Below are 1153433 nucleotides of genomic sequence, written 5' to 3'. Positions count from 1 at the left end.
CATTTTTTTAATTTTATTTCACCAATATTTCAGTAGTGAAGCACTTATAGATACAATTGTTATGATCATATGTACATATTGTGATAGATAACATAAAATAAAACAGAGACCCATAAGCATATAATCAAATAACCTATATGTAAACTATACATTGACCTTACATAAATGTTAAGCATAACATAATATTTACATATATATTTATATATATATATAATTATATTATATATATATATATATATATATATATATATATATATATATATATATATATATATATATATATATATGTGTGTGTGTGTGTGCATTTTAACCATAATATATACACTTGCTAAGCAGACCTCTGGGAATATCTATCTTTTTTAAACCATAGGTAGTATATATTTATTTGTAAAAATAAATGCACCTATCTAATTACATACATATATACACAGGCAAATGCTCACCTTATCTGCTGCTGCCCAACCCTCACTACACAGCGCAGAATAGTTTTAATTTTAAAGTTTAAAAAGATTGGACCTTCAAACCTTTAATGAATCGGTATCCCATTGTTTTAATAATACAGTTGTCTTTTTCATAAATAACTTTGTGAAATGTATTAACCTGGTCCAACTGAGATTGGAAACATATAACTTATCAACATCTTGTAGTCAAATGTATAACATCAGGTAAGGTAACTATGGTATTATGAAATGTGTCTGAGAATAGACCATGTGTGCATATGGCGCTGAATAGATCTCAAAGCATGGACTATTATGTTTTTTTTGGTAGAGTTAGGTTTCTTTGCCCATGAGGATTCCATTTTTAAACCATGTTCAGTTCTTTTATTAGGATTTGTTTATCTAAGCATTTTATACAATTAATTGCACTTTACATTAATCATGGTTGTTCCTCTACTAACTGGAACAGGACAAGCTATTTCTTCCTTGAACTGTACAGTGAAAGCTGTTTCACCATTGGTCTTTTAATGAGGAAGAAGGTTGTCCACTGATTTGCAGGGTACATGTTTTTACTGAATTTACTTATATGCTACAGTTATTTCCTATCAACTTGTCTGATAAACATTGTTTCACCATCGAATTCTATGGTGACATTTGTTTCTCCATTGTTTTGTAGCCTAGAAGTTGGTTCTTGGTTGAATTTTAAGATGAAAAAATGTTTTCGCCTTATTTTGTACGGTGAAAGTAGTTGCACGTTTGGCTTGTGTGGTGAAGTTGTATCTCCAGTGACTTGCATTGTTGAAGTGTGCTTATTAAATAGAGTTAAACTGATGCACACCATAGACAATTATATCTATGCTGGCATGTTTAGTAGAAATCTTTTTCTCTATTGATATATGATGGAATTGTGCTTGTGGATTGACTTGATTTGTGCAGATGTGTTTTTGCATTCACTTGCATGTTGGAAATGTTATTGTATCATACCATCCCCAAAAGATTTTGTTTACTGTCATTACTTCGGAATTAGGTGAATCTTTCCCTGGGTCTTTCTAGAATAAGGGTTGGCGTAGTCAGTATTTGAATTATTATCCTGTATTTTCGTAACGTGATTCTGAATCAACTCACATTGTAGACAGGTACTTCTATAGGGACGTCTAGGATGACCCTGCTCAAAAGAACATTTCTATATATGAATTGTGATGCGCGCACTACTTTCAGTCTGCATGAATTTTCGCAAGGTGTGTCGTGCTCCAAGGTATCACTCTCTGAACATGAGTGCGTATAAATCAACCTGACTGCATGCCCCTACGTTGGGGTATGTCCCTCGGGCACAGGCGTATGAGTTCCCTACCGGGTTTCAACAGTTATTTTAGTTTTCTCATAAATATCAAAAACGAGATGTTTTCTTCAAGGGTTCTTTGTATTGTTTATTTCACAACAACAATTCTTCTTTGTCCAACGTTTGGACTGCATTACCCAGAATGCGTTTATTTCATTTTACATTTATTCATCCCAATGCACTTCGGCCGTGACGGCCTTCATCCAGGGACGATCTATGAATTAAATAAAATGTATTTCACTATTCAGGAAGGACCACATCAGGCTTGCTAATCCATAGTGAATAATAATCACAACGTTAACATATCACACAGTGCAGGGTATTTTAAGGAAGATAACCAATGTGCTCTTTATGGCGTAACATTCTCTTGAGGTGCAAGTTACCCGTGATTAGAGAAAAAGGACTACGTCGGATTGTTGGTTCCATACCCCAATTCCGATAATATTATTATTCGTGCTCCTTTTAACTCCTTCAGTGCCCATGACGAGATGGTCTCGTCATGGAGCGCGGTTGCAATGTGCCCATGACGAGACTATCTCGTCATGAACCCCGCCCGCTAATGCAACGCCCGGCACAGGGCGGGGAAAGGGCGGGCCACTGAAGGGGTTAAAAAGTACGTGGTGTATGCTATAGTTAAAATCTCAGGTGTTTAGTGCGTGTTGCGGTTCTGAAACAACGTGTTTTCGTCTGTGCTACTTGCTAGGAGAGTCGTATAGTCCATTCTTGTGGTGTTCAATAGCAGTGCTTATAGTGATGTTTTAAACTCTACTGAGGGTTAGTGACGAGGTGAGTGAGTAAACGTGTAAAAATTACATGTGAACAGTCTATCTGTTCAAAAATTCCATGCGCTTTAAAGTATAAGTGTACCTACTCATGAGGGCAAACGTTGACGGTGATTTCCTAGGTTGATGTGGTTGCTAATTCTGTGTGTTCGTGACTTTTTTTTATATGCGAAAGTGGCTAAAACTAGAGGTAGGACTCGCTCGTGGTTCTTAAACGTGGCGGCCATTATTAACTGGCTTTGTAGTGGTTAATACATGATGAAAGTGTATTGAAGCATACCTTGAATCTCTCTGACATGGAAAATAAACAAGGAATACACTGTGTTGACATATATTAATAAAGATACAACTATGGTTGCTACAAACATACGTTGACCTCAAAGATAGTAAGCATACAGGTGGAGATGGTATGAAACTTAGCTGGTTGTTGCTAACTTAATTGAGGTTTTGACAAGGATTAAAGATGCTGCTAAGGTTACTTCAAGCATGTAAGTTAAGGTGATATGATACTTTACATGTTAGTTAAAGATAACATAGAAACTCCATACGTTCGTTCATTCCGTGGGGTTTCAATGAATTTAAACTCCGGATCTGATTGTCTCTTCCTTCACATCTTTCTAAGGTTTCCAAAATGCTAAATTTTAGTTGGCAGATATTATATCCTATTTCTAAAAAATGACTTACCACTGTAGATTTACTCTGCTTCGTTCTTATGTTGCTTTTATGTTCATTTATACGTGTTTTTATTTTTCTTTCTGCTTGTCCCACCTAGATTTTTCCACAGGGGCATTTAAGCATATAAATCACGTTGGATGTGTCACAGGTGGCATTCACTTTTAGTTTCATTTTGTGTCCCTTCATAGGGTGGTTGATGTGATGACCTGTTATGACGTTGTGGCAGTTATTACAGTTCCAGCATGGGTTGGTTCCCTTGTGTGTTATTTTTGATGGTGGATTTGTGGGACTTTTAATGATCTCTCCCAAGTTTTTTCCTCTAGTATACGCAAATATGGGTTCTAGTGCGAACATTTGATTGAAGTCAGGTTCTAGTTTGAGTATTGACCAGTGTTTTTTGATGATCCTTTTGTATGTGTTACTCATAGTGGAATGTTTGGATATAACTGTCATGCGGTTTTGTGTCGGTTTATCTTTGATACTTAGTATTTCTTCTCTTGATTTCAATTGACAATGTTCTTTGGCTTGTGTTAATACTTGTTCTGGATATCCTCGTTCTCTGAACCGGCAATATTAATTACAGGATTTTTTATTACATCATTGCCTATTGAGACGACGGCGCTGCAATATAATTGGCCCGTATGGATCTAGGGAATGAGCCGGTTTTGGGATGAGTTTCATGAGCTTTAAAATAACAATATCATACATTCCGGGATTCTTTAATCTCGTAATCCCAAACTAAGATGGCAATGTCCATCCCTGCATGAAGTCCGTTTTCGACTCTCACTACCTTTTGTTGTTAAGTAGTGTATGAAGTCCGCTCTCTATTCTCGGTTCTCAATTAAGGTAAACAAGCGTTCCATATCCCGGGCTTCATAAATAGGTCTGGCAGAAAGAGACATTCTAAGCAATCGGGTGCTACGGAAGAGAACGTCTCGCTGTCATCCATAGGTAAGCAATCTTTCCAGACAGGGCAATCTCTGTGGCATAAACAATAATTTCCAGTAATCGTTGTGACTTAAAAAATATTTCAAAGAAAGTTTTACATTTCTTTATATTAAAAAAACCCTATGTTGCATTTTTAGGATGGATGACCCAAGGATTTAAGGTGTTTATCCAATTTGACAGATAGAGAATATACATGCGAAAGAGCTGTGTCATTGATAGAAAGTAAGCACCTCCCCTTTTTTCATCCACTAAACGAAACATACCACTCCATGGAGACTTGTGGTGATTGATGCTATGTTTCCACCATCTTCTCTTTAGATGTAACACTTTTTGTGGCAAGAGAGAATATATAGGGTGCAAGAGCCCTTGGTGACTATACATAGTAAGCACCTCTTTTTAAGTATTTTAACGAGATATACCACTCCATAGGAGATTCACGCTTACTTATGATATGTTCATGCCATCCCTCTTTTTAGATTTAATTATCGCTGAGGTCATCGCTTACTACATTATCAGAATTTCTACTGTTTTCTTGGCGATCCGAGTTTTGAGCTATTTTCGGGTTCAACAATCCTTTCCTAAGGACCGAATGTGTTAGAGTAACAGTATCTTCTTACGCCTATACAGTAAGTTTTTTCATCCTAAATGATAACTACTTATATGCTTTTGATTATAACTAAATATGAAGGCATGTAACATTAAGAGGAGTTTGTTATCTTTTTAGACTTGTTACTATCATAGGAGCCTAGACTGCCCTGCCTCGATCTACGTATCACAGTTTCACATTTTGTGTATGGCCACAGATCTATATAATCTTGAAGTAAGAAATTCTGTTAACTTCGTTCCTCTAAAGGTTTTATACATGCTATAAGACATAGGCATCAACATTCAGGTGTTCACTGTTTTTAGATAGAGACAACTCGAGCACCTCAACAGAAAGGCATCAAAGATCGAGTTTCCTACTTAATAACTGAAGGTGAGAATGATTTAGGAATTAATTTATAATTTCTAGTCTATTCTATAACCGAGTAGCACATATTGTTGTGCACTATCAACTAGGTATAGATCATGTTCCTATTAGTATTTTTTAGAGGCAACCATATAACAACATTACAAATTAATACCTGAGGCTTCCAGAGGTAATTAGATAATAACATCAATATATATCATTCTCCGCTGTTCCTAGTTTGTAATCTTCAATTTTATAATTTGGGCCTTATAGTTTTTATTCAATATCAACCCTTTTATTTCATGCTTTCTCTGACTCAGCCTTTATTATGTTCTACACTCTACTATAGCAAAATGATTTATTACACTTTCTTCTCAATTCTGTAATTTTCACTTTCCTTTATGCTCTGGGTGGGATGGTCTAGGTATATCATGACCATTGTTTTGGACAATTATATAAAGAATGTATCAAATAATGTATCAATTAGTATACAAGCTTAATTGGAGATTGTATATATATTTATATGCTTCTTCTTGTGACTCACACATGTTTATTGCCTGTCTTCGATATTATCATTTGTATTGAATCACATGTACTGATGAGAGGTAATTTTAATATTCTAGGCTATAATTTGTGCAACATTGTACATAAAACTTACATATACATTAGAAAGGTGTAACCATTAAATAATGTTCTGTGCCCTATAGAGTTGTTCGCTATAGATGGTTCACTGACGATGGCAGAAGTGCCGAAACGTGTGTAGCTGTTATCTACCGCTAGCCTTCATCAAATCTGTCCAGTTTTTCGTGAATGTAACAATTTATACTATTTAGATTGACTTTTTCTTTTTATGTACATATCTTAGGTATTTATTTCTTCGATTTGTATATATGTATGATAACACAACTGATTAAAACTAAAGAGATTTAAAAATTAAATAAAATATTTTCATATTAAGAAATAAGATGTCTCAGTCAGTTGTTAATAGTCGCACACTATGTGATTACACATGTATGTTTAACAATGCCTAGAATATTTAACCCTTTGCTTAAATGGAAGCTTGCTATTGTTTCTTTACCTACAGAGCTTTTTCCCTGCGACTAGCAAGCACACTGTATTTTTAGGGGTCCCCTTTTTTCAAAAATAATGTTGAGTTTACAGTCAATGTTCCTGAGTTTATAGCGTTTGTAGTGGTTGTGGGTGTCAGTTACACCTCTGCTGACCACCAGGTGAAATCCCACAGTGAGGATCTCTTCCTGAAGATCACCATTTAATTCTTGTCAGTGTTCAACTTCAGACAGTTGCACTTCATCCAATTAACGATTTTGGTCATGCATGCTGTGAATTTGTTACAGGTGCCGGGCTTCTTGTACATAAGGGAGATAATAAGTTGTGTGTCATCAGTGTAGGACGGGATGTTTATGTTGTGAGAGTGGATTATGCTGTCCAGAGGGGTCATGTTCGCATTGAAGAGGTTTGGGCTCAGGAAGGAACCTTGCAGGACTCCGCAGATGAGGTCACAGGCGTATGAGGTGCAGAGTGTCAGGTTGATTGCCTGACTCCTGCCAGGTAGGAAGCACTAGATCCAGCAAAGCACAGGACCTTCTATTCTAATGTTGTGCAGGCTTTGGATTAGGATGGGATAAGAGACCATGTTAAACTTCGCAAAGAGGTCCAGGTAGATGAGGGCCACTGTGTCTCCCCTGTCCAGGATCATGCAGGTGGCGTCTGTGGGGAAGATAATGGCAGTTTCAGTATTGGGACTGGGTCTGAATCTGGACTGGATGGTGTTGAGGAGTTTGGGGTGGTTTAAGTACTCAATTAGGCATTTGTTGATAATTTTCTCTAGCATCTTGGCTGGGTATGAAAGCAGAGTGATTGATCTGTAGTTGGCGAGCGTAGAGAAATTCACTGAGGGCTTCATCAGGAAAGAGAGGACTCTTACAACTTTCCAGCACCTGGGAAGGTCACTGAGGAGAAGGATATGTTCACAATGGGTGTGAGCATGGTGCTGATAGGTAGAAGTCCTCTTGATAAGGCGTGGTAGGTGGAAAGAGTATGACAGGGCCCAGAGTGGATGGACTTCATGATGGTGCGGTTTCTTCCTGGGAGATGTAGGGCCATGAGGTAAGTTTTGGCTCTTTGGATGAGGGTGGGAGTCGATTGGCGAGGTCTGTGGAGTCCAGTTAAAGGTTGAAGTTGCTCTATATGGTGGTGATTTTGTTGCTGAAGAATAGGGATGTGTTGTTGCACAGGTCTTGCAAGGAAGCGGCTGAGTTGGAGGTAACAATAGTGAAACATTCCTTGTTTCTGTTGGTACTGATGTCAATATGGTCCACAAAGGCATTGCCTTTAGTGATCCAGATTAGTTGGATACTGGATTTATTATGCCAATAAAGTGACACTGAGCACCATTTTAGGACATTATTTCAAGATGTCCACCCTCCGATCCCACTTGAAATGTTTGGCCTGCTTGTAATGCGTTGAACCCTGTGAGTTTATGGTAATAAATTGGAAAGTAACTTTCAATATACATTTTGGTTTAGGCTTCTTTGAGGAAATGCCTTCAGACCCCACTACAACCCTATAGTTACTGGGTAATAATGAACATCTTACATAATAACTGTTAGAAACAATTGTGCCATTTTGGAAGTTCTAACACGTTTTTAAATGAGGAGGACTCACCTAAAAGTGTTGAAAGACCACTGATCTAGTCCAATGGGGAAGCATTGTGGCACTGGTTGATCCTTGCCTTTCTCTGCTCTGGAACAACTACTGTGTTTGTGCTTAAGGCTTCATCCTGAATTCTGATGAACAAGTCCAAGTCAGCGAATGGGTTAAAAACATGCAACTTTATAGATTCTCTGACAGAGTCAACTGAAATGCAGCATCCCTTGACAACCTGGACCATGGACTTGGACTTATCCTTCAATCCTTCACAATCCACATTGTAAAGGAATTACAGACAAGGAGGTCCCAACGCTCTTTCTTCTACACAAGTTCAAAAATCACCTTCATAGACCACATTTCACAACAACCTGCAAACTTTTGGCTTTTCCCATCTGGACAGCAGCAATGTCTTACTTGTTGAAGTCAAAGACTCAAATTGATCACCAATGAAGGCCATCCTTAAAACTGCTGCATGTCTTACCACGGAACTCAAAAGTTGAAGCATATTTTGCCTACCATCGAAGACGGACCCTGATTGCCACTTGAAGCCGATATAATTTTTAAATACTGCAGCATCGCATCAGAAGCAATGAAAAACAGCACCATCCTCTCACCAGGATGAAATTCTAACATATCCAGGGCTCAGCGCCAGTGGCGCAACACAGGCCCACGCATCCCCAGCGGTGCGGGGGGCGACCAAGCTTCAGGGCCCCCCCCCCCCTCAGCACAGTAGTCAGTCCTGAGAGCTCCGGATTCAATCCGGAACGGGGGCCCCTCCATGTACCTTGTGACTTTCGCTGCACCAGTACTCAGTGCATCACAAGGAGTTAGGATCTTATGAAATTCAAGTTGAAGAACTGCAAAAAGTAAAAAAAAAACAGGAACTTTCCCCACACCTAAGGCTAGCCCCATCAATCGGTGAGCACCAAAAAGATTTAAAGACGCATCTGTAGTGCTAGAGGCACTATTGTGGTCTGACACCCTGTGGTGACCTTTGACTACCATTATATTAATTGACTTTAGTGTGTTATTTAATCCTAGCCTGAATGTACGACGTCCTGCATATGCCTTGTTTCTCTTAAAGAATTTTTTCTTGTAATCTTGCAGTTCGTCATTGGGAGCTGTCACGGAGTAGAACAGCCTTGCCAGGAACAGAACGTGTGGGGTGTGCATTTGAAAGAATGAGAGAGAGAGAGGTGTGGAATGTACTTTTTGGTCTTCAAGTGCAGTGTTGTGAGCAGTGGTGCACAAATGTGCACTGTGTTGTACATTGAGAGATGAAGCATGTGATGTTATGAGCAGTGGTGCACAAATGTGCACTATGTTGTACATTGAGAGATGAAGTATTTGATGCTATAAGACGTGGTGCACAAATGTGCACTATGATGTACATTTATATGTATTATGAAGTTCTTACTATTGGCTTTGACATGGCCTCATGTCATCCTGAATTCTGACTCAGCCTGGCTTGAGCTTTATCTGCGCGCATAGCCATGCTTGCAAGTTGTTTGGGTTAATCACGTTCAAGGATTGTTTTTGTGAGAGATTGTTTAATGCACTCTGGAAGGCTTTAGTGAGTTTCGTCATGATAAAGGCGAGAATGTAGAGGGGACATGGGAACTTCTTCCTGCCATGGAATGCTTGCTTGGAACCTGGCCAGTCCTAGTAAGTTTCCTTGTGCAGGGAGGACGATTCTCGAACCTTCTCGTGTGTGTTTTGAGATTATAAATCTGAGGGTTGTTGACTTAAAAACTGGGATTTTGGAATCCGAATGGGGACAGACACGTCTACTTCTGTACAGCGGAACCCTGGTTGCTGAGGCTCTTATCCCCGACTGTTAATCCCACGGTCAGGAGTGGGCTAAGATGCAGTGTTTGCACCAGGTGAAGTGTTGAGGTTTGATTATTGCCATTGTGATGTGTGGTTCCAGTGGCTGTAGACATTTGAGGTGTTTGAGTTATGATTATTGTTATTGTGATGCGTGGTTCCAGTGGCTGTGTTCATTTGAGGTGTTTGAGTTATGATTATTGCCATTGTGAAGTGCGACCAGTGGCTTTCATCATTTGAGGTGTTTTCTTTGTGATTCAGTGTTTATATCTTTCTTATCTCTTGCAGGACGTCCTATAATATTTTCTTGAGTGTTATCTCATATTATTTGCTGCTTGTTTATTCATTAGTATTATTCACGCATTTAACTGCCGCATTTATCAAGTGTGTTATTATTGCTTGCATATAAATATATATATATATATATATTATCTACTGGCGGTCGCCAGTAGATAGTTATAGTTAGGACCCTGTTTCCATAGGAAATCCGCAACATTCTATTTGGAATAACTTTGGCGCCGGTCGACGAATCCTCGCGAAATTTTCAAAATAGGTGGGGCGCTACGCTACGCTCCTACCCTGAAAGTCTCGGGGGGATTCGTCAAGCGGGGGCTGAGAAAAAAGGGGGGTCCCAAAACGCGTTTTTCCCATGCATTTTTCCATAGGACATTTAGACACAGCTACAGCCCGAACGGCTGAACAGAGTTACTTGAAATTTGGCAGAGAGGTAGTCCTCAGGTCAAGGAAGTGCCTTTTGTAGGTTTGGTGTAAATCTGTTCAGTAGATCCTGAGAAAATAGCATTTAAATCAATATATATATATCTGTGGCAGCTTACGGTGCGCTTACGGTGCGCTTACGGTAAGCTTACCGTACGCGTACGGTGCCGTGCGCGAGCGCGATTCTGATTGGCTGTTAGATCTAAGTAAACATTCGAATCGGTCGAAACCAGGAAGCGGCGGCCGCCATTTTCTCTCTCGCACTCTGAGTGAGGCAGCAAAAACAAAGGCAAAAAACATCTAAAGGGGCAATGTATTCAGTTCCTAACCACCTAGCATTGATGATGGTGCCCCCAAAGAACCCCCAAGGCCAAAAATTCAATTTTATTTTTTTTCGAAAAATCGCCGATTACGCTTACCGTACGCGTACGGTAAAAATAAATTAAAAAAAACAAACTATCCACACTATCTCCACCCCGTGTGCAAACGGTGCCCGAAGGGCACTTTTTGTGCACGGCTTACTTATCAAAAAATTAAAATATAAATGATTACCTTTCACAACGAAGCGCATAATATGTCCTCCATGTGCGCACGGTGCGCGAAGCGCATCGTGCGTACATGGCCCATCCCGCGTAACGTGGGCACGGCACTAACTGCGTAAAGTGGGTGCGCGGTGCGCGAAGCGCACCGCGTGCTCACTGTGCGCGCACGGTGCGCGCACGGAACGAACTGCGTTAACTGGGCGCGCACGCCACGAATGGTGTAAAGTAACTTAGCATTTAAAAAACCGTACAAATTCACTGAAAAAACCATAGGTTTCACACACGTTATAGTTAGGAATTAGCATTTAAAAAACCTTGCAAATTCACTGAAAAAAACATAGGTTTCACACATGTTATAGTTAGCGGAAATTTTAATCATAAAAAACCATTGAAATTCCCTCGTTATAGTTAGTGCAGGCAACTATAACTCACGCAACCGCAATCCTCTGCTGATGCTAATACTATATTTAGACACTTATTTGCCCATGTCTTCTTCCATTAAATTTTAGCTATACATATATTACAAATATTTTTTTTTCATAAAGACACATATGTCATCAGCAGAGGATTGCGGTTGCGTGAGTTATAGTTGCCTGCACTAACTATAACGGGGGAATTTCAATGGTTTTTTATGATTAAAATTTCCGCTAACTATAACATGTGTGAAACCTATGGTTTTTTCAGTGAATATATATATATACACATATACATATATATATATATATGTGTGTGTGTGCATATTTGAATGCTGTGCATTTGGCATCTGGGAAAGCCTTTATGTTAGAGAGCATTGCATAAATAAACCCCAAGCTTTATTCTAAAAAGTGAGACTTTGCATTTTGTAAAATAAAACCCTTTTCTAAAGATGTTATTGTGTTGTGTTTATGTCTCCTGCTTCGCAATGGGTTCAAGCCACTGTGTGGGAGATTCTGTATTATCTGAAAGGCGAAGCAAGACAGCATCTTATCAGATAGCATAATCTGTGCTCTTTTGGTGATTAATGATTTCGTACCAGCTCCCTACCTCAGCTAGGTCCATGCCATTTATAGTACTGTGATGTATTAAAGTTCAGTAACCTGTTGCTCTCAGCTAGATTTAAGCCATATAAATACTTACACACTTACTTAAATACACAAATCCATATGCTTAAAAATTGAGGCGCATTTTTTTAAATTCAATAATGACCTTTGCAAATGTGTGATTGCATTTTCCAAATCACAGACAGCACCAGGCCAGTGGGAAAGCATATACGGGAATGTCCACCGCCTTCTCTGTTATGCACTGGCTTCCATGAGCAACAAGGGCTTGGTCATGACGGCCTGCTGATGTCAGCAATTTGCCAACATAATTGACATGTACAATGGGTATTTTGGGGTCAGTTCCTGCAATGCTCACCTTTACTGTGCATCTCTGAATAAGGAATGGGGATGTAAATCAGTATATACCCCCTCCTGCTCATGTCGGACCAGTGGTGTTGTATGTGATGCAATGCAGACGGGACAGTTCTGTTCCCTGCCTCCACTGCACCCTTTTCTGCAGCAACCAAACACTCTAAGGGGACAGAAAGTGCATATTCCAGTGCATCTGTTTGTGAATTAAGGATGCACTAAAATCTACATGCTCCATACTCGTGCACAAATCATAAGCTCAGAGTTTTTACAACAACAACAAGAAAGCTTTATTGCGATTCGATAAAATCATAAAAGCACAATCATAAAATCACAATTTTCATATAAATATAATTTCCAATTATTTAAGAATTTAAAAAATACAGAGAAACAATAAAATGGTGAATCAGTAATCAAGGTGGTTTAACGAAAAACTAGCCATAGTGATACTAATATATCAGTGGATAATTTTTGCTAGTAATTTCCTACGGATTAGCCACATTGCAAACAGGAACTTTGAAACTGAGACCACAATAAGTGGGTTTGTGTCGCTTCTCAAAATCCTAAAGAAATCAAGGTAGCTCCTAAGGCCCAAATTTAAACATAACTGTATAATCCATTTTTTCCGAATGCCAGCATACGCAGGACAAAAAAGCACGACATGAATCATGGTTTCCAATTCGGTTGAGCAGCCCGGGCACACATACTGTGTCCCACTCACCCATCGATCAGTAAATGAATATAGGGGCAGGGTGCCGTATCTGAACTGTAAATATAGCTTCTTTGCTAAGATAGGCTGTATGACGTCAAGATCAGGCACAAAGGCATAAAAACATTTGACGTCAAGGAAAGCGTCAGTCAGACTTGATGGTTTAGCCGAGCTATAAGTTTTCAGTAAAAAGTAATCTTTAAATGTTATGGCAAGAGATTTCTTGGTGATGCCTAAAATTGAGTCCTCAGGATTATCCCAGAGGTGAGCAAGACCAATCTGATTGAGTGTCTGCCGAACATACTGGAGCCAAGGAATCTTATCGGCTCCGAGGGTGCCCAAGATTACTTTCAGTTCATCTCTATAGCATGCCAACTCAGTTGTACTCCAAATCCTCCTCCAATACATCACAGGCCTAGTAGCAACAACCTCTGATAACGGACGAATATTTAAATCCAGCCTCAGAGGTGTAAGCGGCGTGTTGTTTGGGAGAGTTAAGAGTTTCCTAAGAAAGTTATTTTCGGTACTAACCAAATCATTTACAGAAGTATGGCCCCATAATTCAGCTCCATAGAGTGTCGAGGACCTGGATTGCACAGAATACATTTCAAGCGGGGCACTTATGATTTTTAGGCGGCATTTTTTGTAGACTTTAAGGATGCCCCCGATAGCCTGATTAAGTTTTAAATTTGCTTTGATCTTTTGTGGGGACCATCCCATTTTGTCATTCAGGGTCAGACCTAGATACTCAAAAGTAGAGACCCGATCCAAAGGGATACCTTCCATCTTAGGATGAGGGTAGTTAGAGGGTTTTACATTAAAGGCCATATATTTTGTTTTATCTATATTGACCACCAAATTCTTTTTGTTACAGAAGTTGGAAAACTGGTTCAACACCCGCTGCATGCCCATCGGTGATTTTGACAACAGCAGTGTGTCATCTGCAAACATGAGTGCAGGATATCTTTGAGAAGCCAGTTTTGGAGCGTCAATGTCTGTAGTTTCCAAAAGGTCGTCAATGAAAAGTGAGAACAGGGTTGGGGCAAGGACACAGCCCTGGCGCACACCCTTCTCCACTGGGAAAGGGCCGGTTAGCTGACCAAATTTTCCGTAGCGGACTCTAGCATATGTCCCGTCGTGGAGAATCTTCAATTGATAGCATAGATAGGGTGGAACCCCCATATCTAGCAATAAGTTCCAGAGCTGGTTGCGGTCCACCATATCAAATGCAGATTTCAAATCCACGAAGGTCAAATATAGACTACCCCCCTCCAATGTGACGTGTTTCCAGTAAAGGATCTGGAGCCTAAATAATTGGTCCATGGTTGAAATTTTGGACCTGAATCCCGCTTGAAGTGGGGTAAGGATATTATTCTCCTCAATCCAGTTCTGCAACCGTTGCAAGAGAAGTCTAGAATAGATTTTTTGGCTCACATCTATAAGGCTTATAGGCCTGTAATTGCCTGGATCAAGAGGGGATCCCTTTTTAAAAATGGGGATAATTTCCGCACCCATCCAGGTAGATGGAACCGGTAAACCTTGCAGGATAGCATTAAAAAGGATTAGGAGGTTGGGAGCCCAGACTGACTGTTCGTCCTTGTAAAGGTCCCCGGGGATCCTGTCCAACCCAGGTGCCTTGTTGGGTTGGAGATTATCCAATGCCAAGCACACTTCTGTTAACGTCCGGGGAGGAGCATCCCAAGATGGATCCATGGTCATAAGAATGACAGGGGGATCAACTCTTCTGGTTAAGTTAATGGAACAGAGTTTTTTGTAGTGTGAGGCCCATGCGTCTTCGGAAACATTAGGGTCAATCGTGGTTTTACCCTCCGATTTCCCAGAGTGGACAAGGTTCCAGAAGGTCCTAGAATCTTTTACCATAAGTGCTGATCTAATGTCGTGCCATATTCCCTCTTCCCATTCAATTTTAGCACTAAGGATTATCTTCCTATAAGCCCATCTTGCTTCCAAAATATGTGGTCGATTACCTTCCTTTAAAGCCTGTAATAATTCCTGTTTGGCTATCCTACAGCCCTTGGTAAACCAGGGATTTGAATTCCCAGATTTCTTTGTGTTTGCTGTACCTACTTTATAGAAAAAACCACACAATATATCAACTAGGTCCTTATGAATTTTAGCCAAATCCATAGTTTCTCCAGCTACAGGGTTGTTGACTTCCATTTTGAACGCTCTTTCAAGGAGGGGAAGAATCTTTTGATACATACTGGTAATGACCGCATCAGACTGTTTTACGGTACGCCAGCGTATCCTCTTCCCCCCTTGGATGACTCTTAGATTCCCTGCTGAAGGGGTATCTTTATCTGGCCCTATGGTCAACAGTTGGTAGTTCAGATCTACTGTCAGAGGATCGTGGTCACTATCCATACGCCTAATTATTTTAAAATCCAACACTTTGTGCCACAAATCTAGACTGATCAGAAAATAATCAATCACAGATTCGTGTCCCATTCCCCTATAGGTTGACTGCCCCGGCATATCCCCTTTGCTCAGAGTTTTATATTGTCATGGCCTTTTTGAGTAAAGCATAGCCTTTTGCAGATAACCAAAGCCTTTTGCTAATTTGTGCATGAACAAAATGCACCCTTGCCACAAAAAGGGTTTATGAAGCTGACCAACTGTCTTTAGCAAAATAACAAAGGTTTTTCTGCAGTCTGAGATAGTGAGGAAAAGATTGAAAAAATGGGGCCAGATGCATTACATTTTGCATGCATGCAACATCCTGTGCGAAATTCTGCCTGTGCAAGAGGCACTTGTTGTAGCTCAGGTCGGGGAAAAGGGAAAAGGGTTTCTTTAAACCGGCCCCACCACCTCAAACAGATTAAGTAATAACTGAAAGAGCTTTCTACATCTTCTGTTGATAAATGAGACAGCTGATGGTCTGGATGAGAGCACGTTTCCCTTTCTTCGTGCTTTTCTCTCCTTTCTCCACATTTCCGATTCTGAAAGGCTTCACCCAGGACCTTGTTCGTGCTTTAAAAACATTCCTTGGTAATTCTAGCCCTTCCTGCTCTCTTCTCTCCGAATGCTGCCTGTTTTTGACCTTTTGTGAAGCCATCAGCTTCCTGTATTACATGGGGTTCCCAGCCATTCTCTGGAACTCTGCTAGATTCCAAGCCTCGCTTTGGAGCCATCAATCACCTTGTCTACCTTTCCTCTTTCCTTCCTCTTCGCCACCCTTCCCACGTGAACGTCTCCTTATCTTCGCATTCTCGGTAGCCTCCTGCGTTACACAAACACATTTTCATTCCCAGCAGAGCCCGCTGCACCCGGATGCAGTCCGTCTTCATACTGGGAAGGCCAGATGGCAATCCTTCGCTTTGCTTCCTCTTTTTTGATTAACAAATGTGGGTGTTTTTAGCATCTCGCCTCCTTTCACGCCAGCCTTCCCATGCAACAACCGCGCGCCACTGGAAGTGTGTACGCACGTGAGGACATTAGATCCCGCTGTCTGAATCCAATCACATTCATTATGTAAATGTCAGCACAGTACATTCCTCCCAGTGACTGACACATTGGCTGTCACCCTCGTCAGGCCTCACGCCAAGATGTCAATCAAATCAACAATAGGTTGTGGCTGAAAGAGGGAACCGTAAGAGTTTATTTTCGTGACCTTTTATTCCTTATATTTTCTTATTCTCCCTATTGTTGATGATGCCCAAACAAGGATAAGTTAAATTTCCTTTGTGGATCGTGGCATGTTAATATAATTTAAAATTTGCCTGTTTTTTATATATCGTATGCATCTGCGGTTAAACTTTTAGACCGTCCTCATTATTTTAGCACAAGAGGAAATTATTTACTACATAGGAATAAGAAGTAAATCTGCATGTGACTGACACACCAGTTCATCAAGTGCAGTCACAAGGATTACAATTCTTATTTCCCAATGAACAACTCAACCACCCGTTCACACCCCTCCCCTACAAAAACTGTTTCCCAAACCATGCTGATGGCACCGTGGTACAATTTACGGATGACGTCATGAAACGTGTGTGGGGGGGGAGGTAGGGGCGGGGGGCGATTATCTGGCCAGTGTCTTACTGATCGCATTTCAAGTTATTGGATACCATCATCGGATGTGGTCTTTTGCCTACAGTGTAGTCTTTAGACTTACAACCAAGTAGTTCTTTTCCCACAAATATTACATTGATATGTTCATATGTTAAGTTAAATGTGTGTACACCAATTAAGCCATCACATACTACACCGGGGGAGAAAAAAAACATCTTAGCGACACAACATATAGAATATAGCCGTGGGCTATACCGCTTGTTATAGACCCTGAACCGAAAGTATAGGCCTGACCCGCAGGCATTTAATGAGGGAGAGGGCCTTTAACAACCGATATAGCCCGAGGCAGAAGGGCTATAAGAACATTCCACCCACTAAGGGTAGCATGTTCTAAATTAAAAAAAGGAGAAACAGAAAGACAAAAATTGCAATGTTGGTGTTCCGGGCTTATACTAGCCATTATAAGCCCGGAGCTACTCCATTGTCTTCAATGGAGCTCTCAGCATTTCAATTTTCTAATTGTAGATGGGTAACAGTCAATAACTGGTTTTCACTGAGAGATTCGGAGTGATATCAAATACTCAATGTGAGCAATGCTCAAGTTAATTATGTCACTCACCCCAAAGTAAAAAACATCACTATTCACTTTTTGCCAATCTGTAATTTTATGTTATGTATGGCCCCAAAAATCATCTGCCCCTGCTTCCTTGCTTTAATCTGGCCTCCTGCCACACACCACCACCACTCCCTATGCCTCCCCTCCTGAAGCTATGCTCTCATGGGAGCAGAGAGTAGGTGCTGCACTGTTTGACTCTCACAGAGACCTGTCAGCTGCCTGGAATTCCTATATGATGTAGCAACAGTGGGAAACAACTTTAACATTTGTTTCCCACTAGTGCTCCATCATAGAATAAAAGAATCCGGTTTTCACAAGAGCAGCACTCGGTGACGCCATACAAAACAATGCTGCTTTGATTTGCACAACCAATCTGTTGACGAGCTAAGTAACGTTTATGGCCACCTTCATTATTTTCAGCAGCATCTGTGTGTAGGCCGAAGTTGGTATTGGCTGTCCAATTTATCCAAAATTAACAACACAGAGGTAGTAGATATTAATAGAGTGTACATGGTCATTGCCAGTGGTGTATTCTCTGGGCTTCTTGGAATAGCTATTTTTACCTCTATGTGACTGCTTGCAACTTTTGGGGGGCATGGGGGTATTTGTAACCCCTTTGGTTTAATCTATTTGACTTTGAATATTTTAAAAGTAGGTCTTTTCTGTTTAATAGTTTTAGTAGTAGGCGTTTTTGCCTAGTAAAATCATTGCTTATCACTTTTTTCACTAAAGTATAATAGCCTGCCATTGGGGTCAAAGGGTATCCCGTGTCACCTCCTGGGATATCAAGGGGAGCAAGTGGGCATAGGATGTCACATCTGCTATCACCTATGATTTTGGAGATGTTAACATTCAGAAATGTAATCATCATTTTGCAGGCTTGGAACCCTGAGTTTATATGCTTTTGTACGTTAAGATCATGCAGACAACAGATAAAGACTGCAATACATGAAAAACAGACTACAACAATTTGCAAAGATGCCTTTCACTACTGTTGTACACACATTTCACGACTGTTACACACAACTGGGACATACAGAGTCCACTGAATCTACTTCACTTGAAAGATCCTTCCAACAACCAAACTCACCTCATCATATGACTTTTAAAGCTGTGGGCACACCTGCCACATGGAGTCTTCAATATTCTAAGGGCACCTGAGAGCCCCGTTGTTGCTTGCTATCTTAAGAAAGCTGAAACATAAGAGAAGAGAAAGTCGCATTCCCCTTGAAGCAAATTGGGTGGCACATATCTCTTATAGGAGCCTCATGACCAACGATTAATGTTTTTCCTCAGATGAGGTTATAAAAATGGCCCATCATTTGAGATTACAACTCCAATCATAAATGAGTGAGGAGTAAAATGTATAGGCTCTTTTCTTGATACCTCTTGTGAATGGAAAGCACTTTAATGACACAACCGTCTCATGGGTGAATAAAGTGATTACCGACCACGCACTGTAATGATATACCCTCTTACTGACCCTTCTAGTCTGCCTTTAAACCTGATCATCTAACAATAAGTAAACAAACAGGGGTAACCCTATAACCCAAGGAACCTGGGCTTTATCAACAAAATATGAACAATGGTTCCGAAAGGGGGAAGTAATTATTTATACTTGAGAGAAATCAAACTTCACAAAACACAGCATTAGTATATAAAAAAAAAGGGATCAATCAATATTACACAATGAATAATATTTGCAAAAAAACAAATAATTTATTTTTAGAGATTCATTTGAGTATCAACTCAGTTATCAACAAGTGAGATTCTTCGACCAGGGGAACCATGGGGAAATCTCAACAAGGCGCCAGACATACCGGTGGTAATTTCAACCGCCCTAGATAGTCCAATCCCTGAGAACATCAATGTAATCCCATTACATATAAATGCCCCGCCCAGAGTGGATGACACTGAAGACTCTTTAGTTGCCAACAATATTCAAATGGAATCTATGGTCCTAAATGATAATAATCCCATTATCAATCTTTCCAACTATACCTTGTCAAAAGAAGAAAACAATATTCTTTCCAAGGGACTATCTTTTGTGCCTACTCAAAGAACGGATCCGTTCTTGGTAAAACTTGAACTTATGCAGTTTTTCAGAAAAGTTAGACTGAAGTATTTCTTTGCACAAAGAGAACCTTGTATTCGCTCTATTGCGGCGACACCCTTTAAACCTGACTCTGTCTTTACTCCTTCCATACAGACTATGAGCCACAAAATAGTGGCTTTTGAGCAAATTGTTACACAAGAGGTTTTGGCTATACTGGACAAACCTAGATTTGTCCCCTACAATATCCCGGTAAGAGAAAAACTGGCCTTACAGTCCCTTAAGAACAATGAACAAATAATTATCAAGGCTGCCGATAAAGGGGGATCAATCGTTATACAAAATCGGAATGACTATATTGACGAAATCCAAAGACAACTCAATGATCGTGATAGCTATCGACCAATCACGAAGGATCCTACATCTGAAATAAAAATTCTGATAGACTCCCTACTGGCACATGCCCTTGAATTAGGCTTCCTGAGCATTCCAGAGTCCAAATTTCTTTCTAAAACTAACCCTAGAATCCCCACAATCTACACATTGCCAAAGGTCCATAAGAACCTAGACAAGCCACCCGGACGACCAATTATATCGGGTTGTGGCTCTGTATTAGAACCTCTTAATCAGTATATTGACTACTTCTTACAGCCATTTGTGACTGTCACCAAATCTTATGTTCGGGATTCTACTCAGATGATTCAGTTCATAGAGGATCATCCTTTTGACAAGGAGAAACAGCTCCTAGTAACCCTAGACGTGTCATCCTTATACACGAGCATTCCTCAGCACGAGGCACTTGCGGTAGTACAAGAGGTGCTCAATGCAAGACCTACCCCTCACAGAATCCCCACGGAATTTCTAACAGCAATGTTAGACATCGCAATGACCAAAAATTATTTTGTGTTTCAGAACCAATATTTTTTCCAATGCAAGGGCGTTGCTATGGGTGCGAGCTATGCGCCGTCCCTGGCGAATCTCTACATGGACAATTTTGAGTGGACTTTTTTGTACGATGAGAGTAATCCATACAGAGACAGCATCGATATGTGGAAACGCTATATCGACGATGTTTTTATGATCTGGACCGGCTCAACTACAACTCTGAAGGAATTTTTTGAATGGTTAAATGAAAGATCAAACGACATAAAATTCACAATGAGTGAGAACAGTGAAACTATCAGTTTCCTAGACCTCAATGTGAAGACCACAGAAGGGGTACTCTATACTGGACTCTATAGAAAACCCATTGAGAGAAATGCTCTTCTCAGTTATAACTCTTATCATCCTCGCAGTCTTCGAGATAATCTGCCCTATGGGCAGTTCCTAAGACTGCGGCGTAACTGCACCCAGAGAATAGACTACTTTGAGGAAGCATCAGTTTTAACACAAAGGCTAAGGGACAGAGGCTATCCTAATACACTCCTGAAACGGGCTAAAAAGAGAGCCTGGTATTGCCCACGAGAGACTCTATTAGAGACCAAAAAAAGCGAAAAGGTGAATGATAGATTGGTTTGTGTTACAACTTTTAACCCAGACAGCCAAGCCATCAAGAAAACAATAGCTAAATATTGGAACTTGGTGGCCACGGAAATTGGAACTGCTGAATTACCACTTTTTGCTTTTAAATGTGGCAAGAGTATAAAAGATGCTGTGGTTAACGCATACCTTCAGAGTCCCCCTAAATCAGACTTACGTTCACAGTTATCATTACCACCGATTTTGGGCCATAAAAAATGTGGCAGCTGTAAAGCCTGCATGTCCACGATAGAGGGCCCCACATTTGTTTATGATACAAAAAGCTACACGCGACCCACATTTACCAACTGTAATAGCAATAACGTTATCTATGCAATCTATTGCCCATGCAATAAAGTGTATGTAGGGCAAACTACACAAAAAATCAAGTGTAGAATTCTACAACATAGGAGCAGGATCAAGTGTAGAACACAAGGGGCCCCTCTGGTGGACCACTTTGTAAGTCTCAACCATTTACCGGAAAGCATGAGATGGACAATAATTGAGAGGGTGCGGCTGCATCCGAGAGGTGGTAACATCCATTCCATTCTCAACTATAAGGAGTGTAGATGGATCCACTCTTTGGACTCTGTAAAAACAGGACTCAATGAGAAGGAGGAGACCAATAAACAACTGGGAATGTTATGCTTTAGATAATTATAGACTTACCCTATGCCTCGTTTATCTGAGATAAGTCTATTTTCTGATACCTGAAATGTTCACTGTGCCTTTCTGATGTGCGACGAACACATGGTATATATAGAATGTAAACCTATGATTTGTGTATACTTACTGTGTAAACCAATGTATCAACTGGCCCATGTGCACTGTCTGATCTGACATACTTAATTATAGCTCTGTGCTATGTTCACTGTGTCTGTCAATGCGCGTTGTATATATGTTTTTCTCAGAAAACACATCAACTGAAACTAATTAGATGAATCTAATGTGTAATTCGAAACTAACAGTCTTTTTTCATTACATTATCATTTGGGTGTATGCATTGAATAATGCTTGAACTGTTTTATGTGGAAGGCTGGAGCTGTCAACCTTGCCCACCTCTGTCACACTTGCTAATCGACACCAACTATGTCCCTGGAAGCATGACTTTGTTACATGAGGGAATTGTGGGCCATTTATCTAACGTGTTTCGTATATGTCGGAATTAGGGAGGAAGTCCTACTCCTAAAGTTGTGCATTGTTGGGATGCTATATCCTTTGCCGATACATCCTACGAATAAGCTATACGTTTTTTTGCCAGACTACGATATCAAGCGTTTGACGTTTTTAAAATAATTAGGCGCATTGGCTTTAAATACATAATGAAGCCTTCAGGAATAAGCCTTTGAAATTATACTCTGAAGAATTATAGAAATCTTAACACTTCCCAAACATGTTAGCTTGTTTGCTAGATAAGTGCGTACACAATCGCCTTAAACACACGGGCATTGGCGTGTCCTTGAAAGACCAATCGAATTGGCCCGCACTAGTCCTGTTTTTATGTCCACTGACAGCTCCAATATAGCTGCTGCACGCTCGGCTCGCTACCGGTTGCATGCAGCAGACGGATTCCCTTTAATTAGAAGATGAATACGAAAGACATCAGGTAGGAAGCATGTGAAATTGCTTTACAAGATAATTTTAGCGCTAGCTAACCGTGTGGCTTGGTCACAGCCTTTCCGGTGCTTGAATGTTAAGCTGCCCGTCACGATCTGGGGAGTCAGCGTAATTATCGCACACAGTGACTCTCACATAGTCTCTGTCACTTGAGGAGCGATTAACTATCGTGTGAAACTTTGATAGTATCGTTTTTTGCTAGCAGCTAGCAATGACTCTCGATTAGTTTTTACCACATGAGGAGCGATTATCCATTGTGTGAAACGTTGATAATACTATATCCAAAATTGTTTGTTTGCCAGTAACCACGACATGCATCTATGTTTGGAACACCTGACTTAAAATTAACGTCTGAACAGACCAAGCAACTCCTGTGTCACTAAATTTGGGTTGCTTCATGCTTTTTTCAGCTGAACTTGTGTCCTGATGTCTACAGCACTATAATCCAAATCTCTACCCTGAAGTCAGGTGAGCAATTACGGGGTTCATTAATTCATAACACTACACGATATTAGTTATTTGAATACATTTCGGATTATCCCCATTTGGGTTTATATCCACAACAGGTCCTTGCAATCAGAGTATAAAGAAAGAAAAACTTAAAAACTAGACTAAGACGAATCAGGACCCTCTACGATTCTGGTAATTAATAATAATATTTTTTTTTAATTTTTCATGTTTTTCAATGCTGTAATCTAAATACCTTGCGCATATAGTATATGCGTACTAACGTGTATACATGTCCTCAGGCAGTGCCTTCGGATTGAAATCGAGTGGCAATAATTGCAATTTGGGAAAAATCTGTCTTGTCTCCTGAATTTTAGGTGAGTTGATGGGAAATTTTTCCTTGTCAATAAAAAGTTTTGAACACAGCTTAGATACTGATCTATATATATTTATTTTGTGTAGGCTGTTATACACTACCTATGTCCTGAAGAAGACCCGATACGACTATGCACAACGACTGGTTACTATAGGGTCGAAACGTTGACGGTTCTACAGTCCCGTATCAATTGGAACTCCTTGTATATACTATAAAACAATTAGGACATGTGGCTTACAAGGTTTTTCCTTTCTCCATAATTAAGCTGAGGACGTTTTTTGCGAATCTCTGCAAAAATTGTTTGTGTATTTTATTGATTATCACGTATATATATTGTAAATACTTGCATCTTCACTACTACACTTAGTCACCTTATTCACTTTGTCACTGCGTCGCTTCTTTGTCAATATTTTTGTATATACAGCCTTCTTCATGTTCCGTTCATATTCCAATGAATTGATAACTGTGTTGATACTCAAATGAATCTCTAAAAATAAATTATTTGGTTTTTTGCAAATATTATTCATTGTGTAATATTGATTGATCCCTTTTTTTTGATCTACTAATGCTGTGTTTTGTGAAGTTTGATTTCTCTCAAGTATAAATAATTACTTCCCCCTTTCGGAACCATTGTTCATATTTTGTCATCTAACAATAAGCTTAGCCTCTTCGAGGCAAAATTGCTCTATAGGGAACCGACCCATCGTGTCTTATCTAATATAGTGACCGGTTTCCAATTCCGAAAGAACACATAAAAATGAAAGCAGAAATGTAGTTTTAAATAGCAGTGACATACAGCAGGAAAAACGGTATGAAATTATGCCATTAATACTAGCTTCTCTACCTCCCCATATGTGTTCATCAACACTTATGTACCACACTGCTCTCATACCCCACGGTAGCCTAACCACTTCTACCAATGCATTCCTTGCCCACCTGCACTCACATTGAGACCTGTGCCAGCACTCAACATCTGATTGTACTGAACAACACTGACAAAGTAGCCCCATCTCAGATGAGTCCTGATGTGATCCCTGGTCTCTGCCACCCCACACACTTTGACCACCAGCCTTATCCTAAGTCCTGGCAGCGCCTGCCATCATCTCCCTATGCCACAGGCAGGTCCTTGCCTCATACAAACCAACAAGGGCTATCTTCCCTTCGAGGCATGAAATGCCACTCTTTACTGCAGCAATTGCCCAACTGATCAAGCTTGATCATTAAACTCACTACACGGGCTTCTTGTTGCACCAACTTTGGTGAAACACCTCATCAAAACTCAAGTAAGCGTTTAAAGTGAACTGCATTTACCATAATGCTAAGGGGTGAACTGTGCAGGGAGGTTAAGCAGTGTACTCCCATTTCACTTGTGTTTGAAAAGGCTCCCTTGAGCCATTGAACTGACAAGCTTTTGGAGATGCACCCGTGCGTCAGAGAGAGGTACTGAGACCTGAGAGGATTGTGGCAGCTTTCTCAGCAACACCAGATGAATTTTGTTTTTTATCTCTACTGATGAAGGATAATATCCAGAAACACATAGAGATTTACAGCACTAACCTGCACCAACTTTGGTGAAACACTTGAGAAGAAACTCAAGTAAGCTTTTAAAGTGAACTGCATTTTCCATAATGCTAAGAGGTGAATTGTGCTGGGTGGTTAAGCAGTGTGCTACCATCCCCCCTTGTATTCTCTTTGTCATTTGCCACCAATTCACCTATTTTTCTTCTGACTATCCATTCTCCAACGAAACTAAATAAATATAACCAACATAACCAGCCTGTCTTCCACATTTCAGCCCTGATCTGACCATTAGCTGTAGACCAGAGGCCAAGGGAGTAGCCAGAAAATTAAAATACCCCCCAACTCTGAACCATACCTCTAGTCACACTGAGCATGCAAACCCAGCAAACATGGCCATTCTTAGAACAGTTCCATTCACACTTTCTCCCTTCTTCCAACCCTCTACTGATCCCTACACTCACCTTTCCATCTTTTCATCCACCCATCTGTTCTTCCATTCACATTTTCACCATTTTTCTCATCCAACTATACCTTCTTCCATCCATCCTTTCATATTGCGTCCATCCTTTCACTCATCAATATATAGCCATGTATCTATCCACATTTCCAATCATCCACTGTTTTATTCTTTCTCCCTCCATCTTTTCACCAACCTGTAAATTCTTTCATCCATTTACATTTTCATCTATCAATCCTTTCACTCTTTAAACCAACTTTAAGCTTTCCCTTTATTTTTCCTTCCACACATCATTTTACCTTTTTATATGTACATCCCTCTTTTCACTCATCAATATATTCATGTATCTCTCCATCTTTCAACCCATTCATCTTTCATTCTTCCTTTATCTTTTCACACATCTGTAAATTCTTCCATTCTTTCAAGCTTTCACTTATAGATCTTTCACTCTTCAGTCCATTGTTTTACCATTTGCTTTATTCTTCCTTTTATCCTTCCATCCATCCTTTTACCCTTCCATCTACACATCCTTTCATTCACCCGTCCTTTATTCTACTGGTCATGCCACTCGCCTAGCTGTTGTCCACAGAGACAATGCTGGGCCTCCTATATCTCCTAGGGTGGCATCTGATCAGGGAACTGTAACCATGAATCAACTGCTGCCCCAGAAGAGAAGGGGGTTGGGACCAAAAAAGAACAGACAGACTTGCATGCCTTCTTTTAGTCACATGTACATCTCTTCTCAGTCCTGGAGAGCGTTGTTGTGATATGTGTGTAATGTCGTGCATGGTGAGCTGTACTGCAAATACAAGTAGAGAGGTTATTCAACAAATGAATAGTCGTGAAATATTTGATCCCGCCTTTGACATATGTACTAACAGTCACTTACACAATAATGAATCTATTGCTGCATAGGCTTCCAATAATCAACTGTTACCCTTGGAGTTGCAGAAGCCATATTGTGTTTTCACATCATACACTAAGGTACACCTTGTTTGTTCAACACTAGGCACAAGCTTTTGCAAGAGTGTGCTTTTGGATTCACAGACTACAGCACAATAAAAGATGGTACATAAGAATGTCACTAGACGCTAAAACCAAGGCCTCGGTATGTATGCAAGTTAAATAATACACATAATGTCTCAATATTCAAGAGTTGTGGTTCATGACTCAGTGGCCTAAGGCCCCAGGGAATAATTACCATGCCAAGAATGTTGACAAGCCTACGCATCAATGACTCCAATCAACAACCAGGGAGGCATTGAGACGTGTGCTCAATCCCACAATCCCCCACACATATGGTACTGGAGGAGTGAGAACACAAGGAGGTGAGGGTCATGACACCACCCTTCCACAATACCTTTTTTCTCTAACTTTCTTCTTTTCTCTCGTGTTTTCTTTATTCCTTCCTCCCACCTCCATTCTCTTTATCATCTACTCATCTTTTTTCTCAATCGACCCTTTGCTTTCTCTTGCACACTCTTTCCATTATTGTCTTTCTCTGTTTTTTCCTGTTGCCATAATTTTTCTTTGTCTCCCCTAAGCCAACCACAATGCTGCAATGCAGCGTTGTGATTTGTCCAAGCGCAGTGGATCGGCGCTCAGATGGAGACTGGCGGCCTGGGCATGTTCCCCACCAGGCTGTGTAATGCAGCCTGGTGGGAAACATGGAAGCGCGCATGAAGGGCTAAGATGGCCGGCCATGCAGTCACGCCCACTTGGAGTGTTAAAACCACTCCTCACCCCGTGCCTCCAGCCCCGCCCTAACCCAGCCCAGAATCTGCAAAAAATAAAATTATAATAACTATGTTATTATCATTTTTCCTGCTCAAAGAGCAGTGGGGGGATGCTCCTGAGTGACCGCAAGTACAATATCAATGTGAGTTGCTGGCTCACCACGGCTTTCCACTGATCAGCATTCATCTTCTAGGTTTTTACCAAAAGCTTTTGCCTATGTCAGGAAAGGTAGAGGTGTGAAACTGCAATGAAAGAGGACGCTGAGCAGTATGGCAGTACACCACACAAAATGCGAGTGTGAATATTATGTGCTAGGAAGCAAAGACAAAAGGCATTGGTGAACAGTGCTAACAATGTGATGCACTCGGCAGGTAGGTATAGTATTTCCATACCTAACTCCACATATATGTGCCTACGCTGTATATATATCTTCAAGGTGTGTAGATGTGGAGTTAGGACAGTATATCCCAATGTGCATTTACCTTTCAGTATTTTGACCCTCGATATTCTGTCCTCGATATTAGTATGCCACAATATTGTTGGTGTCGGTATTCAGTACTATAATCGACAAGAAGCAAGGTTCCCCTGCCCAAAGAGGTGGTTTAGCCCCAACATCATGCCTGACCTCTAAGAGGTGCGGAAGGAACTCATAATTTCTTAAAACAGTTTTAGACTCTCTCTTTTCAAAGTACTATAAACAGGCTAGCCACTAATCGTAATTGTCACATAAGGAAAACAACCAAAATCAAATACACAAAGCACACATTAAAATTACGAGAAGTCTAAAATATACAACGCAGGATACCCAGTATTGGTATGTACTGTGTTATAAAAGTCAAAGGATTGAACGCCAGAGGTCAGTGCACTGGTTAACCCGGGGGGAGACGATACGTTTAAAGGATGGTGCCAGGTAATATACCAAACAAAAGCTGTACACAGTGGGTCAGATTTACAGAACTTTGATTGCAACTTGAACAGTATTTGCAAGCTATAGAAGAGGCAAGATTGCATATTCCCAAATTCACAAAATGCATTTGCACTTGTGCAGATTGTGTTCCATGGGTGCGATTTGCAATGCTCATGTGTAGACTGACGATGCACAGCCTAAGTGAAAATCGGTGTGTTCAAGGATGTGAATATGGCATGTAAGGAGATCCATCATTTCTAAAGGGACTCGCCCTGGCACAAGCTTCCTATCTGGCAATATGATCAGCAGCAAAGGAGGTTGCAATGCATACAGGGATCACTTTTGGTCCCTGGTGCATTTTCTACAGCCCCTTAAACACATTCTCATGCACTCCACGAGCTCTAGTGTGCATGCTTTCACATAAACTCCCTAATTAGGGTCAGGAAGTAAATCTATTCCATTTGAGTGAATGGGCACTTTAAGGAATTTAGCTCCCTTGAGAAACTAGATCAGGGGGACGGGGGGGGGGGTGTTGGCCTCTCACCAACTCTTATTTAGCTCCCATTATTTAAATTCCTCTAGGCACATTTCATTTCAATCTTGTTTTGTGCGTATCCCACACTTATACTAGCCATCAAAACGTGTTTATTTTTAAAAAGGGAATCTTGGTAGAGAAGCTTCACCCATTGGCCTTGACCTGCATTCACCCTTTATCATTTAATTCCCCTGTGGAGTATATGTTGTGTACCACAGAGGACAACATCAGCTAGACTGAGTAAAGTTCATGGGGTTTGCATGCCGAAATGGTTACATTTTGATAATTTCCTGCCCCTTCGCTTGCAGTGTGGGTCAGAAAACCTTGTTAGGAAGTACCAACAAGCATTTGCAATGCAATAGGTCTAGCATTTATGCGAGTTTGAGCTATTTGCATTGTAAATGGCAATGCCTTATTTTATGTTTTGGTTTTTAAAGCATAAATAAAAGGCATTGTCATTTTTTTTTTTACTTTAATAAGCGTGGCGCCGCCTTCACGGACACCGCGCTATGCAATAGGTGTTCATTTTGGTATTGTAAATAACAATGCCTTTTAATTTTTTTAAAGACATTGCCATTTACAATATCAATGGCTCAAAAAAATGTAATTGCGAGACCTATTGCATTGTAAATGCTTGTTTATGGATGTTGCATGGTGTTAAAAAAACAAACAACATTTCTCTGTATATTTTCTGTAAATGGCTGCCACACATTAACTGTGTTAAAAAATAAACTAAAAGAAAGTGGTATTTAAAATAATCTATGTTTAAGAATAATTAACGGTCATCAGGGCAGGACTTTGTGGAGAACAGAACAGGATCTATCAGTTGGCCCCTCTAAAAGGATGGGGCCCAGGGCCAGAGCCCACTTGCCCATGCCTTAAAATGTCTCTGTCTAGTAATTAGCAGGATAACAATCAATCCCTTTAGTCGCCTGTTAAATGATGCGGAATACTAATCAGGGTGCTCACAATCCTTTCAGTAACATATTGGTGTCCACAGAAAGTTGAAATCATGACACCAACAGATTAGTGCATTCTAAGTACAGATGGTGTGTGAGAGAGAGAGAGATGGCAGAAGGGAGACGACCACACAAGCAAATCCCCGGTGTGTGTCTCAGTTGTGTATCTGCTCCGTCACCATGCAACAGGTGGCAGTGAAACAAGAGCGCTGGAGAAATGGAATGAAGAGACAATAGCGAGGCAGGAGGTAGGAAAGAAAGAGGGGGGGTGGGCTAATGCGTGACAAAGGGCGAGAGAGAGAACGCAAGAGAGAGAGGGGGTACAGAAAAGTGAAAGAGCCAGAGAGGATGGTGCATGAAAAAAAGAGCGGGAGAAAGAGGGAGGGCAGAAAAAAGAAATAAACCGTGGCAACGGGCGCGTGGGTAAGAGAGCTGAAACCAGACTGTGGGGCTCAGTCGCGCGAGGGAGTAGCAGCAGCAGCATCTGTTAATATGTCACAAAACTTCAAAGTTCAACGTCCTCTTCCGGTTTGCTGACGAAGCTTCACCCGGCAGTATTTCCACTTTTTGTTCGTCATATTCCGAGCTGATCGCACTGTGAAGGCAGTGTGTATCAAAGAGATAACTGCGGCGTGAACTCAGAAGTGCACGGCCCTCCCTATCCGCGGACACCCGTGGCATCCAGGCTCCGCGCCCCCGAGAGCGCCCCTCATCCACACATACCAACTTCCACAGACACCAACCAATGCATGCAGACACACAAATACAAACCCACACCAACAACCCCAGGCACACAGGCACCCAGACACGCACAGACAACACCTCACAACCATGGTCCGTGCCCCCAAGAGCACCCCTCATCCTCACATACTGACTCCCACAAACACAGACACCAACTGATGAATGCACGCAGACACAAATAAAAACCCACACCAACAACCCCAGACCTCCACGCACCCAGACACACAGGTACGCCAACTAACATCCAGGCGCCCTCCCCTCCAGAGCGCCCCTTATCCACACCTACTAACGCCCACTATCAGACACCAACCGAGGCACGCATGTAGACACTCAAACAAAAACCCACACCAACAACCCCAGATACCCCACGCGGCACCCAGACACACACGGACACCAACTCACATCGGGGCGCCCTCGAGAGCACCCCTCATCTGCACCTACCGACCCCCACAAACAGACGTCAGCCGACGCACGCAGACACACAAATAGAAACTCACACCAACAACTCCTGACACACACAAATGCACCCAGGTATACAATTAAAGACACATTTACCCCAAACACACACACATATACAACAGCAGCTCCGTACTCTGCTTTGCCCCTTTTTAATATATCTATGACAAGGATTTGCAGAATGTGACACATTATAGCGCGTAAAGTCGGAGGTCGCTAACTAATGAGAGAGCCGACTGGCGCATGCTCCAGGCGTGAAGGCAGCGTGGTTGCAGGAAGCCCGGAGCGTGCAGTATACGTGACGCCTCGTAAAGATAAGAAATTCATTTGCGACAGAAGGAAAGCAGACGAGCCAGTCCGGGTGTGCCGGCCCAAAAAGCGAAAGGGAGGCAACCCAAACAGCTAATTTCCAATGGCAGTCCACCGCTTACCATAAACGATGACGCCAGCCAATGGAAATAATGGGCGGGGCTTCAAGCCCTTTTCTCAAACTCCTCGTTGACAATAAATCTCGCCGAGCGAGCAGCGCATGCGCTGCAATGCTAGGCAAGACCTAAAAAAGGGTGCATGGCTGTACTTCGATGTGACTCCCAAACCTCCCTTGAGAAACCCCTGCCAAACAGGCCGGCTGCTAAAGTGGTGTCAGTAGGGAAGAACTGCAGACAATGGATGAGACACGAAGAGGATCCTGCTGCTAGCTTGTAGGGCCTATAACTGGGGCCTTCAAATTTCAGGGGTAATGATAACGTTGTAATGGCAGAAGAAAATGTAATGAATATAGGAATTCAACAAAAAGGACAATGTGTTTCATAGGTGAAAAATACAAAACACCCATACCAGTCCTCTGAAACTTGCCTAAAGCCCTCTGGATCACAATCCCCAGAAGACCAACAAACAAACATTTGCATTGCAATAGGTCTGGCATTTACGCGAGTTTAAGCCATTGGTATTGTAAATGACAATGTCTATTATTTTAGTTTTTAAAACATAAATAAAAGGCGTTGTCATTTACAATGCCAATAGCTTAAACTCGCGTAAATGCGAGACCTATTGCATTGCAAATGCTTGTTTAAGTTTAACACTGAGCTCAGCGCCGCTTCAAGGACACCGCTCTCGGTTTTCTTTGTTTTTTTTTACTTTAACACTGAGTGCGGTGTCCTTGAAGCAAGCGCCGCGCTCAGTGTTAAAGAAAAAAAAAATAAAGAGACCGAGCGCGGTGTCCTTGAAGCGGCGCCATGCTCATTTTTAAAGTAAAAAGAAAAAAGAAACCGAGCGCGGTGTCCCTGAAGCGGGCACCACAATCATTATGAAAGTTAAAAAAAAATAATAATAAACAGAGAAACAGAGCGCAGTGTCCTAGAAGTGGATGCCGCGCTCAACATACAATTTAAATATAAATAAATTGAGCGCAGTTTCCCTAAAGCGGGCGCCCTCAGGATACAAATACAATAAAATAGCATCCGCCATTGTCCCCGAAGTGCCTATAAACAAAATAGTGCTGACCCCCTAGATAAAGCTGACCGTGTAACGAGCCAAGTAAAAGGTCCAGTCGTCATGGGCAGTAACACATGGAGACAAGGCGGTAACAAGGAGGGACTAACAAGCCTCATAATATATCGGAAGCCAACATTTAACAAGAACAATGACACCAGCCAATGAAAAGTATGGACGGAGAAAAGGTGAGGCTTACACAGCATACTCGACTACTGCTTGACTGGCAGAGCGAGAAACGCATGCGCGCTGCCGCTAGGCTCGACCTAAAAAATGCTCAGGGCTAATGACAGGTGTAAACCGATGCGGTCGCCAAAGCTACAACTGCTAACCTTTGAAGGCGTCCCTGCGCCACTTCACACATTTCTTATTGCAACATGGAAGTCCCTCCCTTGCGCTCATACTGTTCTGTTGCTGTGCGACGTAAATGTGCACCCCAGCCTCCAAGAACCAGTCTTTCTCAGTTCCAGGGCCAGGCCCGATTCCTTTGCCATCCCAGCTGTGAGCACTACCTCATGTTTCCACAGCTTGCTGCATTTCCTTAAATGTGTTGTGGTGCTAAATTCCTGTGAGTACTTAGCTTACTGGGTGAGGTACTGTCTTTAATTTAGATATGTGTCTATCAACGTCATATTTGACATAGTTGCAGTTCTGGCCTTCACCTATCACAAGCAAAAACAGCAGATGGTGGACGGGATGCTGAACAAATCAAACATTCACCCCCAGTCACAGATCTGGGTTTAATCTATCATTTTTTGTTCACCACTCATCGCTGCCAAGGTTTCAGATTGCTTATGTATGACATTTTCATACCTTCAGTGTAATTATGAGTGACATTCAGTGATTATGAGTGACATTTCCTCTGCACCAAAATCAAGCAATGAAGACGAGGGGATCATAAACATCAGAAATGATTTTTTTTTTTTAAATGTACTGCTTCAGGTCACATTTGCCATCATCCTTCTGACCTAAATACACTGAGCACCATTATATTTAGTAACAGTGGTGGTGCATACAACATCTACAGCGGCAAATGCTGTGTCTTTAAACATCATGTAGAAATCAATTCATCTTTAATTTCAATTGAATTCTGGGCTGCAACGCTCAGTTTAATGTGAGGGAGCATCTAATCTTTTGCAGGTGTCTAAGACCTTAGTTTTAACAACAGTTGAAATCCTAGGCTGTCAGTGCGGATGTGGTCTCCGTTTTAATGTCACTGAGGGACAGGCTGTTGCCAATGTGGGGCGTGTATGTGTAATGACTCCTCTTTTTTAAGGCCTACAGCTGTAGTGACAGTGGGGTTCACTTCTAGATTGGTTTATTACAGCACTGTTCCTGGCTGCTAATAGACTGTAATAGATAGTATGCTTTGCGGGCTCTGATGCCCGTGGGTGGGGCAGCACATCCACTAATGGATGCCAAGTATGTGGGAGAGCCCCCACCTCCTTCCTGCTCGCCAATATAACATGGATATTGTTAGAGGGCCTCGTCAGGGGTAGTATGTGCTATATATAAATACAATTATTGTAGGGAGAACAAGGGGTAAGTGTGTTATCGTTAACCATTTAATGCGCCAGCAGAAGAGTTTAATTTGCATTCAGCTCCGCATTTCATCTGCCCAGCGTCTGTAATTGGAACATCACCCTTGTTAATAGTCCTTCCTGTCATTTGTAGTGCTGGATATCCCAGCGCTTGGACACTTTACACAAATAAAATGTCCATATTGGGCACTTTAGAGAATTTTTACTGTGGGTCACATCAAAGTGTGGTCAGGGAGGGGCCTTTCAATCAAAAATCTTGGGGAGAGGATGTGGTCTCACTGCTAGACTGCCGACTTTGGAAAGCGTGAAAATCAAGGAGCGCGCCAGAAGGGCCCGGCCACCTGGGATTCCAGCCCCGCCTCCAAGGTTGTTGGGGTAGCCCGATTTTTGACCAGCAACAGAGGGAAGTCCTGCCGGGTCGCGTGATAACGGAGGTCCATCCGGGACCGGCGCTGATGGGGCGGGGGGAGGAGCTGGAGGCCTATTTATGCTGGGGGGCCCCAGACTCCATCCTCTTTCTTTCCAGCGCCGGCCCCAGGTATCCAACCTAGGTGGTAAGGAGGCCACAGCAAGAGTTAATCGCACGGTTAACAGGAGTCCTCCTACATACTCCCTAGGCCAGCACTGAGGGGGAGAGAAGGTAAGCTCCCCGCACAGAGAGTGGGGACACTGGCTGGGGAGGCAAGGGCACCAGGTCACAAGCTAGGACGGGGAGCATCGGCCCCTGGTTATTCCCTATGAGCCTCCTTGGCAGCCTGCTGATAGAGGGGTGGGCCCTAAAAATGGCAGACAAGGACCAGAGGGCTGGGGCTCACCTCTCAAGGACGCAGGTGGGTTGCGCCTTGCGTGGTTTCTCAATTGGGGGATGCAAGCCAGAGGGCCCCTTGGTGCTGGAGTGGTGGAAGGTCTTAGAAGGTCTTAGAATGTCAGTTGGTTAGATTGATTGTTTTATGATTGCCAATATTAAAAGTGTAAATATTGAATTGGTCAATGTATAACTGTGTAAATAAGTCATGTGAATTTGTCATGTTTATGTGTTGATGTTGATAAATAAACATGGCCGTTTTTACCCACAGTTATAGTATCAAGTCTTGATTATAGGAGTTGTGGGGGTGCGGGGCTGGGAGCATCCTACGGGGTCCGGGCTCTATGGAGCTGGGAAAGGAGGGTTCAGGCCAGGGGTCGACTCCACATCCTGTGATTCTGGGCAAATCACTTAATCTCCCCGTGCCTACCAAAAAAATGAATGTGTCCTTGTGTAACTGGTGCTCATGTAAAGCGCTCCAATACTTTCGGATCGAGTTAGCGCAATATATAAATCTGGAGAGAAAAAAAAACGGTGATAGTCATCATGAGGCCATTTGTCCTTCCTGATTACTCCGCAGCACTTCAACCCCCATTCCATACAGTAAGCAGCAAAATACAACACTATCATCAGCACCCCTGGTAGGTTCCATTAACAGGCGCTCCTGAGGGCAGTGGCCTTTTCACATTCTGCACCACAATGGACGCCCACTCACCTTGTACTTCAGAGACAAAGGTGCAGGGCTGCTGGCTGCAGTGCACACACAAAAGTACATTTAATTAAGACTGACAGGAGCGCAGCGGCTGTCCAGCCCACCGCAGCAACGGAAAGCTGCTCCTTAGGAGAGAGACTGAGAGGCCGAGGCAGGAGCTGCACACACACTTCACTGTGGCACTTACTGGTATATGCAGCGCCATGAATGGGCGGGCCAACCACATGACTGACTTTCCCCCGGACATGGTCCAGAACTATTGACTTGCCGCGGCATAATGGCTCTTAACTGGCTGCCTGACTGCAGTGCATGCTCAGTATCAGTTGCGGCACACCACTCGTGGGTGGCGGTGGGTACAATATTAGGAGCCTTTAGGAGGCAAAGTGCAGTGGGAGCTGCTTACTCTTTGAAACTTGTGCATTGCAGTGCCCCGCCTTTAGGTGTCACGAGTCTGTCCTTGTGTGATTGGGTAAAATCAGACTGACTCGCCTGATGTCAGTGCTGATGCTGCTGGAGTGTCGAGTGGATTGGCTACGTTGTGGCCTAAGCCAGAGCGCTGTAAGCTCAGCAGAGCCAGCCCACAAGCCTGCCACAAGCAGTGCGGACCACACGCTGCCACCAGCTTGCTCAGGCACACAGTGGTAAGAGCACCCTGGACAGCTGAGGAGATGCCATAAATGCATTACTTTGATTTCCGTGCGGTGATGCGGACCACCTTCACTGAAATGTGTTAGTCTAACGCCTGATGCGTGGTACTTGGCAGGGCTGACCACAACACTCACATTTGGATCCAGCCGTATGCAAATCAGTCTTGACCCTGCTCCCCATGTAAACAGTCCAGCCCGAACTGCCACCGGCATCCTGGGACCGGTTTCAGGGTACACCCCTCATCAGCCAGGCTACCTTGAATCTGGTGGCACATGGAGCACAGGACCCACGTCTGGGCATACCATTCCCACTTGGGGCGACAAAAGCAAAAAAGCAAAAAGAACAGATGATGAATAGATTGCTGAACAAATCAAACATTCACCCCCAGTCAGGACTGTTTCCATGGGGAGCAGGGTCAAGACTGATTTGCATATGGCTGGGTCCTAATTGGGGTGGCGTGGTGAGCAAAAAAACGTTTGCTTCACCTATCACACGTCCAATTTGCTCTTAAATATTTCAGCCGGTCATCTGTTGACTTTCAGGCATCGAAATTCAGATGCTATCTATATTTGCAGTCCACGTTATACAATGCTTCTATACACACGTTACTCCTTGTTGTACATTTTTTTAATGCATGGTGCTGAAAGTTTTCCCTGATGGCTGGTCCTCGTGGTCCAGTAATTACAAATGTGTCACTAGTACAATTTTGGATGAAAATACATACTGTTCTCACTTGACATGGCTGATATTTTGCCCTTCTTCCTACCCATGGTGCGATTTGAATTTACATGTTATGATTTTTTCCTTTTCTTAAAGTGGATGGGTTAACATCTGCAGTTAATGGTGGATTTGAGAAGTAGGATTTTAGATGTAAATAAAAGAAAAAGGTGCTTTATGAAATGTATTCTGATTGGAAGGGCATTATTGGCAGATAAACAAACTACTTGACATTGTTAGTTTTCATTGGCTGCTGGTCTACATAGAATCTTCCTAGAATCAAAATACATTTGAAACATTCGATTACAACTTGTGTAAAGTAATTCCCTCTTCGCGGCTAATTCTTTGCTTGTTTTCTATCCACTAAGCAATATCTATGCACTTGTCTATGTGCTATTTTTAGTGGAAAGAAAATGGGGTTCAGGGACTGTTTGATAGATATCTCCAGCACCTCATGTTCATATGATTTTTAAGACAGTATTGTATAGAAATTTCACGGTAGCAATGATGTGTCAACTGATGCCCCATTTTTCTGCTAATCTGTTAATTTGGGAGAACTGTCACTGAACTTGTTAGTTTATCTACTTTAAAAAACAGATAACTTACATGGGTAAGCAGATGACATTTTTGTTGTTATTCTTTGTACATGAAGAATGACTCATAAGCAATTCCAGTCTGATTTACACACTGACTCAGTTATAGGCCCTGGTGCTACCTACTCAAAATATTGTGTATACTTTTAACTGGAGATGTAATTCGGACCCAATGGTTCATCGCTGCTAGAAATTGTATTTTAGCAATATCTTTTCATTATTGGTGATTTTTGTGAACCCAGGTTGTCTCCCACAGTGACATTTCTGATTCCACAGTTGTGTCTATCATTTACAAATGTATTACCTCTAGATTCATTCCTTCAACAAATGAGGAGACATGCTGAACGTGCAAAAATAAAAAAAAATGGCCACTACTGTCAAAGATGATGCTATAATGGAAACATATTTTACTTTGAAATAATGCTTTTCGCAGAAGGGTCAAAGGGAGTGATAGCCATTTTAAAAATGAAATATTTTCTTAGTGCCGTTTAAGAGGGAAGATTATTCTACCCTGGAAAACATTTTTAGGGCATTTATAGCATATTCTCAGAATTGCATATTTGGGATATGCGGGAGAGCACTATGTGCACCATGGACTATTTCTCCCAATCTGCTCCAATTTATATGCATATTCGTTTATATTTTTCTCCCCTTTTCCCTTATTTCCTCAAAAATGTTCTCCTGATAGCACTGTACCTTCAGGCGATGGCCCATGTAGCTATTATAAATTCATACTTAACAATGATTAATGACTGTTCCAATTTCGGAAGTGGCAATTATGTAGATATTAATTCAGTTTCACCGACTACCCAATTGTTGTCACTTTCTGTTCATATGGATGATGTTCGCACTAATGCAGGTGCGTTACTAGGTGACTAATTTCTGCCACGGAGGTGCTTTGTAGGGTATTTTTAACTGCTCAGTAATGTCTAACATCACATGGAATTCTATAAAAAAGAAATATGTTCCAGCGTGACTGTTTTTTTCTTTATATCTCAATGGCCCCATTTGTTGTAGTGCACATTCCGTAATGAATGTGCTGACTACTGCCTTACAGAAAATCAGTTCATGTAAACCAAAATGCAAGTGCCTGAGGTGCTCTCAAATATTTTTAGATTTTCATGAGAGAACAAAATAATGAGTCACGGCTGCAAGGCGCATCTTTTCTTAGCCAAGCGGTATAGCTGTTGACACAGAAATTGTACTGTATTGTACTGTATAGTTCTTTTATCTGCTGGTTGAATGGGGTGTGTCTTTCACACGCCCACTGTGCGGTTCAGGTGCTCTCTGTCGCTCAACATGAATACCTTATAAACTTGCATAAATCATTTACGGAATTCTACTATATTGTTGTCAATGCGATGCCTTTTTAAAATCCACTTTCACTATTTCACACCACGCTTTTTTATGTGAGCACTCTAAAATTGATTTTGTTCAAATAAATATCTGTCATCTTTTTGACCTACATGACCCTCTACAGACTCTGTCTTTTGCTCCCTATTGAATTGATTTCACTTTTTTTTAACCCCTTCCCCGCTGATGACGGAACCACTCCGTCATGAGCCACGGTTGCGCTGTGCTCATGACGGAGTGGTTCCGTCATGCTGTGGCCGTTGGCGGCCGCTCCGCCCACGCGGCGCTAATTCCCCGCCTGTGCGGGCGATTAGCGCAGTGGGCGGAGACGTGACGGAACCACTCCGTCATGAGCACAGCTCAACCGTGGCTCGTGACGGAGTGGTTCCGTCACGAGCACAGCGCCACCGCACCTGCCCCCCCAGCGCCGCGGCGGAATTCCTGCCGCGGCAAAGGGGTTAAACAAAACAGTGCCCCTATCTGGGTCACCCCTCTTACCCTTGGACCTTTTAGGCCACACTTGAACCACTGTTCGTTAAATATTCCTTATCACCCCAGGTTCACATATTGGGGTACCCTTGTCTCCTAAAACCTCTGTCGCTCTTGGTCACTCGTTTAAGGGTTGCGGCCACATTTGAGACCTGCCAGTCGGGCATTGGTTTCAGTCATTCCAAAGAGGGGGTTAACCTGCAGCACTGCAGTTTATTACAGATCTTACATTATCCCCGTGTTTTTTCTTTCCTTAGATCATCTGGTGTTATTTTCTCGAGGGAAAGGAAAACGGTGACATTTGTGGCAAGCATCGGGGTGATTGTCTGCCATTTAAGCACTCTAGTTCACCTCATTCATATGGAATAGGTTGTGGATTTTGTGCCGCTCCTGTTAACATCTCTGATCCTCTTTTTTAAACACCAATTAATAACCCAAAATACATACCCTGTCTGTATAATAAAGTTCAAGAAAATTCAATTCACTTTGACATGGCAATTTTAGATTGAAAAATCCAAGAGACATATCGTAATTGATCAATTAGCTACTCCACTTACAGCTATTAACCAATTATCGTAATGCAGGTCCCTTTTTATACAAAGGAACATTATTTTTCTTTCTTCCTCAAATGCACAACCTGACATAATTTATCATCAAGAATGTTGATCTCTCATCAGCTTGCCATAATAGTACCCCTCCACTTGTGTTTAAACCCCAACATCAAATTCATGTGATGAACAGTGGTTTTCATCATAGCTGATGTGGCATGTTCTCTACCTTCTTAGCCAGAAAGCTCTAATGTCCCCACATATATCACTTGGACACTTGCCATTGTTGTGAGATTGCCAGGATCACATTCCCTACATTTATTAATTCAAGATTAGTTTGTGATATAAGTGCTTCAGATTTTGGGGTTAATCAATAAAGTGCACACAAACCTTCTATTTGTAAATATCCTGGGAATGGGTCTAAATCTGGAGGATGCCTTAGTATTCTATCCTTTTTAGGTCTCGCCTGACCCAGCGCATGCGCTGGTCTGGCGAGACTTTTTGAGAGGGCTCCAAAAAGTGCTACCAGGCCAGCCTAGACCTACAGTGCATGTGCGCGGGCGCGCGCATCTCGATTACTTTCACTTTCGCTGCCGCACGGCCGCTCTGATGTTTGATCGCGAACACCTTCACTTTCGCGGCCCAACGGCCGCTTGACATAGCCAATAGGTCTCGCTTTTGGGACCTTATAAGTATTCAGTTAGGCAACTGTTGCATGGCTAAACACTTATAAGGTCCCAAAGGCGAGACCTATTGGCTATGCCAATGCTTGTTAAACCATGCATGAGAGGATGGGCAACCGTCTGCACAACTCTTCATCTCTACTCAATTAACACCCAGGTGTGTTGCTGTGAATTGTTGTTATGGGAACCTTGCAACAAGCTCTACAGTGTGCATGGCAGTTCTTATTGAATGGATGTACGGAAATTGTATGATCCCAAAAGTCAGAAAAGACTTGGATAAATTGGGCATCTTCCTCTCATATGTGCACCTTAGGTTTATCACCACAAGGGCTCTATGCCATTGGTAGCACTGTATATGTGCTGTAGTGTCACTGTCAATTAAAAGAGCTGACATTCTTCTTGCTTTCTTTCATCTAACCATTGTACTATAATGTTGACATACTAAGAAATTTCATTAAGAACATTGACCGGGGTGGTGCATATATAGGATATGTGTGTGAGCAAATGTGCACCATGGTCTATTTCTTCCACTTCACTCCAATTTATATGCATATAGTTTTATATATTTTTTCCCATTTTCCATTATTTCCTCTGAACTTTACTCCTGCTCGCACTGCACTTTCAGGCGATGGCCAATGTTGCTATTATATATTCATAGCTAACAATTACTAATGACTGTTCCATTTTCTTCAATGGCAGTTATGCTGGTATTAATTTATTTTCATCGACCACTCAATTGTAGATGTTACATTTTGTTCAGTAAGATGATGTCTACACTTATGCAGGTGCATTTTTAGGAGACTCATTTGTGCCACAGACATGCTTTGTAAGGTATTTTCAACTAAGAAGGAATGTCTAAAAGCACATGGAATTCTATAAAAAATATATTTCAGCGTGGCCATTTGTTTGTCAAGATCCCAATGCCCACAATGTTTTGTAGTAAACATTCCATAATGTTCCTTCCAAAGATCTTTCCTGGTGGAAATTTTGGTTGAACAGTGATGTTAGAAATGGGATTCCTTGTTGGCTGAGTTATGTACACAGGCAAGTCAGGTACCACCACTCTAGTCAGGGTAAGTAAGATACACACTAAACGTTTACCTGTGCCCTTCCTCTAGTAGGTTGGCACAGAGCAGTTAGGCTAAACTAAAGAGGCAATGTGTAATGTGTTTGTGCAACACACACAGTAGCACAATTATAACACCACAATAAGACTCCACTGAGGTTTATAAAACTAGATCATTATATTCTAAACAAAACAACAAAAATCAAATGTATAAAAGTTGAGATATTGTATTTTAAAGGAATACATGCAATAAAGTGCTTAGAACTAAGTAGCGCCAAAAAAGGTTACTTTAGGTCACTCTGGGCCGGGGCAAAGTCAAAGTTCGGGCTCACTTGATGGAAATGTAGGCTGCCTACAGGACCCACACAGGCCCCAGAGAACAAAGTACCTTTCCTGGTCACAAACAACAAGATGCGTCGATCTTCTCCACGCAGATGCATCAGTTCTGAAGACGGGTGCCAGAGTCGTCGAGCGATGTGCCAGATTCTGACTCACAGTCAAGGGGAGGCGTCGATCTCACCAAGCTGCAACAGCAGCAATACGCTGCAGGCAAAGCGCTGGTTCTGATGCGATGTGCTGATTCTCCTCCGTGACACGGTCGATACGCTAGTTCTATTACACACAGACAGGAGATGCATCGAAATGAGTGTTGCAAGTACCTGGGCCATTTCCAGTGAGTCAGGCACAGGAGCAGGGGTAGAGACTTTGATATCCCCGAGTCTCAAGCAACAGGAGGCAAGCCAACAAGCCCATGGATACCACTTGGAGGGACGGCAGAGTCCTGCTTTCCTTCAGCAGAGTCAGAGAGCAGCAGACAGCAGGGCAAAACAAGAGAAAACCAGGCCTTCTAAGTCTGCAGTCCAAAGATAAGTCCTTTAAGCAGCACAGCAGTTCTTCTGACAGAGGTTCAGTTCAAGATCTAGAAGTGTCTGATTTTAGGGGGGGGTCAGAGACCCAGTACTTATACCCAAAAGTGCTTTTGATTTGGGGGGTGACTTCAAAGCAGCTCTCTGAAATGCACAAGCATCCCTTTCAACTTAGTCCTGTCTGCCAGGCTATTTGTGGGGGGTAATCAGTCCTTTCTGTGGGGACAGGACACTGTATATTCAAGTGAAGTGTTAGCCCCTCCCTTCAATCCTGCCCAGGCAAGGCTATCAGAATGCAAATGGATATAGATGGGTACTCAGACACACCTATTCTTCCAGTGTTGTGGGTGTCTAGAGGGAATGCACAAAGTGTAGCTGTCACCCACCACAGACGTTTATAGGGGACAGGCTGTCAAGCACACAGAGCAGTAAGTGCAGAGAAATGTCCACTTTCTAAAAGTGGCATTCTGAAAACAGTAATGTTAAATCCACTTCACCACTCCAAACTGAGAGGGTTACAAAAATGGACATGCGCCTTGAGGCACAGCCATCAGGTAGCCAAGGGGAATTACGGGGGTGATACGTTACCAATTAATTTTAGGCAACAGGTTTTCTTGTTGTAAGGACCTGACTTCATTGTATAAGTCAGCTAATGCCTAAGCCAAATCTAATGCAATAGGGGCCTCCTCTGTAAGCACCTGAGTTAGGTCATGAACACTGAACTGAAAGCTCAATTCCATTTTGTCTGAGCTGAGAAGAGTGAATGAGGATTTCTGTCATGCCACTCACCTGGCTCTTGTCCGCAGAGATGATACTGGACCTCCTATTTCTCCTAGGGTGGACTTAGATCAGGGAATTGTAACCGTAAATCAACTGCCACCCCAGAAGTAAAGGGGGGTTGGGACAAAATAACAAACAGAGAGACTTGTGTGCCTTTGAGCTCTGCCACTGTCTCCTTGGAGCCATACGTTCGTCTTTTCCTAGTCCTGGAGAGCGCTGTCACAATATGTGTGCAATGTAGTGAGCTATACTGCAAATACAAGTAGAGAGGTTATTCAACAAACGAGTAGTCATTAAATATTCCCTCCTGCCTTTGACATATGTACTAACAGTCACAAGATAATGAATCTATTGCTGCATAAACTTCAATAATCAATTGTTACCCCTGGAGTTGCGGCACTCCCGGCAGAAGCTATATCGTGTTTTCACACGACACACTAAGATACACCTTGTTTGTTCCACACTACTCACAAGGTACGCAGTAGTGTGCTTTTGGATTCACAGACTACAGCACAATAAAGGATTGCACATACGAATGTCACTGGGTGCTAATCCGAAGGCCACGGTATTCATGTTAAATAATACCCACAATGTCTCAATGATCAAGAGTTGTCCTGTTTTCTGATTTTCAGCATCATAAAAACAAGTCTTTGGTTGATACGCTTTCCATTAGTGCACTAACTTTAAGGATGGTACTTAACCATGTTTTCTCCTTTTAGGTGCAGCATTGCAAGGATGGTGTTCGCTACGTTGCTGGATTTGCAGGGTAGAAGATATCCGCAGCGTCGGAGATTTGCAGGATAGTCGTGTGGCGGTGCAGGGATGGAGTTCGCTGTGTAGCTGGATTTGCAGGGGAGAAGATATCCACAGCGTCAGAGATTCACAGGATAGCCGCAATGCAGAAGAAACTCGGCTGTGTCATTGAGGCGTTCAGCTGAAGGGGATCGCTGAAGAGTATCCGTCCTCTTCAACCAGTGGGTAAGCCAAGCACTGCCTTTTGGTTTGAGTGCGGTGTTGAATACCATTCCCAAATCCTGATGATTCAGCCCAAAAATGCTCATAGTCATGTGCCAATGAGTCACCCCAAATATCCCCATAGTCCTGTGCCTACGAGTCAGCCCAAATATCCCCATAGTCATATGCCTATGAGTCAGCCCAAATATCCCCATTGTCGTGCCTAAGAGTCAGCCCAAATATCACCATAGTCATCATGAGTCAATCCGAAGGCCCTGGGGATTATTACTGTTGTACTTTGGTGTTTCATGACTTTGTGGCCTAGGGCCCCAGGATATAATTACCATACCAAGAACATTGGCAAGCCTATGGGGCAATGAGTCCCATGAACAGCCAGACAGGCACTGAGACGTATGCTCAATCCCTCAAACCCCACACCCAAGATAAAAGAGGAGTGAGAACACAAGTAGGTCAGGGTATAGACACAAGGTTACTTGGAGCTTGGTTCCATAACTTAACTATCTGGCTCTGAATGCCAGCATGTGCCTGCCTACATCCTGGGGTACCTTACATGGAACTTTCTCCCATACTCCTTTCACCAGGTTCTCTGATTGGGTGCCCATACAAAAGGTCAAAGGGGCTGAAACACACGCCTCTCTGTGGCCCCTCTCTGTACGCAAACAACAGGCATGGTATGAGGACATCCCACTTTTTCCTCAGGGCCTCAGGCAGGCCTGTGATCATGACTTTCAGGGTCTTGTTGAACCTCTCAACAAGCCCATTGGTTTGCGAATTGTAAGGGGGAGAGAACTTGTAAGTTACCCCACACTCCTTCCACATTGACTGCATAACAGCAGACATAAGGTTTGGGCCCCTGTCAGACACAACGTCCTTGGGGAAACCCACTTGGGTAAAAATCCCCATCAGAGCCTTTGTCACAGCAGGTGCAGTCAGGGTTCTCAGAGGGATTGCCTCAGGATAGCTTGTGGCATGATTTACTAGAAGCAGGATAAACCTGTTGCCTGAAGCAGTCTGGGGATCTATAGGCCCGACAATGTCAATGCCCATCCTCTCAAACAGTGTGCCAACCACAGGCAATGTGTTAAGTGGGGCTTTATGCCTCTGCCCTGTCTTCCCACTGGCCTGGTAGGTCACACAAGTCCTACAGAATGCAGCAGAGTAATTCTTGATCCTAGGCCAATAGAAGTGGAAGACAAGCCTTACAAAGGTCTTGTTTTGGCCCACGTTTTTTGCCAGGGCAATTTTGTGAGTCAGCTCCAGTAGGAACGCCATGTAGCATTGGGGGACTGCCAGGGCCCTTGCTGTCCCATTCCCAGGAGTCTTAGGTTCACTCAACAGGAGGTTGTCCTCACTGAAAATGTGGTGACTACCAGAGGCTTCACCTGCTGCTTGGGCTTTAGCCTGCTGCCTCATGCCCACAAGGGCTGGGCACGCCCTTTGTGCTGTACAGAACTCTTCCTTGGTGGGTCCTCCCTCCATATGCCATCCAGCGAGCAAAGGCAGGTCACCAAGGGAAGCAATGACCTCCTAAGCGGGCACCAGGGAGGCCACCACAGGTGCCTCATTCATCTCACAAGAGGTATGTTCAGGGGCTGGTTTTCCAGACCCTCTGCCTCTACCCTTCTTAGCAGCAGGCTCCAGCTCTTTTTGATTCCCCCAAGGCAGCTATTGACCGTAGGTAACCCTAGTATCTAGAAATGAGCCTTCGAGCTCCACTTCCTTTCAGGTAATGTGCTCAATGTCATTACCCAAAAACAGTCTACGGGCATGGCAGGGCTCACTTCAACTTTCAGACGACCTGAACCCCCTCACCCCCTCACCCCCACTAAAATGGAACAAGGGCCACGAGATAGTGACCCTCTCTGTTGCCAGCCACCACAACCTGGTGGAATTTCCTGCTCTGGGGAAACCAGCTAACTCATTACCATCGTCATGCTGGCTCCTGTATCCCTCAGAGCCTCAACCCCTTGCTGACCCATTGCCTATACTTTGAAGTATTTGAGGGCACATGGATATTTGGAACCATCTCACTGTCACCCAGGGACACTAGGGTAACCTCACTAAACTTCCCCCATTAACTGGGACAAACTCCTCCCCTAGCACTACACTAGCCACCATTGGCATCTTTCCTCCAGTGGGAGGTGGTGATCTTTTTGGACACTTGCAATCCCCTTTGTAGTGGCCATACTCGTAGAACTCATGAATTGTTTTGGGGGCCTGAAGGGAAGTCCTTGTTGTACTCTCCCCTTCCTTCTTCTGCTGAAAACCCTGACCACCCTTTTGGGAGTTCCCCCAGATACCTTTTTTTGGATACTCTGGTGCTGACCTAGTGGTCCGCCTCCTCAGCAAGCTTCCTGGTGTCAATAAGCTAGTTGTCAACCAGGTGTTGGCACAGCTCTGGAAAACAAGCATCAAAAATGTGCTCCTTCAAAGCAAGCTCTACAACCCTTCATAATCATTAACTTTGCTGCACCTCACCCAAACCTTAAGTACCTTTCCAGCATAGTCCAAGAAATCCACCCATGATTGTGTAGAGAGTTTGTGACTGGCCCTGAACCATTGCCTGTACTTCTCAGGGGTCAACCCAAACTCACTGACTAAAATGGTCTTCATGACAGTGTAGTTGGTCTGGTCCCCCACCTCTAATGTAAGGAGTGTGTCCCTGTCAGGTCTGTTGTCACGGACTATATAGTTAATTAATTATACCCAAAGAGACGTTTTTTAGCAGTAGGTGGTGTTTTATTTTCTCTCTGATTTGTAACTTATTATAGCCTATTTGTATCAATCTCCTTCTTTTGTTTCTGTTTCAGGCTTTGCTTCCAGGGGTTCCTCCCCACCGGTGTCCTAGGAAAAGAAAGGAGAGGAGGCAGGTAAGTCAACTATCTGAGAGTTTTATTTTATTTTTATTTATTGATCTCCTATCCCTCTTATGCCGACTGAAGTATTGAAGAACAGTGCTCGAGTTGGATTTCCTCTAAACCTGGCACAAACTCCTGTAGTATAGTGTGACAGAAGAGAAGAATATAGCCAATACAAAACCAAGAAAACCCCCAAAGTGAGAAGCAGTACACAATACTCTAGTGAACATATGTATATATACACTGTTGTCATCCACCAAGTGTAGCAGCCTGTCAGCAAGAACCACTTTTTACTTTAGAGTACTTGTGTACTCATATTATTGCCCAGTGTAAGGTATTCTGCGCCTGCCCCAGCCCCGAATCCCCTCACACACCTGCGATAGCCACGCTTCCCCAGAAGCGTGGCTGGGATAATCAGTGGGTCAACGGGTGGTTCCTTCTGTGTCTGGGTCGGTTCTCTGCCTACTTGTGTGGACCGGATGGATAATCTTTTGCCATACTGGATTCCCTCTGTTCCCATTCTGGACGGCGTCTTTCCTTCTGTATTCTCTGGGCAAACAGTACTTTCTCCTTCGGGTCTCAGTGCTGCAGTGTACTCGGTGAGGTCCTCAGGAGGTGTATCTCCCCAGCATTCTCTTCCCCTTCCGACGGCGTCTTCCAGCCTTTTATCTCCTGGGGAGTAGTCTGTTGTTACGGTTGATGGGCCTGGTCCCTCTCCCGCTGGCTCATGGGAATGAATCGTAAAGCTGCAGGACCCGAGGTCGGCCAGTGGGAAAGCAAGAGGTCTGTCTTGTTATGTGATTATTTTGGAAGAGGACCACAACAAATCATCCTCTTCTTCACCTATCCCCTCCCTATGAGTTTCCCAATCTGAGAAAAGGGGGAAACGTGAGTAGAAAGTCTGCATTGCCCTGATCTCAGCCTTTACTACTTATTACTTCAAAATAGAAAGGTTGTAGGGACAAGAACCATCTCAGTACTCTATTGTTGTTCCTTTTACTCCTATAAAGCCATGTAAGGGGAACATGGTCCGTATAAAGGAAAAAGGGTCTTCCCTCTAAATAATAAAGTTTCTCAATGGCCCACTTAAGGACGAGACATTCTTTTTCTATGGTAGGATAGACACGTTCCTGAGGAAACAATTTTCTACTGATATAGACAATAGGCCTCTCATTACCTTCATCGTCTGTTTGGGATGAAACAACACCTATACTCATATCAGATGCATCAGTCTGTACAATAAAAGTCTTATTAAAATCAGGAAACACTAACACAGGACTGGGGGTTATAGCTGTTTTTAACCTTTGAAAAGACCTAAGGGCCAGGGCAGTTGGTTGTTTGAAGTCCCTATTGGTGACGTTTTTTATTCAGAGATAGGTTAGGGGCGAAGACAGCTCTGAGTACTGTGGAATGAATCTCCTATGATATCCAATCAAACCTAAGAAAGCCATCATGTCTCTTTTTGATGAAAGGAAGGGGGTTTCAGTGATGGCCTTGATTTTCTCCTGCTGTGGTGCTATAACTCCCTCACCCAAGAGGAACCCTAATTATATTTAACTTTGCTACGTGCAAACTTGGACTTCTTGGTGTTGGTGTTAATGTGTAGTCGAACCCTCTGTAATTCTGAGAGTATTAACTTTAGGTTGTGTAGATGTTCTTGCCATGTTTTGCTATAGATAACTATGTCATCTAAATAGGCAGAAGCATAACCCTGATGGTGCTGTAATAGGGTGTTTCTGAGCCTTTAAAAAGTAGCTGGAGCACCTTTAAGTCCAAAGGGTAAAACAGTGAACTGGTAGAGACCATCGGGGTTTCAAAGGCTGTTTTTGTTTGTCGCTAGGATTTAGGGGAACCTGCCATACATTTTTGTTAAGCCTATTGAAATTATATAGGGCCAAATGTACTAAGGTTCTCATTTGCATTTCTAGAACAGTGGCTCCGTAGGAATCGCTATTTACGAAATGCAAAAGGATATGTACAAAATTCGCAATTCCCTAATAGCGATTCCTACAGATTATGAATCACTATTAGGGAATCGCAAATAGGAAATGCCTTCACATTCCCGCCTATCTGCAAAATAGGAAATGGTTTGCATTTCCTACATTGTGATTTCCAAATAGGAAATTGCAATTTCACAAATGCAAAGCTAAGAGTGCCTTTGGACTTCAGGCCCCCCTGAAGGCACCCCAAATTTCCTAGTGCACCTGTAAGTGCTGATATGCCCAGGGGCATATGTGCACTTAATGTCACAATAGAAAATGATTTTTTTCATTTTTCACATGGTTACCATCGACTTGAAGTCAGTGGTAATTGCATTTTTCTAAACGCCCAATTCGCATTTAGGAAATGCTTTGTACATGCTTTGTACATGTGCTTTGGGAATCGCAAATACATAATCCTTATGTTCAATTGCTAAATCGCAGTTGCAATTTGCGATTTGTACAGTGTAGAAATCATAAAATGTGAGCAGTTTTGGCCCTTTGTACATCTGAAAAGTCCATTTCGCATTTCTTAATGGGCTGAAATAACAATTTGGCCCACTAAGAAATGCTAAGTGGCTTCGTACATCTGGGCCATAATATGCTTCACTTTGTTCAGCTCATCAACCCTCGGTAATGGGTAAACGGTCTAGCGTGGAGATTTTATTAACGGCCCTAAAGTCTATACAGAAGTGGATGCTTTTGTCTGGCTTTGGAACTAGCACTATTGGGAATCACCAGTTACTAGTCGAGTCGAGTGATGCCCATTCTCAACATCTGTTCTATCTCGGCATGCAGGGCTTGTCAACGGGTTGCAGGCACCCTATAAGGGTGTTGTTTTACCACAACCCCATCTTGGGTAGGGATAGAGTTCTTTGCCAAATTGGTTCTACCTAGTACGTTTGCAAAGATCTCAAAAAATGGGTTTAGGGTGTTCAATAATTCAGTTCACGGGGGAGGAGCCTAGCGCCGGACCAAGATGGCCGCGTGAGCTTTGAGCTCCCGAGACCCACGCGCCCTCCGTCGACTATCCTGTCTTCAATCCTGTATTATATGCACGGCATCTTGCAGATGACTCGTTATGGAGGCGATTGATGCCGCCCGAGTTCGGATCGCCCACCGGGAACCGGAGTTGTGCACGGCGGAAGATTGAGGCCTGTCTCCGAGGGATGCCAGGGGCTGGCGTTGGCAGGATGCCCGACCTCTAATTGAACAACAGCGGCCAGGCGAGGTGTGAACTGTCGGACGGAAGATCCCGTCCTTTCACTTTCACTTTCTCGCCCTTTGTCTGCCTTGGCCTGGGAGTGCTTTCGGCTGCTTTATTATCCTCTGGACGCTCTGCGCCCTACCCAGGCGGGCTATTGCAGATCTGACTTCTCCTGCTCCCTCTACCTGAGAGAGGGCCGTCTTTTGGCACCGGACTGCTTGGAGCCAGACATGTCGGGTAAAGCAGAGGTGGATCGTCTGAAACCCAAGGCTACCAGGCGGGGAGCTTATACTCAAGCCAATAACATGGATCGGTATGCCCAGCAGAAGGGGTCGCCCGGTGGATCGAGCCAGTCGCTGGATGGACAGAAGACTGCCTCACCCCCGGCCTCGGAGCTCTCGTTGCAGGACGTCATGGGCGCGCTCGAAGGGATGCAGGCCTCGATTGGGAGACAGTTTGATGCCCTGGCGCACAAAGTGGATACCATCTTGGTGGACGTTAACCTGACCGCACGGACTTGGGCAAAACTAATGAACGGGTAAAAACCCTTGATCTCAAGACCACGGGCCTCACTGACGATGTCTCGGAACTTCAGACTGAGGTTCGTAAGCTGCGGGCCGAGAGTGACCTCTCCGCCCGTCGGCTCGAGGACTTTGAGAGCCGGGCCAGGCGCAACAACGTGCGCATTATCGGGGTCCCGGAGTCCTCGGACGAGGTTTCTGTGGACCTTCTCGTGGTGGACTTGGTGCTTAACCATCTGAAGCCTAAGGGCCTTGGGAAGTTCTTCGCAGTTGAGCGAGCCCACAGAGTGCCAGGTGGGAGGCCCAAGGTGGGAGCTCCACCGAGACCGATTGTCGCCAGGCTCTTTCACTTCCGAGATCGGGACGCTATCCTGCAAGCATCTCGGGTGACGGGCCCGGTCCCTTTTCAGAACGCGTCGGTGAGTTTCTATCCTGACTTCACCCAGCTGGTGCAAAAGCAAAGGCTGAGCTTCCTGGGGGTGAAGAGACGGCTTCGGGAGAGGGACCTGAAGTATGCCATGCTTTTCCCTGCCAGATTACGGGTGGTGTATGAAGACCGAACTTTCTTCTTTGAGTCGCCTGCTATGGCCGGTGAATGGCTGGACGCTTTGCCCCGACGACGGACTGGTGAGGATGCCGCCACAGACGGGGACAGTGGCCGGGATGGGCAGGGTTGATGCCTTTGGAGCCGGACTGACTTGATTTGGTTCCGGATGATGACTTGAACTGATTGCAGTACAATACGGAGGGTTGCGGGAGGACGATGGGAGCTCTTTCCTCTCTCAGGGTACTTTTTGTAGATTTGGGTATTGGTAGGGCGACAGGCACACTGCAAGTTGGGGGGGCTTTGTAAGCTGCAGCAGGGGTGCAGGGTGGGGGGGATAGTTGGGATTTTGGGTTTGTTGTTGGGGGGTTTGTTTTTGCAAGGCGCAGTACTCATTGTCAGGATTTTTCCATGGTGGCTCTTCGGGTGGGGGGGCGGGTCTCTTGTGGTGTGGGGATGGGGGGTAGGGGTTTAAACGTTCTTAGCTGGAATGTTAATGGTTTGGGGGATCGCATTAAGCGGGGGATAGTCCTGCAGTTCTTGAAACGGTCTTTGCCGGATGTCGTCCTACTGCAGGAGACACACCTTATAGGTAATACTTGCCATGCTCTTAATAGGAAAGGTTACAAATTCATAGCTCACTCGGGATTCTCCTCTGGATCCAGGGGTGTGGGCATCCTAGTTAGAGCTTCACTACCGTTTGAGGTGAACTCCACCATTGTTGATGATAGGGGGAGGTTTGTGGCGGTGGCGGGGAGGTGGGAAGGAAGAACTTTGGTTTTGGTTTCGGTCTATGTCCCTCCTGCCCTGCAGGCCTCCACGTTCACAGATCTGGGTAGGGCCTTGTTGGACCTCCCGGAGGGTATGTTAGTGGTGGGGGGCGATTTCAATGCTGTCGGCTCTGGGCTGCTGGATAGGTACCCGCCCAGGGATACCGGGGGGGCTCAGAAGTGGCTTCCAGACTTCCTAGACACACTCGACCTGGTAGACTGCTGGAGGCTCCGGCACCCCACACAGAGCCAATACACCTTCCACTCCGGGGCGCATGGTAGCCTCTCTAGGATAGATTACCTGCTCACCCTGGCTGCGCATGCCTCATTGGTATCTGAGGCCAGGCATATGGCGCGGGGCATATCGGATCATTCGCCAGTGTGGGTCCGGCTGGATGTCGGGCGCGAGGGAGGGGGCAGGGTTGCTCCTATTAACCCCTGGTACTTTCGGACCCCAAGATGCGCAGTGCGCTGTTGAAGACAGTTGATCACTTTTTTAAGGACAACCAGGGGTCTGTTGACTCGGCCGTGTCGTTGTGGGAAGCATTTAAGACTGTGCTGAGGGGAGAGGCCCTCTCCCTGGTAGTGGCGGCCAAGCGGCGGAGAGATGGCGAGGTTATGCAGGTTGAGGAGGAGATCGCGGCTTTAGAGGTGGCCCTGGAGGAGGAGGTTACAGAGGCCTCACTGCATGAGCTGAGCCTGAAGCAAGCCGAATATAAGGACCTGGTGACTAATGCCGCCAAGACCCTCAGTAGGGAACAGCAGGGCCGCTTGTATGATGTTGGGGATAAGGCCGGGAAGCTCCTAGCTTGGCTGGACAAAAAAGAATGGGTTAATAGAGTGGTGCCGGAACTGACGAGAGAGGGGGGAGAGGTAGTTGTTGACCCTGAGGGGATAGTACAGTGTTTTTCGGATTATTTCAGTATGGTTTATGCCTCAGTTTCGGATAGGCCGACCGAGGACTCGCTTGACCTCCTGCGGGACATTGATCTGCCCTGCCTGTCTGATGTAGATAGGGACGACCTCGATGGAGACATAACGGTCGATGAGGTGGCGGGTGCCATCCGTGCGCTGAACTCGGGTAAGGCCTCAGGCCCTAATGGTTTGCCGATTGACTTGTATAAGCTGTTCCCGGATAGGGTTGCCCCTCACCTGCGCGCCATGTTTGTGGAGGCGCGGGAGGGAGGGTCCCTTCCGTTGAACCAGAGACTGGCGACGATTGTTGTAATACACAAGGAGGGTAAACCCCGAGATAAGTGTTCCTCCTATCGGCCAATATCACTCCTTAATGCTGAGCCGAAAATTCTGGCTAAAATTCTGGCAGGCCGCTTGGTCAGGGTGCTCGGAGACTTGATCCATCCGGATCAATCCGGCTTTATCCCGCACCGTAACACTGCGTTGAACCTTCGGCGCCTCCATGGAGTGATTGCCAGGGCGGGCACGATCCGAGAACCAGCTATTGTGGCATCTCTCGATGCCACGATGGCTTTTGATACGGTGGAATGGGCATATCTGTGGGCAGTGCTTGCCAAGTTCGGTTTTGGCCCTGGTTTTTTGAGCTGGGTGAGGTTGCTGTATGAGGGTCCCCTTGCGAGTGTTGTGGTAAACGGGAGGGCGTCGACTCCGTTCCAGCTTGGGAGGGGAACTCGGCAGGGATGCCCCTTGTCGCCTTTGTTGTTTGCCCTTGCCCTCGAGCCGCTGGCGGCGTGGATACGCTGGCATCCGGATATACGTGGACTTAGGTGGTCGCCCGAGCACGAGGACCGTATATCGCTATATGCCGATGACATCCTGTTATATCTCGCCTCGCCCAAGAACTCGCTTATAGTGGTTTGTGACGTTCTGACGTCCTTTGGCAGGAACTCGGGTCTCGTCATCAATTGGAGTAAATCGTATTTGTATGTCCTGAGTGGCGAGGTTCCGCCTGTCCCGCGAACGTGTTCGATCCAGATTGCCCAGCAGGGCTTTGTGTACCTGGGGATCTTTATCTCCACCGACTCCACCCTGCGGTATGAGAGAAACCTGCTCCCCCCACTGGCGCGCTTGCGGCGGGATGTTGCGGGCTGGCGGAAGCTGTCGCTCTCCCTCATTGGGCGCGCCGCTTTGTTTAAAATGATGTCTCTCCCCCGGTTCCTCTATGCTTTGCAGAATACCCTTGATTGGGTACCGGCCAGTTACTTTCGGGAGGTTGAAAGCCTCCAACGATCGTTGTTGTGGGATGGTAGGCCGCGCATAGCGATTGCTAAGTTGACGCTTCCGTGGTACGACGGGGGTATTGTGCTTCCGGACATTCGACGCTATTATTGGGCCACCCAGTTGAGCGCGATTAATCATGGGTTCTATGGCCCGGCTCTAAGCCCCGGCTATGCCATGGACCGATGGTTGCTGCGTGGCGGTAATTATCATAGAGCGCTGTACTCTCGGGCGCTGGACTCGTCCCTCACGGGGCCCACGGGGGTGGCGGTGCGCGTGTGGAGGTTGGCGACTGACTCACTGGGCTGGAAGGATAGGCTCACCCTAGCTACCCCGTTGTTTGAATCTGAAAAATTGGGGAGGCTCTGGCATACGAAAGGCTTTGATAAATGGGACTTGATTGGAATCTCCAGGGTTGGAGATTTGCTGATTAAGGGGAGGGTGAAGTCCTTTGTAGAGCTGCAGCAGGAGTACGAGTTGGGGAAATCCGAGTTCTTCCGCTATATTCAAGTGCGTCATGCCCTGCGATCAGTTCTAGTAGACGGAGAGAAGGTGCCTGAGTCCTCTCCATTGGAGGATCGGATCCTCGACGGCCATATGCCGGAGAGTACGATTTCTCTCATATATAAGAAATTGATAAACGTCCGGGCGGACCTGCTGTTGGGGCTGAGGGACCAGTGGATTAGGGACGGGCTCGAACTGGATGACGAGGATTGGCAGTCTGCGGTCTCCTCTCCTAAGGAGGTCGCGATCCCATCACGACTGAGGTTGGTGCAGCTCAAAATACTCCACAGAACCTATGTCACGGGGCCTAGGCTGGTTCGTATGGGATTCTCGGAGGAAGGTTTATGTAGGAGGGGATGCGGTATGGTGGGTACCTTTATGCATATCATTTGGGAATGTGGCGTTATCAGGGAATTCTGGAGGAGAGTCCATATGGTGATGGGGGAGGTGACGGGCATTGTTATGCAGCCGGAGGCACGGTGCTGTCTCCTGAATGTTTGGGGGCCTACCGATCACGATGTGGGACAGACCCAGTGGGTGACCCTGGGTAATATGGTGGCTAAGCGAGACATCGCGCGCCTGTGGGGTTCAGCGGGTCCCCCCACATTGACTGCGTGGAAAGAAAACATGGACTGGAGTATGCTGAGGGAAAAGACAGTATATTGTGCTAGAGGGCGCCCCCGGAAGTTGCATGCCATTTGGGGGAGGTGGAACCAGTATAGGGGTGGCATATGTCTTGCCCCTGATTTGGACCCCCCCGATGAACAGCTCTCTCCTTAACATTCTTTCCAGCATTTGTATATATATCTGATTGATAATTGACTTTTTGGGCCTCTGCTTTTCCCACCTTTTTCCTCTTAACATAGAGTTGTGACTGTTAGACGACGGGGGTCTGCTCTCCCCTGAGGGGCAATCACCAGTGGTATTCAGTGTCATTCGCCTTGCTGGGGTTTTGTGTGAGTTTGTGTTTATTTAAAATAGAACCTTTTTTGCTTCTCCTCTATGCACTGTGGACGTTTCCTTGTTTGCTTTCTCAAAGCTGCCGAACCTCCGGGATGTCGGCTAAATAGCTGTGTCCATGTTTCCAAGAATAAAGGTTTTTCCAAAAAAAAAATAATAATTCAGTTCACTCCACCTTGGTAAGAGCCGCATTAATCCCAATTTCCCCTATGGTGAGTTGAGTTTGTCTGGTGGGTACCATCACTTGAATATCTCTAGGTGGTGGACCTAGCCATTTCTTCAGAAGGTGTATGTGATATATTTGAGTTTTGTTTGGGGACATATGTAATCGATCACTGCAACACATCTGACATTTTAAAAAATGTCGTCCAGACAAATTCAGCCCATATTGGCAATGTCTGCCCAAGCTAAATTACTTCTCTATTGATACAAAAACACAAATCAAAAATTAAAATCTCTGCACAACAAATTGTTTATGGAGGTATTTCAAGGGGCCAGGACTAAACATGATTCAGAGTTTGCAACCACAAAAATGCATTTTTATTGTACTAATCTAATTCTAGAAGTTGTAAAACTTTTATCTACTCCCAATATCTGATTGCGGCCCTTTACTGATTCGGTATTTGGAAGGGGCGTGTTTTAGACGTCCCTTCCTAATACCAGATCTCTTTAGTCAAAGGTGATCAAAGACATAGTCACCTCCTGAGGGTAGCAGGCAATGATCTTTGTGATGGCCCCCAATCAGAGTGAGACGCAATTTGTGACCTACCTCATAAACATAAATGATGCAGGCGGAATTATGACATTATGGTTGTAAACACAACCCAAGCCCTTTTCCCAACTGGCTACAACCAGTCTCCACCTTTTTCTGGTATTATTATTAAAACAGCCATTGGCAAAGTCTAGAGGTCTTGCTTTTCAAATGCAGATGCAGAGCTATTGGTATTGCCAATGCCTGTTTGTTGTAGCATTCAAACCTGGCTGCCTAGGCATTACTGGAATATTTTTTGTTTATGAAGTATAATCATTCAAAGATAGCTTCCCATGCATCCGTATGCATGCATGTGTAGCAGCAGTCATCTTGCAATATTTGTTTATACTTTGCAAAAAAAAATCATATTGTTCACAATGCGTGGTCACTCCTGGTGGGCACCTTCAGAACAGTGGTATTCTAAAGACTTGGCTATCAATAAACTCTCCAACCTTAGACAGGAAAGAAATTGAAAGAGAAACAGAACTCCTAATAACCTCATGATAACTGAAGCTCCTCCACACAAAATGCATCCAGTCCTCCACAAAACCCAAAGCAAATTACTATATACACCAATCATCAAGACACCAACAAAAGCAGAATACCTTTCAAGACAATTATTCACTGCATCAACCACCTGCCTAATCCACCAATACCACACTCACTCAAAGCATCAGCCCTGAAGACTGACCAGATCCTACCACTCCTAAAGAAATTTACATTACACACCCTGAGAACCTCACCAACTTCTGGTCCACCGGTTACTTCCCCTTCATCAGTAAGTCATTGAAAAAGCAGTGTACGCTCAATACAAAGATCACATCAGTGCTAAGCATCTCCTGGTTGACTACCAATCTAGCTTTAAACCACAATGCAGCACAGAACAATTACCATACACACTATAGACAATGCCCTCCTAACGAGATAGGAAGATTCTCCTCCTCCTACCCAAAATCAGTTTGTTAACTAGGGTACCTTCACGTCCCAAAAGATCCCTGTCTCCTGCGGTATATCCCAGGCTTCCATACTGTCTCCTGTTATCTTCAGCCTTAACATGGAGTCACCAGGGGCTCTATTCACAGAGAGCAGCATCAAGATTCACCAATGTGCCAACGATATACAACTCTACCTAAAATCTCCTCTTCACCAGACATTCAGTGCCTTAAACAATCCCTGCTTCTCATCCAAACCTGGAAGTTCCGTGCCTACCGGAAGCTCAACCAGAATTCTTGTTATTTGCCAAGAACAACAAGTAAGAAAAAGTAAACACCTGGCTCAATGACATGAACCTTAATGGCTTTGAACCCCAACCTTCACTGAATGGCAAGTCACTTGGATTCACCCTGGGCACCATCCTAATCCTCAAGGAACTCTTGCAAAAAAAAGGCGTGGTGCAAGATTTCTCTACTAAAGAAAGTGAAACTATTTCTTTGAGAAAGCAAATTTGAGACTGCTGTTCAAGCCCCCGAACTCTTGCACCTTGATGGAGATCATGCCATTCTCTCTGGCTTTTCAGACTCCACACCATCATCACTTCAGGGCGTCCTACATGCCACAGCCCTTATCATCCAGGGCCAGAAGAAATATCATCCTTATGGAACACCATTGGCTGTCCTTGCAGGCCCACATCAGTTTCAAAACCAATTGCATCATTATGAAGCTTTAAGCACCCCTGCTTATCTGGAGGGCGAACTTTCTATCTCTAGCACACCTATTCCAGGCCACCATCAGACTGGAGACTAAGAAGTGTAAAAAAGACAAAACAGGGCAACAGACCTTTTTCCATCCAAGCACCCAGGAGTGGAATAACTTTGGAGCATCCATTAGGCCCACCTCAATGCTACTCCAGTTTACGAAACAGTTTAAACCTCATCTCTTTAAAGAACACTAGACCGCAATGCAGTAACCAGGTACCTATCACTTGTTCACTGTATTCTTGTCTTTGATCCTATATAGTGCTCCACTTCCGTTTCTGCTAGGTTTGCACAATAAAAATACCACACATATACATACATGCATTTTTCGCTATACTTAACTCTTAATTTACTGCTCCAAGATGGTGGACAGCCTTGTTTGAACTGTAAATTATGGAATGAGGTAAGTGTAAATATGTTGTGCAGATACACATATATTACCACGGCAGTATTCAACTGCTTGGCCATTGCAAAAATACTTTAGAAAACAATTCCAAATATAAAGCAGGGTGAGGATAATGCTCACAACTGTGTGCAGCTGCCAGACCTTCGAAAATGCACTTTTTAAGTAATTTAAAATAAAAGTAATAAAGAGAGTGAAGCAAGGGGTGAACTGTGGAGCTACAGATGAGTGGGTGTAGTGGTAAGCAGAAAAGAGGAGAAGGAGGAGACAGCAAGGAAAGCCACACACTCCTTTGGAGTGCTAAAGCACAAATGAAAAAAGTTCCTTGATGTCAACAGCAGAGGGATACAACTCATCCCTTTAAAATGATGGTATTAAAGCTGTGGTCAAGGGGCGGGATAAAAACAAGAATAGGGAGGAAAACCATTAAAAGGGAGCATTGAACAGAGATAGACAATAAAGCTATCCAATTATGCATAAGGAGCTGTCTAAAGCCCACACCACTGTATTGTAGACAATAGGTCGTCCACCACAGACAGCTATTACACCTGAGACCTAAACAGGTCCTCTAAGCTGTATGCTGAGAGTCTTCAGGCTAATGCTGAATTTCTTAGTACAATGTCTGTCCAGGTTGATAAGTGTATGCTCTCTAAATAATATATATTTCTATGTGGCCGACAGCCAAATAGTTTGTCCAGCATTGGGTCAAATACAGAGCAAATTCTTTGTTTTTTAAACATGACCAATTTTCAGAGGCGGGACGCACTCTATAAAAGGAACAAAGTAATTCCTATTAATTTGTGGGCTCCTCCATTATGTTTTCATCAGCACAAGATATCTAATCAAATTTTCTAATCCAGTAAATAATGCATTATCAACATGCAACGATTTTGTTTCAATTAGCAGAAACAAAAATGTGAACTGTTAGCATTCAAGAAAAAACAGCCTTAACAATGCAGCTAAGAACCTGAACAAATATTGGGACAGAGCAGGTCAGCTGAACTTCCGTCAACACAACTCACTCAAGTTAAAAATCGATGCACCTGAAGAGGAAAGCACTGTAAAATTAAGATCTTATAAATAAATGAATTAATATATTTCGCCCACAGTTAAATTACATGGGGTGTGCGTAGAACTGAGAATAATAGTGCTCTCTCTCTCTCTGGGTGGCACTGTATGTAATTTTCATGAAACACATGTCAAGCTTTACTGATTGGCTTAAACATACTGACAATTAAGCATTTAATTATAATGTCAATCAAAAACAGAACACTCAGCCCTTACATATTACTAGATATGCAAGAATGCATCTTAGCAGTACATTCCCTGACAGCATGTTTAGACGAATGGGCAAATTAAGTTCCTGTGTTTGCGTTTTGACATGCTGCAATGTATGTAAATTAAAAGATCTATTTTAGTAACCTTATTAGGACGAATGAAGCAATAGCCACAACTATCTTGGTCACACTTCACATAGCCTCTTCAGCTCTATTCCCTGTCTACACACTGTCAAATATTTTTACACCACCATGTGGAGTCCAACCAGACCTTCCAAAGACATCAGCGCGAAAATATATATATATATGTGTGTGTATATATATATATATATATTCACTGGATGTAATGATCACGTTAATCGTTCTGGCACACATCATATATATATATATTCATGATGTATGCCAGAATGATGTAATCAGTGATGTCACTGACCATATCATGAGTGATGTAATATGTGATGTCAGCAGCAATGCATTGCGGGGGCGCGAGTTATACTTAACTCAACTAACTATAACGGCCGAATTTCTCTGGTTTTGTACGAGTGAAATGTCCAACTAACTATAACTTCCCTGAAACCTGTGTTTTTTCAGTGCATTTCTAAGGATTTTAAATGCTCATTTCTAACTATATCATGCCTGAAACCTATGGTTTTTCAGTGAATTTCTATGGTTTTTTAAATGCTAATTTCTAACTATAACGTGCCTGAAACCTATGGTTTTTTCAGTGAATTTCAAAGGTCTAATGTACCTCAATGCTATGTTTTTTTTAATTTTCTATATATATACATATATATATATATTTAAAAAAATTGTGAATAATTTTTAGTTAGGAAAACTATATTCATTTGTTTTTTAAAAATATTATACAGAAGTCGTGCACCCTTTGCGTTCACACTAGGGGGCCGTGCTGAGCGCCGCGCACCCCTCGTGTTCACACCAGAGGCCGTGCTGGGAGCCGCGCACCCATTGCGTTCACACTAGGGGCCGTGCTGAGCGCCGCGCACCCCTCGCGTTCGCCCCAGAGGCCGCGCTGGGAGCCACGCACCCCTCACGTTCACACCAGAGGGGCCGCGCTGGTAGCCGCACACCCCCATGTTCACACCGGTTGGGCCGCACTGAGCACTGCGCTAGGGTCACAACTCCAATTTTCTTTTTTTTTTAAACCGTCCACTTTCATTCATTTACATTCGCCCCGGGGACCCCATCCCTGGGGCATGCCCAAATATAATTTTTTTCTGTTTTTAAAAAAAAAACAGAGGAGTGGGGACTGCCACGCCCCTCCTCGGCCATTTTAGGCCCGGGGACCCCATACCCCAGGACCTGGCCTCATGGTTAGGGACTGTGGGGGGGGCCCTAATACCCCCATGGTCCCACCGGCTCCCCGCCTCCTGCGGGAGCCGGCATTGCTTTTCCACAAGGGGAGCTGCTCCCATGCATGTGGAAAAGCAATCTACTTTGGATTTTGGAAGAGAGAACAGGTTTCTTGCTTCCAAAATCCAAAATCCAAAGCAAGCTATGTTCCCGCCCTGTCATAGCAAACAGCAGTGTCCTGGGGGTAGGCACCCCCAGGGACATCAAGGGCTCCAGGAGGGGGACCAAGCAGCCACCCTCCCTTTATTTACATAGCCCCGGAGAGGTGGTGGTCCCCGGGGCTCAGGGGTCCGTAACGGACCCCCTAATTTACAATATTATTGCCCCGGGGAGGAGGTGGTCCCCGGGGTGTGTGGGGGGCTCGAACCCACCACAGAGGTTTAATTATTTTGTGAAAAAAGCCCCGGGGAGGTGGTGGTCCCTGGGGCTGCGGGGGCTGCTGGGCCCCTGCAATTATGAATAGGACAATGCCCCTGCGACCTGGCCCACCCGGGGGCCTCATTTAAATCAAGAACGGGCTTCATTTTTTTAAAAAAAAATCGGCAAGATTCGCGACCCCATCGGGCATTCTGCCAAAATTATTTTAAATAATACTTTTTGGGGCCTTGTGGGACCCCCTGAACAGGCCTTTGGGGTCAGAGTGTTTCTACCCTGCCCCCTTTTCTTGTGTTTAAACATTTATTTTACTGTTTTCTTGTGACTTGGTTCTACCGAGTCACAAAATGGCTGCCAACAGTTCCCAGTTTGGAGTGTTGGCAGCCAATGAGAATGAAGCTCGTGCTTGGGTGGATTAGCGAATCCACCGTGTACCTAGATATCAAAACGTTTTCTTTTTCTAATTTCTCAGGAACTACTGAACGGATTTACACCATTTAACAAAAAGGGCTCTTTCTGAAACAAGACCAACCTTTTTGCCAAATTTGGTGTAATTCCGTTCAGCAGTTCGGGTGGTAGCTGTGTCTAAAGTTTCCTATGGAAAATTACATAGGAAAAACACGTTTTGGGACCCACCTTTTTTCTCAGCCTCCGCTTGTCGAATCACCCCAAAACTTTCAAGACAGGAGCTGACCGGAGCGGGCCACTAGTTTTGAAAATGTTGCAAAGATTCGTCAACCGGCGCCAAAGATATAGAGAAAACAATAAACGCTTTTCCTATGGAAACTAGGTTCTAACTATAACCACCTACTGGTGACCACCAGTAGGTAATATATATATGTGTGTGTGTGTGTATATATATATTTATATATATGTGTGTGTGTTCCTTGTCGTCGATCCTTCTCACGGGTCATAAATGAGGCGCACTCCAGGGGAAATGTATTAATGTATTTATTACCCACAAAGTAAGAAAAACCCCGACAGACGCGTTTCGGCTACACGCCTTTGTCAATGTCGGTGGGGTTCACGTTTCTTGTTAATTTTAAACTAAACAATAAAGTTCATCGACATCGAGAGGAGGAATCAGTTTCTTTCCGTCAATGAAACTGAGGAGGGAAACATAGTATCACATTTCTGCTCTCATTTTGGCAGACATTTTGTAACGTATTATTTCATCATACATTGTTATACATTTATGCGGTACGTGATTAATACATTTATCTATATACATTTCAGTGTTTGGGATACACCAAGATATACAATTGTTTCATAAACGTTACAATTCCCCAAAGCATGTAAAGTGTCTGTAATTTCTGCCCTGTATGGGCATGCATGACCTATTGTCAGGGGTCCCTTGTTGTTCAATGAGGTTTTATTATTTTCACACTAAATTCTCCTTACATCATTTATTAGGCACTTAGTCGGCCTTGTGTGATGCGAATAGAACCCCAATTGTCTAGGATTGCTTCCTATTTTTTCCCTACCTCCGTCTCCTTCGTTTTCCACAAACCTTCCACACACAGGCACCAGGTAGTACGGATAATGCAGGTTCTCACTTGTTTTGAATTTATTCTGTATTTTCCAAAGCTGTTATGTAATGTGTACCCAGAGTTCCACTTCGTTATTTAACCCAGAGGGGCTCTTAGTTTGCATCTCAAGTATGTACTTCGACTCGAGTTTCCTTAATTTCTTCCCCCTGTCCCCACCCCTCTCATCTTTCGGGACGTGGTCCAGGCAAAAGAACCCCAAAAGGTTCGAATTAGATTTATGAAACTCTTTGAAGTGGCGTGCCACAGGATAGTTCACATCATGATTTTTGATGGCACGCATGTGCTCTAAAATTCTCTTTTTAGTAGGGTGGATTGTGCTACCTATATATTTCAGGTCACATGGGCAAGACAGGCAGTACACAACAAATTCTGTGTTGCAATTCATTAATTTGTTGATTATTCTTTTTATGGTCCTGCCTGGAATGGAAAATTCTTTTACCTTTGTTCCATTCTTGCAGGCCTTACAATTCATACATGGGTAAAACCCAGTTATTGCATCTTTTCTTTTTGGATTTTTAGAGAAATGGCTTCTTACAAGATGGTCTTTCAGGGCCGGGCCTCTTCTATATGTGATCTGGGGGGTCTTAGGGATGTGCGGCCCTAAAACTACATCTGTCTTTAATACCTTCCGATTTCTTCGGAAAATTTGTACAATTTCTGAGGACTGAGCCGAATATTCCGTTATCATTCTCACTGTATTACTGTTGTCTGAGGTCCGGGGCTCACGTTCTCCCATTATCAACTTCTGTCTCGACAGGTGTTCCTCTTTCTTCTCCGCCCTGTTTAATATTCTCTCTTTATATCCTCTTTCTCTTAGTCTATTGAATGCTTCATCTTTCGCTTTGGTAAACTCATTGTCAATGGTACAATTCCTTCTTATCCTAACAAGTTCCCCATATGGGACCCCTTCTATTACACTGTTCGGATGGAAACTCTTCGCGTGAAGCGTACTGTTCCCAGCCGTTGGTTTACGATATAGTGTTGTTTGAATCTTTTCTACAGAAGGCAATAGACTGCTTTGAAAAGTTTTGTAACGATTTTGGCCTCTCTGTCAATGTCTCCAAAACTAAATTTATGACAATGCACAGGCATCGGAACATCAGGGGCAGAGTTTATATGAACGGGGAATTGTTAGAGCAGACTGACAGCTTTAACTATTTGGGTATCACACTGGGCTCCAGGTTACAGTGGAAGCCTCATGTGGCCCATATAATCTCCAAGCATGCGCAACTTTCTGGCGCATTGTTAAGAGAATTCAAGCTATCAGCCACCAAACCCATAGCCCCAGTATTAAAAATCTATGACTCGAGAGTAAGATCTTCCATGCTGTACGGAGCTGAATTATGGGGGTCGTATGAAATAGCAGGCTTACAAAAAGCACATAATAGGTTTCTTCGCTGTATCATAGGCCTCCCACAATCTACACCATTAATACCTCTTCGCATGGATTTGGGGTGTCAGAGTCTAGAAAATATTTGTAGATTTAGACCAATTGCCTACTGGAGAAGACTGTGGGTTACCCCTGAATTGAACCACTATGCGTTAGCACTTTTGGAGACGCGTAATATGGATACTGGGGAAAAAATTCCTTGGTTCAGAAAGGTAAAAATCCTTTTAAAGTCCTTAGGAATGGGGGATCTATGGGACAATCCACAGGGGACAATAATTCCTACTAAACAAGAGTTGAAAGAGGCTTACTGGTCACATATATCCCAGGTGGAGTTCCAGTCACACACAAATCCATCACATACCAAGGTTTTTTTGGAGCTGAAACATTCTACTGGGTATGAGATGTACTGGGATTTGATCACATTGCCTCTAGATAGGAAATTATATCATCAGTTCAGGGTAGGTACTCTTCCACTGAACACGGTCACCTGTAATTGGGCTTCCAGTAAAAACGATCAAATGTGCCCTTTTTGTAAAATATACCGTGAAACCATAGCACATATTTTGCTTATTTGCCCAGTATACAAGGCCCCCCGCCTAAGATGGATAAGAGCAGTCTGTATTCAGAAGGGTATTAGGACGGGGATCACTGCACTAAGAATATTTCAATCCGATACTTCTGAAACGATAGTGATAGCCATAGCTAAATTTCTGAAACGGATGTGGCTAATTAGAGCTGGGAAACTGAAAGCCCTCCAGCAGCCCTAAAAGTAATCCAGTATAACGGTGGAATCTCTTGTACTCTTTTAGCTTGTTTTTATGAAAGTCAGTTATTTATTTTTTTATCTGGTCGACTAGGAATACCACTCATGCAGTAAAACAAATCATGTTGCTCCTAGCCTTAGTACCATGAATTTTATATGTATAGCCCAAATTGGAAACACTTGATGATGAAATGTTTTTAAATGTGATTTTTGTAAATGATGGTGTGCTTTGTTTTTAAAATTGTCTTTTATGACATGAAGTCGAAATAAAGACTGTTTTGATGATGATGAGAATCTTTTCATCTTCAATGTAAACCAATAGGTCAAGATAGGGTACCTGAATTTTGCTAATGCATTCAGTAAACTTCAAATTGCACTCGTTGTTATTAAGGGCCGCTACATAGAGAGTTACTTCATCGTGTGAGCCCTTCCAAATAATGAAGAGGTCGTCTATGTAGCGAACCCATAGTGCAATTTTGTCCAACCATTTTTCATTTTCTCCTGCCCAGGCCACGTGCTTCTCCCACCAGGCTACGAAAAGGTTCGCATAGCTGGGGGCGAAGCACGTGCCCATCGCAGTTCCCTGCTTTTGGTTGTACAGTTCCCCTGCAAACATGAAAATATTATTTTTCAAACAAAATGCTGTAAATTCCATAATCATTGCATTATGCTCGTAGTACTTCGCATTTCATTTTTTTAGAAAGAATTTGATTGCTCTCAGTCCTTTGTCGTGTTGTATACTCGTGTATAGACTGGTGACATCTAAGGTCACAAGCCACATATGTGGTTCCCATTGAATGTTCGAGATTGCACGGAGAAAGTCCTTTGTGTCTTTGATATAAGAACTTAGATCTCGGACTAATGGATTCAGAAAACAATCAATATATATGGAGGCATTCTCCAGTAGGCTATTCAGGGAAGACACTATTGGCCTGCCTGGCGGATTTTTATTGCATTTATGCACCTTTGGCAGGTGATAGAAGGTGGGAATTTCTGGTGCTTCGCACAGAATGAATTTGTAATCCGTGTCTCTCAGTATACCTCTGTCGTGCCATGTTTTCAGAATTGCATGAAAATCAATTATACTTTGTTCATATACAGATCGGGTTACAATGCTAAAGCACTCTTTGTTTGAAAGTTGTCTCCATGCTTCCTTCTGGTATTGCTTCCTATCCATCAGTACGATGTTTCCTCCCTTGTCTGAGGGTTTTATGATCAGGCTCACATCATTCTTTAGATCTGTTATTATCCTCCATTGAGCTTGTGTAATATTCTCCTTGTTCAAGTTGGGGCCCCTGGTTTGTAATTTTTTCAGGTCACTGATCACTAAATCATGAAAGGCATCTATTGTGTCGTATGCAGTTTGTGGAATGAATCGCGATTTGATTTGTATATTGCTGGGGGCACCTACTTGCGTTATTCCCGCTTCCTGAAGTGTCCTGGTGATATCATACTGGCTCATCATTGTGCTCTCATACTCAAGTTCATGTAAGGCCTGTACCATCTCAATGTCCATACTAGTAGTGATCCCTTCTTCTGACTCCACCTCTACAGTTACAGGTTTAGATTTTGCTGGATGTAGGAGATGCATTTTCAACAATTTCATTTTCCTTATATACTTGTATAGATCAATGTGCACATTCGCATAGTCAAATTGAATTGTGGGGCAGAATGAAAGTCCCAATTCCAATACTTTTTCTTCTTCCGCTGATAATTGTCTTTGCGATAAGTTGATAATTGTCTGTTTCTTTGTTGTTATTTTCTCTTCCCCCCACGTCTGCTCCTTGTTACCATATAGTCTGATGTACCGGCTTTTCCCCTTCCCGCCCCTTCTTGTTCTCCGTCTCCTCTTGCTTTTGGCGGTGGGTGCGTTCTCGCAGCCGGCCTTTGCTTTGCCTGTCTTAGTAGTTGATACTCGTGGAAAAAAGAAGGGATTACTTCTTTTTCTTTCCGTATTGGTTGCTCCCCTTCAGATATCTCGGATTCTGATGTTTCTCTAGAGGAGACTACCTGCAATTTTTGTTGCATCAGTAGTTTCCTGGGGCCTTTAAATTTTTTTTGCAAAGGTTAATACCCTCCCTGATTCATAATCCTCCTCGTCTCAGAGGTACTTTGTTTGTTTGCGATGTTTAATAATACTTTCGTAGTCCATTAAGCGTTTTTTCATCCGTTGTTGCAATTCTTCCTTCAGCTTGTTATCCGTTTCTGCTGCTATCTCTTCTTCAATGGCTTTTATTTCCTCTTGTATCTTTTGCCTATCGCTCCACGCATACTTGATCAGTATTTTTACCATTCCACTTGATGATTCGTGTGTATATTCAGACCACTCCTGTAGAAGTTGTGGGTCAGGATTTTCATATGCTGTGTGTGTGTATATATATATATACATATATATATATATATATGTAGTGGGTCGAAGTGAAGCACGGGGCCACGGCTGGTGTTCACGTAGGCTTTTATTGATTTTAAAGAACGTCTAGGTGTCGGGGTACTCCTGTAGTACGGTAGGGGAAGCTCGGGGAGTCGTGGGTCCGGGCTGGAGCGGCTTCGTCTCTCCCTGTTGGTCCGGGTCTTCTCCAGTGTGTCCAGTTTCCGAGGTCGTCTCCGGTGTCAGGTAGTGCCCAGGGAAGAAAAGAGAAGATATGGGGAAATCAGGTGGAGGGACGATAGGCGTACACTACAGGAAAAGGGAGTGAGGAATCACACGGTGCTCTTGTTATGCGACCCAGACAGTGAAACGGCGTGTCAAAGTGCTCAAGGGGGGGGGAGGAAGGAACATGATTCTGGTGTCGCTCTATATGGGAGGTCGATCGTGTGCTTCACGGAGGTTTGAAACCCTTTCTTCCCACCCACGCTCTGACTCGACCCCGTACCTGTTGAAGCCACACTACCCTTGAAGTGTGGCACGGGGATTCGCCGGTATGTTGGCCTCCTGGCTCTGCCATGGGCATGTCCACCACGTCCTCGTCTCCTCCTCCGGTTCCTCGAATCGAACTCTCTCTCTCTGTCTTCTCCTCCTCGCCTCGCTTCTCCCCAGTCTCCTTGCCTCCGGGTGTATAACACCCCTCCTTCCGGTCCTTCCGGGGTATTTCTGGTTCCGGACAGCCGATGTCACCGAAGGGGCCGGGTCCGGGGTTGAACTTGGCCCAATTAAAGAAACAGTCCCCTCTGCTTGTCTCCGCCTCGTCTCTCCAATACCGGCTGGTTGTCTGGTCCCCGTGAGGCTGCGGGGAGAGAGAAGAAAGTGGTGACCGACTAGTGTTTGGTCCGTGGTCCCACTGTACATCGTCACACACGTCCTCCCCAGGAATCTCCCGATCGGGGAGAGGAAAGCGGGAGAGGAAGTCCGCGCTCCCGTTTTCGGACCCCTTTCGGTGGGGGACCGTGAATGAAAAGGGTTGCAGTGACAGGAACCATCTCATCACCCGTGGATTCAAGGAAGCGTTCCTGCTCATCCACTGCAGTGGAGCGTGATCGGTGTATAACATGAAAGGATGACCCTCCAGATAATCCCTGAGCTTGTCAATCGCCCATTTCACGGCGAGACATTCTTTCTCTATGGTTGGGTACCGCACCTCCCGGGGAAACAACTTGCGGCTGATGTATAGGATGGGGTGTTCCATCCCATCAGACCCTACCTGAGAGAGAACCGCTCCCACCCCATAATCGGAGGCATCTGTGTGTACAGTAAATGGCTTAGTGAAGTCTGGGGAGGACAATATTGGGGCGGTGGTAATGACTTTTTTTAAGGCGGTGAAGGCTTCCCACATCTCCTTAGTTGGGGTATGGAGAAGGTGCGATCGAAAGTCCTGCTTCAAAGTGTTGGTGAGGGGAGCTGCGAGGGCTGAAAATGATGGGATAAATCGTCGGTAATAGCCGATGAGCCCCAGGAAGGCTCTCATCTCCTTCTTGGAGGTGGGAAAGGGAGTTTCCGAGATGGCTCTGATTTTTTCGATTTGGGGCTCTATGACCCCATGTCCCAAGACGTATCCTAGGTACTTCACTTTGTGGAATCCGATGCGGGATTTCTTCGAATTAACGTGTAAGCCGGCAGCCTGGAGGGTTCCACATATGATTTCCAGGTGTTGTAGATGCGTCTCCCAGGAGGGGCTGAATATAATGATATCGTCCAGGTAGGCGGAACTATAGTTCTGATGATTTGAAGTGCTCAAGGGGGGGGAGGAAGGAACATGATTCTGGTGTCGCTCTATATGGGAGGTCGATCGTGTGCTTCACGGAGGTTTGAAACCCTTTCTTCCCACCCACGCTCTGACTCGACCCCGTACCTGTTGAAGCCACACTTCCCTTGAAGTGTGGCACGGGGATTCGCCGGTACGTTGGCCTCCTGGCTCTGCCGTGGGCGCGTCCAACACGTCCTCGTCTCCTCCTCCGGTTCCTCGAATCGAACTCTCTCTCTCGGTCTTCTCCTCCTCGCCTCGCTTCTCCCCAGTCTCCTCGCCTCCGGGTGTAGAACACCCCTCCTTCCGGTCCTTCCGGGGTATTTCTGGTTCCGGACAGCCGACGTCACCGAAGGGGCCGGGTCCGGGGTTGAACTCGGCCCAATTAAAGAAACAGTCCCCTCTGCTTGTCTCCGCCTCGTCTCTCCAATACCGGCTGGTTGTCTGGTCCCCGTGAGGCTGCGGGGAGAGAGAAGAAAGTGGTGACCGACTAGTGTTTGGTCCGTGGTCCCACTGTACATCGTCACTATATAATTTTATAAAATCCACAATCCTGAAGCCGTGCAGGTAGTGCAAAATCAGGTACAGACCACTCAGTAAGTAAAGTGAAAATGCAGTGCTTTATTCTTCCATCGACAGCAGCATGACGCGTTTTGACCGGGTAAACCCGGTCTTGATCACATGACATGGCCAAAAACCCAGGAGTTTAAATACTGTGGTGTTTACAACTAATGCTCCACCTACTTTACCATAAACAGTGAAAAAATACTGACGGTGAAATCGGAATAAGACCTTCAATGGTGTTAAAGCTTGCTAGCAATATAGCAAGCTAAATAGTCAAAACCATTCAAAATGATATATAGTAAATATAATTATATATAAATACATCACAGATTAAATAAATATATAAATATTCGTAGATGGTAATATATTATTTTATATATTTTTTTTTAAACCTACTGGTGGCCGCCAGTAGGTAGTTGTAGTTAGAACCTCAATAGGAACAGTGTTTTTTGACTTGCCTATATCTTTAGTGCCGTTTGATGAAACTTCACAATATTTTCCAAAAATGTGCCCTGGTGAATCTTGTTGTGCATGGAAAGTTTCAGAGCGATACATTGAGTTAAGAAAAATGGGGGTACAAAAAGTGTGTTTCCCACATTAATTGCCATAGGAGCTTTGAACACGACTACAGCCCGAACCGCTGAACGGAAGACACCGAATTTGGCAGATAGGTAGATTTGGTTTCGCAGGACGCACTTTTAGTTGTTTGGTATCAATCCGCTCAGTAGTTGTTGAGAAATTCTAGGAAATTCTAATTTGTTTAGCTAAGATCCCGGCTACTTTGCGAATAATAACAAGCTCGTGTAGAGAACTGCAGAGCAGTGATTGGCTGCCAACCCTTCAACCAGGAAGTGTTGGCAGCCATCTTGGGGAAAAAAAACCTGAAAAACAAAACAAACGTGGTCTCCCGCACTTGTTTATACTAAAGCTCCTGCACTTTGACAGTTCCCACCCGTTGGAACCGGAATGTTTGCTTTTCCTTAAACCTACTGGTGGCCGCCAGTAGGTAGTTGTAGTTAGAACCTCCATAGGAACAGTGTTTTTTGACTTGCCTATATTTTTAGTGCCGTTTGATGAAACTTCACAATATTTTCCAAAAATGTGCCCTGGTGAATCTTGTTGTGCATGGAAAGTTTCAGAGCGATACATTGAGTTAAGAAAAATGGGGGTACAAAAAGTGTGTTTCCCACATTAATTGCCATAGGAGCTTTGAACACGACTACAGCCCGAACCGCTGAATGGAAGACACCGAATTTGGCAGATAGGTAGATTTGGTTTCGCAGGTCGCGCTTTTAGTTGTTTGGTGTCAATCCGCTCAGTAGTTGTTGAGAAATTCAAGGAAATTCTAATTTGTTTAGCTAAGATCCCGGCTACTTTGCGAATAATAACAAGCTCATGTAGAGAACTGCAGAGCTGTGATTGGCTGCCAACCCTTCAACCAGGAAGTGTTGGCAGCCATCTTGGGGAAAAAAAAACTGAAAAAAACAAAACAAACGTGGTCTCCCGCACTTGTTTATACTAAAGCTCCTGCACTTTGACAGTTCCCACCCGTTGGAACCGGAATGTTTGCTTTTTCTTGGGGAGAGCAATCAAAGTTCCCTTCAAGCAAAAGCAAACAGCTATGTCCCCGGGAACTGGCCCATCCGGCGGCTATAATTTAAACAGACACGGGAGATCACACTTGTTTTTATTATTTTGTCACCCATTCGCAGCTCTGTCGAGTTCTTGCTGCAAAAACTTTTTCAAAAGTGCTTTTTGGCCCTGTCAGCTCACAAAAAACATTTGAAAAAAAGAAAAGGGGGCAGGGCAGGTTTCCCCTAACCCCCTAATTATGCTCCTGGGGTACCCCTGAAATCACGGACCATCTTATGAGTGATGTAATATGTGAGGTCATAATCAGTGCATTGCAGGGGCGTAAGTTATAGCTAGCTCAGGTACCTATAACTGCTGAATTTCAATGGCAGATTGCGCTTTCAGTTGTTTGGTGTCAAACTGTTCAGTAGTTGTTGAGAAATTTAAGGAAACTCAAACTTGTTTATCTATGATCGCGGATAATTTGCAAATATCAACAAGCTTGTGCACCGAACTGAGAGTTCTGATTGGCTGCCAACACCTCAACAAGGAAGTGTTGGCAGTCACCTAGGGACCCAAAAAAAATGTGAAATAAAAGAAAAGGGGGCAGGGCAGGAATACCCTGACACCCAAGTCTTGTTCCTTTTTAAAAAAATGTTGTCCCAAATTTGCGAAATCATGGCTCATATTTCTTTGATGGCAGAGGGACGCACAGACACCCTCCCCCATTAAATATTAGATAAAGACCAGGGCCACTGGAATTAGGTGATTGTGCAGTCATAGCGATTTTGGTATAATAATAGATTTGGCACATTTGCCACATAATCTACCATCTGCCACATAATCTGCAAATTTTAACAAAAAATTGGTGTTTCTAGCTCTAATGGTTCAATGGTTACTATACATGCAGCGAAGTACATTGCTGCGCAGTGCAAGGCTCTTTGCAAGGATTGATTAGTTAAATTGTTGTTGCTTATTGCTATATTTGGGTTTTAAACTGGTACGAATGAGGTACAACCAATGCCCAGACAATGTTCTCAAGTTTTAAAATGAGAAAATAATGAAGTAATACTATAATAAAATGTGCTACATTCTGCTGTGTAATTTGCGTTCTTTTGCTGCATAATTAACTGAACACTGCCACATAATTTGGCTCTCCCTTGCCGCATAATTCCAGTGGCCCTGATAAAGACGCACGAGGAACAATCACATTGCCAAAACGCACACAATGTCACTGGTGACATTCCCTTGTGCTCCATTGAGCAGCTGCAGTGCAGAATACGTACTGGATGTTTACCCAAGGAGGGAGCACTAAGTAATTAACCAGTAGAAAGTACTTTACTTGGATCGATTTTTTTTGCAAAACTGTGGATTATTTTTGGATAAAGGGACAGGTGAAGTTGCATTGTGGCCCAGTCACTGACATAGCTACTGACACACACACACAGACACTTAGACACCCACGCACACACTTAGGCACTCACATACCCACTGACAGACCCACTACGACACTAATTCAACCACTCACAGCCCCACTCAGACACTTGCATGCCCACTCACAGACACACTCACACACCCACTCACAGACCTACTGAGGCACTCTCACACGCACTCATAGACCCACTGAGACACTCAAGAACCGACTCACAGATGCACTCAGACACTCTCACACCAACTTACAAACCCATTCAGGCCCTCATGTACCCACTCGCAGAACCACTGAGACACTGTCACCACCACACACAGATCCATTCAGACACTCATGCACCCACTCAAGGACCCACTCAGACATGTACACCCACTCACAGACCCACTCAGAAATGCATGCACCCACTCACAGACCCACTCATACTCTCTAACAACCACTCACAAACCTACTCAGAGACTCGTGCACCCACTCACAGATACATTCAGACTCTCAAGCACTCACTCACAGACTGACTCCCACCCTCATGGACAGCAAAACACACAAGATGATGGACGGAATGTTGCACAATGGCAAAACATTCACCCCCAGTCACAGATCTGGGTTTAATCCATCGTTATTTTGCTCACCACACCACCCCAGTTCAGACATGGCCATTTGCAAATCAGTCTTGACCCTGTGCCTCATGGGAACAATCCAGCCCGAACTGCCAAGCCATGTCTTCCCTGGACCAGAATCAAGCATCCTAGGACCGGTTTCTGGCTATCAGCCGTCATCAGCCAGGATAGCTTGACTCCAGTGGCGTAGTGAGCACGGGACCCACGTCTGGGCATACTCTTCCCACATAGGGTGAACAGCAAAACACACAAGATGATGGACGGAATGTTGCACAATGGCAAAACATTCACCCCCAGTCACAGATCTGGGTTTAATCCATCGTTATTTTGCTCACCACACCACCCCAGTTCAAACATGGCCATTTGCAAATCAGTCTTGACCCTGTGCCTCATGGGAACAGTCCAGCCCGAACTGCCAAGCCATGTCTTCCCTGGACCAGAATCAAGCATCCTAGGACCGGTTTCTGGCTATCAGCCGTCATCAGCCAGGATAGCTTGACTCCAGTGGCGTAGTGAGCACGGGACCCACGTCTGGGCATACCCTTCCCCCATAGGGTGAACAGCAAAACACACAAGATGATGGACGGAATGTTGCACAATGGCAAAACATTCACCCCCAGTCACAGATCTGGGTTTAATCCATCGTTATTTTGCTCACCACACCACCCCAGTTCAGACATGGCCATTTGCAAATCAGTCTTGACCCTGTGCCTCATGGGAACAGTCCAGCCCAAACTGCCAAGCCATGTCTTCCCTGGACCAGAATCAAGCATCCTAGGACCGGTTTCTGGCTATCAGCCTTCATCAGCCAGGATAGCTTGACTCCAGTGGCGTAGTGAGCACGGGACCCACGTCTGGGCATACCCTTCCCATATAGGGTGAACAGCAAAACACACAAGATGATGGACGGAATGTTGCACAATGGCAAAACATTCACCCCCAGTCACAGATCTGGGTTTAATCCATCGTTATTTTGCTCACCACACCACCCCAGTTCAGACATGGCCATTTGCAAATCAGTCTTGACCCTGTGCCTCATGGGAACAGTCCAGCCCGAACTGCCAAGCCATGTCTTCCCTGGACCAGAATCAAGCATCCTAGGACCGGTTTCTGGCTATCAGCCGTCATCAGCCAGGATAGCTTGACTCCAGTGACGTAGTGAGCACGGGACCCACGTCTGGGCATACCCTTCCTACATAGGGTGAACAGCAAAACACACAAGATGATGGACGGAATGTTGCACAATGGCAAAACATTCACCCCCAGTCACAGATCTGGGTTTAATCCATTGTTATTTTGCTCACCACACCACCCCAGTTCAGACATGGCCATTTGCAAATCAGTCTTGACCCTGTGCCTCATGGGAACAGTCCAGCCCGAACTGCCAAGCCATGTCTTCCCTGGACCAGAATCAAGCATCCTAGGACCGGTTTCTGGCTATCAGCCGTCATCACCCAGGATAGCTTGACTCCAGTGGCGTAGTGAGCACGGGACCCACGTCTGGGCATACCCTTCCCACATAGGGTGAACAGCAAAACACACAAGATGATGGACGGAATGTTGCACAATGGCAAAACATTCACCCCCAGTCACAGATCTGGGTTTAATCCATCGTTATTTTGCTCACCACACCACCCCAGTTCAGACATGGCCATTTGCAAATCAGTCTTGACCCTGTGCCTCATGGGAACAGTCCAGCCCGAACTGCCAAGCCATGTCTTCCCTGGACCAGAATCAAGCATCCTAGGACCGGTTTCTGGCTATCAGCCGTCATCAGCCAGGATAGCTTGACTCCAGTGGCGTAGTGAGCACGGGACCCACGTCTGGGCATACCCTTCCCACATAGGGTGAACAGCAAAACACACAAGATAATGGACGGAATGTTGCACAATGGCAAAACATTCACCCCCAGTCACAGATCTGGGTTTAATCCATCGTTATTTTGCTCACCACACCACCCCAGTTCAGACATGGCCATTTGCAAATCAGTCTTGACCCTGTGCCTCATGGGAACAGTCCAGCCCGAACTGCCAAGCCATGTCTTCCCTGGACCAGAATCAAGCATCCTAGGACCGGTTTCTGGCTATCAGCCGTCATCAGCCAGGATAGCTTGACTCCAGTGGCGTAGTGAGCACGGGACCCACGTCTGGGCATACCCTTCCCACATAGGGTGAACAGCAAAACACACAAGATGATGGACGGAATGTTGCACAATGGCAAAACATTCACCCCCAGTCACAGATCTAGGTTTAATCCATCGTTATTTTGCTCACCACACCACCCCAGTTCAGACATGGCCATTTGCAAATCAGTCTTGACCCTGTGCCTCATGGGAACAGTCCAGCCCGAACTGCCAAGCCATGTCTTCCCTGGACCAGAATCAAGCATCCTAGGACCGGTTTCTGGCTATCAGCCGTCATCAGCCAGGATAGCTTGACTCCAGTGGCGTAGTGAGCACGGGACCCACGTCTGGGCATGCCCTTCCCACATAGGGTGAACAGCAAAACACACAAGATGATGGACGGAATGTTGCACAATGGCAAAACATTCACCCCCAGTCACAGATCTGGGTTTAATCCATCGTTATTTTGCTCACCACACCACCCCAGTTCAGACATGGCCATTTGCAAATCAGTCTTGACCCTGTGCCTCATGGGAACAGTCCAGCCCGAACTGCCAAGCCATGTCTTCCCTGGACCAGAATCAAGCATCCTAGGACCGGTTTCTGGCTATCAGCCGTCATCAGCCAGGATAGCTTGACTCCAGTGGCGTAGTGAGCACGGGACCCACGTCTGGGCATACCCTTCCCACATAGGGTGAACAGCAAAACACACAAGATAATGGACGGAATGTTGCACAATGGCAAAACATTCACCCCCAGTCACAGATCTGGGTTTAATCCATCGTTATTTTGCTCACCACACCACCCCAGTTCAGACATGGCCATTTGCAAATCAGTCTTGACCCTGTGCCTCATGGGAACAGTCCAGCCCGAACTGCCAAGCCATGTCTTCCCTGGACCAGAATCAAGCATCCTAGGACCGGTTTCTGGCTATCAGCCGTCATCAGCCAGGATAGCTTGACTCCAGTGGCGTAGTGAGCACGGGACCCACGTCTGGGCATACCCTTCCCACATAGGGTGAACAGCAAAACACACAAGATGATGGACGGAATGTTGCACAATGGCAAAACATTCACCCCCAGTCACAGATCTGGGTTTAATCCATCGTTATTTTGCTCACCACACCACCCCAGTTCAGACATGGCCATTTGCAAATCAGTCTTGACCCTGTGCCTCATGGGAACAGTCCAGCCCGAACTGCCAAGCCATGTCTTCCCTGGACCAGAATCAAGCATCCTAGGACCGGTTTCTGGCTATCAGCCGTCATCAGCCAGGATAGCTTGACTCCAGTGGCGTAGTGAGCACGGGACCCACGTCTGGGCATACCCTTCCCACATAGGGTGAACAGCAAAACACACAAGATGATGGACGGAATGTTGCACAATGGCAAAACATTCACCCCCAGTCACAGATCTGGGTTTAATCCATCGTTATTTTGCTCACCACACCACCCCAGTTCAGACATGGCCATTTGCAAATCAGTCTTGACCCTGTGCCTCATGGGAACAGTCCAGCCCGAACTGCCAAGCCATGTCTTCCCTGGACCAGAATCAAGCATCCTAGGACCGGTTTCTGGCTATCAGCCGTCATCAGCCAGGATAGCTTGACTCCAGTGGCGTAGTGAGCACGGGACCCACGTCTGGGCATGCCCTTCCCACATAGGGTGAACAGCAAAACACACAAGATGATGGACGGAATGTTGCACAATGGCAAAACATTCACCCCCAGTCACAGATCTGGGTTTAATCCATCGTTATTTTGCTCACCACACCACCCCAGTTCAGACATGGCCATTTGCAAATCAGTCTTGACCCTGTGCCTCATGGGAACAGTCCAGCCCGAACTGCCAAGCCATGTCTTCCCTGGACCAGAATCAAGCATCCTAGGACCGGTTTCTGGCTATCAGCCGTCATCAGCCAGGATAGCTTGACTCCAGTGGCGTAGTGAGCAAGGGACCCACGTCTGGGCATACCCTTCCCAAATAGGGTGAACAGCAAAACACACAAGATAATGGACGGAATGTTGCAAAATGGCAAAACATTCACCCCCAGTCACAGATCTGGGTTTAATCCATCGTTATTTTGCTCACCAAACCACCCCAGTTCAGACATGGCCATTTGCAAATCAGTCTTGACCCTGTGCCTCATGGGAACAGTCCAGCCCGAACTGCCAAGCCATGTCTTCCCTGGACCAGAATCAAGCATCCTAGGACCGGTTTCTGGCTATCAGCCGTCATCAGCCAGGATAGCTTGACTCCAGTGGCGTAGTGAGCACGGGACCCACGTCTGGGCATACCCTTCCCACATAGGGTGAACAGCAAAACACACAAGATGATGGACGGAATGTTGCACAATGGCAAAACATTCACCCCCAGTCACAGATCTGGGTTTAATCCATCGTTATTTTGCTCACCACACCACCCCAGTTCAGACATGGCCATTTGCAAATCAGTCTTGACCCTGTGCCTCATGGGAACAGTCCAGCCCGAACTGCCAAGCCATGTCTTCCCTGGACCAGAATCAAGCATCCTAGGACCGGTTTCTGGCTATCAGCCGTCATCAGCCAGGATAGCTTGACTCCAGTGGCGTAGTGAGCACGGGACCCACGTCTGGGCATACCCTTCCCACATAGGGTGAACAGCAAAACACACAAGATGATGGACGGAATGTTGCACAATGGCAAAACATTCACCCCCAGTCACAGATCTGGGTTTAATCCATCGTTATTTTGCTCACCACAGCACCCCAGTTCAGACATGGCCATTTGCAAATCAGTCTTGACCCTGTGCCTCATGGGAACAGTCCAGCCCGAACTGCCAAGCCATGTCTTCCCTGGACCAGAATCAAGCATCCTAGGACCAGTTTCTGGCTATCAGCCGTCATCAGCCAGGATAGCTTGACTCCAGTGGCGTAGTGAGCACGGGACCCACGTTTGGGCATACCCTTCCCACATAGGGTGAACAGCAAAACACACAAGATGATGGACGGAATGTTGCACAATGGCAAAACATTCACCCCCAGTCACAGATCTGGGTTTAATCCATCGTTATTTTGCTCACCACACCACCCCAGTTCAGACATGGCCATTTGCAAATCAGTCTTGATCCTGTGCCTCATGGGAACAGTCCAGCCCGAACTGCCAAGCCATGTCTTCCCTGGACCAGAATCAAGCATCCTAGGACCGGTTTCTGGCTATCAGCCGTCATCAGCCAGGATAGCTTGACTCCAGTGGCGTAGTGAGCACGGGACCCACGTCTGGGCATACCCTTCCCACATAGGGTGAACAGCAAAACACACAAGAAAAAGCCCGAAACCGGTCCTAGGATGCTTGTTTCCAGTCCAGGGAGGACCTGGCTTGGCAGTTCGGGCTGGACTGTTCCCATGTGGCACAGGGTCAAGACTGATTTGCATATGGCTGGGTTCAAACTGGAATGGCATGGTGAGCAAAAAAACGATGGATTTAGGCCCAGATCTCTGTACTGGGGTGAATGTATGACATTGTTCTGCATTCTGTCCATCAATTGTTGTTTTTGCATTTGTCACCCCGAGTGGGAAGGGTATGCTCAGACGTGAGTCCCGTGCTCTCCATGCCACTGGAATCAAGCTATCCTGGCTGACGAGGGCTGAGAGCCCGAAACCGGTCCTAGGATGCTTGTTTCCAGTCCAGGGAGGACCTGGCTTGGCAGTTCGGGCTGGACTGTTCCCATGGGGCACAGGGTCAAGACTGATTTGCATATGGCTGGGTTCAAACTGGAATGGCATGGTGAGCAAAAAAACGATGGATTTAGGCCCAGATCTCTGTACTGGGGTGAATGTATGACATTGTTCTGCATTCTGTCCATCAATTGTTGTTTTTGCATTTGTCACCCCGAGTGGGAAGGGTATGCTCAGACGTGAGTCCCGTGCTCTCCATGCCACTGGAATCAAGCTATCCTGGCTGACGAGGGCTGAAAGCCCGAAACCGGTCCTAGGATGCTTGTTTCCAGTCCAGGGAGGACCTGGCTTGGCAGTTCGGGCTGGACTGTTCCCATGGGGCACAGGGTCAAGACTGATTTGCATATGGCTAGGTTCAAACTGGAATGGCATGGTGAGCAAAAAAACGATGGATTTAGGCCCAGATCTCTGTACTGGGGTGAATGTATGACATTGTTCTGCATTCTGTCCATCAATTGTTGTTTTTGCATTTGTCACCCCGAGTGGGAAGGGTATGCTCAGACGTGAGTCCCGTGCTCTCCATGCCACTGGAATCAAGCTATTCTGGCTGACGAGGGCTGAAAGCCCGAAACCGGTCCTAGGATGCTTGTTTCCAGTCCAGGGAGGACCTGGCTTGGCAGTTCGGGCTGGACTGTTCCCATGGGGCACAGGGTCAAGACTGATTTGCATATGGCTGGGTTCAAACTGGAATGGCATGGTGAGCAAAAAAATGATGGATTTAGGCCCAGATCTCTGTACTGGGGTGAATGTATGACATTGTTCTGCATTCTGTCCATCTATTGTTGTTTTTGCATTTGTCACCCCGAGTGGGAAGGGTATGCTCAGACATGAGTCCCGTGCTCTCCATGCCACTGGAATCAAGCTATCCTGGCTGACGAGGGCTGAAAGCCCGAAACCGGTCCTAGGATGCTTGTTTCCAGTCCAGGGAGGACCTGGCTTGGCAGTTCGGGCTGGACTGTTCCCATGGGGCACAGGGTCAAGACTGATTTGCATATGGCTGGGTTCAAACTGGAATGGCATGGTGAGCAAAAAAACGATGGATTTAGGCCCAGATCTCTGTACTGGGGTGAATGTATGACATTGTTCTGCATTCTGTCCATCAATTGTTGTTTTTGCATTTGTCACCCCGAGTGGGAAGGATATGCTCAGACGTGAGTCCCGTGCTCTCCATGCCACTGGAATCAAGCTATCCTGGCTGACGAGGGCTGAAAGCCCGAAACCGGTCCTAGGATGCTTGTTTCCAGTCCAGGGAGGACCTGGCTTGGCAGTTCGGGCTGGACTGTTCCCATGGGGCACAGGGTCAAGACTGATTTGCATATGGCTGGGTTCAAACTGGAATGGCATGGTGAGCAAAAAAACGATGGATTTAGGCCCAGATCTCTGTACTGGGGTGAATGTATGACATTGTTCTGCATTCTGTCCATCAATTGTTGTTTTTGCATTTGTCACCCCGAGTGGGAAGGGTATGCTCAGACGTGAGTCCCGTGCTCTCCATGCCACTGGAATCAAGCTATCCTGGCTGACGAGGGCTGAAAGCCCGAAACCGGTCCTAGGATGCTTGTTTCCAGTCCAGGGAGGACCTGGCTTGGCAGTTCGGGCTGGACTGTTCCCATGGGGCACAGGGTCAAGACTGATTTGCATATGGCTGGGTTCAAACTGGAATGGCATGGTGAGCAAAAAAACGATGGATTTAGGCCCAGATCTCTGTACTGGGGTGAATGTATGACATTGTTCTGCATTCTGTCCATCAATTGTTGTTTTTGCATTTGTCACCCCGAGTGGGAAGGGTATGCTCAGACGTGAGTCCCGTGCTCTCCATGCCACTGGAATCAAGCTATTCTGGCTGACGAGGGCTGAAAGCCCGAAACCGGTCCTAGGATGCTTGTTTCCAGTCCAGGGAGGAACTGGCTTGGCAGTTCGGGCTGGACTGTTCCCATGGGGCACAGGGTCAAGACTGATTTGCAAATGGCTGGGTTCAAACTGGAATGGCATGGTGAGCAAAAAAATGATGGATTTAGGCCCAGATCTCTGTACTGGGGTGAATGTATGACATTGTTCTGCATTCTGTCCATCAATTGTTGTTTTTGCATTTGTCACCCCGAGTGGGAAGGGTATGCTCAGACATGAGTCCCGTGCTCTCCATGCCACTGGAATCAAGCTATCCTGGCTGACGAGGGCTGAAAGCCCGAAACCGGTCCTAGGATGCTTGTTTCCAGTCCAGGGAGGACCTGGCTTGGCAGTTCGGGCTGGACTGTTCCCATGGGGCACAGGGTCAAGACTGATTTGCATATGGCTGGGTTCAAACTGGAATGGCATGGTGAGCAAAAAAACGATGGATTTAGGCCCAGATCTCTGTACTGGGGTGAATGTATGACATTGTTCTGCATTCTGTCCATCAATTGTTGTTTTTGCATTTGTCACCCCGAGTGGGAAGGGTATGCTCAGACGTGAGTCCCGTGCTCTCCATGCCACTGGAATCAAACTATCCTGGCTGACGAGGGCTGAAAGCCCGAAACCGGTCCTAGGATGCTTGTTTCCAGTCCAGGGAGGACCTGGCTTGGCAGTTCGGGCTGGACTGTTCCCATGGGGCACAGGGTCAAGACTGATTTGCATATGGCTGGGTTCAAACTGGAATGGCATGGTGAGCAAAAAAACGATGGATTTAGGCCCAGATCTCTGTACTGGGGTGAATGTATGACATTGTTCTGCATTCTGTCCATCAATTGTTGTTTTTGCATTTGTCACCCCGAGTGGGAAGGGTATGCTCAGACGTGAGTCCCGTGCTCTCCATGCCACTGGAATCAAGCTATCCTGGCTGACGAGGGCTGAAAGCCGGAAACCGGTCCTAGGATGCTTGTTTCCAGTCCAGGGAGGACCTGGCTTGGCAGTTCGGGCTGGACTGTTCCCATGGGGCACAGGGTCAAGACTGATTTGCATATGGCTGGGTTCAAACTGGAATGGCATGGTGAGCAAAAAAACGATGGATTTAGGCCCAGATCTCTGTACTGGGGTGAATGTATGACATTGTTCTGCATTCTGTCCATCAATTGTTGTTTTTGCATTTCCCACCCTCATGGAGGCACTTGCAAACCCACTCAGACACTCTCACACCCACTCACATCCCACTTAGATACTAATTTACCCACTCACAGACCCACTCAGACACTCATACACCCCCTCATAGACCCACTCAGAGTCCTACTGAGACAGTTTCACATGCAACCATTCAGATACTAATGCACCCACTCACAGATGCACTCAGAGACCCTCATGACATGGTCAGTGACATCATTCATGACATCACTGATGACATCATCCACAGAGCCACTCATATCCCCATAAAACCTCTTATATACCCACTCCACCACAACCCCACACATACCCATTCACAGACCCAGATCAGTACTCACACAACCAATCACTCATCAATAGAGCCACTCACATGTCCACTCACTCATACAGCCACTCACACACCCAGTATCTCACCCATAGAGCCACTCATGCACCCACTCGCTCACCAAAACAGTCACTCACACATCCAAGTATACAGAAACTTACACACCTACCCATACACCCTTACAACCACTCACACATCCATACAGAAACTCACACAGCCTCTCACTCCATATAGATACTCACACACTCACCCTTAATGCCATTCACACTGCCACTCGCTCACAAATACAGCTACTCACACACCCACTCACTTACCCATACAGCCACTGACACAGCAACTCACTCACCCATACAACCACTAACACCCCCAAAGAACCACTTACATACCTATTCACACATCCATGCAACCACTCATTCATTCTTACAGCCACTCACAGATTCACTCTCCAATACAGCCACTCACTCACACCCAATTACTTATCTATACACACACTCAAATAGCTATTCACTCACCCATACAGCCACTCACACACCCACTGACACATCCACTCCCTCACTCACACAGCCACTCAGTCACCCTTACAGCCACTCACAGACCCACTTACGCACATATACAGTCCAATAAAGCCACTCACACAGCCACTCGCTCAACCAAACAGCTACTCACATACCCACTAAAACACTGATACAGACAGTCACACAGCCACTCAGATGAGCTATGTTAGGAATAGTATGACTAATTACTAGTACAGAAAGAATAGGAATTTAACTTATGCTATAGCTGACTATATCTTTAAGTCTCAAAAACATTTATGAAACACTAACACTCACTGGATGATGTCATCAGTGATGTCGTGTTAGGTGTCATCAGTGATGTCACTGACCATGTCATGAGTGATGTAATGTGTAAAGTCATAAGCAGTGCATTGTGGAGGCGTAAATTATAGTTAGCTCAGGTAACTATAATTGCTTAATTTATATGGTTTTGTACAAGTGAAATCTGAGCCTAACTATAACCTCCCTATAACCTTTGGCTTTAACAGTGAATTTCTATGTTTTTTGAAATTCCATTTCCTAACTGTAACATCCCTGTAGTAACCTAGGTGAATGTCTAAGTTTGTTTAAACTTTATTCCTAACTATAATGTCCCTGTAACCTTTATTTTTTCAGTGAATATATATATAACTATGTATATATATATATAAACAAACACATATATATTGATATATACATATTCACACCCACACATATATATATATACGTGGTGGAAGTGCATGAGGGTGCACAACGCAGCGCCCCCCGGCTGTGAGATGTTGTAATATGTGGTGGAAGTGCAAGAGGCTGCACAACGCGGTGCCCCCCGGCTGTGAGATATTGTGGCATTGGGGAGAGAGTAGCAGATTTACTGTGGAATGAGCTGGTTCTCTGAGATCTGAGAGGCACACCACCACCGATCCTGCCAGTGAAAGGAGAGAACAGCACAACGGCTGGCATTTGTCAGTGCATTATTGTGTGCATGGGCCAGTCACTGTACCAGGCTTGCGAAGTGGCTCTCCTTGTACCTACGGCAGGATTACCGGCACATTGGGCTGTACATCGGGGACCCTAGAAAAAAGAGAGAGAGGAGAGTACTTACTTGTGGAACTTTTCCAGTCCTCTTTCTGTGTCGATATCAGCTATCCAATGGGGTTCCTCCTGTCAGCATTTAACAAATCCCTGTGAACACTCAAAATTGAACTGTCGAGTATGAAGTTTGCACTGAAGAAGGCATTCGCCGAAACGCGTTTGCCAGGTGCTGCGAATAGAGGACTTGTTATCAGATGTGCCTAGTGGTGGTAATAAAGACCTTGCCGTGAGCCAACTCGAGCTGTGTCAGACCCGTTTTTATCTCAGAAATGGGATTGGATATATCTATCTATCTATCTATCTATCTATCTATCTATCTATCTATCTATCTATCTATCTATCTATCTATCTATATATATATATATATATATATATATATATATATATATATATATATATATATAAGATAGATAGATAGATAGATAGATAGATAGATAGATAGATAGATAGATAGATAGATAGATAGATAGATAGATAGATAGATAGATAGATAGATAGATAGATAGATAGATAGATAGATCCAAAATTCCAAGGGAAGCTGCAGTCACCGCCCACTGGGGCAAGGACTTCCATGTGTGGTACTGCGGCGAGTTGACTCTGGGCAGCGAGTCCGGAAAAGCTTCGCTTTTAAGTTGAAAGGAATGTCTCCACCAATCTCAGTGAGATGCTCCGTTTTTGAAAGTGGACAGTGCATTCAAATGAGCAAAGGCATCTGAGGAAGACACGGAGTACCGAAATGCATAATGCCGTTTGTTTATTGCTGAAATAAAAGAAGGTTGGAATCCAGCTTAACCGTGTGGGCTCTAGTCTTTCCTGCAGGGGAGGATCCTTGGTTTTGATGTTGTGTGAGCGGCCATTCGCGCCCCCATCCTCAAGAGTTCGGTGGACTGTGGCAAATGGTGGTGTGTCTCAAGGCCCTTGGGAAAAGCCGAATCACCGCATCTTGCAGCGAAATGCCAGGCCAGTAATTACTGGGTAATGACTGCATCGCAATGCCTGTGCTTACTTAAGCGGAGGTGTTCAGGCACACTGCAAGTATTGTTGGTTGGGTGAAGGTCAGGAAATCCAGCTCTCTTTCACTACCAGATCCAAAATTCCAAGGGAAGCTGCAGTCACCGCCCACTGGGGCAAAGACTTCCATGTGTGTTACTGCGGCGAGTGGACTCGGGGCAGCGAGTCTGGAAAATCTTCCCTTTAAAGTTGGAAGGAATGTCTCCACCAATCTCAGTAAGACGCTCCATTTTTGAAAGTGGACAGTGCATTCAAACGAGCAAAGGCATCTGAGGAAGGCACGGGGTGCTGAAATGCATAATGCCGTTTGTTTTTTACTGAAATAAAAGAAGGTTGGAATCCAGCTTCCCTGTGTGGGCTCTCGTCTTTCCTGCAGGGGAGGATCCTTGGTTTTGAAATATATATATATATACTGCAGCAACGAATGATGTGAAGACTTTATTGAAGACATTAGAAAAACTACTTAAAAACGAACTTTCCAAATGGTGGGAGAAAAAGTCATTAGAAACATATAGAGACGCTAATCGAGTACCTAGGGGGCTTCGTGTGCTTATTGCTCCCACATTTGAGAACCCCAACCCGAATATGCTACAAGAATGGGCGGTTAATAATCTACAAGCATCAATGAACATGATTAATATTTTAATCAAATATGCGGAAATTGATCGCAATGCCCTTCTAGCTGAAATTAATCGTATTAGTGGGTTGCTAGAAGCAACAGGTCAAACTGAGGCGATAAATAAAGGGAAACTTGACATTGACACACGAATGAAAAAATATGAGGAAGTGATAAAAGAAAGGAAGGCTTTTAAGTTTGCACGTGACCAGAATGATTACGCTACTGGCAGAATTTTTACATTCGCACGCAAGTATGACAACTACAAGAGACAAGCACTATCTGGAGGCGCCACACGTGATAAACAAATAACTTCAAGCAATGAGGCCCAAATCAGTGATATTGATTCGGATGTAGCATCGCTGACTACTAACAGTGACTCGGATGATGCTCAACCGGGTACATCGGTGCCTCCTTCATCAAATATTCCTAGCTTTTCTCTAGTAGATGAACTGAATTTTGTGAGCGAGGACCGGAGGTACGCCTTGCGCCCCCGCAAACCTCAATTCGTGCAAGGGGTACAGTCAACCAACGTAGGAGGGAGAGAAGGCTCAGGCACCGCCAAAACTTTTTCAAGAGGGAATTCGCGAAGAACCTGGAGGAAATGACAAGCGTCACGAAAAACACCGTGATTAATCTAACAGACACAGTATTATCCTCATCTGAGCTGCAACTCCTTTCCTTGGGCCTCTCCTTTTGCCCCAAACACCGTTTTTCCTACAACCAAACCAGAATCGATTTGTTCAAGTTTGTAAGAAAAATTAAATTAAAAAAATACTTTCAATTGAACACTTTCGAAGGCAATACTTCTGGCTCTACTAAGAAAATCAGCACTTCATCGGGACCTTTACAGGTCAAAGACATTCCTAATTTACAGGTGCTAATTGATCTTCATAATGAAGTTGAGGGCACGGAAGTCACAAAGGCAATTTCGGATACCATTTGCCCCAAGACTGCTTCTAGTCCTTTTCGTCCCACTTCAACGTTTCTTCCTCTTATGCCCAAAGATGCAGTCGATGTCTTCAGTGACCGTGTTATTACTGAGCTCAAGGCATTAAACAGGAAGATACCTTTTCAATCACGTAACAATGACTACCGCAATAAACAATACCATGCTTTGATTTCTAAATTGCAGAATAACTCCAACCTTGTTATCAAGAAGTCTGATAAGGGAGGCAATATAGTACTATGGTCGTGTTCTGACTATTTAGCGGAAGCTAAGCGACATCTCTCGGATACCTCATGTTATAGACATTCTTCTAAATTTGAAATGAAGTCTGCAGAAGAGATAACTCGCAAGAAAATCCTTCACTGGAAAAGAATTGGTCTTCTGTCCAAAGAGGAAATGAACTTTTTATGTATTGACCATCCGATCACTCCCATGCTGTATTTTTTACCAAAGGTCCATAAAAACAAGGTTCCTGTCCCTGGCCGTCCTATAATTTCTGCACAGGGCAGTATGAACGAAAACTTATCAAAATATGTTGACTTTTTCTTGCAGCCCCACATGACTTCACTACCATCGTTTATTAAAGATACCACAGATTTTTTAAATAAAGTTAGGAATATTGCATGGTATTCAGATTACCTATTAGTAGTGATGGACATTGAATCCCTTTATACTAGTATTGACCACAAACAAGGCATGAATGCTACAAAATCCTTTTTGGGTAATAGGGATATCAATATGCTAGAACATAATAACATGCTTATAGAAATGATTGAATTATGTCTGTCTACTAACTTTTTCCTTTTTCAGAATGACTACTTCCATCAGGTGCGCGGGGTGGCCATGGGGGCTTGTTTTTCCCCCAGTTACTCATGTCTTCATGTTGGCTGGTGGGAGAGCAATGTCCTCATGGTCACTCACGAGCACTGGTGGAATCATGTAGTCCATTATTGGCGGTATATTGATGATATTTTCCTGATTTGGAAGGGTTCTGAGGAGGATGCTAAGACTTTTGTTAAAGATATCAATGAAAATGATTTAAATCTTAAATTCACTGTTTCCATTGATAGTTCTTCTGTGGAATTTTTAGATGTCCTGATATATATTGATAATGATAAATTGTGTACCAAACTACATAGAAAAACAACTGCTGGTAATTCTATTCTCCACGCAACTAGTGCACATCCCAGGCATTTGATTAATAGCATACCTTATGGCGAATTTATTCGTATTCGAAGAATTTGCAGTTCTGAAATAGTTTCTACTGAGTGTCAGATGGCAGCTTTTGCTAGATTCTTGGAGAGGGGCTATAAAACTCATCTTTTGACCCTCGCCCTTAACAAGGCCAATAGTAAATCTAGGGTCAATCTATTGCAGTCCGTTACCAAAAATACCACTGCAATTTCAGAACCTTTGTTACAGCAAATACGCTTGATTACCACGTTCTGTACCCAAGAAAATGCTATTCGTAAGATAATTTATTCAGAATGGCCTATTGTTCTTACAGACAACATTCTTGGCCCTGTACTCCCTAGTCTCCCGTCTATTACTTTCAGAAAAGCCCCTTCAATGAGAGATGCCCTTGTGAGACCTATGATTGCTCCCAATGTTAAAGTCACTTGGCTAGACAAAAAAGGCTTTTTTAAGTGCAACTCTTGTCGAGCATGCACTTTTGCCACTAATAGCACACACTATAAAACAGCTTTTAGTGATAATGAGATAGCTATTAAAGAGTACCTAACCTGCCGTACAGAGTATGCTATATACAAACTCAAGTGCACTTGCAATCTAGAATATATAGGTAGCACCAAACTTCCTGTGCACAAGCGTATTCTTCAGCATGTAAGAGCTATAGTTAACTCTGACCAGAATTACCCAGTTGCCAGGCACTTTAAATCCGTTCATGATAACAAATTAAGGGATCTTAATTTTACAGTCATTGGGTCAGTTGCTAACCCCGGACGGGGTGGCAACCGTGACAAGCTTTTAAGACAACGGGAGTCCCATTTTATACTTGCTCTCCATACAAGAGTTCCCAATGGTCTTAACATGAATGAAGATTTGCATAACTTTTTATAATCGCTGTTTGTAGTTCATGGGCATCTTTTAGAGTCATTGTTTGTTATATTATATTGCACATGTCGATTCCACTCTTGAATGTTTTCCATCTGTTGCTTTGCTGCTATTGCTTATTTTATCTTATGTATTATACAGCGCTATTTGCACTGTTTGTTCACCAGCACCTTAGTTTTTAGATTCCTTACAGACTATTTATTACAGTGGTACCTTTTACATGATGGTTATTTATTAATGATGAATTTTTTACAAATATTTTCTAGACTTCTTTTTATCCTGGGATTTTAGCTATTTATGAAGTCCAGCAGTCTTTATTGTTGCACTGATATTGTTGAAATCTTTTTATATAGATTTTTACCTTGTCACCATTTGTTTTATCCTTTTGGAATATTTCAGTGATTCTTTAATTGGTGACACTTTTAGATTTTTTTTTTTGGTCTAGTTATTTATATTTGAGTGTGTTATTTGCCTGTCCCAACATTTTATTGGGAATGGGTGGCTATAACCGCTTGTCTTTCATACTCAACTACCTCATTGTATATATGTGTACCCCTCAATAATGCTTTGTTCTTATTTTTTGTGAATACCCGCAGTTGGTCAAATCAAATGAAATTATTATTCATTGCATTTTATGAGTTGGTTGCAATCAATCATGACGGGACACTGGTCTTTGTTTTGTTGGTTTTTTCGTATATCTAGGTATTCACTGAGGCGGCTAAATTGCACTATGTATTAATTATGTTTACCGCCAAGTTTTTACCTATCTACATATATTTGTTGGATATTATTCTACCTGCACACCCTCTCACATGTGTATATATTTATATATTTGCTTCATTTGTTATTTACTGACCTTGCTTTTAGGGTGTTTTTTGGACATTTCCAGACATTTCCGATTAGTCTGTTTTTCATTTTCATTACACTTTGGTGCTGTCTCTCTATTTATTTCGTAATCAAGTTGCGACGCATCATGTGACCAAGCTCCCTGCGAGGAGCAAAACGCGTCATGGAGGACACTTGTCCTATGATTGCCATTGACTTATTGATTGGATTAATAAATACCTGCTTCACCCGCTAACTGTTGTGGGACTTTGTGACTTTTTCACGGAGGAGAGAGGTCCGCACCTTCATTTTTCTGCTCAGGAGAAGAGCAGAGAGGGACTATTTCTATATATGTATATATATATATATATATATTCACTGAAAAAACATATGTTTCAGGGACGTTATAGTTAGAAATTAGCATTTAAAAAACAGGCTGAACCGTGATGCACTGTCGAGTGCATCTTGAGAAGCTTCGGCGTTGGTTGGTTAAAATTATGCCCCAGGTGCCGTCCCGTGCAAGATGCACCATCTCGAAGGAATGAGAGGCTGAGGGAGAGTAACCTTCCTGCTCCGGTTTCCAGCACAGTGCGTCTTGATGAAAAGTGCCAGCTCCCATCACATCCAAGGATTCTAACTGACTCTCTGAAATCTGTACGCATTGGAACCTACTATAGGTGTTCAATGAACGCTTGATGTGACTACACATCCCAGCATGCTGTATGAAAAAATCAAAATAGCAGTTGAACCCATGAGGGATTTTTCAACCAATCAGCATACAGTATAAAGAGCACTCCAATGCGTACAGGAGAAATGCCTCTGATGAAGTGGTACGTTGGCCACAGAAACACGTTAGGCAATACAACAAACTTGGATGGCTGGGACGGGCTGAACCGTGATGCCGAATGGCAGACGCACTGGCGAGTGCATCTTGAGAAGCTTTGGCATTTGTTGGATAAAAAAAAAATATAGATATATATATATATATATTATCTACTGGCGGTCGCCAGTAGATAGTTATAGTTACAACCTAGTTTCCATAGGAAATCTGAAAATTCTATTTTGAATAACTTTGGCGCCGGTTGACGAATCCTCGCGAAATTTTCAAAACTAATGGGGCGCTCCGCTCAGCTCCTACCCTGAAAGTCTCGGGGTGATTCGTCAAGCGGGGGCCGAGAAAAAAGGGGGGTCCCAAAACACGTTTTCCCCATGCATTTTTCCATAGGACCTTTAGACACAGCTACAGCCCGAACGGCTGACAGAATTACTTGAAATTTGGCAGAGAGGTAGCCATAAGGTCAAGGAAGTGCCTTTTGGAGGTCTGGTGTAAATCTGTTCAGTATTTCCTGAGAAAATAGCATTTAAAAGCATATCAATATCTATACGCGCGCACCGTGCGCGCACTGTGCGCGCACCCTGCCGTGCGCGAGCGCAATTCTGATTGGTTGTTAGATGTCGGTAACCATTCGAATCGGTCGAAACCAGGAAGTGTCGGCTGCCATTTTTTCTCTCGCAGTCTGAGGGGGTTAAACAAAAAATGGGCAGAACGTGAAAAGGGGGCAGAGTGGACAGTTCCTGACCCCCTAGCCTTGGTCAGGGGGTCACAGAATGACCCCCAAGGGAGAAAACATTTTTTTTATTTTTAAAAATCGCGAGGTGCGCGCACCCTGCGCGCACGGCACGCACTGCGAACCGTGGGTGCTCGGTCCGCGAAGCGCACCGAGAGCCCACAGCGCGTGCACGGTGCGCGAAGCGCACCGTGCGCGCAGGGTGCGCGCACCTCGCAATTTAAAAAAAATAAATAAATTGCACGGTGCGCGCACAGTGAAAAACATGAAAAAAAAGAAAAAAATAAGTACATAACTTAGCATTTAAAAAACCGTACAAATTCACTGAAAAAACCATAGGTTTCACACACGTTATAGTTACGAATTAGCATTTAAAAAACCTTGCAAATTCACTTAAAAAACCATAGAGGTTTCACATATGTTATAGTTAGCTGGACATTTCACTCGTAAAAAACCAATGAAATTCCCCCGTTATAGTTACTGCAGGCAACTATAACTCACGCGACCGCAATCCTCTGCTGATGACGTCAGATATTACATCACTGTATTTAGACACTTATTTACCCATGTCTTCTTCCATTAATCTTTAGCTATACATATATTACAAATATTTATTTTTCATAAAGACACATATGTCATCAGTGATGTAATATCTGACGTCATCAGCAGAGGACTGCGGTCGCGTGAGTTATAGTTGCCTGCAGTAACTATAACGGGGGAATTTCATTGGTTTTTTACGAGTGAAATGTCCAGCTAACTATAACATGTGTGAAACCTATGGTTTTTTAAGTGAATTTGCAAGGTTTTTTAAATGCTAATTCGTAACTATAACGTGTGTGAAACCTATGGTTTTTTCAGTGAATATATATATATATATATATATTCACTGAAAAAACCATAGGTTTCACACATGTTATAGTTAGCGGAAATTTTACTGATAAAAAACCAATGAAATTCCCCCGTTATAGTTAGTGCAGGCAACTATAACTCACGCGACCGCAATCCTCTGCTGATGCTAATACTGTATTTAGACACTTATTTGCCCATGTCTTCTTCCATAAATTTTTAGCTATACATATATTACAAATATTTTTTTTTCATAAAGACACATATGTCATCAGCAGAAGATTGCGGTCGCGTGAGTTATAGTTGCCTGCACTAACTATAACGGGGGAATTTCATTGGTTTTTTATCAGTAAAATTTCCGCTAACTATAACATGTGTGAAACCTATGGTTTTTTCAGTGAATTTGCAAGGTTTTTTAAATGCTAATTCCTAACTATAACGTGTGTGAAACCTATGGTTTTTTCAGTGAATTTGTACGGTTTTTTAAATGCTAAGTTACTTTACGCCATTCGTGGCGTGCGCGCCCACTTAACGCAGTTCGTTCCGTGCGCGCACGGTGCGCTTCGCGCACCGCGCGCCCACTTTACGCAGTTAGTGCCGTGCACGCACGGTGGGCACACGGTGCGCTACGCGCACCGCGTGTCCACGTTACGCTAGATGGGCCATGTACGCACGATGCGCTTCGCGCACCGTGCGCACATGGAGGACATATGATGCACTTCGTTTTGAAAGGTAATATTTTTATTTTTCGCACCACATATAAGCCATGCACAAATGGTGCCCTTCGGGCACCATTAACACATGGGGTGGGGTGAGTGTGGATATTTTTTTTTTTTATATATTTTTTTACCGTACGCGTACGGTAAGCGTAATCGGCGAAATTAGCGAAAAAATAAAAATTCCGTTTTTGGCCTTGGGGGATCTTTGGGGACTCCCTCAACATGGCTAGGTGTTTTGGAGCTGTCCAAACAGCCCCTTTACATGTTTTTGGTCTTTGTATTTTAATCATCACTCTCAGTGCGAGAGAGAAAATGGCGGCCGCCGCTTCCTGGTTTTGGCCGATTCGAATGTTTACTAAGATCTAAGAGCCAATCAGAATCGCGCTCGCGCACGCCACCGTACGCGTACGGTAAGCGTACCGTAAGCGCACCGTAAGCTGGCTCAGATATATATATTGATTTAAAGGCTATTTTCTCAGAATCTACTGAACAGATTTACACCAAACCTACAAAAGGCACTTCCTTGACCTGAGGACTACCTCTCTGCCAAATTTCTAGTAATTCTGTTCAGCCGTTCGGGCTGTAGCTGTGTCTAAAGGTCCTATGGAAAAATGCATGGGAAAAACGCGTTTTGGGACCCCCCTTTTATCTCAGCCCCCGCTTGACGAATCCCCCCGAGACTTTCAGGGTAGGAGTGGAGCGTAGCGCCCCACCTATTTTGAAAAATTCGCGAGGATTCGTCGACCGGCGCCAAAGTTATTCAAAATAAAATGTTGCGGATTTCCTATGGAAACGTGGTCCTAACTATAACTACCTACTGGCGACCGCCAGTAGGTAATATATATATATATATATATATATATATATATATATATATATATATTCACTGAAAAAACCATAGGTTTTCGAGACGTTATAGTTAGGAATTAGCATTTAAAAAAACCTTTGAAATTCACTAAAAAAACATAGGTTTTAGGGACGGTATAGTTAGTTGAACATTTGACTCATATAAAACCAGGGAAATTCGCCTGTTATAGTAAGTTGAGCTAACTATAACTCGCGCACCCGCAATGCACTGCTGATGATGTCACATATTACATCACTCATGACATGGTCAGTGACATCACTCATGACATCTCAAATTACATCACTGATGACATCACTAATGACATCATCCAGTGAATGTGTGTTTCTATAAAATGTAAGCATGTTTTATATATATATTGCAAGGTGTATTGAAGAATGAATGCATTTACAAGTGCCTAAAGGAATTATTTCGTATGTATGTGACTGACTGTATAAGTGAGTGATTGAACGTGTCTTACTGAATGCATGGGTCACTGACTAAACTGTGTAAAAGTCTGTATTAGTTTCTCCATTGGTGTGTAAGCAACTGCATGGGTTGCTGAATACCTACAAGAGTGTCTATAAAGGTTATTGATTTGTTGTCTGAGTATCTGTATGGGTCCCTGAGTGTCTGTGTGGGTGGGTGGGTGTATGAGTCTGTGCATAGATGTCTGAGTGGGTGATTCAGTGGTTGTATGGATTAAAAAGTGCATCTGGAAAGGGCTGTATGGGTGAGTTAGTGAGTCTATGGGTGTGTTGGTGAGTGACTATATGTCTCAGTGGTATATCTGTGACTAACTACATATGTTTTAAGCCACTATATGTGAGTGTTGGATTATATAAATCAGTATACATGAGACTAAGTTATTTCAAGAGTGGGTGTATAAATAAGTGTCTGCTTCTAGCAGTGATTGTATAAGACAGTAAATATGTGTTATTATCTGTATAAATAAGTGATGTGGTATGTCTAAAAATAACGAAGTTGGTATGTATAACTGTATACATGATTAAATGGGTATGTGATTCATTCTTTGTATTACTGACTAGGCGTGTGAGTAACTCTATGGATGAGTAGCAGCGTATGACTGCATGTATAGATGTATGAGTGCTTATCATAGTACTCTTGAACATGTATAAGTGACTGGATGTGTGTGTAGACCTAGGAAATAGTGAGTGCTATGTAGTATATGGCATTCTTCTGTGCATGGTTTAAAAAATAGTAGTCAGTTTTTTAGAATGGGTGTATCAAAGTTCATATTAGAGCATCAGTATGTGCATCAGATTGTCACGTGGATGATGTAATGAGTGATGTCATCAGCTATGTCATCAGTGATGTCATCAGTGATGTCACTGACCATGTCATGAGTGATGAAATATGTGACATCATCAGCAGTGCAATGCGGGTGCGCGAGTTATAGTTAGCTCAACTAACTATAATAGGCGAATTTCTTTGGTTTTATATGAGTCAAATGTTCAACTAATTATAACGTCCCTGAAACCTATGGTTTTTTTAGTGAATTTCAAAGGTTTTTTAAATGCTAATTCCTAACTATAACGTCTGTAAAACCTATGGTTTTTTCAGTGAATTTCAAAGGTTTTTTAAATATTAATTTCATATTTTAATATTTATAAAACCTATATTTTTTCTACTATATTTTTAAATATTTTGGAACTGTATTATACTTCTTGTTTTTAACTTTAAAAATCATGTAATGTTTTATATCTTCCCCCAAAAATATGTATATATATATTTTTTTTAGATGAAACTGCACTCCCATACCAGTAGCGTACCAAGCTCCATCACCACACAAATCCTATCCGCCATATTGCTAAACTCGTAAATGATGCGCATTTCGTATCCGACGAGTTCGTGGCACCGCGCCCCACGTAACATCATATACGCATGAAGTCACCCCAGGTACTACTTCGGTATCCGACGGGTACGCAGTACCAAGCCACGCGTTACGTCATGTACGTATGGGGTCGCGCCTGCTGCGCGTTGCGTTGTCCATGAGTACACGCTGCCAGGTCCTGTGTTACGTCACAGACGTATAGTATCGCGCCGGGTACGCCATTCCCTTTTTTTTGTCTCAAAAGTATATCTAAATAACTTTAAACAGTATATGAGAGCACGCGAAAATCTAAATTATTTAAAACTTTTATATATTTCTAACTGTAATAAACTTATATTATGATAAACATATTTTGTCAAAATCGCGTCGGGTGCGGCCTCCTTGTGCGCTCGGTGCGCGATTGCCATGTGACCTTAAAAAAAGCATTTGATTGGTTCATAACATTTCCCATTGTAACAGTTGTACGACCCCACCCATTTTACTCATTCTCTCTACAGCTTTTGATGAGAGACACCTCTTGTGCTTAGAAAGCTTTTTTGAAAAGTGTTTTCCTGTATACACATATCTTATACTACACACAACATGCAACGATCATCTTGATCAATATTCATGCTCTGTAGCCTTCCACGTGTGATTGCCATGCATCTCAAACGTTCCATCAAAAAACAAATATGTGTTACACGATGCTCTTGGTGTGTGTGTCTGCACACTATTGTGCTGCCTTTCGGCCTGGGTATTGCTGGCTCTAAGGAGCTTCATCAGCCATGGGCAGACTGCACATCCTAGATCACATACCATCTCATTAACGATAGTTTCCGCCCTCCCGACACATGCTACACTAATCTAAATTGCACACTCTGCGAGGTCAAAACTACAAAAGATACACACATAAGTACACTTCCTGGCCAGGCAGGAACTGAACAATGCCCAAGTCCCCGGAATAATTATTCACACCCATACGCTGACCTGGCATACGCAAGCCTAGCCCACTTTGCGTACGTATAAATAGGATAACCGCGATGCCACAGGTCCCTCTTCTTCCACACTAACTCAGATGATTTGCCGCATCCACCTCGCATATCACAATGCGCAATAAAAAAAAGAAATGGATCCATGAGGTGTACTCCATCCTGGCAATCAACACGGGCTCTAAATTGTGAGCCCTACTGCTCGTCGTCTACGAAAGGAATCCATGAGGTGTACACTCTCCTGCAATCAACACTCCATCTGAATTGTAAACACTGCTGCCCGTAGTGTTTGCTCACACAACAATGACAGCAGGTAAGCAGAGCGGCCTGGGTGCACAGGGCCTCCAATTGAGCGTGCTGTGGCGAGAGGGGTGGGGTGCTTCAGTCTAGCTGCGCAGGTCCGAACAAAGAATATGGCCATGTATTATGATGTGATCTTTGACCTCATTCAGTCACATCTCTGTCTCATTTTAAAGACCTGCTATACCATAAGGTAGGCCTGAACCTACGGGCAGTGCTGCCCTACAGACACCTGTTGAGGGTGGTTCTGCCGTAGGGGTGGGGTGCATCACCCTGAGTGCGCACGTGCGAAAAAGCTATGTTGCCGTGTGTAATGATGTGATCTCTGACCTCATTCAGTCACATCGGCCAAAAATACCCACAATTTATGAACTCTCTTTGGGGAAGGAAGCCACTGGGCTGCTACTTAGACAACTGGAACCCAGTTATTATAAGAAGGTGCGGTTTAAAGTGATCTTTAGTGCATGGAGAGTTTGGAAGCAGGTCTCTAAATTCATGGCAATTCCTAGAATTTCTAGATACACCCCCCTATGGCGCTCACAATTACTGCCCTGTTCTGCGAATGATGATATGGGCAAAAAGTGGGAAAAATACGGGATACGAACAATTTGGGACTTTTGCGGGGGAGAACTAGACTTTCAATTCTCTAGGCTACAGCGGGTGTTTGGTATTTCAGAAAATCAATGCTTAAATTTATCCAGATTAAGAATATTCTTACCATATGGCGGCCCAAGATTAAGCTCGATAAAATACCTCTTTTGGAAGTGGTTGCTAGGGATACGTGCAGAATAAGAGACTTCTATAAAGTGCTTCTTGACAAAAGCCAAGATGACTTGGAAAAAACGGAAGCATCTTGGGCAATTAAACTGGGAAACCCTGATGTCGATATTTATATGAGTCTTTTCCTATCTTCAAAAATGTTGCTATCCTCAAATTTAAAAGCACAAATCTATAAAACATTATTTAATCTTTATTTTACCCCTGCTAAACTTTATTTATGGGGGAAAAGGGTAGATGATAAGTGCCCCAGATGTGGGGTAGGACCTGCCACTCTGATTCATATGCTGTATGAATGTGAGAGACTGGCTCCACTGAAAGAAGGGCTTTTAGGTTTTTGGGAGGCCCGGTTCGGCCACAGCTTAAAAATAACTCCTACTCTCCTGGTGCTTGGTTATGATAGCACGTTGGGCCTTGATACGGAACAAGAATATGGTCTGTTTCTGGGGGCAGCAGTATATAGAATATTACTTGCTGCAAGATGGAAAGATACCGAGCCACCAAGTTTTCACATGTGGCTTGCTAGGCTCCTCGGAATTTATAAACAAGAGTTGTCCATATATTCATGCCGTGGCAGACAGGCTAAAGCCCGGGGGAGAAAGATCTGGGCACATATGGAGGAGTGGAGTAGAGGGGTGTGGACTGAGTAATGGGGGAGTGGGGCCGTGATCCGTCCAGTTTGTATATAGTAGAATCCTGTGTAAGCTGGAATGAAGATTCTGCTGCTCTGATTGATTTGATTCTTTCAATGTAATCTCCATTGGTTATGCCTCGCAAACTTGGGAATATGTATTTGTTTTTTGTTTTTTTCTCTCCTTTTTTTTTTTCTTCCCTTTGTCTCCTTTTTCTTTGACTATGTATGAACTTGTATTTATATTTTCTGGATATGTTTAATAAAAAATAATTAAAAAATACAAATAAAAAAAGGAATACTACACAGAGCACATGACTTTACAGCAATGAGCTCATAGTTTCATCCACGAGTCTTGACACCGGTAGGGGTAAGACTTTCGCTTCCCACTCCCTATATTGTATAAACGTAAACTAACACTTCTTCCACAAATATGCTACAGCGCCCAGAGCACATCACTTTACAGCAATGAGCTCACAATTTAGGCTCACAGTTTAATCCCGAGTCTTCACACCAGTAGGGATGAGTAGTTCGCTTCCCACTCCCTTTATATTATAAACGCATACTAACACTACTTACACACTTATACTACAGCGGCTAGTATCCTACACCGCCCAGAGCCTATCACTTTACAGCAATCAGCTCGGTTTCATCCCCAAGTCTTCACACCGGTAGGCGTAACTACTTCGCTTCCCGCTTCCGGTGTACTATCAACACACAGTAGCGGTCAGTAATTTGCTTCCCACTACTAACACATATATGCTACAAACACCAGACCACATCACTTTACAGCAATGACCTCACGGTTAAGACTCTCGGTTTCATACCCGAGTGTAGCACCATATCATATCACCACCATGCCACTCTGAGCAACACCGCACTTTCAGACCGTTAACAGTGATAACTACCTACTGTCGACCGCCAGTAGGTAATCCAGAACTAATTACAATAGTTCCTTGATTCTTTTAGCTTTAAAAATTCTCTCTATTACTGTCTTTCTACTTTTCCATATAAATAGTTTTTTTAATATTTAAGTACACATCGAAGTCAGAAATGCAACGTATTCTATCAACACACTTTCTAGAACATTCTACAACACGTGGAGGTTAAAATTTCATCAATTTTTTAAAACCGAACAATATTTTTTTACAACATTTTCTCGAACATTTAACGGCACGTGCAGGTTAAAAGTTCATGATTGTTTTCAGTTCGAACAGTGCCTTCCAAATGCAAGTAGCAAGTGTGGTTGAGTTGAGCAAATTTTATCCTATAATATGTACTATATAATGTACGTGCAAACTGCTTTTTCTTACCCAATCACAAACATACTTTTCCACAAAATGAATGTGCACCCTACTTTTAAAAAACAATGCTTTTCATCTCCCAATCAGGTACCATTTTGTATGCGTAAAGAAACTAGTTCCCCATCTTTAAACATATCTCTTATTCTACGAAGGAACATCTTTCCATACCTTCCAGCCATACCTTCAAAATGCTAGTGTGGATCGTAGGAGATAGCTATGTTTTCTGGTGCAAGAGGTATGCAGAACAGAGACCTATTGACTTAGACCTAGGTTTACAAAATGTGGACATTAAATGGTTTGGACAGAGAGGATTGAAGTGGCACCAATTGTTGCCTTTGGTTAAAACCTGTTTGCATCACCAACACCCTGACCTTATGATTGTGCACTGTGGTGGAAACGACCTAGGCACATTGACTGGGGTAGATTTGGAAATGCTTATGAAGGACACCTTTGGACAATTGATGTTACTTTTGCCTCAAACTGTATTTGTATATTCTAATATATGCCAAAGACAGAAGTGGAAATGGTCCAAACAATTTTGTCCTCAGATTGGAAAATCTCGGAAAAAAGTCAACAAAGTTGTCTCTACATACCTCAGAGACCAAAAAATGGGGTCCATATACAACAACAACATACATTTTTATATGGCGGATATATACAGAAGTGATGGAGTACACTTCACAGATCAGGGAAACCGAGTTTTCCTGAATAACTTGAAGCTGTGCATCCGCCCCTATAACTTACAACTTAGGCCCCCTATTTTAGGGCCAGATAACACCAACTCCCACACCCTCGCCCAAATTTATTCTCCACACAGCTGTGGCGCAGTGGCCAGACCATCTCACTTTGCAGCACAGACATCTCGCTTTGATCCCCAGCACTACTCACCTATAGAGGTGAGTAGTTTGCGCTCTACAAATACCATATTGATTTACCTTCGCACTCCCTATACAACACCACCTAAGCACCATACACAAGCTACAATGTTCTAAACAAAAGTTCATCCAAGTACCTATAACTACATGCTGACACTGCCTGCACAGATGTGGCACAGCAGCCAGAGCACATGACCACAGCTCATGACACACAGTTTGGGCTCACACTTTAATCCCCTACTCCTGCAGCAGCTCAGCTTAGCAACGTGAGACTCTAGACAATTCCTCACATATATTCCGTACCCCAGTACTTTCATACCAGTACGGGTCAGTAGTTCGTCCTAGTAGTTATAAACACATCCGCACACTACTTCCACAACTGTAGTGCAGCGGCCACGGCACATGACTTCACAGCATAAGAAACACAATTTGGGCTCAGGCCAGTCAGTCAAAGCTTTTATTTCGGTAAAATACCATAAAAAGACATAAATAATTATATACAATAAAACATGATTAAATAGACATTGCATAGGGTATAATCCATCAAAACATTAAAATTTTGTAGTAAAAAATATTGCACAGACAAATGAGGACAACATTTTTCCACATAAGAACATATTGTTAGAACTGTATCCAAGGCCCAAAGTGTTCTCACTACACCACAAGCTTCTATAGTAACAGTAGTAACAATACTAGGATCAAGAGAGTAGTGTGGCAAATAGCATATTTTTGGACCTGGTGAACCACATAGAAAGAAGATATTTGGCCATCACAAACACTATGGGCCCGATTCACAGAACTAACTTAAGACAAAATCCTAAACTTACTACCATTTTGGTATTCACAGAAGGCACTTACTCATTTTGGTATTCACAGAAGGCACTTACTCATTTCGGTATTCACAGAAGTTAGGACTCCTAACTTTAGGACTCCTAAATGCCTTCTGTGAATACCGAAAGTCTTAAAATTTGGTTTTTTCGCAGTTTAGTAGTAGTATAGTTAGGACTCCTAACTTTAGGACTCCTAAATGCCTTCTGTGAATACCGAAATTCTTAAAATTAGGATTTTTCTCAATTTAGTAGTCCTAAGTCTAAATTTAGGACTACTAAATTGAGAAAAATCCTAATTTTAAGACTTTCGGTATTCACAGAAGGCATTTAGGAGTCCTAAAGTTAGGAGTCCTAACTATACTACTACTAAACTGAGAAAAATCCTAATTTTAAGGCTTTCGGTAGTCACAGAAGGCATTTAGGAGTCCTAAAGTTAGGAGTCCTAAATTTAGGACTACTAAATTGAGAAAAATCCTAATTTTAAGAATTTCGGTATTCACAGAAGGCATTTAGGAGTCCTAAAGTTAGGAGTCCTAACTATACTACTACTAAACTGCGAAAAATCCTAATTTTAAGACTTTCGGTATTCACAGAAGGCATTTAGGAGTCATAAAGTTAGGACTCCTAACTTCTGTGAATACCGAAATGAGTAAGTGCCTTCTGTGAATACCAAAATGAGTAAGTGCCTTCTGTGAATACCAAACTGGTAGTAAGTTTAGGATTTTGTCTTAAGTTAGTTCTGTGAATCGGGCTCTATCAATGGGGTAGTGTCATACTTCAGAATTCTAAACACCTCCTGATAGTCCCTAAGACCTCTAGACTTGCAGAGCTGGATGATCCACTTCTTCCTTGCCTTGTTATATAGGGGGCAGAAAAGAACAACATGCAGCTCTGTTTCACAAATGTCAATACATACAGGACACGTGCTTAAGGGATCAGATGCATTAGACCATCTATATGTAAAGGCCCTCAATGGTAACGAACCGTGTCTAAACTGAATGTAAAGTTTCTTTGCCAAAGGGGGTTGGATAACATCCAAGAAAACTTCGAACTGGGGACTAATCTTAATGTCCAGAAAGGTGTCAGTAAGCCTACCCAGAGAGGAATGCAGTAAAACTTCCTTCCGATACAATTGTAGAGCCTCCCGCAATGATTTCTTAGATAGTGAGCGGAAAGTATACCCGAATGTAGGGGGCCCAAATTTTTAATTCGCTTCTATACAGATCACCAGGGATCCTGTCGAGCCCCGGAGCTTTCCCTACTGATAGGGTGCTAAGGGCCAACTCTATTTCTGGAAGGGAGAAGGAACGACTCACTGGATCTTCCTGGTCCATTTGATTCATTGCAGTATCAATAGACGGGGTTACCGGGTCAAATCCTCCCCTAGGGTTACTGAGAGAATAAAGGGGTTTAAAATGGGCAAGCCAGACCTCCTCGCTAAGATTGGGGATAATAGCGGGGCTACATACTGCCGTACCAGTTCGAACAATGTTCCAAAAAGCCCTCGAGTCACGATCTGCTAATGCTTGCTTCATATTTTGCCACCTTAGATCCTCCCACTCAGATTTTGCCTCCTTAATCAGATTTTTGTAAAAGGCCCTCGCAGCCTGGATACTAGACTTTGTACCCTTTTTTACCTCTTTAATCAGGGCAGTCTTGGCCAGCCTACAAGAACCATTGTACCAATGCTCAGGCCTTAAAGCCCTTGGCCTTGAGACAGTAGAACTGTAGAAAAAGCCAACCAGGCCGCCGAGGAGTTCCTTGTGAATATTCTGAAAATCTAGGAGATGGTTCTGCCGGATATCCCCGTTGGGGCTCAAAAGGTTTGAAACCGCCTCCAGGGCACGAGTGACACTGCTATATAAAGCTGCAAGCTTTATCTCGTCGGTCACAACCCTTGCCCACCTAATCCGTCTACCTCCTGCAGCTAGCACCAAGTTCTCACTATTTGATGGTGTTAGGCCCCGTGGGACTCCACTGCCACCAATATTATTTACCAGTTCCAGTGACAATAGGTTGTGATCACTGTCGACCCGCGGAATAACAGAAAAAGCTGCTAGATAGCCCCAAAATTCCACGTTTACCAGGATGTAGTCGGTAGTCGAACAACTCCCGGGTCTATTAAAGGTGAAGGAACCCGGTACATCAGGACAAAGTCTACCATTGCAAGCCCTCAAGGAATGTGCAATGGCAAGCTTGTTGATCTCAAGGGCTAGTGGGAGAAGACGTTTGGCAGGGTAGATGGTAAGATCTGGGATTTTATAGTTTTCGTCCTCATCACAAGTAGGAGAGGGGATCCCAAGGAGGGGTTCAAAGTGACAGTTAAAATCCGCACCTATTAATTTATGAGACGCAGGGGGAAGGGAATGTAATACATCATCTAGGGCACCCAGAATCGACAGACCCAGCTGTACCGGATAAGGACGCAGGTAGACATTTAGTACTACCAGCGAATAACCGGCAGGGAAGGTAAGTAACAGACACAAGATATCAGGGGACTTTGAATCTATGGGCTTTGCAGAGCAACCTAAGTGGGTTGCAACCCAAACAACTAACCCCCCCGAAGGTCTGCCCCTGGCACCTTGAACCGCAGGAACAGAAAAAGATACGTAGCCCGCCCTCACTGGAATGTGCCGTAGCCATGTTTCTTGGAATAGACAAATATCATAATTGTCCATTAGCTCTCCCCACTCAGGGTCGGAGAGTTTGGATTCCAATCCAGCCACATTCCAGGACCCTACTAAAGGTCTACGTGTAGGTGTGCGGAGGGAACTGGCCACCAGGGGAAGAGAGATGGGGGAACAGTGAGAAGCAATATGCTCAAGGGGGCCCAACTCAGGGCGCCCTTCCGTGGAGCTGTTGTTCAAAAGCAAAGAAGAGGTGGAAGTGAGGTCTCTCCCGGTACCAGGTACAGCCAAGGAGAGATCCGTCTCCACACCATGGCCATCCCTGCCCAAACTCCCCCCCGTATGCATGTGCCTTCCCTTGTTATGCCTCAGGAATGATGGTCAATCCACGGAACTGAGCACATCAAAGCGGTTGACAACCGGGATATTGAAGTAGGAGTTATGAGAGGGTTGATGGAAGTAGGGAAGTTCCACAGGGTTCAGAACATTAGGATGGGGGTAAAAATACCCCAAATGAGAAGTGTCAATGGATCCTAGTTTAGACTTCCCGCCCAGATCCAATATATGTCCGACTACTCTAGGGTCCCTAAAATTGATCAGGACACAATCCCCACCGATGTCCTTTGGTCGAGTCCCTAGCCAGCTAACCCTGCGAACAAAAAGGATCTCCCCTCTACCAACTCCATTCAATGGTCTATTTTTAGACAACCAGTGGATGACTTTATTTTTTAGTTCATAGTATGTTTCCCCCTTAGCATTTGTTAGTGGAGGAACTCCTGTAAGCACGATCACATAGGGTGCTGCCTCGGGAGGGAGCTGTACAAGGGGAGAGGAATCGGCCAGGCTCCGTGGAGCTGAATTCCCACCCATATTAGAGAGAAGCCTACCCCCACCAGGGCTCCGAGGAATATGATCCTTATTACTGTGGGACTGATCACATGCTGATGAAACAATAGAAACTCGGGGGATGATCGTTGGTGTAGGGGGACCAACAGAGAGAGAAGGGGCAGTTAGCAGCGCCAAAGGTGGCTGAGCTAAAACAGAAGGGGTGTGGTGCGAGGGGAAAATAGACTGACCCTGTGAAGTTGCAATATTAATCGTGGCTTGGGTACCAACACCCTCTATACTACCAGAGTTATGCAGTAGATCGTGATTTAGCTGCTTTTTCCCAATACCTTTGGTATTGATTAAAGATACCAACCTGTCGATTTTAGATGACAGGGTTTTTAAAAGAAGGTTTAGGGAGTGGTCTATATGCGACTGTAGGTCTATTAATAAATTAGAAGCCCAGACCGGTGGGTTAGAAATGGGAGGGTGTTGGGCCAGAACTGGAAGGGCAGGCCCAGCTGCAGGGGGGGCAGGATGTATGCTCCTTTTTTTGGTTTTCTGTTTTTTTTTCCTCTGCTTTACCTGCTTCTTGGGGGCCACTATAGAAACAAAAGACGATGATAATGGGCCGACTTCCGCTTGCTCAGACTCGTCTAATATCGCCTGTGCACAGGGTAGCTGGGTAAAGGAGGGCAACATAGATGACATAGCTTCCATGTCCACCTGATATAAAGACGAATCAGCCAAACCATCAGAAGGGGGTGCCATAGTAAATGCAGGGGTAATGGACAGCCGTCTTTCCGTGTTTTCAATGGCTGTAGCAACCACCCCAATTGTTTTCTGCAGCATTTTATCTATAGCTGTAAGACTTGGGAGCGGCGGATTTGAATTGGCTAGTTGTCTAGTCATAGGGCGACTCGATGGAGGTTTAGAGTGTTTCCCCATAGTTCAGGTGCAGCCTAACAAGCTGGTATAGTGCAGAAAAGAACCCCTATACAAAATATAGCTAAAAACTACACAGTATTTGTTAAAAGATAGAACACTCTATGCACAGCTTATGGCTGAGAGCTTACATATAAAAACAGAAGTCTAATGACCAGTGGAGATTAGAAGTCCAAACTAACCCAGTGTCCGCGACCAAGAGGTGTGGCCCAGCCCGGCCTCCTTCGGCCTATGACGGCCGTAGACGGCCCGCCCTTTGCCCGGGCTTAGCCCGGCGCCCACCCGCGCGCGTCCCGCGACGCGGAGGGAGCACCGATCTCTTATGCGCCTCCGGGCGCGTAGGTGTCGTGAATAAGCGCCGGGGCACCTGGGAGGTGTAGTTTGCACCGCTTCCAGGCCGCGGAATGGGATGGCGGCAGCGGCGAGCCTGTACCCAGCAGGGAGCACCAACTGAGCCTGCAGTGAAGGGAAAAGGGCAACAACAACAGCCCCGTCCAAAAGGCAGGTCACTCTGGCAGGGTTTCACGCTTTCCCACTCCACCGAGGGAGCACCGATCTCTTATGCGCCTCCGGGCGCGTAGGTGTCGTGAATAGGCGCCGGGGCACCTGGGAGGTGTAGTTTGCACCGCTTCCAGGCCGCGACATGGGATGGCGGCAGCGGCGAGCCTGTACCCAGCAGGGAGCACCAACTGAGCCTGCAGTGAAGGGAAAAGGGCAACAACAACAGCCCCGTCCAAAAGGCAGGTCACTCTGGCAGGGTTTCACGCTTTCCCCTTTAATCCCTGAGTCCCGCACCAGCTCACCTTACCCGCATCAGACTCTACCCAATACCTCACTTAATTTCCGTAGCCAACCACTTACACACCGGTAGGGGTAAATACTTCACTTCGCACCCTCTCTATAGCACACCCTAAACACCTCACAGAGGTTACAGTGCTCCTATCCTCCTATTTCCCACTTCTTTCCCCCTTTTCCCCCCTTTTTTACCTTACTCGCTTCCACGGAATCACAAAATGGTGGCCAACACTTCCTAGTTGCAACCGCTCGCAACCAATCAGCAACAAGCTTGTGCTGGTAACGCCTCAGCCAGTCAGATGGCAGAATTCCCAAATATCCATATCTGTAAATTTCTATATCTCTCAAAAACTACTGAACGAATTTACACCAAATAAACAAAAGCGTGCTTTCTAGACCAAGACCCTTCTCCCTGCCAAATTTGGGGTAATTCCGTTCACCCGTTCGACCTGTAGTCTTGTCTAAAGTTTCCTAGGGAAATTAAAATGGAGAAAACACGTTTTGGGACCCCCCTTTTCTCTCAGCCCCCCCTTGACGAATCACCCTCAAACTTTCAACATAGGAGCTGATCTCAACAAAAAATTAGTTTTTAAAATGTCGCGAAGATTTGTTAATCGGCGCCAAAGTTATTGCGAATAGAATGTTGCCATTTTCCTATAGTAACTAGGTCCTAACTATAACTACCTACTGGCTACTGTCAGTGGGTAATATATCTATATATATATATATTACCTACTGGCGGTCGCCAGTAGGTAGATATAGTTAGGACCTATTTTCCATAGGAAATCCGCAACATTCTATTTGAATATGGGTCAGGTACCTCTTCTACCTTTAGCGCGCTGGTACGAGCGCTCTGTTCGCTCTGCATTTTTAACTTTAGTTTTGCTTTGTGTCATTCTGGCTTTTATGGTTCCCCTGCTTTCAGCAGGACCTGGCCATAGACCCCCCCCTCCCTCTTACCGCACGTAATTCGAGCTAAAGCACCGTCACTTGGCGGGTCCGGGTTCCGTGGGTGGTCCGGGGTTGCAGCTTTAGGCGCCATCTTGCTTTGGGCTTTGGTGTTTGTTTGCGGGCGCCATCTTGGAGCGTATTGACGCTCGCTCGGCTCCAAGGAACGCCTATTTAAGGCGGACTCGGCATTGGGACTCTGGTCAGGTACCTCTTCTACCTTTAGCGCGCTGGTACGAGCGCTCTGTTCGCTCTGCATTTTTAACTTTAGTTTTGCTTTGTGTCATTCTGGCTTTTATGGTTCTCCTGCTTTCAGCAGGACCTGGGCATAGACCCCCCCCTCCCTCTTACCGCACGTAATTCGAACTAAAGCACCGTCACTTGGCGGGTCCGGGTTCCGTGGGTGGTCCGGGGTTGCAGCTTTAGGCGCCATCTTGCTTTGGGCTTTGGTGTTTGTTTGCGGGCGCCATCTTGGAGCGTATTGACGCTCGCTCGGCTCCAAGGAACGCCTATTTAAAGTCGTCCTCTCCCGCGCAGCGGGTACGCGCAGTGGACGCCGTCGCTTAGCCGGAGTCGTGCCTGAGTCCTGCCCGTCTGCGCCCGTCCGCGCTGAGGACGCGCAGGGCGCAGCGGGCACCTGGGGCCTTTGATAGTTGGTCTCGGCTCTGGTTACCATGCTGGTGTATTCTGGCGATACTCTGCGGGGTATAGGTCGGTCAAATGTGAGTTGTACCCTTCCCCCTATACATCCACTAGTGGGTCCCTTTCACTGTGCGTGTGGAAGGTGGTCTCTGGATCCCCCTACCCTGAGCTCACACGATAATCCTACGGTTGCTCTTAGTAGGAACCGTGCCGAGCATCCCCTTCGCATCTTCAGCCTGAATGCCAGGTCCCTGGTGCTGCATTATCAGGCCGTGTTTGACCTGATACAGGAAGAGGCCCCGGACATCGTAGCCATCACCGAGACGAGGTTGAAGGATGACGATGTGGCCATTATCAACCTGGCATTTCCTTCTGACTTTTCGGTTTTCACCCTTAACCGATCTACTAGGGGAGGGGGTATTGCGTTGGCCATGCGACCTGGCCTCGCTGGTAGCTGGTCTGGTCTGACCATTGCGGGATGCGAAAGTGCGGTGTTTAAGATCTCGGTCACCCCACATTTCACACTCTCAGGGTTGGTGGTTTATCGCCCCCCGGGGAGTGATGTGGCGTTTAGAGCGGCCTTCCCTGACGTGGTTAGCTCCTTGGTGGTAGGCTGCTCTAATTTCTCGATTTTGGGAGACCTCAACCTACATTTTGAGAACCTTACCTCCCCCTCGGTTAGCGGTATTCTTGCTGACCTGGAGGCCCTCCAACTGGTGCAAATGGTTCGACAGCCTACCCATACAGGCGGCCATACCTTAGATCCTTTTTTCTCCAATCTGACAGACGTGGCTGTCTCTGCCGTCACACCTCTTGGCTGGACGGACCACTCTTTGGTTACCATCTGTACCCCTTTGCCGGGAATGAGTACGGTTCCCCCGGCAAAGCTGGTTACAAGGCGGCAATGGAGTAAATTACGGCTGGAGGACCTACATCGTGTCCTCGCCGAGGAGCCTTTAGAACTCTCAAGGCTGGTTGACTCGGGTTACGAGAAGTTCTGCTCCTGGGTCTCCAAGGCGCTTGACGCCCTTATTCCTATTACCGCTTGTAAAGTCAGCTCCAGGGACTCCAGCCCGTGGTACGATGGCGCCCTACGTACTCTCAAGGGTAGTTGTAGGCGAGCAGAGAGGGCTTGGCGGAAGGCGTACGATAGCGGGAAGAAAGCTATTTATCTCGCCTCCGTCAAAGTATACCATCAGGCTGTTTGCCAAGCTCGGGCAGCTTATTACGCTACTGAATTCGGCAACAGCTCCAACCCCTCTAAAACCATCTTTAAAGTGATGAAGGATCTTCTGGCAAAGCGTGCCTGTATCTTGACGACTGGTTCCACCACTCACTGTGAGGCTCTCGCTCGTTTTTTTTTGGAAAAGGTCCAAAATATCTATCTTACGTTTCCTTGTACAGGGCCTTCGGTTGAGCCCCCGATTAACATCCATGGGGTTTCCACCTTGCACGTGCTGCCCCCGCTGACATCAGAGGGGTTTGACCTCCTGGCTCTGCAGGTCAAATCAGGGTCCCCCGCTGATCCGCTTACAGCGACTCTTTTTAGAGAGCCGGCGTTTGTGGGACGGGCCGTGGTTCATTCCTTGATTAACATCTCGTTGGAATCAAGCACGGTACCCGCCAGCTGGAAGCGGGCAGTGGTTTCTCCCATATTGAAGAAGCCGTCCCTGGATCCAGATAAGCCTGAAAACTACCGGCCCATTTCCTTACTTCCGTGGCCGACCAAAGTGTTGGAGGCCCATGTCAACAAAGTTCTTTCTGCTCACCTTATCCATGCTAACATCTTGGATCCCACCCAGAATGGGTTCCGTGCTGGACACAGCACGGAGACCGCCCTCCTCTCCATGGCTGAACATCTTCGCACGGTGATGGATGCGGGACAGACAGCAGCGCTCGTCTTATTGGACTTGAGCGCCGCGTTTGATACTGTTTCGCATTCCATCCTGTTGCATCGCCTGGAGGAGATTGGGCTGGGTGGACCTGCCCTCCAGTGGTTCCGGTCTTTTCTAGACGATCGTTTCTTTAGCGTCGCCGTCCCACCGTTCCAGTCCCAATTCCATCCTTTGAAACAGGGGGTGCCGCAAGGATCCTCGCTGAGTCCCACGTTGTTTAATCTCTACGTGAGACCGCTGGCTGAGGTCGTCAAGCAATGGGGCATGTCTATGGTCTCATATGCTGACGACACTCAGCTAGCGGTTACGATCAGCGGGGATGCGGACCGGGATGCCCCCAGGTTTCAGAGCGGACTTAGGGCGGTGGCGAGCTGGATGAAGAACAACTGTCTCCAGCTCAACGCCAAGAAAACAGAGATCATGATCGTAGGCAAGAGATCGGAGCTATGGGGGGACAGGTGGTGGCCTATGGAGCTGGGGCCGGCCCCCCTTCCGGTCACGGAATTAAAGAACTTAGGAGTATGGATGGATCCCTCCCTCAGCTACGTTGGCCACACGAAGAAAATCGCGGCCTGTTGCTTTGGTGTGTTACGGTCGCTTCGCCCTGTTTTGAAGTTCTTTGACCATCGCACCAGGCAGCTGATAGTCCAGGCTACAGTGTTATCTCGCCTGGACTATGCCAGCTCTCTTCTGGTAGGGTCCAATGTGGCTGAGGTTACCTGCCTCCAACGTGTTCAGAACGCTGCGGCGAGAGCTATTGTTGGCCTACCCCGTACTTGTTCTGCCTCCAGCACATTGAGATCACTGCACTGGCTGCCTATCAGGGCCAGAATTCAGTTTAAAGTGCTGTGTATGGCGTTCAAGATCCTGAGGGGGGTAGGTCCCCCTATTCTTACGGACCTTTTGTCCTGGTATGTGCCTACTCGGCCCCTGAGATCCATGGGTCAGGCACTTACTGTGATTCCCCGATACAGGTTGTGTCGGGTCGGGGGCCGTTCTTTCCGGGTCAGAGCAGCCGAGCTCTGGAACTCCCTTCCTGTAGAGTTGCGTCTGCTAGATGACCTTTTAGTCTTTCCTAAAGCCTTGAAAACTTTTCTGTTTTAATACATTTATTTTCCTCCTTCTGTTGTGTTTCCTGTGGTGTTGCATTTTTTACCTGCCATGCGCCTGGACGCCCCTTAGCTGGGGCAGCAGTGCGCATTACAAATGTATGTAACATAACATAACATAACAAATAACGTTGGCGCCGATTGACGAATCTTTGCGAAATTTTCCAAACTTTTGGCCAGCTCTGGTCCGCTCCTATCCTGAAATTTTCATGGTTATTCTAGCGGGGGCTGAGAAAAAAGGGGGTCCCAAAACGCATTTTCCCCTTGCATTTTCCCATAGGACCTTTAGCCGCAGCTACAGCCCAAACTGCTGAATGGAATTACACCAAATTTGGCAAAGAGGTAGTCCTCAGTTCAGACTGATTCCTTTAGCTTAAATGGTGTAAATCCGTTTAGTAGTTCCTGAGAAAATGACATTTAAAAGTATATATATCTATGGCCTCGGAGGATCCGCACACCCTATGCGCACCCAGTGCGCACCCTGCCGTGCACGAGCTGTATTCTAATTGGCTGTCAACACTCCAAATCAGGAAGTGTTGGCAGCCATCTTGTGCCTCGGTAGAACTGAGGCACAAGATACCTAAAAAACAAATGCGAAAAACGCAAAAAAGGCGCAGGGTAGAAACACCCTGACCCCCTAGGCCTGCTCAGGGGGTCCCACTAGGACCCCCAGGGCCCAAAAAAGCATTTTTTTTATTTTAAAAATCGGCGAGATTCGCGCATCCAGCAGGAATTTCGGCCGGAAAAAAAAAAATCAGCCCGCGCTGAATATGCTAATTTGCCCCTGGGGCCAAATCCCAGGGGCAGAATTAAAAAAAAAAGTGTGGGGGGGTCCCAATCCCCCCCACACTGCTCCGGGGACCGCCACCCGCTGGGGCTCGAACATTGTATATGTGGGGGGCTCACAGCCCCCCCGCAGCCCCGGGGACCGCCACCCCCGGGGCTTCTTGAACATGGGTGCCCCCAGCCCCGGGGACCACCACCCCCGGGGCTTGAAATAATTTGGGGTGGGGGCTCTCAGGCCCCCCCCAGCCCCAGGAACTGCCACCCCCCGGGGCAACTTGTAAATGTGGGAGGGGGGCCACGCGGCCCCCCTCCTGGAGCCTTGTATAGGCCCTGGGGACCGCCACCCCCCAGGGCCGGCTCCTGCAGTGTCCTGGGGTGTCCACCCCGGGACACTGTAGTTTGCAATGACAGGGCGGGAGCCTCGCGGCTCCCGCCCTGTCATTGCAAACTGCTTTGCTTCATTGAAGCGAGAGCAGGGAAACCTGCTCTCGCTTCAATGAAGCAAAGCTGATTGCTTCTTCCACATGGGGAGCAGCATGTTAGCTGCTCCCCATGTGGAAAAGCAATGCCGGCTCCCGCAGGACGCGGGAAGCCGGCTGGGACAGTGAGGGGATTGGGGACCACCCACGGCCCCCAACGGAGGCCAGGCCTGGGGAAGGGGTCCCCGGGGCCATATGTGGCATGGGAGGGGGGCCACAGGGACTTACAGTGGCCAGAGGAGGGGGGCTACGTAGACCCCCTCCATATAAAAATTGTAAAAAAAAATTTAAAAGGGCCATGCCCCGGGGCAAATTATAAAAATTGGGGGCAGGGCCAAAAAAATAGAAAAAGAAGGGGGAAAAAAGGACGGGATCGGGCCGGAGGCCACGCCCCCTCCTTACACCACTATGCAAACGCGCCCCCTGGAGCGTTTGCAGAGGAGGAACTAATTCCCCTTGAATCTTTTAGACCAGCACTGACTCTGAAAAGTAATTCTAAGCGTACTTACCAGTAACTTGTATTTCCTTCCATAGGAATCCATTGTGTGGTTTTCACCAGAAAAGTTTCTAAGTGTCCATTTTTGAAACGTACAAATATTCCTCTAAAATCAGCCGAACTACGAATTCCGATTTACTCACCTGTTATCAGGAGAGAACCCAGTGATGCATCTTTTAGACCAGCACTGACTCTGAAAAGTAATTCTAAGCGTACTTACCAGTAACTTGTATTTCCTTCCATAGGAATTCATTGTGTGGTTTTCACCAGAAAAGTTTCTAAGTGTCCAATTTTGAAACGCACAAATATTCCTCTAAAATCAGCCGAACTACGAATTCCGATTTACTCACCTGTTATCAGGAGAGAACCCAGGGCTGCATCTTTTAGCCCAGCACTGACCCTTAAAAGTAATTCTAAGCGTACTTACCACTAACTTGCATTTCCTTCCATAGGAATCCAGTGTGTGGTTTTCACCAGAAAAGTTTCTAAGTGTCCAATTTTGAAACGTACAAATATTCCTCTAAAATCAGCCGAACTACGAATTCTGATTTACTCACCTGTTATCAGGAGAGAACCCAGTGCTGCATCTTTTAGCCCAGCACTGACCCTGAAAAGTAATTCTAAGAATAGTTACCAGTAACTTGTATTTCCTTCCAGAGGAATCCATTGTGTGGTTTTCACCAGAAAAGTTTCTAAGTGTCCATTTTTGAAACGTACAAATATTCCTCTAAAATCAGCCGAACTATGAATTCCGATTTACTCAACTGTTATCAGGAGAGAACCCAGTGCTGCATCTTTTAGCCCAGCACTGAACCTGAAAAGTAAGTCTAAGCGTACTTACCAGTAACTTGTATTTCCTTCCATAGGAATCCATTGTGTGGTTTTCACCAGAAAAGTTTCTGTGTCCATTTTTTAAATGTACAAATATTCCTCTAAAATCAGCCGAACTGCGAATTCCGATTTACTCACCTGTTATCAGGAGAGAACCCAGTGCTGCATCTTGTAGCCCAGCACTGACCCTAAAAAGTAATTCTAAGCGTACTTACCAGTAACTTGTATTTCCTTCCATAGGAATCCAGTGTGTGGTTTTCACCAGAAAAGTTTCTAAGTGTCCATTTTGGAAACGTACAAATAGTCCTCTAGAATCAGCCGAACTACGAATTCCGATTTACTCACCTGTAATCAAGAGAGAACCCAGTGCTGCATCTTTTAGACCAGCACTGACTCTGAAAGTAATTCTAAGCGTACTTACCAGTAACTTGTATTTCCTTCCATAGGAATCCATTGTGTGGTTTTCACCAGAAAAGTTTCTAAGTGTCCAATTTTGAAACGTACAAATATTCCTCTAAAATCAGCCGAACTCGGAATTCCGATTGACTCACCTGTTATCAGGAGAGAACCCAGGGCTGCATCTTTTAGCCCAGCACTGACCCTGAAAAGTAATTCTAAGCGTACTTACCAGTAACTTGTATTTCCTTCGATAGGATTCCAATGTGTGGTTTTCAGCAGAAAAGTTTCAAAGTGTCTATTTTCACAAACTAAAAATATTCCTAAAAAATCGTCTGTATGACTTAAACACATTCTTTCAACTGTTTACAGGAAATTGGCCAGTGCTGGATCCAGGATCCACCACTGAGTAAGAAAAAGTAACAATAACACTACTTACCTGCTAAGTGAATTTTCTGCCATAGGATAAAATTGGTGATTCTATGTGAACATTTTTCGAAGTGTCAACTTTTAAAATACAATAATAATCCTTAAAAATCACTGCTGTAACCAAAACGCTTTTACTCAACTGTTTACAGGAGATGTCCAAGGACTGAATCTAGGATCCAGTCCTGTGGTTAGAAAAGTAATCCATAAAGTAACTAATTGCATTTGACTAGAAATTCACATTGAGCTCAATGTTGCTTTGTGTTTGAAATTTTGTTGTCCATTGCAACAACTGTAACTACTGTACTTAAAAGTCTATTTCCTATTTGCAAAGTATTTAAACTAAAGTAGTTCATTCTGAGAAAGTATATTTTGTATTGTAATGTATAATGTAATTAAACAAATAAAATATCTAAAAAATAAACAGTTTAAAAAATGTAGTAAATCACTATCAAAAAAATCAGTATAACAATTAATACATTAAAAATTGTCATTTACAAAACCTTTGAAATTCACTGAAAAAACCATAGGTTTCAGGCCTGATATAGTTAGGAATTAGCATTTAAAAAACCTTTGAAATTCACTGAAAAAAACATAGGTTTCAGGCCTGATATAGTTAGGAATTAGCATTTAAAAAACCTTTGAAATTCACTAAAAAAACATAGGTTTCAGGCCTGATATAGTTCGGAATTAGCATTTAAAAAACCTGTGAAATTCACTGAAAAAACAATAGGTTTTAGGGGTGTTATAGTTAGGAATTAGCATTTAAAAAACCTTAGAAATTCACTGAAAAAACAATAGGTTTTAGGGGTGTTATAGTTAGCTGGACATTTCACTCGAACAAAACCATTGAAATTCCTCCAATATAGTTTGTTGTACTAACTAGATCTCGCGTGCCCGCAATCCACTGATATTACATCATTCATGACATGGTCAGTGACATCACTGATGACATCTCAAATGACATCACTGATGACATCACTGATGACATCATCCACGTGACAATCATTTACACCTCATCATACACTAGTATAACCTTTCAGCACTCACTGTAAAATACAGAGTGCCAGATTTAAAACCACTGACACACCAATACAAGTTTCTAAACACCCACTCAGTGATTCCTAGATCTATACAAACATCTAATCACTTACCTATAGATTCACTCATATATGCTGTCAATGATCAATAGAACACTATCAAATATACATATGCAACTATATCGACATTACACACCAGCACACATCCTAATCACTTATGAAGTCATCCTACTCACTTATGCAAACAATGGATCATACTTACTTTTACTTAGATATACACTTATAAAAACACCACTTCATCTATTCATATAGATAATAGCTCATACTTAGTGTGTTATAAAATCACTATTACAACTATACAGTTATCCATACAGTCACTCATACAATCACTGAGTCTTATGTATACTTATTTATATACAACTGACACATACACTGGTTCTTATTTTTCAAGTTTGTTGAACATGTACCATTGAGACATATATTGGCTCATCGCCACACCCATAAAGATATTCACTCACCCAAACAACTGTTATAACATGTAGTTTTAACTTCATATACCTACTGAATCAACTTTTCACACATCTTTGGGCAGTCACACACCCCCCACCGAACCACACACACATTTACTCTCCCATACAAATACTCAGTTAACTAATCAATAAATAATATAGACTTTCGCGTAGCTGGTATTGGTGTGTCTATGGTTTCAAAAATGGTAGTCTGTATTTTAGAGTGGGTGTATCAACGGTTATATTAGGGTGTGAGGAGGTGCATCAGATTTTCATGTGGATGATGTAATAAGTGATGTCATCAGTGATGTCATTTGAGATGTCATCAGTGATGTCATCAGTGATGTCACTGACCATGTCATGAATGATGTAATATGTGACGTCATCAGCAGTGCATTGCGGGGACGCGAGTTATAGTTAGCTGAACTAACTATAACGGGGGAATTTCTCTGGTTTTGTACGAGTGAAATGTCCAGCTAACTATAACACCCCTGAAACCTATGGTTATTTCTGTGAATTTCTAAGGTTTTTTAAATGCTAATTCCTAACTATAACGTACCTGAAACCTATGGGTTTTTTAAGTGAATTTCAAAGGTTTTTTAAATGCTAATTTCTAACTATGCCTACAGAGATAGGACATATGAAGAAAGAAGAAAAAACACACAGAAAGAAGAAAAAGAAAGGCAGAAAGAAGTTACAGAAGTCCTCAAAGACAAAGAAAAGTGCCGGAAGAAGGAAGACATGCAGAAAGAACAAACAGAGGAGGAGAAAGAGTCTTTGTTGCAAAATCATCCTGTACCCTCAACTTTTTCAGATGGGTACTGGTGGTAACTGACTGACTAACCAGTCCTATAGCCAGTGCTATGCTAAAAGAGACTTAGAATACAGTTAAAACACCTACATACACTAGGGAACACTATGTGTTGGGGTACCCCTGTTATTAGCATGACCTCCTCTGTAAGCCCCTAGTATATAATAGGGCAGGGGTATTAAAGCTACCTCTTAAAATACGCCACAGTGCACGTTTGCACACTGGTGAAGGGGGGGCTGAGCTGACGTGTGCAAACACGCCCTATGGCCATTTTAATTTGGGGGATAAAGTCCCCTTGAATCCTGAGTGTCCCTTGGGTCCAACTAGCCCACCAGGTATCTCCAGTTAGCGCCACAGGGCTGCCTTGAAAATAAAATGGGCACGGCCTGGACCACCTCTCTGCAACGCAGCACAGTGGTGCTTACTGGAAGCACCTGGTGGACTAATTGGCCCCCATGGGCCCTCAGGATTGAAGGGGAATTATTTCCCCAACTTAAAACACGCCATAGGGCGTGTTTGCACACGTCACCTCAGGCCCAGTCCCCTCCCTTTCCCACTGTGTAAACACGCCCTGTGGCCGTTTTAAGTTGGGAGATTAACTCCCCTTGAATTCTAAGGCTCTCTAGGGGCAAATTAGCCCACTAGGTACCTCCAGTAAGCACCATTGCAGAGAGGTGTAAAAAGGGGCACAGCCTGCACCACCTCTCTGCAACGCAGCGCAGTGATACCTACTGGAAGCACCTGGTGGGCTAGTTGGCCCCCAGGGTCCCTTAGGATTGAAGGGGAATTATTTCCCCAACTTAAAACGTGCCACAGGGCGTGTTTGCACACCTCCCCTCCCTTCACCACTGTGTTAACCCGCCCTGTGGCCGTTCTAAGTTGAGAGATTAAGTCCCCTTGAATCCTAAGGGTCCCTAGGGTCAAACTACCCCACTAGGTACCTCCAGTAAGCGCCACAGAGCTGCGTTCCAGAGAGGTGTAAAAAGGGGCGTGGCCTCTGAACACCTGTCTGCAACGTAGCTCCCTGGCGCATACTGGAGATACCTGTTGGGCTAGTTGGCCCTCAGGGACCCTCAGTATTAAAAGAGAGTTAATCCCCCAACTTAAAATGCGTCACGGGGCGCGTTTGCACAGTGGTGAAGGAAGGAGGCGTGGCCTGAAGTGACATGTCTGCAAACACACCCTGTGGTGCGGTTTAAGTTGGGGAATTAATTCCTCCTCAATCCTGAGGGCCCCTAGGGGCCAGCTAGCCCACCAGGTACCTCCAGAATGCGCTAGAGAGCTGCCTTGCAGAGAGGTGTTCAGAGACCACACCCCTTTTTACAACACTCTGCAACGCAGCTCCGTGGCACTTAGTGGAGGTACCTGATGGGCTAATTGGCTCCCAGGGACCCTCCGGATTGAAGAGGAATTAATTCCTGAACTTAAAACGCGCCACAAGGTGTGTTTGCACACATATCTCCTCAGGCCCCGCCCTCTCCCTTCACCACTGTGCAAACGCGCCCCGTGGTGCATTTTAAGTTAGGGGATTACCCCCCTTGAATCCTGAGGGTCCCTGGGGTGCAACTACCCCACCAGCTACCTCCATTAAGCACCACAGAGCTGCGCTACAGAGAGGTGTACAAAGGGGCGTAGCCTCAGAACACCTCTCTGCAACGCAGCCCCCTGGGGCATACTGGAGGTTCCTGGTGGGCTATTTGGCCCCCAGGGACCCCCAGTATTCAAGGGGAATTCGTTCCCCTTCCGCAAAAGCGCCAAGGGGCCCGTTTGCAGAGTGCTGAAACGAGGGGGAGTGGCCTCCGCTGCGTTGCCGGTATTTCTTTTTTTTTTTTAAAGGGGGGCTGCATAGCCCCCCTTCTTTTTCTTATTTTTTTGGCCCTGGGGACCCCATCCCCCAGGGCCTGCTCCCTAATTGTCTACCGAGGCACAAGATGGCTGCCAACACTTCCTGGTTTGGAGTGTTGACAGCCAATTAGCATACAGCTCGTGCGCGGCAGGGTGCGCGGATCCACCGCGCCCCTAGATATAGCTATGATTTTAAAGGAACTACTGAACGGATTTACACCATTTAAGCAAAAGGCACGAGTGTGAACCAAGCTCTACCTTTCTGCCAAATTTGGTGTAATTCCTTTCAGCAGTTCGGGCTGTAGCTGCGACTAATGGTCCCTATGGAAAATTGCATGGGGAAAACATGTTTTGGGACCCCCTTTTTACTCTGCCCCTGCTTGACGAATCCCCCCGAGACTTACAGGATAGGAGCGGACAGGAGCGGGCCGCGAGTTTTAAAAATTACGCAAAGATTCGGCAACCGGCGCCAGTTATTCCAAATAGAATGTTGCGGATTTCCTATCGATAATAGGTCCTAACTATAGCTACCTACTGGTGACCGCCAGTGGGTTATATATATATATATATATATATATATATATATATATATATATATATATATATATATATATTTTTTTTTTATTATTTTATTTGTTTTTACTACTGAAGTAAACAAGGGTTAAAGGGACGTTGTAGTTAGGTGAAAATGTCACTTCAAACATACTGTTTTAAATAGACAAACTGCTGAAATTCACCAGTTATAGTTATCTCCAATAACTATTACTCATTCCCTAAAGTAACTAATCCCTTGTGCCCTCTCAATGCATTTCTTATGAACTCAATAAATCACTCAGAACATGTTCTATGGCAGCATTGATAACATCACTGCAACATCTGAAATGAAATGACATCATTGAACACAATATAGTGAATTGTGGGGCTCAAGTTAGAGCTACTTGAGGGCATGAGTTATAGTTACTTGAAATAACTATAATTGGTGAATTTCAGTGGTTTTGTTTGCTTAAAACTGTATTTTTTAAATAACATTTTCTCCTAAGTATAACGTCCCTTTAATCTTCGTTTTTTTCTGTGGATTTCTATGTTTTTTAATACACAATAATATATTATTACATACCTAACTTTAACGTCACATTAAACTTTGCATTTTTTCAATGAGTTTCTATGTTTTTTTTAACATGCAGTAAGGTGTCCATCAATGTACGTGGTATGAGATTGGACACATGACCTGGCTTGTGGCCAGGCCCTGATTCCAACCCCCTGCAGGTTCCCAGCTCCCTTCTGCACAAACCCTTTGGCCGTTTGCGGCAAGGCATTGGGCACAGGGCCTGACCTATGCCCAGGCCCTGCGTCCAAACCCCTGCAGACAACCAACTCTACAGTGGCGGGCAACCACATGCACAGTGCCATATGCCCCCTTCCTCTATTAACTAAAATGTGTCACCCCACCCCACCCGGACCCTACCCAACCCTGTATTTGTATTTTACAGCAGGAACCCGCCCTTGTGTTTTTTTTAATGTTAATCCAGATGTGTGGATCTACTGCAAATTTGCAGTAAAATGTTAAGAAAAATATGTTTTTGGCCCAAGGGGTCAAGAGGGATAGGGTAGCACTACCCAGCCCCCTTCTATCTTTTTTGCTATTTTTTTCAGGACTGGAGACTCAGTCCCCAAGTCCTAAACATGGCTGCTGCTACATATTTGTTGATGTGGTGACAGCCAATCAGATCTCATCTTCAGATTTGTTGGCCACGAGGATCCTTAGAGGTGTGAAATATACAAATTTTTCTGAGTCAAAAGTTCTCCAAAAGTACTGAACAGGTTTACACTAAATCACAAAAAGGTGTGCTGTTTGTTTCCTGCTGGCTGTTCTGAACTTGGTGTCTCCTGCTTCCCCGGGGCCGGGCTTGGCTCCGCCCCCTACACCCGCTGTCTTGAACTTACCGAGGCTTCTCCGGTTACTTGACTCGGTCGGCCGGGCTTGGCTCCGCCGGACCACAACCCCCATCATTCCTAGGGGCAGGACACCTCACAATCACGCGCCAGGAGGCGCTTAAAGGCGGGCTCGGTGCTGAGTCCCTTGGTGTGCTGTTTGTTTCCTGCTGGCTGTTGTGAACTTGGTGTCTCCTGCTTCCCCGGGGCCGGGCTTGGCTCCGCCCCCTACACCCGCTGTCTTGAACTTACCGAGGCTTCTCCGGTTACTTGACTCGGTCGGCCGGGCTTAGCTCCGCCGGACCACAACCCCCATCATTCCTAGGGGCAGGACGCCTCACAATCACGCGCCAGGAGGCGCTTAAAGGCGGGCTCGGTCCCTCGTCCCACGAGTTTGCGCGCGGGACGTGCCGGGCTAAGCCCGGGCAAAGGGCGGGCCGTCTGTGGCCGTCAGGGGCCGGAGGAGGCCGGGCTGGGCCACCTTGCTAAGATCTGCACCATTCCATTGGACTACTGACTATTTACTTAAGGTACTGTGGGATGCAAAGGGCAGAAGGATGTTCGTATAGATGAAACATTGTCATAGTATAATCGCCTCTACCCCAATCCTATATTATTGGTTCGATATACGTTTTTAATATTGTAGGTACTGAGGGGTTTTGTGTTTACTATTTGCTGCCCGACATTTGTTTGACCCAAAAAGCACTCTTGTCCCAGCAGCTGCAATGGGAAAAACTAGTAACAAATCTCACCCAATGACTAGGCAGCATGCTAACGCGACCCAATCCCTCCCGAGTTTAACAGCAATCGATAAAATGCTTCAGAAAACGATTGGAGTGGTTGCGACAGCAATAGAAAATACGGAGAGGCGACTTTCGATTACTCCAGCCTGCCCTCCACCACAGCAAGAGGGGGATTACTCGATAGCCATAGTTAACCCATTAGATTGTAGTTTCCTCCGTACATCGTCCTTTTCTGAGTTACCCTGTGCCCAGCCCGTTACTACTATTGCCACCAGTCCCACACTGTCTAATTGTGCCCGCAAGTTTTGGTGAAAAATGTAGCCAACTCTCGACCAAAAAATAAGAAAAGTAAAACCCAAAAGAAACAAAGTAAAAAAATTACACCTTTGATCGTACCCGTACAGGTTGCCGACGATACATCTACAGTCCCTGTAGGAACTCCTATCTGGGCCACACATTTATTATTAGAGTTCCAGTCCCATATTGAACAGATTATCGGCTCTCTTATTAAACCTCTGATATGTAAAGTGGATAGATTAGTTTCTACGCTTAATAATATAGATTAAGTAAAGCCGAAAATTGTGACCCAATCAATAAAAGAAGTTCACAGAATGAATTTGAGTATTACGAATCCTATCACACGAGCTGTCGATGGTGTAGAGGGGCACTTTGCTGATGGGCAAACTCTAGACAACCTAGAATTAATTGGTGGTACCCGAGTATTGCCTAGCAGCAATAACAGTAATAATAGTAGCACAGTCCCACCAGTTCAACAGGCAGTAGGTAACCGTTCCCCGGGCCCAATTACGCTATTGCCTAACGATAGGAAAGGAACGGGTGGTTCCAGTACAGTGTCTAGGGGTGGAACTAGTACAGGGACACGAAACCGGGAACGACAAGTCCCGGGAAATACAGATACAAATATCCCAGTAAGGGGTCAGCCTATTGAATTGCCCACCATAAATCTACCCCCGGAGTCCCTGCCTTATGTTGTGGTACTCACTGGGGTTCCCCCTTTGGCCCATGGGAAAAGTGAGGACCACAGTGATCTTAAAAATAAATGCATACACTGGCTAAGGACTAATAGACCCTCACCACCCAGTCATTCTGGAGAAATTTTGACAGTTAGGCGAGTTGACTGGATTGGGCTTAGACCCAAAACCCTTACAGGAAACTGTGTGATTATAAATTTTAGACACAGGAGTGCTGTGGAATTTATAATAATGGGTTGCCTGTCTGGTCGAACACCCAAATATTTCCCCTCCCCCTTTCATATTTCTACGCAAATGCCCAGAGGAGACTAGGTTGGGACACGAATTACCGACAACGGGGGATTTTTGATAATTTTCCCCATAATATCTATCAGGGGACGGTAGCCGAGGAGGGTACAAGTTCATACTCTCCCTTGCTCTCTTTATTCCCCCCAAAAAATAGGTTCAGTTCTCTTGAACTGGTCGACTGACGCCCGAAGGGATATCCCCCCATTTCCCCTATGGCCAGTGGCATAGATGGACATACTGGCGAGTCAAAGGGTGGGGCCTCTCTTTCCCCCAATTGAATTTTAGCACAAATTACCTTCTAAATAACGAAGTTATGATGCAACGGGGGGCACTAAAACAATCTGTAGAGATTAGTGCCCCAAACGATCTATTATCTCCTAATAAGACCACCGTAGGTGAATTCGAGCATAGGAATCAGATTTCGGATCTCGGGAACTATATTGGTATGGAAAGAGTACAAAGTAATCCAGTAAGAACCGAGGGCCCCATAAAAATCCTGTCTTGGAATGTGGCTGGAATAAAAAACAAATTGCCGCTGCCCGAGTGGGGTTCCTTTATAGCTCTCCACGACATTTGTTTGATGCAGGAAACCTGGGCATTGGAGGAGAGTGTTATGCCTGGGTATGTTACTTTTGATATCCTTGCTTCAATTGGGGCTAGGGGGAGGCCATCGGGCGGGCTAACAATATGGGTGGCTACGCATTTGGGTGCCAGGGTTGTACAAATGCACCTTAACTCCCCAGATGTCCAGTGTGTACTTCTGACCCCAGAAAATATGCCGCAGTTGGCTATAGCGAATATCTATTCTAGACCCACTAAGTGCGGGCGGGAGTCTGTTGCAGTTGATGTTCTCAAAAACTGTATCCAGTCACTTGATCCAACAACAGCACTCGTGATTGGAGGAGACTTCAACTGTCAGTTTGAGCCCCTGGCGAGCCCTGGGTGGGATGAACAGGACGATGAAGACCAGCTCTGGCATGTTCCCGAACCACAGATTACCCCTGTTAAGGCCTGGACTCCATTGGTCCTGCAACTACAATCATTTACCCTTTCAACTTCTTTGCGGGCATGTAATGGGCGGGTGGAGCCCGATAGACCTGGGTCAGCTACGTTTAATAGATTACACCAAACCTCCATCATTGATTATATAATGATGGAAATTAAACACTGGGACAGGCTGATGGATTTTAGGGTTGTCCCAAGGCACGATAGTGATCATAATGCCCTTGTACTATCATTAAAACCTGGCAGCTTTGGGCTGATAAATCCTTCGCCTGATATAACAAGTGCTATTCCTCCCTACATAATAACTAACAACAGACGTAGGGTTAAATGGCCACTTTTACAGGAGTCCCCTATTCTATTGGCGAAAATCTATAACATAGCCATTCCCTCGATTCTTGAAATGGGGGATGACGCCCACAAGGGCAGAGCAGTGAAAATCCATGAGCAATTGGTAGAGTATCTAGTGGATATGTTCTGCCCTGTAGTTGCGGCCAAACCACCACGGGTGAAGCTACATCCCTGGTACGATGCCCCTTGTAGAAAGGCAAAAAAAGATCTACTGGTTGCCATCAAAACCCAAGATAGAGTTTGTATAAAAAAAATTCGACTTCTCTACAAAAAGGCAATTACAAGGGGTAAGAAGGACTGGGAGGATAAGATATGGGAAGAGATGGGATCCGCGCTCAAGCGTAGGGATACTAAATCATTTTGGGCTACCGTTGCAACAGTCACGAATGGGGGTGATAGGGCTTGTGTCCCAAACATCGCGTCATCAACGTGGGAGGCACACTTTAGTGCTCTATACGCTAGTGCTGAATTGAACACTATAATTGACCCAAATAGTAAACCCCGGAAGGAAATGGGACTAAAGTGGCCGGCTGCCCTACCGCTTGGGATAGATGGGGCACCTTATCCGTCGACCTCCCGGGGCTCCCCACATGAGTACCGATTGAAGGGGGCCTCAGGCGGACGGCGGAATAAGAACCAAATTAACATTGGGGATGAGAGGTACCCCGAATGTTCCGAAATTGTAACCCTGAAGGAGGTTGAGTCAGCAATAGGAAGACTACCTCCCAATAAGGCCCCTGGCCTGGATAAACTTCCAGGTGACCTTTTTCGTACACAGCCAAAAATATGGGCACCATACCTGGCTGCTCTGTTTAATGAGATTTTATTTGGAACTGATCTCTCGGGGACATGGTTGGGCGCTGAGGTGGTTCCCATTTACAAAAAGGGTTGTCCGCTAACCCCATCCAACTATAGGCCCATCAGCCTTATAGATACAACCCAAAAGCTAATGGGCAGGATTATTTTGGATCGGATCTTGAGCTGGATGGAGGAAAATGAAGTATTAACAACACTTCAGGCGGGATTTGGTCAGGTATCTCTACTTTGGATCAAATATTCCGCCTTCAGGTCTTATTTTGGAAAACTGCAATTGTGGAGGGTGGCAGCCTCTACCTTGTGTTTGTTGACTTTCGGGCGGCATTCGATCTTGTTCCCAGGGCTAAGTTATGGGGGGTCCTGGCAGACCTGGGACTCCCGCTCTTCCTTCTGACAGCATTAATTAGATTACATACTAATAATTATGCTCGGGTTAGGTGCGGGAGGCATGGGGATTTATCTAAACGCTTCCCTGTTTTAAGGGGAGTACGCCAGGGTTGTGTCCTGGCTCCAACGCTATTCAGCCTATATATAAATGGTCTGGTTGATCATCTGTCTGGTATTACTGAGCGGAGGTATTAGTAAATTTCATAGGATATCCGATCTTAAACCGGTAGCCCCGGCCCTAGAAACTCCAAGCAAGAATGGCCTCAATCTACGGTGCTGAATTTTGGGGCCACAAAAATATTTCCAGTCTTTTGAGGGCGGAGCAGAACTTTACGAGGAATCTGGTAGGCTTACCATTAAGTACACCACTCATTCCCCTACGCTTTGACTTGGGGTTGGAGCCGATAGATGAGCTTGTAGCTGTAAGACCTATGCTATACTGGAAGAGGTTATGGTCTATTCCAGAGTTGGCCCCCTATAGAGCTGAGTTTCAGGAGATCTGGCCCAAATTAAAAAACCAAAATATCCCATGGTTGCTCCATATCAAAGCCTCTAGTAAGAAGCTAGGTATTTTACAGATTTGGGAGACCCCTGAGTTGTCTTGCCTGGGGATGACGAAATCAGATCTCCAAATTCAGATGAGGCGGCAGAACCTGTCAAATCTACAGAGATCCGTAACATTGGGCAGGTTGTCTACTGAGTTCCTCTTAGTAAAAATGGAACCCCGATTTGAAGAACTCTTAGACGTAATACAACCGCCTCAAGCAAGGAAGTTGTACCTTCAACTCAGGCATGGTAGCCTACCCATTAGGCATTTTACTTCTAAATGGGTCAAATCAGAAGGGGAAGCCTGTCCTATATGTAATTATAAAAGCGAAGATGTCCCCCATGTTTTGTTTTTTTGCCCTGCATATGCTCGAATTAGGAAATGCTGGTTAATCCCGATATGCAGGAACCTTGGATTTCGCCATTTTGCACAGGCCTGCCGGGTTTTGATTTATGATACCCATCCTCCTATTGTCTTTGCTGTATCTCGCTTTCTACTTAGTATGTGGCGCAGAAGACAAATGTTCTTGTAAATATGTGATAGATAAAGTTCCTTTTTTTTTTTTCTCCCTCCAATTCATTTTTGATAACTACTGAATTTAATGTCTTCTTAATACCTCTTTTTATCCTGTTTTTTATTCTTCGTGCTTTGTATGTATTTTATCTGCACTTTTATGGTCTTTGACCGAAATAAAGTTATCAAATGAATGAACAAAAAGCACTATGTCAGGACCAAGATGTAGCTTTCTGCCAAATCTGTTAATTGCGTTCAGCTATCTTTTCTATAGCTCTGTCTAATTTTCCTATTGAAAATTTAATGGGGAAAACACGTTTTAGGACCCTCTCTCTCTTTTTCTCAGCAACCACTTAACGGATCACCCTGAAACTTTCCAGAAAGGATTTGAGGTGAAAGAGACTCTTGTTTTGGAAAGTTTTGTGAATATTCATCAAACTGCACCAAACTTATAAGCAAACCAAAAATACAAAATTCTATGGAAATGGTGTTCTAACTATAACTACCTAGTGGCGACCGTCAGTATGTAATATGTATGTATGTGTCCATTGTGTAACTTTGCTAAGGGAATCTGACATATGATTCCAAAACAATGCAGATGATACCCTGCCAGGGTTGGACCATAAAACAGACCCACAAACACCAAAAAAACAGTCCTCACATTGACTTATCAGACCAGCCCTTTAGCACTGCCAGTATGCCCTAAAGGCCAGTATGAGCCTGCATCCTGCTCAACTGTGAGAGCTAACAACTTCACAAAGACAGCCCTTCATAGAAGATAAATAGAAACAATGTATATCATCCAAGAAAAGTGCTCACACATGCTGAATACATAGTCCTTTACAGTTAACCTGAAAGAAGTAGGATGAAGATACAAGTAATTAAATTCATGCATTGATGCAAACTAACACAGAATATGCCTTCTGACTATTAACAAAGTTGTTTCCCTCTTTCAAATTAACATGCATTCTGTGTGCCAGTAAGACATTTTACTCTTGTTATTTAATCTGTACTCTGTTAATAACATGGAATTTCTCCTTTGCACTGCAGTAAGAGATTACTCTCTAAATAACGTGTTTGGGTCCCATTTATTTTCAGCTTCAAAAATTGAAATCTCACTGTTCATTTATTTCACTGCAAATAGAAACTCAGTATGACTTTTTTAACCTAGATGATGTGTTTTAACTTCTCTGTTGTTAATACCAGTAAAAACGTGGTTGTTCAAAGAGTAAAGCAAAATAATATTTTGCCCATTTAAGCCTGCTCTGAAAACTAAAGGTACTCTTTTCTTTTATTCAAGTTATAGCAAACCTTAAAAATTTAAGGTTTAAAAGGTAAGGTTTGAAAATGCTTCAGTAAAATCTTTAAAAACTCCAATTAACTGTCAAGTTCTCCAACAGATTTATTATGCCATGATCCGCCCTTATAGGGCTAATAGGAAACTTCGCTCCAATGAGCTCCATCTTGCGATGGTTCCCAGGATCAAGAAGGCGAGAAGTGGCGGAAGGCTCCTCTCGCTAAATGTCGCTAAGCTCTGGAATTACCTCCCGCTACACCTACGGAGGGAACCGATCCATCTAAAATTCCCGAAACAACTTAAGACCTGGCTTTTCCCCTAAAGATCGGTGCCCACAGCAACATATCACAGCCAGGGGCGTAACAAGGGCCTCCGCAGCCCCTGCGGTGCGGGGGCCCCCAAGCTTCAGGCGGCCCCCCTCAAGTTTCGTTACGTCATTGCGGTGAGGCAGTCTGGTGGTGCACACACTTTTCAGAGCCAAACTCTTGGAGGTGTGGCTTGTCGACGGTGGGCACTGAGGGCCACCGTCTGCCTTGACGCTTGAAGGGATTTGCGGGGCTGCAGTGAAATCCGATGCAGGTAGCGCTGCTGATTGTGGGCCTGCCTGATTGTGTAGAGGTAAGGACGAGGCACCGGCACAACTGAGCTTGACTGTGAGGAGGGAGCCCTCCTGGGCCCATGCGGAGTGTGCTGGCATGGTTGGCGGTCGTGGTTGCCGCCGGTCGGCCTATGCAAACAGGCAAGGTGCTGTATAGCGGTGGGGCCGCCATGACTCTCAGTTGATGCATTGCGCGCGGAGCTAGATTCAGAGTAGTCTCGCTGTTCAGAAAGATTCCTTCTGAATGCATTCTTTCACTATGTTTCACTTGTTAAGCATCCATCACCGCTCGGTCATCGCGCTTAATGAATATTCACCCCAGTGCTTTAAATATCTCCTACCGAGGCAGGCCGTGTAATGGGCATTACCGGCTGCGAAAACACAATACATGTTACACCTCGGCTGCCAGAGCGAGAAAATCCTACAGTGCAGCACTGGCATTGAGTTTGAAGGCACAGTGTCCTGGCCTTCTAAGCAACAACCCCTGCCATATTTAAATGTAACCTCATGTTTGCAGACAAAATCAAGAATACGTCTACAGCGTGAATTAGTTGGGCCTCAAACAAAGTTGATGAGCCTGTTCCGAATGTAATTACAGGACCCAGTCACATCTCTGACGAGAAGACCTTAAATTGATAGGGGTTTCAAAACGAGTTGGCACCTTTTTAACCAACAGGGGAGCAGCTAGAGTGATAAATTAATTAAGCAATTGAGGGAAATTTTATTTATTCTGTTGTTTCTCTTTTGCTTCAATTCAAAATATCCTCGTTGGGTGGTACCCTGAGTCTGTCACCTAGGGTTACCCTAACAATGTTTTGTTGTTGACTGGCAGCAATTGTAATTCATTTGAATGTGTTTAAGTCTGGTTGTTTTCAATTTATCAAATTGTCTTTTTGTGAAATCACCTTTCAACTGTTTTTCAACTCCATTTCTTGTCTCCACTTGTCTCTGTAAATTCATGTAAATTGTGAAGTGTTGTCCTTATCCTTGTGTAAAATGTTAATGAAGGAAATTAATGAACAAAAAACATAATGATTAAATGGCTAGATAATCTTACTAAGGATTTTGGTCTTAGTCTGTTGAACTGTTGACAGCACAATAAATGGTCAGCTGGGAACTTCTTTTTCTATATATTTACTGGCCCAACCTAGCTGTGTGACATAGGGCCCCCCTTTTTGCTTGTATATAATGACTCTCGAGGAGGCAGCAGTCGAGTGATGAAGCGGGAGGCTGCACTGGGCAAGCTGACCAAATCGCCATATTGTTATGTCTATGGCTTTCTTAGTCAAGGAAGATTCCTAGGCCCAAGGGATGCCAGCATTCCTGGTTGGGTTGCCAGCGTTCCTGGTCGGGCGGTGCAACAACCAGAGGCTTACACGTCTTTCCCGTTGGGAGACGAACTGCCTTTTGTGGATCCAATCGTGTTGTTTTATGCTTCGTGTTCACATGACCGCGGGCTCAAGCAAAAGGGCCCTCAGAGCTGGGGTGGTCAACTGGAACACCCCTGCTCTGGAACATTACAGACATGAACCCAAATAATATCATGAAAGTGCACCCCTTTTCTCTTTTGTTCCACTGCTATCTCTCCTTCTTATTGTTGTCTCTTTTCCTCTCTTTTTATGTTGCAAGAGGCACCCTCTGCCCCTCTCACTTTTTGCTCACTGCTGCAAACGCTTTTCCTCAGGTCCAAGCACTGGTCCCATTGCCAGCAGTGGAGTGCCTGTCATAAGTAGCAGTCCAGCAGGGTGCAGAAATCATGGAAGAGGGAGATGCCAGTCTCTACATGCCTCAGGATGTGAACAGCTACATTTAAATATTCATTTGAAAGTATAAATAATTGTTATAGCTGATAACATGCTAAATGCATTTCAAATGTGGGCTGCAGTACAAGCGACCCTCCCTGGCTGTAATCATTGGGAGGGTGGGATGAGACAGTCTTGGGCAGCAACTTTTAGACAATGCTAGAAGTTGTCATTTTTATTAGGTCTAGCGTTAGCCAAGACCTTTTGCTTTTACAAAATGTTTATTTGTAATATACTTATAGTATACTTATAGGGGCTTTGAGCGAGCTCTCTTAATGGATTGGTCTGTTATTGTATCTTCCACATTTTTTTTCTGCCAACTACAGCATTCACCTCGGGGCAACAAATCAGCCCACTTTAGCCATTGGCTAACTTCACTGTGAGTGACTGCATTCTGCCCTTTCACATCTACACACAAAGTCGTTTCCTTCAGTAGAAGGGACTCCTTTGGAAATGTGAGGTTTTTGAGACCAAGAAATATTTTTGGTTTTAGACAATACTTATTTCCAGATAGACGATAGCCCAGCAGCGTCCCCTCCTCAATAACATTTTATGCATACTGTGACAAAAACAAGCCGTGGCAGTACCAAAAGGGTAGCCAATGCTGGGTTCTCTACATGTGTGCAGAAAGTGCCACTGCATGCTGGACTGATTAAAAGGCATAGGGTGGCAGTGTAAAGGCAGAATTGCTGTTGCAAAATAGGTAGATTTAACAAAAATGTAATATATTTGGCAATTTTACATTTTTGTAACATAATGGGATGCAAATAGTTTTATTAAAAAGCTAAATTAATTCTTGGCCAGTACAGTGTGGACCTATAGCTTTGGCATTGTTAGCACAGCACCATATTCCACTGAGCCATAGCGGCATGCATTGGTTTATGAAGCAGTTTAATGTTTTGTTATTGAAATGAAATTTCATGTGTCTCTTCTGTGGGAAAGCCAGAGATCTGGTTTAGTAAATGCGTGGTCAAGTCTTTTAAATCTGACTTGTGTAATGCCTTCAATCAAAGGGAATTTCAGTTCTGAAAACAACTTTAGGAATAAGCGATTCTTTTCAAAAGATAGTGAGTGTTTAGGGCATTGCTTTGTTCTTTGTCACATCACTACACTCATACTCCTTCTTTGTCACCCTCTCCCCATGGGCACTGGCTTATTCGATCACTTCAGTGCCAACCTCATCACCCCATCCAGACTGAACATGCTGCAAGCCCTCTGTCAGCAGCGGCCCAGCCCGCCTCTTTCTCAAGAAGTACCTCACCTTAATCCCTATCCTACTCTTGGACTCCAGGCCTTCCGGTCGGGGACCCAATGGAATCCGTCGTCCTACACATTACACTGCAGGTTACCCCAATGTAAGGTTCCCTAAAAGTAATGAGATAGTTCTTGGAACTGTAAAGCAGCACTCCTTGACATGTAGTTTCTACTAATCAGTAGGAACTGAGCATTTGCGGACGACATAAACGCAGGATGGTGCCAGACTGATCCCATGCACCCCTGCAGGATATGTTGTCCCTTGGACTAGTTAGCTCACAGTGCCACAGTTAGCCATCCTAAACCTAGAAAGGGAGTGACCAGTTCTGGCAACTACTGAACATGACAACCCTCAGGAATAGGGGTGACAGACTAGAATGCTTTGCTCAGTCACTCGTGCTCTCTTTCACTCAGAGAACTATACAAAGAATACACGAAGGGACGTTTTCCAATATTTATTGAACCATAGTGATTTCTGTATAGAAAATGTGTGCTGCAATGATTAATAGACAGAAGCAGACAAAAGTTATAATGAGTGTCAAAACAGTGACTAAAATGAAGAGTTCCACCATCTTGTTGAGACACCTGATATAGGCATACATATACAGTATTATAACGACCTAAAGCACTCCTACGATGCAAACCCTAACCTACGTGTCTAGGGTGTGAGTATATGGTCTGCCTTTACCTGGTGGGTAAGAATGTAGGACCCCGTCTTGGTCACGTACTGGACACCCCTCACAGAGATGTCAGTCAGCTGCTAAGTAAAAGCATGGACCCCTTGGAAACAAAAGGATATATATATACATATATATATATATAGAAAATGGCATCCTTGCCTCGGGCCGTGATTGTGATCAGGCTGCCTATTGTTTGTATTCCACAGATAGCTGAATCGCCATATGGATGTAATAACACATTTGTATCACGCACATAAAGGCCTTTGCACATAATACCAAGGCAGTGTGATAGTGTTCTCAAGAAGTTCTTTTGTGTCAGCAAGGTTGGTGTTTCTTAGAAACTAACCCAAGTGACACAAATGCAAATGTGTGTCAAAAGTCGATATGACAAAGGGAAGGCACCTTTAGGAAAGAACGTTGTGAATGTAAATTGGCACTATTTCCTACCAGGCCTATTTCTGGCACATGACACCCTCAATGCCCTATTAACTCTAACATTAGCCTGAAGAAACACCAGCTCACCTATTCTCAGACCACTATCTTTCCAAAACTCACTATAACCCATCCACTTCAATGGTAGTCATTTAGTCCTCGTTCTCGCATCTTGTCAAGAATTCCTGTCATGCGAGGGGAGGAAAACGGTAACCAGCGAAAACGGACTACATCTCCCAGGATGCTTAGCGGTTGAGAGGTTATGTAAACAGGAGAGCTGTTACATAACTCAAGGAAAACACGCCCTTATGTAAACAGGAGAGCTGTTACATAACTCAAGGAAAACACGCCCTTATGTAAACAGGAGAGCTGTTACATAACTCAAGGAAAACACGCCCTATAAAGGGAGGAACCGGGAGGTACAACGCTGTCGGATATTGTGTTTACACCGACGTACCTGCTTAGTGAAGAAGCAGTGTTCCGGAGTGGTGCTCCAGTAAGGCAAGAACGGAGGTAGGTCGAGTCGTTACTCCCTGGGCCGTGTCTTGCCCCATCGTCACCTGTGAAGGACCCGGAAGCTCTACCGGATAACCATTGAGCTTCGCTTTTTGACTCGGCTGAGTCAAAGCGCAGTGGCGCTTTTGCTGGTTGGAGTCGTAACTCCCAGCCCGACCAGAGATACAGGGACTGCCAGCTGTAACGCACACCAGGAGGTGTTTGCCGCGTTACAGACTCGGAAGTCCACAGGATCGATCGAGCGGCTGCTCTCGGTTCAGTCTTCTTTGCTTGTGATTGGGGTATCGGTGACGCATCACCAGGAGGTGACTCCGCGTCCCGGTGCAGTCTGAGGAAGAGGTTGAGCGGCTGCTCCCTTCAGGTAGAGACCCCGGCTGGGTGTTTCCCTGACTCCTCGATTCTCCCCAACACTCTTCGTGCCCCTCACAGCCTACCGATTGGCATTGTCGGCCATTTCATTTCTGCCCTCTGTTGGCATACGCCGGGATCGGCGTATATGCAGAGGACGGTTAGGACCATCCGTGCTGTGGGCTGGTAACGTACTTATCCTGGAGGATTCCAGTGACTATAACCTTTGTTTATTCCTTGTATTATTTTTGCCTTCATTAAAATAACTAAACCTTCACAAGTGGTTGCGTTCTCATTATCGTGTCTGTTAAACGATCCTGAGACGTTCAGGGCGTTACACATCTATTTCAATGATATATTTCTCCCTCACTGTTGAATACTCGCCACAAGGCTGTACCCTAATCCACGACTAGCTAGACTGTATTGAATTGTAACGAAATTGCATTTATGTAGCACTTACTAGACGAGGCGTTGAAGCGCTTTTCCTCCAATTGCCCCAATGACGAAGTTACATGGTACCTAAACGCAAACTGTCAAGAGACTCAAACTCTTCTGTCCTGAAGAGGTAAGTCAGCATCTCCTCCACACCCAAGCTGTAGATTTCTCCTGCTAAGGGGTCCCTTAAGACATATATGTAAACTCACCTGCACTTTGAGTGGAATGTCCTGTACCCCATGGCACCTAGAAATGTACAGGCACACCTTAATACCTTTACGGGTGACCATGACACTGTCAGTGACGTAACATTAGCACCCGCAGCCCTTGCTGAGTGGGAACACTCTGGCACTGTCCACGGGCAGCAGGTCCCTGGCCTAAGAGCTCCTGACTAGGTCCAGATTGTGGGGGGCCCCCTCCAGGTACTTTGCAAGGGGGGCCTCTCAAGTTTTGTTACGCCACAGATCACAGCGCTGGGATGCCTCCGGGTAGCCATGCGCTATACAAATGCCAATACAATACAATACAATTACAGAATCGCTGGCTGAAAAAATGTTTTTTTTAAGGTTTTGATTTTTATTAGAATTGCTTATATGGTGAGAAGGTAACTGAAGGTGAAACCTGGTATGCCACTTGTGTTTTGCTTCGTATGAAAAGTGGTACAAAGTATGCAATTCTGTAATTTATTGATATTTGAAAGAAAATTACTTTTGAAAGCCAATTTTAATTTATCTGGACATCTTTTCTTGATGTGGCATTCTGCAGAAGGGTGAAACGGACAGACTTTGGTAAGGTTTTTCATGGGTATGCAACTGAAACAGGAACAGTTCCTTCTAGAATAAATACTTAGGAATCACCAAAATGTGCTATTACACTGCTTGAATGAGAAAGGCAGAATGCAACTGTTGCAACAGTGTTTTAGAAGAGTTTCGTAAAATATAGATATTGTGGCCAATCTAGATGTTTTTTATATTGGGGCGTGGAATTATTACATAAGGCTGTCCATGTCACCTTTAATAGCATTTCCCTTCATGTTTTTGCAAAAGATAAATTAACAGCAGCAGCAGAATGCCTCAATGAGAATATTCCATGATGTTATTGCATTAAGTTGTACTAATGTGTGCGTCTATTAATTGACCATTGAAAAGTGCTTAAATAGTGTGTGCAATAAATGAGTTGACTAAAAAACGGATAAAACATGGCACTTTGTACTGTAGTTTTATAACATTGTGGTTATTTATAGCATTGTACTAGATATATATGTATGTATATGTGTGTGTGTTTGTATATATATAAAATATATATTGTATATATAATAACAGTATAAGAGTAGACTGTGTAAAGCCACTAGTTTGTCGTACCTCGTGTATGGGCCATTGACGCATCCCAAGAATGTGCGTGTTCCACCAAGGTGTGTACTTTAATCTCTTAGACTTCCTTCTGTCTGCTAAACTGTGATAAAGTATCAACAACGATTATCGCAATATTATTTCACGCTGTAAACCACAATGTTGATGTTTTCAATTGTTACTGTTGAGGTGTTTTGTGAATTGCATGCATCATAAAACAGGATAATAGGTCGTGTCTTGCATGTTGATACTATTCACTGCAATTTGTAGGCTTGGCTTCACTGCCAGTTTGCACTCTACAAAACTAGCAAAATGCATTAGCATGACGTATTTACTCCGTGATAGCTTTACAAAACTCCTAAATAAATGGAAATTAAATCACAATCACTGAAGACTGTAAAAGGTTCCAAGGTAATGAATGAAGGTAAAAGTTACTGACTCTGAACTATCCACAATAATCTAAACTAGTAAAGGTGACGTTTTGCACCGCAAGTAAGTTGTCATCTCCTGCGGTACAACTCGGAGTGGTGGTGTGAGTTTCAACAGCTCTCGCAGGTCCCATCACGCTGTGCTTGGTAATACACGGGGATGACATGTTATTCCCATGACCTGTCACCTCTCTCTGTGGATTGGCCCAGATATGACGGGGAGCCGCGGCCTCTCAGGTATGTGAAGTATGGTGTACGTCACTGCGCCGCTGTGTGAAGTTCGGCGCTGACACTCAGCGGCTGCCCAGCCTCGGCATTTCCTCAGCCCTCCACCAGGAAGAGGCGGAGGAGGAGGAGGCTCAGAGACGGCCCTGCAAGTCAGCAGCCCGAAGACTCTGTGAGGATGATTCAAGCGCCTGCGGCACGCCGCGCTCATTCATGGCTGAGGAAGCGATGCACCACTTCCTCTGCCTTCTCTGAGTAAACTTGCAATCAGACCGTGACTCCCCTCAACCCCCACACTCCTCAGAACCATTCCGCTTCCTTACTTTGTGGTGAGCAAGAACCTACCAAAATTACTAAAATAGGTGAAAGAGGAAGGTGCCAGGCGTTTCGAGATGGCTATCTACACAGACTTAAAGAGGAAGCTCTAAACAATGCTTTCATTATGTATATATACATGTATATATATATATATAACATCTTTTAAACTTTTATATCTACTAGACGAACAACAATTGTGAGTTAAAATGTGTATCATTAATTTGCCACATGTTTATTAGGTAGTTCGAAAGAATTAACCACTTCGGGGAACTCCTTTATTTGCAAATTCTATTTCTGGACACATTTACTGTCATTTGCAGAGCAAGATTCTTTTTAAAAATGGCAGCCAAGCTGGTTGTGGCATCTTCGCTTGTCGGTATCGTTAGAGGACCAATGAGTGGGCGGAGATAAATCGCGTGGAGGCGGAGTCCTGGCGCAGACCATGTTTGGAGTTCTCATCGCGTCACGCTCCGTATATGGTCATTCACGTCACAGGCGGGGAGCACCTACTCGAGTTAAAGGACTGACTGCGGGATCCCCGCGCAGTGAAGTACAAGCTCTCCGGTCCTCATGCAGCTCGTGCCACCTCGCCTGATGCCGGAGCCCGCCGCGCGCCACAGCCCCATGAAGGTGACGTCCGTGGACGCTCGCCGTCTCCGGCGGCTGCTGCGCGCGGGTCCCGGCCGGCGGCCGCTGCTTCTGGACTGCCGGCCCTCGCTGGACTTCCTGGGCTCCAACGTTAGAGGATCGTTGAATGTCAACTTGAACTCCGTGGTGCTGCGGCGAGCCCGTGGGGGGCCGGCGCCGGTGCGCTTCGTGGTGCCGGAGGAGGCGGCGCGCGCCCGGCTCCTGGAGGGCGCTTTCCCTGCTGTGGTGGTGCTGGACGCAGACAGCGCGCGCTGGCAGCGCCTGCCCCCGGACAGCACAGCGCGCGCCGTGCTTCGGACCCTGAGCAGCCTCCCGTCCGGGCCCCGCGTCTGCTTCCTGAGAGGTGAGCGGCTGTCAAGGGGTTCCCAGTACAGGGGTTACTGTGTGCACAGCGCTGAGTACAGGGGATAGCTCAAAGTGTATCCCCATTGATGTATATGGGCACCCCTAACACACACATACACGCACAATGCAATGCCGACCTCAAGGGAGATGCATCTGTACTCGCTGGAGTGTGGTGTACAGCGCTGAGCGCATGGGAGGTACATGTTAGTGAACTTCTCTAGGAGAGAAACCTCTGAGAGTGGGCATCGGGACATCTGATGCGCGCGGGATATCTTGCGTTGTACAGCGGGACATCTGTAATGTAGGAATTTGCTCCAAACCGAGTGCAAGGAACATGTGGTGTCCCAAGAAGCATTGTGTACATCTATCTCACCCCGTGTCACAGGGGACACTTGCAGCTTTTGTAAATGGAAACACTGTCTGTATTAATGCACGGGAAATGTGTGATGAACAGGGAGAACCCCCCCACTTCAAACTTATATAGTGTATACAGGAGCACCGAGCGATGTGTGTGAAGACATCAAGCAGTGTAAGGGGAGATCTATCGGGGCCAGCGTACAAAGGGGCATCAATCGAGTATAGAACAGTATACTGGGAGACATTTACCGCAATCAATGTACAACAAGACATCTAGCTTGACTGTACAAGATGATATGTACCTTATATATGAGATGTCTAGTAAGTATTAGGGAAATGTCTGTCCCGGAATGTATCTGCCTCAGCTATTGTGCCGTGTACAGGTGCACCTGATGTTCAGGTGCAGAGGGTGATATCTGACAGATAGACTCACCAAGCGTACACAGACGATGCATATTCCAACGTCTACCTTACACAGCAAGACAACTGTACAAGGAGATGTCTATCTCAGTGAGTACACAATGGGACATTTCATGTGCAAGGGATTTTCAAACATGACTGCATATGGACAGTTAGTGTATATGGACAGGTTAGCGATGTATAAAAATCGGTTCATCTTACAGTGTGCTTGTGCAGAGGGGAGGTGTGACAGTGCCGGGGTGCAGCTAAATGGAGCTAAGCTGCGCTGTAGTAGCTGCAAGCCCGGCCGCCTACACTGCATATTTATCGGCTGGGACAACGACCGCGGCGCTGGGACAGTTTTACAGCCTAAGTGCCATTGGCAGACCTACCTGGACGTGCCTGTCAGAACGGCAGTGTGCACATTTAGTGCCTAGAAACGGCAGAAGCGCAACATAAATCGCTCTGTATTTTTTTTACTTTGTTTGGCACATCCACAAAACCCACTCGAAGATGTAATGTGCTGCTTGCAAGTTTACAAGTACCTTCTAGCTGCTAGAAGTGACTTGTAAATGTGCAGGCACGTCACCTCTTCCTTTGGACACTGTCAATGTACTAATCACTATACCGTGGTTTGTGTAGTTATTTACACCGCGCTTCTGTCAGTGTAAGCACTTGAATAGCAGGTGTGATCACATCTTATGCTTACACTACCAGGTTCCAGCGCAACTCCGACGCTGACCGGCTCAGTTCTAACATCGCCCGCTGTCCCCATCGGAAGGCTTTCATATATCCTTGCGTAGAAGGGACTAGGTTTATTTTGTAAAGCACTCCAATGACATCATTCATGCGCATAAATAAATGCACGCAATCCTGCTCAGATGCCGCCATGCGTAGATTGCGCCGGTGGTTGCGGGTGGCGTCACTTGGGGATCCCCACATACCGTTCTTCTTCAAACTTTAACACAAAAAAAGAGAGAAAAGTTGGAGAAAGAAAAATCGTGACAAGGGGCAATATTTTTGCAGGATTGAAAAATAAGTAGCAGGGTTAAATAAGGTGGCATGAGGTGGAATCAAGATTAGTAGCCTTGGCATCGGAAAATCCTGACACTCAACGGAACCGGCTGCAAGCTTTTGAGATACACTTTGGGCCGTGGACACTTATTCTTTTACAAATTGAGTAGTCGATGCCTCCAGTGCTGGACACAGACAGCCCTTTCTGGATTCTTAAGGTGTCTTCTTTCGAAAGGGGTTACATCAACAAATGATGGACGGCACCCCAGTTTGGACCCAGCCATATGCAAATCAGTCTTGACCCTGTGCCCCATGGGAACAGTCCAGACCAAACTGCCACGCCAGGTCATCCATGGACTGGAAACAAACATCCTGGGACCGGTTTCAGGGTATGTCACCCTTCTTCAGCCAGGCTAGCTTGAATCCAGTGGAACAGTGAGCAAGGGACCCACATCTGGGCATACCCATCCCACTTAGTGCGAAAAGTGTTACAGCATACAAAGGACGGACGGAATACGGACAATGCAAACATTCTGCCCAATCAAAAGATCTGGGTTAAATCCATCGTTTTGCCCCCTACGGCACCCCAGTGTGGACCCAGCCAAAAGGGGGAGCAGAAAATAGTTTTCTTTTTTCGTAAGACATGCTATATTTTTTTATAAACGTCTTGATATTTTCCAAACTGCGCATCTTGTGGTGGGCGCCTTTCTATAGGTGTCAACCCGCGCCAGGTTCTCGAGGAACAAGCCGCTTTCATTCACAATCAGTCCCGCGAACGCTGCTTGAGGTGTTGCAGTGGTGGCGCATGGCAGGCCCCGCCCTACCTAGTACCCAGGGATACTGAAGACACACTTGCTAGGCACTTAAAGGCTCTTTTGAGCTCTATTACTTCTTTCAAATTCGTCTGCCCGTTCCAGTCCTACCTGAGTACGATTCCCTCATCGAGTACAAAAATTGGAAGAAGAAAAAACAGACAGTGTCGGGGAATGCCCTACCCTGGACTACCCTGTCTCTCTTGAACCGAACCGGTTGTGGCTGCGGCGATGCCATGTTGTGCGATCCTGTGCCAAGTTCTATGGGAAGATAAGGGAACAGAGAGTAACTGTGCCGGATGCGCATAGATGACGTTGAGTGGCACAGGCAGGGCCGAGTGCCGGCAGCTGGGGCTGCTAGCTGGTGGGCTTGAGGCCAGCCAGAGCTGCTTGTCCGTGAGGCATAGACAGCGCCAGGGTGCGCAGAGGTGAGACCGCGCTTTCTCCCCAACAGGGACGGTGGTACTGTCAGGTGTTTGCTTTGTGGTAGAGTGTGTTTTACTTGATCTCCTAGCAGGGCGGTGCTGGTGGTGGGCTGCTCCAGATGGCACGCTCCTGCGCTTTACTGGAGCAGGGATGATTGCTGGTGTGGTTGGCCCTGCTGCTCTGAGGTCGATGGTCTCTTGGTGGGTGGCGCTGGGTGGTGTACACCCTGTATTATCTGATGGTTTGTGTGCTTGTCTGCTCTGAGGTAGATGGTCTCTCAGTGGGTGGCGCTGGGTGGTGTGCACCCTGTATTATGTAATGGTTTGTGCGGTTGTCTGCTCTGAGGTCGATGGTCTCTTGGTGGGTGGCGCTGGATAGTGTGCACACTGTATTATGTGATGGTTTGTGAGGTTGTCTGCTCTGAGGTAGATGGTCTCTCGATGGGTGGCACTGGGTGGTGTGCACCCTGGATGAAGTGATAGTTTGTGTTGTCTGTTCGGAGTTAGATGGTCTCTTGGTGGGTGGCACTGGGTGGTGTGCACCCTGCCTGAGGTGGTGGTTTCTGAGGTTATCTGCTCTGAGCTAAACGGTCTCCCCATGGGTGGCACTGGGTGCTGTGCATCCTGTATCATGTGATTGTTTGTGTGGCTGCCTGCTTTGAGGTACATGAGGCCAGATGTATGAAAGGATTTTACCCATTCTGTGTCTATAGGGAAATGCTTTAGTACATATGACCCATGGTCTCTCGGTGGCTAGGTCTGGGTGGGGCAGCCTGCGTGAGGAGGTGGTTTGCGTGGTTGTCAGTCGATGCATAGATACAGGCCTCTAGCTGGTTGGTAGGTGTGCGGACAGTTGTAGGTGTCATGAACACGAATGTGGCCGTGTCCCTGCCTACCTACTCTGGAAACCGGAATGGCCCGAGGGTGGGGAGTGTGGGCCTTCAGGGGTTTGCCGGTGATGGGCAGATGAGTCACTGCTGTGGATGAGCTGTGCCAGCGTCCCGGAGATAAGCATTAACCCTCCACTCTCCAGAGCTGCATGAGGAGACTGCAAGTGGCGGGAGGTGTGAGAGTGGATAGCAGTAGAGAATCGATATCTGCTGCGGGGCACTCAGTGGTGGGCGAGGGGAAGCTTGAAAGCTCTGCGCGGCCCGCGTGCCTCCGCCTCGAAGCGCTTCCTGCCCTTGGGCAGGCTGTGGTTTGTCCTCGTCACGCGCTCGGGCCCTGGTCTCGGGAAGGCCCCGGTATGAATGGATATGAGGAGGACACTGGCACAGGCTTGTGAATGGAACTATCGGTTATCAGTGACGCTGCGTGTGGTGACGTCTAGCACCACTTCATTCACCCCGTAGAGCGGTCTCGCGTCTCGACGTGCTCGCATGCTGCGCACTCGCTTCTGAGGAGCGCCAACAACACTGTCAATCAAAGCGAGCTTCGTAAACCCTGGAAGCAGCAATCTAGCCATTAAATCTGCACTACACACACGCAGCTGTGCGTGCAGGAATAATGCCACAGACCTGCCCCCACCCAAGTCTCTGATGGCAATAAAGTGTACAAACGAATCCATGTTTATTTAGTTTTCCATGCCCGTCCTGTGCAGTGGTAGGGTGGTGATAGCTACCCATTTCCCCTGACGATTGAAAGGCTGAAAGTGTGCTGCTAGAGGCTGGCGAATGACATATTCTGCACCCCCAAGATGCCGCTCTCTCTGGGCTAGTTACGGTGGCGGCGAGGCAGGAGACGGCTTCGTGACAGAACAGGGCAGACGCGGGGAGCTGTGATCGACGGACACGGGAGAGCGGCGGGAGGGCCTTGCTAGGAAGCCATTGCAAGGATGGGGGGGGGGCACACTAATTGAGACCACAGGGAGCATTGGGGTTGGGGGTTCAGTTGCAGAGACTATGGGAAGGATTGGGTGGCCTATGCTGCTTAGATTTGGGGGGTGGGGGAGTATGTTACTAAAACCATGGGAAGGATGGGGGCCTTTGTCACCGAGAACACGCGTAGAAAGGTATGCGGGTACTGCCTTATGTCGAGTCTCGGTTCCTGAGGCCATGGGAAGGCACCGGGGCTGTGCTATTGATAGCGTGACAGGGCTCTGTTATTGACATCGTGACAGAGCACTGGGGTTCTGTTACAAAACGTGGGAAGGCAGGAGGGTATGTGATACAATAAAGTCGGGAAGGCATGGTTGTGGTACACACTGTGCCTGAGCCCTGCCACGGTTGCCTTTCACGATTCCAATAGCACATTCCCTCATGCATTCCGGCGTTTGATGTTAGTACACAGGGTCACTGTAAGGTAGCTTCCCATATTTGCTGTACCACATACCCTCGCCTTCATATGTTCTATGTACCACAGCCACTAGGCCTTCCGGTGTTTGCTGTAACACATACCTCGCCTTCATATGTTCTATGTACCACAGCCACTAGGCCTTCCGGTGTTTGCTGTAACACATACCTCGCCTTCATATGTTCTATGTACCACAGCCACTAGGCCTTCCGGTGTTTGCTGTAACACATACCTCGCCTTCATATGTTCTATGTACCACAGCCACCAGGCCTTCTGGTGTTTGCTGTAACACACACCTCGCCTTCAAATGTTCTATGTCTGCACAGAGGTGACCTTGAAGTGGAGCGTCGTCTCTTCAGGGCACCTTCAGTCAGTTTCTTACACTGTCAGTGAAGCTTGCTTCCTTTTCTTTCAGGGGGCTACGAGGCCTTCCGCCAGCTGTACCCGGAGTGCTGCAGGGAGCAGAGAGCGCCTCTCCAGGACGGAAGTGACGCAGACAGAAACCACCCCGAGCACAATGAGAAACTAAGCTCTCACCACAAGCCGGCCTACGACCAGGTGTGTGTGTGTGAGTAAGACAGCGTGACGCAGGGGGGCGGGGGGAGGGGGTGGAAGGAGCTCACTCCCAATTTAGGGCTCTCTTCAAAGAAATAAAAAATGACATGAGCTTTAGGAGAAAGACAGAATCTAGAGGCGCACAGCCTGCTATACTCATATATTTCTCTAATTGTTTTTTCTTGTTAGATAGTGAGCCAAAGTGATGTAAATATGTAAACATGCATGTCTTTAATGTTCTTTTAGACAGTGTAGGAGAAATGCCCTTGTTCTGTGTTTGTTTTCACCCGTCAGCAATTCACCTAGACCTAAAATGTTTTTACATTCAACTATGCAAGCAACCCAACATCCATCCCCTAAGTACTTTCACAAATTCTAGATTAAGTAATTTCTGACTGAAATGTTTTTTTATTGCTATTTTTTATACATAAATGTTTTAGTTGGCACCGTGGCCATATTGTGAGGTAGCAAACACAAGGAGATGATGGATTCAACCCAGATCTGTGACTGGGGGTGAGTGTCTGAAAGGTTTCAGTCCTCCGTCCATCATCTCCTTGTGTTTGCGTCATACTGTGAGGTAGCCTTACTAGTCTTGTGTGCATTTAAACATTTTCTGAGAAGTTTAATTCATTTCTATTTTCTTCGGGTTACCTCTGAATGGGTGACAGTTACATTATGTTAAACTTCATAAAACGAGAATGTCACTAGTTGGGACTCACACAAATGTAGTGCAGTAAAATTTACAAACACACATTACCATGGTTGTCCCACTTTAATTGTTAAACATAGTTTGACACTTGAGCTGGTAACATCCATTCTCTAGTGGGTGGTTCCTGCTATGATTGTAACTCCACCTCCACCCAAAGGATACCGTGTTCGCCAGGCTTTCGAAATCTTGAAGCCCCGAAGGCCCATTTTCAAACTGCTGTTGTAAGAGTGTACATCCCAGTGCAGAGTGGACTGATGCCGATTCCTGCCTGTCACTGTGATTACGTCACTGACCAGCCCTTTTCATGTATGGATTTTGGCTCGTGCGTTTTCATAAAAGGGCAACTCCTGATTAATGCAGTCTTGGGACTGTACGCCCTTCACTGGCTGGGTAAATCTTTTTACAGCCAGTAGTGCCTCACTCATAGCGCCTACCCTGCCTTTAGATCCAGCTCCTTATCCTGGGCCTTCCTTTCTGAAGGTTGCAAACATTCTGTGTCAGTGTGGGGGGGTGGATTTGTCTTATCCGAGCCTCACCATGTGCACAGTAGCTCAGCTTTGCTCCCAGGCCAAGCAAACAATTCCACAAGTGGAATTCTTGCTTGTCAATTCTTTCCTGTCCTGCCAGGAAGAAGAATGCCTTCGTCAGGAAGGGAAGTAAAGAATGTCTCCCGTTCAGTTCTGCTCAGGAAGGAATGTCTCATGCTGACCTCCGGCTGCAAGAGATGTCTCCCATTCTCTTGTTAACAGTGTGAGGTGAAGAGGGAAACCGAAAAAAATGCAGAAAACATCTAATGGAAGAGCAAACAGGAGCCCTCAAAAACACACACCACCTGCTATTCATAAATATGTATGTCAGACATGAACATTACCCCTTGATATGCTGCAGGACTCTTGCCTGGTGGTATGCCATCCACAACAAAAAAGGGCCGCACAACACGTCCACAGTAAAAAGCAGCATAGAAAGTGACCTAGGATTAGGAAAATTCCTTTCGATGACTGGCCACTTTCCAGATAAGAGGTACTCGTTCAAAGCCTCCTGGAATCGAGTTGCTTTTTTAATTTTTCTGTGGGAGAGCATGTATAACTATTGGACATTAGTATTGGACAGTACCTTGTAACAGTCGAGCTTTGCCCTTCCCCTGTCTTTACATTATTCACGTTTGTAGGGAGTGTGAATACAGGCCTTTTAAATACCATCTCCATTCGTATCCATCCTTTAAACACTTAAAACTCTGACCCTCCTATAATTGCATGTGAGGGAAGATCCGCTTCGTGTCCCATCTGCTCCCAGAAAGCTCTGTGTGGGCTGAGCCGGAAATGACGTGTTCAGCAGTGGGTTTAATCTGAGGCTGCAGATGTGGACCGACACATGAAATCAGCTCCGAGCTTTGACGCTTGTGACTCACAGGCCTCTAATGCTGGCAGATTGTGGGGCAGAGGCCAGGAAGCGGCCTGCTGTGGTGCCCTGATGGTTATGTCATGTTCTTCACAGTAAACAATTCTGCTCCTCTCCCAGCCCTCTAGCAGCGTTGAAAACAGTGCTGCGTATTAGGTTCTTCATTATCAGCTATTGCTGAAATCTGTACGTTTATGTATACAGCATGGTTGTGTTGTTTGCAGAATGGATTTGCACACTCGTGCAGTGGGATTTTATGCCACTGCACTATTTGTTACTTGTCTGTGATCATTTCAAGTCAAGGAATGGCCGGAAGTAAACATGTGTAGCTAGTTTTTGTTCCCAAACTAGGCTCTGGTGAGTATAGTTTAGTCATATGTGGCACAGCACAGACCAGAGTACATGCCTGTCATTTCATGAATTTTCTCCTCTTGCTTCACAGGGCAGCCCGGTGGAAATCCTCCCTTTCCTCTACCTTGGCAGTGCCCACCATGCTTCCAAATGTGAATTCCTGGCCAACCTGCGCATCACTGCCTTACTGAACGTATCCCGGAAGAGCTCCGACAGCGCTAAGGACCAGTTCCACTACAAGTGGATTCCGGTGGAGGATAACCACATGGCGGACATAAGCTCTCACTTCGAAGAAGCCATCGATTTTATTGGTACGTATTGATTCTTGTGCTTGCTATGCTGTTGGTTGTGACTCCAATGGCCCCTTGTATGCGCTTAGGAACAGGATAATCCTCAGTATATTGTGCTATCTGAGTTTACAAAGTGTTACGCTATTGCAGACAGGTCCGGCGGTAGGGCAGTGCCACCATTGTGGCCGTGCTGGGCGCTGAACTGTGAAGGGGACGCTGACCTCAGGGGGGGTGCTGTGTTTAGCAATGACTTCTGATTGGAGAGATGAGGGGCACCTTTGCCCGGTGGTAGTGAACAAAACCATGAATGCGATCATATGGTGTGGGGGCTCTAAAAGTGATTGTCGTACGGGGCACCACCAGCGCTAAAGCCGGCCCTGATTGCAGACAGGATTCCACGTTTCTGCACACTGGTCCCCTTAACCCCTTCCATGCGGCGCGAATTCCGCCGCGGTGCTGACCGTTTCTTGCGCGGGCGGGCTCATGACGGAACGGTTCCGTCATGAGCACAGCTCAACCGACGCTCATGACGGAACCGTTCCGTCATGAGCATGGAAGGGGTTAAGCAGTTCTAATAACACATGTAGTGTACTTCTATGTATACCATCTATATGGGCTGGGGTCTCTTGAGCTCACAAACACAAGTAAGGATTAGAGAGCAGGACGTTTTCAAAGAACAGGGGAGAAGGTTCTTGAGGCAGTGCGTAAAGTGTCGCCCAAAATCTCCATTTTCAAGAGAAGGGCATTCTGAAGTGGACTCCTTCTCTGACAGGGTCTGTTAAAATGGGGCCTGATAAAACAATAACAAAACATCCACAGGGGTATGCACGTTGACTTCGTAAGCTCTTTAAATCCATCCAGTCCGCCCAATTGTGTGTGGATGTCTAAGACGCGAGGAGACAGCAGAGGCCTCCGATGATGCTCACTACAAACTAGCTTACCTCTTGGTGCATTAGCAAGAGCTAGTTCTCTAGGGAAATAGGGCTTCTTTTATCAACTTTCAAAGAATGGCCTCTCCTGCATTTCACACCTGTGATCCGCAGCTTCCTCATATGCCCCTTTTGTGGGTGTTTTATCTCCTGAACTGTCTCATTCCCCTCTTCTTGACTCGTCAAGCAATGCTGAGCAAAAACCTTCGCTGCTCCTGTAAACTGAAAAAAGGAGCATCTATAAACTCCTTATTTTTTTTATCTCTGTCGCAAAATGCTATTTTGTGGGTAAATCTTGAATTCTAATCTGTAGATCAGGAGTGGTTCTGTCATGTCTGTACATCAGGTGGTTTTCGCAGAGTTCTGTTGCTGTGCATTCTACCACTAGTGAGGAGGGCACATTCGTGACCCTATCAAAGGGGTGTTCGTTGAAAGAATGCCTGGTATTTTTTGATGGTTTGTGCCGGCTGAAAACAAAGCCCCTGACCTCCTTTTCATGTTAAATGTGGAAGACTTTGCGTGAAGGGTTTTGTTGTGCAGCAGAGAATGCTCGGGGCAGTGTTCCTACCCACTGCTATTCAGAAAGCACTTGAAAAGCTGACATTCCGACAGGCTCCCACTGAGACTACACTATTTATTTCTGCTGAACCCCTTTTTTGTCCGCCCCATTGTTTTGACAGCTCGTCCCTGAGTGTGACAGGACTCTGCCCGCCGTCATTTGTGTGATCTGGCGCTCATTTGTGTTCAAGCACCGGGAATGTTAATGGTAATTCGGATATATTCCGCCGATGTAGAGGCTTCTTTTAAATGTCGCTTTCTTTTTAGACCGCGACAGTTCATACATTTGCTCAGCAAATGGAAAAGACTTCTGAAATGTGTGCTGTTCCTACTGTGAAGAATTGTAGCCGCGCTATGCTTTAAATTCAGGGCTGGACAAGTGAAACCAACGTGCCCCTACATTGTTACAGTTTAAGGACGGACAAGGCATGTTGTTACTACCTTGAGGGGCACAAGCCCATGTAGGGTAAAGCTGCCTACCCCCAGCAGCCAGCTATCGCCTGACGGCCTGCAGGGCTGGTGAAGTGTGACTGCACCAGCCCCACGGGCGTATTCGCCGCACAGCACTGTGGGGTATCGGCAGCTTCTCCCACAGGCCAGCCTGCCTCTGAGTCATGCTTTCTTCCTGCCTCCTCGTCAAAGGCCGTGCGTTCCCTGGGGCTCGCGAGACAGGAAGTGCTTAGCCGAGCAGTCCAAAAGTAGCTGGATGTGGGCACCCCCGGGAGTCCAAGGCGCATCTTCGGTGCCGCCCGCGCAGCAGAGTGCCCTGGAGAGGCTCGTGACGCAAGAGGCCTCAGAAGGCGCCGGATGCGAGGGAGTGCAGGTCACCTTGTCCGTGCAGCAGGCGGGCGCGTGCTCCCACTAATGGCCTCGTCTTCATCCCGTCCTTTGCTGGGAAGTCAGAGCTCCTCTTGCAGGATATACCACATCCTGGCTGCGGGCAGCGGTCACCTGAGCTGGCCGGCTTTAGGAGTTGATCCCTTATTGTCATTGGATTAGAGCCCGCTTTGTGCAGCAGGGCGGTGGCCGGGAGGTTGTCACTCGGGGAGATAGCGCCTGCGGGCCAATTGTGGCCATGCCCTTTCGTAAAGCCAGAGAAGCCTGTTTAGAGACGTACTTCCGCCACCCACCCAGATTAAAGCTACTCATTTAAAGCTATTTGTGAATTTGAAATTTAAAAAAAAACATATAGTAAAAGAGATGATCTTGCCCCTCAGTGGTTTAAAAATGTCTTATTTATTTTTGTAATTATAATCAATCAATCAATCAATCAGTGACACTTGTAAAGCGCGCTACATACCCGTAGGGTCTCAAGGCGCTGGGGGGGGGGTGCCGCTACTGCTCGAACAGCCAGGTCTTCAGCTTCTTCCTGAAGGAGAGGTGGTCTTGGGTCAGGCGCAGGTCGGACGGGAGGGAGTTCCAGGTCTTGGCGGCCAGTTATAACAATTATAACATTGTAGTCTCTATATTTAAGGCCTCTAGGGACAAAACTCTGGGAAAAGGGTTGTAAAAAAGTTGCTAAACTATCCTAAATGCCATTTCTGAAGATACACCTGCTGAGACACTAGGGCATGATATTGAAAAATGACAATGCCGTGGAACAAAATGGCTCAATGCAGCAAGGTGTATAAAACCGCACACCTGGGATCCGTATACGCGTTTGATTCCTAATGGTAGCTCGGGCCCTGGTAAATAAATATAAGATAGCCTGTACTAAAAGTACAGGTGTGATTATGGGTGGTACTCTTTTTGTCTGCCTGTAATGGATGAAGACTGAGCTAGCCCTGCTGGGATTAAAAACTGCGACTTTTTGTCTGATCGAGAACGCTTGGCCCACTTCATCTTACTGGCTTGTACACACTTTGGCATACACTGAAGGCAGTGACGACGAAACTTGTGTGGGTAAACTGCGTTCACACATGTTTGCTCCAGTGCTATCACTAGCCTGGCACAACAATGCACTGTTATGCAGTCTGCATTCGAGTCTGTTTGATCACAGCCCACGTTTTATGAATATCATATAAATGACAATATGATGCACATTTTGAAAAATAAAAAGGATGCACAATTATATAAACAATAAAAAGGAGCAGGCGAGACAGTCCGAGACTGCATGCTGAAAACCATTCAAAGGAGCTGTCTCGTGGTATTTAAATGATCGGTGTTAAGCACTCGTTGAATTGTACGGGAGTACTCGATTTATCGACTGCGAAAGACGAAGGTCACACCTTGCTGAGTTGCTGTAATGCAACTTGGGCCCCATGTAAATACAGATTTCTATAGCAGCCTCTCAACTCATTGAGCTATGAGGCACTGTGCTTTGATCTTTGTTTACAGAGTATTTCTGGTTTTCCTTTGTATGTGTCCAGCGTTTCTGGGGCGTAGCTACCATTAGTGCAGCAGGTGCAGTAGCCCCGGGGCCCAGAGCGCCCCTTCGGACCCTGATAATTGCTGTATTTACTACCCCAACAACAATCAGAGCGGCCATTTTCCTTGCTTGCGCTAGGCCTCAAGCCATCTTTGCTTCACTCCTGCCGCTACTGCTTGAGAGTCGGGGCTTCAGAGAACAACCTTGGCGTTTCTGTGGCGTCCTGCAGTTTTGAAGACGCCCGGTAATAAGAGTGCTGCCTGGTGAGATAAGGTGTACATTAGCGAAGATTCAATGCATGGGGGCGTATGTAGGCGCTTAACAACGGCGCTATTTTGTGCAAGCAGATTTGAACTGCGCCATCGTTAGATTTTCAAGTCTGTGGTGCCTGTCCTCAGCTGGCGCAGCTGCCTTGGAGTGAAACCACACTGCCAGTGCAGTTGGCACAAGAGCCCTGTGCTGGAGCTCTGCCGGCGCGCACAGCGTGGGTTTGGCAAATCCTGTGCAGCAGGATGCCAGAAAATGGGTGCACTGTAGGAGCTGACAGGCGTGGGACATGATGCGCGAGGACGGCGCTGTTCTCGGGTGTGAGAAGTGTCTCGCTGTGCAGGTGCTTACTTAGGCATTTGCTGTGTCACATTGTGATACGCTACCGTGTTCACGCAACGCACTTGTTCCTGTAGGCATAGGATGTTAGGATCACACATCCTCATTTGAGGTGCGACACACGTGTTATGCCTCTGGCATGGCCTTCTGTACATAAACAAAGCTACCGGGATCTCTACAGGAATCAACAAAGCAAGTTAGACGCACAGCTCTGTGGACATACGTGCTCAGATAAAGCATGGAGGCCTCAGGCCCAGCTGCTTCCATCCCACCCTGTCTTTGAAGCAGTCCTTCCTCTGATGCTGTTGTCATCTACTTGCGTCCTGCTGGGGGCGCAGTTGTTTCACACGGTCATATGCCAGAGGCACCCCTCATGTTGTACTAGGTGCATCTGGAGCACTCTAGTCCATTTTGTACTTAAACTTTTACTTTTTGCATTTTTAATAATCTGTACACTTTGGGATGTCCATGTTTCCAGGAGGTGGCTCCGCCCAGGGCATGAGTACCGTGTCCGAGCTTTTAAACTGCATTTATAAAACACCAATTAGGAAGGAAAGCACACGAAACATCAAATCCCCTTTAGATGGGAGCATGCAGCTTCAACGGGGAGGAAAGACTCGTGGAGGTTAAAGGGTGGCGGCCGCTTCCGATGAAGGGGCTGAACTGGTTTCAGAAAAACAGCGCAGTAAATAAAGATAAAATAAACAGGAGCAGTGCCGGGCATTGTCTCCGTAGCGTTCTTCCTCCCTGCCCCCGGCCATTAACGTAAATAACATCAGCCGGCCTTAAAGGGTTGACGCCAGGTTGTAAACTTAATTTGCTGTTTGGTATCCTGACGATAACAGGGCTATTTGTGTCAGGTTAAGTGCAATAAACCGCCATCGAGGCAGACTCCTGGCCCCACTCGGCCTTGGCAAAGTGGGATTGTAAGGAAGGGCGGATAAACCCGCCCTGCCCTCGCGCCCGGGACTTCTTCAGAGCTGCATTGACCGGGAATATCTGGAATGCGCCCTTTTGTCTGTCAACAAAGACGGCACAGCTTTGACAGCAATGGCGGGTCTCACAGAGGTGTGGTGCTCGCTTCCTGCCCGCAGCGCCGCCAGGCGGCTCTTCCCAGAGGTTTATGGTTTTAATGGTTATTGAGTTCCTGGTACACCTTCCGTGTCAACGAAAGGACAGGGGAAGGGCAAAAGGGCACGCACTAACGGGGTATGGGTCCTGAGGCCACAATGGCGTCCCACGTCGCCATCCCCAGTCCCGCGAGGCCTTCAAATTGCTATTTCGAACATGTCACATTCAGCGACAGCCGACAAATGAGGCCAAGTGGTGTTTATTTTAAACGTGGAAGTCGATTTAATTACGTTTTGTTGTAGCATAAGCTCGACAAAAAATACAATTCATGGCTTTTTCTGGTCTGTGGGTTACATATGTGTTTGGGCCCTGCTGGATGCACAATCATTGGTGTTTGTCGACTACCTTTTCCCCCTGTCCACAGTATACCTAAGTTGAACATTTCTTCCAGTAAAATAAACCGGGCTTTTTGAAATGCGCCATAAGTTATATACTTTTTCCACTAAAACTAAACATTTCTGCAGACAGCCCTTGATCAACTAGGAATATCTTGTAATTGACATTTGACATTTGTATAGCGCACAGCACCTAAATATGTCTGGCAGCGCTTTTGTCATGACTGATTCGTTGAAGGTTAGGGACAGTGAACAAGGTGGGAAGTCTGAGGTTATAGGCTCAAGGCCCACCTGGAGTTGTGGACCTGGACTCTGTACTAAGCGTGCTAATGTAAAGTAAAGCGTGTGGAGCATAGAGGCAGTTTAAGTACTTTTACGTTTGTTCCTTACTAATGCCAATGCTTGATTCCTAGTTTGGTTTGAAAGATCTCGACTAGCTTACTGTTGATCTCCAACTAGTAGAGTTTAGATGTGACTAGTGGGTTACTCTTGCCATTATGCATTGCATGCCATGGTTATTGTACTCTTAACCCAGTATCCCGCACAAGATCAGCCTTTATTAGCTGGCGCCTGAACTTCATTCGGACAATCGTTTGGTGGTTAGTGATATTGCATTGTGATGCTGTGCCCGATGCGTATTGCCCTGTTACCCTCTAAAGGAAGTATCCTTGTGCCGACTGTTTTCTTCTGGCTAATGAGGTCTAAGAGCTAGAAGTTCGACTAGAGATGCCACATTTATTGGAACTCTGTATCTTCTAACAACGCCTTGTGCCATTCATTTGCAGATACAGTACGACGAGCTGGCGGGAAGGTCCTGGTACATTGCGAGGCTGGCATCTCACGTTCTCCCACCATTTGCATGGCCTACCTCATGAAAACCAAAGCCATCCGCCTCGAGGAGGCCTTCGACTACATCAAGCAGCGGCGGAGTATGATCTCACCGAACTTTGGCTTCATGGGCCAGTTATTGCACTATGAATCGGAGGTCCTCTCTGCTGCGGTCAGCCTACCCGTTGCGGCCTGTAAACGGGATACGGTCTCCTTTTTTGCCGAGGAGCTGGCTCTTGGCAAGACCTTCGATAGTTCCCGCTATCCATTCCCTACAACGGTGTTGACCACCGTGCCCCTTTGTTCACCTGTGCATCAGCTTACAATAAGCCCAATCACTGCCTCTTCCTCGTGTTAAAACAGACCAAGGAGAAAGACTTGTTTCAAAATAACTCTGGTATTTCAAGAGCACGCTGTACATGCGCAATACTGAGAACACACATCCTTGGCAAGGATTTGCACACGTTGCGGATGACAATTTCCTGAACCAAAGCCCCTGTGCTCGCCTTTGGTATGTGTTAGGGGTGTGCAGGTGACATATTGAGCGGTCTCCAATGTGCATCTACTTCCATTTTTCGATTGCTAAAGGAATTCCTTGTCCTCCACACTAGAGCATCAGTTCTGTATTTGCCTTCTTGACCATTTAGAACCTGGATGAAACAGATAAACAGAAATAATATATTATGTTGTATGCAAGCCAAACGTTAAAAAAACAAAACTTGAACTTTTTTTTTCCAATGGTAAAGACTTGAATTATGTCCATTTGTGTTGTATGTGTTTTGCCTTTTATACATGTTTCAGTGTGACACTGACCGTGTAAATCTTAGAGGATAGGCAAGGTGTGCAGGGCAGATGGTAACATCTAGACCCCAGTAGTATATTTTCAATTTTACAGCTGGAATTGGAGTTAAGGATGCCTACTTGCAGGGTTCAGGAGCTGTTATTCCCAGCTCACAGCTGGAATTGGAGTTAAGGATGCCTACTTGCAGGGTTCAGGAGCTGTTATTCCCAGCTCGTGCCACTTGGACCAGCTGATGCTTGTTAAACAACAGAATCCATGTGAAGTACAATCACAGGGATTGTCATGAGGTGGTATTGTTCCTTTTTGGGTGGGTGGAGCCTATTACAAAACGGCTTTTAAAGCAGTAATTATTTGGGTGAAAACAAATTGCATTTTGAAATATTACTGGAGATATCATGCATGTTTCTGTGAAGCAAATTCATACACTGTACCCACAAGCATACCGACAATGGGTTTGGCAAGTTCCTAACCTTGTCAATAACAACAAATCACTGGTAATATTTTTCTTGGAAAGTGGCCGCCATGGCAATCCATCACTGCTGGAAAAGAGACCAAAAAGCTTACCAGGTGTGTAGGTGACTTGATCACTTAGGAAGCATCGCTAGGTCATAGCAGCTGTATGTCTTTTTATGTACTATGTCATGGTCTTTGTTCGCCTTGATCTCCTCTGGCTACCAGGTGTGGCGAAGAGGTCAACTGTGCTGTTTTTTTCTGCGTTTTTAATAACAGGGAACATCTGCAATAATTTCCTGTGAACCTGTAAATGTGAAACACTGATGGAATGCTTTTATAGTGGAAATAAACTTCCTTATTTAAGATTGTATGTCATCGATTCTTGAAGTATGGCACATACCCCAGCAGTATTTGTAAACACAGGGCACCTCGCTGCAGCCATTTGATCATAGCGCAATGAGTTCCAGGGAAGTGCTACTGAGTTATCAAAGATTAAAGTATGCAAGTGTGTGCTGTTCGCCTCTTCCAATAACTCTGTAGCCCAAGCTGTGTCCCTTGAATGTATTGCAAGTGTGTCCAGTCTCAGTACTTATAACACATCCCTGGCCCATTACTACCACTTTTGCCTCTCTACCTGCCGGCCTTTGTGTAAAGCACAAACAGGCTTTACATTGTTTTTTCTCCAGCCCAAAAACGTGGAGTTTTGATGAGGTTGTTGGAGACATATTTTGGAGCAACTTTCCCTGCATGTAAGAGTGACCATGTATAACAGGTGGCCTAAACTTGATGTTTTTAACATCTGACTATAAAATTATGTTGTTTTGTTCTTACGTAGCACAACATTCACCGTTCTCAGCAGTCCCTTTGAGTTTGTACACCTGGCGTTTGGCCGAATCGAACTGAATGACGCCTCTTCATGATATTAGGTCTCGTGACTCTCTGCTCCAATCCCATGTCAGTGTTATATATGACCATCTTGTTCTGATAGTTTAAAGGTTTGTACTTGATTGGAGTTTGTTGCTTTTGTTCTCTGTGAGCTCTCTGTTCCTTTGACCTCCTTCTATTTGCTGGTTATCATCCCGAAGTCGATATAGTAGGCTGGGGTTGCAACACTGGAGCTTGAGAACCAGTTCTGGTTCGAATTCTGCCTTGCCGGAACAAACTAGGATTCTGGACAAATCCCTTAACCTCTGCGTGCCCAATGTGTAATGTCTCCCTTAACCTCTGCGGGCCCAATGTGTAATGTCTGGTTCTCTTATAAAGTTCCCTGACGCCCTTGGGCTAAATTTGCGCCATATGAAACTGAAAGAAAATGTCTTGCAGGAGTTTCCCTAGTCTAATTACTGGGCTTGCTGGTCCTACCAGAAACTTAGTCTCCTTAATAGCTGGATGCCTAGTTCTTTCCACGATCAAAGAACAACTTTTGAAAATCAAGTTTGCTTTTACCCGCAGCAAGAAGCCTGACAGTAATATAGGTAACATACAAAGATAATATGAAAACGAGGTTCCTTTAGAAGGGGAGAGTAAAGTCCACTAATGCCTGCTTCTAATTGGTCAGCATGTCCATTTGCTTCATTTCCATTTCTTCTTGTTCTCAAACCACTTTAACGTGGTTGGAAGGAGACCTACTGGTAATACATAGTAACAGAAAAGTAAACAAACACTGTATCTTTTAAAATGTAGACATTCACTTAAAACATTGGTTATGGGACTTCATGGTTCTCTAATAAGCTCACATCTTAACCCACGTTATGAAATAATGATTTCACTGATGACGTCACATACAATATTGGTCCTTCAGACGACACACAGAAGAGAAACAATAAAATTGTTTCCACAGGGATATTCTCCCCAATACTTTTCAGCTAAGGCGGTCTGACATAAAACCGCTGCCCCTAGGATTAATCACTGCTTTGTTGTAAAACATTCTAGAGATGTGTCAGCTCTTCATGTGCAACCAGAACTGGTTCCCTTGTTTTACACTCTTTCGATCGAAAAGGATTTCATTTGTTTGTGCTCAAAGGATAACTTAGGGCCTCAAAGGATGACTTAGGGCTGCGTTCCACACATACAGGGGACCTTATCTTTAACCATACCCCTGCATACAGAGGGGTAGCAGTTACAGTAACACAAACAGCCATGTTGTGTGCTAGCTATGTATAGTGGCAGAGGGCACAGAGGGCTTGGCCTGCAGCTAAGCCCTGTATGTGAATACAAACGATGTTGTCTTTGTCCATACCTTGTTTGTTCTGCCCACTGGAGCATAGAACACACCTGTATGTGGCGTGCACAGGGCAGTGCCCTGTCCCCAATGCATACATGGGTATTGATCAGTCCCTGCCATGTCCTTTGAACAGGGACACTCTGCTGCACCTAGTGTGCTTGGTGCAACTTCCAGGGACCCCTAACAACCTTGAATTCTGGAAAGAGCTGAGAATACTCTTCTTTCAAGAGCACTACACCCTAACAAAGGTATAGCCCACCTCCACTGAGAGAACCTTGTACCCCTCCTACATTCTCTTTCGGATTGGATTTGAGCCTTTGACCTCACACAGCACTGAGCTGCGTTTTGGCTTGATTCGCACTCTAGATATACCACATACATAGATACAAAGCAAGCACACAGCCTCCGCCTGTAATACCCCTAAGTCAAGTCAGTGTACTCTCAGTTCATGACCGCCATCAGATCCATTGTCCCTGCAGTGAATGCAGTATCTTTGCCTGCAGAGGGTGTGAACTGCAGCTGCTTCTTTGGATGCACCCACCCACCATAATCAACATAAAGATGCACTACTCCAGGAATACGTTTTTAAGATTTGTCCTCCAGCGCAGAAGAGTGATAGTCTCTCAAACTTCCATGGGCAAGGAATTCCACAAACTGGAACATACTAAATCAAATCTTCTTCCACATTTCCATCTCTGACATGTACAGTCCTGATTGTAAGATCATTGGGCTTGGATAGGAATGTAGGAGACAATTTCTTTTCCTGAAGGTAAAATTGAGTCATTCCAGAAAGACATTAGTAAAAGCATTTTTAAAACGTCCTGTTTGTGCAGTGGCCAATGCAGTGTTACCAACCAGGCCAAGAACACTTTCATACTTCTGGAACTCGAGAACAAGACACGCCTAATTTCATGTTGATTTGTGTCACAGTACGACAGTTATTGGAAAATTAATATCTTGTAAATGTGCCTCCACTTAATGAACCAGCACAAACTTTGAAAACACTAATTGTGAACTGAACATTCTAAAATTGCCTGCCAAATTCTGTTCAGATTTGTCAAACAGTAATAATTTATGAGCAAATCGATATACATTACACAGGCAGCAATAGCTCCAGTCTAGTTATGATTCAGCCAGAGTTTCCATAAGCAGGGTATTTCCTATTTCAACTTGCTGAAGTGCATTATCCAGTTAGTAGAGCTACAGTCTGCTTGTGTACTGTCCAAAACCTACCCCAGGAACAATTAATTGGAAGAGTACCTTCCCTGAAACACAACAAATGGAGCCACACCTGTGGTTTAGTGAGGAGTGTTATGACTACTCCACAACCTCCTACCCACTACATCATAAACATTCAAACCTCAAGCTATAGCCAACTGGATGGAGTCTTTCCGCATTCGGATCATCTTTTCTACCATACCATTTCCTTGTATGGTGTACAAGGCTTCTGACAAATACTTTATGCCATGCTAGACTAAAAACAACTCGGTGAATTCATGCTTAAATTGTACTCCATTGTCTGTCACAAAATACTTGGGAATCTCTTCCCTCTAAAACAATACCTTGAAGAACTCAATGACTACCTTGGTAGTAGGTTCTCTCATGAATTTGCACTCAACCCTCTTTAAGTGAAGATCAACCAAAACCAAGGCATAACTTATATTCTCTGCAGCCTGTTCAATGGTCCAATGAAATCCATCCCCAACTTATCCCATGTTTTTTTTTTTTAGAAAACTCCACTGGCAACAGGGAAGTTTTATGTATATGAAGGGATCTTCCCACACCCATGCATTCCACGCAATACACAATATACGTTTTGACCTCAGTATCCATCCTTGGCCAACAGTGGCAATAATAATAATAAACAATTTATAAAGCGCATGGCTACTTCCAATGAAGTGTCCCAATGCAAATGCGAATTAGCTGCCAGAATAAACAAGGCCTAAAAAGAAAAAGATAGCTACCTAAAAACATTTTAAAGCTCTTAAAGACTTTTTTCTAAATAACTGTTACCCCTGCATGCCCCCTTTGGGCCAATCTCACCAGTCGTGATCTTAACTCCGTTGGAGGATTCAAGTGGTTCCCTCCCAAAACCAAATCCCCTTCAATACTCAATTCATCCTTTACCTTAGAATAGGCCTGTATGTCACTCTCACAATTACTCTCCGTGGGCTACCCTCTAGAAATGAACTTTTCCAATGCCACCAGGAACCATCCCATTCAGAGAAAATTGTCCATTCATGGCACACTATCACACTTTCAGAGATAACAACCCCGTCAATCAATCCCACACATTCCAACTCTTCCATACTACCTCCTACTGGAGTTGCATCCAACGGACACAAGGAGAGAATATCTGCCCTCATATTGTTTTCTCCCAGAAAATGCTTCACCTGAAAATTGAATTTGTTAATTTTTGGCAAAAGCTTGACCAACCTGGGACTTACTTTGTTGAAACTCTTTTCATTAACCAAGTGAACAGGAGACTAATCAAAATGTCCCCCTCCACAAAAATGTAGAGGCGTGATAAGTGGCCCAAACACACTAGTCCTTATTTCTTGATCATGCTGTAATTTTGTTCTGATTGAGAGAGTGGCCTTGAGGCAAACACAATTGTGTACTCTTTTCCCCCAACAATCTGACTGGGAACAGCTACCAAACCCACAGTACTAATATCTACAGTAACTATGGAAAGAACATTAAATCTAAAGGCATAAAGCGCTCGAGAATTGATAATCAAGTTCTTTAAACTTTCAAATGTAGAATTTGTTTTGTCTTCGCTTTTATTTTTACTCCCACCTCTCAATAGCTTCCTCAGTGACGATGTTAGAAGTGTAAAATTGTACACAAAATGGGAATAATACTCACAAAACCCAAGAAATGAATGCAATTGATCTTTATCCTTGGGGGAAGCACTATCCTTTATGGCCTCCACCAAACTCAGGTTTGATCCCTTCCACTGAAACACAATGACAAAGAAACTCTACTTCTTTCACAAGAAAAAGACATTTAAGATTCTTGACAGTAAAATCCCTTTCCTGCAAAATTTTCAGTACCCTTTCCATGACAACTAAATGGCCCTGTTCAAACTTAGTAGAGACAAGAAAGTCACCCTTATAATCCAAAACATTTACCTTGGCATCAAATAAATTGTTCATCAGGTTCTGAAAAACTGACGCCCCAGAGACTAACCAAAATGGCATTCGAAGAAATCTGGAATCACCAAATGCTGTATTAAAAGTGGTAAGGGACCTAGACTCCTCTTAGTTCTACTTGGTGGAAGTCAGACCTCAAGTCTAAAGTAGAGAATACCTTTGCTCTACCCAATGAGCCAACATGTCTAGAATCTTTGTGGGGTGAAACAATCCACCAGGATGTTTTTGTTGAAGGACCTGATAACCACACATAATCTCAAATCCCCTGTTCTCTTTTTTGTTAACATTATAGAAGAAATCCACTGGAAGGAGTCTATGGTTTAATGACCCTCTGTCAGATGCACTAACCTGAGATATCCTGAACCCAGCAGGAGCGATATTCATGCTTGTCCTACCACGCCCCTCACTGTAATGCAGACCGCTGGCTCCTGTCACAATGAAGGGAATGGGACCAAATAATAACAAAACCAGATCTGGTCTGTTGGCTCACTGGATTGCCTCGTCTGTAGTTGCCGGGTAGGCGTTGCCCAGATGATCACACCTAATGCAAGAACTCTCCTGCACATCCCACCGCACTCACTTCAGTATCTGTATTACCTTTACGCACAACCAGATCAGCAGGTAGCCTAGGATCTTGGCTCAGGAGAACGGCAGGCTATTGCCTTCAGTTAAGTCACTGGATAATCCCCTGAAGGAATGGAGCCCTTCTTCAATCCTGAAGTGCTGTAATGCATCTTACACATGTGCCTAATAATAATGAACTGTCCAGACCTAAATCAGGTAAACTTTCAGGTTACTTTACCCTCAAGCTATCCTTAAACATTGCAGCAAGTTGGGCATAAGATGCTGAGGGCAGTCTGGGTGACTCATTTCCTGATTGTATAATCACCAAGCTCATAGCATACAATGACATGTTCTGGGTGACTCATTCTCTGATTGTATAATCATCAGGCCCAGTCTGTGTGCAGTGGTTAATTTGTAATATAAAAAGTGCCGGGGCTCTCCTCAGGAGGCAGCACCAACAGGAGAAATGTGCTGGTACAAAATGCCTCCTGACTAGAGCCCCTTATTATACTGGAGAGGACTTGGCCTAATGGCTAGAACTGCAGATTTTGGAGCTGGGAAACCGGGTTCGAGTCTCGGCGTGCCTCAACATTCTGTGATCATGGGGAAAATCGTTTTACTTCCGAATGTGTGTGCCCTTAATTGGTGCTAGAAGCTCCGGTGCTGATGATTAGGTGCTGGTGCTGAGCACCGGAAAGCTCCGGCTCAAATTAAGCACTGTCTGGGTGACTCATTTTCTGATTGTATAATCATCAGGCCCAGACCATAACATAATGGTGTCAACACAAGAACTACACACAAACTAAATGGGGTGAGAGCACACACAATCAGATGCACACAGATACACAACACGGATTCATATGGGTTATAAATGTCGGTTTATGCAGAGTGCATCCTGCAAGATTTCATAGTGCTTGTCCAGAGTTGCATAGCACAACAAGCGTCATATATGGTGGTGTATGTCCCCATGACACCCTATAATTACACAAGTCCAAGCATTCCCTCACCTTCTTCCTGATGCTCAAGAGTCCATCCCTCACTTTATGCACCACAGGAATAACCAGGGCTTTTAAAACTATCCTATGTTCAAAACCCTTCATTATGCCAAGTCTATCTTCAAACCCCTCATTTGCCATGCTAGCTTGAATCCGGTGGCACAGTGAGCCCACGACCCACTTAGGGTGGCAAAAGGAACAGATGATGGCCGGGAACTTGAACAAATCAAACATTCACCCCCAGTCACAAGGATCTGGGTTTAATCCTTGTTTTTATGCTCATCGCGTATCCCAATTTGGACTCAGTCATATGCAAATCAGTCCTGACCCTGCTGCCCATGGGAACAGTCCAGTCCGAACTGCCAAGCTAGGTCCTTCCTGGACTGGACACAAGCATCCTGGGACTGGTTTCAAGGTATCACCCCATATCAGCCACGCCAGCTTGATTCAGTGGCACAGTGAGCACAGGGCCTATGTCTGGGCAAACCCTTCCCACTTAGGCTGACAAAAGCAAAAAGAAAAAATGATGGATAGAATGCTGATAATGCAAACATTCATCCCCAGTCACAAGAATCTGGGTTTCTTAATTAGCAGCTTCGGACAATCTGTTGCATCCTACCTAACTGAAAGAATCAGAGGGTTTACTAAATAAGTAGGTGAAAGATCAGTGTCACTTCAGCCCCTCAGACATGACCTCTCTACCACAGCCCTTTGGGAGTTTTGATACAACTGTACAGTGACAAACCGTAGCACACTCACTATGGTTAACCTCATAAGCCTGGCCTGGGCAAAACCTCGCTGAAATTCCTTTCACAAACTATTTGGGTAGCTCACCGCAAGCTATAGTTTTCACAGGAAACACCTTAATACATTCCACAGTCACACTGGTTGTGTGTAAAAAGTTTCCATGAGTAAATACATACTTATATCTGTGGTTGCACCCCCAAATCCATGGGGAGTGTCCCACAGGCACTGAAATGGTCCTGATGACAGGATTCAATGAGCTTATGAAAGGTTTAATAAAACAATTATAGTCCGTTATAGTTGATATGTTTAATATTGTTGTCTCGTCACAAGATTAATGACAAACTCCAAATCCCACAATGCACGGTGTCCAAAAAGTTTGTTACTTCATGTCCAGCTTTGGATCATGCATTATTCTCCTCAATCCCAATGCATTTCGGCATTGTGCCTTCGTCAGGGGATAACAATAATGAGACACGCGATTCTTTCAGTTATTTACGCGCATTTAAACTGTTTGTAGTTAGTCTCGTCACCTTGTCACTTCCCAAGCATGCGAACCAACAGCATGTGCACTGTTCGAATTTAAAAGTACGAAACTTCATCTTAACAAATAAAATCCGACTTCCTTTTCCATTTACGCATGGTTTAGACATTTGCAGCCATCTTTGTCACCTCATTTCAGGCACGTGAATGTTTGTCATTAATATTGTGACGAGACAACAATATTAAACATATCAACTATAACGGACTATAATTGTTTTATTAAACCTTTCATAAGCTCATTGAATCCTGTCATCAGGACCATTTCAGTGCCTGGGGGACACTCCCCATGGATTTGGGGGTGCAACCACAGATATATTAATTAAACACTCATTTCAGAGAGTGATACCCTGGAGCACGGCACAACCACACAATTTCAACCATCAAACACAGCGGTGCAAAGACTGAAACTCTATTGATAAATACATACTTATGTCACTCCTTCTGGGGGCTAAGTATTTTCTGACAGTACTTGGGGTCCTTTGAACTCCATTAATCCCTAATAATATAACATACCGTTGGTCATTGTCCCTGGGGACAAATAATAACCTGTGTTATGGTTAGAAATACTTTTTGCATGTCAAACCAGGCTGTAAGAACTTGTCTTTTCTCTTTAGATTGTATTTAACGGAGGTGCCATGTAGCTTATACTACCTCATTTACTAAGGTACCAAGAGGTTTTGTCATTCTGGTGAGGCACACATTCACCCTCACTCTAACAAACACTCTTGTCCTATCTATTGGGTCATCTGTCAGTTTGTTAATGGTGCCTCAATCAGGATCCTTATTGTCCATCTTTGATCCTACGACCAGAGAGTCCACCTCTCATCTAACAGTGCTGCATTAAAATAAGGGTTTGACTCAACTGAAATGGATTAATAATGAAAGAGTCTGGTGCCCTCTCTTAATTAACAAGGAGTCTAAAGAACGATGATGGATTCAACCCAGATCTGTGACTGGGTAAAAGGTTTCAGCGCTCGGTCCATCTTCTCCTTGTGTTTGCTAATTTTTTATCAAGGACTGGGTGTTAAGCAAATAAATACTATTTGCACCCTCCCAGGAGAAAATGAAAGAAACTCACTAGACAATTGGCACAGCTGTTTGTTGCTCAGAAACACATTGAAATGCATTATTGGTACCCATGCATGCTTGCTGATTAGAAAGGAAGAAGTTAGGTCACCAACGGGTGATCTCAGCCTGCTTCTTCCCTGAGTGACTGGTTTCTGTGTCCTATATGCATTTAGTAATGTAACGTCAGCATAACTAGAATAAGATACGGTGCCAAATAAGACTAACAGGGATATGCAAGATCTGCACCATGCCAATTATAAACAACTAAATATGGTCAGCACAAAAATGCAAGCTCTGCACTGTGCCAATTATGCTACAGATATACTGTGTAAGTAAAACAAACAACCAGATAAGTAAACTAACATGGACATTAGGACAGGCAAAGCGACCTCTAAGGTGGTTCTGCACAGCAATTAAAGCTTGTCCAGGCAAGGGAAGATTTGGAAGCCTTTGCGGCTCTGAGCAGCTTGTTACAGTGTGATATATCTAAGCATAATATCTTTGTAGTGCATACATATACATATTTTTTTTTTTCCACACTGGACATGTTGGAAGTCTGTTCAGTTTCCTTCTTGACTGCCAGAGGAAGTGCTACTCCTTCCAGTAGCCACAGTGCAACCCTGTACAGCATAGCACACGGAAAAGGTGTCAGGTGTATCCTTGAGAGGGTCCCAGTTAGCAGGAAAAAGCACTGAGGTAAAAACCTCCTAGGTTATCTGACACTACTTCTTTGAAGATAGAGCTGTTGCAGTAGATATACATGAACCAAGCTTCCCTGACATCAGGAAAGGTGATGCATTAATAAATTGCAATGCATCTTCCTCTTGTGATTGCCTAGTTTGTAAATGATGCAAACAGCAGCTGACATCACCAGAAGGACTCGTGTTTCATCTTGCATTGGAATCCTCATGTAGAATTCTTTGCACAATCCACCAACTTGGGAAAGGCTGTTCATAGGTTTGATCATGCATCGTCCATCAGAATCGTGGCATCTACTAAACACACCAAGACGAAGACCAAGGGCCCCATTAGGATGGCGGGTGGACTCCGGTCCGCCCGCCACCCTAGCAGTGCCGGGACTGGCCGCCAGTGCTGCGTTGGTCCCTCACCGTCAATTAGGATGCCACCGCCAGCGTGGAGGTGGCATTCCACATTCACAACATTGTGGCGGGCGGTGCTCACAGCACCGCCCGCCACAATGTTGTGAATGGACGTTGTGCATTGGCAAGCACAACGTGACAGGCACCGCGCGGTGCCTGCCACCTTGTCCATGCCAATGTTGGGGGGTACCATGGGTACCCCCCCAAGTGCACCCCCCACCTCCCTGGGGTCCCGCAACGGGCCCCCATAGCAAACACCGCATGCCGTTCCATGGCGGAGTCTCCGCTATGGAAAGGCATAAAATATGCCACATCCTGATATGGATGGCAGTGCCTGCAAGGCACCGCCACCATATTCAGGCCCTTTTCTGCCCAGTCAGAAATCCAACCGGCGGTAAAGCGGCAGGCGGTCTTACCGTCCGCCGCACAGCCCTTCGCCATAGTAATATGGCGGGGGTAATACGGGGCCATCCGGTGTGTGGATCACCACTGCTGGGCCGGCAGTGATCACCGCCTGCCCAGCGGTGGCGATCCGCCCGGAATCCTAATGGGGCCCCAAGTTTGGCCCCCCCTTTGCCATTTTTAAGAAATCTGCGCTCATGCCAATTGCAAGTTTGAAAATATTTATTAACACAAGAAAAATAGTCTGTGAATCACAGAACCAGGAGGCAAGGGGTCAGGGATCTCCTGGCACCACATGAGCATAAAACTAAAGCAGACACTTACCTCAAATGTATGCGTTTTCATACACTGTACTCAAATGGAGATCATATGACAGTCGTGAAACACGGAGCTATGCAGGTGCAGAAACTGAGGTTGTGGGACAGTACACAGTCAACCTTCAAACTGATATAAAAGGTAAACTTTCAGAGCTGAGCATGCTATTCAAGCATTTCACATCTAGGAGGCTAGGCATGTAAGTGAGACTTTACACAGCAGAGAAATGCACAATTTGGTAACATTAGTTCATATTGAGCAAAAAGATGGCTGCAGCTACTAAGGTTATGCAAAGCAATTCCATAGCCCACTTCAGGATCCCAATGCTTCACCACTGCCCAAGCCAACTAATCATGGAACACATCTCTGGGTCACTGCGACCAAAGAAACATCAGGACAGTCTATGCCATAATGACACCCAGCTACATGCTGAGACCAGCGTCCAGCAAACGCCATAGGAGTGTTCAGTCCCTGCACAGCCTTTCTCCCACCACCGTGTGTGGGAAGCCCTTAGCACAGATATGATAGTTTTGTAAAACAACCCTAGAATCAGCTTAGTTGAAGGCTCTTAAGGAGACTTAGTTAAAAAGTCATACCCATATGGTCTGGTACGGCCTACCGCCCCCTCCTCCCCTGACTGTGACAAAACCAAGATAACGTTCTTGTTTGGAATAGGGGGTCGTTGACCCCCGATCGTATTTATTAACAAACAAAACAAGTTATATTCATAAATACAATAACGCAGAAATGACAAGACAGGATTCGGTACATTTGCTTCAATCCTAGCTTTAACAAAAACTCTAATACATAAATGTTCCTATCCTAGTCTAAAACATTGCTGATCACATTTCTGCGTATTCCTCTGGGCCTACGGCTAGGTCAAAACACTGGCCCCTCCCCCTTTACACCGAATTGTCCCGCGCACCCCAACCGGGATGCGCATGCGCAGGAGGCCCAGCTGACCCGGAAGTACTTACCCCCAGGCAACCCCCAAACGTTCAGGACTTACTCCATAAAGGGGCCATGCAGACAGCGCAGCTTACTTACGCCCGCGTGCGGGGTGGCCAACCAGCCAATGGAAAGCGTAACCCCCCCTTTGTCCCCGCACCGTTCCAACCAACCGGTTGTAACTGCCCCTGGAGTCTGGTGAGAGCCAAATGTCTCTCCCCTCTGGGCGGCCCACGTAATAAGACGCCCCAAAAGATGAGTCAATTTAGTCTGTCCAACCTATGACCTTACCGCACAGGCCTGCATAGTAGACTATCAGCCCCCCCCCCCAAACCCAAGATCATACTTACCAGTGAAAACCCTCCAGCCAAGCTAAAATGTTGCCCAGGAATAACTCATTACCCAAGCGTGACAGGTGCACCCCGTCTTGTACATAGCACATGTCCCCCCTAATGCATCCATGAGCAATTACTTGCAATCTGGGGGTCCTAAACAGTTTGTCTATTTTGTTATTGATCCTCTGGGCAGAGTGATTGAGAGCCTTCACTGACACCCCCCCCCCCACGCCACTGAAGTCTTGGTATCATGTGTGACCACACGATAACCGTCTCAGGGCAGTGCTTGGCCAGCCATGCCGACTCCGACAGCACCGTTTCTAGCAGGACCCTCCGATTGAGATGTACCAAGTTGTTGCCCCCCAGATGCAAAATTATAGCGTCGGGAGGGGTATCCAAAGAGGTGAGCATGTGACCTACCCGCTCTCTGAACCTGTCAAAACGCAGGCCCCCATGACCGAAAAAGGAAACCCTGACACCTAACCGCTTGGCGCGCGCTGCCCCATCGCCTGCCCTGAAAAAACTGCCTAACCGGTGGATTGGTGTGGCTCACTGGTTAGAGGCGGCAGACCCGTAAGCAGAAGTCGGCCCGGGACCACGGTTCGATTCCCGACGCGGCAGGGTCTTGGGCCAAGGTCAGCGGACACGATAATTCTCTCGGTGCCTTCTCTAATCATGGATCCCACTCAGCAACTCTGGGCAATAGCTTGCTTAATCTCCACTTACGGCCCCACTAGCGCCGGGGATGCTTGTCTTCACCTTGGAGATTCCCAGTAGGGATCATCTCACAGGGAAAGCCAGGATGGGTTCCCCAGTTGCGCTCAGCGCCGGGACACTCTTGAGTAACTGCGCGCTTTACAAATGCAATATAACATAACATAACATAAGAATGACCAAAAACACATGCATGACGTTCCCGCTGTGCCTTCGGGGAAATCCTCGTCGTCTTGACTGTGCTACCCTCTTGGTGGGATGTCGCCGTCTCTCTTCCTGCGTGACAGGCCGAGGGAACTGGTAGTAGAACAAGAAAAGAGTGCCATCAGTACCGTTAACATATGAAGTCACAACATATCAACACGCACATAACGCCTAAAACAATTGGAGGCCCACCGCCCAATCCTACGCACAGCCTCCTCCCCAAGACCCTGCGCAACCGCCTCAGTGGCGGCACCAATCCTGAAGGAATGTGTCCCAAAACTACCGGGGTCCAGACCCGCCCTGCCTCTTGCCTTATCTAAAACCCGTTTAAATTGGAACTTTGTCAGTGGATCCCCCCGTGTGCATTAGTAATGTCCCCCCCCTACTACTCGGTCTGTATGGCAGGAAAGCCTCCACATGAAAAACCGGGCAGCAGGGATTGCCCGGTGCCCGTCTGAGAAACACGACCTGGCCTTTTCCCTGCTGATCTGTCTTCGAACGCCGGATTGTAACCTGCAATGCCCCGTTATGGAAGTGAATATCACCCAGCTGTAAGCCACCCCCCAGATCCCTTTTGTTCTTAGCCACCAATTCCCCTATTCGAAAGGCCCCATAGAAAGCCAAAGTAAAGGCTGCCCGGAATAACAAGCATTCCGAGACATTGTCGCAAATCTGATCTAACGCTGCCATGACTGCTGTCAAGGTAGTCAAGCCTATCGGGCGTCTAGTATCCGGTGCAGACCCCTGTAACCGCTGCCAACCCTTCAATGCCTTGCGCACTATGAATGACTGCGTAGGGTCCCGCCTGCCACCCATCTGTGCAAGGAATGAAATTGCTGCTATGTGTCTCCTAGCCACCCCTACCGACTTCCCCTCGTCCCGCAGGGCTTGCAAGTAACAGCACACCCGGCCGAATCAGCCTAATGTGTCCCTCCCTGATCTTTTAAGAAATTACAATATGCCCCAAACGCCCCTTCGTATGCCTTACTTGTTCCTGGCGCTAGGCTCGCTGCCACCAAGTCTGGTAAGTGTGGGCACCAATCTGCCAGAGCTGTTCGGGAAAAGGCGTTGGGCATGGCGCTGCTCCCGGGAGATGAGCTCTGAAAACCTGCATCTTGAAACGAGATAGAGCGTCAGCAGCATGGTTCAACACCCCCGGGACATATTTCGCCCTAAACTGAAGATTCAACTGGAGGCATCTCAATACTATCTCCTTAATCAAACGCAAGATCATTTTACATTTTGCTGACTGGTTGTTTATGCACTCCACCACTGCCATGTTATCAGACCAGAACACCACTGCTTTGTTGCGTAGCTGCTCCGGCCAGACCCACAATGCCACCCAAATGGGGAATAGTTCCAAAAAACCAATGTTAGCGGTGAGTCCATTGTCCCCCCACCATGCTGGCCAACGCTGTGCCACCCACTGAACGCCCAGAACGGCGCCAAAACCCTCACTGCCCGCGAAGTCTGTCATTAAACCCAACTCCGCGGAAGAAGTGACCGGGCCGGGCCACAGGACAGAGCCATTGAAGTCCCGCAGGAATGCCAACCAAATCCGCATGTCCTGCTTGACCTCACTGCTCAATCTGGTGTGGTGGTGTTTCTGTTTAAGGCCTGACATCGCCTGTGCAATGGACCTTGAAAAGGGGCGTGCCATTGGTATAATGCGTAGTGCAAAATTTAACTGCCCTACCATCTGTTGTAGCTGGTGCAACGTTACCCTTTTCGCTTCCAGACATTGCCTCAGTGTCTCCCCAAACCTAGTCACTTTGTCAGCGGGAAGCCGTGAGCACCCCGCGACTGAGTCCAGTTCGATCCCTAAGAACTCTATAACCGAGTAGGGACCCACGGTTTTACCTTGCGCTAGGGGTACCCCAAAGCTCCTCATTAATGCACAGAACTGCACCAGCGCCTGCCCACACCCCGCGCCCCCTGGTGGCCCCAGGAAGAGAAAGTCATCTAGGTAATGCAGCACATGCCTATGCCCTGTCGCTTGTCTGAAAGCCCACTCTAAGAACGTACTAAACATTTCAAAGTAGGCGCACGACACCGAACACCCCATTGGCATGCACATGTCCATGAAAAACTTGCCCTCAAACTGGAAGCCCAGGAGGTGAAAATCGCTCGGGTGTACGGGCAGGAGCCTGAAGGCAGACTCTATGTCTGATTTTGCCATCATTGCCCCCGGCCCCAGACCCCTCAGCATTTCAATAGCCTGATTAATAGATGCATAACGCACAGAGCAGCAATCATCATCAATGGAGTCATTCACAGACTGCCCCTTTGGTGCCGATAAATTGTGAATCAGCCTAAACTCTCCAGGTTCCTTTTTGGGGACTACCCCCAGGGGGGAACAAACAAAGTTATGCACAGGTATTTTGTCAAAGGGCCCGCCACTCTTCCCAACCTACATTCCTTTCCAATCTTGGCTGCTGCCACCACAGCATTCTGGGCGACCGATACTGGATTCCTGCAGAACGAGGGACCCACAAAATTATCCACGGGAATTCTAAAACCGTCTCTGAAACCCTCAATTAAGGTTTTTGCTGAGGTCGGGCACTTATATCTGTTTAACCAGGGCATCATGGCGTGGAGGAGGATGGGTGACCTAGCTCTGGTGGAAACCCCTTCCGTCTGGTTTCTTCCCCCCCCTATCCTTCTGTTTTTTAAGGCATTTTGCCTCGCCATGCCCTGAGTTGCCACAGAAACTGCACGCATGTCTAAATCTGCATGTCCCTGGTGCCCTAACGCAGGAGCGCCTATTGTAATCCCAGCAGCATCCCTTCTTTCCGCCCCCCCCTTTGTGCAGCTGGGGGGAACGCCCGAAAGGGCTGAGGTTTGGGCGGGTCACTGACAGCCTCAGCTGAAAGGCCGCCCACATGATCCAACCAGGATATTCCCTCCACCTGATTCCACTTTAACATAGGATCAGATGCCCTGATGCGCCTGAACTTTTTGTCATACTCCAACCACCCGAGCCCCCTTTTGTCGCCTGCGCCGTGCTGATCCTAGACATATAGCAGGCCATCGCAGGTGCCTTCTCAGGGAAACGCTCCGTCACCGCTGCCATGTAAATATTGTAGGCCAGCATCCAATGCCTGATGTTCTCCTCAACCCTGTATTTTAACATTTCGTTCACCCACTCACGCGTGGGCATATAATCCTTTTTTCTCTTCATTTCTTCCCTCTCAACCTCATCTATCAAGAGTGAAAAAATGTCAATATATGTCCCTTTCCAAATTCTCTCCTTAACCTCCTGCGACAGGTGGCGTGAGAGAGATTCGTATGACGTGCGTGCCTCACCCATGCCCAACAATGGCAACGTCTGTGGCTTACCATGCGAAGGTCCCGGGGTTTCCTTGGGGGCCCCGACCGCCGGCACGTCTTTAGGCTTGGCTAGATCGATAACCTGTTTCGCCCTTTCCAATGCGTCCGCCCCGACAACACCTGCCGCACTCACGTTCAAACCCATGCCCCCCAGCCAGGGAAGCACGGCTGCTAAACTGGAAACAAAATCGGGAGGAAGTGTTGGCACCCCCCCGGGTGCGGGGGGAACAGGTACAGAAAGATGAGGCACCGCTGGCACTGGCACCGCTGGTGCGGGGGTAGGGTTTGTAGGTGCAGGGGGAACAGGTAAAGAAAGATCAGGCACCGCTGGCACTGGAACCGCTGGCACTGGCACCGCTGACGTGGGGATAGGGATAGGACGTGCAGGTGCTGGTGGCGGGATAACGGGCGTCGCGGGGAGCAAAGGAACAGACCCCCCCACTGGGTTAACAGGAGAAGGCTCGCCCCCCGGAGCATTAGGGGATGCGGGAAGGACCGGCAAAATTGGGGCCCCACCATTCCCAGGGACAACCTGCGGGCCTCTCTTTGCCCTACCCTTCTTCGGCAAGGGGGGAAAAGCATCTCTTGGGGGTAAAGCATCCCTGCGTGACCTCCCAGATGGCCCTTCCCGCGCATCCAGCCTCTCTGCCAGCTGCGCCATGGTAGTATCCATTTCCCCAATTTTTCTCATGAGCGCGTCCAAAACAGTTGCTATACCCGGGCGCCGCTCGCCACGCTTAGCCTTAGGGGGCACGACTACCCTGCTACCTGTACCAAACTTTTACCGTTGTTTTGATGGAGGAAACATGACCGGCCACTTCACCCCTGCTACCGGAGCCTCACTACTGGATAGCCCAGCAAGGCAGGTGGGCAATAGGCTCCTACCCGCTTGGCTCCCAGCAGCGCCAGGATGCAGACCCCTGTACGTGTCCTCAGGCACCCTCTGCGCAGGTCCCCACGTCCTTGTGCACCGCCGCGTCACACCGGTGAGAAGGCACTTGCAAGCACTTGGAGCTGCTTTTCCACGATCCGCGTAGTGTCTTTGACCAAAACTGTGATACACGCGCCGCCTTCCTGTTGTGTAAACCAACAATATAGTGATTAATAAATGCCCCTTCTGTGCAAAACAAATATTAGCGACTGACAAATGCCCCTGATGACACGTTTCGTGTCCCTGCAGCTGGGAAAACAAGATGCAATTATTAAACGATCAGCCCGATGGACGGGCAACATCGCTGGCAAAAATCTCTCCCCCACACGCGTTTTGCTTCCCTGCAGCTGGGAACACAATCAAATCGTGTAAACGATCAGCCCGATGGGCTGGCACAAACGCTGCAAGATCTCTCCCCCACACGCGATGTCCCCAGCATGGGCCGGGAACCTGTGAGCAGTTCCGGGCAGCCTCCGAGGGCCGACGACGCTACCAATACCCAGGAACACTCGAAACAGCCACACCCGTTGACCCGCGAAGGCCGCCCGAAAACCGCCCAAGCCCCCGACACCTTACCTCCGTCAACGAGGGGAACCCGCCTGAGAGGATGCTAGCACAAACACAGCCGTCCGCCCAGAAATCGCGATGCACTGCCCGTGTCCCAACCGCGAGTCTGCCCGTCCGCCGCAGTCCGAAAAAGCAGCACGATCCCCAGTGCCTGTCTCCTGCCTCGATTACGATGCCCGCAGCTTGCAACCAAGGAAACCTCCCGCTGGAGCGAAAGACTGCCGGCGAGACCTCCTGTGTTCACCACGCCCGCACCGTCGATGCCACGATTCCGGAGCAGCGCCGAACAGAAAAAACCTGGAACACAAAGAGGAAAAAACGGTTAAAGATCCTCCCGAGGGAGGGGTGGCACATGCAATGGATGTGCTGTCGAGGGGAGGAAGAGATCGTCTCTTGTGCTCCCCCCGGCTTTAAAGGGTCCCCGAGGGTCGCCCACGCCCCCGGAAGTGATCAGATCACTTCCGGGGTGCGGGGGAGCCTCCCATGACCCGGAAGTGATTCAATCACTTCCGGGGCATGTCCCCTAGCGCAGGCGGGGACAATGATTGGGGCACGATTCCGGGGGGCACGGCCGACCACCATAATGGCGGCGGGGCCGATGCTGGCCCCGCCTTCCTCGTCTTCAGCTAAATCTGAGTTGCCACACACAGCTTTCAGCCAGCGCCAGGTCAACATTTCATAATATCCTCACAGACACTCTGCAGCTGTGGCTGGCAGTACACTGTCTCCTGAGTGACACCACGCGTCATTCAAACAGACAATCAACAGTCAAATGGAAACACCCAAGCAAACGTACTCTGATCCAAAAACAATCTCGATCCAAACCAAAAATAAGACACATCCAGTTGCAACTCCATTTCACTTCTGGCAAGCGAATTCCAAATCCCAAAACCATAACTGTACACTTAAAGGAGTTTCACTCGGTTCAATAACGCACCAACATGTGGACTGACCAATGGATGCAACATGTAAAGTTTGCACTGGACATTCAGAACACATGTTGGCAGAAATGTGCATGGGCACCAGAGTAATGTATGTAATTCAGCCACACTTGCACATTAACCTTAAGCATGTGTAATAACATTTTAACAAATAAAACGTTGCCCATGTACAAGCTTTAAGAAATGCAACCACCACATTGCATCCAGTTCTTGCTGCATCAGTAACAAGATACCCTGGCCTTTTATCTGTGACGCTGTCACTGGCCCCAGCTTCTACCTCCCTTCTTCCCCTGTCTCCATTTTCCTCTGAAGTTCACCATTACCACCTCGGGGCTTCTGTAATCTTGGAACTCCAGCTTCTCCACAAAGGACTATCTCTAATCCCTGTAAAACACGAGAAAACAAAGTCCTCCCCAAGGCTCTTTCCAAAGTCCCCTCTTTCCTCCATCTCTCCTACTTTGATCTGCCTTTCTGGTAGCAGAAATACCTATCAAAGGTTCGATGTTTTTTCTATGGATCATTAATTACTTTCGGATTAAATCTCTAGCTAATGTATTGTGTATGCCTATTTTTGTTGTTGTTCAATCAACATTGCATTACATTGTTTTAATTCAGTTATTCTTCTTTCAGTCTTTAGATGGCAGTGCTGCTTCGTTTACAAACATATCTTAAAAACAAAGGGGAATATTATCAAGAAACGGCGTTAACATTGTCGCCGCTTTAGCGGCAGAAAACTACCGCTAAAGCGGGGATAATGGGCTTGATAATATGCCCTTGAGAATTCCCATAGAAGCCCATGTTCTGGTGTCAAAATGGGCTTCTGTTGGAATGCTCTGCGGCATATTATCAAGCCCATTATAAAGCGGCGGCGATGTTAACGCCATGCTTGGTAATATATAGGCGCGCACGAGTCTTGTTTCATGTTTCAGCGTGGGTATTTAAATCTCCGCCTTTCGTATGAACCTTTGAAATATAGAAAGTACTCCACAGGTTCCTGAAAAATGTGGATTTCATTTTCACATTGATAGCCTTAGACCACTCTGAGCAGTTTGATCTTTGGCTATTGTTTAATCAACTTCCAGCGCTCTGACAACCGAAAGGGTCTTGTTTGCGCTATATAAAACTCCATAAATAAAGTAAAATAAAATATTCCTGGAAGCTAAACAAAACCTGAGCATTCTATTTCCAAAGAGTGCTCATTGTTATCTGCACCCTGCGCAGAATAGCTTCAAAAATCTCTCATTTCTACAGAGAAAATCTGCTATTTAACAAAGCCAGGACTGTTGTTTTAAAAATTTCTATTTTGTGGCCTACGAAATTAACTATTTTTCTCGTTTGTTTTCTATAGATAACCAAACAGGATTCCACTTGCTGTTTTCAATCGACCACAAACCCCAAAAGAATCATGTACTATCAAAAAAATACTTAACGGGTGACGTGTAAAATCAGCCTATATTGCTTCTCACCTTTCTGATGAAATTTACAATCCATTTTATCTTTTTTGCAGTTTTATATAGCGCGAACTCGACCAGAAGGTATCAGGGCGCTTTACATGAGCACCAGTTGCATTACAAGCGAAATTTGGACATAAGCTTCTAAATGTATGATGTCACCAGAGCCCCTTGACAGCAACATAGGACCATCATACATGGTTCCGTGTTATGCATCCTGTCTTTCCCCGCCTCCCCCTTTCTCTCTGTCGCTTAATAATTTAATTTGAATAATTAATGGGGAGAAAATCCCGTAATCACCTTTCAAAATATAATATATATACATTCCACTTCCATTTATCTTTAACCCTGTTTTAATGTGCAGTTTCAGCCTATTTAATCATAATCTTTCTTTTATTATTGCTCCCTTTTTTTTTTTTGTTGCTATTCTGGTTAAATTAACCCGAGAATGTTGTGTCCCAGGCTAAATGAATTGAAAGCAACTAAAATGATGCAACATTGCCTTGTATGACTGACCACGTATGGACGAGACAAAGATCGTATGCCACGTGCTTTATTCTGCGGTTTATGTTTCTAAGCCAGACCTTTCATTTCAAATTATTCTTAATAAATGAGCCCCCCCTAGCGTACAACTGTTGAACTACCGCCAGTGGTAGCAATAAATGCCAGAAAAAAAACCCATTTTCTCGCATCAAAAGCTTTAAATCGTCTAACAAGGACTCAGCTAGTGCTCTGTGCATATTAAAATTCTGTATGTTTTTAAAAGAGTCTAAATGGAGTCCTAATTTGCGTGGCATCATGTACATAAACCCATAAATCTTGGAGCACGTGACCACCATATTTCAACAGTTGAGGTTTGAGCTGCACCACACAGAATTTAGTGTCTCACCTTAAAAACCTCTCTTGCTTGTATGGCTGCACCAAGAGCTAATACATGTCGAGCCTTCTCGTTAGCGAACAGGCCTTTGAATTCGGTCAGCTGGAGGACTGTTGTCCAATCCGAATCAAGTCCCGCTGCTGTACCGTGACCAGCTCTTCTAAAGGTGTGAATATTTCTCACTTCTAGATTGTGGCTCTTGGGAGTCAGCAAATGACACACAATTGATGGACGGAATGCAGAACAAATAAAAACATTCACCCCCAGTCAAGAGATCTGGGTTAAATCCATTATTCATTTGCTCACCATGCCACCCCAGTTTAGACCTGGCCATATGCAAATCAGTCTTGACCCTGTGCCTCATGGGAACAGTCCAGCCCGAACTGCTAAGCAGGTCCTCCCTGGACCGGAAACAAGCATCCTAGGACCGGTTTCGGGGTTTCACCCCTCTTCAGCCAGAAAAGCTTGAATCCAGTGGCACAGTGAGCCCGGGACTCACGTGTGGTAAATATTCAAATTACCTGTACTATTTTTATGCGGTAAAGTCTAGTAAGAATAACTCAGTCAAAATAAGAGGCAGAATCCGTGGTATTAGAGGTTCTAAAAAGGGCTTTATTCCTTACAAAGGAATCATAGTTCGAACTAGGCAATCTTGTTCCATCACCACGAAGGTTCAGGAAGGGATAGGCAATACATTATTGACAAGTAAATATATATATATGAAAATCATTGCATTAAGACAGATGCAGGAGGCGTGACAGCTGATAATACAGATAAGAATACACATACGTAATGAAAATAGGCGTAAATACAGGCGTATACTAGAAACGTCATTTAAAATGATGTCACAAGTGGGTGGATCCATAAGAGAATCCTGCAGTGTCAGCAGAAATATTTGGCAGAGATGCGCGCGCAGCCGCATGACGTGTGATTGACGTGCAACTAGAGGGTGAAGGGGAATTGACATTTAGCTCTACATGTGGAGACAAAAGTCTGGGGGGTCAGGTCAACCTAATCCCAAATCGTATCTAATATCTTTGTTTAAGGAACTGTGTTATCCAGAAGGAAAGGTTTCTCGGACGGAATCTATTCTATACTGACTGTTAGTGCATGTACAAGCGTCTATGTGTCTACATGAGATGCGAGGGGGCAGGAATCTTCCATGGTAACAGGGGCTATGAATTACTTGCATAAAGACAGCGAGGCCAAGCTCTTTGCTCGGTAGCTGGAAGGATGTTTACCTAAACTACTAGACAGGAATGCATTGAATGAGGAGCGGAGCAGATAACTTGAAGGCTGAATACAGTTTTTGGCAGGCAGCAGGCCGCGTCAGGCACCGTTAGCCGCGCAGGGAGTAGGACAAAGTTCATGGATACGGATGCAGGTCCAGGCTGGAGCATTTCAGAGGCAGAAGCAGGAAATGGCTTGATGACAGAATTCAGGGCCTACTCGCCTGAACTGTAAAACTAGAAAAGTGAACCATATAAAGTCGGTGGCAAATCATACTTAGGAATGGAATATTTGACCCATTCATGGCGGATCTGAAAGAGGACATGTTGACGTTGGACGCACATGTATTTGCGTCTTCATAGCTGGAACTGGAGGGAACATACATGTACTTGTAGCATGTACATGGAGCCGTTGGGGTCTAAGATAGGGGACACAATTGACCATAAAAATTCATATTTCCTCATTCCCTCCTTGTCCCCTACGGACCCTTATGAAATATCCATCTTCATCAATCCATCAATCTGTTCATATAGCATCATTTGTTCTTCTTTCTTCTTCCGGGATCTTGAGTGAAAATTCGAAGGCGGGATACACGATGTGGCACACAGACCACAAATCACTGGCCCACATTGTAGACACAAGCAGCAACTGAATAGAATGAGTAAACCAATACCTAGGAAGGATAGGATCCTCCATCCCCAGGCTGACAACACGCTCCAGAACCAACCGGACCAAGTCCAGGTGCCTGGATTCTGGTGTATCTGGCTTACGATCTTATGAAGTCGAGTTATGGCTTTATATACTGACGGCGCGTTTTCTGGTATGAAAACACAGCAACTTGATCCGATGACCCTACAAGCTCCGCCCCTATCGGCCAGGATGACGTCAAGGACAAGACGATTTTGAAGAACAACAATCCGCATCGCAGACTGCTCCTCTGTTAAGTTGCCTAAGGCGGAAGTAGTTTCATTCACTACTGCTTCAAGGGTTCTAGTTAATCTACGTATCAACTTACTATTAGTGACTGTACCTATGTAGGGAAAGAAACCTTTATTGAAATCTGTGTATTGCTCCCATGCTGTTTCGGTGTAGTCGACAATCGGGAGATCTCTCTGCTGTCTATTGTGTACTAAATGGGTATTCCTATGGTAATCAGGCGGGGCTAGGAAAACAGGTGGCAGAAGGAATGCAATGTAACAGGTACCATCCCAATCTAGGGGTAGGCGTATGTATGCGGTGTGACCACAGATGAAGTAGGAATGACGAGAAGCTCTAAACGTAGATTTGCCTTTATCACTGAATTCTATTACAGTGGTACATTTGCTATGGCCCATGTGAATTGAACCATTCTTTCTTACACATAATTCGCCTCTAACTGGAAATACTGACATAGCGGGCAAGATTGGTGTAGCTTCGGATTCAACATTCAGGATCATGAGATTAAGTGTAAAGTTACCTAATCCATATACTTCGTTTTCTAGATCAGTTCCTGTTCTTTTGGGAAGTCCCTCCTTGTTAGGGTAGCAGACTTTAAGTAAAACTAGGTTCAGGTTTCCCCAAACCCAGTTGTCTTGATAAACTACTGAATTTGAATCTAGGGAATTAATCAAACTAAACCATGCTCCACAGGAGCCATTGTGGGTGAATGGATACGGAAAGAGAGGTAGAACTCCCTTGTATTTCTGATAGGGGGGAGTCGGCCACATATCCAACAATTTGTAGCATTGCTGGTCTGATGAGAATGATGTAACATACTAATGAATGTGTTGTTGCGCAGCGCAAATCTATAGGACAACTCATGCGGGGGTAGTTCGCTAAAAGAATGTTCGGCAGTAACATTGAAAGCATGCTTGGAAATAGGGTAATACATGTGTAATAACATACTAGTAATGATAATCAGAAGACTTAGAAAAAACATAATTAACAATGTCACTATGCAGTGACTGCGAAGTGATTTATAGTACGCATATTTTTTTAGCTGTTTCTGTCTATTTCTCTCTCTATTTCGGTCTAGAGGATACATGTCAGAGACAAATTCAACCGATTCACCTTGGAGAGGACTTAAACAATCAAATTGTCTGACTTGCTAGACCTTAGTTTCAGTTTATAGTTTTCTTTTTCAGTTTTTTCAACCAGGGGGAGTTTTGAGTCAATCTGTGAGGGAATGCAGGGCGGATAATTCAAGTCGGATGATAGTCCATGAAATTTTTTGATATGGCTCTAGTGCAACCACCCTTTGCGTCCCTCAATCTTCACAGCTGTCCTTGTGGTCAATAAGACGAGTTTAGGCGACTGCCAGCGAGGCTCCAGCGGGTTCCTTCTGTCGAAGTTCCTTATCAGTACCAGGTCTCCCGGAACCACGTCATGGGGCTTCACCTCAGTGTTATCGGGAAAAGCTGCAGCTACCTGTGAACGACAAGATTGTAGTGCAGACATCAAGGAAGCCAGATAATCTGTCAGCATATTACAATCAACATCAGTTATTTTACGGGGTATAGGCGTCCCCCACATATTTGGTGGTCTACCGAAGATCACCTCATACGGAGATAGCCCTGTTCGAGAGTGTGCTACCATTCTCATGTAAAAGAGCGCAACTGGTAAAGCTACTATCCAGTCAACACCTTTCTCTTTACATACTTTGGACAGTCTAATTTTCAAAGTTTGATTATGCCGCTCCACGAGACCTGCTGCCTCGGGATGTCGGACACAGTGGAATTTCCATTGATAGCCTAACAAAAGTGAAACATGTTTCATTAGCTCGGATGAGAACGGTTGGCCATTATCTGAGTACACGACACGGGGCAAACCATACCGTGGGAAGAATTCTCGAACTAACTGTTTGGCAGTAGTCGGGGCAGTGTAATCTGAGACGGGATACGCCTCTGTCCATCGGGAAAGAGCGCATACAACTACGAGAACATATTTGAATCCTCGACATCGTTCCATCTGAATATAATCCATCTGGAGGACTTCAAAAGGGTGATCGGGGGGTTGAAATCCACCCTGGTCTACAGGTACGCTTTTTCCTGGATTGAACTGACAACAAATCATGCAGGTACGTACTTTCTGTTTAGCTGCTGCTCGCAAGTGTTTATTGAACCAAATGTGTTGAATACTGTCTAGCATAGCTTTCTCTCCTAGGTGCGCTGGACTATGTATTGTGTTAATGATGACTTGAACCATTGAGTCGGGGAGAAACCATATAGATTTTCCCTTTGTCATCCATCCTTGATCCGTTTGGATCCCTCCTAATTCAGTCCATCTCTTTATTTCTTCTGGTGTAGCATGTGTCTGTATGTCAATTACATCAAGGGCGGGATCCTTAACTGTCATGCAGCGTGTTGGTGTCGGAACTATTGTCTTTGTCGTATCAGTTGTATGAGTCTGATTCTGAGCCGTCTGTTTAGCTGTTCTGTCAGCTAGGTCGTTACCCTGAGAAATAATGTCAGTCACTTTTGTATGGGCTTTACACTTCATAATCGATATTGCAGTTGGTAGATGTATTGCATCTAACAGGGCTTGAATAAGGGGACCGTGCTGGATGTGGGCACCGTGAGAAGTTAAATAACCTCTCTCTCGCCAAAGCACGCCGAAGTCATGGACGACTCCAAATGCATAACGTGAATCTGTGTATACGTTGACTTTCTTATTTTTGGCTTGAATACAGGCTTGTGTCAGAGCGATGAGCTCTGCTGCTTGAGCTGACAAGGCATCGATACAATTTGTTTCAATAACTTCAGTGTCTGTTGTGACTGCATAAGCGGCCACTAACTCTCCTGTACTTGTTCTCATGCATGAACCATCTACATACAATGTCAGGTCTGGATCTGATAATGGAATATCTGTCAAGTCTTGTCTGGGTTTCGTCGTAATAGTAATGACTTCAATACAATCATGTGCCAATGGGTCTGTTCCACTTACTGGCAAAAGTGTGGCAGGATTTAATGTGCTACAACGTCTGATTTCTATGTGTGGCTGGAACAATGTTAATTCATAACCCGTCAGTCTTGCTATGGTCAAGTGTTGTGTTTGGGTCCGGTTCAAGAGAACCTCTACTGCATGTGGTACTTGTACTGTCAATTGATGTCCTAACACTATGGCATCGCTTTGTCGGATTGCTAAAGCTGTTGCTGCGACTGATTTCAGGCACGCAGGAAGAGCCTGAGCTACGGGATCTAATGTACTGGAAAAATAAGCACATGGCTTATGTGATCCTGCTTGTTCCTGCGTGAGTACTGACAAAGCAGTACCTTCTCGTTCTGTAACAAAAAGTGTAAAACGTTTTCTGTAACATGGTGTTGCTAAAACAGGTGCTTGACATAAAGCTTTCTTTAAACTTTCAAAAGCTTGCGTATGTCCCTGAGTCCAAGGGAGGACAGTTGATGTCGCTGCCTCCTGTGTTGTCAACTGAATGAGTGGTTTTGCTAGAAATGCATATTGAGGGATCCACTGCCTACAGTACGAAGTGAGGCCTATGAATGCCCGCACCTCCTTTTGTGTCTTGGGTATCGGCATGTTAACAATTAACTGGATACGGTCGGGTGTAAGCTGTCTTCCCCCCTTGGACAGCAAGTGCCCAAGGTACACAACTTGCTGGACACAGAATTGCAGCTTTGAAGGGGACACCTTGTGCCCCTTGTCGGCTAGGAAATGTAAAACCGTCAGTGATGCTTTTTCACATTCAGGTTCGCTTCGGGCGGTGATCAGCAGATCATCGACGTATTGAAGCAAGGCAGTGTTAGCTGGCATGTGGATACTGTCAAGTTCTCTTTTCAGTGCTTGGCTATAGATGCTGGGGCTTTCTGTGAATCCTTGAGGTGCGCGTGTGAATTTAAAACTTCGTCCATTTAAACTAAATCCGAACAAATATTGGCTTTCCGGATCAATTGGGACACTAAAGAAAGCGTTCTTGAGATCAATTACAGTAAAGAACGTTGCTTCTGAATCTATGGCTGTTAGCAATGAAGAGATATCTGGGACCACAGGGTATTGTGGTACAATGCATTTATTTAATTCTCGCAGATCAATAACCAATCGATATACTGGTGGTGCCTTTGGATCAGTTTGTTTAAGAATCGGAATTATCGGGGAATTACATATATTGGAGTCCGTTTCTGCAACCACTCCGTGTGCAATGAGCTCGTCAATGATTTGCAGTAAAGCCACAACAGCATCTGGCGGTAACTTGTATTGTCGTATTCGTGGTAATACTACTCCTGTTTTGAGTGTAACTCGATATGGTGTAATGTGCATACAACCTACATCAGTGGGGCCTTGTGCCCATAAATGTGCAGGTAGATTCTGTAACCGATGATCCATGTCTCTAGACACATAGTGACCTTTAAAGTCACGCAAAAATAGTCGTACTCCTTCCGGAGAACAACATATTACAGCTCCTAGAGCTTTCAATGTTTTTATACCTAACAAGTTTTCTGGGCATGATTTTGTGAGCAATAGATCTGTAGTCCGTGTTAATGGACCGACCGATAATGCAAGCGGTTGCGATACTTCATTAATAGTGGGCTTTCCTGAAAAACCAAGGGAAATATTTTGTGAGCCTGAGAGGGGTACCCCTGGGACTTCGCTGTGACGGATAGTGGTTCTGCTTGCCCCTGTATCGAGTAGAAACTTTCTGTCTTTCCCTAATACTTGACTCTGTACGTAAGGACCTTCTTGATCTACGGGAACCTCAATAAGGGGTGGGCCAACTTCCCTCTCTAGGCTATTTCATGTGTAGCGCTGATACTCTGGATAGTCATTTTGTGCATACTGGTACATCTGTTGTGTCGTGTTTTGTGTTGCAGCAATAGGCTGTGGCTGTTGTTGTGGTTGTTGTTGTGGTTGTGGTGCGTTCTGTTGTGGAACTGGCATAGGCTGTGTATTCTGAGGTACGTGTTGTTGGATCTGATCCTGTCTAGGCGGACGTGGTCTCTCCTTAGTTCTACCCGTAGAGATATTATGTTTTAGAACTGCGCAATCGTGTATATAATGACCTGGCTGTTTACAATAGTTGCATGTTCCTCTAACAGGATCTACTGAATCATTGGACTGTGTTGTACCCCTTTTATGACCATCAGCTGGAACTGACTGCGCAACAAGCATTTTCATTTTCGTGTCTTTCATACGTCTTTGTTCATTTTCTTGTTCTTCTCTAATTCTATTATGGTGATATTGTAACATTTCTAACATCTGGGACGGTGTGTTACCTTGCCAGGTACTCTCGAATTTTAATACTCTACCTTTAACTTGGGGCAGGGAATTCTCAACTAATTTTGTCACAAACAGATGTGGATACGACTCACTACTTGCTTTTATGCCACTATTAATACCAAAACATTTTTCAAATCGGGAATAGAAATCACTAGTGTCTTCATCTTGTTTTTGTTTACAGGCTGAAATTGCACCCCAGTCTTCCTTTTTCGTAGTTAATAAACGTGGTAGTACCTGCACTAATAATCCTGGTAATGCTGTAGTCTTTTCCCCAAGCCCTGAACCTGCAGCTCGGGCTTTTTCTTCGTTTTCTAATGCTGTCCACTCTATCTTTTGGTCTCCCACTTCCCATTCCTTTTCTTTGAGTTTCTCGTAAATACCGGCAGGCAATAAAACTTTTAATATTTTCATAATGTCCGGATAAGTATACTCTCCCATGAGTAACATGTCTTTTATCTCACGGTGGAAACCTGCTGGGTCTTTGTCATGGCTAGGTACCACTTTCTTCATTTCTAATAATTCAATTTTAGTTATGGGCGTGTACACAAACACGCGTTTAAAAGTATTGTCTTCGCCTCTGATTGGGTGCACTTCGCGTAAGGGATTCTGTCTGTCTATGTGATACGTTTTTCTTTCCAACTTGGGGGGAACTGAAACATGTTCTGGACATACGAAGACAGTGTACTGGTGTCGATGTTCTAGAATTTCTTTAATTAAATCAGTACCCGAACCTCTCCATTTATTCGTGAGCAGTTCTATCAATATATCAGGTAGGGGACCAGGATCGGAACGTTGGCTTCTATACAATATAACGAGGTGCTGTATCATGTATATACCAGCTAAACGCTGTTCTTCTGGGGTAAGATTCAAAAACGTGTGTGCCAACGCATCATCACTGTATTTTTCAGAACTGTCAGCCCATTGTACTGCTGACCTGGCTAATTCTTGTTCATCCATAGAGTCGAGCATATGATACCTCCTTCGGTCTCGGAGTAATTTATCAGCAGCCTGGAATAAGTGTTCAGGGGACTTCGCATTTAGCATAGGGGCTTGAAAATGTCTGTTACATTCTGGACGTATCGGACGTATCGGGTCATTAAAGTATCTGGTATTGTTACAAGGTCTTCCCCTACCTACATAAGCAATCGTTTCTAATTGTCCTGTGGGCATTTCTGATTCTTCCTCCTCCTCTCCCTCTGATTCAGTTTTGTCTGCCTCCGATCTGGCTTTATGTGTTCGTTCTACTTCCTTGCGGATCTTTCGGCACATAGCTACTATACATGTCTGTTTATCGTGTTTTCCCTCTGATATATTCTGACCCCATCTGGTAAGGACTTGCATTTCATCCTGATCTACCTCGGACCTATCTCTGTCTCTGATCAAGCAGTTTATGAAGAAGCGTAACAATAGTCTCTGTACATCCACTTTCTGGTATTCCATGGCTTCGTCAATACTTTCAGGGCCTTGCCCTGTTTGGACAAAGCGATATATATTGTCTAAATGTTTAATCATTCCTGGTAATGTCGTTAAATACGTTGAAGCTCGTCGTATACGTAGTGATGATAGCAGCATTCTGTCATTTTTACCGGGCACTGGATCATATCTACAATCTATAAGATGTTCCTTAAACATGTCGGACGTTGCTATTTGTGGTGTACGTTGGTTTGCTAAATCTCTAAGAGACGATTTACTTCGTAATGGTGGTGTGGCAAAAATTGCTGCCGCACCTCCTGTCGCACCTTCTGAGGTGCTAGGCATAAAAGGGTTTGTGGGATGTAAGGTAGAAACTGCGGATGCAGGAAAAGTTGGATTGTGCGGAGGAGTTTGTAGTTGCGGAGTTGGGGCCGGATGATCTCGGCGTTGAGCACCATCGACAGGTGGTGTGTGTGGCGGAACATTAACATATTCGGGAGCTACATCGTCTAAATAGGAGGAAAGGAAAATATCCTTTGCGGTCTTGGGATGTGCTTTAATCGGGAGTAATGGGGGCGGCAAGTCTTTCGGTATTTCCGGGGTGGCCTTAGGTAAACCTTCGGCCAAGAGAGGATACATACCATTCATAAGAGTGTTTCGTTGCCTGTCTACTTGTTCTGTTTTTACTCGGGTACCTTCCTCAATTAATATATTTTCTCGGGCTTTATTTGAGTTCTCCCTACTTTTCTCTTCCAGTCTGAGCGCTTTCTCTGTGCGCCTATGCGATTCTTTACGCCATAGTTCAATGGCATCTTTCTGTGACTGTCTGGCTTTCTTTTTCCATAATTCTTCTTCTACTCTCATGATGCAATCTGCATCCCATGTCCCAGCTGCGGGCCATCTCTGACTTTCTGCTAGATCCTTGGTGTAGTCCACCCATAAGTCAAGATATAACATGGCATCTAAGCCATGTTTATGATACATAAAATACCCTGGAGTATCCCTAGGTGGAATGGGAACAGCTTCTTCGAGTACTCCTTTTCTAGTTTTGATCTGTCTTAATTTTGAAAAGAACGGCATTTTTAAACCTTGCTACTTGATTCTTACTTGAACTGGACTTGAACACAATTAATACGAAAAAACACAATAATGAACACTCATTCATACCACAATTTTTGAACACAGTAAAACATTTAACATTTAACATTTAACGAACAATAATAATTAAGAGAAAACTAACTACTGACATAATACTAATACTAGATAATACTAGATTATATATACATGAACATACTGGATATACTGCTAAACAGTACAGATACACTGCTAAAACAGTGCAGACCGGATTTGTGTACCCAAACCCGTCGGACCGGCACAAACCAATGTGCACGTCTAACTGCCTCCCCAGCAATGGTACTCACCGGGTAGCACGGAACGGAAGGCCTCGGAACTGAACTGAACAGGACCGGACTGGACTCGACTCGACTCGGAACTTCGGAACCTGGTGGGCCTCTGTATACCTCGGATCTTGCTCTCTCAGCTAGGCTCTGGTCAGGATACTTCGCACTTCTCACCGCCTCGTCTGGGTGTTGATCGCAGCCTCAGTCACCCCCGCTTGGCCGGAGGGAGATACAGGAAATCCTGCGGGTACGCGTTTTTGTCCGTTCAGCTGTGGCAGGGGACCGGGCCTGCAACGCACCTCCGGCGCGTGAGATGAGAAAGTGTCCCTGTTCGGGCGCCAATTTATGTGGTAAATATTCAAATTACCTGTACTATTTTTATGCGGTAAAGTCTAGTAAGAATAACTCAGTCAAAATAAGAGGCAGAATCCGTGGTATTAGAGGTTCTGAAAAGGGCTTTATTCCTTACAAAGGAATCATAGTTCGAACTAGGCAATCTTGTTCCATCACCACGAAGGTTCAGGAAGGGATAGGCAATACATTATTGACAAGTAAATATATATATATGAAAATCATTGCATTAAGACAGATGCAGGAGGCGTGACAGCTGATAATACAGATAAGAATACACATACGTAATGAAAATAGGCGTAAATACAGGCGTATACTAGAAACGTCATTTAAAATGATGTCACAAGTGGGTGGATCCATAAGAGAATCCTGCAGTGTCAGCAGAAATATTTGGCAGAGATGCGCGCGCAGCCGCATGACGTGTGATTGACGTGCAACTAGAGGGTGAAGGGGAATTGACATTTAGCTCTACATGTGGAGACAAAAGTCTGGGGGGTCAGGTCAACCTAATCCCAAATCGTATCTAATATCTTTGTTTAAGGAACTGTGTTATCCAGAAGGAAAGGTTTCTCGGACGGAATCTATTCTATACTGACTGTTAGTGCATGTACAAGCGTCTATGTGTCTACATGAGATGCGAGGGGGCAGGAATCTTCCATGGTAACAGGGGCTATGAATTACTTGCATAAAGACAGCGAGGCCAAGCTCTTTGCTCGGTAGCTGGAAGGATGTTTACCTAAACTACTAGACAGGAATGCATTGAATGAGGAGCGGAGCAGATAACTTGAAGGCTGAATACAGTTTTTGGCAGGCAGCAGGCCGCGTCAGGCACCGTTAGCCGCGCAGGGAGTAGGACAAAGTTCATGGATACGGATGCAGGTCCAGGCTGGAGCATTTCAGAGGCAGAAGCAGGAAATGGCTTGATGACAGAATTCAGGGCCTACTCGCCTGAACTGTAAAACTAGAAAAGTGAACCATATAAAGTCGGTGGCCAATCATACTTAGGAATGGAATATTTGACCCATTCATGGCGGATCTGAAAGAGGACATGTTGACGTTGGACGCACATGTATTTGCGTCTTCATAGCTGGAACTGGAGGGAACATACATGTACTTGTAGCATGTACATGGAGCCGTTGGGGTCTAAGATAGGGGACACAATTGACCATAAAAATTCATATTTCCTCACACGTCTGGGCATACCCTGTGCATTTAGGGCGAGGAAGCAAATGACACACAATTGATGGACAGAATGCAGAACAAATCTAAACATTCACCCCCAGTCAAGAGATCTGGGTTAAATCCATCATTCTTTTGCTCATCATGCCACCCCAGTTTAGACCTGGCCATATACGCAAATCAGGATAACTATCCTGGCTGAAGAGGGGTGAAACCCCGAAACTGGTCCTAGGATGCTTGTTTCCGGTCCAGGGAGGACCTGGCTTGGCAGTTCGGGCTGGACTGTTCCCATGAGGCACAGGGTCAAGACTGATTTGCATATGGCCAGGTCTAAACTGGGGTGGCATGGTGAGCAAAAGAATGATGGATTTAACCCAGATCTCGACTGGGGGTGAATGTTTTGATTTGTTCTGCATTCCGTCCATCAATTGTGTGTCTCTTGGGAGACAGAAGCAAAATCTTGTCCTGAGAGGCTAAGTGAACAACCTCTCCAGTAAAACAGATGCAGCAGAACAGCCACTGAGACAAGAAGAGTCCAGTGTGCCCTCCTAAGTGAAGCACCCTGAGTGCGGCTTGCATGCCTAGATGTTTGCCCTGTGGCTTGCCGTAGCACAGGACTCAGTGAGGCCAGCACTGGTCAGGGTTGCTTGTATTCCCTTCTGGAAGAGACGCGGCCTTGCAGTTGGGACTGGACTGTTCCTGCTGCAGCAAGGCCAAGTCTGACGTGCATATGGCCGGTCTCTGCCTACAGTGTATAGTGGGAAAAATTAGGGGCTAAATGTGGCCTAAATAATTAATAACCTGTTGCTAAGAAAAAATCAAACAATACACCCATCACTTTTTAAACTTTTTTTGTTGTTTTCAAAATAAGAGGTACAACTTTGTGAAAATGACACAGGTCATTTATGCTAAGAAGTCATCACTTTGTTAACCTGATGCTGGGAAAACCACCACAGGGTGCCGTTCAGTCTACCACAGAATCTATTTTTGTTCCTGCTCTGGGTGAGCTGCTGACGGCCGCAGATGGTAGATGCCCCCACCCTGACTGGGCTGGAACTGTCAGCAGCTTTTGACACGTTTATATTTCACCAGATCCGAGCACTGACACCTCTGCTCCTCGGCCATTCTGATCTTAACTTTACTACTCTTGTTCTAAGGTGCTTTTGATCATATATCTTCTCCGATCTTGGACCCAAGAAATAGGGCTGCCCACAGCGCGCTCAGCGCAGCCAGGTTGTGGGCAGAGGCCTAGTGCCGCATCACCATGCCCCACGGGCCCCTTACCTCCCCCAAAACCATCCGCTTTTTGGAAGGTTGCAGCCAGCCAGCTGGCTATCAGTAGCCCGACTTCAGGGGTAGGTGGGCTCTTCCGTTGCAGGCACACCTCGGGAGAGGCGGGCAGGGGGGATAAATACCTGGCCGCCATTGCCCCTCATTCTCTTTTGGCGTTCTTGAAGAGTTACAGGGTTTCTGGTGCCGAATGCAACCAAAGAGGGAGCATAGAGAGTGTTCTCCTGGCCAACTACCCGCGAGGCCTTACTGAAGGGGGGGGGGGGCGGTGGCGCCCAGTTAGTCCCACGTGCAGTTGTAAACCTGAGCAACTGTGGGCATGCCTGGTACCGCTCTGCCACCTGTGAGTTCAATGTTAGGGGTATGTAATCCAGGCACCAGGGCTAGCGCTATGCATGGGCAGTGTGGGCAGCTGCCCAGGGCCACGCACTCAGCCCACCAGCATGGGGCCCCATACCAGTTTAACACATCAACAGCCAGGGCCGGACTGGCCGTAGAGGGGACCAGGCGTTTCCCTGGTTGGCCGCCAAAAATATAAAGAGACGCAATTGCCTCCCTTTCTAATGACCATACTATCACCATAAAACCGGCAGATAAGGGGGGAGGAGTTGTTTTTGATACGAAAGATTATGAATGTAGGGTATTGGAACTGTTATCCAATGAACAACATTATCTAAGGGTATCACAAGTGAGACTAGATGGACTCAAAAGAGAGATAGAAACATTATCAGTAACAGCTAAAGATAATGAAGAGATCAGTGAGGAGGAATATAAATTCTTAAACAACAACAATCCCAAAACACCTGCTTTTTATGGACTTCCCAAAATCCATAAAAGCTTGGATAATCGACCACTTAGACCAATAGTAGCTTCCATTTACTCCATACTAGAACCACTCAGTAAATATGTGGACAAATTCCTAAAACCCATTGTACAAAAGCAGAAATCAAATATAAAAGATACTGCAGATATTATCACCAAAATAGAAGGTATAGATTTTAATAAGAACAGTGAATATATGGTGACCCTCGATATAGAGGCACTATATACCAATATACCACAACAGGACACCATAGAGGTGATTAGGAATATATTGGAAACAACTGAAATCATAGGGGCTAATAAGGAATTTATATTGAAATGTGTCTCAATGGTACTCATTAATAATATTTTTCTTTTCAAACAAGATCTTTTTATCCAAAGGAAAGGTACCAGTATGGGCGCAACTTGTGCGCCGAGCCTGGCCTGTATTTATGTTAGTGTGTTTGAGGAGAAGCATATATATAATGAGATGTGCCCCTTTTATGAAAATATAAGTAACTGGGTCCGGTTTATAGATGACATTTTTTTCATCTGGACGGGTCAAGAGGAAGAACTTGCTGAATTCCTCGAATGGATAAACTTAGGAGACAGGAATTTAAAATGTACAGCCCAGTACAGTAAGAGTAAAGTAAACTTTTTAGATATTAGCATAAAACATGAGATAGGACATCTAGAGGTAGAACTATTTTCAAAAGAAACAGACCGTAACACCCTACTACACTATAATAGCTATCACCCGAAATGTCAAAAAGATAGCATATCTTTCGGGGAATTTCTTCGCTTTCGAAGAAATTGTACTTCAGTTGAGGATTTTTATAAGCATGCAGAAATGACCAAGAGTAAATTTAGGGAGAGAGGATACCCTAAAAAACTGATTAGCCATTCCCTAAAGAGGGCGAGATTTTATGATATGGAAAGTCTTTTAGTAAATACAAAGAAAGAAAACAAAGTAGAAAAAATGGTAATGGTGAGTCAGTTTTCCAACATAAGCAATAAAGTGAAGAACATCATCAATCACAACTGGAAGATTCTCAATGATGGTGAGGAGGTAATCCTGCCGAAACCTAAGTTTGCCTACAGAAAAAATAAAAATGTACGTAACACCTTAGTGCATACGTATAGAGAGGATAAGGGGAAGACACAACAAACTATCTTAGGCCGTAGAGCTACGGGTAACCACAAATGTGGTAGTTGTAGTATTTGTGACCTATGTTTGGTTACGAAAAGTATTACCCTAAATTCAGTAAAAGTTGAAATTAAAACTTTAAACTGTAGAAGCAGGAACATCATGTACCGTATTCTCTGCCCATGTGGACAGGGATACATAGGAGAAACTGGAAGGGAGCTGCGATTAAAAATATGTGAACATAGATCAGCAATAAACACAAATAAAGAGAACGCACCCTTGGTAAGCCACTGGAAAGAGAAAGGTCATAAGGCAAATGACATGAGGTGGGTGGTACTAGAGAAAATTACAGTACAAAGAAGAATAGGCAACTGTACACAGCGCAGAAAACATCAAGAACAATGGTATATGATCAAACTTGACACCATTAAAAATGGATTAAATAGTAGGCAGGACTGGGAAACTATCATCTAGAAAATAAAGCAATATAGAATGTCTGAGTCATATAAATCCTGTATAACCGTTGAATAATAATATAAAGTGAGGGCAAATAGATCTAGTCCATACTCTAGATCAGAATACATTTATACATCTATGGGACTGTAGAATAAACGGTAAAAGATTTAGTCGTTAGGCCAGTAAAATATGTCATTATATTTGGGTCAATAAACCTTCCAGAGTCCGTTTAAAGATGGCCACCACATGCCCTGGGGTAGACCTGAAATATATGAAGATAAAGATCTTGGTGAATTACAAATAGAAGATCTTTAATCCATATGTACCATACAACAAAACTCTGATGTAACCACTGGTGTGTAACTTCATGACTGGCGGCTTACAATAATAGATTAATATTTATGAAGAACATGATGTTTTGAAAGAAAAAAACTTTTTACCTCTCAAAGATGGCCGCCAAACATGCGCAGTGGAGTCAGAGAATGTCCCCGATCGAACTAACATATCGCATTAACATCGACGTCTCATGAGAATAGAAGCGCGGATTTGAAATCCGTTGACTGAATAAATAGAAGGAAACAGGATAAAACATCGGATGCCAAACGGGAAGATCAGATACCGCAACGCTTTTACGCCGAGGTAAGGTACCTACAAATAGACAGAAAAACCGTAGTAAAGTTATCTAGACAATATGCCCAGTGTAGGGGGAGAAAGTAAATCGTTGCCCGCATGTCTAAGGACTTTTAATTAAAAGCTGTATCCCTTAACATATTACAACGGTGTTAGAAATGGGATTTCTGGTTGGCTAAGGCTTGCGCCAAAGTCAGGCAGAAACCACCACTCTAGTCAGGGCAAGGAAGTTACACGCCAAAGATAACCCCTGCTCACCCCCTTGGTAGCTTGGCATGAGCAGTCAGGCTTATCTCTGAGGCGATGTGTAAAGCGTTTGCGCGCGCACCCAGCAACAACACCCAAGGCCCACCACAAAGGAAACTCCACACAAGGAATTCTATAAAAATAGCCTTTGTATTATACCAAACACATTAGATAAAAACACACACTTTACAATGTGCCAACAGGCACGGGCAGAATTTACAAGGGATTATATATACAGGGGACAGGGCCACATGGACCACTGTCAGGAATTGGCACTTAGAACATAGCACAAATCACCAATAGTAACCGTAGAACATAACACCAAGTAACTGTAGAGCACAACCAGTCTCTACTGGCGCAATAATGACCTCAGCGTCATCACACTAGCATCAGGTATAAAACCTATCCTGCATCTATCACAGGGGCATAAATCACATTATGCAATTCTCATTGGTCCAACGCATTCGACCTAACCACCTAAGTATAACTATACTAGGGGCGCACATCGCACAGGGAAGTACATTCTCCCTACCATCAACCTAAACAGGTAAAACAGCCTCCTAGGCAGAAATAACCACATTTAGAGGTATAAGACACAGGGTGCGCAAAACATGCTATACACAATACATTTCCTAGCACCCAAAATCACATTAGCATGAATCGCAATAACACCTCAATCACATTAGGGTCCAGGACGCACCAGAACCTAAACGTAGCAGCTGCCCACTACTTGCTGGGCAGCTGGGGACAAAGCAGGGCCTAAACGCTGCAGCTGGCACTAAGTGCTACGCAGCTGAGGAAGGCACATAGTAGGCAGGGGCTCTCACTAGCCCCTGAAACACTATCCAGACGTTGGAGCCGCCTAGGCTCGAAAATGACAGGTCCCCATGGAGCGCGCGGGCTCCTAAAATAATGGTGCGCCAATATAGACAAGGGCCAAAGTACTGTGGAGTGCGCTGGCGTCTTGGAGGAATGAACTACGCAATTGTGGGAGCCACGGGGGCTCTAAAGATACACATGTCCCCCTGGCGCACACTGGCTCCTGAAATCATCATGCCCTCAGCGTTGGAGCGGAGGAGGCTTGGGAACTAACCTCACCCTCGCTGGAGCCACGCTCGGGCTCGAAGACGACGTCTGGGGCGTGGGAGCCATCTGGCTCTGAGAACGCTGTGTCACCACTGGCACTCCCAACCTGTGCCACGACATGTCCCTCCAATACTAGAAGCCGGGGCCCCAAGGGGCCCTGACACACAATTGTGCAGCATCGGCGGAGCGGCCCGCTCTCCTGGCGGGACCGCTCAGACCCTAGGACCAGCCCTTACTCACCGGAGCTTCTTCACCGGGACTTCTGCGGGCACAACAGGCGGCCGGCGGGGCTCTCTCTCGTCATGGGAGCCTCGCGCTGCTCCCGCACTTTACCCGGGCCCCCTCCTGGGACCCGGGACTTCTCAATGGAGCCTGCGAGGCTCCGGGACCTCGGGTTGCTGGAAAAATGGCCGCACTTCCGCTTCCGTCCAGCGGCCCCGCCCACAACCAGGCGGGCCGCGGACTCAGCGGTGATTTTTAAATGCGGCTCGGGCCGCGGCGGCGATCTTGGTTCCCAGCAATAGAACGCGGGGTGGCACCCGCAAAGTAAATAACGATGAAGCGGGGTGGGCACCCGCTCCGGCAGCATTTCGGGGGAATCCTTACGAAGGGGATTCCCTCCACACGGACGGCAGCGCATCGCTGCGGAGCTCCAGCACTCCTACGGGGCAAAATAAAGCAATATAGCGCTCCCAGGGCGCTAGAAGCAGCCAGGTCTTGGACAGAGCCAGGAAACAGCAATCAACGGTCCCACAAGGTCCATCAGGCATCCAGGGGCTGGGCAGGGCCCAGGGAGGCAGACCTTCCCCTGGGCCCCAGCAGCAGCACGCCCCTGGCAGATTCAAGTACAGAACGAGAACATTTTGTAAGGGGACACAGCCCCTTTTTATACACCAAATCCCTTTGTTCTGGGTTCAGGGTGAGGGGGAAAACCAGTCGCAGCTGGTTGGGGAGCACCCTTGATGTGCTCAGCCCCTCACTCTATTCACTGGCAGGGCTAGGGCCGTCAGTCGCACCACAGGGGGCGGAGCCAGCATTGTGTGGGGAAAACCCTGCCCTATTCAGGTCCAAGGTGCACTCCTCCCCAGCCATCAGCATGCTAATCTCACACTCACCACTGGGGCAGACCCAACCAGACTCCTGGAGCCAGGCTCACCAGCCAGCTCCAGCCAATCACACGCCAGACACACTGCACACAGAAGTGCCCACTTCTAGAAGTGGCACTTCCACACTAGGTACATGCACGCCGCACACATCATCGCGCAGCATTCAATCCCACGAGTCCGCACATACCAAACTCGGGCCTGCACACCCCACGCATCAGGAACTACTAGGGACACATACATTCCCCATGCATTCCTATGGGAGGGCAGGCCTATCTCACCACATGCACTCAGAGCGCGCCCGCACTTCACCCTGGGACACAGGGAAAGTGCGCAGAAACCAAAAATCACCACACCAAGTCACCAATAAAAAGCAAAAAGTTTCAGGGGTGAACTTGCCAGAAGGGCCAAGTCCAACACAACCCCCTTCCAGCCAAAACGCAGGGCAGACCAATCACCACCGTGATGGACTTCCCTGCTTGGGGCGATAGAACACGGACGCAGGCCCGCACTGCAGGGACACTCTCCGGTTCTACGCCATTCTCAATCAACATGATTCCATCTGAAAAAAACAACCGAAAAGAACTCAGGCCCAACTAGGCTACCCCACTGGTACTACCTAGTTGTCCACGGCCAGGACCAGGCCCTAGGCCACCCAGATACCACTGGTCCTTGCCAAACCCAGAGTGGGGGGTAGTAACCCCTGGCGTACAAGCCACTCTCCACTCTCCCTCTCAGTGTAGTTCCCAACTACCACTGATCCTTCAACCTAGGGTCCGCACCCTCAGGCTGACCAGAGGTCACGGGCAAGAATGCCCCACCCTACCTCTACTTCTGGGGTTCCGCACCCTCCCAGGGAAGCACCCCCCAGAACACAACTCTCCCACCAGTTCAGGACCTCTCTCCACCAACTGGTCTACCACCTGGGATCCAAGGGGTCAGAGGCGAGGACTCCCTCCCTCTGCACCCCCTTCCACTGTAGAGCAGGGTCTTCTTCACTTAAGATGAGCCCCACCTGCCCTCAGGACTACAGCTGCCCTTACGTCCAGATCCGGAAACACCGACTACTGGCTCCCCAACCGAGGGACGTACCCTTTGGTCAGATGCCTGGCGAACCAGGACTTAACGAGGGTGACACATACCTAATGGGTCATGTGACAGTCTGCCTGGCGCTGATCTCACGACCTCCTGTCCATCTGACAGTGCGTGCAGACCCCCCAGGACAGAAGTGGCGACACCACAGTCACTCAGTGGCGACTCAGCCATCCCGGCTGGTCCCTGACCTACTGGTTCCCACTGGGGAATCCCTCCCCCTCTCACCCCTCCCTCTGGACTTCTGCACCCTCCCAACTGGAGCGGTACCGCCAGACACCAGGACTACTGGAGCTCTGATTACAGACGCTCCACGCCCTCTAGACACTGGGAGATCCTCCTCAAATGACCTATTGGTACAGCCTAGGCCCCCGACCTGATGTTCCCTAAAGAAACCATCCAGGCCCTGACACTGGGTTTCGGGCACCTGGAGACACGCAGTCCCACCCACTCCTTCTCCGCAGAGACAGGACGTGAGCCCCTACACCGAGACCTAGCTGGGCTACTCTGAACCTCTTCCACCACGCTGGGCTGGAAGACACCTCAGCCACTACTTTTGGAATCACTCCCCAATGCAAGTTCCCTATCCCAGAGAACTCACACCCAATCAACCAGCAAGCTTCTTATTACAGAGAACTCACACCATTCATCCACACACACACCCCCCAGACTAGTAAGACAGTTTCTACCGCCCCTGATTTCTCAACCTGACCACCACGTGACACAGGTACTATTACTGCGGGAACTGGGAATGGGACATTCACATTCATCCAGCGCATTACACATTCATCCCCAAACCCCTCCCAAGACTGGTAAGACAGTTTCTACCGCCCCTGATTTCTCAACCTGACCACCACGTGACACAGGTACCACTACCCCGGGAACTGGGAATGGGAATACATGCACTGGACACACATCTGCTGCCACCACTGGATCCCACCCTCTGGTGAATCCAGAAAACACAACGCACTAAGGGGGATGATCTACCCTCCCGAGCTAGGGACACCTAACTCACAGTGCACAAGAAACACATTTCCACAGAAATGACATTTAAAAACAATAATCCCTATACCATGTGATTTATCTAAATGCAGAGTTTTGTAGTGCGGCCAGTTGCTGCTGCGGTACAGCGCAAACGCAAGTCCAAATCCCACCGCTGATCACCAATGTTAGAAATGGGATTTCTGGTTGGCTAAGGCTTGCGCCAAAGTCAGGCAGAAACCACCACTCTAGTCAGGGCAAGGAAGTTACACGCCAAAGATAACCCCTGCTCACCCCCTTGGTAGCTTGGCACGAGCAGTCAGGCTTATCTCTGAGGCGATGTGTAAAGCGTTTGCGCGCGCACCCAGCAACAACACCCAAGGCCCACCACAAAGGAAACTCCACACAAGGTATTCTATAAAAATAGCCTTTGTATTATACCAAACACATTAGATAAAAACACACACTTTACAATGTGCCAACAGGCACGGGCAGAATTTACAAGGGATTATATATACAGGGGACAGGGCTACATGGACCACTGTCAGGAATTGGCACTTAGAACATAGCACCAAGTAACTGTAGAGCACAACCAGTCTCTACTGGCGCAATAATGACCTCAGCGTCATCACACTAGCATCAGGTATAAAACCTATCCTGCATCTATCACAGGGGCATAAATCACATTATGCAATTCTCATTGGTCCAACGCATTCGACCTAACCACCTAAGTATAACTATACTAGGGGCGCACATCGCACAGGGAAGTACATTCTCCCTACCATCAACCTAAACAGGTAAAACAGCCTCCTAGGCAGAAATAACCACATTTAGAGGTATAAGACACAGGGTGCGCAAAACATGCTATACACAATACATTTCCTAGCACCCAAAATCACATTAGCATGAATCGCAATAACACCTCAATCACATTAGGGTCCAGGACGCACCAGAACCTAAACGTAGCAGCTGCCCACTACTTGCTGGGCAGCTGGGGACAAATCAGGGCCTAAACGCTGCAGCTGGCACTAAGTGCTGCGCAGCTGGGAAAGGCACATAGTAGGCAGGGGCTCTCACTAGCCCCTGAAACACTATCCAGACGTTGGAGCCGCCTAGGCTCGAAAATGACAGGTCCCCATGGAGCGCGCGGGCTCCTAAAATAATGGTGCGCCAATATAGACAAGGGCCAAAGTACTGTGGAGTGCGCTGGCGTCTTGGAGGAATGAACTACGCAATTGTGGGAGCCACGGGGGCTCTAAAGATACACATGTCCCCCTGGCGCACACTGGCTCCTGAAATCATCATGCCCTCAGCGTTGGAGCGGCGGAGGCTTGGGAACTAACCTCACCCTCGCTGGAGCCACGCTCGGGCTCGAAGACGACGTCTGGGGCGTGGGAGCCATCTGGCTCTGAGAACGCTGTGTCACCACTGGCACTCCCAACCTGTGCCACGACATGTCCCTCCAATACTAGAAGCCGGGGCCCCAAGGGGCCCTGACACACAATTGTGCAGCATCGGCGGAGCGGCCCGCTCTCCTGGCGGGACCGCTCAGACCCTAGGACCAGCCCTTACTCACCGGAGCTTCTTCACCGGGACTTCTGCGGGCACAACAGGCGGCCGGCGGGGCTCTCTCTCGTCATGGGAGCCTCGCGCTGCTCCCGCACTTTACCCGGGCCCCCTCCTGGGACCCGGGACTTCTCAATGGAGCCTGCGAGGCTCCGGGACCTCGGGTTGCTGGAAAAATGGCCGCACTTCCGCTTCCGTCCAGCGGCCCCGCCCACAACCAGGCGGGCCGCGGACTCAGCGGTGATTTTTAAATGCGGCTCGGGCCGCGGCGGCGATCTTGGTTCCCAGCAATAGAACGCGGGGTGGCACCCGCAAAGTAAATAACGATGAAGCGGGGTGGGCACCCGCTCCGGCAGCATTTCGGGGGAATCCTTACGAAGGGGATTCCCTCCACACGGACGGCAGCGCATCGCTGCGGAGCTCCAGCACTCCTACGGGGCAAAATAAAGCAATATAGCGCTCCCAGGGCGCTAGAAGCAGCCAGGTCTTGGACAGAGCCAGGAAACAGCAATCAACGGTCCCACAAGGTCCATCAGGCATCCAGGGGCTGGGCAGGGCCCAGGGAGGCAGACCTTCCCCTGGGCCCCAGCAGCAGCACGCCCCTGGCAGATTCAAGTACAGAACGAGAACATTTTGTAAGGGGACACAGCCCCTTTTTATACACCAAATCCCTTTGTTCTGGGTTCAGGGTGAGGGGGAAAACCAGTCGCAGCTGGTTGGGGAGCACCCTTGATGTGCTCAGCCCCTCACTCTATTCACTGGCAGGGCTAGGGCCGTCAGTCGCACCACAGGGGGCGGAGCCAGCATTGTGTGGGGAAAACCCTGCCCTATTCAGGTCCAAGGTGCACTCCTCCCCAGCCATCAGCATGCTAATCTCACACTCACCACTGGGGCAGACCCAACCAGACTCCTGGAGCCAGGCTCACCAGCCAGCTCCAGCCAATCACACGCCAGACACACTGCACACAGAAGTGCCCACTTCTAGAAGTGGCACTTCCACACTAGGTACATGCACGCCGCACACATCATCGCGCAGCATTCAATCCCACGAGTCCGCACATACCAATCTCGGGCCTGCACACCCCACGCATCAGGAACTACTAGGGACACATACATTCCCCATGCATTCCTATGGGAGGGCAGGCCTATCTCACCACATGCACTCAGAGCGCGCCCGCACTTCACCCTAGGACACAGGGAAAGTGCGCAGAAAACAAAAATCACCACACCAAGTCACCAATAAAAAGCAAAAAGTTTCAGGGGTGAACTTGCCAGAAGGGCCAAGTCCAACAAACGGACTTGAATGAAACCCCCACAGTGAGAGTATAGCCGGGACGCCAGATATAAGAGACATCGAATGAGAGCAGACAACATGAAATGGGGGACATTACACTACCAGATAGAACGTAATAACAACAAGGATGGTGCCTGCCGTTAAATATAGATTAAAGTTAAGATAACCAAAGGGGAAAAGGCAATGATTATGTATGGGCGAGGTGTGTTAGAATATAAATGGGTCTAGCCGCATACGAGGAAATAGTGTAATAGACTCTCTTAGGTATAGAGGAATATCTGGGAGTAAGACGACACAATAGAATATCTAAATAGATAGTTGAGAAATATTAGAAAGATAATAAATGAACAACTAGGGATAGAAACAAATACATTTTTATCTATGTTATTCTTAGATTGCTGAAACTGTGGATTACCCAGATAAGACACATCAAAGCCTACTGGGAGTCGAAATAAGATGTGGGTAGAATAAGACTCCCACTACTCAACAAATAATTATCGCATTAAAGGTAAGCCCCTAGGAGAAAAACGAGAGGGGAGATAATCACTTGAATTCTAATAGACACCAAAGTGGATAATATCTAATTGGTTATGTGACAATCATTTGTTGCAGTTGTTATATGTGGCTAAAAGTGTACCATTGATCCGGAGAATCGGCAGAATACAGTTAAAGAAAGAAGAATTGTATATGGCCTAACATATGGAATAAAACAAAAGAGGATTCATGAAACTAATAATGAATTTGCAGGTAATAATCAGAAATAAATTGTTACAAACAAGAAGTTATTCAAAAACGCAACAATTATGTGACTGATAGATTTTCCTTATATCCTGATTTAGATCAAGAAATCAGGGGGGACTGTGATCAGATAATCAGAACTCCAGTTGAAATACATGACCCTACATATTTTATGGTCAGTATTAATTTAAGATTGTGAAATAATATATGAATACATGTGAGTGTGTGAGATTGGTTTTTTTCTCTAGATTTTTATCTAATGAGGGGTTTATAAGGGTTATTGATACCACAAGAAATTGGCACACAAACCTGACTTGAAATAAAATACTTTGTATTTAGGATGAAGGGCTTCTAGATAGTTATAGTACCACATTGCATGTTGGACTCAAAAGCATTTTGCCTTTCTCTTTAATAAAAGATAAAGAATTGTATGTTTTAGATTATATAAGGTTGCGCAATGACAGTAGTGGCTGATATTTGTTTTTTCTTGTATATAGATAAAATAACTTTTAAACTGTGGAGAAAAGTGACCCGTTATCAGTTTTCTGTCCTGAAGAAGGTGGTTTCTGCTTATAAAGCCATACATTCCACCGAAACGCGTCGACGCCTGTGTTAATCAAGAATCCAAACAAACAGGGAATACTTTAGATAAGAATGAAATCCTTTCACTAAAGACCCCTTGTATACTGTGTATTGTATTTGGATCAATTGTAAACAGACATTTCTGATTGTTCCTGTTGTTTCCTTGGTTCATGCTTTTCAATGTTTTTTTAATGACTTAGTATGTTGATATATGATACTGTATTGTATGAATTGTGAAACTTTATTTTTATTGCATTTGTGTCCACACATGGACTTTGGTGGTTTCTTTGAACATAGACAAAGGAGAGAGTAAAACTCTTTTAATAAAATAATAATAATATTGTATTTCTGTTTGGGGCTTCATTTGTGTGCCAAAAAAATTTGTAAAGTTTTTTATATAGAACCGACTGAGTGATTGACTGTAGAGTGATAAACGAATGAGATTTCTCCAGGGATTCTTCCTTTTTTACTGATCTAAAGTGCCCTGTTCCCTGGAACGAGTTGGGTCATCTCTCTTTATCTACCTGGCCTGTTTTGGAACCCAGGGGGGCCGTTTGTGTTATGGGGGTTGGCAATATTGGCCCCCTGTAACAAAATCGGCCGAAACAGGCCTTTGCAAACATCTTGGATGCACCCCCCCTCGCTGGGGGGGGGGGGGGGCTTGGAACCGAGCAGTTTGCCAGGGCGGTTTCTGTTCCCAGTCCGGCCCTGCCAACAGCCCTCGTCAAGGGCCGATTCAATTGAAAGAAACACATCTCTTTGCAACTGGACCCATGAGAGGGAGGGGGCCGGACTGGGACCCAAAACTGGCCCTGGCAAAGTTCTCGGCCGGCCCCCCCGGGGCTTGGGGGTGACGCCGAGCTCTTTGCCAAGGCCGGTTTTCGGCCGATTTTGTTACAGGGACGATTTTGCAGCTATGCTGCAAAAACGACCCTGTAACAAAACAGGGCCCACAGGTACCCAAAACCGGCACCCACCCATGCGGCGCACCGGGGGATTGCCCGGTGCCCGCTACGGCCAGTCCGGCCCTGGGGGAGGGTGCCCTCCCTGGGCCTCTTAGGGATGGTGTCCCAGTTGCAAGGAGACACATTTTGCAGCATCCTCCATTCCGGCGCTACCTAACAGATTCTGTATAATAGGGTCTCTTTTGTGGTCTCAGTTTGGTTTAGTGTGTCCTTGCACCAAGATGCTATTATTTGTATTTGCTATTATTTGTAGTTAATGTTCTCTCTATGTATACCTTGAACTCTTGGGAACCCACAAAGTGCCTTTTAAGGTAAACCTCTTTCTACGAGGATGACGGTGACCTGTCCAGTCCACCAATAACTACGCTATCAGGTTTTGAGCGATGTACGTAAAAAAATCCACCAACAATTGAAAGCAATATCTGGAGAAGTAAAACAATAAAGCTCATAAACTTATCGGAATCTTGGTGTAAATGATTTCAGTCGTTGACTCAGAGTGGAAAGACTTTTTAAACTGAATACAGCGAGCGCCGGCAGTTTAATGCGCACGTGAGGTGTCCACGAGGAGAGCTGTCGCGCGCACGGCTGTGATTTCATGGTTCTGACATTTTCTTTCTCGCAATAAAGGCTCCTCGGGAGCCGTAGTTAAGCCCACTGAATTGGGTTAGGAGATGTGGCTTGTCACATTGCTGAGTCATCTGGACAAATGAAATGCAGCATTCTGTTCAGGTGTGGGGGTGCCAACAATCTATAGAACAAGGGGAGTGTTTAATATCTGACCAGCAGTGTGATGCCCTCCATCTGAATAAATAGAAAGTAATACATATTTAATGTGTGCGCTGTAAGAACAGAACAAATCACGAAGATGCAGCTGTCTTTGACCTTCAAACATTTTTCTGTGAATTCTCTTGTTATACAAAAAATAAGCAACACCATGAAAATTGTAGAAGTGCATTGTCACACTGGACGTGGCGCATCTCTGCATTAGTTGTTTGATCTGAATACACTACATTTAAAGCGAGCATGTTACAAAAAACCCCATCAAATCATTTGACGCTTCTTAACTCATAAGACACAAAAATGTAATAGAAAAACAGAATTCCAATCGCAAAAGAAGGCAGTATTTTTGCAGTTCCACAGGGAGAATTAAGTGGTGAATAATCTTTGCAGTTAATGAGTGCAGTTGGTATGGCAACTACATAGGGTCCCATTAGTATGGCGGGCGGACTTTGTCCGCACACCATACCCATGGGAAACGGGACCACCCGCTGAGGGTGCGGCGGTCCCGCACTCCCGATTAGCATGCGCCCGCCACACTGGCGGGCACATGGCGCATCTGCAACATTGCGGCGGGCGGTGCAGAGAGCACCGCCCGCCACAATGCCACAAAGGAAGCCTGTGCCTTTCAATGCACAACGTGACAGACACCGCGCGATGCCTGCAACGTTGTACATTGAAATGCAGGGGGGTACCATACGAACCCCCCATGTGCACCCCACACCCCCCGAATCCCTGGGGGCCCGCTACGGGCCCCAAATGTCAAACACCACCTGCCTTTGGAAAGGCAGGTCCCTGCCTGCATAGTAATATGGATGGAGGTGCCGACCAGACACCGCCACCATATAAACTGCTTTTCCACCCAGTAGGCAATCGGGCAGATTACCTACCGGCGGAAAACCGGCGGACGGTCTTCCCGTCTGCCGGGGTCCCCCCCGCCATGGTAATGTGGCAGGGGGGAAATTGGCAGCGGGCGGAGGTTTTTAGCAGGCGGAACGTCACCGCCATATGGGCGGTGGCGATCCGCCCCCTATACTAATGACCCCCGTAGTCTAGAACCCACCAATCTAGACTTCGTAAGGTTTCATTGTAAGGACTCTGAACCAGGCCTCTCAAAAGATCTCCATGTATAAGAATTCCTTCTCCGCATAATTCCTTTCTCCTCAGCATAGCACCACTGTCTCAATGAATCAACAATATCATATTTACTTGCTGGATTTATTTTATGTGTGAGGAGTACTTCTAATGTCTAAACCTGGTAGGAGCTTTACTGAAGTGCTTTACAAGAGAACAAAGCAGGAAGAAGGAATGCATCAGACAGCAAGGAGCAATGGATGGCAGCCTGTGTGATGTGTATACTTGGGCCTACAAAGGCAGTACTTGGACATACAAAGGTTGTGGGTGGGCAAGTGAGGGGATTACTTGGACATATTATGTAAACACTTGGGCATATGAAGGGGCATCTATACAGTTGATTGAAGTACTAAGGCATATGATGGGTGCACCTGGGCGTGGAAAGACATATCTAAGCATTTGATGACCATACCTGGAATTTGATGACCTCCTTAGTCTTTTATGGCTGTATTTGAATCATGCACTGTGTGTACCATCCAGATATATGTCACAGGGAGCGCATCCTAAGTCCATGGCCCATGTTTAGAACATGCGCTGTGTCCACACATTTACAAATCGTGGCCAAAGTTAATGGCCTTGGTCATATTAGGTTTCTCAAAATAGTACACACAAGGTTCTCTAGCCTTGCCCTGCACGTGCCCCTCAGAAGACTGGTACACAGGGTGAACAGTCAAAATATCGATTTTTTAATATCGAAGTACATTAATATCGAGTTTTAAATATCGTAGGGGTAGAATATCGACATCAAGAATATCGACAACCAGAATATCGAACTGAAGGTAAGAAATATCGATGTTGCAAATATCGAAGTTAGTAATATCGATAGTAAAATTATCGATGTTAATAATATCGATATTTATATTAGTGTTATGTATTTTAGTATGTACTTTATATGTATGTGTTCTATATTTTTTGTTAAGTATTGTACTGTTTTTTAAATATATGTATACATTTTTTAGAAATTAGTAATTTTTTTAAAAGTAAATTATGCGTTTTAGTACCGTAGTGGGTTGTGGGTTTATAGGGGAATAGGGTGGGAAGTAATTTAAATATAGTAAATGAAAAAATAATTTTTAGGAATTATTAATAATTTTTAATTAAATTTTGTGCTTTAGTTCTGTAGTGGGTTGTGGGTTTATAGGGGAATAGGGTGGGAAGTAATTTAATTTTAATTAAGTCATAATTCATTTTTATTTATTGGTATTAATAAATAATGTGTTGCAAATTAATTATTAATTGGTAATTAATTTTTAATAATTGATAATTATATTATTTGTATTAATTTATGATTATAGTGGGTTGTGGGTTTATAGGGGAATAGGGTGGGAAGTAATTTATTTGTAAATGAGTAATTATTAAAAATAAATGGGGTATTGATAATTACTTTTTTGTTAATTAATTATTAACTGGTTATTAATTTCTATTAATTGATTAATTTAATTAATTGTGTGAAATTGCATGTGGAGTGTGGTGTGTGTTTATTGGGGAATAGGGTGGGAAGTATTTAATTTTATTAAATGTATTATTCATTTTGATGTATTTGTAGTTTTTATTTTATTTATTGTTAATTTATTAATAAATCACTATTTAATTACAATATTTATGATTTATAAGTATGTTATTTTTAACACCTACGCTATCCAACGCTTTCCCTACTGTTGCACTCTCTGGAGTGGGAATAGTAATTTTTACCCCTACGCTATCCAACGCTTTCCTTACTGTTGCACTCACTCGAGTGGGAATAGTAAATTTTACCCATACACTATTCAACGCTTTCCCTACTGTTGCACTCTCTGGAGTGGGAATAGTAATTTGTACCCCTACGCTATCCAACCCTTTCCCTACTGTTGCGCTCTGTGCAGTGGGAATAGTAATTTTTACCCCTACGCTATCCAACGCTTTCCCTACTGTTGCACTCTCTGGAGTGGGAATAGTAATTTTTACCCCTACGCTATCCAAAGCTTTCATTACTGTTGCACTCACTGGAGTAGAAATAATACATTTTACTCCTACTCTATCCCTACTGTTGCACTATGTGGAGTAAGTATATATATTAATTTATATGTATATGTTTCATTTATTTTAACATTATGTGTATTAGTTATTATTTTTAAACATGTTTTAATATTTCTAACTATGTTTCTTTTAATTATATATATTATTTACTTAATTTTACATTATTATTAAAACATTTGAAAAAACGATATTTTTAACATCGATATTTTTGACGATATTTTTTTTCTCGATATTTTTGTACTTACCATTATGTAGATAGGACTTTGATATTTTTGACATCGATATTTTTGTGTCGATATTTTTGTAGGTCGATTTTCTGTCCGTCGATATTCTGTCAGACATTCAGTACACACAGGGTGTATCATTATTATGCCACAGTTACCTCTGGTTCCATTGCCCTACTCACAAATTTGTCCTTATGCTTAATTCTATGAACATGCTCAAAGCCAAGGACACTATGAAAAGATTTAAGGGAAATCCCTGAAGACCAGCCCCATGCATTCTCCTGGTCATTTAGTATACTGTCCATTGTGAATCTGGTTAAGTACGGTGTATTGAATGGTTATGCTTTGTTTTAGCTGTACATGTCCAGTGTAGTACAAGTTTTATCCTATTACATCAATGGCATCGAAGCAGACGAGATAGTTGAGTTCTATGCCCCAGCTTGTCCAGAGCCACCCTTCTTCATCCATAGAACTGATTATTGGCCCCATTACCGCGCTATGCTAATTGAACTCACTCACTTCTTCTTATGTGGTCACAGTATACATTGTAGCATCTGTGGACCAGCAGACACGGACTTAACATATAGAGGCATTTTCTAATCATTTTATTTTAGTCACTTTATTTGAATGCACAAGCAACAAAAGAATTTCAAAAGTGGTCCATCCGTTGGAATGCATATTGATTACCTGCTGTCAGATGAAGTCAGGACTCCACACTAATCCCTTGTGGTTCAGAATGGACTTTGAACAATTTTAGGCTTCTTTGCAACATTTCTGATATTTTCAGAAGCTCCAGTACTATAGAGAGAGAGAGGAAGGCACGGAAAGACCATTTTAAACCGACACAAGTATAGTTGAAGATGTTATGTGTTTTTGTATAGCCTGAGTCCACCAATCACCAGGCCCCATAGTGCTTTTATTTCCATGGTGTATTTCTCAGGAGCTGAGGTTGTAGCTTTGCCCAGGTGGGGTCTGACCACAGGTGAATGTCTGTTTGAAGAGCCCCAAAACCTCAAAGGTCATTTGTTAACTGATGCTGCATAGGAACACACTGGCAAGACAATATTCTGCCAACAAACAAGGCACTATATTGTGTACTACAGAACTACTGTATTGTATTGTAATTGCATTTATATAGCGATTACTACCCCAGACGAGGCGTCAAAGCACTTTTTCTGTGAGCAGCAAACTACTCCGGAACCCATAAAGAGTTAGTAGTGAATTAGTAGGGAAACAACCATTACAACGCAGGCATTACATTGCACTACCTTTACAACGCAGTCATTACATCGCAACATCCTTAACATCGCATGACATTGCAACGCAGCCATTACATTGCATGACACCACAATGCATATCATTACAACGGATGTCACTACAACGCAGGCATTACATCGCAAGTCATTACAATGCATACCATTACAACGCATAGTACCCTTACACTATCCAACACTTACCCTACTGTTGCACTCACTGGAGTTAGAATAGTAATTTATACCCCTACACTATACAACACTTACCCTACTGTTGCACTCACTGGAGTTAGAATAGTAATTTGTACTCCTACACTATCCAACACTTACCCTACTATTGCACTCACTGGAGTTAGAAAAGTAATTATTACCCCTACACTATCCAACACTTACCTTAAATGCGATGTAGTGGTATGCATTGTAATGGTATAATGCGATGTAATGGAACGCGTTGTAAAGGTAGTTTTTAAAAATGTGACGTAGTGGTATGCGATGTAAAAGAATGCGTTGTAAAGGATATTGCAATGTAAAAACTGTGTTGTAAAGGCATGCGCTGTAAATGTATGCGCTGTAATGTCATACATTCGAATTAGTATAGTGAAAATTTGAAAGTAATTTGAGTGGTGAATATTTAAGTCAGTTATTTGGAATGAGAAGGATAGTGGAGGGATAGAGAGAAAAAGGTTTTCATTTATACAGTGTTTACTACCCCTGACGAGGCGTTAAAGCATTTTTTCTGCGAGTAGCACACTACTTTGGAACCCATATAGGATTAGCGGTGAATTAGTACAGTGAAATATGATATAATTTGAGTGCTCGCCATGTTAGTTAGTTATTTGGATTAAGAAGGATAGTGGAGGGATAGAAGAGGGAAAAAGGTTTGCATTTATATAGCGCTTGCTACCCCTGATATGGTGTTGAAGTGCTTTTTCGGCGAGTAGCATGCTACTCCAGAATCCATAAAGGGTTAGTAGTAAATTAGCATAGTGAAAATATGAAAGTAATTTGAGTGGTGGATCTGTTAGTCAGTTATTTGGATTGAGTTCCAGTGCTTAGGGGTCAGATAGGAGAAGGCACGACCTCCACTTCTTTTCCTTCGGACCTTTGGAGTCACCATCAACCATGAGTGAACAGACCTTAAGGCCCTAGCAGGTATATAGGGCTGCAATAAGGACTGTATCAGTTGAGGGCCCTTTTTATAGCACACCCTATGAGCAATACAAAGGGCCTTAAATTGTAGTCTTTGTTGAATTGGTAGCCAGTATAACCAGGCCAATGAACATGAGACTGAATGATGCCTTGGAACCTTCACTAAGAGACGGGCAGCAGCATTTTGCACTACCTGTAGTCTTTTGACTATGTATAGTGGACAACCTAAATAAAGGGAAATCCTGTATAAAGGCATGACTGTACAAGGGCCTGTAAAATTAACCTTAGAGGAGACAAAGGTAAGAGATCTAGTATCTTTTTGAGCATTTTAAGTATGCCGTAGCAGTTTGCTGCAAACTTCCTAGCTTGAGTTTCAAAGGTGAATTTGCAGTCTAACGAAATACCTAGTTTTGTTTTATTTTTGTAGAGGTTTTAGAGGTGGCAAGACTTCCTAGAGAGTCTGGGCAGCAGACTAAAGTCCAGCTGTTGAAATCAGTGCCAACCATCATGAACTCAGTTTTGTCACCATTAAGTTTGAGACAGCAATTGGCCATCCAGCCTACTACTTCACTCAAGCAGGGTCTAAGATGATGCACTTTTGAGCAGTTCTCTGGAGTAAGGGACATAGCTATTTGGGTCTCATCTGCATAGGTCACTATTGAGAGACTTGAACAATCTCTGCCAGAAGGCACACCTAAAGATTACATGGAGTCAGTCTCAACAAAGAGCCCTGAGGCACCCCTCATTTCAAGGAACATATCTCCGAGTAGCTTGGCTTATAAAGTACTTGAAAACGCCTGTCCTCAAGAAATGATGTAAGCCAGTTTAAAGCAAGAGCATTGACACCCCCATTTTCAAGTCTCTGGGTTAAGGCTGGGTGGGCTACAATATCAAATGCCTTTAGATTTAATAATATAACTACTGCCGACCCCCTTTAGTCAAGGAACATTTTAAGTTATTCCATGACTGCAAGAACTGCCTTCTCGGTACTGTGCTTCAATCTGAAAACTGTTGGTGTGGGGTGAAGAATCTCATTGTTTTTCAAGAAGAGCGATAAATGCTGATTGACTTGTTTCTCCAACATTTTCCTAACCCCTGTTAGTAAAGAGATTGGTCTGTAGTCTTCATGTAACAGTGGGTCCAGAGTGGATTTTTTTAGCAGTGGTTTTACCACTGCATGTTTCCAAGGAAGTGGAACTACACTATTTCTTAAAGAAAGTTTAAGCAACTCTTGTAACACTGGACAGATTACTTCCGCCCTCTGCTCAAAATTTGTAGTGGAGCAGGGTCTAGTGGTGAGCCTGATTTGACCACAATGAATAGAGCCATTAGCTCTTCTGCATTGAAAGATGGAAAAAAATAAAATAATTCTGTAAGATGCCTAGGTTGCCAAGGAGAGGTAAACAACTGTGGATCGTTAACCTTATCTGAAAGCGATAGGTATATATCTATGACCTTTTTTAGAAAGAAATTAGCCGTATCATTGCAGCGTGCCACTGTAGGTGAATGTAAAGAACTGACAGGTGAGGGATCTGTAAGGTTTTAACTACTTGAAAAATGTCTATGGCTGTACTTGAGGCCATATCTACTTTAGATGCATAGTAAGTAGACTGGCTCATTTTAATGTCAGAATGGCACTTTTCTACCACTTTCTTGTAAGCCAGTTTACTCTTGGAGTCAGAAGATGTCCTCCATTTCCTCTCTAGTCTTTTACTGTCCTTTATTAGCTCTAATAAATTAGAATTAAACCATGGCGATCATCTAGCATGTCGTGCAGATTTATGAGTGCTAAGTGGAATGGGGTGATCCAAGGAAGTCTTAATCCAATCAGTACATTTTTGTTTTGGAGTTACCAAGAATTAAATCCCTTTCCATGGGCTCTAGCTTAGCCCCGCTATGATCTGTCCTCACGGTGTGTGCTAGAGGGCTGCTATTAGCCTGTCCTGGCAGAATAATCCGTATCAAATAATGATCTGACCATCTAACTGGAAGTGGTTTCAGTACAAACATTTTTGAGAGATTCCTAAAAACAGGATAGAGAAGATGTATTTTCTAACATGTTGGTCTATCGACATGTTGCATCAACTGTAAACATGCTAGATCCTGTAGTAAGTTAGTTGCTATGGTGCTATTTAGATCATTAAAATGAATATTCATGTCCCTCAAAAAGTTTTTTTAATGCCAGACTGGCAATTACGGCAGGGAGTGCACAGAGAAACTGAGCGGCCGGGCCTGGCGGACGATAGACCACCGCCCCGGAGAAACTAAAATTAGAGGTGAAATTTATAGAGAAGGCGATGTTTTCACAATCCGGTAGGGTTAGTGGCGCGTTGGTGCATTTTAATGTTGCTTTATAATTAATGGTGATCCCTCCTTCCATCTTGTCTCTCCGATCAATCCTACAAATAGGATAACCAGTGTGCAAAGCCTATATCACATCAGACATAGATCCTTCATGGACCAGGTTTCTGTGGGAAATTGCACATCAGGCTGCTCTTCACAGATGAGTGAAAAATAAATCTAGTTTGTGGTGTGCTACAGATCCACAATTCCGAGGAAACAGCTGCCACCCTTCAGTTTGCATAAGAGTAGTGTGATTGGTTGGCTGTGGTTTGTTTGGATTGAAATTACAAGCCTCACATTGTAATGGGACAGTACTAAGGTTGGTTGAATGTAGACACAAATCATTAATACTTATTTTGGAGGGCTGACAATTGTTTTGGTGAGTATGAAATCCTGGTTTGGGTAAAAAGACCAGGGTTTCTGGTCCCTGGTCCCGGCCAGTCACGGACGGGCGCAGACAGACTTGCCTTTGGCGCTGTGGCCTTCATTTGTAGAAATGGACAAGAGAACAACTAGAGCGCCTACCAAAATCGCATCACTAGTTGTTTCAATGAGGTAAAAATAAAGTGCAGAGCTAGTGCAATAAAGGCAGAACACCCCCTTTTTGAGCCTCCCCCACTCAGTTAAATACAAACATTGAAATTGCCAGAGTAAAAACAAAGGGCTTGATTTAGATCTCAGCGGACGGGTTACTCCATCACAATCTAAATAGAAATCCCATAGGATTTAATGGGATATATATTTTGGCGGACGGGATATCAGTCACTCTTGTGACGGAGTTACCCGTCTACCGAGATCTAAATCAGGCCCAACATCTCTGACTGACGAAATGCGGAGCCTGTCGGTTAGCACGTTCATGCCATTCCACTAGGCTTCCCTTTCTCTGTAAGCTACCCACCCCATGCCCCGTGTTTTCTCTTCTCGTTGTACCTGTGTGTCTAACGTGCTATCCCGGGTCTTATTTCTCAAGAACCTCTGGTTCACAATGTTCTACGGGTACTTATATAGCACAGCGATCCCTAATTACTTGCCTCTTTTCACATTGAATTCTCTTGGGCAGACACAGGTCTGTGATTGTGGGTTAGTCCAATGGAGAATCTGAATTTGGAAATGCATTCAATACCGCCCTGATCATGTAAGTGATATGCTGTGATATTAGGTTTTTCCATGCATTTGAGTTTCATACGATGGTGACAGGTTTTGCAACCTTCCAGCCTAAACCAAGTGAGTCAGATTTATGTCACAGATTATCTCAGAAGCATGCTATGTAGGGAGGATTGGAATCTATAGCCCTTATGAAATGTAGAGACAGCCAGAACATAAAGTTAGACCAATAGGCAGCCAAAAAGTTATACTCTTATCCATGAACATATCAGACAAGCAAGCCATACCTATAGTAGCTGTAAATAATATTGGAAAGCGCTGCGGTCTGTCACATGCGAGCAGTGGCCCTGATCTTTGTGACAAGTGAGGGATATCTCTGCTGTCTACAATGAGTGAAGAATATGTCAGTGGAGGAAGGCGATGGTTCTGCATTGGGTGACAAGCTAGCATTTTCACTATTGCATCTGTCTCTGGTGGGCGAGAGTTTAATCCCTTTCTGCTGCTAAAGTGTTCTCAGAACTCTCTACAGGAGGAACTGCAGGTACCGATAGGCCTTGCTTCTCCCTGTCACTAATTGTTGCATCCTACAGGCTCAGGCAGGCCCTCGTCCTGCACCCTCTCCCTAATGGATATTTTTACATATAGAGCCAAGCGCTGCAGAGAGTTCATATAGATTAATATTTGACCTTTTAAAGGTAAAGGCTACAATTTACAAGTTTTATACTTAACAGGAATAATTTATACATGATACAATAGCTATGCAAAGAGGAATAAAATCAATATGTCCAAAAAAAGCTATGGGCCATATGTGTTACACTCCATGCAAGAAGCAATATCTGTGGCTCACAAGAAATTTTGGCAGGAAGATGTGTGCAAGTTAAGGAGGAATGAATGAGGATTGCTAAACACATGATGCAAGGTATAAGAAAAGAAGGTAGGTTTTGTGGCAATGCTCTTAATGAAAGTGAACTTTCTTGGCATCACTGTGGCAGTTTAGGTAATACTGCAAATCACAAGATGTGTAGTGCACCTTCTGTACAGTATCTAGTTTGCCAAAACAAATGGCATTTCATATTAGATCTTGCAGCTAAGAAAGTTGGAATAATACTGTTGTGGAGATTTAAGATAATTCTGATTGAAACAGTTTAGTTTAGAGAGACAAATAGGGAGGAAGTCACCAGTTTGTACGATTAACATTGGAGGTGTGTCTGTGAGAACGTTAGCTGGCTTGGATCGCCACATACTATCATCCAAAGTTGGAATTGAGAAACAGAGTTTACAAAGAAGATAGGAAAAGAACAAACCTGGATGAATGTGACGGCAAGTGTGTATAAAGATCAGCTATTTCTTAGAAGTGATATTAGTATGGACATAGCTAACTCAATAAATAATGATTCCATGAAGATAGAGCTGTATGGTTTAGTGGGCATTAAGAGTGTCTGAATCCACACTGGAGGCAACATAAAATTCTGAAATCTCTCAGCACTTAAGCTCTGGATCCTCAATCAAAGGTTTCCTTGGGACACCGCTATTTATTATAGACATATGTCTTCCTTTAGAAAGACAATGTTAGATTATACCAGTGTTACAATTAAACCCTACAATGTATGTTTGAACTTTGATATTGTTTGTAAAGTACACAGTAACCACTGTAGCGTTGTGTGAGTTTGTAATGATTGAACACTTGTGGCTCCTGATGTACTCTGTAGAACTGTGACGTGAGCATTAGAGAGGAGTGAAGTGAATACAGGTTTAGAATGTTCTTTGCGGTTACACGCAGAAGAATAAAGACATATTACACTAAGCGCCGTGTGTGGTCATTGACAAGTACCAGGACTGGGGCGGACTCTACAACAGGCGACGAGATAGGGGATAAGTAACCTGAAGATCAACAGTGCTCTCTCAGAGAGTTTGCCATGGTCCAGTAAACTGCTCGTGCATGCCACGTGTGCCTCAGCCGAAGTGCGAAATCGATGTTTGGCGTATACGAAGTCAGAGCACAGCCCCAGTTCTGTGTAAAGAATTTGAAGTTAACGAAAGCTTCACTGAGAAGACTACACATTGGTGGCCGGGAACCTGCTGGGAAGGCCGCAAAGAGAAGTACTGCGCTATTATGGAACTCAAAGCCGTGCATTCATATGGAGTGATAACGCTATAAGCGGATGCAACCAGGTTTTGAAAGAGCAGCAAAGTGCAAGATATCGCTGTGAACAGAAGCTCTTCGAGGCAGAGATCAACCATGTGTCAGACAGCAAAAAGAAATGGCTAAATGCAGAGGGATACAAGAAACAGTCATCTGCTTAACAGTACTGATTTAAGAAAGTAATCATGAGACAGTGCTGGTAGGAGTGCTGGGATTGTGCTTGCAGAGCTGTCCATACCCAAAGTGGCTCACCACCAAAGCTGCAGGGTAGTGGCTCAGAACAACTCCAAAGTTCTCCTGAAAGTAAAGGGCTCTCATCGAAACCAAGAGGGAGGTCAAAGTTCCATGAACTGTCCAAGATGACACACAGTCCCGCAAAGTACAGGGCCTTAGAGGTGGTATGGAAAGAGCAGGACAGCAGACCGTGTCGGAGAGATTTCCACCCTCAGTGTCAGCCAATCTCGTAAATGGTTACAGTGCCGCCACCTTCTTGAAACCACCACCACCATTTGTTACTGCCAACAAAACTGAATATTGGTGACAGATGGACTGCATGGATAGAGACATTTATTGATGTGATTGAAGACACCAATACCAAGAAGATTATCGAGTACCTTAAGAGTCATGCTGGTGAAGGTGTAAAAGAAGTCATAATTAATATGCTGTGAGCTGACGAAATTACATACAGTCAAATCAAAGCAGCCTTTGAATCTCAAGTTCAATCCAATGCCAAATGTATATTACGAAAAGTACGTCTTCAGTCAAGAAGGACAGAAAGCTGGTGAGACTATTGACAAATTTGTTGAGAGACTGGATACGCTCATCAAACACTGTAGGTTCAATGAATTTAATGATGAAGAAGGTATGTGGCTCAAAGCGATTGATGGCTGCTTGTCAGATTCGTTCAGAAGATGAATGCTTAGAGAAACTCTTAGTCTGGAGCGAGTTCTCATAGATGCCAGAGCTGAAGAGAATGCTAATCAACAAGCTGCTGACATGGAAGCCAGAGGTGCCCAGAGTGAGTCAGTCATGAATGTAAAAAGTAAGCCAAAGCACAAGGCAGAGGGACGCAGAGTGAATTCCCCACACAAAAAGAAGTTGTGCCTCAGGCGTGAATTTTCATTTCCATATAAATGTAAATGTCGCGCCATTGGGCAAATCTGCAAAGGCTGTGGAAAGGAGAACCATTTTGTAACAGTTTGCAAGTCAAAGGAAAAAGTAAGTGCATCACGGCGCAAAGACAAAATGGCTGCGCAAATGTTCCAGGAACAACATTCAAAGAAGGCCCACAAGGCCAAGCAACCACGTCAGCTGAGGCAAATCGACACCAAATGAAGTCGATCGACATCTAAATCTTCGTCGAACAGTTCTTCTGTATCAATCTCAAGTGAAAGTGAAGAAGATGGTTGTGCCACGTCGATGTTTACTTCAGAGAAATGTGTGTAATGTTGGACTGGCCACATGTGAGGAAAAATACCGGTCCAATAGATCACACTAAAAGTCAATGGTTGTTCCATACCTTTTTATTATCGATAGCGGTGCATCAATTTACTCAGCTTCAGCACAGCCGCTGATATGGGACTGACATCTGTGAACTATAACTTGAATGCTCATCACAAAATAGTGAGTCAATTCCCTTTGTTGTTTCATGGGTTGGGAAAACTCAAGACTATGAAAGTCCAATCACACATTAATGAGGATGTCCGTCCTATTGCTTACAGACACAGACAAACTGCTTTTCACTTACAGGAAACTGTTGAAAAAGAACTTGAATCCTTACTCAAACACAATATTATTGAGTGTTCCACTGGTCCAACTCCATGGTTTTCTCCCATAGTGGTAGTACCTAAAAAGGTCAGTTAAGGAGGTAAATGCATATGCGTGGATATGCATCAAGCGAACAATGCAATTGAAAGAGAAAGATATCCAGGTCCGCACATTGCCAACATGATAACACAATTGTATGGTGCAAAGGTTTTCTCTCACCTTGATCTGAATAAAGGATATAATCAGTTGGGACTGAAAGATCATTGCAGGTACATAACAACCTTTTCGACATATGTTGATCTGTTCTGTTACAATAGACTACATTTTGATGTGTCATCAGCTGCACAGCTAGTTCAAGATGCATTCAACGTATCATACAGTCTGTCATGAATGCTTTCAATTACAGTATTGGCATATTGGTTTTCGAAGCTGTAGCGTCATGTGAGTTTGTAATCACGGAATCCTTGTGGCTCCTTATGGACTCTCTAGAACTGTAAAATAAGTATTAGGCGGAGTGAAGGGAATGCAGGTTTAGAATGTTGAGTTCGCGGTTTCACACTGAAGAATAAAGATGTGGTATACTAAGCTCCATGTGTGGTGTAGTCATTGGTGAGTACCCTGGCAGGGGCGGACACTACAACTATTATCCTCTGTCACACTTGAACAAATATTCCAGAAACCTTAGTGGATTGGAGAACAGTTTGAAGACCTCTGGAGAACTGTAAAATCAGGAAATCAAAATAAGGCTAATGTTCCTTAGACGAAAGGAGGGAGGGGAGAGGCACGGTCTCTCAGAAGGTGGAGAGTGCCTGGGCCAGAGTATTGGAACGGGACAGTCAGCAGGACTGCTTATGTTGCCCTCATACATCCCCTAAAGGATGTCATGCTTCATCATAAGGCAGTGCTTCTCGTTGGGCCGGCGCTGCAATGCCCAACAGGTCCCCGGAAGGGTCCCTTTGGCGGAGAGCTTTTTTGAGGCTGCTGTATGATGAGTGTGGGTGAGGTGGCTCGTGACGTGAAGTGGGGTGTGCATTAAGGGATAAAACTGATGAGGGAGATCCTACACCATACTTTATTGAGAGGCTAGCCCTTCCAGGGATAAAAACCTATGGTAGGTGAGTGCTATCTCAGGGTTTGAAAGGAACCCAGGTAGTCTGAGTGTTGAGATTAAGTAGGGGACACGCATACCATCTCGAGGAGCGAATCTAACTATGGTCACTCATTCACTTGCATGCATTTTTACATGCTTTTTAAATGCCACAATTTTCACCATTTTACACAATTGGGGTACCAGTGTATGGGTCAATTACTAAGGGAATCCACTGGTGGATGACGACCCGCTCTACCATTATTTTTAATGGATTTGTCACTATGCTCTCTCGTCCCTACAGGTTGGACCCGGAATAACACCCACACAGTAGGTAGCACCAAGGGGCACCAACGCAGTGTGGGGTAGTTTATTCACTATATGTTTTTTATTTTTTGTCCTGATGAAGCGCGCCGGATCCTTATGACCAGTTCAGGTGCGAACCATGTCTACACACTTGTGAAGGAGTGACCATAGTTAGGTCCCTCCCTTGAGAAGGTAGGAGTGTTCCCTACTTCATCTCAACACTCAGACTACCTGGGTTCCTTTTAAACTTTTGCCTCACCAATTACTATAAGACCAAAGGGTGACGAGGGTGCCAGAGGTAGGCTTTGGGTCAACTGTAACAAATACTGCTATGAATAAAAAATAGAGAGTTCTATCTAAATCAATCAGCTACAACTTCCACCATTATGGAGATTCGTAGAGTAATAAATGACTGCAAGGCCGGCATTTGGAAGGCAAAGGGAGCCTATACAGACTCCCAATTAATCCCTGTTCAAGAGGTCTACAGGAAAGGCAACAGGAGAAAGATTTGGGCATATATTATTGCGCTAGACAATACTAGATCAATTGATATGGGGCATACCATACCTCTGGGTGTATGGAGAAATCATAGATTCTTATTATGTAAACTATTTGACAATTGCTTCCCCTTTTGTGCAGATATCCATTGATCCAGCGCAAAAAGAGCCGGGGAAAGAGAGTGAGCACAAACCGTCCTCCCTGCATCGCAGACCCGTCGTCACACTAACTCATTCACACACGCATTCATTGGTGGGGCCCATAACACCAACACTCATATGTCTCTCTCTCTCACGAGTCTGCACATAGGAGGGATGATACAATTCTTACGCTGGACATGTGGGGGGGGAACACCTTCTAACCTATAGGGAGAGAAAAGTTATTTTACAAAATATACATTAGCTTTCGTCGCCTATAGATCCCTAATCCTAAACATCAAGGCACTCCACCCACTTGGTCGACAGACCAATTAGTTGGATTGGTTGATGGTGATTTAGAACCAGCTAAAACACATTTAAGACTCAGAATCCTTATTTCACTTAATGAAACACCACACACTCATATTTTCTTGTTAATCAATATTTGTTTATCTATATTTTCATAATGATTTATATTTTCATTTGTTTCGTCAAAGTTTAGAATTTCTAGATCAATTTAAGTAAATCACAGAACATCATATTTACCTAATCTGGCTATCTGGGGTCCTCTAATTCATTGGCTCTGCATAACCAAATTTGTCATAAATTGTTCGAATAAAGCAGGCCAAGGCTCAAAGTCCAAAGTCCTCTGCTCAGCACGTTACAGTCCCAAATTTTATCAAAGGACCAGAAATCGTGCAAGCATCTATCATAGCCTGTGGATTTGGAGAAAGTTTGCAGTCATCAAACGGTCAGGCAGCATCTGGACCATCAGGAAAAGGCGTCTCTCCCCTCTCTATTATACTACCCTTTTTTATAATAATATCTGGTTAAGAAGATACATTTTTAGGCCTAGAACAGTGGTGATTGGCTGGTTGGGATCGTCCGATTCTTATTCCCAGAGTCTCAGTTCAGTCAGAGTTGTGAGGTCACTAGTTCACATTAGTATCGGCTTGTTCCGGTCTGTTGAATTCTTGATTGTTCCCTTATCTTGGCAGACCACCAAACTGTTATCCTTGACCGGGAACATGATGTGTAAAGGTTGCTAAGAAGTTCACGATACAGTCCGGACATGCGCAGTTGACTCCAGGCTTCACGAGACGGTGGCCACTTCTGTGTACGGTGTCAGCGGCCATTTTGGATTAGGCCCAGATGTCAACTTAAGCGAAACAAACACAAAAGAATAATTAATATATAGAAATGATGATTCTAATGTTAACCCCTTACTAATCCCTTTATGTGTTTGTATTTATCTAGCATATAGCGACATTTAAAGCAATCATAGTCACCTTTTCGATCCTCCACGAAGATGCAAACATCACAAAGCCATATATCATGCAATATAAAATTACCACATATACTATTGTTAATATGCGTACAGATTTTAATTACATGAGTTATTAAGCCATGCAAATAGCAGTTTCCCACGTGTAATTTGGTTTAATAATGTTGATTAATATTCATGCAGCACTCGTTTAATAATATTATAATTAATAGATTATCTAATTAGTATTTCCATGCAAAATAGAGGAGGCACTACCTGCTCCATCAATCCCCCCTTTGGTGATTATATCACCACACTACTAAAAATGTTGTAACTCTATAAAAAGAAATGAATTCAAAATTTTATTAGTTCACATTTCTGTTTCACCTGTCTCTTCTTCTCTTGCTTTTTTATACATACTATCTTTCATTTCTTCTAATTCTACTTCTTCAAATTCTCTTTCTCGTCTTTTATTTTCTCTTTTCTTCAAAGTTTTTTTTTTTAATGTTTTTCCGTATTTTCTTTCTTTTGTAACATAAACATCCTAGTCTTAAGATTAATATTACAAATATCACACATGTTAATGGAAATAGAATCTTACCTAAAAAATGTACTACCTAATTTAAATAGGAAATCTTTAATAGAGGAAAAGTTCTTTCCAATCTTTTCCCAAACACCTTCAACCTCCAGTGGTGCAATTTCTTCATGCAAATCAGTTATATTTTTAATGTATGTCTTTAAATCTTGACTTTCATCAGGAATGTTAGTACAACAATGTTGAACTTTAAGCATTCCACAGACTCCACCCTCTTTTGCCAGAATTATATCAAGGGCAAGTCGATTTTGCATTACCATGGCACGCATGACAACCATTTCTGTATTTACTAATAAGAATCCTCTGGCGGTGCTTGTTGACAAGCGATCCACTACTGTGGATAATTTTCTAATTTTGTGTGCGTTCAGAGATATTCCCACTGCTGGTATCAATGCTCCAAATATGTCTCCTACAATTTCTGACAAAGATTCTCTTCTCCTACGTGTTATTTGTCTACCTATCTCATGTGCACCATCTCTTCCTCTTCCCACATGGAATATCTTTGGGAAAACCAGGCCTATATAACATGTGCCATACCAATGATCTGGCAAACGATAATATGCTTTGTTCCCGCAGATAAAATATAATCCAGGAAAAACTGGATAATTTCCTCCTTTAAATCCCCATCCACCCATGATTCGATATGTATCATGACAATCACCTGTACCTACAAAATAATTATCATATGCAGTTTGATTCCTTCTAATACACAACTTTCCTTTCTGTGGCCAATCTAAAGCCATTGTTGGACTAGCTTCTACCTTCAAATGTTTTTCTCTTTCAACATCCCAAACTTTCTTTTCTTCTTTTCCTTCAGGTATTTTCCTTTGCATCTTTAATCTCCTTTCTTCAACCATTTCTAAGAAAATCCTTTCCTCCTTCTTTAAGCTGCAAGTTAGATTATTTCTAAATATGGACTCTAATGTTAGTTCTTTAGTTTCTAAGAAAAATTCACCTAATACCTTTGCAGGTTTCACTTTATTCAATTTGTTAACCACAGGTACTTGTGAAAATATCTTATCTACATCTGAAAAGCAATATTCTAATTTCCCTATTTTATAAAACAAACTTGCTATTACACTACATGTTATTCCATATGTTACTGGGAGGTGATGATAGGTCACTCCCTCTGAAACAGATGCAGGTAACTGCATGCAGACGTAGCAGTCCCTCACGTCCATTGTCTTTACATATTCGTATAGTAATTTTGAAAATCCATTATTAGAGAAATCATTTATAGACCTGTCTTTATGTAAATAATTTCTATCTATTTTAGTCGGGTATACTTTCTGAATCTTTTCAACATTAGTTTTATTCTCACTATATCCTTCTATTGTTCCTAGTGTAACCTTGAATGAAACTATTAAAGCCAATACACTCCATAGAAGCATTAGCATTCCTGTACAACAACACATTTTAAACCATCTTCTAAGAAATACACATTTAGTATTTCTACTTTCTGTGTTTGCCATTTTGAAAAATGATCAGTGTCTTTTGACTTAGCCTCTTCTACTTCACGACTAATTTTTTTCTAACCCAAGGCTCTAAGCACCTACTTGGTTCTATCAGTTATGTCCTTTTCAGTAATTTATTGTCGTCCCACTTGGGTCACTTTTGGTCTTCTCAGTTTGGCATTTGATCATCTTTCACTTTCCTTTCATAATCTTGGTACAGAACTTCCTGAACATCCGTCTCTTCTTCAATATCGGACAAGATAACTCTCAGGATTTCCGATTCTTCGTCTTCCTCAACCACTTCTGGTACAGTCACCTCTGGATCCCATTGGCTGTCTGCCTCTTCTTTTATTTCAGGCAGTGCCACATATGACCATTCCGGCGACTTATACTTCTAGTTAGGTTTTCTCGTTCTCTTATTTTCTTCTGCTGTCGCTTTTTCCCCTTCTTTCAATTTTTCTTGACTTGATAGTTCATTTACTTGTTCAGCTCTAGAGGAATTCACTCTTGTCAATCTGTATCTCAGTCTCTTTATTTTATTTGGCCAAATTTCATCTCTTTCTGATCTTTTCAATTTATTTCCTTTTTCATTTTTTTCAGTTCTCCATGCTCTCTTTCTTAATACTCGACCTTCTGGTACTTCTTCATCACTGTCTTCCAATTCAGTTTCAAATTGACATTTACCTTCTGCTATTCTTTTTTCCACCACTTCTTTTATTTTTCCTACTTCTGTCCCTCCTCGTGGTTCTTCCACACAATCTTCCTGCTGACTAACTGTCCCTTCCTCTAACTGGATATGTGAATTCCCTACAACTCCTCGGGGGTCTTCCGCAAAAATCTTTCCCTCACTCTCTGTATTTGGCACCTTACCATCTAATGTTATTACTTCAGGTGGAATTTCTCTTGAACTTTCACTTGGAATCTCTTTAGCAAAGATTTCTTTGACAATCTCTTCACCGTTTATCTTTCTTTTTTCATGTACTCGTACTGGTTCAGTATCCGATTCCGAGCTGGTATCAGAAATCTGCAATTTTCTTCTTAATGGAAGATTTTCTGGGGTAACAACTGGATTTGATTCTGATTCCCCCTTTCAGGAGTTTGTCTTGTTCTTGTGTCCTCAGTATCAGATTCAGAACTGGTATCTGATTCTTCGAAGTACTCTCCTTCCTGGTTATCCACTGGGTTTGGAATCCGCAAGGTGTGACTAGCATGTATCCAGTTTTTACTCCTGCACACTTTACTGCTGTTGTTGTGGTCAAGATCACCTGACGTGGTTTCCCCCAACGTGGGACCAAACAGTTTCGTCTTCTGTGCACCTTAATTCTTACCCAGTCCCCTGGGCTCAAATCATGAGCTGGCTTCTTTTCAAGGGTGGTGGCATCCGATCCAATCTGATGGAACACAGAATGAACGGAATCAGCCAACTCCTTGCAATAATCCAACACCAAGTCATCAGATATAGGCAACAGTTTGTTGACTGGTATGAAAACATGTCGCATGGCTCTTCCCATGACAATTTCGTGAGGACTCAGACCTGTATTTCTATCTGGAATAGATCTAATAGTCATGAGTACCAGAGGTAAGACATCAGGTCATTTCAAACCTGTGGCTAAACACATTTTTCCCAATCTGTTTTTAATAGTGCCATTTACTTGTTCCACAACACCAGAAGCCTCTGGGCGATAGGCACAATGTAATTTCTGTTGTACATTCAATGCTTCACAAATTAGCTTCATGATTTCATTATGAAAATGTTTTCCTCTATCTGACTCAATTGTGACTGGAAATCCGAATCTAGGGATAAACTCTATCAATAGTAGGCCACTGTAATTCCATCACTCCTTCTTGTGGGGTATGCTTCTACCCATCTAGAAAACAGACAGACCATCACTAAAATATTCCTCAACCTGTTACAGGGAGGCATTTCAACAAAGTCAGTCTGCCTTCTGGTGAAAGGCCCTCCTTCTTGACCTATCGTTCCTAGACTTACCACTGTTTTTCTTCCAGGATTGAACTGCTGACATATAAGGCATCTTTGACAAAGACTTTCAGCTACAAGTCTGAATTTTGCATTATACCATGTTTGCTTGAACAATCTGATCATTGCATCTCTCCCTACATGTGCTTGTCCATGATACATCCGTGCCATAGTGGACACCATGCTATCAGGCATAACTGGTCTTCCATCCCGATAGACCCACACATGATCTGTTTCCCTTGGTGCACATCCTGCTTTTACCCACTGTCTCATTTCCTCATCTCCTGCTTCCTCTTGTAACTGTCTCACTTCTTCCCATGTATTCACAATGTTAGTAAACAACAAGGGACACGAATTAATTTATTTTTCTCTTGCCCGATTTACAGAATTCTGATTGCGTGCGCAATATTGAGCCATATCATTAGCAACCTGGTTGCCAGCTGGGATATAACCTCCAGCCTTTGAATGCGCAGCACATTTTACCACAGCTAGTTGCTTAGGCAGCTGTATCACCTCAAGCAATTTTGCAACCACTTCAGCATTCCTTATAGGAGTTCCACTTGAAGTCAAAAATCCTCTTTGGGACCAAATTTGCCCAAAGTCATGCACTACACCGAAGCCGTATTGACCATCTGTTATCACAGTCACTCTCACATTCTTTCCCAACTTACATGCTTTTGTTAAGGCAAACAGTTCGGCAACTTGGGCTGATTTTACTCCTTTCAGGCATGACGCTTCCAAAACTGCTGCTACGGTGCAAACTGCCTATGCTGCACTTAGAATTCCATCATCGGTTCTCAAACATGATCCATCCCCAAGCATCACATAGTCACTTTCTGTCAAAGGTACATCTTTTATATCAGGACGTGGTTTGGTACAGAAATCAATCACTTCCAAACAATCATGATCCACATCATCTCTGACTTCCACATTCTCAGCATCAGGTAGCAATGTTGACGGATTTACATTCAAACATCTCACAAGACTCATATTTGTTGCACCTAAGATGACCTTCTCATATTTAGTCAGATGACTATGCGTCATGAACTGTGTACGGCTCCTTGTTAAAAGGATTGCCACATCATGAGGTACAAACACTCGCACAGGATATCACAATTCCTTCACTTTGTTCAAGGCTCTTACATGTAGCTGCGACTGCTTTTAGACAACCTGGTAATGCTACAGCTACAGGATCCAATATAGCTGAAAAGTATGCAATTGGCCTTCGCAGTTTCCCATGTTTCTGTATTAACACAGAAAGTGCACACCCATTTCTTTCACTGCAATAGAGCTCAAACTCCTTTTCATAATCAGGCATACAAAGGGCTGGTGCTTCACACAAACTGTCTCTCAATCGTTTAAAAGCCATCAATTCTTCTTTATTCAATTCAATAGGATCTTTCACATCACTTTCTTGTCAATCGTACTAATGGTTTTGCAATCAGGGAAAAGTTACTTATCCACTGACGACAATATCCCACCATTCCGAAGAACATTCTCACTTCTCTTTGCGTCATTGGGGTTCTCATTCCCTTAATTATTTTGATCCTATCTGCAGTCACTTTCCTCAATCCTTTTTCGATTTTGTGGCCTAAATATTGTACTTCCTTTTGACAAAATTGTAATTTTGACGGAGATACTTTAAGTCCTCCATCTGCCAAATGATTTAGCAATGCTATGGTATCTACCACACAAGCTTCTCGAGTTTTTGACACCACAAGTAGGTCGTCTTTGTACCGCACCAGTACTGAACTCTCAGGCATCTTTAGATCTTCTAAAGACTTTTTCAATATCTGATTGAATATTGAGGGGCTCTCTGTATACCCCTGTGGGATTCGGCACCATGCCAAAATACGTTCGCCAAACCGGAACGCAAAAATCTGTTGACTGTCATGATGCAATGGGATAGAAAAGAAAGCATGACACAGGTCGATTACTGTGTACCATTCTGCATCATGAGGAATCTGGTACAAAATCACAGATGGATTTGGTACAACAGGACACAACAATTTTGTTTATTATTCTCAGGTCTTGCACTATTCTAAATGTTCCATTAGGCTTTTTCAGACCCATAATTGGTGAATTACATGGACTGCTCATTATTTCTCTCAAAATACCTTGTTTAATCATTTTCTCTATTATGGGTGTAACTCCAGTAATTATCTCGGGTGTCAATTTATACTGTGGAACATTTGGGTAATTTACTCCTTCCTTTACAGAAATGAAATTTTTATGGGATCCACATTTTTCATCAAACCCACATCTTCTCCAGTAAAATCCCATACCTCTGTTTTCACTGTCTTTTTCAATTCTTGAGGCAATTCCTCAGGATCAAACACAGCAAATGCCTCAGTAAATTCGGTTTCCATGTTAGCCATTGTCATTTTGTACAGAACATCCTCATCTGGAGTCTCAAATGCTATTCCATCTGGAGTACAAAATATTGTGCAATTCATTTTGCACAGCAAATCTCTCCCTAACAAATTTACAGGGCTTGAATCGCACACAACAAAGCGGTGCATTTCAGAAAATTTCCCTATTTTACCCTTGACTGGATCGGTGAGATACATTTTTGTCTGTCTGTTTGATACTCCAACTTCTTGGATTGTTTCGTCCGAGAGAGGAAGATTTTTAACATCAGCTGACCTAACAGTTGAACGAGTAGCACCAGTATCTACTAGGAAAGTAATATTTTCATCATTAACCTTTCCATCCACAAAAGGCCTGTCTGGTCTACTTCTAGAGTTGCGCCAAGCATGCACTCTTCTTCCTCCCCTCGGCACCGTCAATAGTTTTCGTCTGACTCACTCTCATCGCGTTGTAGCCAATACTGTGAAACAGCACTAACGCGCGGCAGCTTAGTTACCTGTTCTTCGTTGTAGAATCCTATCTCATTACTGTATTTCTGAGGATTTACGCTCTGTGGAAAAGGCGGTTTTGGCGCCTGATTCGGTTGGGCAACAACCTGTTGCTGTCGCTGTGGTTGACAACTCACCTCTTTCTGCACCTGTGAATTCAATGATGCATTATCATCATTAGCACTCGGGGGAAATTTACACTCGGATTTCCAATGCCCTATTCTTCCGCAATTATTACATGGCCATTTCTTTTTGGCTTCATCTATATTAAATTGTCCCTTTCCTTTTCCAACATTAAATTTTGGTTTTATACCTGCACCATTTGCCTGTTCAATCATTTGAGCTTCCTGTCTTTCTGCCACTTTTACCTGTGCCCACATAGCTTTTTCTTTTAATTTACGCTGTTTTGCTTCAATTTCATCACTAAAATATTTTGCATGTCTCAGTACTTCGTCTATTTTCTTATTTTGCCAGTCCATTGTATGCTGTTTAATCATTTCACTTATTTCTGGTCGAAGCCCATATACAAATCGATATACAAAATGACTCAAATCCTTTTCACTCAAATTTTCATCACCACTAAACTGCTTACAAGTGAGAATTAACCTTTCTTAGTAGGCATGTACCGATTCCTTTGCTTCTTGATGAGTTCGGTCAATTTTTACCCTATCAGTTTCTTTAGGGGGTACTTTGTTTTTCAGAAAAGTAATTACCTGTTCATATTTTTTCTTTACTTCGGGATCAGGGGCACCTGTTTTTGGGTCCCTAGGGTACTCTTGTGTAGGCCAGCTAATCATTATTTTACATTCCGTCCATAAGTCTGCTGGTACTATTATGTCAAAACGACTATTTAAATCTATCCATAGAACTTGTGATAATTTCACAAACCTATCTACCTGTCTATACAACTCGACTGGCTTTTCACGCAATCGAGGAAAATCATTTGTAAATGACAAAATATCCCGTCTAGTCCAAGGGACATGTACATATCCTCCACCTGGAATTTCTCTCATGGAACATTCTGTTACTACCTTTTCCTTTTCTCTCACTGGGAAAGCTGCAAATATTTTGTCTGAGACATCATCTCGCTTCCGAAACCACCTACTTTTCCATTTATCTACATCTCCCCATTTTCTTAATAAAATGATTAAGTCTTTAATCTGGGTTGTTCGTCCTGTAGTGTTCAGATTTTCAATATCCTTTTCCGAAAAATCTACTCGGTATGGTTTTTGTAAAGACTTTACCTTTTTAAAGTCTATACCCATTTTATTTGCTACTTCTTCTAATCTTTCATGTAGATTCCTTGCTCTCCATGTTATACTTTTGCATAAAAATAATAACTCTTCATCTTGATAAGCTTTTCACTTCTCTGTGGGGATAGTCCCTACTATTAATTCTTCCAACACAATTTTCAGCTTGGCCACATCTATAGGTTGGGGTTCTGTATCTTTCCACTGTAAGCTCCTCAACCATTCGCTTAATTCTTCTGTAGTGGGTCCTACTGGACTTTTCTCGCTACTAGGTTGTTCTGAACCCTTTGGCGATCCTGGAACTGATTCTGTTGTCATTATTATTCTGTCCACTAAACTTTGATTTACTGTCAAGTTTTTAGGCGTACTTTGTTCTGAAATACTTACTGTTTGTCTCCATGGATTTTCATCTGCACTCTTTCTTGCCCTCTCAGTCTGTTTATTACTGTTATAACGAATCGTCAGACAATGCTCACTATCCTTTTGTTTATCAAAAATAGGCATTACAGGTCCTATAGTTACAGGAACAGTTACGGCTTCCAAGTTTTTGGTCAATTCCCTAATCTTTTCAGTTAACTCTAAGGTGGTTTTTGCTAATTCAGCTGAATTTTCATTACCTGTTTTACCATGTTGTTCTTTCTCTATTTCTCTGAAAGGATTATTTCTTCCTACCTCTTGTGGTACTGATTCAAATTTTATATATTTCGTGATGTCTCTTTCATTGGGGCACTTGGTGTCAATAATGTGGAATCTGATTCATATGGGGGTGGATTTTTATAAAACATGTCATCAAGAACATCATCCTCCGATTCATGCACACCATACCCTCCTGACTCTGTATTATTTCTCTTTTCCATACATTTTCTACTGCTAACGTCTTCCGCATGTCTCACAGGAAACAAACCATCAGTCATATTTGCGCTTCGCCATCTCCTCATTCTGTCATCATGATTCTCCTGTCCATATGATCTACCAAACATATACTTATACCTTCCGCCACTCCTCTGTCTTTCTCTGTCATGCATCTCATCTTCCCATTCTGTCAATGCTTCAAACTGAGTTGGTCTAGGTCTCGGTTCTAAATTCATCCTTCTTTCTCTTAAATTTCTCAAAACTGCAAAATTAAATGAACCATGTTCCGGGAATGCTAAAACTCCATCATCTTTTGTATACTTTGCCCAATTGTCCAACCAAATACATGTATGATATCCGTATTTTGCAACCATAAAGGATGCAGGCGATTTTGGTGGAGGAAGTAACTGTCCCTCTCTAGTCACAATCGGTTTGTCCTTTTTAAATAGACCTTTGATTTTTCCAAACCAAGACTTTTTCTCTTTTTCTGGTGGATCGTAATACATCATTTTGTCTTTTCAGCACCGCTAGATTTACCTACGACTATTCTGCTGTTCAACCAATCGTAGCGCGGCTTACACTAACACACCTATCCAGAGCGTTTATGTCACTTCTGTAATTCTCCAATCCCAGCGCGACTCACACTAACGCACCAATCCGGAGAGTCTACGTCACCCTGTAATTCTCCAATCCTAGCGCAGTGTACACTAACACGACAATCAAGAGCATCTACTTTGTTTTACAGTGGTCCAATCCCAACGTGGTCTTTCTGACGTCAGCTTTTCTCGCTACTCCTGCTTCTGCTGACCCCTCCTTTACAAAATTTATCGGCAAACTTTCTTACGTTTGTTCTGACTTACAAATCTGTGGGTAACGACATAAAAATGCCATCGCTAACAAAGTATAGTTAATTACCTTTCTCACAAGAATTCCGTCTTTCCCGAGAGCAGCGCTTACCTCTGCCCTACTACGGAATTGTTACTTCCGTTGATAAAGTAGCACATCCCTCTACCTTACCCTTCTAACAAGCATTAGCTAACCGTTTCTCTAGAATTAAGACACCTGTTGGAGACGCTCTGCTCCTGAGAAATAAAACCAGAGTTTCACAATTAGCCTGAATGCTATTTCATTCACGCACTCTCATACGGAAAATGTAGTTAATTCACACAGAATTCTGTCTTTCCCGAGAGCAGCGCTTACCTCTGTCCTACTACAGAATTATGACACTTGTTAATAAAGTACCACTTCCCTCTACTTTATCCTTCTAACAAGCTTAGGGAACACCTATTACCTTTCCAGTGATAAGCGTAATCAGAGTGCCTTTTGGACTCCTGGTACTTAAGACCAAAATTTCACAGGTGGCCTTCGCTACCATACATTTCTCTCATACAGAAAATGTCCCTAGCGGCAACACACGACGATGTTACCAAATCGAACCCAGACAATGTGTCGTGCAACTTCAATCATCACACGTTTTCCCCGTGTACCTACAGGGCAACAACAATTCCGTCTTTCCCGAGAACAGCGCTTACCTCTGCTCTACTACGGAATCGTTTCAAACTTCCGACTTCCTACATCCCAGAAACTGTCAAACAACATAGAACTCAACACGACTCAACATAGAGTGTTAATACATAAACCAATACTCATCCAAACATCCGCAATCAATAACCAATAAGCAAAATTGAGAAATCAATAAGCAATAATCAGATCAATAAGCAATAATCACCAAAACAATAAAACCATCATCCTGCTACCAGAAAAACTGATCCAGCGCAAAAAGAGCCAGGGAAAGAGTGAGAGCACAAACCGTCCTCCCTGCGTCGCAGACCCGCCGTCACACTAACTCATTCACACACGCATTCATTGGTGGGGCCCATAACACCAACACTCATATGTCTCTCTCTCACGAGTCTGCACACAGGAGGGATGATACAATTCTTAAGAGGGACATGTGGGGGGGAACACCTTATAACCTATAGGAAGAGAAAAGATATTTTACAAAATATACATTAGCTTTCGTCGCCTATAGATCCCTAATCCTAAACATCAAGGCACTCCACCCACTTGGTCGACGGACCAATTAGTTGGATTGGTTGATGGTGATTTAGAACCAGCTAAAACACATTTAAGACTCAGAATCCTTATTTCCCTTAATGAAACACCACAAACTCATATTTTCTTGTTAATCAATATTTGTTTATCTATATTTTCATAATGATTTATATTTTCATTTGTTTCGTCAAAGTTTAGAATTTCTAGATCAATTTAAGTAAATCACAGTACATCATATTTACCTAATCTGGCTATCTGGGGTCCTCTAATTCATTGGCTCTGCATAACCAAATTTGTCATAAATTGTCCGAATAAAGCAGGCCAAGGCTCAAAGTCGAAATTCCTCTGCTCAGCACGTTTTATCAAAGGACCAGAAATCGTGCAAGCATCTATCATAGTGTAAGCGGGTTAGAGGAACTCACAGACACAGGTAGTGCTTTTAAGCTGGCCTTTATTGTCTTTAACAGTTTTTTTCTCCTGGGAGTCAGTCTATAGTATGGTAATGTAGTTTCCGGCTCGCTGTCGGGGAATCGGCGTCATCTTTGAAAGCGGCTTCCCTCCTTCCTCCACTCCAGGGTGCTCCCATAGCGGCCACCGGACAGGAAAGCAAATAAAAGAAAGAAAAACAAAGGACTGGGATTCAGTCGACGGTCCTATTTTAATCGGTGAACGGGAAGGGTTGTGAGGAGACACACGGAGCGCAATTCCCCAAAACAGTATATCCCAAACAAGAGGTAAAGGGATGCCCCTTGTCGATAGTGCTCAGGGAGAGGGGGTGTGTGGGATTCGTCGGAGTGATTACGGGAGTTTAAAACCTTTCTTCCCTGCCCACCCCATGACTCGCACCCGTACCTGGGTGAGCCACGCATCTCCTGACGAGTGGCTGGGCGATGTGTGGTATCCTTGGCCTCCTGGCTCTCTCGTGCTGGGAAGGGAATCGTCTCTGCGGGTCACCTCCGTTGGGGTTTCTTCCTCTGCTCGATCCTCCTCTCCCTCGCTCTCGCGTTCCTCTTCGGGTCTCTCCGTCCCCTTCTCCTTCCTTCCGGGTTTTGGAGCCTCTGACGCAGTAACGTCCCAGGAGGCGGGACCTTCCACGAACTCGGCCCAGTTAAAGAAACAGGGTCCTGCTTCCTCCTGTGGTCGGGGAAGTGTCGGTTCTGCTGGGTTCCAGTGTTTGGGATGCTGCGGGGAAAGAGGCGAGAGAGGTATAGTCCTGCTATTCATCTCGTCTATCACTGGGGTTTCGGACTGGCTGCCCTCGTGACACATAGCCTGTGGATTTGGAGAAAGTTTGCAGTCATCAAACGGTCAGGCAGCATCTGGACCATCAGGAAAAGGCGTCTCTCCCCTCTCTATTCTACTACCCTTTATATAATAATAGCAGGTTAAGAAGATACATTTTTAGGCCTAGAACAGTGGTGATTGGCTGGTTGGGATCGTCCGATTCTTATTCCCAGAGTCTCAGTTCAGTCCGAGTTGTGAGGTCACTAGTTCACATTATTATCGGCTTGTTCCGGTCTGTTGAATTCTTGATTGTTACCTTATCTTGGCAGACCACCAAACTGTTAACCTTGACCGGGAACATGATGTGTAAAGGTTGCTAAGAAGTTCACGATACCGTCCGGACATGCGCAGTTGACTCCACGCTTCACGAGACGGTGGCCACTTCTGTGTGCGGTGTCAGCAGCCATTTTGGATTAGGCCCAGATGTTAACTTAAGCGAAACAAACACAAAAGAATAATTAATATATAGAAATGATGATTTTAATGTTAACCCCTTACTAATCCCTTTATGTGTTTGTATTTATCTAGCATATAGCGACATTTAAAGCAATCATAGTCACCTTTTCGATCCTCCACAAAGATGCAAACAAAACAAAGCCATATTTCATGCAATATACAATTACCACATATACTATTGTTAATATGCGTACAGATTTTAGTTACATGAGTTATTAAGTCATGCAAATAGCAGTTTCCCAAGTGTAATTTGGTTTAATAATGTTGATTAATATACATGCAGCACTCGTTTAGTAATATTATAATTAATAGATTATTTAATTAGTATTTCCATGCAAAATAGAGGAGGTATACAAAATTTTGCACTACCTGCTCCATCACCATTTTAAAGACTTCAACAATTCCGCAGAAAAATTGAGAGATTGACAAGAGATTTACACTCCTCTGATGCACTGGGCTCCAGCAGCCTTTCCGAATCACTGCTTGCATCAGAGTTAATGGGCTTTATGGTTATTTCCCTTATAAACAACTTGTTCAACCTCCACCCAAGTGCTAGACTCGCATTCTGGACTCGTTTTATCACCCTTGTGAAAAGCGAGGTAAAGATGTTTGCATGCACTCGGATCACAGAACTCTGGGTTTGGGCATCGGGGGCCAACCACGGCCCCTATCAACAGACAGAATTTCTCCTGCTTTGCAATACCACAGATAACATGGTGAAAATTTACATCATGGTACGCTGCTCTGTGCACATCACACATTGATTAGAAGACCACCGGTAGGGAATTGGGTTACTAGTTGAGGGTGTAGAACCCTACTCAAGTAGTAGCCACAACTCTTGTCAGGGTAAAACCCAAACTAACCCCAAATTATTATCTGCTTAACTCTCTGGCAGCTTGGCACAAAATCAGTCAGGCTTAACTTAAAAGCAATTTGTAAAGTATTTATGCAGCACACAAGCAGTAATAAAGTGAAAACACAACACAAGACAAATCCCACACCAATTAAGAAAAACAGAGTACAATGTAATAAATATATTTCACACCAAAATGACAAATATCCAACGAGTAGAACTGGAGATATGCAATTGTAAAGGTTTAGGTAAAAATAGGGCTTAAAAGCACAAAGTGTCAACTGTGATTTTCTGGTCACGCAGGACCAGTACTAAGTCACAAATTCACGCTGACCTCGATGGAGCTGGGACCACGTTAGGCCACTGACTAAGTACCTTAAATCCTAGTTGCAGAGTGTTGCCAGATCCCACATTGAAGATGTTCCAATAAGCTGCTGGCTGCGATGCAAGGTTCTACGTTGAGGATGCGTCACGCAGTGGTGTTTCCGGGGAGCTGCGGAGCTGCGATGCGACATCCTGGTCGAGGAAACATAACGCAGCAATGGTTCTGAAGAGCTGAGGTTTCCAGTGATGGGAATGCTTCACTCAGCGGCGGATTCGATGCCGAGCTGCAAGGAGATGCATTGCGCTGTATCGGTGCTGATCTGGGCTGGCTGAGCACCTTCTGTCCACTTCCAAGGGCCCAGGAATTAGTCAGCATCACTTGAGAGGCAATGCTCACAGCAGCCAGAGTCCAGGAGCGGGGTTTAAGGAGGTTGGAGCCTTTTCTGACCCTGAGGATCTAATCAGGTGGCCAGCTAACTAGCCCTTTGAGTCACTCTGGTGATACTGGATTCAAGATGTAGGTCCAGTCCTTCTCACGCAGGCAGCAGGGCAGCAGAGTAGCAGTCCATCTTGCAGCAGAGCACCACAGCAGTACTTCTTCTCAGTCTTCCACAGGTCGAGATATGTACTGAAGAGTTTGGTCTGAGGGTCCTCTATTTATCCTTCGTTCCAGCTTTGAAGTAGGAAAGGTTTCTAGAGGGATCCACCCTAAAAAGGTGACGGGAATTTCCTTCCTTCTTGCCCTGGCCCCAGCTTGTCTGGTGACACAAAAGACTAGTGTGAAACCCTTTGTGAGTGTCCTGAGGCAGAGTCTTTGTGATGTGCAAGTTTGGTAGATGACAGCTCCACCCCATATCAATTCAGAGATGGCCCATCTTGATGACACCTATTCCCCCTTTGTCTCACTGTCTGGTAGTAATACATAAAGACCAACTGCCAGCTAGGCCTAGTCATGTGACCCAGGATACAGGCTGCAGACCTCAAATGGTTAGGACAAGAAAATGCAACTTTCTAAATGCAATACAAAACAATTACCATTATTCACCATAGATTAATGCATTTTCAAAAATAGACATGTAACCTTTTTCATTATGTCACACCTCAATTACTTCAAAAGTTGTTCATTCAACTTTTTGGTAACAATTAAAAAATTTACAGCAAAAGCAGTTTTAAACACATCACCATATTTCTTTTGACAACACTCATGAGTGACATTTTAAGCCATAGTCTATCATATCACATTCAAATAGCATTTTCCAAAATAATCACTTGGCAACAGAAAAAGTGCTGTGTGTCCACAGACCAATAATTATCTCACATTTAAATAGCATTTTTTGTAATATTTACACATTCAAATATCTTTTTTTTTTTAAATGGGAGAATGACAAACTCAATCATTTTACAACAATTAATATAAAGTCCCCTGCCTTGGTTCAATATGATGTCCATACACATATGAAGGTTCAGTCTCTGATTAAAAGGACACCCAGGCACTCTTTAAGACAGGCCAACACGTATTGGGCATATAAAATAATTATTTAGATCTTCATCAGGGCTAATATTATTTTAGTGCAAAACAGTCAGGTGTGCCAGTTCCCCTTGATGTAGGTTGTGATATATTGATTGGTGGACCAATGTACGTTTTCTCACCATACATGCAGATCTCAAATCATTAAATAATATTATGTGTAAAGATATCGGTCCCGCTCCCCAAAAAACAAACAGCCAACTTTGACAATTTAAATAGCACTCTCACCTAACCTGTTGATATATATTTACTGTGGAAAGAAAGAGTAGAGGAATGATTTATCTGAAATTGTTTGTAGCTCAGTGGTACCTGTGTGGCTAAAACATTTGTCCATGCCTTCTCATGCACATAACACATTCATTACTCAAAGCGGCTTGCGTACCTCTGAAGGCCAGATGAATCCAATGAGTCAATAATTACTCTGACCAGCTCTGTTTTTATTCAACAGTTTTTTGCCGGACATCCTTGGGCTCTACTCCCATCTGAACGCCCGAGCATACCAGTGAGTCAATCACTGCTCCGACAGGCTCTGCTTCCATTCGTGAGCCCGAATAATCAGGAATCTTTATGGAATGCTCAATCAAAAGTTTCTGTCTTATGCCCTCACGCGTAAGGTCAGGCAAGCATGGGAAATGAAGTCCCACAGGAGTGCTCTGAGTGGCACTATTTCTATTTGCATGCTCAATGTGGCCAGGGATAGTTTTGAAATGCTCTGCCAACAAAATTCTCATTTCTGCTTCGCGTCCTTGTGTATAACGTCAGGTCATCATTGGAAATAAAGTCTCATATGAACATGAGATGTGATTGGGCATATCCATGCTCCCTGCACTTATTCGTCAAATTTAAGGTTTCCTGAAATATAGAGTCTAATTAATTCCACATGCTGCTGGGAATATGTGTCTCAATTCTATAAATCAACACTCTACAGGTTTATTAATCATTAAGATAGAGAGCGATAGGTATAGTTAATACCCAAATTTAATCTTTGGCATTGTTCCACAGGGAATCTCTATACAGCAACTTGAATTATGAAGTTAAAAGGTCATCAAATGTTGTTAAACTCAGACAATTAATTGAAGCCAGTCTGAGCTGTGCGCAACTTCAAAATTAGTTTTGCTTCGCTTCAACTCTCAGCAATACCTTCTCAGCACTCCACAACAGATCATTTTCAGTATAATGTTGATCAATATAGTGCTGTACTAATGGGGCATTTAATACTTTCTTGTGAATCCTTGATTTTTGTTGAATGATACACATTTTTATTTATAAGGTGAAATGTATTTAATACAGCTTTTGCTGTGGAATTTTTAATTGTTCCCTAGAAGTTGAACAAACGTTTTTTGAAGTAATGAGGTGTGACACGATGAAAAAGGTCTGCATGTCTATTTTTGATAATGCATTAAACTATAGTGAATGAGGGTAATTACTTTGTATCAGTTTTAAAGTACACCAATTCTCATTGCCCTTAATGGGTCTCGCCCCATTCTTTGAATACTGTACTTTCTAAAATGGCATTTTTAGAATTGTGATTTAAAATCCAACTTTACCATTAAAGAGGGTTTTAAATTACAATTAAGTAAAACCCAAATTTGACTTCCCTACCTTCTTCCAATTGAAAGTTATCGCTTATTAATTGTAATAAGGTAACCCAATGCCATCCTATGAGAGAGATAGGCCTTGCAGCTGTCAAAAACAACTTTGAGTTTTTCACTATCAGGACATGCAAAAGTTAAAAGAACATATCAAACTTTTTTAATAGACGGCACCCTGCCCTTTGGGCTGTTTATATGTATTAAAAAAGAAGGTTTGGGCCTGAAAAAAGGTTCATTTTGCCAGGTCGAAATGGTAGTGTACCCTGCACATAAAGGCTTCAATGGCAGGCCTGAGATATGTTTAAAGAGCTACTTAAGTGGGTGGCAGTATGAGTGCTGCATGCCCACTAGTAACATTTAATTTACAGGCCATGGGTACATGTAGTACCACTTTAGGAGGGACTTACAAGTAAATTAAATGTGCCAATTGGGTATAAGCCAGTGTTGCAATATTCAGAGGGGAAAGCACAAGCATATTAGCACTGGTTAGCAGTGGTAAAGTGCACAGAACCCTAGTCAACAAAAACAGGTTCAGAAAACAGGAGGGTGAAGGCAAAACGTTATTGAATGACCCTGCAGAGAGGGCCAAGTCCAACACCACCTTTGAAGATAAAATATCTACCAACCAAATTCTGAAGAATGGGTGTGTTTTGGCACCTCTGCTGTTCATTTCATATACTTCTAACCCCAAAGAGGGAATTGCAAAAGAGCAAACCTTCCTGTCCGAGCCTAGCAAATCCTATGTACAAACCCTCCAGTATTTGATACCATGTTGCTGGATAACTATTGAGTGGGCTTATCAAGAAAAATGAGGTTCTTTGAGAAGTAAAAATAAATAAACAAACTTATTGTGAATATATCTAAGACTAAAGTTATGTTTTTGGTAATAAACACAAAAAACAGGTGAGTGGTATCTAAAGTGCAGTGAACATGTAGCTATAATTCCTTGGAATTCTGGTACAGGAAGCAACATGGACACAGGTTTCATTTATCATCCATTAAAAGTAAAGTCACATTTTTGACATTCGCCATGCAGAAACTTAATACTAAGTCCAACAGACACTCTACAATGTGAGTGAATGAAGGATTCAGTGTATGCTGTAGTACATTTTTACAAAATGCCACGGAGATAGCAGCTATTCGAGGGGCATTGGGAGATTATATATTTTTTATTTTAATAGGTGTGAAACTTCTTCTTTAACAAACTCCTATCAGGCATTAAAATAGTTGGTGCTACTGGAAAAGTAATTATAAGAATATACATACAAACATATGACATTCTGAAAAGTACTCATTACAAAGTTCAAATAAGATTCTGATATGATACTTATGAAATGTTAGTTGGGTTTTCCTGTGTGGATGTGCTTGTTAGATTCAGGGGGTAGGCCTGATTTTAAGATCTACTTTAGGAAATGTGTATTTATTCTTTGTTACATTAAAATATATTCTGCCCAACACATTTAAATTAGATTCTGCTTGGCCCCTTCTTCATTACCTGAAAGACACTGTCTACTTTTTCAAAACATGTGATTCTTTGGCTGGAGTGTGGGGCAGGACAAACTGTCAAGGAAGAAATATTGTATGTGAAATACTTCTAACATCTTATGCTTTTAAAGCACCTACCATACTTGAAGCTGGCCACTGGAGAAAACTGTTACATTTACCTGTTCAAAGGGATTCATTTTGTGGACCTTGGAATGACTGAAAGTGGAGTAAGTAGTATTGGAACCTAAACCTGTGACCTTCAGCTTAATCTAACCTTTTCTTCCGTTTATCTTACTTCTGTGCTAACCTACAGAATTTGAAGTTTGTATGCAGGTTACAGAGCAACCACTGCAATTGACACATTAGCTCTCTTGCTGTTGAGTTCTCCTACTAGAAGAGGTCAAAGGAATGCCAACTCTTGCAGTTATATAAGATGTTTCACTGTGGTGACAAATTGGACAACACTTATGTAGCACATCGAGCTGAATTACCTTGTGGTAGTTAAGATGAGATGTTATTACCAAACTGAGAGAAACTTTTTTTTTTATCTCAGAAGAATGATAGGGTGAGTTGAATGGGCCTGTTTCAAACATGAAAATGCAGGTTTACACAGTTCACTTTTGTCAGTCACATTATTGCCATTATCAATCATATAGGAAAGAGAGGTATGAATAAACTGTCCATTGAAATCTATTAAAACAAATGGATTTCATTGAAGTAGACCCACACTTTGTGACTGGTGTTTTTCTTTGATGTTGCCCTTGCCAGGTGCCTTCTATACTCCTTTGAAAATGCTTCTGATGCACTCTCCCAGAGAACTGTACACATTTTTCTCCACATTTGAGCTGTAATCTAAATATCTCAATTAATTAATATTGTTGCAATTGCAAGATGCAAACATAAAAACTGTTAAAACTTGAAATGGAATCATTGTAGCAAAGGTCAGGCTCAGTTATACATTCACGTGGCAAGTTTAGCTATCTTGCTTAAAACTGTGTTCATGATTTTTTTTTAAACGACTAGTTAGTTGTGAATCACCTCCGCTTAAGCAAATTATCACTGCTTAGCTGCATTTTCTAATGTTTACATAAGCAAACACAGGTCTTAAAAATTGTTGTCTCTGAGCTCAATTTTCTGCAAATACATTTGATTTGTTTTGTAGCTACAGAGGTTAAACTTAAACATAGTTCAATGTTTGTATTTGTGGTCAATATTAATTGCATTTGAAGAAGTATTTTAACTTTCTGTGTAACAATCAGTTTATAAGGCGGAATCACTTCGATTACGATCAAGAGGTATTTAATATTTCAAGGTCTGTGAACACATGATTGCTCAAGCCCCATTTTTAGTTACCGAAATGCTGGTTAATATCATCAGTATGAGTATCTGTGTGAATCAGAGGCTATCTGGCTCTTAAGGTCAAGTGAAAACAAACAGAGCTTGCAATCAGGATTCAAGATTGAAGATGGCAGTTATTTTAGGTAAGAGATTAATTCATAGGATATACACAAAATTTGATACACACAGTACCAAAAAGGTCTTCATATTGTTGCAATTGTATTCTACGTCCTGTACTCATGAAGTAATTAGTGTTTACTCCAAACGAAAACTTTAACTGCAACTCTAAAGTTCATGCTGCGATTACTACTTGGTAATGATAATAGTTATTATCGATGTAATTTAGGGGTCACCAAGAGTAGCACTGGCTATCCCTGACTTGCCTTTTTGTACCCCTAGCACTGCACTTGCTAACCCAGGTCTCAGGTATTAGAAAACAGTGTCAGGAAAGAAAATACAAGTATTAATTGTAAGTTTCCTGATGTAACTTTATATTCAGGCTCCCTTGAGCCGGTGGAGTCGACGGACTCATGGTTACGCACCTGCGCGCTAAGAGAGGTACTAGACCTGATTATGTTTTTAGCAGCTTACACAGCAACCTCACTCTCATTTTCCTACTCCCTGCTGACGAGAGGCAACTACCTCGAAACACGTGTCCAGGGATGGCACACGCCACGCATACTTGCACACACTCTTGAGCATAGGTGTATCCGCCGACGCTGACCTTCAGGGACCATTTTCATTGGGGGAACACGACTGGTAGGTGTAGCAGTGTGCGACCAATCTGATGTAATATTAATTGTAAGTTTATTGCACAAGATTAATTAAAATTGTAACAAAACCATAGACATAAGGCCTTTGGCGTCTAAACAATTACTTTAGCTAAAACAGTTACTATAAATCTGTAGGTGTCCAAGATATATAAATAGCATAAAGTAGCAAAAATGATGGCAGATTATATCTAATGTATGAAGATGAGATTGAAAATTGTTGACTATTTATACAGTAGATTACCCAGAAAAGAGCGGGGTCAAAAACGATGTTTGCCAGTTGGAATGCAATTTAACAGTTTTCTGAGGGAGACATCCATTACATGCGGTCTTTACACCGCGATACGTTTACAACGTGGTCATTACAATTCAAGTTGTTACAACAATTTGTGCAGGATGGCGCTATACACTAAAGAATAGTATGATTTACTATTCCAACACCTTCCCTACTGCTACGTAGGCTGGAGTTGGAATAGTAAATCATATTATTCCTAAGTCCAGCGCCTCTTGCAGTAATGACCGCGTTGTAAACGTATCGCGGTGTAAAGACCGCGTTGTAAAGTCATACAGTCGTTTTCTGAACATACTACCAAAATGTTTTCTGCCGTACTTAATTCAGTTACATTCTTAGAGTTCAGACAAATCTTCAGAGTGTCCTTACAAGTTATGATTCCATTGGTCATAAATATAGGTCTTAACCATTTATGTTTTTTCAAGTTTAGGCTAGGTTAGTAAAATAGGAGGTGCAAAGGTGACTCTTTCTTGTAGCAGAAAAGATTGCAATGAACAGGTTCCAGATTACAATTAGGGGACCCTCTGCTGATTTCTTCAGGGAGTGCTATCAAGAATCTTATGTGAACAGTGTTCTTTCTACATTGAGATTTAAGGATTTCCTAGCGCTATGATTGTTGTGATAAGCTTTTATAAGAGTCAAAGAGAATATTGCAGGACCTACGTTGAGAGAGTTCAAAGTGGTCACCTGCTTGTAAAGTTAAAGCAAGTTGTGCTTTGGATGCTGCCTTAAATAATGAATGGGATATGTTTTGAACCCAAAAGGAATCCATTTGTAAATTGCTTAGGAATAAATTAAAATATTCTAAGGATTTAATGCGTGATTGTTTGCGTGGATTGTTGTACACAGAGAGTGGCTTTAGAGGTAAAATCTTCCTTTCACAGTTTGAACTCTAGGTGAATGTTTGCCCTGCATGTGCATTGTCGTAGACAAAAAATTATTTCTTAACAGATTACGTTATAGTAGGTGGAGCGTTGAAGCTGGTCTATTAGGTAGGGCACACTTGCCATAGACTAAGGGCCTGATTTATAGTTTGGCAGACGGGTTAATCTGTCACAATGAGAGGGCTATCCTGTCTGCCTTATTACAAGTGCCATAGAATATAATGGACATGTAATAAGATGGACTTTATATCTGTCACATTAGTGACAAAAAAAACTGCCCGCAAAATCCAAAATCAGACCCAAAAATTGGCAACAAATTTATCTTGATAACTTTCAAAATAGAATCAGCTGTAGGACTTTGGAATTTTGCATTCAGTCTGAACAGAGCTAAGGTTAGCGAGGCAGCTTTTTCTTTTTTAATGTAGATATATGTTATCTTCAGGAGAGTTTTGCGGTAAGGCAAACTCCAAGATAGTTATAACTGCAGATCTTAAGTAGCACACAAATGCCAAAATGCCATTTGGAGTTTTTATTTTCTCTTCCAAATACCACAATATATATCTTACTCAGGTTGACCTCTAGACTGTTGTTCCTATTATATTTTTTAAGTGAATCCAGCAACCTCTACAGTCCTATCTGTTTGGTCCAGAATAATCGGATTGTCAGTGTACTGTAATATTTTAATATGTTAGTTGTTCCTCAGCCCATTTTCCAAGGTCAGTGAGAAGTAAACTAGCATATACTTTGGCTTCAACCTCTAATAAGGAAATGAGACAGTAATGACAGAGATTAGATCTTTCACCCTGGTAAGTTAGCAATGTAAGAGTGAAAAAGTACTTCAGATAGATTACGGGACTTGAAGTGTGTGACAAATTATGACAGGCACACAGGTAAATGTTGATAAAGTTTATTCATCAAGGTCAAGACGACACTGCTGAAAAGCCCTCAAAGGAACATCTCCAACTGCCACCAGATTGAATGTTTCTTAACATGAGCTCGTAGCCTTGGAATCTCTGTACATAAGCATTCCACAGTAAATGAAAACCGTAATACGCATCAAAACATTAACTAACCCACAACATAGCATCTCACTTTTTTAACAAAACAAACAAAAGCTCCCCAACAGCTGTTATGAAACAATTTTCTTTGCCATCATTTGGATCTACCTCGTCCATGTCATTTAACAGCAGTCGGGACAAAAAAATCTGCTGTAACATTACCTTTTCCAGGTATGTGTACAACCTCAAAATCATACTGCAACAGCTTAGTAGTTAGTAGGGCAATACGTGGTATTCTGTATTTAACTTTATCAGCATTCAAAACATACATCAGATGTTTGTGATCTATCTGGAGGATGAATCTTCTCCCCTATACAAAACATCTGAACTTTTCTATAGCCCAAAAGCATGCCAACAGCTCTTTTTCTATACAGCAGCAGCTTTAAGGACTGTTTCGGATGCTGAACTCACCTCCCACTACCTCTGCCTTATCATACACTCGGAACTAAACCATGGCTTTATTTCAGACAAGGTCCTTTTGGTGCCTCTTTTGCTATGGGTTAGAATGTGGACGAATCCAGCTGCCACGCTATATAGGGATATGATCCTTGATTATCTTAGCCTGGCTTTTTTTATTCCATGGCTGAGATCTATCCGGTATACTTTTGCATCCTTGGACCTTTCTTCCCTGACGACTGAACTTTGTGGCATAACAATTGCTGACAAAATAGAGGCGAAAGCAATATTCCCTGAGCACTGCCAGGACTTAAGACTAAAACTTGAGCTAGCACAACCCTCAGTTTTGAATTACTACAGATCTTTAGCCAATGGTGAATCCCCCATGTATCTATCCTTAGACCTTACACAATGGGAGCGTGCGCTCCTTCTTCGTTTCAGGGCATGTTCAATATATTGGTCCTTGTGTTTTAAAAACTTTACAGACCCAGAAGGGCACACAGTATCCTTCGCTCCCTGTTACAATCGATCGGCACAATCACTTCTGCACTTTATTTTTTTCTGCAATTTGTACAGTTTACCGCATAAGCACTTTCTGAAACCCTTGTTATCCACACTAGGGTTTCAGCAGTGTAAAGTAGCCTTGCTTCATTTACAGTTTCTAGGTTTGCTTTAAATTTGCTATTATGTTTGTGCCTTCTTGAAAGCAGCCAGTCGGGCCAGAAAAACTATGATAAGATAATTGATCTGAGGCCACTGCACTGTTTTTCAATACTCAAGCATATTTACTTGTCATAAGCATGTTGTACGTCTTAAAATGACCAAACAGGAGCTGTTATGCTTTAGAGGAGATTAACTGTTTGTTCTAGTTTATGTACAAGAAGATATATGTGTTGTACCGACTTTTAATAGTTGGCATAAAGTAGAGGTGCCTTCTTCAATTACCGCGACAAAGGGGAGTACATAGCAGATCCTTTTTTGAGGTTTTTGTTACCCTTTTTTCTGGCCCCGATTGGATATGATATGTGTGTTCTGGCAACTCAAATTCCTGAATACGAACTGCATTGTTGAATGCTTTTTTGAACCTATCATCTGCTGAATCATGGAGCTTTTAATAGCATTTTCTTTTAAACCATTTTAATCGACTGCTTAATAGTTTTAACTCTGGGGTACTGTGATGAATTTGTATTGTATCTTAATTCACATTAATGGCCTCATCAGGCCAACTAAACATTTGAAAATTGGATTGAACAGCAGCAGCTTCAAGGACTCCTCGTTGTCAACACATGCTGTATCCAACATCACACCATGCACACAGATAACTTTATGACAACATTTATTCATCTAGGTAAAGAAGTCACTGTTGACAAGCCCTCAAAGGAACATCTCAAAGTGCCACCAGATGGAAAGCTCCATAACATGAGCCTGCAACCTCGGAATCTCTGTACAGGAGGATTCCAAAGTAAATGCAAACAACAATATGCAGTAATACATGAACTACATCACAAGTTGGCCGTACTGAGTAATCAGAATGGACTTAACGGACAAGTTGATGTAGCTCCTTAGTTCTTAAGTTAAGCATTGCTGCTAAATTTTGAATTGTCCTTGGCTTGAGTTACATCACTTCTTTCTATTAAGGGGTGAAATACACTAAAGGTTTCCAATGCTTACCTAATAGGCAATATGTGGGACTTACAGATAATTTTTGCAAGAATAGGAAAGTGGTCCCTCTCGTGCCCCTGAACCATGTTGAATTTAACACAGACATTATACAAAGAGTGTGTAACAAATATAACACTTAATGTTGCTCATCTCTTTTCCAAATAGTTTGTGAAATCCTTTCAATGGTTTAATCTGGGACTGCTGTCTAAGGGCAAGAGGACAACAATATATTAAGGATCTACAATTTCCGTCCACTTGTTTTGATTTATTTACAGTGGGATCACTCCTTTGAGCTTTAATATGGGACCAGATATTGGCATTATGGGCAATCACTTTATTTTCAGGGTAAATTTAGATCGAAATCCCCTGCAATTATCACTAATTCTCCATGATATGAAACTATAAGGCTGTCAATAGGATTAAAAAATTGCTAGATTATATTTTTATGATAATGGCCAAGCGTGTTAACGCCTGAAAGTCAATGCTGTATTGGGTTATTGGTGGGATCATGGTATCAATAGCTGAGCATATGTAAATTTAAAGGCTGCCTAATGGGTAGCTGTGTTTGTGTGTTTTTACTGCCGGGACTCTGAATTCTTGATAGCCTTCATAGGATGTGATTTTGTGCTCCAGGTCTCTTGCAAGCATAATTTGTCCCAGTTACATAGAAAGAATACTGAAGCAGATGACTGTAGAAGTGTCATCTACTTGCTACATTCCAGGAGCTAAGTTGGTATGATGCTTGTCTGAGGGAGTTTATTGCTTAATGGGCATGGCTAGGGAAGTTGTTTAGACTGGCCTCCCAAAATGGTCTGGCGCTCTGACCAAACAACTGTGCTAAGTAATATTTAATGAATTATTGTTAAAAGGAAAATCCTTGTATAAATTATTGATATTAGAGTGCAAATGTAATCCCCGCCATTAATAAAATCTAGTCAGGAATGGTTTGCATTATGTGCCACCAACCTGTTTAGCAATATAATTGCTTTGGCTGAACAGTGATATGATGTTTCATGCGCTGTGGCCTTGGACACTCTATTCGACAGGCTTCCGTGATCTTTTCTGTTTGAGCGTGTACTTGGCATGGCTGTCCTGTTAGCATGGTTCAAAGCCTGTTTCTCAAATTAATAGCATGTACTCATGCACATTATTTCACTACTTTATGCTCAAAGCAATGACTCCTCTCTAACCAATCTTTTTTATTTTAGCTTTAGATCAACTTCTGGAGGGCATTATACATAAAATATTCATGGAGTCAAAATGTATGATTATGTAGTTAAATTTTCAGCATGCGCCAGTGCCCTTGCAACAGCTGATAGTGATTTATTAAAATTGTGTGCTTCACATGGTGAACATTCTTGCACTAAAATGAAACCACTGCACCTTGCTTAACTATATTTTGCTGTGCTTGACACAACTCGGCCTGAACCCCAGGCTCCCCCACTCTGCACACCTTCAGGAAGAACCTCAAAACCTGGCTCTTCGGCTGACCGGAACTGCACCACTTCCCACACCCCCACCAAGAGCCTTGTGACCCTCAGGGGTGAGTAGCGTGCTTTAAGCCCCCTGATTGATTGATTGAACCAGGCCTATATGCCATCTTGAATTCTGATGCAGTCATGATGCTTGTTTTCACTTCTCCTCTTATCACATGTAACAAAATGTGCACCAGTATAATGCTATGTGTTGACATGCTGTTCTCTAAGAACTTCGGAGGCAGCCTTTGCAACATAAAAGACTTTTCCTGCCTGAATCACTGTGTGTCTATTCATTGAGAGACTCTCATTATTTTGAGCGTAATCAGAATTTTACTGACATGTGATGATATTAGGTAAAAGGGGTAGTTTTAATATTCATATTAGGGGATGGAGCTGGGGAATGCTAGATGATGCAGTATTGCATTTTATTTTTCTGATTTGTCAACTTCTGTAATGATGTATGATTACCTTGTGCTGACAGTGTGATTTGACTGTGTATTTACCTATAAAAAGGATGCCTTTTGAGGTGAGCCAGTCTGTTTAGCCCTGATTCTTTGAGAGTAGAATTGCATCAGTCTGTGTCTTGATTTGGACTTAGAATATTTTCACTCTGAGACTAGACTTCACTTCATGTCAAACTCTTTGCTATATCTGAGGCTTATGCTAATTCCCTATATTGATTTACCTTGCATTTTGACTATTATTTTTGCCTTCTGTAGTGCACATTATTTAAATAAACTTTCTAGTATTTACACTTTTAGAAGGCTTGTGTCCCTTCTTGATTTGAAGTGTATTCAATTGGCTCTACTGATGTATTTGCTGTTAAACTGTTATCTGTTGAGAGACTACACCTCGTATGATCTTAAGGTTAACACCATCTCCAATCCTGCCGAGGCGCTTTATCTTAGATTAGCTGATAAAATAGTGTCAACACCATCCTCCTGCTTTAAATTCAGCCCACAAAACACAATTCTAGAAATCTGAAAAGAAAATCATAATTTGGCAAATGATTGCAGTCACAAGCTTAATTAAGAAAAGAGAAGATTAGGCCACTCAGTTTTTTAAAATCTTAAATAGAGGATTTTTTCCAATTTCAGCTTTAGTTAGATCGCCCCCTCCCCTCACACAAACATCTATCATATATCTTCAGGCGTGACTGGCACAGGTAAGAGAGGTGGGGCAGGGCAGGGCTGGTGAAGTTGACAGACGACGGGATAGGTAAAATTAAATGAAAAATTAATAAAACCACTTACCTAGTGCTCACCATGTCAGCGAGCACAAGGTGAGTGGTTTCCTATTCTGTTGTCTGTGACCTGCCCCCCACTCCACCTGGCCCCCCCAGCCCCCGCTCTTACCTGTTCTGGCTGCACCTGCATATATTTCACATCCAAAGGCATCTTGACGTAGCTCTGGAATTTTATCTCAAATTAAAATGCCAAACTTTGTTGCTGAACTTCACAAATTGAACTCTTTAAAATTAGCCACCACACATTTCCCTAAAAACTGCAAGTACGTGGACATAAAAGTGGGGTTAATTTTCCAAACTTTGAAAGATGTTAAAAGGCATTTATATTGAAGATGGACACCCTGTGATTCTCTACCATAGACAAGTCCAAGTCACCAGAAACCAGCATAAGTGAGCTTAAAAGAAGTGATGATCAAACCCATTCCCCGTTCTCAATTATTGGCAAAAGACCAAGCAAAATTCTGCACACTACTGAAATTATTACAGGTATCAAAAGTAAGAAGGCTCTTAGATAGAAGACAGGCCACATTGATGGGAAAATGACTCAGACAGCCTATTTGCTTGAACAAAGACATTAAAATGAATATGAAATACAACGACTGAAAGGCTTGGATTGAAAAGGAGCAGTACAAGTCTTCTCACAGGATGAATGATTCTTTTTTCTTCACTCCAGCTTGTACTTAGGCCCTCTAAAATTAGAGAGTAACTTTCTTAATAAGATGATTTCCAATGTAGCCCACTCAATATATATCAGATACAGACATATCAATAAATCCTTTCCACATATGCAACCAAAGGCAGTAAAAATGTTAAGAAAGTACTTGCAATTCTACTTAACCTTCTGGGATGATGAGTTACCATTAACGGACAAACCTACATTCTTTTGCCACAACTTCAATAATCTTATCCCCCATGAGGACATAAATTAAGTGTTATTGAGGATAATATTTCTCAAATCAGTCTCTCTGGCACAAACTCCTTTCATTCTAGCACACTGTGCCCTTTTCTACCTCAAAACACCATATAAAGCAGACCTCTATATATATAAGGCCTCACTTTCAAAGTAAAATGAGGTTATTCCAGTAACTATTTTATTGTTGTTGGTGGTAACATTGCACATGCACCTTACTAACAATCTTCAATATCTAATTAACAATGAGTTAGTTCTATTGCCGTATTATTTTAGTTATTGTAAAGTTCAATACACAAGTCGAATAAAGGTGGAACATGAGATTTATTCCATCAATTGAACACCACTAACAGATAAGCTCCTTCCCCGTCAGCTTCTTCCCCGCAACTGCCACGGCACTAGCTCCCGCATTCTATTCTAGAATTAGGAGCTCTCACCGTGTCAGCACAAACCCTTTAAGTATCAACACAACAAAACCCCTTCCGTTAAACATATCAAAACAATATACATAAATACATAGAATATGCTTGAATAGTGCAACATATGCATATAAAATAGTAACTAGTAACTAGGAAAATACATTAAACAAAAACGATGTAAGATAATGCAAGAACCAATTTAGATACATGAAAAAAATAAACAAACCAATATATACCCACACCCCAACTTTTGAGCATATTTAGAATAGAACTCTGAGAGACCTAAAAAGATCTCACGTCATCCTAACTCAATTCGTGCCGGGACTAATTGGATTGCTTCCACTAATATAGGCTTAGGTTTCACTTGATCCTTATTTAACACATGACCCAAATAGGCAACTGACTGCACAGCAAACTTGCATTTTGTGAATTCTACAGTCAAACCCCTTTCATTCAATATTTCTAAAACTTTCTAGCATATAGTTATATTCTTCCTTGTCATTTCCATAAATCAAAATGTCATCTTGGAACCATATGACATTGTTGAATATTTTGCTGAAGAGTTGGTACATTAAGCGCTGAAAGACCGCTGCAGCCAACGCAAGACTGAACGGCATTCTCAAGTAATGGTAGAAGCCCATAGGAGCAACAAAAAGGTGTGTAAGGTGTGCAACCTTCCTAGAATGAAATCTGATGATAGGCCGTGGAAAGGTCTATTGTGGAAACTAAACTACCGTTCTTTACAAGGTCTAACATTTCTGAAATTCTTGGCAGTGGGAATTGATCAACCAGGATAATATTGTTAAAATGACGTAAATCAATGCATAGTCTAATTTTCCTGTTACTGCACCTGACCACAACAATGAGAGAAACCCACTCAGAAGGTTCAACCCTTTCAATAATATCATTTCTCACATGTTTCTCAAGCTCTTTGTCCACTTCATCTCTAAGTAAGGTATGTATGTTTCTAGCGTTGTGTTTTTTCAGAGTAGCATCTTTTATTAATACAATGTCATGTTCGAAGTCACTCAACTTCCCAATTTTGCCACTTAACACATTGGGAAATCTACTTAACGTGACCCTTCCAGTACTTTCCCCTTGATCAACAATGATCGCCGGTTGTGAACTATTCAGATTCAATTCATGTGCAAATTGCCCTGCTCATACCACCCAAGAACTGAAGGTCCCTTTTTTGTAACATATAGTCTATCTGTAGCTTTATGATTTTTAAACCTGAAAGTAAGTGTCTTGTATCCTAGCATGTCAACTTTCTCAACAGAATACCATTTGGACTGATATCAGGTTCTTCCAATTCACTATCTAGTCTGTCAACAAACATGGATTTCTATAAACGTTCATTAACAATAGTATATGGAGTACCTGAATCTGCATATATCTGAATGCTCACTCCTCCAATCATCATATCACATAAAGGTTTTCCCTTTATCCTTTGGTTTTCAATTTTTAAAACATTAGCATCACAATCATTAATATTCAAGATTAACGTGCAAGTACTCTCCAACTCATTGTAGAATCCTCCCATTGGACCTTCCCTCATCCAAGCATTTCACTCTTGGATTTTTTTTTCTTTGTGCAAACCCTTGAGAAATGCCCAACCACACCACAATTAGAGCACTTTTGTTTTAGTGCCGGACAAGATTTGCTATATGCAAGATGTGATTTGCGATCACAACAATAACATCTTAAACCTTCTATATGGTTTTCTGATTGCCTGCAATCATTTGTTTAATTGCTTACATTTTTATGAGATGGTTTGCTTATTAACCTACTCACACACTCATCACGCTTCTCTTTCACTTCCGTCTGAATTACTTTAGCACTCATTCTTCATAGCTCTGCTTTCCTGACTACTCCAAGAATATCTTTCAAAATAGCATCCCCATTGACCCACAGCCTTTCTTGAATTGCAGGGTCTTTAACATGCATTACCACTTGATCTCTTATTAAATCCTGCTGCAGACCTTCAAATTTATAGTGAAGGGACAATGACCTAAAGGAAGCCAAGTAATCATCTATAGGTTCATTTTTTTCCTGTTTTCTTTTGAACGAACTTGCATCTCACTATTCCAATGCATGCCTTAGGAGAAAAGTTGTGGTCAAAATCAGAAACTGAACTTTGAAACACATTGCTATCAACACCACCTCCCCCTACCTCCCTAGTAATCTGTTCAAAAACATTTAACCCTTCTGGACCAAATGAGTGTAAAATAATCCTCTTTTTCTGTTCTGGTGAAATTTTTCCTTCTCGTCAATGGTTGTTATATAGTTTACAAAATATAAGCTTTCCATTCTACCCACTTCATACAAGGAGCTCCTACCGCTGGCCAGAATGGTTGTGGAGGAGTGAAAGAAAACGTTTTGTGCACTCATATTGTCGAAAATAGGTGAGAGGAAAGAAAACTGAGGGACTAGAATCACTGTAAGAAGCTTAACCACAGCGTCCTTTCTTCACCCCAAGCAGTAGTACTAGAGGTAATAGCACACTCTCCCTCATCACAAGGGACTAGTTCACTGTGCAAATTCAAAACAGTGTCCTTTCTTCACCCTGGTGCTTGAAATGATTAGGCACCAAAAAAGATACAAGAAATGAAAAAAAAATTTAATATGACCAAAATTCAAAGGCGTGCTAGAAAGGATCCAGATGTCACCAACTTCCTATGATATAATGGCAATGAACACTAATCGCAATAATAGATCCTGTCAAATCGTAACCACATGCATAAAGAGCACGTTCCCAAAAGGGATTGGTGTGGGTGCACCTTAGGCTACCAAAAATAAAAACGTAGACACCCAAGATGGCAACGCATTTCCTGGGGTGCTATGTCCGAAACTCTGTTCTCCCGGTATGTCCGCGTATTTCCTGATGCACGCTGTCTCCAAAACTCTCTTCTCTCAAGAAGGCGGCACGTTACAACACCTAACGCCACCTATCCCAGGGTACCATGCGGCATGGTTAGAACTGCATTGTTTCTTAACACAGGTGCACTGGAATGCGGGGAGCATGAGGAGACCTGCAGAGCAATCCATACTACAACCATAAGTTGTCAAAACAAAATTAGCTCCACTTACCAAGGGGAAATGTCCTTTTAAGAGATAGTTCAAACAGCTTACTTTCTAATTTTCCTCAACTTCTGAGGCCATGAGTTTTAAAAATCCATGTTGTATAGAGTTCATGGTGGCAAATCTCGATAACACGTGTTTATCCAGAGTGTGGTGCTCAGTACCGTAGGTCCATCGTTGCCACTTGTGAAGTTCAATACACAATTCAAATAACGGTGGAACATAAGATTTACTCCATCAACTGAATAACACTAATAGATAAGTTCCTTCCCCATCAGCCTCTTCCCTGCAACTGTCATGGCACTAGCTCTCACATTCATACCTGCCAAATCACATTAAAATGTACACAAACACCCCCAGGACATTGGCAACAGCCTCAATGACCCTTTGGTTTAGTTTTTTTTTGGGAGGGGGTAGGGGTCTTGGTAAGTTGCAGAGTGCCGTGTAGATAGCTCTCAGCACCAGGCCCCGCCCTCTTCTCACACGGTAAAGTTATTTTATTAGTTGGCAGGTATGCACATTCTATACACTTAAAGTTTCAACACAACAGCTATGCAATTTAATACTGTATCAATCTGTTTATCTTATGTTGCCAGCAATGAACGTTGGACATTTTAGAAACCATTAAAATCAACAATTAATTTCTAAATCATGTCTATCATCCCTAAATTCAAACATGTGTGTTGCCTTTTTTTCATTTTTAATGCATTTTGTAGTTTATTTGATTTACATCATGATTATGTGTGCCATTGACTGCATTTTCATGAACATTGTTTTTCAGGGTTCTACTTTTTACCTATACCTAAACGTATTTAAGGACCATCACGGTTAACGTTTTTTTCTGGTCTGGCCTAGGCAGCCCTTGCGCTGTTTCTTTGAGGCATGCTGTATGCAGGATTGGGGTATTAAGCTCTGCCCATGCATTTTTTTGGCTCCTTTCAGTATCTCCTGGAATTTGGTTTATTTCATTGGTTTATTTGTTTACTAGTCCCTCCTTATCCCTCTTTAGTAATTCCTTCTCTTCATTTGTAGCCTCCCATAAGGATAGCACCTCTTACATGTGTCCTTACACTGTATGTTTCATTAACTGTTACTGAGGACTATTTAGTTAATTTATGCTTTGTATGTAGTTGCTGTAGGAGGCACGACACGCTCTCCTGCTTCGGCAACCCGCCCGGGTGTCTCACTGCATTGTGACTTTCCCCAGTGATGGGCTCAGTAACGCTGCCTGGATTAAAACATTTTATATTTTGTTTTTGCAGCGCTGCAGACAGCGCTTCATCTTTAACATGGTGGCTGTGCCTTTGTTTACCTATGCGGGGCTCGCCCAAATCAAAATTACTAACATTATTTTTTTTTCATGCCATACTGCGCTTTCACTTTCATAGTAGCGGCCACACCTTCCTTTTGTGCACACCACACTTGATATTAAAATGGCAGTCGCGCTTTTGTTTGCTTATGCGCGGCTCGCCCCCAAAGAAAATTTATTATTAACATTTTTCATTTTTGCCAGCGCGCCATGCCTCGCTACTACCCGCTGGCAGGAAAACGGCACTGTCATCTAAGGAATGCAAAATTACATTAGATCGAACTGCAGGTACTATCCCGTGGTTGAGAAAAGTAAAGTATACAACGAATGCCAGAAAAATGTGTTCTGACTACAGGGCGCCAATCATAGTAGCACGAATTGCAATACCAGCGCGGTGCAAGAAAATGCAGCTCATGATTTACATTAGAGGTACTATGAATAAACAAACTGACATGTCACACCTGATATGTGTGATGGCATCTTTTTTTATACAATCTGACACGATCTACAGCACAAAGCTGTTGTCACCACTTTGCTGAAAATAATTGAAACTATAAACAATATATATTTTATCACAATGGGCCAGACTCATCCAAGGGCAAATCGCAGATTTGTTTATATTAACTAATAGTTGTTCAGTTTTGACATCTCTGCGTCAAATTGATAGGTACGCTATTATTGGGCAATTCGTATGTGTTGTCACTTGAATAAGGAAGTTGATCTACATTAGTACATAGAGCATTGCATCTGTGGTTATTGAGCTGTGACTGGTCTTGTGTATCGGTGAAAGCACGAGTTGCAACTCTCCTGGGCTGTATTGCTTTATATTGCCTGGCTTGAACTTTAATAATACCCCCACACACCTTGCTTTTTCTCTGAACATGAAGCCAGCACTCCTGCTTATTACAGGGACCTCAAGCACCCGCCTCCCCTATTGTAAGTACATTTCCATCTAATTAAAACATTTTTGTTTAATTTTTAACGTATTTGGAATCTTCTAGCACTTGTGTCCCAGTGTTCTGTTTTAGACTTAATAAGTATGTTTTCCTTCTTAAAGGAGTATTTAACATACTCACACTGTTATGTTATCCAAGTTTCAGATTTGCTACCTTGCTCACTATTACACAACCTTTCAGCAGTACTGCGCCATGTACATTTGTCTTAACACCCACTTTAGGTTGCTGCTCCTTGCTTCGTTGTCTTACATATAGTGTGCCTTACATTATTTTCATTACAGACCTGCAAGTAAAGTCATTGCGAGACCGATTGCATTGCACACGCTAGGTTTACCTGTTATTGGAATATTCATTTCAAGTGACTAAACCCAGACACTGGAAAAGGAGCATACACAACATCAACTGTAATGAGCTAACCTCTCTTAGCCACAAAATCCTGCCTCCTCCTTGAGAGATATCCATGATCTTACTAATCATTACACTCGCTCCATGGTGACGGTTCTTGACACGGTTGACCAACTTCAACTAAAAAGAGTGCCTGCAAAAGACCCCAAACCTTGGAATAATGGTAGCTTCAACACAGAAAAACGTGACTTGAGGCCAGCTGAACATCAGTGGAGATCAACTCCATCTCTGGAACACCTCAAACACTTAAGATCTTTGAGGAACATATACTACAAAAGCATCAGAACTTCAAAAGCAATTTATTTCAGAAACCAGCTGGATCAAGCTAACAACCAACCCCAAAAACTTTTTGAACTCATAAAAGCTCAAACTGTGCACCTATTCCGTCCCCTGCTGGATCTAATCTGCTTTCAAATTGCGAGGAATTCACCTTCTTCTTTCTCCAGAAAACAGAGAGCTTGATAAATGATCAGCAGACTACCCCGGAACAGCGTCCTCCTTCACCGCAATTCAACCTCTGTGCCTACCAGACCAGTGTTCCTTTGTGCCCCCAGGGGCACTTCCCCAAAAACAATGCTTCATGCAACTCTTTCAAAACCTTTGAGGAAAGTACCATTCATAATATTCTAACAATGCTCAAACCACTTCATTGACCCTTTAGCTCCCAACTTCCTCAAGGAGATCATTCCCACAATACTCCCACTTTAGACCAAGATTGTTAATGCCTCCCTCCTTCAAGGCACTATCCTCGACTGCCTAAAGTCCCGTCAGGTTTCCGCCATCCAATAAACACCTAAAGCAGATCAAACTGATTTAAGCAACTTTCGACCTATCTCCAATATTCCTACCTTGGCGTAACTACTTGAAAAATGCGTTCACATCCAACTCTATAACCGCATCGATGAATTCCGATTGTTAAATCAATTTCATTCCGCTTTTCGCCCAGGGCACAGAACCGAATCGGCTATGACACGCATAGTGGATGATGCCCTTAAAATGCTGGATTAGAACCAATCCTGTCTTCCAATCCTTCTTGATCTATCGTCAGCAATTGATACAGTTAAGCATGGCAATCTACTAGACCTTTTAGAATACTGGATGGGGGTATCAGGGTCAGTCCTTAACTGGTTCACCTCCTATCTTCATAATAAGAATCAGAAAGTCAAGGTTAATTACTCACTATTGCAGACCACACCAGTCACATTAGGGGTCCCACAGGGCTTTTCACTTTCGCCCACTCTCTTCAACCTGCTCAGGGAATCTCTTACGGAAACTCTGAGTTCATCCAACATCCACTATCACGTGTACGCTGATGATACCCAACTATACCTAAAAATCAACGCCCCAGAAGACATCAGTTCCATCAACACAACTCTTCAGAAAACTCAAGATTGGCTAGCATTCAATCATATCAAACTTAATACTCAAAAAGCTGAATACCTACTAATCACCCCCACCTAACCAGTCACCTGTCATTGAAGTATGGTTGAAACATCTATCAGCCCTCAACTGCATTCCATAAATCATTGTCTCTGTGAGATCACTGGGATTAACTCTTGACAAAAATCTCAACAAGCAGAAACACATCAGTGCAGCCACCAAAAGAGCGAATCACCAAATGAATATTTTAAGAAAATTAAAACCCTTCCCAATCCCCACACGACCTCAAGCATGTGGTGCAAGCCCTAGTAATTCCCAGGTTGAACTGTGGAAGTGCAACCTGCTCTGGATTGCCCAGATCCAAACTAGCTCCTCTGAAAACCTCGCTCAACTCAGCTTCTAGGCTCATCACTGGCTCTAAAAGAAACAACCCCATCATCCCCAATCTGAAATCCCTCAACTGGCTCCCTTTCAAAGAAAGAATCCAGCTAGAAATTGCCTGCATGACACAAAAAGCCCTCCACTTCAAAACCCCTAAATATCTTGCACAGAAACTAGAATTTGCTAGTGGTTCCAAATCATCCAGAAGCTCCAACACCTTGCCTCTGAAACCTCAAGGATTTCACAAGAAAAAAAAACTTACAACCATTCTTTGTCTGGGATTGCTGAGAATTTGGAACGCCCTGCCTCCTCAAATCAGAATGAATCCCTCAGCTGTATCCTTCATGAAAGAAGTCAAAATACTCCTTATGAACACATTTCTTCCCTAGATCCTATGTTACCCATCCGGATTCCTCAATCTTCCTCATGACTATGGCATACCGAATACTTTGTGTCTTCTCCTTTGCTCTCTGAACATAGTAAACCATACCCTTCCTTCTGGGTATTACTTCATCATGCATTTTTCTCGAATATTATATTATATTATAAGATCTGGAATCTGTGGAATTCAAAAGATACAAGCACCTGTCGGAACAGGAAACAACAAAGACTGCCTGGATCACAGGAGACCTAGTGGAAACATTTTTAAAAGAGGAACACCAACTACAAGAATGGAGGATCCGTATAAAACCTTACTACAAAGTTGTCTACCCAGAACCATTACTTCGACATTTCCAAGATCATAATGACAACACACAAAAAAGAGATCGGTCTGGTGCGCCCATAAAATCTGGGCTAAAAGGAGCCTGGGGAGTCTCAGTTGAACCAAAGGCTAGAGACACCCCGATGCTAAGGGACAAAGGTGAGAAGGACACAGGAAAAGACTGGACCTGGGTAGCAAAAGCCATTAATACCAGATCTATAGGTACGTGACGGATCGAAAAACAAGACAGGAACCTGTCATCGTCAAAGTTCTTGTTAAAACTATGTTCCCGGAACTTAAACGGCCTAGGATCAAAAACTATGAACAAAGACCTATTGACGTACTTTCAGCAGTATGACCTAATTTTACTCCAAGAAACTTGATGGAAGAGCCGTTTCACCTTCAAGGTTATAAATCATACCACCTTCCAGCCAGCAGAAATTCAAAGTTTGGACATCAGAAAGGAGGCCTCACCATGTACGCCTCAATAAGAACAATAAATACAGTTAAAGAACTGCTGAATAAACATATATCAAACAACGGTATTAACGTAATACAGTTGGAGATTGTAGCCCCAGGAAAAATCAAACAACAGCTAATTCTGGTAAATACATACCTGCACCTAAACGGGAAAAAAGCCGGCGCAAAATCCCTGGTGTCAGAACTGACCAAACTTATCACTGAAGTGGAAACACCAAATTACATCATATCAGGAGATTTTAATATGTTCCTCTCAAGGAGCCTCGAAAACGATCAGCCTGCAGACGACCAATTGCTTGAAAGGGGGGTTCAACCCCAGGAAGAGTGTATGTGGGGAAAACAAACTAAGCTATCTAAAGACTTACTAATGGACTTAACAAGTTTGGGCCTGATATCATTAAACGGGTGAACGCCTGGCGATCTCCCCCAAGCAGCAACTTACCATAACTCCATCTCTAGTACTGCGATAGACTACACTTTCTTATCTTACCCACTTTTTTAATTAGTAAGCAATTGTAGGATTGGAACGTCAGATTGTAGCGACCATCAGCCACAAGAGCTGACCCTGACGGTACAGGGAACAGCACTTACTTTCCCAATCAAAGCCCAAAACATAGCAGCCACATCAAACTGCAAAAGAATCAAATGCAAAATGAGTGACCCGGAAAAACTTATGAAACAGGCCAAAATCTGCTAGGAAGAAACTAAATCACAGAATGATAATAGTATAAATGCCTGGGAATCACCCACCAGGCCCTTAAACAATCAAAAAATCCACCCACTGACAACCCAAACCAGCAAATTAAGGCAAATAAAAAGGGATATCAACAGAACACTCCGCAGACTCCGTAAAAAGGGCCCCGACAGTAGCATACAGACGGAGCTGAGGAAGCTAAAAAGCAGTAAGAATAAGATCATTTGGCGAATAAAACAGGACAACACAGAAAAAATATGGGCCAAACTGCTTTATGATGCAAAAACTAACAACAGCACAAGATTCTGGCTCACAGTAAACAACATAGAGAATCCTAAGGCCCCTGGAATCAATTCCCACATAACTGAGGAGGCCTGGGTAAAACACTTAGTGTACTACTTCAATAAAGAATCTGACGGAACAAAACAAGACACTATGGTCCGTCAGCTACACCCGGAGGCCCTTATACATCTAGTCGAGGAGACCATCTTCCCAGGCACAACAAAACAGATCAAGAAAAGAATTGCAAAAGGCAGGAAAGAGGGGGCCCCTGGGCCAAACGGAATACCCCCAATTCTTTACAAGCAGGACCCAAATTACTGGGCAGAGCAACTGCACCCTCTCTTCAAGAATATCTGGGAGGCAGAACGAATCCCCAACTCTTGGAAAGGATCAATCATTGCCCCGGTCTACAAAAAAGGCAATAGGAGCCAAGCAAAGAACTACAGGCTCATCGCTCTAATAGATATAGATGCCAAATATTTTGCAGGCCTTTTACTGGAAGAACTCTCCGAATAGGCATCAATGAAAAACGTAATCCCCATTTTTCAGACAGCCTTTCAAAAATGTACAGGGACAATGACAAATATTCTTGCTCTCTCTCTCTTAATAGATGCCACCATAAAACTAAAAAAAATGCTATATGTTTGTTTTATTGATTACTCGTCCGCATTTGACAGTATAGACAGAGGGAAACTCTGGGCTAAATTATCAGGCTGGGAAATAGACCCAAAAATGTTGAATCTATTAATTTTACTCCACTCTGAGACATAGTGGTAGTATCCTTTATTGTTTGATTATTTAAAATCTTACAATAATACAAGTTTGTATAGTAAACAAATATTTACAGTTATAAGAGTCAATCTTAAAAAAAATTGTATACAACTCTTTATATAAAATATACATGATAAAATTTCTTACAATTTAAAATTTACAAAAGTATAGTGATTATTAATCTCCTGTTTTACACTCATCTAGTTTTTTCCACACTTTCAGTAAAAACTTTACTAAAGCTGAATTCATGAATATATTGTCAGCTGACAAACATAGTATCAAAGCCTGTCTACACGTTCTTACTCCTTGTTCATTAAATAGTCTCTTTAATATAGTCACTCTTTAATTTTTCAATTCAGGACAAAGGCACAATAAATGAATAATATTTTCCTCTCCAGTGTTGCACAATCTACATAATGTGTCCTTTTCTAGTTTTTTCCATGGCGGTAAATGGCATAATCCTGGTAAAACACCAAATCGTGCTTTAATAAAAATTTGCTAATTTTTTAACTACCATGGTGTAACCAAATATTGCTGTGCCTTCTTTTTTGAGTAATCATTTATAATGGGCCAGGCGTGTTGTCTTTTTACAAGTATGTCTTTGTCTCTTATCAATGATAGATGATCTGTTATTTTATTAATAGTTTTTTTAAAAGATTCCTGCGTTATGGTAATATCCCAAATCGGCCTAATCTCAAATTCATCCAGTACCGCATCTAAATATTTCCAGGCCGATGATTTTCTATTTTCCTTAATTTCCTTCCATAATAATTGAGACATTAGGTTGTCTTGGTCATTTTTTATTCTGCTCCAAACTTTAATTGCTTGTCCTTTTCTTTCGTACAGTTGGTTATTTAATCCAAATTCCAAACTAACTTGCGCTTGTGATGCATTGTTAGGGAGGTGGAAGAGGGTTTTAAAAGTTTTTGAGACAGCGTTATTGATAAAAACTGCGTCTTTTCCATTTAACGCCTCACTTCCATATGTTAGCGATGGAAGCAAATTAGCTGATATCACCTTTAGGAAAGGACGATAGGTTAAGTTACCAATTGATTTTTGGGCTATCCTAAAAGCAGCTGTCAAAGAATTTGCTTTCCTACCAATGCCAAGTTTTTGTGAGAGAAGGTTTCCGTTATCATTAAATAAAAGACCCAAATATCTATAGGTTTCTACTTGTTCTAATTGAAGGTTTCCCAGAAACCATTTAGATTTGTGTTTTAATCTTGTATTTTTTGTAATGACCATCACTTTGGTTTTTGTTTCATTTATTGCCATCCTGTTTTTTTGAATACTCAAATGTTGTCGTTATTAGACGTTGCAGACCCACTTTCGTATTACTTAAAATACAACATCGTCCGCATATAGTAGGTTTGATATATGCTTATCAGCAAGTTTAGGTGCATGGGCATTTATATCATTCAGAGCTTCAGTTAAATCTACTAAGAACAAGTTAAAAAGTAGTGGTGCCAATATGCATCCTTGCTTAAGACCTCCTGTTGTTGGTATTTCTTTTGTGAGTGTTCGGCCATCCCCCATCCGCACTCTGACCCAGGTAGAAGTATATAAAAGGCGAATCAGCTTAAGAAGTAGGGGAGGAATCCCTTGCTTTTGTAGCTTATCCCACAATCAATATCTATCCACACAATCGAAAGCTGATTTAAAATCGACAAAGCATAAGTACAAAGGTTGTTTAGTTGTAATTGCTTTGTCCACTAGTACGGATAGGGCCAGAATATTAGTGGCTGTTCCTAAGCCTTTAATAAATCCTGTTTGATTTGGTGGGAGAATACATTTGCCCTTTACCCAGTCAGTTAAGCTTGATAATAATATGGCTGCAAACAATTTAGCGTCCGTGTCTTGTAATGTTATATGTAACGTCCTGGCTTTCTCGGAGTTGGGACAAACAGACAACGGACCAGAGAAAGGGAGGTTTAAGGATGATTTAATAAACAGATAAACAACTACAGACAACAAAGAATACCGGTACTGGAATCACCAGTTAAAGTACGATACCCATTCACAGCTCTTCTAACCGTCCTCCGCATGCACACCGGTCCCGGTATGCTCCAACGGAGGGCACAGTGCTAAGCAGTGGCCGACAATGCCACTCGACCACTGTGAAGGGTAGTTCCAAGGTTGTGGAATCTACGGGGGGCACGTGAGAGTGTCCCGGCCGGGCTCTCTACCACCTGGGAACAGCCGCTCTACCAGTTTCCCCCAGAGTACTGCCACAACACAAAGACGCTGGGAACACCTCCTAGTGTGCATCTCTTGTATCCGGGTTTAAGTGATGATACCCAAGGTGGTGCAGAGAATGGATGGGAGCAGCCGCTCTACCTATCCCAGTTCTCCTACGAGTGTCGATGGCTAAGACGCGGAAACACCTCCTGGATAGCGTCTTAGCTCTAAGCGTGTGTTTACCCAAGTAACAAGGGTTGGGAGCTTCAGCTCGCACCAACCTCGATTTCTCCAAATGGTCAGGCCGTTGGGAGCTTCGGCTCTACCAACGGTACTTGTGCCCAATGACGTTGAATACGGCTCTCAGAACGGGACAGGACACGGGCAGGAAGCACACGCCAGCACCTCTCCTCCGCTCCTTAGAATGTTCCTTCCGCCGCTCCACTCTCCAACGGGTCCGTGTACCTCAACCAGGTACTCCGGCAAAGATCAAAATATCCGACGCCGAGTCCCAGTGATCTTCTCCTTAAGTAGTACTCTCGGCGTTGTATAACCATGACTCTTGAGTTGCATAACATGAAAACTAGGCGTTACCCTTGGTGTTATGTAACCAGAACTCTTGAGTTGCATAACATGAAAACTAGGCGTTACCCTTGGTGTTATGCAACCAGAACTCTTGAGTTGCATAACATGAAAACTAGGCGTTACCCTTGGTGTTATGTAACCAGAACTCTTGAGTTGCATAAGGCAATTGTTGCCGGAGGGCATTCTGGGAGTTGTAGTCCGCTCTCCTCCAAGCGCACCAGGTTCATGGAAGTGGCATCGTGGGAGGGAATCCATGTGCGGGAGGGGATTCCTGACAGTACATCCCCCTCCCATCAGCGCCCCCCATCAGGACCAGCACAGGAAGGATATCGACGATGGAACGACGATACCAGACGATGAGCGTGAACCCCCGCCGCAGGTTCCCATGACTGCTCCTCGGGTCCGTACACCTTCCATGCCACCAGATACCATAGTTTGCCCCTGCGCCACTTGGAATCCAAGATACCAGCCACCTCGTACTCCACCTCCGAATCCACAGTCACCGACACCGGCGTACGAGGCCTCGCCGCGTTCGCGGGTTTCAAGAGGGAAACGTGGAACACGGGATGGATCCGCAGGGACTGGGGCAGGCACACTTTCACGTTCACCGGGCTGATGCATCGAAGGATCCTATAAGGGCCCATGAAGCGGGGATGGAACACGCTACTTTTCTTGAATCTCATGTGCCGTGTAGAGACCCAGACATAATCTCCAGGTTTGTAGACCGGTCCAGGCCTTCTCCTCCTATCAGAAAAGGCTTTATACGTGGCTTTAGCCCCCTCCAGGGCAACTCGAGAACTCATCAAGGCCTCCTTGATGCGGGCCACCCTCTTGGCTGTTGTCGGCAATTTGTCTTCCCTGACCGGGTGCAGAAACGGCAAGAACCGGGGATGATGGCCGTAGTTACTATAAAAAGGGGAGGCCTTGGTGGAACAATGTGTGGCGTTGTACGCGATTTCCGCGATCCAAAGTAGGTCCACCCACTCATCCTTCCCTTGCTCTACAAAACAACGTAGATATTGTTTGAGCGACTGGTTCAGGCGCTCCGTCTGGCCGTCCGTCTGCGGGTGATAACTCGTGGACATGGCAGACTTGACGTGTAACGCCGAACACCAAGTTTTCCAGAAGTGCGACGTGAACTGAGACCCCCTGTCCGACACGATCACGTTGGGTAGGCCATGTAGTCTCACTACATTCTTCAATAACAACGATGCCAGCTCTCCTGCCGAAGGTACCTGTTTGCAAGCGAGGAAGTGCCCCATCTTTGTGAGATAGTCCACCACCACCAGTATGGCCGTCTTTCCTTGATCCTTTGGTAGCCCGACAATGAAGTCTAAGGATATGTTTTCCCGGGGTTTGGTCGGTGTAGGAAGGGGTTGGAGGAGTCCTTGCGATCTTCTGTGGTCCGATTTCATGGATGCGCAAACGGTACATGATGAACACCAATTCCGGACGTCTGTTCTCATGGCAGGCCACCAGAACTGCCGTCCTAGGCTCGCTACCGTCTTTTCGACACCCAGAAGGCCGGCACAGGGAGACACGTGGCACCAGGTGAAGGCCTGTTTTCAAAGCCTAGGCAACAACATACATCGTCCTTTCACCGGAATCCCGTCCTTCATCTGCCACTCCTTGTGACTGTGAAGCCACCTCCGCCACATGAAGGTATGGGTCCCCTTCTGGACCCCCCTGAGGAACGTCTGTGGTTGAATCACCCCTATCACAACTCCTGGAGGGATGATGGAATGTTCGGCAACCGGCTGCGGATCCCTGGCATTCGATTGCCTCGAAAGCGCGTCCGCTTTCCTGTTCTCCATACCGGGTCGGTATGTGATGTGGAAATTGAAACCGGAGAAAAAGATCATCCACCTCATTTGACGGGGAGATAAATGCCGCGCCGCCGTCAGAAACTGGAGGTTTCTGTGGTCCGTATACACTGTAACCACGTGTCTGGCCCCCATTAACAAATGCCTCCACTCAGCAAATGCGTACTTTATTGCGAGTAGTTCCTTCTCCGCAATATGGTAATTGCGTTCCGCGTCGTTCAATTTACGAGACATGTACGCCACAGGATGGAGCAAACCCGACACCTCATTCCTCTGAGATAGAATGGCACCCAGCGCCACATCAGAGGCGTCCGCTTCTACCACATAGGGTAATTCCGGATTCGAGTGAGCTAGCACCGGGGCGGTGCTGAAGGCCTTCTTGAGGGCCACAAATGCTTTTTGTGCTTCCGGTCCCCACACGAACTCCTGAGACTTCCTTAGTAGTTGCGTGATCGGGGCAACCAAGCCAGAAAACCCCTCAATAAAACGCCTATAAAAGTTGGCGAAGCCTATGAAGCTCTGGACTTCCTTTACTCCTCGGGGCACCGGCCACTCCTCCACCGCTCTGATCTTACGTTCCGCCATCTCCTGTCCGTTGAGGCTCAGCATCACCCTGTGGAAATGTGGATTTTCCTGATCAGTTATGTCCCCTATCTTGGACCCCAACGGTTCTATATGCATGTTACAAGTACATGTATGTTCCCTCCAGTTCCAGTTTCTAAGACGCAAACATATGTGTGTCTACCGTCGACATGTTCTCTGTCAGATCCGCCATCAATGGGCTGGATATTCGATTCCTAAGTATGAAAGGCCACCGACTTTAGATGGCTAAGTTACTCCATTTTTACAGTTCAGGCAAGTAGGCCCGATTCTGTCCTCAAAGCCTTTCCCTGCTCTCTGTCTTTGACAGCTTCAGCTTGAGCTCGCATCTGTATCCATGAACTTTGTCCTACTCCCTGTGCAGCTAACGGTGACTGCCTCGGCCAGTTTTCGCCTGTCTGCCAAGAAGTTGTATTTCACCTTCGAATTATCTATTTTACTCTTCAGCCGATGCATTCCTGTCCAGTGATTTAGGTAAACATTTCCTTTAGCTCACAAGCAAAGGACTCAGCCTTTCCGTCCTCCTGCAAGTGATTCATAGCCCTGTTGCCATGGAAAGTTTTCTGCCCCTCGCATCTCATATAGACACTTAGACGCTTGTACACGCACACAGTCAGTATAGAATAGATTCTGTCCGAGAGTTCTTCCTTGTGGATAACATAGTTCTTTAAACATAGGATGTTAGATATGATTTGGGATTAGGTTGACTTGACCCCAGACTTCTCGTCTCCACATGTAGAGCTAAATGTCAAGTCCCCTTCACCCCCTAGTTGCACGTCAATTACACGTCATGCTGCCGCGCGCGCATCTATGCCAAGTATTATCTTATAGATCCACCTATGTCTGATAATTCTAACCAATCATGTTTCTTTTATTCCTTATTACGCCTAGTTTCGATTATGTCACTGTTTTGTCACTTTTCTTATCAAATGTTACGCCTTCTACATTCGTTTCATTGTAATGCACTTATTATAAAAATACATGTCTGTTAATGAATTATTGTACTTCACTTCCTGAACCTTCGTGGTGACGGAACCTGAGGACCGCGACTCGAGTCGGCCATTTTGAATGGAATAAAGCCCATTAGAAAACCTCTTATACCACGGATTCTGCCTCTTGTTATTTTGAGCTATTTACTTTAATTTAAGATTCCGCATGAAATTCAGTCCGGTAATATTTATTTTATTTACCACATAATGGCGCCCGAATAGGGACACTTTCTCATCTCACGCGCCGGCGGTGCGTTGCAGGCCCGGTCTCCTGCCACAGCTGGACGGACCATAAAACGCGTACCAGCAGGATTTCCTGTAAGCTCCCTCCGGTCAAGCGGGGGCGACTGAGGCTGCGATCAACCCAGACGAGGCGGTGAGAAGTGCGAAGTATCCCGACCAGAGCCTAGCTGAGAGAGCAAGATCCGAGGTATACAGAGGCCCACCAGGTTTTCCGAAATCCCGACGTCCAGAGGGTCCGATGTCCGCAGTTATCGAGTCCTGTCCATTCTCTGAGGCCTTCCGTTTCAAGGAGCTACTCGGTGAGTACCATCGCCGGGGAGGCGTGTTGACGCGCACATAGGTTGTGCCGGTCAAGACGGATTTGGGTACACAAATCCGGTCTGCACTGTTTAGCAGTGTATATGTACTGTTTAGCAGTATATCAAGTATTCCGAAGTATTCAGTTATTGTCAAGAATTCAGCGTGGTGATTAGTTAGGCAGACTGTCATCATTGTCGACCATTGTTATAATGTTTAATGTTTAAAGTTTAAAGTATTCAGAAATGTCTTGCATATTGTGGTATGAATGACTGTTCATTGTTCACTGTTCATTATTGTGTTTCTCGTATTAAGCAAGTTCAAGAGTAAGTATCAGATCAGTTGTGAATATGCCGCTCTTCTCGAAGTTAAGACAGATTACTACCAGAAAAGGGGTGCTTGAAGAAGCAGTTCCTATTCCTCCTAGGGATACTCCAGGGCATTTCATGTACCATAAACATGGCTTAGATGCCATATTGTTTCTTGATCTATGGGTAGATTATACCAAAGGATTACCGGAAAGTCAAAGGTGGCCCATAGCGGGAACCTGGGATGCAGAGTGCATCATGAAAGTGGAGGAAGAGTTATGGAAAAGAAAGGTCAGACAGTCACAGAAAGACGCTGTTGAGTTATGGCGTAAAGAATCTCATAGACGAACAGAAAAAGCACGTAGACAAGAAGAGAGGAGTAAAGAAAGTTCAAATAAAGTTCAAGAAAATCTATTAATTGAGGAAGGTATCCGAGTGAAATCAGAACAAGTGAATAGACAAAGAAATGCTCTTATGAATGGTATGTATCCCCTTCTAGCCGAAGGACTACCTAAGGCTGCTCCAGAGATACCAAAAGACTTGCCACCCCCATTATTTCCAATTAAGGTACATCCAAAGGGGCATCCCAGAACCGCAGAAGATGTTTTTCTTTCCTCATATCTAGACGATGCAGCTCCCGAGTATGCTAACGCCACACCACATAGACCGTCTGGCGGAGGGGTCCAACGTCAGGATCAGGTATCTGTCCCCGTGCAACAGCAAGTCCCGATACAAGCTTCGGCAAGCACATCTGTTTCCGCATCTGTCTCCGCAGTCGACTCTACAGAGGTATCGACACCCATAGTTGCTGTGTCACGTTCAACGAACCCATTCACACCCGGCGCCCCAGATAGGGCCACGGGAGGTGCTAGCAGTACTTTTACACCACCTAGAATAAATAAACTTGTCTTTCAAGAGTCAGCGCATTCACGTACACCTAAATTCGTAAGTGAACGTACGCTTAAAGAACTCCTTGTAAATTGTAGATATGACCCAGTGGTTGGTAAAGAGGACGAAATGGTCCTGGCATCATTACGTATCAGGCGAGCCGCAGAATATTTAGCAAGGTTACCAGGGATGACTACGCATCTAGATAACATATATCATTTTGTTCAAACAGGACGAGATCCAGGATGTATTAACAGAGCTATGGAATTCCAGAAAGTAGAGATACAGGGGGAACTGTTACGTTTCCTCATAAACTGTGTAATCAGAAATCAAGATCGTCCGGGGGTAGACCCGAATGCAATGCTTATTCTTACAAGATGGAGTCAGAATATATCAGAAGGGAGACACGATAAGCAAAATTGTATAATAGCCATGTGCCGAAAAATACGTAAAGAAATAGAGCGTATTCATGAAGAGAGATTGGGAACAGACGAGTTTGAGCAAGATGAAGTGTCCGAATCAGGGAATTCCGCAAGACAGTCAGAGACCATAGCTTATGTAGGCAGAGGAAGATCTTGTGAAAATACTAGATGTTTTTCTGATCCCATACACTCCGTATGTCCAAATAATAGCAGAACGTATCCGACGCCTGTAATAAATCTGAAGTCTCCTGAATATTTGTTTCAAGCCGCAGATAAGATACTACGAGAACGAAGAGGTTACCACCTCCTCGATTCTATGGATGAGCAAGAATTAGCCAGATCAGCCGTTCACTGGATTGACAGTCCTGAAAAATACGGTGATGAGACCGTAGCACACACGTTTCTCAACCTCAGTACAGATGAACAACGCTTAGCTGGAATCTATATGATTCAGCAACTTCTCATATTATATAAGAGCCAACATGCTGACCCTGGTCCTTTACCTGATATATTAACGGAACTACTCACAAACAGATGGAGAGGTTCTAGTAATAAGCTAATTAAAGAGATATTAGTGTCACGTAAGCAGTACGTCCTTTTTGTAAGTCCGGATTCTCTCTCGCTGCCCCACAGAGAAAGAACGCCGTACTATATGGATAGACAAAATCCTTTACGAGAAGTGCACCCAATAAAAGGCGAAGACAATGAGTTTCACCGTGTATTTGTTTACACACCCATATCAAAAATGGAATTATTAGAAATGAAGAAAGTAGTACCTAGTCATGACAAAGACCCAGCGGGTTTCCACCGAGAAATTAAAGACATGTTACTGATGGGAGAGTACACCTTTCCTGATATTATGACGATATTAAAGGTGCTTTTGCCTGCTGGCATATATGAAAAACTGAAAGAAAAAGAGTGGGAAGTGGGAGACCAAAAGATAGACTGGACAGCATTAGCAGAGGAAGAAAGGAGCCGAGCTGCAGGTTCAGGGCTCGGGGATAAAGTTAAACTGTTACCAGGTTTACTAGTACAGGTACTGCCACGTTTATTAACTACAAAAAAGGAAGATTGGGGTGCAATCACAGCCTGCAAACAAAAGCAAGATGAAGACACAAGCGATTATTATGCTCGATTTGAAAAATGTTTTGGTATAAATAGTGGTATAAAAGCAAGTAGTGACTCATATCCACATTTATTTGTGACAAAATTGGTGGAAAATGCATTGCCTCCAGTGAAGAATAGAATATTGAAATTCGAGAGTACCTGGCAAAGTAACACTCCGTCGCAAATGCTACAAATGTTACAGTATCATCACAATAGAATTAAGGATGAACAAGAACACGAGCATAGACGCATGAAGGATACAAAAATGAAAATGCTAGTTTCTCAGACAGTACCAGCAGATGGTCACAAAAAGGGTGTGACACATTCTGGTGATTCTGCAGTTCCTGTAAAAGGAACCTGCAATTACTGTAAACAACTAGGCCATTATGTACATGATTGTCAAGTCCTGAAACGTAATATAGCTACAGGTATTGCAAAAGAGAGACCACGATTAGTTAGACAAGATCAGAATGAACAAGGAGCTATGCAGCATGGACAGTCCATGCCAGTTCAGCAACAGTCTATGCCAGCCTCACAGCAACCCATACAGTTTGTGCCAGCTGCACCACCGTTGCCTGCTACTACCACACAAACAACGACACGACAAATGTATCAGACTGCACAGTATGAATACCCTGAGTATCAGCGCTACGCATGAACCAGCCTAGAGAGGGAAGTCGACTTACCGCTTATCGAGATTCCTGTAGATCAAGAAGGACCTTATGTACATAGTGAATTATTAGGTCAAGATAGAAAATTCTTACTCGATACAGGGGCAAGTCGAACAACCATAAAACGTAGTGAAGTTCCAGGGGCACCCCTCTCAGGCTCTCAAAATGTTTCCCTTGGTTTTTCAGGAAAACCTATTGTTAATGAAGTATCACAGCCTCTACCACTTACGTTAGGACCTTTGACACGAACTACAGATTTATTGCTTACTAAATCATGCCCAGAAAATCTGTTAGGAATTAAGACTCTGAAAGCACTAGGAGCCATAATATGTTGTTCTCCGGAAGGAGTAAGGTTGTTTTTACGTGATTTTAAAGGTCACTATGTGTCTAGAGACATGGATCCCCGACTACAGACTTTACCAGTACATCTATGGGCACAAGGCCCTACGGATGTTGGCTGCATGAACATTACACCCTATCGAGTTACATTGAAAGCAGGAGTGGTACTACCACGAATGCGACAATACAAGTTACCGCATGATGCTGTAGTGGCTTTGTTGAAAATCATTGATGAGCTAATTGCCCAGGGAGTAGTTGTAGAAACAGACTCCAATGTATGTAATTCACCGATAATTCCGATTCTTAAACGAACTGATCCTACTGCTCCGCCAGTATACCGATTGGTTATTGATTTGCGTGAACTAAACAAGTGTATTGTACCACAATTCCCTGTGGTCCCTGATATATCATCATTGTTGACAGCAATTGATTCCGAAGCAACATTCTTTACTGTAATCGATCTCAAGAATGCCTTTTTCAGCGTCCCAATAGATCCGGAAAGCCAATACTTGTTCGGATTCAGTTTAAATGGGCGCAGTTTTAAATTCTCACGCGCTCCCCAAGGATTTACAGAAAGCCCCAGCATCTACAGCCAAGCACTGAAAAGAGAACTTGACAGTATCCACATGCCAGTCAATACTGCACTGCTTCAATATGTCGATGATCTGCTGATCACCGCAAGAAGCGAGTCAGAATGTGAAAAAGCTTCTCTGACAGTTTTACATTTCCTAGCCGACAAGGGGCACAAGGTGTCCCCTTCTAAGCTGCAATTCTGTGTTCAGCGAGTTATTTATCTTGGTCACTCGCTGTCCAAGGAGGGAAGGCAGCTTACACCAGATCGCATTCAGTTAATTGCTAACATGTCAATACCCCAGACACAAAAGGAGGTGCGAGCTTTCATAGGCCTCACTTCATATTGTAGGCAGTGGATCCCTCAGTACGCATTTCTAGCAAAACCACTTATTCAGTTAACCACACAGGAGGCAGCCACATCGACTGTTCTCCCTTGGACTCAGGAACATACACAAGCTTTTGAAAGCCTAAAGGAAGCTTTATGTCAAGCACCTGTTTTAGCAACGCCATGTTATAGCAAACATTTTACACTCTTTGTTACAGAACGCGAAGGTACTGCCTTGTCAGTACTCACTCAGGATCAAGCAGGATCATGCAAGCCATGTGCTTATTTTTCCAGTACATTAGATCCCGTAGCTCAGGCTTTGCCTGCATGCCTGAAATCAGTGGCAGCGACAGCTTTAGCAATCAGACAAAGCGATGCCATAGTATTAGGACACCCATTGACAGTTCAAGTACCACATGCAGTAGAGGTTCTTGTGAACCGAACACAAACACAACACTTGACCATAGCAAGACTTACCGGTTATGAACTAACATTGTTTCAACCACACATAGAGATCCGACGGTGTAATACATTGAATCCTGCTACACTATTACCTGTAATTGGAACAGACCCACTAGCTCATGATTGTGTTGAAATCATTGAAATAAAGACGAAACCTAGACAAGACTTGAAAGACGTTCCATTGTTAGATCCAGACCTGACGTTGTATGTAGACGGATCATGCATGAGAGCAAGTACAGGAGATTTAGTGGCCGCGTATGCAGTCACAACAGACACTGAAGTTATTGAAACAAATTGTATAGATACTTTGTCAGCCCAAGCAGCAGAACTCATTGCTCTAACGCAAGCCTGTATTCAAGCCACAAATAAGAAAGTTAATGTATACACTGACTCACGTTATGCATTCGGAGTTGTACACGACTTCGGCGTGCTGTGGCGAGAGAGAGGTTATTTAACGTCCCATGGTGCCCACATTCAGCACGGACCCCTCATTCATGCTTTGTTAGACGCAATACATCTACCCACTGCTATATCGATTATGAAATGTAAAGCACACACGAAGGTTACTGATACCATTTCTCAAGGCAATGATTTAGCTGACAGAACAGCTAAACAGACTGCTCAGAATCGCACATTAGACATGACAAAGCCAATAGTTCAGACACCAACACAGTGTATGACAATTAAGGATCCCGCACTTGATGTAATTGACATACAGACACATGCCACAGCAGAAGAAATAAAGAAGTGGACTGAACTAGGAGGGATCCAGACAGATCAAGGGTGGATGACAAAGGAGAAATCTGTATGGTTTCTCCCTGATTCCATGGTTCAAGCCATTATAGCTACAGTTCACAGCCCAGCACATTTAGGAGAGAAGGCTATGCTAGACAGCATTCAGCACATTTGGTTCAACAAACATTTACGAGCAGCAGCTAAACAAAAGGTTCGTACCTGTATGATATGTTGTCAGTTTAATCCAGGAAAGAGTGTTCCCGTAGAGCAGGGTGGATTTCAGCCTCCTGACCATCCTTTTGAAGTCCTCCAGATGGATTATATTCAGATGGAACGTTGTCGAGGATTCAAATATGTCCTCGTAGTTGTCTGCGCTCTCTCCCGTTGGACAGAGGCGTATCCCGTATCAGATTACACTGCCCCGACTACTGCCAAGCAGCTAGTTCGAGAATTCTTCCCACGGTACGGTTGACCACGTGTTGTATATTCAGATAACGGTCAGCCTTTCTCATCCGAATTAATGAAACATGTCTCACTCTTGTTGGGATATCAGTGGAAATTCCACTGTGTCCGACACCCCGAGGCAGCAGGTCTCGTAGAAAGACATAACCAGACACTGAAAATCAGACTGTCCAAAATATGTAGAGAGAAAGGTGTCGACTGGATAGTAGCATTACCAGTTGCACTCTTTTATATGAGAATGGTAGCACACTCTAGAACAGGGCTATCCCCGTATGAGGTGATCTTTGGTAGACCACCGAATATGTGGGGGACGCCTATACCACGCAAAATAACTGACATTGACTGTAACATGCTGACAGATTACTTGGCTTCCTTGATGTCTGCACTACAATCTTCTCGTTCACAGGTAGCTGCAGCCTTTCCCGACAACACTGAGGCGAAACCCCATGACATTGTTCCGGGTAATCTTGTCTTTGAGAGAAATTTCGACAGGAAAAGTCAATTGGAGCCCAGGTGGAAAGCACCGAAGTTGGTCCTGTTGACCACAAGAACAGCCGTGAAGATCGAGGGACGTAAAGGGTGGATCCATTCAAGTCACGTCAAAAAATTCCATGGACTACCTTCAGATATAGACACTGTGCCCTGCACTCCCTCACAGACTGATTCAAAACTTCCTTTTGTTGAAAAGAATGACTCTCAGTGCTATAAATTAAAGCTTAGGCCCAAACAGTCGAGCAATTTGATTGTTTAAGTCCTCTCCAAGGTGAAGCGGTTGAATTGTCTCCGACATGTATCCCTTGGACCTGAGTAGAGAAAATACCAGAGAAATGTTGAAACGACAGGCGTATTGTAAATCACTGCGTAGCCACTGTATTGTGACTTTATTAATTTTGTTTTTCTTGAGTTTTTTAATAGTTACTGCAAGTATATTGTTGCATATGTATTATCCTGATTCTAAACGTGTTTTCAATATAACTGATGAACACTCTTTTAGTGACCTACCGCCACATGAGTTGTCCTATAGACTTGCGCTGCGTAATAACACATTCATTAGTATGTTACATCATTCCCATCAGACTAGTAATGCCACCAATTGTTGGGTGTGTGGCCGACTCCCTCCCTATCAGAATAACAAAGGAGTTCTGCCTTTCTTTCCACATCCGTTCACACACAATGGCTCCTGTGGAGCATGGTTTAGTTTATTAAATTCCATAGACCCAGACACAGCAGTTTATCAACAACATTGGATATGGGGAAATCTGAATCTAGTTTTATTCAAAGTCTGTCACCCTAATAAGGAGGGTTACCCCAGTAGAACAGGAACTGATTTAGAAAATGAAGTGTATAAATTAGGTAATTTTACGCCTAATCTTATGATTTTGAATGTCAAATCCGAAGTTGAACTAATTCTGCCCACTATGTCAGTATTTCCAGTTAAGGGTGAATTATGTGTAAGAAAAGTTGGTTCCATACACATGGGCCATAGCCAATGCGTTACTACAGTAGAATATAGTGATCAAGGTAAATCTTCATTTAGAGCTTCTCGCCATTCTTACTTTATATGTGGTCAGACGGCATATATGCGTCTGCCTCTAGATTGGGATGGTACCTGTTACATAGCATTCCTTTTGCCACCTGTTTTCCTAGCTCCCCCTGATTATTATCGAAATGTTCATTTAGTACACAATAGAGAGCAAAGAGATCTCCCAGTTGTCGATTATACTGAAACAGCATGGGACAAGTATGTAGATTTCAATAAAGGTATCTTTCCCTATATAGGTACAATATCAAATAGTAAGCTGATACGCAGACTCACCAAGACTCTTGAAGCTGTAGTAAACGAGACTATAGCCGCCCTAGGCAATCTGACAGAGGAACAATCAGTGATGAGAATTGTTGTTCTCCAGAATCGTCTTGTCCTTGACGTCATCCTGGCCGATAGGGGCGGAGCTTGCAGGGTCATCGGATCCAGCTGCTGCATATTCATACCAGAAAATTCGCCATCTGTATATAAAGCTATAACACGCCTTCATAAGATTGTAAGCCAGATACACGAGAATCCAGGCACTTGGACGTGGTCCGGGTGGTTTTGGAGTGTGATATCAGCCTGGGGATGGAGAGTTCTATCCTTCCTAGGTATTGGCCTTCTTATGCTTTTCAGTTGTTGTTTATGCCTACAATGTGGACCAGCGATTTGTGGTCTGTGTGCCACATCGTGTATTCCACATCAAGGTTTTCGTTCAAAATACCGGAAGGAAGAAGAAATGATGCTCCATGAGCAAATCAATGGAATGATGAAGATTGATGTCTCGTGAAGGGCAAGAAGGGGACAAGGAGGGAATGTGGAAATGTGGATTTTCCTGATCAGTTATGTCCCCTATCTTGGACCCCAACGGTTCTATATGCATGTTACAAGTACATGTATGTTCCCTCCAGTTCCAGTTTCTAAGACGCAAACATATGTGTGTCTACCGTCGACATGTTCTCTGTCAGATCCGCCATCAATGGGCTGGATATTCGATTCCTAAGTATGAAAGGCCACCGACTTTAGATGGCTAAGTTACTCCATTTTTACAGTTCAGGCAAGTAGGCCCGATTCTGTCCTCAAAGCCTTTCCCTGCTCTCTGTCTTTGACAGCTTCAGCTTGAGCTCGCATCTGTATCCATGAACTTTGTCCTACTCCCTGTGCAGCTAACGGTGACTGCCTCGGCCAGTTTTCGCCTGTCTGCCAAGAAGTTGTATTTCACCTTCGAATTATCTATTTTACTCTTCAGCCGATGCATTCCTGTCCAGTGATTTAGGTAAACATTTCCTTTAGCTCACAAGCAAAGGACTCAGCCTTTCCGTCCTCCTGCAAGTGATTCATAGCCCTGTTGCCATGGAAAGTTTTCTGCCCCTCGCATCTCATATAGACACTTAGACGCTTGTACACGCACACAGTCAGTATAGAATAGATTCTGTCCGAGAGTTCTTCCTTGTGGATAACATAGTTCTTTAAACATAGGATGTTAGATATGATTTGGGATTAGGTTGACTTGACCCCAGACTTCTCGTCTCCACATGTAGAGCTAAATGTCAAGTCCCCTTCACCCCCTAGTTGCACGTCAATTACACGTCATGCTGCCGCGCGCGCATCTATGCCAAGTATTATCTTATAGATCCACCTATGTCTGATAATTCTAACCAATCATGTTTCTTTTATTCCTTATTACGCCTAGTTTCGATTATGTCACTGTTTTGTCACTTTTCTTATCAAATGTTACGCCTTCTACATTCGTTTCATTGTAATGCACTTATTATAAAAATACATGTCTGTTAATGAATTATTGTACTTCACTTCCTGAACCTTCGTGGTGACGGAACCTGAGGACCGCGACTCGAGTCGGCCATTTTGAATGGAATAAAGCCCATTAGAAAACCTCTTATACCACGGATTCTGCCTCTTGTTATTTTGAGCTATTTACTTTAATTTAAGATTCCGCATGAAATTCAGTCCGGTAATATTTATTTTATTTACCACACCAAGGAATTCCACTGATGTGACGTGGAAGTCACATTTGCTGAGTTTGCAGTATAGCATGTTTTCCCTCAGTTTTTTGAGAACCGCGGATACGTGCTGTACGTGTTCTTCCTCTGAGTTGGAGTAGATGAGTATATCTCCCGGAACACCTCATTGAGGAAGTATTGGAAGGCGGCAGGGGCATTGCATAGTCCGAACGGCATGACGAGGTACTCAAAGAGCCCGAACCGGGTCTTAAAGGCGGTTTTCCATTCGTCGCCGTCCCTCATGCGCACTAGATGGTATGCTCCCTTGAGATCAAGCTTTGTGTATATTTGGGCCTTTTTTACCTGTTCCAGGAGAACGCTTATGAGAGGCAGGGGGTACCGGTTTTTTATGGTTATCGCGTTCCCTAAAGTCCACGCAGGCCCTCAATTCGCCATTCGCTTTCGGGATGAAAAAGAGAGGCGATGCGGCAGGGGATTTCGACGGCCTGATGAACCCCAGCCCTAGTAACTTATCCAAATATCCCCGTAGATGTACATTTTCGGGTTCTGTGAGCGCATACAGTCTGCCGCTGGGAACGCTAGCCCCCGGAACCAGGTCGATTTGGCAGTCGAACGGTCTATGTGGAGGGAGCACCTCCGCTCGGATTTCATCGAAGACGTCCCCGAAACTGTGATACACTCTGTCGCAGCCTCGAATCCTCGGAATCGTACGTTGCTTTTATGGTCCACCTCTCGACACCACCACGGTCTGGTTTGTTTTCACAGACTCCATGGAGTGGTCAAGCGGGGGAAGGAAAGGATGGGGACAGCGGGGAGGGAGACCTGTAAACAAGGGTACAAACACTTAGGTATAAAGAACTCACATAAACATAAGCCATGTACATATCCTGTCTACACTTATACTGGGAAGGCACCTTTGACATATGAGTATACCTGCAAAGGAAAAAAAACGGCTTCTGCTTGTTTCGTCAGCAGTTGAAAGTAGCAGTTTCAATTGTGTCTAAAAAACAAGAACCACATTGTTTTTAGCAAGAGCGGCCCCACCCCTATTGTCTTGTGATCCCCTCAAAGATGTATCAACACGTACCCCAGTAGGCTGGGAGCTCGAAGGTACAGGGGTGCAGGGCTGACAGTGGCGCACGTTCCCCTGTAGTTAAATAACAGAAACACAGCACCCTCTCTTGAGGAATTAATGCACCACATAACATTCACTGGGTACTGCAATATCACCCAATACGCCACTCCGGGCGCTATTCACATTGGCAATGATAAACGATAATTGTCACCCAATACGCCACTCCGGGCGCTATTCACATTGGCAATGATAAACGATAATTGTCTCACATCAAGGTCTGATACTTCTCACACCTGTCAGGCTTCTGCCCTGTTATGTCATTAGTTTTCCTGCAATCACCAGTTCCAGCAAATCACAGGTAGATTGTAAGTGACACGCGGGGCTGATGCCTCTGCGCGGTCCACTATCTGCTCCGGGGAAGGATTCCCTAGCCGGGGTTCCCAGAAGAAATCAAACAAGCCTACTTCCCGCAAGAATCCGGACAGGGATTCCGCCAACGGGAGAGTATGTGTCACCAGGACTTTTGCCGCTTCCACTGCGAAGCACTGCCACACTAGAGCTCGAGAGACAACAAGATTTGGTGCTGCTGCACCCTTACCGGACCTTTGGCAGCGAGTGCTCCTCAGTGTCTGGAGTAACCGGCACCGACATGGAGTGTTCCGCCCCGGAAATACCTTCCTTGCGCGTCGCGCTGACGTCATCGACGCGCCTCGGCCAGGGCTCATGGGAATTGTAGTCCTGAGGCCGGCGGAACGGGAACCTCCTGCGGCGCCTCTTCAGTGTCTTCCGACGTGGCTCCTGACAGTACATCCCTCTCCTGAAGAACACTGACAGAGGCAAGGTTTATGAGGGAAACGATTGTGAAACATCCGCACATATCTAGGAGCGTGGACGGCCCTAGCAGGTTCCCATGAATTCTCTTCTTCACCATAGCCTTTCCAAGCGACCAGATACCACAACCGGGTGCGGTGGATCTTTGAATCTAGTATGCCTCGTACTTCATGCTCAACCTCCCCATCCACCAGAACGGGAGCTGGGATTTTACTCGCCCCTGATTTTGCTGGTTTAAGGAGGGAAATGTGAAAAGCTGGATGTATGCGTAGGGAAGAGGGCAGATTTAGCTTCACTACCACAGGATTGATTAGCTTCGATATTCTATATGGGCCAATGTAGCGAGGGTTAAAGATACTGTATCTTTTAAACCTGATGTTCTTGGTTGATAGCCATACATAATCGCCTATTTTGTACGAGGGACCTTCCCGCCTATGCTGGTCTGCCTGTGTTTTGTACTGTCTTTTTGCGTTCAGCAATTCATTGCGTACCTGTTTCAATGTTGTTTGGATGTGAGTTATCCTTTCCCGTACCTCGGGCACATTTTTTGGGCCCACAGGATGCTGGAAGGGAGAAAAGTCAGGATGAAAGCCATAAGTGCAGTAAAAAGGCGTGTGTTTTATGGATCTATGCATGGCGCTATTATACGCAACTTCCGCCAGCCATAGATGTTCGACCCAGGCTTCGGTGGCAACCTCCCCATAACATCTGAGGTATTGTTTGAGGGTCTGATTGACCCGTTCTGTCTGGCCATCGGTTTGGGGATGGAAGCTGGTGGAAAGGTTGGATGTAATCTTAAGGGCCGAACACCATGATTTCCAAAAGTGTGCAGTGAATTGGGCCCCCCTGTCCGATATTACCACTTGAGGCAATCCGTGTAGACGGACCACATTATGCAGCAACAGTGATGCCAATTCCCCGGCGGTCGGGATCTTTTTGCAGGCTATGAAGTGAGCTAACTTGGTCAAATAGTCCACCACAACCAGGATTACTGTGTGCCCTTTGTCTGGAGGCATCCCGACCACGAAGTCCAGGGATATCTGTTTCCAGGGTATGACCGGCGTAGGAAGAGGGTGTAGGAGGCCCACCGGACGAGCGTGGGTGGTCTTCATTTGACAACACACCGTACATTCACCCACCCAAGTTCTTACGTCCTTCCTGACTGTGGGCCACCAGAATTGTCGAAGGATTCGCTCTCTGGTTTTTTCGATGCCATTATGTCCTGCACTGGGTAAGGAATGACACCAGTCGAATACTTGTTTTCTTAAGCGAAGAATAGGTACCAGTATTTGGTTTCCTCGTACGGGGATCCCCCCTTTTACCGACCACTCCTTGTTATTACCCAACCATGCCTTCCATTTGGCGTTGGAAATGTTGAGCGCTATGCTCCTAAGGAATTGTTCCGTGACTGTGGCGTTGATCACATTCTTGGGATTAACGATGGCGTTCTCTTCTGGAGTTTCTGGAGTGTCGGGAGAGGACTGGCGACTGAGCGCGTCGGCCTTTTTATTTTCACTTCCAGGGCGGAACGTTACGATAAAGTTATACTCAGCAAAGAAGAGCATCCAACGAAGCTGACGGGGAGACAGGTGTCGGGCTGCTGCCATGAATTGCAGGTTGCGATGATCCGTAAAAACGGTAACCACGTTTTTGGAGCCCATCAGGTACTGTCTCCATTCCTGGAACGCATTCTTGATGGCTAACAGTTCCTTTTCAGCTATCGTATAATTACGCTCTGCGGGGTTTAACTTTCGTGACATGAAGGCCACCGGGTGCATTTGCCCAGTCTCTAGATGTCGCTGTGAAAGGACTGCTCCTACCGCATACTCGGAAGCATCCGCTTCTACGATATATGGTTGGTCAGGGTTGGCGTGTCGCAGCACCGGGGCGGTGGTAAAGGCATCTTTTAAGGCTTCAAATCCCTTTTGAGCTTCCTCGTTCCATTGAAATACCACCTTCTTCTGTAATAAACGCGAGAGGGGAGCGGCCAATTTGGAAAATTGATTTATAAAACGACGATAAAAATTGGCAAAGCCCAAGAAGCATTGTATGTCCCAAACCGTTTTTGGTGTTGGCCAATCCTTTACTGCTTGTATTTTCCTGGTGGACATTTCCTGCCCCGAAGGGGTTAGCATTACCCCAAGAAACTCCACGGTGGTGACACTGAACTCGCATTTGCTGATCTTGCAGAACAGTAGGTGGTCGCGTAGAGCCTGCAGTATGGTTCGTACATGAGATCGGTGTATTTCCATAGATGAAGAATAAATCAAGATGTCATCTATATATACCACCACGAAACGATCAAGGAATTCCCGCAGTACATCATTCAGGAAATACTGGAAGGCGGCAGGGGCGTTGCAGAGGCCAAAAGGCATGACCCGGTACTCGTATAGCCCATACCGGGTCTTAAACGCCGTCTTCCACTCATCTCCCTGTCGCATTCGTACCAGATGATAAGCCCCTTTTAGGTCTAAACGGGTATAAATCACGGCCTTTTGGACTTGCTCCAAAAGGACAGGGATGAGAGGCAGCGGGTACCGATTCTTCACGGTAATGGCATTAAGGGCGCGAAAATCCACACAGGCGCGTAACTCGCCGTTGGCCTTGGGTATGAAAAACAACGGGGACGCTGCCGGTGATTTGGATACCCGAATGAACCCTAAGGCTAAATATTTATCCAGGTATTCTCGGAGATGGAGGTTCTCGGGTTCAGTCAGGACGTACACTCTTCCTGTCGGTACCACTGCCCCAGGCAATAGGTCTATTTGGCAGTCATACTGTCTGTGGGGAGGTAGGGTTTCGGCCAAGGTTTCATTAAACACATCCTCGTAATCCCTATAGTCTTCGGGTAGTGTCACTGGATGTTCCGCCGCTGTAGCAATGTGGTGTTTTTCCGTCTCAAGGGTATCCGGGAGAACGAGGAGTGGCTTGCAATGCCGTTGACAGTAGTCGGATGTAAAGGTCAGGGTTTGTTTTTCCCAATTCACCAAAGGGTTGTGTTTCTTCAGCCAAGGTAGGCCTAGGATAATTCCATACTGTGGCGCGGAGATAACATTGAAGACCAGTCTTTCAAGGTGATCTTTCCCATGGAGGACTTCCACTTCTTTGGTGCAGAACCTAATGGGACCCGCCTCCAAACGTCTCCCATCCACTGCGTACACCGCCTCCGGCATGTTCTTCTCGAGTAGCTCAAGGCCTATGTCCACCGCGTGCTCATGATCGATGAAGCACCCTGTTGCTCCCGAGTCAAGCATAGCTTGCACCTGCCTCCATCTGCCTTGGAAATGAAGATCTAGCGTCAGGAAGTAGTGTTCTTTCCCGCTAAGATGGTACTGGTCTAATGAAGGGATGTACATTCTGCTTGAAGAAGTCCCTTCGTTCGTCCTCAAGCTTGATCGTTTCCCGCCGTCGACGAGGAGGTGGCTGGAAATGACCTTCTGGTGTCTGGACGTGCGAATTTTGTTCTCAATGAGCACTCCCGGATAAAATGGCCCTTTTTGCCACAATAGATACAAAGGCCTGTCTTTCTACGGTGTTCTCTCTCCTCAGCGGTGAGTGAGGCCCGAACCGATCCGATATCCATGGGTTCAGGTTTATTGGGGGAGTGGGTTTCTCCACGATAGGGTGGATCATATCGAGGGGGCACGCGCTCCTTCTTCTTGCGATCCCCTTTCCGGTCACTTAGGCGATGATCCAAACGTAACGTAAGGCTTATTAAGTCTTCACACGAGGTAGGTTGGGGGTCTATCTGGGCCAAAACGTCTTTCATTTCGTCCCTAAGTCCTTGATGGAAAAGTGCCGCTTGTTTGTATTCTGGCCATTCGGTCTCGGCAATCAACCTTCGAAAGTCATTTAGGTATGAGATGAGATCTCTGTTTCCCTGTCGCAACTCCAAAAGGTCTCGGTCTGCTGAATGCGTGGCGGCCCTGCGATTAAAGGTTTTCTCGAAGTCGCTGAGAAAAGAGTCTCAATCGTAAAGCAGAGGGTCATCTTTCTTCACTAATGGCACGGCCCATTGGGCTGCATCCCCTGCCAAGTACGAGAGAAGGAATGCCACCCGGGCATGGTTGGTGGCGAAGGCTTTGACCTTGCATGTGAAGTGTAACATCACTTGGGTCAAGAATACTTGGACCTTGCTACTGTCCCCGTAAAACCTCTCCGGTGGGGCCAGGGGAATGGGAGTTGGCATCTCCACTACTACAGGAGTTGGATGGGTTACCTGAGCAATGCCTGCATTAAAGGGGTTCCGCTGCATCCTATCTACTACTACATGTAGTGCAGCGGTTTCCGCTCTAGCGGCCGCGAGTTCTGTTTGCATTAGGGCTAGTGCGGTCATGACGTCTTCTAACGTGGCCATATTCAATGTACGACCGGGAGGATACGTATACTTGGGCCGGTTACTCTGTCGCAGCCTCGAATCCTCGGAATCGTACGTTGCTTTTATGGTCCACCTCTCGACACCACCACGGTCTGGTTTGTTTTCACAGACTCCATGGAGTGGTCAAGCGGAGGAAGGAAAGGATGGGGACAGCGGGGAGGGAGACCTGTAAACAAGGGTACAAACACTTAGGTATAAAGAACTCACATAAACATAAGCCATGTACATATCCTGTCTACACTTATACTGGGAAGGCACCTTTGACATATGAGTATACCTGCAAAGGAAAAAAAACAGCTTCTGCTTGTTTCGTCAGCAGTTGAAAGTAGCAGTTTCAATTGTGTCTAAAAAACAAGAACCACATTGTTTTTAGCAAGAGCGGCCCCACCCCTATTGTCTTGTGATCCCCTCAAAGATGTATCAACACCTACCCCAGGAGGCTGGGAGCTCGAAGGTACAGGGGTGCAGGGCTGACAGTGGCGCACGTTCCCCTGTAGTTAAATAACAGAAACACAGCACCCTCTCTTGAGGAATTAATGCACCACATAACATTCACTGGGTACTGCAATATCACCCAATACGCCACTCCGGGCGCTATTCACATTGGCAATGATAAACGATAATTGTCACCCAATACGCCACTCCGGGCGCTATTCACATTGGCAATGATAAACGATAATTGTCTCACATCAAGGTCTGATACTTCTCACACCTGTCAGGCTTCTGCCCTGTTATGTCATTAGTTTTCCTGCAATCACCAGTTCCAGCAAATCACAGGTAGATTGTAAGTGACACGCGGGGCTGATGCCTCTGCGCGGTCCACTATCTGCTCCGGGGAAGGATTCCCCAGCCGGGGCTTCCCAGAAGAAATCAAACAAGCCTACTTCCCGCAAGAATCCGGACAGGGATTCCGCCAACGGGAGAGTATGCGTCACCAGGACTTTTGCCGCTTCCACTGCGAAGCACTGCCACACTAGAGCTCGAGAGACAACAAGATTTGGTGCTGCTGCACCCTTACCGGACCTTTGGCAGCGAGTGCTCCTCAGCGTCTGGAGTAACCGGCACCGACATGGAGTGTTCCGCCCCGGAAATACCTTCCTTGCGCGTCGCGCTGACGTCATCGACGCGCCTCGGCCGGGGCTCATGGGAATTGTAGTCCTGAGGCCGGCGGAACGGGAACCTCCTGCGGCGCCTCTTCAGTGTCTTCCGACGTGGCTCCTGACACACTCTGGGCAGCTTTACGGCCTTTTCTGCTGCCGTGGCGACCGTGTGCCCTTCGCCTACCTCACCTATGTGGGGGTCCTGCCGCATGCCGCACCATTGTTCACAAAACGGGGAAGTCATCTCAATGTGATGCGTAGGCCAATCCACCGTTGGGTTATGTTTTTGGAGCCAGGGTAGACCCAATATGACCCCGTACTGCGGGGCTCTGATTATGCTAAAATCGATACGTTCGTTATGCAGTTTTCCGAACCTCACCGGTACTTCTCCTGTGTGCTGTCCGATAGGTCCGGTCACCAGACTTCTCCCATCCACTGCATACACCTCCTCTGGTATCTGTTTGGGAAGGAGAGTGAGACCCAGTCTCCGTGCTTCATTGTAGTCCATGAACATGCCCGTGGCTCCTGAATCAATCATGGCTACCACAGGTATCCACTGGTCCTGCACTCCTACGTGTAAGGTAATAAACAAATGTCTTCGCCCTTCTTGATTCGGGCTCAACATGGAAGGGATGTGGGTGTGACTCCAAGATGCCCCTTCCCTAGACCCGGAGTCCCTCAGTTTTCCGCCGGTGCATCCACCACTGCTGTCACCATTTTGTTCGCTCGGTATCGTGAGGTCTTTGGCTTGGCTGGACACTCGCGTACATAGTGCCCCTTTTTTCCGCAGTAAAGGCAAAGGCCTTGCTTGCGGCATGATTCTTTTTCAGTGGCTGTAAGGCTCGCCCTTATAGCTCCTATGTCCATGGGTTCTGTCCTGGTGGAGGAGTTGGTCTCAGGGCCACCCATCGAAACATACGATGGCAGCGCTTTCCCTTTCCTCTTGTGATCGCCCTTTCTTTCGTTCAATCTATGGTCCAGCCGTAGCACCAGGTTGATCAAGCCCTCACATGTCTTGGGTTGGGGGTCGATTTGTGCTACTACATCTTTGAGCTCTTCGCTCAAGCCCTGGTGAAACAGCGCGGTTTGTTTGGCTATGGGCCACTTGGTTTCAGCCACTAACCGTCGAAAAGCATTAAGGTACTGCACCAGATCATTGTTGCCTTGCCTCAGCTCCAACATCTCTCGATCGGCAGTATACGAGTCCGCCCTTCGATCAAACACCTTCAAGAATTCCTCGCGGAAGGCTCCCCAATCACACAGGATAGGGTCGTCCCTGCTCACCAGTGGGACTGCCCATTGCGCCGCGTTCCCAGCAAGATACGAGATCAGAAAGGCCACTCTGGCTTGGCTGGTCGGAAAGGCCTTTGGTTTGCAGGACAGATGCAGTGCTACTTGAGTGAGGAATACCTGCACTGTGTTGGGGTCTCCGCTGTACCTCTCTGGTGTCGCCAAAGGAATGGCTACGGGCATCTCTACCACAACCGCAGGAGCCGTGGCCGTGTGAGAGGCACCCGCCTGTAGCGGATCGTTCTGCAGAGCGTCCAGTCTAGCCTTAACGTCTGCTGTTTCCTTTCTGGAAGCGGTGAGCTCGATTTGCATCGCGGCTAAGACGGCCAACACATCCTCAATCGTGGCCATGTCGTTCGCCCAACCAGGAGATAGTTATGGAAGAGGTCGGATATTATGTAACGTCCTGGCTTTCTCGGGGTTGGGACAAACAGACAACGGACCAGAGAAAGGGAGGTTTAAGGATGATTTAATAAACAGATAAACAACTACAGACAACAAAGAATACCGGTACTGGAATCACCAGTTAAAGTACGATACCCATTCACAGCTCTTCTAACCGTCCTCCGCATGCACACCGGTCCCGGTATGCTCCAACGGAGGGCACAGTGCTAAGCAGTGGCCGACAATGCCACTCGACCGTTGTGAAGGGTAGTTCCAAGGTTGTGGAATCTACGGGGGGCACGTGGGAGTCACCCGGCCGGGCTCTCTACCACCTGGGAACAGCCGCTCTACCAGTTTCCCCCAGAGTACTGCCACAACACAAAGACGCTGGGAACACCTCCTAGTGTGCGTCTCTTGTATCCGGGTTTAAGTGATGATACCCAAGGTGGTGCAGAGAATGGATGGGAGCAGCCGCTCTACCTATCCCAGTTCTCCTACGAGTGTCGATGGCTAAGACGCGGAAACACCTCCTGGATAGCGTCTTAGCTCTAAGCGTGTGTTTACCCAAGTAACGAGGGTTGGGAGCTTCGGCTCGCACCAACCTCGATTTCTCCAAATGGTCAGGCCGTTGGGAGCTTCGGCTCTACCAACGGTACTTGTGCCCAATGACGTTGAATACGGCTCTCAGAACGGGACAGGACACGGGCAGGAAGCACACGCCAGCACCTCTCCTCCGCTCCTTAGAATGTTCCTTCCGCCGCTCCACTCTCCAACGGGTCCGTGTACCTCAACCAGGTACTCCGGCAAAGATCAGAATATCCGACGCCGAGTCCCAGTGATCTTCTCCTTAAGTAGTACTCTCGACGTTGTATAACCATGACTCTTGAGTTGCATAACATGAAAACTAGGCGTTACCCTTGGTGTTATGTAACCAGAACTCTTGAGTTGTATAACATGAAAACTAGGCGTTACCCTTGGTGTTATGCAACCAGAACTCTTGAGTTGCATAACATGAAAACTAGGCGTTACCCTTGGTGTTATGCAACCAGAACTCTTGAGTTGCATAAGGCAATTGTTGCCGGAGGGCATTCTGGGAGTTGTAGTCCGCTCTCCTCCAAGCGCACCAGGTTCACGGAAGTGGCATCGTGGGAGGGAATCCATGTGCGGGAGGGGATTCCTGACATTATAAGACGGAAGTTCTCAGGCAGGGCCCAGTTTCCTTTTTTGTAGATGGGAGATATTAATGACCCTCTCCAGGATTCTGGTATTACACCGGTCCTAAGGACTTCCTTAAAGACCTTGGTTAAATATTCGGCCCATAGTGCTGGTTCCTCCTTATACAGGGCAAACGGGATACCATTCGGGCCTGGTGCCCCGTCTTTTTGCTTTTTTATTAACTTAGACACTTGTTCTTGTGTTATTTCAATTTCATTTTCCAAATCTGGAATAAGGAATTCCTTCCACTCTGAGACATGGATTCAAATAAAGGTGGGGCAGGCAATTGTTTATCAAGGGAAATACCTACTACAAAGGGGCTGAAGCAGGGTTGTATCCTTGCCCCGACCTGTTCAACCCCTTCATGTCAGACCTCTCAGCAGAGCTTGATAACTGCAACCATCACGCCCAAATCTAGGGGGCCTTACACTGTCTAATCTTCTGTACGCGGATGATTTAATACTGATTAGCCGAACCCCAGTAGGCCTCCAACACCTTATTAACACGACAAGCAACTTTTCTGAAAGGAACGGGTCAAGTATAAACCTGGAAAAATCAAAGGTGATGACAATAAATCAAAAATGCAAAAAACAACATCCTCAGTGGTCTCTACGGGACCAGAGGATGGAGGTCGTCAAAGAATATAAATATTTGGGTATAATCTTCGAAAGGAAAGGAACGTTTAGGCAACAAAAAACGGCGATCAGAAACAGAGTAATATCTCTGGCCGTCGCATTAAAGAGCATTAAGCACAAAATAACGGACCCAAACTTAATCCCTTTGTTAGAAGTATTACAAGCAAGATTACTACCGTCAATAACTTATGGCAGTGAATGTATGAGAGGGAGAGACGAGACCACCTTAGATAAGGTGGTGTCTAAAGGAATGCGAATATTATTCAACCTCCCACAGCACACTTCGCCAGCGCAACTAAGGCTTGGGTTCGGTGTCCACAAACAAAAAATAGCATGCAAGGGTGCCTACGCCAAATGTTGGCACAAAATAAAGGGACCTGAGACAGGTACTTTGAATTCATATCTATGGAAAGAGCTGAAAATGAATAAAGACTGCCCTGCAATTATCTATCTTCAGGCAGCAATAAGCTCTCTCTCTGGGAAGCGAATGGGACTCACAAATGTTTTAAGCAGCTGGTAAACAAAACAGTGAAGACACTATCCCTGGAAGAAGATAAAACTACACTTATCAGGAGGGCCCATGGGTGGTTTGTCATCCAGAGCTATACCAGGTCTCTACCACAAGCATACCTGGGAACAAGGTTTTCACGGGCTGCGAAGTAATCTTTTTTGCAGTTGAGGATGGGAGTTATACCAGCAAAAGAACATTCTACCCCCATGGAAACGCTTGGAAATTACAACGAACTGCAGACTTTGCGGTGACCAAAAAGAGGATGTCTTGCATTTACTGTGCAGCTGCAAAGGTCTAGAGAAAGAGCGAAGTCTATTATTTAAACAACTCTGGAACCAAAGACGCCTGCAAACTCGCCGACAAGCATTAAAAGCCTGCTTTGCAGGAGGAGACATTCAATTAGCTTGTAAATTGGTCTGTTTTATGAAAATAGCAAACACTATGCTAAACCCTCCTGGTAGTACATGAATGGACTAAAAACACAAAAACCCAAAATTCAATCCTTATCTGTTAAGCAGTCTTCTTGTTAGATTTGTTGTGAACCTTTAATGTATAGTAAGTAGAAAGAGTATAAATTAATGTTTGTTAAATGGAAATCCTTGGCTTTCAATTTTTAATCTAGGCTAGTTTAAAGAGATTTTACAATTTTCGCTTATAGTAAATAGTACTAACTCAAAAGCATAAACACATTGTTAAATTTTAAACGGTTTTAAACTAACCTCATCACAGACGTTGCCACTGGTTAAACAGTCGTCAAAGTCAAAGTCAAGCGTTTTCAGCTGAATGAGTGTTTTAGTCTTACCAGTAAGTTTCATTACTTTAAGCCTATGTCTTCCTCTGCCCTGTCCTCCGTCTAGTTTCAGCCTTGGAAGCTGGGTGTCTCTGGGAATGGTTAAGTTCATTCTGGCTTTAAAAATTTGGCTGCACTGTGCCCAGGGTCCAACTTGGTGGTGATGTGATTATCACGCCGGACGTCGAATGCCTTTTGTTTATAGCCTCCCTCCTCCACTCCCCAGGGTGTGAGCTTCCCAGCGTGTGGTGTCTTTGCACTGGCATGTGAAGTTGCCTCCCTGACGTCAGCCTCACGAGGGAGGGTACAGAGAAGACTACAAAGGGCACCTTCACTTATGGTGCTGGTATGGCATTTTCTAATATTTAACCACGTGTGAGGAAGGGTACAGCTGTCTTTGTTTAATGGAACACCCAATGTAAATATTACCTTGGACTTACGGTCCCGAGAAGAACCTGCACACACTAATATTGGTGTTATCTAGGACTGGTGCTATGAAATGGATCGTCTTACTCCACAAAGTTCACCAGTGACCTTGGAAAATAACAGCGCACAGGCCCAGAAGGCCGCAGAAAGGTTGCATCTTCACCCTGGGCCTCCTCGGCGTGGCGTGTCATAGCTCACAGCTCCTTACTATTCTGTGTGGATGTTGCATGTGCTGGTTAAGAGTTTCGTCTGAAGCTGAGTTTTCATATTTTATCCAATAAACGGTCCGCACATGCAAGTACATTCAGGTAGCCCTAGATTAGTGCTCATTAGAACAGGCTGCTATTTTTCCAGAGTTTTTTTTTCTTTGTAAGTACTTAAAAAGCGTTCCCTTATGCCAGGTAAACTTTCATATTTTCAGGAAAAAGCCAAAATGAAAATTTCGCAGATGCTAAAACGTAGGCTTGCCTAATGGAGTAAAAGAATACGCATGATGGCTGAGTCACTGGGGACAATAGCAAACTGAGTTCTGCAACTTATAGTGGGATGCTTTTGCCATGCCTTCCATGCCTCCCAGCATCCAAGGAAATTAATTCTCCTGCAGTCCATGTCTACCTCTACACCTCTCTCTCTACACACCTCTCTCTTTCTACACACCTCTCTCTCTCTCTACACACCTGTCTCTCTCTCTCTCTCTCTACACACCTCTCTCTCTCTCTCTACACACCTCTCTCACTACACCTCTCTCTCTCTCTACACACCTCTCTCTCTCTCTACACACCTCTCTCTCTCTCCACACCTCTCGCTCTCACTCTCTCTCCACACCTCTCTCTCTCCACACCTCCCTCTCTCTCCACACCTCTCTCTCTCTCTCTCCACACACCCCTCTCTCTCTACACCCCTCTCTCTACACCTCTCTCCCTCTACACCCCTCTCTCTCTCTCTCCACACCTCTCTCTCTCTCTCTACACACCCCTCTCTCTCTACACACCCCTCTCTCTCTACACCCCTCTCTCTCCACCCCTCTCTCTCTCTACACCCCTCTCTCTCCACCCCTCTCTCTCTCTACACCCCTCTCTCTCTCTACACCTCTCTCTCTACACCTCTCTCTCCACACCTCTCTCTCTCTCCACACCTCTCTCTCTCTCTCCACACCTCTCTCTCTCTCTCTCCACACCTCTCGCTCTCTCCACACCTCTCTCTCTCTCCACACCTCTCTCTCCACACCTCTCTCTCCACACCTCCCTCTCTCTCCACACCTCTCTCTCCACACCTCTCTCTCTCTCTCCACACCTCTCTCTCTCTCCACACCTCTCTCTCTCTCTCCACACCTCTCTCTCTCTCTCTCCACACCTCTCTCTCTCTCTCCACACCTCTCTCTCTCTCCACACCCCTCTCTCTCTTTCCACCTCTCTCTCTCTCTCCACACCTCTCTCTCTCTCCACACCTCTCGCTCTCTCTCTCTCCACACCTCTCTCTCCACACCTCTCTCTCTCCACACCTCCCTCTCTCTCCACACCTCTCTCTCTCCACACCTCTCCCTCTCTCCACACCCCTCTCTCTCTCTCTCTCTACACCCCTCTCTCTCTCTCCACACCTCTCTCTGTCTACCTCTAAGTGGCAGCCGGAGCCTGATCGCACTGCTTGTCCTTTACAAATAAATAAAAAGGATTGGCATAGACAATAGGTCTTGCCTTTGGTGCCTTATAAGTGTTTAACCATGCAACAGTTAATGTTGTTGCACAAAGGATATTGTGCTGCCTATCTAAATACTTATAAGGTCCCAAAAGCGAGACCTATTGGCTATGCCAATGCTTGCTTTGTCTTCTTAGCTCAATTGCAAAGATTTTTATCAATCACGCAATAAAGAATTTCAATCTCAATATTATATTATTGTTATTATTCTTACACTGCTCTCTGTATACTTGTAAAATGGTCCAATACCGGAAAGTGTCATGTTTGCGCTATAAAACTATCAAAATAAATAAAATAAATACACAAAAAAATTACTGTGATTCAATTTTGCTACTGTTTACATACATAAACGCTAAGCAGTGTGGTAATTTGTGCCGCATATGGTATTGTTTCTTGTGCTCACTACCACGTGTGCTGAAGCGTTGGTACGTAACGGGCTCCTTCGTAAGCGGTGATAAACAGTACGCCTGCGAGCTTCTAAAATGTTATTGTCTGCCATGCGGTGTCTATATCGGCCTATAACAGACGCAAACCGCACTACCACTCCCGCCGCTGTCAAGAACTGAACAGCACTGTCAGGCTTTGCCGCCGAGCCTTTCACCCCGGAGAGCAGTACCATAAACCACTTCAATAGGGGAGCTCTCTTCCTTCTCTACACTATGTCCTTAACAACTGAGAACATTTTAACAGTAGTTTGACGTTTTAGGGAGTTACATCTTTAAAAACGTCAGCTAACGTCACATGTATAGCTCTCACGTTAGCCGTCTTAAAACGACTAATTCTGTCGAATTTGACACTCCCCCTCTATTTAGAATTTTGTTGGTACCTCCCGGACGTCTGAGGTCCTAGCCGGCCTCCATTTTGTCGGCTGGCTACGCGCGCTAAGGAAAGCCCCCCCGTATCACTGCAGGGAACCAGAGGTGGAACCACAATTTTATCCCAGTGGGGAGGCGGGGGTCTCCCGCGGCGAACGGGAAAATGTATATCAAGCAGGTGAGGGCCGCGGCGGCAGAGCTGTGCGATGTGGGAGCATCACTCAATGGGCTGCAGGTTGGGAGAGCATGTTGACACAGAGTGCCTTAACTCACGGTGTATGAAGTCCTCGGTGTTGTAGGTTAGTGTCCCTGATTTGGAGGCGTTTGGGGTTCTTGCCCGGGTGTGGGTCAGAGAGTACTGGTACGAGGAAGTAGAGCTGAGCAGCGTCAGACCAGGATTTATTTTAGGTCGGTGAGAAGTGGTTGCAATGTATTAGCAACTGTTGTTTAGTTTCCACTTTTAGTTCCATACCCCACTGTACAGGACCCCAATACAGGTAATCAGGTTGGGGAAAATGGGGCACACATCTCACTATAAATTAATTGAACTGGGTGAACGTTTTGCGCGGCTACAACTGGGAACTGGTTTATTTTGGTATTAAGTTTGCACACTCTAGGTTCACGGCGTTCAAATGATGCTCACTTGAGAAATTTCGTAGCAGTCGTCTTTGTTTACCCGACAGCAGCTGCTGGTGGATGACCCCACGTAACACGTTGTGCAGTCTCTGCTTTCTCGTGCAGCTAACTACACATTGCATTTTTGGACAAGTAGATACATTGTTATCATGGGTTCACAAAACCCAGCATGCGAGGGGCTTTTTATTAAAAGGTAAGATTTGGCTGAAGCAGACGTCCCTCATGACATGTCACATGCGTGCTCAAAGTTTCCAGATGACCGTCGTCAAAGATGTAGTGCTTCTCTTCTGATTGTCTATTTACCAGCCCAGCGGATTCTGAAAGTTGTAGTCCTGGTTCATGCACTTCAGTTGCTGAAAGTAACTCGCAGTTATAAAAACAATGATTTGTTGTAGAAACCCAATGATTGAAGCTTGTCTTTTTGGGGACATTGATTCTTCTGGTAGCCTTATTGTCTGCCGTTCTAATGCATTTGACTACAGTTCGACAGCTCAGTGGGCCATACACATGTTTCACCACTCAACACCAAACGGGATTTGGTGGTATAGATATTGTCTTTTCTTCCTTCCTCCACGAAATAGGGGAAATTCGTTTTTAATGTAATCAATCAGAATGGCAGGCCAGGGATGGACTTGAAGTCAAGTATTATTTGATGCATACCAGACCCTACCCAATGAACCAAACGTCTTTGTTTTCATTCTGTTCTATTCTCCTATATGATTCAGTTTCTCACAACAGCATCACTGGGTGATTTATCTAACAGAAGATTTCATATGACCATCATACTCCATTCCTCTGATGACTCCTTGATGAACATATTCTAATTCGCTGCATCTCTTAGTCCTGAGATGACTTCAGAGTTATTATGATATATTAAAAGTAAAAAAAAATTCAGTTAGTGCGCTGCTCTCCCTGCTGATATAGGCGGAAGGCAGGGCCATTGCTTGTGCACTGGATAATGACAACCTCTGGCCCCATACAATTGCAGGCTGTTAAAAGGGAAAAGCTGTAAGGGTGGGAGATGCTGCCTACACGTGTGGAGCTGCCAGAGTCAAGTCAAATTAACTTTATTCGATTTGACTAAGCAAATCCTAAAAGTACAAGACACAATATAAACATTTCATAGTATCGCATATTAATTAATAAACATGATACACACCTGCTAAAAAATGTGTGACATAAAAACATACATTAAAATTCTCTAAAAACTACAAATATAGTTATGCTGGCTTAACCTGTTTAAAATTCAACGTTAAAAGAAGGGGGCAAATACACCTATGTTGTAAACTCACCCACCCGAGACACATAAGGGTAATATGTAATGTGTCTTGTGCAGCACCCAAGTCACATGAACAGGTCGGGTAGTCAGAGGGTCTATGCGAACCCCCTAAAAGTTGGGGAAACATGTTTAACCGAAGTGATGTTTGCATCCATCTGTACTGAATGGGTAAATCTAGCGTAAGGTACAGTTCGATATTACTCCGAGAAGACACCATCCCATGGTGAATAAACATGCTTTTGGTCAGAACACCTTTATCCCTTTCCTCCTCCTTATATGCCACAGAAGCCTCCTTTACCCAAGCAATATCTGTATTGGAGATCATCCTTGTATCACTATACAGTCGAGCATTGCCCAGTACTTCCAGCGTAGCCTTTATGTACCTCAGCCAAGGTATCTGTAGACAATGGTCCATTCCCAGGCAGTCAGTGTAAATAAATACCCCTTGGCAACCCGATTGAAAATAATATTGCTGATTTGAAAACAAACCTGAAGAACATGTGAAAAGTGGAATATATACTTTAAGTGAATGCATACATATTGATTTGATGGGGTTTAAAAACCTCCTAACTTGTACAAATAATCATGAATTCATACAAAACAAAGTGCTGAAAAATACAACAAAGTACAAAGACAGTGAGGAGAACAGGAGAATGACCAGATAAATAAACCATATTATATATATATATATATATATATATATATATATATATATATATATATATACAGCTAAAAATTAGCAAAAGTTATACACAGTCAAAAATACTGAATCACAATATAATCAAATGATCATCTCTATATTCACCTTTAATAAAAACAATATGTAGTACAGATTCCAAAGTGAACTGTAAATGTGGCAGCAAGAAGGGCTGGTTCTACGCACAATTCGGTGACCTGGGGTGCCTTCTTCAGGAAAAACGCCACATCTTGTACTTTGTACCTGGGGAAAGTTCACATGTACTTTGCTGCAGACCACCGCACCGGCCCTGATCTGTCCCTTCCCTTAATGAATATTAGTTTTTGCCTGTGCAATATGTATTGGCTGTGTCAATGTTTTTTAAGACATATTGGACAGAAGTGCAGGCTAGTCTGCACTACAGCTTACAGTCAAGAAAAAAAAAAAGTACTATGACGCGGCAAGCCTTGACTGTATCATAGCCCTTTTTTGTGTTTTTAGTTTGTCATGTTGCACAGCGGCCCACAGTGAGGTGCAATACTTCTTAAAAAAAAAAAAAAAACATTGCCAAAGCCAGCAAATCTTTTGTTAGGTGAAACCTATTGGCTTTGCAATTCTTGCTTACCATCTGGTTACAGACCGCTTTAAATGTATTTTGCTGAGACATCCAAGGCACAGCATATTGCGGATAATTATAATGCCATATGCCACGTTATTGACTTTACATTATGGCTTTCTCTTGACATAAAGTAGTTCCTACAATTTCACATGCGTGGAGTAACACCACCACCCTATACTCTACCCTTTATATTATAGTAATACATTGAGAATGCAAGCCATCTCTGTTTCCATTTCCTATTGCTTCTTATTTATTTGTTAGGATACGTTTTATTCTTTGAAATTATGGCGCTGGCAGGGGTGTGGAATTCCTATAGCCAGACGCCCAGGACATATTGTTTGGGGTCTAGGACAACACGTTTTCATGTGTAGTTTGTCCTTGGGACAAGTAGGCCCAACCCTCTCCAGCACAAACCCTTTGGCTGCCAGTTTATAGTACCACATTATGGATCAGGGAAAGGCATTGTCTTGCGGTTAAGGTAATTTTTGTGTTCATATGTTTGTGCAGTTCGAACTTGTATTTATGGTTCATTAATACAAAGCATTTATTATTAGGGTGAGCATTCCAAGGAAAAGTTGTAAGCTTGGACTGCACTACTGATGGCGGTTCCTGTATAAACCTGTGTACACACGTTATCAAAGTTTAGCAGTATGAGGCTATGTATAATGCTCCCAGAATGGTCTCTGATTTGATGAAAACATTTGCAGAAGCTTGAAAGCCAGATGGATCATTTGTTGCTTTAAAAATAAAATGTTTAAAACATTTTTTATTTTTTATTTTTCCTCTGGTGTAAAAACATCACACATTCACATAACTGTACCAACAAATTGCACTTAGACCGTATATATTTGCATAATTTGCTCATACCCGGTAGCCAGCTGATCAACATAGTATTTCACTAGAGCAGAGACGCCTCCACCACCCCAATACACCTTAAAAAATAACTGCGATCCCCATCACATTCCCCTTTTAGAGCTCCCGGGTTCGAGCGACCTCTTTTATTCAGACCTCCCCATTTCAGCATGTTGAGTCCCCGGCCTTTTGGGTTAGTCCATAGTATCTCATCCGGCTGCGCCATATTTTTGTGAATTTTCTGGGGCACCCTCTGCTTTTATATCTCACCCTCCCTGCGGCCATATAAAGATCTATACCCCGCTGCCGTTCTGATAGTGAAGGGGCTTCCTGCACGCCCCAATGTCGTGCGATGTCCCGCTTGGCCACCATCAAATCCAGTGTACTAAAAAGTAGTTGAGGTCGGGGGATATCTGTCGCAGGGGATACCAGAAGGATGAATATAGGGTCTAGCGAAATAGAGGTGCTCAGGATTAGATTTAATTCACCAATTATAGTGACATACTGGCAGGCGATATGTGGACAGGCCCATACCATGTGAAGGAAGTTGCCTGGAGCAGCCTGGCAGCGCAAAAACAGAGGAGATTCCGCACGTCCCATTTTATGTAGTTTTTATCTGTCGTAATAGACCTGATGGAGGAATTTGAATTGGATGAGACGGAACCTGGCCGTAACGCAACCTCTCTAGGGTGCATCAAAGCGGCCTCCCAATCTGTGTCCTCCATCACCCCCATATCTCCTTCCCATGTCTCCCTCAGCTTACTCAGAGAGTCGGGCATAATATTATTTATTGTTTTGTAGGTAACGGAGCCCACCTTAGTGGTTAACTCTTCCTGGGGTATTCTCCCTTCCAGAGGTGCATATTATGGGAACCTGTCTTCCATGCAAAAACAACAATTGATGGACAGAATGCAGATCAATGTCATACATTCTCCCTAGTACAGAGAGGGTCAGACTGATTTGCATTTGGCCATGTCTGAACTGGGGTGGCAGAGTGGGCTAAAGAACGGTGATGGATCAAACCCAGATCTGTTGACTGGGTGTGAGTGTTTGATTGGTTCTGATGCTCCGTCCATCACCACCCCCTTTTGTACCGCTTTGTTCGCCATAAGTTGGCAGGGTATGCTCAGACGTGAGTCCCTTGCTCACTTTGCCACTGGATTCAAGCAAGCCTGGCTGAAGACGGCTGAAATGCCAGAAACCGGTCCTAGGAAGCTTGTTTCCGGTCCAGGGAAGGCATGGCTTGGCAGTTCGCGCTGGACTGTTCCCATGAGGCACAGGGTCAGACTGATTTGCAAATGGCCATGTCTGAACTGGTGTTGCTAGAGTGGGCTAAAGAACGGTGATGGATCAAACCCAGATCTGTTGGCTGGGTGTGAGGGCTTGATTGGTTCTGATGCTCCGTCCATCACCACCCCCTTTTGTACCGCTTTGTTCGCCATAAGTTGGCAGGGTATACTCGGACGTGAGTCCCTTGCTCACTTTACCACTGGATTCAAGCAAGCCTGGCTGAAGACGGCTGAAATGCCAGAAACCGGTCCCAGGAAGCTTGTTTCCGGTCCAGGGAAGGCATGGCTTGGCAGTTCGGGCTGGACTGTTCCCATGAGGCACAGGGTCAGACTGATTTGCATATGGCCATGTCTGAACTGGGGTGGCAGAGTGGGCTAAAGAACGGTGATGGATCAAACCCAGATCTGTTGACTGGGTGTGAGTGTTTGATTGGTTCTGATGCTCCGTCCATCACCACCCCCTTTTGTACCGCTTTGTTCGCCATAAGTTGGCAGGGTATGCTCAGACGTGAGTCCCTTGCTCACTTTGCCACTGGATTCAAGCAAGCCTGGCTGAAGACGGCTGAAATGCCAGAAACCGGTCCTAGGAAGCTTGTTTCCGGTCCAGGGAAGGCATGGCTTGGCAGTTCGCGCTGGACTGTTCCCATGAGGCACAGGGTCAGACTGATTTGCATATGGCCATGTCTGAACTGGGGTGGCAGAGTGGGCTAAAGAACGGTGATGGATCAAACCCAGATCTGTTGACTGGGTGTGAGTGTTTGATTGGATCTGATGCTCCGTCCATCACCACCCCCTTTTGTACCAACCTGTCTTCCATGCCATCCGCCCCCATGCGTGCCGCAACTGCGCATATTTAAGGAATTGGGAGGTTTGAAGTTGGAATTCTGTCCGAAGGACTGAAAAGGGTTTGAGTATGCCCTTGGCTATGATATCTCCCACTGTGCAAATCCCCAGTAGATCCCATGTTTTGAAGCACTGAAGCTTGTTCAGTTCTTTAAACCAGGCACCCCTCCACAGGGGGGAGGGTGGGTGCCCTGGTTATTTTGCATGCCCAGCCTAGAACCCTGGTGGTCCTGTCCCAAACCTCAATGGCGACTCTTGTAGCAGGAAGTAGTCTGTGGGTTCCTTTACCTCCATATAGATAATGCAGCAATGTATTTGGTGCTAGTGTCTCCCTTTCCGGTCTATCGGTGGGGTGGTCTCCTGATGCATGTATCCAATCATTTATGGCTGTAAGGTGAGCTGCCCAGTAAAATACCTCCACATCGGGAAGCGCAAGTCCCCCATTATATGGGTTGCGTTGTAGGGTCTTTAAAGCATTTCTGGGGTGTCCGTTCAGCCAGAGGAATGCGCAAAGTCAATTTCCCTACATATCTATCTGGGTAAAGGGCGATATGTGTTATGTAATGCATTAAGAAATTGGGGCAGAGAAATCATCTTAAACATGGCCGCACGCCCCATTATAGTAAGTGGTAGGCCTCCCCATCTGTCGAAGTCTTGCTTAAAATTTAATAGTACCCGCTGTATATTGTGTGCGCAACAGATTGTGGGGTTAGGGGTGATAAAGATCTTAAGTTATTGGAATCCCTCTGTAGCAATATGCAAGTTTCTGGGTAGTCGTGTCCAGTCCATGTTTTGCATTGGGCCATATAGTATGGATTTATGGTAACCTTATACCCAGAGAACCGGCCATATTCCTCTAGAATACGGAACACCAAGGGAATCATTGTGGCTATGTTTGTGATAAATAAGAGGATATCATCCGCATAGAACGGGAAAAAAAAATCCTCCTCTTGGTCGTTATCTGTGATCTGAAAGCCCTGTATCCTTGAATGCTGTCTAATTATACAAGCTAGGGGTTCTATCACTGAAGCAAACAGCAATGGGTAGAGGGGACACCCCTGCCTGGTCCTGCAAAAGATTGGGAATGTACGGGAGAGCCCGCCATTAACTTGCAACGCTGCTCTCGGTTCAGTATATAGGAGTGGGACCCATTTCCTAAATTTAGGACCAAAACCAAATGTTACCAGGACAGCGTCTGGAAAGGGCCAGTGCACCGCATCAAAAGCCTTTTCTGCATCTAATGCCAAAAAGGCGTGCAGAGTGGTGCGATTTGTCGGCCATCGTCCAGTTATGTGCTCTCTGGAAGTTCCATCCAGTCGCTCGGCCTGGCATAAAACCGGATTGGTCACAATGAATGAGAGTCGTGACAACCCTTCAAAATAAAATGTTCACAAAAAAATGCAACTAAGAAAAAAAACATTTAGCAAAAATACTGTAAAGTTTTAGGTACCATTTCTTTACAGCATCATTTATAAAATGTGTTGATGCATGGTAGTATTTCCCAAAAATATCAGTGGATCTGAAATTGGTGGTTAGCCTTCTGGTTTTGTCGATGCATGTCTTGTTTTGGTATGGGTTTTTGTAAAATCTTATTGGTGTGGGAGCTGCGGGGCGTTACCATTATAACAAGCATTGGCAAAAAGCAAAAAAAAGTTTTGGTCTCAAAAAGCACACACTGCCACATTAGTTCCTGGCCCTGAACAAAACTTCTTTGTGTGCCAATATGCTCCTTGTGAAAGAGCAGAGTGCTGTCACTAATAGTGAAGCCAGCCGATAGAGAGAGAGAGAATTTTAATAAACACAAAAGTTCTTGGTTAATGCCAGACCTAATTAGGGGCACAATTATTAAAGAAATCTCAAAAGTGCACCCATGGTATATCTCCTTGCATTAGTGCAGATGTACGGCTTTCATGAATTTATAAGATTTTACAGAAGTAGGTCAAGAAATCGTAGCAATAGCAAATATTTGTGAATTGCATTTTAGCACGAGCAAACATGCATGTGTAGATTTGCTCATGCGAACATTTGTTGAGCGTTTGCAAGTTCACTTTCCCTCCATTCATCTTTTTCTCAACCCTGTAGAAAGTTTTACGGTCGCCATTGTCGGGAGTGAATTCAACTTTTCTCTGTATGGGAAAAGATTAGAGTAGAGTTGGTGAAAGTCCTTAAAACATGCAAGTTAGTAGGTTTGCACAGACTCTGAAGAGCATTCCAAACCTGGAACTATTGCTTACCACTAACTTCAGACCCAGTATGTATATCTGCGGAAAGGTGGAATGTAAAGGAATTGCTAGTATTCAAACCCTACTATGGTATGAACCCTGACGTAATCAGAGAGGCTATATCAGAGCTCTTATATAATGAAATTGCTGCCATAATTTGTCACTACACTATATGGCACAAACGGGAAAAGTGGATTTTGTTACAGGACCAGCAGATTTATGCAGCAACTTGCCCCATGGACAAGTAGATATTTTATTAAATTCCACACCCCTGGCTGGGTAGACATTGTGTATATTGTCTATACTGGGTATATTATTGTTTCATGCTGTTTTAGGTCGAAGGGCTGTAAGGTTTGCGAAAGACATGTTAGGTACATTCAGAAAGCTTCACTGGGAATACATTCCGACAGTTGCTGAACGTTGTTTTTTTTGGTTTGTAACTAATATTTTGTGGCTTTCTTTTTGCTGGCTTTATTTGTTTTAAGCTGTCTAGGGTGAGTTTGTCCCTCCTAAGGAGCAAAGCCTTCTCACACCAACTCCCCTTGTATTCTTCCACTAGTGCTTCTTTCTGTTCACAGGCCTGTATATCTTGATCTTATCTTGTAACATTTGCTGTGCATTCAAAGACTGAGGTCAAATTTCAGGCTCTGTCTTCAAGGGAGCTTGATGCTTACTTTTCTTTCTCTGACTCCAAAGTGAGAGGATTTATGTGACAATCTTGCTGGATACTGTAGGTAGGAACGTTTTTTTCTAGCATACAACAACATTTAAATGAACTATGTAAGTATTCAGAATACATTAGAATTAGGAACACAAATGAAGCAGATGTTTTGCTAATTCTTGGGCATGTTGGAAATAAATACTTTAATACAAACAAAACAAATCATTACATTAGGTGATGCCCTTTCCACACATTATTGTTTGTGCACTGTAGAGTTTTATTAGTAAAACTGTATGTCTGCTGTACTAATGTAATGGTCATTTCAATTGAAAATGTGTTGTCTGTAATAGCCGTCTGCTACCACACCATACATACTCCACTCCCCTCTACCCTGCACCACCAGGGATGTGGAATTCCTATAGCCCAATGCCCAGGACATATTGTTTGGGGTCAAGGGCAACACGTTTTCATGTGTATTTTGTCCTTGGGACAAGTAGGTCCAACCCCCTGCATCACAAACCCTTTGGCTGCCAGTTTGCAGTACCACATTATGGATCGGGGAAGGGCACTGTCTGCAGTTAAGGTAATATTTTTGCCCATTAGGGTGAGCGCTGTAATTAAGTGTTGTAAGCTCCAACTGCACTACTGACAGTGGTTCCAGTATAAAAATGTGTACACACCCTTTCAAAGTTTAGCACTATGAGGCTATGTATAATGCCTCCAGAATGCGGTCTGATTTGATGCAAATATTTGCAGAAGCTTGATAGCAAGATTGATGATTCTTTGCTTTCAAAATAAAATATTCATTACAAAATGAAAGCAGGAAAAAAACACTTTGCTAAACTATTTAAAAATTTCAGGTAGCATTTCTTTGCAGTATCATTTAGTAACGTGTTGGATGCATTCTAGTATTTCCCAACGCCCGGGACATAGTGGGTCAGGGGCAACAAGTTTTCATGTGCATTTTGTCCTTGGGAATAGTAAGCCCAACCCCCTACAGCACAAACCCTTTGGCTGCCAGATTACAGTGCCACATTGTGGATCAGGGAAGGGAATTCTCTACAGTACGGTAATATTTGTGTCCATGTGTTAATGCTGTTCAAACTTGTATTTATGGTTCATTAACCCCTTCGATGCTGCGCAGATTCCGCCGCTGTGCTGGCGGAATCTTGCGCGGGCGTGGTCATGACGGAATGGTTCCGTCATGAGCACAGCTCAACCGTGGGTCATGACGGAACCATTCCGTCATGAGCACCGAAGGGGTTAATGCAAAGTCTTTATTATTAGGGTGAGCTCTCTAAGTAAATGTTGTAAGCTTCGACTGCACTACTGACAGTGGTTCCAGTATAAAAAAGTGTACACATGTTTTCAATGTTTATCAATATGAGGCTATGTATAATGCTCCCAGAATGCTCTCTGATTAGATGCAAATATTTGCAGTAGCTTGAAAGCAAGATAGAGGATTCTTTGCTTTCAAAATAAAATGTTTACAAAGAACTGCAAAAACATTTTGCTTAAATACTGTAAAATTTTAGGTACCATTTCTTTGTGGCATCATTTAGTAAAATCTGTTTATGTATGCTAGTATTTGCCAAAAATATTCGTAATTTGAAAATCAGTGTAACCAGTTTTAATAAGATTATGGGAAACATAAAAAAATAAATAAGCATTTTTGAAGCCAGTGGGTCTGAAATTGTTGGTCAGCATTTTGTTTTTGTCAATGCGTGACTTGTTTTGGCCTGGCTTTTGAAAAACCTTATTGGTGTTGGAGCTGCTGGCCCCTTACCGTTATAACAAACATTGGCAAAAGCAAAAATTGTTTTGGTCTAAAAAAGCACACATTGACAAAGTAGTTCCTGGCAATGAACAAAACAACTGTGTGCCGATAACAGAATGCTGTCACTCACAGTTAAGCTACCTGAGAGAGAGAGAGAGAGAGCGAGAGAGACAGATTACGAATAAACACAAAAGGTCATGGTTAATGCGAAACCTAATTAGGGGCCAAATTATTAAATTAAGTCTCAAAAGTGCACCCATGTCCCTGCATTAAGTGCAGATATACAGCTTTCGTGAATTCACAAGACTACAGAAGTAGGCCTAAAAATAGTACTCCTAGATAATATTTGTGAACTGCATTTTGGCGTGAACAAATATGCAGGAGTAGATTTGCTCATGCGAAAATCTGAGTGTTTGCAAGTTCACTTTCCCTCCAACCACTTTGTTCCCAACCCTGGAAGAAATTTTATGTCTGCCATTATCCAACCTTTCTCAGAATGGGAACATTTTAGAGAAGAGTTGGTGAAAACCCTTAAAACACGCAAGTTAGTAGGCTTGCAGACTCAAAAGGGCAGTACAACACTGGAACTGTTGCTTACCATTACCTTCAGCCTCAGTATGTAGATCTGCTTAAACGTGGCAACATAAGGGAATTACTAGTATTCAACCCCTACTATGGAAGGACCACTGGCATAATCAGAGAGGCTATTTCAGAGCCTTTATATAATTAGATTGCGCCCATAATGTGTTGCCGCATTACATGGCACAAAACGGGCAAGTGGACTTTGTTACAGAACAAGTAGATGTATGAAGCAACCTTCCCCGTGGACAAGTAGATATTTTATTAAATTCCTCACCCCTGTATTCATAATGAAAAGTCAATGTAACCAGTTTCACTAAGATTATGGGAGACCAGAATAAACGAGCATTGGCAAAGCCAGTAGATCTGAAATTGGTGTTCAGCTTTTTAGTTTTGTCTATGTGTGACTTGTTTTGGCATGGCTTTTGGAAAACCTTATTGGCGTGGGAACTGCCGGGCCCTCTCCATCATAACAAACATTGGCAAAAATAGTTTTTTTGGTCTCAAAAAGCACACACTGCCACAGTAGTTACTGGCACTGAACAAAACTACTTTGTGTGCTGATATGCTCCTTGTGAAAGATCAGAATGCAGTCACTCCCAGTTAAGCCAGCCGATAAAGGGGGAAGAGACAGAGAGACAGACTTTTAATTAACCCAAAGGTCACAGTCAACGCCAGACCAAATTAGGGGCCCGATTATTAAATAAAGTCTCAAAAGTGCACCTATGGTATATGTCCTTGCATCAAGTGCAGCTATATGGCTTTCGTGAATTCCCATTAATGTATAGAAATAGGACAAGAAATAGTACTCCTAGAAAATATTTGTGAACTGCATTTTAACATGAGCAAATATGCATGTGTAGATTTGCTCATGCGAAAATCTGAGTGTTTGCAAGTTCACCTTCCCTCCAACCAACTCTGGAAGAGGGTTTACGTCTGCCATTGTCAGGAGTAAATTTTCAACATTTCTCAGTATGGGAAAAGATTCAAGAAGAGTTGATGAAAACCCTTAAAACATGCAAGTTAGTAGGTTTGCACAGACTCAAAAGGGCATTCTAACCCTGGAACTAATGCTTACCACTACCTCCAGCTCCAGTATGTAGATCTGCGGAAACGTGGCAACATAAGGGGATTGCAAGTATTAAACCACTACTGTGGTATGAGCTCTGGCATAATCAGAGAGGCTATATCAGGGCTCTTATATAATGAGATTGCTGCCAAAATTTGTTGCTGCACTACATGGCACCAAAGAGGTGAGTGGCTTTTGTTACAGGACAAGTAGTTTTATGAAACAACCCGCCACATGGACAAGTAGATATTTTATTACATTCCACACCCCCTGACCACTCTGCGCCACTGCACCCTACACCACTTTACAACACTGCACTCGACACACTCTGCTCTGCATCACTGCACTCTATGCCACTGCACTCTTTATCACTCTGCTCTGCGCCATTCTACACTGTCACTGTACTCTGCGCCACTCTACTAGGCACCACTGCATTGTATGACACTGCATTTTACGCCACTGAATTCAGCGGTACTCTACATCTCTATACTCTGCAATACTCCCCGTCAATGCACTCTACACCAATCCACTCTACCCTACGCCACTGCACTCTACCGCACTATATTGTACTCTGCGCCACTGTGTTCTATGCAAAACACAAATCTATGCCACTGCAATCTATGACGCTAAATTTTATGCCACCTCACTCTACGCCACTATACTCTGCAGCACTCTACGCCAATGCACTCCACTGTATGCAACTCTGCGGGACTGCCCTAAATACCTATCCAATACACAATACTTTTTGCCACTCCACTCTAAATACTGTACTCTACACTACTCCACTCTTCACCATTTGACAGTATGACTCTCCACACCACTCTCCTTCACGCCACTAATGGTTAGCTATGATGAACAGCAGCCACGCTGGTGTACAACTTGGCTAACTAAAACACATTGCCAAACCAATAGCTCTTGCATAGGAGAGACCTATTGGCTTTGCCAATGCTTGTTAATTTTGTAATCCATGCCACCATCTAGCTTGGAATCTTTGAATGCCAGATTAATGTTGACCTGCATAGTGAAATGTCTAAATCTAAAGGAGTAACTTGGTTATTCACTTGAAGTCCAAATTAATTCTCGGTCGTGGTACACCAATAATTTTAATGATTAGAAATGAAGCAAGCATTTACAATGCAATGGTCTCGGCATTGGTAAAGTTAGAGCTATTGGCATTGCTCATGACATTATTTTTGTTTATGTTTTTGTAATTAAAACATTTAACCCCTTCAGTGCCCGCCCCTTTCCCCGCCCTGTGCCGGCCGTTTCATTAGCGGGCGGGGTTTATGACGAGCTGGTCTCGTCATGGGCACAGCGCAACCGCGGCCCATGACGAGACCAGCTCGTCATGGGCATTGAAGAGGTTAAAGAAACGGCATTGTTATTTAGAATGTCAATAGCTTAATCACTCTCAAATGCGAGACCTATTGCATTTGCACCCACACATAGAGCCACCCACACAGAGCCACTCACATAGAGCAACCCACTCACAAATAGAGCCACCCACAGAGCCACCTACACACACACACAGTTACCCACACACAGACAGACCCACCACGCATAGAGCCACCTACAAAAAAAACACCCACACACAGAGCCACACACAGAACCACCCACACACACACAGACCCTCCCCCACACACACACAGCCACCCACACACAGAGCCACCCACACACACATAGCCACCACCCCCACACACACAGAGCCACCCCCCCACACACACAGAGCCACCCCCACACACACAGAGCCACCCCCACACACAGAGCCACACAGTAACCTCAAAATGTAACACATATTTACTTTTTGCTGGATCAACTGACAAACCCTTCAACAGGCTATTTTTACAATGCCCGTCCTACTGATAACAGACTATTGACATACATAAGAGTTGCAGGCAGTGGGCTTGTGGAAGAGGGCAGACCATGTCTAATATCAATAGTTCAATTTGGAAAGTGCGGTTGGATTGTCACAGCTGTCTGCTTTAATGCGTCTACTATAAACCTATGGACAGTTGGTTACAACAAGTCCCGTCCCCAAAGTAAAAAAATAGTTTTTTTAAACGGTTTAACTAAAGCGGCTCTCATCGCGAAAACTCGTGTTACTGCACCTTTTGACACTCCGTATGGACTCACCACATGAATGCATCTACACCATATGGTAGCCATGTTTACAGGGGAATTTGCTTCCTGCAAAGATACTTTCGTTTTAGAGTACAAAAGATGTAAACAGAAACTACAACTCCCAGAAGGCACAAAGATAAAAAAAAGTCTAGCGCTTGCAGTACGTCAGCACCATAAGGCTGAAAAGCGATCTATATCTGGACTCCGATGTGGTTCGTGCAATAAACACACTCATAAAACATATATAGTTCTTGCGAAAGTTTACTTAAGTCGTGGAGTCTCCACCCCGCTCCCTGCCCCGGCCGCCCTCTCGGCAGCGCGCGCCGGAGCCTTACCGTAGCTGCGGCTCCGCGCCCTCCGCTCGCACCGGCCGAAGGGGAAGCGCTCGAAGGCCCTGCGGAAGAGGCACTGCCGCGCGCGGCTCGGGGTCCGGTTCGCCGCCATGGAGCCGCGGCCTCCGCAGACTCTGAGGCGAGAGGCGGCCGCTGGGGGGCGGAGGGAAGGGGCGGGTTTCTGTCCTCTGATGTAAAAAAGCCAACTGCCACACCTCGGTCCCACCCACGTCTGGGCGAAAGGGCTTTCATGGCAGCTATGAAAGAAAACAACGCACCTTTGCTACAGATGCGAGGTCGCCGACCGCTGCCCTGGCCAGGGGAGAGGTGCCGCTGCCCTCTGCACCCCAGGAGCTGTCCACCCCCCCCCCCCTCCAAGGCAGCCCGCAGCCACGGAAATGACCGCTCTTGGCCGCCTTTCCTAGGGGTAAGGGGGGGCGGTCAAATCAGTCACCGGAGAACATCTCCTGACGTGGTACTTTAAGTTATGAACTGCAAGTAACAAAGGATTTACATCATACGCGCTCTGTAATCTATTTGGCACTCGTTCTTTGCAGCAGGCATATTAACCCTCTGCACGAACTTCACTGAAGTCAAAACCACAACTATACAGATAGAAAAGACACGTGGCGCCAAAGCTGAGTATAAAGGACTCTTCCTCCGGGGCCACTTTCTGAGGAAAGAAAAACATCTACTCTCGCAGCCTCGGCGGGAAAAATACGGGTTCCGCAGCGACTGGGGTTGTTCCGGCGATTGGAGACTCTACATGCCTCGGTAGAGAAGCCACAGGCCTCTTGAACAAGGAGATCAGGTGAGGGAGCAACGCCGGGACACCACCGCCTTTCTCCGAGGCAGAGAAGAACTGCCTCGGAGAAACGCAGCCTCGGTTTCGGATTCGGGGGCGTGTTTCTTTTTCTCTCCTCTTGCCATTGGCTGGAGGAGAGAAAAACACGCCCTGCGAAAAGCAACGAAAAAACACGCCCCCCGATCCGAAAAGGACGGGGCTTCAACGGAGTGACTGGACCTCTTCTCCAGTGGCTGGCCAGCATTTAAGAGGCCAGCCAATGGAGAACAGGAGAGAAGAGGGGCGGGTGCAAGCCCCTCTTCTCAAAGACATTAAATCTCCGGACTTCCGGTCTGCCGACCGGATGGTCCCGAGACCTAAAAACGACCTTGGCAAGCCAATAGGTCTCGTCTTTGGTGCCTATTGGCTTTGCCAATGGTATGTAGCAATGCTGTGCAGTATGGCTAAAGAGTAGCAAAGAAAAAAAACTAAGATGCGACAGGCTACATCAAATTGAAGGTGCGCGCGCCACGCATTCATGTGCCTACAAAATTGATGCGGGTGCTTTCTTTTTTCCATTTATTTACCAATCTGTCTTGGATCGGTTTTAAAAAAGTAGTGCAAAAAAAAAATATTGTGTGGGGGAAGCAACACAGGGTACGGTGGAGCAAAAGCAACATGGAGCGCATATGTGGGGGCATCCATATGGTCAAAGCAACACACAGCGTGCAGGTGGGGAAAGCAAAATGGAAACGCGTGGGTGAAAGCAACACATGAACAATCTGGAGCGCGGGGTGGAAGTAAAGCCTACGGATGAGAGATAGCAACTTGGAGCTGGGAGTGGAGAAGGACACTGGTGAGCAAACCGCCAGAGGAGGAGGAGAAGCACAAGAGGACGAGTGCAACACAAAGGGGACGGGGAAGAAACACACAGATAAGAGAGTGCAACACGGAGCACAGCTGAGGGGGGAAGAGTAGTACAAACTGAAACAGCTGGAAAACAAATGCACCCTCATGGAGTGCTGAGCCAAAAAGAAACAACCATTTGCAATGCAGTCGGTCTCACCTTTGGGACCTTATATGTATTTGGCTATGCAGCACATTAGCCCAGGTGCTGAAACATCTAATGTTCTTTAACATGGAGGGAAAGTAAGCGCCAAACTGCGTGTCACGCCAGGTATGGGAACACATGGAGAGAAATATTGCCTTTCAGTGGGAAATGGTATAGTCTAAAGCTCAGTTTTTAATATAAAATCGAGGCCTTCGGTGGTCATATCACTGAAAATACAAGATTTCAAAAAAATATTATTGTCTATGGGCGCTCGTGGAAGACAATTTCTATGGACTGGAATCTAGAGAATGCTAAAGTGATTCTGGTATTTTACTGACCTCTGCTGGTCGTTATCTATCAAGAAAGTTAAATAGAGGCAGTTGCCAGAAAAAAAAGAAGGTCCCTCAGCAGAAAGCAATTCTGGTATTTATTGACCTCTACTGGTTGTTTTCTATCAAGACAGTTAAATAGAGGCAGTTGAGCAAGCAGAAAGCAATGCTGGTATTTTACTGACCACTACTGGTTGTTTTCTATCAAAACCGTTAAATAGAGGCAGTGGAACAGAAAAGAAATTCCTTAAGCAGAAGCAGACCAGTCCTAGGGCTGATCTCTAGAACCCACAAAGTACATACACATATAAGTATATACTAAAGTATATACAAGAGGTCTCGCATGCTCAACCTAAATATAAGTATATACTAAAGTATATACAAGAGGTCTCGAATACTCGACCTAAAAAGTAGTGCCTGGAAAAGTAAGCAGTAGAAGTACACCAGTAATTTTGGCCACGTTCCAGGAGATGGACATACTTAAGAAGAGGAAGGCAAGCATATACAAGATAACAAATAAGAAGCTAGCAAATGAGAGGGACAACCAACTAGTGGTAAATAGGCAGCTTTAAGCCTATTGTAATCTGACAATAGGTGTTTTCGGAGAGAGACAACTTGTGCTGTCTGGTAGGCCAGACATAAAAACATTTCCCACACAGGAAAAGGCCCAGGAACTAGTAACTGCTGTGAAAAAGGCCTGCCCTTGGGGTTTACTTGAAGCCAAGTTATAGAAACCAGCATTTCACGTGGATGAATGAGTAAACACATAATGACAGTATAATTTGAGTTGGCTTTTTTAGCATTCTAATTTTTAACATGCCACAATTATGTTAAAAATTCAAGTTGCTTTCAAGGGCTGGCATTAATTACATAGTTCTTTGAGACACCTCCTTTTCCTCCCACTTTGTGCCCTTTCCCTACACCCCTCTCGCCCAAGCCTGTTCTGGGAACTTGGAAGAGGCTCTCAATTTCCAGAGTGCCATAACACAACTTTCCTAAAACTGTGGTAATCCATCTTTGTCCCCATCGGCCCCAGAAATCATGCTGGACTTGTACAGGGAAATGTGTGTCTGTCAATGCCTGGAATTGCTGGTATCTGTGTTCTACTTGGTCTGTGTGTGAGAGAGGGGTGCAGCTCTGTTGTCATCCGGTACATCTTTTGAGAGTTCGTGCTCGACAGCTGCTTGGTTTGAATTTGTACCTACTTGGTGTCTGTGAGTTCTGATTGCAGTGCTGCTCCTCTGACTGTACTGTCATGATTTGGAGGGGAACTTGCTGTGCCTGTTACACGTTTTGTGCTTGATGTCCTTTTGCATTGTATCATACTGTATTCATTCTGTGCCATAGTAAAGTTTGAGAGAACATTTTTACTTTATAGATGCTCGCTTTATTGTGCGGGCTTCGTCTGTTCTAAAGTGATTCATAGCAACTCTACATCACCATAAGACACTGCCACGTTTTACAGTATTACTTGCTGCTTAATTGAGGTAAAGTAAGTGTAAGAGGCACAAGTGTTTTGTATAGGAAACATGTGTATCATTCTTGCACCATTCTATAGTTAAGCTTCCAGAGTTGTAGCAGAGTTTATAGTACCGTGATGGGACTTAAGACTAAAAATTTATAAATTACTTTAATGGGTGAAAGAAGTTGTCTTTTCTTCAAAAATGTTAATGCTCGTATTGAGATTTAATAAGTAATCACAATCCGAGTGTGCTAAAAGTACTACTTTCTACAAATCAGTATTCTCATCTGTACTTACTTGATATTAGACGCTGCCTACCAGTAGTAGGCTGATGAGACACTCATGGTTTCCAGATATCTTCCCTAATGTGGCTTATGGAAGGAAATTAGATGTTCCTCGTTTCCTCAAGATGCTAATGCAGTTGCTTTTAGGTCTCTCTAGACAGCGCATGCGATGTCTCAAAGAGACGTGTTGTGTTCTGTCTGTGGGCTTATATGCCGCCCATCTACTACCATTTGTAAACTTAAGCATCGCTTTCATTTTCTTTGATGGCATTCGTCGTGGCATGTGGGCGTCATGACCTCTTCTTGTGTTTGGCCCTCTCATAGTGCATGAACCAAGTAAATGTCTCCTTACACTGCTCCCGGTTTGCGGAGCAATTTCCTTTTTCTTATTTTTCAAGCACTCCATTGCAGGATTTGTGTTTTCAGGCTGTCTGCCTTGTCTACATACCACTAAAATGCATGCATGTGTACATAAACAAATGCATTTCTTAAAGTTGTTAAAAGATGAACAGTGCATGTTTTTTTTATTTTTTGCGCGATCCGAAGGTATTGGAGCGCTTGCTCTGTCCTCCGTTTTACCACAGCACGAATACAAGCCAATGGAATTGGTTTGCTTCCTCCCACCCTCTCCCGTCGTTGCTTGCCCATCTCCCTATCCCCTCCTTCTTTCTTGCTTGACCTGTCCCCCCACTACCTTCCTCGCTGCTGCTTTTATTTATTTATTTTTGCACGATGCAATGGTATTGGAGCACTTGTTTCGTCCTCCATCTTGCTATAGTGCTAACAACAGCCGATGGTATTGGAGCTCTTGAAGTGCTCACAAGTTACGTTACACAATGACACATTTATTGTCGTAGGCAGGGGGACGCGTAAGTGATTTGCCCAGGATCAGAAATTGTTCAGTTGACCCTGAGATTTGAACCTGGTTCCCTAATTCCCTTCTAGGTAGCGTTACTCCACATTCTCGCTTCTCTTCAAAGCTCCTCAACTGTGTCTCACTATCACTTCCACATTTTGTTTAGCAAGACCCCGTCAACACCGAAGAAGCATTGGCAAAGCCAATATATCTCGACCATTCCCGAGGTATTGGCCCTGTCAATGTGAATGTCTTTTAGCCATGTTGTCTAGCAGCACATCTTCTGTTCAGCATGGCTTAAAGTGTCACTCAAAAAAGCTTTATGATGCGGTTAGTGCAGGCCACGTTATAGAGCTTTTTTGTGTTAGGAGGGGCGGGACAGTAAACTTAACATGAGGGGTGGGGGGGGGCAAAGCCACTCTGCGTTGGCTCGACATCCTGTTATTCTGGGCTTTCAGTAACTATCAGCCATGCTGAACAGCAGATGTGCTGCTAGACAGTATGGCTAAAAGACATTCACATTGTCAAGGTCAATAGCTATTGCCTTTGTCAATGCTTGTTTTTCTCTCTCCAGAAGTGTGGGGCTGGTGTTTTGCGTTTGTCTTGGAGGGCCATGAGCAATCTAAGAGAGTGTTAAAGATTTGTCTACCGGTCTCCTTGTTGCTATATAAGGTTATTTAGAACACTTTGTGCTTGCTGGTTTCAAGAAAAGCTGATTACCTAGCTCTATCCCTAAGTTTTTGTGCCACGTATTGTGTGTGTTGAAGACGGTGGTTGCTCAATTTTATATGCATTTTACTCTGTGTAAAATTATATTATTTTTTTATCTGTTGCATTCTTACTTCAAATCCAATTTTATTCGCCAGGTCATCATCCAGGGTTTTCGAAGTTACAGAGATCAGACAATTGTAGATCCTTTCAGTCCAAAGCATAACGTCATAGGTAAGCACTTCATTGCATTTTAATAAAAATGTCTTTTTACTCTTTTGAAGTTTTGTTTTTAGCCTCTTGCTGCTTCTACCCTTTTGTTTTCTGGTTGTGTTCTGTCTGTTTAATGTGTTCCAACGTTCTGTGGAAACAGTTGCTCCAGCGGAAAGGCAAATTTACATATTCTCCCTATGTCAGACTCGTCATCACACTAACTCATTCATCCATTGGTGGGGCCCATTACACCAACACTCATACATCTGAGAAAAAGCTCTGGACATGTGGGGGGTACCTTGTTAACTATCAAGGGTAATTCCTTTACATTATATACATCTGCACCTATAGAATCCTGACTTTGACATCAAGGCACTCCACCACTTGGTCGACGGACCAATTAGTTGGACTGGTTGATGGTGATTTAGAACCAGCTAAAACACAATTTAAAGCCTAGGAAACATTTGTTTAAATTCCCGTACTCAGTTAAAGAATCTCAAACTCATTTCTTATTAATCCAAATGTTGTTTATCTAGTATTAGTTTGCTCTCCATTAGCATTTAGGCACTACAGAATATAACATAATTCGATTTATTTCAAAAGACATCAAATCTTTAGAGCATAAGCATAGATTTGCATTGCACTATATTTACCAAAATGTCGGAATTGGCGATCCTCCGATCACACAGAGGATTGTTCAAGTCTCTGTGACAATCTCCAGGATAAACTGTCCAACCCACGACAATAATCAAACCATCAGATGGAATCGCTTTCTCGAATTTAAAGAAACCTAAGGTAAACCATGGAAATCTTAATCAGCTCAACGCCATAGATGATCATCCCAGTGAACCACCCCCCTTTGCAGATCAGAGTCTTTTATACCCTTTTTCCCCGCTGATTTCAGATCAATGTGCAACAAATTTTAGGGGTAAAACTGTTCCGATTGGCTAATCCAATTCAATTTGTAAGTTCTCTGAGTTTTCTCATGTCCGACTGGTTTCCCATGAGACCTGGCATGGCCGAGAACAAATGTATATCCTTTTCTGCATTTCACAGGCAAAAGTTACAGAGCTAGAATGGACTATCGTCCCCTTGGTAGTTCACACCGTTCATCACTTGGCAATCCTCCATGCTCCTATCCTTGACAAGGGACATGCCGGTACAGGGACTAAGGTCACTTGGAGATCTCCCGAGCCATCCGATTCTGCGCAGTAGACATTGCGCTCACATGATGGCGGCATCCTCGGAGCTCCATATTAAGTACTGCGGCCTAGCAGGCCCGAATGCCAACTTAAGCAAAAACAGACATAACAGTAATTAGAATATAGAAATGAAGATTCTAATGTTTAATCCCACACTAATCCCAATATATATTAGTATTTTCCTAGCTTGTAGCAACATTTAAAGCAATAATACTCCCCATTCTGCATGTCTAACAGCACAAAACATCACAAAAGCAACATGAACCATGCAATTCTCTATTTCACCACAATCTAAAGTTAGTTGGTGTACCATAGTTAATTAATTTAGTTGTTCTGCCATGCAATTAGCATTTTTTTTCCCACGTGTATCTTTATAAAGGTGTAAGGATTGATTAGTTGTTCCACTTAAAACTAATTAGTACGAGTTAATGCTTAGAATGATTACGTAATTAATTTCATGCAAAATAGAGGAGTTATACAAAATTTTGTTTTACCTGCACCATCACAGTATAGTGCCTATGAAACTCATCAAGCTCAAGGGTAAAAAAATAAAAAAGGTTGGGGTATGGAATATGGAATATAACGGAAACCTAGGAATGGGTTAATTGCTTGTTTATGGGTAATGTACTGCATGATACTCGCAATCTCCAGGAAACACCCGTGCCTTTAAAACAAAGTTGGGCTTCAAAGCTCCATGTATTGTGCATGAATTACCTAATCCAATTGTTTTAGAAAAACAAACAACCCTACAAAGTCCATTCTCAAAAATAGCTAATGGAAACCGAAATCCCCTCAACATCCTCCTTGTGGCCATCCAGTACCACCAGAAAAGAATGCCCAGCAAACGTGAGACTGAGCCAAGGGCTTAACGACCGATACCCAATCAGCTCCTTGATAATGAGAGCATGGATGCTGTATAGCATAATGCAGGCTCCGTACTAGGCCAAGTAGGAATAATTGTAAATTCAGGACCCGAGTGGGCCAGCAGTTTTTTTTTTTTTTTATTGCTTTGTTGATTCTTATTTGGAGGTCCTTTAGTTGCTCCTTCCTGCATAACGTTACATAGTTTGAGCAGTTGTGGCTTCTCTGTTGTCGGCCGGTATTTTGCGTGCACAAATTTAGGCAGGCCGTTGCCATTGCTGTTGCGTGTGTGTAACACTCCTAGTGCGGTTGCAGTTCACAGATAGGTTGACACTGCAGAGGAGTGTGTACTCATGAACCACTGCCCAGACTCTTGCTTGGGGGCCCACTCGAGTTTCATTATGCCACTGCCCAGACTGCCTCTATGACTAAAAGCTTCCCTTCCTTCCAGTGGTCGTGTAAGTGGCCTAGTGCTATGCAGGGGAGCATTGAAGGCACAAAAGAGCGACAAATGGAATGAAAGCTGTTGATTGGCCTGTGAGATTCTACCATGCTTTTCCTTTCAGGGCCTACTATGAACCCATGCACACAATTTGATGCTTAGCCAAGGTATAAAGGTGGAGTTTTAATGTTTCTTCTTTACTGTACCTAAAGTTGCTGTATAATTTGTATGTGTCAGCTTCATTATATATGCATGCACATACTTTCATGGTAAAGTATGTGTGTGCCTAAAGACTGATGCAGAAGCCATTTTTTTAGGGGGATCCATGATGGCGGATCCCTCTTAACTCAATAAAGAAACTAAAATTGTACTTGCGGGAAAGGGCTTTCGAGAGGTGGTGGGCAGTGGGGTAACTTTAAAAAGAAAAGTACAATTAAAAGTCTGGCTGGGGAGAGAAGGGCGCAGCACAGTGCGCTTGGGGTGGAGGGTAGCTATAACAGTAGAAGCCGCACACAAGGCGCTGAGCAAGTGGGGGGGAGGAGGAAGTGTGCAGTGATTGAATATTTGGGGGTGATGGAGGAGCAGCCAACCAGAGGGAGAGAAAGAAAACACACTGATGGAGTGATTAAACAAAAAGTAGTTCCCCGAATGTGAGCTGTGGAGGGATAAAAGTCAGCTAATCAAAACGTAGTAAAGGGGATATGCTCCAGCATAGGTATAAAGGCAAGGAGAGGAAGGCAAGCTATCTGATAAGAAGTAGGCAGATGAGTGACAATAAAGCCAACCAATGATGAGCAATGGACGGATACTAGTCCACAGTAGATAAAAGAGAAGGACGCTTTTTGTATGGTCACCGCCTAGTTTTTCGATTGATGCTGCTGGTTTTTCGACTCAGAGTGCACTGAGACCTGCTAACCAGACCTCCATGCCAGTGCCCTGACCCTGAAGTGTATGTCGTATTGACTGTACCCAATTGGAAATAGCTAACTTATTTGTAAGTCCCTAGTAAATGGTACCCTGGTACCTGAGGCATGTAAGTTAGAGGGGTAATCCGGGGTTTGCAGTACTGAATGTGCCCCCTGAAGGTCCAACAAGTAGAACAAACCCCACCCTAGTCCTCCACTGCAGACTGGTGGAGTTCTCATGCACTGCTAGCCTGACTTTGCTATTGAAAGCAATGGCAAGGCCACCACATCCCCTAGACATGTTGGTAAGTATCCCCTCTGGCAGGCCTACCGAGCCCTAAAATCGGGGTATGACACATGACACAGACAGAACATGTACTTTGCATGTTCTGACAGTAAAACACACAAAACTGCAATTTTTCCTCTGGAAAGACTTGGTCGCCCAATTGGCGAGTACAGAGTTACACGCTGACCCCTCAGCTGAATGGTGCAACCAAAGTAGGCACTCCAGGGTATCAAACAACTCTGCAATAAGCCAGACTTGTATCTCAAGTCGAAATTAATGTAACTTGTTGCAGTGTTCATCTTTAGCAAAGCTGCCCCTTTGTTGCCTTTAAAACACCTGTGCCTTCCCGGGCACACATGGAGCCTGCTCCACAAGACTGCTTTCTGCCCTCCTGGAGAAATGTGCCAATGACTCTCAGGAAGGAAAACAATGAGGGATTGCAGGGCAGGGAGGTGTTGCCTCCCTCCTGCAGAAAGCCACTTGGGTGTAGGCTTCAAAAGGCAGGCATCAAAGGTCAAGCCGAATTTGAAGGACAGATGTGTAAAACCAGGGGGAGGGCTGCCCATTGTTGAGGTAGACATGCTGGCACAGGAAGCAGAGGGAGTTGCCAAACTGGTTTCATCAGGGGCTTGTAGCCCTGAGGTAGACACACCCTGGGGGTGGGCTAGGGAGAACTGAACACCGAGAGAAGAGTCTTTTTTTTGCCATCTTGACAGTGGACAGAAGGGTGCATCCTGGGATAGCCATATTTCACACTCCACAGGAATTGGTTACTAGATGGAAGGCAATCCGGTAGTGTATTAGCTACCAACTGCATCCTGCCCTGAGGGCACTTTCCAAGCATAAAGGGGGCACCCTCTGGTACCCAGACCTCTGATCTCTACCAACTTTAAAGAAAGACCAAAGATGGACTGCCCTGCTGCACCGAGCTACCAGCAAAGAGCGTCTGCACCTGACAAGTACTGCATCTGCTAGCTAGCAATGAGAGGGACTGTGCCTTCTGTGTCCTGCTCAAGGGAAAGCTGTCTCCAGAGCCCAAGTGTCAAGTCAAGAGAACTCCAGGGGCCAGCTGACTGGCCTCCTGTTCGCAGCACAGAGACACACCAGCTGAAGAAACCTGCTGGGGCAAGTTGGTAGCCCAAAGTCTTCAAGCCGCTACCTCCACCTCCTTGCAGCACAGAGGACCAATACCTGAGGCACAGGGTTGCACCCAAGTTTGCTGAGCTTGGGAGTGTTGTCAGAGAGTTGCTTGGACCCCCAAAAGGTCAGTACTCGATTCAGGAAATATTGACCTGTGAACAGGCGACTGGTAGTCCAGTGGTGACTGGGATCTGCCCAGACAGGAGAAGACTTTGTGGGACGTCGACCCAACAACCAGGACCCCCTCACCATCTTCGTGGACCGAGGAATCCCTTTGGGAAGACTCCTAGGACGCCTGCCGTGTTTCTTGAACCCCCTACCCCCTGCCCCTCCCTCTGGGTCTCTCTTCCCTGAAGTTTCACTTTGCCCTGATGAAGAAATCGAAAGATGACACACTGAAGCACACAGCAATGCGAAAACAACCCAGAAAAACACCGTAATGCCTGGCTGTATAGCGCCTAGATAGCTCGAGCTATTCTTGTAGCTCTCCACACATTGTAGAAGGGTGAGGCAGGGGCGTCTGCTGCTCAGTGAGGAGCCCTAATGCAAGTAGCAGACTGCGGGAGGGGGGGGTCACGTGACAGGCACATGGGCGTGCCAGTGTGTTATTCTGCGAGGCGCTACAGAGCCAGTTCCCATCAGATGTCCAGACTGACTGCTGCGAACCGTCAACAGGCTGGTGGGGCTGGGGCATTTCCAGTCATGTTTGGCAGCCCCGCCCCCACCAAATGTATGGCCCCTCCCCTACGATCAGTGATTTTTGTAGGGGGTTAGCAGGGTTCTTGACTTTTCCTGATGGGGCATTAGCAGAGTGCATGCTGTTGGCGTTTTATGTTGGACGCACTTCCTGAATGCTGAAAAATCTTCTGTCTGTGGTTGCCGCTATGGGCATTTCAGCTTTTTTTCAGACGTGTACTGCTCACATTTGGGGTACGCATGTGTCTGTATTCAGTATGAGAGAGATGGCTAGTGTGTGTGCGCCGGAGGTAAAAGGAGGCAGGGGTGAACGGGGGCTGCCTCGGATTAAACAAGCTCTATCTTTTTATACTCTTCCTCTCTCTGTGGTGCCATTGGAGATGGCAACAGGAGTGAGTGGTGGGAGTGCCCCTGAGCAGTTCAGATAGCAGCCCTCCTGCCTTGGGATTGCCCTTGCCGCCAGAGCAACCTGAGGGACCCAAACAGCAGGACTACAGCCCCACTGGAGGCAGCGGAACTCTGGACTGCCTCATGGCGGTGGTCCCTTGGGGTCTTTGGGGGAACAGCGGACAGTTTCACATTACCTTGGAGGAGGCGCAACCGGAGCAGTGATTCCGGCAATCAAGGAGAGTAGACTCCTCTGCAAGATTGCAATGCGGTGCACGGAGCTGCACACGGTGACAGCCCAATGAGTCCAGCACAGGAAGGGTTCCACTGTAGTGCCTTGTGCGGGGCGTAATCTCTGGACCCAGGTCAGGGTTCGTGGCAGGCGTGGATTTGGGGATAGCATTTCAGCCGGGGCGCCTGGCTACCCCTCCTCTCTACACTTGGAAAACCTGGGGCACACTGAGGGGCATATGGGTATCCATAAGTGGGTGACCCAAGGCGTGTATTACCTCATGACTGAAGAGGTGGCGGCTGAGCCTTGGTAGATTCCGCTGGCTACATCTGTGGGGGCATGATCTTTCACCGGCCCTGATTTGTGGACTCCGGGGGCTATTGCTGCTAGAAGGGGAGACTGGGGCCACTGGCACTGTACCGTCCCCTTGCGGTAGCTCGGGGAGCTCAGAGAAGCACCCACCTAGAGGGCCGGACTCGGGGACTTTGAGGGCGCTGGCACAAGGAGGCGGGGAGCTGGCCTAGAGGTACAGGGAGTCTCCGGCACAGATTCAAAGCGCACGCCGCATGGCAGATGGCTGGCATAGGTACACGGAGTGCTCAGCATGGGCACACCGAAGGCCGCTCGGTTACAGAGGAGGCTCAGACACAGGCGCACAAGATTGCATTGCATTGAGGAAGACGTGACGTAGCAGATATTAAGACACCGGTATGGAGGTGGACAACAGCACAGGTACAGAGGAGAGGCAAGGAACGGCATGGTACAGGAAAGGACCAGGCACACTTACAGACAACAAAGACCTACACCGACGAGCCAGTTACGGGTACAGCGGAAGCTACAGTACAGCTGAGGAACAGGGGAAGCTCAAGCGCTCTGCATACGTATTTGGAAGCATATCCACTGGCACAAGGGAGGCCTTGGAACAAGTACAGGAAATGAGGTGGGAAGAGGAAGCAGATCACATTAAGCACCCGCAGCTCTCTCTCCCATCAATCCTTGCTCATTCTGTGACACCCCGGGTCAGATATACAGGAGCTGTAATTAGCAAATCCCAAAATACCTTCTCATTCCGGGCACTTCCTGTTCCGGGAGATGGTAGCCAGGACGGGCAGAGGGAGGGGCGGGTGAGACAGCTGCACGCCCCGCATCACCACGACCACCTGCCCCAGTGCTGCAAAAACCATGAGAATTTTGACGTAAAAAGGAATAGTTTGGTCTTCAGATATCGGTGCCCCTATGCACTAAATCACTTTCAATCTGCCCCTGGCCCGATTGGTCAGCTTATCCAGTCTTGTTTTTTTCTAGTGTATATGCAGAGCTTCACAAGAGCCCCTGAAGCCCCTATGGCGCGGCCCCAAGCCATTAGGGGCGCCCAAACCCTCCAAACAGCCCCATTCCACCAGAGTCCAATGAATTGCTGTGAATATGGGAGCCTCGGGGGCCTCTTGGTGCACAGGGAGGGGGGGGGGGTACATCATTTTATGCAGGGCCACTGAAATTATGCAGCAGGGTTGAGCAAATTATGCGGCAAAAGGCAAATTATGCGGCAAAAGGCAAATTATGCAGCATAGAGCGGCACATTTTGTAATATTATTACTTCATTATTTCATCGTTTTTAAACTTGGTAACACTGTAAGGGCATTGGTTGAATCTCATTAGTATCAGGTTAACACCTAAATATAGCAATAAGCAACAGAAAAGTGACCAGTCCAGCTTTGCAAAGGGTTTTCCACTGCAGGGCAACACATACCGCTGCATTTTTAGTACATTTTGAATGAGTAAACCTAGAATTATTATTTTTTTTTAAATCTGAAGATTATGCGGCAGATGATGGATTATGTGGCACATGTGTCAAATCTATAACTATGCGAAAAATGCCACACAATCGCATAAGTTCAGTGGCCCTGGTTTTATGTTATGAACCATTGTATGTGTTGTCAGATGTGAGTACTTCAACCAGCACACCTTTTCAGATATCAAGTTGCTAAATCTCAGGAGCCAAGTTTGCAGCTATTCGTGTTATTTGCGTGTGTCATGCGTTACTGCGCTAAGAGAGACTGTAGGAGTTGAGCCACATGATTTTTGAGCCACTTCAAAATTCACTGTTGTTCAACTCTCCGCTCCCACAATCACTCTTCAACCAATAACATATTGTTTTTATGGATATCTATTGACGTTTTTGGTTAAATCAGCGGAGGCAATATCAAAAGCGCATTTCATTGACATGTAATTACTGGTTAATAAATACCAATAATATAAATAAACAACTCATAGCCTAATGGGGCACCTACACCTTATTTGCTCCCTAACTTGCCCCAGCCCCAACGATTTTTAAAGGGCTCTACTACTCTCTACTCTCCTACTCACTCTCTACTACTCACTCTCTACTACTCACTCTCTACTACTCACTACTACTCACTCTCTGCTACTCTCTACTACTCTACTTATGGTACCAAGCAGCAATCTTTCCGTCACTCCCTGAAGATAATGCGCAATATTAAATGAAGGGGTGCTGGTTCTAAAGTAGGCATTTTGTAGGGTTGAAATTCTGCCGGGTTCTCGGCTAAGCGAGCGTGTCTTTTTTTTTTTTTTTTTTTTTTTTTTTTTTTTTTTTCCTCTTGTGGACCTAGGCCAGTGACTCCTTATGCAGAATTGCTGGACACAAACTTGCCTTAATGTTCTGTGGTCAGTGTATACATACACAGGGTGAATAACACATGATGGAAAAAATGAGCTCACGTTTGGGTCTCTCTGTCCCTGTGGAGATGTGTGAATGCCCTTCTCAGCGTTTAACCTGCTCCCAAAATGTCTTGCTTTGAACTGGTCGCCTGGATCGTTTTTGTCATGGTTGAAAAGTGAGTTTGCGGGTATTATGATGTTTATGGTACCAAGCTGGAATCTTTCTGTCACTCCCTGAAGATAATACACTATATTAAATGGAGGGGTGCTGGTTCTAAAGAAGGCATTTTGTAGGGTTGAAATGCTGTCAGTGGCATGTTGGAGTAAGCATGCATATCCAGTGAACTCTCCTTGCTGCTTCCTGGTTGCACATGGTGAAATGTATTGAGTGCGGATGTATTTTATAAGCTTTGTGAAAATTTAAAATAAAGTAGAATATAAGAAATGCACACCACGAGGCGTCATTTAAAAAGTTCCCATTTACATATATTTTAGTTGCTATCGTCACTGCATTGTTAATCACTTCAAAAGCTGGTTACGTCAATTATACCAGTGGTTTGTGGGCATTCATATTTCTGCATGCACACTGCAAGGTGTGAGTCGTGGGTGAAAACAAGTTGATTGGCCAAGGAGGCAATTTGATCTCTCTATATGTATGCACACTATGCTCTTATATACCTAGATACATATATAGACCAACATATATATGCACATATATACACATACAATACATCTGCATATCTAAATAACGAAACCTCTAAGTGCATGCATAAATATACATATTATGTACATTGAAAAATGCTAACACAATAATAAAAACACTTCTAAAAAGAAACACCATTTGCTAAAAGAAATGCTCTAACTTTGACAAAGACGAGACCTGTTGCATTTTTAATGCTTGTTGGGATGGTCAACAAGAGGCTTTTGCCTGCAGACAGCAAAAACCTGCCAGTAGGTGAGGCTTCTCTAGTATTCAAAATATAATTTTGTAAAAGTCTTGTCATTGTAATCCGTCTGACAGTAATTGCTGCGTCATTTTTCTCAAACATTTTTATGAAGTTTCAGTGGTAAAGGAATAGACCAATGTTACTGAAGTTAAGTAGTATGAAAAATCTTATGCATCATGCACATTTAGACACAACCACGTTGAAAAGAAGACAAAATGCATGTAGAGGCAATCAAGTCAAAGTTGTTGATATTGACATCATGAACCCATTTTTTCTGAGAATTGAAAATGTTCATTTTTGATATTTGATTTTGTTGTTCCACTTATATATATATATATATATATACATTTTTTTTTATTTTTTTTTTATTTTTGAAACAGTTTATTACAAAACTCAAAAAATATACAAAGATGGGCCTACAACCTTCCGGCCGGCCGCTAGTAAACAAAAGAAGCATATGATACACATTGTAGAGCGCGCGTTGCGGCTGAGGAAGATGCACAGGAGTTAGCAGCGTTGATAGCCACACCTTCCGGACCCCACTGTACGGTTTCATTTTAAACTGAAATAACAACCAGAAAAAACAAAAAACCCACAAGGCAATCTACAATCAGAAGTAGCAGCATGTGCTCCCCTGAGAGGGGGACCCTACCAATCCATAGGAGTATCAAGAAGGGGAAGAGATCAGGATTAGGGCTGGGTAAAACTCAATGCCCGGAACAGGGAAGATGGGTCGGCTACGGGGATGGGGCAGGCGACGGGTCGGGCAATAACGGTGGAGTACAGATTCCCCCGCGGTAGGCGTTCCAGGGGCCCCAGACTTTCACCCATGTCCCAGGCTTACCTCTCGCAACATACACCACCTTTTCCCGAAACATGCACCAATCCATATGCTCCTTCCAGGCCGAGACAGTCTGGGACCTCTGAGATCCCCACAGTTGAGCAATATCGCGCTTGGCCACCATATATCCCAGAGTCACCCACCACGTCTGTGGCGCCGAGTAGTCGGTAGGTTCCCACACATTCAACAGGCATCTCCTCGCTTCGGGTAGCAGCACCACATGCGTAACCACACGCAGGACCTCATGCACACCACGCCAGAATCGCTCCACCTCCGGGCATTCCCACAATATATGCAGAAAGGTCCCCAAAGCGCCACACCCACGCTTACACAACCCGTCCACAGCATAGCCCATACGCAGAAGCCTCGGCCCCGTCATGTAGACTCTGTGGAGTATCTTGAGCTGGACGAAGCGAAGGCAAGCTGGTATGGCTACCTCTTTCGGGGAGGCCACCGCAAGGGTCCAGTCCTCGTCGTCCAGCTCCAGTCCATCGGCAACCCAAGCCTCACGAAGGGCAGTCAGCAATCCCGTGCGGTCATTGATCAGTTTTTTGTAGATCAGTGAGATCGTGCTGTCCGGAACGTGTCCATCCAGCACTCTATCCTCAAGGGGGGAACACTCCGGGATGGCTGCAACGTCCGGGAAGACGGAGCCCAGTGCATGACGGATCTGCAAATACCGAAAGTACTCCCTGCCATGCAAGTGGAACTCCGTCTGCAACATCTCGAACGTTTTAAATCCTCCCCTCGTCCAGAGATCCCCCACCTTGCTAATGCCTATCATGTCCCACTTCTCGAAGCCCTTCGAGGTCCACAGGGAGCCCAACTGCTCGGACGCGTATAGTGGTGACGCCCGGGTCAGACGATCCTTCCACCCCATCGCCACATTAGCCGCGTGCCACACTCGCACCATGACACGCGTGGGGCCGGTCAGCCGAGCGTCGAGCGTGCTGGAGTAGAGCGCTCGATTATAGTCCCCACCCGGGAGTAGCATCTTATCCATTTCGAATGCCGGGTTTAAAGCGGGCCCATACAGGCCGTGATTAATCGCAGCCAGCTGGGAGGCCCAATAGTATCGTTTGATATCCGGGAGGGCAATTCCGCCGTCATACCATGGGAGCGTCAGCTTCGCCAGGGCGATACGCGGCCTCCCGTCCCAGAACAGGCGGCGCTGTAAACTCTCCACCTCACGGAAGTAGCGCGCTGGGACGAGGTCCATAGTATTCTGCAAAGCGTAGAGGAAGCGCGGCAGAGACATCATCTTAAACAATGCCGCCCGGCCGAGCGGCGAGAGCGGCAAGCGCCGCCAGCGCGTGACATCTTCCTTCAGGCGCTGGAGGGGGGGAAGCAAGTTCCGATCATACCGGGCCTCCGGGTCCAGAGTAATGAAGACACCCAGGTACCGAAATCCCTGAGGGGCGATCTGGATCGGACAGCCCCGCGGGAGAATGGGCGCCTCCCCAGAGAGAACATACACGCACGATTTAGCCCAGTTGATGACAAGGCCGGAGTTACGACCAAATGAATGCAAAACATCAACCAGTACTATAAGTGAGTTACGTGGGGAAGCTAGGTACAAGAGGATGTCATCAGCGTATAGGGATACGCGGTCCTCATGCTCGGGGGTCCAACGGAGACCACGGATGGAAGGCTCCCACCGCAGCCACTCTGCCAGGGGCTCCAAGGCAAGCGCAAACAGGAGCGGCGATAAGGGGCAGCCCTGCCGCGTGCCCCGGCCCAGCTCGAACGGAGCCGATACTCTGCCGTTCACCACCACCTGCGCCAATGGGCCCGAATACAGCAATTTGACCCAACTGATGAACCACGCGCCAAAGCCAAACTTCGCAAGCATCGCCCAGATGTATGGCCATTCAAGCGTATCAAACGCCATGGTGGCGTCCAGGGATGCCAAGATGGCCGGCTCCCGTATGTACTGAACACGTGCAAGCACCCCATGCAAACGCCGCAAGTTAAGAGCTGTGTTACGATGGGGAATAAAGCCGGACTGATCCTGGTGAACCAGTTCGCCCACCACGCCGACCAGCCGATTGGCCAGGACCTTGGCGAGAATTTTAGGCTCCGCGTTCAGTAGCGAAATGGGCCGATAGGAGGTAACCCGGTCCCGAGGTCTCCCCTCCTTGTGGATAACCACGATTGTAGCCAGACGCTGGTCTAGCGGGAGGGAGCCCACCGAATGGGCCTCCAGGAACATCGATCGGAGATGTGGTGCCAGCGTATCCGGTCTCAATTTATACAACTCGATGGGGAGACCATTAGGACCCATGGCCTTGCCGGAAGCGACCGAACGTATGGCGAGGGCAATTTCGTCGGAGGTTGGAGCGGCGTCCAACGACACTCTGTCCTCCTCCGAAATGGAAGGCAGTGCGATATCCCTGAGCAGGGTACGGGAATCCTCTTCAGAGCAGGAAGACACCGGGGAATACACCCCACGGAAATAGTCCGCGAAGCAGGAGACAATTTCTTCCGGCTCAGTAACACACACACACTGTCTGTTTTCTCAATCAGCGGGACTACACGACTCGCTCTCTCCTTTTTGTCCAGCCACGCAATCAATTTACCAGCCTTATCACCCACATCATACAATCTCCCCTGTTGCTCTCTACTGAGGCCCCTGGCTGCCTCCGTGACGAGGGCCCTATAGGCCGCTTGCTTGAGTTGGAGGACATGTAATACGGCATCCGTCACCCCACTTTCTAGATTACCCTCCAACTCGGCTATCTCAGCTTCCACCCGGGTCACCTCCTCCCGCTCGCGCCTCCGGGTGTGGGAAATGAGGGACAGGCCCTCTCCTCGTAGTACTGTCTTGAATGCCTCCCACAGTGAGACAGCCGAAGGCACGGACCCCACATTCTCGTCAAAGTAGCGCTGGAGGGATTTAATCAATTCAGCGCGAATAGTGGGGTCGCGCAAGTACCAGGGATTGATCGGGACCACCCTACCCTCACCCCTCGGAAAAAGGTCCAGGTGTAACAGGAGCGGGGAATGGTCCGAGATACCCCGTGCCAAATGGCGCACCTCTCCCACCCTCCCAACATAGGCCGCCGGGACCAGGACATAATCTAGTCGTGAGAGACTACCATGGGCCCCCGAATGGAAGGTATACTGTAACTGCGTGGGATGTTTTAAACGCCAGCAATCCACCAATCCCAAAGTGTCCAATAGACCAGAGAGCCACGCTTGGGCCCGGGGGAGGTCCCTAGGGGGGTGACGATCCACAGTCCCGGAAACCACCGCATTGAAATCCCCCCCCCCCACCACCAGAATCCCCCCCGGAAGGCCAAGGAGGAGGCGCCCCAGGTCCGCAAAGGTAGTCGACTGCAGCCCCGGTGGGACGTATACTGACACAAAAACCACCACTTTGCCCTCCATCCTTCCCACCAACACCGCATAACGTCCCCTGTCGTCATGGAGCACCTCATCAATCTCCAGCGGAAGCGAGTTCTTAACCATGATGCCCACACCCCTTGAGCCAGACGTAAAGCCCGAATGGGCCACCAGGCGATAGCCACGCCGATTCATGGCGCAGAAGGAGTTGCCAATGAGGTGTGTCTCCTGCAAAAAAACTACATCGGGCGAGATGCGCTTCAAGAACTGCAGGACCACCCCACGTTTAATCCTGTCCCCCAGTCCATTCACGTTCCAGGACAACAGAGTTAGTTCCCTACCCCCCATCATAGACGAGCCACCATTCGTCCCCCCGAGAGCACTATAGAGCTAGCACAATGATACTTTTGCCTTGTGGTGAAAACAAACAACACCCCCCCCATCCCTACCCACCCACCCCAACAAAACTCCCCCCTCCCTGCACCCCTGCATGAGCCCGAACAGCCCCCCCAACGTGCAGTGTGCCTGTCGCCCCATATATATAATAAAAACTAGCTAAGCCCCCTAGAGGAGGAGGGAGAACCCCCAAGAGACCCCATACAACCTCCATAGGAGGGGAAATTATACAGACAGATGCTTAATCGAGAGTGGCAACATTTTTGTCCAGAGTGAAGCCCAACATCACCCCCTCAGTCTCGATCCTGTGTGCCGTCCCCCCCCGCTGCCCCCCCCGCCCCCCAGATCACGATCCCCAGACAGAGTGTCCAGCCAGTCTCCGGCCGCTTCGGGGCGATCAAAAAAGTGCGTGCGACCCTCTACCTCCACTCGCAGCTTGGCTGGGAAGAGCATTGCGTATTTAAGGTTCAAGTCCCGAAGACGGCGCTTGACGCCTTGGAAGCTCAGTCTCTGCTTCTGGACCGCTGGGGTGAAATCCGGATAAAAGTTCACCTCCATGTTGTCAAGCTTAACCGCCCCCAAAAGTCTGGAGGCTTGCAGGATAGCGTCTCTGTCCCGAAAGTTGAAAATCCGGGCAATGAGGGGCCGCGCAGGGGCCCCGACCTTCGGCCTTCCCCCGGGAACCCTGTGGGCCCGCTCCACCGCGAAGAATTTACTCAGCCCCCGTGGCTGGAGATGGGTAGCGATCAGGTCCTCCACAAATAGGTCCGCCGCCGCTTCCTCCCGTCCCTCGGGTACTCCGATGATGCGGATGTTGTTTCTCCGGGCCCGACTCTCGGAGTCCTCCAGGCGCCGATCCATAAGCGCGCTCGCCTGACTAAGCCGGCGCACCTCTGTTTGTAGCGCCGCCACATCAGTAGTAAGGCCCGATGCGGTGTGGGCCAAAGAATCAACTCGGTCGTTGGTCTTGGAAAGATCGGCCCTCACCAGGCCAACATCCACGAGAACCGAGTCGATCTTCTTTGCCAGTGTGTCGAACCGCTGGCCTACCGAGGCCTTCATCTCGGCAATGGCGCCCATGACATCCCGCAGAGTCAGATCCGTGGGCAGGTCCGGGGCATCAGGAGGGTCCTCAGGGGATTTGTGCGGTCCGCCGGGAGATCCCTTCTGGAGGGTATAGCGGTCCATACTGTTGGCCTGATGTGTGGTGCCACGCCGGGTCGGCTTGGTCTTTGCCCGGTCTCCATCTTGTTTGATGGCCATGGCCACTAGTCTCCCGGTCGCACCAGTCACGTCGTGAAGGGCAGGCAATCAGGGCCACAAGCTCCGGGGGGGCCACTCCCGATCGGCGGGGTGGGTCACAGCCGGCGGGCAGGCCAAGTCTCCCAGCGAGACCACACCAACGCAAAGAGCCCCGCGACCCAACCCTGCAGTGATTGCAAGGGGGTCCGAAAGCGCGGAGTGCGCGACTCGCCAGGCCCGGCCCGCCGCTGTTGTTCACTTTGTCACTGGGTCACCCCTCAGCACCAATCCGGGGTCTGGCGAGGAGAAGGCCGCAGACTTCAATCGGTGCTCACTCCGGTGTCCGAGGTCCGATTTGACAACGGGAAACGGGTGCCACCTCAGCTCAGGCTCACCAACTCATTCCCCTCATCCGAGACAGGATAAATTCAGGATAGTCGTGGGAGGTTGCGGAGGTCCTCGGGAGCCTCGCACCTACGCGGCCATCTTGGTTGCGCGCTAGGCTCCTCCTTTTCCACTTTTATTTTATTAAGTTGTCTTAATTCCAATATTCGTCCTCTCAAGATACCTCTACTACACTACCATAGCATGGCGGGCTGGCGATTGCTTTAACATTCGGTATTTGGGGCCTGTTAAGCCCAGTTTTAAATTTACAGAAATAAAGCAAAAATATGCTACAAATTCAAGTGGAACTACCTACATAGGATCTGCCCTATATGTATATGAGGGGTTTTCAGTGGTAGAGTTTAAACTCTATTGTGGAGCTGAAAATGGAGATCGTTTGTCTATTGTGGAGCTGAAAATGGAGATCGTTTGTCTTGCAGAGTGGTGCATGCGATGTCTGCAGTCGTTAGATTGGCTTAAGAAACTTCAGATTTACCGTTCCATCAATTATTCCAGATTTCTGAAATAAGCACTTGCAAAACAAAAGGCTGAGCCAATTATACTTTAAAAGCATTCATTAGGAAGGTGCTAGATTTTCTTTGCCGTCGGGATCTCACATGTTTACTTATTGTCAGGTAGCCTTGACATTGACCCTGTGCAGCTGATTTTCCGCTGGGGTCAGACAGTGGAGAGAGGATCGAACAATGTGTGCACGTACCAACAGAAGAAACTTTGCGGGTTGCAAGTTCACAAAATAGATACTTTTTTAAAAATTTGATAAGCACTCGGGCTTCATTTATACGCTTTTGTGTGTCTTGTTCAGATAGATGTACTGATGTATTTGTGTGTTTGAAACATCTTTTTCTCAAATCAAAAAATGTATTTATTTTGAGAATGTAAAGCAAACTATAGATACAACAGCATAAGGCACTCAAAATAATATCAGCAAGCCCTCCCAATCAAAAGCAATAATTTAGTTATCGGACAAATTCATTATAAATAATGCCTATATTAATATGATGCATATATGCTCAATCCGTATTCTAGATTAAACATACAGAAGCATTCAGATAGGATATATAGATCCTATCTGATTTATTCTGTATCTTTAATCCAAAATAAGGATTGAGCATATATGTGTTATGTTATATAGGCACTACTTATTTTTGGTCGCTGCAAGGGTGAGTATTTACAACAAAGGGCTTGGAGCCTGCGTATTGCTTACTATTCATTGGCTTCATTGTCACTCTTCTTGGCTGCCTCCTGATTGACCAGCATGTGCCAGATGTCACTTGCTTTGCTTTATGTGACGCATGGAGCAAGCACAGATTTTTTCCTCTTGATTAGTGTTGCTGCTTGTGCTGTGATTGAGGTACTATTTGTGTTCCCTTCCCAATCCCCATTGTCCATGTGCTCTACTTATTGAGAAGCAATCCTTTGGTGCACCGTTGTGATTGTTAACATGGCAGTATACTATTAAAGCTGCATTAGATGTACCTTGTGATCAACGTTACCTGTATTGCGTATTTTAATATTCGTTATTTCTCCTTTCACAGCTGCTGCATGTAGGCAAGGCGCTTGGTGATAAGTGCCCATTTAGTCAAACTGTGCAGTGTTCTTATCACATTGTGCCATGTTATACAAATAGTTTTTTTTTTTAGCAGCATGGCCCCCAGTGCTGGCATATACTGTTAGAGAGTTAGCGCTCTAGTTCAATCTCAGAGGCAGTGTGGTAGATGCTGTTGGCTATTTGGGTGTGCCTGCAGTAGCTACAAGGGAATGAACTGTGAGTGCCGCTAGCAGCGACAGCATACGACGGTATGAGCACCGCTAACGGAGACGACAGACTGCTGCTTTACTTTACCATATCTATTGTGTAGGCTCTCAGCTGTTTCCGGTTTTCGTCCTGAAAGTTACAGGACCAACAAGTATTGGCCAAGCCAATAGGTCTCGCCTATGGCTGTGCAGCATGATTAAGTGTAGTTAGAAAAAAAAAAAGTCCTAGCTCTTTTTTTTTTTTTTTTTCTAACCTCCCTTTAAGCCAGGCTTCACAGCCACGCAAAGCCAATAGCCCTCGCATGGGTGAGACCTATTGAGTTTGCCAATGCTTGTTAATTTGTCTGTTCCTAAAGCATTGCGGATATATACATTCAATCTTTTCACTGAAAATACTATGGTTGAGTAAAAATGTAATAGATATCTCAAGTAACTATAGGTTGTGCTCTAAAATAACTATCAGTTTATGAGTTGTACCTCTGCCATGCACAGTGTTGTCATCAATTATGTCATTCCAGGTGTTGCAGCGAGTTTATCAAGGTTGTCATAGAACATGTCATGAGTGATGTAATAAGTGAGGTAATTAGCAGTCCATGGCGAGGGCTCGAGTTATAATTACTTTAGGGCACAAGTTATATCAATCAATCATAGATTCTTTATTCGGCCGGTAAAAGGACATAAAAAAAGAGTTAAAACAATCATACCAAGGACACATATAAATACAAAAAGCTTAAACGAAACCATGAAGTACATAAGCAGGTCCAGTTGACATGAGTAACCAGCATTTGCAATGCAATAGGTCTTGCATTTACGAGAGTTTGAGCTATTGGCATTGTAAATGACAATGCCTTTTATATATGTTTTAATTTTTTTTTTTTTAAACGGATAAATAAAAGGCATTGGCATTTACAATGCCAATAGCTTGAACTCTCCCAAATGTGAGACCTATTGCATTGCAAATGCGTTAAGGAGAGAGCTGTCCTGCTGGGAAGAGCAGGAAGGACAAAGATCTTTGAGAAAATAGTGCTCAGAGGCTGTAATTAAAGCCTACCGAGCAACAACACAAGTAACGGGGTGTCACCAAGGGACTTTACAAAATGGGAAAAGGTGGTACTAAGGAGAGACTACTAAGCCTATTGACTGATGAAAAACCACATTTTGAAATGGACAATGACACAGGCCAATGAAAAAACTGGGCGGTGTGTGGGCGGAGCTTCATGTCCATACCTTAATACAGCATGCTTTGCAGAGCAGCGCATGCGCTGCCCAGGCTCGGCCTAAAAAACATCTGAGACTATATATACAAAAGGGCAGGAATAAGACTCGCTTTTAAAAACAGGGTATACAAAGCACGGCATCAGGAGTATAAAATGTGGCAAATAAAGTGCAGGTGCGACAGTGCATGAACAGGATCAAGAAACAACAATTTCAATCTGTAAAATTTACCTTCGTAAAATAAACACTGATAATGTCCATGGAGCTCAACTCAAGTTGAGGCTTGCTGGTCCATGAGCAACGTCTTCCTGCGTCTTAGGGCTCCTAAAAAGAAACTTGGATCCCCAAAGCAAACCATGGGGGAGGAAAGCATTTGTAGATACATTAGTGCAGGCCTTACGTGGACAAATTGGCCATGTCTCAGCAGCGGAAGGATGAATTGTTTCCGCAGGGTGCCATAGGATTCGGGGAAGAATCTAAAGTGTCCTGCTCAGAAAAATTGTCACATGGACGTGGCTTTAAAGCATCTGGCTTCGAGAAACCTTTGGCAAGGGCTAATAACCAGTGTATACAGTTAAATCTGAATCTGGTTAACAGGAAGCGATGGTGAACGTTGTTAACAAGTGACAGATAGGACTACGCCTGCGAGCTTGAGCTCAGTGTTATATATTTTCTCACGAAGGGCTTAGCAAGTTCCATGCCCTCCCTTTCCCCCAACTGCCTAGCCAGAAACCGATGTTTAATGTTCTGCTTACCACTAGGGCTTAATAGCCTGGGGTTCGTATGCAAGTCAGGACAGCCTAGCCTCCTCATCTGCTTCATGACATAGCTTAACCAGGGAATACGCTAGTCCCCCTCAAGTGCAGTACAGTCTGCTATTACAAGTTGATTCACGGTGGGGGTTGGACTTGACCAGATTCTCATCCAGCGCCTTAACGGTCCGGCTGTGATAAGATCTGAGATGTAACCCAGACCAAGCTCCTCCTGCATCTTGAAGGCAGGGGTGCGCGGGGGGGGGGGGCAGCAAGGACTCTACACACGAATTTATTTTCCACCACCTGCAAGTCTCTTACATCCTGGTATCCTCACACATCGCATCCATAAATGGCCATGGGGATACATTTATCTCTATACACCTTTATCAGGACGGGTACAGGCTTTGCCCCTAATCTCTTTGCGAAGCCCATGGTTTCCCCCACTGCCTTTGCCAGGACATTCTTTTTGTGTGCTCTTTGTGCAACCCATGACCCTCTGTCGTTAAACAACACATGCAGATAGGGAAAGATTGAAACTTTAGTTAGTTATGACTAGTGGCCTTCTGAGTACTGATCGTCATGGAGTGGGATGTGGAGAAAATGGTTGCAAGGTCGAGGGAGTCCATAAAATGTATAAAAGCATTTAAAAGATTTTGGAGACCTACGGCAGTCCTGGCAAACAACACCGCTTCATCTGGGTAGAGCAGAGATCTTCAATCTATGTGGCACGCCCCGGGCGCGCGACACCGTCTCGGGGGGCGCACACTCCTCTCTAATCTTACCTTCGTTCCCTGCATCGCAAGTCTTCTTGGAGAACTCCGGTATGGTTGGAGGGGGGAGGGAGGGGAAATCGATGGGGCACTATGTGCCCATGCTTTTGTCTTGCTAACTCTCCCAGAAGGGGGTTAATTTACAGAGCTGAAATGCTTCAGCTGCAGTGGGAGGCAGGATGTCTCCTCTGCTAAAACCAAAAGCAAACCAACAGACAGTCCTGTTCCATTGCGTTCCATATCATAGCAGAGGAGACACCTTGCCTCCCACTGCAGCTGAAGCATTTCAGCTCTATGAATTAACCCCCTCCTGGGAGAGTTAGCTCTTCCCAAAGAGGAGACTAAGTTTCCAGGGACGTTTTAAGGCACGGGCAAGGTGGGCGGGGGGGAGGGGCTGAAAGAGCCAGCTCTGTTCTACAGAGTCTTGCCCTCATGACCTTGACATTTTTTTAAACACAATGTTGTAAATAGCGTTTTTTTATCATTCATTGTTATTGTGTAAGAGTCTATTACAGACATTTTGCAGCCAAAAGTTGTTTATGCGTCATGTAACATCCATATAAAATGTTTATTTTAGATCAATTACAGGACCTCGCATATGAGAAATGGGAGGGTGTGACCGAGATTATTTGCAGTAATATTAGTGAACTGCTGTTGTGTTACATACTGAAAACACACATCACTATCCCTGAATATCATATGTACACACATTTAGTATTTGACCAAAGAAGGCATGAAAGAGCTGATACTGGATTATAAAATCAAAGCTGGTCCGAACTGGGACCCCCAAAATACATTTGGCCCAGGGCCCTCAAAATACTTAAAACGTCCCTGAAAGTTTCTTTTTAAATTACACAGGCAGGCACGCAAAATGCCAGCCAGCCATGTGTTGTTTAAACAGCCTGCAAATTGCTTGTCTTGACACTAAATATGGTTATAAATAAAGAACATGGTATTCATTTGTAATGTGACCTTTCTGTCTTTGTTCCCTTATATTATCAGTCATGGATCATTCAGGCAGCTCTAGAAAACAATTAAAAGGTCTTTCTATTTATATTGACTGTTCAAAGTATGCACAGACAAGTGATGAAAATACAGCTTTAGGTGACTGCTTATTTGTATACCATCTGTGACATCAAAATAATGAGCTGGCAACCCTAATCATAAGACGGGAAGTTTGTCGAGGGATCAGCACATTATTTCTTTCCACCACCCTGATCCCTGGTGTTGGACTTGGCCCTACTTGCGGGGTCATCCCAAAACATTTTGCCTTTCGCCCTAGTTTTTTTTGCTAACTTGGAATTGGTGGTTTGAAAGGAAACACAATAAATATGTACGTTTGATGTGTAAGATGGAAGATAATAAATGTTGTGCAATGGTCTACGCACCTTTATAGAAATGCACCTTTGTAAAATGGCACTTTTAAAATGGACGCCATTTCTGTCTGCTTGTGCCGCCTGCCTGAGGTGGGTTGGCGGTCTAGTGTTCGAAGTGACAGGGTGCCTACACCTCCCCCACAGTGACAGTTGGGACTGAAACTGCCAGGAGCCTTCTAGAAGGTTCTAGCCCTTGCTGGTAGGTAGGAGGAGGGGTGGATATATAGCGGAGCTGGGATGCCATGTGCTCAGATTGAGCGTGGACCTGAATGAGAGGGGACACTCTGGCAGGAGGTACCGCCGCATGGGCCTGTGTGCTGGCCCCTGTGCCCAACTGTAACCCCTCTGCTGTCCACAGGGCCAGTGAGAGCCTGCTGCTGGAGTATAGACTGCTGTACCAGGAGGAGTGCCACGTTATGGGGGATGACTGTTCCTAGGAACTGCGGCCCTGTTCTGATGAGTGCCCACTGACCGCTGATCTTGCCCAGTAGTACCTGATGCTCTCCTACCTAGCGCCTCGTGAGCGCTACAACTGTGTCCTGCCTGCTAGCTAACGCCTGGAGAGGAAGAGCACTATATTGGGCTGGACTGTACTCCCAGGAGGTGAGGAGCAAGGGAGCTACTTTGCTGTGTGGGACTGTGTGCCTCTGGGCTCTAGCGCCTCGTGGGCGCTGCATGTGGAGTGCCAGGAGAGAGGCGCTATCGTGTTGTCCCTGGAGCGCTAGATTTCCATTACCCAGGAGGAGAGGAGCGCTGCCTTGTGGCCCTGAAGCCCCTGGTGGGACCTAGCGCCTTGTGAGTGCTGCCACTGTGCCAAGGGGGAAGAGAGAGAAGCGCCTGTCCTCTGCAGCCCTGTGCTGCCCAAGCGCTACCTGCTAATGGCCAGTGAAGAGAGAGGAGCGTGGTTCCCGCAGCGCTGAGGTGGCGATCTGCTGGAGCCTATTGCTGCCCAATTGCCGAGTTGGAACTAGCGGGAGCCCACCCCGCGTGTGTGCCGCGTCTGGTGCTTATTTAAAACATCGGGAGCCCACCCCACGCTTTGCCTGTGTTTAGCGGGTGCCCACCCCGCATTGGCCTGTATCGGAGAGCGGGTGCCCACCCCGCGTGGTGCTGTTACGTGGGAGGGAGCCTACCCCTCATTGCCACGCAAAGGAACTGGCAAGATCACCGCTGCGGCCCGGGGCGAGGCCGCGCCACAGAAGCGACGCGGAAGTCTGGCAGCCAGGCCGGGACGTGGGCGGAGCTTCACCCGAGGTCAGGCCGGGACAGGAAGCCTGTGCCTGAAGAGACCCGAGGAGGAGGACGGGAGCCTACCCCGCCTCCCCAAGCAGAGGAGCGGAAGTCCCAGGTCGGGGCCTGGGTGAAGCCGGAAGAGATGCGGCAGCTGTCGGGGCTCTCCGGGACCTGGGGGAGAGCCCCGTGCGTGTAGCTGGGAGGCCGGCCGGCCGAAGAGGAAGGCGGCATTTCAAGTAGAAGGGCCCTGAGAAGTAGGGGCCCGATTGGAGCCTCGCGGGCTCCCGTGCTGCCCCCATGGACCCAAGGAGCAGAGTCCCCGCAAGGCAGCCGGTGAGTGGGCCCTTTGAGGAGTTAGGGGGTGTGTCGGGGCACATTGCCGGTGCCCGCCCCCGGTGCCGGTACCGGTACTGATCCAGCGCTGCACCATCTGACAGCGGGCAGCAGCGACGTAAGGCATTTTGCGTCTAGGAGTCCCAGAGTGGGGCTCCAGAGGCACCGTAAGTGCCAGTGACTTGGTTGGACACAACTGCTTCGCTGGACAGGGGGCAGTTGCCACGAGGGGCATATGGTTTGGGACGCATGGTGGGTTATACACCCTGGTGGTATTCCCATGACGCACGACTGATGTTTTTGCATAGTGTGTTTTCTGCACCATGTTGGCCTGCCTCATGTTTCATGTATGCTGATGAAATGCATAATGTGCTTTTACGCCTAAGGAAATGCCCCATGCACCTGTTTAGGCCTGCTCTGACTTGCGCTAATGTTATACCCACTGTTAATGGTATTTACGCTTAATGTTTTTATTCTATGACGGATGCCTAATAATTTTGAATTTACGCCTCAGGCTATTGTGATGATATCTCTATGCTCACATGTTACTGTATAAGGTGATTTAGGCTAATGAGGTTTATGCCCACAGGTGGATGCCGAATGTCAAGATATGATGGTCTAAGTTTATGCCTCATACCATAATGATGTATGCCTTCATGTGCATAGGGTGTAGACCCCAGTCTAATTTGGGTTTGCGCATAAGGTGTCCTTGTGCTGACCTGACGTTTCCATTCTAGGCTCATGCTTAATGTCTCATACCCAGATATGTTTTATGCCTACTGAGAGGCAGAGATGTTTTCGTTCCCTACCTAAAGCTAATTTGACATAGGCCTAAAGCGATTTATGCTACGTGCATGGGTTTGCCAGCAGCGACTGACGCTTACATTTTCATTGATGGACTCCACATTGACTACTGATTATACTCTGTGAATGGTTACCCGGTGCCGGCTGGCCCGGAAGATATATACCTGTGTTCTGCATTTTAATGTGTTTTATAATACACAAGTTATTTTTCATGCAACCTGGTGTGTGGTCTCTTTTTGTAGTGTGCCTGGTGTGTCGCCTGTGTGTGCTGCGTGGATGCTTTACGCATTTCCTCCGTAGTTTGGCCCACCCGCTCTGCACCACGCTACCCCTTTTCTAACACCTGGTTACTGCCATAATAGCAATAGTTTAACACATTTGAAACCCTACCCTGTCATCAATAACATGCTGAGTTACTTCACGTGTCTGGGATTGCACCTTGCATTCAGACAACTCGCTCCTCATTCTAGCCATTCACATTCACCCTCACCCTGTATTCACACTGATCCCGATACACTCACACCATTGACCCACTTACCCTCCACTCACAGTGATCACTCTGCACTCACAGCGATCACAATGCGCTCACACTGATCATCATGCACTCACACCATTCACCCGCTCACCCTGCACTCACACTGATCACCATGCATTCACACCATTTACCCACTTACCCTCCACTCACAGTGATCACTCTGCACTCACAATGCACTTGCGCTGTTCACCTTGTACCTCACCCTGCAGTCACACGAGCACACTACTCACCCTGCACTCATGTAACACTTCACTCACCTGTCCCCTCACTGCTCGATCTGCAATCTCACTCAAATAAGCCCACCACTAACCATGCATTCATTCATCCCACTCTGCACTTACATTCGCACCCAAATTCATATGGTCACCTCACTCACCCCTTTACACAAGTATGGGCATGTCCTGCCCCATCAAGGTTTTCGTCCTAAATTACAAAAGGAGACATCTAAATGCACTGCAATCCAGCTTTCCAGGGGCTCCTTGATAGACAGTTCTGTTTTTGCCTTGCCTTGAACAGATTCTTGCAAATACAGTTTTGTTTAATCTCTTTTTAATGTGTAAGTACATTTTTATTTGCATAGTTAATTAAAACCATTACAATTTATAAAAATATATATATTCAGTAAAAAGTTTATCAAGTACATGCATAAAACTTGTTCCTTCATAATGCTTATGTCTTAAAACAATGCCGATAAACCTTGCTAGTTTTGAACAACTATAACCGCATAATGACTTATCAAATTTTCCTCCTTAAATTAAAAATTAAAATGTGTCTTCAAAGATACCTTGCACATTAGCTTATACTTTTTCTGGCTAAGTTCTTGAGATTTCCATTTCTGGCATTTTGCTTCCGCACAATCTCAGAAATGTTACTGCTCTACAGTCAGTTGTGGATCGCTAGGTGCAAAGCATGCCAATAGGGCTTGCCTCCTTGTTCGAATCCCTCGTAAATTAAACAATTGTTTCAATAATTTTTCATTCTTTGAGGAGTTCTTTACAGGAGCATAATAGGTGCAGCAGGTCTTCCTGTGCTGTTTCACATAGTCGGCACACAGAGCCTGCTTTATTACGTAGCCATGGTGGAAGATGCTGGGTGCAGGGGAGCAGGCCAAATCTATATTTCATAAATGCAATTTTTATATTTTTGTTGTATCCCAGGTTGAAGTAAGCTTGGGCACCCGGCTTCGTGTATGTGTTCAAAGTCATCCATCCATGGGCTCTCTTTTAGAGTGCGGCCTTGTCCTCCAGCCATGACAATAGTTTCACCGTCTTCCACACAATTTTTTTAAAGGTTAGGGTAGATGTCGATGTTTCCCAAAGTTGATTTAGCCCTAATTTGTGTAGGCTGATGTGAAGGTATTTCGCAGCTGATGATGTAGTGTGCGTTTGTAGCTCTCTCCATAGCTGTTTGTTTAACGTTCCTCTGAGTTTTTCGCACTTTATCCCATGCAGTGACGAAGGCCCCTTGTCTGGCAATTGTTTGTTTCAGGACGCCAAACTCAAGTCTGATTTGAGCGGGTGAAGTATATTTCGGCAGCCCAAAAATGTCCCTGTATGCGGTTGTTACTGTGGCATCAAGTATTTCTGCGTCCCTGCCTTTCTGTGCTTTGCTGCTGTAGGTGATTGTTGGTAAGAGTTTTGCACGCACCACCTCTGCCAGTGGCAGGATCGATGGGCCAGATAATTTTGAGTTTAAGGTTTTTAAGGAAGTTGCTATTATCAAACCTTTTTGCCTTAAGCTGTTCTTCTGTGCCAGGAAGTGACCACCGGAGTCCAGCTTTACGCCGAGGTATTTATACTCTATTGTGTCTTCTATTCTGTTCTCTCCCCAAAACCAGGCGGCAGTTTGTCGCCTTTTATTCCCTATTATCATTGTTCTTGTTTTGTCCAGGTTGATAGTTAGGTCATTTGCTTGGGAGAAGTCCCGCGTTGTATTTAGGAGATGTTGTAGCCCTACTTTTGTTTTACTAATCAGGACTGTATCATCTGTATAAAGGAGGCAGGGAAGTGGCGTGTCTCCTAGTTTGGGGGCGTGTGAATTACAGCCGATTAACAGCGGGACTAAATTGGCTATGTACAGATTAAAGAGAGTGGGTGCCAAAACACAACCCTGTTTCAGACCTTTTTCCGTGGGAATGTGTCTTGACAGGAAGGTTCCATTACCCAGCTTCACCTGTAGCCATGTGTTCGTGTGCAGGTTTATGATCAAGTTGAGTAGGGGCTGAGGGAGCCCCCGATTATGTAATTTGGACCAAAGTCTGATACGATTAACATGATCAAAAGCGGCCCTGTAGTCGATAAAGCAGAGGTATAGAGACTAGTGTGTGGCTGCAGCCTTGTCCATAAGCATAGCCATGCTTAATATGTTAGTTGTTGTCCCAACTGATTTTGTGAAGCTGGTCTGTTGTAGAGGAATTGTGGATTTTTCCTTCACCCAAGCCTGAAGGTCCTCCAGTAACAAGCCTGCAAAGAATTTTGCTTTGTTGTCTAGTAGAGCCACTAAGCGATAGTTTTGTGGTTCTAACTTGTCGCCAGATTTATGGATTGGGGAAATGATTGAGCCTCTCCATGAGCTGGGCAAGATGTTTAATGTTCTGATTTCTCTGAAGAGAGGGTCCAGTGCTTCTGCCCAGAAAGTTGCCTCCTGTTTGTAAAGTACTGGTGGAATTCCGTTTGGGCCAGGACCACCTTCTCTTCTCCCCTTTCCTATCTGCCTTTTGATGGTGTCAATTTGGGTCGTTTGATGGCCAACAGTTGGAGGATCTGGCCCTGATTTCCCAGCGAGATAGATTTCGTCCCAAGCCTTGAGTGTCGTTTGGAAGTCTGGTTCGTTTTGGCAGGCTTGATGCTTCTCGCTGTATTCAGTGCCTTGTTGAAAGTGAGACTTGAGGTGTTTTACCCAGAATTCTTCTGTGATGTTTGTGGAGACGCCGTCGTGATTGTGGTGGATGAACTGGTTTATGGTACCCCAGAATCTGGTTCTATTGTTATGTTTGACATCGGCATGTAGTTTAACCCATAGATCCTCCTCCATAGCTCTATTCACATCCCTTTTTAACTTTTTGAGGGCTGCCCTTTGTTTCCGTAATTCTTGTAAATATAATTAATCGCTGGGCTTGTGTCTAAGGTGTCGAAGTAATTGTTTAATCCTTTTTTTTGCAAGCTTAATTTCTTGCTTAGCGCTATATGATATTGGTTTAGTGCCGCTGAATCTTTGTAGGTTTGGTGGTTTAGTCTTAGTCGCATATGCCTCCATCGCTGATAGGAAGTTTCTCCACTTCACCATCTGCGACCCTCGCAGCATAATGTTTTGCAATTTCAAGCATGTCACTTCCTGCGGCTATCTTGAATTTAATTCTTCTTAGGTTGATGGTGGTAATTAATCCTAGAGGCTCCCTGCAACGTTTGAATGTTGGAGTAACTGTTCTTAGTTCTATTTCTTGGGGCCGATGATCACTGTTGCCTTTATTACCCAGCTGAAACGATGTAATTTGTTGAGAGAGGCCTAGGGAGACGAAAGTGTAGTCCCGAATCGAACTTGTTTTTGTGGAACTATATGTCGTCACGGGAGGGTTGTCTTTCGGTGATCTGCCGTTTAATGCCCTCAGATTGAGATGTTCCAAAGTCTCCACAGTCATTTGTCCTATTTTGGTTTGTTTGCACGTATGAGGTTTTCCTTGTTGCGGGATGTTCCAGATTGCGTTTTGCAAAAGCACTTCTTCATCCACGGAAGATCCCATTAGATTATGGTTTAAGTACCCAGTTAAGACAAGATTGACAGTTGTGGGTCCCTCACTTATGCATGTTCCACAAAATTGCAAATTTCCTTGACTAGTTTGATTTTGTTTTTAGGTTGGATGTACGCATTTAGCAACATGATGTTGGAATCCATTTTGTTTAATGATGGTGATAGAAAGGAGATAGTGACTGCTAAAGTTGACTGTATTGTGGAGCCAAAGATGCGGTCAGAGTGGGCAACTGTGTTAGCGACATATGTGACCAAGCCTCCTTGCAGATGGCCGTATTTTGCTCCCCTGGTGGCATTTACAAAGAAGCGCAGATCACCTTGGAGATGAGGCTGGTCTATTACCCATGTTTCTTGTAGTGCCACTATGTCGAAGGCCCTGACATAGGTGACGAAATCCAAATCAGCTAGTTTGTTGGCGAGCCCATTTATGTTCCAGGAACAGAACCGTACTGTCCCTAATGTGTTTGCTGTGTTTAAAGAGCAATCGTCTTGTCAGTCACTTGTGTTATTTATGGTTCTCGCAATCCATCTAATATCTTCTTCCCGAGCTTGCGGTGTGGGGTCATTGCCGCTTCTTAAGTCCTCAAGTTGGTGCATCTTGTCGCTATTGCAGTGCCCTATGGCTCCTCTCAGCACTGATGTTGTTGATCTACCAACGGCCATCTCAGGGGCCCTCAGGGGTTCTGGGATTAACAGATCGGGATATCCTGGTTTAAAGTACGGGGTGATGGTTATCCCCCAAGACTTTAGGATGTCACTTTCTTTGAGTATTTTTTGTGCTATTGTAGGAGAGGTCCATGTTGCTCTTGTTTTTTCACCTGTCGTTAGTACCTCACAATTAATAAATTCTATTGACTCCAATTCAGTCGTCGTTCTGTCTGCCAGTGAGGTTATGTGAGATAGTAACCGCAGTATGTTGCCTCGGTTCAGAATATCGTGCCTTCCTTTAGAGGTGTATTCGGGCTTGAACCATATTGCGTTTGTTTCCCTTGCCCCTGCCCAGATAGAGGCGTCATTGTGATTTTTTTTAAGGTGGGCCGACCGGCCTTATTTTGTGGGCTTCCCAGTGCAATTTGGGTCACTTCTGCGGGGCCTAGACTTCCTTGACGTTTTGGGCCGAGGCTAGCTCGGTTTTGTGTTTTGAGATGTCGTAGAGTTTTTGATTATTATTTGTGGAGCTGGTATGCCTAAGGGCAAGAGCTGGCTGTTCTGTAACCGCTCTACCTCCCTTTTGGCTGTATATTCGCTGATAGGAATATCCAGGTTCCCATGGTTTGTGTACCTCCCAGCGGCAACATGATTGTTTGTAGTTGATGCCCATGGGATGTTGAAGTGTCTAGGATCCTGGTTGGTCTCTGAGGTTTGGGATCTCATCCCGATTTCTCCATCAATTCTAGTTTTGATGTAGTTTGCGGTGGGGTTTCCCACCAAACACAGTTGAGGGGGACAACTCCTGCAATCTCATGTGTGTCGTCGGGTACACTTGTTTTTTGGTTAGTAGAGCTTGGGCGCAGCTAGTCACATTTGTAATGCTGTTAATTACTTCTGGTGAAGAGATGTTCTGTTGCGTTGTCCCATTGGGCACTGGCGGTGTCCCTTCTTGCGATAATGGAGTCCCAAAGAGTCGTTGAAATCCAGTCCGGATGAGGCTTTGTTTCTGGTTCTGGCCTTTCCGTTTTTGTGCGAGTCTTAGTTTTGCATTTAGTTTCGATTCCCCTTTGGCTGCCCCTGCTTGTTCTGGTGTGTGTCCATGACTAGGGGGCAATGCTATTGTTTGCTTACTGTTACCGATGTTGATATTCCCTTCTGGTTGTTCAATTAAGATTGGTATTTGCTCCTCATTGATCGGCCCCAAACCGGTGAGTTACTACGTCTTCGCCATGCCCAAGCAGGGTTTGCCCATTTGAAGGCTGCATATTTTCGTTATTTGATGTCTTTTTTATTTGTGCGCATCGATCCATCAGTATCGCTGGAAGGGTTACCAGTTTGTCCACAATTGGGCTGCAGCCTCAGGTTCGAGGATTGGCTGGGGTGTGGTCCTGGGTACTTTCCAGCATTGTGTTCAGATTTCCCAATTTACCGTCGATCGATACCACATATACTGCCAGAGTGTTCAATAGGGATAATTGCAGGTCCATTTTGTCTGTCTGGTATTGCAGAGCCTCAACCAGGAGCTGCACAGTTTTAAGCAGACTTGCCCATGCATCCCCTTGGGCAGTTCCTTGCCCGTCCTCTTTAAGGTTGCCAGCCTCACTGCCGGTTTTGTTGCCTATTTTCTTCGTTTTCCCTTGATGTACTCCAATTTCACTGATTGTGCAAGTGGGCAGCGCAAACGACCCCTCCACTGTCTCCTTGCATCCATCAGTTTTTAGGTTTTCTGCTGGTTCGCTCCTATGCGTGTTCCCCGATAGGCTGCCAGGAGTGCTTCCCACTCCTCCTTATCTAGATATGAGTGTTGGTCTAGTTCTTCTGAATCATCCAACAACAGGCTGGAATGAGACAACACTGGCTTGCATTGAAGTTGTGTAGGGAGTGTACGTCAATTTCTGTATCCGGCATGTCCTTTGGGTTTTCAGGTGTTAATCCCCCTATTGCCTTTGTTCCCTCTGTGTTATTTTCCAGGTTGTTCCCTAGAGCGCTGGCTTTGGCTCCCGACCAGAGGATAGCTGTCGGATTATCTAACTCGTAGATGGTCAGTGGCTCTAGTGATACGCAGTTGCCCCCGTCATTTTTGTGTTGGTTGGGGGACCTGGATGATGTGGCCACAGGAATTTTATGGGTATATGCAGGGTTGTAATTGCCTAGGACAGCTGTATTTTTGGCCCATTCCTCCCTTGCGCTGTTGGACTTGGTCTTAGCCCCCCCAACTTGAGGCGGGTTTTGTGGCACCTCTGGGTACAGTTTGTTAAGCTTTATCTCTGAGGCCTTCTCCAGGATTTTGGGGTTCCAGCTTGCGGCGGGTGCTGGGTCATGTGGCGATGTCATTGAGCTGTCCCCCCTTCCTCCTTGAGCTGTAGGCCCTTCGTCCCCTTCCACCTTTCCTTTGTCCTCTAGAAAGGGGAGGAGTGGTGTTTGAAGTCCTGCGGGTACTGTGGGGGGTGAAAGCAGGGTGTCTCCTGCATTTTTAAAAAAACAGAATTTGGTGTCAATTTTCGGCTGAAGAAGGCGATGTTTTGGCGTTTTAGACTCTGGCGTCAAGTTGCTGAGCCTCCTTGTGTCTGATGTTATTTCAATTATGGTGCCCTCTACCTTCATTGCCGGTCTGGTCTTAACCTGCGGCTCTCCTTCTGTACAATCCAAGGATTTCAGATTCCTTTTCCGCTTAGCTGAATTGCTTGAGTTGCTGCTGACATTGCCTGCTCTGCTGGCAGATTTGGGCACCCCACGGACGTGCCCTGATCTCATACTCCCAAGTCTAGGGGATTTAAGACTCGAAAAACTCGGACTGGATCAGCACCAGAGTCGCAGCTTCTGCGTGGACCTCTATGGCTCTTAGTGACAAACAGATGAATAGAGGGTTTCGGAAGCAGGTCATTTCCAGGAGCATGCACATAGAAAATGTCGCTTCCCTCGCTGGGAGATAGGACGAAAACAGCGATTGAGTCCTAAGAAAGAGGAGTGCTGTATGGCTGTGTCCGCTGGTACGCCTGTGCGCCTCTCTGCACCTCTCCCCTGTCCCCCCTGGACCACCGCCAACCCGGACTGTGGGGGCTAGCTATTGGAGGGGAAGAGAGGGAATGACCTACAGATGTATCTGGCAGTAAATCAAGGCAAGGTGATGTCAAGGCGATGGCTTAAGTAAATGTTAAAATAAAAATGTGCAAATCCGCTCAGGTTCGCCAGGGAAAACAAGAACAAAGGTGCACAAACAGAAGGGCGGGCGAAAGGCACTGCACCACCACCACCACCACCACCACCCTCGGCTGTCTCTGGAGAGCTCCTGCGCAGTCGCAACTCCAGCAGCGGACAGTAGAGGTCGTGGGCGTGTAGGGATCGCAGTCAGTCAGATATTCACAAGTGCCGTCAATGGTGGAAACGGTGGGGAATCCCTGAGCTGGCTGGGGCCCGTCTTCAATGCAACCACCGGGTTGCAGGAATGCAGGCGTGGGGCAGGATCTGGGGGGGGGGGGGGGCAATGTTGCTGGCAGGCAAGTGGAGGCACCTGAGAAGACCTGGAAAACACACTCGGTCTGGCCGTGCCTCCGTGGACACGCTGGCCCACCACCGCTGCAGCTGCCGAGCTTGCTTGGGATGCCCGGCGCGCCTGACGTGCGTGTGGATGGCAGGAGACACGCACACACTGCTGGCACACCGAACTCGCGTTCCGAGCTCCGGGCATCGACTGCCGACCCTCGGCTTGCTTCAGCTGCTCGGCTCAGTGCCTCCACCTACGATTCAACACCGTGGGACCGAGAAACGGGCACCGCGACTGCTTCCACCAGGAGCTCCCCGGAAACAGTCGGTATCTGACTTCGCCGCCGGAGATCACCGCGGCCGTAGCCGCTGTCTTAGCCTGAAGGGCGGAGGTGGGCTTGTGGGGGTATCGATGCCAACGCAGTCGGGGGTCCGATTTCTCTGCTGGAGTTAACCTTTTTAATGTGATTGATGTGAGGGAGTCTATTACTATTTGCAGAGAAATGTTTGTTTCATGCAACAACCATAAAAAAGTTAACCATAAAAAAGTTAGATCTAAGCGTGTCCTCGCATATGAGAAATTGGAGGATATCACAGATATTATTCGCTGTAAAATTAGTGGGCAGCTGCTTTGTTACATCAGTGAAAACACATCACTATCTCTGATTTATTAGATGTAAACGCTTTTAGAATTTCGACTACAGCGCCTGTGCACCGTTAGTAGCCTGGCTAAATAGGGCATGGCAGAGCTGAAAGTAAATCATTTAAACTCAAAGCTGTACTGAACAGGGGGCCCCAAAATAGTTTTGGCCCAGGGCAGAATATTCAGCTTTGGGAGAAACTGCTATCTAAACTCTCTTGCCTTCCAGCTCGTCCTATTTATGCGAGATTGGGTTCTCAGCACTTGCGGTATTAAAGACTAAGTACCGTTCAAGACTGGATGTGGAGCAGAACCTGAGGATGGCAGTAGCAAAAATCCATCCACAGATTGACCGTCTCTGAAAAACAGGCAAACCTGTCACATTTATGTTGGTGGTGTTATTATCAATCTATGTCATGTGTAAAACAAAGCATCCTAGTAAAAACAATTTGCGCACGTTTTATCTTGAAAAGTGGTGTTTTGAGCTGTGTAATAGTCCTCTGTCATTTCACCACACCCACTCGCAAACCTGCAGTTTACTAAACACTCTTATTGTATTGAACATTATTTGCTGGTTATGCCCGGAATATGCGCGTGGTGGTCGATTCCACACATTTCTGTCAGGTGGTGGGGGGACCTACATCTAAAAATATTCAGCTGGGGGGGGCTCAACCTACAAAAGTTTGAAGACCTCTGGCATAGAGTAATGCAGTAATACGTTTGGAGCATTCCCTAAGGATGTCTTTACTTATCTAACCAGGAGGTTAAACGCTCCAGGATCACCTTTCCCATGAGTTTTGCGACCGAGTCTTAAAGGGAATTTGGTCGATAGCACACTGGGTCGTCCCTCAACCCTTTTTTTTTTTTAACCAAGAAGAGGGGAAACCACACAGGCCGCATTAAAGACCTGTGTCAATATCTTGGCCCAAATCCGGGGGTCAGATTTATACAGGTACGAAGGGTCCCCGTCCGGTCCCGGCACTTTCCCCCTGGCTGTGGCCAAAACGGCTTTATGCACTTCATCTATATTGAAATGCAGTGGCACAGTGTCCGTGCCGGGCTCCCACACTGCATCAAACCCCCCTAGATCGTCACCGCTATGCATCCCTTCAAAGTGATGGACCCATCTCTCAGCTGCAATAGTGCAATCCACTCTTGAGTGCTGTGTCTAGGGGGGAAAAAAGGGACTATTGACCACTTCCCAAAACTTAGTGCTATCGACCAGCACACTTGCCTGGCCTATGGCTTCCCATGCCCGCTCCCTAATGACCTTCTGCTGTGCTGCAAGCTTGCAAGACCTAACCCTTTCCTCAACCCTCGGCTTTTGCTTAAGGGCCAGCATTAGCTTCCTGTGAGCCTTGGAGCAAACGCCATCAAACCACTTTTTCTCCATAGCGCTGGTAGATCTGATCTGCGGTTGGTGGTTAGATTATCAGCTATCTGCTTGGTTAGTTTATTAAATGCATCTAAAACCGTTTTGTCCCGCGTCACATTTACTTGCAATTAACTATAATAAGTGGATTTCAGTAGTGTAGTTATTTAAAATGGTATGTTTTAACTGACATTTTCACCTAACTGTAACGTCACTTTAATCTTTGTTTTTGTTTGAGTAAATTTCAATTTTTTTTTAACGTAAAGTAAGATGTGTGCGGTGCGGGGTTGGGCTGCCAGGCCCTGCACCCAACCCCCTGCTGCGCATGGCACCTTTGGCCATGTGTGGTGTGCAGTTGGGAGCTCTACCACCCCACCCCCCTTTCAGTGCACGGCCTAGGGCAGTGTGCTGTAGATGGTTGCACGCAGCGTCTGGCCTGCAGCTAGACTGTCTCTCCAACCAACCCCGCTGGGGGCCAAACTCCCGCTGAGAACTTCCTTTGGCCTTGCACAGCATGGCGTTGAGTGCAGGGCCTGGCCTGGACCCAGGCCCTGCAGCTAATCTCCCAATGGCACCCAAACCCCTGCTGCCTCTCAAGGTTCATTATGTGATGTTACGATATAAAGAGTGTGATTTTAAGTAAGGCAGACCTACTGACTTTGTCAAAGGGTCAGAACACCAAAATATAAATAGAGGCCTGATCAAGAGGTTGGCATATTAACATATATAAAGTAGACCTATTGTCTTGGCAAAAAATCACCAATGATAAAATATAAATTCACTCGCTGCAATGTGATTGTCATAGTATTTGTAATTAAGCCTCATTAAAAAGAAAACAATTGGCATGTCTTTGAACTTTTCTTTTAATATTTTAATAAGTCCGAGTGAAGCACCACAGCTGAAGAGCACGCAGCTTAAGCTCGCAGGGCTTGGAAAAAAAATGCTGGCTTGGCATCCAAGATATAATGCCCTTGAAGGCTTACTGTACTGTTGTTTTTCTGCTGGGGGCTGCTGCACTTCCTGCAGCCTCCTACATCATAAAAACAAAAATGTTTAGTGCCTTTTCCCCTTCCAGGGCCCCCACCACGATATAAAAATATATAAACAAGGCATTTTGGGCTCTCTTTGTCTGGACAGTGAATAACAAATGAGCGACTCCTTCTACTCATTTATGATTTCTTTTTTTTTTTTGTTTTCTTTTTTATTTTTGTTGTTCGATTGTCCCTTGTGCAGCCCCAGGGCACCCACAACTTGTCAAGATTTGGGGGCCTCAGAAGGGAGCCCTGCGGGCCCTACTGGCTCACCAGCCAGTACCCATCGTAGGTGTTCCCTGAAGCTAGCTATTACTTTACTGTTGGTGCCGCGGGCTCCCATAACATGTCCACTTGTTAGGGGGGAGCAAGCCCCAATGCCCTTGCTGTCTCACCAGTCAGCACCCATTGTGGTTCTGGCAGAAGCCGGCTCCATTTACTTGCTCCTCCCAGGACGAGAGCAAAGTTGGGTTTCCTGCCCAGGAGAGTGCGGTCTGGGTATACCTGCACTCTCACGGGGGAGATCTAGTAGTGTCCCAAGAGATGGGGTCCCGAGGGCCTCATAGAGGCTTGGGAAGGGGGTTCACATGCTACCTCACCAATACATTAAACTGCACCAACCCCCATCGGGCCAAGGCGCACTACAGGGGGGCATCATTTTTAAACGGGCTGGATCTGTTTTATTATTATTTTAATGAAAAAATATTTTTTTGTCCAAGAGAGGAGGGTCCCTCTGGCCTATCCTCCTCCTATTTTTTTTAAAAACTTTTTTGACAGGACTGGGGACTGCGGCCCGAGTCCTAAAATGGCCGTCCACACACCTATGTTGATGTGGTGGCAGCCAATCGGAACAAATCTTTAGAGGCTTGATATATATGTACAATTATTTTGGAGCCTTAATTTCTCCTAACTACTGAATGGATGTACACCTAATCACAAAAAGCATGCTTTCTGGAGCAAGAAATAGCTTCCTGCCAAATTTGGTGTAATTCCTTTCAGCCATTTTAGCTGACGCTGTCTAATTTTATTGAAAACAGGTTTATCCCCCCAACCTTTTTCTCATTCTTCGCTTGATGGATAACACCAAAACTTTCCAGAAAGGAGCTGAGGTGGATGAACTTGTTCATTGGAAAGTTTTGTTAAGGTTTGTCACATGGCGCCAAAGTATCAAGCAAAACAAAAAAGGCTTTTCCTATGGAATCGTGGTCCTAACTAGAACCACCCAGTGACAATAAATTGTATTAGTGGGTAATAAAATACTGTGTGTATGTGTATGTGTGTGTATCTGTGTGTATCTGTGTGTGTGTGTGTGTGTGTGTGTGTGTGTGTATATATATATTCACTTAAAAAAACCATAGGTTTCACCCATGTTATAGTTAGCTGGACATTTCACTCGTAAAAAAACAATGAAATTCCCCCGTTATAGTTAGTGCAGGCAACTATTACTCACGCGACCGCAATCCTCTGCTGATGACGTCCGATATTACATCACTGTATTTAGACACTTATTTACCCATGTCTTCTTCCATTAACCCCTTCAGCGCTGCGGGAATTCCCCCGCGGTGCTGAAGGGTTCGAGCGCGGGCGGGGCCATGACGGAACGGTTCCGTCATGAGCACAGCGCAACCGATGCTCATGACGGAACCGTTCCGTCATGGGCATGGAAGGGGTTAATCTTTAGCTATACATATATTACAAATATTTATTTTTCATAAAGACACATATGTCATCAGTGATGTAATATCTGACGTCATCATTAGAGGATTGCGGTCGCGTGAGTTATAGTTGCCTGGACTAACTATAACGGGGGAATTTCATTGGTTTTTTACGAGTGAAATGTCCAGCTAACTATAACATGTGTGAAACCTATGGTTTTTTCAGTGAATTTGTACGTTTTTTTAAATGCTAAGTTATGTATATATGAATTTTTTTTTCCAGGTTTTTCACCGTGCGCGCACCGAGCACCCACGGTTCGCAGTGCGTGGCGTGCGCGCGCGGAGCGCGAACCTAGCGATTTAAAAAAAAAAAAAAAAATTTTTTTTTCTCCCTTGGGGGTCCTTCTGTGACCCCCTGACCAAGGCTAGGGGGTCAGGAACTGTCCACTCTGCCCCCTTTTCACGTTCTCCGCCTTTTTTTTTCATCCCCTCAGACTGCGAGAGACAAAATGGCGGCCGACACTTCCTGGTTTCGACCGATTCGAATGTTTACCGACATCTAACAACCAATCAGAATTGCGCTCGCGCACGACAGGGTGCGCGCACAGTGCGCGCACGGTGCGCGCGTATAGATATTGATATGCTTTTAAATGCTATTTTCTCAGGAAATACTGAACAGATTTACACCAGACCTGCAAAAGGCACTTCCTTGACCTTATGGCTACCTCTCTGCCAAATTTCACGTAATTCTGTTCAGCCGTTCGGGCTGTAGCTGCGACTAAAGGTCCTATGGAAAAATGCATGGGGAAAACGCGTTTTGGGACCCCCCCTTTTTCTCGGCCCCCACTTGACGAATCACCCCGAGACTTTCAGGGTAGGAGCTGAACGGAGCGCCCCATTTGTTTTGAAAATTTCGCGAGGATTCGTCAACCGGCGCCAAAGTTATTCAATAGAATTTTGAGATTTCCTATGGAAACTAGGTTGTAACTATAACTATCTACTGGCGACCGCCAGTAGATAATATATATGTAGCAAAGGAATGCAATCATTAAACCTGTGAATTCAATATATATATATATATATATATATATATATATATATATATATATACTTCCGATAGGAGGGCAGATCAAGTGGTTATTAAATAAAAGCTGTTAAAAAAAGAAAATACTGGTCTACAGGTACAAACTCGTCTTTCGACGAGATGCAATGAATCATCTGTGGGTATGAGTAAAACATATACATAATAAAATGCAGTGATGCTGGTTTGATTGGATAAGTTGTCAGAGGGGTTAACAGAATGTCAAGAGAGGCCCAGCCTAGGGAAAAGATTCCTGGTTTCAGATTATAGCAGATTTTACACCCAAGTGACACACGTTTTTCACCAAAGTCAAGTATGGTTCTAATAAAGCTGACCTATGTTTCAGAGTCCGGTAAGCCCATACAGTTAGCTTGCTTCATGCAAGGGCATCTCTATTTATGCAACAATGTTAACAAGATGTCAGTCAGACGCTGTAGATTAAAAAAAAAAATGACCCGCATATAGAGAACCAGCATGTAACCTTAATGTATTTCTTTCAGGGAATTCTAAAATAATTGCAGAGCAGAAATCAACGGGACAAAAACGTTTTGTTAAGAGGTAGCTGGATGCAACTGCACAGGTACCCTTAGGAGAGGAACAAGTGCAATGTTATCCTCCATATACTCCAACCTCTTCATGCACAGACAATTAAGGTTCCCCAACAGATGTCTCAGGATCTTTTGTTCTCTTCGCTTTGTAGTGCAGTAACAACTGCACCCCCCCCCTAAAACACCAGCCCCAGATCTCGCAATCAGCTGACATTGGTGCTCACCAGAATATCAATGAAACGCAGGTGTATCCTTAAAAGACAGGATAAGGAAGTAGTGAGTCTGATAAGCTTGACTAGAAGGAAAGGGAGTTTCCATATGCTCCTCAACCAGTCGCCCTCTACCCACCAGCAAACTTACTTCCTGTCTAGCCACCTGAGAACTCACTCTCTGCCCCCTGTAAAAAGAGTGCAGTCAAGAACCATAACAGAAGTTGGTATATACATGCCTCGATTATTGATATGCTATCAAGTCACATAGCTCAATCATGTGTCCATGCTTTGCGAACTATAGAAGGTCAAGATGGCGGCACTCTTGAGAAATACAGTAAATATGAGACGTGGTTTAAGTTAAAATAAATGGTCTTTGATTAAACATTCAGCATTTCATTAATATTTGATGGCAATTGCCTGTTCCTCATCAAATCTATGTTTTGAAATTCTGGAATTGCTATTTAATTGTGTTGCTGCTGATATATTTGACTGATATTGTTTTCCTTTTTAGTTGGCAGAAATGGATCTGGAAAAAGTAACTTTTTTTATGGTGAGTTGGAATTCTTCAGTGATTGAGGTCTCAAATCTATGAACGTGTTGGGAGGTATTTTTTTTACAGATATTTAATGGTCTGTGGTAAGAGCATATTACTTGCCGACATGCTTGTTTTCCTCTACATTGCCTACAGAAAAACTAACCTCTACCTCTCACTGATAAACTCACTTGTTCATTTGCTACGAACAAAAAGCATGTTTGGGAAGTTCTATAACAATCTGCACCCTCTGAAACATGGTTCACATAACAGTGTTCTTTAACAATTTTAGTCATGGAGCAAGGAAATCAAGCTAGCCTAAATAAAGTTTAAAAGTCACAGTCTTAAAAATAATTAGTCCTCTGCCATGGTGAAAATGCATCTGAAACCATTTCAAATGGTTAATGTTATATATGCATAAATAAATCGTCATAAATATTCATAAAAATAGAATCTCTTCTTCTGTCTGCAGGCTCTCAGATATCTTTTAAAAAACGCTTTGCATCTTTCCAAGAATGTATAGTTAACATTGCCTACTGTTACATCTAAAGATTTCATGTTGCTCTTGAAGACAGGAGGGTGGCAGCCTCTATGTAGGTTATGCTTTTTGCAGTTACATGTAACATGTGCACCCACAAGATGAATGCAGACTAGCTGCTCAGCCCTAAAATATCAGACTCCAGGTTATTCACACTTGGACTGCCAGTGGCCCGAGCGGGAGGAACAGTGCTGTGCTTCTGCTTACCGGGACCTGCTGCTCTGGGGGTGACACTGCAGCTGGCAGCCCTGGTGAGTGATCTGGTGCCCACTTCTATCTGCTTTTTCCTTGAACCTGCTTCTCTGAAACAGCGTTGGGCAACAGGGGCATATTTTCCCATCTTTTTTGACCCTATGTGGAGGGTGGTCAGATAAACATCTAAAGTTGGGGGACAGAGAATCGGGTGGGAGGGTCGGAAGAGAGGGAGGAAAAGTTGCCTGGGAAGTGTCATGATTCTGGGCTGAACCGAGTGAAACTAGCTTGCTCTGTTTAAGGCTGTTGGATAAGATTACTCCTGCTAATATCCGAAACGCACAATCTCCTCAGTACCACACTCTGCCATCTTTTAACTGGATATGTAATTGACTTCTCGGATTAGGTTTCTAGATGTACTTTAGAATCTTTTGAGGAAACTGGGTGTGTACTTTGGATTACTGTGAATAAGGTTGTAGGATAATTCTTTGGAAACCTTATAAAACCTCATGAACAGAAAGAACCCCAACTGCTTACCGACAAAGACTGCTCTGAATACGTTTGTTTTGTATTACTTTAGAACCCATAGTTAGTTCAGAAATCGAAAACCTCCCTACACTCCCGATATTGAAAAGCGATCAATTAAGGATCACCCAGCACACTCACCTGGACCATTTGGAATACAAACAAACGGGACCCACCTTTCTCACCTTGAGATTGACACTGATACGCACACAGGACTACAGAATCAAAACTACTCCTGCAGTTGATCTGTAAAGTCCCTCTCATTTTATGCCCTATTAGGTCCAACTCTAGACCCTCAAAGGAGACCCACTTTGCCTCCTTTACTCTTTTTTTCTTCTCTGTTCCTACATGCCAAGCTTTGAGAAAGTGCCCACTGTATGTATCTTGAATGACTCCTGATGGATCTCAATAATAATAACCCCTTCTCCGACATGAGCAAAATCAACCATGATTTTCACAAGATTTCCTAGCCACCAAAACTCTAAAAGACTGCTTCAAAAAAACTTGAAGCACAAGCTCATGAAGCAATTCTCCGAAACGCACTTTATGGATCAACACATCAGCAGGCGCCATGGATGCCTCAAGACCGCCCGACCCCGTTCTTCACAAACCATGGCAACACCTGGCTGGAAACTTTCCCAAAAGAATTAAATGTCATTTAAAGAAAATCCCGCTTGGTATAAAACTAACCATCAAATTCCTCTGCACCCCCTACCCTTATAAAAATAATTATTAGTCCCTACACCGAATCTTCACAGAATTGTAATTATCTATAATTTGGGGTAGATAATGACTCAATCCTCCGGTAACACTCGGATTCACTTAAACCTTCATTTCAAGACTGACAGAAATTGACTTTTACCATGACACACAACCCCACTACTCTAACTCCTTTGCTCACCTTCTTGACATAGTCCATTCCTGCCCTCCTGTTTTGGATCGTTTAGCTAACACATTAAAGCTAATGACTATTCACTAACCATCCCAAACTATCTCCACAAAAGTGGTACTAATCCCTAACAACCTCAACCCAAACTCTTCATGTCCACCCAAAACTATGTAAGAGGTCGCAGTCAAAATAGCTCCTCTGAAATAGGAAAAACTAAAGTACAGTAAAGCCACAAACTAGTTATCTAAAGACAGCCCTCAGACTAACAGATCCATTATGATGCAAACATCCCTAGAAATTGTAACACGTCACTCTTCACATCAAGCGCACGGAATACAAAAAGAGACATCACAGAAGCAAAAAACAACTATGTCCGATCAAAAATTGGCACCTCTTAAAATTACTAGAAAAAAATTTGTGACTTTGGTATTGGCAATGGGATAGCAACTTGGAAACTGGTCAAATTTCGTAGAGTCCTGCCGAAAAAAAAAAAATCTTTCATAACCAAATAAAAATCTTCTAGCTCTCTTGATTCAACTACCGCCACGATTCCAGCTGAATGACTGACTTGCAAATCTTTATGGTTGTCATTCATGATAACGCCCTCTGATGTCATATCCATAGTGGCCAGTTGGTTTCCGGTCCCATTTCCAGCCAAATTAATCAATCAACAGTACCATTTTCACTCCCTCCCCCAGCAAAGGTTATAGGTGACTCCTTATCACAAGAAATTACTCCTGACCCCCTCAGAGTAGGTCAGATCACCCCATTTCTTACACAAACACTGGCCCCGCAGACTTGAATAACTTCCGATCTTTATTTGTGGCAAACAGGCCTTACCTTTAAATATTCCCAAGTGTCAGACTGGATCGTAAAGATTTTCGAGCAGTACCACAGCGCACCAATAGTTGATATTATTCAGCTCCACGTCGGAAGTGATGTCGCTGTACCTATATAGACGCCACCTCTGCGCGCTGACGTCCAGTTCTTTACTTTCCGCGCCAGATAGTGCTGATCCGTATTGAGCTACCCCTTTGTCACTTTTTGACCTTTTCTTTTTACCTTTTTTTTTTATATTTTATATTTTATCTCCTGGTGTAAGGATGTCACCCAAGAAACCGTCTGGTTTCAAACCATGTTGGAGCCTGTCTTTTTTGGTACTTGGAGCCAGGATACAACTCCAAGGTGTGTGAGGACTGCAGCGCCATGCACCCGAAGGCGCTGGGAGAGTGATCTCTCAAGCTCCTTGCCTCCTGACGTCGGTTACCTCCTTGTCTCACTCGAAGTAATTGGGGAAGTCCCACAAGCACAAGAAAAGTTGAAGTTCAAACACTCTTCTACTTCCCGTGTCATTTGACAAGGCAAGGGAGCGTTGGTACTGAAGGCCCCGCGAGTCGTGAACCTGGGTCCTCTCCATGCCTCCAGATTTTCCCAGAGTCTGAGCAACCCCCGCGCAGATGAAGGAAGTTTATAATGTCATGTGCCTCATCTTTAGGCATCCCAGCCTCTCAGGATGCCATTTGGGCCCCATGTGCACAGGAGGGGCCCCTACTGAGACCATGCCGGTGGGTTTGCCCTCAACGCCGGTCAGGCTCCAATGATGCCTCGCTGGTTCCGGCGTAGAGCTGCTGGCACGATCAAGGCCTTCCTCTGCACCTGCTCCAGTGCTGCTGCTAATGCCCCTTGGCTGCGCCATCACCTTTGTGATTCCCGACTCCAACACAGAGCCGGATGGATGTCGTCCGACGGTGCGCCTGGTGCTGACTGAAGACATCCTGCCTAGAGCAGAGTCGGTGCCTTATTTGATGGATAGGCCTGGTGAGGGAGACGCTTTGGACTGATCTTTTATCCCTTATGTAGAAGATCCAGTTGAGGAGGACAGCTTGTTTGAGGAACTGGTTGAGACCAGTGGGTTGGACACCTCACCTGATACTGGCCTGGAAGTTTCTTTTGCTATCGTGTTGGGGGGCGGCCGAGGTACTGGACCTTAACTTACCCTCTGTGGCAGTCAAGACTAATGTCTTGACAGTAGTGCTCCAGCCAGGAGTCACCCCCTCAGAACCCTTACTCCCATTCAATGAAGCCCTTATGTCCTACCTGGGGCCTGGTCGAAGCTCTGCACAGGTGCTCTGATTGCCCGCCACCATCACACAGCTTTTGGGGATCCCCGTTTCTTTAGCCAGCACCCCACCCCAGAGAACTTGGTGGTCCAAGCCAAGTTTCTGCATCATGCATTCACCCTGGCGTGCTACCTACCATCTCTCAGGATAGTAAATCCAAGAGGCTGGACATCTTCGGTAAGAGAATGTCCTTTTCCACCAGCCTTGCACTGCTATCGGTGAATACAGACTGCCTGTTGGCGATTATTTCCATACACCATGTGGTACAGGTGCTGCCTATGGACCCTGAGGATGCCCGAACCATACTCTCTTAGGCTGTTTCTGACAGGAGAGATGTAGCAAAATTCTCCATCAGATGTGAACTTGACATAACTGACTCGCTAGGTAGATCGTCAATGGTCTAAGAGCACCATGCCTGGCTGAGAAAATTTGATTTTTCAGGGGATGTCCAGGGGCGGCGAAGTGAGCTAAAGAATGATGATGGATGCAACCCAGATCTGTGACTAGGGGTGAGTGTTTCAGCACTCCGTCCATCATCTCCTTGTGTTTGCTTTGTTCGCCCTAAGTTGGCAGGGTATGCCCAGATGGTCCCTTGTTCACTTTGCTTCTGGATTCAAGCTAGCCTGGCTGATGAGGGGTGTTACCCCAAAACCGGTCCCAGGATGCTTGTGTCCGGTCCAGGGAAGACATGGCTTGGCAGTTTGGGCTGGACTGTTCCCATGAGGCACAGGGTCAGGACTGATTTGCATATAGGTGTGTCTGAACTTGGGCGGCGAAGTGAGCTAAAGAATGATGATTGTTTCAACCCAGATCTGTGACTGGGGGTGAGTGTTTGAAAAGTTTCAGCACTCCATCCACCTTCTCCTTGTGTAGGCTTCCCTCATGGACATGCCATTTGATGGCTCTCGCATCTTTGAAGGCAAGGCGGATTCAGCGCTAGAGCGCTTCAAGAATTGCAGGACTACGGTCAGGTACATGGGCTTGTCTATAGCCCCTCGTCAACCCCAAACTGCCTTCCGCCTTTTTCGTGGCTACGAAAGTGGTCTCCAACCGCATCCAGCCACCACAACCAGCAGGTTTACCAGCCTTTTTGCAGCCCAGGGCTCGGGTCCCAGCGACCACATAGGACAGGCTGCCAGCTGTCGGGTCGATTCATCACCCGCCCAGCAGCCGCTGCCTCCAAGCCTCTTTAGTCCACCCTTGCACCATCGTGGGCACCCAGTGGGTGGCAGGATACGCCATTACCTCACCCACTGGCAGCCAGTAACATCAGATTGTTGGGTACTTCAGGTAGTCCAAGGGGGCAACTCCTTCCCCTTTGTGACACCCCCTCCACCTATGCCACCCATTTAAGATCGACTGATGGAGGACCATCTCTTTGTCAAGAAGTGCAGACTCTCTTGGCCAAGGGAGCCATAGAGAGGGTGCCCCCATCAGAAGTAGGTCATGGTTGCTATTCCTGTTACTTTCTGGTGCCAAAGAAGGATGAAGGCCTGCATCCTATCCTAGATCTGCGCGTCTTGAAGTAGAAATTCATAATGCTCATGCTCGCTCAAGTCTCGTCTGCCCTAGATCCGGGAGACTAGACGGTAGTGTTTGGTCTTGAGGATGCTTATTTCCACATCCCTGTCCCGCTATCTGCAGTTCATGGTGGACCACAAGCCTTTTCAGTATGCCGTGCTACCTTTAGACATTACCTGCGCCCCTCGGATGTTCACTAAAGTGAGGGCAGTGGTCGCAGCTCATTTGCGGAGTTCAGGAATTTCAGTCATTCCCTACCTCAGTGACTGGCTTTTGAATCCAGGCCTGCCCCAGACAGTTGTCACCCACCTTCAGACTATGGCGAACCTCCTGCACTCGCTTGGCTTCACTATCAACATGCCTAAGTCCCACCTGACTCCCTCTCACACGCTCCCTTTAATCAGAGCTGTTCTGGACACAGTGCAGTTTCGGGCCTATCATCCTCTATCCTGGATTTCGGTGAGTCTGACTCTGAGGCAGCTGGGTGTAATGGCCTCCTGCATCCTGCTAGTGACACATGCCGGCTGGCATATGCGGTCTCTGCAGTGGGACCTGAAGGCCCGTTGGGGCAATATCAGGTACACCTCCCCAACATGATCCAGATCTTGGAGAAAATTGCTAAAGACCTTCAGTGGTGTCTAATGAACTGCAGTTGGGTCCGTGGTAGGCCCCTCTCCCTTCCCCAACCAGAGTAGACTGTAGGGACAGATGTCACTTATGGGCTGGGGTGGCCACCTGGGAGAGGTGGAGATCAGTGGACTCTAGTATCTGGTGGAATCCAAGCTTCACATAATCCTGTTGGAACTTTGGGCGATTTGCTTGCCAATTAAAGCATTTCTTCCTTCGATTAAGGGAAGGGTGGTGCAACACCACCATCATGTGGTACTGCAACAAACACGGCTGGGTGGGGTCGTGGACCCTTTGTCAGAGGCTCTGCTCCTCCAGACATGGCTGGAATCTCAGGACATTTCCCAGGTGGTGCAGCATCTGGTGGACTCTGAATGCCAGAGCGAACAAACTCAGCCGAAGATGCCTAGTGGATTACAGATGGCGTCTCCACCTGGCTGAGCTGCAAGGTCTCTTTCAACAGTGGAGAGAGCCTTGGTTAGAACGGTTTGCCACAACTGAGAACACGCAATGTCAACAGTTCCCACAAAGTTGACCTCCCCCCCCCCCCCACCCCCCCTACACCTCTCCCATGAGTTCTCTGGTCTCTGGTTTGTATAGTCTTCGGCCCAGCAGGGCTTTGCTTTGGGCACAGTTCAGGGTTACCTTTCTGCCATCTTGTCATTCTTGCACTTGTCGGACCAACCTTCTCTCTTCTTGTTATGACTAGGTTCCTTAAAGGCCTGCAAGATATGTTTCCACCCATGCCCTTCATCATTCCTCAGTGGGACTTCAAACTGGCCTTCACCTTTCTCATGTGTGCACAATTTGAGCATCTGCACAATTGCCCGCTTAGACTCTGAACCATCAAAACTTCCTTTTTAGTGTCCAATACGTCAGCCAGGCAGGTCAGCGAACTTCAAGCGCTCGCTGCGCATCCTCCTTATACCACCTTTTACCCAGACAAGCTGTTTCTTGGAAGCGTGCTTCTTATCTTCCATAGGTTGTGACTCCATTCCTTGTAGGCTAGAACATTTCCGTATCTACTTTCTTTGCTCCGCCTCATCCCTCCAAATAAGAGAGACTCCACCACCTGGACCCAAAAAGAGCGTTGTCGTTCTACTTTTACCGCACTAGAGTTCCATGTAGACAATCAATACTTCGTGGGCTAGGGGGATGCAAAAAGCAGGGAAAGCTGTTCACAAGAGAACCATCTCATGATGGATTGTCCTGTGCAATAAGATCTGCTACGCAAGAAGCCACACACTGAGGGCTTGCGGCCTCACTCTACTAGAGCCAAGGCTGCAACCACTGCCTTAGCACGTGACGTTCCTTTCCTGGATATCTGTCAGGCAGCGACATTGTGCACACGTTCACAAAACATTACTGCCCGGACAGTCAGGAATGTTGTGACAGGCACTTTGCCCGTTCAGTCCTACAGGACTTTTTGGTGTAATCGATTTTGCAGATCCACCTCTGGTGAGGTATTGCTTGGGTATCTATTCACAGCTAAGGAATTTGTGGCTGGTAGTCTGTATCATATGAGCAAGTTACTTAGCTTTGTTAACACCTTATCTGGTAGAGACTGTATAAAGCCGCATATTCCTTACTGATCCTCCTAGGTCTGCGAACCGATTCAGGTGTAAGGGACACCCTTTTCATTGCCTTAGTCTTTTCCACACCTGTGGTCAGTTCTGGTTGTGGCTCCACGCTTCTGGCATTGAAAGTCGCAAGAGTAACTGACGTCAGCTCGGTGAGGTGGCACCTATAAAGTTACCTCACACGTCCCTTCCGGTGCAGACACGGAGCCGAACGACGACAATTACTGGTGCTCATGGGTACTGTTTGAAAACCTTCTCCATCCAGTCTGATGCCTGGGAATATTCAAAGGTAAGGAATCTGCGGCTAGATAGTCTCTACTAGATAAGGCGTTACCAAAGGAAAGCAACTAGTTTATCAGACTCCTGAAAACCAACCCTCTTATCATAGCTGAAGATTTCAGGTCTACAATCTAATGTTTTGCCCTCACAAAACTAGACTGTGGTAACTCCCTTTTCACTGGCATTCCCAGAATACCACCTAGAGACTCTGAGAATGGCTCTCAGCTCTGCAGCCCACTTTGTCAAGCTCCTAAAGGTACAACCACATCTCCTCCATATTGAGCCCCATCACTTGGCTCCCCATTAAAACCAGAAGACCATTCAGTCTAGCGTGTATTATCCACAAGGCTCAACACAGAGATACTGCTAACTACCTGACCCACAAACGCCTTATTTCGGGGGATCCTGAGTAGGCCGAAGCTCAGACTTTCTTCACCTTGAAATGCCACTCTTGAAATAAATCCTGTACTCTGAACCACTCCTATTCGGTTAGCGTGCGTAAGATTTGAAATTGGCCCTGCCCAGATAAGTAACCCTGCCACCGTCATTTTCCACCTCTTTCATTGCTACTCCAAGTCTTGAGCAGCCTTGCTTTGAATGTTCCAAGGAGTTGGAGGATGGATTACACAGATAGTGATTCTCTGGGGCTACCATGCTGTTTGCTTTTGTCATGGATGAACCCCTTCCCTACCCCATTTATCCCACCTATGACATTTAGCACCTCATCCCCATTGTGTCTGTCTATACCTCAGTTCAATGAAGTAAAGTGTTCAATGCTATATGAAAAACGCAAATAAATAAATGTTGCTATTTTGCAAAACATGGCATGAGGATGCAAAACACACAAGATGATGGACGGAATGTTACACATTGGCTAAACATTCACCCCCAGTCACAGATCTGGGTTTAATCCATCGTTCTTTTGCTCACCACACCACCCCAGTTCAGACATGGCCATATGCAAATCAGTCTTGACCCTGTGCCTCATGGGAACAGTCCAGCCCGAACTGCCAAGCCATGTCTTTCCTGGACCGGAATCAAGCATTCTTTCACACGCTGTTTTAGCGTGACGATCTCCCGCCTCCACTCATAGCGCCATCTTGTGTGTGTAAACCTGATCTCCTGCCACTGTTGGCTGCCATCTTGGGAGGCGTTCTAGCTGCTTAGAGAACACCTCACGCCTACCTACTTAAGACGCTCTATGCAAGCGCGCAGCCCAAATGACTGAGAACAATATTGAGAGTCAGTGTGAGTGAAAGTGTTGCTGTAATCCTTGTTTAAACTTTTAACGCGCCGAGAGGTGCTGGTGTACCTCGTATTTTTTAACTTGTTTCGTTGCTCTGTTTCGGGGCCTCTGCCCTCTAATTACTTAAGTCAATTCTACATTTACAATCTAGGACAGTCACTGATGCTCCGCTTACCCGCACTATAAAATCATTCTTTCACACGCTGTTTTAGCGTGACGATCTCCCGCCTCCACTCATAGCGCCATCTTGGGTGTGGACACCTGATCTCCTGCCACTGTTGGCTGCCATCTTGGGAGGCGTTCTAGCTGCTTAGAGAACACCTCACGCCTACCTACTCAAGACGCTCTATGCAAGCGCGCAGCGGGCGCGCCGGAGGCGCGCGAGAGGCAAGCCCGTCCGCGCCCTGGCCGCTCCCAGCGCCAGGAATGCTGCCCTTTTTAACGGCCCTCCAGGACGACTGATCTATAGCAGAGAACAACTACTGCAGCTGAACCTACCTAAGGGCCTTAATCTATCGGGCGACAGCCTTTCCTGTGGACTAATCAATAGCCGGTCGCTAGTTAAACATTCCCCGGAAGTCTATGGCCTCCTGGAAGACCTGGAGCTAGACGCCCTTTTCATAACGGAAACCCGGGCCACGGCTGAGTCCACAGTAGGCCTGAGCGGGGCCTGTCCCAGTGGATATAAAATCTTCCACAAACCCCGCAGCATTGGTAGAGGAGGTGGAGTAGGTATGATTTTCAAGGACACGTTAGACTTTAGACCTTTTCAGATTGACGAGGTAGGGGGGATAGAAATCATGGGTTTCTCCTTATAGTCTCCTGGTGGGAATCTACTTACGGGGATGCTTTGTTATAGGCCCCCGGGTGCGACCACACAATTTCACCTCCTCGCCGATACCATCATCAACTTAAAACTTGCCCACACCAACTTGATCGTACTAGGCGACTTCAACCTCACAGAGGATGGAGGTCTCGGCAGCCAACTGAGAGACCTCCAGCATACCTGCTCTAACCTGAATCTTCACCAACTAGTGGCCAGTCCTACCCATCAGAAGGGGCATATCCTGGACCTGGTATTTGCCAATCCAGCTATAACTGGGATATCTAGTATCATGCCCTTGAATTGGACGGACCGCTCTTTCATACATCTGAGCATGGCGCTGCCCTGTTGGAAGAACAAGCCCAGCCAGCAGTGCTCCTACAGAAAAGATAGAGAATGGGCCAAATTGGCCAAAGTTGACCCCTTAACTATATTCTCGGATGTCAGCTATTTCTCTCCCACCAAGTCCGTGGGTGAAAATTATAGATCATTCACTGAGCATATAATTAAGACCCTTGATCACATTATTCCCATAAAGTCACTAAAGAAGGTGAGGAAGAGATCCGCACCCTGGTATAATTAGGAGCTGCATCAACTTAGACTCTCCCGCAGGCAAGCAGAGAGGAAATGGAGAAGAAACTATGCCGAGGACGACAAGAAAGACCTGAGACTAATTCAACAACAATATAAGGCTCTGATCTTGAGGTCCAAGGCAGATTTCTATGCGAGCTCCATCATCCAGGCCTCTAATGGGACCAAAGCCCTCTTTAAGATTGTTCGTGACCTCTCTACCCCGGACTGCATGAACAACAGAGTAGCTCCCTCACAAGCCCTGTGCAATGAAATTGCCTCCTTTTTCCAGGAGAAAATTGCCAATATCGTCAATATATTACATGACAATACTTAGGATGGTTCTGAGGAAATTGCCAGTTTGGCCGATGGAGATCTACCACTGACCGTGGCCCTAGACCGCTTTCAACCACTCTCCCAGGTGGCTTTTGATAGTCTAACAGAAAGTGTGTCTTCTGGCTCTCCTCTAGACCCTCTCCCTCATAAAATTTGGAAACTATATGGGCGTAACACCTTCCCATGGCTGAGGACGATTTGCAATCAGTCCTTGATGGTCGGTTCTGTCCCGGACTGCTGGAAATTAGCAGTGGTAACCCCACTGATCAAGAAACCGAATCAGGACCCTCTGGTACCAGCTCATTTTAGGCCAATTTCACTCTTGCCTTACCCAGTGAAAATTCTGGAAAAGTCGGTAAGTAAGACACTGTCTTGTTTCCTGGAGGAGAACCTCCTGCTTGACGGAGATCAGTTCGGCTTTCGTCCCGGCCACGGGACCGAAACTGCTCTGATTACCATGCTGGACAATCTTCGAATGCGTGCCGACAACGGGAATGCCATGATCTTAGTGCTTCTCGATATGTCGGCCGCATTCGACACGGTGAGCCATCCAGTCCTGGTGGAGAGACTAAAGCTGATAGGTGTTAAAGGTAGAGCGCTGCAATGGCTTCAATCCTACCTGGAAGGTAGAGAGCAGGTAGTCACCTTGACCCCTTTCTCCTCCAGCAGGTCTCCAGTTGCGTACGGGGTGCCACAGGGATCTGCAATTAGTTCCATCCTTTTCAACATCTACCTACGGCCCCTGTTTCCTTTAATTAAATCTTATGGAGTCAGCTTGGTGAACTACGCTGACGACACGCAGCTTGCCTTTTCTTTAGAAGGGGATGATTCACTACCTATGGACCGATTCCAGCAATGCATGAAGCAGACCACAGACTGGCTTAGAAGGAACTCGCTCCAGTAAAATACTTGCAAAACTGAGGTGGTCTTCTGCTCTCCAACTAGGATCCCAAAACATATCCCTCTTGAATTTAGACTCTCTCCAGAGGAAGGTCCTTTGACACCAGTCAGTAAGGTACGTAATCTTGGAGTGATCCTTGATGACGACCTCCAGATGGTATCCCAGGCCAGTAAGACCGCATCGGTCTGCTTCGCCCTGCTGCGACTACTCCGAAGTATCTTACCTTTACTTCCTAGGGAGTCACGAGCCACGGTCGTGCGCAGCACGGTATTAGGCAGGCTCGATTACTGCAACTCCCTCTACCTGGGGGCTCCGCAGTATATGTTCCAGGGATTGCAGAGGATACAGTCAGCAGCAGCTAAACTGGTGCTTGATCGGTGTCGCAGCTCTTCGGCCACTGGAGCACTGAGGGACCTACATTGGCTCCCTGTCAGGGAGAGGGTCTCCTTCAAGTCTCTGTGTCTGACATTCAGAGCAGTGCATGGACTGGGCCCAGCTCCTTTGCAGGATAAGTTTGTTCGCCATCTACCAACTAGGCAGCTTCGTTCCTCTACAGCAGGCCTACTGGTAGTCCCGAGATTTAAACGCTCTAGGGTAGGCGGAAGGGCTTTCAGCATAGTAGCTGCCAGCATGTGGAACAAGCTTCCACTGAATCTGAGACAGTGTAATTCTCTATTTGAATTTTGCAAGGGACTTAAAACTTGGCTCTATCCCAAAGTTTAACCAGGTTGCGCTCTCCTTGGCCCTCTATCTGTCCTCCTTGGTATGGTTCCTCAGTTTAAAGCGTCAAGATGCCCTTAGGGTGATAGCAGCGCTATACAAGTCTCCCATCAATCAATCAATCAACCGGTTTCAGGGTTTCACCCCTCTTCAGCCAGGATAGCTTGACTCCAGAGGATGCAGTCATCTTGTAATATGGTGTGCTAGTAGGTGCAAGGAATGTTTTGGTGCTTTTATGTTACAGTGAGTGGAAGTTTAGCTGTGTTTTTTATGGAGCTCTGATTTTATGTGCAAACCTGTTGTACCTTTGTGCATGATATTTAAAATGTATGTTGCTCCTTGATGCATTTCATTGTTATGTTTATTAGTACTAGACATTTAGTGTGCTTCGTCATGCTGCAAGAACCACATTTTTATGTATTGTTCCTTTACTAGGGAAGCTGTTCGAGTAATATGCGGCTGATGGGGCATGTATGAGTACCCATTGTTCTTATGGAAGTAATTTCGCTGATACTATTAGGGAAAAGCTGTTCCCCTGTAACCTGTTAAGTCAGAGTATGACGACCTGTTATTATTAGTAAGGGAGATGGGTCAGTGTTTGTTTTAGGGAAATGTTATTCCGCTAGTGTGTTACTGTACAGGAAAGAAGTAATGCCCACTATTATTAATGGATTGATTATTACCTCGCTCGCCATGCTTGTGTTGGACCATTTTTGTATACAGTCTGGTTGAGAAGAAACCTGACTTGGCATATGAAAGATAGTTCTGGTTAATTCTGCGTCATAGAGTCGATGAAGATAGTACTTGGCCTATACAAATGGGTCATATCGTTTCATTTTGTACTCTTAATTTATGCCATTTATTTTAGATGTTTTATGTCCTCTTTGGGGTGTGATGTGCTTCTGATGATGTATTGAAGGGTTTTTCATGTCTGATCTCTTGTTGCTGTAGGTGTTATTGCTCTTTTGGGTCTTAGTTTCTATCTAAGCTCTTGGGGCTACACATGAAATTAGATTTTAGGTATCCCAACGCTTACAGCTAATGACAAGCAAGACATATACCCGAGCATCGTGTTACTGTTACTCCTTTGGGAGTCATTCATTTCGTTTTCTTGTTTTCAGTGTTTATTTTTTATGGATTCCAGTGAAATTTTCAAGTGTTTTCCTGACTTATTGAAAACCAGTGCTTAAGTGTTTATACCTTTCGGTGCAACAAGATTTTACAGTGAAGTCAATTGTTATTTTGCACAACGTGCCACCTCAGTTTGAACATAGCCGAATGCAAATCAGTCTTGTGCAAAGTAAAGAGAGGCTGGGATGTGACCTGAGTAATTACTATTCGCTGAGAATAATTCCAGCATTCCATCCATCTCTTTTTTCGTACATTACAGTGCGACTCCCTAAATGGGAAAGATATGTCTAGGCATGGGTCCCGTTGTCAATGTGCTACTGGAACCAAGCTATATCCAACTGGTCTTGGTTTGCTTTTGTTCCAGTTCAGGGAGGACCTGGACTGGCAGTTTGGACTGGATGGTCCGGTTGAAGCATAGTCAAGGCTGATTTGCATATGGGTGGATCCAAACTGAGGTGGCATGGTGTGCAAAATAAGGATGAACTGGGAGGTAGCCCGAGTAATCACCAGTGGCTGAGATTAATTCGGGTATTCAATTCATCACTTTTTTGTACATGTCAACAAACTATTACAGGACACTGTGCTTTTACAGTGTTTAAAAGTAAATTGACATAGTACATTTATTTTTCAAGAGGTGATGTACATTTGGGTTTTCACTTGTTTATTAGAGGCTGGCTACATAAAGGCAGCTTTAGCTGTCTGTTTTCTATTGCTGAGAGCTAATGCCATCCATCGGCTGTACATGGCACTAGTATATTGTAGAAAGTAAAATGTTTGTACATAGTGCCATTAATATAACATTGTGACTTTCTTGTGACCCAAAGTACTGCCTACTATTGAATGCATGGTCTAATGGGGTCATTGTGTGACTTACTTCATATTGCAGAAATATATACAAAATGGAAGACATATGTGGTGTGTTTGCCAATGCTTGTTTTATACTGGAGACTCGCAATGACAATACATCTTTGCTGTCAGGAAGAGGTGGGCTGCGAGGAAAATATTGATGCACCCTTGTTCGTAAGTTCTTTGATTTCGAGAGAGGTGAAGTGGATCAGGACGCCAAAAGTGCATGGAATGTGCTTATAGCCTGCTATATAGCTATTCATAATTCTCTGCTGTCCCTCTTTAACAAGAGAGACCTGATCTGCATGGCACATAAGCGAGACATTTAACCTACTTTGTGCCTGTGGGGCTGGAAAGCAGCGTATTGGCCTTCCATCTACCCTCCAGACATCAGAGATACGTCTGGGTCCCAAAACATAGCAACTCTTTCAGAGCGTTGCATGTAATGTTTAGGTCAAAGACTTTTACTTTATGCAAGATGACTCAGTGAGTAATAATTTTGTTGTAGGCATCCTTGTGTTACCTGTATATCACAAATTAAAATTGAGGTAAAATGGATCAAACTCCCACCCACTGCAAATAGATGCATTTAGGTCACACCCTTACAATATTCAGATCTGCCTGGACCCCAGCCCAGCCCTGCCTGTGTCATGGTACGGGAGAGGAGCCTTCATTAATTTACTCCCTGAAGTCATTAATAGACATGCTGGCGGGCTCAGCAACATTTGTGAAAGAGTGTAGTGAGCATGACATTCCCCCCCCCCCCCCCCCCCCCTAAAATCTTAACAGGCCTATCAAGACCTCAAACCTGGCAGACATGGCACGCATTTGTAGGGAGTAAGGCATTGTTTGCATGGGGAAGCCAACATGCCCACCACGCCCCTGCAGGATGCAACATTCCCAACAACCCGTGTTACATTAAGGCCATAAAAATGTGTGCTGAGGAGGTAAATTTTGATCCCTTCGTAAAATGCAATTTGTGAAGGGGTTGGATTTAGAGGTGTGCGGTAAATACCACGCCCCTGTAGTTTTCTTTTGATAAGTACCAATAGGTCAACTCTGCTGATTTTACGGGGAGAGAACATGGGGCCAATTCAGATAGATGTGTGATTTGTGTGGAAACACTAACTCCACATTATTTACAAATTTTTCCAAAGGAAAACTTGGAAAAGGAGGCATTTACCACATCTGGTAAATAGTGTGCCCTGTGGTATCAATATTAAAGCAGGTGGTTAGTACCGCCCATGTTCCTGGCCACCTTTAAATCCGTGTTCAGCGTGCTCGCCGCAACTCAATGAGGTGGGGTGGGAGCAGGAGCAGGGCAAGGAGTTTGTGTGTCAGGATAAAGTTTGTGTATTGAGGGCAACACAAGGTGAATGATTTATTGTGGCACGACAGGTAAAGTAGTTGGTGGGGCTGGAGCAGGCACAGTGGGCTGGGGCAGGACTTGGTGGGTTAGGGGCTGAAGCATGAGCAGGTGTGGTGGGGAAAGGAGTTGGTTCAGGCTGAAACATAGGCATGAGTGGTTGCTGTAAGAGGGGGGAAAAAGCAAGTGTGGTAAGATTGTAGCAGGTTCACCAGCTGGTACTGTGCTGTGGGAGAATGAAGACCACCAAGAGCTGTTGAGTGGTGGTCACTGAGGTGTTGCACAGGATGAGAGAGATCATTGGAAATACAATGTTGGGCTAACTGCCATGGTCTGGTAGATGAGGTTCGAGCAGTTTCATTTGAAGAAGGTATCTCTCCTGTGGTATGATACCGTCTGACTGGGTTCAGCGTTGAGTCTGTCCCAGTTGAAGTATGGGGACTCTTGGTTTGGAAATTCCAAAAGGGTAATTGTTGTACTACCTACATCCAAATCTATAGGTAAGCAGAGCACAATTGCAGTATCTTTCCACAAAGGTCCTCAGTTATTTCAGAATAACAGAGGACTTTTGTGGAAAGATACTGGGATGGCTTCCTCTACTGGAACAAGGCCTACAATTTTCAGTACTCACTAGTTTGGACTTTTATTGTGGGCCTAGGCTCCCTCTGTTAATAGTTCTCGTTCAATTTTCAAGCACGTCTCACCTCAAGAAATATGTTCCCAAGTCAGACGGACAAATTATTTCTCAAATAGTTCTTTATTAACATTTTTATAGTATGTCAGTGCTGTGAGTTATTTCAATACATGTATACAGGATTATATATGATGTATACAATACATTATACAGCAGCACAGTAAATTCACTGCAATTATTTGGTCATTGTTCATTCTACTATTGTAAACACTACATGGCATTAATGAACAAGAAAGGTAAATTGGGAGAAAACAAACAACAAATAAACACTTCTTATTCTGCCAAACAAAAAAACAGCCACCCCCATGTGAATTGTATAGGAATTCAGTATGTCTGCAGACAGATATTATTAGATATATGCGTCAAAACAGTGATGTGGACAACTGAGAGTTCCCAGCGCTTAAAATTCATTGGGCGTCTCCCACAGGGTAGCTGCTTCCTCTGGATGTAGGAGACCTGCTCTAAGCAAACCACTTCCTGGAGCTGTTCCACCCCCACCCCCCCCCCCCCACCCCCAGCTGGTAAAGCAGACTCCTCAAAGTCAAATTTGGGCAGTTATGGTTATGAGTGTTTCCATTGTGAAAGTACTGGGCAAAAAGACCAACAGGTTCCTGTTAGAAATGAGCTAATCCTTTGAAGCTCTGCCCCCTCTTTCTGCGCTTTATCTAGAGGAATATTTAAACACTGGCAGAGCTCACAGCATGGTTATTAGTACAATAGTTGTTAGAATTTTGGTTGTTGGTTGACTGGGGTGTAAGCCCTGATCAAGCAGCAACCACAATCCTAGTACGGTTAAGCAGCAGGCAAACCCTAAATTAACCTATGCTCACCCTCTGGTAGCTAGGCACAGAGCAGTCAGGTTTAACTTACTTCAAACAGTAAAGCCGTGAAAACATGCAAAAGTATTCCACACCAGGTTAGAATAATGGACCCAACTTTAATAAATAATACAAGACCAAAACAAAAACAAATCCAATAAGTAGAACTGGAGTTATTGATTCTTAAAGTTTAAAATTAAAAATATCACCTAAGAGCACAAAGCGCTATTAGGAATATCTCGTCCTGCCGGACCTGGACAAAGTCACAAATTCAGGCGGAGTGCAGGCCGGCTACAGGAACCCGGTTGGGGTAGTTAAGTATCTTAAATCCTGATTGTGGAGCATTGCATGGATCCCCATCGAAGAAGCGTCGTGCAGCCAAAGCATGCGTCCATTCCGAGATGCAGTGAGGCTGCGTTCGAAGTCCTGATGTGTCAACGTCGAGGATTCTGGTGATTGGGCTTGCAATGCGAAGTCTGGTGTCAAGGATTCAAGGAGATGCGTCAATGCCAAAGAGTGGTTAAGCTGCGATGCAGAGTTTCGCCGCCAATTCTGCCATTGACGAGTGATGTGAGGAGCTTGTGTTGGGAAAAGCGTTGCGCAGTGGCAGTTCTGAAGGGGATGCGCCTGTCCAAAGATGTAGGAGGTGGCAGCAAAGCGAGTCTTTTGCAGCGGGTCCAATCCATGCAGCAGCAATAATGTGTGTTCTGCCTGAAGATGCACTGCTCAGCCTAGGAGATGCGCCAGTTCCGGTCAGGGATGCGTTGCTCAGCAGACAAGATGCATTGCTTCCACTGGCAAGCATCTTTGGCCCACTTCCGAGGGTACAGGACTGGGGTGGTGCAACTTGGTAGGGTAGCCACACACATGACAGAGCCCAGGTGCAGGGGTTGGAAGCCTGTTATGCCCCTGAGGCATCTGATCGGGAGACAAGCCCTCTCTTTGGTGTCACTCTGGGTTCTGGGGTCAAGAGATGCAGGTCCAGTCCTTCTCACCCAGGCAAGAGGGCAGCAGGCAGCAGATCAGCACAGCAAAGCAGGGGGCCAGCAGAGTACAGTCCAGCAGAGTGGCATTACTTCTGCAGCACAGCAGTCTTTCTTCCTGACAGAGTACCCACAGGTCCAGAAATGTACTGTAGTGGTGGTGTCGGAGGTCTGGTACCTCATGCAGTCCAGTGACTTTGAATGGGGGAGACTTCGCAGAAATGCCTTTGAAGTGCACAGATGTCCTCCCTTCCTGCCCTGGCTCAAGACTCACTACAGGGGAGTTATACAGCCCTTTGTGTGTGGACAGGACACAGCCTATTCATGTGTAGGTGAGGCGTTGCCCACTTCCTCCTTCCATCCTGCCAGAGATGACCCTTTGAGACACATCTAAGCTCCCATTGTGTGGGGCTTTGTGCATTCCTCCTAGACAGCCAAACTGCCGACTCCACTCAGTCGTGTGATCAGAGACCGGCTACATGCACTAAATGGCTTAAGCAAGAAAATGCCATTTTCGAAAAGTGGCATTTTCAGAATTGCAATTAAAATCGGACTTCCCCATAAGTTTGGGTTTTAAATTGTGATTCCAGAGACACCAAACTTGAAGGGTTGATCTCTTCCCAATTGGAAGTTGCACTTCTAAAAGGTAATCCCAATGTTGTCCTAGGGAAGAGATAAGCCTTGCATTAGTGAAAAACTAATTTGAGAGATTTTCACTACTGGGGCATGTAAAACATAAAAGTGCATGTCCTGCCTTTTAACTACATTACACCCTGCCTCCTGGGTTGTCCAGGCCCTACCTTGGGGGTGACGTATATGTATAAAAAGGGAAGGTTTGGATCTGCCGATAGGTTTATTTTGTTAGGTTGCCATGGCTGTGTCAACTGCACACACAGGCTCTATTGAGGCAGGCCTGAGACATGGTTAAAGGGCTACTTAAGTGTGTGGCACAATCAGTGCCGCAGGCCCACTAATGGCATTTAATTTACAGACCTTAGGTACATGTACCATGTTGGCACCACTTTTCTAGGGCCTAATCAGTAAGTTAAATATGTCAAATGGGGATAAACCAATATTACGATTAGGGGCAAGAGCACAAGCACTTTGGCACTGGGTAGCTGTAGTAAAGTGTGCAGATTCCTAGTACCAGCAAAAAGAGGTCAGAAAAGTGGAGGATGAAGGCAAAATGTTGGAGGGAAGACCAAGGCTGTCAGGTCTAAGGATAGTGTATTCTAATTGGAAGTATCGCCACCCACGACCCTGGAGAGTAATTAAATATTTCCTAGCTATTGTAAAGGAAAGTTTCAATTCTATTAAGGACTCAGAGGCGAGGATTAGGCATGTCTTTCTTCGTTTATTTCATCTAGCAGCCATTTGAAAGCCAGTAACAAACAAGAGAAAACTACATCTCCCATGATGCTGTAGGACATGAACTACAGTCCAGTAGCCAATCAGTGCCGAACAGTCTCTACTCCTTACCCCGAGGACGTTCCATCTTCCTCTTTCTTCGTTCGAACTCAGCCGGAGAAGTCAATTTCATTCTTGCTTGCCTGAATCCGACCCTGCGAAGAGAAGATACTCCTTTACCCCAGGGAGGACCCATTGGATATTAAAACATGCAAATATCTGACAACAGAATTCATTATGTCTACAAAACACATCCGCTTAACATTACATTATGTATAGGAAAACAGATTACTTACAGTGGCAACGAGGATCACATAGGGAGGGTAGTTCCCAACTAGGGTGGGCTAATCCTCACCTCTGAGTCCTTAATAGAATTGAAACTTTCCTTTACGATAACTAGGAACATTTTCATTCTATGTCAGGACCGGAGGCGAGGATTAGGCAAGTTTAAAGCTTGTCCACCACTAGTGAAACCAGATTTCTGACCGGCTTAAAATAGAACCTCTTAAACCTGGAGTTAGACAGCCAATCTGCCACCTTCAGGATATCCTCTAAACGAGCTCCAAGTGTTAAAGCTTTAGAGTTCATGGCGCCTCGCACTTATTGAGCCTCAAAACTGGATGTGTCCATCCCTGCCTGCTTCCTCGATAGCACAGCGGACCCAACGTGCACTAGTGGGAGGAGCTGCTGCCTTTTGCGGTTTCATAAGAGCAATAAAAAGCTGAGTTACACTATGAGGACGCACCTCCTCGGTCATAGCCTCGTAAGGCTTTGAGAACTCTCACTACACAGTTTCGGAGAATCTGGAAAGGAAGGATAAGACACAGCCTTAGAGTTAGATTTTATCCTTCTAGAAATATGAGAAGTCACCCCTTCTGGGGTAAATACTCTACCTGTCGGATCCAGTGCTGTTACGTCGGACACGCGTCGGCAAGAGATCAAGCACAACAGGGTAGCCAATTTGGCCGAAAATTGCTTCCGGGACTGATATTTATTGGCGGGCCAGGATTTAAACAGACATGAGACTATATTTATGTTCCATATCTACGAATACCGAGGTTCTGGGGAGAAGAGTCTAATCCCTCTGAGTAACTTGCACACTAGGGGATGCTCCCCCGCCAGGTGACCATCCACCGGGACGTGCCCTGCCGAAATCACTGAACGAAAGGTATTGATCCATCCGGTAAGCCAGCCCATACAACGCCAAAGACGTCAAAATAGGCACAACTCCTGCCATGGGATCCAGTTGTCATTGATGGTACGAACTCCCCCACCTGGACCAGACTGACCTGTACCTCTTGATGGTACCCTCTGCCCAGGCCTTTGTGAATAAGGCGGCAGCTTCCGCTGAAAGTCCCGGCACCACCCAATGTCGCCTATAACTCGCCATGCGGCCGAGAGAGTTCGTTAAGAGAAGGCGATGGGGGTTCCCCTGGGGATCCTGTAAAAGCTCTCGAAACAGGGGTAGAGGGATTGGAAAATCCCAGGAAAGTTCCATCTGATCCGGAAACCAGGCTTGCGACCTCCAAATCGGGGATACAACTCTCAGGTCCGCTTTCTGTTGCCTCAACTGGGTCAATACCCTCGTTATCATGGCAATTGGAGGGAACACATACCCCTGTTCCGAACTCCAATCCTGAAGGAACACATCCACTGCCACAGCCCCGGGATACGGGCGCCATCTGCAATACCTGTCCATTTGGTTGTCCTGGCGAGAGGCAAAAAGGTCTGTTGAGAAAGGACCCCAACGTGTTTGGAGACTCCAAAGCACCCCCTGGGGGAGCTTCCAAAGACTTGAGTCGAACCAATGGCGAGAATGCCAATCGTCACCTGGTTGGACGCCCCTGGGAGGTGTTCCACTGACAAAGCAATCTGGTTGGACAGGCAGTATTACCAAAGATCTAAAGCAAGATCCGATAGATTCTGAGAGCGAGTCCCTCCAAGGTGATTGACATAGCGGACCGCCGCTACATTGTCCATTTTGAGGAGGAGGCAGCATTGAGCTTTCTTTGGTCCAGCATTTCACTGCAAAAGGCCCTGCTAAAAGCTCCAGAAAATTGATATGGAGGGATCGTTCCGCGGAAGACCATCTTCCTCCTGTGGAAAATTCTCCGCAGCGTGCTACCCAACCTGAGCCGCTGGCATCCAACTCTATTACGATATCTGGTTGGGACACGAAGATCGCACGGCCGTTCCAGGCCTCCGTGTGTTCGAACCACTATTGGATTTCCATCCGCTCTTCCTCCGGGAGGGGAACCAACTGACAGTAAGTTAGACCTTTACGGAGATGGGAAATTTTGAGGCATTGGAGGGCCCGGTAGTAAAGAGGCCCTGGAAAAATAGCCTGGATCAAGGAAGAGAGGAGACCTACGATTCTGGCAAGATGGCGTAGGGAGATGGTGGATTTGGAGAGTGTCCGTCTGTGCTCGTGCCTGATCTTGGCAAGCTTCCGAGAGGGAAGGCTCAGCGAGGCTTTGACAGTCCACCACGAAGCCCAGAAATTTGATCTGTTGGGTCGGGATGAGAACTGATTTTGGGCCTTTGATTAAGAACCTGAGGGATTCCAGCAGATCTGCAGTCGACTGCATCTGGTAAATTGGACATTGAGGACACTGATTCATGATCAAAATGTCATCCAAATAGACAATCATTCTTATCCCCAGGGAACAAAGGTGCTCGACCACCGGTTTCATCACTTTGGTAAAGCACCAAGGAGCGGAGGACAACAAGAGAGGGAGGGATGCGAATTCGAAGACTTGAGTTAGCCACTGAATCTGGAGAAAACGGCGATGTGGCGGGAAGCTCGGGATCCTGAGGTATGCATCGCGTAGGTCCAGGCTGACTATCCAATCCTGAATCTGTAAAAGATCTCTGAGGAGATGAACTCCTTCCATTTTGAAGTGGCGGTATACCACCCATTCGTTGAAATCGCAGCGGTTTATGAGCAGACTGTACCCCGTCCCTTTTTTCCACCAAAAACAGGTTGCTGAGAAAACCTTGAGGATGATGCAAAGAGTGCAGGATGGCTCCTTTCTGTAACAGGCTGGCGATCTCTTTGTCTATCCGTCTCATGTGCTCTTCGGGGAATTGTAATGGGTTGGGGCGGGATGTTTGAACTGGACAATTGTAAAATTGTAAATGGAACCCACTGATTGTCTGCAGCACCCAAGGGTCAGACGTCAGAGACCTCCATGCCTGCGGAATCAACACCAGTCTGCCCACTTCTGAGGTCCCATCCTGATGAACACTCACCTTGCTGAGAGTTAAGGGAACTGTTGCCCCGTCCTCTGCCACCTTTCTTGCGTGGATAGGCTCTTGTTGGGTAGAAATTCCCAAATGTGGCTGGAACCTGCCACTGCCCCCTGCGGGACTCTCCGCCTCTGTAGGAGGCTTGGTGGAAGGTGTGGCCGGTCGAGCACCCCCTGCCACGACCAGCTCCGGTAAAAACAAGAGGACTAAAGATCTTTTTGAGAGAATATTGGACTTTGTCCAGTGAATTAAATGTGTTTACAAATTTGCCCAACTCTTTCACAAAAGGGTCCCCGAAAAGGTTACCCTCTGCCGTGGGACCGGCCTTCGAGGTAGAAAGATCGCCCAACTTCCTGTGAATCTTTATCACCCATGGCCTACTTGTCTCCGTAGAGATTGCACAATTAGCGCTCCCTAGAAAAACTAACGCCCTCTGCTCCCAATTAGACAACACATCAGGTGGGATTAGGGCCCGACGCTTTCAAGTCCTCTGCCATGTCAAGAATATTTGCTAACCAGTGATGTCTAGTAGCTTATCTTGACACGATCACCAAGAGCGATCAATGCCCTTCTTCGTGTCCCTTATACACTTGGCCAAGAAAAGGGTCATCTTTTCATCCACTTCAGGCGTAAGCACCACCTTCCCCTCCTAGGCAGGTCTGGGGCACTCCGCCTTCAGGCAGCTTCTTACCTCCTTATCTAGGGGTTTACGCAGTCGGGCCGCTATATAAGACGCTACCTTAGGGGTTAAAGTCCATCCGGCTGACCTAAGGTGTAAGAGGTCCTCCGGATCCAGCATGTCAGATGCCTGACCCTGGGAGCCTGTTGGAGCCTCCGCTGGCCTCACCGAAGTGGACCCAGATGGCCTCCAGGGTCTGCTAGGCTCACCATTTCCATCTGATGTCTGGGGGAACTCCACCAAATTTGGTGCCCCTGGAGAATCAAGCGGGTCCTTAGGGAAAGGCACAGGCTGGGCGTCCATGAATGCCTTATTTATTATTTTTTTTTCTCTTTTTATTAAACAGCTGTGATAGGACAGTGATGGGCTGCAAGGCCGCAAAAACAATAACATGCAATGGTAAAGACTCATGACCATTTTCACAGATCTTTCCATTCTCTGTGAAACATTAGGGAGTAAGAAGATCAATGTCCAACTCTGCGCTCCGCAGTTCGACTGTTGGAGATACACATATTTCACCACGCGATACATTCCATTTAGCCCATTTGTGATCCCATTTCCCGGGGCAACCCCTATGTTTAAGGACATCCTTTTCTGCAAACATCGCATTATCCATGTCGTTAGCCCATTTTTGGAACTCTCAAATCCCCCACCCCTGAGCTATATTTCTCTTGGCAAGGACAAATCCCAATAATGCCCATGTGGTCTCAGTTTGGGTCAGGTCTGTCGCCTCCCACACATTTAGTAAACACAGTTGCAGGGAGTGGGCAGTGTTTTTCCCTCTTACCCTCGCAAGTGTAGAGATGATTTTCACCCAGTATGGCTGGACATTCAGACACTCCCAGATTGAGTGGAAAAATGTACCCTCTTCTGTGCACCCTCTAAGACACCCAGGATCTGGTCGACGTCCCATCCTGACCAGTGTATGCGCAGCCTGGTAAGTTCTATGTTGGATTTTAAGCTGAATGAGTCGTAGTCTCATTGGGATAGGAACCTCCTTGGGGGAGGAGAGGGCTTCCTGCCAGTTATCGTCCTCTAGATACCCAAGGTCCGATTCCCACAGCTGTCGGAGACGTACCAATGGGTCTGGTTTGTTGTTTATTAATTTACGGTATGTGAGGGATATAGCTTTGCTTGTCAGGGGATCGGTTAAAAGTTGATCTTCTAGTGGGGAGGCCTCGGGTAGAGCCTCACCCCCAGCCACGGCGGTGGTTAGTGCATGGCGGATTTCTAGGTAGCGGAATGTCTCAGACCCAGCCAGCTGGTACTCGGTTTGTAAATCTGTGAATGGGACGATCTTGTTTCGCTTCCACAGATCACCAACTGAGGAAATACAAATTAAGTCCCACTTATCAAAGCCCGAACATCTACTCAATGTACTGAGTTGCTCGGTTTCCCACAGGGGAGTGAGCAGTGTTAATTTCTTGTGCCACCCCAGTGCCAGAGTGCAACTGAATGGGCTGTGGGTTAGGGGTGGGCGGAATTTGCGGAATTAACCTTCGCAAATTATCGCGAGAATGTTTAAAATTATCGCAAACAAGCAGAAATATCGCGAAGATGCGGAAGTTTTTTTCCGGCATGTTCGCGCGATTTTCTGCATGGTTGCGGGTCGCCAACTTACCCATGTGGCTGCTTGCGGGCGCGGCCATCTTGTTTTGAGTTGTTCTCGCGGTGCATGATCGCGAGAAGAAAGACGTGATCGCGCGACGCATGACGTCACTGCGGGCGCGAACTGTCGCGAGACAGCGCAAATGGCTAAAAACAATACAACATCTCATGGAGAACGCGACCGGATCAAGAAAACTTGTCGGCGAACGCAGGGATTCAGGTAAGGCGATCGCGCGCGCGCGAGAATGTATCATTTTACAGCGCGAGCAAGAAACAAATTATCGCCAAGCTGCGGAAACCGGAATTTTTGACATTTTCGCGCTCTCCGCGGAACGCAAAAATGTCAAATTATCGCAATTTCCGCGAACGGAACGAAATTTTTGCCCAGGCCTACTGTGGGTCCAGTGAGGTGCTGTCGTTTGGGATTGGAGTAAAATGCACGTCGATACGCCCCTGGGCTATTAAACATTCCGTACGTGCGGTACGCCGGTTCAGACGGTGAGGCAAAGACCCACTGATTGACCACTGCAAGCTGGGAGGCCCAATAGGTTTGTTTTAGGTCAGGCAACGCTATTCCTCCGTCAAACCATCCCCATGTCAATTTGTGTGTCGCAATGCGCAGGTTTTTCCCGTCCCATAGAAGAGTTCTAACCTCTCTCTCCACACTGACAAAATAGGCATCTGGGACCCTGTGGGGGTTGTTTTGCAGCACGTATAAAAAATGCGACAGCGCCAGAATTTTGAACAATGCAGCCCTGCCGAGCAGAGTGAGGGGCAGCGACCACCAGTGGAGCACGTCATTGTGCAGTCTAGTCAATGGGGCCTTAAGATGAATGTCATAAATGGGGCCGGGTGTTGAGTAACGTAGAGGCCAAGATAGCGGAATCCCTCCCATGAATGCCACCTTGAGGCGTGCAAAGGCATCCATGTCCACCCCGGACGGACCCTGCCATTTGCGTTTATTATCTTTAGTAATATTATCTGCAGTAGTTAGCTGACTCGGAGGTAACTGGGCCCTGGGCCCTGACAAGTCTTCCCTCTGCTCAAGGGGTGGCAGGCACTGTGCCTTCAGCTGGTCAATTTTCCTCTCCAGAGGCGCTACAACATGGGACATCGCTTTAAAGATGGACGTGTCTATAGGGAGGTAAGTTACCTCCTTCTGCCCATAATAAACCACATACCTCTCCATATTGGAATCAGAATAGTCCTCTGAAAAAGACATGGAGAAATAAGTAACCGGGCTTCCCTGTGTAATAATACCCAGTCTGTTATATCCTGAGTATTACATTTAATTGTAATAAGCCTAGGTCCTCCTAGCTGTTCAGCCAGAGTGAGAGATGGTAGCGGAGTGTTGGTGTGACTGTGATGCGTGGAAGGCCTGGGTGCCTGTGTGAATGAGTGGGGACAGTTGGAGATGGGCTGAGCAGCTAGGCAGGCTGCTCCTGGTGGGGCTGGTGTAGGAGCTGGTACATGGCTGAACTATGACTGATATTATTTGGAACTGGAACCAATAAAGAAGACTTAGAAAATTACAACATGGCTACCAGTATCTTCATGTACAGAGTACAACATAATTTTGGCGACGAGCGGACCTGGACCCAAGCGTACTAATGGATTGTACAGAAACCCAGAGACTACAAAGAAATCATTGTAACCAGCGTAACTACAAAAAAAAAAAAGAGAGAAAAATACATGATGCAGAATGGAGTAAAAGGCAAGCCAGCCCCACCAGTGTCCTCCCATCGGACGGCCCCAACCACTGTGTGTCCTGCCTGATCTTGCTCCATGGACTTGACCACAGGTATGGTCTGTATGTTAGGGTATGAATGGACTGACTTTCACCCTACCACTTCCTTTTGAATCTGCTGTATGGATGTATCCACTGCGCAAAGGAAATGTGGCTGTACAGATGTGAGTTAAGGATTAACTCAGTGAAATTAATTCACAGGTGCCACACAGGAGCGGTGTGGTTCTGCAAACATTGGAGTTTGTTGGCACATAGAAAGTGCGAGTATGCTCATTTAACAGTGTGGGAGTAATGTGTTTGGATAACTATTTTCTTCAAATAAATACCTAACGGACCCGTGAAATCCACAAGCGCTGCCACAGATGTCTTCATCTATGAGTCTGCGCAATGTTTGCCTATTGGCACGTGAACAGAAGTGCCATTTTACTTCTTTGTGTTGTGAAGTGTCCTATATCTACCATTACTTTGCTAACCTGGACATGAAGAGTCCTACTTGAAGAGTCTTACTGAGTTGAGCTTGGGGACTTGCTTGCTACAACCTCGAGTGAAATTTACAAGGAGTATCTTCCACATACCTGGGCATACTTCTACAGTTAGACTTCACCCACAAGATGACACAAAACAGAATTTGCTGTGTTGTTGGCTGTTACACTGCCTCGAGGTGATGTCTGAGGCAAAATGGTTTTGCTTAATCTCTGGTAACGTGAAAAGGACACACCTGTCACCTGTCTCTACTTTGTGGGAAACTGCAGGTTTCCGTGGATCGTGTACTTGTTGTGAACACCCTTGGAGTCTACTCAATTCTGTGCACTATGTTTTTTTTTCTTCCGGAAGTTTTATTGAATTTTGGCTTAAAATTGTATCTAATTTTGGCTTCAAAATGATTTTGGCAGTTTAACCGCCATTGCGGTTTGAATAGCGGCGCATGCTATCGCGCTCAACCTTACCGGCATCTCTGGTCGCGTGCTCTCCTTGCCACTACTGCTACACGGCAATCTTGTGCAGCTTTGGGACGCTTTGGGAGCTCCAGCGTGCCATGAGCCATCCGGCATGACGGCAAAAGCGTGCCGCCATCTTGGGGTTTGACGCGCTCCACCTTGAGAGTGCATTTCCTTCGTGGCTGCCAACCACACTGTTTTCGCTGGTCAATAAAGTTTCCTCATGACGTCATGCAGTCTGGGGACAACGCGACTTATACGTGATGGATGCATCGATGTTTGAAGGAGGACTGACAGACTCACGTCGACTTTTCAAAGAGGTCTGACAGCCTCACAGAACTTTTTCTTTGCCGGTAAGCTTCCAAAGCAGAAGACACATTTCAATGGCATATAACTTTGACGGAGTGGAAACGTGATTATATTTAGTTTAATGATGCGCATCATAAGGGGCCCAGCAGCTATTGTATTACACTGGCCGGTTTGACATTGGTTTAATGATGTTTTGTACATCTTTAGTATTGTGCGGTCAGTCTAAGTATCTATGAGAGTCAAAATAGCAATGTTACTATCTCTATTTGTCAGCAGCATATTTTGGCCTCATTTGGATCTTTAACATGTTATCTTAAAAGTTTAAGTTGCAGCTGTTTTGCACATGTGAAGATTTCATAGCTGTGGAATAAAACCATTATTAATGTGTATCTTGATTAGTACTCGGGTGAGAGGTCTCTCACCGGCGTAGGGCACAGTTTTCTGGTGTTCTACAGTCTTTTATTTTCTTGTATTGTTGTAATGTTCTACGACAGAGCCTATTTACACTGTTTCAGCAATGTAGGTCGCATTCTTTAAAGTTTGTTAGAAATGTAACATTTACAGCAGTTTTATGTTGTGATGCCACAGTTTTACGCTGTTTACGGTTGGGACGTCCTAGTTTCCTGGTGGGTGGACATCACATGTTACTCCTTACATGAGGGTGGTTCTGGTCTTGGTGGGTGGTTCCCATCTTCTTGTGTTGTGTGTGTGTAAGTCGTTTTACGTTGCACGTTGGTCTGGTGTGTTGGTAAGTCGCCCTGCGCTTCACGTGTTGTCCTGTGTAAGTCGCCCTGCGCTTTAGATGTAGTGTGTAAGTCGCCTTGCACCTCACATGTTGTCCTGTGCGAGTCGCCCTGCGCTTCACGTGTTGTGCTGTGTAAGTCGCCCTGCGCTTCACGTGTTGTCCTGTGTAAGTCGCCCTGCGCTTCAGATGTTGTGTGTAAGTCGCCCTGCGCATCACGTGTTGTCCTGTGCAAGTCGCCCCGCGCTTCACATGTGGTTGTGTGTAAGTCGCCCTGCGCCTCATTGTGTGTACCCTCTATGTGGTCCATATTGTGGTACACGTGTATCTGTAGTGTTGGTTCACCCTTGTTGTCTGTTTCTGGCCTTGGGTGTTTGCCGTGGGGTGTGTGCACCCTTCACTACTTTATTTTCAAATGTTCATGGGGAAGGATGGGGTTATTGCTAGTTTGTAATTTAAATTGCTTGACAATTTTTATACCTTCCCAGATGTACGCATTGTTAGTCTCTTTCTCTGCGTTTTAACATCGTTTGTGATTTGATAATTTATTTCACGCTTTGATATGACTTAATCTTCATGAGAGAGGATGGGGGATTTTGATGCATGTTTTTACATGTCGTATTTTGCCCATCTTTTCTTTATTTGCATTGTTCTCTCTTTTGTGATGTTTTACTTTTAGTTGCATCCTTGAGTTATGAACATTACTGCTTCTCGTGTGTATAGTTCTCTGCTTTAGTATTGTAATCTTTGTTTTCATTTTAAAATGAAAGGGATAATGGTATATCCTGAGTATTACATTTAATTGTAATAAGCCTGGGTCCTCCTAGCTGCTGAGCCAGAGTGAGAGATGGTAGAGAATGTTGGTGTGACTGTGATGCGTGGAATGCCTGGGTGCCTGTGTGAATGAGTGGTAACAGTTGGAGATGGGCTGAGCAGCTAGGCAGGCTGCTCCTGGTGGGGCTGGTGTAGGAGCTGGTACATGGCTGAACTATGACTGATATTATTTGGAACTGGAACCAATAAAGAAGACTTAGCAACTTACAACATGGCTATAAGTATCTTCATGTACAGAGTACAACACAGTCGCTAAGGGCAATAGAGGCACAAGGCCTGGGACCACCCCCCCCACGCATTTATTGGGGTAAAATAAAATTGCCTGGGCTGGTCCCTGAAACTGCACACACAACGTCCTACCCGAAAAGAACAGGTGTCTTGCTCCAGGCAGGGGCTCTGGGTCGCACAGGGATTTTCCCCAATACGGGCAGACAAGGTATTGAGGCCGAACTTCACCCACAATCTTGCTCGCCGATACGCGCCTTCACCAAGCTTAGGGATCGCGATGAAATGACGCGACAAGCGTGCATGGGGTCAAGACGCGCAGTGCGCTTCGCAATTAGTTTGCGGCTCCCCTTGCTGTCGGAAGACTGCACCGTGCCTCAGAGCCAGTGAGCATCAGTGGCCGCAAAGGGACGACAGGCGTTTCCGTGGCCGCGCTGAAATTAAATTAGTTAGCGCAAATGAGCACAATAAATCGGCTGTACACGTCATTAATGAAAATCAAAAAATGAGGCATAAAGCATGAATAACTTGAAGAGCTGAAGTCCCTTATCTTGTTGCTGCAGGAGCAGCGAAGAAAGAGGAAGATGGAGCGTCCTCGGGGGAAGGAGTAGAGACTATTCGGCACCGATTGGCTATTGGACTGTAGTTCATCTCTTAGAGCATCATGGGAGATGTCATTTTTTCTTGTTTACTTGCTTTCAAATGGCTGCTGTATGAAGTAAACGAAGAAAGAAATGCCTAATCCTCGCCTCCAATCCTGATATAGAATTGTTCTCTGGTGGAAAAAAACAAGAAATATTCACTCCCTTGTATTGAATATTCCATATTTTCTCTTTGTTTGTGTTTTTCAGTTGGTGGTACTTGTATGCTTTAAGGGCCTCCTGTACAAAGATTCATGTTAAGAAATAATAAATTGCTACAGTTCATGATTCTCAATTTAAGATTTCGTTTCAGGAATGTGTAGGAATCTTTATATAACATACCAAAAAGAGGTTTATTGTGTAGATAGTCCAGGTATTCCTTACTAGTTGAGAGGGCTTGCTTTAAGAATCCCAAGGTGCAATTTGTTTGGTAGCGTGGTCGAGCAGCCTTAGGCTTATCAATGAGTGTTGTTTGTTGCATACACACAGCCAATAAATACACACCCTCTTAAAGGAGATCCACACCAATGTAGACAAATACATTTTTTATATATTTGTTAGCGCCAAGAACTTTTATTATCAGGTAAGTAATTTTTAAAATATCAGTTATGAAGCAAACTAGTAAATTTATTTGGAATGTCTCCAATGCGGTAATGTTATCCTATGGGGGACAACACTTATACTACATACAAGTATTTAGCAGCAACTTACACAACCAATCTTCTGGAGTTAAGGTAAGTATGAGGCAAGGCCCAAATCAGCACCAACAGGTCTCTTAGGGAGGCTCTCGTGCGTCTGTGTACAGAGGTGCTTTTCGGTGTCTGGTTCCCTGTTGGTTTCAATGGGAAACGGTCCTGGGACAAAGAGGCTGCACCTTGGGCCTGGGGGAGAGGGGCAGTCCGGCAGAGCCAACAGAGGGCTCAGGTCTTACGATGCTTGGGCATGTAGGGACACCTTTAGCCCGTTTCTCCTTGGGTTGTGGGGCTCTGGTGTGGTAGTGTCTTGAGGTGTCAGATTTTCAGTGTAGGAAATACTTGCGGTAGAGGGAGCCTGCACAAAGAGGCTGCAGGCCAGCTGTATTACTTCACAGGAGATCCTGGTGGCTTCTTGAAGTGCTGGCAGTCCTCCCAGGCTTTTGGAGGCAGAGCAGCTGTAGAACGTGTCGTCTTTGGTGCAATTGTTGGGGACAGCAGGCAGGTCGGCAGAGTTGGAGCCAAGTCAGTTGCTGCTCCTCATTTCCTACTTTTTGTGGCTCTTCGGGTGTCCTTTTTTCCAGGTCAGTAGAGTCCGCTTTCCTGGTGCCAGGGGCTCCCCTAAATACTAAATTTAGGGGTGTTAAGGGGAGTGAAGAGTGGTAGCCAATAGGCTACTTACCCTTGGGGTCACTACACCTCCTATATGACCACTTCCTGTGGCAAGTGGGCATAACCCTGTCCCAGTAACTTATTCGCGGGATGAACTCATGTCACTAAATAATGGTAAGTGTTTGTTGCCGTGCTTGCTGCTAACGCATGATACAGTCGGTTCCAACTGTTGTTTAACATGTGGCCTAAGAACATCCTTTTATCCATCTACATGCATAACCAACATCATATGCAACACCTCTACTAGTCAGATGGCCTGCCGCACAGACTGTACAGATACTTTATCACCCCACCTAATTTCTAGTAAGACTGCATTTAGCACTAACGAGCTTAGTTGCGTTTTATTCAATACAAGATCGATGTCCAAACATAAATACGAATTAGAGGATCTTATATCCTCAACCAGTCCGGACCTGATTTTCCTTACGGAAACATGGTCAACAATCTCTTCTGCACCAGATTGGCAAATAGCAATTCCCCTAGGCTACTCACTGGCACAAGTAGACAGGACCTCAACGGTTGGGGGAGGTATTGCGCTCATTTATCGCTCCCATCTACAAACTGTCTTTAAACAAGAACTCACATTAGAAGCTGAAGCTATGTCATTCACGGTAAAATTCAATAACCATGAACTCCTATCCGGTCTACTGGTATATAGACCCCCAGGAGCAAGAGCTCCTTTCATTAAATCCCTCCAGACCTTCTTAGAATCCTGCTATGACACTGCAACACTTACGGTCCTAGGTGACTTTAACTTTCATTTAGATGACTTAAATAACTCTGACTCATCTAATCTAATTGACAACTTGGCAGGTTTCGGACTGGGGCAAATTATATCACGGCCCACCCACGTAGCGGGGCACATACTTGATGGAATCTTCACAAATAACCAAAAGATTGAAGTGAAAGACATATTACCGGTCCCCTGGTCAGACCATTCAGTAATATATTTTAAAGTTAACTTGCCTCTGTCAGCAATCGGACGGAAAGTCCGTACTCGGCTAACAAATACTCACCCATGGAAGGATATAAAAAGTGAGGAATTGGTCGGTATTCTGACTAACTGCCCTCCCCATTTGGAGAACAGTGATGAAGGGGCCACTAACTTCGACTCCTGGATCCAAAAGGCAATAGATAAATTGGCCCCTGTAAAACCCACTCAACCCAAAAAACGATTACTTACCTCGCCTTGGTATACAGCTGAGCTTAAGCTAGCTAAAATACAATGTAGGCGACAGGAACGCCTATGGAGACTAGACTATAGCCCCACATCAAAGAAGGAATACAATCTCACTTTGGAAAAATATAAATCACTAATTAAACAAGCCAAAGTGACTTATTTCACTAACAAAATCCAAGAGGCAAAAAATTCTTCTAAGGAACTTTTTAAAGTAGTCACCACTTTAAGCAAAAGTCCTAATGACACCACTTTTTGTCCTGATCAAAATTTTGTTGATAGTCTTGCTATCTTCTTCCAACGTAAGATCCAAGACGTCTACAATGATCTCCAGAAGCTACAGACTGAACCCAACAAAGACACAGGCAAGCCCCTGGAGAACCGACTCTTGCTAAACGGTCTGTCTAAATTCTCAACTTTTAGCATAAAACAGGTCAATGACGCACTACTTCAAATAAAATCAGGTTCCCCCCTTGATCCGTGCCCCTCCTATATATACCATTTGGCCCCCATGGAAATAAGTGCATCATTAGCCCCCTTGCTTAATAAAATCACTAGTTCAGGTGTTTTCCCATCAAGTTGGAAAAAGGCCTGCATCAGACCCATTCTCAAGAAGCCTTCACTAGACCCACAGGATACTAAACACTATCGCCCCATCTCATGTCTTCCATTTCCTTCCAAAGTTGCAGAAAAAATGATCAACCAGGAGCTGATGCAATTCATTGATTCCAACAATTTACTAGATGCAACACAACACGGCTTTAGATCACGCCATTCTACAGAATCAGCTTTAATTATGGCTACGGAGGAAATTCGAAAAGTCATGGACAGTGGAGGCAGGGCCACTCTTGTCCTTCTTGATCTAACAGCGGCTTTCGACACTGTTAACCATAGAGTGTTACTGGAAAGATTGAACGAAATAGGTATTAGAGACACTGCTTTGGCGCTTCTGCGCTCCTTCCTTGATGCAAGATCACAGCAAATCCACTGGGAGGGACTTCAGTCTGCTGAACTCTCTCTCCCTTGTGGTGTTCCTCAGGGATCAGCACTATCCCCTACGTTGTTCAATCTATATGTTACCCCATTGGCTAACATAATTAAAAATCATGGCCTAAAGTTAGTGTCGTATGCAGATGACACCCAGCTGGTGGTGTCCCTGACACAAAATCATGAAGCTACTGCGGAGAGATTTAGAAGCTGTCTTGCCGGAGTAATGAGATGGATGAGTTCAAACTTTCTTAAGCTTAACACCGAAAAGACGGAGGTGTTGGAATTCGGTCAAAAACCATCCATCTGGAATGACCTCTGGTGGCCTCCAGAGGCGGGCGCTTGCCCTGTTCCTGCACACAAAGTGAAGAACCTAGGCTTCATGGTGGACAAAGATCTCTCATTAACCCACCAAGTCAATCAGGTCACCTCTGCCTGTTTCCTAATGATTAAAATTATTCGTAAAATTCTGCCTTTTATCCCTCCGTCCCTAAGGAAAACTGTAGTAGGAGCTCTGATCCTATCTCGTATAGATTACTGTAATGCACTATACTCTGGGATTGGTGAGCGACAACTCTCAAAACTCCAATCTCTGCAGAACGCAACTGTAAGAGTATTGCTGGACCTCCCAAAACATCATCCCACCTCAGCAAGCATGAAGAGGCTTCATTGGCTTCCTGTGCGCAATCGTATTCAATTCAAGATCCTATGCCTAGTGCACAAAGCAGTATATGGAGGCGGTGCAGATGACGTGGAAACGTTATTTCCTCGGTACGTTCCTAGTCGTACACTCAGATCCATGAGTAAGGGCCTGGTTGGCATTTCTAAATTCAAAAGGGCCCGTTGGGGAGGCAAGGCTTTCTCTTTCCAGGCAGCAAGCCTATGGAACAGATTACCTACAGAACTTCGGCTAACAACAAGTAAGTTTCAGTTTAGAAAGGCCGCGAAAACCTGGCTCTTTACCAAACCATAGATATTCTCCTCGTACCCCTTTCCAGCTCAGCGCCAAGACGCCTCGGCATAAGTGCGCTTAACAAATATTTCAGTCAGTCAGTCAGTCCCAGAGTTCCTAATTCTCCATTACTAAGATGGTGGTATTTTCCTATAGGGGGCACATCAAGCAGCTCACCTTAGGGGTGTGACTGGCCTTGTAGTGCACCATGCCAGCCTGCACCAATTTCAAGCCTGCTGTTACAAATAGGCCCAGGGCATGGGGTTGGTATTTCCCCTGTCTGGGGAAGCTGTAATAACATATCAATGGTGGTAGAGGCCTTTGAAGCCTCCTGCTTTGATATGCTGATTACCGAGCCATCCTGCTTGGAGTAGGAGACAACACCTCTGGCCCAGTGGTCAATTGTTGAAACCAAAAAAATATTCAGTGCTGGGGCTCTGATCAGGAGTCAGCTTGCAACCGCCCATTACTCCTGTTAGTGCCGCTTAAAACGGAACCATGGAAGTGGGGAGAGGATGTGGCGTAATGGTTAGTGCTGCCGACTTTGGAGCTGGTGTAACAGGTTTGAGTCTCGACGTCGGCTCAACATCCTGTGATTCTAGGCAAATCACTTAATCTCCCGTGTCTACCACAAATGAATTTGTCCTTAACTTGTGCTCATGAAAAGCGCCAGTGTTGATGATTACGTGATGATGCACCAGAAAGCACCAACTCAAATTAAGCACTGCTCCGGCCAGAGCAGGCATTGTTTCTGCCCTCAAAGAGCATAGACTCTCACCTGCAGGGGGTCAGAAACCTGTCTTTGGGGGCAGGCTGGTCTGCACCAGTCAGCCAGCACACTAGATAGAGGCTGGTAGGTTTTCAAGGGGCACCTTTAAAGTGCACTCTGGGTGCATGCATTAATAAATCCACCACTGGAATCAGTGTGCGTTTATTAATACAAGGTGTTTGATAGCAAACATCCTAGATTTCAGATCATGTAGCTAGGGAACTCATTTTTACCAGTGTCTAGCACATGTACTTAAAATGGCTTCCCTGTTCACCTGTGACATCTAAGAATTAGTTTAGACATCACAGGGGCATAGCTGCTCATGCAGATATGTACACACATGTAGTATAGTGCACCCTGCCTTCGGGCTGTAAGGCCTGCTGTGGGGTGGTTACCTATACTGCATGCAGTGTCTGTAGGCATGCAGCGCCAACAAATGATGTATGGAATGCAGAAGGAATCCCGTACACCCCCCTGTCAAAATATCTGGGTTAAATCCATCGTTCTTTTGTTCACTACACCACCCCAGTTTGGAGCCAGCCATATGGAAATCAGTCTTGAACCTGCTCCTCATGGGAATAGTCCTGCCCTGAGCCTGGTCCTCCCTGGACCAGAAACAAGCGTCCTGGGACCTGTTTCAGTCTATCACCCTTCATCAGCCAGTCTAGGTTGAATCCAGTTGCACAGCGAGCAAGGGACTGTAGACATGGCACACAGTGCTATGTTGTGTGGTCACTTTTATCTGCACCAAGACACGCAGCCTGCAATGGCAGTCTGCATGAGTTGGGTGAGGGGCCTCTTAGGGTGGCACCATACATTTGGGAACCCCCTTTAGTACCCATACCGTGGGTACTCGTGGTAAAATTTACTCGGGACTTACAGGTGTGCTAAAGGTATAGAACAATTTTACATTTTTAGGTAGGGAAAGAGATCTGGCACTGGGGACCTGGATAGCAGGAACTCTGTGCACTTTCTGTCCAAAATACATTAAATACCAGGCAAAAAGTAGGGGTGACCATGTCAAAAAGGGACACTCTCTTAAATAATTTACAAAAATGGATTTGGTAAAAGCTCGCTGACTTTTACCAAATTAATTTGTATTTTGCGCACCGACCTATGTCTTTCAATCAATCAGCTTTATTCGGCAATTAAGACACAAAAGCACATTTACAAACACTATTTACAGTTATATAAATTACCTAAAAAACAAAATAAAATTCCAATTAAATTTTTGAATGTCCGTCAAGCTAATTCTTCCTTTAAAAAAGGTGAGAGATCACAGTCATGAAAATAGAACCAGCTCGTATCAGCTTAAATTGCAAGGGGATAACATAATATAACATTATGGTCGCATTAGTTGCCTACTTATGATAACAGCAGCGGGTGGTGTTAACAAGATGTTGTATTGTTTGTGGGTGAGGAGTTTACATTGAGTCTCAGAGCTTTTGACCTTATGCCCCAGGCCCATCCTATGAACTTAGCCACTGCTATACAAATCGGGGGTGCAGGATCAGTGCACAGAATGCGAAGGGCGATAGCATATCTTCTGATGCCCATAGACTTACAAATTGGTTTTAACCATTTTTTTCGTGGTGTTACATACATTGGACAAAAGAATAGTACATGTCCTATGTTTTCGCATTCTTCTACGCATCTATAGCACCTATCATTACTAGTACCTGGTCCCCCCCATCTAGAAGTAAAATCTGCAACGGGTAATGTACCCACCCGCAGCTGAAAATATAGCTTGCGATCAGAAGTTTTTTCAATAATGTCCCAAAACTTCTCTTTGAGGGGTTGGACTTTTAGCTCTAGGAAGCGGGACGTTAAATGGGTGGAGAGGCCTTGGGCAGTTTCTAGTTTATAAACCCATTCCCAGTACATAATTTTCAACTTTTCTTTGGAGGGGAAAACTGCACATGCACCGACCTATGTACTAAAATGCCAGTTCACACAATGCAGAGTCGTAGTGGGTTACAATTCGACCTATCTCCATTAATAATCTTGAGGTATGTCATAAATTGCGATCCACTACGATTGGCTACATTCACAGGAATGGTGGCCTGCTGGGGTTCGCATACCCCAAGTATATAGCGATTTGGAGAGAGGAAAAAAAGCACAATTTGCATGTTTGAAAAAAATCTTTTTTTTTACTGAAGTATCCCCAATTTCTGAGCTCAACCCCCTGGTAGCTATGGCACAGAGCATACAGGTTCGTTTTGAAAGCAGTGTGTGATTGTAGGAAAATCAGTTGCTGCAAAAATACCACTAAATTTGCTAATCTGCACCGCAAATATCCTGGGGGGGCCTGACCACCATGTTTGTGATTGTTTGTTTTAAATAAAGCAGTATGTTTTTTCTGAGTTTTTTTTTTTTTGCAGCCTGTTTTCCATAAATGCAAATGGGATGCATTAAAAAAAACAAAAAAAAACTAATAATTACACAAACCTATTTTATGAGCAGGCAGTAGTTCCATGGACCAAAAAACGTTTTTGTGGCCTTTCACAAAAAGGAATGGGTTCGAATATGAATATTTTGCTACCAGAATTTGGTCGCAAAACATTATTTCTTCCCTAAAGAAATCTTTATTTGGAGCGTTACTCACCATAAAATAGCTTGGTACACGAGGCCTCGTATCTCATCTGAATCCTTGCCAGGCCAGTTCTAAATTCTGTACAGGTCTTGTTGTTATTCTTTTGGTACCTTGCAATACCGTATTGATAAATATTTTACATTTCCCCGAATTTTGTAATCTCGGCAAGTTAGCCTGAGGTGCTGTGGTGGTGGTGGTGAAATGCCATAATACCCGAACCCCGTGTTCACACACAGCGACGACTGAGTCCACCACCGATGCATATCCAAACAGTTTAGCTTACATACTTGAGGCGCAACGGTGTGCTTTTTCTGTTTTATTCAGAATTGATTCATTATAACTATACCACCAATGAAGAGATGTGTACTATTTATGTCCTGATGAAGACTCAATTTTAAGTTAACACTTTGGGGGTCAAAACATCGTCGTACATATTGTTGACTTTAATGAATGATTGCTATAGCTAGAACCCTGAGTTCAGGTCTCCACACCTTACGAATTTATGCATTTATAAGTGAACATTTCTTGTTTTTGTGTATTTATCACTGCACACTTTTGCTCACCGTTGTCTCACCATCCACTAACACTGCACAGTTGACAAGGAGCACCTACTTTGATACAGTAACTGTTCATGCATTCTTACTTCTTGTAAACGTTTATATCCTATGTCTGCACATGCTTGAGTAGGAGTATTCTTTAAACAGCTGGTCCTTTTTTATTTGCTTAAGACCACTTATATTTCTTTAGCCTAGGAAGCAAAGGTTTTTTAGCTTCCCCGGAGGGAACCATTTTGTGTGTTAAAAAAATAAAATCTCTACAGTGGACCGTGGTAGAAAGATGTCTAGCAGACCTTTGACCACATCAAACCTCCAAACCTATTGGGGGTCCAAAAAATAAAAAAGCAAATAGTGGGAACACTAAGTGCAGATAAAATGTGCCTGAGGTGTTAAACTGATATATTTGATTCATTAATATTCTTTCTTTTGCAGCAATTCAGTTTGTCCTCAGTGATGAATTCAGCCATCTTCGGCCAGAGCAGAGATTGGCTCTGCTGCATGTAAGTCACAGAAAACAACAGACAAATAAGGGCATGCTTGTATTGAAATAGGATCGAGGAGACATGGGCATTGGAATAAAGATGGGGTGCGATTATTGTGATTATTTACTATTTCTTGCATAAGTGAAGTATGAGTTTTGTTTTATTCTGGCTTGTAATATTTTTAAAGTGTTCTATTTCCTTTAGACATGTGTGATGTTTCTGAAAATGACCACTTTCAGACCGGAGTAATTTATTGCAATCCTTATCAGTTCACTCCATGATAACAATAGGACATATGCTTTGCTGCTGTTATGAATTCGTGCTCTTTTTCTCGAGTCCCAAACCCTCTCAGCTCTCCGAATGTGATGTGGAGCTATTGATCAAAAAAGGAGCTTGTGCATTTCAAGGTGTGTGCTCCCAAAGCCGAAGTAATCTTCCCACTTTCGAGGGCTTGTATTTCGGACTTGGTATCCGCTGTCAAGGAATCTGTTCTAACAAACCCATCCTTATCATTACTTTTACTTGTTAGTTGAGCGACCAGTTGACATTCTAAGTAGAGAATACTCCATCTACTCTAAAAGGCTTGTACATACGTTTGAAATTTCCCTCCTGAGAGCAAAAACTGTTTATGCCTTGACCTCCTAGTTCCATCTTCAATGTCTTTATTATTATCAGTGCTTAATTCTGCTCAAACAGAAATCCAAATTAAAGACCGTTTAGTCCCCCTCCTTTTTCTGTCACCTGGGTGGGGAGCATATCGTCGAGGGAAGCCTCACTCAATGCATGTATTTTCAGCCCCTTTTACTGTAATCTTTTATTAGTATTGTTTTTATGTTGATCACTCATTTTAAACGATCTGTATGAATAGTTATTGCAGTCATTTGTTTGATACGGTGACATTTTATGTTCCTTAATTGACATTTTTTAAAATCTTTGTTAGGAAGGAACTGGACCTCGTGTTATCTCTGCTTTTGTGGAAATTATATTTGATAACTCGGATAACAGATTACCTGTAAGTTAAAACCACTTTTCTTGTGTCTGAAAACTCTCAAATGTATTCACAGCTATACCAAGTTTAAAAGTGTCACTCTAAGCAAATTTGGCTTGTGTAATTTGGCTAGTAGTGGTGAATCTTTCTGACAATGTTTAAGTGCTGTCCTGTGAAATGTTGCACTCTTAGAACCCATTTTAAAACCTATCCCTGTACAGATATTTGTAGTCCGAATAGATCTTGTAAAAATATTTTTCAGTGCCTTTCATTGTCATTTTGGTAGTTCAGTGAGCTAAACACACAGATATCTTATTTATTATATTTCGAACAATGTGAAGGAGATATTGAAATCTTAGATTGGTTTTACTAGAATTATAAAAATGTGCTCTTTTATTTTCCAAAGATTGACAAAGAAGAAGTTTCATTACGTCGCGTCATAGGAGCAAAAAAGGATCAATATTTCTTAGACAAGAAAATGGTGACGTAGGTACTCTTAACATCTTTTTTTGCACGCAAACTTGGATTTATATTTGATCAAATCTGATTCTCTGTCACAGCAGCACTGTATATTTCCTCCAGTGTTCGAGATCCCTGAGCACTATATTAGTTGTAAAAACATTTTTTTAAAGTTTGTGCGTATTTGCAGAGGACAGTAATGAAAAGTAAAAATATATTTCTTATTGCCTTTTCTTATTCCATTGTAAATAATTCTGGAAAATAAAAATAGCAATACCATCTAGGCGCAAAGAAACAAAATTGATATTTCTCCTCCAAGAAAGCCAGCCTGTTGACTGTTCAAGCCGATTCGCATGTAATTCAATTCAAATCAAATCGTCTTTATTCGGCCTAAATAAGTCATGAAAGAAAATACAAGGTAAATACATAAAATAATATCAATGATACATTGTGAAAAATTAATTGACAGTAAAAACACAGATGTTTAGACAGTTCTTGATTCATGTAGTTAATTTACTCTTGTTAAAAGCTCTCCTCCATAAATGTTCTGGTTCTAACAGCAGATTTAAAGAAAGAAGTCATACTAAAACATAGATTGAATGAACTCCACAATTACAGTTGATATAGGTCTTCTCTACACCAGCGGTGCCATTACTTTTTTAATAGAGGCTCACCATGTATCTGTTCAGTTTACAAATACTTCTGAAATCCTGGGAGTACCTTCATAAACTGTACTCTAGTAAATGTTTGATTTGTTTGCTCAAGACTGTCCTATGAACTTTATAGTTATTTATTTCTTAAGTAGGATATGATCCTTTGCTATACCCTTAATCGTTAGTAGAATCCGTCGGCTGGTATGTGGTTTTATGTTCTTATTCCATTGTGCATTTCTTGAAAGCATCATATCTTGTGCTAATTACAAACCCTTCGTCATAGTGCTGAACATTTATCTTTTTATTTTTTTATTTGAGATTCATAGCGTTGTGGTCCAATCTTATCCATTACTTTTTTCATTTTTAAGAATCTGACAGAATTTTATTCCTCTTATACTTCTCCCACTAAGGTGGTTTCTTCGTACCCATTAAACATGTAATAAAAGGTGCTTGAAACTGAGGTCTAACAATTATTAAACTGGTAGTTATAATTTGTGTAGGGTGCACAAGGGCATAGATGGTACGTAGAAGTGAATTTTATTTGGAAAGCAGTTGTGAAGCGTGTAGATCTGTACACCTACTTCTTTTGGCCATAACAAAATTGCTTTTTTTGCGTTTTCAAAATGATCAAGATGTACATAAAATAGATTCTGCAGTTGGAACCACTGACTTGTTGAACTTCAAATTCATAAAGATGTGACTTGTCCTCATTATTTGTTTTGAGTTTCTACCTGACCTAGGAGCAGCCAAATTTTCCGTTCTTTCATACACCTTAGTATGATAAGGTTTTGGCTGCAATGTAAATTTAATTGCAATTGTGACTTTTGATATGTTTTCAGATGGGTTACCAAAAACATGTGACCCATTGTGGATAGATGACAAGGAGGCTTACTTCTGGGTCAGGACAAGCTGTAGAAACCGCTATGACATGTATGTGCTTATGTGCCATGTGTATATTGGTTGTGTAGTTAAGCTGTCAGACGCAAAACCAAGTTAAACAAGCTTTTACATATTAATTTTGCATAACTTTTCGTTACAGGAAAAATGATGTCATGAATCTTCTTGAAAGTGCTGGCTTTTCTCGCAGTAACCCTTATTATATTGTGAAACAAGGAAAGGTGAGACATTAACATCAATGATGGAATTTTTAACTGTGTTTCTAGAATGGAGGTGGAATTGGGTAAATAATTACCAAGATCAGCTGTTAGTTTGATACTATTTAAAAGTACTTTTTCAAGTAGTTACTTTAATGTTCAATCTTTATGTCAGCCCATTAGCTACCATTGCGGAAGAAGCTGGGTTGTCCATCTTCTCTTATGCTGATGACACCCAGCTTATTTTTTCTTTATCTTCCAATGAATCCTCTACAGTTTCATCTCTACAGGTAGGGCTGCATAAATAGCCAGTTGGATGCACACTAACTGGCTAAAGCTAAATGATGGAAAGACGGAGGTTCTGATCCTGGGGAAGGATAAGGATCTCTGGGGTCCTCACCATTGGCTGCCAGAAATGGGCGAATTGCCCCAACCGGTGCAAACTGCACGCAATTTGGGCATTGTGATTGATGATCAACTGTCCATGAGACAGCAAGTAGCTAAGATCGCATCAACTTGCTTTACCATTCTTAGATGGCTCCGTAAAATACTTTGGATGTAGCCTGGGCCCACTCAAAGAACGGTGATCCAAGCCTTAATCATGTCTAGGTTGGACTATGGTAACGTCCTATATCTAGGAGCTAATAAGAAGGTAGTACGCAAATTGCAAGTGGTCCAGAATTCTGCGGCTAGGCTGCTTTGTCATGTATCAAAAACATCTTCCATCTCAGGTACTCTCCGCGACCTCCACTGGCTCAGGATTGAGAACCGGACTAAATTTAAGGCCCTATGCTATATGCATAAGATTAAACTGGGCATGGGTTATTTATGCTCTTTAGCCCAGACAGATCTCCCAAAACGTCTGCTCCGATCCTCATCTCAAGCCAAATTCTTAGACCCTAGATTCAAACTGTCACGCATGGGTGGAAGGTCTTTTTCCTATCTGGCCCCAGTGCTGTGAAATTCACTACCCTCACCACTCCGTCATGAAGTCAGCCGTAAGATCTTCCGCAAAGACCTTAAAACCTGGCTATTTAATCAGTAGAAGTTGTCCTCTCCACTGCGAGTCGTCCTTTGGCTCCGGGAAACCTCTGTGTAGCTGTGTGGCTTACAAATTTAATTTAATAATATTAATAATTACTAATTTAGCTATATTTGTATGAAAATGCTGATTATGTTTTGTAAGATAAGATATACCCAGCTGTTCAATGTAAGGATATTTGAGAAGTCTGTATTAAGGCATTTGAGGAAAATTGTCCCGTCTATATCCTTGTTATGGTACATAAACATGCTTGATGTAGTTTCATGCCTCCTCTGGAATTGAATATAATGCCCTGCCAGAACCAAGTTTGTAGTAGACTGAAGGTGGTAGAATATACCAATAGTTCTTTGGATGCAACATTTAGGTTTTTTTTCTTGGATGAGCAATTGGCAAACATCCTAGGCATCTTTGTAATATAACAGCACAACTTATAATTAAGGATCTCTATGGTTCAAAACAAACAGGAGAACGTTATTGCTGACACATGCTCCGCCCCTATGGCAAGCTGATCTGAGCTTTTTCAAGGCTAATAACAAAAGATCTACATTTTAACACTACTGATATTTACATTAACTATATCAGGTCAGTCAGTGGCAATGTAAATGATGAATCATGTCTTATGAAAACTGTGCACGCTCTAGTTAGAAAAATGTGGAACACGTCTGAAGAAATTAAAAAACAGTGATTGAAAAAAATATTAACATTATGGCATCTAAGCTTTATTTTGAAATTGTGGGAGAAGTAAACCCAGTGTACAATAGAACATTACACAGTAACCAGTTAGGAAAGCAGACAATTATTGCTTTGAGAAAATATGTACCTTTTAAATATATTATGCTTTGAACAAATGATTATCATTTGGTCTATAAGAAGAATACAAGTCAGTGCTCAACCATTATGGAAAGAGGTGGATTTGGTATTGACAGACTTACTCCGCGGTAAGAAGTGAGTGATTGTCTTCTTGGGAATCTGGTGTTTTGTTGCATGATCGATTGAAGGCTGCCTCGCATCTATGTAAGTGATAATCTTGTGTTAAACAGTCAGAAGTTCTTCCTGGAAAGAAGACTACAATGATCTTGCATTTCATATTCACCAAAAAAGGTGAAAAACAGAGGGTCTCTGTGGGAGCTCTATAAACTCCGTAAAGGATTACACAAGTATATAGACGTTATATAATGAGAGTTCATTTGCCAGTGGTGCTCGCAAATTAAGACCATTAGTTGTACTAGTATTTCAAATAAATACTTGCTACTAAAGAGGCCAGAGTCCAATATATGGCAGTCCTCTTATAGTAAGTCTCTTGTTTTTTTAAAATCTTTTTTCCATCCACGTGTGACTGGGACCCTGCAAGCAGTAGCAGGTGCCAGGCCATTCTCAGCACCAATCACAAACCACAGTTTGACATGAGAATGTGCTTCTAGCAAGAAAATAATTGTTTTATACTTCCTTTATTATTATACATTGAACAGGAAAACAAGACACTATAGTTTTTGAGGTTGCCGGTAGTTAAGCATATGTCTCCATTCTTTCAAAATATTTATCTTCTGAAAGTAGTAGTTTAGCCTTTTTTTCAAGACTGAGTTGGTGTTGTGGAAGTTAGGTTGTAATGTTGAAAGAGGATAAAAGGGATTAGGTAGAAGTGTTAGTCGTTTTGCTTCTGAACACCAGTAAATGCAGCCCCACCGTGCATAATGACAGTCCTTTCCATGCACTTATGTTGGAAATGCTTTGTTTTGCAGTTAATATACGCATACTTAATGTTTATTCTGACATTGTGGCATGGCTGTTATTCAAGCATGCATTCATGTTTTTCAAGTAATATGTTTTTCATTTAGATCAACCAAATGGCTACAGCTCCTGACTCTCAGAGACTGAAATTGTTAAGAGAAGTAGCAGGAACCAGAGTGTATGATGAGCGTAAAGAAGAAAGTATCTCCTTGATGAAAGAGACTGGTAAAATAAACATGGCAAATGGATAATCCTTTTTCCAAATGTGTTAAATATTTATTTATTAACTTAGCAATTAGAGCTGCTGTATGTTGCTCCCAGTGAACTAATGATCAAGGTGCGCCCCAGAAAGACATCCAATACAATGATTTAGCTGGACTACCTCCCACTTATCCATTCTCTTCACATCAACCACACCAAACACTCTGGAGACATTTTAAAAACAAGAACACATTTGTTGGAACTACGCCCTACCCCAAAAAGTAGCAGCCATTTTACACATCACACAAATGCCTGACACTCCTACAACACAAGGTTACATACATAAAGTACATCCAAGCAACCAGTGAAGGTCTCCGGCTCACTGTTAAGACACCAAATCCAGAAACTTCATCTAAACAGACAATTAGCAAACCTACAAATGCAGAGCAAAATATAAACAGGTAATATAAACCAGCATTAGCAGACCTAATGGGTCTTGCTTTTTGGGCCTATTAGTTTTACGAATGCAGTTTGGCGACGCAGTGCCTCACCGGACAAAAAAAAAGGTGCAGTGACACGACCGCTGTTGCAAGTTTGCTTTTATTAAATTTGCTGATCCACAATGATGAACACCACTTTAATTGGTAAATTTAAAAAAAAGTAATACTTTTAGTGCAAAATTAAAAGCAAAAATGAATGCCGTGGGGTGGGAGGCAACAGAGGAGAGGATGTAGGGGAGTGGGAGAAAAGCTGCACATAAGAGAGTGAGCAACACAATAGTCAAGAGGAGACGTGCGCAAGAGTGCTCATGAGCAGCTCGTGAGGGAGAGAGCAACACCAGGCGATGCGAAGCACATCAGGAGAGCAAAGCAGATTGCTGGTGTATTTGCAGTTAGAAGTACATGAGAGCCGCACACAATGAAGAGAGCAAATGGGCAGTCTCAGAAGGCTGGTATTTGGTAGGGGAGAAGCACACAAGAGAACTGTGAAAATATATTTTTTTAAATGCATGCTCTCTCATAGGGTTCTGAACCAAAAGGAAAGATGTAGTCCCTATGAATGAGCAGTGGAAGGCCAATCAATCAAAAGGTTAGTAAAAAAGGTGAGCTCTAGGGGAGAAAGAAGCAAGCCATTGAATAAGAAGATTGACAATAAAGCCAAGCCGTAAGCCCACTGTAAGTGCAAAATAGTTGTTTCACAACTAGACCGCTTGTGCGGGCAAGACCTATAAAGTAACATTGGCATACCTTTTGCATTACCAGTTACGATAACCATTCAATTAAAAGGACACGGTCAGGGCTGACTCTTATGCAGAGTTCATGGGCCTAATGTAGTAAGATTGGTCGCAATCCAGTCCATGGTTTTTTACACACTAGCTGATTTTCTTCCTCACCTTCGTTTTGCTCTGCAGTGGATGTGCTAAGTAAAGAGGGTGAGCTCTAGGGGAGATATAAACACAAGAAGAAGAGGCAAGCCATTGAATAAGAAGATTGACTTTAAAGCCAAGCATTGGGCGGGCTGTAAACTCACTGTAAGTGCAAAATAGATGTTTCACAACTAGACGGCTTGTGCAGGCAAGACCTAAAAGTAACATTGGCATACCTTTTACATTACCAGTTACGATAACCATTTAATTAAAAGGACACGGTCAAGGCTGACTCTTATGTAGAGTTCATGGGCCTAATGTAGTAAGATTGGTCGCAATCCAGTCAATATTTTTTACACACTAGCTGGTTTTCCTCCTCGCCTTCAGTTTGTTCTGCAGTGGATGTGCTAATCGGTCGCATCGCAAAGTGCCCAGTTTGTAGGAGGTCCCAAAAACACACACCTCTTTAATCTGTATGAGTCAGGATCCCTTTTGCAAATCCCTGCAGAGGCTGTGGCTTGCAAATGACAGCAGACCTCTTCCCCACATTTGTATTCTGAGAATTGTGAATTTAAAAAAAAAAAGCATCAGCCATCACCTCCACCACTGGCAAAATATCCCATTGGATAAGTGGGTTTTTCAGATAGTCTGAAAGGGCTCCTCCCTCCCCCTTTGAGACTGCCCCTCCCTCCATCTTACGACTGGCTGATAGAGGACCGACTGAACTTGATTCAGGAGGAAGTCCGAACTCTCTTGGCTCAAGGGGGCCATAGCAGGGGTTTCGGTGCCAGTAGTAGACTGTGGTTGCGATTCACGCTACTTTCTGGTCCTGACAAAGGCCTTCTTCCTGTTCTAGATCTGCGAGCCCTCAACTACTTCCTCAAAAAGTAAAATTTCAAACTGCTCACACTGGGTCAAGTCTTGTTTTCCCTAGACTTTGGAGACTGGATGGCAGAGTTGGACTTGCAGGACGCCTGTTTTCACATTCTTGTCCTGCCTGCCAATCGTCGCTACCTGCGTTTCGCGGTAGGACATGAGTGCAGGAAAGTACTTCTTCTGGACCCCCCCAACACACTTTTTGCCTGACTGATGCATCTTTGACTGAATGCGCACTGGGTTCTCAGTACCTGTGTTTGTTCTCAAAACTGAACCTTTGTTTCCACAATTGGCACACTTCTAGCCTACTCATAAGTCCCTTGTAAAACGTACCAGTGGTACCAAGGGCATTGTGACCAGAGAGGGTCTCCAAGGTCTTCAGCATGTATTGTGCCACCTAAGAGACCCCTCACCAAACACATGCACTCTGCCACTGAAGCCTGCGTGTTTTGGTGCAAATAAAAGTGAAGAGTCGACCTGGCACACATCCCTGTGTGCCAGGCCAACCTACAGGAGGCATAGGTAAGTGACCCCTACAGCAGGCCTTACAGCCATAAGGCAGCATGCACTATACCTCTTGTGATTGCATAACTGCATGAGCAAATCTGCCCCTATAGTGTCTAAGTCCATTCTTAGACATTTACGTTTACAGTGAAGCCATACTGAGTACATGGGCTGGGAGCTTGTCACATCGAGTTCCACAACTCCATGATGGCTTCAATCAATTCCAGGATGTTGTGTACTAAACATCTCGGATAAATTAGCCCACACTGATCCCACATTCAGATTCATTAATAAATGAGCTCAGCGGGCACCTCAGAGTTGCCCCCTGCAAACCTACCAAACCATTAGCCTGCCATCTCTAGACATATTTCTGACCCCCTGAGATGGGAGCCTTTTGCTCTTGTGAGTCAGAAACGAAGCCTGCTCTAGGTGGAGATGCTTCACTCCTACCTCCAAGCAGGAACAGCATAGAACAGCGGTGAGCCTCCAAGGCTTCTTGCCCTTTGTTATACTGATCAGGGCTTCTCCAGCTAGTGAAGATGTCCGCCCCACTGACCAAGCCCCACTTTTGGCGACAAGGTCGGCTTGAAAATCAGTAAGCAAGATAGGTGTGTCCCCTCTCAGTGAGGACCTCTAAGGTGCCCTGTGCTGAAGTCACGTCTTCATTTAAGAATCCTCCACATTGTTTTGGAGGATTCTAACTGATAGGGTTAGGGATATGCCCCCTCCCAGGAGGAAGTGGACATACAAAGTTTGTAGTCACCCTAAAGTTAAGTAGCCCATTGGTTACTACCTTCTGACTCCTGTAACTCCCCTAAATTGAGTATTTAGGAGCACCCTTGAACCTTAATCCTCCAAAGAAGAGCTATGCAGCAGCAAAGACTGAAGACAACAAATGTCTTGGCCCCAGCCGTGCCGGCCTGTCTGCAGCAGTCAAAGACCCTGCTACAGAAGAGGGACTCGTCCCGAAACCCAGCGACCTTCAGAACCCTGGGAGATGACTGCCTGCCTTTTAAAGAGACTCCTAATTTCCCTCGGACATCGGTCCTGTACAGAAGAAAAAATAACTTTAAAGACATGTGCTCTGCCTGTAGAACTGCAAAGTCGACAACCTCTGCACCCGACACCCACGACCCGAGTCCAAGAGGTCCACCGGTCCAGACAAGGTTCCCCAGCTATCCTGAGCAAAAGTCCCTTGTGGGTTGACCCCTGCCTGACTCCACATCAACGCCTGTGCATGATGACACTCCCCCCTCCCCCCTCCTGCAACTATGACTGTACTGGCAAGCTGACTTCAGATGCCAAAGTACACCCTTGCACCAGGGCCTTGGAGAAATCGAACGACGGTTTTCCGATGCTCCAGCACATCCCAATTTACCTTTGCAGCTGTAGATTTTTCATCGAGCCTCCTGGCCTGAGCCAACAGCGTTTTTTCCGATTTCAAGATTCTCGATTTTGTTTGCAATGGGTGCCCGATGCTGTGGTGGCATTTTGCAACCGGCTGTCCCTGTGTCGCTGACAGTGTAAGTTTGGTGCTGCCTTGTGGCCTCCCTGTGCTTACTTGAACCCCCTGAGACTGGGTGACCAAACTGTTCTACTGTTCTACTGACCTGTAAGTAGTACCACTTTGATTGCCCCCTTTCTCCATTTGATAACAGTGGCACTAGATCCTGAGTTTGACTTCTGCAACAGCCCACTCCAATACCGCTAGTAGTGCATTGAGGTCACTTGAACCTTGCCTGATACTGATTCTTCAACCAACAGTTCAATATCGTAAATCGTTTACCTGCCTGCATATTGCCGTTTGTGTTTTCCTCCCATAGGATAACATTGTACTGATTGAAAGTGTCCACTTTTTACATTGACAAACTGCGATATTGATAATCTTATTTTACTGCAACAAAGTATCTTTGGTTCTTTGAAATAAATATATAAAAAACTATTTTCACAAACCATTGCTCTCTGATTTAGTCATTGAGTGTGTAATCATTTCTTGCCTGTGTGTGTACAACACATGCTTAGCACTTCCCTCTGTAAAGCCTCTGGCGATCCACTGGACTGTGCACACTATACCTTACTATGGTATGGAATATGCAGAGCCAGCTTCCTACAATGAGCCCTTGCAGTTCACAGTTTTCCCCTTTGACCTTACCAGCGGCTCTCTGGTGTTCACCAAGGTGATGGTAGTGGTTGCAGCTCATCTGCGCAGATCAGGGGTGCCAGTCTTCCTCTATCTCAACGACTGGCTGTTTAATGTGAGCTTGCCCTAGACTGTCCTCTCCCACCTCCAGACTACAGCAAATCTCCTGCTTTTGCTGGGGTTCACTATCAACGTGCCGAAGTCACACCTGACTTCCTCTCAGACGCTCCCGTTCATTGGAGCACTTCTGGACACAGTGCAGTTTCGGGCCTATCCTCCGGAGCAGCGATTCCAGTATATTCAGTCTATGATAACAATAATTCAGCCTCTATCCTGGATTTCAGTGAGAATGACTCTGAATCTGCTTGGCCTCATGGCCTCCTGCATCCTGCTTGTGATACATGCCAGATGGCATATGCATGTGATAAACAACAATGTATCCGCAGGTAACAATGGGAAGATAGTTAATAAAACATGCACATTAAGTTGCAGGAAGGTGAAGACGGGGAGACCAATGTAGTTGTTTGAGAAAAATAGAGAGTGGTTTATATTAAAGAAAATTAAGGCCATAGGAACAATATCAGCACTATCTACAATAATTTAGGTAACTTGAGGGTACTTGTGCACATAAGTGCTTGTGAAAGGTGAACGGCGCAAGTGACAAGTGTGACCGCGAGAGGCGGCGCAAAGGCTAAACAGTAGTGACAATATTTACGAAGGTTTTTTGGTTCACGATTTAGATTTATAAAAATGCAGCAGTTTAGGCAATTTGGGTGAACTCCGGAGATGCGCCAGTAATTGTGCTGGACAGTTAACGATGTTTCGACCTGTTACGAGTTCAGGTCATCATCAGGACCAGTTTACAAGGTTATCGTTCTGAATGGACAAGGGGTCCCAAGTTTGAGGCAATCATGGGTCCAAGGATAGGAACAATGTATTGGGCAGGAATGCCGGGGGGTGCACTGTCATATACCGTGTTCTGAAGCAGTTCGGGGAAGCGAAAGAGCGCGGTGTTCAGGAGAAAGGCGGCATCCAGCGCGGGTGACAGTCTGGGAGGAGGGGCCATCCGGTGTAAAGGGTATGTTGCAGGTTGCTCCGTAGAGGAGAACGTAGGAATGCTAGGGAATGAATCCAATCAGCGTTATTAGTCCGGGGGCGGCAGGAGTGCTGTTCCCATGAGGCATAGGGTCAAGACTGATTTGCATATGGCTGGGTCTAAACTGGGGTGGCATGGTGTGCAAAAGAACGATGTATTTAACCCAGATCTCTTGACTGGGGGTGAATGTATGATTTATTCAGCATTCCGTCCTTTATTTGTTTGCGTAGCACAACGCAGCATGTGGGCACAAGCACTCCTGCCACCCGCAGACCGATGCCTCACTCCTGCGATGGGGAGGCCTTCTGGGAGAGGGGGAGATTAGAGGACTCTGATCTCTGGGCAGAATCCGGACTCCACATTAACTAGTTGGAGCTACAAGCGATTTGCTTGGCTTGAATGCTTTTCTTCCTTTCCTCAAGGGAAAGCTGGTTGAGGTGTTCATGTACAACACCACCGTCATGTGGTACTGCGACAAACTGGACGGGATAGGGTCCTGGACCCTTTGTCAAGTGGCTCTGTGTGTCTGGTCATGGCTGGAACAGCAGAGCATATCCCTGGTGGTCCAACACAAGGAAGGTTCCCTGAATGCAGGGCGGACAAACTCTGCCGTCGATGCCTAGCGGATCACGAATGGCATCTCCATTCATGATCTGCAAGGTCTCTTTCAGAAGTGGGGAGAGCCTTGGTGAGATGCTTGCCTTCACCGAGAACACTCAACGTCCGCAGTTTTGCACACTGGAGTTTCCAAGGCGGCACTTGCTCAGCAACGCTTTTCGTCTCAAGTGGCGCACAGGCCTCCTGTACATCTTCCAGCCAATACCACTCCTGTCCAGAGTACTACTCAAGAAGATCTGGAGGGACCAGGCCCAAGTAATTCTTGTGACTCCGGACCGCGCTCCGAGAGTGTGGTATCCCGACCTTCTCCAGCTGAGCATCGATCCCCCGATCAGGCTGCCACTTCAGTAAGATCTTCTGTTGCAGGAGCAGAGAATGGTCCTTCACCCGAACCGGTCAACTCTACGCTTCTTGCATGGAGATTGAACAGCAGACGTTGACAGCATTCAGTCTTCCTCCTGTAGTCTGTGATGTGATGTGATTTTGGTAGCCAGGCGTCCCTCTACCAAGACTGTGTACACCTGCCGGTGGAAAGAATTTGTAAAATATTGGACAGAATGTTCTATTGATCTTCTTTCTGCTTCCCTCTCTCAAGTTCTTCTCTGTATTTTGACCCTTACCCAGCAGGGCTCTGCTCTGGTCACTCTTAAAAGGTATCTTTCAGGCTTGTCTGCCTTCTTGAGGCTGCCAGATGTACCCAATTTATTTAAATCTCCTATTGTAAACCGGTTTCTTAAGGGGCTTGTACATATGTTCCCACCTGCCCCATTCATCATGACTCAGTGGGACCTTAATTTGGTTCTCCCCTTCCTGATGTGCACTCTGTTTGAACCTCTGCACAACTGCCTTCTCTGGCTGCTTTCCATCAAAACAGCCTTTTTAGTGGCAATAAGTTCTGCCAGGAGGATTTGCAGGCTCTGTCATCCAAACCTTCTTACCCTGACCATCTTCCCTGATAAGTTAGTGCTTTGCACTAGAGCCTTTTTCTTACTGAAAGTGGTAACAGTGTTCCACGTAGGACAATCCTTGCCCACCTTCAATGCTCCTCCGCACCCCTCCAAAGAGGAGGAGCGACTCCACTGTCTGGCCCCATAAAGAGCGTTTTTGTTCTAACTTAACCGCACTAAAGAGTTCCAGGTGAACGACCAACTCTTCGTGGGGTACATTGGATCAAAGAAAGGTCGTATGGTGCGTAAGAGGACTATCTATCTCGCGATGGGTTGTCCTGTGCATCAAAATTTGCTATGTTCTGGCCAAGAAACTGCCTTCTGAAGGCTTAAGAGCTCATTCCACCAGCCCTAAGGCTGAGACCACATCATTGCAACGTGGTGTTTTAGTCCTTGGCATTTGTCAGGATGCAATGTGGGTATCACTGCACACGTTCACTAAGCACTGCTGCCTGGACAGTTAAGTCTGCACAGACTGCCTTTTTTCCCATTCTGTTCTGCAGGACTTCCTGGTCTAAACTTGTCCACTGTCCCTCTGGGGATGGTATTGCTGGAGTATCTATTCTAAGGTAAGGAATCTGCGGCTAGATGTTCCTATTGGATGGACAAGTTATTCACCTACGGTAACGCCCTATCCGGTAGAGACATATTCTAGCCACAGATTCCTTACTGACCTGCGCTGCGGACAGGTTTTTAGGGTCGTTGCTGATCTCTTTCAAAACCCTAGTTGTTCTAAACACACCACTTTGAGTGCACTTAATGGCTCTGAGCTCCTTGGTGTGGAAAGTTGTGAAAAGTAACTGACGTCAGCGCCCGAGGGGATGCCTATATAGGCGACCGGCACGCAAGAGTATGGCTTGAGCAAATTTTTTCAGATCCTGCCAGATGCCTGGGAAATTCTAAGGTAAGGAATCTGCGGCTAGAATATGCCTCTAACAGATAACTCGTTACTGAAGGTTAGTAAATTGTCATTTAGCACTTGAAAATATGTGTTGATACTACCAGACAGGACCCATTTATAAACCTTCGAATTCAGTAGAGAAAGATTTAGTAAAATGCTGCAAAGTTTCACACTTGTGTCTTGCAGGTTAAATGAAGCTGTTTGAAGCTGTAACCTTGCTTATTCAGCTATCTTACCACTATTGTAGCATGAGACTTGCAAATACCACCAGGATATCTGCAACAACGTCACTAACCCTCTGAGCTATCTTCTATTAAACAAAAAACGATATTGAGTCACTCTTTGAAGTTATTACAGCTATCGGGCCTTGACTTGGCAGTCACACACTGCAGCACAGACTACCCTGACCCACCACTCCATTGAGAATCTTCAGATCAGCCTAGAGTTTCCAGAATTACATGTGAGGCACACAGGCTGAACATCAACATTGGAGAGGGAAGGGCCAAATGTAGACGGAAACACCAGCCACAATTTCTATTTTTGCATTGTACACGGAGGAGTCACAACAGTAATGTAATGAGGCCCGGGCTAGCAGCACATTTCATTGAATTAAGTGCAACAGCAGACTTATGGGGAATCTAACATAGGCACTTCTCATTCAACTAGAAAAGGTTTACACAAACCTCTGCAACGAGACACACTGAACAGCTCCTTGGGACCCAGCTGCACACATTCAAAAGCCAGCACAGCTTAATTGAGAGAACTTCTGGTCCTTCCTGTCTGGCATGCTCCTAGAATGGCATGAAAGGACATGAAAGCCATTACAGTTCCTAGGATTTAGCCTGTAAATCGAACATCATTTCTCCTTCTGTGACCCTGGTCCTTCTCTCACTTGCTGCAAGTCCACAACCTGGGATAGCTACAGAGCCATGCTATGGAATGTGAATACACTGAGCATACGTCCATCCCCTTCGAGACTAACAGACTTGTTACCTTCTTGAATGTAACCCAACGACAGTGGTCAGGGAATATCTTTATAGAGTATTTACCTTCTTGAATGTAACCCAACGACAGTGGTCAGGGAATATCTTTATAGAGGATTTATCAAACATTTCTGAATCCCCTGCCTTGGCCCCAGAAATTACAGTTTGTCCTCCGAGCCCCACTCTGCCTGGGAGCTACCAGTTTGGTTGCTGAAAATATCTCGGAGTACATGAAGTAATTTTCTGCCTCGCAACAATAATACTTCTTGGTGGTGTTCACATATTCAGCTACAGGATTGTTTCATGGACCCCTCCCAAGCCAGATGTTTCTTTAAATTTTGCGGCCAGTTTAGCAAAGTTAATGGAGTAATATTTAAGTTTTTTTCCCCCCAAAAAAGAGGTTTGGGACAAGACACTAAGCACCTGTCTCACAAGTGGGTAAAAAGTTCCTGAGGTGCCTAAGTCAGAAAGGTCAAACCTCTTACCCTTTCGCACAGGAGAAATCTCCTCACAAAATTAATTACACTATTGACTCAACACAACAACGAATATTTTTCTAAGATGATTGATAAATCAGTCCATAAATATCAATAACTATATATCACATGATGCATAGACTCCATTTTCATTTGTAAAATTGATTTCTTTATTAATGATTCTTTAAAATCATCTAATCGTATACGGTCGTAGCCAGCGCACTTCGTCTTTACGGATTTCTTCAGAGCTTTATATTGTATCTCCACCTTTGACATCCAACTAATGAAGTATTCTACAAAATTAGATGGCTAATGGCTGTGCAGCTGTGAATAGAACAATGTCATGGTCTGCATTAGGTCTTCGTGGTTTATGTAGCCAACCTGCTGGCCATCATCAAGCTCTACTACATAGGCCCATGGTTTTCGGAGCATAGTCACCAACTTCTTCCCAGGTTGATAGCCAGTCGCTTCCTGGTGGAGGTAACCGGTTTTCCTCTGGGCCTCCTCATATGCCGAGTGTTTCTCACTGATCGCATCGAGGGCCTGTACATTGTTGTGTAGAAATCGAGCTCATGGGCTCGAATCTCCCTCTCCTGGGTGGTGAGTTTCACTTGTATAGTTGAGTAAACCTGACTGTTTCGCCAAGAATACTCCACGGATTACGACTTTAAAGGCCCCCCCCCAGCTCACCAAGCCCTTGTTGTGTGCGTAGTAGTCAATGATTGCCGTTCGGACTTCGTCTCGCAAGACGAGGTCTGAAGGGCGTTGGGTGGTGTAGGGAATTGAACTTTTGTTGCCATTCTCCCCACACAGTTTTTGCCCCCTTTTTAGCGACTAGATGCTGATTTTCAAGATTGACAGTGCCGTGAGGCCTGCCAACCAGACCTCCGTGCCAGTGCTCTTTTCCTAACACAAGGTAAAATCTAATTGTGCTACGCTTAGATAAGGACTTTAGCACCCCTGTAAGTCCCTAGTAAATAGTGCTCCTGGTACCTAGGACATGGGTACTAAAGAGGGTCCCTAAGGGCTGCAACATGTCTTATGCCACGCTATGAGACCCACATACAAATTCCACACAGACTGCCTTACATGATGTAAACCATGAGTGAAAACATGTCGTGACACCCTCCTGTGTGTCATACCATAGTCACCTCATCTAATATATGTAAGTCACTCCCACCGCAGGCTGTTGACCTCCAATGCACGGTGCACTATATTTTATGTAAGGACATATCTGCATGAGTATATATTCCCCTGCGATGTCTAGTTCTTTTACTAAATATTGCAAGTGATCAGGGAAGCCATTTTAAAAGCATTTGCTTGACACTAGTGAAAACGAGTTCCCCAGCTACATGATGGATTCACTGAAGATGGGGATGTTTAGTATCAAAAATCTCGCATTAATGAACCCACACTGATGCCGGCGTTTGATTTATTAATACCTGCACATAGAGGGCACCTTGGAGGTGCCCCCTGAAAACCTAACAGTGTGTTGACTGACTGGTTCTTGCCAGCCTGCCACTAAAGACTAATTTCTGACCCCCAAGGGTGAGGGCCTTTACTCTCTGTAAGTCAGAACCAAAGCCTGCTAGGGAAGAGGTTGTTCGCTCCCCCTCCCACCGGATGACCTGCTGATTAGCATTCCAAGGCAGGGGAGCTTCAAAGGAGCTACCGCCTTTGGAATGAGAGTCTGGCTTCCCTCAAATAAGAAGCCGACTCCCTTTGTCCAGAGCCCTTTGGCACCTCGACAGGCGGGAAAATTAGCTAGTCGGGAAGAAGTGCCCACCCACAGGCTAGTAGCACCCCTGGGTGGGCTACCTGAAGTGGAAACGACTTTTCAGAGTTGACCATCTATTCTAGATGATGGCAAACTTGGGGATGTTGGGACAGTATTATGCCCACTTCCCCCAGGAACTGGTCATATAGGGGCATAGTAGCCCCAGGGTTAAGTAGCCCATTGACTACTACCCCTCACTCCCCTAAACGCCCCTAAATTGAGGGTTTAGGGGATTCCCTGATACCAGATCTTCAGATTTCGACAGATCATGAGGAGGAGTAGACAAAGAAGTGTAAGGTCACGAGAACCAAGGAGAAAACTCTGCCAGTCGGAATGCTGCACCCAACAATCGTGGAAGAATTGACCGCAACATGCGTAATCTTCTATTTCGTCGATGGATTCAGGTACCTCAATGGATTCAGTGGAAACCGCAGTGGATTCAGGTACCTTAATGATGCGAAGATTGTTGCACCTGGAGCGCTTCAAGACGCTAATTTTTCCGCTTAATGACGTCGATGTTTTTATCCATGGCGAGGCGGTGCTCTGCATAGGCTGTCTATATATCCGCTAGGTCGGAGGCGCTGGTCTCCAGGTAGTCGAGGTGGTCATTGTGCTTGCCTACTCTCTCTTTAATGTGGTCAATGCAGCTGGTTAATAGGTCTTATTTGTCGTCTATTGTGCGAAGGTTGTTCTTGACCACCGCCAGCATCTCCTTGCTTTCTAGGTCTTGCACATTGGTGGTTTGGAACAACTCCGAGGGTCAGCACCTCCATCATGGTCTGTGTGGTGTGCTTGGGGTTTCTCCTCGAACACCAGTTTGGACTGGCGGGCCTCCCAATTTTCCATGGTGCACCGGCAGAATAGAGGGACGCTTGTTTAGGGTCATCACCCTCAGGACTTTCACGCTGGGTGCCCGAGGAGTGCAAACAATGCACCTCCCAGAGATAGCCAGGGGAGTCAGCAGGTGGAAATATGGAGATGTCCAGGCCCTCCTACAATGTTCCCACAGGTAGCTTCGGGGTCCAGGTGACCAGCTATGAGTGGTCTAAGGGTACCGCGATCTTCAGGTGCCCCCTAGGCCCCCGCCTTACCCAAAGTTGAGCAGGAACCGGTTGAAGGGCACGAGCAGCCCAAATCAGTGTAAAGGAATGGGGGAAGGGGAATCCACGCTGGCTTACAACAACTTTGACTAACTGGGGCCCCAGATATACAGTTGCAGTTCCTCGTGAGTCACCGTCCTCGCCACCTGAATGCGCCTCCCCCTCACCTGCACTCTCTGCACTCACCCTGGGGAGGCCAGTCAGGCCTAATATGCAGGCGATGTCCGTCGGCCCTTAACCCGCGTGTCCCACATTTTTCGCCAGTCCGGAGGAGGGGGGGGGGGGGGGGGGGGGGTTAGGAGCAATTGATAGCGCTTCAGCCACCAACCTGGCCACAAGTATGGAATGGGGTACCGGGCCTCGGCAGGCCGGCTCTGGGTGCCTTGCATATCCCTCCATTTGCGGCAGGCCCCAGATGGGGTGGTGCAGTCTTGCAGACCTGCTGCTCAACCAGCAGTTGGTGTCCCACAGCACAGGAGCACCTTTTAAGGCAGCAGAGGCCCACCTGCAGCACCTTTCCCAGGGGTGATGGTATTGTTGTCTAGCTCAGGCCACCAGCCGCAGGGTTGCCCCCTGGATGGGCTCACCTCCAATGACGTGCAGGTTGTCGGGGAGGAAAGGACCGCTGCACCGGAAGGCAATGCTCCACCCAAGCTGACTGCTCCTCAAAGCCACGCCACTCCTCTCAGGCCGCAGCAGGCTCTGGGAGTTGAGCGTAGCGATGCAGGCCCACTGCGATCATAACTGTCGGATGCCCTCGGCGAAAAAAACCCTCCGGTCCAGCAGATGGGCGGTTTGTGATGCACTTTCTACTGGGCAGCATCACTGCTGATGCTGTCCAGTCACATGTCACCAGCAGCGCAAGGCCCCAGGAGCATGGGGCCCGCTGCCTCTTCAGAGTTGTCTGACGTGGGTGGAGTGGCCAAAGCGACTCGCTAGGTTGCGTGATACGCCGCGTCCGACCACTTAGTAGTTTCTCTTCCCACTGCCACTACCTCCACACTAGCGGCATCTCCTGCTGCGCCATCAGTTGGGGCATGTCGGCAAGCCCATTATGCAGAGTCTGGCGCCCTGGTACTGCTGATTTGTGCTGGATTGTGAAGTCGCTGTGCTGCGGCTATCTTGCAGCCGAGCTCTCTAGCACCTCCGAGGAGGAGGACCCTTTCACCACCTCTAGGTCTGGCAGACCATGTGGCTGAGGAACACCTGCCCATCCATTCTGATGTAAACTGAAGCACTCTGAAAGTGTCATGCCTCTTCTTAATGCACCTGAGCTTCCAGTACCAGGTGACATATCCCTCAGCCCATACAATACTACCCTATAGCAAGCTTTACAGCACTATACTACATGTGTGGACATATCTGCATGAGCAGATATGCCCCAGTGCTGGCCAGTTTAATTGCTGCCAATGGAAGTGACCAGGGAAGCCATTTTAAGTACATGTGCTGGACAGTGGGTAAAAACAAGTTCCCCAGCTACCTGATGGCTCCGCTGAAACCAAAGATGTTTGGTATCATTCATCTTGTATCAATAAACCCACACTGATTCCAGTTAATACATCCACCCAGAGGGCACCTTAGAGGTGTACCTTGAAACCTACCTACTTACCAACTACTATGCGCTGGATGACTGGTTCTGACTAGCCTGCCACCACAGACTTATTTCTGACCCCAGGGGTGAAGGCCAACACTCTTAGGAGGTCAGGAACAAAGCCTGCACCGGAAGGGGGTGTTTGTATGACCTGTAAATTAGCAGTCCATGGAGCTTCAAAGAGCCTGCCACCTTTGGTATCCAAATCTGACTTCCCTCAGAGGTGATGCTCCCCCTCCCCCAACCAGGGCCCATTTTGCGCCTGGAGAGGTGGGAAAATTAGTAGTCAAAGAGGCGCGTTCACCCTCAGGTTAGTTCCACCCCTAAGGTGGGCTACCTGATGTGGACACAAAATTTAAGTCTACCATCTTTGTGATGGCAGAATTAGGAACTCTGAGACCGGGTTATACCCACTTCCCACAGGAAGTGGTCATATAGGGGGCGTACTGACCCCAGGGGTAAGTAGCCCATTGACTACTACCCTACTCTCCCCTAACAACCCTAAATTTAGTGTTTAGGGGAGCCCCTGGCATCAGCAAATCAGATCCTGCTGACCTGAAAGAAGAAGACTGAACTGACACTGAAGGGTCGCAAAAGCAAGAACAGAAGATAAGCAACTGACTTTGCACCAACCCTGCAGGCCTGCCTGCTGTCCTTGACGGTTGCACCAAAGACAACTCTACCTGCAGCTACCTTTTCCTCCAAAAGCCTGGGAGGACTTCCATCCTTCACCCAAGACCCAGGAACTCCTGTGGCGTGGCGGAGCTGCTCCCCTGAATTCACCCCAGAAGAGCTGGGAGAACTCCGGACCGCCAAAAACTGACACTGGAAAGGACCAAAGGTACCCCCGACCATCGTGAGACCTGAGCCTCCTTGTTGGTTCAGACGGACTGGTCCCCATGTCCCAATGTGCAGCCTGTTTTACCGGACTGATCCCCATTGACTTCAACGGGGCATCCGATGCTGTATTGCACCTCTGCACCCAGCCACCCCAGTACTTGCCGAGGTGAATTGTTGGTGCTGCCTTGTATCCTTCCCCATACTCACATTAAGTGCAGAAAATTGGTCCTGTACGTCGCTGTAAAGTACCTGTATGCAGTATATGCTTTTCCTCCTTAGGAAAACATTACCACTTCAGAAATTGCAAAAAGTGTTGACTTTTAAAAACTATAAATATTTCTAACTCAAAACGTTTTTACCTGATTTTTATGATCTTGTTGCTTAAATGTATGTAAAGATATGTTATTTTTTATAAATTGGTGTGGATCTCCTTATTGATTCGTGTGCATCATTTATTGACTTGTGTATAACACTCTTCTCTGATAAGCCCAAGGTTGCTTGACCACACTACCCCCTAAGATAGCACCTTGGCCTTGTTAGAGCAAGCCCATGTCCGCTTATAAGGGATACCTGGACTCTTCGCACAGTATACCTACCTCCTTTTGGTATTCTATATAGAGAGCCAGCTTCCTAAAATATGCAGGAGGACTATTTTAGATCTCCCCATCACAGACCGAAGAGAAACCCATGGAAGAGCCAAGAGCATATATCAGTTAGAAAAGATGCAACTCAAACTCCATGGCCTCTTCAACATCCAAGGATAGATGCATGTTAAGTTTGCGGAGACCTTTCTCCTTAGCCCCCAGATTTCCAGGTGTCTTGCAAATCTCCCATCATTAACGCAATACCTCTCATGAGATAACAAAGCTAATAAAGCAAACCAAGCCGCCAAGGTGGTCCACGTCATTGTGGTTGATCTTACAAATAACACTCTTAATTTTCAAGATGATCTTTCTAAACCTCCCAGAAAGCCCCGGGTCCTTCTGTACTATGTACAGTTTGGCACTAGCTTTCTCTTTAGGAGGAGAGGTAAATGGGAAAAAATAAGAGCTTCAGATTCTGCTCATTACTTCCTTCGTGACATACCTCTACCACAATGTATTTAGCATTATTGTCTCCAACATTTTCTGAAAAGAAATAAAAAAGAGAAAAGAGCCTTGAGATCACCAGCCCATGAGATTTGAGAAGAGGGGTCAGTGACAAATTGTAGATGATTGGCACAGCTGAAGATATAGCTTGCCTTTTAAGCACATAGCTATTCCAGGACTTCTCAGTACAGAGATGATCATCGCTTTGTTTAGCATCACTAGTGCCTCAAGTACAGTAGTTGTTTTCGGATCTCCATTTACAGGCGTATCTCTCTTTGCCATGCCGATGGAGACCTTTCATAGAATGACACTTAGTTGACTGACAAAAAGGAAGCACTTTCTTGAGGCCCACTTCAGGGCCTATGGACATGGTCAACAGCAGGCTCATGTACCATATTAGAAAACACAGCAGCAGCTTAAGCTTCTACTTGACTTCACATATGATGCATGCGGAGCAGTAAAGACATTTCAGGGGTGCCGAGAAACAACAGCTTTCCGAAGCCACAGGGAAAGGCTGCTCCTCTTCTGCTATAAAAAATAACAATGTAAGCAATATGTAGAACCGGAGACTGTTAACAGAGTGAAGTTTCTTTTTCCCATCACTTTATTTAATTGCGAAGCACTAGACAATTATTGTGCTTGCACAGGCGCATCTCTGAATGGAAAGAATAAATGGGAATAGAGAAAATTAAACATCAACGACCTTATGTTGATCAAGAATAAAAACCAGTATTCAAAATGGAAAACGCATTTGAAAAATGGACTTGCACATGCTGACTGAGTGAGTTTAAAAATAAATAGGTCTTTTGAAGGACAAAAAAGATTGACAGACACCAAACTACCTGTATTTAAGATGATGCATAATAATAGCAGTGAAAATGTGCGCAGAGATCATGATCCGGGAGGAGGGGTAACAACAAGCGAGGCATTGTATTGCTGAAGACACTTGTTGGACAGCTTTCCATCTGTTGGCAAAGCTTGTCAATTTGGTGTGCGTTTTAACAATATTTATCATTATTTGCCCCCATGTCACTTTCCATGCCTTCATCCTGTTTTGCAAGTATTGGGATATTGACAGTGGTAGACTATGAAGTAGTACCTTTATATGAAATTAAAGTTTACACATGAATTTAATATATTTTTTTTTTTTTTAGAGGGTAAGAGAGAAAAAATAAACGAGTTGCTGAAGTACATTGAAGAAAGACTGCATACTCTGGAAGATGAAAAAGAAGAGCTGGCTCAGTACCAGAAATGGGATAAAATGAGGAGAGCACTCGAATACACTATTTATAACCAGGAGCTAAATGAGACTCGTGCAAAACTGGATGAGGTAAAATTGTTAATAAGATTTGCTAAAACACATATTCCGTATTTTCTCTCCCAATTATTTTTTCCTTTTTTGGGTGCATAATTAATATTGTGAAAGTTGCATTCAGTCATCCAACTTCAATGTGGGTAAACATCTGATTTCACTATAGGGCTGAAATCTTCACCAATGAATCACAATTGTTTAGAAATGTATGTACGGAGAGTGAGGGGAAAATGGCAAGGAAGGAATGTGCAATACCATGTTAAAACTAATGCAGTTTTCTACAGTCCGTTACAGTTTGCTCTGAACTATTATTTATTTTGTTTGGGCAGCTTTCTTCAAAACGAGAAACTAGTGGAGAGAAATCAAGACAACTGAGGGATGCCCAACAGGAAGCCAGAGATAAAATGGAGGTAATGCCTAAATGGAAAGCCATAAATATAAGAGAGGGAAGCCACTAATATTTTTGCTACTAATTTGTTTAACCTAACATCTGTTAAATTAAGTACCCCAAAATTCAGTAAAACTAGTCACTTAATTATTAATTTGCTTTAGAACAGTGTTATTTGAAAACTGTATGTATATATCTTTTTTTCAAAATGCCCCTCAAACTTCTATTTTTTCCTTCATACTTGCATTTTACAGTAATGCAGACAGTTTCCAATGCGCCACACTGTCTTTCCATAGTATCATTTATCATAAAAATGTCACATTGTTTCATTGAGAAATTGTCCTTAATTTTTGCATTAGGAGATTGAGCGGAATGCACGGGAACTAAAATCCAAAATCTCGGCAATGAAAGAAGAAAAAGAGCAGCTCAGTTCTGAGCGACAAGAGCAAATTAAACAAAGGACCAAATTAGAGCTCAAAGCAAAGGATTTACAGGATGAACTAGCTGGCAACAGTGAGCAAAGGGTAAGTGTAAATGTTCTGAGTGTCAGCCAATACAGCAATATGTGTGGATCTCATTTCCTGACCATAATAAGGAAGGGCTTCGTCTGAATTGTTTGCAGCATTGTGGGTTGTAGAAAAACATGCTCTGCGTTGTCATGGTATCTTTCATAGGATTTGGAAAATTGCAACTTATTATTCTTCAAAGTCTTTGTGTCTTTAGTCACCAGTGCTCCATGGATATGCTATGCACCGAGGAGAAAGTAATCCAAACTGAATGATGGAAGTTAGGGCAGTAGCTATGTAACAGATACGACTGTTTGAAAGCAAAAGTATTGAAGCTTTATTGCCCCGCTTTGCTATTTTTGATGATTGATCAGCCTTCCAACCTTACTATGTTGGGTCATGAGTCCTATTGCCTGCTATTGAATTGCGATTACTAGACCTCCCCAGGGTAGGCCTTGGACTGCTCTGCTACCCTGAAAGAGTCAGATGCTACAATGAGGTTGCTTGGTTCCTTGTTAGGAGATGATTGGGGACCTCTCACTTGCACACGCCTCACATCCTGCACAGTTAATAGCCCAGTTTCTTACATTGGTTGTCGTGGCAGAAAAGAGAATGGGAGGGGAGGCTGGTCATCAAAAACAGATCTTTTAAAATGTACCCATTGTGGAACACCTGGTGCCCTTGAAGGTACCACCACTGGATCTGTTTGCCATCTGGTCGTGTTAAAGAGAACTGTAGTGCATGTAAAGCTTTTTGGTGAAAGAGGATGTTTGGACCCAAGTCTGTACCCGAATGAGGCATTAGAGAACATTGGTTCTGCAGCTTATTTGGACACAAATATCCCACAGAAGACTACAATGAGGAGGACAGACACTGCACATGGAGTACGTTCTTATACACAACTTTAATAATAGAAGCATTGACACTCGTACACCGATTCATCATCTTAAAAGGAGACAAAAAATGACCATGTTTTGGTCTCAGAAAGAGGACTGACCTATACAAGAGCCCTTGCCTCAAAAGGAGCTTTGAACTTCCTTGGAAAATCAAGCTGGAACAATTACACACCTAAGAAGATCATCAGAAGTAGGCTTGGCTTCAGGATGAATTAACCCTGAAAGGAGGAGTTAGTCTCAGAAGTATAATGAACACAAAAACAGTCCTGCGCTACAGAGTCACATCAAACTCAAGAAAGGGTTTCATCACCTTCCACAGACTGAAGTTAAAACAAGACTTGGAGTAAAAAAAGAAGAGCATGAGGCAGCTATTCAAAGGAAGACTGGTTGTAATACTTCACGGGCTGTGGCTAAAAAAAGAATAGGAGACTATGAAATATACATAAATACCCGAACACTTGTCATATTTTGCTAAAAATACAACTACACGGAAACAGACACCTGTACCGAAATGCTTTTAGAATAAATGGTAGTTAACTTATGGAGAACCAATTTCTGTGAAACTTGGAAGGTCTGAAAGAAGAAGCAAACACCATTTGTTTCACCAGCACAAATTTTACCTCCACAATAATCACTGATACCACTCAACCCATATTGGAATTTGAATGAGATGGTAGAGCTGGAGGAGCAGGTGTAAGAGCAGGATCAGGAGGATGCGTGGTGTTTTATATTCTCATTTGGATTGAGCTTCTCCTAATGGTGAATTCTCAATATAGCACCCATTGATTAATAGAGCTGGGCCCGTCTATGTGAATGAGGAACTTCACAGTCTCATTGAAACTCTTACAAGAACAAAGAAGACCGACATTTGTTTTATCAGCGTTCAAGACAGTTTTGAAATCTACCATTGAGAATTTAAAAAATCCCACAAATAATACACCACTAGCCCCTGAAGTTTGGAAGAAATATAAAGTTTCACCACAGAACCCTCTTTATATCTAGTGATTTGTAACACCAGCAAAGAAACAAAAAAAAGCTTGCATCATTCAGCAGATGTCAGCCCTTCAATAAACGAAGAAAGTCAGATACTGGATGGAGCAGGACACACAGTGGCTATGAATTGAATGATGGGATATTTGCAATTTGTTCTCCTCAGATATGTCTGCCACTAATGAGAAATTACAAAGCTTCTCCACATATACCAGTGTGACCGGGAAAGATAGCACATGGTCTATTACAAGAGGGGAAGACTACCTCAAATGCATACGATTTTACAGACATAGCGTGCTGATGGATAAACACCAGCCTATTCCTAAGCAGCATTCTTGGCAGCACATTTACGGTTTTAGACCAGAACACCTTGTAACCATTCCTGTTGACAAGGAGCATCTCATTAGTCCTAAATTTGGCGAGATATGTGAAAAGATAGAGCTACTGAAACTACTAAATCCATTGTTGCTTTACCTGTACCGTTAGCGTATATCTATATATTGTCCAGCGACAGGATAGAAATAACCCTTTCAGTCGCATAAAGGTAGTTTCAGCAGCTTCGACAGAGCACTTGGGTAACTTTAGGATCATGTAGAATCAAAGGAATGAAAAGAGATATTACTCTGCAACTAAACAGCGACTCTATGGATTCTCAAAAGGAGTATGTTGGGGTAAAGGAGTAGATGGGAACCGATGTAACTAAATCTCAATAATGATGAAATTAAGTTCTTCGTAGCTGCTGAATTTGTGGATCTTTGGTGTCCCATATATTACCCCTCTGCTATGGGTTTCAAATGTCAGCCTCTCATTATCTGCTTGCGTATTTATAATGAAGAGATTGTGTGAAATCATGCAGTTCTTAAACGTGTATGGTCTGTATTATATCGAAGTATAGCTTTGCGGGGTATGTATACAGTATTAACTTCTACTGCTGCACCTCCAGTTAGCGTGAAAGGGCAAAGCCGGAATGGTAATATATGCCCCTGGATTCAGCACCACTCCTTTTCTGAAGATTCAACATGTACTGCTGGTTTGTGATAGAATTTCTTTCTGGGTCTTGTGTATAGTACTGAAATACCTTTCCCCTCTAGATCCCCATGCTCACCTAATGCATGTTTGTTTACTGGACTAGAGAAACTGGAAGACTTATGTTTTAACCAAATGCCTCCGACTCTGTGGAACTCTGTTCCTCTACACCTGATGAAGATTCCCTAAACGATGATCTTTAGAAAACATCTAAACCCCTGGGTGTTTCAGTAATCCCTCAAAGTCTTGGTGATTATGTGTTTTTTCTGCTTCGTAGTGTCAGCAGGTTTTCGGTAAGCTTTTGTTAATATAATACAGCTGGGTGAGGAAAAGGATGCTTGACATATATATCAGCTGCACTCACCCAAGGAGTTTAAGATACTTATTATGCAGTAATGCCAGACAGCAACATACATGCCCATGATAGCATTCAGGTAGAGGAACAATAAGGCTGTTTCATCGTAGAAACACTCACTTGCACTGAGAACTGCATGCCTTTGTTAAAGGCATTACTCAAGTTGGCACAAGACAACTTTGTTGATCCAGTAAAAGAAATCTGTTGCACCATGAGTGGAACAGTAAACCAAGGGCAGGATACTTGTGAGGAAACAGGCTTCTCCAGTATTAGGGTATCTTTCATAGATTCACATGCCTGAATCATTCCCCGTCGTCGGAGTGGGAGTCCCACGGTACATAAAAATAGCAATAATTATGCATAACATAGAAATATCATAGCTAGGCTAGAACCAGGAAGTAAAAAGCTAGAAGTAATAGGAATATTTTTTTCTACTTCCATGACTCGTCCAGTCATTATATATACTCCAAACTACAGCTAATCAGGCATCAGCACCCTCCAGAATGTTCTCCTCAGAGGCTCAGGCTCTCAGATTTTTTACCGCACGTCGTGTGAAGGGAGTCTCCCTGAGCTCTGCTCAGTTCTTCTCAGTTTTCTTTGGAAGATTTTCTTTTTAGGAGGTCTTCTTCAAAGAAATCTCTCTTTCGACCTTGTGAATCTTGTGGGAAGCTCCGGCTGTTTTCAGAAGATCCTCACAAGAAGTGCATTTACTGCTTGTATCTTGACCACCAGGTGAAAGATTGCAAGATCTGCAGAACTTTCCCACAAAAGACTGAGGGACAGAGAGGGGTGTTTACTTCTGTGGCTACAGAAGATTAAAGATCAGGAGAATCCCTTATCTGAAGTGGAGGGTATTCCCTCTGTCCAGACTACGTCTTCTAGAAAGAGGATTGCTGACACAGATTTCTCTTCTCCTGGGGCTAAGGTGTCGCAGAAACGGCATACCTCCAAGATACTTCAAAAAAGGCTCTTCCGAAGGAGGAGCCTAGCGCGCAACCAAGATGGCCGCGTAGGCTTGTGGCTCCTGAGGGCCTCCGCAACCTCCCACGTCTATCCTGTCATAATCCTGATCTTTTCGACGGGCTTTTGTCTATGATCTTATGCTAAGGTGCCACTCGTTTTCCAAATCGAAATTGGACTCCGGGAACCTGGTTTTTTGGCGACCTGAAGTTTGCGGCCTTCTCCGGCTTTGGTCCCGGACTCGGGTTGGTGAGGTGCCCGGCTGCAAAGTGAACAACAGCGGCATGCCAGGCTGGGCCTGCCCTGGAACTCGTACTTTCACTTTCGGTTTCGAGTTGACCGACCAAAACTGTTGAGGAGACATCGGGAGAGCTGCACCGAGTGCGGAGTGCCAAGCCTGGACATCAGCTAGCGGCCCGGATCCCCGGGCCTTCCTCCGGGTGCTGGAGGGTGCTGACCTTGCTGATCGCCAACGATGACGACAAGAGTGGATGGCGACAAGCTAAAACCCAAATCTACCCGGAGGGGAGCCTATTCTCAGGCCAACAATATGGACCGCTATGCTCAGCCAAAGGGATCCCCTAGTGGATCACGTAAATCGCCTGAGCCGCCCAAGGAGGCCTCGGGCGCATCACCCGAATTGACTCTGCTGGATGTCATGGGGGCCATCGAGGAGATGAAGGTGACCGTGAACCAGCAACTGGATACTCTGGCCAACAAGTTGGACTCGGTGCTGATCGATGTCACCTTGGTCAGAGCAGACCTGTCGAAAACCAACGACCGGGTCGACTCGTTGGCCCAAGCGACGTCGAGCCTAACGGTGGATGTGGCCGCTTTGCAGACGACGGTGCGGAGGTTGCAGCTCGCAAGCGATCTGACCGAGCGTCGCCTCGAGGACTCTGAAGGCAGGGCCAGGCGGAACAACGTCCGCATTATCGGCGTGCCCGAACGATCAGAGGAATCTGCTGTGGACCTCTTTGTGGAGGATCTAGTGGTGACTCATCTAGCACCCAAAGGGCTGAGCAAATTCTTCGCCGTGGAACGGGCCCACAGGGTTCCAGGGGGTGCGCCTAAGGTGGGTGCCCCCCCGCGGCCGATCATTGCCCGACTTTTTAATTTTCGGGATAGAGACGCTATCCTGCAGGCGTCGAGGGTGGCGGGGCCATTACGCTTTGAGAACTCTAATGTTAGCTTTTACCCAGACTTTACGCAAGCGGTTCAAAAGCAACGGATGGGTTTCTCGGCCATCAAACGGCGCTTGAGAGACATGGACTTTAAGTATGCGATGCTCTTCCCGGCTAGGCTGCGAGTCGAGCTAGATGGTCGCTCACACTTCTTCGACCGGCCGGAGGCGGTGGGAGAGTGGCTGGATGCCCTGCCCAAGAGTCGGGAGCCGGAGAGGCGGATGACGGAGAGCGGAGAAGGTTCGCCGGAGTAGGAATGGAACTGTGATTCTGGCGCTGGACTGCTTTGTTAACGTTTTGCGCCTGTGGCTGCACCGGACTCCAGTTGTTGACACTTTGCCCCGTGGTGTTTGGAGGCTGCGGGGGGCTTGCTGGGGCCCTTTCCTCCTTCTGGGGTTCTTTTTTTTTTGTCCTTCTTGTAGTGAATTTTATAATGGGGCGACAGGCACACTGCAGGTTGGGGGGGCTGTTTGGGCTCACGCAGGGGTGCAGGGAGGGGGGAGTTTTGTTGGGGTTGATGGGACGGGGTTGGGGATTGTTTGTTTGTTTCACAAGGCGGGATAATATTTCATGCTGTTCTACTATGATTGTGCCACCCGGGAGGGGGATGTTCTGTGCTGGGAGGGATGGGGGGTAGGGGGCTGAAACTTCTTTCCTGGAATGTGAATGGGCTGGGGGACAGGATAAAGCGGGGGGTAGTCCTGCAGTTTCTGAAACGTATCTCGCCAGACATTGTGTTCCTGCAGGAAACACACCTCATAGGGAACTCTTTCCATGCCATGAACAGACTAGGGTATCGCCATCTGGCCCATTCTGGCTTCACCTCTGGCTCGAGGGGAGTGGGCATTTTGGTCAGGACCTCTCTCCCGTTAGTGGTGGATGAGGTGATCCACGACGACAGAGGGCGCTACGCTGCGCTGGTGGGGAGGTGGGAGGGTAGATTGATTACGCTGGTCACGGTCTACGTCCCGCCGGGCCTGCAGACGGCCACCTACGCTGATTTGGGACGTCTGCTGCTAGGGCTCCCGGGGGGGGTGGTGGTCCTGGGGGGGGATTTTAACGCTGTTGTTTCCGGAGTTGAGGATCGATACCCCCCTAGGGACCTCCCTCGGGCCCAGAGTTGGTTGGGGGTTTTCTGGATGCCCTGGGACTGATAGATTGCTGGCGGTTGAAACACCCTGGACAGGCGCAGTATACCTTCCATTCTGGGGCCCATGGTAGTCTTTCGAGGCTTGACTATATGCTAGTTCCTGCGGCCCAAGCTGGGATGATCGGGGAGGTGAGACACTTGGCACGCGGTATTTCAGATCACTCCCCCCTTTTGTTGCACCTGGATATCGCCCTGGGGGCGGAGGGGAGGGTGGCGCCGATCAACCCCTGGTACCTACGAAACCCCACGATTCGTGCAGACTTGGTCAAGTCTCTGGAACATTACTTTAAGGACAACGTGGGGTCGGTGTCTTCTGCCATCTCCCTTTGGGAAGCCTTTAAAACGGTGCTCAGGGGACAGGCCCTATCTCTCATTTCCTCCACCCAAAAATGCGCTGCGCAGGAGGTTGTTCGGCTAGAAAATGAGATTACTGAGTTGGAGAGTGAGTTGGAGCAAGGTGTAACGGATGACCGATTGCATATCTTGGAGCTCAAGCAGGCCGACTACAAGGCGCTGGTTACTGAATCTGCTAGGAGTGTGAGCAGGGAGCAACAGGGACGTTTGTATGATATGGGTGATAAGGCCGGGAAATTGATTGCTTGGTTGGATAAGAAGGAGAGAGCGGGTCGAGTGGTACCGGAGGTTGAGAGGGTGGACGGTGTGCGTGTGACGGACCCCGGTGATATAGTTGATTGCTTTGCGGAGTATTTTCACGGAGTCTACTCTCCGGTCTCGGAACGCTCGGAGGAAGACTCTCGACTGCTGCTTCGGGACGTAGCTCTGCCCTCCTTGTCTGATGAGGATAAAGTAGTGATGGATGCGGCCCTGTCGCCAGATGAGATTGCTTTGGCCATCCGCTCGATTGCATCGGGCAAGGCCATGGGTCCTAACGGACTCCCCATTGAATTATACAAGTTGCGCCCAGATGTTATTGCGCCTTATCTCAGGGACATGTTCCTTGAGGCTAGGGCGGCAGGCTCTCTCCCCTCTGACCAACGTCTCGCTACCATTGTTGTTATTCATAAGGAGGGGAAGCCCCGGGATCGATGTGCTTCTTACAGGCCCATCTCCTTGTTAAACGCGGAACCTAAAATCCTCGCCAAGGTACTGGCCAATCGTCTGATCCGGGTTGTGGGCGACCTGGTTCATCAGGATCAATCCGGCTTTATACCCCATCGCAATACCGCTTTGAACCTGCGGCGGTTGCATAGCGTCCTTGCTCGCGCGCCATTCCTTCGTGAACCGGCCATCTTGGTGTCCTTGGACGCTACCATGGCGTTTGATACCCTGGAATGGCCATACATCTGGGCAGCATTGGCGAAGTTTGGTTTTGGCCCGGGGTTCATCGGTTGGGTGAAATTGCTCTATGACAATCCGCTGGCACAGGTAGTGGTCAACGGACGGGTATCGGCTCCCTTTGTCTTGGGCAGGGGCACCCGACAGGGTTGTCCGCTGTCGCCTCTCCTATTTGCGCTCTGTTTGGAGCCCCTTGCGGAGTGGTTGCAATGGGAACCCTCGATGCGTGGTCTTAGATGGACGCCGGAATACGAGGACCGGGTCTCCCTATACGCGGACGATATACTTTTGTATCTTGCATCGCCGTGCAAATCGCTCATCGTGTTGGTGGACGTTTTGAGCTCCTTTGGTAGCAACTCCGGATTGGTCATCAACTGGGCTAAGTCCTGTGTGTACGTTCTTTCCGGGGAGGCCCCCCCCCCCCTTCCGCGCGGGTGCCCTATCCAGATTGCGACGTCGGGATTCACTTATTTGGGTATTTTTATAACACTGGACCCAGTGGCCCGCTACGAACGGAATCTTCTCCCCCCCCTCCAGCGCCTAAGGGCGGATGTGGCGGGTTGGCGGCGGCTGCCGCTTTCGCCACTTGGCCGGGCAGCGTTGTTCAAAATGATGTCGCTGCCACGCTTTTTGTACGCCCTACAGAACACCATGGACCTGGTGCCGGCCCGTTATTTTCGGGAGGTGGAGTGTCTCCAGCGTCGATTGTTTTGGGATGGGCGGCCGCGGATTGCTCTTGCCAAACTAACCCTGCCACGGTACGATGGGGGGGTCGCCCTCCCGGATATTAAGCGATACTACTGGGCCTCCCAGTTGGCCGCCGTCAATCACGGGATGTATGGCCCTGCTTTGAACCCGGCGTTTGAGATGGACAAATTGCTATTGCCGGGCGGTGACTATAATCGTGCATTATACTCGGGGTCCCTCGATGCGCGGTTGACGGGCCCGACGCGGGTCGCGGTACAGGTGTGGCATGCAGCAAATGCGGCGATGGGGTGGAGGGATCGCCACTGTATACATCTCAGCGCTTGGGCTATCTGTATACTACGAAAGGCTTTGAGAAGTGGGATACGATTGGTATCAGCACGGTAGGGGATCTCTGGACGAAAGGGAAATTCAAGACGTTCGACATGCTGAAAACTGAATATCAGTTGAATGATAGGGAATACTATCGGTATGCTCAGGTTCATCATGCCCTGTGCTCCGTGTTTCCGGACGCGGCGGCTATTCCGGAGAATTCCCCGTTGGAGGACAGGGTCTTGGACGGCCATGTGCCGGATAGCACCATTTCGCTGATTTACAAGAAGCTTATTAATGATCGGGTGGGTTTGCTGGCTTAATTGCGGGAGACTTGGATTGCCGACGGTTTGGAGCTGGACGACGAGGATTGGGTGTCAGCGGTGGCCTCCCCGAAAGAGGTGGCTATCCCGGCCCGATTGCGGTTCGTCCAGCTTAAAATACTCCACAGAGTGTACGTCACGGGGCCTGGTTTGATGCGTATGGGATATTCGGTGGATGGGTTGTGTAAGCGAGGCTGTGGGCTACTGGGGAGTTTCCTCCATATCCTGTGGGAATGTCCGGAGGTGACTCGGTTTTGGTGCAGAGTGCATGCTGTGTTAGAAGAAGTCACGCATGTGGCCTTGTTGCCGGAGGCACGGCGATGTCTGTTGAATGTCTGGGAGCCTACTGATTACAATGCGACGCAGACGCAGTGGGTGACTCTGGGCTATATGGTAGCGAAGCGTGACATTGCACAATTGTGGGGCTCCCAAAGGCCGCCCACGGTTAGCGAGTGGAAAGAACACATGGACTGGTGTATGTTCAGAGAGAAAACGGTGTACGTGGCGAGAGGCAAGCCTGGCAAGTGGAGTAAGGTGTGGGGTCCTTGGAACTCCTATCGCGGGGATATATGTGCCCCGCCTCACACGCGTGCGATAGATGCCGCGCTGTCGCCCTAGCCCGCGCATTCCTGTACGCTCCTGCGACATGCGAGTTTGGTTTCTTCGGCCTTGCCCCCCTCCCCCTCTGTTTACCCGGGTTGGTTTACTCCCTCGACACGATGGGCACATGCTACTGCTCTAAAATTCCTTGCCTTGTGTGTTTGTTGTTTTTCGTTTCTTAAAAATATGAAACCTTTGTTTGTTCATGGACTGCAACTGCGGCCGACGGCAAGGATTTACACTCCAGTGACCCCCTTTTATGGCTTCATCGACGTGAATGTTCCAGTTGTACCTAGGGTCACACTGCACTTTAGCGGCCGGCCTATTGGTTGTAGGCCCATACTTGTATTTCTCTGAAATTGTAATAAAGGTTTTTCAAAAAAAAAAAAAAAAAAAAAGGCTCTTCCACCTTCTAAGAGTAAAACTATGCCTTCTACGCCCCCGAGAAAGACTGCGAAGTCTCAATCTTCAAAGCAGGTTTCTGACAAGGATTTACCTCAGAAACTGGGTACCTCGTCGACAAGCTCGATGACGACGCCTTCGTCGACGAAACCTTCCGTCACGGCTGCGAGGACGTCGACTGCAACCCTCTCGTCGCCGAAGCCACAGATGATTGTCGTCGACGTCTTCGCCGTTGACGCTGGTATCCGTCTCCGTCAGACCAGTCCCGTTGACGAAGGAGATTAAATCTACCGTCGACGCTCCTTCGACGAAGATTAAAAGAGTGTCGGCGACGATTGCCTCGTCGATGCCCGCCTCGTCGACGACTACTTCGTCGACGGTTGCCTCGTCGACGTTGCCACTGTCTTCATGTACGGCCATTCAGGTTTGGTCTTCATCTACACCTACAGTGTCTTCTACACCGGCTACGACACCATTTATACAATTGCCTCGGTCGACAGCGACGTCTTCTTTACTACAGAGGCGTGGATCTTCATTGGAGGTGCTTTCTCCAATTACAATCTCTCCTGCTAAGGTTCCTCTTGGGTTACATGAACAATTACTGGATTCTGAAGAGGATGATGAAGAGTCAGATGAGGGAGATAGGTTTCGTACCGCCAGGAGCCCTTCTGAACTCCTCATTAAGTACCAAGATGTGGATCAAGATGACGAATTTTGTCCGGAGATGGTTCCTTCAGCTCCAGATCCAGTTCCTATGGCCCAAATGCCTTTGGCTCTTTTAAACAATCTGCAGTACATGTTGGACGATTATTATCGCCATTTCCCTCCATCTGAACCGGCTTCTTCTATACCACCCACACCTGTGCCTCAATCTTCAGCAGCTTTGAGGTCGCCCAGGCCACATTCTCCTGTACCTTCGCATCATTCTCAGAACGTTCACACCTCTGACGACGATAGAGAGGAAGGAGAATTGGATGACAGATCACTCCTCACGGAACGGGATGATTACCAAATACAAACTCCGTCGCCTTTAACTCCTGCTCCTGTCGACTCACCTCCTGTTGACATTGGAGGTTTTCACTTTCTTATGGAGAGGGCTACACAGCGTTTTCTTCGTCCTATGGAAACAATAATGCATGATCGTTTTTTTTATGATTTTAAAGACCAACTAAGAAAACCAATACGGTCTATTCCGATTATTGATTTCATTTGGCAAGAAGGATTAAAAGTTAGGAAAGCTCTGGCTTCTGTTCCTGCGGTCCGGCCCCGCCTGGATAAAAAATACAAGGTGCCGGACAATTCACCTGCATGCTTGATAGGCCAACCAAAGGCAGATTCAGTTATCGCCCAAGCAGCTCAACGACGAGCGTGGAATCTCTCCTCTCCGCTGTCAGCTCCTCCGGATCGGGATGGTAGACGTCTGGACGCTATTGGAAAGAAGGTGTCCACTATGGCAACGACGACAGTTAGTAGAAAAATGTGGTTAGACATTTCTCCCTACATCAACATGTTGCCTGAGCCCTCTGAGTCAGAGGCGCTTTAGACCCTTCAGGAAGGGGAACGAATCTCGGCTGAGATACTTGATTCATCGGTGGATGTTGCATCTACAGGTTTTCGACAACTGGCAGGTGCCGCAGTCCTGCGTAGGCAGGGCTAGTTAAAATCAACATCATTTAGCCCGGAGGTTCAGGCTAAAATAATTGATTTGCCTTTTGATGGCGAGTCTCTTTTTGGCCAGCATGTTGACGAGGCCTTACAGGCCATTAAAAAGGATACAGAGACAGCAAGATCTCTCGGAACGCTTCAGTTTCATAAACCACCCTTTCGGGGTGCGAGGTGCCGCAGATCCTTTTCTAATCGAGGTGGATATAATCAGCAAAGACAATATCAGTCTTATCAAAGTACCCAACGTTACTTTTCCCAGCGCCAACAATCATTCAGACAGCAACCATCTACCTCCTACTCGCAAAATAAAAGGAAGTCTACCTACCTCGGGCGTGATACATCCAAGAAGCAGTGACAACTGCGACCTGCTGTACCGCTTACCTCGTTAAAAATTGGAGGAAGAATCTCCCGTTACTACTAAAACTGGTCGAAGATAACAGACAAATGGGTCTTGGACATTGTAGCCAGAGGCCACGTTCTAGAATTTGTAAAACTTCCTCCGAATTCATCTCCCAAAGGACCACCTCCAGCTCACCTCTCTGAGGTTTTTGCCCAAATAAATTTGATGCTGCGAAAAGGATCGATCAAAGTAGTCCCTCGATTACGAGGAGGAACCAGCTTTTATTCCAGATTTTTTCTCATCAAGAAGAAATTGGGAGAATGGCGTCCCATTCTAGATCTTCGCTCCCTCAACAAATATCTCAAAAAATTATCCTTCCGGATGCTAAATCTGCAAGAAATCCTTCAACTTCTCACTGCGGGGGATCATATGACCACCCTCGACCTCCAAGACGCTTTATTTTCATGTACCAATTCTACCCAGACACAGAAAGTTCTTGAGGTTCAGAGTGGCTGGCAGGGACTTTCAGTTCAAAGTCCTCTCCTTCGGACTACGTTCCGCACCCCGGGTCTTTACGAAGGTGGCTGCACACCTTCGTCTGTTGGGAATTCAAATTTTTCCTTATTTAGACGACTGCCTTATCAAGGCGAATTCTTTCAACATCGCAAACGTCCCTACTCAGAGATGTCTATCTCTTTTCCAATCTCTGGGCCTCTCCATCAATTTTGACAAGTCTCACCTCGTCCCATCGCAAAAGAGAATGTTCTGGGGAGCCACCATAGACACTTTGCGAACACAAGCCTTTGTCTCAAACGAAAGGCTACTGAAACTTTGCAAACTTGCCCATCTACTGCGATCAAAAGTGTGCGTTTCAGTCCGGCAGTTCAAGTCATTTCTGGGGATGCTTTCATCCTGCATTCCTCTGGTCCTCCACTGCCATCTCAGAATGAGACCTCTGCAAGAGGAACTCAACAAACAGTGGCTACAGGTTTCGGGATCCTTCGACGATCTCATCCACATCACTCCTCAAATAAGGGACACTCTGCGATGATGGACTTACAAGAAAAATGTAGCAACAGGCTGCTCATTCCTAATAGAAGCTCCAAGCTTTGTCATCACCACGGACGCCTCCCTAGAAGGATGGGGAGCTCACCTGCAGGGACTGACGGTAAGCGGAAGATGGGCTGCTCAGCAACGAACTTGGCATATCAACCTCTTGGAATTGCTGGCGATCTTCCTAGCCCTAAAACCTTTCCGCACCATCATTCTCAGAGCTTCAGTGTTGTTCCAGATGGACAACACAACACGTATGCACTACTTGAACAAACAAGGAGGAACAAGATCCGCACTATTGTCACAGCAAGCCCAGGAGATTTGGGATTGGGTGATCAAACATCGAATAAGTCTGACAGCAATCCACATCCCGGGAGTTTCCAACGTTCTCGCGGATTTCCTCAGCCGATCGACAACTTCAAATCACGAGTGGGAGCTCCATCAACCAACCTTAAATCGTATTTTTCAGGAGTGGGGTCGACCCGATCTGGATTTGTTCGCGACCAGTCTGAACTGCAAATGCCCATTCTTCGCAAGTTAACTTCCCCACAAGGGATCGTGCGGGAAAGTTTTTTTGATGAACTGGTCACTTTTCCACCGATACGATTGGCCCCCAGGGTCCTCGGGAAAATGAAGGAACCTTGTCGCCTAATACTCATAGCTCCCAGGTGGCCTCGTCAGTTCTGGTTCACCGAACTTCTCCTTCTCTCCGAGTGCGATCCCATTCAGTTGCGACCAATACAGAACCTTCTATCCATTCAGAACGGTCCGATCTGCCACCCGGATCCTGCATCCCTGCACTTAGCGGCCTGGCGTCTGAGCACTTTGAATTCGCTCACTTAGATATTCCTTCTGACTGTAGAGAAGTCTTGGCCAACGATAGGGCACCTTCCACCTTTCACAATCAAGACATACAGGCTTAAATGGAAACAATTTTGCATTTGGTGCCATGACGCCAACGTTCATCCAATTCATACAAAACCGGAACACATTTTGCCTTTCTTTTTGCATTTGGCAAGAGCAGGCCTTTCGCATTCTACCCTTAGGGTATTCTTAGCGGCTATCTCCAGATTCCGACAGGATGGTTCCAACTCTCTTTACTCCTCTAGGATCAATCAGCAGTTCTTCAAGGGATTGTTTCGCATGTTTCCTCCCATTCGCCACCCACCTCCATCCTGGCATCTGAACGTTGTGCTCTCACAACTCATGCGCCATCCTTTTGAACCTGTTCATAAGGCAGATTTGAAATTTCTCTCATGGAAAGTCTCTCTACTATTAGCCCTCACATCTGCTAGGCGGGTCAGTGACATTCAAGCCTTCACTATAAAACCGCCTTACCTTCATTTCACCAGAGATTCAGTAGTGCTACGCACTAACCCCATTTTTATGCCTAAAGTACCTTCGTACTTCCATCTCAACGAACTGGTCATTTTAAAGACTTTCTTTCCTAATCCTAAATCCCCTGCGGAAAGAGCTTTGCATACTCTTGATGTTAAGAGGTGTCTCAAATTCTATTTACATAGGACATCCTCACTTCGGAAATCTGATCAGCTATTTATAACTTATGGAAAGATGCATACAGGACAGCCAATATCCAAGCAATCCATTGCTCGTTGGATCTCTGCTGCAATTTGTTTCTGCCATCAGCATGCCGGCAGACCACTACAAGCAACTCCGAGAGCACATTCTACTAGAGCAATCTCTTCCTCTACCGCTCTCTTTGCTGGTGTGCCTCTTCATCAAATCTGCAGAGCTGCTACGTGGTCCAGCAGGCACACCTTAATCTTTTTAAATAAGGTGAGCATCTGTTCTTCCCTCCTCCTCTTTGCTATTTTCTGACATAAAGATCTTCTATGATTGTTCATGTGTGTATATATGTATGTGTATATATATATATATAAGTATATAGGTATAGAAAGATCTAGATTTGTGATTACATATTGCCTGTGATATGCATATGCTTATGTTGTGATGATAATATCACTAGTGTTATGGAGTTACTGCTCTCTACTCTGATTCAGGCATGTGAATCTATGAAAGATACCCCAATACTGGAGAAGAACAATAGTTACTTACCTGTAATCTGTGGTTCTCCAGAATTGGTATCTTTTCATAGATTCACATGCAACCCACCCACCTCCCCTCAGAGGCTCTTCTTTATCTTATTTTGTCACTCTATAACACACTTGTGCTAGAAGATCTGAGAGCCTGAGCCTCTGAGGAGAATATTCTGGAGGGTGCTGACGCCTGATTGGCTGTAGTTTGGACTATATATAATGACTTGGACGATTCATGCAAGTGGAGAAAATGTTTCCTATTACTTCTAGCGTTTAACTTCCTGGTTCTAGCCCAGCTATGATATTTCTATGTTATGCATAATTATTGCTATTTTTATGTACTGTGGGACTCCGACGGGGAATGATTCAGGCATTTCACCCCACTTTTTGCTGCCATTTTGACGACTAGGCACTGGTGTAAATTCCTTGATCTGCTAATCGGGACTCGGTGCATGTGCTTTGACTCTTAAAAAGGTACATGGTTTATTGGCTTATACCCAATTGGCATAGCTGAACTTACTGGTTAGTCCCTAGAATATACACTGATGGTATCGAGGATGTGTACATTAAAGTGTCACTTTTGGATTGAGCACCCGTGGTGCCACCACAAGTATGACTAATTGAAACCTGTATCGCAGACTGCCACTGCAAAATGGTAGATCAGTTTTAACTGCTAACTCAATGTTGCCATTTTAAGCAATGACAAAACCCAAACTCTTTTAATATGTGAAAGGTTACAACGGCAGACTCTTAGCCCTGCACCTGACGCTAGTTCCAATAAATCTTGTTCTTGTGCAAAACTCCCCAGTGCCAGCTGTTGCGTGATGCCTCTGTGCTCCAGATCCAGATTTGGTTACTACAAATGGGGGTGCGCCAGGCAATGAAGTCCAATAGACTGTAGGTAGTATCAGAAAAGTTATTTATTTGCAATTTCATATGGAATTTCAGTGGTAAGCAAAGCTCAGCCAACGCGTTTCATTCCCTCTAGGGACTTCATTGCCTGGCGCACCCCCATTTGTGATAATCTCTGTTTTTAGAGAGAGTCACCCCTAAAATAGGCCTAAAAAGTAGATCCTGTGTTTTACATGTTTTGACAGTAAAAACCCCCAATTGTCCTTTTTACTGTCAGAGAGCCTGGTGGTCCCATTGGCAAGTTCAGAGTTACAGGCTGACAACTCAACTGTGCTAAATTCTGAATGGGACTACCAAAGTTGGTATTTCAAGGTATCGACCAACTCGTTACATTAAGCCCAACTTGATGCCCATATCGAAATTAATGCAGCATGTTGCCACTCTGTTGCCCTGTATTCCAGAGTTCATTTTTCCTGATGCTGGCAACAAGACCTATTTTGCCCTCCTGGGGACACATGTGAACTACTCCCAGCAAAGGTAACAATAGAGGCCAGCAAATGGAAGATGTTACCACCCCCAGCAGGAAGCTGCACTGCGAGCTTCAAATGAATAGCCGCATTTGAAGGGCTAATGGTAAGCACGCATGTGAGAAGATTCCCTATAGTGTAGGGAGACAGGCTGGCAGCTGATAGAGGGGGAAAAAAGTTACTAAACCGGTTTTCCCATGGACATTTAACCCAATGGTAGCCACACCTCTAGGGTGGGCTACCAAACTCTACACACCAATAGGGGGTCCTGACCACTGTTCCCAATAACCTGCGTGCGTGAGCGCGCGCGCGCGCAGCGAAGTCACTCTAAGCGCGCAGTGTGCTGTATTTAGCGCGCACATCCCACAAGACCATTCGCCCACCACTTTTAAATCGCGAGCGGCGCGAAAAACGGTCATTCCTGTGGTTCTGGGTTTTGAGAGGGCACAGCTGCGGGGCTGATTGTGACACTTTAAACTAGTATTCGTGTTAATTGCTGCGCCCGTGTGCGCTGCAATTAACATGAATACTAACTCAAAAGGCCCACAATCAGCCCCGCAGCTGTGCACTGTTAAGAAAAGAAAAACAGTGTCTCAAACACGACGTGTGCTTTAGCACACGCTGTGTTTGAGACTCTGCTTTTCTTTATTGTGCACAGCTGCGGGCTGATTGTGACCCTTTGAGATAGTATTCTTGTGAACTGCAGCGCACACGGGCGCTGCAATTAACATGAATACTAGTTTAAAGGGTCACAATCAGCCTCGCAATGATTGGCAGGTTTTGTGCTTTTAAGTGTCTTTACTCGTGAAAGATTGCGAGAATGTTCTTCTGTGCATTCGTCATGGAAAGTCCGTTTCATCCCCTCGCTGTGTTTCTATCACACAGTACCTCCTGTGGTGCACAGATTGGCGAACGCGCCATTCTGGCTGGAAAGTCAACTTGGCAACTGTGGTCTAAACTGCAGAGACGGGTAAAAGTAAAGGCCTGTGCCAGTAACTATAATAATAAATGAGGAAATCCTAATCCAAAAATGAATCACTGCGTGTGTGCCATCAGGACTGAGCATAATCTTTACCACAGAGCTGGCTCTTCACCTTCCTCACAAAAAGTGTTCTGAAAGTCAGGTTAATGAGACTATTCTATCAGCCTAGCTGTGGCCTCCCGCGCTCCACTTTCTAATGCAGCTTGCTTACAGCTTATGGTCGGCGTCAATCGAGTGACTCTGCAGCTGATTATAATAAATTATGAACGCCTTCTAGACTGCTTTATCTATTTTTTGCAATTTTGGCTGTAGTCTGATAAATTAGTTGTTTAACAATTATTTCTTATGCTTTGGAGCAGTGAACTTAAACATACTCGTTGCTCAAATGGGTGTAATGTCCGATATTTATATGTTTCCCTCTTCATTCCTTTATTTTGCTCGCGAGTAAGTGTCACTCGTGGTCGCTGAAATGTCACACATAATTTCACTGAAATTATGAAAATGTCACACATAGCAATCTGAAACCTTGGCAGCTATGACTTGGGCTAAGGGAGTACGTAAGTAGTTTAATTTTAGCGCCCAACAAAATTCACAATGTAAAGCAATGTCAAATGTGGGTGTATGTCAGGGTAAGCTGAGGCCCAGGACAAATGGACATACAGAATTCACCCACATGCATCATGTTTGTACTAGTTTATCAGCTCGTGGCTGACTACCTAAAGTAGCAACAGAGGGGAGGTAGGGGGAAGTACTCACAAAGAGAGCGAGAGAGTCAGGCTGAGACAGCAGCCAGAGTGCCAGAGAAAGCAAGCCCTGGACACCGAAAGAGCACGCGAGCACCATGAGAAAAATGAATGCACAAGACTCGAGAGAAAGCCAGAGTACGGGGGACCCAGACAGGGCGTGGGCAAAAGAGAGATCATGGGCACGAAAGAGAACAGCAGCATGGGAACATGGCTGCTACACAGAAATGGCACAGGTGAAAGAAAAGGAGCGCTGGCACTGGAAAGGGATTAGGAATGTTTATGTATAACCTAGGTTCCCTAAAGTTTGCAGCAGTTCCTGAAACTAGTTATTACATCCCCTTCAATCCAGCCTATTTTCTAAAGGTTGGAGCTGCTCACTGTACTAGATTATATACTCTAATCGACTAACCCTGCCCCAGCATCACACTTATCTTTGCAAGGTTTTGAGGCTGCTTTTATATTTTTCTGCATTACTAATGAAGATATTTTCACCACCAGCCACCAGAGGAAAGCTTTTTTCTTTTTTGTTTTAATAGTAAGTTGCAAACTGGTATATACACACTGCGAGTCCACCTTCTCTTCTGCCGCGTGGCTCTCAGGCGCTCAGACTCTCCTTGCTGATAGGGGGTTACAGTGAAAGAAGAGTAGGTTTTACTATCAAACAAATTTTCAAAAAAGGTACTTACACACCGGTCAAACACATGGTCATTTGCCTTGCCTTAGCCGTTCGTAAACATGCCCCACACATGACCCACCGCCCACTGGCCCATGGCTTCTTACGTTCCTGGATCAGGCGTTTTGGACGTCGTCATCCAGGTGGGAGCTCCAGCAGTCTCGACCCCAGCTCCACAAATACTCACGAGAGCATTTCGACTGAAAGTTTAAACTGTGCTGTACACGGCTAGAAAAAAATGTATTCTGTGAAAAAACGGGTTTGGTTCTAGGTGCACAGCTGCTCCACATCCCAAAGTTACCATCAGCTGCACAAGTCCCCTATCACCACCTACTCACACTCCCACTGTGTAATCTGCTCAGTTAGAAAGCACGTCACTCTGCCTGCATCGCTGCTCAGTTAAGGAGCGGCTGCTGCACAGCATAAGTATATGGGTAGTCCACCTTTATTCCGAGCTAAGAACAAAACGAGTATTAGACCTATGAAAATGGGCCAAGGCACTCCAAAGCATGGCAGCTTGGAAAGGCCCAGGAGTGTCTTCCACAAACACCCTCCTTTACAGGACAAACACCCCACAAGCTGCCTGCATAAAACAATCATTCAATTGTTTGAACAGTTCTTCATGCTATTGCTTACAACTTATGGAAAGTGATATTCATTTTGCGAACAGTTCGGATCGGAGGACAGTCAACACAGAGCCATTAGGTTTTCAGTTAACTAAACTCCTCTAACAAACCAAAGGCTATCATTTTGTGGAGGAAGAGCTTCCCTACTGCAGCTTAGTAAGGGAGGAGGTGAGGTTGCTAGGTTACCTTTATTTTTTTTAAACACCTTAACTGCGTTTTGTCCACATTCATCTAACACATCGGAAAAGTTGTAGTTGTGATAACTCACAGCTTGGCGACTGCAGGGACCTTTCTGACACTCCCTTTGCAGATTCAAGTAGGCAGGCATAGATACACTGAACCTTTGTGAATAAAACAAGGCGCCAGATTGTTCAGTTTGTATAGAATACTCTGCCAGCAGATTTCAACACAGCATCTTACATCGCTTCACATGAATAGAGCACAAATTCACAACGCTGTCCCTGCCATCACCGTTTCTAAAGGTGGGCAAAACATTCTGCTTCACAGAGCCTGGAGGACACCATAGATAGATACAGGAACTTAAAGGTGGATGAAGTCATGGAATTGTGAAACATAAGGGCAGGATATTGGTTGGAAGGCTTAGATTGGTGATACAGGGCATTTTAAGAAAAGTCAACAAGTCTCCCATCTTGGACACTTCACATCCAGAACGAAGTTCTAAATGGGCTTTGCAGACAGAAGTGGCTAATATTGTGAAAACCTGAAATAAAAATTGAAAACAATAAAGAATTGTGCGGTAATTGGGGAAGCATCAGCCCTATAATATGTTCTGCTCCAGCAGTGACTGGCTTCATGGCCAGTTTGCTACTGCGGTCTTATTGCAACAACTGGGCAACAAAGGCGGGGAAGGATGTTATCACAGAAAGCGAGTGATGCCCCCATCTACATGCCACACTTACTAAAGCCAAAAAGGATCCATAAATAAGTGAACAAGAAACACACACTCCATCCATGCAAGGTAAATGCCTAACCCCAAAGCATAAAAAGAAGGGAAGGGACAGACTGCTTGGCCACAGCTCCGGCCCAGAAAAGCAGAACTTTCAGCACAGACCTCTCATCACAGTACCCCACCCAGCATTTATTAAATATAATAGATTGATCAATCCAAATAACTGACTAACATAGCCACCACTCAAATTACTTTCATGTTTCACTATACTAATTCAACACTAATCCTTATGGGTTCCAGAGTAGCGTGCTACTCGCCAAAAAAAGCGTTTCAAAACCCCATCAGGGGTAGCAAGCGCTATACAAACCTCTTTCCCACTTCTATCCCGCCACTTATGCTTCTCTGTCCAAATAACTGAATAACATATCCATCACTCGATTAACTTCATATTTCACTATACTAATTTTCAACACTAATACTTTATGGGTTCAGGAGTAGCGTGCTACTCGCCAGAAAAGCACTTCAACACTCATCAGGGGTAACAGGTGCTATATGAATGCAAACCTTTCTCCCCCTTCTATGCCTCCGCTATCCTTCTCACTCCAAATAACTGACTAATATGTGTGGAAATGCGCAGTATTTTCAGTTTTTTAAGCAAAAGTTTGGAGGGATATTTGGCGCCGGACACACGCGCAGTCTGGTTCCTGGCGCACATATCCATGGCTGCAGAGCACAGAGACCCTACACTGCTGCACACAGAGGACAAAAATTAGAGGGAACATTGGTCCTGACATCTTGGAATTGGGCAGAATAGAGCACTCTGGGATAGCTAGATGCCACAATACACAGAAAGTTGTCATCAAGGCAGGAGGTATTGAAGTAGCTCATTTGCTAGTGACCGTGACCTCTTTCAAGGGCACTTTCTGGGCATAATAAAGGCACTCCTGCCCCAAGAACTCCTAGCTCAATGGGGTTGGAGATTAGGACTGAAGGGCTGACCTTGTAGCCGGCAAGGATGAGGCTTAACAGAAGTTGCACTGCGCACAATGCTCCTTGGACTCGTGAAGGAAAGGGCTGTGCCTGCTGTGTCTTGCTCGTGTAGAAGTCGTTCCCAGAGCTCAGCCAACGGCAGAGACATCAGCAGTCAGTTGGCTGACTTTGTGTTCGCAGCACAGGACACAAAAGCTGAAGAAGCCGGCTTGGGCGAGTTGTTAGCCTAGATCACTGCATTGCTGCTCTTTGTTGCAGTGCAGCCTGGGAAAATGAGACCCTACACTCACAAAGGTTGCACCTGATTCTGCTAGACCTGGGAGAGTCTTCGGAATGTAGTTTGGTCACCCAGAAGGAGAGTTATTGCCAAAAGAAGGAAACCACTGACTTAGTTGTGCCCTGTGAGCAGTAGTCCAGTGGCAACTGAACTTTTGCTGGACCAAAGAGAACGTCAACCCCTGTGGTCAAAATCGCTCCATGTGGACCGTAGACCGATGAGTAACCCCAGGTAGATCCAGTCTGCTACACAACATCTTGAGCATCCTTGAGCATCTTCAGCATTCTGTGTCCCTTGACTCAGGACCACTCGATAGAAGTCAGTGGCAAGTGACCACTGAGACGGGAACTGGACTGAAGCCTGCTTCTCTCAACGAGGTAACTGCATCTTCGGAACTTGATGGTCCCCTTAACTGGCTTCCTGCCGGAGTTGGTTGCCCAAAGTAACTCTAAGTAACCGCATTCCACTTCGACCAAAGTGCCGTGATTGATTGTTACTTCTTAAATATAGATATCCACAATCCTCAGGTGGAATTTTTCATTTTGGGGTCCATAATTTCATAAAATAAGCTATTTTTAGATCTCGTGCCTAGTGATGCAGTGCGCAGCACTGCTCTCGCAGAGAGAGTCCTTTTGTCCGGGGTTCCGAAACGGACCCTGGAATTGTACATGCCCGTGCGTGGTTTTTTTTTTTTTACTTTTGTGGCCTGCTAATGGCCTTTGCCTGCGTGTTTGTTTTAAAGATAGCACACAATAGGCCAAAGGCTGACGCATTGCTCCGCCCATGGCCTATTGGTGTCTATTACGCGCATTCCTGCCATATGGCTTCAATTATCGTGCCCAGACACGGGCGCGATAATTGAGACCATATGGCTCGCTGTGGCGTGCGTGCGTGCGCGCGCGCACCACTCGCAGGCTTCTTTGTTTTTGAAGCGATCGCGAAAGTGAAAGCGATCGCTTTCCCTGCCACTTGTCTTCACTGGGTGAACGGGTGAACAGTGTTGATAACATGTCTCACATGGGTGACACCCTGTCAGCTAAAAAGTCGGGTGCTATTGTGTTCCCTGACAGAACTTCTTCGGTTCGCACAACTTGAAGGCAAAAAGCGTGACGTTTCCCCTGTCCATTGTGGTCTGGCTGGCTCTCGTTGCATCTCGGAATCCGTGTCCTTTCAGTTTCCTCTTCTTAACATTGTTGCATCCACATATACAGTTGGCACTGCTGCTCGGCTTCTTTCTAATTAAACAAAGACCGCGTGTTGTGAGGCCCAAGCTTCCAGCACTTAAACTTGAAATGTCATCTGAGCGCTCGAGTCACCTTGCTCGCAGCAGATGCTCAACCGTCTCAGATCTCCCAATTGAAAAATAATTTAAGAATTCCAAACCATGCTGCGGCTCGCAGATTTAAACCCTATCATTTGAATTACAAAGGCACCGTTTAGTCTTTTATCAAAAAGGAAAGGCAGCACTCCTCTTTTGCTGCCTTTTCCGACTGCCTAATTAAGAATATTGTTCTCTGGCCTGAGGCACCAGGCCGATTTCCGTCCACGCGCTGTCCCAACAGAGCAGATATCCCTGCATTACAGCGCCTGGAAACCCTTAATCTTCCAGTTTCAGTGGAGGAAGCTGCATCGAATTGCAAAATAGTATTCATGAGGTGTAGCAGGGCCTCCTTGGGTCGTTTCGACTTGTCTATGCCTGCAAACGTTCTGTAAAGAGGCAGAGTATTGAGATTTGGGATTAATTTGGTTCTGATATTTATCCAGTCCACCTTTGTTCTCCAAAATGAATGAAAATAAGAACGGAATCCCGATTGTATGAAGCCATTCGCTGAATTTAGAAGAAGTAAAGCCAGAAATGGGGTTTCAGTCATTAAATTAAAAGAAGCTTAACATTTCGGAAGAACAATCCCTCTAAGATTAAATGTGAACTGGCAGGAAAAAAAAGTCCAAGGAACAGAGGGTAAATTGTGAAAAGAATTGAATAATCGAATTCTCTTCGATTTGATAAATAACAGCCCACATTGGCTAAAGGTGTTTTTGTGTGCTAATAGTGTGTTGGCCATTTTAATTATCTTTGTATCGGAAGCACAGTAGGTTGCCCTTATCAGTGAAGCAATACTAGTTTGCCTAGAATTGTTATAATGAGTTGTGGTCTACCATTTAACTATATTCACGCTGAGGTGTTTTTAAAGTCTAGAAAGGCAAATACGGCAAGGTCCACTTTGTGTTTCAAGTGCATCATCAGGTGACTATGCTTGTAAAGCTTTCACAGACATCAACGTGTTAATCCCTTGAAATTATTTTGTTTAGTTTGTGTTAGCAATAGTGGCAAGTTTGTTTCTGTAGAAATAGGGGCAGCAGCAGAAATGTTGCATATGTATAAGGAATTGATTCAAGATCTGTGGCATCTGATTGGGCAAGTAACTGGCCCAGCTCAAATTTAAGGAGGAGGAATGAACGGCTTTCCCAAGAACCTTTTGCATGACAGCAGAGAGTTTTTCCTCTCACCAGAACCAAACACCCCAAGCCAAAGGAACAAGCATTTGCAATACAATAGGTCTCGCAGTTACACGAGTTTGAGCTATTGACATTGCAAATAACAATGCCTTTAATTTTTGTTTTCGGTTTAAAAACATAAATAAAAGGCATTGTCATTTACAATGCCAATAGCTTAAACTTGTGTAACTGCGAGACCTATTGCATTGCAAATGCTTGTTTAAATTGATGTCCGATTTCTTGTGGGTTGTTTCTTTCGTCTTCATTTGTCTTGGTGCTGTTTAAATGCTTTACACATGTACCTTTGTAGAAGCCTGATTGCTCGAAGCCACAGCTACCCAAGGTTGAGCTAAGGTTTGACAAATTAAACCTGGCTGGTCCTAGAAGGGTTGGTAGGTATTATACAGAGATGTCTCACATCCACACCTTATAATACACCCCATTTCCTCGCAGTACCCAATACACCTCCAAGGCATTATTAAGCCAGAAGCCATGGTCATGTTCCCAGTTTGCAAAATATTTTAACCAAGGGTAATTGATGGTCCATAGAGTCAGCAAAGGAATAGCTATGGGTTGGCATGTTGCCAATTCCCTGGTTTTCTCGGTGTATATAACTGGATTCAATGGAGGTAAACATGGGACAGTTACTTTGGTTCTGTCCTTAAGTTCACCATAAAAATGCACAGGAGATAGTCTCAGAGGGAGAGATCACTTCAAATGCTTGCATCACTTCTGTTTTAGGTGAAGCAGAGGCTGTCTGAAGGTAAATTTAATATTAATATATATATTTTTTTTAAACCTACTAGCTCCCAGGATTATGCTAATGGAATCTGCACTTTTTTTATTTACAAATCTGATTATTTTTACAAAAGTTCCTGGAAAATGAAAAAATTAGATCCATTTTACTTTGATTTGCATTTCAGGCAGCTAGGCTAGTAAAAGGAGAATGAGCAACGGACACAGACTCATTTGCTTCCTTTTGCCTGCCTGGGGACACATCACAAAAGTGCTCTTGTACCTACATTTCTGTTAAGATATGTAGCTGGTCTCAACGCTAACGAAGCAAGTGTCAGAGACCAAAATCGGCAGGTATGTGCACATTCTGGTCTCCTTTGGCAGTGAAGTGTGCCCCTTCTGCCTGTCTCCTAGAACTCAACGTCAGCTGCTGCCCCATGCAACTTCTTGCCCCTGTAGCCCTGTGTTTACTCTGCCTTCCTGCACCCTGCTGCTCGGTGTCACCTTTGGCACCTTCTCCGGGCCTCCTCCATAACCCCCCATAGCCCTCAATAAGCCCAGCCCCTCCATTCTCCTGTAGCTATCTCTCTTTTGGCCTTCTTTCTTATCCCTATGTCAAAGTTGTGTTCCCCTGCGATTTTGTCTCCTGTGCCCCTCCTCTAACAGCCCTGTTTCCTAAAGGTACCCCTACTTTGTCCCCCTCACACCCCCCCAGTCCCCCAGTGTCTGTGTCTCACCACAGACCTTCTCTACTTGCTGTCCTGTGTCCTCTCTGGCCCCCTTTCCCCATAGTCCCATGTCTTTTCTGGCTGCCTGCACTCTATTGCCCCTGGTTTTTCATATTACTCTGGTAGAACTGGCCCTCCTCTGCTATCTCTTCCCTGAGTAGCCTTGTGTAATCTCTTGTCCACTTGTTCCATCTCACCTCTACCCCTTTGCCCCTCATTGCCCTGTTGCACCTCTGCTCCCCACCTCTTTGTAGCTTTGTCTCTTCCGCCTCCTCCTCTTGTAGACCTTGTCTCACTAAAGATCCCCCTCCATTGTGGTCTTGTGTCTCTTGTGCAGTTTCCTCCTCTCCTGTCTTGTTTAATCTCTGCCTCCAAGCCTTTTGTCTGCTTTGGCGACCCTCAGCCTTGCTCTGTCCGTCACCACAAGCCTGCTCTCTCCACTATTCCTAGTCTCTTATGATGAAGCCCTTTCTTATCTCTGAACCCCATTCACTTGTGACGTCTCTGGCCCCTTAACCAAAAACCTAGTTTCATCACTGGTCCCTCTCCCTGTGTTGTCATGTGCCTGCCACTCCCTGTCTCACGTCTGGCCCCCTGCTGTCTGTGTACCTTCTGGCCCGCTGCTCTGTCGTCCCTCTGACCATCCCCAACTCCACCTTAGCCTCATGTCTCCACTGACAAACCCCTCTCCAAACCCTGTTACACATCTGCCCTATTCCCACTTTTATCACAGCCTCACCTCTGGTACCCTCTACTCCTGCAGCTTGCTTCGCATATTGCCAACCTTCACCCTATACCCTCTCCCCTTTTCATCTTTGGCTTCTGTCCCCCTGCCTTGTCTCACCTCTTTCCCTCTTTTCTCTACTGCCCCATGTTCCCTCTGATCCCCATTACCTTGGTCTTCTCTGTCTCCCTGACTACTCCACATGTTCCCCTGTCCAACTTCTGGAAAGTGAGATGTCTGGTGCCAGAGAGAGCACATATTTCACATTGATTTGCACTCCTTCTCGCATCAGAAATCCCTTTTTTTTCCAAAAGAATACTTCTAACTGCAGGTTCCTCACCTTTAGAATATCTCCCGGCACAAGAACCTTTTTTTGCATAGCTCCAGTGCGCCCTGGAGGTGACTTTTGGAGCCACTTTTCAAATGCTACCAGAGATAGCTCCTAGCTTTTTCTCGTTAGTTTTTAATGACAGAAGTATTTTTCAGTGTGCCAGGGGCCTTGTGTCAAGCAGATGTCTGTGACAGATCCACACACGGCATGTCTGTGGTGTTGGAATCGTGCGAAGAGTGTGCCTTTTATCACTTAAAGGAGATTTGGGATGGTGATGCAAAGCTGTATGTCGCTCAACACTGGAGCAAGGTGCGCTAGTCCCATTCCAGCTCTAAGTCAAAAGCGCGGACCTGTCCCTTCTCTTGGGACTGCTTTGTGACAGATCTTCATTGCATTCCAAGTCTTCCAGCAAGTCTGAATCAACTCCTGTGAAGAGGCAGGTAGCCTAATGTCACAAGCCTTTTCTGGGCAACCCCGCTTTTTTGACACATCACCCTACTGTGGAGAGGCTAGTGGTGCAGGCTTTGACTGGGGGGCTCAGCCCAAAGTCTTTTCCAATGATTCCTCTGAATAGGAAGTCAAAGTGACTCAAGCATTCTAGAAGCAACTTTTCTCTTCAACTAGCCTCCCATTGCTCAGTAAGTACCGGCTGTTTTCTAGGTAGGTACTCCCATGCATGATGAAATGTGGTCTGAGAACTCTTGCCAACAGTGCCTGAGGTGTTCCATGCTAATTTGCCTCAAATTATTCTGGATGACCAGGATACAGCCAAATATGTCACTGTCTACCATGGACATGACCGACTGTTTAGGCAGTGCATTCTATACCAGCTTGGTGCTCTGCTACCATCCGTGAATGAGATCCACTGGCTGCTCAGGTGACTTTTAGTCGTCACTCATGGATAAGCCCTTTGATGGGTGTATGGCAAAAAGTCCAGTTCCTCCCAAGTGCGCTTTAAAACAGTAGAGCCGCTGCCTGCTCCCTTGGTCTCTCAACGCCTGCAAGGCATTATCCCTATCAGTTTTGCCTCTTTTCAGGCATCAGCAAGGGTTTGGCTTCGAGAAAACACCAGGCACCCCAGTCCTTTAGGGGTTGTAATAGTGGATCCAACAGACATCAACATATCAACTTTTTGGAATTGTGAGCCACTCGCTGGTCATGGAGTATTTCCACCTGCCATCAAGGGGAGTCTGGTTCAGGTCATCACAGACAGCACCACTGCTATGTGGTATTGCAAAAGGCAGAGAGAATGGTGTCATGGGCCCTGTGCCGGAAGTCCCAGCACCTCAGGACTGGTGTGACTCGTCATGGCATTTCCCGGATTTTTCATATCGAGAGCAGGATCTGTAAACACTGGGCTTTGTCTCTTCACCGCTCAATGTCTACATTTTTGTGCACTGGAGTTCCTAAGCAGGATCACTCACGGAGACTCCCTCTATTTAAAGCCTCGTGTATGCTTTTCCGCCTCTACCTATTCTGCCCCAAGTTCTGAAGTACATCAGGAACGACTGGGCCCAAGTCAATCTAAATACTCCGGCTTGGGCCAGGAGAGGGTGGTACCCAGAATTTCTGGGCTGAGCATCTGTCCTCTGATCAGGCTGCCACTTTAGGGGGATCTTCCGCCTCAGCAGGGCACAGTCTTGCGCCCAGTCTGTGTGCCAGTGCGGTGGTAGCACCCTTGGCCTGAAAGGAATGGGCTCACAATTCCTTGCTCTCAGACTTGCTCAATCTACGCCTCCATAGCTGGAGAATGAGCGGTAACAATTGACTGCATTTGATCTTCCTCCTGACAACCAGGTGTCCTTCTACAAAGTATGTTTACGTTGGCTCTCATAATGTGGTCCAGCTGCAGGCGAAACTGTCAGATGTCTCGTTATTTGCGTTCTCTTTAGCCCAACCTGGACTAGCAGAGGACACATTTAAAAGTTATTTGTCGGCCCCTTCCGCCTTTTTGCTTTTACCGAACCAACCATCCTTGTTCCAATCACTTGTTTTGATGCGATTTCCTAAAGGTTTAATCTACATGCTTACTCCAAAACCCTTTATGATGCACAATAGGACCTTAATTTGGTTCTTACTTTCCTTATGGGCAGCCTTTATGAGCCTTGTTATATGTACTCAAACTTCATCTCTTCAGAAATGTGCTCTATAGATGCTAGATGTTGTACTGCTTTTTCAGTGCTGAGCATAATTGCTTTGCATGTGGTCATTATCTTTAAAGAGAAGAACTGGAATTCAACCACCACAAACTATGCAAAAGAGCAATCCCTAGGGATTCTGTACCTTTGTAAAAACCTGGACTGGTGTAGCCAAGCTTAAACGTGGTAATGCTTTATTGCACTGAAAATATTAGAGATTTTCTGTAAGCTTGATGGCTTGGAAAATGCAAATATGCATCTTTGGTATGGAGAGCTACTACATAGTCTCCAGGCTACTTTGGGAATCAGAGATTGTACAGTCAACATCTGAAATGGTAGATGTAGTATCCATTTTATCTATAGTCTTTCACGCAGAGTGCCTGTCGTTGTCATCTGTCAGGCTGCGATGTGGGCATGTACATGTTCACGAAGCACTGCTGCCTTGACTGCTAGGTCCAACGATAAGGACATTTGGTCATTCGGTACTACATAACATTTTGGTATGAAGCATTCCACTGACCTCCACAGGAGGAGGTGGTACTATTTTTGTATCTATTAAAAGGTGAGGAAGATGCAATAAGAAGTATTCATCAGAAGAACAAGTTACTTACTTCAGAAACGCACTTTCTGGCAGTTACTGTACCAATCTGCAGATTCCTCGCCACTATCCTGTTCTGTGGAATTGGCTATTTTCTGTGTAAAATCCTCCCAAATTAGAGAGCACGCAGGAGCAAATATGTATATTCAGCTCCACATCTGAGGCATCTGAATGCGTCAAGAAAGAAACTGACAACAGCACACTTTAGTGGTGCTTATGCAGCTTGAGCCATTACATTGGTTGTAGAGCTGCATTGATGCATAGCCGCACAATGCCACCTCCCGGCGTGCAGGGACTATGCTGAAAAATCTTCCTGATTCAACCTTGCACCTGAGGATATTCTAAAGGTGAAGTCTGTAGTTCGATTAACCAGAAAGAGTTTATCCAATAAGAAAGAGCATTCTCCCTTCTGTGAGGATTGTTTTTGCTGGACTGTCTTCCAGGTCACAAGGTCACAGACCTGGTAGATTCTCCAGCAGTGGCACTCTGCATGATTAGTGGTATTTTTGTGACTGACCCATTTAGTGCAAGTCACAAATCAAACTTCTATTTTTTGGGGGGTTTGGCTGCACATATTGCTTTTTCTTCCTGCATAACTTGCCAACCCAGTCTGCTTTATCCTGTGGGTGGATGGGGGACGGTCGGTTAATTGCTACAGAGACCTATATGTCTTTACGTGCCTGACTGTATACCAAAAGCCTAAATGCACCTCTTTAATTTGCCGTTTCATAGAAGAAGTACCTGTTTGATCCTAAAGTGGAGGAGGTGCCTTTTAAAAACCGTGACCTGACAAAGTTGGAGTCATAACAAGTAGAGCAGCCCCACCTGCTAAAGATTCATATCAAACGGAGTGGTGAGAACTACATCAGGCATCGTACTTTCCAGTCTCAGACTCCAAACCAGTGGCAGGAATCCCAGCAGTATCCAACGGAGAATTCTAGAAGCAAAATAAGACTTGGGTCACAGAGACATCTCCAGCTCTAAATGGTGACCTGCCCAAAAAACAGAAACACAATATGTACATCTGCTTCAAATAATGTACAAGGACTACTCTTGGAGGGAGCTACGGAGAAAGTTACACAACTAGAAGAGACCAGGATTTTACTCAGTATATTTCCAAATGCTAAAGAGAAGTTCCCATTAAGATTGATATTTGACCTCTGATTTCTAAACAAATTTGTAAAAACTTTGAAATTCAAAATAGCAATACCTCATGATGTCATGCTGCTTTTGGGAAAGGGTAATTTCCATTCACATTCAGATGCATCCAGCACACACAGAATATCTCCAGTTTGTAAATAAGTATGTATCTTACCGTTTGACATAATGACAGCTTCAAGAGTGTTCACCTGATACTTGGCAGTGGTGGCAGAACACTAGTGGCAACAGGCAAATATTCAAAAAGCAGCGAATGGGGGGGCGTGGTCTGGCCACGCAGGAAGATGGCCACCTGACGAGTGAGCTCCGCCGCGGGATGGGCTCTTAACGGAAATATTTCACCCCATATCGGCTTTGGAGTCCTCTTCACGTGCCCTGCGGCAGCCGGAAGGTGGTAGGCACGATTTGAGCGTGTTTCAGAGATGTGACGGCGAAGTCTCCCTGGTGTTGACCGTCTTGAAGAGGTTGTGTGGCGCTGCATGTCCGACGCAGTCTGTCTGACGTACTTCCTTCGGCTGCCTCATCTTCCCCCTGAAGCCGCGCCTCTGTTGCTCACGAAGAGCGCCTGCCCCCTCATGAGGCCGCGCCTTTGTTGTTGCTGAGGAACGCTTGCTTCCTTATGAGGTCGTGCCTTCGTTGTTGATGTCGAGCGCCCGCCTCCTCATGAGGCCGCGCCTTCGCTGCTGTTGTCAAGCGCCTTCCTCATGAAGTCACGCCTTCGCTATTGTTGTTGAATACCTGCCTCCTCATGAAGCCGCGCCTCCTTCAATTTTGCCTGCTGCAATATTTCCTTCAGAAGTATTACCTGACAGGAGTCATGGTTCTTGTCGTGCTGATGGTCTGCTACTGGTAGGATTAACTCCTTCTACAATTTTGTTGTGGCGCTTTTGTCACTCACCTCATCCAGTCATTTTGCGCTTCATCCTCTGCAAGGTTAGCGGCCCTCTAGCACGATTCATCACACAAAACTGAACTTCCAAACTCAACCTTTTCACCCTTCTATGAGTGGTCTCACCTTTGTTACAGTTGCTGTTTCGCGCCCTTTGACTTTGATAACGACTGGTGCTTCATGGAAATGGCTCTTTTTAGCGCAATCTGTGTGACTCACATAATAGTGTGCCTTATTTCAATGTCATTATAGTGTCCTCATCAACCTTTTCAGTCAGGCTGTGTATTCTCTGCTCTGATATGGGCCATGACTCCTCTGAATTTTGCAGTCTTGTTTACTTTGTAAATACAACTGTGTTTACCATTGTCATAAGCGCGCATATGTTGTTTCATTTTATCTCAGTTCTATTTATGCGCCTTTGAGCATAGCGACAGTTAACACTATATTCACAAATGTAATAATTCTATGCTTATGGTTTTGGGGATCACTAAGCAGTGATTTCTCCTCCATATGATGTACTTTTGCATTTTAGTGACTGGAATTGCGACATAAGCTCTTTTTGGGGTAATTAGCATATTATCACCATACATATACAGTTATTGTATTGCTTTTGCATGTCCTGGTACTTCACTGTATTTTTTGTGATCATATATAAGCATTGTCTAACGGCAAGACGTCTTCACGTATTTTCAAAGTTTCTATCAAATATTCTCCTCAAATGTCTGCTCCTAAGCAAGGAAATAAGTCTTCTAAACCACTTCTTTTTGCAGAAGCTCTTAAACAGTCCACCAACATGCCAACAAAAGGTAATGCCTCCTCCCCTTCCGCTTCACCTCAGGCTTCGGCCTCTAATGGTGGGCAGGCGTCGGCGGCAACTCTACAACGTATTCTGCATGAAATATCTGAGGTTAGTCGTCGATTAGATGACATGAACCTTACAATTACATCATTAGCTGAGGAGACTAAATCAATCAAAACAGAAATCACCAGCTTTCATGCGAAGATTGAATCCCTTGACTCTAGAGTTCAGACAGTGGAGAACCGATTGGACTCCCTTCCAAATAAAGACCGGGACCTTTTATTCTTCCATAGCAAACTTATTGATTTGGAGGACAGAAGTAGGAGGGACAACGTTAGTTTTTTTGGCTTTCCAGAGCGCATTGAAGGGCAGAGTTCCAGTGCATTTCTGTGTCGTATTCTTCCGAAGCTGACTGGCATTTCTTTCACTCCACCTCTGGAGATACAGCGGGCTCATAGAATTGGCCCTCCACGTGGTGATCCTGCTGCGCACCCACGGCCGATCATTGCCTGTTTTCTTCGCCATGAACAAACAAGACAATTACTGTCTGCTGCTCGGCTTCAAGGTTCCTTCTCTTTCGAAGGCCATCGCATTCATATGGCAGCTGATTTCTCCAAGGAAACCAATGAGCGGCGGAAAGCCTTTCTCTCCATGCGACCTCAATTACGTCAGTTAGACATCAAGTATGGTCTATTTGAACCTGCACGTTTTCGCGTTACCAAAGATGGAGTCTCTAAGGACTTTTTTGATCCAGAGCATCTTCAGCAATTTTTGGACTGCCTTCACCCTCAAGATATGGAGGTTCTCACTACATCTTCACAGCAAGTTCCGTCCCAATCACCCTCTAAGTCTTCTACTCCAATGTCAGATCGTAGCAGGCGCCCTCCCAGTAGCCCTCGACCTCGGGGTAGGGATCTTGAATGACTTCATCGCTCACAAGAAGATAGGAAATCTGCATTACAATCGGTTTCGGCTGCTACATTCCCACAAGACTTGCAAAGAGACAAGTCCCGTTCTCCTCTTAAAACTCCTTCAGATGCGGACTGAATAATTCTTTCTCCTGTGGAAATAGTTATCTCCAGTCCTATTGGCAGTTAACTGTAGACTCCTTTTCCTTGTGAGTCTTGTTTCTATTGTTAACCAATTACCGCATTTTTGACATATTTTGCTGTTCTTATAATATTTGATTGCCTTTTTTCATCTTTCTCACTAGCTTCCTACTTTATTTCCTTTCTCTTTCACTCTGCCTTCTGTTATTTCTCTGCTTTATAATATTCTTTTTTCTTCCTGTATTTATTGCTCTCCATGTTACAATTTATTGCATATTTTTAACTGGTTTTGCAGTTACTTGGGTGCTTTGGCGCCTATTTGTTTGATTATAGCTGTACTATTCTATTTGCACGCATGCATGTTGGTCTATGCTCTTTTGATATGTGCATGATATGCCTTATGCTCTTAGGTTACTTTACATCTAATTATTATTAGGTCTCTCTTTTTACGTAATGTTGCTTCTCAATTTCTATTTTGCTCTTTCTACTCTTCTATCGTACTTATGTTCTTTTTTACAATGCTCTTTTGGGCTTTCCTTCTATATTATTAATACCTTCCTAACGGTTTCTCTCTTTCTGTGGGGTCTTTTCCCGCGGCGGCGCTCTAGTGCGCCCAGACCCGCGGGTAACAGTTTACGGTTTCTTGTTCTCTACTTGCTACTATTCAATATTTTATAGTTTTCTTTATTATTGTATCGCTTTTCTAAATCTCATCTCCTTTCTTCATTACTCCTTTTATTGTTTCCTTTATGTATCTCACCTAAATCAGAGTATCGTTTCCACTTATTTTCTTTTTGTTTCCCCCTCTTTTTGTCATTTCCTTTCCTTTCTCCTTTGTCTGGTTCAACACGTTGTTTTGTGCTTCATTCTCCTGTTTCTGATTTTTGCTTTATTCTAATATGGCACAAGCACATTCTCTTAATGCAATTACTTGGAATGTACATGGTCTCACCCATTACATAAAACGGAAGAAAGTACTCTCTTATCTCCAGACTAAACATGTAGATGTGGCCTTGCTTCAAGAGACCCATTTGGATGCTCTAGAATCAGATAAACTTTGTAGAGACTGGGTGGGCAAGGTTATCCATAGCAGTGTCCAACAAGATGATTCCACAGACGCAGACCCCCTCCGCAAGTGTGGAGTTGCAATCCTCCTTCGCAAATCCCTTCCGGTCACTGTCGCTAAAACATGGTCAGATGTAAATGGCCGCTATGTATTTGCTAAACTTAAAATTGGAGAGTCTCACATTTGTGTAGGGTCTGTTTATGCCCCTACGGGTACCAAAAAAACATTCTTTCTTCAATTATCCCGCCTGCTGCTCGAAATTAATGCATCGCAATATTTGATTGGCGGAGACTGGAATGTAACGCAAGACTCCATTAGAGGCCGCCAGCTCTTCGAGTTAACATACGATCTAATTGGGGCCATAGATATGGCCACCTTGAACGCAGCCCCGTTGGCCATTCTCACGCTCGACGCCACCAAGGCCTTCGATAGGGTTAATTGGTTGTACCTGTCGGGGGTCTTGGATAAGTTTGGCGTGGGGGGAAACTTTCAAAGGGCTGTACGGTTGTTATATAATTGTCCAACAGCTCGGGTACTTGTTAATGGAGGTCTCTCTGAATCATTTTCCATCTCTAGAGGGACCCGCCAGGGCTGTCCTCTTTCCCCTCTTTTATTTGACCTCTATATCGAACCTTTGGCTCAAAAAATTCGTGAGGAACCCCGTATCAAACCTTTTAGATATAGGGAATGGGAGAAGAAAGTCGCGTTGTACGCGGATGACCTCATGGTTATGACAGCAGACATCGATACTGCTTTCCCGGCAGTTATCAGTTTGGCAGCCAAATTTGGAAATGTTTCCGGTTACGAGGTAAATGCTGCCAAAACTGAAACGTTGGTATGGAATGATGTCGGGAGCAGTTTTAGTAACGGTTCGAATAAATGCCTTCGATATTTGGGGTTAAATATTATTAAAGATATTACTTTGATCGCGTCCAATAATTTTGCCAGGATCGCAAAGGAATGTCGGAAACTGATGAGAGCTTGGGTGCATCTTCCTCTTACTCTAATTGGCAGAGTTAACTTAGTCAAAATGTCTATCCTTCCCAAAATCTCTTTTTTGTTTAACACAATCCCTCTTTATTTTGAACCTGCTTTGTTGTCTAAACTTCAGGGTGAGATCAGTTCTTTCATCTGGTGCAATAAAAATCCAAGGATAGCTTGGAAAAAGATAAGGCGTCGAAGGGAGAAGGGGGGCTTGGCAGGGCCCGATCTACAAATTTATGCCTGGGCTTTTCAGCTTTCCCATTCACGTATGCTCTTAAAAACTCCTGCAGGTGATGGGATTGGCAACCTGTTTTCTACTTTGTTGAAGAGCGAAGGAGCTGGGCAGTCAGGTTTTTTGTTTAAGTTTGGAGACCCTAAATTTTTCAAAAAGGTGAAGTTAAAGATTTTACAGGGCCTGGCAAGAACTTGGGCAAAAATTAAATCTTCTACTAAACTAGGGTATTATTCCAGCAGAGCTCCCCTCTGGGACCTTCCAGAGTCCTCAAACTGGCTAAGTGATGCACTTGCAGTACCACTCAGGGAATCAGGGATAGCTGTTTGGGGAGATCTTTTTGTGGAAGGGATCTTGATCCCCTGGGAGGATTTAGTTCGTAAAGTTGGGCCCAATCTCTCAAGATTTAAGTATTTACAAATAGTAAGTTGGTCCCAAGCAGTAACATCACGATCTACACGGCTTGATAAGTTTGTTATAGGGGGAGGAAACTACTTGGAAACTCTTTTGGTTGATCAGACTCCTGCAAAAAAAGAGGTTTCACTATGGTATTCTTTAATATTGGATGAAATGGACGGCGAATTTGATCTCCCAAAACAGCTCTGGAGCTCTTCACTGCCAGCCTCCAATGTTGTAGACCTCTGGTTGAGGTCCTGTAAATTGTTGTGGGAATTAGTCAAACCAGCTTGGCTTCGCAGGAATCACCTGTTCACTTTACATAGAGCTTATTATTCTCCACAAAGACTTTCGAAATTTTCTGCCGGAGGCCCGGTGGCTTGCCCGAGATGTGGACTTATGGAGGCGGCTGATACACATATGTTCTTTGAGTGTTCCCATTTAACTCCTTTTTGGGATGCAATTAGTATCAAACTCTCGGCCAGCCTGGGTCGCCCAATATTAATAGATCTGAAACTTGTAATTTTTGGAATAGCAGACAATTTACGATCTATGGCTGGTAACCTACTATTTTACGCAATGTTAGCGGCTCGAAGAGAAATTTGTAAACGTTGGAAAGAACCTACGCCACCATCTCTTTTTGAGTGGCGTAGTTCTTTGCTTCAGCTCTCTAAACTAGATATAGCTAGGGCCGGTGATCGTGACAGGAGAAAATACTGGAGGATGCTGGATGGGACTGCTTGAACTTGCTGGGTTTTTTTTTTTTCTCCCAGCTCCGATGATTATTCTGCCATAGTGCCACCTTGCTGTCTTATTGATGGTCTCCCTCTCTCTCTTGCCCAGGCGCACATATCCTTTCCAGCATGAATAACCACAAAGATGGTTAACTTCTGTCAGCTGGCTAGCAAGGGTTGAGCTGTTAGGGCGGCCGTGGTGGCTGTAGGGCTTCTATATTTGATCTCCCTCCGTTTGCCCTCCCAGCAATTGCTGCGCCAGCACAACGGTGCGCCCGTAGCTCCTGTTATCCAAGCAGCGGCTTTCAGTAGTCTGGAACCATGGCAGTAAATGAGGAATAAAAAGAAAAAAAGAAAAAAAAAAAAAGACTCCATTCTAGACAAAACTGGCCCATTAGATAGGGGCAATGCGTCAGATAGAGCTTTGTTAGGGGACATCATATCAGAAATTGGATTGGTTGACCATTGGCGTTTCAGCCATCCAACGGATAAGGAATATACTTTCTTTTCATCGGCTCATGGTACATTTTCTCGTCTTGATTATTTCCTCATCTCACATAACGCAGTTCAATTGGTTACAGATTCCTGCATCCTGGAAGCGGCCTTGTCAGACCACTCTCCGGTTCTCCTTTCCCTTGATCTGGGACTTTCTAGGCCTGGACGTAAGCCCTGGCGAATGAATATCCAACGCCACAGGACTCCTACTGGTAAATCCCAACTGCAATCACACCTTCAAAATTATCTTTCTATTAATCAGGGGTCTGTGGCCTCCAGCAGGACTCTTTGGGCTGCGGCGAAGGCTACTTTGAGGGGACAATTAATGCGTGATGCAGCAATCGCTAATAAGCAAAATGCAAAGAGACAAGTTGAGCTCGAACATGACATACAAACCTATTCTCGCCTGTACACCACATCTCCGTCCTTACAAAATCGTAAATCACTCGAGCAAGCCCGAATGGCCTTAAACAGTCTTTTTACATCTAAAGCAGAATACGCTTTACAGAAAATGAAAGGTCGACATTACGAGCAAGGGGAAAAGGCGGGAAGGTTATTAGCTGCGCAGTTGCGTCAGAGGGAGGCGTCTATGGCCATTCCGGCCATTAGATCTGCGCAAGGACACTTGTGCACAAAGCCTCAAGACATTGTTAATGAGTTCGCCTCCTTTTACGAATCCCTTTATACTTCTGATAATCGAATGGATTCGGATAAGATGACAGCATTTCTTGCAAAGGTGCATCTTCCTTCTCTTTTGGCGGATGGCAGAGCCATTCTCGAGGGTGAAATAACCAGGGATGAGGTTTCTAGGGCTGTCGCTGCCCTGCCCTACCACAAGGCCCCTGGAGATGATGGATTTCCTCCTGAATTTTATCGATGGGCAGGTCACAATATTATTGACACTCTACATGCCGCATTCCAGGAGGCGGACAGTGCATCTTCACTAGGACCCCTTTCTAACAAAGCTATTATTGTTGTGCTTCCGAAGCCAGGTAAAGATCCCCAGCTTTGCAGCAGTTATCGTCCCATTTCTCTATTGAACTCTGATATTAAAATCTTGGCTAGTATTCTTGCATCTCGTTTGCGTAAAGTCTTGCCTTCTTTGATACACCATTCTCAAGTAGGCTTTGTACCGGGACGTTCTTTCCGGAACCATCTGCGTTCTCTGGCCCATGCACTGTGGTCGGCTCAACATCTTACGGACGATGCGTTAGCCCTTTCACTTGACGCAGAAAAAGCGTTCGACCGCATCGAATGGAATTATCTCTTCAAGGTCATGGATAGATTTGGTTTAGGTACGAAATTTATTGATAAGGTACGCTTACTATACGATCACCATTCTGCCCAGGTAAATTGTGGTGGGTTTCTGTCTGACACCTTTACGATTAAGAGAGGGACACGCCAAGGTTGTCCACTATCCCCCCTTCTGTTTCTTCTGGCTATGGAGCCTTTGGCTGCTACCATTCGTCAATCTGATGAGGTCTCTGGTGTCCCCCTCCCAATTGGACATTCTAAAATATACTTGTATGCTGATAATATTTTACTCACCCTTACTCGTCTTCCTCGGTCGATCCCTTCTCTTCTTCAAATTATTAATGATTTCTCTTCTTTTTCAGGTTACAAGATTAATTGGGACAAGAGTGAGGCTTTACCCATCTCTAACTGTACCACAAAAGCAGCCATTTATGGATTTCCTTTTCACTGGCAGCCTTCACGCCTTAAATACTTGGGTGTCCTCGTTAATAAAGGATTGCAAGACATGGTTGCAGATAATTTGTCTCCTCTTATCTCCCAAATGCAACGGGATTTTGATAAATGGAAGGCTTTGGGTCTTTCTCTTTGGGGTAGAACCCAGGCTGTTAAAATGGTTACTCTTCCGAGATTTATATACATTTTAGGTATGCTTCCCCTACAGATCCCCTTATCTTTACTTCGATCAGTAGATGCCCAGATTAAAACTTTCATTTGGGGTACTGCTAAGCCTCGCCTTGCTATAGCTAAGTTAAAGGCTCATCAGTTATCTGGCGGAATTGGCCTTCCATCCATTGAACACTACTCTTTGGCGTTACATATTTCCCAAATCTCATATTTTTTACCTGGTATCAAAGACTTACCACAATGGGTTCAAATAGAACGGCATCTTCTATCCTCAGAATCGAATCTTTCTCCTCTGTATGGTAGTGGCACTAGTCGTCTTGACCCAAAAAACCCGATATTATCTGCCATGCATAAATCCTGGCAGAGAAGTCATAGATTATTAGGCTCAAACCCAAGAATCCATATTAAGGCTCCCCTATGGAATAACTCAGGTATCCGTATTAATGGTCGTATGTTATCCTGGCCTGAATGGCGAGCTGCAGGTATCCTCTGTCCGGATCAACTTCTGCATGATGGGGATTTTAAGCCATTCTCTCAGCTTAGTGTAGAATTTGATCTTCCCCTTCATCATTCTTCCAAATACCTTCAGCTTCAGCAATGTTTGAAGACCCATATGGGATCATCACCGTGGCTCCTGCAAGACTCCCCTATATTATCCTATTTGCACATCTGGGGGAAATTTAAAGGTGTTACTTCTGGTATATACAAAAAAATTTCGTCTCATCTTTTTTCTAAATCTCTTTCACACGATCTTCAGCGTAAATGGCAATCTCGCCTCTCAATCTCCTTTTCCGATACTGAATGGGATTTGCTTCTGGAGAGTTTAAATAAGGGAGCTCGAGAATCAAGGCTCAAATTGTCTTTTCAAAATACTGCACGATTGGCATTGGTCTCGAGTCAAATTACACCAAGCTGGCCTTCTCTCTCATTCTAATTGCTGGAGATGCTCCAATTCAGGTTGTGATATTACTCATATCATTTGTGAATGTCCTAGTATCCAATCCTATTGGACTTTTATTGGTGCTACTTTGAACTCCACTATGCCCCTAAAATTGCCACTCACACCAACTAACATTCTCTTGCATGATTTACGTCACTCCCCAAAGCTCACGAAACCACAACTCCGCCTTTTTCATACCTCACTTGCTACTGCCAAAATATGTATACTGCGTCATTGGAAATCATCTTTACCTCCCTCTCAGGAAGATTGGTTGGTGGCAATGATGCAAACTGCCTCCCATGAACGCACAATTTATAACCTTCAGGACCAAGCTGACATTTTTCTCCGAATTTGGTCTCCATTTCTTAAATCAAATGCTGCTGAACCCTCGGCCTCCACTTCTACCCAAGCACATTAATCAGCTTTTACTCTTTTCTGTCCTTTGTTTATCTCTTCTCTTTGCTTTCTCCATCCTTTGCTTCATCCGTTGATGTGTTCTTCTTTCTTGATCCAATTACCTTTTCTTCGTTTTATTTATTTATATTTTCTGCACTTTTTATTTTCTAGGTCTTCCCCCTCTTCTTTTCCTCATAGCTTATTTTTATTATATATCATTCTATGATTTGATCTCATTGTTGCATTAACTAGTATTTATTTATTTAAATGCATATTTATATCGTATTTATTCATCAGTATCTTTTTCCACTATTCCTTTCAACATGGATTTATTTTCTCTTTATTTATTGTTGTATATGCTCTGATGTATTCGTCTTATAAAAACTCAATAAAAAATTTCAACACAAAAAAAAAGCAGCGAATGGGATGCAAAAGGTGTGGGTTCACAGCCAACATAATAAAGCCATCTTCCATAACCAAAACAAGGTTGTTCTGGGGACAAAATTAAACCGAGATGACATTAGCAATTGCAAATCATAGACGAGTGATAAAATTACAAGAATACATTTTCCTTACCAAACACCTCCATCTTTCACAGCGACAAATGTAATTAAATGACTAGGAATGATGGTCTTATGTATACGTTTGATAACAAATGCATTTCTGCATGTGAGACCTGATTTAACAGTTAGTTGTCACAGAGAGGAAAGGCCAGGGAGGATCTAGTGGTTGTTGCACACAAAATACACAGAGCGGTACAATGGTAGATGCACAACAACATGACAGAAGGCAGAACATTCAAACCTCGAGTCACAACAGCCGTCACCACAATTTTCATTCAGGATAAGTATTCACCTTGGCCCACCTCAGTTAGTCTTAACAAGGTGCAATAGGACACATACACTATCTGGAGTCAAAGACCACGTTTCTGGCTTTGAAGTTTTTCCAGAGTCACAGGCACAAAACATAGTGCAAATTGTGACTGGACAATTAAGAGGTGAATGATATTGTACTGGCTTTCCCATTTAACTGGAGGAGCATATGTATTGGCCCTGACGTTAAGCAGACAAACCAGTATCTAACCCAGATGTGAAATGCGCTGTCGATTTAATTGGTACAAGACATTTGCCTATACATTTCCACCAATAAAGTTATATCCAACAGCGATTAATGAATTCTGGACATCCATCATAACCATGGTTATTGCTCCAAGCTGGGCATCCCTGGTATGGTACTGCAGGCTAATAAAGTAGTTAAACACAAGGGTTGTTAAACTCCATGAACTCAAAGATTTGCTGACTATTCAGAAGGCAAGGTTTACCATCCAGATACTCAAATGTTTTCAGTTACTACCATTATTCCCTAAAATCATAGAATTTAGACATTTGAGTTTGCCAGAAGATTGCATGAAAGAATTGAAAGAGGATGGATGACTGTGAATAGAGTGTTATGCTGGCAAATGGATGGATATGTTCACTGAAGTTATAAACATAATTTGAATGGCAAGTTTAACACTAGAAATTATGATTATACAATAACCAATGTGTGTGTTAGACTTGGTATAAGTTAGTTACCTTTGAATGCTGCTGTCAGCACGGACAGCTTGTAATAAAGGTAAACACATTTTTGTCACAAGATTTCTAGAAGTACAAATGCAGTAGATACATTTGACATTTCTAACATCAAAATCTGCGTTCTTGATAGCCATTACTTTTTTAGGAAGAGTAATTGAGCTGGAAGTATTATTGCTAAGAGAAGTGTGCTTTACAAAACAGAATGTCTTGGTGATAATAAACTTCTCCACAATTTACGCCAAAGTTTTTTTTTTTTCCTTTCTTTGTAAACTGGACAATACTGTTTCAGTCAAGTTTTTAAAATGCAGCTTAGAGGGCTTTATATAATTGAAATTTGAGGTATTCGTGCACCTTGAGGGTCGGGGGGCTTAATTGATCGAGTGAGGGGGGGGGGGGAGGTCAGGCACTGTTTACTCAACAGAGGACAAACATTCAGAAAGCTGTGAAACAGGCAGGCATTTATTTACACGTTAACTAAAGTAACAGTAAAGAAGCAAAGGACTTGTCCTGCTCAATTCATCTTTAGGAACACCTTCATTTTTAGACATCTTGCACTAAACATATAAGAATATGGTGAACTCTTTTCACAAGTGTATTTCATTAACGTAGAGAAGTTATTCCTAGTAGATCAGATTGTCACTGCATTGGGAGGCATTTATTAGAAATGATAATTTTTAAACATGAGCTGAGAAACATTCATGCCGCCCCGTCCAGACAGCCATGCCATTAGTGAACTAAGAGGCAAGGCATTTGCCAATGCACCCTCTGTTATCATAATTGGAACAACAATATAGTTTATTCAAGCAAGCACAAGAGATGGTTTTGTACAGCATGCGTACTGAACTCGCAAATTTCAACATGCTCCCATATGTGGGAATGAATAAAAGGAGGCAACGTGGTTTGCCTTGGATGCCACAGTTTGGTCAAGTGAGCAAGCTGGGATTGATCCCAGGTTGTATGGTTTTACATGATGTTGCATTGAGGAGGAGCGAGCGAGCAGGAGATGACACCATCCTCAGAGCGTCGATTGTGGCGTTTTGAGGCAGTTCAGCGGTTTGGGGGCAATCTGAGCAGCCTGGCTCTGTGGATTGCCCCTCTTGCTGCTTGCAGTACTGAGAAGGACCCATGGCTCGAAATTAAAGAGCTGAATTTGGGCACTTGAACCAATCTGCCTGCCCTTTCTGAGCTAATGCAGTTCGCAGCTCACGCCCGCAGGCTACGAGTGTGTTTTTTTGGGCTAATCAGGCTTCATAACGCAGATGCCTGTAGCCCAGAGTGCGGAGAAGCAGCACAATGCCCCTTATCTGGAGCGGGGCCCCTCAGCAGCTGCAGCAGGGGAGTGCATAGTTGCTGTTGCACCCTGAGCTGAACCAGAGAGTCACCTGGATCAGCTCAAAGCTACCACCAGGAGGCAGGTAGTAAGTAAGGCAACACAATAGGGTGGCTGCCTAGAGCCTCATCTTGGAATCATCAAAGAGAGTGGGATTATCCCTGTGTACGTCCAAAAAGCGTCAGAAGAAATTTCCACTACTAGGTCCGGGGTGCAGCCGGGGTTGATCATGAGCCCGACATGTAAGGATTTATCCCAGTGTGTGCCTTCAGAGGGACTAGGTGGGTTAAATATTTCTACCACAAAATCTAGTGACCCATCTTAATATAGGAGAAATAAGTCCATTGAGCTTCAGCCCATCGATTTAGTAATGATAAGGAAGTACAGCATGTTTTGTAAGTCTTCCACACGCCTATTGTGTAAGATTATATGCTACCGGATATATATCACCTTTTAAATTCAGTCTCGGGGCAGGAAATAGGAAAATGGAGTGGCTATCGCTAGTAATGCCTAATACACAGAAAATGTAAATGGGCTAGTTTTCTAGCACCCAGAGTCTGACAGGTACAGTAATGTCAAACATTTCGATAACTCCTCACCGGTCATTAAACCAACTAGTTAGCATTTCAGCTGACTCAAATTCACTGCTAAGCTTTTAACGTATTCAGTCTATTGTGGCTCTACTGGAAAAGCAAACCGTTTAGAAAGCATGGGCCACTGCAAACAAGGTAGCTTGCCAAGCGCAGGGAAAATCTAATGTTTAGAAAACAAGCATGAGCAAGAAAAAATAAAACAAGAATGTACAGGCATACAAATATGTGAATTGACAGGTAGTAGATACTGTGATTACATGACATCTAATGACTACTGGAAAAATAGAACGTTCTGAACACACTGTAGATATCTTGACAGTGATACTCAAAGAGTTTCCGATTAAATCGTTGGGGTCACGAACCCAAATAGCTTGAATCTTCCTGCACACAGATTGGTAGAGTCTGGTACACAAGCGGGTCGTTCTTGGGTTAAGTTTCAGGGAAAGGGCAAAAGAGATGATTTGTCAATTAACTTGACTCATCTAAAAGATTGCTTTAAAGAAGGAGATCAATCTGTCTCAGAACCTGCTAATAAAGGGAAGGGGTCCCCTACTTAAGCTCCTGTACTGGGGGAAAGCATTAAAGTGTATCCAATCTTTGAAAAAACAGGAAAAAAGGACAAATGTTTCCCCTATTGCACAGGAAGATGTTCAGAAACCTGGTAGGAAAAAAGATAAGAAATAAAGAAGAAATGTAAAAAGGAAGGAGAGAAGTATTAGTAAAAGAGGGTTAACAAGAGTCAAATTCCCTAAGCCTGAACTACAATTAGAAACTCAAACAGAAGGGACTGCAATGCAACCAACTTGCTCTGAGGGACTGGTTCAGGAGATTCCAGATGTAGCACAGAGTCTGAGGATGACCGATGTTCAATTATAGGCAACAAGCGTGATGGTCCAAAAGCCAATACAGACTTTTTTCTGTCCAGGAACATTGCTTCTGAAACTAAGGGGATAAATGGGACCGATTATACGTTATCTGCCTTAAATCTGAATGTAAAATCATATGCCACATTTTATGCTCCACTAAGTGGACCCAGAAATAGATATTGTTGTATGATTAACCAGGGAAGTTCACCCGGCTATCATAAAGGCAAAGAGGTGTTCGATTTTGAAGACTTTTGATTTTTTTGTGCTATTTGATGATGATGATTTTGCCCTAAATCGATCTTATTTGCTGTATCTTTTGTCTCAAATTGACCAGTTAAAGATGAAAAAGAGCAGAAACACGTAACTAGTAGAATTGTTACATTTTTCCATTGGGGGAAAAAGTCTGGAGTTACCGTCTAGTCACCCATAATTGACACATAATTGACCCATAATTGACAATCTAATAATGAACAATTGTGAATTTTTTATCTCAAAAGGGGTTGATTTGGTACTGTACCGTCCATGATCATGTAGATCTATGGTAAATGATATGAATGGGTGTACCCTCTTTGAGAATGACTTAATCTCTCCTGAGGAGCTGGAGTGCATTGCGAAGTTGACTGTAATTTCTTGCAAAGCGTGGAGTAGACGGATACGCCTGGTAAAGTAGAAGCTAATCTCTGAGCCGTGTGACGATGATCTGCGGCAGTGGCAGTGGTTGGCGAGATCCTTAAATGATAAGGGTTCTAGGCGAACCCCGTGCAGTCAATCTGTTTAACAATCAAATTAATATTTTATCTCTGAACTTAGCGGGCTGCTCCAAAAGTGTTGATGAAATTTTGAATCTTGGCCCATTAAACTCCGGCATAATATGTGTGCAAGATACATTTGATGTGAAAGATTACTTTTTTATTATCACACCCGCAAACAATTCTATAAAAGGGCATTCTAGTGGTGGCATAGCCACATTATTGAGCACAAATTACTTGCGGTCTTAGAAAGGGTTATATCATCCTTCAAATTGACCGCGCTGTATACTCTTTTGTAATAATAAAGAAACATTATTTCATGCACCAGTTTTTTTTTTGGCAAATATGTATATACTGCCTGGTAAAGAGAATGACTCACTCTTAAAAGATAGTTTCTATTTTATTAAATTAATCGCAGAGAAGGTACAGACCAGTAATATATTTGTGGTTGGTGACCTTAATGCCACTTTCTCCAATCGTACAATAGGACTTTTTACGGATGATGAAAGAGAGGAAGTTATGACTATTCCAAGAGTGCCCTTCACATTGGGGTCTAGAGTAAACAAGAGAGGGTCTCTATTGCTGGAATTCTGTAGGGAGTTAAATGCCATCATTGTGAATAATAGAATAGCGACTGATATCCCAGCTCCTGACCCATAGACCGTTCAGTGGTTCTTCGATAATTGATTACATCATAAGCTCTTACTCTGCCTTTTCCCTCATAAAGCTCTGCAGTAATCAATAATGGGAATGCTTGTGGTAACACAAGTAAGTCCAAAATTAACAATATCTTTAGTGAAGATTGGAGCAAGTATATCTCCTCACTGTATGCCTCGAATAGCTCTGGGGACCTTTATATGGATCAGAACTTGTTGAACTGCAGTCTTAGATGTAGAATTGAGTCGATCCATGCTTATCTAAGTCATTTAAGGCAAGTAATGTTTGGGAGCATGGGGGCTGGCAATCTTGACTTATCGCTCAACATTGAAACAAAAAATGGCTTAAAACAAAGCTGTTTATTAGTGCCTCTACTTTTTTCATTAAACATGGCTGATTTGCCATGGCAGATGGACCATGCGGGAGGAGAGTCCCCAATGGTTGGGTCCTACCCGATAGGGACTCTCCTATATGCAGATATTCTATTACAGGACATGACCTCTAAAGGTCTGCAGAAGCGTCTTCATTGTGTAGCAGCTTATGTGAATAGACATTACTTGAAAGTTAACGTAAATAAAAGTAAAGTAATGACATTTCATAAGAAGCAAGACCACCGGAGGGTAAACTACAGATGGTTCTTGGGTAATGTGCCTATAGAAAGAGGTAAATCTTATCATACCTTGGTAAAATATTTTTTGATAATTTGAGCTAGAAAGAACGTATCGTCCATCTGATAAATAAAGCTTTACCTCATGCAAACACACTTGGCATTTTATGGTGCACTTTATTAACTTATTGACTGTTTACTAGATGAATTTTTCCCCTACTCTATTATATGGAGTGGAATCTATACATACCAATCACTGGCACTTAATGCACAAAGCAGAAGGGACTTTTTTGCAATCAATTTGTTATTTAAAGACCATGCACCAATGGAGGCACTATGTATTGGTCAACACCTTTGTAAGCAACTTGCCATCTTTAGTACGTTGGGGCTATCTTCTTATGCATTCAAAAGAGAATTATTTGAGGAAACTTAGAAGTATTAAATGTATCACTTCGATTTTGGGGGACTATACTTTGATGTCAAACCTAATTCAAGCACTTGAGCACTTTAGCCTGAAATTGCTAGAGCTGCAGGATATAAGCTAGATTAGCCTTCGAGGCTACCTAAAATCCTCCATGAAATTTAGATCTATGGAACAGGATAGTGCCATTGCGGGAGACTAAAATGGTTTGAGGAAGTAACAAGGACCAAGTGTTTTGACCCCTCAGCCCTACTTAAGGTGGAATATGGAACATTGGTTTTGCCGCTACCTGCTCATGTTTAGACTAAATTGCCTCCATTTAAGTTGTATTATGGATGCATGGTGACGAATAAGTTGGGCTGATAGGAGGTGTAATTTGTGCAATGTTGCTGTAACGTTGGTGGATCACATATTATTTGTTTGCCCTGTTTTATAGCCTGGTAGATGTCTTTTTTTTTAAAATCTCTGTTTTTGACATAGTATTAAATCAGCTGGAGCAGCCACTTAGGTCCTTTATTATCCATCACCCCCACTTTTTGCTCGGTGTTTGATGTGATTTTGACTGGAAGTGCACTGGGTCCCTGCTAACCAAGCCCCCAGTGCCAGATCTCTTCCCCAAAACTGTACAGTTTTTTCCCCCAATTGGTAATACCTTTAGCACTCATTGTAAGTCCATAGTAAATGGTATCCCTGGTACGTAAGGCCTTATGTACCAAAGTGGGTTCCCTAAGGCTGCAGCAAAAATGGTGCCACCCTAAGAGACGCCTCATCAAATCATGTAAGACTGTCGCTGCTGGCTGCATGTTTTGGTGCAGACAAAAGTGAAAACACAACATGACACGCATCCCAGTGTGACATGTCCTCTAACACTGTATGCATAATTTGTAAGTCACCCCTACAGCAGACCTTGCAGCCCAGAGACAGGGTTCCTTATATTACATTAGCAGATATGCCCCTGTGCTGGTCAGTTCATTACTGCCAATGCAAGTGCACAAGGAAGTCATTTTAGAACATGTGCTGGACACTGGCGTAAGCGTGTTCCCAAGCTACATGATGACTTCACTGAAAATAGGGGTGTTTGGTATAAAACATCTTGTATTAATAAACCCAAACTGATTCCAGTGTTGGATTTTTTAATACATGCACCCAGAGGGCACCTTAGAGGGCCCCCCTGAAAACCTACTAGCCACTGGTGTTGACTGACTGGTTTCTGGCAGCCTGCTGCCAGAGACCAGTTTTGACCTCCAAGGGTGAGAGTCTTTGCTCTCAGGAGTTCAGAAACAAAGCCAGCTCGGCAAGAGGGTGTTTCAACCCTCTCCCTCAGGATGACCTACTGATTAGCCATCTAGGGCAGGCGAGCTTCAAAGAAGCCACCGCCTTTGAATCACGAATCTGGCTCCCCTCACATGAGAGGAAGCCTACCCCTTTGTTCAGTGCCCTTTAGCACCTGGACAGGCGGGAAAATTAGCTAGCCAGATAGGCGTGCTGACCCCCAGGGAAATAACACCCCTAAGGTGGCCTACCCTGAAGTGGTCATGACTTTTCGGAGTTGGCCGTCTTTATTATGGCAAATTTAGGAATTCTGAGATAGGGCTATGCCCACTTCCCACAGGAAGTAGTCATATTGTGGGCATAGTGACCCTAAGAGTTAGTAGCCGATTGGCTACTACCCTAAACTCGCCTCTCGCTCCTAAATACAGTATTTAGGGTAAACCCTGGCACCAGACAGTCCAATCCTGGTGACCTGAAACAAGAAGGCGGACATGAAGAGTTGCAAAGAGCAAGAACAGAAGACCCAGCAACTTACTTGACGCCAACCCTGTCAGCCTGCCTGCTGACTTTGACAATTGCACCCAAAAGATGACTTGTCCTGCAGCTGCTGTGTCTCCAAAGCCTGAGAGACCTGCCTGCCAGCACTTCACACAGGAACCAAGAACTCCTCTGGTGCACCAGAACTGCTTCCCTTCATTCTGCAGGCACCCGAAGATACCTGAGAGGACTCCAAGACCTCGAAAACCCGACGCCCAAGGACCCCATTGCACTCGTCGCTCCAAGTCTGAGTTGAAGTGGGCCAGCGTGGGCACCCATCCCTCCAGAGGCTGATTCCACTGTGGTTTCACCCCCTGTGGATTCCCTGAAGTCGCCTACAGCCTTTGTTCGCAGGCCCCATCTACTGCGACTGCTTCTGGTAAACCCGATGCCTAAAGGCACCTCTGCATCAGTTGCCCGTTGAGAACTGAACAAAAGGTGTCCCTATATCCTCCAAGAATATATAAACCGATGGTATAGAGGGATAGATCATTCTTTTGTTTTTTGCACAAGAGTTTATTAATTACCTTGGCAAAAAGCCTATTTCTTATGGCAAATTTGATAATTATTTTTTACAGGCACAAATATCCATCGGTGAGCATCAAAACGAATGGTACACAAAACTAAACACATTCGTTACATAAATACAAAAATAAGTTACAAAACAATCCATGTATACATACTCATGTATAGAGTAACTCAATCCAAAATCTTTTCCCCTAAAAATATTTCATAAAAATGTACACTTCTCGGTCCTAGTGATACATTCTAAGGTAGTCCTATTGGCAAAACAAGGGTATTAGCACTCTATCTTAATTTGTAATGCCAAAAAACTCATGTTTCAGTTCCAACAATAGGTGGACTCCTCCTTCATCTATGTGTCGACGCGTTCGCGTTTCTGCCTCCACTTTCTTTTTGGCTTCCTCAGGACGGGGATGTAATCTACAACAATAATTAAACTAAAATAAACTACTATAAACCATATGTTTTCATGTGCTGTGTTCTGTCCCTTATTTGCCCATACAGTGTTCAGAAGGGAGGAGACATCTCCAAAGTTATGTGACTTCACTCAAAAAACATATATAGTCTCAAAACTGTTCATACAAAAAAGAAATACAAATAATAATAATAATGCTAATAATGAAGCGCCCTCACTTGTAACATTACTTCAGGAGATGGAGCACCAAACTAGTGAATATAAAGAAAAGTAACTTCAAGACTCATGCACACCAACACCACTGATGTGACAAAAAAGCAGAGCTACCCAAGCTTCATCATATCTAATCCAAGTTCAAGGCTGGAATACCTGTATATTCATCCAAGCTAAACCAGTCTCTCTTCAAAAAACCGGAGGGCTTCTACTCTGGCCCCATTCATCGGTATCCTACAGAGATAGAGGATAGATACTTCATAGAAACTCTTATCGATCTATTTAAAAGACCTATCAATGATCTAATAGTGCTAAAATCCGAACCTCAATATCCTTGCGTCTTCTAAGGTTGACCTGGCATTCTTCGTTTACCTCCTCGTAATCTCAGCTCACTACAAAAGAGAAACGCAAATGTATTATCTGGGTCTCGAGTTATTCTATGTGTGTACACATCCCACTAAGTCTCTCCCAATCTGGAAGTTTATCAGGTGAGTCAAAAGATCAGGACTTACAATTCTTCTTAGTTCTCTTTACCATCAACGTGCTCCGTAAACGTCCGTCATTTTCCTCCTTTCGTTTCAATGTACTGGCGTTGCTAATCCCTATCGGGCCGTGTGTAAATACGTATGCGCGTGATTACTTCATACGCCCCCAAATCAAAAACACAAACACAGGACTAATTATCGGGTTGTACTAAAACTCACATTCTCTTTAGTAATGGCAGCTATTCCGTCTTCCGATGTGGTAGATAAACCAATACACTCAAATTCAGAGGCGCGCTCTCCCTACAATTCCACTTGAAGGCAGGCAAACTAAAAAATAGTTCGAAAAATCAAATGAGACAAAATCAAAATAGAAAAAATAATAATAATGAAAACGGAACAAATCAAAACAAATAAGGTGCAACTCTGGGCTCTCAACTCCTCACCCAGCATATTCAACGGCACCACTGAGTGTTATGTTAAAAACCCCATATAGGCAAACCATTCTCTATCGTATACACCCTAAATCCAACTATAAAGGGTGTTCGGTCAGACTCGTCACTCCCACTGCTAATATCTAGCCATCAAATTGCGGAACAACGCAGGGGATTCTCAAAGGAGGAATCTCGAAGTAAAATCTCAGATCCTAAAATCAAGTCACATATACTAAGCTGGCGCTTAGACCACAAAAGTTCTAGTATAATACTTCAAAATAGGCAAGCCAATACTCTCAGTGCCGGGTTCAATGTATCCAATCTATACATCAAGAGTGTCATCAATTCCACAACACTGTATGTTCACAAAACCGGGGCTTACAATCTAGAAAAGAACCGCCTAACTTCATAGTAATTATTCTTTGAAATGTCAGACTATCATTGAAAGAAAAGAGAGAGAGAGAGAGAGGGGGGGGGGGAGGGGGTATCACAGTCATCAATATGTTATACCAACTACGGTCTGGGATATTGTACCTGATATCTGCGGACTCAGAGTGTCTCTATTTAATTTAAATCAAAGCCCATAGTTCATCTCTCTCATTTAGACCCTCTGTCGCTGTGTGATATCTTTCGATGAGTCGTGCTTTTATACGATTCAGCCTCATCTCCAAATCTCCCTTATTACTTGCCTTAATTACAGCCAAGATTGTCCACTCCAGATCATTCTCATTGTGGCCAAACTCAGTGTAATGTTGTACAAGTGGGGCTCCCTGGGTTTTGCATCTAATGCGGGATTTGTGTTGTATAATCAGCATCTTCACCATTTGTGTTGTCTGCCCTATGTACATCTTCCCGCAAGGGCAGGTCACAGCATACACCACATTTTTGGTAGTGCAGTTAGAGAACGCTTGCATCACATGTTTCTTGTTCTTAATCATCAATGTTTTAGATTCATTCGTACTCGCACAAGCCACACAATTATTACAACGGTAATGCCCTATCAATGCAGGTAGGCCCAACAGAGTTCTTGTGTCTTTTTTTATCGGTGGATCTCTCATAGCTTTAACCAAATGCTGTTTCAAGTTTTTACCTTTTCTAAAGGCAAACAATGGTTTTGGTATATTGAATTGATCAATTAACCTCCAGTTTTTTAAAATGATCTTTTTGACCTTATTTGCTTTTGGGTTGAACGTCCGTATACATGTCAGGAGATCTGTCTTTTCTTTTATTTTGGGAGTGAGTAAACTCTCCCTAGGCGTAAACCAAGCTCTTTTCAAAGCCGTTCTCACTAGTTTTTTTGGGTATCCTCTGGAACACAATTTGACCTGTAGTTTTTTAGCATTTTTTAAATAGTCATCTTTATTAGAGCAATTGCGTCGTATTCTAAAAAACTGCCCATAGGGCAGGTTTTCTTTAAGACTCCTAGGGTGCCCTGATGAAAAATCTAGTAGTGTATTCCGATCAGTGGGTTTAGAGTACAAATTCACCTCTAATCTCCCTTTGTTGTTAAAGATCCATAAATTAAGGAAAGTGATACGTTCATTGCTAACGCATTTAGTGAAGTTTAAATCTGGTGTATATCCGTTCAACCAGATATGAAATCTCTCTAATTCCTCCATTTTTCCATTCCAGATAAGGAAAATATCGTCAATGAAGCGCACCCACCTGTAGGTGTATGGAAAAAATGGTGCCGCCTCATTGTAAATATATTGCCTTTCGAATTGATCCATTACTAGGTTCGCTATTTCTGGGGCAAAATAACAACCCATCGCCACACCCTTTATTTGGAGAAACAACTCATTCTTAAAGGAGAAAAAAATATTTTTCAGACAAATTCTGGCCAATTCTAGTAAAAATTCAGTAGGAACCTGGTGTGGCCTGATTCTTTGGTCCAAGATCAATTCCATTACCAGGAGTGCCTCATCTTGGGGTATATTAGTATAGAGGCTCTCGATATCAAAGGAGACCAACAATTGTTGGTCTCCATCGAAAATCTGATCCTCAATTTTGGAAATGAAATCCATAGTGTCCCTCACATATGCCCGTGTCATACTCGCAAAAGGTTTGAGAAATGTATCTACATATTTGGCCAGTGGTTCAAGTATCGATCCACAGGACGAAATAATTGGGCGTCCCTGGGGGTTAGTGGCATATCCTCCAGCATCATAAGGCCCCCCTGTTGCTTCAGCCTGACTGGCCGCCCAGCCCAAGCCTGCAGCCCCTTTACACGGATTCCAATCCCCCATAGACTAACATTGGACACCCAGTGCTATTTTGAACCCCTCCACTCGGCTGTCCTAGTGCTGCTGGTGGTGTCTTGCTGGTGCTGCCTTGCACCTTGCCCCCCACTCACCTTAAGTTCAGGAGATTGTTCCCGTAAGTCTTTGTACTGTGCCTGAATGCCTTACTTGTTCTTTCTTCCATAGGATAACATTGCAGCTTCTGAAAAATGCACTGTCGACTTTTTAAATGCAAAAGTATTTCTACGGAAAAACGTACTTACCTGATTGTATTGATTCTGGTTCCTAAATATATATAATGATAAGTCTATATTTGTAAATTGGTGTGGATCTCCTTATTAAACCTAGCTGTTAGGGCCTTCTCCTAAGTTCCACAGTGAAGCTGTTTATTACTTAAATAGTATTTGTTAGGTAGGCTGTTAAGAAGATGCAAGGAGACCAGAAATAAGTCTAAGTCGTAGTTTATTCCATAGCACCACCAACAGCCCAAGCTGCTGCTTCACCCAGGACGTCCAGCAAACTGCCAACCCCCCTCCCGCATTCTTTCAAAGCCCCACAACATTCTCGGCGCGCATCTGTTCCAACATGGAACACAAAAGCACGCACGAGATCATAACACATCCCCTTTACATAACAATAGAAAGAACAGATGATAACAAAATAAAAGCAAAATAAAACACAAAAAAATCATCAACAGGTGTTCAGATAAAAATCATTGAACTTTGCAGGAATGCGACGCAACCTTCCAGAAGATTCTCTGGAATGCACCAGATCAGGAGCCACTGAAATACCAGGAGAGTTATCCCCACCTGAAGAAGCAGAGAAACTGGTTTGATCCGAAGCTGGAACAACACCAGAACCAGACTCCAAAGAAGGATCCAACCCCGAGTATTTCACTAGCCTAGACATGTTCCACTTACAACCACCTTGCATTGTAACCACATTCTTATGTATGGAAGAAATCAAGAATGGACCCATAAACTCTGACATACCCTTCCTCGTAAACCTGGGTTTCTTAACCAATACCCACTCCCCCACACACCATGACTTAGACTTAACAGCGTTCTTGTTATCAAATCTTTCTTTATACCCCATCTGGTAAGAACGGACCCTGGATTCCACCTTCTTCCCATCCAAAGGAATTTGTTCATGCAAAGGAAACCAAGTCGGATTCAACTTTGACTTTGCATGTCTGCCCCTCAGAAGAAAGAAAGGTGAGTTACATATAACCTGGTTCACTGTGGTACGATGAGCCCACCATGTATCACGCAACACATCCTTAAGAGGAATTTTCGTGTCCAAAGCTGTTTGCACACAACCCTTGACAACACGATTCATGCGCTCAGCCAAGCCATTGGCCTGGGGAGAATAGAGAGCTGTTTTCAGATGAACAACACCAAGATCATTCAAAAATTCCCCCATCTCAGATGAAACAAATTGTACACCATTGTCTGTGATTAAATACTTCGGAACACCTTCCCCAGCAAATTCGTCTTTGAGAAATTCTACAATAACTTTTGTGTTGACATTACTCACACACCTTGTAGACACCCATTTGGATGTATAATCAACCAAAAGAATAACAAATCTCTCAGACGGCGCCAGTAAATCAAATGGTCCCATTAGATCTAAACCTAACTTTGTCCACGGCTGACTAGGAACCTCCACCGGAGACAAAGGAGCACAATTGACCACTTTGGATTTATCATTTGACGCACACAAATGACACTCTTTAACCACAATCTCCACCTGATGATCCATTAATGGCCACCAATATCTCTCCCTAAGCCGAGCCTTAGTGAGACCCCTACCAAGATGCCCCTCGTGAGCTAAGTTTATCAATTTTGGTCTCAAAGATAAAGGAGGAATAAACCTACTACCTCTCAACACCCCTCCATGTGCAATGGTTAACTCATCCTTAACAGACCAAAAAGGACTAAGCTCAGAATCTACATCCTTGCAATTAACCGGCCAGCCTTTGATAATAAAATCCTTAATACAAGGAAACAAAGGATCTTCAGAAATAGCCTGACTCCATTCTTCATGGGAAATGGAAGATTCCCTAACCCAAGAAACAGAAACCTGTTCAACATCCACATAGTCTTCATGTTCTTCAATTGGCAACCTCGACAGACAGTCAGCAGTCACATTCGAGGACCCAGGTAGATACTGCACTTGGAAGTTAAATTCCTCCAACCCCTCACTCCAACGTTTTAATCTAGGGGTCAACCTGTCGCTCTCCATGCACGAAAAAACTTGCACTAGAGGACGATGATCTGATCTTACAATAAAGGGAATACCCCAAAGGTAAAATTTGAAATGTTTAACCGCCCAAACTATTGCAAGCGCCTCCCTCTCAATGCACGAGTATTGCTGCTCAGCTTTTTTTAACGCCCGAGACGCAAAAGCAACAACCTTGTCTACACCATTCTCTACTTGGGATAGTACAGCACCCAACCCAGCCAAACTCGCATCAGTGGTAAGGATAGTTTTTTTGTTAGCGTCAAAATGACCTAAACTGGGCAACTGACTGATGGAGCGTTTAACAATACCAAAAGCAATCTCACAGGCATCATTCCACTCAAATTGTGTTCCTTTCTTAAGTAAATTCCTTATTGGCTCAACAACCGAAGCAAAACCCTTAACAAATTTAGCATAAAATTCCGCCAAACCCAAAAAAGATCTAACCTGCTCTTTATCCATTGGAGTTGGAGCTTCCACAATGCTTCTAGCTAACTGCAATTTCGGTTGGATACCCTCTCCAGAAATTACATGTCCCAGATATGTGACTGAAGACACCCCAATTCTGCACTTCAGTTTATTAACTGTGAGACCCTTACACGCCAGTTTCAATAAAACCCTTCTTAAAGTAGTGTCATGTTGTAAATCATCCCTTCCATAAACCAGGATATCATCCTGGAAAAAGATGACATTTGGCATATCCCCAATAACCAACTTCATAATTCGTTGGAAACAGGCCGCAGCCGATGCCAAACCAAAAGGCATCCTGACAAATCTAAAAGCACCTAATGGCGTCACAAAGGATGTCAGATGCTTAGAGTCAGCATGAAGAGGTACTTGATGATATGCTGATGACAAGTCTAAAACAGAAAAAACCTTGGCACCACTCAGCATAGACAAGGACTCGTTAATGTTGGGTAACGGTTGGCGGTCCACCCATATCCATTTGTTCAGACTTCTGAGGTCCACACACATACGAATGCTCTTCCCAGAATCCTTGGGAGCCAAAACAACCGGAGCCAACCATTCAGAAGATTCAATCTCCTCAATAACCTTCAAACCCAAAAGCCTGTCCAACTCTTTCTTTAAGGGAACCATCATCATGTTCGGTACTTTCCGAACCTTATGCACACATGGTATAGCGTTTTGTTTCAAGATGATACGATGTTCAAAACCTTTCAAAAGACCCAACTCATCTGTAAAAACTTGGGGAAATTCTTCAAAAAACTTGTTGGAGTTAGGAATGCAGTCAATAAGCATGACCTGATCCGCAGCTTTAAGAGCATTGGGATTCAGTATAATACCCAAATCCCTCTGATGCCTCCATCCCAACAGATTATCTCCCCTTTGTGCCACATAGATTTTCCCAATGGTCTCACGCCCCTTGAAAAATATGCCCATAATTGTGTAACCAAAAACATTTATACGTGACCCCCCATAGCTAACGGGATTGATATCGGGGTCAAGTAACGTGATGTCAGGAAAGGTTTTGTACCAATTTTCCTCACCAATCATTGTAAAGGGAGAACCCGAATCAGCTAACACCACAAAACTTTGCCCCCCAATCACAACATCCCACTCAGGCATAAATATGGGATCAGCATCAACGATACCATCACTTCTAACATTGGAAACAACCATCGTAGAACCTGATGCAACAGGTTCATCATTTTCAATACAATGGACCTTGCCAAGAGACTTACAAACTCTAGCGTAATGGCCTTTCATACCACATTTTAAGCAAGTTGCAGCTTTTGCATAACAATTCTGAAAATTTGCAGAGTGATTTGAGCTCCCACAACGATAACATTTGATCTTGTTACGATCAATTTGAAATTTAGGTTTAGGAGCTTGAGCAACTTTGCCAACATTGTCCCCAACAACTGGTTGTTGAACCAAAGATGTAACCTCATGAATACTGCTGGGGGTAGGTGTACAGTCAGTGGATGTCTTGTGTTCTTTCATTTCTTTTACCCAACCTGAGGTGTTTTCCATGCCTTCTACAATTGCAATTGCTTCACGAAGTGACGGGTTCTTTGAGAGGAGTTTCTCTTGAACTCTGTTACTATTCGTACACCTAACTAACTGATCACGAATCAACGATTCAGTCAAATCCCCAAAATCACAAGTTCTGGCTAAAGTCTTCAAGGACGCGACATAGTTCCCCACTTTCTCTTTAGGTTCTTGAACTCTCATAAAGAACTTATGACGCTCCAATACGACATTGATGCGTGGCCCAAAGTAGTTCTCAAGCATCTTCAAAGACATTTCATAGACATCAGATGGTTCACCAGATCCATCCCCAACTGGAAGTTCATCAATACTATCATAAATATTCCGCCCTTCCACTCCCAAATTATGTAGGAGAATAGCCTGTTTTCGAATGGCCGAGAATCTTTCCCCCCCAATTGCCACCAAATAAGAGTCAAAAAGGTTTTTCCACCGCTTCCAAGGAAGTAGTGGCTCACCTTTTTCACACAAAAATGCAGGTGGTTGGCTCATTGAGGTCGACGACATTTTAAGGCAGAATACAAGAGAAAAAAAAATAAAATAAAATTGACTAAAAGTACCTTAAACACAATCTCCGTGAAAAAACAAGAGAGTTATACGTTGAAATCACCATTCCACACGAAGCAACAGCGTTTCAAATTGATCCTTATTGTACACCGTAGTAAGCTTCCTGTGTAACCAAGGTTACGACAAGCAAAACGGAGCACGTCACGGAGACCATGTGACGTGTGATGCGTAGAGGCGTAGAGACGAAAGACGAGTCAGCGAAGATTCCAGCGCTGCGCATGCAGGGGAAAACTGAGCTCGAGCGCCGTGAGGTTATGAAGGTAAGAGTGACTAAATATAAATCACAGATGACCCGTAGTACCTCCGACAAGCCACAGCAATGCGAGCGAAACTGCCAAAATTCTTCTTCTATTATTTTTTTCCTTGCGCCATCCACAGTCTGCACCACGACACACAAGTTAAACTTGAACGTGACACACCCCCAACAGGCTTTTAGTCCACAAATCCAATCCAGAAATGATCGAACGGGTGTTGGGAGAAAAGTCCGTTCACATACTCGTAAGAGTTGCGAAGTCAGCCAAACTTCGAAAATCCGTGGTTTCTTCAATAACCAATCCGTGGGTTCTTACAACGTTGGTGGTGCTCCCGACATCGATCGTCGCCAGTGTTAAGAAGATGCAAGGAGACCAGAAATAAGTCTAAGTCGTAGTTTATTCCATAGCACCACCAACAGCCCAAGCTGCTGCTTCACCCAGGACGTCCAGCAAACTGCCAACCCCCCTCCCGCATTCTTTCAAAGCCCCACAACATTCTCGGCGCGCATCTGTTCCAACATGGAACACAAAAGCACGCACGAGATCATAACATAGGCCTTTTTCGTAGTTTTCTAAAAAGGTCCCCAACTACCATGTCTGAAGCAGGTCCTTCCCAGAAGCTCAACCTCTGGCCCTACAGGAACCTTACGTTGGCTAAGCTTAAAACCCTCTGTCAAGCATGGAACCTTACCATGGGACCTAGACCCATGAAGGCACATCTGCAAAAGTTTTGCTTGCAGAAAATGCTCGGGCCAGGGCTGAGGGAGAAACCCCTCTTGGAGAAGGGGCAGAGGATGCTGAGGTGGAGGAAGCCGATGATGATTCCAGCAGTAATCCTACAGAAAGCAACATGACTGGGAGTAGTACTAGTAGTGCCTCAGAAGAAATAGATAGTGAAGATGCTGATCATCATAAACTATCTAAGAGAATAGCATTGGAGGCTAAACTCTTACCTATAGAAATGGAAATAGCTGAGTTGGGCCTAGCACCCATCTCTGGTGGCAGCAAAATCATTAATAGGGAGAAGGATGAAGCTTTTGACACTAAAATCTCCTAAGAGATTTGTCCCGAAAATACACAGAGGTTGATGATATAACCAAGTGGTTTATAGCCTTTGAGATGACTTGTAAAATGAGGCGTTTCAACAAGAAGTATTGGGGGTCTCTTTTCTAGGAGATGTTCTCAGGAAAGTGTAGGGTTAGGCTCATGAAACTGAATGAGGCAGATGCTTAGTCTTATGACCTCACAAAGGATACCCTGATTGAGGGCTTTGGACGCACCACTGAAGAATACAGGATCAGGTTCAGGGAGACTCGAAGAAACTCCGAGTCCGACCTGGGTATATTTTGGAGACTTTTCAGTGAAAACATTAGGTGGCTGTTAGAACGGTAACAATGTGCATGACTATGATGGGCTTCGTAATCTTATTATGAAAGAACATATGTTGAGTAATTGTGTTTCTGAGAAATTACATCAGTACCAGGTAGACCTAGGTCCACTTTCTCCTCAATAATTGGGAAAGAAGCCAGACCACTGGGTCTACACAGCGGTAACCAAGAAAACTAATGGAGGGGGTGACCAAAATATAAGGGAAAGATGGTGATAGTCAAAGGATAAAAACAAAGTCTTCTAAAGGCCCCAAAAAACCTGTTCAGGAGGGTGGGCCCCAAAACTATACGCAGTCTAAGGCTGGGTACCAGGGTAAGAACTGGAATCCCAAAAAGGCTTGGTGCTTTGATTTTAAGGCCAATGAGCACCGAACTGGAGACCTTAGCTGCCTCCACAAAAATAACTCCTCTAGTGACCTGCATTAAGTGCAGTGGCAAGTCTCCAGATGGGATCTCAGGTGAGCCCTGACTATGTCAGAAAACTCACTGAAACAACTTTAGTCTCAGGCGGTGGGGTGGATGTTGCTACCCTGACTGTTTGGCCCAGTAATCTGGAGAAATACTAACAGCCACATAGCAATAGGGTTAGAGTTGAAGCACTGAGGGATATAGGTGCAAGTGTCGCTATGGTGACTGAAACACTGATTTCTGATGGATACATTAGCCTGTGGACTTCTCACCTTGTACATTATCCCAATGCGCAGCATTCCACAGAAACTTTTCTCCTCTGCTCTCCTATGTCGACGAGGACATCACAATGGAACGGCTCCGCACGCAACTCCGTGTGATGTCATCAGAGCCATAAGAAGACCTTGGTGGTGTGCTGATGTCAGTTCCTTTTTTTCCACGTGTAACTGTTTTTCCCCAGGCTCTCCATTTCTGGGAGTTTCTTTGTTACTGTTGTCGCAACTTTGTAGACATCGAAGAGGACTACTCCAAGAAAGTGGGGATTTAAGCCATGCAGAGAACGTGGGGCCAAATGTCCATCACTGACCCCCATCAAGACTAGTTGTGTTACCTGTCCTCGGATCACGACGTCGGGACATGTACCTCGTGTAAGTGGATGAATCTGAAGACACTGAAGGAAAGGGAGGCCAAGTTATTCACGGCCAAAGCCAAGAAACAGAAGAGGGGTCGCAGGAGGTCTTGGACCTGGTCGAAGTCGCCGACACCTCACACTTCGAGGTCATCCAAGAAGAAATGGCACCATGCTTCTCGCCGTTGTTCTTCGAAGGACTCTTGTCCGAAGTCTGTGTCCCCGAGTCCTAGGCGTCACCGCAGGGATGAGATCTTTCTTACTCAGTGTTCCGGGGTGACTCCTGCTCTGAGAGCTGTGACTCCTCCGGCTCTGAGGGATATTTCGGCTACTCCAGCTTCAAGATCACTGATGCCGAAGCCTAATTTGGTTTCTCCATGAACTGATCCAGAGCCTGTTGTTTTGGATCCAACACATCCGGCATTCCCGCCTCCGGAATAAGATCTATTGCCTTTTTTAAATGCTATGTTCGGCTTGTTTGCGAGAGCGCCAGATCCTACTGGTGCGCCTGCTGGCCCCATGGGTCAGTTTTGTAAAAAAAACTACAGGAGCATAGACCCATAAACCTAGTTGAGATTAGGGTAAGTGATTTAAGTAAATAACAAGAGATCTCAACAGGTCTCATTCAGAGGCAATTATACATGCATGTCAATAACATTGCAAGCAAAGAAGGAAGACTCTCAGACAAGGAAAATATTTTTTAGCAAAAAGCAATCATGTATTAAATACAATTTGTACAAAAGAGAGAGGAGGAAAGTTACAGTTATATCAGCACTGTAGGCAGAATCAATTCGCATAAAACAATCAGAAAATTGTACTTGGTGCTGGGAAGTGTACGTGACACATAAAGACAGCGACACAAGTGACAAAGTGAAGTCAGCAAGGGGACGGCGCAAGGTGAAGTGAAGGTGAATATATACAATAAAATACAGTCGGCGGTTCTAATCTCAATTATATCAATGCAATTGAATTTTATCTATTTCATAGAACCATATAACAGGGTGGTGCCATCAATTAGGCTGACAGGTCGACGGCGTTTCGATCCCCACGATTTGGGACCATCATCAGTACCGGATTGTGAAATTCAAACAGTACTGTATATTAAGAAAAGAAAAAGGAGGGGAGAAATTAAAAGCCGGTGGAGGAAAAATATTTGAAGAGAAGAAGCCCGAAATAATAGAGCCAAAGTGAGACAGAGAAAAAGGAGACTAATTGATACACAGGTGGAGGCTAGTAAATGCCGTACTTGTTCTTCCACCCATAGAATAACATTGCATCTTCTGATTGGTGCCTAAATATATATAAAGATAGGTGTTACTTTTCTAAATTGGTGTGGATCTCGTTATTGAGTTGTGTTCATCTATTATTGACTATTGTGTGTATTTGCAGATGTCTAATTCTCCTCTCTGATAAGCCTAAGGCTTCTTGACCACATAACCCCCTGAGAAGAGCACCTTTGGATTGCTAGAGCAAGCCCCTGTCTACTCATAAGGGAATACCTGGACGCTTTGCACAGAAGATCTCTTTTTGATACGCTATATAACAAGCCAGCTTCCTACAATCCGGCGAATGAAATAATGTTATCAAATTTTTCAATTTTTTTTTAAAGAGATTTATTAACATACATTGACAAGTGTCTAGTGTAGTCTAATGTGTAATTTTTGTTATGCGTGAAAGCAATTTTATTATATCAAGTTTTCTTTTTTGGGTATTTTACTGTTGTGCTCTTTGTAGATTAAAACCTTAAAACAAGTATTGGCATAGCCAATAGGTCTCGCCTTTGGGAGTGTTTAACCATGCAAGGATATTGTGCTGCATAACTAAATACTCATAAGGTCCCAAAAGCGAGACCTATTGGTTATGTCAATGCTTGTTTTTTTCTCTGTGTAACCTGTGGACCACAAGAGATATGAAAACTAGCAGCGTAAGGGGGAATGAAGAAAATTCATACCTTGGGCTCACTGATCCATCACAGGTGCCGTCGTAATCACTTATCAGGGCAGGAGAACTGACGGGCTTTTGGTGAAGACTTAAAGCTGCAGGGCCTCTGCAGAACGCGTCGATTCGCTTTTGGTCAGTTCGATAAAAAACAGTTCTTTCAGGAACCGGAAGACGAGTATGTATCGCAATGCTGGCCGGTCAGACTAAAGGCGATTGCAATTACCAAAGCACATGTTTTTAACAATCGCTAGGATGTATTCGCAGGTAGGCCAAAACTAACGCCATCAAGAGAAGACAGGATATAAAGTGAGAAGACCATATTATCAGCCCTTCACAAGTAGCCGCCGGCATAAATATCCCTTCGTAAAAACATTCGTAAAAGATTCGCTTTCACACAAAACAACTGCTTTTCGATTTGCTAAGGTTCTGAAGAAAAGTGACGGATGAACTCTTCATAAAATACATATCTGAAAGAGACACGTTAGTGATAGATTCCTTACCTTAGAATAATCCCCAGGTGTCAGACTGGATCCGGAAAGTTTTTGTAGCATTACCCCTGCGCGTCAGGTGGCGCCATGCTGCTCCGTGTCCGTCGCTGGTGTCGTAAGCGCCGAGATGACATCACGGAGACTACGCCACCCATGCGCGCTGACGTTAGTTATTTCTTTTTCCGCGCCAGCAAGCGCAGATCAGGTTAGAGCACGTACCTTAGTCACTTTTTGACTACACTTTTGATACTTTTTGTCTCCCTCTTTCTCCTTGGTGCATGTAGGGATGCCTGGAATTAAGTCTTGTGGGGCCTGCCGTCGCAATATGTCGGTGGCAGACCCCCACGATGTTTGCCTCTACTGCCTGGAAACCGACCATAACTCCCGGGACTGTCGGGCCATGGCCCAAAGGCCTTGAGGGAGCGGCGCCGGAAGCTGCTGGAGGGCCGGCACTCGTCCCAACGCTATTCCCGGTCCAGGGACCATTCCCGGGAAAGCTCGCGGGGCCGCTGTCGTCGGTCCTCGGGCTCCAAGTTTTCGCCCTCGGATACGGGTAAGCGATGACATAAAAAGTCGAAGAAGCGAGTTCACTCTCCGACGTCCCTCCGTCGGTCCTCGGATGCGGACGTGGGGGACAGGGGTTCTGCCCCTGTGGCTCCTTTTGAGCCTGGGAGTCCCGCGGCCTACCCTCCTTACCCGGGTCCGTCGGCGACTCCCTAACAGGTGCAAGAGTTTCTTGCTACCATGGACCGCCTATTTAGGCCTCGGGCTCCCACCGGCGTGCCTTCGGGCCCGCGGTCCTGTGTCCGGATACTGTGGGGCTGCTGGTGGATCCAGCTTCAGCACCACAGGATCCTGCGCCGTTGGCTCCGACCCCTGCGCCACGAGGTCCAGCGCTGCCGGCTCCGGCGTCACCCTCGGCTCCGCCTCCGGCGCCGCAGTGGTTGGCATTTGTCCCGCTCTTGCCCCGGTTTCATGACCATTTCGTTCCTACCTGGGAGGCGGTGCTGGCTCGGCCCCAGCCGGCGCCGTATGTTCCTTCCGCGGCTCCAGCTCTGCCGCCGCGGTCTGTTCCCCCTGCGCCTGAGGTGGAGGATGACTGGGAGGGGTCCGAGGACCCTCTTGCCCATCAGTGTGACTCCGAGCAGGACTGGGTGGATGACTTGGAGGGCGCTGGCGAACTCTGTCTCTTCTGACCCAGGGTTTGCCTCTCCCCCGCCTACCATGGAGGAGGGCGCCTCCTACACGATGGTGCTCCGTAGGGCAGCTGATGTCCTCAACCTCTATCTTCCTACGGTGGCCCTCAAGACTAATCTCCTCACTGAGGTGCTCCGGACGGCGTCCACTTCGTTGGAGCCCCTGCTTCCCTTCCACGACGCCCTCACTGACGTCTTGTTGGGCACTTGGTCGAGGCCAGCCATGGGGGCCCCTGTGGGTAAAAATGTCGCCAGGGGATTTCTACGACTGTGGCGCTGCGTCGCCACGCCTGGTTGCGATCTACCGGGTTCTCGCCTGATGTCCAGAGCTCGCTAATGGACATGCCCTTTGATCGCACTCGCCTGTTTGGCGATAAGGCCGAGCGTTTTAAGGACTCGCGAGCCACGGCCAAGTCCTTGGGTCTTTCTGCAAAGGGCCCAGCCACTCCTGGTTTTCGTTCCTTTCGTGGCGAAGGCAGAGGCGCCCAGGCACGTTCCTTCAACAAGCCTGTGCAGAACCAGCCTTGCCGCGGACGCGGCTTCTGCAGGGGCGGGTCTGGGAATCGGCGTGGGGGCAGTCCACCTCCGCCCCACTGCTTCTACCTCTAAACCTTCCTAATCCAAGCTTTTTGGTGCACCCCACGCCGGTGGGTGGCAGGATCCGCCACCACCTCCACCACTGGCGCGATATCACATCGGACAAGTGGGTGTTGCAGATCATCAGCAGGGGTTACTCCCTGCCTTTTCAGTCCTCCCCTCCAGCCATGCCACCTCGGTGCCACCGCATATCGGGGGATCACTTGGTACTTCTCCAGCAGGAAGCCACAGCCCTCTTGGCCAAGGGGGCCATCAAGTGCGTTTCTGGGCTGGAAGTAGGGAGTGGTTGTTCCCACTACTTTCTGGTCCCCAAGAAGGACAAAGGGGGCCTGCGCCCCATCTTGGACCTCCGGAACGTCAATCGCTTCCTCCGGAAGGAGAAGTTCAATATGCTGACTCTGGCTCAGGTCCTGGCTGCCCTCAACCCTGGAGACTGGATGGTAGTGTTGGACGTGCAAGATGCATATTTTCACATCCCCGTCTTGCCGGCCCACCGGCGTTAACTGCGGTTCACGGTAGGCGAGGAGCATTTTCAGTTTGCCGTGCTCCCCTTCGGCCTTACCAGCACCCCTTGGGTGTTCACGAAGGTGATAGCGGTGGTCGCAGCTCATCTGTTCAGGTCGGGGGTGTCATTCTTCCCCTACCTCGACGACTGTTTGTTGAAGGCGGGCTCGCCCCAGGCAGTCGTCAACCACCTTCAGACTATGGCAGACCTCCTGCATTTGCTGGTGTTCTCCATCAACGTGCCGAAGTCGCACTTCAATCCCTCTCAGAAGCTCCCCTTCATCGGAGCGATTCTGGAGTAGAGTCCGGGATATTCAGGCTGATTCCAATCTTTCAGCCTCTGTCCCGGGTTTCAGTCAGGATGACCCTCCGGCTTCTGGGCCTGATGGCCTCCTGCATCCTGCTGGTGACACTTGTCAGATGGCATATGCAGGCTCTGCAGTGGGACCTGAAGTTTCAGTGGGCGCAGCATCAGGGCAACCTGTCCGATCATGTCCAGATCTCGGAGGGCACTGCATGCCAATTGCACTGGTGGCTCACGAATCGCGATTGGTTCAATGGCAGATCCCTCTCCCTTCCCCAACCGGAACACACAGTGGTGACCGATGTGTCCCTCCTGAGATGGGGAGGCTACTTGGGAGAGGCGGAGATCAGAGGTCTCTGGCGGAGTCCAGGCTCCATATCAATCTGTTGGAGCTTTGGGAGATCCGACTTGTACTGAAGGCATTCCTTCCCTCTGTCCGGGGAAGTGTGGTGCAGGTGTTCACGGACAACACCACCGCCATGTGGTATTGCAACAAACAGGGCGGGGTGGGGTCCTGGACCCTATGTCAGGAGGCTCTGCACCTCTGGACATGGCTGGAACATCAAGGCATTACCTTGGTGGTTCAACACCTGGCAGGTTCTGTGAACGCCAGGGTGGACAAACTCAGCCGCCGTTGCTTGCATGAATGGCGTCTGCACTCTGACGTGGCGCAAGGTCTCTTTCTGCAGTGGGGAGAGCCTTGGTTAGATCTATTCGCCACCGAAGAGAACACGCAATGTCATCAGTTCTGCGTGTTGGAATTTCCAAGGCGGCAGTCGGTCGACGACACTTTTTGTTGCATGTGGAGTTGCGGTCTGTTGTACGCCTTTCCGCCTATACCACTTGTGCCCAGAGTGCTGAAGAAGATTCGGCGCAACCGGGCTCAAGTCATCCTTGTGGCTCCGGATTGGACACGAAGATACTGGTATCCCGAGCTACTCAGTATGGCGATTGATCCCCCGATCCGACTGCCTCTTCGGGAGGATCTTATGTCGCAGCAGCAGGGAACGGTACTCCACCCGAACCTGTCCTACCTCCACGCGTGGAGATTGAGCGGTGACAGTTGACAGCTTTCGATCTTCCTCCCGAAGTCTGTGATGTCATTCTGGCAGCCAGGCGTCCCTCCACTAAGACGGTATATGCCTGCAGGTGGAACAAGTTTGTGGCATGGTGCATAGCTAAGGCTGTGGATCCCCTTTCTGCCCCTCTTTCTGAGGTCCTTCGGTTCCTTCTTTCAGTGGCCCAGCAGGGCTCTGCTCTTGGCACTATCAAAGGTTATCTTTTGGCCATCTCCGCCTTTTTAAGGCTTCCAGATCAGCCTTCTCTTTTTAGGTCCCCGGTTGTTAACCGTTTCCTAAAAGGTATTACGCACACGTTTCCTCCCATGCTGTTCATAATGCCTCAGTGGGACTTAAACCTTGTCTTGACGTATGTGATGTGTGCTCCGTTCGCACCCCTTTATACCTGTTCTTTGCGTCTTCTCACTCTTAAGACGACTTTCCAGGTAGCTATCACCTCTGCCAGAAGAGTGAGTGAGCTCCAGGCTCTTTCTTCCAAACCTCCTTTCTTTCTGTTCATCCGGTCAAGGTGGTTTTGAGGACCTGTCCTTCTTTTTTGCCAAAGGTTGTCACGTCCTTCCAAATCGGGCAGACCATCACTTTGCCCACCTTCTTTCTGCCTCTGCATCCTTCGAGAGAGGAGGAGAGGCTCCACCGTCTGGACCCAAAACGTGCGCTCTCGTTCTACCTGCAGCGCACATTACAGTTCCGGGTGGATGCCCAGCTCTTTGTTGGCTACGTGATCGCCAAAAGAGGTCGGGCTGTGCACAAGGGGACCATCGCTCGGCGGATCGTTCTCTGCATTAAGGCCTGTTACTCGTTGGCTAAGAAGGAGCCTCCTGTGGGGCTTCATCCCCATTCCAAAAGGGCAACTGCAGCCACTACTGCCTTGGGATGCGGCGTTCCCTTGCAGGACATTTGTCAGGCAGCTACGTGGGCTTCGCTGCACATGTTTACCAAGAATTACTGCCTTGACAGTCCAGTCCGGAGAGACGGCTTCGTTGACCGTTCTGTTCTCCGTGACTTTCTGGAGTAATCTTGTTCGCAGACCCTCCACCGGGGTTGGTATTGCTGGGGTATTTTTCTAAGGTAAGGAATTTATCACTAACGTGTCTCTATCTGAAAGAAACACGTTAGTTAGATTCCTCACCTTAGAATATCCCCAGGCGTCAGACTGGATCTGGAAGATTTTTCGTCAGCAATACCCCTTGCGCGTCGGTAGGCGTCGTCTGCGGCTCCGCGTCTGTCGTCGGCGTCGTGCGCCGGAATGACGTCGTCGGAGTACTTAGACGCCGCCCTCGCGCGCTGACGTCAGTTCTTCTTTTTTCCGCGCCAGTAAGCGCAGATCCGGGAGAGCTACCCCTTTAGTCACTTTTTGACTAACTTTTTCGATCCTTTTTGATCTTGTCTAGACTCCGGTGCCGGTAGGATGCCTGGTTTTAAAGCCTGTGCTGACTGTAGCCGCTTGATGCCGGTTACGGACCATCACCGCCGGTGCCTTTACTGCTTGGGCCTCGACCACGACGCGGAGTCGTGTTCGGACTGCAAGGCCCTGACCTCGAAGGCTAGACGGGAGCGGTCCCGTAAGCTTCTCGAGTTTCGCCACTCGGCTCCGCGCCCCTCTCGATCCCGGTCCAGGAGGAGGTCCAAGGATCGGTCGCGGAGCCGCAGCCGACGTCATCATCGGTCGTCGGGTTCCAAGTCTTCGGGTAAGTCGAAGCACTCCAAGAAGTCCAAGAGGCGACACCGCTCTTCGGACTCCCCTCGCCGGTCGCCAACTCGGCCGAGGGTCAGGGTGGTTCCACCCCCGCGGCTCCAGCGGCGCCGCAGGCGCCGCGCAAGTCCCCATACCCGCCGGTCCCTGGGACTGACGCGACGCCGGCGGAAGTCAGTGCCTTCCTCTCGGCCATGAGGAACCTGGCTCCACCGTCGACGCCCGCTGGCGCGCCTTCGGGCCCCGCGGACCCGACTGGGCAACCTTGCCTGCCGGTGGCTCCGGCCCCGGCGCCGTCGACGGCTCCGGCTTCAACGCCGCAAGTGCCCGAGGGACCCGTTCCCGAGTCCCCGCCGACGCCGGTCGACCTCGTCACGCCTCCTCCGCCGGCGTCGACACCGGTACCACCCCCGACGCCGGCTCCGCTTGGCGTCGAGCCCCAATTCAGCCCCGCTCCGGGCCCGGCGCCATTACGGCGTCGGACGCCGCGTTCGGCGCCGCTGGAGACACATTATGTCTATCGCCCGGCTCCGATCCTTCCTCCTGCATACCAGGAATCGGATGATGGGGGCGATTGGGAGGGATCCGAGGATCCTATGGCCGTTCAGGCTCAACTGTCACAGGACTGGGCAGATGAACTGGGGGAGGCCAGTGGTCTGGATACCTCTCCAGACACTGGATTCATCTCTCCTCCGACTGTGGCTTCGGAGGAGGGTGCTGCTTTCTCCGTGGTGCTGCGCAACGCGGCCGCAGCCCTTGGGCTCGAGCTACCTGCCGTGGCTGTGAGGATGAACGTCCTCACTGAGGTGCTTCAGTCTGCAGCAAGCTCCACTGAGCCTCTGCTGCCATTCAATGAGGCCCTCACTGACGTTCTGCAGGGCACCTGGTCCAAGCCCTCCACAGTTCCTCCTGTGGACAGGAACGTCGCCAGGCGCCACCGCCCTGCTCCGGGCGACCCCAGTTTTCTGTCCCAACACCCTACCCCCGAGAGCCTGGTTATCCAGGCCTCTACCTCCCAATCCTCCTTCCCGACCGCTCCGCCGGACCGGGATTCCAAGAGGCTGGAACAGTTTGGCAAAAAGCTGTTCTCCTCCCTTAGTTTGGGCCTGCGGTCTTTGAACACCGCCTGCCTCTTGGACCGTTATTCCCACTCTCTATGGGATACGGTGGAGGACGGGCTGCCCCTGTGTCCGGAGGAGGTCCAGACACGACTTACCCAGGCTCTGGCCGATGGGAGGGATGCAGCGCGACATGCTATCCGATGTGGGCTTGACACTACGGACTCGCTGGGTAGGGCGATTTCTACCTCAGTGGCGCTTAGACGTCACGCCTGGCTGCGGTCCACGTCCTTTTCGGGCGATGTCCAGAGCACCCTCATGGACATGCCCTTTGATGGCACTCGCCTTTTCGGCGAGAAAGCGGACAGTGCGCTGAATCGCTTTAAGGACTCCCGGGCTACGGCCAAGTCCTTGGGCCTCTCAGCCCCGCGGTCGCAAACTTCCGCTTTTCGCCCCTTTCGTGGCCAAGTTGGGGTGCCTCCTCACGTACGCCTAGCCACCAGCCGCAGAACCAACCTGCGCGCGGACGTGGTTTCCGCCGAGGCGGTTCTGGAGGACGACGAGGTCAGCCCACATCCACCCCGGCAGCATCCGCCTCAAAGCCTTCCTAGTCCGAGCTTTCAGGCCCATTCCACGCCAGTGGGCGGCAGAGTTCGCCATCACCTGCTCCACTGGCGGTCCATCACATCGGACAGGTGGGTGCTGCAAATCGTCCGAAGGGGCTACTCCATCCCCTTCGAGACGACCCCTCCAGCCATGCCACCGCAGCACCACCGTATCTCGGGGGATCATTTGAATCTTCTCCACGAGGAAGTTTCGGCCCTCTTGGCCAAGGGGGCCGTCGAGCGCGTTCCGAGCCCAGAAGTAGGTCGTGGTTGTTATTCCCACTACTTTCTGGTTCCCAAGAAGGGCAAAGGGGGCCTACGCCCTATCTTGGACCTCCGGAACGTCAATGCCTTCCTCCGGAAGGAAAGGTTCAAGATGTTAACTTTGGCTCAGGTTCTAGCTGCCCTAGACCCTGGAGACTGGATGGTAGCGTTGGACTTGCAGGACGCATATTTCAACATCCCCGTCCTGCCGGCCCACCGGCGTTACCTGTGGTTCACGGTGGGCCAAGAGCACTTTCAGTTTACCGTGCTCCCCTTCGGCCTCACCAGTGCCCCTCGGGTGTTCACGAAAGTGATGGCGGTGGTCGCAGCTCATCTGCGCAGATCAGGGGTTCCAGTCTTCCCCTATCTGGACGACTGGTTGTTGAAGGCGGGCTCGCCCCAGACAGTCGTCTCCCACCTCCAGACTACGGCGGATCTCCTGCATTTGCTGGGGTTTTCCATCAACGTGCCGAAGTCACATCTGAGCCCCTCTCAGAAGCTCCTTTTCATCGGAGCGGTTCTCGATTCAGCGCAGTTCCGGGTTCATCTAACTAACTAATGTTTCTTACAGATACATCGTTACCGAAGGTAAGTAACTTGTTCTTCAGATGCACAAGTTACTACTTGTGTAACGATATATCTGTAAGAGACATTAGTTAGTGATGGATTCCTTACCGCCCCACCCATCCTCCCCGTTCTGCGAACTGATTTCTAGGGTTAAGGTCATCCCCCTTTTTAGGGCCCTAGTTTCATGGCACCAGTAGTCAGTTTCTTGCATGGCTCTGCGTTCCTGGTGCGGAAAGTCGTGTACACAACTGACATCAGCGCGCATGGGTGGCGCCTAAGTAGTCTCCGTGACGTCATCTCGGCGCTTACGATGCCAGCGACGGACGCGGAGCCGCATGACGACACCTACTGACGTGCAGGGGTACTGCTACAAAAACTTTCCGGATCCAGTCTGACGCCTGGGGATTATTCTAAGGTAAGGAATCTATCACTAACTAATGTCTCTTACAGATATGTCGTTACACAAGTAGTAACTTGTGCTTCATCCTTTCAACTTGTGTCACGTCCTGTGCCTTATATAAAGTGATGATATGTAGGTAATCGTTAGAATGCTGCCGTGTTCGAGTGTTTGTTAAGGCAATGATCTGCTGAATAGTGCAGAAATTGAGAGGGAGGGAGACAGCCTTCCTCAGCAGGAGAAAAGGGTTCTTTGAAATGTAAATCGAAAATTGTAAGACATAAAACAGCAGGTGGAATTTTCTTTTACTATGCGCATGGTCTATCGACACTTCTTGCAACCTGTACGTTCTCATAAGGATGAAATGCAGTCCAACAGCATTGTAAGACTAAGAAAGAGAAGGGTTTAGAACCTTTTAATGGTGACTAATATATCCAGGAAGAAAAATAAATGTACCTCTATTTGTTCAGGTCAGAAGAGTTTTGTGACCGATAATACTGCTGATCGAAGTTTGTGCAGCGTGCAATTGTTATCATAAAAACGCTCTGGTGTTTGAAGTGAAGACTTGCTGCGATAAACTAATTGCTTTAAGAGACGGAAAGTTTCTGGTTGCTTTAAGACACAAAGTTTCCTTTCAGTGTGCACGCACTGAAAGGAATGTCTGATATGCAGCTGGCACCCGCCCGCGCTGCTGCTCGCTCCCGAGCTCCCTAGGCCAGGGGAGAGAGAAGGCGGGACATGCACCCGCCTTTGGCCAAATGCGTGCTGTCTTTCTTAGAAGGACGCACGCAAAGGCCAATAGCTGTGAGGCAAAAAAAAAGCGTGTGCTCAGAGTTAAAGTCCTTAATAGAAGCCTCGCAGAGCAGCGCATGCGCACTGGCTCGGGTGAGACCTAAAATCCTTGGTTTCACATTGTGCAGTTCAGCCACTAGATGAATATATTTCCTTCTCGCATTTTACGTAAGAAGTTAATGATTTGTCTTTTAATATTGGGTATGAGGCTAAAGCATGCATGCCAGACACGTGAAACCTTGGTTTGTTGTCCACACCTTGTATGTGCTTAGCTTTCCCCTATGCCCACCTTACTCTATCTTGACCCTAAGGAAATGATTGCATTTTTTTTCTCTGCGCCTCCTTCAAAGGCCTCTTGAACAAATTAAGACAAAATTATTGACCAGCATGTAATATAAATTAGATTTATTCTGCAAAACGAACTAGGTATTTAGCTGTGACACTAGCTTTGCAGCTTGAAGCTCTTCTAGATTCACATGTGACCTTCAGCCTCCCTGGGTGAGGTGCACTGCTCTTCCATATATTCATAGTTTCAAAATTTTAAGTATAATTGCTGTTTAACTTGCTTATTTTTTCCAGAAACGTTTACTGAAAGAGAGAACAAAACTTCTTGAAAAAATCGAAGAGAAGCAGAAAGAACTGGCAGAAACAGAACCAAAATTCAACAGTGTGAAAGAAAAAGAAGAGAATGGAATTGCCAGGTAGTTTATTTCTCTTAATAATTGGTTTATGCTTAAATAAATAATAAGAGCAGCAAAAGATGAAAAATTGTTAATTCAGTTAGATGTGCTGTACATTTCTTAACTTGTAATGCCATTATTCACACTCTGTAATCTTGCTGTCGCACCTTCCCAAGTATTGGGCAATTGCCTGTACAGCCAGGCTAAACCGAAGAGGTTTCTCTAAAAAAATATCATTTTAAAAGAATTTTGGAAACCTCCCTGTGCGAGTATTCTTGTGTGTGTGATCTCCACCCCTTGCATCCGATTTCCACCATATATTCTTTATATTCCAGGGGCAGGGTTGTGCTTTCCCTTTTTGGCCAGTTCTGTTTTTGTGTTTGCTGTCTCTCATACCTGATGATATTAGGTTTTTATTTCTGATTGAATAAAACAACGTGCGCTTCTCTGCAAAGTAGGTAGGATTGCTGTCCAATAGCTTATACACCGCTATCTCATGATTTCAATCCTTCAAAATGTAAGAACAAACATAAAACTTAATCACTAATTTTGTTCTAAATTTGTCTAAACAACTTCTAGTGTAGATTTTGACACCAAACAGTTGGGCTATCTGCTGGAGGTGAGCGTAGCTTCAATTCTAATCCTATAAATACATCCAGTTTTTTACTTTAGTGGTGTATTATTTCCCCAAACCAGTGGGTGCTGATTCTTATCAAGGAGAGTTGTGCCCTGACCATTGTGGAAATCCCTGGAATTTGGTTTCAAATCACTGTTAAGTCACGGTACACATTGCAGTCTGGAAGGGACATTCACAATTAGTAATACATTTCAAAACCCTTTTGCAGATTCGGAAAGACTTTTCTGAATCGGTAAATGGATTCAGTAAATCCAGAAATGCTTTTTTATGGGTGCAGACCATCTGATGTAGCTAATTGGACTGTTCATGTTAGTTAAAATGTTTTTCGTATACAACGCCCTAAATTAGTTGATATTGTAAGTGTTTATAGACCTTATGGCAATGCCTCTCTTGGTGTGGTTATCTCTTGTCACTAAAATGTATTTTTCCAAGAATCCACTTTGTACTCCATAATTCAGTACATCATTATGGATGGTTCAAAGTGTTCATTAGAACTTAGCATACTGGCATTTCACACAAGAACATGCATGTTTAATTCCAAGGCTACAATTTTGTACTACAAAGAATCCTTATCACAGTACAAGATGATTAATGTTTTGATGTCAACCAATGAATGTTACGCTCTGGAATTCGTTTTGTTTATTTAATGCTACATGGTAATGTTATCTAAGAGTAGTAGCTGGCTTAGCCAGATTGCACCAGAAAGATGAAGAGTTTCTAACTGCATATTCCTTAAATTAATGCATTCAAAAAATAAGTCAAAACTTTGTTAGTATTACGCAATATTTGCTGCTGAAATTGTTTAACGCATTGGTATATATATTTCCTTATGTAGACTAGCACAAGCCACACAGGAAAGAACAGATCTGTATGCCAAGCAGGGCAGAGGGAGCCAATTTACATCAAAAGAGGAAAGAGACAAATGGATTAAAAAAGAGCTCAAGTCTCTAGATCAGGCTATCAATGACAAGAAACGACAGATTAACACCATAAACAAGGACTTGGAGGAGACTGAGGCAAATAAGGAGAAGAATTTGGAGCAATACAGTGTAAGCATTTTAAACGCTTGACTGTTCAAATATTTGAAATAACTCTGTTGGATGCTCTTTGTTGGATATTTTTTTTAATGCAAACTTCATTTCTTCACTTTGTAAACAATTTTTATTGTTTTATTGGTCGTGACATAGCAGTGACATCTAGTTGATTGAGAATATACCATTCCTCTTATTTTTTTGTCCTAGATTTTGGTTAATTTTGTTGTTCAATGCAGAAGTCAACCTTTCCTCTCGGAGCAAGAGAAACAAAGAGGGGTAAAGGTACCTGTCATGTTGAAAGTGCCCAGGCTAAAAAAAAATCTTAACTGTTATTTTAAGCAGCCAGTAGGTTCCAGTCAGGGATTGCACTGGCGGTTTACCTCAGTCACAGCAATGCTAACATGGTTTGTAATGTCTTGCTGTTGAAAGCATAGGCAAATATAGGCAACCAGGAATAAGGAAGGGTTGTTTATGACTTTAGTGAGAATAACTACAACGAAAGAACCGTACTACAGGTAAGTAGAATTTACTTTTGCTTCGTGGAATCCTCAATGATAGTCCAAAAGTTAGAGTAGCAAGCATATCACTAACGTCGTGGTTACCAACATTAAACAACAGCAGAATATTAAGGCTGAGGAGAAGCTGTGAGGGAGAATTATCTAAGCCAACGAGATTATTTATGGCTGATTGGCCCTCTACAGTCTCACCCTCCGATTCCTCATCCAAACAGTAATGTTTAGTGAAAGTAGGTACATATTTTTAAGGAACAATGGTCCCATTCAAAAAAAGTAAATAAAATGCCTCAATTAGTCCAATGAAAAATTGGGTTTATGTATAAAGTCAATGCAAAGAATATTGGTCAATACGAAACAATTGTAAAGGCAAAAATAACAAAACAATGAGTGAGTTTTAACTGTGGCGGGGTAAAAGGGAAATCAGCCGATTTCCAGAACCCAGGCAAGTGACTTAAAAGGTGACTTTTTTAGTGCAGATAAATAAGCAGTAACAAAGTCAGTTAGACATCTCATACTCCAACATTTGAATAATAACTATAGAGGAGTTTAGAAATGGTAGCAAATCGGTACAAGAGAAACATTTATTAATGAAGCAGAAGAAGCAGCTTTGCTTCATGTTCAGTGCATTGTGGACGGACGAGAAAGAGGTTATTAGTGAGCTGGTAATAGGTAATGCAGGATACTATCCACCTAGCACTAATATGTTTTGATTACTTCAACCCAATATGTTGAGGTACAATTGATAAAGTGCTGATTTGTTTTGTGCAGGGGTATTTTTCTACTTTTCTCTTTGCTGGTGAATGTGTAGCAGATTCACAGAATCACGTTTGAGCTTGTGAGATGGGGTATAACTTTTAAACATGGCCTTGCTCATTTACTGTGCAGTGGAAGGGTGGGGGGGGGGGTAAAAATACATGTCTTAAGAGGGAGGCAATGAAAATTGAATGAGTGGGACAGGTAGGATCCTATTTACTTGTCACAAATAGGAAGCAAGCTGCAGAGTTATATGTGAAATGGAGATAATGGGTGTGTTTTTGGAAAGCCCAAGAAGAAACAGTTTAAATAATCTAGTGTGGCCTCAATAGTGGCTTAGCAATGTTTACAGTAATCTCTTAGAATGAAAGGGAGTACTGACAACTGAAATGTTCCTCCACCCATAAGCCTCTTTGAGGCGAAATAGAAGCCCCCATGGAAACTTTCTCTGTGAAGATTGGTTTAGACCCACTATTTTTTTAGAGGATCATTCCACGTCTTAGGTGCATGCTGGTATTACCATTGGGCTTTGGATATCATTTGCAAATCAGTAATATATATGTTTTAGCTGGTGAATGGGGTGGAAATCTTATTTTTGCCCAGTATTGGGGTATCTTTCATAGATTCACTTGGCTGAATCATTCCCCGTCATCGAGAAGGGAGTCCCACGGTATAATAATCAAGCAGTATTTCAAATAATGCCATATGCTATAAGGGCCCTGAGCCATGCTCCTATAGCCTATCTAAGTCATTTTAACAAAAAAAAAAGACCAAATATTGAATGCAGCCAATCAGCTGTTAGCACCCTCTATAACCTTCCCAGCAGAAGCAGTTTCCCTCAGATTTTCACTGCACGTCGTGTGTGAAGGGAGTCTCCCGGAGTTCTTCTACTCAGTTTTCTAACCTTTCAGGTTTTTTCTTCATAAATCTCTACTCCTCATGTTTCATAAGAAAGGACTCTTTAAGCCCTGCAAGACCTGTGGCAAAAAAAGAGTTCATGTTGATAATCCTCACAAGGACTGCATTTACTGCCTCCATCCAGCCCATGAGGTAAAACAGTGCAAAATCTGTCGCACTTTCTCTTCTAAGACCTTAAGAGACAGAGGGGAGGCTGCTTCTGTGGTTGCAGTCCACTAAGCACCGCAAGTCATCGGAGGAGGACAGTGATGGTTCACCTAGACCTCATAAAAGAGCAATGTCTGAGGAGAAAGGCTCTGGAGAGGGCAGGAAACACCTTTAACCCTCTCCAGAAAACAAATGCTCAAGAAAGGAGAAACAATCTAAAGTCCCCTCTGAGCCTTCGTCTTCTGTTTCCTCTACCCCTTTGAGGAAAGAAAAGAAGCAACACACAGCCTCGTCATCTGATCCCGGAAAGAGCAGGATTGAAAAATCCCCATTGACGACCACACCGTCGACATCAAACACGACGACGACCATGGCCATCTCCGAACCCATACCATCAACGAAGAGCCGTCATCGTCTGCCCAGTCTTTGCAGTCGGTGAGAATTTCAGTGATGAAGCCGTCGAAGATACCGTCGACGTCTACACCGTCGACGCCACTTTGTCGCTGACGACGACAGCCGACGGCAGGTACGTCGACAACAATATCGACGAGACCATCTACGACGATACCGTTGACGATGATTCCGTTTATGATGGTTCCGTCGACGACAGGATTTTCAGCGGATGTAACCAGAAGCCCGTTAACTATGATTAGGGTGACGAAGAAATATTTTCATCCTGAAATGTTGGCTTATACACAAATATCTCCTTCACCACCATCGCGTCTTTTGGACCTTCAGCAGTCTGATGAAGAGGAAGATGATGGTATGTACGGAGCAGCACACAGTTCTTCGGAGCTGCACGTGAAGTGCCAGGAATTTGACAATGACTACGAGGACCAGCAATACTACCAGCCATATCTGGCACTGCTGCGTCATTATCAACACTACGTATACCAAGAACATTGCCCTAGAGAGATGGCTCATCTGCCGCCAACCTTATTTCAAGATCTTCAAGCTATGCTAGCAGATTATAAGCAAATATTTCCATCTCAAGATATTCCCAAGAAACTACCGGAGCATAAGAAACCCAGTTCACCAGCAACATCTGCAGTACCACGAGAGTCTGATCCGGTCGACCCTTCCTCTTCAGACAAAGAGCGAGAAGGCGAAATCCCAAATCCGGCTGCTGATCCCTGGGAGGACTACATTATTCCTACTACTTCACCTCCATCACACCATCCAGCAGATTCTCTGCCAGAAGACATAGGGGGTTTCCACAACTTAATGGAGAGGGCTTCTAATAGATTCCATCTCCCCATGGAAATTAAACCTACGTACTGCTTCCTGTATGACTTTAAAGACTTTAAAAAGGAAGCTAGAAATTCAATGTGCACAATTCCAATTATTGACTACATTTGGTAAGAGGGTGTAAAGATAATGATGACCCCGGCAACAATACCACCAATGCTCTCTCCCATAGAGAAAAAGTACAGAGCCCAAGAAAATTTCCCTTCCTGTCTGACTGGCCATCCGTAACCGGATTCTGTTACTTCACAGGCAGCACAAAGGAGATCTAGGGACCCAGTCACCCCGATCTCCACTCCTCTGTACAAAGAAGGGCGTATGCTTGACATTATGGGAATGCGTTTCTCCACCATGGCTGCGACTACTATTAAGGCAGCCAACGCTTTGGCTATCATCGGACGCTATGACACACAAATGTGGTCTGATATGGCTTCTCTACTAGACCTTATTCCTGAGGACAGAAAGCAGGAAGCTAGAAAGATCCTCATAGAAGGAGAACGGGCAGCCTCAGAAACAATAGATTGCGCTAAGGACATAGCCAACACGGGTTTCCGCCAACTAGCAGGGGCGGCTGTATTAAGACGCCAGGGGTGGGTAAAAGCAACCACATTTAGACCAGAGGTCCAGTCAAAAGTTCTGGATATGGCATTTGATGGGGAAGCCTTATTCGGAAAACATATAGATGAAGCGCTTCTATCCATCAAAAAGGACACTGATACTGCTAAATCCTTAGGTTCCCTTCAATACAGAAAGAGACTGTTCAGAGGGGCAAAAGGACATGGTTTTTCCACTTACAGAGGAAACTACCAAAGAACGCAACAATACCAGACACAATATAAGCAATCCTGTCAACCTGCTGCTTACCGTCAACCGGCTACGGCTGGTTTCTTTCGCCAAGAGAGCCGAAATAGAACATCGACCCAAGGCAGGGACAATATATGAAAACCGTGATTTTTACCAGGGTACCAGCTTTCCCCTCCCGGTCCCCTCCCATGGGTGCAAAGATATCCAGTTTTGTCCAGCAATGGGAGAGTATAACATCGGACCGTTGGGTATTGGATTTGATTGCCTTTGGTCACACACTGGAGTTCGTACAAAAACCTCCAACTACGCCACCCAGGGGATCCTCTCCCCCGCGTCTTCACTTATTGCAGAAGGAAACAAAGATTATGTTAGCCAATGGTGCCATAGAGAAAGTTCCAGCTCTGCAAAGAGGGCAAGGTTTCTACTCCTATTTCTTCTTGATTATGAAAAAGTCAGGGGAATGGAGACCAATTTTGAATCTCAGTTAAACAAATTCCTAAGGAAACAAACTTTCAGGATGGTAACTTTGACCAAGATCTTACGACGTCTCCCCAAAGGAGATTTCATGACCTCCCTCGACTTGGAAGGCGCATATTTCCGCGGTAGCTGGTACCCACTACCAATTCAAGGTTCTCCCTTTCGGCCTCAAATCGGCACCCAGGATATTTACAAAATGCCTGCCACCTGTGGCGGCAGCTCTATGTTCTCAAGGCCATCAAGTATTTCCATACTTGGACGACTGGCTTTTAAGGGCTCCTATGGCAAAGCTAGCGTCCAGAAACACCAACGCTTGTTTACGACTGTTCAGCAAACTAGGGTTGACAGTCGACGTCACACAGTCCTCTTTCGTTCCCAGTCAAATAGTACCATTCCTGGGAGCCAAATTGGACACAATCCAATGCAAAGCATTCTTGTCGGAAAAACTTCAAACCCGACTACGTTTTTTCGCTATGGCCATATCAAGAAAAAAGTCTGTTTCAGTAAGGAAATACAAGTTGCTGCTAGGGATGTGCTCTTCAGCGATAGACTTGGTTCCCTTGGCCAGGCTCGAAATGAGACCTCTCCAAGAAGCATTACAAAAACAATGGCTTCAAACATCGAGATCTTTCGAAGACATCATTCGCGTTACTCCGGCCATGAAGATAGCAATGATATGGTGGTACCACACCCCAGACCTTTCAAAGGGATGACTTTCTTATAAGACATGCCAGATTTCATCCTGACAATGGATGCCTCAATGGACGGCTGGGGAGGCCATTTGCAGGACCTTCAAATTCAAGGCAAATGGTCCAATTCTCAAAAACAAAGACCTATCAACAGCCTGGAGTTGAAGGTCCTATTCCTCTCCTTACAGGCTTTCCTGCCGAGGATAGCAGGTGCCTCTGTGCTGGTCCATACAGACAACATGACCAGTATGTTCTTCATAAACAAACAGGGAGGAACAAAATGTCTAACACTTTGTCTAGGAGCGCAGGAATTGTGGAGCTGTGCGGCAGAGCAGGGGATCTCTCCCAAAGCCGAGCATGTTCCAGGTCTACACAACACGCTGGCCGATGGTCTCAGCAGAGCTAGAGACAATTGCCACGAATGGAAACTCAATCAATTCCAGTTGGATGGAGTATTTGCTCTATGGGGGAAACCAACTCTGGACCTGTTTGCCACGAACATCAACACCAAATGCTGGTCCTATGTCAGCAGGTACCACCTCCCAAGGACTCGGGGCAATGCCCATTTGATGCGATTGTCAGGGATATATGCCTACGCTTTTCCCCCCATCCCATTGATTGCCAGAGTACTGACCAAAATGAAGCTGGAAGGATATCACCTGATTCTCATCGCACCTGGTTGCCCAGGCAACATTGGTTTCCGGAACTTCTTCACCCTTCAGAAACGAGACCCATTTGTCTGCAGCGGTTTCCTCCTCTTCTGTCCAGGGACAGCGGTCAAGTGCACCATCCGAATCCGGAGTCTCTGCATTTACACGCCTGGCTCCTGAATTCTTGGTGATTAATAACATGAGCATTTCTCAAGAGTGTATAGATATTCTCTCAAAATCTAGAGCGGAAAGCACCAACAAGACGTACAAACTTACATGGAAGAGATTCTGTGTCTGGTGCCAACTAAATGACCTGCATCCATTTCAAATATCCCCACACCAGATTTGATCATATCTTCTCCCTTTGGCAAAATCAGGTTTAGCCTTCTCTTCAGTTAAGATATCTGGCTTCCATCTTTCGCTATAGAAGAACTCCCAGTGGCACTTCTCTTTATGCCTCAAGCCTTATCAAACAATTCATGAAGAGGCTGTTCCATGCTTTCCCTCCAGTGCGAGCACCTTGCTCAACTCATGTAAAGACCATTTGAACCTATTCAGCTTAATTGAAATACCTCGCATGGAAAGTCGCCCTTCTTCTGGCCCTCACCTCAGCCAGGAGGGTAAGCGAAATCCAGGCTTTCACAATTAGGAAACCCTTCTTAATATTTAAGGAGAATGCTGTGATTTTAAGGACTAATCCCAAGTTTATCCCTAAAGTGCCTTCTTAGTTCCACCTCAATGAGCCAGTTCTACTCCGGTCCTATTTTCCACAACCATCAATGCCTGCAGAGCAGGCGCTACATACACTTTATGTTAAACGCTGCCTCAAGTTCTATCTTCAGAGAACAAAGGACATTAATAAAAACTGATCAATTAATTGTTGTCTATGACCAAGGCAGAGAAGGGACTGCAATAACAAAAGCAACTATCGCATGATGGATATCAGCTGCGTTCCAATTCTGTCATATCAAAGCCAACAAGCCTTTAAAAAGGATAGCAAAGGCTAACTCTACCAGAGCGGTTGCAACTTCAGTGGCCCTCTTTGCAGCGGTAATGTTAGAGAAGATTGGTCATGCTCAACTTGGAGTACCACTCATACCTTCACGCAGCACTATTGCTTGAAATCCGCAAAAGATGCAGATGCAGCAGTGGGCCAGGCAGCACTTCCGGTGGACAGCGTTTTGTTTGCATGCTGAAAGCATGCCATAACAACGCGGTCGTTACAACGACCGCGTTGTTGTTTCGCATACCGTTACAACGCAAGTCGGAAGAACGATTTGCCTTAGGGGGGAGAAGGTGTTGGATTTAAAATCCAACACCTTCCCTAGTGTCTGCACAGACTGGAGTTGGACTAGTAAATTATACTATTCCAACATCCAGCACCCCCTAAAAGCAAGTTGTTGTTCCGACTTGCGTTGTAACGGTATGCGAAATAACAACGCTGTCATTGTAACAACTGCGTTGTTATGGCATGCGTTATAAAAGCATGCAAAAGAAGGCCTATGTTCGTACTTTGCCATCTTTTACATTAAGGTAAGCCTCTTTCTAACCCTTGGAAAGAGTCTTGTTTTTATGGTGGTTGCAAAAAATATATATAATATATATATTCACTTTGACTCGTAACGCATCCGATTTGAAAAGACTAGTGCAGACCTTCTGCTGTGCAAATTATTGATTGTTCAGTCCTCTGCCATTACGCGTTTCAGCCGTACAAGCGGCCTTGATCACATGACAGTGCTCAAAACAGTGTCCCGCTTTTAAAGTGCCAGTGCTAAAATAAATTCATGAACATAAACAAAATACTTGATAATACTCCGCTTACTCTCTGTATGATACACGCATAAATGCTTGTATTCATTTTTAAATACTCTCATTGATCATATAGACTTGGTACAATAAATATATTACCAATATTTAAATATAGATATCCATATAATTTTCCATATGATTCAGTCATCATCAAAATACCGGCATAAATGCTGTCTAGAGCAATGCTGTAAGACAATTTCATGAATCGTACGTGAAAATAAAATAAAAATGAATATAAAAGTAAGAAATGTGCTCACCTAAATGAAACAAATTATAAAAAAATGTGCTTATGTATATTTTAACATTTAATATGTAGAGAATGAGAAATCTACTGATGGCTAACTAATAGCCAGTACATTGTGCCACTTCCTATTGACTTATTAACTTTTCAAACCAGTATATATAGACACAGTTGATACCAATGCTTGGTTTGGATCAATCCACTGTCATGCATTTTCTTTATACGCATAGTGCATATTATGCATTAAAGTGGACCCATATTTTATCCAAACAACTAATATTAATCAGTAAAGTGCATTAGTGCTACAGTGCCTCAGATCAAGGTGCAAAGAAGCAAAAAAGTGCAAAATTGAGGGAAAACATGAATTCCAATGACAGGATTGTGCAAAGGCCGCGTTGTTGATACTAAAATCATTTTTCATTTTGATGTAACCAATCAAGATTTTTCTTTCCAAATTTTCTAAAAAGACCATAGAAAATGTAAGAAAATATAAAGGAGCAGTAGAAATACAATGTTAGAATCATATATACTATTAAAAACCCTGTAAAATGACTGGAAATAAAACACAATGATAAAATTACCCTATGTCTGATACCAATCATTGAAACCAGATCAATATAGAAATAATACAACATAGATTACAAACAACAACAATGTATTGACTTATCCTGAAGGAAAACATTAAAGGACAACCTGAACCTCAATTGTATATGATTCAATTCAATTTAGTCTATTTTAATTCAATTTAATCTCGGGTTGACCGATCTCTCACCATGTTTTTCTCTAAGAGGACTCCATAGATTGATCATAAAAAGGTGTGGCGATATTCCGTAGTATTGAGTCCGCCTGGGTATTTAGAATCGAACTCTTATATGTAACTAGTCTCCAGGCGTCTCAATTTTACTTCACTGTCACCTCCTCTTTTTGTGATTGGGATGGCTTCTATAGCATATTTCAGATGCTGTGGATTGCTACTATGGACTACTTGAAAATGTCTACCTACAGGGTAATTTTGGTCTTTATTAGTTATTGCCCTGATATGTTGTAGAATTCGTTGGTGGATGGTCAGTTTGGTACTCCCTATATATTTTAGATGACAATCACATTCTAGTACATAGACAGAATATTCTGTCTTTCATGTTAAATGTTGCTTAATTTCTCTGACCGTGTCAGAAAAAGCCGTTTTGAAAGTTTTTACATTAATGCCAAACTGGCAAGCCTTACATGACAGACATTTAAAAAATCCTTTTCTTATAGTCAACCACATATCTTTACGGCAAATCTCCTGATTATTGTTGACCAACATGTTCCCCATACTCATAGATCTTCTAAATGTAATAGAGGGATTGGAGGGCATCTGGTCACCTATTACCGGATCTTCTTGGATAAAGTGCTCCTCAACTGTTTCTCCTGTTTAGAGTATATTAAAATAAGTCTTACAGGTTGTGTATTCGGTTGGGATAATTCTTCAGGTGGTTTAGACTTGTAGGCTAGGAGATCCTCCCTAGCCCTCGCTTGAGATCTTCTTATAGCGGCCTGAACTGTTCCTGTACTGTAACCCCTACCTAGAAACCATTTACAGCTTTCAGTTTGCTTGATTCTTACATCCTCTGAGTAGGTGCATATGCGTCGAATGCGGAGCATCTCACCATACGCGATGCTCCTGATCAAATGTGGAGGATGAGCACTGGATGCATGTAAAACTGTATTACCTGCCGTTGGTTTTCTAAAAAGGGTGGTAGTTAAGATATTATTTTGTTATAAAATTTGAACATCTAAAAAGGTCACTGAGTGCCTGCTGATGTTAAAAGTAAATTTAAGATAAAAATTGTTTTGATTGATTTCATCTATACATTTTATAGCACTTTCTTCACTCCCTCGCCATACAATGAAAAGATCGGCAATAAAACGCAACCAAGAGACAATGTTGGTGGTATATATTTGTTCATATTTACGCATGAGGACCAGCTCCTCCCACCAGCCCATAAAGAGACTGGCATAGCTCGGTGAGAAGCTGGCCCCCATTGCGACTCCCTGGATCTGTTGGTAAACCTGGCCATTAAAAAGGAATAGATTGTTTTCAAGACTGAAAAGCAACATATCTAACAACATCGGTGTATGTTGTGAATACATCATTGGTCTTGTGCTGAGAAAGCACTCCACAGCTCTTAGCCCATCCCTGTTTCTGATAAAAGTATATAGCGAGCAGACATCCAGTGTCACAAGCAACAATTCCGAGTCCCAGGACAAATCTTTGATTTTGTTTAAGAAGTCACTTGTGTCTTGTACATATGACTTGTGTTCCTTCATATGGACCTGTAGGAAAAAGTCAATGTATCTGGAAAGGTTTTCCAGTGGTCCATCACATGCTGCAATGATGGGCCTGCCCGGTGGATTCCTAAAGTTCTTGTGGACTTTTGGTATGAAATAGATGGTGGGCACTAGCGGATGTTCTTTTTTAATAAAACCATATTCATCCCCGCTTAGAAGCCCCAAACTTTTCCAGGCCAATAAATTCTTAAACAAAGCGTCCCGGATACTTTTATACTTGAGTGGTGAACTTTTTCTGTAGCATTGAAGATCATTTAACTGACTGTATGCTTCCTTCCTATAGTCTTCCTTAGGCCAAAGGATGATGTTTCCGCCCTTATCAGAGGTTCTTATAACCACACTTTCATTTTGTAATTTAGCAATTAACTGGTTGTATTTTCTTTCTCTGTTTGTATATGTTTTTTTCGATCTGTTGATGGCATAGTTAAATTTCTTAATCTGGCTGACTACATGATCGCTAAAAGTGTCAAGTCCATCCCGAGCCATCAGTGGAACAAATCTTGATTTTGTTGTAAATGGTGTTTCTGGCCTTGCCTGTACCCCCAAAAGATTGATATCCTGGCTGTTCAGTTGGTCTCCACTGTCCAGTTGGCACATGTAGGCCTGTGTCTGAGACTAATAGCCCTGGAGAGTCATTATTGTGTATGGCTGTTGTTTTTGAAGCCATTGTTAACTGAAGTTCTTTGTTGATGGAATTTCTTGAGTTTGAGTTTTCTGATAAATTGATAGACATCAGCTCTTGTTCTAGTATACTGGAAGTTGGATTCTGGGCAAAAGGACAATCCTAGAGATAATAGTTGAGTTTCAGCTACTGACATGTTGATGTTAGCTAAATTGACAATGTTATTTTCTTCCTGCTTGTCTATTCCACTGTCAGTACACGGCGAGCACCCATTTGATTTTCCTAATTCGGCTTTGCTCGACCCCGCTTCCTGGGCTCTCCTCTTCCGGCTGGCTTGCTGTCTCCCCCTTCTCCTTTGGGATTTTGTTTTGTAATAGATCCTTGGTTGCGAGGTCTCAAGATGTCCCTTTAAAATGTCCAACTCTTCCCCCAATGTGAGTTTGATTCCTCCATGCTCCGCTTTCCTTCTGATGTTCTCATTATCAGATTCACTATTTCAGGGTGTTGTTTGTTTACTTCATTGGTTCCTCGCTTACGTTTGTTTGCTGTTGCTACCCTTAGCGAATCATAGCGGCGTGCAAAAGTGAAGATTTGACCATTTGCATAGTAGTCGCGGTCCCTTTTGAATTTGTATGCTTTGCGCACCTTTATTTTTTCCTCCTCTTTTACCAATCTAATGGACATTTCTTTTCTCATTTTGTGTCCCAGCCAGGAATCGCCTTCCTGCTGCTTGATGCTTTCCTCGAGGGCTTCTATCTTGATTTGCAAATCAGCCCTATCAATTTCAGCGTACTTTACTAATATCTGTACTAATCTACGCGATGATTCGAGGTTGCATTCCCCCCATTCTGCCACCATCTGGGGGTTTGGCGCCTCGTAACTGGGGGCAATCATGGTACGCAGCCCCCTGGGGATTCTCCCCACATCCAAATATCTTTTCAAAGAGCGCGCCTCCCACCACTTAGATTGTTCTTGGCGTTTATATTTCTCCAGCAGTTTAAAATTATCCTTGAGTCCATTAGTTCTGGCACTGGAATCATTAGTTCCCTCTGTGTTAGCATTGGCTTGAATCTCTACATTATCTGAAAACATTTAACCCGCGGCAAGCTCGCGGTTTCTGAGCGCGTCGGCAGACATTTCGACTTGTATTGAAAAGGTTTTCCTCCTACAATCGATCTCTATGGCAATGTTGAGAAATGCCCAAACACTGTCCCGAGATGAGGAGAGAAGCACACCTCCCGACCCATGCAGCACTGCAATATGTAACGTGTACCTTAAAGGCACAGATCGATGAAAAGTCCGGTAACACAGCCCGTCTACTATCTGCTCAGCCGAGCGATATATCCGACGTGCAATCGCTGCCTGGTCCACCGCTGCCTCGTACCTCCGTTGTTTCGTCTCCCGATGGGATTGTTCGTGCTGCGTTTGGGGGGTCCGTCCGTTTCGCTCCCAACTCCGTTTAGTGCTCTGGGGGCCCCCGCCAAAGCAATGTCACGAGCCCGCGGCACTGCAGGTGAGACCCGACCGGTGCAGACAGACAGACTAGTTGCTACGGAGCCTTCTTCCCGGGAGGGGGTCTGCTCACCGGCGACAGTCGAATGCCGGTAAAATATCACTTTGACTCGTAACACATCCGATTTGAAAAGATGAGTGCAGACCTTCTGCTGTGCAAATTATTTATTGTTCAGTCCTCTGCCATTACGCGTTTCGGCCGTACAAGCGGCCTTGATCACATGACAGCGCTCAAAACAGTGTCCCGCTTTTTAAAGTGCCAGTGCTAAAATAAATTCATGAACATAAACAAAATATTTGATAATACTCAGCTTACTCTCTGTATGATACACGCCTAAATGCTTTTATTCATTTTTAAATACTCTCATTGATCATATAGACTTGGTACAATAAATATATTAACCAATATTTAAATATAGATATCAATATCATTTTCCATATGATTCAAAGTCATCATCAAAATACCGGCATAAATGCCGTCTAGAACAATGCTGTAAGACAATTTCATGAATCATTGTACGTGAAAATAAAATAAAAATGAATATAAAAGTAAGAAATGTGCTCACCTAAATGAAACAAATTTATAAATGTGACTGTGTACATTTAATATGTAGAGAATGAGAAATCTACTGATGGCTAACTAAAAGCCAGTACATTGTGTCACTTCCTATTGGCTTATTAACTTTTCAAACCAGTATATATAGACACAATTGATACCAATGCTTATATATATTTCATCCATCCATCCAAGTTCACCCGACGTCGCGTCCCGGGTGCACTCCAGCGCGGAGGTGAATCTCATCACATGGCCAGAAACGATCCACCGATACGTGAATAAAATCTGAGGCACTCAACGGGGAAGTTTGAAAGGTGGAAGTTTATTCAGAAGACAGCGTGAAATAAACTGACAGACGCGTTTCGGCGAACAACGCCTTCCTCAATGTCCGTTGTCATAACAGACCAATACGTATTTATTTATTTTCTTATGTTCTTTGGAACCCTACCTGTCTACTTCATACTCAGTGACCTTTTTGCTAAATTTACATGCCTCGCAATTTAGACATGGAAAAAAGCCCTTGCTTTTGTCCGATCCGGCTGAGGGGGCAGTGAAATGGCTATGGACCAGATGTTCTTTAATGGAAGTGCTGCGCCTGTAAGTGATAAAAGGGTATGGTGATAACGCTTGTTTAATCACATTATCAGTTTGCACTATGTGCCAATGTTTTCTGAAAATCTGCGTTACTTGTTGGGATTTTTCATGGAAGCCTGTTATCATTCTGATTGGTCCTATTTCCAAGGGACATAAGAAAATAAATACATTGTTAAACTGCAATTCAGATTTTACTGTCTACTGCCTGGTGTATCCTTGCCCCATAAGATACATCGGGAGCACCATCCATCCCGACAAAAAAAAGAATCCTAGAGCATATGCGTGCTTTGGCTAAAAAGATCAGATGTACCCAGTAGCACGCCATTTTGAGCAGATGTACAAAAGCAACCGGGATCAACTACCATTCTTTTGCATCGATCAAATTGACAGAAAAGAGAGAGGAGGGGACAGGACAAAATCACGGAGGTATCTGGAATCCATATATATTATAGAGTTATCCACAAAGACTCCGCAAGGCCTCAACAACGAAGAAGAAATGTGGGTACACATAGGCTGATATAGGAATTCTCAGCCTTTTACATGCTAGACCCCACTATGTTATCCGTTTTCTGGTATCATGAATTATTAATTATCTTTTTGGAAATGTGGTATCTTGTCTGTTTTACCCTGTAAAATGTTGTTTAATGAAATTGCCTATTTTGGGCTTTATCATGCCCAGATGAATTGAATATATTGTGACATATGAGTACTGATTTTGCATACAATTTGGGCATTGGATATATAGTTTTCATGAAATAGATGCTTGCCTATCTAGGGCTTGATTGCTTAAATGATATGTTTTTCTGGGTATTATAATTTTAGGTATGTACTGAAACTTAAAAAAACGTGAAATTTTGATATTCCGATATCTTGTCCTACTATTGCACAATTTGGATAGTGATACATACACTACGTTTTGATTGTTTAAATACCACTTTCAGATATGTAAGGAACTTTTAAATTCATCAGATTTTTGCATTTAACTAAAGAATTTAAATATGTCCGCCGCGGATACGGAGGTTCTGTTGAATTTCTTTTACACTCCAATGCGCATGACTATTGTGTTCCTTTCTGGTATGCATAAATACGTATTGGTCTGTTATGGCAACTGACAATGAGGAAGGCGTTGTTCGCCGAAACGTGTCTGTCAGTTTATTTCATGCTGTCTGCTGAATAAACTTCCACCTTTCAAACTTCCCCGTTGAGTGCCTCCGATTTTATCCACGCATCGGTGGATTGTTTAAAGATATATATCTTTATTTACTTTATTTATACTTTGAAGTAACAAACATTCAATGACCCGTGACAAAGGAGCTATCGCTCTCAAACGCGTCGGGCATTTTTGCCATGTAAACAAATAAATTATTCTTTAACCACGCTTATGGATTTGGGCTTGGTTTTCTTTGGTAAAAAATACCCTAAGAATTGGACTTGAGATATAGATAGATAGATAGATCGCTATATTCTAAGTAAGGTATACTATTGGCTACATTATTATTCCTTCTTTCCCTCTCCCTAATACTATGGAGATGTTGTTACATAAGTGATGTTTTGTTCTAGTTACCAAAGATTTATTTTGGGTTCAATATGTGTTAGTCTCCCACCATCCACAACAGACAAACTGAATGATTGGATGTGACTGCTTGCTATTCTGATTCAGGCATGTAAATCTATGAAAGATACCCCAATACTGGATAAGAAAAGAAGTTGCATACCTATCCAGTATTGGTATCTTTCATAGATTCACGTGCACCTACCCTCCTCCCCGTAGAGGCTGTTTCCTTAATATATTAAGACACTCACTTCTCACTTGTGCTGGGAAAATCTGAGGGAAACTGCCTCTGCTGGGAAGGTTCTAGAGGGTGCTAACAGCTCATTGGCTGCATTTAACATTTGGTCCTTTTTAGGTCGAGCCTGTAGCAGCACACATGCGCTGCTCTGACGAGAATTTAAGTAAACAGTAAAAGGGCTTTGGAAAGCTCACCACACGCTTGTGCGTGTGGTTTGCTTCTTTTGTTCAGAGGCTATTCGCCTTTGCGTGCGTCATTCTGAGAAAGACTGCACGCAATTGGGCAAAGGCGGGTGCATGTCCTGCCTTTGCTCCGCCCACGGCCTATTGCTTGCGGTTACCCGCACAGGCCACATCTGTTTTCAGTTATCGTGCACAGATGCATGCGCTATAATTGAAAACGATCGCTAAAGCTGTGGTGCGAGGGCGTGTTCCATTTACCTCTCTTCCTTTTCTTTCTCCAGCTTTATTCGTGTGCTGCCACTGTTCAGTGTTTGTGCCAACTGCGCCATCCACTATCCTCCCTGCTTCTATCCATCTCTTCTCGGTGTCTCTATCGTCTCCCGCGTGCCCTTCCTTTTCTCTCTCTCCTCGGTCGCGTTTTCTCCCATCCCTTTCCTCTTCCTCATATCTTCCTCCCTAAGGATACCGTGCCGCCCCACTCCCTTTGAAGTGGGTGCCCAGAGCCTGAGTGACAGGGCCCTGGGGAGGGCAAGCTGAGCTGGGCTTTGAAGTGCCGGGCGGCCTGTGTCTCTGCTCCCCTCGCTGTCTTCCCCCCCCCCCCCCACTGCCCCCAACCTTCCTTTTCTCTCTCTCTCCTCGGTCGCGTTTTCTCCCATCCCTTTCCTCGTCATGTCTTGCTCCCTAAGGATACTGTGCTGCCCCACTCCCTTTGAAGTGGGTGCCCAGAGCCTGAGTGACAGGGCCCTGGGGAGGGCAAGCAGAGCCGGGCTTTGAAGTGCCGGGCAGCCTGTGTCTCTGCTCCCCTCGCTGTCTCCCCCCACTGCCCCCACCCACAGGGGCTGGGCCTGTTAGGGGCAGACAGAGACGAGGCGGGGTTTCCGTGTGTGTTCAGCATTGCGCTCCCTTCACAGGACGGAATTTGCAGACGATTCCTACGATCTTAAAAGGAACGTCTGACGCGTAAGCCGTTGCTTGGCTTACTGATTCCTGACGTAACCACGCCCCTTTGGTCAATTCCGTGTTTGTTCCTCGCTTAGCGGCACGGAGTTGGCCGCTGTGATTCCTGGATTCCTGTTTGTTTCCCTGAGACAACTTCCCGGTGGGAATTTTCTTACCTTTACCCCGTGATCCTGCTATCCTATATCCTTTACACCTTCCGGGGGTCCCGTTCCCCGGCATCTCTGTTTGGCCAGCTTTTCGTGTTTCGCTAACTCCCTGACTGGTCTCGCCTCTCGTCTTCCCTGTATTCCGACCCAGCCTTTCAGTGCGAGTGTGTGTAGACTCCCTTCCCCCTTCATTATTGTTACCTGGTACGAACGTGATTGTGTGTGTTTACCCCGCTCCGTATCTTCTTGTAGATACCGGAGGGAGTGTAGTAGCCCTCTCTTTCTCTCCTCAAGGGTTAGGTGGTTTAGTTCCACTCTGTCTTCAGTTTAGGAGTTGGATTACACTTATTTCACCTAACTCCTCTATCCCGGGTAAATGCTTACTCCGCTCCGTCTTCAGTTTAAGAGCCGAGTATAGTCATTTGCATTGGTGCATGCAGGCGTCCCGTTCTGTCTTTAGCTTATGAGTCGGGCAACGCTCCACCATACAGAGGAGAAGGACACCCTGTTCTGTCTTATGCTTATGAGACAGGGTGTTGCAAGAGTGAGAGAGAAAGTGTTACCCTTGATTGTTTATTTCCCTTTGTTGGTCCTATATTGCTTCTTACTGGCTTGAGCCTCTGTGACTCTCTGTATCTTCCACTGGACTCCTTTCACAGAAGACCTCTCGCCAAGGCCTTGTGCTCACAAGAGTGGGGTAAGTGGATCGCGGTATTGAACACACTCCAAAAGAAGCTTTGTATAGGTATTAATCGTACTAAACGAACTCTGTAACCTTTTCTTTGCAGTTCCTGCACTTCTTCAATTCCCCGCTGCAGTCTCATCTAGCTGGGGGGGAGTGGGGATCACTCCTTGGGTAATTCCCCCCCCACACTTTTTGGTAGCTGCTGCCTTTAAGTGTGTTACGTTGTTCCATTCCTGGCGCTAGCTCTTGGGAAGTGTGGAGGACTTTCATCTTCGCTTCTGTGGATTTGGGCCTGGGCAGATATGAGATATGGGATATCGGTCCCACTACTCTCTTCCTAAGGCTCAGGGCAATAAAACGTAGGGGTGGTCAGCACTTTCCACCTTCTGGCCCCGAGCTGGGGTGCAATACTAGGATGATGTCCTTTTTATGTCGCCCTGCGTGTGAGGTAGCAGCTGCACACTCGGTGCCTCACTTACCTCATAGGACCCTCATACCAGGACGTCGATTCACACCAAAACCGGGGACAATGGAAGTGACTTCTCAGGGAGCAGATGTGGTGTGATGGCCTGAGCTGCCAACTTTGAAACTGAGGAACCAGGCTCCAGTCTCGTTGTTGGCCCAACATCCTTTGATTGTGGGCAAGTCACTTAATCTCCCAAAGCCTAAAAAAACAAGCATTGGCAAAGCCAATAGGTCTCGCCTTTGGGACCTTGTAAGTACAAAAAAAAAAAAAACTTAAGTGTAAGACTTCACGTTTACATTTACTTCGTATTTATGATGCAGTAAATGTAAACGTGAAGTCTTGTACTTCAGTTTCATTTTTTTTTCTTTTTTTTTTTTTACTTACAAGGTCCCAACGGCGAGACCTATTGGCTATGCCAATGCTTGTATAAAAAGGACATAGGCTATACGAGCATGGCTCAGGGCCATTATAGCCTATGGCATTGTTTGAATACTGCGTGATTATTATACCGTGGGACTCCCATCTCGACGACGGGGAACGATTCAGGCATGTGAATCTATGAAAGATACCAATACTGGATAACCGTAGTTACAGGTAAGTAACTTATTTTCTTCTTCCTCCTCTTGTACTCGCGGTCTTACTATGAGACCTATCTAAGATTGAGTCCTGGGAGTATTTCCGAGGTCGTCTAGTGGCTGGGAATTATTTTCACATTATGAATCTGGGGAGGTTACCCATTATATCTGTTGTTGTTATAAGTAACATTTGTGTGTGTGAATTATTTTCACATTATGAATCTGGTGAAACTAACCTTTATATCTGTATGTTGTTATAAGTAATGTTTGTGTGAGATCTAAGTAGCCTCCACCTCAGTTGGAATTAATTCAACCTGATGTTCGTTGATTAGTGTGGAGGTAAGAAGGATACAGTTAAGGCTGTCCCAAGCCCAGCACCAAAATCAATTTATTGATCAATGAAAGAAATGTGTTGTCCACTCTTTGGACCTGGTTATCTGAGGCTAAAGAAAAACTGGGACGGCAGGGGAAAATTAACAAAGGAAATAGATTATGATTTTTGGGGGCTGTGTTTGTCTCAATGAAAAGTGTTCACCAGAGGCCAGACTAACCTGAAGGTAACAATCTCACACAGAAGGCAGTAGCTTCTGACATGAAAGCAGGGCCCATGTGATAAGTGTTGCTACGGCAAGCCCAGGGAGACAAGAGCATCAAGGAGCATAGCCAGCAGCTAAAACCCGTGGCAATTCCACTGCTCCTACATGGGACATAAGACCAAGGGAAATGGGTCCTTTTAGCATAATGAACATATGGTTATTCTCTGGAATATGAAGAAGGTTGGGGTGCCAGGGTGTGGATGAGCTTTGGATTTATAGAGGTGAAACAGAAAATGGAGGTGGGAATATTTTAAGGTCTAGTTAGAAATTCATCATTTGTAGCTGTGTGGTAGTGTTGTAACAGGTACTTATTATAATGTTAGTATATCATCTGTCTTGGTTATATCTAATGTATCACTCTTGCATGCACATGATTCGCATTAAAAGATCTGTGCTATATTTTCTTTGTTCACTGTAACAATATGTATAAATATAATTTTTTTGTGTTTACTTTAGAAACTGGACCAAGATCTGAACGAAGTGAAAACTCGTGTTGAGGAACTGGACAAAAAATATTATGAAGTAAAAAACAAAAAAGATGAACTGCAGAGTGAAAGAAAGTTAGTAACACAAACATTGGTTTCACTTACTGTTTTAAACTTGTAAAAGCTATTGATCAGTTGCTAATTTTTAGTAAGTGCCTTCATTTTGAGAGACTTTATTGCAATTGATATGCTTTCCAGTCAGAAATAGTGCGACATCTAGACTGGAAAACATTTTATAACTCTAACAATGCCATAATGCCAGACTTGTCTCACAGGATGTTGCACTTATCCAGAGGAGTGTCATCCATGTTATAAAAACGTTTTTCTCCTTCTGTACGCCTAAACCCATTACCCCTTATTGCCAGGAATGTTGTATGGATCCAGCTTTAATGGTTTAATCAAGCAAAGAGGTATTTGGAAGGCCTACTTTGCTTAAGCATTGTGAATGATTAATGTGCATGAGCGTTGTTGAAAGTAAACTGTAATGACTGATGGATATATGTTTGTGTGTGTTGTTTGGAAATCTGGCATGCCAGCTGAAAGTGTGATAAATGATTATATATACTTCACTTAACATGATACTTGAGGAAAGATGTTTTGGAGAGATGGACATGTTCATAAATTGGGCCAAGGCATATTTGTTACCTTTATGGCCAAGATTAAGATGGACACCTAAGACCCGCCTCCTCTCCCTCACTTTATCCATGATTCTGTCATATTATCTCCCATTGTCCTCTTAACATCTTTGTTCCCAGTGCGTCTTATTCTCTTAGATTCCCTCTTTCCTTCCGTCATCCCATATCCAAAACTTCTCCCTGATTCTTTGACTTCGGAGATTATTCAGATTCTATTTCTTCCTTATAGCTGCCCCACAGATATTCTCGCCTCCTTGTCACTCTTTGCTTCTCCTATTTTGTTTCTCAAGTTCTTCAGTAAGAATTCCTTATGAATACATCTTCCAGAGCCCACTCATTGTCTTAGTCCTTACTATAGCACCTTGTTCAGTGTAGAAAAGATCTATCTTGACTGTTACATGTAAAGCATGTCTATTATGCTGCACTATATGAGAATGTAAAGAAATAAATCAAATAAGGGAAGTGCCTGAAATCTCCTAAGTCTCAACAATCCTTATTCAGACCCCCTATTTCCTCATTTTCTGGCACCATTACTGAAAGCCGTTTTGGTATTTTCTCTCGCATTACATGCCTGTTAAATTGGCACTGGTGGATTCTCTTGTGCTGCTGCACAATCTAATTGCCTTGTCTCATGCTCAGTTTTGTCATTGTTTAAACCTTTTTTGCCCAGGTTTCGGTTGGAGCCTCTGTGCCTCTGAAGCCTGCTCCTTCAGCGCCTTGCTGGAATGCAGTCTTCCACTCAGCAGCGATTGGTGGATCCAATAGTCTGGCTAGTGTGAAGGCTCACTGTGGTTAGAGCGAGAGTGGGTGCGGGGAGATTTGCATGCGCTTTTGGGTGGTAATCTGGTGCATGGCCTGTAGTTGAAATAAATAAGTTGGTATCTTGCAATGCATGCATATGGGAGGAGCTAGGATGACCCTGATGTTGTCGGCAGGTGATAAGGGTATTTGTTTTGCGCAGTCGGGTATGTGTGACTGCCATCTCTGGGGCCTGGCCTGTTTCTGCCATCCCTGGGGCTTCCGGCTGCAACCACCATCTCCACAGTCCAAAAATGCCCCTGAGAATCAAATTGTGGATACATGACTCACCACCAGTCCTCTTGTTTGCGATGTGTTTCTGATGCCTAGACCCTTTACCCATTGGCAAAGTCCCCCAGATAGGGTGAAAGTCTCTTGTGGGGAAGGTTGAAGGACGTTGAAAATTCTACGAAACTAAGAGTCAAAAGGGGTAGAGGTTTAGGAGGGGCGTGTACTGACCCTTGCTTATGTCCAGGAAAATAACAATGTGAGAAAGTGGCTCTGTATATACTGTTCCCAAATAGGTACAGGGTGTACAGAGTCCACAGTCCCCAGAGGTTTGGCAGAGGCTAAAGTTAGATATAACCTTACTCTCTAAAGTGGTAGCTTGGTCGAGCAGTAAGGCAGTATCAGAGGACAGTGTAAAGCATTTGTTGCACACACTCAGCCAGCAAAGGGTCTCACACACTCCATAACTGAACTCTAGGGCAATGGTTTATATATAAAAAATATATGCTTGTTTTTATTTTAGAACCAACAATACCAACAATAGGCATTAAAATATACTTTCTCAGAATGAGATGCTTTATATAAATACTTTTGCAATATGCAATTGACTTTTGTAGAAAGTTACAAGTGGTTGCAATAGGCAACACAATTCTAAACACAGTAATGCATTGAGTTCAATGGAAGTTTCAAGTTATTTGCCACAGGTTACTTTTAGGATTACTTTTGGAATTCCAGGACTGGATCCTAGATTCAGTCCTGGGTCAGTACTTGGAATCAAGTGATAAAAGTCGACTTAATTACTATGATGATTTTTATACAATATTTTGCTATTTTAAAAGTTGACACTTGGAAAATATTTCATAGAAAACAGACAATGATTCCCTATGGCAGAAAATTCAAGTTGCAGGTATAGTATGTTCTCGTTACTTTTGTAATCCAGTACTGGGTGCCTAGACTCAGTACTGGGACCTTTATCCAAAACAAGCAAGTAATTACCTTTTCAGATATTAGACGATTTTTAAAGAATATTTAAAGATTGCAGAAATTGACAGAAGAAATTTCACAGAAAAACAGTCAATGATTTCCTATGGAAGAAAATTTGATTATTGCTAAGTATAGTTGTAAGTATTTTTCAGAGTCAATGCTGGGCACCAAGATCCAGCACTGGGAGCTCACCTAAGAGCTGGTGAGTATTTTCGTTTTCGTTACTCTGCTGATTTTTGGTGAATATTTTAAGATTTGAAAAGTCCACACTAGAAGAAATTTCAGGAAAAGCCAGTCAATGTTACCCTATGGAGAAAATGGAGTTATCGGTTTAAAGGTAAGTACTCGACTGGCAGAGTTAAGGTTCCGTGCATAGACTCAGGGGTCTCCCAGGGTCAGGTAGGTACAGTTGGTTCACCCTCAGCGGCACAAGGGCGGCCGGGTGCAGAGAGAGTTAGGCTCAATGTTATCCTATGAGAGGTAGGGGGGCCTTAGTTGGGGGCTGCTGACTAGCAGGCCACGCGGCTGTGGGAGCTGGGCTCCTGGTCGCTTACTCAGGGCAAGTGGGGAAGTAGGTAGGTGTAGAGATTGCACTGCCAGGGCCACTCTGGCGGCTGGGTGCTTTTGAGCCTTCGGGCACTCAATTGATTTCAATGGGAAATCTCTGGTTTAGAAAAAGACTGCAAGCTCGGGGACGAAGATTCTTAAGGTGTCACCACCACTTCGGGAGGTAAGTTGGGTAGTTGGAGGATAGGTAGGTACCCCGGGATTGGGCACAGGGGGTCGCGGGGCGCCGGGGTGCCTTTTGGTGTCGGGAAATCTTACCCTCTGTTGATCGCGGTTGGGGGGGCACCTTGTTTTGAGGCTGCAGGCTTCCTCAGGAGTGTCGAGGGAGGTCCTTGGGTGCCGGACTCGGGGTCACAGTCACCGGGGGGTCGTCTTCGTGGTCTTTGTTCACTCCGGCACAGGCCAGGCTTGGCTGGTGCAGAGTGTGCTGGGTTCGCGGTTCCGGGGAGTCCCAGGGGTTTAGAGTCAAAAGGTAGCCAGGTCCTCCGGGGTTTGTGAGGTTGCTGGCCACAAGAGATGCTGGGTTGGAGCAGGAGCAGGTTCGAGGGTCGACAGGCCGGTAGGGCTGGGGCCAAAGCAGTGGGTGTCTTCCTCTTCTTAGCAGCTGCAGGGTAGGTCTTCTTTCTTCTAGCTCTTCTTCGGATCTTGGAATCTGGAATCTGGGGAAGGAAGGTTCAGAGTGCCCCTAAAAACTAGATTTAGGGGCGTTACAGGTAGGTGAAGGGCAGGGACCAATGGGTCCCTGTCCTGGGGTGGGTACACCCCCTATCCTGCCTGTCTCCTGTGGGAGGGGGGCAGTAGCCTAGTCCTGATTGGGCAGGGCTTCCCATCTTCAAGATGGCTAGAGCCCGGAGACGTGCTTCACCTCACCTCCTCCACCTGAGGGGTGGGTTTGGCAGGCTGGCACATCCCCTGTCCTTATTTGTGGTTTCCGGCCAAGCTTCCCGCCAGAGTGGGGGGTTGCAGTGGCCTGGGGAAGCTCACAGAGGCAGCATGCCTTTGAAGCTTCACCCTGCCCATCCTGGGGGAGGAGATTTAGCACCTCACCCAGGATGTGCATTGTTGCAGACCCAGGAGAGCAGGGGCTCTCCTACCCATTGGTCCAGCAACATGTCTGCTGTGTGGCAGCCTAGGCAGCCTCAGAACAGACGTGGATTGTAGGTGTAGGTTTCAGGGGGCCTCTCTAAGATGCCCTCTGTGGTTCCTGGTACATTAAATCTCACACTAGCATCAATGTGGGTTTAATGTGCTGAGCAGTTTGATACCATACTTCTCAGTCTTCAGTGCTGCCATTATGGTGCTGTGGAGTTCGTGTTTGACAAGCTCCCAGCACCATGTACTCTTAGGTGGCAGCACTGCACTTACAGGACCCAGGAATGGACCTGGGTACTGTAGGTGCACAGGGCTCCTGCCTCTGTGCCCACACCACTGGCATAGGGCACCCAGCTAGAGGTGTGGCTGATGTATGCCAAGGTAGTGTAGGTTGTGGGCATGGCACACAGGGATGTGTGCCATGTCGACTCTGTTTTGTCTTGTATCCAGACAGCCTGCAAGGGCTGTGTGTGTGTGTGTGTGTTAGGGTACAGGGCCTCTAAGGGTGGACAATGAGTGCTGCAGCCCTTAGAGGCCTTCCCTGGTCACAAGGCCCTGGGTACCTAGGGTACCATTTACCAGGGGCTGACATGTGGCCAGGGTTTGCCAATTTGGATTTTGGCTGTTAGGCAGTTTTTAGGGAAGGAAAACAGGCCCTGGGCACCTGATTGGCAGGAGCCCAGGGCACAACAAGGAAAAGTGCATCAGCTATTAGGCAAAAAGGGGGGGTTACTGCAACAGAAACCCACTTTCTTACAAACAACACCTGTTAGACTAGAGAAGTGAACTGAACTGCTTTAGCAGTTGCACGGCAGGATGGGACTGACATTGACTTCTTCCCAGGTTAGTAGTGATGGGGGGAGGGTGATGACTAGATGCTGAAAGTCCTTTGGTCTATGCGCACATCATTAACGCCCAAGACACCATACACTGATAGTCAGTACATTAATAACAGTCCTTTCCAACATATGTCCAGTACCCCATAAATGGGCTTTCATCTGCTTCTCACCAGCTTTTTGCACTGAATATTAATATTGAACTCCCATCTACCGAGGCACAGCTTCATATTGTCATTCTTAGACAGAACCCTTTCATAGTAAGATATTATATGGATAATTTATTGCGCATATTTCTGTCAAAGCTTCTTGATGCAAAGACTTGCAGAGAAAATATATTAGTCGAAGAACCAAGTGTTCGAGGCATGTGTGCTGTTGGTACACATGCTTTGCATACTCCTCCCATCTAGTGTTGGGTCCGGATGTTTGCAGGTTGTTTTTCTCAGAGAAGTCTTTCCTAGTCACGAGGTAAGGTGACTCCTCCTTTTGGTGATAGTGCGCATTGTCATCGACTCCATTGTTAGATTGTTTTTTTCCGCCATTGGGTTCGGATGTGTATTGCTGCGCTCCAGTTCGAAACTATTTTCTTGGGTTCCCCTTGACGTGCAATCCTCTCTACCTAGACTGGAATGTTTCCTTACGCTTTCTATCTTCTACGCGTATTGTTTTCGACATCGGAATGACCTTCGATCTGGAAGCTTCGTGGACGGCCTTCGAGGCCTACCCGCATTCGGTAGCACTCCGTCGATGGATCGAACTCCGTTTAAATTCTGCCCTCGGTGCCACGCGAAGTATCCGCGCACCGACTCACACGAAGTGTACAGCTTGTGCTTATCACCCAGGCACAAAGAAGAAAATTGTGACGCTTGCAGATCGTTTCAATAAAAGAAGACTCTTCGCGATCGTTGGGCTCGATGTCTGGAGATGCAGCGTCAAAGCATCGATGACACGCCGGACATCTTTAGTGAAGACTCCGGCCAGTAAGATATCGAGGCATCGGCGGCAGAGGAGGAGGAAGCCTTCGCCGAACAAGACTCTAGCTCGGAACTCGAGATAGACCTCGACGACGAGGAATTGCTGCAAGGTCAAGGCGACGCAAGTACCGTAGACCCTTGCCCCCACAAACTATCTCTAAAAAACATAAAGCTTCAGCACCACCTCTGCGTTCTGGCAAAGGTCGGCACCGAGACGATGTTTCATATGCCCCACCCTCCGGCCCGGCACCGAAACCACTGATCAAGCCTTCAGGCTTAGTACCGAGTCAACAAAAACCCTCCCCTGAGCTAAAAGCCTCCAGTTCCAAGCATTAGTCTGGCTCGGAACCGAAATCCACTGCAGCCAAGACCAAACAACCTTCGGAGCTGAAACCTTCTGCACCGAAAGGTCAGCTTCCTTTGACACCGAAAGCACCGGCAACGAAAACTTCGGCACCGAAACAAAAGGGTAACCCTTCGGATCCGAAAATGGACACTATTCCATTAACACCTGATCCAAAGCAAAAAAAGACTGCATGTCAACCCGTATACTGGTAATATCCACATAAAAACACTGCAGAAATGCAAGCTTCAAGAGGAGGAGGACACTTCTTACAAAATCCCCTTGAAAAGAAAGACTGTGGCTACAACTGCCTTTCATTTTCCATCACCCCCACCTCCAGCACCCCCTGAGAAGCCTCTACAGATTACAGCTCAAGATTCTCCTCTCATCAGGACGATGATGATACAGATGATGGGGGAAGGCCTATGCTAATAGACCCATGGATGGATTACACACTAGACCCCCCAGGTGACACTGATCCAGAGTTGTACCCAACCAAACCATCTCCTCCAGAAGACAATGTATCACACCATGAGCTCATTGCCAGGGCCTTACATTACCATGGGGGTAGAGCTCCATAGGAATCACTGGAAGAGGGTTTCTTATTTGAGACACTAGCATCCACACATAGGTCATCACAATCACTACCAATGCTTAAAGGCATGATGCGGCATGCTGAAGAAGATTTTAAAGACCCAGTCAGAGCCCACATCTGGACAAAAAATATAAAACGGACCCCATCTTTATCAGAGGCCAATTGCCCTTAGATTCACTAGTGGTATCAAACGCTCGTAAGAGAGCGAATTCTCAATCATCGGGAGATGCTCCTCCACCAGATAAGGAGTCTAAACTAATTGATGCCTCTGGCAAGCCTATAGCTGCTCAGGCAGCAAATCATTGGCGTATTGCAAATACCCAAGACCTTTTAGCTAGGTATGACAGGGCACACTGGGATGAAATGGAGCATCTTCTCCAATACCTCCCAGATGAGTATGAAACTAAAGCTCAGGACTTAGTAAATGAGGGTAAGTTCATTTATAATTCCTCTATTCGTTGTGCTATGGATGCTGCAGATTAACACCAGCATCATACTCCGGAGGAGATGAAAAAGGACACTGAAGTCGCTAAATCTATGGGAGCACTTCAGACTGCATCCAATAGAGGTTCTTTCTACAGAGGAGGGTCAAAAACAACATCCCCGGATCAGAATACCTCCACTTATAAGGGTAACATCCAGTCCTCTCCCTCCAGAGGATTTTTTCGAGGAGGTTATAGCGGCAACAATTTTTTAAGGGTAGATCTAGAAACTCCCCTTACCCCAACAAACAGACTTATCTGGGAGCTTCTTTAGACACAGTCAAAACCCTAGCCTCTCCCAATAAAGCCATAATACACAATATTCAAACTGCCATTTTACAGTTTCAACCCAACCGAGCATTGGCAGCCAGAGTGTTCATGCAATTACTTGGAATGATGGCGTCCTGCATCGCAATTGTACTCCATACGAGGCTTCACATGCGCCCCCTACAAGAATGCTTAGCACGTCAGTGGAATCAATCACAGGGTCTGTTGACCGATCTAGTGTTGATGGACGGCTACACCCATCGCTCTCTGCAATGGTGGAACCTACAAAACACAGCAGATGCATCTCTAACAGGTTGGGGGGGCTCATCTAAAAAATTACACAATACAAGGCATATGGAGCAACAAGCACAGCACTCTCTACTCTCTCTACTTCAACTATCTAGAGCTCTTAGCTCTCTTTCTAGCACTAAAAGCTTTTCAGACTCCGCTCATAGCCCAAACTGTCCGAACTGACAATATAACAGCAATGTATTATGTACAGAAGCAAGGGGGTGACACACTCTCTCCAACTGTCAACACTCGCTCAAGCCATTTGGAAGTGGGCGATACATCACAAGATGTATCTTCTGGCAGAACATCTCCCAGGAGTAAACAGTCAAATTGCCGAACTCCTCAGTAGGAGACAACAGCAAATTCATGAGTGGGAACTTCACCCTTAAGTTCTCCTTCCTTACTTCCAACAGTAGGGGTTTCCGCAAATTGACCTATTTGCCACAGCCGAAAATGCAAAATGCCCTAACTTCGGCTCCGGGTACCCACACCCGCTATCAAAGGGCAATGCCCTGTGGATGAACCTTGTCAGGAATATTTGCTTGCGCTTTTCCGCCTCTCTTGCTCATCCCATGGGTTGTTCGGAAACTCAAGCAAACATCTCACGCTAATTCTAGTGGCTCCCACATGGGCTTGTCAACCATGGTGCACCACTCTGTTGGAGCTGCCTTTAGTTCCACATCAAAAACTACACCTAGGGGCGTGGTCTCGCCGCGGACGATGTGAGTCGCACATCGCTGAGGCTCCGGGCCGCCGCCGTGGAAAACAGCCTTTAAAGCAGGGCAGTGGCTGCGGAGACGAATCAGCTGGGGGGGACCGGCTGGATATTGAGAGCGGGCAGCTGCCGGGCGCCTTGGAGCCTCCTGGCACAGGCTGTGGCGAGCAGGGGCGACATACGAGTCGAGGCGCCGGCGAGAGGGACCGCGACCGCCATCTTGGCTGCCCGGACCCGCCGCGCGGTGGTGTGACTGTGCCTGGCTGACCCGGGAGGAGTAACGCTGGAGGAGCTGCGCGGCCGTGTGGCAGAGCAGCGGCGGCATCGAGGCGGCTGGGGCCGACGGCGAGGTGATTCGAGGAAGATCGGGCTCGGGGACGGGCGCGGCCGCCATCTTGTGGTCTGCGGCTGGCCCTGGCCCGTAGCTGCGGCTGCCCGCCTCGTGGCGCCAAGGAGGAGGCGGACCGTGCTGAGGCCTCGGCCCTGAACTTGGTACTCGGAGCGGATTGCTGGGGCTGCCCTGGGGGCACCTGGCCATAACCTAAACCCCACTGCATACGTGGAGCTGCTGTCGCGTGGCGGCGCTGCGGGCCCTGCTGCTGGTGACTGGGGCCCCTGGACTGGCCCGGCCGGGCCCTGACCGAAGCGTTGTCCTGCTGGCTTGTGAGGACATTGAGCCTGGAGGCGCCGGCCATCTGTGGAGCGAGGAAACGAAGAGCCACCGAGCAGCCACGAGCGGAACGGCGGATGACACCTGCAACGACCACAGCTGGTAGGCCGGGACCTCCCGGACGACCTGGGTGACCGCTGGGGATCAGAGCGGAGGCGGGGGCCCGAAGGTAAAGGCGAACGACGCAGGGTGTGCGTGTGGCTGTGGCCTGGCGGGCGCCGGGGGCGGTGAGAAGCTGGCCGCCACCTTGACTCGCCTCGCGGGAGAGGCCTGACCCACACGGCGACTGGACCGGGGCCTGGGCCTGGACCGGGGAGGCGCTCTCGAAGGAAACGCGCCCAGAGGACGACCGGCGCCCTGATGACTGTGGCCTACTGCTTGCGCCTGCAAACCTGGAGACCGTAGACTAACGTTGGGCTGGGTGAGGTCCGCTAACGCGCCTTGACCTGGGAGCCTGCTGGTGGCGCTCGCTACAGGCGCGACGGCCACTCCCAGCGCCGGAAGACCTCTCTTGGACAGCGTGGGAGCTCGAACCTGGGGCAGTCTAGCGGCCGCATCGCTACGTGGAGTTGGGCCTCGAGATCCTCCTGCGTTGCGGCGCCCTGCGCCACGGCACTGTCGTCTGCGCCCACCCCAGCGCCCCCGTGGTCCTGAGCCGGGAAGGTTGGGGCTGAACATTCGCCACACGTCTGCGGGCCCCTGAGCTGCTGGGGGCTGCTACCCCCATTCACTGTGAGGCCGATCCTGAGCGCGGCCGCACCATGACCCGTACGAAACAGGGGAAGGAGCCGCCAGCAACCCCCAAAGACGCCTCTGTCAAGGACTTGTGGAATAAGCCTGCCACAACATCACAGAGCGCGGAGCCATCGGGGGCAGGGGCCTCGACAGCCCCCGTCACGCAATCCTTCATGACGGCAGCAATGCAAGAACTTAAGTCGGAGATTGGGTCCCTCCACTCTGAAGTCCAGGCATGCGTGAAGGACCTTCGGAAGGACGTGGGAGAGCTGGGCGGCCGAGTGGATGACTTAGAAAAGACCCTGGATGCACGCACGGAAGACCAAGAACATCTATGGCAAAGGCTGGCGACCTTGGAAGAACAGCATGTTGAGCTCCAGATCAAACAAGAGGATTTGGAAAATAGGGGGCGCCGGAACAACATACGCATCCGGGGGGTGCCGCCTGGGGCAGAAGGGGCAGATATTATGTCCTTCGTGGCGGACTTACTCCATGACATCCGAGGGGATGACGACACTTCACCGCCCAACCTGGACCGCGCCCATAGGGTTTCGGGGCCGATGGGGAGGCCGGGCCTTGTCCCTGACATCTTGACACGGGTTCATTTCTTTGTTGAAAAGGAAGCCATTCTAAAGGCGGCCAGAGGCAAATCCGAAATACTCTGCGGAGGGAAGCCCATTCAACTGTTTCAGGACTTGGCCTCCACCACTCTCCGGCGACGTCGGGACTTCAAGCCCATCACTGACAAATTGAGGGAGCTCAACATCCGCTATCAATGGGCCCATCCCTTCGCCCTCATGTTTCAGTGGGAGTCCAGGCGGCGGGTGCTGCGCTCATACCGGGAAGCGGCCCAACTCCTGCAGATTCCCGATTCACCGCCGGCCAGCCCCGCGCGGCGCCCACCCAAACTCAGAGTCCCGGTGAAGCCGCAATGGTCCACAGTGCGACGCCCTAGACACCCATCGTCGCCGGAGGGCAGCAGGGCCTCCCGGGACAAGCAGGACATTATCGAACATATCAAATCCCTGGAGGGCTCCTCCTCGCCGCTGGGCTCCCAGGCCTCTGCCATTAAATGACCGACGCCACTGCGGATCTTCTCACCTGATTACATTCACACGACTGAGATAGCTGAGACGACTGGAGGCGAGGCCGGCTGTGGGCTGCATCTCTCCCCCATTGCTAGCGCCCTGGACGCCTCACTCGGAGGCGCACCGCCGTCTCCTCTACGGGGCGCTGTCTCCCAGGCTTGGGCGGCGGCCCGGGCTAGACCCTCGACACCATAACTTTGCGGTTCAACGATGGCGCACCCCCCCTCCTATTTCTGGGAGAGTGACATCTCCGAGACAGCCTGTGCCGTGGTGCCTGGCTACTCTCTTGACTGGAATAGGCTCTTCCGGCCCTGTTGGCCGACTACAGGTTTACATGGTTGTATTTGTTCTTATTTGTTCCCCTCAGTACCCTCTTTCCTTCATTCCCCTTGGCGGGGGGGACATGTGTATGGGTGGGATGCTCAAGCGGGAAGTGCCCTACTGGGGATTCTATGACAATGGCTACCTCCTCTCCCTGGAAGATTCTCTCTCTCAATGTGAAAGGGCTCAACTCCCCCAACAAACGACGCCTAATCTGGCGCTACCTGCTCCTGCAGAACCCCGACATCATTCTTCTTCAAGAGACACACCTCCTCAAGTCCGACGTGGGCCGGATGGCGCACCCGCGCTTCCCCCTTCAGTTCTGGTCCTCGGCTCCTTCGAAGACGGCGGGGGTGGCGATCTTGTGCAGGGCGGGGATATCCCGGGGTGATGCCAAGGTACATAGGGATGCGGAGGGGCGGTTTCTGCGGGTGGAGATCGGGCGGGGCTCCCGCGCTCTGACACTGTGTAATTTGTATGTCCCCAACCAGGGTCAAGATCTCTTCTTGCGTAGGATAATCAGGGAACACCTAGAGCCGGTGACCACAGACCTCATAGTCGGGGGGGACTTCAACTGGGTGTGGGACGCGGAGCTTGACCGATGTGGGGGCGCTTTTCACGGGGTGGGGGCCATGTCTGCGGCGGTGAAACGCTCCCTAACCGCCTTAACCTTAGTGGATGTCTGGAGGTACCACTCCCCGGGGTTGCGCGACTACACCTTTTACTCCCATGTCCACCGCACTTACTCCCGCATTGACCTCCTCCTCGTATCGCATTCACTACTCAAGGACTCCATCTCGGTGTCCCACTCCACCATCTCGGTCTCGGACCACGCCCATGTCGAGCTGCTTCTACGGGAGGGTCCTTCCCACCCGCTGCGACCGCGCCGCTGGCGTTTCCCAGACCACGTCCTCCGGGACCCAGTGGATAGAGAGGAGATCCAGACAGCCATCCTGGCATATTTCGAGGATAACGACCTGCCGGGGACCCCTCTCCCCCTTCTTTGGGACGCCTTCAAGGCCACTATACGGGGCACTCTCACAGCCTTGGCGGCCGCTCGAGCGCGTGAGGCCCAGCTCTATGAGACAAAAATTACGAGGGAGTTACAGGTGCTCGAGCAGATGGACAAAGAGCGCCCGCTGGCGACGCACAAGCGCCGTTTGGCAGTCCTTCGGGGGCAGCTCCGCGCACACAGGGTCAACAAGGCTGAGCGCGCTCTGCTTGCACTCAAGCAACGCTACTATGCGGGGGGCGACAAGGTGGGCACTGTTCTGGCGCGACGTTTGCGGACGCGGGCAGCTACGGCGCATGTCGCGAAACTACAGAAGGCAGACGGGTCCTGGGCCGTTGCGGAATCGGCGAAGCTCCAAACGTTTCACGACTACTATGCAGCCCTCTATACTGGCGACTCCCCTGCGGCGGAGCTGGTTGCGGAGGCCTTAGACGCTTGTCACTGGGACCCGTTGAGTGGGCATCACTCCGGGCTTCTAGAGGACTCTATCACCCCGGCAGAGCTGGTTGGCGCCCTACGCGACCTCCCGCTTGGCAAGGCGCCCGGCCCGGACGGGCTCCCGGTGTCGTTCTTCCGCGCCTTCTTACCGCAATTGCAGCCGTACCTCTTGCGCCTCTTTAATTCCTTTGAGGAGTCGGTAGGGCCTTCAGCAGATATGGCAATGGCCGACATAACTCTCATCCCGAAACCCGGGAAGGACCATACGCTGTGCTCCTCCTACCGGCCCATTGCCCTGCTGAACACCGATTTAAAACTCTACACCAAAATCCTAGCTAAGCGACTTAGCCCTCACCTACCTAATCTCATCGAGCCCGACCAGGTGGGGTTTATTCATCAACGCCAGGGCGCGGATAATGTACGGCGTATTGCGCACATCGTCGGGAAGGCCAAACACTGGAGGATCCCGGCCTGCCTGTTGTCGCTCGACGCGGAAAAAGGGTCCAGTCCAGGGTGGACTGGACCTTTCTCCGAGCAGTGCTGCGGAAAATAGGCCTGGGTCCTAAGATGGTGGCGCGCATTATGGCCCCGTATATTTCGCCGGTTGCCAGGGTGCGGGTTAACGGACAGCTCACGCAACCCTTTCCCATCTGCAGAGGCAGTCGACAGGGCTGTCCCCTATCGCCCCTGTTCGCCCTGGTGGTGGAGCCTCTGGCCATTATGATTCGGCGGTCCCCTGATATCTGTGGTATACCCCTTCACGGAGTGCAGCACAAAATTGCTCTCTTCGCGGACGATCTCCTTCTCACCCTCTCCGAGCCCCTGCGCTCACTGCCGGCGGTACACTCGCTACTCCGCACCTACGAACGCGCCTCTGGGCTCAAAATTAACCATGCCAAGTCCTGGGCCCTTAATATCTCGATCCCGGCCGAGGAGCTCCCAGCGATTCAAGTTTCGGCCCCGTACCAGTGGGCGGACGCGTCAGTGCGATACTTGGGTCTTAACTTGACTCCAGACCTGGCCACTTGGACGCAGGCCAACTGGCAAGAGTACAAAACCTCTGTCCTAGCTGACCTGCGGGCGTGGAAGGCCTTGCCGCTCTCCTGGTTGGGCCGCCTTAACACAGTGAAGATGTCGATATTGCCAAAGGTCCTCTATCTATTTCAAACACTGCCAACTCCGATTCCGGAACATCAAATACAGGGGCTCCAACGCGAGCTCAACGCGTTTGTGTGGGGGGGGAAAAAGCCACGGTTCTCGAATAAAATCTTGAGTCTCCCCCGGGACAGGGGTGGCCTGGCCTGCCCTAACCTCCTCGAATATTATTGGGCGTTGCATCTTTGCTGTATCCTGGAGTGGGGGGCGTGGGAGAGTGAGAAGGTGTGGTAGAGTGAGAAGGTGTGGTTCCACATGGACAGGGCAGTCACCTGTCGCCCGCTATGGGACCATGCCTGGCTTCCCCGGGCGGCCCGACATCGCAGCGCTTACATGGCCGTCCCTACCAAAACGGTCCTGGAGATCTGGGATAAAGTGGCGGTGAGTAGGGGCTTGACCACCTTTCCATCCCCACACACCCCGATAGCGCGAAATCCGCAATTCCCGCCGGCATGTCGGACACCTCACTTCGCGAACTGGACAGAGTCGGGCTGCAGGACGATACGAGACCTGTTTTGCGGTGACACTCTCAAAACTTTTGCACAGTGCAAGCAGGAGTTTGGGCTCCTGGACGGTGACAAATACCAATATCTACAACTGCGGCACTGGATACAGGGCTCGTCCCTGATGCCGGCGGCCACGCGACCCTACACGCAGTTCGAACAGCTAGCGCGGGACTTCGGCAACTACAAGGGGCTAATATCTCACATCTACAAGGTGCTGCAGCGCTCGCACCGGCTTGACCCCCACCCATATCAGACGAGATGGCATTCCTCTACTAGCTCGGGCGTCACCCCTGCCCAATGGGCCCGGCTTTGGGGCGACATCCCTAAAATACTACGTAGCATCCCTCAACAAGAATCGGCGTACAAAGTAATGACCCAATGGTACTACACCCCCGCCAGACTCCACAAAATGTTCCCCAATTCCTCTCCCCTGTGCTGGCGTTGTACTCAGGTGCAGGGAGACTTCATACATATTTGGTGGACATGCCCACTTCTGAAAATCTTTTGGAAAGAGGTCCTCAGCCATGTAAAAAGGGTACTCGGGTTCCCCCTTCCGGAGGATCCGCTGGTGGTCCTTCTGGGAATTAGACCAACAACCCTGAGAGCCATGACGGGTCGTGATCGGCACCTTAGCCTCCATATGCTGGGCGCTGCAAAACAAACAGTAGCCCTTTACTGGAAGAAGCCAGAGTCGCCCTCCGTAAACGTGTGGTTTACCCGTCTGTGGCATGTGGTGGCGATGGAGTCTCTCACGGCGCGTCTGCAGCTTCGAGACGCCAAATATAAGAAGCTCTGGAAGCCCTTGGTAGACTACCTGGGGCGGCTAGAACATGCTCGCTTGCAGCCGCCACGACTTCGAGCCCTGAAGCTCTTCGATGACGTGCTAGATCCCACAGACCCGGGGGGGTTCTGGAACTCCGCAGGGGGTGTATAACATAATCCACTAGCGAAAACCGACCCGGAAGGAGGGGAGGAGACCCTGCTGTTAGCGGACTACACCCTGGAAGGCCCCCATCTGCTGGTGATAACCGAGCGCTCATCTCTTCCCCCTCGCCATGACTGTTACCCTTTGCGATGGTCCACACCCCCTCCCTTCTCCCTTGTTCTATCCCCCTGGTTGTTTGGTCGCCGCATTGGCAATCTTTGATGCAGGGATTGGGGCGATATCCTTGCCCCGGCATGGCGGCTGGATAGTGGGGTGGAGGGTCTACCCCTAGTTACGCTTGCAGCGGGAGACATGCCGGAAGCCGACTTGCATACTGCCCTGTACATCATTGATGAAAGATACTTGACTTGTACAGCGTCTCTTCTAGGCGATATTCGCTATCACATGCTGTGACTCTTACATTGCACGACTGGGGCGCCCTTACAGTCTTACCCTAACGCTACCTGCCCGGCTGGCCCGGGGTGAGTGTGACATTTTGTTAGCCATGGTTTCTGGCCTTTATGAGCTGTCTCTGCAGGGTTGCTGGGCGGGAGGCTTACTGAGGGCTTAACGCCACTAAGGCAAAAAACCTCTGAGAGTAAATGTCTCTGTGGGGGCCGGTTTCTGGGCTATAGATAATGTTACTTGTGCTAATGCATATGCCTTTATTCCTGCCAATGATTAGTCACCTGCTGCCGGCCATTGTGGTTGTAGGCGAACAAGCTGTGTATGGACTTTTGCACGACCGTTAAAATCAATAAAAGTTGGTTAAAAAAAAAACAAAAACTACACCTAAACTCCAGTCTCCTCACACAGAGCCATGGTGAAATCAGACCTCCAGATCCCAAAGAGTTGAATTTAGCGATGTGGCTCCTGAAGTCATAGAGTTTGGTTTTTTAAATCTTTCACCAGACTGGATGAATATTCTAAAAGAAGCCAGAAGGCCTACCACCAGAGCTTGCTTGGCAGTAAAATGGAAAACATTTGCTGAATATTGCAAGAACAACAAAATCAATTCCTTAGATGCTTTTATACAAAACATTATTTGCTACTTGTTACATTTGCAACAATCAGGCCTCGCTTACACGTCTGTCCGTTTGCACCTTGTAGCAGTAGCTGCACACTTACAAAATAGACAACATTTCTATTCAGAGTCCCAGTAATCAAGGCCTTCATGGAAGGCTTAAAAAGATTAATACCACCAAGGATTCCCCCTGCCCCGGTATGGAATCTTAACATTGTTCTCACGAGGCTCATGTGTCCACCTTTTGAACCATTGCACAAGTGCCCTTTATACTCTCATGCACAGTTGCATTCCTTATTGCTATCACATCACTAAGTAGGGTTGGTGAGCAACCGGCATTAACGTTGGAAGAACCTTTCTTTCAGCTACATAAAGATAGGATAGTTATCCGTACCAACCCGAAATTCCTTCCCAATGTAGTTTCTGCTGTTCATATAAACCAATTGGTTGAGTTGCCAGTCTTCTTTTCTCAACTTGATTCTGTGGCAGAACACGCTCTTCACACGCTTGATGTTTAAAGAGCTTAACTGTACTACATAGATAGAAAGAGAGACTTTCGCAAAACAAAACAACTGTTTGTTACATTTGCTCCACCTCACAAAGGCAGCCCTATTTCAAAATCTGGTATTGCCAGATTGATTGTAAAATGTACTCAAAATTACTATATTAAAGCTAAAAGAACTTTAACTATACCCCCTAGAGCGCATTCCACTAGCAAAATTGTGGCTTCAATGTCCTTTTTAGGCAACATCCCTATAGCTGATAGATGTAAGGCAGCTACATGGTCTACACCACACACATTTACAAAACACTATTGTGTAGATGTGTTAGCACGTCAACAGGCTAATGTGGACCAAGCAGTACTGAAAACACTTTTCCAAACAATTGCAACATCTACAGGTTAGCCACCACTTTGGGAGTATACTGCTTTATAGTCTATGCAAAGCATGTGTATCTACAGGACACATGCCTCGAACGGATAATGTTACTTACCCAGCAAACAGCTGTTCTTGGCATGTAGAGCTGTAGGTTCACATGCTCCTCCCCGGGTACCTGTAGTTGTTGCAGGTCTTAAATTATTCATTCATAAACATGGACATCTCTATACTACACTTATTTACTTCATTATCACCCTCTTGCAGGAAAACATTCTGCAATGGAGTCGATCACCATGCGCACTATCACTGAAAGGAAGAGTCACCTTACCTTGTGACTAGGAAACACTTCTTCGAAGAAAAACAACTTGCAAACATCCGGACCCAACACTAGATGGCAGGAGTATGCAAAGCATGTGAATCTACAGCTCTACATGCCAAGAACAGATGCTTACTTGGTAAGTAACATTATCCTTTTAATCTATTTCCTAAAAATGGTGATAGAGGGTCGAGCATGAAGATGGGGAGGAACTCGGTTCCAAAGCTTGGCGGCAGTGACAAGGAAGATTTTTTTTTTTTTCAGAGCGAGCTTTGTGTGAAGGTGGGGTCTTTAGAAGAAACTGGCTTGCATATCTTAGAGAGTGGTAACATAATTGTATACAGGACACAATCCACCGAGAGATGGACTGTTTGGAGGTAGCAAGACCGGTCCGGACTGATCCATAATTGATAAACAATTGGTCTGACCTACGAATATCTTTGGTCTTATCAAGATAAAACGTCAACACCCTCCTAACGTCCAGGGAATGTAGAGACCTTTCCGCTGGAGAAGAGGGATTCTGAAAAAACGTAGGTAAAGTTATGGTCTGGTTGACATGAAAATCAGATATAACCTTAGGAAGAAATTTAGGGTGAGTACGCATAACAACCTTAGCAGCATGAAATACCGTATAAGGTTCTTGGCAACACAACGCCTGAAGTTCACTCACCCTGCGGGCCGATGTAATGGCCACTAAGAACGCCGCCTTCCACGACAGGTGCTGCAACGAAGCCTTGTGAATAGGTTCAAAAGGCTCCCTCATCAATCTGGACAGCACCACATTCAATTCCCAGGAAAGCGCGGGAAGTCTGACAGGAGGGAACACTTTCTTCAAGCCTTCCAAAAAATCCTTGATCACAGAGATCTGAAAAAAGGAAGTCTGTGAAGGGCATTTCCTGTAAGCAGTCAGAGCAACGAGATGAACCTTAATGGAATGGAAATTAAGGCCAGACTGCGCCAAATGCAAAAGGTACGGAAGGATGACATCTTCGTTACATGTCGTCGGGTCAAAGTTCTTGGACTTGCACCAGATGCAGAATCTCTTCCACTTGTAAGCATAGGACGTCCTAGTGGAAGGTCGCTTAGCCTCCTTCAGTATATCCATGCCATATTGCACTATCTCAGGAGCCATGCCGCCAAACTCAAAGACGAGAGGTTGGGGTGCACCAACCGCCCCCCGAACTTCGTGAGAAGGTCCGGCCTGCACGGCAGCCGTATGTGAGGAAGGAGAGACCGGTGAAGCAGGTCCGTGAACCACCACTGTCTGGGCCATTCCGGGGCAATCAGGATCATCCGCACCCCGGACTGGGACAGCTTGATGAGCACCGCCGGAATCAGGGGAATGGGTGGAAAAGCGTACAGAAAGCTGTTCGACCAGTCGATCCATAGTGCATTCCCCAGCGTCCCCCGCTGGTAGTACCTGGATGCGAAGTCTCGGCATTTGCTGTTTTCGGTGGTGGCGAACAGATCTACGTCTGGAGTCCCCCATCTTGCGAAGACATCCCCTAGTACTTCGTCGTTTATGACCCATTCGTGGTTTTCCTGAATCAGTCGGCTCAGTGCGTCCGCCTGAACATTCTGCACACCTGGCAGATGCGTGGCCGTAATTGTCAGTCCTCGGGCCAGAAGCTAGTGCCAGATCGACTGCGCCTCCTGCGACAGAGTGAGTGATCTCGACCCCCCCTGCTTGTTGAGGTAATACATCGTGGTTGTATTGTCCGTCTGTACCAGCAGCAAGTTGGTCTGGAAGGACAGATGGAAGGCCTTCAATGCCAAGTAAACGGCTCTGAGTTCCAAGAAATTGATGTGGTACGTCGACTCCAACGGGGACCACTTTCCTTGTATCTGTAAGTCTCCGGAATGCGCTCCCCAGCCTTGGAGAGACGCATCCGTCACGATCCTCTTCGTGGGAATGTCCTTGTGGAAGGGAACCCCCCTGAGGAGATTTTCCGCCGAACACCACCACTTCAGTGACTGAAGAGCATGCAGAGACAGCCGTATCTTGTCGTCCCAAGAACCTGTCCTCTGATCTCACTGATACTCCAAGCACTCCTGCAGTGGTCTCATGTGCAGCCGTGCGTGAGGAGTGAGGAAGATACATGAGGCCATCGATCCCAGCAGCGACGACACCTTCCTCACTGTCGTCGATGGGGCGGTCCTAAGAGCCTGAGCCTTCCGAAGGAGTGATAACCGTCTCTCCTCCGAAGGAGACACGCTTGCTGACAACGTATTGATGGAGGCCCCCAAGCACTGTATGCACTGGACCGGAGTCGGGACAGACTTGGACATATTGACGTGCAACCCCAGCTTGTTCAAGAGAACGCACGTCTTCTGGTAGTGCGCTTGTGCTTCCGAGAAGGAGGCGGCCTTGATCAACCAATCGTCCAGGTACGGGTAGACAAATACCTTGTTCCTCCGCAGGTGTGCGGCTACCACCGCCATGCACTTCGAGAAGGGCCTGGGCGCAGACTTTAGCCCGAATGGCAGTACTGAGTATTGAGAATGATTGGCGCCGACTTGGAACCGCAGGAACTTCCTGTGCTTCCGTGCAATGGGCACATGGAAGTACGCATCCTGTAGGTCTATGGCACAGAGCCAGTCTCCCCGTTGCAGCTGAGGGTAAATCTGATGCAACGATAGCATGCGGAATTTCTCTCTGCGAATCCATTTGTTTGCTTGCCGCAAATCCAGAATGGGCCTGAACTCGCTCTTGTCCTTCTTGCGAACCAGGAAGAACCAAGAGTACAGACCTCTTCCCCTTTGAGACAGAGGTACGTCTTCCACCGCCTTCTTCCTCAACAGGATGTCTGCCTCCGCCTGGAGCTCTCGCAGTTGATACTGTGAGCTTACCGGCGGAATCGCTGGAGGCAGGCTGATGAACCGAAGACTGTATCCATTGCAAACAATATTCAGCACCCACTTGTCCTGAGTAATTTTTCTCCATTCTGCCAGAAAAAATTGAACGCTTCCCCCCACTGGAGTGGGTAACGGTTGCAGGGGAAGTAATCGCTCAGGGTCGAGACCCAGCCGGGCCCTTGGTCGCTGTAGCGGACTGCTGGCCTCCTCTACCCTTCTGGCGCTTCTGGAAGGGTTTGCGGAACTGCTGCTGCTGTTGTTGCTGCTGTCCCGAGGGCTGCCCACGCCTTCTTCCTGCTGCCCCGAACCGTCTCTGGAACGGGCGCCTTTTCCTCTCAGGCTTTTCTAACCCGACAGCCGTCAGGGTCTCTGCCTCTGTCTTCATGCGGGCCATTTCGTCGTCCGCATGCTTGCCGAACAGGGTCTCCCCCGAAAAAGGCAGGTTGGCCACTCTTTGCTGTGCCTCCGGTTTGAGTGAGGTAAGGCGAAGCCAAGCTTGACGCCATTAGCTGATGCCATGACACTAGCCATGTGCCGCTAACAGAGACACATCGGCCGCCGCGCTGATAATCTGATTCGACACCAGCATCCCCTCACGCAAAGTCTCCAGAAAGTCCTCCTTCTTGTCGCGAGGCAGCAGCTCCGCGTACTGCTGGAGAGACTCCCACAGGGCACGGTCGTAGCGCCCCAACAGAGCCGCGGCACTTGCCGCCTTCATGGTGGTAGAAGCCGTCCCACAGACCTTTCTGCCCGCCGAATCTAGCCAACGGCTATCCTGATCAGGCGGCACTTTCGAGGAAGGAGTGGTCGCATGCTGCTTCCTTGCCGCCGTCACAATGACCGAGTCCGGTTTCGGGTCCATCCTCAGAAAGGTCGGGTCCGATTCCGGCGCCCAATACTTCTTCAGGTGCCTAGAGGGGGCTGGTTTTGTTACCGCCGGAGTGAGGAAGAACTCCGTAGCGGGCTCCACCAATCCCGGCACTAGTGGCAGCAGGGGGCGAGACAGGTGCTTCTGGTGCAGCGTCTCGAAGATCACGGACGTCATAGTTGTTGGCACCGTCACCGTGATCCCTAGTTTGGCAGCACCCCTCAGTAGCACCTCCCGGAGGGAGACTATATCATCGACAGGCGATACTCCCGTCCTTCGAGTCCGACAGCGTCGGAGAGTAGTCCCTGACAGACGATTGGGTGCGGGATCTGGCGCTGCGCCTCCTGCGGCGTCGCCCAGATGTCGACGATGCCCGTCCACGGCTCCGTGACCTTCCTCTCCGTCCGGAGCGCGATCTGCTCGGCTGCGGCCGCTTCGGAGTCCTCTTCGGTGGCTTCGGATACCGAGGCAACAACACCGACCGTGGCGGAGCCACAGGTGGGCCCGACGGTGTGCGAGGCGGAATGTTATGCGGAGGAGGAGGAGGAGGAGGAGGAGGCGGCGGAGACGGCGGTGAGGGCTCCCTTGGCAAAGGAGGAAAGGGTGGCGACGTCGGCTTAGGAGGGGTATACACCACTGAGTACACCAAGCCCGGTGACTCCGTTCTCTTCTCTCGTGACCCCGAGGAACTCCTGGCGTCAGAACTCCTCCTACGCTGCCTCGGTGTCGATGAACGCCTCGTCGCCGGCAAACGCCTCGTCGCCGGCAAACGCCTCGTCGCCGGCAAACGCCTCGTCGCCGGCAAACGCCTCGTCGCCGGCAAACGCCTCTTCGCCGGCAAACGCCTCTTCGCCGGCAAACGCCTCTTCGCCGGCAAACGCCTCCTCGACGGCAAACGCCTCCTCGACGGCAAACGCCTGGGACCGGTCCTCGAAGTCGGGGATCTCCTCGACGGCGACAGTCTCCTCGACGGCAAACGCCTCCTCGACGGCAAACGCCTCCTCGACGGCAAACGCCTCCTCGACGGCGAACGCCTGGGACCGGTCCTCGAAGTCGGGGATCCCTTCGACGGTGACAGTCTCCTCTTCGCCGACGGCGAACAGCGACCTCGCCGGCGAGCGCCTACGCCGGAGCTGTTCTCGACGCCGATGACTCGACGGAGAAGTCGACGGCGTCGACGAAGATGCGGATGTCGTCGACGGCGGGCTGCTCAGCTCCCTTGACGGCGAGCGTCGACGCCGTTTCTCCCCAGAGCCCTGGGGAGACGGTGAGCAGACTGCAGCCATCCCCCTCGACGCCGTAGTCGACGTCAACGGAGAATGGGGACATTTTGCTGGGCTTCCTATCCCTGGGGAGCCCCCCAGGGGCCTCAGCATGGGCAGAATCAGCCCCTCCTGACCCACCTTGTGCCCTCAGCCTTCTGTCCTCCAGGCTAAGGAGCCTGATCTTCATCCTTTCCTTCAGGGTCCTGGCTGAGAAGGATTGGCAAATTTCACACTCCTCTGGGATATGGGACTGGGGAAGGCAGACGATGCACACCCTGTGTGGGTCCGACTTGGCCTTCTTCCTCTCGCACTCTGGGCACCTGTCAAACAAGCCAGGCATGTTGACCACACAGAGCACCCACAAGAAGGAAGGCAACAAGGTACTAAATATATCACTTGAAAAGTGAACAAATCCAAATAAACCCTTGAAAAGGGAGAGCTCAATGCTCCAGGGTCCTGCTAGCAGGAGCCGGAAAAAAGAACTGAAAGTAAAAGGGACCTGCTGTGCATTCTGGGATACTGGAAAAGTTCTGGAAAGTTTTCTTAAAGGCACAGTATCCTGTTCTGAGCCACATAATGGCAGCCTATGGGGCTTGTCTGTCCATTCCTCCCTCTCTATCATTCCAGAGGCTTTTGCTGGTAGAGGCAGGTTTTTCTCTGTGGAAAAAGCTGGGCAGGCAGTGCTGTTTGTGGATGTTGGTGGAATTTTCTAGTTGAAGTACTGGACAGTGTAGCCTGTGGATATAGGCTGCATTATCTGTCTTTGAAATTCTCTCTTAAGTGTAGATGCAGGTCTGCATGGCTTGACAATTTAAGAGATTATTTTTATTGCTCCGGGGTCCCCGCACATGGGCGGGACTATTCACTAGATTATGACTATAACAGAGATACCCCTACTACAGAACTGGAGTTACAGAAAAGAAACTACTCCTTACATGGCACACTGCCTGGGTACCATGCCAGCTCGCATTACCTGATTGTATAGGGAAGCCACCCCTCTAGCAGGCTTCACAGCCCTAAATCAGGGTGCACTATACTACAGGCTAGGGCATATCTACATGCACAGATATGCCCCTACAATATTGGGGTCCATTCCTTAATACTGTAAGTGCCTGTGAAGCCATAGAGAGTACATGAAATGGAAACTCGATAACTCGAGTTCCCCAGCACCATGATGGCTCCACTGAACACAGGAGGGTCTGGTACCAAACTACTCCTTCCAATAAATCCACTCTGATGCCAGTGTTCGAGTTATTGTACCATATACCCAGAATGTACCTCTGAGGTGCCCCCTCATTACCTACCATCCCTGGTGTGGTCTCTGACCGGCTGTATGCAGAAAGCCACTACCAGCCATGCTTATGGACCCCTGGGTAGAGAGCCCCTGCTCTCTGGGACCAGAAACCATGCTCAGCCTGGGCAGAGGTGTTACACCTCCTCCTCCAGGATGGGCCAAGTTTTAGCATTTGTCCAGAGGTAGGAGCTGAGGTGGGTCCTCCCTCTCCAATCAAAATTGTTAAACGCCCTTGGCATAAAATTACTCCTGAAAGCCTGTGGCGAAATTTTAACCTCACCAGATCAGGGCTTCCTGCAGACCTGGATGATGCCACAACAACATACCACAACTGGATTACTAGAAACCTTGAATCCTTAGCGCTCTTTAAGTATGCAAACATTAAAAGGACATCGCCCTCAGAACCATGGTTTGATGAAAGCCTGAGACAACAGAAGCAATTATGTCGAAGGCTGGAAAGGAAGTGGTGCTCACACTATAAAACAGATGACAAACTCAATTACAAAAAAGCCATGGCAGAGTATAAAGTAAAAACTTTAACCAGTAAAAAAGAATATGTTCGAGGCATATGAGCTGCAGAATTCATACTTTTTCCTAGATCGCCATCTGGTGTTGGGCTCGAATGCTTGCACCTTGTTGTTGTCTTGGAAGAAGTCTTTTGTAGTCACGAGATAGGTGACTCCTCCCTTGGACGATAGTGCGCATGGGTATCGACTCCATCCTCAGATTGTATTTTTCCGCGATCGGTTCGGATGTAACTTCAGCGCTCCGGTTCGGTACCATATCTCCAAACCTTTTCGACACGCAAACTCTACGGTATTGTTTTCTTTTGAGTGCTTTTCAACGCGATTACTTGATTCCTATCGTTGACGCGGGCCGCTGGGCCTCTCCACGCCATTCGAGCCTACGGCTAATGGGAAGAACTCCATTTAAAAAATGCCCCCAGTGGGGGGCGTGGCTTGCAGCCGAGCAAGATGGCCGCAGCCTAGTTGGGCTCCGAGGGTGAGATCGACTCCCCTGCCATCCGTGTAGTATCCGTGCAGTAATCCGGCTCCAAGGTCCTAGTACCGGCGGCGGAACCGAAGCGGCACCGAACGATCCGACCCCGAAGTTTCTCTGACGCCCAGGGCGCGTACAGCGAGGTCCGAAGATCCGAGGCCTACGCCGGCACTGAAAGCCGGGGCCTCAAGTGACGGAGGTGCCCCGATCGGAGCCGGGCTGTCTCCGGGGCGGAGGCGGCGTGTTTGCGGCCCCGGGCGGACCAACGCCTGAGCGAAGGTGCGAGGCCTGTGCGACATTGCTGAGGATGACCCTGCGGAGGCGGCGCAACTGCGCACAGCGATCCTGATCGGCCCCTGCTGCAAGGAAGGGCCGGCGGAGTGGAGCCGAGGTGCTACCATCCTGGCTGACTGCTGCGCTGGTGGGGACTCGAGGCTGCCTTGCTGCCCTGCTGCCACAGGCGGAGGCGGCGCGGCGCCGACCGATCCGATCCGGAGCTGCCCGGATGCCCAGAACGTGCACAACGAGACCCGGTGAGCGGCGGCCTGCATCGGCGCTGAAAGCCGGGGCCTTGGGTGACGGAGATGCCCACGATGGAAGGCGGCCGTCTCTGAGGCGGAGGCGGGGTGTCTGCAGCCTCTGACCAGCCGTTGCCTGAGTGGAGGGGTGAGGACAGTGCTATACCGCAGCGAGTGGCCCCGCGGAGAAGTACTAATCGGGCCCGGTGATCCTAGTCCGCCCCCGGCTGCGGGGCTCAACGAGTGTACCGGAGAGGGGGTGCTGCTCGCCCTGGCTGGCTGTATAGGGGCTGTGCGACCGCCTGATGCCGGACTTCTCCGAGACCTGGGCGCTTCGTAGTGTTGCCTGAGCCGGACGCTACCCAGTCAACGAGGTCCATTTCACCTGCGCGTCAGTGGCGAGCGGGTGGGAGAAGGCCACCGGCTACGACTATGAGCGGGAAGGGGCTCAAAGGGAATTCGCAGGGCAGACTTGATAAATTCGCCTATACTAAGGACTCCTCCGCGACGCCTGACCGTGGCGGGCGCACCGAGAAGATGGCGACGGACAAAGAGATGCCTAAAGTAACGCTGGAAGACATCATGGCTGCCCTGACACAAGTACAGACGACGGTGGGGTCCATCTCCACGGATGTGTCTCTTCTCCGAGCGGACTTCCAAAAAATGTCCGCCAGGATTGCGGATGTTGAGCAGGTGACGGAGACACTAGCGAAAGACTCGAGTTATCTCCTACAGAAGGTAACCCAGCTGGAGGCGGACAACAAGCGCATGGCGGCCAGGCTGGACGATCAAGAGGGGCGTTCTCGCCGCAACAACGTGCGCATTACAGGGATCCCCGAAAGTGAAGGGCACCCAGCCATGGACCTCTACATTGAAGACTTGATCAAGTCCAAGTTGCAACCCAGAGGCCTGTCCACCTTCTTCTCAGTGGAACGCGCCCACAGGGTGCCCGGCGGCCGACCACGAGTGGGTGCGCCCCCGCGGCCCGTCCTGGCCCGCCTGTTCAATTTCCGCGACAGGGATGCCATTCTTCAGGCGGCGCGGGTGGCGCCTCCCATCCGTCTCCAGAACTCCACAGTGTCCTTCTTCCCGGACTATACGGCGGCGGTGGCGGCCCAGCGCCGCAGTTTCCTGGAGGTCAAAAAGAAGCTGAGGGCCCGGGAACTTCCCTACGCTATGCTCTTCCCGGCGCGACTCCGTGTAGTGGCGGATGGCAAAACTGTATTTTTCAACACACCGGAGGAGGCCCATGACTGGCTGGAGGGCTGGCGCCCGGCTGCGGGTGGTGGCCGCTCGGCCCGCAGGACGAGACGCATGGGGAGTGAGGAGGACTCTGAGGGCCGCGACCGGCGTACGGAGGAGACTGAGGGGGAACCCAACGGCTGATGCCACAGCGGCGGCGTGAAGCCGGAGACCAATAACTGGTGCCCGCCGATGCTGGACTGACCTACGCCCTATTGCCAGAGGGTGTGAACGATGGGACCTGGGGACAGGGGATGTCATGGTCTTCCTCGGACCCCACGCTCCTTACAGCGCAAGTACTGGTTGGGGTTTTGGGAATGGAGCACTCTGCTGAGTTGGGGTGGCGGGCAGTTCTGAGTCCGTGTGGCAGGGAGGCAGGGAGGGGGGGGGGGGGGGGGGAGTGGGGAATGTTATGTAGTTCTGTTTTTCTGTTGAGGTTTTGTAGGACACGGGCCTTTGACCTAAACTCACCACACTTTCATTGCATGACACATGCATCACGCCACGCTATCCGTACCATGCTCCGTCACTTTGCCCAACCACCGTAATGTCTGAGGCGCAGCGCGACCCACCCCCTGCCGGCGCTCTGACTCCGGCGCCACCCCTCTCTTTACTCACATGGAACGTACGGGGCTTGGGAGATAAAATCAAGCGGGGCCTGGTCCTGCATAGCCTCAAAAGATGCTCCCCGACGGTGGCCTTGCTCCAGGAGACCCACCTAACTGGCTCCACCACTAAAGCGCTTGACAGATGGGGGTATAAGATGGTGGCGCACTCTGAATTCACCTCTGGGTCCCGGGGGGTTGGTATCCTGCTGCGGTGTCGGTCCCCCTTGATCGTGCTGAGTGTACACACAGACGGGGCTGGGCGTTTCGCTGCAGCGCACGTACAATGGGAGGGCCGGCCCATCAACATAGTGTCTGTCTATATCCCGCCCGGACTGCATGCTTCGGCGCTCCCGGCACTCAGTGAATTCCTGCTCGCACTACCGGAGGGAGAGGTATTATTGGGTGGCGACTTCAATGCGGTAATGGACGACCTCACTGATCGGTCTCCACCTAGGGGAAAGATTGGGGGAGTGTCCCGCCTCGCGGGCTTCGCGACGGCGATCGGGTTAACGGACATATGGCGGCTGCATCATCCGACGGCACAGCACTACACGTATCACTCCGGGGTACATGACAGTCTCACCCGCATTGATTACTTTCTAGGTTCCCCTGGTTGTCTCCAGAATGTTGACAATATAAACATTCAACCCAGAGGCATATCTGATCACTCCCCGATCCTCTTGCAATATGCCAGTCATCACCTACTGCGCCGTCGCGTTTACCCGCTACGCCCTAGCTACATTCGCCTACCAAAGATCAGTAAATCCATAGTGCAAGCGACAAAATTCTACTTCCAGGAAAATGCGACTTCGGTTGACTCCCCTGCGACTCTCTGGGAGGCGTACAAAACGGTGGTGCGGGGCCGGGCAATGGCGGCCGTGTCGGAACACAAGCGCGAACAGGTGGCCGAGCTGCAGTCGCTTGAGACCGAGCTCAGGGCGGCGGAGGCCCGCCAGGCCGCGGCGCCCTCCCGTGCAACCTCGCACGACCTGTATGTGGCTCAGACGAACTACAAAGAGCACCTCACAGAGCGAGTCCGGCAGCGCCTTGAGGCTTCGAGGCATACAGTTTATGATGTGGGGGACAAAACTGGTAGGTTACTGGCGTGGCTTGACAGGCGCGATGATGGCGCCAGGGGGATTGCGCAGTTGAGCACTGATGAGGGATTGACAGTAACAGACCCGCGAGTAATAGTGCGCACTCTGGCGGAGCACTTCCGTGAAGTTTACTCCTCCAGCTCGACCATGACGGTGGAGATGGCACTGACTTACATCAAGGACCTGCAGATGCCCAAGCTTTCCCCTGAGGCTCGAGCGACGCTCGAGGCTGAGCTCACGGTGGAGGAGCTCCAGGCGGCTATCGGCGCGCTGCAGCCCGGTAAGGCGCTCGGACCGAACGGCATCCCAATTGAGCTTTACCAACGACTCTCCGAGACGTTAACGCCGCACCTGCTGAATATGTTCACGCATTGCCTTAGGGTGGGGGAACTCCCTGAGGACCAGCGGACGGCCACCATTGTGGTACTCCCGAAGCCGGGTAAGCCGATGGACCGATGCACCTCATACCGTCCCATTTCCCTGATCAACGCGGAGGCAAAGATCCTAGCGAAGGTGTTGGCCGCCCGGCTCACGCCTCACTTATCTGACATTGTACACCCGGATCAATCCGGTTTTATGCCTGGCAGGAGTACGTCTCACAATCTGAGGCGGCTGCATGGGGTGCTGGCCCGCGTGGAGCGGTTGCAGGAACCGGCTGTTATTCTCTCCCTTGACGCCCGAATGGCGTTCGACATGGTGGAGTGGCCCTTTCTTTTCGCGGTACTCCAACATCTGGGGTTCGGACCGAAATTTTGTGCCTGGGTTCAGCTCCTCTATACTAAGCCTCTAGCCCATGTCACGGCCAACGGACACATGTCAGAGGACTTCCCATTGACGCGTGGCACGAGACAGGGCTGCCCTCTGTCACCTCTGCTCTTCGCCCTAGTGCTTGAGCCGTTGGCGGCTTGGATCCGCTGGGAGCCCATGATGCGGGGCCTCCGGTGGTCTGCCGACTGGGAGGACCGCGTCTCCCTCTACGCGGATGACATACTGCTATATTTGTCCTCCCCGAGGAGTTCCATCTTAACGCTATTGAACATCTGCGAGATTTTTGGCCGGGCGTCTGGGTACACGATCAACTGGTCGAAGTCGGTCCTCCTGGTACTAAGGGGCCCACTTCCGCGGCTACCGTCGAGTTGCCCGCTCCGGGTGGCGGAGGAGTCTTTCAAATACCTGGGAATACATATCGCGCTGGAGCAGACGGAGTTCTTCAAGCGCAATCTAAGCCCTCAGATAGACCGCCTTAAGCGGGACGTGCAGTACTGGGGAGCGCTGCCCCTGACCCTGGTCGGAAGAGCGGCGCTCTTCAAGATGATGGCTCTGCCGCGGTTTCTCTATGTACTGGAAAATACCCCATTCCAGGTGCCTCCGGCCTACTTCCGTGCGATAGCGGCGCAGGTGTCCAGCCTGCTCTGGGGCAACAAGCCGGCTCGCATAGCGCAGTCTAAGCTGGTTTGCGGGTGGTATGATGGGGGAATTGCGCTCCCGGATATCCAGCTATATTACTGGGCGGCGCAACTGAAGGTGATCAACCAGTGGCTCCACGCGCCTCAATCTGACCCGGCCTTCAAGGCGGATAGGGACGTACTGGGTGAGAGGGGTATGCTGTCCCCACTGTATGACACCCGACTGATATCGAGGATGGTCGGCCCTCTGCGGCAGACTATATCCATCTGGCATGCTGCTCAGGCCAAGTTGGGATGGCGAGGAGTCTTGACTCAGCTAACACCTCTGTGGGATGCCAGGAAGCTGGGACGTCTGAGAGACAGCAAGGGCTTCGACGCTTGGGATACCATTGGAATATCGACGATCGGCGATGTGTGGCAGAAGGGGGAGGTTGTTCGGTTTGCGAGCCTACAGCAGCAGTACGAGCTGGCCCCCTCGGAATGGTTCCGCTACCTCCAAATGAGGCATGCCTTAATGACACAGTTGGCTCCTGGAGCGAAGGTTCCGGAGGCGTCCCCGCTGGAGGACAGGTTGCTGACGGAATATATGCCAAAGAGGGCCACTTCCTTCACGTACCGCAAGCTGGTCAACAATCTACCGGACCCTATGGGGACCCTGCGGGAGCGGTGGGCTGACGAACTTGGCGATCTGGATGACCCAGAGTGGCGTGAGGCTCTGGCCTCGCCGCGCGAGGCGGGTATACCCTCGAGGCTGCGACTGGTGCAGCTTCGTATATTGCATCGCTCCTACTACACCAGATGCTTACTACACAAGCTGGGCAGGGCGCCACATCCCTTCTGCTTGCGGGGTTGCGGGGAGGAGGGAACCTTTTATCACACTATCTGGGACTGCCCAATCATTCAAGACTTTTGGAAACGAGTGCTGCGTACAATGTCACAGGCGTGTGGGATATCACTGTTGCCGGAACCCAGACGCTGCTTGATAAATGTGTGGGAGCCCAATGACCTTAATCGTCAGACGCAGGGTTGGGTGACGCTGGGCATCATAACGGCCAAAAGAAATATAGCCCAAAAATGGGGTGCAGAAGAGGTGCCGCTGCTGTCCACGTGGCGCAAGGAAATGGACGCAGCCATGTTTGCGGAGCGTTCTATATTCATTAGACGGGGGTGTCCCCGCAAGTGGGCCAAGGTCTGGGGGGCATGGAACAAGTACAGGGGAGAAATATGCGAACCACCGCCTCTTTCCGATGAGGAATCCTCTGACTCAGATGGTTAAGGGGTCCTGTGGGGCGGTGGGGGGATGGGGAATTAGAGTATTTCGAAATGCATTAGAACTTGGGTTGGTTGAGGGATTGTGCAATGGGGTGATGCTCTTTCTATGGATATGTATACAAGGCTCGCTTCAATGTCCTACTGTTTTCACTGTTTTACAAAACAATAAAATTCTTTTAAAAAAAAAAAAAATGCCCCCAGTGTGGAGCTAAATCCCCACACAGCGACCAACACAAGGTCTGCAACCTTTGTCTCTCGCCAGAACACAAATAAAAAGATTGCCAAGCCTGCGCTTCCATCCGTTCCAAGAAGACTGTATGTGATCGCCGGGATTGATGACACGCTATGGAGCAACAGGCTGCACCGGTGCTAGAAAACATCTTCGATGGAGGCCCGACGTTCCAGAGACTGAGGATTCGGAAGATCTCGACATCATCTCCGAAGCAGATGACACCGACTCCGATGACCACATCTCTCCAGTACAACTTCCCCACCCGAAAAACAAAAGGCTCCGGTCAAGACTTCGCCTGAAGGCCTTAGTCGCGACCGAAAGAAAACTTTCAAAGCCCCCGGCTCCGAAGACAAAGGAGAACCCAAAAAACACCATCTGTGCCGAAATCGGGAACGCATCCTACTCCCGCTGTCTCCACAAAGGCCTCGGCACCGAGCACTTCGGCACCGATAGACCAAAAGGCCTCGGATCCGAACAAATCTCAAACCTTCGGATCCGAAAAAGGTTTACGACTCGACACTGAAGCTGAAGGACCCAAAAACCCCTTCTAAGGCTCCAGAGCACAAATCCAAGTCTTGTTCGGAACCGAAAAAGTCGGCGCCAAAAGCAGACACCAATGAGGAAGAACTGTTTCGACCAGATCCTATCGATCCGAAACAAAAAACATTGCATGTGGACCCTAAAACAGGCCATATTGTCAGTCTCCCAGCCAAGAAGAGCATAATGGACGCCCCACACACTCCTGAGGTGCCTGTGAAAAAAAGAGACTTTGCAACTTCACCACTAAGGCCCTCTTCTCTTGTTCTTCCTACTAAGCCTTCTTCTCCTATAACGTCTCCTATACTTCCTCCATACTCGCCACCACCACAGGATGATGATGACGTAGGGGTGGGGATCCACATAATGACCCTTTCATTAATCCTGATGATGACACTAGCATACTACAGGACACATGGGACGACTACGATACCCCTGTAGATCCTCCAGACCTTCCAGATCCAGACCCCACAAGGCCATCTCCCCCAGATGACAATATTGGGTTTAGCCAGCTCATTGATAGGGCTGTCCAATATCATGGTGTCCAAATGCATACAGACCCCATGGAGGAAGACTTTCTTATAGATACCTTTGCACAGTCACAAAAGACAGTACAAACACTACCCATGCTCAAAGGTGTCATTAAACATGCTCCGGACGTCTTCAAAGACCCTGTCAGGACCAGGATTCTCAATCCTCGGATTGATAAAAAATATAAACCCGCCCCCAATGATCCCACCTACATTAAAGGTCAACTCCCTTTAGATTCACTGGTAGTGACCAATGTATGGAAGCGTGCCAACTCTCAAACCTCCGGTGATGCTCCACCTCCAGATAAGGAGTCTAAGTTACTAGACGCCTCAGGCAAACGAGTTGCCTCTCAGGCAGCTAATCACTGGAGAACAGCTAATTGCTATTGCATTGCTTACCAAGTATGATAGGGCGCACTACGACCAGCTTGAAGACCTAATGCAGCATTTGCCTTACCAATATAAAGCCAAAGCCAATGATTTGATTCTGGAGGGCAAGTTAATTACATATGCATCCATTAAATGTGCCCTCGATGCAGCAGGCACCGCATCTAGATCTATGAACACCAGTGTGTTATTACGCAGAAATGCATGGTTGCGTATTTCTGGTTTCAAACAAGAAGTGCAAACTACTATACTGAATTAACCGTTCAATCAAGAACAACTTGTTGGCCCAGATGTAGATACAGCTTTAGTTGAAATGAAAAAAGATACTGAAACTGCAAAATTTATGAGAGCTTTACAGTCTCCTTCAACACGAGGCTCCTTTCGTCGCTCCTTTTATAGGGGCGCCTCCAAAAACATCAGCTTAGACACTGCTTCCTCCTCCTATAAAAACCTCACACAAACATCCCCCAGCAGTGGCTATCTCTTTTGTTTCTACTGTGCAGGCTCACATTTCAGAATCCCAATTTCATTTCATTCATTCATTTCAGTGCTCAATGAGGGAAGCTTCAAAGGCCTGTTGCCTTTGTAATGTGCAACACCCAGCTTCTGCCGCTAGCAGCATATGAAAGTCCCTGGTTTACACTCCCACTTTGGGCTGGAACACTTAGAAGAATAGGTGTGCCCACCTCTGCCAACCCCTCCCCTAAGGTGAAGTCCCTGCCATTTTGAATATGGGGGGGGGGGGGCCTTCAATGAGGGCTAGGTCTATGCTCCCTCCCACAGGAGGGTGGCCTACTAGAGGCTGTAGTCACCCCAGGTAAGGTGCCCAATGGCCCTACCAGCTACTCCCCTAAATCTAGTATTTAGGTAGCTCCCCAGACCTAGAAACTAGTTCTGCGACGACCTAAGATATCCTGTGGAGAAGACTGATGACAACGACTGGCTTGGCTCCAAGCCTACCGATCTGTCTTTGGCTTCTGTGAACCTGTGACCAGTCTTGCAGCCAGCAACCTCTGTAAACCCTGGGAGGACTGTTACCTTAAAAATATACTCCAATCTCCTGTGGCTAACTGACCTTTCCAAGAAGTAACAAGCTTCATGGACCCCGGATCCACGTCTCCTGCCACTCTGCGTCCGATGCCCACGGCCCGAGTCTGAATGGCTCACCTGTGCAGTGAAGTCTCCCCAGCGATCCTGACCTAGTGTCCAGCGTTGGCTGACCTCTTCTGAATTCCACGCCGGCACTTGCAGCCTGAATCCAAATGCTCCCCCTGACTGCAACAGGCTCCTGTAAGAATGCTCCGATGTCCGAGGTCACCCCAGCATCATTAGCCTCTGGTCCTTGTTGGGCTGAACCAACTGTGCCCCTACAACCCCCTACATCTCAACTTGCTTCTGCTGCCGTTTGTCTTCCTCCTGCAACCTCCGGTGCCATCCCTGCAGCCTCTTTGTCGAAAGAAGAATCCCCATTGAAACGCATTGGGCTCCCAACATCGAAATAGCACCCGGCTGCCTCTGTGTTGCTGGTGGCGTATGTATGGTTCTGCTTTGTGGCCCCCATATGCTTGTCGTAACCCCTGAAGCTTGGCTACTGCAACTGATCTACTTACCTGCAAGCAGTGTGGCTCCAGGCACCCCCAGTCTCCTTTGAAAAGAATTTGGCCGAACTCCGATTTTAACTTCGCACCCGGCCGCCCCTTTACCGCTGGTGGTTCGGTTTTGGTACTCACCTGACCCATGGCCCTTGCTGACTTTTGATTCAGATGGCTGGGTTTGTAAGTGCATTACTTGCCTGTTTAACCACAATATTGTTTTCCCTATAGGAGAAGAGGGAATAGAAGTTTCTAAGTGTCTATTTTTCAAATCAAAAGTATTTTTTTTTTTAAAACATACTTATCGTATTACGAAGATCTTGGTCTTAAAATTAGGTACAAACAAAGTATAATTTTCTAAAATTGGTCTGGATCTCCTTCTTGAGTTGTGTGTTCATTATTGCTGTGCAATACATTTCTTGCACTCCTTTGTGTTAGGCCTACGGCTACTCGCCCACACTACCACTAATAGAGCACTTTGGGTTTTACATTGAGTCCTGTACACATCTGGGGAAACCCCTGGTTAACCAGTATTAGGGGTGTCTTTCATAGATTCACATGCCTGAATCATTCCCCGTCGTCGAGACGGGAGCCTCCGGTACATAAAAAAGTAATGTCCTATAGACATACATAGAGAAAAATAGGCCTAAGGGCCTCCCCTTAGTAGCCTATCCTAGTCCTTATGTAAAAAGGACCAAACTCTTAGAGCCTGCCAATCAGCTATCACCTCCCTCTAGAACCTTCCTGGCAGGAGCCTCAGTCCCTCAGATTTTCTACCGCACGTTGTGCTAGGGAGTCTCCAGCCTGAGTTCTCCTCAGGATTTCTTTCTAACCAGATTGTTCACTTTTTGGTGACTTTCTTCTTCAAGGATTGAACGCAGACCACTTCAGGCCTCTTATTACTGCAGTGAGTGTTTATTTCTTCTACAACTCCTGGCATGTCTGAATACCAGAAGAAAGCCCTTTTCAGGGCTTGCTCTTCATGTGGGAAGAAGAGGCTTCATGTGGACGACAAGCATGACCTCTACCTATATTGCCTTTATCTGGACCACGTCCCTAAGGACTGTAAAATTTGTAGGTCTTTCCCTCACAAGACCTTGAGAGACAGAGAGGGTCGTCTGCTTATCTGGCTGGACAGGCTCAAGGACAGGGAGAGTGTGGTATCCTCAGAGGCGAGCTTTTCCGGAACCTCTGAAGTCTCCCTGAAGAGGCCGAGAGTGACGTCTCCTGGCCCCTCAGACGCTCCTCCTATGAAGACACACAAGAAGTCTTCAGAGGCAAGATCTTCAAAATCTTCAGTGTCTGACAAGGACTCTGACTTTTAAGAAGCCTACCCTGTCGGCCAGCAAAATTGCGACACCTTCCTCAGCGCAAAAAAGGGCACCAGGTCATGTCTCCACAGCGACGACAACCGTGTCCACAACGACAGCGTCGTCAGTCTTCTCGTCGACGACGACCACCCCTTCATCGTCGTCAGCAGGTACTCCTATTTCGTCTATTACACTGCTAAAGCCGTCGTCGACGTCTAAGTCATCGTCGACGACGAAGATTGTCCCGTCGACGACGACATCGTCGATGAGGAGCCCACCGTCGACGGAAGAGTCGACGACGAGGGCGTCGACGACGAAGGCATCGTCGACGAAGGCATCGTCGACGAAGATGTCGACGTCGAAGGCATCGTCGACTAAGACATCGTCGACGAGGAGAATATCGTCGACGGAGACACCGTCGGCGAAGACCATGCCGTCGACGGTACCGTCGACGGGAAAGTCGTCGTCGTCCATTGGTATTTCTGAACCAGGGCAGAAATCCGAACTAGTAGGAATGTCAGCACGGAAGACAGCAGGGGTTCCTGTACAGGTATCTGCATCTGGCAAACTGACCAGACCACAGATTACACCGGAAAAGACGTCTCCAAGTAAGGTGCAAACCAATTTGCCTATGGAGATTCTTCAGAGTGAGGAGTCGGAAGAAGAGCTCTTTGATCAGGCTACTTCCCCTTCTGAGCTGTACGTCAAATGTCAAAGCACGGACGAGGAACAGGAGGAGATGAGCGGGCAGGAACGCCCCGTCCGGGAACAGGTTCGCACGGAGGTCACCCCGATGGTATGCCTTCCCCTGTCGATCGTTAATGACCTCAAATACCTTATCCGGGACTACAAGCAACGTTTCCTGGAATCGCCAGCACTGGACACGGGGCCCAGTGCCTACTACAAATCCACCAACGACAGCCCCAAAGCAATCACGACCAGCTACTCAGGTCTGCCACGAGAAACCGCCACCTCAGGTGATAGTCATCGGATGAGGAGGCTGAGGAGATGGAAGAGGGGGAGGTCCAGGAAGACCAGTCGGACCAGGATGAGGAGGAGGAGTATGTGGCATCCTCCCCAGCTTCCCCACAACCGCGCCAAGCTGATTCACCGCCAGTGGATATTGGCGGTTTTCATAAGATAGTTGAACGAGCAGCGACGCGGTTTCATATGGTCATGGAATCGACGGAGACTGAGTGCTTCTTGCATGACTTTAAGGAGCAGACGAAGATGACGACGAAGTCAATCCCAATCATTGACTTTCTCTGGGACCAGGGAAAGAAATTAATGCTGACGCCGGCTTCCGTACCTGCGGTTGTTCCACGCCTGGATAAAAAGTACAAAGCTCCATCCACGGCGCCAGCCTGCCTTAATGGACACCCGAAACCGGATTCGGTCTTGACCCAAGCGGCCCAGAAAAATTCTCGTAATCCTTCCTCTCCTCTGTCAGCCCCACCGGACAAGGAAGGCAGAAAATTGGACACAATTGGCAAAAGGTTTTCGACCACTTCGGCAATGACCATCAAGGTGGCCAACTCCATAGCCCTGTTAGGGCGTTATAACCGCCAACTTTGGGAGGATATAGCCCCATATTTAGCAGAGCTGCCAAGCGCAGTTCAGGAGGAGGTCAAGGCACTACTTTCGGAGGGCCAAACCTCGGCGGCCGAGATCATTGATTGTGCCATAGACGTGGCCATGACAGGCTTTCGTCAACTGGCTGGGGCTGCAGTCCTGCGCCGGCAGGGATGGCTGAAGGCAACATCGTTCAGGCAGGAAGTGCAGACTAAGGTGCTGGACATGCCCTTCGACGGACAACATCTTTTCGGAGATAAAATTGACGAGGCGCTCCAAGCTATCAAGAAGGACACTGACACGGCTAGGGCGCTTGGAACCTTGCAGGCAAGGAATCAGTCCTTTCGGGGCAACAAATCTAGAGGCCAGTCCTCCTACAGAGGATCCTACCAGAATAGGTCCTCGTATTCCTTTCAGAATAAGACCCAGTACCAGCAGAAGCAGCAACAAGGTCGGCAGTCTTCTTATGGAAGATCTAACTTCAGGGGTAAGAACCAAAAGAAGGGCACCGGCGGACGCCAGTGACCAGTTACTCCAGCCAGTCCAGCTACCATCTCCCTCATCAAAAATTGGAGGAAAATTGACCCATTTCCTGGAAAATTGGCGCCTCATCACCACGGATCGCTGGGTACTCCAACTCCTAAGATTCGGCCATTCCCTAGAATTTACCACCATCCCACCTGCAACCCCTCCCCGCAGGTTCCCACACAAACATCTGCGACTGCTACTCCGGGAAATATCGGAGATGTTGAAGAAAGGAGCGATCGAGCGGGTTCCATCGGCTCAGAGGGAGAAAGGATTCTATTCCCGCTTCTTTCTGATACGCAAGAAAGAAAAGAAGTGGAGGCCCATTCTAGATCTCAGGGCTCTCAACTCTTTCCTGAAGAGTCAGTCGTTCAGGATGGTGACGCTCCAAGAAATACTAGGCATTCTAGAAAAAGGAGATTTCATGACATCCTTGGATCTTCAGGATGCCTACTATCACATCCCGATACTCGGGGGGCACAGGAAGTTTCTACGTTTCGAGGTGGCAGGACAGCACTACCAATTCAAGGTCCTGCCGTTTGGCCTCAAATCCGCTCCGCGGATTTTCACCAAGTGCCTTTCTCCTGTGGCAGCTTTCCTGCGTCAAATGGGTCACCAAGTCTTCCCCTACCTCGACGACTGGCTGGTAAAGGCACCCACAGCTGCAGGCGCAACCAAATCCTCCAACGCCTGTAGCAATCTTTTCCAACATCTAGGATTGACTCTCAATCTTCAGAAATCCTATATGTCCCCAACAAGAAGCATCACCTTCCTCGGGGCGACCTTGAATACGGAATGCGTGAGGGCATTTCCTTCAGAAGAAAGAAAAAACAAGATAATATCGCTGGCCACGGCAGTGGCATCAAGGAAGTCCCTAAGAGTTCGCACCTTCAAATCACTCCTGGGAATGATGTCTTCTTGTATACTCCTCATCCCTCACTGCAGGCTTCGGATGCGTCCATTGCAAGAAGCCCTCATGAACCAGTGGACTCAGAGTACGGGTTCGTTCGAAGACATTGTGAGGATAACACCGCGAATATCCAAGAGCCTCGAATGGTGGAAAGATTACAGGAATCTGTCTATGGGACTGCCGTACCTGCTTCCAGCAGCGCCACTTGTGATCACCACCGATGCATCTCTGGCGGGCTGGGGAGCTGTCCTTCAGGACCTCAGAGTAAGTGGCAAATGGTCAGATCAGGAGCAACATCTCCATATCAATCTTCTGGAGTTGAGGGCTGTGTATCTAGCGCTGCAAGCCTTTTTACCACGCATCCAGAACTCCCAGGTGCTCGTCAGAACGGACAACACCACGACGATGCACTATCTAAACAAACAGGGAGGAACGCGTTCGCTCACTCTATCACGCGAATCGCAAAAGATCTGGAACTGGCTTGTTCTCCATAGGATCACTCTCAGAGCGGACTATGTCCCGGGCAAGGACAACACCATTGCAGACGCCCTAAGCAGAAAAAAATCCCTCTCCCACGAATGGGAGCTCGACGAGAATTCGCTAACACACGTATTCTCAGAATGGGGAGTCCCAGGAATCGACCTGTTCGCCACCAGGGAGAACGCCAAATGCCCAAGCTACGCAAGCTGGCATCCCCAACCAAGGTCGCTCGGAAATGCCTTTTCCATAGGCTGGTTCAGCGTATTTGCGTACGCTTTTCCGCCGTTCCCGATGATTTCCAGGGTCCTCAGGAAGATGAAGGCGGAGCCTTGCACCCTGATCCTAATTGCCCCGTTCTGGCCGAGGCAGCACTGGTTCTCGGACCTTCATCGCCTCTCCATCAGGTCACCGATTCGTCTAAAACAGCACCCGAACCTGCTGACAATGTCCAACGGGCAGGTGCAATTCCCGAACCTGCAATCGCTCAGGTTATCGGCCTGGCTCCTGAGCACAGAGAGTTCTGCCATTTAAACATCCCGCAGGACTGCAGGGACGTGCTAGCAAAAGCGAGGGCGGACAGTACCAACAAAACCTACTCTCTCAAATGGAAACGCTTCTGCGTATGGTGTTTAGAGAAAGGCCTGAGACCACTCCATATCACACCTGAACAGATATTGCCATATCTACTACACTTGGCACAGTCGGGATTGGCGCATGCATCCATAAAGGTGCATCTGGCGGCAATTTCACGTTTTACCAGGACTTACAAAGGCCCGTCTCTCTGGTCCAGTAGGCTTATCAAACAGTTCCTCAAGGGACTATATAGGTCCTTCCCAAGACCTCGACGGGTCCCACCGACGTGGCACCTCAACTTGGTCCTTAACCAACTCATGAAGCACCCTTTTGAGCCCATTCATCGAGCTTCCATCAAGTACATCTCATGGAAAACGGCTCTGTTGCTCGCTCTAACATCTGCCAGGAGAGTCAGCGAGCTGCAAGCTCTCTCCATTCAGGAACCCTTCATGCAGTTCAAACAGGACAGGGTGGTGCTGAGGAGAAATCCCAAGTTCATACCGAAAGTGCCTTCAGACTTTCACCTTAACGAGCCGGTGGTTCTACGTTCCTTCTTTGCAAACCCTACCACGGCAGCAGAAAGGACACTCCACTCTCTGGATCTCAAAAGGTGCCTTAAGTTTTACATAGACAAAACAAAGAGCTTCAGGAAGTCATCACAGCTATTTGTGGCCTACAGTAGGCCAAGGTTGGGTATGCCTCTAACAAAACAGAGCATCTCAAGGTGGATCTCCTCAGCAATAGCATTCTGCCATGACGGGGCCGGACGGCCTTTAAGAGACAGGGTGGAAGCACACTCCACCAGAGCGATATCCACATCAGCAGCGCTGTTCGCTGGAGTGCCGATTTTGGACATCTGTAGAGCGGCGACGTGGAAGTCACCGCACACCTTCTCCAGACACTACTGCCTAGATGCCGAACTTATGAAGGATGCGGCAGTGGGCCAGGCGGTGCTTCGCCATCTATTCCAGTGAGGTGAGCCTTCCAACATCCCGCCATCCTGGTATGCACATTCTTTACTGATTTACTGTTTTGACGTATGCCAATGTTTCAAACTGATATGGTAATATGTGTATTATCTAAAATATCTATATGGCATGTTACATCAGAAATGTGCATAATGTATTGCTAACTACTCTGATTCAGGCATGTGAATCTATGAAAGACACCCCTAATACTGGATAAGAAACGCGTTACTTACCTGTAACAGCAGTTATCCAGTATTGGTGTCTTTCATAGATTCACATGCAACCCTCCCGCCTCCCCTGGAAGGACTCACGTCTCTCTCTAACTATATTACGCCTACCTAGCTTGGTGCGTACGAAAATCTGAGGGACTGAGGCTCCTGCCAGGAAGGTTCTAGAGGGAGGTGATAGCTGATTGGCTGGCTCTAAGAGTTTGGTCCTTTTTACATAAGGACTAGGATAGGCTACTAAGGGGATGCCCTTAGGCCTATTTTTCTCTATGTATGTCTATAGGACATTACTTTTTTATGTACCGGAGGCTCCCGTCTCGACGACGGGGAATGATTCAGGCATGTGAATCTATGAAAGACACCAATACTGGATAACTGCTGTTACAGGTAAGTAACGCGTTTCACTCTGTGCACAGTATTACCACCAAGTGGCAATATCATATACAGAGCCAGCTTCCTACAGCTCCCAATTTAGGCCATTGCAGATGAAGAAAATTGTAACATGACAATATCTGTTGAGTAAGAAACAGGTAAGCCACGGTTACACTTTATCTTGAAAAACTATATCTGAGAGCTTCTGGTTGTCACTTTTGTTAAAGGTAGCAGTCAAATCAAGCAAAATCAAAACCCCTGTACTGCCACCTTGAACGTCCCTGCAAAGTTCAATCAGTGCAGACAGAAAAGCAGGTTCCATTCTTTGAACAGGGCAGAAGCCCGTTTGGGCACGATCTAAGATATCTTTGCTCTCCAAGGAGTTGTAGTGCTCCAAGGCTGCAGACATTCCTAATAATTTACTAGGTATGTACAGAGGGAAATGGGTGTAAATATTGTTAGGACTGAGGGCTTAAGATATCGATTTCTACAGTAATGGCGTCATAATGGTGTTTTCCCAGGCACTATGGACTATGTCTGATGCCAGGGAGCTGTTCAACAGAATGCAAAGATGGTCTACTCCGATGCTAATACTTGTTTTGTATGTTTTGTATTGTCTGTTTTAGACTATAGAAAATGCATCTTCACATATACTGTCCTCCTCCCCAAAATCAGTTGTCTTTGTTGGGTGCTGAAGATTGCCCGCTTATAGATTTGATGAAGCTCCATTTCCCTTGCCATAGTGAAAACATTCAGCTCCCGCTTTCCAGTTTGTGGTTACCACCCCCTTGTGAAAAGCGCTCTGTCTGTAACATTCCTCATTCACCTGGATCTGTCTAAATTGGCCCCTCCAGCGGTAGCCTAGCTGCATATCCGTCCCACTGACAGATCATTCTTTAACCCCTTCGCTGCGGCGGGAATTCCGCCGCAGCGCTGGGGGTGTGGGGGGGCAACGCGGTGGCGCTGTGCTCATGACGGAGCCACTCCGTCATGAGCCACGGTTGAGCTGTGCTCATGACGGAGTGGTTCCGTCATGACTCCGCCCAGTTGCATTGTCCCCCCGCACAGGCGGGGAAACAGCGCCGCGTGGGCGGAGCGGCCGCCAACGGTCGCGGCATGACGGAACCGCTCCGTCATGAGCACACGGCAACCGTGGCTCATTACGGAGCGGTTCCGTCATGAGCGGGGAAGGGGTTAAGCAAGCACCTTCAGGATGTGAGAAAACCACCACCCCCAGAAAAAAAAATTCAATTTCCCCCACTGCTCTGTCCTGGCTACTTTTTAAGGGTAAGTACTGGCCTCATTTTGTTGCTGAGAAAGCCTTGTGTACCAGTGCTGTAAGAGAAGTCTAAAAGACTGATGACTGTAACTGTTGTCTGGTCTTTGGCATCATCTTGCTGATGGACCTCTGGAGAGAAGGAGCAATTGATGTGCACTCATTTCAGGAAGCGACAATAGACTACTATTGGAAAAGCTTTATTGTGGGGGGTCACAGCTTCCGTGTGCATGAGATGGTACCTAGCAATTAAAAAAGAGTACAGTTAGGAAAGAAATACTTCTGGGTAAAATAATATACAGACTAGAGAGTGAATATGAGCAGAAAGAGATAGAGAAAGGATGATTGGAAAGCAAGTCTGAAAAAGTATATTAAAATAGACAAACCTCTACAAGGGTTGTACCTCAGGATCAGCCAGAAGCTGGAGAGGTCAAGCAGGCAGAAGAAATGGAAACCTAACAAAATGGTGTGTTTGTTATGGGGTATGGGTTGAGGAGCTGTTCCATCGACTAAACCATCAAAAGGTGGGACTGCATCTGCCTCGAAACTCTGTGTGCCTGCTGACTTCAGACGTCCTGAGAAATCGTTACTTCATCACCACTGTTTGAAGTGCCTGTCCAGATAGCTTTGTTCAGGCCAGTGGATAAATATTATTTCTTGTGCCTGTTGTAGGAGCCCCCTCCCACCCGGCACTGAAAAATCTTAACTGTGACTGGTAGTTCTTGAAAAACATGTCACCCTACTCGTATAACATAAGACATCCGAGGCTTATTGGAATCGTAGCCAACTAGTGTCCTGCCCATAGCCTAGTGGTTACTGATCTTTTCAACTCCTTATGCCAGAACGTGTGCACTCAAACTGGACACTGATAACTGAACACAGTCACCATTAGACACCACCATGAAGCGACCCTACAAGCAGCTGCATCCAATATTTTGCTTGGTGGACATTTTGTTATTTACATGATAGGTTTATTTGGGTATTTTCTTAGGTTTATGTTAGGTGCACAGGGTGCATTGCTGAGCACATTCCTTAATTGTAAACCTCTGTATACCAAAACCATAAGAACTTTGGTTCTCTTGAACAAGAGAACATTAATCTAAAGAATTTCAAATCACCCAAGTCAATGCAGACACCTACAGCATCGGAGCTAGCACAATCTTTGGGGGGTTTATCTCTGGATGGGAATTTTTTTTTTTTGTGTGTGTGCGTATTTGTATTTACACTGCACCTGACATTGTGTTGGCAAGATTGTGTTCCCTGTAATTTAAGGTCTAGAATATTTTCGCTCTAATGAAGTCCTTTTAATTTGTAAAATAAAAAACATCCTGTATGTTCAACTTGAAGGTATTTAAAGTGTCATAATGTTTCTGACTTTCTTCACCCACATAACATCCTAGAGTAAACCTTGTCTACTCGTTCCCCCCCCCCTACCCTGAAAGTGTCACGTGCTAAGATGGAGCATCTGGTCGTTCAGTTTGAGTACAACAGAACTGTGGTGCCCGGAGACGAATAGTAAATGACAGAAAAGGGTTTTACAATTGCAGCTAAACCATTTCAGGTTGTGGTGCATTCACTTTGCCTCATTGAAGCAGAATGAAAGGAGTGCTGTGCAGGCAACTGACTTATGCATGCTACCTTTAGGTCTAGATACCATGATGCCGGACTGCTTACCCCGACTGTTACTGATATAACAACTCAGTTTCTAATGGATACTTACACCTGCAGATTCCTCACTTCTTTCCTGGGAAAATATTTTCACCTTTGCTCTTTCATGATGGTAGGGGAGCTGCCTCTATTTTACGTTGGAAAGGATGTCTATGACATCGCCACCTCCATAAAGTGGCCCCACCATCATACCATTGTAGGTTACCTTTTTTCTGCACCTTCAATTTGGTTCTGGAGTTAGATTCTCTTCAGAGTTTCTGGCAACACTTACAGATGCAACAAAAATGTCCCTTCCAAGAGTGTGAGGGGCAAATGTCCATTACTGATTTCCCCCACAAAATCTTCCTTGGGTTCTGACAACTATTGTGGGTCATACCAGAGCATGTATCCAAAGGTAATCAAAGAGAGAGAGGCTAATCTCTTTATGACCAGAGCCAAGAATATTAGAGGTAGGCCCAGATCCAGGCTCTACTTGAGGTTCCAGCTTTGTTGGAGCTGAGATCCTCCTGCCTGAAAACAAAAGAAGAGGGAGGCATGGAAGCAAATGCAAGGGAGGTAAATCTCTCTCCGACTCTGATGGAGGTCCCAGTGCCAGTACTGTTGCGTCTGCTGTACCCTGGATTGGTCCAGTTCCACCCCAGCTGCACCTGGGCTTTTCGGCACCTGGAACTGGACCTCGTGGTCTCTGGGGAAGGGGGGGGGGGGGGGGCACTGCCACGAAACTTGCCATGCGGGGTGTGGAGGAGAACCTTTCCAGAAGGCTGTCCTTCCATCCCTCTCCAGCTGTGGCTGCAATAGTGATGGATGCCTTCACACTAGGGTTGAAGGTCACCTGGAGGAACTGGAGATCAGAGATCTCTGGTTTTCAGAAGAGCAGAGTTTCCACATCGGTCTGCTCTAACTGAGAGTGATTCAACTGGTTCCAAAGGCATTCCTCCCTTCTCTTAGTGGTGAGTCAGTCCAGATCTCGACAGACAATTTGACTGTGATGTTGTATGTCAACAAGCAGGGGAGAGTAGGGTCCCAGTCTGTGTCAAGAAACTCTGAGGATGCACAACCACAGAATATAGTTGGTGGCGAATTATCTGGTGGGCTCGATGACCACCAGAGCCGACGACCTGAGTCTGCATCATCCTGCTGAGCATGAGTGGTGTATTTATCCAGAGGTTGTGAAGAACATCTTAAATCAGCAGGGCATACTCCATGTGGATCTGTTTATTTGTTTATGTTCTCATTGCCTTAAGTTCTGTGCTCTCCAGAATCCGGTGCAAGTAGTTTTGGGAGATATGTTTAGGTTTAAGTCTAACTTTCCTCATCACTACTCTTTATTCCTTGGGTTTTGAGAAATTTCAGTCAAAACCGGCCTCATGTCATTGATTCGCAGATCTTCTGCACCTCTTCCTTCCTCCCTACTCTACCCTGCTCTCGGTGACTCTTTCCTCCCAGTCATAAGGACAGGTCCTCCACCCAAATCTCCAGAGTTTACACCTTTATGCGTGAAGTTTGCTCAGGGGCACTTGATTACCTCCCTGGTGTCTGATGAAATAGTGTGTAGGAAGCTGGCTCTGTATATGGTATACCACTAGGTGGTTATACCTTGCACAGAGTCCAGAGATTCCCCAGAAGTGTGTAGGGCTCAATGCAAACCCAGAGTGATCTGTTAGTGGTAGTGTGGGCGAGCAGCTTCATGCTTAACACAGAGGAGTGTAAGACATTTATTGCACAACATTGAGGAATAAGGGACACACATCTCCAAAAGATCTGCAGCAATTTTATAAATATAAGCTTTGCTTGAGTTTTATTTTAAGACCAAGATCTTCGCAATAAGGTAAGTTTGTTTTGTAGGAAAAATACTTAAGGCTTTTAATAGTCGACCCAGTGCTATTTTTGAACAGTTCAATCTTAACCTTTCGAGGAAAACAATAATGGGGTTATACAGGTAAGGACGCGACTTGCAGTTCCAGTATTCGGGTCCAAAGTTCTATCTAAGAATGGCCTTAAATATTGTAGGGGCATATCTGCTCATGCAGATATGCCCACACCTGTGGTATAGTGCACCCTGTCTTAGGGCTGGAAGGCCTGCTAGAGTGGTGACTTACCTATACTTTAGGCAGTGCTGGTTGGCATGGCAGACCGGTAGTGTGCCATGACTACTTTCTCGTTTTTGTCTGCACCAGACCATATGTGCTGCAGTGACAGTCTGCATGTGTAAGAAACAAAGTGAGGTACAGTGTGTATAGAGTCCAAGGGTTTCCAGAGGTTTGGCAGAGGTTAAAGTTAGATAGAACCTTACTCTCTAAAGTGGTAGTTTGGTTGAGCAGTAAGGCAGTATCAGAAGACAGTGTAAAGCTGTCTGACATTCTCAAATTTCCACTTTCTTAACGCCAGGAAGGATGTGTTGTGGGTACGGTGAAGGTGTATCTAGCGGCCATGTCGGCTTTCATGTGCCTTTTGGATCAACAGTTTCTTTTCAAGTCTCAATTGTTTTGTTTTATGATTGTTGAAAGGTGTCACCAATATGTTTTCTCCCACTCCTTTTGTTATGCCACAGTAGCATACTTTTTTGATGGGAGCTCTATTTGAGCCCCTTTACAGTTGTTTCTTAAGGCTTATAACCACTTAAACACACAAAGTCATGCCACTCTTCACCACTTTTTATTCCGAAAAGCAGGTCCTCCGAGCCAGAGCTGCTTTCCTCCAGAATGTGATGACCTCTTTCCATTAGGGTTAATTGATCACTCTTCTCTCCTTTTACCCAACTTTCCCTACAAAGGAGTAGAGACTGCACAGGCTCGACCCGAAACAAGCAGTGAGCTTTTATATCGACCACACAAATAACTTCTTTGTAAATGGCCTGTTCTTAATAGTCTATTTGGGTATCAGAAAATGAAAAAGAAGTGCAGTAAAGGACCTTATCTAGGTGGATTATACTGTGTATTAAAATCTGCTATTTCATGGCTCAAAAAGAACCACCAGAGCTAAATCCTCCACATCTGTCTTGACTAGGGGATTTCCTTTAGGTGACATCCTATAGGAACAAGCAGCCACTTGACCATCCATTTAAACATTCACCAAGCACTATTGTGTTGGATTCATTGATGGGGATAAGTGGGGATTTTGCCTGATCTGTGCTAAATTGTTCCTGGTATTACCATCCAGTAAGGCCCTCCATCCCATAGGTTGGTGTTGCTTGGGGTTCTATTCAAGACTCTGCAGGTAGAAGTATCCATCAGAAAAAAAAGTTACTTGCCTTCAGTGACGATATTTCTTATGGATACTCTACCTGCAGATTCCTCATTAATGAGTTCCAACGTCCCATTTAATTATGGTTATGGACAATGATAATCCGGTTCAAATGTTGTTGTTGTTGCGCTACATTTCTTATCAGATTTCATTCTCATTCTGCTGGTTTGGTGGCGTCAGAAAAATGGATGGGAATCTGACAGTGGCACAACAGTGGGGATGCTTAATGAGGTCAGCAATGCTACTTTTGTCATCCTCTACTGTGTGGAGGAAGAGCTGTCTTAGCAGTGCACAGTATTTGAAGTACTTTAAAACCAGTGGGCTGCATGGGTCTTGCTACAGAATCTAAAATATAATTAGTCTTAGAAAAATGCATTAAAATCAATATATAGTGAAAGATTTTCACATTGATTCCTTACCTTTCCTTTAAGTCATATCTGTATACCTAAAACAGTTGCCTGTAATAATGTTACTTTATCCTCTTTGTAAACAATTCTCTTCTCACTGTAAATGACTTTGATTCTGCTCTAAACTGCATAGTTGAAATCTTCAGGAGATTCAGCCAGATAAACTTGCTACTCATTAGAGAATTCTTCCTTTAATAAATAATGCTAACATTTACAAAAACTGAGGGTTGTGCGATCAATTCTGAAGTTATTTTACTTAATATACGGGAGAAAATACCTAATGCCATTTTTTTTAAGGGAATTGCAAGTCACCTATGAGTTCCGTTACCAGGTGGACGGAATGAGGCCGAAGTCCAAATTCCTTTATAACGTCATGGAGTTCAGGGGTGACTTGCAAAGTCAATATAATGTATGGGAGAAAACGTCATTGCTTATAATTGAGGCTCCCTGTTTTCCGTTTTTACTGATTTTACAGATAAATACCGACAGAAAAACATTTATTTTCTTGTCTGTATTTATTTTTAAATGTGGATATTAACGGAAAATGGGTGCTTTTTGAGTGATTCTAAATACACTTTGCCATGACTGCCAGTCCAATAAATGTGTGGCTTGATGGGTAAGGGGGTTAAAAAAGAAAGGAATTTTAGTAAAGAGGCTTAAACAGCAGCAACTATGCACAAGGCAGATACTGAAATGTGCATATTATCGTATAAATGCATTGATTTATCTTCTGCGGGTATTCATATCACTGAAACCTGGCAGGCATGACTGCATATTTATTGGTTAAATAAATGTATAAATATACCAGTTTCAGCTTTACTTTTTGTCACAAAACCCAGTATAAATATGGATAAATACAGATGGAGTTGATAAAAAATAAATATGGATAAATACAGACGGAAATTACAAAAAAATAAAATGCCATATAACCGGGAGCCCTACTTATAATAGATGGTCACACCATAACCCTTCCCACAAGCTGCTTACATCCTTATTGTGTTGCTTTATCATAAGCAAAAGATGAGATGATAGCAGACATGAAGATTACAAGTAGAATCTGTAGTACAAAACTAAAGTCACCAAAAAGAATGTAGTTACTCGTTGCAAAGAGGTATTCGAATATGCTGAAAATAAATCTGTTTTAAAAAATCAATTTTTTTTTTAAAGCTCTTACTCAGAATGTATAGAAACAGGCAGACTAAAATAATTACCAATTACCTGAAGTGTGCAGAAAAAAAATGTCATATCTCCTTTCTGCAGATCACTTTTTCTTTTTAGAAAAACACATCCAAGGAAGGAAAAGCCAGATCCCCTTTTCCATGTACTTATGCCCCATGGCCTGCCTCTCTCCCTGGTGGCTAGCTCTGGCAAAAAGGCACTGCAACGCCTGAAGTCACTTGTAATAACTTACTACAGTTGAGCAGCTATGTTGTTTGTTTACTGCAGGCAACTAGAGATGTCACAAGTTGCCTCTAGTATAAAGGTTAAAGCTCCCCGCTGTACATTACAAGGATATTGCAAATCTCAGAGGGGTTCTGGGGCCATATAGAGGAACGAGTCTAAATGCTGAGTTCCTTTATCAGGTCATGCAACTGTGAGGTGACTTTGTAATATCGTTTTAATATAGGACAGGGGTACTTTATTCCTTTTTAATAAGTTGTCACACCATAACCCTTCTCATAAACCACTTATATTCTTGGGGTGGTGCTGTTTCATATAAAATAGATAGGATGTTTGTATACCTGAAGAATAAACTTAAAATCTCTAGTCCACAACTAAGCACACCAGAAAGCAGTTCGCTTTTTGCTGTAAAGAGATATTAGAATCCGATTTAACACAGAATGGGTAAAAACATGCTCGAGTTTCTTTTTCCTATAATTACCTTAAAGGGTGGAAAAAAACATGTTGCCATAGATGTATAATTTTTGCTGATTTTCTGTTTATCTAGAAAAATGGATCAAAAGAAGGAAAGCTACGCTTCGTTACATTATTTTTTTTTTTTTTAGTGCAGCTTTATTTATGCTCTGTGTCCTCCCTTTCCTTTCAGCTGCTGGTTTTAGCAGTAGGTATTGTGATGTCATAACTAAACTCTAATCATTTATCACAGTTGAGCAGCTATGTTGAGTGTTACAGGCGACAAGAGAGGTCGCAATTTGCCTGTAATAAGGAAATTTGTAAAGGGCTTTTATACAGCACCCGTGTATTATAAGAAAATTAAAGACTGGGTTTTTACATTGATTTCAGGCTTCTATATATTATGTAGGCATTGCGACCCTGTCCATGTGATATTGATCTTTACTGCATTTTAAGTGTCGATCCCATCTCCCAAAGGTTACACAGGTTGAGATCTCACTAGCCCCACTAAATATTAACAGTGGTGATTATTGCAATTCTTATGTGTGGTAATTGCTTACATCTCTCGCTGTAACAGTCCATCCTAGCATTTGTCAGCATGTTTAATGTTGGCAGACCATGCAGCTAAAGGCAGTGACTCCCTCACTTAGCCAAACTCAACACATATCTGACATTGTACATTGCATAATGGCAGTCCAAATAAAAGCCTGTAAGTCGATCATTCAGCTAATTGCTTAAGCTTCTCTGCCTTCCTTGGAAACATAACTGATCCATAGGTCAAGACTGCTTGCGCTATAGTTAAAACTTACCCTAAAAACCAAGTATGAATATCATAAAGAAAACCATCAATCCAAATGTCAAGAACAGCTTTAGCTTGGTGCAATGTCAGTTTTTACACCACCAAGCAGTCAAACAATACGCCATGGTATTTAGAAAGTTATTATGCTAGAAGCTTCAAACCAACAACTCGCCCTCTTATACTTTCTAGTAAATCCTACCAATATCTCATTGATTTATCAGATGTCTGATGTAACATTATTGTCATTTCTAGATTGGTTTTTACAATCAGTCTGATTCACATAGCCCCAGAATTTCCAGGAATTCTGAGTTTTATAGACTTCAGTGACATCTACCCAGAGTTGCTCGCTAAGATTTTTGTTAGATTCCCATTATAACTTCCTTGTAGGTGGTCTTTCTAGCACGGGATTGGGCAATGAGGGTTTCATCAATAGCCCTATCTCTCCCTTCATCAGATGATGGTGTAAACCAGGGGTCTCCAACGAGTAGCTCGGGAGCTACTGGTAGCTCGCCAGTACCTTCAAAGTAGCTCTCTGAGGTGAAGTCCAGCCCAATATCAATTTCAGAGAGTAGGTGCCTATTAAAGAAGGCAGCACTGATCATCTCAAGACACTAAGAGTGACAGCCAGTCAAACTTATCACAGTAACTCATACTAACACTCAAACACACTGTGCCGGCTTATAGGACCTGCTACATGACAGTCTGTATCCAATCTCAATATAATAAAGCCACAAGGAGATTGACCATGTTGATGTAGTCCCTCCTTTAGCAGTCACAACATGTGTGTGAACAGTGCACCATCAAAAAAGTATGGCAGCAGTAGCCTGAGCTGTAATCAGTGCTGACTCACGAAAGTGCGGGACTGCAGGAGTCAGAATGAAAATGTGTCAGATGCATGATCAGCTCAAGACCTGAGGAGAACAGGGTATGATCTAGACCAGAGAAAATTAAGAGATTCATCAACATTTATGTGTGTGCCCATAATAAACACTATTGCTTTCTGAAACTATGCCTGGTGCCAAGAACCGCCAAATATATATGCTAGCCCCATCATAAGAGTGTTATATTTGGCATAATAGTGCCAGTGGCATAATAATGGTCATCCTTGACTATTTTAGTATTTTTGGTCTAGGTGTGGTATGCTGGCAGCCATCATAGATCTACTCTGAGCATGACCGGACTATATGTACCTATTCCTGGCATATTAATGGCCATGACTGATATGTGGTCTTATCCCTGTTCCTTCTGGTTTCCAGCCTTGGCAGAACTGTGGCCCTAGTATATTGGTGGGCGTTACTGGCATAATCCAGGCATCCGTGGTGCTATGGCGAGCATCCATTATGATATAAATGGGGTAACCCACAATTGTCCACGGACCTGGGTAACGATTGGTATAGGAAACAACAGTCCTAGACTTCTTTAGAGCTACAATTCAGTTATGAAAAACATTCATTAGTCAAAGGGCATCCGGTACATATAGAACAGGGGTCTCCAACGAGTAGCTCGGGAGCTACTGGTAGCTCGCCAGTACCTTCAAAGTAGCTCTCTGAGGTGAAGTCAAGCCCAATATCAATTTCAGAGAGTAGGTGCCTATTAAAGAAGGCAGCACTGATCATCTCAAGACACTAAGAGTGACAGCCAGTCAAACTTATCACAGTAACTCATACTAACACTCAAACACACTGTGCCGGCTTATAGGACCTGCTACATGACAGTCTGTATCCAATCTCAATATAATAAAGCCACAAGGAGATTGACCATGTTGATGTAGTCCCTCCTTAAGCAGTCACAACATGTGTGTGAACAGTGCACCATCAAAAAAGTATGGCAGCAGTAGCCTGAGCTGTAATCAGTGCTGACTCACGAAAGTGCGGGACTGCAGGAGTCAGAATGAAAATGTGTCAGATGCATGATCAGCTCAAGACCTGAGGAGAACAGGGTATGATCTAGACCAGAGAAAATTAAGAGATTCATCAACATTTATGTGTGTGCCCATAATAAACACTATTGCTTTCTGAAACTATGCCTGGTGCCAAGAACCGCCAAATATATATGCTAGCCCCATCATAAGAGTGTTATATTTGGCATAATAGTGCCAGTGGCATAATAATGGTCATCCTTGACTATTTTAGTATTTTTGGTCTAGGTGTGGTATGCTGGCAGCCATCATAGATCTACTCTGAGCATGACCGGACTATATGTACCTATTCCTGGCATATTAATGGCCATGACTGATATGTGGTCTTATCCCTGTTCCTTCTGGTTTCCAGCCTTGGCAGAACTGTGGCCCTAGTATATTGGTGGGCGTTACTGGCATAATCCAGGCATCCGTGGTGCTATGGCGAGCATCCATTATGATATAAATGGGGTAACCCACAATTGTCCACGGACCTGGGTAACGATTGGTATAGGAAACAACAGTCCTAGACTTCTTTAGAGCTACAATTCAGTTATGAAAAACATTCATTAGTCAAAGGGCATCCGGTACATATAGAATTAGCATTGTATTATTAATGTACCACCATTTTCTTTATAATGCAAACAAGTATATCCTCAAAAGACACAAAGGCACAAAATATTGCTCCAATAGTGACTGTTTATTATTTAGTTACTTTCAAAACAGATCACCATATTCAATGCTCCAAATAGAGAAAGAAGTTGCTCCAAGGGGAGTGTGAAAAAAGAAAGTGCTCGTGAGGTAGGACAGATATAAAGGAGGGGAATCCAAAAGGCAAATTAAATAACCAATCAATTACACATTCTGGTATCCTTAGTAAAACTGGTCTTGGTTTATAGTGGCACCAGTTTTACAGATAGGCCTGTCCCATATGGATTTACAAATATTAATTTGATGATTTTCTGATAATGCACAGAGAACATTCATCTGTGAAAAGGATGGCTGGGATGATATCAGGTACAGGCCCACTGGGGGAGAGAGTCGACGTTTCGACCCTGGTGCAATGAGGGTAATTTATATCCTCTGCAGGCGGGGGTCTTTCTCAGGGGCTGTATCCCGACCGTACCTCACCCTAGATTGCCTCCCCTCCCCTCCCCCCCCCCCTGTCCTGAGGAAGACCCGCCTGCAGAGGATATAAATTACCCTCATTGCACCAGGGTCGAAACGTCGACACTCTTCCCTGAGTGGGCCTGTACCTGATATCATTCCAGCCCTGCCTTTTCACAGATGAATGTTCTCTGTGCGTAGTCAGAAAATCATGAAATGAATATTTGTAAATCCATATGGGAGAGGCCTATCTGTAAAACTGGTGCCACTATGAACCACAACCAGTTTTACTAAGGATACCAGAATGTGTAATTGATTGGTTATTGAATTTGCTTTTTGGATTCCCCTCCTTTATATCTGTCCTACCTCACGAGCACTTTCCGTTTTTCACACTCCCCTTGGAGCAACCTCTTTCTCTATTTGGAGCATTGAATATGATAATCTGTTATAAAAGTAACTAAATAATAAACAGTCACTATTGGAGCGATAATTTGTGTCTTTATGTCTTTTGAGGATATACTTGTGTGAATTGTAAAGAAAATGGTGGTACATTAATGATACAATGCAAATTCTATATGTACCAGATGCCCTTTGACTAATGAATGTTTTTCATAACTGAATTGTAGCTTTAACGAAGTCTAGGACCATTGTTTCCTATTCCAATCGTAAGCATCCATGGCATATGACTAATACCTGGGAATTCTGTCCATATGAGGCATTTTCACATGGGAGTACATGATGATAATGACAAGCTGATGTTTTGAGACTGTGCATTTCTCAAAAACTGAAAATGGATATTTTAATTTTAAAGGCAGTTTTAGTTTTAAAAAATGGGGTTTCTTCTGGAAAATTGAGTTTGTTTGCCCACAGTGGAAAGTAGTATTAGATAGAAAAATGTGCATTTTCAGAAACTGGTGAATGATAATTCAAGCTGAGCTGCGGAGACGTACTGCTGTGGTTATGTCCTTTGTGCCACTGGGCATGTCAAGATTTGAATGGTACTTCATAAGTCAAGGGGAGGCATTTAATATTGAAGAACTTTTTCCCAGCATTTCTGCTGGTAACCACACTTGGTATACTTGGGTGGTAAGTACTGAAAATCTTGCTTTGGGTGGTCATAGTGTAGTCACTATTTTACAGGTATAAAACTTGCTAGTAGCTCGGGAAGACTTTCCTTGAGCAGAAGTAGCTCTCACTACAGAAAAGGTTGGAGACCCCTGGTGTAAACTATGGGGAATTATTGGCGGACATTGTCAGCATGGGCTTTTGAACCATGACCATTATCACTTCTGACAGTGCTGCTTTGACAACATTGCTACATTTTGTCATATTTACATGTTGTGCTTCATATTAGTCATACAAAACCTATCAGCCAGATACTAAACTACATTTAGTGACTATTCTACTTTAATTTAATAAGCCTCTGAAGACCTGCTTACGCCATACCAACCTTGGTTCCCACTCTGGTGTGAAAACTAGACAAAGGACAGGGGAGTATCCACCCCTCTGTCCAGCCCCTTCTCTGGGATGGATCCCTGAGTTGTTCCAACCCTTTCCTTGGGTATTTAAGGGCTCCCCTGTGGGTGGGTCCTCCGATTCATAATGAAACAAGACTCACTTCTAAAACTAAGACACTCTTCAACCTTCTGGACACTTGAACTTTGCTTGGAACAGAGACTGCATCAAGGAAGACGCCAGCTGTTCTTGGTCTCGCTGTTCTGAAAGTATTCTGCCTCGTCTGTGTCTGTGCTTCTCACAGGCTCTCCAGGGACCTCTGAGCATCAAGGACATCCGAAGTAATCTCCCTTGGAGTGACGTTCCCTTGCATCTGCAGGCCCCGCATCGAAGCTGACCGGTCTGCTGCCCTTGTTCTACTGACTTCCCGAGCCCAGCAAAACAGGTGGTGGATCTGTGGTGTCCCAGAGGCCTGACCTGTCTTCCCTGCAATTTGGAGAACAGTATCTCTCGTCTGAGCCGCTGGGTCCAAACCCCTGTGTACCGCGTCGACTTGACGTTGCTTAGGCTTGTTGGCTTTGCACTCCAGAGTTCTAAGGGCTCCAAGAAGCTCTAGCCAACAGCATCTCATCCCTGAAGATTAGCGTCTTCCCTGAATCCCTTGAATCGTGGGCCTCCTTCTTTGGTGAGCTGCCTGAGGTCCTATTGTGATTCCTGTGCCTTCGGCCTGTGAGTCCTCTTGAGGGTCTTCTGCTTTGGTGGGCTCCCTTGCTTGCTAGGGGCCTGCTCCGACTCTCGTGCATGTGGTGAGTCCCTTGGACCTTGCTGGTCCCAACGATTGCATCTTTTTGTTTTCCATGCAGTTGCGGCTAGCAAGGCTTGTTGGTGCTCCCGCCAAACTTCGACCACCTGGATACAGACATCTGGCGTGGGACAGCTCATGTACGGCTCCTAATCTTCCACAGCGTTGCCGGGCCCCTTAAGCTGCAGCGACAAGGTCCTCGTGAACTCTTCTGAACTTCCTGCCTAGGGTGGGCATTGTTCTTCCGTGCCTTCTGGTCACCTCCGAGTGGCATAGATTATGTCCTTCTGCTTGCAGGTTCTCCTCTTCAAGAATCCATCCTTGGATTCCACCAGACTTCTTCACAGACGTCTCTGGAGGCCTTTCTTCCAGAGTCACCCATTGTCATCTACGAGAGGTTCCGACGTCACTTCACCACTGTGCACCCGGCTTTCCTGGTGTAGGTAACCTGGTTACTGGGGCAACCACGGGTGGGGTGGCTCTCCAACCTTCCGTCCTCTAAAGGGTTTCTTCGGAATCCTCTGGGAAGGGACCTTTTTCTTTAAAACTGCAACTTCTCCATTGACTTCCATTGAACACGTGGCTGTGTTTCCACTCTGCACACAGCCTCCTTGGGGTTCCTGGGTACTTACCTTGGGTGGTTCCTGGTTCTTCAAGCTCTTCTAAGTACTTTGGTCCAAGTCCTGTTCCTATTTGCAGTTCGCATTCCACTTATTCAGTATATGGTTTGGTCTCGCCCTGTAGACCAGTGTAAATTTGTGCTACTTACCTGTTTTCTTTGAAGGCAAAATCATTTTTTATTCTGAAGGAAATAAGTTGGGCTAGAATGTCCTTTGGGTGTTTGATGTCAATTGCTTTATATTTCCCCTCTCTTAAGTATGAAATACACCAACACATCCTACACCTTAGTCAACCAGCATATCTGTTTTCTTTTAATAAAGTGCTGTAATGAAACAGACTGTTCGAGGCATATGAGCTGCAGAATTCACACTGTGCGCATAGATCGCCATCTGGTGTTGGGCTCGGATGCTTGCACCTTGTTGTTGTCTTGGAAGAAGTCTTTTGTAGTCACAAGATAGGTGACTCCTCCCTTGGACGATAGTGCGCATGGGCTTTGACTCTATCCTCAGATTGTTTATTTCCGCCATCTGATTCGGATGTAACTTCGGCACTCCGGTACTGAGTTATCCAAACCATTTCGACGCGCAAACCATCGCAAACTCGACTGTATTATTTTAGTTCACGTGCCTTTCGACGCGCTAACTCAAATACTCGATTCCAGTCGATGCGTGTTGCTGGGCCTATCGACGCCTTTCGGGCTTATGGCTAATGGAAAGGACTCTATTCAAAAAATGCCCCCAGTGTGGAGCTAAATTCCCACACAGCGACCAACACAAGGTCTATAACCTCTGTCTCTCGCTCGAGCACGAGGGGAAAACTTGCCAAGCCTGCGCCTCCTTCCGGTCCAAGAAGACTATCCGTGATCGCCGGGCTCGACGACACATTAATGGTGCAACAGGCTGCAGTGAGTACAATTGCCCCTGCCCCGACCCAACCCGAAAAAAAGAAGGCTCCGGTCAACACTTCGCCTGCAGGCCTCAGTCGCGACCGAAAGAAAGCATCAGAAGCCCCGCCCCCGGGCCCAGCTCCGAAGTCCAAGGAATATCCTTCCGGCGGCTCGGGACCGAGCAAGCTGCATGTCCGTGCCCCACAGACACCATCGGCACCGAAATCGGGAACACATCCTACTCCCGCAGTCTCCAAAAAGGCCATGGCACCGAACGCCTCGGCACCGAAAGAACAAAAGGCCTCGGATCTGAAACCAAAACACTTGGAACCGAAAAAGATTTCCTACTCGACGCTGAAGGATCCAAAAACCCCTTCAAAGGCTGCAGAGCAGAAATCTAAATCCCGCTTGGATCTGAAAAAATCGGCACCGAAAGCGACTATCGAAGAGGAAGAACTTTTTCTGCCGGATCCCATTGATCCGAAACAGAAAACTCTCCAAGTGTACTCTAAGACAGGCCATATTGTCAGCATTCCACACAAGAAGAGGAAGTTGGACACCCCACACATCCCTGAGGTGCCTATGAAGAAAAGAGACTGTGCAACTTCACCTTTAAGTCCCTCTTCTCCTGTTCTTCCTTCTAAGCTTGTCTCTCCTCCAAAGTCTCCCATACTTCCCTCACATTCACCACCACCACGGTTTAATGATTATTTTGGGGGGTGGAGGAGGGAACAATGACCCTTTTACAGACTCTGATGATGACACAGGACACATGGGATGACTATGATGACCCAGTAGATCCTCCAGACCTTCCTGATCTTGATGCATACCCAACAAAGCCATCTCCCCCAGATGACAATATTGGCTTTAATGAGCTCATTGATAGGGATGCCCAGTACCATGGTGTTCAAATGCATTCGGACCCCACAGAGGAAGACTTCCTAATAGACTCTTTTGCTCAGTCAAAAAAGACAGTCCAAACTTTACCCATGTTAAAAGGCATCATTAATCATGCCCCAGAGATATTCAAAGACCCTGTAAGGGCTAGAATTCTCAATCTTCGGATTGATAAAAAATATACACCCGCCCCTAATGATTCCACCTACATTAAGGGCCAACTTCCCTTAGATTCTCTGGTAGCAACCAATGCTAGAAAGCGTACCTCATCCCCAAAAAAGACGGTACTCTAATACCAATACTGGACCTCAGACCTCTCAATCTTTACATACAGTCAGATCATTGTCACATGATCACTCTTCAACAAGTCCTTCCACTGCTTCAACAATGCGACTTTCTTGCCACACTAGACCTCAAGCACGCCTACTTCCATATTCCCATACACCCTGCTCACAGGAAATATCTAAGGTTCACAGTGGATGGCCAACACTATCCGTTCAAAGTTCTGCCATTCGGGGTGACCACAGCACCCAGGGTATTCACAAATTGTCTTGTGGTAGTAGCAGTGCACGTGCGAAGGCAGCAAATACATGTATTTCCATACCTCGACGACTAGCTGATAAAAGCCAAGTCATACAACCAGTGTGTTCACCACACTTATCAAACTATTCAGCTGCTACACAGCTTGAGGTTCACAGTGAACTACACCAAGTCACACCTTCAACCCTCCTACCTACATCAGTACCTAGGAGCCACAATAGACACTTCCAAAGCTCTAGCATACCCCAATCCAGTCAGGATAGCCAGTATGCAAACCCTCATCACCAAATTTCAGCCCCAACACTCTCTTCCCGCCTGAGTGTTTATGCAACTCATAGGAAGGATGGCCTCTTGCATTTTCATTGTACCTCACGCAAGACTCCAAATGCGCCCTTTACAGGAATGCTTAGCACGTCAGTGGAACCAGGCTCAAGGTCAATGTACAGATCTGGTTTTGGTGGACTCTCTGCAGTGGTGGAACACACAAAACTTTTCCAGAGGGCGGTCGTTCTTAGAGCCAGTTCCACAGATAGTGCTGACAGTGGATGGATCACTCACAGGCTGGGGAGCCCATCTCCTAAACCACACAATTCAGGGCAAGTGGACCGCTCAACAAAAGTTGCTCCACATCAATCACCTAGAATTACTAGCAATATTTCTAGCATTAGTCATTCCAAGTACATCTCCTCCACAAAACTGTCCTAGTCCGCACCGACAATATGACAGCAATTTATTACGTACAAAAACTAGGAGGAACACATTTGTTGCAGCTGTCTCAACTGACACAAAAATATATCTTCTGGCAGAACATCTTCCAGGAGTGAACAATCAGATTGCGGATCGGTTGAGTCGTCGGACTCAGCAGATACACAAATGGGAGCTTCTTCCACAAGTTCTTCAACCCTTTTTCCACATGTGGGGCCACCCAGACATAGATTTGTTTGCCACACACGCAAAATGCCCAATCTTCGCTGCCAGGTACCCACACCTGTTGTCCAAGGGCAATGCGATATGGATGAACTGGTCAGGCAGATTTGCGTACGCTTTTCCGCCACTCCCACGCATTCTGCTAGTAGTACGCAAGCTCAAACAGCAGTCTCTCAAGATGATCCTGGTTGCTCCCACATCGGCACGGCAACCATGGTTCACAATACTACTCGAACTCTTAGTAGTCCCACACCAAAAACTATGTCTCTCCCCAAGGCTGCTCACGCAGAACCATTGAGAGATAAGGTACCCAGATCCAGCACAACTGAATCTAGCAATCTGGTTCCTGAAATCCTAGAATTTGGTTACCTCAACCTTCCGCCCGACTGTATGAACATTAATAAAGAAGCCAGTCGCCCCACTACAAGAACTTGCTATGCAGCTAAATGGAAAAGATTTATCATTTACTGCAATAACAACAAAATTGACCCGCTAGATGCTTCAATTCAAAACATCATTTGCTATTTGCTGCGTCTACAAAGATGCAATCTGGCATACTCCTCTATAAGACTACATCTGGCTGCCCTTGCCGCCTACCTACAAAACAGACCTCATTTGTCATTGATGACGTGACGGAGACTACTTGGGCGCCACCCATGCGCGCTGACGTCAGTTCTTTCTTTTTCTGCGCCTGAAAGCGCAGATCCGGTTAGAGCACGTACCTTAGTCACTTTTTGACTACCCTTTTTGAGACTTTTGTCTCCTGTACAATTTTGTTTCCTTGGTGCAAGTAGGGATGCCTGGATTTAAGTCTTGTGGGGCCTGCCGTCGCAATATGTCGGTGGCGGACCCCCACGATGTCTGCCTCTACTGCCTGGAGACCGACCACGACTCCCGGTCCTGTCGGGACTGTCGGACCATGGCCTTGAAGGCCTTGAGGGAGAGGTGCCGGAAGCTGCTGGAGGTCCGGCACTCGTCCTAGCGCCGTTCCTGCTCAAAGTCTTCACCCTCCGATTCAGGTAAGAGACGACACAAAAAGAAGTCGAAGAAGCGTGTTCGCTCTCCGACGTCACCCCGTCGGTACCCGGATGCGGACGAGGGGGACAGGGGTTCTGCCCCTGTGGCTCCTTCGCAGCCCGGGAGTCCAGCGGCCTACCCACCCTACCCGGGTCCATCGGCGACTCCCGACGAGGTGCAAGATTTTCTTTGTACCATGTATCGCCTCTTTAGGCCTCGGGCTCCCGCCGGCGCGCCTTCGGGCCCCGCGGTCCTGTGTCCGGATCTTGTAGGGCTGCCGGCGGATCCAGCTTCGGCGCCACAGGATCCTGCGCCGTTGACTCTTGCCACGGCGCCACAAGGTCCAGCACTGCCTGCTCCGGCCCCAGCGCCACCCTCTGCTCCGCCTCCGGCACCGCAGTGGGTGCCATTTGTCCCACCTTTGCCCAGGTTCCAGGAATATTTTGTTCCTACCTGGGATCCGCATTGGAACGCGGCGCCGGCTCGGCGCCGTTCCCGGCACCGTTCCCGACACCGTTTGTTTCTTCTCTGGCTCCTGCTCTGCCGCCGCGGTCTGTTCCCTTTGCGGCAGAGGTGGAGGACGACTGGGAAGGGTCCGAGGACCCTTTTGCTCATCAGTGTGACTCCGAGCAGGACTGGACAGACGACTTGGAGGATGCCGGTGACCTCGACATCTCCTCCAACCCGGGGTTTGCTTCTCCCCTGCCTACCATGGAGGAGGGCACCTCCTACACGATGTTGCTCTATCGGGCTGCTGAGGTCCCCAACCTTGATATCCCTACGGTGGCCCTCAAAGCTAATCTCCTCACTGAATTGCTCCAGACGGCTTCCACTTCGTCGGAGCCCCTGCTACCATTTAACAACGCCCTCACAGACGACTTGTTGGGCACTTGGTTGCGGCCAGCCACAGGGGCCCCTGTGGATAAGAATGTCACCAGGGGGCAACGCCCGGCGCCTGGTGACCCCGCTTTTCTGACTACTCATCCTACGCCTGAGAGTCTGGTCATCCAAGTCTCGACGTCAGAGTGCCTTTCCCACGGCTCTGCTGGACAAGGACTCTTAAGAAGCTGGAGCAGTTCGGTAAGCGGTTATTCTCTTCAGCCATCTTGGGGCTGTGGTCAATGTACACCTATTGGGCCGCTATTCCCACGCGGTGTGGGATACAGTGGTACAGGTGTTGCCTGTGTGTCCTGAGGAGACCCAAGCTGTGCTGTCTCAAGCTTGCTGAGGGTAAGGATGCGGCTAAGTTCGCCATTCGGTGTGGGCTGGACACCGCGGACTCATTGGGTAGAACCATTTCTATGACTGTAGCGCTTCGTCGCCACGCCTGGCTGATATCTACCGGGTTCTCGCCAGATGTCCAGCGCTCGCTCATGAATATGCCCTTCGATGGCACTCGCCTGTTTGGCGATAAGGCCGACGGTGCACTGGAGCGTTTTAAGGACTCGTGGGCCACGGTCAAGTCCTTGGGTCTTTCCACAAAAAGCCCAGCCACTCCTGGTTTTCGTTCCTTTCCTGGCCATGGCAGAGGCGCCCAGGCACGTTTCGTCAGCAAGCCTGTGCAGAACCACCCTCAGCGCGGCCGCGGCTTCCGCAGGGGCGGGTCTGGCAATCAGCGTGGGGGTCAGTCCACCTCCGCCCCCGCTGCTTCTACCTCCAAACCTTCCTAATCAGAGCTTTGTGGAGCACCCCACGCCAGTGGATGGCAGGATCCGCCATCACCTCCCCCACTGACACACTATCTCATCGGTTAAGTGGGTGCTGCAGATCATCTGCAAGGGGTTACTCCCTTCCTTTTCAGTCCACCCCTCTAGCCATGCCCCCTCGGTACCACCACATGTCGGGGGAACACTTGGCAACTCTCCAGCAGGAAGTTACGGGCCTCTTGGCCAAGGAGGCCATCAAGTGCGTTCCTGGGCCGGAAGTAGGGAGTGGTTGTTATTCCCACTACTTTCTGGTCCCCAAGAAGGACAAAGGGGGTCTGCGTCCCATCTTGGACCTCCAGAATGTCAACCGCTTCCTCCGGAAGGAGAAGTTCAAAATGCTGACTCTGGCTCAGGTCTTGGCTGCCCTCGACCCAGGAGACTGGATGGTAGCGTTAGACTTGCAGGACGCATATTTTCACATTCCTGTCCTGTCGGCCCACCGGCGTTACCTGCGGTTCACGGTAGGCCAGGAGCATTTTCAGTTTGCCGTGCTCTCTTTTTGCCTTACCAGCGCCCCTCGGGTGTTCACGAAGGTGATGGCGGTGGTCGCAGCTCACCTGCGCAGGTCAGGGGTGTCAGTCTTCCCTTACCTCGACGACTGGTTGCTGAAGGCGGGCTCGCCCCAGGCAGTTGTCAACCACCTTCAGACTACGACCGACCTCCTGCATTTGCTGGGGTTATCCATCAACGTGCCGAAGTCGCTCCTGTGTCCCTCTCAGAAGCTCCCCTTCATTGGAGCAGTTCTGGATTCGACACGGTTTTGGGTTTATCCTCCCGAGCAGCGAGTCCAGGATATTCAGGCTTTGATTCCGATCTTTCAGCCTCTATCCCGGGTTTCAGTCAGGAGGACCGTCTGGCTCCTGGGCCTGATGTCCTCCTGCATCCTGCTGGTGCCACATGCCAATTGGCATATGCAGGCTCTGCAGTGGGAACTGAAGTTCCAGTGGGCGCAGCATGGGGGCAACCTGTCCGATCATGTCCAGATCTCGGAGGGCACTGCACGACAATTGCAGTGGTGGCTCACGAATCTCGATTGGATCAATGGCAGATCCCTCTCCCTTCCCCAACCGGAGCACACAGTGGTGACTGATGCGTCCCTCCTGGGATGGGGAGGCCACTTGGGAGAGGCGGAGATCAGAGAACTCTGGTCTCCGGCTGAGTCCTGGCTCCATATCAACCTTTTGGAGCTTCGGGCGATCCGACTTGCACTGAAGGTATTCCTTCCCCCTGTCTGTGGAAGTATGGTGCAGGTGTTCACGGACGACACCACTGCCATGTGGTATTGCAACGGGCAGGGTGGGGTCCTAGACCCTATGTCCGGAGGCTCTGCGCCTCTGGACATGGCTGGAACATCAAGGCATTACCTTGGTGGTTCAACACCTGGCAGGTTCTCTGAACGCTAGGGCGGACAAACTCAGCCGCCGGTGCTTGATGGATCACGAATGGCGTCTGAACTCTGACATGGTGCAAGGTCTCTTTCAGCAGTGGGGAGAGCCTTGGTTAGATCTATTCGCCACTGAAGAGAACGCGCAATGTCATCAGTTCTGCGCATTGAAATTTCCAAGGCTGTACTCGCTCGGCGACACTTCTTGTCGCGTGTGGAGTTGCGGTCTGTTGTACGCCTTTCTACCTATACCACTTCTGCCCAGAGTGCTGAAGAAGATTCGGCGCAACCGGGCCCAAGTCATCCTTGTGGCTCCGGATTGGGCATGGAGATACTGGTATCCCGAGCTACTCAGGATGGCGATCGCCCTACCCCGATTCGTCTGCCTTTTTGGGAGGATCTTCTGTCGCAGCAGCAGGGGACGGTCCTCCACCTGAACCTGCCCAGCCTCCACCTCCATGCGTGGAGATTGAGCGGCGATAGTTGACAGCTTTCGATCTTCCTACCGAAGTCTGTGATATCCTTCTGGCAGCCAGGCGTCCCTTCACTAAAACGGTATACGCCTACAGGTGGAACAAGTTTGTGGCATGGTGCGCAGCTAAGGCTGTGGATTCCCTCTCTGCCCCTCTCTGCCCCTCTTTCTGAAGGCCTTCTCTTCCTTCTTTCTTTGGCCCAGCAGGGCTCCGCTCTGGGCACTATCAAAGGTTATCTTTCGGCCATCTCCGCCTTTTTACGGCTTCCAGATCAGCCTTCTCTTTTTAAGTCTCCAGTTGTTAACCGTTTCCTAAAAGGCATTACGCACATATTTCCTCCCGTGCGGTTCATAATGCCTCAGTGGGACTTAAACCTTGTATTGACATATCTGATGTGCGCTCCCTTCGAGCTCCTTCATACCTGCCCTTTGCGTCTTCTCACTCTCAAGCCTACCTTCCTGGTTGCTATCACCTCTGCCAGACGAGTGAGTGAGCTCCAGACTCTTTCTTCCAAACCTCCTTTCCTTTCTGTTCATCCGGACAAGGTGGTTTTAAGGACCCGTCCTTCTTTCTTGCCAAAGGTTGTCACGCCCTTCCACATCGGGCAGACCATCACTTTGCCCACCTTCTTTCCGCCTCCGCATCCTTCGAAAGAGGAAGAGAGGCTCCACCGTCTGGACCCAAAGCGTGCGCTCTCGTTCTACCTGCAGAGCACACAACAGTTCCTGGGTGGATGACCAGCTCTTAGTTGGCTACGTGGGTGCCAAAAAAGGTCGGGCTGTGCACAAGCGGAGCATCTCTCGTGGGTCGTTCTCTGCATCAAGGCCTATTACTCGTTGGCTAAGGAGGAGTCTCCTGTGGGGCTGCGTGCCCATTCTACCAGGGCGACGGCAGCCACTACTGCCTTGGGACGCGGTGTCCCCTTGCAGGACATTTGTCAGGCAGCTACGTGGGCCTCGCTGCACACGTTTACCAAGCATTACTGCCTTGACAGTCAGGTCCGGAGAGACGGCTTTTTTGGCCGTTCTGTTCTCCGCGACTTTCTGGTGTAATCTATTTGCAGACCCAACACCGGGGTTGGTATTGCTGGGGTATCTATTCTAAAGTAAGGAATCTATCACTAACGTGTCTCTTTCAGATGCACAAGTTACTACTTGTGTAACGATATATCTGTAAGAGACATTAGTTAGTGATAGATTCCTTACCCCCCACCCATCCTCCCCGTTCTGCGAACTGATTTCTAGGGTTAAGGTCATCCCTTTCATGGCCCTAGTTTCATGGCACCAGTGATCAGTTTCTTGCATGGCTCTGCGTTCCTGGCGCGGAAAGTCGTGTACAGAACTGATGTCAGCACGCATGGGTGGCGCCTAAGTAGTCTCTGTGACGTCATCTCAGCACTTATGACGCCAGCAACGGATGCCGAACCGCACAACGCCACCTACTGACTCGCAGGGGTACTGCTCGCAAAACTTTCCGGATCCAGACTGACGCCTAGGGATATTCTAAGGTAAGAAATCTATCACTAACTAATGTATCTTACAGATATATCGTTACACAAGTAGTAACTTGTGCTTCGGTAGCGGAAAGAGCTCTTCACACGCTTGACGTCAAACAAGCTTTAATTTATTACATAGACAGGACTAAAGCCTTCAGAAAGGGGCAAAAAAACAGTTTGTGGCTTTCTCTCCACCTCGTAAGGGGCAACCCCATCTCCAAAGCTGGAATTTCAAGTTGGATAGTCAAATGCATTCAAATATGCTACCAAAAAGCAAATGTACATTAACAGTTCCCCTAGGGTGCATTCAACTCGCAAACTAGGGGCTTCCCTGGCATTCTTAGGGAACATTCCCTTAGAAGACATTTGTAAGGCATCAACATGGTCTACTACACACACCTTTACCAAACACTATTGTGTAGATGTGCAGGCGAAGCAACAAGCTTCTGTCGGCCAGGCTGTTCTTAAGACACTTTTTCAAACTACTGCAATCGATACAGGCAACCACCGCAGCTCTTATTCCTCGAACGGTTTTTCGACCCAGGAAGAATTGCCTGTGACCGCAACAATGGGCGACTGGTAATCCAGTTGCTACTGGACTTCGGCCAGAAGGGATAGGACTTTGTAGTATGTTGTCCCTTCAAACAGGAACCCCTCAGCAACTTCGTGGATCGAGGTATCTCTGCACATCACATCCACAGCATCCTTGGAGTATCTCCATCATCCTTCATCTCTTCCATCAGGACCACCTGGAATTGCTGAAGGACTGCTTCATATCTGAAGGTAACTGTTCTTGAGGACCTTGCTGGTCCCTCTAACTAGACACTGCTGGAGTTGGTTGACCCAAATACTTCCAACCAGCCGCATTGACATCTGAGTTCCACTTGAAAAAGTTTCTAAGTGTCCAATTTGTTGACTTTTCAAGGCTTGTTCGCGGTTCAGTGAAATTGCACTGATTTATTATTGCTTGTAAGATCTATATCTCCGGAACCCTCCGGTGGATCTTTTTCGTTCTAGTGTCCAAATTCTTCTAAAAACACAGCCTATTTTTATAAATTGGTGTCTGATTTCTTGAGTGTCTTGTCAATTTCTTAAATTGTTTTGGTGGTGTTTAACTGCTTGACACATGTTCCTCTGTGTAAGCCTTGCTGCTCAGTGCCATATCTACTGTGGGTTGAGCTGAGGGTTTTCCAGACGAAACCTGCTGGACCTAAAGAGGTTGGTAAGTGTTACACAGTGATGTCACACAACCACTCCCAAATGCTTTGTCATATTCCTCTGACCCATCTTTTACATTTGCTATCCCTTCATGACCAATTTATATGTCTGCCAGTGTGGGATTCTACCTCTACTGCTACTCTGGATTTAATCAATGATACTTTGGATGATAAATATGTAATGGCTTCTTTGTTGGAAGATGTGTTGTCCCCCAAACTCTCCACCTCTTTCATGGCCTCCTTCACTTTGCCAGTGTGTCAGAATAAATATTTTCATGTTGTCTCACATTTCTGAGCCAAAGAGAGCAACACATTGTAACAATTTTCCTTGAATAACAAGGGCAGTTTAGTTTAGAATTAGTCTTTCCGCTCATAGGTTCACTCATATTGATGTATTTTCTTAAGTGATATGATGATGTGATAAAGACCTCCATGCAACTTAGCACCCTGAGGTCACTCAAGGATTCATCAGGTTTTGTTGTCCTATCATCTATGGAAATCAGCACAAGTTTATCAGAGATGCATTCCATCTCATATATAGCTCTAAGTCCAGTTTTTAACTGTTTAGTATGTTACTTGGAGAAATATTTTTATAGTGTTTTTTTTCCGTACTTCCCAGTTACTTGTGGAGAGAGGAGAATGCGGAACAGCAGTCCCTGGCTGCCAAGCGTGAAGATTTGGAAAAGAAACAACAACTTCTTCGAGCTGCTACAGGAAAGGTGAAGCATATGTGTGGTAGTCAAAATTTTCCAAATCGTCCCTTGGAAAATAATGGCAGAATAAAGTTTCTATTTTTGTGTGAATATGTGGGGGCGTTTGTATTCAGTATTGTAAAGACTATGATATTGCAGGCTTAGAATATGAATTGTTCAATGATTTAAGTCTGTTGTTTTGACTGTGCAGTTGTGAACCAGACCTATTGCTTAAACAATACATAGTGTGTTGTTAAACCGTTTTACAGTGGGCTTTTATGGACCAGCCTGTTCAGCCATCAGCTTGAGACTTTTATCAATCATATCTTTGCTCAAACGCTAATTTTATGCCTATGTCTAAAGAATGTATTCTTCCACTTACCTCATGTTTACACTGGACTAATAGAGAGACTGTTTTACAACTACATCTCCATCTGTTAGCTATTTTTTGCTTTCCCTTCGGAGTTCCATTTTTCTCCCTTACAGGTCTCTTTTTCACCTGTGAGTCACTGTAGGAAAGTGCCCTTTTTTGTCATGGTCACCCCCAGTTTTTGCCACTGGTATTAATGCTTTTTGACTGATGTGCACTGGGTCCCTGCTAACCAAGCCCTAGTACCAGTGCTCTTTCCCTAAAACATGGTAAAATGGTCTTATTGTCCCACCCTTTGGCATCCCTCGAAGTCCCTAGTAAGTGGTACCCCTGGTACCTAGGGCATGGGTGCCAAAAAATGCCCTAAGGGCTGCAGCATGTATTCTGCAACCCTAAGGGACCCCCATGCAAATTTCATGCAGACTGCATGTCATGGTGCAAACCATGAGTGAAAATACGACAAGGCACACTCTGAGTGTGCCATGTCAAAGTCTCTGCATGGAATATATGCAAGTCATCCCTACAACAGGCCTTGTAACCCTAAGGTAGGGTGCATTTCATTACGTGTGAGGACAAATCTGCATGAGCAGATATGCCCCTGTGCTGTCCAGTTCAATTACTAGATGGTACAAGTGAACAGGGAAGCCATCTTAAGTATATGTACTGGGCACCGGTCATTACGAGTTCCCCAGGTAAATGATGGCTTCACTGAAACCTATGGTGTTTGGTATCAAACACCTTATGTTAATAAATCTGTCTGTTGTCAGTACAAGATTTATTATGACCTGCACCTTAGAGGTGCTCCCTGGAAATCCTGCCATTATCTAGTGTGCTGGCTGACTGGTCTCGTCCAGCCTGCCAGCACAGACATGTTTCTTACTCTCTGCAGGTGAGAGCCCATTCTTTCTGAGGCCAGAAACAATGCCTGCTCCAGAAGAAGTTTTTCAAACCACCTTCAGCAGGATGGCTAGTGATTTAGCATATCAAGGCCAACCGCTTCAAAGCCCCTGCCACTTTTGATATGCGACCCTGGGTTCACCCTGATCTGGGGGATGCCACCCTCGTCCCTGAGGCCCATTTGGTACCAGGGCAACGGGAAATTACCTGTGCTAGTAGACGATTTGCACCACCAGGCTAGTCACACCCCTAAGGTGTGCTGCCTGATGTGCCTCACAAAAGAATTCCACCCTCTTGTTTTTGGTAGACTTATGAACACTGTGACAGGGTTATGCCCACTCCCCACTGAAATTGGTCATATATGGGGTGCAGTGACCCCAAGGGTAAGTACCCATTGGCTACTACTCTTCACTCCTCTTAACACCCCTAAATTTAGTATTTAGGTGGCCCCTGACGCCAGAAACTCAGATTCACCTGACTAAAGAAGGACGACAAAGAAGCGCCAAAGAACGCAAGAACTGTGGACTTTGCCCTGCCTGCCTGCCTGCTCCTGTCTCGACGGTTGCAAAGACCCGACTCGTTCTGTTGCTGTGCATCCTCCAACATCCTCAGAGGGCTGCCAGCACTACACCAACCAGTCAGCATCTCTCTTGAAGTGGAGGAGCCACTTGCTGCCAGTCCCTGACCGCAACGTCCAGCTCACCGATCTGCTGTCCACCGCGTCCACTGACACAGCTGCCACCTAGGAGGAGGTCCCTATGCTCCAAGAGGTCAGATCCTTCTTCCTGCCAAGTTTGGAGACTCCAGGACCCCCCTGGAGCTGCCCTGCACCAATTCCCTGGATACTGGAGCCCTTGCAGCAGCCAAGGCTTGTTTGTTGTCCAGCCCGGATACCAACACTGCCAAGACTGACCTATCGTCGAGAGACATCAGCATCATCACCAAGGCCAACAAAGCGAGTGGCTCTGCTGTCCTGTTTTGACCCAATCTCCATGTCAGTCTAACAAGTGAGAGCCTCCAACACAAGTGATCCGCTGGATAAAACACCTCTGCATCTGAGCCCCTCAGCCAGAGCCTACCGACAGTGCACCCTTTCTCCACAGACACTCAAGAACCGATCCCCCAGTTGGGTTCCGACTGACTTGTTCCAAGACCCCACTTGCAGCATTTTTCTGTTAGAGGTTTTTAGGTCTCCCCTAGCGATGCAGCGTATGTGCTCCTCGCTTGCGAGATCTATTGTCGGTTTTCTTTGGAAGTGGAATTGGTGACCGCCCTGTCTCCCTTAGGGCCCGCACACCCAGACTGGGCGCGTCGTCACTTGCTTGTCATGCGCGCTCCGTCTTTTAACTTCTCCCGCGTTGGGCATGTCGGCACTTGTTCTTCGCAGAGTCCTTCAGCATCGCAGCAAGCTTCCTGGCCTCAGCCTCGGCCTGAGCTCTCTGGCAGCGGTATTGGGCGATCAGCTTGTTTATATATATATCTCAACTTTCACACTGAGCACAGCACCCGCTTCAAGGAGACCGCGCTCAGTGTTAAACTTAAGCATTTGCCTTGCAATCGGACCTATTGGATTGCAAATGCTTGTTCTATTAGCATGCGGATAATGTTGTTGGTACTGCCTTTTGAGGACCCAAGAGAGAACAGGGAGACATACTCTTTTATGTAAGAAACTGTTTCTACTGTGATGGCCGATCTCACCATTTCCTAATGGCTGGTCTCCTTACATATGGGTGTGTTGCTGTGTGAGCGTAACTGCCCTACTGATAACGCACAAACATTACAGCCTTAATAAGCATGTGCGCTTTTCACCGTAAATGGGTGTGCAACCAAACCTGAACTTTCGGAGCAGCAGGGAGACCCGGTTGAGTGTCTTTGAGCAGCACCTCCAGCCCCTTCTCCCTGAGATGAATGGGTTCGTTATGGAATTAATTTACAAATTGGAATATTACACTTGTATTTTCATTTATATTAATTTCCAGTACACAATTCATTGAAATTTAATTTGATTGTTGTAAAATGGAAACAAAACGCCAGAAACCACTTGTTAAATCCAGTGTCATTATACTATTCAAAGATGGCGGTTATGCTTGTTACACGAACCAGGCAGCAATGTAGTCCTTTCTTTATATTGTTTACACATTTTGTACTATATCATGTGACAAGAGTTAACATCGTATCGACTCGTGACCAAGGAACCTGTTGGTTTCAAAACGCGTCAGGAGTTGTTTGCCATAACTTGATGGAATAAAGCACGGTTATATAAGCAAATTGGGGCTCGGCGCAATCTTTTGGAAAGAAGGATTGAGTGTTTGGATACGAAGGGTCGCGTCCTTGCCGGCAGCCCGCCACCATTTAGAGGCAGAGGTCATCGCGAGCCATGATTTGAATTTGTATATATATATATATATATTAGGTTTTCCCAATCTCAAAGCGTTTCCCTTTAACATTTAAATGATTTTGTGCAAAAAGATTTCTTCAGCATTAATGACTTGCTGGCAGAGTGTTTCCTGCAAAATACCGAAGTTCCGTTATTACTGGAAGTGAAGCTGGGTATGCCTTCATGTAAAAGAAATAAATATAATACAATACTGGGGGAAACAGTGCTTTTGAAAGACTACAAACGCGACAGCCTGCGTGTCAGCCACTGTTTATTGTTATCCTGCAGGCTAGGGCCCAATTACGAGACATGAAAAACCTCTGTGTGCACAGAATCAACAGCTCGGAGTGGCGGCGCGCGAAAAAGCCTGTATTTGATAGAGACTACTAGCCGCAGATTCCCTAACGTAGAATTATCCCCAGGCGTGAGACTGGACCCGGAAAACTTTCTTTGCCCCAGGATCTCTGCGCGCTGGGGTGCGGTACCACGCAACTCCGCCCTGACGTCGTCCGCGGGCGTGACATCAGCGAGGTTACATAAGCTCCACTCTGGCGCGCTGACCTCCGTTTCCTTCTTTTCCGCTTTCAACGCGGATCCGGATCTTGTCCCTGTCCTGTTTTCAGGCCTTTTCACGCTCCCTGATCAGGTTAACAGTGTGACTATAGGAGACATGACTAGAGGAGACTCCACCCTCCCCCACACCCCGCAATAGACCACAAAACAAATTGCCCCCAGGCACTAGGTAATGTTGCACAAGGATACTCTTAATAAGCCTGTGTTCTTTTCTTTTCATGTGTGTCCTCGTCACTTGTACATGTGTGTGTGTGTGTGTGTGTGTGTATGTTTCTTCTCACGAGTACTACTTTGGTTGTGTGTTTTTATAAAAATATATGTTTTTAAAGGCCACTACTGTTAGGATACCCCACCACAGGATGTTGATGTGGTAAGAACACCAGGATCATGCTTGATATACCAAATGCTGCTGCAATATCTCCTTATTGTCTCCTCCGCCAAAAGTATAATTTCCAAGTGTTTATCTTCAGAGAGGTCGGTCCCCTCTGTTTACAATAACACATTTCTTACTCTCACTTTAAATCAAGGTCCAGGTCCCAGACAGTAACCCTGATGAATTCCAGAGACCATTTAGGCTTTAAAAAGGGCAGAAACATGTCGATTTAATCCAAAGGTATGCAAGGATCATAGCATCCACCTACTTACCCTGTCAATACCTTACTGTACTTTTTAATTATATGCGCAACATCCTAGTAAAAAGATACTTTTGTCGTATATCCTGAGGTGTTTCTAGCTAAATAACTGGACCCAAGTTATACAGCAAAAAGACTAATATCTAAGAAATCCCTCCGGATAGCCCTGCCCGAGGTCTAGTTTGCCCTGGTAGTACCATCTTACCAGGGTGGGACGAGGTGGCCTATGGAAGCATGTCACATTACGTGAGTTAACCCACCTCATCCTCGTTTTGGAATTGCCAGGTTTAGTAGGAGACACACCAGCATTATTCAAACAGGATCGCTAAAGTAACAACTGGAACTTCCCCCAGATGCACTTATCATGAGGACACCATGCAAATTGTTATGTTTTACAGTTACTTTAGAGGAGAGCGTGGGCCCTTCTCAGCCTCGCTTTCTCCAGGAGTTGTATATATAACCGTGGAAACAATTACCACTTCAAAGTGGTCTCTTTCAGTGTCACCACTGCACCCCGGGTGTTCACCAAGTGCCTTGTGTAGGAAGCCGCCCATCTGCCCCTACCTTGACAACTGGCTGATCAAGAGTGCCACCCGCCAGCAATACCACGAAAACACACAAATTACAATAAACCTCCTACACAACTTGGGGTTTACCATCAATGCCACCAGATACCACCTCCAACCCCTCCAGATTCAACGCTACATAGGAGCAGTTCTCAACTCAGAGGTTGGGAAGCCTATCAAAACCCTGTCAGGATCCAGTCCTTTCAAGCACTGATCCTTCTTTTCCAGCCAGACCACCAGGTCTCAGTCAGGACAGTCGTGCGCCTCCATGACATGATGACCTCCAGCATAGCTATAGTACCCTGAGCCAGATTACACATTCACCATTGCAGGAATGACTAGCGCAACAAAGGTCTCAATTGGAGGGTCATTGGGACGATCTAGTGTCACACTTCTAGCTCTTTGCAGTGGTGGAACACCAACAAACTATTGCAGGGGTGGCCTTTCCTCAACCCAGTTCCGCAGAGGACTGGTCCCTTTGTGGATCCGGTGCCCACTTACAGGATATGACTGCCCAAGACCAATGGCATCCCAGACACCAGTGTCTCCACATCAGCTGCCTATAGCTCCAAGCTGTTCCCTTAGCGTTGAAGGCTTTTCTACCTCGCCAGAGGTTGTTCTCATCCAGATGGACAATATGGCAATCATATATTACCATATTATCTAGCGAAAAAGAGGGAGGGACAGGGAGCATATAAAGCTCCAGTACCCATGCTCCGAAACTATAATGAAATAAAAAAAGGGGGGGTGTAACTGTCCCTCCGAGCAAGAGATAGGGGAAAACTAGCTAGGGTTTTGACAAGACATTGAGAGTAGTCACTAGGACTGTCTCTTGTTGCACTCGCAGACCCCTAGCGGTGTCATGTTTCATCATCGGTCAGGTGCTTCTCGGCAGGCCAGCGCTGCAATGCTATTATGGGTACCCCAAAGGATTGCTTTAGCAGAGATCTTTTGGTTTCATCGCTGTATGATGAGTGCGAGAGTGTCCAAGTGGGGGAGGTTGTGGTGTGTGCGACGAAGTGAGTATAGGTCTACATTTTTAACGCATCTATGATCTCTAAAAGATACGTGGCGCTTCTTCAGGATCAAGAGGGTAATCCCCTATCCTGATTTTGATTTAAATTGTGGGGTAGGCTGAACACCAGAGTACGATTCAATGTGGGCACAGCACCACCAGAATGTGTAACCATTTCACTGAACTGAAACATTCACCAGAGGATCTAAGGTGGACTATTTTGGAAATAAATATATATATATATATATATATATATATATATATATATATATATATATATATATATATATATATATATATATATATATATATATATATATATATATATATAACCCCTTCCACGTGCATGACAGAACCATGCCGTCATGCTGCGGCCGCTCCGCCCACGCGGCACGGATTCCCCGCCTGTGCGGGCGAAATAACGAGTGGGCGGAGTCGTGACGGTACCACGCCGTCATGAGCACAGCTCGCCCGTGACTCATGACGGCGTGGTTCCGTTACAAGCCTGGAATTCGCGCTGCGGCGAAGGGGTTAAACAAACTTTATTGTTTTTTTTTCCCTTTTTTTTGTTGCCTTGTCAGCGTACATATTTTGATCATATTATACGTTGTATCGACACAATAAAATAATTTAAATATGTACAAACTGTTATACATGTAATTATAGCATGTAAAGTCGTGCACTACAGAATAAAGCTGCAGTCAGTGACTGATGCGGGACTCTATACCCCTACATTATATTGTACAAGACTCTTAGAAAATAGTGTACTAAATCAGCACCCATTTGTCCACCCCCCACCCTGCTAACACCTACCCTCCTCCCTTAACTAGTTCTGGCCATGCAATACATTGATTAAAGTACCCATCGTCATGCAGGGCAAATACTCTATGTACATTTCGTGACAGTACCACTCCATTGGTAACCACCTTGATTTATTGTACTTCGTGTCTGAACGTCAAAGATGTTATTGGGTTCCTGGGACTATAGGAACGTCGTCCAGGCTGGTATTTTTATAGGCTTCCACCATTGCATCCCATTCCAGGGATATTGGGTGTTTGAGGCATATGAGCTGCAGATTACACACTTTTGCATAGATCGCCATCTGGTGTTGGGCCCGGATGTTTGCAGTTTGTTTTTCCTCTTGGAAAGTCTTTGGAAGTCACGAGGTCGGTGACTCCTCCTTTGGATCGTATTGCGCATGGGCTTCGGCTCCATCCTCAGATAGTTTTTTTCCGCCATCGTGGTCGGATGTAATCTTCGCGCTCCGGTTCAGAACATTTTCCAGTTCGACGATCGAAGCGAAATCCTCACCTCAAATCGCGGTATTGTTTCGATCGCAATCTCCTCAATCCGCGCACCTTCTCATCGGCAAACCTTCGGTTCCAGTCGTCGTCGACGGCGGCCTACGGGCCTACCCAAGCTCCGGTCCCGGCTGATGGAAAGGACTCCATTCAAGAAGTGCCCTCGATGTGGGTCCAAATTCCCCCACACCGATCTTAATGAGGTATGCAACCTCCGCCTCTCCCCTGAACACGAGGCTCGAGACTGTCCGGCCTGTAAGTCTTTCAGATCAAAAAAGACTATTCGGGACCGAAGAGTCAGAAGAAACATGGCACACTCCTTGACCTCCGTTCCAGTCGATATCTTCGGAGACAACATTGAAGATCCGACACAGCAGCGCACCGAAGAGGACCTTGTCAGTGCTTCCGAGGCCGACGAGTCAGATGTGGAAGACATCACTCCGGCGCAGAGGGTCGTGAGTACTATACCCCCCCCCCCCACACCCGCGCCAACACCCAAAAAGGCTTCGGTCACGCCTTCGCCTCCGGGCCTAGGCATGACCAGAGACACTGCTTCACACACCCCACCTTCGGGGCCGGTGAAGAAGCCAAGTAAGCCTTCCGGCGGCTCGGGCTCGAGCCTGCCTGCCAGCGGTGCCGAGAAACACACTTCGGCACCGAAAAAGAAACCGGCCTCTACCTCGACACCGAGCTCCGCACCGAAGCCCTCGGGGGTCGAAACCCGGCGCTTCCGTACCGACGCCATCTTCGATACCGACCAAACCCCGCAAGGCCCTCGGCACCGACACTTCCAAGCCGAAGCCCATCTCGGCGCCGACCAAGAAATCGGAGGTTCCCAAGCCCAGTGCTAAGCAAACTGGCACGGACAAGCCTAAAAAGTCATCGGCCCGAAGCCTTCGGCGCCGACGGACCAAACACTTTCAGAGGAACTATTTACACCGGATCCCTTGCAAAAAACTCTCACCAGGGATCCAAAAACTGGACATCTGGCACTCTCTTCCAAAAAGAGACATTTGGACAAACCGGCTCCGCCTCCACCTCCAAAGAGGAAGGACTCTGCTACCTCTCCTTTCAGAATACCTTCCCCACCTCCTCCACCCTCTCCACCTCCGCCTCCTCCGCCTTCTCCACCCCCACCTCATCGCTCTCCGACCCCGTCTCCAGACGATGATGATCAGGGGGACCCATATCACGATATAGGGGATGTGCCCCAAGACCCCACCCCTACAGGATCCCCAGACCCATGGGACGACTACAATAACCCAGATATCCCCGACATCCCACAAGATGACCGTTACCCTTCCAGGCCATCTCCACCAGAAGACTCATTAGGGTTCCACCATCTACTTCAAAGGGCGGCACACTATCACAGGGTAGAGTTGCACACTGACCCAGTGGAGGAGGATTTCCTCCTCGACACATTTGATACCACACATAGGTCTACCTCCATACTACCTATGCTTAAGGGGGTGGTAATGCATGCACCAGAGGTTTTTAAAGACCCAGTTAGGGCCAGGGATAGACAAAAAATACAAAGCTGCCCCCACAGATCCCGCCTATATCATAGGGCCAGCGCCACTAGATTCCCTAGTGGTTTCCACTTCACGAAAAAGAACAAATTCCCAGGCGTCAGGCGAAGCACCACCACCACCACCTGACAAAGAGTCAAAGCTACTGGACGCATCAGGAAAGCGCACTGCGTCACAGGCAGCCAATATATGGCGTATCGCCAACACCCAAGCGCTATTGGCCAGATATGATAGGGCACATTATGATTAATTAGAAAACATAATGCACCACCTCCCTGAAAAATACAAAACTAGGGCCAATGAATTAATTCAAGAAGGTAAGACCATCACTAACACCTCTATATGGTGTGCCTTAGATGCAGCAGACACAGCCTTCAGGGCCATTAATACTAGCGTCCTCCTCCGTCGCCATGCTTGGCTAAGAATATCAGGATTTAAACCAGAGGTACAAGCCTCCATCCTTAATCATCCCTTTGACCAGGAACACCTATTCGGCCCAAAGGTAGATGAGGCCCTCGAAAAAATGAAGGACACGGATACGGCGAAGTTCATGGGAGCCCTACAGTCACACCCTCCTAGGCGCTCTTTTCGCCGCTCTTCCTTTCGGAGTAAATCTAGAGGCTACTCCTCAGATAACGCGTCCACTTCCTACAAATCCCCCACTCAGTCCACCTTCACAAGGGGTTATCAAAGAGGCAGCTATGGGGCAACAATAATAAAGGCAGAGGCAAAACAAATACCGCCCGCTCTGCCACACCGCCTACCCAATGACTTCCCCCCCGCTCCCTCCAGACCATCCCACTCCGGTCGGGGGCAGACTTAAAAATTTCCTTCATGTCTGGGAGACCATCACCTCAGACAAATGGGTGACCCAAATTATTAGTTCAGGATACTGCCTGGAATTAACATCTACCCCCCCCCCCCCAAACATTCCACCCAGGCAACGCCCAATGTCACAAGAACATTCCACATTACTAAAGCAGGAGGTAATCTCCCTCCTACAAAAACAGGCAATAGAACACGTTCCCGTCAATCAACAAAATGTAGGGATCTACTCCCTATATTTTCTAATACCAAAAAGGGACGAGACTCTACGACCTATTCTAGATCTCCGGCCCCTAAACACATACATACTCAGACCATTTTCACATGGTAACGCTTCAGCAGGTGTTTCCGCTCCTCTCCCAGAACGACTTTTTCACCACACTGGACTTGAAAGACGCATACTTCCACATTCCAGTACACCATGCTCACAGAAAGTACCTCAGATTTGTAGTGGACGGACAACACTACCAGTTCAAGGTGCTCCCATTCGGAGTCACAACAGCACCACAGGTATTCACCAAGTGCCTAGCGGTAGTGGCGGCACACCTCAGAAGACAGCACATTCACGTCTTCCCATACTTGGACGACTGGCTGATAAAAGCCACTTCATTCAACCAATGTGTACACCACACCGCCACCACAATCCAACTACTTCACCAACTAGGCTTCACGGTGAACCCTCCAAAAGTCCCAGCTAACACCATCCCACGTAAAACAATACCTCGGTGCCACCATAGACACCTCAAAAGCAATAGCCTACCCCAATCCGGCCAGGATTGCAAGCATTCAGGCTTTGCGACAAAAATTCGTACTTCAACACTCCCTTCCAGCAAGAGTGTTTATGCAACTGATAGGGATGATGGCCTCTTGCATTTTCATAGTGCCTCACGCAAGACTCCAGATGCGTCCACTCCAAGAGTGCTTAGCGCGCCAATGGAACCAGGCCCAGGGGCAACTGACAGATCTGGTGTTGGTAGACGGTCGTCCCCATCGCTCTCTGCAGTGGTGGAACAACACAAACTTTTCCAAAGGTCGACCGTTCCTGGACCTGGTTCCCCAAATAATACTAACAACGGACGCATCGCTCTCCGGCTAGGGAGCTCACCTATTACACCTCACAGTGCAGGGCACATGGACGCCTCAACAAAAGTTACTCCATATCAACCATCTGGAGTTACTAGCAATCTTTCTAGCCCTAAAATCCTTTCAACCACGGATTTCAGGCAAGGCAGTCCTCATTCGCACAGACAACATGACGGCCATGTATTATATTCAAAAACAAGGCGGCACACACTCTCCACAGCTCTCTCAATTAGCACAGAGCATATGGAGATGGGCAATTCCACACAAAATCTTTCTCCTAGCCCAACATGTCCCAGGAGTCCAAAACACCATGGCAGATCTGCTCAGCAGACAGACACAACAGATCCACGAGTGGGAACTTCACCCGCAGGTTCCTCATCCATTCTTTCAAATGTGGGGGCATCCACAGATAGACCTCTTCGCCACCCACGAAAACAAAAAATGCCCAAGCTTCGCCGCCAGATACCCACACCCATTGTCCAAAGGAAATGCGATATGGATGAACTGGTCAGGAAAATTTGCGTTATCTTTTCCACCTCTCCCACTCATTCCATTGTGGTGCAAAAGCTACAACAGCATTCCCTCACACTGATCCTAGTAGCTCCAACATTGGCCAGACAACCGTGGTACACCACGCTGCTGGAACTCTCGGTAGTACCACACCAAAAGCTACACCTCTCACCATGCCTCCTAACCCAGAACCATGGAGAGATCAGGCACCCGGACCCAGCTCAGCTCAACCTTGCGATCTGGCTCCTGAAATCCTAGAATTCGGATACCTAAACCTTCCCCCTGACTGTATGAACGTCATCAAAGAAGCTAGACGCCCTACCACTAGAGCCTGCTACGCTGCCAAGTGGAAAAGATTTGTTGTTTATTGCCATAACAACACAATCAATCCTCTAGACGTGTCTATACAACACATCATATGCTACTTACTCCACCTACAAAGGTGTAATCTAGCCTATACCTCCATTCGGCTACACCTCGCAGCAATTGCAGCTTACCTACAAAACAGGCAGCACCTATCACTTTTCAGAGTACCTGCCATTAAAGCCTTCATGGAAGGCCTCAAAAGAATAATTCCCCCCAGAGTACCACCCTCACCTGTGTGGAACTTAAATATAGTTCTCACAAGGCTGATGGGGCCTCCCTTCGAACCTTTGCATAAATGCGAACTGCAATTCCTCACATGGAAAACAGCTTTCCTTGTAGCCATCACTTCCCTTAGAAGGGTCAGTGAGATACAAGCACTTACCATACAAGAACCTTTTCTTCAAATGCACCAGAACAAGGTTGTTCTCCGTGCCAACCCAAAATTCCTACCTAAAGTCATTTCCCCTTTTCATCTAAACCAATCTGTAGAATTACCAGTATTTTTCTCGCAACCTCAGACTGTTGCAGAAAGGGCTCTGCACACGCTAGATGTCAAACGAGCCTTACTTTACTATATCCAAAGAACACAACCTTTCAGAAAGACCAAACAACTGTTTGTCTCTTTCTCTCCACCACACAAGGGGGCAACACCATCTCAAAATCAGGGATAGCTAGATGGATTGTAAAATGCATCCAGATTTGCTACCACAAAGCAAAACAAACGCTATCCGTTCCCCCTAAAGCCCATTCTACATGGAAGATAGGGGCTTCCATGGCTTTTCTAGGGAACATCTCATTAGATGATATCTGCAAAGCAGCTACATGGTCAACACCGCACACTTTCACTAAACACTATTGTGTAGATGTGCAAACCAAGCAACAAGCTAGTGTGGGCCTGGCTGTACTAAAAACATTATTTCAAACCACTGCAACAGATACCGGTGGTCGCCGCTAAGGTTGGGAACTGCTATATAGTCTATGCAAAAGTGTGTAATCTGCAGCTCATATGCCTCGAACGGAATATGCTACTTACCAGTATGCATTTGTTCTTGGCATGTAGAGCTGCAGATCTACACACGCCCACCCGCCTCCCCGGCTACCTGTATCTGGTCCAGTCTATCTTATTTAGATACAACACACATGGGTTTCTTTACTGTTGTTACTACGCTCCATCTTTCCCTGCTGGCGAAAAACAATCTGAGGATGGAGCCGAAGCCCATGCGCAATACGATCCAAAGGAGGAGTCACCGACCTCGTGACTTCCAAAGACTTTCCAAGAGGAAAAACAAACTGCAAACATCCGGGCCCAACACCAGATGGCGATCTATGCAAAAGTGTGTAGATCTGCAGCTCTACATGCCAAGAACAGATGCATACTGGTAAGTAGCATATTCCTTTTCCGAAGGCGTCGGGCCTCCTCTCTGCGCAGTACCGCGCTTTCAGCTCCAGCCCATCTCAGCATTTCGGCATGGCACATAGATGTAGTGGGGGCTCTGGCTGACTTCAAGCGCAATGTGATTGACCGCTTTGCCACTATAAGTGCCAAATCTAAGAACTGTAATTGCACCTTGTGTGTTTTCGTCCGTCTACGAACACCTAGTATGTACTCTAGTGGTGTGTTTCCCATGGACAAGTGGGTGGCCACCTCTAACTTAGGTTTGACCCCTCTCCAAAACTCCACAAGACCTGTACACACCCACAACATATGCAGGAGGTCCGCTTCCAGTAATTTACACCGGGGGCATTGATTCGTCATATCTGGGTACATTCTGTGCGGCCTACGCGGGGTCAGGTAGGCTCTGTGCTCTATCATGCTTTGGATAAACTTGAACTTGGCATTACGTGTGACCTTTCGTGGGTATTCCAGTATGTTACTCCATTCTTGTCCGTTAATTCTCGACCGAGTTCTGCTACCCATTGATCCCTTGTGGAATCTATTGGAGCCCGGGCATGTGTGCGGATACTAAGATAGAGCCACTTACTTAAGTACCCCCCGTGCCTCATGTAGTAGAGTGCCTTTATTAGTGCGTTTGGCTGGGGTTCCTCCCTTTGTGGGGCCCAGTGTCTTTTAATATATTGTATGAGGGCAGTGTGAGAAGTTGGCCTGATATGTAGTGCTCACTATTCTAGTGATCACTGTGTATCATTCCAAACGACCCTTATTGATGATTGGTTGTAAGTCAACCTTATAGACCAGCTATCCTAGTAGCGTGGACAAGAGCAGTCTTCAGGCTAAACTCTAGAGGGCGTGTTAAGCCAGCTGTTTACCACCACATGTACCCCTTGAACGCCAAGTGAAAGGGCACCACACAAGTTATGAAAATAAAGTATATTTATTTATAACAAGACTACCCTGGCTCTTTATAAGTCAGGGAGCTAAGCACAATACAAAACTCTTATGAAAATACTTCTAGTCGCACAATTTACACAAATGCCCGAAGGCACGAAACCATTTACACTGCAAGTGGGAATGGGAGAGGTTAGAGTCTAAGGGTACTGATTCCGGAGGAATCCGATCAGTTGGACTAAACGGGAAAGGAGCTGGACACTTGTAGAGTGAACCTACGATGGAGCACCAAGATGCTCGAATTACCTAGCCAGAGGCTGCGGCTGCGTGGGGTTCGGCAAGATGTCGGGAGTCCTTGTTGTAGTCTCGGGAGCCTGAAAGAAGAAGTTGCTGGCAGGCGACCAGTGTCGATATTCAGCGAGATCCAAGCCTGGATCGGTGATGAAGGAAACCTGAAAGCAGAGGGGACTCAGTTCTCAACCGCTAGCCAGCGATCGGGGAGGGTACCAGGAAGGTACCGGCTGAAGTCACCTCGACCAGGTGAGTGGATGACGTCGGACTCGGCTGTTCCTCGGACCAGGAGGCGCGGCGGCGACCAGGATGGAGGGCGAGCTGTCCCACGAAGGTGTCTGCTGTCGATGATGCTGGGCCCAGAAATGGGGCAGCGGATCTTGGCAGTGGCAAGCCCACGCGGGGGAGTCAAGATGGCGTCTGGAGTGGACCAGGAGGGTCCGAGGTACTCCTCTGTTGAAGGGGAGCAAGAGCCAGTCTGGAGCAACCAGACCAGTGATACGAAACTGTCGTGGTGCGTCGTGAAGAGGGCCACAAGCCGGTCGGCGAGTGGCCGGACAACGCGGTGAGCAGCAAGGAGCAGAAGGGCCCCCACGCAGATCTCGTGGATTTTGGGGAGGCGGACTTCGGTGTTGGAGCCGCTCAGGGTTAGGGCTTCTCAAACCCTAGGTGCACTCACTCGAGGGTCCCTCGGTGGGCGTGCTAGATAAGCGTCGTGCAGGTTCTGAAGATGGACGGTCCCGCAGGTCTCGTCACACCTACGAATCTCAGCTGGGCTGACGATGTAGGTAGAGGTCAGAGATGGCAGGGAACCCGGGTCTCGTCGAGCTGGGCAGTCTTGATCCGTGGGAGAGACGTACAGCAAACCGCAAGCGCTTAGGTGGTGCCTGCTGGTGCAGGGTGGCTACTCCTTAGCCACAAGGGAGAGTCTTCGGAAAAAGTCAAGAGTTCCTTTCGTGGAAAGTAGTTCAAGATTCAGAATTATCCAATTTGGGAAGGGGACCCGCTCCCACCTTTATTCTAGGAAAAGGGGCTGGCCCGTGACTAGGTCCTACCTATGGGTGGGGCCAGGAGGGGGGTGGTTACACCCCTATCCTTTGTCCGGCTTCGCCCCAGCTCAGGGGCTGGTGTGCCCCCGAAACTGGTTTGAGCCGGGCTATGCACAGTGAGCACCGGGGTGCCACTTGCAATCACCTTCCTTTCAGCCCTGCCTACCTGGGATACACAAACCCTGTCTGGGATGGTGCTAACACCGCCCTCGACAGGAAACACTTTGTCCAAGCTCCCCTCGCTGGAAGGTCTCCCAGCAGCAGGAGGTCAGACTTGTGTCTGGTGACAGCATCCATTTTGTGATGCTGAGGCTTGAGTCAACTTTAACCGGGGTTCAAGGTTACTTCCATGTCGTGTCCCTCTAGAAGGGTGGAATGCTAACCCCGTCGCCAGAATTGGCGAGGGGTTCGTATTCCAATTCGTATGACACCTTACTCGACATGTGTGGGTGATGCGATGCCAAAGTTAGCAAATAACCGCGAGGATTATAATGCATTTTAAGGTGGTTGGCCCGCGTCACCATGGAACGGCTATTAGGACTTGGTTCCGCAAGCCGTCGACGGGCTCAGCTCGCGCCAGAGCACCATCCCACATGATTCCCAGCACTCTGCCTTCAGGATTGATAAGGCCTGCCATAGGAGTGACTGACAGGAATCCATGTGTCCATTTTAGGGTTAGGTATAGGAATACTACACCTACAGCAACGGGTGATTACACCACCTTGCCCCAGCTGTCGTGCAGCCAGTTGTGTCAGATTTGGGTGGCCATCCAGGGGTGGCATAATACATGCTGCAGCCCCTGGTAGGCCCTGGGTACGCCGATGCCCTGGATACCTGTGGTATGCTGATACAGGGACTGATAAGGCGGCCCAGTTCCAATTGGTGGATGCACCTAATGTACATGTGTGTAAATTTCGAGAGAGAACAGCTAGGCTGTGGGTCTGATTGGCAGGCCCACAGCCGGGGAAAGTCGTAAACCAATGAAGCAAAAGCAAAAAATCTGGGTGATCATAGGATTGCAGACCCTACTCTCCTACAGGCAGCATGTGGCATGTACAATGTGGTAGGCGCTCCCGTAGTGCGTGTAAAGGTGTCATGGTCCAGAAGTGTCCTATCACTAAAGAGCGCCCCAGCGGTCTCCACCCCCGTGTCCGTCCAAGCCACAAGTGCTTGTTGCGTCAGCCTACCAGACGCAAGCGGTATCCCTACCAGAGGAATGTTGTCAGCATACCTGCCGCTCCTTGGGTGTAGCGCAGTGCTCTTCCCCAACATTGGAGTGCCGAGTGCAGAAGGTAAGGTAATCCCGAGGGTGGTTTGCTATGTGGTAGTAATAAAGTGCTAAGGTGCCCGGTACTGTAGTCGATCTCATGTAAGTTTCGGCTCGGTATCCAGTAGGACAGCCATTGCAGCTGGCATGCATAATAGTAAGCTCTGAAATCGGGAGCCCCCAGTCCGCCCTCTCGTGTGCTGAGTTGAAGTTTCTTAAGGCTTATCCGGCGCCAGCCTTTACCCCAGATTTAAATCTATGAGGATAATATCTAATGTATTGAAAATTGCCGCAGGAAGGGGTACCGGTAAATTCGTAAAATAATATAAAAGGCAGGGGAGTATCACCATTTTAGATGATGCTACGCGTCCCATTGTCGACAAATGCAGCGTAGTCCAGAAAGCAACCTGTGAGCGTATGCCACGAATAGCCCTACCCAGGTTGCATTCCAACATGTCCGCATTTGAGCAATAAACATTAATCCCCAAGTATTTGAAAGTGTGCGAGGCCACCGGCAGCTAAAGCTTCCCAAAGTCGATGGAAGCCGGGTACATCCGTTCGTGGAAGGAGGCATGGGATTTGGAGTCGTTAATGGATAGGTCTGCCACTGTCGCAAAGTCTGCAAATATACCAGGGATTGGCCCTTGGGCCACCTACATATCTGCGAGGTATAGTACAAGATCATCAGCATAGGCCAACACCAGGTGCACAGATGTACCAACGGGAATACCGTAGCATCCCACGTCCCGTCGTATGCGGAGCGCTAGTGCCTCCAGCGCCAGAACAAACCGGATTGGGGACAGGGGACAGCCTTGACGCGTGCCCCTGTTTATCTCATATTCCCCCAGATACAAGCTTCCCTGTTCGGAGTCTTGCAGTGGGCGCCACGTATAGAAATTTGCACATTGTATATATTATGGGGGTAAGCCAAAGCGTGCAATGGCACTGAACATATAGTCCCAAGATAGTGTATCGAATGCCTGCATCATGTCCAGGGACATGCAGCCAACATTTGGAAAACGTGTCAGATCGGCGGACCTGATCTAATGCAGTCTGCGCAGATTTAAAGAGGTGCTCTTCGCAGGCAAGAACCCACATTGGTCAATATGGATCAGTTTGGTGAGATACGGCTGGATTCTATTCGCCAGCACCTTGCTTAAGATTTTATATTCCGTGCAGAGCAGCGACAAGGGGCGATAGCCTGCCATGTCAGTCGGATCCCTGCCCGGTTTAGGCAAGGACACCACCAAGGCCTGAGCGGTAGTATGAGGTAAGTGCCCCAACTCGAGCGACGTCTTATAAAGCTCTTCCAGATGTGGTATCAGTATTTCAGAGTATGCCTCAAAGAATTCTACCGGCAGACCATCCAGGCCCGGTGTCTTACTACGTGCGAGCCCAGCCATGGCTGTCTTAATCTCCGCCCTAGTAATGGGCCCCTCTAAGTCCTTTGCCATGCCAGCCGGGGGTTGTGGATACAGCAGGTCCGCGAGGAAGTCTTCAAAATAGGACTCCTCCAAGCGATGGGGCGTACTGTACAGCTCCTCATAATGTTTACTAACGGCCTCGCTAATCTCAAATTGTGTGTATTCTCGGTCCCTCCCCCGGCAGGTTAATGCAGCTAAAGGCAGTGATGGTAGGGTCATTTCTGATTAACTTGGCCAACAAGTTACCTGACTCATCTGCATCTGCGTGATGTACCTGTGTGTAAGATCTGTAGTCTATTTACCTCAGTGTCTCAAGTAATTCTTCGTGTTGAATACGTAGTTCTTGCAGATCTGTCTGTTTTGCTGGGTCGCATGCTGCTACTTGCTTAAATTGTGACATAGTGGGTTCTGTTTTCTGTATTTTTTATGTATCTCCTGCTTGGCTCCCACTGTGGCGCTGATTGCTGCCCCTCGGACAACCACGTTGACGGCATCCCATTCGACCAGTACTGTAGAAGCTGTATTATGATTCTCGGTGAAGTAATTTTTAAGTGTAGTGTGCCCCGGAAGACCGAGTCCTCCGGTGTTTGAGGCCAAAGCCGCCATGTAGGAACCGGGAAAGGCACTCTACCCCAACTAAAAACAGCCTCTAGGGGATTATGGTCCGAAAAAGTCTTTGCTAAGTGCGTAATGTCCATAACTAGATCCACTATGGAGGTGGAACACATAATCCGATCAATCCTAGTGTGTAACTGGTGCACCGGGTAGAAAATGGAATATTCCCTGAGAAGCGGATGCTTAAACCTCCATACGTCACACAGGGACCAACCCTCCACCCAGTCGCATAGGGCTTCCGCCTGTTTACAATCCATTGCGTCCCGCAGGGGTGGGTGAGAACGGTCTAGTGACGTATCCATGACTGCATTACTGTCGCCTCCTATGAGCCATGGATACGCTTCCCACCCCGCCAAAATGGAGTTCAGACTCCGGAAATATTCGTGTTGGTCATAATTCGGAGCATAAATGTTCCCTAAAACAACCGGTGAACCATCTAGCGTGCCACGTAGGAATATGAACCTGCCCTGTGCATCCACTCGCTTGTCCATCACAAATGGTATTCCCCCCTTTATCCAGATCGTCACCCCACAGGCAAATGCAGAGTAATTGGTGGATATTACCTGCCCCCTTCATTTTTTTTCCTCATATTAGCATCTTCTGCCTCCATTAGATGTGATTCCTGGAGTAAAACCACCTGTGCCCCCCTGCGCAGCAGGAAAGCATGCACACTATGCCTCTTATGGACAGAGCCCAACCCTCTGACGTTCCATGTAACAAATTTATATTTATCTACGAACCGTTGTGCCATCTAGTCCCGTGAGTCTCCTGCTATGAATGAGATCATGCAGCCGTATGATGTGTAATAGTATCAATGTGCCAGAACTATGGAACCCCCAATCTATCCCAAACACCAGGTCATGCCTACAATCCAAACCAGGCAAGACCAAACAAGAAGAACATTGAAAAAGAACAATCTGAAAGAGACACGTTGGTGATGGATTCCTTACCTTAGAATATCCCCAGGCGTCAGACTGGATCTGTAAAGTTTTCATCAGCAGTACCCCTGCGCGTCGGTAGGCGTCTTCATACGGCTCCGCGTACGTTGCTGGCATAGTAGCCGCCGAGATGACGTCGTCAGAGCTACTTAGACACGCCCACGCGCACTGACGTCAGTTCTGTACACAACTTTTCCGTGCCAGAAGTGCAGAGCCATGCCAGAGACCGACTACTGGTGCAGTAGAACTAGGGTCCTGAAAGGGATGACCTGAACCCTAGAGAACAGTTCGCAGAACGGGGAGAATGGGCAGGCGGTAAGGAATCTATCACTAATATCTCTTACAGATATATTGTTACACCACAAGTAAGTAACTTGTGCATCTGAAAGACACATGTTACTGATAGATTCCTTACCTTAGAATACATACCCAAGCAATACCAACCCCGGTGGTGGGTCTGCGAAGTGAGATTACATCAGAGTCACGGAGAACTGAACGGCCAAAGAAGCAGTCTCTCCGGACCTGACTGTCAAGGCAATAGTGCTTAGGGAAAGTATGCAACGAGGCCCAAGTGGCCACCTGACAGATGTCTTGCGGGGGGACACCGCGTCCCCATGCTGTAGTAGCTGCTGTCGCCCTGGTAGAATGGGCGCGCAGCCAAACCGGAGGTTTCTTTTTGGCCAGAGAGTAACAGGTTTTAATTCACAAGACAACCCATCGGGAGATAGTGCGCTTGTGCACAGCCCGGCCTTTCTTGGCACCCACGTAGCCAACAAAGAGCTGGTCATCCACCCAGAACTGTTGTATGCGGCTGAGATAGAACGAGAGCGCACGTTTGGGGTCCAGATGGTGGAGCCTCTCCTCTTGAAGGGTGCGGAGGTGTAAAGAAAGCGGGCAGAGTTACAGTTTGCCCCGAGATGAAAGGCAGAGACAACTTTTGGTAGAAAGGAAGGACGCGGTCGAAGCACAACCTTGTCCGGATGAATCGCCAGGAAAGGAGATTTGCAGGAAAGAGCCTGGAGCTCACTCAAACACCGAGCGGAGGTGATGGCCACCAGGAAGACAGTTTTCAAAGTCAATAACCGCAAAGGACAGTTATGAAGAGGCTCAAATGGAGCACACATCAGGTATGTGAGAACCAGGTCCGTATTGTGGTCCGATGACTCCGACAGCCTGCGGGAGGAGTTGTCCCTGAAGGTATGGGCAGCCGACAGGGCCGTTTCTTTGCCAGTTTGGACTTGCTGCTGTGTGGGCCCAGGGAAGGGCATTGTGTTGATGGATCTGGCCGCTTGCTGCGATCAGCGGCATCTCGACGTCCCGGGCCCTCGCGCGTCGGAGGAGGATCGGCCTGAGCATTGCGTAGGTTCCATGACCTCTTCGACATCTTCCAGGCTTTCAAAGAAGTAGGTCTTCTGTTAGTAGATGATCTTCAGACGCGCTGGGAGTAATACCGCATATTTGAGAATTATTGTGTGTAGTTTCCACTTCACCTCCAGTAATGAAGAGCATCTGCGCTGCACCAAAAGCGTAAAGTCCGGATATAATGAAATTTGGCAGTTCTCGAATTGGATCTGTGGTTTTTGACGTGCTTTTTGTAGCAGCACTTCACGGTCCCTGTAGTTGAGCATTTTTACGATCAGGGGCCTAGGCAAGGCCCCCACCCTGGGTTTCCCGGTGGGGATCCGGTGCGCACTTTCGACACAGAAGTAGTCAGAGACCCCCTCAGGGGCCACATGTGTACAGAGCCAATGTTTCATGTACGTCGCAGCCTCGTTTCCTTCACTCCGTTCTGGCAGGGCAATAACGCGGATATTATTGCGACGTGCCTGGCCCTCTGTGTTCTCCACGTGATCCATCAGCCCTGTGACCTGTTTCCGTAGGGACTGGAGCTGACTCGTATGTTCTTTATGCTGCAGTACCAGGTCCTGCAGCGTGGTGCTGTGCTCCTTTACTTATCAGCCAGCTTAGCCTGATCCGCTTTCAATAGAGTGAAACCAGTAGTGAGGGCGCCTATTTGCTGTTCAATGGCTCTACGCGAGTCCCGTACCTCCTTCAGAATGAGGTCCAGCTTATCCGGCGCAGTCTCTTCTGTGGGAGGGATTGTGTTGAGCGATTGCATGCTCTGGGAGGAATCATCCTCATCTGCCCCCTGTGAGTTCGGAGCCGGCGTCTCCTGGGTTTTGCCCCTGGGGCGTCCCATTGTCCACGGGTGAGGTGGTCCGACGACCAATCCCCTTTGCAAGCAGTTTGTGCACTTGATGGCCAGGGGTCCCGGCGCCACCGAGGGAGGGGGTTGTCGCCCACGCAGCAGCGCTGGTCGGCTAGCAACTCCCACCCCTCCTGGACACGGGCTGTAGCCCAGCCGCGAGGGCAGGTCAAGCAGCAAGCCTGAAACAGCACTGTGGTGCGTTGAACCTCCTCCACACGCAGCTCCAAATATGAGGCGTAGTCTGGGCTTTCCGCGGAAAGAAGGAAACCCATACAATGTAGGGTGGGCCCCCTCTGCGCCGGAGAGAAGCAGATTGTGCCTCAGGGCACCGCCCAACCCGCAGTCTTCACCGCTATGCTCCTGGCAGGCTGTTGTGTCCACACAAGGGAGCAGCTCAAGGGGTCTCAGAGGCTTCCACCCCCCCTTTGCAGTTGAAGCAGGCACAGTGCGTGCCCTGTCCGGGCCTCCCTATAAAGTGTTCCGGAGCCAGGTCCAGCGAAGCGAGCCAGCATCAGAATTCTCTCTCAACCCCCAAATGCGGCATGCTGTTTATGCATAGTCTCACGCACGCCGAAGTCCTGCTGCTCAAGATACGGGGCAATCACACAGGGCTCGCACACCCAGGCCCTCTGGCAGGCCCCTACCTTGTTGCAGCACGGCCGTTGCTCCCGACTGCACATACTTTGGGGAGGAGAAGGGCACGCCAGCCCAGAAACAGACGATCTCAGCGGCCTGCAGACTCCAGCGCCTGGATCACCAATACAGGCCCAGATCGTGCACGCCGTTCACAGTGCGCTCGATCACAGCGCCGAGCAGACAATGCCCACGTTGCCTCTGGCGCTCCGTGTTCCAGGTCCAGGGGGATAAATCTCACCGCCGCAGGTCCCTGGGGGTCAAATCACCATGCGCCAGTCCAGTCACGCTCAGAGCAGCCCTCAAATCTGCAGAGGAGACTCACAGCCACCTCGGCAGGCTCCAGTCTCCTCCCTCTGCACTCGGCGCCATTTTCTCATTTCATCTCCCCACAGCAGGCGCTCCCGAAGCTTCAGCCAAACCGCCCCACGGAGTCAGGATTAGCCCAGGCACACTACATCCGTGCTGCGGCGGTTGGGAGCTATGCGCTGGCGATCCATGGGGGGTCAAATTATGAAGTCGGGATGAACGAAGTCAGGATTTTCGAGCTCGGGCTCCGGAGCTCTCCTAGCAAACGTCCGCCATGCTCGTCAGCTGGTCACGCCCCCTTTTGGAAACCAATATAATGTGGAATCCTGCCTCGCTCTTCAGAAGGGTATAACGTTGAATTTCCCATCTTCAAACCAACAACAAGGGTCTGAAAGATTAAATACCCTGGATAGAGGTGTAACAGAGTGGCATTTAACTGGTCAAGGTCTCAGACCGGTCACTTCACCTGTTGAGTTCCTTTTGCCACTGAAAATGTACGACTGGCAGATGAAAGAACTGACTAGAGGGACAATCACGCTTATAACCAAATATTGACATCCCCTGAACTACAAGGGCTTCTAATATGGTTGGCTTCATAGGACTTGACAAAGTGCACTGAGCGGAACATACCACCATCATTCTCACTTCATCACTTCTAGTAGGCCTAATACATGTACCTAAACTACCTCCTTTAATAAAAGGATGTTAACTGTCTTCTATCAGACCACTCTATAGGTCTGCCCTGAGCTTAACACTCAACTAGGGAACAGTATCTGTGTCATAGTTGCACTAATCTGATATGGCCGCATTAACATGTACATACTGCCTCCAGAACAAAGTAAAAAACCAAGTGTGTATATCATTCACATCTCTCCAAGATGGCCGGCTACCTATGCCCGCTACGCTGAAAATTCTGGCCTTCTGTAGGCAACTACACTTATTTTAAGAACAGTCCCGACTCTGCCTTTACACAGAATCTGTGCATCAGTTACAATGCTCCGAGAAGGCAGCCTTAAAATGTAATATCTACCTCCTGGCACAGAGTAAAATACAGTGTGTGCATATGACTCGCACCACTCCAAGATGACCACCAGGCATGCATGCTGGCTGCCTATGCCCACTGCGCCAGAGAGACGGGCCAGCTGTAGTCATGTACAAAACAGCCTCCCCTCCCCAAGCTCTACCGTGCCCCAGGCCAGCAGAGGAGGACGGTAGGTCTGATGTACTGGATGCACTACTGACTCGTGAGAGCTTTTCTATTACCAACTGCCACAGTTGGGGGCCAGCTTCAACACACGGCTTCCTTCACCTCTAACGAGAATGTCGGAAACAATACATGTCTCTTCTTCACTGTGCTTTACTCTAGCTTGCAGCTGTGCGCAACCTGTGCTGCGACAATTGTGACATTAAGAATCGATCCACTTGGTAAGACCATGTGGAGGGTGCCTTATTGTGAGAACGGCACAATTGCAGCGTAGTTCCTCTGCCTTACGAGCATGCCTTAATTCACATATTGACACGTGGGTGTGTGAGTACCATGTATTTTGTGTTCTGTTGCAATGTCTGAATCGCCTCCTCTCACCTTGTTGTTCACATAATTCGCCACAAAGTGTCTAACCATCACTCCCTGGAGATATATCATGGGGCTCCAATGAATCCAAATAATCTAAGACCACAAACTGGGTCCTCCTGATAATTGCAATATCATAGAGTGCTATGAGCATGACACTAGCAACTGAAACATGATATAGGTTTTCTTTACACGTCTTTTTTGTATGTTTGTCTATGTCTGGCAACTACTCAGTACCTAGCCATCATTATGGTCCATGAATAAGGACTGTCTGGTTCTTAAGGATGACCTATACTAGACACATGATCTTTAAATTGTTGCTGTTTGTCACTTCTCCTTTCTTATCCAATCTAGGTTGGACAATCATTTTAACCACAAACAAGTAGGTACCTCCCTTATAAAAGGGGGACCGCTTATTACGTTTAAATTGTGGGGTAGGCTGATTACCCTCCTGGTCCTGAAGAAGCTCCACAGATCTTTTAGAAACCATAGAGGCGCGAAACATGTTGACCTATTTCACTCACATACTCTAAACTACATGGGTACATCATAACCTATAAGTAGTACTAACCTATTCCGGTTTTGTAACTTGACAGGGGAGTCTATGTATTAAAGGCTCTTTTTGACATCCTCTAGTCAGTTTTAACTCACTTCGTCTCACACACCACAAACCACCCCACTTGGATACCCTCACACTCCTCATACGGCGATAAAGCTGAAAGATCTCCGCATAAAGTGACCCTTCGGGGGACCCGTAGGGCATTGCAGCGCTGGCATGAGGAGGAGCACCTGCCCAATGAGGAGCATGACACCCCTAGGGGTGTGCGAGGGCTACAAGAGACAGTCCTGGTGACTGCTCTGTGTCTTGTCAAAAACCTAGCTAGCTCTCCCCTATCTCTTGCTTTGAGGAGCCATGTGTTACCTTCAGTAACAGCACAACACCTGGTCCCCTCAGCTCTCCCAGATAGCCCAGAGAATTTGGGGCTGAGCTCTCCTCCACAAAATCTATCTGCTAGCGGAGTACCTTCTGGGAATTAACAACAACTTTGCTGACCGCTCTCAGCAGGATGCGGCAAAAAATCCTCGAGTGGGAGCTCCAGCTGCAAGTCCTCAATTACTTCCGGTAGTGGACTTCCCAGAAATAGAACTCTTCGCCACAGTAGAAATCACCAAATGCCAAAACTTTGCCTCCGGGTTCCCACAAACACAATTCAGTGGCAATGCATTATAGAGGAGTTGGTCAGAGATATTTGTCTAAGCTTTTCTGCCTCTCTCACTACTTAGATTTGTGATTTGGAGGCTACGACAGACGTCTCTCACCCTCGTCCTTGTGGCTCCTACATGGGCAATCCGGTCCTCGTTCACAACTCTGCTCAAACTCTCACTGATTACGAAATCAGGCACCCAGACCCCAGGTTTCTCAACCTTGATTTGGCTCCTTATGTCCTAGAATTTGGGTACCTTAATCTTCCACCTGAATGCATGAGCCTTCTCAAAGAATCACGCAGACCTAAGACCCGTGCCTGCTATGCAGCCGAGTGGAAGAGGTTTGTGTTCCACAATCATTCAAAATAGATTGACCCTTTAACGGCCTCAGTGCAGGACATTGTCTGTTATCTGCATCAGTTGCAGGTTTGCGGACTGCCATTCGCCTCTATACGGCTACACCTGGCCACTGTAGCCGCCTATCTTCAGAACAGACATTTCTCTCTCTTCAGGATTCCAGTCATTAAGGCATTCACGGAGGGACTCAAGAGAGTCATTCCCCATCGGCCTGGCTTGGAACCTCAACATTGTACTAACTAAACTCATGGGACCTCTCTTTGCTTCCCTCTGTTTGTGCCCCTCCACTCCTGCCCCCTTCAATTCTTTTCTTTCCTGGTGACCATCACTTCACTCGGGCATGTCACTGATCTACAGATACTAACCTTAGAAGAACCTCTCTTCCAAGTACATAGGGAAAGGTTTGTCCTCCACATTAACGCCCATATTCGTCCCTAAGGTGGTCTCACATTTCCACCTTAATCCATTGAGCTCCATGTCTTCTTCCCACAACCTGAGTTAATTGTGGAACAGGCTTTATATACTTTGGATGTGAAGCAAATCCTCTTGTGCTGCATTGACAGAACTAAACCATTTAGCAACACACAACAACTCTTTGTTGCTTTCTCCAAACCCCACAAAGGGAGGGCTCTGTCTAAATCGGCCCTGCCAGATGGATAGTGAGATGCATCCAGACATGCTATGCTAAAGCTAAAAGAATTTTGCCTTTTCTTCCTAGAGCCCACTGCACTCTGACAAATAGGATCCTCAATGGCCCTTCATGGGAACATTCCAATAGCTGATATATATCCAAAGCAGCTACACATGCTACACAACATACTTTTACAAAACATTTCTTTGTAGGTGTCCTAACCCGCCAACAAGCCAATGTTGGCCAGGCAGTACTCTGTTCACTCTTTCAATCTACTACAACACCCACAGGCAGCCGCCACCTTTGAGAGGACTGCTTTACAGTCTATGGACCGCATATGTATCTACAGCCACACATGCCTCCAATGGAAAATGTTACTTACCCTGTAAGCATTTGTATGTGACATGTAGTGCTGTAGATTCACATGCGCCCACCCTCCTCCATGGACGCCTATGGCCATTGCAGTGTCTTTTACTATCTCTTCTTCCTCTTATGGATAGACATCTATCAATACATCGCATCACTTTACATTGCATCCTCACCCGCCGTGCAGGAAAATAATCTAACAATGGAGTCGATGACCATGTGCATTACCAGTAAGACGAGGAGTCATTGTACCTTGTGACTCGAAAGACTTCTTTCGAATAAAAACAACTTGCACACATCTGGGCCCAACTCTAGGGGCGAGGAGTATGCACTGCATGTGAATCTACAACACTACATGCCACTAACAGATACTTACAGTGCAAGCAACATTTTCCGTGCACCTCTGCCACTTATAAGCATTGGAGTTAAATACAAACATATTCAATACAATGTAATATAATGCTAATTATTTGTTTGTTTTGTTGATATAGGCTATATTAAATGGCATCGACAGCATAAACAAAGTGTTGGAGCACTTTCGGCGAAAAGGAATAAACCAGCATGTTATGAATGGCTACCATGGCATAGTCATGAATAACTTTGAATGTGAGCCAGCCTTCTACACATGTGTAGAAGTCACTGCAGGAAACAGGTAAGATTATATTTTGAATTTGTTAATAGTCGTAAGGCCTGATTTATAGCTTGGTGGACAGCTTACTCCATCATAAACCTGAATTGACATCCTGTCTGACTGATTACAAGTGCATTATATTCTCTGCCACTTGTAAAAAGGTAGATGGACTATGTACCCATTTTTGACTTAATACCCGTCCACCAAACTCTAAAACCAGCCTCCTTGGAAGTGCTTAAATCTGTCTTGTTGGTTAGATTTGTTGGAGTATTTGAACTTTAGTGAATAACATTGTGATGTTAGTCGCCCTCAGCCAGCCACTGGTGTGATTATGGTATGCTTTCTTATATATTACAATGCTTATGTATGGGCACCTTTTCTTTATCACTTCAATTGAAAATATGTGTTCGATATCGTGTGCTGTTGATACACATGCTTTGCATACTCCTACCATCTAGTATTGGCTCCGGATGTTTGCAAGTTGTTTTTCTTAGAAGAAGTCTTTGCAGTCACAAGGTAAGGTGACTCCTCCTTTCGGTGATGGTGTGCATGGGCATCGACTCCATTGTTAGATTGTTTTTTTCCGCCATCGGGTTCGGACGTGTATTGCTGCGCTCCGATTAGACACAGTCATTCGGGATCCCTTCGGTTAGCAATTCACTCTACCATTGTCGGTATTGTTTTCAATTGTGTTACCATCTTCTGCGTGTAGAAGAACTTTGAAAAACTTTCATTAGCCATAAAAACTCTGACGGCGGCCTTTGGGCCTACATCATCTCCAGTTACCACTCGAAGATCCTGCATCCAGTCTTCTGCCAGTGGAACGGACGCCATTCCAAATCTGTCCCAGGTATCATTCTCAATACCTGCGCACCGATCTTCATAAGGTCTGTAACCTTTGTCTCTTCCTCGAGCATAAAGAGGATGACTGCGACGCCTGTAGGTTGTTCTGTTCAAAAAAGACTCTCATAGACCGTCTCGCTCAACGTAGAGACATGCAGCGACAGTCTATCGAAGAAACTCCAGATATCTTTGGTGAAGAGGCCGAACAAGAAGAGATGGAGGCTTCGGCGGCGGAAGAGGCCTTTTCCTTTCAGGACTCTGATTCTGAGTTGGAGATCGAACTCGAGTCCCACAACGTTCCATCTGGACAGGGTGCTGTGAGTACCAAAGCCCCTTTGCCCACGAAACCCACTCCATTCAAGCAAAAGGCTTCTAGGCCACCACTGCCATCAGGCTAAGGTCTGCACCGAGACTTTGCTTCGAACGCCCTAAACCTTCCGGCTCGGCACCAAAACAGGGTCAAGCCTTCCCGTTCGGGATCGAACCGAGATGATACCTCCTCGCTGCCAAAACATTTGTCATCGAAAGATAAGAGACATGTCCAGCTCGGCACCGAAAGACAAAGATGCTCCTTTGAAGCCACCGGTGCCGATTCTGGCGAAAGTGATACCACCTCCAAAAATGAAGATGGACACTGAGTATAGAATACCTCTGAAGAAGAAAAAGGACATAGCCACTAGTCCTATTAATATTCCTCCAACCACTCCACCCTCTCCATGACTACCTGTCATACCACCATCAGACCCATTGCACATAGACATAGATCCAGATATAGCTGATAATCAAGACGATGATGATCAGCTACCTGACCCTTGGGATGACTATAATATTGATCCACCAGGAGACGCAAACCCTGATCTGTATCCAGCCAGACCTTCTACTCCTGATGATAACAACACATATCAAGGGTTAATTGCCAGAGCAGCCACTTATCACGGGGTCACTTTACATAAGGAAGACCTAGAAGATTTCCTTTTTGAAACTTTAGGAAATACACACAACATCTCCGACTTTGCCCATGTTAAAGGGCATGATGAGGCATGCAGACAAAATCTTAAACTGATCCTGTTAAGTCATGTATCCTCATACCTAGAGTAGATACAAAATACAAAGCTCCTCCATCTGATCCTATATTTATTAGGGGTCAGTTGCCTTTGGATTCCTTGGTAGTTTCAAACGCACGTAAAAGAGAAAATTCACAAAGCTCAGGAGAAGCACCTCCTCCTGATAAGGAATCCATGTTTAATAGATGCCTCTGGAAAGAGAGTAGCTGCTCAATCAACCAATCATTGGAGAATAGCCAACATTCAAGGGCTGTTAGCTTGGTATGATAGAGCACATTGGGATGAAATGGAAGAAATGTTACAATATCTTCCAGAGGAACACAAGAAAAAAGGTCAATGTAAATATTACAAGAAGGCAAGCTTATTTCTAATTCATCCATTAGATGTGCTTAGATGCTGCAGATACTGCAGCTAGAGAAATCAATACTAGCATTTTACTATGGAGGCATGCATGGCTTGGAATTTTTGGTTTTATACCAGAGGTTCAACAGACTATTCTTAATGCACCATTCGAAAAAAACATCTTTTTGGACCTCAGATAGACGAATCGATAGATAAGATGAAAAAAGACACACAAGTGGCGAAATCAATGTGTGTGCCCTTCAGTCTCCATCAAACAGAGGTTCCTTTTGTCGCTCCTTCTGCAGAGGGGGCTCCAAAAGTACCACAGATGCCTCCTCATCTTCATATAAAACACAAGCACAGTCTCCTTCCTCTAGAGGATTTTATAGAGGTAGATACAGAGGTAACCACTTCAGAGGTAGAGGTGCACCATCACGTACCCCACCCGTTAATAACAAACAGTGACTTGATATCCGCTCCCCCCGAACATTCATCACCTGTAGGAGGAAGACTACATCAGTTTCTACCCATTTGGCAGTCAATAACAGCAGAAAAATGAGTGTTAGATATATCCAACACGGTTACAGTCATGTCCCCAAATTGTCTTTAGAACACAAACATTTACTCAAACACGAAGTACAAGCTCTCCTAACAAAAGTAGCTATAGAACTCCCTCCATTACAACAACAAGGAACAGGAGTCTATTCACTATACTTCCTAATTCCCAAAAAAGAAGGTTTGTAAAGACCAATATTGGATCTCAGACCGCTAAACATATACATATTGTCAGAACACTTCCACATGGTCACTCTGCAACAAGTACTTCCACTTTTGCAACAAAGCGACTTTATGTCAACACTAGACTTGATGGACGCATACTTTAATATACCCATTCAAACAGCACATCGCAAATACCTCAGATTTGTGATAGGGAAAAATCATTATCAGTTCACCGTGCTTCCGTTTGTAGTAGCAACTGCACCCAGAGTGTTCACCAAGTGCCTAGCAGTAGTAGCGGCACATCTGAGAAGACAACAAATACACGTTTTCCCATACTTAAAGACGAATGGCTCATAAAAGTCAACTCACTTTTCACATGTGTGCATCACACTCAGATTACCTTAAATCTTCTACATCTGTTAGAATTCACAGTCAATATACAGAAATCCCATCTTCAACTCATACAGACACAACCATATCTTGGAGCCATTCTAAACACTCATATGGCTCTAGCATATCCCAATGCAGCCAGGATTCAGAATTTACAAACACTGTTGCAACAGTTTCAAGTCAACCAGTTGCAGTTACTGGAGATGATGGCATCATGCATCTCGATAGTGCCTCATGCAAGACTAAACATACCCCCTCTACTAGAGTGCTTAGCACGTCAGTGGAATAGAGCACAGGGTCAGCTGATAGATCTAGTGTTGGTAGACAGCCACACTTATCATTCTCTAAAGTGGTGGAACACACAAAACTTGTCAAGAGGGCGGCTGTTCATTGACCTTATTCCACAAGTCGTGCTAACAGACACAACTCTCACAAGGTGGGGGGGCACGCTTACAACAGCTAGTTTAGGGTCTTTGGAACTCCAAACAGCAGAACTATCACATCAACTACCTAGGGATCCAAGCAGTTCAACTAGCGTTGAAAGCTTTTCTACCTCACCTGGTAATGAAAGTTGTCTTCATATGGACTAACAACATGACAACGATGTACAATATACAAAAACGGGGGGGGGGCACACTCTCTACAAATATCACGCCTCTCTCAGACCATTTGACGTTGGGCAATTAATCACAAAATCTATCTACTAGGTGAGCACCTTCCAGGCACAGACATCATTTTTGCAGATCTCCACAGCAGAAAGACCCATCAAATACACGAATGGGAACTTCACCCACAAGTTCTCCCTTCGTACTTTTAAAAATGGGGATTTCCACAAATAGACCTCTTTGCCACAGCACAGAACTCAAAATGTCCAGACTTCGCCTCCAGGTCCCCACACCCTCTATCCAAAGGCAATGCCCTATGAATTAATTGGTCAGGAATGTTTTCTTACTTTTTTCCGCCTCTCCCCCCTCCTTCCTTTTTTAGTTTGGAAACTCAGGCAGACATCTCTCACACTGATTCTCGTAGCTCCCTCATGGGCTTGTCAACCATGGTTCACCACACTGTTGGAACTGTCAGTGGTTCCACATCTGAAGCTTCACATAACATCTAATTTTCTCACACAGAACTGTGGAGAAATCAGACATCCCAATCCCAAAGACCTCAACCTTGCGATTTGGATCCTGAAGTCATAGTGTTTGGTTACCTAAACCCACCACCAGACTGTATGACAATCCTCAAAGAAGCAAGAAGACCTACCACTAGAGCATGTTATGCAGCAAAGTGGAAAAGATTTGTCATATATTGTAATAATAATTCAATTGGTCCGCTACATGCATCTATACAAAATATTATTTCTTATCTTTTACATCTACAACGTGCAAGTTTAGCATACACCTCTATTCAACTACACCTTGCAGCAGCTTCATATCTTCAGAACAGGCAACATTTATCTTTATATAAAGTGACTGTGATCAAAGCTTTTATGGAAGCCCTTAAAAGAATAGTACCACCCAGAGTACCAACTGCACCTGTCTGGAACCTTAACTTTGTTCTTACAAGACTTATGGGCCCACCGTTTCAACCATTACACAATTGTTCACTACAATTTTTCACGGAAAGTGGCCTTCTTAATAGCTATTACTTCACTAAGACCAGTTAGTGAGTTACGGGCATTAACCTAAGAAGAACCCTTCTTTCAACTGCATAAAGATAGGATTGTTCTTCGTACAAATCCAAAATTTCTTCCAAAAGTTGTCTCTGCTTTTCCCATTAACCAATCAGTTGAGTTACCTTTATTCTTTCCACAACCTGATTCAGTAGCAAGGAGAGCTCTTCACACACTGGATGTCAAAAGAGCATTATTGTACTACATTGATAGGGACAAAAGATTTTCGCAAAACAACTTTTTGTTGCTTCTGCTCCACCTCATGAAGGGAAACCAATCTCAAAATCTAGCATTTCGAGATGGATTGTCAAAGGTATTTAAACTTGCTATATTAAAGCTAAAAGAACTTTAACAGTACCTCCAAGAGCACATTCTACTCTCAAAATAGGCGCATCTATGGCCTTTTTAGGTAACATTCCCATAGCTGACATATGTAAAGCAGCTACATGGTCTACAACACACACATTTACAAAACCATATTGTGTAGATGTGTTAGCATGTGAACAGGCTATTGTCGAACAGGCAGTGCTAAAGACACTCTTTCAACAACTGCAGCACCCACTGGTTAGCCACCGCTTTTGGAGTGTACTACTATAGTCTATGCAAAGCATGTGTATCTACAGCACACATGCCTCGAACGGACTATGTTACTTACCCTGTAAGCATCGGTTCTTGGAATGTAGAGCTGTAGATTCACATGCGCCCTCCCTCCTCCCTGGACACCTATGGATGTTGAAGTTATTATTATTCACATTATGTATGCATGGACATCTCTATACTACACTTACTCCAGTCTCACCCTCTTGCTGGAAAACAATCTTAACAATGGAGTCGATGCCCATTCGCACTATCACCAAAAGGAGTCACCGTACCTCGTGACTGCAAAGACTATGTCGAAGAAAAACAGCTTGCAAACATTCGGACCCAACACTTGATGGCAGGAGTATGCAAAGCATGTGAATCTACAGCTCTACATGCAAGAACAGATGCTTACAGGGTAAGTAACCTAATCGTTAGCAAGTTGCATTTTCAGCAACTCATTTGGCTCTTTTTTGTTTTTATTTAAAAGGCAGTAAACAATGCCTTCCTAAGGGGATGTTTTTTTTATTGAAATTGCTTTCACTATTGAAAGAAATAGTTAAAAATGTGGTACGGAACCTGCACATGTTCAGAATTATTAAACTGTTTATTAAATCAGCGAGTATTTCTATGTTGGATAACTAAGATTGCAATATCGCATTGGTGCTCCAGATATGGATGGCAGCAATTTCTACTTGATCAATCCACATACGGCAATTGTAGTCATTATACTCATGAGTTCCTGTAATTTGTTCATTCCGGAATCACTGTTGTTGATGATATTGTCCTTTTACAAAGTCACTAAAATGGCTGCCATGAATCCCAACTTGAGCACCAAAACCTTCAGGCCTAGACAGCAGTAATATTTGAGTGAAATTCTCCAGCAAGGAATGTAGTTCTTTTAGTACTGGGAATCTTACAGCTTATCATTTAAACATCTTTACGCTCCAGCATGTGTTGAAAACACAAGATGAGGCAGGAAAGTAAATTCCGTGCCCCAGATCAGTTTTCTCTGCTCATCAGTGAGAACTCTTCATAGTATCATAAGGTTCGAGGCATGTGGGCTGCTGAATTCATATCTGTGCATAGATCGCCGCCTAGTGTTGGGTCCGGATGTTTGCACGTTGTTGTCCTGGAAGAGTCTTCGAAGTATCCTGGGATAGGTGACTCCTCCCCTGGACTACAGTGCGCATGGGCATCCTCTCCATCCTCAGATTGTTTTTTTCCGCCATTGGGTTCGGATGTGCTTATCTTGACTCAAGTTAGGAAAAACTTTTTTCAGGCCAAAAGGCCTTTAGTTCGCGTCGGTACTGTTCCCGATCGGTATCGATAGTTATTTTTCGCATTATATCCGACCATCGACCCGACTTCGACGATGGAATCGAGGACACCATTCAAGCGGTGTCCTGTATGCAATGCGAAATATCCCCATGTCGACGTCCACCCGGTGTGCAACAAATGCCTTTCACCGGATCACGACGAGTCCACATGTATGGCCTGTGCCCGATTCCGATCCAAAAAGACTCTCCGGAATCGACGAGCAGCGAGACTTGAAGCGCAGCAAGCGGCACCGGCCCCGACCAACATCTTCAGCGCCGAGGACGAAGATGTGGAAGTCGTGGAGAACCTACCCTCCAGCCCCGCTTCCGAACACAACTCCGGATCGGAAGACATCGAAGAACGACTCTTTCACAGAGACGAAGCCGACACCGAGGTAGGAGACTACAATGAGGCCTTAGGGGCCGAAGAGAGTAGCTCCGGTGAGGAGCAAGGCCTACCCGTACAGACGGAGGATATCCCCGTGCATCAGTCTATGGCTCCGGTCGAGGGATCGCCTTCGGGCCTTACCCAAGACCTATCCCGCAGTTCTTCGGCCCCGCCCTCTGGCCCGGCCTCGGACATTCAGCGGCAGCCATTACTACCCAAAACGACTGGTTTCCCTTCATCGAAACCGAAACCAAAAGCCGTATCTGTTCCACAGAAACCGAAACTGAAAGTAACACTGGTCGGATCGAGGCCCACCACACCTTCGACGCCAGCCAAACCCATCGGCACCGACCGCACCAAACGGGACTTCGGTGCCGAGCTCGCAGCAGCCGACGTCGGCGCCGACACACGGAAAAAGGCCATCGGTGCCGCCAAACCGCCTCTGCTCCCGGCACCGAAACAATCGGCTCCAGCTACAGTGGTCAAAATAGCTGCCGCGTCTCACACTACTTCGAAAGCAGCACCAAAGGCACAATCATCGACGCCGTCCACGGCTACTACCTCTCCTCGACTCGATGACCCCGTGGCGCCGAAGAAGTCCACGCCTGCCTCCACAGAACCGGTCGGCGCCAAAGAACCGTCGGCATTCCAGGTGCGGCAAGTTGCAGCGTCCTTGCAACGCATCAAAGAAAAGGCAGCCCTCCGGGACCCTTCAGGCTCCGAGCCGAAAAAAGCTCAAAAAGCTTCTCCGGCACCAGCCAACATCACCTTTGGCCTACCGCCATCCACGGCACCCAAACTGTTCGAAATCAGAACACGTGTCACCCACACTAGGATCACGCCTGCCGAACGCTCTCCTACGGAGACGTCACCATCCCACATCATCGATGCCGACACCGGCAGAATGATGCTCCACAAGCGGAGGATAACTTCCGAGCCAGCTTTGTACTCCTACCGGATCCCTCTAAAGAAAAAGCTGCCAGTGGATTCGGAGCCAGTTCTTTACGAACCGATCCATACCTCTTACCAGGATCCACAGTCCTTCTCTCCGACACACTCCGAAACCGACGTTTTGGAGGACTACATGGGTGAACACGTCCCCTACCCCGGAGACATGGACCCTGACGGCCAACAGGACCCTGATCAGGCTTGGGATGACCCTGCAGACCCGGGTGCACATATGGATACACAGGACACGCAGCTATATGGTGCGAAAACGTGTCCCACAGAGGACACTGCCGCATTCAACGCCCTTATTGAACGTGCTGCGGCCAATCATGGTGTGCAACTCCACTCCGACACAATCGAGGACAATTTTCTAATGGATACTTTCGCATCCTCCGAACGGAATATCAAAACTCTACCCATGTTGAAAGGTGTCCTCAAACCAGCAAAGGATATTTTCAAAGAACCCACCAGGGCACGAGTAATAAACCCCAGGATCGACAAGAAATATAGGTCGGCGCCTGGGGACCCTACCTACATTAGAGGCCAGTTGCCTCTGGATTCCATCGTAGTCGCCAATGCTCGCAAACGGGCGCACTCACAGACAACTGGGGATGCTCCTCCCCCGGACAAAGAGTCCAAGGTGCTAGAGACCTCCGGCAAGCGGGTTGCAGCCCAGGCAGCTAACATATGGCGTATTGCCAATACTCAGGCGCTCCTAGCTCGCTACGATCGCGCACACTATGACACATTAGAAACATTACTCCAACATCTCCCTGACCAATACAAAGAGGGGGCAGAGATCCTCATCAGGGAGGGACAACTCCTCACTAACGCATCCATTAAGTGTGCACTGGATGCCGCAGACACAGCTGCCAGAGCAATAAACACTAGCGTCATGTTACGACGACCCGCCTGGTTACGAATCTCCGGATTCAAACCGGAGGTTCAAAATAACATCCTCAATCAGCCGGTCAACCCCGACTACTTATTCGGACCAGAGGTTGACACCACCCTAGAAAAAATAAAAAAGGACACAGACACTGCAAAGTCCATGGGGGCTCTCCAAACGCAGACCTTTCGGAGTGGCTCCTTTCGTCGCCCCGGAAATAGAGGAGCAGGTAGAGGACAGGGGTCACAGCAAACCTACAACAAGGGCAACACCCAAAGTACCTACGATAAAAACACCAGGGGTGGATATCGTGGTTCAAGCACAAAGGGCAGAGGACGCGGATACGGCAATACCAGGTCCTCCCCCAAGAACAAACAGTGACGCCCTCTCCCTTCCTCCCGACCACATAACACCTGTCGGGGGAAGGCTACAAAGGTTCCTGTCCACGTGGAACTCCATCACCACGGACAGGTGGGTCAAAGATATTATCAAACACGGTTACTGCCTAGAATTAACCTCAACTCCACCCACAATACCACCAAGACACCGTCCTATGTCCTCAGAGCACTTAACGCTATTACAGCAGGAAGTGCTAAGCATGCTGCAAAAAGGCGCAATAGAGGCCGTACCCATCCACGAGCACGGTACGGGGGTGTACTCCCTGTACTTTTTAATACCAAAGAAGGACGGGTCACTCAGACCCATACTAGACCTGAGACCCCTCAACCGCTACATTCTCTCAGAGCATTTCCACATGCTCACCCTCCAACAGGTCCTCCCACTGCTCAAACAGGGAGACTTCCTAGCCACACTGGACCTCAAAGATGCGTATTTCCACATACCCATTCACCCATCACACAGAAAATATCTCAGGTTCACCATTCAGGGGCAGCACTACCAATTCAAAGTTCTTCCCTTCGGCGTGACAACAGCGCCCAGGGTCTTCACAAAGTGCCTACCTACAGTGGCTGCACATTTACGGAGGCAACACATTCATGTCTACCCTTACCTGGACGACTGGCTTGTTCAGGCAAAGTCAGCCCAGCAATGCGCCAGCCACATGTCCTACACCATTCACCTCCTTCACAGCCTGGGGTTCTCACTAAATTACCCAAAATCACATCTCCAACCCGCACACGTACAACAGTACCTGGGTGCGACCATAGACACTCTGGCAGCCACAGCTCAGCCAAATTTAGTGAGGATCAACAGCATGCAACTGCTGATTTCCAAGTTCAAACCCCAACACTCCCTTCCCGCGCGAGTGTTCATGCAGTTGATAGGCATGATGGCCTCCTGCATTTTCATAGTCCCACACGCGAGACTACATATGCGCCCGCTTCAGGAGTGCTTAGCACGTCAATGGACTCAGGCTCACGGGCAACTAAAAGACCTAGTGTTGGTGAGCGGTCGGGCATACAGCTCTCTGCATTGGTGGAATCCACAAAACCTTTGCAAGGGCCGACCGTTCCAAGAGCCTGTTCCACAAATAATACTGACAGCGGACGCGTCTCTCCAGGGATGGGGAGCTCATGTACTCAATTACACAGTGCAGGGACTATGGACAACACAACAAAAGAAGATGCACATCAACCTTCTAGAACTGATGGCAATCTTCCTAGCCATGAAGGCATTCAAAGTACACTTGTGCAACAAAGTCGTGTTGATCCGGACGGACAACATGACTGCCATGTACTACATACAGAAGCAGGGAGGAACACACTCTCCACAGTTGTCTCATCTGGCTCAGAGCATGTGGAAGTGGGCCATTCAGAGGAACATGTTCCTCATGGCGGAACATCTCCCCGGCAAAGACAACCAGATGGCGGATCTGCTCAGCAGACACAGTCACCAGATGCACGAGTGGGAGTTACACCCATCAGTACTCCAACCGTACTTCCAGCAGTGGGGTCACCCAGACATAGACCTATTCGCCACAAGCGAAAACGCAAAATGCCAAAGCTTTGCCGCCAGGTTCCCACATCCGCAGTCGCAGGGCAATGCGATATGGATGAACTGGTCCGGCAGATTTGCGTACGCTTTTCCCCCAGCACCATTGATACCGCTGGTGGCTCGCAAACTCGGACAACACTCACTCACACTCGTCCTGGTTGCTCCAACGTGGGCACGCCAGCCATGGTACACCACCTTTCTCGAACTTTCCGTGGTGCCCCATCAAAGACTGCGGATCAAACCCGCGCATTTTACGCAGAACCATGGAGAGATTCAGCACCCAGATCCGCAACAGCTGAACCTGGCAATCTGGCTCCTGAAGTCCTAGAGTTTGGCTACCTAAACCTGCCACCTGACTGTATGGACATCATTAAGGAGGCCAGGAGACCCACTACCAGGGCTTGCTATGCAGCCAAATGGAAAAGGTTCGTCATTTATTGTAATAATACTGACATTAACCCGCTAGACGCATCCATCCAAAACATAATTTGTTACCTCCTACACCTGTACCGATGCAATCTGGCATACACCTCAATACGTGTCCATTTGACCGCAATATCAGCCTATCTCCAAAACAGGTAGCACCTCTCTTTATTCAAAGTGCCTGCCATCAAAGCCTTCTTGGAGGGACTTAAAAGAGTAATTCCCCCAAGACACCCACCAGCACCGGTGTGGAACCTCAACCTGGTCCTCACCCGACTGATGGGTCCATCCTTCGAACCTCTCCACTCATGTGAGATTCAATTCCTCACCTGGAAAGTAGCTTTCCTAGTGGCCATCACTTCGTTAAGAAGAGTTAGTGAACTCCAGGCACTAACCATTCAAGAGCCATTCATACAGGTTCACACCAACAGGGTCGTACTACGTACCAACCCCAAATTCATGCCCAAAGTAATATCGCAGTTCCACATGAATCAAACTATTGAACTGCCTGTTTTCTTTCAAAACCCACAAACTGTCGCAGAAAGAGCACTCCATACACTGGATGTAAAGAGAGCCCTCATGTACTACATCTACAGGACTAAAGTCTTTAGAAAAACAAAACAACTTTTCGTTGCCTTTGCCCCACACCACAAAGGTAACGCCATCTCCAAAGCAGGTATAGCCAGATGGATCGTTAAATGTATTCAAATTTGCTATCACAAGGCTAAACGCACATTAACGATTCCCCCACGAGCCCACTCAACACGTAAGTTAGGGGCCTCCATGGCTTTCCTTGGAAACATTCCTTTGCATGATATATGTAGAGCAGCCACCGGGTCCACTACACACACATTTACCAAACACTATTGTGTAGATGTGCAATCAAAACAGCAGGCAGCTGTAGTACAGGCTGTTCTCAAAACTCTTTTTCAGACCGCTGCAGCTGGCACTGGTAGCCGCCGCTAATAGAGGGTACTGCTATATATTCTATGCACAGATATGAATTCAGCAGCCCACATGCCTCGAACTGAATATGCTACTTACCAGTATGCATCTGTTCTTGGCATGTAGGGCTGCTGACATTCATATCGCCCTCCCTCCTCCCCGGCGCCTGTAGCAGCTGCAGCTCTCAGAATTACTGTAAGCATGGTCATCACTTTCTATATCTACTCCATCACTGCCACAATGGCGAAAAACAATCTGAGGATGCCCATGCGCACTGTAGTCCAGGGGAGGAGTCACCTATCCCAGGATACTTCGAAGACTCTTCCAGGACAACAACGTGCAAACATCCGGACCCAACACTAGGCGGCGATCTATGCACAGATATGAATGTCAGCAGCCCTACATGCCAAGAACAGATGCATACTGGTAAGTAGCATATTCATTTCTTTGCTGCCTTATGTACTTCAACATCTGGCCTGGATGAAGAAATCAGATGAATAGTTTCCATAGATAAAACTCCTGTCTTATATAGTGCAAACCTAGTTGAACGACAGCTGAACTCTATACAGGGTAGAAGGCAAAGTCAAAGACAACATGTGATAGGAGGGGTTAGCTAGTTTGCAAACTGATTCTGTTTCAAGATGTAGCATAAATTAGAGCACTGCAGGGACTTTCCTGGTGGATACAGCAATTTTGTTCCAGATCCTAGGTGCAAAGTTGTCGAAGGCCTGTTGGCTTGTTGTTTTCTTTTTTTGCACTTATTCTTCTCGAGTCTCACCATGTTTGGACTGCAGGTGTGGCTAGAACCATTGGAAACGTTGAGCTTGCCAACCAGGTTGGAAAGAGTTTCTGGTCATGATGTGCAGCTCGTTTTGAATATGGTGCTACAGGCAGGGGCAGCTTGTGGCTTTTCTTCAATGTGGGGGTGATGTGATCGTATTTCTTAGGCTCTGGTGAGGCATGCTGCTGCATGTAGTATACCCTAAAAGGGTGGGCCAGTGTGGAGCCGGGAAGGTGTTAAAACAGCATTTCCCCCATTTAGGTGTGAAAAGTTTGAGGGCTTGAACAGTAGTTATGAAATCGTTTTTTGAGAGTGAAATAAAAGGAGCTTGTTGTGGGCCATCTTTACTTTGTTTTGGCAATGTGTTGTTTGTGAGTGGTATTTGTATCCAGGTAGCATAAGCTGTTTGTATGACGAAATAACACAGGGAAATACTCTGCATGCCTGTACCCCGCATTTTGTTTTATCGCATATGCTTTTACAATGTATGCCTTTACAACGCATTATATATACAGTGTTGGAACAACCAAAACAGATTTTTATTTAAAGAAATCACTAGTACAGGGGTGCTTAAAAACTCTTCACTGAAAGGATTAGGTGACTACTACTTCTGCAATTTGGCATTTCTTGTTTGCAGATGCAGTTATAAAAAAAAATGTACCCAACTTCATCACCAGTTATTACCAACCAAGATTGAAAGGGAATAATCCATGTTGATCGACTGGTCAGGGATGTTGATGTATACTTTCCACCAATACCCCTGATATTGTCTATCACTATCAAACTCTCATTCTCCGAGACCAGGATGATCCTTGAGGCTCCGGAATAGAGCAGTTGTGGTTCACTTACCTGTTTCAGCTCTCAGAAAGTTCACCTTTGAGACTGCCATGCAGAATAGCTCTATTTCACAAGTTATAGGGCTAATGTTTGCACCCCAGGCTATCCTTGTTGAACCTGGCATTATCGTTCCTGAGCCCAATATATACCTTTTGAATCTTCCTGAAGAATACATGCCGTTTTGAAGGAAGCTATGTACTGGAGCTTCCTAGACTTCTGTGAGGAACAAATGTTGACCTTGGGTCGTGCTCGAGTATCAACCCCACCAAGTGTTATGTAGAAAGGTTGCTTCTTAATTTACTATAACTGGCCAAAGACCTACAGAAAAATGTCCTCCACAGGGCTTTTGTCTTAAATGAGTTAGAGGCCACTAAAAGGTTTTCCCACTAGTGAGGAGACCTCCTCCATGGGAACTGAATGAAGGTCTGTCAAACTCACGGCTCCTCCTTTTGAACCTAAGCATAGGGCTTCTTTTCAGCATATTACATTGAAGGTGAGTTGTTAGTGAATACCTCTGCATGCAAGGTTTGTAAGTTTCAAGCTGTTTGGTCCAATGAGCCTTACACTGTATTCCTTAAGAATAATGTTGTCCTGCAGATGCCTCCTAAATATTTTTCCCTTTAGAATATCCGCTGATGCCACACTGGAACCGATCATAGGTGGCATTGTGCATTTCTGCATTGGCTTTGTCGTTTTACTGATGATTTACAGAATTTTCCAGATGTGCAAGGGAATTATGAACTTGCCGAAAACTACAGACTACAGGCCATAACGAGACTGCAGGAAGCCCAGGTGCGTCTTGGTGCCTGGGCTCTGGCCAAAACTCTTAAGTCATTTTGACATGTGTATCTTAATGCACTCGAAGGTGATTTGGGCCCAAGAGGGAAAGCTCTACTTCGTCAACCATGCACGGGTTTCTTGCATCATTATATTGGTTGGTATGTGCGGGGCACATGAGTTTATGCGGAATCACTACTGTGACATAATTTGACTCCACAGGTTTTCATACATTTCTCAATTTCCTCCTTTTCAACATTGACACTACATTTGAATTTCCTAGAGCTTACATGCAAATGAAAAAGTGTGAAATGGGGATACTACTTTTTTCTATTAATTCTAAGTTGTGAATTAGTTTACTGCATTGCAATATGCATGCACCACAGATGTCTAACTTGCAAAAATCATGGTGACCAACTACAAATGCAGTGCCTGACCATAACATCTGTAACATGCACCACCAACCCTGTCCTTGGGCTATTATGCTAAGGGATAATATATGGTTGATTACCACTTGTTTGTATACTGCCAGTATGAAATTGCACTCATCGTTGCATGAAGGTTGGAAAAATGTTTGATTTAGGATAAACACCTATATATTTTGAATATGAGCATTATTAAAATCCTCTTGGTTATGGAAAATAGGCCTGCACTGTAAATCCTCAGCCATGAGTCACATACCCTTACTTTTTCCTTCTTTGGTGATGGACTACTTTTAATATTGAAAGACGTCTTGCTTATGTGATCACATTTTGTGTACATTTTCGAGCACTGAGAAAGTCTAGGTGACGATGCCTGACGAAACACGTGTTGGCTGGAAGCTTTTGAGGAAAGAAGTAGAATAAAGAACACCTGTTGTAATATACCAGACAAAATCTATTCATAGTCTTTTGTTTGCTTGCTAGGATCTATTTTAAAATGTAAATACTATATTAGGAAATTATTAAGAACATTTTTTAAATGTAAACATTATTGTAAATTTCATTTTTTTATAAAATAATTAAATTAGTTTAAAGTATTACTATATGTACTTTTTAGTATGCATTAACTAGGTATAAATGTTATACATTAGGTGGGAATACTTTTTAATTTAATTAAGAAAAGTAATTTTAATGTAATATAAACAGTGTTGAAATTTAACTTAATACTGTAGCATTTGTTCATATAAATTCATTTAAAATATTTAGCTTTCCTCATTAACATTAAATATCTTTCCTAATGTATTTTTATTTTTAATAAACGTAACCTTTTCCCTATACTTTACCATAGAGAGATTTCTGCCCCGGTGACTTAGACCTCAACCTATGTGTGAAAAGTGACAAGTAGTAAGTAACTTTACACGTGTAATTTAGGCTCCACCCCCTGAATTTAGCCAAAAGCAGTAAAGTTATTAAAAAGTGTAAGAGTAAATGTACATATGTAGATTTACTTACATGTACGTTTACCTTTCTGAATAGCCCCCCATGGGGCTCACCAGGTCACTGACGATAAGCATAATTGTTTACTCCCCATCACTTTATTAATGAGTGTAAGAAAGTGGCTCTGTATATACTATTCCCAAATAGGTACAGTGTGCACAGAGTCTACAGTCCCCAGAGGTTTGGCAGAGGCTAAAGTTAGATATAACCTTACTCTCTAAAGTGGTAGCTTGGTCGAGTAGTAAGACAGTATCAGAGGACAGTGTAAAGCATTTGTTGTACACACTCAGTCAGCAATTGGTCTCACACATTCAAGAACTGAACTCTAGGCCAATGGTTTTGTATAAAAATATATAGTTGTTTTATTTTAGAACCAACAATAGGTATCAAAATATACTTTTTCAGAATGAGATGCTTTAGTTAAATACTTTCAGTAGGCAATAGACTTTTGAAAGCAATAGTTAGTTGTTTCAATAGGCAACACAATTCAAACACAATTACAACATTGAGCTCAACGGGAATTTCTAAGTAAATGCAATTAATTACTTTTAGGATTACTTTTCTAACCACAGGACTGAATCCTAGATTCAGTCCTGGGACATTTCCTGTAAACAGTTGAAAGAATACGTTTTGGTTACAGGTATGATTTTTAAGGAATATTATTGTATTTTAAAAGTTGACACTTAGAAACTTTTTCACATAGACTCACCAATGTTATCCTATGGGAGGAAATTCACTTAGCTGGTAAGTAGGGTTATCGTTACTTTTTCTTACACAGTGTTGGATCCTGGATCCAGCACTGGTGCATCTCCTGTAAACAGTTGAAAGAAATCGTTTTTGTTACACAGGTGATTTTTAAGGAACGTTTCAAAAATCGACACAAACGAATTTCTGGCAAAAACCAAGCAATGTTATCCTATGGAGGAAATTCAAGTTAGCGGTAAGTACGGTTGTAATTACTTTTCAGGGTCAGTGCTGGGCACCAAGATCCAGCACTGAGATCTCTCCTGATAGCAGGTGAGTAATTTTGTTTTCGTTGATCGGCTGATTTTTAGTGAATATTTTAGAGGTTCAAAACTCGACACTTAGAAGAATTTCGAAGTAAAACCAGTCATTGTTACCCTATAGAAGAAAAGTGAGTTATCGGCTTTTTGGTAAGTACTCGACTGGCAGAGTTAAGGTTCTGGGCATAGACTCGGGGGTCTCCCAGGGTTAGGTAGGTACAGTTGTTACACCCTCAGCAGCACAGGGGCAGCCGGGTGCAGACAGAGTTAGGCCCAATGTTATCCTATGGCGGGCAGGGGGCCTTTGGTTGGTGACTGCTTGCAAGCAGACCACGCGGCTGTGGGAGCTGGGCACCTGGTCACTTACTCAGGGCAAGTGGGGAAGTAGATTAGGATAGATGTTGCACTGCCAGGGGCACTCGAGTGCAGGGTGCTTTTGAGCCGTCGGGCGCTCAATGGATTTCAATGGAGAAGCTCAGTGACGAACAAAGGCTGCAAGCTCGGGAACGAAGATTCTTCAGGTGCGACCACCACTTCGAGAGGTAAGTTGGGAAGCTGTAGGATAGGTAGGCACCCAGGAGCTGGGCACAGGGGGCCGCAGGGCGTCGGGTGCAGGGGTTTCTTACTGCGTCGGGAAATCTTACCCTCAGCTGGTCGCAGTTGGAGGGGCCCCTGGTTCTGAGGCTGCAAGCGTCGTCAGGAGCGTCGAGGTGGGTCCTTGGGTGCTGGATTCGGGGTCACAGTCGCTGGGGGGACGTCCTTGTGGTCTTTATCCACTCCGACACAGGCCAGGCTTGGTGGGTGCAGTGTGCGCAGGAGTCGCGGTTCCTGGTTGGCACCAGGGGCTTGTTACTTGCTTTGAGCAGAACCACTGCTCGTGGGAGTCCCAGTCTTTTAGAGTCACAAGGCAGGTAGGTCCTCCGGGGTTTTTGAGGTTGCTGACCACTGGAGACGCCAGGGTTTAGCAGGAGCAGGTTCAAGGGTCGACAGGCCTGTAGGGCTGGGGTCAAATCAGTTGGTTTCTTCCTCTTGTTAGCAGCTGCACTGCAGGTCTTCTTGTTTTTTGATCTTCTTGCTTGTTTCTGTTTCGGGATCTGAGGAATGAAGGTTCAGGGTGCCCCTAAATACTAAATTTAGTGGTGTTACAGGTAGGTAAAAGGCAGGGACCAATGGCTCCCTTCCCTGGGGTGTGTACACCCCTTATCCTGCCACTCTCCTGTGGGAGGGGGGCAGTAGCCTAGTCCTGATTGGGCAGGGCTCCCCATCTTCAAGAAGGCGAGAGCCCGGCAATGTGCGTCACCTCGCCTCCTCCACCTGAGGGGTGGGGGTGGCAGAGGCTGGCACACCCCCTTTCCTCCCTTGGGGTTTCCCGCCAGTCTTCCCGCCAGAGTGGGGGTCAGAACCGGTGGGGGCCAGTTGCTGAGTGTACACCAAGTGGCCTGGAGAAGCTCACAAAGGCGGCATGCCTTTGAAGCTTCCCCTGCCCATCCTGGGGAGGAGACCTAGCACCACGTCCAAGATGTGCATGGTTGCAGACCCACGAGAGCGGATGGCTCTCTACCCAGGGGTCCAGCAACATGTCTGCTGTGTGGCAACCTAGGCAACCTCTCAGTCAGGACGTGGATTGTATGTTAGGTTCAGGGGGCAACTCTAAGTTACCCTCTGTTGTGCATCTTACATTAAATCCCACACTGGCATCAGTGTGGGTTTAATGTGCTGAGAAGTTTGATACCAAACTTCTCAGTCTTCAGTGTTGCCATCGTGGTTTCTCGAACTTTCCGTGGTGCCCCATCAAAGACTGCGGATCAAACCCGCGCATTTTACGCAGAACCATGGAGAGATTCAGCACCCAGATCCGCAACAGCTGAACCTGGCAATCTGGCTCCTGAAGTCCTAGAGTTTGGCTACCTAAACCTGCCACCTGACTGTATGGACATCATTAAGGAGGCCAGGAGACCCACTACCAGGGCTTGCTATGCAGCCAAATGGAAAAGGTTTGTCATTTATTGTAATAATACTGACATTAACCTGCTAGACGCATCCATCCAAAACATAATTTGTTACCTCCTACACCTGTACCGATGCAATCTGGCATACACCTCAATACGTGTCCATTTGACCGCAATATCAGCCTATCTCCAAAACAGGTAGCACCTCTCTTTATTCAAAGTGCCTGCCATCAAAGCCTTCTTGGAGGGACTTAAAAGAGTAATTCCCCCAAGACACCCACCAGCACCGGTGTGGAACCTCAACCTGGTCCTCACCCGACTGATGGGTCCATCCTTCGAACCTCTCCACTCATGTGAGATTCAATTCCTCACCTGGAAAGTAGCTTTCCTAGTGGCCATCACTTCGTTAAGAAGAGTTAGTGAACTCCAGGCACTAACCATTCAAGAGCCATTCATACAGGTTCACACCAACAGGGTCGTACTACGTACCAACCCCAAATTCATGCCCAAAGTAATATCGCAGTTCCACATGAATCAAACTATTGAACTGCCTGTTTTCTTTCAAAACCCACAAACTGTCGCAGAAAGAGCACTCCATACACTGGATGTAAAGAGAGCCCTCATGTACTACATCTACAGGACTAAAGTCTTTAGAAAAACAAAACAACTTTTCGTTGCCTTTGCCCCACACCACAAAGGTAACGCCATCTCCAAAGCAGGTATAGCCAGATGGATCGTTAAATGTATTCAAATTTGCTATCACAAGGCTAAACGCACATTAACGATTCCCCCACGAGCCCACTCAACACGTAAGTTAGGGGCCTCCATGGCTTTCCTTGGAAACATTCCTTTGCATGATATATGTAGAGCAGCCACCGGGTCCACTACACACACATTTACCAAACACTATTGTGTAGATGTGCAATCAAAACAGCAGGCAGCTGTAGTACAGGCTGTTCTCAAAACTCTTTTTCAGACCGCTGCAGCTGGCACTGGTAGCCGCCGCTAATAGAGGGTACTGCTATATATTCTATGCACAGATATGAATTCAGCAGCCCACATGCCTCGAACTGAATATGCTACTTACCAGTATGCATCTGTTCTTGGCATGTAGGGCTGCTGACATTCATATCGCCCTCCCTCCTCCCCGGCGCCTGTAGCAGCTGCAGCTCTCAGAATTACTGTAAGCATGGTCATCACTTTCTATATCTACTCCATCACTGCCACAATGGCGAAAAACAATCTGAGGATGCCCATGCGCACTGTAGTCCAGGGGAGGAGTCACCTATCCCAGGATACTTCGAAGACTCTTCCAGGACAACAACGTGCAAACATCCGGACCCAACACTAGGCGGCGATCTATGCACAGATATGAATGTCAGCAGCCCTACATGCCAAGAACAGATGCATACTGGTAAGTAGCATATTCATTTCTTTGCTGCCTTATGTACTTCAACATCTGGCCTGGATGAAGAAATCAGATGACTAGTTTCCATAGATAAAACTCCTGTCTTATATAGTGCAAACCTAGTTGAACGACAGCTGAACTCTATACAGGGTAGAAGGCAAAGACAACATGTGATAGGAGGGGTTAGCTAGTTTGCAAACTGATTCTGTTTCAAGATGTAGCATAAATTAGAGCACTGCAGGGACTTTCCTGGTGGATACAGCAATTTTGTTCCAGATCCTAGGTGCAAAGTTGTCGAAGGCCTGTTGGCTTGTTGTTTTCTTTTTTTGCACTTATTCTTCTCGAGTCTCACCATGTTTGGACTGCAGGTGTGGCTAGAACCATTGGAAACGTTGAGCTTGCCAACCAGGTTGGAAAGAGTTTCTGGTCATGATGTGCAGCTCGTTTTGAATATGGTGCTACAGGCAGGGGCAGCTTGTGGCTTTTCTTCAATGTGGGGGTGATGTGATCGTATTTCTTAGGCTCTGGTGAGGCATGCTGCTGCATGTAGTATACCCTAAAAGGGTGGGCCAGTGTGGAGCCGGGAAGGTGTTAAAACAGCATTTCCCCCATTTAGGTGTGAAAAGTTTGAGGGCTTGAACAGTAGTTATGAAATCGTTTTTTGAGAGTGAAATAAAAGGAGCTTGTTGTGGGCCATCTTTACTTTGTTTTGGCAATGTGTTGTTTGTGAGTGGTATTTGTATCCAGGTAGCATAAGCTGTTTGTATGACGAAATAACACAGGGAAATACTCTGCATGCCTGTACCCCGCATTTTGTTTTATCGCATATGCTTTTACAATGTATGCCTTTACAACGCATTATATATACAGTGTTGGAACAACCAAAACAGATTTTTATTTAAAGAAATCACTAGTACAGGGGTGCTTAAAAACTCTTCACTGAAAGGATTAGGTGACTACTACTTCTGCAATTTGGCATTTCTTGTTTGCAGATGCAGTTATAAAAAAAAATGTACCCAACTTCATCACCAGTTATTACCAACCAAGATTGAAAGGGAATAATCCATGTTGATCGACTGGTCAGGGATGTTGATGTATACTTTCCACCAATACCCCTGATATTGTCTATCACTATCAAACTCTCATTCTCCGAGACCAGGATGATCCTTGAGGCTCCGGAATAGAGCAGTTGTGGTTCACTTACCTGTTTCAGCTCTCAGAAAGTTCACCTTTGAGACTGCCATGCAGAATAGCTCTATTTCACAAGTTATAGGGCTAATGTTTGCACCCCAGGCTATCCTTGTTGAACCTGGCATTATCGTTCCTGAGCCCAATATATACCTTTTGAATCTTCCTGAAGAATACATGCCGTTTTGAAGGAAGCTATGTACTGGAGCTTCCTAGACTTCTGTGAGGAACAAATGTTGACCTTGGGTCGTGCTCGAGTATCAACCCCACCAAGTGTTATGTAGAAAGGTTGCTTCTTAATTTACTATAACTGGCCAAAGACCTACAGAAAAATGTCCTCCACAGGGCTTTTGTCTTAAATGAGTTAGAGGCCACTAAAAGGTTTTCCCACTAGTGAGGAGACCTCCTCCATGGGAACTGAATGAAGGTCTGTCAAACTCACGGCTCCTCCTTTTGAACCTAAGCATAGGGCTTCTTTTCAGCATATTACATTGAAGGTGAGTTGTTAGTGAATACCTCTGCATGCAAGGTTTGTAAGTTTCAAGCTGTTTGGTCCAATGAGCCTTACACTGTATTCCTTAAGAATAATGTTGTCCTGCAGATGCCTCCTAAATATTTTTCCCTTTAGAATATCCGCTGATGCCACACTGGAACCGATCATAGGTGGCATTGTGCATTTCTGCATTGGCTTTGTCGTTTTACTGATGATTTACAGAATTTTCCAGATGTGCAAGGGAATTATGTACTTGCCGAAAACTACAGACTACAGGCCATAACGAGACTGCAGGAAGCCCAGGTGCGTCTTGGTGCCTGGGCTCTGGCCAAAACTCTTAAGTCATTTTGACATGTGTATCTTAATGCACTCGAAGGTGATTTGGGCCCAAGAGGGAAAGCTCTACTTCGTCAACCATGCACGGGTTTCTTGCATCATTATATTGGTTGGTATGTGCGGGGCACATGAGTTTATGCGGAATCACTACTGTGACATAATTTGACTCCACAGGTTTTCATACATTTCTCAATTTCCTCCTTTTCAACATTGACACTACATTTGAATTTCCTAGAGCTTACATGCAAATGAAAAAGTGTGAAATGGGGATACTACTTTTTTCTATTAATTCTAAGTTGTGAATTAGTTTACTGCATTGCAATATGCATGCACCACAGATGTCTAACTTGCAAAAATCATGGTGACCAACTACAAATGCAGTGCCTGACCATAACATCTGTAACATGCACCACCAACCCTGTCCTTGGGCTATTATGCTAAGGGATAATATATGGTTGATTACCACTTGTTTGTATACTGCCAGTATGAAATTGCACTCATCGTTGCATGAAGGTTGGAAAAATGTTGTTGATTTAGGATAAACACCTATATATTTTGAATATGAGCATTATTAAAATCCTCTTGGTTATGGAAAATAGGCCTGCACTGTAAATCCTCAGCCATGAGTCACATACCCTTACTTTTTCCTTCTTTGGTGATGGACTACTTTTAATATTGAAAGACGTCTTGCTTATGTGATCACATTTTGTGTACATTTTCGAGCACTGAGAAAGTCTAGGTGACGATGCCTGACGAAACACGTGTTGGCTGGAAGCTTTTGAGGAAAGAAGTAGAATAAAGAACACCTGTTGTAATATACCAGACAAAATCTATTCATAGTCTTTTGTTTGCTTGCTAGGATCTATTTTAAAATGTAAATACTATATTAGGAAATTATTAAGAACATTTTTTAAATGTAAACATTATTGTAAATTTCATTTTTTTATAAAATAATTAAATTAGTTTAAAGTATTACTATATGTACTTTTTAGTATGCATTAACTTGGTATAAATGTTATACATTAGGTGGGAATACTTTTTAATTTAATTAAGAAAAGTAATTTTAATGTAATTTAAACCGTGTTGAAATTTAACTTAATACTGTAGCATTTGTTCATATAAATTCATTTAAAATATTTAGCTTTCCTCATTAACATTAAATATCTTTCCTAATGTATTTTTATTTTTAATAAACGTAACCTTTTCCCTATACTTTACCATAGAGAGATTTCTGCCCCGGTGACTTAGACCTCAACCTATGTGTGAAAAGTGACAAGTAGTAAGTAACTTTACACGTGTAATTTAGGCTCCACCCCCTGAATTTAGCCAAAAGCAGTAAAGTTATTAAAAAGTGTAAGAGTAAATGTACATATGTAGATTTACTTACATGTACGTTTACCTTTCTGAATAGCCCCCCATGGGGCTCACCAGGTCACTGACGATAAGCATAATTGTTTACTCCCCATCACTATATTAATGAGTGTAAGAAAGTGGCTCTGTATATACTGTTCCCAAATAGGTACAGTGTGCACAGAGTCTACAGTCCCCAGAGGTTTGGCAGAGGCTAAAGTTAGATATAACCTTACTCTCTAAAGTGGTAGCTTGGTCGAGTAGTAAGACAGTATCAGAGGACAGTGTAAAACATTTGTTGTACACACTCAGTCAGCAATTGGTCTCACACATTCAAGAACTGAACTCTAGGCCAATGGTTTTGTATAAAAATATATAGTTGTTTTATTTTAGAACCAACAATAGGTATCAAAATATACTTTTTCAGAATGAGATGCTTTAGTTAAATACTTTCAGTAGGCAATAGACTTTTGAAAGCAATAGTTAGTTGTTTCAATAGGCAACACAATTCAAACACAATTACAACATTGAGCTCAACGGGAATTTCTAAGTAAATGCAATTAATTACTTTTAGGATTACTTTTCTAACCACAGGACTGAATCCTAGATTCAGTCCTGGGACATTTCCTGTAAACAGTTGAAAGAATACGTTTTGGTTACAGGTATGATTTTTAAGGAATATTATTGTATTTTAAAAGTTGACACTTAGAAACTTTTTCACATAGACTCACCAATGTTATCCTATGGGAGGAAATTCACTTAGCTGGTAAGTAGGGTTATCGTTACTTTTTCTTACACAGTGTTGGATCCTGGATCCAGCACTGGTGCATCTCCTGTAAACAGTTGAAAGAAATCGTTTTTGTTACACAGGTGATTTTTAAGGAACGTTTCAAAAATCGACACAAACGAATTTCTGGCAAAAACCAAGCAATGTTATCCTATGGAGGAAATTCAAGTTAGCGGTAAGTACGGTTGTAATTACTTTTCAGGGTCAGTGCTGGGCACCAAGATCCAGCACTGAGATCTCTCCTGATAGCAGGTGAGTAATTTTGTTTTCGTTGATCGGCTGATTTTTAGTGAATATTTTAGAGGTTCAAAACTCGACACTTAGAAGAATTTCGAAGTAAAACCAGTCATTGTTACCCTATAGAAGAAAAGTGAGTTATCGGCTTTTTGGTAAGTACTCGACTGGCAGAGTTAAGGTTCTGGGCATAGACTCGGGGGTCTCCCAGGGTTAGGTAGGTACAGTTGTTACACCCTCAGCAGCACTGGGGCAGCCGGGTGCAGACAGAGTTAGGCCCAATGTTATCCTATGGCGGGCAGGGGGCCTTTGGTTGGTGACTGCTTGCAAGCAGACCACGCGGCTGTGGGAGCTGGGCACCTGGTCACTTACTCAGGGCAAGTGGGGAAGTAGATTAGGATAGATGTTGCACTGCCAGGGGCACTCGAGTGCAGGGTGCTTTTGAGCCGTCGGGCGCTCAATGGATTTCAATGGAGAAGCTCAGTGACGAACAAAGGCTGCAAGCTCGGGAACGAAGATTCTTCAGGTGCGACCACCACTTCGAGAGGTAAGTTGGGAAGCTGTAGGATAGGTAGGCACCCAGGAGCTGGGCACAGGGGGCCGCAGGGCGTCGGGTGCAGGGGTTTCTTACTGCGTCGGGAAATCTTACCCTCAGCTGGTCGCAGTTGGAGGGGCCCCTGGTTCTGAGGCTGCAAGCGTCGTCAGGAGCGTCGAGGTGGGTCCTTGGGTGCTGGATTCGGGGTCACAGTCGCTGGGGGGACGTCCTTGTGGTCTTTATCCACTCCGACACAGGCCAGGCTTGGTGGGTGCAGTGTGCGCAGGAGTCGCGGTTCCTGGTTGGCACCAGGGGCTTGTTACTTGCTTTGAGCAGAACCACTGCTCGTGGGAGTCCCAGTCTTTTAGAGTCACAAGGCAGGTAGGTCCTCCGGGGTTTTTGAGGTTGCTGACCACTGGAGACGCCAGGGTTTAGCAGGAGCAGGTTCAAGGGTCGACAGGCCTGTAGGGCTGGGGTCAAATCAGTTGGTTTCTTCCTCTTGTTAGCAGCTGCACTGCAGGTCTTCTTGTTTTTTGATCTTCTTGCTTGTTTCTGTTTCGGGATCTGAGGAATGAAGGTTCAGGGTGCCCCTAAATACTAAATTTAGTGGTGTTACAGGTAGGTAAAAGGCAGGGACCAATGGCTCCCTTCCCTGGGGTGTGTACACCCCTTATCCTGCCACTCTCCTGTGGGAGGGGGGCAGTAGCCTAGTCCTGATTGGGCAGGGCTCCCCATCTTCAAGAAGGCGAGAGCCCGGCAATGTGCGTCACCTCGCCTCCTCCACCTGAGGGGTGGGGGTGGCAGAGGCTGGCACACCCCCTTTCCTCCCTTGGGGTTTCCCGCCAGTCTTCCCGCCAGAGTGGGGGTCAGAACCGGTGGGGGCCAGTTGCTGAGTGTACACCAAGTGGCCTGGAGAAGCTCACAAAGGCGGCATGCCTTTGAAGCTTCCCCTGCCCATCCTGGGGAGGAGACCTAGCACCACGTCCAAGATGTGCATTGTTGCAGACCCACGAGAGCGGATGGCTCTCTACCCAGGGGTCCAGCAACATGTCTGCTGTGTGGCAACCTAGGCAACCTCTCAGTCAGGACGTGGATTGTATGTTAGGTTCAGGGGGCAACTCTAAGTTACCCTCTGTTGTGCATCTTACATTAAATCCCACACTGGCATCAGTGTGGGTTTAATGTGCTGAGAAGTTTGATACCAAACTTCTCAGTCTTCAGTGTTGCCATCGTGGTGCTGTGGAGTTCGTGTTGACAACCTCTCAGCACAATATACTCTTAATGGCAGCACTGCACTTACAGTGCCCAGGAATTAACCTGGGTACTGTATGGGCACAGGGCTCATGCACCTGTACCCACACTACTGGCATAGGGCACCCAGCTAGAGGGGTGACTGAGGTATGCCAGGGCAGTGTGTGTTGTGGGCTCTCTGTTTTGTTCTGCACCAAGACACTCAGCCTGCAAAGGCAGTGTGTGTGTGTCAGGGTACAGGGCCTCTAAGGGTGGCACAATAAGTGGTGCAGCCCTTAGACTCCTTCTCTGGTCACAGGGCCCTGGGTACCTAGGGTACCATTTACCAGGGGCTGACATGTGGCCAGAGATGCCAATTGGGTTTAGGCTGTTAGGCAGTTTTAGGGAAGGAACATAGGCCATGGGCACCTAATTGGCAGGAGCACAGGGCACACCAAGTCAAAGAGCATCAGTAGTCTGGCAACAAAAAAAAAGAAACCCACTTTCTCACAATGAGGCACTGTCCTTGGTTTTACAAATTGCTAGTGGGCTGGATACCTCTCCGTAGACGAAACTTGTCTTACTACGTGGGTCACCAACAGAGGAAAATGCTTTGGTTGCAGAGGTAGTACAGAGGGCTGCTGTGGTAATAGATCTGCTGGTGCCTGTTTCCCTCCATTGAGACGAAAGGAAACCTAGCATAAAGTTCGAGGCATGTGAGCTGTAGATCACATGCTTATGATACTCCTGCCATCTAGTGTTTGGCCCGGATGCTTGCAAGTTGTTTTTCTTCAAAGAAGTCTTTCCAGTCACGAGGTAGGTCACTCCTCCTTTCGGTGATAGTATGCATGGGCATTGACTCCATTGTTAGATTATTTTCCGCCATCGGGTTCAAACGTGAATTGCTGTGCTCTGGTTCAACACCGTTTCTCCGGTTTTCCCTCGGTGCGCAAGACACTCCCCCTCGACTGTATTGTTTTCGATCGCATTATCCGCGTATGGTATTTACTGAAAAAACCCTCTTTCGATAGGGTAGCTCGTGGAAGGCCGTTAGTCCTACCCGCGTCGGTCCGCCTCGCGGTAGATGTAACAGACTCCATTTAAATTCTGCCCTCGGTGCCACGCGAAGTTTCCGTGCACCGACTCACACAAACTGTGCAACCTGTGCTTGTCTCCGGACCACAGCGAACTTTGCGACCGTCGGGCACGACGTCTCGACATGCAGAGCCAACACACAAGTTTCATTCCGGACCTCTTCAGAGAAGACTCGGAACAAGAGCCGGAGACGCCATGGGAGCCGAGGAGGAACAAGACCCGATCTCCATTGACGACTACGGCTCCGTGGGGGACTTAGACTTCCCGCAAGGGCAGCGTACTGTGAGTACAGATCCTCCCTTGCCCCAAAGTCCACCTCAGCCCAAGAAGAAGGCTCCGGTCGAACCCCCGCCTCCGGGCCACGGTTGGCACCGAGAATGTTTCCGACATCCCGCCCTCCGGCTCGGCACAGAAACCTACCCAAAAGCCTTCCGGCTCTGAACAGAGCCGTTACAAGACAGGCAGAAAGCTGAAACCTTCAGGATCGAAGTCAAAGACAGGATCCGCCCACCGCATTCGATGCCGAAAACGTCTTCGGATCCGAAATCCACGGCATCCAAAGCCCTGGCACCTAAAACACCGGCACCGAAGCCTTCGGCACCTAAACAGATGTGGCGATTCTATCCAAAGAGTAACATTTCAATGTTCTGCCCTCCAAACCGGATCCGAAACAGCGGGAGCTATTTATCCACCCAAGTACTGGACATATTACCACAAACGTGACAATAAAATGCAAACCTGAGACAGAAGAGGTCTACCACATTCCTTTAAAAAGGAAAAATGTCGGTACTAATCCTTCTCCGCCTCCTCTTCCATCACCCCCTTCTCCTCAGTTTCAACCCTAGGCACAATGAGCCAATACCCACAGACCCCTGGACAGATAACACCTATTCCCCCACAGGGAATGATCCTGATCTGTACCCTACCAAACCTTCTCCACAGGACGACAGTGTAGGATACATAGAACTGTTGGGTAGAGCTGCTAACTAACATAGGGTTCAGCTGCATAGGGAATCCCTAGAAGAGGATTTCCTTTTCGAGACTCTGAGTAGTACCCAAAAGTCCTCGCACACTCTCCCCATGTTCAAAGGTATGATCAAGCTTGTAGACTATATTTTTAATGATCCCGTCAGGGCATGTATCCTCACCCCTAGGGTAGACAAGAAATATAAGCCGGCACCATCAGATCCAGTATACATAAAGGAGCAGTTACCATTGGATTCCTTGGTAGTTTCCAAGGCAAGCAAAAGAGCCAATTCACTAACAACTGGAGATGCTCCACCCCCAGACAAAGAATCTAAGCTCATAGATGCTTCGGGGAAAAGAGTAGCCTCGCAGGCTGCGAACTTTTGGCGCATCTCCAATACACAAGCACTATTAGCTAGGTATGACCGGGCGCATTGGGATGAAATGGAGCAGTTGCTCTAATTTCTACCTAATGAGCACAAGTCCAAGGTGCAAGACCTAGTGCGGGAGGGACAGCTCATTTTCAATAATTCTATCCGGTGCTCCCTGGATGCTGCAGACACTGCGGCTAGAGCGGTCAACACCAGCGTCCTTTTAAGAAGGCATGCCTGGTTACGTATATCAGGGTTCAAACCAGAGGTTCATACTTCCATCCTGAACACACCATTTGACAAGCAACACCTTTTCGGCCCTCAGTAGAAAAAATGAAGCACACTGAAGTGGCCAAATCTATGGGAGCCCTACAATTAACACCAGGACGTGGTTCATTTCGGAGCTCCTTATATCGCTGAGGTCCAAAAACACCTCATCTGATACTGCCGTCACCACCACCACCACCACCACCACCTATAAAGGCAACAATCAAACCTCTGCCTCTAAGGGTTACTTCAGAGGGGGTTACAGAGGCAATAATGACAAAGGTCGAGGTAGAGGCTCCAACACACGTGCCTCCCCCTCCAATACCAAACAGTGACTTCCCTACACTCCCCTCGACCATTTAACACCTGTCGGGGGCGTATTTTACATTTCCTACCCGTCAGGCAGTCTATAACTACAGACAAATGGGTAAAGGAAAATACCCGTTCTGGTTATTGCCTGGAGTTCGCCAACAATCCTGCAAACATTTCTTCATGTTCACACAAACTGTCAGCGGATCACTTACATCTCCTCAAACAAGAGGTTCGGTCTCTTCTCTTAAAAGGGGCTATAGAGCCTGTACCACTACAATACCACGAGTCGATCGTATACTCCTTTTACTTTCTCATACCCAAAAAGGACGGTTCTCTCAGACCAATCTTGGACCTCAGAGAATTAAATGTTCAAGGCATATGAGCTGCAGATTGTACACTGTGCATAGATCGCCATCTGGTGTTGGGCTTGGATGCTTGCACCTTGTTGTTTTGGAGGAGTCTTTTGTAGTCAAGAGATAGGTGACTCCTTCCTTGGACGATAGTGCGCATGGGCGTCGACTCCATCCTCAGATTGTTTTTTTTCGCCATCGGGTTCGGATTTAACTTCTGCGCTCTGGTACCATATTCTCCAAACCTTTTCGACACGCAAACTATCTAAAACTCGGTGGTATTGTTTTCGATTGCGTGATTTTCGACACGCACCTCATCTACTTGATTCCTGTCGTCGACGCGGGCCGCTGGGCCTTTCGACCCCGTTCGGGCCTACAGCTCATGGAAAGGACTCCATTTAAAAAATGCTCCCAGTGTGGAGCTAAATTCCCACACAGTGACCACCACAAGATCTGTAACCTGTGTCTCTTGCCCGAGAACAATTGCCAGGCCTGCGCCTCTTTTCGATCCAAAAAGACCATCCGTGATCGCCGGGCCCGGTGACACATCATGGCGCAGCTCCGGTATCGGTGGACATCTTCGATGAAGGCCCCGATGTCCCGGAGGAGGATTCTGAAGACCTGGAAATAGTGTCCGAATCAGACGACCACATCACTCCTGGTCACTGAGTGAGTACAATTGCCCCTACCCCAACCACACCCGAAAAAAAGAAGCCCCTGGTCAAGACTTCGCCTGCTGGCCCCAGTCGTGATTGAAAACCAGCTTCAGAAGCCCCACCCCTGGGCCCGGCTCCGAAGATAAGGGACAAGCCTTCCGGTAGCTCAGGACCGAGTAAACCGCATCTCAGTATGCCGCAGGCACCGAACAGTTCAGCCTACTCCCAAAAAGACATCGGCACCGAACACCTCGACGCCGAAAGAAAAGGCATCGGATCCGAAATCAAAACATTCGGAACCGAAAAAGATTTCCGCCTCCACATCCAAGCAGAAGGATTCCAAACCACCTCCCAATGCCCCGGAGCAGAAAACCAAACTTCGCTCGGACCCGAAGAAATCGGCGCCGAAAGCAGTTACCGAAGATGAAGAACTTTTTCACCCGGATCCTGTCGATCCGAAACAAAAAACTCTCCACATAGACCCCAAAACAAGTCATGTGGCTACTGTTCCACACAAGAAAAGGAAACTGGACACACCAGTCATTCCTGTAGTGCCTGTGAAGAGAAAAGACTGTGCCACTTCACCTATACGACCCTCTTCTTACTCCTAAGCCTGTCTCTCCTCCACATTCTCCTATACGTCCACCAAACTCATCACTACCACAGGTTGAGGATGATTTACGGGACGGGGGAGGCAACAATTAGCCTTTCACTGACTCTGATGACGACACAGACGTACCACAGGACGATTATAATGACCCAGTAGATTCTCCAGACCTCCCTGATCCCCATGCATATCCAACAAAGCCATCTCCCCCAGGTGACAATATTGGCTTTGGTCAGCTTGTAAATAGAGCTGCTCTGTACCATGGTGTTCAGATGCATTCTGACCCCGCAGACGAGGACTTTCTACTTAACACCTTTGAACAGTCACAAAAGACTGTACAAACCATGCCAATGTTAAAAGGTGTCATTAAACATGCCCCCGACATATTCAAGGACCCTGTTAGGGCTAGAATTCTCAATCCCAGGATTGACAAAAAATAGAAACCTGCTCCCAAAGATCCCACCTACATCAAGGGTCAACTACCTTTAGATTTACTAGTGGTAACTAATGCTAGGAAACGTGCCAACTCTTAGACCTCTGGTGATGCGCCACCTCTGATAAAGAGTCTAAGTTGTTAGATGCTTCCGGCAAGTGAGCTGCTGACCAAGCAGCTAATCACTGGCAGATAGGCAACACACAGGCATTACTTGCTAGGTACGAATGGGCTCACTATGACCAACTGGAAACCCTATTGCAACATTTACCTGATCAATATAAGACCAAGGCCAATGATTTAATTCAGGAGGGCAAATTAATAACTAATGCATCAATCAAGTGTGCCCTTGACGCAGCTGACACCGCTTCCTAGGTCCATTAACACTAGCATGTTACTCAGACGACATGCCTGGTTACGCATCTCTGGCTTCAAACAGGAGGTACAAACCACTATCCTCTATCAGCCGTTCAATCAAGAACAACTTTTTGGACCGGCTGTAAACACCACTCTAGAAAAAATGAAAAAGGACACGGAGACTGCTAAATCCATGGGGGCATTACAGTCTCTATCCACACATGGTTCCTTTTGTCGCTCCTTCTATAGAGGAGCCTCCAAAAACATAGGAACAGACATTGCCTATTCTTCCTACAAGAACACCACACAAACATCCCCCAACAGGGGCTATTTTAGAGGCGGATACCGGGGAAATAACAACAAAGGGAGAGGCCGAGGTAACAACAACACTCGCACCTCCTCCACTAATAAGCAGTGACTTCCCTCTACTCCATCCAGACCATTCCACCCAGGTCGGAGGGAGACTATCACAGTTCCTACCTGTCTGGACTTCCATCACCACAGACCATTGGGTAAGACATTATCCAGTATGGTTACTGCCTGGAATTTACAGCAACCCCACCCACCATACCACCCAAACAGCGTCCAATGTCCACGGAACATCTCGCGCTCTTAAAACAGGAGGTTCTCTCACTGCTTCAAAAGCAAGCAATAGAACTAGTTCCCTTACAGCATGAAGGAACAAGGGTTTACTCGCTGTACTTCCTAATCCCCAAAAAGGATGGCACCCTAAGGCCAATACTCGACCTCAGACCTCTCAATCTCTACATACAGTCAGATCATTTTCATATGATCACTCTTCAACAGGTCCTCCCACTACTTCAACGAGGCGACTTCCTTGCCGTACTAGATCTCAAGGACGCCTACTTCAACCCTGCTCACAGGAAATACCTAAGATTTGCAGTGGACGGACAACACTATCAGTTCAAAGTCCTTCCATTCAGGGTGACCACCGCACTCAGGGTGTTCACAAAGTGCCTTGCAGTAGTAGCAGCACACTTTAGAAAGACAACAAATCCATGTCTTTCCATACCTTGACGACTGGCTGATGAAAGCCAAGTCATTCAACCAGTGTGTTCATCATACTCATCAAACCATCCAGCAACTACACAGCTTGGGATTCTCAGTAAACTACACCAAGTCACATCTGCAGCCCTCCCAAATACATCAGTATCTAGGAGTCACATTAGACACCTCCAGAGCTCTGGCTTATCCCAATCCAGCCAGGATAGCCAGTATACAAACCCTAATCACCAAATTTCAGCCACAGCATGCCCTCCCAGCAAGGGTATTCATACAACTCATAGGAATGATGGCCTTGTGCATTTTCATTGTACCTCACGCAAGACTTCAGATGCGCCCCTTACAAGAATGTCTAGCACGTCAGTGGAACCAGGCTCAAGGACAACTTAGAGATCTGGTGTTGACCAGCCGCACACATAGCTCTCTGCAGTGGTGGAACACACAAAACCTTTCTAAAGGGCGGCCGTTCCTAGAGCTAGTTCCACAGATAGTGCTAACAGAAGACGCATCACTCACCGGCTAGGGAGCCCATCTCCTAAACCACACAGTGGACCACTCAACAAAGAGTGCTCCACATCAATCATCTGGAATTACTGGCAATATTTCTAGCTTTAAAATCATTCCAAGTACATCTACACCACAAGACTGTCCTAGTTCGGACGGACAATATGACAGCTATGTATTACATACAAAAACAAGGAGGCACACATTCTTTGCAGCTATCTCAACTGGCGCAAAGCATATGGAGATGGGCCATTCCCCAAAACATATAACTTCTAGCAGAACTCCTTCCAGGAGTTCACAATCAGATTGCGGATCTGCTAAGTCGACAGACACAGCAGATACACGAATGGGGATGAAGTTCTCAGGTTCTCCAACCATTTTCCAAATGTGGGGTCAACCAGACATAGATCTGTTCGCCACGCACGCAAATGCAAAATGCCCAACCTTCGCCGCCAGGTTTCCACACCTGTTGTCCAAGGGCAATGCGATATGGATGAACTGGTCAGGCAGATTTCCGTACGCTTTTCCGCCACTCCCACTGATACCCCTAGTAGTACGCAAGCTCAGACAACAGTCTCTCAAGATGATCCTAGTAGCTCCCACATGGGCACGGCAACCATGGTTCACAACACTCCTGGAACTTTCACTAGTTCCACACCAAAAACTATGTCTCTCCCCAACGTTGCTAATGCAGAACCATGGAGAGATAAGGCACCCCGATCCAGGACAACTGAATCTAGCGATCTGGCTCCTGAAGTCCTAGAGTTCGGTTACCTTAACCTCCCACCGGACTGTATGAACATCATCAAAGAAGCCAGACGCCTTACTAGAGCTTGCTATGCAGCAAAGTGGAAAAGATTCGTCATCTACTGCAATAACAATAAAATCGATCCTCTGGGTTCTTCAATCCAGGACATCATTTGCTATCTGCTACACTTACAAAGGTGTAATCTAGCATATTCATCCATAAGATTACATCTAGCAGCACTTGCCGCTTGTTTACAAAACGGACAACACTTGTCACTATTTAGAGTACCTCCAATTGGAGCCTTTAAGAAGGGCCTTAAAAGGATAATTCCCCCCCAGACTGCCACCCTCTCCAGTGTGGAATTTAGACATTGTTCTTACCAGGCTCATGGGTTCCCCATTTGAACCTCTACACAAATGTGAACTACAGTTCCTCACGTGGAAAGTAGCTTTCCTTGTCGCAATTACCTCTCTCAGGAGGGTAAGTGAGATCCAGGCTTTAACCATACAAGAACCTTTCTTACAAATACATCGTAACAAGGTGGTTCTTAGAACAAATCCAAAATTCCTTCCCAAAGTAATCTCTGCTTTTCACCTTAATCAATCGGTGGAGTTACCAGTGTTTTTTCAAAACCTGGACTCTAGCAGAGAGAGCTCTTCACACACTGGATGTCAAAAGAGCCCTACTTTATTACATTGACAGGACTAAGCCCTTTAGGAAGACAAAACAACTGTTTGTAGCCTTCTCACCACCTCATAAAGGTAACCCCATCTCCAAAGCTGGGATCGCTAGGTGGATAGTCAAATGCATTCAAATATGCTACCAAAAGGCTAAACGCACATTAACAATTCCCCCTAGGGCGTACTCAACACGCAAACCAGGGGCTTCCATGGAACATTTCCCTTAGATGACATCTGTAAAGCAGCAACATGGTCTACACCACACACCTTCACCAAACACTATTGTGTTGACGTGCAGGCTAAGCAACAGGCTTCTGTAGGCCAAGCTGTTCTTAGAACACTTTTTTAAACCACTGCAACAGATACAAGTGACCACCGCTAGGGGAGACACTGCTGTACAGTCTATGCACAGTGTACAATCTGCAGCTCATATGCCTCGAACGGAAAATGCTACTTACCAGTATGCATCTGTTCTTGGCATGTAGAGCTGCAGAGTTGTACACGCCCACCCGCCTCCCCGGAACCTGTATCTGTTCCAGTATTATCTTAATTAGATACATTCACATGGACATCTCTTTATTTCTTACTAACTCCATTTCCCATCTGTCTACTCTAGACTTAAAGCACGCATATTTTCATATTCGAATACATCCTGCTCATCGCAAATTTCTCAGATTTGTGGTAGTGGGCCATCATTACCAGTTCAAGGTACTCCCATTCGGAGTCACCACTGCTTCGATAGTCTTTACATAGTGTCTAGCAGTAGTCGCTGCTCACCTAAGACAACACATTCATATCTTCCCCTACTTGGCCGACTGGCTTATCAAAGCCGGTACGTACCCAAAGTGTCTCCAACATACCCACAGGACACTACAGTTACGTTTGGGAATGATGGCATCTTGCATCATGATCGTTCCCCATACCAGGCTTCTCATGCGTCCCCTACAAGAATGCTTAGCGAATCAGTGGAACCGATCACATGGTCTGTTATCCGATCTATTGTTGGTAAGCAGCCGTACTCCTCGCTCTCTACAGTGGTGGAACCCACAAACTTTAGGCCCTTCACAGACCCAGTCCCACAGACAATGCTAACAGCGGAGGTGTCCCTCACTGGCTGGGGGCTCATCTTCATCACCACACAGTGCAAGGCCTGTGGAGTCAACAGCAAAAATCTCTCCACATAAACCATCTAGAACTGCTAGAGCTCAAAGCATTTCAGACTCACCTGGTAGGCAAAGCTGTTCTAGTTCGTACCGACACCATACAAAAACAGGGGGGGGGGGGGCACACACACTCCAATTGTCACACTTGGCCCAAGACATTTGGAGGTGGGCCATTCACCACAAAGCCTATCTCCTAGCGAAACCCCTCCCAGGAGTGAACAATCAGATTGCCGATCTCCTCAGCAGACAGAGAAAGCAAATACACGTATGGGAACTTCACCCTTAGGTTCTCCTCCCATACTTTCAAAGTTGGGGAGTTCCTCAAATAGATCTTTTTGCCACACACCAAAACGCAAAATGCCCAAACTTCGCCTCCAGGTACCCACACCCGCTCTCCAAAGGTAATGAAATATGGATGAACTGGTCAGGGATATGTGCCTACGCTTTTCCGCCTCTCCCACTCATTCCATTAGTGGTTCGGAAGCTCAGGCAAACATCCCTCACACTGATCTTAGTAGCTCCCACATGGGCCCCTCAGCTGTGGTTCACCACCCTGTTGAAGCTGTCACTAGTTCCACATCAAAAGCTGCACCTCCCATCCAGTCTCCTCACACAGAGCCATGGAGAAATCAGACACCCGGATCCCAAACAACTAAACCTCGCGATCTGGCTCCTGAAGTCATAGAGTTTGGTTATCTAAATCTCCCACCAGACTGTATGAACATCATCAGAGAGGCCAGAAGGCCTACTACAAGAGCCTGTTAAGCAGCCAAATTGATTTTTTTTGTTATTTATTGCAATAACAACAACATCCATCCTCTTGATGCTTCGATACAAAATATAATTTGTTACCTGTTAAACTTGCAGCAGTCAGGATTAGCTTACACTTATATCCAACTGCACCTTGCTGCAATAGATGCGTGTCTACAAAATAGGCAGCACTTCTCGCTTTTCAGAGTAATAGTAATCAAAGCTTCATGGAAGGACTCAAAAGAATTATTCCACCAAGACTTCCACCTGCTCCAGTTTGGAATCTTAACATATTCCTCACAAGATTAATGGGCCCACCTTTTGAACCCATGCACAAATGTGAGCCCCAGTTTCTCTCCTGGAAAACTGCTTTCCTCATTGCAATCACTTCATTGAGGAGAGTGGGTGAACTACAGGCACAAACTATAAAAGAACCTTTTTTCCAACTTCAGAAAGTGGTTCTTCGTACTAACCGCAAATTTCTACCTAAGGTAGTATCTGCCTTTCACATCAATCAGTCAGTTGAATTACCGATATTCTTTCCTCAACCTGATTCTGTGGTAGAACGAGCTTTTCACACCTTAGATGTCAGAAGAGCCCTTTTATATTACATTGAAAGAACAAAATCATTTCGTAAGACTAAACAACTTTTTGTTGCTTTTACACCACCACACAAGGGCAGGTATTCAAACTTGTTATGTAAAATCAAAGAAAACATTAACAATACCCCTAGAGCGCATTCCACTCGCAAAATAGGGGCCACTATGGCTTTCTTAGGAAACATCCCCATAGTTGACATTTGTAAAGCTGCAACATGGTCTACACCGCACACATTCACCAAACATTATTGTGTAGATTTGTTAGTGAGACAACAAGCTAATGTGGGCCAGGAGTGTACTTAGAACACTATGTTCGAGGCATATGAGCTGCAGATTACACACTTGTGCATAGATCGCAATCTGGTGTTGGGCCCGGATGTTTGCAGTTGTTTTTCCTCTTGGAAAGTCTTTGGAAGTCATAAGGTCGGTGACTCCTCCTTTGGATCGTATTGCGCATGGGCTTCGGCTCCATCCTCAGATTGTTTTTTTCCGCCATCGGGCTCGGATGTGATCTTCGCGCTCCGGTTCCGAACAGCTTCCAGTTCTACGATCGACGCGCAATCCTCACACCAACTCGCGGTATTGTGTTCGATCGCGATCTCCCCACTCGACGCGCCTCTCATTGGCAAAAACCTTCGATTCCGGTCGTCGACGACGGCCTTCGGGCCTACCCAAGCTCCGGTCCTGGCTAATGGAAAGGACTCCCTTCAAGAAGTGCCCTCGATGTGGGTCCAAGTTCCCCCACACCGATGTCCATGAAGTATGCAATCTCTGCCTCTTCCCTCAACACGAGGCTCGAGATTGTCCGGCGTGTACGTCCTTCTGGTCTAAGAAAACCATTCGAGACCGAAGGGCTAGAAGAACCATGGCACACTTGTCGACGGCGATTCCAGACGACATCTTCGGGGAAGGCGTTGACGTTCCAGAAGAACACCACACCGACGAGGGACTCGGCAGCGCCTCCGAAGCCGACGATTCAGATGTGGAGGACATCACTCCGGCACAGAGGGTCGTGAGTACTAATCTACCCCCCCCCACCCCCACCCCCACACCCTCGCCGGCACCGAAAAAGGCTTTGGTCACGCCTTCGCCTCCGGGCCTAAGCAAGACCAAAGACACTGCTTCCCACACCGCACCTTCGGGCCCGGTAAAGAAGCCGATTAAGCCCTCCGGCAGCTCGGGCTCGAGCCAGCCCACCGTCGGTGCCGATAAACGACACCGAAAAAGAAAATAGCCTCCGCTTCGACACCGAGCCCCGCACCGAAACACTCGGTGTCGAGAACCAGCTCCTCGGTGCCGACACCATCTTCGGCACCGACAAAAGCACACAAGGCCACCGACACTTCGAAGCCGAAATCCACCTCTGCGCCGACCAAACAATCAGACTTTTCCAAGCATAGTTCCAAACAACGAACCAGCGCGGATAAAGCCAAAAAACCAACGGCCCCGATGCCTTCGGCACCGACGGACCAACCAACATCACCAGAACTCTTTACATTGGATCCATTACAAAAAACACTAACCAAGGATCCTAAAACCAGACCTTTGATGCTCTCCATCAAAAAGAGACCGCTGGAAAAACCTGCTCCGCCTCCACCTCCAAAGAGGAAGGACTCTGCTACCTCTCCTTTCAGAATATCTTCCCCACCTCCACCGCCCCCTCCACCTTCCCCGCCCCCACCTCATCATTCCCCAACACCCGCTCCGGATGATGATGATCAGGGGGATCCATATGATGACATAGGAGACGTGCCCCAAGATTTACCTACAGGGGACCCTACTCCCACAGGCTCCCCAGACCCATGGGACAATTATAATATCCCTGACATCCCTAACGTCCCACAGGTTGATCTCTACCCTTCCAGACCTTCCCCACCAGAAGACTCACTGGGGTTCAATCATCTATTACAAAGGGCAGCACACTATCACGGGGTAGATCTCCATACCGACCCCGTGGAGGAGGATTTCCTCCTAGATACGTTTGACACTACACATAGGACTACCTCAATATTGCCTATGCTCAAGGGAGTTATAAAACATGCGCCAGAGGTCTTTAAAGATCCAGTCAGAGCCAGGGTCATTTACCCGCGCATTGAAAAGAACTATAAATCCGCCCCTACAGATCCCTCCTACATCAGAGGGCTAGCACCACTAGATTCTCTGGTATTATCCACAGCACGTAAAAGGGCCAACTCCCAAGCGTCAGGCGAAGCACCACCACCTGACAAAGAGTCTAAACTCTTGGACGCATCAGTTAAGCGTACTGCATCCCAAGCTGCCAACATATGGTGTATCGCTAATACACAAGCGCTACTAGCCAGGTATGAAAGGGCCCATTATGATGAATTAGAAGCCATAATGCAACATCTCCCTAATAAATACAAACCTAGGGCCAACGAGCTAATTTAGGAGGGCAAAACCATTACTAATACCTCCATACGTTGTGCCCTAGATGCAGCAGACACAGCCTCCAGGGCCATCAATACTAGTGTCCTCCTCCGTTGCCATGCCTGGCTAAGGATCTCCGGTTTTTAACCGGAGGTACAGGCCTCCATCCTCAACCATCCCTTTGACCAAAAACATCTGTTTGGCCCAAAAGTGGATGAGGCCCTAGAAAAGATGAAAAAGGACACAGACACGGCAAAATCCATGGGAGCTTTACAATCACACCCTCCCAGGCGCTCCTTTCGCCGCTCTTCCTTTCGGAGCACATCCAGAGGCTACTCCTCCGACACCGCTTCCACTTCATATAAGGCCCCTACACAGTCCACCTTTACAAGGGGCTACCAAAGAGGCGGCTACAGGGGCAACAATAACAAAGGCAGAGGCAAAACAAACACCGCCCGCTCTGCCACCGCACCTACCCAATGACTTCCCTCCACTCCCCCCAGACCATCCCACTCCGGTCGGGGGCAGACTCCAAAATTTCCTCCCTGTCTGGGCCACCATCACCTCAGACAAATGGGTAACACAAATAATTCAGTCAGGCTACTGCCTAGAACTAATATCTACCCCCCCCCCCCCCCAAACATTCCACCCAGACAACGCCCAATGTCACAAGAACATCTAACACTAGTAAAGAAGGAGGTAATCTCCCTCCTACAGAAAAGGGCGATAGAACACGTTCCTACCAACCAACAAAATATGGGGGTCTACTCCCTATATTTTCTCATACCAAAAAGGGACGAGACTCTGCGGCCCATCCTAGACCTCAGGCCCCTAAACAAATACATACACTCGGACCATTTTCACATGGTAACGCTTCAGCAGGTACTTCCACTGCTTTCCCAAAACGACTTCCTGACCACTTTAGACCTAAAAGACGCTTATTTCCACATTCCAGTGCACAACGCTCACAGGAAGTTCCTCAGATTCGTAGTGGACGGCCAACACTACCAATTCAAAGTACTCCCGTTCGGAGTCACAACAGCACCACGTTTATTCACCAAATGCCTAGCAGTAGTGGCAGCACACCTCAGGAGACAACACATCCATGTCTTCCCATACCTAGACGACTGGCTAATAAAAGCCAGTTCATACAGCCAATGTGTACAACAAGCGCATGCCACTATCCAGCTACTTCACCAACTGGGCTTCACAGTAAACCACGCAAAGTCCCATCTACAACCATCCCACTTAAAACAATACCTCGGTGCCACCATAGACACCTCAAAAGCGCTAGCCTACCCCACTCCTACCAGGATTACAAGCATTCAGGCTCTACGCGCAAAATTCATGGCACAACACTCCCTTCCAGCTCAAGTGTTTACGCAACTAATAGGGATGATGGCCTCTTGCATCTTCATAGTACCTCATGCAAGACTCCAGATGCGTCCTCTCCAAGAGTGCTTAGCGCGCCAATGGAACCATGCATGGGCCATACCCCAGAAAATCTTTCTCCTAGCTCAGCATGTCCCAGGAGTCCAAAACACTATGGCAGATCTGCTCAGCAGACAAACACAACAAATCCACGAGTGGGAACTCCACCCACAAGTTTTACACCCGTACTTTCAGATGTGGGGGCATCCACAGATAGAACTCTTCGCCACCCACGAAAACACCAAATGCCCAAGCTTCGCCGCCAGATATCCACACCCATTGTTCAAAGGAAATGCGATATGGATGAACTGGTCAGGCAGATTTGCGTACGCTTTTCCGCCTCTCCCACTCATTCCACTAGTGGTGCGCAAACTACAGCAGCACTCCCTCAAACTAATCCTAGTAGCTCCAACTTGGGCCAGACAACAGTGGTACACCACAATGGTGTAATCTAGCCTATACGTCCATTCGCCTGCACCTCGCAGCTATAGCAGCTTACCTACAAAACAGGCAGCATCTATCACTCTTTAGAGTACCTGCCATTAAAGCCTTCATGGAAGGCCTTAAAAGAATAATTCCCCCCAGAGTGCCACCCTCACCTGTGTGGAACCTAAATATCGTTCTCACCAGACTAATGGGGCCTCCCTTCGAACCTCTACACAAATGTGAACTCCAATTTTTAACATGGAAAACCGCTTTTCTCGTAGCCATAACTTCCCTCAGAAGGGTCAGTGAGATACAAGCATTTACCATTCAAGAACCTTTTCTGCAAATGCACCATAACAAAGTTGTTCTCCGTACCAACCCAAAATTCCTCCCTAAAGTCATTTCTCCTTTTCACCTAAACCGGTCTGTAGAACTACCCGTATCCTTCTCGCAACCACAAACCATTGCAGAAAGAGCTCTCCACACACTAGATGTCAAACGAGCCTTACTCTACTACATCGAGAGAACACAACCTTTCCGTAAGACCAAACAACTGTTTTTCTCTTTCTCTCCACCACACAAGGGCAACCCCATCTCCGGGGATAGCTAGGTGGATTGTCAAATGCATTCAGATTTGCTACCACAAAGCAAAATGGACGCTATCCGTTCCCCCTAAAGCCCATTCTACACGTAAAATAGGGGCTTCAATGGCTTTTCTAGGAAACATCCCATTAGATGATATCTGCAAAGCAGCTACATGGTCAACACCGCACACTTTCACTAAACACTATTGTGTAGATGTGCAAACTAAGCAACAGGCTAGATTGGGCCAGGCTGTACTCAAAACATTATTTCAAACCACTGCAACAGATACGTGTGGTCGCCGCTAAGGGTGGGTACTGCTATATAATCTATGCACAAGTGTGTAATCTGCAGCTCATGCCTCGAACGGAATTTGCTACTTACCAGTATGCATCTGTTGTTGGCATGTAGAGCTACAGATCTACACACGCCCACCCGCCTCCCCGGCTACCTTTATCTGTTCCAGTTTATCTAATTTAGATAGAACACACATGGCCATCTTCACTGTTTATTACTACGCTCCATCATTTCCCTGCTGGCGAAAAACAATCTGAGGATGGAGCCGAAGCCCATGCGCAATACGATCCAAAGGAGGAGTCACCGACCTCGTGACTTCCAAAGACTTTCCAAGAGGAAAAACAAACTGCAAACATCCGGGCCCAACACCAGATGGCGATCTATGCACAAGTGTGTAGATCTGCAGCTCTACATGCCAAGAACAGATGCATGCTGGTAAGTAGCATATTCCTTCAGACAACTCCAACAGCTACAGGTTAGCCACCGCTTTGGGAGAATACTGCTGTATAATCTATGCAAAGCATGTGATCTACAGCTCACATGCCTCGAACGGATAATGTTACTTACCCAGTAAGCATCTGTTTTTAGCATGTAGAGCTGTAGATTCACATGCACCCACCCACCTCCTCGTGACTGGAAAGACTTCTTCGCAGAAAAACAACTTGCAAACATCCGGACCTAACACGAGATGGCAGGAGTATGCAAAGCATGTGAATCTACAGCTCTACATGCCAAGAACAGATGCTTACTGGGTAAGTAACATTATCCTTCTTCAACCAGGGCTGACCTCGTTGGAGCTCTTGCTGCCATTTAATGATGGCCTCACTGATGCTGTGATGGCTACATGATCCAAGTCTTGTTTTTGTCCACCTGTCCATCAGTCAGCCAATACCACAGCAACAGAATCCTGCTTTTGGTCCTGACGTCCTAACTAAGCACCATAACCTACAGAACTTAGGGTGCAGCCCTCTACTAGTAAGATCAATCCCATTTCCTTTCAGACAACTCCTCCACATAGGAAAATCCTAAAGGATTGCCACTTTGGCAAAAGAGTGTTCATGTCTGCAAGCCTGGCTCCTAGATCCATAAATGCTGTCTGGGACATGTCCAGAGAGATCTTACGACAGTCTTGGAGCACCTTAGAGCTTCTGTGGCTCAGATGGTACATAATATACAGGATGCGACGAAGTACGTCCATCGCGCAGGCCTGGATGGTGCTGATTGTATTGGTTCAAGTGTTGTGCTTCGAAGGCACGCATGGATGAAGTTGATTACATTTTCAGCCAATGTGCAGGTGTCCCTATTGGATATGCCCTTCGATGGATCCACACTGCTTCAGCTTTAAAGTTGATTAAGCTACTGCACACACTTTGGGTTACGGACACTACCAAAACAGTTTCAGGGAATTCAGAGGCTATTCCAGGGGGTTAGCATATAGGCAGCATCAGCCTTCCTAACTGCGGCGCAAATTCTGCCGCGGTGCAGCGGTTTAATTAGGTGGGCGGGGCCGCGTCGGCCATCGGACGTGGGCAGCACTACGGAGGTAGTGCTCGCGACGGCCGTTGGCCGACAGAAGCAGCGAAGGGGCTAATCCGTGGTACAGCATACCATCCATTTCTTTTGGATTTCATACATGACACTGAACAGGGCAGCAGATTGTTGCAGCCCATCTTCTAGGGTTGGTAGAATGGGCATTCCCAAACCTGGATAACTGTCTGCTAAAGGAAGGCTCACTGCAGTCAGAGGTTGACCACCTCTGGTCGAATCACCGAACTAAAGATTTAAAAAAAAAAAAAAGAAAATTATATGCATACTTCAAATATGTAGTAACATTGTATACATTACATTTAAGACATCGAACTATTATCTCTTACCTCCCCTACCCCCCACCTCTGGCTCAGTAAGCATGGCGCTATGCAGGCGACTCCAGACTACCTAGCGACGGGGAGGGGGGGGGGGGGGGGGGGGAATACTCCAGCGACCACATCATCCGTTAATATGCCTGCATATGCGGATATCGAGCACATTGTACTTTCTGTTGGCCCAAATACTCTCGGTGCGATGTGACCATGTGTTGTGGCACTGAGTTATATCCGCCCCTTACGCTCTACGGGGGTAACTCGTCTTGTGGTGTAAGCAGCTCCGCAAGCAATGCCGCCCATGCCCTCAAGTCATCACTAATTTTTTGTCCTTTCGGGTTGCCTTCATATGGAATCTTTCTGCGCTTATCCACTCAGCCATATCTTTCAGCCAATCCTCTATCTTGGGGCGTCTAGGGAACAACCATCTTATTACAATCCTGCATTTGGCCAGCAGCAGTCCCAACACCACAAAGTGCCTGCTTTAGTGTTTTTTTTTCTTGCGAAATGGTATTAACCCTAATAAACACTGCAATGGTTCCCTAGGTATCTCCCACCCCGTAACAGTATTGAGTTTCGAAAGGACTGTCTGCCAGTACTCATCAATATTGGGACAGCTCCATAACAGGAGTAAAAAATCTGCCGGCTGCCACCCACACCTTGGACATTCCGATGAGCGCTCCGGGTATATGGACTGCAATCTACTGGGGGCTAAATACACTTGATGCACCACATTGTATTGGAGGAGCTTAGACCCTGCATTCGTAAATTTGCCTTTGACCTCTTCATATATCTTCTCCTAATCTTTTTCTATTGTAGGTTTTTCTATCTGTGCTTCCCATCACTCCTGTATCATCAATGTTTTTTTGTTTTGTTGTGTCCTCCCTCAGGGCCCTATATATATGGGAAATCAGTCTTTTGCCCCCAGCCATCACTAGGAGAACATCTAGCGTGCTGGACGGGGGCAGCACGTCTGGGAATGACAGCCAGAGCTCACGGAAGGTGGCCACTATCTTGGCATACTGCAAAAACTATCCAGGGCCCAATTGAAATGTCTCCTGTGCTTCTGCTAATGTTATAAATCTTTTGTTGGGATAGAGGTCTCCCATCGTAGCAAGACTGCCCCTCCACCATCTTTCCAGAGACATAGTCTTCTCTATAATACAGATAGGACGTATGTAGGAAGCTGGCTCTGTATATACTATACCAAAATGAGTGTGCACAGAGTCCAGTGGAACCCCAAGGTAGGCAGAGGTAAACCTAGATAGCACCTTTCTCTCTATTTGTCGTAGTGTGGGCTAGCAGTAAGGCTGTATCAGAGGGTAGTGTTAAGCATTTGTTGTACACACTCAATCAGCAAATTATGTCACACACTCAAAGACTGAACTCAGACCAATTTTGTTTGTACAAAAATATTGTTAAATTATTTTATTTCTAGAACCAAGCCAAGCCTGGCACAGGTACGTGAAATAAATGCTTTGAAATACAGGTAAGTCAAGGTATTGAAATTACTGTACAGATTACTTTTTAGATTACTATTTAAGTTACTTTTTCTACTCAGTGTGATAAACTGGGACATTTCCTAGAGAAAAGGTGAGTAAAATCAGTTTTGCTCAATTGTAATTTTTCAGCTTTCCATTCAAATCCACTCCACACAGAACATTTTTCAGAGAAAACCAGTCAATAGGTTCCTGTGGAGAGAATGAAGTTAACAGTTACCAGGTAAATACTCCGTCTTTGGGGTTGAGTTTCTGGGCTAAGAACAAGGGTTTCCCCATGGTCAAGGATGCACTCTTGTTACACCCTCGGTGGCAGTAGGGCAGCCAGGTGCAGAGTGCTGATGCTCAATGTTATACAATGGGGGATAGGGGGCCTCCGGTTGGAGACTGATTACAAGCAGGGCACTGGGTTGTTGGAACAAAGCTCCTGGTGTTAGGCTCCATGCATAGGGGGATCCCGTTTAGCACAAAAAGTGCACCTGCAGCGTCGGCTGGGATCAGGGTGCTAGTTTGGCGTTGGGTGCCCTGTTGATTGCAATGGGGACTCTCCGGTTTCATCAATGACTGCAGGCTCGGGGACGAAGATCTTCTGGAGGTGACCACTGGTTGGAGAGGTAAGTTGGGATGCCTGGGGATGTTGGGACACAGTCGGTTGGGCCACCCAAAGCTGTGCGGCTTCAGGTGCAGAGGTGTCTTTAGGCATAGGGTTTCTCTTACCAGCTCCGGTCGCGGGTCTCCAGAAAGAGGCTACAGGCTTTGCTAGGAGTTTCGAGACAGGTCAGCGATGACCAGATCTCAAGTCAGAATTACGGGGAGACCTCCTCGTGGTGTTGGGCCACTCAAACTCTGGCCGTGGTCGTCGGGTGCAGAGTGGTGCAGACTCACAGATTTGGCCGGAGCTGGAGTCTGTGGGTGAACAAATCCGGTGTTCACGGGAGACAAAGTCTTTTCTTTGGAAGGCAGGGCAGGTCCACTGGGTTCTTGAGGTTGCTGGCTGCAGGACGTACCGGAGTTGTGGACAGGCCAGTAGGGCTGGGGCCAAGTCAGTGGGCGTCCTCCTCTAATTAGCTTCGGGACGACTGTTTGGTCCTTCTCCTTTTCTTCTTGGTCGTTGCTTGTCTGTGGAGGCAAGGTTCAGGGGTGCCCTTAAATACTAGATTTAGGGGCATTACAGGTAAGTAAAGGTTGGGACCAATGAGTTCCTTCCTTGAGGTGGGTACACCCCTTTTTATGTCACCCTCCAGTGGGAGGGGGGCATATGCCTCACTCTGTTTGGCTGGGTCCCCTTATCTGCAAGATGGGGACTGAGAGATGTGCTTCACCTCGCCTTCCCCACCTGAGGGGTGGAGTTGGCAAAGGTGGGCACACCTCCCTTCCTCACTTGGTTTTCGCCCCAGTTCTCCCGCCCAAAGTGGGGGTCAGAACCGGTAGGAACCATTTGCTGGGAGCAGCAAAAGGACTGGGGAAGCTCACAAAGACGGCAAACCTTTGAAACTTCCCCTTTGTGGACCCTGCCCATCCTGGGGGTGGAGGCCCTGGCACCTCGTCCCAGGATGTGCATTGTTTCAGACCCCCGAGAGCATCAGGCTCTCGACCCAGGTGTCCAGAAATATGTCTGGTGGTGGCAGCTGGTGAGCAGTCACTCAGCCTGGACACTAGTGTTATGTCATTTTTCAGGGGTCATCTCTAATATGCCCTCAGTGTGCATTTTTCATTAAACCCCACACTGGCATCATTGTGGGTTTAATGTGCGGAGAAGTTTGATACCAAACTTCTCAGTTTTCACTAAAGCCATTATGGTACTGTGGAGTTCTAATCACAAACTCCCAGCACCATATACTCTTAATGGCATTACTGCACTTACAATGTCTAAGAGTCAGGTGAGACACCGTAGGGGTACAGGGCTCATTCACCTGTACCCTCACCACTGATATAGTGTACCCAGCTAGAGGGGTGTCTGATCTATGCCAGGGCAGTGGGTTGTAGGCATGACACACAGGGATGTGTGCCATATCGACTCTTCACTTTGCTCTGCACCAAAACACGCAGCCTGCAAAGTGTGAGTGTAAAGGTACAGGGCCTCTGAGGGTGGCACAATAAGTGTTGCAGCCCTTAGAGGCCTTCCCTGGTGACAGTGCCCTGGGTACCTGTGGTACCATTTACCAGGGGTTGACCTGTGGCCAGAGATTGGGTTTTGTCTTCAGTGCAGCTTTAGGGAAAGAACATAGGCCCTGGGTACCTGATTGGCAGGAGCCCAGGGCACACTCAGTCAAAGTACATCAGCAGTTCAGCAAAAAGTGGGGGCAAACATACAGAAAACCAGGGGTCAAGGAAAGGAGCTTAGCATACTGCTGCAAGACTTGCTTGCAGTCAGTCTGCTGTTGGGCAGTGAGGGTGTCTGAAAAGACAACTCCATCCACTGACCCATCTTTGGGGCTGTATGAGAGGAGGTCAGGAAGAGGTTCCCTCTCTGTTTCATGATCCTCATCAGTCACCATCAGCATGGTGATGTTAGCTCTGTCATGGTAAAGCTTAAGACGGTTCACATGAATAACCCTTTTGGGTGTCCTGCTTGTGCCCAGGTCTACCAAGTAGGTGACCTCACTTTTCTTTTCTAAGATGGGGTAAATGCCACTCCATCTGTCCTGGAGACCCCTTAGTGTCACTGGCTCCAATACCCACACATTTTGCCCTGGTTGAAATTCTACCAGTGCAGCTTTTTGGTCATACTAGTGCTTCTGAAGCTCCTGGCTGGCCTCCAGATTTTTGGAAGCTTTTTTCATGTACTCTGCCATTCTGGACCTTTGGCCTAGTACATAGTCCACAATGTCTTGTTTGGGTTCTTGGAGAGGCTTCTTCCAGCCCTCTTTTACAAGACAGAGTGGTCCCCTGACAGGATGGCCAAACAGAAGTTCAAAGGGGGAAAACCCTACTCCCTTCTGAGGCACCTCTCTGTAGGCGAAAAGCAAGCATGGTAAGAGGATATCCCATCTCCTTTTGAGTTTTTCAGGGAGCCCCATAATCCTGCTTTTCAATGTCTTGTTAAACCTCTCAACAAGACCATTGGTCTGTGGGTGATAGGGTGTAGTAACCTTGTACTGCACTCCACACTCTTTCCACATGTGTTTTAGGTAAGCAGATATGAAGTTGACCCTCTGTCTGAAACCACCTCCTTAGGAAACACTACCCTGGTGAAGACACCAGTGAGGGCCTTGGCTACTGCAGGAGCTGTATTAGTCCTAAGGTGAAGTGCCCCTGGATGCCTAGTGGCATGATCCACTGCCACTAGTATGATTTTATTTCCTGATGCTGTGGGAGGCTCAAGTAGACCCACTATGTCCACACTACTCTTTTAAAGGGAACACCAACCACTGGTAGTGGGATCAAGGGGGCCTTTTGGTTTTCACCTGTTTTGCCCCCTGCTTGACAGGTGACACAGGAGCTAGCAAACTCCTTTACCTTCTGAGACATCTGGGGCCAGTAAAAGTCGCTTACTAGCCTTTCCCAGGTTTTGGTTTGGGTCACATGTCCAGCTAGGGGGATGTCATGAGCTAAAGTTAGTAGGAACTCCCTGTACTTCTGAGGCACTATCACTCCCCTAGTGGCTCCAGGATTGGGGTCTTTGGCGTCCATGTACAGTAGCCCCTTCTCCCAATAGACTCTGTGGGTACCACTGACATCTCCCTTTTCCTGGGTAGCCGCTTGCTGCCTCAGACTTTCAAGAGTTGGACAGTCCTTCTGTCCAAGGCAGAGCTCTTCCCTAGAGGGTCCCCTTGGGCCTAAGATTTCAACCTGGTAAGGGTCAAGCTCCATGGGCTCAGTTCCCTCTGTGGTGTCCAAGTCCTCTCCCTGAGGAGAGGGGTCCTGGTGCTTTTGCTGTACTGAAGCTGTTTTCCAGTCTTCTTACCTTTCCTCCTGGAAGGTTGGGCCATACTTTTAGGCTCCAACACTTCTTTTTCATCCTCTTTCGGCTCTGTGCTCTTGTTTTCACACACACAATCCCAGGGATGACCAACATTGCTGCATGGGTTTTTAATTCTACCTCAGGCCATGCTGAGGTTTCCAGGTCAATACCAAGCAGACATGCAGCTGGAAGCTTGGAGAGACCACTATCTGTTTCAAGCCAGTAACCCCCCAATCTGAGAGGAACACGTAGTGATAGATTACTTACCTTAGAATTACCCCCAGGCGTCAGACTGGATCCGGAAAGTTTTCGGCAGCAGTACCCCTGTGCGTCGGAAGGTGTCGTCCTGCAGCTCCGCATCCGTTGTTGGCGTTGTCGTCGCCGAGATGACGTCACAGCAGCTACTTAGACGCCGCCCTCGCGCACTAACATCTGTTCTTTCTTTTTCCGCTCCAGCAAGCGCAGATCCGGAGAGAGCAGTACCCCCAGTCATCTTTTGACTGAGTTTTTCGAGGCCTTTTGGTCTCTTTTTCGAGTCGAGTCGATCGACTCCTGGTGCCGAAGGAATGCCCGGTTTCAAGTCTTGTGGGGTCTGTCATCACATGATGTCGGTGACAGACCCGCACCGCATGCGTCTCTACTGCCTGGGGCGCGAACATGACCCCATGGCGCCGAAGACTTTGTGGGAGCGGTCCCAAAAGTTGCTGGAAGTCTGGCAGTTGGCTCGGCGCCACTCAAGGTCCCGGTCCCGTGGGAGGTCGAGGGACCGGTTGCGGAGCCATCACCATCGTTCGTCGGGATCAAGGTCTTTGCACTCTGGGTCAGGTAAGGTGAAGCATCACAAGAAGTCGAAGAAGCACCATCGTGTGACGCGGCTGAGGGTGCGGGTGGTGCTTCCCCCATGGCTCCGGCGGAGCCTACGGAGTCGCCGTCGGCCTACCCGCCCTTCCCGGGTCAGTCAGCGACTCCAGCCCAGCTGCAGGAATTTCCGTCGGCCATGGCCTGCATCTTTCGACGGCGTGCCCTTTGGGCCCCGCGGGCCCGACTGGGGGTCCTCGCCCTTTACAGTCGGCGGCTCCTGCACTCCAGGGCCCCCAAGCATCCAGGCCTGGATCCCGGTCGATGCCAGTTGACCTTGAGACCCCTCTAGCGACGTTGGCACCACCTCCGACATCGCCTGTGCCACCGGACAACATCGTCCCCGGTTTCAGCCCTGATGTGGACACGGCGCCGGAACGGCCTCGCTCGACACCGATGCGGCCTTTCTACCCCTATGTCCAGCCTTCTTATTTTCTGCCTGTACATCAGCCTTTGGAGGACTGGGAGGGGTTTGAGGACACTCTCACAGCTCAATGTGAGTATGACCCGGACTGGGCAGAGGAGCTGGGGGATGCCAGTGGTCTTGATACCTCTCCTGACCTTGGCATGCTAACTCCTCCTACCTTTGCTACGGAGGAGTGTGCAAGTTACACAGTGGTGTTGCGTAGGGGGGCTGAGGCCCTCCAACTCCCTACAGTGGCCGTCGGGACTAACCTCCTGACAGAAGTGCTTCAGCCGGCGACTACCTCTGCGGAGCCACTGCTGCCTTTTAATGATGCACTTTCTGACGTTCTTTTGGGCACCTGGTCCAGTGGATAGGAACGTGGCCCGACGCCATCGCCCGTCCCCGGGTGACCTCCTTTTCCTCTCCCAACACCCCACCCCTGAGAGCTTGGTTGTCCAAGCCTCCACGTCCCAGAGCACATTCCCTACCGCACCCCCGGAGATGGAATCCAGGAGAGTGGATCAGTTTGGTACGAAGATTTTTTCTACCGCCAGTTCAGGGCTGCGGTCTGTGAACACAGCATGCCTCTTGGCCGTTATTTCCACTCTGTGTGGGATACGGTGGCGCAAGTGCTGCCTCAGTGTCCGGGGGAGGCGTGGATAGTGCTCTCTCAAGCTATTGCTGAAGGGAGAGATGCAGCAAAGTTCACAATTCGATGTGGCCTTGACACCGCCGACTCGCTCTGCAGGGCGATTTCCACGACGGTGGCACTCTGCCGCCACGCCTGGCTGAGGACTACTGGTTTCTCTGGGGATGTCCAGAACACTCTGATGGACATGCCCTTTGATGGCATTCGCCTTTTTCAAAACAAGGCAGATAGTGCATTGGAGTGCTTTAAGGACTCATGGGCTACGGCCAAGTCCTTGGGCCTTTCCCCCACACACCCTCCTCCGCCTTCCGCTTTTCGCTCCTTTCGTGGCCACGGAAGGGGCGCCCCATCACGTTCGCTTCAGAGCCACTGGCCGGCGCAGCAACAGTCTCCGCGCGATGGCGGACGTGTGACCCGCCGAAGCGGTTCAGGGGGCCAGCAGGCGGGTCAGTTCACCTCTACCCCGGCCACCACTGCCCCAAAACCTTCCTAGTCTGGTTTTTCAGGCCCATCAAACGCCAGTGGGTGGTAGGATTCACCATCACCTCCCTCACTGGCGCACCTTCACTTCGGACAGGTGGGTTTTACAGATAGTCCGAAGGGGCTACTCCCTCCCCTCCGAGGCTACCCCTCTAGCTATGCCACCCCAGCACCACCACATGTCGGGGGATCACTTGGCGCTTCTTCAACAGGAAGTCGCGGCCCTCTTGGCGAAGGAGGGCCATCGAGCGAGTTCCTGTGCCAGAAGTAGAACGTGATTGTTATTCCCACTACTTTCTGGTGCCCAAGAAGGATAAGGGCCTTTGTCCTATCTTGGACCTCAGAGACGTCAATCGCTTCCTCTGGAAGGAGAGGTTGAAGACGCCAACTCTGGCTCAGGTCTTGTCTGCCCTCGACCCTGGAGACTGGATGGTAGCGTTGGGCCTGCAGGACGCGTATTTCCACATTCCCGTCATGCCGGCCCACAGGCGTTACCTGCGGTTCATGGTAGCCCACGAGCACTTTCAGTTTACCGTGCTCTCCTTTGGCCTTACCAGCGTCCCTTGGGTGGTCACGGAAGAAATGGCGGTGGTTGCAGCTCATCTGCGCAGCTCAGGGGTTTGTCTTCCCCTATCTCGGGGGCTTGCCCCAGACAGTCGTCTCCAACCTCCAGACGACCTACTGCATTTTCTGGGGTTCTCCATCAATGTGCCGAAGTTGCACTTGATTCACTCTCAGAAGCTCCTCTTCATCGGAGTGGTTCTGGGTACGAAGGCCTGTCCTCCCAAACGGCGAATCCAGGATATTCAGGCTATGATTCCGATCTTTCAGCCTCTATCCTGGGTTTCAGTCAGGATGACCCTGAGGCTGCTAGTCCTCATGGCCTCCTGCAACCTGCTGGTCACTCATGCCAGATGGCGTATGTGGGCACTGCAGGAGGACCCGAAGGTCCAGTGGGCGAGGCATCAGGGGAACCTGTCCGATTACGTCCAGATCTCGGAGGGCACTGCACAACAGCTGCAGTGGTGGCTCACAAACCGGCATTGGGTCAGTGACAGATCCCTCACCCTTCCCCAACCGGAGCACACAGTGGTGACGGATGCGTCCCTCCTGGGATGGGGGGCCACATGGGAGAGGCGGAGATCAGAGGTCTCTGGTCTCCAGCGGAGTCCAGGTTCCATACCAACCTTCTGGAGCTTTGGGCGATCCGACTTGCACTGAAGGCATTCCTTCCCTCTGTCAAGGGGAGAGTAGTGCAGATGTTCACTGACACCACCTCCGCCATGTGGCACTGCAACAAACAGGGCAGGTGGCGTCATGGACCCTATGTCCGAAGGCTCTGCGCCTCTGGACATGGCTGGAACATCAGGGCATTTCCCTGGTGGTTCAACATCTGGCAGTTTCACTGAACGCCAGGGCGGACGGACTCAGCCGCAGGTGCATGAGGGATCACGAATGGCGTCTTCACTCAGACGCGGCACAAGGTCTCTTTCGACAGTGGTGAGAGCCTTGGTTAGATCTATTTGCCACCGAAGAGAACGCGCAATGTCAGCAGTTCTGCGCTTTGAAATTTCCAAGGCGGCACTCGCTAGGCGACGCTTTTCGTCACGAGTGGAGTTGCGGTCTGTTGTACGCCTATACTACTTCAGCCCAGAGTGCTGAAGAAGGTCAGGCGCGACCGGGCCCAAGTCATTCTTGTGGCTCCGGACTGGGCTTGAAGAGTTTGGTATCCCAAGCTACTCAGTATGACCATCGATCCCCCGATCCGACTGCCTCTTCGGGAGGATCTTCTGTCACAGCAGCAGGGGACGTTCCTCCACCCGAACCTGTCCAGTCTCCACCTCTTTGCGTGGAGATTGAGCGGCGGCAGTTGATTCCTTTCAACTTGCGTCCTGAAGTCTGTGATGTCATTCTGGCAGCCAGGCGTCCCTCCGCTAAGTTGGTTTACGCCTGCAGGTGGAACAAATTTGTGGCATGGTGTACAGCAATGGCTGTGGATCCCCTTTCTGCCCCTCTTTCAGAGGTTCTATGGTTCCTTCTTTCTTTGGCCCAGCAGGGCTCTGCTCTGGGCACTATCAAGGGCTACCTTTCTGCTATTTCAGCCTTTCTCAGGCTAGCTGATCAGCCCTCTCTTTTCAAGTACCCTGTTATAAATAGATTCCTCAAAGGCATTACTCATCTTTTCCCTCCTATTCCCTTCATAATGCCACAGTGGGACTTTAACCTGGTTCTCACATATTTAATGTGTGCTCCCTTTGAGCCTCTTCACAACTGTCCTCTTCAGCTGTTAACTTTGAAGACTGCTTTCCTGGTTTCCATCACCTTTGCCATGAGAGTGAGTGAGCTCCAGGCTCTTTCCTGTAAACCTCCTTTTCTGTCTGTCCATCCAGACAAGGTTGTGCTCAGAACACGTCCATCCTTTCTGCGCAAAAGTTGTCACTGCCTTTCACATCGGGCAGACCATCACTTTGCCCACCTTCTTTCTGCCTCCGCATCCTTCCAAAGAGGAAGAGAGGCTCCACCGCCGTCTGGACTCAAAACGTGCGCTCTCATTTTACCTAAGTCGCACACAACAGTTCCGGGTGGATGACCAGCTCTTTGTTGGCTACGTTGGCGCCAATAAAGGTCGGGCCGTGCACAAGCGGACTATCTCCAGATGGGTCGTCTTGTGTATTAAAGCCTGTTATTCTCTGGCTAAAAAGGAGCCTCCGGTGGGGCTGCGCGCCTATTCCACCAGGGCGACGGCTGCCACTATGGAGTTGGGACGTGGTGTCACCTTACAAGACATCTGTCAGGCAGCTACGTGGGCCTCGTTGCACCCTTTTACCAAGTATTATTGCCTGGACAGCCAAGTCCGGAGAGACGGCTTCTTTGGCCGTTCTGTTCTCCGGGACTTTCTGATGTGATCTTGGTTTGCAGACCCACCACCGAGGTTGGTATTGCTGGGGTATCTATTCTAAGGTAAGGAATCTATCACTACATGTTTCTTTCAGATGAACAAGTTACTTACCTTCGGTAACGATATATCTGTAAGCAACATTAATCTGAAAGAAACACGTTAGTTAGATTCCTCACCTTAGAATATCCCCGGGTGTCAGGCTGGATCCAGAAAGATTTTTCGTTAGCAATACCCTTGCGCGTCGCTAGGCGTCTGCGGCTCCGCGTCCGTCGGCGTCGTGATCGCTGGGATGATGTCGTCGGAGTACTTAGACGCCGCCCTCGCGCGCTGACGTCAGTTCTTCTTTTTTCCGCGCCAGAAAGCGCCGATCCAGGAAGAGCGTATCCTTTTAGTCACTTTTTGACTAAACCTTTTTGAACTCTTTTGGTTCTATTCTCGTTGACATCGACTCTAGTGCCGGTAGGGATGCCTGGCTTCAAGGCTTGTGACTCCTGTCACTGACTGATGTCGGTCACAGACCACCACCGCCAGTGCCTCTATTGTCTTGGGGCCGACCACAATGCCGAGTCGTGCCTTGACTGCCGGGCATTGACTTCGAAAGCTAGGCAGGAGCGGTCCTGCAAGCTACTCGAGTTCCAGCAGTTGAGGAGGAGGTTGAGGGACCGGTCGCGGAGCCGCAGCCACCACCGCTCGTCGGGGTCCAAGTCTTCGAGATCCGGTAAGTCGAAGCACAGCAAGAAGTCGAAGAAGCGACATCGCTCTTCTGGCTCCCCTCGCCGGTCGCACGACTCGGCTGAGGGTTCAGGTGGCACCACCCGCGTGGCTCCGTCGGAGCAGCAGGGGTCCCGTCCGTCCCCATACCCTCCGGTCCCTGGACTGACGCGACTCCGGCGAACATCAGTGCCTTCCTAATGGCAATGAGGAACCTGACTCTGCCGTCGACGCCTGCCGGTGCGCCTTCGGGCCCCACAGGCTCGACTGGGAGAACTAGCGAGCCGGCGTCTCCGGCGCCGTCGTCGACTCTGGTCCCGACGCTGCAGGTCCCCGAGGGATCCAGGCCTGGATCCCAGTCGACGCCGGTCGATCTCACGACCCCCTCTGCCGGCGCGACTCCTCCGGTGCCACCCTCGGCGCCTCCCTCGGACGACACCGTTCCCCGGTTTAGTCCCGGTCCCGGCGTCGGAGCGGCGCCTTCCGGCGCCGCACCCGACGCCGATGGTTGGCAATTTCATCTTCCGCCCGGCTCCGATCATTCCACCTGTATACCAGGAATCGGATGATGGTGACGACTGGGAGGGATCTGAGGACCCTCTGGCCCGGCAGGGCCAGTTATCTCAGGACTGGGCAGACTAAATGGGGGATGCCAGTGGTCTTAACACCTCCCCTGACACTGGCTTTATCTCTCCTCCGACCGTGGCTTCGGAGGAAGGTGCTGCATTTTCTGTGGTGCTGCGGAAGGCAGACGAAGCCCTTGGGCTGGAGCTGCCTGCCGTGGCCGTGAGGACAAACCTCCTCACCGAAGTGCTTCAACCGTCAGCAAGCTCCTTGGAGCCTCTGCTGCAGGTCAATGAAGTACTCATTGACGTTCTGAAGGGCACCTGGTCCAAGCCCTCCACAGTTCCTCCTGTGGACAGGAACGTGGCCCGGCACCACCGCCCTGCACCGGGCGACCCCAGTTTTCTGTCCCTCCACCCCACGCCTGAGCGCCTGGTTTTCTAGACCTCTACCCCCCCCAGACCTCCTTCCCGACCGCTCCCCCGGATCGGGAATCAAAAGGCTTGAACAGTTTGGGAAGAAACTGTTCTCCTCCCTTATTTTGGGGTTGCGGTCTATCCACCGTGTGCCTTTTGGACCGTTACTCCTACTCCCTGTGGGATACGGTGGAGGATGTGCTGCCCCAGTGTCTGGAGGAGGCCCGGACACGGCTTGCCCAGGCTCTTGCCGAGGGGCGGGATGCGGCACGGCATGCAATCCGATGTGGACTGGACACAACGGACTTGCTGGGCAGGGCAATGTCGACCACGATGGCGCTTCGTCGCCACGCCTGGCTGCGGTCCACAAGTTTTCCGGAGATGTCCAGAGCACCCTCATGGACATGCCCTTCGATGGCAGTCGCCTTTTTGGCTACAAAGCGGATAGTGCGCTGGAGCGCTTTAAGGACTCCAGGGCTACGGCCAAGTCCTTGGGCCTTTCGGCCCGCGCCCGCAAACTTCCGCTTTTCGTCCCTATCGTGGCCAAGGAAGGGGCGCCCCCTCACATCCGCCTAGCCACAGGCTGCAGAACCAACCTCCACGCGGACGTGGATTCCGCCGAGGCGGTACAGGGGGACAACGTGCCGGTCCGTCCACATCTACCCCGGCAGCATCCGCCTCAAAGCCCTCCTAGTCCGAGCTTTCAGGCCCATTCCACGCCAGTGGGAGGCAGAGTTCGCCATCACCTGCTCCACTGGCGTACCATCACATCGGACAGGTGGGTGCTGCAAATTGCCCGAAGGGGCTACTCCCTCCCCTTCGAGGCGACCCCTCCAGCCATGCCACTGCAGTGCCACCGAATTTCGGGGGATCACTTGCAACTTCTGCAGGAGCAAGTTACGGCCCTCTTGGCCAAGGGGGCCATCGAGTGCGTTCCTGGTCCAGAAGTAGGTCGTGGTTGTTATTCCCACTACTTTCTGGTTCCCAAGAAGGGCAAAGGGGGCCTACGCCCTATCTTGGACCTCAGGAGCGTCAACGCCTTCCTCCGGAAGGAGAAGTTCAAGATGCTCACCTTAGCTCAGGTTCTGGCTGCCCTAGACCTTGGAGACTGGATGGTAGCGTTGGACTTGCAGGATGCTTATTTCCACATCCCCGTCCTGCCGGCCCATCGACGTTATCTGCGGTTCACGGTGGGCCAAGAGCATTTTCAGTTTACCGTGCTCCCCTTCGGCCTCAGTGCCCCTCGGGTGTTCACGAAAGTGATGGCGGTGGTCGCAGCTCATCTGCGCAGATTGGGGGTTCCAGTCTTCCCCTATCTCGACGACTGGTTGTTGAAGGCGGGCTCGCCCCAGGCAGTCGTCTCCCACCTCCAGACTACGGCCGACCTCCTGCATTTGCTGGGGTTCTCCATCAATGAGCCGAAGTCGCATCTGAGTCCCTCCCAGAAGCTCCTCTTTATCGGAGTGGTTCTGGATTCGGCGCAGTTCCGGGCCTATCCTCCGGAACAGCGGGTCCGGGATATTCAGGCTCTGATTCCCATCTTTCGGCCTCTATCCCGGGTTTCGGTCAGGTTGGTGCTGCGGCTTCTGGGTCTGATGGCCTCCTGCATCCTGTCGGTGCATCACGCCAGATGGCGAATGCAGGCTCTGCAGTGGGCCCTGAAGTTTCAGTGGGCCCAGCATCGGGGCAACCTGTCCGACCACATCCTGATCTCGGAGGGCACTGCGAGTCAGTTGCAGTGGTGGCTCATAGACCGCGATTGGGTCAGTGGCAGATCCCTCTCCCTACCCCAACCGGAGCACGTAGTGGTGACGGATGCGTCCCTCCTGGGATGGGGGGGCCACATGGGAGAGGCGGAGATCAGAGGCCTCTGGTCTCCGGCGGAGTCATGGCTCCATATCAACCTTCTTGAGCTGAGGGCGATCCGACTTGCACTGATGGCATTCCTTCCCTCTGTCCGGGGAAGTGTAGTGCAGGTGTTCACAGACAACACCACCGCCATGTGTTATTGCAACAAACAGGGTGGGGTGGGGTCGTGGACCATTTGTCAGGAGGCTCTGCACCTCCTGACATGGCTGGAACATAAGGGCATCACCCTGGTGGTTCAACATCTGGCGGGCTCTCTGAACGCCAGAGCAGACGAACTCAGCCGCCGGTGCATGATGGATCACGAATGGCGTCTAAACGCAGACGTGGAGCAAGGCCTCTTTCGGCAGTGGGGAGAGCCTTGGTTAGATCTATTCGCCACCGAAGAGAACGCGCACTGTCAGCAGTTCTGCGCGTTGGAGTTTCCAAGGCGGCACTCGCTCAGGGACGCCTTTTGTCGCGAGTGGAATTGCGGTCTGTTGTACGCCTTTCCGCCTATACCACTTCTGCCCAGAGTGCTGAAGATCAGGCGCGGCCGGGCCCAAGTCATCTTAGTGGCTCCGAATTGGGCACGAAGATACTGGTATCCTGAGCTACTCAGTCTGTCGATCGATCCCCCGATACGACTGCATCTTTAGGAGGACCTTCTGTCGCAGCAGCAGAGACGGTCCTCCACCCGAACCTGTCCAGCCTCCACGCGTGGAGATTGAGCGGCAGCAGTTGATGCCATTTGACTTGCCTCCTGAAGTCGGTAATGTTGTTCTGGCAGTCAGGCGTCCCTCCACAAAATCGGTATATGCCTGCAGGTGGAACAAATTAGTGGCATGGTGCTCAGCAAAGGCTGTGGATCCCCTTTCCGCCCCTCTTTCTGAGGTTCTCCTCTTTCTTCTTTCCTTGGCCCAGCAGGGCTCTGCTCTGGGCACCCTTAAAGGATATCTTTCAGTTATTTCTGCTTTCTTACGGCTTCTTGATAAGCCTTCTCTTTTCAAATCCACTGTTGTTTCTCGATTCTTTAAGGGCATTACTCACATGTTTCCTCCTGTCCCTTTCGTAATGCCTCAGTGGGATTTGAATCTTGTATAGACCTTTCTGATGTGCGCTCCCTTTGAGCCGCATCATAATTGTCCCCTTCATCTTCTCACTCTTTAGACTGCTTTCCTGGTTGCCATCACCTCTGCTAGACGGGTGAGTGAGCTCCAGGCTTTCTCTTCTAAGCCTCCTTTCCTTTCTGTCCATCCGGACAAAGTTGTTCTCAGGACTCGTCCTTCCTTTCTCCCTAAGGCTGTTAACTGCCTTTCACATCGGACAGTCTTACTCTGCCCACCTTCTTTCCGCCTCCGCATCCCTCGAAAGAGGAAGAGAGGCTCCACCGTCTGGACCCAAAGCGGGCGCTGTCTTTCTATCTGGACCGCACCAAACAGTTCCGGGAGGACGACCAACTCTTTGTTGGCTACGGGGGTGCTAAGAAGGGGCAGGCGGTGCACAAACGAACCATCTCTCGGTGGGTCGTTTTGTGTATCAAGGCCTGTTACTCCTTAGCTAAAAAGGAACCTCCTGTAGAGCTGAGGGCCCAATCCACTCGGGCCACAGCGGCGACCACTGCCCTGGGCCGGGAAATCCCCTTAAAAGGACATCTGTCAGGCAGCAACGTGGGCCTCGCTGCACACGTTTGCCAAACACTATTGCCTGGACAGCCCAGTCCGGAGAGACGGCTTCTTTGGCCGTTCTGTTCTCCAGGACTTTCTGGTGTGATCTTGGTTCGCAGACCCACCACCGGGGTTGGTATTGCTGGGGTATCTATTCTAAGGTGAGGAATCTAACGAACGTGTTTCTTTCAGATGAACAAGTTACTTACCTTCGGTAACTATATATCTGTAAGAAACATTAGTTAGTTAGATTCCTCACCGCCCCACCCATCCTCCCCGTTCTGCGAACCGACATCTAGGGTTGAGGTCATCCCTTTCAGGGCCCTAGAATTTTTTGGCACCAGTGTCGGTCTCTTGCATGGCTCTGCGTTCCTGACGCGGAAAGCTATGTACAAGAACTGACGTCGGCGCGCGAGGGCGGCGTCTAAGTACTCCGGCGTCATCCCGGCGATCACGATGCAGACAACGGACGCGGAGCCGCAGACTAGGCCTAGCGACGCGCAAGGGTATTGCTGACGAAAAATCTTTCCGGATCCAGCATGACGCTTGGGGATATTCTAAGGTGAGGAATCTAACCAACTAATGTTTCTTACAGATATATTGTTACCGAAGGTAAGTAACTTGTTCGTTAGTGATAGATTCCTTAACGCCCCACCCATCCTCCCCGTTCTGCGAACTGATTTCTAGGGTTAATGTCATCCCTTTCAGGGTCCTAGTTTCAATGCACCAGTGGTCAGTATCTTGCATGGCTCTGTGTTCCTGGCGCGGAAAGTCGTGTACAGAACTGACGTCAGCGCGCGAGGGCGGCGTCTAAGTAGCTGCGGCGACTTCATCTCGGCGACCACAACGCCAACGACAGACATGGAGCCACATGACGCCACCTTCCGACGCCCTGGGTTACTGCTGATGAAAACTTTCCGGATCTAACCTGACGCCTGGGGGTAATTCTAAGGTAAGGAATCTATCACTAACTAATGTTTCTTACAAATATATCGTTACCGAAGGTAAGTAACTTGTTCGTCTAATGTCACCATAGCCCTTGCATGGTTAGTAGTAACACTGTTAGTATTGGTGACTGGCACCTGTATCCCTCAGGGCTTCTATCCTGGTCCCATTGATCCAGGGGTATTGCAAATACTTCTTTAAGTCTGGTGGACACACAGCTAAAGGGGCATACTCAACTTCCCCCTCTGTGACTAGAACTGCTTCAGTGTGCAACCCGATTTGCTCTGGGCACACTGCTGATCCCATCTGGAGACTGGCTATGCCAGGAATAGCTGTAGGAGGACTAGGGGGCTTCTTGTTAGGACAAGTTAAATGTCCCAACGTCTTACAGTTTTTACACCGGGCCTTTAATGGATCAAAGTTATTTTCCCGTACCTATTATTGGACTGGGAAGAATTTTGGGACCCGCCCCCCTGTGCAGGTTTCTGAGGCCCTTTTGAAGACTCGGGCATTTTACCTTGGGGATTCTCAACACCTTTCCCCTGAGGAGGTTTTGTAACCCTTTTTTTTGGTCACCCCCCAGTGGCATTTTTCGTCACCCTTGTCTTGACCCAATACGATGCCTTCATTCCCAATTCTTGGGGAGAAATTAGACATAGGTCTACCAAATGCGTTCTTTCATAAACTAATTGTAAAGTCCATTGAAATCATGCACATTATTTCCAGATAACCAACCATCTAGTGCCTTAACTGAGTAGTCAACAAAGTCAATCCAGGACTGTTTTGGGGTTTTGTGAGCCCCCCGAATTTACTTCTGTATTCCTCAGTTGTGAGTCCAAAGCCCTCCATCAGAGTTCTCTTCATGAGATTATAAGACCCATCATCTGCCCCTGTAAGGGTCTGAAGTCTGTCCCTGCTGTTACCAGAGAACATTTCCAGAGAACAGTTCTCAAAGGAATGCCCCCCATTGTGACTTCTTCATTTGGCCCTCTCAAAGGTTGTGAACCATTTTGTGATATCATCACTCTCCTCAATTTAGGGACGATCCTTTTGGGGATTTAAGGATCATGAGATTGCTCTTTATCCTTATTTAGTAAATTGTTGCCAAGATTGATGGGTGCTAGGCCTATCTCTGCTCTCTCTTTCTGTAGAGCCAGGAGTCTGGTCTCTAAATCCAATCTTTTGGTCAACCTTACTAGTAGGTTGTCCTCCTCAATGTCCTCAGTAGCACCTGATCCACCTGTGTGGGCTCTAGGTGCTGAGGAGTTTATTCTTTGAGTCGTGCCACTGGGGCCCTCTTCTCCCTGTTAAGTGGGGGGGGGGGGACCTTGGATGGTATCCTCATCCCCTCCATCTTCTTACCCATCTAAGAGGTATCCACCACTCTCAGAGGGATGGTCCTTAGCATACCCAGCTAACAGCTCCTGGAGCTTTTGTTTGGAGGGATGGAAGCCCATGATTATATTTTTTATTTTGCATAGGGATCTTAACTCCTTGAATGCTAAGTGGAGGTAAGGGGTGAGGTCGAGCTCCTCAACCTGGTCCTCTATGCCATCGTGGTTATCTTCACTAACAGCTGGGTACTTGTTAAGAGACACTAACACAAAAGTTCAAACCCCTCTAACCCTTAACTAAAGTGATATTTTATTTTTCAAAACTTTGAAAGGGCCTAACAAGACTTTTAGTAATTTGGAAAAATGGTGTCAATTAAAAAAAAAAATCTAAATTCTAAAGACAATTTAAGAGGTCTGTCTTGTGATCAGGTGGTAAAAAAGTTAGTCCAACAAATGCAAAGTTGTATATCCCATCGCTGACACGAATGTAGGAAGCTGGCTCTGTATATACTATACCAAAATGAGGTATAGTGTGTACAGAGTCCAGTGGAACCCCAAAGGTAGGTAGAGGTAAAAGTAGATAGCACTTACTGCTCACCCACACTACCACAAATGGAGAGTAAGGCTGTATCAGAGGGTAGTGGTAAGCATTTGTTGTACACGCTCAATCAGCAAATGATGCCACACTCCAGACTGAACCAATTTTGTTGGTATAAAAATATTAAGTTATTTTATTTCTAGATCTGAGCCAAGCCTGGCACAAGTAAGTAAAATAAATGCTTTGCAAAATATTATGCAGCGTTTACAAGTAAATGCAAGTTCGAATGTAGTTGTTTGAAATACAGGTAAGTGAAGGTATTGAAATTACTGTACAGATTACTTATTAGTTACTTTTTAGATTACTGTTTGTTACTTTTTCTACTCTGTGTGATATCCCTAGAAATCACACTGGGACATTTCCTAGAGAAAAGGTAAGTAAAATCAGTTTTGCGCAATCAATAGGTTCCTATGGAGAGAAATAAAGTTAACGGTTACCAAGTAAGTACTCGGTCTTTGGGGTTGAGTATGTGGGGTAAGAACAAAGGTTCCCCCAGGGTCAAGGATGCACTCTTGTTACGCCCTCAGCGGCACTAGGGCCCAATGTTATCCAATGGGGGATAGGGGGCCTCCGTTGGTGGCTGCTTCCGAGCAGGCCACTGTGTTGTGGTAGCAAAGCTCCTGGTGTTAGGCTGAGGGCAAAGGGGGTTCCTGTTAAGCAGAAAAAGTGCACCCACTGGGGCGGCTGGGTGCAGGGTGCTCGTTTGGCGTCGGGTGCCCTGTTGATTGCAATGGGGACTCTCTGGTTTCAACAAAGACTGCAGGCTCAGGGATGAAGTTCAAACCAAAGGAAATGATGGACGGAGTGTTGAACATTGCAAGCACTCACCCCCAGTCAACTGATCTGGGTTTAATCCATCACCGTTCTTTAGCCCAATCTGCCACCCCAGTTCAGACATGGCCATATGCAAATCAGTCTGACCCTGTGCCTCATGGGAACAGTCCAGCCCGAACTGTCAAGCCATGTCTTCCCTGGACCGGAAACAAGCTTCCTAGGACCGGTTTCTGGCATTTCAGCCGTCTTCAGCCAGGCTTGCTTGAATCCAGTGGCAAAGTGAGCAAGGGACTCGCGTCTGAGCATACCCTGCCAACTTATGGCGAACAAAGCAAAAACCAAAGGAAATGATGGACGGAGTGTTGAACATTGCAAGCACTCGCACCCAGTCAACTGATCTGGGTTTAATCCATCACCGTTCTTTAGCCCAGGGATGAAGTTCTTCTGGAGGTGACCACCGGTTGGAGAGGTAAGTTGGGATGCCGGGACAGCGTCTGTTGGGCAACCAAGGCCGTGGGGTTTCGAGTACAGGGGTGTCTTTAAGCGTCCGGTTTCTCCTACAAGCTCCGGTTGCAGTCAGAGGGAGTTTCCAGAAAGATGCTGTAGGCTTCGCTGGGAGTTTCGAGGCAGGTCAGATCACCAGATCCCGGGTCAGAGTCGTCGGGGAGACCTCGTGGTGTTGGGCCACTCGGGCCGTGTGCGACGGGTGCAGAGTGGTGCAGACTCTCCTATTTGGCCAGAGCTGGAGTCTATGGGTGAACAAGGAAGAGGAGACAAAGTCTTTTCTTTGGAAGCAGGGCAGGTTCTCTGGGTTCTTGAGGTTGCTGGCTGCAGGACTGTGAGAAGCTGGGTTTCTGTTGCAGTAACCCCCCCCCCTTATTTTTGCCAGAGCTACTGATGCACTTTGGCTTGATGTGCCGTGGGACCTTGCCATTCAGGCTCCGAGGGCTTGTGTTCTTTCCCCAAAACTGTACCAAACCCAATTGGCACTCTCTGGCCACAGGTCAGCCCCTGGTAAATGGTACCCCAGGTACCCAGGGCACTGGGACCAGGGAAGGCCTCTAAGGGCTGCAGCACTTATTGTGCCACCCTTCGAGGCCCTTTACCTTTACGCTCACACACTGCCTTTGCAGGCTGCGTGTTTTGGTGCAGAATAAAGTGAAGAGTCGACATGGCGCACATCTGTGCCATGCCTACAACCCACTGCCCTTGCATAGATCAGCCACCCCTCTAGCTGGGTGCACTATACCAGTGGCGAGGGTACAGGTGCATGAACCCTGTACCCCTACAGTATCTAAGTCCATTGTTAGACACTGTAAGTGCTGTGCTGCCATTAAGAGTATATGGTGCTGAGAGTTTGTCATTACGAACTCCACAGCACCATAATGGCTGCAGTGAAAACTGAGAAGTTTGGTATCAAACTTCTCAGCACATTAAACCCACACTGATGCCAGTGTGAGATTTAATGAAAAATGCACACAGAGGGTATCTTAGAGATACCCCCTGAAAAACAAGCAGCCTCTGGTGGTTCCCCGACTGGTACACACCAGCCTGCCACCACGAGACAAATTTCTGGATCCCTAGGGTGGGAGCCTTCGCTCCCTGAGCCCAGAAACAAAGCCTTTCCTGGGCGGAGGTGTTCACACCTAGGCCAGGAAGAGCCATCTGTGGCAGGGGAGTTTCAAAGGCCTGGCAGCCTTTGTAATGCGACCCCCAGCCTCTCCTGCTATCAGGAGCAGGCCCCCTTCCTGTCTTCCCTCCTTTTTGGCGGGAAGACAGGCGGGATAAACTAGCCAGCCCAGAAGGTGTCCGAACTCCACCCCTCAGGTGGGGGAGACAAGGTAAAGCCCACACTTTAGTTCCCGCCATCTTGCAGATGGCAGCCACTCCCCAATCAGGATTAGGGATTGTGCTCACTCTCCCAGGTGGGGTGAGCACACCAAGGGTGTAGTCACCTTTAGGTCAGTAGCCCATTGTCTACTGACCCCAAGACCCCTAAACGCCCCCTAAATACAGTATTTAGGGGGCAGCCCTGAACCAAGAAAGGAGATTCCCGCAACCTAAGAAGAAAAAGGACGAAAGAAGAAGCCCAGCAGAGGAGACGGCAGAGAACAACGGACTTGGCCCCAACCCTACCAGCCCATCTGCAGTTTACGGAGATCCTGTGCCAAAAATAGTCTTGTCCTGCAGCTAGTGACCTCCAGAACCCCTGGGAGGACGGACTGCCTTCATCAAAGACCGGATATCCTGTGATCAGCATCCCTGTTCAAAAGAAACTCCGAAAACAGACTCAGTGCCTGCTGAGGACAAAGAAACCTGACGCCTGGAACTACCACTGCACCCGTCTCCTACGACCAGAGTTCAAGTAGCCCACCGGTCCCAGCGAGGTCCCCTAGCGCTCCAGAGTCTTGAGTCCACCATGGATTGACCCCTCCAGAACTCCCCGACGTCGCCTGCAGCCTCTGCACTGAGACCTCCCCCAACCGCGAGTGGCCCGGTATGGTGAAATTCGACCTCAAGAGACACCCTTGCATCCGGCTGCCCTGCGCCCTGGAGAAAAGAACATGAGGTGCACCTACGTCCCCGATCCCTCCAAATTACCTGCCCAGCTGTTTGTTCTTCCCGGAAGTCTTCCTGGACCGAGCCTGCCGGTAAAAACCAAAACAGAAAATCCCCTTTGAAAACAACAGGGCACCCAATGCCAAAACAGCATCCTGCACCCAGCCGCCCCTGCGCTGCTGCTGGTGCACTTTGTGTGCTAAACCGGATCCCCCTTTGCCTTGGTCCTAACACCAGGAGATTGGCTCCCACAACCAAGCGGCCTGCTCATCAGCAGCCACCAACCGGCGGTCCCCTATCCCCCATTGGATAACATTGGGCCTCAGCACTCTGCACCCGGCCGCCCTAGTGCCGCTGAGGGTGTAACAAGAGTGCATCTTTGACCCTGGGGGACCCCTGAGTCTACCCCCAGAACCTCAACTCCCACTACCAAATACTTACCTTAAAACCGTTCACATTATTTTCCTCAGTAGGGTAACATTGACTGTTTTTCTTGGAAAAGTTTCCAAGTGTGGAGTTTGAAAACCTAAAGAAATTCTTTAAAATTGTACTGTTTTAACAAAAACGATTTTACTTACCTGTTTACAGGAAATGTCCCAGAATAGTATCTAGGTATTGTACTCAGTGTTAGAAAAGTAATCTAAAAAGTAACATCCCTGGTCTTTTACTGAAAAACCCATTCAAGTCTACATACTAAATTTACAAAGTATTGCATTTCTCTGCAACCATACTGTAAGTCAAAACAAAGTGCATATGCAATTACTATTCAAACTGTTTACAAACTGCATTACTACTGTAAAGTATTTATTGCTTTCCTGTGCCAAGCTTGCTTGGTTCTAGAAAATAAAATAACTAAAAGAATATTTTTATACAAAAACAATCGGTCTGAAGTTCAGTCTTTAAGTGTGTGAATTCATTTGCTGACTGTGTACAGCAAATCCTTAACACTGTCCTCTGATAAAGCCTTACTGCTCGACCACACTACCACAAATAGAGAGTAAGGTGGTATATAACTTTACCTCTGCCTACCTTTGGGGTACCACTGGACTCTGTGCACGCTATACCTCACTTTGCTATACTATATACAGAGCCGGCTTCCTACAAGGACACACCTGAGTTTTGCTTCTGCAGGTTCGAGGTGGGGACAGGCCGGTAGGGCTGGGGCCAAGTCAGTGGGCGTCCTCCACTTAGCTTTTGCTGTTCGGTCCTTCTTCTTTTCTTCTTGGTCTTTGCTTGTCTGAGGACTCAAGGCTCAGGGGTGCCCCTAAATACTAGATTTAGGGGTGTTACAGGTAAGTAAAGGTTGAGACCAATGGTTCCCTTCCTTGGGGCGGGGGACACCCCCTATTATGCCATCCTCCAGTGGGAGGGTGACATATGACTCACTCTGGTTGGCTGGGTCCCCCTCATCTGCAAGATAGCAGGGACTGAGAGTTGTGCTTCACCTCGCCTTCCCCACCTGAGGGGTGGTGTTGGCAAAGGTGGGCAAACCTCTCTTTCTCACTTGGTTTTCCTGCCGGCTCTCCCGCCCAAAGTGGGGATCAGAACCGGTGGGGACCAGTTGCTGGGAGCAGCAAAAGGCCTGGGGTAGCTCACAAAGGCGGCAAGCCTTTGAAGCTTCCCCTTCGTGGACCCTGCCCACCCTGGGGGAGGAGGCTTGGCACCTCGTCCCAGGATGTGCATTGTTTCAGACCCCGAGAGTAGCAGGTTCTCTAGTACAAAAAGAGGGACAGGGGGGCTTTTTCCACTCCGAGAAGAAGGGAGGGGGAAGGGAGTGGGAGGTCCAGCAAAAACGATGGCCCCAATTATGATATTTAAGAAATAGGGTTAATGCTGTTCCTCTAGAATGCAATTTATAGGAGAGTTAAAGAGAAGGTTGGATCCAACTAATTGCACGTAATGTCAGTAATTGGGAATCCATTCGTTGGATTGTGGTGCCCTTACACACCCTAGCGGGTGTCATGCTTCATCATATGGGCTGCTCCTCGTCGGGTCGGCGGTGCAATACCCAACGGGCTCCCTTAAAAAGGGGCACTTTGTCGGAGATCTTTTTTCCAACTGCTGTATGGTAAAGTGCGGGTGTGGGGCCCGAATAGTGTAGATGTGTGATGGTGATTTAAAATAGGGTTAGGAGTGCCTGTTAGGAATTAATTTTATTCTGGGGGCCTGCTACCCTAATTAAAAATGTGTGAACATGGCACTAGTCCGAGTATAATGCCTTGTGTCGGAGTGTCCTCTGTTAAAAAATGTGTAAAGGTCAACATGTTTCTCACCTTGAGTTGATGTACTCGCGATTCATCAGGACCAGCAATCGGAAGAAGGAACTATCTACATCTAAAAACTACTAATGTTAAGGTGTGTAGTGAATGAAGTATTGCTTGAGTATGGTACCTGTTGTGATCAGGAGCTACCTGTAAAAGAAGGGTAGGTGATAGAAATATAACACACAGGTATGCATCGTATAGAACAGTTGGAAACCATGCCTTAAATGTCATTCTCAACTCTCAATTCGTCTCAACGATGGTGATTGATGATATGCCGATTGGCATGTTAAAAAGTTTTTATAAATATTGTGATAGAGAAATCCCACAGTGAGCTGATGTGAATACTCAACAAAGTGGACATCCAATTTAAATTAAAAGCAGCAGAAAATACAGAGGTGTAACTCACCCTATTCAGTAATTTTCCAAATATCAACAGTACTCGGTGGATTGTACATGAGTTAGTGTTCCTCTGTAAGTAGGACTATACAAAAAATCGTAATGCACTTGGTAAATTGCGTGACAAAATAGAGTAGAAACAGTAAAACAAACAAATAATCCCTAATCAACAGTGAATCATGTATTGTTCGGTACTGCTCGTTGCAAAATAGGGGTCCCTACCTGTCTTCAGTAAATGGAAAAGGTAAACCTAAGGGATCAATTGTTGATAATATAAATGGTAAGCGTTGTTACATTGGTACGGGCCATGTCTACAAATCTAGAGCAAGTATAGTGCTTAATAGGAGACTATGGGTAGAACCAATTGAATCTACAATGACCCATATCCTATGTATGCAATGAATAGTATGGCGGTAACCAGTAGGTGGTGTCTGGAAACCTTCGCTGTTACTTCTATGTACACCCCAAGGGAGTCGCAGGGGTAGGTCTTCGATGTTATACCAAAAGAATTGTTATTATTGGTAAGCGTAAAACGAATGTGTAAAACGAAGGTAGCGTAAACAACAGAATCATCACGATATCTTTCAGCAATAGTTGGAACTGTAGTTAGTGCAGTGTGGTCTCTACCCTTCGTGTTGAATTCCGCTCGCTAGCAGATCAAATATAGTAAATATAAGAAATGGACTTGACATATTTTTAGAAGGATCCCGCTCACTATTAAATGCATAGAAAAACGCGGTTCCGTTCAGAACGCTGCAAAAATAAAGAGAAGTTGCTGAATGTAAACAGTGATCGTGACGGTTAAACCACGAGCGAGCATGTAATCATTGCAGTAAATTAGCTCCTATGTGCACCGTCAAGTAGAACCCAGGTTCAAAATACAGGCTACTTGCATTTAGTTAACTCGTGCTACTCCTTGTGACCTACCTGTTCCACCAAGTCCAGGAGGTAGTGAGGTAAAAAGTGGCAAAGGACTTATGCTCGTGGTGACAGTCATGTGGTAGGGAGATGGACGGCCCATTGTGTGTCAGTAGTTAAAACCAGTTGAAGCGGCGGCCATATTTGAATGGAGTGAGGATATGAATCCTTAAATGTAATATGCGAGAGACAATGTACTACTCTATTACAATATAAGATGTTGAAGAGCAAATGACCGAGTTAAGGGGTATGAAAAGTATAGTAATGTTGTGTTTAAACATTATACTGAGCAATAAAAAGTAGATGAATAGATACATAAATAAAGTGGCGTAGTAGCGGGAATTTTCAGCCAAAGAGTAGTGAAAAAAGGCTGATTATAATGAGGGGAAAGAAAATCAGTCAGGTTAAATCTTGATTGATCCCCAAGGAATTTCATCGTTGAGGCCGTTGGTATCTGAACACAGACGGTGGATCCAACGTTGTTCTTTTGCAAAAAGACTCTGTTTTGTTATGTTAGGCTTAGCTTCTAAAATAAGCCATTTAACCGAGTCAGGTCAATGGTTGTTTTCAAGGAAATGGACACATATTTTAGTGTTGTTCTTATGGCAGCGAAAATTGCTGCGGTGTTCAGAAATTCGTAGTTTGACTGGGCGAGTCGTCGTCCCCACATAAAAGAGATTACAGGGGCATATTAAAAGGTAAATGTAATTGGGGGTATTGCAGTTGGTATGCGTTCTTAATTCCCATGTAAAAGTTGCATTGAGTGTGATTGTTTTGTGTATAGATGTAAATGCACATACACTACAACTTCCACATGGGTTATGGCCACTGACTGCCGGTAATTGCCATAATGTGCCTTGTCGATTCTTCTCCTTAGGTTTGGGTCTAGTGCACACAAGCATGTCTTTAATGTTTCTGGAACGTTTATATGCGAACCGGGGTGGTTCCAAATGCATTATCCCTGTGTTAAGGATATTCCAATGTTTAACCAAAACCTTACTCAGCAGGTTAGACGCTGGTGTGAAGGTTGTCACGCAAGTGAGGGCATCGGAATTGTTTTTAACTTTATGTTCCAAAAGTCCTTCTCTATGGTTGTTGCATGCTCGTTTCCTCGAGAGGGTGATACTCCTCTCTGGGTATTGTGTCTCTGTAAGATTCTGGGCAAGGATGGTTGATTCGATCTTATATTCCTCCAAGGTGCTACAATTCCTCCTCACTCTCAGAAATTGTCCAATTGGCATGTTTTCTTTTTGAGCTTTCGGATGATGACTTGTGAAGTGTAACAGGCTATTGCGGTCAGTGGCTTTCCTGTACATGGTGGTAGAGAGACTTCCCTGTGTGATCTTGATAGTTAAATCCAAAAAGGCTATCTCCGTGGGGGATGCTGTGATGGTGAAATTGAGGTAGGGATTGAGATTGTTAATCCACCCAAAGAATTTGCCATAACTGTCATCGTCTCCTGGCCAAAAAATCAAGATGTCATCAATGAAGCGTTTCCACAGACAAATGTTGTCAAAAAACAGGTTAGTATCATGGAAGATGTGAGTACCTTCAAAGGCTGCCATGTAAAGGCAGGCCACACTAGGAGCGAAGGTACTTCCTATGGAAGTACCTTGCGTCTGGTGGTATAGTTGCCCCTTAAACTCGAAAAAGTTTTCAGTTAGGGCTAGTGTGGCACAATCCATAATGAAGGAGGGTGGGGTGACTGATGCCCAGGTCGCAGTACTCAATGCTTCCTCAATCACTTCTAGAGTGGCCCTCTGTGGGATGTTAGTATAGAGGGCCTCAACATCGAGAGTGATGAGGAAGTTGATTTCGGAGGTATCTTGAAACTGCTCTAATAGACGCAGTACGTCCGTGGTATCTTGTATGTATGATGGTGTATGATGGTGTGGGAATCCAACAAATGGATTCCCAATTACAGACATTACGTGCAATTAGTTGGATCCAACCTTCTCTTTAACTCTCCTATATATTGCATAGCAGGTTCTCTACCCAGGGGTCCAGAAACATGTCTGGTGGTGGCAGCTGGTGAGCAGCCACTCAGCCTGGACACTAGTGTAAGGTAATTTTTCGGGGGCATCTCTAAGATGCCCTCTGTGTGCATTTTTCATTAAATTCCACACTGGCATGAGTGTGGGTTTAATGTGCTGAGAAGTTTTATACCAAACTTCTCAGTTTTCAGTAAAGCCATTATGCTACTTTGGAGTTCGTAATGACAAACTCCCAGCACCATATACTCTTAATGGCATTACTGCACTTACAAGGTCTAGGAATTGGCTTAGACACTGTAGGGGTATAGGGCTCATGCACCTGTACCCTCACCACTGGTATAGTGCCCCCAGCTAGAGGGGTGGCTGATCTATGCCAGGGCACTGTGTTGTTGGCATGCCACACATGGATGTGTACCATGTCGACTCTTCACTGTGTTCTGCACCAAAACATGCAGCCTGCAAAGGCAGTGTGTGAGTGTAACGATACAGGGCCTCTAAGGGTGGCACAATAAGTGCTGCAGCCCTTAGAGGCCTTCCCTGGTCACAGTGCCTTGGGTACCTGTGGCACCATTTACCAGGCCACGTGTGGCCTGAGAGTGCCAATTAGGGAAAAAACATAGGCCCTGGGTACCTGATTGGCAGGAGCCCAGGACACACTCGTAGTACATCAGCAGTTCAGCAAAAAGTGGGGGCAACAATGCAGAAAGAGGGCACTTTCTTACAACGTAATGCCCAGATGCTCATTTCACCCGCAAATGGAGCCCATTTTATCACTGTCCGTACAGTTTTGTCCCAAGCCCTACAAACCACACAGACCGCATACGGCAGCCCCCGCCCCCATCATCAGAACTTCCGGCAACGGAAGTCCACCACATGTGCCTCGTAGCAGTCTACACTCCTAGCTATCACCTTTTTCATAACCAATACACTGCATGCTGGATCTGCACCGCCAGGTAACCATACTGCATACATGGCACCTCCACCCCGCCATTCACGCTTCAAGGTCATCAAACTCACTTGGTTGCTCTCGGTATGCCAGAGCAATTCCACCAGCAATTTCTCCAGTTCCAGGAAAATACGCCCAGGAATATCATATAGGATGCCTTGGAAAACATATAAACACCTAGGGAGAATTACCATCTTAACAAGGGCTATTTTTCCCATCAATGACCGTTTGAGTGTGTGCCAAACTTTTATGTTTTGTTTCAGACCGCTAATGACTCTCCCTCTTTTAGCCTCCTCAAACTCCTTAGCATTGTGTGTGACCCTTATGCCCAGGTATCTCACACACTGCCTCTCCCAGGGGAGGGCCAGACCCGGCAGGTCTCCCCATCAAGGGGCCCAGTGGGAACAATTTAGACTTGGACTGGTTGACGTATGATCCAGCATGCTTACCAAAGTCCGCCAGAGCCTCCAGCATGATAGGGACCGAATGACTGGGGTTTCTAAGATAAACTAGCGCTCATCCGCTTATAGTGATACCACGTGTCTGGTGTCCCCGACTTTTATGTCCCACTCATAAAAGACATCAGCCAAGCGGGAGGCAGCGGTTCCATAGCTATCGCAAATAGCAGTGGGGACAGTGGGCATTCCTGTTGTGTCCCCCTATGCAATGCAAAGCCACGTGATACCAACCCACCTGTGCCTACCCTAGCTATGCGTTCCTTATACAATAATTGCACTCATTTTATGAAGTATTCACCAATTCCCATCTTAAACAGTGCTTCCTAGAGGAAATTCCAGGAGAGCGAATCAAATGCTTGTTTGATATCTAGTAAAGCCATGGCGTACTACCCTGTGCTTAAGTCAGGAGAGTGAAGAACCAGCGACAACCTCCTGAGTTTGTACTGGGTATTCCTATTTGGGATGAATCCACACGGGTCCTTCACTATCAGTTGTGGGAGGAATCCCAGTAATCTCATGGCCAGTACCTTACTCAGGATTTTCAGGTCTACATTTAGCATTGTGAGTGAGCAGTAGGGGAAGACAACCTGGCCGTCTATCAGGCTTCGGCAACATCACAATGATCGCCTCCCACAAGGACTCCGGGAGCACCCCCCTCTCATAGACCTCCTGATACACTTCAAGTAATCGCTCGGCCAGTTTTCCTTGCTGGCATCGATAAAACTTAGCTGGGAGGCTATTCTCTGCCAGGGGCCTTAGCCGAATTTACAGCGCTGATGGCTGTCAATAATTCCTCCTTAGTAATAGTGTTCAGGAGCGCTCTGTATTCCTCAGTTAGATGTGGCAGTCATATCTTAGCCAGATAAGACTTGATGTCCTGGGGGCAAGTTGTCACAGGGGCTCCATATAGGCCCTGCAGGTGTTCGGTGAACACTTCCAGGATTTCCTGCTGCGATGATCTTAGTGTACGCTGTTCGTCTCTGAGCCCCTTTATAGGTGGATGCAGATTCTCACTCCGGATAAGCATTGCGAGCATACGGCTCGCTTTATCACCCTCCCTATGTAGCCTTTTCCTATATGTGGAGCTGGAGAATTTATCCAGTCTATCCCAAATGTCAAGTACTTCGGCTCTGCAGTCCCGCCAGGCCTGCAGACCTAGAGGCCGTTCAACCAGTTCTTTTCACAGTTCGCCTAGCCTTTTTCTCGATCCTATCGAGATCTGCGAGAAGTTGTCTTATTACCCCATATGTTATCTTCAGACACTCTCCTCTTATAACCACCTTCATTGCATCCCAGTCCATTGCCCTGGAAGAGGCACTGCCCCAATTTACATTAAAATAGCCGTCTAGCGCCCTGGTTAATTCGTGTACGAATACCCGAGCCGATAGAGCTTCCACACTCAGTTTCCATAGCGGGACTGCCGGCACCTGCACGCGAATAGAAACCAATAATGGCGAGTGGTCCGAGAGACAGCGGGCCAGATACGCAGCCACCGTCACCCACTGCAGTGCCACACCAGACAGTAGTCTATCCGACTATATGTATTAACAGCTGGTACATAGCATGTTTATTCCCTACCTTAGGGATGGCGCACTCTCCAGAAATCGTGTAGTCCCAGCACTTCAATCAAATCCAAGAAAGCAGCAGTCATAGCAGGCTTAGTGGCCAATCTAGGGGGGTAGCGGTCCAAAGCTCCATCAAGCACACAATTCAGATCTCCCGCCAGTATTAACGCGGGCCATGTGTATTCCGCGATTGCCCCCAGGAGTCCACTAAAAAGGAGGGATTGACGATTGTCTGGGCATATACGTTCACCATACAAATTTCTCTGGCATCCAGTGTGCCCACCACTATTACGTAACGACCCTCCCGGTCTCTCTTAACCTCTTTTGCCACAAATGGAACCCTCTGTTTCCCCCCAAACCTCTTTTGCCACAAATGGAACCCTCTGTTCCCCCCAGATCAACACCCCTCTAGCGTAACTAGGAAAAGTGGTCGCATAAATTTGCCCCAGCCACTGATGGCTGATGACAGGCAGACATTACCCCCATGTGTGTTTCTTGCAGGAAGGCTATTGATACACGGCATCTACATAGGTATGAGTGTATTCTCTGCCTCTTGACATATCTGCCCAGAACCCGGACATTCCAGGTAACGTATTTCCAATCAGATACCATCAATTTTGTTGTAAGTTATGGGCAATGCTAGTTCTACCCTTCCCTCCCCTCCCCTCCCCTCCCCCCCTGCACTTCATATATTGTGGGTCCACTTTCCGAAGTCAATCTGAGCCACGATATTCCCCCCCCCCTTGCAAACTGTAACAAACCCACAAACATTCCTCCCTCCCTCTGGCAGTGTGTCCAAACTGGAGAGCCACCCCCAACTTAGCCCTCACGCAGGATGCACCGCAGCAATCCCACTGAAGAGGCAATGGCCTCAATGTCATTACGCTACTAGCAGAGGGCCAGAGTTCCAGCGAGCAGGCAAGGCCGAAGTACTCACCCCACCCGGCAGACCATGACCCACGTGGAGCATCCTGCCTGTATACTACCACATTACCCACATTGGCATGAATACCTGTCGACAAAGAAGCTGTCTCGGCCATACCTACTCACTGTCCACTGGCGACCATAGTATACATACTTCAGAAACAGTATGTTGGTAGTCCTGCCAAAATGCCACCATAGCGGTGGTGTTGTGCGCATGCACTGGAGTCCGCATCCCCCTGGACAGAATGTGCTGACTCGCCGCCTGTAGCACCCCCTCCTCTGTCCTTGTTCTCTCTCCGCTGCTGTGGAGGTTCTTCTGTGTCAGGTATACAGTCTGAATCCGCCAGGGTGCCATCCGGGCAGACCAGGATTCTGCAGGAGCGGCGATCATCGTGATTCAGCATTGGTTCCGCAGAGTGTCTCCTTGCGTTAGGGTCCCTTCTTGGCCCCCTCAGACTAGGTACTATTCTCACTAGGTTACTCCTCTGTGATGCGCTCCCTAGTGTGTTAAGCCTCTGCCGGGGTCGTGAAAAAGTAAGTCTTTCCATTGTGATGGATTCTAAGTTTTGCAGGGAACACAAGACTGTATCACTGTCTTGTAGCCTTTTCTTAGTTTCCCAAAAGTCCTTCCGCTGTTCCTGTACCTTACGAGTGTAGTCTGGAAATATCATAATCACTTGTCCGTTGATCTTTGGGGCGCTGTGCGCTCTGACATGCTGAAGTATTACATCAAAATCCCTAAAATTAAACAACCGGGCTATTATTGCTCGTGGTGGTGCACCCAGCCTGGGTGGAGGCACCAGAGCTCTGTGCGCCTGCTCTACTGTAAAAAAAAACTAGATATCCTTTTAGGATATCATTTATCAGGATTCAGTCCTCCAGAAAAAGTTCCATCGATTAACCCTCCGCCCTTTCGGTGGCGCCCACCATGCATAGATTATTTCTTCTGGAACGCCCCCCCACATGTTCGACCTGTTCCTCCATCCATGTGGTCTTGGATTTAAGCTCTGTAACATTCTTCAGGGAGGCTAGTTCTCACTGTACCATTTTCATTTCTCCCTGTGTGGCAGTCACCCTATCTGAGATCTTCCGGACATCTGCACGGAGCAATCCCATCTCCAAAGTGACAGTATCAATCTTTGCTATGGTGAGGTCTCTTGATCCCTTAATCTCCTCTAATAATACAGCAAGCGTAGGGGCCTCCTGTCTCCCGTCAGGGGCCTGTGGGTCTGTACCTCCTGTTGCCCCCTCTGTCTGTGGTGGCATGGCATAATTATCAATTTTGTTGTCTGCACATTCTTGCCTCCTTTGTCTTTAGCCATGGGCCACTGATTTTCACACACGCCCCGTGAGTAGGCCTAGCTAGTCCGTGGGTTCGGGAACGTGCCAAACACTTACTTCTGTTAAGCTACAGCCCCGCCTCCATGTGTCCAGTTCCGTCCGGGCCCCCACCTGTCCTGCACTCACTACTGATGGATGCCGCTGCCAACCGCACACCCTTCCAGTGGCTGGGGAATATCCAGTGCGCCACCCTTCCAAGTCTGTTCGGACCCCACGATTGCAATCCTACTACGTCGCATATAATCCAATTCAGGCTCCTTCAGGCTGCTCGCTACCCGAGGCACATCACTCCATTGCAGCTGCCTTGGATTCCTTCCTTTTACAGATTGCTCTCCACCCATGCGGAGGCCCCACTCATCGACTGCACATGAAAGTTATTATAGGTGCCCCCTTCACCTGCCACCGGGGGCCACTCCTCCTTTGGTATTATGCAGCACTGGAGGCGTGCCCTCTCTCAGCCTGTTCCAAGCCCCAGCCCCAGATGAGATGCGCCCACCTTCTAGCTCAGTCCTTGTCGTCTGAGGGTGCCCCGGGAGGCCTTCGGGCTCCTCCCTCTATGTCTCCGCCGCCCGCAGCAACTCCCATGGTCCCGGTTTCCATGGGCCAACACGAGGCGCCTCTTCAAGGGAGAGCCAGTCACCAACTCTTCTCCGTCTGCCTCCTGTAGCACCCTAGTTCCAGGCCCACCTGTGTTTCACCATTTCAGGCCGGCTGTTCTTAGTCGCTGCCTCCCGTCTTTCACCGTGACCTGCCTACCACAGCAGCACAGGGCTCCAGCCATGCTGCACGCCCCACGGTCGAGGTCTCCGGGTTCGCTTCTTTTAGCCTGCCACAGGTCCGTCCCTTGGGCCAACAAAGACTCGCCCACCTAACCTGGCCGGACAGCACAAATTTCAGGTAACTGTTCACAGGATAATGTAGGATTCATTCCGGTTCGGCAGGAGCTCCGGGGCTCTGCGTGTAGCACGCCATCTTGCTTGGCCACCAAGGCCGAACTAATTATATTGCTGGGCTTCAATTCATTGGGGCTGTTCTGGGCACAGTGGCAGTCTGCCTTTCCTCCTCTGCAGCTAGTCCAGGAAACCCAGTGTATGATCCGGTTTCTTGGGATTAGTCATGTATCTCTGTGAGGATGGCTCTTAGGCTTCTTGATCTCATGCAACCTCCTCTTGCACAATATTAGTTGGCACATTTGAGCCCTCTAATGAAACCGCAAGTCCCAGTGGACTCCGCATCCGATGTGCATTTCTGACTCCAGCAAGGTATCCAGGAATACTGCTCAGGATCTGCAGTGGGGCTGTTATAAGTATGTGTTTTCCTTTCCCCAAAATTTCACTGTTGTGATGTACTCCTCACTTCGGGCTGGGAGGGGTAGTCGTCATCTTGGAGAGGTGTCAATCAGAGGCCTCTGGTCTCCAGTGGATAGCCAGCTCCATATTGATCTTCTCTGCCAAGTGTATCGGGTGATGCACCTGGCCCTGAAACTTTCCTGCCACGAATAAGGGGAATCTGGTGGGAGTCTTCACAGTTAACACTTCCACCTGCTGGTACTGCAGCAAGCAGGTTGGAGTCCTGGCCCTGTGCCAGGATACTTTTGTGACTGGAACAATAGGAGAGCTTCCTGTTTGGCAGGGTCCGTGAATGTCAGAGCAACAAACTGAGCAGGAGTCGTCTGGTAGATCGCAAGTGGATTCACTATCCCTAGACGGTAAAGGGTGTATTTGCTGACTGGGGAGAGCCTTGCCAAGATCTATTCGCCACCATCAAGGGCACAGTCTCGGCTATTTTGCACTCTTGAGTTTCCTCCAAGGTACTGGTTAGGAGACGCATGTCGGCTGGAATGGAGCAAGGACTCCTATATGCCTTCCCACCAGTACATCTGGTTCTAGAGAAGATCAAGAAAGCTCAAGTCCTCTTGATTGCCTTGGACTGGGCCAGGAGTGAATGGTACCCAGATCTTCTGAGCCTCAGAATTTTCCATCCAGTCAGTCTCCTGCTTTAGTAAAAACTCTTGTCTCAGCGGCAAGGCACCTGTCCTGCATTCCTTTATCTAAAACTCCACAACGTATACCTCCTATGCAGGGAGTCTGAATGGTGACAGCTAAATGCAGACCAAGGTGGTGAATGTTATCCTTTCTGCCAGTCGCCCTTTCACAAAGTCATCTACTATGGGTGCTGGTAAATCTTCATTGTCTGGTGTGGTGCCAGAGACATTGACTCCTTGCAAGTCAAATTTTTCAATGTTCATTTTTTCTCTCCTTATCCCAGCAAGGCTTTGCTGTGGTGACAGTGAAAGGTTACATATCGCGCCTTTCTGTGTTTCCCAGACTAACTGTCCTTGATTAAATCACCAGTTGTGATATGTTTCATTAAAGTTTTGACAAGTTTCTTTCCAAACCATTTAAGATGCCCCAGTGGGACCTTAACCTCATCTTGGCATACCTTATGTGTACCCCCTTCAGTCCTATTCACAGCTGCTTCTTAATGCTCTTGATGCTGAAATCATTCTTTCTTATCACCTACTTGTCCGCATGCCATGAGTAAACTGCAGGCATTGTCAGTGCAACCATCCTTTAATACCTTCTTTCCGGACAAGTTTGTGATGAGGACCCAGGTGGCTTTCCTCCCTATGGCCATGACACCCTTATATGGTGGTCGATTGATTTCCCTGCCTGGATGCTCTCTGCCTCATTTCTCAAAAGAGGAGGAGAGGCTCAGTCACCTTGAACCAAAGAGGCTATTGAGCTTTACATCAACCAGCTGAATGAATACAGGATTAACAATCAGCTCTGTGTTGGCTTCTCTGATGCGTAGACTGACAGGGCGGTGCAAAAGCGTGAACCTGTCAAGTGGCTAGTCTTCTGTGGTAAGATGTGCAATGCACTGGCCAAAAAGCCGTCCCCCGAGGGCTTGAGAGGCTGTTCCACCAGGGCCAATGTTGCCACTACACCATTGACACAAGAGGTTCCTATTCTTGACATCTGCCATGCTGCGTCACAGTCATTGATGCATATGTTCATGAAGCACTACTGCCTTGACAGCCAGATCCAATGGGAAGGTCTCTTCGCTCACTTAGTCCTGCAGGACTTCTTGTCGCAGTCCACCTTCCGGCGGTCCCGTTTTGGTATTTACTCAAAAACAAGATAAGGCAACTGTGGTGTGACTGTCACGCATCCCCACCCTTAAGGCCAAGTAATCATTATAGTTTTGGTGCTGACATACTATTATCACATCTGTTTCCAGGATGTGTCGCAGCAGGATCTCAAACGAAACCGTTGACCCTAGCCTGAACTATTTTGAAAGTTGATAGTGGAGCACTCTTTAAACAAATTAACAAATCAATTTCCAAAACTGACACCCTATTTTATGTAAGCATAGCAAGTATGCAAAACAATTTTCAGTCCTTATACGTTCCTCCAACAAAAAAGTCCAGACTTCATGTCCTCTGGTAGGTGTTTTTTTTTTATACTACTTCTTGATACAGTCAATACAAATGTTCCATAAATGATAGCTAGCAGATGATGTAGCTCAGTAATGACAAGTAACAAATGATTCAGCCGACATGTGTTTTCGTCCAATACTTTGGACTGCTTCAAGGTTATGTCTGAGAGGGTATTGGCTTCCCAGACGTATATTAGTAAGTTCGAAAAAGAGCCAAGATTCTTCCAAACAGTATGCCCAATTTCAGTTGGAGCAGATAGACCTGTTATCATCATGAATCTCCAGAACTGGAAAAGCTAAGGCCACTAAGCATAATGAAAGATAATCATTATGTATGGTCCCACAGACTAGATTTCCAATTCCGGCTTGCTCTCGCGAAATCAAATTATGCCAAGTATCTGTTCCACAATCATCCTAAAGTGTCATTAGCTTATTTAAAAAAAATAAAAGCAGAATTTGGTATGTATAGCTTTCGAACAGGTCGCCACAATTAGAAATTCTTATATCAAATTTTCTTTTAAAAAGAAAAGGGCCTATTTTGTGTGTTTCCATGTTTGAGCATGACTTCTCAGAGCATATGATTTTAACAAGGTTTCCCTTGTAGGTGAACTAGGATCACAGGTTATATATTCTTAGTGTTGTTGGAAGGCAACACCTGTTTCTACTGCTTGCTGTGGAATATGTGATTAGTTAAAACCTTTCCTTTGGCCATTGCCTTTTGCACCGCAGCTGGTGCAGGGAATGAGAAGTTGCTGAAATATGTTCAGGATCTAACCTAAGCACTGAGAATGGCTTACGATGAAGAATATGAGGGAAATTTATAGCCATCTGACAGAATGTTATGAAGGTAAGCAATTTCTTAATCACACCAAATGGTTAGGAAATCCAAAATATTTGGGGGTGTTCGTGTAAGTTAGCTGACTTATATTTAGAGCAAGGTAAATATTGCTGTGCGTTTCCATCAGTTAATTAGCCGAAAGCCCCTTCTGGGGAGACAACCTATCCTGCTAGAAGCAAAACAGCTATTACCGCTCTCCTAGGACAGGGTCTCATGATGATGGTATTAGAGATCAGTTCAGGCATTACGGTTACGATTCTGACTAGAACAAATTCATCTGTTAATCCTACCTTTTTTTTCAAACACCTAACTGAAAGCCTTGTGCCATATTCTCTTTTTTTCACGTGTTTTTTCTATTCTTCTGACTTCTGCTGCCACCCTGATTTGTAAAGGAGCATGCTGTTCCTTGATTGAAAACAAAATGTTATGTACTTGTTATATTAGCTTTGCTCATCATGGTTATTGTTAAATTCATTAGTCACCTGCCGGTGAAGTCAATAGATGTAGTGTGTTAGATGGTGATCTAACCCTCTTGTCATATGAACTGAGCCATAACTTAAGTGAATATTAAATGCGTTATCAGCACAGTTCTCCTTTCCAAAACAGTTGTCATTAGGAGCATACTTTAAAATAGAATCCGAATGTTTCCTTTAGATGGGTATTTTGAAAATCGATTTTTTACTTGGAGAAAAAAAAATTGTTTTCAATCTTGGACGTATGTGGATATGTGCAGTGTTTTTTTAATTTTACAATAAACTACCTTTTTTCTTACATTTGCCGTTCTTGAAGTAGCATTTTATGAATAATTAGCTTGTTAAAACCTTACATTTTTGCTTTTTCTCATAGGCTATTTTATCATATTGTAGAATCTGATGATGTCAGCACCAAGATATTAATGGAGTTTAATAAAATGAATCTACCAGGGGAAGTGACATTTCTACCACTGAACAAGCTGGATGTTCGCGACACTGCATATCCAGAGACCAATGTGAGTTGGGCCGATAGTTTCACAATTCATTACGAGACATAAAGACCAGACGGCTTATTCTATAAATGTTCTGTCAATGTTATTATGTAACACACTGACCTAAATGATTTAGAAAGCCGAAGCTAATTAAAAGTTTGCATATCGAAGTAGGCTTTTTGGAACAACTAGTCTATCCTCAAGATGTTTTAATTGTGTTTTCAAAAGTGAGGACAGTTTGAGTATTTCTCAACTTTCAAGAAGTGTAGAAGTCAATATCAGGGTTATACGTCAGGCCTATTTTCGTTTTCTTCAAATGATTATTGTTATTACTGAATTTGCACAAAATCTTAATCCATATAACCACCTAATCCACAATTACCTCTTACTCATTATCATTCCTTAAGAGATTTACACAGTATTACAAAACTCTATTTGCATACCCATTGCATCTTCTTTTGACTTGCCTCAGCGAAGTACTCCCTCGAAAAAGGCAGGTGGGGGTATATGTGCTGTGTATGCTATTATTTAGACTGTTTTAAGATGATTTTATTCTACATTTCATCTAAAATGCCATTGTGTGTAATCTATGAAAATACGATCAGAACCGTCATTTTGACAACAGCTTTGCTTGTATTTCAGTTCTTGATTAGGATTCAAGTTTTTAAAATTTTAACCTTTAGGTGTTTGTACTTCTAATGGACAGACATGTTTAACTTTTGAGGTGTGTGGCTAGCAGCTTAGAAATTCTCCATCTAGCTTCAGCGCTCCTGGCAACCCAGTCCATAAATTACCATTTCACATCAAACATGACAGGACAATGTCTTCCCAGGAATTGAGAGCTGATTTCTACTCATCACCGCTCCCAGCCCCTCACCCCACTGGCCATATCACATACGTCTGCTGTCCCAATACTACCACCTGCTCCTTCCCCTCAATACGTCCACCTCCCCAAAGGCACTAGTGAATGAGCTACAGCTGTTAAAATTGTCCTATTGATACACAAACTCAGCTGAACATGTGGCACCAATGAGAGCAGAAACTTGTAGCTGAACGGATAAGAAAGGGTGATGCATTGAGTTGTAGACCTGGTATACTGCTTGAATGTTGTATGAGGACCAGAAATCCGATACCACAATCACTATAGAGGTTGCCTTCACACAGAGAGAAACCTTATCAATCTCATTCTGGGTGTGTTCAGTGAGATGTGGAGGCTGATAGGAGGCAAGAGATTCATTTGTACCCAGTGTGGCAAGAAGCAGTAAATTAATCTAGCATTGCTCATTGGCTCTTCCTGAGCAGCGTATACAGGTAGCATCTAAAATGTTAGTGTAGAAAACTGCCAGAATTTCGATCCACAGATGACTTGGGTGAGGTAGGCAACCACTATAGGCAGCACAAATAAAAAAAAATAAAAAAGATTGGCTTAAATAAAAAGCATGTGAAGGCTCAGCATGTACTTCTAAAAAGCAGCCACATTACAGTGGTCCTGTGTAGGGCTGATGGGATAGCTTTGGCTTTATAAGGTAATGAACAAAGAAAAGAAAAAATGAAAAAGGCTTGGAGCAGAAAGGTACACAAACATTTAAGTAGCACAAATGGGCGTAGGGCATTGTACACGTGGCTGAGAAGGCAAAAGGATATGTAGTTTGAATCTTGCTCTCTTCAGAGGCCAACCAGTCTGCCAGCCAGACCATAATCTTTATGAGAAGTATGCGTGCCTGGGCTCGACATTGACTCTGTTAGAGTTCTGCTCCCAGTCAGGACAGCGTGAGGCACTGCTGCTCAGCCACCAACCTGTAACAAGTGCACTGGCTGCACAAATAGCACAGCCATGCTCCCTAAGGCCAGTCAGTGTATTTGCCATCCTTATGACCCTCTATTTCTGCTGAGATTCTCCCGTCTTTGTGGAGGAGAGCTTGACTAAAATCAGCAGTTAAATGTAGTTGAATGCAGAACCACACATTAATTTGCATATTGATTTAGGATCATTTGCTTGCAAAAGAAAGAGTATGAATGACAAAACCCTGAAGATTAAGTAATGTTTAGCAGGCAGTGGGAAAAGCTCTTTCTGCCAAAGTACTGTGCCATACGATGGCTGCCTTTCCCTCTTACACGAGGCAACACCTTCTGCAATACTTTAACTCTGTCTACAGCAGCAGGCTGGCTTGTTCATGGAGTGTGTGCCTACATGTTGAAGCTGACCGTGAGCATCCCTTAGCAGCAAATAGGCATATGAAATAACTCACCCAACATTATCTGGACTTTCTATTGCTTCTCTGTGTGTACTGTATGTTTTTTACCCTAGAAATAAGTCACAGTAGCTACCCTTCACAAACACCACTGTGCCTTTAGGCCTGCGTAGCTAAGTGATAATTATCTCTTGTACCGACTTTGACTGCATTCTTGTTATTCTCTATAAAATGTTCGGCTTTACCCAGTACGTGTGGGTAGATAATCCCCACTGGTCATGCCAAGTAAATCCGTTATAACACAGTGCAGTGGGAGCTGGTAACATCTGCATACTGTGCTGCATGCCAGTCACCTTGATTATAGCCAAGCGTACTAGTTCTGCATGAAAATTCCTTTCACTCAGGGGTGTGGAATTTAATACAATATCTACTTGTCCATGGGGCAGGTTACTTCATAAATCTACTTGTCCTGTAACAAAATCCACTTGTCCTTTTGGTGGCATGTAATGCGGCGACAAATTATGGCAGCAATCTCATTATATAAGAGCTCTGATATAGCCTTTCTGATTATACCAGGGCTCATACCATAGTAGTGTTTGAGTACTAGCAATCCCCTATGTTGCCACGTTACCGCAGATCTACCTACTGGGGCTGAAGGTAGTGGTAAGCAATAGTTCCAGGGTTGTAATGTCCTTTTGAGGCTGTGCAAACCTACTAACTTGCATGTTTTAAGGGTTTTCTACAACTCTTCTCTAATCTTTTCCCATACTGAGAAATGTTGGCAATTTACTCTTGACAATGGCAGACGTAAACCTTCTTCCATAGTTGGGCAAAAAGTGGTTGGAGGGAAAGTGAACTTGCAGAAATTCAGATTTTCACATGAGCAAATCTACACATGCATATTTGCTCATCCTAAAATGCAGTTCACAAATATTTTCTAGGGGTACTATTTCTTGCAAGGACACATACCATGTGTGCACTTTTAAGACTTTCTTTAATAATTGGGCCCCTAATTTGGTCTTGTGTTAGTAACTACTGTGGCAGTGTGTGTTTTTTTTTAGACCAAAAACAATTTTTGCTTTTGCCAATGTTTGTTATAATGGTGAGGGCCTGGCAGCTCCCACACCAATAAGGTTTTACAAATACCATTCTGAAACAAGTCACACATTGACAAAACTAAAAAGCTGACCACCAATTTGAGACCTACTTGCTTTGCCAATTCTTGTTTATTTGGTTTCCCATAATCTTATTGAAACTGTTACACTGATTTTCCATTATGAGTATTTTTGGGAAATACTACCATGCATCAACACATTTTACTAATCGATGCTGCAAAGAAATGGTACCTGACATTTTACAGTAGTTTAGCTATAAAAACAAATTCTGCTTTCATTTTTTTATGAACATTTTATTTTGAAAGTAAATCATCAATTTTGCTTTCAAGCTGCTGTAAATATTTGCATCTAATTAGGGAGCATTCTGGGATCATTATACATAGCCTCATATTGCTAAACTTTGAAAACGTGTATACACATTTTTATACTGGAACCACTGTCAGTCGTGCAGTCAGACCTTACAACATTTACTTAGAGCGCTCACCCTGATAATTAGGCGTTTAATTAATCAACCAGAAATACAAGTTTGAACAGCATTAACATATGGACGCAAATATTACCTTAACTGCAGACAGAGCCCTTCCCTGATCCATAATGTGGTACTGCAAACTGGCAACCAAAGGGTTTGTGCTGCAGGGGGTTGGGCCTACTTGTCCCAAGGACAAAATACACATGTAAACTTGTTGCCATTGACCCCAAACAATATGTCCTGGACGTCAGGCTATAAGAAATCCACATCCCTGTCTCTTCTCGCTCTGTTCCTCTGCTTGTATGCAAATGGATTTCATTGGTCTCTGCCTTATTGTCTGCCTTTGCTCTCTCCTCGCTTAGATCATATGCTTAACCCTTTACCAGTGCATACATCTTTGAGTCTCCATGGAGATAGAGATTGAGTACTTTTATAGGGCCACCACTTTAAATTAAATGGAGTTAAAAACGTTTTTGGAGAAAGATTTTTGGGGCATTGATCCCATTCAAGTCTGGTCACTTTTGGGGTTTTTTACGGGGTGGGGGCGGTGAGTTGGGGGGGTTTAAGGGATAGTACTGAAAAGAGGCACTAAAGGAATGCCTGGACAGTGTAATTTCCGCACTGCTGTAATGTGAGACACTACTATGAGCCCAACTGTCTGTATGTATTATGAATCACTGTACTGTCATCTGCCCACTGTTTCCATATACAATGAATGCTGCCATTACTCGTACTTCTTACCTGATTAATGTGCTTGCTGTTTGCCTAAAAATCTTGACATAGCTATCCCCGATCACACATTTTACTGAAGAATCCCTGTTTTGCAGTCATTTATGCTTTTTTGCCTTTATATAGTAAATTATAGACTGTTACCATCTCTGGCTCTTTTGGATTGGTATACAGCAACCCCTGCACAGTTTCTACATCCCCGCTCTTTGTTGCTCTATTACGAGTGCAATCTATTCTCATTACTTTGGTCATTTGTAAGACACCGGTAATGCTCCTCACTAGTCTCAATGTGTGGCAATATAAGCCCTTCTCTTCGTCTCTCCCACCCTTTGCCTATTTACCCTCTTTGCTGTTGAATTCTCTCCTTTCATCCATTGTCCTGTACGGTTTCTGCACTGCTTTTAAGTCCTCTAATGTTGGTCTTTCAGTGCATACACTGCTTTGATGTGCTAAGCGTTTACTTCACAATTTACTACCATCTTTCTGAGTGGCTGCCTGTACAGACCACACACTACTTTCATGAATTCCAATGTGTTTCTTTTATAATTACTGCAGTCCTGTGAATGGTCTCACTGGATGCACAAAATTGTCTGAGGGATACCAAACAGAGACTGGCGCAGTGGTGACTGAGCCAAAAGATAAAACAGGCATAAAGGTGCCCAGTGGCAATGAAATGTTAGCAGTTGTACCAAAGTAGTCCTAGGAACTTGTCCCAAAGCTGATTGGTTGTACCTGCCATAAAATGCTCTTGTCTGTTCAGGAATTGTAATTTTTCATTAAAACGGAATATTCCAGATCATGTGCAGGATCCCACACTAAAAAGTGCAGAACTTGAAGAAAGCAAAAAATAAGAAAAGCCTTTTAACAAATACTTTTTTCCGTAACTTATTATTGCATGAATTCCAGAACACTGGGCTCTACCTTTCATTTTTATTTATTAAATAAAACCATTCTGGGTGGCAAATTATATGCCTCACTCAACACGTTTTGCCCTTAATTTTATTTTGGCCATCTGGTATGAACCATAATGTTAGCAATTGCCTTTGTTTTGTATGGTCGCACCCCAATTTTTGGACTGATGCTGATGGTTTTTCAACTTAGTGTGCACTGCTTATGCTGGTGGCTAGCAAAGGAGAAGCGGCTATGCCCGTTGTGTTTTGCTCATGAAGAAGTTGTCTCCGGATCCCAGCCAAAGCAATAGACTCCAAGCTGAAGAAGCCTGCTGCGGCGAGTTGATAGCCCAGGTTCTTCAAGCTGCTGTTTCAGTACCAGAGATCCGGACCCAACGCTCAAAGTTGCACCAGAATCTGCTTTACCCGGGAGAGTCATCAGAGTGTAGCTTGGTCGCCCAGAAGTCAAGCTATTACCAAGGGAAGGATTTGGCTTCAACTGCGGTACCTGGCAACTAATAACCTAGTGGCAACTTGACTTCTACCAGGACCAAGAGCACTTCGAGGGACGTCGACCCTTGTGTCCAGGACCTCCTCATCAAGTTCATGGACTGAGGAACGCCCACACAAGACCAGTGACGACCGCATCAAATCCACAGTATCCTTGCACATCTTCAGCATCCTGTATCCCATGCATCAGGACCACCCACATAGGAGCATATGGAAAAGGGATAAATGTGCCTTGAACTTCCTGACAACTGCTTCTTCCTCCGAGGTAATTGTTTTTGTAGACTTTGCTGGTCCCCCTGACTGAGTTGATCGCCTAAAGTAACTCAAAATAACCACATTGATACTTACCCAAGTCTTTCTTTAAAACGTTTGTTGAATTTGCCAATGCTTGTTTGCAGTTACGTGAAACAGTTCATAATCACTATTCCTTATAATTACTGTATCTCTGGAACCCTCCGGTGGATCTTTTTCGTTGTGGTGTCTAAAAATACATAAAAACAAAGTCTGGTGTCTGATTTCTTAAGTGTCTCATAAACTTCTTCTTTGTTTTGGTGCTGTTCAAATGCGTAACACTTGTTTCTTTTTGTAAGCCTGACTGCTCAGAACCACAGCTATCCAGAGTAGACCTTTTCAGGTTTAACAACCAAAACTTACAGGTCTTGAAGGGGTTGGTAAGTGTATTACACGGTAAGGTCGCACAATCACTCCATATAACCACACCATATAATACACTCCATTTCCTCACACATAAAATTTTATGTCCAGGACATTCTTTCTGCTCACGCGACTCCACTTAGGAGTAGGATAGTCTGTTTATACATTTAATGGAGATCCCCCTTGACGGAGGACTGGTGTTATAAGTAAATAGCCTTTTCTTCGCTTTTTCTGTTAAGAGATCTTCATTAATATTCATAAACACTGAATACAACAGCAATCTCTCTTCTTTCACCCTATTAGCAGGACCTAGGGAATTTAAGTGAAAGATGCACCCTTATCACAAGAAAACCCAGATGTGTACATAGATTCAGACGATCAGAGCACTTCGGAGCTACTTTTGTTGCATGAACAAGATAGGTAAAGGGACTTATTGTTTCTAGAGCTTCTTTTGCTCTTCTATCTTACTATTCATTTCGGTAATGAAAGATTAATTATTTTTTATTTTTAAGGTTTCTAAACTTCAGAAAATGTGATGGTGTGTTAAGTACACAAAAAAGAACCAACCTACAAACTGGGTTGATTGCTGGCTGTTAATAATGCAGAAGAAAGGCTTGATTGAGTGTTCAAATATTTTGTTTATCCTGACAACGCCAAGTACACTGTCTCCCTCATTCAGGAAGAGGAGAAAGAACGTTGACTTAGAGGATGAAATTAAAGAGAAAAATGTGTTCATAGCATGTTTGGCTGTAGGTACACATGCTGTGCATACTCCTGCCACCTAGTGTTGAGCTTGGACGTTGCAATTTGGTTTTCTATGAATAAGTGCTTCAACCCACGAGGTCTCAGTGACTCCTCCTCTGGACGTACATGCGGATGGTCACCAACTCCATTGTTAGATTGGTTTTCTCTGCCATCAGATTGTGACATGTTCGGATATGATTGAGTGTGCTCCCGGTCACAAGTTTGTTGGTTCCCATTGCTGCCTCCAGTCCGCTGTCTTCCATGCAATTACAAGAAGACTCTTCAACGTGCTTTTTGTGGCATGTGGCGCCAGTTCCATTCTTCAATTCCATTAACTAGGAGGGGTTCGGCCTGTCGTCACTTGGGGCCATTCAGACCACCGCGTGCTCCAGATTATCTTTGGAGAATGAAGATGCTCCTGAGGTGATGGATCGAATGCCCTTCAAGAGATGTCCCCAATGGCACTCTAAATTTCCCTTAACCAACCATCACGCCATCTGCAACTTGTGCCCCTTGCAGGAACACTGCAAGAGCTGCTGTGACTGCTGCTCGGCATTTTGCAGCAAGAAGACAGTAAGGCAGTGCTGAGACTGACAGTGGACACAAAGCATGATAACCCAGTTATCTTTGGAGACGCAGACATTTTTGGCAAGTCCCACCCCATGGGCGCAGAAGAAGAGGTGGTGTAGGAGTCACTAAAGCTTCTGGTTCACCAGCCCAGCCCCAAATACATCAGCTCCGACATTTCAGAGTCCGGTGCAGAGGAGTTTATGGAAGAGGCTTTTCATGATGCTCCATCCACCTCAGTAGGCTCCGGTCCACACATTAAGGCCACACATGAGTACGTTCGATGTCCCTTCTCTCACCATCCATCATAAGCTGCCTCATGTCTGAGCCAATTACTGCCCCTAAGGACGGTCACCCACCCCTGTGCCTTAACCTCCGCCGCTTTCGGGTGTGTCATTGCCTTCAAGCACTAGTGGATACTGAGTCATGGCCTTGGAGCTGAGGCGAGACTTTGCCAAGACCCTCAATCCTCAACCGACCTCGAGCCATCAGTTTTGAGCCGTCAAAGTCTGCTGCACCATCGAAGCCAAAGGCACCAAGACAACATCCACCCTTGGTGCAGAAGAAATCGTCCGTGCCAAAGCCACCTTCGCACTAAAACCTCCCGCCCTCGACATCTAGGAACACCAGATCCTCAAGAGTCTTCAGTTCGAGCTTGATGAGAGACAGAGGAGTATTGTTATCCATCCACACACAGGCAACATTTCGTCCACCAGCAATTTTCTGTACCAGAAGCTCAAACTTACCTTAGAGGAAGTCCAGCCATCAGACACGCCTCTTTCCATTTTGCCACCAAGAGACCTAAAGAGTAACCTTCATTCCCTCCTCCTTCTCCTTCTCCTCTTCCTCCTCTTCCTCCTCCTCTTCCTCCTCTTCCTCCTCTTCCTCCTCTTCCTCCTCTTCCTCCTCTTCCTCCTCTTCCTCATTCACCTCCACCACCTATTTCCTCAACTCATTTGCCCTCTCCTCAGGGGTCCCCTGGAGGATTATGATGTGGACTCACCCCAACAGATCCTGACTTGGACCATATCCTTGTCAATGCCTCCACCCCAGTTGACACTACGGCTTACCACAGCAATATCCAACGTACAGTTTCCTACTATAGAGTTGACAGGTACTCCACCCCTAAAGATGACTTCTAATGGAAGCATTGTCCAAAAAGGAGCATTCTGTTCAGTACCTAACATTGGTCAAGGACACGATTAAATGTGCCCCAGAGATATTTATGGATACCGTCTAATCTTGTGTGGTCACAACACTCATCAAGAAAAAGTACAAACAGCCCTGTTCTGGCCTGCTCTACACGAGGGAGGTGATGTCCCACCTGACTTCCTAGTGGTCCCTGCTGCTAGACAGAGAGAAGAAGTCCAGACTAACAGGACACTCTGCCTTCTGACAAGGAGAGCAAGCGGACTGATGCTGTGGGAAAGAGAGTGGGGATAGGTTTGGCATGAACTGCTGCATCCCTAACCCAGTAGGCCTCCTTTCCAGGTATGGCAAAGCCCACTTTGAGAAGATGGAGGGATTGTGTAGGAAGCTGGCTCTTTATATAGTGGAACAAAAAGAGGAACACTGTGTAAAGAGACCAGGCAAACCAGAGTTTGCTTACAGAGGCACAAATGATAATCCAAATGCTCTTTTTTGTGGTAGTGTGGGCGAGCGGATAGGCTTGTCAGAAGGTAGTGCTAAGCATTTATTGCACAGACAAAGGCAGTAAGTGAGACACACACTCACTAAAGAAATCCAACACCAATTTATAAAAATAACACCTACTTTTATATGAATTTAGATACCAAGATCATCAGAATCCGGCAATTACTTTTCGAGCTATGAATTTTTACAGTTTTCAAACGTTGACAGGGCAATTTTTGGGAGCAGTAATGTAATCTTACGGGGGGAAAACATGTTCTGCATTAACTGCGACTTATGGGACTGTTCTTCTGGACTTAAGGGGAGTATGGAGCAAGGTCCAAGGCCACACCAACAGGTCGGCTCTAGAGGCTCAGGGGCACCTAGTGCAGAGGTGTGTTACGGCATTGGGTTCCCCATTCACTTCAAAGGGGAATGGTCCGGTCAGAAAGAGGCTGCAAGCTGGGACTAGGGGAGTAGTCCAGTAGAACCCATGGGGGGCTCGAACCTTGAGATGCTCGGGCATTCAGGGACACCAGTGGTCCACTTTTGCAGTGGTGTCTTTGGGTGTCGGTTTTGGTGTTGGAGTCACTCACGTTTGGAAGGGGCCTGCAGAAAGAGGCAGCAGGTGGTGACTGGGAGTCCAGTCTAACCAGACCCAAGCATGGGCTCAAGTCTAGTCTAGTGGGTCTCAGGACTCCTTGGGCACCATCACTTCCCTCGGGCTTTGGAGCGCTGGTGCAGAGGTTCTTTCAGGTGGCAGTGGCTGGGGACTCGCTCTTTGTCTTTGGTTTCTGCAGAAGGGGGCAAAAAGGACAGCTGGGCCACTCTTGTGTGGGTCTCACTGTCCCTGAAGTCCCTCGACATGCAGGTCGGTCTTCCTCAGCATTGGTGTCCGGTCTGGACACACCAAGCCTTGGCTGCTGCAAGGGGTCCGGTACCCTGGGTATTTGCATTGTGCGGCTCCAGTCGGTCCTAGCGTCCCCACACTTGGAGGGAGGACTGATCTGACCTATGAGCGCCTGTTGGTGTACTGACTGTTGGTTTTTTGGTGCTTGTGGCTGCAGGGGAGTAGCTCCTCTACTTCAGGGGAGTTTCTTTGGCACTTGGGGAAGCGCTGGCAGCCCTTCGGGTTTCTTGGAGTGTGCACAGTGGCAGGACGAGTCGGTTACTCCACAAGGGTCAGGTGCAGCAGGCAGGCTGGATGGCTGGGCGCCACGTCAGTTGTGCTCCTCTGTTATCGGATCTTTCTCCACTCCTCCTTTCTGTCTGTCGAAATGTGAGGTCCTGGTGTCAGGGGGGGTCCCCTAAATACTCAATTTAGGGGTGGTAAGGAGAGTGAGGGTAGTAGCCAATGGGCTACTTAACCCGGAGGGCACTACACCCCCTAGATGACCACTTCCTTTGGGAAGTGGGCATCACCCTGTCCCAGAATTCCTAATTCCACCACCCACAAGATGGTGGAATCCCTAACTTCGTGTTCATTTTATTCTAGAGGTGTGCCCAGCCTGGCAGTGTAACACACCTCCTGCATAGCTAACTTCCCCGCCTGTCCTGGGTCCAGATGGGCCCAAGGCAGGAGGTGACATCTCCCCTGGCTGTGGAAGCCTTGGGTCGCATATCAAAGGGGACAGAGGACTTTGGAATATACAACACCTCTATCCAGTGAGGCATTGTTTCTGTCCTCTGGGAGCAGGGCTTTCACCTCCCAGGGGTCAGGAACTCATCTGGGGTGGCAGGCTGTACTGGACCAGTCAGCCAGCACACTAGAAAGCTAGTAGAGTTCAGGGGGTAACGATAAGGTATCCTTTGGGTGCATGTATTAATAAAGCCATCACTGGTATTATATGTTTATTAATATAAGGTGTTTGATACCAAACACCACAGGTGCCATTGAAACCATTATGTAGCTGGAAAACTCATTTTGACCAGTGCCCAGTACATACCTTAAGATGGTTTCCCTGTTCACTTGTACTGTCAGTAATTGAACTGGCCAGCACAGGGGCATATCTGCTCATGCAGGTATGTCCTCGCATGTAATATAAAGCACCCGGCCTTAGGGCTGTAAGGCCTGCTGTAGGGATGGCATACAAATATTTGATGTAATGTTAGTGGACATGGCACTCGCGTGGGTGCCATGTCGTATTTTCACTTTTAAGAGCACCTTGTCATGCCGCCTGCAGTTAGTTTGTATGAGTTTGGTTCTGGTTTCCTTAGGAGTGGCACTAGATATGCTGCAACTCTTAGGGACCCTCTTTCAATCAATCAATCAGACGTTTGTTGAGCGCGACTACTCACCCGTAAGGGTCTCAAGGCACTGGGGGTGTGCAGGTTCCAGTCCATCAATGAGGGGGCCTGTCGAAGAGCCAGGTTTTGAGGTTTCTTGCGAAGATGGGGAGCGATGTCTGTCTGAGGTGGAGTGAAAGGGCGTTCCAGGCTCTGGCCGCGAGGAAGGAGAAGGAGCGGCCTCCTGATCTGGTTTGTCTGGTGTGGGAGACCACGGCGTAGAAGAGCTGGGCTGATCGTAGAGTCTTTTGGGGTGCGTCGAATTTGAGTCGGCTGTTTAGGTATGCTGGTCCGGTGTCGTGCAGAGCCTTGTGTGCGTGGGTGAGCATCTTGAAGGTGACTCTAGCTTCGATGGGGAGCCAGTGGAGTGGCGCAGGTGCTGGGAGATGTGGCAGTGTCTTGGCAGGTTGAGGACCAGTCTCGCGGCGGCGTTCTGGATGTTCTGTAGCTTGCGGGTGAGGTTTTTGTTTATTCCGGCGTAGAGTGCGTTGCCATAGTCGAGTCTGCTGGTGACCAGGGCATGAGTGACGGTCTTTCTGTGTTCGAGGGGAATCCATTTGAAGGTCTTACGTAGGAGGCGGAAGGTGTGGAAGCAGGAGGACGAGACAGAGTTGAACTGGCGGTCCATTTTGAGCTCGGAGTCGTTCCAGTCCAGTCGTTCCAGACATTGGGGTTTGGGGCCATGATGAGTACTTCTGTTTTGTTGGTGTTTAGTTGTAGGCAGCTGTTTTTCATCCATTTGGCGATGTCTTCCATGCCTTCTCGAAAGTTGTCTGGCGGTGTTGGGTTCGTTGGATAGGGAGAGGATGAGTTGGGTGTCGTCTGCGTATGACACAATGAGTCCGTAGGTTCTAATGATGGGGGCGAGCGGAGTCATGTAGACGTTGAAGAGCGTAGGGCTGAGGGAGGACCCCTGGGGGACTCCGCAGGTGGTTGGTGTAGGGTCCGAGCAGAAAGGGTGTAGTCTGACCCGTTGCGCTCTGCCGGAGAGGAAGGAGCGGATCCAGTCGAGGACCTTGTCCTGGATCCCTGCGTCATGGAGTCTGCGTATTGGGGTGCGGTGAGAGACTGTGTCGAACGCCGCTGAGTTCGAGGAGGTTGAGGGCTACTGTTTCTCCTTTGTCCAGTAGGGTGCGGATGTCGTCCGTTTCGGCGAGGAGGGCGGTTTCCGTACTGTTTTTTTCTGAAGCCTGATTGTGAAGAGTCGAGGATGTTGTACTCTTCGATGAATGTGGCGAGTTGGCTGTTGATGGCTTTCTCAAGGACTTTCGCTGGGAACGTGAGCAGGGGGATGGGTCTGTAGTTTTTGAGTTTGGTGGGGTCCGCCGAGGGTTTCTTCAGGAGGGGGTTGACCTCTGCGTGTTTCCAGTCGGGGAACGAGGCGGTCGCCAGGGAACGGTTGATGGTGTGGCGGAGCATGGGTGCGATGGTCTCGGCGGCTCTGTTGAAGATGTGGTGGGGGCAGGGGTTTGTGGGGGCCCCGGAGTGGATTGACTCCATTGTCTTCAGTGGTGAGGGATGTCCAATTGCCAATCGTTGGCTTCAGGGTGTCACGGGTGGTTGGTGAGGGTTCAGTGTGTTGGTTGTCTTCGTCAAAGTTGTCGAAGATGCTCTTGATTTTGTGGTGAAAAAAGGTGCTGAGTTTGATGTAGAGGTCTTGTGAGGGAGGGATGTCAGCAGACTAGCTGGTGGGTTGGGCAAACTCCAGATGCTGAAGAACTCTATGCTGTTGTGCGTGTGTGTGGAGATTCTATCTTCAATTGCTTTTTTCCTCGTTTTTCTGATGAGTTGGTGGCAGCTCTGAAGTTGTTGTGGGCTTCTTAGGATTTGGAATTCCTCCAGGCCTTTTCGAGGCGGCGGCAAGTGCGTCTGGACTCTCGAAGTTCTGTGATAAACCATCTGGCTTTCTTGGCGTGGATGTTGTTGTTTTTCTTGAGGGGAGCCATGGTGTTTGCGCTGTCTGAGATCCATCTGTGCAGGGTTCGGGCTGCGGTGTTGGGGTCGTCGTTATCTGGGATGGTTGGGGTGGAGTTGCTGAGGGAGGAGGTGAGCTGGTCGTCTGTGAGCTGGTAGTCTGTGATTCTGGTCCAGTTTCTTTGTGGGAGCAGGTGCTGGTGTCTGTGGATGGTGGGTGTTCTGAAGGTGAAGTGGATGCATCAATGGTCAGTCCATGGGAGTTCGGTGGTATGGCTGAAGGTGATGGAGTTTCATGTTGTGAAGATGGGGTCGAGGGTGTGTCCTGCTGAGTGCGTGGGTTTGGTCACGATCTGGCGGAGTCCAATGTTGTGGAGGTTGTCCAGGAGGGATGTGATGTTGGGGTCCAGTTGGTTGTCGAGGTGGAAGTTGAGGTCTTCCAGCAGGGTGTAGTTGGTGAATGCGATGGCATGGGAGGAGATGATGTCTGTGATGGAGTTGGCGAATGGTCCGCGGGGTCCAGGGGGTCGGTAGATGAGGGTTCTCCGGAGGGTGGTGGTAGGGCTATCCGGTATCTTGAAGTGAAGGTGTTCCATCAGGTCTGTGGGCTCGTCTGGGAGTGTTTGTTTATGGATTTATAGAGCGCATAGCTGCCTGAGGGCTTCTCAGCGCTGCGATAGACTGGCTGAGGTTGCATGGGAGATTAAGGGAAGAGCCAAGTTTTGTGCTTTTTCCTGAATGCCAGTTCGTTAGTTAGCATACGCATTTCCCTAGGCAGGGAGTTCCATAGGCCAGGGGCCAGATGCGAAAAGGATCTACCTCCCCATCTGGCTCTCTTTATCCTGGTCTGTTTCATAAGTAGATCTGTGGAGGATCTTGGGTGTCTGCCTGGAATGTAGTGTATGACAAGTTTTTTTAATTAACGTCGGCCCTTTGTCATTCATGGCTCTATGGGCAATGCAGAGTGATTTGAACTATATCCTGCCCTTTATTGGGAGCCAGTGTAGTGTCTTCAAGGAATGCCCATTCGCAGTGCACCAAAGCATGTTGCTGATATTTCACTAGCTTGAGTCTCCATGGACAGACTTTCGTCCAGCCAAATTCCCAGATTCTTTACCTCGGTTTTTGGGACCGGGAGTTCTCCCAATTCTGTAGGCCAGCTAATCATGTTTCTTGGGACCACCTTATTACCCAGGAACATACGCTCTGTTTTTACTCCGTTCAGCTTTAGGCAACCATTATTCATCCATTCTGCTACTTGCACCATGCATGGTGCAAGGTTGTGGTGCATGGATTGGGGGCCCTCCGTCACTGAAAGTATCAACTGGGTATCATCCGCGTATGACACTATTGACAGTCCAAATTGTTGCACTATTTCTGCTAGTGGTTGCATATACAGGTTGAATAGTGTTGTGCTTAGTGCAGAACCCTGTGGGACTCCACATGACATTTGGAGTGTATCAGATAGATGATCACCTTTCATTAATTGGAAGGATCTGTTTTCTAGGAATGAGGTTATCCACTTTAATGCAGATTCTGTGATACCGGGTTCCTTTAGCCTGCGGATCATTGTCTTATGATCCACCGTATCAAAGGCAGCGCTGAGATCCAGGAGCAGAATAGCTGCTGTACCTCCCTGGTCTAGGATTCCCCTCAGTTCCTCTGTTGCGACCAACAGGGCTGACTCTGTGCTGTGTTGGCGTCGAAATCCCATTTGCGTGGTATCCAGTACCCGATTCTCCTCTAGGTATTGGGATAGGACCTGATTGACGTGTTTTTCGGTAATTTTGCCTAGTAGTGGCAAGAGCGAGACTGGTCGGTAGTTCCCTGGTTCTGATGGATCTAGCTGGGGCTTTTTCAACAGTGGCCGGATTATGGCGCGTTTCCAGGTTTTGGGAATGGTCCCTTGTGTAAGTATAAGTGCTGCCGTTGTAGACCTGTGTTTTTTTACCTTCTTGAATCAAGATGTCTGGTGGCATCGGTTCTAGGGGGGAACCGGATTTAATCTTTATCAGGATAGAGGTCATGTCTTCTTCACTTAGGTCTGTGAAGTGGTCTAATCTTACCCCTGATTTAATTTCCAAGTTATCATTATTGCTTGGGTGAGTCTCTACCTGATTTGAGCTACTGTTTCCTAGGGAATTGTATATGATTTCCACTTTGTTTTAAAAATAATTCGCCATTTTATTACATTTCTCTTTTGATGAGGCGTGAGTGTTCGTTCCCTGATCAGTGGAAGTGAGGGAGCGCACTATCTTAAAAAGTTCTCTAGACGAGTTACCTGCTGAAGTAATTTTTCTTTCGAAAAATTTGGCTTGGAGCATCTGATTATGATACTGTCTGATAGCTATCTTGTATTGGCTTTTGATAGCAGGGTCATAATTTTTCCTCCATTGTCTTTCTAGTTTTTTACAGGCGTCTTTTATCAGGATTATATTCGTGTTCAACCAATTTGCTTTTTTCCTAGATGGTTGTTTACTTGGTCTGGTTCTCTGAGGGTATTGAGCTGCTACATTGTTAAGCCATTCTGTCCGCATCGTATCAGCCTCTTCTATGTTTTCTGTTATGCATTGGGCCTGGGCTTCTAGTTCCTTCACCATGCTATCCTTTAACAATCTAGGCCATTTATTCCTAGTCTTGATGAGTTTATCACCTATAGGTTGTGCCTGGGGGTTATCTAATGTAAAAGGAATTAAATGGTCATCCGTCTACAGAACTGGCATGGGGGTCCCTACCACTAACTTGGGTTAATTGGAGAACATGGCGTCTAGTAGGTGCCCTTTATCATGTGTGCCCTCTCTTACCAATTGTATAAGTTGCAGGGCTTCCATGTCTTTGATTAATCTGATTGAAGTGTTACTGTCAGGTAAATCTAAATGAAAGTTGAAATCCCCGAATAGGGTAGTGAATCCCATTGCTGGCCACCGTTGTTGCTACTGGTCAAGGAAACTCCTCTAAAAAGGAGTTAGTGGAGCCAGGAGGTGTGTAGATTAGTGAACCTGAGAAGGTGGTATTGTGCGAGAGTTTGATGCTAAAAAGTGATATGTCACAGTTCTTGATGGACATGTCATGCATCCATATTCCTTTTTGTTTATGATAGCCACCCCCTCCTGTTTTCTCCCTTCTATCTTGCCTTCTAAATGCAAAGCCTGGAGGGAGTACTTGGACTATATCCGGAATAAAACATTCTTTCAACCATGTCTCTGTCAGAAATAGGATGTCAAGATCCTCATTCTCAATGAGCAGCCTAATTTCTGTGGTGTGTGCTGGTAAAGATCTGCTATTAATAAGTCCCTTTTTCCACTGGGCTTTCCTAGCTGTCCTATCAGTTTGTTGGTTCTTGTCAAAACTCCTTGTGCTAACCTTGGTCAAACAGTTTGGACACCTATCAGGCTGGCTGGCGGGAGGATTTGCTTGCATCGGGTGGTACCTGAATACCTCCGTGCTAGTAACTCTTTCACAGAGTACGTGATGTTATTCTGATTTTCTGACGCCCAACAGGCAGGGTCCCTGGCCCTTGGCATTGTCCGGACGCGGACGGGCGCAGATGGGCTTGAATTAGGCGCGCCCGCCGCGCACGTCTGCGCTGCGGGCGCCATTAGTAGGTGTTTGCTAGAAATAACTAGAGCGCTGACCTGGCCCTCTCTCCACATGAGGGCGGGTCCTACCTAATGTCTTTTTTCTGCCCCGCCTGGCCGGCCAATCGTCAGCTGGGGGCGAGTGCAGGATTGACTTCACAAGTACCATGAGTTAAAAAGCCCCAATCCAGTTAATTAGGTACTTTTTTAAAGTTTTAGAAACCACAGATTCAATTCTCTTTTAAAAAAAACAAAACAGTTGGTAAATCAATATCGATCAATTTACATCAGTTAAAAAATCGTGCAAACAGTGCAAAGCTCTATCGGTAAACGTCTCGTACCATGTTGCTGATGCTCTGTCAGTTTCTCTCTGTGTGCTCAGGCGGAGGGTGGATTTGTGAACGATGGCGATTCCTCCACCCAGGCGGGTGGGGCGGACCTTCCTGGAGAGCTTGCATCCGTGGGGAATGGTGATGACGATGTCAGGTCCCGAGGTGGTGTTGGTCTAGGTTTCGGTGAAGAACGCTACTCCGGGGTGGTGCTGTCGAGGATGTCACAGACTTCGTTGGCGTGCTTGTGGAGGGATCGGACGTTAAGGAGGATGCATTGCAGGGTCTTTGGTTCGGTTGTGTTCTTGTGGGTGGGTTGTGCTGGGTCCATATTCTTGGCGATGCTATCGGTGTGCCGGCAGTGGTGACAGCTGCAGGGTCCGTGGGTGTCGGCCGGTGACGCTAGCTTGCAGTTGTTGTTGCGGCCTGGGTTGAGTTCGTGGAGTGCCGCTGGGTCATAGCGTTGGCAGTGCGGAGGTCCAGGGTACTGAGCGCTGGTCGGGGCGCAGACAGGCTTGCCTTTGGCGCGCCAGTGGCGCGGCCGCCATTAAGTAGGGTTCGGGAAGGGCTAGACAGCTGGGAGGTGGGAGCGGGGAGGGGAACTGGAATGGGCCGGTCGTACAGGGGGGGGGGGGGCACAGGGGCAGCGGGGAAAAAATGGGCAGAAAAGGGCCAAAAAAAAGAGGAAAGGGTGGAATAGGGCAGAAAAAGTGCAAGAAAATTGGAGTAAAGACACAGAAGGAGAGTGAAGGGGGCAGATTGAAATGAGATAAAAGCGAGTGAAAACAGAGGAAAGACAGAAAGAGTGAATAAGGGGAGATTGAAATGAGGGAAAAGCGAGTGAAAACGGAGAGAAAAAGCGGAGCGAGTGAGAGGAGACAGACATAGGTCCACTGGACCACCAGCGATGAGGCGCAGGTTAAAACCTGCGCGTGGAGGAGGGCCTCGAACACCAACACTCGAGAGTACAGGGGCTCGGGGAAAGGCCTCCCTTAATGGTGGAGCTGCGAGGGAGGGAGAGCAATTTCACAGACCATGAGTCCCTATACCCAGGGTACCAGGGGTACCAATTACTAGGAACTTGTACACAGAGGTGCTAAAGGTCTGGTCAGTTAGGGCTCAATTGAGCAGTTGTCTCCTTTTGGGAAAAGGACACTGGCACTGGGGACCTGGTTAGCAGGAACCCAGTGCCCTTTAGTCGATGTTGCCTCTAATTCCAGACTAAACGTGAGGGGACTACTGCAACAGAAACCCAGGTTCCTACAGACTGTTTCAGCACCTCCCTTAGAAGTATTGTAAGAGGGAGAGGAAAAATTGGTTGAGGAAGGCCAGGTCATCTCCACTGCCATGATTAGTTGTGTTTTGGATGCTGCTGATACACCTCGGTCATCCTGTGGGGCCACTCCTGGGTACGTATGTCTAGCTTCAAGCCAGAAGTACCGCAGCATGTCGACCTCCCATTCGATGGGAGCACCTCTTCAGGCATCAGGTTCACACGATGAAAGGGAAAATCAAGAAAGACAGAGTCCGCTAAGGCAATGGGCGACTTGCAGATCCCTTCCGACACTAGCTCCTTTCAGAGGCAACAGCCCAGAGGGCGCTGAAAAACCTCCTCACCAGAACCTACCCAGTCTTACTAGAGGCAGTAACAGGGCTATCACCAGCAGGGTGATAGGCGTTTTGTGCAAGGCAACATTAGAGTGAATAGCTCTAATGGCAGACGTACCACCAGTAAAGGAGCCTTTACCTGCAAGAACTGACTTGCCCCACATCCCTCTGATCAGACCACACCTGTCGGGGGGGACTTCAGGGTTTTCTTCCCCTCTGGGAGGAGGTCACCACGGACCAGTGTGTCTTGACCAACATTGAGCACGGCTACTGCCTAGAGCTTGTCGCCACCCCACCAAACATTCCCCCTTGCATCCACACCATCAGCCTGGGACACCTTGTGCTGCTGCATGGAGCGAGTGCCTTGCCATTACCAGGGCAAAAGCGCCTCCTTCCTAATTCACAGGTAGGATGACTCCCTCAGGCCAATCCTCGGCCTCCTTCTCTCAACAGATGCATCCTGTCAGAGCGCTTCCAGATGGTCACACTAAAGAATGTCATCCTTCTCCAGTATTGGGGTGTCTTTCATAGATTCACATGCTTGAATATTCCCCGTCGTCGAAGTGGGAGTCCCACGGTATATAAAAAGCAATAAGTATCATGTATATAATATACATACATAACCACATAATAGCATATACATATCCAAATAAACTTTATATATATATAATTCAAATAACATATCCAGTGAAAATACCATAGGATAGTATTGACACATAGGAAAGCATTGAGAAAAAAGAATCACTGTACTGACATATCCTTGTCATTTTATAGTCCAAACTCTAGCCAATCAGGCGCAAGCACCCTCTAGAACCTTCTCCTCAGAGGCTCAGGCCCTCAGATTTTCTACCGCGCGTCGTGTGAAGGGAGTCTCCCTGAGCTCTGCTCAGTTCTTTGGTCTGGTTTGAGTTTTTCTCATCATGTCTTCAAGTAAGAAGTCTCTTTTCCGTCCCTGTTCATCTTGTGGGAAGTTAAGACTTTTTTCTGAGGACCCTCATGAAAAATGTATCTATTGTCTTTACCCTGACCATAAGGTGGCCAACTGTAAAATGTGTAGAACTTTCTCTCAAAAGACTTTGAAGGACAGAGAGGGTTGCCTATTATTGTGGCTTCAAAAACTGAAGGATACGGATAACCCCCTTTCTGAGGTGGAAAGTGTGGCCTCTGTTCGAACAGGAGTCTCCTCCAAGCGTAGTAGTGTTCAGGACTTGCCGTCTCCTTTTTTGAAAAAGAAGAGACTTCATCTTGAGGAAGTGTCTGCAGGCCAAGTCTCTGTTACTACGCCAGCGACCCCGAGACCTAGCTCTCAGGCGTCTCTGACACAGTCAGCGCATGTTTCTAGTCAAAAACGCGTAAAACCGTCTACGGGCCCGTCGACGGCCCCTCCGTCGACGAGATCTGCCACTTCATCAACCTCGTCGACGACGGTGTTGAGCAGATTTCCTGCGTCGTCGACGATGACTTCGTCTACGTTTTCACCGTCGACAGTGGTGTGCGTTTCCCTAAAGACTATTTCGTCGACGATTCCTCTATCTTCTTCGGCAACGACTAGGAAGCTGGCGCTTCCGTCGACGTCTAAAGCTTCGTCGACAATAATAAAGAAGAAGAAGAAGTCATCGCTCACAGCATCGTCGACGACGGCGCCGGCGGCGGCGGGCTCGTCGTCGACGGCAGTCTCGTCGGCGCGAGCTTCGTCGACGGCACCCTCATCGGCGGCAGCCTCGTCGACGGCAGCCTCGTCGACGGCAGTCTCGTCGGCGCGAGCTTCGTCGACGGCACCCTCATCGACGCCAGCCTCGTCGACGGCAGCCTCGTCGACGGCGACTTCGTCGATGAACGCCTCGACGACGGAGGTGTCAAATTTTGCAACCATGCCTTTGGTGCCAATGTCTACGCCAGCGCCAGGGTCGGTGGACAACTCCTTGATGCAGCGTCGCCATGCTGTGCTGGACTCTGTCATGTTGCCACCGGTCACTCGGCCACCTCATCAGCTCTTCCCCTCGGTTGATGAGGAAGTTTCGGATTCTGATGATGATGTTCAGTCCTCTTTTCGAGATGCTCGTAGTCCTTCTGAGCTTCATATAAAATGCCAAGATTTTGAGGAGGATGATTATTCGCAGGACTATTACTGTCAGGAGCAGGAGCAACATCCCCCTGCACAAGTTCCTATGGCGCAGCTCCCTTTGTCGCTCATCTCCAACCTTCAATTTATGTTGGAGGACTACAATCGTCGCTTTCCGGCTTCCTCTCATAGTTCTCCACGTGAGACGCCATCTGCTGTTCCGTCTACTCCTGTGTTGCCAACGATGCCGACACCATCCACACCTGCATTGGTTCCCCCTGCAACAGATGACGTTGGGGATAATCTGGATACGGAGGAGGGAGAGCTTCATGATGATGACTCTATGGCGGACTGGGATGACTATCAAATCAATTTACCCGCATCACCTCCAACATCGCCAGTGAATTCACCACCTGTCGACATAACCGGATTCCATCAACTGATGGAAAGGGCGGCTCAACGTTTTCACCTTCCCATGGTGGTTAGGGAGGAGGACTGCTTTCTGTACGACTTCAAGTACCAGCCGCAGAAACGGGTACAGGCTGTGCCCATTATTGACTTTATCTGGAACGAGGGCATTAAGCTAATGAAAACCCCTAACTCCTTCCCGGCAGTGCTTCCGCGACTGGAGAAGAAGTACAAGGCCCCTCTTCTCCAGCCTGCTTAGTGTCTCAGCCTAAGCCAGACTAGGTGATCACCCAGGCGGCGCAACGTCGCTCCAAAAATCCATCGTCTCCGCTTTCGTCACCTCCGGATCGTGACGGCCGCCGCCTGGATCCCATTGGCAAAAAGTTTTCGACCATGGCTTCAACAACAGTCCGAGCAGCAAATTCTTTGGCCATCCTCGGTCGTTACGATCGACAAATGTGGTCGGACATGGCAGCTTTGGTTAAGCTTATCCCGGAAGACTCTAGAGCGGACGCTCTAAAGATCCTGCAAGAGGGTGAGAGGGCATCCTCCGAAATCATCGACTGCTCCGTCGACATTTCCTCCACAGGTTTTCGTCAATTGGCTGGAGCGGCTGTTTTAAGACGACAGGGTTGGCTTCGTTCCACCTCGTTCCGTCAGGAGGTCCAGGCCAAAATTCTGGACATGCCGTATGACTGAGAATCTTTGTTCGGCCAGCATGTGGAGGATGCTTTGCAAGCCATCAAGAAGGATACGGAGACGGCTCGCTCCCTCGGCACTCTCCAGTTCCGGAAGCATCCCTTTTCTGGGTGCGCGCGGCCGCGGCACCTCCTCTTCCTTTCGTGGGTCTTCTTCCCAGTACCGCTCCTACAACCAAGGACAACAACGTTATTCCTCACAGCCACAGCAGTCTTACAGGCAGCAGTCTGGCAAATCTTATAGAGGAAAATCTAATTACAGGGGAAACTCTTCCAAAAAACAATGACTGTGTACATCAAGGGTCCCCTCTTCCCAGTTTTTCCCTTTCTCCAGTTGGTGGACGAATCTCCCAGTTCTTTTCGAATTAGTCCTCAATCACTTCAGACCGCTGGGTTTTAGACATTATTTCAAGGGGCCATGCCCTAGAGTTTGTAAAAGTTCCCCCATATACCTCTCCATCCGGACCTCCTCCCGCTCACCTCAAAGAACTTTTCAATCAAATCCAGATAATGCTCAAAAAAGGGGCCATTGAAGTGGTTCCGAAATCACAAAAGGGGTTTGGGTTCTATTCCCGTTTTTTCCTCATACTAAAGAAATCTGGGGAGTGGCGCCCCATCCTTGATCTAAGGTCCCAACAGATTTCTCAAGGACCAATCATTCCGCATGCTCACGCTAAAGGACATCCTTCAATTCTTCTCTCAGGGCGATTTCATGACGACAGTCGACCTTCAGGATGCTTACTTCCATGTGCCAATAATTCCACGCCACAGGAAGTACTTACGTTTTCGTGTAGGTCACAAGGATTTCCAATTCAAGGTCCTGCCCTTCGGCCTCCGCTCAGCTCCGCGGGTCTTCACAAAGATCCTGGCTCCGGTGGTGGCCCATTTGAGACTAACGGGCATACAAATATTCCCGTATTTGAACGATTGTCTCATCAAATGTCAATCCTCCCACCAAGCGGCCCTCGATACTCAGCACTGTCTCACTCTGTTTCAGTCTCTAGGCTTGTCGATCAACTTGCAGAAGTCTCAGCTCACGCCAGCTCTGTACAGGACCTTTCTCAGCGCCACCATCGATTCAAGCAGGGCTATGGCCTTTGCCTCTGCAAAGTGGCAAACACGGATTCGACAGCTCGCAAGTTCCATCGCAGCAAAGCAGTCAGTTTCAGTCCGCATATTAAAGTCCTTTCTGGGGATGGCGTCCTCCTGCATCGCTTTGATACCACATTGCAGACTGAGGAGTCGTACCATTCAGGAGGAATTGGACAAGCAGTGGCGTCAGGTCTCCGGTTCCTTCAACGACCAGCTCGTGGTGACAGCCCGCATGGCTCAGGCGCTGCATTGGTGGACTCGTCCTTCCAACATCGCAGCGGGAACATCTTTTCTAACGACAGCCCCAGAGCTCGTTCTTACCACGGACGCATCCATGGAAGGATGGGGCGGACATCTTCAAGATTTATCCGTCAAGGGCAAGTGGACAATGGTTCAGCGTTCCTGGCACATCAACAGATTGGAGCTGATGGCCATTTTCTTGGCGTTGAAATCCTTCCGCCTCCAGCTCCAGGGGGAGTCGGTCCTCATTCAGACGGACAACACCACCTGCATGCACTACCTGAACAAGCACGGCGGGACAAGCTCTCCGTTGCTTTCCTTGTCTGGCTCAGGATTTGGAGTTGGGCCATAGTCCATCGGATTACGCTCCTGGCAGTTCACCTGCCCGGCATTTCCAATATTCTAGCGGATGCACTCAGTCGGTCAACGTCATCGACCCACGAGTGGGAATTGCACCAGCCGACTCTAGACTTTGTCTTCGGCCTTTGGGGTCGCCCGACTATCGACCTTTTTGCAACCCCACAGAACAGCAAATGCATTTCCCCACAAAGGGTCGTGCGGAAATGCCCTTTCGATAAATTGGTACAGGATATTTGCATACGCTTTTCCGCCGATCCCTCTGATTCCTCGAGTGTTGCGGAAGATGCAGCAACAACCGTGCCAGATGCTCCTCATAGCTCCACGGAGGCCTCGGCAGGCATGGTTCTCGGAGTTGCTCCTCCTCTCCCAATGCAAACCCATCCTTCTTCGCCCGAGGCCGGACCTTCTAACAATGAACGACGGGCGGATATGCCATCCGAATCCCAGTTCACTCAGCTTGTCGGCTTGGAACCTGAGCACCTTGAATTTGCTCATTTGAACATTCCACCAGCCTGAGGGAGGTGTTAGCTAGGGCGAGGGCGCCCTCCACAGTGAAAACTTATAAGCTAAAGTGGATGCGATTTTGTCTTTGGTGTGCGTAGGTCCACATACATTCAGTGCACGCCTCCCCAGAACACATTCTGCCGTTCTTCCTGCAGTTAGCGCAGTCTGGACTGTCACACTCTACCTTAAAGGTCTTTCTAGCGGCAATATCTCGCTTTCGGCAGGACGGCTCGTCCTCTCTCTATTCATCTAGAGTTATACAGCAATTTTTCAAGGGTCTCTTCCGAATGTTCCCGCCCATTCGGCGTCCTCCACCCACGTGGCGTCTTAACATCGTATTGGCTCAGCTCATGAAGGCGCCCTTTGAGCCAATCCATTCGGCGGATTTAAAATTCTTAACTTGGAAAGTGGCCCTCTTCCTTGCACTGACTTCTTCCCGCAGAGTCAGTGACATTCACGCCTTTACTATACAACCTCCGTTTCCTCAATTCAGATCGGACTGTGTAATTCTCCGCACTAATCCGGCTTTCATGCCTAAAGTACCATCCGATTTCCATCTCAATGAACCAGTAATCTTGAAAACCTTTTTCCCGCATCCGCAGTCTACACTCTTTGGACTTAAAGAGGTCCCATAAATTCTACATCAGCAGAACACAATCCTTTCGCAAGTCGGATCAGCTGTTTGTGGCCTACGGACGCACTTGTAAAGGACAGTCGGTTACCAAGCCCACGATAGCCCGTTGGGTTTCTTCAGCAATCTCCTTTTGCCATCAAAGGGCTGGCAAGCCTCTTTCTTCTGGAGTAAGGGCTCATTCCACGAGAGCAATGTCATCTTCCACTGCCCTGTTCGCTGGTGTACCCATCCACCTGATTTGCCGGGCAGCTACGTGGTCCAGCAGGCACACGTTCATGAAGCACTACTGCCTGGAGTCGATTAATGAAGCAGACACGGCTGTGGGACAGGCAGTTCTGCGGAATCTGTTTAAGGTGAGCCTCTGCTACTTCCCTCCTCCTTGGGTATTCTCTATTGCGTATTAAATACATTGTCATTGTATTTCATGCAATATCAATACGGCCTTGTCAGCCGGTTGCTGCTTACTGCTCACTATTCTATTCAAGCATGTGAATCTATGAAAGATACCCCAATACTGGAGAAGAACAAATGTTACTTACCTGTAAACTGTGGTTCTCCAGTATTGGTGTCTTTCATAGATGCACATGCAACCCACCCTCCTCCCCTCAGAGGCTCTCTTCTCCTCATTATACTCTTTTGTCACTCTTGTGCTACGAAAATCTGAGGGCCTGAGCCTCTGAGGAGAAGGTTCTAGAGGGTGCTTGCGCCTGATTGGCTAGAGTTTGGACTATAAAACTACAAGGATATGTCAGTAAAGTGATTCTTTTTTCTCATTGCTTTCCTATGTGTCAATACTATCCTATGGTATTTTCACTTGATATGTTATTTGAATTATATATATATATATATATAAAGTTTATTTGGATATGTATATGCTATTATGTGGTTATGTATGTATATACATATACATGATACTTATTGCTTTTTTTATATCGTGGGACTCCCACTTCGACGACGGGGAATATTCAAGCATGTGAATCTATGAAAGACACCAATACTGGAGAACCACAGTTTACAGGTAAGTAACATTTGTTCTTCTGCTTCAGCAATAGATATCTTGGTACCCTGAAGACCGCCTACTTTTACATCCTCATTCATCAGCACATTGTTGCTACCTCCTCTTCATGGTAAGTAGTCAATATTACCAATTAAAAGTGATACCCTTTGGAGTCACTTCTGCCTTAAGGGTCTTCACCATTTGTTTTGGTTCAGTACCCGCTCATCTTAGGGGTGTCGGGGGTAGGGGAGCAGATTCATACCTTTCTGTACCTTGCCAACTGGCTCTTCAAAAGCGCAAGGAGATAGGAATGCCTTGCTCACACCCAGGCTATGGTCTCCCTCCTACAGAGCCTAGGGTTCAACGTAAACGTCACAAAATCCCACTTAGAGCCACTTCAGGTTTAGCCCTTTCTAGGGAGTGTGAGAAAGTGCTCTCTTTCTGCATTATATGCCCCCACATTTTGCTGAATTGCTGATGTTCTTTGACTGAGATTGCCCTGGGCTCCTGCTAATCAGGTACCCAGGGCCTATGTTCCTTCCCTAAAATTGCATTGTAGCCTAAACCCAATTGGAATCTCTGGCCACAGGTCAGCCCCTAGTAAATGGTACCACAGGTACCCAGGGCTCTAAGGGCTGCAGCACGTATTGTGCCACCCTTAGAGGTCCTGTACCCTGACACTCACACCCTGTCTTTGCAGTCTGCGTGTCTAGGTGTAGAACAAAGTGAAGAGTCGACATGGCACACATCCCTGTGTGCCATGCCTACAAACCATTGCCCTGGCATAGATCAGTCACCCCATTAGCTGGGTGCACTATACCAGTGGTGAGGGTACAGATGCATGAGCCCTATACCCATACAGTGTCTAAGTCCGTTCTTAGACAATGTAAGTGCAGTAATGGCATTAAGAGTATTTGGTGCTGGGAGTTTGTCATTACGAACTCCGCAGCTCCATAATGGCTACACTGAAAACTGCGAAGTTTGGTATCAAACCTCTCAGCACATTAAACCCACACTGATGCCAGTGTGGGATTTAATGTAAAATAGACAACAGAGGGCATCTTAGACATGCCCCCTGAAACTCAACCAACTTCTAGTGTCCCGATTGAGTGGCTGCTTAGGCTGCCATCAACAGACATGTTTCTGGACCCCTGGGTCGAGAGCCTGCTGCTCTCGGGGGCCTGAAACAATGTACATCCTGGGACGAGGTGCCAAGCCTCCTCCCCCAGGATGGGAGGGTTCACGAAGGGGAAGCTTCAAAGGCATGCTGCCTTTGTGAGCTTCCCCAGGCCACTTGCTGCTTTCAGCAACTGGTCCCCACAGGGTCTGACCCCCACTTTGGGCGGGAGAACCGGCGGGAAAAACAAGTGAGGGAGAGAGGTGTGTCCACCTCTGCCAACTCCACCCCTCAGGTGGGGGAGGCGAGGTGAAGTACAACTCTGAGTCCCTGCCATCTTGAGGATGGGGGGACCCAACCAACCAGGGACAGGCGACTGCCCCCCTCCCACTGGAGGGTGGCACAATAGGGGGTGTACCCACCCCAGTAAAGGGACCCATTGGTCCCTGCCCTCTATCTACCTGTAATGCCCCTAATCTAGTATTTAGGGGCACCCTGAACCTTGCTCCCTCAGATTTAGAATCGACAAGAAGAAAAGGAGGACCAAACAGCCATGCAGAGCTAACAAGAGGAGGACGCCCACTGACTTGGCCCCAGCCCTACAGGCCTGTCACCCCTCGAACCTGCGAAATCCCGGTGTGTCCTGTAGCCAGCAACCTCTAAAACCCCGGAGGACCTGCCTGCCTTCACTTCCAAAGATTGCTTCTCCTCTGAACACCAAATTTGTCCAACTGCAACCTCTGGCAGCAGCCGGACACCGCGAATCCAGCCCACTGTGCACCCGCCAAACCCGGCCTTCGCTAGAGTGGAAAAACACCACGAGGAAGTCACCCCGGCGATCCTGACCTGCCTCCAGCCGATTCCAGCAGTCTAAATCCGGAAGGGCCCCCTAACTGTGACTAGGAGCTGGTAAGAAGATCCGACCCCAAAAGGCACCCCTGCACCCCACGGCCTTGTGTGCCCAAACCAATGGTGCCTAACCAAGCCCTAGCTTCCCAACTTACCTCTCGAAGTGGTGGTCGCACCCAGGAGTCCATTGTTTCCCTGCCTGCAGTGCTTTTGCAAACCGGACATTCTCCATTGGAAACAGGGTGCCCGACGTTGAAACAGCACACTGCACCCGGCCGCCTTAGTGCCGCTGAGGGTGCACCTTTTGTGCTACTTTGTTTCCCCATTTGCCCTGACCTAAACCCTAGGAGCTTTGCTCCCACAACCCAGTGGCCTGCTTGCCAGCAGCCACAGACCGGAGGCCCCCTATCCCCCATTGGATATAACATTGGGCCTCAACTCTCTGCTCCCGGCCGCCCTAGTGGCGCTGAGGGTGTAACAAGAGTGCATCACTGACCCTGGGGGACCCCTGCGTCTAACCCCAGAACCTTTACTCCCACAGTCGATAACTTACCTGTGAACAGATAACCTGTGTTCGAGGCATATGAGCTGCAGATTACACACTATGCATAGATCGCCATCTGGTGTTGGGCCCGGATGTTTGCACTTGTTTTTGTCCTGGAAAGACTTTGGAAGTCACGAGATAGGTGACTCCTCCCTAGGATGCTAGTGCGCATGGGTATCGGCTCCATTCTCAGATTGTTTTTTTCCGCCATCGGGCTCGGATGTCTTGCTCGCGCTCCTGTTCGGAACCATTACCGATTCCATTTTGACGCGCAATCCTTCACCCTTTCAACAGTATTTTCTCAATCGCGAACCCTACTCATCCTGCATCTCTCCAAGTCGAAGTCCTCGATTCCGGTCATCGACGAAGACCTTCGGGCCTACCTGGGCCTTAGGATCTGGCTCATGGAAAGGACGCCATTCAAAAAGTGTCCTCGATGTGGGTCGAAGTTTCCCCACACCGATCTGCATGAGGTATGTAACCTCGGCTTATCCCCGGAGCACGAGGCCAGAGACTGTCCAGCTTGTGTCTCTTTCTGCTCCAAGAAGACCATGCGGGATCGGTGAGCTCAGAGGACCATGGCTCGCTCGTCAACAGCAATCCCAGACGACCTCTTCCAAGAGGGCGTCGATGTACCGAAGCGGATTGAAGAAGGCCTTGTCAGCGCTTCCGAAGCTGATGACTCTGTCGAAGAAATCACTCTGGCAAAGAGGGTCGTAAGTAAAGACGTCGGTCCCGACCCCCTCCACCTCCACCTTCGCCTTCGGGCCCAGGTGCACTCCGACATACCGCTTCCCACGCCCCACCTTCGGGCCCGGCAAAGAAACCCACCAAGCCTTCAGGCGACTCTGGCTCGAGCCAGCCTACGTCCAGTGCCAAAACTCAATCTTCGACACCGAAAAAGAAACCGCACTCCTCCTCCGTGTCGACCGCTGCTTCCACCTGAAAGCCCTCGACACCGAAAGCAACAAGCACCGAATCGCCGGCACCGAAAAAACACTCGTAGCCGACCAAGAAGCCACTCCCCAAGAGTTCGGACAGACACTCTTCAGAGCCGAAAAAATCATCGGGTCCCAAAAAAACATTCAGAGACTGTAAAACACGGGTCCAAACCCAAGGACACTCCGGAGTCGATGCCTAAAAAGTACTCGGAACCGAAACATTCGGCGCTGAAAAACCAAGATTCATCAGAAGAGCTTTTTCGACCAGATCCTGCACCAAAATCTCTAGTTAAAGACCCTAAAACTTGTCATTTGACACTAAGCTCCAGGAAAAGACCAATGGACAAGCCTACACCTGCTCCACCACCTAAAAAGAGGGACATTGCCACATCCCCTCTTAGAGTCCCTTCTCCACCTCCTCCTCCTCCACCCCCTCCTCCCCCCTCCTCCACCACCTCACTCTCCTACACCATCTCCTACACCAGTAGATGATGATGACACCTCTGATGACACGGGGGGGGTGCGGGCGATGTGCCACTAGGGGATCCCAGCCCGCCTGGTTCCCCTGACCCTTGGGATGACTATAATACACCTGATGTCCCAAATCTCCCGCAAGATGACATCTACCCCTCTAGGCCTTCCCCACCAGAGGACACCATGGGCTTTATTCAGCTCGTACCACGGTGTCGACCTACACACAGACCCCGTCGAGGAGGATTTCTTGTTGGACACTTTTGACACCACACAAAGGTCAACATCTAATTTACCCATGCTCAAAGGGGTTCTTAAGCATGCTCCTAATATATTCAAAGATCCTGTTAGGGCTCGGTTCATCAACCCTCGCATAGAAAAGAAATACAAAGCTGCCCATACAGACCCAGCTTACATTAAGGGCCCTGTTCCATTAGACTCCATGGTGGTATCCAATGCCAGAAAGAGAGCTAACTCTCAAACATCAGGTGCCGCAGCCCCACCCGATAAAGAGTCTATGTCCGGCAAGAGGACAACCTCACAAGCGGCTAACATATGGCGCATCGCCAACACTCAGGCCCTGCTAGCCAGATATGATAGGGCACATTATGACGAGTTAGAGTCCCTATTGCAACACCTCCCGGACAAATATAAAAACAAAGCCAACGACCTCCTACAGGAGGGTAAACTAATCACCAATACCTCCATTCGTTGCGCTCTTGATATGGCAGATACCGCCTCCAGAGCTGTAAATACCAGCGTGCTTTTGCATAGGCACGCTTGGCTACGCATTTCAGGCTTTAAGCCTGAGGTACAAAGTTCGATCTTGAACCAGCCATTCGACCAGCAGCACCTCTTGGGCCCTGATGTAGACTCCTCCCTGGAGAAAATGAAAAAGGACTCGGACACAGCCAAGTCAATGGGAGCCTTGCAATCGCAAGCTCCCAGACGTTCTTTTCGTTGCTCCTCCTACAGAGGCAACTCCAGAGGATACTCATCAGACAACCCTTCCACCTCTTACAACCTTCACCAGAGGTTACCAGAGAGGAGGGTACAGAGGCAACAATTACAAGGGCAGAGGCAAGACTAACAACACCTGCTCTGCCTCCACCCCTACCCAATGACTTCCCTCAGCTTCCCCCGTACCATTCCACTCCTGTCGGGGGAAGACTACAACAGTTCCTTCCTGTCTGGAACAACATCACCACAGACAGGTGGGTGCGACAGATAGTTCAATCAGGTTACTGTCTCAACCTCACCTCTACCCCCCCCAAACATACCACCCAAACAGCATCCAATGTCACAAGAACATCTATCTCTTCTAAAGCAGGAGGTAATCTCCCTTCTACAAAAAAATGCAATAGAACTGGTTCCCCTGCACCAACAAAACACGGGAGTCTACTCCTTGTATTTTCTCATACCAAAAAAGGACGTCTCTCTGAGACCTATTTTAGACCTCAGACCCCTAAACCTATACATACACTCAGACCATTTCCACATGGTCACACTTCAGCAGGTCCTTCCTCTTCTTTCACAAGGCGACTTCCTTGCTACCATAGATCTCAAGGACGCCTACTTCTATATTCCCATTCACGCAGCTCACAGGAAGTATCTCAGGTTTGTAGTGGATGGGCAGTATTATCAATTCAAAGTACTCCCGTTCGGAGTCACAACAGCACCAAGGGTATTCACCAAGTGCCTAGCGATAGTAGCAGCCCACTTAAGAAGAAAGCAAATTCATGTCTTTCCATATCTCGACGACTGGCTCATAAAAGCCAGCTCATACAACCAGTGTGTACACCACACTCACACGACTATCCAACTACTCCACGACTTGGGGTTTACAGTAAACCACACCAAGTCTCATCTGCAACCGTCCCACACACAACAATACCTCGGTGCCACCATAGACACCTCAAAAGCGCTAGCCTATCCCACTCCAGCCAGGATAGCAAGCATGCAGGCTCTCCTCCCCAAATTTCAACCTCAACACTCCCTTCCAGCTCGAGTGCTCATGCAACTCATAGGGATGATGGCCTCTTCCATATTTATAGTGCCTCACGCAAGACTCCAGATGCGTCCGCTACAAGAGTGCTTAGCACACCAATGGAACCAGGCTCAAGGTAAGCTAACAGATCTGGTGTTGGTAGACGGTCGCACTCATCGCTCTCTGCAGTGGTGGAACACCAAGAACATTTCCAAAGGGCGACCATTCCTAGAGCCAGTTCCGCAAATTGTCATGAGAGCGGACGCATCGCTCTCTGGATGAGGAGCTCACCTATCACATCCCACCATGCAGGGCAGATGGAAAACCTCAACAAAAGTTACGCCACATCAACCACCTGGAGTTACTAGCCATATTCTTAGCCTTAAAAGCATTCCAAAAGCAAATATCAGGCAAAGCTTTCTTAGTCCGTACAGACAAAATGACAGCCATGTACTACATACAGAAGCAAGGCGGGACACACTCTGCAGCTCTCTGAGCTAGCACAGAGCATATGGAGATGGACTATACCACAGAATATATTTCTCCTAGCCCAACATGTCCCGGGAGTCCAAAACACCATCACCGATCTGTTAAGTCATCAAACACAACAGATCCATGAGTGGGAACTTCATCCGCAAGTACTTCAGCCATTCTTTCAAATGTGGGGGCAACCACAGATAGACCTCTTCGCCACCCACGAAAACGCCAAATGCCCAAGCTTCGCCGCCAGATATCCACACCCATTGTCCAAAGGCAATGCGATATGGATGAACTGGTCCGGCAGATTTGCGTACGCTTTTCCTCCTCTCCCACCCATTCCACTGGTGGTGCGCAAACTACAGCAGCAGTCACTAACTCTCATTCTAGTTGCTCCAACTTGGGCCAGACAACCGTAGTACACCACGTTGCTGGAACTGTCCATAGTTCCACACCAAAAGTTACACCTCTCACCACGCCTCTTAACCCAGAACCATGGAGAGATCAGGCACCCGGACCCAGCTCAGCTCAATCTTGCGATCTGGCTCCTGTGGTCTTAGAATTCGGTTATCTTAACCTTTCTCCTGACTCTATGAACGTCATTAAAGAAGCTAGACGTCCCACCACTAGAGCCTGCTATACAGCCAAGTGGAAACGTTTTGTAATATATTGCCATAACAATAATATCAATCGCCTAGACGTGTCTATCCAACACATCATAGGTTACTTACTACACCTCCAAAGATGGAACTTAGCCTATACATCTATTAGGCTACATCTTGCTGCCATAGCAGCATATCTACAAAATAGACAGCATCTATCACTTTTCAGAGTACCTGCTATAAAAGTCTTTATGGAAGGCCTCAAAAGAATAATTCCTCCCAGAGTACCACCTCCACCTGTGTGGAATTTGAACATCGTTCTCACAGGTCTGATGGGTCCTCCCTTTGAACCTTTACATAAATGTGAGCTCCAATTCCTAACATGGAAAGTTGCTTTCCTGGTGGCCATTACCCCTCTACGGCGAGTTAGTGAGCTACAAGCACTAACTATTCAGGAACCTTTTCTGCAAAGCCATCATAATAAGGTTGTTCTCCGAACAAATCCTAAATTCCTTCCTAAAGTAATTTCTCCCTTCCATCTCAATTAGTCTGTAGAGTTGCCCGTATTTTTCTCGTAACCACACACAGTCGCAGAAAGAGCTCTTTACACTTTAGATGTTAAAAGAGCATTGCTATATTACATCGAGAGAACACAACCCTTTCGTAAGACAAAACAACTTTTTGTGTCTTTCTCACCACCACACAAAGGCAACCCCATATCATAATCTGGGATAGCTAGATGGATTGTTAAATATATACAAATTTGCTACCACAAAGCAAAATGTACTTTAACTGTTCCTCCTAAAGCCCACTCTACACGAAAGATAGAGGCTTCCATGGCATTTTTAGGGAACATTCCCTTCGATGACATCTGCAGGGCAGCTACATGGTCTACACCGCACACATTCACAAAACACTATTGTGTAGATGTGCAAACAAAACAACAAGCTACTGTGGGCCAGGCTGTACTCAAAACACTATTTCAAACTACTGCAACCGATACTGGTGGTCGCCGCTAAGGAAGGGTACTGCTATACAATCTATGCATAGTGTGTAATCTGCAGCTCATATGCCTCAAACGGAATATGCTACTTACCAGTATGCATCTGTTCTTGGCATGTAGAGCAGCAGATCTACACACGCCCCCTGGCTACCTTTATCTGTTCCAGTAAGATCTTATTTAGATACACCATACGTGGGCAAATTTCCTGTTTCTTACTAAGCTCCATCATTTCCCTGCTGGCGAAAAACAATCTGAGGATGGAGCCGATGCCCATGCGCACTAGCATCCTAGGGAGGAGTCCCCTATCTCGTGACTTCCAAAGACTTTCCAGGACAAAAACAAGTGCAATCATCCGGGCCCAACACCAGATGGCGATCTATGCATAGTGTGTAGATGCATACTGGTAAGTAGCATATTCCTCCATAGGATAACATTGACAATTTTCTTCCAAAAAGTTTCTAAGTGTGGCGTTTTGAAAACTAAAAATATTCTTTAAAAATCGCACGAATAACCAAATCTTATTTATTTACCTGTTTGCAGGAAATGTCCCAGTGCTGAATCTAGGTATCCAGCACTGAGTTAGTAAAGTAACGTAAAAAGTAACTAACTTGTAATTTACTGAAAAAGCCTATTCATTTCAATGTACTGTATTTGCTAAGTATTGCAACCTACTGCATCCTCTGTAAATCAAACAAAGTACAATTCCTATTTAATTTTCAAACTGTTCTACATTCAGCAATTTATTACTGTAAAGTATGTAATGCTTACCTGTGCCAGCCTTGCTTGGTTCTAAAAATAAAACTACAGTATTTTTTTTTATACAAAAAGAATTGGCCTAGAGTTCAGTTCTTGAGTGTGTGAATTCATTTGCTGACTAAGTGTGTACATCAAATGCTTAACACTGTACTCTGATACTGCTTTGCTGCTCGACCACTCTACCACAAATAGAGAGTAAGGTTCTATCTAACTTTAACCTCTGCCTACCTCTAGGGTCACCTGTACACACTATACCTCATTTTGGTGTAGTATATATAGAGCCAGTTTCCTACAAGGGGCATATCTCAACTTGCCCTCAAACACTGCAAGTGTTCCAACAGCTTTTGAAATTTTTCAGCCACTTAGTCGGCTCCCAGTTTGCACGGTTATGCGCTTGGTAGGAATTATGGCCTCATGTGCCGCCATAGTCCCCCTTGCCAGGCTTCATATGCGCCTGCTTCAGGAGTTCCTATCCAGCCAGTGGTCAAAAGCAGTGGGGCAGATGGGGGGGATTTAGTGTTGGTAAGAGCCAGCACCCATCGCTCTCTGCAGTGGTGAGACCGAATTATTTTTTGTAGGGCAGGCCCTTTGCAGATCCAGAGACATACAGGCATTCTCAGAGAAGACCGTAGGCCCACCTCACGCACATGCTACGGTGCTAAGTCAAAGTGTTTTGTTCACTACTGTATCTCCAAGAACATCAATCCACTGACCTCTATAGTCCAGGGCATTATTTGATTACCTCCTACACCTCCAAAGGGCGGGATGGCTTACACATCAGTAAGGTGACACCCAGCTGCCATTGCTCCATATATGATGATCAAAATCCATGTTATTGAAGCAATAATGGAGGGCCTTAAGCGTGCAATTTAACCAAAGGTGCTCCCTTCCCCAGTCTGGAACCTCAACATTGTTCTCATTAAAGTAATGGGGCCCCCTTTTGAGCCACTGCAAACATGTTCACTACAGTTCCTTTCTTGGAAGGGTGCCTTCCTCATAGCAATCACGTAACTCAGACGCACCAGTGAATTACAAACCCTAACACTTCTAGAAACGTTTTCAAAATCCACAAAGACAAAGTGCTTCTTAGAACCAGTCCTAAGTTTGTGCCCAAGGTGGTCCCCCCTTTCCATCTTAATCTATCGAGCTTCCAGCCTTTTTCCCCATCCTAATGGAGTGCTTCACAGGTGTGATATTTTGTGCTACGCAGACAGAACCAAATACTTTTGCAAACCAAAACAGTTGTTTTTGATAGCTTTCTCTCAGCCTCATAAAGGCCATGCCATTTCAAAGGCAGGGATTCCCAAGTCAGTCTTCAAATTCATCCAGACCTGCTGTGTTAAAGCGAAAAGGGCTCTACCTTCCTGCCCAAGGCCACATATCCACCCAGAGACACAGCGCTACTATGGCTTTCCTGGGAAATATACCCATGTCAGACATTTGTAGAGCCGCCACGTGGACCACTCCACGTACATTTACAAAACATTACTGTGTGGACATCCTGGCATGAGAGCAGGCCAGAATTGGCCAAGCTGTCCTCTGGAATTTGTTTCAGACCCATGCACCATACACTGCCTAGCCACCAGTTATGGGTTTGCTGCTTTACAGTTTACTCATAGCATGTGTATCTACAACCACACGTTATGAACAGAATATGTTACTTACCCTGTAAGCATCTGTTTGTTGCATGTAGTAGTGTAAATTCACATGCTTACGCCCTCCTCCCCAAAAGTCAGTAGTTATTGCAGATATCTTTCACTTTAAAATTATTGTTTTCTACGTGCATGGTTACTATTTCTTCTGTGCATAGTACTCCATATTTGCTCTCGCCTGTTTCACGAAAAACAATCTAAAAATGGAGTCTGTGACCTTGTGCATGTATGACCAGAGGAGCAGTCATCGAGACCTCATGACTCAAAACTCTTCTTCGAAGAAAAACAATTTGCAACGTTAGAGCCCAGCACTAAAGGGCAGGAATATGCACAGCATGTGAATCTGCAGTACTACATACAACAAACAGATCCTTACAAGGTAAGTAGCATTTTCCATTTTTTCATTCATAAGAAATGCATAATATGGGTGTATAGAGAAGCGCAACACAAACTTTTATAGAAACTTATATAAGTCCTGAAGAAAAGAGTTACGGCCATTCTGTTAACAACACCAATATTTATAAAAGGAAAATTCAATTGCAAGACCGCAGCACAGAAGCCAATCTTTACCATTTTTTATATAGAAGAAAACCAAAGCACTTGTATAGTGTCAAACAATAGTATAAGGTTGAAACAGTAAAGATTTAGTTTGAATAAAAGTATATTTTATTAACAAAGTAAGCGATCTTGTGTTCTTACATTCCACTTTTACAGATTCTTTCTTCAGACAGCCGACACCTGTCATCACTACGTGACTTTTTCCAAGGCTGTGATAATTTACAATGAAATACAAATTAAAGCAAGTCTTAATGTATAAAGGATGAAAAATGAAGAGAAAATAAATAGTATGCACATGATGTAAGAAAAATCTGAATGAAGAACAGGGACCAGCAAAAAAATCAGGAAAGTTAATGTATGTAGATTTGGTTTGGATTGAAATATAGAGATCTAGATAGTGACATTATCAAGCCAACACCAGTGACTCGATATACAAATGTGAAGAAATCCATGTTGAGAGAAACTTTAGCGTACAATTCTGTTACTGTCCATAATCCATAGAAAAGAAAAGGTCTCTGTCTCTGATGCCGGAAAAATCTTGTATTCTGAGCAAGAAAAACCATGTGTAAAAGTGTGTCCATCTCCAGAATAAAGAGAAGTGTCAAAGTTGGAGACAAGATAATCTCCTTAGACCAACCATAAAAAAAATATACAAAAAAGCAGTCAAAAGGTTCTTGCAGCCAGATTCGGATGTCATCTGTGATGGTCTGCACCAAATCCCTTTGGAAATACCCTCCCACACCATGTGTAGTCGCATACAGTACAACTAATAAAAGAAAGAGATGGGGCTGAGTGGCAGAAAGAGGCAGAATGTATATGTCTTTAGTGAATCTTTGTTGTAATCTCTAGGGTAGTAGCAGGTATCCGAGTCTAAGACACAGTAGTCTTAAGAGACCAACCTTAAATTAGTGTAAGTAAGCAGTCACAAGTTCTTCTGAAACGATACAGACGTACTCTGTAATGGTGTGCCACAGATCCCCTGTGAGTGGCTCCTCCACATGATGTGTCGTAGTACATGACACAGCTAGTGAAAGAAAACAAGGGCCTAGTAGGTGCACAGAAACAGTATGTATACGTCACATAATCCATCATTCTCAGCACAAATTTAGATAACCAAAATAAATCTATTACATTTAAACAATAATAATGAGCGAGCAGTTGATGCCGCCTGTAGTAAGGTGTGTTAAGAGACCACTGAGCGGTTAAAGACAAAAGTAATATAGGCAACTAAGTCATATGTCAAATGACCTGGTAAGGGGATTTGTAACCTCAAAATCGACTAACCCCTAACATAAAGTTAAAGGTGGGCTTATCCATGAGATAGTGGAAACAAAGAATCTTGAGTATTGGTGCAAAATTCGCCCTGGAACACATCTTGTTCCAAACTGCAGGAGGAAAATGAACAATGACATTAAATTGAGTGGCTGAAAGAAATACTGGTAGCTAAATCTTACCTATATATCAAAATCCTAAAGAAGACGTCCAACTATACAGAGTAATAGAATGGAGTCCATAATAAGCTCCTTTCTTGAAAGTAAAAGAGATTGTACCATCCTTATTATAAAAGTTAATGTTTATAGTAACCATAGATTAGGTAAAAAAATGAAGCCAGGTACGTGCCATAACGAGAGAAAAGCAAATATCACATCATCTCTTCTCTATATTCTGCTAGACTCAATGCATATTTTTATAGAAAAGCTCTACCCTATAAGCATATGTCATGATAAACATACCAAAATATTGTACTGGACAATGTTGTGAATAACAAAGTGTGTAAATGGAGCAAATTAGCTAATACTCGCTGGTTAAGAAACGAGTGCAGTACGTAAAACAGTAAAAGGCCCACATCTACAAAGAAACTTTTGAGGTAGCAGAATGCTTTAATAATTGGCGATAAGTGTTCCGTGTTCTTAAAGTCACAAGAAACATTGAGACTAAATTGACTTATTGGCGTGAACAGTGTCTCATAACAGACGTCTAGTTTAAATGCATGTTTAATCCATCACCTAAGGCCCCTTGTATGTATATATTACCTAAGATTCACAAGGGAGGTGACTTTCCCCTGGTAGGCCTATCATTTTCTGGCATAGGCTCACCAACAGAACATATTTCAGAGTACATAGATGTATTTTTACAACCTTTTGGTTAAAAATGTACCGTCTTACATACGAGACACGAAGGATCTTCTTAACAAACTGGAGGACATTGAATGGGCGGAGAAATTTTAGTTTGTGACATTGGACATCAGTTCGCTGTACAGGTGTATTCCTCTTGAAAAGGGCATATCAGCTCTTACATTTTGCCTTTCCAGTAGACGCTACACTTTATAAACATACATTAATACTCTTGGTTTTGACATGTTTAATACTTGAAAATAACATTTTTCTACATAACAGTGACTGGTATCTGCAAGCATTTGGCATTGACATGTATGGACTGCTTGCTCACCAGAGTTGAGTACGCAATATATTATATACTGGGGACGATATATTGACTTCCTGTTAACTGATATTTATTTTTTAATTCTCTCCACATTGCAAGCATGTCCTCTTCTTCAAGCATCTAATTTCTTCCTTAAATTCTCTCCACTTTGCAAGCATGTCCTCTTCTTCAAGCATCTAATTTTTCCCTTTTGGGCACATCTTAATATTGCTTATCCTGAAAATTATACTCTTCCTGGATCTCATACTTGTGCTTTGGATTTTAATGTGTAGTTATGATTATTCCTTGAACTTATCATTTTTGTTTCTCCTTTACTCTACATCTATCTGATGGGCCTGGTTTACTGTAGAGAATTGCTTAAATACATTGATTATTCCTTCAATTTGTGAGGGCAGAAATCCACACCGAATAATTGAAGTGTATCTTTCTTTTAGGAGTCTGTTTTAGTTAAAAAGGTCCAAATGTACAAAAGACATAAACCCCTCACTTCTGTACAAGTGCTTAGATCCCGCCTTCCTATGAACCTGAAAATGCAGTCTAACTATATACTGTTTAGAAGAAGTTTCATATTTCGTAAGCTGGCATACCTCTTGCACTGATGCATTATATAGAAAATGTTTACCTGTTAATAATGCAAGCAGTATAAATAATGAATACAAAATGAGCAATATTGTGTCAGAAATAAATACATTCAAATCTGGACTGATTAAAGAAAGGGTTTGCTTGTGTTATTGTTGTTCAAGGATCCTTCTAAAGGTCCTTGGCTAAGTGCTACCTAGGTCGGTTATACAGGTGCAAACTTGAAGTTATACAAAGATTAAATGAAGTGTTTGTTACTGAATACATCTTCATTTCTAAATGATGCTTCAGTTTCTTCAGTTTTGTGATGTTTCCTATTTTTGAAGTTAAACTAGAAGGACGGTAATGACATGTAGGTAAATATTCTCTACCATGGCAAAGGTGAAAATAGGTTGAAGACCGCCATCCCCAGCCCACACACCCCCGCCCAAATAAGTGCTTGTGGAAAAGGTAATTTAGATCTGAATATATTTGTTTTTTTAAACCTTTACATATTTTTTATCAAGCCATTTTTCCCAAAATATTGTTTTCTGTTTTCAGGATGCTATCCCTATGATTAGTAAACTGAGGTACAACTCAAGATTTGACAAAGCTTTCAAGCATGTGTTTGGGAAAACACTGATTTGTCGTAGCATGGAAGTATCTACACAGCTTGCTAGAGCTTTCAATATGGACTGTATTACTTTGGAAGGTAAGTGCATTGATCTTAAAAAGCCATTATCTTAAAATGTATGAGTTGCTTCCTTTATCAATTACATAACTCCACCTGCAGGTTTGTTTATTTTACAGTCTCGATAGCTATCTGTCTGAACAAAGAAGCATAAAATGGGCACCAGAGAGACCCAGCTGCACCACTGTAATTACCAGTGCAGCTAGTACATTAGATGCTAGCTAGGCATACCACAGACATCTGTCCCATTTTTCCATTAACTATGGACACCTGGACTATCTGTTTTTGAATGTATACTCAACTAACACAGTATTTATTCCAATGGGATTAATCTCATGGAACCTCAAAAAAATCCAGGAGTTTATTATCTGGGTTCACTCAATCGAAGCATCACAGTTATGAACCTACATGTTGGAAGAAATTGGTGGCTTGGAATCTGTGATCACAAGCAGAGCAACTACATCTCCACTGTGGCAGTCAAAACAGATCCTGTAACTCCTTATTTCAGTTATCTAATGCAGTCCGCTTTGTGTCCATGTTCTTCTGGAAATAGAAGAGGGGCAACCCCAGCTTCTCCTCCGAGCTGCAATGACCGCTTTTCCTCTGTGAACACTCCATTATAAGAGCCTGTCTTAGGACTCCATGGTCCTGCCCTGGGATGACTTACACATATACCGGGGGAAGTCTGGCTTTGCCATTACTTTAAATTGCAAAGTTTAAACTGCTCTTCCATCCTGCAAATGGCAGGCTGGAAGTCTCGTTTTACTCCCAGGGTGTCACAACCACTGCTACAATCCCTAGGTAGCCCCTCTAACATACATGCCCTGGGTACCCTTGGTTCCATTTACTACAGACTTAAAGGTAAGTTAGCTTAGCCAATTGGGTATGAGCCTATTTGGCATACCTGTTTTAAGGGTAAGGGCAACGAACTGATGTCTGGTTAGCAGGCCTCAGTCACTCTTGAGTCCAAAAACCAGCAGCATCAGTCCAAAAACCTGTGAGTGACAATAGAAAAAAGGCAGTTCCTTACATGAGCCCCCCACCCACCTTCAGACGAAAGGTGATAAGCAACTAAACTTTATCCTGGTAGTTCTCATCATCTAAGTGGAAGAACCTGGCAAGTCCATCTGCATTGGCATGGTCAGTTACTGGTTTGTGTTCTACTGTAAAGTCCAAACCCTGTAGGAAAATGAACCACCTCAACAATTTGGGGTTCTCTACTCTCATCTGCATCAGCCACTTGAGGGATCTGTGGACGTTTAGAACTCTGAAGTGAGTTCCAAACAGGTAGGGCCTCTGCTTCTTCAAGGACCAAACCTCAGCAAAGGTCCCCTTCTCAATGGCACTCCAACACTGCTCTCTGGGAAGGAGATGCCTGCTAATTAAGGTAACTGGCTAATCGTGGCCCAATCATTTACTTGTTGCAACACTGCCCCAATCCCATCTTCAGAGGTATCGGTCTAAACAATGAATTCCTTACTAAAGACATGTGCTGAGCACAGAGCTTCCTTCAGGTTGTCAAAAGCCTTCTGATACTGCTTAGTCAAGATAACCTTTCTGGGATGTTTCTTGGAGGTCAATTCAGTTAGTGGATCCTCTATGGTACCATAACCCTTTACAAATCTCCTGTAGTATCCTGTCGGGCCAAACAAGGCTTTGACTTGGGCATGGGTCTTTAAAGGTTACCAGAACAGAATTGTCTGGATCTTGGGCTAGAAAGGTTGTACATGACCTGCACCAACTTGTCAGCCCAAGTACACAACAGAACCGTCACTATTTGGCACTTACTCACCTTGACAGGCAGGCCTGCCTGCTGCAGGCCATGAAACGCTTCATTGAGGTGGACCAGGTGATCCTCCCAGATAGAGCTAAATACAGCTATGTCATCAATATAAACTGAACTTACACTCTCCAGACCTGAAAGTAGTCTATTTTACAACCTCTGGAAGGTGACAGGTGCATTTTTCAACTGAATTGAAAGTTGCCTTCAGATGTAGAAAAAGCAGACCTCTCCTTGGGCGAGGACTATCTGTTAACCTGAGGTCAGTTTAAAGGTGCTTGAATATTTGGCTCTTCTCACTCTATCAGGAAACTCATCAGCTTTTGGTATGGGGTGGCATCAGACTCTGTGACTTCATTGAGGCCCCTATAGTTGACACAGAACCTCATCTCGGGTTTCCTACCTTTGGGTTTGTGCTTGGGCACCAGTACCACTGGGCTGGCCCATGGACAACTGGAGGGCTCAATCACCCCAGTTCCAGCATCTTAGGAACCTCAGTTTTGATGATGGCTTTGACCTGGTCAGACAGCTTGTACATTTTGCTCTTGACAGGTTAGCTGTCTCTGGTGTCCACATCGTGGGTACACCATGTCGTCAGACCTGGAGTCAGAGTGAACAGTCCAGCGAACTGTCTCTGTAACTGATACCGGTCCCTTTGTTGTTGTTCTGTCAAGGTGGAGGAGGGCAATACTCCTGCCATACTTCCATCCTGGGTATTAGATGACAAGAGGTCAAGTAGCGTTTCACACTCTTCTTCCTCTCCTCCATCTGCCACCACCAACATGGTGCGGTCTGCCTTGTTATGGTGCAGCTTGAGACTGTTCTCTTGGATGACCGTGCGAGGCCTTCTGGGATGACCCAGTCCACAAAGTAGGTGACTTCCTCCTTTGTCTTTATGTTGGGGTGTGTCCCAGTACACTTGTCATGCAGTGACCTGAGTGCCACTGGCTCCAAAACCCAGGCCAGTTGTCCTGGCTGGTACTCAACCATAAAGGACTTCTGGTCATACCAGTGCTTCACAAGCTCCTTGCTGGCCTCCAAATTTGAATTCCCTTCTTTGTGTACTCAGCCAAGCCCAAGCACATTGTCTACTATGTCCTACTTGGGTTCCTTGAGTGGTCTCTCCCAAACCCCCCAGCAACCAAGCTTAGTGGACCTCCTACAGGATGTACAAAGAGTAGCTCAAAGGGACCAAAGCCAATTCCTTTTGGGGAGATCTCTTTGTATACAAGTAGTAGGCATGGCAGAAGGACATCCCATCTCCTCCTGAGTTTCCCAGGTAATCCCAGGATCATGTTGTTCATGGTCTTGTTGATCCTTTTAACTAGGCCATTTCCTTGGGTATGGTAGAGGTTGGTGAACTTGTAAATCAATCCGCACTCATCCCACATGGCTTTCAGATAGGCACCCATTAAAGTCGTGCCTCTATCTGAGATTACCTTCGAAAGGAACCGAACCCTGGTGAAGATTCCAAGGAGGGCTCTAGCTGCTGCAGGGGCAGTGGCTGTCCTAAGGGGAAGAACTTTAGGGTATCTGGTGGCAAGGTCCACTACTAGCAAGATAAATCCATTCCGTGAGGCTGCTGAGGGAGGTCTAGGGGACATCAATGTCAATCCCCACCCTTTCAAAGGAATTCCCACCACAGGTAGTGGTATAAGGAAAGCCTTCTGGTTTTTCACCTTGCCTTCCCACTGGCTTGGCAGTTCGTGCAGTAGTGAAAAAGCTTGTTGACCTTCTCAGAATGCTGGGGCCAATAGAAGTGATTGACCAGCCTCTCCCAAGTATTGGTCTGCCCCAGGTGTCCAGCTAAGGGTGTGTCATGGGCCAATTTAAAGAGGAACCTGCTGAGGAACCACCAGTCTCCTGAATGCCCCTGGTTTTGGGTACCTTGGCTGAGCTGTTCAGTAACCCCTTCTCCCAGTATACATTATGGGTACCACTGGTGTCCTCTTGTTCCTACCTGACAGCCAAATGTTGCAGGTCTCCTAAAGTAAAGCAGGTCATTTGTCCATTACTCAGATCCACCATAATGAGACCTCCTGTCCCATGAAGTTCTGCCAGCTCTGGCAAGTTTTCTGGTGCACGCTTTTCTGCGATCAACAGTCTTTTCCCCTGGGAGGTTGGGCTCCTTCTGGGCCTGTGTACCTTTTGGAGGCTGGGCAGCCAAACTTTCTGCTTCAGGGACCTGGTCCATTGTTTGAGGCTCCAGGATCCCTTGACTCTCTTTCCAGGCCTTCTGTACTCTTGTGGTTAACTCAAATCATCTCAGGTAGACCTATCATGGCTGCATAGGTCCTCCTCTCTTCTGCTTCCTCCTCTCTACTGCTTCCCAAGTAGGGGTTTTTAAGCCATTCCCCTGCAAGCACTCTACGGGGATGGTAGGGAACACAGCTACTTTCTTTGGGCCTGTAACTCCTCCCCACTCAAAATCAACCACAGCCAAAGGGTGTGACTCAGCATTGGCAATCTCGTGCACCCTTCCTCTGGTAGGGTCTGGGGAAACCAGTTTGGCCATAACCATGGTCACACTCGCAAGTGTATCCCTTAGATCCTTCACCGCCACCCCATTGATTTGTGGCCATTGTTGTTACTTCTCCATACTTTGAGGCCAGTGAGCCTAAGGTTTAATGTTCTCCCCACCCAAGGACACTAAGCTGGCCTCTGTGTATATTTGGGCTCTCTAGGGACAATCTCCCACCGCACCCCTACACTGGCCAAACCCTTTCACTGGTCATAGATGCTGGTCCAACTTCTGAGTGACTATTTGTCAAAATGTGATCCTTAACAGTCAAATTGTAGAACCCTTCAAATGTGTCTACTTTGTTGCCTTTAATCCAACGATCTAGTGCCTTAACTGAAGTGTCAACAACATCAACCAATGTTTGTGTTGCTCCCCCCCCCCATGTGTTGTCCTAAGTTTCTGTCTATATTCCACAGGAATGAGACCAAACAACATCACTAGTGACTTACAGGTAAGTTAGATAAGCCAATTAGGTATGAGCCATTTCGACATATCTCTTTAATGGTAAGGTCACAGGCTCTGAGATCTCGTTAGCAGGCTTCAGTGCACTCTGAGTTGAAAAACCAGCACCTTCAGTCAAAGAACATGGGTTGACTATACAAAGAGAGGCATTTCCTTGCATGCCTTTCTGACACTATCTCTCCTGCCTTAAGTTCTGAAGAAAATAAAGAAAAATGGGCCAATGACATTCTAGTGGCCCCTGATTGGGCCAAGAGAGTGTGGTACTCATAACTATTGGGCACCGACAGCTATTGGGCTGTCCCTTCATGAGGACCTCCTGTCTTAGCCGCAGGGCGGGCCCTCCACCTGCATCTACTCTATGCAATCTACACCCCCATACTTTTATTTGCCACCTGAAGTGCAGGATGGTCTGTGCTGTTTCCATGATCCCAGAGGGGTCAGGGTTGTCCTGTTCAGTGGTTGCCAGAAACCATTTGCAGGTCCTACACTGTGTTACTGTCCTACCCCACTTTTTTCGAGGCAAATTTGTGCTGAGGACTCTAGGGACCTTCTTTCAAAAAACTTGTGACGCCGTTCCAGGTTGGGCAATCCATCACTTTACTAGCATTCTTTGGAACCCCTCGAAAGCGGAAGAGAGACTGCATCTTTGGGTCCCCAAAAGAGCCTTACGTTTTACGTTGATTGTACCAAGGATTATCAACTGGGAACACTACAATTTTGACATCCAGTTTTGATGGGAAGGGAACTTGCAAGACTTTTATTCTGAACCAACTCCACAGACCCTTCACCTTGGGGAGACACTGCTTTTGTATTTATTCTAAGGTGAGCTAACTGGGATTAGAAATATTTATCAGAAGAACAAGTAACTTCCCTTCAGTAATGCTCTTTCTGATAGAGTTTCTGTCAAACTGCGGATTCCTCACTGAGCTCCCTGTTCTATGGAGTGCTTTTTTAACATCTAAAAAAGTCCAAAGTTAGTACTCCGCACACTGTTGGCAAGAAGTGCTCATTCTCCGCGTCGGAGGGCACGCAAAGGGAAACGCTAGAAAAAAGTCTGTACGCTGAGGTGGTGCGTCTATATGACTCAGCTCTGTCACTTTTGCTGCGGCAGTGTGGAGTCGCACAATGTCACATAGCAGTGTCTTGGAACAATGCTGCAAAATACTCAGGAATCACTATATTGTCTGGGGCACATTCTAAGTGAGGAGTCTGTGGTTAGAGTATCCACGAGAAAGAGCATTACCAAAGGTAAGTGATTAGTTCTTCGAGGCAAAACAGTCCTTTAAAGGACGGTCGATATGACAGCGGTGTATTACATCCAGAAGTAAGTGGAGACTCAGTAGTTTTAGCTCTCAGAGCTAGCCCTATGGATCTGGTATTTGGCCGTCTGAATCGCGCTTCTCTTCTAGGGGAGCATCTGCCCATGGCGTGAAATTATTTTGCTGGTCTGTTGAGCAGGGCGCATCACCATGTCCATAAATTGGAGATGAATACCAAAACACTTTATAAATACCTTTGTAGGCAGCGTACTCCAGCAGTTGATCTGTTCACCACTACGCAAAATGAAGAACTAAACCTCTAGTTACACACAGACCATTGGCATAGCACTATAGAAGAAATGATCAGAGATGTTTGCCTAAGCTTTTCCTTCACTTTCTGTGATCCCATAATTTGTCTGGAAAATGAGACCAGTATCAATGATAATCATTCTCGTGTACCAACATGGGCAAGGCAACCTTGGTTCTCAATGCTTCTAGAAATGGTGTATCCCCATGCAAAGCTGCTGCTAAGACCATATAGCCTGACTCCGCATCAGGGTTGGCTCAGGCATCAAGACCTCAGCACCTGAACCTGGCAGTTTGACATGTGAAGTGTTGGAGTTGGTTACCTTAAACCCCTAGCAGAGTGTATGCCAGTCCTTGTTGAGGCATGTAAACCCACAACATGTGCATGCTGTGCTGCAATATGTAAAGAAATGTGTTGACTACTGTGTGGTGCAACACACAAATCCCCTTAAAGCACCTATTGAGGACCTCACCAGCTTGAAGTTGTATTTTTGCGTTTGTAGAAAGCAGGATTGGCATACACTTCTATTTGTTTGCATTTACCTGCAGTGGTAACAAACTTTTAAAATCGAGAACATTTATCTATTTTTATAAATACCCGAGGTCCAGACCTTTATGGAGGGCCTGAAACGTCAAATGATTTTGAGAGCGTCTTCGGCACCAGCCTGGAATGTCAATACAGTCCCGATGAGGCTGATTGGTCCTCCTTTTGAACCTTTATAGACTTGTGATCTTGTCTTGGAAAGTCTGTTTGCTGGGAAATGCCCTTTCCTTGAGCTGCAAGTGAAACAGTGAAAGAACCTTTTATTCAAGTTTACAGCGATAAAGTTGTATCTGATAGAGACTACTAGCCGCAGATTCCTTAACGTAGAATTATCTCCAGGCGTGAGACCGGACCCGGAAAACTTTCTTTGCCCCAGCATCTCTGCACGCCTGTGGGCGGTACCACGCAACTCTGCCCTGACGTCGCCCGCGGGCGTGACGTCAATGAGGTCACATAAGCCCCACCCGGTGCGCTGACATCAGTTTCCTTCTTTTCCGCGTGCAACGCGGATCCGGATCATGTTCCTATCCTGTTTTCAGGCCTTCTTTTTCACGCTTTTGCGTGGGGGGACAGTGTGCGAATGCCTTCGGGCTTTAAGGCATGCTCGTCTTGCGTGCGTCAGATGTCGGTGACGGACCCTCATCCTATTTGTATGTGGGGTTTGGGCGAGCACCATGATTCCACGGACTCCGACGCTTGCCAGCATCTGAAGCCCAAGTCCCGGATGAAGCTTCTCTCAGCCCGGTTGTCCAGATCTGGGTCCCCCCCGCGTCCGTCCCCTGCGGAAGGGTCCAGGAATCGGCGCTTCCGATTCCGGCATCGCCCGTCACGGAGGCCCCTAGGGCATCGCTCGCCCATCTGTAAGTCTCTTAGCTTGTCTCCGAGGCCTGGTCCCCGCTCTGCGGAGGGCGCGGTTTCTCCGCGGAACATGCGGCCTCATTCGCCGCCACCATACCGGCCGTTTCCTGGCGCCGGGGCGACTAGGGCCCAAATGGAGGCCTATACTGCGGCTCTGCAGGCTTCCTTGGCCCCTCCTCCTCCTCCTCCTCTTCCTGGGACGCCCGCGGATCCCTAGCCACGTGTGGGGCCTTCCGCGGCATCGCCGGCGGCTCCGGCCCTAGCGCTGACTGGTTCGGCTTCAGGCTCTGGAGGTGTGGTGTCGGGTTGCGGCCTTACGGGGTTCCCTTCTTCCGCCCACGGCACCTCTGCCTCGCCGCAAACCCCCAAGGGGGTCCCTGTGGTGTCGCGGGGGCGCCGGGACTCGTGGCTCACCCACGGGTCCTCCTCGGTCTTCTGGGCAGGCGGCGGCCTGGCTGGCTAGGGGCCGGGGCGCTTCCCCGGGTCCCTCTCGCCTCTCCACGCAGGCAGCTGCTTCGTTGGAGGTCGAGTCGGCGCCGTTCTTTCGCCGCCCCAGAGCTAGCCCCGCTCCATTCTCCTAGGGTGCAAGTGGTGGATGAGGTCATCTTGGCATCCCCTCCGGTGCCGGAAGACCTCACGCCGGTGCCTGTGGCGGACTCCGCCGTGCCGGCGTCGGGTCGTCGACTCGACTCCGGAGGACCCCTCCTCCCCAAATTTTTGTCTCTTCTTCCCCGGAGACGGGCCGTCGCTGCTTTTTCCCCGGCGTCTTCCAGGGGGGGCTCCTCGCTGTCCCCGCAGCCACAGCCTTCCCCAGAGGCACCTCAGGTTCCCCACTTGTCCATCAATCTTCCACCATTCCGGGGCTGGCCATTTCTTCCTCCAGCTGGATTCAGGGATGGCCGGCTTAGTTTACAGCCGTCGCCCACAGATGAATTACTCACCCCCCCCCCCCCGCGACGCCCTACAGAGGCGTGTGTGGCCTTTGCCCCGGCTATTTCCACGGCCGCTGGCATTTTGCGCATGGGCGACCTTGCCACCTCACTTCCTATGGACCATTTGCTGGAGGTTCTCCACCAGGGCTCTGATGGACGGGAGCTGCTTCTTCCCTTCGAAGCTTCGCTCCATAATTCTCTTCTGGGGGCATCCTGCCACGGGGGATCCGGTGCCCTAGTCGCTCCTCCACCGCCACCATCCTGCTCCGCATGTCCCAGTCTGCCTTTCTTTCTACCCTTCTACTCTGGGCCCTCTTTTGCAGACTGCTTTTCCCTCCTTACCTTTGGTGGTGTTTCCTCCGTCACGGGAGGCCCGCTGGTTAGATTCCTGGGGGCGGAACCTCTTTGCTTCTTCTAGTGCTGCTTTGCGAGCGCTTAACACGCTTTGTGTGTTGGCCAGGGCTACTTCCAGCTTGTGGGACTCTGTGGAGTCTCTTCTGTCTCTCTGGAGGGTGTCTATGCTGAGCTGCGACGCCATGTGATGGATGGCCGTGAGCTGGCCACGTTTATTCGTCGATTGGCCCTGGATGTTTCTGATGCTCTTGGCCGCACGATGGCCAGTTCCGTAGAATCTGCGGCTATTAGTCTGTATCAGATGTACAAGTTACTTACCTTCGGTAACGATGTATCTGGTATAGACGATTCAAGCTGCAGATTCCTTCACGACCCGCCCTTCCTCCCCGTTCTGCGAGGACCTTTCCTGTGGTTTTCTGGACTCGCCTCCCTCCATGTGGCTTGTCTCCTGTGGGTGTCCGCTTCGCTTCTGCCCGGACAGGATACTTGGTTCTGCTTGATTGTTCCACCCCTTCCCTTCTGATAGGTCGGTTGGTTCCTGTGTAGTGGCCTGCTTTTACTCTTCTCTGTTTTACTTGCTTGGGGTTTCTGCTTCCTTTGCAGTCCTCTACACTGTTGTTTTTTTTGCCTATACCTCTGCTTTTTCGCTTCTTTCGGGGATGCGGCTCACCTTGGTGGTGTTGTCTGGGGGTGAATTGCTGTTCCTCCTTTGCTCCGGGCTTGTTACCCTTCACTGTTGTGGATGGTGGTTGCAGTGTCTCCCTCTCTCTCCCTCTCTCTCTTTCTCTCTCTTTCTCTCTCTTTCTCTCTCTCTTTCTCTCTCTCTTTCTCTCTTTCTCTCTCTTTCTCTCTCTTTCTCTCTCTTTCTCTCTCTTTCTCTCTCTTTCTCTCTCTTTCTCTCTCTCTCTTCTCTCTCTCTCTCTCTCTCTCTCTCTCTCTCTCTCTCTCTCTCTCTCTCTCTCTCTCTCTCTCTCTCTCTCTCTCTCCCCTATTTCACATGCTCCTGCCTCCTGGGCGGATGTCGCCTTAGCTTGCAACGGTGTTCCTCAGAGCGGTGCTCTGCTCTTTCGCTGCTATGTCTTTCACCGCTATGGTCTTTTGTGCCTTAGTGCTTGGCACTTTTCCACCTGGTACAGTTCCTCTCCTTTCGTTTCTCTCTTTTCTGTTTCACTGGTTTTTCCCATACTCTCCACAGTTTTGTTTGTGATGGCTCCGCGTTGTTGCGCGGAAAAGTTCTCCGAAGAAAACTGATGTCAGCGTGCCGGGGTGGGGCTTATGTGACCTCTCTGACGTCACGCCCGTGGACGACCTCAGGGCGGAGCCGTGTGGTAGCACCCCCCGGCACGCAGAGATGCTTGGGCAAAGAAAGTTTTCCGGGTCCAGTCTCATGCCTGGGGATAATTCTACGTTAAGGAATCTGCAGCTAGAATCGTCTCTACCAGATACATCGTTACCCAATGTAAGTAACTTGTACATTAAGAGCCGTCTAGAGTGGTTTCCTTTTTCCATTTAAAGCAAACTGTAGAATTGAGGGCTCTACATTCACTGTGTGTCAAGAGAGCATTAATTGCTATATTGATAGAATAAAGCCAGTCCTCAGAATGAAACAATAGTGTGTTTTTATTTTTTGCAAAAACGGATTTAGTGCAACTTATTTCTTAGCAAGGTATTGATAGATAGATTGTTAGATATATCGAGGCATGTTATGGTATGGCGTAAGCATACATTATATGTAGTTCGTAAAGCACATTCCACTTTCTAGAAGAAGGCTACAATGGCTTTGTCAAGGAATGTTTCCACTGTAAACATCTGCAGGATTGCCACTCAGTCAACTCCACACATGTCCACCGAACACTACTGTGTGGAAATACAGACCCATCAGGACTCCTTGGATGGCCAAGCATTTTTAAGACTGTGAGAAAGTGGGTTTCTGTTGCAGTAAACCCCCCCCCCCCCCCCTTTTGGGTTTTTTTGGTTAACAGACTACTGATGCTCTTTGACTTGATGTGCTCTGGGGCCCTGCCAATCAGGACCCCAGGGCCTGTGTTCTTTCCCCAAAACATATCCCAATTGACAGCTTTGGCCACAAGTAGGTCCCTGGTAAATGGTACTTCATGTACCCAGGGGACTGTGACCAGAGAAGGCTCCTAATGGCTGTTGCACCAATTGTGCCACCCTTAGAGGCCCTGTACCCTGGCACACACACACTGCCTTTGCAGGCTGAGTGTCTGGGGGCAGAACAAAACAAAGAGACGACATGGCACACATCCCTGTGTGCCATGCCCACAAAACACTGCCCTGGCATACATCAGTCACCCCTCAAGCTGGGTGCCCTATGCCAGTGGTGAGGGTACAGGTGCATGAGCCCTGGACCCCTACAGTGCCCAGGTCAATTCTTGGGCCCTGTAAATGCAGTACTGCCATTAAGAGTATATGGTGCTGGGAGGTTGTCATTACGAACTCCACAGCACCATAATGGCTGCACTGAAGACTGGGAAGTTTGGTATCAAACATCTCAGCACATTAAACCCACACTGATGCCAGTGTGGGATTTAATGTAAAATGCTCGACAGAGGGCATCTTAGAGATGCCCCCTGAAACTCGACCAACTCCCAGTGACCTGACTGAGTGGCTGCACAGGCTGCCACCACCAGACATGTTTCTGGACCCCTGAGTCGAGAGATTGCTGCTCTCGGGGGCCTGAAACAATGCACATCCTGGGACGAGGTGCCAAGCCTCCTCCCCCAGGATGGACAGGGTTCACAATGGAGAAGCTTCAAAGGCATGCCGCCTTTGTGAGATTCTCCAGACCACTTGATGTACTCAGCAACTGGTCCCCACTGGTTCTACCCCCAACTTTAGGCGGGAGACCCTGTGGGAAAAACAAAGTGAGGAAGAGAGGTGTGCCCACCTCTGCCAACTCCACCCCTAAGGAGGGGGGAGGCGAGGTGAAGCACAACCTCGGGTCCCCGCCATCTTGAGGATGGGTTGACCCAGCCAACCAGGGACAGGCTCCTGCCCCCCTCCCACTGTAGAGTGGTAGAATAGAGGGTGTACCCACCCTAGGGAAGAGACCCATTGGTCCCTGCCCTTTACCTATCTGTAACGCCCCTAAATTTAGTATTTAGGGGCACCCTGAACCTTCCTTCCTCCGATCCAACAACCACAAGAAAAGAAGGACGAGAAGCCGTGCAGAGCTACCAAGAGGATGACGCCCACTGACTTGGCCCCAGCCCTACAGGCCTGTCTACCCACGAACCTGCTCCTGCAAAATCCCGGCGTGTCAGCGGCCAGCAACCTCAAAAACCCCGGAGGACCTGCCTGCATTCACTCTCCAAGCTGTTTCTCCCGGAACACCGGACGTGTTTGAACTGCAGCTTCTTGTGCCAGCCAGAAACCGTGAATCCAGCACACTCTGCACCCGCCGAGCCCGGCCTGTGTTTGAGTGAACAAACACCACAAGGAGGCACCCCCGGCGATCCTGACCCAAGATCCTGCGACCCCTGACCTGCCTCAAGCCTCTAGACGACGCCTGCAGCCTCAATCCAGGAGACCCCCTCTACCGCGACCAGAGCGGGTATGAAAATCCGACGTCTAAAGGCACCCCTGCACCCGACGCCCCACGGCCTTGTGTGCCCAACCCAGTGGTGCCTGAACATCGCTCTACATCCCAACTTACCCCTCAAAGTGGTGGTCACTCCTGGAAGATCTTCGTCCCCGAGCCTGCAGTGTTTCTTTGTCCCAGAGAATCTCCATTGAATTCAACAGGGCACCTGACCTCAAACTGCACCCTGCACCCGGCTGCCCTAGCGCCGCTGAGGGTGTCCCTTTGGTGCTAACTTGGTCCCCAACGTGCCCTGAGCTTAACCCAAGGAGCTTTGCTCCCACAACCTTGTGGCCTGCTTGCCAGCAGCCACCAACCGGAGTCCCCCTATCCCCCATAGGATAACATTGGGCTTCAACACTCTGCAGTTGGCCGCCCGAGTGCCACTGAAGGTGCAACAACAGTGCACCACTGACCCTGGGAGACCCCTGAGTCTAACCCCAGAACCCTAACTCAAAAGACTGATTACTTACCTTGAAACCGATAACTCATTTTTCCTCATAGGATAACATTGACACTCGTTCTCTCAAAAAGTTTGTCTCGACTTTTGAAAACTGCAAATATTCCTTAAAAATCAGCCGATTAACCAAAACGCATTTTCTCAACTGTTTTCAGGAAATGTCCCAGTGCTGAATCCAGGATCCAGCACTGAGTAAGAAAAAGTAACGATAACCTAACTTACCTGCTAAGTGAATTTCCTCCCATAGGATAACATTGATGATTCTATGTGAACGTTTTTAAGTGTCAACTTTTGAGATACAAGAATATTCTTTAAAAATCGTAACTCTACAAAAACATAATTACTTACCTGTTTTAAGTAGATGTCTCAGTGCTGAATGTAGGAGTCCAACACTGGATTACAAAAGTAACGCAAAAGTAACTTACCTGCTAAGTGAATTTCCTCCCATAGGATAACACTTCTGATTCTATGTGAAAAAGTTTGTCAACTTTTGAAATACAATAATATTCCTTAAAAATCATTCCTATAACCAAAACGCATTTACTCACCTGTTTTCAGTAAATGTCCCAGGGCTGAATCTAGGATCAAGTCCTGTGGTTAGAAAAGTAATCTGAAAAGTAATTAACTGCATTTTACTTAAAAAGCCCATTCAATTGAATGTACTATACCTGCAATGTGTTGCAAACTGCTTTCTTAAACCTGTAATCAAAACCAGTACCAGTTGTACTGCAATTCTGAACTGTGTTCAAAGAAGTCAATTACTACTGCAAAGTATTTATATGCTTTCCTGTACCAGGCTTGCTTGGTTCTAGAAATAAAACAGTATATTTTTTTTATACAGACAATTGGCCTAGAGTTAAGTTCTTGAGAGTGTGAGACTATTTGCTGACTGAGTGTGTACGTCAAATGCTTTACACTGTCCTCGGATACTGCCACAAATGGAATATTTGACCCTGAGCTTTAATGTTTCAGATTTACATGCAACCTCCCCTTGAAGTGAGCAATTAAATTAAATATTCATTATATGGTTGATATACGTATGCCTTCGCAATACACAGCACATTTCTTTTGTGCTCCTTCACTACACTGACCAAACATAGCTCTGGTAAAAACTGTCTAAAGTGGAGTTTTTGTCTTGATGCATTGTGAGCTAAGGGAGGCGTCACAACAGATATTTTGACTAAAAGGCTCGTCATACAAAAATAAGTTGCAAACGTCTGCGTCCAACTCTAGATGGTGGGAGCATGCAGAGTATGTGCTACTCCAGCTCTAAAACCTAAAAACAGATGGCTACAGGGTACGTAACGCTTTCCTTTCCACCTGCTTGAGTTTAATTCTGTAAGGAATGTCCAAACAAGTGACATTAGTTCTTTACCAATGTCTCACAGAGAAAGGTTGACATTAACGACTATCTTATTGACCGGTTACTAGAACGTATGTTAAAGATGTTGACATAGCCTTGCCATATTCTTACTGAAGTTCGGCTGGGGTCTGTTTTGATTGCAATATCTCTGATTTGCATTGGGCAGTGGCACCCTTTTAAGGTTCAACTATTATGGTGTTGGGTGACATCTGAGACTGATAGCCACAGATTCCTTACATTTGAATAATCCCCAGGTGCTAGACTGGATCTGGAATTTTCTGAGCAGCCCCATTCCATGCCTGTAGAAGGGCATTGTTCGGGTGCGTAAGGTGGTGTCTGGCTGGAAGTGACGTATGCCCTGCCTAAACAGGCTCAACCCCAGCACACTGACCTCAGTTCCTTCTTTTTCGTGCCATCAATGTGGATCCTGACAAGCTCCTCCCAGTCAATTCTTTACTTAATTTTTTTCGACCATTATGTCGAATTTTTCCAGTGTGCCTATTTTCCTGTTGGACTATGTTCCCGAATAAACAAATTGGTTTCAAGCTTTGTGGTTCTTGTCACAGGCAAATGTCTGTGACAGACACCCACTTGGTGTGTCTGGCGTACCTGGAATGTGACCACAACTCCACGGTCTGTACAGAATGGAGGACCATGAATCCTAAGGCCAACCATGAGCAGGCCATGAAGCTTTTGGCAGCTCGCCACATGACTCTTCGTTGCTCCAGTTCCCATTCATGGGTAGGTCCCGGGACTGCTCTCTGAGCCACTCGCACCAGTCATTGCAATCCTTGACTTCTTCAGGTAAGTCCCACAAGAAGCAATCCAAGAAGTTGAAACACTCTTTGACTTTTCCATGTTGGTCCCATTCATCGTACAACGCAAGGGAACAACGCCACAGATCCAGGCCCCCACTTCCAGGCTGTTCCTGTGGATCTTGCACTGGGTCTGCTCCACACTTTCCCAAAAGCCATAAGCCTCATTTTTTGGCAGTCTGACCCCTCCAAATTGCCTTCAGGCACCATGGGTTCGTAAGGGACTACGACTGTGGCTCTGCCTGTGAGTCTGCCCTAGACGCCAGTCAGGCACTCCGGATCTGTTGGTAGATCTGGATTGGCCCTGGCCGTGACTTTGCGGCCTCCTCCGTGTACAGTTCCAGTGGCACTGCTTCCGGCGCCACTGACACTGAACCCATCATGGTTCCCGACTCCGATACAGAGCTGGGCAGGCATCACCCAACGTCTGTTCCGATGCCGACCAGGCCCACATGACATGAATTGGAGATGCGGCCCTATTTCCCTGAAGGACCCTCCGAGGAACACTAATGAAGTGGATGTGAGGGTCCCTGTGGTTATTTCGACCCCGTAGCAGAGTCTATGGCTGACGACATGTGCTATGGGAACCTGGCTTATGCCCATATTCTGGACATCTTGCCAGACACTGGCCACTTCTCTCCTCCCACAGTGACTACAAGGAAGAGGCTTCCTTTGAGAACGTGGTCCAGAGACAGTCTGAGGTCCTAGACCTTTATCCCCCCACGGTTGAGGTCAAGACCAGTGTCTTGACAGAGATGCTTCAGCCCGAGGTATCTCCTTTTAGAATCCTTACTCCCCTTTAATAAAGTCCTCACTGATGTCCTGCTCTGGGCCTGGGCCAAGCCTTGCACAGGCACTCCTTTTGCACAACACTATCTCTCGCCGCTATCATCCTGCGTCAGAGACCCAGCCTTCCACTCCCAGTACCCCACCCCTGAGAGCCTGGTGATCCAGGCCTCAACATCCAAAATAAATACCTGCGTTTTCCCTACCGCACCACCGGAGAGGGAATCCAAGAGGCTGAATACTTTCAGATGGAGGATTTTCTCTTCCACCAGCCTGGCACTAAGGTCTGTGAACACAGTGTGCTTATTGGGCCATTATTCCCATACTGTGTTGTATATGATTGCGCAAGTGCTGCCTATGGTGTCCGAGGAGGCCCGAGCCACTCTCCTAAGTTATTCCGGATGGGAGTGATTCAGCAAAGTTAACAATCTGATTTGGATTGGATACGACAGACTCACTGGATAGAGAAGCATCAGGGGAATCTCTCTGACCTTATCCAGATATCAGAGCGAACTTCAAAAGAGCTGCAGTGGTGGCTCATGTAGCGTGATTCGGTCAGCGGCAGACCTATCTCTCTTCCCCATCTAGAGCGCACAGTAGTGACAGATGAGTCACTTCTGGGTTGGGGCAGCCATTAAGGCGAGGTGGAGATCAGAGGTCTCTGGTCTCCAGCAAAAACTCAGCTCCAGATCAGAATGTTGGAACCGAGTCATTCACCTGGCATTAAAAGCCTTTTTTCCTTCCATCAAGGGAAGGCTGGTTCAGGTGTTTCCGGGCAACCCCACTGCCATGTAGTATTGCAACAAGCAGGTCGGGTTGAGGTTGTTGACCCGGTGTCAAAAGGCCCTGCATCTCTATACATGGCTGGAACACCAGGACATTTTCCTGGTGGTTCAACATCTGGCATGCTCTGTGAACTCCAGTCATCGATCACAAATGACGTCTCCTATCAAAGGTGCTGCAAGGTCTCTTCAGCGATTGTGGAGAACGTTGGGTAGATCTATTTTGCTACCGGTGAGAAAACACAATTTCAACACCTTTTGCACACTGGAGTTTCCAAGGCGGCTCTCACTTGGAGACCCATTTAGTCTTGAGTGGAGCTCAGGACTCTTGTACACCTTTCCGTCAATACCACTAGTGTCCAGAGTTTTCAAGGAGGTAAAGAATGACCTGGCCCAAGTCATCTTAGTGGCCCCGGATTAGGCAAGGAGAGTCTGGTATCACGAACTCCTGAGCATCTGTCCTCTGATGAGGCTGCCTTATTGGGAGGATCTCCTATCTCAGCAAAAGGGTATGATCTTGTACCCAAACCTGCGCGCACTCTGCCTTCATGCTTGGAGATTGTGCAGCGACAGTTGAGTGTCTGTAATCTTCCTTCTGAAATCTGCGATGTTATTGTGACACACTTTCTGCCTCTCTATCGAAGGTGACGTTGTTTGTGTTGTCTTTTGCCCAGCAGGGCCTTTCCCTTGGCACTGTTAAAGGTTACTGGCCAGCCATTTCGTTCACTTTGCAGTTGCCGTATCAGCCCTGTCTGTTTAGGTCACCTGTTTTCTTAAAGGCTGAAGGGAGACTCGACCATTTGAACTGCAAACGACCTTCTCTTTTTTACATTGAACCAAAGAACACTGGGTGGAGGATCAGATCTTCATTGCGTTCTCTGGAATGAAAAAAGGCAAGGCTGCACAGAAATGGACAATCTTCCGCTGAATTGTACTCTGCATCAAAATCTTCTACGCACTAGTTAAGAAGCAGCCTCCTGAAGGCACATGGGCTCATTCCACCAGAATCCAGGTGGCTGCTACTGCGTAGGTACGTGGAGTGCCTGTCCTGTAGATCTGTTTAGGCTGCTACCTGGGCATCACTCCACTCAGGCTTTTTGCCGGTTAAATCCTCCATGGCTTTTTGGCATAAGCCAATTCACAGACCCACCTCTGGGGATTTATTGCTTTATCTGCTCTAAGGTCAGGAATCTGCGGTTAGTCTGTCAGCAGAACAAGTTATTTTTCTGATAGAGACTATCTAACTGCAGATTCCTCACCAAAGCTCCAATCCTTTCTGTTCTGTGAAGTGGGCTCTTCAACTAAAAGATCCCGTTAGACTCTGCACAGTGGTCAGGAACTATTCTGGCGTGGCTTTGTTTTTCTCCTGGAAATTGTCGCGAAAGAGATGGCTATTAGGGTACCGGAGTGGTGCCTATGTGACCGGAGTGGTGCCTTTCTTCTGACGTGGACAGCGTCGACAAAGAGCTGCCGATGCCATCTACCAGCGCGCAGAGTAACTGCTCAAGATTTTCCAGATCCAGTCTGACACCTGGGGAGTATTCTAAGGTGAGGAATTTGCAGTCAGATAGTCTCTACCATAAAAAGTGTTATCAAAGGTAAGAAACTTGTTCTTTCATAACCAACCGTAAATATCCAATAGGATACGAAATCGGAAAGCCCCAATACCAGGGTCTGAGTGCCTGGATATCTTTTGCTAGTAAAGAAAGCGCTTATACCAGAGACTCTGCTATTGCAATCCCCACGCCCCTAAAACCAGTTTGACTAGAAAGATCGTAGGAATGTGTATTTTTTTTTATATACAAGATAAAGCAGTGAAACGTCTGCAAATCTAGGGGGCTTTACAGTCTTGTGAGAACTGGCCATATGACCAGTTTCCTGGTTGTTTAGGAAGATTTGAAATCTGGAGGTATTTGGTCATCGTGGTCTATACAATATGTGGCTGAAAATAGTTTGCAAAATCAAGATTCCCAAAGAAGTAACAATTGGTTCAATATTCACAATGTGTGTATTTCTGTTTCAGCTCACTACTTATCTACCAGCAATAGCACATACTGGAATCTAGTGTAGTTTGGGCTGAGCCAGACACTAAAATCTATCTCCAGCACCATCATTGATCTATGTGACAGAAAGAGTGCAGCTACTGTCTGGAGCAGTATTATTTCTGGCACAGACCCTATGCAGCTGAACTCTAAGGAAGGAGATGGATTAAAATGTGAACAGAATTGGCCATCGCCGTGTGTCTATATATGCACATTATGGGAATGTTTTTCATAAAATCCTGATGGAGAATATGCGGATTGCCATTTTGTCTGTCAGTGTACTTTGATGTTGGCGTTAAACCATAGAATGACAGTATACTGGCTAACTCCATTTTGTTTTAAATACAAAGTAATAACTTTTGCAAGGGCAAAAACTAAATAAAAGATTCCGTGCTGAATCTCTTGAGCAAATAGATTTAATTTGGATGAAAATATAACAAAGCCACAGGTGAAGAGTCTTCATGATGTGGCCAAAAACAAATATTCTAACCTGCCATTCGTTCATTTCTACCTATTTCACAGAAATGCACTGATTCTGGACCATATTCAGTATTGACGTTTGAGGTACGCGGTACTACTTTCATCAGAAAGTACTATGTTCTTGATTTACAAGTTATCTTTCCCTTTGATTCCTTACTTTAAGCCCTTTCCAAGTGGCTGACTCGACCCTGCTATTTTTTATTGAGTAGATATTTATGGGTTCGTAATTGTTGATGACTACTCTGGTAATTTTTCCAGCATCTGAAAGGCACTCTCAGATGGCTGTATATTTTAATGTGCACTTCCATAAGTGAGTACAGGAACAAGTCCTGGACGTCTTAGAGAGCTTGATTCCCTCCTTAAAGAGGATGTCAATATTTTTTCTTGATTCTCACATTGGCGGCCTTTGGTAGAAAATATAATTTGATGTGCAATTGTGGGATTTCCCCAGAACTCGTAGACAAATTGAATGCCATTCTGTAACAGTTATTGAATTGAGACAGGACAAGCAGGGCTTGAAGAGACTTTTCTCAAATGAAGCAAAAAATATACAAAATACCTAAAAAAAAAAAAAAAAAAAAAACATTAAAAAGTGCTTTGTTGGTTCCTGATCCCACATCTGTGTCACCGGCGAGTGGTTTGCCTTTTAATATTCCGATAGACCCACTCGTTGCCCTTCACTACACTTTGATAAACATTTCAGGCTTCAGTCTGGGCCTCGGAAGGGGTTTGTGTACAGAATTTGCAAATCTTATAAGCATCAGATAGAACAACCCTGAACATATGCAACGTATTCTTTAAAATTTACATTTTATGTGGTACTCATTCACTACTTTAGTGTGTATTTAGAATTTTCTTCCAACTGTTTTTCGAAGTTTCTTCAATTTTCTGATTTATGTTTTTTTCTGTGTTTTAGGTGATCAGGTCAGCAGTCGTGGTGCTCTCACAGGAGGTTATTATGACACTAGAAAGTCTCGACTTGACCTGCAGAAAGATGTTAGGAAGGTCGAAGTGGAACTCCGTGAATTAGAGGCTAAACTCAACGATAATCTACGCAAAAACATCGAAAATATCCTTTAAAATGAATTCTCTCCTGAAACCAAACTGTAGCCCAGTGCTAACTTTTGATTTGGTGTATAATCTTGAGAAGTCTGTTTAAATGCTTATGCATCCAGCCCAAAGACATATCTGCACAGTATGGCAGCTAATACAGCAAAGTGCCATGTTTGCACCTTCACCAGATTACTACTAAAGCTGGTAACAAAGGAATGTAAGAGTATCCCATTCTCCAGGAGGAGATAATTGGCATATTGTATACTCTACACATTAAATGTAGCAAGAGGTTTAGTGCATTTCACACTGCAAACTGAACCGATTCTAGGTGCATGTGTGAATGTTGTGCTTGTGGCTGTTTTGTATTGTAGAATTTCCGTAAGGCTTTGAAATGTTACGATTTGCATCTATTGCCTGTGTGCCCTTTTGCATGAGTGGTTTATGGTTTTAGATGTAGTTTTAGAATTGTTGGGTGACGTGCTTAAGTTCAAACATGTGCTTCAGCATTATGCTGTGAGCGTGGCTGCACTTAACCATGTGTGGTGAGCATGAGAATGCACTCAGACATAAATGCCTAACGTGTGGATTGGAAAAGCTGCGATTTTAGTGCTCTCCGATATTCTAGGTGATTAACACTTCGTATGTTGGAGGTAATTGAGCTTCCAGAGCTTAGCATTCTGAACAGAGAAGTTTTTCATATTGAAGACTTTTTGCAGAAAGGAATTGATAGGAGCCAGCGATGGTGTGGCTGGCAGTAAATGCAGTTTATGTTAAGGAAGAGTTGTCCATTCCATAGATTGCTCTATTTGCATCTCTGTAAAGGTGATGTGTCTCACTCCAGGTAGCCACAAAAAGGATACCAGGACTGGTTGGATGAGTCTCAATAGGTGGAGCCGATTGTCCAATCAACATCAATAGTAGTAGAAATTAAATCTAGAAATTAAAGTCAAAAGACTCAAAATAATTAATCCTTCAAAAGGAGTTTACGCTACTGCAACTAACAGCATAGAAAAGTAATGAAAAAAGCTTAAATGCGCTAAACTCGTAAAAAGTATACTTATCTTTGTGAGCAGCAGCAACAAAGAAGGAAGATGGCTAGTCGCGGGGGGGACTTTATAGCACATTGGAATGTTCATTGAAGTTCTGTATTCTTCAATTGTTGCTGCTGAGCTGTGGCACTAAAGGAGATTTACATAATATTAGCCTCTGTGTCCTTGATAACATCCAGATTTTCTGCCCAACAGGCTGTGAAAAATCTAAATTGTTCAACATTTTTAAATAGCTTCAAGAAAAGTCCCATTAACTTTAAAGGTTACGGTAGGCACAGTTGAGCTGATTTGCCTTCCCTTGCTTCTTTGATGTGTACAATCATAGGGTGGTGGTAGCAGAGCCGGCCTTTGCTCATATAGCGCCCTTGGCAACACACAATTTGCCCCTCCCCTCCCACTCGTCATATTTAATTGTCAGTGTGTTGGGTAAATTGGGGATGGGATGGGGAAGGTAAGGGAGAAAGGAGAAAACGGACTTTAGAACAATGGGAGCACACTTTTCTTCCGAGGCAGGTTGTAGGGGAGACTGCTGAAGTCTGCTCCAGTGCCCCTCTGAAGGTCAGCACCCTTAACGTGGTCCCAGCTTGCCCATGCTAAAGGTGGACCCTGGGTGGTACATTCTCAGTTACTTCATGGGGGTCTGCCCTTAGTTTAGCTTTTTTTGCAGGCAGTCCTTTTTTAATCGGTCTTTCACTGCTTTGGATCTGCTATATACTAGGGTTCTTTCTCTTCTTGCTGTCACCTCAGATTGTTAGATTAGGGCATTTTTTGATCTCCTCTGTCATCGCTAGTAGAGTTTTTTTCCATGTAAGGCACTCTTGTATCCTGTGCTATATTTCCATCTCAAATTTTAATCTGTTCTACCTTTCTCAAAAGCTGGTGATCTCTGTTCTATGTCATAATTCTGCTTTTGCTGAGAAACGTTTGTTGCACTGTTTGGATCTCCACTGGACTCTATTTAGACTCTATTCAGAGTGCACCTTTTCACTTCTGAGGCTATGTTTGTGAAGTTTAGCTTCTCAGGGAGGGATGATAAACCTTTTGTGTATATTTTGAGCTTTCGTACCTGAAATTTAATTGGCTCAGGATTCCTTTTCTGGTCCCGTTATGGGGCTGTCTGTATATTTTGAAAGGCATATAAATTGCCAGTCTCCAGGTGACAATTGCTTTCATGTCAAAGGACTTAGACGATGGAGCAGTGACTCCAGAGTTATGAGGATTACTGGTAAACATTTGGAACATTTTCTAGTAGGTTGTCTAGTTTTGCTACCTAGTGTGCAGAACATTCTGTGCTTTCTTAGCACATTTACAGTTTATGATTTCAGTGGCAGAGGAAGAGTCCAGTCAGTTATTATTTAGCTTACTTAGCTCCTATCATGGCTTAATAAATACCTTTTCTAGTACCTGTTTGGTATTTGACCTTGGTTTTTACAGTTCTGACGAGTTTCTTTTTAATCTTTGCATGCTTAAACTTCTGTACTGGGAAGAGGACTTTTTCTGACTGAGATTATAATCAGCAAAAAAGTCCACGAGCTTCTGGCTTTGTCTTCATCTCCTCTTTTTTCAGAAGAGAAAGGTAGTTCTTTAGGTGAAGCTGTCCTTGACAAAAGTCGTTTGAGTTTCATATGTTCCAGACTGTCTTCCAGCTTTGTTTCCTCCCCCTCCTTCAGAGTATGAGGAGAGACTTCCTAGAATGAACTCTAGGAAAACTTTGACTGTCTGCAACCTGAGGACTGCTGAAATGGGCACAATTGATAATCTCTCGTCAAGTCTAAAAATATGTTCTGTTAGGAGAAATTGCCTTATCTTTTTTTACTGAGATCTGTGTCCAAAGGTAAATGCTCATGAAATAGAACATGGGTAAAAAATGTATTTGATTTAAATGAAACCGTCAAAGCATGTATTTTTCAAAGTGTAATTTTCTTTACAGTACTGGCATTGTCACTGTTAATAAACATTTATGAAAGAGTAACCATATAAAGTAACACAAATTAATTTTATTTTTAGTTCACTTCAAACAAAATGAACACATGGGCATGTTGACCTTTTTAATCACACATTAATTAATTTGTAATTGTAGTCCATCTGATGTTTGAATTTTTTTGTTTTGAGGTTGCGTCATAATGCCATTTCCTCATAAAATTATCCTTTAATCATCTTCAACGTTTAGAATTTGTTGGTGCATGGGGTGTATATGTTATTTGTGTTCTTTGGAGAGGTAGCAGATTTTTGTGTGTTCTTATGTAAGGCACAGCTAAAGGGGAATGTGACACCTTGAAGTGATAATGCACATAATGGTAAATAGTAAACATTAAACATTGAAGCAAAATGTCCAAAAACCTTCTGTCTGAGCTGCTACATCTGAAGTATTGGGAATTATGGGAGGTTCTGTGGAACAAGTGTGGCTGGAGAAAGTCAGTGGATAAACTGTTCTGTAGGCCAGCAGTGTGAGAAGGGTGGGGTATTCTGAAGTTGGGGGTACTCTTTTCAGATCAGCCAATTTAAGTTGTTTGCAGTGCTGGCCTTATGTGATAACAAAACCTTGTGTGAAAATCTGCTTCTCCCCTGTAGTAAGTAAGATTATTTTATTATGTATCTGGTCTTGGACATTGCTGTCAAGTTAGCATAAGGACAAAAGTGTCTTGTAACCGTCTGTGGAGAAGTTGTAACTGCAATATTAGTCATTTATTGACCAACAGTATCAAAATGGAGCGTCGTTTGCAAATGTACCAATGAATCTTGCATCACTTCTTCAGTCCTTCTTTCAGAGATTTCGCCTTAGTGTGAAAACACACACGAAAGCTGTGGTTTTACTGGGCAGCACTCACTTTGTCTTCTGAGGCTCCATGCAAAAGTTCTGAATAATGACAACTGATGATTCTAAACATTCTAAGAGATTAAACCTTTCAAAGATGAAAGACCCAATAAGAATATTTTGGCCAAATAGAGCCTTGGATGTATTTCCCCAATTTCGATGTACAATACCATTACTTATATCAAATATGATTGTACCTTTATTTAACTATGCCATTACATATGGAGCCTTTTCCTTAGCCCATTGCACGGATTAACAATGAAATTGATCAGTTGATGAACCAGATGCAGCAAATCGAGACACAGCAAAGAAAGTTTAAAGCCTCCCGTGATAGTATCTTGTCAGAAATGAAGATGCTCAAGGAAAAAAGGCAACAATCTGAGAAAACCTATATGCCCAAGGTATGACTGAGATGGAAATATTTGTTACATTTACTTTTGAACACTTGTTCTTACCACATAGAAACGTATAAGATATTTTTCAGTTATGCTTTTTTTTTGCTCAGGAAGGGGATGTTAGTTTAATAGCTTTGCAGTGTACAAATAGCATTAGTAAATGCATATGGTGTTTAATGTTTTATTTTTTTAATTACTGCCGATTCCAAAATAGTAATAGAAAAGGTCTGATACATCCCAGTCTCTGGAGTAAACTGTTATCAACTATTTTTACCCTAAAGACAAAGCAGGAATTGCATTCACAGTACAATAGTAGGACATTTAATATATAATATTTATTTTCTGGAAATTCTCCAGTACTGGATGTTTCATAGATTCACATGCTTGGAACTTTCATGGTCATCGAATTGGGTGTCTGTTGATACTTAATATTGGCAGTAAACATTATCACACCCGAGAGGCCATAGTTATATTTGTTTAACAGCACATAATTCTCATTGAAAAGTATCCAAGCTATAGCCAATGAAGTGAACTTGCTTTGAACTTCACTCCCCATTAAAACCATCATAGCCACAATTTATACCTAACAATAAATGTCAAGGGTGGCCACTCAATATCTCTGCTGTACTACTCAAAGGCTTCTTTATCATAAGCATTTTTTTAATTTTATTTTGGAATTGGCCTACCAAATCCCCTAGCAGCCTCTCTAAACTTGGCAGTGTTACATTTGTTGTCATGGGCCAGGGTAAACTGGTATAGAAATCCCAGTTCAGCCTCTGTGCTTCTTGTGGACTAATTAAGATCTTTGCAATTGCAAGACTCTTTCAATTGAGACAATAAAATACAGTAAAAGGAATCCATGTTCCATTTTAGAAAATTGTTTTGTAAAGATATACATTTCCAATGGATATTTCGAACTGCAGATTCCTCACCTTGTGTCTCCCCACGTTGTAAATACTCCTAGGTGCCAGACTAGATATGGAAACTCTATGTGCCAACAGGTGGCACCATCGAGCTCTACATTGAATATGCATCACCTCTGTATGGGACATGGTGCCACATAAATGTGCCACCCCTGCAGACTGACATCCGTTCCTCTGACCTGACCTAACCTGTATCCTGAGCTCTGCTCTAGACTTTTTGGTCTAGTTTACAGACTTCTGAAATAAAATAATGCACAATGTGTTAGCCAAATTTCTCTTCCAGATGACGTCAGGCTTCATTCAATCTGTGTTACAACTGTTGCAAACGGATGACGGTCACAGACCTGTACTACATCTGTTTTTGGTGCTGCAGCATTAAATGTGATTCAGCGTCATCTGAAAAATGCTCACTGATCAACCTAAAGGCCTTCAACGAGCAGGGACCAAGCTTTATGTTGTAGAATACAAGAGAGGCTGACCTTGTACAAAGTCCTGAGGTCAATCACGATCCTAGTCTTGGTCTACTTTCCTGCCATCAGGTAAGTCTACAACGAAGTTGAGGGATAAGTCGTGGTGAAAGCATCAGGGGTCAGAAAGGGGTTTGTTCTCTACCCACTACTTCAGAGAGAGGTTGCAACAGTTAGAGCTTTAAAGGCCTATCTCAGCCACCATCATTAATTTGAATGATAGCCATCTTTCACACCACAGCAAACTAAGGCTTGCAGGAAGGCTATGCTGGAGTTCTTTAGAGCAGACCCAGTTCCCTGTGTCTTTCCTTCAGGCCCCACCTATCTATTGGGGGGGGGGGGGCGACAGATAGGGTTCCGCTAGCATGTCTATCCTCTGTGCCATCTGACCCAGTCCAACCACAGCTGGCCCCAGCCCATGCTTCGACTTCCTGCCGCTGGCTGTCCCTGCATGAGGGCCGGTCCCACCTCAAATGGTGCTGGGTTCTTTCACTGCACCAGTCACAGTGTTGTATCCAGAGGGTACGTTGACGCTTTGTCAGCCAGCTTCTCATTACAAGATTACATAAGCCCTGCATGTGATGCTTGAGAACACTCCACCAATTCCCTTACCAATGCATCAACATTATAGGAGATTGGAACTATATCCAGCTCTGATTCAGACACAGGCCAAGTCCATGAGCAGGCATACCAGGACGACCATGAGGAGGCAAATTAGTTTCACGCTCCTAAATAAATGCCTCTATTTAGCTATTCACAATTCTTGTGGCTGAGACATCTCACCCATAAAGGACCTTAACTAGCCATTGCGTCCCACCACCGAGGAGAATGCCTCTTTTGCAGTGGGGGTTTGCAGAGGAACTGGACTTGCAGTTACATACTGATGACACCAAAGCCAATTTATTAACAGAAATTTAAGTACATGGCTTTTCCACTTCTGAGCTCTTGCTTCTGTTACATGATTAACTAACTGACTGATCGCCTGACTGAAGATTGGTCTAAACCTTGCTCCGTTCCTACATTGTTATTGTTAATTGGTTCTTGGTATAGCGCAATGACTCGTCCCCGAGGGAGACATCTTGCTGCTGTGACTGGCAGGTGGATGAAACATTAAAGCAGCTGATTAAAACACAGGTTTTAAGATGTTTTTTTAAACTGTAAAACTGGTGCTTGCCCGAATAAGTGCGCCAGCTGAATACTTGTCAGAACAGGCACACTCCTGTGGATCAGTTCTTTCTAAAACAAAATACTGCTCTGGAATGCCTTGTGGTTCAGGCTTTTGCTGGTAAAGTCAACTCAAATGCTTTCCCTTAATCTTCTCCTGGCTGGAAATCCAACCGAATTGATGCTTTAGGTAAACGCGTGTTTTCTTGTACTTGGTACACTTTTTTCTTATTGAATTCTGTGTGCTTCTTGGGTCCCATGCTTTGTGGGGATATGGTTAGTGAAATCTTGCCCACTCTCACTATAGACTTTGAAACGCTTTCACACAACACGGTGCAGGATGGGGGCCATATGTAGCCACAACAGCATTTTGAGGGCTGGTTTGGACTCTATGGTCTGCATTGCCTGTGCCATGGGAACCACCGTAAATATTCAACGGCATTTCTGGATGAGAATGACTTTTTGGGGGGGGATGCCGAGGCCTCCCTGAAGGTTTGGCTCTTTGGGGATAAGTTAGATTCTGTGATACAGCCCTCTAAGAATAGATAGGTGATGGCTTGCTCCCTGGTACTACTTTCCATGCTCATGCCAGGCCAATACATACCCCCCCCACCCCATTGAGAAAATGTCATAACTTCTTGAGAGGCCCTTTCCTGTCACTAGAGACAGTCCATTCAACAGCCCTTTTGCGGCTCCAAGGGTAGGGGCAGTGGCACAGGTCTTGGTCAGCAGCAAGTACAGCATTCTTCTTCATCCACACCTGCTGCTGGTGCTACCAAACCTCTTTAGTCCCTTCTCGTCCAGTCTTTTTAGGCCAACAGGTGGCAGTTTTTTTTTTGTTTTTCCAACTGGTGTGCCATTACTTCAGACTGATGGGTCCTATGACTTGGACATGTTGCCTACAGTCTTCATTTGTTGTCCACTCCACTGCCCATCCCACAGTAGTCTCAATTATTAGTGGATCATGCCTCTACTCTGTCTACAGAAGTTCAATCTTTGCTTGTCAAGGGTTGGATTGAGGTGGGGGCACATGTTACTCCTGTTACTTCCAACAAGGACGGGGGATTGAAAACAGTCTTGGAACAGAGTCTTCTGAACAGCTTCCTGCAGGGGTTAAAATACTGCTGCTAGCTAAAGTTATGTCACCCCTGCTCACGGAAGACTAAATAGAAACCCTGGACTTGCAGGACCAGTACCCTCATGCTATAATGGATACTTACACCTGCAGCTTCATTACCTTTTGAATATCCCCTGGCACTAGCTCTCCCACACCTATCGGCGTACAACCACATTCCCCTACCAACATTCTGTAAACTTTTGAGGATGAACTAAGGCCAGGTCCTTCATCCTGACCTGACCACTCTCCTCTTATGCGGACGGCTCCTAAATTCCTTGAATTCAAAGATCTCAATATTCAAGTCAAGGAGGAAGCCACAATAAAGACATGTAAACCGTAATCTAAACATTTCTACCTATGGCGCCAGTAATTAAAACTACATCCTCTACTAGCATAATCTGACAGGTAACTACCCTATCTCCTCTCGCTAGTTAAGTCATGGTTGGTACATGCGTCTGTTAAGGTACAGCTTGCATCAATATCAAGATATAGATGCTCATCACATTGTCTCTGGGCTATAGCAGAATCCTCAAACTGTTCAAGAAAGAATTATTCAGAGTTTTTTTCCTCCTGTAAGGACTGCTTCCCCAGAACATAGTTCTATCTCAACTCATGAAGACTTCATTCAAATCCATTCACAGAGCACAGCTCATATTTGTCACATGGAAGGTCACCTTGTTACTAGCGCTCACTCCGACCAGGAGGGTAAAGGAGATAGAAGCTTTCTCAATTCAAGAACCTTCCTGTGCCTCACAGGCAAATTAGTACTTCTCAGAACCAATCCAAAGATGTAAACCCAATATTCCTTCGGATTTTCACTACAATGAACCTATAATTTTTCTACTTTCTTACCGAATCCACATCACCAGCTGAGAGGTCTATTCATACGCTAGGTATCAAAAGATATCTAAAATTCTACTTACATCACACTAAAGTCATGAGAACTGACCAACTCTTGGACTCAGATCAACACTTGTAAGGGTGCTCCTGTCACAATGGCAAACATCGCTCGATGAATTTCAGCTGCATTCCTGTTCTGCCACTCACATGCTGGCAAGTCCCTCACAGCAAAAACCAGGGCAGAGACAACTAGGGCAGTTTCCACCTCAACTACTTTGTTTATGGAAGTGCCTCTGTAGAAGATATGTTGTGCTGCGACTTGGAAGTGTGAGTATATATTCATGCAGCATTATTACCTGGGATCGGCGAAGTGCAGTGATGCAGCAGTTGGACAGATTTTACTATACTATCTATTTCAATAAGGGGACTCTTATGGTTCCATGTGTTTGCTTATATATTTATGCAAATTTTAATGTATGATATATATATATATGTGTATGTATGTATTATCTACTGGCGGTCGCCAGTAGATAGTTATAGTTGCAACCTAGTTTCCATAGGAAATCTCAAAATTCTATTTTGAATAACTTTGGCGCCGGTTGACGAATCCTCGCGAAATTTTCAAAACTAATCGGGCGCTCCGCTAAGCTCCTACCCTGAAAGTCTCGGGGTGATTCGTCATGCGGGGGCCGAGAAAAAGGGGGGGGTCCCAAATCGCGTTTTCCCCATGCATTTTTCCATAGTACCTTTAGACACCGCTACAGCCCGAACGGCTGAACAGAATTACGTGAAATTTGGCAGAGAGGTAACCATAAGGTCAAGGAAGTGCCTTTTGCAGGTCTGGTGTAAATCTGTTCAGTATTTCCTGAGAAAATAGCATTTAAAAGCATATCAATATCTATACGCGCGCACCGTGCGCGCACCCTGCCGTGCGCGAGCGCAATTCTGATTGGTTGTTAGATGTCGGTAAACATTCGAATCGGTCGAAACCAGGAAGTGTCGGCCGCCATTTTGTCTCTCGCAGTCTGAGGGGGTGAAAAAAAAAGGAGGAGAACGTGAAAAGGGGGCAGAGTGGACATTTATTGAAAAATCGCGAGGTGCGCGCACCGCGCGCGCACGGCACGCACTGCGAACCATGGGTGCCCGGTGCGCAAAGCGCACCGGGCGCCCACAGCGCGCGCAGGGTGCACAAAGCGCATCGTGCGCGCAGAGTGCGCGCATCTCGCGATTTAAAAAAATAAATACATTTCACGGTGCGCGCCCAGTGAAAACCTGAAAAAAAAAATTAATTACATAACTTAGCATTAAAAAAACCGTATAAATTCACTGAAAAAACCATAGGTTTCACACACGTTATAGTTACGAATTAGCATTTCAAAAACCTTGCAAATTCACTTAAAAAACCATAGATTTCACACATGTTATAGTTAGCTGGACGTTTCACTCGTAAAAAACCTATGAAATTCCCCCGTTATAGTTACTGTAGGCAACTATAACTCACGCGACCGCAATCCTCTGCTGATGACGTCAGATATTACATCACTGATGACATATGTGTCTTTATGAAAAATAAATATTTGTAATGTATGTATAGCTAAAGATTAATGGAAGAAGACATGGGTAAATAAGTGTCTAAATACAGTGATGTAATATCTGACGTCATCAGCAGAGGATTGCGGTCGCGTGAGTTATAGTTGCCTACAGTAACTATAACGGGGGAATTTCATAGGTTTTTTACGAGTGAAATGTCCAGCTAACTATAACATGTGTGAAACCTATGGTTTTTTTAAGTGAATATATATATATATGTATGATTGAGATAATATATATATATATATATATATCTTATTAAATTGCATATTTATTTTATGTATATATTTTCTACTCCCCATCCGCTATTTGCGCTGTACTATAAGATCTACAAATACAGTAAGTGCTTGCTATTCTGATTCAAGCATGTGAATCTATGAAAGATCCTATACTGGAGATGAAAATAAGTTAGTTACTTGTAACTGCAGTTCTCCAGTATTGGGTTCTTTCATAGATTTACATGTGACCCACTCTCCTCCCCTGAGAGGCTCCCCCTTACAGCTCAGAATTATTTATTCCCACTTATGCTTGAAAATCTGATGACTCAGCCTCTGTTGGGGTATTCTAGAGGGTGCTTTCGCCTGATGAGTTGTAAAAAAAAAAAAAAAATTCACGGTGCGCGCATAGTGAAAAACCTCTAAAAAAAAAAAAATTAATAGGCCCTCCACGAGTTACTCTGCCAGCACTGACTCCGATACTGTTCCCGGTTCCAGTGCAGGTTGTTTTTACCTGAAATTCCAGAGCAAGGATCTCACCTGTACAGTTCTTGCACACCATGATTTCCCGGGATGCAAGTATCCCATCTCATGCACAGGTGGGCTCTATGTAAACTGTTTTGCAATCTGTCTGGGATACTGCCAGTGGGTTTGACGACTTCACCAGTCAATCCACAGACCTCACAATGCGGACGCTGGCTGAAGCCACACTGAAGCATTGGTCCTTGCCAGTGGCTCCTACGCCAAAAACAGTGGAGCATTCCTCGGTGCCAACTCCTGCCTAAGAATAGTCTCCAGAAATGTGCCTGAAGAGGCCATACAAAGGAAAGCATCCCAATCTGGGCCTACACCGTATGACCAATACTGGCAACCTAGTGATGACCTATTTAGCTCAGATTTGGAATATATTCAGATGCCGGACCCCATTGTAGGAGGTTGGCTCAGTATATGGTGAACACCTATTGGTCCAGGTAACCCTTAGTGATATTTGTAGTGGTCCCTGTTTATCAAAGCTCTTGAGAGATAGCAGCTAAGGCTTATCCAGGAGGGTGTAAAGCAGGTACATTTACCACAGTAGTCAAATCGGCAAGCTTACACACAAGAAAGAACCCCACCAGTGTTAGAAAAATACTTCTGTATTTATTAAAAACAACTTTTAAGAATTACTTGTTTTATCTCCTATCCAAAGATATCTGAAAGAAACATTAACTATAGATTCCTTACCTTAGAATTACCCCCAGGCGTCGTACTGGATCCAGAAAGTTTTTTCGTCAGCAGTACCCCTGCGTGCCGGAAGGTGGCGTCGGTTGACCCTGCGTTCGTCGTCGGCGTCTTTGCCGCCCGGATGACGTCGCGGTAGCTACTTAGACGCCGCCCTCGCGCGCTGACGTCAGTTCTTTCTTTTTCCACGTCAGCAAGCGCAGATCCGGAAAGAGCGGTACCTCCAATCACTTTTTGACTGACTTTTTCTCGACTTTTGTGGACTTCCATCGACTCTTGGTGCACGAGGGATGTCCGGCTTCAAGGCTTGCAGTTCCTGTAACCGACTGATGTAGGTGACGGATCCGCACCACGTGTGCCTCTACTGCCTGGGGCGCGACCACGACCCCAAGTTGTGCTCTGACTGCTAGATCATGGCCCTGAAGTCTTTGCGGGAGCGGTCCCGAAAGCTACTCGAGGCCCGGCAGTAGGCTATGCGCCGCTTGAGGTCCCGGTCACATAGGAGGTCGAGGGACCGGTCGCGGAGCCACCACCATTCTTCCTCTAAGTCTTCGCACTCCGGGTCAGGTAAGTCGAAGCACAAGAAGTCGAAGAAGCACTATCGCTTTTCAACTTCGACTCGACGAGGGATGCGGGTGGTTCCCCTCCCGCGGCTCTGCGTGCGGAGATCGTAGGGTCGGCTCCGAGCTTCCCTTCCTTCCCGGGACCCAGAGCAACCCCTGCCCAGCTTCGAGCTTTCTACGTAGCGATGCATGCCATCTTTGGGCAGCCGGACTCCGCCGCTGCGCCTTCGGGCCTTGCGGAATCAGCTGGGGGCCCTGGGCCTTCGATGCCGGCGGCTCCGGCACCCCAGGGTCCCCTTGGATCGGCGCCGGTTGACCTTGTAACACCTCCACCGGCACCATGTCTGCAACCAGCGTCGGCTGTGTCCCCAGCCGACATCGACCCCGGGCCTCCACCTCGAGGTAGACACGGAGCCGGACCGGCATCGACCGACACCGACGTGTACTTTTGTGCCCCTGTTCTACCCTGGCTTTTTGAGACCAGATTAGCAGCCAGAGGAGGACTGGGAGGGATCTGGCAACTCTTTAATAGGCCAGCTAGGTTATGAACCAGACTGGCGAGAGGAACTGGGGGAGGCCAGTGGTCTGGATACCTCCCCAGACCGTGGCATAATATCTCCTCCTACCGTGGCTACGGAGGAGGGAGCGTTATACGCGGTGGTGTTGCGTAAGGCGGCAGAGGCTCTCAATCTCCCTACGGTGGCAGTCAGTGCTAACCTCCTTACAGAGGTGCTTCAACCGGCAGCGAGCTTTTCGGAGCCCCTGCTGCCGTTTAATGAAGCCCTAACTGACCTCCTTTTGGGCACCTGGTCCAGGCCCAACACAGGGGCTCCTGTGGACAGGATGATTGCCCGACGCCACCGCCCGGTCCGGGGCGACCCCACTTTCCTCTCTCAACACCCCACCCCTGAGTACTTGGTGGTCCAAGCCTCCATGTCCAAAGGCGCATTCCCTAACGCACCACCCAATGGGGAATCCAAAAGGCTGAACCACCTTGGGAAGAAAATGTTTCTTCCTCCAGCTTGGGAATGCGGTCGGTAAACACCACATGTCTGTTGGGCCGTTAAACCCACTCTGTGTGGGATACGGTAGCGCAGGTGCTGCCACAGTGCCCGGAGGAGGCCCGGGCCGTGCTCTCCCGTGCAGTCGCCGAGGTAAGAGACGCAGCAAAGTTTACTATCCGCTGTGGGCTGGATACCGCCGACTCACTAGGCAGGACAATTTCCACATCGGTAGCCCTTCGACGCTACGCCTGGCTGAGGTCGACTGGTTTTTAGGGGGATGTCCAATCCACTCTTATGGACACGCCCTTTGATGGCCGTCTCCTTTTCGGCGACAAGGCAGACAGCACGCTAGAGCGCTTCAAGGACTCTCGAGCTACGGCCAGGTCCTTGGGCCTCTCCACCACCGGCCCTGCGCAGTCTGCTATTCGCCCCTTTCGTGCCCCATCACAATCCACCCTGAGCCACAGGCCGGCGCAAGCTGTTCAGCCCCTGCGCGGCAAGGGACGCGGGACCCACCGCCGTGGGTCTGGGGGCCAGCGAGCGAGCAAGTCCACCACCGCCCCCTCTGCAGCAGCTTCCAAACCCTCCTAGTCCGACCTTTCAGGGCCACCAATCACCAGTGGGTGGCTGGATTCGCCATCACCTCCCCCACTGGCGCACCATCACGTCGGACAGGTGGGTTTTGCAGATAGTCCGAAGAGACTACTCCCTCCCCTTCGAGACTAACTCCCACCCCCCCCCCCCCCGCCCCCCGCCATGCCACCTCAGTACCATCTAATGTCGCAGGATCATCTGGCTCTTCTCCAACAGGAAGTTACGGCTCTCTTGGCCAAGGGAGCCATTGAGCGAGTTCCTGCCCCAGAAGTAGGTCGTGGTTGCTATTCCCACTACTTTCTGGTGCACTAGAAGGACAAAGGCCTGCGTCCTATCTTGGATCTCAGGAACGTCAATCGCTTCATCCAGAAGGAGAATTTCAAAATGTTGACGCTAGGTTCTGTCTGCCCTTGACCCTGGAGACTGGATGGTAGCTTTGGACTTGCAGGACGCTTACTTTCACATCCCCGTCCTGCCTGCCCATCGGCGTTACCTGCGGTTCATGGTGGGCCACGAGCACTTTCAGTTTACCGTGCTCCACTTTGGCCTTACCAGCGCCCCATGGGTGTTCACAAAGGTGATGGTGGTAGTTGCAGCTCATCTGTGCAGATCAGGGGTTCCAGTCTTCCCCTATCTCAACGACTGGCTGTTGAAGGGGGGCTCGCACCAGTCAGTCATCTCCCACCTCCAGACTACGGCCGACCTCCTGCATTTGCTGGGGTTCTCCTTAATGTGCCGAAATCGCACTTGATTCCCTCTCAGAAGCTCCTCTTCATCGGAGCGGTTCTGGATACAATGCACTTTTGGCTCTATCCTCCCGAAGGACGCTTCCAGGATATTCAAACTATGATTCTGATCTTTCAGCCTCCAGACTACGGCGTACCTACTGCACTCGCTGGGGTTCACTATGAACGTTCGGAAGTAACACCTGACTCCCTCTCAGAAGCTCCTTTTCATCGGAGCGGTTCTGGACAGGACGCAGTTTCGGATTTATCCTCCCGAGCAGTGAGTCTGGGATATTCAGGCTACGATTCCGATCTTTAAACCTCTATCCGGGTTTCGGTCAGAATGACCCTGAGGCTGCTGGGCCTCATGGCCTCCTGTATCCAGCTGGTAGATCATGCCAGTTGGCATATGCGGGCTCTGCAGTGGGACCTGAAGTTCCAGTGGGCACAGCATCAGGGGAATCTGTCCGTTGCGTGCAGATCTCGGAGGGCACTGCACGACAATTGCAGTAGTGGCTAACGAACCAGGATTGGGCCAATGGCAGATCCCTCTCCCTTCCCCAACCAGAGTACACAGTGGGGACAGACGCATCACTTCTGGGGTGGGGCGGCCACATGGGAGAGGCGGAGATCAGAGGTCTCTGGCGGAGTCCGGGCTCCACATCAACCTTCTGGAACTCCGGGCGATCCGTCTTGCACTGAAGGCATTCCTTCCCCCTGTCTAGGAAGAGTAGTTCGGGTGTTCACGGACAACACCACCGCCATGTGGTACTGCAACAAACAAGGCGGGGTGGGATCGTGGACCCTATGTCAAGAGGCTCTCCGTCTCTGGACATGACTGGAACATCTGGGCATATCCCTGGTGGTTCAACACTTGGCGGGTTCTCTGAACGCCAGGGCGGAACAACTCAGCCGCAGGTGCATGATGGATCACAAATGGCGTCTTCACTCGGAGGTGGCTCAAGGTCTCTTTCAGCACTGGGGAGAGTCTTGGTTAGATCTGTTTGCCACCGGAGAGAACGTGCAATGTGCAAGTATGCGCGTTGAAATTTCCAAGGCGGCACTCGCTAGGTGATGCTTTTCATCGCGAGTGGATTTGCGGTCTTCTATACGCCTTTCCGCGTATACCACTTCTGCCCAGAGTGCTGAAGGAGATCAAGCGCGACCGAGCCCAAGTCATCCTTGTAGCTCCGGACTGGGCACGAAGAGTCTGGTATCCCGAGCTGTTACACATGGCCATCGAACCTTTGATTAGTCTGCCTCTTCGTGAGGATCTTCTGCTGCAGCAGCAGGGGACGGCCCTCCACCCGAACCTGCCCAGTCTCCACCTCCTTGCATGGAGATTGAGCTGCAACAGTTGACAGCCTTCGACCTTCCTCCTGGAGTCTGTGATGTTATTTTGGCAGCCAGGCGCATCTCCACTAATACAGTATACGCCTGCAGATGGAAGAAATTTGTGGCATGGTGCACAGCAAAGGCTGTGGATCCCCATTTCTACCCCTCTTTCTGAGGTTCTCCTGTTCCTCCTGTCTTTGGCCCTGCAGGGCTCTGATCTGGGCACTCTAAAGACCATTTCAGCCTTTCTTAGGCTTCCTAATCAGCCTTCTCTCTTCAAGTCCCCGGTTATAAATCGCTTCCTTAAGGGCATTACTCATCTTTTTCCACCTGTTCCCTTCGTAATGCCTCAGTGGAACTTGAACTTGGCTCTTACTTGCCTTATGTGCGCTCCCTTTGAGCTGCTTCATAACTGTCCTTTCAGACTTCTTACTTTAAAGACTGCCTTTCTGGTTGCCATCACCTCTGCTCGCAGGGTGAGTGAGCTCCAAGCTCTTTCTTCAAAGCCTACTTTTCTGGCTGTTCATCCGGACACGGTCGTCCTAAGATTCAGACCTTCCTTTCTTCCCAAGGTGGTACTTCTTTCCACATTGTTCAAACCATCACTTTGCCCACCTTTTTTCCGCCTCCGCATCCTTCTAAGGAGGAAGAGAAGCTCCACCGTCTGGATCCAAAACATGTGCTTTAGTTTTATTTGGATTGCACCAAGCAGTTCTGTGTGAATGACAAGCTCTTTGTTGACTACGTTGGCGCCAAAAAAGGTCAGGCCGTGCACAAATGGACCATCTCTATGGGTTGCTTTGTGCATAAAAGCTTGCTATTCTTTGGCAAAGAAGGAGCCTCCAGTGGGACTGCGCGCCCATTCCACCAGGGCGACGGCAGCTACCACTGCTTTGGGACGGGAAGTTCCCCTCAATGATATCTGTCAGGCAGCTACGTGGGCGTCTCTGCACATGTTCACAAAACACTACTGCCTGCACAGCCAAGTCCGGAGAGACGGCTTCTTTGGCCGTTCTGTTCTCCAGGACTTTCTGGTGTGAACTTGGTTCGCAGACCCACCTTCGGGGTTGGTTTCGCTGGGGTTTCTGTTCACAAGGTTAGGAATCTATAACTAATTGTCTCTTTCAGATGAACAAGTTACTTAGCTTCAGTAACAGTATATCTGTAAGAGACATAGATTAGCTATAGATTCCTTCCCGCCCCACCCATCCTCCCCGATCTGCGAACTGACTTCTAGGGATAAGGACTTCCTTTCAGGGCCTTAGTTTTGTGCATCAGTGGTCAGTGTCTTGCATGGCTGTGCGCTTCTGGCGTGGAATGTAGTGTAAAAGAACTGATGTCAGTGCGCGAGGACGGCGTCTAAGTAGCTGCTGCGATGTCATCCCGGCGACCACAACGCCAATGACGAACACAGAGCCGATCAACAGCACCTTTCGAACCGCAGGGTGACTGCTGATGAAAAATTCTCCAGATCCAGTCTGACGCCTGGGGGTAATTCACAAGGTAAGGAATCTATAACTAATCTATGTCTCTTATAGATATATCGTTACCGAAGGTAAGTAACTTGTTCGTTTGATACCAAACATGACCGGATTCGGAGAAGCCATTATGTAGATGGACATCTCGAGATGCCAGTGTCCACTACATACATTAAAATGGCTCCCCGCAGTTACAAAGCCCAGAGAATGGGGTCCGGGGTTTGTAAGGGTACCTCTGCTCATGCACATTTAGGACCATGCACCCTGCCTGTGGGCTGTAAGGCCTACATTAGGGGTGACTTATAGGTCCTAAGTGCAGTGACCGTGATATAAGGAAAACCTTATTTCTAAAGTGAAAAGTGCATGCACCATTTCACACAGGCTGTAATGGCAGACCTGCAGACACAGTTTGCATGGGCTCCCATGGGTGGCTTAATACATACTGCAGCTCATGGGAGACCCCTGGTGTACCATTTCCCGGGGTACCTCAGTGCCATATACTAGGGATGTACAGGGGATCACCAGTATACCAATTGTGTGGTGTACAGAGTACTTAACAATTAATTGAGGAGAGTGAGCACAGGCACTGGCATCGTGATTAGCAGGATCCCAGTGTACTACAGTCAAAACACACTGACACCAGTCAAAAAGTAGGGGTAACTATGCCTGAAAGGTCCTACTTTCCTACACCCATGACAACAATGTCTGCAGCGAGGCAGTTCATTTGCTGCCTCGCACACCTCTGCCTTGCTACATGCATGGAAATGGAGATTGAGTATCCCTCAGGAGTGACCCCTGAGCGGAGGGCTTGGAGCTTGCTCCACCTAGTTTGGAGACTGGAGCCAACATCTTGGCAGATGTTTTGCAGCCTGGGTCAGATGCACCATAAACTGTGCTCTCATTTAATGTGCTGCAGCCCTTAGAGGCCTTCTCTGGTCACAGTGCCCTGGGTACCTGTGGTACCATTTACCAGGGACTGACTTGAGGCCAGAGATGCCAATTGGGTTCGTTTTAGGGAAAGAACACAGGCCCTGGGAACCTGATTGGTAGGAACCCAGAGCACACCAAGTAAAAGTGCATCAGTAGTCTGGCAAAAAGTGGGGGGGGGGTGGGTTACTGCAACAGAATCTCACTTTCCTACACAATGTTAGCTGGGTAAGTCAAATGCCTGTAGAATGTGGTACATGATACTTCTGAGCATGTGCATTTGTCCTTTGATCAGGCTGCTGCTTCGGGAGAATCTTCCGTCTCCGCAGCAGGGCTTGCACCTGGGTCTGAACAATCTGCACCTCCATGCATGGCGATTGAGTGGCAGTAGCTGACTCCATTCAACCTTCCTCCCAAAGTAGTGGATGTCATCCTTGCAGCCAGGCATCTTTCAACCATTTCTGTTTAAGCTGGAACACGTTTGTGGTGTTCTGCCTGTAATATAGACAGGTTGCAGGCCAAACTATGAGATGTCTTATTTATGTTATCTTTAGCCCAGCAAGGACTACAGTGGGCACGGTTAAAGGTTAACGGTCTTCCCTTTTTTGCTTTTATTGTACCAACCCCTTTTATTCAAATAACCTGTTGTGATGCGATTTCATAATGGTTTAACAGTCATCACGCACACATGGTTGCGGTATAATGCCGGAGCTTGCACTAACGCCCACTCCTTGGCATATGACTTTTTTTATTGATTCTAGAACAAGGTCGTAGAAGGTGTGTAAAATTACCATTTCTCCATTTTGGGGAATCCATCTTTCAAATCTATCATTCTATCTATCTTTGCAAGTCTTATCTATCTATCTGTGTATCTTTGCAAGTCTATCATTCTAGCTCTGCAAGTCTGTCTATCTGTATAGCTTTGCAAGTATATCTGTCTATATATCTTTGTACGTCTATCATTCTATCTATCTTTTCAAGTCTATTATTCTATATATCTTTGCAAGTCTGTTCTATGTCTATTTATCATTGCAAGGTAATCTATCTAGCAATAAAACACTCCATCTGTTTTGCAAGCCTCTCTATTTATCTATCACTTTAGCCTTCTCTATCTAATTGTAATGAAGATTTACAAAAACATTACTAAAAAAGCATTAGCAAAGGCAAGAGGCTGGCTGCCAACACCAGATCGATTTGGCTTTTTTTAGGTCAGGTGTTAGTTTGACATTTTGATTTTACTAAAACTATGTATAGGATATAGTTACTTAGGGGCTTTCTGCCAAACTACATCCATAAGTCTGTTATTTTGTCAGTCACATTTTCTTCCACCCACAACCAACTGTTGTCTGACTTCACTGTAAGTTAAAGCATGCCTCTCTTTCACAAGGAGCATATCCGCACGCAGAGTAGTTCCCATTCATGACGGGAACTACTATGTTAACATGTGCCTTTTTGGAATAAAAATAATATGTTCGAGGCATATGAGCTGCAGATTATACACTGTGCATAGATCGCCATCTGGTGTTGGGCCCGGATGTTTGCAGTTTGTTTTTCCTCTTGGAAAGTCTTTGGGAGTCACGAGGTTGGTGACTCCTCCTCTGGTTAGCATTGCGCATGGGCTTCGGCTCCATCCTCAGATTGTTTTTTTCCGCCATCGGGCTCGGATGTAATACTTCGCGCTCCGGTTCCGAACTTCCCAGTTCACCGATCGACGCACAAATCCTCGCTCATCGAGCTTCTTCAACGATATAAATCATCTTACTCATGTTCTCTTCGGCACTTCTTCGATTACGGTGGTCGACGGCGGCCTTCGGGCCTATTCCGGCTCCGGTCTCGGCTGATGGAAAGAACTCCCTTCAAGAAGTGCCCTCGATGTGGGTCCAAGTTTCCCCACACCGATCTCCATGAGGTGTGCTACCTCTGCCTCTCCCCAGAACACGAGGCCCGAGACTGTCCCGCCTGCAAGTCTTTTCGCTCAAAAAAGACCATTCGAGATCGACGGGCTAGACGCAACATGGCGCACTCCTCGACCTCCGCTCCAGTCGACATCTTCGGGGACGACGTCGAAGCTCCGGGACAGCAGGACATCGAACAGGAGGACGACTACCTCGTCAGCGCTTCCGAGTCCGACGACTCAGACGTGGAGGACATCACCCCGGCGCAGCGGGTCGTGAGTACAATTCCCCCTCCCACGCCCATACCGAAAAAGGCTTCGGTCACTCCTTCGCCTCCGGGCCTAGGCAAGACCAAGGACACTGCTTCTCACACCCCACCTTCGGGCCCGGTAAAGAAGCCTATTAAGCCTTCCGGCAGCTCGGGCTCGAGCCAGCCGACCACCAGTGCCGAGAAACACCCTTCGGCACCTAAGAAAAAATCGGCCTCCACCTCCACACCGAACCTGGCACCCAAGTCTTCGGTGTCGAAACCTGCTCCTCCGGCGCCGACCAAACATCACAAGACCCTCGGCACCGACACTCCCGTGCCGAGATCTTCTTCGGCACCGACCAAAAAAACGGAGGTTCCAAGGAAGCATGGCTTCGACAAACCTAAAAAGCCGTCGGCCCCGAAACCTTCGGCGCCGACCGAACAACCAGTGTCACAGGAGCTTTTCACACCGGATCCTTTGCAAAAAACCCTCACCAAGGATCCAAAGACTGGACACTTGACATTGTCTTCAAAAAAGAGACACTTGGACAAGCCAGCTCCACCTCCACCTCCAAAGAGAAAGGACATTGCTACCTCTCCTTTCAGGGTGCCTTCCCCACCTCCTCCACCTCCTCCACCTTCTCCACCTTCATCCCCTCCACCTCATCGTTCCCCCACCTTGTCTCCTGTCCCAGACGATTTGGGGGACCCTTACTATCATCCAGCAGATGTGCCACAACGTCCCACCCCTACTGGATCTCCAGACCCATGGGATGATTATAACAATCCGGACATCCCAGATGTCCCACAGGATGACCTTTATCCATCTAGGCCATCCCCTCCTGAAGATTCCTTGGGTTTTCACCATTTGTTACAACGGGCGGCACACTATCACGGGGTGGAGTTACATACCGACCCAGTGGAGGAGGATTTTCTCCTAGACACCTTTGACGATACACATAGGTCCAGTGCCATTCTACCTATGTTAAAGGGCGTAATTAAACATGCCCCTGAGGTTTTTAAAGACCCAGTCAGGGCCAGGGTCCTAAACCCTCAGCTAGAGAAGAAATACAAAGCCGCCCCCACAGACCCTTCTTACATTAAAGGCCCTGCACCATTAGATTCCCTAGTGGTATCTACAGCTAGGAAGCGCTCAAATTCTCAGGCGTCAGGCGAGGCGCCCCCACCTGACAAAGAGTCCAAGCTCCTAGATCCGTCGAGGAAGCGCACTGCGTCACAAGCGGCCAATATATGGCGTATTGCCAATACGCAAGCACTGTTGGCCCGATACGACCGGGCGCATTATGATGAGCTAGAGACCATCATGCACCATCTCCCTGAAAAGTACAAGACTAGGGCTAATGAACTTATTCAAGAGGGAAAGACAATAACCAATACCTCGGTACGATGTGCCCTAGATGCAGTAGATACAGCCTCCAGGGCCATAAACACCAGTGTCCTTCTCCGTCGCCATGCCTTGCTCAGGGTTTCAGGGTTCAAACCAGAGGTTCAAGCCTCTATATTAAATCACCCATTCGACCAAGATCATCTATTTGGCCCTAAAGTAGACGAAGCCCTCGAAAAAATGAAAAAAGATACAGACACGGCGAAATCTATGGGAGCCCTACAAACACAGACTCTCAGGCGTTCTTTTCGCCGTTCTTCCTTTCGGGGCACGGGCAGAGGCTACTCCTCGGACAGTGCATCCACGTCCTATAAATCCCCTCCTCAATCTACCTTCACGAAGGGTTATCAAAGAGGCGGATACAGAGGCAATAATTATAAGGGCAGAGGCAAAACAAATACCGCCCGCTCTGCCACACCTCCTGCCCAATGACTTTCCCCCGCTCCCTCCAGACCATTCCACTCCGGTCGGAGGCAGACTACAACATTTCCTTCACGTCTGGGAGACAATCACCTCAGACAGATGGGTGACACAAATTATTCAGTCAGGGTATTGCCTAGAATTAACATCTACACCCCCAAACATTCCACCCAGGCAACGCCCTATGTCACAAGAACATACTGCGCTACTAACACAAGAGGTGATCTCCCTCCTGCAAAAAGGAGCAATAGAGCAGGTCCCCATAAATCAACAAAATTTAGGGATCTACTCCCTGTACTTCCTAATTCCAAAGACGGACGAGACCCTACGACCTATCTTGGATCTCAGACCTCTAAACACCTAGAGGTGTTTGTTGGTCCTGGCCGACGCTGCACCTGTGTGAGGGCTGCTCAAACCCACGACTTGCGGAACCCGCTGCGGAATCCCCTCACCTGTATCGCCTGTCTGTGGTCTCCTGCCTGGCTGCTCTGTGGGGGCGTGTGAGGAATCAGGGCTGCGAGCGTGAACCGGGACTCACCTTCCCAGGAGTCCCGGTCCCGGAGGCTGAGTCACCTGGCCCCGCTCTCCCTGAACGCCCCGCCCCCACCTTTTTACAAACTTAAAAGGCACCTGGACCCTTTCTTCGTGGGACGCTGTTTGTTTGTTGGTTCTGGCCGACGCTGCACCTGTGTGAGGGCTGCTCAAACCCACGACTTGCGGAACCCGCTTCGCGGGTCCCGCTGCGGAATCCCCTCACCTGTATCGCCTGTCTGTGGTCTCCTGCCTGGCTGCTCTGTGGGGGCGTGTGAGGAATCAGGGCTGCGAGCGTGAACCGGGACTCACCTTCCCAGGAGTCCCGGTCCCGGAGGCTGAGTCACCTGGCCCCGCTCTCCCTGAACGCCCCGCCCCCACCTTTTTACAAACTTAAAAGGCACCTGGACCCTTTCTTCGTGGGACGCTGTTTGTTTGTTGGTCCTGGCCGACGCTGCACCTGTGTGAGGGCTGCTCAAACCCACGACTTGCGGAACCCGCTTCGCGGGTCCCGCTGCGGAATCCCCTCACCTGTATCGCCTGTCTGTGGTCTCCTGCCTGGCTGCTCTGTGGGGGCGTGTGAGGAATCAGGGCTGCGAGCGTGAACCGGGACTCACCTTCCCAGGAGTCCCGGTCCCGGAGGCTGAGTCACCTGGCCCCGCTCTCCCTGAACGCCCCGCCCCCACCTTTTTACAAACTTAAAAGGCACCTGGACCCTTTCTTCGTGGGACGCTGTTTGTTTGTTGGTCCTGGCCGACGCTGCACCTGTGTGAGGGCTGCTCAAACCCACGACTTGCGGAACCCGCTTCGCGGGTCCCGCTGCGGAATCCCCTCACCTGTATCGCCTGTCTGTGGTCTCCTGCCTGGCTGCTCTGTGGGGGCGTGTGAGGAATCAGGGCTGCGAGCGTGAACCGGGACTCACCTTCCCAGGAGTCCCGGTCCCGGAGGCTGAGTCACCTGGCCCCGCTCTCCCTGAACGCCCCGCCCCCACCTTTTTACAAACTTAAAAGGCACCTGGACCCTTTCTTCGTGGGACGCTGTTTGTTTGTTGGTCCTGGCCGACGCTGCACCTGTGTGAGGGCTGCTCAAACCCACGACTTGCGGAACCCGCTTCGCGGGTCCCGCTGCGGAATCCCCTCACCTGTATCGCCTGTCTGTGGTCTCCTGCCTGGCTGCTCTGTGGGGGCGTGTGAGGAATCAGGGCTGCGAGCGTGAACCGGGACTCACCTTCCCAGGAGTCCCGGTCCCGGAGGCTGAGTCACCTGGCCCCGCTCTCCCTGAACGCCCCGCCCCCACCTTTTTACAAACTTAAAAGGCACCTGGACCCTTTCTTCGTGGGACGCTGTTTGTTTGTTGGTCCTGGCCGACGCTGCACCTGTGTGAGGGCTGCTCAAACCCACGACTTGCGGAACCCGCTTCGCGGGTCCCGCTGCGGAATCCCCTCACCTGTATCGCCTGTCTGTGGTCTCCTGCCTGGCTGCTCTGTGGGGGCGTGTGAGGAATCAGGGCTGCGAGCGTGAACCGGGACTCACCTTCCCAGGAGTCCCGGTCCCGGAGGCTGAGTCACCTGGCCCCGCTCTCCCTGAACGCCCCGCCCCCACCTTTTTACAAACTTAAAAGGCACCTGGACCCTTTCTTCGTGGGACGCTGTTTGTTTGTTGGTCCTGGCCGACGCTGCACCTGTGTGAGGGCTGCTCAAACCCACGACTTGCGGAACCCGCTGCGCGGGTCCCGCTGCGGAATCCCCTCACCTGTATCGCCTGTCTGTGGTCTCCTGCCTGGCTGCTCTGTGGGGGCGTGTGAGGAATCAGGGCTGCGAGCGTGAACCGGGACTCACCTTCCCAGGAGTCCCGGTCCCGGAGGCTGAGTCACCTGGCCCCGCTCTCCCTGAACGCCCCGCCCCCACCTTTTTACAAACTTAAAAGGCACCTGGACCCTTTCTTCGTGGGACGCTGTTTGTTTGTTGGTCCTGGCCGACGCTGCACCTGTGTGAGGGCTGCTCAAACCCACGACTTGCGGAACCCGCTTCGCGGGTCCCGCTGCGGAATCCCCTCACCTGTATCGCCTGTCTGTGGTCTCCTGCCTGGCTGCTCTGTGGGGGCGTGTGAGGAATCAGGGCTGCGAGCGTGAACCGGGACTCACCTTCCCAGGAGTCCCGGTCCCGGAGGCTGAGTCACCTGGCCCCGCTCTCCCTGAACGCCCCGCCCCCACCTTTTTACAAACTTAAAAGGCACCTGGACCCTTTCTTCGTGGGACGCTGTTTGTTTGTTGGTCCTGGCCGACGCTGCACCTGTGTGAGGGCTGCTCAAACCCACGACTTGCGGAACCCGCTTCGCGGGTCCCGCTGCGGAATCCCCTCACCTGTATCGCCTGTCTGTGGTCTCCTGCCTGGCTGCTCTGTGGGGGCGTGTGAGGAATCAGGGCTGCGAGCGTGAACCGGGACTCACCTTCCCAGGAGTCCCGGTCCCGGAGGCTGAGTCACCTGGCCCCGCTCTCCCTGAACGCCCCGCCCCCACCTTTTTACAAACTTAAAAGGCACCTGGACCCTTTCTTCGTGGGACGCTGTTTGTTTGTTGGTCCTGGCCGACGCTGCACCTGTGTGAGGGCTGCTCAAACCCACGACTTGCGGAACCCGCTTCGCGGGTCCCGCTGCGGAATCCCCTCACCTGTATCGCCTGTCTGTGGTCTCCTGCCTGGCTGCTCTGTGGGGGCGTGTGAGGAATCAGGGCTGCGAGCGTGAACCGGGACTCACCTTCCCAGGAGTCCCGGTCCCGGAGGCTGAGTCACCTGGCCCCGCTCTCCCTGAACGCCCCGCCCCCACCTTTTTACAAACTTAAAAGGCACCTGGACCCTTTCTTCGTGGGACGCTGTTTGTTTGTTGGTCCTGGCCGACGCTGCACCTGTGTGAGGGCTGCTCAAACCCACGACTTGCGGAACCCGCTTCGCGGGTCCCGCTGCGGAATCCCCTCACCTGTATCGCCTGTCTGTGGTCTCCTGCCTGGCTGCTCTGTGGGGGCGTGTGAGGAATCAGGGCTGCGAGCGTGAACCGGGACTCACCTTCCCAGGAGTCCCGGTCCCGGAGGCTGAGTCACCTGGCCCCGCTCTCCCTGAACGCCCCGCCCCCACCTTTTTACAAACTTAAAAGGCACCTGGACCCTTTCTTCGTGGGACGCTGTTTGTTTGTTGGTCCTGGCCGACGCTGCACCTGTGTGAGGGCTGCTCAAACCCACGACTTGCGGAACCCGCTGCGCGGGTCCCGCTGCGGAATCCCCTCACCTGTATCGCCTGTCTGTGGTCTCCTGCCTGGCTGCTCTGTGGGGGCGTGTGAGGAATCAGGGCTGCGAGCGTGAACCGGGACTCACCTTCCCAGGAGTCCCGGTCCCGGAGGCTGAGTCACCTGGCCCCGCTCTCCCTGAACGCCCCGCCCCCAACTTCTTACAACATACCCCATTGGTCTTTGGCCCATAAATATCGGAGAGTGACGCTGCGCGGGAGCGCGCGGGAGCGTCCGGGGCTAAGACCGGGCAAAGAGCGGGCCGTTTGAGGCCGTTCGAGGACTGAGAGGACTGGACTGGACCACCCCTCTTGGCTTGACAGTTTTGGAAGCTAAACTAATAACTGAGGGGAAATAGATCTACCTTTGTTACAGTGCCTTAGCGCTATGGATCCAAGGGTAACCCGTAGCAAGTCTTCTAAACGTGGGTCACAAATTAGTGGCCCCATGGATGACTTTATAACCCGCACTAACATAGCTATAGACGAAGAGATATTCAAGCTCCAATCTCGGGTCTCGCTAGAACTAGATGCCGCCAGAAGAGTGTCCCAAGTAATTGCACTTTCTAAGAAATCCTCTCTAGGCCACATAGCCACTTCTGTTACCCCTGAGCGCCCAGCCCGCCCGCATTGTATAGTCACTCAGGCAGATGTTTACCATCCTCCGATCCCGGCTACTCCCCAATTTGCCTCGGGAAGTAAGAATGAGGACACTCCATCGACACCTCTTAGTGTGCACACTCCTGTCCCCATTGCACTTTTCCCGAATCTGTCTAATAATATCCCCAGTGGTAAACAACCGAAGAGGAAACGCAATTCTCGCTCAGCTTATTTCCGCAAGAAAGCGAAAATTGCTGTCCCAAAAGATTTACTAGTGACCAACATCACAGCACCCAAAGCTGGAGTAGTGAAGACCCCTAATACCCAGTCATGTAGTGAGGGGCAGGGACAAAATACATCTATTCCCTTCCTTAATACCCCAGTAGGTGTGGACCCCGAAGTGGACGGGTTAACCAATAACAAGAAAGAATTTATAGAGGTGGTTTGGGACACACTTAAAAAACTTTTGTTACCTCTAGATCTAAGACTATCAAGGATAGAAAATAACTTGCTAGAAATAGAGAAGAGCATTATTGCTTTGGCCACTCTTGGGTTGAAAAGTCTGGAAAATCAGGGCATTATTGCAGCAGACTCAATGCCACAACCTACCGCACCCCAAACCAATCTAGCTTCCTCTTTAGTACCATCCACAATAAAATCTGTCCCTAAACCAAGGTCAGTTATGGGGGAGCAAGCTCGCGTTAAACCAAGGCCAGTTATGGAGGAGCAAGCTTGTGTTAAACCAAAGTCTCCCCCACAAGGTCTCACACGCAACTTGCAACATCCCAAACGCGAAACACTAAACAGATCGATTCCCAGTAAAACCCAGGTTCCCCCAGTCAAAGATAATTTTAGAGGAGGCTATATTGACCTTCCCCCAGAGGCAAACGACTATGTGGTTGTCTTGACGGGTGTTCCTATGATAGGCAATGGCCAATTCGAAAATCACTGGTCGCTGAAAAACAAAATAATGCACTGGTTAAATGTTAACAGACCAATCCCCAATGGTAGAAGAAGTCGCGTACTGATGGTCCGCAGGACCCCCTGGGTAGGGCCAACGCTGAAATCCAGTTCGGGGGACTGCATAGTAGTGACCTTCGAAGACCCACACACGGCACACCACATCTGTAGTTGGCCCAGCAATGATGACTCTTTAGTCAAACCCAAACCACTATCCTTTTTTTATCCCCCCCGATCCATCTGTAACCAGGGGGATAATTGGTCACTGGTCCAACACCACCAACGGCCGAATAGGCCCTGGTGTCACCGGGAGACCCCCCCTCATTGGAATGGTCTCTCTACTTTTAACAGATTTGGTGGCCTAGAGGAGGTGGATTGACTCCCTGTGCAACCACCCAAACAACCCCGAAGGGAATTCTTAACCTCACAAAGGCATCATTCCATTGATTGTCCAGTCCGAGTAGGACGATCCAAGAATGAAAGGGTTGATGGGGTGACTTTGTCATTGGACACAATAGTAAATTGTAGCAGGGTAAATTGGTCAAACTTGCTCTCCATGACCCCCCCTGCATCTACTTCTCTTGATTACCCGGATTCTACCTGCCTGGTCTCCTATGCGACCCCCATTCTCCAGAAAAATGAGCCATTGGTGAGGTCCTCAAGACCTGTGGGTGCGATTGTTTCTCCTATGCCTATGCCCATTGACCCCATCAAGGTCTCTCCAAAAGCTGACTCTGTTTTAAAATTTTTATCTTGGAATGTGGCTGGTCTTGGTCGTAACTTTGACATCCCCGAATGGAACGACTTTCTGGAACCCTTTCACATTTGCCTCTTTCAGGAAACCTGGTGTTTGGAGCCAAGACATCGAGTGGGATTTTCCACCTTTTTTATCCCTGCAGTCCAGGAGCAGGGATCCAAAGGTCGCCCGTCAGGCGGCCTTATTATATGGATTAGTATTACTCTCGGCTTCAGGGTGAAAGAAAGAATTACTCAATCACCGGATCTCCAGTGGTTAACGATAACTCACAAAGGGGGAAGAAGTATGGAAATCTTCAACATTTACCTGAGGGGTGCCAAAGGCGGTGTATCCCATCTACCTACTACAGGCCTAAACCACAACCTGGCTGCTTGCAAAGCGGACTCCTATATAATGCTTGCAGGCGATTTTAACTGCTGTTTTGAGCCCTTGGCCAGCGAAGATATCTTGGACACTTTTGAGGAGGACACCAGGAGAGGTATTCCTATTTTGAATCTTGACCCGATTCCAAAATGGTCGCAAAACGCAATAGAGATCAATGCCCTCTGTATGGAGCATAATTTGCGACCGACAAATGGTCGATCCAAATCTGACCATATGGGTGCACACACTTATAACAGACAAGACCATACGTCTAGGATTGATTATATTATGCTTAATTACAATCTCTGGCTATATCACCTAGATATGGGGGTTATAGTGTCGGGCGATAGCGACCACAACCCCTTATCGCTATCTATTTCATTTCCCTGGCAGGCTGGAAGCCAAGGCCCACTCGGACATAAGTGGAAATCTTCCCACGAATTAGTCCCCGCAAACTGTAGCAGGCGCTTAAAGTGGGCAAAAGTCTTGGCTGATGAAACAAGGATGGCCCAAGCCGGGTCTATTTTGGAAGAGGTGGAGCCCCGGATGAACACTTTAAGCTCAACCGACAATAAGATCTTACCTCTATTCACTGAGACTGTTTTGGCACTGAGTGACTTATTTATTGTTCCCCAAATCTCTCGTAGGGGTCCCCCGAAAACCTTGCCTAAACAGTCAGACAAGTGGTATACTGTAAAATGTCGTGAAGCTAAGAAGGAACTTGTTGTGACATTAAAGTCCAAAGACACAGTTGCTATTAGGGCTGCTAGAAAATTCTATAAAAAAACCATATTTGAAGCCAAACAGGTTTATGATTTTAACTTTTGGGGAGACTTAGTAGAGGCTAGCACCAGGAAGGATGCCAAGAGGTTCTGGGACCTATTAAGATCTAGGGAAAAGCCCACTGACCAGCAGCTAACTTGTAACATTATAGGGGGGGTATGGTTCGACCACTTCTCACAACTGTACTCCGCTCCCCCAGGCCTCCCCCAGCTAGCTTGCCCACCCATGGGTTTATTGCCTAATCCTACAATCATCCTACCGTGCTATGATGGCCTATTTACCAGCTTAGAAGTAGAGAGAGCAATACAAGGTATTGTCCCGAACAAAGCAGCGGGTCCTGACGGAATCCCCGGAGACCTAATCAGGAATTACCCACCCATTTGGAGTAGATTAATTGCCTCGCTTTTGAACGAAGTTATGATGGGTGGAGTTTTTCCTGATTCATGGAGGGGTGCTGAGGTCGTTCCTATTTTCAAAAAAGGTTCTAGGGACGACCCAGCGAACTACCGTCCAATTAGTTTATTGGACTCTTCTCAAAAGGTAGCAGGGAAGGTGGTATTGGGCAGGATCAATGAGTGGGCAGATGGAAATCACATCCTGTCAGATCTTCAAGCGGGCTTCAGAACAGGAACAGGCACAATCGAGCAGACGTTCCGCCTTCTAATGATCTATTGGAAAGTGGTGGTGCTGGGAGGGGGCAGTCTGTATCTAGTCTTCATTGACTTGCGGACCGCCTTCGACCTGGTACCACGTGCACTTTTATGGAACGTCCTCGATGGGTTAGGCCTCCCTCCTTATTTGCTGTCGCTGCTTGTGAAATTTCATGATAGGAATTTCGCCCAAATTAGATGGGGTACACAGGGAGAGAAAACATCTCGTATCCCCGTGGACAGAGGCGTTCGCCAGGGCTGCGTGCTTGCCCCCACTCTGTTTTCTCTTTATATTAACGGAGTGGTGGAGCATCTTCTACAACAACCATCGGATGCACCAACCCTGGCTGGTAGGAAAATCCCAACGCTCCTGTTCGCAGACGATACCCTCCTAATCTCAAAATCACCAATGGGCATTCAATCGCTGCTTTCTAGCTTTCAAACCTTCTGTGAAGGAAGGGGTTTGGCTATAAACATAGGCAAAACTAAGTTTTTAGTCCTTAACCCGCCCAAAAAATCCGTCTATCCCCCGGTCCTAGATTCTGTCCCACTTGATCGCGTCAAAGAATTTGATTATCTGGGTATACGCATCAGTGATACCATGAGTTGGAAGGCACACCACCAAAAAATCCTTCTTATTCACAAAAGGGTGGCAGGTGCGTTGCTCAAGGAACAGCGAGCCTCAGTATTAAAACCTATTGGGGCTCCCCTAGATATTTATAGGGCTAGGGTTGTAAGTGCGGCACTTTATGGTGCTGAGCTGTGGGGCACCCATGGAGTTGACACTTTGGCCCATCTTGAGAACAACTTCCATAAAGATCTAATGGGTTTGCCCCACAGCACGCCAACAATCCCATTGCTGCTAGATGCAGGTACCCGGGCAATCTGCGACCAAGCAAAATTACGCCCACTTTTGTTATGGTCCAGGATCTGGAATGTACAGGAACTAAGAAGCTATGCAGAAGCCTTGAATGACATTTTGACATTACCGGGTTTTCATAAGATCATCTGGCTTAGGGAGGTAAAAAAGCTGCTCTACAAATTAGGCCTAGGAGAGGCTTGGGCCAACAAATCTGCACCCCCGAAACAACAGTTAAAGAAGGTTTATTGGGCATGGGTAGACAATGAGAGGGCCCGAAGTATAAATCATTGTAAATCTGTAGTTCTGTTTCTGTCGGTCAAAGACTCGCCGTCAAGGGAACTTTATCTAGATACCATTCAGAGCTCATGGGACAGAGCACTGTACATTAAGTTTAGGGTGGGGGTGCTTCCACTATGTGAGTTCATGTCCACTTGGAAACCGCCCGCTCAAACTGTACCCTATTGCCCATTTTGTGATCTAAGGGTAGAGTCTGTGTCCCACATGCTGTTTGAATGTAGCGTCTATGTAGCTCCGAGACGTAGGTGGTTGAAGCCCTTGTGCAGGTGTTTGGGAACTCGCTCTCACTTAGAAGCTCTGCATATTTTACGTACAGATGCTAGACCCTTTTTTTCCACTTGTATGGCAAAATTTTTGGGCTGGGCTTGGCGTCTAAGAACTGCAAGAAAACTGTTAACCCAGTGAAGGACCCCCCTTACCCAATACGCTGTTTCGGATATGAAATGTTTTTATACTGATGATTGTTTTTTAAAAATGTTCTTTTTTTAAAAAATGTGTGGAAAATGCTTTTATGATATGTTTGTATCGAATAAAGCTACTTACTTACTTACTTACCTACATTCATTCAGACCATTTTCACATGGTAACCCTCCAACAGGTTCTTCCACTTCTCTCCCAGAACGATTTTCTCACCACTCTGGACTTGAAAGACGCGTACTTTCACATCCCAGTACACCAGTCTCACAGAAAGTACCTCAGGTTTGTGGTAGACGGACAACACTACCAGTTCAAGGTGCTCCCGTTCGGGGTAACAACAGCACCAAGGGTTTTCACCAAGTGCCTGGCAGTGGTGGCTGCACACCTCAGAAGACAGCACATTCACGTCTTCCCCTATCTGGACGATTGGCTGATAAAAGCCACGTCCTACCAACAATGTGTGCAACGTACCGCCGCTACAGTTCAACTACTTCACCAGCTAGGTTTCATGGTGAACCATCAAAAATCCAACCTGGTACCATCACACACAAAACAATATCTCGGTGCCACCATAGACACCTCAAAAGCCATAGCCTATCCCAATCCTGCCAGGATTGCAAAAATACAGGTGCTGCGTCAAAAATTCCTATGTCAACACTCTCTCCCAGCAACAGTGTTTATGCAGCTCATAGGGATGATGGCCTCTTGCATCTTTATAGTGCCCCATGCAAGACTCCAAATGCGTCCACTCCAATAGTGCTTGGCGCGCCAGTGGAACCAGGCCCAGGGACAACTGACAGATCTGGTGTTTGTAGACGGTCGCACCCATCGCTCTCTGCAGTGGTGGAACACCACAAACCTTTCCAAAGGTCGACCGTTCCTGGACCCGGTCCCACAAATAATCCTAACAACTGATGCATCGCTGTCCGGCTGGGGAGCTCATCTGTTACATCTCACAGCACAGGGCACATGGACGCCGCAACAGAAGTTACTCCACATCAACCATCTGGAGTTACTGGCGATCTTCCTCGCCCTAAAATCCTTCCAGGCGCAGATTTCAGGCAAGGCAGTCCTCATTCGCACAGACAACATGGCTGCCATGTACTACATTCAAAAACAGGGGGGCACACACTCTCCACAGCTCTCTGTTAGCACAGAGCATATGGAGATGGGCAATTCCACAAAAGATTTTTCTCCTAGCCCAACACGTCCCAGGAGTACAAAATACCGTGGCAGATCTGCTGAGCAGACAGACACAGCAGATTCACGAGTGGGAACTTCACCCACAGGTTCTTCACCCGTTCTTTCAGAAGTGGGGGCATCCACACATAGACCTATTCGCCACCCACGAAAACAAAAAATGCCCAAGCTTCGCCGCCAGATATCCACACCCATTGTCCGAAGGCAATGCGATATGGATTAACTGGTCAAACAAATTTGCATACGCCTTTCCACCTCTCCCACTAATTCCATTAGTGGTGCGATAGCTACAGCAGCTTTCCCTAACTCTGAACCTGGTAGCTCCAACATGGGCCAGACAACCGTGGTACACCACACTGCTGGAACTCTCAGTAGTACCACACCAAAAGCTACGCCTCTCGCCATGCCTCCTAACCCAGAACCATGGAGAGATCAGGCACCCGGACCCAGCTCAACTCAACCTTACGATCTGGCTCCTGAGGTCCTAGAATTTGGATACCTTAACCTTCCCCCTGATTGCATGAACATTATCAGGGAAGCTAGGCGCCCTACTACTAGGGCGTGCTATGCAGCAAAGTGGAAAAGATTTGTTGTTTACTGCCACAACAACGCAATCAATCCTTTAAATGTATCCATACAGCACATTATATGTTATTTACTCCATTTACCTAGCATATACTTCCATTCGGTTACACCTTGCTGCAATTGCTGCCTATTTACAAAATAGGCAGCACTTCTCACTTTTCAAAGTGCCTGCCATCAAAGCCTTTATGGAAGGCCTCAAAAGAGTAATTCCTCCCAGAGTGCCACCCTCACCTGTTTGGAACTTGAATATAGTCCTCACACGGTTAATGGGACCCCCTTTCGAACCATTACATAAGCGCGAGCTGCAATTTCTCACATGGAAAACAGCTTTTCTAGTGGCCATCACTTCCCTCAGAAGAGTTAGTGAAGTACAGGCACTCACTATACAGGAACCTTTTCTTCAGATGCATCACAACAAGGTTGTACTCCGCACCAATCCCAAATTTCTACCCAAAGTCATTTCTCCATTCCATCTAAACCAGTCGGTAGAATTACCAGTCTTTTTCTCACAACCCCAAACAGTTGCGTAAAGAGCCTTACACACACTGGATGTTAAGAGGGCTTTACTTTATTACATCCAGAGAACACAACCTTTCAGAAAAACCAAACAGCTATTTGTTTCCTTCTCCCCACCACACAAAGGCAACCCTATTTCCAAATCAGGGATAGCTAGGTGGATTGTAAAATGCATACAGATTTGCTACCACAAAGCAAAACGAACGCTATCGGTTCCCCCTAAAGCCCACTCTACAAGGAAGATAGGGGCTTCTATGGCTTTCCTAGGCAACATACCACTAGATGACATCTGCAAGGCAGCGACATGGTCAACACCGCCCACCTTCACAAAACATTACTGTGTAGATGTGCATACCAAGCAACAAGCTAGTGTGGGCCAAGCTGTACTAAAAACACTGTTTCAAACGACTGCAACGGATGCCGGTGGTCGCCGCTAGGGTTGGGTACTGCTATGTAATCTATGCACAGTGTATAATCTGCAGCTCATATGCCTCGAACAGAATATGCTACTTACCAGTATGCATCTGTTCTTGGCATGTAGAGCTGCAGATCTATACACGCCCACCCGCCTCCCCGGCTACCTGTATCTGTTCCAGTCTTATCTTATTTAGATACAATACACATGGGTTTCTTTACTGTTACTACTACGCTCCATCTTTCCCTGCTGGCGAAAAACAATCTGAGGATGGAGCCGAAGCCCATGCGCAATGCTAACCAGAGGAGGAGTCACCAACCTCGTGACTCCCAAAGAATTTCCAAGAGGAAAAACAAACTGCAAACATCCGGGCCCAACACCAGATGGCGATCTATGCACAGTGTATAGATCTGCAGCTCTACATGCCAAGAACAGATGCATACTGGGAAGTAGCATATTCCTTTCCTTTAGTTAAGGTTACTTAGATTGATGAGGGCCTGGCAACTTTCCCAACAATACGGTTTGCGAAAACGATCACAGAACAAAATAAGAATTGCCAAAGTCAAAAGGATGGTGCCCAGCACCATAACGCTTGGCTTTTCCAGTGCTTGTTTTTCTGGTTTCTTCTTCTTTCTAAAGCAGCGTGATACGTGTGTGAAGTTCTCCACACCCCATGCAATTTATCCTGTAGAGGTTTGCTCCAGTAACCCACTGTACAGGAGAATCCTTTCTTACGAAAGTGGTCTCTCCATTTCACGTATGGCAAACCATCTCTCTGCCCACTTTTTACGGTCTGCCTTACCTCTGGACAACCAACTGTTCATTGGGTATATTGAAGCAAAGAAAGGACAGCCCATGCATAAGCGGACCATCTCCTGATGGATCATGCTCTGCATCAAAATCTGCTATGTATTGGCCAAAAAGCACACCCTGAGGGTTTGCGTGCTCATTCCACCAGAACTAAAGTTGCAACCACTGCTTTAGCTTGTGGAGTTCTGGTCCTGAATATCTGCTAGGCAGCAATGTGGGCCTCATTACACATGTTTGTTAAACATTACTAGCTGGACAGTCAGCTCCGTCGAGATGGGCATTTGTACCGTTCGGTCTTGTAGGACTCCCTCATGTGAAATTGGTCTGCAGACCCATCTCCAGGGAGGTATTGCTTGGGTATCTATTCTAAGGTAAGGAATATGCGGCTAGAAGTCAGATGAACAAGTTACTTACCTTGGGTAACACCTTATCTGGTTAGACATCTGTCTAGCCGCAGATTCCTTACTGACCCGCCCATCCTCCCCGCTGTGTAAACTTATTTCTAGGGAGAGGGGATATCCCTTTCAGGGCCCTAGTTTTCCACTCTTCTGGTAAGTCACAAAAAGTAACTGGCGTCTGCGTGCTGGGGTGGGGGCCTATATAGGTACCACAAGTCTCGCTTCTGGTGCGGACGATGCCACACAGAGCCGAACAATGCCACCTCAGTAATTCTGCTCACGAGAAATTCCAGATCCAGTCGGATGCCTGGGGATAATTCTAAAGTAAGGAATCTGCGGCTAGATGGTCTATACCATATGAGCCCTACCAAAGGTTAGTAACTTGTTCTTTACATCTACATCGCTGTCAGTGACTGAAATGGCCAAGCTTTCATATGCGCAGAGGCCGCATCATCATGCTTTTTAAAAAAAACAAATGTTGTCCATGCTCTACAGTGTGCACAAGCATTGGCAAAGCCAATCAGCTGTGACTATGTGAGATCTGTTTGCTTTGTCAGTGTTTTCTTTTAACCTTGTAGAGCAGCATGGCTGCTGTGAAGCATGGTTAAAAGTAAAAACAAAAAGCGCAATGATGCGAACATCGTTGATCGTCCCATAGCGTGTTATGGATTTATTTAGTTTCAACCATGATGCACAGAAGGACGGCAGTCTTCGTCTTATCCTAGACCTCCGACTCCTAAATCTTTACTTGCGCAAGGAGAAGTTCAAGTTGCTGTCCCTGTCTCAGGTACTTCTGGCACTGGAAATTGGAAACTGAATTGTGGACCTCGACTTACAGGACACATACTTCCATATACTGATCATGCATTTACACAGGAGACTCCTACAATTCATGGTAGGGTCCACTCAGTATCTGTTCATAATCCTCCTGTTTGTCTTGAATTCGGCATCTCCAATCCTCTCGAAGATGATAGCATTGGTTGCAGCCTATCATAGAAGGTTGAGATCCTGTACCTTGAAGGCTAGCTGTCAAAGCTCAGTTGCCAGAGCTGCCTTCCCACCATTCACAGGTGACCACACCCCTGCTGTTCAGCTTGGGTTTTTCCATAAATATGCAGAGTCTCACTTAGACTCTTCTCTGCTTCTTCTGTTCATAGGGGAATTACAGGATGCAACATCGCTCTGATCCTTCCTTCCTCAACAGAGCATCCAGGATAATCAGGATATGATTACGATGTTTTGTGCGTAAGCTCAGAATCCGGTGCTGATGATTCTGTACCTGCTGGGTCAGTTCACTTCTTGAATCCACCTAATCAAGCGTGCATGCTGGCACATGAGGACTCTCCAGCAGAGCCTTCATAGGCAATGGTTCCGGCATGAGGGTGATCAGACGGTCAGGATTGTAATCTCCAAGGACCTGCAGCTTACTTTTATTTGTGGTCAGCTGAGGAGAACTTGATTGAAGGGGTGTCATTCTGTCCTACATATGTGGCACTGGTGGTGACGGACGCATCCACTTTCTAGTGTGGTGTGTATCTGAGGGAGCTGGAGATCAGAGGCCTCCGAAACTCCAGAGGAGCAGGTACTCTAAGCAGACCTGCTGGAAACTTAGTGCAGTTCTGATGGTGCTCAATGCTTTCCTTCCGTCCCTTCGTGGTCAGTCCATCCAGATCTTGAAGGACAGTGTGGTGTGGCAACAAACCAGGATGATTAGGGTTGTTCTTCCTATATCTGGAAGCTCTGAGACTCTGGTCACACTGGAATGCATTGTGAAAAGTTGGCAGCCAATTTGCCAGCTCTCTGAATACCGGGATTGACAGCCTCAGTTGCCATCATCATGCTGACCATGAGTTGTCTCCATCCAGAGATGGTTCGGAACATCTTTGCCCATTGGTGCACACCTCAAGTGGATGTTTTTGCAGCTCACACCAGTGCCTATCGCTCATTGTTCTGTACCCTCCAGTATCCGTTGAGAGGATCCTTGGGGGGTACTTTTCAGTTAAAAGCCGAAGCTTTCACCTCACTAAACATTTCCTCCCATGCCTTGATTCCTCGAGTTGAGGAAGATTTGCCAAGACTGGGCCCAAATATTTTCATCACCATGGATTGGCCCAGATGAGTGTGGCATACAAACCTTTCCCTGCTCAACTATGGGCATCTTTATATAGGTTTATCAACTTCTAAACAGCTCACTTCTAGAAAGATAGTTTTGTGCTAACCGTTCTGATATCAAATGGTAATCTATTCCTTCTTGGTAGACTAAAAACTAAACCAACAGGAAAAAGGCATTTACTACACCTCTTCTGCTTCATATTGCAATAATTTTTAAGTGGTGGCATGAGGTCTGTATGTATTTTTAGAAAACGGAATTGACTTGAATCACCTTGGCTAGAAAACTCCATATGTGTTGCTTCTAAATAAATGTGATGAAAATAGAATTTTCTTTGTGCTACCAGTCAATAATTGTATATTCGTATTAGATTAAGTTTCCTGACTACTATACATTGTTGAGTTTCATTTAACATTTCAATGCGTTTCTTTCAGCAACGCAGCTTACAAAGTTTGGAGGCAAGTTTACATGCCATGGAATCTACACGCGAGTCATTAAAGGCTGAACTTGGTACTGATTTGCTGTCGCAGCTCAGTCTGGAAGATCAAAGGAGAGTAGATGCGCTGAACGATGAGATTCGACAATTGCAACAAGTAAGTTTTATGCCGTCATTCGGTAATCATTTAAGGTATACCACTCCAATGCTACATTCACATTTGCATAGCTTTGAGTGAAAACCACGCTGCATTCATACAGGATGTGTACAAAGGTTATCATGGATGAGATGCCCAGCACGTGGCAGATGGGCGAGTTCACTGTGTGTTACATTGCCAGATAGCTGCTTCTCCCTCGCACGAGCCCCCACACTTTTCTATGGTGTGCTGTTGTATCTCGTGCACTCGTACGGCACACCATTGTAATGCCTATTCGCGCATGTCCTGCTACATTCAAACTACACCATCACAGTGCCGTTTGGAGGTGGTGCATGGCACTTTACAACATCAAGTGCTGCGGCCTTTGTGGCAGGCCACACCAGAACACAGACACACTTACCGCACTTCCTGTACATGGACATGTCCGAGACACCCTGTTCCCCTTGCCGGATAGGCACACCCCTGCGCTGACCTGTGTACTCCAGAACAGCACGTGCCGGCTGTGCATGCAGGAGGATGCGTGCGTAGCTACATGTCCAGGCTCACTGCCAGCGCTGAGGTGACGGCACACTGTGATGTTGCAGGGCTCCTGCCTATCATGCTAAGACAATGACCACAGAGACACACTTGCTCAGATGCGGGTTTGGGGGGCGTTGGCGGTCCTGGAGTTGTTGCGATGAGTCTTGTGGCCCTCATGGGTATCCCTGCATCATGCTCATTGATTCTATGGCACCTGTGGGTCTTCTGGTGTGGCTCTTGGCTGTGTTCCATTTCACGGTGCAGGTAGTCGTGCCTGGTGCTAACGTTTCTTATCGCCTGAATTTGTTTCGCATTGCAGTTGGTGTGAAAGTTTTGATGTGATTTTTTTCATTTGCAGAACAATATACGAACTGAGCAGTGTATCTCGTCAAGATCCAGCACTTGACGCACTATTCCCAATCAATATAAATACAATGAGAGTTCTAATTGATTTTGTGTGTACACTGCAAGTGCAGCCACTACCTCATTGCAATTCAATACAGGATTTTAGTATTTAGAATAAATCGCAAAGGTGCACCTCGTGTGTTTTTGTACGGGAACGGCTAGTCTGCATTTCATTATCAGCAAGTAAAGTTGAGAGAAATCTAACACACTATTCAGAAGTTGGTGTAAACTGCAGACATCACCAGTATTCCCACGATAAGTGCCCCAGAATTGAACACCATGGTGGACTCCATCAAATAACAGTAATAAGGACAAGAAAGAGTCACACAGCAGTGAAGAGCACAACCAAAAACTTTATTAATGTTTTTTTTTACCTGGCCCTCTGCGAGCCTGGGTGCAAACTGTTTATAACTCACACTACATAAGCATTGAAAAACCATTTTGTGATTCAGTCCGTCAGCTGGCATTTGTCCGAGGCATTCGTGAAAACATATCTGAGTTCTTTCTGTGATAGATACCCCTTTGACGCTGCCTCTCCCCACATCAGCAGGTAACACACCCTCTTCCCACATTACCGTCATACCCCCAACAACCTTCTTGGGCCTGCAAGTGTCCCTGTGCAGTAGGACAAAGAAGAATCTTAGTCATGTCTAGATTTACATTTAAAAAAAAATTATTTAAAGAAAAGAACAACAAATAAGACTGAAGGGAGTCTGGTGCTGTGGTCGCTGCCACGAAGTTGGGGTCACTGCCGTTCAGGACTCAGGACACAGTTACACATGCGGGATTGGTTTGTGTTAAATACGGTAAGTGGTACCAGAAGCATTGAGATCGTATTAGCCTGTGATGATGCTTGATGTGGACGGGTCGCACTGGGAGCATTGTGTCTTGCCTACTGGACTGCGTCATGTGGAATCGGGACTGTATCTGAATTGTGAGGCCTGCTGACTGTAGTGTAGGCCAGAGGTAGCGATGAGGAAGGGTCCACAGCCATGTGCATTCGTTGGTGGCCTCACCGGCCTTCGTAGTGCAGGTTCAGTGGCACCACTTGATGGCAGACTTTAATCTGTAAATACTCCTCAGTAATCGAAGGGAGTGAGGTGCTGTGGTTGCTGACACAAAGTTGGGGTCGCTGCCATTCAGGACTCAGGACACATTTACACATGTGGGATCGGCTTGTGTTAAAGAGGGTTAGTGGCAGCAGAAGTATTAAGACTGTATGAGCCTGTGATGATGCTTGGTGTGGACGTGCCGCACTGGGAGCAATGTGTCTTGGCTACTGGACTGCGTCATGTGGAAATAGGACTCTATCTGAATTGTGAGGCGTGCTGACCGTAGTGTAGGCCGGAGGTAGCGGTAAGCAAGGGCCCACAGCCACATGCATACGTTGGTGGCCCCACCGGCCTGTGTAGAGGAGGTCCAGTGGCACCACGTGTCGCCGGCCTTCCATAGGCAAATATTCTCACTAATCGAAGGGAGTGTGGTGCTGTGGTCGCTGTTAAGAAGTTCGGGTCACTGACGTTCAGGACACAGTTACACATGTGGGATCGGTTTGTGTTGAACAGGGTTAGTGGCACCACGTGCTGTTGTCCTTGCATATGGAAGTATGCCTCACTGATGAGAGGGAGTCTGGTGCTGTGGTCACTGCCACGGACTTGGGGTCACTGCCATTCAGGACTCAGGACACAGTTACACATGTGGGATCGGCTTGTGTTGGACAGTGTTAGTTGGCACCACGTATCCAAAATTCAAATTGTGAGGTCTGCTGCCCGCAGTGTAGAATTTGGTCATTGTACTAAAGCTATAACTGATATAAAAAATGTTCAAGAAGAAAGGATACTAAAAGGATATTATGTAGGTTCGAGGCATGTGGGCTGCTGAATTCATATCTGTGCATAGATCGCCGCCTAGTGTTGGGTCCGGATGTTTGCACGTTGTTGTCCTGGAAGAGTCTTCGAAGTATCCTTGGATAGGTGACTCCTCCCATGGACTACAGTGCGCATGGGCATCCTCTCCATCCTCAGATTGTTTTTTTCCGCCATTGGGTTCGGATGTGCTATCTTAGCTCAAGTTAGGAAAAACTTTTGTCGAGGCCACAAGGCCTTTAGTTCGCGTCGGTACTGTTTATCGATCGGGTTTCGATACTTTTTGCTAGTTTACTAACTTTCAGCACCGACTTTGTTCGCATTTGCCTGTCCATCGACTCTACTTCGACGATGGAATCCAGGACGCCATTCAAAAGGTGTCCGGTATGCAATGCGAAGTACCCACACATCGACGTCCATCCGGTGTGCAACAAATGCCTTTCGCCGGACCACGACGAATCGACATGTATGGCCTGTGCCCGGTTCCGTTCAAAGAAGACTCTGCGGAATCGTCGAGCGGCGAGGCTCGAAGCGCAGCACGCGGCACCGGCCCCAGCTGACATCTTCGACGAGGCTGACGACGTCGAAGAAGTAGAAGTCTTACCCTCCAGTCCCGTTTCCGAACACGAACACGAACCCGGATCGGACGAGGCCGACGAGTCACTCTTCCACAGAGGTGAAGACGACACCGAGGTAGGAGACGACGAGGAGGCCTTAGGAGCCGAAGAGAGTAGCTCCGATGATGAACAAGGCCTACCTGTTCAGACCGAAATTTCACCAGCGCCACAGACTATGGCTCCGGTCGAGGGATCGCCTTCGGGCCTTACCCGAGACCTATCACGCAGTCCTTCGGCCCCGCCCTCGGGCCCGGCCTCGGACGTTCAGCGGCAGCCATTACCGCTTAAGCCAGCTGGTTTCCCTTCCACGAAACCGAAACCGAAAGCTGCTCAGGTTCCTACGAAACCGAAACTGAAAGTGGCGCTAGTCGGATCGAGGCCTTCAACACCTTCGACGCCAGCGCACCGGGTCGGCACCGACCGCACCAAGAGAGACTTCGGTGCCGAACTCGAGACGGGCGACATGGGAGTCGACAAACGGAAGAAGGTCATCGGCGCCGACAAACCTGCCCGGTTACCGGCGTCGACGCCACCGACACCGAGGGCCGTCCCGCCTGCTACGCCTCGCAGCACTCCCTCGACGACACCAAAACCTCACGTGTCGAAGACGTCGACGGTGATCTCCGCACCTCGACTCGATGCGCCACGGGCGCAGAAGATATCTGCAGCCGCCTCGACGACCCTGGCGGGGGCCACGACCTCTAAGGCGCCCCGAGTACGGCCTGGCGCGATGCCAGGCTGCAGATCCAAGGACGCCCTCCAGGACCCGTCGGGTTCCGGTTCGGCTCCGGCGGTTTCGTCGGTGCCGACCAGCATTACCTTCGGCTTGCCTCCACCCACAATCCCGAAGGCGTTTCAACTCAGGACACAGGTCACCAAAACTGCGGTTACACCTGTCGAGCCGTCTCCGTCACACGTCATCGACGCCGACACTGGCAGGATGATTCTCCACGGCCGAAGGATAACTTCGGAACCGCCATTGGAGCCTTTCAGGATCCCGCTAAAGAGGAAGCTGCCTGTGGACTCAGAACCTCTCCTGTATGAACCCTTCTATTCACCCTACCAGGATCCACACCGGGCCTCCCCCACACGCTCCGACACGGATGCGTTGGGGGACTACTTGGATGAACAAGTCCCCTACCATGTGGACACGGACCCTGATGACCAGCAGGACCCTGACCAAACTTGGGGCGACCCTGCAGACCCCAGTGCACCTCTTGATGCACAGGACACACAACTATATGGGCCAAAAACATCACCCACAGAGGATACTGCGGCGTTCAACGCTCTGATTGAACGTGCGGCAAACAACCATGATGTACAGCTTCACTCTGATATCATCGAAGATGACTTTCTAATGGACACCTTTGCATCCTCAGAAAGACATGTAAAGACTCTGCCAATGTTGAAGGGGGTCCTCAAGCCAGCCACTGACATTTTCAAGGAACCCACCAGGGCACGAGTGATAAACCCCAGGATCGATAAAAAATACAGATCAGCACCTGGGGATCCTACTTACATCAGAGGCCAATTACCACTCGACTCCATCGTTGTGGCGAATGCCCGCAAGAGGGCACACTCGCAGACAACGGGTGACGCTCCTCCCCCGGACAAAGAGTCCAAGGTGCTAGAGACCTCCGGCAAGCGAGTTGCCGCACAAGCTGCAAACATATGGCGCATAGCTAACACTCAAGCGCTCCTCGCTCGCTACGATAGAGCGCACTATGACACACTGGAGCAACTTCTTCAGCACCTCCCTGACCCCTACAAAGAAGGTGCAGAAATCCTTATCAGAGAGGGACAGCTACTCACAAATGCTGCCATTAAATGTGCACTAGACGCTGCAGACACGGCTGCCAGGGCCATCAACACTAGCGTCATCCTACGACGTCACGCCTGGCTACGTATCTCAGGATTCAAGCCTGAGGTACAAAACAATATACTTAATCAGCCCGTCAACCCCGACTTTTTGTTCGGACCTGAGGTTGACACCACCCTCGAGAAGATAAAAAAGGACACGGACACTGCAAAGTCCATGGGCGCCCTACAAACTCAGTCCTTTCGGAGCGGCTCCTTTCGTCGCCCCGGAAACAAGGGGGCAGGTAGAGGACAGGGGTCACAACAAACATATACCAAGGGTAATACGCAGACCACCTACGATAAGAACACCCGAGGTGGCTATCGTGGCTCCAGTACCAAGGGCAGAGGACGTGGCTACGGCAACACCAGGTCCTCCCCCAAGAACAAGCAGTGACGCCCTCTCCCTTCCTCCCGACCACATAACACCTGTCGGGGGAAGGCTACAACGGTTCCTGTCCACGTGGAACTCCATCACCACGGACAGGTGGGTCAAAGATATTATAAAACACGGTTACTGTCTGGAGTTAACTTCCACTCCACCCACAATACCACCAAGAAACCGTCCTATGTCCTCAGAGCACTTAACGCTCTTACAGCAAGAGGTAGAAAGTATGCTTCTAAAAGGCGCTATCGAGCTCGTACCCATCCACGAGCAGGGCACGGGGGTTTACTCCCTCTACTTCTTAATTCCAAAAAAGGACGGGTCGCTCAGGCCTATATTAGACCTGAGACCCCTGAACCAGTACATTCTTTCAGAGCACTTTCACATGCTCACTCTACAGCAAGTCCTTCCGCTTCTCAAGCAGGGAGACTTCCTAGCATCACTGGACCTCAAGGATGCGTACTTCCACATACCCATCCACCCCTCACACAAAAAATACCTCAGGTTTACTGTTCAGGGGCAGCACTATCAGTTCAAAGTCCTTCCCTTCGGCGTGACAACAGCGCCCAGGGTTTTCACGAAGTGCCTAGCTACGGTGGCAGCACACTTACGGAGGCAGCATATACACGTCTACCCCTACCTAGACGACTGGCTCGTTCAAGCGAAGTCGGCCCAGCAATGTGCAAGCCATATGTCCCGCACCATTCACCTTCTTCACAGTCTGGGATTCTCACTAAATTACCCAAAGTCCCATCTCCAGCCCGCACACGTACAACAGTACCTGGGCGCGACTATAGACACTCTGGCGGCCTCAGCTCAGCCAAGTTTAGTGAGGATCAACAGCATACAACTGCTGATCTCCAAGTTCAAACACAATCACTCGCTTCCAGCGCGAGTGTTTATGCAGTTGATAGGCATGATGGCCTCCTGCATCTTCATAGTCCCGCACGCGAGATTACATATGCGCCCACTTCAGGAGTGCCTAGCACGTCAGTGGAATCAGGCTCAAGGACAGTTGAAAGACCTAGTGTTGGTGAGCGGTCGGGCATACAACTCTCTGCATTGGTGGAATCCACAAAACCTTTGCAAGGGGCGACCGTTCCAAGAGCCTGTTCCACAAATAGTACTGACAGCGGACGCGTCTCTCCAGGGATGGGGAGCTCATGTACTACACTACACAGTGCAGGGACTATGGACGACACAACAGAAGAAGATGCACATCAACCTTCTGGAACTGATGGCAATCTTCCTGGCCATGAAGGCTTTCAAAGTACATCTGTGCAACAAGGTCGTGTTGATCCGGACGGACAACATGACCGCAATGTACTACATACAGAAACAGGGAGGGACACACTCTCCACAGTTGTCTCATCTGGCTCAGAGCATGTGGAAGTGGGCCATTCAGAGGAACATGTTCCTCATGGCAGAACACCTCCCCGGCAAGGACAACCAGATGGCGGATCTGCTCAGCAGACACAGCCACCAGATGCACGAGTGGGAGTTACACCCATCAGTACTCCAACCGTACTTCCAGCAGTGGGGTCACCCAGAGATAGACCTATTCGCGACAAGCGAAAACGCAAAATGCCAAAGCTTCGCCGCCAGATTCCCACATCCGCAGTCGCAGGGCAATGCGATATGGATGAACTGGTCCGGCAGATTTGCGTACGCTTTTCCCCCAGCACCGTTGATACCGCTGGTGGCTCGCAAACTCCGACAACACTCCCTGACACTCGTCCTAGTTGCTCCCACGTGGGCACGCCAGCCGTGGTACACCACCTTCCTCGAACTTTCCGTGGTACCGCATCAAAGGCTGCGGATCAAACCCGCGCATTTGACGCAGAACCATGGAGAGGTTCAGCACCCAGATCCGCAACAGCTGAACCTGGCGATCTGGCTCCTGAAGTCCTAGAGTTTGGCTATCTCAATCTGCCACCTGACTGCATGGACATCATCAAGGAGGCCAGGAGACCCACTACAAGAGCTTGCTATGCAGCCAAATGGAAAAGGTTCGTCATTTATTGCGGTAATAATGACATTAACCCGCTGGACGCATCCATCCACGACATCATATGTTACCTCTTACACCTATACCGATGCAATCTGGCGTACACCTCTATACGTGTCCATTTGACCGCAATATCAGCCTATCTGCAAACCAGGCAGCACCTCTCTCTATTCAGAGTGCCTGCCATCAAAGCATTCTTGGAAGGACTCAAACGAGTCATTCCACCTAGTCACCCACCGGCTCCAATGTGGAACCTCAACTTGGTCCTCACACGCCTGATGGGTCCACCCTTTGAACCTCTACACTCATGCGAGATTCAATTCCTTACCTGGAAAGTAGCCTTCCTGGTAGCGATCACTTCCCTAAGAAGAGTTAGTGAACTCCAGGCACTAACCGTTCAAGAGCCATTTATTCAGGTTCACGCCAACAGGGTCGTACTACGTACCAACCCCAAATTCATGCCCAAAGTAATATCGCAGTTCCACATGAACCAGACTATTGAACTGCCCGTTTTCTTCCAAAACCCACAAACTGTTGCAGAGCGGGCATTACATACACTAGATGTACGGAGGGCCCTCATGTACTACATCGACAGGACTAAACCCTTCAGGAAGACAAAACAACTATTCGTTGCCTTTGCCCCACACCACAAAGGTAACGCCATCTCCAAAGCAGGGATAGCCAGATGGATAGTTAAGTGTATTCAAATCTGTTATCAAAAGGCAAAACGCACATTAACTATTCCACCACGAGCCCACTCAACACGCAAGTTGGGGGCTTCCATGGCCTTCCTAGGAAATATTCCCCTGCATGATATATGCAGAGCAGCCACATGGTCCACTACACACACATTTACAAAACACTATTGCGTAGATGTGCAGTCAAAACAGCAGGCAGCTGTAGGACAGGCTGTTCTCAAAACACTTTTTCAGACCGCTGCAGCTGGCACGGGTAGCCGCCGCCAATAGAGGGCACTGCTATGTATTCTATGCACAGATATGAATTCAGCAGCCCACATGCCTCGAACTGAATATGCTACTTACCAGTATGCATCTGTTCTTGGCATGTAGGGCTGCTGACATTCATATCGCCCTCCCTCCTCCCCGGCGCCTGTCGCAGCTGCAGCTCTCAGAATTATTGCAAGCATGGTCATCACTTTCTGTATCTACTCCATCACTGCCACAATGGCGAAAAACAATCTGAGGATGGAGAGGATGCCCATGCGCACTGTAGTCCATGGGAGGAGTCACCTATCCAAGGATACTTCGAAGACTCTTCCAGGACAACAACGTGCAAACATCCGGACCCAACACTAGGCGGCGATCTATGCACAGATATGAATGTCAGCAGCCCTACATGCCAAGAACAGATGCATACTGGTAAGTAGCATATTCAATTTGAGGCCTGTAATAGTTACTTGCCTAGAAGACTCTAGTTAATGAATGAAGAAATAATTTTCATTGTGAGCCCTACTGAGTGCAGTGTAGGCGTATGATGAAGAGATGAAATAAGTATAGAATACATTGACGAAGTGTTGTATTTTCTGAGTACAATGTTGTTAGAAATTACCATTTAAAATTGGAATTGCGAGCTGTACTGCCTGTAGTGTAGACTGCTATTCTATGTTGGTTTGCATTTGAAGATTTATTTGGTCATTATAGTAAAGCTATAACTGATATAAAAAAAAAATTCTTGAAGCGAGGATACTAAAAGGATATTATGTAGGGTGTAGGACTGTGGTAGTTAGTTGCCACTGTAGTTGCATATGGAAATACCCCTCATTGATCAAAGGGAATGTGGTGCTGTGGTTGCTGCCACAGACTTGGGGTGACTGCTATTCAGGACTAAGGACACAGTTTCACATGTGGGATCAGCTTGTGTTAAAGAGGGTTAGTGGGACTACATGTTGCCGGCCTTGCATATCGAAATATGCCTCACTGATCGAAGGGACTATGCTGCTGTGGTCGCTACCATGGACTTGGGGTCACTGCCATTCAGGACACATGTGGGATTGCTCGGCTTGTGTTGAACATAGTTATTGGCACCACGTGTCGCCGCCGTTGCATATGGAAATATGCCTCACTGATCGAAGGGAGTCTGGTGCTGTGGTTGTCTCACGGAGTAAGGGTCACTACCATTCAGGACTTAGGACACAGTTCCACATGTGGGATCGGCTTGTGTTGAAGACGGTTAGTGGCACCATTTGTCCCCGGTCTTCCACAGTGTAGGCCAGAGGAAGCGGTGAGCTAGGGTCCACAGCCACGTGCATATGTTGGTGACCCAAACAAACCTTGCGTAGTACAGGTTCAGTGGCACCACGTGTCGCCGGTCTTCCATCTGGAAATACCCCTCGGTGATCGAAGGGAGTCTGGTGCTGTGGTCGCTGCCATTGGGGACTCAGGATACAGTTCCACATGTGGGATCGGTTTGTGTTGAACAGGGTTAGTTGGCACCACGTGTCACCGGTCTTCCACAGTGTAGGCCGGAGGCAGCGGTCAGCAAAGGCCCACTGGCAAGTGACGTTGACTTGAGCTGCACAGATTGGGAGCATGTGGTCTTCTTAACCCATTATAGTGTCTTACACAATTTGCGTCGCTACTAATCTTGAATTGTGAACCGTGTAACCCCAGTGTAGGGCAGAGGCAGCGGTCAGGATGGGCGCACAGCTACGTGGCGATGATTTATGGTGCAGTGAGTTAGTAGCACCTGAAGCGCACACCGTATGATGATGCGTGGTCTGGGCGGGCCGCACTGGAAGCAAAGTGTCTTGCGAACTGGACAGCGACATCTGCAGTCGCCACTGCATCTGAATTGTAAGCACTGCTGTCCGCAGTGTAGATTGATGGCAGTAGTCGGTACAGACAGAAGTCTGCGGTGCTGTGCCGCTGGGTTCACAGGGGGCCTGTGTCCAGGAGGCCCGCGGTTATGGCGGCAGCCACGTGCCAGGGTGAGGGCTGCCGCTGTGACACTCGTTGGTCTTCCCTCAAGTGAACCACACCTAGGGCCTGGCCTATTTATTCATACTGCTACGCTGGAGTGGCGTACGTTGGAGCAGCCCCACTGCCTGAGGTAACATGGTTGCGCCCACTGTGCACTACACTACAAGTATCAACAGTATATCTCCACATGGAGAGGTTTGTGCTTTGCATAGTGAGGTCTGTGCAGCACATCAGCGGTACACTTGGCATTGTGTGCTTTATTGTTGAAGGGTGACTTGCCTCCTTCATATATAGTTGGTTGCCACATCTCCCAACATTCAGCTATTGTGTGGCTGAGGGGCATGGTGTTTTGGGAAGGTCCGTTGTCCTGTTTTGCGCTGCCTTGGTGGTAGTAGGGGGGGTGGTGCGGGGGGGTTCTGGTGGTGGTGGTGGTGGTGCTGGGTGTTGTGGTCTTGTTGCATGTCGGACCTGCATGATCAGTAGCTCTATCACGTGTTGGTCTTTAGATGTGGCTGTGAGTTGGGTCCAATTCACGGAGTAGATAGTCGACCTCCTTACACCAGTTAAAGGTTGATGTTAATTTGTTACTGCTAACTCGGCTTATCGCCTGCTTTTTGGATCGCATTGCAGATTTGGCTGGTCGTTGAAAATATGGGAAAGTGGTGTTTTCAGGGTTTTTTTGCACGGGAACACCTACTTTGTATTTCATTAGCGTTCGTTCTGGCTCTCGTTTGTGGCGATTTTGTTGGCGTAAGGTATCGATGGAAGAGTGGTAAGATTTGCAGTTTTCATCAAGTTGAGAATGGGTTGATAATTAAACACAGAAAAAAAGATAGGTTTAATGAACATTATAATTAGAAATTAGCATTTAAAAAACCTTTGAAATTCACAGAAAAAAACATAGGTTTCAGGCACGTTATAGTTAGAAATTAGCATTTAAAAAACCTTAACAATGTTACTGAAAAAACCATAGGTTTCAGGGATGTTATAGTTAGTTGGACATTTGACTCATATAAAACCAGAGAAATTCCCCTGTTATAGTTAGTTGAGCTAACTATAACTCGCGCCCCTGCAATGCACTGCAGATGACATCACATATCACATCATTAATGATATGGTCAGTGACATCACTACAGCAGGAATCTTACTGGGACTGGCCAGTTTCTAAGCAAGCATTCTAGGACAGAAAGGAGTTCCCACGTTATCTCTACATTCTCGCATGTTCCAGCCTTTATCTGGACGAAGCTCACAAAAGCTTTACAGGGTACATTAAACAATCTCTCCAAACAACTTGCAAGCATGGCTGTGCGCGCAGATAAAGCCAGACAGAATCAGAATTCAGGATAACAGGAGGCCATGTCAAAGCCAATAGTAAGACATTAATAATTGTACAACACAGTGCACATTTGTGCACCACTGCTTATAGCATCACATACTTTATCTCTCAATGTACAACACAGTGCACATTTGTGCACCACTGCTCATAACACTGTACTTCGAGACCAAAAAGTACATTCCACACCTGTCTCTCTCATGCTTTCAAATGCACATCCAACAAGGCTGTCCTACTCCGTGACAGCTCCCACTAAAGACTGCAAGATTACAAGACAGAAACCTTTAAGAGAAACAAGGCATATGCAGAACGTCGTACATTCAGGCTAGGATAAAGTTAAACACCAAAGTCAATTAAAAAAAATGGTAGTCAAAGGTGATTCCTTAACGTAGAGTTATTCCCAGGCGTGAGACTGGACCCGGAAAACTTTCTTTGCCCCAGCATCTCTGCGCGTCGGGGGGCGGTACCACGTGACTCTGCCCTGATGTCGTCCGCAGGAGGTCATCCGCGAGGTCACATAAGCCCCACCCCGGCACGCTGACATCAGTTTTCTTCTTTTTTGCGTGCAACGCGGATCCGGATCGTGTCCCTGTCCTGTTTTCAGGCCTTCTTTTCACGCTTTTGCGATGGTGGACAGTGTGCGAATGCCTTTGGGCTTTAAGGCGTGCTAGTCTTGAGTGCTTCAGATGTCGTGATGGACCCTCATCCTATTTGTATGTGGTGTTTGGGCGAGCACCATGATACCACGGACTGCGACGCGTGCCAGCATCTGAAGCCCAAGTCCCGGCGGGACCGCTGGATGAAGCTCCTCTCAGCCCGGGTGTTCAGATCCGGGTCGTCCCCGCGTCCGTCCCCCGCGGAAGGGTCCAAGAATCGCCGCTCATCACCGAGGCCCCTAGGGTGGCGCTCGCCCATCGGTTAGTCTCTTAGCTTGTCTCCGAGGCCTGGTCTCCGCTTTGCGGAGGGCGCGGGTTCTCCGCAAGACATGCGGCCTCCTTCGTGGCCACCCTACCCGCCGTTTCCTGGCGCCGGGGCGACTAGGGCCCAAATGGAGGCCTATACTGCGGCTCTGCAGGCTTCCTTGGCCCCTCCTCCTCCTCTTCCTGGGACGCCCGTGGATCCCTTGCCACGTGCGGGGCCTTCTACGGCGTCGCCGGTGACTCCGGTCCCTACTGGTTCGGCTTCAGGCTCTGGAGGTATGGTGTCGTCGGGGTGCGGCCCTACGGGGTTCCCCTCTTCGGCCCATGGCGCCTCTGCCTCGCCACAAACCCCGAGGGGGTCCCTGTGGTGTCGCGGGAGGTCGCCGTGACTCGCGGTTCACCCCCGAGTCCTCCTCGGTCTTCTGGGCAGGCGGCAGCCTTGCCAGAAGCCGAGCTGATGCCGCTCAGGTGCCGACGGCTTTCGACCCTGGCGGCCCCACGGGTGCTAGCTAGGGCGCGTCCCCTGGTCCCTCTCGTTTCTCCACGCAGGCAGCTGCTTCGTCGGAGGTTGAGTCGGTGCCTTTTCGGCGCTGTTCTTTCGCCGCCCCAGAGCCGGCCCGCTCCATTCTCCTAGGGTGCAAGTGGTGGACGAGGTCGTCCCGGCATCCCCTCTGGCGCCGGTTGACCTCACGCTGGCGCCTGTGCCGGACTCCACGGCGCAGGGCCGGCGTCGGGTCGTTGAGTCGTCTCCGGAGGCCCCCTCCTTCCCGGAGGTTCCCTCCTCCCCGGAGGTTCGTCAACCTTTTGTCTCTTCTTCCCCGGAGACGGGCCGTCGCGTCATGGCCTTTTCCCCGGCGTCTTCCAGGGAGGGTTCCTTGCCATCCCCGCGGCCACTGCCTTCCCCAGAGGCACCTCAGGTCCCCCACTCGTGCGTCAATCTTCCACCATTGCGGGGCTGGCCATTTCTTCCTCCAGCTGGATTCGGGGATGGCCGGCTTCATTTACAGCCGTCGCCCACGGAGGAATTGCTCTCCCCCGCGACGCTCTATGGAGGCGTGTGCGGCCTTTGCCCGGGCCATTTCCAAGGCAACTGGCATTTTGCACATGGGCGACCCTGCCACCCCATTTCCTACGGACTATTTGCTGGAGGTTCTCCACCAGGGCTCTGGTGGACGTGAGCTGCTTCTTCCCTTCGAAGCTTCGCTCCATAATTCTCTTCTGAGGCGTCCTGCCACGGGGGATCCGGTGCCCCAGTCGCTCCTCCACCGCCTTGCTCCGCATGACCCAGTCTGCCTTTCTTTCCAGCCTTCTACTCAGGACCTTCTTTTGCAGACTGCTTTTCCTTCCTTACTTTTGGTGTTGTCTCCTCCGTCACGGGAGGCCCGCTGGTTAGATTCCTGGGGGTGGAACCTCTTCGCTTCTTCTAGTGCTGCTTCGGCCAGGGCTACTTCCAGCTTCTGTCTTCTGCCTCTCCGGAGGGTGTCTACGCTGATCTACGACGCCATCCATGTGATGGATGGCCGGGAGCTGGCCGCGTTTATTCTTCGATCGGCCCTGAATGTTTCTGATGCTCTCGGCCGCACGATGGCAAGTTCCGTAGCTCTCCGTCGCCATGCTTGGCTGAGGGATAGTGTTTTCCCTGAGAATGTGAGGGAGCGTCTTGTTGACCTACCCTTTGATGGGGTGCTTTTGTTTAACACCCATGCGGATGCTGCCATTCAGCGGCTCCTTGCAGGGCTCCATCCTCCTCACACTCCGTAAACTTGACTTCAGGTCCTTAAATTGACCCTTTGCGCTGCTGGCTGCTGGTACAGCTCCTTCGGATTTTGTGGTTCTTTGGTTGTGGTCCACCCATATGTGTCCTCAGGTTGCGCCTTAGGTGTGTTTTTTGATTGGCTCCTTGTCAAGCCGTCTATGGTTCTGACTGCAGGTCCTTTTTGTTCTGTCCTCTGCTGCTGGATTTTTTCCCTAAAAGTTGTTCCCATGTTTTCTTGGGACATATCATACCCTGCCTTTCTGTTCTGGTCCTCTGCTGCGGGGTGTTTTTCCCCTAAGAGGTGTTCCCATGTTTTAGTTGGACATATAATACCCTATGTGGGATACTTGTAGCTATTGCATAGCTTTGTCCTGCACTGGGAAGTTATGGTCACCCAATTTTCCGGGTTCCCTGCCTTTCTTGGCATCATTGTCTGCCGCTGGTGTGGTTTCTTGTCCGGGCGCAGCTTACGCTGCTCCGGCCATTCTCGGTGTTCCCTACCTCGCTTGACAGTTTGGCATGCTGTCTGCGGTGTCGTGTTATGGCATTTCCGCCTTCTTGTCCAGCGTTTCGGCCTGTTCCTCTGTCTGGTGTTCCAGGGGGGCTGGGTTTCTCCTGGCTTTCCTGTGTTCTGGTTGACGGCTTGGTCCGTCCTCCGTGTCTTCCACTTTTGCTCTTCTGCTTGGTCCCATTTCTCTTCGTGGGTCGGTGTGTGTCTATTGGCCTCTCCTCCTTTGGGGCTTGTTCTACATTTTCCTGGCCTCTGTCTTTGGCCTGCGCCTGGCTTGTCCTGGGTGCACTGCTCCATGGTGCTGTCCGCTGCCGGCTGTGCACGCCTGCTTGTGCTGGTCCACCTCTGTGGCCCTTGTGGCGCTCTCTTGTGCCCCTGCTTCTTGTTCTGCTGGGGCTTTGCGCCCCTTTGCCTTTCTTCTTATGCCTGGGTTCCTTGGCTGTGGAGCTGTTCCTGCCTTGCCTGCTTCCTTGCGGCTGATGCCTGTTCGGCTGTCTTCTGTCGCTGTGTATTTTCCTACGGCGGGCTCTGCCTCCGGTTCTACCTCCTCTCCCTGGAGTTTGGGTCGTTCTTTCCTCCTGGGTGCTCCTATGTGGCTGTCTGTCCCTACGAGGGTTTGTGGCCGTTATACCTTATACGGCCCTCCTTGGTGATGTCGTCTGGGGGTGAATTGTTGTTCCTCCTTTGTTCCGGGCTTGTTGCCCTTCTCTGTTGTGGATGGTGGTTGCAGTCTCAGTCGCTCTCTCACTCTCTCTCCCTTTCTCTCTCTCTCTCTCCCTTTCTCTCACTCTTTCTCCCTTTCTCTCACTCTTTCTCCCTTTCTGTCACTCTCTCTCCCTTTCTCTCACTCTCTCTCACTCTCTCTCTTTTTCACATGCATCTGCCTCCTGGGCGGATGTCACCTTAGCTTGCAACAGTGTTCCTCTCCTTTCGTTTCTCTTTTTCTGTTTCACTGATTTTTCGCACACTGTTCCCATACTCTCCACAGTTTGTGATGGCTCCGTGTTGGGGCGTGGAAAAGTTCTCCGAAGAAAACTGATGTCAGCGCGCTGGGGTGGGGCTTATGTGACCTCGCTGACGTCACGCCTGCAGACGACGTCAGGGCGGAGTCGCGTGGTACCGCCCCCCCGGCGCGCAGAGATGCTGGGGCAAAGAAAGTTTTCTGGATCCAGTCTCACGCCTGGGGATAATTCTACGTTAAGGGATCTGTGTCTAGAATCGTCTCTACCAGATGGATGGATGTCGTTACAACGCACACTTTTACAACGCATGCACTTACAACGCATTTTTTACAACGCAAAATCCATTACAACGCATTGCATTACAACGCATGACACTACAACGCATTTTTAAAAACTACCTTTACAACGCATTCCATTACAACGCATACTACCTTTACAACGCATACCATTACAACGCATAATATTAAATTGCATTTAAGGTAAGTATTAGATAGTATAGGGGTAAAAATTACTTTTCTAACTCCAGGGGGTGCAACAGTAGGGTAAGTGTTGGATAGTATAGGGGTAAAAATTACTATTCTAACTCGAGGGGGTGCAACAGTAGGGTAAGTGTTGGATAGTATAGGGGTAAAAATTACTATTCTAACTCCAGGGGGTGCAACAGTAGGGAAAGTGTTGGATAGTATAGGGGTAAAAATTACTATTCTAACTCCAGGGGGTGCAACAGTAGGGTAAGTGTTGGATAGTATAGGGGTAAAAATTACTATTCTAACTCCAGGGGGTGCAACAGTAGGGTAAGTGTTGGATAGTATAGGGGTAAAAATTACTATTCTAACTCCAGGGGGTGCAACAGTAGGGTAAGTGTTAGATAGTATAGGGGTTAAAATTACTATTCTAACTCCAGGGGGTGCAAGAGTAGGGTAAGTGTTGGATAGTATAGGGGTAAAAATTACTATTCTAACTCCAGGGGGTGCAACAGTAGGGTAAGTGTTGGATAGTGTAGTGTAATATTATGCGTTGTAATGGTATGCGTTGTAAAGGTAGTATGCGTTGTAATGGAATGCGTTGTAAAGGTAGTTTTTAAAAATGCGTTGTAGTGTCATGCGTTGTAATGGAATGCGTTGTAATGGATTTTGCGTTGTAAAAAATGCGTTGTAAGTGTAGTGCGTTGTAAAAGTTGCGTTGTAAAGGTTGTTCCCCCTACCAGATACATCTGAAAGAAACACGTTAGTTAGATTCCTCACCTTAGAATATCCCCAGGCGTCAGACTGGATCCGGAAGATTTTTCGTCAGCAATACCCCTTGCGCGTCGCTAGGCGTCGTCTGCGGCTCCGCGTCCGTCCTTGGCGTCGTGCGTCGGAATGACGTCGTCGGAGTACTTAGACGCCGCCCTCACGCGCTGACGTCAGTTCTTCTTTTTTCCGCGCCAGTAAGCGCCGATCCGGGAGACCTACCCCTTTTAGTTTTTTTTGACTAAAATATTTTTGACTCTTTTGTCACTGTCTCGACATCTGGTGCCGGTAGGATGCCTGGTTTCAAGGCTTGCGACGATTGTCATCGACTGATGTCGGTGACCGATCTCCACCGCCGGTGCCTCTGCTGTTTGGGCCTAGACCACGACGCGGAGTCGTGTTCCGACTGAAAGGGCCTGACCTCGAAAGCTAGGCGGGAGCGGTCCCGCAAGCTTCTCGAGCTCCGCCACTCGGCTCCGCGCCGCTCTCGATCCCGGTCCAGGAGGAGGTCCAAGGATCGGTCGCGGAGCCGCAGTCGACACCATCGATCGTCTGGCTCTTCGGGTAAGTACAAGCGATCCAAGCAGTCCAAGAGGCGACATCGCTCTTCGGACTCCCCTCGCCGGTCGCACGACTCTGCGAGGGCCCGGGTGGTTCCACCCCCGCGCCGCGCAAGTCCCCATACCCGCCGGTCCCTGGGACTGACGCGACGCCGGCGGAGATCAGTGCCTTCCTCTCGGCCATGAGGGGCCTGGCTCCGCCGTCGACGCCCGCTGGCGCGCCTTCGGGCCCCGCTGGCTCGACTGGGCGTCCTTGCGCGCCGGCTGCTCCGGCCCCGGCGCTGTCGGAGGCTCCGGCCCCGACGCCGCAGGACCCCGAGGGGCCCAGGCCTAGGCCCCCGCCGACGCCGGTCGACCTCGTCACGCCTCCTCCGCCGGCGTCGACACCGGTGCCACCTCCGATGCCGACTTCGGTCGACGTCGTTCCCTGGTTTAGCCCCGGTCCGGACTCGGCGCCGGTGCGGCGTCAATCGACGCCGCATCCGACGCCGCTAGGGACAAGATTTGTCTATCGTCCGGCTCCGATCATTCCTCCTGTTTACCAGGAATCGGATGACGGGAGCGACTGGGAGGGGTCTGAGGACCCTATGACCCTCCAGGGTCAACTTTCTCAGGACTTGGCAGATGAACTGGGGGAGGCCAGTGGTCTGGATACCTCACCGGACACTGGATTCATCTCTCCTCCGACTGTGGCTTCGGAGGAGGGTGCAGCTTTTTCTGTGGTGCTGCGCAAGGCGGCGGAAGCCCTTGGGCTCGAGCTGCCTGCCGTGACTGTGAGGACGAGCATCCTCACCGAGATGCTTGTCTGCAGCAAGCTCCACTGAGCCTCTGCAGCAATTCAATGAGGCCCTCATTGACGTTCTGCAGGGCACCTGGTCCAAGCCCTCCACAGTCCCTCCTGTGGATAGGAACGTTGCCAGGCGCCACCGCCCTGCTCCGGGCGACCCCAGTTTTCTGTCCCAACACCCCACCCCCGAGAGTCTGGTTATCCAGGCCTCTACCTCCCAATCCTCCTTCCCGACCGCTCCTCCGGACCGGGATTCCAAGAGACTGGAACAGTTCGGTAAGAAGCTGTTCTCGCTCAGTTTGGGCTTGCGGTCTTTTAACACCGCCTGTCTCTTGGACCGTTTTTCCCACTCTCTGTGGGATACGGTGGAGGACGTGCTACCCCTGTGTCCGGAGGAGGCCCAGACACGACTCTCCCAAGCTTTGGCCGATGGGAGAGATGCGGCATGTCATGCAATCCGATGTGGACTTGACACTACGGACTTGCTGGGTAGGGCGATTTCTACCACGGTGGCGCTTAGACGTCACGCCTGGCTGCGGTCCACGTCATTTTCCGGGGATGTCCAGAGCACTCTCATGGACATGCCTTTCGATGGCACTCGCTTTTTTGGTGAGAAAGCGGACAGTGCGCTGGCTCGCTTTAAGGACTCCCGGGCTACGGCCACGTCCTTGGGCCTCTCGGCCCCGCGGCCACAAACTTCCGCTTTTCGCTCCTTTCGTGGCCAAGGAAGGGGCTCCTCCTCCTCACGTCCGTCTAGCCACCGGCCGCAGACCCAGCCTGCACGCGGTCGCGGACGTGGTTTCCGCCGAGGCGGTACTGGAGGACGACGCGGTCAGTCCACATCCACCCCAGCAGCATCCGCCTCAAAGCCTTCCTAGTCCGAGCTTTCAGGCCCATTCCTCGCCAGTGGGAGGCCGTGTTAGCCATCACCTGCTCCACTGGCGTACCATCACTTCGGACAGGTGGGTGCTACAAATCGTCCGAAGGGGCTACTCCCTCCCCTTCGAGACGACCCCTCCAGCCATGCCACCGCAGCACCACCGTATCTCGGAGGATCATTTGAATCTTCTGCGAGAGGAAGTTTCGGCCCTCTTGGCCAAAGAGGCCGTCGAGCACGTTCCGAGCCCAGAAGTAGGTCGTGGTTGTTATTCCCACTACTTTCTGGTTCCCAAGAAGGGCAAGGGGGGCCTACGCCCTATCTTGGACCTCAGGAACGTCAATGCCTTCCTCCGGAAGGAACGGTTCAAAATGTTAACTTTGGCTCAGGTTCTAGCTGCCCTAGACCCTGGAGACTGGATGGTAGCGTTGGACTTGCAGGACGCATATTTCCACATCCCCGTCCTGCCGGCCCACTGGCGTTACCTGCGGTTCACGGTGGGTCAGGAGCACTTTCAGTTCACCGTGCTCCCCTTCTGCCTCACCAGTGCCCCTTGGGTGTTCACGAAAGTGATGGCGGTGGTCGCAGCTCATCTGCACAGATCAGGGGTTCCAGTCTTCCCCTATCTCGACGACTGGTTGTTGAAGGCGGGCTGGCCCCGGGCAGTCGTCTCCCACCTCCAGACTACGGCGGATCTCCTGCATTTGCTGGGGTTTTCCATCAACGTGCCGAACTCACACCTGAGCCCCTCTCAGAAGCTCCTCTTCGTCGGAGCGGTTCTCGATTCGGCGCAGTTCCGGGTTTATCCACCGGAACAGCGGGTTCAGGATATACAGGTCCTAATTCCCATCTTTCGGCCTCTATCCTGGGTTTCGGTCAGGCTAGTGTTGCGGCTTCTGGGGCTGATGGCCTCCAGCATCCTACTAGAGCGTCACGCCAGGTGGCGCATGCGGGCTCTGCAGTGGGACCTGAAGTTTCAGTGGGCCCAGCATCACGTTAACCTGTCCGACCATGTCTTGATCTCGGAGGGCACTGCACAGCAGTTGCAGTAGTGGCTCACGGACCGCGATTGGGTCACGGGCAAGAGCCTCTCCCTACTGGAGCATGTCGTAGTGACGGACGCGTCCCTCCTGGGATGGGGTGGCCATATGGGAGAGGCGGAGATCAGAGGCCTCTGGTCTCCGGCGGAGTCTCGTCTCCACATCAACTTGTTGGAGCTGAGAGCGATCCGACTTGCACTGAAAGCCTTCCTTCCCTCTGTCAGGGGAAGTGTCGTGCAGGTGTTCACGGACAACACCACCGCCATGTGGTATTGCAACAAACAGGGCGGGGTGGGGTCGTGGACCCTTTGTCAGGAGGCTCTGCGCCTCTGGACATGGCTGGAACACCAGGGCGTCACCCTAGTGGTTCAACATCTGGTGGGCTCTCTGAACGCCAGAGCAGACGAACTCAGCCGCCGGTGCATGATGGATCACGAATGGCGTCTGCACTCAGAAGTGGCGCAAGGTCTCTTTCAGCAGTGGGGAGAGCCTTGGTTAGATCTATTCGCCACCGACGAGAACGCGCAATGTCAGCAGTTCTGCGCGTTGGAATTTCCAAGGCGGCACTCGCTCGGTGACGCTTTTCGTCGCGAGTGGAGTTGCGGTCTGTTGTACGCGTATACCACTTCTGCCCAGAGTGCTGAAGACCAGGCACGACCGGGCCCAAGTCATCTTGGTGGCTCCGGATTGGGCACGAAGGTACTGGTATCCCGAGCTACTCAGTATGTTGACCGATCCTCCGATACGCCTGCCCCTTCGGGAGGATCTTCTGTCGCAGCAGCAGGGGACGGTCCTCCACCCGAACCTGTCTAGCCTCCACCTCCATGCGTGGAGATTGAGCGGTGGCAGTTGATGCCATTTGCCCTGCCTCCTGAAGTCTGTGATATCATTCTGGCAGCCAGGCGTCCCTCCACAAAGACGGTATACGCCTGCCGGTGGAACAAATTTGTGGCATGGTGCACAGCAAAGGCTGTGGATCCCCTTTCCGCCCCTCTTTCTGAGGTTCTCCTCTTTCTTCTTTCTTTGGCCCAGCAGGGCTCTGCCTTGGGCACCTTGAAAGGTTAGCTTGCTGCCATTTCTGCCTTCTTGCGGCTTCCTGATCAGCCCTCTCTTTTCAAGTCCCCTGTAGTGTCACGCTTTCTTAAAGGCATTACTCACACGTTCCCTTCTGTCCCTTTTGTAATGCCTCAGTGGGACTTGAATCTTGTTCTCACATTTCTGATGTGCGCTCCCTTTGAGCCTCTTCACAATTGTCCTCTTCGTCTTCTGACTCTTAAGACTGCTTTCCTGGTAGCCATCACCTCGGCAAGACGGGTGAGTGAGCTCCAGGCTCTTTCGTCCAAGCCTCCTTTTCTATCTGTTCATCCGGACAAGGTTGTCCTTCGGCCTCGTCCTTCCTTTCTACCGAAAGTGGTGACCACCTTTCCTCTTGGGCAATCTGTCACCTTGTCCACCTTCTTTCCGCCTCCGCATCCTTCCAAAGAGGAAGAGAGGCTCCACCGTCTGGACCCGAAACGTGCGCTCTCTTTTTATTTGGACCGCACTAAACAGTTCCGGGTGGACGACCAACTTTTCGTTGGATACGTGGGTGCTAAGAAGGGGAAAGCTGTGCACAAACGGACCATCTCCCGGTGGGTCGTTTTGTGCATAAAAATCTGTTATTCCTTGGCAAAAATGGTCCCTCCTGTTGGGCTGCGAGCCCATTCTACTCGGGCCACAGCGGCTACTACTGCTTTGGGACGTGGAGTCCCTTTGCAGGATATCTGTCAGGCGGCAACGTGGGCTTCGCTACACACGTTTGCCAGGCATTATTGCCTAGACAGCCAAGTCCGGAGGGATGGCTTCTTTGGCCGTTCCGTCATCCAGGACTTTCTGGTGTGATCTTGGTACGCAGACCCACCACCGGGGTTGGTATTGCTTGGGTATCTATTCTAAGTTGAGGAATCTAACTAACGTGTTTCTTTCAGATGAACAAGTTACTTACCTTCGGTAACGGTGTATCTGTAAGAAACATTAGTTAGTTAGATTCCTCACCGACCCACCCATCCTCCCCGTTCTGCGAACTGACATCTAGGGTTAAGGTTATCCTTTTCAGGCCCCTAGACTTTTTTGGCACCAGTGTCGGTCTCTTGCATGGCTCTGCGTTCCTGGCGCGGAAATCTATGTACAAGAACTGACGTCAGCGCGCGAGGGCGGCGTCTAAGTACTCCGACGTCATTCCGGCGCACGACGCCAACGACGGACGCGGAGCCGCAGACGACGCCTAGCGACGCGCAAGGGGTATTGCTGACGAAAAATCTTCCGGATCCAGTCTGACGCCTGGGGATATTCTAAGGTGAGGAATCTAACTAACTAATGTTTCTTACAGATGCATCGTTACCGAAGGTAAGTAACTTGTTCATCGTTACCGAAGGTAAGTAACTTGTACATTTGTATCATGTACCCTCAACATTTTAATTTAAGGATTTTGCTGGGCAGAGTGATTTTATTTATTTATTTGGGAATTTTATATAGCGCTGACAAGACCTGAGGATTTTATCACAGAGCTCTGAGGTGACTTGCAATATAATTTTCATGTATGGCTAGCTGTTTTTCCCCCCTAATAATGTATACTATCCCTGCCTTACTACCTTACCGGAATGACATGTTTGTCTCTTACCCCTACTAGTCCTCCTCCACTCCTTCTATAGCTGCCAAATGAGACTGTGTTCTATTTGACACGTCCAACTGATACAAAGCTATACGGTGCAGGATTTGCATACTTAGATGAGTTTAGTCCCAAATTTATATTGCTAAAATTGAAAGTACATGTTCAAGAATACTTATTAAAGGCTAAAATATTAGGACTTGTTGACATGTGGTCTCTTGGCAGATATGGATCAGCAGTTTCAAAGTCAAAGAAGTACCTTGACCAAAATACTTTGATTTTGATGGTGGAAATGTTTGTGATCCCATACAAATACATGCTTCATTTATCTACTTTTTGATGAGACATTTGAACACCTGACTTATCCTGCAGTGGTGGAATGGTGCCTTTCTTTCTTTCACCAACCCATCTGCAGATTTGTTGCATTTCTTTTGATTGCAGGTGTCCTGTAATTGAATGCTATTGTTATCTTTGAGTATTTTCCTCAAGGTAATCTTGTATACAGGATATTTCTCATGCATGGATGAGCGACCGATTACACACAGATCATAACATTTGGTCCTTAACGGATTTATATCCGCTGTATACATAGAATTCACAAAAAGGTAGGTCATAGCAGTTAGTATCCAGAAGAAAACTCAAAATGAAAAGAGAACAGGCAGAATGTCGATTGAAACTATTGGAGAAGACGCAGACACAATAAATGTCAAGTGATTACAGTAAGGTTTGGAAAGAGGTACATTTTCTGCCAGAAAAAAGTTTTGAGCGACATAGTCTATTGTTATACAAACCATATGCTCATTAACATTAACTCTGAGAAGTTAAATTCTCACAATGTATGTTTCGTCTATTGATTGGTATAGAGTCTTTGAAGTACAAAGTGAAGCAAGGAGATATGAGGTTGGTCATTCTCCAGGTGTAGGAAACTGGCTCTGTATATACTATATCAAAGTAAGGTATAGTGTGCACAGAGTCCAGTGGATTCCCAAAGATAGGCAGAGGCTAAAGTAGATAACACCTTACTCTCTATTTGTGGTAGTATGGACAAGCAGTACGGCTTTATCAGAGGGTAATGTTAAGCATTTATTGTACACACTCAGGCAAGAAATGATGTCACACACTCAAAGACTGAACTCAGACCAATTGTGGTATCAAAAATATTATTTGGTTGTATTTTTATTTCTAGAACCAAGCCAGGCCTGGTACAGGTAAGTGAAATAGTACTTTGCTAGAATAATGCAGTTGAATACAATTGAATGTAGTTGAATGCTGTTGGTTTGGTTTCAGGTAACTCATTTGTTCATAAACAGTTGAAATTACTTTTCAGTTACTTTTTAGATTACTTATTAAGTTACTTTTTCTACTCAGTGTGATATACCTAGATATCACACCGGGACATTTCCTAGATAAAAGGTAAGTAAGTCAGTTTTCACAAAAACACAATTTTTTAAGTTTCCATACAAACACCCTCAACACTTCGAGGTTTTTCAGAGGAAAACAGTCAATGCAATCCTATGGAGAAAAATGAGGTTATTGGTTTGTAGGTAAGCAAACTGTCTTTGGGGTTGAGTTTCTGGGTTTAGAACCAGGGTTCCACAGGGTCGAGGATGCACTCAAAAAGCACCCCCAGCGGTACTACGGTGGCCGGGTGCAGAGTGCTGGGGCCAAATGTTATCCAATGGGGATAGGGGGCCTCCGGTTGGTGGGTGCTCACGGGCAGGCCACTTGGATTTGCGAGCAAACCAGCTAGGGTTTAGCTCAGGGCAAAGGGGGATCAGAGTAAGCGCACAAGGTGCACCCACAGCGGCACAGGGGAGGCCCAGGTGCACGATGCTGATTTGGCGTCGGGTGCCCTGTTGTTTTCAATTGGAGTTGCTGGTTTTTGATTTTGGTTGCAGGCTCAGTCCAGGAAGTCTTCTGGGAGGAACCGACAGCTGGTCAGGTAAATTGGGGATGTAGGTGCACCTCAGGTCCTCTTTTCCAGGGCGCAGGGCGGCCGAATGCAGGGGTTCCTTTTGAGGTCAGATTTCACCTTACCGGGTCACTCGCGGTTGGGTGGGGGGGGGGGGGGGGTCTCCGTGCAGAGGCTACAGGCAATGTCAGGGAGTACTGTAGGGGTCAACCCACGGTGGACTCCGACTCTGGAGCGCTGGGGGTCCTCGCTGGGACCGGTGGGCTATTCGGACTCGGGCCGTAGGCTTCCGGTTGCAGTAGTGGTCCCAGGCATTGGGTTTCTTTGGCTCGGAGTCTTTCTTTGGTGATTCTTTTGAACAGAGCTGCTGTTAACAGGCGATCCAGTCTTTGTTGAAGGCAGTCAGTCCAGAAACATGTCTGGTGGTGGCAGGCTGGTGTTTACCAGTCAGGGAACCCACCAGAGGCTGGTCAGTGGGTTTATTATGCTGAGAAGTTTACCACCAAACTTCCCAGAACTCAGTAAAGCCATTATGGTGCTGTGGAGTTCGTAATGACAAACTCCCAGACCATATACTCTTTATGGCTTTACTGCTCTTACAATGTATAAGAATGGACTTAGACACTGTAGAGGTACAGTGCTCATGCAACTGTACCCTCATCAGTGGTATAGTGCACCCCGCTAGAGGAGTGTCTTACCTATACCATAGGCAGTGGGTTGCAGGCATGGCACACAGATGGGAGTCCCACAGTAAAATATTCAAGCAATGCTTTAAAAGCTTCATAGGTTATAATGGCCTTAAGCCGTGTAAATAGTAACCTATCTGTCCTTTTTTAAAAAGGGCCAAATGTTGGGACCCAGCCAATCAGCTGCCAGCACCATCTTGAGCACTCTCAGCAGAGGCAGGCTCTCTGTTCTTCACCTCAGGTCGTGTGGAAGGGAGTCTCCCTGAGTGCTACTCAGTTTTTCTTCAACTTTCTCAAATCTTTGCATCATGTCAGATTTAAGAAGCCTTATCCGCCCATGTAAGACCTGTGGCAAGAAAAGAGTCCATGTGGATGATTCACAGAAGGAGTGTATTTACTGCCTTTATCCAAGGCATGAGGTGAGAGATGCAAGATCTGCCGAACCTTTTCAACTAAAACCCTCAAGGACCGAGAAGGAAGATTGTTATAGTGGCTACAGACCACTAAACACCAGTCGCCTTTTTCTGATGAGGAAGATGAGAGCATCTGCATCCTATAAGAAGGCCTGATTCAAGGACAGTTCCTCAGGTGAAGGTAGGAAACATCATAAGCTTTCCCAGGACTCCAATGCTTCTAAAAAAGTGAAGGGAGCTAAATACTTCTCCGAACCGGCATTATCTGTACCTTCTATGCCTTCCAGGAAGGAAGATTGTCCTAGAGCCCCTCCTCGTCAGATCCTGTGGGGAGGTCATCTCTCAAAAAATCATTGTTGATGGTCCTTTACTCATCGACGACATTCAGTGTTCCTTCAGCGACTCCGTTGTCGACGGCAAATGGTGACAACGACAGCAGTCCAGGCTCCAATACTGTCTACTAGAGTGTCCGTGTCAACGACGAGGACCCCATTGTCGCCGAAAACCGTTGACGCTCCCTCGTCGACTAAGTTACCATCGGCGAAGATCCCGACGAGGACTGCTCTTCCATTGATGACGACACAGTCGATGATGGAATTTTCTTTTCCTATGATTTCTGCATCGTCAACGCCACCGTTGACTAGGATTACTCAAGTTACCAGAGTGACCAAGAGTTTCCTACGGCCAGCCATGCAAGAGTTTAGTAAGGTTTCGCCCTTACTCCTGTCGCATCTGCTGGAGGGCTGTGTAGAAGATGAGGAAGATGATGATGATTGACGATGATGGTCTTTATGGAGTGGCTCACAGCCCATCTGAGCTTCACGTAAAGTGTCAGGATGAGATGGATGAGGCCTATCATGACATGTCGCAATACTACCAGCAGGGGTATATGGCTCTGCGTCACTGTTACCATTCATATGCTTTTCAGCCAGATACGCACCCCTGGCACAAGGCCCATTTGCCACTATCACTGATACAGGATCTACAGGCTATGTTGGCAGATTACCGGCAGCGGTTCCCTCCACAACAGGATCAGTCAGACAGGCTGGTACCTCAATTAGATCCTCCAGGTATGCCAGCCGCTCAACCGCCAAGCACACCTGTGAATGTTCCTCACCCTGGACCAACCAACCCTGGAGCACCAGATGCCTCCTCTTCGGGCGAGGATAGAGAGGAAGGTGAGCTGCTGGATCCAATCTCTGCTCCTGATTCTTGGGATAATTGTTATTCCAACTCCCTTCCCTCCTCCGCATCTCCCATAAGATTCTCCTCCGGAGGATATTGGAGGGTTTCATAATTTAATGCAGAGGGCAGCCAACCGATTTCGGCTGCCTGTTACGGTCATACAGACTTAAAGCTTTTCATATGACTTCAAGGAGTTCCAAAAACCCTGCTACCCTAATTCCCACTCCTGATAAGGAATGGCATAGGATGGACATTTTAGGGAAACGTTTCTCTTCAATGGCAGCAGTGACAATTAGGGCAGAGAATGCTTTTGCCATTATCGGACCGTTATTACCACCAAATGCGGTCAGACGTGGCAGGTTTAATAGATCTTACCCTTAACGACAAGAGACCAGAGGCAGGAAAAATACTAGTGGAAGGTGAGCATGCAGCTTTGGAAACCATTGACTGTGCCCTTGATGTAGCCAATACTGGTTTTAGACAATTGGCAGGAGCTGCTGTGCTCAGACTGCAAGGATGGCTGAAAGCAACCACCTTTAGGTCTGAGGTGCAGACTAAGGTTTTGAATATGGCTTTTGATGGTAAGTCTCTCTTTGGAAAGCACATCCATGAGGCCTTGCTGGCGATTAAGAATGACGCGGACACCGCAAAGTTGTTGGGCGCCTTGTAATACAGAAAGATGCCCTTCAGAGGTGCTAGGGGACGAGGATTTGCCCCTTACAAGGGAGGTTACCAGAGGGCTCAACCGTATCAGCCATACAAGTCACAATACCGACAATCCTAGAATCCTCCATCTTACCGTCTGCTGGTTTCTCTCAGAAGGGAAGCCGCAAACGAATACCTCAGCAAAGTTGTGACTCAGACAGGAAGCAATGATCATGCCAGGGTACCAGCTTCTCTCCCCTCCCAACCTGTGGGTGCGAAGATTTCCAGCTATGTCCACCAGTGGCACAAAATAACAACTGATCACTGGGTGCTGGACCTTTTAACCAACGGTCACACTCTAGAATTCATTCAGCGCACGCTGACTACTCCACCCAAGGGTAATCCCCACCCCCTCGTCTTCACTTATTACTCAAAGAGGCTTTGGTCATGCTCGCCAAAGTAGCGATAGAGGAAGTCCTGATGTCACAAAAGGGAAAAGGTTTTTATTCTAAAACAATTTCCAATAAAAAAGAAATTGGGAGAATGGAGACCGATACTGGATCTGAGGAATCTTAACAAGTTTCACAAGAAACAGACGTTCAGAATAGTAATGCTTTCCGATATCCTAGGCCGCTTAAACGAAGGAGACTTCATGATCTCGCTCGGCATGACAGACGCATATTTTCATATCCCAATCCATCTGAAACATCAGAAATTCTTAAGATTCACGGTGGTTGGTACCCACTGCCAATACAAAGTACTTCTATTTGGACTCAAATCAGCGCTAAGGATCTTCACCAAGTGCCTGGCGCCCGTAGCAGCCGCCCTGCGATCTCAAGGGCTCCATGTATTCACATGTCTCGACGACTGGCTGCTCAAAGCACCAACAGCACAGAAAGCCAGTCAAGCTACAAGCACCTGCCTTTACATGTTCAGGACTTTGGGACTCACTGTAAACAAAGAGAAATCTTCATTCAATCCAAGTCAAGTCATAGCCTGGGAGCGTCCATATATACCATCCAATGAATAGCCTTTCTATCTCACGAAAGAGAGATGCATTTGCCAAGACTTGTGAAGAGCATATCAAGAAAAAGGTCCGTTTCTGTGCGAATGTACAAGACGGTCCTGGGAACATGTTCATCAGCAATAGATCTGATGCCACTAGCCAAACTGAGAATGAGGCCTCTTCAAGAGGAGCTACAAAAACAATGGCAACAGGCTTCGGGATACTTTGATGATGTAATGCAGAACAGTGTAGAGACACTGCAATGGAGGTTTCATGCACCAAATATTGTAAAAGGCCTTACTTTCCTCCAGACTATCCCAGACAACGGACACCTCCATGGACGGCTGGGGAGGTCGCCTGCAAGAGTTACAAAAAGCAGGGCAAATGGTCCTCTACACAGAAACCTAAGCACATGAACAGGCTAGAGCTCAAAGCCCTCTTCCTATCTCTTCAGGCTTACTTACCGAAGATAGCGGGATCCTCCATGCTAGTTCGTACGGACAATACGACCAACATGTATTACGTCAACAAACAAGGGGGGGACCAAATATATTACGCTATCTCAGGAAGCGCAGGAGCTGTGGGTTTGGATGACGCAACATAGGATCTCACTAAAGGCCGAACATGTAAGAGGTTTGCACAATACTCTGGCAGACACGTTAAGCATAACGCATGCCAGTTGTCACAAAAGGGAGCTAGAGCAGTTCCAACTCGACAAGGTGTTTCGAAGGTGGGGAAAACCAGCGTTAGACCTCGTAGCAACGACAGAGAATGCCAAATGCCAGTATTATGCCAGCAGATTCCCTCTACCAGGGTCGAGGGGGAATGCCCCTTTAATGCGATGGTCCAGGATTAATGCTTACGCTTTTCCCCCCATCCCATTAATTCCCATGATATTAACCAAGATGAAGACGGAAGGCTGTCGTCTAATCTTGATAGCTCCACGATGGCCCAGGCAGTACTGGTTCCCGGAGCTACTCCTGCTGTCGGAGTCGAATCCCATACACCTGCAGCCATCCCCATCTTTGCTGTCGAGAGAAAAGGGCCATCCGGACCTGCAATCTCTTAATTTGCACGCATGGCTCCCGAGTTCCTAGAATTCGGGTACTTAGATATGTCGCAGGAGTGCAGGGAAGTTATTTCCAAATCCTGAGCGGATAGCACTAAAAAGACATACCGCCTAAAATGGAAGTGGTTCTGTTTTTGGTGCCAACGAAACAACCTTCACCCGGTTCAAGCGCCTCCTGAGCAGATTTTACCATATCTCCTCTCTTTGGCGAAGTCAGGTCTCACTTTCTCTTCAGTGAAGGTTCACCTGGCTGCAATTTCCCGTTATAAAAAGTCTCCACAAGTTTCTTCTCTCTGTGCCTGTAGTCTTAGAATCTTATTCTTCTCTCTGTGCCTCTAGTCTTATAACAATTCATGAGCCTCTTCCGTCCCTTCATCCCTGTGTGCCATGCCTGAAATTCACTGCCTATGGCCTAGGTAAGCCACCCCTCTAGCAGGGTGCACTATGCCACTGGTGAGGGTACAGGTGCATGAGCCCTGTACCCCTACAGTGTCCAAGTCTATTCTTATACATTTTAAGTGCAGTAAAGCCATAAAGAGTATATGGTTTGGGAGTTTGTCATTACAAACTCCATAGAACCATAATGGCTTTACTGAAAACTGGGAAGTTAGATATTAAACTTCTCGGGACATTAAAACCACACTGATGCCAGTGTAGGATTTATTGCACAATGCACTCAGAGTACATCTTAGAGATGCCCCCTGAAAAGCGACCTGACTCTAGTGTCCTGACTGACTGGCTGCACACCACCTGCCACCCCCAGAGATATTTCTGGACCCCTGGGTCGAGAGCCTCCCGCTCTCAGTGTCCTGAAATCAAGCACCTCCTGGGCAGAGGTGCCAAGCCTTCTCCCCCAGGCCTGGGTTTGGGTGGCCCAACACCGCGAGGTGGTCTCCCTGGCGATCCTGACCTGTCCTGAGCTAAACCCTAGGAGCTTTGCTCCCACATTCAAGTTGCATGCCCGTGAGCAGCCACCAACCAGAGGCTCCCTATCCCCCATTGGATAATATTGAGCCTCAGCACTCCACACCCAGCCGCCCTAGTGCAGCTGAGGGTGTTCTTTGAGTGCATCCTTAACCCTGGGGGATCCCTGGTTCTAAACCCAGAAACCCAACCCCCAGAACCACATACTTATCTTTAAACCGATAACTTAATGTTCGAGGCATATGAGCTGCAGATTATACACTGTGCATAGATCGCCATCTGGTGTTGGGCCCGTATGTTTGCAGTTTGTTTTTCCTCTTGAAAAGTCTTTGGAAGTCACGCGTTCGGTGACTCCTCCTTTGGTACGTATTGCGCATGGGCTTTGGCTCCATCCTCCGATTGTTTTTTTCCGCCATCGGGCTCGGATGTAATACTTCGCGCTCCGGTTCCGAATTTTCCAATTCAATGATCGACGCAAAAATCCTCGCTCATCGAGCCTCTTCAGATAATAAATCATCTTAATCACCTTCTCTTCGGCACTTCTTCGATTCCGGTCATCGACGGCGGCCTTCGGGCCTATTCTGGCTCCGGTCTCGGCTGAGGGAAAGAACTCCCTTCAAGAAGTGCCCTCGATGTGGGTTTAAGTTTCCCCACACCGATCTTCATGAGGTGTGCAACCTCTGCCTCTCCCCAGAACACGAGGCCCGAGACTGCCCCGCCTGCAAGTCTTTTCGCTCTAAAAAGACTATTTGAGATCGGGCTAGACGCAACATGGCGCACTCCTCGACCTCTGCTCCAGTCGACATCTTCGGGGACGACGTTGAAGCTCCGGGACAGCAGAACATCGAACAGGAGGACGACGACCTCGTCAGCACTTCCGAGGCCGACGACTCAGATGTGGAGGACATCACCCCGGCGCAGCGGGTCGTGAGTACAATACCACCTCCCACGCCGATACCCAAAAAGGCTTCGGTCACACCTTCGCCTCCGGGCCTAGGCAAGACCAAGGATACTGCTTCTCACACCCCACCTTCGGGCCCGGTAAAGAAGCCTATTAAGCCTTCCGGCAGCTCGGGCTCGAGCCAGCCGACCACCGGTACCGAAAAACACCCTTCGGCACCGAAGAAAAAATCGGCCTGCATTGACTGCTTTTCTGTGAAAAAAGTGAGGAGTTGGGAATTGTATGAAAACTTAAACTGTGTGTTTTACAAAAACTAACTTTTATCTAGGAAATGTCCCAGTGTGATATCTAGGCATATCACACGGAGTAGAAAAATTACTCTGAAAAGTAATCTAAAAAGTAATCACAAAGTAACTGAAAAGTAATTTCCACTGTTTCTGAACATTTGACCTACCTGTAACTGCATTCAACTGTATTGTACCAAAACAGTACTATTTTTCTTACCTGCACCAAGTCTGGCTTGGTTCTAAAAATAAGATACAACACAGAAATATTTTTATACCAAACAATTGGCCTGAATTCAGCCTTTGAGTGTGTGACATCATTTCTTGCCTGAGTGTGTACAATAAAGGCTTAACACTACCCTCTGATAAAGCCTTACCGCTCGCTCACATTACCACAAATAGAGAGTACGGTATTATCTTCTTTTACCTCTGTAAGCCTTTGGGGATCCACTGGACTCTGCATACTATACCTTACTTTGGCATCGTGTATACAGAGCCAGCTTACTACAGTGGTTGTTAGGGTACAGGGCCCCTAAGGGTGGCACAATAGGTGCTGCGGCCCTTGGAGGCCTTCTCTGGTCACAGTGTCCTTGGTACCCATGGTACCTTTTACAAGGGGCTTACCTGTGGCCAACGGTGTGCCAATTGTGGGTACAAAGGTACAAATTTGGGAAAGAATACAGGCCCAGGGAACTTAATTGGCAGGGACCCAGGGCACACCAAGTCTGCACGCATCATGTGTCAGGCAAAAAGTGTGGGGGGGGGGTAACAATGCAAAAAGGAGCACTTTCCTAAATCAGGCAAGATATCTTTAGAATGCTCTCACTTAGCTAGGTGTGTTGGCCTCAAACTCAGGAGATTTTGTCTGGTGTTCTTGGATCTCCAGGATGCCTATTTTCATCTTTCAATCCTCCATGCCCACAGGAGTTATTTGAGGATAATCACAGTAGAGCCCCACATGTTTCAGTGTACAGTCCTCCCAATCTGATCGATTACAGCTTCTATATCTTTACAAAGGTGCTGGTAGTTGTGTTAGCTTGAATGGCAATATATTTCTGTGCACGAACAACTGCCTAGTGAAGGTAGTGTCTGCAGCAGTTCCAGAAACTTCTTCAGCAGACAACTCTTCTCCACAACATGGGTATTACCACCGGTGTCTAAAAGCCCACCATTTCTTCCATACAGAGGCTGGCTTTTATTGATGCGGTGCTCAATAAAATCCTTAGGAAGGCCTTCATGGATATTTGGGCAACAACCAAACCATTCGGTGTAGCCATGTGCAAGGACATGGCGATGATGGCCATCAAGATCCCATTTAAAACAATAAAGAACATCAGGTAAGATAGGGCGATCACTAAGCCTTGCACCCTGGGTCTTAGGCATGATTTCACGAAATGGGTCTCCAGGTATTGTGCCTGATTAACATTATGCATCAAGTTAGCGTGATACCAGATTGCAGATGGGAACCCTCCAGTGGTGTCTGAGGAGGCACTGGCTGCAACACCAAGGGAGTCCCTCAAGACAGGGACAGAACTTCCAATCAGTGCATCAGAATCTGCACTAGTGGGTTGACCCCTCTTACTTGCTCATGGGCTGCCTAATCAGCCCCCTGCAGGCTTGCTACTTTATTCATGTAGGCCTTGCTACGCTGGGGTGCTTGTCTGGGGAATATGAAGGCACTGGGCTTGTGCTCGGGCTGTGGGCGGTCCTTTTGCCCTGAAGGACTTTCTCCCTTCTATCAATGGGAAAAATCAGATTCTCTTAGATGGCACTGCTATATTCCATTGTATCGAAAAATAGGATGGTGTTGAGTCGTGGACCCTATGTTGGTAAATACGTTATCTGTGGACAAGGGCAGAGCTTACTCAATGTGAAAACAGATGTTCTCTCTCACTGGAGGACCATGTATGGGGAGCTACATCACAGGTGATGGATGCGATCTTCTCCACATTAAGATTTCCATGTGGACCTCCTCGCCACCATGCGGAACAAGAAGCTTCTTCGCTTTTATGCTGCACACTTGATGCCTGATGGTTCCCTGGGGGATGCTTTCAGCTTTAACTGTTATCATGGTCAGTTGTATGCGTTTCTGCCAATTCTAATCGTTCCAGACTGGGCAAGACACAGCTGTTATACCAATATTGTGACTTTTAGCCAAACCATATGTTTCTCCTCCCGCACAGAGTGTACCTATTCTTACTGCAGGAAGGTCAGATCCTCCACCCCAGACCCTGCAGCTGCACACGTGCAAATTGAGCGTACTCAACTAGAGTCCTTTTGCCTTCCTGTAGAGGTCCTGTCTTGGCTGCCAGGAAGAATGCCACAAAATCCATCTACACAGGGCACTGAAAGTCGTTGCAGTGCTGTAAGTCAGAAGGCATTATTACTTCTGCATCTCACCTGTTAAATGTCTAGAGGTCTGCATTTCCCTTTGCTCAGCATGGTCTGACAGTGACCACCGTGAAATGCTATCTTGCAGCTACGGTTCAGAACCAGGACTAAAGTTAACTCATCATTAATTTTTTAGCAGTTCTTAGGACAAGTAGCTCGCATAGGTAACATCAGAAAGAGATTTACTCACCATGGTGCAGAAACTTGATGCTCTGCATTTAGGCTTTAACTCCCCGTGTATGCCCTATACTATTGCAATGGTTCTCAACCTGTAGTACTGAGACCTTTGAGAGTCCACAAAGCTTATTTGGGGGGGCCTGCGACTTAGAAAATTGAACAATAACAGATTATTAAAGTGCATATAAATAAAACAGCAACAAATAACATTTGAAAATTTCCTGTTAATGTGTAGAAATTTTAAATTGGAGGCTAAAAATTAATTTATTATCCCCAGATTGATTTCGTGGGAACAGTGCGATTACATCAAACAGAATATAGTATGGACGATGAGTGAAATTAATTGAATTTAAAAAAGCAACAACCGTCCCATTAAAAATGTTTTTTTATATTGGTTTGTGAATTAAATACAATATTTTATAATTTGTGTATTTGTTTGAATGGCACTGTATTTGTGTATTGTTTTGCGGTTCAAATCATCAAAAATGCTGAGGCCATGGTCCTCAGCTTCCAGTTATGACTCAGTGGGAGTCTCCGGACACCAGTGTTAGAAGTGGGGGGGAACGGAAGCGCACGGCGTGCCCCTACTTTTAAAAATTATGCTAGTCCGTTCCACTACTTCTTGATTTTAAAAAAGCGTCCCAGGACTGCCCTAATTCAGGCCCGGTTCTACCGGGTGGGCCGGGCCCACCCAAACATTAGCCTGGCCCACCCAAACTGGAGCCTTGGCCCTTGCAGTAAGGGCTTGAAGGGAGGCGCGCAACGCCATGGGGCTCAAAGTGCTTCAAAGCCCCCCCACCTCCCCCGTCGTGTGTGCGCGCCCGGGCGCGCACACAGACAGTTTTTGAGATTATCGCAGCCGTACCTGAGTACTTCACAGGTCTTTAAAAGACCATTTACATGTTAAGCAGGCTTTGTTTATTTTTTCACCCCTTCATCTCCACCAGGGGCATGACGAAAGGCGACAAATCCTTTCTTTGGCACTGGTAACCTTTGCCGACTGTCCTGCTGCGTGGATATTCCTTTTCTATGCAGCGCAGGAGAAAAGAAGTTTGTTTATTCCTATTCACCTTTCCCAACCCCTGCAGCTGCTTATCACTTCAGGCTGCGACACTAAGTTTGACTAATGGAGTAGGTAGGAGAATGTGTCACTATTTGTTTTTCTTTTTAAAATCTGCACAGGCCCAGCAGGACACATACTTCGTGTGCGCTTCATTTAATCAGTTTTTATCATTATCATGGCCGATGCAGGACAACAATAAGACAATACAAAATGCCCAAATAACGCTGGTGATTAATGATCCTGCTGAAGATTTCTTTGTTAGTAGTTAAGTGCAGATGAACTGTATTTTATGTGGAAGCTTAGTGGGTTACTGTCATTGTGACAGAGATCCTTGCGTTACTTGCAGTTCAGAAGTTACAATCCTAACATAGGACAGTGACCAATGAACTGTCATCAAAGAGCTGCATGCAAACCTGAATGGTATAGTTAGAACTTCGCGTTTTTTGTTTTGTGATATAGTTAGAACTTCCCCAGTCTTTCATTATTCTAATGTTGCTAAAATGAGTATCTTTGGGCAGATATACATTTTTATCAGTAAAGCCAACCCCTAACCACTGGAGTACTCTTTAAATCCTGAGTTTGTGCTTCTCCAGACCAAACCCTCTTAAAACAACTGCCCACCAGTAAGGATGACATGTGATTCATACACCTTGTAATCCTCATTGGCTTATGTGACATTCCCTGTAGGCTGATTTACATACTTGTATGATTCGTTGTCTTTGTATAATGTGTGCGTGGTGTAAAGTACTGACACACACTACACTGATATGAGTAGCGCTACACAACAAATTAAATGCATACAAGAGAGTGGCTACGTAAAGCTGAGGGGCACTGTTGGAGGGTGGCAGTGAGGGAATCCGAGGAGGAGGTAGTGGGAGGGGCTATGAAGCGATGAGGGGCACTGTTGGAGGGTGGCAGTGAGGGAATCCGAGGAGGAGGTAGTGGGAGTGGCTATGGAGCGATGAGGGGCACTGTTGGAGGGTGGCAGTGAGGGAATCCGAGGAAGAGGTCATGGGGTGGAGGGGGAGGGGGGAGCTAGGGAGAGATGAGGGGCACTGCTGGAGGATGGTAGTGAGGGATTCTGAGGAGAAGGTCATGAGGGGGAGGGGCTACAGAGAAATGAGGGGCACTGGTGGAGGGTGGCAGTGAGGGAATCCGAGGAGAAGGTCATGAGGGGGAGGGGCTATGGGGAGATAAGGAGCACTTGTGGCGTATGGCAGTGAATATTGGTGCGGCGCCAAAAAAGACTTTCGCATCAGCGCTAAAGCCGGCCCTGTCATGGCCTTTCTGTTTTTGTTTATTTAATTAGCAGTCGGGTCATAAGGGCTACTGTGGAACATACTTTAAAGTGTGTGCTAATTATATTTACTGCTATATTCAATGTTTTAAGTTTGAAGGTGATTTTACTAATGTTTTTACCGGTAAAAATGAAAGTAGAGCCCGATGGTGCCTGATATGGGGCTGGGGCCCAAGGTCAGCTGTGAGATAAGGTGCACTGGAGAGGAGTAGTGGATAATCAAGCCTGCAAGGGAGTGCGTTGCGGAGTCTGGGGTCAGGTGGAGGTAGTAATGAAGAGGGATCCTCTATGAAGGCTCGAACAGAGGGAGCCCAAGTAGTGTCACTTGCCTGATACTACCACCTCAGAAACCTCCTCTTCCCATCAAAGGAAAATTACATAGAAAAACAGTTTTTGAGAGTGATAATATTTAGAAAGAGATTTGGAAAAGAGTGCGATTTACTGGGCCTTGTAAGACTAAGAAGAGATAAAGGAGGGCCCTGAAGCAGGCCCGGAGTTGACCACATTTTTTTTCAAGATGCACAATATGTTCCTCCCATAAGTAAATATATACCTCCACTTTGCCAAGACCTGTGTTTTGTCCTGCTTGCTCACATGTTATCTCACTCAGGCTCACTACCCCCATTATTCATTCTCATTCACTTTCCCTTTTACTCAAAATTGCTCACTTGCACTCACTCTTCAACATTCGGTATCACATTCTCACTCTCACTCAGTCTCACCACTTTTTCCTACTCTGATTATTATTATGAAATCTGTTTATTAGCATTTGTTACTTTAGACACAGCATACATCATAAATGCAATAGCCCACAGGCAATGAGTCAGGCACTCAGAGGAGTATCCGTCAATCATGAATGCGATGAGCCACGGGATCCATCGCCACTACGAGGCGTGGGGTAAAGCAAGCCGATACATGTCAGGGCCACCGCCCGCAGTTAAACAGATTCATGGTACGACCAAAATAGAGTAAGAGAGAACAGGTGAAACAACAGAAGCCCAACAGAACAGCAGCAGCAGGTTCGATCTCAGACCATATGACCCCCGGAATATCCCTCCCCCCAGTCCATCCCCCCCCCCCCCAGGCCCGGCCCCCCCCCATCCCCCGTGACATGTCGTTTTATGGAGGGCAAGCGTCATTGTCCACACGTCCGCCCGATTCGGCTAGGACCTCCCCGCCAATCCCCAGAGCGGGTCTCCCCGGCCCACCTCCATTCCCCTCCCCTCCAGGGAGCGGCTCCGCAGTGTGTGTCCCACAGAGTCCCAGGGCATCCCCATCCAGCTGTATCAGGGCCTGCAAATGTACGTCCCATTGAGTAGCTATGGGTGTGCGTCTGAGGCCTAACGTTTCTTCTCGTAGGAGGGCCGTACCCTCCGCCCCCGCCCACACCACTTTTTCCTACTCTGATTACCTCATTCTAACTTACAGTTTCACTTACTCGACGTGACTCCTTCTCACTCACTTTCTCTCACTTTCATCGACATACACTCTTTCACTCATGCTCAGTTACATTCAGGCACTCAATCATTCACACCCACATTTACTTACTCACACTCATTCTTCTTTGCAGGACACTTGAATACATATGTGCTATACTATGTTTGAGCAGCTAGCTGGCTGACATGAATAAGAATTATTTATTTATTTATCTCACTTGTAAAGCGCACTTTCACCTAACAGGCATCCTGGCGCTGACAATCAAGAGTGCACAATTTGTGGATAAGAAGGAGCCCTTGTGGGTTTCCGTGAGTCAGATCAGATTCTCTTGAAGAGTTCCTTTGTCTCTGAGCCCTGCTTAACACATGTGTACAGGAGGAGCCCTATATTCATGTCCTCAATGTTTGAGACAAAAAATACTCATTGATTTCTGAACGAGAGTAAAAGCATTAAGGTAACATGTCGTTCCTGCTTATATTTTGCATGCTTTACATAATCCTGCATTCCCAATGAGTATTTGCTTTTCCCAGAATGTTGTTACTTTTTTTCAGGCACTGCGTAATTTGAAATGAGTCACATCCAGGTGCTTATAATGGGGCAGAATTGGGTTGTAGCTGAAGACAGTGCGAGTTTCACTCAGTGGGGCAGAAGGGTGTTCGGTGGGGATAGGATGTGGCATTATGGCCAGAGCTACCAAATTTGGAACTGGGGAACCTGGTTCAGCCTTCATGCCTTGTCCATCAGACCACTCCTGAGGGAGCACCCATGATAGACTTTAGAAGGCCCCACTAGACCTTAGAAGCCCTGGTCTCTTAGCACCAGCAGGTGAACCCTACCGGTGGCCAGTTGGGTAAACTTGAAGCCCTGTCCACCACAATTCATACCGAAGTTCACCACCAGTCTTGCGGGCAGGTCTACAAAGCAGCACACCCTAGAGCAGCAGTGGCTTTGTCACGCAGTAGTTTTCCTGCAATAATAAAAGTCTCCCACACAACTCCCACGGTTTTTGACGCATTCATAGATTTACAAGGACTTGTAATCCTGGGAATGCGGCAAAATCTTGCGCTGGTCCAGAGGAGGCATAACTAAGAGAAATATCTTTATTTCTCCTTGTTTTTTTCTCTTTCAAACTGTGCTTTATTCTGCAGCCCACATAGAAAGATGAAAAAGCCTCTCAAGATTGTTTTTGTACAGGAAGGTGCCCCTTCCTGCACAAAAACAATCCTGCATGCAAAGGAGGCACCCTTGCACCATGGGGCAAGTGTGCCTGCGTTGAAGCTAGGCTGTCGAAATGACGCCAGTGCAGGGGGAAAAGACCGGAATGCACCATATTGGATAAATACAGCACATTCCCGCCCTTTCCCTGTGACGCAGGGCAGCGCAGCAAAGTAACTTGCTGTGCTGCCCTGCGCCACCATTCCCATAAATATGTCCCTAAGCTCACAAATAGTAAATTGACCACACTAATTATCTGTGTAAGAGCATGTATTGATAAACACAATGAGCCACTGACCTTTTTCTTGGACCTTGTTGAGTTGCCAAGCACAGCAGCAGATCTAATCTTAGATACCTTACTTGCATGCTTAGAGAGACACGGTTTTCCTGATGAGTATTTAAAAAGTCATTTGGTTCAGCTTGTAACAGATGGTGCTTCCAATATGATAGGTAGGAAATCCGGTGTGGCAACTCTTCTGAAACTGAAATATCTACAGTTGAGTGTATGGCACTGTGCTAACCACAAGCTGGAGCTTGCTGTGGGTGATGTTTGTAAAGAAGTCGCAGGCATTAATCAGCTCAAAGTTTTTTTTGATAAACTATATACCACCTACCATGCCTCTCCGAAAAATCAGAGAGAGCTTGGGGAATGTGCTCTGGAGGTAGAAGTAAGACTTCTGGCAATTGGAAAGGTGCTAGATGTACGTTGGGTGTACTCAAGTGAAAGATCTGTGAGAGCTGTTTGGAATAACTACAAAGCACTTAGTAAACATTTCATGGAATCTTCCGAAGACTCAACGAGCAGTGACATTGAGCAGAGGAAATATGCTGGTTTAAACCGTTTATTAACCTCCCTGGTGTTTGTTGAAAATATGGGCATTTTATATGATGCTCTCACAGAATTGGGTGACCTATTCAGAAGGCTGCAGCGGCGTGATATGACCATATATGAGGCCGATCTGTTAAATACAGATGCAGATTTTAGTGTTTGAATCAATGGCTGATTCACCTGGGCCCTTTGGTTGCTACAACTGCATTAGATGCTGCTGAACGGATGCAGTTTGCTGGTGTAGGACTGCAACAGAACAAAGGCTGTGTTAGCATCAATAGGGCACAGTTCTTTAGGAGCTTAGCAAATAACCTGCGAAAAATGATGACAATGTCTAATGCATCAAATGTTTCTAGATGCACAACCACAAACAATGATGATATAGAATAACAAAGAGTTAGTACATAGAATGAAACTCCTACAACCAGTTTATTGGCCAGATCCAGTAGACATCTTATACGGTGAGGGAGAATTACAAAACCTTTGTAGCAGGTTGCATGTATTTGATACCAGGCAGTACATCCTTGGTTTCAGAGAGTACAAACAAAATAAAAATTGCATCTCTGAAAGCCTGAAACCATTAATGCACATTATAAACACCTTTTGTACCTCAACTGCTGAATGTGAACGGGGCTTTAGTGTAATGAATGATGTGCTCAGACCACTGCGGAACAGAATATCAATCAATCGTCTGTCTTCTACAATGTTCATAAATATCGTGGGGCCACCTGTCATAGAATTTAAACCTGAATTTTATGTTCAGAAATGGTTAGAAAAAGGGAGGAGAAGTGCAGATGAAAGAAACTGCATGGCTCGGAGACAAATGGCTTATGATTCCACTTATAAGCGTATTTGGAATATTCTGTGATTGGAAACATGTCCCACATTGTAAATGAATTCAATATAAACAACTTGCATATTAAACCTCAAATAAACATGTTTATTGATTCTTTGAATTAAATAACGTTATAAGCTGTAACTGGTCAGTGAAATGCCAAACGTTCAAAAATTGGTATGTTTTGCTATTTCTAGCCACACCTCCGACTCCGCCCACTAATCCAATCCTTGGGTTATTCCCGCCCCCTGAGTCTCCGCCTACAGTTCCCCTACTTTTTTTTCCCCACTTCGACCACTGCCGGACACCAATAATAATTCAGTGGGGGACAGCAGGGCAGGCAACCCGCCTGGAGAATCCTCCGTCTCTCACCTCACTGCTCCCCCCGTCACCATTACCTACCACCATTACCCGCCGCCATTACTATAGACGTGAGAGCTGGAGTGAGAGGGGGGTAGGGGAACGGCAAGGACACTGCGGGGGGCAACCCGCCTGAGAGTCCTGATCTCATTAATCGAACTTGGAGCAACCTCCGGGGCCCGAGGGTGAGTGAAGTAGGTATGTGATAGCTGGCGAGCCCCCAAGCTCTAAGACTGATGGGAATTGAGGAGCGAGCTGTGACGGAGGTGCAGGTTCGGCCCTGGGAGCTGAAGTAGTCCCTTGACGGGGGCCTCGTTCCAGTTCAGTAAACCTTTAAACTCAACGAAGATTAACAGTGAGTTTGGAGTTGGGCACTGCGGAGGCACAAGCCTAGCGCTGGGGGCAGGAGAGCTGAATTCAAGTATCGGATTTGACCGGACACTCCAACATGAGAATACTTTACTGAGCTGTCATATTTTATCAAGAGAGACTCAGTGATGTGTTAAAGCACATTGAATCAAATTCTAAAGTGCATTTGTAAACTGGATTATCGTGCCGGATTTTGGGAGTTTCCACATGGTTTATTAAGGCCAGAATGCCCGTCTTGGAATGTCGGCACAGTTTACGAAACATTTAATGGCAAGCCCTGTTTTGTGTGCATTTATTTTCAGGCATAAGACTATTTATTGCAAGAAACTCTTCCTTTTGGCTAAAGACTTGAACGGAATTCCAGTTCATGTTTTACTAAGACTATTTTGGTGTGATTGTTGATTGTGCAAAACTTCAATGTTTACTGCATAGGTGAAAACGTCTCCGTTACACTGGTTGAATAACTGTTTCAGTTGCACATTCTTGAGTGCTTTACAGTTAATATTTTAAGCTGAGAGGTTTGTTTTAATGTGATGTCTTTATAATTGACTTTATTACTTGAATACTTGCTTGAATACTTGCCTGGAACTCTATCTGGGGAATCCTGCTGGGTTGTGAAGTACTTTTGCCTCTTTGCCTGCTGGTGAACGGACTTTCTAAAAACATCATTATCCTGGTGGGACTCTGTGTCCCAGGGTGCAACGTGGTAATCTCTTGCAGCTGCTGAGTGGGGAGGCGTGACCATCGCGCTATAAAGCGCTGCCTCGACCCCCGGGACGCGCGCGGGCGAAGCCCAGGCCAGGGGCGGGCCCGTCAGACAGTCAGACTGAAGGAGGCTGGGCTGACAAGTATTGTAAGGATTGTCTGTTCACAAACCTGTGTGGGGAGGCTTAAGATGAGCAAGAGGAAGGTGGGCATTACCACCATGGCTAACATAGGAGCGAGCGGGCAACAATCCTTAATGAATTATCTGACAGGAGCAATGGTGGCAATTGAGGAACAAATCATTTCAGTCGAGGAGACCTTGACACAAGGAAGGGCTGGTGTGATGGTAACTGAAAACAATACAGCTAGTTAACCTATTGCTTCTTTGAATGAAGCACGGGAGGGAATAACAGTTCAAGCTCACTTAAATGGGTGCGTGCAGGAGTCATCAGCGCACATATATGTTAGTGATCTAGAATGTGACCCACCACCCAAACGAGCTAGAAACCCCGAGGTCCAGGTGGGGGCAGAAAATTCAACTCCTCGAACGAGTAAAAGAGCACTGACAAAGAAAAGGAAGTATTATGGTAAACAAGACAAAGCTGATGATGGAAAGGGGGCTATATCCTCTCTGGTATCAACAACTAATACTGCTCTTGAGTCAGTCATCCAAGCTCATTAAAATTCTGAAGAAAATGGACGACTTGCATACCTTTGTTGTTCTTGCATTAACTAGACTAACGGACAGTGTGGGGCTGTAGAGGGTATTTTAAAAGCTAAAAAGCAAGTTACTTCTAGTAGTAATAATGAAATATTAAACCCAAAGTCTGGCTCTACTGCAGTCTTAAAAACACAAGAGGATAGTTCATTTTCCCATACTGACCAACCAGAAGGAACGGCTGCAATGCATATGAGCTGTCTGATTCCCCAGGTTCTTCCTTACTCCTGACATCCCTGACTAGGGCTCAGTCAAGGAAAGAGCACAAGATTAACGTAAGGGAAAATCCTAGAAAAGATGACTGGGTCGGCGGGTATCCAACGCGACCGCCTCAATATAGGAACTCCAAGTGTAATAATTATCTTGATTTGCCCCCTGCGGCAACTCCGTATACTATAATTTTGGCCAATGTTCCTAACTTATCTCTACAAATGATGGAAACAAGGGAGGCGTTGTGTAACAAATCTTTATTTTGACTAGGTGGAAAAACTGGTCTGACAGAAGCCCTTTTTGCAAAATTTTAAATGGCCAGACAAGTTCTGTGGGAGGGGCGAGACCATAAATTCCTTCAGGGCGATTGTGTTGCCCACACCTAGTTCAGGCATCTAGGGCTGGGAACTCAACAATAACATGCTTGGGCATAAATGTCTTGCCTTTGGGGTTCTTCTATCGACCCCATGTTGTTCCGGGGTATACCAGTAAATGCTTCATGTCATTACAATGTGCCGGTGAACAGCCTTTTCGATATCTTCCCTACACTAGAGGACATAGATTGACCAATTATTGTTAATGAATACTGCACACAAAAAGGGAGGTGGATGATGCTAGCTCCAAGTAACATAAGAAGTGCTATAACAGGCTCTCCCGAAGAACAGCTTACTGAAAAGGGAGCCTGGCTTTCTCCCTTGTGGCCTATCTTTTCTTGTGCATAGGCAGCATTGCCTTGTTTGTTTGGACCCTGGGTTCATGATGTAATGCCCAGATGGTCTAGGCGACTACTACGCCGTGTTTGCCTTTGTTCAGTACAGCTGGTCAGCTGGTCCTGCCTTCCTTTCAGTCCTTTTGACTGTGAGTTTGTCTCAAGAGGAATCCCCTTGCCGTGGTTAAGACTTACCCTATAGTGGGGTATTTGCTGGCTATTGTGTAGCTGCTTTTCTACAAGGAAGGCTTGGTACGCTCCTGTGGAGTCTTCCTCACAGATTCTTCTGTGGATCAGTCTGGCTTTCTGCAGTTATGCGACCCACAGGTTGACGTTGCTCTATTGCACTTTCAGTTAGGGTTGGGGTCTACGGTTGTACGTAGTACTTCGAAGCATTAGTAGAGGTTCCCTACCGTGAGGCTTCTGCCTCGCCTGTCTTTCCCAGGGGCGTTTTTCAGCGTTGCTGTGCTCCTCTCTGTCCATGTTGGCTGCTCTTCTTTTCGCCAGCCACTGTCCCTTGGGAACCCTTGTTCTGTTCCGTTCCGGCACAGTTCTTCCGCGGCTGATGTCCTGCCATCATACTGCACCTGGGCAGAGCCGCTGCGCGGCACACTTCTTCAGTGTTTGCGCGTAGTGTTGGTGCACCCTGGTATGTTCGCTATTATGGGGTGCCTGCGTTCTTTATTCCGCTTCTGCGGTGACTGGTTCTACCCTCCACTTTCCGGGATTGGTAATGCTTTCTCGTACGTCAGCCCTGTCTGGACTTGTCTATGGGCGCTGGCGTCTTTGCCATGTACCTCTATGCCGTACACTGCCTTGTGCCCTCATTGTCTGGGCACTTCCCAAACAAGAGTTTTTCCTATTTTTCTGCTGCTTTCCACGCAGGTGTTTTCCACGCTTCTGCTTTGGGTTCCTGCTGTAACACTATCAGGGGAAGTGTTCCCTTCAGGATACTCACTTTCTTGGGTGGTCTTGTCTGTACCTCCCTGGCCATTACGTTAGTCCTGACTGTTTCCACTTTCGTGTCCTGCTCCATCTCCTCATCTGTCTAGCGGGGGACATTGGCTCTTCCTGGACGGGTGGCTGATGTTGCTTACGGATCTGGACATTGTCCTGTCCAACTCTGCTTCAACATGACTGTTGGTACTTATGGCGTACCTTTGTCTTGTTTTATGCAACACATTCTTTTTATATGTGTATCTTTCGAAATATATATCTACTCTGTGCTCTTCCCACAGCGGGGTCGTGCAGGCGTCGTTCCTTGCTGTGGTGTCCATGGTCTTCGCCCCGGTCTGCTCATGGGGCGAGCTCTTGTGTGTGTGTCCGGCTTGCCGGAGGCCACTCTTTGCCTGTTGCCTACCTGGTGATGCGTCCTTCACATCTGAGCTGCCCTCTCACATGTCTTGTGAAGGAGTGACTGCGTACAGGAGTATATTGTGTTTCTGGTAATGCCGGCACTTTCTGGCAATGGGTCGGCATCCTGCCAATGCTGTCCCACGTATTTTAGCTGGTGCAGGTTCAAAAAAGTGCTTTTTCCACTGTTGTGTATATTCGACTGGTATGCGTTGACTCGGTCATACCGTTTTGTCCTCTCTCTGGGTCTTGCTTCCTGCGGATCCATCGGACCCTAGGCTCAGTTCATCTTCTTTACGAAGCCATGAAGTCTCACTTCCGCACCGGCATTTCTGGCTCTGTGTTTTCTTTCTCTCAACCCGGTATACGCACCGGGGTTTTCGTGCTGTTCTTTGACGGCTTGTGGTGCCTTTGCCTCCCATTGTTTTCCGCTCTTCAGTGTTTCGTGGTCTGGTGTTGGCTGCGCTGGTATTGCTGTCCCCACTGTGTTTCGTCACCTTGTTGACAGCTAAGTTCTATCTGGAACTTGATGGGGTCTAGTCGCAGACCCACCTCCTCTATGGGAATGGCTTTGGTATCTATTCTAAGTTAAGGAATCTGCGGCTAGATGTCTCTATCAGATGGATGAGTTACCTAACTTCGGTAACGATGTATCTGGTAGAGACAGTCTAGCCGCAGATTTCTTAACTTTTCAGTTTGGGTTTTCTGCATTCGCCTCCCTCCGGGTGGCTTTGTCTTTCTGCGGGGTGACCTCTTTCACTTCACTCCTCAACGGGATGCTTCATTCTGTTTTGCTTGCTCTAATCCACCCATTCTCGTGATTGGGCAGAATGCTCATGTGTCATGTGTCCTTTTACATCCCTGGGTCGTCCATTGTGGGGGCTACTCATGCTCTACCCCCCCCCCCCCCTTTTTTTTCTCAAAAGCCTGGGGGTCTCTTACCTCCCCTGCAGTCCATTAGTTTGAAGTCTATTGGCTCTGCCTCAGTCTATTGGTCTCTTACAGGGGATAAGACGTCCCTTTCTGGTGCCGACTTGTGGTTGATTGTCAATGCTCATGTGTTCTTGACTTGTTGTCCTTCACAGTTTTATATTGTGGTTGCAGACTTTCTGTCTTCTGCCATGATGTTTTTTTCACATCTTCTTCTGCCTCTGGGGAGGGTTTAGCCTTCGCTTTTGCGGGGTTGCTTCCCTTAACTATTTTTCAGTATATAGTGCCTAGCACTGTCTTTTATGGTGCTTTTTTTCACCATTCAATTTCTTTTCTTTTTTCATCCTTTTCGCACACTGTTCCCATACTCCGTTTTTGGTGGTGGCCACACGTTGTGGTGCGGAAAAGTTTCTCTGAAAACTGACGTCCGCGCGCCGGGAGGGGCTTATATGGCTCCACTGACGTCACATCCGTGGATGACGTCAGGGCGGAGCAGTGTGGCGCCGCCCCCAGCGCGCAGAGGTGCTGCTGCGGCAAGTTTTCCGGATCCAGTCTGACGCCTGGGGATATTCTAAGTTAAGAAATCTGCGGCTGACTGTGTCTCTACCAGATACATCGTTACCGAAGGTAAGTAACTCATCCTTCAGCGTTTGACTGTGTGAAGCATGAAAGGTTGTGGTGCATTCTAGAGGAGATGGGTGTTGATTTCCCCCCTTATACTTTTTATCTGAAAGAAACACATAGTACTAGATTCCTTACCTTAGAATTAACCCCAGACTGGATCTGGAAAGTTTTCGTCAGCAGTACCCCTGCGTGTCAGAAAGTGGCATTGTGCGGCTCCGCATCCGTCGTTGGCATCGTGGTCGCTGAGATGACGTTGGGGCAGCTACTTAGGCGCCGCCTCGCTCGCTGACGTCAGTTCTTTCTTTTTCCACGCCAGCAAGCGCAGATCCGGAGAGAGCGGTAACCCCAGTCACTTTTTGACTGAGTTTTTTTAGGCCTTCTTTTCAAGTCGATCAACACCTAGTGCCGTAGGGATGCCCGGCTTCAAGTCTTGCGGGGACTGTCATCGCATGATGTCAGTGATGGACCCGCACCGCGTGTGTCTCTACTGCCTTGGCCCCGCGACCCCAAGTCGTGCCCTGACTGCCGGGCCATGGCGCCAAAGACTTTGCGGGAGCGATCCCGAAAATTACTTAAAGTCCGACAGTCTGCTCCGCGCCGCTCAAGGTCCTGGTCCCGTGGGAGGTTGAGGGACCGGTTGCGGAGCCAGCTCCATCATTCGTCAGGATCGAAGTCTTAGCACTCGCGGTCAGGTAAGACAAAGCATCACAAGAAGTCGAAGAAGCGTCATCGCTCACCGACTTCCCGTTGCGGCTGAGGGTGCCTCCCCCGCGGCTCCGGCGGAGCCTACGGTGTCGCCGTCGGCCTACCTGCCCTTTCCGGGTCCGTCGGCGACTCCGACCCAGCTGCAGGAATTCTTGGCAGCCATGTCCCACCTCTTTGGGCAGTCGGGCCCTGCCAGAGCACCTTCGGGCCTCGTGGGCCCGACTGGAGGTCCTCGTACTTTACTGTCGGCTGCTCCGGCTCGGGCATCGCTGTTTGCTTCGGCGCCGCATGGCATCGAAGGATCGAGGCCTGGATCCCGGTCGACGCCGGTTGACCTAGTGACACCTCCACTGACCCCACCGGCACCACCTCCGACGTCGCCCGTGGCACCGGACGATGTCGTCCCCGGTCACAGCCCCGATGTGGACATGGAGCCGGTACGGCGTAGCTCGACACCGGTTCTGACGCCGATGGGGGATTTCTATCCCTATGTCCAGCCTCCTTATATTAGGCCTGTTCATCAGCCTTCGGATGAAGGGGAGGACGGGAGGGGTCTAAGGACCCTCTCGCAGCTCAGTGCGAGTATGACCCTGACTGGGCAGAGGAGCTGGGGGATGCCAGTGGTCTTGACACCTCTCCTGACCTTGGCATGCTAGCTCCTCCTACCGTGGCTACGGAGGAGGGTACTAGTTACGCAGTGGTGTTGCGTAGGGTGGCCGAGGCTCTACACCACCAACTCCCTACCTCCTGACAGAAGTGCTTCAGCCGGCGTCTACCTCTCGGGCCACTGCTGCCTTTTAATGAGGCACTTTCTGATGTTCTTTTGGGCACCTGGCCCAGGCCCAACACAGGGGCTCCTGTGGATAGGAACGTGGCCCGACGTCATCGCCCTGCCCCGGGCGACCCCTTTTTCCTCTCCCAACACCCCACCCCTGAGAGCTTGGTTGTCCAAGCCTCCACGTCCCAAGGCGCCTTCCCTACCACACCCCCGGATAGGGAATCCAAGAGACTGGATCAGTTTGGGAAGAAGATTTTTTCTTCCGCCAGTTCAGGGCTGCGATCTTTGAACACCGCATGCCTCATGGGCCGTTATTCCCACTCTGTGTGGGATACGGTGGCACAAGTGCTGCCTCAGTGTCCGGAGGAGGCCCGTACAGTGCTCTCTCAGGCTATTGCTGAAGGGAGAGATGCAGCCAAGTTCACAATTCGATGTGGCCTTGACACCGCCAACTCGCTGGGCAGAGCGATTTCCACGACAGTGGCGCTCCGTCGCCACGCCTGGCTGAGGACGACTGGCTTCTCGGGGGATGTCCAGAACACTTTCACGGACATTCCGTTTGATGGCATTCGCCTTTTTGGCAACAAGGCGGATAGTGCGTTGGAGCGTTTTAAGGACTCACGGGCTACGGCCAAGTTCTTGTGCCTTTCGGCCACTCGCCCTCCTGCCCCTTTTGCCTTTCGCCCGACACGTTCGCTTCAGAGCCACAGGCCTGCGCAGCAACAGTTCCAACGTGGCCGCGGGGGGGGTACCTGCCGAGGTGGGTCAGGGGGCCAGCGAGCGGGTCAGTCCACCTCCACCCCGGCAACCAGTGCCTCCAAACCTCTAGTCCATTTTTTCTGGACCATCAATCACCAGCGGGCAGCAGGATTCGCCATCACCTCCCCCACTGGCGCACCATCACTACAGATAGGTGGGTTTTACAAATAGTCAGAGGGGGATACATCCTCCCCTTCGAGACAACCCCTCCAGCCATGCCACCCCAGTACCACCGCTTGTCGGGGATCACTTGGCACTTCTTCAACAGGAAGTTGTGGCCCTCTTGGCCAAGGGGGCCATTGAGCGCGTTCCTGCACCAGAAGTAGGTTGTGGTTGTTATTCCCACTACTTTCTGGTGCCCAAGAAGGACAAGTGCCTGCGTCCTATCTTAGACCTCTGGAACGTCAATTGCTTCCCCTGGAAGGAGAAGTTCAAGATGTTAACTCTGGCTCAGGTCTTGTCTGCCCTCGACCCTGGAGACTGGATGGTAGCGTTGGATTTGCAGGACGCATATTCCCATCCTGCCGGCGTTACCTGCAGTTTATGGTAGGCCACAAGCACTTTCAGTTTACCGTGCTCCACTTTGGCCTTACCAGCGCCCCTCAGGTGTTCACAAAAGTGATGGCGGTGGTCACAGCTTCTATGCGCAGATCAGGGGTTCCAGTCTTCCCCTATCTCGACGACTGGCTGTTGAAGGCGGGATCACCCCATTCAGTCGTCTCCCACCACCAGACTACGGCCGACCTCCTGCATTTGCTGGGGTTCTCCATCAATGTGCCGAAGTCGAACCTGATTCCCTCTCAGAAGCTCCTCTTCATCGGAGCAGTTCTGGATACGACGCTCTTTCGGGTTTATCCTCCCAAACGGCGAGTCCAGGATATTCATGCTCTGATTCAGGTGTTTGTTGTTTGATTCCAAACTTTTGGCCTCTATTCTGGGTTTCGGTCAGGCTGACCCCGATGCTGATGGGCCTCCTGCATCCTGCTTGTCGATCATGCCAGATGGCATATGCGGGCTCTGCAGTGGGACCTGAAGTTCCAATGGGCCCAGCATCAGGAGATCCTGTCAGAGTCCGTCCAGATCTCGGAGGGCACTGCAAGACAGTTGCAGCGGTGGTTCACGAACCAGCATTGGGTCAATGGCAGATCCCTCTCCCTTCCTGAACCAGAGCACACAGTAGTGACGGATGCGTCCCTCCTGGGATGGGGCAGTCACAAGGGAGAGGCGAAGATCAGAGGCCTAGTGTTCACTGACAACACCACCGCCATGTGGTACTGCAACAAACAGGGCGGGGTGGGGTCGTGGACCCTATGTCAGGAGGCTCTGCGCCTCTGGACATGGCTGGAACATCAGGGCATTTCCCTGGTGGTTCAACACCTGGCAGGTTCACTGAACGCCAGGGCGGATGAACTCAGCCGCAGGTGCATGATGGATCACGAATGGCGTCTTCATTTGGACGAGGCGAAATGTCGCTTTCAACAGTGGGGAGAGCCTTGGTTAGATCTATTCGCCACCGAAGAGAACGCGCAATGTCAGCATTTCTACGCGTTGGAATTTCCAAGGCGGCACTCACTCGGCGATGCTTTTTGTCGCGAGTGGAGTTGCTGTCTGTTGTACGCCTTTCCGCCTATATCACTTCTGCCCAGAGTGCTCAAGAAGATCAGGCGCGACCATGCCCAAATCATTCTTGTGGCTCCGGACTGGGCTCGAAGAGTATGGTATCCCGAGCTACTCGGTATGACCATCGATCCCCCGATCCGACTGCCTCTTTGGGAGGATCTTCTGTCGCAGCAGCAGGGGACGGTCCTCCACCTGAACCTGTCCAGTCTCCACCTCCTTCCATGGAGACTGAGTGGCGGCAGTTGATTCCTTTTGACTTGCCTCCTGAAGTTTGTAATGTCATTCTGGCGGCCAGGCAGCCCTCCACTAAGTTGGTATACATCTGCAGGTGGAACAAATTTGTGGCATGGTGAACAGCAAAGGCTGTGGATCCCATTTCTGCTCCTCTTTCAGAAGTCCTTTTGTTCCTTCTTTCTTTGGCTGAGCAGGGCTCTGCTCTGGGCACTATCGAGGGCTACCTTTCTGTTATTTCGGCCTTTCTCAGGCTTCCTGATCTGCCCTCTCTTTTCAAATGACCTGTTGTAAATAGATTTCTCAAAGGCATTACTCACTTTTTCTCTCCTATTCCTTTTGTGAAGCCACAGTGGGACTTGATTTTGGTTCTCCCATACTTGATGTGCGCTCCCTTTTAGCCTCTTCACAACTGTCCTCTACGTCTCTTAACTCTAAAGACTGCTTTCCTGGTTGCCATCACCTCCGCTAGGAGAGTGAGTGAACTCCTGGCTCTTTCTTGTAAGCCTCCTTTTCTGTCTGTCCATCCGGACAAGGTTGTGCTCAGAACCCGTCCATCCTTTCTGCCAAAAGTTGTCACTGCTTGTCACATCGTGCAGACCATCACTTAGCCCACCTTCTTTCCGCCTCTGCATCCTTCCAGAGAGGAAGAAAGGGTCCACCGTCTGGACCCAAAACGTGCGCTCTCATTTTACCTGTGCCGCACACAACAGTTCCAGGTGGATGACCAACTCTTTGTCGGCTACGTTGGCGCCAAGAAAGGTCAGGCCGTACACAAGCGGACTATCTGCCGATGGGTCGTCTTGTGTATCAAAGTGTAAATATCATTAAAACCTATACTATGAGATATGGCAACAAGGGTGCCAAATGGCGCGACATTTTTATCAATAAGAATAAAATTGAAAATACTAATAAGTTTTCGTACCTAGGGATTAATTTTGACGATAAAGGGCCTTGGGATCCTGCAGTACAGGCTAGGAAATTGATATTTTCAAGGGCAATAGGCGCAGTGATTAATTTTGCACGAAAAGTAGGCCTCAGACCAGTCCCAGAATTGTTACAAATTTACAAATAAAAGAGTCTTTCGACGGCCTTGTATTGCTCAGAAACCTGGGTATTACGGATGTACAGCAATTACAAGTGATTGAAAATGCCTTCTTTCGATATTTGTTAGCTGTTCCCAATTCTACTGCTAATTTTATTTGCCATTTGGAGCTGGGTATGTCTTTTATTTCGGACCTGATTAAAATTGAACCCATACTGTTATGACATAAGGTCTAGGTAACTCACGAGACTACTTTCAACCGTCATATTATCGAGGATTGCTTAAGGCTTGAGAAGGCCTCTCTCATTCCCTGGTTTAGGTATATTAAGCAATTGAGTAAAATGGGTCACCCGGAATACTATGAGAGACCAGATAGTTTGGGAGCCATTTCGAGAAAGTTACTGAAAAAAGGCTGTCTTGCATTTTTACAATCCAACAGATGGGACATGGAGAGTGCCAAGCCAACTGTTATGGCTAATCACATTACACTGTTGTGTGATGGCATTCAACCATACTTGGTTCAAGTGCTGGGAAGTTATGATCGAATGCTATTGACACGCTTTCGTTTGGGGCTATTTCACTTACTCACTAGCTTCCCAGTTCTGAATGACTGGAGTAGGAATCTCAAATCATGCCCCTGTGATGATGTATCAAGCCAGTCTACGTTGCATATACTTTTATTTTGTACGTTTTATTCTAACCCCAGAAAAAGGTTTATACTACACATTTAAAAAACTCTGGGTCTAAGACAATGTCGCGCTGCTTTTTTGATTCTACAAATCCTGGTTATTGAAATGTTTTTAAAGCCTGTTGTAACTTTTTTGCAAATTTTTATAAAGTTTAGGAAATCTATGTGTAACTAATATGCTGGTTTCTAATTTTAAGATCTGATGTATTTATTTTAAGCTCATGTTCAATTGATTTTTAATGTTTTTATGTAACTGTGTATTACATGTGCTTTTATGGTTTACTTTTAAATTGAATAAAGCTACTTTTTGACTCAGTGGGGGGTCTTCGGGTTCCAGTAATGATTAAGTGGATTTCCACAGAAGTAAAAAGGTTAAGAACCACTGTATTGGTTGGTCAAGGATGTCGGTATGCTTTTATATTGATATTTCTGGTGCATAGTAAACTAAAGACTTCAGAACTATGGGTTATTCTGAGTGCACCGTATTGGCATACCTTTTGTGGCACTTGACCCTTTTCTGCCTGGCATAACTGCCTCATGTCAAGTTGCCTGTTCTGTCTAGAAGTGCTGTACATGGTAAGCAATAAAACATATATTGCATTACACTAGTTCTTCCGAAGTGCTCTCATAGGAGCCTGTCTTTCCCTTAATGTTCAGCACATCTTAATAGAACTTTCTGTGAGGTAGTATGTAAAATTGTTACTTTGAGTGTCTGTAAAACTAGTTTGATATTTATTCTTGCCAAGAAGCAGTTCTTTACCTACAGCACCACGAGGAGTCAAGCCTTCAGCAGCCTTCCCTCAGGACTCATCAGTCATCTTGGCTTACGAAAAGAATCACAAGAAAATTCCTTTCTTTGAAATTTCTGTGATTAAAATGATTTCCTTAGATTATCAACATAAAGAGTCTAGTCAGTAAGAAGACCAGTCCTTCCTTCCTTCCTTCTTCAATTTTTGTGTGTCCTGTCTTTTAGCACAGGCATGTATCTGAGCTCAAATCTGCTTCTTTGGAAATGACATTTTTGGTAGTGGTTTTATCTTTCTGTTGAATTATGGAATCCATTCCTCCTCTGCAAGGAAAATATGCACAGTTCTGTAGCTGATTCTGCTGTACAACTCGTGGCTAGTTATTTCTGACTTTCCAAGCAAATTGGTCCAGTTTTCTGTTGGATGTCCTTTCTACTCCATGTCCACTAACTGAATAAACCCTGCAAACATTTGAATTTAAAGAATATAAAAACAGAAAATGGGGAAAAAATAGTTATTTTTCACATAGTTTTTCATATAGTCTGTCACATGGTGAATTTATTATATCTTATATTTGTCATGTGGAAGTGAGACTCAATTAGCTGCGGCAAATCAGTTTTGACTGCATAAAAGATAAAACTTCAACTGCAACAGTAGTAATCAATATTTTTCTTTTAAAAGTCTCTTGTGCATTATTAGTCTGTATTGTTTTTGGCTCCAGAAGAGTCTCCCAAATAGTGGTTGCCATTTTTTTTTCTTTTTCTTTAATTCCCTCTAAGTGTATATTAACCCTTGAACATTTACATCATTTTTCATTGATGTTGCATCCTCCTGCCAAAGATGTAACAAGAAAAAAGTATTCTTTTGTTCTCACAGTAATGAATGTGAAGAATAAGTAATACTAGTGACGTCCAACACTGTCATGGCCCTGGCAATATAATTGCGATAAATTCATCACGTTAATTACATCATTACCCCTCATAGCACAGCGCTTAGCCTTCAGTTCTGGGAAAGTTGCTTTCAAGTGTGCTGTCTTGAGGTCTGGACAATGTAATTATCTTAATGCGATTATCGTTAAGGTAGTTACATTGCCTAGTTCCTGATAGTGATACTAATGCAACCTTGGTGAGTTTTGGCATATTTTTTTCTACTGCAGATTAACCTTAATTCTTTCTGCTCCACTTTGGAAAAAAAGGTGAATTTTGCCAGTTTGAAATTTGCTCTTCACCCCTGTTTGTACCTGGGACAAGCCTTTCTATGGTACACGCGTTATTGGTAGGCAGTGATAGATTATTTTACTTCTCAGTTCCTCCTCCATCTTGGTCTTTGGTAAAATATTGTTTGGGACTCGTTTTTTTCGAGAAGGAAACGTTACTTGTCTGTGATGATGGTTATTAATTGTGAATCGCTTTTACAATATTACCAGATCTTACCCTAGAGTGCTCAGAGATATGTTCAAGTCTTTATTACTCTCCAAGTTGGAATGAGATGGTGTCAGTTAAGAGCATTCTGGGAGTTGGTGGGGTCATCTACACGCAAAAATCATAATTGGCTTATTTTTTATTTTTGTTGACACATTTGTATTCTAGGATCTCCGTAACCATATCCGTATTCTGAGGTTATATGTGGATATATATAACTATACATCATTGATACACAAATTTGATTATAGGTATGGTCCTGTTTTTGCAAACTCCCTATTTCCCTGTAGAATTGCATTTGAACATCTTGTGGTGCACATTAGTGATAGATGAGTTTCTCACATGGAAACTTTAAGATTGTTATTTTCGACTGCATTTCTTATAGTTGGGTTACATTTTGCCTCTTTTGTTTAGGAAAACAGGCAGCTTCTGAATGAAAGAATTAAACTGGAAGGCACTATTACACGAGTAGAGACGTACCTAAATGAAAATCTTAGGAAACGATTAGATCAAGTAGAACAGGTAAGTTTCATGATAATCCACAAGTTATTATACAGTATTATTTGAAGTGTGTTTCCTCCAGAAGTAGTTACTGACTGAAAGTGATGAACAGATGATCCAGTGTATTCAATGTATAGAACCTTTCTCAAGTGAGGAGGAGTCGGCACACTGGTGTTAAAATTGGTCCTTTACTGGAATTACTAATGCCTGCCTTTTCCCATAGTGGTGAGAAATTTGGTCTCTGGTGTAGTCCAGATGGAAAAATAAGTTCACATCAAAGGTAATCAGAATTATTTATAATTTCAAATGCCATAACTTTCTCGAGAGCCTTGTTGTTCTAACAATATCAGTCCTAATGCATTTTCTGATTGCTGCACCGGACAGTGAGTCCAAGAAAAATAACTGCTGGCAGAAGAGTGTTCTCTTCAGCTAACCAGGCACTTCCGTCATTGAAGAGTTGTGTGCTTCCTGGGTTGCTATACCCATGCCCTTAGACATCTGGCTAGTGTGACTTAGTCCATCCTAATGAAAGATTTCAGGAACTCCTTTGCACAAACTGTTCAGAATGGGCAGTTTTCAGCAAGGCACATTTTGAGGTTGCGCATGGTCAGGAGGAGGATTCTGTCCTGCAGAGCTTCAAGGCTAGCAAAGCTATGGCTTGTTCCCTGGAACATCCTTCCCTCTCTCGACTATTCCACCAGCAATATTGTAAATTCAGAGTCTACTTGAAGGGCCTTAATTCCTACCAGATGACCTCACATCATGTTCAATAGCCAGCCCAGTCCTTTTCACCTTTCACTACCAGGCCATTTTAGTTCCTCCTCCAGCTACTATCGAGGCCATTTGGAGGCAGAATTCAACATTGCCACTCCACCTTGTTTGTGATTATTTCGGACAAGTGGGTCCTTCCGATTGTTCACTTTGTCTACACTCCTCCTTCCTTAGTTGCTCAGTCCCAAATCCCTCCAGGTTTTGCTCAGGCATCAGCGGATCATACAGTTAAGCTCTCCAGGGAAGTTCAGATATTGATCGCCAAAGACAGGATTTAGGTGGTGCTATAAGGGCGCATGGGTTGGTATTCCGGATACTTCGAAGTCCGGGCTTGGGGGACTGAGGCCAGTCTTGGACTTCAGACTCTTTTATGACTCCCTCATGACGGAGACATTCAAAATGATGATGCTAACCAAGTTCTTCTTGGTCTTGTGCTCCAAGGATTCAATAGTGTCCTTGGACGTCCAGGACTGCTACTTTTATGTGCTGATCCTGCAATCTTACAGGTAGTACCTTTGCTTTATGAAGGGTACAGAATATTTTCAATTCACCATCCTGTCCATCTGCCTTACCTTGTCCCCTCGAATGTTCAGGAAGATCATGGCAGTGGTTGCTGTCCATCTCTTCACAGGTTGGGGATACACATATTGCTGTACCTCAATGGCTGACACCAGAAGGCGAAGTTACCGTAGCTAGTTTCAAACCACTTGTAGGTGACTGTTTTGTTGCTGTTCGCCCTGGGGTTCAGTGAGCTGGAACACTACCTTTGTCCTGTGCACAGATTTCTCTTTACAGGGGACATCCTGGACTCAGTGGCCTGAAAAGCCTTTCTGTCTCCACAGTGGGTCCTGGGCATTCAGACGATGATCCAGGAAAGCTATAGTTGGCAGTAGGTATCGCTCTTTGCTTGGCAGAAGTGTATGGAGTGATCTTCCGTATGGGTTGAACTCCATTATTTGCCATGCTGCTTTCAGGAAAGCAATGGAGACTCACTTGCTCTGTTAAGGCAGCATATAATCCCCCTCAATTGTTGTTTTAATCATGAAGATGTTGGTGCATGTTGTGATTACATTTTTTTCCCATTCATCCATGCTGATGTTACAGGAGTGACCACTTATTCTGGCCCAGATGGTTCTGAGGCTTCTGCCCTCATGCATCTTGCTGCTGCCTCATGCTCGTTTGCACATGACTAATCTTCAGTGAGACCTCAGCCTTCATTAGCCAGTCATTGGGGCGCCTTTTGGATTTAATCCGTATTTCAGACGATGAGGCCCAGGGTCTGCTGTGGTCCATGACAGATTTCCATCTGATGTGTGGTAGAACCTTTTCTTTTTCCTAGACAGAGTTGGAACTGGACGTGGCGTGTCATCTCAGGGATGTGTGGGCCATCTGTACAATCTAGAGATGAGGGATCTCTCACAACTGATAGAGCAGCACCATCATGCCGGTCTTTTAGAAATGCACCCCATTTGACTTTCCCTCAAGGCTTGTCTGCCTTCCATTAGTGGCAGGTCAGTCCAAATCCTGACAAATAAAATGACTAGAAAGTGGTACTGCAACAAGCAAGCCGGCATGGGGTCCTGTGCTCTGTGTAGAACCTCTGAATCTTTGATAGTGGATGAAGCCTCATGGGATCACCCGTACGGTCACATTGCAAAGTCTCTCAATATCAGGCCTGAAAACCTTAGGAGGCATTACCTTGCCAGTCACAAGTGACACTAGCATCCAGAGGTGGCACAGGGCATCTTTGCCCAGTGGGACACGCCCCTTTAGATCTGTTTGTTACCTCTGAGAATACTCATTTCCCAGCATTTTGTACCATGGAGTTTCCTCTTCAAGAATCCCTATAGACTCATTCCAACCTCAGCATAGCCCATGCCTTCTGTACATGATTCCTCTTATGCTGCTGATTTGCTGAGTCCTGTAGAAGGTCAGGCAGTACCACATCCTGATAGCTCCAGAATTGGCTGGGAGGGTATAGTACTCAAAGCATATGTCCTACCTTAGATGCCTCTTCGGGAGGGCCTGCTGTTCCAGCAACGGGGCAGAGTCCTGCATCTGAATTTCAGCAATAATACCCCTATGTGTGGAGATACCATTCTTGAAATATCCTCAGCCTTTTCCTCAGTGTCAGTACTACCAGAAGGGTCTGTTAAGCTCTGTTTTGACGGCTCAAAATGTTCTTCATGGTGATGAGGAGGTGGACAACTAGCTCCCCAACTCATTATACTGATGCTGGACCCTACCTGAATTTGTAAAATGCTAGTGGCCTGGACATGGAATTGGGATTTCCACCAGGACTGTCCACTGAGGAAAGTGCTTCTTTTGTGTTTGATCTCTGCAGAGAGACAGAAGTACTATAGTAACCACTTCCAACAACTGAGACAGCTTATTAACAGAGCTCATACAGTCTGGGCTTGCTACTTCAGAACTCTAGTTAACATTTAATGAGACCCTTGCATACACCCTGAAGGCATTATGGACAAAGCAGTGTTTGGCTCCCCTTAGTTAGTTGCTCTGTGGGTAGGCAGCATATGCCAGTTCTTTGAGACATCCAACTCCGCACCCAACCCCGAGAGCTTGGTGGTCCAAGCTTCTAACAAGATAATCCTAATTTGTTTCATTCTGTACCTCCACATAAGGAGTGAAACCATGTTGATGCCTTTGACAAGAGAGTTCTGCCATCTTGGCCCTAAGATCCCCTGAAAGCTGTCTGTCCCTTGGGTAGACACATGCCCCTTGGGACATGGCCTGCTAGCCGATTAATTCCGGTAAGCCACTGTTTAAACAAATCAAGACTAATAAAACTCTGCAAAATATGTGGGCTGTGCCATGGGCACCAGTGTCGTAATCAACATGCCTGAATGCATGGCATGATTTTCAGGTGACATACAAGCATCCTTCATGGATATTTTAGGAAGCTGGCAATATACACAAGCCTTGTTACAGATTGCACGCAAAAAATGTGTAACTTGTATGGCAAAGTCGCACCATTACTTTTCTTGGTGGGACAGGGTTTTCTATCTAGTCATATACCCCCCCATATGTGTCGTCTTTAGTATTTAAAACCAATCATAGCAGGTCGGAAACCCACAGAACTTTTGACAACTAAGCGGGTCTAAAAAAGTGAGGCGAGTCAAAAAAGCACCTCAAGTAATCTACACCAAGGGAGCTTGCTTGTAGGTACTCACCGGTCATCATGGGCACTTTCTTGATACAGAAGGAAATGTAACCAAACTCTTTAATATGTGTTTAAAGAGAAATGTGTATCAAAATAAAGTGATATCAAACCAAGAATTGAGAACCAAAGATCCCCGTTCTACAAAGGAGGCTCAGAGTGCTCTCCTAGAAGGTGAAAATTGCGGAAGCACATTACTCCTGTCTTTAATTTTTAGTGTCCGTACTTGTTTAAAACAACCATATCATGTTTAGACCATTTTAACCTGAACGGCCGACATGTTTCATTGCCAATTACTTTGTGGCAATTTCATCTGGTCACGAGGACCCAATTCCACCTCGGGATGCACCAGACCTGCAGGGTTTTATTAAGCAAGAGATAAAAAGGAAAAAAGCCAAGTGACATAAATATAAATACCATTATATTCAACCAACACAGGGTATGCTTAATAGTATTTAATATTGAATATATTTACCAAGTAGTTGCCAGGTGGAATCCTACCAGCATACCACTGATAAAAATCACAGTAGACCCACAAAAAGGTCCCAAACGCCTTTATATACTGGACCAAAAAGAGGTACACTACGTAAAGAGTCTAGGCAAACCCCAAAGGAATTACAGAGGCACAAATGACACCGCAAAAGCTCTTTAGTGGTAGTGTGGGTGAGCAGTTGGGCATATCAGAGCATATTCTAAGCATTTATTGCACACACAAAGGCAATAAGTGAGAGACACACTCAATAAGGAAATCCAACACCCATTTATAAAAATAACACATACTTGTATATCAATTTAGTTACCAAGATCATCGGAGCCAGGTAAGTACTTTCCGAGTTATTAATTTTTACAGTTTTCAAAAGTAGACAGTGCAAATTTTGAAAGCTGTTATGTTATCCTAAGGGGGAAAAACATGTACTGCATTTGGGCACTTAACAGTGACTTACAAGACTTAAGGTGAATATGGGGTATGGTCCAAGGCCACACCAACGGGTCACCTCAGGAGGCTCTGGGGCATCCAGGTGCAGAGGTGTGTTACGGCGTTGTGTGTCCCATTCACTTCAGTAAGAAATGGTCCGGTTAGAAAGAGGCTGCAAGCAGTAACTGAGGGACCAGTCTGGGGAAACCCAGTGGGGCTCGACGCTTGAGATGCTCGGGTTCATAGGGGCACCCCTTGACCACTTCTCCTCGGGCTGTGGGGCTCGGGTGCAGTGGTGTCTTTTGGTGTCTGGTTCTGTGCTGGAGTCACTTGCGGTTGGAGGGGGCCTGCAGAAAGAGGCTGCAGATGGCAACAGGAAGTCCATTCTGGCCAAACCCAAGGATGGGCTTGGCTCTTGTGGGTATTGGGGCCTAGTGGGCACCGTCACCTCCCTCGGACTCTGGCTTTGGAGCGTGGGTGCTGTGATGCTTTGAGGTGTCGGGTGGCCGCGGTCAAGGACTCACTGTTTGTCTTTGGTTTCTGCAGAAAGGGGCAAACAGGACAGCTGAGCCACTCTTGTTGGGGGTCTCACTGTCCCTGAAGTCCCCAAATATGCAGGTCTTTTTTCCTGGGTGTTAGTATCTGGTCTCATCATAACAAGCCTTGTTTGCAGCAAGGGATCCAGTACCCCAGGTATTGTTGTACGCGAAGTGTGACATCCCCACACTTGGGTCGCATATCAAAGGCGGCAGAGGCCTTTGAAGCCTCCTGCCTTGATATGCTGATTTACCAGCTGTCCTGGGGTAGTAGGTGATAACACCTCTCCCCAGAGCAGGCTTTGTCTGTCCTCTGAGAGCGCTGCTCTCACCTCCTAGGGGTTCAGAGACTTGTCTGTGGTGGCAGACTGGACCGGACCAGTCAGCCAGCACACTCGAAGGCTAGTAGGGGTCAGGAGGTAAATCTAAGGTACCCTGTGGGTGCATATAATAATAAATCCATCTCTGGAATCAGTGTGGGTTTATTAATAAGAGGTATATGATGCCAAACACCATATGTTTCATTGAAGCCATTATGTAGCTGGGGAACTCGTTTTGACCAGTGGCCAGTACATGCTTCCCTGTTCACTTGTACTGTCAGTAATTGGACTGGCCACCACAGGGTCATATCTGCTCATGCAGATGTGTCCTCACATGTGATATAATGCCCCCTGCCTAAGGGCTGTAAGGCCTGCTGTAGTGGTGACTTACAAATATTACATGCAGTGTTGGGGGCATGACATACATGCCATCTCGTGTTTTCACTGTTTAGAGCACTTTGTCACACAGCCTCAGTGGAAGTCTGTATGAATTTGGTGCTGGGTCCCTTAGAGCGTCACAAGTTATGCTGCAGCTCTTAGGGACCCTCTTTAGTACTTATGCCCTAGGTACCAGAGGTACCACTTAGTAGTAACTTACAGAGGTGCTAACGGCCTGGTCACTTGGGGGTCAAGTTACCAGTTGTCTAGTTTTTGGATAAAGAACACTGGCACGGTGGACCTGATTAGAAGGAACCCAGTACACTTCAGTCAATGTTGCATCAAATACCAGGCAAAAAGTGGGGAACTACTGCAACAAAAACCCAGTTTCCTACAGATATGCCCTTTGATGGTTCCAGACTGTTTGGAGAAAAGGCAGGCTCAGATCTAGGCCATTTTAAAGTCTGCCTTAGGAAAACTTTCATTGGCCTATCAGTTCCACCAACAGTGCAGAAAATTTAGAGGGTACTCACGAGGCCTGGCTTATCGTCAAAGGCAGCCTTCTTAGCACGTACAGCTGTCAACCCACACTTTTCGTGGCCCCGAGGTGAGGGTATTAGAGGTCATGGATAACGCCAGGGTCAACAGTCCTCATCTTCTCCTCACCTATCGCAGAGGCTACCAAGCCGCTTTGATTTTCCCTCCTAAGGATTTCCTCAGCCAGCAGGGGGCAAGAGAGCTCTAACATAACATCAGTGGGTGCTACAAATTGGTTAGTAGTTTCAGTTTTTTGTAGCTGGGTCAGAACATTTCCAATTTGCCATTCTACCCTTTAGCCTCATCTCTCTGCCTCTGGTATTTACAAAAATCATGACGATGGTCGCTCCTCATCTTTGCAGATAAGTTATACGCATATTCCTGTACCTTGACGACTGGCTGCTAAAGGGCGGGCTCACAGCAGTCACTTGTAAACCACCTCCAGACTAGGTCACCTTCATGCATCCATTGGGTTTTCAGTCAGGGAGTTGAAGTCCTGTCTGGTGCTTGAACATCGAATTCCATTCCCAGGGGCCATCATGGACATAATAGCGCTCCGGGCTTCCCACCCCCGCATCGATTCTTAGACATTCAGAACATGATGCTGATGTTTTGTGAAAAATCTTGGGGCTGGCACAAATGGCTCTAAAGCTTTTTAGACTCCTGGCCTCATACTTCCTTCTGGGCCCTAGTGCTAATTGGCATATGTGGCCTGGCAGAGGAAACTCTGCTTTTGATAGGCACAACATCGGTGCTGTCTGTCAGACAACATCTGTGTCTCCCTGAAACTTCACTGGTGGAAGGTAGACCCCAAACTGTTATGCAAGAGACCCTTCCCCCTACCCCACCCAGAGTTCACAGAAGTGGCAGACCCATTGTCTCTGAGTTAGTCATTTTATAAAAGTAGAAAGGGGTCTTTGGTCCTCAATGAAACCAAAACTCTTCATCAGTCTTCTGGATCTGCGTGCTGTCCAGTTGACTCTGAAGACTTTTCTTCTATCCATTAAGGTCAGGCCAGTTCAGGTCCTGATTTGCAACACAACCACTATGTGGTTCTGCAACAAGCAGAGTGGTGTTGGGTTTTAGACCTTGTGCCTGGAGTCTGTGTCTTTGGACATAGCTGTACTGTTTGAGAATCTCCCTAGTGGCCAGTCATTTGGCGGGATTTCTCTACTCCAAGGTGGATGAGCTAAGAAGACAGCTGGCAGACCCTTAATGACTGCTTTTTCCGGTGGTTGTCAGAGGCCTCTTCATCCAGTTGAACATGCAGTGGCTGAATCTTTTCACCACCTCCTAGAATGTGCAGTGTCACTGTTACTGCTCACTAGAGTTTTCTCCGGAGTGTTTCTGAGGTACGCATTTTTCTGCAGTGGAGAAAAAGTTTACTGTACACCATTCAACTTGCTACCTCTCCCTCCCCAAGTTTTAGAAAAAAGATTAGCATTGAAGGGTTCAGATAATCCTCATTTGGACAAGGAGAGTGTGGTACCCCAATCTGTTGAACCTAAGCATTTAGTATCCAATTCGCCTACCTTTTCCGGAGGTTTAGGATCCTGCCTCAGCAAGATGGCAGGATCCTAAACCAAATTTCCACAACCCACACCTCCATGCTTGGAGATTAAACGGCGACAACTGAGCAGTTTGGATTTACCTTCTTGGGTAGTAGATGTGATGTTTGGGGCTAGACACCCTTCTATCAAATCTATCTGTTCAGGTCATCCGGTGAAATTTGTGACCTGGTATGTGAACCTCTACAGGCCAAGGTTTCTGATGTTTTGTTTTTGGTCCTATCTTTGGTCCAGCAATGCTTTGCAGTGGGCACGGTTAAAGTCTGTCGTCTTTTTCTGCCTTTTTTGCATTTTCCCAATTATCCGCCTTTAGTCAAATTACCAATTGTGATGAGAATTCTTAAAGGACGGACATATATGTTCCCACTGGTGCCTATCATTATGCCTCATTCAGACCTAATCTTGGTCCTTAGGTTAATTTGCAAACCGAGTCCATGCACCGCTATTCCATGTGTGTGCTTACCAAAATGGTGTTTATTGCTATTACTTCTCCGCACCACATCACTAAATTGCAGATGTCAGTGCATTCCCCTGTACACCACTTTCTTCCTTCATTTCTGTCAAAAGTTGCTTCACTCTTCAATGTTGACCAGCCTTTTACCCTAACTGCCTTTCTCTCTCCACAACATCCCTCTAAGGAGAAAGAAAGGCTTTATTGGCTAGACCTCAAGGGAGCGCTTAATTTCTTCATCAAGTGTACAAGAGAGTACTGAGTTGACGATTAGCTTTTCATCCGGTTTGTTGGTGCTAATGGGAAGATGCTGTAGAAACAAACCCTAAACAGGTGGCTTGACTTGTGTCTAGAACATACTATGGCCTGGATAAGAAGGAGCCCTACAAAAGTCTGCGGGCTCCTTCCATCGGATCCAAGGCTGCCCCAACGGCTTTGGCAAGGGATGCCCCAGTACTGGACGGCTACTACATTGGCGCTACTTCCTCGACTGTCAATTCGTATTGCTAAACTCCTTGGTGCGAGTCAACTCTGAGACTCCGCAACCTTTTTTGGAGGTAATGATAGGTAAGGAATCCGGGGTTAAAAGTCTCCATCTGAGGATCATGTTACTTACCTATGAACGTTTGGTTCCCTTGAAAATAGAAGAGTTTGAAGTAAATTGATGTCATCTCGCAGGGGCAGCCACCTATATGCTGCTCCATGCAACCAGTTTTAGAGCCGGTGTGAGACTCTTGCAGAATCTGATTGCACCACCTACTGCACATGGGAGGAAATACCTGAAAAAGATCCAGCTCCAGACTGGAGCCTGGGATATTCAAAAGGTGAAGAACCTGCGGTTAGATAGAGCATCGGTAAGTAACATATTCATATGTACAGTTCTTTTGTGGTTTTAACCACCAAAGATCAAAAAGGTGTAAGGAACCCATAGATGTTCAAAGTTGATTACAGATGTAGTGGCTTAGGATCAGCTGGTAAGGATCTGCCAGATAATGTTCGTACAAGTTACCAAGCTCCTGCACTTCTCATGCGAAGGGAAATATTTCATCATGAGTTATTCTTCGCTATCCTTTGCTAACATAATTTAAGGAGCAGTACAATACTCCAATCTCAATTTGTATGGAAAGGTAATGATTTAATAGAAAATGAAGGAGCTAAATGGATCAAAGTTGGATCAGTCGATCTAGAATTATGACAGTAAAGTTTGCAGTTCCCCAAGTGTTCTTCATAAAGGGAAAACATTAGCTGGATAAGAAAATAAGTGACATCAATTGTTGTCGATCCAAAGTTCTGTTTGATACATGTACCCAGTGAGACATGCCTGAAGAAGGAGATTAAACTTGACACTTTGGTGGTAAACCACTCTCGAAACTGCTGGGAGACACTAGACTGAATTAGTTTTGCAGAAGTTGTTGAGCTAGGATGACCTGCTTCAAAGAGTAGGATTACCCCAGGGACTCAAATGTGTTCCAAAACTGGTGGAGGTATTTCAAATCTCTGTGACTTGTCAAGAATTCGGATGTTAAAGATGATTGACAGTTTAAGCAGGATGGCTGAATACTGCGTCATGGCAGACCAGGTACTGATGTTGGACTTGGCAGTTTGAGCTGAAAGCTTGCAGAGCTGCTTCTTCATGTCAGAGAAGAAGTGACAGTTTAGACCTACCTGGGGCATTGGAAAGACTCAAACCTATGCCATCAGTGGAAGACATCTCGGTAATCACCACAATAATCCGGCACTGTTTAATATTTACTATTATCAGCCCTCTAAGACAATCTTCACAATTTTTTGCCAGCTGTCACTTTCAGTGCTGTGCAAGTGCAGTCCTGAAGTCTGGATTCGCCCACCTTCATGAATAGAAAAGTCAGGGAGAGCAGCATTTTGTGTGCACTTGAAACAAAGCAAAGCAGGCTCACTTCCTCTTCCTTTAAAAGTTCATTAACCTAATTTAGTCTTCGTGGGGGAGGCCAAACAATCCTTTCTTCTTTCTAAGATGGAAATGCGGATAGACACTTATCCACGCTGAGTTGGATATAAAATAAATTCTGTTATATTTTGAACTGAAATAATCAGAAATCTATTTTTCAATTATGGCCCTCAGTGGATAGTTTTATCTTGGTGCTGGCTATTTCTTATCTGCTGCTATTGTCATGGAAATATTAATTGTGTCTCCGTTTAGGAGATTGTGCTGCCAGCCTGGCTAAACAGATGTCTGGTGTCAGAGCTTTCTTGTATGGGACAATATAGACTATTGTACATTTGATACCAGATAAAACAGTATCTAGGCTGCTTGCCATTGTAGGAAACTGGCTCTGTATATACTATGCCACAGTAAGTTATAGTGTGCACAGAGTCCAGTGGATCCCCAAAGGCTTACTCTCTATTTGTGGTAGTGTGGGCGAGCAGTAAGGCTTTATCAGAGGGTAGTGTTAAGCATTTATTGTACATACTCAGGCAAGAAATGTTGTCACACACTCAAAGATTGAACTCGGACCAATTGTTTGTATAAAAAATATTTCTGTAGTTGTATTTTATTTTTAGAACCAAGCAGGACTTCGTACAGGTAAATAAAATAGTATTTTTCAAAACAGGTTGAACAGAATATGCAAACTGGATGAAATTGACTTGGTTACAGGTTTGTAAAACATTTAAAGACAGTTGATACTTGTGATTACTTTTTAGATTACTTTTTCTACTCTGTGTGGTATACCTAGATATCACACTGGGATATTTTCTAGACAGAGGTAAGTAAAGTATTTTGACATTAAAACAGAGTTGCTTAGGTTTCCATATAAACACAACTCAACACTTCAAACTTATTCAGCGGAAAAACAGTCAATGCAATCCGATTGAGAAAAATGAGGTTATCGGTTTGCAGGTAAGCAATCGGTCTTTGGGATTGAGTTTCTAGGGTTAGAACAATGGTTCCCCATGGTCAAGGCTGCACTCAAAGAGCACCCTCGGCGGCATTAGGTCGGCCGGGTGCAGAGTGCTGAGGCCCAATGTTAGCCTATGGGACTAGAGGGCCGTCGGTTGATGGCTACTCTCGGGCAAGCCACAGGGTTGAGGGTACAAAGCTGCTAGGGTTAAGCTCAGGGCAAAGGGGGATCCGAGTTAGCACCCAAGGTTCACCCACAGCGGCACAGGGGCGGCCAGGTGCAGGGTGCTGATTTGGTGTTGGGTGCCCTGTTGTTTTCAATGGGAGATCTCTGGTCGGAACAAGACTGCAGGTTCGGGCAGGGAGGCTTCCTGGAGGTGACCACCAGTTTGAGAGGCAAGTTGGGTTGCAGGGGGATGCCTAGACACAGTCTTTTGGGCCGCCCAAGGTCTTGGGGCGTCTGGTGCAGGTGTCTTTAAGCATCGGATTTCCTTACCAGCTCTGGTGGGGGGATCCTCCAGATAGAGGCTGCAGGCTTTGTCGGGAGGCTTTAGGTAGGTCGGAGATCACCAGATCCCAGGTCAGGTTCGCTGGGGGGACCTCCTCGAGGTGTTGAGCTACTCGGGACGTGGGTGCAGAGTGGTGCAGACTGGCCGATTCGGCCAGAACCATAGTCTGGTTCGTGAGCAAGTCAGGTGCTCACGGGAGACAGTCTTTGCAGGGAAGGCAGGGCAAGTCCTCCGGGTTCTGGGGTGCTTCTGGCTGCTGGACATGCCGGGATTCCGCTGCAGCAGGTCGAGGTCGGGACAGACCGGTAGGACTGGGGCCAAGGCAGTTGGTGTCCTCCTCTTCTTCCTTCAGCACGGCTCTTCGTCCTCCTTCTTCTTGCTTGTCTTAGGAGGCAAGGTTCGGGGTCCCCCCTAAATATGAAATTTAGGGGTGTTTCAGGTAGGTACAGGTCGGGACCAATGGGTCCCTTCTTGGAGTGGGTACACCCCCTATTATGCCACCCTCTAGTGGGAGGGAGGCATAAGCCTCTCTCTGGTTGTCTGGGTCCCCCCATCTTCAAAATGGCTAGGACTGAGAATTGTGCTTTGCCTCGCCTCCTTCACCTGAGGGCTGGAGTTGGCAAATGTGGGCACACCGCTCCTCCTATCTTGGTTTTCCTGTCTAGTCTCCCTTCCAAAGTGGGGGGTTAGAACTGGTGGGGGCCAGTTGCTACAAGCAGCAAAAGGCTGGGTCAGCTAACCAAGGTGGCAAACCTTTGAAGCTACCCCTTTGTGGACCCTGCCCAACCTGGGAGAGGAGGCTTGGCACTTCTGCCCAGGATTTGCTTTGTTTCAGGACCAGATAGTGGGAGGCTCTCGACCCAGGGGTCCAGAAACCATGTCTAGGGGTGGCAGCTGGTGATCAGCCACTCTGCCAGGACACTAGAGTTAGGTCGTTTTTCAGGCGGCATCTCTAAGATCCCCTCGGAGTACATTTTATATGAAATCCAACCCTGGCATCAGTGTGGGTTTAATGGGCGGAGAAGTTTGATACCAAACTTCAGTCTTCAGTAAAGCCATCATGGAACTGTGGAGTTAGGGGTGCCAAACTCCCATGGTCTAAAATGGCTTCACTGCACTTACAATACCTGTGAATGGCACAGGTAGTGTAGGGGTCCAGGGCTCATGTGCCTGTGCCCTAACCTGTGGTATAGTGCACCCTGCCTTAGGACTGTAAGGCCTGCTAGAGGGGTGACTGACCTATGCCACAGGCATGGCACACAGGGATGTGTAAATGTGGTATGTATCAAGTAGAAATTTACCTGAATCCAAGTGCCCACAGTGAGATGTATTTAACATGCACATTAAGTTTGAAGCGAACAAACATTTATTTATTACATCTTTTGCCTTAATTTTCAAAAAGAACAAACATATATGTGACATTTAGTCCATATTGTGTTTTGCCAGCATAAACCATACACACATTATATTATCATCATATTAATCTTGACATAAACTGTTATTCAATCCTATGGGATCCATCAATTCCATTGTTTGATAATGTTGCCCTATGCATTTCGGGATACACACATCCATTCTTCAGGGGCCTGTACAAACAAAAAAGCAAATAATTTTGTCAAAACCAAAGAATTTATTTCCAAGATTGATCAATCGCATACTTTTGCGGATACCTCCTCTCACTGGAACTACTGTTAATTTCACCTGTGTGAGCATGCCCATAATATAATGTGCTTTGTCATTTTCTCATTCATTGGTTCAGTGTCCTTCATGCGCTTGTAGCGTTGTAGGGATTTGGATATTGGTGTGAGCGACACATGTATGTAAGGCGAAAGTGGTTGAGATTGGACTCTGAACCAGTGATCTGTTAGCGGTACCGCTAGCCATTTTTCTGCCTACTTCCACTTCTCATCGATGGAAAAGGTTGCCTTGTCTACCTGTATGTCTTCCGGCTTCAAGCCTTGTGGTTCCTGTGGTCGGCAAATGTCAGCCACAGACCCTCACTGTAATTGTATGTGGTTCCTGGGAGTACACCACGGCGCCGACGAATGCGACTCCTGTCGTCAACTTCATCTGAAGGCGCAGAGGGGACTTATGATTAAGCTCCTGGCAATGCAGCTGTCGCTTCTTCCCGCTCCACTGCCCGTTCCCAAAGCTGTTCCTGTGGACATCATTCTTCCTCCGCTCTCTGTGGTGCCCCCTCCGGTTTTCCCTTCAGAGAAACGTAGTATGGGAGATGAGGGCGCACAGTTGGGGTCCCCGCATCCCATGGCTGACACTATACAGCCTCCTGTGCAGGAAAGCTGGTTATCTTTGTTGGGTCAAGCCAGTGGCTTAGGGTCTTCTATGGCCTCCTTTTCACCCCTGGCCTTGCCTTGGAGGTGAGCTCTTCATTGGCGGACATGGTCAAGCCTGTTTCTGTGGCGTTGGATTATTCCTTCCATCTGTGGAGTTGGCAATTGATCCCCTCATTGAGGTCCTCTATCCAGGCTAAACAGTGGTGGAGCAGGCGCTCCCTTATAGTGACTCTCTGTATGATATCTTGTTGGGGGCTTGGGCTAAATCTGATACAGTGGCCCCTGTAGATCGGTCTATTTTGCTTAAATACCAGTGATCCAGTTTGTCTCCTTTCGTACCCTATTCCTCTCAGTTTCATGGTACAGGCCGTTTCCAACTCCCAAGATCCTGAATCTATTCCACATGCCCCTCTGGACAGAGACTGGCGGAGACTGGACATTTATGGCAGACATATTTTTTCCTCCACCAGTTCTGCTCTGTGTTCTATCAATATATCTTGCATTCTATGACGCGTTACCCATGCCTTGTGGGACTCCTTGGCACGTCTGATGCCCTCATTTCCAAATGACATCCATGACGACCTTTTCCAGTTAATTCGAGATGGTCAACAAGCAGCTCAATGGTTGGGTTGATGTGAAAAAGTGGCTCTGTATATACTGCACCAAAGTAAGGTTCAGTGTTCACAGAGTCCACAGTCCCCAGAGGTTTGGCAGAGGCTAAAGTTAGATATAACCGTACTCTCTAAAGTGTTAGCTTGGTCGAGCAGTAAGGCAGTATCAGAGGACAGTGTAAAGCATTTGTTGTACACACTCAGTCAGCAAATGGTCGCACACACTCAAGAACTGAACTCTAGGCCAATTGTTTTGTATATAAAAATATATAGTTGTTTTATTTTAGAACCTACAATAGGTATCAACATACTTTCTCGGAATAAAATGCTGTAGTTGTATACTTTTCAATAAGCAATAGACTTTTGAATGCAATAGCTAGAGTTGTTGCAATAAGCAACACAATTAAAACACAATTATAACATTGAGCTCAATGGGAGTTTTTAAGTAAATGCAATTTCAATTACTTTGCGTATGATTTTCTTACTCAAGGTTAGATCCTGGATTCAACTCTGGTGCACTTTTGCTGTAAACAGTTGAAAGAAATCGTTTTTGTTACACAGGCAATTTTTAAGGAATATTTGTATGTTTCAAAAATCGACACTTAGAAGAATTTCTGGCAAAAAACAGGCAATGTTATCCTATGGAGGAAATCAAGTTATCGGTAAGTATGGTTGTAATTACTTTTCAGGGTCAGTGCTGGGCACCAAGATCCAGTACTGGGATCTCTCCTGATAACAGGTGAGTAATTTCGTTGATCGGCTGATTTTTAGTGAATATTTTAGAGTTTCAAAACTCGAAACTTCGAAGAATTTCCAAGTGAAACCACTCGCATTGAAAGACTTCCATCCATCAAAGGGAGGCTGGTTCAGGTGTTCACAGGCAGCACCACACCATGTGGTATTGCAGCAGGGCAGGGTGTGGTCGTGGACCTGTGCCAGGGGGGTATGCACCTCTTGACTTGGCTGAAGCACCTGGCAGGCTTCTTCAACATCTTGCAGATCACTAATGGTGACTACACTCTGAGGTGGCGCAAGGTCTCTTCTAAGAATGGGGAGAATCTTGGCTCAATCGGTTTGCCACCTTCGAGAACACAGTGTCACCTATTTTGTGTGTTGGAGTTTCCAAAGCGACTCTCGCTCGGAGATGCATTCTGTTTAGAATGGAATTTGATACTCCTGTATGCCTTTCGGCCTATCCGTACCGACTGGGCCCAAGTCATCCTAGTCACTCCGGATTGGGCACAGTGAGTATATTATCCCGAACTACTTAGCATGGTCACGCTGCCCCTTTAGGAGGATCTCCTGTCACAGCAGCAGGGCAAGGTCCTGCACCCGAACCTGCTCACACTTTCCCATTCATGCATGGAAATTCAGCTGCTGCACTTGAGGGTTTCCGATCTTTCTCCTAGGATCTGTGATGTCATTCTGGCAGCCAGGTGTCCGTTCACAAAAACGGTAAAAGCCTGCCATTGTAGCTTGTAGTCTGGTGTGCCCCACGTCTTGTGAAACCCTGTTTCTGCACCACTATTGGAGGTGTTGCTCTTTGTTTTACTTTAGCCCTTCAAAGCCTTGCCATGGGCACTGTAAAAAGTTACTTGACAGCCATTTTGGCTTTCCTGCGGGTGCTTGACCAACCTTCCCCTGTTCAAGTTACCTGTTGTGACTCATGATTTACAGCACTTGTTCCCTCCTACCCCCTTCGTGATAGCCCACTGGGTCCTCAATCTGGTCCTCACGTTTCTGATGTGTTGTCCCTTCAAGCCACTACACAGCGATCCGTAGCAGCTCTTGACTCTCAAAACAGTTTTTTTAGTGACCATTACTTCGGCCTGAAGGGTTTGCAAGCTTCAAGCTGTCGGTCCACCCTTCGTACAGCAGATTTCTCCTGAGAAACTGGTCCTTCGGACATGTGCCTCCTTCCAGCCAAAGGTTGTCACCCCCTTCTATGTTGGGCAGAGTATCACTCTGCCTATCTTTTTCGCCCCACCTCAACCCTTGAAGGAAGATGAGCGACTCCATCGTCAGGACCCTAGGAAAGTTCTTTCTTTTTACAATGATCGCACCAAAGGCCATCGGTAGACAATAAGCTCTTCATGTTCACAGTAGCGACAAAGGGTAAGACTGTGCAGAACCGGATCATTTCTCGACGGATTGCACTCTACATTAAGATCTGCTACGCACTAGGTAAAATGTAGCCTTCTGAGGTCTTGCGGGCCAATTCCACTAGGGCTCCGGACTGGGCAAGGATAGCCTGGTATCCAGAGCTTCTTCGAATGACATCGATCCTCCTATCAGGCTGCTCCTTCGGGAGGATCTTCTTTCGCAGCAGTAGGGAAGGGTCAACTCTCCACCTCCTTGCGTGGGGATTGAGTGGTGACAATTGATAACTTTTGACCTTCCTCCCGTGGTATGTAATGTTATCTTGGTGGCCAGGCGGGCCTCCACTAAGGCAGTATAAGCCCGCCGTTGGTATAATTTTTAAAATATTTTACAGAAAGGTCTATTGACACTTTGTCTGCTTCCTTATCTTATATTCTTCTTTTTATTCTTACCCTTGTCCAGCAGGGTTCTGCTTTGGGTACTCTCAAAGGTTATCTTTCTGCTCTGTCTGCTTTCTTGCAGCTGCCGGACCAACCCTCTTTATTCAAGTCCCCTATTGTAAATAGGTTCTTGAAAGGGCTTGTGCATATGTTTCTCCCTACGCCCTTTATCATGCTGCAGTCTGATCTCAATCTGGTTCTCACAGATCTTATGTGTGCTCCCTTTGAGCCATTATGCAATTGTCCCCTCCAGCTGCTTTCCATCAGCCTATCTAGTGGCGATAACATCTGCCTGGAGGGTCAACGAGCTACAGGCTTTGTCATCTAAGCCTCCCTACCTTATGACATTATTGGATAAGGTGGTGCTTCGCACCCGTGCCTCATTCCTACCTTAAGTGGTGACCCCATTCCATTTGGGTCAGTCAGTCACACTGAGCACCTTTTTTGCTCCTCCGCATCCCTCTAAGAAATAGGAGCGTCACCACATTCTGAATCCAAAAAGAGCGTTGTTGTTCTACCTTGACCGCACAAAAGAGTTCCAGGTGGATGACCAAATATTTTGTGGGTTACAGGGGCCCTAAAAAGGTCAGAGAGTGCAGAAACAAACCATTTAGTGCTGGGACATTATCTGCATTAAAATCTGCTACGCCCTGGTTAGGAAGCAGCCTCCTGAGGCTTACAAGCCCATTCCACCAGGGGGAAGGCTGCGACCACAGCGTTGGCTCATGGAGTGCCAGTCCTGGACATCTGACAGGCTGCAACGTGGGCTTCACTGCACACTTTTGTGAAACATTACTGCCTGGACAGTCCGGTCCGTAGGAACGAGCATTTCAGCCGTTCAGTCCTGCAGGACTTTTTAGTCTGGTAAATGTGTCTGCAGCCCACAGCCAGGAAGTATGGCTTGGGTATCTATTCAAAGGTAATGAATCTGCAGCTAGAAGTCTCTAGCAGATGAACAAGGTACTTAACTTCCGTAATGCATTATCTGGTATTGACAATATCTAGCTGCAGATTCCTTACAGACCCACCCATGCCACCCCGCTCTGCAGACTCATTTTTGCCTCTCTGCATAAAAACAGCACCCAGTCTCCTTGCTTTCAGGAAAGCTGTAAAGACCAGGATGTTCAGGTCTTGGTATCTTTGGTGGTCCTATGACACTGAGCTGGAACTGAATAGCACTTAGACGCCTCTGGGCAGTAATGCGCTTTACAAATCCTGCTAACACAACATAAGGCTAGGGTTGTTCCCCTTTACCGGGCCCTAGTTTTGACACACAGTAGCCAGTTCACTTAATGGCCATGAGCTTCTCTGTGACCACAACCACCGTCACACGTAGCCAAACAGAGCCACCCGATAGCGCACAGGGGTACTGCTCGCACAAATGTTTCCAGATCCGATCGGACGCCTGGGAAATTCAACGGTAAGGAATCTGCAGCTAGATATTGTCTCTACCAGATAATTTTGTTACCGAAGGTAAGTAATTTGTTCTTTAGTAGCATAAGTTCAGGGTTGTTTGTGAGTGGTAGGCTTAGAAATGTTTTCACTGTAATGGTCAGTTGAGAGGTAGCCCTAGGGCAAGGGTTGGAGATGTAAAATACACCCTTTAAATTTTGTCTTTCCTCTAACACTCACTACTCCTCAAAAGACCATCACATTGTCTCAAATATGTTTCATTAAAAATGTACCAAAGCGAAGTGTTTGCCATGTAAATGTTATCAGTCCAAAAAGATTATTTGATTTCTGAAAAAGGCCTCCGAGTGCATTATGTTATGTTTGCCCAGTATGAGAATGCGGAGTTTCCTCAAACGGCTTTTGAAGAAGAATTTGAGAAACACGCAGAAAGGAATATTTTGTATGGGGGACAGTCTGGTAATTTATGTGAAAAAAGAGGAACAAAGCAGGTTAACATTTCCGGATCTTCCAGGCATTGATCCTGTAGCCTGTGTGCTGGAAAGGATTCCACATGAACCTAAACAGCCTAGAACAAGGACTTCCCATAGGAGAGGGCATGATTATTTCAATTCCACCCATTTCAAATCCACTTCAATGTCTGCATCCTTTACTTTGACCCACGCTAACTAATCAGTGTCCCGAATTCAGGACCAAAAAAAGGGGTCGACTTCAGTCAAAGATCGGTATCAAATAGAGATTTGACCTCCATTCAAAAATGTGGGTTTTCTGAGATCATCTCTTTGAAGCTCAGTTACATTTTAGGCATGCCTCTGTGATTTCCGCTCTTGAAGAAGCCAAATCAAGTCAAGAATAACTTTATTTTGGCTCAGATAACCATAAAAAGCTTTACAAATTAAAAAGATTAAAATACAATACATATAAAATTCACAATAAAGTTAGACACTTTGTGAGCTACAACTATATCATATTAAGCTTTTACAGAAGGACAATTTAGACAACTGACTGTGATCCTAGTAGTCTCTATACAGATTTTACTCATAATGCTTTCTGATCTCAATGGAGCCTCTTGTATAATTAACTACTGCAATACAGATTCCAGCCGTAGCCAAAGACTGTAAAAAGTTAAAACCATCAATATATACATGTAAGTACGAGTATTTCTTAGTAATGGGTGCAGAAATCTAGTTCTCTCCGATTTATACAAAGTGCAAAATAATATAAAGTGCATAATGCTTTGAACAGAGTCATTATCACATGGGCAGGGCTTAAGCTTGTTTGACCACCCTCCTTGGCGAGGAAATGCCTGCAAAAAGTGCATGGTGCATAAACTGAACCTAGTTAAATAAAATCAGAACTGATACTTAGTAGAGCAGGATAGATAAAATTGTGCAGGGGCAAGAAGCAAACGGAGGTCTCCCATATTGTCATGTTGGTAACTAAAAAGCCTATTGCCCTAGAACGGTACGCCTCCTTGATAATACCTTTGGCATTCAGGTGAATTCCTTCAGGGTTTTCAAAAAAGTATGCCAGACCAATCTCATGGTATTTCCTCCTTAAATAATGAAACCATGGAATCTTTAAAACATTGTCTGATTTTAGGCAGTCTTTGATAACATCACGTGAAAACGTTAAATCCTCTGAAGTCCATCTCTTGGCACATAGGAGCAAAGGGGCACTGCCTGTACGGTCTTCTATAAATTCTAGGCCAAGTTCTGTGTGGTAGAATATTGTAGGAGCACTATTCGGGAGCATCAGTAATTTTTTCATAAATTAATTTTCGATTATACAAGCTCTTGACTTTTAGCGTAGCCCCAAACCCCACCTCCATACGTGACAATAGAGAGACATTTGGCTCTTTAAAGGGTAATTAGTTTCTTCACAGGCTTATGCCCCAATTGACAAGCAAAACAAAATAGTGCAGCCATTGCCCTACTTGTCTGCTGCGCTCTTAAGTTTAAAAGTGGTTCCAATCTCAACTGATTACTAAAACGATTGACCAAGTATGAAAAATGACAGACCTTTTCTATCTTCTTTTCCTGCACAATAAAAGTTGTGGTTTTAGGTCCACATACCATAGTATATGATTTGATAAAATTAACTTTTAAATCAAACGAGTTCATAAAATCAGTAAAAGCATCAAGAGATTTCTGCAAACTCATAGCTGTCCTTGCTAGTAAAACGGTGTCATCTACATAAGATAAAAGCGTGACATGTTTATTGCCAATTTTGGTAAAATCAAGTTCCTTTCTTAATAAGAAAGCATCCAACCCATTTGTATAAATTAAAAACAGGAAGGGGGCTAGCATGCATCCTTGCCTGGCTCCCTCCGTAGAAATAATTGGGTGTGGTTTATTTTTTTCCCCTTTATGCCATATCTTATTGTGACTCTGGTACCGAGTGAAGCCTGCGGAGTAGAAGCATTTTCTTTTCTATATATGAGTAACTTATTCTCAATTTAAACTGGTGCAGTAGACATTGCATAGTTGTGTGGTTTTAGTTGAAATTTTGCTTTGCGTTCTTACAGTTTATAACACATGATTATGATATTTTGTGATAGAAACAGAGAGATAAAATAATGCTTTGTGTTAAAGAAAAAATGTATTTAATAATGACATATCTTCCAAAGGAACTGAATGAACTTAGAGAGACTGAAGGCGGAACCATTCTTACTGCCACTACATCTGAACTTGAAGCAATCAACAAGCGGATAAAGGACACCCTGGCACGATCAAATGGTTTGTAATCTCAAAAGATCTTTAGCAATTGAACAAGTTACATAGGCTGTGTTTGAAATCATATATGTTGTATAGCCAGCCTTCATTCATTTTATTTTCATGTACAAACTACCAGGTCCTGTATAAAATGCTTTGTGTGTTCAGTGTTTACAATCATTTTAATCAAAGAGATACAAAACAAATATTTAATTATAATGAAATAAGCACTTGTGTTATTTTTCCTCTTTCTGGCACCTGTGAGTGGTATGCTGCTTTTCTCCCTGCCACCTGTGTGGCAGGGAGAAACATTAAAGATCTTCCCTTGGCAGAGTACCTCCCTAGGACTCTGATTAGCCTGGATAAAGGAGACTAGACTTGTTAGTTCTGAATACCAGAGACTGTTTGGCATATCTAAATCTTCCAGAACGTTTATTTCCGTCCTCCGGTTCTTCCCGCCCACAGGCATTAACAGAGATTCATGGTAGGATTCCAGCACTACCATCTCATGGTTCTTCCTTTCGGACTGGCAGCTGCTCCTTGGCGCTTTATGCCAGTGCAGGCAATTGTTGCAGCTTCACAACAACTATCAGGTGTCCATTTATTTCCATACTTGAATGACCGGGTTTTGGAAGCGCTGGTCAGAGAACACCTTCAGCAGACGATGATTGTCCTCCATGACTTAAGATTTACCAACAATTTCAAAAGGTCCCAGCTCTCTCCCATGCAGAGGCTGACCTTCATAGTGCCATACTGAACACAACCCATATTAAAGCCTTTCCTCCTCCGAGGGTTGTGGATATGCTGGAGTTCAAACGTTTTTGACTATGACTCAGATCCTAGTCGTGGACATCTTGCATCTGTTTGGCCTTATGAATTCTGTTGGAGGCACAAGCAAAATGGCGGATGTAGAAAGCTGGCTTTTTATGTAGTGATGGCAATGTGAGGGCACACCCTGTCCAGTCAGCCCTTGTATGGTTTACAAGGCTTACTTTAATAATATCAAGTGCTCTATTTGTGGTAGTTTGGTCGAGCAGCTTAGACATATCAGAGGGGAGTGTTAAGCAGAAGGGGGGTGGGAGCACACTGCTTCACCTGTGCTTCACTGATGAGTGTTAAGCATTTGTTGTACACACACAGTCAATAAATGGTTCACACACTCAATAAGAAATCTGCGACCACTTTATAAAAATAAAGCAGATTTTTATACGTGTTTACACACCAAGCTCTTTAGAGTAACTTTAGTACAAGTGGAGATGTTGATTTTAGAAGGAAATTGAAAAGAAGCTCAAATAACGGTTTTTGAGGCATGCACTTGAACGCTAGGAGAACAACACACTTAGCAGACAGGTACTTACAAGCGGAGTTCAGAGGTGCCCTTTACTACTTAAGGTGCTAGGGGAGGGGGGCAAGGTCCAAAGTACCACCAGCAGTTCACTTTACCTGCCCTAGTATGTCCGGGTGCGGAGTGGCTGGTTGGGTTGGTATCCTCGAACGCTACACCATTAACGTCAAAGGGACCTGAAACAAAGGCTACAAGGGGGGACTTGGGGACGGGTCTGGATGAATCCCAAGGGGGGGGGGGCACAAGTCGTGGGGACCCCCTAGGCCCAGGGGACGCAGTCAGAAGTCGTGGACCCAGGCTGTTGAGCTTGGGTGCAGAGGTGCTTGGCTTGCTGGCCACTTGAGTTTGAGGCTCTCAGTGTACTTGCAGAGGGGAGAAAAACAAGGCCGCAGAGCCTCTCTGGTTGTGGGACTCATCTGTCCTTTCCCTCGACATGCAGAAAGGCTTCCAAGGCTGTGGAATCCAGGCTGGACAGAAAGCAAGCCTTGTGTGGTGCAAGTGTTCTGATACTCATGGTGTTGGTGCTTGGTGGGAGTGGGGGGGCTCCTGGAGGGTCTGACGTCTTGAATCTCTGCTGAGAGACTGGGCTGACCTCTTAGAGCGAAGGAGACCTCCTCCTGAAGTGGTCCTCCCTCAGTAGGCCCGATGGCCAGCAGCACAGTGAAATGGACAGACGTGTTTGATGCAAGCGGATGCAGGGGGATGGCTCCTTCACCCCAAGGGAGATGATAGCTGGTTGTTGAAGTCCTGGACAGTCTTTTAAGGGTTGGAGAGGATGCACAGCTGCAGGATTAGTCGGGTTTTTGCAATTTCTAAGGAGCAAGCAGCGAGGTAGGGTTTGTTGCCAGGTTCTCGCGGTGTCTTCTTTGTCCTTCAGTTCCCAAGAAGTCGAATCTGCAGACCTGGTGTCGGGGGACCCTTAAATACTCAATTTAGGGCGTTCTAGGGGAGTACGAGGTAGTAGCCAATGTGCCACCTACCCCTAGGGTAATTACACCCTTTATAGGACCACTTCCTGTGAGGAGTGGGCATAATCCTGCACCAGATATCCCTATTTCAGAAACAAGTCTGTGGTGGCAGGCTGAACGGTACCAGTTAGCCAACACACTAAGAGACTAGCAGGGCTACAGGGGGCTCCTCTAAGGTAAATCTGATACTGGCATTAGTACAGATTTAAAAAGGCAAGATGTTTGATAACAAACACCATTACTTTCAGTGAAGCCATAATGTAGCTGGGTAACTCGTAATGACCATTACATGTCCTCAACATGATTTCCTGAGCACTTGCAATGCCTAGCAATGGAACTAGGCATCACAGGGTCACATTTTCTTTTGCAGACGTGCCCTCATGTAATATAATGCACCAAGCCTTAGTGCTACAAAGAACTGCTACAGGGGTGACTTACATGTAGCACATGCAGTGTACATGGGCATTGCACACAGGGAATGGGCAATGTCGTGTTTTCAAAATGACTTGTGCAATGCCACATATCCTACAATGGTAGTATGCCTGCAGTTTGAGTGTGAGTCCCCTTGGGTGGCACAATACATGCTGCAGCCCTTGGGGACCCTCGTTAGTACCCATGCCCTGGTTACCTGGGGTACCATTTACTAGGGTCTTACAAGGGTGCTAAAGTCCTTGCCAATTGGGTTACAATCAACACTTTTGTAGTTTTAGGAAATCAGCACTGGCACTGGGGCCTGGTTAGCAGGGACCCAGTACACTTCCAGTCAAAAGCATCGGTACCAGTGGGCAAAAAAGTGGAGTGAACATGTCTAAATGAGGCACTTCAGCGGTTCCTGAAGTTACAGTGGTTCCAGCATCATGGGAGTCTCATGGTTCAGGTGCAGATCTTCTACTCTGTTCATCTGGATTTGCACTGGCGGATGGACTCCTCCATTCTTTTGGTGTGCTTTTCTTTCAGTCCCCTGCAGGCTTGGGCTACCATGGTCAGACTTCTCCTTTCTGGGTTTGGGTACCTCTCTGTGCGATATTATAGCACTTGTACTCTGGCTGATGTCAGAACAGGGCCTGCACCTAAATGTGTTTGAGCTTTGGGCGGTCTGTATTGCATTGAAGATGATTCTCCCTTCCATCTCAGGAAGCAATAATTAAGATTTTGTTGGGCAACATCACCACCGTCAATTATAATATATAGCAGGACGGTGTGGGGTCCTAGATTCTATGTTGATGCAGCTTGCCTGTGGAACAGTGTATGGCAACTGATAATTCACTGTGGCATCCATTTATGTTGACCTCTAGAACTCGTTTTATTCAGTTATGTAAGCTGCAATGTCTGAACCTCGTTCAACATTTTGACTAAGTCTTGCACAGCATCTCTTGGCAGTGGTTATTAGAATTTATATGGTTCCTTTACTATCTTCATGTTTCTCCCTGACCAGCATTCTTAAAGTCTCCTCCACCCTCACTCCATGTATATTGTTATCACTCCCTATGGCACCCCTTCTGTCTTTGAAAACTGTTTTCTCAGTGGAAATAACTTAGTCCATAAGATCAATGTACTTCAGGCTCTTTTGGTTTGTTGTTTCTTCACTTTATTCTACCACAGTATAGTGGTTCTACAAACCTGTCCCTCTTTCCTGTCTAATGACGTACAGCCTGTCACATTAACCTGCTACCTCTTTTCCATCCTTTTTTCTTCTTCATCCCACCACGAATGAACAGTGACTGTATAGACTGGAGCCCAGCCATGCTGGACCCATAGGACAATCAGCTCTTTGTGGGCACCCTGGAGCCAAGAAGGGCAAAACAGTAACCAAGTGCCCAATCTTACATTTGGTTGCTCTTTGTATTAAGGTATGCTCTGTCCAGGCCAAAAGCGATCCTCTGGCTGGCATCCCTGTTCACTCCACAAGGGCCTATGGCTGCTTGCTTCCAGGGCTGTCACCAAAGGTGTTCTGGTGGCTGACATGCAAGGGGTCCACTCTACATGGTCATCCTTACATACTTTCCCAAACATTATTGCCGCTCAGCTCAGGTGCGCAGTGATGGATACTTTGCGAAGGATGTGACTTTCTTAGTAAATCAGCACTATTCAGTCCCACATCCCATAGGGTATTGTTTGGGACTCTCGCATAAGGTGAGAAATCTCTGGGAAGAAGTTTCCATCAGAAGAAAAGTTAGTTATCATTGGTTAATTGGTGAATATTTCTAGTGGATACATATCTTCCTTACATAATCTTCCTGCAGATTGCTCATCTCCCTACCTCCTCCCATGTGAGTTATTGCTGTGATTAATAAGAACGAATGATAAGCAAACATAGCATATACTGTGTGTATATATACTGTGTTGTTTCTGTCATTGATGCTCTCTGGGGTCCTCTCCACATGCCTGTGTGGGGCAGATAAAGAACCTGGAACTGACACCAGCATATTTATTGCCACCTTGTATATCTGATTTTATCCCGATTTTACCTCCTGGGTGGGCAAAGTCGTGGCTGAATCCACATTGCAACCCCTCTCAATGGTGGAAGGCTATTGCTGGGGAAATAGTTTCCAGATCCAGTCTGACACCTGGAAGAAGCTCATAAGGTGAGGAATCTTGGAGAAGATATAGTATCTATCTGAAATATTGTTATAGAATGTGATTAACATTTTCTTCTTTGCTTTTAGTATGTAAGGAGCCTACTACGCTGGCAGAAGAAGGTCTCCATACTATAGATATCTGAAAGAGGCACGTTAGTGATTCCTTACCTTAGAATATCCCCAGGCGTCCGAGTGGATCCGGAAAAGTTTTTCGGCAGCAGTACCCCTTGCGTCGGTAGGTGGCATCAGGCGGCTCCGCATCAGTCGCTGGTGTCGTAAGCGCCGAGATGACATCACAAGACTACTTAGGCGCCACCCATGCGCGCTGACATCAGTTCTTTCTTTTTCCACGCCAGTAAGAGCAGATCCGGTTAGAGCACGTACCTTAGTCACTTTTTGACTATCTATTTGAGACTTTTTGTAAGTTTGCCTGGTTTTAGGTCTTGTGGGGCCTGCCGTCGCAATATGTCGGTGACGGACACCCATGACGTCTGTCTCTACTGCCTGGAGATCGACCACGACTCCCGGGCCTGTATGGACTGTTCGGCCATGGCCCGAAGGCCTTGAGGGAGCGGCGCCGGAAGCTGTTTGAGGTCCGGCACTCGTCCCCGCGCCATTCACGGTCCAGGGAACGCTCGCGGGGCTACCATCATCGCTCCTTGGGCCCCAAGTCTGCACCCCCGGATTCGCGTAAGAGACGACACAAAAAGAAGTTGAAGAAGCGTTGTCGCTCTCCGATGCCCCCCGTCTGTCCCCGGATGCGGACGAGGGGGACAGGGGTTCTGCCCCTGTGGCTCCTTCGGAGCCCGGGAGTCCCGCGGCCTACCCACCTTACCCAGGTCCGTCGGCGACTCCCGCACAGGTCCAAGAATTTCTTGCTACGATGGACCACCTGTATAGGCCTCGGGCTCTCAGCGGCACACCCTTGGGCCCCGCGGTCCCATGTCGGGGTCGTCTTGGCACCGCCGGCTTCTCCGGCCCTGGCGCTGCAGCATCCTGTGCCGCAGGCTGCGGCCACAGCGCCACAAGGTCCCACGCTGCCAGCTCCGGCCCCAGCCCAGCCCTCGGCTCCGGCTCCGCAGTGGATGCCATTTGTTCCGCCCCTGCCCAGGTTCGCGGACACTTTTGTTCCTACCGTATGTTCCCTGCGCCGTTTGTTCCTTCCCCGGTCCCTGCCCTGCCGCCGCAGTCTGTCCCGCGTACGGCGGAGGTGGAGGACGACTGGGAGGGGTTCAAGGACCCTCTTGCTCGTCAGTGTGACTCCGAGCAGGACTTGGCGGATGAGTTAGAGGAGGCCGGCGGCCTTGATCTCTCCTCTGACCCGGGGTTTGCCTCTCCTCCACCTACCATGGAGGAGGGCGCTTCGTACACGATGGTGCTCTGTCTGGCCGCTGAGGTCCTCCACCTTGATCTCCCAACAGTGGCCCTAAAGACTAATCTCCTCACTGAGGTGCTCCAGACAGCGTCCACTTCGTCGGAGCCCCTGTTGCCGTTTAACGACACCCTCACTGACGTCTTACTGGGCACTTGGTCACGGCCAGCCACAGGGGCCCCGGTGGATAAGAATGTCGCCAGGCGTCATCGCCCGGTGCCGGGTGACCCTCTCTTTCTGACCACTCATCCTATGCCCGAGAGCCTGGTCATCCAAGCTCCGACGTCCCAGAGTGCCTTTCCCACGGCTCCGCCGGATAAGGACTCTAAGAAGCTGGAGCAGTTTGGCAAGCGGTTGTTCTCTTCGGCCAGCTTAGGGCTGCGGTCGGTGAACATTGCATGCCTCTTGGGCCGCTATTCCCACGCGGTGTGGGATGCCGTTGCACAGGTGTTGCCTCAGTGTCCTGAAAAGGCCCAAGCTGTGCTGTCCCAAGCTGTTGCCGAGGGTTAAGATGCAGCGAAGTTCGCCATTCGGTGTGGTTTGGACACCGCGGACTCACTTGGTAAAGCAATGTTCGAGGCATATGAGCTGCAGATTGTACACTTAGCATAGGTCGCCATCTGGTGTTGGGCCCGGATGTTTGCAGTTTGTTTTTCTTCTTGGACAGTCTTTGGAAGTCACGAGTTTGGTGACTCCTCCTTCGGTCCGTACTGCGCATGGGCTTCGGCTCCATCCTCAGATTGTTTTTTTCCGCCATCGGGCTCGGATGTGATACTTCGTGCTCCGGCTTCGAACTTCTACGGTTCCAGCCTCGACGGAAAATCCTCGATTCTTCGAGTTCCTTCATCATCTTCATCTCTCGAAGCGGCACTTTTCTCCATCCCGTACATCGACACCGGCCTTCGGGCCCTCCGCGACTCCGGTCCCGGCCGATGGAAAGGACTCCGTTCAAAAAGTGCCCAAAATGTGGGTCTAAATTTCCCCACACCGACCTCCATCAGGTGTGTAACCTTTGCCTCTCTCCGGAACACGAGGCTAGAGACTGCCCCGCCTGCAAGTCTTTTCGATCGAAGAAGACCATCCGAGATCGAAGAGCTCGACGCACCATGGCGCACTCATCCTCGGCAGCTCCACCGGACATCTTCGGAGACGACGCCGAAGCTTCGGGGCAAACACACACCGAGCAGGAGGAAGACGTCGTCAGCGCTTCCGAGGCCGACGACTCCGACGTGGAGGACGTTACACCAGCGCAGCGGGCCGTGAGTACTATGCCCCCTCCCACCCCCGCGCCGAAAACCAAAGAGACTCAGGTTACTCCCTCGCCTGCCGGCCTGGGCAAAACCAAAACCAAAACTTCGATCACCCCACCTTCGGGCCCGGTGTCGAAGCACCCAAAGTCTCATGGCAGCTCGGGATCGAGCCAGCCGACACCCGGTGCCGAAAAACAGCATCCGGCACCGAAGACTGCAAAATCCAGCTCGACTCCGAAACCACCGGTGCCGAAGCCTGGACACTCGGTGCCGACCAAACACAAACACAAATCTGTCGGCACCGACGCTCCGGCGCCGAAACATCATTCGACGCCGAAACACCCGGAGACCTCAAAAAAGCATGGCGCACACAGACCATCGAAACCCCCGGTTCCGAAATCACCGGTGCCGACAGACGACTCGACACCGTTGGCTCTGTTTACACCGGACCCTTTACAAAAGACTTTGTCCAAAGATCCAAAGACTGGGCTTTTGACTATAACTACCAAGAAAAGACGCCTTGATGCTCCGGCTCCTCCTCCTCCACCCAAAAGGAAGGACTCTGCTACTTCTCCCCTCAGAGTGCCCTCCCCACCACCGTCTCCCCTACCCACTCCACCTCCCCCACCGCCTCCACCTCACAGGTCTCCGCCACCTTTACCTCACTACGATCCGGCCCCATCCCCAGATCCGGATGATGGGGATCCGGACAATTACCCGGCGGACGCCCCAATGGATCCCACTCCACCAGGGACCCCAGATCCATGGGAGGATTACAATAACCCTGATATACCCAATGTACCTCAGGACGACCTATACCCATCAAGGCCGTCTCCTCCAGAGGACTCCTTAGGGTTTCATCATTTAGTGCAGAGAGCAGCACACTACCATGGGGTGGACATTCACAGTGAACCAGTAGAAGAAGACTTCCTACTGGATACATTTGATATACAAGACAAATCTACTTCCATTTTACCCATGCTTAAGGGTGTCACCAAGCACGCTACAGAGGTGTTCAAAGACCCTGTCAGAGCCAGAGTACTTAACCCTAGAATAGAGAAGAAGTACAAGGCGGCACCCACAGACCCTGCTTACATCAAGGGCCCTGCTCCCCTAGATTCCCTAGTTGTCTCCACAGCTAGAAAGCGGGCTAACTCCCAATCCTCAGGAGATGCCCCACCGCCAGACAAAGAATCTAAACTTCTGGACGCGTCTGGTAAACGCACCGCCTCCCAAGCTGCAAACATGTGGCGCATTGCAAACACACAAGCACTGCTTGCGCGATATGATAGAGCACACTATGACGAACTAGAGGCTCTTATGCAGCACCTTCCAGAAAAATACAAGCACAAGGCTCATGACCTCATACAGGAGGGTAAACTAATCACAAACACCTCCATTAAGTGTGCCCTCGATGCAGCCGACACTGCTTCTAGGGCCATAAATACCAGTGTCCTGCTTCGTCGCCACGCCTGGCTCAGGATCTCAGGGTTCAAACCTGAAGTCCAGGCATCCATACTCAATCACCCCTTTGACCAGGAAACACTCTTTGGGCCAAAGGTAGACGAAGCGCTCGAAAAGATGAAGAAAGACACAGACACAGCAAAGTCTATGGGGGCACTCCAAACACAAGCCTCCAAACGTTCCTTTCGACGCTCGTCCTTTCGTGGCACAGGTAGAGGCTCCTCCACCGATAACGCCTCTACCTCCTACAAGTCCCCTCCTCAAAATACCTTTTCAAAGGGCAATCAGAGAGGTGGTTACAGGGGTAACAACAATAAGGGCAGGGGCAAAACCAACAACACCCGCTCTGCCACCCCCCCCCGCACAATGACTCCCCTCCGCTCCCCCCAGACCATTCCACTCCGGTCGGGGGCAGACTACAAAACTTTATCCACGTATGGGAGTCCATAACATCGGACAAATGGGTGACCCAAATTATTCGGTCAGGGTACTGTCTAGAGCTAACATCTACCCCACCCAATATCCCACCAAGGCACCGTCCAATGTCTCAAGAACATTCCACACTGCTCAAACAAGAGGTACTTTCACTCCTGCAAAAACATGCTATAGAGCAGGTCCCCGTCAACCAACGAAATCTAGGGGTCTACTCTCTATATTTCTTAATACCAAAGAGAGACGAGACCCTCAGACCCATTCTGGACCTCCGGCCTCTAAATGCCTACATACACTCAGACCATTTTCACATGGTCACTCTACAACAAGTCCTCCCACTCCTCTGCCAGGGAGACTTTCTCACAACCTTGGATCTGAAAGACGCATACTTTCACATTCCAATACACCCCTCTCACAGGAAATACCTCAGGTTCGTGGTGGACGGGCAACATTACCAATTCACGGTTCTCCCCTTCGGGGTCCCCACCGCACCACGGGTGTTTACCAAATGCCTAGCAGTAGTAGCAGCACACCTCAGACGTCAACATATTCACGTCTTCCCTTACCTAGACGACTGGCTGATAAAAGCCGCTCCCTACCACCAATGTGTGCAGCATACAAACAGCACCATCCAACTGCTCCACCAGCTAGGCTTCACGGTGAACTACCAAAAGTCCCACCTCATACCTTCTCACACAAAGCAATACCTCGGGGCCACTATAGACACCTCCAAGGGTATTGCCTATCCAAACTCAGCCAGAATCACAAGCATTCAAGCCTTACGCAAAACATTCCTTCCTCAGCACTCTCTTCCAGCAAGAGTGTTTATGAAGCTCATAGGAATGATGGCGTCTTGCATTTTCATAGTGCCCCATGCAAGACTCCACATGCGTCCACTTCAAGAGTGCCTAGCACAACAGTGGAACCAGGCCCAGGGTCAGCTGACGGATCTGGTGTTGGTGGACGGCCGCACACATCACTCTCTGCAGTGGTGGAACACCACAAACCTTTCCAAAGGGCGGCCGTTCCTGGACCCGGTTCCTCAAGTGACTCTAACAGCGGACGCATCGCTCTCCGGCTGGGGAGCGCACCTTCTACACCTCACCATGCAAGGTCTATGGACGCCACAGCAAAAATCGCTCCACATCAACCATCTGGAGCTCTTGGCGATCTTTCTAGCCCTAAAATCTTTCCAAAAACAGATTTCGGGCAAAGCAGTCCTCATTCGCACAGACAATATGACTGCAATGTATTATATCCAAAAACAGGGGGGGACACACTCTCCCCAGCTCTCCCGCTTAGCCCAGAGCATATGGAGATGGGCAATTCCTCAAAACATCTTTCTCCTGGCACAGCACGTTCCAGGCGTACAAAACACCATGGCAGATCTGCTCAGCAGACAAACGCAACAAATACACGAATGGGAACTGCATCCACAAGTTCTTCACCCATTCTTCCAACAGTGGGGGCATCCTCAGATAGACCTCTTCGCCACCCACGAAAACAAAAAATGCCCAAGCTTCGCCGCCAGATACCCACACCCATTGTCCAAGGGCAATGCGATATGGATGAACTGGTCAGGCAGATTTGCATACGCCTTTCCACCTCTCCCACTAATTCCATTAGTGGTCAGGAAGCTACAACAGCACTCCCTCACACTCATTCTGGTAGCTCCGACGTGGGCCAGGCAGCCGTGGTACACCACGCTACTACAACTGTCAGTGGTACCACATCAAAAACTGCATCTATCCCCATGCCTCCTAACCCAGAACCATGGAGAAATCAGGCACCCGGACCCAGCTCAGCTCAACCTGGCGATCTGGCTCCTGAAATCCTAGAATTCGGATACCTTAACCTTCCCCCTGATTGTATGAACATCATCATGGAAGCCAGACGTCCTACCACTAGAGCATGCTATGCCGCAAAGTGGAAAAGATTTGTAATTTACTGCCGTAACAATACAATCAACCCTCTAGATGCATCCATACAGCACATCATATGCTATCTGCTCCATCTTCACAGGTGTAACCTGGCATATTCATCCATACGCCTACACCTAGCAGCGATCGCTGCTTATCTACAAAACAGGCAGCATTCATGGAAGGCCTTAAACGAGTAATTCCTCCCAGGGCACCACCTTCCCCTGTGTGGAATCTAAATTTAGTTCTTACACGACTAATGGGTCCGCCCTTCGAACCAATGCACAAATGTGAGCTACAGTTTCTCACCTGGAAAACAGCTTTCCTTGTAGCTATCACTTCCCTTAGAAGGGTTGGTGAAATACAAGCGTTCACCATACAGGAACCCTACATACAAATGCATCACAGCAAGGTCATACTTCGCACAAATCCGAAGTTTCTGCCCAAAGTCATTTCCCCCTTCCACCTCAATCAATCAGTGGAATTACCTGTCTTCTTCTCGCAACCCCAATCTGTTGCAAAAAGGGCCTTACACACACTTGATGTAAAAAGGGCGTTACTATACTACATACAAAGAACGCAACCCTTTAGGAAGACTAAACAATTGTTCGTTTCCTTCTCTCCACCACATAAAGGCAACCCCATTTCAAAATCAGGGATAGCTAGGTGGATTGTAAAATGCATACAAATTTGCTATCAAAAGGCAAAGAGAACATTATCTGTCCCCCCTAAAGCCCACTCTACAAGAAAGTTAGGGGCTTCTATGGCTTTTCTAGGGAATATACCCTTAGATGACATCTGCAAGGCAGCCACATGGTCTACACCGCACACCTTCACAAAACACTACTGTGTAGATGTGCATTCCAAGCAGCAAGCTAGGGTGGGCCAGGCTGTACTAAAGACACTTTTTCAAACAGCTGCAACGGATACCGGTGGTCGCCGCTAAGGTTGGGTACTGCTATATAATCTATGCTAAGTGTACAATCTGCAGCTCATATGCCTCGAACGGAATATGCTACTTACCAGTATGCATCTGTTCTTGGCATGTAGAGCTGCAGAGTTGTACACGCCCACCCGCCTCCCCGGCTACCTGTATCCGTTCCAGTACATCTTATTTAGATACAACACATGGGTTTCTCACTGTTATTACTACGCTCCATCATTTCCCTGTTGGCGAAAAACAATCTGAGGATGGAGCCGAAGCCCATGCGCAGTACGGACCGAAGGAGGAGTCACCAAACTCGTGACTTCCAAAGTCTGTCCAAGAAGAAAAACAAACTGCAAACATCCGGGCCCAACACCAGATGGCGACCTATGCTAAGTGTACAACTCTGCAGCTCTACATGCCAAGAACAGATGCATACTGGTAAGTAGCATATTCCTTCTACGACTGTGGCGCTTCGTCGCCACGCCTGGTTGAGATCTACTGGGTTCTCACCAGATGTACAAAGCTAACTCATGGACATGCCCTTTGATGGCATCCGCCTATTTGGCGATAAGTGCGCTGGAGCGTTTTAAGGACTTGCGGGCTACGGTCAAGTCCTTAGGTCTTTCCACAAAAAGCCCGGTCACTCCTAGTTTTCGTTCCTTTCGTGGCCACGGCAGGGGTGCCCAGGCATGTTCCTTCAGCAAGCCTGTGCAGAACCAGCCTCAGCGCGGACGCGGCTTCCGCAGGGGCGGATCTGGGAATCAGCGTGGGGGTCAGTCCACCTCCGCTCCTGCTGCTTCTACCTCCAAACCTTCCTAATCCGAGCTTTGTGGAGCACCCCCACGCCAGTGGGTGGCAGGATCCGCCATCACCTCCCCCACTGGCAAGCTGTCACATCGGACAAGTGGGTGTTGCAGATCATACGCAAGAGTTACTCCCTTCCCTTTCAGTCCACCCCTCCAGCCATGCCACCTCAGTCCCACCGCATGTCGGGGAAACACTTGGCAACTCTCCAGCTGGTAGTTACGACCCTCTTGGCCAAGAGGGCCATCGAGTGCGTTCCTGGACCGGAAGTAGGGTGTGGTTGTTATTCCCACTACTTTCTGGTCCCCAAGAAGGACAAAGGGGATCTGTGTCCCATCTTGGACCTCCAGAACGTCAACCACTTCCTCCGGAAGGAGTAGTTCAAAATGTGGACTCTGGCTCAGGTCTTGGCTGCCCTCGACCCTGGAGACTGGATGGTAGCGTTGGACTTGCAGGACGCAGATTTTCACATCCCCGTCCTGCCGGCCCACCGGCGTTACCTGCGGTTCACGGTAGGCCCGGGGCATTTTCAGTTTGCCGTGCTCCCCTTCGGCCTTACCAGCGCTCCTCGGGTGTTCACGAAAGTGATGGCGGTGGTCGAAAGCTCATCTCCGCAGGTCATGGGTGTCAGTCTTCCCCTACCTCGACGACTGGTTGTTGAAGGCGGGCTCGCCCCAGGCAGTCGTCTCCCACCTTCAGACTACGGCCGACCTCCTGCATTTGCTGGGGGTTCTCCATCAACGTGCCGAAGTCGCACCTGAGTCCCTCTCAGCAGCTCCCCTTCATAGGAGCGGTGCTGTATTCGACGCGGTTTCAGGTTTATCCTCCCGAGCAGCGAGTCCGGGATATTCAGGCTATGAGTCTGATCTTTCAGCCTCTATCCCGGGTTTCAGTCAGGATGACCCTCCGGCTCCTGGGCCTGATGGCCTCCTGCATCCTGCTAGTGCAACATGCCAGATGGCATATGCGGGCTCTGCAGTGGGACCTGAAGTTCCAGTGGGCGCAGCATCAGGGCAACCTGTCCGATCATGTCCAGATCTCGGAGGGCACTCCACGACAATTGCAGTGGTGGCTCACAAATCGCGATTGGGTCAATGGAAGATCCCTCTCTCTTCCCCAACCGGAGCACACAGTGGTGACGGATGCATCCCTCCTGGAATGGGGAGGCCACTTGGGAGAGGTGGAGATCAGAGACTCTGGTCTCCGGTGGAGTGCCGGCTCCATATCAACCTTTTGGAGCTTCGGGTGATCTGACTTGCACTGAAGGCATTCCTTCCCTTTGTCCGGGGAACTGTAGTGCAGGTGTTCACGGACAACACCACCGCCCTGTGGTATTGCAACAGACGGGTTGGGGTGGGGTCGTGGACCCTATGTCAGGAGGCTCTGCGCCTCTGGACATGGCAGGAACATCAAGGCATTACCTTGGTGGTTCAACACCTGGCAGGTTCTCTGAACGCCAGGGTGGACGAACTCAGCCGCCGGTGCATGTTGGATCACGAATGACGTCTTTATTCGGAGGTGGTGCAAGGTCTCAGCAGTGGGGAGAACCTTGGTTAGATCTATTCGCCACCGAAGAGAACGCGCAGTGTCATCAGTTCTGTGCATTGGAATTTCCAAGACTGCACTCGCTTGGCGACGCTTTTCGTCGCGAGTGGAGTTGCAGTCTGTTGTACGCCTTTCCACCTATACCACTTCTGCCCAGAGTGCTGAAGAAGATTCGGCGCGACCGGGCCCAAGTCCTCCTTGTGGCTCCGGATTGGGCACGAAGATACTGGTATCCCGAGCTACTCAGCATGGCGATCGATCCCCCAAGCCGTCAGCCTCTTCGGGAGGATCTTCTGTCGCAGTAGCAGGGGACGGTCCTCCACCCGAACCTGTCCAGCCTTTACCTCCATGCGTGGAAATTGAGCGGTGACGGTTGACAGCTTTCGATCATCCTCCCGAAGTCTGTGATGTCATTCTGGCAGCCAGGCGTCCCTCCACTAAGACGGTATACGCCTGCCGGTGGAACAAGTTTGTGGCGTGGTGCACAGCAAAGTCTGTCGATCCCCTTTCTGCCCCTCTTTCTGAGGTCCTTCTGTTCCTACTATCCTTGGCCCAGCAGGGCTCTGCTCTGGGCACTATCAAAAGTTATCTTTCGGCCATCTCTGCCTTTCTGAGGCTTCCAGATCAGCCTTCTCTCTTTAAGTCCCCGGTTGTTAGCCGTTTCCTGAAAGGCATTACGCACAAGTTTCCTCCCGTGCCTTTCCTAACGCCTCAATGGAACTTAAATCTTGTCTTGACCTATCTGATGTGTTCTCCTTTTGAGCCCCTTCATAATTGTCCTTTACATCTTCTCACTTTCAAGACGTCTTTCCTGGTAGCTATCATCTCTGAGTGAGTGAGCTCCAGGCCCTGTCTTCTAAACCTCCTTTCCTTTCTGTTCATCCGGACAAGGTGGTTTTAAGGACCCGTCCTTCTTTTTTGCCAAAGGTTGTCACGCCCTTCCACATCGGGCAGACCATCACTTTGCCTTCCTTCTTTCCGCCTCCGCATCCTTCAAGGGAGGAGGAGAGGCTCCACCGTCTGGACCTGAAACGCGCGCTCTCGTTCTATCTGAGGCGCACACAGCAGTTCCGGGTGGATGACCAGCTCTTTGTTGGCTACGTGGGCGCCAAAAAAAGTCGAGCCGTGCACAAACAAACCATCTCTTGGGAGGTCATTCTGTGCATCAAAGCATGTTACTCGTTGGCTAAGAAGGAGCCTCCTGTGGGGCTGCGTGCCCATTCTACCAGGGCAGCGGCAGCCACTACTGCCTTGGGACGCGGCGTTCCCTTGCAGGATATTTGTCAGGCAGCTACGTGGGCCTCGCTGCACACGTTTACCAAGCATTACTGCCTTGACAGTCGGGTCCGGAGAGACGGCTTCTTTGGCCGTTCTGTTCTCCATGACTTTCTGGTGTAATCTATTCGCAGACTCACCACCGGGGTTGGTATTGCTGGGGCATCTGTTCTATGGTAAGGAATCTATCACTAACGTGTCTCTTTCAGATGCACAAGTTACTACTTGTGTAACGATATATCTGTAAGAGACATTGGTTAGTGATAGATTCCTTACCGCCTCATGTGAGAAAGTGGCTCGGTATATACTGCTCCCTAATAGGTACAGGGTGTACAGAGTCCACAGTCCCCCAGGGGCTGATAGAGGTTAAAGTTAGGTATGACCTTACTCTCTAAAGTGGTAGCTTGGTCGAGCAGTAAGGCAGTACCAGAGGACAGTGTAAAGCATTTGTTGTACACACTCAGTCAGCAAATGGTCTCACACACTCAATAACTGAACTCTAGGCCAATGGTTTATATATATAAAATATATGCTTGTTTTATTTTTAGAACAACAAGGGGAATAAAAATATACTTTCTCAGAATGAGAGGATGAATATAAATACTTTTGCAATAAGCAATGGATTTTTGTAATCAGTCACAGTTGGTTGCAATAAACAATCCTATTTCCTAAACATAACAATGCATTGAGCTCAATGGTAAATTCAGGTTATTTGTAATGAATTACTTTTCAGATTACTTTTGGAATTCCAGGTCTGGCTCCTAGATCCAGCCCTGGGTCAGTATTCAGAATCAAGCGATGAAAGTCGACTTAATAACTGTAATGATTTTTAAATAATATTTAGCTATTTCAAAAGTTAGCACTTAGAAAATATTTCAAAGAAAACATTCAATGGATCTCTATGGCAAGAAATTCAAATTGCAGGTAGAGTACTTTGTCGTTACTTTAGTAATCCAGGACTGGGTACCTAGACCCAGGACTGAGGTCCTTATCAAAAACAGGTAAGTAATTACGTTTGCAGAAATTGTACGATTTTAAAAGAATATTTCAAGATTGCAGAAATCGACACTTAGAAGAAATTTCACAGAAAAGCAGACAATGGTTTCCTATGGGAGAAAAATGAGTTAGAGGTAAGTATAGTTGTGGACACTTTTCAGAGTCAGGGCTGGGCACCAAGATCCAGCACTGGGAGCTCATCTAGAAGCAGGTGAGTAAATTCGTTTTTGTCACTCGGCTGATTTTTGGTGAATATTTGCAGTTTTGAAAAGTTCACACTTTGAAGATTTTTCAAGAAAAAGCCAGTCAATGTTACCCTATGAGGAAAATGAAGTTAGCGGTTTAAGGGTAAGTACTCGACTGGCATAGTTGAAATTCTGGGCATAGACTCCGGGGTCCCCCAGTGTCAGGTCGGTACAGTCAGTTCACCCTCAGCGGTTTCAGGACGGCCGGGTGCAGAGAGAGTTAGGCCCAATGTTAACCTATGAGGAATAGGGGGGCCTGGTTTGGTGGCTGCTGACTAGCAGGCCACGCGGCTGTGGGAGCTGGGCTCCTGGTCACTCACGCAGGGCAAGTGGGGAAGTAGGCTAGTGTAGAGATTGCACTGCCAGGGCCACTCGGGCGGCTGGGTGCAGGGTGCTTTTGAGCCGTCGGGCGCTCAATGGAAATCAATGGCAATGTTCCGGGTTGGAAAAAGGCTGCAAGCTTGGGGACGAGGATGCTTCAGGTGCCACCACCACTTCGAGAGGTAAGTTGGGTAGTTGTAGGTTAGGTGGGTACCCCGGGATTGGGCACAGGGGGCCGCAGGGCGCCGGGTGCAGGGGTGCCTTTTGATGTCGGAAATCTTACCCTCTTGTTGATCGCGGTTGGGGTGGCACTCTGTTCTGAGGCTGCAGGCTTCTTCCGGAATGTCGAGGGGGGTCCTTGGGTGCCGGACTCGGGGTCACAGTCGCCGTGGGGTCGTCCTCAGGGTCTTTGTCCACTCCGGCACTGGCCAGGCTTGGCTGGTGCAGAGTGTGTTGGGTCCGCGGTTCCGGGCTGCTGCCAGGGGTTAAAAATAGGTTTCTGAGTAGAGCCTCTACTCATGGGAGTCCCAGGGGCTTAGAGTTCAAAGGTAGCCAGGTCCTCCGGGGTTTTTGAGGTTGCTGGCCACAAGAGATGCCGCGCTGGAGCAGGAGCAGGTTCGAGGGTCGACAGGCCGGTAGGGCTGGGGCCAAAGCAGTTGGTGCCTTCCTCTTTTTAGCAGCTGCAGGGCAGGTCTTTGTTCTTCTTGCTCTTCTTGCTCTTCTTGTAGTTTCGAATCTGGGATCTGCCGAAGGAAGGTTCAGGGTGCCCCTAAATACTAGATTTAGTGGCGTTACAGGTAGGTGAAGGCCAGGGACCAATGGGTCCTTGTCCTGGGGTGGGTACACCCCCTATCCTGCCTCTCTCCTGTGGGAGGGGGGGGGCAGTAGCCTAATCCTGATAGGGTAGGGCCCCCCATCTTCAAGATGGCGATAGCCCGGAGATGTGCTTCACCTCGCCTCCCCCACCTGAGGGGTGGGGTGGGCAGGCTGGCACATTCCCTGTCCTTGTATGGGGTTTCCGGCCAAGCTTCCCTCCAGAGTGGGGGGTTGCAGAGGCCTGGGGAATCTCCAAGAGGCGGCATGCCTTTGAAGCTTCCCTTGGCTCCTGGGGGAGGAGATTTATCACCTCACCCAGGACGTGCATTGTTGCAGGCCCGGGAGAGCGAGGGCTCTCCCACCCAGGGGTCCAGCAACGTGTCTGCTGTGTGGCAGCCTGGGCAGCCTCAGAGCAGACGTGGATTGTAGGTTAGCTGTAAGGGGGCATCTCTAAGATGCCCTCTGGGGTGCTTAGTACATTAAATCCCACACTGGCATCAGTGTGGGTTTAATGTGCTGAGAAGTTTGATACCAAACTTCCCAGTCTTCAGTGTTGCCACTATGGTGCTGTGGAGCTCGTGTTTGACGAGCTCTCAGCACCATGTACTCGTAAATGGCAGCACTGTACTTACAGTGCCCAGGAATGGACCTGGGTACTGTAGGGGCACAGGGCTCCTGCTCCTGTGCCCACACCATAGGAATAAGGCACCCAGCCAGAGGGGTGGCTGACATATGCCTTGGCAGTGTAGGTGATGGGCATGGCACACAGAGATGTGTGCCATGTCGACTCTTTGTTTTGTCCTGCACCCAGACACTCAGCCTGCAAAGGCAGTGTGTGTGTGTAAGGGCACAGGGCCTCTAAGGATGGCACAATGAGTGCTGCAGCCCTTAGAGGCCTTCCCTGGTCACAAGGCCCTGGGTACCTAGGGTACCATTTACTAGGGGCTGACATGTGGCCAGGGTTTGCCAATGGGGAGTTTGTATTTTAGGGAAGGAACACAGGCCCTGGGCACCTGATTGGCAGGCGCCCAGGGCACAGCAAGGAAAAGTGCATCAGCTATTAGGCAAAAAGGGGGGTGGTTACTGCAACAGAAACCCACTTTCTCACACCTCACCCATCCTCCCCGTTCTGCGAACTGATTCTAGGGTTAAGGTCATCCCTTTCATGGCCCTAGTTTCATGGCACCAGTGGTCAGTTTCTTGCATGGCTCTGTGTTCCTGGCGCAGAAAGCAGAAAGTAGTTTACAGAACTGACGTCCGTGCGCATGGGTGACGTCATCTTGGCGCTTACGACGCCAGCGACAGACGCTTAGCCGCACGACGCCACCGACCGACTCGCAGGGGTACTGCTGACGAAAAACTCTTCTGGATCCAGTCTGACCCTGGGGATATTCTATGGTAAGGAATCTATCACTAACTAATGTCTCTTACAGATATATCGTTACACAAGTAGTAACTTGTGCGTGAGGACTGTCCTAAAATTCTTTTTGGATACAACAAAAGATTTGAGGAAATCAAAGCAAATGTTTAGCTGCCACTTTTAGATTTGGAGATTCCTTTTTTCAAAACAATCTATTTCCAGATAAATGGTATCCTGTATAATACAATATTGCAAGTTGAGTAGTAAGGTTTTACCAGATGGAACAACAAGAGCTCATTCAATCTGATAGAGACATCTAGCGCAGATTCCTTACCTTTAAACTTTCAGGCTACAGGCTGGATTCTGAAGATATTAGATAGCAGTACCCCTGCGCGCCGCTAGGTGGGGTCGTTTGAAGAGAGCTACCCCCTGTCACTTTTTGACAGAGTTTTTTCGACCTTGTGTAAACTCATTTTGGTGTGTTTGGAATGTCCAATAGGTAGACTTCGAGGTTCAAGCCGTGCGGCGCCTGTCACCGCGCCATGTCAGTAACGGACCCGTACCTCGTGTGTCTCTGGTGCCCGGAGCACGGCCACGATGCGAATTCGTGCTGCGATTTCTGGGCCATGGTGCCGAAGGCTTTGAGGGAGTGGTCCCTGAAGCTGCTTGCAGCCCGGCACGCAGCGCGGCGGTTGCCTCATCGGTCTCGGTCGAGAGGGAGGTTTGAGCATCATTCTGGGGGCTCGAAGTCCTCTTCGTCAAAGTAGTCAGGTAAGAGGCACCACAAGAAGCACAAGAAGTCGAAGCATGCTTTGACTTCGCCCCATCTGCCCCGCAGTGAGACTGAGTTCTAGGCCCCGTTCCGCGGAGCGGGCACCTGGGTCGACTCTGCATCTCCCTTCCTTTCCGTGGGCTGGAGCGACCCCTGCCCAACTTAAGGAATTTTACGACACCATGTGCGCTGTGTTTGGGCAGCCTGACCCTGCCGGCGGGCCTTCGGGTCCTGCAGATCCAGGTGAAGGAGATCCTGTGGACCCCGCCCCTTCGGCTCCAGTGCAACGGCCTCCTGTTAGACCCGTTCCCGGTCCGGTCACACTTTTCACAGCGACCTTCCCTGGCACTATGTCCAACGCTGAGGTCTACAGAGCCTCCCCCATCCCGAATCCAGAGGATATGGAGCTGGTCTGGCATCCGCCAACGCCGAGACCGGCGGCAACGGAACCGTACAGCCCCTTTCTGAAGGTTTAGGGTTGGAGGAAGAGGAATGAGAGGGGGAGCAGGACCTCTTAGAAATCCTGCAGCCCCAGGACTGGTAGGAGTAGCTCTGGGTAATTCTATTGGCGTCGTTTGGTATGGTGGTGCGTAGGGCTGCTGAGGTTCTGGAACTGCAGCTTCCTACAGTGACGGTCAAGATGAATGCCTTGACGGAGGTCCTACAGCCTGGTGTCTCCTCATCGGAACTCTTGCTGCCTTTTAACGAGTCCTTAACGGATGTTCTTCTGGGCACCTGGTCCAAACCCAGCACAGGGGCTCCTGTGAAGCGAACGATTGCCCACTGCCCTCACCCTGCACCAGGCGACCCACTTTTCCTCACTGCACACCCCACCACCCAAAGCTTGGTGGTCCAGGCTTCCAATTCCCGTGGCACATTACCTTCTGTCCCTACAGACAGGGAATCTAAACGGCTGGTCACTTTTGGAAAGAATAGTTTTCTTTCGTGAGCCTCGCATTGCAGTTGGTGAACACCGCATGCCTTTTGGGCCGTTATTCTCATTCTATATGGGATACTGTTGTCTAGGTGTTGCCTAGGGTCTCAGAGGAGGACCGGATCCTGCTCTCCCAAGCAATAGACAGAAGAGATGCAGCGAAGTTTGCAATTCGCTCTGGCTTGGACACGACGGATTCTCTGGGCAGAGCGATTTCTTAGACGGTGGCCATCAGGCGCCATGCCTGGGTGAGAACATCTGGCTTTTTGGGGGTTGTCCAGGCAAACCTCATGGACATGCCTTTTGATGGCTCACGTCATGGAGCTGAGGCTGACCGCTTCAAGGATTCACGTGCTACGGCCAAATCCTTGGGCCTCACTACTACAACCCATCCTGCGTCTGCTTTTCACTCCTTTTGTGGCTATGGAAGGGGCTTCCAACTGCGCCAACCCTATTCCAGCCAACGGGTTCCGCAAGTTCAGCAACCCCTGCGGGGCCGTGACCGCGGTTCATCCCGTCCTCGAGGGTTACGAGACCAGAAGCCAAGCCACCATCCCCTCCTCCACTGTAAAACCTTCCTAGTCCAGCCCTTCGGGGTCACAAGCATTCAGTGGGTGGCAGGATACGCCATCACCTCCAACGCTGGCGCAACATCACCTCGGACTGGTGGGTGTTGCAGATAATCTGAACGGGATACTCCCTCCCCTTCCTCTATGCCTCCAACTCACGATCAGCTGACGGAGGATCATCTTGCATTACTCCACGAGGAAGTCAAGGCTCTCTTGACCAAGGGAGCTATAGAGATGGTTCCAGGGCCAGAAATAGGCTGTGGTTGCTATTCCCGCTATTTCCTAGTTCCAGAGAAGGACGGAGGTCTCTGTCCTATCTTTGACCTCAGAGCCGTCAACTACTTCCTCAAGAAGGGGAAATTCAAGATGCTCACTCTGGCTCAGGTACTGTCTGCCCTGGACCTGGACTTGCAGGATGCCTATTTACACATTCCCGTCCTGGTGGCTCATCGCTACCTGTAGTTTACAGTGGGCCAGGAGCACTTTCAGTTTGCTCTGTTGCCCTTTGGCCTCACCAGTGACCCGCGGGTGTTACCTAAGGTGATGGCGGTGGTAGCAGCTCATCTGCGGAGATCAGGGGTTCCAGTCTTCCCCTTTCTCAACGACTGGTTGTTGAAGGCGGGCTCGTCCCAGGCAGTCGTCTCCCATCTCCAGACTACGTCGAACCTCTTGCATTCGCCTGAGTTCATCATCAGCGTGCCGAAGTCACACCAGGCTCCCTCTCAGATGCTCTTTATCGGAGCAGTTCTGGACACAGTGCAGTATCTGGCTTATCCTCCCGAGCGGCGAGTCCAGGATATCAGGGCTATGATATTGATATTTCAGCCTCTATCCTGGGTTTCGGTGAGAATGACTCTGAGGCTGCTGGGCCTCATGGCCTCTTGCATCCTCCTTCTGGACTGTGCCAGATGGCACATGTGGGCTCTGCAATGGGATCTGAAGTTCCAGTGGGCGCAACATCCGGGAAATCTCACCAACCTGGTCCAGATCTCGGCGGGCACTGTGAAAGACCTGCAGTGGTGGCTATCAAACCGCGATTGGGTCAGAGGCAGACTCCTCTCCCTTCCCCATCCAGACCACACAGTAGTGACGGATGCGTCCCTTCTGGGATGGGGAGGCCATCTGGGAGAGATGGAGATCAGACGACTCTGGTCTCCGGCGGAGGCCTGGCTCCATATAAACCTGTTTGAGCTTTGAGGCAGTCGGCTGTCACTTCTTGGTGTCCATCAAGGGGAGACTAGTTCAGGTGTTCACTGACAACACGACCCCCATGTGCTACTGCAACAAGCAAGGTGTGGTGAGTTTGTTGACCCTGTGTCAAGAGGCTTTGCAGCTCTGGACTTGGGTGGAACATCTTGGCATTACCCTGGTGCTTCAGCATCTGACCAGTTCTTGGAACCCCAAAGTGGACAAACTCAGCCGAAGGTGCCTACCGGATCACGAGTGGCGTCTCCATCCAGAGGTGGCGCAAGGACTTTTTCAGCTGTGGGGAGAGCCTCGGTTGGATCTGTTCACCTTCGTAGAGAACACACAATTTCAGCAGTTTTGTATGCTGGAGTTACCAAGGCGGCACTCACTCGGCAACGCTTTTTGTCACGAGTGGAACTCCGGCCTCCTGTACGCCTTTCCGCCCATAGCACTCCTACCCAGAGTGCTCAAGATCAGGAGCAACCGGGCACAAGTCATTCTTGTGGCTCTGTACTGGGCATGGAGAGTTTGGTATCCCGAGCTTCTGGCAATGAGCATCGATCCTCCGATCAGGCTGCCCCTTCGGGAAGATCTACTGTTGGCGCAGCAGGGGAGGAATCTCCACCCGAACCTGTCCACTCTCCACCTCCTTGTGTGGAGATTGAGCGGCGACAGCTGACCGCTTTTGTCCTTCCTCCTTAAGTCTGTGAGGTTATTCTGGCAGCCAGGCTTCCCTCCACGAAGTCTGTATACGCCTGCCTATGGTCAAAATTTTGTAAATATTGTATTGACCCTCTATCTGCATCCTTATCTGATATCCTCCTGTTCATACTTTCCTTGGCCCAGCAGGGCTCTGCTCTGTGCTCCTTGAAGGGCTATCTTTCAGACCTTTCCTCTTTTCTTCAGCTACCTTATCAGCTTTCTCTTTACAAATCCCCTCTGGTGCAGAAATTCTTGAAGGGCTTGACCCACTTGTTTCCTCATTCACTCTATATTATGCCACAGTGGGACCTTAATTTGGTTTTTACCTTTCTGATTTGAGCCGCTGCACAACTGCCCTCTACGGCTGCTCACTATCAAAACTGCTTTCTTGGTGGCAATAACCTCTGTCAGGAGAGTGAGCGAGCTGTAGGCAGCCTCCTTACATTATGGTCTTTCTGGATAAAGGGGTGCTCCGCACAAGGCCATCCTTTCTACCTAAAGTGGTAACACCCTTTCATATGGGGCAGTCTGTTACTCTCCCCACCTTTTATGCACCTCCGCATCCTTCTAAGGAAGAAGAGCATCTCCATCCTCTGGACCCAAAAAAGTGTTATCGTTCTATCTTGATCGAACCAAAGAGTTCCGGGTGGATGACCAACTTTTTATATAGGGTACGTGTGTGCAAAGAAAGGGCGTGCTGTCCAAATAGGACTATATCCCACTTGGTTATCCTCTGTATTAAAATCTGTTATACCTTAGAGCAGAATGATCTTCCTAAAGGGCTTAGAGCTCATTCCACCAAGGCAAAAGCGGCCACCACGGCCCTCCAGCGTAGTGTTACTGTTTCTGATATCTGCCAAGCAGCCACGTGGGCATCGTTGCACAAGTTTGCCAGACACTACTGCCTGGATTCCCAGGTTCGCATAGAAGGCCTGTTTGGTCGCTCTGTCTTGCAGGACTACCTGGTCCAAACCTTTCCGCAGTCCCTCCTCCAGGGATGGTATTGCTTGGGTATCTGCACAAAGGTAAGGAATCTGCAACTAGATGTCTCTATCAGATGGACAAGCTACTTGCCTTCGGTTACGCCTTATCTGGTAGAGACATGATCTTGCTGCAGATTCCTTACCGACTCACCCATCCACCCCACACTGCAGATTGGTTCTACGGTCGAGGGCTTTTTCCTTTCAGGGCCCTAGTTGCCTCTTTTAACACATCATGGTCAGTCACTTTATGGCTCCGCGCTTCTGGCGTGCAAAGTCGTGAAATGTACTGATGTCAGGTTATATTGACGCTGCCGACATCCGGACGACGAAGAACAAGCACCTATGATGTCACGCGGAGTCGGCCAACGCCACCTACCGGCACACAGGGGTACTGCTATCTAAAATCTTCCGAATCCAGCCTGGCGCCTGGAAGTTCAAAGGTAAAGAATCTGCGGCTAGATCATAGCTCTACCAGATAAGGCATTACCAAATAGGTAACTTGTCCACTAGAGGTAAAACAGCCATCTCTGTACAGATTAGAAATAAGTGAAATGGGGTTAAGGGCTTCAGTGTGAAGTCCTCTCTCAAAATTCCCATATGGTGTTAGTTAGGAGCTAGTCCTACTTTGATTTCTGTTTCGCAGTTGTTTGGATTGAAGAGACTTATCAGTACTGCATAGTAATACCGAATAGTCTGGAGCAAGTCTTAACAAAAAATATTTTCTGTATAACAATACTTTATTTCATTAAGATCTTTACATTCTTTTTGTGTTATTCCGTTCACTTAATAAAGTTGTAGAAATCCTTTGGTAGTTTTGAAAAACATGTTGAGAGATCAAAACTTTGTTCTGCATGGTTTAATTTTTTTTATGGTTGTAATCGTAATGTATTGGCTCACTGTGCCACTGGAATCAAACTATCCTGGCTGAAGAGGGGTGAAACTCCGAAACCGGTCCTAGGATGCTTGTTTCTAGTCCAGGGAGGACCTGGCCTAGCAGTTCAGGCTGGACTGTTCCCATGAGGCACAGGGTCAAGACTGATTTGCATATGGCCCGGTCTAATCTGAGGTGGCATGGTGAGCAAAAGAATGATGGATTTGACCCAGATCTCTTGACTGGGGGTGAATGTTTTGATTTGTTCTGCATGTGTTCTTAATGTGTACATGGCCCTCCTGGCAGAGATAGTAGCCCCTTTCGGAATCCACCTAGTTACTTACGCGGATGACATCGAGCTAATTGTGGCACTGAACCAGGCTGAACAATCCCCTACGGACCTGTGCTCCTGTCTCAAAGAGGTCACTAGTTGGATGAGTACATCCCACCTCAACACTTTGTGGCCGATTTGCATGGGCCCTGCTCAAACGCCAAAAAAGGAGAAAAAAAGCTTGGGCATCTGGCTGGACCACAATCTCGCTTTTAGAGCCCAAGCAAGGAAAACCGCCGCCGCTTGTTATGGCCTGCTCAGAACAACCCAAAAAATACTCCCTCTCCTATCTTGCCAATCAAGAAAGCTTCTGATTCAGACACTTATCCTCTACAGGCTGGACTACGGCAATGCTCTTTACTTGGGCGCTCCCAATTCAAGCATTTCTAAACTACAAGTGGTTCAAAATTCGGCAGCAAGACTTCTCACAGGCACAAAAAAACGTTGCTCAGCTAAGCCTGCCCTACGATCTCTTCACTGGCTACCTGTAAAGGAGAGAATTCATTTTAAGGCCCTCTGCATTGCACATAAAAATGTACAGGGCAAGGGCCCGCCATCTTCAAAAACCTGGTCGAATCATACAAGGCTATCGGAAGTCTCCGCTCGGACGAGCTCCACCTGGCTGAGGTCCCCAGAATTAAGAAGGCCTGATCATGTGTCAGCCTTTTCTCCTACAATGCTTCTAAGCTTTGGAATTCCCTTCCTCTTCCTATCCGCAAGGAAGCTAACCATGTGACATTTCCCAAACATCTGAAAACCTGGCTATTCCCATAATCCCATCTGTTCCACTAGCCATCCCTGCAGCGCTGGGATACCTCCGGGTAGCCATGCGCTATAAAAAAGCCTCTCATTTCATTGTACTATACAAACGCCTCTTTCATTCGTCCATCAATTGTGTGTCTTTTGCTTTCTCGCCCTAAGTGCGCCAGGTATGCCCAGACGTCGGTCCTGGGCTCACTGTGCCATTGGAATCAAGCTAATCTGGCTGTAGAGGGGTGAAACTCCGAAACCGGTCCTAGAATGCTTGTTTCCGGTCCAGGGAGGACCTGGCCTGGCAGTTCGGGCTGGACTGTTCCCATGAGGCACAGGGTCAAGACTGATTTGCATATGGCCCGGTCTAAAGCGGGGTGGCATGGTGAGCAAAAGAATGATGGATTTAACCCAGATCTCTTGACTGGGGGTGAATGTTTTGATTTGTTCTGCATTCCGTCCATCAATTGTGTGTCTTTTGCTTTCTCGTGATTTATTTATCATCCATTTTCTTTCCTGACACGTGTTTCACCCTAAACCTTTTACACTGTGGGCTTTAAGGGGGTGTATAGCCCCCCTCCCTACATAAAAAGGGCTCAGGCCACACCGTGAAACGCTTATGATGACAAAAGGGACCCTGCAACCTTCCTTTAGCATCCCTTATGGTAATTTGCTGAAGAAACTATATAAATAAACCTTAAACCTTGATAAAGCCCACTGTCTAAGAGGTATAGTGCGAAATCCATGGAGGTTGATTCATTCGTATGTGCCTACCACAAAGTATTGAGACTGTGGGGCTGCTGTCAGTATGTAGCCCTTTGGGATAAATAAGCTGCTGGCTCCTTAAATGAGCAGCGTTCGTTTTCACTTTCTCTTTGGGTGCTGTCAATGTTCTGCCCGTCTTTTCTCGTTTTCCCTATACAAAAAAGTTTTGACTTATTCAAGAATGAGGTTTTATGAATAGCTTTGTTCTCAGTGGAAAGTTAAACATTTAAAACTCAGAAAACGTAGCCTTGGGTAGGCTGCAGTATATGTACCTGTATTAAAAAGTGCCTGGTTGCTACTATTTAAATGTATGATTTATATGTTGTAAAAGTGTTCTGAACACTGTCCGACATATATTACTGTTTGAGTTCAAATGATGGTTCCCAAGATGCAGAACTAGGAATGCAATTAAGTAACTTTTCCTTATATATTGGCACTGCTGAGGAAAATCGCACACTTTCCTAAATGAATTGTCATCTGGCACTGAACCTTGAATACTTTTCCAGTAATGTGTATTTGGTATATTTTAAAATGCCTGACTCAGTGAATGACCTGCTTTGTGTTAGGAATAATGAGCCTTATGAAGTTTAGTAGGCTTTAAACTCCAATATTATTTCTTCATCTCCCTATTTTAGAGCTTGATAACACCATTGACAAAACTGAATCTGAGCTCAAGGACCATCAGAAAAGCTTGGATCGTGTAAAGAATATGGAGAAAGATCACATGGATGCCATTAACCACGATACCAAAGAACTGGAGAAGATGACTAATCGGCAGGGCATGCTTCTAAAGAAGAAAGAAGAGTGCATGAAGAAAATCAGAGAATTAGGATCCCTTCCCCAGGAAGCATTTGAGAAATACCAGACACTTACATTGAAACAGGTAAAAGCAGACCTAGTGTATGCAGATTACAATTTACAAATTACAAAATCATGCACCCCGTTCTCTTAATTTTCTTGAGATGAGCCAACAACAGAAGCACCGAATTAAACAAAGACTACCAACTTACTTCTACCTCTCTTGCCCCTTTGCACTTGGAATACTTTGGTCTTCCCCATTTATCCCCCCACCCTGCTCATACAGGCCATAAAAGGCCTTACCACCAACCAAATCTGTTTGACATAAGAATGTCAACATAAACATGTTGATAATAGCGTATCTGATAGACTTCTAGGTGCAGATTACTTACCTTAGAATTATCCACAGACATCAGACTGGATCCGGGAATTTTTCATGGGCATTACCCCTGCTTCCTGGTAGGTGTTGGTGTTCGGCCCTGCGTGGCGTCACTCAGCTCTGTGTGCTGCCCTTCGGCTCTGCGAGGAATGGCCCGCGCCAGAAGTGACGTGTGCAGAGGAAATATAGGGGCCACCCCAGCTCTTTCGTCTGTTCTTTTCTTTTCGCGCTAGTAAGCACAGATCCAGAGAGCTACCCACAATTCATTTTTTGACTGACTTTTGTTTTTTCTTTTTGTCTAAAGTTTTTGAGGTCTTTCTCCTGGTGTGGCAGGGATGTCCATTAGGAAAGCTGGCTTCAAGCTCTGCGGCACCTATCACTGACAGATGTCGGTGTTGGACCTGCATCTTGTTTGCCTCTGGTGCCTGGAGCATGATACGAAGATCTGCATAGACTGCTGCGCCATGCACCCCAAGGCCTTGAGAAAGTGGTGCTTCAAGCTCTTTGCCGCTCAATGTATGGAGTCGTGATGGACTCGATCCCAGTCGAGAGAAAGGTCCCTGGATCAGTTGCGAAGCCATCGATCTTCGTCGTAGTTGAATTCATCCGGCGTTGGGTAAGTCCCACAAGAAAAAAATATATTAGAAGTAGAAGAGGTCCCCACCCTGTCTGTCGAAGTCATCTGGCGAGACGAGGGAACATAGTCACTTGAGGTCTGGCTCCGCGGTTGAGCCTACGTCTGGGCTGGTTTTGCGCCTTCCAGAGTTTCCGGGAGCCAGAGCGACCCCCGCCCAATTCCATTAATTTTATGAGGTCAGGCACCTCCTATTTGGGTGGCCCAACCCCTCTGGTGCGCTTTCGGGGCCTGTTGGTTCGGCAGGGGCCCCTACTGGTTCCCCGCCAGCAGGCCCAGCGCCAGTCAGGCCGCTTTGATTCACTGATGGCCCCACACTGATCGTACCACCTCGACCCTCTCTGATGCCAGTCCCGATGTCGACGCTCCCGGCAATGCCAGTGCTCTCCAGCAATGCCGTCCCCATTCTCATCTCAGACTCTGACATGGGGCCGGAGGTGCGTTGGCTAACACCGACTCTGGGGCCGACTGGAGACTTGCCCTCCAGGCCTGAGCCCTATTCCTGTGGGCTAGGGTTTGGGGAAGTTTGTGAGGGGCCTCTGTTCCCCGAGGAATGCCATTCCCTAAACCCCAACATGAACTGGTGTGAGGAATTGGCGGACGTCCTTGGAGTAGGCACATCCCCAGATACTGTCATGGTCTCTTCTCCTACTGTGGCTACGGAGGAGGGAGCTTCTCTTGCTGTGGTGGTAAGAAGGGCGGCTGAGGTCCTGGACCTTAGCCTGCCCTTAGTGACAGTCAGGACTAATGTCTTGGCAGAGGTGCTTCAGCCTGGAGTGACACCCTCTGAGCCGCTTTTCTCTTTTAATGAATCCCTTACGGACATCCTACGTGGGACATAGTCTAAGCCCAGCACAGGGACTCCTGTGAACAGGACAATTACTCACCGCCATTGCTCACACCAGAGGACCCCAATTTACTCACTCAACACCCTACCCAGGAGAGCTTGTTGGTCCAAGTCTCAACTTCCTGCGCAAACTCTGGCACATTCCCTACCACTCCACCAGATAGGGAATCCAAGAGGCTGGATACATTAGGCAAGAAAATGTTATCTTCCACTAGCCTGGCACTACGGTCCGTGAACACTGTGTGCCTTTTGTGCCATTTCTCCCATGCTCTATTGCGCAGGTGCTGCCCATGGTCCCATATTGCAGACGGGAGAGATGCTGCCAAGTTCAAGGTCAGATGTGGGCTGGATACGACCGACTCACTAGACAGAGCGGTTTCTTTTTCTGTGGCCTTACTGGCTTTTCAGAGGGATATTCAAGTCTTGCTTATGGACATACTCTGGGCTCGAACAATCTAAAAATTGTTACTAGATCTGCAGGTCTAGTTACTTAAAAAATCTACTCGACCTAACTGTAATGCACTTGACCTCTGTGAGCAAATGTGACAAGTTAACAAGATTTAAAGGCATTTTTATTGCTCACTAACTTTGTGAGAAATAAAGATTCCTTTTTATTCTTGTTATCTTGTCACATTTGCTCTGCTTTCAGAGACAGAAGTCAAAAGTCAGTTTGTCTTCCTACTCGCCAGAAAGGGCGAGTAGGACCTAAAAATAGCTTGCCCTAATTAAATCTGGCTTGCAAATGCGAGTGGATTTTTTGAGCCCTGATACTCTGATGGCTCTTGTCTCTTCAGAAGCAAGGCGGACTCAGCGCTGTAGTGCTTCAAGGATAACAGAACTACGACTAGGTCCTTTGGCATGTCCATTGCCCTCTGCCAACCTCTGTCTGCCTTTAGCTCCTTTCGTGGCCACAGAAGGGGCTTCCGGCTGCGTCCTTACCCGCCCAGCCACCACTACATGTAAGCTCTCCAGCCTTTGCATGGCCGAGGGCGCCGTACCCCCAGACCCGTGAGTCGGGCAGCTAGAGTTCGGGCCAGTCCACCACCCCCCGGCAGCCGCAACCTCCAAACCTCTTTAGTTTGCCCTCCAAGTATTATTGGCAACCAGTGGGAGTATGCCATCACCTGCACTACTGGAGGTCGATAACATCAGAACTCTGGATTCTCCAGATAGTCTGATGGGACTGCTTACTCCCCTTCTTGACTACCCTGCCACTATGCCACCCACTTTTGACAGGCTGATTAAGGACCATCTGTCCTCACTCCGCCAGGAAGTGGCGACTGTCTTGGTTAAGGGAGCCATAGAGAGGGTGCCGACGCCAGAAGTAGGTCGTGGTTGTTATTCATGCTACATTCTGGTACCCAAGAAAGATGGAGGCATTCGTCCTGTCCTAGACCTGGGCCCTCTCAATTTCTTCCTCAAAAAGGTGAAATTCAGAATGCTCACGCTCATTCAAGTTCTGTCTGTCCTGGACCCGGGAGACGGGATGGTGTCATTGGAGATTGCAAGACGCAGATTTCTACATTCCAGTCCTGCTTGCCCACAGACGCTACCAGCGGTTCACGGTGCGCTACAAGCACTTTCAGTTTGCTGTGCTCCGTTTTGGACTTATCAGCACCCCTCAGGTGTTCACCAAGGTGATGGCGGTGGTTGCAGCTCATCTGCTTTAGATCAGGGGAACAAGTCTTTTCTGGTCTTGACAATGGGCTGTTGAAAGAGGGCTCGCCCCAGGCTGTTGTCTCCCACCTCCAGACTACAGCGGACCTCTTGCACTCACTTGGGTTCACACCTCACTCCATCTCAGACACACACTTTTTTTCGGAGCTGTTCTCGACATGGTGCAGTTTCTTGCATATCCTCCTGAAGAGCAAGTCGAGGATATTCAGGGTATGACACCGATGTTCCAGCCTCTGTCCTGGGTTTCAGTGAGACTGACTCTTCGGCTGTTAAGCCTCATGACCTCCTGCATCCTGCTTATGACCTATCCCCACAAGCATATGCAGACTTTCCAGTGGGTGCAACATCAGGGTAATCTCTCCGATAAGGCCCAGATCTCGGAGGGCACTGCAAAAGATCTGCAGTGGTGGTTAACAAACCGTTATTGGATCAGAGGCAGACCCCTCTCCCTTCCCCAACCAGATCTGACAGTAGTGACAGATGAGTCACTCCTGGGATGGGGCGGCCATCTGAGAGCGGTGGAGATCAGAGGTCTCTGGTCTCGTGCGGAATCCAGACTCCACATTTCACGTACTGGAGCTCCTGAAGATCCGGCTGGCATTGAAGGTTTTTCTTCACTACATCAAGGGAAGGCTGGTGTAGGTGTTCACGGACAACACCGCCGCCTCGTGGTACTTCAGCTAGCAGGGCTGGGTAGGGTTATGACCCTTCATCAAAAGGCCCTACGCCTCTGGACATGGCTGGAACGTCCGGGCATATCCTTGGTGGTTCAGCACTTGGTGGGTTCTCTGAACGCCAGGGTGGGTGAACTTAACCAAAGATTCCTTGCAGATCAAGAATGGCGTCTTCATCTGGAGGTGGTGCAAGGTCTCTTTCAGCCGTGGGGAGAGCCATAGTTAGATCTGTTCACCACCGCAATGACCGTACAATGTCAGCAGATCTGCGCGCTTTGAGCTTCAAGGCGGCTCTCGCTCAGAGATGCTTTTCATCTTGAATGGAGCTCAGGCCTCCTGTACACCTTGCTGCCCATACCACTCCTGCCCAGAGTTCTCAAGAAGATCAGGAACGACCGGGTCCAAGTGGCTTCGGATTGGGCTTGGAGAGTTTGGTATCCCGAGCTGTTGAGCATGGCCATTGGTCCTCCGATCAGGCTGCCCCTTCGGGAGGAATCCAGTGGTGGCGAGTGACTTTTGCAGTTGTGGGGCATAAGAGTCATCTTCGACTGTCACCTAGTGAGCAAAGTTAATGACCAACTGACCTAAGGAGGTTTCAGGCTAAAGGACATTGTATCTGCATTCACAACGCAGGCAAATGTTTGCCGATGGGCTTCGCATTAGCGTATTCCCAAAACATAACTTTGAAGTGATGAAAATTTAAATTGCAGCTACTATATTCAAGAACTTAAGTAAGTGCTGGATAACATTTAGCATTTTGTTATAATTTACCCAGTTACTACATGCACACAACAATGTCCTTTCACTCGCACATTCATTGCATAACAGTTTGGCATTGTGTGCCCGACCAGTACTGTGGCCGCGCCCACCTTACTGCTCTGCAGTATCACCTCAAAGAAGCATTAGAAGGAAGTCAAGCAAAGCCTGCAGACATGCTCAGAACTGCGCACACACACACACACACATCGCGACGTCCCTATAATTGTGAAATAACACAGCACATTATGACAACTTTCCTTATATGCACATTTCTAGTATCAATCCATGTCCACATTTTTCATTTAACCCATTCCAAGGCATGCCTCTTTGATATGAGCTATTTAATTGTGAACTTCCAAATTGTATTATTCCTAACTCAGATAACGAATATATGAGAGATGAGCAACAATTAGGCGACAGCAATGATACGTAAAGCGATCAGAAAATGCCATTGAACTCTCGCCAGTTGTTTCTATTATGCTATGGCGGGGTAACATTGTTTAAAGAATTAAAGTCTGAAATACAGTGCCTCATTTTGAAGACAATTGTATTGGATAAAGGGAACACCTGTCAACTTGGACATATTACCAACTTGGGTATTTCATCATCATCATCATCTTTATTTCGGCTCAAAAGAGCCATTAAAAAGAATGAATAAATTTAAATAATAAAGTAAAAACATAAGAACATACAATTCTCTGGAATAAAAAAAAAAGAAATGTTCAGCAGCAGTTATTTATTTTTGCAGTTTTTATATAGTGCATTTTACAAGAGCAGCAGCTATATTAGACTAGGCCACATTCATTGTTGCTTTTTTTTTTTTTAAAGGTCTTGGGAGTTTTTGGCACAGAATCATAGAGACTCAAACCTAGTTTCCCCACTCTAAAGTCAGCAGCTCTGACCAGGACGCCACATCCTCTTATTGTTGTACAGGTTTGTCTCCAGAGCATTATATATTATAAAAGGCACTTTACCTCATTATAATTTCCAGCTGGACTTTGAGCGCGAGGGCCGTTGTAAGTTGCCAGCACACACCTCTCCTGTTCATATGTTCACAAATGCTATCAGGAAGGAAGCCCGGGCAGAAGATAATTAACACAGCCAATCAGTGTGTGCTTTCAAATAAAGTGCTTCCATAATTGGCCATGTTGCATGATCTACCCACCCCTGCTGTTTCGATCCTCTGTGTGAGAGCTTCGGGTTGCTTGGCAAATTAGGAGCAAATCCCGACACAGCTTTTATGAAGATTAATATGTTATATTGCATAAGATCTGTGCCGGGGTTGGATGCACAAGCACCCCATTGTAGACATTGCGAGGTGCTTTTGCTTCCCCAGCCAATGGCCTCAACACAAAGTGGATTTGGAATGAGAAGCCTGAAGTACCACGTGTCAGGCTGGCCAAGTCCAGAGCCCAGTGAGTCTGTCATGCACACTTCAGCTACACAGTACTGAAGCTTTCCATGGCAACAACCATGCCCCCTCCGTTTGTGATGTTATTTAAAAATACAATCTGATAGAGACATCTAGCCGCAGATTCCTTAACTTAGATATATCTCCAGACATCAAACTGGATCCGGAAAACTTTCCGTAGCAGCACCTCTGTGCGCCGGGGGGCGGCTCCGCCCTGACGTCATCCACTGACGTGACGTCAGCGGAGCCATATAAGCCCCTCCCGGCGCTCTGACGGCAGTTTTTCTTCTTTTCCGCGTCCCAACGCGGATCCAGGAAAACCAGCGGTTCCTTGGCCTGATTTCCAGGCCTTCTCGACACCTTCGGCATCATGGAACAGTGTGCGATGCCTTCGGGCTTTAAGGCGTTTGAGACCTGTACACGGCAAACGTCTGTCACAGACCTGAACGTCATATGTATGTGGTGCCTGGGAGTGCACCACGACTCCGAAGAGTGCGACACCTGTCTGCAGATGAAACCTAAGTCCCTAAGGGAGCGTCTTATGAAGCTGCTGGCCGCCTGCCTACACCTTCCCGCCGCCGATCTCCCTCTCGGGATCGGGTCTGCTCACTGGGTCATTGCCGCGGATGTCGTTCGGAGACAAGTAAGCACAAGCATAAGTCACGGAGGTCATCCTCCCGTAAACCTGAAGCTGGGGCCCGCTGCTCTCGGTCTTTGCCAGGCACAGGTTCCCCCGCAGTCATCTCTCCAAACCCACCCTTCCCGGGTGTCGGAGCGACAAGGACCCAAATGGAGGCCTATTCAAAGGCTCTTCAGTCTTTCTTTCGGTCACCCCCTCTCCCTGGTCCGCCTTCGGGTCCCACAGAGGAGGAAGGCACTCATGTCGGTTCTTCGCCGGCGGATTCGTCCTCTGCACCGGCTGCATGCATCAACTCCAGTTCCGTAGTCGATACGACGTCGACAGGACACTGCCCAGAGGGGCATCCCAGTCGTCTATCCAGCCTACCTGTCCAGTCGCTGCATAGCCCTGTGCGGCTTCCTGCGCTGACGTCGGCTGCGGCACCGAGTTCGATGCCCTGTCGACCTTTCTCCTCCCCGCAGGTGGAGGTCAGGTTGCCGTTGGCCCGTGCCCAGACCGAGTCTCCTCTGGAGGTTCTCGAGGTCGATACGACGCCGTCTCAGCGTCAGTGGACACCAGTCCCGGCGTCTACGGCTCCTCTGTTACAGGAGGATGAAATCCCTTTGGGCTCCCCATGCCCGGGGTCGTTTTAGTGCCCCTTGGTGCAAGTGCCTAGCGTTCCATGGCCTTTCGATCAACCTCAAGCTCCTCCACCTTTACTGTCTAGTGGATGAGTTGGCCTCCAACCGTCCCCCACCGATAGTTTGTTGTTGCCCCCCAGAATGGTGACCGAGGCTAGTGCAGCTTTCGCGAGGGCTCTTCGCAGGGCTGCAGATATTCTTCACTTGCAGCCCCCTGTGGTTTCCCTGCCCGCTGATCCTTTACTGGATCTCCTCCACATGGAATCTGTGGCCGTGGAGCCTTTGGTGACCCTTGGTGGGTCTTTGTTTGATATCCTGCTTGGTACCTGGGCACGGCCCTCCCCTGGTGACCCTGTTGATTGGGCCATTGCTCGCCGGCATCGCCCGGCCCCAAACGAGCCTGTCTTCTTGTCCCTTCACCCTAGAGCTCAGGGTCTGGTTGTCAAGGCGGCTTTTGCCGTGCAGCCTTCTTCCCCTCTGCCGTTGCTACCTCCCACTAGGGAGTCTCGTGGCTAGAGACATGTGGTCGCCACATTTTTGCCTCCGCCAGTGAGGGCATCCGTGCCTTGAACACTTCTTACGTGTTCGCACATGCTTCCTTTGCTCTTTGGGACTTGGTTGAGCTCCTTCTTCCTTCTCTCCCAGAAGGGCCCCGTGCTGACTTGCATCGCCTTCTTTTTGATAGCCGGGGAATGGCACAATTTTCCCATCGATCTGCCCTTGACGCTACTGACTCTATGGGTCGGTTGCTTTGTGCCGCCATGCATGGCTGCGCGAGTCATTTTCCCGACAATGTTCAGGACACTCTTCGGGATCTGCCATTCAATGGTGTGGACCTTTTTGACTGTCATGCTGATTAAGCGGTCTCCCGCCTCATGTCTGGTCTCCCGTGATTTTCTGGCCCTTGCGGCCTGGCTTTCTCCTCCTTGTGGCCTATCTTTTTCATACGTTGTATGACTTTGTGTTGCTTTTTCCTGTGCATACGCAGCATTGCCTCGTTTGATTTGGACCCTGGGTTCATGACGTAATGCCCAGATGGTTTAGGCGGCTACTCTGCCAGGTTTGCGTTAGTTCAGTACAGCTGGTCAGCTGGTTCTGCCTTCCTTTCAGATCTCTGTCTGTGAGCTTGTCTCAAGAGGAGCCCCCTTGCCGGGGTTAAGACTTACCCTATGTGGGGTATTTGCTGGCTGTTGAGTAGCTGCCTTTCTACACGGAAGGCTTGGTACGCTCCTGTAGTCTTCCTCATAGAGATTCTTCTGTGGATCAGTCTGTCCTCTCTTTCTGCTGTTATGCGACCCACAGGTTGGCGTCGCTGTATTGCACTTTTAGTTAGGGTTGGGGTCTACGGTTGTCCGTCTGGCCTTGTCTACAGGCGGTCATGTCTTCGCCACGTACGTCTATGCTGTACACTGCCTTGTGCCCTCATTTTCTGGGCACTTCCTAAAGATACATTTTTCCTATTTCCCTGCTGCTTTACGCGTGTGTGTTTTCCACGCTTCTGTTTTGGGATCCTACTGGAACACTCTCAGGGGAAGTGTTCTCTTTAGGATACTTGCTTTCTTGGGTGGTCTTGTCTGTACCTCCCTGGCCATTACGTTGGTCCTGACTGTTTCCACTTTCGTGTCCAACTCCATCTCCTCATCTGTCTAGCGGGGGACATTGGCTCCTCCCGGACGGGTGGCTGATGTCGCTTACGGATCTAGACATTGTCCTTTCCAACTCTGCTTCAACATGACTGTTGGTACTTATGGCGTAGATGTGTATCTTTCTTACTATATATCTGCTCTGTGCTCTTCTCACAGTGGGGTTGCGCAGGCAACGTTCCTTGCTGCTGTGCCTGTGGTCTTCGCCCCAGTCTGCTCACTGTGCGAGCTCTTGTGTGTGTATCCGGCTTGCTGGAGGCCACTTTTTGCCAGTTGCCTATCCGGTCATGCGTCCTTCACATCTGGGCGGCTCACGCTAACCTAAAGGGGGATTTCCCTATACTTGGTGTGGCTCTACCGTCCTCACTATGCTTATGTGTATTCCTGTCTTCCACATGAATACCAGTCTTACTGTGGTCCTGTTCTGGGTGCTTCTGCTTGTTGCCGTCCGCCCTCTCATATGTCTGTGTGAAGAAGCGACTGCATACTGGAGTATCTTGTGTTTCTGGTAATGCTGGCATTTTCTAGCCATGGGTCGCCATCCTGCCAATGCTGCCCCACGTATCTTAGCTGGTGCAGGTTCAACAGTGCTTTTTTCACTTTTGTGCATACTCCTCCGGTATGCACTGCGTCTGTCATACCATCTTGCCCTCTCGCTGGGTCATGCTTCCTGTCGACATATCGGATCCTGCTGATCCATCGGACCCTAGGCCCAGTAAATAAATAAATAAATACCAGTATTTGTAAAGAGCACAGCTACCTCCGAAGTGGTGTCCCGGCGCTGGGGGCCCTCGGGAAGATTAAGCAAGCTATTGCCCAGAGTCACATGGTGCTGGGCTAACCTGCCGCCGGGGATCGAACTGTGAAGTCCGGAGTCAGGCACCCTGGCCGTTGCACCACACCTCTTCCACTAGTTCATCTTCTTTTACGAAGCCATAAACTCTCACTTCTGCACCGGCCTTTCTAGCTCTGAGCTTTCTTTCTCTCAACCCGGTATACACACGGGGGCTTTCGTGCTGTTCTTTGAAGGCTTGTGGTGCCTTTGCCTCCCATTGTTTTCCGCTCTTTTCAGAGCTTCGTGGTCTGGTGTTGGCTGCGCTGGCATTGCTGTCCCCACTGTGTTTAGTCACCTTGTTGACGGCTCAGTTCTCTCTGGAACTTGGTGGGCTTCAGTCGCAGACCCGCCTCCTCTATGAGTATGGCTTTGGCATCTATTCTAAGTTGAGGTAAACTATCTAAATGTCCAGGCCCCAATTTAAACATGCAAGCCAAGTCAAAGTCTTAGGTGCCATGGTTGTCTATGGTCCATGTTGGCTATAAGCAACCCATCTGAAGACAGGAAAGAAAATGGAAGAAAAACAGAACTCTTGATACTGAAGTCACTCCGTGCAGCATGCAGACAGCTTATGACTTAAAGCAAAGCAAAATACCATGCCAACACCATCATTGAAGCACCAACAAAAGCAGAACACGTTTCAAGACAGTCAAGCACTAAATCAACCCTTTAACAGACCCACCTGTTCCTCACTCCCCAGAAAAGTGTAATGCCTTCAACCTCTTTGAAACAAAAGAGAAAACAGCATAATAACACAATACTTGCTTCATCTCTTACACCCAGTCCTACCCGTAGAAACCCACAATTGCCAGCCTTCTAAACCCCCTTTCTCTCTCCGATCTCAATGAGTTGCTCAACTTCCTCAAAGCCACTTATACAGATGTCTTACCCTCGTCCTTCATCAAAGCTCTCTCTGAGGATACTCGGTTATCACTACTCACCATTGTCAATGCCTCCCTCACTCAACACATTTTCCCAGAAGCTGTCAAGACAGGCTTGATCCTCCCAATACCAATGAAATGTACACTAGACCCTGATGACCTTCTCCAACTTCATGTACCATTTATCAGCAAGTTAATTGAAAAAGCAGTCTATGTTCTTCTCCAAGATCACATCGATATTAACCATCTCCTGCATGACAAGCAGCCTGGCTTCTGATGCTACCTTTCACATCATATGCAATGTCTTCCTGACTACAGATGAAGATGACACCCACTTTTCCATATTTCTGGACCTCTCTGCGACCTTCATCAGTCGGACTTCCCACCATCTTACATTCTCTGGAGTCTCTAATGGAATTTACCAGACATATAATTCACTGTTTCTCCTACTACCTTTCCCACCAACACCAGTTTGTTGAAACAGGTGCTTCCAGGTCTCAAAAGTTCCTGATCACATATGAAGTTCCCCAAAATTCCATACCGTTTCCTGTCATTTTCAACCTCTACATGGAGCTTCTGGTTGCTCTGCTCACAGATACCAGCATCACGATTCACCAGTATGCCTTTGATACATAACTCTACTTGGAAGTCTCCTACTTCAGTCATCCACCGGCTCAAACACTGCATGCACATCATCCTCACATGGATGTCCAAGGCCTTCCTCCTTACCTACCTGAAGCTCAACCCAACCAAGACAGAATACCTGTTATTTGCCAATACAACAAGCAAGATGCAGTACAAACCTGGCTCAATGGCTTGAACCCTAATGGCTTCAAATCCAAATGGTCACCAAACGCCAAGTCACTTGGATTCACCCCAGACACCAACTTCACCTTCAATGAACACATTACCAAGAAACAGAGGGTCTGGTATCAACTCTCTTTTCTAAAGAAAGTGTAAACTTTTCTTCCAGGAAGTGAGTGCAGAACTGCTGTTCAAGCCTTCGTATTCTCACTTCCGGAAGGTGATAACTCCATGTTCCATGTCCTCCTAGACTCGACACTGACACTCCTTAAGGGCTTCTTACAAGCTGCAGCACGTCCCATCCAGCAGATGAGGAAGTATGACCCTATCTCTCTCATCCTGAGAGAACTCCGTTGGTTCCTCTCACCTGCCCTTACCATTTTCAAACCTGCTGCATTATTTACAAAGCTATCACGACCAGCACTCCTGCCTCACTTTCAGACTAGCGCCATCTCAATGGTTTTTGGCACACCCGCAGCCAGGATACAGTCAGACTGGAGACACTACATCACAATGTGTTAACCATCCACAACCCAGCTACTTATCTTATCACTAGTGGGCTATATGCTTGTCTTTGACCCTCTACAGTACTCTGGTGCCTTTTGGATGTATGTATGTGGTATAGGAATACCACATACATACATAGTGTCAAGTCATAGTTACATCATAAAAAGGTTAGAGATTTTATTTTAATATAGGAAAGTAACACTGATACTAGTGGGATATGAACCCAAAGTATTGCACTTTTTCGCGAAAATCACGGGCCTCCTGTTCCTTATATCGGTTCTGTTTTGATATAACAATCGGGAAGTAAATGTGCCAGACAGAATGGAACATTTTTTCATGCTTACTGTATAATAGATTTGCGCTTCAACCAGCGCTGCTAAGAAACTACAGCAAACAAGAACAATCTGTGGGTGGTTTTGAGCCCAGGTTCCAGACACTGGCTAAAATAGTCAAAAATGAATTTTCCCTGGAAACATCCCACCCAAATAGAACAGGAGGCCCTCCCAATTCAAATATTATCTTTCTGCTAAATGCTTCTAACCGCAGATTCCTCAGTGTGACTAATCCCCCGGTGCAGAATTTTTAAAGTAGTACTCCTGCGTGTCGGTAAGTGGTATTCTGTGGGTCCGTGCCAACATGGTCTTTTAATGGAAGTGACAAGTGGAGCTGCATGTAAGCTCCACCCATGTTCCTTTCTTTCCGTACATTCAGACACTGATACAGAGCTTTTCCTTGATATTTCTCAGTATTACTTTTCTCCATTTGTCCTGTGTGCAAGACAAAATGTCACCCCCCTAAGATTACAGGGTTTAACCATGTAGGAACTGTTGCAAGCAGATGTCTGTAACAGACCCTCACAAAGTCTGCTTATGGTGTCTGGGGTCAGAGCACATCTCCAGGGTCTGCGACGACTGCGCCCAGATAAACCAAAAGGCCATACGGAAGCATGAAGCCAAACTTTTTTGCCTATGACAAGATTCCATTCACTGTGTGTCACAAGCCTTTTCTGCTTCCTGCTCTACCCTTTGGCCTTACCAGCACACCTCGGGTGTTTACAAAAGTGATGTCGGTGGTTGCACGTCTGCGAGGTCAGGGGTCCCAGCCTTCCACTACCTCAATGATGGTTGCTGAATGCAGGCTTGTCCCAGGTAGTCGTCTCTCACTTCCAGACTACGGAGAAGATCCTAACAACTTTGGGGTTCAATTTAAGTGTGCTGAAGTCACACCTGGTTCAGTCAGTGATGCTGGCATTCATCTGAGCCATTTTGGACGTGGCACATTTTCACACCTATCCCCCTGGAGAAGGAATATAAGGGCTATGTTTCTGATGACTCAGCCTTTGACCTGGATCTTGAGGATGACTCTGAGGCAACTGGAACTGATTGCCTCCTGCATCCTGCTGGCTAGAACGCCAGATGGCATATTCAGGATCTGCAGTGGGATCTTAAATCCTAGTGGACTCAACAACAGGGGGGATCTTTGTTATCTGGTCAAAATTTCGGAGGAGACTCCAAAGGATTGCAGTTTTGGCTGGAGGAGCTCAATTGGATCACTGGATCACAGTGGTGACTGATGTATCTTTTCTGTGTTGGGCATGTCATCTAGGAAAGGTGGAGATCAGAGGAGTCTGATTTTCCGGTGAAGGCCTGGCTCCATGTCAGCCTTCTGGCCCATGTGTCTGACCTCCTTGAAAAGGATGGGATGCTGGTGCAGGTTCTCATGGGCAAAACTACTGCAAGGTGGTACTGCAACAAGCAAGGTAGGGTTGGGTCGTAGATGCCGGGAGGCTTTGCATCTCTGGACGTGGCTACACCACCAAGGGATTTTTCTGGTGACACACCACCTGGTGGATTCCTTGAATGCCAGAGCGGATGAATTAAGCCACTGGCGTCTTGTGGATCATGAAAGGCAGTACCATCCAAAAGTGGCGCAGGGTCTTTTCCGCGAAATGGGGAGAACCCTGGCTTGATCTCATCACCACCTCTGAGCATGCGCAATGTCAGCAATTTTGCGCATTGGGGTTTCCAGGTGTCTCTTGCTCTGAGAAAGAGTTCCACGTAGAGTGGAACTTGTGCCTCCTGTACACCTTTCAGCTAATTTCTCTTCTTCCCCAAGTTCTGAAGAAGATCAGGAATGACCAGGCCCAAGTCATACTAGTGGATCCTTATTGGGCACAGAAAGTATGGTATTCCGATCTCCTGGGCATGAGCATCTGCCCTCCGATCAGGCTGCCATTAAGGATGATCTTCTGTTGCAGCAGCAAGGGAGGGTACTGCACCAGGGCCTGTGCTTGGAGATTGAGTGGCAACAGTTGAGTGCTTTCGACCTGCCTCTCAAAGTGGCTGATTTCATCTTGGCAGCCAGGCATCCCTCAACCAAATCTGTATATGCCTGGTGTTGAGATAAGTTTGTGTTCTGGTGCACTTCTAAAGAGATTGATCCACTCCATGCCAAGCTGTCTGAAGTTTTGTTGTTTGTGTTGTCCCTATCACAGCAAGGCCTGCTTTGGGCACTGTTACAGGAGACTTGTCAGCTCTTTTGGCATTTTTACGGTTGCCAGACTAGCCATCATTATTTAAATCTCATGTGGTTATGTGGTTCCTCAAAGGGTTACAAGATATATTTCCTCCTCCTTTTGCTATGCCCCACTGGGACATGAACTTTTCTCACATTCCTCATGTGTATGCCTTTTGAGCCCCCTCTACAGTTGTTCTCTCAAACAGACTCCTTACCCTCAAGACAGTCTTGCTTGTTGCTATAACATCAGGCCTACAGGTCAACAAGCTACAGGGTCTTCTGTTAACCCACCTTGTACCATGTTCTAACCGGATAAGCTGATTCTCCGGACTATAGGATGAAAGGCTTTAACAGTTGGACCTGAAAATAATCCTCCGCTTCTACATTGATCGTACCAGAGTCCATTGGTTAATGATCAGCTTTTTATCGAGTTCACAGAAGCAAAAAAAGGCAAAGCTATGCAGAATAAGATATCAAGCTGGATTGTGCTCTGCATTAAGATCTGTAAATGCACTGGCAAAAAAGCAGCCTCCTTAAGGGCTTCCAGGCTCATTCTACCACAGCCAAGGCTGCTCCCACTGCTTTTATATTTGGCATGCTTGTTCTAGACGTTTGTCAAGCTGCTAAGTGGGTATCGCTCCATATGTTCACAAGGCACTATTTTCTAGTCAGCCATGGCTGCTGAGAAGATGGTTTTGTTCTTCAGGACTTTCTGATTTGAGCCAGTTCATATACCCTCCACCTAGGGGATACTATTTGGGTATCTATTTACAAGGTGAGGAACCTGTGGTTAGAAGTCTCTATCAGAAGAATAAGTTGCTTATCTACATTAACGCTGTTTCTGGTAGAGAGTCTATTTAACCAGAGGTTCCTCACTGACTGTCCCACCTCCCTATTCCGTCAACTGGTCTCTTCACTTGCATCTAGGAATCTGCACACTGGTCACGAGCAATCTATTTGACTCTGCGGGTGCGGAAGTGTCAAGGATACCACTGATGTCAGCATGTATGAGTGCCCCCATGTAGGCCCAAGCACATCACATCTAGCATGGAACAGTGTCGATTTGGAGCAGTCGGCGCACATGGGTACTGCTAAAAAAAAAAGTTCTGAACCTAGTCTCACACCTGGGAAGTTTTCAAAATGTGAGGAATCTGCAATTAGATAGTCTCTCTACCAGAAAGAGCATTACCGGAGTAACTTAATCAACTTGCTCTTATCACATTTTACCTAGTCTTTTTATAACTGACTCAGACAATGACCAATATTATGAAGGGGATGACTGTGTTCCCCAATTTGATGAGGAAAACTGATATGAGAACATCAAGATGGCAGTTGTGTGAATACTTCTCCAGATACTGGTTTTGTATCCCATCCAGGTCCTGCCATGAAGGAAAGTGCCTCTCTCATAGTTGTTATACCTAGGGCGGCAGAAGTTCTACTTTTACAGTTCCCCACTATGAAAGTAAAGACTGTTAACTGAGGTATGTCATTCAGGTCAGGTTCCTACAGAGCCCCTGCTACCATTTCATAAGGCCCTTATGTATAACCTTTTTGGACTTAATGAAAAACAGACCTCTACTCTTATACTTTTTCGGATAACCGTGGCAAAAGCTTTACCAGCTGTTCCAGACAACCTTCAGTTGGCCTCTACCCAGTCTATTTTAGATGATTGCCGTAAAGTTTGTCATGCTTTCTGGCTTGGAACTGGCTGAGTGCTTCGGTTGAGCTATGGATACTAGTGGCACTTCAGCGCCATGCCAGGGTGGAGTCTACGGGCTTCTCCAGTGCATTTTGAAGCTTCTTTAATGGGCATAATATTTGACTGCTCTCGCCTTTTTGATGAGAAAGCGGACACCAACTCCAGACTCCACCATCAGCCCTTTTGTGGTCGAGGCCATGGTTCTCAGAGACAGTACCCAGGTCAGAAGGGCCAACTTGTAGCTCAGTCCCATGCCCCTCTTGCATCAGCTGCTGCAAAACCGTGTTAGTATTCCTTGTCGGCACAGTCTCCTTCTCCGAGGCAGAATCCTATATTTTGTCCAGGGTGGCAAACCATCACTTCAGGCCAGTGGGCCTTCAAAAATTGTACCTATGCCCTACTATTTCTTCCTACCTCACCGCAACTTCTTCCAGCATCAGGATGGCTGACAGAGCACGGTCTGTCTGGCTGCAGGAAGTGCAGGCCCTTTTGAAAAAATGGGGCTATAGAGAGGGTCCCAGCCTCAGAAGTAGGAACTGGGTGTTACTCCTACTACTTCCTTTTGCCAAAAGAAGAACGGAGACCTTTGTCCTAATTTAGAACGTCACCCTCTCAATGCCTTCCTGCGGAGGGACAGATTCAGGATACTCGCACTAGCTCAGGTCCTGTCTGCCCTAGACCCTGGCAACTGGATTGTGGGTTGGACCTGGAGGATGCTTATTTCTATATCCCCATCCTGCAGGCTGACTGGCGCTACCTTCAGTTCACGATGGCCAGAAGCATTTTCTGTTTGCTGTGCTCCCTTTGGCCTCCTCAATACCCCTCTGGAGTTCTGGAAAGTGAGGGTGCTGGTTACAGCATGCTTTTCGAGGTTTGGTGCCAGTTTTCCCCCTACCGCAATGGCCAGCTGCTGAAGGCGAGCTACTCTCAGGCAGTCGTCCACCACTTCCATGCAACAGGTAACATCCTAACATCAATATGGTTCACTATCAATGTGCCAGAGTCACAACTGACTCCTCAGCAGATATTCATTTTCATCTGAGCTATTCTGGATTCAGTACTTTTCCTCCTGGAGCGGAGAGTTTAGGACATTCAGGCCATGATCTCGATGTTTCAGCCTCTGTCCTGGATCTCAGTGCGAATGGCTGTGCGACTCTTGGGTTTGGTGGCCTCCTGCTAGTCCAACATATCTGGTGGCACATGTGAGCTCTGCAGTGGAACCTCAGATTCCAGTGGAAAAGCATCAGGGGAATTTGCTATATAATATTCAGAGTTCTAAGGATCCTGCAAAGATGTGCAGTGTTGGCTACTGGACTGTGATTCGGTCATTGGCAGGCCTCTCTCCTTCACATCAGTTTGTTGGAGTTGAGGGCTATTCGCTTGGCGTTGGAAGCCTTCCTGCCCACCATCAGGGGAAGGCTATTACTAGTGCTCATGGACAACACAACTGCCATGTGATACTGCAACTAGGAGGGCAAGGTGGAGTCTTGGGCCCTGCGTCTCTGCAAGTGGCTGGATTGCTAAGGGATTTGATTGCTAAGGGATTTCGCTGCTGTTAAAAACCCTGGTGAAATATTTAATCACTGGAGTGGATGAACTCACCTGCAGACGCTTATAGGATCATGAATGGCAGTTGTACCTGGAGGTGGCACAAGGCATTTTCCCTGGTTCGATCTATTCGCCATCACCAGGAACATTCAGTGTTAGCAGGGTTGTTTGTACTCTACAGTTTCCAAGAAAACTCTCTCTCAGACATGCATTCTGCTTAAAGTCGAGTTCTGAACTCTTGTATGCCTTCCCGCTTCTACCCCTCCTAGCTTGAATTCTGAAGAAGATCAAGCCCAACCTGTGCCAATTCATCTTAGTGACTGTATTGGGCCATTTGGGTGTGATAACCCAGAACTTCGCGCATAAACATCTGTCCTCAGATCAAGCTGCAGTTTTGGGAGTATCTACTGTTTCAGCGATAGGGCAGGGTTCTGCACCCAGGCCTCCACCATCTGCACCTCATGCTTGGAGACGGAGCGGCAGCAGCTAGTTTTCTTCAAATTTCCTCCCTAAGTCGTTAATGTTGTTCCAGATACAAAATCGGTGTATGCCAGACGCTGGGAAACATTTGTGGCTTGGTACGGCACATGCCAGATTGACCCGCTGCACTGTCTGTCTAAAGTGGTGTATGTTTTGACATTGGTCCACCAAGGACTTGCTTTAGGCACAGTTAAATAGTATTTGCCAGCTGTCTGCTTTTCTATGGTTGCCAGATTAGCCTTCTTTGCTTAAATCAGCTGTTCTGATGAGATTTCTTAAAAGTTTACAACAGATGTTTCCACCGAAGCCCTTTGTTATGCCACAGCAGGACTTGGATTTGGTTCTCACTTTTCTAATGTGCCCCCAGGTGAGCCAGTGCATGGCTGTCCACTCTTTCTCTTGACCCTGGCATTGATCTTTCTGGTCGCAATAGCGTCCGCTTGTCACGTGAAGGACCTGCAGGCACTCTTGGTCCAGCCGCCTTACACACCATTTTTTCCAGACAAACTGGTGTTGAGATCTCGAGCTGCATTTCTGCCAAAAGTAGTAACACATTTCCACATTGAACAGACTTTTACCCATCCAGCATTCTTATGCCCGCCTCAATCCTCGAAAGAAGAGGAAAGAGTTGATCATTTGGACCCCAAGAGAGCACTCAGTTTTTGCATTGATTGTACCAAGGACCAATGGGTCGACATTCAACTCTTTGTGGGTTTCTCCAGAGCAAAGAAAGGCGAGGGAGCCCAGAAAAGAATCCTCTCTAGGTGGATAGTGCTTGGTATTGAAATCTGATGAGTGCTAGGTAAGAAATAGTTACTTGAAGGTTTGAGGGCTCATTCCACTTGAGCCAAAGCTGCTGCTACTACACCAGCCCGCAGAGGGGTTGTTCTGGATATATGTCAGGCTGCTTTGTGGCCATTAACGCAGACTTTCAGAAAACACTTTTGCCTTGACAGGTAGCTCAGTCGGAATGGTTATTTGCCTATTCACTTTTGCAGGACTTTTTGGTCTGAGCCATTCCCCAGACCCGCCACTTTCAGAGGTTCAGCTTAGCTATCTATTCACAAGGTGAAGAATCTGCGGATAGAAGTATCCATCAGAGTTAGTTACCTTTGGCGATGTTGTTTCTGGTGGATACTCTAACTGCATATTCCTCACCACCCTCCCACCATCCAGTTCTGTAGATTGGACTTTTTCCATCTAAAATGGTTGCTAACTACAGATCTGCGCACTGGCCAAGCCAATTTGACAATGAACTCTGCGCTCAGGGCACAGACAAGCCTTCAAAAGCAACTGACATGAGCATGCTTCGGTGGTGCTTGTATATGGCCCCACTCGTCCCTTCCGGAGCAGATCTATGGTGCAAAGTCGCACAGCACTACCTACTGATGCACAGGAGTACTGGTTTTGAGTTCCAGATCCAGTTTGACACCTTTGGAAATATTCACAAGATGAATCTGTGCTTAGCTAGTACATTGACCAGAAAAAGCATTACTGAAGGTAAGTAACTTATTCACCGTGTGGCTGGTATTTTCTGGGGAGAATGTGGTCTTCTTTGCATAGGTTTGTAAAACATTTTTCCCCTATGTATGCTTCTACCTGGTAAGGTTTGTAGTATTACCCAGATGCGCAACATGCTAGTTCGGGGGCCATTCAGACTGAACTACCTCATGTTAAGGTTGTGACATATGCATCCATAAGAGGTGGAAAGTATGTTGGACTGTCTGTTGGTGAACGCCTTTTGCCCTCACATCAGTGTGATGGGCTTTTAAGCCATTTCTTGCCCTATGTGCTTTTATCCTCTGCAGGGCAGGAATGTGCACTTTTTCAGAGACAATGCTTCTAGGATGCAGTGTCTGAACATTACAGGATGTGTAATTTCAGGCAGCTGTGCAAGGTGACTAGGATAATATTGTTCTGAAATTTGGGAAATGAAGTGACTATCCGTGCATTTCATCATGCCTCGGGAACAGAGAATTAGAGAGCAAACTCTCTTAAAAGGTTTTCGTACCTGTACCTCAATTGCAAAGTAGGTGGAAAAGTCCTGTAGCACATTTTCCACTACTCAGCCATGGTAGGCATAGATGATTTGCCACTCACCTCAACATAAGTGCAAATGGCGGCTGCCAGGCATATCCTGAGACAGGTTTAATTTTCAGCTGGGACTTTGGTGTGCACTCTTCCATTTCCCCTTGTCCCCCACCTCATCACCCTTCTTTTCTCTTCTGCCTATAGTGATCAGGAAGATTGTAAAGGAAGCACCAAAATTGATTTTGGTTGCTCCAGACTGAACAATGAGGATCTAGTACATCGAGTTTCTCAAATTAATAATTTATCTACTTTCCACTCCACTGTTCCATGTGTTCTTTCTGACACAGGGAGATGGCTGGTACCAAACTTGAATATTTGGACTTTGAAAGCTTGACAGCTTAAATGGAAATCTAGAGCACCCAAGCCTTCTCGGAGGAAGTACTTACGTTTGATCTGACAGCTAGAGGACCCTTTACTAAATGTATGTACTTCAGTAGTTCAAAGTGTTTTACTGATTATATTTTTATTTATTCGTATTTTGCTTCTAAGGAAGTCCCAGTGCTTGCAGCTACCCAGATGCAAGTCGTGGTGCCACCCATACAAATGTAAAAACCACAGACATTTTTTAAAAACTAGACAACCAGGGAATTCCAGGGTGGTGGTCCTTGCTTGGATCTCATCAGGTTTTCCCATGGGTTTACCTTGTGTGGATTGCATAAGCACAGCCCCAAATACCGCACCTATCCCTATTACTTATTTCTCAATGTAGTGCTTTAGTGCTTTTTGTGTTGTGGACTCCTGGCCCACCACCACAAGTGGGGTACTGTTCTTATCAGGAGGCATGTGGGCACTCCGTGGAATGAAATGTGTAGCTCCCTGCAGATTCCAGAACTTTCCGTCACAGAAATGTGAGAATTCTTTTTTTTTTTAACCAAAGTTTGACATTAGCAAGGGCTTCTGGGTAAAGTTACCTAGTAAGAGCCACGCAAGTCACCCCACACTGGATTCCCCCAGGTGTATAGTTTTCGTCCAGGTTTGCTAGGTTTCCCTAGGTGCCGACTGAGCTAGGGACCAAAATCCACAGCTACCCACTTTGCAAAACGAGTCAGTTTTGAATAGAAAAATGTGTTGTGTCCATCTTGTGTTTTGGGTCCTTTCCAGTCGCTGGCACTAGGCCAAGTGAGGTACCATTTGTATCGGGAGAGCTGGGGGAAAGCTGGGTGGGAGGAAGTTTGTGGCTCCCCGCAGATTCCAGAACTTTCTAACTCAGAAGTGAGGGGAAAATGTGTTTGTTTAGGCAAAGTGTGAGGTTTGCAAGGAATTCTGGGTAAGAAAACCTTGGGAGAACCACACCAGTCACCGCATTCTAGTGGCCTCCCAGGTGTATAGTTTTCAAAACTGTGCAGGTTTGCCAGGTTTCCCAAGGGGGCTGCTGAGTTAGGTTCCAAAATCCACAGCTACCCACTTTGCAAAAAAGGACAGTTTTGAGTGGAAAAATGTGATGTGTCCATGTTGCATTTTGGGCACTTTCCTGTTGTGGGCACTAGGTCTACCCAGACAAGTGAGGTACCAATTTTATCAATAGACGTGAGAGCAGAGGATAGTAGGACATTTATTACCAATTGGATTTCACTGTATTTCTGCCTTGAAAAATACCCTCTCGATCATATCCTAGTACAAATGCAGATATGTCTGAGTCACCACTGTTCCTAAAATCCTTGTGCCCATTTAAGAAATGCATAGGTTTCCTTGATGCCCATTTTTCACTCTACATTTTTCACCATATGAATTGGCCTATACTCTGTACACAAGGGAAAAACATGGTACAGTGCAGCTCTGTTGTTGGCTCTCGGTACCTCAGGTTCTTTGAGAACCTACAAACTCTATATATCCCCGCAGCCAGATGGGCCTAGCGGACCTAATGGTATGTTGCTTTTTTTAAATCTGCCATTGTGACAAAAAGTTACAGATGACAACATTCTCACAAATGGACGTTTTTTCCAACTCAATATTTCTTCATTTCATTAGTTAGTTCTTTGGGAAAACCTTGAGGGATCTACACATATGAACCCTTGCTGAAATGAACTGTTTGCTTTTCATAAACCTATAGCTTTCCTGGATCCCCCATGGGTTTCACACTGGTTTCCACCCCATATTGGAAGTAGGTTGAAAGCACAAAAAATAGGAAAGCCCGGGCTACCTCTTTGAAAAATGCTAATACCGTGATAAAAAAAAATTAGATTTTCCATTCAGCTTTGCCTCCTCCTGAAAGCTGGGAAGATGGTGATGTTATTTTAGGGGAGAAACAGACACTTTTATTGAGAGCACTTTTTTCCTATTTGTCCCAAAAAGTAAAAATGTAGCTACATTTTGCCTATTTTCTCGGTCCCCTCCAGGGGAATCCACAACCCCTAGGTAGTTTTAGGATCCCTGGGTTGTCGGGAAAGAAGGATACAAATTTGGCATGGATACCTTATGTAGAAAAAAGTTATGGAGCCCTAAGCACGAACTACCCCAATAGCCAAACAAAAGGGGTTAATTTTATAGTTGGAACAGTATTACGGTCTATTAAATCAAACACAAGGGTTTTTTGCCCAGAATATCTACTCAACTTGTGTGTTTGAAAGTGCTTTTATGAATGATAATGAAGAAAAAGAGGCTCAGTAATATAAAATAATTGCTTAGAATTGTGCAATTTGGTCAAGTAAGGAAACCAGGATTGATCCTAGATTTTTTTTTGGGCTCATATTAGACAATTGAGTGACTAGATGGGTATCTCTTTCTCACGCCTGTTTTACATCAAAGGTCACTTATCTGAAAGAAACACGTTAGTTAGATTCCTCACCTTAGAATATCCCCAGGCGTCAGACTGGATCCGGAAGATTTTTCGTCAGCAATACCCCTTGCGCGTCGCTAGGCGTCGTCTGCGGCTCCGCGTCCGTCGTCGGCGTCGTGCGCCGGGATGACGTCGTCGGAGTACTTAGACGCCGCCCTCGCTCGCTGACGTCAGTTCTTCTTTTTTCCGCGCCAGTAAGCGCAGATCCGGGAGAGCTACCCCTTTAGTCAATTTTTGACTAACTTTTTTGATCCTTTTTGATCGTGTCTCGACACCGGTGCCGGTAGGATGCCTGGGTTTAAAGCCTGTACGGACTGTAACCGATTGATGTCGGTTACGGACCATCACCGCCGGTGTCTTTACTGCTTGGGCCTCGATCACGACGCGGAGTCGTGTTCGGACTGCAAGGCCCTGACCTCGAAGGCTAGACGGGAGCGGTCCCGTAAGCTTCTCGAGATTCGCCACTCGGCTCCGCGCGCCTCTCGATCCCGGTCCAGGAGGAGGTCCAAGGATCGGTCGCGGAGCCGCAGCCGACGTCACCATCGGTCGTCGGGATCCAAGTCTTCGGGTAAGTCGAAGCATTCCAAGAAGTCCAAGAGGCGACATCGCTCTTCGGACTCCCCTCGCCGGTCGCGCGACTCGGTCGAGGGTCAGGGTGGTTCCACCCCCGCGGCTCCGGCGGAGCCGCAGGCGCCGCGCACGTCCCCATACCCTCCGGTCCCTGGGACTGACGCGACGCCGGCGGAATTCAGTGCCTTCCTCTCGGCCATGAGGAAGCTGGCTCCGCCGTCGGCGCCCGCTGGTGCGCCTTCGGGCCCCGCGGACCCGACTGGGCTGCCTTGCCTGCCGGTGGCTCCGGCCCCGGCGCCGTTGACGGCTCCGGCCTCGACGCCGCAAGCGCCCGAGGGACCCGTTCTCGAGTCCCCGTCGACGCCGGTCAACCTTGTCACGCCTCCTCCGCCGGCGTCGACTCCGGTTCCACCCCCGACGCCGACTCCGCTCGACGTCGTGCCCCAGTTCAGTCCCGCTCCGGGCCCGGCGCCGGTCCGGCGTCGATGGACACCGCGTTCGGCGCCGCTAGAGACACATTTTGTCTACCGCCCGGCTCCGTTACTTTCTCCTCTACACCAGGAGTCGGATGATGGGGACTACTGGGAGGGATCCGAGGATCCTATGGCCGCTCAGGCCCAACTGTCCCAGGACTGGGCAGATGAACTGGGGGAGGCCAGTGGTCTGGATACCTTGCCAGACACTGGATTCATCTCTCCTCCGACTGTGGCTTCGGAGGAGGGTGCTGCTTTCTCCGTGGTGCTGCGCAAGGCGGCCGCAGCCCTTGGGCTCGAGCTACCTGCTGTGGCGGTGAGGACGAACGTCCTCACTGAGGTGCTTCAGTCTGCAGCAAGCTCCACTGAGTCTCTGCTGCCATTCAATGAGGCCCTCACTGACGTTCTACAGGGCACCTGGTCCAAGCCCTCCACAGTTCCTCCTGTGGACAGGAACGTCGCCAGGCGCCACCGCCCTGCTCCGGGCGACCCCAGTTTTCTGTCACAACACCCTACCCCTGAGAGCCTGGTTATCCAGGCCTCCACCTCCCAATCCTCTTTCCCGACCGCCCCGCCGGACCGGGATTCCAAGAGACTGGAGCAGTTTGGCAAGAAACTGTTCTCTTCCCTTAGTTTGGGCCTGCGGTCTTTGAACACCGCTTGTCTCTTGGACCGTTATTCCCACTCTCTGTGGGATGCGGTGGAGGACGCGCTGCCCCTGTGTCCGGAGGAGGTCCGGAAACGACTTACCCAGGCTCTGGCCGATGGGAGGGATGCCGCGCGACATGCTATAAGATGTGGGCTTGACACCACGGACTCGCTGGGTAGGGCGATTTCTACCTCAGTGGCGCTTAGACGTCACGCCTGGCTGCGGTCCACGTCATTTTCGGGTGATGTCCAGAGCTCTCTCATGGACATGCCCTTTGATGGCACTCGCCTTTTTGGCGAGAAAGCGGACAGTGCGCTGAATCGCTTTAAGGACTCCCGGGCTATGGCCATGTCCTTGGGCCTCTCGGCCCCGCGGTCGCACACTTCCGCCTTTCGCCCCTTTCGTGGCCAAGGAAAGGGTGCCTCCTCATGTACGCCTAGCCACCAGCCGCAGAATCAACCTGCGCGCGGTCGCGGTTTCCGCCGAGGCGGTTCTGGAGGACGACGAGGTCAGTCCACATCCACCCCGGCAGCATCCGCCTCAAAACCTTCCAAGTCCGAGCTTTCAGGCCCATTCCACGCCAGTGGGCGGCAGAGTTCGCCATCACCTGCTCCACTGGCGGTCCATCACGTCGGACAGGTGGGTGCTGCAAATCGTCCGAAGGGGCTACTCCCTCCCCTTCGAGACGACCCCTCCAGCCATGCCACCGCAGCACCACCGTATCTCGGGGGATCATTTGAATCTTCTCCACGAGGAAGTTTCGGCCCTCTTGGCCAAGGGGGCCGTCAAGCGCGTTCCGAGCCCAGAAGTAGGTCGTGGTTGTTATTCCCACTACTTTCTGGTTCCCAAGAAGGGCAAAGGGGGCCTACGCCCTATCTTGGACCTCCGGAACGTCAATGCCTTCCTCCGGAAGGAAAGGTTCAAGATGTTGACCTTGGCTCAGGTTCTAGCTGCCCTAGACCCCGGAGACTGGATGGTAGCGTTGGACTTGCAGGACGCATATTTCCACATCCCCGTCCTGCCGGCCCACCTGCGTTACCTGCGGTTCACGGTGGGCCCAGAGCACTTTCAGTTTACCGTGCTCCCCTTCGGTCTCACCAGTGCCCCTCGGGTGTTCACGAAAGTGATGGCTGTGGTCGCAGCTCATCTGCGCAGATCAGGGGTTCCAGTCTTCCCCTATCTCGACGACTGGTTGTTGAAGGCGGGCTCGCCCCAGGCAGTCGTCTCCCACCTCCAGACTACGGCGGATCTCCTGCATTTGCTGGGGTTTTCCATCAACGTGCCGAAGTCACACCTGAGTCCCTCTCAGAAGCTCCTCTTCATCGGAGCGGTTCTCGATTCGGCGCAGTTTCGGGTCTATCCACCGGAACAGCGGGTCCGGGATATTCAGGCCCTGATTCCCATGTTTCGGCCTCTATCCCTGGTTTCGGTCAGGCTAGTGTTGCGGCTTCTGGGGCTGATGGCCTCCTGCATCCTACTAGTGCATCACGCCAGGCGGCGCATGCGGGCTCTGCAGTGGGACCTGAAGTTTCAGTGGGCCCAGCATCACGGCAACCTGTCCGACCATGTCTTGATCTCGGAGGGCACTGCACAGCAGTTGCAGTGGTGGCTCACGGACCGCGATTGGGTCATGGGCAGAAGCCTCTCCCTTCCCCAACCGCAGCATGTCGTAGTGACGGATGCGTCCCTCCTGGGATGGGGTGGCCATATGGGAGAGGCGGAGATCAGAGGCCTCTGGTCTCGGGCGGAGTCTCGTCTCCACATCAACCTGTTGGAGTTGAGAGCGATCCGGCTTGCACTGAAAGCCTTCCTTCCCTCTGTCAGGGGCAGTGTCGTGCAGGTGTTCACGGACAACACCACCGCCATGTGGTATTGCAACAAACAGGGCGGGGTGGGGTCGTGGACCCTTTGTCAGGAGGCTCTGCGCCTCTGGACGTGGCTGGAACAACAGGGCGTCACCCTAGTGGTTCAACATCTGGCGGGCTCTCTGAACGCCAGAGCAGATGAACTCAGCCGCCGGTGCATGATGGATCACGAATGGCGTCTGAACTCCGAAGTGGCGCACGGTCTCTTTCAGCAGTGGGGAGAGCCTTGGTTAGATCTATTCGCCACCGAAGAGAACGCGCAATGTCAGCAGTTCTGCGCGTTGGAATTTCCAAGGCGGCACTCGCTCGGCGACGCTTTTCGTCACGAGTGGAGTTGCGGTCTGTTGTACGCCTTTCCGCCTATACCACTTCTGCCCAGAGTGCTGAAGAAGATCAGGCGCGACCGGGCCCAAGTCATCTTGGTGGCTCCGGACTGGGCACGAAGGTACTGGTATCCTGAGCTACTCAGTATGTTGACCGATCCTCCGATACGTCTGCCCCTTCGGGAGGATCTTCTGTCGCAGCAGCAGGGGACGGTCCTCCACCCGAACCTGTCCAGCCTCCACCTCCATGCGTGGAGATTGAGCGGCGGCAGTTGATGCCATTTGACTTGCCTCCTGAAGTCTGTGATATCATTCTGGCAGCCAGGCGTCCCTCCACAAAGACGGTATACGCCTGCCGGTGGAACAAATTTGTGGCATGGTGCACAGCAAAGGCTGTGGATCCCCTTTCCGCCCCTCTTTCTGAGGTTCTCCTCTTTCTTCTTTCTTTGGCCCGGCAGGGCTCTGCCCTGGGCACCCTGAAAGGTTATCTTGCTGCCATCTCTGCTTTCTTGCGGCTTCCTGATCAGCCTTCTCTTTTCAAGTCCCCTGTAGTTACACGCTTTCTAAAGGGCATTACTCACACGTTCCCTCCTGTTCCGTTTGTAATGCCTCAATGGGACTTGAATCTTGTCTTGACATTCCTGATGTGCGCTCCCTTCGAGCCTCTTCACAATTGTCCCCTTCGTCTTCTGACTCTTAAGACTGCTTTTCTGGTAGCCATCACCTCGGCTAGACGGGTGAGTGAGCTCCAGGCTTTATCTTCAAAGCCTCCTTTTCTGTCTGTTCATCCGGACAAGGTTGTCCTTCGGCCTCGTCCCTCCTTTCTTCCGAAAGTGGTGACTCCATTTCATCTTGGGCAGTCTGTCACCTTGCCCACCTTCTTTCCGCCTCCGCATCCTTCCAAAGAGGAAGAGAGGCTCCACCGTCTGGACCCAAAACGTGCGCTCTCCTTTTATTTGGACAGCACAAAGCAGTTCCGGGTGGACGACCAACTTTTCGTTGGATACGTGGGTGCTAAGAAGGGGAAAGCTGTGCACAAACGGACCATCTCTCGGTGGGTCGTTTTGTGCATCAAAATTTGTTATTCCTTGGCAAAAAAGGACCCTCCTGCTGGGCTGCGCGCCCATTCTACTCGGACCACTGCGGCTACTACTGCTTTGGGACGAGGTGTCCCTTTGCAGGACATCTGTCAGGCGGCAACGTGGGCTTCGCTACACACGTTTGCCAGGCATTATTGCCTTGACAGCCAAGTCCGGAGGGATGGCTTCTTTGGCCGTTCTGTCCTCCAGGACTTTCTGGTGTGATCTTGGTTCGCAGACCCACCACCGGGGATGGTATTGCTTGGGTATCTATTCTAAGGTGAGGAATCTAACTAACGTGTTTCTTTCAGATGAACAAGTTACTTACCTTCGGTAACGATGTATCTGTAAGAAACATTAGTTAGTTAGATTCCTCACCGACCCACCCATCCTCCCCGTTCTGCGAACTGACATCTAGGGTTAAGGTTATCCTTTTCAGGCCCCTAGATTTTGTTTTTGGCACCAGTGTCGGTCTTTGCATGGCTCTGCGTTCCTGGCGCGGAAGGCTATGTACAAGAACTGACGTCCGCGCGCGAGGGCGGCGTCTAAGTACTCCGACGACGTCATCCTGGCGCACGACGCCGACGACGGACGCGGAGCCGCAGACGACGCCTAGCGACGCGCAAGGGGTATTGCTGACGAAAAATCTTCCGGATCCAGTCTGACGCCTGGGGATATTCTAAGGTGAGGAATCTAACTAACTAATGTTTCTTACAGATACATAGTTACCGAAGGTAAGTAACTTGTTCCTTTGTCTTTAATTTTTGACATATGAGGTGGAGGCAGAAGCCATGTGAAAGCTCCACTTGTTTTGGGCTCGAGAGCCCAAAAGGACCGAACTAGAGCCAGACAGCTGGCTCATACTTTCTGCGGCTTGCCCACCTCTTTCCACCCTGGTTACTTGTGCTTCATGCAGTGAGCTATATTCTACAAGGCTGCAATGATAAAGGTTGCATTTCTAGTGGGAGTCATGAAACACTTCCTTCCTATGGAACCTGTGGTACTGCACAGCGCCCAGGGCTGGGAACATGCTATGGTGCTTTTTCATATGAAAGATAGTTTTTATTTTTTCAGTCTTACATTTAGGGTTAACGTTACCATGTCAAGGGTGTAGTAAATTCTCAGCACCGCAAAGCAGCCGAGATTCAGTGGAATCCATTTGTAAGGTCTTCTCTTGGTGTCTGGCAGCAGACAAATAGAGATGTCACTTTGAAGATTATATTCATTTTCCATGACGTTTAACTGTTTACTAGAGGTGGGCAAGTAACTGAAAGCTCGATCCTGTAGCCTGACTCTGACAGATCGAGGTTCTGTTGGAACCTAGAGTCCACAATGAGCCAAGCTTTCTTGCAGCTTCTGCTTGCCACCTGTTGCTATAAACCCAGTGCTGCAGACCTTGGAACTGGGAAACCAGGTTTGAGTCTCTACATCGACTCTCAAAATCCTGTGATTTTTGGACAAATCACTTCCTCGCTGTGTGCCTATAAGCAATGAATGTGGTCTTGTGTAATGTAACTGTGTCTGTTAAACCATCCAACTGGGCCTTCAGATGGAGTTCATGCTATATAAAAATGGCAAAACAAATGCACAAAGAGGTAACAACAAAGCCATAACATAAGGAAAGACAAATAGATACTCATTTTGTGGCTGATTTGCACAAAGTGAAACCTGGATAAATCGCAACTTCACAGCTTAAATCTTTTATTTCACCCCCCAAAAAATTTATTATCGTCTATGAAAGCACTTTCAAATGTATAAGTTCAGAATACCAGTTGTTCAAAACCCTAGTGTGCTTGATTTAATGGACTATAATGTTGCTCTATAATAATCTGGGCCACATACAGGGTTTGCTTGACAATTGTCGTGCCTTTTTAGTGCGCTAGTGGTTTAAGTTTAAAAATTAACACTCTTAAGTGCTTCTCAGTGCTATGATGTGAGGTATCTGATAGAGACTTCTAGCCACAGATTCCTTACCTTAGAATTCTCCACAGACGTCAGACTGGGTCTGGAACTTTTCTTGAACATACCCCTGAGCTCCAATAGGTGGCATTGTTTGGTTCCATGTGGCATCATCTGCGCCTGACATGACGTGCATGGTGCCTATATAGGCGCCACCCAGCGCTGACATCTGTTCTTTTCTTTCCGCGCCAGTAAGCGCAGATCCAGGAAGAGCTACCCCTTAGTAAATCTTTCACTAACTTTTTTCAACGTTTTGTTGAAGTGTTTTGATGTTCTTTCCTCTTGGTGTGGCAGGAATGTCATCTAAAATGGCCTGCTGTGCTTGTCACTGCTCGATGTCTGTGATGGACACACACCTTGTGTGCCTCTGGTGCCTAGACCACGACCCGAAGGCCTGCTCCAATTGGCGTGCCATTTACCCGAAGGTCCTGATGTAGCAACCCCTCATCGCCTGGCAGCTCGACATATGATGGTACGACAATCCAGATCCCTGTCAAGAGGAAGGTTCCAGGAGCGGTTGCAGAGTATGGGATCCTCGTCACAGTGAGTTGTCGGGCCATTTGGGTAAATACTGCCACAAAAAGAAGTAATCGAAGCGTGCTTGGACTTCACCTCATCCGTCGGCTGACACGACAAGGGAGCATCCCTTAATGCTTTGCTTTACAGTTGGGCCAGCACCTGGGCCGCCTCCGTGCTTCACCGTGTTTCTGGGAGTTAGAGCGACCCCCACCCATTTGAGATAATTATATGAGGCTGTGCACCTCAAATTTGGGCGGCCTGTTCCCTCCGGTGCGACTTTGGGGCCCGTGGGTTCAGGAGTGGCCCCTACCGGATCCACATTGGCGTCTCTGGCGCCAATCGGGACCCAAGGATCAACAGGTGGATCTTGATCGGTGCCGGTCATGCCACGTTGACCTTCCCCGGCGGCCACCAGCGGCACTTTCACCATTTATATCCATGGCTACAACACGGAGAAGGAGGCACTGACTGGGGCCATGCATTTCAGGCCAGCGTCTGAGCCCTATTCTTATGGGCTTGGGCTCTGGGACTAATGAGAGGGGTCTCTGGACCCTGAAGAATACCAGCCATATGATTCCAACATGAAATGGTGTGAGGATTTGGCGGATGCCAACGGACTGCATACTTCTCCAGATACTGGCATGCTTTCTCCCCCTAACGTGGCAATGGAGGAGGGAGCTTAATTCGCAATTAATGGGGAGGAGGGCGGGTGAGGTCCTGCACCTTAGTTTGCCCTCTGTGGCGGTCTAGGCTAATGTCTTGACAGAAGTGCTTCAGCCAGGAATGTCCCCTTCAGAACAGCTTTTCCCATTTAACAAAGCACTTACGGATGTCCTGCTTGGGACCTGGTAGAAGTCCAACACAGGGGTCTTGTGAACAGGATAATAGCCCGCCACAGCCCTGCTCCAGGACACCTCAAATTCCTCACAGAACACCCTACCCCAGAGAGCTTGGTGGTCCAACCCTCCACTTCCCACCTACATCTAGCATGTTCCCAACCGCCCCACTGGATCAGGAAGAGGCTGGATAACTTAGGCAAGAAAATGTTTTCTTCCACCAGCCAGACATTGGGGTCTGTGAACACCGCATGCCTTTTGGGCCGCTGTTACCACGCGCTCTGTAGTATATGGTTGTGCAGGTGCTGTCGCCTGTTGTGGAACAGGCCAGGGCCTTGCTCTCCCAGGCTGTTGCCGACGGGAGGTATGCAGTGCAGTTCGCCATTTGATGTGGACTGGATACCACTCACTCAATGGGCAGAGTGGTTTTGTCGACACTGACCCTACAAAACCATGCCTGGTTAAGGAATACTGGCCTTTCTGGGGCTGTCCAAACATTACTTATGGACTTGCCCTTTGAAGACTCCCGTCTCTTCAGAGACCCGATGGATTCAGCGGTGGGGACTTTAAGGACAACAGGACGGCTGCTAGGTACTTGGGCCTCTCCATGGCCCCTCGTCACCCCCAATTGGCCTTTCGCTCCTTAGGTGGCCATGGAAGGGGCTTCCAGCCACGTCTTTACAGGCCCAGCCACCGCGGCGCACAAGCTTCCCAGCCTCTGCGTTGCCGAGGACACGGTTCCCACAGACCCTGTGGGTTGGGCAGCCAGAGGTCGGGCTAGTCCACCATTCCTTCGGCAGCTGCAGCCTCCAAAACCTTATAGTCTGCCCTCTTACCATCATAGGCACCCAGTAGGGGGCAAGATTTGCTGTCACCTCCCCCACTGATGGTCTATAACATCAGATCGGTGGGTTTTGCAGAGTGTCTGAATGAACTACTCCCTTTGCTTCAAGGCTACCCTTCCCCCCATGCCACCTACTTACGAGAGGCTGACAGAGGACCACCTATCCATTCTCCGCCAGAAAGTGATTGCTCTCTTGGCCAAGGAAGCCATAGAGAGAGTGCTGATGCCAGAAGTGGATAGTGGTTGCTATGCCAGCTAAAATGATTCCTCCTATCCTCAACCTGCGCGCACTAATTTTTTCCGCAAGAAGAATGTCAAAAGGCTCAGGTGCTGTCTGCCCTGGACCCAGTAGACTGGATGGTAACTTTGAACTTGCAGGACTCATTTTCACGTCCCCATCCTGCCCGCCCACAGACATTACCTGCGGTTCACGGTTGGTCACGAGCACTTTCAATTCACAGTTCTCCCCTTTGGCCTTACCATCACCAAGGTGATGGCGGTGGTTGCAGCTCATCTACTGGAATCAGTGGTGCCAGTCTTCCCTTATCGTAGCAACTGGCTGTCTACGGTGGACCTCCTGCATTTGCTGGGTGTTCACTATCCGCATATCGAAATCACACCTGACTTCCTCTCAGACGCTCCCTTTCATCGTAGCTGTTCTGGACATGGTGCAGTATCTGCCCTAGCCTCCAGAATGGCGAGTCCAGGATATTCAGGCTAGGATACCAATGTTTCAGCCTCTGTCCTTGATTTTGGCGGGACTAACTCTGAGGCTACTGGGACACATGGCCTCCTCCATCCTGCTGGTGACACATTCTTGTTGGCATATGCAGTCACTGCAGTAGGACCTGAAGTTCCACTGCGTGCGGCAACATGGGAATCTCTCTGACATGGTCCAGATCTCGGAGGCAACTGCGAAAGATCTGCAGTGGTGGTTAACGCATCACAGCTGGGTCGGCGGCAGACCGCTCTCCCTTCGCCAGTCAGATCCGACAGTAGAGACGGATACGTCACTCTTGGGATGGGGCAACCATAAGGGAGAGTTGGAGATCAGAGGCCTGCGGTCTCTGGTAGAATCCAGACTCCACATCAACCTGTTGGAGCTCTGGGTGATCCGGTTGGCATTGAAAGCCTTTCTACCCTCCGTCAAGGATGTTCACAGACAACACCAACACCATGTGGTATTGCAACAAACATGGAATGGTGGTGTCGTGGACCCTTTGTCAAGAGGCCCTGCGTCTCTAGACAGGCCTGGAACATCAGGGCATTTCCCTGGTGGTTCAACATCTGGCGGGCTCTCTGAACTTCAGAGCAGACAAATTCAGCTGAAGATGCCTATTGGATCACGTATGGCGTCTCCATCCGGAGGTGGTGCAAGGTTTCTTTCAGCAGTGGGGAGAGCCATGGTTAGATCTGTTCGCCGAGAACGCTCAATGTCAGTAGTTCTGCACAATGGAGTTTCCAAGGCTGCTCTCGCTGGGAGACACTTTTCATCTTGAGTGGAGCTCAGGACTCGTCTACTCCTTTCCACCCATACCACTCCTGCCCAGAATTCTCAAGAAGATCTGGAACAACCGGGCCCAAGTCATCCTTTTGCCTCCGGACCGGGCACAGAGACTCTGGTATCCCGAGCTGTTGGGCATGGCCATCGTCCTGTGATCAGGCTGTCCCTTCCGTAGAATCTTCTGTTGTAACAGCAGGGGAGGGTTCTCCACCAGACCTTGCAAATGCTCCGCCTTCTTGCATGGAGATTGAGTGGTGGCAGTTGAGAGCTTTCTACCTTCCTCCCAAGTCTGTAACGTTATCTTGGCAGCCAGGCATCCCTCCACCAAACAGTTTACGCCTGTCATTGGAGAACATTTGTGGCATGGTGTACAGAGAAACAGATCGATCCTCTTTCTGCCCCCCTTGCTCAGGTTCTTCTATTCATCCTGTCTATACCCAGCAGGGTTCTGCTCTGGGCACTCTAAAGGGCTATCTCTCTACTATTTCAGCTTTTCTGTGGTTGCCTGACCAGCCATCCCTCTTCCAAACCCCTATTGTAAATATGTTTCTGAAAGGTTTATAAAATGTGTTCCCACCTTATCCTTTCATTATGCCCCAGTGGGTCCTCAATCTTGTTCTCACTTTCCTTTTGTGGGCTTCCTTTGAGTACCTGCACAAATGTCCACTCAGGCTCCTTACTATCAATACGGCCTTTCTCGTGGCTATAACATTTGTCTGGAGTGTCGGTGAGTTTCAGGCATTATCTAAACCTCCTTATCTGAACATCAACCCTGAGAAACTGGTGCTGCATACAAGAGCTACCTTTGTCCCGAAAGTGGTCACACACATAGGACAGTCCATCACTCGATCTACTTTTTACACTCCACTGCATCCCTCCAAGGAAGAGGAGCGACTTCACTGTTTGGACCCAAAAAGAAAGTTATCATTCTACCTTGACCGCACATGAGAGTTCCAGTTGGACGACCAACTCTTCGTGGGGGTATGTCGGCGTGAAGAAAGGATTGGCCGTATAGAAGAGGACCATCTCACGATGGATCGTGCTCTGTATCAAAATCTGCTACGCATTGGCTGATAATCAACCCCCTGAGGGTGTGTGTGTGCGCGCATTACACCGAAGCTAAAGCTGCAACCACTGCCTTAGCATGCGGCGGTCTGGTCCTTGATATATGCCAGGCGTCAACGTGGGCTTCCCTGCACATGTTTACCAAACACAGCTGCCTAGACAGTCAGGTCCACAGGAATTTCTCATGTGAAAATGATCCACAGACTAACCTCCGTGGAGGTATTGCTTGGGTATATATTCTCAGTTAAGCATTCTAAGATTAGAAGTCTCTATCAGATGAACAAGTTACTTACCTTTTGGTAGCGCCTTATCTGGTAGAGACTATCTAGTCCCAGATTCCTTAATGACACACCCATCCTGCCCGCTCTGTGAATTACTTTCTAGGTCACTCGCACACACTAAGAATGGGGGAGAGGCAATATCCCCCTACTCCGAACTCCCCTATTAAATGACTATCACACAGACGGAGGAGTAGGGAGATGCAATACAGCGGTGGCATGTGCTTCGTGAAAAAATACTGCCCTCACTCACAGAATTGTGACATGCTTCATCATTGGGCTTGCTTCAACATTGCAGTGTTGTTGGTTTTCCTTTTTGACTTGCAGTTTTGTTTGTCTGAAAGAAACACGTTAGTTATAGATTCCTTACCTTAGAATTACCCCCAGGCGTCAGACTGGATCCGGAAATTTTTTTTGTCAGCAGTACGTCGTTGGCGTCTTGTTGCCGGGATGACGTCGCGGCAGCTACTTAGACGCCGCCCTCACACGCTGACGCCAGTTCTTTCTTTTTCCGCGCCAGCCAGCGCAGATCCGGAGAGAGCGGTACCTCCAGTCACTTTTTGAGCGACTTAAGTCTACGACTCCTGGTGCACGTAGGGATGCCCGGCTTCAAGGCTTGGGGATCCTGTTCCCGACTGATGTTCTGTTACGGATCCGCACCGCTTATGCTTCTTTTGCCTGGAGCGCAACCACGACCCCAAGTCGTGCTCCGACTGCCGGTCCATGGCTCCGAAGACTTCTTGAGCGTCGACAGTCGGTTCCGTGCCGTTCGAGGTCCCAGTCATGAGGGAGGTCGAAGGACCGGTCGCGGAGCAATCTTCACTCTTCCAAGTCTTCGAAGACTTCGCACTGGGGGTCGGATAAGTCGAAGCACAAGAAGAAGTCGAAGAAGCATCGCTCTTCGACTTCTCCCCATCGGTCGACTGACGCGACAAGGGATGCGGGTGGTGTCCTTCCCGCGGCTCCGCGTGCGGAGCCCAGAGAGTCCACTCCGGGCTTATCTCCCTACACGGGGCGACTCCTGCCCAGCTTCGTAAATTGTACGAGGCAATGCATGCCATCTTTGGGCAGCCCAAACCCGCTGGCGCGCCTGCTACCGCATTCGACGCAGGTCGGCCCCCTGGCCGGCGTCGACCCAAGCCTTCATCCTGATGTGGACCCGGAGCCGGACCGGTGTCGTCCGACGCCAGATCCGGTGCCGAGCGGGGTTTTGGTGCCCCTGTTCACTCCTGGGGTCCCTGTTAGGCCAGATTGGCACCCAGAGGATGAGGAGGAGGACTGGGAGGGGTCAGGTGACCCTCTGACTGAGCAGCTAGAATCTGAGCAGGATCGCAGAGAGGAACTGGGGGATGCCAGTGGTCTAGACACCTCCCCTGACCTTGGCATGCTGTCTCCTCCTACCGTGGCTACGGAGGACGGAGCGTTATACGCAGTGGTGTTGCCTAGGGCGGCCGAGGCTCTCAACCTCAAGCTTCCTCCGGTGGCGGTCAGGACTAACCTCCTGACAGAGGTGCATCAGCCGGCCGCAAGCTCTTTGGAGCTCCTGCTTCCATTTAATGAGGCCCTTACCGACGTCCTTTTGGGCACCTGGTCCAGGCCCATCATGGGGGGTCCCGTGGATAGGATGATTGCCCGACACCACTGCCTGGCTCCGGGCGACCCCACTTTCCTCTCCCAACACCCCACCGCAGAGAACTTGGTGGTCCAAGCCTCTACTTCCAAGAGCGCCTTCCCTTCCGCTCCACCGGAAAGGGAATTCAAGAAGCTGGATCATCTTGGGAAGAAGATTTTCTCTTCCGCCACCTTGGGACTGCGGTCAGTAGACACTGCATGTCTGCTGGGCCGTTATTCCCACACTGTGTGGGATACAGTGGCGCAGGTGCTGCCTCAGTGTCCAGACGAGGCCCGGACAGTGCTCTCCCAGGCTGTTGCCGCCGTGAGGGATGCAGCAAATTTTACCATCCGTTGTGGGCTGGATACCGCCGACTCTTTGGGCAGGACAATTTCAAACGTCAGTAGCCCTTCGTCGCTACGCCTGGATGAGATCGACTGGCTTTTCGGGGGATGTCCAGAATACCCTCATGGACATGCCCTTTGATGGCCGTCGCCTTTTTGGCGACAAAGCGGACAACGCCTTAGAGCGTTTCAAGGACTCATGGGCTACGGCCAAGTCCTTGGGCCTCTCCAGCCGCCCTGCGCAGTCTGCTTTTCGCCCCTTTCATGGCTACAGAAGGGGTGCCCCACTACGTCCCGCCGCCCACAGCCACAGGCCACAGCAAGCTTCCCAACCTTCGCGCAGCTGGGAACTTGGGAGCCACCGTCGTGGTTCAGGGGGCCAGCGGGCGGGCCTGTCCACCAACCCCCTCCTCTGCTGTAGCCTCCAAACCTTCCTAGTCTGACTTTTCAGGCCCATCAAACACCAGTGGGCGGCAGGATCCGCCATCACCTCCCCCACTGACACTCCATCACGTCGAACAGGTGGGTTTTGCAGATACTCTGAAGGGGCTACTCCCTCCCCTTTGAAGCTATCACTCCAGCCATGTCACTGCAATACCACCGCATGTCGGAGGATCACCTGGGCCTTCTCCAACAGGAAGTTACGGCTCTCAATGGCCGAAGAAGCCATCGAGCTTGTTCCTGTCCCAGAAGGTGGTCGTGGTTGTTATTCCCATTATTTTCTGGTTCCCAAGAAGGACAAGGACCTGCGTCCTATCTTGGATCTCAGGAACATCAACCGCTTCCTCTGGAAAGGGAAGTTCAGGATGTTGACGCTTGCTCAGGTCTTATCTGCCCTCGACCCGAAAGACTGGATGGTAGCGTTGGACTTGCAGGCTGCTTATTTTCACATCCCAGTCCTACCGCCGTTACCTGCGGTTCACGGTAGACCACGAGCACTTTCAGTTTACCGTGCTCCCCTTTGGCCTTAACAGCGCCCCTCAGGTGTTCACAAAAGTGATGTTGGTGGTCGCAGCTCATCTGCGCAGATCGGGGTTTCAGTCTTCCCCTATCTCGAAGACTGGCTGTTGAAGGCGGGCTTGCTCCAGGCAGTCATCTCCCACCTCCAGACTACGGCCTGCCTCCTGCATTCGCTGTGGTTCTACATCAATGTGCCGAGTGACGCCTGATTTCCTCTCAGAAGCTCCTCTTCAGCGGAGCGGTTCTGGACACAACGCGGTTTCGGGTTTATGCTCCCGAATAGTGTGTCCGGGATATTCGGGCTATGATTCTGATCTTTCAGCCTCTACCCCGGGTTTCGGTCAGGATGACCCTGAGGCTGCTGGGCCTCATGGCCTCCTGCTGGTCGATCATGCCAGGTGGCATATGCGGGTTCTGCAGTGGGGCCTGAAGTTCCAGTGGGCGCAGTACCAAGGGATATCTGTCCGATTGCGTCTAGATCTCGGAGGGCACTGCACGACAATTGCAGTGGTGGCTCACGAACAAGGATTGGGTCAACGGCAGATCCCTCTCCCTTCCCCATCCAGAACACACAGTGGTGACGGACGCATCCCTTCTGGGATGGGGCGGCCACATGGGAGAGGCGGAGATCAGAGGCCTCTGGTCTCCGTCGGAGTTCGGGCTCCATATCCACCTTCTAGAGCTCCGGGCGATCCGTCTTGCACTCAAGGCATTCTTTCCCTCTGTTCGGGGAAGAGTAGTGCAGGTGTTCACAGACAACACCACCGACAGGTGGTACTGCAACAAACAGGGCGGGGTGGGGTCGTGGACCCTATGTCAGGAGGGCCTCTGCCTCTGGACATCGCTGGAACATCGGGGCATATCCCTGGTGGTTCAACAACTGGCGGGTTCACTGAGCGCCAGGGCTGAAGAACTCAGCCGCAGGTGCATGATGGCTCACGAGTGGCGTCTTCACTCGAGGTGGTGCAAGGTCTCTTTCAACAGTGGGGAGAGCCTTGGTTAGATCTATTCACCACCGAAGAGAATGTGCAATGTCAGCAATTCTGCGCGTTGGAATTTCCTAGGCGGCACTCGCTAAGCGACGATTTTCGTCCCGAGTGGAGTTGCGGTCTGTTGTACGCCTTTCCCCCTATACCACTTCTGCCCAGAGTGCTGAAGAAGATCAGACGCGACCGGGCACAAGTCATCCGTGTGGCTACGGATTGGGCACGAAGAGTCTGGTATCCCGAGCTGCTCAACATGGCCATCAATCCTCCAACCCGTCTGCCTGTTTGCGAGGATCTTCTGTTGCAGCAACAGGGAACGGTCCTCCACCCGAACCTGTCCAGCCTCCACCTCCTTGCGTGGAGAATGAGCGGCAGCAGTTGACGTCTTTTGACCTGCCTCCCGAAGTTTGTGATGTAATCTTGGCAGCCAGGTGTCCCTCCACTAAGAACGTATACGCCTGCCGGTGGAAGAAATTTGTGGCATGGTGCACAGCAGAGGCTGTGGATCCCCTCTTTGCCCCTCTTTCTGAGGTCCTCTTGTTCCTCCTTTCTTTGGCTCTGCTCTGGGTACTATCAAGGGCTATCTCACGGCCATCACTGCCTTCCTTCGACTTCCAAATCACCCTTCTCTTTTCAAGTCCCCGGTTGGAAATCATTTCTTGAAAGGCATAACTCATCTCTTTCCTCCTATTCCTTTCGTTATTCCTCAGTGGGACTTGAATCTAGTTTTGACATATTTCATGTGCGCTCCCTTTGAGCCGCTTCACAACTGTCCTTTTAGGCTTCTGATGCTTAAAACTGCATTCCTGGTTGCCATCACATCTGCCAGAAGAGTGAGTCTGCTCCAGGCTCTTTCATCTAAGCCTCCTTTCCTGTCTGTCCATCCGGACAAGGTAGTTCTCAGGACTCGTCCATCCTTCCTGCCCAAGGTTGTCACTGCCTTTCACATCGGACAGTCCATCACTTTGCCAACCTTCTTTCCGCCTTCAAAAGAGGAAGAGAGGCTCCACCGTCTGGACCCAAAACGTGCGCTTTCCTTTTATCTGGATTGCACGAAACAGTTCCGTGTGGATGACCAGCTCTTTGTTGGGTACGTGGGCGCCGAGAAAGGTTGGGCCGTACACAAGCGGACTATCTCCCGATGGGTCGTTTTGTGTATCCAAGCCTGTTCTCTGTGCGCCATTCCACCAGTGCGATGGCAGCAACTACTGCTCTGGGACGAGGCTGTCCTCTGAATGACATCTGTCAGGCAGCTACGTGGGCTTCGTTGCACACAATTACGAAACACTTCTGCGTTGACAGTCAAGTCCGGAGAGATGGCTTCTTTGGCCGTTCTGTTCTTCAGGACTTTCTGGTGTGATCTTAGTTCGCAGACCCACATCTGGGGTTGGTATTGCTGGGGTATCTATTCTAAGGTAAGGAATCTATAACTGACTTGTTCTTTCAGATGAAAAAGTTACTTACCTTCTGTAACGATATATCTCTAAGAAACATCAGTTAGTTATATATTCCTTACCGCCCCACCCATCCTCCCCGTTCTGCGAACTGATTTCTAGGGTTAAGGATATCTTTTCAGGGCCCTAGTTGTGTGCACCAGTGGTCAGTGCCTTGCATGGCTCTGCGTTTCTGGTGCGGAAAGTCGTGCTCAGAACTGATGTCGAGCGAGGGAGGCGTCTAAGTAGCTACCGCAACGTCATTCCGGCGACACGCCGCCAACGACTAACGCGGAGCTGACCGGCCGTTTCAGGCCAGCCAAACACCTCATGCGCAGTGAAGCTTTCTCCAGCCCCAGCTGTGTTGCTGGGGCTCGAGAAAGCAGGCACAGGCTCCCAGTCTGTCTTGGAGCGTAAAGTTGTAGCGATCAGGCCAATCATGCCGCTGCTATCCTGCAGCGTCATGATTGGCAGCAGTGCAGTCTGGGAGCCTGTCCCAGAAGAGCGGGATGGAGCAGAGGCGGCGGCGGTAAGGTTTATTTTTTTTATTTGGTCCCCCAACACCCTCCCAGCTCCCTCCTCCGGCCCGCCCGACCACTTTGGCAGGGGGCGTGCCACGACAGCCCTTGGTTCTACTTTCCCTATAAATTTGTTGACTCGCCCACCTCTATTGTTTACCAGACACAAAGACTATTTTTAAGCCATGTTTTATTGGGTAAGAAACACAGAAGGAAGTTCATGATCTGCGACTGCAGTTCATCCCAAGTCTGAGATACTGCACGTATTTTGTATATGTGCATGCCTGGCGTTCTCGCTCTCTCCCCTTATAACCATAGAAATTCCCACAGTATAGAGATGAAGAGGTGGGGCGTATCTGGCCTTGTCTTTCCTATCACGGAACGCTATCATCATTTTAGTTTTAGTATTGAGCTTGCAGTTGCAGCCAGGTTAGGTTAGGTTAGAGCGGGGAGAGGCTGGGCTCCTGTGACCCAGAGGGAGAAGGAGTGGTTGCTGCACCCAAAGTGCGCATGACGGTTTGGCCGGCCGTCTTGGGCCGGCCTAACAGACATGCACACTTTGCATGTTCTCCACCTGCTGTATTGCACAGCCTGGGTGGAGAACCTTCAGGGCCTCTCAGTCCCTCTCTGAGCGCCGAACCATGGCCCTCAGACCAATCACAACTCTGCTGTAATACAGCATTGTGATTGGCTTGTGGAGTCCTGTAGTCTTGGAGTCTATGTGCTTCCTGGTTCATGTGTCGGAGGAGAGGTAGCGGCAGGCGACCAGCAGATACGTTTTCTTTATTTTTTTGCTAATTCCCCCACCCCCTGCCACCATTCCCTACCAACTGCCACTGTCTGCTGATCAAATCCGACAATAGAAGGCTCTCTGACGCTAAAAAAGAATTAGCTCAAGAATTAGCTCACCGCGTTACTTGAGCTTGCTTGTTGGATATCGCAGACATCGTGGTACACTACCAATATCGCGGGAAATCCGCACATATGCAGAATCCCAAAAAGCTGGTAAGTCCGCATAGGGGAGGGCATACATCACAGAAAAGTGTTTAAAGGTAGAGGCTGCATTTTTATTACTACTTGACACCAATGGGTGCCAAATTAGTAATGGTGTAGTAAAATACAGTGCTTTCCAGTTTCCGCTGAAAAACCAATATCTTCAATGTTGTTTTATCTGTTATGATTGTTTTTTAACCGGAAACCCTATCTGGAAAAAATGTAGCCTGAAACAAAATCCAGTACGTTCTTGATTTAAATACATTATGCACAGAAAAAGTTTTGGATGCAAATTTCTTAAAGTCTGCCTTACATTCTGTATTTAGAGTTTCAAGCAGTTGTCTTTTAAGCACTGAAAGTTTAAACTCTATATTGTGGCATCATATTTTAGCAGCTCTCTTTGGTGAATTGCAATATAGTAATTTCTAGAAGTAACCCTAATTTAAGCATTCCGAAATGCTTAACGAAATGTAGCTTATTCCTTTCTTGAATTGTTTCTGAGCTAGAAGCCAACAAAAATATGTATATATTTTCATAATTACTTGTGATGTCTTGCTGGTGCAGCGCAGTTTATTTTTTAGTTTGTAAATCACACATGCATCCTCATATTTGCTCCGAATCCCTTTTTCCACAAGGTTGGTGGTGGAGTTTGCTCCGAATCCCTTTTTCCACAAGGTTGGTGGTGGAGTTAAGACAGTTGGTCCATTTTATTAGGGTATGGTGACACATCAAGCCGCTCTTTAAAATCCTGAATTAAAATATATATATTAATTGGTGTTATTGCTAAAATATTGTTCTCCCGCATGTTTTTATTAATTTTAGAACATGAAGCTCCATATTTTTGTTTAAGAAAATGCTCAATTCTGTTTAGACCTAAATATCAGTCATTTTACATTTGTTTATTACTGAAACTAAATTAAGTTTGTATTTATTTTTATTGCTGCAATCCTACTTCCTATAGTTGTTTCGCAAATTGGAGCAGTGCAACACTGAGCTGAAGAAGTACAGCCATGTCAATAAAAAAGCCTTAGACCAGTTTGTGAATTTCTCTGAGCAAAAAGAGAAGCTGATAAAACGACAGGAGGAATTGGACAGAGGTTACAAATCTATCATGGAGCTGATGAATGTCCTAGAACTTCGGAAATATGAAGCCATACAGCTGACCTTTAAACAGGTACTTTTTTAAATTGTGGAAAACAAACTGAAGCAATTTAATAACTAGAGTGACTTGAAGGTTGAATGTATTTTGTTATTCATTTTGTGTCTGCTGAATGTTTAATATCCTATTTCCAGCATGAAATTGGGTCTTACAAACCTGCAAGCATGATAGAAGCATAGGTCATGGTCTAACTTTCTTTAATTTTAGTTTTTAGCTTGATATTAGTTTTCATTGGCATTGTTCCAACTACAGAGTATTTGTTTTTTTAAATGCACCCCAGAACTTTTTTTCCCCTCGTGGGTCAAAATATTGCATTTTACTCATATTCCTGTGAGGGAAAGCTCCCGAATCTGCCACACAAGTGGGGTACTGTTTTTATTAGGAGAAGTGTAGGAATGCTGGGTGGCAGGAATTTTGTGTATCTACATGGATTCTGTAACTTTATCTCCCAGGATTTATTTTCAATCATCAAACTTTTAATCTGAAGAAGAGCGAGATAAGCAACAAAGGGAAGGGAAAAAAGAGGGAAAGACAGAAAAACTGAGAAAGGGAGAAATCAGGAATGAAAAAGTACCTGTGAGAGAGGTAAAGGGGCAGTATGAGTTTGTTGGGAGATGAAAGAGACACAAGTTGAAATCAAGACTAGACAGCCTTAGTATTCATCAGCCCTGACATTTGGCATCTGTGTCAGTGGGCTTCTTAGAAATATCTGCGCCCAGGCACACATTTCTTTACAAATTAAGCACTAAGTAGCTGGTCATTTTTATCCTCTCCACTTGTGTGCTTTTTCTAATTAAGTGTGCTTGACTTATTCCAACTGACCCCAAACCATGGCCAGAGGAGTGCTTTCGTTGTGCATTATTGTGAGCACTTGCTGCCTGCCCATGTGAGAAATTCTCAGCCAGCAGCTTGTTGCAATGCAACATACTGCTGTGGCCTATTTGGAGCTTCTTACAAACAAGCTCCGGAGGGAATACTTTGCAGTGACTTCAAATTGTACTGCAAGCCACAGTACCAGTATTGTGCAGCTGGCTAAACTGTGAACTCTTGGATAGAAATTGTCAACATTAAGGGTATAACCTTCTTGTGGGAGTCGGGGGTCAAAGAAAATGCACGGACTGGGGACCTTAACCCAGGACAGACGAACCTCTTATCCCCTTTAGTGACGCTCTTTCTGATGACTTATGGCCACCTGGGCAAAACCAAGATCTTGCTCTCCAGTTATCAGCCAGGTAGCAAGGCGACATATGCCTGCCCCTGGGGATCCGGATTTCCTTTTGCAAAATCCCACCCGGAAATGCCTAGTGGTACAAGCAAAATTAATCCATATGCATTTCCGACCACCTCACCTGAAAGGAAGTCCAAACTTATGAAAATGTTTTCTAAAAGCATGTATGTGAAAGAAACACATAGTGATAGATTACTTATCTTAGAATTATCCCCAGGCGTCAGACTGGATCCGGAAAGTTTTCGTCAGCAGTACCCCTGTGCGTCGGTAGGTGGCATCGTGTGGCTCCACGTCCGTCGTGATCGCCGAGATGACGTCGCGGGCGCTACTTGGCCGCGCCCACTCGCGCTGATGTCAGTTTTTTCTTTTACCACGCCATCAAGCGCAGATCTGGGAAGAACAGGAACCCCCAGTCAATTTTTGACTGACTTTTTTTAGTCCTTTTTGTCTCTATTTTTTCATTGAGTCTTCGACTCCTGGTGCAGTTAAGATACCCGGTTTTAAGTTCTGCGAGGACTGTCACCGTATGAAGTCGGTAACGGACCCGCACCGTGTGTGTCTTTTCTGCCTGGGACGCGACCACGACCCCCAAGTCGTGCCCCTTCTGCTGGACCATGGCGCCGAAGTCTTTGTGGGAGCGGTCCCGAAAGCTGCCGGAAGCCCGGCAGTTGGCTGTTAGAGGTCCTGGTCCCGTGGGAGGTCGAGGGATCTTGCGCGGAGTCATCACCATCGTTCTTCAGGATCAAAGTCTTCGCACTCTGGGTCAGGTAAGGTGAAGCACAAGACGTCTAAGAAACGTCGTAGTTCTTCGACTCACCCTCGTGTGGGTGGTGCCTTCCCCGTGGCTCCGGCGGAGCCTATGGTGTCGCCGCAGGCCTACCCGCCTTTCCCAGGTCCGTCGGCAACTCCGGCCCAAATAAAGCAATTAATGTCGGCCATGGCTCGCCTCTTTGGGCCGTCGGGTCCCACTGGTGCGCCTTCGGTCCCTGCAGTCCCGACTGGGGGTCCTCGCCTTTCATCGCCGGTGGCTCTGGCCCCGGCGTCACTGCTGGCTCCGGCCTCAGCACCGCAGGACCCCCCTGAATCCAGGCCTGGATCCCGGTTGACCTTTAACATCTCCACCGACATCGACCCCACCGGCACCACTTCCAATGTCGCCCACTCCTCGGGACAACGTCGACCCCAGTTTCAGCCCCAAAGTGGACGTGGCATCGGGCCAGCATCGATCGATGCCGTTCTCGGTGTTGCTCAGGGATTTCTATCCCCATGTCCCTGCTCCTTATTTTAGGCCTGATGAACAGCCTGAGGAGGAAGGGGAGGATTGGGAGGGGTCTGAGGACCCTCCTGCAGCTGATTGCGTGTATGGACAGGACTGGGCAGAGGAGTTGGGGGAAGCCAGTGGTCTGGATACCTCACCAGACCTTGGCATGCGGTCTCCTCCTACCGTGGCTACGGAGGAGGCTGCTAGTTATGCTGTGGTGTTGCATAGGGCGGCCGAGGCCCTACACCTCGTGCTCCCTACTGTGGCAGTCAGGACTCACCTCCTGACAGAAGTGCCTCAGCCAGCAGCTACTACTGCGGAGCCGCTGCTTCCCTTCAATGAAGCACTTTCTGACGTTCATTTGGGCACCTGGTCCAGGGGCTCCTGTGGATAGGAACGTGGCCCGACGCCATCGCCTGGCTCCGGGTGACCCCATATTCCTCTCCCAACACCCCACCCCCGAGAGCTTGGTTGTCCAAGCCTCTGTTTCCTAAACCGCCTTTCATTCCGCACCATCTGATAGGGAATCCAAGAAACTGGATTAGTTTGGAAAGAAGATTTTTTCTTCAGCCAGTTCTGCGCTGCGGTCCGTGAACACCGCATGCCTCTTGGGCCGTGATTCCCACACTCTGTGGGATACGGTGACGCAAATGCTGCCTCAGTGTCCGCAGGCCCGGACAGCTCTCTCCCAGGCTGTTGCAGAGGGGAGAGACACGGCTAAGTTCATGATTCGTTGTAGCCTAGAAACCGCCGACTCACTGGGCAGATCATTTCCAACGACGGTGGCGGTCAGACGCCATGCCTGGTTGAGGACAACTGGATTTTCGGGGGATGTCCAAAGCACACTTATGGACATGCCTTTTGATGGCCGTCGCCTCTTCGGCGACAAAGCAGACAGCACGTTGGAGCGGTTTAAGGAATCGCGAGCTACGGCAAAGTCCTTGGGACTCTCTGCGGTCCACCCTCCTCCGCCTTCTGCTTTTCACTCCTTTCGTGGCACCAGAAGGGGCGCCCTGCAGTGTTCTCAACAGAGCCAAAGCCTGCGCAGCAATCCCAGCGCGGCCGCAGATGCGGGTTCCACAGTGGCGGACCAAGGGGCCAGGGGGCGGGTTAGTCCACCTCCACTCCGGCCACCTCTGCCTCCAAATACTCCTATTCCGAACTTTCAGGCCCATCAAATGCCAGTGGGTGGCAGGCTTCGCCATCACCTCCCACACTGGCGCACCATCATATCAGACAGGTGGGCTTCAGAGATATCAATCAAAAAGGAGGATTGGGCTAGGTTCACCCTCCTATGTGTTCAAAGTGTAGCAAAAATTATCCGTGGATGACGGATCAAAAGAACCTATCCAAGGACATATGGTGGTTCACCAATTGGGTGGAAACCAACCTCTGTTAAACGAAAAGAAAATGTCGTTTCTTGAGTCCCCTCACTCACCCAGAGTTGCCCCTAGGTGACATGCTTCATCATTGAGGCCATCCCAAGCATCTACTGCTTGGGGCGTGCTGCGACTTGCGGAGTTACATAGGAGCACTTATTTTGTGAGGATATTTGTAGTGCTGTGTAGGGGGAGTGGTGTAAGTGATATTTAAAAATGTACCTAACTAGTGAGCCAAAGTTTTATTCCTGCTCCCAGTTGGCAAGAATACAAAGAGGTAAATTTAAGGGAAAAATAACTGTTATGTAATTATAATCCCTAGAATTGTGTCGACATGTTTCGAGGTATCCCTTAAACCTCTTCTTCAGGACAGCAAAGGGACCATCCCCTTGTGTACTACTCCATGCAGGACCTATAGTTAAGTGAAAATAAAGATAATGAATGCACACCTATTGTGTGAGCATTTCGAAAAAATACATACGGTTGATTCTGATCACGTAGTATTTATTTTATGGTCAAATTGCGCCTCATGTTCTGTCTAGGTTGAGGTGCCTGTAGAACCTGTGCTCAGCAACCCTCTGTCAATACGACCTACTCGTTCCCAGGGTGGACCGCATCTTGATAGTCCAAAGGGGCTACTCCCTCCCCTTCGAAACTACTCCTCCAGCCATACCACCGCATGTTGGGGGATCACTTGGTGCTTCTTCAGCAGGAAGTTGCGGCCCTCTTGGCCAAGGGAGCCATCGAGCGCGGTCCGACGCCAGAAGTAGGTCGTGGTTGTTATTCTCTCTACTTTCTGGTGCCAAAGAAGGACCAGGGCCTGCATCCTATCTTGGACCTCCAGAACGTCAAACGCTTCCTCCGCAAAAGAAGTTCAAGATGCTCACTTTGGCTCTGGTCTTGTCTGCTCTCAATCCACAAGACTGGATGGTAGCGCTGGACTTGCAGGATGCTTACTTCCACATCCCAGTCCTGCGGGCCCACCGGCGTAACCTGCGGTTCACGATAGGCCACGAGCACTTTCAGTTCTTCGTGCTCCCGTTTGGCCTTACCAGCGCCCCTCTGGTGTTCACGAAAGTGATGGCGGTGGTCACAGCTTATCTGTGCAGATCGGGGGTTTCAGTCTTCCCCTATCTCAACGACTGGTTGTTGAAGGCGGGCTCGCCCCAGACAGTCGTCTCCCCCCTCCAGACTATGGCCGACCTCCTGCATTTGCTGGGGTTCTCCATCAACGTGCCGAAGTCGCACCTGATTACCTCTCAGAAGCTCCTCTTTATTGGAACAGTTCTGGACACGGCACAGTTTCGCGTCTATCCTCCCGAACAGCGAGTCTGAGATATTCGGGCTCTGATTCCAATCTTTCAGCCCTTGTCCGGGGTTTCGGTCAGAGTGACCCTGAGGCTGCTGGGCCTCATGGCCTCATGCATCCTGCTGATCGATCATGGCATATGCGGGCTCTGCAGTGGGACCTGAAGTTCCAGTGGACGCAGCATATGGGGAACCTGTCCGATCACATCCAGATCTCGGAGGGCACTGCACGACAGTTGCAGTGGTGGCTCACGAACCGGCATTGGGTCAATGGCAGATCCCTCTCCCTTCCCCAACTGGAGTTTATAGTGGTGACAGATGCGTCCGTCCTGGGATGGGGCGGCCACATCGGAGAGGCGGAGATCAGAGGCCTCTGGTCTCCGGCGGAGTCCAAGCTCCACATCAACCGTCTGGAGCCTTGGGCGATCCAACTTGCAATGAAGGCATTCCTTCCCTCTGTCAAGGGGAGAGTAGTGCAGGTGTTCAGACAACACCACCGCCATGTGGTACTGCAACAAGCAAAGCAGGGTAGGGTCGTGGACCCTCTGTCAGGCTCTGCGCCTCTGGACATGGCTGGAACATCAGGGCGTTTTCCTGGTGGTTCAACACCTGGCAGGTTCTCTGAACGCCAGGGCGGACGAACTCAGCCGCAGGTGCATGATGGGTCATGGATGGCGTCTTTACTCGGAGGTGGTGCAAGGTCAGCAGTGGGGAGAGCCTTTGTTAGATCTATTCGCCACCGAAGAGAACGCGCAATGTCCTCAGTTCTGCGCGTTGGAATTTCCAAGGCGGCACTCGCTTGGTGGCGCTTTTCACCGTGAGTGGAGTTGCGGTCTGTTGTACGCCTTTCCGCCTATACCACTTCTGCCCAGAGTGCTGAAGAAGATCAGGCGCCAGTCATCCTTGTGGCCCCGGACTGGGCTCGAAGAGTATGGTATCCCAAGCTACTCAGTATGAGCATCAATCCTCCGATCAGACTGCCTCTTCGGGAGGATCTTCTGTCGCAGCAGCAGGGGATGGTCCTCCACCCGAATCTGTCCAGCCTCCACCTCTTTGCGTGGAGATTGAACAGCGGCAGTTGATTACTTTCGGCTTTCCTCCAGAAATTGGTGATGTCATTGTGGCAGCCAGGCGTCCCTCCACTAAAGTGGTATACGCCTGCAGGTGGAACAAGTTTGTGGCATGGTGCACAGCAAAGGCTGTGGATCCCCTTTCTGCCCCTCTTTCAGAAGTCCTTTTGTTCCTTATTTCTTTGGCCCAGCAGGGCTCCGCTCTGGGCACTATCAAGGGCTCCCTTTCTGCTATTTCGGCCTTTCTCAGGCTCCCTGATCAGCCCTCTCTTTTCAAGTCCCCTGTTGTAAATAGATTTCTCAAAGGCATTACACACCTTTTTCCTCCTATTCCTTTTGTGATGCCACAGTGGGACTTGAATTCTTACATACTTGATGTGCGCTCCCTTTGAGCTCCTTCACAACTGTCCTCTTCGTCTCTTGACCTTGAAGACTATCTTACTGGTGGCCATCACCTCCGCTTGGCGAGTGAGTGAGCTCCAGGCTCTTTCTTGTAAGCCTCCTTTTCTATCTGTCCATCCTGACAAGGTTGTGCTCAGGGCCGTCCTTCCTTTTTGCCAAAGTTTGTTACGGCCTTTCACATTGGGCAGACTATTACCTTGCCCACCTTCTTTCCGCCGCCTCATCCTTCCAGAGAGGATGAGAGACCCCACCGTCTGGACCCAAAACGTGCGCTCTCATTTTATCTCAACCGCACACAACAGTTCCGGGTGGGTGACCAACTCTTTGTTGGCTACGTTGGCACCAAGAAAGGTTGGGCGGTACACAAGAGGACTATCTCCCGCTGGGTCGTCTTTTGTATCAAAGCCTGTTACTCTTTGGCTAAAAAAGAACCTCCGGTGGGATTGCGTGCTCATTCCACTAGAGTTACTGCAGCCACTACTGCATTGGGACGTGGTGTCCCCCTGCAAGACATCTGTCAGGCAACCACGTGGGCTTCGCTGCACACGTTTACGAAGTATTATTGCCTGGACAGCCAAGTCCGGAGAGCCGGCTTCTTTGGCCATTCTGTTATCCGGGACTTCCTGGTGTGATCTTGGTTCGCAAACCCACCACCGGGGTTGGTATTGCTGGGGTATGTATTCTAAGGTAAGGAATCTATCACTGTTTCTTTCAGATGAACAAGTTTCTTACCTTCGGTAACGATATATCTGTAAGAAACATTAGTAGTGATAGATTCCTTACCGCCCCACCCATCCTCCCCGTTCTGCGAACTGATTTCTAGGGTTAAGGTCATCCCTTTCAGGGCCCTAGTTTCAATGCGCCAGTGGTCAGTATCTTGCATGGCACTGCGTTCCTGGCGTGGAAAGTCGTGTACAGAACTGACATCAGTGTGTGTGGGCAGCGTCTAAGTAGCGCCCGCGACGTCATCTCGGCGACCACAACGGACGCTGACCCGCACGACGCCACCTACCGACGCGCAGGGGTACTGCTGACGAAAACTTTCTGGATCCAGTCTGATTCCTGTGGGTAATTCTAAGGTAAGGAATCTATCACTTCTAATGTTTCTTACAGATATATCGTTACCGAAGGTAAGTAACTTGTTCTTCTGTCTGCTAGCCTTGCCATTAGGTCAGTCACCAGCAGCTGCCTCCTGGTAAGGTAATCGCAAGAATGCTTTGTGGGAGTGAATGGCGGACAGGTTGCCAGCTATACCGGAGAACGTTCAGCCAACCCTACAATGTGTCATATAAGATGACCAGCAAAAGACACACAATTGATGGACGGAATGCAGAACAAATCAAAACATTCACCCCCAGTAAAGAGATCTGGGTTCAATCCATCATTCTTTTGCTCACCATGCCACCCCAGTTTAGACATGGCCATATGCAAATCAGTCTTGACCCTGTGCCTCATGGGAACAGTCCAGCCCGAACTGCTAGGCCAGGTCCTCCCTGGACCAGAAACAAGCATCCTAGGACCAGTTTCGGAGTTTCACCCCTCTTCAGCCAGGATAGTTTGATTCCAGTGGCACAGTGAGCCCATACATCACGATTACAACCATAAGATGGCCAGGACATGACAAAGTATTCCATACTCTCGGACCAGGACACCATAGACTGTCTGGGTAGGGCAGTTTGGACCAGTGTGGTGCTTAGGCACCATGCTTGCATTTGCTCCACTGGCTTTTTGTAGGAAGCTGGCTCTCTGTGTACTGTACCAAGATGAGGTATAGTGTGCAGAGAATACAGTGGATCTACAGTGGCTTTAGTAATGCTAAAGTAGATAATACTAATGCTCTATTTTGTGGTAGTGTGGGCCAGCAGTTAGGCTTATCAGAGGGTAGTGTTAAGCATTTGTTGTACACAGTGGTAATAAATGAAAAACACAATATAAATAAATTTGAGACCAATTTATAAAAATAGTACTTGGTTATATAAATTTTGCAGAACCACAGAACTTCGTCTTAGGTAAATACATTTTGTAATAGAAATACTTTTCAAGGTAAAAATGTGGACACTGCAATTTTCAGACTTTGCTATGATAACCTATGGGAGGAAGAAAACATTTAGCATACATATAGGTAACATCGACTTACAAGACCAGTCTGAGGAAGTTAAGATCAGTATTGGGTAAGGTTCAGTTCAGTTCCGCACAAGCAGTGCACCATAAGGGCACAGGTGCGGCCGGGTGTAAGATTGAGGTCGGGCGCCCAATACAAATCAGTGGGGAGTGGGGCAATCGGACAGGGGCTGCTTACAAGTAAGTAGCAGCGGCTAGAGGGACCTGTCTCCGGGGATTGAGGCTAGCACTGGACAGGGCCCGAAGCAGCACCAACACTACACCACCAGCAGCACAGGGGCAGCTGGGCGCAGGGTACCAATACAACATTGGGTGCCCAATGCAAAGCAATGGAGAAAGGCCCAATCGGACAAGGGCTGCAGGCTCAGGCCTGGAGGCCGGTCAAAAGAAACCAACAGCTGGACAGCTAAGTTGTGATGTTCGGGGACATTGGGACACCTTTGCTTCTCTTCACCAAGGCCCAGGGCAGGTGGGTGCAGCAGTGTCTTTCAGTGTCAGAAACCGCTTACAGGAGTAGGTCACGGTTGGGGGGGACTCTGTGCAGAGGCTGCAGGTGCCGTTGTTTAGCCCGGGAGAGGTCAACTCACAGTGAACTCAGGCTCTGGAGTGCTGGGGAACCTTGCTGGAACCGGTGGGGCACTTGGACTCTAGCCAGAGGAGTCTGATGCAGAGGTGGAAATGGGGGCAGGCCTGGTGGTTCTTCAGGTTCCAAAGTCTTTACTTTGAATATGGTTACATTGCAAACTGTTCTTGGGAGATCTTGGTCTTTATTGAAGGCAGGCAGTCCTCCCAAGGTTCTGGAGGTCGCTGTGCTGCGGGTCGAGTCATCTGCGAACACAGTATCGTTGAGGGTTGCAGTCAGGCCGGTAGGGCTGGGGGCAAGTCAGTGGTTCGCAGCAGTCTTCTCTGCTGGTGCAATTCTGTGGTGTCCGGCTCTTCTTAGGTCATCAGGGAACTGATTGTCAGGGTCTGAGGATCCCAACTAAATATCAGTATAAGGGGCATTACAAGAGAGTGACATGTAGTGGCCAGTATGCCCCTTACCGGGAGTGTCTACACCCTCTATTATGCCCACTTCGTGTGGGACAGGAACATAGACCTAGCCCTGATTGGATAAGTCCCACCATCTTCAAGATAGTGGGCACTGAAAAGTGTACTTCACCTCTCCTCCAGCACCTGAAGGTTGGAGTTGGCAGGGGGGGGGGGGGGACACCTCCTATTCTTTCTAAGTTTTCCCACTTGTCCTCCTGTCAAAAAGGGGGTGAGGACTGGAAAAAGGCCTGCCCCCTCTAACATGAGAGGCTGGGGTTGCATTACAAAGGCGGTAAAGCCTTTAAAGCTCCCCGCCACGGATGGCTCTTCCTGACCAGAGGGAGATGTGAACATCTCCACCCAGAAAAAGCATTGTTCTCGACATCAGAGCGCACAGGCACTCACCCCATGTGGTAAGAACACTGTCTGGTAGTAGCAGGCTGGCTCAGGAGAGGTGGTGACTGCACTAGGAATTGGTGGGTTTCAGGGCACCCCTCTAAGAAGTCCTCTGTGTGAAATTTTAATAAATCTGACACTGGAATCAGTGAAAGCTTATGATGAGATGTTTGGTACCAAATATCCTATACTTAAGTGAAGCCATTATGGAGCTGGAGAACTCGTAATGACGAGTGTCCAGCCCATGTACTTACTATGGCTTCCCTAGTCACTTACAGTATCCAGGAATCGACAAGGATATTGCAGGGGCATACTGCTTGTGCAGATATGTCCTCACAGGAGATATAGTCTACCCTGCCTTAGGACTAAGGCCTGCCAGAGGGGTGTCTTACCTATATCTCATGCAGTGTTTGTGGGAATGGCACACAGGGATGTGTTCCATGTCGACTCTTCAGTTTTGTCTGCGCCAAGACACGCAGGCTGCAGTGGCAGTGTCCATGTGTTTGTTGAGGTGTCCCTTAGGGTGCCGCAATTTGTGCTGCAGTCATTGGGGACCCTCTTTAACCACAAAGCCCTTGGTACCCGGGACTTTTACTTGGGACTTATATGTGAGCTAAAGTGGTGCAAATTGTGGAAACAAAAGGTACGGTTTAGGAAATTATATCTGGCACAGGACCTGGGTGGCAGTGACCCTGTGCACTCCCAGTCAGAATTAAATTGTTTTCCAGCCAAAAAGTGGAGGCTAACAATGTCAAAAAGAGGCACTTTCCTACACTTTTAAAACAATGTCAATCAAGCCTTACTGAACATACCTTTGATGGCTCTAGACTCTTAAGAGCAAATGTGGAATAGGCTTTGGAAAGATCTAAGGAGAGCAATGCTCTCTAGGCCTCCCTCAGCCTGTTCGGCAGTTCCGCCTTTAACTTTGCCCCTGTCAAGGCTTCAGTAAAGGATACCAGCAGAGGCAGCACCAGAACATGCCCCTGCAACAGCATGTCTCTCAGTCCTTACAGAGGAGAGGCAGGTAATCAGTTTGACAGCTTCCATGCTCCCAGGGCAATGATCTACCCGGCTACAGTCCCCAAACCCATTGACAGCCCAAAATACTTAAGTCACCCTTGGCAGCACACGATCTCCCTGAGGGAGGCCGTATCGCCTTCCATTTCCCCAGGTGGAGAAGCAGAAGCATCACATCAGAAAATGGTTTCTCAAAATTGTCGAACATGGGTAAACCCTTACATTCCTGTCTCACCACCCCACCACCACCTCCTCCCAGGTTAGCCACCCACACCACAACACCTTCCGGAGGATCACCTGTCCATACTTTGTGGAAAAGTTCAGGCTTTCTTGGCCAGTGGAGTTATAGAGAATATGCCAGCATCAGAGATCTGGACTGGCTGTTACTCCAGTTATTTCTTAGAGCCAAAGAACGATAGAGGCCTTTGTTCCATCCCGTTCTCTGCCCTCTTAACTTTTTCCTCTGGATTGACCAGTACAAGCAGTTTACCCTCTCCCAATTTCTGTCAACCCTGGATGCAGAAGACTGAATTGTGGTGTTCAGTTTGCAGGATGCGGATTTCACATCCTTGTCCTGCAATCCGCAGACGTTTTACCTACAATTTCAGGTAAGCCAGGAGTACCTTCAGTTCTCCGTGCACCCCTTTGGCCCGATGAGTGTGGTGGTGGTTGCAGCTCATCTGCAGAGGTTGGGAATAATAGTCTTCCTATACCTCAGCAACTGGCTATTGAAGGCGGGCTCACCTGAAAGATTTGTAAACCATCTTCAAACGATGGCCGATCTGTTGACATAGTTAGGTTTTTCTGCAATTTGCCAAAGTCACACCTGATTCCCTCCCAATGACTCCCCTTCATCGAAGCCATCCTGGATACGGTGCTCTTCCAATCTTTGCCTTCACTTCAGCGAGTTTGGGACGTCCGGGCCATGAGCCTGGCCTGGATCTACATGAGAAGGGCTCTAAGGCTCCTTGGCCTTTTGGCTTCCTACATCCTGCTTGTGGACCACGCCAGGTTGAGGGATCTGTAGTCCCAGTCGGCTCAGCACCAAGATAACCATTCCATCCTGGTGTCAGAGAAGACTGCCAAAAACCTGCAGTGGTAGCTGCCCAACAGCAGTAGCGCCGTTGGCAGACCCCTCTCCTTACCCCCACCAAGAGAAAACAGTCATGACAAATGCATCGTTGCTGGGTTGAAGAGGTCATCTTGAAGAGGTGGAGATCAGGGGACTCTAGTTTCAGGCGAAAACTCGCCTCCACATCAACCTGCTGGGGTTGTGAGCGAATTGCTTGGCATTGAAGGCGTTCCTCCAATCCATCAAGAAGAAACAGGTTAATGTTCTCACAAACAACATGACAAGCATGTGGTACTGCAACAAACAGGTCGGTGTGGGGTTGTGGGTCCTGTAACAGCAGTGTAGGAAGCTGGCTTTTTATGTAGTGTACGCAAAAGAGATGCACTATGTAGAAAGTCCAGATGATCCTTATCGGCTTACAGGGCTTAAATTAACAATCCCAAATGCCCTGTTTTATGGTAGTGTCGGTGAGCAGTTCAGGCTAATCGGAGGGTAGTAGTGTTAAGCATTTGTTGAACAGATAGAGTCCATAAATAAGACACACAAGAAGAAACTCAAGACCAGTTTAGAAAAATAACAGGTATTTTAATATCTTTTAGAGCCATTAACTTTGTAAAATTGTAGCACAAAATGCACTTTTACAATGTAATGCTTTTCTATGGGAGAAAGAAACATGTACTGCTTACAGGTACTTGCAATAGTGGTCCTGGGGTCTCCTTTAGGACTTCAGGTGCTAGGGGGCCAAGGTCCAAAGTAACACCAGCAGTTTGAGTTTACCAGCACTGGTGTGTCCAGGTAGAGGTGCTGGACGGATTGGTAGCCTTGCGCGCTACTCCATAGGCGAAGAGGGAAGCCACCTGGAAACAGGCCTCAGAGGGGGACTTGGAGACAAGCTTGGTAGCTCCCAATGGGGAACTTAGTTCGTGAGGGTCCTGGGAGCAGGGGAGCACAGTCAGTTGGCGTTAACCCTGGCCGGGTAGCTCGGATGAAGAGTGTTTTGGTCGGCTGGGACCATGCGTCGCTAGCACTCACACTTCTCGGTTAGACCTGTAAGGGAGGGGAGGGGGGCAAACCGGACAGCTGGGTCACTCTCAGTGCTGCCCTCTGCGATGCTGACGACACTGGTCAGCTGTTTAGTTATTTGTGTGTTGGAATCAAACAAGCATCGGTTGCTGCAAGGGGTCCCCAGTATTGGTGCAGGGCGGCTCTGGTTGGTCCTGACATCTTCACACATGGGGAGATGGATCTGACCTCCTGGAGCACAGTGACCACCTCCTGCGGTCCCAGTGAAAAGCAGAATGGTGAACCGATGCTGCGGCTGGTGCCTGCACCCTGCAAGGAAGTGGCTCCTCCGCTTCAAGGGAGATGCTGATGTCTTGGCGAAGTGCTGGTGGTCCTCCGAGGCATTTGGAGGATGCATAGCTGCAGGACGAGTCTGGTTGTCATGATTGTCTGGACAGGTGCAGGTAGGCAGGCAGGGTTTGGAACCAAAGTCTTTGTCCTCTTCTTTTGTCAGTCAGACTATGTTCCTGGTGTCAGGGGGCCACTCAAATACAACTCAATTTAGGGGCAGTAAGGGGAGTGTTGGGTAGTAGAGGGCTACTTACCTTGGGGTCACTATGGCCCCTATATGACCACTTCTGTGGGGAGTGGGCATAAACTTGTCCCAGAGTTCCTATTTTCACCACAACCAAGATGGTGAAATCCTAATGTTCGAGGCATGTGTGCTGTAGATGCACATGCTTTGCATAAGTCTGCCATCTAGTGTTGGGCTTGGATGATTACAAGTTGATTTTGTTCCAAGAAGTTTTCTTAGAGTCACAAGTCTGTGTGACTCCTCCTCTTGGTCATACTGCGCATGGTCATCTACTCCATTTCTATATTTTTTTCTGCCGACTGGTTTGGTTTAGTCTCTCACACTCCGGTTAGAGGATCAACAGTATTTTCTTGATTGCGTAGTTTTATTGCATTCCTAGCTATCACCCTTCTGCATAGCGGGTCCTCGACTCGCTTCCTCAGCCCACAGGCCACTCCCGGCTGAACCTTTTCTTCACTTCCTGGGTTCTTTGGAAAATGACTTTATAGTGGAACAAACTCTGTTCTGCCGGACAGTGAGTACTTTTACCCCTGATCCAAAGATCAAAACATCGGTTCTGTCCAAAAAGACTGCTTATGGTCCACCACTGCAAAAAAGCCATGGTGCGCACTGAAAAACGGACTCAGAAGCCCCGCCCTCGGACTCGACTCCGAGAGTTCAGCCTACAGCAGGGGCCTCCACCTCCTCGACCTCTGGGTCTACAGTGTCTCGACCATCAGTTTTGGCACCGATTAAAAAAAAAAAAAAAAAAAAAAAATCCCATACTATTTCAGATCTGATCACAGCTGCACCTAAATCAAATCATCCTTCACCGAAGTGTTTCACTTCAGAACTGAAATCTCCACTGGAGCCAGTCCTCGAAGTAATGCAGGAATAGCTCGATCCAAGGCAGAAAACGCTGCACATTCAGCCTGGAACAAAGAAACTAGTTCTTCAACCAGTAAAACCTCACTCTTCTAAGAAACAGTTAACTTTCCAAAGGGCTTTGAACATTCCTCTACAGCCTCCATAGAAGAAAAATTATACTGTCACTAGCCCTTTGCACATCCATATTCCACCTCCATCTAACCCACAAACACCACCCCCACTCTCACCACAACATTCTGAGGCAGGTGACATGACTCCTTATTCACCTATAGAGGATGATAATGATAAACCACAGAACATACATCCTGGGGATGTCTATGATATTGAACCACAAGGGGATACAGACCCTGATCTCTATCCCACACAACCATCACCTCCTGGTGATTCCTCTGCTTATCAGGATTTAATAACAAGGGCAGCAGCTTTCCATCAAGTACCTTTATATAAGGACACAATAGAGGAGGACTTCCTTTTTGAAACCTTATCTAACGCTCAAAGGTGGGCACAGTATCTACCACACCTTAAAGGCATGGTACGTCACGTAGAGGACATTTTAATGTCTGTCAAGGCTAGAGTCATAACACTATGCATTGACAAAAAGTATAAAGCTGCATCCTCAGATACACTAATAGATATATATAATATGCAAACTCCCAAACATCAAGAGCTGCAACACCCCCCCCATTCCCAAGAAAAAGAATCTAAACTAATAGATGCTCCAGGAAAATGTATAGCTACACGATCAGCTAACCATTGCCATATAGCCAACAGCCAGGCTGTATTAGCTAGATATGATAGAGCCCACTGGGACGAAATGGAGGGGCTCCTCCAACACCTCCCATAGGAACACAGAAAAAGGGGGCAGGAAATTGTTAATGAGGGGAAACTCATTACCAACAATTCTATAAAATGTGCACTAGATGCAGCTGACACCGCTGCTAAAGGTATAAATCCTAGCAACCTATTGCAGGAAGCTGGCTCTGTATATACTATACCAAAATTAGGTATGGTGTACACAAAGTCCAGGGGAACCCCAAAGGTAGGCAGAGGTAGAAGTAGATAGCACCTTACTCTCTATTTGTTTAGGTGAGCATTAAGGCTTTATTAGAAGGTAGTTTTAAGCATGTGTTGTGCACACTCAGGCAGCAAATGATGTCACACACTCAAAGACTGAACTCAGACCAATTTGTTTGTATAAAAAATATTATTATGTTACTTTATTTCTTAGAACCAAGCCATGCCTGGCGCAGGTAAGTGGAATACATTCTTTGCAAAATCGTATGCAATGTTTTACAATTGAATGCAGGTTCAAATGCAGTTGATTACAGGTAAGTCAATGTTTCGTAGTACTTTTCAGTTACTTTTCAGATTACTATGCACATTACTTTTTAGATTACTTTTGCTAATCAGTGTGATATGCTTAGATATCACACTGAGACATCTCCTTGACAAAAGGTAAGTAATTCACTTTAAGTACATAGGCAGTTTTTCAATGTTCCATACAAACCAACTCCACACTTAGAACAATTTTCAAGGAAAAACAGCCAATGTATTCCTATGGAGAAAAATTAAGTATAACTGTTTGCAGGTAAGTACTGTTTTGTGGGAGTTAGTATTCTGGGGTTAGAACTAGGGTTCCCCCAGGATCAAGGATGCACTCTTGAAACACCCTCAGCGGCACTAGGGCGGCCCGGTGCAAAGTGCACAGGCCCAATGTTATCCAATGGGGGATAGGGGACCTCCGGGTGGTGGCTGCTTACGAGCAGGCCACAAGGTTGTGGGAGCAAAGCTCCTGGTGTCAGGCTTAGGGCAAAGGGGGATCCGAGTTATCACCCAAAGTACACCCGCAACGGCGGCTGGGTGCAGGGTGCTGTTTTGGAATCGGGTGCCCTGTTGTTTTCAATGGTGATTGCCGTTTTTGGTTTTTAGCTGCAGGCTCGTTCCAGAAAGTCTTCCAGAAGGAACCAACAGCTGGGCAGGTACGTTGGAGGACTTTGGGACGTAGGTACACCTCAGGTTCTCTTCTCCAGGGTGCAGGGGTGTCTTTTGAGTTCGGATTTCACCCTACTAGGCTAATCGTGGGGGGGAGGGGCTCTGTGCAGAGGCTGCAGGCAACGGAGTCCTGGAGGGGTCAACCCACGGTGTACTCGGACTCTGGAGCGCTGGGGGAGCCCGCTGGGACTTGTGGGCCACTCTAACTCGGGCCATAGGCTTTGGATGCAGTGGTGGTTCCAGGTATCGTGTTTCTTTGTCGTCAGCAGGCTCGGAGTCTTTATTGGCTGTTTCTTTTGAACAAAGCTGCTGTTCACAGGATATCCGGTCTTTGTTGAAGGCAGTCAGTCCGTCTTCCGGGGGGTTCTGGGGGTCGCTGGCTGCCGGACAAGGCGACGTTTGGCACAGGATCTCTGGATACTGCAGACGGACCGGTAGGGCTGGGGCCAAGTCAGTTCTTGTAAGAAAGTGGCTCTGTATATACTGCACCAAAGTAAGGTTCAGTGTGCACAGAGTCCACAGTCCCCAGAGGTTTGGCAGAGGCTAAAGTTAGATATAACCTTACTCTCTAAAGTGGTAGCTTGGTCAAGCAGTAAGGCAGCATCAGAGGACAGTGTAAAGCATTTGTTGTACACACTCAGTCAGCAAATAGCCTCACACACTCAAGAACTGAACACTAGGCCAATGGTTTGTATATAAAAATATATAGTTGTTTCATTTTAGAACCACAAGTAGGTATCAAAATATACTTTCTCAGAATGAGATGCTTTAGTTAAATACTTTCAATATGCAATAGACTTTTGAATGCAATAGTTACAGTTGTTGCAATAAGCAACACAATTCAAACACAATTATAACATTGAGTTCAATGGGACTTTTTAAGTAAATGCAATTTCAGTTACTTTACGTATGATTTTCTTACTCCGGGTTGGATCCTGGATTCAACCCTGGTGCATTTCCTGTAAACAGTTGAAAGAAATCGTTTTTGTTACTCAGGCGATTTTTAAGGAAAATTTGTAAGTTTCAAAAATTGACACTTAAGAGAATTTCTTAGCAAAAACCAGGCAATGTTATCCTATGGAGGAAAATCAAGTTATCGGCAAGTACAGTTGTGATTACTTTCAGGGTCAGTGCTGGGCACCAAGATCCAGCATTGGGATCTCTCCTGATAACAGATGAGTAATTTCGTGTTCGTTATTCGGCTGATTTTAGGTGAATATTTTAAAGTTTCAAAACTCGACACTTAAAAGAATTTCCAAGTGAAACCAGTCAATGTTACCCTATGGAGGAAAAGTGAGTTATCGGCTTTTGGGTAAGTAGTCGACTGGTAGAGTTAAGGTTCTGGGCATAGACTCAGGGGTCTCCCAGGGTCAGGTAGGTACAGTTGTTACACCCTCAGCGGCCCAGAGGCAGCCGGGTGCAGAGAGAGTTAGGCCCAATGTTATCCTATGGCGGGCAGGTGGCCTTTGGTTGGTGGCTGCTAGCAGGCAGGCCACGTGGCTGTGGGAGCTGGGCTCCTGGTCACCTACTCAGGGCAAGTGGGGAGGTAGATTAGGATAGATGTTGCACTCCCAGGGGCACTCGGGCAGCTGGGTGCTGGGTGCTTTTGAGCCGTTGGGCGCTCAATGGATTTCAATGGAGAAGCTACAAAACAAACAAAGGCTGTAAGCTTGGGGACGAAGATACTTCAGGTGCGATCACCACTTCGAGAGGTAAGTTGGGAAGCTGTAGGTTAGGTAGGCACCCAGGAGCTGAGCACAGGGGGCCGCAGGGCGCCGGGTGCAGGGGTGTCTTTACGCGTCAGGAAATTTTACCCTCAGCTGGTCGCGGTTGGATGGGTCCTTGGTTCTGAGGCTGCAGGCATCGTCAGGAGCGTCGAGGTGGGTCCTTGGGTGTTGGATTCTTGGTCACAGTCGCCAGGGGGACGTCCTCGGTGTCTTTGTCCGCACAGGCCAGGCTTGGCAGGTGCAGAGTATGCAGGAGTCGTGGTTCCTGGTTGGCACCAGGGGCTTGTTGCTTGCTTTAAACAGAACCACTGCTCGTGGGAGTCCCAGTCTTTTAGAGTCACAAGGCAGTAAGGTCCTTCGGGTTTTTGAGGTTGCTGACCAATGGAGACACCGGGGTTTAGCAGGTTCGAGGGTCGACAGGCCTGTAGGGCTGGGGCCAAGTCAGTTGGTGTCTTCCTCTTGTTAGCAGCTGCACGGTAGGTCTCCTTTCTTGTTTTTCTTGCTTGTTTCGGATTCAGGATCTGAGGAAGGAAGGTTCAGGATGCCCCTAAATACTAAATTTAGGGGCATTACAAGTAGGTAAAGGGCAGGGACCAAAGGGTCCTTTCCCTGGGGTGGGTACACCCCTATCCTGCCACTCTTCTGTGGGAGGGGGGCAGTAGCCTAATCCTGATTGGGCAGGGCTTCCCATCTTGAAGATGGTGAGAGCCCGGAGATGTGCTTCACCTCGCCTCCCCCACCTGAGGGGTGGGGTTGGCAGAGGCTGGCACACCCCCTTTACTCCCTTGGGGTTTCCCGCCAGTCTTCCCGCCAGAGTCGGGGCTAGAACCAGTGGGGAGCAGTTGCTGAGTACAGCAAGTGGTCTGGGTGGGTTCACAAAGGCGGCATGCCTTCGAAGCTTCCCCCTGCCCATCCTGGGGAGGAGACCTAGCACCTCGCCCAGGACGTGCATTGTTGCAGGCCCAGGAGAGCGGATAGCTCTCTACCCAGGGGTCCAGCAACATGGCTGCTGGGTGGCAGTTTAGGCAGCCTCTCAGGCAGAAAGCTGGTTGTTGGTTAGTTTCAGGTTCATCTCTAAGATGCCCTCTGTCGTGCATTTTACATTAAATCCCACACTGGCATCAGTGTGGGTTTAATGTACTGAGAAGTTTGATACCAAACTTCAGTCTTCAGTGTAGCCATCATGGTGCTGTGGAGTTCGTGATGACGACCTCCCAGCACGATATACTCTTTAATGGCAGCACTGGACTTACAGTGCCCAGGAATGGACCTGGGTATTGTAGGGGTACAGGGCTCATGCACCTATACCCTCAACATTGGCATAGTGCTTTCAGCTAGAGGGGTGACTGAGGTATGCCAGGGCAGTGTGTTTGTGGGCATGGCACACAGTGTTGTGTGCCATGTCGACTCTCTATTTTGTTCTGCACCAAGCCACTCAGTCTGCAAAGGCAGTGTGTGTGTGTGTGTGTGTGTGTGTGTCAGGGCACAGGGCCTCTAAGGGTGGCACAATAAGTGCTGCAGCCCTTAGGGGTCTTCTCTGGTCACAGGGCCCTGGGTACCTAGGGTACCCTTTACCAGGGGCTGACATGTGGCCAGAGATGCCAATTGGGTTTAGGCTGTTAGGCAGTTTTAGGGAAGGAACACAGGCCCTGGGCACCTGATTGGCCGGAGCCCAGGGCACACCAAGTCAAAGAGTATCGGTAGTCTGGCAACAATAAAAAGTAAAAGGAGGGGGGGGTTTACTGCAACAGAAACCCACTTTCTCGCACAAGCCTTCCCAGCCCGAAGGCCAGGAGACTCAGCCAAAGCTGGTTGAGTCTTCCTAGTCTTTCAGGCGAGGAAGAGTTGGGGAAGTGGTTTGAAAGTTGCAGGGCCTACCCTGCCTTACATCCTTTTGTCCAGGTCAGTCCCTTTTGGGAGCTGGCCTACCTCAACAGTTTCAGGGCCTAACTCCCAAAGCTCCTCTCCTTGCTCTTTAGTGTCTTCACCCCATCTTTTTATTTTGGGTTCAGTGGTGCATACCTCTGCAAATTCTAACTTAGCCAGGGCAAAGCCCAGCTTACCCACAGAGGTTACCCACAGCTTGAGCAACCCCACCATGACCAATAAGGTCAGGGGGCCTAACTTGTAATTTGGCAGGGGGTTAGGCCACCATGCCAAGGATAGGGCTGCCATGAAGGCTAACACCCAGCAGAGGCTGCTGACAGCTGTCCGTGCCCAGAACAACACCTTTAGCTCCTGACTGGCAAGTGAAGGGGCTATCTTACAGGTCTCTTTGGGTCCTGGCTGTTGGTCTTTTGTTTTAGGATGGGGGATCACTACACTTTGTAGGGAACACCCTTCCTCCAACCTTTGTTCTGCCAGCTGAGGAGCCACCAACTCAGGCTGGACAGTTGCCTGACTAATCAGGTCTTGTTGTTGGCTTGGGGGGGCTTTACCAGTGCCACTTTTGGAGTTTTCCCTCACTGGGATAGAATCTCCCTGGCCCTCTGGAACTGTGGCTAACAGTAGCCCACCTATCCTACCCTGTTTCCTCTTACTCTTTTCGGGCTTAGCTGCACTGACTGCAGGTTGAGCCCCCAGGTTTCTTGGGCAAGGCCTGGCACTGGTCCAGTACCTCTCTCTGGCTCAGATCCACCTCCAAGTGGTCATTCCCCCAAGAGACAATCAAGGGGCAGGTCTTTACTGACTACCACCTTTCTCCATCTAAGGGACCCAGCTATGGCTAGGGGCACTACAGCCACAGGCCTAACAGTGACTCCCCTTGGGACAGTCCTTACTCTTCTTGTTTCCCCTGGGACATACTGGTGTGGGAGTACCAACCGTCATGCACCACAGTGTTACTGCACATGTATCTCTCAGGGTAGTGGCTGGGATTCCATTCACCAGTAGGTGGTGGAAGTGTCTACTCCCCTCTGGGATCTCAAGCTTACCTCTTGGGCCCATTCTCCACTTGAAAGCTAGGAGGACTTCCTCACCTGAGGACCCTTCCTCCAAAGCTACACTGGCAACCCCTGGGGCTGTACTAGGGATCTTTTTTTTAGGACAGCTAGAGTCCTTGGTGTGGTGTCCAGACTTCTGACAGCCGTGACACCATATTCTTTTGGGGTCCCAATTCTTACCTTGGTACCCTGGTTTAGTTTGTGAGGTGTCTTTGGGCCCACCCTCCTGGACAGGTTTTTGGGGGGCTACCTGAGACTCCTTACTTTTATCCTTAAGGGGTTCACCCCCTTTATTCTGGGGAGGCTTTGTGACCCCTTTCATTTGGTCACCCCCAGTGGATGTCCTAGTTACCCTTGTTCTGACCCATTGGTCTGCCTTCTTTCCCAACTCTTGGGGAGAAAGGGGACCTAGGTCCACCAGATACTGATGCAACTTCTCATCAATGTAGTTACTTAATATGTGTGCCTTCATAAACAGGTTGTAAAGTCCATTAAAGTCATGCACATTGTTTCCAGTTAACCAACCACCCAGTGTCTTTACTGAGTAGTCTACAAAATCAATCCAGGATTGGTTCTGGGTTTTGTGAGCCCCCCTGAATCTAATTCTTTACTCCTTAGTGGCGAGTCCAAATCCCTCAATAAGAGTTCTCTTCATGAGATCATAGGACCCTGCATCTGGCCCAGAAAGGGTCAGAAGCCTGTCTCTGCAGGTACCAGAGAACAGTTCCCACCAGAGTGCCCCCCAGAAAGTCTTCTTCACCCTCCTGGCTTCACAAGCCCTCTCAAAAGCTGTGAACCACTTGGTGATATCATCACCGACCGTCCTCATATTTAGGGACAATCCCTTTGGGGATTTTAGGATCAGAAGTTTCTTCCCTATCTTTAGTTTTAGTATTGCTGCCACCATTGATGGGTGCAAAACCCATCTCCTTTCTTTCTTTCTCTAGAGCCAGAAGCCTGGACTCTAGATCTAATCTTTTGGCCAGCTTTGCTAAAAAGCTGTCCTCTTCACTGGGGGGTCCCCCAGTGAGTTCCCTGGCACCTGGTCCACCTATGTGGTCTCTAGGTTCCCAGAGGTTGATTCTTGGAGTCAAGGGTATGGGGGCCCTTTCCTCCCTAGGGATTTTTGGAGGGGGGCCATTATCCCCCTCATCCTCCTCCCTTTCCTCCTCTGACTGGTCGTCACCATGTTCAGAGGGGTGGTCCTGAGCATACTCAGCCAGGAGCTCCTGGAGCCCTTGTTTGGTTGGATGCAGGCCCATTTGTAGATTTTTAAGTTTGCATAAGTGTGAGAAAGTGCCATCTTTCTTGCATGGTATGCCCCCACTTTTTGCTAAATTGCTGAATGTACTTTGATTGAGTGTACCCTGGGTTCCTGCCAATCAGGTGCCCAGGGCCTATGTTCCTTCCTTAAACCACACAAACTCCAAATTGGCAAACCCTAGCCACATGTCAGCCCCTAGTAAATGGTACCCTAGGTACCCAGGGCCTTGTGGCCAGGGAAGGCCTCTAAGGGCTGCAGCACTCATTGTGCCACCCTCAGAGGCCCTGTACCCTTACACACACACACTGCCCTTGCAGGCTGAGTGTCTGGGTGCAGGACAAAACAAAGAGTCACATGGCACACATCACTGTGTACCATGCCCATCACCTACACTGCCAAGGCATATGTCAGCCACCCCTCTAGCTGGGTGCATTACGCCTATGGTGTGGGCACAGGAGCAGGAGCCCTGTGCCCCTACAGTACCCGGGTCCATTCCTGGCCACTGTAAGTGCAGTGCTGTCATTTAAGAGTACATGGTGCTGAGAGCTCGTCAAACACGAGCTCCACAGCACCATAATGGCAACACTGAAGCCTGGGAAGTTTGGTATCAAACTTCTCAGCACATTGAACCCACACTGATGCCAGTATGGGATTTAATGTACTAAGCACCCCAGAGGGCATCTTAGAGATGCCCCCTTACAGCTAACTTACAATCCACGTCTGCTCTGAGGCTGCCCAGGCTGCCACACAGCAGACACGGTGCTGGACCCCTGGGTGGGAGAGCTCCTGCTCTCCCGGGCCTGCAACAATGCACATCCTGGGTGAGGTGAGAAATCTCCTCCCCCAGGACGAGCAAAGGGAAGCTTCAAAGGCATGCCGCCATTTGGAGTTTCCCCAGGCCACTGCAACCCCCCACTCTGGCGGGAAGCTTGGCCGTAAACCCCATACAAGGACAGGGGATGTGCCAGCCTGCCCACCCCACCCCTCGGGTGGGGGAGGCGAGGTGAAGCACATCTCCGGGCTCTCGCCATCTTGAAGATGGGAGGCCCTACCCTATCAGGATTAGGCTACTGCCCCCCTCCCACAGGAGAGAGGCAGGATAGGGGGTGTACCCACCCCAGGACAAGGACCCATTGGTCCCTGGCCTTCACCTACCTGTAAGGCCCCTAAATCTAGTATTTAGGGGCACCCTGAACCTTCCTTCCTCAGATTCCAGATAGAAAACTACAAGAAGAGCAAGAAGAACAAGGACCTGCCCTGCAGCTGCTAAAAAGAGAAGAAGACACCAACTTCTTTGGCCCCAGCCCTACCGGCCTGTCGACTCTCGAACCTGCACCAGCGCGGCATCTCTCGTGGCCAGCAACCTCACCAACCCCGGAGGACCTGGCTACCTTTTGGCTCTAAGCCCCTGGGACTCCCATGAGTAGAGGCTCTACTCAAGAAACCTATTTTTAACCCCTGGCAGCAGCCCGGAACCGCGGACCCAACACACTCTGCACCAGCCAAGCCTGGCCAGTGCCGGAGTGGACAAAGACCCTGAGGACGACCCCACGGCGACTGTGACCCCGAGTCCGGCACCCAAGGACCCACCTCGACATTCCGGAAGAAGCCTGCAGCCTCAGAACAGAGTGCCATCCCAACCGCGATCAACCAGAGGGTAAGATTTCCGACATCAAAAGGCACCCCTGCACCCGGCGCCCCCCTGTGCCCAATCCCGGGGTACCCACCTAACCTACAACTACCCAACTTACCTCTCGAAGTGGTGGTGGCACCTGAAGCATCCTCGTCCCCGAGCTTGCAGCCTTTTTCCAAACCGGAACATTCCCATTGATTTCCATTGAGCGCCCGACGGCTCAAAAGCACCCTGCACCCAGCCGCCCGAGTGGCCCTGGCAGTGCACTCTCTACACTAACCTACTTCCCCACTTGCCCTGAGTAAGTGACCAGGAGCCCAGCTCCCACAGCCGCGTGGCTTGCCAGACAGCAGCCACCAACCAAGGCCCCCCTATCCCTCATAGGATAACATTGGGCCTAACTCTCTCTGCACCCGGCCGTCCTGAAACCGCTGAGGGTGAACCAACTGTACCTACCTGACACTGGGGGACCCCTGAGTCTATGCCCGGAATTTCAACTCTGCCAGTCGAGTACTTACCCTTAAACCGCTAACTTCATTTTCCTCATAGGGTAACATTGACTGGCTTTTTCTTCAAAAATCTTCTAAGTGTGAACTTTTCAAAACTGCAAATATTCACCAAAAATCAGCCAAGTGACAAAAACGAATTTACTCGCCTGCTCCTAGGTGAGCTCCCAGTGCTGGATCTTGGTGCCCAGCCCTAACTCTGAAAAGTGTCCACAACTATACTTACCTCTAACTCATTTTTCTCCCATAGGAAACCATTGTCTGCTTTTCTGTGAAATTTCTTCTAAGTGTCTATTTTTGCAAATTTGAAATATTCTTTTAAAATCGTACCATTTCTGCAAACGAAATTACTTACCTGTTTTTGATAAGGACCCCAGTCCTGGGTCTAGGTACCCAGTCCTGGATTACTAAAGTAACGATAAAGTACTCTACCTGCAATTTGAATTTCTTGCCATAGAGATCCATTGAATGTTTTCCTTGAAATATTTTCTAAGTGCTAACTTTTGAAATAGCTAAATAGTATTTAAAAATCATTACAGTTATTAAGTCGACTTTCATCACTTGATTCTGAATACTGACCCAGGGCTGGATCTAGGAGCCAGACCTGGAATTCCAAAAGTAATCTGAAAAGTAATTTATTACAAATAACCTGAATTTACCATTGAGCTCAATGCATTGTTATGTTTAGGAAATAGGATTGTTTATTGCAACCAACTGTGACTGTTTACAAAAATGTATTGCTTAAGACAAAAGTATTTATATTCAACCTCTCATTCTGAGAAAGTATATTTTTATCCCCTTTGTGGTTCTAAAAATAAAACAAGCATATATTTTATATATATAAACCATTGGCCTAGAGTTCAGTTATTGAGTGTGTGAAACCATTTGCTGACTGAGTGTGTACAATAAATGCTTTACACTGTCCTCTGGTACTGCCTTACTGCTCGACCAAGCTACCACTTTTGAGAGTAAGGTCATACCTAACTTTGACCTCTATCAGCCTCTGGGGGACTGTGGACTCTGTACACCCTGTACCTATTAGGGAACAGTACATACAGAGCCACTTTCTCACAATAAGGACCTCAATTCCTTGAAAGACAAGCGTAATTAAGGTGTGAGGTTGAGCTCCTCCACCAGGTCCTGCATGGCATTAACTTCACTAGTAGCTGGGTTCTTTTGAGACATTCTAACCTGACAGTTCTAACCCTCTACCCTTGACTACAGTGACTTTTATATCTGAAAGAGACACGTTAGTGATAGGCTCCTTACCTTAGAATATCCCCAGGCGTCAGACTTGATCCGGAAAGTATTTGTAGCAGTACCCCTGCAAGTCAGTATGTGGCGTCGTGCGGCTCCGCACCAGTCTCTGGCGTCGTAAGCGCCGAGATGACGTCACGGAGACTACTTAGACGCCACCCATGCGCGCTGACGTCAGTTCTTTTTCCGCACCAGCAAGCGCAGATCCAGATAGAGCACGTACCTTAGTCACATTTTGACTACTCTTTTGAGACTTTTTGTCTCCCCCCTTTTTTTTCCAGGTGCACATAGGGATGCCTGGATTTAAGTCTTGTGGGGCCTGCCATCGTAATATGTCGGTGGCGGACCCCCACGATGTTTGCCTCTACTGCCTGGAGACTGACCGCGACTCCCGGTCTTGCCGGGAATGTCGGGCCATGGCCTGAAGGCCTTGAGAGAGCGGTGCCGGAAGCTGCTGGAGGTCCGGCACTCATCGCAGCGTCGCTTCAGGTCCCGTTACCGGGACTGCTCGCGGGGCCGCAGTCATCGATCCTCGGGCTCCAGGTCTTTGCCCTCGGATTCCAGTAAGCGACGACATAAAAAGAAGTCAAAGAAGCGGGTTCGCTCTCCGACATCCCCCCCCCTGTCGGTCCTCGGATGCGGGGGACAGGGGTTCAGCCCCTGCGGCTCCTTTGGAGCCTGGGAGTCCCGTGGCCTACACGCCTTACCCGGGTCCGGCGGCGACTCCCGAACAGGTGCGAGAATTTCTTGCCACCATGGACCGCCTTTTTAGGACTCTGGCTCCCGCCGCACGCCTTCGGGCCCCGCGGTCCCGTGTCCAGATCCCGTTGGGCCATCGGCGCCGCCTGCAGATCCAGCTTTGGCGCCACAGGATCCTACACCATTGGCTCCAGCCCTGGAGCCACGAGGTCCGGCACCGCAGTGGGTGCCGTTCGTTCCACCCTTGTCCCGGTTCCAGGACCATTTTGTTCCTGCCTGGGATCCGCATTGGTCGGGCCGGCGCCGTTCATGGAGCCGTTTCCAACGCCGTTTGTCCCTTCTCCTGCTCCGGCTCTGCCACTACGGCCGGTTCCTCCTGCAACGGACGTGGAGGGTGTCTGGGAGGGCTCCGAGGACCCTCTTGTCCGTCAATGTGACTCCGAGCAGGACTGGGTGGACGATCTGGAGGACGCCGGCGACCTTGATGTCTCTTCTGACTCGGGGTTTGCCTCTCCCCCGCCTACGATGGAAGAGGGCGCTTCCTACACGATGGTGCTCCGTTGGGCTGCTGAGGTCCTCAACATTGATCTTCCCACGGTGGCCCTCAAAACTAACCTCCTTACTGATTGCTCCAGATGGCGTCTACTTTGTCGGAGCCACTGCTTCCCTTCAACGACGCCCTCACCAACGTCCTGTTGGGCACTTGGTCGTGGCCGGCCACAGGAGCCCCTGTGGATAAGAATGTCGCCAGGCGTCACCGCCCGGCGCCTGGGGACCCCACGTTTCTGACCACTCATCCCATGCCTGAGAGTCTGGTCATCCAGGCCTCGACGTCGCAGAGTGCCTTTCCCACGGCTCCACCGGATAATGACTCTTAAGAAGCTGAAACAGTTCGGTAAGTGGTTGTTCTCCTCAGCCAGCTTGGGGCTGCGGTCGGTGAACACCGCCTGCTTATTGGGCCGCTATTCCCACGCGGTGTGGGATATGGTTTTCCAGGCTTTTGCTGAGGGTAAGGATGCAGCTAAGTTCGCCATTCGGTGTGGTTTGGACACTGCTGACTCATTGGGCAGGGTCATTTCTACGACTGTGGCGCTGCAACGCCACGCCTGGTTGCGTTTTACTGGGTTCTCGCCCGGCGTCCAGAGCTCGCTCATGGACATGCCTTTTGACAGCACTTGCTGGAGCGTTTTAAGGACTCTCGGGCCACGGACAAGTCCTTGGGTCTTTCCACGAAGAGCCCAGCCACTCCTGGTTTTCTTTCCTTTCGTTGGCAAGGCAGGGGCGCCCAGACACGTTCCTTCAGCAAGCCTGTGCAGAACCAGCCTCAGGGCGGCTCACGCAGGGGCGGCTCTGAGAATCAGCGTGGGGGGCAGTCCACCTTCGCCCCCGCTGCTTCTGCCTCCAAACCTTCCCAATGCGAGCTTTGGAGAGCACCCCACGCGAGTGGGTGGCAGGATTCGCCCTCACCTCCCCCACTGGCGCACTATCACATCAGACAAGTGGGTGTTGCAGATCATCCGCAAGGGTTACTCCCTTCCCTTTGAGTCCACCCCTCCAGCCATTCCACCTCGGTACCACCCCATGTGGGGGGAACACTTGACGACTCTCCAGCAGGAAGTTGCGGCCCTCTTGGCCAAGGAGGCCATCAAGTGCGTTCCTGGGCCAGAAGTAGGGAGTGGTTGTTATTCCGATTACTTTCTGGTCCCCAAGAAGGACAAAGGGGGAATGCGTCCCATCTTGGCCCTCCGGAACGTCAACCGCTTCCTCCGGAAGGAGAAGTTCGAAATACTGACTCTGGCTCAGGTCTTGGCTGCCCTCGACCCTGGAGACTGGATGGTAGCGTTGGACTTGCAGGACGCATATTTTCACATCCCCGTCCTGCCAGCCCACCGGCGTTACCTGTGGTTCACGGTAGGCAAGGAGCATTTTCAGTTTGCCGTGCTCCTCTTCGGCATTACCAGCGCCCCTCGGGTGTTCACGAAAGTGATGGCGGTAGTTGCAGCTCACCTGGGCAGGTCAGGGGTGTCAGTCTTCCCTTACCTCGACGACTGGTTGTTGAAGGCGGGCTCACCCCAAGCAGTCGTCAACCACCTTCAGACTACAGCCGACCTCTTGCATTGGCTGGGGTTCTCCATCAACGTGCCGAAGTCGCACCTGAGTCCCTCTCAGAAGCTCCCCTTCATCGGAGCGGTTCTGGATTCGATGCGGTTTTTGGTTTATCCTCCCGAGCAGCAAGTCCGGGATATCAGGCTATGATTCCGATCTTTCTGCCTCTCTCCCGGGTTTCAGTCAGGATGACCCTCCGGCTTCTGGGCCTGATGGCTTCCTGCATCCTGCTGGTGACACATGCCAGATGACATATACGGGCTCTGCAGTGGGACCTGAAGTTCCAGTGGGCGCAACATCAGGGCAACCTGTCTGATCATGTTCAGATCTCGGAGGGCACTGCTCGGCAGTTGCAGTGGTGGCTCACGAATCGCGATTGGGTCGATGGCAGATCCCTCTCCATTCCCCAACCGGAGCACACAGTGGTGATGGATGCGTCCCTTCTGGGATGGGGAGGCCACTTGGCAGAGGCGGAGATCAGAGGCCTCTGGTCTCCGGCGGAGTCCCGGCTCCATATCAATCTGTTGGAGCTTCGGGCGATCCGACTTGCACTGAAGGCATTCCTTCCCTCTGTCCGGGGAATAGTGGTGCAGGTGTTCACGGACAACACCACCGCCATGTGGCATTGCAACAAACAGGGCGGGGTGATGTCGTGGACCCTATATCAGGAGGCACTGCGCCTCTGGACATGGCTGGAACATCAAGGCATTACCTTGGTGGTTCAACACCTGGCAGGTTCTCTGAACGCCAGGGCGGACAAACTCAGCCGCCGGTGCTTGATGGATCACGAGTGGGGTCTGAACTCGGACGTGGTGCAAGGTCTCTTTCAGCAGTGGGGAGAGCCTTGGTTAGATCTATTCGCCACTGAAGAGAACGTGCAATGTCATCAGTTCTGCGCGCTGAAATTTCCAAGGCAGCACTCGCTCGGCGACGCTTTTCTTCGCGAGTGGAGTTGCGGTCTATTGTACGCCTTTCTGCCTATTCCACTTCTGCCCAGAGTACTGAAGAAGATTCGGAGCGACCGGGCCGAAGTCATCCTTGTGGCTCCGGATTGGGCACGACGATACTGGTATCCCGAGCTACGATCCGCCTGCCTCTTCTGGAGGATCTTCTGTCGCAGCAGAACCACCCGAACCTGCCCAGCCTCCACCTCCATGCGTGGAGATTGAGCGGCGACAGTTGACAGCTTTCGATCTTCCTCCCGAAGTCTGTGATATCATTCTGGCAGCCAGGTGTCCCTCCACTAAAACTGTATACGCCTGCATGTGGAACAAGTTTGTGGCATGGTGCACAGCGAAGGCTGTGGATCCCATTTTTGCCCCTCTTTCTGAAGTCCTTCTGTTCCTTCTTTCTTTGGCCCAGCAGGGCTCTGCTCTGGGCACTATCAAAGGTTATCTTTCGGCCATCTCCGCCTTTTTACGGCTTCCAGATCAGCCTTCTCTTTTTAAGTCCCCGGTTATTAACCGTTTCCTGAAAGGCACACGTTTCCTCCCGTGCCGCTCGTCATGCCTCAATGTGACTTAAACCTTGTCTTGACATATCTGATGTGTGCTCCCTTCGAGCCCCTTCATAACTGTCCTTTGCGTCTTCTTGCTCTCAAGACGGCTTTCCTGGTAGCTATCACCTCTGCCAGAAGGGTGAGTGAGCTCCAGGCTCTTTCTTCCAAGCCCCCTTTCCTTTCTGTTCATCCAGACAAAGTGGTTTTAAGGACCCGTCCTTCTTTCTTGCCAAAGGTTGTTACACCCTTCCACATCGGGCAGACCATCACTTTGCCCTCCTTCTTTCCGCCTCCGCATCCTTCAAGGGAGGAGGAGAGGCTCCACCGTCTGGACCCAAAACGTGCGCTCGCATTCTATCTGAAGCGTACACAGCAGTTCCGGGTGGATGACCAACTCTTTGTTGGCTATGTGGGCGCCAAAAAAGGTCGGGCTGTTCACAAACGGACCATCTCTCGGTGGGTCGTTCTGTGCATCAAAGCATGTTACTAATTGGCTAAGAAGGAGCCTCCTGTGGGGCTGCGTGCCCATTCCAGCAGGGCAACTGCAGCCACTACTGCCTTGGGACACGACGTTCCCTTGCAGGACATTTGTCAGGCAGCTACGTGGGCCTCGCTGCACACGTTTACCAAGCATTACTGCCTTGACAGTCCGGTCCGGAGAGACGGCTTCTTTGGCCGTTCTGTTCTCCGTGACTTCCTGGTGTCATTTTGATCGCAGACCCACCACCGGAGTTGGTATTGCTGGGGTATCTATTCTAAGGTAAGAAATCTATCACTAACGTGTCTCTTTCAGATGCAAAAGTTTCTACTTGTGTAACGATATATCTGTAAGAGACATTAGTTAGTGATAGATTCCTTACCGCCCCACCCATCCTCCCCGTTCTGCGACCTGATTTCTAGGGTTGTCATCCCTTTCAGGGCCCTAGTTTCTTGGCACTAGTGGTCAGTTTCTTGCATGCCTCTGCGTTCCTGGCGCGGAAAGTCGTGTTCAGAACTGACGTCAGCGCGCATGAGTGGCGCCCAAGTAGTCTCCGTTACGTCATCTCGGTGCTTACGACGACAGCGACTGATGCAGAGCCGCACAACGCCACCCACTGATGCGCAGGGGTACTGCTACAAAAACTTTCCGGATCCAGTCTGACGCCTGGGGATATTTTAAGGTAAGGAATCGATCACTAACTAATGTCTCTTACAGATATATCGTTACACAAATAGTAACTTGTGCTTCTCTAAAATTCTAAGGGGACTTAAGCAAGGTCCTGACACGACTTTTAGTATTTTGGAAAGTCCAATTTAGGTAATCAGAATTCTAAAGGCAATTTTAAGAGTTCTGTCGTGTGATCAGATGGTAACCAATTTGTCCAACAAATGCAAGTTTGTATCCCACCGCTGATCCACCAATGTAAGAAAGTGGCTCTGTATATACTGCACCAAAGTAAGGTTCAGTGTGCACAGTTGACGGGTCCCCAGAGGTTTGGCAGTGGCTAAAGTTAGATATAACCTTACTCTCTAGAGTGGTAGCTTGGTCGAGCAGAAAGGCAGTATCAGAGGACAGTGTAAAGCATTTGTTATACACACTCAGTCAGCAAATGGTCTCACACACTCAAGAACTGAACTCTAGGCCAATGGTTTGTATATAAAAATATATCGTTGTTTTATTTTAGAACCACAAGTAGGTATCAAAATATACTTTCTCAGAATGAGATGCTTTAGTTAAATACTTTCAATATGCAATAGACTTTTGAATGCAATAGTTACAGTTGTTACAATAGGCAACACAATTATAACATTGAGTTCAATGGGACTTTTTAAGTAAATGCATTGTCAGTTTCTTTACGTATGATTTTCTTACTCAGGGTTTGATCCTGGATTCAACCCTGGTGCATTTCCTGTAAACAGTTGAAAGAAATTTTTTTTGTTACACAGGCAATTTTTAAGGAATATTTGTAAGTTTCAAAAATCGACACTTAGAAGAATTTGTGGCAAAAAACAGGCAATGTTATCCTATGGAGGAAAATCAAGTTATCGGTAAGTACAGTTGTGATTAATTTTCGGGGTCAGTGCTGGGCACCAAGATCCAGCACTGGGATCTCTCCTGATAACAGGGGAGTAATTTCGTTTTCGTTATTCGGCTGACTTTAGCTGAATCTTTTAAAGTTTCAAAACTCGACACTTAGAAGAATTTCCAAGTGAAACCAGTCAATGTTCCCCTATTGAGGAAAAGTGGGTTATCGGCTTTTGGGTAAGTAGTCGACTGGTAGAGTTAAGGTTCTGGGCATAGACTCAGGGGTCTCCCAGGGTTAGGTAGGTACAGTTGTTACATCCTCAGCGGCGCAGAGGCAGCCGGGTGCAGAGAGAGTTAGGCCCAATGTTAGCCTATGGCGGGCAGGGGGCCTTTGGTTGGTGGCTGCTAGCAGGCAGGCCACGCAGCTGTGGGAGCTGGGCTCCTGGTCACTTATTCAGGGCAAGTGGGGCAGTAGATTAGGATAGATGCTGCACTCCCAGGGGCACTCGAGCGGCTGGGTGCAGGGTGCTTTTGAGCCATCGGGCGCTCAATTGAGAAGCTGCAAAACGAACAAAGGCTGCAAGCTCGGGGACGAAGATTCCTCAGGTGCGACCACCACTTCGAGAGATAAGTTGGGAATCTGTAGGTTAGGTAGGCACCCAGGAGCTGGGCACAGGGGGGCCGCAGGGCGCCGGGTGCAGGGGTGTCTTCGCGTCGGGAAATCTTACCCTCAGCTGGTCGCGGTTGGAGGGGTCCCTGGTTCTGAGGCTGCAGGTGTCGTCAGGAGCATTGAGGTGGGTCCTTGGGTGCTGGATTCTTGATCACAGTGTCCGGGGGGGACGTCCTCGTGGTCTTTGTCCACTCAGACACAGGCCAGGCTTGGCGGGTGCAGAGTGTGCAGGAGTCACGGTTCCTGGTTGGCACCAGGGGCTTGTTACTTGCTTTGAGCAGAACCACTGCTCGTGGAAGTCCCAGTCTTTTAGAGTCACAAGGCAGTCAGGTCCTCCGGGGTTTTTGAGGTTGCTGACCACTGGAGACGCTGGGGTTTAGCAGGAGCAGGTTCGAGGGTCGACAGGCCTGTAGGGCTGGGGCCAAGTCAGTTGGTGTCTTCTTGTTAGCAGCTGCACGGCTGGTCTTCTTTCTTCTTGTTCTTCTTGCTAGTTTCGGATTCGGGATCTGAGGAAGGGAGGTTCAGGGTGCCCCTAAATACTAAATTTAGGGGTGTTGCATGTAGGTAAAGGGCAGGGACCAATGGGTCCCTTCCCTGGGGTGGGTACACCCCCTATCCTGCCACTTTCCTGTGGGAGGGGGGCAGTAGCCTAATCCTGATTGGGCACGGCTCCCCATCTTCAAGACGGCGAGAGCCCTGAGATGTACTTCACCTTGCCTCCCCCACCTGAGCGGTAGGGTTGACAGAGCCTGGCACACCCCCTTTCCTCCCTTGGGGTTTCCCGCCAGTCGGGGCTAGAACCGGTGGAGACCAGTTCCTGAGTACAGCAAGTGGTCTGGGGAGGCTCACAAAGGCGGCATGCCTTTGAAGCTTCCCCCTGCCCACCCTGGGGGAGGACACCTAGCACCTCGCCCAGGACAGGCCCAGAAGAGCGGATTGCTCTCTACCCAGGGGTCCAGCAACATGTCTACTGAGTGGCAGCCTAGGCAGCTTCTCAGGCAGAAAGCTGGTTGTTGGTTAGTTTTAGGGAGCATCTCTAAGATGCCCTCTGTCGTGCATTTTACATTAAATCCCACACTGGCATCAGTGTGGGTTTAATGTACTGAGAAGTTTGATACCAAACTTCTCAGTCTTCAGTGTAGCCATCATGGTGCTGTGGAGTTCGTGATGACGACCTCCCAGCACCATATACTGTTTAATGGCCGCACTGCACTTACAGTGCCCAGGAATGGACCAGAGTACTGTAGGGGTACAGGGCTCATGCACCTATACCCTCACCACTGGCATAGTGCACCCAGCTAGAGAGGTGACTGAGGTATGCCAGGACAGTGTGTTTGTGGACATGGCACACAGGGTTGTGCTCCATGTTGACTCTGTTTTGTTCTGCACCAAGACACTCAGCCTGCAAAGGCAGTGTGTGTGTGTCAGGGCACAGGACCTCTAAGGGTGGCACAATAAGTGCTGCAGCCCTTAGGGGTCTTCTCTGGTCACAGGGCCCTGGGTACCTAGGGTACCATTTACCAGGGGCTGACATGTGGCCAGAGATGCCAATTGGGTTTAGGCTGTTAGGCAGTTTTAGGGAAGGAACACAGGCCCTGGGCACCGGATTGGCAGGAGCCCAGGGCACACCACGTCAAAGAGCATCAGTAGTCTGGCAACAAAAAAAAGGAAAAGGGGGGGGGGGGTCTACTGCAACAGAAACCCACTTTCTCACAGTTCTTCTCTGCAGTCTTCTCTGCTGGGCATCGTCTTTCTTCGTAGGTTGCGGGAATCCATCTTGTTGGTTCAGGCCTGCCCTCTAAATACTCTATTTAGGGGGCGTTTTAGGGGTCTCGAGGTCAGTAGCCAATAGGCAACTGACCTTAGGGTGACTACACTCTTGGTGTGCTCATCCCACGTGGGGGAGTGGGCAAAATCCCTACTCCTGATTGGAGAGTGCCTGCCATCTGCAAGATGGCGGGCACTGAAGAGTGTGCTTTACCTTGTCTCCCCACCTGTGGGTTGGGGTTGGCAGAGCTGGGCACACCTTCTGGGCTGTGCTAATTGTTCCCACCTTTCTTCCCGCCAAAAAGGAGAGGAGACAGGAAGGGAGACTGCTCCTTATAGTAGGAGAGGCCGGGGGTCGCATTACAAAGGCAGCAAGGCCTTTGAAGCTCCCCTGCCACAGATGGCTCTTCCTGGCCTGGTCGAAGTGTGACCACCTCCGCCCAGGAAAAGCTTTGTTTCTGGGCCCAGGGAGCAAAGGCTTCCACCCCAGGGGTCCATAAACACGTCTTGTGGTGGCAGGCTGGTGTTTACCAGTCAGGGAACCCACCAGAGGCTGGCAGTTATTCAGGGGGCATTGCTAAGATGCCCTCTGAGTGCATTTTTCACTAAATCCCACACTGGTATCAGTGTGGGTTTAATGTGCTGAGAAGTTTGATACCAAACTTCCCAGTCTTCAGTAAAGCCATTATGGTGCTATGGAGTTCGTAATGACAAACTCCAAGTACCATATACTCTTAATTGCATTACTGCACTTACAATGTCTATGAATTGGTCTAGACACTGTAGGGGTACAGGGCTCACCACTGGTATAGCGCACCCAACTAGAGGGGTGGCTGACCTATGCCAGGGCAGTGGGTTGTAGGCATGGCACACAGGGATGTGTGCCATGACGACTCTTCACTTTGTTCTGCCCCAAAACAAGGAGCCTGCAATGACAGTGTGTGTGTGTAAAGGTACAGGGCCTCTAAGGGTGGCACAATAAGTGCTGCAGCCCTTAGAACCCTTCCCTGGTAACAGTGCACATGGTACCTTTTACAAGGGACTGACATGTGGTCAGAGAGGTGCCAATTGGGGGTACAAGGTACAGTTTTGGGAAGCAACACAGGCCCTGGGAACCTGATTACCAGGGACCCTGGGCACATCAAGTCAAAGTGCATCAGTAGTCTGGCAAAAAGTGGGGGCGTTACTGCAACAGAAACCCAGCTTCCTACATCTATTACGTAGGCATGCATTGCGTTGTCTCTCAGGATTTAAGCATGAGGTACAACAGGCAATTTTAAACCTCCCATTTGACAGAGAACATCTTTTCTGCCCTAATGTAGACACAGCCCTTGAGAAAATGAAAAACGACACTGAGGTCACAAAATCAATGGGGAATCCTCCAAACAAGCACCTACCGTGGTTCATTCTGTAGGCCTGACTATAATCAAGTTGCAAGGTCTGCCTCCTCAGACAATACAGGGTCAGCATATAAAAACCAGAGACAAACCTCTACTCCTAAAACATTCTACAGAGGTTCTTATAGAGGAAACAATTTTAAAGGAAGAGGTCGCAGAAATAAAACACATACCTCAAACAACAATACCAAACAGTGACTTTCTCACCGTCCCCCAGACCATTTAACACCTGTTGGGGGTCGTCTTCAGAACTTTCTCTCAACAAGGATATCAATCACAACAGATTAATGGGTGTTGGATATTATCCAACCTGGTTACTACCTGGAGCTCATTACAACTCCTCAATATATTCCACCTCTCAAACACAAACTATCAATACAACATCAAAATCTCCTACAACAGGAAATTACAGCCCTATTACAAAAAGGAGTAATAGAAAAAGTTCAAAAACAGTATCAGGGAACATGAGTATACTTTCTATACTTCCTTATTCCCAAAAAAGATGGGTCGCTACAACCCATTCTCGACCTCAGACCACTGAATCACTACATCATATCGGAACACTTCCATATGGTCACTCTTCAGGAAATCATTCCTTCACTACAGAAAGGAGATTGCATGGCTGCCTTAGACTTAAAGGACGCCTACTTCCATATACCTATCAGTCCTACACACAGAAAATATCTAAGGTTTCAATTCGAAATAAACCATTATCAATTCAAAGTTCTTCCCTTTGGAATTACCCCCACGCCATGGGCATTCACAAAATGTCTAGCCGTAGTAGCAGCACATCGCAGACAAAACATCCATGCCTTTCCATAATTAGACTGGTTAATAAAAGCAAACAGTCTCAGCCTTTCCAAACAAAATACTCAACAAATCCTAAACTTACTACATCATTTAGGGTTCACAAACAACCTACAAAAATCACATCTACAACCAGCTACCATACAGCATTATCTAAGAGCCATGCTCAACACACAATCAGCGCTGGCATACCCAAATACAGACAGAATGAATAAGCAGCATAGTAACATTATTTCAGCAGTTTCAAACTGGGACTCAAATCGCAGTCAAAACATTTGTACCACTTCTAGACATGATGGCATATTACATTTCAATAGTCCCGCATGCCAGATTACACATGACACCTCTTCAGGAATGTCTTTCCCATCAATGGACACAGTCGCTGGGTCAGCTTCACAATCTAGTGTTGGTAGACAGCCTCACACATCACTCTCTGCAGTGGTTGAATCCACAGAATTTATCCAAGGGGCAGCTCTTTCAAGACCCAGTTCTGCAAATAATTCTTACAACAGATGCTTCCCTGATTGGCTGGGGAGCTCATCTACAAAATATCACAATTCAGGGTGCATGCAACTCCAAACACAGGGATCTCTATTTCAATCACCTAGAGCTGCAAGCTGCTCACCTTACGGTGAAAGCCTTCCTACCTCACCTACAACGCAAAGGTGCCCTAATTCGAACAGACAATATAACAACTGTATTACAAACAAAAATGAGGTGGGGGGGACTCTAGCTCTGATTATTTCGGTTAGCACAGAAAATATGGAGCATAGCAATACATAACAACATTCAACTCCTAGCAGAACATGTCCCAGGACAAGCAATCAAGATGCAGACTTTCTAAGCGGGACATAGCAAAAGTCCGCGCCTGGGTACTCCACCCCACATTCCTCCTACCATACTTTCAAAGATGGGTGTTTCCTCAAATAGATCTGTTCGTAACTCCAGAAAATACCCAAACTTTTCAAGCAGGATCCCATACGAGCAGTCCAAGTGCAACACTACGCCTTTCCTCCTCTCACACTAATTCCATTAGTGGTCAGGAAACTCAGACAGACATCTCTTACAATGATACTTATAGCACCGCCTTGGGCTCGGCAGTAATGGTTTTCAACACTGTTGGAGCTCTCCCTGGTCCTACACGAGAGGCTTCATCTCAACCCTTACCTTACACAGAACAAAGGAACACTGAGACACCCCAATCCCAAGGAAATGAACCTTGCAATATGGCTCGTGAAGTCTTAGAATTTGGATACTTGAGTTTACCACGGCAATTTATGGGCATTTTAAAGAGGCTCGCAAACCTACCACAAGGCAATGTTATGCGGCTAAATAGAAAAGATTTGTTATATACTGCCAGAAAAAATATCAACCCCCTCAATGCAAAAGTATAGACAATAATTACTTATTTATTGCATGTGCAAACCACAGGGTTGGCCTATACTTCAATAGAATTAAACCTGGCAGCCTATTTGCAAAATAGACAACACTTGTCATTATTTAAAATACCTGTTATCAAAGTTTTTATGGAGGGACTTTAAAAAATCATTCCTCCCAAACTTCCACCTGCACCAGCATGGAATTTAAACATCATACTAACAAGACTTATGGGGCCTCCATTTCAACCACTCCATTCTTGCTAATTGCATTATTTATCCTGGGAACTTGCCTTTTTGCTTGCTATTACTTCACTTAGAAGAGTCAGTGAAATTCAGGCACTAACCCTTGAGGAACCTTTCTTTCAACTTCATAGGGACAAAGTAGTCCTTAGAGCAAACCCTAAATTCCTTCCAAAAGTAGTTTCCAACTTTCATATTAATCTATATAATTACCTGTTTTCTTTGCTCAATCAGATTCAGTTGCAGAAAGAGCTGTACATACTTTAGAGGTTAAAGGAGTTCTAATGTATTATATTGGAAGGACCAAAACATTCAGAAAGAGTAAGCAATTATTTATTGCCTTCACACCTCCTCACATATGAAAGGCAATTCTTAAATCTGGAATTTCAAGATGGATAGTCAAATGCATCCAAACTTGATAAGCTAAAGCTAAGTCTTTTACCTGTTCCACCTAAAGATCACTCGAATAGGAAAGTAGGAGTTTCTATAGCTAACATTCAGTTTGCTGATATTTGCAAAGCAGCAACCTAGTCCACTCCACACACATTCATAAAACATTGTGTAGTTGTCTTTGCATGTCAACGAGCCAATGTTGGCTAAGCTGTTCTAAGAACTGTTAGAGTAAAAAAAATCAGCATCTAGCAGTTCAAATGAGGACAAAACGTTGGGGGACATCTGCAGAGAAGTCCAGCTTCCTACAAGTACGTCTTGGATAATCTCTGCTCAAAGTCATGCGACAAATGGCAAGGAGCGAAATCAGGAGAGAGGGAGTGAGGACATCAATTAAAAGATCATACCCCATTAGCATCTTCTGGCTCAGACCCAGTCCCGAATCTGATCCTGGCGTATCCCAAATTATGCTGGCCGTCAACCCGGCAGCAAATGGAAACCTTAATGGAGGTCATGTTCCAGCTCTTTCAGATGCTTTTGATGCACTTCAGGCCTCAAGAATCCATGAAGGTCTTTATTTGGACTTTCATCTGCAGGCACTCTTGTGGAGCTGACTGATCCTGTGGAACTTGTTCCTGGTCCCGTTCAGATGCCGGATCACACTTCCCAGCCTCAGTTCTTCACCAGTTCCTTCCATCCTGGGGCAAGTGCAAAGTCCGTTGGCCTGATCCAGGCAATGTCACACTAAATAAAGTTACAATAGCGCAAGAAGCCCTTTTACAGCTAGACTCCAATCCTCCACCTCTCCTTTGACACAGTACCATAATCGGCTAGAGGTCTTATTTCGATCTCACTCTGACGCAGTTCAGAGTATGCAAAATGTTCCCTATGACACTGATGTTGATTAGAAAGCAGGCAACCTGCATCCTCCTTGTTATACCTCTGTTGAAGTAGTGCTGCAAAAAGTAGCAGAAGTGCTAGACTTCCAGTTTCCCACTATTGAAAATAAGGCAAATCTATTAAATGAGATTCTTCAGTCAGGTCAGCCCTTTTCTAAGCTACTATTGCTATTCAAGAAGACTCTTACAGACAGTCTTATGGCCACTTGGTCCAAGCTGTAATCGGGGACCTCCAGTCAGTCAACCTGTGTTCAGGTAGCGTAGAATTGACCCCCGGTGATCCCAATGTTCGAGGCATATGAGCTGCAGATCGTACACTGTGCATAGATCGCCATCTGGTGTTGGGCTTGGATGCTCGCACCTTGTTGTCTTGGAAGAAGTATTTTGTAGTCACGAGATAGGTGACTCCTCCCTTGGACGATAGTGCGCATGGGCATCGACTCCATCCTCATATTGTTTTTTTCCGCCATCGGGTTTGGATGTAGCTTTTGTGCTCCGGTTCGACACCTTATTTTCCAAACCATTTAGACGCGCAAACTATCTACGGTATTGTTTTAGATTGCGTGATCTTCGACGTGCATCTCAACTAATCGATGATTCCGTGCGTCGACGCGGGTCGCTGGGCCTATCGACGCCGTCCGGGCCTACAGCTCATGGAAAGGACTCCATTCAAAAAATGCCCCCAGTGTGTAGCGAAATTCCCACACAGTGACCATCACAAGGTCTGTAACCTGTGTCTCTTGCCCGACCACGGCGACAATTGCCAGGCTTCGCTTCTTTTCAATCCGAGAAAAACATCCGTGATCGCCGGGCCCCATGACACATCATAGCGCAGAGAGCAGCTCCGGCAACAGTGGACATCTTCGAAGGCCCGGATGTCCCAGAGGTAGATTCCGAGGATTTGGAAATCGTTTCCGAAGCAGACGACTCTGACTCAGACGACCACATCACTCCTGGTCAACGAGTGAGTACAACTGCCCCTACCCCGACCCCACCCGAAAAAAAGAAGACCCTGGTCAAGACTTCACCTGCAGGCCCCAGTCACGACCGAAAACAAGCTTCAGAAGCCCCGCCCCCGGGCCCGGCTTCAAAGATAAAGGGCAAGCCTTCCGGTAGCTCGGCACCAAGCAAACCAGCTATCAGTGTCCCGCAGGCGCCTTTGGCACCGAAGACAGGAGAGCAACCTACTCCCAAAAAGAAGTCTGCACCGACCACCTCAACGCCGAAAGACAAACTGTCGGATCCGAAGCCAAAGCCCTCCGAACCGAAAAAGATTTCCGTCTCCATAGCTAAGCCAAAGTACTCCAAACCACCTCCTAAGGCCTCGGAGCAGAAATCCAAACCCCGCTCGGACCCGATAAAGGCAGCGCCGAAAGCGGTTACCGAAGAGGAAGAACTTTTTCGACCGGATCCTGTCGATCCCAAGCAGAAAAACTCCATATAGACCCCAAAACAGGACATGTGTCTGCTGTTCCACACAAGAAGAGGAAGCTGAACACACCAGACACTCCTGCAGTGCCTATAAAGAAAAAAGACTATGCCTCTTCACCTATTCTCCTGTTCTTCCTCCTGAGCCTGTTCTTCCTCCTAAACCTGTCTCTCCTCTGCAACTTCCACCACATTCACCACCACAGGATGATGATTTAGGGGGTGGGGAGGCACCAATGACCCTTTCACTGACCCTGATGATGGCACGGACACACCAAAGGACGATTGGGACGATTATGACGACCCAATAGATCTCCCAGACCTCCCTGAACCACAACCATATCCAACAAAACCATCTTCCCCAGATGACAATATTGGTTTTGGTCAGCTGGTTAATAGATCTGCTGTCTACCATGGTGTTCACTTGCATTCAGACCCTGCAGACGAGGATTTCCTTCTAGACACCTTCGAACAGTCATAGAAGACTGTCCAAATACTGCCAATGCTAAAAGGGGTCATTAAACATGCCCCTGACATATTCAAAGACCCAGTGAGAGCTAGAATTCTCAATCCCTTGACAATAAATATAAACCTGCCCCCAATGATCCCATCTACATCAAAGGGCAGCTACCCTTAGACTCACTAGTGGTAACTAACGCTAGGAAACGCAGTAACTCTCAAATCTCCGGTGACGCACCACCTCCGGATAAGGAATCTAAGTTGTTAGATGCCTCTGGCAAGAGAGTTGCTGCCCTAGCAGCCAATCACTGGCGCATAGCCAGCACCCAAACATTACTTGCTAGGTATGATAGGGCTCGCTATGACCGACTAGAAACACTATTACAACACTTACCTGATCAGTACAAAACCCAGGCAAATGACTTAATTCAAGAGGGCAAATTAATAACCAACGCCTCAATCAAGTGTGCCCTTGATGCAGCTGACACAGCCTCTAGGTCCATTAACACTAGTGTGCTACTCAGACGACATGCCTGGCTACGTATTTCAGGCTTTAAACCGGAGGTACAGACAACCATCCTCAACTGCCTAGAACTTACAGCAACCCATACCATACCATACCATACCATACCACCCAAACAGCGTCCAATGTCCACGGAACACCATACGCTCTTAAAACAAGAGGTTCTCTCACTGCTTCGAAAGCACGCAATAGAGCCAGTTTGCTTACAGCATCAACAAACGGGGGTTTACTCACTATATTTCCTAATCCCCAAGAAGGGCGGTACTCTAAGATCAATACTCGACCTAAGACCCCTTAATCTTTATATACAGTCAGATCATTTTCATATGATCACTCTCCAACAGGTCCTCCCACTGCTGCAACAAGGCGACTTCCTTGCCACATTAGATCTCAAGGATGCCTCCTTCCACATTCCCATACATCCTGCTCACAGGAAGTATCTAAGGTTTATACTGGACGGACAACACTATTAGTTCAAAGTCTTTCCATTCGGGGTGACCACCGCACCCAGAGTGTTCACAAAATGCCTTTCGGTGGTAGCAGCACACTTGAGAAGACAAAAAATCCATGTCTTTCCATATCTCGACGACTGGCTAATAAAAGCCAAGTCATTCAACCAGTGTGTTCATCACACTCATCAAACCATCCCGCTGCTACACGACTTGGGATTCACAGTAAACTATACCAAGTCACATCTTCAGCCCCCTCATATACATCAGTATCTAGGGGCCACAGTAGACACCGCCAGAGCTCTGGCATATCCCAATCCAGCCAGGATAGCCAGTATACTAGCCCTAATCACCAAATTTCAACCACAGCACTCCCTTCCAGCAATGGTATTCATGCAACTCATAGGAATGATGGCCTCTTGCATCTTTATCGTACCTCATGCAACACTTCAGATGCGCCCCTTACAGGAATGCCTAGCACATCAGTGGAACCAGGCTCAGGGACAACTTACAGATCTGGTTTTGGTGGACAGCCGCACACATCGCTCTCTGCAGTGGTGGAACACACGAAACCTGTCCAAAGGGCGGCCGTTCCTCGAACCAGTTCCACAGATAGTGCTAACAGCAGACGCATCACTCACCGGTTGGGGAGCCCATCTTCTAAAACCTACAATTCAACAAAAAGTGCTCCATATCAATCACCTAGAATTACTAGCAATTTTTCTAGCATTAAAATAATTCTAAGTACACCTACAGCACAAGACTGTCCTAGTCCTGACGGACAACATGACAGCCATGTATTACATACAGAAACAAGGAGGCACACATTCTTTGCAGCTGCCCCAGCTCGCACAAAACATTTGGAGATGGGCCATTACTCAAAACATATACCTGCTTGCAGAACATCTTCCAGGAGTTCACAATCAGATTGCGGATCTGCTAAGTCGGCAGACACAGCAGATACACGAATGGGAACTTCATCCACAAGTTCTTCAACCATTCTTCCAACTATGGGGTCAACCAGACATAAATCTGTTCGCCACACACGCAAATGTAAAATGCCCAACCTTCGCCGCCAGGTTCCCACACCCGTTGTCCATAGGCAATGCGATATGGATGAACTGCCCAGGCAGATTTGCGTACGCTTTTCCGCTACTCCCACTGATTCTCCTAGTAGTACGCAAGCTCAGGCAACAGTCTCTCAAGATGATCCTAGTGACTCCCTCATGGGCATGCCAACCGTGGTTCACAACACTGCTGGAACTCTGAGTAGTTCCACACCAACAACTACGCCTCTTCCCAACATTGCTAACGCAGAACCATGGAGAGATAAGGCACCCCTATCCAGGTCAACTGAATCTAGCAATCTGGCTCCTGAAGTCCTAGAGTTCGGTTATCATAACCTTCCGCCAGACTGTATGAACATCATTAAATAAGCCAGACACCCTACTACTAGATCTTGCTATGTTGCAAAATGGAAAAGATTTGTCATCTACTGCAGTAACAATCCTATTGATCCGCGGAATGCTTCCATCCAGGACATCATTTGCTATTTGCTACACTTTTAAAGATGTAATTTGGCATATTCATCCATATGATTACACCTAGCAGCACTTGCTGCTTATTTACAAAATAGGCAACACTTGTCACTATTTAGAGTACCTGCAATTAAAGCCTTTATGGAGGGCCTTAAAAAAATTATTCCTCCCAGATTGCCACCCTCTCCGGTGTGGAATTTAAATATTGGTCTTACCAGGCTCATGGGTCCCCCATTTGAACCTCTACATAAATGTGAACTTCAGTTCCTCACATGGGAAGTAGCTTTCCTTGTCGCAATCACCTCTCTCAGAAGAGTAAGTGAGATCCAGGCTTTCACCATAAAAGAAACATTCGGATGTACGGATCTGCAGCTCTACATGCCAAGAACAGATGCAAACTGGTAAGTAGCATTTTCCTTTCTGAGCAGGTATCCTATGCCTGAAAGCCTAGTAGTACTAGCATCAACAATTAAAGTCACTCTTAATGTCTTTCCAATCAATCTTCAGGTTATATAGTTGGAACATATTGATGCCTTTGAAAAGCAAATGTTTTCTTTGCTCTTTTAGTCTTAAGATCCTTGAATACAATGTTCCTTCTGGCCAGGTACACCCAGGCTTTGAGACATGGCCAGTAAGATTTTTTTTCGGTTGTTCCAGAAGACCTCACAGCCTCACTGGCTCAAATGATACATGATGGGCAGGGTTCAGAGCCTTGTGCATCCTCCTCATCCTGAATGACAGATGGAATATACAAACTCTGCTGTGGAACTTCAGGTTTCAGTGGGCCCACAATCAGGGCTGTCTGTGAGTCCATCCAGATTTTGGAGGAGACTGCTCAGAATCTTCTCAGATGACAAACGAGCCCCAACCTAACCTAAAGAAGTCCACTTTCCCTTGCTCAGCAAGATTTCATAGTTATGACAGATGCATCACTACTGGATTTGGGAGGTGGAGATAAGATAATTCTAATGTATACTTCTAACCACAGATTCCCGAGTTTCACAGGGAGTGGCTGTCCTTGACATCCATCAGGCCCAATGTGGGAGTCCGTGCACATGTTCATGAAGCACTACTGACTTGACAGCAAGATCCGACAGAAGGGGCATTTCGCCCATTCGGTCCTAAAGCACTATTTGGTCTGACCATTCCGCAGATCTTGGGAGGTACTGCATCTGAAAGAGAAACGTTAGTGATAGATTCCTTACCTTAGAATTACCCCCAGGCGTCAGACTGGATACGGAAAGTTTACATCAGCAGTACCCCTGCGCGTCAGAAGGTGGCGTTGTGCGGCTCTGCGTCCATCGTAGGCGTGGTAATCGCCGGGATGACGTCGCGGTAGCTACTTAGACGCCGACCTCGCGCGCTGACGTCAGTTCTTTCTTTTTCCGCCCCAGCAAGGGCAGATCCCGAGAGAGCGGTACCCCCAGTCAATTTTTGACTGAGTTTTTGGGACTTTTGTCTTTTTTTTAGTCTTTGACCCCTGGTGTTATAGGGATGCCCGGTTTCAAGTCTTGCGAGTTTTGTCCCTGCATGATGTCGGTGACGGACCTGCACCGCGAGTGTCTCTACTGCCTGGGGCGCGACCCTGACCTGACGTCGTGCCCCGAATGCCGGGCCATGGCTCCGAAAACTTTGCTGGAGCAGTCCTGAAAGTTGTTTGAGGCCCGGGAGTCGGCTCCGCGCTGTTCAAGGCTCTGGTCCCGTGGGAATTTGAGGGACTGGTTGCGGAGCCGCCATCATCGTTCAAAGAAGTCTTCGAACTCTGGATCTTCGCCTTCCCCCTAGCCGGTCGCGCCACATGGCTGAGGGTGCGGGAGGTGCCACACCCGCGGCTCCGGCGGAGCTGACTACGGCCTACCTGCCTTTCCCGGGTCCGTCTGCCACTCCGGCCCAGCTGCAGGACTTCCTGTCAGCCATGGCTCGCCTTTTTGGCCCATCGGGCCCTGCCGGCGCACCTTCGGGCCCTGCGGGTTCGACTGGGAGTCCTCGCCCTTCTTTGTCGTCGGCTCCGGCCCGATGTCATCAATGGCTCCGGTCTCAGCGCAGCGAGACCCCCATGGATCCATGCATGGATCACAGCCGATGTTGGTCGACCTCATAGGACCTCCACCGACGTCGATGGCGTCGACCGGCCACCCAGCCGATGCCGTCCACGGCTTCAAACCCAACATGGAGACAGTGCCGGACCTGAGGATGGGGAGGACTGGGAGGGGTCTGAAGACCCTCTCGCAGCCCAATGCGAGTTAGACCCGGACTGGGCAGAGGATTTGGAGGACGCAGGTGGACTGGATTTTTCTCCAGAACCTGGCGCACTGTCTCCTTGTACCATGGCTACGTGGCTACGGAGGAGGGTGGTACTTATTCAGTGGTGTTGCGTAGGGCAGCCGAGGCTCTCCACCTCGAGCTCCCTACAGTGGCTGTCAGGACTAACTTCCTGACAGAAGTGCTTCGGCCAGCGGCTTCTTCTGCGGAGCCGCTGCTGCCCTTAAATGACACACTTTCAGACGTTCTTTTGGGCACCTGGTCCAGGTCCAACACAGGGGCTAGGAACGTAGCCCGACACCATCGCCCGGCCGACCCCATTTTCTTCTCCCAACACCCTACCCCTGAGAGCTTAGTTGTCGAAGCCCCTACATCTCGAGCTCATTTCCTTCCGCACCTCCGGACAGGGAATCCAAGAAACTGGAGCAGTTTGGGAAGAAGATTTTCTGTTTCGCCAGTTCAGGGTTGCGGTCTGTGAACACACCGCATGCCGCTTGGGCCGATATTCCCACCCCGTGTGGGATATGGTGGCGCAGGTGCTGCCTCAATGTCCTGAGAAGGCCCAGACGGTGCTCTCCCAAGCTATTGCTGAGGGGAGAGATGCAGGCAAATTCACGATTCGTTGTGGCCTCGACACCGCCGACTCGCTGGGCAAAGTGATTTCCACAACAATGGCGCTACGCCGTCACGCCTGGCTGAGGACAACTGGCTTTTCTGGGGATGTCCAGAATACTCTGATGGACATGCCTTTTGATGGCACTTGCCTTTTTGGTGACAAGGCAGACAGTGCGTTGAAGCATTTTAAGGACTCGCGGGCTACGGCCAAGTCCTTGGGCCTTTCGGCCACGTGCACTCCTTCGGCTTCTGCTTTTCGCTCTTTTCATGGCCAATGAAGGGGTGCCCAAACACGTTCGTTTCCAAGCCACAGGCCTGCGCAGCAACAGTTTCAGCGCGGACGTGGGACCCACCGAGGTGGGTCAGCAGGCGGGTCAGTCCACCACCTCCCCTGCCACCACTGCCTCCAAACCTTCCTGGTCCGGTGTTTCAGGCCCACCAAACGCCAGTGAGCGGCAGGATTCGCCATCACCTCGCCCCCTGGGGTACCATCACTTTGGACAGGTGGGTTTTACAGATAGTCCGAAGGGGCTACTCCCTCCCCTCCAAGACTTCCCCTCCAGCCATGCCACCTAAGTACCACCGCATGTCGGCGATCACTTGGCACTTCTCCAGCAGGAAATTGCGGCCCTCTTGGCCAAGGGGGCCATTGAGCGCATTCAGAAGCCAGAAATAGGTCGTGGTTGTTACTCCCACTGCCTCATGGTTCCAAAGAAGGACAAGGGCCTGCATCCCATCTTAAACCTTCAGAACGTCAATCTCTTCCTCCGGAAGAAGAAGTTCAAGATGCTCACACTTGCTCTGGTCTTGTCTGCCCTAGACGCGCAAGACTGGATGGTAGCGTTGGACTTGCAGGACGCTTATTTTTATATCCCCGTCCTGCCGGCCCACTGGCATTACCTGCGGTTCATGGTAGGCCACGAACACATTCAGTTCACCGTGCTCCCCTTCGGCCTTACCAGCCTCCCTCTAGTGTTCACGAAAGTGATGGAGGTGGTCGCAGATCATCTGCGCAGATCAGGGGTTTCAGTCTTCCCCTATCTCGACAACTCGTTGATGAAGGCGGGCTCGCCCCAGGCAGTCGTCAACCACCTCCAGACTACGGCCGACCTCCTGCATTTGATTCCCTCTAAGAAGCTCTTCTTCATCGGAGCGGTTCTGGACAGTTTCTGGTTTATCCACCTGAACAGCGAGTCCGGGCCATTCGGGCTATGATTCTGATCTTTCGGCCCTTGTACTGGGTTTCGGTCAGGATGACCTTGAGCCTGCTGGGCCTCATGGTCTCCTGCATCCTGCTCACCAATCTGCATATGCGGGCGCTGCAGTGGGACCTGAAGTTCCAGTGGGCGCAGTATCAAGGGGACCTGTCCGAGTACGTCCAGATATCAGAGGGCACTGCACAACAGTTGCAGTGGTGGCTCACGAACCAGCATTGGGTCAGCGGCAGATCACTCTCCCTTCCCCAACCAGAGCACACTGTGGTGACTGATGCGTCCCTCCTGGGATGGGGCGGCCACATGGGAGAGGCGGAGATCAGAGGCCTCAGGTCTCCGGCGGAGTCCAGTCTCCATATCAATCTTCTGGAGCTCCGGGCGATCCTACTTGCACTGAAGGCATTCCTTCCCTCTGTCAAGGGGAGAGTAGTGCAGGTGTTCACAGACAACACCAATGCCATGTGGTACTGCAACAAGCAAGGTGGGGTGGGGTCATGGACCCTATGTCAAGAGGCTCTGCGTCTCTGAACATGGATGGAACGTCAAGGCATTTCCTTGGTGGTTCAACACTTGGAAGGTTCTTTGAACGCCAGGGCAGACTAACTCAGCCGCAGGTGCATGATGGATCACGAATGCTGTCTTCAGTCGGAGGTGGCGCATGGTCTCTTTCAACAGTGGGGAGAGTCTTGGTTAGATCTATTCACCACCGAAGAGAACACGCAATGTCAGCAGTTCTGCGCGTTGGAATTTCCAAGGCGGCACTCGCTCTGCGACGCTTTTCGTCACAAGTGGAGTTGCGGTCTATTGTACGCCTTTCTGCCTATACCACTTCTACGCAGAGTGCTGAAGAAGATCAGGCGCGACGGGGCCCAAGTTATTCTTGTGGCCCCGGACTGGGCTCGAAGAGTTTGGTGTCCCGAGCTACTCAGTAAGAGCGTGGATCCCTCAATCCGACTGCCTCTTCGGGAGTATCTTCTGTAGCCACAGTCCTCCACCCGAACCTGTCCAGGCTCCACCTCCATGCGTGGGGATTGAGCGGCGACAGTTGATTCCATTTGACTTGCCTCCTGAAGTTTGTGATATCATTCTGGCAGCCAGGCGCATCTCTCCACTAAATCGGAATACGCCTGCAGGTGGAACAAATTTGTGGCATTGGGCACAGGAAAGGCTGTGGATCCCCTTTCTGCCCCTCTTTCAGAAGTCCTTTTGTTCCTTCTTTATCTGGCCCGGCAGGGCTCTGCTCCGGGCACTATTAAGGGCTACCTTTCTGCAATTTCAGCCTTTCTCAGGCTCGCTGATCAGCCCTCTCTTTTCAAGTCCCCTGTCGTAAGTAGATTTCTCAAAGGCATTACCCACCTTTTCCCTCCTATTCAGTTTGTGATGCCGCAGTAGGACTTGAATCTGGTTCTTATTTACTTGATGTGCGCTCCTTTTGAGCCGCTTAACAACTGTCCTCTTCGTTTACTAACTTTGAAGACTGCTTTCCTGGTGGCCATCACCTCCGATAGGCGCGTGAGTGAGCTCCAGGCTCTTTCCTGTAAACCTCCTTTTCTGTCTGTTCATCCGGACAAGGTTGTGCTCCGCACTCGTCCTTCCTTCTTGCCAAAGGTTGTTACTCCCTTCCACATCGGGCAAACTATCGCCTTGCCCACTTTCTTTCCGCCTCTGCACCCGTCTAGAGAGGAAGAGTGGCTCCACCGTCTGGACCCAAAATTTGCGCTTTCATTTTACCTGAATCGCACACAATAGTTTCGGGTGGATGACCAGCTGTTCGTTGGCTACGTAGGCGCCAAGAAAGGCCGGGCTGTACACAAGAGGACTATCTCCCGCTGGGTCGTCTTGTGTATAAAAGCCTGTTATTCTCTGGCTAAAAAGGAACCTCCGGTGGGGTTGCGCGCCCATTCTACCAGGGCGACAGCAGCTACTACTGCTTTGGGATGTGGTGTCCCCCTGCAAGACATCTGTCAGGCAGCCACGTGGGCCTCGCTGCACACTTTTGCTAAGCATTATTTCCTCGACAGCCAAGTCCGGAGAGACGGCTTCTTTGGCCGTTCTGTTCTCCGTGACTTTCTGGTGTGATCTTGGTTCGCAGACCCACCACCGGGGTTGGTATTGCCGGGGTATCTATTTTAAGGTAAGGAATCTATTACTAACCTGTCTCTTTCAGATGCACAAGTTACTACTTGTGTAACGATATATCTGTAAGAGACATTATTTAGTGATAGATTCCTTACCGCCCCACCCATCCTCCCCGTTCTGCAAACTGATTACTAGGGTTAAGCTCATCCCTTTCAGGGCCCTAGTTTCAATGCACCAGTGGTCAGTATCTTGCATGGCTCTGTGTTCCTGGGGCTGAAAGTCGTGTACAGAACTGACGTCGGCACGCGAGGTCGGCGTCTAAGTAGCTGCTGTGACCTCATCCCGGCGATCACGGCACCTAAGACGGCCACAGAGCCGCACGACGCCACCTTCCGAAGCGCAGGGGTACTGCTGACGAAAACTTTCCGGATCCAGTCTGACACCTGGGGGTAATTCTAAGGTAAGGAATCTATCACTATCTAATGTCTCTTATAAATATATCGTAACCGAAGGTAAGTAACTTTTGCCTTTGTTTCTATTCTAAAGGTGAGAAATCGTCAGTTACAAGTATCCATCAGAAGAACAAGTTACTTGCCTTCGGTGAAACTCTTTCTTGTGGATACTTATCTAACTGCAGATTTCTCACCACCTTCCCTCCTCCCCCTTCTATTGAATGGACTCTTTCTATCTTAAGAAGCTCTAAATTAGAGACATGTACACTTGTTCCTCTGGTTTCTTTTGGATACTGCATCGAGGGGCACAGTGTTAAGAAAGAAACTGATGTTGTGCAGGGCCGGCACTTGCATGCCATTTCATCGTCACTGATGGGGCGGAACAAAGTCATTGTGGATCCGCATGGGTGCCACCTGCCAGGGTGATGGAATAATTATTTTCTGAAAGAGACTTCTGGCTGCAGATTCCTCACCTTTTGAATATTTCCCAGGCATCTGAAAGAAACACGTTAGTTAGATTCCTCACCTTAGAATATCCCCAGGCATCAGACTGGATCCGGAAGATTTTTCGTCAGCAATACCCCTTGCGCGTCGCTATGCGTCGTCTGCGGCTCCGCATCCGTCGTTGGCGTCGTGCGCCGGAATGTCGTCGTCGGAGTACTTAGACGCCGCCCTCGCGCGCTGACGTCAATTCTTCTTTTTTCCGCGCCAGTAAGCGCCGATCCGGGAGAGCTACCCCTTTTAGTCACTTTTTGACTAAATCTTTTTGACTTTTTGGTCATTGTCTTCGACCTGGTGCCGGTAGGATGCCTGGCTTCAAGGCCTGCGACGACTGTCACCGACTGATGTCGGCGACCGACCATCACCGCCGGTGCCTGTATTGTTTGGGCCCCGAGCATGACGCGGAGTCGTGTTCGGATTGTCAGGCCCTGACCTCGAAAGCTAGGCGGGAGCGGTCCCGTAAGCTTCTCGAGCTCCGCCACTCTGCTCCGCACACCTCTCGATCCCGGTCCAGGAGGAGCTCCAAGGATCGGTCGCGGAGCCGCTGTCGTCACCATCGATCGTCTGGCTCCTCGGGTAAGTCCAAACGATCCAAGAAGTCCAAGAGGCAACACCGCTCTTCGGACTCCCCTCGCCGGTCGCGCAACTCGGCCGAGGGTCCGGGTGGTTCCACCCCCGCGGCTCCGTCGGTGCCGCAGGCGCCGCGCAAGTCCCCATACCCGCCGGTCCCTGGGACTGACGCGACGCCGGCGGAGGTCAGTGCCTTCCTCTCGGCCATGAGGAGCCTGGCCCCGCCGTCGACGCCCGCTGGCGCACCTTCGGGCCCCGCGGGCTCGACTGGGCGTCCTTGCGCGCCGGCGGCTCCGGCACCGTCTGAGGCTCCGGCCCGACGCCGCAGGACCCCGAGGGGCCCAGGCCTGGGTCCCCGTCGACGCCGGTCGACCTAGTCACGCCTCCTCCGCCGACACCGGTACCACCACCGACGCCGACTCCGGTCGACGTCGTTCCCTGGTTCAGCCCCAATCCGGACCTGGCACCGGTGCGGCGTCCATCGACGCCGCATCCGGCGCCGCTTGGGACACGCTTTGTCTATCGTCCGGCGCCGATTATGCCTCCTGTTTACCAGGAATCGGATGACAGGGCGACTGGGAGGGGTCTGAGGACCCTTTGACCCTCCAGGGTCAACTCTCTCAGGACTGGGCAGATGAACTGGGGGAGGCCAGTGGTCTGGATACCTCACCGGACACTGGATTCATCTCTCCTCCGACTGTGGCTTCGGAGGAAGGTGCATCGTTTTCTGTTGTGCTGCGCAAGGCGGCCGCAGCCCTTGGGCTTGAGCTGCCTGCCGTGGCTCTGAGGACTAACATCCTCACTGAGGTGCTTCAGTCTGCAGCAAGCTCCACTGAGCCTCTGCTGCAATTCAATGAGGCCCTCATTGACGTTCTGCAGGGCACCTGGTCCAAGCCCTCCACAGTCCCTCCTGTGGATAGGAACGTTGCCAGGTGCCACCGCCCTGCTCCGGGCGACCCCAGTTTTCTGTCCCAACACCCCACCCCGAGAGTCTGGTTATCCAGGCCTCTATCTCCCAATCCTCCTTCCCGTCCGCTCCTCCGGACCGGGATTCCAAGAGACTGGAACAGTTCGGTAAGAAGCTGTCCTCCTCGCTCAGTTTGGGCCTGCGGTCTTTGAACACCGCCTGTCTCTTGGACCGTTTCTCCCACTCTCTGTGGGATACGGTGGAGGACGTGCTGCCCCTGTGCCCGGAGGAGGCCCAGACACGACCTTCCCAGGCTCTGGCCGATGGGAGGGATGCAGCGCGCCATGCAATCCGATGTGGACTTGACACTACGGACTCGCTGGGTAGGGCGATTTCTACCACGGTGGCGCTTCGACGTCACGCCTGGCTGCAGTCCACGTCCTTTTCGGGGGATGTCCAGAGCACTCTCATGGAAATGCCCTTTGATGGCACTCGCCTTTTTGGTGAGAAAGCGGACAGTGCGATGGCTGCAGCCAAGTCCTTGGGCCTCTCGGCCCCGCAGCCGCAAGCTTCCGCTTTTCGCCCCTTTCGTGGCCAAGGAAGGGGCACCTCCTCACGTCCGCCTAGCCATCGGCCGCAGAACCAACCTGCACGCGGTCGCGGACGTGGTTTCCGCCAAGGCGGTTCTGGAGGACAACGCGGTCAGTCCACATCCACCCCGGCAGCATCTGCCTCAAAGCCTTCCTAGTCTGAGCTTTCAGGCCCATTCCTCGCCAGTGGGAGGCAGAGTTCGCCATCACCTGCTCCACTGGCGTACCATCACATCGGACAGGTGGGTGCTGCAAATCGTCCGAAGGGGCTACTCCCTCCCCTTCGAGACGACCCCTCCAGCCATGCCACCGCAGCACCGCCGTATCTCGGAGGATCATTTGAATCTTCTCCGGGAGGAGGTTTCGGCCCTCTTGGCCAAAGAGGCCGTCGAGCGTGTTCCGCACCCAGAAGTAGGTCGTGGTTGTTATTCCCACTACTTTCTGGTTCCCAAGAAGGGCAAAGGGGGCCTACGCCCTATCTTGGATCTCCGGAACGTCAATGCCTTCCTCCGAAAAGAACGGTTCAAAATGTTGACTTTGGCTCAGGTTCTAGCTGCCCTAGATCCTGGAGACTGGATGGTAGCGTTGGACTTGCAGGACGCATATTTCCACATCCCCGTCCTGCCGGCCCACCGGCGTTACCTGCTGTTCACGGTGGGTCAGGAGCACTTTCAGTTCACCGTGCTCCCCTTCGGCCTCACCAGTGCCCTCGGGTGTTCACGAAAGTGATGGAGGTGGTCGCAGCTCATCTGCGCAGATCAGGGGTTCCAGTCTTCCCCTATCTCGACGACTGGTTGTTTAAGGCGGGCTCGCCCCTGGCAGTCGTCTCCCACCTCCAGACTACGGCGGATCGCCTGCATTTGCTGGGGTTTTCCATCAACGTGCCGAAGTCACACCTGAGCCCCTCTCAGAAGCTCCTCTTCATCGGAGCGGTTCTCGATTCGGCGCAGTTCTGGGTTTATCCTCCGGAACAGCGCGTCCGGGATATACAGGCCCTGATTCCCATCTTTCGGCCTCTATCCTGGGTTTCGGTCAGGCAAGTGTTGCGGCTTCTGGGGCTGATGGCCTCCTGCATCCTACTAGTGCATCACGCCAGACGGCGCATGCGGGCTCTGCAGTGGGACCTAAAGTTTCAGTGGGCCCAGCATCACGGCAACCTGTCCGACCATGTCTTGATCTCGGAGGGCACTGCACAGCAGTTGCAGTGGTGGCTCACGGACCGCGATTGGGTCACGGGCAAGAGCCTACCCCTACCGGAGCATGTCGTAGTGACGGATGCGTCCCTCCTGGGATGGGGTGGCCATATGGGAGAGGCGGAGATCATAGGCCTCTGGTCTCCGGCGGAGTCTCGCCTACACATCAACTTGTTGGAGCTGAGAGCGATCCGACTTGCACTGAAAGCCTTCCTTCCCTCTGTCAGGGGAAGTGTCATGCAGGTGTTCACGGACAACACCACCGCCATGTGGTATTGCAACAAACAGGGCGGGGTGGGGTCGTGGACCCTTTGTCAGGAGGCTCTGCGCCTCTGGACGTGGCTGGAACACCAGGGCGTCACCCTAGTGGTTCAACATCTGGCGGGCTCTCTGAACGCCAGAGCAGACGAACTCAGCCGCTGGTGCTTGATGGATCACGAATGGCGTCTGAACTCCGAAGTGGCGCAAGGTCTCTTTCAGCAGTGGGGGGAGCCTTGGTTAGATCTATTCGCCACCGAAGAGAACGCACAATGTCAGCAGTTCTGCGCGTTGGAATTTCCAAGGCGGCACTCACTCGGTGACGCTTTTCGTCACGAGTGGAGTTGCGGTCTGTTGTACGCCTTTCCGCCTATACCACTTCTGCCCAGAGTGCTGAAGAAGATCAGGCACGACCGGGCCCAAGTCATCTTGGTGGCTCCGGACTGGGCACAAAGGTACTGGTATCCTGAGCTACTCAGTATGTTGACCGATCCTCCGATACGTCTGCCCCTTCGGAAGGATCTTCTGTCGCAGCAGCAGGGGACGGTCCTCCACCCGAACCAGTCCAGCCTCCACCTCCATGCGTGGAGATTGAGCGGCGGCAGTTGATGCCATTTGACTTGCCTCCTGAAGTCTGTGATATCATTCTGGCAGCCAGGCGTCCCTCCACGAAGACTGTATACACATGCTGGTGGAACAAATTTGTGACATGGTGCACAGCAAAGGCTGTGGATCCCCTTTCCGCCCCTCTTTCTGAGGTTCTCCTCTTTCTTCTTTCTTTGGCCCGGCAGGGCTCTGCCTTGGGCACCTTGAAAGGTTATCTTGCTGCCATCTCTGCCTTCTTACGGCTTCCTGATCAGCCTTCTCTTTTCAAGTCCCCTGTGGTTACACGCTTTCTGAAAGGCATTACTCACACGTTCCCTCCTGTCCCTTTTGTAATGCCTCAGTGGGACTTGAATCTTGTTCTTACATTTCTAATGTGTGCTCCTTTTGAGCCTCTTCATAATTGTCCTCTTCGTCTTCTGACGCTTAAGACTGCTTTCCTGGTAGCCATCACCTCGGCTAGACGGGTGAGTGAGCTCCAGGCGCTATCGTCCAAGCCTCCCTTTCTATCTGTTCATCCGGACAAGGTTGTCCTTCGGCCTCGTCCTTCCTTTCTACCGAAAGTGGTGACTCCCTTTCATCTTGGGCAATCTGTCACCTTGCCCACCTTCTTTCCGCATCCTTCCAAAGAGGAAGAGCGGCTCCACCGTCTGGACCCCAAACGTGCACTCTCCTTTTATTTGGACCGCACAAAACAGTTCCGGGTGGACGACCAACTTTTCGTTGGATACGTGGGTGCTGAGAAGGGGAAAGCTGTGCACAAACGGACCATCTCCCGGTGGGTCGTTTTGTGCATCAAAATCTGTTATTCCTTGGCAAAAAAGGACCCTCCTGTTGGGCTGCGCGCCCATTCTACTCTGGCCACAGCGGCTACTACTGCTTTGGGATGGGGAGTCCCTTTGCAGGACATCTGTCAGGCGGCAACGTGGGCTTCACTACACACGTTTGCCAGGCATTATTGCCTAGACAGCCAAGTCCGGAGGGATGGCTTCTTTGGCCGTTCTGTCCTCCAGGACTTTCTGGTGTGATCTTGGTTCGCAGACCCACCACCGGGGTTGGTATTAATTGGGTATCTATTCTAAGGTGAGGAATCTAACGTGTTTCTTTCAGATGAACAAGTTACTTACCTTCGGTAACGATGTATCTGTAAGAAACATTAGTTAGTTAGATTCCTCACCGACCCACCCATCCTCCCCGTTCTGCGAACTGACATCTAGGGTTAAGGTTATCCTTTTCAGGCCCCTAGACTTTTTTGGCACCTGTGTCGGTCTCTTGCATGGCTCTGCGTTCCTGGCGCGGAAAGCTATGTACAAGAACTGACGTCAGCGCGCGAGGGTGGCGTCTAAGTACTCTGTCATTCCGGCGCACAACGCCAACGACGGACGCGGAGCCGCAGACGACGCCTAGCGACGCGCAAGAGGTATTGCTGACGAAAAATCTTCCGGATCCAGTCTGACGCCTGGGGATATTCTAAGGTGATTAATCGAACTAACTAATGTTTCTTACAGATACATCATTACCGAAGGTAAGTAACTTGTTCATCAGATTGGATCCAGTTTTCTTTTCGTAGTACTTCTGTACGCTGGAAGGTGGCGCTGTGCGGCTCCACACTGACACCATTCCGCTTCGGAAGTGACTTGCGGGGCCTATAAAGGCACTACTCCTGCGCGCTGCTGTCAGTTTCTTTCTTGCCGTACCTCTAGATGCAGATCCGGAGCTTCTCTCGTCTCTCAGGGACTGCTTTTTGTCAGATATTTTTCTCTCAAAATTTCAACAGTGTGCAAGGGATGTCACCCCGTAATATGACTGATTTCAAGCCCTTTAAGTACCGTTACAAACACGTCTGTGAACGTTCCCCATCAGGTTTGCATGTGGTGTCTGTTGTCGAGCTACGACTCCCAGACCTGCAGAGACTGCCTGTCAATGAACCCAAAGGCCATTCGGGAACGCAAGCCAAAACTATGTCACCAAGCATAAGAAGACACACTGCTTCAAGTCGAAAGCTTGTTCTGATCCATCAACCATCCCCGGAGCCGACATAGCAGCTATAAAGGCTGGTCTTCATCACGCTTTAAATCCTCAGGTAAGCACAACAAACCTAAGAAGTCAAAGCTGAGTTCTGCTCCTTCTGTCCATTCCCACTCCCCTGAAGAAGCCCGTAGGCGGTGCCTACATTCCCGTTCCTTCTCCCTTAGGCTGCCAAAATCGGAGCCGATTCCTCAGCTGGTTCCAGCGCAACCAGAGTTTCCGGGGCCTTCAGTCACGCCTCACTAAATCGAAGAGTTTCGCTCAACTATGATCCAGTTTTTCAAATGTCTACTTGTCTCCCTATGGCACACCTTTTATCCTCATGGCTCCAAAAGTCCTACCACCTGGATACTGTTAGCGGGTTCGCCCCCTGCGCTAGCTGGACCCTCTGAGCTGCTTCCGCCCTCGGCTCCATGCCGCCGCACTTTGGCCCCAATCTAGGCCCATACTCAATCCATGCTGATGCTGACTTCACAGCCCAAAGAGGTGGCCCGATCATCCTTTCCAATTCAGACTTGCCATTGGTCCAATGTCCCAACTGATTCAGACTGAGGTTTCTCCACTTGCCTTACCAATAGGCAGGCAGCACTCTTTACATTTTCTTTTTGGAACATATTCTGACAACTATCCAGACCAGTTTCGCTCAGACATGGGCTGATATTGAATATTAGGACTTACAAGATGCTAGTGGGTTGTACACTTCCTCAAAGTCGCCCCTTTTCTTACAGCCTGTTCTTCTTGTCAAAGCACCCTTCTCCCGAGAGCCTCGTGGTGCAGGCCTCCACTAGCCGGACCAGCCCCAACAATTTTCCTAACCCTCCCTCTGATAGGGAATCGATGCAAGAGGATAAATTCAGCAATCGCCTCTTCTCATGCGTCTTGGCCCTCCATGCTACCTGCTTGCTAGGCTGCTACATTCATGTTGTCTGGGACTCTGTGGCACAAGTTCTCCCAGACGTTTCTGATGACTTTCGTCCTGTTCTGTCACAGGCTGTTCAAGATGGTCCTGATGCAGCCAAGTTTACAATTCATTGTGTTTTGGACACATCTGACTCCATCGGACGTGCTATAGTCACCATTGTTGCATTTAACGCCATGTGGCTGCATTCATCGGGGTTCTTCGGTGATGTCCAGTCCTCCCTGATGGACATACCGTTCGATGTGACTCGCTTGTTATGTGACAAGGTTGATTCTGCCCTTTAATGTGTCAAGGAGAGTAGGGCTACCACTTGCTCCCTGTGCCTTTCTACCCATCCTTGCCATCAGGGTTCCGTTTGTGGCTTTGGATTAGGCGTTCCTTACCATCAGCCTGTGTGTCCCCAGCAAGGAACCCAGCAGTTTCGAGGGAGGTGCCATGGTACCCACCGTTGCCAAGGTATTGTGCTGCACACTCCCACCAATCCCCCACCCCTCCCCCAGCACCGCCTTCAGGCCTCTTTAGAGTGTCCTCTTGCAGAGCCACAGCCACCTGGTGAGAGGCAGAAACCACTGATTCTATCCAGGTTGGCAGTAGATCATATCAGACAGGTGGGCACTGCAAATTTATTTTCTGGAAAGGTTATTCCCTACCCTTCCTTTCTTCCACGCTGTAGCTCCCACTGTCACCCCATTGACTGACTGAGAACCATCTTGCCATTTTGCGGCATGATTTTCAAGCCCTTTTGGCCAAAGGGGTTAACAAGATGGTGTTGGTTCCACATGTCCTGTGGAATAGATTATTTTCCTTCTGAAAAAGGTCCCAAATTAGAGATCTGCACACTGGCACAATAAAGTTTATATTTTGGGCTCCACGCCGGAGGGCACGCTTGGGTGGCACATATGTGTGGCTCCAGCCATTACTTCTGAGGTGGCGTGGAGTTGACGAAGAGCCACATGCTGGCACACAGGGGCTCTGCTGAAAATCTTCTGAATCCAGTCTGGTGCCTGTGAATATTTTAAGGGTGAGGAATCTACTATTGGATAAAATATCCACCAGAAAGAAGTTACTGAAGTTAAGAAACGTATTCAGCTAAGTTGTTTACTCTACAGTCTAAGTTGTAATTTACTCCCATCTTGATGAAAAAGAGGTTGCATTTGCCCTCTTGTCAATTAAATAGAAGCATGTAAAACGGACAAAAGGACGATGTTTGTGGAAACCTAAATCAGTGGTTTTTTATTTATTTGTAAACTAAAGTTGGATGCATACTGCATGTTAAAGAACGTCTGATCAATATAGATTGTACATTTTAAACATAAAGCAAAATCCAGAAAATAAGCTATGTTGTTTTTTTCTAGGTGTCTAAGAATTTCAGTGAAGTTTTTCAGAAGTTGGTGCCTAGTGGTAAAGCCACATTAGTGATGAAAAAAGGAGACGTGGAGGGTAGCCAGTCCCAGGACGAAGAAGGCAGTACAGAAAGTGAGAAAGGGTCTGGATCTCAAAGCAGTGTTCCCTCGGTGGACCAATTCACTGGTGTCGGAATAAGGGTAACAATTAGTCCACTGTTTCAAACTTTTGTTATCTTTTGTTAGATGACAAAACAAATGAATTAACATGTATTGAAACTACATATTTGTACTTTCCATTTGATTTACAGTTTATGAAAATATTGCTTTTGCATTACTGGAAAATCATGTTCCTGTACTGTGAGTCACATTGCAGAGATATGGCAGCATAAAGTACAGAATTCTCAAAGACACTCCTACCTGCAGATGAGTATACCCAGGTTCTAGACTGAATACAGAATTGTTCATCATTGCTCTCCTTTGCTGGCAGGTGGCACTGGTTCCATCTTTGCTCTGGAAGCTTTGAATGTGTGAATCATTGAAGCCATATAATGCCCCCTTGGTGCACCAAAGTCGGTTCCCTTTTTTGATTTCTCCCCAGTAAACACTGTCCTCAAGCTTTACTGCTCCTACAACGGACCCCCAACAGGTCTGCTTTTGGAGCCTGGGGCCAAAGCATGGTTCTTAAGCTGTGCAACGGATATGGCCTCATCCACAGTAAAGCCATTTAGGAGCAGACAGCAAAGCTTTTTATGGCCAGCGCGTACAACAAACGTTGGTCTTGAGATCAAGTTCAGCCTTGAAATCTCATTCATTGCTATACTCCAATTCCTCAGGGAAAAAAGAAAACACAAAAGGAAGAGAATTTATGACAACTACACTCCTTGTCGCTTGAGGTAGTTCACCTTGGAGCACCAGGATGCCAATCCCAGCCTACTGCCCACTCAATGCTCAACTCCTTTCTGCTACAGCGCCAGATTACCCAGCTTTTGCAGCACCTGAAACCAACTCATCAGTTACTTCATGCTGTATTGGCCTTGTTTACACAAGCTGCAGTCACTTCTGGTGTGCTTACAGGCACAATGAGAACCGCTTGGAACTATGTTTGGGTTTCAGCGGGCAGGTCTGCCTTTAGCCACAGTTGACCAAGAGGAAATCCTCATGGCACTCTTTCGGTGCCCATTGTAGCTGTTCCAGTGCTTAGGCCATCACTAGTGGCTGAATCACAGGCACAAACTCTCCCCCCAAAGATGTCTGTGCCTTCACTGGCACAGTAATTGAAGACCCAGACAATTTGAATATGGTCTAGAAGATAAACTCAAAACTTGCCAATAAGGCAAGGTACAGAAAGGAATCTCAACCTTAACCCACACCGGGTCAGGAATATTCGCAAATTTGGATTACATTTTTGGATATGATTCGGATTACATCAAATGCCTGCAGTGGTGCCTTCCTATGATAACAGTAGTCAGGCGGCAAATTTACTGTCCCCTCCATCTTCAGAAACTGCTTATTTCGTGCATTTGCAGAATGTTGGAGGAGTTGACACATTCCCAGAGGCAAAGTGCGTTGCCTGCACGTCCAGCCTCACTAGAAGTGACTTCATCCATGCTATCATAAGGAAGGTAGTGGAACTATCTGACTTGGAGGCAGCGGACGTCGGAGCCAACAGAGTGGCAGGTAATTGACAACGAGCCATGGGCAATTTGCCTGGCCATGAAGATCTTCCTGCCTTCTTCTACAGGTTCATATTGCCAATTGTGAGTGGTGCCTTCACCCACAGGTGGTAGAAAACAACATTGCACTTTGGGGCGTCCCCCAGGCGTGCCTTTTTGCTACTCGTGAAAGCACACACTGCTCACAGCTTTGTGCCTTCCAGTGTTTGCTGCAGGGAGCCTTGGAGGACGTTTTTTGGTTGAGGTGGGGTTTTCCACCTCCCTACGTTTTTCCTCCTATACCATTAAATCATTGGGGTTTGATTAAACTGTGCCAGGATAGGACCCAAGCCATTCTTATTGTACTGGACTGGCCAAGTACAGTGTGGTATGTAGACCTCCTGAACTTCCCCTTGTTTCTCCCACTTCAACTGCACCTCAGAGCAGATCGCCTCTCCCAATCAGAGGAGCAGTTTCTATACCCCAAACTCCTGAGCCTCAACCTTCATGTAGATTGAGCACTGATATCCGAGCTCTTTCCATCTGTTAATGGAGGTGTTCATTGTCAGCTCTTCATCCCACTACAAAGTCTGTCTATTGAGGGAGGTGGCATATGCTTTGTAGCATTGTTTCACAGAGCATAACGTAGACCTGCTGAAGGTGTATTTATCAGATATCCTGCTATCCTTATAAGGTTGTGTGGTGAGCACAGTTAAAGGATACATTGCTGTTCTGTCAGCATTTATCTGCCTCCCCCACCAGCCTTTGTCGTTTAAATCTGTTTATCATCAGGTATATGAAGGGACTGGTATGTATGTTGCCTCCTACATCATTTGTAATGCCCCAGTGAAATTTTAATTTAGTTTGGATTTTTGGAGGGGTGCTAGATTTGAACCAAACACAGCCACCTGTTGAGATTGACTTGTGCCCATCGGTAAGGTCGCATACATCAGCAAGTTGCAGGCTGTGTGTGTTTGTCCACCCTTCGCATGCTTCTGGTTGGACAAATTGGCCTTGAGGACTAAAGCTGCTTTCCTACCTTAGGTGGTGTTCCATTTCCATCTGGGACAGCCCACCACCCATCCTGCCTTTTTTTCCCATCCCACCAAGGAGGAGCAGAGACTACATCACCTGGATTCTTATTGAGCGGTTTTATTACATTTACAGACCAGGGAGATTGGGTCTGATGAGAAGCTCTTTGTTGGGTATATGGGCAGCAAAAATCTCAACGCAGTCCAAAAGACTGCTTGATCATCTTGTCCATTAAGTCGTGTTATGCCCTTGACAAGACAGAACCACATGAGGGAATTTGTCCTCATTCCACCAGAGTAAAGACTTCAATTTCAGCAATTGTCAGTGGTGTTTATTGTCAGGGGCAGAGTCTGTTGTAGATGTAAGGGTCCACGCTTAGTGATAGGCTAGAACATGTTTGAAATGTTATGGTAGTGTTCACTGCTGGTATGATCATTAATCACATTCCTTTTTCAGACCAGTGGCTCTCAAATCAAACATCACCTAAGAAAAGTGCTAGTCTAATGTATGAAAAGCAAGTTTATGGCCATAATCCTCATCGGGGAGTTGCAAAGGCTGATTGCTGATCTTTGGGCTTGAGTGGTAAGAACAGACAATTATGAACGAAAAGGACAAAACAGATGGAGAATTCCAGTCATGTTTCTCTTTCTGGCAAGTGTGGGGCATTCATGTAAAAGGGCAGGAAACCCAGAACACACGGACCCACCATACGAGCCATCTGGTACATCCCAGAACGTGGTGTGGCGAAATGCAGATGCAAACAACTGGAAAGAAAATGAGGCTCCAGCAAAAACTACAGTCATCGAGCTATTTTCAAGTCTGCCCTCAACAACTACCACCACCTTCTTAAAACCGCGAAAGAAAGTGCCCTGACTCACGCATCTAGGCCAGTGCCAACCCAGACCAAGGAACTCTTAGTCCTAGTTCACATGCCCATCAACTACAGAAAACTCGACTCTGCCCTCAAAGGAACTCTGCGACGCCCTTACAGGCCACTTGCACAACGGATAGCCACCATTTACAGAAACTTCGAGTCCCAGTCGCCAACCTCCTCAGCATCCCCACTCCCGCAGATACAGCCGCCGACCATCTGCTCACCATATGGGAACATATCCATGGCATCCATCCATTCAGGTGCACCCACCAACCCGTGCCCCCATCGACTCTTCAACCTCAGAAGCGACAATCAGCCACCAGCTCACCACCATCCTCAACTCCTCCATCTCCACAGCCACCTTCCACGACTCCTGGAAACATTCAGAAGTCCAACCCACGCCTCAAGATATCCTCCACAGACCCCACTACCTCCAGAACTATCGCCCCATCTCGCTGCTCCCATTCCCCGCCAATATCCTGGAGAAAGCCATCAACCTCGAACTCACTGAACACCTGAAGAGAAACAACCTAGACCCCTCCCAGTCTGGATTCAGAGCCAACCACAGCACCAAGACAGCCCTGATCGACCGCGACAGACGACATATGTTCCCTACTCGAGAAAGGAGAAGCAGCCGTCCCTGATCCTTCTCGACCTCTCCGCTGCCTTTGACACCGTCTCCCACCACACAATCATCAATCGTCTGCACCAGATCAGCATCAAGGATGATGCATTTAGATGGATTGCATCTTTCCTCACGGAGCGCACACAGAGGATGTGTCTCCTTCCCTTCACCTCACAGCCCAAACACACCATCTGTGGCATCCCCCAAGGCTCATCCATCAGTCTCATCCTCTTTAACATCTATATGACCCCGCTAATCAACATAGTCAGAACCCACAACATCAACATCATCTCCTATGCCGACGACACCCATCTCGTCCTCTCATTCTCAGTGGACCCCACTACTACAAAAAACTACTGTTCGAGGCATATGAGCTGCAGATCACACACTGTGCATAAGTCGCCATCTGGTGGTGGGCCCGGATGATTACACTTTGTTGTTGTCCTGGAAAAGGTCTTTGTAGTCACGAGATAGGCAACTCCTCCTATGGACTATAGTGCACATGGGCATCGACTCCATCTTCAGATTGTTTTTTTCCGCCATCGGGCTCGGATGTGCGTGCTCCCGGTCAGGTTCGTTACCGATCGACCTTTCGACACGTGATCCATAACCCTATCGTTGGTATGGTTTTCGATCACGAGCCCTCTTCTACGCGGATCGTTTAAAACCTATTTTTCGATTCCTGGGGTCCACCCGGGCCGTCGGGCCCACCTGCGCCATCAGGCCTTTGGCCGATGGAAAGGACACCTTTCAAGAAGTGTCCTCTTTGTGGACACAAATTCCCCCACACTGATCTGCACCAAGTCTGCAACCTCTGTTTGTCGCCACAACACGAAAGTCGACACTGCCAGGCCTGCACCTCCTTCAAGTCGAAGAAAACCATCAAAGATAGACAGGCTCTAAGGGCTATGGCTCAAGCTTCAGCGCCTTAAGTCGACAACATTGTCCCAGAGACTCCGGATCAACAGGAGTTAGAAGACACCGAGGAACAGTAGATCATCGACTCTCAAGCCGAAGACCCCGATTCCGAAGATGATCAGCAGGCCGATGACGAAACAGACGATGACGACAGCATTCCGGCAGGTCAACGGGTCGTAAGTACAGACGTCGACCCTACTGACCCCTCTCACCCCTCCATGTCGGACAAGGCTATGGTAACACCTTCACCCTCGGGCCTAGGTGGACGCCATTCTACCACTTCTCTCGCCCCGCCTTCTGGCCCGGCAAAGAAGACCAAACTAAAGCCTTCAGGTGACTCGGGCTCGAGTCAACCTTCCCACCACTCCGATCACGTTTCGGTTCCAAAACAACTCCCACCGAAAAAATCTTCAGAACAACCCCTACCGAAGAAACACTCAAACCGAAGCAGCCGGATCCGAGAAACATTTCGGACCCGAATCAACCGGAACCGAAGAAACATCCGGAACCTAAACAACCGGTACCGAAGAAATCTTCGGAACCTAAACCTTCCGAACCGAAAAAAGATTCCAGTCCCCAACCAAAGAAAGGTTCCGATCAAAAGCAAAAGGAGCTAAAAACACCTCTAAACGCTACACCAGACAAACGCTCGGTCCCGAAAAAGTCAGTTCCCAAAAAGGACACTGATGATGAAGAGCTTTTTAAGCCGGACCCACTGCAAAAGACTCCAAACAGGTCAAATAATTCCGCAGCCTAAAAAGAGGAAATTGGCCCCTCCAGCTCCAGCTCCTCAGAAGAAAAATGCCCAGACTTCTCCCATAAGGGACATCTCCCACCTCCATTCGTGCCTGACCCTAACATTTCTCCTATAAATTCCCCATTACCCCAAAACACTCCACCACCTTTAGATGACGATGAGGATTTTGGGAATGGAGACAATGAAGAACCATTCGAAGACCCTAGGGACCCTAATTCACCATCACATGACAACTGGAAAGACTATGAAGCACCAGGTGCACCTGATGTGCCTCAGGAGGACATTTATCTATCTAGACCATCCCCTCCAGACGACACCATAGGATTATCACAGCTATTACACAGGGCTGCTCAGTTTCATGGGGTAGATATGCACACTGACCCCGTAGATGATGACTTCCTTATGGACACAATCACATCTTCGCAAAGGTCCACAATAACACTACCAATGCTCAAGGGGGTCATCAAACATGGCCCAGAGGTATTTAAAGACCCTGTCAGAGCCAGAGTTATCAATCGTAGGATTGAGAAAAAATATAAGCCTGCCCCTTCTGACCCAGCTTATATTAAAGGCCAGCTCCCGTTAGACTCATTAGTGGTTTCTAACGCTCAAAAGAGAGCCAACTCACAAACCTCAGGGGATGCCCCACCCCCTGATAGTCTAAATTATTAGATGCCTCCGATAAGCGGATGGCATCCCAAGGGGCTAATGTTTGGAGGATTGCCAATACACAGGCATTACTGTCAAGGTATGATGGGGCTCATTATGATGAGCTGGAGACCCTATAGGAACATCTCCCTGATGAGTATAAAACCAGGGCTAACGACCTAATTCAAGAAGGTAAAATAATCACAAACACCTCCATTCGCTGTGCTCTAAATGTTGCCGACACAGCCTCTAGGGCAATAAATACTAGTCTGCTCTTACGTAGACATGCATGGCTGCGTATCTCCGGATTTAAACCAGAGGTGCAAAACACTCTTTAAATCAGTCTTTCGATCAACAGCATTTGTTTGGACCCAGTGTCGATACATCTTTAGAAAAGATGAAGAAAGACACTGATACCGCAAAGTCAACGGGAGCCTTGCAAACCCAAACTGCTAGAGGGTCCTTTCGTCACTCCTCTTACAGAGGCGCGGCCAAGAATTTCCACACTGACAACGCCTCCTCTTCTTTCAAAACTCCCACCCAGTCCTCACCCGGCAGAGGATATTACAGAGGAGGCTATAGAGGCAATAATACCAAAGGTAGAGGCACCAACACTCGTACTGCCTCCACTTCCAAACAGTGACTTCCCTCCCCTCCCCCCCAGACAATTCCACTCCGGTTGGGGGGAGATTATCACAGTTCCTACCTGTCTGGAACTCCATCACAACAGACAGGTGGGTAAAAAAAAAAAAAAAAATTCAGGTAATTTTCTGGAGCTCACTTCAACTCCTCCACACATACCACCCAGACAGCATCCCATGTCACAAGAACATCTGACACTACTGAAACAGGAGGTCAATGCTCTCCTACAAAAGCATGCTATAGAACCAGTTGTACTGCATCACCAATATACAGGGGTTTACTCACTCTATTTCCTCATACCAAAGAAGGACGGTTCTCTCCGGCCCATACTAGACCTCAGACCACTAAACCTTTACATTCAATCAGACCGTTTCCATATCGCCACTCTACAACAAGTCCTTCCTTTGTTAACACAAGGCGATTTCCTTACCACTTTAGATCTCAAGGACGCCTACTTCCACATTCCCATTCACCAAGCTCACAGGAAGTATCTTCGGTTCGTGGTGGACGGTCAGCATTACCAGTTCAAAGTCTTCCCATTCAGAGTCACCACTGCCCCCGAGTTTTTACAAAATGCCTCGCGGTTGAAGCAGCGCATTTAAGGAGGCAGAACATTCACGTTTTCCCCTATTTGGACGACTGGGTAATAAAAGCCAAGTCATACCACCAGTGCATACAGCACACTTCCCAAACTATTCAGCTCTTACACAAACTCGGGTTCACCATAAACAAGACAAAGTCACACCTCCAGCCGTCCCGTTGTCAACAGTACCTAGGTGCCACAATAGACACCTCCAAAGCACTTGCAACACCCAATCCAGTCAGGATAAACAGCATGCAAGCTCTTATACAAAGATTCCAACCACAACACTCATTACCAGCTCGAGTGTTCATGCAACTCATGAGAATGATGGCCTCTTGCATCTTCGTAGTACCACATGCAAGACTCCAGATGCTTCCCTTACAGGAATGCTTAGCGCGCCAATGGAACCAGGCCCAGGGTCAGCTAACAGATCTGGTGGTGGTAGACGGTCGAACACATCACTCTCTGCAGTGGTGGAACACCAAAAATCTTTCCAAAGGTCGACCGTTCTTGGACCCGCTTCCACAAGTAGTGCTAACCACAGGCGCATCGCTCACCGGCAGGGGAGCCCATTTATCAGACCATACAGTACAAGGCAGGTGGACACCTCAACAAAAGCTACTCCACATCAACCATCTGGAGTTACTAGCCATATTGCTAGCCCTAAAATCCTTCCAAAGTCATGTCTCAGGCAAGGCTGTCTTAGTCCGGACGGACAACATGACAGCCATGTACTATCTACAAAAATAGTGGGGGACGCACTCCTTACAGCTCTCACAGTTAGCGCAGAGCATATGGAGATGGGCCATTCCTCAAAACATTTTTCTCTTAGCAGAACATCTACCAGGAGTTCACAATCAAGTTGCGGATCTGTTGTCGTCAGAGACAACAAATCCATGAGTGAGAACTGCATCCACAAGTTCTTCAGCCTTTCTTTCAAATGTAGGGGCATCCAGACATAGACCTGTTCTCCACACACTTGAACTCAAAATGCCCAAGCTTCGCCGCCAGGTACCCACACCCATTGTCCAAAGGCAATGTGATATGGATGAATTGGTCAGACATCTTTGCATACGCTTTGTCCGCCTCTCCCACTCATTCCATTAGTGGTACGCAAGATGCAGCAGCACTCACTGACGCTCATCTTAATCGCACCAAGTTGGGCAAGACAGCTGTGGTACACCACACTACTACAACTCTCAGTGGTACCATATCAAAAACTACGCCTCTCTCCACACCTCTTAACACAGAACCATGGAGAGATCATGCATCCGGACCCCATGCAGCTGAACTTAGCCATTTGGCTCCTGAGGTCCTAGAATTTGGCTACCTAAACCTCCCACCTGATTGCATGGACGTCATCAAACAAGCTAGACATCCCACTACAAGAGCCTGCTGTGCAGCCAAATGGAAACGATTTGTTATCTACTGTAACAATATCAATCCACTAGATGTTTCCATCCACCATATTATATGCTATTTACTACATATTCACAGATGTCATTTAGCATATACATCCATCAGGTTACATCTAGCTGCTATAGCAGCGTACCTTCAAAACAGACATCTGTCGCTTTTAAGAGTTCCAGCCATCAAAGCCTTCATGGAAGGCCTCAAAAAAATAATTCCTCCTGGGGTACCACCCTCACCAGTGTGTAATTTAAACATTGTTCTCACTAGAATTATGGGTCCTCTGTTTGAACCCCTACACAAATGTGAGCTACAATTTCTTACATGGAAAGTCGCTTTTCTAGTGGCTATCACATCACTCAGAAGAGTAAGTGAGCTCCAGGCACTAACAGTTGAAGAAGCATTCTTACAAATACATCAAAATAGAGTGTTTCTAAGAACTAATCCAAAATTTCTACCAAAGGTCATTTCACCTTTCCACCTCAATCAATCTGTTGAGTTGACAGTATTCTTCTCCCAACCTACAACAGTGGCCGAAAGAGCTCTTCATACACTAGACCTTAAAAGAGCTCTTCTTTACTATATTGATAGGACAAAGTCCTTCCGTAAAACAATACAGCTTTTCGTGTCTTTTTTTGCTCTCCACCACACAAAGGCAATCCCATTTCAAAAACAGATATTGCAAGGTGGATTGTAAAATGCATACAAATTTGCTACCACAAAGCAAAACGTACTTTATCCATTCCCCCTAGGGCTCATTCCACTCGTAAAATAGGGGCATCCATGACAATTTTTAGGAAACATTCCACTAGATGATATTTGCAAAGCAGCTACATGGTTTACACCGCACGCATTCACAAAACATTGTGTAGATGTGCAAGCAAAACAACAAGCTAGTGTGGGCCAGGCTGTACTCAAAACACTGTTTCAAACAACTGCAACAGTTACTGGTGGTCGCCGCTAAGGGAGAGAACTGCTATGCAATCTATGCACAGTGTGTGATCTGCAGCTCATATGCCTCAAACGGAAAATGCTACTTACCAGTATGCATCTGTTCTTGGCATGTAGAGCTGCAGAGTCGCACACACCCAACCACCTCCCCGGCTACCTTTATCCGTTCCAGTATTATCTTACTTAGATACACCATACATGGACATATTTTTCTGTTCACACATAACTCCATCATTTTCCTTCATGGCGAAAAACAATCTGAAGATGGAGTCGATGCCCATGCGCACTATAGTCCATAGGAGGAGTCACCTATCTCGTGACTACAAAGACTTCTTCCAGGACAACAAACTGCAATCATCTGGGCCCACCACCAGATGGCGACCTATGCACAGTGTGTAACTCTGCAGCTCTACATGCCAAGAACAGATGCATACTGGTAAGTAGCATTTTCCGTCACACCAATGCATGAAGAACATCTCAGCCTGGATGAGAGACAACTGCCTGAAGCCCAACCCGGACAAAACCGAAGTGCTGATTTTCAGCAGTCACACCTCCCTCTGGAACTACTCCTGGTGGCCATCAGAACTCGGACCCACCCCCACTCCTTAAGATCACGTCCGCAACCTCAGCATCATCCTTAACAGCAAACTCTCCATGAGACGACCAGTCAACACCGTTACCTCAGCCGACTTCCACGAGCTTTGCAGAATCTTCAAGTGGCTACTCACCAGCACCTGGAGAGCAGTGGTGCAAGCCCCCTAACCAGGCACAACCAGAGAAATCATGAGAAGTCTGCAGACGATCTAGAATGCAGCAGCCAGACTGATCCTCAACCTACCCAAAAGGACTCGCATCTCCCAGCACCTTAGAGGCCTCCACTGGCTCCCCGTCCAGAAGAGATACCACTTTGTGATCCTTACCCACGCCTACAAAGTCCTCCACGACCAAGGACCGGCATACACGAACCACTGCCTGAATTTCCACCAACCGTCCAGAAACCTCTGCTCTGCTCACCTCGCCCAGAAACCGCACATCCGTCGCTGCCGCAACGGAGGTTGAGTCTTCTCCCACTTCGCCGCCAAATCGTGGAATGCTCTTCCCTTCCACGTTTGAAAAGCACCCTCATTGGCAAACTTCAGGAAGGGTTTCGAGACCTGGCTCTTCGACTGAGACCCTCAGCACAGCTCCTGGATACCCTCACGGGTGATAAGCCACACTTTATATTTGATTGATTGCTTGAGTTGACAGCATTTGCACTCCTGGAGACCATGCACTCGTCTCATTAGGAGAAATATGGTAAGTTTAAAAAAGGTGATCATCCAGCCCCCACAGAAATGCACTGCAATAGATTTTTTTCAGGTAGACTAATTATCACAGAGAATCAGTCAGAGCAATGATGTCCTAAGGTACCACTGTATGTGTTGCGTGTAATTTTGGATTTGGAGTCTAGAGTGACTTCAGAACTGTTGAGGATTTAATACCGCTTCCTCTGTATTAAAAAGGGAAGAAACCATGACATAGAAAGCACTCAAGTGCATGACAAGAAAAGTTTTTGTATATCTGCGCATATGCTTTAAGAGCCTACATATCATTCATGAATATGCTGATCATATGCTTTCCTTCTTACAGCTTTTTAAAAACAGGAGTGGCTGGAAACGAGCGCAGTCCATAGGAAAGGAGACCGCATAGTAATCTCTTTTTTTTATTTTCTTTGATACTTTCTGTTTAGTAAGCTAGACTCAATAAGCAGTAACCTAAGTTACAGAGAAATGAAGTTCAAAACCCAATAGGTACTTAATAAGGTATAGTCAGTACTAGATTAGTGTAAAATCGATCACAAAATAGGAACTTCTAATCAAGTCTCCCTATTTTCTGTTTTTACTGATTTCTACAGCTAAATAAAGACCGAAAACATTTATTTTATTGTATGTATTTATTTTTAAATGTGGATAAAAACGGAAATTGTGTTGCTTTTTGAGTAATTCTAAATACTGTCTGCCATGACTGCCAGGCCAATAGCTGTGTGAATTGATAGGTAAGTGGGCTAAAAATGAAAGGAATTTTAGTAAAAAGGCTTTAACAGCAGTAGATATGCACAAGGTTGATATTTGGATATTTTCTTATGAGTGGATTGATTTTTCGTCTGTGGGTGTTTACAACATTGAAACCTAGTAGGCATTCAAGCATGAGTGCATATTTACTGGTTAAATAAATGTGGAGTTATACTAATTTCATCTTGATTGTTCCACAAAATCCAAAACAAGTATGGATAAATACAGATCAAATTAGCAAAAAATTAATTTGGATAAATACAGACGGAAATGTCAAAAAAATAAATACCATAAAACCGGGAGCCCTACTCATAATCTACTGAACGCAGGTTCTCTTTTCAACTAAAGATGGACTGGCAAGAGATGGATAGAAATTAAACCATTCAGAGTTGCTCAGTTAGAAATGAAAGCTCTGACAATTAACTGCTGAAGCGAATCCAGTGTGTTTCTTTCTCTCTTCCCATATTCCCCCATCCTTTGTGTTTTCTACATCAGACCCTTACGATTTGGGGGAGTTGGTGTGAGGGATTCAGGTAAGTGGGCGAACCAAGTCAGTTGGATTGATTTTACTCCTACAATGCATGACCAGTATTTGACACTCCGGTGGCTGAGATCTAATCTCATGATGACATTGGCTTCGCGTCATGTTTTTCCAAAGCACCATTACTTGGACTCAGAGGTGAGAAGTGATTGCCATTTTGTTCTCTCCGTGCGGTAGCATTTCCTTGTCTAACCACTTCTACAGACCCACCCCTTGGGAGGGGGTACTTCTATGGTATATATTCAGAAAGAATAGAAGTATCCATCAGAATAAAGTTGCTTACCTTTGGTAACTGTATTTATGGTGTATGCTATATCTTCCTACAAATTCCTCACTAATCCTGCACACTTCTCCATTCGTTCTCCTCATCTTTGCCTCTAAGGGCTCTGCAAAAATAGACGAGAAACTGACGGTGCCCCAGAGTGGCGCTATATGGCTCCAATGACATTTCACCGGTGCCACTTCTGCTGATAAGATGGAGCTAGTCCCACCTACTGGCAAAGGAGCACTAAGACACATGTTTCTGAATACAGTCTAGCACCTGGAGATATACAGAAGGTGACGAATCTGCAGGTGGATACTGTATACATCAGAAAAATAGTTACTGAAGTTAAGTCAATTTTTCTAAATGCAAAGGTTCGACAATTAATCACATCCCTCCAAAAGACGGGAGTGGCATTGTATTCCAATTTTTTTTAAATAATTTTTTTTATTAAAAGAGTTTCATATAGCGAGAACTAGACCCAAGACATAGCGTGTCAAAGAGCTTTACATGAGCACCAGTTTCCTTACATGAGGACACATTCATTTTTGTATTAGGCACGGGTAGATTAAGTGATTTGCCCAGAATCACAGGATGTTGGGTGTCGTTGCCGGGACTTGATCCCGGTTCCCCAGCTTCGAGGTTGACCGCTCTAGCCGTAAGGCTACATCCGCTCCCCAAGTTAGCCTAGTTAGGGGCCGCATGTCGCTTTAACTTCTCCATTGATCCCATCACTTGTCTTCATTTCTCTTCCACATTAGTTTTCTTGTCCCCTTCATTTAAAAAAGGTGATGTTCATTTTTTTATTCTTTGACAACTTTTTTTTACTTCATTCCATCTTTTCTAATGTTCCCAAACGCTTAATATCTGTGCCTGATCCCAGAACTCTTGTTCATTTTATCTTTTAATCAACCTGTATAGTTAAATACCCATAAACGATAAAAAAATTAAAATGGGTCTAAAAGCCAATGGGCTGGGATGTATAGCTAAACCTGTTTTCATTTTCCTTTTTAAAAAAAATTGGATAGAGCCTATGCTAGGTGACATCCAGTTTTGATCACTGGTAAAACTGCATGTTCAAATTGTTGAGGCTCCTACAGATACGGTACATGTGCACCCTTATACCTCAGGTTTCAGCCTGGATCTGGAAATTTCCAGTCACCAGCGCTGGTACAGCCACACCTTTGCATGATTTGGACTTCTGTTCAGATGGGAAAAGGCCTCAACTTTTGCAATATCAGGGGACACTTTCCATTGGGCTGTAGTGGACACCTTCCAACTGCAGGCCTCCTTGTATTAAGGGAGACTGGTCTGCTCACACAGATGGTGAACAGATTCACTACCTCTCCTCATCAGACAGTGAGCGATGCACAGATGCTTTTGGGGCTTGTGACATCATTTACCTTTTTGGTCCTTTGCACCTTCCTCAAAATGTAGCCCCTTCGGTGTCTTTGATTTGATTGGAACTAGTTTTATTAGCATCTAATGACTGATTTTCCTTAATCAGCCTTTCATTCTGACTCTGTTGTTTTGCAGCATGAATTCTTTTCTGGATTCACCTGCAGTGCATTATTCCGCCATCTAGTGGTTAGGTCCGAAATTGTCTTTTGGTGGGGGAGGGCGTTGTTAGTGGTATGCGCATCACCTGGGTGCCCTTAAGTACTCTGATTATGAAGCATTTCTAATTAGAAGGCCCAGTTCTGGGCAATAGTTGGTCGGATATTTGCACTTCCTGATTCCTTCTGAGAAGCCCTCGATTGAGAGGGTCATTCTACCTTTGGCATTCCCGTCCACACCTGGATTTGGAACGCAGCTGTATTTAATTAGGTTGCAATGTGTATAAACCTGATTTATTTTATTTGAGTTCTGTAGCCAGGCTAATATTGTGTTGTCCTGATGATGATTCCATATGTTTAGAGGACCGAAACGCCGACGACTAAGTCACTCTGGCCCACATGAATATGCAAAATTGTTCCTTTGGGTGCAGTAGTGTTTCCATTAAAAGTAAGTGTGACTTTTTGATTACATATAATTCTTGGTGTCAAGCACTTGTTGTTTTACTTGTTTGTTTGTGCAGTACCTGTTGTGGTGCACTCCGTAGAACCTATTTTTGATTTTATAAATAAACTACTGTTTGATCGCAATCCCCCTCTCCATTATTACTGTGTACTTTGTGTTATACTGTAATCCCCTATGTGACTTCTGACGGCGCCCCACATGTTCCTGTTTGTAGTCGCCGCCTTCTGATTCTTTTTTCCACTGTTACGTCTGGAAGCAACAGAGAAGCATCAAACGTTTTCGGGAAAATTTGAGTTTTTTTGATGAAAATCACACCATACATCGAAGACTACAAAAAGACAAAGAGAGAGAAGAGAACCCTTCTCGCTTTCTTCCGTCGGGGGACCCCTCCGCTATCAGCATCTTTATTGGAGAAACATACGCAATCGACACCGAAAAGAAACAGGTGGTGAAGAAACCGGCGCTGAGAAGGACACAAGGTAATAAAGCTGCCCCAAAAGGCCCCGAGCCAAAACACTCAGACAATAAGTCCCACAAGGTAGCCTCGGCGGCAAGAGTTGGCGACCAAAGGTCAGTCGTAAATAAAGGTGCCACATGGATCCTGAGCGAGGGATATTGATGCAGGCAAGACTCCGTCTAAGCCCTCGACGATTCCATCCATCCTAGAGGGAGCAAGAGAAAAGACCAAGGCTTCATAGATGACAGATCCATCATTGCTAAAGAAGAGACCTTTGCTGAAACTCGAAGTAGAAGAGAAGAGGTTTGAGGTTGAGAAAAAGAAAAGAAGGCTCGAGGCTGAAATGGTAGCACTCCTTCAAGAAAGAAGGAGTTTGACACCTCCTTAAGGATTTTCGGATACCGCCAAAGCCATCGTCGTCCCTTGACACACAGGATTACCAGTCCAGCAACACCAGAACCCAATCAAGAAGAACAAAATGAGTTCTACAAACTTAAGGAGTCTGAAGAGGCAGCAGGCTTTGATGAAGAGTTGTGGCATAACTTTGACGCCTAATTCCCTGAAAGAGTGGACAACTACCTTTCAAAGCCATCACCACCAGATGACCTCTTCATGTACAACAACCTCATCCAAAGGGCTGCTGAAATATGGAATCCAGCTGGAGGACAAGAGGGGAGACACTTGTTTCCTCCTCGAGACCCTAATGACAGCCAACAAGGTGAACCCATAACTTCCAAGGTCTCCTGTACACTTTTCCGCCCATACCACTTCTCAAGAAGATCAGGGTCAACCGTGCCCAAGTCATCCTTGTGGCTCTGGATTGGGCACGGATAGTCTGTTATCCTGAGCTGCTGAGCATGGCCATTGGTCCTCCGACCAGGCTTCCCCTTCAGGAGGATCTTCTGTTGCAGCTGCAGGGGAAGGTTGTCCACTTGAACCTGTCAATGCTCTGCCTTCTTGCGTGGAGATTGAGCGGCGACAGTTGACCGCTTTCAACCTTCCTCCCGAAGTCTGTGACTTTATCTTGGCTGCCAGGCATCCCTCTACCTCTACGCCTGCCGTTCGGCAAAATGTGTTAGCCTTGATCCCCTTTCTGTCCCCCTTTTCTCAGGCATTCCTGTTCATCCTTTCCCTTGCTCACTTTCCTTATGTGTGCTCCCTGTATGCCCCGGCACAATTGCCCTCTCAGGCTTCTTACCATCAAGACATCCTTCCTGGTGTCAACATCTGCCCGCAGGGTCAGGGAGCTTCAGGTCTTGTCATCCAAGCCTCTTTCTCTGAACATATACCCAGACAAACTGGTGCTTCATATGAGAGCTTCCTTTCTACCGAAAGTGGTCACTCCATTTCAAGCAGGTCAATCCATCACTCTGCCTACTTTTTATGCTTCGCCTCGTCCTTCTTAGGAAGAGGTGAGCGCCTTCACCGCCTAGACCCCAAAAAAGAGCATTGCTGTTCTACCTTGATAGCACACGAAAGTTCTGGGTGGATGACCAAGGCTTTGTGGGGTATGTCGGAGCAAAGAAAGGATCGTGATTTGCCTCAAAATATGCTATGCATTGGCTAAGAAACAATCCCCTGAGGGTTTGCGTGCTCATTCTGCCAATGCTGCAGCCACTGCGTTGTTATGTGGAGGTCTGGTCCTGGACATATGCCAGTCAGCAACGGGGGCTTCCCTGCACACGTATACCAAACACTGCTGCCTGGACAATCTGAAAGAAACACGTTAGTTATAGATTCCTTACCTTAGAATTACCCTCAGGCGTCGGACTGGATCCGGAAAGTTTTTTCGTCAGCAGTACCTCTGCGAGTTGGAAGGTGGCATCAGTCGGCTCCGCGTCCAGCGTAGTGGTCGCTGGGATGACGCCGTGGCAGCTACTTAGACGCCACCCTCGCGCTCTGACGTCAGTTCTTTCTTTTTCCGCGCCAACCAGCGCAGATCCGGGAAGAGCGGTTTTTCCCGACTTTTGTCGAATTCTTGTTTCGAGTCTCTGACTCTGAACAGGTGTACAAGTGATACCCGGCTTCAAGGCCTGCGGTTCCTGTACCCGACTGATGTCGGTGGCGGATCCACACCGCGTGTGCCTCTTTTGCCTGGAGTGTGACCCCGACCCCAAGTCGTGCTCCGACTGTCGGTTAGTGGCGCCGAAGGCTTTGCGGGAGCGGTCTCGAAAGCTGCTTGAACGCCGACAGTCGGCTCTATGCCGTTCGAGGTCCCGGTCGAGAGGGAGGTCGAGGTACCGGTCGCGGAGCCACCACCATTCCGATTCAAAATCATCGAAGTCTTCGCACTTGGGGTCTGGTAAGTCGAAGCATAAGAAGAAATCGAAGAAGCATCGTCGCTGTTCGACTTCTCCTTATCGGTCGGCCGATCCGACGAGGCATGCGGGTGGTGCCACTCACGTGGCTCTGCACGCGGAGCCCGACAGGTCGACTCCGAGCTTCCCTCCCTTTCCGTGACCCAGAGCGACCCCCGCCCAGCTTCGTACGTTCTACAAGGCGATGCATGCCATCTTTGGGCAGACCAACCCTGCCGGCGTGCCTTCGGGCCCCGCGTACTCGGTTGGGGGGCCTAGGTCTTCGCTGCCGGCGCTGCAGACCCCCCTTGGATCCAGGCCTGGGTCCCGATCGGCACCAGTTGACCTCGTTACACCGCCACCAGCGCCGCTCCTTATGGCACCACTACCGCGTTGAGTGCCGGTCGGCGCCCCGGCTGGTGTCGACTTTGGCCTCCTTCCCGACGTGGACACGAACCGGACAGGCATCGTCCGACACTTGATCCGGCACCGGGTGGGGTTTTTGTGCCCCTGTTCACTCCTGGGGTCCCTTTTCAACAACAGTGGCACCCAGAGGATGATGAGGAGGACTGGGAGGGGTCAGGTGACCCTTTAACTGTCCAGTTAGATACTGAGCAGGACTGGAGAGAGGTACTGGGGGATGCCAGTGGTCTTGACAACTCTCCTGACCTTGGCATGTTGTCTCCTCCTACCGTGGCTACCGAGGAGGGAGCGTCATACGCAGTGGTGTTGCGTAGGGCGGCCGAGGCTCTCAACCTTGAGCTTCCTACGGTGGCGGTCAGGACTAACCTCCTGTCCGAGGTGCTTCAACCGGCTGCGAGCTCTTCAGAGCTCCTGCTGCCGTTTAATGAGCCCCTTATAGACGTCCTTTTGGGCACGTGGTCCAGGCCCAACACGGGGGCTTCCGTGGAAAGGATGATTGCCCGAAGCCACTGCCCGGCTCCGGGCGACCGCACTTTCCTCTCCCAACACCCCACCGCTGAGAGTTTGGTTTTCAAGCTTCCACCTCCAAAAGCACCTTCCCTACCGCTCCACCGGAAAGGGAATCCAAGAAGCTGGACCACCTTGGCAAGAACATTTTCTCTTCCGCCTGCTTAGGACTGCGGTCTATAAACACTGCATGTCTCTTGGACCATTATACGCACTCAGTGTGGGATACGGTGGCGCAAGTGCTGCCTCAGTGTCCGGAGGGGGCTATTGCCGCCGGGAGAGATGCAGCAAACTTTGCAATCTGTTGTGGACACCGCTGACTCTCTGGGCAGGACCATTTCAACGTCTGTAGTGCTTCGTCGCTACGCCTGATTGAGGTCGACTGGCTTTTCAGGGGATGTCCAGAACACCTTGATGGACATGCCTTTTGATGGCCGTCGCCTTTTCGGCGACAAAGCAGACAAAGCCCTAGAGCGCTTCAAGGTCTCACTGGTTACGGCCAAGTCCTTGGGCCTCTCCACCCGTCCGGCGCAGTATGTTTTTCGCCCACTACGTCCCACCCAGGGCCACAGGCCGCAGCAAGTTACCCAACCTTTGCGTGGCCGGGGACGTGGAAACAACCAGCGTGGTTCCGGGGTCCGGCAAGCGGGCCAATCCACCAGCAGCCCCCCCCCTCTGCAGCAGCCTCCAAACCCTCCTAGTTCAACCTTTCAGACCCATCAAGCACCAGTGGGCGGCAGGATTTGCCATCACCTCCCCCACTGGCGCACCATCATGTCGGACAGGTGGGTTTTGCAAATAGTCCAAAGGGGCTACTCCCTTACCTTCGAGACTACCCCTCCAGCCACGCCACCGAGATACCACCGCATGTTGAAGGATCATCTGGCCCTTCTCCAGCGGGAAGTTACGACTCTCCTGGCCAAGGGAGCCATCGAGAGCATTTCTGTCCCAGAAGTAGGTCGTGGTTGTTATTCCCACTACTTTCTGGTCCCCAAGAAGGACAAGGGCCTGCGTCCTATCTTGGATCTCAGGGACGTCAATCGCGTCCTCCAGAAGGAGAAGTTCAAGATGTTGACGCTTGCTCAGGTCTTGTCTGCCCTCGACCCGCATGACTGGATGGTGACGTTGGAGTTGCAGGACACTTATTTTCACATCCCTGTCCTGCTGGCCCACCGGCGTTACCTACGGTTCACGGTAGGCCACGAGCATTTTCAGTTTACCGTGCTCCTCTTTGGCCTTACCAGTGCCCCTCGGTTGTTCACGAAAGTGATGGCGGTGGTCGCAGCTCATATGCGAAGATCAGGGCTTTCAGTCTTCCCCTTTCTCGACGACTGGTTGTTGAAGGTGGGCTCGCCCCAGGCAGTCGTCTCCCACTTCCAGACTACGACCGACCTCCTGCATTTGCTGGGGATCTCCATCAATGTGCCGAAGCTGCACCTGATTCCCTCTCAGAAGCTCCTCTTCATCGGAGCGGTTCTGGACATGGCGTGGTTTCGGGTCTATCCTCCCGCACAGCAAGTCTGGGATATTCGGGCTATGATTCCGATATTTCAGCCTCTATCCCGGGTTTCGGTCAGAATGACCCTGAGGCTGCTGGGCCTCATGGCTTCCTGCATCCTGCTAGTCGATCGTGCCAGGTGGCATATGCGGGCTCTGCAGTGGGACCTGAAGTTCCAGTGGGTGCAGCATCAGGGGAATCTGTCCGATTACGTCCAGATCTCGGAGGGCACTGCCTAACAACTGCAGTGGTGGCTTACGAACCATGGTTGGGTCATTGGCAGATATCTTTCCCCCCCTCCCCAACCATGGGGATGGTCCGTCGCCAAACTGTGGTGACGGACGCATCCCTTCTGGGATGGGGTGGCCACATGGGAGAGGCGGAGATCCGAGGCCCCTGGTCTCCGGCGGTGTCCGGGCTTCACATCAACCTTCTAGAGCTCCAGGTGATTCGTCTTGCACTGAAGGCATTCCTTCCCTCTGTCCGGGGAAGAATAGTGCATGTGTTCACGGACAACACCACCGCCATGTGGTATTGCAACAAACAGGGCGGGGTGGGGTCGTGGACCCTATGTCAGGAGGCCCTCCGCCTCTGGACATGGCTGGAACATCAGGGCATTTCCTTGGTGCTTCAACACCTGGCCGGTTCTCTGAAACCCGCTACTACTGCCTTGGGAAGGGGAGTGCCTCTGTATGACATCTGTCAGGCAGCCACATGGGCATCGCTGCACACGTTCACCAAACACTACTGCCTGGACAGTCAAGTTCGGAGAGACGGCTTCTTTGGCCATTCTGTTCTCCAGGACTTTCTGGTGTGACCTTGGTTCGTAGAACCACCACCGGTGGTTGGTATTGCTGGGGTATCTATTCTAAGGTAAGGAATCTGTAACGTGTTTCTTTCAGATGCACAAGTTACTTACCTTCGGTAACCATATATCTGTAAGAAACATTAGTTAATTCTAGATTCCTTACCGCCCCACCCATCCTCCCCGTTCTGCGAACTGATTTCTAGGGTTAAGGACATCCTTTCAGGGCACTAGTTTTGTGCACCAATGATCGGTGTCTTGCATGGCTCTGCGTTTCTGGAGCAGAAAGTCGAGTACAGAACTGACGTCAGCACGCAAGGGCGGCATCTAAGTAGCTGCCACAACGTCATCCCGGCAACCACGATGCCGGCGACGGACGCAGAGCCAACCAACGCCACCTTCCGAAGCGCAGAGGTACTGCTGACGAAAAAACTTTCTGGATCCAGTCTGACGCCTGGGGTTAATTCTAAGGTAAGGAATCTATAACTAACTAATGTTTCTTACAGATATATCATTACCGAAGGTAAGTAACTTGTGCGTCAGGTCCGTAGGTATGGTCTTTTTGCCCGTTCGATCCTGCAGGACTTCCTTGTGTGAAATTGATCCGCAGAACTACCTCTGTGGAGGTATTGCTTGGGTGTCTATTCTCAGGTAAGGAATCTGCAGTTAGAAGTCTCTATCAGATGAACAAGTTACTTACCTTCCGTGACGCCTTATATGGTAAAGACTATCTAGCCACAGATTCCCTACTGACACAACCAACCTCCCCGCTCTGTGAACGGATTTCTAGAGACAGGCCTGTTTCCCCTTTCAGGGCCCTAGTATTCCACACCAAAGGTCAGTGTACTTTGTGGCTCCACGCTTGTGGCATGGAAGGTTGCGGAAAGTAACTGATTTTTGCGTGCTGAGGTGGCAGCTATATAGACAGCGCACACACCACTTCTGGTGTGGATGACGCCATGCAGAGCCGTACTACGCCGCCTACCTGCACGCAAGGGTACTGCTTAAGAAAAGTTTCTTGATCCAATCTGATGCGGCTAGTCTCTAGCAGCTAAGTCGTTACAGAAGGTAAGTAACTTGTTCTTTCTTGCCTGCCACCCTGTCCTCGACCAGTATTGTGAATCATAACTCTTCCGCAACCACTTCTTCGCAACCAGTGATACCGTTGCCATCTCAGTCTTTTTGAGGCCCAGGGACGCAAATGCGAGTTAGCAGAAGCATTAGTTCTCGAATTCCTGTTCCACTGCTGCAGTGGCCACCAAATCGCTTTAGTTTGACCTTAGTGGTGCATGTTCAACTAGTGGGAGGCAGGATGTAACATATCCTTCCAGGCTAGCGATCCATCGCGTCCAATAAAAGGGTGTACAGATTATGCAAAATGGCTATGCCCTGACTTTTCTTGCTATCCCGTCCACTATTCCTCCCAAACCAGATCAAATTTCAGATAACCACATGTTTTTTGTTACTGGAAGTGTGTTTCTTGCTTGCCAAGTGTGCTGTACAGAGGGTGCCAGACTATGAAAGAGGAGGTGTTGTTACTCATGCCTTTTCAGTGTTCCAAAATAGGACTTCACCCTCGGGCCTCATCTGTTCCCTAGGTATGCCTTCCTGTAGAAGGATAAATAAAAAAGCTTACACTGGCCCAGATCCTGTCTGGCTTGGACCTGGGTGACTGAATGGTGTCCCTCGGCTTGCAGGTTGTATGCCAGTCCTGTAGTCATCCTGACTTTTTTCGCAGGTCAAGGTGGGTCAGGAGCGTTTTCAGTTTGCTGTGGGTCAAGACTGATTCTTGACATTCCTAAACATCAATCCATCTCGGCTGGGATATCAAAGCTTAATTTGCTACCAATAATCAAGTGTATTAAGTTTAAATCTTCGTGTATTGTTCATAAGGCACTATACAGTACTGGACAGAGAGAAATGAAAAGAATGTTTCATTGGTATATCCCTTCTCGATATCTTCATTCTACAAACCTAAACAGTGTGATTGTACCAAAATACCGGAAGGCAAGGTAGTGAGGCAAAGCTTTATTCGGTTGCTACAGTTAATTTATGGAATTCTCCCCTGTTATCTGCCACCTGCTTTCAGACTCCTGCCCCTTTAAGAAAGGCCTTGAAAACTTGGTTCATCACTCTTTAAGTGTATTTGCAATTACTTCTTGATGGTTCTTCTGCTAACTCTTTCACTACATTTCTGTTTCGAACTAACCCTTCTTTAGTGTTTTGATGACCTTGTGCATTTGTTCGCACCTATATAAATCCGATTCATTTTGTTTATCCTCTTTGGCCTCGTCAGCTCCCATAGGGTGTTTGCAATAGTGATGGCAGTGGTTGCTGCCCATCTTCTAGGGTCAGGGATACCAGTACTCCTGTACCTCTATGACTGGCTGTTGAAGAGGGAGGGGCTATTCACAGTCAGTAATACATTACGGCAAACCTTTGACCTTGTTGTGGTTCATTATCAATGAGCCAAAGTACCACTCGACTTGTTTATGGAGAGTTCCATTCATTGGACATTCTGGACACAGTAGAGTTTAAGACTTTGACTCTGCTGCAAAAAGTCCAGGACATTCTGCTTGAAATGAAATGAAATACTGGTATTTGTAAAGCGCGAACAATTACCCCTAAGGGTGTCGAGGCGCTGGGGGGCTGTCGGGAAGATTAAGCAAGCTATTGCCCAGAGTCACATGGTGCTGGGCTAACCTGCCGCCCGTGCCGGGGATCGAAGCGTGAGCCCCGGTGTTCCGGAGTCAGCTGCCCTGGCCGCTGTGCCACACCTCTTCCAAGCACAGCTTATGAACCAGATGTTTGGTCCTGGTCCTGGATCACAGTGTAAGCAGCTTTGAAGCTTCTTGGCCTTGTGCATCCTTCTCGTCAGCTATGTCAGGTAACTTGTGCGTGCTCTGCATTGCAATTTAAAGTATCAGTGGGCTAAGCATCAAGACATGCTAACTGCTCCGATCCAGTTCTCTGAGGAGATGGCTTAAAATCTGAAGTGGTGGCTGGCCGAATGCAGTTGATCTTGCTGAGGGCCCCTTTTACATCCCCAACCAGATCTGATGGTGGTGACGGACGTACCCCTGCTATGCTGCGTGATGTCGTTTGGGAGCTGATGAAGATCAGGGGAGTGCAAACTCCACATCAGTCTGCTAGTATTGAATTCAGTTCTTCTGGCTCCATCAAGGGAAGTTCTCACGAACACCACCACCGCCATGTGGTATTGCAACAAGCAAGATGGAGTGGGGCTCTGGGTTCTCTGACGAAGCTCAATGCCTCTAGAGGTTTCCGGGATGCCAGAGCATATCTGAAAGAGACACATTAGTGATAGATTCCTTACCTTCGAATATCCCCAGGTGTCAGACTGGATCCGGAAAGTTTTTATCAGTAGTACCCCTGCGTGTCGGTAGACGTCGTCGTGCGGCTCCGCATACGTCGGTGGCATAGCCGCCGAGATGACGTCATCGGAGCTATTTAGACGCGCCCATGCGTGCTGACGTCAGTTCTTGATTTTCCCGCGCCAGCAAGCGCAGATCCGAGAGAGAGAACGGTACCCCTAGTTAATATTTTAACTTGGTTTCTGAGAACTTGTTTCTCTTGTCTTGACTCCTGGTGCAGTAAGGATGCCCGGGTTTATGTCCTGAAGGACCTGCCGTCGGAACGTAGTGGACCCGCATAACGTGTGTCTCTTCTGCTTGTGGCACGCCCATGACCCCGAGGCGTGCCCTGATTGTCGGGCCATGGCGGCAAAAGCTTTGCGGGAGCGTTCCCGAAAGTTATTGGAGGTCCGGCAATCGGTTCCGCGCCGATCGAGGTCCTGCTTTTGGGAGGTCGAGGGCCTGGTCGCAGAGCCATTACCATTGCTCGTCGGACTCTGGGACAGGTAAGTCACGTCACCATAAAAAGTCAAAGAAGCGACGTCGCTCTTTGTCTCGCCCTCACCGGTCACGGGACGCGGTGGAGGGGATGGGCAGTCAGTCCCCCACGGCTCTGATGGAGCCTCCGTTGTTGCTTGCGGCCTACCCGCCCTTTCCAGGCCTGCATGTGACTACGGACAAAATACAGGCTTTCCTGTCGGCTATGAGGCGTTTGTTTGGCCCATCGGGCCCCGTGGACCCGTTGGGTGGTTCTGCCCCCATGCCACCGCCTTTGGCCCCGTCTATGCCGGCACGATACCCTACGACGCCACCGCCTCCGGCCACGGCGCTGCCTCTGGCCTCAGCCCCAGACGGCGCAGAACCGGGATTGGTATGTTACCCCCCGGTTCCCTTTCTGGGTGGAGAGTTTATCCCATTCCCCCGGGCACCTCGTCCTTACCGGCCTCTTCAACAACCGGTGGACGAAGGTGAGTACTGGGAGGGATCTGAAGACCCTCTCGCAGCTCAATGCGAGGATGAGCCAGAATGGGAAGGTGATACGGAAGGTCCAGTGGATCTGGATTTCTCTCCACATCCTGGTACTCTGTCCCCCTCTTCCCTGGCTATGGAGGAGGTTGGAACTTTTTCTGTGGTGTTGCGTAGGGCGGCTGAGGCTCTTAACCTCGAGCTCCCTTCTGTACCTATCAAGACCAATCTCCTAACTGAGGTACTGCACCCAGCGTCGTCCTCTGCGGAGCCGCTGCTTCCCTTCAACGACGCACTTACTCACGTCCTGTTGAGTACCTGGAACAAACCCAACACAGGGGCTCCTGTGGATAAGGGTGTGGCGCGCCACCATCGCCCGGCGCCGGGGCGTCCCTAGCTTTCTCACACAACACCCGACGCTTCAGAGTCTGGTTGTCCATGCCTCTGCCTCACCGAGCACATTCCCTTCTGCCCCTCCGGACAAGTAATCTAAGAAACAGTTTGGGAAAAAGATTTTCACTTCTGCCAGTTCCGGGTTGCGGGTGGTGAATACTGTGTGCCTGTTGGGCCGCTAGTCACAATCTGTGTGGGACACGGTGGCACAGGTGCTGCCTCAGTGCCCCGTGGAAGCTCGGGCGGTGCTCTCCCAGGCCATTACCGAGGGAAGAGATGCTGCTAAATTCACTATCCGTTGTGGCCTTGACACGGGCGATTCACTCGGCAGGGCACTTTCCTCAACGGTGGCGATTCGCAGTTACGCTTGGCTAAGAACAACTGGCTTCTCCGGGGATGTTCAGAACACTTTTTTGGACATGCCCTTTGATGGCACACGCCTATTTGATGACCAGGCGGATAGCACCCTGGAACGCTTTGATGACTCTCGGGCTATGGCCCAGTTCTTGGGTCTCGATACCACGCGCACTCCCTCAGGGTCCGCTTTTTGCTCCTTTCGGGGTCGAGGTGCCCAATCGTGTTCCTTTCTGGCCCGCAGGTCTGCGCAGCCGCAGTCTCAGTGCAGCCGCGGACTTGGGACCCGACGTGGTGGGTCCCGAGGACAGCGGGCAGGTCAATCCACCACCGCTCCTGCCACCGCCGCCTCAAAACCTTCCTCATCCGGTGTTTCAGGCCCACTAGACACCAGTGGGCGGCAGGATTCACCATCACCTCCCCCACTGGCGCACCATCACTTCCGACAGGTGGGTTCTGCAGATCGTCCGAAGGGGCTACTCCCTCCCCTTCGAGTCTACCTCTTCAGCCGTGCTACCTCTGCACTTCTCCAGCAGGAAGTTGCGGCCCTCTTGGCCAAGGGGGCCATCGAGCATGTTCCGATGCCAGAAGTAGGTTGTGGTTCTTACTCCCACTACTTCTTGGTTCCAAAGAAGGACAAAGGTCTGCACCCTATCTTAGACCTCCGGCACATCAGTCGCTTCCTCCGGAAGGAGAAGTTCAAGATGCTCACGCTTGCTCAGGTCTTGTTTGCCCTAAACCCGCAAGACTGGCTGGTAGCGTTGGACTTGCAGGATGCTTATTTTCATATCCCCATCCTGCCAGCCCAACGCGTAATGTCAGCAGTTCTGCGTGTTGGAGTTTCCAAGGCGGCGCTTGCTCGGAGACGCTTTTCGTCGCGACTGGAGTTGCGGTCTATTGTACGCCTTTCTGCCTATACCACTTCTGCCCAGAGTGCTGAAGAAGATCAGACGTGGCCGGGCCCAAGTCATTCTTGTGGCACCGGACTGGGCTCGAAGAGTTTGGTATTCCGAGCTACTCGGTATGAGCGTGGATCCCCCGATCCAACTGCCTCTTCGGGAGGATCTCCTGTCGCAGCAACAGGGGATGGTCCCCCACCCGATCTTGTCCAGCCTCCACCTCCTTGCATGGAGATTGAGCGGCGACAGCTGATTCCATTTGACTTGCCTCCTGAAGTCTGTAATGTGATACTGGCAGCCAGGCGTCCCTCCACTAAAACGGTGTACGCCTGTCGGTGGAAACAATTTGTGGCGTGGTGAACAGCAAAAGCTGTAGTTCCTCTTTCTGTCCCTCTTTCTGAGGTCCTATTGTTTCTTTTCTCTTTGGCCCAGCAGGGCTCTGCTCTGGGCACCATCAAGGGCTACCTTTCTGCTCTTTCAACCTATCTTAGGCTGCCTGATCAGTCCTCTCTTTTCAAGTCCCCAGTTGTCAATAGATTTCTCAAAGGCATTACTCACCTTTTCCCTCCTGTTCCTTTTGTGATGCCTCAATGGGATTTGAACCTGGTCCTCACATACTTGATGTGCGCTCCCTTTGAGTCTCTTCATAACTGTCCTTTGCAGTTATTAACTTTGAAATCTGTCTTCCGGGTGGCCATCACCTCCACTCGGCGGGTGAGTGAGCTACAGGCTCTTTCCTGTAAACCTCCTTTCCTGGCGATTCATCCGGACAAGGTTGTGCTTCGGCCGCATCCCTCCTTTCTTCCAAAAGTAGTATCTGCCTTTCATCTTGGGCAAACTGTCACTGCCCACTTTCTTTCCGCCTCCGCACCCTTCAAGAGAACAAGAGATGCTCCACCGTCTGGACACATAACGTGCGCTTTCGTTCTATCTCAACCGCACACAACAGTTCCGGGTGGATGACCAGCTCTTTGTTGGTTACATGGGTGCCAAGAAAGGTCGGGCTGTGCACAAGCGGACTATCTCCCGATGGGCTGTCTTGTGCATTAAAGCCTGTTACTCTCTGGCTAAAAAGGAGCCTCCGGTTGGGCTGCGCGCCCATTCTACCAGGGCGACAGCAGCTACTACAACATTGGGACGCGGTGTTCCCCTGCAAGACATCTGTCAGGCGGCCACTTGGGCCTTGTTGCATACCTTCACAAAGCACAATTGCTTTGACAGTCAGGTCCGTAGAGACTGCTTCTTTGGCTGTTCAGTTCTCCGTGACTTTCTGGTGTAATCTCACTTCGCAGACCCACCACCGGGGTTGGTATTGCTTGGGTATGTATTCTAAGGTAAGGAATCTATCACTAACGTGTCTCTTTCAGATGCACAAGTTACTTACTTATATCTGTAAGAGACATTAGTAGGTGATAGATTCCTTACCGCCTGCCCATCCTCCCCGTTCTGCAAACTGTTCTCTAGGGTTCAGGTCATCCCTTTTAGGGCCCTAGTTCTATTGCACCAGTAGTCGGTCTCTGGCATGGCTCTGAACTCCTGGCGTGGAAAAGTTATGTACAGTACTTACGTTAGCACGCGTGGGCGTGTCTAAGTAGCTCTGACGACGTCATCTCGGCGGCTACAACGCCACCGACGTACGCGGAGCTGTACGACGACACCTACCAACGCGCAGGGGTACTGCTGACGAAAACTTTCCGGATCCAGTCTGACACCTGGGGATATTCCAAGGTAAGGAATCTATCACTAACTAATGTCTCTTACAGATATATAGTTACACAAGTAAGTAATTTGTGCTCTACGGATACAGAGTCACCTAGCAGGGTCCCTCAGTGCCAGAATTGGTAAACTGTGTATGCAGGGGTCTGCAAGATCACAAGTGGCATCTACATTTTGAGGTGGCGAAGGGCATCTTCCAGCAGTAGGGAGAATTCTGTCTAGATGTTTTCTCCACTATTGAGAATATTCAGAATCAACAGTCCTGCGTGTTTAAGTTCCCTCAAGAATGCTTGTTAGGTGATACACTCTGGCTGGAATGGAAAACGTGATTCTGTATACCTTTCCTTCCCCTGCCTTGAGTTCTGAAAAAGAACAGGAACAACTGTGTCCACTTTGGGCCTGGAGAGTGTGGGGCCTTGACCTTCTGGATATGAGCACCTATCCTTCGATCAGGCTGCCAGTTCGCAAAGACCTCTTGTCTCAGCAACAGGGCAGGGTTCTCCACATGAATGTACGCAATCTACACATACATACTTGGAGACTGAGCGAAGGCAATTGGACTGCATTTGATTTGCCACCTGAAGTCGTAGGTGTCATCCTTGCCACTATGCCTTTTTACTAATTTCTTCTTTTTTTTTGCTTTGAGCACCGGGACAAATCTCTGGGGTGGCATTTGCACGACTGAATCCTAGCAACCAAAGCTCTTGGACATCATTTTGTTTGTTTTGTCTTTGGGCCAGCAAGGCCTTGAAGGACACAACATTAAAGGTTATTTGTTGGCCCTATACGGGCCTTCTTTGTTTGCTGGACCAACTGTTGTTTAAATCTCCTATTGTGATCATGTGTATCAGAGGTTTAACACACTTGTTCCCTCCCAGATCACCTAAGATGCCAAAGTAGGACCCTTAATTTGCTCTGACGTTTTTTATTTGTATGCTCTTTAAGCTACTGCATAGCTGTTGGCTGTGTCTACTGACCTTTAGGTCTATTTTTTTTCATTGTGAATATGTGCACTTCGGTGGATCCATCCTACACTACCTTTTTCCCAGACAAGTTGATGCTGCGGAATCTTGCAGCTGCCTTACAGAAAGTTCTGACTTTCCACGTTGAGCAATCCTTCACTCTGCCAACGTTCTTTGTTCCCCTCACCCCTCTAAAGAGGAGGAAACGCTACATCAGTTGGACCCCAAAAGGGCTTTTAGCTTTTACAGTGATCGTATCAAAGACAATCAAGTGTACTATAAACGTTTTGTGAGGTTCTCTGGAGCAAATAAAGGGAAGGTGGTTCAGGAGAGGACCTTGTCGAGGTCGAATAGTCCTCTGCATTATGATCTGCTACACATTAGCCATGGAACAACCTCCAGAAGGTCTGAGTGCTCAATCTACCAGGGGTAAGGCTGCTCCCACTGTGCTGTCACCCGGAGTGCCTGTCCTTGACATCTGCCAGGCTGCATCATGGGCTTCTGTTCATACATTCACAAAGAGCTAGTTCCGACTGGAAGGACTTTTCAACTGCTCGTTCTGGGAAGACTTGTTGGTCTGAGTCCCCTACACAGACCCTCTACATTGCCATTACAGCTTTAGTATCAAGTCTTAGCTGAGGGATCTGCAGTTAGAAGTATATACCAGAAGAACAAATCATTTACGTTCTGTTTAGATCATGTGTAGCTGTAGATACACATGCTCTACATACTCCTGCTATCTAGTGATGGGTAAGATGTTTATACGTTGTTTTCTTCGAAGAAGGTTTTGATTTATGAGATGTGTTGTAACTTCTCCCTTACTTCTCAATGCATATGGGCATGGTCTCCATGTTAGATAGTTTTTTCTGCCATTGGCTTTGGACGTTCACCAAAGGGCTCAGAATCAGTTATGTTCTTCAGATGTTTTTTGGGCCCAGGATGTTCATATTGGACAAACGATTTAGAAGTGCAGTCCACACTTCGTCTGTACTTTGCCCTACTACTATGGATATCCTTGTGGGACCACCTCTGCCCAAGCTCGTAGAGACACTCCATTGCAAGAAAAGGCTCTCCTTAGAGACTCCCATGGATCAGGTGACAAAAGGTAGAGGGACAGGGCACAGGCCCACTGCCAAAGCTTCTACTACTGCACCTCAGTGGTCCACACATACTTATTCTGACTCTGACATTTGTATGACCCCATTTACCCAGATGACTAGCCCTTAGACCCACAGCCAGCTGATGAATCCTGGGAGGACATCAGTGTTGACGCCCCTTGAGGATCTTGATTTGGAGCACAATACAGTTAGGGCATGCCCACCATTTGACACCTTGGCCTACTATGAGATCATCCACAGGGTAGCTAGACACCACCAAGTCTGGTACAAGACGGTGAGGACTTCCTAGTAGAGACTTTTTACAAATCTGAATGCACGGTCTGAGATCCAGCCATACTCAAAGGCATGTTTAAATCTGCCCCCGATAACTTGAAGGAGCTGGTAAACGTTATGGTGGTGACACCTAGGGGAGAGAAAAAGTATCCAGCATACCCTATTTACATCAGAGGCCACATCCCCCTTGACTCTTTGGTGGCTCACACCATACTCTAGAGCCTCCGCCCAAGCCACAGGTGATGCCCCTCCACCCAAAAAGGAGGGCAAAAACCTGATTCTGGTGCAAAAGAGTGGCAGTAGGGGCAGCTACATACTAGCTCATAGCCAGTTCTGTCGCCCTCCTCACCAGGTACCACAGGTTTCAGTGGGAGAAAATGCCGAAAGTCATCAAACACCTCTCAGACGAGTAGAGGCAGCATGAGGATAAGATAATAGACAAATGCAAGATCATCTTGAAAGCCAACACTTGTTACGCGCTCCATGCTGCGGACAAAACCTCCAGAGGCATTAACTCTAGCATCCTCTGCGGAAAAGACACCTGGCTTTGCATCTCAGGGTTCAAACCTAAAGTCCAGCAGAAAATCCCCAACCTCCCATTCAACAAGGAGCATAACTTTGGCCCACATGTTGACGAGATGCTAGAAAAGATCATTTAAAAAACTAGAGCGATTGCAGAGCCCATATGTGCTCTCCAGACTCCAACTGCAAGAAGAACATTTCGCAAACAGTCCAGGAGAGAAGCTAAAGCTACATGTCCAGAACATCCTGCAGTCTTATCAAAGACAGGAGCACTTCTTCCACCAACAGGCGGGCAGAGGATACACCGGGGGCGCATACAGAAGAAGCAGATGGGTGAAAGGGATGAGGAGGCTCCAGTAAAGGCTCTTCTGTCTCTTAACGGTGACTTGCTCTACCTCTTACCCAGCCCCTGATCACACAACACTTGTAGGTGGGAAAACACAAGATTTTCTATCTAGCTGGGAGGAAATCACATCAGACCCAGTGTGTTTTACAAGTGGTTCACTACAACTACTGCCTGGAGCTTTTCTCAACTCCTCCCAGCATTCCACCTCAGACATGTCCTCAACAAGACCATCTTTACCTCCTTGAGGAAGAGATGTAGGCTCTTACCAAAAAAGGGGCAATAGAGAGGGTGCCTCCACACCATCAGAGGAAAGGAGTGTACTCTTTACTTCCTCATTCCCAATAAGGGCTGCTCCCTCAGGCCTCTCAACAAATGCAACCTGCAAGACATCATCCATCTTTTCTGTCAAGGCAACTACATGATGCTGCATGACCTCAGACACCTACTTCGACATACCTATCCACCCTGCCCACCATTGGTATCTTCACTTTTTGGTTCAAAGTACTTCCTTTCGGGGCTACCACTTTTCCAAGAGTGTTCACAAAGAAGCTAGCAGTGGTGGCTTCCCATTTGCGATGGGTGGGTGATTGGGTAATAAAGAGTGCTGGCCTAACACACATAAGCAGTGATTTCCATGCTCCACAGCTTTGGATTCACCATAAATGCTAATTCCCACATGCTTCCTCAACAAATCCTTCCCTTAATGTGAGATGTGTTGAATGCACTTAGCCTGGATAAAACCTTCCAGTAAGGGACAGTGAAAACGTTTAAATGACGCCGACACCATGGGAAACAACTCTCATGGTGTGGGGGACATTAGTTTCTCAAAGACAAACTTCCACTTTGGGAGTTTGAAAAAAACATGTTAGAGATTTGACAAACACCTGTCAGTTTGAGGGTACCATCAGCAAACTTTTAGCAAGGGTGGTGAACATCTCTAAATGTGGATGATGGGTACTCCGTCAAGTCAATTGAGTATTTTACTCCATCATGAACCACAACAATTAGACCTAATCTGTTAAGGCAACAATTTTTAATTACTTCATGAGTGGGAATGGAAGTATATTTTCTTCCTCAACAACAACCCTTTACTTTCTTGGGATTGTCATCCCTACTCATAATTGCCATATATTTTACTATAAAGGAACCAACCTATAAGTCACCAGGCACTGAGTTCAAAAGGAATACCCCATACTCTGACAGGTATATACAACACACAAATGTGTACAAAAGTGAAAGAATGTGAAACGACGAGGTAGCATCTCGCGTGCGCACCACCAATAGGGGCTTACTGGTTTAGGTATCACCAGTTATGCCCACGTTTGTCATCATAGGTTGCTACCTTGTAGAAAACAAAAAATTGGTGTCCAGAAAACCAGTGAAAAAGGTGAACATGTGTTACTGTCACGCAACTCAACCCAGTGTAAGTTAAAATTGAGATAAGACCCACAGTCACCAGCAGACCACTTTATTCTGAACTTCTGGGCTTATTCAAAATAAAAACATACTGCATGTTTGCAGACCAAATAACATTGGGCCGACATGTTTCATTGCCTGTGAATCGTAGTGGCAATTTCTTCAGGGCACGAGGACTTCGTCCACCTTATCTGGACACTTATTGAGAACACCCAGTGACTGTGTAAACAAAAGGAGGTTCGTTTAAAAGCACAACCAGCCAGCACAAAATTCTGATTGTAATTCATGCATTCCAACTGTATAGTTTTATCAACAAGCATCCATATTCTTTGTATTTACCCAGTATTAGCCAAGGCCCCTCGTACCGGCTAGGCTAACCACCTCGTCACACAGGAGCTATCGGACTTTAATAGCCCTGTTTCTTTAAAAAGACACTTATGTTGTCCTTATTCTGCAAGAAAAAACGTATTTTAGCAACTTCTTGTGCAGCCTTCTCAACTTATAATTGACTGAAGATACATGCAAACAATCACAACCTGATCAGGCCACTTGATGCCCCCATTTAAGTTCGAGTTCGTGCGCCACCTTTATATTATGGCGATATCCAAATGTAACCAGACCGCAGTGGTCTCATTTATCCACACAGCGGAAACCCGCTATCACCTTGTATCCAAAGGGCCCGGCGTATAACTTTCAAATTTCAAACTCCGCCCTGTAAAGCTGGCTCCGATTTTCATCAATTACATCTCGGAGCGTCACAAAAGTTCCTAGGAATGCACATGATCTTTTTTACAATAAGGGCATTCACTATTTCACCATAGCTCCTTGTTTAAAATGACAATCTTACCGCATCTTGTCATACAGGCAAGCCTCGTCTCTTTCCAGCCTCGCGCTCAGACGCGTAATCCTCATATAAAAACGGCTGCAGAACCCGGGAAAACCGCCGCGTTTACAGATCACATGATAGGCGTTTCACTAGAGGCGCCATCTTGGAATGGTACTGCACACCTTACCCGACAATGTTGACAATATCTAAAGTCCATATTTTCAAACAACTGCATTCTTCTGAAATGCTGAATACTTGTGACATCACTGCAGAGGTTTTGCATTTACATGTAGCGCTGCTCTGTCACTTCCAGGGAAGCAGCGTGCAGCCACGCGACACCACTTAGCAGCACGTAGGAGCATTGCTGTTGGAAAAGTTTTCCAGATACAGTCTGGTACCTGGGGAGTATTGTAAGAGAAGGAATCTGTGGTTAAAGTATCCACCGAAGGTAAGTAACTTCTATTGTTCCCATATTTTCATGAAGTCCTTTCAGATAAGTTTATATATTTCTACAATTGTGATCCCAGAACGTGTTGTTCATGGCAAATTTATCTTGAGTCCGTAAATCCACCCGCATAAACCCTCCTAAGTTTGATAAACTGAGCTTATTAATAATAATGAAAGTATTTTCTTTCCAGCTTAACATTTATATCTGATAGACACTACTAGCCGCAGATTCCTTCACGTAGAATTATCCCCAGGCCTGAGACTGGATCCGGAAAAATTTTTGCACAGCATCCCTGCGCGCCGACTCTGCCCAGGCATCATCCTCGCACTTGATGTCAGCGAGGTCACATAAGTCCCACCCCGGCGCGCCTACGTCAGTTTTTTCCTTTTCTGCGTGCAACCCGGATCCGGTTTGTGCTCTGGGCCTGTTAAGGCCTTTCCCTTATGCTATTGCTGCGTGTGTGGGAATAGTGTGCGAATGCCTTCGTGCTTTAAAACTTGTTCGTCGTGTGGCCGCCTCATGTCGGCGACGGATCCTCACCCCATCTGTATGTGGTGTTTGGGGGAGCACCACGACTCCACTGATTGTGAGGCGTGCCAGCAGATGAAGCCGAAGTCCCGGCGTGAGTGCCAGATGAAACTTCTTTCGTCTCGGGTGTCCAGGTCGGCGTTGTCATCTCGCCCGGCCCCTGAGGAGGGTTCTCGGACCCGCGGCTTCCCTTGCCGGCTTCAATCTTCTCCCAGGTCGCAAGTGCGCCGCTCACCTCTTGGTAATTGTCCCAGTTTGTCCCAGAGGGTTTGTTTACGGCCTGTCGGGGGCGTGGGCTCTCCGCGGGTGGTGCGGCCCTGCGTGTCGTCCCCTTATCCTACGTTTCCCGGTGTGGGGGCGACCAGAGCCCAGATGGAGACATATACGGCGGCTTTGCAGGCCTCACTGGCTTCTCCTCCTCCTTCCCCTCCTGGGACGTCACTGGATCCCTTGCAGTGTGCGGGGACATCCGCCGGCGGCTCCGGCGCCGACTGGTTCGGATCAAGGCTCGGAGGATGTGGTGACATTGGGGTGCGGCCCTTCGGGGGTCCCTCCTTCGGGCCCTGGTGGCGCCGCAGGGGTCGGCGGAGGGCCCTTCTCACTGGAGCCCCTCTCGGTCCTCGGGACAGGCAGCGGCCTTATCCGAGGCTGAGGTGACGCGTTGCGGCGCTGGCAGCTGCTGGCCCTGGCGGCGCCGCAGGGGTCGGCGGAGGGCCCGTCTCGCCCAGTCACGAGTCGCGGCTGGCGGGGGTCTCCTCGTCCCTCCCCGGGCCCTTCTCGTCCCTACGCGCAGGCGGCTGCCTCATCGGAGGCCCGGTCAGCGCCGCCCATTCGCCACCCCGGCTCCTGTCTCCTGCGCCGTGTGCTGTGTCGGAGGTCGCCCCAGCGTCTCCTCTGGCGCCGGTCGGTTATGGTGTCCTGCCTCAGGTTGCGGACTCTTCGGCGCCGGGCCGATGTCTGGTTGTTGACTCGTCTTTGGACGCCTCCTCTTCTCCAGAGGTTCGGCGGTTGCTGGTGTCATCCTCGCCGGAGACGGGCCGCTGTCTCGTGGCTTTTTCCCCGATGTCGTCTAAAGGCAGCTCCTCTCTGTCTCCACTACCGCGGTCTTCGCCGGAGGAGCCGCAAGTCCCCTACTCTTCGGTTCCTCTTCCTTCCTTTCGGCCTTGGCCCTTCCTTCCCCCGGGTGGCTTGGGGGGTGGCCGCCTTAGCTTGCAACCGTCACCTAACGAAGAGCTGTTTTCCCCACCGCGGGACCCTACAGAGGCGGGTGCAGCTTTTACACGGCTGTGGGAATTTTGCGTATGGGTGATCCAGCTACCCATATCATCTTCTGGAGGGTCTCCATCAGGGCTCAGGTGGTAGGGAACTGTGGCTTCCCTTCGAGGGTTCACTCCACTCTTCTCTCTTGAGGACTTGGGGCTGTCCCGCCACGGGGGACCCGGTGCCCAAGCACCTTCTGCACCGCCACCATCCGGCACCGCGTGCTCCGGTGTGCCTTTCTCTTCGACCAGAGGCCCCCTTTTGCAGTCTGCCTTTCCTGCTTTGCTGCTGCTGTCTCCCCATCAGGGGAGGCCCGCTGACTGGACTCCTGGAGGTGCAATATGTTTGCCTCAACCAGTGCAGCTCTGCGGGCCCTTCGGTACAAAAGGGGGTGGTGATGGACGGAGCATCAGAATCAATCAAACACTCACACCCAGTCAACAGATCTGGGTTTGATCCATCACCGTTCTTTAGCCCACTCTGCCACCCCAGTTTAGACATGGCCATATGCAAATCAGTCTGACCCTGTGCCTCATGGGAACAATCCAGCCCGAACTGCCAAGCCATGTCTTCCCTGGACCGGAAACAAGCTTCCTAGGACCGGTTTCTGGCATTTCAACCGTCTTCAGCCAGGCTTGCTTAAATCCAGTGGCAAAGTGAGCAAGGGACTCACGTCTGAGCATACCCTGTCAACTTATGGCGAACAAAGCGGTACAAAAGGGGGTGGTGATGGACGGAGCTCTTCATGCCACTGGAATCAAGCTATCCTGGCTGAAGAGGGGTGAAACCCCGAAACCGGTCCTAGGATGCTTGTTTCCAGTCCAGGGAGGACCTGGCTTGGCAGTTCGGGCTGGACTGTTCCCATGAGGCACAGGGTCAAGACTGATTTGCATATGGCTGGGTACAAACTGGAAAGGCATGGTGAGCAAAAAAACGATGGATTTAGGCCCAGATCTCTGTACTTGGGTGAATGTATGACATTGTTCTGCATTCTGTCCATCAATTGTTGTTTTTGCATTTGTCACCCCGAGTGGGAAGGGTATGCCCAGACGTGGGTCCCCTGCTCTCCATGCCACTGGAATCAAGCTATCCTGGCTGAAGAGGGGTGAAACCCCGAAACCGGTCCTAGGATACTTGTTTCCAGTCCAGGGAGGACCTTGCTTGGCAGTTCGGGCTGGACTGTTCCCGTGAGGCACAGGGTCAAGACTGATTTGCATATGGCTGGGTTCAAACTGGAAAGGCATGGTGAGCAAAAAAACGATGGATTTAGGCCCAGATCTCTGTACTGGGGTGAATGTATGACATTGTTCTGCATTCTGTCCATCAATTGTTGTTTTTGCTCTGCGGGCCCATAACACTGTGTTTTGGCTAGGGCCACTTCTTGCTTGTGGGACTCGGCGGAGTCCCTTATGTCTGCCGCTTCTTAGGAGGTTGCCTGTGTGGATTGGATGGTCGGGAGCTGGCGGCGTTTATCCTTCGCTCCGCTCTGGACATCTCGGAGGTGCTGGTCCGTGCCATGGCTTCCTCGGTTGCCCTTCGTCGCCATGCCTGGCTTCGGGACAGTGTGTTTCCGGAGAATGTTCGAGAACGGCTGGTGGACCTTCCCTTCGATGGTGCTCTTTTGTTCCATGCCCCTGCGGACTCAGCCATCCAGAAGTTCTTGGCAGAGCTTCATCCTCCACCTCCTCCTCCCCCTCCTTCTTCTCCTCCTCAGTGACCTGCGTGTTGTTCTGGTTCTTGGAGCTGTTCTTCCGTTGCGGCGGGTCGCCCCGGTTGTCTGGCTGAGGTTGTGGTTCTTTTGGCTACTGGCCAGCCCTTTTTGACTGTGTGTTTTTCCTTTGGGTTTTTCACACCATGCTGGGCCTGAGATTGGGCCTTCTGTGTTTCCCCTCTGGCTGCTTGCTAGGCCTCCTGTGTTTTTTTTTTTTTTTGCCACAGGTCATTTTTTTGTTGTCCTCTGCTGCGAAAGTTTGCGAAAGTTTCCTCCTAAGAGGTTCCCATGTTTTGGGTTATGACATGCCCTATGTGGGGCAGGGTTGGCTGTTGTATAGCCCTGGTATGTGCTGGGGAGTTGTGGTCGCCTGCGGGCTTCTGCTCTTTGTGGCGTTATGGTATGTTGCGGATGCAACCTTCTTCTTTGCCTTTTTGCTTTGAGTGTTCGTTCTGTGGTGTCCCTGGCATCTGGCGGAGCTTGGCAGTACCGCCCTCTTGTTATTTCTGCACCGTTGTGCCTTCTTGGGGCTTCGTGGGACTGTCATCCTGCCTTCTCCGCTGCTTCCAGTGGGCCTTGCACTCGGTTCTACCTCTTCTCCCTGTGGGGGGATGGTCCCTGACTTCTGGACCCACTTGCGGGCGCAGTTTGTCCCTGCACGATTCTTCCTGGGTGACCTCGAATTCCCCTTTTCGGCTCCCGCCTGCTTCTTGCTGCTGGCGCCATCCTGTCTGGGATTGCCTTTGCTCTGCCTCTTCTCCTTGGAGTCTCTAGGTTGCTCTTTTCCTTCGGTGCTCCTTTCCTTGCCTTGGCCTTGGGTGGAGGTTTTGTTGCCTCATGTGGGCGTGGGGTGTTTGGCCTCTTTGTGCCTTGCCTTGTTTCCTCTGTTGAGTGAAGATAGGGTATCTTCTTCTTCTCTTCATTTCCTGGACCCCCCTCCTGGGGGTTGGTGGCATCCTGCTGGCGGGGGTTTCCCTTTGCCTGGGGGACGGGGCTCCTCGTTCTGTTTTTGGACTTGGCCCCCGGGCGGTCCTCTGTTCTGCCCAGGTGGGTGGGGTCCTCTCGCAGACCCTCCTTCCCCTTGGGCATGGCTAGGGTATCCATTCTACGTGAAGGAATCTGCAGCTAGTAGTCTCTATCAGATGTACGAGTTACTTACCTTCGGTAATGATGTATCTGGTAGAGACGATTCTAGCCGCAGATTCCTTCACGGCCCGCCTATCCTCTTCGTTCTGCGAGGGCTTGTGATTTGGTCTTTTGCACTCGCTTCCCTGTGGGTGGCTGTATCTTCTATGAGTACATTCTTTCCCTCTTTCTGTTGGGCTGTCCCCTTTCCCCCCCCCCCCGTTGTCACATGGGAGGATAGGTTTGTTGATGCTTCTGGCTCTTTGCGATCCTTGAGGTTGGGGTCTTTTGGCTGTGCCTCTGCCCTTGTTCCTGATGGCAGTTGTGACACTCTGTGATGGGGATGTATAGGGGTTTTGTCATTCCACGTGTGTCCCCGACTGGTTCCCCTTCCTTGTCTCTGGTTGGGGTTGTAGTCCTGTGTCATGTTATTATGCCATTTTTACATATGTCCCTTGTCTCCGGGGGGGGGGGGGTCTGTCTCTGTACTGGCAGGGTTGCTGCCCTGTTCTTTATTCTTTCCCTGCCTTTGGGTACTGCAGTGCCGGGCACTGCTATTATGGTGTTGTTCCTCACCATTCCTTTTTCTGCTCTTTCGCACTCTATTATCTCACAGTTGTGTCTGCTGGCTCCGCGTTGTGGCGCGGAAAAGTTCTCTGAAGAAAACTGACGTCGGGTCGGGACTTATGTGACCTCGCTGACGTCACGTGCACAGACAACGCCTGAGCCGAGTCGCGTGATGCCGTCCCCCTGGCGCGCAGGGATGCTGGGCAAAAGGTTTTTCGGATCCAGTCTCACGCCTGAGGATAATTCTACGTGAAGGAATCTGCGGCTAGAATCGTCTCTACCAGATACATAGTTACCGAAGGTAAGTAACTCGTACATTTCATTTAGAAGTTTTCTCATTTGACTTTCAGTTGATATTGTATGGCAAGGGGATCAGGACGACCCACTCTTGTTTCTGACTCCTTTCAATGCTTAAAAAAAGAAAGCAGGCATCCACTTTAGCAAACTCCACTCTATTCTTTATGGAGCCTTGACTGCTCAGGCCTTCCTTTTCTTTTTGCAATTTACAAGTTTGTGGACATAACAGTGCGATGGAGTTGAACCTGTGTCTACATACCCACTCAGTTCTGTACTAGTGCGTAATCAATCCCATTCACTTATTCAGTTTGTAATGTCTGGCTGTACAACGAAGTTGCAAAAAAAAAATCAATTCAAGGTCTCTGGTTAACAGTTGCATATCTGAAAGAGACCCGTTCGTGATGGATTCCTTACCTTAGAATATCCCCAGGCATCAGACTGGATCCGACAAGTTTTGCTAGCAGTACCCCTGCGCATCAGTAGGTGGCGTTGTGTGACTCCATGTCTGACACTGGCGTCGTAAGCGTTGAGATGACATCACAGAGACTACTTAGGCGCCACCCATGCGCGCTGACGTCAGTTCTTTCTTTTTCCGTGCCAGAAAGCGCAGATCCAGTTAGAGCACGTACCTTATTCACTTTTTGACTACCCTTTTTGAGACTTTTTTCTCCTGTACAATTTTGGTTTCCTTGGTGCACGTAGGGATGCCTGGATTTAAGTCTTGTGGGGCCTGCTGTCGCAATATGTTGATTGCGGACCCCCACGATGTCTGCCTCTACTGCCTGGAGACCGACCACGACTACCGGTCCTGTCGGGCCATGGCCCGAAGACCTTGAGGGAGCGGCGCCGGAAGCTGCTGGAGGTCCGGCACTCGTCCCAGTGCCGTTCCCGGCCCAGGGGCCGTTCCAGGGAACGCTCGCGGGGCCGCAGTCGTCACTCCTCGAGCTCCAAGTCATCACCCTCGGATTCGGGTAAGAGACGACACAAAAAGAAGTCGAAGAAGCTTGTTCGCTCTCCTACCTCCCCCTGTCGGTCCCAGATGCGGACGAGGGGGACAGGGGCTCTACCCCTGCGGCTCCTTCGGAGGCCGGGAGTCCCGCGGCCTACCCGGGTCCGTCGGCGACTCCCGAACAAGTGCAAGAATTTCTTGCTACCATGGACTGCCTCTTTAGGCCTCGGGCTCCCGCCGGCGCGCCTTCGGGTCCCGCGGTCCCAGATCCTGTCTGGCCGCCGGCGGATCCAGCTTCGGCGCCACAAGGTCCAGCGCTGCCTGCTCCGGCCCCAGCGCCACCCTCGGCTCCGCCTCTGCAGCTGCAGTGGGTGCCATTTGTCCCGCCCTTGCCCAGGTTCTAGGACCATTTTGTTCCTACCTGGGATCCGCATTGGGATCGGCACCGTTCCCGACGCTGTTTGTTCCTTCTCCAGCTCCTGCTCTGCCGCCGCAGTCTGTTCCCCATGCGACGGAGGGGGAGGATGACTGGGAGGGTTCCGAGGACCCGCTTGCCCGTCAGTGCGACTCCGAGCAGGACTGGGCAGACGACTTGGAGGATGCCGGCGACCTCGACGTCTCCTCTGACCCGGGGTTTGCCTCTGCCCCACCAACCATGGAGGAGGGCGCCTCCTGCACAATGGTGCTCCGTCGGGCAGCTGAGGTCCTCAACCTTGATCTCCCTACGGTGGCCCTCAACACTAATCTCACTGAAGTGCTCCAGACGGCATCCACTTCATCGGAGCCCCTGCGTCCATTTAACAACGCCCTCACTGACGTCTTGTTGGGCACTTGGTCGCTGCCAGCCACAGGGACCCCTGTGGATAAGAATTTCGCCAGGCGTCACCGCCCAGCGCCTGGTGACCCCACTTTTCTGACCGCTCATCCTTCGCCTGAGAGCCTGGTCATCCAAGACTCAACGTCACAGAGTGCCTTTCCCACTGCTCCGCCGGATAAGAACTCTTAAGAAGCTGGAGCAGTTCGGTAAGCGGTTGTTCTTTTCGGCCAGCTTGGGGCTGCGGTCGTTGAACACCGCCTGCCTATTGGGCCGCTATTCCCACGCAGTGTGGGATACAGTTGCACAGGTGTTGCCTCCGTGTCCTGAAGAGACCCAAGCTGTGCTGTCCCAAGCTGTTGCTGAGGGTAAGGATGCGGCTAAGTTTGCCATTCGGTGTGGTTTGGACACCGCGTACTCACTGGGTAGAGCGATTTCTACGACTGTGGCGCTTCGTCACTTTGCCTGGTTGAGATCTACCGGGTTCTCGCCAGATATCCAAAGCTCACTTATGGACATGCCCTTTGATCGCACTTGCCTGTTTGGCTATAAGTGCACTGGAGCGTTGTTGAACTTGGCCCTTTTTGCAGGGTCATCCCTGAACTTTTTGCCTTCCTCCTACATTTTTTCTGACCTGTTGTTGGCTGTTTTATGACTCTGGGCACTTTACCACTGCTGATCAGTGCTAAAGTGCATATGCTCTCCCTATTGTAAATTGAAATATGAATTAGTGATTCCATGGTTGGTTGGTTTGGTTTACCTGTCAGACGCTAGTACAGTGCACCAGGAGTGCCCGGGGCTGGTAATCCAAATACTGCTGGTGGGCTTGCAGCACTGGTTGTGCCACTGGTTGTGCCACCCACAGAAGCAGCCTGTAAAAGTGTGTCTAAGGCCTGCCATTGCAGAGCCTGCGTGCAGTCTGGTACTGTCATGATGACTGGGCAAGTGCACCCACTTGCCAGTCACTAAACCTTCCCTTTTCTTCATATCAGACACCCCTATGGTAGGCTCAAGGGCAGGGTGCATTGAAAGGATAAAGTAGGACATGCCCTGGTGTGTGTGGCATGTTCAAATAGTGAATTACAGCCATTTTCGTTTTTCACTATTGCAAGGCTACCTGTTCTCCATAGGCCAGAATGGTTATTACATCTTATAATCTTAACTGACTCAGGGAACATGGTAGAAATTCGAGTTTATTATGCCTGAACTCAGAATGATGAAATACACCTTTTAGTGAAGTTGGTTTTAACATTCTGTGTTTGAAAATACCACTTTTAGAAAGTAGGTATTTTCTTGTCTAACCATTCAAACCTGCCTCTGCTAGGCTGTGTATTCCTTGTCTGGAGTTTGAGTGACAGGGTTGGGGAATTCCAGGAGACAGGGTGAGGTGGCCCAGTGGTGAATAGAGAGATCTGCATCTAGATGGGAGGAAGGAGTTGCACCTGGGACCTGAATAGGGCTGTGCCTTCCCTCCACAATGCTGGCTCCACCTCCTGTGGTGCGTCTGATGTCTCTGCCCTGCACTCTGAAAGGAAAGAAGGAGTCAGGTAAACAAAGTTCTCCAGGACTGACCAGAACCGGTTTGAACAAGGCAAAGGCCCCTCTGCCCTCAGAGGACAAAGGATTTTGGGGTATAAGTATTGGGACCCTGATCCCAAGAATTTAGATCACTTTGGGAAACAAGAAGAAACCTTTGCTGAGGAGAGGAACCAAGAAGAAACTGAGGAGAGACTATCCCTGAAACTGGGGGATTGGCCTGCAGGGGTTGCCTACTGCCAAAGAAAGGAGAAAGAAACTTTGTGTGTACTTTTGCTCAACTTGTGAAGGATCTCCAAGGATTTGGAAAAGAGCTTGCCTCCTGCTGAAGTCTCAGGGACAACAGACTTCAACCACCAGCTCCCCAGAGTTCTTTGGAAGTGCCTGCTGCTGTTTTGGGCCTTCTGAGGGACTGCGTGTCGCAAGGAGCTGGAAGCGCGACTCACGGAGAAGAAGCGTGTCGCTGCCATCGCATCACTGAACAAGGGTGTCGCCGCTGTAGCTGTCACATTGCACCGCTTCACGAGAAGTGCCCCGCAGCACCGAAGAAGCGTGTCGCCGTCGCAGCCATCGTAGCAGACGCGTTGCACCGCATCAAGAGAAGAGTCTCGCATCGAGGAAGAAGCGTGTCGCTGTCGCAGCCACTGCCGTCGCATCTTGGATGACGCCGCTGTAGCTGTTGCATTGCACCGCATCAAGAAAAGCGCCTCGCATCCACGGAGAAGCGTGCCGCCGTCGGAGCTGCTGCCGTCGCATTACTGAACAAGGGTGTCGCCGCTGTAACTGTCGCATTGAGCGGAAGCATCTCGCATCGCTGGAGAAGAGTGTCGCCGCTGTTGTCGCATCATGGGAGAAGGGCGTCGCCGCTGCAGCTGACTCATCGAGCCGAGATCTCTCTCAACATCGGAGAAGCGTGCCGCATCAGGAAGATCTTCACGTCTTTTTTTTTGCACCAAACTTTAATCACATCAACATCGTTGAAACACTTTCATTGCCCTGCGTGTCGCATCTAAAGGTACATTGACTTAGTGTCGCATTTAAGAACTAAAGAGAACTAAGCTAAAACTACAATTTTTAAAGTACCAGTATTGTGAATTTTTGTCGTTTATGGTCTTGTGGTAAAACTATATAAAGAAAACTTATTTTTTATATAAAAACTTGTGTGGTGTCCTTCTGTAGTGTTGTCACTTGATTACTATATGTGTTCACAAATGCTTTACACACTGCCTCTGAGATAAGCCTGTCTGCTTGTATCAAGGGGGTGAGCAGGGGTTATTTTAGGCGTTTACCCCCTTACCCTGACTAAAGGAGAGGGACCCTATTTGTCACAAGTGCATACCTGTGCCAACTAGAGACCCCCATGTCTAACAAGCGTTTTAAGGACTCGTGGGCCACGGCCAAGTCCTTGGGTCTTTCCGCAAAAAGCCCAGCCACTCCTGGTTTTCGTTTAGAACCAGCCTCAGCGCAGCCACGGCTTCCGCAGGGGCGGGTCTGGGAATCAGCGTGGGGGTCAGTCCTCCTCCGCCCCCGCTGCTTCTACCTCCAAACCTTCCTAATCCGAGCTTTGTGGAGCACCCCACACCAGTGGGTGGCAGGATTCGCCATCACCTCCCCCACTGGCATGCTATCACATCGGACAAGTGGGTGTTGCAGATCATCTGCAAGGATTACTCCCTTCCCTTTCAGTCCACCCCTCCAGCCATGCCACCTCGTTGTCACGGCATGTCGGGGGACCACTTTGCAACTCTCCAGCAGGAAGTTACGGCCCTCTTGGCCAAGGGTGCCATCAAGTGCGTTCCTGGGCCGGAAGTAGGGAGTGGTTGTTATTCCCACTACTTTCTGGTCCCAAGATAGACAAAGGGGGTCTGCGTCCCATCTTGAATCTCCGGAACGTCAACCGCTTCCTCCGGAAGGAGAAGTTCAAAATGCTGACTCTAGCTCAGGTCTTGGCTGCCCTCGACCCTGGAGACTGGATGGTAGCGTTGGGACTTGCAGGGCGCATATTTTCACATCCCCGTCCTGCCGGCCCACCGGCGTTACCTGCGGTTCACGGTAGGCCAGGAGCATTTTCAGTTTGCCGTGCTCCCCTTTGGCCTTACCAGTGCCCCTCGGGTGTTCACGAAGGTGATGGCGGTGGTCGCAGCCCACCTGCGCAGGTCAGGGGTGTCAGTCTTCCCTTACCTCGACGACTGGTTGCTGAAGGTTGGCTCGCCCCAGGCGGTCATCAACCACCTTCAGACTGCAGGCGACCTCCTGCATTTGCTGGGGTTCTCCATCAACATGCCGAAGTCGCACCTGAGTCCCTCTCAGTAGCTCCCCTTCATCGGAGCGGTTCTGGATTCGACACTGTTTCGGGTTTATCCTCCTGTGCAGCGAGTCCGGGATATTCAGGCTACGATTCCGATTTTTCAGCCTCTCTCCCGGGTTTCAGTCAGGATGACCCTCCGGCTTCTGGGCCTGATGGCCTCCTGCATCCTGCTGGTGCCACATGCCAGATGGCATATGCGGGCTCTGCAGTGGGACCTGAAGTTCCAGTGGGCGCAGCATCAGGGCAACCTGTCCGATCATGTCCAGATCTCGGAGGGCACTGCATGACAATTGCAGTGGTGGCTCACGAATTGCGATTGGGTCACTGGCAGATCCCTCTCCCTTCCCCAACCGGAGTACTCAGTGGTGAAGGATGCGTCCCTCCTGGGATGGGGTGGCCACATGGGAGAGGCGGAGATCAGAGGCCTCTGGTCTCCGGCGGAGTCCCGACTCCATATCAACCTTTTGGAGTATCGGGCGATCCGTCTTGCAATGAAGGCATTCCTTCCCTCTGTGCGGGGAAGTGTGGTGCAGGTGTTCACGGACAATGCCACCGCCATGTGGTATTGCAATAAACAGGGCGGGGTGGGGTCCTGGACCCTACGTCATAAGGCTCTGCACCTCTGTACATGGCTGCAACATCAAGGCATCACCTTGGTGGTTCAACACCTGGCAGGTTCTCTGAACGCCAGGGCGGATGAACTCAGCTGGCGGTGCTTGATGCATCACGAATGGCGTCTGAACTCGGACGTGGTGCAAGGTCTCTTTCAGCAGTGGGGAGAGCGTTGGTTAGATCTATTTGCCACCAAAGAGAGCGCTCAATGTCATCAGTTCTGCGTGTTGGAATTTCCAAGGCGGCACTCGCTAGGTGACGCTTTTCGTCGCGAGTGGAGTTGCGGTCTTTTGTACGCCTTTCCACCTATACCACCTCTGCCCAGAGTGCTGAAGAAGATTTGAAGTAACCAGGCCCAAGTCATCCTTGTGGCTCTGGATTGGGCACGGAGATGCTGGTACCCAGAGCTACTCTGCATGTCGATTGATCACCCCATTGGACTGCCTCTTCGAGAGGATCTTCTGTTGCAGCAGCAGGGGACGGTCCTCCACCAGAACCTGTCCAGCTTCCACCTCCATGCGTGGAGATTCAGCGGCGACAGTTGACAGCTTTTGATCTTCCTCCCGAAGTCTTTGATGTCATTCTGGCAGCCAGGCATCCCTCCACTAAAACGGTATACGCCTGCAGGTGGAACAAGTTTGTGGCATGGTGCACAACTAAGGCTGTGGATCCCCTTTCTGCCCCTCTTTCTGAAGTCCTTCTGTTCCTTCTTTCTTTGGCCCAGCAGGGCTCTGCTCTGGGCACTATCAAAGGTTATCTTTCGGCCATCTCTGCCTTTTTATGGCTTCCAGATCAGCCTTCTCTTTTTAAGTCCCCGGTTGTTAACCGTTTCCTAAAAGGCATTACGCACACGTTTCCTCCCGTGCCGTTCATAATGCCTCAATGGGACTTAAAACTTGTCTTGACATATCTGATGTGCGCTCCCTTCGAGCCCCTTCATACCTGTCCTTTGCGTCTTCCCACTCTCAAGATGGCTTTCCTGGTAGCTATCACCTCTGCCAGAAGAGTGAGTGAGCTCCAGGCTCTTTCTTCCAAACCTCCTTTCCTTTCTGTTCATCCGGAAAAGGTGGTTTTAAGGAACCGGCCTTCTTTTTTGCCAAAGGTTGTCATGCCCTTCCACATCGGGCAGACCATCAATTTGCCCACCTTATTTCCACCTCCTTTGAAAGAGAAAGAGAGGCTCCACCATCTGGACCCAAAACGTGCGCTCGTTCTACCTGCAGCGCACACGACCGTTCCGGGTGGATGACCAGCTCCTTGTTGGCTACGTGGGCGCCAAGTGGACCATCTCTCAGTGAGTCGTTCTCTGCATCAAGGCCTGTTACTTGTTGGCTAAGAAGGAGCCTCCTGTGGGGCTGCATGCCCATTCTACCAGGGCGACGGCAGCCACTACTGCCTTGGGACGCGGCGTCCCCTTGCACGACATTTGTCAGGCAGCTACGTGGGCCTCACTGCACACGTTCACCAAGCATCCGGAGAGACGGCTTCTTTGGCCGTTCTGTTCTCTGTGACTTTCTGGTGTAATCTTTTCGCAGACCCACCACCGGGGTTGGTATTGCTCGGGTATCTATTCTAAGGTAAGGAATCTATCACTAACATGTCTCTTTCAGATCCACAAGTTACTACTTGTGTAACGATATATCTGTAAGAGACATTAGTTAGTGATAGATTCCTTACCGCCCACCCATCCTCCCCGTTCTGCGAACTGATTTGTAGGGTTAAGGTCATCCCTTTCAGGGCCCTAGTTTCTTGGCACCAGTGGTCAGTTTCTTGCATGGCTCTGCGTTCCTGGCACGGAAAGTCGTGTACAGAACTGACGTCCGCGCACATGGGTGGCGCCTAAGCAGTCTCCGTGACGTCATCTCGGCGCTTACGACGCCAGCGACGGACGCGGAGCGGCACGATGCCACCTACTGATGCGCATGGGTACTGCTAGCAAAACTTTACGGATCCAGTCTGACGCCTGGGGATGGATATTCTAAGGTAAGGAGTCTATCACTAACTAATGTCTCTTACAGATATATCGTTACACAAGTAGTAACAATTTTTAAATAGTCAATTTAGTAGCTCCTAATGCCCAAAATTGTGTATTCTGTTTGTACACAGGTGTCCTTTACAGGAAAGCAAGGTGAAATGAGGGAAATGCAGCAGCTGTCAGGAGGACAGAAGTCATTAGTGGCCCTTGCACTCATTTTTGCTATCCAGAAGTGCGACCCTGCCCCATTCTACTTATTTGATGAAATTGACCAGGCTCTGGATGCCCAGCATAGAAAAGCTGTCTCAGGTATTTTCCTTTCATTTTGCACCATTCAAACAAATACTTTTGTTGCTGAGTGTAAATAACTATACTAAAGGAGCCTGCTTATATTACGTCTTTTTTCGATATTCAGGTTGAGTTGAGCTGAATAATTTTTTGACCTTGAGTAGTTTGTTGAATCACTACTGTTTAATTTATTGCAGATATGATCCTTGAACTAGCAGGACATGCTCAGTTTATTACAACAACTTTCCGACCGGAGCTGCTAGAATCAGCTGACAAGTTCTATGGTGTGAAATTCAGAAATAAGGTAAGTTTCACGTGCTCATATATAAAATGTAATTTGCAATAGTTAACTAAAATACTTTCATTTTCAAGCTGCCTGTGTTGAAATGTTCCCATAATCTGCTGGTTATCTCATGAAACTTGGATCCTGTCCTCTAGGAGTTTGTTGACCGCCAGCGTTGAATCTGCTTTCGGTACACGTGCATGAATGTTTTAAGCCAAACATCTGGTGAAATGCAAGCATGCACATCTAAATAAAGTACCTGCACTGAAAAACTAATAAAGAAGCATTTTTCTATTTAAGTTATACCACCACGGCCAGATATGGGTTGGAAAAAGGTTTTCATAATTTGGGCACCAAAGATGTATTGATTATGCAGGTATCAATAAAAGTGGCTCTTATATCACCTTCTAAGTACTATTGTATGTAGGGACTTCCCAGTCTGGTTGGTTTTCTACACAAGTCAGTGATTGGTTTAGCATTTTTCCTTGTTTGTAAATTATCAATAACACTTCCCATAGCTTCAGGATAAAAGTTGTGCCAGTCCTGCCAGTAGGGCATTTCTGACAATTGCTTACTTCTTGAGGAGCTTGGCAGGGGCATCGATTAAAGACCTATATCTCATTGTCATGCACAGATTCAGAATAGGATGGGAAAGGGACATGATTTTGAAGCCTAACCGTTCACCTACGATGAAGCGTTAAGGTTCAGGTCCATGCTTGTTAAACCCATGAACTAGAGAGATAGTTTGATCTACTCACCGGTGGTTCCTCTTTTGGGTTATTCTCTCCTTTTTCATTGAAAGGAAAATTGTAGGCATAGTACTAGATTGATAATCTATAATCTCTATCCTCAGAACTGTCCATCAGTGGCTCATTGCCAACGCTGTTCTTAATCTTTGTTGTTGTCTTGCTTAAGAGGCCTCTGTAATTCTCCTGAACTCCTCTTTCCTGCTGACCAATTGGATGTCGCCCTCCGTTTGGAAAGGAACAGGTCTGCAATCTTAACTATCATAAGCACAGGTGCATGCTTGTTATGTTAAAGGTGATTTATAGAGCGCACGTTCACCAAGCGGTTTCTTGGCGCTGAGGGAGGACGGCAGCAGTTGCAAAATAGAGAGTGAGTTTTCAGTTGTACGCCTGGGTGAATAGCCAGGTCTTAAGTAATTTCCTGAACTTGGTGTAGGATTTGGCGGTGCGTAGATTTGGGGGGGGGGGAGGGAGTTCCAGAACTGGGGGGCCAAGGTCGTGTATCTAAGACCTCCATGTTTTTTTCGTTTAAATTTATGGGAGACCAGCAAGTTTTTGTTTGAAGAACGTAGGTCGCGAGAGGGGATGTACCGCTGTATATTGGAGTCGATGAAAACGGGCTCGCGTCATGAAAGGGCTTTGTAGATGGTACAGCCCAACTTTAAACAGACAGCTTTGGAATAAAGGAAGCCAATGAAGGCTTTTCAGCAATGGACTCACATGCCGATGTTTAGGCTGACCTAAGATGAGGCTAGCGGCTTGATTCTGGACCAGTTGCAGCCGATGTAACTGGTAGGCCGGTATGCCTTTATACAGGTAGTTTCCATAATCAATACGCGAAATGATCAGGGCAAGAACCAATTAGGTCAGGGCTGCGGTGGAAAGGAATCTGCAGATTTTCCGAATTCTGCTGAGATGGAAGAAACACGCAGAGACCACTGATCTAATCTGAGCCTTCATGGTTAAATCATGGCTGATAATGATTCCCAGACTTTTTACCGAGCTGGCTGGGAGGGGGGGGCTCCCTAGTGGTGGTGGCCAAAATTTGGAATTCCAGGGGTTAGCCCGTCCGCCAGTAAGGACCAGCTCCGTTTTGTCTGGGTTTAACTTAAGTTGATTGGTATTCATCCAATCCCTGATGAAATTCAAAGTAGATTGGAAGCTGAGCGCAGATGATGCAGAAGTGTCGATGTTAAATACCTGCTGAAGGTCGTCAGCGTTATTAAAGACTACAACCTCTCTTTTACGCGGGCCAAAACCAAGGGGAGTACATACAGATTGAAAAGTACGTGTGAGAGGGAAGAGTCAATTTTCTTTGCTCTGCCCTAAAGCTGGCCAGGCATACTGATTAGGAGTGATTGCTAAGAAAGGAAGTAGTCCATTTCAGAGACAAACCCTGGATCCCCGCGTGACCGACACGGTCGATCAGAAGACGGTGATCGACTGTGTTGAAGGCAGCCGACAGATTGAGAAGCACCAGGGCCTGGGTAGTACCCTGCCCGGCCTCACTTCTCAGTTCATCCATAACTGCCAAGATAACGGACTTGGTGGAGTGTTCAGGTCTAAAGCCTGGTGAGAGTCCAGGTAGTGAGTCTTTTCTACAAAAGAACTGAAACAAGTGGCGACATGAGCTTCTAAGACCTTACTTAGATAGGGAAGCAAGGAGATGGGGCGATAACTACTGGGTGTTAGTGGGTCAAGGCTGGGTTTCTTAAGGATGGGGACAACTTCGGCCATCTTAAATAGATTGGGGACAGTCCCTTGAACAAGGAAATTGTTGAGAAGCAATAGAGGAGGATCAGGATAGCGCGAGAAAATTTCCCGAAGGATATAGGGAGGGCAGCTATCTGTCGGGGAGCCAGATCCAACTCTGTTGAGTAGGGCGAGGTAGGCATCTCTAGTAATAAGTGGAATATGATCCTAAAAGGACCGAGTTCGTGCAAAAGAGGTGGGGAGCTAGGGGTGTAGTAGATTTGGGGATGCTGGCTTTGATGGTATCAATTTTCTCAATAAAGAAGGTATTGAGCGAGTCACATAAAGATTGTGATGGAACAGGTTTAGCAATGACTCAGTCTAATTTGGAAAGTTCATCCACTATAGAGAAGATTTCCTTCGCATTATTGGTGGAACTCAATATTTTAGCAGAAAAGTATTCTGCCTTAGTTTGAAGGATAGTTGCTTATCACTGTTTACACCCAGGCTGTGGCCCTAATGTGGCCATCACTTTTCCTGCTGGAGGTTTGACATCCATGCATACAGTGTGTGACTGGCCATTTGTCAGTCAGATTTTCCAGTACATTTGAGCTTTGTTGGAAACATGGTTCTGGTCCTTCTTTCTGCTCTATGTTTGCCTCTGTGCTCGAGGAATGAGAATCCTGTTGGAATTATTTCACTGAATGTGCCTCCAATGTTCACTGTTTTCCCCAAAAGGACTAGTTAGAATATCAGACATGTTACCAGTAAATTCACATATGGTGGGTGGGTGATTATTTTTCAGGCAGAACCATTAAAAGCGAGATACTTTGGCAGTGTGCTTTTAGTGGATATTTTTATGGGTATTTCTTTCGGCAGATCCATCACCTTTTAAATATCCTCCAGGTGCCAGACTGGATTCAGAAATTTTATTTCCAGCAGAAGTTCTCCAGTGCCACCAAGAGTGCTTGTAGCTTCATCCACACCTCTGCATGCCCGGATGTGATTACATACGAGCATGCAAGGCACCAACTGGTGAATTGGCATCAGTTCCTGATTTTTCATGGCTCATCAACGTTCTATCGGTGGTTCTGTGACAAACGTGCTCAGCTTTCAACAGCAACTAGGTCAGATGTCTCCTAAGGTTTCAGGTTTAAAACACTATTGCAGATGCTCCAAGATGTCCCTGCCGAACTCATAAGACATCTGCATTTTGGATCTAAGGCTGCTGCTCTACTTCATTGATTGTTCTGAAGGACATCAGAGAGTATGAGGCCAGACTGTTTTGGGACAAGGGCTGCAAGAATACACCTACGCTGGCGTCCTCTCTCAGGTAAGTCTCCTTGCAGATAATTATCTTCCAAGAGGTCTATCTGAAAGAAACACGTAGTGATAGATTCCTTACCTTAGAATTACCCCCAGGCATCAGACTGGATCTGGAAAGTTTTTGTCAGCAGTACTCCTGCGCGTCGGAAGGTGCCGTCGTGCGGCTTCGTGTCCGTCGTTCGCGTCGTGGTCGCCGAGATGACGTCACGGCAGCGACTTAGACGCCGCCCTTACGCGTGACAACAGTTCTTTCTTTTTCCGCACCAGCAAGCGCAGATCCGGAGAGAGCGGTACCCCCAGTCAATTTTTGACTGAGTTTTTCTAGGCTATTTGTTTTTTAGAGTCGATTGACTCCTGGTGCTATAGGGATGCCCGGTTTCAAATCCTGCAGGGACGGTCATCGTATGATGTCGGTGATGGACCCGCACCGCGTGTGTCTCTACTGCCTGGGGCGCGACCACGACCCCAAGTCGTGCCCCGACTGCCGGGTCATGGCGCCGAAGACTTTGCAGGAGCAGTCCCGAAAGTTGCTGGAAGTCCGGCAGTCTGCTCCCCGCCTTTCAAGGTCCCGGTCCCGTGGGAGGTCGAGGGACCGGTCTCGGAGCCATCGCCATCGATTGTCGGGATCCAAGTCTTCACACTCTGGGTCAGGTAAGGCGAAGCACAAGAAGTCGAAGAAGCGCCATCGCGCTCAGACTTACCCTCGCGCGATGCGGTTGAAGGTGCGGTGGTGCCACCCCCGTGGCTCCGGCGGAGCCTACTCAGTCGCCGTCGGCCTACCTGCCCTTCCCGGGTCCGTCGGCCACTACGGCCCTGCTGCAGGAATTTCTGTCAGCCATGGCCCGCCTCTTTGGGCCGTCAGACCCCGCCGGCCCGTCTTCGGGTCTGGCGGGCCCGACTGGGTGTCCTCGCTCTGTGGAAATGTGCAATATTTTACTTAGCATAAGCGACAGCCATTTTGGATGTGGTGTTCATTTTGTTTCCTTCGTAATTCTTCCGTCCTCTGCTGCTCGTCTTTTCACTTTGCTTGTGTTATCTATTTTAGTTGACTTCCTGAGTCAGCTAAAGCAATGTACGTGCTGGGGGTTTGTAGCTGCTAGTGCACCTGGTCTTAGATGTTAACTGTCGACCATTTACTGCTGCCATAAGCATTTCTGCTTCCCCTCCCACTTTGCTGACCAAGTGGTTATTCATCTACCCATGTTTGCTGATAGTTATTTCTAAACTTGTTTGTTCCATTTCTGTTCACATGCTTACATTGCAGAAAACCGGTATAAAAGGGACATGGTTTGTGAATTCAGTGTACTACCTCCTGCAGCACTTGACAGTGCTGTGTGGACGTGGTCCCACTCATGAGTGATTAATAAACTTGTTATTTATTCCAACTACAGTGCTGATCTCTATTTTGTTGGTCTCTGGACCCGTGGACTAGGGGGTGACCCTTCACCAGTGTGCCCACTTTTAGGTACATTTCCACAGCTCTGCATTGTCAGCGACTCCGGCCCCGGCATCGCTGTCGGCTCCGGCCCTGGCCTTGCAGGGCCCCCAAGGATCCAGGCCTGGATCCCGGTCTACGCCAGTTGACCTTGTGTCACCTCCACCGGCACCACTTCCGACGTCGTCCGTGCCCCGGACGACATCGTCCTCGGTTTCAGCCCCGACATGGACACAGTCACTCGACGCCGATTCGGACGCCGATGGGGCCTTTCCATCCCTTTGTCCAGCCTCCTTATTTTAGGCCTGTTCATCAGCCTTCGGAGGAATGGGAGTACTGGGAGTGGTCTGAGGACCCTCTCACAGCTCTGTGTGAGGATGATCCGGACTGGGCAGAATAATTGGGGGATGCCAGTGTTCTTGACACCTCTCCTGACCTTGGCATGCTCTCGCCTCCTACCTTGGCTACAGAGGAGGGTGCAAGCTACGCAGTGGTGTTGTGTCGGGCGGCGGAGGCTCTCCACCTCCAACTCCCTACACTGGCCGTCAGGACTAACCTCCTGACAGAAGGGTTTCAGCTGGCGGCTACCTCCGCGGAGCCACTGCTGCCCTTTAATGATGCACTCTGACGTTTTTTTGGGCACCTGGTCCAGGCCCAACACAGAGGCTCCTGTGGACCGGAACATGGTCCGATGCCCTCTTCCTCTCCCAACACCCCACCCCTGAAAGCTTGGTTGTCAAAGCCTCCACGTCCCAAAATGCATTCCCTACCGCACCCCCGGATAGGGATTGCAAGAGACTGGAACAGTTTGGAAAAAATATATGTTCGAGGCATATGAGCTGCAGATTGTACACTTAGCATAGATCGCCATCTGGTGTTGGGCCCGGATGTTTGCAGTTTGTTTTTCTTCTTGGACAGTCTTTGGAAGTCACGAGTTTGGTGACTCCTCCTTCGGTCCGTACTGCGCATGGGCTTCGGCTCCATCCTCAGATTGTTTTTTTCCGCCATCGGGCTCGGATGTGATACTTCGTGCTCCGGCTTCGAACTTCTACGGTTCCAGCCTCGACGGAAAATCCTCGTTTCTTCATCATCATCTTCATCTCTCGAAGCGGCACTTTTCTCCATCCCGTACATCGGCACCGGCCTTCGGGCCCTCCTCGACTCCGGTCCCGGCCGATGGAAAGGACTCCGTTCAAAAAGTGCCCAAAATGTGGGTCTAAATTTCCCCACACCGACCTCCATCAGGTGTGTAATCTTTGCCTCTCTCCAGAACACGAGGCCAGAGACTGCCCCGCCTGTAAGTCTTTTCGATCGAAGAAAACCATCCGGGATCGAAAAGCTCGACGCACCATGGCGCACTCATCGTCTGCAGCTCCACCGGACATCTTCGGAGACGGCGCCGAAGCTTCGGGGCAAACACACACCGAGCAGGAAGAAGACGTCAGCGCTTCCGAGGCCGACGACTCCGACGTGGAGGACATCACACCGGCGCAGCGGGCCGTGAGTACTGTGCCCCCTCCCACCCCCGCGCCCAAAACCAAAGAGACTCAGGTTACTCCCTCGCCTGCCGGCCTGGGCAAAACCAAGACCAAAGCTTCGATCACCCCACCTTCGGGCCCGGTGTCGAAGCCTCCAAAGTCTCACGGCAGCTCGGGATCGAGCCAGCCGACGCCCGGTGCCGAAAAACAGCATCCGGCACCGAAGAAAGCAATATCCAGCTCGACTCCGAAGCCACCGGTGCCGAAGCCTGGACTCTCGGTGCCGACCAAACACAAACACAAATCTGTCGGCACCGACGCTCCGGCGCCGAAAACTCCTTCGACGCCGAAAAAAACGGAGGCCCCAAAAAAGCATGGCGCACACAAACCATCGAAGTCCTCGGTTCCGAAATCACCGGTGCCGACGGACGACTCGACGCCATTGGCTCTGTTTACACCAGACCCTTTACAAAAGACTCTGTCCAAAGATCTAAAGACTGGACTATTGACTTTAATTATCAAGAAAAGACGCCTTGATACTCCGGCTCCTCCTCCACCACCCAAACGGAAGGACTCTGCTACTTCTCCCCTCAGAGTGCCCTCCCGACTACCACCTCCCCTACCTCCTCCACCTCCTCCACCCCCTCCCCCTCCCAGGTCTCCGCCACCTTTACCTCACTACTCTCCGGCCCCGTCCCCAGATCCGGACGACGGGGACCCGGACAATTATCCGGCGGACGCCCCAATGGATCCCACTCCACCAGGGACCCCAGACCCGTGGGAGGATTACAATAACCCTGATGTACCCGATATTCCTCAGGACGACCTATACCCATCCAGGCCGTCTCCTCCAGAGGACTCCTTAGGGTTCCATCATTTAGTGCAGAGAGCAGCACACTACCATGGGGTGGACATGCACACTGAACCAGTGGAAGACGACTTCTTACTGGATACATTCGACATACAGGACAAATCCACCTCTATCTTACCCATGCTTAAGGGTGTCACCAAGCATGCCGCAGAGGTGTTCAAAGACCCTGTCAGGGCCAGGGTACTAAACCCTAGAATAGAGAAAAAGTATAAGGCGGCAGCCACAGACCCTGCATACATTAAGGGCCCTGCTCCCTTAGATTCCCTAGTTGTCTCTACAGCTAGAAAGCGGGCTAACTCCCAGTCCTCAGGAGAAGCCCCACCGCCAGACAAGGAATCCAAACTCCTAGACGCGTCTGGCAAGCGCACCGCCTCTCAAGCTGCAAACATGTGGCGCATTGCAAACACACAAGCGCTACTTGCGCGCTATGACAGAGCACACTACGACGAACTTGAGGCTCTTATGCAGCACCTCCCCGACAAACACAAGCGTAGGGCTCATGAGCTAATACAGGAGGGTAAACTCATTACAAACACCTCCATTAAGTGTGCCCTCGATGCAGCCGACACTGCTTCTAGAGCCATAAATACCAGTGTCCTGCTTCGTCGCCATGCCTGGCTCAGGATCTCAGGGTTTAAGCCTGAAGTCCAGGCGTCCATACTCAATCACCCCTTTGACCAACAAACTCTCTTTGGGCCCAAGGTAGACGAAGCGTTGGAAAAGATGAAAAAGGACACAGACACAGCAAAGTCTATGGGGGCACTCCAAACACAAGCGTCTAAACGTTCCTTTCGACGCTCCTCCTTTCGTGGCAAAGGCTTCTCCACCGATAGCACCTCTACCTCCTACAAATCCCCTCCTCAAAATACCTTTTCAAAGGGCAACCAAAGGGGTGGTTACAGAGGCAACAACAATAAGGGCAGGGGCAAAACTAACAACACCCGTTCTGCCACCCCGCCCACACAATGACTTCCCTCCGCTCCCCCCAGACCATTCCACTCCGGTCGGGGGCAGACTACAAAACTTTATCCACGCATGGGAGTCCATAACATCGGACAAATAGGTGACCCAAATCATTCGGTCAGGGTACTGTCTCGAGCTAACATCTACCCCGCCCAATATCCCACCAAGGCACCGTCCAATGTCTCAAGAACATTCCACACTGCTCAAACAGGAGGTACTCTCCCTCCTCCAAAAACTCGCTATAGAGCAGGTCCCCATCAATCAGCAAAATCTAGGGGTTTACTCCCTATATTTCCTAATACCAAAGAAAGACGGGACCCTCAGGCCCATTCTGGACCTCCGGCCTCTAAATGCCTACATACATTCAGACCATTTCCATATGGTCACCCTACAACAAGTCCTCCCGCTCCTCTGTCAGGGAGATTTTCTCACAACCTTGGATCTGAAAGACGCATACTTTCACATTCCAATACACCCCTCTCACAGGAAATACCTCAGGTTCGTGGTGGACGGGCAACATTACCAATTCACGGTTCTCCCCTTCGGGGTCACCACCGCACCACGGGTGTTTACCAAATGCCTAGCGGTAGTAGCAGCACACCTCAGACGTCAACACATTCACGTCTTCCCTTACTTAGACGACTGGCTGATAAAAGCCGCGTCTTACCACCAATGCGTGCAGCATACAAACAGCACCATCCAACTGCTCCACCAGCTAGGCTTCACGGTGAACTACCAAAAGTCCCACCTCATACCATCTCACACAAAGCTATATCTCGGGGCCACTATAGACACCTCCAAAGGTATTGCCTATCCAAACACAGCCAGAATCACAAGCATTCAAGCCTTACGCAAAACATTCCTTCCCCAACACTCTCTTCCAGCAAGAGTGTTCATGAAGCTCATAGGAATGATGGCGTCTTGCATCTTTATAGTGCCCCATGCAAGACTACACATGCGTCCACTTCAAGAGTGCCTAGCACAACAGTGGAACCAGGCCCAGGGTCAGCTGACGGATCTGGTGTTGGTGGACGGCCGCACACATCACTCTCTGCAGTGGTGGAACACCACAAACCTTTCCAAAGGGCGGCCGTTCCTGGACCCGGTTCCTCAGGTGATTCTAACAGCGGACGCATCGCTCTCCGGCTGGGGAGCGCACCTCCTACACCTCACAATGCAAGGTCTATGGACGCCACAGCAAGAATTGCTCCACATCAACCATCTGGAGCTCTTGGCGATCTTTCTCATTCGCACAGACAACATGACTGCAATGTATTATATCCAAAAACAGGGGGGGACACACTCTCCCCAGCTCTCCCGCTTAGCCCAGAGCATATGGAGATGGGCAATTCCCCAAAACATCTTTCTCCTGGCACAACACGTTCCAGGCGTACAAAACACCATGGCAGATCTGCTCAGCAGACAAACGCAACAACTACACGAATGGGAACTGCATCCGCAAGTTCTTCAGCCATTCTTCCAACAGTGGGGGCATCCTCAGATAGACCTCTTCGCCACCCACGAAAACAAAAAATGCCCAAGCTTCGCCGCCAGATACCCACACCCATTGTCCAAGGGCAATGCGATATGGATGAACTGGTCAGGCAGATTTGCATACGCCTTTCCACCTCTCCCACTAATTCCATTAGTGGTCAGGAAGCTACAACAGCCCTCCCTCACACTCATTCTGGTAGCTCCGACGTGGGCCAGGCAGCCGTGGTACACCACGCTACTACAACTATCAGTGGTACCACATCAAAAACTGCACCTATCCCCATGCCTCCTAACCCAGAACCATGGAGAAATCAGGCACCCGGACCCAGCTCAGCTCAACCTGGCGATCTGGCTCCTGAAATCCTAGAATTCGGATACCTTAACCTTCCCCCTGATTGCATGAACATCATCATGGAAGCCAGACGTCCTACCACTAGAGCATGTTATGCCGCAAAGTGGAAAAGATTTGTTATTTACTGCCGTAACAATACAATCAACCCTTTAGATGCATCCATACAGCACATCATATGCTATCTGCTCCATCTTCACAGGTGTAACCTGGCATATTCATCCATACGCCTACACCTAGCAGCGATCGCTGCTTATCTACAAAACAGACAGCATTTATCTCTCTTCAGAGTGCCCGCTATTAAAGCCTTCATGGAAGGCCTTAAACGAGTAATTCCTCCCAGGGCACCACCTTCCCCTGTATGGAATCTAAATTTAGTTCTTACACGACTAATGGGTCCGCCCTTCGAACCAATGCATAAATGCGAGCTACAGTTTCTCACCTGGAAAACAGCTTTTCTCCTAGCTATCACTTCCCTTAGAAGGGTTGGTGAAACACAAGCGTTCACTATACAGGAACCCTTCATACAAATACATCACAGCAAGGTCATACTTCGCACAAATCCGAAGTTCCTGCCCAAGGTCATTTCCCCCTTCCATCTCAATCAATCGGTGGAATTACCTGTCTTCTTCTCGCAACCTCAATCTGTTGCAGAAAGAGCCTTACACACACTCGATGTAAAAAGGGCCTTGCTATACTACATACAAAGAACGCAACCCTTCAGGAAGACTAAACAATTGTTCGTCTCCTTCTCTCCACCACATAAAGGCAACCCCATTTCTAAATCAGGGATAGCTAGGTGGATTGTAAAATGCATACAGATTTGCTACCAAAAGGCTAAAAGAACATTATCTGTTCCGCCTAAAGCCCATTCTACAAGAAAGTTAGGGGCTTCTATGGCCTTTCTAGGGAATATACCCTTAGATGACATCTGCAAAGCAGCCACATGGTCTACACCGCACACCTTCACAAAACATTACTGTGTAGATGTGCATTCCAAGCAGCAAGCTAGAGTGGGCCAGGCTGTACTAAAGACACTATTTCAAACCACTGCAACGGATACCGGTGGTCGCCGCTAGGGTTGGGTACTGCTATATAATCTATGCTAAGTGTACAATCTGCAGCTCATATGCCTCGAACGGAATATGCTACTTACCAGTATGCATCTGTTCTTGGCATGTAGAGCTGCAGAGTTGTACACGCCCACCCGCCTCCCCGGCTACCTGTATCCGTTCCAGTACATCTTATTTAGATACTACACACATGGGTTTCTCACTGTGATTACCATGCTCCATCATTTCCCTGTTGGCGAAAAACAATCTGAGGATGGAGCCGAAGCCCATGCGCAGTACGGACCGAAGGAGGAGTCACCAAACTCGTGACTTCCAAAGACTGTCCAAGAAGAAAAACAAACTGCAAACATCCGGGCCCAACACCAGATGGCGATCTATGCTAAGTGTACAACTCTGCAGCTCTACATGCCAAGAACAGATGCATACTGGTAAGTAGCATATTCCTTTCCTCTGCCAGTTCAGGGCTGCAGTCTGTGAACACCGTGTGCTTCTTGGGCCGTTACTCTCTCTCTCTGTGTGGGACATAGTGGCGCAGGTGCTGCCTCAATGTCCGAAGGAGGCCCGGACAGTGGTCTCCCAGGCTCTCTGAGGCCTACTGGCTCCTCTGGGGATGTCCAGAACCCTCTCATGGATATGCCCTTTGATGGCATTCACCTTTTTGGCAACAAGGCAGATAGTGCGTTGGAGCGTTTTAAGGACTCACGAGCTACAGTGCGTTGGAGCGTTTTAAGGACTCACGGGCTACGGCCAAGTCCTTGGGCCTTTCGGCCACCCCACCTCCTCAGCCTTCTGCTTTTCGCTCCTTTCGTGGCCAAGAAAGGGGCGCCCCGACATGTTCGCTTCAGAGCCACAGGCATGCACAGCAACAGTCTCAGCGCGGCTGGGGACGTGGGACCCGCTAAGGTGGTTCAGGGGGCCAGCGGGCGGGTCAGTCCACCTCCACCTCGTCCTCCAAACCTTCCTAGTCCGGTCTTTCAGGCCCATCAAACGCCAGTGGGCGGCAGGATTCGCCATCACCTCCCCAACTGGCACACCATCACTACGGACAGGTGGGTTGTACAAATAGTCCGAAGGGGCTACTCCCTCCCCTTCAAGACTGCCCCTCCAGCCATGCCACCCCAGTACCACCGCATGTCTGGGGATCACTTGGCACTTCTTCAACAGGAAGTTGTGGCCCTCTTAGCCAAGGGAGCTATAAGCACGTTCCTGCGCCAGAAGTAGGTCGTGGTTGTTACTCCCACTACGTTCTGGTGCCCAAAAAGGACAAGGGCCTGTGTCCTATCTTAGACCTCCGGAACGTCAATCGCTTCCTCCGGAAGGAGAAGTTCAAGATGCTAACTCTGGCTCAGGTCTTGTCTGCCTTCGACCCTGGAGACTGGATGGTAGCGTTGGACATGCAGGATGCTTATTTCCATATTCCCGTCCTGCCGACCCACCAGCGTTACCTGCGGTTTACGGTAGGCCACGAGCACTTTCAGTTTACCGTGTTCCCCTCTGTCCTTACCAGATCCCCCGGGTTTTCACAAAAGTGATGGTGGTGGTCGCAGCTCATCTGCGCCGATCAGGGGTTCCAGTCTTCCCCTTTCTCGACAACTGGTTGTTGAAGGCAGGCTCTCCCCAGGCAGTCGTCTCCCACCTCCAGACTACGGCCGACCTCTTGCATTTGCTGGGCTTCTCCAGCAATGTGCCAAAGCCGCACCTGATTCCCTCTTCATCAGAGCAGTTCTGGATATGACACTCTTTCGGGTCTATCCTCCCGAACGGCGAGTCCAGGATATTCAGGCTCTGATTCCGATCTTTCAGCCTCTGTCCTGGGTTTCGGTCAGGGTGACCCTGAGGCTACTGGGCCTCATGGCCTCCTGCATCCTGCTGGTCAATCATTCTAGATGGCATATGCGATCTCTGCAGTGGGACCTGATGTTCCAGTGGGCACAGCTTCAGGGGAACCTAGCCGAATCCGTCTAGATCTTGGAGGGCACTGCATGACAATTGCAGTGGTGGCTCACAAACCGGCATTGGGTCAATGGCAGATCCCTCTTCCTTCCCCAACCGGAGCACACAGAGGTGACGGATGCATCCCTCCTGGGATGGGGCGGCCACATGGGAGAGGCGAAGATCAGAGGCCTCTGGTCTCCGGCGGAGTCCTGACTCCATATCAATCTTCTGGAGCTCCGGGCGATCCGACTTGCACTGAAGGCTTTCCTTCCCTCTGTCAAGGGGAAAGTAGTGCAGGTGTTCACAGACAACACCGCCGCCATGTGGTACTGCAACAAACGGCATGATGGGGTCATGGACCCTATGTCAGGAGGCTCTGCGCCTCTGAACATGGCTGGAACATCAGGGTATTTCCCTGGTGGTTCAACATCTGGCAGGTTCACTGAATGCCAGGGCAGACGAACTCAGCCGCAGGTGCATGATGGATCACGAATGGCGCAAGTTCTCTTTCAACAGTGGGGCGAGCCTTGGTTAGATCTATTCGCCACCGAAGAGAACGCGCAATGTCAACAGTTCTGCGCATTGTAATTTGCAAGGCAGCACTCGCTTGGCGACGCTTTTCGTTGCGAGTGGAGTTGCAGTCTGTTGTACGCCTTTCCGCCTATACCACTTATACCCAGAGTGCTGAAGAAGATCAGGCGCGACGGGCCCAAGTCATTCCTGTGGCTCTGGACTGGGCTCGAAGAGTTTGGTATCCCGAACTACTCAGTGTGACCATCGTTCCTCCAATCCGACTGCCTCTTCGGGAGGATCTTCTGTCGCAGCAGCAGGGGACGGTCCTTCACCCGAACCTGTCCAGTCTTCACCTCCTTGCGTGGAGATTGACCGGCGGCCGTTGATTCCTTTCGATTTGCCTCCTGAAGTTTGTGATGTCATTCTGGCAGCAAGGCGTCCCTCCACTAAGTTATTATACGCCTTCAGGTGGAACAGATTTGTGGCATGGTGCACAGCAAAGGCTGTGGATCCCCTTTCTGCCCCTCTTTCTGAGGTTCTATTGTTCCTTCTTTCCTTGGCCCAGCAGGACTCTGCTCTGGACACTATTAACGGCTACCTCTCTGCTATCTCTGCCTTTCTGAGGCTCCCTGATCAGCCCTCTCTTTTCAAGTCCCCCGTTGTAAATAGGTCCCTCAAAGGCATTACTCACCTTTATCCTCCTATTCCTTTTGCAATGCCACAGTGGGACTTGAATTTGGTTCTTACATATTTGATGTGCGTTCCCTTTGAGCCGCTTCACAACTGTCCTCTACGTCTCTTGACCTTAAAGACTGCTTTCCTGGTTGCCATCGCTTTGCCCACCTTCTTTCCGCCTCCGCATCTTTCTAGCGAGGAAGAGAGGCTCCACCGTCTGGACCCAAAATTGCGCTCTCGTTTTACTTGAACCGCACACAACAGTTCCGAGTGGATGACCAGCTCTTTGTTGGCTGCGTTGGCGCCAAGAAAGGTCTGGCTGCACACAAGTGAACTATTTCCCGATGGGTCGTCTTGTGTATTAAAGCCTGTTATTCTCTGGCTAACAAGTAGCCTCCGGTGGGGCTGGGCGCCCATTCCACCAGGGCGACGGTTGCTACCACAGCATTGGGACATGGTGTCCCCCTGCAAGAAATCTGTCAGGCAGCTACGTGGGTCTCGCTGCACACTTTTACTAAGCACTATTGCCTGGGCAGCCAAGTCCAGAGAGACGGCTTCCTTGGCCGTTCTGTTCTCCGGGACTTCCTGGTGTGATCTTGGTTCGCGGACCCACCACCGGGGTTGGTATTGCTGGGGTATCTATTCTAAGTTAAGGAATCTATCGCTACATGTTTCTATCAGATGAACAAGTTATTTACCTTCGGTAACGATATATCTGTAAGAAACATTAGTAGTGATAGATTCCTTACCGCCCCACCCATCCTCCCCGTCCTGCGAACTGATTTCTAGGATTAAGGTGATCCCTTTCAGGGCCCTAGTTTCAAGGCACCAGTGGTCAGTATCTTGCATGGCTCTGCGTTCCTGGCGCGTAAAGTCATGTACAGAACTGACGTCAGCTCGCGAGGGTGGCGTCTAAGTAGCTGCTAGGACGTCATCTCGGTGACCACGACGCCAACGATGGACGCGGAGCTGCACGACACCACCTTCCAACGCGTAGGGGTACTGCTGACGAAAACTTTCCGGATCCAGTCTGACGCCTAGGGGTAATTCTAAGGTAAGGAATCTATCACTACTAATGTTTCTTACAGATCTATCGTTACCGAAGGTAAGTAACTTGTTCTTTAATAAAAAAGCATAAGAAACACCATAGGAAGAAGTGCCTTTCTCCTCGATGAAACAGTCCCCAACTGTTTAGAGCCTTTTTTTTTTGTCTACATGATTCAAGGCTTACCCTGCACATGTTGAGGCCTTGTGGCAGGCCATTCTACACATTGTCAGTATAGCCAGCTTCCCTTTGGGCCTTTCTCCAAAGGTGAGCTGCTGATTGTTGATACCAGTGGCTCCCACAGATTTTTGCATTGGCATCACTTCTGTGGATACTATTGCCTTCCAAGATGCAGAGCGCTGTCTGCACAGTTCCACCTAGGATGCAGTCACCTCCATCACATCAGAGCCAATTTCAGCACCACTTCCACCTTCAAAGTCAGCTGACAATATCAAAGTAACAAAAGCAAAGGTGTATGCTTTCTTCAATGATGAACCTCTAGCAGAGCACCTCCATATGGCCCAATGATTCACCTGAAAGGAGGCAATTTTCGGATCACAATCTGATACTTTCACCATGCCTGATAAAGACCATTGCTGGTGACTTGCAAGCTGACTTCTACTTTCACTCTTGCAATACAGATGCTGGCCTTTACCTCAACTGACGTTTTCTACCTCTGAAGCAAGGTTTAACATTTTAACTGAAATCCTGCAACCATATCTGCTGTCTCACTACCTGAGCTGCCATTTAATGAAGCATACTTGTAGCCTGCGTTGGCTTTCGGCGAGAATCAGTTCACAGGCCTGTCAGTCCACAAGCAAGCTGCATCAATGAGACAGACCTGCACCTTGGTTTTCTCATCAAATTCTTCCCTGGAAAGTATAGTGGTCCAAGCCTCTTCTGCTAAACTGAGCCCAAATCCTTTTACAATGTCCCCTTCCGATCTAAAGTATAGGAAGCTGGTGTGAGGATTGCAAGTTCATCCCTCACTTTTTGCCCCCATTTTGACTACTAGGCACTGGTGTAATGGCTCTGACATGCCCTGAGCCCTGCTAATCAGGACTCAGAGCATGTGCTCTGACCCTTAAAAAGGTGCATGGTTAATTGGCTTATTCTCAAGTGGCATAACTTGACTTACTTGTAGGTCCCTAGTATCTGGGTACCTATGGTCTGTAAGTTAGTGTCTCTTGTGCACTAGTTGTGCCACCACGAGTGAGACAAGGCAGAATCATGGCTCTCAGCCTACCACTGCTGGCTGGCAGACCTGTTTTACACTGTTCACTTAATTTTGCTATTGCAAGCTATGGCAATGCTCAAGCCTTTTCTTTTCAGTATTTGTAAGTCGACCCTAAAGCAGGCCTACTGAGCCCTAAAGCCAGGATGCACTATATTAAAAGGTTGGACATGGAGTTTCATGTTTGTAATGTCCTAACAGCAAAAACCACCATTGTCATTTATACTGTTAAAAGGCTAGTAGCCCCCTTGGCGAGTGCAGAGTTTCACACTAACATTTTAGCCCTTCTAACTTTTGAATGGGACCACTAAAGTTGCTTTTTCAAGGTATCAAAAAAATCAGTGCATTAAATCAGATGTAATGATTACATTGAATTAAATGTCACTGGTGGATCAAAGTGCAACTTTAATAAGTTGCCACATTTTGTTGCCCAAGGATTCCAGTGCAGTTTACGGTTGTATACAAAGGTCTATCCTCCAGACAGCCTTCTTCCCGTCTGGGGAGAAGTGTAAACAAATCGTAGGAAAGCCTACAAAGGGTCTGCCGGGGGAAAAAGCACACAAGATGTGAGCCCAAAAGGCGAGCTTCAAAGGTGAAAGCTGCCTTTAACGTGCAAATGGCAAAACACACAACGGGGGCTGCGCCATTGTTTAGGTGGAAGGGAGGACATTTGGGACAGTGAGGGGAAAACACTGGTCATACTGGTTTTCCCGTGGGCGTGTAGTCCAGATATAGCCACACCCCTAGGTTTAGCTCTCAAGCTCCAAACACCGAGAGAGGGTTCAGCTATCTTGGGAGTGGGCAGAATAGAGCACTCTGCGTTAGCTAGATGCCACACTTCACAGGAAGTCCTTCCCTAAGTGGACTTTCTGGGCATAAAAAAGGCATCCTGAACCCCAGAACTCCGATCTCGCCTCAACCGGAGAAAAGGACTGAATGCCCTGCTGACCTTGGACCTGCCAGCGAAGTGACTGCACCGAAGTTGGACTGCACCTACTGCTCCTTGGGCTAGTGAAGAGAGGACTGTGCCTATGGTGTCCATGTGGAGGAGGTGTCCTCCTAACTCTGACAAAAGCAGAGAATCCTTCACTGACTTCCTGTGCCAACACCAGCACCACAAAAAGCTGGAGAAGCCTGCCTGGGCGTGTTGGTAGCCCAGATCAGCAGATCATCAATCACCGCACCATGAGACCCAATGCTCAAAAGTTGCGCGTGAGTCTGCTGGCCATGGTAGAGTTGTTGGAGTGCAGTTTGATCATTCTGAATCAGATCTATCGCCAAAAGAATGGAACCGTGGTTTTGTTGTGTCCAGAGACCAGTAGTCCAATGGCGACTGAACCTTTGCTGGATCAAAGAGGACTTCGAGGGACATGAGCCCCTGTGGCCAGTCTCACTCTAACAAGACAGTGGACTGAGGAGTAGTACCGGGACGTTCCCCATTGACCAAACAGCATCCTGTCTCCCTTGCATCAGGACTACTCCATAGAAGTCAATGACAAGTTGCCATTGATGCTAGAACTGGACTTGAGACTGCTTCTTCTTGGAGGTGACTGTTCTTTAAGAATTTGGTAGTCCCCCCTGACCCGCTCTCTAACAGAGTTAGTCACCCTAAGTCACTGGAAGTGACCGCTTTCAAGTTTTCTTGAAAAAAGTTGAAGTCTGAATTTGTTGAATTTTCCAATGCTTGTTCACTGTTGTGTTTTATTGTTTCTTTAAGTAATTGTATCTTCAGAACTCTCTGGTGGATCTTTTTCGTTTTGGTGTCTAAAAATTCAATCAACATAGGCTATTTTTATAAATTTGTGCCAGACTTCTTGAGGGTTGTTTCTTACTTATTTTGGTGCTGTTTCAATGCTTTACACTTGTTCTTTTGTTGAAGCCTGACTGCTGAAAGTCACAGCTACCCAGTGTTGAACTAAGGGTTGACAAACGAGCCTCACTGGATCGAAGACAAGGTTCTGAGTTTATTACACTGTGAGGTCTCTCAACATCACTATATAGTTATCCACATTGCTTCAAAGCTAGACCAAAAGTTTTTGCCTCTGGCTCTTCGCACCGTGAATGCCACAAACGTTCTTTGTCAGGAAGTTCTTGCTCCGGGGAAGCAGTCAAAAATTACTTATCCACTTTTACGACCACATGAAAAAACCTTTTACTGACCTGGCCAATTATGATATGAATGCTTCCAAGCAAATGTTCAATTGTGGCCTGGATTCCGTAGACATGGTGGCTCGATCTCTGCCCACGACTATCAACTTATGCCACCATGCTTGCATGCATTCCATTGGCTTCTCTAGACTGGCCCTCATGGACAAGCCAATTGATGATGATCTGTTATTCAGGCAGAGGACAGGCTCCTCTCTTGAATGTTTTGAAAACTAATGACCCAAGGCCTTCTCCAAGGGCCGGCCTTCTTCAAGGGCCTGCCTCCCTGCTGAAATAATTCCACCAGCAGTCCTGATAATTTCGACCTATTACCGTGCACTATAGTCCGCAACCTGTCCAGATGCCACAACAAAAGTAGTTCTCTTTTTAGAATGGGGTGGATCTAAAGAATTCCAGCCAGAGCAGCAGCACACCATCTTCCACTGGATCTACAGCTTCTGAACATTGACACTCCCTCACCTCCTTTACACAACCACCTTCGGCTGGCGGAGAGGGTCTCCCATTTCTCCACCTGCTGTGAGATAACTTTGAATCGCTGTGTGATCCAGCTGAAACGCAAGGACTATGCCCCGACACCCCCTCCTAGCTTCCTCTCTGGACTGCCCTTCTTGTGTCGGGGCTTGCTCTCTGCCTAAGGCACAGGTTGTTGGAGCCAAAGGTTATTGCATTTCTAAGCAAAGAGGTCATAGAAGCCCTTAAAAGAAAGACATCCATCGACTTTTTGATTCCCAGGAAGGACAGAGGTCCGAGGCCCATCCTGAATGTTTGCCTCTTGAATTTGTTAATTTGGCATGTTAAGTTCAACGTGCTGTCTTTGAGGCAAATTTTGCTGGTCCTGAGCTAGCTGGTGCCCCAGGACCACCCAATACCTACATTCATATGCAAATCTTTCTAGGTTGCAGGCATTATCTGAGGTTCAGCATGGATTTTTCCCTTTTTATATGAGTGGTGCTGGCACAACATGAATGAAAGCATTTCCTCTTTCATAAAGGATTGCATACATTTGAGATATGATTCTGATATTTTTGGCTGACATCAATCTCAGTTTTATATGCCCTATACCTGATTGCAAACACAAGGAGATGATGGATGGAGCGCTGACACTTTTCAGACACTCACCCCCAGGGGTTGAATCCATCATCGTTCTTTAACTCACTTCGCCACCACAGTCAAGACCCAGCTGTATGCAAATCAGTCTTGACCCTGTGCCTCATGGGAACAGTCCAGCCCAAACTGTTAAGCCAGGTCTTCCCTGTACCGGAAACAAGCATCCTGGGACCAGTTTCGCGGTAACAGCCCCCATCAGCCAGGCTAGCTTGAATCCAGTGGCAAAGTGAGCAAGGGACCCACATCTGGGCATACCCTGCCACTTAAGGGCGAACAAAGCAAACACAAGGAGATGATGGACGGAGCGCTGAAACTTTTCAGACGCTCACCCCCAGTCACTGATCTGGGTTGAATCCATAATCGTTCTTTAGCTCACTTTGCCACCCCAGTTCAGACCCAGCTATATAACATTGTTCTGCATTCTGTCCTTCAATTGTTCTTTTTGCATTTGTCACCCCGAGTGGGACAGGTATGTCCAGCCGGGGGTCCCGTGCTCTCCATGCCACTGAAGTCAAGCTAGCTGGCTGATGAGGGGTGAAACCCTGAAACCGGTCCTAGGATGCTTGTTTCCAGTCCAGGGAGGACCTGGTCTGGCAGTTCGGGCTGGACTGTTCCCATAGGGAGCAGGGTCAAGACTGATTTGCATTTGGCTGGGTTCAAACTGGAATGTCATGAGGAGCAAAAAAACGGTGGATTTAGGCCCAGATCTCTGTACCGGGGTGAATGTGTGACATTGTTCTGCATTCTGTCCATCAATTGTTCTTTTTGCATCTATACCCGATCGCCTCATTCATCCTGTTGATAGCCCACCCAAAATTGCAAATGAGTGCCATCAGGCGATTCAAACAATGGCTCCCAAAAGTCTCAGCTTTTGGTGCTGCTCTACAAATCTGTCCTCCCAGATTGGCACTGGTAGATGTATCCCTCCAGTGTCCCTCCACTCAGTTGCTGGGGCATCCCTGTGGTACTTCACAATTGTAGGCAACATCGTTATGAACACCTCATTCGGCTGGAGCACTCATCTGGACAAGGTCAGTGCTGGGCATTTGGTACATGTTGTAACAGTGCCTAACCATACATTTACTGGAGCTGCAGGTGGTGTGTCTAGCCATGAAGGCCCTCCATCACAGAGAGTGCCATTTAAGTGTAGGACAACACCACCACTGTCCATTCATTATCTTAACATACAGGAGACTGTATAGTCTTGGACCCCAAGTAGGGAGGCTAAACTGTTGTGGCAGTTGGCCCAATGACTGAGTTTTTTCCTGATAATGGCTCACCTCACAAGCACCCTGAACGTGTGCGGATCCTAGGAGTCAACTTTCCTCAGTGGCCACAAGTGATTGAATGATCTCAAGATTGGGGTGTCCATGTGTGGATCTCTTTGACAAGACCCAGAACAAGAAATGTTCTAGGTGTTGGGCCATACGTTTGCCTCTAAATGTTACCCTGGATGATGCCTTCAGGTTCAGCTTGTCACAGGACCTGCTGTATGTGTTTCCGCCAATTTCTTTAGAGAGTACTGGGGAAGGTCTAGGAAGATCAAGCACAGCTGATCACCTCACCGTGGGAGAGAAGTATTTCGGGAGCTGTTTTTTTCCCCGTTAAAAATCCTTGCTTCCAAGCGGTTAATCTTTCCTATTGGTCCCCCCTTTTTTGCCAGTTGTTCACTCCCAGGGAGCAGCGCCCCATTACTTGTAGCCTTCCCCTTGTGTGCATTTAGGCTGCGTTGTGTTTTTTCTTTGGTTTCTGCACGTGTTTCAGGAAGGTACCGGTTTCTTCCTCTTGTCGTGTTGTTGCGCGGTGTCTCCGGTAGCATGGGAAGGCTCTCTGTTCACACATCTGCTCCCCCGCCTTGAAATTTTGAGAGTGATTGAAAACAAGCCTGTAAATCTTTTTGCCTTTCTTTTATCGGCATGGTGCCCCACAGCTGGTCGTCCGCTCTGCAAGGACCCAGGGAGGCTGCGCACACGCTTTTTTCTTTCCCCTGTTGTTGGCGTTGATGTTTCCCGTCCTCCCTAACTATTATGGCATGTTCCCTCCTACTCCTTGCTTGTTTAATGGTGTGTTTATTATACTGAACCGGTGACCGGCCTCCTCAAGCTACATTCTTGTTAGATTTTATGAGGGTGAAGTTTCAGAGGCTGCTGATAGCTGTTACTTAAGACCCTTTTTTGCTCTGTTGGTGGCTCAGGCAGCAGCATTCAGCCACCCATTAAGGTTTCAGCACATGTTAAACGTGGCACTTTGGATAATAAAAAAACATGCTTTCATTTTAGATTTTTTTCGGCGCACACAAGGCTGAAGAGCTGAGCACTCTCTGTTGTACGTTGCATACATGGGGGTTCTACCCATTTTTCCTCGCTTGTAAGCGAGGATGTTTAATTTTGTGGCTGCAGGACATGGAGGCAATGACGGGTTGTGTGTGTGTGTAAATACATATATTTTTGTTGTCACTTGCAGCACCAGATTGTGTCCAGCCCACCCTGTGGTGCACAGGTCTTTTTTTTGTGATGACGCTGGTGACTTTAGTAAATATGGCTGTATAGTTTTTAATTCCTTCTGCGCTGTTGTGAATGAGCCAGTGGCTGGATTTCAATGATGAAACTGGGCCTTAATCATGGCTCACCCGTTTATCAACCTGTGTGACCATGTTTATTTAAACCTCATATCTACTCCGTCTGAGAGTGCATATAAGCCAGTTATGCGCCTTTATATAGATCTGTGTAAAGCTCAACCCATGCATCGATCCATCACCTTTTCATATGTTGAATTTCTCAGCACATGAATTTAGCAGTTTGCAAATGGCATTGGTTTCCAAGTCAGTTTGCTATTTTAAGTTTTGTTCTAAATTCGGTATTAAGTGATATGTTGAAATATAACAGTTGTGAGATTCTGAGGAAAGGAGCCCACGAGGGCTAAAATTGGAATATAATGTAAATATTAACATATATATAATGTAAAACAGCTACCCAGTTGGCAGCAGGATCCAGTGGTTCTTACCAGGCTGCTCTGCAGCACCTCCCACAATCCCTGGAGCGGCTGACTGACCATCTATCCGTCATATAGCAGGAAGTGCAAGCTGTTTTGGCCAGAGGGGCTATTGAGAAGTCTGCCTGCAAGTGGGTCATGTTTGCTACTTCCTGGCGCCAAAGAAGGATGGAGACCTTTGTTCTGTTTTAGACCGGCGCCGTTTAAACACCTTCCTCTGTAACGATTGCTCATAGAAGGACAAAGTCCAAATGCTCACCCTGGCCCAGGTCTTGTCTGGCCTAGACCCTGGATGGTAGCGTTGGACCTACAGGACGCCTATTTAAATATACCCGTCTATCTGGCCCACCAGTGTTACCTATGGTTAGTGGTTGGACTGGAGCATTTTCTATTTGCTGTGCTCTCTTTTGATCTTACCAGTGGCCAAACCATCACCATGCTGGCATTTTATTCTCCGCCTCGACACTCTAAGAATGAGGAGGGGCTCAATTGCTTGGCCCCCAGAAGAGTTCTGAGCTTCTACATAGATTGTACCAAAGAACAGCGAGTGGACAACCAGCTATTTGTGGGTTTGACTGTAGCATAAAAACGGCAAGGCTGTGCAGAAAAGAACCACCTTATGCTGGATTGTGCTCTGCATTAAGATGTGCTACGCATTCTACCTGTGACAAAAGCTGCTACTACTGCGTTAGCACACAAGGTCCTTCTACTAGGTATTTGTCAGGCGGCTACGTGAGCGTCCCTCCATACGTTCACAAAGCTCTATTGTCTGGACAAGCATGTCCACCAAGTGTGGCATTTTGCCCACTCGGTTCTACAGGACTTCCTAGTTTGAGTCCATTCTTACCCCAACTCCACTTAAGTACTGCTTTGTTATCCATTCAAAAAGTGAGGAATCTGCAGCTAGAAGTCCATCAGAAGAACAAGTTACTTGCCTTCAGTATTGGTAACACTCTTTCTGGTAGAGTCTTACGAGCCGCAGATTCCTCACCGATCCTCCCTGTTCTGTGATTGGACTCTATTCATTGAAAAAATACCAAGTCTAGAAATCTGCGTACTGGTCACACCAATTTGTTTTTGGGGTTCTCCGTCGGGGGATGTGGACAATCATGTTAGCAACTTATGTCAGGACGCGGAAGTGGCAACTATATAGGCTCCAGACGTCATCTATATAGGCTCCAGACGTCATTTCCATTGAACAGTATCAGTGCAAAGCTGCACGGGGCCATCTACCAGACAGTCTCTACCAGAAAGAACATTACAGAAGTTGAGTAACTTGTTCATTAAACATGTGTGTGAGAAGTTGGCCTGATATATGATGTCACTAATTCTAGTGTACACCTTGTATCAGTCCAAACAACCCTTATGGTGATTGGTTGTAAAGTCAACCTTATAGACCAGCTATCCTAGTGGTAGCATGGACAAGAGCAGTCTTAGGCTAAACTCTGTATGGCATGTGAAGCCAGCTGTTATACCATTTGTAATCCCTTGAATACCAAATGAAAGGACACCACAACAGATATATATAAAAATAGATGTATTTATTCTAGTCAAACCCTCAGCACTCTTTATGAGATTCGAGGTAAGTACAACACAGTCTTATTTAAGCATACATTAAGTCACACAGGTAAGTAATACAGTTAGGCCCTAGGGGCCACGCAAACCATATACTAAGTAAGTGGTATAAGGACCACTGTCACGAACACAGGATAGGCCTAGGCCTAGGGAATCGCTGGGGCTACACTATACTACCAAATGTTAGGAAGTGGGAGGCCCACGGGATTCAGGTGCAGAGTGGGAACACTCACGCGTAATGCGTAAAAGTCGATAGAAATAGTAGTTATTAGAAATTAACAGTTTTAGGACACTTCTGGAATAGCTAGGAAGTCGAGACTTGGAAACTAGACCCTAGGATAGTCAATACCCTTGTGAGCACCGGAGTACTCAAGTTACCTAGCCCACGGGCTGCGGGTGCATAGGTGTGAACTTGCGTCGGGTTTCGTCGTTGACTCCTATGGATGCCTGAAGGAAAGTTGCTGACAGGCAGTCAGTGAAGAGTGTCCGGTGGATCCCAAGGATGGGATCAAGAAGGAAGGATACCTGCAAGCAGAAGGGACAGAGTCTAGGTCACCAGCCAGGAGCCGGGAAGGAACCAGGCGATGTCGTGCAGATGCAGGTGAAGAGGTGAAGCTTGTCGCAACAGCCATGGGTGCCAGGAGACGTCGAGGACGACCAGGACCAGGAGGCGAGCTGTCCCACAAAGGCTCTTGCTGTCGGCGGTGTCTATGTCGAGTTAGGACCCAACAAGCTTTGGCAAGCGGAACCCATGCAGGATGGAGGACTTGCTTCTGGTGCAGACCAGGAAGGTCTGGGGTGCTTCTCTTTCACAGAGGAGCGGGTGCCAGTCTGGAGGAGCCAGACCAGCAAGATGAAAACAAAGGTTCGTCGTCGCAGAGGCTACTACCCAACGGGCCAGCAACCGGACAACACGTCGAGCAACTCTGGTGCAGAAGGGCCCCACGCAGAACACGTGAAGTGTGGGGAGCTGATCTTCTTTGCTGATGGTGCTCGGGATTGGGGCTTCTCAATTCCCCAAGCACAGCCGCGAGGAAGCCTCAGAAGTAGCGCTAGTCAGTTACTAGCCACTTTTCCCAAGTCGCCGGTCCCACGTCCCTCGTCGCCTCCACGGGTCTCAGCTTCGCTGCAGATGTGGATCTGGGTCAGAGGTGTCTGGAAGTCTCGGCGCTGGTCAGTCTCTGCAGTCATTCCTCGTAGGATCAGTCGCAAAGCAAGCAGCGGTCGCTGGATGGTGGCTGGTTGCCCAGGGTGGTCACTCCTTGGCCACAAGGGAGATTTCTTCAGCCTTCTTCCTGAGGTCGAATGTCGAAGGTCCAGAGTTTCTGTTCAAGTTGCAGATTCAAGTTAATCTAATTTAGCAGGGCTCAGCTACCTACTGATATACTGGGCTAGTGGGCTGGGCTACCTGCAAGGTCCCTCCTATGGGTGGGACCAGGAAGGGGAGTGGCTACACCCCCTTTCCTTTGTCCAGTTTCGCGCCAGAGCTGGGGCTGGAGTGCCCCAGCGCCGGTTTGAACTGGACAATGCATGGGACACCTTGTGTGCCCCAGGCAGTGTCTAGTTTCTTTCATCCCTCCCTGCCCCAATACACTAAGGCCTGTCTGGGGTGGTGCTCGCACCTCCCAAGTCAGGAAACCTATTGTCCAAGCCTCCCTCGCTGGAAGGACTCCCAGCAGCAGGAGGTCAGACTTGTGTCTGTGGCAGCAGCATCCATTTTGTGATGCTGGGGCTCTGGTTAACTTTAACCGGGTAAGTAGGTTTCAACATGTCTTCTCCCTCTAGAAGGGAGGAATAATATCCTCATTGCCAGAAATGGTATGGGGGTATTATTCCAAAGTGTTAGACACCTTACACGACATGTTTCGATAAAGCCAAACCATAGTTACCATAACCGTTTAAGATATCTGAAAGAAACACGTTAGTTAGATTCCTCACCTTAGATTCCTCACCTTAGAATATCCCCAGGCGTCAGACTGGATCCGGAAGATTTTTCGTCAGCAATACCCCTTGCGCGTCGCTAGGCGTCGTCTGCGGCTCCGCGTCCGTCGTCGGCGTCGTGCGCCGGGATGACTTCGTCGGAGTACTTAGACGCCGCCCTCGCGCGCTGACGTCAGTTCTTCTTTTTTCCGCGCCAGTAAGCGCCGATCCGGGAGAGCTACCCCTTTTAGTCTTTTTTGACTAAAACTTTTTGATCCTTTTTGATCCTGTCAATCGACATCTGGTGCCGGTAGGATGCCTGGGTTCAAGGCTTGCGATGATTGCCATCGACTGATGTCGGTGACCGATCACCACCGCCGGTGCCTTTACTGTTTAGGCCCCGACCACGACGCGGAGTCGTGCTCCGATTGCCAGGCCCTGACTTCGAAGGCTAGGCGGGAGTGGTCCCGCAAGCTTCTCGAGCTTCGCCACTCGGCTCCGCGTCGTACGCGATCCCGGTCCAGGAGGAGGTCCAAGGATCGCTCGAGGAGCCGCAGCCGACGCCACCATCGATCGTCGGGCTCCAAGTCGTCGGGTAAGTCCAAACACTCTAAGAAGTCCAAGAGACGACATCGCTCTTCGGACTCCCCTCACCGGTCGCGCGACTCGGCCGAGGGTCCGGGTGGTTCCACCCCCGCGGCTCCGTCGGAGCCGCAGGCGCTGCGCAAGTCCCCATACCCTCCGGTCCCTGGGACTGACGCGACGCCGGCGGAGGTCAGTGCCTTCCTCTCGGCCATGAGGAGGCTGGCCCCGCCGTCGACGTCCGCTGGCGCGCCTTCGGGCCCCGCGGACTCGACTGGGCGACCTTGCGGGCCGGCGGCTCCGGCCCCGGCGGAGACTCCGGTCCTGACGCCGCAGGTCCCCGCGGGGCCCATGCCTGGGCCCCCGTCGACACCGGTTGACCTAGTCACGCCTCCTCCGCTGGCGCCGACGCCTGAACCGCCGACGCCACCGGTGCCGCCGGCGCCGCCGGCAGCGGATGGCGTCGAACCCCAGTTTAGCCCTGTTCCGGACCCGACGCCGTTGCGGCGTCGACCGACGCCGCGTCCGGCGCCGCTTGAGCCTCATCAGCTCTACCGTCCGGCTCCGATCCTTCCTCCTGCGTATCAGGAATCGGATGACGGGGGCGACTGGGAGGGGTATGAAGACCCTATGGCTGTTCAGTCGCAGCTTTCACAGGACTGGGCAGAGGAACTGGGGGAGGCCAGTGGGCTGGACACCTCGCCGGACACTGGATTCACTTCGGAGGAGGGTGCAGCATTTTCTGTGGTGCTGCGCAAGGCGGCCGCGGCCCTTGAGCTTGAGCTGCCTGCCGTGGCTGTGAGGACTAACATCCTCACTGAGGTGCTTCAAACGGCTGCAAGCTCCACTGAGCCTCTGTTGCCGTTCAATGAGGCCCTCACTGACGTTCTCCAGGGCACCTGGTCCAAGCCCTCCACAGTCCCTCCTGTGGATAGGAACGTTGCCAGGCGCCACCGCCCTGCTCCGGGCGACCCCAGTTTCCTGTCCCAACACCCCACCCCCGAGAGTCTGGTTATCCAGGCCTCTACCTCCCAATCCTCCTTCCCGACCGCCCCGCCGGACCGGGATTCCAAGAGACTCGAGCAGTTTGGCAAGAAACTGTTCTCGTCCTTTAGTTTGGGCCTGCGGTCTTTGAACACCGCATGTCTCTTGGACCGTTATTCCCACTCCCTGTGGGATGCGGTGGAGGACGTGCTGCCCCTGTGTCCGGAGGAGGTCCAGACACGTCTTACCCAGGCTTTGGCCGATGGGAGGGATGCAGCACGGCACGCCATACGATGTGGGCTTGACACGACGGACTCGCTAGGTAGGGCGATTTCCACCACAGTGGCGCTTCGACGTCACGCCTGGATGCGGTCCACGTCATTTTCCGGGGATGTCCAGAACACCCTCATGGACATGCCTTTTGATGGCACTCGCCTGTTTGGTGAGAAGGCGGACAGTGCGTTGAACCGCTTTAAGGACTCCCGGGCTATGGCCAAGTCCTTGGGCCTCTCGGCTCCGCGGGCGCACACCTCCGCTTTTCGCCCCTTTCGTGGCCAAGGAAGGGGTGCCTCCTCACGTTCGCCTAGCCACCAGCCGCAGAACCAACCTGCGCGCGGTCGCGGACGTGGTTTCCGCCGAGGCGGTTCCGGAGGTCGACGCGGTCAGCCCACATCCACCCCGGCAGCATCCGCCTCAATGCCTTCCTAGTCCGAGCTTTCAGGCCCATTCCACGCCAGTGGGCGGCAGAGTTCGCCATCACCTGCTCCACTGGCGGTCCATCACATCGGACAGGTGGGTGCTGCAAATCGTCCGAAGGGGCTACTCCCTCCCCTTCGAGACGACCCCTCCAGCCATGCCATCGCAGCACCACCGTATCTCGGGGGATCATTTGGCTCTTCTCCACGAGGAAGTTTCGGCCCTCTTGGCCAAGGGGGCCGTCGAGCGCGTTCCGAGCCCGGAAGGGCAAAGGGGGCCTACGCCCTATCTTGGACCTACGGAACGTCAATGCCTTCCTCCGGAAGGAGAGGTTCAAGATGTTAACTTTGGCTCAGGTTCTGGCTGCCCTAGACCCTGGAGACTGGATGGTAGCGTTGGACTTGCAGGACGCATATTTCCACATCCCCGTCCTGCCGGCCCACCGGCGTTACCTGCGGTTCACGGTGGGCCAAGAGCACTTTCAGTTTACCGTGCTCCCCTTCGGCCTTACCAGTGCCCCTCGGGTGTTCACGAAAGTGATGGCGGTGGTCGCAGCTCATCTGCGCAGATCAGGGGTTCCAGTCTTCCCCTATCTCGACGACTGGTTGTTGAAGACGGGCTCGCCCCACCTCCAGACTACGGCGGATCTCCTGCATTTGCTGGGATTTTCCATCAACGTGCCGAAGTCACACCTGAGTCCCTCTCAAAAGCTCCTCTTCATCGGAGCAGTTCTCGATTCGGCGCAGTTCCGGGTCTATCCGCCGGAACAGCGGGTCCGGGATATTCAGGCCCTGATGCCCATCTTTCGGCCTCTATCCTGGGTTTCGGTCAGGCTAGTGTTGCGGCTTCTGGGGCTGATGGCCTCCTGCATCCTACTAGTGCATCACGCCAGGCAGCGCATGCGGGCTCTGCAGTGGGACCTGAAGTTTCAGTGGGCCCAGCATCACGACAACCTGTCCGACCATGTCTTGATCTCGGAGGGCACTGCACAACAGTTGCAGTGGTGGCTCACGGACCGCGATTGGGTCGCGGGCAAGAGCCTCTCCCTTCCCCACCCGGAGCATGTCGTAGTGACGGATGCGTCCCTCCTGGGATGGGGTGGCCATATGGGAGAGGCGGAGATCAGAGGCCTCTGGTCTCCGGCGGAGTCTCGCCTCCACATCAACTTGTTGGAGTTGAGAGCGATCCGACTTGCGCTGAAAGCCTTCCTTCCCTCTGTCAGGGGAAGTGTCGTGCAGGTGTTCACGGACAACACCACCGGCATGTGGTATTGCAACAAACAGGGCGGGGTGGGGTCGTGGACCCTTTGTCAGGAGGCTCTGCGCCTCTGGACATGGCTGGAACACCAGGGCGTCACCCTGGTGGTTCAACATCTGGCGGGCTCTCTGAACGCCAGAGCAGACTAACTCAGCCGCCGGTGCATGATGGATCACGAATGGCGTCTGAACTCCGAGGTGGCACAAGGTCTCTTTCAGCAGTGGGGAGAGCCTTGGTTAGATCTATTCGCCACCGACGAGAACGCGCAATGTCAGCAGTTCTGCGCGTTGGAATTTCCAAGGCGGCACTCGCTCGGCGACGCTTTTCGTCGCGAGTGGAGTTGCGGTCTGTTGTACGCCTTTCCGCCTATACCACTTCTGCCCAGAGTGCTGAAGAAGATCAAGCACGACCGGGCCCAAGTCATCTTGGTGGCTCCGGATTGGGCACGAAGGTACTGGTATCCCGAGCTACTCAGTATGTTGACCGATCCTCCGATACGTCTGCCCCTTCGGGAGGATCTTCTGTCGCAGCAGCAGGGGACGGTCCTCCACCCGAACCTGTCCAGCCTCCACCTCCATGCGTTGAGATGGAGCGGCGGCAGTTGATGCCATTTGACTTGCCTCCTGAAGTCTGTGATATCATTCTGGCAGCCAGGCGTCCCTCCACAAAGACGGTATACGCCTGCCGGTGGAACAAATTTGTGGCATGGTGCACAGCAAAGGCTGTGGATCCCCTTTCCGCCCCTCTTTCTGAGGTTCTCTTCTTTCTTTGGCCCGGCAGGGCTCTGCCCTGGGCACCTTGAAAGGTTATCTTGCTGCTATCTCTGCCTTCCTACGGCTTCCTGATCAGCCTTCTCTTTTCAAGTCCCCTGTCGTTACACGCTTTCTAAAAGGCATTACTCACACGTTCCCTCCTGTCCCTTTTGTAATGCCTCAGTGGGACTTGAATCTTGTTCTCACATTTCTAATGTGCGCTCCCTTTGAGCCTCTTCATAATTGTCCTCTTCGTCTGCTGACGCTTAAGACTGCTTTTCTGGTAGCCATCACCTCGGCTAGACGGGTGAGCGAGCTCCAGGCTTTATCTTCAAAGCCTCCTTTTCTCTCTGTTCATCCGGACAAGGTTGTCCTTCGGCTTCGTCCCTCCTTTCTTCCGAAAGTGGTGACTCCATTTCATCTTGGGCAGTCGGTCACCTTGCCCACCTTCTTTCCGCCTCCGCATCCTTCCAAAGAGGAAGAGAGGCTCCACCGTCTGGACCCCAAACGTGCGTTCTCCTTTTATCTGGACCGCACAAAGCAGTTCCGGGTGGACGACCAGCTTTTTGTTGGATACGTGGGTGCCAAGAAGGGGAAAGCTGTGCACAAACGGACCATCTCTCGGTGGGTCGTTTTGTGCATCAAAATTTGCTATTCATTGGCGAAAAAGGACCCTCCTGTTGGGCTGCGCGCCCATTCTACTCGGGCTACAGCGGCTACTACTGCTTTGGGACGAGGAGTCCCTTTGCAGGACATCTGTCAGGCGTCAACGTGGGCTTCGATACACACGTTTGCTAGACATTATTGCCTTGACAGCCAAGTCCGGAGGGATGGCTTCTTCGGCCGTTCTGTCCTCCAGGACTTTCTGGTGTGATCTTGGTTCGCAGACCCACCACCGGGGATGGTATTGCTTGGGTATCTATTCTAAGGTGAGGAATCTAACTAACGTGTTTCTTTCAGATGAACAAGTTACTTACCTTCGGTAACGATGTATCTGTAAGAAACATTAGTTAGTTAGATTCCTCACCGACCCACCCATCCTCCCCGTTCTGCGAACTGACATCTAGGGTTAAGGTTGTCCTTTTCAGGCCCCTAGAACTTTTTGGCACCAGTGTCGGTCTCTTGCATGGCTCTGCGTTCCTGGCGCGGATAGCTATGTACAAGAACTGACGTCAGCGCCCGAGGGCGGCGTCTAAGTACTCCAACGACGTCATCCCGGCGCACGACGCCGACGACGGACGCGGAGCCGCAGATGACGCCTAGCGACGCGCAAGGGGTATTGCTGACGAAAAATCTTCCGGATCCAGTCTGACGCCTGGGGATATTCTAAGGTGAGGAATCTAAGGTGAGGAATCTAACTAACTAATGTTTCTTACAGATACATTGTTACCGAAGGTAAGTAACTTGTTCTATAAGGTACTTTAAGAGTATATGGTAGGCTATATCATAGAACAGCTACAAGGACATGGTTCCGAAAGCTGCAGACAGGCTCAGCTCATGCTAGAGCACCATCTCACATGTTACCAAGCACTCTGCCTCCAGGATTGTTAAGGCCTGCCATAGGAGTGGCTGATAGGTACACGTGTGTCTATATATAAGGTAGGTATAGGAATACTACACCTAAGCAAGGAGTGATTACACGACCTTGCCCCAGCTGAGTGATCAGCCAGTTGTCATAATGGAAGGCCAGGCCAGGGGTGGCACAATACATGCTGCAGCCCCTGGTAGGTCTAGGGTACACCTATGCCCTGGGTACCTAAGGTACACTATACAGGGGCCAATAAGGTGATCCTAACCAATTGGGTTATGCACCTAAAGTACATAGTAGGAATTTAGAGAGAGAACAGCTGGGCTGTGGGTCTGATTAGTAGGCCCACAGCCACATCTAAGTCGAAAACCAGTGAAGCAAAAGCAAAAAGTGGGGGTGAACATAGAAAGCAGACCCTACTCTCCTACAATGTGAGAATAAGACACAAGGTAAAAGGTAAATCACATGCTCAGTGTTGTAGCTGCCTCCTGCCACTGCATTGTCTTGTTTGCCAATGTCCACTTGCAAAGTCGGAGGAACAGGAGCACAAGTAGAAGTTATTTCTTGTAATAACCAAATAGACCATCTATATAGTCCTATCTCTACGTTGAACAAAACTAAATAACTTGGAGAGTTGGGTAATGAACTTGTGAGCACAAGGCTAAGTGGGCCAGTAGGGTGTTAGTGAACCACCGATTATTAAGCCACTGTTCTTCTTAAAGAGCTAGATCACTTTCTGCAGTATCAAACAATATTATTAGACATTGCATGCGTTTGACTGAAAGTGCTTTGGGTAACCTGTTCTTCAATAAATACTTAATGCGGTTTATATATCTAGTATACAAAAATAGAAATCAGTATTAGGCCACTCTCCGTTTTACATGTTAGTAATTGAAACCTTTTTTTCATTTGACAATTTTCCTATTGCTTTAGGTGAGTCACATTGATGTAATTTCAGCAGAGCAAGCAAAAGACTTTGTGGAAGATGACACAACTCACGGCTGAAGCGCATGGGACTTAGTGGCAGTTTTTTTTATTGCAACTTCAACAGTTTGAGGACTACAGGAATCAAATTCACAAGGGATTTGGACATTTGCCTGGAACACTTGGACTAATTGTTCATTAGTTTTCAAACTAGAATTTTAACAAATGTCGGATCAGAGGCTATAATATTTTGTTTCAGAAGAGCTTGCACATCCATTTTATGTCTATTGCTATGCCTTTTTATAAGATGCTCGTTGACCGCTTTTATAAGGAGTTCCAAAATGTTTGCACCCTTAAATCTCTGTGTATAGTGTACCATTGTTTTAAAGCTTTATTAGAAGTGCTTATGTATTTCAAATTAATTGTACTTTTACCATTTATACAGCCTTGTGTTTTTTTTAATTGCTTCAATTAAACAGTTGATTTTATCAGTATAATATTGTCTTTGCTCTCCATTTAATTGTAGGAAACTAATCTGTACATGTATGATTGTTTCAATACAGTAATAATGATCATGATAAGCGGAACATATCAGAACTTGCATCCAGTCAATGGACACATACAGCATGTATGGTATATCTGATGGATACTTATACTCGCTGATACCTCACCTGTGTAATATCCCCAGGTGCCAAATTGGATGTGGAAACTTTTATAGCTCTTCCCTGCTTGTAGAAGACATTTGACTCCATTCCAGCACCAGAAGGAACACTGAAGCGATAAAGCACCCATCTTGGCACATTGATGTCAGTTCCTTTTTTCCACACCCTTTGACTTTGATCTGGAGCACTCTCCTCCTTGTTCAACATTCTCCTCAGAGAAGCTCCTCAGATTTGCAAATGCATTGCTTAGGGATGTTGTCCTCTAAAATGTCATAGTTCAAGCCCTGCTGAAATTGTGACAGACACATTTCTGAAACAGGCTTCTAACCACAGATTCCTCACCTTGTTAATACCCCGTTGCGCCAGACTGGTTCCGGAGAATTCTCGATAGCACCTCCCTTGCCCATCAGTAAGTGGTTTTGTGCTGCTCCATGTCTGATCTACCCCACCCCATATGTGACGTCGTTGCCACTATATCTGCACACACTGACATCAGTTCCTTTCTTTCCGCACTTTCTGACACTGATTTGGAGCACCTGGATATTTTCTCGACAGAAATTCATCCCTCAAACTTTTACCAGTGCCCAAGGGGCATGTCCCCTTCAAAAAATACACAATTTAAGCCAGTTAGAGAGTGTCACTACCACGACTCTGCTTTCTGTCTCTATTTTACTAGGGCATCTGCGTAGCCAATCTCGCTGTCGCATAACTCAGAAGGAAGTCAAAGAAGACTCGGTCTCAGTCAATGCCGAAGGCATAGACGCACTGCTGAGGCTAATCTCGTGACTGATCATTTCGAAGTTGCGATGCCCAGGTAAGTAAAAAAAGTTTAAAAAAAATAGGAAGTCCAAGTATGACTCCCCTTCGTCCTACCACTACAACCATTCAGAGTCGCATTACACCCCGTGTACCTCTAGGCTGCGGAGTTGTTCCCCAATTTCTGACCCAATAACTACACAGCTCCCTATGCACCCCAACTAACCCTGAGCTATTGGCAAGGCATCAACAGCTCAACTGAAAGCAGCCTTTACCAAATATGTGGTACTTCTCCAGATCCCTTGAGCTTGCCTTCAGGTTACCACTGCTGGATTCGTCCTAGACACCGACTGTGTTGCTCATCATCGATCTAACGATGGCCCCTTATTCAAGTTCAGCTCCTTTGGCTCAGAACAACTTCAGGCACCATGACCGACACCGAAAACCCAAGTTTCAGCGCCATCACAGACTTCTGAAGTGGAGCCAATAGTTTTATCTAATTCCAAAACACATCAGCAACCTCCCCTGAAGCCACAAAGTGTTTGTCATTTTTAATATTCGGACCCTGAAACCCAACACCTTGATGATGATGCTAGCAATGGGAGCCCTTATGATAATGAAAACATTTCAGAACTTGCTAGCTACCAGTGGCCTGGACACTTCTATGGACATTGGCCTTTCCTCACCCAATCTTTCCACGGTAACTGAGGAGTCTGCCTCCTTTGCCACATTGATCCAAACAACTTCCTGTGGGTGTTGGACCTCAACTGCATAGGTTAGGACTAATGTTTTAACATAGGTCCTGCACCCAGAACAGACTAACCTGGAAGCTCTTATTCCCTTAAATGAGGTGGTTCCCAAAATCGACTCCTGGTGCAGTAGGGATACCCGGGTTCAAGTCCTGTAGCGACTGCCGTCAGAACATGTCGGAGGCGGACCCGCATGATGCGTGTCTCTTCTGCTTGGGCGCGCCCATAACCCCGAGACGTGCCCCGATTGTCGGGCCATGGCGCCAAAGGCCTTGCGGGAACGTTCCCGAAAGTTGTTGGAGGTCCCGCAATCGGTTCCATGCCACTCCAGGTCCCGCTCCCGTGGGAGGTCGAGGGACCAGTCGCGGAGCCGACGCCATCGTTTGTCGGAATCGGGGACCGGTAAGTCGAGGTGCCATAAAAAGTCGAAGGAGCGGCATCGCTCTTCGTCTACCCCGGTTGCTGGACACGGTGGAGGGGGCGGGTGGTCACTCCCCCGCAGCTCCGATGGTGCCTCCGTTGTTGCCTGTGGCCTACCTGCCCTTCCCGGGGCTGGGGGCAACTTCGGAAGAAATACAGGGCTTTCGGGCCCCGTGGACCCGTTGGGTGGTTCTGCCCCTGTGCCGCCGCCTTTGGCCCTTGCTACGCCAGCAAGATACCCTGTGGCGCCGTTGGCTCCAGCCTCGGCGCGTCGCCGGCAGATACCCTGCGGCACCGTTGGCTCCAACCTCGGCGCCACCACAGGCTACGCCAGCAGATGCTCTGTGGCGCCGTTGCCTCCGGCATCGGCGCCGCCTCCGGTTTCGGGGCCGACACCGGACACGACGCTGTTGCCCCCAGGCCCGGACTACTTCAATCCTGGATTGGTCTATTATCCTCCAATTCCTATTCCCGGGCCCCTCGTCCTTACGAGCCTCTTAAGCAGCTGGTGGACGAAGGGGAGTACTGGGAGGGGTCTGAGGACCCTCTCGCAGCCCAGTGTGAAGATGAACTGGACTGGGAGGGCGATGTGGAGAGTCCTGGTGATCTGGATTTCTCTCCGCACCCTAGTACGCTGTCCCCTTCTTCCGTAGCTATGGAGGAGGTTGGGTCCTTTTCTGTGGTGTTGCGTAGGGCGGCTGAGGCTCTTAACCTCGAGCTCCCATCGGTGCCCATCAGGATCAATCTCCTGACTGAGGTGCTGCAGCCAGCAACCTCGGCGGAGCCGCTACTGCCCTTTAACGTCGCACTTACAGACATTCTGTTAAGCACCTGGAACAAACCTAACACAGGGGTTCCTGTGGATAGGGGTGTGGCGCGACGCCATTGCTCGGCCCCGGGTGACCCCGGTTTTCTCACACAACACCCAACGCCTGAGAGTCTGGTTGTCCAGGCCTCTGCTTCTCCAAGCGCATTCCCTTCCGCTCCTCCGGACAAGGAATCCAAAAAACTTGAGCAGTATGGGAAAAAGATTTTCACCTCTGCCAGTTCGCGTTTGTGGGCGGTCAATACTGCATGCCTTTTATGCCGCTATTCACACTCTGTGGGACACAGTGGCACGGGTGCTGCCTCAGTGTCTGGCAGAAGCCCGGGCGGTGCTCTCCCAAGACCATTACCGAGGGGAGAGATTCTGCGAAATTCACTGCTGCCCCAAAACCTTCCTAGTCCGGTGTTTCAGGCCCACCACACGCCAGTGGGCGGCAGGATTCGCCATCACCTCCCCCACTGGTGCACCATCACTTCGGACAGGTGGGTTTTGCAAATAGTCCGAAAGGGCTACTCCCTCCCCTTCGCCTCTGCACCTCCAGCCATGCCACCTCAATACCACCGCATGTCGGGGGGATCATTTGGCACTTCTCCAGCAGGAAGTTGCGGCCCTCTTGGCCAAGCGTCCTATCTTAGACCTCCGGAACATCATTTGCTTCCTTCGGAAGGAGAAGTTCAAGATGCTTACGCTTGCTCAGGTCCTGTCTGCCCTAGACCCTCAAGACTGGATGGTAGCGTTTGACTTGCTGGATGCTTATTTTCATATCCTCATCCTGCCGGCCCACCGGCGTTACCTGCGGTTCACGGTAGTTTCAGTTCACCATTCTCCCTTTCGGCCTTACCACCGCCCCTCGGGTGTTCACTAAAGTGATGGCGGTGGTCGCAGCTCATCTGCGCAGATTAGGGGTCTCAGTCTTCCCCTGTCTCGATGACTGGTTGCTGAAGGCGCGCTCGCCCCAGGCTGTCGTCTCCCACCTCCAGACTACGGCCAACCTCCTGCATTCGCTGGAGTTCTCTATCAATGTGCCGAAGTCGCATCCGATTCCCTCTGACGCTCCTCTTCATCGGAGCGGTTCTGGACACAGCGCCGTTTCGGGTTTATCCTCCCAAACAGCAAGTCTGGGACATTCAGGCTATGATTCCGATCTTTCAGCCCTGGTCCTGGATTTCGGTCAGGAAGACACTGAGGCTGCTGGGCCTCATGGCCTCCTGCATCCTGCTGATCAATCATGCCAGATGGCATATGCGGGCTGTGCAGTGGGACATGAAGTTCCAATGGACGCAGCATTAGGGAAACCTGTCCGACTACGTCCAGATCTCGGAGGGCACTGCACGAGACTTGCAGTGGTGGCTTACGGACCAGCGTTGGGTCAGCGGCAGATCCCTCTCCCTTCCCCAACCGGAGCACACAGTGTTGACGGATGCGTCCCTCCTGGGATGAAGCGGCCACATGGGAGAGACGGAGATCAGAGGCCTCTGGTCTCCAGCGGAGGCCCGGCTCCATATCAGTCTTTTGGAAGTCAGGGCGATCCTACTTGCACTGAAAGGATTCCTTCCCTCTGTCAAGGGGAGGGTAGTGCAGGTGTTCAAAGACAACACCACCGCCATGTGGTACTGCAACAAGCAAGGTGGGGTGGGGTCATGGGCCCTATGTCAGGAGGCTCTGCGCCTCCGGATGTGTCTGGAACGGCAGGGCATTATCCTGGTGGTTCAACACTTGGCAGGTGTTTTGAACGTCACGCCGGATGAACTCAGCCGCCGGTGCATAATGGATCACAAATGGAGGTGGCACAAGGTCTCTTTCAGCAGTGGGGAGAACCTTGGTTAGATCTATTCGCCACCAAAGAGAACGCGCAATGTCAAAAGTTCTGCGCGTTTGAGTTTCCAGGGCGGCACTCGCTCGGAGACGCTTTTCGTCGCGAGTGGAGTTGCAGTCTGTTGTACGCCTTTTCGCCTATGCCACTTCTACCCAGAGTGCTGAAGAAGATCAGACGTAACCGGGCCCAAGTCATTCTTGTGGCACCGGACTGAGCTCGAAGAGTTTGGTATCCCGAGCTACTCAGTATGAGCATCGATCCCCCGATCTGACTGCCTCTTCGGGAGAATCTTCTGTCACAGCAGCAGGGGACGGTCCTCCACCCGAACCTGTCCAGCCTCCACCTCCTTGCGTGGAGATTGAGCGGCAACAGTTGATTCCAGTTGACTTGCCTACTGAAGTCTGTAATGTGATTCTGGCAGCAAAGGCGTCCCTCAACTAAAACTGTATTCGCCTGCCGGTGGAACAAATTTGTGGCATGGTGCGCAGTGAAAGCTGTGGGTCCCCTTTCTGCCCCTCTTTCTGAGGTCCTATTGTTCCTTCTCTCTTTGGCCCAGCAGGGCTCTGTAAAGGGCTTTTTTTCACACAAGGAGAGTGAGAGATTAAACAACCCAGTTGCGTTCTCCCAATCAAACTTTTTTTATCACTGTAAGCAACTGTTGCCAAAAAGGTAGACCCACAAGGACTACAGTTGTATCGAGGTATTACTCTGATATTTTCTAAGTCAGGTGGAATATCAAAGATATTGAAGAAGCCACCTCACTCACATAATAGTGACATGCTTCATCATAGGCGTTTTCTCCACACCCAGATAAGATGATACTATCTGGGCGGACTCTGTAAAGGGCTACCTTTCTGCTCTTTCAGCCTTTTTCAGGCTGCCTGATCAGCCCTCTCTTTTCAAGTCCCCTGTTGTCAATAGATTTCTCAAAGGCATTACTCACCTGGTCCCTCCCATTCCTTTTGTGATGCCTCAGTGGGACTTGAACCTAGTTCTCACACACTTAATGTGCACTCCCTTTGAGCATCTTCATAACTGTCCTTTACGGTTATTCACTTTGAAAACGGTCTTCCTGGTGGCTATCACCTCCGCTAGGCGCGTGAGTGAACTCCAGGCTCTTTCATGTAAACCTCCTTTCCTGGCGGTTCATCCGGACAAGGTTGTGCTTCGGCCACGTCCCTCCTTTCTACCAAAAGTAGTCACCGCCTTTCATCTGGGGCAATCTGTCTCTCTGCCCACTTTCTTTCCGCCTCCTCACCATTCCAGAGAGGAAGAAAGGCTCCACCGTCTGGACCCAAAACATGCGCTTTCATTCTACCTCAACCGCACGCAACCGTCCTGGGTGAATGACCGGCTCTTTGTTGGCTAGGTGGGCGCCAAGAAAGGCCAGGAGAGAACTATCTCCCACTGGGTTGTCTTGTGTATCTACTAGCCGCAGATTCCTTAACGTAGAATTATCCCCAGACGTGAGACTGGACCCGGAAAACTTTCTTGCCCAGCATCTCTGCGCGCAGGGGGCGGTACCATGTGACTCCGCCTCGACGTCCTCCGCGGGTGTGTCGTCAGCGAGGTCACTTAAGCCCCACCCCGGCGCGCTGACGTCAGTTTTCTTCTTTTCCGCTTGCAACTCGTATCCGGATCGTGTTCCTTTTTCCGCTTTTCAGCGTTTTTCTTGAGAACAGTGTGCAAATGCCTTCGGGCTTTAAGACGTGCTCGTCTTGCGCGCGCCAGATGTCGGCGACGGATCCTCACCCCATCTGCATGTGGTGTTTGGGGGAGCACCACGACTCCACGGACTGTGAGGCGTGTCAGCAAATGAAGCCGAAGTCCAGACGGGAGCACCGGATGAAACTCCTTTTGGCACGCCTGTCCCGGTTGCCGTAGTCGCCATGCCCATCCCCCACGGAAGGCTTCAAGACCCGCCACATCCGTCTTCGACATCGTCTCTCTCCCAGGCCGCAGAGATGCTGGGCAAGAAAGCTTTCCCGGGTCCTGTCTCACGCCTGGGGATAATTCTACGTTCAGGAATCTGCGGCTAGAATCGTCTCTACCAGATACATCGTTACCGAAGGTAAGTAACTTGTACATTCAAGCCTGTTACTCTTTGGCTAAAAAGGAGCCTCCGGTAGGGTTGCACGCCCATTCGACCAGGGCAACGGCGGCTACTACGGTAATGGGACGCGGTGTCCCACTGCAAGACATCTATCAGGCGGCCACGTTGGCCTCGCTGCATACTTTCACTAAGCATTATTGCCTTGACAGTCCAGTCCGGAGAGAAGGCTTCTTCGGCCGTTCGGTTCTCCGTGACTTTCTGGTGTAATCTAACTTCGTAGACCGTCCACCGGGGTTGGTATTGCATGGGTATGTATTCTAAGGTAAGGAATCGATCACTAACATGTCTCTTTCAGATGCACAAGTTACTTACTTGTGTAACGATATATCTGTAAGAGACATTAGTTAGTGATCGATTCCTTACCGCACGCCCATCCTCCCCGTTCTGCGAACTGTTCTATAGGGTTTAGGTCATCCCTTTCGAGGCCCTAGTTCTATTGCACCAGTAGGCGGTCTCTGACATGGCTCTGCGTTCCTGGCGCGGAAAGTCGTGTACAGAACTGACTTCAGCACGCATGGGCACGTCATCTCGGCGACTACGACTCCAGCGACGTACACGGAGCCGCACGACGACGCCTAGCGATTAGCAGGGGTACTGCTGACGAAAACTTTCCGGATCCAGACTGATACCTGGAGATATTCTAAGGTAAGGAATCTGTCACTGACTAATGTCTTTTAAAGATTTATCGTTACATAAGTAAGTAACTTGTGGTTCTGAGGACACGTCCTTCTTTCCTGCCGAAGGTTGTCACGCCCTTCCACATCGGGCAGACCATCACTTTGCCCACCTTTTTTCCACCACCGCATCCCTCACGGGAGGAGGTGCGGCTCCACCGTCTCAACGTGCGCTTGCATTCTATTTGCAGCGTACACAGCGGTTCCGGGTGGATGATCAGCTCTTTATTGGCTACGTGGGTGCCAAGAGAGGTCGGGCGGTGCACAAACGGACCATCTCCAGGTGGGTCGTTCTGTGCATCAAAGCATGTTTCTCCTTGGCCAAGAAGGAGCCTCCTGCGGGTCTGCGCGCCCATTTGACCAGGGCAACTGCAGCCACTACTGCCTTGGGACACGGTGTCCCCTTGTAGGATATTTGTCAGGCAGCTACGTGGGCCTCGCTGCACATGTTTACCAAGCACTACTGCCTTGACAGTCAGGTCCGGAGAGACGGCTTCTTTGGCCGTTCTGTGCTCTGTGACTTTCTGGTATAATCTTGTTTGCAGACCCTCCACCGGGGTTGGTATTGGTGGGGTATCTATTTTAAGGTGAGGAATCTATCACTAACGTGTCTCTTTCAGATGCACAAGTTACTACTTGTGTAACGATATATCTGTAAGAGACATTAGTTAGTGATAGATTCCTTACAGCCCCACCCATCATCCCCGTTCTGCGAACTCATTACTAGGGTTAAGGTCATCCCCTTTTAGGGCCCTAGTTTTATGCACCTAAGGTCGGTTTCTCGCATGACTCTGCGTTTCGGCACGGAACGTTGTGTACAGAACTGACGTCAGCGCGCATGGGTGGCGCCTAAGTAGTCTCCGTGACGTCGTCCCGGCGTGCACGACGCAAGTGACGGGCGCGGAACCGCACGGCGCCGCCTGCTGGCGCGCAGGGGTACTGCTAAGCAGAAACTTTCCAGATCCAGACTGACGCCTGGGGAATATTCTAAGGTATGGAATCTATCACTAACTAATGTCTCTTACAGATATATTGTTACACAAGTAGTAACTTGTGCATTACTGGAACTAGGAACGCGGCACCAGCTGCTTCTAAAACAATAAACATGACGCCCCCACCCCAAGTCAGCGCCCGGTGCGATGACACCGATCGCACTGCCCTAGAGCCGGCCCTGCTTACCCTGGCACAAGCTCTATCTACCCTGAATCATGGAGATTTTATGGTGGCATTGGATCTGGAGGACATTTATTTTACATCCCTGTCCTATAATCCCACAGACATCATCTGCGGTTTCAGGTAGGTCACAAGCACTTTCAGTTCTCTATGCTCCCCTTTGGTCTTACCAGTGCACCTATGATGTTCACAAAGGTGATGGTGATGGTCGCGGCCCATCTGTGGAGATTGGGAATACCAGTCTTTCCATACCTCGATAACTGGTTCCTGAAGGTGGGCTCGCCTCAAACCATGGAGACCACCTTAAGATGAGTGTCTACCTGTTATCATAGTTGGGCTTTTCCAGCAATGTAAAAAAGTCACACCTTACTCTTTCACGATAGCCCCTCTTTATCCAGGGCAACCTCAATATGGCATTCTTCTAAGCCTTTACCCTACCTCAACGTGCCCAGGACATTCAGGCTATGATCCTGATATTCCAACCCGGGACCTGGATCTCAGTAAGGGCAACTCTGAGGCCTCTTGGCCTCCTGCTTCCTGCTTGTGGACTATGCCAGGTGGCACTTGCGGGCTATGCAGTGGAACCTGAAGTCTCAGTGGGTTCAACACCAGTAGGAAAATGTCAGATTTCATCCGGGTGTCGGAGGAGACTGTGAAAGACCTGCAGAGGTAGCTGCTTGACCACAATTGACCAGCATCAGACCCCTCTCCCTACTTCATTCAAGCTAGTGAATGCAATGTTGCTGGAATGGGAGAGATGGAGCTCAGAGGACTCCGGTCTCCTAAGACTCTCCTACAGATCATTTTGATGGAGTTGCTAGCGATTCACTTGGCATTGCAGGTGTTCCTTCCACCCACTGGGGGGAATGGGTACAGATTCTCACAGCAACAAAACCGCCATGTGGTACTGCAACAAACATGGTGGCGTGTGGTTGTCAATGCTATGCCAGAAGGCTCTACGTCTCTGGAAGCGACTGAGATCTCTGGCCTTTCCCTGATTTTCCAGCACCTGGCAGGATCTTTTCTTTAAACTCCAGGGTGGACAAGCTTTGCTAGCTAGCTTGCTGATCATGAACAGCAGTTACAAATGGAGGAGGCAATGGGACTCTTTCAACAATGGGAAGAACCTGGACTCAATCTTTCTGTCGTCAGAGAGAACGTTCAATGTCCAAACGTTTGTGCATTGGAGTTTCCAAGGTAATTCTTCCTTGGAAACTCTGTCTGAATTGGAGTTCGGGAGTCCAGTACACATTTCCACCCCTACCTCTCCTGCCCAGACTGCTGAAAAACATCATGAAGCACTGGGCTCAAGTCATCCTATTGGCCCTGGAACAGGGTAGGAGAGTGTGGTACCCAGAACTTCTGGCCAGAAGCAAGTCCTCCGATCCGACTGACCATTCGAGAGCATCTCCTGTCACAAGAGCAGGGCCAGGTCTTGCTCGCGAACCTGCGCAACTTACACCTCAATGTGTGACACTGTACTGCAACAGTGGATGGTTTTCGATCTTCCTGAAGTGGTTGGTATCATCCCGGCACCCAAGTGTCCCTCCACCAAAACTGCATGTTCAGGAGAGGTTTGTTGTCTAGTGTTCCTCCTATGACATTGAACCCTTACAAGCCTGGCTATTTGACATCCTAAGATTTTGTCTCTCTAGTCCAGCAAGGGTTGGCTGTGGTAACAGTTGGGGGTTATCTTTCGGCCTTGTTATCTTTCTCTGATGGCTGTTCAAATCACCTGTTACGCATTTTTTTTAAGTGTTAATCCAGATCTTCTCCATTTCACATACCTGATGTGTATACCCTTTGATCTAATACACAGCTGCTCTCATTGCCTGCTGAATATAAAAACAATTTCTCCTCGCTATAACATCTGCCTAAGGAATGAGAGTACTCGATTGTTTGTCAGTGCAACATCCATATATATATCCTTTCTGGACAAGTTGGTCCTCCAGAGGAAAGCGGAATTCCTGTCAAAAACAAACCATCTCCTGATGTATAGTTTTATTCCCTAAGATCTGCTATGGGCTAGCCAAAATTTTGCCCCAGAATGTTTACAATTACATTCAACCAGAACAAAGGCTGCTACCACTGCACTGGTACACGGTGTGCCAATGCTGGACATATGCCAGGCTGCGATGTGGACATCCCACCACACGTTCACAAAGCAAACTGATCTGCACACCAGCATATTCTGGTTTCTATTGGCTCCCCATTCGAAGATCAGGAAGAAATTGATGTATGTGCGCAGAGGTGGTGCAGATATAGTGACCCTGATGTCCCAATTGGGGTGGGATGGATCCGACATGGGAGTTGCACGACACGATCGATTGAGAGGTGTAGGAAACTGGGTTTTTGTTACAGTAGTCCTCCCCACTTTTGTGTGGTATTTGATGCAACTTTGACTGAAATGCACTGTGTTCCTGCTAACCAGGTCCCCAATGCCAGTGTTCGCTCCCGAAGCCTGTGTAATTGTACCCCAATTGGCAAAACCTTTAGTACCCTCTGTAAGTCCCTAGTAAGTGTTATCCCTAGTACCTAGGGCCTGAGGTACTAAAGAGAGTCTCTAAGGGCTGCAGCATGAATTGTGCTACCCTAAGGGACCCCTCATCAAACTCATTCAAGACTGCCATAGCCGGCTGCGTGTTTTGGTGCAGACGCAAAAGTGAAAACACGACGTGACACGCATCTCTGTGAGCCATATCCCCGAACACTGCATGTAATATTTGTAAGCCCCCCATATAGCAGTCCTTTCAGCCCTAAGGCAGGGTGCCTTATATTACATGTGAGAACATATCTACATGAGCAGATATGCCTCACTGCTGGTCAGTTCCATTACTGCCAGTGAACAGGGAAGCCATTTTAGAACATGTGCTGGACACTGGTAAAACGAGTTCCCCAGCTACATGATAGTTTCACTGAAAGTAGGGATGGTTGGTATCAAGCATCTCGTATTAATAAACCCACACTGACACCAGTGGTGGATTTATTAATACCTGCACCCAGAGGGCACCTTAGAGGTGCCCCCTGAAAACCTGTCCGCTACTGGTGTGCTAGTTTTCACCAGCCTGCCACCAGATATGAGCTCTGACCCCCAAGGGTGAGGGACTTTGCTCTCAGGAGACCATAAACCAAGCTTGCTCGGGCAGAGAGTTTTCACCCCCTCCTACAGGATGACCTGCAGATTGGCATTCCAAGGTAGAGGAGCTTCAAAGAGCCCACCGCCTTTTGGTATGCAAATCTTGCTTCCCTCACAGGAGAGAATGCTGACCCCTCTGTGTCCAGAGCCATTTGGCACCTGGACAGGCAGGCAAATGAGGTAGTCAGGTAGGCACTCCACCCTCAGGCTAGTGCCACCCCTTAGGTGGGCTACCTGAAGTAGATGTGACTTTTCAGCGTGGGCAATCTTGGTATTGGCAAACTTAGGAACTCTAGGACAAAGGAAGTGGTCATATAGGGGACGTGACCCAGGGGTCAGTAACACATTGGCTACTACCCTACACTCTCCTAATGCCCCTAAATTCAGTATTTAGGGGAGCCCCTGGCACCAGAGAATCAGATTCCTGCTGACTTACGAAGAAGGACACTGAAAAGCCACTAAAGCAAAGATGAAGGACTTGACCTGGTACCAGCTCCGTCCACCTATCTCCTGTTCCTGTCTATATGCGCCAAACCTAGTCTCGTTCTGCAGCTGCTGTGCCTCCAAGGCCTTGGAGGCATGCCTTCCTTCAGTAAAGAACCAGGGACTCTCGTGGAGCAGCGGAGTTGCTTCCCTCTACCCTGCAGGCACCCCAAAGAAGACTGTGAGACTCCGGAACCGCAACAACTCGACACCGCAAAGTACCACTGCATGCGCACTTTCTAGCCGGAGCTGAGGTGGGCCAACGGTGGCAGCGTGGTCCCCCGGGTCTCCAGAGACAAAGTCCACCTTGGACCTGCCCACTATTGACTCCCTAACGCCGCCTGCAGCCTCTGTTTGCAGACCTCCTCTACCGTGACTGCTCCTGGTGACAAAAACTCAAAGCCTAAGGACACCTCTGCACCAGTCGCCCCTTGCACTTAGGGGGGAGATACCTTTGGTCCTCTTCTCCATCCCCAAGCATCATGAGACTTGAGCACCCTTATTGGTTCAGCCCGACAGATCCCCCAGTCCGAGCCTGCAGCCTCTTTTCCAGAGGACCGATCTCCATAGATTTGAATAGGGCACGCAACGCTGTAAGGCACCTCTGCACCCAGCAGCCCAGTACTGCCCAAAGTGAACGGTTGTTGCTGCCTTGGTCCTTGCGTCATACCATATGTTCAGAAGATTGGTCCCGTAAGTCGCTGTTGAGTGCCCGAATGCAATACATGTTTTTCCTCCATAGGTTAACATTACCACAAAGTGCTTCAATTCCTATTTAAAGTATCATATTCACCCAACGCTGAAAAACACATCTCTGCATTCAGATGCCCCAGTGCCTCCCAAGATGATCTGTTGGTGCTGCCTTAGACCTATGCCCAGACTCACCTGAAGTCCTATGTATGGTTCCCGTAAGTTGTTGGTTAGTGACAGTATGCAGCGAATGTTTTCCTCCTAGGTTAACATTGCCACAAAGTGCTACAATTGCGATTTAAAGCATCAAAAACTTGTTTTCTTCAAACCTGCTATTTTAAAAAGTACTTTCCTTATTTTTATGATCTTGGTGCCTAAAGATATGTTAAATATGTTATTTTTTATAAATAGTTGTGGATCTCCTCATTGTGTTGTGTGCATAATTTATTGACTATTGTGTGTAATTGCAGATGTCTAACACTCCTCTCTGATCAGCCTAATGCTGCTCGACTACACTACCCACTAAAAGAGCACCTTGGGACTGCTTGAGCACTGGTCCACTTGTAAGGGGATACCTGGACTCTTTGCATAGTATACCTCTTTTTGGTATACAATATAAAGAGCCAGCTTCCTACAATGTGCAAGCAATTGCTATAGAAAATTCTCTGGATCCAGTCTGTCGCCTGCAGGTATTCAAAAGGTGGGAGTCCGCAGTTAGCTAAAGCAGAAAAGACGTTACCAAAGGTAAGTACCTAGTTAGTCGATTACTGACCCTCATGAGGTTTCTTTGTGAAGCTTGGGCTCGAGGCATGATTTGCAGTACTGCGACATTTGTCACAGCATGCATCCCAATGCCATCAAGAAGCATGAAGATTAGCTGTTCAAGGCCCATGCCCATTAATAACATTGTGTTCAGTACAGTTTGTGAACTAGGTTTTGTTCTCAATCCAGCTCCTCTCCTTCTTCAAAGTCTTAAAAATAAAAAAAGTAGAAAACATAAAAAGAAGAGGCGACATGGTAACTTGTTACCAAAATGTCGCTCTCATTTGAGAGGTAAGTCACTTTGATACTCTGCGCACTGCAGTGATGTCCTTGGAAACAGCGTTGGTTGAGATAACTCTCTTTCTGGAGCCTCTACTAGTGGTGTCACCTGCACCTCTGCCAGGCAAAAGTCCTGCTCTGGCACTGTGTAAGGCTTGCCATGAGTTCCCGGCACCGGGAGCCAATTCAGCTATCTTCATGCACGCTATTCTGCAATTATTTAGGTGTGCTGCAATGCCCTCTAAAGCACCTCCTGTCCCGTGGGACCTGTTGGTGCTCCGTTTAGAGTACCACAGCAAGTTCTCCCTCAGAATCCTTGGTTTAGCTCTGAATGCCTCTGGCATCAAATGCATGCTTCCCAGCACTGATTCATTCCCCGATTGGCATAACTCTGTCTCCAATGCCGTTGATATAATATCCTCCTTTACATCTCCTCTGGCAGCTTCTAAAGAACTGCCTGGGCCTAACTCTAAAGCAATACTGCAGAGGTCCAGGAATGAGACTCAATGAATAATTGAAGAGCAACAAAAGAGTGAAGAGTAGAAGGTTACTTCTTGACAAAGACACTGACAGACAATACACGTTTTATAGATTGGTTTGACCCAATTCAGATGCCAGATATATTATCCAGCATGATACAGATGACTGCAGTGAACCAGCCAACCTACTACCGCCGGCGTCTGATACTGCAGATGGCTACTTGGCCTCGCAGCTGGCTAGTGTGCTACATACCTCTCCGAAGGTTAAGATTGCCTGTTTCTGGCTTGACCTTTGGACCTCAAATCCTTGTTGAAGGATTACTGCTATTTCTGAAAGTTTCTGAGATTTTTCGAGAGGGTTCCATTTTTGCCAGTGTCAGCCCTCACAACCTTCCTAACAACAGTACCAGCTCTTGAGACTTCTAGCCGCAGATTATTCAACCTTTTGACCATTCTTTAGGGATCACACCGAATCTGGAAACTTTTCAGCAGTATATTTGCGTGTTGGTAGGTGGTGTAGTGCGGCTCCTCACTAACACCATTCTGCCCCGGAAATAACATGCGGCGCCTTTATAGGCGCAAGCTCCATGCCTGACGTCCGTTCCTTTCAATACTATCTGTGTACCCAGATGCAGAGTTTTAAAAGCAAATTGGTTGACCAGTGTTCAGATTTCTGTACTTGGGATCTTATTAATGGATAAGAATCCAATCACAGAACGGTAGGGATGAGAGGGTCAGTGAGGAATCTTCGGCTAGTTAGAATTTCTACCAGAGAGCATTACTGAAGGTAAGTAACTTGTTCTTCTGATAGAAACTTCTAGCCGCAGATTCCTCACCTTTTGAATAGATATCAAATCAGTACCTAACTGGAGGTGGGCTGTGCATGAACTCAAACCAGAACGTCCTATAGATATGACAGGGCAAAATGCCCTTCTTGGCAAACCGAATTGTCCAGACAATAGTTCTTCATGACTGTATTGAGGTATGCCTACTTAGGCACCTGGCAAATGTCGAGGACAGAGACTCTGCATGCTAATTCAGTTGTACAACAAAATGTCCCAGCTGCGGCTGACCAAAGGCTCAGCACCTCAAACCTAGTAAAACAAATTATAAGTCATGTGCAATCCACCTCCGAAACCCGCCGCACTTGGATCTCACTGGCTTCCAGAGAAATAGATTAGAGATCTTGGAGGGAGCACCAGAAATGAAGTTTCACTCTTTTCTGTTGTTTTTTTCAATTAATTGTATTCTTCTTAGTGACACAAGCAAGTGGACATCAGCCAAAGCGTTTCGTACCTTTCAAAGGAACTTCATCGGGGCTAAGTATTGCGGGTAATAGTATCCAGAGCATCAAGTTAAAAAAGTCCAAACGTATATGGAACACTAGACCCCACAATAGGGGTAGTGATCGACTTAAAACAAATATTTCTGAGAGATCTTCCTCGTAGTGACGGCAAGTGTGTCCGGCAATGCTGTAAACGGCTAATGCAGTTGTAGTAGCTTTAGCCCTGGTAGAATGAGTATGCACTATCTCCAAAGGCTGCTTCTTGGCCATTGCATAGCAGATCTTACTGCAGAGCTTGATCAGCAGGAGAAGGTTCTCTTTTACAAAGCCTTGCCCTTCTTTGCTCCAGCGAACCCCACAAAAAGCTGATCTTCCACCTGATGTTCTTTGGTATGATCTATGTAGACGCTCAGCACTCTCTTGGGGACCAATCAATGTGGCCTCTCCTCCTACTGACCCACAGAGGTACTACTTAAAAGTTTCCTGTTCCAGTCCGATGCCTGGGGAACCTTCAAAAGGTGAGGAATTTGCAGCTAGAGTCTCTACCAGAAAGAGCGTTGCTTAAGTGCAACTGAGTGTAACTTGTTCTTCAATACAAGGACAGAGGCAAAGACTGAAGTCATCAAACCAGTAGCCCTCCTCCTCTAAGTTCTCCCCTGTTTCACCCAGAAAGCCACTTTAGTCTGTACAAACAGGAGCATGTGCGACCCATGGGAGAATAGGTAGCCTCCTTTCTAGAAGCTTAGAAGGCTGGAAGGTCGGACCAGAAGGCTCTTTATATTGTAGAAATGAGGTATGGCCTACCTTACCCACAAATTCTCCCTCACCCATCCTCCCCAGCAGTCCTATCAGTCAGAGGACTGCAACCAGTAGGTGGCAGTCCTGTTGCAGAAATGAGTGGTGGAGTTGGCACCAGAGCAGAAAATTGACCAGGGTTGCTACTCTTGGTTCTTTCTGGTTCCAAAAATGGATGGTGGTCTTTGTACGATCTTAGACCCCAGGCTCTTAAACTTTTACCTCCACACATAAAAATCCCACATTCTCTCCCTAGTACTAGTTCTCTTGGTACTGGAAACTCTATGGTGTTCTTTAAGTGCAGGATGTATTTTTCCACCCACTGGTCCTGCATTCTCACAGGATGTTGTGTTTCTTGGTAGGGTCCTCTAACTACCGGTTTGCGGTCCTCTTCTCTCGATTGAAGTTGGCTCCTCCGTACTTCACAGAGGTGATTGCATTGGTCATGACCCATCTCAGGAGGTCGGGGATCCTGGTGTTTTTTACCTGGACGATTGCCTGATCAAAGCTGGTTTGCCGCATATTGTATCTGAAAGAGACACGTTAGTGATTGATTCCTTACCTTAGAATATCCCCAGGTATCAGACTGGATCCGGAAAGTTTTCATCAGCAGTACCCCTGCGCGTCGCTGGCGTCATAGTTGCCGAGATGACGTCGTCGGAGCTACTTAAACACGCCCACGCGCGCATTCAGTTCTTTCTTTTTCCGTACCGGCAAGCGCAGATCCGAGAGAGAGCGGTACCCCTAGTTATTACTTTAACTTGGTTTTTGAGAACTTGTTTCTCTTGTTTTGTCGAGTACTCGACTCCTGGTGCAGTAGGGATGCCCGGGTTTAAGTCCTGTAGGGCCTGCCGTCGGAACATGTCGGTGGTGGACCCGCATGACGTGTCTCTTCTGCTTGGGGCTCGCCCATGACCCCGAGGTGTGTCCCGATTGTTGGGCCATGGCGCCAAAAGCTTTGCGGGAGCGTTGCCGAAAGTTGTTGGAGGCCCTGCAATCGGTTCCACGCCGATCGAGGTCCTGCTCCCGTGGGTGGTCGAGGGACCAGTCGCGGAGCCGACACCATCGCTCGTCGGACTCTGGGACAGGTAAGTCAAGGAGCCATAAAAAGTCGAAGAAGCAACGTCGCTCTTCGTCTACCCCTCACCGGTTTCAGGATGCGGTGGAGGGGGCGGGTGGTCACTCCCCCGCGGCTCCGGTGGAGCCTCCTTTGTTGCCTACTGCCTACCCACCTTTCCCAGGTTCGCACGCGACGCAGGAAGAAATACAGGTATTCCTGTTGGCCATGCGCCGTTTGTTTCCCACGTCGGATCCCTCCGGAGCGCCTTCGGGCCCAGTGGACCCGTGAGGTGGTTCTGCCCTTGTGCCGCCGCCTTTGGACCCGGCTACGCCGGCATTATACCCGGCGGCGCCGCCGCCTCTGGCGTCGGGGATGGCACCGGACTGTGTCGGACCTGGATTGGTCTATTACTCCCTGATTCCCATTCCAGGTCGGGAGTTTATCCCATTTCCCCGGTCACCTCGTCCTGACCGGCCTCTTCAACAGCCGGTGGACGAAGGGGAGTACTGTGAGGGGTCTGAGGACCCTCTTGCAGCTCAATGCGAGGATGACCCGGAGTGGGAGGGTGATATGGAAGGTCCAGGTGATCTAGATTTCTCTCCACACCCTGGTACACTGTCCCCTTCTTCCGTGGCTACGGAGGAGGTTGGGACTTTTTTCAGTGGTATTGCGTAGGGTAGCTGAGGCTCTTAACCTCGAGCTCCCTTCTGGGCCTATCTGATAGAGACTACTAGCCGCAGATTACTTCACGTAGAATTATCCCCAGTCGTGAGACTGGAACCGGAAAACTTTCTGCCCAGCATCCCTGCGCACCGGGGGGACGGCATCATGCGACTCCGCCCAGGCATCGTCCGCTCACGTGACGTCAGCGAGGTCATATAAGTCCCACCCCGGCGTGCCTACGTCAGTTTTTTCCTTTTCCGCGTGCAACGCGGATCCGGTTTGGGCTCCCTTCTGCTATTGCTGTGTGCCTTCAGGCTTTAGAACTTGTTCATCGTGTGTCGTCCTCATGTCGGCGACGGATCCTCACCCCATCTGTATGTGGTGTTTGGGGGGGCGAATTGAAGAAATGGTGTGTGGCACACTCTGATTTGGCAAGTATAACTTCGTGTGACTGAATCAATTCCTTTATGCTTTTGGGTGCTGATGGGTGTCTCCCTCTGACCTTCGGGAGTTGGGTGCTGTATCAACGAATAATTAGCACTATTGAGTTAATAATAGTGTGTCCATTAAGCACTCCTGGGAGACGTAGTCTCCTTTCAAGTGTAAATCCGTTTCATGTAATGATAACAGTAGACTCTCTTCAATCCCAATTTCATTCTCATTTTTATTGCATCATCTTCTTCATTGTTTGGCGGAGCACCACAACTCCACTGATTGTGAGGCGTGACAGCAGATGAAGCCTAAGTCCCGGCGTGAGCACCGGATGAAACTTCTGTTGGCTCGGGTGTCCAGGTCGGTGTCGTCATCTCGGCCGGCCCCTGAGGAGGGTTCTCGGACCCGCGGCTTCCCTCGCCGACTTCAATCTTCTCCCAGGTCGCAAGTGTGCTGATCACCTCTTGGTAAGTGTCGCAGTTTGTCCCTGAGGGTCGGGTTCCGGCTTGTCAGGGGCGTGGGCTCTCTGCGGGTGGTGCGGCCCTGCATGTTGTCCCCTTATCCGGCGTGGGGGCGACCAGAGCCCAGATGGAGACATATGCAGCGGCTTTGCAGGCCTCGCTCTCTTCTCCTCCTCCTTCCCCTCCTGGGATGTCGGCAGATCCCTTGCAGTGTGCGGGGCCCTCCGCGGTGTCGCCGGCGGCTCCGGCCCGACTGGTTCGGATCCAGGCTCGGAGGACGTGGTGCTGTTGGGGTGCGGACCTTCAGGGGTCCCTCCGGACCACGGCGCCTCTGCTTCGCCGCAAACTCCCACGGGAGTCCCTGTGGTGTCACGGGAGGTCGCCAGGGCTCGGGACGCACCCCGAGCCCCTCAGTCCTCGGGACAGGCAGCAGCCTTGTCCAAGGCTGAGGTGACACCGCCACGGCAACGGCGGCTGCTGGCCCTGGCGGCGCCGCAGGGGTCGGCGGAGGGCCCTACTCGCCCGAGACCCTCTCGGTCCTCAGGACAGGCGGCGACCTTGTCCGAGGTCGAGGTGACCCCGCTATGGCGCTGGCTTCTACTGGCCCTTTCGGCGCCACAAGGGTTGGCGGAGGGCCCATCTCGCCCTGTCACGAGTCGCGGCTGGCAGGGGTCTCCTCTGCCCTCCCCGGGCCCTTCTTGTCCCTCCGCGCAGGCGGCTGCCTCGTCAGAGGTTAGGTCGGCGCCGTCCCTTCGCCATTCCGGTCCGGCTTCGGTCTCCTGCGCCGTGTGCTGTGTCGGAGGTTGCCCCGGCGTCTTCTCCGGCGCCGGTGTCCTGCCTCAGGTTGCGGACTATTCGGCACCGGGCCGACGTCGGGTCGTGGACTCTTCTTCGGACGTCTCCTCTTCTCCAGAGGTTCAGCAGTTGCTGGCGTCCTCCTCACCAGAGACGGGCCGCCTTGTCGTGGCTTTTTCCCCGACGTCGTCTAAAGGCGGCTCCTCACCGTCTCCACGACCGTGGTCTTCGCCGGAGGACCCGCAAGTCCCCCAGTCTTTGGTCCCTCTTTCTTCCTTTCGGCCTTGGTCATTCCTTCCTTCGGTTGGCTTGGGGGATGGCCGCCTTAGCTTGCAGCTGTCACCTAACGAGGATCTGCTTTCCCCTCCGCGGGGCCCTACGGAGGCGGGTGCAGCTTTCGCCCACTCTGTTTCCACGGCTTGCGGAATTTTGCGCATAGGTGATCCAGCTACCCATTTTCCCGCAGATCATCTTCTGGAGGTTCTCCATCAGGGCTCTGGTGGTAGGGAACTGTTGCTTCCCTTCGAGGGTTCACTCCACTCTTCTCTCTTGGGGACTTGGGGCCGTCCCGCCACGGGGGACCCGGTGCCTCAGCACCTTTTGCACCGCCACCATCCAACACCGCGTGATCCGGTGTGCCTTTCTCTTCACCCCTCGACCAGAGGCCCCCTTTTGCAGTCTGCCTTTCCTGCTTTGCCGCTGCTGTTGCCTCCCCCTTCCCGGGAGGCCCGCTGGCTGGACTCTTGGGGACGCAATATGTTTGCCTCAACCAGTGCGGCCCTGCGGGCCCTTAACACTGTGTGTTTTGGCTAGGGCCACTTCTTGCTTGTGAGACTCGGCCGAGTCCCTTAGGTCTGCCGCTTCTCAGGAGGGTGCTTGTGTGGATTTGAGACATCACGTCTTGGATGGTCGGGAGCTGGCGGCCTTTATCCTTCGCTCCGCTCTGGACATCTCGGAGGTGTTGGGTCGTGCCATGGCTTCTTCCGTTGCCCTTCGTCGCCATGCCTGGCTTCGGGACAGTGTGTTCCCGGAGAATGTTCAAGAACGGCTGGTGGACCTTGCCTTCGATGGTGCTGTTTTGTTCCATGCCCCTGCGGACTCAGCCATCCAGAGGTTCTTGGCGGGGCTTCCTCCTCCCCCTCCTCCCTCCTCCCTCCTCCCTCCTCCCTCCTCCCTCCTCCCTCCTCCCTCCTCCCTCCTCCCTCCTCCCTCCTCCCTCCTCCCTCCTCCCTCCTCCTTCCTCCTTCCTCCTTCCTCCTTCCTCCTTCCTCCTTCCTCCTTCCTCCTTCCTCCTTCCTCCTTCCTCCTCCTCCTTCCTCCTCCTTCCTCCTCCTTCCTCCTCCTTCCTCCTCCTTCCTCCTCCTTCCTCCTCCTTCCTCCTCCTTCCTCCTCCTTCCTCCTCCTCCCTCCTCCCTCCTCCTCCTCCCTCCTCCCTCCTCCCTCCTCCCTCCTCCCTCCTCCCTCCTCCCTCCTCCCTCCTCCCTCCTCCCTCCTCCCTCCTCCCTCCTCCCTCCTCCCTCCTCCCTCCTCCTCCTCCCTCCTCCTCCTCCTTCATTCTTCCTTCTTTCTGTTCTTCCGTTGGGGCGGGTCGCCCCGGTTGTCTGGCTGAGTTTGTGGTTCTGTTGGCCAGCCCTTTTTGACTGTGTGCTTTTTTTGGGGGGGTTTTTCACACCATGCTGGGCCTGAGATTGGGCCTTCTGCGTTCCACTCTGGCTGCTTGATAGACCTCCTGCGTTTTTTTTTTTGCTGCTGGTCTTTTTTGTTGTCCTCTGCTGCAGAAGTTTCTTCCTAAGAGGTTCCAATGTCTTGGGATCTGACATGCCCATGTGGGGCAGGGTTGGCTGTCATATAGCCCTGGTATGTGCTGGGGAGTTGTGGTTGCCTGCGGACTTCTGCTCTTCGTGGCGTTATGGTTTGTTGCGGATGCAACCTTCTTCTTCGCCTTGTTGCTTTGAGTGTTCGTTCTTTGGTGTCCCTGGTGTCTGGCGGAGCTTGCCAGTGCCGCCCTCTTGTTCTTTCTGCACTGTTGTCCCTTTTTGGGGCTTTAGTGGGACTGTCATCCTGCCTTCTCGGCTGCTTTCAGTGGGCCTTGCACTCTGCTTTACCTCTTCTCACGGTGGGGGGGATGGTCCCTGATTTCTGGACCCTCTTGCGGGCACAGTTTGCCCCTGCGGAGTGTTGGACCTTGAGTTCCCCTTTTCGGCTTGCGCCTGCTCCTTGCCGCCGGCGCCATCCTGTCTGGGATTGTCTTTGCTCTGCCTCTTCTCCTTGGAGTCTCTAAGCTGCTCTTCTTCTTCAGCGCCATCCTGTCTGGGATTGCCTTTGCTCTTCCTCTTCTCCTTGGAGTCTCTAGGTTGGTCTTCTCCTTCGGTGCTCTTTTCCTTGCCTTGGCCTTGGGCGGAGGTTTTGTTGCTTCGCGTGGGGTGTTTGGCCTCTTTGCGCCTTGCCTTGTCTCCTCTGCTGAGTGGGGACTGGCTATCTTCTTCACTTTGTTTCCCCTTGCCTGGGGGACGGGGCTCCTCGTCCTATTTTGGACTCGGCCCACGCGCGGTCCTCTGTCCTGCCCCAGTGGGTAAGGTCCTCTCGCAGACCCTCCTTCCCCTTGGGTATGGCTAGGGTATCTATTCTACGTGAAGGAATCTGCGGCTAGTAGTCTCTATCAGATGTACGAGTTACTTACCTTCGGTAACGATGTATCTGGTAGAGATGATTCTACCGCAGATTCCTTCACGGCCCGCCCTTCCTCCCCGTTCTGCGAGTGCTTGTGATTTGGTCTTTTGCACTCGCTTCCCTGTGGGTGGCTGTGTCTTCTATGAGTACATTCTTTCCCTCTTTCTGTCGGGCGGTTCCCCCCTTTTTCCTCCCCGTTGTCACATGGGAGGATAGGTTTGTTGGTACTTCTGGCTCTTTGCGACCCTTGAGGTTGGGGTCTTTTGGCTGTGCCTCTGCCCTTGTTCCTGATGGGGGTTGTCACACTCTGTGATGGGGATGTCTTTGAGTTTTGTCGTTCCCTGTGTGTCCCCGACTGGTTCTCCTTCCTGGTCTTTGGTTGGGGTTGTAGTCCTGTTGCCTGTTATCGTGACATTTCTATATATGTCCCTTGCCTCAGGGGGGGGGGGGGGCTGTCTCTGTACTGGCAGGGTTGCTGCCCTGTTCTTTATTCTTTCCCTGCCTTCGGGTACTGCAGTGCCGGGTGGTGCTCGTCATGGTGTTGTTCCTCACCATTCCATTTTGCTGCTCTTTCGCACACTGTTCCTATACTCTCACAGTTTTGTCTGCTGAATCCGCGTTTTGGCGCGGGAAAGTTCTCCGAAGAAAACTGACGTAGGTGCGCCGGGGTGGGACTTATGTGACCTCTCTGACGTCACGTGCGCTGACGATGCCTGGGCAGAGTCGCGTGATGCCGTCACCCCGGCGCGCAGGGATGCTGGGCATAAAGTTTTCGGGATCCAGTCTCATGCCTGGGGATAATTCTACGTGAAGGAATCTGCAGCTAGAATCTTCTCTACCAGATACATCGTTACCGAAGGTAAGTAACTCGTACATCAGGACCAATCTCCTGACCAAGATGCTGCAGCCAGCCTCCTCCTCCACGGAGCCGCTACTGCCCTTCAACGACGCACTTACTGACATCCTGTTGAGCACCTGGAACAAACCTAACACAGGGGTTCCTGTAGATAAAAGTGTAGCACACCGCCATCGCCCGGCGCCGGGCGACCCCAGCTTTCTCACACAACACCCAACGCCTCAGAGTCTGGTTGTCCAAGCTTCTGCCTCACCGAGCGCATTCCCTTCTGCTCCTCTGGACAAGCAATCTAACAAACTGGAGCAGTTCGGGAAAAAGATTGTCACTTCTGCCAGTTCCGGGTTGCGGGCGGTGAATACTGCATGCCTGTTGGGCCGCTATTCGCATTCTGTGAGGGACACCGTGGCACAGGTGCTGCCTCAGTGCCCTGTGGAAGCTCCGGCGGTGCTCTCCCAGGCCATTACCGAAGGGAGAGATGCTGCTAAATTCACTATCCGTTGTGGACTTGACACGGCCGATTCCCTCAGCAGGGCACTTTCGACAACGGTGGCGCTCCACCCTTACGCTTGGCTCAGAACTACTAGCTTCTCCAGGTATGTCCAGAACACTTTGTTGGACATGCACTTTGATGGCACACGCCTCTTTGGTGACAAGGCGGATAGCACCCTGGAACGATTTAAGGACTCCCTGGCTACGGCCCAGTCCTTAGGTCTCGCCACCACGCGCACCCCCTCGGGTCTGCTTTTCGCTCCTTTCGAGGTCAGGGTCGAGGCTCCGTTCAGAACCGACGGCAAGCGCAGCCGCAGTCTCAGCGCAGCTGTGGTCATGGGGCGCGCCGTGGTGGGTCCTGAGGCCAGTGGGCGGGTAAATCCACCACCACCCCTGCCACCACCGCCTCAAAACCTTCCTAGTCCGGTGTTTCAGGCCCACCAGATGCCAGTGGGTGGCAGGATTTGCCATCCCCCACAGGCGCACCATCTCTTCGGACAGGTGGGTTCTACAGATAGTCCAAAGGGGCTACTCCCTCCCCTTTGAGTCTACCCCTCCAGCCATGCCACCTCATTACCACCGCATGTCGGGGGATCACTTGGCACTTCTCCAACAGGAAGTTGCGCCCTCGTGGCCAAGGGAGCCATCAAGCGCGTTCCGACACCAGAAGTAGGTCGTGGTTGTTACTCCCACTACTTCTTGGTTCCAAATAAGGACAAAGGTCTGCGCCCTATCTTAGACCTCCGGAACGTCAATCGCTTCCTCCGGAAGGAGATGTTCAAGATGCTCACGCTTGCTCAGGTTTTGTCTGCCCTAGACCCGCAAGACTGGCTGGTAGCGTTGGACTTGCAGGATGCTTATTTTCATATCCCCATCCTGCCAGCCCACCGGCGTTACCTACGGTTCACGATGGGCCATGAGCACTTTCAGTTCACTGTGCTCCCTTTCGGCCTTACCAGCGCCCCTCGATGGCGGTGGTCGCAGCTCATCTGCGCAGATCAGGGGTTTCAGTCTTCCCCTATCTCGACGACTAGCTGTTGAATGCGGGCTCTCCCCAGGCAGTCGTCTTTCACACCTCCAGACTACGGCCGACCTCCTGCATTTGCTGGGGTTTTCCATCAACGTGCCGAAGTTGCACCTGATTCCCTCTCACAAGCTCCTCTTTCTTGGAGCGGTTCTGGATACGGCGCAGTTTCGGGTTTATCCTCCCCAACAGCGAGTCCGGGACATTTGGGCTATGATTCGATCTTTCGGCCCTGGTCCTGGGCTTCGGTCAGGAAGACCCTGAGGCTGCTGGGCCTCATGGCCTCCTGCATCCTGCTGATCTATCATGCCAGATGGCGTATGCGGGCTCTGCAGTGGGACCTGAAGTTCCAGTGGACGCAGCATCGGGGGAAACCTGTCCGACTACGTCCAGATCTCGGAGGGCACTGCGCAGGACTTGCAGTGGTGGCTCACGGACCAGCGTTGGGTCAGCGGCAGATCCCTCTCCCTTCCCCAACCGGAGCACACAGTAGTGACGGACTCGTCCCACCTGGAATGGGGCGGCCACATGGGAGAGGCGGAGGTCAGAGGCCTCTGGTCTCCGGCGGAGTCCAAGCTCCATATCAACCTTTTGGAGCTCAGGGCGATCCTACTTGCACTGAAAGCTTTCCTTCCCTCTTTCAAGGGGAGAGTAGTGCAGGTGTTCACAGACAACCGCAATGCCATGTGGTACTGCAACAAGCAGGGCGGGGTGGAGTCGTGGACCCTATGTCAGGAGGGCGGACGAACTCAGCCGCAGGTTCATGTTGGATCACGAATGGTGTCTTCACTCAGAGGTGGCACAAGGTCTTGTTCAGCAGTGGGTAGAACCTTGGTTAGATCTATTCGCCACCGAAGAGAACATGCAATGTCAGCAGTTCTGCTCGTTGGAGTTTCCAAGGCGGCACTCGCTCGGAGACGCTTTTCGCTGCGAGTGGAGTTGCGGTCTATTGTACGCCTTTTCCCCTATACCACTTCTGCCCAGAGTGCTGAAGAAGATCAGAGGCGACCGGGCCCAAGTCATTCTTGTGGCGCCGGGCTGGGCACGAAGAGTTTGGTATCCTGAGCTACTCAGTATGAGCGTGGATCCCCCGATCCGACTTCCTCTTCGGGAGGATCTCCTGTAGCAGCAACAGGGGACAGTCCTCCACCCGAACCTGTCCAGCCTCCACCTTCTTGCGTGGAGATTGAGTGGCGACAGCTGATTCCATTTGACTTGCCTCCTGAAGTCTGTAATGTGATTCTGGCAGCCAGGCGTCCCTCCACTAAAGCGGTATACGCCTGTCGGTGCAAAAAATGTGTGGCATGGTGCACAGCAAAAGTTTTAGATCCTCTTTCTGAGGTCCAATTGTTCCTTTTCTCTTTGGCGCAGCAGGGCTCTGCTCTGGGCACTATCAAGGGCTACCTTTCTGCTATTTCAGCCTTTCTTAGGCTGCCTGATCAGCCCTCTCTTTTCAAGTCCCCAGTTGTCAATAGATTTCTCAAAGGCATTACTCCCCTTTTCCCTCCCATTCCTTTTGTGATGCCTCAATGGGACTTGAACCTGGTTCTCACATACTTGATGTGCGCTCCCTTTGAGCCTCTTCATAACTGTCCTTTGCGGTTATTAACTTTGAAAACTGTCTTCCTGGTGGCCATCACCTCCGCTCGGCGGGTGAGTGAGCTCCAGGCTCTTTCCTGTAAACCTCCTTTCCTGGTGATTCATCCGGACAAGGTTGTGCTTTGACCTCGTAGTAGTACCAAAAGTAGTGTCTGCCTTTCATCTCGGGCAAACTGTCACTCTGCCCATTTTCTTTCCGCCTCCGCACCCTTCAAGAGAAGAGGAGAGGCTCCACCGTCTGGACGCAAAACGTGCACTTTCGTTCTATCTCAACCGCACACAACCGTTCCGGGTGGATGACCAGCTCTTTGTTGGCTACGTGGGCACCAAGAAAGGCCGAGCTGTGCACAAGTGAACTATTTCCTGATGGGTCGTCTTGTGTATTAAAGCCTGTTATTCTCTGGCTAAACAGGGACCTCCGGTTGGGCTGCGTGCCCATTCTACCAGGGCGACAGCAGCTACTACAGCATTGGGACGCGGTGTCCCCCTGCAAGACATCTGTCAGGCAGCCACTTGGGCCTCGTTGCATACTTTCATTAACCCCTTCAGCTCGGCGCGGATTTCCGCGCTGTGCTGAAGGTTCTGTGTGCGGGTGGGGCCATGATGGAGCGGTTCCGTCATGCGCACAGTGCAACCGACACGCATGACGTCATGCGCATCGAAAGGGTTAAGCACTATTGCCTTGACAGTCCGGTCCGGAGAGACGGCTTCTTTGGCCGTTCGGTTCTCTGTGAGTTTCTGGTGTAATCTCACGTCGCAGACCCACCACCGGGGTTGGTATTGCTTGGGCATGTATCCTAAGGTAAGGAATCTATCACTAACGTGTCTCTTTCAGATGCACAAGTTACTTACTTGTGTAACGATATATCTGTAAGAGACATTAGTTAGTGATCGATTCCTTACCGCTCGCCCGTCCTCCCCGTTCTGCGAACTGGTCTCTAGGGTTCATGTCATCCCTTTTAGGGCCCTAGTTCTATTGCACGAGTAGTCTCTGGCATGGTTCTGATCTCCTGGCATGGAAACGTTGTGTACAGAACTGACGTCAACGCGTGTGGGCGCGTCTAAGTAGATCCGACAACGTCATCTCTGCGGCTAAGACGCCAGCGACGTATGCAGAGCCGCACGACAACGCCTACCGACGTGCAGGGGTACTGCTGACAAAAACTTTCCGGATCCAGTCTGACACCTGGGGATATTCTAAGGTAAGGAATCCATCACTAACTAAGGTCTCTTACAGATCTATCGTTACACAAGTAAGTAACTTGTGCATTGCACCATCTACAGGCAACTGGACCCCAACTCTGAACTTACCTGGGCTTTTCCATTAACATCCGTAAGTCTAACCTAGAGCCCTCTCACCACCTTCCTTTCATAAGGGCACTAAATACAGTATCACTCCAACCCTTCCCTCCTTCACAGATAATCCATGACATTCAGGTTATTTTCTGTGTTTTTTGGGAAGCAGCTGAGTCCCGCCCTGATGGTTCTCATTCTGTTAGGTCTGCTGGCTTCCTACATCTTCCTTGTCATGAACACACTGACACACGAGGGCTTTTCAGTGGTTCCGGCACATTGGTAATCTAGCAGACACCACTGTGATCTGCTGGGACACTGCAGCAGACCTGAACTGATGGTCAGTGGAGGAGCCCCTGTTGGGAGGGATGACCTTCTCCCCTCCACCAGCGTGGCCATGATAGTGACGGATACATCCAACCTTGGATGGGGTGCCTATCCATAGGAACTGGACATCAGAGGCCTTAGGTTTCCAGTAGAGCAGGTTCTGCACATCATTCTACTCAAAACTACAAACTACAGCCAGTTCAGCTGGTGCTCAAGGTTTTTTCCTTCTCTTTGCTGTCAGTCCATTCAGATCTTGACAGATAACATGACCGTGATGTGGATCTTCAACAAAAGGGGAGTGGGGTCCTTGCCTTTTCTGTCAAGAATAGCTGAGTCTCTAGGCGTCTCCTGTAGTGAGGACGGGGTTTTATGTACACTCATTGCTATGTTAGCATAAGCACTTTAGATGTAAAACGCCATCTTGCCATGTTGGGTGCCATGTTGCAGGGATTCTGCTCATGCACAGAACTATGCACAGGAAACCAGGACCTCAGTGAATTGTGGTGTACCAAAAAACTCACCTCAGTACCCAGAACCCCTGTCCGACTAGCATCAGTGTCTCATTCGTTCTCCGTATCATCTCGAAGCTACCAATGATTAGACAACCCAGAACATGCGACTTAGAGTACTCTCAGGAATCAGAAACACCTTTTTTTTTTATTATTACCATATGCTTGAATACTATGGAACATTACCACTGGCCACCTTGAGCGTAGCCTATGGATTATCCTTCCGGTTCTCATACTTCACTTGCGTGCAACCTGTTTTCCATTGCCTAGATTGTCCATTCGAATGGGCTCTGGATTTGTGTCTGTCGAACACTGCGTCTCCTGCCCTGGATTATGATCAACTAATGAGTCCCTTAGTGGCTCATGAGTTGGACTGTTCTGGTATCGGGATTATGGCCTGTGGAGCGGCACATGGAGTCCTAGGGAATTGGGATATATATGCGGCAGCATATGACTTCTTGGCAAGAAGTTATCTTGAAGACCACGCAAGTTGTCCTCTGATTGTGCTAGAGGCTCCAGTTATCGAGGAACATGTATGTTCATTTACTTTACTTGACTGGATGGCTGCCTCTTTTACTGAACATTATAATGACTTCCTCTTAGAGGCAGTTACAACTTATTGTGCCTACACGTTGATGGATTGATTTGGCAGTTGTCCATCTTCCGCATGTCCTAATCCAGATTTTTAATTTTTCTTTTTTACTCCACATTGGGATGTATATCACCCCTGCGAGATGTTTAAATTTTTTTTCTTTTTCCAACAAATTTTCGAACTTTTACTACCAATAATATGGCTTGGCAATAAATGAACTTGGTTCTGTCTCACTCGAACTTGAACTCTATGTTCCTACATTGCTTCCCTATTCTGTTCTTGGTCCGTCCGATCAAGGGAGGGCGTAGTGAGGACGGGGTTTTATGTACACATATTGCTATGTTAGCATAAGCGCTTTAGATGTAAAAAGCCATCTTGCCACTTTGCTGCTTTTGCACACGACACTATAGGTAGCTGTTATTACAAGTAAAACTGCTTGCTTGCTTTTTCTTCACATGAGAGCGGTCTGTTGTTCACATCCCTAGACGTGCACCGCAAACTTAGTCTGAACACTGTGTGCAGAAGCCATCAAGGTCAAATAACAAATGTATGCTGTTGAATTCAGGTTGATCGGCCCACGCTCTAGACACAACACACACACAGCTGCAAATATCTGAAACTCGGGTGCCTTTAATATTGCATTTGCATGCATGATTCAGACACTTGGAGAAAACCTTTCCAGACACAGAGAGCAGAGCTGATCCTGTGATGTGATTCACCTAAGCTGATCTTTGAGGTATGGGGTTCCCCATTCAAGCCTAGAGACCTTCTATTAGTTTATAAAACTAGTTTACTAGCGAAGGGAGGGTGGTTCACAAAGTATTATAGGACTTTTTTTCCACTATCATTTGTAATATGATTTCTCCCTTCATTTTTTTATAGTATTGTAACAATGCTGATGGTTTTATTTTTAATCATTTGCCTGCTTGTATTAGCCAAAGTACTGCACCTTAGAGCACGTAGTTAAAAATAAACATTTTAAACTTTTCTGTGTTTCTGATTACTTTTGTTGTGGACTGATATGAGAATAATAACGAAAAGGTGTTTCTGATTCCCACCACGCGCCCCCGGTCTAACTACAGAGCGCTCTACCGACATCCCCGAGTATTTAGGGAGCGAAGGTAAAAGGTTGAGACGCGAGAGCCGGGGGAGCTGGTACACAGGTATACACGAAAGCAGGATGTGTAAACTAGTAAGTGGGGAAGACCGTATCTACGCATGTAAGGAGGGGAACCGCTCTAAGATTTTAACAACATTACGATGTGTATTCTATATTTTTTTGATCTCACTTTACCATTAGTACACTTCTGAATAACAGTCCATCCTCCCCTTGAGACACGCAGATTCTGACCAAGTTGGGTAAGAGACTACTATATTAGCATATTTGCATGTGTGTGCAACGAGTGTTTGGACTTTGGTTATCGTGATTGAAATAATATAGTTCAGAGATGCATACATAAACACTGCAATTTATACCACCGGTATGAGTTAAAGGCTGGTTAACTATGTTGAATGTGATGTGCACAAAATGGAAGTACAACAATTTTAGAATCATCCACTGGTCACCGCACTAATGCTGTTGTTGATTTTGACTTTTTAATTTCTTACTTATTTCTTGCTATACCATGAGGAAGTGCAGAGTACCCGAATCGGGTGGTTGGATTCACTTGGGTTGACAATGGAGATCGACCATGCATGACTCTGAAAAGTGCGCTCTAACATAAATTGATGCTGCGCTTTATGACTATTATTGAAGCTCAATGTCTAGTCTTTGTTTTTCGTTTTTCTCGTGGTCTTTCTTTTTCCATTTCTCCTAATAGGTGGAATTTTTCACAAAAGAAGGTAGGAGGATAATTATTCTCCTTACTGTGATGGAAGACATTTCAAAGAAAACTTTGTGAATATTGTCAAAATAATTTCTTTTGGCTTGCTGAAGATGATGAAGGGAACAGCTACCTGTACCTTCTAAGAATCTAAAATATAGGTCAACTCTATTTTTACTAGGGAGGGAACACTCTTTTTTTCAAGCCCTGACGAAAGCCCTTGACCAATTTTGGCACTGTAAATGGGCAGAAACATGTTGGCTAACCTTTAGGGTCTTAGGACCATTAAAACTCCAAAATAAGACCCAATTTTTTCCTTTTTAATATCCATTGCATCCCCGTGAATAAAGGGATACGTGGGGAAGCAATAGGATTTTTAATCTCTAACCCCCCTGGCCATATATCTCCTAAGAGCTCCCTGAAAGACGGTTGAGCCCACCCGGACTTTTAGCAGTCCGGGTGAACCCGACGATGAAGCATGACACCAATAGGGTGTGTGAGGGTTAAATAATAAAAAGGAATTTTTTCCTTTTTTCCTTCTCCACAACAGCGGAATACATCATAAATAGGAGAATTAGAGGCTGACAGTCAACTCTGGGGTGTGGATACAGTAGTGTGAAGAGTTTTTTGGTACACCACAATTCACTGAGGTCCTGGTTTCCTGTGCATAGTTCTGTGCATGAGCAGAATCCCTGCAACACTCCCCAGTATGAGATATGTGTTTTCAGAGTGCAACCCACCATCTGGCTCTCTGAATACCAGGGATGACAGTAGAAGTCTGCATCATCTTGCCAACCAAAGATGGTGCCTCCATTCAGAGATGGTATGGTATAGTATACCTTTGTCCTGTGGGTCACTTTTCTGGTGGACATTATTTGGCCCCTGATTATGGTGGGCCTGATTGTACCCTTTGTGCTCTTGACTGAAATATGTTGTTCTGGAAGAGACCTCTAACCGCTTATTCCTTGCCTTCGAATACTCCCCAGGCGTGAGACTGAATCCGGAAAATCTTGATCAGTACCTCGGTGTTCCGGTATGTGGTGTTGACAGGTCCACGTCTTCTGCACCAGATGTTACACGCCCGTTGCCTATATAGGTGCCACCACAGAATGCTCACATCAGTTCCTTTCGTTCCGCGCCAACACTCAGGGATCCATCTAAGGCTTCTGGGCTTGATGGCCTCCTGCATCCTGCTAGTGAAGCACTCCATGTGGCACATGCAGCCTCTACAGAGGATCTGAAGTCTCAGTGGGCACAGCACCTGGGTAATCTTTCCGACCGTGTTCAGATTTCATAGGAGAGGGCCAAAGACCGGCACTAGTGGTCAGTAGACTGTGATCTGCTCAGCTGCAGACTCCTCTCCTTTCCCATCCCTGAGCTGCGAGTATTAACCGGTGCCTTGCTTCTGGAATGGGACGGCTATCTGGGAGAGATGGAGATCAGAGGACTTTGATCTTCCGGCAGAGACCCAGCTTCACATCAACTTGCTGGAGATATGGGCGATCCGCTTGAAGTTGAAAGCCTTACTCCCATCCATCAAAGGGAGGCTGGTTCAGTTGTTCACAGACCACACCACTGCCATTTGATACAGAAACCGGCAAGGCAGGGTGGGGATTCGTGGACTCCGTGCCAGGAAGCCCTGTGCCTTTGGAAGTGGCTGGAATGTTAGGACATCTTCCTATTCGTACAACACCTGGCGGGTTCTGTGAATGCCAGAGCAGACAAACTCAGCTGCCAAACCTCACGGACCACGAATGGAATCTTCACCCAGAGGTGGTGCAAGGCCTCTTCCGCGAATGGAGAGAACCTTGGTCTATTAGCCACCATCGAAAACCGCCCTTGTCAGCACAGTGACTTTCATTCAGAGACGCATTCCGCTTGAAGTGGATTCCTCAAAAAGATCAGGGCCTAAGTCATCTCAGTGGCTCTGAATTGGGCACGGAAGGTGTGTATCCCAAACTCCTGGACATGAGCATTAATCCTTCAATCCAGTTGACCCCTTAGAGAAGCTCTCCTGTTGCAACAGCAGGATAGGGCCCTGCACCTGAGCCTGCACAGCTTGCACCTTCATGCATGGCGATTGAGTAGCGACAGTTGATTAGTTTGCATTTTCTTCCTGAAGTGGTTGGGCTCACCTTGGTCACTATGCATCCTTTCATCAAAACAGTTTATGCGGGACACTGGGAGAAGTTTTCTGTTTCGTGTTCTTCCCGTAACATACAGCTCTACAGGCACAGTAAGCTGACATACGGATATTCTGTCTTGCTTTAGCTCAGCAGGACCTTGCTGTGGCAACAATTAATAGGTAGTTATCGGACCTTTCAGCCTTCTTGGGACTACCTTATCAGCCATCTCTCTTTAGATCACCTGTTGTGATTAGGTTTAAGAGGGCCTATTCATGTGTTTTTGTCAACATCGTTTGTGATGCCTTTGTCGGACCTAACTTTGGTTCACATTTTCCTCATATGTTCTCTGTTTGAAAAAATGCACATCTATTCCTTATGCGTCCTCAAATTGTAAACTACATTCCTCGCAGTAATCAAATCAGAGCATAGCATGATGAAATTACAAACTCTGCCTATCCAGCAATCATGTGCAAACTTTATTCCGGACAAGCTGATTCTTAATACAAAAGCTGGCTTCCTTCCAAAGGTTGTCACGCCATTTCACATAGGACAGTCTATTGCTCTGGCAGTTTTATTTATCCCTCCTCATCCATCCCGAGAGGAAGAGAGGCTTCATTGTCTTGATTCCAAGAAATCTCTGAAACTTGAAATCCATCTCACCATGATCAGCTCTTTGTGTGTTTGCATGGGGGCAAAAAAGGGCAAAACAGTACTAAAAATATTAATCTCCAGATGGATTGCATCAAGATCTGTTATAGGCTGGCCAAGAAACCTCCTCCGGAAGGCTTATGCTCACATTCCACCAGAGCAAAGGCTGCTCTCACTGCTCCCGCACATGGTGTTCCAGTCTTGGATATCTGCCTGGTGGCTACATGGCTGTCAATCCACATGTTCACAAAGCCTTACTGTCTGGATAGCCAGGTCAGGCAGGGGGGCACTTTGCTGCCAGTTCTGTCCTACAGGATTTCCTGATCTAAGCCATCCCACTGTCCTACCACCTGGGGAGGTTCTGCTTTGGTATCTAGTGTAGGAAAGTAGGATCTTTCTGGCATAGCTACCCCCACTTTTTGCCTGGTGTCAGTGTGTTTTGACTGTAGTGCAGTGGGATCTTGCTAATCAGGATCCCACTGTCTGTGCTCTCTCGCCTCAATTTATTGGTAAGCACTTTGTACATCCCACAATTGATATACTGGTGTACGCCTGTGAGTCCCTAGTATATGGTACTGAGGTACCCACGGCATTGGTACACTAGGGATCTCCCATGGGCTGCAGCATGTATTATGCCACCCATGGGAGCCCATGCAAACTGTGTCTGCTGATCTGCCATTGCAGCCTGCGTGAAATGGTGCATGCACCTTTCACTTTAGATATAAGGTTTTCCTTCTATCCCGGTCACTGCACTTAAGACCTAAAATTCACCCCTAAGGTAGGCCTGACAACCCACAGGTAGGGTGCATAGTCCTACGTGTATTGGCACCCCTGCATGAGGAGAGTTAACCCTACATACCCCGGACTCTATTCTCTAGGCTTTGTAAGTGTGGGGAAGTCATTTTATGGTATGTAGTGAACACTTGCAACTCGAGATGTCCAACTACATGATGACTTTTCCGGAACTGGTCATGTTTCTTATCAAACATGTTGGAATCATGCAACTACACCGATTCTCGTTCTAGTTGCATGATACCATGAAATGTGGGGCTTCTTAGAGGACCCCCCCCCCCCCCATACCTACATGTGTAGCCTTGCAGGGTCTCAATCAAAAAAGGAAGAAGGGGGACCGGGGAGTCAATTAATGGTCCAGTGTCCATGCTCCCCAAAATTATATTAACGACAAATAGAGGACACTGTTCCAAAAGTAGGGTCAAAAAAAGATTTTTTTTAAACCCATAGACCTTCTGCTAAGAAAAAGCAGAAAGAAAAGAGTCCTAGGTGAGGCGGGCCCATCAAACAGGGGGAAGAACATGTCTTGCCTCTTGTTGCCCTCACACACCCCGAGGGGTGTCATGCTTCATCATCGGGCATTTGCTCCTCGTTGGGCCGGCGCTGCAATTCCCAACGGGTCCCCCGAAGGGTCGCTTTGTCGGAGATCTTTTAAGGCATGCCGGATGGTGCATGAGGGTGTGTGGGTCCTATATGAGGGTAACAAACTGCGTGCATGGTGAATAAAAACTGGCAAGGGGTAACCTATAGACGGTTATTTTGAAGTGGTAACCCTCTTGGCAGAAGAAAAACTCTGAATTAGAGCTTAATCCCAAATGGCACATTATGCCTAGGTGTTGCGAAAAGGTCAACATGTTTCGCGCCTCTGTTGCCATAAAGGTCATTGGCGCTTCTTCAGGACCAGGATATAAAAAGAATGGTGAAGTGCACGTGATAATTAAAAGGGGATTGAATACCCAGAATTCTCGGCAGGGCGTACCATTGTGCTGCTCCTGACCAGAAACCTCCTATTAAAACGAGAGCCACTCCTTTGGCTGTAAGCGTTAAACACCCGCACCTTGTCGGGCTACATTTTGCTGCTCCTGACCAGAAACCTCCCATTAAAACGAGAGCCACTCCTTTGGCTGTAAGCGTTAAACGCCCGCACCTTGTCGGGCTACCAGAATTCTCGGCAGGACGTACCATTGTGCTGCTCTTGACCAGAAACCTCCCATTTAAAAGAGAGCCACTCCTTTGGCTGTAAGCGTTAAACGCCCGCACCTTGTCGGGCTAGGTTAATGCTATGGTGGTGGTGGGAGGATGGACACCGGCCTGCCTTTAAATTCGAAAGGCGGCCTAGACGAGGCTGCTGTTACTGCCTGCACTACGACGTCGTCGGGGACAGGCTACCACTTCAAATGCTGATGACTCGTGGCCGGGTCTGCCTGCCAGCTTGTGCTGCTGCCGACCCCACACACTGTTCTGCCACCCTGCAGATGAGCTTAACTTGGACAGGGAAGGCAGATAAAAAGATTTCTTGTAGAGGAGAGGTGACCTCCTCTTCTTTAGAATTAGGTGCTTTTGACCACCTCCAGATTGCTTTGAATGGCACATTTGGTCAACTCCTTGCACAAACCAGTTTCCACCAGTACAGGAGCCCTTGGCTTCTGCTCTAGCGGGAAACTACACAAAGGACAGGGGAGTGGCCCTTCCCCAGCTCCTCCCCTGGGATGTGGATAGGGGAGTGACCACCAACCTGCCCAGCTCCTCCCCAGTGAGGTGCCCAGAGCTCCTCCAGGTGGCTGCTGGGTTCTGCCTTCTTGAATCTTGGCCCTTGGGAGCATCTGACGTTTTGGGTCCTCAGAGTAGCATCCCTGACCTCCTCTGATAGGTGTGTCACCGCAGAAGATGTCCTTCCCCCTTTTAGGATTACTTAAGGACTCCCCTGAGGTGAGTACTTAGATTCGTCCTGGACTTCGTCAAGAACTGTTTGAATACACTTCTGCTTTTGGACACTGAAACTCTGCTGCTGGATCGTGCCAAGATACTAAGACAAGACTGCTCCTGGTAGGACGACTCCTACTGTAACTTCATCTCCGTGCTCTTCCAATTTTCTGCAACTCCATGGCCACGCATCCCCCGAGTCTGTCACGACTCTGCGTGAATCCAAGCTCTAAGGAATCTCCCTTAGAGTGGTCACTTTCCTGCATCCGCAGACACCTCAACGTCGACAACTGGTTTGCTGACCCAGTTGTCCCACGGACACCTCCTGGCTCTGCAACACAGGGTGTGATTTGTTTGCTCGCCAGAGGCCTGACCAGTCTTCACTGCAACTAGGGAGACTGCAATCCCTCTTCAGCCGGCCTGAACCACATCCCTATTCACCGCGTCTGTTTGCCATTGCCAAGGCTTGTCGACTCACCTGACTGAAGATCTTCGAGCTCCAAGACGCCCCAGCCTCAAGAATCGCCCAGCTCCAAGAGTGTCATCCTCCCTACATCCCTTGCGACGTGGGCGTCCATCTTCTCTGTGCTGCTGAGGCCTCCTTGAAACTCCTTGTGCCTAATGCCAGAGATCCTCCTGGGGTCTCCATCAATTCCTGTTGGCTCTCCTGCGTGCTGGGGGATCTGACTTAGCCTTGCTGGGTTAGTCCCACAGACCTTGCTGGTCTGCAACTAAACATTGTTACCTGCAACCCGACTGCTGCGTTTGCCAAGGTTTCTTAGCGGTCCTGCCAGCCACTGACCCTCCTTCATTCTCGGACCATCGTGGGACAGCTCCTTGATGTCTCCTGTGATCCTGCATTACCGCCTGGTTTCCACAGCTGCTTCATCAAGACCTTTGGGCTACAGCAAGTACCTCCAACAAGGAGTGGCATCGTGCTCCTGCTCCTCCTGGACACCTCCGGGTGGTATGGAATCTGTCCCCTCTGCTTTCAGGTACTTCTCGCCCAGAATCCACTTTTGGATTTCCACCGACTTGGTCCACAAGAAGCAGTAGCTGCTGGATTTCCCAGATACTCCATTGACATTAACGGGCGGTTCCGACCCCACATTTCACCTGTGCACTTGGGCTCCCTTGTGTAGGTATCCTGCTTCCCTAGGTATCCATGGGTGGGGTGGCTGCCCAACCTTCCTTGATCCAATTGGTTTCCTCTTGGTCCTTTGGGAAGGGTCCTGAAGCAGTACAATACCAACTGCGACTTTCCCCGTGTTATCCTTTGGACGTTTGACCCGGTGCATCACCTCTGTACCCAGTCACCGGGGGGTCCCAAACTACTTTTATATAGCACGAACTCGACTCGAAAGTATCGGAGCGCTTCACATGAGCACCAGTTACGTTACATACAGACACATTTATTTTGTTAGGCACGGTGATTGTGATTTGCCCCGAATCATAGGCTGTTGAGCATCCCTGCCGCGACTCGAACTCTGTTCTCCAGCTTCGAGGTCAACCGCTGTACCCATTAGGCTACATCCTCTGGGTATCAGTCTCATTTGATTGCTCACATCACATCTGTAGGAGGCTGGCTTAGTATATGGGGCACACTTGTTTAAATGATGCAACTTGCACTAATCCAGGCAACCCTTATGGTGATTTTAGTGGTCTTTGATAACCATAGAAAGCTTTCAAAGTGGTAGCTGTGGAGATCAGCCTTCAGGTTTATCTTGAAGGAGTGTTAAGCAGCTTGTTTTATCCTTTTAATCATATAGTGTAGGTTAAATGAAAAAGAACCTCATAGTGTTTATATAAAAAACGCTTCTATTTATTACACAACACTCACTAACACATTGGTATATCTCCTACCTGGAGATATCAACACATACATAACAATACTAAAATTGCAAATAAGGTAAGTAGCACAAAATACAGTGGTCGCCGGGGGAGACAAAATCATGTATTAATAAAGCGGAATGCGAACTGCAGGAGAGGACGGGACTTGGACTGGAAGACCTAGAGGAGCCGGGGACACAAGGGACCATGCATGGTAAGTACCAAGGAACCCCACGGAGGCTGTGTGCAGAGTGGGAACACAGCCGCGTGACCAATGGAAGTTAATAGAGAAGTCGCGGTTGCAGTTTTGCAGAAAAAGGACCCTTCCCAGAGGACCCCAAAGAATTCCCTTGGAAGACAGAAGGTTGGGGAGCCACCCCAAATGTAGGTGAAGAAGTCCGGTGAAATCCAAGGGTGGATTCTAGAAGTGAAGAACCTGCAAGCTGAGGGGACCGAGTCTATGCCACTTAGGATAGACCAGGAGGCACGAAAGAGCAATGCTACTGACGTCTGATGGTTCAAAAGTTAATGATGTCCTTGTCGTGACAGCTGTGAGGACCAGGCGATGCTGAGGAAGGCCAGCAGGTGTGCACAAGCTATCCCACATCGGATGTCGGTTACTAGGTGGTCGGTGTCTGTCTGGAGCACCAACAAGCCTTGGCAGCCACAACTGGCCTGGAGAACGAAGAAGGAGCAACGTTGGGACCAGCAAGATCCAAGGGGCTCACCAACCGCAGGAGAATCAGAGCAGGCCCGAGCAAGCATGAAGGCCCACGGTGCAGAGGATGCTGTACTTGGCAGGAAGAGATGCTGGAGGCTAGAACTGTCGCGATCGTCGGGCCGCGGCCGCAGCATCGCACTACAAGATCCAGAAGCCCCAAAACCCCTGCCTACCGGAAACCGGAACACGTCCCGGCCCTCCGGAACTACAAAGGTTCACCGCGCCCACAGGAGGGGGCTTGTCAATTACTAAGCTCCGGATCGTAGAGCTGTTCCTTGGAAGCCGCAACTGATGAGAGCGGCGCTTCTTCGGCCTTCGTCGCCTGTTCCTCCTAGACAGGCCTTTGGGAGTGTTGCCTTTCACCCGCGAGACTCGGTCGGCGGAAGGTGTTGTCCCCGCAGGACGACCGAGTCTCAATCATCGCCACGACCCCTGATCCTGGGAAGCGGTCACAGACGCGTTCCCTCCCTCCTCTGCAGACATCGCGTTCCTTCGGTGAAGCAACCGGAAGGAACCGGAATCCCGCTCAGCACGACTGGCAAGCCACGGTCAGGTATCGAAGCTGTCCTGAACCCCCTGGGGCTTGCTCCTTGTTGTCAGCTGATCCTTGCTGATTTTGTTTTTATTGCTTGTTGTTTTGTTTTGTTATCAAGTATTCACGGGCCACTGCCACGTGGGGTACTTAAGGCGCCTGCGCTTTGCCTATTGCTGATTTTGATAGCGTTGACTTCCACGCCTTTCCAGTTCATGACTAGGGTACATTACACGTCCCCGACGTTACCCTCCTCCTACGACTCCCTGCTTTCAGTAGGAATCCGGGTCCCTCCTCCTTGCACCTGCTCCAGTCCTCGTCAACCTTGATAGTCTCTCAGGTACGGATATTAGCAGGGACTGCGTCAGCATCGGAAGGGAAGAACGGGGGAGGGTCTGTTTACCATATTCTCATTGGCCCTTCTATCTCTTCCTCTGTACAGTTTCCCTCGTTGGCCGGACTATCAGGAGACCTAGAAGACAGGAGAGACGCGGTGGTGTTTATTGTTTATCCCCCTTATTTCCGTTTCTTCCCGAGAGGGCAGTTCCCATAGAGGAGTTTATTATTCTTTCCCTGTGTGGTGCTGCGCCCTGGGGAATTAGGGGGTTCATTCTTCAATCCTCGTTCCTGCTGATGATCTACCGAGGTTAGTGGCGATCCTAGGTTGTAAGCTGCTAGCGTCGTGACAAGAACTTCTTGTAGCCCTAAGATCTTTGGAGTACAGAGCCAGCAAGCCTTGGCAATGTCCTAGCGGTTTGGACAAGGGATACTGGCCTCAAAACTGCAGAGAGGACTGGTCAGGCCTTGAGGGAGTTGCGAAACCACCACCTGTGTTGCTGAGCCTTTGGAAGTCCGTGGGACGTCAGGAGCAGCAGCTTCATTACGGGGCCTGCAGATACAAGGGGGTGACTCCTTCACTCCAAGGGAGATTACTTCAGGTGTCCTTGATGCCCACAGGTCTGGTGAAGATCCTGGAAGATGTACAGACAACGAAGTAGACTTTTAGAACAGTAAGACTAGGAGCAGCAGGAGTCTTTCTTGGTGCAGTCTCGGTTTCGGATGAAGTCCAAGTGTCCAGATGGTCGAAGGGTGACGTGGTTTCAGCCTTGAGCCTTGTCCCACGAAGAATCTGAGAACACACCCACAGGTAAGTCCTTAAGTACCCTAAGGGAAGCGTTGGAACAACTCTAGGGTCCCTCCCACAGGAGGGGCTGCACAGAGGGGAGGATGCCTCATGTCTTTTGTCCAGTTTCATGCCAGAGCGGGAGCCAAGGGCTCCCTGAACTGGCTTAAACTGGAGTATGCAAACAGCGCACCAAATGTGCCCTTCAAAGCAGTCTGGTGGCACTGGCAAGTGCTTTAATCCTAGCCCAATACACTAAGTCCTGTCTGAGAGGAGGTCACACCTCTCTGCGACAGGAAACCTATTGTTCTGTCTTCCCCTGCTCGAGCATATAACACATTTATAACCAAGCACCCTGCCCTCAGAACGGAAGAGCCTGCCATAGGGGTGACTTAAAGATTTTAAGTGTAGTGACCTCAAATATAAGGATATCTGTCGTGAGAGGTGTAAGCACCAACTCACACAGGCTGCAATGGCAGGCCTGTAGTCACAATTTAAGTAGACTCCATGGGTGGCACAATACATGCTGCAGCCCATGGGAGACCTCTGGGGTACCTATGACGTGGGTATCTTGGTACCATATATTAGGGACTTACAAGGGTACACCAGTAGCCAATTGTGGATGTACACAAGTACTTACAGTGGTCAATTTAGGGGCCCATGTATTTTCCTATGCTTACTTATCTGTTTTAAAGAATGTCTTTGTGTACATGGATATCTTCGGGTGGGTTATATACCATGTAGTCCTCAGTGTGGTGTATAATAAATACAGAGGCATTTTTCTAAGACTGGTCAGTTTTTTCTTGTGTGTGTACTTACTAACTGACTGTTGGGGTAAATGCACCTGCTTCACACCCTCCTGGATAAGCCTTAGCTGCTATCCACATCTACCCCTTGAGGTCTTTGGTTATCAGGGACCACTACAACGATCACTAAGGGTTGCCCAGACTCAGTGTCTCACCAATAGGTGTACACCATATACTGAGCCAGCCTCCTATACTCCAAACAAAAAGTTACTTTCCATCTGGAATGCTCTTCCTAGTGCATATGCTATCTTACTGCAGATTTGTCACCGACCCACAATCTTCCTTGCTCTCTGGAATAGATTATTCTGCTCCACACTACATACATTCCTCTTAAGAACTCTGCACACTTGCATAATCTGATTTTTAAGGCTCCATGTCCGGCGGTGTGGACAGAGATTAGAGAAAAGCTGATAACAGATGGAGGTGGTGGCTATGTAGGGGCCATAGTGTCACATCCAGGGCAGCACAGATGTAACACTGAGCGATACTACATAACCTACCGGCGTATGAGAGAATTGCTGAGAAAATTCTACGGATCCAGCCTGGCACCTGGGAGCATTCACAAGGTGTGGAATCTTTGGTTAGATAGAGTATCCACCAGAAAGTGTTACAGAAAGTAACTTTCTTAGAGACTATTAACTGAAGATTCCTCACCTTGTGAATTGCCCAAGACAGCAGACTGGATCCTGAAATTCTTGATATGTGATGGAGACTTCTAGCCATAGATTCCTTACTTTTGAATTTCCCATGCGTCAGACTGGATCTGGAAGATTTTTCATGAGTAGTACCCCTGTGCGCACTGGTAAGTGGCGTTGCTCGGTTCTGCGTGCCTCGTTAGCATCATCCGCACTGGAAGTGGCATTGCGGTACATATATAAGCGCTACCCAAGCGCGCTGACGTCCATACTTCCATTCTTTTCTTTCCACACCAGCCAGCTCTAATCCGGAGAAGAGCTCACCCTCGGTCACTGTTTGACTGGATTTATTTGACATTTTGTCAGCTGTTTTTTAGGATTTTCCTCCTGGTGTGTTATGGAATGTTTTTTAAGAAGACAGAATTCAAGCCCTGCAGAGGCCTTCATCGGCCCATGTCATGACGGACCCGCTCCTAGGTCTGCCTGTGGTGTTTGGAGCGCGACCATGACCCGAAGTCATGCTTCGACTGCCTCACTATGAATCCGAAAGCTTTTAGGGAAAGGTTCCTAAAACTCAAGGCTGCCTGTCATGCAACTCTGCCTAAATAGTGGTCCCTGTTGAGAGGAATGCCCTGGGAGCATCCACAGAGTCAGAGGTTGTTGTCCCATTTCAAGTCCTCAGGACACTCAGGTAAGTTGAGGCACAAGAAGAAGAAGTTGAAGGGGTCTTCGATTTCTCCTTGGCGGACAAGACAAGGGAGCGTCGATATTCAAGACCTGGCCCTGCAGTAGAGCCTGCACCGTGGCCAACTTTGCACCTCCCTAATTTTACCAGAGCTGGAGCGACCCCCATCCAACTCAGAGCTCTATGAAGCCCTGCACCTAATATTTGGACAGACCTACCCCTCCAGTGTGGATTCGGGCATCGCTGGGTAGGAGGGGGACCCACCTGGTTCTACGCTGGCAGACCCCCCATGGATCCATTCCTGGATCCAGACCGATGACCGTCATACCAACTCGGCCTTCCCCATCACTGGTCCCGATGCCAATGCACCCACCGGTGGCACCATCCCCATTGTGATCCCCAACTCCGGTATGGAGCCGGATGGCGTCGCCCGACTCCGGTGCCGATAGGCGCTTGACTCCTGTATTGGAGCCTGAGCCCTATTCCCTTGGGCCAGGGCTTGGGGAAGAATGTGAGGCGTCGCTGGACCCGGGAGAATACCAGCCATATGAGGAAGACCCTAGCATGGACTGGTGTGAGGAACTGTGTGATGTTAGTGGACTGAATACCTCTCCAGATACTGGTATACTTTCTCCCCCTACCGTGGCTATGGAGGAGGGAGCTTCATAAATGCAATGGTGGTGTGGATGGCGGCTGAGGTCCGTGACCTTAAACTGTTCTTGGTGGCAGTCAAGAATAATATCTTGACAGAGGTGCTGCAGCCGGGAATCTCCACATCGCAACCATTACTCCTGTTCAGTGGTGCTCTCACTGATGTCCTTTTGGGGACCTGGTCCAAACCCAACACAGTGGCTCCTGTGAATAGGACGATTGCCTTCTGCCCCGGAGACCCAAAATTCCTCACCCAACACCCTACCCCATAGAGCTTGGTGGTTCAGGCCTCCATGTTCTACTGCACATTCCCTACCACTTCCCTTGATAGGGAATCCAAGAGGTTGGATTCCTTGGGGGAAAAAACATTTCTTCGCCAGCCTGACATTGCAGTCCCTGAACACAGCATGCCTTTTGGGCCGTAACTCCCACACTCTGTGGGACACGGTTGAGGAAGTACTGCCACAAGTCCAGGAGGAGGTCCAGGCCATACTCTGTTGCCGACAGGAGAGAGGCAGCAAAGATTACAATACGATGCAGACTTGACACAACCGAATCACTGGGCAGAGCAATTCCGTCAATGGTGGTCCTGAGGTGCCACGCTTGGTTGAGGACGACTGGCTTTTCACGGGATGTCCAGGCATCCCTCATGGACATGCCCTTCGATGGCACCTGTCTCTTCGGAGACGAGATGGATTCAGCGCTCGAGCCAGTTGGACAGTCTGGCTATTATGGCCCCACATCATCCCCAGTCTAACTTTCATTCCTTTTGTGGCAACAAAATGGACTTCCAACTGCGCTACTTCCCTTCCAGCCACCAAGGTGTGCATGCTTCCCAGCCTCTGCGTGGATGAGGGCACACAGTACCCACAGACTTCGTGGGTCCGATGGCCAGTTGTCTGGTCAGTCCGCTACCCCCTGGCAGCTGCAGCCTCCAAACCTTACGAATTTGCACCTTTACCACCATGGGCATCCAGTTGGCAACAGGACTCTCCATCACCTGCTACACTGGCAGTCCATAACATCGGACAGGTGGATTTTGAAGATTGTTCAAAGGGGCTACTCCCTCCTCTTAAAGACTACCCCTCCCTCCATAACACTATGTCAGGACCGGCTGACGGAGGATCATCTGTCCCTTCGAGGGGAAGTCATGGCTCTCTTGGCCAAGGGAACCACAGAGAGGGTTTGGGTTCCTGAAGAGGGCTGTGGTTGCTATTCCCAATACTTTCTAGTTCCCAAGGACAAAGGCCTTCATTCTATTCTATATCCACATGCCCTCAATCTCTTCCTCGAGAAGGAGAAATTAAAAATGCTCATTGTGGCTCAGGTCTTGTTTGCCCTGGACCCAGGAGATTGGATGGTAGTGTTGGACTTGCAGGATGCCTATTTCCTCATTCCTGTCCTGCCGGCAACTGGCGCCATCTGTGGTTTATGGTAGGCCATGAGCATTTTCAGTTCACCTTGCTCCCCTTTGGCCTTACCAATGCCCCTCAGATGTTCACCAAGGTGATGATGGTGGTTGCAACTCATCTGCGGAGTTCAGGGGTGCCAGTCTTCTATCTTGGCGACTGGCTATTTAAGGCCTTCTCTCCATAAGCTGTCGTCTTCCAGCTCCAGACTATGATGGACCTCCTGCACTCGCTGGATTTCACTATCAACATGTGGAATTCACACCTGAATCCCTCCCTCTCTGATGCTCCCTTTCATCTGAGCTGTTCTGGACACTGCGGTTTCAGGCTTATCCTCCCAAGCGGCGAGTCCAGGACATTCAAGCTACGATACCGATGTTTCACCCTCTATCCTAGATTCCGCTGAGACTGTGAGGCTGCTGGGCCTCCTGCATCCTGCTTGTGAAACAAGCCCGTGGCATATGTGGGCTCTGCAGTGCAAATGATGTTCTGGTGGGCGCAGCATCAGGGGAATCTCTCCGAAATGGCCCAGATACAGGAGGGAACCGCAAAAGCTCTTCAGTGGTGGGTAACAAACCGCAGTTGGGTCAGATTCAGACCCCTCTCCATTCCGCAATCAGTTATGACAGTAATGACAGATGCTGCAGTTTCGAGATGGGGTAGCCATCTGGGAGAGGTGGAGAACAGAGGACTCTGGTGAGATCCAGACTCCACAACTGTCACGGACTGTGTTCCTCAGGAGCAGTACCCCCAAAAATCCACCTTCAAGCAGCTTTGACTCCGGCTTAATTGCACAGAGGATGAAAGTGGCTAGATAGGGGAAAAGGGTATTAGGTAGGGTACAGCGGGGAAGGAGAATTGGGACAAAACGGTACCACTGGTTATTCACTCTCTTATCTTCTGGTAGATATATATAGAGATTCATCAATCATGCATACCTGAAAAAAAAGGAGATTTGGAATTCCAATATAGAAGTAGCTGCACCGTTTCCTATCATTGATTTTACCACAATTACCTACATAGAAGTCTTTGCACTATTAGATCTGTTACTTATTGTTCTTGATATATATTGCTTAGTTCAGCTTCTTCTGATTGTCCTTAACATATATTGCTTTGTGCAGCTTAACAATATACCAGGTCTTTCGTGCTGTTTGTAATGTTCACAATGTTCATATTAAGTGTAATCACAGGTCGGTCTTTCGTTCTGTTCGTAATACTCCAAATGTTCATACAATTATAATTACAGATCTTGATAAGTTTGTGGCAATAATGTCTTACAACTGTGGTGTAACATAAAGGTTGTGGTTGTTGTCTCTAAAGTGCTCTGTGTTTAGGTATACCATCAGCAATCAGTAATAATTGCCCAGGAACCGCTCCCTCGGAGCGGGAACGTAAAACCGAGTTACAGCACTTGGGGCCATATGTATCAACACATTTCCCCATAGACACAAAATGGATACATCTGGCCCTTGGTACCTTTAACTTTAAATATCTGCACAGGGGTCTGCTCCCTCAGAGCGGGAAACAGTAAACCGATTTACGGCACTCTGTTTTTTCAATAACTGCCCAGGCAGGGAGCGCTCCCTCGGAGCAGTAAATAAACAAGTTCGGCAACAAGGGGCTTCACCAGCACTGAGGCGCGTTTTAAAAATAAAAAAAAGCAAAGAGACCCTACCTGTCCAGAAGCGCGAGGACAGGGTCTTTCAGCAGCGTAGATTTTCAAGCGGATGAAGGAGAAGAAAACCGCTCAATCGCAGCCTCTAGAAACTGCAGTGCGACTCAGAATAATCCGCACTAGAAGGCTGGGTGGGGCTGATTTTTATACTGAGGGCTAAACCAAGATGGCAGCCGCCAGTATGTACAAAGGAAACTAATAGAGGACAAATGGCATCAGTAATTTAGAGAATGAAATGTAGGTGGCTGAAACAAGCTTTGGTAAAAGAACTTGAACAATCTATGTAGGTCAATGAAACAAGGTGGCTGTGATCCAACTAAATATTAGCATCAACAGTATAGTCATCTTAAATCAAGTCATCAGAAGTTTTGCTATTACCAGAAAGAGTGGCAGATCATGACCAAGAGAATCATGACAACAACAACAACATGCTAGAGCTCTGGGCAATCCGACTGGCATTGAAAGCCTTTCTACCCTCCATCAAGGAAAGACTAGTGTAGGTGTTCATGGATAACACAACCGCCATGTGGTGCTGCAAGAAACAGGGTGGTGTAGGGTCATGGACCCTTTGTCAAGAGGCCCAGCGCCTTCGGAACTCAACCACAGATGCCTAGCGGATCACAAATGGCACCTCCATCCAGAGGTGACACAAGGTCTCTTTCAGCAGTAGGATGAGTTTTGGTTAGATCTGTGTGCGTCTGCCTACAACACGCAATGTCAACAGTTTTGTGCGCTGAAGTTTCCAAGGCAGCTCTCGCTCAGAGACTCTCTTAGTCTAGATTGAAGCTCACGCCACCTGTACGCCTTTCCACCCATAGCACTTCTACCCAGAGTTCTGAAAAAGATCAGGTATGACCAGGCCCGGACTGGGCATGGAGAGTCTGGTATCCCGAGTTACTGAGCATGGCCATCGATCCTCCGATCAGGCTATCACTTCTGAAGTCTTAATCCTCATGCTTTCCCCTTGCCCAGCAGAGCTCTGCTCTGGGCATTCTTAAGGGCCATCTTTCTGCCTTTTTGTAGCTGCCTCCAGTGGCGGCTCCTCGTGGGAGTGCTGCGAGGCGGGGCAGGGTGGGGGGTAGTAAACCCCGGCATACGGCCGACTGGAGGTAAGTAAATAAATAAATAAAACAAATTGCATTACGCGCGCTGCATCGCCATTTGGCGTTGCAGCGCGCGCAATGTAATTTTTTAATTTATTTACTTAACTCCGGTAGGCCGTATGCTGGAGTTTACTACCCTCCACCCTGACCCTCCCCCACCTCACCGACTCGCAGGACTCCCTCGAGGAGCCGCCACTGGCAGCCTCGCCAACCATCTTTGTTTAAGTCCCCTATGGTACATAGGTTTCTAAAGGGTCTTAACCATCTCTTCACTTCTTCACCATTTATTATACCTCAGTGAGACCATAATCTGTTCTTGACCTTAGTAACATGTGCTCATTTCGATCCTCTCCCTAATTGTCCCCTCAGGCTTCTTGCACTAAAAACATCCTTCCTTGTGGCAATTACATCTGCCCGTAGAGTGAGTGAGCTGCTGGCCTTATCATGTAGGCCGCCTTACCTCTCAGTCTATTCTGGCAAACTGGTGCTTTGCACAAAGGCCTTCTTTCTACTGAAAGTGGTCCCCCCATCTAACGTAGGCCAATCTATCACCCTGCCTACTTTTTCCGCTACTTCGCATCCATCTAAAGAAGAGGAGCGACTCCACCGTCTGGGACATAAAGAAGCGTTGTCTCTACCTTGCCTGCACACAAGTTCTGGGTGGATGACCACATGGGGTATGTTGGTGTGAAGAAAGGTCAGGCGGAGCCGAATCGAACGATCCGTAGATGGGTTGTGCCGTGCATCAAAATCTGCTGCGTACTGGCTAAGAAGCAACCCCCGAAGGCTTGCAAGTTCATTCCACCAGAGCTAAAGCTGTGACCACTGCAGTGGCACGCAGAGTTCCGGTCCTGAACATATGCCAGGCAGCAACTTGGGCTTGCCTGCACATGTTCACCAAACATTACTGTCTTGACAGTCAGGTCTGTAGAGATGGGCACTTCGCCCGTTCAGTCCTGCAGGACTTCCTTGTGTGAAATTGGTCTGCAGTCCCACCTCAGGGAATAGTATTGTTTTGGTAGTCAGTCAAGTTTATTTGATCAATAACATGATCATACACATACACAAAAACACACGACATACAATTAATCTGAAAGAAACACATTTATAGATTCCTTACCTTAGAATTACCCCCAGGCATCAGACTGGATCCGAAAAGTTTTCGTCAGCAGTACCCCTGCGCGTCGGAAGGGGGCGTCGTGCGGCTCCACCGGCGTCGTGATCGCCGAGATGACGGCACGGCAGCTACTTAGACGCCGCCCTGCACGCTGACGTCAGTTCTTTCTTTTTCCACGGCACCAAGCGCAGGTCTGGAGAGAGTAGTACCCCAAGTCATTTTTTGACTGTGTTTTTGAGGCTTTTTGTCTCGTTTTTTTCGAGTCTATTGACTCCTGGTGTCGTAGGGATTCCCAGTTTCAAGTCTTGCGGGGACTGTCAACAAATGATGTCGGTGACGGACCCGCACCGCATGTGTCTCTACTGCCTGGGGCGGGACCACAACCCCATGTCGTGCCCCGACTGCCAGGCCATGGCGCCGAAAACTTTGCGGGAGCGGTCCCGAAAATTGCTGGAAATCCGGCAGTCAGCTCCACGCCGCTCATGGTCACGGTCCCGTGGGATGTTGAGGGACCGGTCATGGAGCCATCACCATCATTCTTCTGGATCGAAGTCTTCGCACTCAGGGTCAGGTAAGACAAAGCACAAGAAATCGAAGAAGCGTCATCGCTCGATGACTTCCCGTCGCACGACGCGGATGAGGGTGCGGGTGGTGCCTTCCCTGCTGCTCGAGCGAAGCCTATGGTGTCACCGTCCGCCTACCTGTCCTTCCCGGGTCTGTCAGCGACTCCGGCCCAGCTGCAGGAATTTCTGGCAGCCATGGCCCACCTCTTTGGGCTGTCGGGCCCCGCCGGCGTGCCTACGGGCCCCGCAGGCCTGACTGGGGTCCTTGCTCTTCACTGTTGGCGGCTCCGGCATCGCTGTCGGCTCCGGCCCGGCGCAGGGCCCCCAAGGATCCAGGCCTGGATCCCAGACGACGACGGTTGACCTCGTTACACCTCCACTGACGTTGATCCCACTGGCACCACCTCCGACGTCGCCCGTGGCACCTTACGACGTCGCCCCCGGTTTCAGCCCCGACATGGACATGGAGCCGACGCCGATGGAGGATTTCTACCCTCATGTCCAGCCTCCTTATTTTCAGCCTGTACATCAGACTGAGGAGGAAGGGGAGGAGTGGTAGGGGTCTGAGGACCCTCTCACAGCCCAGTGTGAGTATGACCCGGACTGGGTAGAGGATCTGGGGGATGCCCGCGGTCTTGACACCTCTCCTGACCTTGGCATGCTCACTCCTCCTATTGTGGCTACGGAGGAGGGTGCACGTTATGCAGTGGTGTTGCGTAGGGTGGCGGAGGCCCTCGACCTCCAACCCCCTACCATGGCCGTCAGGACTAACCTGACAGAAGTGCTTCAGCCGGCGGCTACCTCAGTGGAGTCACTGCTGACTTTCCATGAGGCACTTTCTGACGTTCTTCTGGGCACCTGGTCCAGGCCCAACACAGGGGCTCCTGCGGATAGGGACGTGGCCAGACGCCACGGGCGACACCATTTTCCTCTCCCAACACCCCAGCCCTGAGTGCTTGGTTGTCTAAGCCTCAACGTCCCAGAGTGCATTCCCTACCGCACCGGATAGGGAATCCAAGAGACAAAAATTTGGGAAGATCTTTTCTTCCGCCAGTTCAGGTCTGCAGTCAGTGAACACCTCGTGCCTCTTGGGCCATTATTCCCACTCTGTGTGGGATACGGTGGTGCATGTGCTGCCTCAGTGTCCGGAGGCGGAGCGGACAGTGCTCTCGAAGGCTATTGCTGAGGGGAGAGTTGCAGCCAAGTTCACAATACGATGTGGCCTTGACACCGCCGAGTCGCTGGGCAGAGCGATTTCCACGACGGTGGCGCTCCGCCACCACGCCTGGCTGAGGACTACTGGCTTCTTGGGGGAATGTCCAGAACACCCTGATAGACATGCCCTTTGATGGCATTCGCCTTTTTGGCAACAAGGCAGATAGCGCGTTGGAGCGTTATAAGGACTCACGGGCTACGGCCAAGTCCTTGGGCCTGTCGACCACTCACCCTCCTCCGCCTTCTGCTTTTCGCTCCTTTCGTGCAGCCTCAGCACGGCCACGGACGTGGGAACCGCAGAGGCGGTTTAGGGGGCCAACGGACAGGTCAGTTCACTTCCACCCTGGCCACTACTGCCCCAAAACCTTCCTAGTCCGGTCTTCAGGCCCATCAAACGCCAGTGGGCGGCAGGATTCGCCATCACCTCCCCCACTGGCGCACCATCACTTCAGACAGGTGGGTTTTAGACATAGTCCGGAGGGGCTACTCCCTCCCCTTTGAGACTACCCCGCCTGCCATGCCCCCCAGTACCACCGCATGTCGGGGGATCACTTGGACTTCTTCAACAGGAAGTCGTGGCCCTCTTGGCCACGGGGGCCATCGAGCGCGTTCCTGCGCCAGAAGTAGGACGTGGTTGTTATTCCCACTACTTACTGGTGCCCAAGAAGGACAAGGGCTTGCGTCTTATCTTGGACCTTAGGGACGTCAATCGCTTCCTCCGGAAGGAGAAGTGCAAGATGCTAACTCAGGCTCAGGTCTTGTCTGCTCTCGATCCTTGAGACTGGATGGTAGCGTTGGACTTGCAAGACGCATATTTCCACTTTCCGTCCTGCCGGCCCACTGGCGTTACCTATGGTTCACGGTAGGACTCGAGCATTTTCAGTTTACCGTGCTCCCCTTTGGCCTTACCAGCGCCCCTCTGGTGTTCACGAAAGTGATGGCGGTGGTCGCAGCTCATCTGCGCAGATCAGGGGTTCCAGTCCTCCCCTTATCTCGACGACTGGCTGTTGAAGGCGGGCTCGCCCCAGGCAGTCGTTTCCCACCTCCAGACTACTGTCGACCTCCTGCATTTGCTGGGGTTCTCCATCAATGTGCCGAAGTCGCACCTGATTCCCTCTCAGAAGCTCCTCTTCATCGGAGCAGTTCTGGACACGACGCAGTTTCGGTCCTAGCCTCCCAAACGGTGAGTCCAGGATATTCAGGCTATGATTCCGATCTTTCGGCCTCTATCCTGTGTTTCGGTCAGGATGCTCCTCATGGGCCTCATGGCTTCCTGCATCCTGCTGGTCACTCATGCCAGATGGCATATGCGGGCTATGCAGTGGGACCTGAAGTTCCAGTGGGCGCAACATCTGGGGAACCTGTCTGATTACGTCCAGATCTCAGAGGGCACTGCACAGCAGTTGCAGTGGTGGCTCATGAATCGACTTTGGGTCCAGGGCAGATTCCTCCCCCTTCCAAAACCAGAGCACACAGTGGTGATGGACACGTCCCTCCTGGGATTGGGGGGCCGCATGGGAGAGGCGGAGATCAGAGGCCTCTGGTCTCCGGCGGAGTCCAAGCGCCATAGCAACCTTCTGGAGCTTCAGGCAATCCAACTTGCACTGAAGGCATTCCTTTCCTCTCTCAAAGGGAAAGTGGTGCAGGTGTTCACGGACAACACCACCGCCATATGCTACTAAAACAAACAGGGCGGGGCGGGGTCGTGGACCCTAAGTCAGGAGGCTCTGCGCCTCTGGACATGGCTTAAACAGCAGGGCATTTTCCTGGTGGTTCAACATCTGGCAGGTTCACTGAACGCCAGGGGGGACAAACTCAGCCGCAGGTGCATGATGGATCATGAATGGCGTCTTCACTCGGACGTGGCGCAAGGTCTCTTTCAACAGTGGGGAGAGCCTTGGTTAGATCTATTCACCACTGAAGAGAACACGCAATGTCAGCAGTTCTGCATGTTGGAATTTCCAAGGCGGCACTCGCTAGGCGATGCTTTTTGTCGCGAGTGGAGTTGCGGTCTGTTGTACGCTTTTCCGCCTATACCACTTCTACCCAGAGTGCTGAAAAAGATCAGGCGCAACCGGGCCCAAGTCATTCTTGTGGCTCCGGACTGGGCTCGAAGAGTATGGTATCCCGAGCTACTCAGTATGACCATCGATCCCCCAATCCGACTTCCTCTTCGAGAGGATCTTCTGTCGCAGCAGCAGGGGACGGTCCTCCACCCAAACATGTCCAGCCTCCCCCTTTTTGCGTGGAGATTGAGCGGCTGCAGTTGATTCCTTTTGACTTGCCTCTTGAAGTCTGTGATGTCATTCTGGCAGCCAGGCGTCCCTCCACTAAGTTGGTATACACCTGCAGGTGGAACAAATTTGTGGCATGGTGCACAGCAAAGGCTGTGGATCCCCTTTCTGCCCCTCTTTCAGAATTTCTTCTGTTTCTTCTTTCTTTGGCCCAGCAGGGCTCTGCTCTGGGCACTGTTAGACGGTAGACTACCCAACCCACAATGCATCAGGAGGGTAGGCAACATGTGTGCCTTCCCATACTGCACCGGGAGCTAATCAGCTGACAAGCCCAGCTTATAAGCGGAGAGACTCGAATCCCCGGTGCTTGGCTTTGTTTCCTGTTTCTGGAGCCACGCCCTGTTTGACCTAGGAGTACAACCAAACCTACCTCCCTGAGGACGGAGCTGGATTCAACCTAAGGATTACACGTTGATATTATAAACCTTGAGGACGCTGGAGTCCCGCAGACTACCTTGTACCTTGGAAGCGCGTGGAAGCGCTAATGCGTCACTAACTGAGTGACAGAACTGTAAGCACGAGTAGCGCTGTGCTTTGCACCTTTTTTTTATTTTTGTTGTGTTTCATTTCCACTGCTAACACTGGATTGCTGCTGTCGGACTTGCCGATACTTAAAGCGCAAGGAAGCGCTACTTACTTTCAAACCCCTGAACCATGTAGAGCGTTGTGACATTCTTGGAGTTGGGGTACATTTACTTTCGGTAATCGGGAGAAGCGCACTGACGCGCTGTCTACACAGCTGACGGGCACGCACACGGCAGAACATCGTGCGCGCCGCCTCTCTCCCGCAACATCGTCCAAGTCCTCTTTTTGTTGCTTTTCTTGCTGAGTGAAGCCGTGTACTCCGAAGAAGAAGCTCATAGCTCCCCATTACCTACGCAATACGAAGAGGCTGGTTATGCTTCTACTGCCATTGCATGCCTCCCGTTTTATCCTACTACCCAGGTCTGTAAAGGGGTGAAAGACTTCTTCCATTTTGTGAGTACCTTATTCGTTTGTTCCAGAGGGTGCTTATGTTCTGGGGGCTATGCGGAAGTAAGCCAGGAACTACCCCTCCTTATGGTAACCACGCCTTATAAAGCTCCCATCCGCTCTTTATAGTGTAAGTATGTGAGGGTACACATTACTGCCTTATAGAGAAGTCTGATAGCCTTTTAAGAGAAGGCGTTTGTCCTAACCTATCCCTGTTTCTAATTTTGTTTTGCTGCAGGTTCTTTGGCTATACAGATCCTCTGCTCCCTCCCTACAGGGAATCCCGAGGTTCCCTGGGTGGCTCATTCCAGTCTCTTTGCTCCCCAGAGATAACGTCCTCCTCCCTTGTTGTTCTAGTACAGAGGGGGCGGTGTGTCTGGGGGAGAGGACAGACATCAGCTTCGCTTCTGTGGATATTGGCATCTCTGTACCTGAAGCCCTCGGCCGCAACAGGCACTATCAAGGGCTACCTTTCTGCTATTTCGGCCTTTCTCAGGCTCCCTGATCAGCCCTTTCTTTTCAAGTCCCCTGTTGTAAATAGATTTCTCAAAGGCATTACTCATCTTTTACCTACTATACCTTTCGTAATGCCACAGTGGGACTTGAATCTAGTTCTTACATATTTAATGTGCGCTCCCTTTGAGCCTCTGCACAGTTGTCCAATTCATTTGCTGACCTTGAAGACTGCTTTCCTGGTTGCCATCACCTCTGCCAGGAGAGTGAGTGAGCTCTAGGCTCTTTCTTGTAAGCCTCCTTTTCTATCTGTCCATCCGGACAAGGTTGTGCTCAGGACACGTCCATCCTTTCTGCCAAAGGTTGTCACTGCCTTTCACATCGGGCAGACCATCACTTTGCCCACCTTCTAGAGAGGAGGAGAGGGTCCACCGTCTGGACCCAAAACGTGCGCTCTCATTTTACTTGACCCGCACACAACAGTTCCGGGTGGATGACCAGCTCTTTGTTGGCTACGTCGGCGCCATAAAAGGTTGGGCCGTACACAAGCGGACTATCTCCATATTGGTCATCTTGTGTATTAAAGCCTATTATTCCCTGGCTAAAAAGGAAGCTCCGTTGGGGCTGCTCGCCCATTCCACCAGGGCGACTGCAGCCACTACAGAATTGGGACGTGTTGTACCCCTGCAAATATCTGTCAGGCAGCTATGTGGGCCTTGCTGCACACTTTTACTAAGCACTACTGCCTGGACAGCCAAGTCCTGAGAGACGGCTTCTTTGGCCGTTCCGTTCTCCAAGACTTCCTGGCGTGATCTTGGTTCTCAGACCCACCACCGGGGTTGGTATTGCTGGGGTATCTATTCTAAGGCAAGGAATCTATCACTATGTATTTCTTTCAGATGAACAAGTTACTTACCGTCGGTAACGATATATCTGTAAGAAACATTAGTAGTGATAGATTCTTTAATGCTTCACCCATCCTCCCCATTCTGCGAACTAATTTCTAGGGTTAAGGTCATCCCTTTCAGGGCCCTAGTTTCAAGGCACCAGTGGTCAGTATCTTGCATGGCTCTGCGTTTTCTGGCACGGAAAGTCGTGTACAGAACTGAACTCAGCACGCGAGGGCAGCGTCTAAGTAGCTGCTGCGACATCATCTCGGCGACCGCGACGCCAACGACGGACACGGAGCCGCATCACGCCACCTTCCGACGCGCAAGGGTACTGCTGACGAAAGATTTCCGGATCCAGTCTGACGCCTGGGGGTAATTCTAAGATAAGGAATCTATCACTACTAATGTTTCTTACAGATATATCATTACCAAAGGTAAGTAACTTGTTCTTCAATGATAATAAAAGCATAAAAAGAGTAACAACATCTTCATAGACCTGTATATCATTCAAGAGTGGTGTTAGAGGATCATAACTATAATTAATTGCTTTAAAACCTAGAGTAAACATTAAAAAATGCATCAGCATTAACAGATCAGGCCATGGCCTTCATTTTACACTGCAATCCCTGACTAAACTCAGTGCATACTTTCCCTATAGGTTCCAGAGTCCTGCTCCATTAAATTATTTTACCAAGTTGGACCTCTGCCACCAGGCATAGAGCAGATATCAGGACAGTGTAAAGACAAGCCACCTTGTTGTATCTGAACTAAATACACGTAGAACTTCTGAGGGACGCGAGAACGACAGCAATCGACAAGTCTGGATAATCCATGTTTTTCTCAGAACAGCATAGACAGGACAGAAGAAGACAAAGTGTTCAATAGTTTCTGGGATAATACTACAGAATGGACACAAAGGAGTTACAGTAGCCTCCGCCCAACTACTTTTCATGACATTCAGAGGGAGAACCCCTATCTTAAATTGTATGTAAAGTGCTTGTGCCTATGCGGGTTCAACATCATTAATGAAAATCAAACTTAAAACAACTTTTTACATTTAAAAATCTGGTGGTTAAAGTGCGAAGTGACCCAGTATCAGTTCAAGGAGAATCAATAAAATTCCAGTATATTCTTTTGATCTGTGGAACCATTTTTTTTTTAATTAACTGCATATCATCCACCTGGTCCCCAGCCCCAATTGAAAAAAACACTCAATTTTTTCAACCAAACCAAACGCCCTGACTGTCTTTGAAGGGTTAATAGACCTAGTCCGAGGTCAAAGCGTAGGGGTAATAAAGTCGTATTCACTGGAAGATTAAGAATCGATCTTAAAAATTTATGTTCGAGGCATATGAGCTGCTGATCACACACTATGCATAGATCGCCATCTGGTGTTGGGCCCGGATGTTTTCAATTGTTTTTGTCTTGGAAAAGTCTTTGGAAGTCACGAGATAGGTGACTCCTCCTTTGGACGATAGTGCGCATGGACATCGGCTCCATCTTCAGATTGTTTTTTTTCTGCAATCGTGCTCGAATGTGTTTATTGCGCTCCAGTTCGGTGTCGTTACCGATCCAACTTTCGAAGCGCAATCCTCACCCTTTCTCCGGTATTGTCTCGATCGCGATCCCTAGTCGTCACGCATCTCTTCAATTTCGAAGTCCTCGATTCCGGTCGTCGACGAAGGCCTTCGGACCTACTTAGGCCATTCCATCTGGCTCATGGAAAGGACTCCTTTTAAGAAGTGTCCTCAATGTGGGTCGAAGTTTCCACACACAGATCTTCATGAGGTAGGTAACCTCTGCCTCTCACCACAGCACGAGGCCAAAGACTGTCCAGCTTGTGCCTCTTTCCGCTCCAAGAAGACCATTCGGGATCGTCGAGCTCGAAGACCAATGGCTCGCTCGTCGGCACCCATTCCCGATGACATCTTCCAGGAGGGCGTTGATGTACCAGAACAGGAGCAAGTTGAAGAAGGCCCCGTCAGCGCCTCCGAAGCCGATGACTCCGACCTCAAGGACATCACTCCTAGGCAGCTGGTCATAAGTGGTGACGTCGACTCCGACCTCCTTCTCTCCGCACCCAAAAAAGCTTCGGTGACACCTTCACCTTTGGGCCCAGGTGCACACCGAGACAGTACTTCTCACGCCCCGCCTTTGGGCCCGGCAAAGAAGTCCACAACGAAGCCTTCAGGCCACTCGGGCTCGAGTCAGCCTGCCGTTGGTGCCCAAACTCAAGCCCCGGCACCAAAAAAGAGACCTTCCTCCATATCAGTGCCAACCGCTGCCTCCACATCCACGCTCTCAGCGCCCAAAACTACCGGCACCGACCCCTCGACTCCGAAGAAGCTGTCGGAACCCAGCAAAAAAACGCTACCGAAGACTTCACATTTGCAAGCTTCTGAACCTAGGAAAACATTGGAACCGAAAAAAGCATCGGAACTGAAAAAACAACCGCTTCCGAAAACTCCTGTAGAGACTAAAAAAGCTCATGCTTCAAAGACTGAGGAGCACAAGTCCACTCCAGAATCGCTGCCATGCAAGCCTTCGGAACCGAAAAAAATCGGCGCCGAAACATCAACTTCCAACAAACGAGCTTTTTAAACCAGATCCCACCCAAAAAACTCTTCTAAAAGACCCAAAGACTGGCCAACTGACTCTCAGTTCTTAAAAGAGACCACTGGACACGCCTCCACCGGCTCCACGACCTAAGAAAAGAGACATTGTGACATCGCCTCTCAGAGTCCCTTCTCCACCTCCACCTCCTCCACCTCCCCCACCACACCACTCCTACACCATCTCCTCCACCAGTGGACAATGATGACACCTCTGATGACACAGGGGAGGGGGCAGACAAACCACTAGGGAACACTAGTCCACCTTATACCCCAGACCCCTGGGATGATTGCAACACACCAGATGTCCCTAACGTACCACAGGACGACATCTACCTCTCTAGACCTTCCCCTCCAGAGGATACCATAGGTTTTACCCAGCTCGTTCACAGAGCTGCACAATACCTCAGAGTTGCCTCACACACAGACCCTGTGGAAGAGGATTTCTTAATGGACACTTTTTACATTTCACAAAAGTCCACCTCTGTCCTCCCTATGTTAAAAGGGGTCATCAAACATGCACCTGAGGTGTTCAAAGATCGTGTTAGGGCTAGGGTTATAAACCCCAGGATAGAGAAAAAATATAAAGCTGCCCCAGCAGACCCTATTTACATTAAAGGCCAGATACCCTTGGACTCCTTAGTAGTCTCCAATGCCAGAAAAATGGCTAACTCGCAAACCTCAGGCGACGCTCCACCTCCCGACAAGGAGTCCAAACTCTTGGACGACTCTGGTAAACGTACGGCGTCGCAAGCGGCTAATATATGGCGCATTGCCAATACTCAAGCTCTGTTAGCCAGATGCAATAGAGCACACTACAATGATTTAGAGTCCCTATTGCAACACCTCCCTGATCAATACAAAACTAAGGCCAACAACCTCATACAGGAGGGTAAAATCATCACAAACACCTCCATTCGTTGCGCTCTAGACGCGGCAGAAACCGCTTCCAGGGCCATCAACACAAGTGTCCTCCTGCGTAGGCATGCATGGCTACGCATTTCAGGGTTTAAACCGGAGGTACAGACTTCCATTCTCAACCAACCATTTGACCAGGAGCATCTATTTGGGCCTGCCATGGACTCATCTCTCATAAAGATGAAAAAAGATACAGACACGGCTAAATCAATGGGAGCTTTGCAATCACAGGCTCCCAGACGTTCCTTTCGTCGTTCCTCTTACAGGGGCACCTTAAGAGGCTACTCCTCTGACAATCCCTCCATGTCCTATAAAACTACCACCCAGACCACATTCACCAGAGGCTATCCAAGAGGAGGCTACAGAGGCAATAATAACAAGGGTAGAGGCAAGACCAATAATACCCGCTCCGCCTCCACCCCTACCCAATGACTTCCCTCCACTCCCCCCAGACCATTCCACTCCGGTCGGGGAAGATTAGTACATTTCCTACCTGTCTGGAACAACATCACCACAGACAGGTGGGTGAGACAAATCGTTCAATCGGGTTACTGTCTAGAACTCAGTTCTACCCTCCAAACATACCACCCACACAGCGCCCAATGTCATCGGAACATTTATCACTGCTAAAGCAGGAGGTAACCTCCCTCCTGCACAAACATGCAATAGAACCAGTCCCCCTGAAACAGCAAAGCACAGGGGTTTACTCCATGTACTTCCTCATTCTCAAGAAGGACGGCTCTCTAAGACCTATCCTAGACCTCAGACCCTTAAACCGGTACATACACTCAGACCATTTTCACATGGTCATGCTTTAACAGGTCCTTCCTCTTCTCTGACAAGGCGATTTCCTTGCTACTCTAGATCTCAAGGACGCCTACTTTCATATTCCCATTCACACCTCTCACAGGAAATATCCCAGGTTTGTAGTGGACGGTCAGCACTACCAATTCAGGTCCTCCCATTCGGAGTCACCACAGCACCCAGAGTATTCACCAAGTGTCTGACAGTAGTTGCAACTCACCTAAGAAGACAGCACATTCACGTCTTCCCACACTTAGACGACTGGCTCATAAAAGCCAACTCATACCATCAGAGCGTACATCACACTCACGCCTTAATCCAACTACTCCACGACTTAGAGTTTATGATAAACCACGCAAAGTCTCACCTACAACCGTCCCACATACAACAGTACCTCGGTGCCACAATAAACACCTCAAAAGCACTCGCATATCCCATCCCAGCCAGGATAGCAAGCATACAAAGCCTCATATCAAAATTTCAGCCGCATTACTCTTTTCCAGCTTGAGTGTTCACGCAATTGATAGGGATGATGGCCTCTTGCATATTCATAGTACCTCACGCAAGACTCCAGATGCGTCCCTTACAGGAATGTCTCGCACGTCAGTGGAACCAGGCTCAAGGTCAGCTCACAGATCTGGTGTTGGTGGACGGTCGCACACACCACTATCTGCAGTGGTGGAATACCAGAAACCTTTCCAAAGGGCGACTGTTCATCGAGCCGGTTCCACAGATTGTGCTAACAGCGGACGCATCGCTCTCCGGCTGGGGAGCTCATCTGTTACATCACACCATGCAGGGCAAGTGGACGCCTCAACAAAATTTACTCCACATCAATCACCTGGAGTTACTAACCATCTTCCTAGCCCTGAAGGCATTCCAGAAACAAATATCAGGCAAAGCTGTCCTAGTCCGCAGCGCTGTACTACATACAAAACAATGCGGGACACACTCCCTACAGCTCTCTCAACTAGCGCAAAGCATATGGAGATGGGCTATTCCTCAGAACATTTTTCTCCTAGCCCAACATGTCCCGGGAGACCAGAACAGCATAGCCGATCTGTTAAGTCGTCAGACTCAACAGATTCACGAGTGGGAACTTTATCCGCAAGTTCTTCAACCATTTTTCCACATGTGGGGGCAACCAGAGATAGATCTCTTCGCCACACACAAAAACGCCAAATGCCCAAGCTTCGCCGCCAGATATCCACACCCATTGTCCAAAGGAAATGTGATATGGATGAATTGGTCAGGCAGATTTGCGTACGCTTTTCTGCCTCTCCCAGTCATTCCACTGGTGTTGCGCAAACTACAGCAACATTCACTCTCATCCTAGTTGCTCCAACATGGGCCAGACAACCGTGGTACACCACATTACTGGAACTATCCGTAGTCCCGCACCAAAAAATACACCTCTTCCCACGCCTCTTAACCCAGAACCGTGGAGAGATCAGACACCCGGACCCAGCACAGCTCAACCTAGCGATCTGGCTCCTGAGGTCTTAGTATTCAGTTACCATAACCTACCCCCTGACTGTATGAACATTATCAAGGAAGCTAGACGCCCCACCACTAGAGCCTGCTATGCAGCCAAGAGGAAACAGTTTGTCATATATTGTCATAATAACACCATCAATCCTATAGATGTGTCTGTTCAACGCATCATAGGTTATCTACTGCATCTCCAAAGGTGTAACTTAGCATACACATCTATTAGGTTACACCTCGCTGCCATAGCAGCCTACTTACAAAATAGACAACACTTGTCGCTATTCAGGGTACCTGCCATCAAAGCATTTATGGAAGGCCTCAAAAGAATAATTCCCCCCAGGGTACCACTCTCACCTGTGTGGAATTTAAACATAGTTCTCACAAGACTAATGGGCCCTCCTTTTGAACCTCTGCACAAATGAGAGCTACAATTTCTAACATGGAAAGTCGCTTTTCTAGTGGCCAATACTTCACTTAGAAGAGTCAGTGAGCTACAGGCACTCACTATTCAAGAACCTTTTATACAACTCCATCATAACAAAGTGGTTCTCAGAACCAATCCCAAATTCCTCCCTAAGGTTATTTCTCCCTTCCACCTCAACCAGTCTGTGGAGTTGCCAGTATTCTTCTCGCAACCACAAGCAGTCGCAGACAGAGCTCTTCACAATTTAGATGTAAAAAGAGCACTTCTTTATTACATTGAAAGAACAAAACACAACACAACTTTTCGTGTCCTTCTCACCACCACCTAAAGGCAACCCCATATCAAAATCTGGGATAGCAAGGTGGATTGTCAAATGCATACAGATTTGCTATTACAAAGCAAAACGTACATTATCAGTTCCACCTAAAGCCCACTCTACCCGAAAGATAGGGGCTTCAATGGCATTTTTAGGAAACATTCCCTTAGATGACATCTGCAAAGCAGCTACATGGTCTACACCGCACACATTCACAAAGCACTATTGTTTAGATGTGCAAACAAAACAGCAAGCTAGTGTGGGCCAGGCTGTACTCAAAACATTATTTCAAACTACTGCAGCAGATTCTGGTGGTCGCCGCTAGGAATGGGTACTGCTATACAATCTATGCATAGTGTGTGATCTGCAGCTCATATGCCTCGATCGGAAAATGCTACTTACCAGTATGCATCTGTTCTTGGCATGTAGAGCTGCAGATCCACACATACCCACCCGGCTACCTTTATCTGTTCCATTACTATCTTACTTAGATACAGCATACATGGGCATCTTATCTGTTTCTCACAAAACTCCATCATTTCCCTGCTGACAAAAAACAATCTGAAGATGGAGTCAATGCCCATGCACACTATCGTCCAAAGGAGGAGTCACCTATCTCGTAACTTCCAAAGACTTTTTCAAGACAAAAGCAAGTGCAAACATCCGGGCCCAACACCAGATGGCGATCTATGCATAGTGTGTGGGTCTGCAGCTCTACATGACAAGAACAGATGCATACTGGTAAGTAGCATTTTCCTTTATGTGACCTCTAGCTGATTAAGATGCTCCAGCCCCCACAACTCCGCATCATAAAGGGCTGCGCCCAATCCTTTGCCCGATGTATTTCTAAAATGGGAGAAATTGGACGGAAGGCTGAACGTTTAGCTCTCCTAACTTTTGCACAGTCCACTTGCTGAAGTGTCAGCACACACTTCTGGATTTGGGAAGTCCATACCATATTGTCGCTATTTCTAATACCAAAATAATCAAAAGACCTTTACCTGCTCTAGGAGTTGGGTACCCAACCTCACTTTCCCCTTGGTGGATTTATAGGGATTAAAAAACATAAACTTTGTTTTTGAACAGTTTATTTCAAGGCCCCGGTCTTTGCATGCCATCGCAAACTTGGTTAACACGTTCTGAATGCCCATTGGGGTTTTAGAAATGAGCAGCGTGTCGTCTGCGAATAACAGAGAGGGTATTAGCCTACCTGCTAGTTTTGGCGGGTCACTGCCACAATCATAAAGATCACTTATGAGCCAGTTCATGTACAAGGTAAACAGGGTTGGGGCCACCACACAGCCCTGGTGCACCCCTTTGGAAATCAGTAAATTATCTGTTAAATTACAATCAGAGATCCACCTGACTTTCACATAATTATCTTGATGTAAGCAGACTGGAAGTTGGAGCAGGCTGTAAGGGCAGCCCAGAGCCTAGTGCGATCAATGGAATCGAACGTCGTTTTAAGGTCGACAAACACGACATAAAGATGGCCCCTCTTGATCCTAACTTCCTTCCAGATGAGCAGGACCAATTGGAACACCTTATCTAAGGTGCTCGTGGAGGCCCTGAAACCTGCCTGAAAATGAGAGAGTATGCTGTTTTCCTCTATCCAGCTATGGAGATGGGACAGGATCACTTTTCTGAAAACTTTCTGGGATACATCTATAGGGCTAATGTGCCTGTAATTCGCAGGGTCTCCTTTATCCCCTTTTTTAAATATGGGGATTATTTCGGCACCCTTCCAGGTTGCCAGAATGTCCCCCCCCTTGTATGATGGCATTAAAAACTATATGTAGCAAAGGGCCCCATATATTGGGTTCAGATTTGTACAGATCACCCGGTAGTCTGTCTAGCCCTGGAGCTTTCCCTGTCTGTAGTGAGCTAATTGCACTCATAGTTTCCTCTAGGGAAAAGCTGAGTACATCTTCCACTGCAAGCTCTGAGTTACTATCCCCAGCAAACTCTGCTGCCTCCCCCATGGGCTCACAGTCCTTTCCAGAATATAATTCCTGGAAGTACTCTTCCGAGACATGTGGATGAATATGAAAATCATCTTTTTTTTTTTTTCCTTTTGGTCATGTTTAAGCTATACTGTCTGCAAAAATAGGGTTTTATACTATTAGTTAAGTACTGAAAGCCAGTCATAATGCTATTGTTGTTAACATCAGGACTACACAGTACCATAAGAGTCTGGGTCACCTCTTTGTAGATATGAGAGAGCAGCTTCCCATCAGAGTTTACCTGGGGTCATTTGATTCTTCTGTTGTTATTCGTGGTAATAACAGGAACCAACACATGGAGTGGTCTGGGGGTACAGAATGGGAAGGCCAGACAACCTCAGACACAACGCATTATGGTAACTGTCCTCACAGTTTAAAATAATATTATCAATGACTTGGGCCAAAGGACAAGGTCTACCATAATATAGTCAATTCTTCTTTTAACATTCCCCCTCTTAAATGTGAAATTTGCCTTGGCATCTGATGGTGTCCTCCCATTACATGTTCGCACCCCAAAAGTGACGAGGGTGAACAATAGTACTTGCTGTCCGACCTTAGTGCATCTTTTGAGGGCTGGTATCTGAAGCCTTTTGACTCCTCTGACTTGCTCTTCCTCCTGTACTATTTCCTGTATATGATCTACTGGCTCATATGTTGTATTAAAGTCACCGGCTACGATGAGATAATACTCTTTACGTGAAGTATCAAGGAAGTTTGAGAGCATTGTCATAGTTTCTGAGGGCTTGTGGCGGCTACTAAACCGGTTGTATACATTAATTAATCTGACATGGGTATTCCCTTTAAGTGATATCAGATCTAAGCCAAGGATCTCCTGTGAACCTATGTCTAGGCAATTGATTTTGCAAGCCAAACTAGTCTTAACCCAGATCAGTAAGCCACCAGCAGGTCTACCTGCTGTTGAGCGTCTAGCTTTGATACTAAATGTGGTGTACCCCACCCTGTGTGTTAGTCCCGTTGCCCAGGTTTCTTGAAGCAGACATATGTGGCTGCTGTCCACTAACGTGCCCCACTCCGGGTCATTTAATTTGGACCTAACCTCCGCAACATTCCACGATATAATATTTAATTGCTAGTCGTCACTTAAGCTTCTCTGTGGCTGGTGTCTGGTTGAGGAATTTTCTCTCATTAAGCCCTGGGTAGGTGCATGGTGATGGTGATTAAGCGAGCCATCTAAGGTATGCTTCTCTGTGGGCTATTAGGATGTTATTGTTGGTATCCCCTCCTCAGATCGGCTAGCCAAAATCAAGTCATGGGCCATCATCGGTTTAACAAATCTTGACTTCAGTCATTCTGGGTTGTCCAGGTCTGTAAGTGCTTGGTATCTGCTACTAATGTTAAGTGAGAATTGCTCCTTGCTCATCTGTAAAGCCTGGGCTGTATGCGTGTTTGATGAAATGACTGGACCTGGGGAATAAAGAAGTCTATAGAAGAAGCCCAACAGCATAATGCCTATCCCGGGATAACAGCCCCACCCAGTTGATTTCCTCGTGCTTCTGAGCAAATTTCCCGCAAGGGCTGGAGATCGACAATTAACCACAATGCAGTCTCCTGGGATAGACTTGCACAAGGGATCAATCCATTTTACTCTTCTAACATTCAAGATGTTGTGGTAACTAGAGTTTGTAAAAACAGTGTTTTGGGATAGCCGATTACATAGTTTGTTTATCAATTGGCTAGTGCTTTCTTTTAATTTGCCCTGGAGCAGGGGGACAATAGTTAAAATCACTACATATGGGCAGCATTCTGGTGAGAGATCTAGATTCACCTCATTTGGAACAGCATGCGCATCAGCGATAGTATCTGTTGGAGAAAGAGGCTGCCTAGTTAACACGTTTCCATTTACATTGTGTGAAGAACTGAGTGTGTTAGGCCTTAGGTTATTACAGGTGCGCCTACCCCCATTTATATAGTTAACTGGCTTCAGTGCACTATCTTTGATCGGGTCTTTCCCCAAGTCACGGCCTTTTCTTTGGGAGGCATCCACAGCAGAGGGTTGTGTGGATTTGCTACAGTGGTTTACTGCCCTGGTATGATCTCTTACAGATTCTTGTACCCCCCCTCCCCCAAGCAGGGCGTTCAAATCCTGTAAGCCCAGATTTTCACGCCTCAACTATTAGACAGTTAATACAATTTTCGAAACTACCCACATTTGCCTCGAGTTTCCCAAGTCTGTCCAGTATTAGGGAAATATTTTTTGCTAATACCGCCTCAAATCCGTTTATTAAGGTTTCTATGTCTGTAGGACTGTAGAATCCGGCAGCAAAGTAATAGAACCTGTTGGAAGTTGTCAGAACTGAATGCTTTTGTGCTAGCTCCTGCCTCCTGGGATTTTTTTCTTTGACCTGGTCTTAGCTCCCAGTGACGGCTCCAGATGTTTAATTTTTTTCTTCCTTTTAACTAAAGGTCCGGACGTTGGAGAGGCAAGTTGTTGGGTAGGAGACCTCACAGGGGAGGATAGTTCTATTATCGTTTGTGCACTAGCAAAGTTTCCAGGTTCATTGTCCCCAGGAATCCCACTGGGGGTTAGATCCAGATTTAAAACATTAAGTAGTCCACCCTCCACAGACAACCGTTGTTCTGCTGCTAAAATTTCCTTGTCAAGGGCTTTGGCGGCCCGTGTCAAAAAACAGTCATGGGTAGAGTTCTGAAAGCTCTTAGATTGCCCCTCCCTATCACCCATTTGCTTCCGTTTGGCCATTTTTTGAGGGGTTGCAGTCACTCTAACTAAAAATTAGGACCAGTAATAGCAATATAGGATAGATTAGAAGCAACCTTACTGGACAAAGATCTAAAGGTCCTCGTAGGGCTGGATCACAACATCAAATTTCTCAAGGTCAAAGTCAAAGTGGAGAGAGCAAAGAGGGTGGCCTGAGCCCAGCCTCCGACTGGCGTGGACAGTCCCGCTCTTGGCCCAGGCTTTGCCCCGGCGCTGCCCTAGCGCATGCGCGCATTCAGCGCTGCGGGAGCCCTGAGCTGAATTTGAGTGTCTCCTGGAGTGTTACAGCGCAGGCGGTGGCTGCAGAGCACAATGGGGGATGGAGTCCCCTTCAGTTACAGGCAGGTTGGCTGTGACAGGCTTGAGTATTTATCAAAGGTAAGGAGTCAGCAGCTAGATGTCTCTATCAGATGAACAAGCTATTTACCTTCCGTAACGCCTTATCGAATAGAGAGTATATTTGGCTGCAGATTCTTTACCGACGCACCCGTGCCCCACGCTCTGCGATCAGATTTCTAGAGCCAGGTTTGACTCCTTTCAGCTGCCTAGTTTTACATACCAGTGGTCAATGTACTTCCTGGCTCCGCGCTTCTGGCGTCGAAAGTCTTGAAAAGAAACTTACGTCAGTGCGCCTTGGTGGCACCTATATAGGTACCGTGGTGTCACTTCTGCCGCAGATGACACAGAAGACAAACGTAGAGCTGATCGCTTCCACCTACTGGCACGCAGGGGTACTGCATATTAAAAATCTTCCAGATCCAGTCTGACACCTGGGAAATTCAAAGGTAAGGAATCTGCGGCTAGATATAGTTTCAACCAGATAAAGCATTACCAAAGGTAAGTAACTTGTTCAGCAATTCCCTTGCTTGTCAGTAGGTGGTGTTGTGCAGCTCTACTTCAGACTAGTCGCGCTCTGATGTGACTTCAGGGCCACTTTATTTGCACCACTTCGGGTTCCTTTCTTCCCTTGCCTTCCGACGTGGATCCAGAGCTCCATCGAATCCTGTCTTTCTGACAGAATTTCTTCCCTCAAAATGTATCCACTGTGCAAGGGGCATATCCTTCCCAAATATCACACTGGTTTAAACCCTCGAAGGACTGCAACTGTCAGATGTCAGTAACAGACATTCACAATGTCTGTCTCTGGAGTTTCTAATCCAGGCACAACTCAGTGTTGTGCGACTGCTGCACAAAAATGAACAAGAAGGACATTCACGGCCAAAGTTGCCATTGTAGAAGTTCAGAATTAGTAAAAGAAGTTCTGGTCGCGATCGAAGTTGAGGGTGCGGATTGCACTCAATACCGGGCTGATCTTTCGACCATTCATCATCGAAGTCCAAGAGTTTCGGTACGTCCAAAAAATCAAAGCAGCTCAGGACAAAGCACTGGTCTCCATCATCCCATCACTCCCATTATTAGGAGTTGTGCGATGTCCTGGGTACCTCTAGGCCACAATGTAATTCTCCTTGTTGATTCCACAACTGATCCAAAGCATGCCGACTTTCCTGAGCCATTGGCGATGCATCCTATCTTAGACCTCAGGAACGTCAACCGCTTCCTCCGGAAGGAGAAGTTCAAGATGTTAACTTTGGCTCAGGTCTTGTCTTCCCTCGACCCTGGATACTGGCTGGTAGCGTTGGACTTGCAGGACGCTTACTTTCACATCGTTGTCCTGCCTGCCCACCGGTATTACCTATGGTCCACAGTAGGCCACAAGCATTTTCAGTTCACTGTGCTCCCCTTTGGCCTTACCAGCGCCCCTCAGGTGTTCACGAAAGTGATGGCGGTTGCAGCTTTTCTGCGCTGATTAGGGGTTCCAGTCCTCCTCTATCTCGATGACTGGCTGTTGAAGGCGGGCTCGCCCCAGGCTGTTGTCTCCCACCTCCAGACTACGGCGGACCTCCTGCAATTGCTGAGGTTCACAATCAACGGGCTCAAGTTGCACCTAATTCCCTCTCAGAAGCTCCTTTTCATCTGAGTGGTTCTGTAAACAGCGCAGTTTCAGGTCTCTCCTCCTGAGCAGCGAGTCCAGGATATTGGGGCTATGATACAGTTTTTTAGCCTCTATCCCGGATTTCGGAGAGAAGGACCCTGAGGCTGCTGGGCTCATTGCCTCCTGCATCCTGGTGGTGGACCATGCCAGGTGGCATATGCGGGCTCTGCAGTGGGACCTGACGTTCCAGTGGGCGCAGCATCAGGGGGATCTTTCCGGTGTTGTCCAGATCTGGGGGGGGGGGGGCGGGGGGGACTGCAATTCAATTGCAATGGTGGCTCACGAACCAGGATTGGGTCAGCGGCAGATCCCTCTCCCTTCCCCAACCAGAGTTCATAGTAGTGACGAATGCGTCACTTCTGAAATGGGGCAGCCACATGGGGAAGGCAGGGATCAGAGGCCTCTGGTCTCTGGCGGTGTCCAGGCTCCACATCAACCTTATAGAGCTCCAGGCGATTCGTCTTTCACTGAAGGCATCCATCCCTTCCTTCTGTCAAAGGGCGAGTAGTGCAGGTGTTCACGGACAACACCACCGCCATGTGGTACTGCAACAAACAGGGCGGGGTGGGGTCGTGGACCCTATGTCAAGAGGCTCTTCACCTTTGGACATGGCTGGAACATCAGGGCATATCCCTGGTGGTTCAACAACTGGCAGGTTCCCTGAACGCCAGGGCGGACGAACTGAGCCACAGGTGAATGATGGATCACGAATGGCATCTTCACTCAGAGGTGGTGCAAGGTCTCTTTCTACAGTGGGGAGAGCCTTGGTTAGATCTATGCGCCACCGAAGAGAATGCACAATGCCAGCAGTTCTGCTTGTTTGAGTTTCAAAGGCGGCACTCACTCGGCGATGCCTTTTGTCACAAGTGGAATTGCGGCCTCCTGTATGCCTTTCTGCCTGTACCACTTCTACCCAGAGTGCTGAAGAAGATCAAGCTTGACCAGGCCCAAGTAATTCTTCTGGCTCCGAACTGGGCACAAGATTCTGGTACCCCGAGCTCTTGAGCATGGCCATCGATCGTTCGCTCAGACTGCCTCTTCACGAGGATCTTCTGTCACAGCAGCAGGGGACGGTCCTCCACCCGAACCTGTCCAGTCTCCACCTCCTTGCATGGAGATTGAGCGGCGACAGTTGACAGCTTTCAACCTTCCTCCCGGAGTCTGTAATGTCATCTTGGCAGCCAGGCATCCCTCCACTAAAACTGTATACGCCTGTAGATGGAACAAATTTGTGGCATGGTGCACTGCAAAGGCTGTGGATCCCTTTTCTGACCCTCTTTCAGAGGTTCTCCTGTTTATTCTTTCTTTGGCCCAATTTCGGCCTGTCTTCACCTTGCTGATCAGCCTTCTCTTTTCAAGTCCCCTATTGTGAATAGATTTCTGAAGGGCATTACTCATCTCTTTCCTCCTTCTCCTTTCATAATGCCCCAGTGGGAATTGATTCTTGTCCTCACTTATCTTATGTGTGCTCCCTTTGAGCTACTACATAATTGTCCTCTTCGTCTCCTTATTTTGAAGACTGCTTTCTTGCTTGCCATCACCTCTGCTCGCAGGGTGAGTGAGCTTCAAGCCTTATTTTCCAGGCCTCCCTTTCTTGCTGTCCTTCTGGACAAAGTAGTCCTCCGTAATATGGCTCTTTTCTGCCCAAAGTGGGTCAGACCATCACATTGCCCACCTGCTTTCTGCCTCCGCACCCTTCCTAAGAGGAGGAGAGACTCCACTGTCTGGATCCAAAATGTGCGCGGTCTTTCCACTTTGACCGCACTAAAGACTTCCGGTTGGATGATCAACTGTTCGTGGGTTATGTGGGCTCCAAGAAAGGTTGGGCAGCGCACAAGCGTACTATCTCTTGTTGGGTCATCCTATGCATTAAGATCTGTTATTTTTGGGCTAAAAAGGAACCACCAGTAGGACTGCGCGCCCACTCTACCAGGGCAACGGCAGCTACTACTGCTTTGGGAAGTGTTTTTCTGCTGGTCGACATCTGCCAGGCAGCCACATGGGCATCCCTGCACCTGTTTACTAAGCATTACTTCCTGGACAGCCAAGTCCGAAGAGATGGCTTTTTCGGCCGTTCTGTTCTCCAGGTCTTCCTGGTGCAGCTCCACGTCAGGGGTTGGTATTGCTGGGGTATCTACTCTAAGGTAAGGAATCTATAACTAATGGTCTCTTTCAGATGAACAAGTTAGTTACCTTCGGTAACGATTTATCTGTAAGAGACATACATTAGTTATAGATTCCTTACTTCCCCACCTATCCTCCCTGTTCTGCGAACTGACTTCTAGAGAGAGGGACTCCCTTACAGAGCCCTAGTTTTGTGTACCAATGGTCAGTGTCTTGCAGGGCTCTGCACTTCTGGCGTGGAAAATCGTGTCCGAACGAAGGTCCGCTCGCAGGGGCGGTGTCTAAGTAGACATCGCAACATCATCCCGGTGACCATGATGCCGACGACAAACGCGAAGTTGACCGACGCCACCTACCGACGCGCAGAGGTACTGCTACAAAAATATTTCTCCGGATCTAGTCTCACGCCTGGGGGTAATTCTAAGGTAAGAAATCTATAACTAATGTATGTCTCTTACAGATACATCATTACTGAAGGTAAGTAACTTGTTTGTCACATCCTTATATGCAACCCACACCACAGCACCTCCCAGAGAACCACTTGTCATACTCTTCGAGATGTTCAGGCTCTCTTGGCCAAGGGAGTAAAAGAGAGGGTGCCGCCATTCAAAATTGTGGCTGGTTGGTATTTCCGTTATTTACCAAGAAGGACTGAGAATTTCATCCCATTCTAGATCATCACCCTCTGAACGTTTTCCTCTGGAAGGAAATGTTCAGAATGCCCAACCTGGCCCAAGTTCTGTCTTCTCTGGATTCAGGAGACAGGATGGTGGCATTGGATTTGCATGACACCTATTTCACATTCCTGTCTTGCAATCCCACAGATGTTACCTGCGGTTTCATGTGGGGCAAAAGCACTTTCAATTCTCTGTGCTCCCCTTTGGCTTTACCAGGGCACATCAGATGTTCACAAAGGGGATGGTAATGCTCGCAGCTTATCTGTGGAGGTTGGGAATACTAGTCTTCCCATAACTTGACAAGTGGCTACCGAAGGCGAGCTTGCTTCAAACAGCAGTAAACCATCTCTTGACGATGGCCAACCTGTTGACATCATTGGATTTTTCCATCAAGTTGCCCAAGTCACACGTGACTCCTTCAAAATGGCTTCCCTTTATGGGAGCCAACCTTGACACAAGCTTTTCCTAGCCTTTCGTCCACCTCAGCGAGTCCAGGATATTCCGGCTAGGATTTTAATGTTTCAATCCTTGACCTGGGTCTCTGTGAGAGCTGCTGTGAGGCTTCTGGGACTCTTGGCTTCTACCATCCTGCTCGTGGAGCATGCCAGGTGGCAAATGCAGACTCTACAGTGGGATCTGAAGTTTCTGTGGTCTCTGCACCAGAGAGGCCTATTAGAATTCATCCAGGTATCGAAGAAGACTGCGCAAAACATGCGGTGATGGCTAATCAACCACACCTGGCTCAGTGCAAACCACTCTCTTTATCCCACCCACCCCTAACAGTTGTGAAAGATTCATCATTGCTGGGTTGGGCAGGTCATATGGAGAGGCAGAAATCCAAAGACTGGTGTACGACGAGACTGGCCTCCACATCAACTTGCTGGAGTTGCAAGCGATTTGTTTGGCACTGAAGGTGTTCCTCCTGGCCCTCAAGAGGGTACAGGAGTTCATGGACAACAGGAGCAGCATTGCCACAACCTCAGCAATATCTTACATACAACAGGCTTCTTTACGGTAACAGCTGCCAACAAGAGCTCCGACATTTACCAGCGAGTAGCCAAAGAATCCAGGTTCCGTTTCGTCTCCCGCCTAGGCCCTTCTCAGGCTGGATCTGGAATTCTTCCCTGTCATCCACCGTAAATCCCCATGATCTGAAAGAAAGATTAAAGAAAAGAAGAACATAATCAGGTTGAGTACAAGTTTTGATGCTTAGAGAAATGATATTTGTTTAACATTTGTATAAAGAAATGCCACTTTTTGTATTGCAACACCCCCACCCTCAAAGATTTGGACTGATGCTGCTGGTTTTTTGACTCCGAGAGTGCACTGAGGCCAGCTAATCAGAATTTAGTGCCTGTGCCCTGACCTTAAAACTGTGTATGTTGGATTGGCTGAAACCCAATTGGCAGAAGCGAGCTTACTTGTAAGTCTCTAGAGTATGGTACCTAGGGGTCTGTAAGTTAGAGGGTCACTTCATGGACTGCAGCACTGGTTTTGCCACCCTGGGTGTGACAAAGGTAAAACATGGCTCCCAGTCTGCCACTGCAGAATGGAAGAGCAGTTTTAAACTGTTAGCTCGACTTTGCCATTTAAAGCAATGACAAAGCCCAATCTTCCCTTTTAATATATGTTAGTCACTGCTAAAGCAGGCTTAACGAGCTTTGAGGAAGGGTGCAATATATTAGAGAGTGGAGTATGTACTTTTACATGAAACAACAGTAAAAACCTTGTCATTTTTGATGTGGAGAAGACTAGAAGCTCCATTGGTCAGTGCGAGTAACAAGCTAACACCTCAGCTTTGCTAACTTCTTACTGAGACTCCTAAAGTTGATACTGTAAGGTGTCAAATAACTTGTTGCATTAAGCCCACCTTGATGCCCCAGTCAGAATTAATGTAACTTGTTGCAGTGTGCAACATTTATTAACTTGACACTTTGTTGCCCTAAATCCCCTGTGCCCACCCACGGTTGCACACAGGGATTGTCCCTGAGACCGCTTTTTACCCTCCTGGGGAGACGAGCAAACGACTCCCTGGAAAGGACACAATAGAAGTCTCTGAGGGGGAGAAGTGTTACCTCTCCCAGGTAGCAGGAAGCCACGCAGGTGCTGGTCTAAATGGCGAGCTTCAAAGGAGAAGCCTCCTTTAAAGGGCAACTGGTGAACACTTGGGTGACGGGCTTCTCTATTGTTGAGGTAAGACAGGCCTGGCGCTTTGGACGAAGAGGGGAAACCAGTTGGCATACGTTTTTTCTCAGGGGTGTGTAGCCCCTTGTTAGCCACACCTCTAAGTTGGGTTAGGGCGCTCTGTACACTGAGAGAGGGGTTCTGCTGTCTTTAGAGTGGTCAGAATGGAGAATTCTAGGATAGCCAGAAGCCACACTTTGCAGGAAGTAGTCATCAAGAGGGAAGGGACCTAGTTACCCATTGGCTACTGACCATGTGCATTCTGAGGGCATTTTCTGGACTTAAAAAGTGAACCTCTGGCACCCCAGAATGAAGATTTCCTTGGAACTGAGAAGAGAACCCGAGGACTGCCCTGCTGCATCAAGGACCCAGCAAAGAGAGGCTGCACCTACATGTATTATACCTGCTGAATCTGGTGGTTAGCAAAGAAGAAGAGACTGTGTCTGCTGGTGGAGAAGTTGATCCAGAGACCAGCTGAAGCACGACAATCCAAGGGTCAGTTTGCTGATCTCCTGCTTGCAGCGCTGGGCCACACAGCTGAAGAAGCATACTGGGGTGAGTTAGTAGCCTAAATCCTTTATTCACTGCTCCTCACCACCGTGCAGCGCCAGGGGCTAGGACCCGATGCTCAAAATTGCTCTAGAGTCTGCTGAACCGAGGTTAGTCATTTAAGTGCAGCTTGGTCGCCTAGAAAACAAATTATCAACCAAGGAAGGATTCTGGTGTGACCACTATACCAGGGGACTGGTAGCTCAGTGGCGATTGGATTTCTGGTAGAAACAAGAGGACTTCGAGGGACATTGACAA

At 47.5% G+C, this 1153433-nt stretch overlaps 2 protein-coding genes and 1 long non-coding RNA gene across 3 annotated transcripts; all 3 read left to right on the top strand.

The window, feature by feature from the left end:
* Positions 1-4091: 4091 nt before the first annotated feature.
* Positions 4092-4792, top strand: LOC146867016 (uncharacterized). Its single transcript, XR_014961059.1, has 4 exons — positions 4092-4184; positions 4319-4403; positions 4500-4563; positions 4658-4792. It is a non-coding gene; the product is annotated as an uncharacterized LOC146867016 (long non-coding RNA).
* A 131907-nt stretch (positions 4793-136699) lies between these two features.
* DUSP5 (dual specificity phosphatase 5) lies at positions 136700-154163 on the top strand. Its single transcript, XM_085603432.1, has 4 exons — positions 136700-137186; positions 142903-143045; positions 145592-145811; positions 152503-154163. The coding sequence occupies exons 1-4, from the start codon at positions 136766-136768 to the stop codon at positions 152901-152903; spliced, it is 1185 nt and encodes a 394-aa protein (XP_085459558.1). The 5' UTR covers positions 136700-136765; the 3' UTR covers positions 152904-154163.
* A 135131-nt stretch (positions 154164-289294) lies between these two features.
* SMC3 (structural maintenance of chromosomes 3) lies at positions 289295-1078986 on the top strand. The gene is made up of 29 exons (XM_085603430.1): positions 289295-289466; positions 309876-309951; positions 349644-349682; positions 389580-389647; positions 390570-390641; positions 391024-391103; positions 392769-392847; positions 395701-395818; positions 413252-413427; positions 413739-413819; positions 414157-414321; positions 487439-487560; positions 489012-489225; positions 508930-509033; positions 576764-576863; positions 604524-604684; positions 687366-687507; positions 728211-728361; positions 748605-748757; positions 752855-753006; positions 787095-787253; positions 843128-843235; positions 864741-864849; positions 892945-893192; positions 936301-936513; positions 996370-996558; positions 1044739-1044916; positions 1045093-1045199; positions 1078499-1078986. Exons 1-29 carry the CDS (start codon positions 289452-289454, stop codon positions 1078568-1078570), a joined length of 3651 nt encoding a protein of 1216 aa, XP_085459556.1. The 5' UTR covers positions 289295-289451; the 3' UTR covers positions 1078571-1078986.
* Positions 1078987-1153433: the final 74447 nt, after the last annotated feature.

The sequence above is a fragment of the Triturus cristatus genome, chromosome 1_2 (genome assembly GCF_964204655.1).
Source record: "Triturus cristatus chromosome 1_2, aTriCri1.1, whole genome shotgun sequence".
NCBI classification, from domain to species: domain Eukaryota; kingdom Metazoa; phylum Chordata; class Amphibia; order Caudata; family Salamandridae; genus Triturus; species Triturus cristatus.
Note: the sequence above shows the minus strand (reverse complement) of the source record. Positions and strands in the feature narration are given on the sequence as shown.

What these genes read in the sequence shown, in the direction of transcription:
- DUSP5 (XM_085603432.1), top strand. Translation starts at nt 136,766, where the DNA reads ATGCAGCTCGTGCCACCTCGCCTGATGCCGGAGCCCGCCGCGCGCCAC. An exon ending in CCGCGTCTGCTTCCTGAGAG is followed by an intron (nt 137,187 to 142,902) that starts GTGAGCGGCTGT and finishes CTTTTCTTTCAG; the next exon opens with GGGGCTACGAGGCCTTCCGC. An exon ending in ACAAGCCGGCCTACGACCAG is followed by an intron (nt 143,046 to 145,591) that starts GTGTGTGTGTGT and finishes CTTGCTTCACAG; the next exon opens with GGCAGCCCGGTGGAAATCCT.
- SMC3 (XM_085603430.1), top strand. An exon ending in GAAGAGAATGGAATTGCCAG is followed by an intron (nt 487,561 to 489,011) that starts GTAGTTTATTTC and finishes TTCCTTATGTAG; the next exon opens with ACTAGCACAAGCCACACAGG. An exon ending in TCACTGGTGTCGGAATAAGG is followed by an intron (nt 996,559 to 1,044,738) that starts GTAACAATTAGT and finishes GTTTGTACACAG; the next exon opens with GTGTCCTTTACAGGAAAGCA.